At 34.5% G+C, this 1,153,433-nt stretch overlaps 2 protein-coding genes and 2 pseudogenes across 10 annotated transcripts; all 4 read right to left on the reverse strand.

Moving 5' to 3' along the window:
• Positions 1 to 90,282: 90,282 nt before the first annotated feature.
• Diaph2 (diaphanous related formin 2) lies at positions 90,283 to 916,564 on the reverse strand. Of its 9 annotated transcripts, XM_077107726.1 has the most exons (28): positions 916,232 to 916,564; positions 867,923 to 867,955; positions 865,037 to 865,213; positions 842,032 to 842,136; positions 836,872 to 836,892; positions 726,186 to 726,325; positions 700,733 to 700,807; positions 700,589 to 700,658; positions 695,918 to 696,054; positions 693,653 to 693,761; positions 680,938 to 681,048; positions 675,210 to 675,328; positions 673,214 to 673,330; positions 670,588 to 670,706; positions 666,585 to 666,649; positions 663,488 to 663,592; positions 656,532 to 656,840; positions 654,450 to 654,564; positions 554,696 to 554,797; positions 551,543 to 551,637; positions 527,342 to 527,443; positions 514,511 to 514,750; positions 492,710 to 492,839; positions 409,618 to 409,738; positions 322,719 to 322,887; positions 286,704 to 286,839; positions 245,104 to 245,199; positions 90,283 to 95,171 (listed from the first exon to the last, which is right to left on the reverse strand). In XM_077107726.1, the coding sequence occupies exons 1-28, from the start codon at positions 916,361 to 916,363 to the stop codon at positions 95,107 to 95,109; spliced, it is 3,315 nt and encodes a 1,104-aa protein (XP_076963841.1). In that variant the 5' UTR covers positions 916,364 to 916,564; the 3' UTR covers positions 90,283 to 95,106. The 9 variants fall into 9 exon arrangements, 2 of the variants coding, with proteins under 2 accessions (XP_076963841.1, XP_076963840.1); XM_077107725.1 differs by lacking the exon at positions 836,872 to 836,892; XR_013154690.1 differs by lacking the exons at positions 90,283 to 95,171; positions 245,104 to 245,199; positions 322,719 to 322,887 and adding exons at positions 403,686 to 403,886; positions 407,340 to 407,398 and having other exon boundaries at positions 286,753 to 286,839; positions 409,350 to 409,738.
• On the reverse strand, positions 723,639 to 724,485 carry Rpa4 (replication protein A4). The gene is given in 6 exon segments (XM_077107493.1): positions 723,639 to 723,672; positions 723,674 to 723,711; positions 723,714 to 723,885; positions 724,102 to 724,273; positions 724,276 to 724,428; positions 724,431 to 724,485. Coding segments are annotated over 6 exon segments (624 nt in total).
• A 63,085-nt stretch (positions 916,565 to 979,649) lies between the features above and the next one.
• Positions 979,650 to 986,790, reverse strand: LOC143638597 (tripartite motif-containing protein 6 pseudogene; annotated as a pseudogene).
• Positions 986,791 to 1,039,217: 52,427 nt separating this feature from the next.
• Positions 1,039,218 to 1,041,491, reverse strand: LOC143639066 (heat shock protein HSP 90-beta pseudogene; annotated as a pseudogene).
• Positions 1,041,492 to 1,153,433: the final 111,942 nt, after the last annotated feature.

Genomic DNA, 1,153,433 nt, shown 5'->3' on the forward strand with positions numbered 1-1,153,433 from the left:
AAGTTTAACAATGGAAATTTAATTGTTTCTCTTTTCCCATTACCAGTTTAGAATTAGGTTTTCTTTGGATTTTTAAATCAGGTATTGTTTGTTGATAAGCTTTTCTATTTCCAAAGTTTTTACTCTACTTGCCTCTTATGTTTACTTTTCATTATAGGCTTATGCTTTTTTTAAATGTCCCTTTAATTTTTGTAGGGCTTTAGGAGAAACCAGAGGCTACTATTTTTCTTTAATCTATCATCTTTAGTTGAAAATCCTAATTGTCATTCTTTTGGAACTATGATTGGTTTTTCTAGTGCACATAGTGTATAAAATCCCTCCTTTTCTAAATTTCTAATTCATTTTTCTCTGTTGTGAAAATTTTCTGTGAAACCTAAGCTGAGGTGATAACATCCTTAGAGTTATGGTGAACAACACTCAGTATACAATTCCTGAGTAATACTAGCCTCCGATGTCTCCTAAGGGATGTAAAGGGAGCTTAGTATGTCTGTATACAATAAATGATATTACAGGGAATTAAATGATTCTCATTTTTCATTGTGGTTTTCTCTATATGAAAAGATTTTATTCGATATGAGTATGGCCACTCCTGCTTGCTTTCGAGGACCATATGAGTGGTATGAATTTTCCCAACCTTTCACCTTCAGGCTGTGTATGTCTTTTCCTATCAGATGAGTCTCCTGAAGGCAGCATATTGTTGGATCTGTTTTTTTAATCCAGGTTACTAGCCTATGTCGCTTGATTGGTGAGATTAAGCCATTAACACTTAGGGTTACTATTGATATATGGTTTGTACTTCTAGTCATGTTTATTTATTTATTTATTTATTTTAATTTGGCTTGTTTTTCCTCTTTGGTTATTTTTCCCCCCTTTACTGAGTTACCTCCCACTGTTAGTTTTGGGTGCTGTTTTTCATTTCCTCTTCTTGTATTGTTTTGCTCAAAATGCTTTGCAGTGCTGGTTTTCTGGCTTCAAATTCATTTAACTTTTGTTTATCATGAAATATTTTAATTTCATTGTCAAACCTGAAGTTTAATTTTGCTGGATACAGTATTTTTGGTTGGAATCCATTATTTTTCAGCATTTGAAATACGTTGTTCCAGGATCTTCTTGCTTTCAAAGTCTGTGATGAAAAATCAGCCGTTAACCTAATTGGTTTACCCCTGAATGTAATCTGCCTTCTTTCTCTCGTAGCTTTTAATATTCTCTCCTTGTTCTGTATGTTGGATATCTTCATAATTATGTGTCTTGAAGTTGGTCTATTACGGTTTTGTGTGTTTGGAGTCCTGTAGGCTTCCAGGATTTGGCAATCCATTCCATCTTTCATATCTAAAAAGTTTTCCAAGATTATTTCATTCAACAGATTGTTCATTCCTTTGGTTTGGACCTCTATACCTCCTTCTATCCCAATGACTCTTAAGTTTGGTTTTTTTAACACATCCCATATCTCTTGGATGTCTTGCTCATAATTTCTTACCAGCCTTTCTGCATTGACTATATTCTTTTCGAGTTGATAAACTTTGTCTTCATTATCTGATGTTCTGACTTCTATTTGATCTAGTCTATTTGTAATATTCTTGTTTGAGTTTTTGAATTGGTTTATGGTTTCCTGCATTTAGCCCAATAATGGCCTGTTTTGAAAGAAATCATAAATACTATACTAACTCTAGGGGGGTATATTACCATATTTACTTCAAGAGGGATGCTAGTCTATATAATACACAGAGAAATGAACACAATTATATTTCTAGGGACTGGGGTTGTGGCTCAGTGGTAGAGTGCTTGGCTAGCACATGCAAGGTGCTGGGTTTGATCCTCAGCACAACATAAAAATACATGAATAAAATAAATGTAAAAAATAAAAATTTGGGCTGGGGATGTGGCTCAAGTGGTAATGCACTCACCTGGCATGCGCAGAGCACTGGAATCGATCCTCAGCACCACATAGAAATAAAAATAAAGATGTTGTGTCCACTGAAAACTAAAAAAAAAAAAAGTATTAAAAATTCTCTCTGTCTTTAAAAAAATAAAAATTAAATTAAAAGAATAATAATATTTTCAACATAATTCATTTTGCACATTGGTACTTTGGTGGATATTGTATATAAGTATCCATATCGGAGTTAACAATAGGTGTGACTTGAGCATTATGTTCATGAATCTACTGAGGGTATTGGTTCCCATAATTGAGCTGATATGTAGGAAATCTTTCAATAATTTAAACATATGTCCAGATTTATAACCCATCTTAAGGTAGTCACATCAAGAATTAGAACTGGAAGGTTGGTAGTGGTATAGAATAGGGTGGAGATGCATTTGCTGGGATGAATTCAGATTGTGCCTTTGAATTCTATTTTTTACCTTTTTTGTAACAATAGCCTAAGTTGCCTTCAAAGATTGCAACTAATGAGATCAGGCCAGATAAGAATATGCTCTATCTGTGATACTTAAAGCATCATTTTTTTCTGAAATTGAATATAACACACAGCATAATAATGACTTTTGTTTTGTTTTGTTTTTTTGAGAGAGAGAGAGAGAGAGAGAATTTTTTAATATTTTTTTTAAAATTTTCGGCGGACACAACATCTTTGTATGTGGTGCTGAGGATCGAACCCGGGCCTCACGCATGCCAAGCGAGCGCACTACTGCTTGAGCCACATCCCCAGCCCCATGACATTTTTTTAAGAAATAAAAAACAAAGGACTAATATTTCCAAAAGTTGATGACTGAGAAATTATAGCTCAGACAAGAAATTCCACAGCAATTTGCCTTCACCTGTTATATTTTTCTTTGGTCTATCAGAACCCAAAAGACAGAGAACTCCAGTAACAAGCTCCAGATAACACTCATCATCCTGCTAAGTGATTCACTTTGAAATTCATTTTACATAATTTTTAAAAATCTCTTTAGTATTATCACTTGGAGATCCACCATCCAGGAGCAGATAAATATCTGGATGTTAAAAGTCATTGCTTTGGGTTAACTATCTAGGGAAGATCCATGGTGTTCAAATCAATCACACTACATCACACTACCATGCTAATTACTTTGCTATGGAACAGTGAGTGATGGCTTTTTCCATAAATGATGTATCAGGAAATTGAGTGCCTTTACATAAATTGTCTTTCTGGTATACTCATAAAATGGCAAAATAAGAGTACAAATAAACCAAAGCTCCAGAAACATTTGCTTCTTGCCAAAATGAGAATATTTGCATCCCATGGTCAAATATGAAGTCCTGAATGTATATTATATATTACCTGAAAAGCCATGATAATTATCTTTGGAAAGCAGTAGTAAAAATATATAGCATATGGTTTGCAACATGAAGAAAGTTGGGCCTGAGAGGGAAATGTCAATAAATGACAGGCTATCCTTGGTTGAATTCTGGTATAATAACAGTAGGCATCACCTAGCACAAAGCCTGGTGAATACTAATTGCTCAAGAGATAACTGAAGCCTAATGTTCTGGCAACTTGGGAGGCTGAGGCAGGAGGATCTCAAGTTCATGGACAGCTGGGAAACTTAGCAAGACCCTGTCTTAAAATAAAAAATAAAAAGGGCTAGTGGTATAGCTCAGTGGGAGAAAGCCCTGAGTTCAATTCCCAGTACCACTAAAAATAAATAAATAAATGAGAGAATGGTTAGCAGTAGTGAGGATAATGATAATTCAATAAGGAGAATGATAATGATGATGACATTAGTCTTACATAATCCAACTATGAGACTTGTACATATTATAATGTAGTCAATATATATCATTCTACCATTGTATTGTTTAACGTGGAATGCTCTATTTTATGCAAGAAATCTCTTTTAAAAATTCCATTTTGGAAACATCATTCTGGCCACCTCTTTCAACTAAATAGCTAGAAGTAATATGGTAAGTAAATCAGGGACCTTTTCGAGTAAATCAAGGGACCTATAGTTTTAGTCAAATCAATTAAAGGATCTTTTAGAGAGATGAAAGCATTACTTTATTTCATAAATTCTAATGCATATTTTTTGCACATTTTAAGGTATCTCCAATTGGGATGCATCATATGATGAATGCATACATCTCCATTATTTTTCCACCAAAAAGAAAGTGTTAGTAAACCTACAATGTTTCCTTCAACAAATGTTATTAAGGAAACATGGCAAACAATGCTGTGGAGAACACAAGCTATTGCTATAAATAGTGAAGTGTTTTTCCCAACTATTTTTTGGTTATCTTTAGAGGAAAGAATCAGGACTACTATAAACTGGAGAGTCAGAAAGAACTTATCTTAGACTAGCAAAGTGAATTGGATCCCTACAAAAAGACAAAGAGTAGGCCCTTGCTGAGCGATAAGTACCCTGGTCATTTTGACCTCCAGTATAAGCACCAGGATGTTGAGGCCAAAGCTGTAGGATGGCTTTTGACTATAAGTTATAATTCAAAGTGGTATCACAAAATTAAAGATGAATCAAACTGATACCAAATTGTACATAGCATATATTTCTTCAAAAAGACAAAACTAAAATACAACTAAATAAAATTTTAAAAAATTATAAACATATTGTCTTTTTTTGTGTGTGTGTGGTGCTGGGGATTGAACCCAGGGCCTTGTACATGCTAAGCAAGCACTCTACCACATGAGCAATATCCCCAGTCCAACAAATTGTCTGCTTATAGATTTAGCCAAAATTTTTTGTTGTAATAATTTTTTTTCCTTTTAAAAGATGGGAATAGTGTGTTAATGTTTTCCATAAGACACATGTTTATAGTGTGTACCTTATTGCTTGGACTATAAGAATGTATCATACAACCACCACCTGGTGGCAGCATACCTAATTTAAGAATTTACAATATTCTTTCTTTTTGATTGTCCCATTGTTAATATTGCCTCAAAGGTCAAAATGCAAAACTCAAAATATGAAGGACAGAAAATATCATAATACTTATCTAGCTACTTACAGTTAATTTGGGGACATTTATTATTCCACCTCTCTATAAAAAGATCATGATTTGTTTCTGCCATTTTACCATTACATTTATCTTCTTGGTTGCTAATTCAAGATAATTTGGCCTTGGCATACATATTGAATCATTTTTGTTTTCAAGTGCTATATAGATTGCCAAGTATTGGATATGCACTTATGGGTTTGTATGTATGGCTCACAAATGCTCTGATTAACTTGTTAACAAGACAGGAAGAATCTCATTATATCAATAAAAATGTATCCTGATGAAAACATGTTAAGTATATGATAATGAGGTTGCACATTTGGGTCTTATCTTGGGCAAAATTCTGAGATGTGTAAAGCCCTGCCTCCAGGCTTTGCCTTCTTTCCCTTTCCCTCAGATCTCCTCCAGCAACATTCTCTCCTGAGCCATATTCTAGTTCTCTCCTCTCTGTCCAGGATGTACCTTCTCATTCAAATTTCCCCTAGATCCTGCCCAGGGATTCTCACACCACATTTCCCTAAGTTGTCCAATCAAGTTGAAATTAATCTGATTTTAACTTTTCTTATGCTTTTGTTTTGTTTGCTTTGTTTTATGCACTGGATATTGATTTACCAGCAAGCTACATCACCAGCCCTTTTAGTTTACTTTTTCTTTTTGAGATAGGGTCTCACTAAGTTGTCCAGGCTGCTTAAAACTTGTGACCCTCTTGCATCTGCCTCCCAAATTGCTGGGATTACAGGTGTGCATCCCCATGCCTAATTTCTCTCAAATTCTTTGGGATTCTTATTACACAGGTTTTCAGTCTTATTTCCACTGCAGTACATTTCCAATGATATTATACATGTGACACAGCTCCTGTAACACACCAGTATTTGTGTAATTCCTTGTGCACAATATGTAATTCTAATTGGCCCAAGAAAGTATATTTAAGGGCAAAGAAGTATTGTTGGTGATATTATAGGGCTATCCTGTTACATAACATTATGAATATACTAAATACAACTTAATTTTATGATTTGAAATAGTCAATTTATGTCATGTGAATTTCACCTCAATAAATATAATTACCTTAAACTCTAGCAGAGTTGTTTCAAATGATGTTCTAAAGAAAGAAACAGTATGTCAACCAGTATATTGAGGATCAAGTATTTGTTAAGATTATTTTCCTTTGTCTTCCAAAATAAGTCAGGGAGCATGAGAGTAAAATTATGATAGATTATTGGGTGAGATGCTCAGACTAGACAAGGGCCTTTTACTACCTTTTAAATAGTACCAGATGGTCATGTTCTTATTCTACCTATGCATGGAGCCAATCCTTCATATGTGTCTCAATGTTGGACTTCACATCTATAGGATTAATTCTCTAGCCTACCTTTTCTAAGGCTTGCTCCTTCTCCAATCTATTTGATCACCTCTGAAGCTGTCATTGTTACACACTGACTCCAATTCCTCGCCACACTTCTCATTGACCATGGATGAGCTGAACCAATTTGGACACAGATATGACAAAGAAACCAGTTTCTCACTTGGGGGCTGAACAAGAGTATGGAATGATGAGCACTAAGTTGACCAGGTTTTTTATAATGTGGATAAAAGAATCTGCAAAAGCTGGACTGCAAAGAACAATGAAGAAATCTCAGACAACATCTGAGTTCTCATTCCAGTTTGTTCTTGAGGCACAGTAATATTTCTATCTTTGGGCCATCTGAGAGATTCCTTTATCCTTTTTATGAAGCCCCCCGCTCTTACGTTACATACAGTTAGTATTCCATTACTTTCAAAAAAGAATTCCTAAGTAACGTATCTTGGAATATAAAACACATAGTCTCTTTCTTTAAGGGAAAGGATTTTGGGGTGTTATTTAAAGAATGCTATACGTTTAATTTATTGATTTTTTCCCCAATTTCCTTATTTGACCAGAAAGAGGAGAATAAAATCAATATTACCTCTTGGTTTACACTCTTTTCATTTGAAGATAATCATTAAGAGGGAAAGAATCACATTTATTTATATCAATTCCAAAGTGTCTTGAACAATACTATATAAATGACAGAATATAGTAAAAACTTTACCATTGTTCTATTCGGTTATAAAAGAAAGAAAAAGAGAGCAAGAAAGAAAAGGAAAAAAAAAGCTTCAACTGAACTCAGAAACAAAGTAGCAGAAAAGCTATGATCAAAGGAATTGTGGCAGATTATATTTTACAAAGATGGCAGTAATGGCATCTCCCACCCACATGGTCTCTATAAAGTTACCACTCCTACATCAGAATGGACCAGGCAAAGGAAGGAGGGGAGGGAAAGGGAGAATACTGGGAAATGATATTATCCAAATTATATTTTAATATTGTGTACATGTACAAATATGTAACAGCAAATCCCACCATTTAAGTACAACTATAATGCACCAATAAAAATATGAAAAGAAAAATGTGCAACTGAGTCCCTCTTCTCTACCCCCCTCAATTTAGCTGGGCTTTTGCTTGCAATCAATAATGAGATAGAAATAATACAGAGGGATTTCTGAGGCTAGGTTTTCTGTTCATTTGCTGGAATGATCACACTTGAAGTTTTCAGAAAGCCCCAAAACTGCCCTACTCTGCAAAATTCAAAATTAGCTTATGCAAAGAAACCACAAGAAGAAACCCCAAAAGTACATAAAAGAAAGTGTCTGGGGCTGGGGTTTAGCTCAGTGGCAGAGTGCTTGCCTTGCATGTGTGAGGCACTGGGTTCAATCCTCAGCACCACATAAAAATAAACAAATAAAATAAAGGTATGCTGTCTATCTATAACTACAAAAAAAATTTAAAAAGAAAGTATCTGGCCAACCACTTCTGATCTAATCCACCACTGTCCAGCTTTGGCCACTTTTTGGCTGACACTGCAGGGGGCTTCTAAACCAGAACTCTTCCTAATCCACAGAAACCCTGACAGGTGGGAAAATGATTTCTGTTGTTTTCTGCCTTTACATTTTGGAATGATTTGTTCCTTAGCAATGGTAAATAGTATAGGAAAAATAACCTCAACATCTACAGTAGCAGACTTTTCTTGGTGCCATTCTACAAGCAATACCAGGGATACCGAGGAATGAACAGGCAAACAAAAAACATTTAAGGATCAAAACTTCAAAACAAAGAGGATGAGGAAATGCATTATTATTCTTATCTGTATGTTCTCTCTTAAAAATAAATCTAGCCTTGCTTTTCTTTAAAAAAATAACTTTTCTATATATCAACACCATTTTGTTTAGTCCTTTGTTTATCCATTGCTCCCATATGTGAAATGTGTGTGATAATGAGCCTGATGATGGATTTGGTGGTGAAATTGTTTTGGTTACTCAATGTTTGTCAGTCTGTAGTGATGTATAATCACAAAGAATATGCTTAAAGACAACTGAAGGGAAGGAAAAGGAAGAAGAAAAAAATCAATTTAGATATAATGGCTTATCCTGCTAATTTACTGACTGACTTAATAGTTACTGTAAGTTCTTCTGATACTCATATGCCCCTTACGAAATGATTGACTTAGATAGCAAATTACCCATGCAGTAAATTGCCATCCGTCTTTCTAGGATACCAGTGTGATGTGCTCTGAACAAACAGAGGAAGGTGGTGGTCTGGAGAAACATCCACAATGGGATCTGTGAAAGAAAGGTAGCTATGTTGTGAGCGATTTTGAGCAATAGTTACAAGAATTTTCATGCAATATTCCAACTTCAGGAAAACAAAAATATTTCTTACTGACTTTAGAAATGAAAACACAGTCACCTACTCTAACTTCCAATTTATTTCATCTACTAATTATTAAGATGGCAATCTAGTTTTAGCTGTTTGACTCAGCTTATCTAAAATGTACCTGCAAATTTTATTCAATAATTGAATTAATATTCCCACCTACCTATGAGAAGAACTTTGAAAGCTGGAGAACTGATATTAATTTCCTGTAGGGTCCCAGAACATGTAAACTGTAATTTACCCAAAGGCACCCTCCTGATCTGTACATTGATACAGCTTTTCCAAGTGTCTAACTTTCCCCCAGGAAGGAGTGCAAGCCCTCGGAGAATTTGGCTCATTAACAATGAAAGATATGTGAGGTTCACTCAAGGACTATGGAGCAGAAATAAAATTTGGCTGTTTGGAAGGCAGTTGGAATTTTGTCTATTTGATGATTCTTTTTCACAGCTTTCTGATAGACTGTTGAATCCAGGAAGAAAACACCTTGTGAGTGAAAGTGCATATAGCAAATATTAATGAATACTAAGTTAGCCACATTGCAAGGAAATTTAAAATGCAATGGTTCTAGTTAAAATTGATTTCTTCCAGAAAATAAGAATCGGTTCCATCCAAAAGAGTACATAATGGAGAAAATGCCCTGATTTAACAACCATATATTTAAGCGATAAATATACTCATCTATGAAGCCTAATGTTGGTTGACATTTCATTATAATTGCCATTATTTTACTTAATTAGCATGGTTTTCAGAACAATCTGGCTAGAAAACACATCCTTGGCTCAGATAATATTCAGTTACCATATCCCTTGACTAACATGATTTTTCTCAACTTTGACTTCATTTCTATCTTTAGAACATCTTTTGAAACAAGTAACTCAGCTTTGAGTAACAGAAATAGGGAAAAACACTGCATTTGCCTCCTTACTAGCCTCTTACCTGCCAGAGAGCTTCAGGTAATCATACTTATTGAGGCAAAATATACATAACATAAATTGACATTTTGAAAGTGTAAAATTAAATTGTATTTAGTATATGATATGTAACCATCACTTCTATCTAGTTTTAAAATAATCTCATACCCACAAAGAAGACTTCATATCCATTAAGTAGTTATTTTTCATTCCTCACTCCCTCCAGCCCATAGAAATTTGGATAATCTGATTTCTGTTTCTGTGAGTTTATCCATTGTCAATATTTCATGTAAATTTAATCATACAATGTGTGGTCTTTTGTGTCTGGCTTCTTTAACATAGCATAATGTTTTTTGTCTTTTTTCTTTTACCAGACAAACACACCATTCACACTGTACCATTTAATAGTACTTATTCATTTTTATGGCCAAATAATATTCCATTATTTTTATATAAGATAATGTGTCTTCTATTCCTCTGCTGATGGAAATTTGTGTTGTTTCAACTCCTTGAGTATTGAAAATAGTGCTGCTGTATTTTTATACAAGTATTTGTTTGAATACTTGTTTTCACTTCTTTTGGGTCTATACCCAGGAATAGAATTTCTGGGTAATATGGTAATTCTCTGTTTCACGTTAATGTAACAGCCAAACTGTTTTCCATAGAAGCTGCACCATTTTACATTTCCTTTAGCAATGTATGACATAATTTCTCCACATGCTCACCAACACTTCTCATTTTATATATATTTTTAATTTTAATGAAGTAGCATTTCATTATGGTATTCATTTGCATTTCCTTAATATTTAGTGATGTGTAGAATCTTTTCATATGCTTGTTTATAACTTCTATATCTGCTTTAGAAATGTCTATTCAAGGCCTTTGTCCATTTTTTAATGAGCTGTTTGACTTTTTTGTTGTCAAATTATAAGAGTTTATTATATAGCCTTGGTATTAAACTCTTATCAAACATATGAGCTCCAGGTAATTTGGAAAGAATCAAGTTATTTATAATATTACACATTCTTAATGACAGAGTGGTAGTAATACTACCTGGAAACTTCTGGACATTTCTCAAAAGAATGGAGTGTAGACCAATGACTTGGCCTTATATAGGAAAGACCTATGTAAAACTGAGAATGTAGCACTTATGTTTCATTTACTAGTAAACATCCACAGTGGAAAATACATTGATTTCCATATTTGGCATTTCAGTTCAAAAAAATGTTCAACTCTCCTTTTACCCTGGATACAATGGAGTATGTTTGGGATATGAGCTGAGCCCTTCTTACCTTAGAAGGTTAGTACTTTATAAAAAGCTCCGAGAACGGCATTTTTCCATTCATAAGAGGAATGGTTTTAAAAACTAGAAATGTCTAGCCTAAGAAGAGAAAATCCAGTGGCTTTGATATCTGTCCACCAATATTTTAAGGGCTGTCATGTGGAAGAGCAATTAGAATTGTTTTATACATCCCCAAGGGGTGAAACCAAGACCAATGAGTGGAAAAACTTGAAGGAGACAGATTTCCAATTCTGTAAAGGATAAAACATTCTAACAGTCAAGGTAATCCAAGGCTGGAATGCTCTGCCACTGCAGGAAGTATACTTCACATCCTTGAATGAAGAAATGCATCTCTCTTGAGTCAGGCAGAAAATTTAGAATACAAGCATACTCTAGATATGTGACCTAGGGTAACATTCAACTTCCTTAAGTTCCAATTTCCCATATATAAAAAGGAGCAAATAGTGGCTACCTAATAGGAAAGGTGTAATTAAACGCTCAGCATGGGACATGTAAAGGGGAGTAAAATCACTATGCTGTTATAGTAGTAATTTCTCTAACTTCCTGTTTCCTATGCCCATTCTTTCTGCCCCCAGCCCTTCTCCTCCTCCTTCTTTTCTTGCTCTTCTTCTCCCTGTTCTTTTCCCATCCTTCCTCATCCCATTCTTTCCTCTCCCTCTTCTCCTTTGTGATATAAGTGTTTATAGTTAAATTTGCCTGTTAAAAATTCATATAGTGTGGCTCCTTTGCTAGTCTAGAGAAAAATGCTAGAATCATAGGTGAAGAGGACATTCTTACATAGCCGTGAAAAGAGTACCAGAGCAAAAATAGGAAGAGTAGTGTGACCTGTGGAGGGGCAGCCCAACAAGAAATATCCTTGTAGAGGATGTAAGAAACTAAGTCGCACAGTGGGAAAGGCTAACAATGTCTGAGGGAACATAGCAGGATTAGAAGGAATCTATACGGGGGACCAAAAAAAAAAAAAAAAAAGCAACCTGGCATGGAGTTCATAGTCAAGTGGAGGAAGACGGATGTATGCTCAGGGAAGAAGGTTATAACAACAATAGGATATCAGAACATGCAGGGTTTATCAAATAAGTAAACACATTAAGATTTATAGGAGCAAGATTTCTCATACTTGAGAAAAGTCAAACTATGACAAAGGAGAACTATAGAATGAACTCTATTGGTGGAATGAAATTAGAGTTATTGATGTGAACTTATGGTAGATAAAAATAAATACAAATGTTAATTTGTGAGCCTATGTTATGTGTGTGTGTATGTGTAATATATATATATATATATATATATATATATATATATATATATATATATATATATATATAATGTATGCACATGTATTCCCTAGCTCTGTTCATGGAATATGGCAACAATGACATTTTAATAGCAGTGAACACATTTGGCTCTCAGATTGTAGTTCTTATTACACTTCTCCACTAAAAAAAACCCCATGACTTTCTGGAGAAATTGATGATTCTGCAATTGAGGGCAGGGAAAATACAAAGTAATCATGAAATACCTTATAGAAAGTAATAAGGTGCCCAAATGATGAAGCATGTATGTAGTGCACAGGGGTCAGTGTAAATGGGTCTCTCACTAGCCAAACCTGAGATAATTTAAGCATCAAAAAATAAAGAATTTTCAGATTACATGATCTGAATTACATGTAGAATAAGTAAGTCCCCTGAAAAAAATGCTGGAGCTAGTAAAATAATTCACTAATGTTGCAGTGTATAAAGATCAAAACACCAAAACAATTGTGTTTCTATATAAATGCAATGAGAATCTACCAAAGAATTTAAGAAAAATGATTCCATTTATAATAATATCCAAAAAGAATAAAATACTTAGGAATGACTTTAACCAAGGAGGCACACAACTTATAAACTAAAAAGTACATATTTTGGGGCTGGGGTTGTGTCTCAGTGGTAGAGTGCTTGCCTAATGTGTATGAGGCACTGGGTTTGATCCTCAGCACAACATAAAAATTATATAAAGATATTGTGTCCAACTATAACTAAAAATATATTTAAAAAACTACATATTGCTGAAAGAAATTAAAGACATAAATAAATGAAAAGACAACCCCTATTCAAGGATTGAAAAAATTAATACTTTTAAGACGGCAATATTCTGAAAAGTAATCTATAGGTTCAATTCATTTCCTATCAATTTTCCAAAGCCATTTTTATAGAAATTGAAAACTTTTCTTAAAATTCAAATGGAATCGCAAGGATCCCAGGTTGGGGCAGGGGAAAGAAACAAAATTAAAAAAAAAAAAAAAATTTGCAATATGAGAACAAAGTGGGAAGACATCCAATTTCACAACTTACAACAGACTTACAATAATCACAATACTTATACTGGCATTAAAAGATAGATAAACAGAAAATAGAAAAGAATTTATAGAAATAAAAACATACATCTATGGGCAATTGATTTTCATCAAGGGTGCCAAGATCATTCAATGGAGAAAGAATAGTCTTTCCAATAAATATTGATGGGACATATAAAAGAATGGAGTTGGATCCCTATCTTATACCATATACAAAATTAATCCAAGTGAATCAACAACTTAAATATAAACTAAAACTATAAAAATATTTAAAGAAAATATAAGGGTAAATTGTCATGTTGTTTTTGATAGTGGATTCTTATATATAAAACCAAAACCATGAAAAACAAAAAACAAAATAAGTAAATTAGACTTCATCAAAATTAAAAATATTTCTGTATCTAAGAACATTATCAGGAAGGTGAAGGACAGGCATAGTGGTGCACACCTGTAATATCAGTGATTTGGAAATCTGGGGCAAGAGATTTTAAGATTGAAGCCAGTCTAAACAAGTTAGTGAGACCCTGTGACAAAATAAAAAAAAAATTAAAAGGGATAGGGATATAGCTCAGTGGTACTTCTCCTGATTTCAATCCCCAGCACTGGCAGAAAAAAGATTAAAAGATAATCACACAAAAGGGAGAAAATATTCTTTTTAGTGTTTAAAATTTTTTTATTAGTTCTAATCAGTTACACATGACAGCAGAAAGCTCTTTGATTCATTGTACACAATGGAGCAGAATTGTTCACTTCTTTAGTTGTACTTGAAGTAGAGTCACACCATTCCTACAATCATGCACGTACCTAGGGTACATCATTAGTATGCCTCATTTCACCATCTTTCCTACCCCCATGCCCCCTCTACCCCTCCTCTTTCCCCCATCCAAAGTTTCTCCACACATCCTATCCCTCCTCCCCCACCATTGTGGATTAGCATACACTTATCAGAGAAAACATTTGGCCTCTGGTCTTGGGGGATTGGCTTATTTCGCTTAGCATGATATTTTCCAAATGCATTCATTTACCTGCAAATGCCATAAATTTATTCTCTTTTAATGCTGAGTAATATTCCATTGTGCATATATACCACAGTTTCTTTAACCATTCATCTATTGAAGGGCACCTAGGTTGGTTCCACATTTTAGCCATTGTGAATTGTGCTGCTATAAACATTGATGTGGCTGTGTTACTATAGTATGCTAATTTTAAGTACTTTGGGTATAGACTGAGGATTGGGATAGTTGGGTCAAATGGTGGTTCCATTTCAAGTTTTCTAAGGAATCTCCATACTGCTTTCCAGATTGGTTGTACCAATTTGCAGTCCCACCAGCAATGTATGAGTGTGCATTTTTCCCCACATCCTCGCCAACACTTATTGTTGTTTGCATTCTTGATAACTGACTGGAGTGAGATGAAATCTTAGAGTAGTTTCTATTTACATTTTTCTAATTACTAGAGATGTTGAACATTTTTTCATATATTTGTTGATTGATTGTATATCATATCTTATGAAAAGTGTCTGTTCAGTTCCTTGGCCCATTTATTGATTGGGTTACTTATTTATTTATTTATTTATTTGGTGTTAAGTTTTTTGAGTTCTTCATAGATCCTGGAAATTAGTGCTCTATCTGAAATGTGTGGGGCAAAAATTTGTTCCCAATGTGTAGGCTCTCTCTTCACCTCACTGATTGTTCCTTTTTCTGAGAAGAAGCTTTTAGTTTGAATCCATTCCATTCATTGATTCTTGCTTTTATTTCTAGATCTTTAGTAGTCTTGTTTAGGAAATCAGGGCCTAATCTGACATGATGAAAATTTGGGCCTACTTTTTCTTCTACTAGGCATAGGGTCTCTGGTCTTATTCCTAGGTCCTTGATCCACTTTGAGTTGATTTTTGTGTATTGTGAAAGATATGGATTTAGTTTCATTTTGCTGCTTATGGATTTCCAGTTTTCCTAACACCTTTTGTTGAAGAAGTTATCTTTTCTCCAATGTATGTTTTTGGCAACTTTACCTAGTAGGAAATAACTGTATTTATGTGGGTTTGTCTCTATGTATTCTATTCTGTACCATTGGTCTACATGTCTATTTTGGTGCCAATACCATGATATTGTTGTTACTATAGCTCTGTGGTATACCTTTAGGTCTGGTATTGTGATGACTCCTGATTCACTCTTGTTAAGGATTGCTTTGGCTATTTGGGGTCTCTTATTTTTCCAAATGAATTTCATGATTGCTTTTTCTATTTCTACAAGGAATAATATTGGTATTTTAATTGGAATCACATTGAATCTGTAAAGTGCTTTTGATAGTATGTCAATTTTGACTATATTAATTCTGCCTATCCAACATAATAGGAGATCTTTCCATCTTCTAAGGTCTTCTTCAATTTCTTTCTTTAATGTTCTGTAGTTTTCATTATAGAGGTCTTTCACCTCTTTTGTTAAATTGATTCCCAAGTGTTTTAGTTTTTTTGAGGCTATTGTGAATATGGTAGTTTCCCTAATTTCTCTTTCAGAGAATTCATCATTGATGTATAGAAATGCATTTGATTTATGGATATTGATTTTATATCCTTCTACTTTGTTGAACTCATTTATTAATTCTAGAAGTTTTCTGGTGGAATATTTTTGATCCTCTAAATACAGAATTATGTCCTCAGAAAATAGTGACAGTTTGAGTTTTTCTTTTCCTATTTGTATCCCTTTAATTTCTTTTGTCTGTCTAATTACTCTAACTAGAGTTTCAAGGACTATGTTGCATGGAAGTGGTGAAAGAGGGCATGCCTGTCTTGTTCCAGTTTTTAGAGATAATGTTTCCAATTTGGGGAGAAAATATTTATAAATCATACATTTTTCCATTACCCACAATGTATGAATAACTGTTACAGAGTTCTCCATAAAAGATGTATGTATGGATGTACAAATATTAAAGAACACCAAAAAACCCCACAGAAATCCAATTTAAAATGGGCCAAGATATGTATCAAAAGACATTTCTCTAGACTTACTATCTAAATAACTAGCAAGTGCATAAAAAGATGTTCAACATCATTAGTTATTAGGGAAATGCATACAAAACCCCAATGAAATACCACTTCATACACACTAGGATGGCTAGAATTTTAAAAACAGAAAATGAAAAATGTTGGTAAAGATGTGGAAGAATTAGGAATCATACTTTTCTGGTGGGACTGTAAAGTGGTGTAGCTACTGAAGAGTACAATTTGTAGCTCTAAAATTTAAATATACAATTACCATATGACACAGCAATTGTACTCCTAGGTATATACCAAAACAATTGAAAATAGGTGTTCAAAGAAATCATTGCATATAAATACTCATAAGAGGGCTGTTATCAAAAGCAAAAAATATAGAAACAATATAAATATCCATCAACCAATAAATGGATAATTAAGCCATCGTATATTCCACATCATGGAATATTATTCAGTCATAAAAGAAGTAAAACATTGATGCATGAAACAACATGGATGAACCTTGAAAACATTATGTTAAGTGAAAGAAGCCAGACATAGGATATTACACCTATGATTCCATTTATGTGAAATATCCTGAAGAGGTAAATTTATAAGGACAGAAGGCAGCTTAGTAGTAATCAAGGGCTGGGAAAAGAGGGTATAAAAATAATTGTTTTATAAGTGCAAGGTTTTATTTGGGATCATAGAAATATTTGGTACTACATAGAGATAAGTCACATATTAAAATAACAAAATTGTTTCACTTTCAAATGGTAAATATTAAGCTATGTGAATTTCACTTTAACAACAATATTTACTAATAGTAATTGATAATTATCAATTGGAGAAAGTAGGAAAGCATGAGTCCATGATGATATTTTGTTTTAAATAAAATTAGTGAAAATGCAATGAGGAACAGACTTCTACATGGCTTCAACATTCCTGCCCCCCAAATATTACTATGGTCATCAAAGATATTTACATTAGGGGAAAGTAAGTGATGGGTATGTAAGAATTTGTGCACTGTATACTTGGTGTAAGTCTAAAATTACTTTAAAATTATGAAATTACAAAATATAGCACAGGGTAAGAATCAAATTTATGGCAGAGATACCTAGCACACTTTATCTTTATCACATTATGAAGTGACCCTCAAGAATAATGGAACAGCCGTGTGCAGTGGTGCACACCTGTAATCCCAGTGGCTCGGGAGTTTGAGGCAGGAAGATCACGAGTTTAAAGCCACCCTCAACAACAGTGATGCGCTAAGAAACTCAGTGAGACCCTCTCTCTAAATAAAATACAATAGGGCTAGGGATGTGGCTCAGTGGTCGAGTACCCCTGAGTTCAATCCGTGGTACAGAAGAAGAAGAAGGAGAAGGAGAAGGAGAAGAAGAAGAAGAATGTAACAAATAGAAGTCACATGTTGTGTTACAGGATGCATTTCTTCTGGAATACTCCTGACCAAAGTCTATAATATGAACCTAATTAGGATGAGGTACTAGACAACACAAAGTGTGGGACAATCTACAAAATAACTGGCCCACCATATTTGTAAGAGTCTAAATCAAGAAACTCAAAGTAAAACTAAGAAAATGTCCCAGATTACAGGAGGGTAAAGAATCTTGATAACTAAGGTCAACATCTGATTCTTTCTAAAGTAGTTTCTTTTATTTTAGAAGACATTAATGGGACAAGTGGCAAGACCTGGATGGGATTTTAGGATGGGATGGTAGTAAATAATGTCCTGATTTGGGCTGATGTACTGTGTTTATGTAGGATAGCCTCCTTTCTTGTAGGAAATAATCACTACCCCAATATTATGAAGTGATACTGATCCAACTTACCTTTAAGTGGTCTAGGAGAACAATACTATTTTCATTGTGCTTTCAGCTTTTCTATAAGTTTGAGGTTCTTAAAAACAAAGGAGCAAGAAACATAAAGCCAATTTACTAAAGGTGTTATTTTTCAAGTGTTGGAAATGTCATTTTGCAACACCTGAATTATGAGAATCAGATTGCAGTGACTGTTTTGGCTGTGGTTTGAAAAGACTGGTTCCATCATTTATCCTAATGATCTCTCTTTTCTGAGGATGTTACCCATGACATCGCTCATTACCAAAGGGGTGGGGGAGAAGGAAAAGTCAGGGAAGCATAATGTTGCCTAAGGAAGAAGCTGTGTGAAAGGAGGTGGTACAATCCTTCAACCTTGGCCTTGAAGAGGGAGATGATTAGAAACTAGTGCTTCCCAGAGTTACCTTAATTGCCTTCTCCTCCTCCCAGTGGCTGGGCAATTGCTCCACATTTTGAGGACAGCTTTCTCTAATAGCATTTAATTAATGTGTTGATACCTTGCTATTTTACTGGCAAATCCATCCATTTTAAGGGTCCCAAGCCTGTTCAGAGTAGACTCATTCTCTTTTTAATTGAGAAAAGGAGAGCTTAGAATCTTTTATTGGAATATGGGGTGAGAACAGGGGATTTCAAGTCTGAAAGATATGAGAACCTCATTCCTTAGCATAATGACCAAGGAGCATAAAACAGTCCAGGAGCCACAACATAAAAGTAATGTCTATCAAGTGTGCAGTTAAGCATTACCTAAATATAATAAACTGCAGGCAACAGCATGCACCCAGCAACACACAGTAAGATTACTCCCTTATCCTTTTATATTACAGTATGACAAAACCACTTTCAGAAAGAAATTGGGGCTTCTTCACAGCACTTGCGAAGTTATTACAAGCTTAGCCCCAGCCACATGGGCTGCATCTACAAACACCAACTCTTTAAAATAAACTACATTTAAAACTCTCTGCCTTTCTACTTGACAAACAATCTGTGCAGTCAATGGTGACACACATTGGTTCCAGTCCCCATTCCTTTTTGTACCCTTATTTCATTTCTTATACTCTATTAAGAGACTTTAGAAGGAGTTATCCTGTGAAGTGAGAGAGAAAACATAGCCCCCAGTGCCAGTTAAGATGGTGGTGGAGTGTTGTAGGTATAGAGATAGGAAGGGATGCACATGATTTGTTTCTAAGGAAATGGTCCTTTAAAGCTTGGATAATTATACCACCCTAGCAATATGTAGAATAATTGCTCATTCTCATTTATTCTGCTCAAATAAGTATAACTTGATACTTGAAGCTCCTTTTTTGTAATATAGTAAATTACTTGCCTTCCCAGTTCATTGGGATGTTCTGCATCATACTAACTAGGCATTGCAATTCATTGTAGACTTAAAAAAGAGAGAAGAAATTAGTAAAAACAAGATACTATCATCAATTCAGAGAGAAAGAAGCCAGGTTGATGCAATATATACAAGTATTTTTTACTTCCTAATGAGACCTTTGTCCTAGAACACAGTTCTGCAAACTGCAAGCCTCAGGCCAAATACAGATTTCTGTTTGTTTGTTTGGGGTTTTTTTTTGTACTGATTTTATGTCATATTGGAACAACACCACACCCTTTGTTTTACTTATTGTCTGTGGCTGTTTTTGTACCACAGAGTAAAGTTGTTGTCTACATAGGTTATCTGGCCCACTAAACCTAAAATATTTACCATCTGGCCCTATACAGTAAAAGTGTGTGGATCCTAGAAGCCTCTGGCATGGGGCATATCTCTTCTAACACCACTCTGAGGCTCTGGCTACTTGTCTAGCTTAGAGATGTCAGTCACACCCTCCTTTTCTCCACAACCTCTTTAGGAACTCTGATCTATCCACTGATTGAAAGTGGCCAGAATTCAAAGAAAAAGAGGAAGGGAGTCAGGGTCCCAATATAAAAGCATACCTCCAGTGACTTAACTTCTTCCCAGTAGGCCCCACCTCTTAAAGTTTCTGCCACCCCCCCAAGAATGCCTCTGTTTGGATGTGAGGGGTCCCCCAAAAGTTCATGTGTGAGACAATGCAAGAAGATTCAAAGGAGAAGTTATTGAGTTTTGAGAGCCTTAACCCAATCAGTGAAATGATCCTCTGATGGAATTCACTGAGTGGTAACTGAAGGTGGGTAGGGTGTGGCTGGAGGAGGCAGATCCCTGGGGTTGTGCCATTGCACATATATTTTGTATCTGGAGAGTGGAGTCTGTCTGCTTCCTGATCACCATGTGAGCTGCTTCCCTCCACCACATTCTTCAACCATGACATGTAGTGTCACTTCAAGCCCCAAGGAATGGAGCCTGCTGTCTATGGACTGAGACCTCTGACATGGTGTGTGCCTAAATAAAAAAAATTTCCTCCTCTACAATTGTTCTTGCGGGGTCTTTTAGTCACAGCAGAGAAAATGTTGACTAAAACAGCCACAGGCTGGCAACGAAGACTTTAACAAGTGAACTTTTGGAGGGCATGAAAAAACAATAGCAGCCTGTCGGATACCACAGGTATTATAGCTAACCTCGTAACTATTTATAGAAAGGAACACCAATTGGATGGACCAGGACTGTTCTAAACAAAGAAAGCATTAAAAACTTAAAACTAGTATTCATTTTGAGGATTTTCTTTAAAATAAAGCTAATATATTTTTTTTCAGAATGGACCAAAGGTATAGGCAACCACTTAAACCAAAGAAGTCTATCGATCACTGCATTACAATCACCTTGTAGAGGGGTGCATTTAAAAAGTAGATATCTGATCCTGGCACAGTAGTTCAAACTTGTTTTTATAGCTACTCGGGAGGCTGAAGGAGGAACACCTCTTGAGCCCAGAATTGCAAGGCCAACCTGAGCAACAGAGCAAGATTCTGTCTGGAAAGGAAGGAAAGATGGAAGAAAGGAAGCAGGAAGAAAGATGGATGACTTCTGGGCTTCCTCTTGTTCTGTTGATTCAAAGTCTTTGTTGATGAGGCCCAGGAATCTGCAATAATAGCAAGCTTTTCTGGAGACCATAAAGCTCCCTAAACTTGAGAACCATTGACATGAAGTGCCACCATCAAAGATTCATTGGTTTGGGGCTTTGGCCCTTTTAAAAATATAAATATTTCTAGAATTAAAATGTGAAATTAATGAGTATTAGCTCATTCGTAGCCAGCTTTACAATATCATAGTTCATGGAAGGCATGATTAGAATATAGAGAGAATGATGGGGTTGTGGTTTAAATATGAGGTTTCCCCCCAAAGCTTCTGTGTTAATGCAGGAATATTCAGAGGTAAATGATTAGATTATAACTGCCATAACCTAATTGGTTCATCCTAGTTTGATGGACTAAGTGGTAACTATAGGCAGGTGGGGCATGGCTGGAGGAAATGGATCACTGGGGGTGTGCACTAGAAGTGTGCATCTTCCTTTCAACCATACTCTTCCACAATGATAGCCTCTCTGGGCCCCCAAGGGCCTAGAACAATGGAGTCAGCCAACCATGGGTTATATCTCTGAAACCATGAACTCAAAATACACTTTTCTTCCTCTAAATTATTCTTGTCAGGTGTTTTGGTTACAGCAAGGAAAGCCTAACTAACACAAATGGGATTGTGAAAGTCCTGGCCTCTGGTAGAGGTATCAAAAGGAGAAGGAGGAGAGAGCTTTACTTTAAAATTTTCCCACAAGTCTATTTTGCCTACAAGTAGTAGATAGGCTCAGGTTGAAACTCTTGGGTATATGGTATCATTTCATCAGAAGTTGCACTTGACTTTCACTCATGCCTGAGAGGCAGGCACACTATCAAACATGATTGTAATCTTTGCTGTATGTGTAGACAGAGAAGGGACCTTCCTAGGTACAGCTGGCCTACCTGGTCCTTGAGAACAGTGTAGCCCAATTTTGAGTGGGAAGCTGGTTACTCTCCTTTGCAGGCATTTATCAGGCAACAGTGGCAGGAATCTACCACACAGAGCTCAGAACTGTCCTTCCCTAGGCAAAATGGTGACCATTGCTGGAAAAATCCCCAGCCCTATTATTGTTCCTGTCTTTCCCATTGCTGAATTAAACAAAAATCATTAGGTTTGTGGGGAACAAGTTTCCTTTCTTGTTAAATGCTATAAATCCAAGCCTTGTGGGCAGCTCTAGCTGATTATCAGGATTTTCAAATTGACTCTTGCACTGTGTAGAAGGAACTTAATTCCGTATCTAATTTTAATCTGCATCCCATGGTCAGGTGTGTTGTGTTAAAGCATTTGTTAACATTTAAAGAGGGGGGAGCTGATTATATTGATCCCTCTTGTGTAAATTGGCCAAGGTGATCAATTTTGGGTTGTAAACTTTTGATGTTTAAATGCATTACCTTAATACCATTTAAGCAGAGTCAATTGTCAACCGTATTAACCCATAGTGTACAGTCTGGATTTGGATGTAATTCAACATTCCAGAATGGTAACATGAGGAGGGAAGTTTAGCAATTTGCAAGCAAAATAGGTTTGCCTTTCTCTTACAAGCTATTTCCAGGGTGTGCTACCAAAACAGGCAATCATAGGGTCTTTGGCATAGGTATAGACTGTGTCACCAAGAATCCATTCTTCCCTCCTCATCACATCTTAACTGCAATCATTGGAGAATAACCATATTTGTATGAAGTTAGCAATCAGACTGTTAGTATACAGATAGAGAAAGATTTATGCTGGCATGTATTCTTGCAAACCAGCAAGAGGTACACACAAAGGCAAAGAATTATCAGTGTGAAGATACTGACTCAAAGAAGCTACATTATTTCTATAGCCTGGGAGATATTTTATAGACACAGGCTGCTTTGACGGAGCAGCAACAAAATCACCAACAAATTAACTCTTTTCAAAAAGCTTTTTTTGGGGGGTTGGGGATGTGGCTCATGGGTAAAGTGTTTGCCTAGCATGAATGAGAGCCTGAGTTCAATCCCCAGCTCTGCCATAAATAAATAAATACATACATACATACATACATAAATAAATAATTAAAAGCTTTCTTTGCTCATGTGATAGATTCTTTCTATAAGGAAGAACTTGATTAAATGCTATATTGGTTAAGATTAGGTACAGGGGCTGGGGATGTGGCTCAAGCAGTAGCGCGCTCGCCCGGCACTCATGCGGCCCGGGTTCGATCCTCAGCACCACATACAAAATAAAAAGATGTTGTGTCAGCCGAAAACTAAAAAATAAACATTAAAAAATTCTCTCTCTCTCTCTCTCTCTCTCTCTTTAAAAAAAAAAAAAGATTAGGTACAGTTGGGAATGAAAGGAAATTCAAATTAACAGTGACTTAAACTCATACAATGTAATCCTGTTACAGTGAAAAATCTAGAGGTTAACCATCCAGTTTCTTATATTTGCCAGGGACATTGTCTCCATCATTACTGGGATGTGTTTCATTCTTATGAACCAAGATGATTGCTTCAACTCTGAGCAACATTTTCCTTTAAGGACACTGCAGATGTCATATGGGAAACTTTCACTATATACATCAGTGGCAGAACTTAGGTATGTGATTTTACTGATGCACAAAGGAGGTTGGGAAATGTAGTATTAAGCATGTGTTTTGATAAAACTCATGATTTTATTACAAATGAAGAGAATAGGCATTGAGGGTCAACTGGCTATACCTGTCCTAAGTATAGTGTAGGTGATGAGGAAAAAAATAATTGAGTCAAATTTTTAAATTTTTCCTCCTGTATCATGTATGGACAATTCTGCTTCTCTGTGTTTCAATCTATCCAAAATGTTTCTGACAATCTAAACAAAATGGAAATGCACGCAGAATGAGTCCATAGGAGGGGAAGAGTCACATATAATATCAGTGTTTCTCTCCTACATGGTTTCCACATATTTGTTTTCATTTGCTCATTTATATGGTATACTGTGGGCATCAGCACTGTCTCATCTTTAATCTGGTAAGCTAACAATGTGATTTTTTTTCAATCCAGTTGCAACTTTCATTTAAGTATACTAGTTGAGTTGCTAATGTTTTAAAATAAAAATAACTTATGATTTAGAATATTCCACAAGACACATACCTACCCACCTATCTATTCTATTTCCATTCCTAATGCCCTGGTTTCCCATGAGAAGTCTCATGGACATTTGAAGCCTCCGGGCATCCCTAAACTATGTGATCAGGGTCCAATACCCAGTCCTGGGGTCACTGTGTTGCCTTAGAATGAAAGGCAGTCTTTTCTTTAGGAATCCTTTATTAGGAACAGAGAATTCTCATCTGTTTAGAAAAGTTTGTTGAACACATTTTAGAAGGGAAGAAATCTTCAATAAAGATGATTCTCAACCTGTGGATTAGCTGTGCTTAATGATTCATCCCAGACAGGCTTTGCACAACTCTCTATTTTACGCTTCCTGGCTGTGTCTTTGACTGCCCATCTATGTGCACTGAGGGAATGCAAATTTAAGTTTAACAGGAGCCCAAGCAAAATATAATTGAGAAGGTAACTTTCCCCAAAATAATATACAAGGTAAAATAGACATGATTTAAAAATTATCAGTATCACATTCATTGATGTGGATAATCAAGAAATGACTATACAGTAAAGCCTCATTATTTTGGGCCCCAGTAATTCAGAATTTGTGATTAAATTTCTGCCCAGTTCCTGTTCAAATTACCATTGCACTATCTCTGAATGAATGGTTAGCTAAGCAAAGTAATAGTGTAAACAAGATTGCAAAGGGGCATGTTTAACTGAGGAGGGATCGATCTCTTTTTAAAGGCTTTGACACATTAATTATTTGCATGCAAATGAGGGCTGTTCATTACAAATAAGTCTTATCTAGTCATTAAAAATCTTCTAGAAGGACTTAATTTGGAAGCATTTTCTTACCAGTTAGTTTGTTACAATGTATTATCGCAAATAATATAACTATCTATTTTTTTAAGAGAGAGAGAGACAGAGAGTGAGAGAGAGAAAATTTTAATATTTATTTTTTTTAGTTTTCAGTGGGTGGACACAACATCTTTGTTTGTATGTGGTGCTGAGGATCGAACCTGGGCCACACGCATGCCAGGCGAGCGCGCTACTGCTTGAGCCACATCCCCAGTCCTCTATTTTTTTAAAATATAAAACTTAGACCCTTCACAAATTAAGAAGTTTGCCCTTATTTGGCCCGTGTCACTGAGGTTTCGCTGTAAGTGTGGAGAACTATTTAGCTATCCATAAACTGAAACTAACCCATTTATAGAGTAGTGAATAATTCTGCAAATAGGTTAACCAGCCCTGTCCACATGTAGAAAAGCATTCAGGATAATATAAAACTACCTGAAATATTTTCAGGCACTGGATGAGCTCAATGAAGACACTAGTTAGGTATTTCAGCTTTGATTTTATTCTAGTTATTTCAAGTCACAAGAAATGATCTTAAAAGTATTCAATGAAACTGGGTGCAATGTCGCAAACCTGTAACCCCAGCTACCCAGGAGGCTGAGGCAGAAGGATCACAAATTTGAGGCCAGACTCAGCAACTTAGAGCCTGTAACAAAATATAAAATAAAAATGATGTAGCTCAGTGGTAGAGTGGCCCTGGGTTCAAGTCCCAGCACTGGAAAAGAAAATAGTAGTATTAAATTCACACTGAAAAATTTTCTTTGTTTTTATAGTCAACCCAGTTGCAAATTTGAATAACTAGATATGTTTAAAACAAATAAAAGTAACCAAATAGCATTCATAATACATTAAATATTAGTGGTATTTTTGGTAAAGTGGATCTTGTGACCCAGTTAATTTCTTTGTAATTAAAGCCCTGGGCTGGTGTTGTGGCTCAGAGCTAGAACACTCACCTAGCATGCGTGAGGCACTGGGTTCGATCCTCAGCACCACACACAAAAAATAAATAAATAAAAATAAAAGTATTGTAATTAAAGTCACAAATCTTTAATCTGGAGCTGGAGAAGCTGTATATTATTTTGAAGAGCAGAAGACAACATGGTCCAAACCCAGTTTTTCTACTTTTAATGTAAGCATTCTTAATTCAGTCTCCTCACTTTTAAAATGGAGAATATATTCCCTACCTCAAAAAGTAAGGGTTTAGCTGGTGGCACAGGCCTATAATCCCAGTGGCTTGGTTGAGGCAGGACAATCGTGAGTTTAAAGTCAGCCTCAGCAAAATCGGGGAGCTAAACAACTCAGTGAGACCCTGTCCCTAAATAAAATGCAAAATAAGGCTGGGAATGTGGCTCAGTGGTCAAGTGCCTGTGAATTCAATCCCTGGTACCGCCCCCGCCAAACAGAGTAAGGATTTAGCAAAGTACCTGGCAAATATTTTCATTATAGCTGTTATTAATATTTGTGACAATGTCCACTGAAATTATGCAGCAAGAGAATAAAACTAAATAACTTTAAAAAGGATGCATAGTCCTATCAGTTTTGAGTTGCAGCAAGCTCAGCCAATGAGGTTCCCCAGTCATTGGCCTTTAGCCACAGCACAGTGTTTAAACCTCAGTTAACCTTTTTATGCATTGACACTACTTGAAAACCCATTATGAACTGTGTGTGAGTGTAACTGAAAAGGTCACTGTGGGATCAATAGTACCTTCCAAACTAAGCACATATGAAGTCTGTACTCTGATTAGTGAGTGTGGCCACTATCCAAATTGCCTGCCACCTAGACTCTCCATATGCCATGACATATTGTACACACATAAGAAATTCCCAGGCTCAAGGCATTTCAATGGTTTTAAAGACATACTCATAGATCACAATTGCCCAAAGAAAAGCTAGAAAAATACATAGCAACTGTATTATAGAACAAAATTACAAAGTGGCTAAAATTCTGTCTAGAATCAGCCAACAAAACACATTCTTTTTGGCTCTTACAGAATGGCAAACCTTTCAAAAAGGAGTATTTTTATTCCACCTCAGCATCTTAATCTGAGAACACTGTCTCAACTATTCACCAATCTCTCTTCTTAGAAATATTTATTGTAGCATTACCAATAGGGCCAAATGCAGATGTATATGAGGAACTGAAAGAATGAGACTCTATCCATACAAATTAACAAATAGAATTCTTCCAATGAGAAAGAATAAAACTAGAAGCTGCATTCACTAGTGTATACATCTATATGTTGTTAGGGATGTCACAAGGGATTTGATGGACATAGTCAAGTGTGAATATTTGGGTATGATTTAATTGTTAAAGAGAATGAAATCAAAGCTATTCTTCTAAGGGCATCCCTCTCCTTTACCTCCATTACATTAATGCTGTCTTGGGTGGCAGAGAAAGAGACAGAATTACATCCAGGAAACAGTATTGCATATAACTACAGTCATACTCAAAGATGTGTGACTACACAGCAACATCCTCTATCTTCTATGCTGCAACTGGAATAAGAAAATTTGTGAACCATTATATGCAGTGCAAGGCATCGGCTGCTCAGGCTTTGCCCTGCTAAAAGCTCTTTGTTGCAGTCTGCTTTCTTACTCTCCCTTCCATTGCCACCTCCAACTCCTTCAAATACAGGAACCTTGTACCTGGGGATGACTTTTAGGATTTTTAAAAAATTAGCAATCAAGAGTATTTAAAAACTCATTCTTCTCCTTTTTTTAATTCCTCTTTTCTTGTGATGGACCGCATGACTAGGAGATGTGTGGACGATTTCACATTTGCCTGACAGCTTGTATCATATCAAAGTAAGGAAGTTTGGTACAAAAAATATGAAAGTTTGTCTTAGGAAAATGCTGAAGCACAAGCACAGACATGGAGAGGCATCCCCACCTATCCAGCAAGGTCATGTAATCACTGAGTAATAATGAGGAAGTATACCTATAGGAGTCTAAGTTGCTCCACTTATGAGATGAGTTAGATAACAGTAATCTCCCTCTTTATTAATGTGTATTTAAGGCTATTAAGTTAGTGCTTTTTAAAGTTGGTTAAGGAAATGCTAAGTAGTAGTAGTACAGACAAATTTACTTAAAGTAATGAATAATGGAATCTGTGTTTCATTTATCATTTCTGGCAAAGCAAGTATATCAGAGGAAGCCAGTCATTTTTTTCAGATTTCATGGCAAATTTGCAATTCAGAAATAATTCTTTAGGTTTTTCATGCCTTCTTGCCCAATTTATCATTGACTGTTAAGATTGGTGCCTGTTTGTTGGTTTTATGTCTGTTCTTCAGCAATTTATTGAATTACTGGTAAATAAAAGGGTACCTTCATGAAACATTGTGGACCTAAAAGATTAGAGTAAGTGATGGAATACATGCTGTTAATTCAATCTGGAACTATAATTAGAAGTATCACAATGGGAACCCCCAAGTTTGAATAGAACCAAATTTAATATTTGAGCTTTCAGAATATACATTTAGTCTTCAATCTGTGCATGCTTGTCTAAGGCTCTGGTACTCAGGCACTAATCCTAACTCAGCTTTCTGCTTTTCCCTTTGGGTAAAAGATCCAATGGAGAGGAATGTATTCTTCTCACTTGAATATTTATGGATGGATTATTGCATTGCAGGATAAGGAAGCACTCAAATGAGGACATAGATCACCATCACAAATTATTTTTCAAAATAGTTTGGTTCAGAGTTTGGTTTGGGTTTGGGTCTGTCTACTTTAATCAATATCACTCCTACATCTTATAAAAAATATGTGTATATACAAGTATGTGCATATAGTTGTATATATAAAACATTGAGGCACACCATAATACTTATAAAATATTAAAACTATAAAGAATAATGATACAATGAGCATGTGTTTCTACTACTACCCAATTTAAAATAAAAAATATTACCATCAACTTCAAAGTCTCCTGAATGCCCCTCTCCAATCCTGTCTGTCTCCCTCAAAGGTAATCACTACTTTGAAATATGTCTTTATCATTCCCTTGCATTTCTTAACATTTTGTTTGGTTGTATGGCTTTGAACTTAATTTTAAGAAAAATAGAATGTATGTCCTTCCACTTATTTTTAATGCAATATTCTAAGAAGTGAAGCTGTACTTTTCTAATTTTCACTGCTATCTAGTTCTAAGGACAAAAAAATAACTTGTTGATCCATTTCACTGTTGATGGACCTTTGGTTTATTCCAGTTTGGGGATAATTAGTACAGTAGTACTATAAACATTCTTGTCGATGTCTCTAACTGTGTTTTGTTACCCATTTCACTATCTTTTTTTTAAAGTGTATGTGCAAGTAAAATCTGGATACAAATCCTTTGTTCAATGTATGTTACAAATATCTTCTTCCAAATTACAGTTTTTCATTTTATTCTTTTTTTAATATTTTATTTTTTAGTTGTAGTTGGACACATATTTTTATTTTATTTTTATGTGGTGCTGAGGATAGAACCCAGGGCCTTGCACATGCTAGGTGAGCGATCTACTGCTGAGCCACAACACCAGCCCTTCATTTTATTCTTTATAGTGAACTTGGTGAACAGGAGTTTTTGCTTTATTTTAGTGGTATCCTAGTTCATTTAACATTTCTGTAATAGAAATGGGTACACAGATAGGGTACTTTATACTCAACAAAAATTTATTTGACTTGTGGTTTGGGAGGCTGGGTCGCCTAAGATGATAGAGCTGCATCCAGTGAGGACCTTCTTTGTACATCACAGCATGGCAGAAGGCATAACATGGTGGGGGCAAAGTCATCCTTTATTTTTGCTTTAATCTGCATTCCAATATTTGTAAAACATTTTTTAACAAGTACTTTTTCTAAATGCTTATTATTCTATCTTTAAACAGACACATTCAGACACACTCCTATATTTTTTGTTCCATGCTTGAGATTGAATCCAGGGCCTTGCCCATGCTAGGAAAGCACTGGACCACTGAGCTTCATTCCAGTTGAACTTGTCCTTCATAAAGACCCCAATCTTGCAATAATGAATACACTCCCATAATAATGGTATTCATTCATTCATAAGGCTGCTCTCCTGACCTAATCACCTCCTAAAGGTCCTACCTTTCAACGTTGTTGCATTGAGGATTAAGTTTCCAACATGTGAACTTTGAGGAACACATTCAAACTATAGCAAATGGAGTTGGATTTCAACCATTTTTCTTTCTCTATAGTTTGTGCTTCCTATATCTTTCTACCCTGGAGGAATAAAAATATTCTCCTACAAGTGCCTTTGAAAGTAGTTTTTTACCTTTTACACTTGGGTGTCCAGTCCATTGAGAAGGATTTTGAATATAAGTAATTGATGCTAATTAGCTACCCCAAAAATTAGTGGATTAAAAAAAATATTACCTTTCATGAATGTGGGGGTTGACATGTTCTCACTTGCGGTCCCTCATACAGTTACCATCAATGATAATTGAGTCTGGAGTCATCTGAAGAATTCTTCATTCATGTATGTAACTGGCTTGGGTTTCTTCACAGAATGGTAGTCTCATAGTAGTTAAATTTACAGGACTGCTCCCTTACCCCAGGGCAAATAGTCCAAGAGATCAAAAGTGGAAGCTGTTGGGTTTTAAAGGCCCAAGCCAGAAAGTGACACATATTTCGTTGTTCTGCCATATCTATTATTCAGAACAATCACAAAACTCACCCACTTTCAATGGAGAAAATATACTATACCTCTCAAAAGGGGAGTTTCAAAGAATTTGAGACCATCTTTAACTCACCAGGGTATTCAAATTTATTATTTCCTATATGGATAAGCAATTGACTCGCTGAAACCCACATAGGGTCACTCCCAACTACTTTAAATTTAATTTTCAGGAAAGAATTTTACCTCTTCACACAATACTGTTTCAAGGCAGGCAATTTCCTTTAGAGCCCCTAAATGTAGGAAGGAAGAGTGTCCTTATTTCTAGCTCACCTTTACCCTAAGGACATAGCTTTTGGGGTCCTAGTTTTATGTGACAGTGGGGGTCTTATTGTAGATTCCCCATTTGGCTACCGCCATACCACCCTGAACACGCCCAATCTCGTCAGATTCCCCATTGGGTTGTCCCTAGTCTTTATTTCTTGTTCCCCATACTTAAAAGGTCAATAAACAAACCTGAAACTTCAAGCTCATTATTTGGAAAATGCCCTCAAGGCAAAAATTAGCTTACTTTTCTGGGTTTCTGCTTTCATTTTGTTTCTTACTTCCTCCTTATTTTATTGACAACTCACTTATGCATTAAGCACACACACATGAACACACACAAATATTATTGAGCAAAATCAAAAACAAATGCCAGTGTTGGGGAAAGGACAAAGAGTGAAGGAAATAAGAGAATAACAAGGGAAATTCTGTGTGCCAAGGGTATGGAATTCAATGACAGTTGTCATTGTGTCTTTATCATTGCAATGCATTCATTTCATTTATATTGGTTTGGGTTTTACATGTTATTATTAGAGAAGGTGAGATTTCTATAGCTTAGGTCTGAAGATCACACTGCATCTAGGAAGATAGTGAATCATTATTATCTTGATGAGTTTACAAATAGCATTCTGCTAATCGATTCATACTTCCATCTCTTTCATCAGGTTCAGATCTTCACATTTACCTGGCAATTATGATTGGAAAACATGTGCATTTACAGAAATGCTGCTACATTAAGTATGTTTTCCAATCATAATTGCCAGGTAAATGTGAAGATCTGAACCTGATGAAAGAGATGGATAGATGAGATTTCATGGCGATCTGAAAGGGTGGTGCTTTGTGTTATATTTTTGTTTGTTTCATTTGGGGACTTTTTTATTTGTTCTAAAAGGAAAACCATTAAATTGTATGCTTCAAAGAAAGTTTTATTAGCAAGTAAGGCTTTAAAACACAACTCTGGACCTCATCCCATACTTGAGCTTTCGATAAGGTGATATGACATAGCAGTCAACAATAAGCTGTCTAAAGTTACTTTCCAGCTCTGCCATTGCATAGATATATACTTCTTGTCAGGCCACATAATCCCTCAACTTTAGTTGCCTCATCTGAAAATGGGTATAAGTGAGTACTAATGAGATATCACATGTCAATTATAACTTAGCACGATGTCTGACACTTAAGCACATAGATGTTGATTGCAATTATTGTTGCTCTTATGGTAATTATTAATAACATGAAGTTAAGTCCCCAAAATGATAGCATAAAATTTGGAATATTTGCTAAATGCAATGCTTAGTTGCTAAGAGAAAGGAAAATCAATATTGTTTTTTCATATTAAGATGACCATTGGACCTAAGTTAATTTAAAAAAAATCACATCAAAAGATTTGTGGCAGATTTCCTGCATCTTTCAATAAAGACTACAATAAGTCCTTTACTTCTCAAAAGGAAATGATCTAGTCTTCTATGAATAGTGTTTGTGAACAGAAAATATTTCAAAGTTTTCTCTGAAATATGACTGTATTCTATCTAAGTTTGAATAGCAATGTCCACAGCAAAGCAAGGTGACAGGAACTGAAAAGAGTCCAATATGTTTAAATGCCTTTTGTCATCATTTTTATTTGATCAAGAAAGTGTTGTCTGAGCTGGCTTTTTCAGTGTGCAGTTGCACTTGCAGTTTTATTTATTAATGATCAACAATAGCCTCCATAATTTGGATGTAATGGTTAAACAATTACCTATTGCATTTGAATTGAAAAAAGAAGAAGGAAAGTCATTTAATTGCTAGTAATTTTTCCTCATTACACAAAAGCCCTTCCTTACTGCTCAGTAACATAATAATAACAGCCAGATAAAACAGTGATTTGGCACTCAATAACTCGTTTCCCTTCTTAATAGCCAAACTATAAATCCCAAATGGCCTCATATAGCATAGAAGCCATAGGGCTGAAAAGAACATATTTTCAATATTTTTTAAGAAAAAAAAAGAGATCTTGCTAAGAGTTGAAAATAAGAGTGCTCTTTCTTCCAGTTCCTTTGTCTTTGTAATCCTGCAGTCCTACAGATCAACACAAAACTATGCTCCTTTTCTCCTCAACTTCAATACTTATACACACAGCAACATGGTGATTTTCTTACTGTATTCTCAGAAATGACTTGCTGCAATGACAGATTTAGGTAAATAATTCTGTCTTTCTAAGAGAAAGAAAAACATATGATACGCATTAATCTTATTCTGTGGTTTAACTCCCAGCTTCCCCAGAGCTACTCACGAAGGACTAGCATGGGTCTAATAGAGAAATCTTGGGTATTAGGAGGGTCACACATTTTATGGCAGCTTCCTTGTAAACTAAATCCAAGTAATTTATTCATGATGGTATCTATTTCAGTTGTAAAGAGACAGAATGAAAAAAAATACAGTCGAACAGTGATTTGAAAACAGAAATGCTTGGGCTTTGCTCCCAGCCTTAATGGCAACTGCCTCTATAGCCTCCGTGCATCCCAGAAGACTACTCCAAAGATTAATTAGCTTCTTAAATGGTTCAAATGTAAAAATGTGCTAAATAAACATATGAAAGATTGAACTTCTGAGAGGGAAAAAAGACCTAAGTTGGGGAGGGGGTTGGAGAATGGTCACAGAATAATAGATTGTTTAATGTTTTTCATTCTTATTTTAGAACAATAGAAAGAAAATATCCCTAAGGGGTATATTGCTTTATATAAGCTGAAAGAGGGGGGAGAAAAAGGTTAAAAAATCATCAGAAGCTAATAGAATACTGTGATCCATATCCAGAGACTAGAAGAGGGAGGCTGAGTGAAGATGAGGATGAACTATATAATAATGTAATTCAAGGCTTTGTGGGTAGGAAAAAAATAGCGAATCTTTCAAGAAAGAAAATAGGACACTGATCTTAGGAGGCAGAGAGCATTGTGGTACAAAAAGCAAGAGATGAGACTAGATAATTAGATAGACTTGTCCCGAGGAAATAAATCAAGAGGAAGAGGAGGTGGGTAATATTAATATTGTAGGTAGGTGGACACTGTAATACCACGCCAGTGTTACTGAACCAAAACACAGGCGCTGAGACCTGATGTAATCAAAACTGCAGGGAATGATTGAAAATGAGAGAGAAAATTTATAGCAGTAAGATAATAAGCAAGTCATAAAGTGTAACTTATCAGGTTGAATAAAGAAAAATACACAGTAAAATGCAGAGGAGGTGGACAGTGAGAATATGATCCAGAATGCAGTTTCAGTCAGGTATTGGAATATGAAGGAAGAGAGAAATGGAACCATAACACAAAAGAAAGAAAATAAGATGATACTAAAGTGAGGGGCAGGACCTTACAGGAAGAGATTTGTAGCATAATAAGATCAAATATGGAACTTTGACATGCATGCTATCTAGAACTTCAATAAAGAAAGAGTTTAAAAGCAGGAACAGAACAATATTGGTACATACATTGAACCCAGTATCTTTTCCTCATAATTATCCTGCATGTCCAGTTTGCATTTGCTTCTGTAGAATGAATGTAGACACCTGCTCAGATCATTGTGTTATCATATTAGCCTGTCATCCAAGAAAATCACAGTCAGAGCTTGCATCCCCCGTTAAGAGGTCCAAATGCCATTATTCCCCATTATTTCCTTTCAGGCCAGCGATTCTGCTCAGCAACTTTGCTTGTGCTCTCATCAGTCAAGACCTTTGGGAAACCCGCTTCATGGGCGTCAACCATTTAACTCTGGAGCTTTTTAAATTTTTTGACAGGAGTTTTTTTAAAAGTTAAAACCTTGCTATGAGCTTTTCTTTGCTTATCTTTATTTTACACAAAGTTGCACCCAAAATGCTTACAGAGCATTTCTTGAAACCCAGACTACAAATTATTGGTGATTTAGCTAGTTACCTCTTCTGAATAGGCCAGATAAAAGCCATAAAGCTTAATTATGTAATAAAGTTTCCTTCTAAATATCAAAGTCCCTAAGAGAACAATCATTTGCAGTATCCAGACCAAGATTTTGTGTGAAAGATCACCGAGTATCCCACACAGGTTTAAGGCACAGACCGCTACTGCTTAATGGTTGCACCTCCAGCCTTGCCTCAGTTACTTAACCCTCTGCCTGCTCTGCTTTATGTCACCCACACTAATTGATCCACAAAAGGTAGAGGAACCTTGGGTTTAGAATGAAACTCCCTCTTTATATGTTGCCTTAATCATTCTTGAATTCTTTAGTCCAAAATAAGGACAGTAGCCCCACCCACAAATTACCCCAACTAGCCACTCAAGATTGACCCATTTTTCTATTGAAACAACTTGTTTGATACACTGGCTTGTAATTATTATTATTCCTAATAACTTCAGTACAAAAGTCCGTGCTCATTGCATAAAAAAATATATAGAAAACACACACAAAAAAGGCAATAGAGACAGAAACTTGAGTAAACATTTCTCCATAGAAGAAACACAAATGGCCAACAAGCACCCAAAAATGTTGACATCACTAATTATTAGAAAAATGCAAATCAGTTGGGCATCATGGTGCATGCCTGAAATTCCAGCTACTTGAGAGGATAAGAAGGAGAATTATAAGTTCCAAGCCAGCCTGAATAACTTAGTTAGACCTGTCTCAAAATATAAATAAAAATGAAAGAAAAGGTCTGAGAATGTAGCTCAGTGGAATAGTGGCCCTGGGTTCCATAAAAACAAACATAGGAAATAACAAGCGTTGGCAGAGATGTGGAACAAACAAAACCCTTGTGCACTGTTGGTGGGAATACAAACTGGTACAGCCAATGTGAAAATAATACAAAGCTTCCTCAAAAAATTAAAATTAGAATTACCATATGATTAAGTAATCCCGTCTCTGGGTGTATATCCAAAAACTTGAAAGCAGGATCTCAAAGAGATAATTGCACACCTGTGTTCATTACAATTATATTCACAATAGCCAAGAGGTAAGAAAGCAACCTGAATGTCCATAAACAGATGAATGGAAAGAAGAAAATGTAGTAGATACATGCAATGGAATGTAATTCTGTCTTAAAAAGAGAACGAAATCCTGTCACATGTCACAACATGGATGAACTTTGAGGACATTGTACTAAGTGAAATAAACCAGTAACAAAAAGACAAATACTGTATAATTCCACTACTATACAGTGTCAAGATTAGTCAAACTTATAGAAGGTAGCTGCCAGGGATTTGGGAGAGGGAAAAGGAGAAATGTCATTCAATGGGAATAGTTTCAAAGTTCTAGAGATTTGTACTAAATCATATACTTAAAAATGACAGTACTAAATCATATATTTAAAAATGGTTAAGATAGTGAATTTTATTTATGCATTTTTTACCACAATTAAAAGTCTAGAGAATTTAGATGCAGCAGTAGTAGCTTGAAAAGCACTCTATATATTGAAGCTTACTAACTTGCTAGGCCTGGAACGTTGTCATGGTATGAATGAGCCTGGGGTTGGTCTATTGGAGGATAGCAGACTACATCTTAGCAGACAGCTAATCAGACATCATATAACTAACCAGGGACCAAACAGCCATTCAGCCACCAGCCAACCTGGTATCCAATCTCAGACACAAGTAAGACCCACTACAAAAATCTACTGAGCCTGACCCAGGTCAGCACCATCTACTGAACACAGTCCAAAATGTTAATCTACTAATTCTTTAGCAAAATAATAGATTTTTATAAAAGGAAAACAAATCACTCATCACTCAATTTGTCAGAGAAAGCCAATGGTGAATTTACATAAATTGCATGTATGTGTGCAAATATATATATACACACCCATTTATACATTGGGAGTATATTCTTTCCTGGTCTGAAATGTATTTATCTGGTTTCATTTGTACCATTGTCATAATAGCATTCTGTCATTCATTCACATACTTTTTAAATTCTAATGCCTTGTTGTGGAGCATTAGGTTGTTTTCAATATTATATTAAAAATGATGTTGATGAGCACTTTGTGGATATATATGTTACACAGTCATGATTATTGTCTTAGGATGAATTCTTAGGCATGGGACATCTGAGTTAAAAGTATGCAATATAAATTATTCAGAAGTCTTAAAAGCATGAATTAAATTCTCTTTAAAAGAGAAGGTGAGCTGGGCATGGTGGCACATGCCTGTAATCCCAGCAGCTTGGAAGGCTGACACAGGAGGATCACAAGTTGAGTTCAAAGCCAGCCTCAGCAAAAGCAAGGAATTATAGGGCTGGGGATGTGGCTCAAGTGGTAGGGAGCTCGCCTGGCATGCGTTTGCGGCCCAGGTTCGATCCTTAGCACCACATACAAACAAAGACGTTGTGTCCGCTGAAAACTGAAAAATAAATATTAAAAAATTCTCTCTCTCTCTTAAAAAAAAGCAAGGCACTAAGCAACTCACTGAGACCCTGTCTCTAAATAGGGCTGGGGATGTGCTCATTGGTCAAGTGTCCCTGAGATTAATCCTCAGTACCAAAAAGAGAGGGAGGAGTCAATTTTCTTTTCACATCCAGTCACTAAGTTACACATTTTTCAAATCCAGCATTGTTGTACTGTAAAAATCATTTGATTAACCACGTTGGTGAACAAACCAAAAAAGACATCTCTAGGCAATGGGAACAGATATTAATGGGCAAGTTCTTATTATAGATGAGTGACACACAAATGCAACCCAAAGATAAAAAAAATCTACTGCTATAGTTTCAGAGTCTTCCTTGTCTATGAAATGTACCAAAATTTTTTAGTGCCTGTGGTGAAATGTAGCACACATTTCAGAGCATTAACAGACACTAAATGCTATAAGAACCACTAAATTACCTGTGCATAAATGCCTTCCAAATATTTAGTTCTATCCACACCCTTGAAGAAATTATATTAAGGTCTATTTATTGTTCCTCTCCATCTATTTTAAACGCCAGCCAGTCTATGAATGGTACATATCAGAAGGCTATTCAGCTGAAGACAATTATTAAAGTGGCATAAATCAACATTTTATTAAGAAAAACTTCATCATAGCTAAATATTTTGGACTTCAAGAAAGGAACTCTTTGTTCTTTTCAAATAAGGAACAAATAGATGTCTATTTCCTCTTACACCCTGCAATGCAAGTATGACCTAAGTCTCACATGTTTGCTTGGGTGGGGAAAAAGAGAAATATTTGTGGCGTTGGGGATGTAGCTCAATGGTAGAGCACTTGACTAGCATGTGTAAGACCTTGGGTTCAATCCCCCAGCACCACAAATACACATATACTCACACAAACAAAACACAAACCTTAATCAGAATAGAGCATTTAGCTTATGCCCAATATGATGAGTATAGACTAGACCATTTGAATAATATTCAATAATCAGTGAATTCTGGGTGACTAATATTTTTGGGGCATCTTCCATAAGCATGGAGTTTAGGGACTTACTCACCATCAATAATGGAGTTTTGACAGTTCTTGGCCATTCTCTGTAACTATTTCTTTAAGGTTTAGCAGAATTTTGAATCAGTGTGAAGCAACCAAGAAGTAGCCCTCTAGGTTGATCTCTGCATCTCAAATTATATAGGAGCTGCTTAGGAATAATTGTTTTTATTTTTATACATTTATTTTATTTATTTTATGTGGTGCTGAGGATCAAACCCAGTGACTCACATGTGCTAGGCAGGCACTCTACCACTGAGCCACAACCCCAGCCCCAGTAACTGTTTCTATAAAGTTAGAGAAGATTGGTAGTAAACTACTGTCCTTAAATATAAAGTTTCCTTTTCTGATTCCTGGAGAGTATATGAATTTGGGAGGAGAGGTCAGTCCATGTAACTAGGAGAGCATCTCCAACAATATCACAGTTGGTGTAAAAAGTCCCACCAAACCCCACGAAAACTCTCTCTACTGTTACTCCCTAAACAAAGCAAATAGTGGGAAAACATCTTAGGGAGTTCTAACAATGGAGCCAAGTCAGTGTGAAATTGAACACTGAGAACAAATTTTAAAAGACGCTGTCATTGTATTTTGGCAATTGTTAAAAATAATTTTACTCCTTTTGGTAGTGGCCACTGGGATCAGGAACTTGTTTTCCCCTGCCACCACTGCCACCACCCCCATGCCTTGAACTGTAAACAAAAGCTTGTTAATGTAGCACTGGGAAGGTGGTTTTGACTCTCTCAAAAATAGGAGCATTATTTCTTTCTCTTTCATTTGTAAAGCTCTGTGTGAGTTTGCAGACAGCACTGACAGTGCTGGTGAGAGAAATGGTTCAAATACCCTGTTGGTCTAGACTTGACATAAGCCTACATGTGTGCATTTACTCATGCATGCATGTGCACACACACACAATTACTGGCAATGGGTTCAAGTAAACATTTCTTCTCACAATATATTTTAGAAAAAAAATTTCAAGAGACATTTATGGTTTTAGCATTTATACTTCAAATGTGATATTTAGCAAGACACAAAAACCTCTCTTGCTCTTGAATTCTCTCTCACTCTCTTGCTTTCTCCCTCTCTCCCTCTCTCCTTAAAAGAAATTTAAGTTTAAAAGTTTATCTGGCTTATAACCTAGACAGGGTAGATTTAGGGTATTCCAAATCTAAGATCTATGATTTAATTCTATCTCCCCTACCATCCAAATGTGTTTTCAATGTTTTCTTTTTAACCAAAGTTTTGGTTTTTATCTTTCGGTTTTATTATCTTTCAGTTTCTCACTTGAGGAATGTTGGTCTTGGACATCCCTGAGATGTATTATTTGTAGATATGGAAAATAGAATGAGGTTGTGGGCAAGCAAATCTTTCAAGCACATAAATGGAAATGAAAGTACAAGAGCACAGTAATTAACACAGATGAAAATAGTTTGTATTCTTCCCTAGAATTCTTTTGGGTGATAAATTACCTTAGCTGGAAACTATATTTTCAAGTTGTAAATCTTCATATGAGTAATGACTTCCCCATATCTTGTAATGAAATTAGAGAACAAATATTAAGATGTAGTCTTTATTTATCTGTAAAATTATAATACCAGAGCAACAGCATTAACCTGCACATGAAATTAGGACCACAAGTTATTACTTGATGGCCATTTCCCCACTAAAGTACATAGGAAGTAGTGAGTAGATAGAAATGCAGGATAACTACAATTCACAGTCCTATAACTTATCAAGTGATTAAAAGATTTCCCTTGAAGAGAACAATTTATGCTGGAAGTATTTATTTTAGTTTGAAAATTTTTAATATATTGAAAATTAAGTTGACTGAAAAGGAAAATCAGGGTATTTCAAAGAATGCATCTTTGAAAAGTACATTTATAACACCTGAATGACTATTTTGCTGTAGAATACTATTGTAAGTGGATATCTGTAGTTTCTCACATGTTACAAATGTTCCAGCCCACTGTTAAACTGGAGAACAGTACATCAGAAAAAAGAGTGTGTCTGTTACTTTCTCTGAGCATCCAGTGAGAGCTTTGGCTTCCTTACTCCAAAAACCACCTGGAGGGATTAAACTCAGAACTTAGCATAACCCTCAAACATGAACATGAATTCTTGCTTACCATTCACTTTCTTTTCAAAAAGTAGGGAGAAGGCTCAGTTTTGAGCAAGAGCTGCTACCATGGTCCAAATATTATAGAAAATATAAAAACTATAAAGTTTTAATTCTTAGAATTTAATCAGTCTGAATACCTAACCTACAGGGAGGCTATAAAAGAGATCTCTACATTGGATTTATCCACTGGGGTATATTTCTGGTTTTCTGATTATATCACTTGAAAGTAGGACTTTGGGACATAGTCTTTTTCAGATGATTTTGACAGTTTTCTTCCACAGACACATGTGAATTAACTGCACACTGAGGTAAGATGAAAATGGGTAGACCAAAATTCTATACTGAAACACCTGGGCAAACAAATTAAGTTCAAGTGCCCATAATAGCATCCTATTTATATAAATTCATATCCTATTTAATTAAAAATGAGTTGGGCAAGTTCCAGAATGAAATAATAGCTTGTATTTTACTAAAACTCCCATAATAGATAAAAATTATAAGCTCTGAGGAAAATATAAACATAACTTTTATTTGAAGAAACTGATTACAAAGCAAAAGATGTCAGAAAATGAAGGGTGCTTTGACCTTTAAAATAAGAAAATTACATTGGTTTACTATCACTGTCATATACCTTTTCCTCTGACACTGATTCTTAATCTGACTACCATGGAGGCAGAGGGGAGTTTATAAGCAGAGATTTTAGCTCTCCCCATCAACAGCTCCTTCCTTTGTAGGATTCACCCCCTTCAAATTTCACTCAATATTAACAGCCCCAAAGTTCATTATCTAACACAATAGGCAGAAATGGTTTTGTGTAAATGGCCAGATAATAAATATTTTAGACCACATAAAATCTCTGCTGTATATTATTTTCTGTTTTCCTTTTTATATACATTTTAAAAATATGAAAACCATTTGTAGCTGGAGGGACCTACAAAAACAGGCCAAATTTGTTCTCTAGGCCATAATTTGTTTATGATCTTAACACCTCAAGCAAATAGGATTGTCGCATGTAATATACGAGTATGTGGATTACCAGAAGGAGAGGGGAGAGAGAATGGACCACAAAATACATAATGGTGCTGGTTGTGTAACTCCTCAAATAAACTAAAATTATTGAATAGCATCCTTTAAATGGATGGATATTGCAGTTTATGAATTATAGCTCAATGAAGATTTAATATGATGCATTTGAGAAAGGACAGTCTCTTCAAAAAATGGTGCTGGGAAAATATCCCCATGGAGAAGAATGAAACTAGATTCTTATCTCTTATGATAGACCAAAATTAACTCAATATGGATTGAAAACTTAAACGTAAGGCCTGAAACTACTAGAAGAAAACACAGGTATAATTCTTCAATATATGGTAATGAGTACAAATTTTCAGGATAAGAGGCCCAAAGCATGGGACTAGGGTTGTGGCTCAATTGTCTAGCATGTGTGAGGCACTGGGCTCGATTCTCAGCACCACATATAAACAAATATATAAATAAAGGTCCATCAATAACTAATAAAAATTTTTTTTAAAAATGCCCAAAGAATAGAAAACAAAAGCAAAAATAGGCAAATGGAGTTACATGAAACTAGAAAGCTTTTGCACAGCAAAGGAAAGATGAACAGACTGCAGAGACAATCTACAGAATTCCCCCCTTTTTTGTTTTTATACTCTCTTAAAAATGTAAAATCCATTCTTTGCTAGAGAAAATATCAGAAAAGTATACATTAATCAGTCAATTAATAGCTAGAATACATAAGGAACTCCAAAATCTCAATAGCAGAAAAACAAATAACCTGATTTGCCGCAGTCTCTGGCTGGGCACAAATCACGAGTCTCCACACAGCTTGTAGATTCAAACAGCAATTCTTTATTCCCGAACTCACACTGGCCGTCTACAAACATGTTCTGGGGAAATCCACGTTCTCTGCCCAAATCCACACTCCACTGGGCTTCTGTCTCCCAAAAATACTGTCTGACCCTAAGAACTCAAGAGGACCTCAGGCAGCAGGATACGCCCTATTCTAAAGGGGGAACACCCTAATCTCCTATTATGCTAAACCGGGGACACCCTAAACACGGATCCGCCCTGGTCCTTGAGCAAGGTCACCTTTCAAGAGTCCTTCCACTAGACAGCATGGGAGTAGCTGGCAAGGAAATTGTCATACCTACTTGGCTGATGGCTCCCAGCACTGATTAATACTGGACATTGAAAATCATTTCTTAACATAAGACATACACATAGACTTTTCTCAGCATCTCAAACCAGAAGCAGAATGAAAGAAGATAGGCAGGCCCAGGTTTGTTCAGCTATAACAACCCTCTTGCAAGAACTCAAGGGAACACACAAGAACTACAATTGTTCATTCATGAACAATTGCATGACTTCAACAACCTAAGAACCTCCCACTAGGCTCTATTTTCCAAAGATTCTATCACCTCCCAATAGTGACACCCTGGAGGATCAATCTTTCAATAATAATGGACCTTTGGGGAACATAAACAATTACACTACATCTACACCCAACAGTTAATTAGATAATTTGTGGTAATAATTTCACAAAGTATACATATATCAAAACACCCATTATACATGGCAAATATTGTCAATTACCTCAATAAAGCTGGAAAAATAATATGTAGTAGATCACATTAAATGTGTAATTCTAAAAATTAAGTTGAAATATTTGGAAGTTTAAAAACACACTTGGCATTTAACTCATGTATCATGTATCCAAAAAAAAACATAACAGGAAAGTTAGAAAAATACTTTAAACTGTGTTATAATGAGCATGCACCATATATAAAACTTTATGGGATGAAGTTAGAACAGTACCTAGAGGAAATTTTTTAGCTTTAAGGACTTAAGAAGGAAAAGAAGCTTAAAATCAGTAATCTAGCATTCTTCCTAAAGAAGCTAGAAAATGAGGTACCAAATAAACTCATAAGTAGAAGAGAGAAAAATAAATCTAAAGAGGGAAATCAGCGGATTTGAAGTAAACAACACATAATTTGGTTCTTCCTAAAGAATAATGCAATGAATAAAAGCTCTACCAATATTGTCAATAGAAAATGAAACAAAAATTACCAATATTGAGGACACAAGAGAGAATAGCACTACTGAGACTTTTCCAACCACATACAGCAAAGAATATAGATTTTCCAAAATTATCTTAGAAAAGTCCCTAACAATTAATACAAAATAAAACAACAATAGTCCTTGGGGTATCTAATTTTCATAGTTGCCTCTTAATTTTGAAAATATCCAGTTTTCCACAACAAGAATTATAAGACATAAAGAAACAGTAAATATAGCCAATACATAAGATATAATACATAGAAACTGTCCTGAGGAAAGTCAGATATTGGACTTATTAAACAAAAAACATTAAATCAGCTATTTAAAATATATTTATAAAATTAAAAGAAATCATGTCTAAAGAGCAAAAGGAAATTATGAGACCTATGTTTCATAAAATAGAGACTATCAGTCAAGAGACAGGAATTACAAAGAGGAAACAAATAATCTGGAATTTTTTTTCTACTTTTTTTTTGTTTCGTTGATTTTATTTTTTTTAAATACATGACAACGGAATGCATTACAGTTCTTACTACACATACAGAGTACAATTTTTTTATATCTTTGTATATAGAGTATGTTCACACCAATTCATGCCTTTAGACATGTACTTTTTTTGCATTACAATTCTTATTACACATATATACCACAATTTTTCGTATCTCTGCTTATATATAAAGTATGTTGACACCCAATTCATGTCTTCATACATGTACTTTGGATAATGATGTCCATCACATTCCACTGCCCTTGCTAACCCCCTGCCCCCTCCCTTTTCCTCCTACCCCTCTTCCTTATCTACAATTCATCTAATCCTCCCATACTCCCCCTCCCTACCCCACTATGAGTCAACCTCCTTATATCATAGAAAACATTCGGTGTTGGGGGTTTTAGCCCCCTGTTCCCTCCTGACCTGCAGGAGAGATTGGGGGAGCATGCCCCAACCAGGACAAACCAAGAAACATAAAGGTTGACTGGCCGCCCACACCCAGCCCTCCCTTGCCGGAGGACAATCAGACGTGCCACAGAAAACAGTCAAAGCAGGATCTCATTTAATGAGAAAATACACACAGCTAATATAATGTACAAGAGCCAATCGGGGTAAAGGTCAGCAGGATGAGGAGAGTTTACATGTACACCCATCCTACAGGCAGTAATAAGAGACACGAGCTGTCCGTGAGGGCAGAAGGGTTCTGAGCCTATCCTAGAGGGTCCAATTTTCGTCACAACCCACAGCAATGCCTTCTGGCTAATCGCCAGGTGCTACCTTAGCTACATGAGGCCCCAGGACTGGGAAGCAGGTAGCAGCCAGCAAGTTAAGTTTCCTCTTTTCTGATGCAACATGCACCACATTACATCATGCCCTACAATTTGGCATTTGATTTTTTGGGATTGGCTAACTTCGCTTAGCATTATCTTCTCCAATGCCAGCCATTTACCTGCAAATACCATGATTTTATTCTCTTTTAATGCTGAGTAAAATTCTATTGTGTATATATGTCACATTTTTTTAATCCATTCATTCACTGAAGGACACCTAGGTTGGCTCCACAGTTTAGCTACTGTGAATTGTGCTGCTATAAACATTGATGTGACTGTGTCCCTGTAGTATGCTGTTTTTAATTCCTTTGGGTATAATCTGAGGAGAGGGATAGCTAGGTCAAATGGTGGCTCCATTCCCAGATTTCCAAGGAATCTCCATACTGCTTTCCCTATTGGCTGTACCAATTTGCAGTCCCACCAGCAATGTATGAGTGTACCTTTTTCCCCACATCCTCGCTAACACTTATTGTTGTTTGTTTTCATAATAGCTGCCATTCTGACTGAAGTGAGATGAAATCTTAGTTTTGATTTGCATTTTTCTGATTGCTACAAATGATGCACATTTTTTCATGTATTTGTTGATTGATTGTATATCCTCTTCTGAGAAGTGTCTGTTCAGGTCCTTGGCCCATTTGTTGATTGGGTTATTTATTTTTTTGGTGCTTAGCTTTTTGAGTTCTTTATATATCCTAGAGATTAGTGCTCTATCTGATGTGTAAAGGGTAAAAATTTGATCCCATGATGTGGGCTCTCTGTTCACCTCAAAGATTGTTGCTTTTGCTGAGAAGAAACTTTTTAGTTTGATTGATCTGTAGTCAATAGGTTTTTTCAGTCAAGATGTGTCAAATAATATCCAGTCTGAAGAACTAAAAGAAACTGCTGGACATGCTGGTGCATACCTGGAATCCTGGTAACTAGACAGGCTGAGGCAGTAGGATCATAAGTCTAAGGACAGCCTTAGAAACTTACCAAGACCTTCTGTAAAATTTAAAAAGTGCTGGGGATGCAGTTCAGAAGTAGAGTGCTCCTGGGTTCAATCCCCAATACCAACAATAAACAAGTAAACTATAAGACAAAAATTGCTACTAGAGACAAAGAATAAGATTATATAATGGTATCAGGGTTAATCCATATAGAAGGTCCAACAATATAAATATGTATGCAACTAACATATCACCTGAAGCAAAAATTGGCAGAATTGAGAGAAGAAATAGTTCAACAATCATAGTAGAAGACTTTAATATCCTACTTTCAACAATAGATAAAACAAGAAGACATAAGGGCATTAAGGAAATGAAAGACTGAAACACTATAAACCAACTAGACCTAAAAAATCACTATGAGATATTTCAGTTAACAATAGCAGAATATACATTATTTTCAAGTGCACATAGAACATACTCTGGGCTATACTGTGTGTCCGGCCATAATTCATAAGTTTTAAGAGATTGAAGTTGTTCTCCAATCACAAAGAAATTTCAAATTGAGACCAAAATGAAATTTGGAAGATCCACAAATATTTGCAAACTAAACAACACAACTCTTAATAACCAAAGGGTCAAAGAAGGTCAAAATAATTTAGAAAATACTTTGAGATGAATTAAAACAAAGATCAAATATACCAAAATTTATGCAAAACATCAAAAGTAGTTCTCAAAGGGATATTTATAGCTTTAAATACCTATATTAGGCACATGCCTGTAATCCCAGCAGCTCGAGAGGCTGAAACAGGAGTTCCACGAGTTCAAAGCCAGCCTCAGCAACTCAGTGAGGCGCTAAAACTCAGTGAGATCCTGTCTCTAAATAAAGTGCAAAATAGGGCGGGGATGTGGCTTAGTGTTTGAGTGTCCCTGAGTTCAATCTCCAGTAGCTCCCCCACCAAAAAAAAAACAAAAATGAAGATTGGGCTAGAATTGTGGCTCAGTGATAGAGCACTTGCCTAGCACATGTGAGGCACTGGGTTCCATCCTCAGTACCACATAAAAATAAACAAAATAAATGTATTGTGTCCATCTACAACTAAAAATATATATATAAAAAATGAAGATCTCAAATCAGTAGTCCAACTCTCTACCTTAAGAACCTAGAAAAAAGAGCAAACTAAACCAAAAGCACACAGAAAGGAGAAAATACTAATGATTGTAGTGCAGAAAATGAAATAGTAAATAGCATAACAACAGGGATCAACAAAATTGACAACCTTCAGCAAGACTGATCAAGAAAAAAGGAAAAATATCCAAATCATTAAAATCAGAAATGAATGTGAAGATATTACTACATATCTAATAGAACTAAAGAAGATTATAAGAGAATACTACTGATTGAAATGAAACCAGAATTACTGATACCAGAGTCAAAGACATCATGAGAAAAAGAACTACAGACCAATAACCTTTGTAAATATAGATCCACACTCTTCAATAAAATACCAGAAAGTGAAATCCAGAAACATGTTAAAAGAATTATGCACGATTGTCAAGTAAGATTTATGCCAGGAATGCAAAGATGGATCAACAAAATGAAAATCCATGTAATATGCCATATCAAAAAAACAAAGAAAAATAATATAAACATCCCATAGATGCATAAAAATCACTTGACAAAATCCATTGCCCTTCATGATAAAAACATTCAACAGAAGAGTAGAAAAGAACATCCTCAATTTTATAAAGGACATGTGTGAAAGATCCATAGTTAATATCATACTTAATGGTGAAAGACAAAATGAAAACCCAATCAAAATATCATCTTCCATTTTTTCAGAAATGGGCAAGTGGATCTTAAAATCCATATTGAATTGTAAAGGATCCCAAATAACCAAAACAGTATTATGGTTTGGATATGAGGTATCCTCTTCAAAAATTCATGTGATGATACAGGAATGGTCACAGGTGAAGTGATTAGATTATGAGCTGTAAATTAATCAGTAGGTAATTTGAATAGACTGGGTGGTAACTGAAGGCAGGTAGGGTGTGACTGGAGTAAGTAGGCTACTGGGGTTGTGACTTATATTTTGTACTATATCAATGAATTAGAAGATTTAATATTGTTAAGCTGTCATTCTCCTAAACTGATTTTTAGATTCATGGTAGTCCCAATCTAAATTCCAATGTTTTAATAAAAATTAATAAATGCACTCTAAAGTTTATGGAAGATAAAGGACCTAGATAGACCAAGCAATCTTTAAAAAGTGTAAATTCAGATAACTCACATTACCTGATCTTGAGACTTATTATTATAAAACTATAGCATTCAAGAGTCCATGGCTCTAGTATCAGAACTGAATGGAACAGAATACGAAATCCCAGAAAGGATTCTCACATCTACAAAAATATCAAGGCAATTCAATGGCGAAAGCAGAGTCAGTTTAACAAATAATGCTAAAGTAATTACATAATAGTATGAATATATGGACCTTGACACCAACCTCACATACACAAAAAATTATTCAAGATGAACCACATATCTAAATATAAAAGTTAAGACTACAAACTTTTAAGAGAAAATAGAAGAATATCATCAAAATCTTGGACTGAGCCAATATTTTTTTATTTAAGACACAAAATGCATTAAGAATAAAAGAAAATTAAAAAAAAATAAAAACACAGTAATAAAAAAGACACCATTAAGGAAAAGAATATTCAAACTTGATTGGGAAAAACTATATGTAATATATAAATGTAACAAAGTACTTACATTTATAATATGCAAAGACCCTTTATTATCAATTCAAAAATAAAAACAACCTAATAAAAAAGATGGTAAAAGTTTTGAACATATACCTCACAAACATGAATATGCAAATGACCTACAAGTTAATAGTTTTGAGCACCATCTTATGTATTATCATTGAAATACAAATTAAAATCTCAATGGGATACCATTATATACTCATTAAATGGCTAACATTACAAGAATGATCACATGAACGGGAATTCTTCTACATTGCTGATAGGCATATAAAATAAGACAACCATTTGGAAATTGTTTAGCAGACTCCCCACTCCTACATACACACACAGAGAAGGTAAGTCTATGCCTACCTATAGCCCAGAACCCATATTCCTAGTTATTTACCTGGAATAAAAACTGTGTTCAAAATTTTTTGTATAAGAATATTTAAAATATTTATTTATAATAACCAAAGGTAGAAACAACCCAAATTCTTGTCAACTATGAATAGATAGGACTTGGAGCATAGCTCAGTAGTAGATTGCTTGCCTAGCATGATCAAGGCCCCAGGCTTGTTCCCATCACTGCCAAAAAATAAATGAATAAATAAATAAATAATGATATATTAATATAGTGAAGTCCTCAACAATAAAAATAATGAATACATTTAATAACTTGGATGAACCTCACAAATATTGCATTGAGTGAAAGGAGCCAGTCACAAAAGAATACATAGTATATGGTTCATTTTACATGAAATTTTGAAACTTGCATAACTAATCTATGGTGATAGAAATTTAACTATTGCCTATGTTAGAGTTGATTCTAAGATTAAGTTGATTATAAAGTGATAGAAATGTTCTATCTCTTGATTACATGGGCATATAAATTTATCAAAGCATTGAATTTTATACTTAAGATCTGTGCATTTCAATTTCTATAAAATTTTTTCTCAATTAAAAATAAAAACTTTATTATGAAGAAATAAATGCTATGAGTATACCAATATGGTCATTGAATCAGTAACAATAAAATAATGTCTCCCACTGAAGGAAAGTCTAGGACCTGATGGCATGGTGAATTCTATGAAGCATTTAAAGAATTAATATCTATCCCTCTTAAACTCTTCCAAAAAATTGCAAAGGAGGAAATACTTCCAAAGTCATTTTATGAAAACATCATTACTCCTCATACAAAAGGCAAACAAGGATACTACAGAAAAAGAAAATCAAAGGCTGGCATTCCTGAAGAACTTAAATGCAAACATTCTCAACAAAATGCTGGCAAACCGAATTCAATAACATAGTAAAAGTATCATACACTATGATCAAGTGGGAATTATCCCTAGGAAGCAAGGATGTTTAATATACACAAATCAATGTGATACACCCCATTGACAGAATGAAAAATAAAAATTATGTGATAAACTCAGTAGCTGCAGAAAATTCATTTGGCCAAACAACATCTTTTCACAATAATACCCTTAAGTAGGTATAGAGTAAATATACCACCATACAATAGTAAATATACCATCCATGACAAGCCCATAAATGATAACCATATACAATAATGAAAAGATGAAATATTTTCCTATAAAATCAGGAACAAGGCAAGGATGCCCAGTCTCACTATTCCTATTTAATATAGTACTAAAAGTACTATTCTGAGCAATTAGTCAGGAAAAAGAAATAAAAGCCATCTAAAATGAGAAATGAGTAAGTAAAATTACCTGTTTGCAGATGACATGATCGTACATATAGCAAACCCTAAGAGTCCACCAAAAAAACTTTAAATAAAAACTAATAAATAAATTCAGTGATATTGCAGAATATAAAATCAACAGACAAAAACTGGTTGCATTTCTGTAACATTTTTAAACAATAAACTACTCAAAGAACAAATTCAGAATTGAATCCCATTTACAACAGCGTCAAAAGGAATAAAATATTTAGGAAGAAATTTAACTAAGGATGCAAAAGATCTGTACACTAAAAACTATAAAACAGAGGGTCAGTGAAATTTAAAAAGACAAATGGAAATATAATCTTTGTTCATGGATCAGAAGACAATATTGTCAAAATTTCTATACTACTCAAAATGATTTATAGATTCAATGTAATCTCCAAATTCCAAGGACATTTGTCACAGAAAGAAAAAAAAATCTAAAATTTGTATGAAACCACAAATAATTCCCAATAATTAAAACAATCTTAATGAAGAAGAATAAAGCTGGGAGCATCACACACAGACCATCAGACTGGAACAGAAAACACAGAAATAAACTCACATATATACATTTAACTAATCTTTGAAAAAGAAACCAGAAATACACAACATGAAAGGATAGCCTCTTCATTAATTGGTGTTGGGAAAAAGTAATCTCCACTTGCAAAAAAAAAAAAAAAAAAAAAAAAAAAACCAAATGTATCCTTATCTTACACCGTTCACAAAAATCAATTCAAAGTGATTAAAAACTAAAACTATAAAAACTAGTAGAAGAAAACATAGGAGAAAACCTCAATGATATCAGTATTAGCAATGATTTTTTTTTTTTTAGTATGACAGCAAAAGCTCAGAAAACAAAAGCAAAATTAAAGTGGGACTACATAAAACCAAAAACTTTCTGTGGACATGTTCAACCAGATTTCTGGAGGTTTACAAAATGTTCATAGGCTTTATGGAAGTGCTGCTACTTAGTAGGTGATTCCTTTCAAAGTAAAAATACCAGTCAGGGTATTTCTACTTCAGTAGCTGCTAAGGGTTCATTTCAGAACACTCTCACGGTGTGGAGTTCTGTCCAAAGGGCAGGGGAGAAGTTTTGGCTTGTATGTTTACTTCCTTGCCTCTAGTTTATACAGACTTATATAGTTTCCATGGCAAACATGAAATTTGCTTAGCAGGTGACATCATTATGCTTTTACCAGGAAGGTCTTCATTATATGATCTAAAAAGAATGGATACATACTTTGTCAGTGTTTTTTTTTTTCATAAAATCTTCATAAACACCTCTTTTCAATCAAGAGACATCCAAAAAAAGCCAAGTATTGTCAAATATTTTTACTCAAATTTCATTCACCAATATCTCTTCAAATGGAATATCTCATTTTAATTTGAGAAATCTCAAGGAGTAGACCTTTATCATCCTATAAATATTCTCTGAGCAGCAACTATATGCAAGCCCTGAAGTGAAAAGAAGGTCATGCCTGTTCTCAAAGGTACATACATTGCTCCAGTAATGAGATTATTTTTACCAATATGTATTAGGTTAAGCCATGTGATATTGCCATTTTTATAGGTCAAAAATAGTAGAATCATGGCAAATTCACATAGATCAACCTAAGATAAATTGGAGGGATGAAATGACTGGTCTGCTGCATTCTAGAAGAAGGGAGAGATGCCTTTCACATGGGGTTGTAAGGTGCTTAAGAAGAGAAGAAAAGAGAGAAGTTGCTGCTTTTCCTAAATTCATTTGTTTGTTCTTTTTGTAGTCATCATGAAAATTCATTGCCTGACAATTCAGATTAAATATTTTATTTGTAATTCAAGAGAAAGAAATATGACAATAATATATTTGATATATATCGGGCTGGGGATGTGGCTCAAGTGGTAACATGCTCGCCTGTCACGTGCAGGGCGCTGGGTTTGATCCTCAGCACCACGTAAAAATAAAATAAAAGATGTTGTGTCCACTGAAAACTGAAAAATAAATATTAAAAAAAGATGTTTGATATATAAAGGGGATAATGGCATCGGACTACTCAAAATATGGGTCTATGAGTTATATATTGTGTGATAGTGAACAACTCTAGCTAGAGCATTTAGCACCCAAGGGGAAGGTGGGGTGCTCTGCACTCTGAAACTGGGAGATCTTTGTCTGAGAGATGAACAAAGCCTCCAGAATTATAAAGTACTTGTGTGTTTGGATGGTGCTATGATTTGAATGTTTTCCCTCCAAAATTCATGTTGAAATTTAATCTCTATTGTTGTAATATTAAGAGGTAAGGTCTTCAGAAGGCTATTAAGCCTTGAGTGTTCTGCCCTCATGAATGGAATAGTATCTTATAAAAGGGCTTAAGGCGGCAATTTTGCCCTTGCTGTGTCTTCTTCCATATGAGGACACAGCATTTCTCCCCTCTGTACCAGTTTAAAAGTAGAAACTAGGCTCTTACCAGGCACTACTAGTGACTTGACCTTAGACTTCACAGTCTAGAACTGTGAGAAATAAATTCATATTAGCCAAATTCTCCATGGTTAGGCTATCTTAAAAGAACCCCCTAAATGTATATAAAGTTGTGTATATTTGTAGATACACATGGAGAAAGATTCTTACCTCTGATAGATTCTGTCAAAAGGAATTATCCCATGCCCTGCTGTGTTTCCTGCTCTAATAGAGAATTACTTCAGACATCTCTGATACAAGCTAAACATTAATCTTGATGAGTTTTTCTGATGCTTTAAGACTAAAGTATTAAGGAAATATGACACTGGTTAGGTACATTCTTATTTGGGATTCTGGGAGGTTTGGAACATGGAATGATACCTATAGAGGATATGCCATACCCGGGTATGACCTATCTGCCAGAGAATACTGGATGCTTAAATATATATTGAAATTTTAGAGGAGGGAGCCTACCAAAGAAGTAGATATTCATTGTATACAGTCGTCATTTATTCACTGAGCAAGTATTGTTGATTGCATAATATGTACCAATGCTATGGTTTGGATATGAGTTGCCCTCTTAAAAATCTCAGCTGTTGATGTGAGAATGTTCAGATGTGAAATGAATGTGAAAGCTGTAAACTAATCAGTGAATTAATCTATTTTATGAATTAAAAATTTGAATGGACCAACTGGTATGGCTGGAGGAAGCAGGTTATTGGGGGTATAATCTTGGGGATTATATTTTGTCCCTGGCTCCTCATTCATTCTCTCTTTGCTTTGTGGCAGCCATGAGCTGAGCAGCTTTCCTCTGCCATGCCCTTCCACTATGATGTTCTGGATTACCTTAGGCCTAGAGCAATGGAGTTGGCAAACCATGGACAGCATCTCTGAAAGGCAAAGAAAGCCATGTAAGAGGTTTTGTCCTTGAAAACTATAGGAAGCTTCTAAATTTTTTAATCCAGGATCTAGAAGGAAAGAAGAAAGGAAGGAAGGAAAGTAGATATGATCATATGTGCATTTAGAAAAGATGATTTTTGCCTGAATGTGAATACAGGTTGAGAATTTCTTATTCAAATTCTTGGGATGAGAAGTATTTTTAATTTTGTATTTTTTTCAGATTTTGAAATATTTCCATATACGTAATAAAGATATCATTGGGATGGGATGCAAGTCTGAACATGAAATTCATTTATGCTTCATATATACTTTATATGCATAGCCTAAAGGTAATTATATGCAATAATTTTTTAAATTATCTTCATTACCTTAAAACTTTTTAAATTATTTATGTATTTATTTCTTACATACATGACAATAGTCACAAGCATTTGGCTGTGACCCATATCATAAGGTCAAGTGGAATTGTTCAGTTTCAGTGTCATATTGAGGTTTGGATTTTGAAGTATTTTGGATTTCACATTTAGGGATGCCCAACCTGTATCAGATTTGGCTAAGCACATGTGAAGCATCCAGTTAGATGTCTTTTGTAGTTCAGGTAAGTTGATGGCTTACCTTAGGGTGGTGGTGATAAAGATGGAGAAAATTGGATTCTATGGAGTCCTCTTTGTACACGGATAGATTTTGAAACAATTCATTGCAATGGAAAGTTTGAGCCTTTCTACATACATACCTTCAAACATTGCCATTTATACATTAAATAAAATAGAGTTTCCTGGTCATTCATCTGTTCAAATTAGGGTTGAAGCTCTGGGACATGCTGAAATCTACATAGTAAATGGTCAAATCAAGCCTTGCTCAGGTTGTGTAGACAGGATAATAGCAACTGATTAATTCTATAAAAAAAAAAAAACATTTGATCCCGTGAACATATATAGCTTTAGCCTCAGTCAATTAGCACAAGTTATTGACTGTGCTGTACAGAAAACACAAGTATCTCACAAAAATAGCCTCTGGTGTACAAAGAAATAAGCACCATCTCAATATGTACAATACACTCAATGAATAAATTCTAAATATTGAATAGATACTATTGAACCAAGCACTTGGCTCTACGAAATCGCCAAGGGCAATTCACGGTGTGGGTATGCTGAGGAGTCTCTCAGTTTGATAGGGCACATTTTAACTATTGAAAGGGGAATGTGGTGAAAGTCAATTGTCTTAGGTGTAAATAAAGGAAGCTTAATGATTCTTTCTCCTAAGTCGAAAAAGTAGCAGTTCTGTTGATTTCTTTAATTCACCTTCTGCATTGGGCTTTTTCTCTCTTTTAAGAACTGTATAAGACCACCATTAATTAAGAAGTAGTAGCCCTTTAAGACTAGGCTGGCTGAAAAAAAATAATCAAAAAATGGCAGCCTATAAGGGATTTCTGTTCTGAAAGAGGTATGCACATAATTTATCTCATGAACCCCAGTTTACAGAGATCTCTGGCTGGTCTGGATCATCTTGCTCTGCCAACTCTCTAGCATCCCCGGCACCTCAATGGCTGACAGTCTTTCTGCTTACTGGAAGGTCACCACCTCACTCTCTGCCTTTCATCTTCACACTTGCCTAAATTTTGCTAGCCTCCCATTCATTGCCTGACATCTTTACCAATGCCCATTTCTGGATTTAAATAAACTTTTGTACTATGGCCTATTGTCTTTTCCATCTTTGGAAATACTGGAAAGAACACCGTTAATCTGGGAGATGTTTCAGAATTACTTAATGGAACTTCTTACTAATGGAGTCTCACTGGTCTGATCTTGTGTTAGAATCTCTGGGGAAGGATCCCAGGAATATGTATTCTTGGAAAGTTTCCCGGGCATTCTGGAAACATTCGACCAGTATTTTGGAATCACTGAAAAGTACATGCCGTCATGTTCTACTTAGTGGTTTAAGATTCCCAGCAAAGGAAAGACAGGTCAGCATGTTGACCTTTGTGTTACTCTCAAGAAAGAATTTAATGTTTCCTAGAGCATGTCATTGAATTTGAATAATGCTATTAATCCCAGTTATTAAAGTGGATACAAAATTTTCCACTTGTAATAACAACTACCATTTACCGAGCACTTGATATGTGTTGTTCACTATGCAAAATGTTTTTCACAACTTTTAAATTTAATCTTAACAATCTCATGAGGATTCACACTGGTTTACATTGATTAGATGAATAAAATAACACAGAGGTTGACCAGCTTACCAAAGAGAAAGTGCCCAAGTGAGGATTTGAACCCAGGGGTAGATGGTGACAAAATTCATGGTCTAAGCCATGTGTCCAGCATCTCATTACAAACATGTAGCACAACTGTGAACCAAGTAAAGTTCTCTCCTCTGATGAATTCTTTGCAGCTGGCTATAATGCCCTCCAGAGTGTGAGCCAGATGTCCTTCCTGGAATTACTGAGAGAATTAGGGCTGATAAGACCTAATAAGACCTAGTAGTCCACAAAGAAATATTTGATCTCATTGGCGAGTCTCATGAAAATGGTTGTGATAGATAACAAACCTGAGGGAAAATCATAAGCGTTTTGCACATCCTGGCTGTTTATAGGTTAGTTTAGTGCTATAATTCCAGCTAAAGTCTCATCTACTTCCTCTATTTTGCTGTGATGGTGTTACTCACTGTAAAAAACCCACAACAGCCCTGAGATTGCCAATACTGCAGGTGAATCTGCTAGCAGCAGCAGAGGTCCCTTGATGCCATTGTCTTCCTGACCACTGTAACTCCCGCAGTCTCCTCCCCCTCTGTAAGCAGCATTCTCTGTACACTAGCACAGCCAGATGCTTTTGTTCAGGCTCAGAAGGAGTGGAATAAACACAAAAAGGTATCCTCTACTTCATCGCTGTTAAACTACTGTAATCATGGCAAAGTGCTCTGCTACTTACAAGAAGTTGATGGGTCTGTGGCACAGTTCTAAGAAGTGGACACGAAACAAAGGGATTTTATAACAGACGGGATTCCTGTTGAGGTATTAACACTTGTATCCCAGGTTCTGTTTCTACTATATTCACCAGAGACAAATTACACACTAGTTTTGATCCTTCTATTCAAAAGAAAGCTATAAGGTGAGGTGGTATAAAGGCTGCCCATTATAAAAATCCTATTGAAATGTAGTACACTATTAATTGTTCTAAAAATCCCCCAACATTCAAGCAAAATACTTGCTAGTTCTTATTTTTAAATGTAAAACTGCATTTTAGAAATAACCTGTACATGTCGTTTGTACCAAATACTCAGGGTAATAGCTATTTATGTTATTTCCTTTCTTGTTGTGCATTTTAAGTTGTATTACACAGTATAATAAGTCTAATAAAGCACATAACGAACACTTACCAGCCAATAGAAAGCATTTACCCATTTCTGATTATCTATGGAAATCGGACTGTAGCTTAGTGCTTCCTGAACAATCACACCTTTATGTACATATACAATGTAGGCTGTTCATTCAGCCACAGAATGGCCCCATGCAAATATTAGAGGCCTGTCTTTCCCACCCTCTGAAATGCATTCTTGATTCAGTTTGCACAAGTAAACAGATACTGAAATAATTTGACATTTGCAAAGTGTCCATCATCTGTCTGAAGTGACAAATAAGGCATAAGTGAGTTTTCTTTGTCACATCTAGAGACACCTATTGGGAAGGGAAATTTTCTACTTAATCTTTCAGGAGCATCCAGATACAAAGACTGATACATTCAAAGCTGCTTCTATTTGTGGTGAGGCAGTTGGAAAAGATGTAGTTTTATATGTATTTACCCCTATTGCCTTCTTCCTGCCTTCTCAGTATATAGATGGACATTATTTTACATACCAAGTCAAGCTTTAATTTTAAAACCCTAGAAAGGACACACTCAGCAACACTGTGCCTTTTATTTTGTCCTAAATGTGAAAAACAATTGTGTCAAAGATTCATCTTGTGACCATATCATGGAAGTTTCTAGAAATGGTACCCCTACCAGAAGTTTGTTTTTGCTGTTGTTGTTTGTGAGTTGATTTGTATACCCACAAGGAAATAGGTGCTTGAAATTTAGGTGAAGGGACCCAACCACTAAACTTGACTATAGGCTAAATACAAAATTCTGACAACCTCTTTTAAGGAAGACAGTAGCTCTCAACACATAATCCTATTTTGACCCCTTCAGCTATATTTTTCCTTTATTTGGTTATTACAGGAACCCAGGACTTTAGAGGTAGAAATGATCTCAGTGTAATGACTATAGAATATCTTCTAAGGGCATTTTTTTTATTCCAAGTTGATATTATCAACAGTCATGCCAGTCCCCCATACAGGATGGACTATCTATACCCACACTGAACTGTATTTAAAATACTGTCCTCCTAAAGTGAGTCAGTATTTTCTGGAAGCACTGGCCTAATTAGCTCTTTGAATTTATGATTCCTGAAGAAAATACCTGATACTAGTACCAAAAACTCATGTCTTGTCTGTGAGAATCAATCAGGATAGGTACCATTTACAGAATTCTATGATAATTAGTTTGTATTGTCTGGTCAAACACCAATTCCTCCACCATCTGTTTGAAAATTCCTGACAGGAGAAAACGAATCTGGAAAGGCAAACATTTTTCGCTTGTCTTTGAACAGAAGCATGCCTTTCGTTTGATGATTTTCTCCTTTTCTCCCCATATTTACACACAGCACAATGCCTATTTTGAAAGTAGAATCCAGAAAAAAAAATCAGCAACTGGGCTGATGAAACAGTTATTAGAACACTGCACACATTCAACAAGATTGAGCATTAATCAAAGCAAAATATTACATTATCAGTGGCGATGAAATTTGCTCACAAAGCTGAACTCATCCGTGTTTCCACTCCCAACTCTTTTTGCCTCCCACCTCCCCTATTTTTTTCCCTTCTGCTGCCTCCTTAGAGCTGCAGTAAATCATGTTGTGAAATAAGATGAGTCTGAATAGCAAAAGCATTAAGATTTCACATTCTGCAGCATAACAATGAACTGCCTTATGTTAGAATTCAAGCTTGTTAGTAAGGCTCACAAATATTATCATCTCCTGTGGTGGCAATTTACTACCCATCCAGGAAAGTGGTTTTTACTACCAGAGCCAACATCAACCATGCCTTGTGAGCTGCAGATGGGGTCTGTTCACCACAGTTCTGCTTTCTGCACTGCAGGACGCCTAATTCATACTTGGAAGCAAATGTGTCAGCATCTGTGATAGATTGTATGGAGGCATCATGTTAATCACATGATGGGAAAGGTAGCTCAAAAGGGAATTTCTTGTGGAGAGGCAAGGCTGTTCCAAGGAAAAGGGCCAGTGCTCAGGCACAAGCCTGGAGGGCCTGTCACGTGTATCTGGATGCAGCAATGCAATGCCTAGATCTGGGAGGGAGGCAGGCAGGAGGCATTGCCAGCTAATCCTGACTCTATTCAACAGCCTGCCTTTCGAGTAGACTGGGTTTTTCTGTATCCTGAGCTCTAATCTAGCTCCGAGAGTTTAGAGTGGAGTTGAAGTGGAGTTGGAGTATATGAACATGGTCATTTTGGTGGGTAGGAAACACTGAGAAGATGGGGCAAAATTCAACTTGAGACTGCCAAACAAAGCAATTGCTGTCATTGAGAACCATCCATGGTTCTCCTCTTCTTCCTCTTTCATGAGGGGCTTAGAGCCTTTGTAAAAGCCAGGAAGAAAGATACTATCCCGGGGCTGTGATTATGGCTTAGCGGTAGAGCGCTTGCCTAGCACGTGTGAGGCCTTGGGTTTGATTCTCAGCACCACATAAACATAAATAAATAAAATAAAGGTATTGTGTACAACTACAACTAAAAAATAAATATTAAAAATATTAAAAAAGAAAGATATTATCCCATTTCCTAACAAATAGAGAGGAGCCAGTTAGTAAGGAATGCTTTAGGGGGTAAACTATTCATGCATGGAGTGAAATGGGAAACAATTTGTAGGTTTTAAAAAAAATATTAAAGTGCCTAAGAGAATTTGGGTCAGCAATTTGAGTATATAGAAAAGGTTAACACTAAGAAAGTAGAGATTTTTTCATTTGATTATCAGAATTAAACTCTAAATCTCTGAAAACCTGAAATTTAGCACATTTCAAATCCTTATTGAGGGCTAATTGCTATGCCTAGTTAGGAGATAGATGAAGAAAAATGTCTTAAAATTGACAGAAAGATCAAAAGAGAGATAATATGCTGATGAGAAACACGTTTGCATTTTCCTAACTCAAAAATAGTTTTCTAATTGGGGTTTTGACAGGGAAAGTTAACCTCTACAGGGCTCAGGAATGGAAATAGATACTTTGATTTCTAATCCTGGTCTATGACCTATAATGTATGTTGACTGTGAATTTCTTCTCTTGAAGGCATGAAACCTGGGGTCACACAGGAATAATAGCAGACATGTGTTTTTATCTTCATAGAAAACTTGAACAAGTAGCAGCAAGAACAATGCTTTGTAATGATTTCTCCTCCAAGAAGAGAAATAGAATTTCTGGGAATATTTCTAAAAGAATAATGCAGAAAGAGTCCTGTTGGGGGTTGAGGAGGATCTCAGCTATTTATTCACCACAGGAGGTAGCCAGAATATCATCCAAAGTATTCTTTAGTCCCATGGGAGAGATGAGGAAGGCATTTGGGGACTGACTCACTTGTGGGAAATGAGGGACAAAGACTCTTGTATTTGAAAACATGTTCAAGTCTCTTTACTTCCTGTATTACTTCTACAGTTCACTCCCTCAAGAGAAGGAATTTGCAGACAGCATGAATTCCATGTCATAGTCAATAAATAGAAATCAAAATATTCACTTCTACTGCAGAGCCACCCAGCAGCATCAACAACAAAACCTTTCCATACAGTCTATTTACCACACTTGATACCATTTTACTTATCTCCTCACTTCTCAGCCAAATTCCTCAAAAGCATGGTCTACTCTAGATTCACTGTCTTTATTTACCTGCCTCCCAGTCACTCCTCAACCCACTGCATTCTGCTTTACTTTCCAACTCTTAGGACCCCTAGCCCCGCCTCACCATGACTCCATTGAAAATGTCCTAAATATGGTATCCAGTAGCCTACATATAATAAAGTCCAAAGCACTTCTTTCAGTCCTGTTCTATCTTGTTTTAATTCTCATTGGCCCTTAACAGTTGACCCTCCTGTTTCAAATGATCTCTTCTGTTGGTTTCTATTACACAGCCCTCTTACTAGTCTTTCTTCTGCTCATCTGACCATTCATTCTTAGACATTTTGCAAGATTTGTGCCTACTTGTGATCCTTAAAGCAGGTATTCCTTAAAGTTATCTCCTGGATTATAAGCTTTTTGACATTGCATGCTCCTCCTAGGCTAGTTCATATTCTCATATGCCCTCAAAAATAGAGCTTCTCCTCTGACTTCTTTTGTGTTCTTTAATCTAATGTCTGTTTAATGGTATCTCCAGTTGGATGTCTTAATGATAGCTCAAACTGTAATATTGAGGGCATTTTTTTCTCCCATAACCTATTACTTGCCTTGTATTTCCTACATTAGTAAGTGATGTTGCCATCGTATTCCCAGTGGGTTATCCAAATAACTCTGGGTGCTATCTTGATTCTTTCCTTTCCCAGTCCTCCCACATCTAAGTTTATTGAATTCTTTATCTCAAATCTACCCATTTTGCTCCATCCTCACACCACTACCTTAGCTCAGGGAGTCAATACTCATGGCCTGGCCTATAACTACAGCAACCTCTTTACTATTTTCTCTCACCCCTCCTTGCTTGTCCTTTTCTGGTTGTTGCTGCTACACTAGTCAGAGTGGACATTTCCAAAAGCAGTCACGATCAAGTCTCTCTTGGCACATGGCTGTGTGTTACCTCATGATAAAATCTGAAGTTTTAGACTGGTTTCCAAGAGTCTCCATCATCTCCACTTTTCTTTCCTATTTAGTCTCTCTCTCAAAATACTTCCCTTTGTATTCTCCATTCCAGCTATGCTTAAGTTTTTCATTTCTGCAAAATTGCTGAGTTTTCTCTTTCTCCGAGAGTTTCATACCTGTCATCTTCTGGGAACAGTTTGCACTCATGTTTCACTTATTTTCCTCCTAAAACAAATGCCTGCGTGTTTCATCCTAAATATCACTTACTCAGAGAGGCTGTCAGATTCAACTGTAAATCTGCTTTCCCTCACCAAATACTTACTACAGTTTTATGGAATTATTTATTTGTTCTTCTGCTAAATGGTTACCTCTGTGAGGGTAGTAAGCCTGTATGCCTCACTTATTACTTTATCCTCAGTACTTAGCACAAGTGCTCAATAAACATTTAGAAAATTATTGATTTATTACTGAGGGAAGTATTATGAGAAAGAAGGGAGGGAAGAACTACTTATATGTTCTTTATCTTGGAAGAGTAGCTAGTATTCACTTAGAAATGCTGAAAGTTACTCAAATACTTCAAGATCCTCTCTAAAGTAAATTGTTCTAATACTTAGAGAACTATCAACCTGAAGGAGTAAGTCTACTTTTTTTGTTTTATATATATATATATATATATATATATATATATATATATATATATAATAACTTTATTTAATTTATTTTTTATGTGACTCTGAGGATCAAACCCAGTGCCTCACCCATGCTAAACAAGAACTCTACTACTGAGCTACAGTCATATCCCTCATAAGTCTACTTTGGATTGTGAATACAAAATAACTATAGTAGTCAATAATTCAGGCTACTGAAGGATTTCCAAAACTCTGTAAACATGTGGTAAAAAGACTTCCCTCCAGAATTAAGAACAGCAGAACAGATATGTAGGTGGGAGAAGTAGACATTGAGTTGGTGAATAAGGGCATGGGAGATTACCTCTTTGCAAAGTGAGGACACCAGTTTCAGCATTGGCAGAGAAAACAATCCTGAGCTCAATCATGGTCATAAACAAGAACTGTAGATGCTAATGTCATTGTCGTACAAATTGTAAGCCACTAAGAGCTTTTGGAAAGGCACTACTAATTTTTGGAACTTCTTTCATTGCTCTGGAATGAAAATTGTGTGACAAGGAAACAGTGGGAGTCTCTTTGTAGTTAGGATTCTGCTTAGGGCTTAACTCCATTTCTTATGCTCAAATAAAGGGATCACTTCCCCTTAGTTAGAGAAAGGAGGAAATGGTTAAGTCTTTTTGGCTTGCTTATTCTCCTTTGTACATTGATCTATTATATATATGTCAGCTATCTCCAGCTTCATCCCCATTTAGGTTTATGACTATAACTAATAAAAGCTTTTCAAAAAGTAATCACTGAGAACCCTTCTCAGATATAGTGATTCCTCACCTACTGCTTACTTTCTGAACTACAAATGGAAAAGAAAAAAGAGGGAGGGAAAAAAAAAAACTTCAGTTTGCAAAATAGATGCCAAAAATGGTAGCTATGCAAAGGAGAAATCAAACTTGGCACCTAAGCTTTTCTGACTGAGCAACATACTTTCCCTTTATCAGAAGATTTTTGAATTTGGAGCAACAAAGTTCTAGAGAATTCAAAACAGCATATTGAGCATGTGTAATGCCATATTGTCTTCTGTACCTTTACAAAGACATGCTGAGCTGTGTTCCTTTGAATGTTCATGCATGTGGTTATTTGAATGTATGATTCAAAAGGAAGAGGAAAAAGAAACAGAAGGGAAAAGACCTTGAGGTGATATTAAGCACCATGAAGCAAAATTGATCTCTCTCTCTGGTGTTTCTTCCAGGAAGCTGGTATGCTCAACAACATTGCCCAGAGCACAAGCCAAATCACCTACACTTAACGGTTGGGCTCATCAGCAGCAAAGGGCTTTCCAAAAGTTTCATAACAACAGGAAAATGAATTCAGATAACAAAAATTGAGGTGGGGGACATATTATATTCCTGCAGAATTGCAGTGGCAGCGATTTGAATCTCAAATAGCTGCTTTAAGTTCTACTTTAAGATTAAGTTCAGGAAAAAGGCTGCTTTAATTTCTCAATACTGTATTATGATTCTACCCTTAATTATTAAATATATTAATGATGTATCTGCCTAATTTTAGAATTATAATCAATAATTCCCCTGAAAATGGCCATTTGTAAATAGCAAATGTCATCAAGAATGAGTAAATGTGGTGTTCATTTCCTACCCATTCAGATTCCCCACATCCATGAACTAGTTTCCTGAGAAAGTTAATGTATTATTGGGTGTTTTGTTTCACCATGATCCTCTGCTTAAACAACAGTGAGAATCCTATAGTAAAGGTTATTGGAACTAGTTTTAAGTGTGGATTTCTATCTCCCACCCTAGCCCTTTTCTGCTTTCTCTGTCTTCAGGATCTTTCTTTGTCAATGTAACTGTGTGTATGGGTAAGTATTTGTAACTGTCTCTCTCTTTTTTTTGCTTTATTTTCTCCCCCTGTCTTATATCTGTGTATTTATGTACCATTCTGGAACTCTCTTGGTTTTAGAATCTATAACTGTCTCCGTCCTTCTCTGGCTCTAGCAGTCTCTTGGCCACTGGCCTCTATACATCTATCTTTTTTTCTCTCTCCTTGGTGAATTTCTGTACATTCTTCAAGGACTGAAGGGTAACTCACTTTCTCTGTAAAGCTATTCTTGACACTTCCTTCCTACTTCTTCCCAACCCTCTTCTCCTTTAACTTGCCTCTTTAATAGCCTTTTCACATTGGACTATAATCTGCAATCAGAAGGAACGACATGACTGACCAGGTCTGATCTCCAGGCCAGTCACACATAATGTCTAATGTGGTTGAAGAGTACTGAAAGGAACCCCTGTTTAAAATGACCTCTACTCAGGTACTTCCATACTCATAATTTTACTGTTGGCACTTAAGCCTATTGCTGCTGAGATTAGAAGGAAGGCATGCTTCTGTCTGTCCACAGTCTTGAGCAGTGGTTCTAAACCAATGGTCCATAAGCTTGCATCACAGTTTCTCTGGTAGAGACACCTGGATATACCAAGTCTACTCCCTGGCACCACACTCATATGTTAGAATGATATGCCTTAAACTTTGCTCTACATCAGGGTCCCTGGGGAAGCTTGTTAAAAATACAAATGCTTAGCTCTTACCCCAAAAATCAAACATGGGGAGGGGGATTCTCGATATTTTTATTTCTAACAAGCTCCCCAGGGCATTAATGATGCTCAGTCAAAGTTGAAAATCTATCATTAAAGAAGAATTTCTGTGGGTTAAGCATTGATCTCCTCCTGGACCTCATTTAAAGGAAAAATACTTCTAGAAGAGCATCATTGTAAGAAACTAATGTCTTGGTACAAACAAGTTTACCACAAGGGTTCTTATGGACATGAAATAAAGCAATAAATGTGTATTCAGCATGCACTGTGCTCCCATTTTCTTTGGTTGCAAGGTGAGTTCTCCGTTACTGTTGTCTTATAATTAACATTCCCTCTACTATAATAACCCTCTGGAATTTTCTTCCCACCCTTATTCACTTTCATCCCATGGATAAGGTTGTCAGATAAAATACCAGATGTCCCATTAAATTCAAATTTCAGATAAACAATAAATAATGCTGATTATATAAGTATACCCTAAACATTACATGGGATATACTTATGCTGAAAATTACTCATTGTTTATCTAAAATTCAAATTTAACTGTGTATAATATATTTTTATATCTTAAATCTGGTGATCCTACCTATGGGAGGAGGAGTGAATTCTCTTAATCAATCTATTGTCCACATGTTGCAATTGTGGAAGTTAGAAGAAATTTAGGGCAAGTTTGCCTACTCTGTAGATCCAAACTCCTTTGGGAAAACCACCTCATCGACCAGGAAAGGAAAGAGAACTACTAAAACCATTTGGCTGAACATGAAAGTTATAACCTTGAGTTCAGCACTATTGGAAATGAAGCTAATGTTTTCATCCTCATTTGCATTAACCTGTATCTTATTGTTCAGTTGGCTCTGAAATCAGATGTTAATTATTGTCTCTCCCCAATAACCACATGGTAATATCTTATTTACTTTAATCTTCACAGTACTTCTGTGAGTTAGATGTTGTAATCCCAATTTTACAATTGAAAGAATGATGGTTCACTGAAGTCCGGAATGGGAGGAGCCAAATTCAAGCTTCCAAACACATGAGTTAGCCTCAGGCACTTGATTAGGGTGGATGATATTTAAAGTGAAACTGACATCTGAATCTGTGTTTGATTTGACTATTAAAATTTACTGGCCTTAAATAGTGAGAGAAGAAAAATCCTTCAGTGCTAATGGTGTCTTTATCTAAAGGAAAGTGAAGTTTTGTCCTTTAGCTCTCATTCTGTGCTTCGTGAATATACAATTTTTTTTTTTTTTACAAACAACAAGGCCACTGACCAAGATAAAAGGCAGCATGCCTAAGGGGAAAAAATCCCTCTCCTCAAACATCAATTATAACGTTTATTAGTGGTATTCGATAGACAGTTCACATTTATTTCCATGAAAATAGAATGAATACTCTTTAGGCTAGAATGTTTTAAAGGCTGCAGGTAGGATGTAGTGCTTCCAAGTAATTGCTAATGACAAGTGACCTTTGGAATGTAGCATTACTCAGTTGCAGGAAGAGAAAGAGAACATGGGCAAAAGACCTGTTCAAAACTCATCATTAGATTTATTCAATGCCTCTATTTGAAGCCATGAATATATGCTATGCATAAATATTAGTTTTCTAAATAAATTAAGGGAAAGTTGTAATAAGCACTCACTTGAAAAAACAATTGGACTTTGGCTCTGGGATGCGGATCTGAATGAGTCTGTCTGGGAATCCTGTTGTGTGTGTTCAGATGTTTCTATACACAGTGGTTAAGCTTGACCCTGTAACTTGTGAGTTATATTTCTCCTCATCTATTATGGTACAAATAAAACAAAGACACCTGATGTCAGGCCTGCCCAGCTGGAGTCACTAATGCATGGTGTCTGCAGGCTCAGCCTTGCCAAGTTATTAAGCTAGTCCTGACCAGGTCAGAAAATATATTAGAAATTTCAAACATACTAATAGTTGGGGACTCCAGTTGTTCTTAATGTCCTAGACCCATTACCTCACATGCTGGGCATTATCCTTGGATATCTGGGTGCTGCTTCCCTGTCCCACCTTTCAGAGTGGACCTCCCTTATATCAATTCCCAACATCAGCATGCTTCCTCCATATTTTACAATGAATTTTCAAGTCTTGTTTTCAGAGGTAAGTCTTCTACCCTCCTCTTCCATTATCATTTGTCTCTTCATCCATATGATCATTTACCAATGTCAGGTCTGTTGGTGCTAACCACAGTGAGAGTTCTCACCCTCTTTGTCCTCAATTGTGCAAATGTAAGATTTTAAAGTACATGAGCTTTTTGTCTCAACTACACAAAAACCTTACACTAACCTCTATCACTCTATTACATAAGTTCTTGTGATGTAAACATATTAGCCTGTATAGACCCCAACATGACATTTGTTGCAATGGTAAGAGGACATTATTTATTTATTTATTATGTTTTTTGGTATGTTTCATCTTAGAAATAAGAATCTCTTCTTGGCTGAGGGCAGTTTTTCTCCATTTCTCAAATATCCTTTTGTGGGTTGCTGCCAGCCTTCTTATACACTTGGGGGATCTGAGTCAAAGTTTTCCTTTATCATTACGTATACAGTGGGACTCTTGGTCAAATTGTAAAATATCTTTCTGTGGTGCCATCCACTCTTATTCCTGTATAATAATAGCATAAAGATAAGTAATGCTTGTAATGTTTCCCAGATCTGGCCACCATGCTAAGTTCTTCATGTGTGTTATCTATTTAAATCTCAGCACAATATTCAAATATAGGATTTAAGTCCAGTGAAACAGTTTCCTTAACTGGCTTGTTGTGTGTGGTATCCCCATTCCAGCAGACAGGAGGCTCTAAAATTTGATGAACACATCAATGAAATTAAATTCTATTAGTAACACCTTGCTTTACAGATGAAGGAAATCAGGCTCAGGGAAAAGTTTAATATCACCCACCTGGTGAATGGGAGTGTCAGGGCTGAGATTTAGTTCACTCTCAAACCTGCATTACCAGTCACTGAGCTTATGCACCTTTTTGGTAAACCCATTCCTACCCATCGGGTACTCAAGAACCCCTTGACCTTCACTAAAGAATCAAAGCAATGCCTACAACCCCTTATACCATCAGATAGCTCTTCCTAATAAAGACCATCGTTCCTGTCAGCTAATTTATGCTTAGAAGCTCCTGGAATAATATTCCGATTTGAAACTTAAGGTTTTGCTGAGAGCCATTGCCAAGTAGGAATGACACATGGCAATTTCTTTGTCAGCCTACCCAATGTTGCTTAGAGAAAGGACTCTCCATATTGGACCCAGGTCATTTGCAGTGACATTGCATGTAAGGTGACCTTGCTCAAGGACCAGGGTGGATCCAGGTTTAGGGAGTATCCTGCTCCTTGAGTTTAGGGAGGTTCCAGGTTTAAGGTTATTCCTGCTGGGAATAGGGCGTATCCTGCTGCCTCAGGCGCCTTGAGTTCCTGTTGAGTTCTCATGGGATTCAGAGAGTATTTGGGATTCAGAGCCCAGTGGAGAGTGTGGATTTGGCCCAGAACGTGGATTTCCCCAGAACGTGTTTGTAGAGGGCCTGTGTGAGTTCGGGAATAAAGAATTGCTGCTTGAATCTACAAGCTGTGAGTGGCTCGTGATTTTGTGCCCAGCCAGACTGCGGCAAGGTTTCAATCCAGCCATTTAAAGAGATGACTAGAGGTGGCAATTCCAGGCAAAATGGTGAGCCATAACACATGGTGTTATGGTTTAGATGTGAGATGTCCCCCGAAAGCTCATGTGTGATATAATGCAAGAAAGTTTAGAGGTGAAATGAATAGACTATGAGAGCTTTAACCTAATCAGTGTGTTAATCCCCTGATAGGGATTAATTGAGTGGTAACTATAGGCAGGTAGGGGTGGCTAGAGGAGGTAGATCTCCTGGGAGCATGCCTTTGAGGTTTATATTTTGTTCTTGTTGAGCAGAGCCCTCTCTCTCTCTCTCTGGTTTCTCATCATTATGTTCTTAGCCACTTTCCTCTATCACACACTTCCATCATGATATTCTACCTCACCATAAGCCCCAGCGAATGCAGTTGGCCATCGGTGGACTGAGAACTCTAAAAACTGTGAGCCCTGAAATAAACTTTTCCTCCTCTAAATGTTCTTGTTGGGTCTTTTGGTCACAACAGTGAAAAAGGCTGACTAAAACACATAGGTATCCTTGTATTTAGGGGCATTATGAAACACAATTTTTCTCTGCACTGAGCACATTAGTAAAGAAATGTTGGGGCTGGGGTTGGGGAACAGTGGTAGAGTGTTTGCCTAGCATGTGTGAGGCACTGGGTTTGACTCTCAGCACCATATAAAAATAAATAAAGGTATTGTGTCCATCTACAACTATTTTTTAAAAAAAGAAATGTAATGAATGAATACCTTAGTGGTATAAGGTATGAAGTAATGTGCTGTAATAAAATGTCACATGTGACAGGACATCATGCAGGCTCTTGTCAGGGGATGGGGAGGAGAGTGATACAAAGCTGGATCAGGCAAGGTCCTCACCCTTCATGAGCTTAAATTTTAGTTGAAGTGTTAAGGCAATTTTAGAGTGAAATCAATTCCATAATACATGAGCTGCCACAAGGCTGTCTGTGATTAACTTCCAAATGAGTAGTCCAGACAGCAAAGGCTGAGCTCAAAGGCATAAGACTTCAGAATAGACTGGGAAGGCTTCATTGCTTAGTTGACATCTTAGGAAGTTGTTTCCTTGCCTCCTGGTATCTGGCCCATTATTTGCAAAGAACTAACCACTGAAATAGTGGATTTTCCAAATGGGCTTTAGAATATTTCTCTATTCAAAACAGTAGACCAAGTCTGTGACAAATGAAGTAACCTTCAGTGACTTTCCCTGTTTAGTTTCTATTTTCCAACATTTGAAAAGGAGAATCAAATGCAGTTGTTCTCAAATTTGCATATCAAGTTCACTTATAACAAATACAGATTCTTGGGCCCTGTTTCAAACTAGTAAATACTAATTCCAGGAATTTTTATTTGAAAAAATAAAATATACATGTTTTGCATTTTGAAATATTTATTCATGAAATTTGCTTCAAAATAACCCAGGGGGAGGGGTGATTGGATGAGCTAAAAATGAAAAAGATTGACCATGGGTGGCTAATTGTAGGAAACTGGGTGATGAGTATCTAGGAGTTTTTTGTTATAGTGTCTCATTTATTGTGTTTGAAATGTTTTTTTTGTAATGAAAAGTTCTACAAAACTAAAAACCAAAAAAAATCTACATTTGTCAAAAATCCCCCAGATAATTCAGATGCAGCTGGCTTGCAGACTGGCATTAGGGAATCTTTAGACAAGATTATCTCTCAAAGCTGTTCCAGATAAGACCTACTGTTTTTCTACAAGGAGGATGAGACTTGAATAGGACAAATCAAGAAGTGCCATCTTGGCTAGGGATGTATGTTAGATTTTCTGGGGATAAATTTAGATGTAATCACCAAAGGTGGAGGCAGACACATGAAAAAGAAATACTGGCTGTTATTCTGCATAGAGCTAAAGCTTAGGACAGAAAGTGTTGGCAGGAGCAGGTGATAAATAGAAGTCTTTCCATTTGAGATAACCAGTAAGTGAGCAGCCAAGAGGCTCTTTTGGAACAGTTAGTAATGGCATCATTCAAATGAAAACAAAGAGCAATGATGTTAATACCCTGTAGCATTCTTCTAAATGCATTTATATTATCCCATTGGAAGCTCATACCTTACCCATGAGGTAAAGGAGGGAGGTTGAATAAGGTTGGGGGAGACATTTCCAATTTTCATGTTCTAGTATTCAGAGGGGTTATGTTGGCATGGCAGGTTTTATCATTTTCTTTTTATAGGTGTGGCTACAGAGGTTCAAAGAAGTTCAAAGTTTCTTTTAATAAACGTCTTTTATTTCATGGGTTAGCTGAACCTACTGGTATTTGGAAAGTCTTACAATAAGTTTCACTTGTTTGGATACTTTATAGTACACCAAAAATTTTGCAGGGATGAAGGGTTTAGAGCTTAAAATATCAGCATGAACCATAATATTTCTTTGGTTAACTTAAGTAACCTTTCCTTGTCTTGGTATAATTACTGTTAGAAAGTGGAGTCTTGGCATAATTACCCTAAGTACATGTATGAAGACACGAAAGGTGTGAATATACTTTGTATACAACCAGAGATATGAAAACTTGTATTCAATATGTGTATATGAATTGTAATGCATTCTGCTGTCATATATAACAATGTAGAATAAAACAAATTTAAAAAAAAACAAAGTGGAGCCTTGGGTATTAACCTAAGAAGTATGGGAAATGGTGGCATTATTGCAGAAATTTGGGCAGATCTGAAGGAAAGTTAGATTCATTTTAGAAGAGGAACATTTACTGAAATCTAAGCATGCAAAGCATGTTTAAAGGCTGCTTATGAAACACTGCAGAAAATTGTTTTCCGATTGAGGCTTTAAGAGTTGAGTGCCAGGTTGGGAATATAGCTCAGTGCTTAAGCTCTTGCCTGGCATGCATGAGTCCTTGGGTTCAATCCCCAGCACCATGAAAAATAAATAATAACCTAAATGAATGAATAAAAATAAATTCCATCAACTAGGAAATGAGAAGTCTTTTAAAAAAGAAAGTTCAGTCTTGGGTGCAAGTTTTCCTTGCCAGGGCCTCAAATGACCACAAGGAAGTTTTTCTTCATTTCTTTAACTCTTTCTTTCATTTCAAAGTTGCCATTTTGCTAATCAAATATTTTATACAATTCACTTAGCAATTTACCTATCATCTTACTGAATCCTCACCAACCTTTCCTATACATGACAGCTTTATAGTGTTGATGCAGCTGATAGCGGCAAGCCTGAAGAACTAATATCTCAATTATGAATTGACTTTTCAACTAATTGAAGATTAAAGCTTTTCCAATAGATAGTATGTTGATCTTGCAAACATTATTGGACCGGGAATAAGGAGACCTGGGTTTTTATATTAACTCAGCCTCTAATTTGATTGATATTGAAAACTAGACTTCAGAAAAATTTAAAAAGTTGATTCATGTTTTAGATATAGTCAAGTTACAAAGAATAATGATATGCTCAGCATATCTCAGTTAGTGAAAGTTTATTGTAAAAAACAAACTATACAATTCAAATTGACCTTTGTTTCTCATGCTATCATTCTTGTAAGCTATGATTTCACAAGGAGTGTCCTAGTTTTCCATCTTCTCCTGCTCTGCTAGTAGTTTAGCTCTACTATCCTGTCTCTGCTTCTACTTTTCCCACTACTGACAAATGAGCTGATTTTTTTTAAAGAGAGAGAGAGAAAGAGAGAGAGAGAGAATTTTAATATTTATTTTTTAGTTTTCGGCAGACACAACATCTTTGTTTGTATGTGGTGCTGAGGATCGAACCCGGGCCGCACGCATGCCAGGCGAGCGCGCTACCACTTGAGCCACATCCCCAGCCCCATGAGCTGATTTTTTGAGCCTCAAATTGAAATTCTATATGAGTGAGGATCTGATTGGTTAGTACTCTTATGCAAGAGTAATTCATAGGCCACTGGTCATCCCATAAAGACTGAATTGGGCCTAGTGTTGATCCATAGTTCAGTTGGCCATGACAAAGTACTGGGGTCATATAGTAACTCACCATCTGATCTCACTGATGACCTCATTTGAACAATATCTTTATGCATATTTTCAATGGAGTTTAGGAAAAAGGAATAGGCAAAGAATAATTATATCTAGTGGATACTTTCCAAACATTTTCCGAATGAATTTTTAGCAAACAGGGAGATTATTTTACATAACAGATGGTTTTATTGAGAAACTTAAAACCATATATAGAGAAAAACTTGAGTATCACCAAGGAGAGAAATTGGGCTTCCCACTCATAGAGACCAATGGATATGCATGCAAATTAATAGAGGATGGATTAAGATTATCTGAAAAGCATAGCACATGGACGGGATATTTCCTTTACCTATTTTAAGATTAACCCTACTTTCATTTGATTTTATTCCACTTGCCAGTTGTGACTAAAAAGGAAAAATCATAACACAATAAAGCACACTCATTTGAAGAATCATTATATTAAAATGGCTCTGCCAACTCTGTAGAAAGCTACCCAAATTACTCAAATCCACAGGTCCTGCCAACAGCATCTCAGATGTTGAAGAATATAACTAATTGCATCATTTGAAGGGACAGTTAAAATAGCCACAATTGGGGAAAAAATCCAAATAGAATATTTGAGCAAATAAAGTAATTGTGAGGCCAATCACTTTTACAGTCTTCCTATGGCATGCCTCTCCCCAGATGGACTGCAGGGACAACATGTGATATTAGAATGTTTGGAGAATTATGACCGATTAGAAAATTATTTCAATTGTCCAGTTGCTCCATAGTTAAGGTTTTCACTGACAGGGCATTAGCATGTTATGCCTCCATCCATCCAGAGTCACAGGATTTATGTGGCGTTTACCTATGTTGGGAGCAAAGAAAACGTATCCATTAAATCTGAGATTTAAAAAATCCAAGTCTTCAGTTCCCCCCCACCCTGCCAGGCCAAATGTAGCATTCTGGTACCAAGAAATGGCACATCAAATGAAACCAGCCACCCATTCCCCATCACCATCACCCGTCATTCTTGTACCATTTTTCCTCAGCATTGCTTCAAGAACTGTAATTACATGCATATAAGAAAATGCAAGTTGGGTAACCTTAAAGCAAAAGTGTTATATGTTTAGCATAGAGGGCATTTGCTGCTAACAAGATTTGACAACATTGAACTGTAACTTAATGACTTGAACAAGGATTCCATCATTACCATATGTTACCTGGGTGGAACAAGCTAACTATTGGGTGCAGAAGCCAATGGGCAGGAGTCATCAGTGTTGTGCTTCTCTCATCCCCTGGCTCACAGAACTAGCTCAAAGCTAAAGATTACACGGACAGGTTTTGAATGCCATTCCCTTGAACATGATGTCCCTGCCAGGGGAGTTTGCACTCATGTCGCACACATTCACTTGTACATAGTCAGAACAGTGTTAGATTTAGGAGAAAAGTAGAGGAGAAATTTGGATCAATGTGGTCTGCTCTGGGATGGAATATAAGGCATTCATTCTGTCCATTCACTGAATAAATTGTTCCAAGCACTTTGATCTGCTGGTCACTATGCTAGATGCTAAGGATATAGTGACAAACAAAAATATATGCTTTGTGTCCTTAGGGAGCTTATTATCTAGAATAGGAGGTGGATTTTAACCAAATAATATTAATGATTGTATAATCACAAACTGATAAAGTATTCTGAGGGAAAGAAACATAATTGTCTGAAAGCATACAGCAAAAGAAGCCAACCCAGAGTAGGAAGCTGGGAAGGATTCTCTGTGGAAGAGGCATTTGAACCAAGATTCAAAAGATGAGTAAAGGCCTGTGAAGTATATATTTGGGTGGGGTGCAGGGTGGGGAAGGAATGCAGAGATGAACATTTTAAATCAATGGAAGAGTTGGGTGCAGAGGCCCATGCCTGTAATCCCACCAATGCTGAGGCAAGAGGATCACAAGTTCAAGGCCAGCCTGGGCAACATAGCAAGACCCTATCTCAAAATGAAAAATAAAAAGGACTGAGGATGCAGCTCAATGATAGAGTGACCTTTCCAAAAAAAGGTGGGGGGATCAAATTGACAGAACAGCATATGCACCAGCTCTAGAGTAAGAGGAACTGTGCTCTAGCCATAGAACTGAAAGAAAGGAGGGGGGTGAAAATAATGAGACTAGAAGGTCAGCAAGGCCAGGTTCTACAGACTTATACATGCTGTGTTATGGTTTGGATCTGGAAGGTCCTTCAAAGTATTATTGTTGAAGGCTTGGTCTCCCCAATACAGCAAGCAAGCTTCAGAGGTGGGGCTTTTGGGAAGCCATTGGTCTTCCTCCATGATATTCTGCCTCATCTTGGGCCCAAAGCAATGGAGCCAGCTTATCATGGACTGAAACCTCTGAAACCATGAGTCAAAATAAATCTTTCTTCCTCTAAATTGTTCTTGTCAGATATTTTAGACACAGTGATAAAAAACTAATAAACCTTGATAAAGCATTTGGTTATTATCTTAAGATCAAGAGAAAATCATTGAAAGGTTTTATTGACTCAGGTAATACAACAGAATTTTTATTTTATTTTTTAAAGATCACATAGGTATCTATGTGGAGAATGAACCACTGGGAAGCAACAGTCACAGTGGGGATACCAAATAAGAGGCTAAGGCAGCAATCCAAGTGAGAGAAAATGGTAGATGAGCTTTCCAGTGGACTAATCAAGGAACTTTTAGTCTATGAATAAATCAGCAAGGAATTACTTGGCACCCATCTAAATATGCATGGCTAGCTCTACTCATCATCTTGAAGGGAGATTCATCTTCAGCCTCCCACCTCCCTTTTTGGCAGCCTGGTTTCTGTTCCATTATCAAGAATTCCAATTTAATGGAGCTGAGTTAATAAGGTGTTACTTTATTAAAAGTATTAGCATTTTAAGAAATTGGGGGAAAATAATTGATTCAAGAGATGCTAACTAGTGTTTTCTTATAAAGCCATATTTCTCCATCTTTGATCCAAAAAAGTTAATGCCTCAGAGAGCCCATAGAAGTTGGTGGGGTTAAGAGAAGGTCTAATAAAAAAATCAAATTCCTAGGCTCTGCCCTTGACCTATTAGATCAGAATTTGGAGTGGAGTTGAGGAAGGAGCATTGTTAATAGTCTCCCTAGGTGATTCTGGTGAATATGAAAGTTTGAGAACCACACATTATGGAGAATAATTTGGAGATTAGTTATGAATGAGTAAAATGACTGAGACAGAAAAGATTGGAGAGGGCATTCCAAGTTGAGGGTGTTCCTGAGAAAATACCAAGAGTTAAGAATTAGCTGAGGATATGGAAAGAACAGTAAGTTTACTGATTTGATAGGTTGCAGGATCATTATTGGGAGCAATGAGTAATCACCTTTAGTAAAGGAAAAGGAACAAAATCTTTCCAGAGATATACTGAATAAAGCAATTTGTATAATCCCAGAGTCATGGGATAAGGGGCCCAAGAACAACAAATTTGGAATTTTCCCCTCTTGTGAAATGAAGGGGACATAACATGACTTGATAATCAGTACTATGGTCTGAATGTTTGTGTTCCTCTCCCCAAAGTTCATATGTTGAAATCCTAAATTCAAAGTGATGGTATTAGGAGGAGGGGCCTTTGGAAGTTGACTAGGAGGATTAGCCCTTATAAAAGAGACCCCAGAGACCTATCTTACCCCTTTCACCTTGTGAGGAAATGGCAAGAAGTTACCCCATATAAATCAGAAAGTGGGTCCTAGCCAGACACCAAGTCTGCCTGTACCTTGGTCTTATAATCCCCAACCTCCGAACTTTGAGAAATAAATTTCTGTTGTTTCTAAGCCACCTGGTTTATGGAATTTTGTTAAAGCAGCCCATGTGGACTAAGATAATCATATAGCAATGATAGCTCACCCTAATGAATTTGTACTATATGCCTTGCAAAATAGTTTATTTTATTATTCTGCTTTATTTTATTTTGGTACTGGGGATAGAAGCCAGGAGTGCTTTACCACTGAGCTACATCCCCAATGCTTCTTAATTTATTGTTTTATTTTGAGATGGGTTTCTCACTAGGTTGTTTGAGACTTCAATAATTTCCTGAGACTGGCTCTGAACTTCCCATCCTCTTACCTCGGCCTCCCAAATTCCTGGGATTACAGGTATGTGCCACCATGCCCTACTGTTAACTATTTTAAATGCATAATATCATTTAATTCTCACAATACCACTGTGAGATAGGTAGTATAATTAGCCTCATTTTATAGACAAAACTAAACCACGGAGAAGTCAAATAACTAGTTCAAGGTTGCACAGCTGATAAGTGTCTAAACCAGAATTTTAACCTAAATCTGTCTCTAAGAGATTGCACCTTTAGTTACAGTGTTAGATTGTTCACATCCATTCTAACTCATGCCAGCAAGGGTTGAAAGTCATTGAAAAAAGGGTGCATGCATTCATTTGGATACATGGTCATTATGCATTATGGAGGCTAAGCCCTGGGGACCCAAAACCAATCCAGACCTTTATAAGGTTTGGCTAAGTCCTGGATAAGCACATAACCTCATGCAGTGCTCCTTATAGCTTGCTTTTGTAGATTGATGATGGCCCACAATGAGGTAATTGTAGTTGTTGAGAGTAAGCATTCAGGAACCTTAGAGCAATTTGATAGAGTGCTTTTATGTCTGTTGATACTAATTGAAAAACAGAGGCTTTTATTATGACTTTTTCTTTACGGTTGTCTAGTAATTTATTTTTACTGTATCTTATACAAGTTGTGATAGATTGACGTTGTCTGTACTAAAGTTTTTTAATGTCCACCAGAAAGGAATAATGTGTTTTAATTCTTATGTATATATGGATTAAATAGGTATTACCTTAATACACAAGAACTCAAGCTCAGTCAATATGTTTCACTCATGGTAATTGTAATAAAGAGATGGGATTTACCAAGAAAATGTTTTCAGTATATTGAAATTGAAAATAAGCAAAACATAACAAAACACCTTTTTTTTTTCCAAATCCAGATAGTCTGTAATGCATGGGTCTAATACGCAAAATAGAAATGCAAACAAGTATGAAAACAACATGAAAGTAAGTTCAAGTTCAGGTGCAAGTGGTAGGCTGACCAGTGGTACTGATCTTAACCTTTAGTTTAGCATGGCAGCTTCTTCTAAATTACTGAATCAACCCCTTTGAGGATTACCATGACAGCAGAGTAGAGTGGGAAACCAGCCCTTTTTTAGTAGTCTTAGATTCTTAGAGGTCATGCATTCAATTCTGGGCAACTACTGTCAGTTGAAACATACAAGATGAAAGAAGAAAGTGTATAATTAATCAAGCACAGCCATATAGAACCTGAGCAGTAAAGATTCAAAGGGATAATAGGCAGAATGGGGGGAGGTTAGAGAAGGACCTCTTGTCATTTTCATTGATGTTATTCACAGTTGTGTGTTCAAGAATTTAAACAGTTCTAATTTGTACTTCTTGCTAAAATCAGCAAGACCTGAGAAAAATGATGTAGTGCCATTGAATATGTCCTCTTCTGGAACTGCTTATTTATTCATTTGTTCAACAAATTACATCCAGGGCACTTTGCTTGGCTCTTGACATTCCAAAGACGAACCAGGCCTACATCCCTGCCCTTGAGGAGGTCAGAGTATAGAGGGACAGAAATTAAAACAATTCCAATGTAATAAAATTTGATAAGTAATAATACAGCAATGTTTTTCAAGGGGCTATATATTTAAGAATCAGGGTGAAAAAGAAATAGTTTGAAAGAGCCTAACAATATCATGTCACCTCATATAAACAGAGGGAAAAAAAGAAGCATATTGGTTGCTTAAGACTGGAAAAAAAGATTAGTAAAAATTTTGCTTCTGGTAGGGAGTCAGGTCTGTCAATTGTGTATGCATTCACATACCAATGTCTATGCAAGGGGGCAGAGGAGGGACAGGAAAGAATGGCAGGGTGTGTAGGATGTTTTAAATAGCCAAGAAACAATTTGGAACCTAGGCATAAAAACATATGAGACTTATAGAGACGTGAATTCTACCTGGGGTGGGAGGGAAGGAGACAGATATAAACACGCTGTATTTAGTGTTACAAACCTTCAATATGGAGTCAGAGTTTAATAAAGAGTGAACGAGGGTGGAAGAAGACCCTGGCACCTGCCCTGTTCTGAAACACATGGCTATTCCTACATGTTTGGAAGTTAAAAAACAGCCAATGCCATCTGCAAAGAATGCCATCTACAGCAACAACAGTTTGGAAAGCTGCTGCCCTTGAGGCATTTGGGATGTAGTGCAAAGAGGCAGGCCACTGGAGCCGGAAGGCCTGGCTTTCAAATGCTGTATTTTCACAAACAGGGCATGATAACCTCTGAAGACCTCATAGACGTGTTGTGAGGCTCAAACAAGATGCTAGATATAAAAGTGTTTTGTGAATTCTTAAAGGGTACACGCTTGTGTGTCAACTCCCTCTATCCCCCAAGCTCCCCACAGTAATCAAAAGCCCTCAAGGATATGTGAGATAATCAATGTAGAACAGGCTAAGCTCCTCAGAAGGAAGTTAGTGTATGGAAATATTAATAATAATGATCCACATCTGCTTCTTGCTGATAATGCCTCTCTTTAAAATCTTGACACCAAGAGAGCCCAACACACTATGTCCTCTACTGTTGAAAGTGGGCTTCATTGCCATATTTTTAGCTGCCAAGTCTTTCTTTCCCATTCAAAAGCAATGGTTATTTTTTCTTTTTCTTTTTTAACTTTTACTGCTTCTTGCCAAAATCTGGAGGCTGACACATAAATGTCACATACCCACAGTCATTCTTTTCTCTGTTGTTTGAGGTCACATATCAGATACCAGATCAAAATAAGCTACTGGTCACATCTGGTCAGAGCCCTCCAGGAAACTTTGAGATTGAAATCATGGGTGGAGCCGAGCTCACGGAGGGCCAAAGATGAAGAGCATAGTTCTTATCAAATAAAATAATAGGATAACTGTCAGCCAAATGTCTTAGAAAGTTCTCAGTTGCTTTCAATGCAATTCCATGCTTCTGACTTGAAAAGAGTGCACCAGTGAGTAGGGGCCCTTCCTCTTGATCAGTGAGTTCAGATCTGAATCACTCAAAAAGCAAAGTTAGGGGCTGGGAATGTGGCTCAAGCAGTAGTGTGCTCGCCTGGCATGAACGGGGCACTGGGTTCGATCCTCAGCACCACATACAAATGAAATAAAGATGTTGTGCCCACCAAAAACTGAAAAATAAATATTCAAAAATTCTCTCTCTCTCTCAAAAAAAAAAAAAAAAACAAAGCCAGGTTTGACCTAGGAAGTCCCCTCCAGGAGAGAAGTGGGCAACCACAAGGCAGGCATGGGGTAGGCAGAGGTACCAGTATCAAGAAGAAGTATCACCTTAAACACCGTGTTCCTACTCCAGGTGCTTCTTGGAGAAGTGTAGGAACAAATTCATAGGTATCTTTAGAAATGGCAGCTGGCAGGACTACTCTCTATTTCATCCTTTCTTATCCAGTGTCCTGTTCCTGAGTGCCTTCTCCACTTAAGTTCTGGTCTGGACAATTTATTAGAGCTAAGGAATTAATAGCTGCTAATGGCTTTGCTTCTGAAATGGGCTTTCTATCTTAAAGCAGTGGCAGTCAGACATTGTGGGTGGGTTGAGAAGCCACTTCCAGATCTCTCCCTGTGTATCACATGGATAATGTGATGAAAAGCTGACACATAGGGCAGAATCTCTACTGTGATTCAGATGGCATGATGATATATTTTTTCTTTACCTCAGTCAGAGAGAACTCACTTTAGACACTACAATTCAATATATCATGATTAAAGCAATTATTGTAAATTAACTTAATCATTTCTCTATATACCTTCAGAGGCAATTCGTTTATCCTATTGTCACCACCAGATAAAGGGAGGTTTGTAAATAAACTTGATTTTTAGAGGAGTATCTATTCTCAAAGGTTCCAATGCTTTGAATTTAAAATACCTCCTTTATATAAAATAAAGGTGTATGTTGTGGCAGTGTGAGACACCAGGAGAGCATGAATGAAGTTTGGGGAAGGAATCATGGCTAACATGTGGCTGTCTTCATTTCAGCCAGATGTTTTTTATTTGAAAGACAGCAAGATATACTCTTAGCATGGTCTCTGACTGAGTGAAGTTGCTCAAAGCCAGAGAAAAGGGTGCAACTTAAATGATTCCCTTCATTTCAAGCCATAGATTTCGACTTCTGTGTCCAGAAGACTCCAGCTAGGAATCACTAAGGGAACACTCCAGAAGATGGAGAGCAGCACATCTCCAGCTTTAATGTACATACAAATCATGTGAACATCTTTTAAAATGCAGATTTTGATGCAGTGGTCTGGAGTGGTGACAGAGATGCTTCATTTCAAACCAGTTCCCTTGTGATACTGATGCTGCTGGTTCACGGGGTATACTTCAAGTAGCAAGGAATGCTCTAGACACAATCTAGATACAAAGGCTTTCTTGGCTAGTAGCAGAGGAAATACAAGAGATTCAATGGAAAATCAGAACAAGGACAAAGAAAACAAAAGGGATGCAGAGATAAGGCTGTTGACACCCATGTTCCAGCGGGGTTCAAATATAATAGATTTCAAGTGACACACACCAGAAAGGCAGCAACTTTCTCAAGGTAGGAGCTAAAATGTGCCTAACGGTGAGAGTATGTGTTCTGGAACCATATTACCTGCATTCAAGTTTCACTTCCACCACTTATTAATAGACACCTTGATCATATTACCTTATCACCCCTGCAAAGCCTCAGCTGATTCATTTGTAAAATATGAATAATAGAACCTATCTCAGGATGGTTGTGAAGAATAAATGAAATGAAGAGTGTAAAGCTTTTGAACAGCACCTGCCACATGGTGCTCACTAAGTGGTAGCTATTGTAACACTTCCCATCTTTGAGCTGATACTCTTTAAGTACTATTGGGCTTTATTAAAGTGTTAGTCAACCATGTTAGAGCCATATTGGCTTTTGATGTGAATCTCAAAGTAGCATCCATTGTTTGAGACATATGAAAAGTCAGTGATTTTACATTCAAATAAATGGAATTCTAGACAAAATGTTAAAATGGGAACAAAAACTTCCTCGCAGAAACTATGCTTATTTTGAGCTTTGACCCCAGTCACTGCCTCTGCCTACAACTTCTCTGGCTTGAAAATCCCTTGAATGAGAAAAGGATGGCTTAAAAATAAAAATGAATTAGAGAAACAAATGGTCTTCTGTCTCTGCCAGAAGGAAATGTAGAATCTAGGCAATTATGATTTTGCCTGGAGCAGGCCAGGTCCAAGGGAAGGTAAAGGATGGAACAAGCTTGGAGAAAGATATTTACAAAGCCCATCAAGTATGCAGTAAGCATTACCAAATTGCAGGTACTGTCCTGGGATAAATAAAGACATTGGATATCAACTCTGTTTCAGGGGTTTATACTTTACTTGGGAAAACATTGGAATATGAGAGGAGAGAGACAGAGAGAACTATCCATACCAACCTCTGGCAAAGTTCCAGTGAGGAGACCTATTGGTTAAAGCAAAGGGTGTATTTCTAAGGAATAAAGATTAGTCTGGAAAGGAAAGTTGGACCTGATGGTGAAGGTCCTTGAATGTGAAATGTATGCTGTGGGCAATTAGAAGTTAATGATGTTTTCATGTGGGTGGGTTGCCATATGCAAAAGAGCATTTCAGGAAGATTAATCTGGTAACAGTTTGCGCAATTTAATTTAACAAACATTTATTGAGCATTATGTATGGCATGAGAGTCCAAAGTACAGAGCTATGTAAGCATATAGAAAAGAAGGCAAAATCTATACCCTCTAAGAATTAAAAGCCTTGTCAGGGAGATGGACATAAATAGGATGATCTTTAATACGTAGTAGAAAGTTCGATGGAGCATTTTACATGTGTTCCATATGAAATGCTCTCTAAGGTAGACTGTTCAGGGCTAAGATGTAAGGTACAAAAGAGTATGTTTGTTTTAAAGGTAGGGGAAGAAGAAATTAGTATCTTAATTTGTACATAAAATCTGCAAGGATACACAAAGTCTCATAATATTGGTTGCCTCTAGGGAAGGAAATTAGCATGGCTATGGGTGGAAATGTGCATGCATAGCCATTGATTGCCTCTGAGATAAACAAATAAATGTACTATCAGAAACATTTAGAAATACATAGGAAAATAGTGGATACAGTAGAATGGGTGAAGGGAAAAATGAATTTTATTTGAGAGACTCCTTAAAACATGTGGGCTATGAACCTGGGATTTTGAATGGGAACATTTCTACAGGTGACAGTTTGAATAGGAGTCATGTCCAGGGCAGTACAGAGATTGCATAAGAGGTACAGGTAGGGCGTAGATCTCTGCCATCAAGTATTGTAACTGATAGCCACATGTAGCTATTGAGCACTGGAAATATGGTCAGTGAGTACAAATTTAGGTTTGCTATAAGTATAAAATACTTATGGATTCTTGAAGATGTAGTATGAAAAAAGAATGTATTTGTCATCAGTAATTTTTTATATTGATTATATGTTAACAGAATAGTATTTTGCATAAATAAAATTTTTCCCCCTCTTCTTCCATTTCTCCTCTTCCTCCTCTCTTCCTCCTCCCCCCCTGTCTCTTTTCTTGGTGGGGGGGGGGACTGGGGATTAAACTCAGGGCACTCACCCACTGAGCCACATCCCCAGCGGTATTTTGTATTTTATTTCAGGTCTCACTGAGTTGCTTAGCATCTTGGCATTGCTGAGGCTGGCTTTGAACTCTTGATCCTCCTTAGCCACTGGGATTATAGGCATGTGCCACCATGTCTGGATTCTTCCTTCTTCTTCTAATGTACCTTCTAGATCATTGAAAATCACATAAGTTGCTTGCATCATATTTCTCCTGATCAGTGCCAATCTAGAACACAGAGAATTTTCAGAGAATGGTGACTTAAGTTTGTATGGGTGTAATAGAAGGTATATTGCTAAGACTGAGAGGAAAGTTTGGAAAAAGTGGGCCAGATCAAATTGTGTAGGAGGTTGGCTCTTCAGCTGGAGCTTGGACTTTAGCTTTGTATTCACTGATAAGCCACTGCAGGGCTCTGGGTATGGGAATCAGATGATCAGAAGGTTGCTTTGGAAATGAATAGAAGAATAGGCAGGAAGAACAGTTATTATAGTAATCAAGGAGTGAGGTCCTAGGTTCTGATCTTGGGTGGTGGCTTTGAAATTAGAAAGAGATATATGTAAATTATGCTATGAGTGGAAAATTGATAAAGTGGAGTCGGGGCATGGATGCCAGAGAGAGCTAGAAAATTTCCACCCCTGGTGATTAGAAGAATGTCAGTGTTAGTGATAAATTCAATGGAGTCTTGAAGAAGGAGGTAGATGAAGAAAAAAATAATTTTTTAAAAATATTGTTTTAGTTGTAGATGAACACGATATCTTTATTTATTTTTATGTGGTGCTGAGGATTGAACCCAGTGCCTGACAAATGCAAGGCAGGCACTTTCCCACTGAGCTACATCCCCAACCCCAAGAAAAAATAATTTTGATCCTTTTTTTTGATACCAGGGATTGTACCCAGGGGTGCTTAACCACTTAACCACATCCCCAGCCCTTTTTCTAAAATATTTTATTTAAAGATAGGGTCTCACTTAGTTGCTTACGGCCTCACTAGGTTGCTGAGGCTGGCTTTGAACTCACAATCCTCCTGCCTCAGCCTCCAGAGCTGCTGGGATTACAGGTGTGCGCCACTGTGCCCAGCTAATTTTTATTCCTGACATGGTGAGTTTGAAGGTTGACCAAAATGTGACTGAGGGTATGAAAGACAGATTTGGGGATCTTCCTAGAGGTGTTATTCAATAAGATAATTTTAATAATGATTAGTGTTTATATGGCATTTTAATACACAAAATGTTCTCATTCTGGAGATTATTTTGTATATTCCTTACAGTAGATGCTTAGTGAAATATTTGTGGAATGAATGATGAACAGGTGAATAGTTAATACTAACATTGTTATTGGATCCTAAACCAAAAAAGGGAGGAGGGTACTGCCAATAGAGGACATAGACTCTTAAAGTACATCCTGAGTAAAAGGATGAACTACTATTTTTTTTCTTTTCGGATATTCTCTGAGAAGGAAACTTTAAAAGCAGTACACTTTTCAAAATCCTTAAAAGCATCTACGTCCAATAGACTTCTGTGGTCTGGAAGGTTTCCTGCATGATTCCCGGAAGCCTAGTGAAGCTTACAGCTGGACTAGAAAAACTTGACTGAAAGAAGACCATTGCTATAGTGTTTAGTTATATGGAATAAGAGATTCACCTGCCTCTCTCCTTCTCAGTGGTTGATGCAGTTTAGTGAGAAGCAGGGAGGAGAAAAGGACTATGAAATAGGAATTAAGGGCTGGGTATAATTGACATGTTTTTGGTCCAAATCAGAAAAATCAGGTGTTCTTTCCCTCACTTTCACCTGCCAATTAGACCACTTAAGATGTGGCTCTAGAGTATATTGTGCCAAGCTGGCAATCAAGGGGTTGAAGGCTTTTTGCGAAATGTCCAACTTCTCTGTGACAGGGCCACACAGACATTCGCACACTCACTGGCAGGAGGAAAGGGGAAGGAACAATTCTGAGTTAGATAATTGAAATGTCGTTCATGGAAAAACCCACAAAGTCTCACCCTTGAATTGGTGACACATTCAGTGAGGCCTGAAGTAGAGGTATAGCATCAGTGGGTAGAGTCAATGAACCAGGAGGTCCCTTTCTTACAGGATGCCCATTAATCCCGTGACCCTAAAGTTCTTGCCTTCTGTGACTCCAGAACACACAGCCAGGTGAGGTTTGTCAGACAGAGCAGAATAGGGCAAGCTTATGGGGATATACTGCACTTTTAAGAAGTAAAATAAATGTAATAAAAAGCAGGCAGCATAATTGCCATGACTTATACCCCATGACATTTGATAATAACAAGGTTGGTACATTACAAATAAGTTCCACATTTACAAGTCTGCCTTGATATTTACACTTATTAAATTGTTTAGGTAGGTGGTTCCTGGATGCTGGAGGCCCATATATAAAACATATTAGCATAATTGGAATACAGCCAAATCCCTCAGTGTACACTGCAGACACTTGTTAAAAACTTGACCTTGGAGGAAAGAACTTCCTCCTTGTCTTTAATCAGTCATCAGCCACTGAATGTACTCCTCTACAGTCAACTTCCAGCCATCCGAAGTTTGGGGAGCTTGTCCACATCATCGACCTTAGGTAAGTCCTCAGTTCCCAAGATAGTGGTGAAGGCTATGCTCTCACCTGAATGTGGAAATTAGCTATGATTTTCCATTACCTGTACCAAACATTCCTTTTCATTTGTTTAATTCCCTGAGAGTTGACACTACACATTAATTCATTGAGCAATTGCTTTGTGTAAAGGCCCAGAGATGAATGAGACAGTTATGACCATCAAGGAACTTACAATTTAGTCAAGGACACAGAAAACTAACTCTGGTAGAAGGCAGAATGAAATAAAGACCATAATAGAGGTATGAGCAAATTGCTGTGGGAGCATAGTAGCACAATTTATTATTTAATGGGGAAGGAAAAATAAGTAAGGCTTCAAACGGCAGTGTTGGTCCTTGAAGGATTAATAGGAGGAAAAAAAGTGAGGTTGGGCTGTGAGGCCATATCAGTCCAGTGAACTGCATGTATGTATCATGGCATGAAGGTATGTGGACATTCAAGGAAGAAATCATATGTTTATCATTGCTATGCACCCATGATAAACCCAGTGCAGCATGGCTGGACCGAAGGAGTAAGAGAGGCTTGAAAGTTATGTTTGAGTCTGCTCCTGAGACATTTGATGGCCACAGTAGTTTTGTTAAGGGAAACAACAATTTTTGAAAAGGGCAGAGAAAGACAGCTTGAGGTGAAGTCTATGACCGTGTGAAGGATGGGTTGAAGAAGTAAGACTAAAACAGGGAGACTAGCTTCCATCAGTAGTTTCCAGACTTGGAAATTAGGAAAGGGCTACTATTAATGATAAGACAAATAATATGGATAGGAAAAAAAAGTAAGTTTGCTGGAAAGAACCTATTTGATTGGTAAGATATGGAGTTGTTATGGTTTAGATATGAGGTGTGTACCAAAATCTCATGTGTGAGACAACACAAAAAGATTCTGAGGTGAGATAATCAGATAATGATAGCCTTAACATAATCACTGGATTGATGCACTGATATGGATTAACTGGATGGTAACTGTACACAGGTAGGGAGTGGCTAGAAGGGTGGGTCACTGGGAGCATGCCTTTGGGGCTTACATTTTATCCCTGGTGAGTGGAGCTCTCTCTGCTTCCTTATTGCCATGTCCTGAGCAGCACTCCTTTACCATGCCCTTCCACCATGATGTGCTGCCTCACCTCGGTCCTAGAGTTATGGAAGAGACTATTTATGGACTGAAACTTCTGAAACCATGGGCCAAAATAAAGGTTCCCTCCTTTATATTGTTCTTCTCTCTTTTGTTGGTCACAGTGACAAAAAAGCTGACAGAAAACAGGAATATTTAGTGTGCTCATTATTGTTTTCAGTGGGAAGGTGGTTCTGGGGTAATGGAGGAAACTGAGAGTTATCTGCATGAAAGAAATTGTCAAAGCCATGAATGGAACTAAGATGACCATGAGTGGGAGTGGAGAATGCAAATACAATTAGGGATAATCCCTATATTACGGGTCATGTGAAGACAACCTCTAAGAAAGGTGACTATAGTTTCCTGAGAGGTAGGGAATTGAGGGCTTAATGAACTTGGTAGATGACATGGGAAAGAGTAATCAGGATAATTCATGAGATTTGGCTATTAGGTGGCTATTGGTGGCCTTGAAGGAGAGATTCACAGGAAGGTTGTGATTTGATAGGATAGTGGAAACTTGAGGAAGTTTGTCGACTGAGAGGAAATGAGATAATGGAATAATGCACCTGAAAAGTCCTTTTCAGAAACACAGAGTATACAATATAAGGTCACACAGTAAGTAGGCTTTTTATCACAGATACTCTGGAGTCAAAAACCCATGGACATCTGTAAGGTGCTCTCATTTTTATCATTTTACTGAATTCTGCTAGGAGAACTTGGTACATGACTCCTTTAATTTCCTTTCTCTTCCTCCCTCCAAGTGCCACTACAAGTGCTATCAGTTTGGTCAGCCAGGTAAAATACTTCATTACTTGACTTTTGTCAAAAATCTAGACCACTGTGTTATTATATGCTATAGGTTTTCAGAGTGTTTTAAATTTATTTCTTATGCTACTTGGGGTTTTGTAGGAAAATAACACAAGATATTGGGGGGTGAGGAAGGTAGAACAGATTGAGAAACAGGTTCCATTCCAGAACAAAATTTTACCTAAAATCAAGCTATTCACAGTCACATGATCCAACATTAGATGGGAAGAGAAGCCTTATGGTTTTCTGAGTAGAAAGGTATTTAGCCTAAAAAGACTTAGGCATAGTTTAGAAATCTGAGAGATTTCCAGGAAAATGGAAAAATGGGAGAATTTGCTGTTCTTTTAGAGTAATAATTATTCAAGAATCTCTTAAATGACAGCTTAAAATATTAACCAGACACTTAAGAAGACCTAGCTATCAACTAATTAAAGCTTTTCCCATGAATTATACTTCATCATCTAAATGCCTTTCTTTCCTGTCAGTATGAGACCAAAACTGAGTCAGGACATTTTAATGTCCACTCAGTCTTTGTCAGAGTTTTTCTTTCTTTGAACAGCCATTCTTCCTCCCCTGCCTTGGCTTTCAGCATTATTAAAAAGAAAGGGGGGAAAAAAAAGAGAAGGACAGAGAACGAAAGCAACCTAGAGAACTTACCCTTATTCTCATTACCATAATCACTATAATAATACTGAATAAATTCTTGAGCAGAAATCATGTCCTCTTGTCTGCTCTATGTCTCCATGATTTGCTGCTACTTGTACATAAGGCTTGTATGAGCCATTCAAACTCTATAGATAATAAGATCATACCAAGTGTCAGAATTCCAGCTGTGCATCTTGTATTCAATTGTTCTATTAAGGTAGCTCATCAGTCATTCGGGTCTGAAACCTTGTTGTCAGATTTGACTCCTCCTTTCCCCCAGGCCCTCAACATCCAATTGGTTGCCAGTTCTTTAGATTCCACCGGGATCTGTCCCTTTGATGCTACCATAATGTAAACCTTCTTTCTCAAAAGTATTATTGTACTGGTTTTCCCCCCAAATTGGCCTTCTGTGTCCTCTTCTTTCTCTATATGTCCTACACAGGGCCTCCTTAAGTGCTTCATATAATTTCTTTGCACAAAATCCTTCATTTTCCCTGTTATAGAATCAAGTGCTAATCATGCAACCACCGCTGCTTTTCATGGATCTTACACTTTTTTATTATTTTTTATTTGTTCTATTTAGTTGTACATGACAGCAGAATGTATTTTAACTCATCATACTCAAATGGAGTGCAACATTTAATTCTCTGGTTGTACATGATGTGGAAATGCACCATTTGTTCAATCATGCATGAACCTAGGAGGGATCTTACACTTTAGTTAAACCAAATTGTTCAACTTTCCCTGTATATGCACCAAGAAGTTCCATGTTTATACCTCTCTTTATGCCTTCCCTCCTAAGAAACATTGAAGTTCCATGAGGACAGGGACCACATCTATAAGTTTCAGTGTTATATTCTCACAGTGTAGCACCGTATGTGGCACAAGTAGGCACATTGTAAATATGGACTGGCTGAATACAATTATCAAATATCCAAATCTACTTACCTTTTCAATTTCAGTTCTTATGCCATTCCCTCCAAAAAGTCAACATTGATACTTGTGTCCTACTCTACCTCTTGAAACTAACGGTGATTTTTTTTTTTTTTTTTTTTTTTTTTTAGAAATCCCACAGGCCTCTGAAAACAGTAGTTTCCACTGAATAGACACTTAGTGATTAGAATAGTCACACTGGGAGATGAGAGTGGGAGAGGCTTTAGTAAGGCAGAGAGTTGAAGGTTTCGTGTTATTTATTATTATTATAATTAATGATAGTTCATAAACATTAAAAGGTAAAAATATTGGCTGGACCTCAATTTGCCAAGATACAGATGAAAATATTACCCAAACCTGTATTAGCCAAGATATAGTATCATCATGGCTAAAGTTCAAATTCTGGTTAATTTCTAAGAAGTAGGAACAAAGCTATGATTTGCATAATTTGTGTATTTGCAAGTTGTTTCCTCTGCAATGTACACTCACTGTAATAATGTTTTATTTGTGGCTATTGGAACTCCAGACATCTAAGGAAATTCAGTCTCTAAATGAGGTCTTTGGCTATAATCAAAACTATATAGCATGTTACACGCATTGCATATATATCAATTTTCATATTTCCATTTTTCCCTTGAACTCTTGGCATCAAGCTCCAACTTCCCTAGTTATGGGTATATCATGGTTTTCATACTCTCTATTAAAGAGTTGCCTGTTTGGGTTTCAGTGAGGAGAAAAAGCTGATGTATTTGATTGCTGGAGCAAATCATTCCAAGGGAAACAATGGGTTGCCAGGTTTTGGATCATGTCATTTATAGACCTGATTATTACACCCTTCTTCTTCAAGCCAGCCCACCCATGATGAAAGATTCTTTTCAAAGTCCTCCAGAGAATAATAACCCATAATCCTCAATTAATTTCTCCAGATATTTACCCCTCTGAGTATTTGAAGCCCATTTGCTTTAGTGCCATACTTGACAAAAAAAAAAAATCTATAGGAACAGCTTCTCTGGAGCATGTAAATCACCCTTCTGACTTTTCTAGACTTTTTGGTTGTACAAACATCTCTAAAGAATACTAAAAGGAAACCTTATGATCCCTGCAAGTGTATGTGAGTCTTTGAATATGATCCTGTGATCTCCACCATTCAGGCACTTTATAAAAACAACTCTCGGACTTCTGTTCAGTCATAGCTTCTCACAGAATGTTCTTACATCTTTCTTGACACTCCATAGCTCATGCCTTTTCATTCAGCCTTAATTAAATTATCATAGGCAACACAACATTTATTGTTTAACTTAACTTTATTGAATAAGTAAAGTAGGCATTACATAAAGATTGCAAGTCATTCATGGTCCTGCATAGATACAGACATTTATTCTGAGGCAAAATGAGAGCACAAATGCACAGTTTACTGCTACTGAAATGGTTCTTCAAGGTGGCTTGGTATGGACACAATCTCCCTCAATACTCATTTAATGTTGTCTTTGCTTTCACCTCTCCCATCAGCTGAGGGATTCACAATATCTAAAATAAGCGTGTAAGGAACTCTTCTGTATCAGAGGTAGTTTTGTGTCTGCATTATGAATCATAGAAGACATTTGGTCAAAGACTTCTTTAAAAAGGGGCAGAAGATATACACTCAAGCACAGAGTTGAGATCCATTTTTTTTTTCAAGCTAATTGGCCATATTAGCTAAAGTATCAACCAAAGTTTAGAACAACCACTTTGTCCACTTAACAAAGCATGCAGTAGCCTGTACAGATAATAGCTTTTAGAGAGAACCTTAAATTTGTCTCAAGCACCAAAGATATATTTTTAAAAGTGTAAATGACTAATGTAGTGGCTGAATGGTGCCCCCTCCAAAAAAGGAGGATATGTTCACATCCTAATCCCTATAATCTGGGAATTAGCTTGTTTGGAAAATGTAATTAAATTTGGATGATATGATTAAATTAAGGATTTAGAGATAAGATTATCATGGGTAATCTGAATGGCCCCAAATTCCATTATAAATGTCCTAATATAAGAGAGGCAGAGGTAGATTAGATGCACTAAAGGGAAGATGATGTGGAGAAAGAGCAGAAAGAGATGCAGCCAAGGAATGATAACAGACACAAAAAATGAGAAGATGCAAGGAACAGATTTCTCCCTAGAGCCTCCAAATGAAACACAGTGAACATAACTCAATTTTGGACATTGGCCTCTAAAACAGAAAGAGAATTCTATTTTAAACCACTATGTTTGGGGTAATTTGTTATAGCAGCCACAAAAATCTAATACAGGTATCAGTACAGGCAAATGGGCTATTGCTGTAACAAATATCTTAAAATGTGAAAGTGGCTTTGAAATTGAATAATGGGCATAGACTGGAAGAATTTTGATGCATGTGGTAGAAAAAGCATAGACTGGACCATTGATGGAAATATGAGTGTTAAAAGGCATTTTTGGTGAGGGCCTGCAATGAAATGAAGATCATTTTATTGGATATTGTAAGCAAGGCAATGCTCGTTCTATATTGGCAAAAAGCCTATATGAATTGCCACCTACAGTTGTGTGGCAAGGGGAGCATGTGACAAACTAGGATATTTGGTTGAGGAGAGTTGGAATTGAAGCATTAGAGGTATGGCATAGTTTCTTCTCTGCCTAGAGTAAAATAGGAAAGAGAAATGGAGGAAAGGACTGTTAAGTGGGAAAAGAACCACTACTTGATGAGTTAAGAGATTCCAAGCCTATTCAGAATGTAAAACAGGCTAAAGTTAGGAGATTCAGCATTAGAAAAGTATACTCTGGAGATAGGGCCAAGGCTAAGGATGTGGCTGGATATTCTTTGCCTAGTGCTAAAGAGATCAGGCATTGAGTCATGGATTTACTCAACCATCTCAGCAGAAACCAGGAATAGAGAGAAAGTTACCCAGGAAAGATATGTAAAAAGGCCCTCTTTTCCAATTGTGTGAATCAACATGATATATATGGGAGCTCTACCAAGTTTTTGAGAATACTATATCAGCAGAACGTCTTTGCTTGGCCTGCAAGGGGCAGAGACAGGACAAAATTAGAGAAGGCTGTCAGACTAAAAATATTCTACAGGCAGAAAAACAGGAAAATATAAACTATTCAGCTACAAACATGTGCCAATTTTCAAGATAAAGGAGGATGGCACTAAGGGAAAAGCTGCAAGTGCAAAGTTAGAGGGCCAAGAATGAGGGGAGAGTCAGAATTGTGACCCATGGGCACAGAGGCAGAGGCCCAGTCCATGGTCCAAGAGGGGAGAACTTCAGACCAAAAGGGTGGGGCACTGAGACAGAGAGGACTGTTGCTAGGCCTTGAATCCTAAAGGGAATTTAGTTAGTTTTTGAAAACGATTAAGACAGGTGACTGACTCCCTTTTCCATTATCTCCTTCTGGAATAGGAACATTTGTAATTATTTAGAGTTGAAACTGTAATCAGCTGAGACTTAGGAATGTTGGGATAGGGTGAATATATTTTACACATGAGAAAGACATCAATTTGGGGTGGGGGACAGAGGGCAAAACCTCTAGATGTGCCCTTATTTGGAAAAGGGGTTTTAGAGATGTAATTAACTTAAAGTTCTTGAGATGAAGAGATTAGGTACACAGACAAAAGGTGCTGCAAAGATGAGTGGAAATGTGGCCATGAGCCAAGGAACGTCAATAGCCATCAGAAGCTGGAAGAGACAAGAAAGGATTCTCTAGAACCTCTGGAGGGAGCATGACCCTGTGAACCCCTAGATTTCAGAACAATGAGAGAATCAATTTCTGTTGAGTTAAGCCACCAAATTTGTGGTCATTTATTATAGCAGCCAAAGGAAACAAATATAATTAGTTAACATTTTATGTGTTTTCTATTTTTTTAAGATTCTGAAAAAAATCTGCATAATTGGTGCTTCTCCTGTGTGGTAGTAAGAAACAAAAGATTTTAGTATAATTTGGTATTATACTAAAATGTCACTATGTACTTTTCAATCTAAAACAAAAATGCAAGTGGCTAAAACAGGACCATTATAAACCTGATAAGTAAATCTTTTAACTTAATTATGGGACCCTGAAAGGTTTTTTTTTTTTTTAATGTTTGTGAAAAACATGTGGATTGCTGTAAATACAAATATATAACTTATCAAGAATAGCACTTCATTCATTCTTGTTCACAAACTAGAAAATAAGGCAAGTTTGCATCTGGAAAAGGCAATACACATCACTATTTCTACCTTGACAAGTTTGATAATAATGGCATGGCAAATGTCTCCAAAATTTATTCAAGGTGACACTTCAAAATAATTTTTCTATAGTCAAAAGACTCAAAGAAGTGATACCATGAAGATTTCAGAAAAAATCTTTGCAAAGTCAAAAATGCACACATTAGTTATTTACCTAAATTAGTATGACCTAAACTTTTGTTGTTGTTAAAAATAGTGTGTTTATGTGTGCACATGTGTGTTTTCAGTCAGGAAAAAGTGGAAAAAATCTCAGATGTTGTGACTTTGATTTCTCTATTATAGCAGCTTTCAGAGAATGTTGAAGTATAATACTCAAGCCAGAATGCACTGGAGGACAAGGCAACCATGTAAATTATTTTACATCTATATAAAGAATTCTGTGAGCTACTGGTCACTTATCTCAGATGGTGACTTGCCAAGCCAGTCATTTGTTCTTTCTCTATCATGTGCAGTAAAGGAATAGAAATAGGACTTTCTACATAAGAAAATATACATATAATAACTCTTTTACAGTAATCACAATCATCTGCATGAATTGGTCTTCAAATTGCACTCCAGAGAAGTTACACCAATTATTTCAATGTATATCATAAAATAACAGATAAGTTAAGTATAACTTTAACTTTCATCTATTTGAGAAAAACATAGACCTTGTTTTTTTCCCAGAGTTGTTGTGGCAACATCATTTAAATTTGTTAATATAAGGTAAGTATGATGATGACTGAGAAGTTCACTTAGTTACTGGGATGTGCAATTACTGCAGCAAGAGATACAAATATATACACACATGTATATACATATACATATATAGAATTTCTTTTTTCTTCTTCAGACCACCAAAACAGAATTGGAAAGGGGAGTAGAAAGGAAGATAGAACAGTTGACCTTTCACACAGTATTCTGCTGCCTTTTATAGAAAGAAATCTCTTTCCTCCCAGGTCTTCTAGAACTCCATTCCCTGCCTTCAAGGGGGTCAAGGGAGAAAGAAGCAATAGAGAGAAGAAATAAACCACAAATATGAATCAATATTTGCCTTTAAAATCTAAATAAAGGTAATAGAACTTTCAGTACATCCCTAGCACAAACATTAAAATGTGGAGTTTTTCTCAAAAAAATAGTCATATAAAGTATTTGTATAAAGTAGACATCTATGCATAATTAGAAAATACCTCTTTAAATAAAGTTGAAGTCATTTTCCCTAACCGATTCTGCTAAACTTTGGTTTATTTTTAGTAATGATATGTGCTTGCAATATCATGCTGAAATGCTAGACTAATGATAAATTTAATTTCAGCCAAAGCAGATGAATCCATCAGCTTTCACTTGAGATAAGATTCTAAATAACTTGACTGACATGGAGCTGTACTTTTTTGAGTTTTCAAAATGGCTTCTCTTACACTGTGTGCAATATTAGCACCTTTCCAAATCATTAGCATGCACATTTTGTCTTGGCCTTTTCCTTTGCTATCTATTAAATTGGAAGCAGACAGTGAATAGTTCTGTCTATTCTTTTTTTCTTTTAGTGGGAGTGACCTAGAAATTTAAGATTTTAAATATTTGAATATTTGAAAGTCTCAAAACTCTTCAATTTTTTACAATTCCCTCTTCAGTGTCAGGTCACACAACAACAAAGAACACACATTTTTACGCTAAAGTGGAACAAATATTTCTAGTCCTGTGAACTGTTCAGATAGGTATTGTGGGAGGAGTCTAGTGATAGTTCTACAAATGCACATCAATTCATCCAGTTTAGCTTGACCTTTGCAGAAATACACTTATATTCACTCTGACCCTTGGATGCATGTTTTGTTCTTCTGAAAACATATGATTTTCTTTACTTAAATATTTTTCATATTCTTTGGCATCAGGAATCACTTAGATGAGATAGCTCCATTGTGGCGAGAGCGTGACCTTTCCAAAGGTACCCGTCTGTTATCTGTAAGACAAAGAGAAAAAGAACCAAAAACATGGTGAGCCTTAGATCTTGGCTATTACATGATACCGGGTTGAGAGAGGTTTTCAAACAGTCCTGAAAAATCACTTCAAATGAATATGTAAATAGGCAACAAGGAGCCCAGATCTGAGGAGTTCATGCTGCAGCTGCCAGTCTGAGTTCAAGAGTTCTACAATCAGCAATAAATGACTTTTCTTGGTAAGCAAAGTCAGAGTGATAAAAGAAATGGAAGAATTCTCACAAGCACAGTCCCCTTGGAAATAGCAGGCGACAACAAAATTCCTTGGTAAAAATGTTAAATTGAAAGGATCTATGTACAGTGCCTTTTGTTGGAAAGCACTTCAATTCCCTATGAGTTTTCAATTTGTATGTTGGCTACCTCTAGAGGACACCAGCATGGGCAGAGCAGAAAAGAGTTTTTATTTTTCACAATGATTGCAATATGTGGCAATCAAACCAGCTACCGAGTTGGCCTGATTGTATGATGTAAACAAATTCAATACATTATATAGTCATTATGGGAATGAATAATGAATGGGACCTAGAATAGGTCCCATTCCTCCTACCCATCACAGGAAGAATAATCACTGTAAAGATGACTGTTGGCACAAAGCTTGGAAAGCAAAGTTTAAAAGCATTGAAAGTTGCTGAAAATAGTTTTCGTTTTAATAGAAAAAAAGGTTTACAGCTCTGCTTTGTGATGATCACTGCTATATTATTATCACCTCTGTTTTATGCTCAGCTTAAATGCAATTGATGTGGGTGAAAATCCCTTTTTGACAAAAGCATAATATACTTAAGATTCTCCATTTAGAATGAGACTGGGTCCCTAGAAATAATGACAAGCACCAGCACTTACATAAATGCTAACACTTTACACTCGTTAATTTGCTAATTCACACAACATCCCCGGGAGGTAAGCCCATTTCATTCTATCCTATTATCTCTGCTTTAGTGATGAAGGTTACACAGCACATCAATGGTATGATGGGGGATTATAACGCAAAATTAATGCCTAAATGTCAGGTCAGCTTTGTCCAGAAGTGCATGTTGGGGCCTCCCAAGCTGCTACTTATTTCCTCCCTGAGATGGTTATACCCAACCAACATATCCTGCCTGTTACATGGGAAGGAAGGACTGAAAAGTGCTGAGGGTTGGCCATAGTGCCTTTCTCATTTGTGCTAGCACCTCTTGACTGATTCCTGGAGTTTTTGATCAATACCCAGAGCAAACCTAACTGGCCCCCGTGATCCTCACCTCATTAATGCTCCTTGTGAGTGCATTGAGCCAACTATCTATATGCTTAAAGCCTACCCAGAGCTTCAAAATACAACTATATCTCTGAGAGGTGAGAAAAAAAAGTCATTTTCTCCACTCAGAGATATATCTGAATGATGGATTATTGGGATGATATCATTGAAAAAAATCTATTATTTAGTTTGTGATATGTTTCACAATTCAGCTAAAAATGTGAAGATACCATTCCTGGATAAAGGATTTATTGCTTAGAAGTCACTGGTTTGCATACACATTGGTTTGGGGCTTCTTAGAAAATACTTCAAAATGAGATAACAATACAATGGTTCCCAATGCATCGCTAGAATTTAAGAGTTCAGTGTTAAAGCCATCAGATCTAGCATGCCTACAGTTTTGTGCCAGCTCAAGAAAAGGCTTGTGCCTTGGTGCCATAAATATCCATTCCATTGCTTACCATTCAATGGATCCAACATGAGTACCACCTCTAAAAACTTAGCCCCACAGCATTATATGATAGGATGTGAGAATTCACATCAACTTGTAAATTATCAGTAGCATTTGGTGTGAGAAAATGAACTTTGGAGTCAAAGCACACTGAAGAAAGGACACTGAAGCTTTTGGAAGACAGGCTAAACTTTGGTTCAGGACCCCAATCCAGTGTTATGGTTGGATATATGGTGTCCCCAAAAGCTCATGTGTGAGACAATGCAAGTTTTAGAGGAGAAATGATTGAGTCCTAACCTATACATTAAGCCCCTGATGGGATTTACTGAGTGGAAACTGAAGGCAGGTAGGGTATAGCTAGAGGAGGTGGGTCCCTGGGGCATGGCCTTTGGGGTATACATTTGGTATCTGGTGAGTGGAGCCTTTCTCTGCTTTCTGAACATCATATGAGCTGCTTCCCTCTGCCATACCCTTCTGCAATGTTGTTCTGCCTCACTTTGAGCCCTGAGGAACAGAGCCAGCTATCTGTGGGCTGAGACCTCTAAAACCACCAGTCCCCAGATAAACTTTTCCTCCTCTACTATTGTTCTAGGCACGTCTTTCAGTGACACCAAAAAGATCACTGAAACATCCAGATTTTGGTATACATGAAAAATTATTTTAGATTTTCTCCCCCTTCATTTTGGATATCTAATAGGTCCCTATGTTAATGAGATAATTATATGAAGAAGCAATTCTGTAAAGGTCACCACTTACATTTTCAAAATGTTAACCCACAACCTTTTTCTATGGGGGAAACAATGTCAGAAATTGCTATCTAGATCTTTTGATGTATTTCCAATTCTGTGTTTATGTTAAAATTAATTTAATTGCAAAATATATATTTATACTTTAGACTTGTATAAAATCAAGACATATCTAGAATTTAGAGGCTATCATAAAGTGTACACATACTTTGTTGCTTTTAGATATACATACACTTTCTTTTCCCCCATCTGTCCACATTCTAATGGAAACTAGCAATCTAACGATGATAACTTTTCATGCTTGGAGTCGTCTTGAATGAGAGACTGAAATATCACTGAATGAACTGTTTGAAATATGACTTCTACATTTATGGTATTAAATACTAAGGGCCCTCATAAGTAGTCATCATAATAATGAGAAAAGAACATATGTTAGATATTATTGTTGTCAGAGGTGACAAAGAATGATTGTGAGAGTGATAGCATTTCTGGTTTGGAAACAGGTGCAGGAGGTAGCTGCCCATGTGATATAATTTGAGAGCTCCATAAACTCCAGTATAAGCCAAATTCACTTTTCTAACTAGTCTTCATCTTATAACACTATTGATGCTACTTTACTTTCGATGACAAAAATAGAGGCCTTTCATCCAAAAAGTGAGTGGGTTAAAACACATGTATTTAACTGAAATGATACTGGGTGGGGAGTTGTTAACAAGTAGTGGCATCTCTTCCCAATCTGCCTCTTATAATTTTGGAAATCAAAGGGAAAGAGATGGGGGTGAATGGAATTTGTTTGTGTGTACTTGTTGAGGACACTGCAATGAGATAGAGGAAAACTCCACCATAGTTCGGTAAGTACACCCTAACAGATTCTCTTTGGTCATCAAAGACTTGTCTCTGAAATGCCCCAGGTGAAGATGAACAGATTCTGATACTGTAGAGACTGATCTGATCAGAGAATGAAGTTAAAAAGAAGGATATAGGTATATGAAAATGTGCATCCTATGGAGCAAAGATGGCCAAAAACAATATTCAAATCTTTCATCCAAAGGGAATATAAAATACATGGTTCATCTTAACTATGGTTCAGCACCTTATGAATATCAGGTTAACCAGCACAAACTGATGCCAAGGCTTTCCCTGCTGTCATAAGAGAAGAAGCTTTATGCTTCATGACTTTCATGAGCATAAATTGATTTGGCATTCATCTCAAAAATCTTCCCAACTGAGTTTTGAAGTGAATGGATTAATTCCATTATTGTATTGCTCTATAATTCACTCATGCAATCATTTATTCAGCAACTATGTACAAAGCACACCATCCATGAAATAACTGAATGTCACTAAGTTTTAGATCCATTGCTAAATCTATATCATTAATTTCCTTCTCCTTAAAAACTTTGTCAAGTGAACTGAGGAATCAGCACAGCCCAGATAAGGCCTGCACATTACATAACATGAGATAGTCTAGAAGACTCAAACCTACAGTATGTAACCTGGGAATGTGTCATTAATCCTATAACAAAAGGAGTGTATGCCAAAGTACAAGGCTGTGTCTTTGCACACTGCATGAGATCAAGTTGGGACTGAAAAATTCCAATAAAAAAGGACCACATTCATTATTCATTCCCCTTAAAGTTAGGTGTCTGTCTCTTATAAGGAGAGACCGTTTCCCTTCTGCTTCAAAAACAGTTGTATCAATGTTGCCCTAACCAAACACATTAATCCCTCACAGCAGGATAACATTAAGCCAAGTGTATGCCCAGTACATACCTCACTATTTCAAAATATCCCATCTTAATGCAAATTAGTTGTCTAGAAAACGAAGTAAAAGAAACCTTCAATGTAGGCACTGTATCCAACAAACATAGCAAATGAAGGTCTGGGTCTATGCAACTTAGGCTAAGGAAACCAAGGAAAGCTATTGCTTCCAGAAATGTCCACTAAAGTAGCTATTTGTATCCCAAAACAGTAGTGAGAGGAAAAATAACTTATTTTAGACAGTTATATTGAAATCATCATGTGAACTTACATTCCTCCTCCTTGTGTTCAAAACTGTTTATGGTTTTCTCTGTGATTTTAGGGATCCTAAATTGGATCACTAGAAATGAGTGGCCTATGGTAACCAAATTAGGCTTGGGCCTAATCTCTTGATAGAGGACCTTTCTCTATCAGTTGACCAGATTCTTTCTCCTTACTGTTACCAGAATACGGTCTTTAAAAAAGCTTGAGGGCGGGCTGGGGATGTGGCTCAAGTGGTAGCACGCTCACCTGGCATGCGTGCGACCCGGGTTCGATTCTCAGCACCACGTACAAACAAGGATGTTGTGTCCGCCGATAACTAAAAAATAAATACCAAAAAATTCTCTCTCTCTCTCTCTCCTCTCTCTTTAAAAAAAAAAAAAAAAAGCTTGAGGGCTAGGGATGTGGCTCAAGTGGTAGCGTGCTCGCCTGGCATGCGTGTGGCCCGGGTTCAAGCCTCAGCACCATATACAAACAAAGATGTTGTGTCTGCCGAAAACTGAAAAATAAATATTAAAAAATTCTCTCTCTCTCTCTCTCTCTCTCTCTCTCTCTCTCTCTCTCTCTCCCTCTCTTTAAAAAAAATAAAATAAAAAAGTTTGAACTCAAACTATTTATACAAATTGGCATTCTACTTTTTCATTAAATATTTTAGCACAGAAATTTTATATGTCATTAAACTTCTAGATTATGATATTACAAATATGATGTCTTTTTTTTAAAGAGAGAGATAATTTTTTAATATTTATTTTTTAGTTTTTGGTGGATACAACATCTTTATTTTATTTTTATGTGGTGCTGAGGATCAAACCCAGCGCCCCGGGCATGCCAGGTGAGCGCGTTACCGCTTGAGCCACATTCCCAGCCCGCAAATATGATCTCTAATGGCATATACTCTTCTTCTTTTTTTTTACATAAATAGACCACAATTTGGTTAACCATTTATCTACTTCAGGGCATTTAAGTTGCTTCCAATATCCTGCTGGTATAAATAGCATACTAATGAATATCCTCATAGTTACATCTATACATGTGCCGTATATGTAGATGGCATTGTTGTGGTGTGAAAAATTAGGTGCAAATTGTACTCTAGAGTAGTTTTACTAATTTAAATCCAATTGTCAGTATATTTGTCTAATCTCATTGAGTATTATTCTTTTTAATATGTGCTGATTTAAAAAGTAAAAACAACATGATTCATGATTTTGGCATTTCTTCAAATACTAGAGAGGCAGATTTTTTTCATGTTATTGTCCACTTATTTGTCCTTTATATGCTGATCATTTCCTTGGCCTGTTAATTTTGTTTTGGCTTTGAACATTAAATAATTAATGAAGTAATCAATTAAAATATTAGAAATATTTTCCTTAGTTTGTTGATCATCTATTTTGTGTTGTAAGCTTTAAGGAACACATGGTTTCATTTTTACCATTTCTATGTTACTAAATCTATCCATCATTTACATTGTGATTTTTTTCCTTTCTTTATAAGCTTAGAAAGTCTCTAGCCATAGACATTGATAAACACTCAATCACATCTTTTCTTGCCCCTTAAGGTTTGATTTCTTATATTTAATGATTTAGATGATCTGTGTTTTATTTTTTTCTCTGTTTTATTTTGTTTTATAGTGCCTTATCAAATAAGTCTCCACATTGTTTTATTTCTTCTTTTTCCTCACAAAGAGGACATGTATCATTTGTTGAATCATCATGAATTCCTATACTGATTCATCATATCTTTTTTATCATATATTAAAGTATCTATACTAGGGTTTCTGTTCTGTTGACATTGATATTATTCTGCAATTTTGTGCCAATACCTTCTTATCTCATCATTTGAGCCTCATAATATGTTTTAATATCTGGTGTAATTAAACCTCTATCACTTATATTTTCACTTAAAACAAATATTTTGGGGATACACTTTGGTGTTCTACATCACATTATAATCACAAAACAACTAAAAACCAGTACAACATGAAAAACAAACAAATGGGTCCTAGGCTCCTCCTAGCAAAAAATAGGCAGTTGCCTCTGAAAGCCAATGAGTTAAGTGATGCTAAGATCCTTAATGATGTTTTTTCAGAGTGTTCCTCATTTTCTTGAAAACTGAACAAGCTTTCATACCTATTTTTTGGTCAACTTTTCTGACAGCTAGCCATTTTCTTTTAGAAATACAGCAGATTCCAGCACTAACCTAGAGTATCCCCAATTACACTTAGACATTTTTTTCCCATCACTGGGAACTGAAATCTGAGACAGTCTACCATTGAGCATTATCTCCAATTCCATCCACTCCCACACTCTTTTTTTTTTTTTGAATTTTGGGACAGGGTCTCACTAAATTTGTCAGGGTAGCCTTGCACTTGTGATCATCCTGCCTTAGCCTCCCAAGTAGCTAGGATTATAAGCAAGAGCCATCACACCCACTCACCTAGACATTTTATAATACATTTACTCTCTTTATTTTTGCCTTGTCAAAGATTCAAATAACTAAAATTAAGTGTATAATTTAATTAGTAATGATAGATTCTAGTGCTTCTAGTTTGTAAACCTTATTTTCTCATAGATTTTATAATAAGTTTACATTTTGAGCCTCTACTAGGTACCATAGGTATTAAACCACATTGAACTGTTTCATTCCTATGGAATTGTATACACAGGGTGCTGTGCAAAAATGCATGGCTGAGAGCCAATCAATTACCTTCAGTTAACAATTAAATACTTCTAGCCCTATTCTAATCTCCATGACATTGTAATGTTTTTAAAACTTGAAACAGGCCATGTTGTGTAATCTATATCCTTCATTACATGCAAATAAATCCATGCAAAGAAAACAGAAACCCAGATTACTGTGGTAGTTCAGGTTGGCAGAAGAGAGGAAAGTTATTTTAACGATGATGGTAATGGAAAGCAATAATGTTAAAATAGTTCAGAGGCTACTGTGACTATAGACACACAACTCCCATTAACTGTAATTGGAGTTAAGCACATGTAATGATAACAAAATAGACCCCTAAATGTCTTTCCAATTGGAAAATAAGCAAATGTGTTCCAGGAAACAGCATGCTTCTGTGTGGAAAATACAGTATTCTAATTGAGATGCACAAATTATTTTCACATTGATATTGCTGAAGGTATGATGGTGGTATTTTTCCTATGCTTAGGTATGTAGTAGATCTGCTTGGGGTAACATCTGTACAATGAATGTCTTTCCTTAATGCTCAGCATTCGTTATGTTATTAAAGGAAAAGTCTCAATAGTTGCAATGGATTTATTAATTCAGTAGCTTGTTATCAGCATGAAACTCTGCTGTGCTAGGGGAAAAACAAATTATATTTTACAAAACTGCAGCAGAGAGATTAAATCACTTTTCTATATTTCACTTTCTTCTTATCCTTTCTGCCAGGTAGTAACTCTACTCTCTATCTCTATTATGAACCTCATAATTTGCAAACTATCAAGACTCGTAGTAATATAAAGGTACATTATCAAACAAACTCAATTATAGTAACTTTAGGAAGATGGAAATATGTGATAAAAGTAAAATCACATAGTACAATAATATTACTTCAAGACATTAAAAACTTAATCCATATTAAGCTATGAATGGAGAAAATATGCAATACTTACTTTTATCTATCACAAACATATATTTTTATAATGTGTCCAACCAACCTCTTGGGATTTTAAATGACTAGCATTTACATAATTGATAACTTGAGTATTTCCAGTATTTTAGAAAAATATGGTGCAGAAAAAAATAAAATAAGTATATTGTTCAGAATTTCAATTCCCATAGACTTTACAATTGATTATCTTTAGACTCATTGTCAAAGCTAGTGAATAGATCTTTTTTTTAACATCCTTGGTTTTGTACATAAGCCATGCATTGTTTGTTTCCTTACTAGAGAGTACAACTGGGCCCTAAAACAAAACTTTCTCTGAGTTTGAAAGTCTGATGAGGATACCTGCATACCTGGAAAATACAGAAAATGGTGACAAATAAAAATATGAAGAATGTTAGAAAATAGTGGGGAAAGCTCCCAAGGAAATTATATAAGTGAAACTGATGTTGAAGAGCAAACCAGCAGAAACGACTCAAACTGTAACAGCACTGTTCAAGATGTCTATCATAGTGGCTTATACATAGCAGTTTCTTAGAAACTGTTGATTAAGTAATCATCCAGTCATTATTAATGAATCAGGAACTGATCCTTGAGTTAACCTTCAGCTAGGCTGCTTACATGGAGGGAATATATTTTGCCATTAATACAAAGAAACACTTCCATCATCCATCCATCACAAATTGTTTTGGCATAAACTATCTATCTGCAGGGAATATAACAGGCACTCATATATTATTAAAGTGGAAAGGATAAATGTACCAAAAATTATTACATGAAATATAACTATGTGTCTTTTGTAGCATTTATTAGATTCTAAGTACAATAGAGGTTCATAGTAGAGAACTATGTGCAGGAAATTAAGTGCAGGAAATCAGGGTCAAGGAAAGCTACATCATGATTAGGCTTTAAAAGATAGGTGGAGGGGCTGGGGTTGTGGCTCAGTGGCAGAGCACCTGCCTCGCACATGTGAGGCACTGGGTTCAATCCTCAGCACCACATAAAAATAAAGAAATAAAGGTATTGGGTCAAACTACAACTAAAAAAAATTTTAAAAAGATAGGTGGAGTCAGCCACTGTGGCACATGCCTGTAACCCCAGTGCTCGAGAGACTTGGGCAAGAGGATTGTGAGTTCAAAGTCAGTTTCAGAAACTTATTGAGGCCCTAATAAATTCAGCAAGACCTTGTCTCTAAATAAAATATTAAAAAGGGCTGGAGATGTTGCTCAGTAGTTAAGCATCTGGTACCCCCCCAACAAAAAAGGATAGTTGGCACTTCAATAAGAAGAAAAATTTAGCTGTCAGTTTTTGCTTAGTAGGAAAAAGTGAATTTTAGTTCCTTATATTGTTGACCATTCAATTACCAAATTTTTCTTTTTGGGGAGGCATGAAAAACAATGAATGAATAAGGATGAATCAGAAAGCCTGTACATCTTTTACTTTTTCCCTAAGAAGAAAATAATTTAATGAAAGGAAATGCACTGGCCAGATTTGTAGTTGCAAGGACTAAGATACAGGTGGGTGTTTCCATATGCAGGTGATTTTAATTTCAATTATATTTTTATAAACAGTCTTGAAGCATTTATATGGAGGACAGCAGCTCTGCTCCAAGAAACAAACAAACAAATAAATAAATCCCAGCAGAAAGGGGGCTCCCTGAAATCATCTGGTGAGGATCTGTTTTTGAAGTCTAGATGGCCCTATTAAGAATGATAGTACAAGAGCTGATCAAAGCATAGATTACAATGACCTGGGCCAAGAGTGCTTGGCAGGGTGAGAGCATGAGCAGCCATTTAGGTGGGTGCAGAATAAACTAGCTGTCAAATGGTATTGGGGCTAAAGAGTCAATTCATTACCACCACCTGTCATCTCTGTGCCTTCCTACTCCATGTGTGGCACAAATCCTTATGACTAAGAATACTAGGCATCAGCCATTTCTCTAACTTCAATCATATGATGGACAGTCCTCTGTCATTTTCTGTGGCAGTTGTTTGTGATCTTCTTGAGCCTTGTTGCTGATATGCTGACCTAGAATACACTTACTTGTCATCTGCTTTTGTTTCTGAATTGCTCAGTGTCTACATATCTACTTTTTGTTTTTAACACGTGCAACCCATTTCTTGGGCTGCTTTCCTCTATTTTTTGATGAAGGAAGTTTTAGAGCAGACAGCCCAACTCTCTAACTTAAGTAGCCCCAGGGAGGGTGGGGGGAGAGGGAGTAAACTCAATGACTTCAGTAGTAAGGCAGAGATGGCAGTCCTTCCCCTGCATGATGCCTCCATCTCTCTCTGTACCAGATTATTGAAATATGCCAGTGCCTATGATTTTTGAGGAGAGAAGATACTTAACCTACACTTACAATGCAAGAGTCTATAAACAGGTGCTTCCCATTAGTAGTGTTCCCCATGCTAGTCTGTGCTTAATTACTTAACCAGTTGTATGAACAAAGGCAACCTGTGTGGTTAATATTCTAGACACTTTAGCAGCTGCCAGTGCCATTGTTTTAAAATCTAAACTCTCCCTTAAGGTAGGAGCCAGTCAGCAGTTGTATTAAATGTGAGCAATTAGGACAGAGTTAAAACATGGCTTCTCAATTTCATATTCATAACTGACAGAAGTTCCTTTGTAATTTTAGTGTCTAATGCAACCCATACAAAACCTGAGTGCCAGGTCCAGGCTATAGCTGAATAAAAATGGCTGCAACTAGTAACTTACCTCTCATATAAGAAGTCTCAAAGAATCATTCCAGATTGTTAAGTCTATTGGAACAAAGCCAGTCCCCACAACATTAGAAAAATGTATAAATATGAATAGCCATTCTTCCAATGTTCTTTGCAACATTTTTGTACAAGCAAAATCACAAACAGCTTATATATCATTATGGGATTAGATGCAATATGGAACCTACATAAACTGGGATACTATGCAGTCCATCTAAATTGTTATATGGATCTGTGTGTCTGGATAGAAAGAGATTCACATTATAATGTGAGAAATGCAAGTTATAAAAGAGTATATTATATTCTTATTTTTTAAAAAAATTATAACTTAAAATATAATTCTGAAAAGCTTGAAAGGATATACACCCAAAAAACTGGCTCTTGTCTTAATGGAGAAATTACAATTGTTTTTACTTTTCCCTGAACATCTGAATTTGGGGCATTTAAGCATGATCAATTTGCCAAGTTAGGGGAGAAATCTAGACAGGGTCTTAAGTTCTCAGTCCTCAGCTATAAAGCACATACTGTTTTCAAGTTTTTAAAAAGAGTAGTCAATAATCTCTGAATTAATTCCTAGTTGATTATACAATCACTAAGTACATCATAATGGAAATGAACAAAAAGAACAGAAAACAGGTGCCATTTCTTTTCCCTGCTTCAGTAAGGGCTACAGAATGTTCTCTGATGGTAAAGACAAGTATTAGAACATAAGTAAATGTGTCTTCCCATGCTATTATCATTTATGAAGGTATCTCACATATTGTTAGATTCTAAATTCTAAAAGTTCAAGTCATAAAAAAGTGACTGTCTTCAAAAGATTCACTCATTTCACAAATATGAGTAAAAATTCAAAAAGATATGGAAGTATGTCATTACATCATCTTTTGAGAGAAAGCTTTACTTCAATGATAAAATCACATCAGACTTTAAAACTGCTTTGAAACCTATTGCCTAAAAATAACAAATTAAAAGAGGAATGAACCAACTATCCTTTGATAGTAAATGATACTGATCTATTTTCCACAAGGCATACTTTTCCCTATATAGTGCAGGTGGTGGTGTCTGGGAGTGGTGGAGAGAATTATGGCACTAAGCATTCTTCTTTCTCTTACCACCATTTATACTGGTGCAATTTATGACAAAGTAAAGCCAATTGATATATGTAGTCTTTGAACTTATTAAGGTACACTACTAGACACATTTTTTCTAACTCATTAGGCCAGTCTTACATTTATTTATTTGCAAAATGAACCTTTCTAGACACCAATTTCCTCATTTGCAAAATGGAGATTTTAATAATAGTACTTACACTATAGGGTATTAATAGGACTAAATAACATAATTTAGTACCTGGCCCATATTAACCTTTTAATAGGTTTAAAGTATGCATGCACACATACAAACACATCAGTCAATAAACTTCAAGCAAAAAGCTGTCCCTGCTTATAATGAATATCCGCTACTTAGTGTTAGGCATAGGTCAAAGATTGTAGTAGCCATAAGGGGTACATATTGTTCATTGTTCTGCCACCTATTAGCATTGTTTTCCTAAATTTAAATTCCCCTTTGTGAACATGAAATAATATTAAAGGCCTATCTAATGGGGTTGTCCCAAGAATTAATAATGTAAATGGGCTAGAATGGAACCTAATACAGAATAAAAGTTTATATTTTTAACATTTATATTATATAATAATTATAGCATTTAGATAATTATATAAAACTTACATAAGATATTTATATTTTATTACATAATTTATATAAGAATGAAATTCCAAAGATTCTAGCATCAAGATCTTATTATACTTTTTAAATTCTAGACCACCTCATGGCATTATGACATTTTTTTAGTTACTTCTGGGACAATGAGATAAGATGCAAACAGATGTTTAAAAAATCTCTTTCAGATTAGTCTAGAAAAACAAAGACTTAATTAAGATTAGTCAGGAAATCAGAATTTATCAAGATTTTGACTTTATTTATTTCCCAAGTCATCATGGGCTGGGGTATTTTTTATGCCTTTGAGAAGCAATGAAAATCTTTTATAACAATTTATTTATTTTTCTTATTGTCATCCAGACTCCTTTATATTACTTCTTCACTCTAGGACTCCAGTTGTCTGGACAGATTTGTCCCTTAGGGTAGAAAGAGATTATTTCTAGAGATTCTGGTCTGGCTTGAATGATGCATCTAGTAAAACCAGTCACTTGTTTGTTTTTTTTTTCTTCCTTAATACAGCAGATTTACCAGGCAACCTGCTGACCTTTAATTTGGTTTCCTGAGTAGCCTGTTCAGTGGAAAGAGGGGAGAGTCTTGCCATCATAAGCAGAGTCTATTCCCACGTTGGGTATAGTTCTCTCTGTCCAAAAACAGGCCTATGATTTATTTCTTGAACACTAACTATGTGCCTAGTATACTACTAGAGGGATACAGAGATAATGAGTCAGTCTTTTCTTTCAAGGCAGGTACTATATAGTGATTGTGGTCTTTTGGTTTAATAGTCTGATGAAGATATGTCTTGGCCACCTTTGTACTCTGCTCTATAGTTCTCAGTATGTTTGATGACCTAGATTACATCCTTTAATACTAGGATGAATCAAGATGCTGTCATTCAAATCGGGGTAGCATACAAAGATAATAAGACGGTAAGTGCTATCATTAGGGTACACTCTTCAGGAGCACAGAAAATGAACAGTTACCTTTAACACATTCAGGTGGAGCCAATCAACAGGCTGTTAAATATTAAAAGGCTGATGGTCAGGGGAGTGGCCTGGAAAGAATAAAAGTGATTTGGGGGACTCATCACATATTTTGTAATTGAAAACATGACTTAGGAAAGTATGGAGAGGTAGAAGAGCAGTGAGCTGATAATCAAATCCTGGGAAATACTGATATTTAAAAGATGAGCATAGCACTGGGAGTCCACGAAAGAAACAGCAAGTATTCAGAGACATACAAAAAGAGTCATGAGAGTGCATGTTATGGAATCCAAGGGAGCAGATATTTTGAAAAGTGGCATAAGCAATAATATCACATATTGTAGAAAGATGCAGTAAAATAAAGATAGAAAACCATCAGATTTAGAAATATGGAGGTCATTAGAGACCTTAATGAGAGCAATTTCAGTGAAATAAGGGGAGCAGAAGCCAGACTGCAGAAGGTTGATGAATAAGTGGAGGCAATGAATATAACTTATACTTGCATTTCCTGTGACCCTGAAAGAGATGACATTTTTTAGAGACATAACTGTTACCTCAGGGCATTGTGCCTGACAGTCCCAACCCACTTCTCACTAAAACCATCCTGCTCAAATGTTTTTGTTGTTGTCATTTATTTGTTTACATAGTAGCAGTACTAAATAGGCTCTCCTCCCACTTATCAGTGGCCACTGATTATACCATGATGGATATCTGCCCCCCAGGGGCAGCCAATTCATAGGTTGGCAGGTAACTAACAAATTATATAATTCATGATAAAAAGGCAGTATTCAATTGGGTAATAAGCCAGTTACAGAGAAATAGAAAAGGATGAACATACACACAGAAAGAAGTGAAGCTCATTTTATTTCTTAAAGTGTCCAGAGGAAGTTTCTGTTCTAACAGAACCCATTAATTATCTTATGTAATTCCTAATGTTGTGGCAAATTTCACATGAAAAAAAAAATCCAATGAAGCTCACCCTGCGCTTATTTCTTAAAGTAAGATATACTTAAAGTTTTGTGTTTTCATTTTTATGAGGCAGTAAAAACTGTTGACATAGGCATATTTTATATCATCACTTTCTAAGTAACTAGTGCATTGATCATTAATATATGTCAAGGTCTACATGTACATTGGTTTGTTTTTGTGTTATCTGACAGCCAAGTAACTTTATGGTGTATTGTATTAATTAAGGTTCCACAATAATTTGAATAGACAATTTTTTTTTTGCAATTGAGTCATCACAGGGTGTGACACTATCTCACATAACAGCACAGGTGAGTTGCACATATGACAGAGAAACTGTGACATGGCAGCCAGTACCATCTTCATGATGTGTGCCAATGTATTTGCTCTGGGTCCCCTTGCAGCTGTTTATCAATTGTAAACTGAGTGGCAAATATGCACAAAACAACCTTTGTATTCCAGATTCCAATAATATAAATGGGTTATACTCATATTATGCAAATTTCAATCCTAGCCTTATCTTCATGTGAGCAAGACAACTTTACAAACTTACTCAGCTGAGACCAATGAAAACTGGAATTTGAGGTTTGCTCACTGCCAGAGTTTTCATTCAGTGTGGAGTCTGATGACCCTGAGTTCTGTCACAAACCCTCAAAGTTATGGGTGCCATTTGTCTGGCTTAGTTATATAGCAGGGATTCTCTGTATTAATATCAATGAGGCAAAAATGTATAACTGGATCTGAAGTCAAATCTTTCTATTATTAAATCTAGCATCAATGGGCATATTAAATGAATATTAATTTTGTTGTTCTGTTTTATAGTTTTATTAAAATCATGAAAGCATATGGCATTTATGCCTGCTTTTATATTTATTGAAATTTAAGTCACAATATATTAGAAATAGTTTTAATTCAATTATTGTGGATTCCAAAGAGTGAAATTCCCACTAAAATGGATCCACAGATCCCTTTTATTATTCATAAAATTTGAGAAGCAGTGCACTGGCTAGACTAGTCATTAGACTCATGCCTTCTTCCCTTCAAGGGATCTGTCACCCTGCCTTTCTGAGTAGGCTTCTGAAAGAGACCGTACTCCCTTAGCTCAAAAGGCTATTGGTGATTTAAAATAGGATGAACCTGGCTCAACCCTAATTTGAAGTGGTGAAAAAAAAAGACAAAGTGGCAATGAAAAATTTAACAAGTTAACTTTCAAAATGACTTCAGAGGGCTCGTAGATTAAAATTCACTGCAAGATAAGACATATGAAGATAAAAGTGAACAGATTCATGCTAAGGAAGTAGCTCAGGGTGATTAGAATATATGTGTAATAAATTTGGCTCTAAAATTTGTGGCAGCTAAAAAAGTAAAGGGGAAATCTATGGAATACACATTTTCTGGGTTTTTGGGGTTATTGTTGTTTGTTTTTCCATAAATCCTATTTCATCTATCAGATTTTCTCTTATTCTCTACCCATCCTTGAATCTAGCTAGGTTCACTTCATAACTGTTCCACAACACACACATATTTTAGATTTTTGCTTATGTGCCCACTCTTCTTTTTTCTTTCCCTCTATTAAAGACTATCTATCCTTCTAAGCCCAACTCAAATCCCACTTCCCCAATCCTTCTAGCCTTTACATGTCTCTCTCTCATCTGGACTCCAATAGCACAAACTTAGCTTGTACAATAGCCAGCTTCATACCAATTCACTATAACTTCAGTCTCATCTTTCCAAGAGGTCAGTACTAGAATGGCAGAGAATGCCATCTCATCTACCTCTGTATTAGTTTTCTCAATACTACACAGTCATGAAATAAATACACAATGATTCTTTTTCTGAATAAAACTTTTATGAGGGTTTATAGATGTATAAACATGCCCTTCTTTCCTATACACACATATTTGTATGGGGAAATAAATAGTTTACAAACTCTACCTTTTCAATATATTCTTTAACTATGGATCTAATTGTGAACAGGTTCCAGAGATGGCTTTGTGTTTTTAAGGGAATTGAGGGAAAAGGATAATATGTATGGTTACATTGTTAAATTGTACATAAACTGACATTTAGCAGCCCTGAGAGCTCCAGTGTTGACTACATAAAATCAGACATTGACTTGAAGTGAAAGATCCTTCCTTAGAAGATGCTCTTCTGACCAGCCACATTACAATCTCATTCTGAGATGCTCTATTTTATCCTATTCTGAACACTAGTCACAAATACAATAACCATAAATATCAAAATTTCAAGACTAAGGCAGAATTTGCACACATTATTTCTAAAAGATTCTCTGTCAGGATTATTTGACTACCTTTGGAAATATACTCCAGTAGTGAATACTTTCTTACTGATTATAAAACTAGATTATAAAAATACAATTTCTGTAAGCATAAAATTTTATACCATATAAATCATCTTTTCTTTTCCCTATTGATACAGAGTAAAATTCTATTGAATACAGGGTATTTTCCATGATGACTCTATGAATAGGCTTATTCTAAATCAATACTACTTCAAGCATTAGAATTTTAGTCCATTCATCTGCATTTTCCTTCACCTGTCTGTACACAATGCTATTGACAATTATTCCTTCCATGAAACTCTCTTACTATTATTTCTTCATTTTCAAACTACCTTTACATCTTATCCTTCTGTTTCTAAGCAACTATTCTTTTCCTGTCCCAATGTGGTGAGTTAATTTCATGTTCTACTCTTTGTCCTTTTCCATATTATTCTCTATACTTTGCATGACCTAATTTTCCATGGGTATACTCATCTATTTGCAAAATTTCAACAACTTCAACCTTCTGTATGCTAGTGAACCTATAGCTTCAATCACCTCCTAATATTTCTCCTTATTATTCAAAAGCTACACCACACTCAAGACTCAAACTAAACTGACTTCCTTTCTTTCCACCCTATTCCCTCCTTTTTGTGTTCCCTTGTTTTGATAACTGGCACCATGTTTTGGGTTGATTTGTGTCCCTCCAAATTCATATGTTAGAGTATTTAAGTCCTCATATATAAGAGTGAGGTGACCTCATTTGAAGGCAGAGTATATATAGAAGTTATTAAGATGAACTTATTAGAGTAGACTCTAATTCCTTATGACTGATGTCCTATAACAAGGAAAAATTTGGAGGCCAACACACATTAAGAAAGAATGCCATGTGAACACAAAGGTAGAATCCTACTGACATTTCTACCAGCCAAAGAATGCCAAATACTGTCAGAAAACCACCAGGACCTAGGGGCAAGGCTGGACTAGACCCTTTACTATTACCTTCAGAGGAAGCACGGCCAGGCCAACACCTTGATCCCAGGTGTTTAGGCTCCAGAACTAGGAGACAATATACTTCTGTTGCTTAAGCCATTCAATTTGTTGTTTTTTTGTTATAGCATCACTGGAAAACAAATAGAGCCATCATACATCTATTCATAAAATCAATCAACCAATCATACTATACTCCTTCCTTTTATCTTAACCTTCATATCCAGTAACTCAACAAGTTCAATTAATTTTAACTTCTGAATCATTCTTTTTTTCCCCTTGGGAGGGGGTACTGAGGATTGAACTCAGGGGCACTCAACCACTGAGCCACATCCCCAGCCCTATTTTGTATTTTATTTAGAGACAGGGTCTCACTGAGTTGCTTAGTGTCTTTCCTTTGCTGAGGCTGGCTTTGAACTCGCAACCCTCCTGCCTCAGCATCCCAAGCCACTGGGATTATAGGTGTGTGCCACTGTGTCCAGCCTGAATAATTCTTGTATGTATTTCTTCTTCATCAGCAACTCCTCTGCCACTACCCTAGGGCAGGCCTTCTATTGCCTTGGTTCTTTTTTTTTTTTTTTTAGAGAGAGTGAGAGAGGAGAGAGAGAGAGAGAGAGAGAGAGAGAGAGAGAGAGAATTTTAATATTTATTTTTTAGTTATCGGCGGGCACAACATCTCTGTTTGTATGTGGTGCTGAGGATCGAACCCGGGCCGCACGCATGCCAGGCGAGTGTGCTACCGCTTGAGCCACATCCCCAGCCCCTTGCCTTGGTTCTTATAGTAGATTCCTATTGAATCCTTTTGCCTCTGGCCTCACCAGCTGCACCTTAGGAAAAAGTCATGCTACAAGGTACACCTGATCATGCTACTGTAAGTCAAAACCTGGAATGGCTCATCACCCATGAGGAAAAAAAAAAATAAAACAAATGCCTTATCTAACAAAGCCTAGCACGACTACTTGTTTTCCCAGCCTCTTATACCTATAATTCAAGCAATGGTGAACAGCTGGCTATTCCTTGGATATCATGCTCTCCTATTGCCTCCAATAATGCTGCTCCTTTTTTTGGATTATGCCTCTCTTCTTTTTTCTTTTCCTATTCAAGAAACTCATACTTGGGTTAAGATTCAGCTTGAGCCTTTTACCATGATTGTCTCTGTGCAGTATGTCTTCCCCCTGTTTACTGTGAGCTCTGGAAAGGGAGGAACTGCCGTTTTTACCTATTTTCTTGGTGCCTAGAATGTAACAGGCATTTTGTAAATGATTTCTAAATGAACACGTTCTTTTGTTTAGCTCCAAAGTAAACAAACATACCAGAGCACACTATTCATTTGAATAGGTAAGCTTGTATGTGCATAGAAACTATTTTTTAAGTAAGTGAATTCAGCTTTGATTGCCTTTTCTGATAAAGAGAGCTAGCCATATCTGTCTTTCATAGTTGCTCAAGATATATTGCTCATCTTTTCGTTTTCCTGTGTGCTTTGAAGCCTGTGGTAAGAGAGTTCTATTGGAGAGCGGTTAGTTCAACGGTCATTATAGGGCAGAATTAAATTCATCTTTCCACTCTTTAGATCTTTACATTTTTTTTTTTAGGTCTGTCAGCTCTCCTTAGATAGCTTGTAGGAGAATCAAAGGCAGTCAATTTGCTGTTACAGCCATATAGTGACATAGGAGAAATGAAACATTGCATTACTACAGAATGTCTAATTGCTACTTTCTACTTCAATAACCCAAATTGTAGTTGATACCATTTTATGGTGAGAAGGGGTTAAGAAGCCCTTATTTCTAGTAGGTTGCATAGGAAAACAAACCCTTCCTCCTTCCACCCAACAATTCAGTGAGTTCAGTCATCTCAAATTGCCTCCAGGTGGTAAATACTTGAAAGATTCTTTATTATCTTTAAATGGTAAGAAAACCATTTCAAGAAATACATATCTCCTTTTCCTTCCTCCCTGGATAGGATAGGGCACCAACATATAAACATATAGCCTAGTTAACACATCACAAAACAACAACAACAACAAAATACTGCCAAAAAATATTCAGTGCTTTCTTATGAAAACAGTAGCTAGTCCCTTTGGACCACAGCATTGAAACAGTTCCACTAAACCTTTAATGTGAATTTGCTCAATGGGATTGTGCATACAGGTGTAGAACAATTATTAGATTTGATATCTGAATGAGCTTAGGTTCCCATTAGAGCTTGACTGCTTCAATGACCCCATTATTTTGCTTCCACTGCTCCCCGAACTGATCAACTTAATTATTCTGACTAACGAAACATTTAGGACATGAATTTCTGATTTGTTTCAAACCATATGGGACATCTAAAAGTGCTTCACTTTTAAAAAAAATCACAATACAGAAGAAATGGTTATGAGGACAGGTTAGAAGCTTGGAAGTAGGGCAGGGCCATGATCCATGCTGGGCACAGAGATACCACACCCCTTGAAATATCTCTTCTGTTTAGATTTCTGTTGGTACTAGTTATACTGTAGCAGTTTCACTTTTTTCTGGAATACTCAAAAGATAAAGTATTAATTTGGCTGTTGGTGGGGAAAGGGAGGGGTTGAAGTTAAATCTTGCACTCCTTGTCATAATACATTCAGATCCTTAAAATAGCTAAAATTCAGAAGGGTAAATAAAATGCTTTGCAGAGTAAGCCAACTACAGATATTCTTAGGCAAGAATAATAAAGAAAAGTCAGAAAACAGGACTAACTTTAGAGGTGATGTGTAAGGAATATGATCTTTTATAGGTGGAAAGTTAAGTTAAGGTCAAAATTATATTCCTACAAAAAAGTATTCTTACCTTTGAAATATTGTATTTGGGCATTAACTGCAGAAAAAGTTGTAATAACAGCAATTGTATATAGCTAGGTGAGAAACAGATCAGTTTGAAACTGAAATTTAATGATTCTGATAAGTCATAGTTGCTTCAAAATCGGTGTCCTTAAAAGCAACTCAACACTGTTTATTATCTCTATATTAATGACTATTAAAAGGTTATATGTTTACCTATAGGGAAAAAAGTAGGCATTCAAGTATTACAGATCCCTAAATTTCCATAGATGCCAGTTTCTCTCTCATCACTGAATGTATTTGTCCTCAAAAAGAATGAAACCGACATCAAAATTGTCTCCCTCATACCTTTGCATCTTTTCACTAATGATATGTAGCGGCTGCTGAGCCTGCAATAAATGTGTTTCTGTCCAGTCATATTCCCATCATTTTACAATCCAATCTGACTCCTTAAAAATAAATAAATAAGGAAGAAAGTCACAGGAGACTAGCACAAGTTCCTGCTTCAAGGCACTGCCTGACATTGGCCTTCACTTCGTACTTCTGCTCAAAGTACCTGATTTGACAAAGAGGGCAAAAAAATCAGGAGAGGAGTCTCTTCACCTTCTCTCCAAGACTGTCTGACAGGAGTCAATAATGATTCTTTCACACAGTTGCAGTCTAACAATTTTAGAAGAAAGTGTGAGAGGAAACTTTCTAGCTATTCCTTACAATATTTTATTAAAGAAAGGTGTAAAAATGCATTTGCCTCAGTGGGGCTATTCTCCTCCTCTGGTTCAACTCAATCCATTTTAACAGTTGGCAGTTTAAATAACAGAAGTTACAGGCTGCCATACACAGACACTTTGCATGCCAGATGAAAGTGATGGATTCAGAGATGGGAGCAAAAATGGAAAGACTTTTTTTTTTTTAACAGCAGTCTCTCTTCTATAAAAGAATTTCTTTAATAACAGCAGCTGGGAAAAATTTCTCTAAGTTTGTGTCCTTCTACTGTTTTATATAAAGCAGCCACCATACTTTTCTTCCTAGGCTACATCTACAGATAGACTGTCAAAGGGAAACAACTTTCCCCCTTATACTGCAATAATCATCTACTGTATTTTTAATGCACTCAAAACAAATTTTCTTATTACATAATAACAATGACAATTCTTGCTGTATTCCCAATGTAAAATGATATATTTTAATATGATAATAATAAAAGCAGCCTATCCATAATTACTATTTTTAGGTTAAATAAAATATCAACATTTTTTATTCATGTTTAGGTTAACATTTGCAATTCAGTTTCTTGCAATATTTAGATGGAATTGAATATGTTATGAGAAACTTAAAAAAGCAAATTTTGAGACTGGTTCTTTCTTCAGGATCTTGTCATTCTTACTGCCCATCATTACCTTCATCATACAACCTTAAAGAAAACACTCAGACCTGAACTTAGCTGGATGATCTCATTATTGCCTGTTACCTATCTCTGTGCCCAACAACTTTGACTTAAATTTGTACTAACGATTATTTAGAATCAAAGTATGTCTTATAAAATGTTGTATGGTTACAAGAATTGATATAGAAAAAAATACAACATAATTCACAGATTTTTGTCACATTCAGATTATGAACTGATTATATACAGGAAGGAGAGGGATCAAGTCTGTCTTTACATCTTGATACACATAAACTAACTTCATATACACCTGATTATGATCTAACTTTGGTAGCAATGATGATGTCTGTATCATTAAAGGCCAATGGTAAGTACACCTTCTATAGGTCCGGTCTGAGCATTTTCTTTAAAGAGAAATAGCTCAGAAAAATAAATAAATAATACATAAGTGAACACATAAATTGCCTTTCTGTTGCACTGTGAGAAATAGCTCCACTCTTGTTTTGTACCCTGGCTTTAAAGCACATTCAAGAAGAGGTGTGCTAATATTCTGCATCGAGTGATTACCTTCCCTAAGCATCTCCAGCACTACAAAACTTTTTATTGGTTCCTTTTAGTTATACGTGACAGTATATTTTAACACGTTGTACATACATGGAGTATAATTTATTCTAATTAGGATCCCATTCTTGTGGTTGTACATGATGTGGAGTTTCACTGTGGTATCTTCATATATGAACTTAGGAAAAGTTATGACCCATTCATTCTACTGTCTTTCCTGTTCTCACCCTCCTCCCTTCCCATCATTCTCCTTTGTGTAATCCACTGAAATTCTATTCTCCATCCCCTTATTGTGGATTAGCATCCACATGTCAGAGAAAACACCCAACCTTTAGTTCTTCAGGATTGGCTTATTTCACATAGCATGATTGTATGGCATTTTTAAGGCTAATTTTATGATGCAACATTACATTATGCACTTTTGTTCTTAGTGTATTCTTTACCAAGAAAGGGAAAGCTAATCACTATTTCATCATAAACCTAACACTGATTAGCCCCATAGTTTCTCTTTCCTTGAACTTGATGTTTCTCAATGCATCCATCCCTCAACATAAGCAAAGCAGACAGGAGTTTTGATAGTATATCAGTTCTCAATTCATGCATGTCAATAAAGTATTTTTGAAATATACATATATTTTTAAAAAGAACCTCATGAATTTGTATTAATAATTTGGGGATAATCAAAGGAACATTCAATTCCTTTCAGGGAATTTATGGATTATTTAATTAAAGTCCAACCCTTTATAGATAATGACACTAACTTCCAGAAAAGAGAATCAACTTGTTAACAAATATTCTACACAACAAAGAGATAAAACTGAGAAGCTTAAGTAAGGGAAATGGATGTAAGGAAATGAACCATATAACCATAATGGTTCTATCATTCATTTATTGAATAATTATATGATTAAACTTTGATAGAATATTTATAAAGAAAGAAAGCAATAACATGACAGACCATAATCATCTCATGATCCCATATAATAAGTACTCTAGAGAAGTAATTACAGAGTGAGTTTGAGACTCCTGCAATTTTATAATACTATGATATTCAGCAATCTAGTTCTTTGGTAAGCAAAAGTTACCTGGATTTTATGATCTAAAACATTTACATCATGCAATGTCCATAAAGTCCTTATACACATTTATACAAAGACCTGAGGAAAAAAATGTATTTATATGGGCTAGCATCTTGGTGACATGTCCATCTTGGAATGTATGGGTGATTATGGATACATACACACACACTTAGGTATATGTAGGAATGTATATTTGATGTTTGGCACCATGCCTTTATTAGAAGTTATTAGACATGGTTGTGATTGAATAATTAAAAGCTCTTTTAGTAAACACAAGTCAGAAAAGCTGACTGTATTGCCCTTTCTAGTAATTTCATTATGTTTCACATTTTTGAAGGAAAGAACTTAAAGCTACTGGTGTCACATTAATGTTCACTGTCATTGCTTTTGTCAGTCTTTGTCCTTACCTTAACATTATTTACATACAGCATGTGTTTTAGTATTCGAGACACTGTCTGCAGGGTTTTGCAGTGAGCTCAGTATTTTTAATTTAGGTTGATTGGTAATAAAATATAATTCAAAGCCAACTGTCAGGTGAACAAGTTAAATGAGAGCTCTGTTTCATAAAATCTCTGTTTCCAATTATTTGCTGGAATTTGAATGAGCCGTACATCATCAACAGAGGTGTTTAGACTTGACTAGAAAGCAATACCCTTTTTGCAAGCATTCTTCATGCCACTTACTATTGGGTGCCCATTTTAAATTACTATAAAATGCTGCCTTTTACTTATTTCAACTCTGTAATTCTTGAACAATTACTTCCTATTCAGCTTTCTTACTCCTGTGTGCCACAAACATACTGTGGCTACAGCAAAAGGAGATGAATCTTTATGTATATGTGGTTTATATAAATGAGTCTCATTATATTATAGCCACATTTCCTATCCTATTTCTAAAATATTTTCCTTTCCTCCCCTTTCCTTCTGTTAAAAAAGACAGGCTTCCATGTAATCTTTCTACATGATTCATACCAGCAGTTCCTCCTGCCTCTACCTTAAAATACTGGTTATCATCTGGTATGCAATTCCAATCTCCATAATATCCCACCAGTCATAGAATCTACTATTGCAGTCATTTTCATGTGATTTTAATACTGTTATGTGACAAGTCAGAAAACTTTCTACTGGTTAATAATCCTTGTTGTTCCCATCACCCCATGAGGGTTCAATCTGCAGTCCTAATAGTCTGCTATGTATGATTCTCTAAAAAATTTCTTTGTAATAGTACATGAATTTCCTGTTGTTATTGGTCAGCATGCCAATATCATGCTCCTCTCTAAATAAAAATTGAAAAGTTTCATCAGCTCATAAGTTTATTTAATTGATATCATTAAAGTAGTAGATAGTTTTGCTTCATGTTTAGATTCCACTTAAATTGCTTATATAATTTTAAATTGCTTTGTATCAAATTTTCCAAATGCCCTTATAAAGAAATTTTATAGCAACAATATACATTTTTTAATGAGGAAAAGCAGCACACTTATTTTTTTTCAAAAAGATCTTTCTTAAAAATATCCTTTCTAAAGAACTATTTTATCTGTTTTAAATTATACTATAACCCATAACACAGAGAGAAGCTTCTTTTCATTGGGAACTGACCACTTCAAAGGCATCACAGTAGAAAGGAAAGACCACTTTCCTGGGCACTGAAGAAAATTGCCTATTAAAATGACAGTTTTGTCAAGCAAGAATAGGAATAATGTTTCATACCTTGGAGGATTACTAAGTTCCCCCTATAGAGTGCCAGGTAACACTATGTAACCCACAGTAGGTATTCAGTATTTTTCTCTGTGTTAGCTGAATCTTAGCTGCCTGTGTCTAATAAACACATATCAATGCATCAGCCTTTGGTGGCAAAGAGTTCTCTCGTCACCTCTCTTTTTTCTCCCACTAAGTGAACCTCCTTGTGAAAAATGTGTCTGTAGGCCCCTCAAACACAAGTAACTGACAGGGAAAGGTCAAAAAAGAACTACTCAGTGTAGAAGGGAAGGGAGGGAAAATAAGGCAGCAATAGCAAGCTTATACTTTCTCTATTTATTTAGTGGGGGCAAATAATTCATATTGTGAAAGGATTTAAAATGTAGATTGTCAGGATTTATGAGGAAAAGATTTCCTCTTTTCTCATTACTATAATAAACAGTGATCAAAAATACTTCATCAGACTTATGGTAGATAAAGAACACAGCTACAACTTCAATTAAGTCTTTGATTTATAGATAATGTTGAAACATCACAATGAACATCATATTCAACCACAATCTATTTGCAAAGATGCGTGTATATCTATGTATTTTAGGGGTGTGATGAGGAATCATTTTTCATTCCATTCTTTTCAAATTAGTATGCACTTAAATAACTGTTCCAGAAAGAAAATGCAAATGAACATTAAACTACTTACATTCCTTAAATCCTCTTCCAATACATGTCAACATACACGCATTATTATAGATATAATCGGTGTTTATATACTCTATTGTGATCTAATTCTTTCACTTAACATTGTTTTGTGAACATATTTCCATGAATTGTCAAGCAATAGAAGCACCATCAAAGTATATCTGTTTCCCTACAGCTTCTCCAACACCTCACTTTATGTTCAGACATTACAATACACATATGTTGCTATCTTACTTTAATTTGCATTTCTTTATTTCTTTATACGTTTTTCCATATGATGATTTAATATGTAATGGTTTAAACATGTAAATATTCTCTCTTTACCCTTTTCCCACACATCTATTTTCTTTACCTCTTTTTATATGAACAGGATCCTCAGACACATTATATCCAATATGAACATAACTATATTTCCTGGCAATTTCTCATAAACTGTTGAGGATAGGCTATAAGTCATATATTTCTCACTGTAATTACTTTATACATGGCAGGTATTCAGTTCATTTCTAAACTAAATATTCACCAAAGTCTAAAAACCCTTATAATGGCAGGAACTTTGTTTCCTTCATGTTTGCATCATTCCAACACTATATATACATATATATATATATATATATACATATTATGTGTATATACATATATTGAACAAAAATAAGAAATTTGAATAATTTTAAATTTATATAACTAGATAAACATTTCAAGAAAATTTCTATTACTATCTTCCCAAATAAAAAGTATACTCTACTGTAGCTCCTTACCCAGTCATCTCTCAGGAGAAAAGAAAGCTGTCTTATATTCAAGTCTTTACAATGTCTTTAATTATAAGGGATGTTTTCCAAATTATTTTTAATATTTAAATATTCTTTGGAAAACACACATTAGTTTGGGACACATTCAATTCATAAGAATATTAGATGCCTATGGAGGTAAACATAAAATTGTGGGGGGGGGCTTGAGATAATGAAAATTAACACAGATTTAACAACTGTTTACAGGATATTACCTCAGAGTAGCAACTATTGGATATCACAGCAAACAAACCTTTGAAAGATCACTTAAAATTGCAATGCAGTAAATAGTTAAGGATCACAAATTTACACATAAGAACAAATGAAAAAAACAACAACTTGTTATAATAAATTGATATTTATGGCTTGGGATAAAAAGTATAACAATGTTATCATACAGAAAGTGCTGTATCTTTATCTAACAACTTAAATGAACATGAATGTTCCAGAAGATGATTTGAAAATTTGCTCCATAAACACTGATGTCAGAGATAAATATGAAGAGTTTTGAATCAAATTGTTTTTACCAAATGAATAGTAGAGAAAAAATGCAAAATATGGCTATGAAAATAATATTCTATACCATAAGCCATTTTAATGGATCTGTATAACTAAATATCATAATTATTCATTTTACTGTTTCTTATACATTTCTAAAGATTTATCTATACTCCAAATGGCCAAAACCCTTTTAAAAAACTTTATTAGCAAAATGGGGCTCTCCTACCCATTATATTGCTACAACCTTTTGAGTACAGGATCACTTAGCTCACAATAGTAAGATCTGCTATTCCTTCATCATTTACTAGATGCCATGTACCATGTGAAATGACTTGCATGTATCATGTAAATAATTCTTTAAATAATCCTAATGGATAGGTATTATGAAACCATTTTACAAATGAGAAACCTCCAAGAAATTACAGAGCTTGCCCAAGATCATGCAGTTAGTAAGTAGTGAACATCTGTGGGGTTTCAAAGTCCATAACCTGAACCACCACAGCATATGGCCTCCACAAGCACTGAGACTGGTTTTCTAGATCTGAATTTGACAGGCTTGTACTTGGTGTAAAACAAAGGTGAACTCAAATATAGGACAAGAACAAGAATCTCTGTAATCCATAAATGTGCCATCAACTTCGATATTCACTCTTTTAGCAAATTTTTAATACACCTTTAAATTGAAAACATGAAGAATATCATACTTATGATCTATTTAGCCTGAAAATTCTATTTCTGATGGGAGTCACTAAGGTTGCTTTTTAGAAAGGAATGGTTCATCTTCCTTTATTCTCTGACAAAATCCTTGTGTCATTAATATGGTATTATGTAAAAATGTGGGTGTGTAACCGATGTGATTCTGCAACTTGTATTTGGGGTAAAAATGGGAGTTCATAACCCACTTGAATCAAATGTATGAAAGATGATATGTCATGAGCTTTGTAATGTTGTGAACAACCAATAAAAAAAAAATCCTTGTGTCTACTGTGCATGAATTGACTTGAATCATTTTGCTTTTTAAAACATGCTAGTTCTTACTTCTGGGGTAAGTTATTCCTTAACTCATGTATAGTACTCCCCTTTCCCGGTCATTGACATCAATGATGGTTCAGGGATACTCCTTACTATGGTTTGAATATTTCTGTCCTTTCAAAATTAATATTGAAACTTAATTCCCATTGTGATAGTATTAAGAGGTAGGACCTTTGGGGGGAAGTTATGAGGGCTCAATCCTTATGAATGGGATTACTGCCCTTACAAAAGAATCTTCAGTGTAATGCCCAGGCTTTCTGCTCCTGTCATGAGAAGATACTAGTGTTTATCCCTTCCATCATCTGAAAGTGCAGCAAGAGGTGCCATCTTGGAATCAGAACAAGTCCTCACCAAACATGTGCCTTAACCATGGACTTCCCAGCTTCCAGAACTGTGCACAATAAATTACTATTGTTTATAAATTATTCAATCCAAAATATTTTGCCATAGTAGCTGAAATGGACCAAACTACACCTTATTTCCAATATGCTTAAGTTTGATAAACAGGTTTGCATCCATCCTATTCAAGCCTTTTGTGATTTCATGGTCCCTGAACATAACCTCATTTGACCATTATGTTTTCCAAAAGAAGAGCCCTAATTGTTTTAGCCTTTGTAACAGGGAATCTTCACCAGTTCCTAGTTTATTAGAAATGACCTTCTCTAGCCTGATATAACAGCAGCCTCGTTTTCAAAAGGAGCAGTAACCAGAATTACTGGCAATATTTTCTCTATTTCCATTCTGGAGGATCCTAATTTGTACTAAGGAGGTAAACTGTCTATTGTTTGAATGCCAGTCTCTTTCATAATGCTGACCAGCAGAATGTTGAACACTGTGGCTACAGCACCTTCCTGAACTAATTTTTTCCATGAAATGATTACCAGTCACTCCTAGATTCCTTTCAAGTATGAAACTGAGAAGTCAGAGTCTGCCAGCATGTGAATGCAGGCTGGCCTCTCTTATTTTCATTTTTCCCTAAATGCATTACTGCATCTACACTGAAACTATTCTACCACTTCTCACCCCCCTCAGGAGCCTCACAAGAGCTTCCTGCAGTGGGTCCCTGGCAGCTTGGCATTTCACTTTCAGTGAACTCAGAATAGCTGAGTGTCAACTGGAAACTTACTTCATTTTCTTTAACTTTCTGAAAGGATAAACTACTTCCTCAAAGTAATTAATGTGATAATGTTTGAAACTGGAGGAGAAATTTAAGTGTAAAATTATTCTTCAATTAAAAAAGAGAGGGTGTGCTCCACACAGTGATAAGTTTTTTTTTTTCTTTTTTAAAAACATGCACCCTTCCTCCTAGGGATAATAAAAAGTAGATCAAAATAAAAGCCTGGAATTAGACATGCTACTGGCCTTGCCCATCTCTGAAGGCATAAAACTGAAGGATTAATCTGCCAAATACCTTAAAATGCATCTACTTTCATTGTCCTTAATCCTTCCAATTGGTCCTCCCCCCCCTTAGAATGCTTTGTAATTCTATATGCCTCTTACATATTTAAAGAGCTTAATGTTTATCATTACTTCATTTTTAAAATTTTTATTTCCTACTCTGGGAAGCCTTATTAATTTTTATAATACTGCCTTTTCAGATTGTAAGACAAATAAAATAGACTTCTACCCTTCTCAGATATGCCTCAGTTATGTGAGGGCTGCTTATGAATTTAAAAAATCAATTAGAATTACAATTTTCCTGTGGACATTTTAACAGAAATAATGATACAATTGTTAAGTTCTATTGCAGCTATTTTACTACATGAAGGAAATATAATTCTAAACGGGGGTTGTTTTGTTTTGCTGAATACAAAGTTAATTTGTATAATTCATCTATACTTATTGCAGGGTCTGTGAATTTGGACCCAAAGTGGTATGTTGTTAGAAAAACCAAGAATAACCTTGTCATTCCTCTTATTTACAGCCTACACAAACACAAATTGCACAACTATATAGGTGCCTTAATCTCTTCTTATTTGTTTTTTGGTACTTGGGGTTGAACCCAGGGGGTGCTTAGCCACTGAATGACATCCCTAGCCCTATTTATTTATTTATTTTGAGAAGGGTCTTGCTAAGTTGCTTAGGACCTTGCTAAATTGCTGAGGCTGGCTTTGAACTTGCAATCCTCCTGCCTCAGCCTCCTGAGTTGCTGGGATTATAGGTGTATACTACTGCACCTGGCTTCTTCCTTAGCTTTAAGTTCTACCTTGAACACAGTTTCCTCAATTAAAATCCTAAATGTCAGGCTGAGCCACCATGTTATAATTAGAAGCAGCATGATGTATTAGAAAGAGCAGTAAATTTGGACATAGGAGCCTTAAACTCAAATTCCATTTTAGCCTCATTTAATCCAGGAAACTAAATGTCACCTGGCCTTTCTGATCCTCAGTCTCCTCATCTGCAAAATGAAGAGTAACCCTATCTTAATATGTTCTCTCATTTCTTGTAGGGATCAAACACCATCTTTTAAAATTATATTAGTTTATTAACAATAGCTTACGAGGTAACTATAAAGTTTTTCTTTTTTGAAAAAAAGTTTTTCTATAATTGGTTTTACTAACGACAAGGCCTAACTAAAGACAGACCCTCTTTCAAATAGGCTAGTTTCTATTTTTTCTATTCTTGGCTCTCTATTGTATATTATGGTGTTTTGAAAAATAAATATGTTTATGACTACATGCATAGTAAAAAAATTTCCATGTCATCTTAACAATAAACATAAAGGAAATAGCCTTGTTGTTTTTATTTTACCATTTTCTTTTTAGTCAGGTTCTTCATCACAAGTCACTCTGATGATGTTTAAAACCAAGATATCAACTGACACTGTCATGATCTAGAAATGTCTGCAAGGTCCAAAGGGAAGTCTTAGCAAATGTCAGAGTACCTCTAAAGCAAGGCAGATGCTCAAGATGGATAATGATTCATGAATTTAGTACTAAGGATACAACAGGGTGCTGGGTAAAGGCTTGCTTGGTCCTCAAAGGTCAAAGCAGCCTAAGTTTAATGCCTAGGAAAATAAAAAGTCTTTTAGCATTCTGATTAATGATGCTGAACAGGTGTAAGGTAACATAAGACAGATAAAGTCAGCTAACACATTTCAAGAAGTGTCAAAATAGATATTTTTAACCATCCTCATTCCTTTTTGAAAGTAATTACTTTAAAAAGCCAACAATTGAAAACACAGCCTAGAAGCAGTCATTGTCCAATAGTCACTAGACTACTGTTGTTGAGTTGCATTTAAAAGGCACTAGAGGGGAAGATAATTTAGACTTTCATAGAAGAAAAATTATCTCTGTGCATCCATTAAGAGCGCTCCTATGGGTATGTCTATCAATGGAAATTCAATTGTTGACTTTTTTTCTTTTAAAGAAAAACAGATGAATGCATCACAACAGTACAAAAATCTGGGAAAGGAATTGATCTAAGTCAATGATATGACATCAGATGACACACATTATAAAATATGACACGTATACAATGATGAGCACTAAAGACGGAGGAAAAAACAGTCTAATAACAACAAAATACTTCCAGGAACAGAAAATTAAAGATATTCCTGATCAGATGCTTCAAATAATTATAGGGAATATTGATATATGTGGCAATATATGTGGCATTGATGCTAAGTCTAAAGAACACAGGAGGTCTGATCTATAACCCCAAATAAAATCAGTGAAAATCAGTTGTGTACATTCATAATATGAAGAACTTTGTAATGTTTAGCATAATACAATTTTTGTTGTTGTAATGGTCCATTCTAGGATACAAGGTATAATTGGACTTGGGCCTAAGGTTTTCTCAAAGAGCACCATTAAGGTCTGAAGAAGAAAGTTAAATCTAAAATGACATATTTGGAGAAGAGAATATACATTTAAATTTCATTTTTAGTCTGGTCAGTGTATTAAAGTATTCACCTTCACAGGAAGCTGGCCATTCATGATCATATGGTAGTAGCCCTCTGAGGTTACACAGGGTGGAGAGCTACTTTAGGACTCATGTTCTAATCTTTTTTTTCTTTTTAAGTCTCTTAACCTTTAACATAAGGCCCACACACAGCCTGTGGTCAATAGAAGTATGCTAAATTAAACTTATAGATACTTTTTCTTATAAACCTTTCAGTCTCAAACATAAGAGACAGAAAGGTGATTAAATAGCAAATGAGTGGAAACAGACACTAGGAATTTAGATGAAAGACTATAGGAACTCTCTTTTAATGTATCTGTGGCATGTTAGTGCTATTATTGGCATATGGGTGACCCTCAGGAAGTTCGGAGATAAGGTATCACAGAGAAGATGAAATCTAATCTAGGTCTGGAGAAGTAGGTAAGATTTGTTTGCAACCCTTCTTAACAAGAGTTTGTAATGAACTAGAGAGGAATGTTCCCTCTCTAATCCCACACAGATTTATGTTTCTTCTTAAAGTATGATATCCTTTTCTATGAAGTGATATCTATCCACAATTTTCTTGTAGGTCAAGATTATATAAATCAAGGTTACCAGCTGGACTGGAGGACAAATGCTCATGAATATCTGTCTTGCTGTAAAATAGAGCTACTTTTGATTTTAAACCTTAATGGTTTTACATTGTTTATGAATTGTTTGTGAAATCTTTTCTTTGCTCTTTTTAATTTTTTTTTTTTTTTTTTAGTGTTGATGGACCTTTATTTTTATGTGGTGCTGAGGCAAGCACTCTACCATGGAGCCACAACCCCAGCCCTTTACTTTGTTGTTGATCAGTTCAATTCAATAAATATTTACCACATCTACCATGTATGTATTCCCCAAAAGTGATTACATAAGGTAGAAATATAATACTATGGTATGGATGCTTTTAGCATTTTTAAGATTTTAGATGTCTATATTTATGGTTAACAACATGAGTTGTGGTGATTCTTGTTAGGAATTTTTTTTCCACTATTAGTCCATTGTTGTTTTTCTACATCAATTTAAGAGATGAGCTCCCTGACATGGCAAGGGGAACTGTATAAACTGTTTTTATTTACAACAACTTATCACTGCAAAATCACAATTGTCTCAATGCGGTGTAGTAATAAGTTTACTTATTTGATGCTAAGTCTAATGTAACATAGGAGGTCTGATCTATAACCCCAAATATAACCTCAATTTTGAGTTACAAGCAGCCTGTTTTCATTAACCTCATACTATATAAATGTTATACACTTGAACATATGCATTTATTCTAATTAAATATCACTCTTGTCTTTTCTCTTTCTTGGTTTGATAAAAGGTTTTCTTTGGAAAAGATTTTTCTGCATTATAAACACAGTGCTTGGAAACCACTGCTCTAATCTCTTCCTTCAAATTGTTACAAATTGCCTGGCATGCGTGCGGCCCGGGTTCGATCCTCAGCACCACATACAGACAAAGATGTTGTGTCCGCCAAATACCAAAAAATAAATATTAAAATTCTCTCTCTCTCTCCCTCTTTCTCACTCTCTCTCTAAAAAAAATGTCAATGGATCCTACCTAACTCCTTTGTGTCAGAACCCTTCTTAGCTGTTGTCCAACTCCCCAGTTTCATCTCCTACCGTGTCCCTTCCCATTTTAACCTCAAGTCACACACTTATAATCTAGGCCCTTGAAATAGTCATCATTTCTCCCATTTTTAATTTAATATTTGTTTATTTTTGGTGCTAGGGATTAAACACAGGGGTGCTCTATCACTGAGTCACATATCCAGCTTCTAATTTTTTTTGAGACAGGGTTTTGCTAAGTTGTTGAGACTGGCATTGAAATTGTGGTCTTCCTGCCTCAGCCTCTAGAGTTGCTACAATACAGGTGTGCACCCTGTTCCCAGCTCAAACCACGTTTTAAAGAGCTATTTTCAATGTCAAGGTACTGTTTACACTGTCCAGCTTCTTTCTTCCTTAAGAGAATCAGTTTTTATCCTTCAAAGTTCAACCTAAATATAGAGTCTCCCCTGGCAGGCTTCTTTCCTTCCCCACCAAAGAATTGGGTCTTCCTTACACTATGTTCACCCAGAAGCCCTGAATACACCATCATCTAACTAAACACATTTTAATGGAGTTTTTTATTTGTTTTCTCCTTGTAATCCCCAACTAGACTATGACTTTTATGAGGACAAGGATATGCTCTATAGTACCTTTGGATCCCTGCTCCGTAAGACAGGATCTGTTTCACAGGTGTTAAGTAACACATACTCATTGAACAAATTTTAAAAAGTGACTAATTTAGAATTCATTATAGTTGCCTAGGGACTAGTGTTGATGTTTCCCTTTGTTTAGCAAGGCCCTTCCCCAAAGATAATCTAAGATTAATAGTATAAATAAGACTATACAGAGAATATTTAAAATGCTTAAGAGAACAAACTTTTCATATCCCCTCAAGTATTTTATAAGCATCAATTTACATATAAACAATTGATATGCTAATTACAATTTAGCCATATTTGTTCATTAACACTGGCTCCTTAAGGACCTCTATCCGACAATGGTTTGAATGACTGATACTTGTTACCTTGGTTTGTGCTCCCATGCATACTACAGATAAATAAAAAGTCATTCCCTTAAAATAGTCAGTAATTCCAATAATTTTCACAAAATCAAAATGGCCTTTCCAGATTTGCAACATTAATTATTAACTACTGTTCTACTTCATTTTATATGACTTAAATGCATTGTTATATAAAGGATTAAAAACATACAAGAGGGTATTGATAAAGACATTCTATTATATATTATAAAGCCCCAAATCTTTTTTTAATATTTATTTTTTAGGTGTAGTCAGACACAATACCTTTATTTTATTTATTTATATTTCTGTGATGCTGAGGATCGAACCCACAGCCTTGGCATGTGCTAGAAAAGAACTCTACTACGGAGCCACAAACCTAGCCACAAGCCCCAACTCTTTGACATAAAATACAAGGTCCTCTATCATATTCCACCTGCTATTTATTCTTTTTTTTAAATTAATTTTTATTGTTGGTTGTTCAAAACATTACATAGTTCTTGATATATCATATTTCACACTTTGATTCAAGTGGGATATGAACTCCCATTTTCACCCCGTATACAGATTGCAGAATCACATCAGTTGCAAATCCATTGATTTACATATTGCCATACTAGTGTCTGTTGTATTCTGCTGCCTTTCCTATCCTCTACTATCCCCCCCTCCCCCTCCCCTCCCCTCTTCTCTCTCTACCCCCTCTACTGTAATTCATTTCTCCCCCTTATATTTTTCCCCCTTTCCCCTCACTTCCTCTTGTATGTAATTTTGTATACCCCTGAGGGTCTCCTTCCATTTACATGTAATTTCCGTTCTCTCTCCCTTTCCCTCCCACCTCTCATCCCTGTTTAATGTTAATCTTCTTCTCATGCTCTTCGTCCCTACTCTGTTCTTACTCTCCTTATATCAAAGAAGACATTTGGCATTTGTTTTTAAGGGATTGGCTAAGCTTCACTTAGCATAATCTGCTCTAATGCCATCCATTTCCCTCCAAATTCTATGATTTTGTCATTTTTTAATGCAGACTAATACTCCATTGTGTATAAATGCCACATTTTTTTTATCCATTCGTCTATTGAAGGGCATCTAGGTTGGTTCCACAGTCTTGCTATTGTGAATTGTGCTGCTATGAACATGGATGTAGCAGTGTCCCTATAGTGTGCTCCTTTTAGGTCTTTAGGGAATAGACCGAGTAGGGGAATAGCTGGGTCAAATGGTGGTTCCATTCCGAGCTTTCCAAGGAATCTCCATACTGCTTTCCAAATTGGCCGCACCAATTTGCAGTCCCACCAGCAATGTACAAGTGAACCCTTTTCCCCATATCCTCGCCAGCACTTGTTGTTGTTTGACTTCCTAATGGCTGCCGATCTTACTGGAGTGAGATGGTATCTTAGGGTGGTATTGATTTGCATTTCTCTGACTGCTAGAGATGGGAGCATTTTTTCATGTACTTGTTGATTGATTGTATGTCCTCCTCTGAGAAATGTCTGTTCAGGTCCTTGGCCCATTTGTTGATTGGGTTATTTGTTATCTTATTGTCTAATTTTTTTAGTTCTTTGTATATTCTGGATATTAGGGCTCTGTCTGAAGTGTGAGGAGTAAAGATTTGTTCCCAGGACGTAGGCTCCCTATTTACCTCTCTTATTGTTTCTTTTGCTGAGAAAAAACTTTTTAGTTTGAGTAAGTCCCATTTGTTAATTCTAGTTATTAACTCTTGTGCTATGGGTGTCCTATTGAGGAATTTGGAACCCGACCCCACAGTATGTAGATCATAGCCAACTTTTTCTTCTATCAGACGCCATGTCTCTGATTTGATATCAAGTTCCTTGATCCACTTTGAGTTAACTTTTGTGCATGGTGAGAGAAAGGGATTCAATTTCATTTTGTTGCATATGGATTTCCAGTTTTCCCAACACCATTTGTTGAAGATGCTATCCTTCCTCCATTGCCTGCTTTTAGCCCCTTTATCAAATATAAGATAGTTGTAATTTTGTGGATTGGTTTCTGTGTCCTCTATTCTGTACCATTGGTCCACCCACCTGTTTTGGTACCAGTACCATGCTGTTTTTGTTACTATTGCTCTGTAGTATAGTTTGAAGTCTGGTATAGCTATACCGCCTGATTCACACTTCCTGCTTAGCATTGTTTTTGCTATTCTGAGTCTTTTATTTTTCCATATGAATTTCATGATTGCTTTCTCTATTTCTACAAGAAATGCCCTTGGGATTTTGATTGGCATTGCATTAAACCTATAGAGAATTTTGGTAATATCGCCATTTTGATGATGTTAGTTCTACCTATCCATGAACAGGGTATATTTTTCCATCTTCTAAGATCTTCTTCTATATCTCCCTTTAGGGTTCTGTAGTTTTCATTGTATAAGTCTTTCATCTCTTTTGTTAGGTTGATTCCCAAGTATTTTTTTTTTTTTTTTTGAGGATATTGTGAATGGAGTGGTTGTCCTCATTTCCGTTTCAGAGGATTTGTCGCTGATATACAGGAATGCCTTTGATTTATGTGTGTTGATTTTATATCCTGCCACTTTGCTGAATTCATTTATTAGCTCTAATAGTGTCTTTGTAGACCCTTTTGGGTCTGCTAGGTATAGAATCACGTCATCTGCAAATAGTGATAATTTGAGTTCTTCTTTTCCTATTTTTATGCCTTTAATTTCTTTCGTCTGTCTAAATACTCTGGCCAGTGATTCGAGAACTACGTTGAACAGAAGTGGTGACAGAGGGCATCCCTGTCTTGTTCCAGATTTTAGAGGGAATGCCTTCAGTTTTTCTCCATTCAGAATGATGCTAGCCTGAGGCTTAGCATAGATTGCTTTTACAATATTGAGATATGTTCCTGTTATCCCTAGTTTTTCTAGAGTTTTGAACATAAAGGGATGCTGTACTTTGTCGAATGCTTTTTCCGCATCTATCGAGATGATCATATGGTTCTTATTTTTAAGCCTATTGATGTGGTGAATAACATTTATTGATTTCTGTATATTGAACCAAACTTGCATCCCAGGGATAAATCCTACCTGATCATGGTGCACAATTTTTTTTGATATATTTTTGTATCTGGTTTGCCAGAATTTTATTGAGGATTTTTGCATCTAGGTTCATTAGAGATTTTGGTCTGTAGTTTTCTTTCTTTGAAGTGTCTTTGTCTGGTTTAGGAATCAGGGTGATGTTGGCCTCGTAGAATGAATTTGGAAGTTCTCCCTCTTTTTCTATTTCCTGAAATAGCTTGAAAAGTATTGGTATTAGTTCCTCTTTAAAGGTTTTGTAAAACTCTGCTGTATACCCATCTGGTCCTGGGCTTTTCTTAGTTGGTAGTCTTTTGATGGTTTCTTCTATTTCCTCAATTGATATTGGTCTGTTTAGGTTGTCAATATCCTCCTGACTCAATCTGGGCAGATCATATGACTTAAGAAATTTATCGATGCCTTCACTATCTTCTATTTTATTGGAGTATAAGGATTAAAAATAATTTCTGATAATCTTCTGTATTTCTGAAGTGTCTGTTGTGATATTGCCTTTTTCATCCCGTATGCTAGTAATTTGAGGTCTCTCTCTTCTTCTCTTCGTTAGCGTGGCTAAGGGTCTGTCTATTTTATTTATTTTTTCAAAGAACCAACTTTTAGTTTTGTCAATTTTTTCAATTGTTTCTTTTGTTTCGATTTCATTAATTTCAGCTCTGATTTTAATTATTTCTTGCCTTCTACTTCTTTTGCTGTTGTTTTGCTCTTCTTTTTCTAGGATTTTGAGATGAAGTATTAGATCATTTATTTGTTGGTTTTTTCTTTTTTTAAGGAATGACCTCCAAGCAATAAATTTTCCTCTTAGAACTGCTTTCAATGTGTCCCATAGATTCCGATATGTTGTGTCTGTGTTTTCATTTATCTCTAAGAATTTTTTAATTTCCTCCTTGATGTCTTCTATAACCCATTGATCATTCAGTAGCCTATTGTTCATTCTCCAAGTGATGCATGATTTTTCCTTACTTCTTTTATCGTTGATTTTCAATTTCATTCCATTATGATCAGATAAGATGCATGGTATTATCTCTACTCCTTTATATTGTCTAAGAGTTGCCCTGTGACATAGTATATGATCTATTTTTGAGAAGGATCCATGTGCTGCTGAGAAAAAAGTGTAACTGCTTGATCTTGGGTGGTATATTCTATATATGTCAATTAAGTCTAGGTTATTAATTATGTTATTGAGTTCTATAGTTTCCTCATTCAACTTTTGTTTGGAAGATCTGTCCAGTGGTGAGAGAGGTGTGTTGAAGTCTCCCATGATTATTGTATGGTGGTCTATTAGACTCTTGAACTTGAGAAGAGTTTGTTTGATGAACATAGCTGCACCATTGTTTGGGGCATATATATTTATGATTGCTATGTCTTGTTGGTGTATGGTTCCCTTGAGCAGTATGTAGTGTCCCTCTTTATCCCTTTGGATTAACTTTGGCTTGAAATCTATTTTATTTGATATGAGTAGGGACACTCCTGCTTGTTTCCGAAGTCCATATGAGTGATATGATTTTTCCCAACCTTTCACTTTCAGTCTATGTATGTCTTTTCCTATCAAATGCGTCTCCTGAAGGCAACATATTGTTGGGTCTTGTTTTGTGATCCATTCTACTAGCCTGTGTCTCTTAATTGGTGAGTTTAAGCCATTAACATTTAGGGTTATTATTGAGATATGGGTTGTTCTTCCAGCCATATTTGTTTATTTATGTTATTAAACATGGTTTGTTTTCCTCTTTGATTATCCCCCCCCCTTTACTGTACTACCTCCCACTGTTGGTTTTCATTGATATTTTCCATTTCCTCTTCCTGAAATATTTTGCCAAGGATGTTTTGAAGAGATGGTTTTCTAGCTGCAAATTCTTTTAACTTTTGTTTATCATGGAAGGTTTTAATTTCATCTTCCATCCTGAAGCTTAATTTCGCTGGATACACAATTCTTGGTTGGAACCCATTTTCTTTCAGTGTTTGAAATATGTTATTCCTGGATCTTCTAGCTTTCAGAGTCTGTGTTGAAAGATCAGCTGTTATCCTGATTGGTTTACCCCTAAATGTAATCTGCTTCCTTTCTCTTGTAGCTTTTAAAATTCTCTCCTTATTCCGTATGTTGGGCATCTTCATTATAATGTGTCTAGGTGTGGATCTCTTATGATTTTGCACATTCGGCGTCCTGTAGGCTTCTAGGATTTGGGATTCTGTCTCATTCTTCAAGTCTGGGAAGTTTTCTCATATTATTTCATTGAATAGATTGCTCATTCCTTTGGTTTGGACCTCTACACCTTCCTGTATCCCAATGACTCTTAAGTTTGGTCTCTTTATGTTATCCCATATTTCTTGAATGTTCTGCTCATGGTTTCTTAACAGTTTTGCTGAGCTGTCTATGTTCTTCTCCAGTTGAAATACTTTGTCTTCATTGTCTGATGTTCTATCTTCTAAGTGTTCTACTCTTCTGGTAGTATTCTCAATTGAGTTTTTAAGTTGGTTTATTGCTTCCTGCATTTCTAGGATTTCTGTTTGTTTTTTATAACCTCTATCTCCCTGTATAATTGATCTTTTGCTTCTTGGATTTGTTTATGTAATTCATTGTCGAAGTGGTCGAAGTGGTCTTTCATTGTCTGATTTTGCTGTCTAATGTCTTCCTTGAGACTCCATATCATCTGAAGCATGTATATCCTGAATTCTTTATCTGACATTCCATCTGCTGCAGATATTACCTCTTCTAAAGTTGAGTTGACCTGCATTGCTTGTGGTCCTTTCTTTCCTTGTCTTTTCATACTGATTGCGTTTCTTTCTGTTTGGTGAAACTGTTGTGTTATTGATTTTTCCCCCTATATATTTATATTGCTCTTGTATAGTTGCAAAGTCTCCCTTGCAGGCTTTGGCGGTGGTTCTGACAATCCTCCAATTGGGGCAATGTGCCTACCACGCCGGCAGGCCGCTGGGCCTGTACTTTCGGTGGGCCTGTTCTTCAGGTGGTCGCAGGTCCGCCTACCTTGCAGGCGCGGGCGGCGGCTCAGACCCTCTGCAGGCCGCTGGGCCTGTTCTTCCGATGGGTTGCAGATTCGCCTACCTTGCAGGCGCGAGCAGCGGCTCTGCCCCTCTGCTGGCCGCTAGGCCTGTTCTGTCTGTCGGTTGCAGGTCTGTCTACCTAGCAGGCGCTGGTGGCGGCTCTGCCCCTCCCCCAACCGGGGCGATGTGTCTGGCGGGCCACTGGGCCTGTTTTGTCGGTGGTCACAGTTCCGCCTACCTTGCAGGCGCTTGGAGCAGCTGTGCCCCTCCAAGGGTTGCTGGGCCTGACCTGCCGGTGGGTGGCAGGTACACCTACCTTGCAGGCGCGGGGGGTGGCTCTGCCGCTCCACCGGACGCTGGGCCTGATCTGATGGTGAGTCGCAGGTCTGCCTACCTTGCAGGCGCGCGGCGGCTCTGCCCCTCCCCCAACCGGGGAGATGTGTCTGGCGGGCCGCTGGGCCTGTTCTGTCGGTGGTCACAGTTCGGCCTACCTTGCAGGCGCGTGGGGCAGCTGTGCCCCTCAGCAGGATGCTGGGCCTGACCTGCTGGTGGGTCGCAGGTCCGCCTACCTTGCAGGCGCGGGCAGTGGCTCTGCCGCTCTGCGGATTGCTGTGCCTGTTGTGCTGGTGGGTCACGGGTCCGCCTACCTGGCAGGAGCCCCGGCGGCTCTGCCCCTCCCCCAACTGGGGCGATGTGTCTGGTGGGCCGCTGGGCCTGTTTTGTCGCTGGTCACGGTTCCGCCTACTTTGCAGGCGCATGGAGCAGCTGTGCCCCTCCACGGATTGCTGGGCCTGACCTGCCGGTGGGTGTGCTATTTATTCTTTCCTAGATATTCCACCTATGTGTTCTGATACACCTGTTATTAAGTTGAATCTAGTTACATAAACTCCTTGCCTTTCTTGAGAGACAATGTCTTTCATAATACATGTTCTCATAAACATTGTTGCTTTTCTCTAGAATGACCTTTGCACACTCACAATCATGGATTCATCCATGAACTCCAACATATTTTACCTCATGTTATTATTTGAACACAATGTGTCCCCCTAAAAGCTCATGTATAGAAAACATGATATCCAATAGAGCAATGTTGAGAGGGGACATGATTAGGTTATGAGAATTGTAACCTCATCGATGGATTAATCCATTTGATGAATTAATAATTTGAATGGTTTACTGGGTGGTAAGTGTGGACAGGTGAGGTGTGGTTGGAGGAAGGAGTCACTGGGGACATGCCTTTTGGGATTATATCTTGTTCCTAGCTCTTCTCTCTCTCTCTCTCTCTCTCTCTCTCTCTCTCTCTCTGAACCAACTATGAGCTGAGCAGATTTCTTCTATTATGCTCTTCTCCCCTGATGTGTTGCCTCATTTTGGGCCCAGAGTAGTGAATTCTGCTGATCATGGACTGAGACCTCTGAAACTATCATCCCCAAGTAAACTTTTCCTACTCTAAGATGTTCTTGTCAATTATTCTGGTCATAGTCATGATAACGAATACACCTCACAACTCGAAGAAATCACCAGAGTGAAGCTTTTGTGATTACCTTAGACAATGTCAGTCACCGTTTTCTCTATTTCTATGACATTTTATTGAGATATATTAGAGTATTTTATTTATGATACTATAAGCATATATTGAAGTCTGTTCAATTTGAATAATGTTTTTGAATGTAAGAACTTCATGTTGTTATTCTTTCTATCCCGCACATCTAGGAATGTGTCTGGTATAAGGAATCAAGTTTTGGGATTAATTGTGTCTCCCTAAAAGATAATATTAACTTCTGATTCCTGGTACCTATAAATATAGCCATATTAGAAATAAGTCTTTTGCAGATGTAATAATTACTTGATTAGGGTGAGCCCTAAATCCAATGACTGTTGTCCTTATTAGGGGACAGAGATTTGGACACACAGAGACACAGACACACAAAGGAAAGGAGGCCATGTAACGGTAGAGGCAGAGACTGGAGTGATGTATCTGCAAATCAAGGAATGCCAAAGACTGCAGAAACAATAGAAGATAGAAAGGAGTACATGAAACAGTTTATGTCTTACAGTTCCCAGAAGAAACCAACCCTGCTGACACCTTGATTTCAAATTTTCAGCCTCTAGAACTGTGAGAGGATAAATTTCTATTTTGAATCTCTCCATTTGTGATCATTTATTATGACAGTTCTAGTAAACTAATATAGTACCTAATACTATATTATTATTATATATAATACTATATAGTACCTAATACTATCATTCATCATCTATTTATGTATCTAATGTATACATAAATAGATGATGAATGATATAACAGAGGAGATCCTTTATGTGCAGTAAATTCTCCAAAATGTCTATGCCTACTAAGTTTTTCACTTGGCATAATGCAGAGTATTTTATAACTTCTATATCTGTTTAATTCCAAGATGATTCTAGCTGGAAGGGGAAAGTCAGAAAATCCATGGTCAACTGCTTCTCTCTAAGCCTAATCCCCAGAGGGAATAGAGAGAAGCCTACAAAGACACAGCTAAAAGATTTAGGATCATGAATGTCTAATTGAAATTCCTCTCATATTCTGGGAAATTCCCTTTGAAGTTTTAGCTGGAGTATTGTGTTCTAAAATGGACCACATTGCCTAGAATACAAACTTGCAATCCTAGCTACTCAAGAGGCTGAGCCAGGAGGATTCCAAGTTTAAGGCTAGCCTGGGCAACTTAGTGAGAACCTGTCTGAAAATAAAAATAAAGAAGTCTGGGAATTTACCTTAGTGACACAGCACCACTGGATCACTCCTCAGTACTGCAAAATAATAATAACAATAACAATAATAATACTTATTATTATAATATTATTATTATTATTGAAAAATAAAACAGGTCATATAATGCTGGAATCCTCATACAATGTTCTCCCATCTATGGTAGAATGGTAGAATATCTTCCTATCTCCCTTACTTAAAAACTGTAAGAGTGAAATAAAATGCCAATTTGAAGGTAAAAGCAGATCGTATTTCTTAAAGGTTGCCATATAGCTTCTTTCCTGAAGAATAGCACACCTTGCTATTTTTTGCTGTTGCTTATAAGAACTATTTTAGAGTAAGTTTACAACAAAAATCAGAGTGATGGACACAGTAGACCTAAATTTAAAAACAGGTAAGATGTTGCTTCTCTGGTCATTTCATTAATATAGCCTTTGCTAAAAAAAAATATTACCATCCCCTACAATCATATAAAATCTTGTTGTTTACAAAAGGCTTTGACATATAGTCTTATTTAAAATCAATATCAAACATCTTTTATTCATTTTTTTCATTAAAAATTCCTTTTCCACCTTACTATCTTTTTCCCTATGCTGACATTGATTTCCTAGTTTTTTATTTGGAGTCCTCCTCATCTGTGTTTCTAATTTTCTTAAGCTTTGCTCCCACTAACACATTTACAACTATAGTCCATCATATTCCTTATTATGATGTCTCTGTAAAAATATTTCAGCTTTCAACTATGCAGCTCACTCTTTCTTCCTATCTCCCTTACTTAGAAACTGTAGAGTGAAATAAAATGCCAAACAGAAGGTAAAAGAAGATTGTATTTCATAAAGGTTGCCATATAGCTTCTTTCTTGAAGAATGCAGATTTGGTTTGCCACCAGCAGGCAACGAACTATTTCTTTGTGGGCACTAAAGTTACCACCATCAAGAAGCAATAGAATTCAATGAGATTCATATTCTTCTTCTCTTCCAGTGATGAGTTTAAGTCAAAACAGACATAGCTGAGTAATGACATAGTTTAAATCTAGAAAGAGACATACATTAATGAAGCAGACACCAGAAACACAGATTGTAAAGCATCAAAGAAACACATACCAAATGTCCCACCAGTCTGTTTTGTAAAACAGCTTCAGGAAAGGCTCAGCTGAAAACCAATTTATAATACCCTGTCTGCTGACAAATCCCCAACACTAACACTGAGAGACCTACAGATACCTTATGGGGAGTCTCTATTAGGTTTATAGTGACTCTTATCTGGAAGACCTGTGAGGAATACTTTATGAGCTACTGTTGTGACTCTATATATTATTTGCACTTATTTATGAAGTACACACTTAGATAAAGTGCAATCACTTAACTTTGTGCCAGGAACTAAGATCTAAGTTTGCTTAATCTTCATAACCCTAGGATACAGATAATCTGATTATATCCATTTTATAGATAAGAAAAATGAGGCACAGGGAGGTCAAATAATTTGTCTAAGTCAGATATATATTAAATTGCAAAGCTAGGTTCAAATCCAGATAGTTCCTTCTCTGTAGTCCATATATTAACCACTATTTTATCCCATTCGGTGATTTCTAGAAGTGATTTAGCTTCTAGACTAATGTGGGCCCAGAGTAGGAAAGATCTTTAACCTTTTTCAGTTTCTTGTTTTGTGGCTTTGTTTCAGGATTCTATCAGTCTTCATGATTTATTCATCATCTTAGGTGCAAGAAAACTTATAGCAGATACTGCTAAAATTGTAGGTGGACTGCATGTAGTCTTTGTCCTCTAAGAGCTTAAAAATAACTTAAACATAAAGGCCATATGTAGACCAAAGAAAAATTTACTGATATTTACAAAGCTTTGTATGTATCAAGAGATTGCTCAAGTACTGAAAGTAGATGAAGGGAGGGATTTGGATTTCTGTGCAACAATTCCCTGTAGGTTAGAAATAGTATCTGTGAGGTAATCTCTAAACATGCTGCTATAGATCCTACATGTCTGCTTATGGGAAGATATACCATTTGAGACTGGTTTCTCCAGTTGACTAGGTCTTGGCTATTTCATCCATCATGAGAGCAGGACTAGCTGTAGTAGTGTATCAATGGGAGGATGGAGAACATGAAAACAAACACAAGTATGCATACATATTATGTATATGAATGCATGCATATATACACATATATAATGTATGCATACATATCTATAAATAAACTAATACACAACTGGAAATTGTTGGGAAATTACTATACAAGAGACACTGTGCTGAGTGTTTCACTTAAATTATTTCATTAGTCATCACATTAAGTCTGTAATATAGGTATCACTATTAACTTCATCTTATGGAGTAGAAAACTGAGGTACAAAGAAAAACAGTAAGATAGTAAGTGGGAAGAGTCAAAGTACAAACCCATACTGTCTGACACCATAGTCACGTGATCTATTGCACATCATTTGAGTTAGGCCTTACTATGATTTGGATTAGAGTGCCCCTACAAAGGTCTGTATGGTAAAGTCTTGGTCTTAAGGGTGGTGCTGTTGGGAGGTGGTAAACCATTTAAGTGATGGGGGCCCAGCAAGAGCTTCTTAAGTAATCGGAGGCATGTTCTCCAAGGGAATTGTGGAAGCTCAGTCTCTTCTTTCTGCTTCCTGGCTCAAGATGTGAGTACTTGCTCTGATACATGCTCCTACCCATTCCATATACCATCCTTACCAGGGGCTAAAACAATGCTTCTGATTTGGATTTGAACTTCCAAATTTTGAACTTCCCTGTGCCCCCCTCCCCTGGTACCAGGGATTGAACTCAGAGGCACTTGGCCACTAAGCCACATTCCCCAGCCCTATTTTGTATTTTATTTAGAGACTGGGTCTCACTGAGGTGCTTAGTGCCTCGTTTTTCCTGAGCCTGGCTTCGAACTCATGATCCTTCTGCTTCAGCCTCCCGAGCTGTTGGTGTTACAGGAGGGTGCCACCATTCCCAACAAACCTCTTCTCTTCATAAGTCAATTAACTCAGGTATTTTGTTGTATTAATGCAAAGTTGACCAATTCGGGCCCTATCCTTACTTGTTTGCCTTTATACTTTCCCCTTTTTAAAACCTACTTATTACATAAAGCCTTTTAAAAATCAGCCACAGAACAGAATCAAGAGTTTGGAGAAACGTCAAAAGCTGCAATTTTGTGTTTCAGCACCAGGCCACATTGGACTTGAATACTTTCCCTCTTAGCATTTCTATTGCAGGTTTAAACAGTTGCTACATATACAAGATCCCTAGTAAAAAGTCCATTGTTTTTGTAACTAAGGGAGTCTTAGAAGTTAAAGGCAATGAAACTTGTCATTGCTATGATGCCAAAACAACAACAACAACAACACCAAAAACAACAACCACAACAAAAAACCCTTCTCAACACAATGCATGGTAAAATGTCTAGAATATTGGCTGATCTGTGATATGTGAACAACATCCAATTCTTTATTATGTTTAGCAAGGAAAAAATCAAATGCTATGATAATGTTATGAATATTTAATTATCTTAATTAAGATGTATTTTGAAGCAATACATTTCACATACTTGGCACATTGTGATAAGCTGATGCATGCATAAGGCAAATCGTATAATCAAACTTAAAAGTATATTCAGTGCACAAAGCAATATAGAATGAAAGAAATTCTTGTTCCTTATTATAAACATAGGGTTGTAGGCTAAATTGTGTCTCCCTTCAAATTCATGTGCTGAAGCACTAACCCACAGTACCTCAAAATGTAACTGTATTTGGACATTGGACCTTTAGAGTGGTTAAGTAAGTTAAAATATGATTATTAGGGTGGGTCCTAATCCAATTTGACTGGTGTCTACAGAAGAAGAGGAAGGGCTTGGGATGGAGCTCAGCGGTAGAGCATTTGCTTATGAGCAAGACCCTGGGTTAATCCCCAGGACTGCAAAAAAAAAAAAGAAAGAAAGGAAAATAAATAAGTAAGATTAAAATACAGAAAATATAGATAGAGGTAAATGAATAAAAGATTAAAGTACCGAAAATATACATAGAGGGATAACCATGTGAGTCCACAGTGAGAAGGTCATAATCTGCCAGCCAAGGAGAGGCTTTAAGAAACCAAACATGCTGACACTCTTGGACTTCTAACCTCTAGAATAGTGAGAAAATCAACTTCTGTTATTTAAAGCATCTAGTCAGTGATATTTGTTAAAGCAGCCCTAGCAACTATTTTTATACCTTCAAAATCCTTCTTTTTTCATGTTGTTCAGATAGGAGCATATATATTGCTTTTCCATGTGAAATTGTACTATCATTGAAACAAACACACAAACTCAATCTAGCCATCTTGAGATTTTCTTTTCAGTTTGTTTTAAAGGAAAGAAATTGTGTACACCAAAAAAGAAATGAATAATGAATGAAGAGTAAAGTGGGTTAAGTGCCGAATTTTGAGGGGATGGGTCCAAAACACAAAATCATTCCTCAGGCACTGAAGAATGGCACGATTCCATTCATTTAGAACTCTAGCATTTTAACTATGTATTAATTGCTTATGAAATTTATTAATATATCTACTTTTCCAATGTATACTTCTTGATTTTTCAATTAAATGTTTCTTTAAATAGATATAAACAATCTAGTAGGGTTAAGACATCTACATTTTTCATTCAATGGAATATGGTACATAGTAGGAACTCAATAAATATTTCATCAAGAAATGAATTTAAGGGCTGGGAATATAGCTCAGTGGTAGAATGCTTCCCTAGCATGATGAGGCCCAGACTTTGATCTTCAGCTCTTGCGATGAACACATTTTTTTTTATTATTTTATGCATTTGAAAAAAGGAAATGAATGGATTTTTTTCCCTTAGGTGACTTCATAAATTTCTACAAATTTATATATTCAACAACCTGATTTCATACAAGGGAAGAATGCTGAGGCCCAGAGAACCCAGTGTTCAGATCAATGTTGTACAGTTACAGACTTGAATTTGTCTTCTGACTCTTAAGATTCTTTCCCTGATAGCCAGCAGAGTCACTGAGACTTTCACAAATTATTATGACAGAAATGTGTCATGTACAACTATGGAACATTTCAATAATTTTCTGGACTGTATTTGTTGACTTTTACCTGCATAATGCAAGCCTGGAGAATGGGAAAAAGGAAAAAAAAAGAATTTTTTTGGCTAATTTTAATAATCATAAATATGCAAATGTCAGGTTTAAAATTCAAATAGACAACAACCAGGAGGAATTACTGATATTGTTTATCATCATTTGCATCTGTGACAAGTCTAAAACTAGGCTTGGGCTGTCTAGGTTGGTGTTACCAGACAAAATTGCAAAGTAGTTTAACTTCAACCCTTTTTGTACATGCCACTCTGCTCTCTCTTGGGTGATATATGGATGAGGCTCTCATTCTACTTAAAATTCCCTAATGTTGGGAACCAAACAGGTCATTTTGCCAAAGATCCCTTGCTCTACATTAATTATTCCATTGGCCTAGCCCCTCAATAAAATATTACATTCCTTCACAATCCCGAAAGTAGCCAGAGTGGAGTAGTTATCATGGAAGTGGAAATACTGCTGAAGTATTAGCTACCCTCATTTGTATTTTATAGTAAGATCCTGTTAAACTAAACACAATTTAGTGGTAGAGAAAAAATATTTGGGAGATCTTTGGGGGCAGATGAATCTTCCTAATACCCTTTGTTGACCTCTCCTGAGAAGAAGGTTCTTAACAACTTTCCATGACAGATTTTTCAGTTAGACTTGTGGGTTCAGAATTAAATGTTTTTGACATGTGCATGACAGTGGAAGATGGTCATGAGGCTGGATGAAAGAAACAAAAGTACTTGACAAGCAGCAAAATGTTCTTAGTATAAGAGCTCATGGGAGGACAGCACAGCTCAACTCAGAATGCACAACTGATTTGTCTAAAGTCTGTATATGAAAACTAGATTTCCCTAACTTATACATAACACATATTTGGTATAATATTGTTGCTTCAAAATGGCAATTCTATGTTTAAATAAAAATTTAGGTTAAGTTTTGCACTTTGACTTTCAAAAAAGAAGCTTTATTTAAAAATATACTCAGGCATGATAAAAAATGAAAATATGCATATGTACTTACTTGGAGATGTACCACTGCTTAAAAACTAATATTTCTGAAGCATGCAAAGCATTGTTTTGTACAATGTGGATTTGTTTGATGTTTCCTCATGATTATATTCAGGGCATGCACATTTTGCAGGGAAACCAGTCCAAATTAAAGGGGGTTAAAGGACATACTAACTATACACAACCCATGGTCTGGGATTTGTTTTTTTCTTTCTGTTATAAAGAATACTGGTGGGCACAGGGGAGCTGGGCTTGCGGCTCAGTGGCACAGCACTTGCCTAGCATGTGTGAGGCACTGGGTTTGATTCTCAGCACCACATATAAATAAATAAAGGTCCAGGCTGTGGTTATGGCTCAGTTTTAGAACATTTGCCTAGCCCATATAAGCACTGGGTTTGATCTTCAGCACAACAAAAAGAAAAAAATACTGGTAGGGGAATTGATGAAATTTGGAAAAAAAAAGTCTATGGATTACATAGTATTTTATCATTGCTAATATTTGATACATAGTATTTTATCAATGTTAACCTATGGATTTTGAGAAATTTACTGTTATATAAAAAATGTTATTTAGAATACAGTAGCCCCCTGTCCCTGGTAACAGATGAACAAAAACAAAGTAACTGAAAAAAGTGTTAATAATCACAAAATATAATAAATTAGAAGTATTTTAAAAGTCAGTTTCTTTTATTTTTCTTTTAAAATTTAGTATATTTTGTCAATACCTGGAAAAAATCTCTATCTATTCACTTCATAACTTGGCAGGTTCTTGATATGGACTTTAATGTACAAATAACTCAGCAAAATTGAGACAGATTACCTTTTAAAAGTGACATGGGGCTGGGGATGTGGCTCAAGTGAAGCATGCTCGCATAGCATGCACGAGGCACTGGGTTCGATCCTCAGCACCACATAAAAATAAAATAAAGATATTGTGTCCACCTAAAAAAAACTAAAAAAAAATGTGACAGACATAGGAGTTTACTTCATTTCAATTGCAGGTGAGCTGGTACTTTGTTGGGACAGGTCTCCAGTTCTTGTTGTGACAAAAGAAAACTTTCTGAAAGAATGTACAGGCTTAGAATAATCCTGGTCCATTAATTAAATCAATCATATCACCAAAGATCAAGCCATATTAGTCATTTTACAGATAATTTTTCTTTTAAGGCTATCACCTTGCACAGAGAATATAAACAAAATTATACATGGCACATATATAAAACCATTCACAGGAAATGAACAAAATATTACACTTTGCTCTAAAGGCAATGTGAACTTTGGATAGAAGTGGAGTTGTATTTAATCCCCAATGCCCACCATTGTATGTTCAATTAAATTAGATTAGAAAACTGGGCCATGTCACTGAGTGCTGGTGCCCTTTCATGATTAAAAAAAGCAACATGGCTTACAGAACCCTCCTGACATGCTATTCTAGCCAAAGGCCATCCCTGATCTTTAAAGCATGTTTTAAAGGGAGGCACAAAATTAGAACTCACAACAAAGGGGCACAGGAGAGTCAAAGAGAGTGAGTTTTACTGTTTGGGGTGGGCCATGTAATCAGGAATGAAGAGAAGAACATATTACTTAGATTAAAAATAACCTTAAAATTGTGCATCCACCCAAAATTGTGTATCCATAAAAAATGTTATTTAGAATACAGTAGCCCCCTGTATCTGTCTATCTAACTGATACACACACACACACACACACACACACACACACACACACAATAGGAATGAATGAATGAGTAGGGAGTTTGGCTATGGATGCACAAAGTACTTTAGTATCCTCAGGCTGACAGGTATTAAAGCATAGCTTTGAAATTGGACCTTTCCCAGTCATCACTTGAGTATTTCCATCAGTGATCTTCAGCCAAGAACAACTCAAAAGGATTGATGCCAAACTCACTGTAATTTATTTGTGGAGGACAAATGTATAAAAGATCCCATAACAGGAAAATGACATGGAGCAACACAAAGAACAAAGGATTCAGAATCAGGCATATCTCAGGTCAACTCACTATCATTTACCAGCTATATGACCTTAGGCAACATATTTAACTTCTCTGGGTCTCAATTTATTCATGTATAAATGGGGATAATGATACTAATCCTGTGAAAATTCTTTGAGAAATAGATGAAGTGACTGCATATGCTCCAAATTGGTACACAAATAAGTGTTGTGTGGAAGCAAAGATTGGAATGCTATAAATCAAAATGAGTCAGGAGAAACCTTCAAAGGAGGTACTAGCACTAGTCACCTCAAAAAGCAAAGGTTATCAGCATTTAATCTGAAGGTTGATTTTTAAAATCCAAATCATAGGCTTTGGGGGCTGGAGTTGTAGCTCCGCAGTAGAGTGCTTGCCTTGTATGTGTGAGGCACTGCGTTTGATCCCCATCACCACATAGAAATAAGCAAATAAAATAAAGGTCCATCAACAAATAAAAAAAATATTTTAAAAAAGCATAGGCTTGGGGCTGGGGATGTGGCTCAAGCGGTAGCGCGCTCGCCTGGTGTGCGTGCAGCCCAGGTTCGATCCTCAGCACCACATACAAACAAAGATGTTGTGTCCGCCGAGAACTAAGAAAAATAAATATTAAAAAATAAAAAAAAAAAAGCATAGGCTTTGGTGGAAATCCAAACATCATCTACCTAAAGAAAGAGGCATGCTTGTTGTGTTTTAACATCTTTTTAAGGAAAAGATTAGAGATCTGTTGACAACTGCCAATTATCCACAGGTGAGTATCTAGCATTTGTCCTTCACTCCTTACTTCTTTCTACTTCTTATTATACTCATTTTATTCTGTTGTTGACATTTAGATTTTTCTTGCTTTAGGATGGCAAAAGCTATAAGAGAAAGTCTATCCAACATAACAGATAAAACCTTCCATACCCAAAGCAGGTTTGAGTTAGATAAGTACTGTATCTGAGCTAGATAGAAGACAGTTTTTTGTACAGTTTTACCACCAGTCTGGGTGGTTATGTCATCCAACCTTAGCAAAAGTAGGGGAAACAGGGAGAAAAGATGAGACATATATGGGCCTTCAGCTCTTTCTGTCTGGGGTCCTTACTGTTGGATCTTATTGCTTCATGTGAAGTATAATGACTGCCATGCAAATGAAACACATCCATATAAAATGCTTAGTGAAGTTGCGTGTTGTACTACTACTTCTTAACTTGCAGGAAAAAAAAAAAAAACAGGCAATTTCAAGCTAAGTGATACCTGGTGTTTGAAAATGAGAGTGCAAGTGAGTGACACATATGAGGTCATATAGTCATGCTGCACAGAGAGAAATACTCTCCACCCCTTTCTGTCTCTCTGAGAACATGATTGTAATTCTGTACTGCCTAGTGGATGGACATCTTCTATTAGAAGTCTTATGATGATTAAACGCATTGATGGATGGTACCTGATATTACTTGGCCAAGAAAAAAGAATGAGTGGAGAGGGAAAAAAGTCCACAAGGTTTAATGACTATTTATCAATGTCGTCCAATATTTTATACTTTTAATGGACTTTAAATCCAAGGTCATAGTACAGACATGTGTAGCAGAAACTAAAAATTAAGACCTATGTTTTTATAGTTTGATGCAAGTTAGTATCTCTATGGCAATAATAGGAGAGTTTTGCTTTTAGAGACTGAGGTGCCATATCAATAATTGGTATCACCAATATTTGATACTAAAATTCATTTGGGAGGAGAGAAGGATTATTTGTTTTTAGGTCAAAAACCACACTATTTAAACCTCATTCAAACCAATTTCTGTGTTATCATAATGAATTTTTCTTTGACAGAGGATTGCCTTATAGAATCAGCCTTATGCAATGTCCATACATATATTAAGTCTCATTTGAATATTAAGTATCACTCTAAGTGAATGAAATAGATTTCCCCAAATCATTGAGAATGAACTATACCCTTCCATTTTAATTTAGTTAAGAAGAGGAGGAAATATTAAAAAGTACAGAACAGTTTCTGAATTCAATTTATTCCTTTTTTTCCCATTAAGACTAAGTTGAAAATTGGATAACCAATTTACCACCGAGAGGGTATTCAAATATTTCTGCTCAATCCCTCATTGCTTCCAAATTCACTCAAAGGCAAGATTATTAATTCCTCCTGACAGAAAATCAAGATTTAATGAGCAGTTGACAGCCCCTAGGAATTACAGGAAAAATTCAATATGATAGTTTTGACTAAATAATGTGCTTTTACATATGTGAAAACTATATTATATAGAGCAATGAACATACAGTAAATATTAGTTTAGCTGTTACATTTTGGAAAAAGGATTAATTAATTTTATAGGAATATATATATATATATATGTATGTATTTATGTGTGTATATACATACATATATGTGTGTGTGTGTGTGTGTGTGTACATATATATAAATTGAACTTTAAAGGAAAAACAAGCTACATATTTTCAAACATTATTATCTATACTATACATTTTGGCAGATGACCATGATATTTTCTTACATTCATTTTTAATTCTTTAAAACAAGAAATTGTCTTCTATTTTATCTCTTATGAAACACAAATACCTATGAGATAGAATAAAACAATGTTACTATTTTTATGACTTAAAATTCAGTTAGTGTTAGAGATAAGATACAGAGACAACTCGTACCCAAAGAAGAATTAAGGTGCAATAGGAGAGGAAAAAGGAGAAATAACATTGGATTTGGGGGTGAGTGTGGCATAGTGTTGTGCTTACTTGGGAGAAAAGTCTTCATGAAGGAATTTGTACTTAGAACGAGCCTAGACGGGCATATAGAATGAAAACTATGAGCAAAACCATAAAGGAAGGAGAGGGAAGATATGGTTAGGGAAAGGGGCATCATTCATTTGGGCTGGAGTATAGGCTAGATGAGAGAAATGGTGGCAAATATAAACAGAAAGGAACAATTAAAGACCAATCTGGCTGGATGTGGTGGTGCATACCTATAATAGCAGTGGCTCAGGAGGCTGAGGAAGAAGAATTGCAAATTTGAGGCCAGCCTTAGCAACTTAGGGAGGCAACTGTTTCAGAATAAAAAATGAAAAAGGGTTGGGGATGTAGCTCAATGTTAAAGTGCCCCTCGGTTCTATTCTTGGTCCAAAAATAAAAAAAAAATGTGGAAATTCTTGTACATTGGGTTGCTGAGTGAGTCATTTATAGTTAAATGTGTCTCATGCTTATTTCACCAACCAGATCCTAAGAACCTCAGGGGCAGAGATGGTTTACACTTGTCTTTGCTGTTCCCATGGCAGCCAGGCACACCATGCTTGGGTATATAGAAGGTCTGCAATAAAACTCAAGGAATTTAACAGATAGATTACTAAACTATTTTTCAATGGATTTTCAAGTTCTTTAAAAACTTTTTCTTAAGTCTTCTTCTTGGATTTCTTCTAAAAATAGACCTTAAATGGCCTTTCTAGGATGAAAACATGAGTAGAATGTTAACCCAGTGATTTGGACAACCTTAACAGTCCCACCTGAAAGCATGCCACTGCTGAAGCTCAGGTAGTCTGAACAGGCTAGTGCCCCTTGAACCAAAGCTGTTAAAGTAATATCTTTTGGTACATTTTATAGGAAAATGGACTTCCAGTCAGTAAAAATGACATGGTCTAAGTGATTTTTATGTAGGGTTTTAGCTTTCAGATAGCCTCCATAGGGAAATAACATCAAAACTAAAATTGGCATGGAAAAATGGAAATGTAGCAACACTCTGATTATGTACTATTTGATTTCTGGCCTCTGTAGAGGAACACTCTTCAACAAACTAAAAAGAAGCTGGTACCAATCCATTTATAAATCTTATTTAGTTGATGGTAATGACAATTGAATCACATTGCTTTGAGACATTCTATAGAACTGTTAACATATTCCATGAAATAATATATATTTAACTATGTCTATTATTGATTTAATATTCTACTAGCTTTGATTTCTCAGGACAAGGATATGTTTTATATGCTTGGAATACAATTTCATACCCACACTAGTTTCCCCTTCCATTCTAGGTACAATTTCATGTGATACAATTTGTATCTCGGGGGCAGTGGAGGGGTGATAACTGAAGGAATTTAATAGGGAAGGACACTTTTTGTATTTTTGATGAATAAATACCATGTAGAATCATCTTTTTTCTATCAAGGGTCAATAATTCACTTACAAAAAAGGTTCAATGATGATTATGATGAAGCAGCAGAGAATCCATTTACATCTAAGGTTACTGATAGAACTGAGAGTGATAGATAAATCATAGCTCCTGACACCAACAGGTATTTTATGTTTACTAAATGAATAAAACATATCATTACTATTAACATTTAAGAGATTCAAGAATAAAATAACCAGAGACATATAAAAACATGTGAAACAGAGCTTTACTTACAGTATTATAAAACAATGGACATTAAAAATGACTCTACCAAAGAATATGCTAGATTTGCCATTTTTTCCATTCCTTTAAATTCTGTGATAGATTAGATATGGACACATATCCAGTGCTCCTTCTCCCATATGAGGTACACTCTATTTTATCACCCATTTAATCTTGGTTGGCCTTGTGGCTTAGTTTGAACAACAGAATGCAGTACAAGTGACACTGTGTGACTTCTGACCCAGGTTATAGCTTTCATTCTTGATCTCTTTGTATTTGCCATGCAAGAAGCTTGAGCATACTTCTGGGTAGGCTTTGAGGTCTTGGGGTATGCCTGCAACATGCTCACACTCACACATGCTTGTGAACACACACACACACGCACACACACACACGCACACACACACTATGTACAGCATAAAAAAGAATCATTGTTTTAGATTGGTCCTCCCCTTCCCAGCTTAACCATATTATGGCATAGCAGCGGAGAAATATTCGCATTCCTCTGGGATATGACAGGAATGAGTAGAGTCATTGAAGAAGAATTTTGGATCATTACATCTTCCTGTTGAGTACTTCATTAATCCTCCTCCCTTTTCACACTACATGTGATATGCAGGTAATGTTGACTAGAAAGATGAGCTTCCCTCTCCCTGGGATATGAATTCACTTTCTCTTCTCCCAGCTTCAGTTATGATATTATAATACCTCTTTGTGACCTCATAATGATTCCTCTAGCATCTATAAAACTCATTTCATGCCAATTTTAAAAGTGCTAAATGTAAATGCTTCTGTGAAAAAGTGCTGAGCACCCTGGTAAGGATCTAAGTGGATTGGAACCCTTGGTAAATGTAATTAACTCTTCTCCTTATCTTCTTGATTCTTTTTTTTTTTGTAATTTTTTTTGCTTCAGAAACAGAATTCTAGTTGGATACTTAATATTTGAAAGAAATATCATGGTCAATTGAGAGGCTAGGTTGAGGAATGGACAATTTTTACTGTAGGTACAAGGTAGTTTTCCGTATCTCCCTGATGGTGCTAACCAGCTGTGCTGTTGTATGAGTGTTCTCTCTCTTTCTCTCCCTGACTCTGTCTCTGTCTTTTTCTCTCACTCAAAAGACACACATGGACATAACCCCATTAGTAAGTTCAATGTAGTTTTATTAAAAATTACTGAGTACTGAATTATTATAAATTTTAAAATGTAAGTATCTATGATGATTAGCAAAGGCACTAAAGATCATGCATCTTCAGTTCTAGAGTGTCCAACAAGGCTGCTAAACTACTATTTGTTCTAGTCTATCGTTTTGGCTAATTATTTGTCAAGCACTTGCCTACACAGTTTTAACATTCTGCAGTACCTACTATCTTACACATGATTGATTTGTATATTTATATCTTCTAATTGGTTGCATAATTATGATCAATTCTCTTTTCATAAGTGATATTTATGACTTTATATTTTTAATTTACAATCTGATTTCTGAAAACATGTGAAACAATTAAACATGATTCAAAATAAGTCCAGTAGACCATTTTGAATTTAACTATAACTTAAAAATTTCAGCAAGATGCTAATTCCCAGAAAAGTCTACTGTAAATTAAGCAAATTGATTAAAAACCACCCAAATCTGGTGTTCATCTTATCAAAACTCCTGTGAATGAATGTGTCTATTTCTAGTTGACATTTCCAACTTTCTGGAACTTTTTTTTTTTTTTTTTTTGCTACTGGGGATTGAACCCAGGGGCACTTAAACACTGAACCACATACACAGCTCTTTTAAAAATATTTTATTTAGAGACAGGGTCTCACTGAATTACCTAGGGCCTCACTAAGTTGCTGAGGCTGGCTTTGAACTTGTGATCCTCTTGACTCAGCCTCAAGAGCTGCTGGGATTATACCACACCCAGCTAGAACTCTTTTTTTGTATTCGTTCTCTCCCTCCCCCTCCCTCTCCCTCCCCCCCTCCCCCTCTGTGGGTAGGAGTGAGAAACAGAACAAAGATAAGCAAAAGAATAGAAAATTGTGTTCTTTCACATAAGTCTTACAAAAATGTAAAAATGTTTCACTCACTGCAGTTCATGTATTTCTATTCTAGATACTGAATTAAGAACTTTTGGGCAAATGTTTGCTAATGCCAACAGATGACTGAGTCCAATAAATACAGTATACAAGCACTGTCTTTAGGAATCTTTTGCTACTAGAACAGAAGGACAATAATGGGCCAGTCACTTAAATTAATGCTTTTGGAAGGCTAAGTCCTTTTTAATCCAGTAGTATTTCTTCCCTTATTATCTTCATCTGTAAATTCAGTAAAATCTTTGCTATGTGGATATGAGGTGTCCTCCCAAATGTCTTGTGTTAATGTAGGAATATCTGGAAGTAAAATGCTTGGATTGTGAGAGCTGTGACCTAATCAGTCTAACCTAGTTTGAATGGACTAACTGGATGGTAACTATAGGATAGAGGAGGTGGGTCACTGGGGGTATGCCCTGGAAGTATATGTCAATATATATCTTCCCTGTGGCCCCTTCTTCCCTTCTACCTTCTTCTCTCTTTGGTTTCTGGTTGCCAGAAGGGGTGCAGCCTTATTCTGCCACACCCTTCTCCCATGTTGTTCTGCCCAGAGCAATGGAATCAGCAGTCTATAGATAGCAACCTCTGATACCATGACCCAAAATAAACTTTTCCTTCTCCAAAATACCTGTTCTTGTCAGGTATTTTGGTCATAGAGATGCAAAACCTGACAAAAACAATCTTAAATTCCCTATCCTGGGATAAACTGTAATCTGCATTCTAATGAATTGGTATTATATCCTTATAATGTGGTAGAGATAGTATATAAAGTAGCAATTTGTGTATTATTTCTTGTTCTTCATAGTACCACTCAGAGGAATAGGCTCTCAAGAAAGAATTAAGTTCAAATTAAAAAAAGGAAAATTACATTTCTTATCCATTTCTTATGTACCTGAGTTTGCAGATTTCATATTTTTACCTATCATATATATGTATGTATATATGTGAGATATATATATACACACACACACATATGTGTGTGTGTGTGTGTGTCAAAGGCTTCTTGGCTTTTTAAAAATTGAGATCCAAAATTAAATGAATGAATAAATAAAATAGCCTGTAAAGAATTTGTATATATTTGTCCACACCAAGGGAGTCAATGTGATTACGAAGTCACATATTTGCTCTGCTTGTGCTATTGCTTTAAATCTAAATTATTCTGCTTTCATAAAATGACATAGGCTGGTATCTGGCTAAACCTTAATGAAACTCAAGAGAATTCCATTTTTGAACCTGCAAATTTTTCTAAGGTTTGGCTTCAAAAAACTGCAGTACCTCTGAACGTCAGTATCAAGAAAAGAGAGGAAGGACTATATTGTTTTAAGACAGAATTTACTCACTCTTTTTACCCTTTAGAGAACCTTGGACCTTTTTCAGAGACCTCTTTCGAAGATCTACTCTAATCATAATTGAAAATCTGACTACATTTTTTTTTCAGACTACAGTACCTCACTGTCATTATAGCTAAGGCACCACAGAGAATGGAAAGGACTAGAATCATTCTGACCACTGACAAATATTTTCATCCACTTAAAGACTTTTTGTGGTAACATACATATAAAACTATATGCTTTTTAATATTTATTTTTAATTGGTTGCAAATCCAGTTATCTTAATGCAGTGAGCAAAGTGTTGTGTTGGTTTTCTCTCTTCTTTCTAAGCATACTTAACATTTAGGGAATGAAATGGTCTGTGGGTTAAAATGCAAAAAAATAAAAAATCTAAAGACGAACAGATTAAATATAGTTGAAAATAATCTCTGTAGTACCAAGCCACAGAATTCTAGTGGAGACTTGAATCTCTGCATGAGACAACTTTCTTTACTTGGTATTTAGAGATGGATCTACTTAGATAGAAATCAACCAGAAAGGAAAAGTCAATTTTGTTTATCTTCACTTTTGACTTTATTTGAGAGGGAGTATCTGGCTAGCACAGCATCCTCTTCAATTTGTTTCAGTATAATGTGCAGCAGATACACTTGATTAATGAACTGATTACCAACTTCTTTAATTATTTTTCCAGTAGTTTTTTCATTACCAAAGCTTGAGCTAATTCTTTACATTGGTGTTCTTTAGCTGTGATACTTTAAAAACTTAAAAAAAAACTTTGATTCTCCTAAAAAAGGATGACCAGGGATATGAAAAATGTCTAGTTTTCCTCAGACCTCTCTAACACAGAAATTCTGTATCTTTCATTTCTCTAAAAGCTATACATGTAAGGAATCACAAAGCTTTTGCAGCAACATGTAGTTGTTAAGATTATACCAAGCATTATGGAGAAAATTCTGGTTTTTATTAATAATTCAGTAATATTTAAGCTGCATTATGGGTAGAAATGGCAGAAATGAAATATTTGATAATTTAGCACAATGATAAGCAAGGCTAGATATTGGATTTGATCTCTGTATTAATTTCTCATTGTTGCCAAACACAATACCTCAACACTTAGTGGCTTAAAATAATAAGCCTTTAGTATGTCAATTTTTATATGCTAAGAGACTGGATTTAGCTTGGTAGTGCCTCTGATAACAAGGTTTAATGAAGTTGCATTGAAGCCACTTGGCAAAGGCTTCCTTTCCATCAGAGGGTTCAATAAGGGCAGGACTTTCTTCCTAGCTCGTTCCCATGGTTACTGGCAGCCAATGTTTCTGGACATGTGAGCCTCTCTATAATACACTTAAGTGTCCTCACAACATGGCAGTTGGTGATTTATGAGAAATACAGGGTAAAAAAGATGGAAGAAAATCAAGGTCTTTTTTTTTTGTGGTGCTGGGGATTGAACCCAGGGCCCTGTGCATGTGAGGCAAGCATTTTACCAACTGAGCTATATCCCCAGCCCAATCAAGGTCTTTTTATACCCACATCTCAGAAATGTCATAAGTGACATCTCTTTAGTTTTTCTATATTCTTCTTTGGAATCCAGTCAGTGAGCTTAGTCCATACTCAAAGAGCATGAATACCAGGAGGCAGAAATCATAATGAACCCTCATATAGGCCGTTTACTATACCTACTAACATGTTCAAATTAAATAGACATCTCTACTTAAATAAACTTGAGCTTTATCATAACATTACCTAAGTGGTCTCTGCCCCTTCCAATTTATCCTTCATATAGCAGGTATAATTTTGAAATTCTACTGCTTAAAAATCTTTATGGTTCCTGACATACAGAAGGATATTCAAACTCCCAACATAAATTTGGTCTTCCAAGATGTGACTTCTCACTGTAGTTGCATAGGACTACTTGTAAACATTGAACACTTTTCCACCTCATACTCATTTCTGTCTGAAATACCTCATTCCCTGTCTTCCTATTCCATTTTGCCTATTGAAGCTTAGACCATTCATTTAGGACATGGTTCAAATACTTTTTCTACCATGAATGATTCTGAGATGCTCCTCATGAAATTCAATCCTTCCTCCGTATGTCCATATAATTTATTTTTTTATCTGTATTACAGCATTATGAATATGTGCCATAACAACATTATTTGAATATAGCTTGCCTCCCACAATCAACTATATGCTCCTTGAAGACAGTGATAATGAGTTACAGAGCTTATTTTTCAATTTTTACAACACCTAGCACAATACATTGCTTTTAATTCAGCACTAAACAAATGCATTTTAGGTTTAATCATTGTGCATAATTTTGTATAATTTTTATATAATTTAGGGTGGTATTGAATCTCACTCAATCTGATGACATATTCTTTGGTCACAATGTTTTATGATGTTTCAGGGTATATGATTCTTAATCCAATATTTAAACATGCTAGAAAAAAGTGTAACCAGACTGTTGTATTTATGAGAAAGAGGGTGTGAAGCCAAAATGCCATTAGAAAGAAGAGGTAAATGATCCAGTACAGAAATTCTACCAGTCAGTATTTCTAGAGTGGAATATTTGAAGGTATGGGAAATATAATATACTGTTACAAATATGAAATGACTAGGTGCCTTTTAGTACATTTGACATGCCTCTACAATATTCTCTTTTAATATTCAATTTTAAAACAGCTGATGAAAATGCTCAGGATAATTTTCATGTAGTTAATGAGTAAAAATGAGACTAAAATAATTATTTTTAAATTAAAAAGCCAACTCATATGATTGTTATTTCAAAGAGCCAGTAGTGCTAATGTGGCTTCATATGGTCAATAATACATCTGAGTGCCTTGGTTCTTTCTTATTCATAGAAAATTTTACATTGAATATTCAAAGTTAAAACTAGTATTAAGTTTCCACAGAGATTTATTTTTGTCTTTATCCATAAAATGCCATATATCGTAATAGCTGAGTCTGAGTTTACATTGATATATTTTTAAACTTTAGTTCTTTATGATATAATTGGTTGCACTTTCCTTGAATCCCTCATCTAGTAAACACCTTGAAAATCATAGAATTCCTTGGTATTATAAATGTTTCATTTATATGGCATCTCTATAAAGTATAAAGCAATTATCTCTTTTAGATAGTGCTTTCCCTAAGGATCAGTAAGAGATTGGAGTGACTATTCTCTGATGTTTATTTATATAAATTGTTTTCACTGATGTTTCCACGTACTAAGACCACAGTCTTTTAATGATATTTTATTACATATAGTACTTGAAATGCTGATTCACAATAATCAGTATATCAGCAAATATCAAATTATATTTGTATTATTTCTTATTTTAAAAATATAAAGTTAGATAATAATGACTTTAGGCATTATCTATTATTTCCCAAGCATAAAAATTATCTATTTTCATGGAGCTGGGGTTGTGGCTCAGTGTTAGAGTGCTTGCCTTGCATGTGTGAGGCACTAATTCGATCCTCAGCACCACATAAAAAAATAATAAACAAATATCTATGTGTCCATCTACAGCTAAATATTTTTTAAAAAAAGCTATTTTCACGGTACTTTATATTTTCCGGATCTTTCTGCTGATCTTGAGAATTCAACTTCATATTATCAAAATCATTTTCTCAATATACTTTTTTTAAATAAAAAATTATTTTAGAATAATTTTAGGTTTAGAAAAAAAACTACAAGAGTTGTACAGAAGTTCCCATCTAACCTGTGCCCATTTTCCCAAACTGTTACTATCTTACATTACTAAGCTACATTTGTTATGAGTAATGAATCAATAGTGGTAAATGATCATGAACTAAAGTTTGTACTGTATTTGAATTTCCTTAGTTTTTACCTAATGTCCTTCAGGATCTCATCCAAGATATCACATCACTTGTAGATTTTGTATCTCCTTGGGCTCCTTTAGAACATGAGATTTCTTAGACTCTCCTCATTTTCAATGATTTTGATATTTTTGAGGAGTAATGGCCAAGTATTTTGTATGATGTCCTCAACAGAGTTGTTTTTTTGTTTTTTTTTTTTTTTTGGATTGAGCCCAGGGGTGCTTAACCACTGAGAAACATCCCTAGCCCTTTTCATTGGAGACAGGTTCTCAATAAGTTGCTTAGGGCCTCACTAAGTTCTGAGGATGGCTTTGAACACATGATTATCCTGCCTCAACTCCTGAGTTGCTAGGACTATAGGTGTGCACAACTGTGATTGGCTAGCAGGGTTTTTTTTTAAGGTTTTTCTTCACAATTAAACAAGGGTATATATTTTGGGGTAGAAGACCACAGAGGCAAAATAGAATTCTTATCACGTGAAGAGAGAATATATATGTCTTATCACTAATGATGTTAACTTTGATCACCTGGATGAGATACCCAATTAACCTAATTTTCATCATTTTTGTTTATCAAAAATGCATGAGAGACTTATAGTAGTAACCAGAACATTATTAGGGAAACAATTTCTTTCATCTTACATATGTATATACTAAGTAGTCAGGGTTTATGAGGATGTTGAATTTATTTTTCATTGAAACATTAAAATTGTTGGCTACCTATGGGGAATGCTAGAGAGAAAGGATTAAAATTTTAAGATTAAAATTAGGGCTTTTATACTGAGTAGAAGTTGTCTTCTGTACAGTTCACTTAATACATTAAAATTGGGAACAATTATACATGCTATTAAAATAACATCAATATATATTTAATCTCTTTTATTGTGGTATCTGAAAATTCTCACGTCTAATTTTAGAATATGGCCAAAAATTTATTAAATAAATGGTATGAATAATTTATAAGATCAGGTATGAATAAAAACTAGGTTTAAAATTTAAGTAACCCTAACCACAAAGATTTAGGCAACATGAAAGGGCAGAAGAAAGGAATAATAAAAATATGTCAGTTAGATGGAGCATGACTAAATGGGTGAGATGATATCTGTGAAAGATATGGGAAAGAAAAGGCTTAAAAGTTAAAAAGCAAATAAATAGCTGGGTGCAGTGGAGCACACCTGTAATATCAGCAGCTCCAGAGGCTGAGGCAGGAGGATCACAAGTTCAAAGCCAGCCTCAGCAACTTAGTGAGCCCTAGGCAACTTAGTGAGACCTTGTCTCAATATAAAAAATAAACGGGTTTGGGGGTGTATCTTAGTAGTTAAGTGCCTCTGGGTTCAATCTCCAGTACCTTTTTTTAAATAAATAAAGTTACAGGAAAAATAAGGTGGTTGGAAACTATAAAACTTGGCCATTAAATCAGTTGAACATACTTTTGTTTTTCAGAAGCAGAAAGCTCTGTGTGTGTTTGTGTACATATTTGTAGTACTACTTGTTGGAGAGCATATATATAGACTCTGAACATAGGTATTGATTGATTCCAGTGCAAAAATCATTTGATTTTAATATTTACATTTGCTTTTAATATTTTAATTGAGTAGAATGAGTAGACAATTTAGTAGATGCAGATCACTGTAATTCCAAAGCAAACAATTTCCTTTACTACAACATTGTCAAAGGAGATGAACTGGATTCTTCAGAAAACTACCAGAATAAATTATTGAGCTTTCCCCCTCCCATTCTAAAAGAAATTAACACAAGATGACTTGCAACCATCGTAGTAAAGATTGTTTCAGGAAAGAATCATCAATAGTTGTTAAATCTAGATGAGGAATTGATGTAAAGCAATGTATTTACATAGTCTTAAAGTGTCTCCTCATGGATTGCTTATTAGTGGAAACAGGAAAATAATACCTATAGAGACACCAGGCAATACATTGACCAGATGATCAAAATTAATGTCAACCAATGAGGGACAGAGAGATACTGTTTTCCCTAAAAATAATATGCTTTGCCATTCTGGACAGGAGGGTATAATCTGAAATAATCCCAAGAAAAAAGCAAATTAAGAATATTCTATAAAATAAATGAACAGTATTTTTACATTTAATAATGTGATAGAATATCATAAGGAAGTGTTGCATATTAAAGGATACTACAAAGACACAATGAGTAAATGCAATATGTGATCCTGGATTGGATCCTCTATTGTAGGGTAACTAGTATAAAAGATATCATTGGAGGGGTCTGGGACTTGTAGCTCAGTGGCAGAGCACTTGCCTTAGCACATATGAGGCACTGGGTTCAATCCTTAACACTATATGAAAATCAACAAATAAAATAAAGGCATTCTGTCCATTTACAACTACAAAAATAATGTTTTTTTTTTAAAAAGATATCATTGGAAAAACTGACTTAACTCGAATATGAACAACTGAATAGGTGAAAGTAATATTTTAATCATAAACTTCCTGAATTTGGTAACTTTACTCTTGTTATCTAATAATCATGTTGTTAGGAAGTTGTCACTGAAGTATTAAAAAGTAAAGGTATATAACAAAGTAAATGTGGTTATGGATTTTATTGGTTCATTTTCTGCTGCCAATCACACAAACCATAGGTAGGGCAAAATAGAAGGAAAAGAGATTGACTTTTGCTCAAGCTTTGGAGATGTAAGTTCTAGGTGCTTCATCTGGTAATGGCCTTGATGCTGGCAGGGTCCTAAGGCAGCATGGGGAATTGCATGGGAAGGAACAGGGAGTGCATGTGCGTATATGTGTCTTTTCTAGTTTCTCTCATCTTAAAAAGCCACCAGGATTCATTCATGGGGGCTCCACCCTAATGACTATCAAATCCCAATCACTTTCTAAAGGTCTACCTCCAAATATCATTGTCAGATTAAGTTTCTGTCCTCTTCATACTTCATATTGGGGATTAAATTTCAACACAATAAGCCTCAGTGTATACACAAACCCTAGCCAAGCAACAGCAATAGTGAATGTGAGTAAAGAGTATTATAGGAATTTCAGTATTGTTGCAACTTTTCCATAAGTCAGAAACTATTGTAAAATAAAAATACTTGGATATAAAGATGGGTTTTGGGAACTGAATTATCAAATAAGATAAAAACTGACTAATTATATATTAAGCACCCAGGCAATAACAATCTTCTAAACTGCCTTTGGGAGAGCTCATGCTGGTGTAAGTCGACTACGTGTCCCCAGGACACTCACAAAGTCTATGGAGAGGTTCCTCCTCTTGAAGAGGAAGAAGTAATGTCTTCAGATGGGTTTATATTATGTTAAGTGAGGAGACAGAATATTTATTAGTTTAAGATTGTTTCTATAATATGCTAGGTACTTCTAAATTATTGATACCTTTCTTCAAACAGGATTACAAAATAAAAATATTAGAGTTAAACCTACCAGCACTTTTGGATAAGGGATTTATTTTTTCAGATTGTTAACCTATTTCTACTTCTTTCCGACTCCTAACTGCTATGGGAGCCACTTCCTTGTTTCAAATAGCCAGCTTGCCCAGTGTGGGGGAGAAGCCTTTTTCTGGAGATGACAGTGGGCCACAATTCAAAATGGAGTCAGATTTAGTGACACTTAAGATTTGGCCTAGACTAGAATGCAAAATGAAATGTAGCAGTTTTACAGCTCACCAAACTGCCTCTGCATTCAGTCTGAAAAAAAAAATGATCCAAAATGTTCAAGTTAGCTTTTCAGAAATACTATGGTTGTAAAATCTGTGACACCAGTAATAATTGTGCCAAGCATGGGTTTTATTTTAGTAAGTTGTTTACCTATGCCAATATTTAAGTGTACTTCTGTGCAAAAAGATGTGGATAATAGTTCTCTTTATAGAAAAATCAATGTACCCAAATAGTCATAAAATATAACGGTGTGTACATGTACATGCATTATGCAAGTACAAATAGATCTATATTGTTCCAGATGTGATCTAATCATTCTGGAAGTTCTGTTTTGGTACATGATAGTAAAAAAATGCTGAATGGGCTTTTTTTCCTCAGAGTGAAGCCATACATTTCGTGTTACCACCAGCAAATTATATTTGACATGTAATTTTAAAATGAAGTTACTCTAATCTAAAATAATAGTGTAACAACAGGGATAACCAATGAAGCCTTTCATAAGACAAAATGGATTTTAAAATTCTAGTGAGTTTTAGTTACAAGTAATTAGAAATGCAATTTAGAACACATAAAATGTATTTCTTTCAATGGTTAATTACATTAGAACAGCTATTGTTACAAATGGTGATGGACTAATAAATTGTAATAATCACCTCCCTAAAAATTGGATTGCAATGTTTTAATAAGCAGTATATATGACTAGAGAAACCTATTTTTTCCAACTCCAGAAATTTACTTCAGTAAAGTACTGTGTTGGATTATAAATGGATACTTACACAATTTTGTGTGTATAAGTATACACACATTTAATTGTGGTCTTATTAAAGAGAATGGGCCTCTAAAAGGTATCTTAATTATGACCTATGCTATTTCTGTAAAAATTTAAGTAGTAGAACAGATTTTACTCGAATATATACTATTCTACAAATCATTTCAGGTTTATGATGGCAGGGTATGGTAGATCTTTCTATGTATCTAGATTCCCTTTCTCCAAACTACAAATGTTATCACAATTTCCACTATTGCAAAGAAAAGGAAGGGGAAAGAAAGTAAAGGAAAAGGAAAGAAAAGGTTGTAAAATGGAAATTAAAACTGAAGAAATATGGAAAATGACAAGAGGAAGGGAAGCCAATAGGGAATGGGGAACAAAGGAAGGGGAAGTAGAAAGGGGAAAGTGAATGGGGAAAGGGTAAGGGTTAGAGAAAGCCCAGTAAACCACCACATTCATGAAAGCTTGCAGAAACTCATTTGTACTAGCTCTCTTATTATGCAAAGAATAACAATCATCAGGAAAATGAACAACCTAAGGTCACACCTGATTTTGCTAACCTACAAATAACATGGATTCTTTTAATTTTAAAATGAGATCAAATGCAAATGGACGGCTGTTTAAATAGAATAAATACTGATGTGAATATCATCATGAATTTTATATCATTTTTAAAAGATATCTTAATAACTGTTTATTTTATACATGAGGGGTTGTTTTTATACTCATATAGCCAAGTATAGCACACACCTTCCATGAGCATTTCTTCTTTTGCCCCTCAAATATACATCTCTTCCAATCATTGGCTCCAGTCATTTCATTTAAGATAGTAATTAAAAAGATGCTTCTCAAATAAAGAAATATGAACAGTCAATAAATATATGAAAAATATTTAACATCTCTAGCAATTATAGAAATACAAATTAAAACTACACAGATTCCATCTCATTCTACCCAGAATGGCAATTGTCACGAATACAAATAACAATAAATTGGTGAGGATGTTGGTAAGACTAGTATATCCACTACGGAAAGCAGTATGAAAATTCCTCAAAAAAGTAGGAAAGGAACCACCATTTGACCCAGCTATCCCACTCCTTGATATATATCCCAAAGACTTAAAATCAGCATACTATACTGACGCAGCCACATCAATGGTTATAGCAGCACAATTTACAATGGTTAAGCTATGGAGCCAACCTAGGTACCCTTAAGCAGATGACTGGATAAAGAAAATGTGGTATATATACACAATTAGCCATAAAGAAGAATGATGTTATGACATTTTTAGTAAATGGATGGATCTGGAAACTATCATGCTAAGTGTAATAAGGCAATCCCCCTTAAAACCAAAGGCTGAATGTTCTTTCTGATATATGGATGCTAACACCCAACAAAGGGGAGGAGAGGAAAGAATAGATGTTCAGTAGATTAGACAGAGGAGAATGAAGGGAAGGGAAGAGAGATAGGAATAGGAAAGACATTGGAATGAATTTGACATAACTTTCCTATGTACATATATGAATTCAACATCCACAAGGCTGGGATCCTAATTAGAATAAGATATATTCCATGCTTGTATAAATATATCAAAGTAGATAAATAAATAAATAAGCTGGGCACGGAGGCACCTGCCTGTAATCCCAGCAGCTGGGGAGGTTGAGGAAGGAGGATCTTGAGTTCAAAGCCAGCCTCAGCAAGTGCGAGATGGTAAACAACTCAGTGAGACCCTGTCTCCAAATAAAATACAAAATAGGGCTGGGGATGTAGTTCAGTGGTCCAGTGCCCCTGAGTTCAATCCCTGGTTCAGAAAAAAAGAATAAAAAATAAAACCAATTCAATGGGGATGGTGAAGGAGAGGGAAAGTGGAAGTATTGAGGACTGGAGTGTATATTCCATGCTTGCATAATTATGCTAAAATGAACCCCCCCAATACTATGTGTAACTGTAATGAACTAATAAAATTTAAAACTCTAGTTCATGTACCTTCTGGCATTCTTTTCTCTAATCACCATCTCCTAGGCTTCCATTTCTTTCATGTACTAACTTCTATTATACCTGTCTTCAGTGAGATATGCATTTCCTGTTTTTGGACCCCTGCCATCCCCTCCCTTTTTTTCAGCTATCAACCTCTTCAAGAGCTCCAACCCCTTTCTGTCTATAGCCTACAACCTATAGTCCATGGTTGTGCTATTGTTTCATTGTGGGTAGTGGTGGCTGGCTAACTCAGCAACCACTCCCAAGGACCTTCTCTCTTGCCTTTAGAGGTAAGTAAATAAAATATCCTCTTTACCAGCATCTTTTGCACTAAGGCAGTAACATGATTCTTTTCAGTGAGATGCAAATGAAACTATTTTCTTTAAAAAAGCAATGAAGGAGCTGGCATTTTCCTCCTTCCATTTTCTTTCTGCCTTGAATGCAGATGATACCTGATGCTAATGCAGCTCTGTTGTGAACTTGAAGGAAAGGTGAAAAGAATGATGAGATTCTAGCTTCAAAACAGCTGAGCCATTGAACCACATCTATCTCATGCTCATTCCATGAGAATAGTTCTTCAAGGGGTACCAACTGAAATCTGAGGTGGCTCCTGGAATTGTTCCTCTATGGAAGTTCCTAAAACAATAATTTTTCTTCATTCAATACAATGATATTGGAGAAAATTTCACTCTGCTTTTCAGTCACTTTCTGCTTGACTAGTTAGGTTTTCTCATGCCAAGGTTAACTCAGGATTTTGTCCCCTTAAGTGTTGAATACATTGACATTCCTCACTTTCTTTTTCATCTTCCCAATCCCATGATATAGCTGAAACCTCTGGTGACTTTCCTGTATCATGTGCCAGGACATGGTAAACAATCTTTAAAAGTCACCTAATGTATGATATAATTGGGGATGGAGAACAGATTATGGCTGCCAGTGTCAAGAACTGGGAACTTCTGGTGAGAGGGGGAGGGTAGGAACAGGAGCTGGTAACATGAGGGAGACACTGTCTTGATTGCAATGGTGGTGAGACAAATCTATGCCTGAGATAAATGGCACAGAACTACATATGCATGTGTTGTATAGGGTCAACTTCCTGGTTTTAATGTTGTGCTGAGATGAGGTAAGATGTAATCACTGGGGGAATGGGGCAAAGGGTGCACGGGTCCTATCCTTGTCTGCCAATATCTGTGAATCTGCAACTATTTCAAAATAAAAAAATAACATTTTAAATAATTAAAAACCAGAAAAACTGTTAAAAATCCTATTAGCAATTACTGTTATTATAGTAGGATCACTCTATTATTGTTCTTTATTTAATTAGCACTAAAGTATAGAGAAGGAAGAGACTGGAAAACTGCTGTCAAACTCATTTTCCTCAAATATAAATTAAAGGGAGAAAAAAAGGCATGACAAATACCTTAAAGGAAAATATTCCTCACTTGTCTACAAAGAACTATGGTCCTCCTTACTTGAGATTTTGACTTCTCAAGCCCTGGATCTGTCTTCTATCTTGATTATGTAGATATTCTTGGTAGAGCATTGTTCTGCCACAAGTTACTACATCATTGCCAGATTGAACTCTGGTTGTTTTTTCTCTAGTCTTCTCTCCAGGCTTCTTGCCATACTCTTGAATCTTAAATATTATTTCTTTTGCTAGGAACATTTGCCCTTCACTTAACTTCTATTTTCCTGTTTCACTCCTACACATCTCTTGTATCTGTTTAGAATGTTCCAGGAGGATTTTCTTTCTTTCTTTCTTTTTTTTTAAGAGACAGGGTCTCATTATGCTGCCCATGAACTATGCTGGCCTTGAACTTCTGGACTCAAGTGATCCTCCTACCTCAGTCTTCTGAGTAGCTGGGACTACAGGTACATAACACTGCACCAGGTTAGTTCCCAAAGTCAGAGTTGGGTGATTTTCCTATAATACTCAATAGTAACTCCCTATTGTCACTTATCACAACTCACCAATATTTCTTCTTTACTTATCTGTACAAATATATGAAGGCAGGGATAATATCATGTTTATTACTATATCCCCAGTACTTTTCCCAGCATTTCTCTCTAAGCACTTAGCACAGTGCCTAACATATACCACAATAAAAATTTGTTGAATAAACATTTGGCAATCAGCTGGTAAACAGCTAAAAGACCTATGTGGCTCAATGTAATTCCTCTTCAGCATAATTACACTATGAGGAACTCTTCATTTCTTTTTTTTCACTGACATCTCAATTAATATGATCTTGGATAATCTATCATACTTGTATAACTTCAATAAAGCCAAGCTACCCCATGGTTCCCTATTGTCATGGAGGCACATTCGAGTGTTAAACAATCCAATTAAAACATGATTGAAAAACAACATAAATAGTTACTGAATTCTTTCCAAGGACACCAAAGGAAGATTGCATTTACAATGTGTGACAGAACTGAAAATGTTTTTCTATATCACTCTCTGACTCCACCTCTCATACCATCCTTAAGGCAGCACATTCTCAACTTTTTCTTTCTTGTTTTAAGATGTAGTCTATATAATTTTTTTAAAAAAGAGACCAACTAAAAACCCTGTCCCTATCTTGGCTCAGTCAAGCTCTGTAGTTTATTCTTCCCTCCTTGTGTCATATCTGTAGTAGGGCTCAACTTCCCTCTATACTTCAACTGTTCTGTTTACACACACACACACACACACACACACACACAGAGAGAGAGAGAGAGAGAGAGAGAGAGAGAGAGAGAGAGAGAGAGAAATGGCCTAAGAACTGACTAAGCAAGAAAGAACTTCCTTTTTCTTTAGATGATGGTACGTGTGGAATATTAAAGTATGTGGTTTATTTTTTAGCTTTCACATTTGTATAAAAATCCTGACCTCAATCATAGTATAGCAGTCCCAAGATAAAACCCTCCTAACCAAAACCAGATAAATTGATGTTCACAAGTTATAAAATTCAGTTGAATCTTGATAAAGAACAGGTATCTTTTAAAGTTTTTTAAAAAATGTTCATGGATCCTATCATCCTGATACTTTACTTTCAATCTATTTCTTCATCCTTTTATAATGAAACCTGTTTTTCCTCAAGCACTCCCATTCAAGCAAAAAACATAAAATTTTCTTTTTCAATGTTACTGCTTTTGTTTCATTAGTACAATCACAACATGTTCACTACTATGTCACTGAAAATGTATAGTCTTTTGATAATGACATTATTGGCTATTCTGTGGGAGCCTAATCACCATTTATAAAGCATTGCTTTGATGGGAAAATGTATTCTGGATTCCAAACAACTGATATCCAAACGAAGTTTTCCCACTTGAGTAATCAGGATTCAAACAATAATATGCCCTACATCTGTCTACAAGCCATCTGTAGGATGGGTATTGCTCATATTTGAAAAACACATGCTAGTATGTTGCTCTTAATCAGGGGGGAAATGTTAGGATGATGAGGTTCCATGCCTGGATTTTTCTTCCTCATTTTCAATTACTTTCCTCCATCCTATCAAATTAGATTCATGTAAATCCTAAAGAAAATTCTGTTAGTACAACAGATGCTCTATTTTTAATCTTTTTGAATAATTTCAACACGTAAGACACCAGTTAAGTATTCAGGTTACAGAAACCTCTCAATAATTACAGTAATCACAGTTTTTCAAAATCAAGTAGATGCATTGGGACAGATGTTTTCTTTTCAAAATTCTGTCTAATGAATTTTAAGTTTTTCTTTCACTAGCAATGGACCCAATCAACTTACCACTGTTGTATATCATTGCCTACAAGCATTAATTAGCCTGGGAGCAGTAGAGGAGAAAATGGTCCATGGCTCTTTCCAGGGTTGAGGCTGCAGAGAGAGGAGCAACTGAAGAATTGGGCAGTATTCTTGAGGATGGTGTTGAAACAGCTGCCAGTAGAGTTATAGTTGGGTAGGGACAGAATTGAAACTAAGAGGGAAAAGTGGAATGGGACAAAGGCTTGCAGAACACCACATGGAAAAGCACAAGTACACTGGGTGTGAAAAGAAGTGCCTGCATTCAAATAACAGATTTCCAGAACACCTAGAGCTATAATGGTTTTGAGAGATAATGAGATCTAAATTGGTGATCACTGAATCTATGGGATCAAGGAAAGGCTTGAATCACAGTTGACTCCTAGATTTGAACCTAGGTGAATGGGCTCGTTGCTGCTAGAGATGGAGAAGGTAGACAGAAATATACTTTGGAGGGAAGAGGTGCTCAGCACTGTGCTGGGATGGCTATTAAACACAGTCTGATGTTAAATGTCTATTTTTGGCTTTTTGTTCAGTGACAAATGGATATAGTTACATTTTGGGGGGGGGGGTGTAATTCCTTTTTCTCAAATAGCCAGATCACTTTTTTTTCCTGTTCACATGAACTCAGCAAGAAGAGATTCTATTTTAAGACCCAAGAGCAGTGGCATTTTGCCCTTCAGTTTGATGAGTTACTTGAGGATTACCATTCAAATCAACCTCATGTTCAGTGTCACCATGATCTGTATAAAGTACCTTCTGTATGACTGTTTCAAAGACATCTGTGGAGGCTACGATCTGATCAGGGGAAGAAAGGCTTTCTCAGAGAAAACTACATACTCCTGCTTGAGGTAATTTTTATTAGGAAAAAAGTCTGACAAGGCTCCACTGATACTAACTCAACCTGCCATTCTAGGGTACAGCTGTCTAAAGAGAATGATGAACTTCTTTGGATGTCAAAATTGTAAAGTGATAGCCAGGGGCCTGGTTTGCTGTCATTGATCAAGGTCAGATTTATGGATCTGAAGTAAGAACTTCATTTCATAAACATCTTTCATTTATTACACTTATACAAATTAGGTCCACACTCAAAAGGCATACAATGAACCAAGCCACAGGCAGGAAAGAATTTCTTATGATAACATTCAACATACAGTCCAGAGCATGAGCTGTTTATCTCCCTGCAGATACTTCCTGTGTCATCCCCATGAAAAAGGCAAAGTCAGATAAAAACTATACTGGAAAATACAATTATATGTGGACTGGTAGATTATAGTTCTTTCAAGTTTTTATTTTTCCTAATCAATTTATAAGACTGATATCTAAACTAGAAAGAATATAACATTATATTCTTTGTCTATTCATTTATTCAAACATGTTTGAAGGGCCTGTTAGGATCCAAGTGACATACTTAATGCTGGATCTGCAAAGATAAGTAAGACATGGTGCCCCCAGTGAGCTCACAGTCTAACAGGAGAGACAGGCAAGCCAAAAACAAATAAACATAAAGCAGTGTGAGAGTTCAGTGGGAATAACATATTGAAAGTACCATGGGAACTGATGAAATGTATTCAGCCCTCCTAGTGATGGGGCCAACCATGGTTTAAATGTTAAGCAGGAGTTCATCAAGTGAAAAGAACAAGGGAAGGTAGTCCAGGCAGAGAATCACAATGAGTAGTAAGGAAAAAAAATATGGATTAGAGAGGAGACAAGACTGGAAGCTGGAATGCCATTTAGAATATTGTTGTAACAGTCTTGGCAAAGGATAGTGAGAAACGGAATCAGGATAATGACAGTTAGGATGGCATGGGGTGACATGATCAAAAAATTTTGGGGCAAGCCAATAGGCAGGATATGGAGATTGTGAGATAGGAAGATTTATAGAAAAGAAGGAGTCAAACCAGGTGCCGTGGTACATGCCTGAAATCCCAGCGACTCAAGAGGCTGAGGAAGGAAGATCACAAGTTCAAGGCCAGCCTCAGCAACTTATTGAGGCCCTGTCTCAAAATAAAAAAAGTAAAAAAGGCTTGGATGAAGCTCAGTGGTAGATTCAATCAATAATAATAATAACAAAAAAATAAATAAATAAAAATTTTTAAAACCCATAGAAATAAAAGTAGTTGTCAACTATCATGCCTGGTTCCCAGCTAGAAAGACTGGTTGTATACTTACAAAGTATCCAAAAAAGAAAATGAATTCAGAAGGAAAAAGTAGAGTTAAGATTTGATGTGTTGAATTGAGGGCGTGTATGAGACCTCTAGATAGAATTGTTGAGCAAGTTTTTAGTTGTGCGATTCTGAAATTCCACGGAGAACTATAAGCTATAACTACAGAGTTGGCAACTATCTGCATATAGATTTTTTTTTTTTAAAAAAAAATGAGTAAGTAAGATCACTTAGAGAAATTCTCTTATGTAGGGAGAAGAGCAAGGGCTAAGGGTGGAAACTAAAAATAGCAGCATTTGAAGGGCAGGAACAAAAGGAAACATTGGTGATAAGGAGAAATGGGAAGATAACAGAAAAATCTTAAAAGTGGCCTACAAAAACAACACTAACTGTGGAGAAATCCACAAACAATGATGGAAATGGAAGAGACAGCTGAATTTCATCTGAGGCTGTATTCTAGCACAGTTACAACAAAGGTCTAATACCTTAATTATCTGTAAATCTCTATATGCAAGTTGGAACCTGTCAATGAATATTTATTGAATGAATAAAAGTATGCTAATGTGAAGAATATATAGTGTTAAGTGAAACTGAAAGTTACCTGGAAGTGGAAAGCACTTAAGTCATTTTCATTATGGTACCTAGGGTGCTATCTTGTTGGTAATAAAATGGCAAATGAAGATAATGGTAACGATCCACTCTGGAGAAAAATTTCTCAGATATAGGAAAATATTCATCATAACATTTGAAATGGGCAAGTTGCATAGCTCATGTGGACTAATCACTAATACACCAAATACTGAGCAACTGCTGCAAATATTTGTCAGACACTGTTATAGGCACTGGGGAATCTTTGGATAACTAGAAAAATTAGTGTCTATTCTTACAGAGTTTACATTCATTGGGGGAGTAGGGGATAGACAATAAACAAATAATACATGGCAGGTGGGAACAGATCCCAAGAAGAAAAAAGAAGTAGGGGAATTGGGCAAAGAAGGGTGGCACTATTCTATAGCTTTACACTAAAATCTAGTTAATTGTATTTCTCAAATAAAGACAGTTCAAAATTTTACAAATCCAACATGGAAGATGAATTTAGAAGCCAATTATTTGGGGAAAATTGTGATAGTGTCAATAGCTTAAAATACTTTAAGTAATTTCGAAAATAAAAGTAAAATAAGTCGTTAAAAATGATGAAATTGAAGCAACAGCTGTTATTTCAAGTATTATTTTAAATGAGCAGATCTGGTTTTGAGACTGTCCTAAATTTACTTCAGTGTTTTTTTCCTGCCAGCTTTGCCCATCCCCCCCAACAATATTTGCACAAAGTGGGTGGGGTGGCGTTGGCAAGTGTAATTATGTCATGACACACCTTTCACAAAGTGAACCTGGTAGTTATGGAAGCAGAGGAAACAATTTCCCTTGGCAGGCAGTATTATTATCAGTATTGGCATCCTTTGGCTAATTGGAATTCCAAAGGACAAAGATAACCACTTAAATAAAATAGGATTATGAATTGGAATTGATAGGAATGAGATGTTCAGTCCATTTAATCGTGGTCATTATCTCAGGCTTGTATCCGAGGTTAGTTAGAATTCTTTCAAACCATTTCTATACATATTAGAAAGGGCAAGTATTGTAGATAGGATTCATGGACAAAGACATCCCTTGAGTCTGTTTGCCTCTATCTGGTCTCAAAAATACTGTGGGAGGGAGGATACAGAGGTGGGAAGGGACCCAAGAGAGGAAAACAGTCCAATTTTACACCAATTTGATTTCAAAGTTCACCAGGCAATAAGAACAAAAGTCTTATAAGAAAAGGCATCCTCTTTGCCTCTAGGCTGAAATGAATTGCCATTGTTCCTGAAAGCCCTGTGAGACAGAGGTTTGACTCAGCTAGCTCCCCCTTTTCCAGGATCTCCAAAGGCATGAAAGGGAATAGCAATACCTTAGATAATAAAATAGGCAAGCCCTGCCTGAGTCTGTAATGGAAAATGTTTAAAAACTTATGTGTTCTTTGCTTGTGATCACTAGCTCCATTTTCGTATGCCCTTGGTACAGGGTTGCTGCTGGTAACTGACAGACAACTAGGGAGGTTGTGAAGTTGTAAACAAAGTCTTCATCCCTCCAAATAGGGAAAGGAGTTTTTGTGGGCAGGAGGTAAATATATTTACTGTTTCTAGTAATGCAGTTGTAATTCTCCTCCTAACAGAAACAAGAGCAAAAAGAATATTAATAGTGACTTTAAGAACAATAAGTAAAAATTTCATTTGCCTAAAAGGCATAGTGTAATTCAATTTTCAGTAAAACCAAGTTCCTGATTTTTGCTTCTCTGAAGTATGAAATTTAGCTAATTAAAGTGCTAATGGAGAGTCTTGATTTTTATACAAACACATCTCAAACTAGGAACTATATAGTTCAGAAATATTTGTTGACTGAATGTATCTCATTGATCATTAATCTCCCATGTAGATATTATAAAACTTAAAAATTGAGAGTATACATATTAACTGAGTAAATAAGCTCTGTATACAGAGGAATAAGATCATATGAGGGATAATCACGTATGATAATCAGGTTAATCACATAGAGGGATGCAAACACATTTTGAATGCATCTATCACCCTTGTAATCTATGGTGTGTGACAGGAGAAAAAGTACTAGAATAGTCCATTTTTTCTCTTAACTACACATGAGAAAAATTCCTTAACCTTTATGAAAAATGAAGGAATTACTAAATGTACTATAAGCTCATTTCCACCAATTTCTATGATTGTAGGACCTATGTGCAAATTATTTCTACAGGAAGATATAGCTATTAATCATAAATTCCTATAAATGCTGGAAGTAGTTACAGGGTTAATATTTCCTATATATTAAAAATCTTTTTTTTTAATTTGAAAGAGAGATGCACAAAGCCTGTGCTAAATAAATGCTTGCAAATAGAATGAATATTCTATAACTTCTTAGAAATACATGAAAATTATTCTCTTCGAGAATTATCAGCAATCATTTAACTCTGGGGGTAAGGAAAGGCAAGCAATATGCATATGAGGAAAGGGGAGTGAGGAGTAGGAGAAGATTTCTAATCCACAGAAAATGTATTATTTTATACATCTTATAAGTGTATTCTATAAATATGATCATCTTAGTTTATTTGAGATGCTATAACAAAAAACCATATACTTGGTAATTTATAAACAACAGAAATGTATCCCTCAGAGTTCTGGAAGCTGGGAGGCTGGAAAGTCGAGGATCAAGACTCCTGGAAAAAGGCCCTGTTTCATAGATGGTCCTGTCTTATTGCATGGTCACATGGCAAAAGGGGCAAGAAGGGGCTGGGGATGTAGCTTAGTGACAGAGCACTTGCCTAGCATGTGTGAGGCAATGGGTTCAATCCTTAGCACCACAAAAAAATGAAACAAATAAAATAAAGGCATGTTGTCCATCTACAACTACAAAAAAATATTTAAGAAAAGGAGGAGTAAGCAAATTCCCTCAGGCCTCTTTTATAAGGGCACTAATTCTATTCATGAAGGGGGAACAAACATTGAGACCATAGCAGCAGTGATATATAACTATACTTCATACATGAACAGAATGGAGGCCGTAAGAAAGCAATTTGTTGATGAAGCAAGTGACCATGAAAATTTTTAACATCTCTAAAACTGCTACTGAAAACAATGTTGTTATTTGGCTTCTATTTTTAAACTGTCTTTATTTTGTTAGATAATAAGAATTCTAGAATATACCATGTTTTCTTTTTTTACTGAAATTTTTGCTTTTTTTTGAAATTTATTTATTTATTGTATTTATTTTTTATTTTATTTTATAACTTGTTTTGATTAGGTATACATGACAGCAGAATGCATTTTGAATCATTTTATACAACTGCAGCACAACTTTACATTTCTATGGTTGTACACGATGTAACATCACACCATATATGCAGTTAAACATGTACCTAGGGTAATGATGTTCATCTCATTACACAATCTTTCCTACTCCCATGCCTTCTCCCCCCCACTTTTGCCACATCAAAGTTCCTCCATTTTTCCCCTGCCCCCCCATTATGGTTCAGCATCCACTTATCAGAGAGAAAATTCCACCTTTGGATTTTTGGGATTGCCATACTTAGCATGATATTCTCCAGCTCTATCCATTTACCTTCAAATGTTATAATTTTATTCTCTTTTAATGCTGAGTAACATTCTAAAGTGTGTATATATATAAATCACAGTTTGTTTATTCATTCATCTATTGAAAGGCATCTAAGTTGCTTCCATAGTTTAGCTATTGCGAATCGATTCACTATAAACATTGATGTGGCTGCATTACTATAGTATGCTGATTTTAAGTCTTTTGGGTATAGACCAAGGAGTGGGATAGCTGGATCAAATGGTGATTCCATTCAAAGTTTTCTAAGAAATCTCCATACTGCTTTCCAGATTGGTTTCACCAATTTGCAGTCCCACCAGCAATGAGTGAGTGTGCCTTTCCCTGCACATCCTCACCAACATTTATTGTTGTCTTTTGTCTTTTGGCTTCTAGGAAAAACATGTTTTTTGGAAACATGTTTCTAAGGTCATGAGAGAAGTGACTGACTAAAGCAACACTACAATGTAACTCTTTTAAAAATAAGAGATACCAGAGCAGGGAAAATCACCTTGGTTTATCACCTTGGCAAAATAATAATGTCACTTGTTAAGTTTGTTTAAATAGGGACACACCTGTGCACAACAATGAGCAAAAGTGAAGTAGCCTGGCCTCGCTTTGGCACCTGAAATTGCTGCCATCAAAATGTAGTGTTCATAATGTTCATTTGTTTTTATAGGTATCAGGTATTATATAGCCGACTCTCAATTATCTAGGCTAATGGAGAGGAACAGTGGTGTGGCTAATTTAAAATAGCAAATAATCTAGAAATTATTTATGTAGATTTAGAAAATCATTTTAAATCCAAAATTACCTTTGAGGTATGGGTCACTATGGAGGAAGATTAGAAAGTGAGCCAGCATCGGGAATCCTGAGGGCTGAGCAAACTTTCTTTACGGATTCTCAAGGCATTATTATTCCTGCTTTTAGAACTAAGGGAGCTAGATGATATGTAGTGATTATCCTCAGCCAGAGAGAAAAGCTTAAGAACAGGAAGGGCAGGAAGGACCCTGGAGAACAGTAGCAAAACAAGTTTCTTGTACAATTTCATATTTTGTCATTGGGGAGTTTCCTAGCTCATTTAAAGACTGAAACTGCATTCACTTTTGTTCTCATACACAGACTCTAATCCACAGAGAAGTCCATGGCCTGAGAAACTAGCTGGACATTACTAGGAGAAAACTAGATGGAAAAATACACACACACACACATATATACATGGACTTAAAAAATAGAGGGATGTTTTTAAAAACAATTTTGCAATATGTATTCCCATAGGGATTGATAAAATGTTAAAGCTTTCTGAGATTATTTCCTAACTTGATTTTTCAATATACTACTATACTATTCCTTTATTTCTTTTACTTTTAAAGCTACATGTACATAAAATTAACTTTAGATCTATGTGGGAAATAAATATAAATGAACTCAAGGGTTTGTGTAGGTTTATCTCATAATTCCAGTTCTGCTTACTAAAAACAAGAGAGAACAGAACAGAACAAAATAAAATAAAATGGCCTACTGGGCACTTAGAATCCATGCCAGGTTCCATAGCAGCAAGCAGGACTTCTCATCCATTTAAAGTTTGAGGCGAGCTTGAGAGTACTCTGGCCCCAAGACTCCTGCTCATTTGATTTACCATACAAGATCATATTCTCAGTGCCAGGGGCAGCAGGAATTGGCCCAACACTACAGCGCCATTCATTTTCAGAGTCACCTGATTTTGCAGGTGAGTAGTTATATCTCCACAGAGTTCTACTTCTGCAGCTAACATCTTGCTTGCCCTGTAAGAGACACTTATTCTGGGGTCTGATGAGCATCAGCCTTGGGAGGTTTAACTCGGCATTTGGCTCTATATAACATGATTTTGTAGTTCTGACATCAGCCATATGTCCAACCTTGGAAAAATTACATTTTTGCCTGTAGGGTTTCCTTTAATAAAAACAGGGCTAGAGGAATGTGGAGATGATGTTTGTAAATAGATTTTTTAAAATCATAAAGTATCGGCTTCTGAGAAACTCTAAGAATGTCTGACTAAAGCTTTATCTGCTCAATGTTTTAAGCATCTCAAATGAGATCAATAGGCTCAATTTTTTTATTAGCAATATATTTTAATAACAACATATAAAATGCTATTGCACCCTCCCCAAACTCAAGTATTTTCTTTTTACAGCCAGGAGAAACTTTATCCAGAAAGAGGACATCCCCCTTCCCTTTTGGTCTTGTTAATGACTGTCACCCTTACGTGAAAGATGCATAATTTTTGCATCATTGTTGTGCTTTTGAGAAATTGTTAGAGACAGGGTTTGAGTAGCTTATCTTTATTATGTCATTGATAAGAAAGAAAAAAACAGAATAAAGATAGGCTGTTGAGGTCTTTAAGTAATGTTTTTCTCAAAACATAAAACAAATGTTTATAAAATGACTACAGAATTATATTTGCTGCCTGACCACAATAAATGAGTAAATTTACTGACTTCAAATGCTCTGCAATAATTTATTCTGTTACTGTGAATTATCACAACGAAATGTGCTTGAATGGGAATTTTGGTAGAAACAGTGTTGGAACAATGCAAGTATTAATCCAAAGGGCGGGGAGAAAACAATGTGAGGTGATGGATAGGTTAATCATCTTAATTTTGGAAATCATTTCATACTATACACCTATATTAAAATATCATGCTGTATACCTTGAATGTATGCTATTTTTATCCATCAATTATACATCAATAAGACTGAAAAAAAAGATTTGGAATTGCTTCCAATCCTGCATTATTGTGAATAAATAAGTAAGAGCACAAAAAGAAAACAAGTAGTAAATTAAAAAAGAAATAGCAAAAAAGTTTAACTAGAAAATTATCTAAAAAGAGAGATAGGATAAAGAAACTCCTGCTTCCTATATGAAGACTTCTTGAAGTACAACAGACTGCCGTGATCCTGTCCATTTCTCAGGTATTATTGCCATATATGTTTGTCTTTTTTTGTCCTTTCTTTCTTTCTTCCTTTGCACTAACAATGTGGTATGATGATGAACTCAAATTTGTTTGGAAAACCCAGCATATTTGAGAACCTATGGAATAGCATTTTAATACAATTTTGTGTATAATTGCTTTATTTTTTTTTTGAGCTGCCAGCTTTATTTATATCAATAGAATACATTAGGACATTGGCATCATTAGTACATATTTTTCATTGTATCACTAGGCAGGTCACAAAGTTAGCAAAATTATGCAGCTTATTCCTCAGTTACATACTAAATTACAATGTATAATATTAGGAGCTTTGTGTAGCTCTCAAGAAAGTCCACTGTATAAAGTTACTGATACGTGGACAGGTTTAGGCTCAGTGAAACATTGTGTTTGTCTTAACAAGAGAGTTCCTTTATTCCCAGGAGCTGAGTGTCTGAAATTAAGGTCCAGGCTCATAAGACTCTAGCACAGAGCCTCCTCATGAAGGGTATTACCACAGCAGCTAAGCATTTTGTATGTATTAGTTCTACACTTGATGGTAGCCAAAAGGCTGAGAAGCGATGTGTTAGTTCTAATTGACTGGTTACTTTGAGAAACTGCAGAGTATTCCAACAGTGGAAAACAAAACACTTGCCTGTTATTCCTTGGGAGTTTGCTCACCAGAGGAAATTTGCTGTCTTGTACATTTCACAGCCAGTATCATTACAAAAGACACTTATAACTCAACCACTGCAAAAGGTACTGATACCTGAATATATAAGAAACATTTGAAGACACTAAATCTGACTTCTCATGCAGTAGATAGAATCGCTCTTCTTTACTTGAGCACTACTGATAGCAGAGATCTCCTTACTCCTTTTTTAAAAATTTGTTTTAATTAATTACACATGACAGTACAATGATCTTGACATATCATACATTTGAATCAGATGGGGTATAATTTCTCATTTTTCTGAGTTTACAGGTCGCAGAATCACATTGGTCATGCAGTCATGTATATACATACAGCAATAATAAAATCTATTTTATTCTGTTATTTCATTACTCCTTAATGGTGTTTTTCCCACTTAGAGTACCAAAAATTAATAAAATTTACCAGCTTAGGGATAGCTACCAATAGTGTAATTTTGAGTGAAATTGCTTAGTTTAGGTTCATTTCTACCAGCAATTCTAATGGTATCTTAAGGATATACTTACGTTCATTTAAAGAAACTAAGACACATATCAGATACATTTCATTTAAGATTAGTATTTCAACTGCATCCAACTACTGGAATTTTGACCAAAAAAAAAAAATGTTTATCTCTTGTAGCAAATCTTAAGGTGCAATTACCTTGGAGATATTGTTTGTAGATTTGGTTCCAGATAATGGCAATACAGTGAGTAACATAATAAAGTGAGTGTGTGATAGCATTATGTCTAAAAATTCACATACCTTAATTAAAAAAAGTATTGCTCCAGAAATGCTAATGTTCACCTGAGACTCCAGCAAGTAGTAATAATTTTTCTGGTGAGGGATCTTGCCTCAATGTTGATACCTGCCGATTGATGAGCATGGTTGTTGCTAAAGACTGAGGAGGCTGCAGCAATTTATCAAAAATAACATAATGGAGCTGGGGATGTGACTCAAGCAGTGGCGCGCTTGCCTGGCATGTGCGGGGCACTGGGTTTGATCCTCAGCACCACATAAAAATAAAATAAAGATGTTGTGTCTGCAGAGAACTAAAAAATAAATATTGAAAAATTCTCTCTCTTTCTCTCTGTAAAAAAATAAAATAACATAATGAATATTGCCACATTGATTGACTTTTTTTCTTTCCGAGAGTTTTCTGTAGCATGGAATTTGGTGTGAAGCATTTTACCTGCAGTAGAAATTCTTTCAAATTAGAATCAGTCCTCTAATTCCCTTTGACCACATTACCAACTAATTTTATGTGATATTCTAAATTCTGTGTTATCATTTCAGCATGTTGACAAGGAGTAGAGTACACTGCAAGAAACCACTGTCTTTATTCATCCATGAGAAGGAACTCTCCATCCACTTAAATTTTATCAAGCAATTTCAGCAATTCAGGCACATCTTGAAATTCCATTTCTAATTCTGGTTCTCTTCCTATTCCACCATATCTGCAGTTACTTTTTCCACTCAAGTCTTGAACCCCTCAAAGTCATCCATGAGGATTGGTATCAACTTCTTTCAAAATCCTGTTAATGTTGCTATTTTGACGTCTTCCAATGAATCATATATATTCTTTGTGGCATCTAATATGGTGAATCTTTGCAGAAGTTTTGAATTTGCTTTGCTAAGATCCATCAGAGAAGACACTCTCTTTTACAGCTATAGTCTATTTCTTAAATAATTAGGCTTGCAATGATAAGGTTGGAAATGTAGCTCAATTGTACAGCATCTATCTGCCTAGGATGCATGAAATCCTAGGTTTGATCCCCAGTACTACAAGAAGGAAAAATAAATTAAAAATAAAAAGACCTCAAAGAAAAATTATGCCTTGATTCATGGGCTGCATAATTGATGTGTTAGCAGACATAAAAAATATCAATTTCCTTGCTTTATTTTTTAAAAAGTCTTGAATCCCCAAGGAAAGGGGGCAGCCTTTTTTTTTTTTGATAAGCTTCCCACAATATTAAGTCCATCATATTTTCTCAATAAAAACCTATTGTTTGAGTACATGGCCTTATGGGTTATTTTATATGGAAATAAGGGAAATAAGGATTCACTGATACAGAAGCTTTCCAAAGTGAGAAGTTTACTCTTGGGGTTTTACTACCAATGGGGTTAAGGACATGCTACCCCATAATATGTCACCTTTGCATTTAAGAAAACAGCAGAAATAGGAAGATCAGTCTCGTCTTCCCCTCACCCTTATACCCTGAAGCAGGTCATGAATTCCTCATTCCAGAGATGCTCTTCTTACACCCAGAAGAAAAGAACCTCCTTATCTTTGAAGGCAGTGGGACACTGAGAAGAACCTGAGTTTAAAAAGGCCTTGCTGGGGCTGAGGTTGTGGCTTAGTGGTAGGGTGCTTGCCTGGCACATGTGACACTCTGGGTTTGGTCCTCAGCACCGTGTAAAAACAGATAAATAAATAAATAAATAAATAAATAAATAAATAAATAAATAAATAAATAAAATAAAGGTTTTGTGTCCACCTACAACTATATATTTTTTAAAAAAGGTCTTGCTAACTACTCTCAATTTATTAACATTAGATTGCCACCTTTGTCTAATCATTCTTCTCCACATCTGCTTCTTTATCAAACCCAAGAATCAGGAAAACCTGTGTGCATAAAAATACAGAATAAATCTGTATATACTTCTCTTAGAAATCTGTCTCATGTTATTGGGCCCCAGCTATGAACCTGAGATGCGGAGATATATTTCCATATCCCATAAGGAAATAGATTTAACTGTTATGATGAAGGACTGCTTTGGACAAATGTAAGTTCTGTGCTAAAATCATATTGAAGAAATGTTGCTTTTTCATCTTTACCTGGCATTCTAGCTTCATCCAAAGGAAAGCTCTGTAATTATAAATGTTGATGGGTATGAGTTATTCACATTCAGAAAACAAAACGATGATTTCCTGTTTGTCACTTCATAATATAATGACATCCTATATATTAAGCATAGACATGAGAAGATAGGAAGGCGCTATCAAGTACCAGAATAAAATGTCTTGACAAGTAGGCAGTGTTTTGAGTTTTTTCTTTGTCTCTGAAAGGAAATGTCTATGGGGCTGGGATATAGCTCGGTGGCAAAGCACAAAGAAGATGGTAGTGGCCTGGTGGTGGAGAGCAGTAAGTGCAATTCCAGTGATAGCACATGAAGAAATTTGCTGGCATAAGTCTAAATTTTAAATAATTGCTAACAATGTCAACTAGACAGGACTATTAAAATTTTTATTCATTCTCACTATACTAGATAAGTAACCTCATTAATCTTGTCAAAGGTCAAGAAATGGAAAGTAAATCAGTACATACAGTAGTATGTTTCAATTTCCTTCATTCATAATTAAGATTCTTTGTTATTGCATTTTAAACCTTCATTTTGTCATTTCTAAATATATGCAACAGATGGGGAATGAGTATTCCTTAACAAATCAAGGTATTCTGATTAACAGCAATAAGATAGCTAACAAGGAAATACACAGGCTAGTACTAGGAATAAGAGCAGTTGAGATTAAAAAGCCATTGGAAATACAGATTTAAATAAAATATCAGGTGAATATTCCTTCTAGACCTCAAACTTACATACTTCTAAGTTTAACTTTCTAAGAGAAGAGAATATAGGAAATTACTTGATGGTAAGGAGGGTTGGGGGTGAGGATAGTTTCAAAAGGCAGTGTGCTTTGATGGAGAACTATAGTGCATCTCTAGCTTGACTTCATGAAAAGTTGCCAAAATATTACTCAACTCTGAGCGTAATGAAAAAGATTGTCTTTTTGAATGTGAAGTAAAATGACTTCATATGAACTGAAGATTTCCAGTGGCACAAACTTGGGGAACTCAAGATGGAACTCTTTGGAAAACTCATTGTTATAACTGTCAAATACACAAAGTAATCTCTTATGAAACAACCACCATTTTAGAAAGCTTTCAGAATCAAATAGAATTATGATTACCTCTGATAAGGAGGCCAGATAATCCGAACCTCATCATGAATGAAAACTACATTAAGATGGGAAGGTGTTATCAAGTACCAGAATAAAATGTCTTGACCAGTAGGCAGTGTTTTGAGTTTTTTCTTTGCCTCTAAAAGGAAATGTCTATGGGGCTGGGATATAGCTCAGTGGCAAAGCACTTTCCTAGCATGTGTGAGGCCCTGGGTTCAAGTTCCAGAACTGCAAAAAAAAATATTTAATTTAAAAAATGTTTCAAACTTGAAAACAACTATCTAGGGCAAGATCCTTAATATAAAGAGTCTTTAAAATACATTTTATTATATTATATAGAAATGTTTTTCCATATTTTGTGATACTAGAAGATGTATTTTATTAATGCTTTATTCATTCCTTTAAAAAATATTCATTGAGTGTGAGGATTAGCATATCTAAGTATTATAGAAATAACAAAGATGGATACCTATTCTCTATAAAATAGCTGTATATAAAGAATTTAGAGGACTGGGGTTGTAGCTCAGTGGTAGAGTGCTTGCTTAGCACATGTGAGGCACTGGGTTCAATCCTCAGCATAAAAATAAATAAATATATTGTGTCCATCTAGAACTAAAAAATAATAAATAAAAAGAATTTACACTTCCTGAAGGGAGGTAGGGATTCCCCCTGCCCCCAGTGTTGTGCTCTGGTATATATCCCTAGCATCTAGAATATGGACCCACTACCTTTTCTTTGTTCAGGGCCAGACAGCAAATATTTTGGGCATCCTGGGTCACATACGGTTTTTGTTGCATATACTTTGTATTTTTGTTTTTACAAGCCTTTAAAATTATAAGCAACATTCTTAGTTTTTCTCTGTAGGATAGATGTGACCTACTGACTATAGTTTAGTAACCCTTGATTTAGATCATTGCCCAGCACTAATAAAAACACATTGAATATGTTTAAGAACTGAATAAATGTATTCAAGATTATGTTCAATCTCAGTGATGTATAAATAATGAGGAAACAGTAAAGATAGTATAGTTGATGCCCTCTGAGAACTAATAGATAAGAAAGGGAGAAAAATGGACAAAACTGCACCTAGAACTAATAAAAGAAAACTCAAAAGAGGAAAGTTGGAATGACCAAAGAACATGACATTTGAGCTGACTCCTGAACAGGACTTTTAGAGAAAAAGGGTTCAAATGTCTTCTAGGTGGAAGTCAGTTCTAATGACCTGAATTAGGTAATTTTGGAACTCATTTGATAAAATATGTAGTAATTTCCATACCTCTCAGAAACTAAAAACCAAGTAAGAGTTATAGCACATGCAGAAGTTACAGATTTAATTTCTTTTAGCTCTCCATTTATTTCACCATTTGTAAAGAAGAAAAGAAAAAAACACCATAAAGCCAGAAACATTATGCTGAAACTCAAGGAAGCTATTTTTCTTTGGGAGAAGAATATGAATTCAGTGGTCTGGTTTTGGTAACATACAAATGCCAATGTGAATACTATGAGGTGAACAAAGTATTGTAGCAATAAGAAATCTTTCAAGGCTGATTGTTAACTATAATCAAAGAAATGCAATCCAAAAATAAGAAAAAAAATTGGCAGATATACACATCCAAATCAACTCAACAATTCATTTAATGTCTGATAAATAGGAAGGACAGTGACAAACCAGAGACCCCCTGAGTGAAACCTCATCTCAGCATTTTTACACAAAATTTTCAACATTTTTAATATATAAGCACAGTTGTGGAGTTGGCTTTAAGCTACTGTTCATTTAGATTAGAACAGATGCAAGAGATTTTTAAAAATACCACAATTTACCAAAAAGATAAATTTGAATGTTTTAGAATTGATGATTTAATAAAAAATGGAAGAAAGAAAAGAAAGTCCTTCCTCATTTGCTATGTTATGCTTCAGTGATCACTCTGGCAGAATTGACCTTTCTTTATTAAATAGTACATATGTTCATTCTTTTCATGACATCCAAATGGATATAAAATGCAACAAGGCTATTGACAGCATAACTGCAAATTCCAAGATACCCATTTACTCAAAGGAGGTTGTTCAGATTTTATTTTCCCTCAATCCAAGGCTAATGTGCATAATCTAGGATGTTTGTTCTCCCACTCAAACTGTTCTTTGCTTCAAGCTGTCTTGTCTAAGGAGGTTTCTGAGTCTTAGCTTTTTCCTTCCTAATGTACATGATGATGGATGCCCTTTCTCTGGTTACTTCTTCCTGTTGAAAGTCACTGTTGTCAGCAGCATGGCCTAACACGACTGGTGTCATACCCCATAATGATGATGATTCCAAAGCAAACATGACACAGAAAGAAAGGGCAGCATCAGTCACAGAAGAAGCCTGCTTGGCAATGTAGGAATCATGAACTCTTTAATTGCAAAGCATAACTGTAGAAGTTTGAAAGATATAATTGTCCACTAATGTTTGAACTTATTAGGATGACCATTTTGTACCCCATCTTCCAGATTTCACATTAGGAAAGACAGCATACAAAAAGAATTCTGGCATTTGACTAATTGAACTGTAATTCTGACCTGTTTATTACAGTTGTGTAGCCTTTATTGACCTATGTTTATTACAGCCATGTGACACATTTTATACCATGTCAACATGTCTATTAGTGACTCACTCTTAGACATCCACTTAAAAACCAGTTTCAGTTGTGAGAAAGAATGTGATGGTCTAAAGTTCATCCTAGGGAAACACTAATCCCTGAGAAACTTAAATTAGTGTAGCTTTTTCTATTACTAAACCTTTCTGGGTTTAAACTGAAATGAATTGAATTTAGATTTCTCCTTTCAGTTTTACCTGGCATCACTTCTGACATTGAAACTGACCAAGTAATACTCAATTAGGTTGACTGCTGTCATTGTGCAGGTGAAATAAACAGTAAGTATAGGATCTGCCTCACAAAGGCAGCTACAATGAGCAATGACTTATTTATCACAGACATTTAAGTGGATTCTAGAAAAGAGATCTGGGATGCTTGCCTGGGAGCTGGCTTACATGAAAAGGGAACTAAGAGCCAGTGAAATTATAATCTTCCTTTGCCACCATATAAGAATAACTTGTAAGGGAGTAGAAGGTAAGGTAATCTATTTACATAATACATATTTTTAAAAGCTCCAGATGGTCCACAATAGGGCAGGGGAGCATAAAATCACAACAGGTGATATAATCCACATTTAATTAGAAAAAGAGCAAGAAGCTGGGTGCACTGGTGCATGCCTGTAATTCAGGAGGCTGAGGCAGAAATATCACAAGTTTGAGGCTAGCCTCAGCAATTTAGTGAGGCTCTAAGCAACCAGGTCTCAAAAAAATAAAAATAAAAATAAAAAGGGCTGGGGATGTGGCTCAGTGGTTAAGCAACCTTGGGTTCAATCCCCAGTCCCCTCTTAAAAACAAACAAACAAACAAACAAAAAAAACAAGAAAATTCAGAAATCACCAAAGACCTAAAAAATGAAACATCCTAAACCAGGTGGAATGGCACACACTTGTAGTCTCAGCTACTTGGGACCTGAAGTGGGAGCATTACTTGAGCCCGGGAGTTCAAGAGGAGCCTAGGAAGCACAGGCAAATCCCATCTCAAAAACAAAAAGAAAAAACCCAAACCCAAACTCAAACAAACAAAAAACAAAGGAAGTAGCTGGGAAGACAAGTATGGCAATAACGCAGGATCTTTCTCATTATGATAAAATTTCTACTCTGTAGCCTAGCTAAGAATTGAAGGGTTGTGATTCATTCATAGGTAATTACCAGAAATATCATAAATCTATTCCTCATTTTATAAGAACTTAAATATAAAATATAGTTAACAATTAAACTAGGCTGAATATAATAGATTTTTCTGCAGTAATTTGGGGGCATTACACTGTCTTAGGGTCAACATTAGAACAGTCAGTTATCACTGTGCTGCAGCTATACAAACATGTTGCATACCAGAGTGTTCTTCCATTTAACATGAGGGTATCTAACATAGCTGACTCTATTTTACAAAAGAGATGTATTTTTTTGAGATGGATGGAAGGCATAAAATTAAACTTATAGCATTTTAGCCTGTTTTCCATAAAATTAATTGTTATTTATTATTTCAACCTTCCTTTCTTTATTATTCTCTCATTCTTGATGTTGGGTTTCACTTAATTTTTTTCTGGTCTGTATTTGCTCCTTTTTAACCATTTTTTGTTTTCCAACTTGCCTTCAATTTCTTTATTGATCCCATGAGCATTTTAGCCAGAATTTTTTTTTAATCTCATTTAGGACATTTAATTTTTCCATGAACTTTTTGTGACACTGCTTTTTATCATTTAAGTAAAGGACAGAGAAATTAGAAAGAGGGCTTAAAAGAAAAAGTGTTGCTGGGTATAATATCTAAGAAGCAAGAGACCTGTGTTCTAGACCTGTTGTTATTAGTTTGCTGTTTGATTTGGAGTAAATCACTTTACCCTCTTTGGGCCTGATCTTTTCTTCTGGAAAATGAGGGGTTTGGAATCAATGATCTTGAAGACTCCTTCTGGCTCTACCATTCCTCAACTATAATTTTTTCATCAGTTATACAGAATAACAGTTATGAAGTACAATTCAAATCCATTAGACTTTGCCTATAGACCTCAGGCTATATTAGTAGATCTAGTGAGTCCATAATATGTCAACTTGTGATTTTTCCATTCTGGGCCATTCAGAGTTTTTCTATTGATGGTATAATTTCTTGAGGAAAGGATCATTTTTTTGTTCATTTTAGTATGTCCAACACTTATTACTTGCCTGGAACTTAGTGGCAATGAATAAATTCTTCTCTGCTTTGTGTTTCCATATTTCACCATTTTCTATCCATAAACATTATATTATAGAGATTTATTAGATTTATAACAAACTATTCAGTATCTATGGTTTCTGATACTTAGTTACCAACAAAATCCAATTCTTTGAAATATAATATTTTTCTGTAAAATGGCAGGGCTAATGGAAAAAACAATACTTCAGGAAGAGACTCTACTGACTCATAAGGGAATCAATGTTTGCCTCCTAAATAATTCATTCAAACATATTGCTAGAACTCTGTGTACCAGTGCACTGCCTATGTTACTAGAATTTCAATTCCTACTTGAAATGATGACATTTAGAGTCAAAGGCTTACAATACCATGACTTTTGGAAACATTTATGAAAAGGCACCTACAAAAATAATAAAAGTTGTAATAACATGTTATTCTTGCTCAATTTCCAGAGGTAAGTCTAAAGTGGTATAATAAAAATTACTGTCATGACTTACTTTCGCCATTAACAACAGGAATTCAGGGAGAGAGCTCTATTAAAAGAAGTTTTCAGATTCATACATTGATCTTTCAAAAAAGAAAAGAATATTTGTAGACATGTTACTGATGTCAAATTAAAATGGTGGTATTTGTCTGGCCTACTTTATTTAAAAAGTCTGCTTTCTTTGCATCTTGAATTTTACACTTCTAACATTTAATGATGATTAATTGTAAAGGACACATGTAAGACTATAATGCAGCTAAATGATGCATTTGTAATTCATGTGAAACAACATAATTAGTTCTCCAAGGGTTCATCAATATATTATTCTACTAAACAGAATACTTGAAAGTCCCACTTGAGTTTTAAATGCAATATGAAGCCTTTATTTTAAGCATGGCTTCCTCTGTGTAATATTCTCATAATTATTTTCCAGCAACAAGAAATATTAGGCTGATTATTTTTATTCTAGCTGTTAGCCCCTCATGCTGCGAAGAAAGTAACTTCATGAATTCATTCATTTCAATACAAGACTGACATATTTGGGGAGCTATATTTAAAATAAGAAAAGAAAGAAAAGCTAAGTTCAAACATTTTATGAGATGAAAAGTTTAACTAAAATAACTATTTTTAAAAGCCACATTTATTAAAAGGCATAAAATATTGCTGCCACCCCCCCAAAAAAAAGTTCTTTCACACAACAATATATAAGTGAAAGTCAGTCTGAAGAACATAATTTGATTCATGGAAATAAATTATGATCTTCCAATCTATAGCAACATTTAAGTAAATAATAATAATAAAACAAAGGACCATATTCTTCACTTTTATACATGTCACTATGTAGTAGACAAATTCCCTAAAATATTTTTCTTTAAAAATAATGTCAATATCTGTATACCAAAATTAGGTATATGTTAATGAAAATCATACAGCTAATTTATCTCACAAAAGTTCTGTTTTTCTTGCCATTATTGTCTGCTAATTGTTTCAATAAACTCTACTACCTGGAAACCATACAGCGCTTTGGAAAAGAGGTTGGATGAGATCATTCAATCACTTTTCCTTCTAGACTCCTGTGTAATCTGATTTTTAGCCTCCATGGTCAGTTTATTAAGAAAATCCATGACCCCAAAGAAAAGTATATATTTTTGTACAGTGGCCTGTCAATGTGACTAGCTCTATAAAAGGAGAACACAAACTAGCAAGTATAGAGCCACTGGGGGGCAGTCACTTAAATATTGAAAAAGGACTAAGGAGTCTTTTATTCCTGATGTTGGATTTGGGGAAGGAGTATGGTGGAGGAGCATCTCCTTCACATTAGCCATTTTCTTTATTAAGGGGTGGAAAATAGAAGGTTGGAGTAAAAAGCAAAGAAAAAGAAGAAGTAGAAGAGTGAATTCAAGATGATAAGACAAAGTTGTTATTTCAATAGTGATCTGGCAAGCAACAGAAGAGGATTTAAGAACACATGTTCCAATAGCCCTAGAACACACTTGCTAAGGACTAAGGCTTATATATATCACAGAAGGATCAATATAGGTCATTTGAGTCAGCCTGGAAACTACTGAATACTTTATCACTATTTTGCCAAAAAATATACCTTTGATTGGCTGTTGTGAAATCAGAGTATATTTATAGACATTGTCAACAAGTTTTGAATATAGCTAACATGATATTTCCATTTTGACAAGGGTCATGTAACTGCAATAATAGATAGAAAAGTACCATGGAAAAGAGGAGAGAGCTTTTTATTATTAAACTAAGCTCCTGCCGTGTATGATGGCACATGCCTATAATCCTAGCAGTTGGGAGAATGAGGCAGGAGGATTTTAAGTTCAAGGCTAGCCTCAGCAACTTAGCGAGATCCTAAGTCATTTAGTGAGAAGCTCTATCAAAAAAACAAAAAACAAAAAACCAAAAAATCAAAACCAAAAAACCTGGGGTGTAGCTCAGTGGTAAAGTACCTGTGGGTCCAATCCTCAGTATCAAAAACAAACAAATAACTAAGCTTCTTCCCAAGATATATAACATTTAGAATAATCAATCTGCCCCTTCAGGTGTGAGACAAGAAAGATGGAGTCTTGAATTTAGTCTCAGAAACTAAACTGGCTCTCTTATGAAATTCTTCTTATGAAGGGTCTAGTGTATTGGCACATGTAACTAGGCACTTTGCTATCTTCCTGAACCAACCTTGTTTTTGTTCTCAGTTTCAAAGGAGTCCCCTTGAGGCTGAAATGAGACCATAGTAGTCTTGAAGGATATATGAAAATATTAGATATCATAGGCATTGGGGGTCTCAGAAGGTGAAAGGGCCCAAGAGACCAACCTGAAAATCATATTAGCTGTGTTGGGCTATAATAGCTATGAATCTATGAACAGTAAGGACTAAGAGATCCAACAAGAGATCTTCATACACTACATAGAGAGTTCCCAGAGTCTTATATTCTACCTAGCATTTTTCCCCAACCCTGTATATAAAAGTTGTAGCAAAAGCAGATAAAATAAATGTCCATTGGAAACACAGTGAAATGTGGTCCTAACAAACAGCTGCCCTGAATCCCATATCTATAAACCTGGAGCAAACTGATCCCTGAATACTGTGGAGATGATCTACGGTTGTCTCCTTAGATAACCACTCACCTGGTCCTAGCAGTTGGTGGTAGAGCAAAGGGAATTTGGTAAGGTCCTACTGTCACGCTAATCATATTAATCTGGGACTCTGCATTACCAACATTAAAGAGGCAAAAAGGAAGACATGTTGATTCATAATTATGATTAAAGCTATATTATCCTTTCAATAATAAGAGAAAGTCAATGCCTAGAGACTTTTCATTAATGTATCAGAACTGTGACTTAAGCTGTCCTTGGCAATGCTACTTTATGTGCCCAAGAGACAAAATACAGCATTTGGTTTATAAAATGACCCTTAATCCAGAGATATAGTTAATGAACAAATAATAAACAAGGAGGTGTTTTAGAAGGAAAAAAGACACAGCTAAAGTGATCTCAGATTAGATTTGAGATCCTATAAGCACCACTTAAGTTATAAGCAGAACTCCCTGACAAACTCATGTTATTTCAATCAACATGGAAATACTTCACCATTCACTTTAGATCTACCATTTAATTTCTATCAGATTCCTGATACAAACCATGCTGTAGACCAGTGACTGGTTTTTTCTCCACTTGTAGATAGATATCTGGTTGTATACTCTCTTAACTCTACCTTCTGGCCTCCCAGTTTAATAACCCAACCCCTAATCTTTATGGTTTACACCACCCTATGAGTCAATCCTCTGGGACCCTCTCTTGGGGCTAACTTGATACATTTTGATCCTTAGGCAATCTCAGATACATGATATATATCATGTTTCATCTTAAAATGCATTTTTTCCACATTTTTACTTCTCTGAGATGTATCCAATAATCATTGGTATACTCTGATTTAATCAGCAGCATTTTTTCTTAGTGGCACATAAAATTATATATATATATATATATATATATATATATATATATAATGATTGATATCATCTTAGATTCAATGATATATGATAAAAAATGAGCATCTACTACTTCAACTCAACAGCTCAATATACAGAACATTCTGTACATACATAATGCCGATCAGTTGCTCTGTCCCCTTCAGAGATACCTTAGCATCTCCTAAGTGGTGCCTTATATATGGGGCATAATGTTTGGCATCATATAACTCCAAAAACAATAGATTAAATAATGGTTAAGTACCAAAGAAAAGTATTGATAGACTGATATAAGAGCTCTTTACAGTAGGAACTCTCTGCTCTGAATCAAACTAAACAAATCTTCCTTGAAGGAATTTAATGAGACACATACAGAAAAGGATACAAATGTTAGGCAGCAATAGAAGCTGAGAGAGAGGATGTTAAAAGCCACATGAGAGTAGAAGCCATGAATAAGCAGACACCTTGGTGTAAAAAGGAAAACAGAGAATTCATTCATTGTTAAGAAAGTATAAAGAAGAATTAAACATACAGAAAAATAAAAATGGGGTGGCTGAGTCACTATAATGGCAAAGCATCAAAGTACAGAGATTAATAAGGCATAACTGTAGTCAAGTACAACTGACACCTGCTCCTAAAGGCTCATTACCAGTGGGGTGGTCATTGTGTAACTGGAGTTGCTGTCAAACTGCCAGATCCACCATTGTGACTCAAACATTATAGTTTTGAAGAGGCATGGCTGGGAAACTATGATATTTCTTTCCCGTGGTTCCTTAACCCTATCAGAAAACTCCAACATGCCTCTGTTCCTTGCAAATAGAAAAAGTCCTTTATACAATATTAAACAACAAGAAGAAGTTAAAAATAAGGTACACAGAGATTGTGGTAAGAGCTACAAAGTGGCTAAACCCAAGGAATGGAGGACAGGAAGTGCACATAGGCCACAGATGGAGTAATAACTCCATTCAATTTCTCCTTTTTATTTTAAGGACAGTTATTACCATATGTCATAGTTTCTTCTCAGGAAAAAATACCTAATTAGACCCTGTCCAGATCCTAAAAATTGGCTCAAATTCTGATCCATAGCAACAACACTCAGGGAAGTCATGCCTAGCTTAATTCCCAAACTCAAATTACCTTTGGACTAACTGAACTCACTCTTCTTTCTGGTCAACAAATCCCACAATATCCCCACTTATTTGAATGGATTCAGTTAAATCACCATTTATTAGGGTACTGTTTTCCTGTTCTATATACCTTAAATGGGCCTAAGCTCTTCAAACTGATCATGGAAAGAAAATACAATTCATAGCTTTATTTTCTCTTCATTTTGAAATATGGAAATGTATTAGTTTTTAAATTTCAATTATGGAATGTAAGATTATGAAAATTATTTCCTAAGAGAACACTATCAATCTAATGCTTCTTTTAATTCAGAGTGACAAGGAATAACGTACCCACTGAAGTATCAATTAGTGTGAGGGTTTTTAGAAGATAACTATTTCCATTCATTGTACTACCTCATATGATGATGGAAACTAAAGCATGGTTATTCTTTCTTTCCTTTTGACTTTAATATGTGAATGAGTTTAAGACTAAAAATGGCACTAATTCAAATTGAATTTGTTATTTCAATCCTTTTAAAAGTTTTTTTGTTTTTTTTATTGGTTATTCAAAACATTACAAAACTCTTGAAATATCATTTTTCATACATTCGATTCAAGTGGGTTATGAACTCCCATTTTTACCCCAAATACAGATTGCAGAATCACACCAGTTACACATCCACATTTTTACATAATGCCATACTAGTGTCTGTTGTATTCTGCTACCTTTCCTATCCTCTACTATCCCCATCCCCTCCCCTCCCCTTCCATCTTCTCTCTCTACCCCATCTGTTGTAATTTAATTCTTTCTCTTGTTTTTTTCCCTTCCCCCTCAAATTCTCTTATATGTAATTTTGTATATCAATGAGAGTCTCCTTCCATTTCCATGCAATTTCCCTGTTCTCTCCCTTTCCCTCCCACCTCATGTCTCTGTTTAAAGTTGATCTTTTCCTCCTGCTCTTCCTCCCCTGCTCAGTTCTTAGTTGTTCTCATTATATCAAAAGTTTTTACTTGGTGCATTATAATGATACATAATAGTGGGGATCACGATTACATATTTTTACATGAACACAACATAATTTGGTCAATTTTACAAATGTATAATTCTTACATTTTATTTACTGTCTATATTGTAGCAGTAACCTTCTGGAATAGAGTGTGCCCTTTAAGTTGAATGCTTTTCTTACAATTCTTTGGTTTTGAAAATACCAGAGCTTGTTCATTTAAGTATCTTTGTTGTTGTTTCTATGGTTTGACAATATGTAGTAAACTGTAATTCACTTACATTTTGGCTACCTAAAAAGCAATGAATTCCTAACATATCAGATTGACACTCTCCAGGACTGGTCATCACTACGGATATTACTGTGAAAGGGAAGGGATAAAATGAAACAAAATAGTAATCTTGGCTTAGAAAAGTGTCATCAGGACAAGAAAGAGTTCAAGCTGTATATTTAATATGTGACAGCACTACTTTTGGTTCGCTTAGTTTTTTTTTTTTTTGTTTTGTTTTTTTTTTTTTTGGTGCTGTTGATTGAACCCAGGGCCTTTCACATGCTAAGCACGTGCTCTACAACTAACATTCCTTTGAAAACACACTTTCAAAGATTTTTTTTTATCACCCGTCTATTTCTTACCCTCTCATCACCTTGAATAAATTTCAAATTTCAAAATCTTAGTTTCTACCACATTGATTAATAAAAAATAATAGTCTGGAGTTCCTGGCTATCATCCTTTAAACCTATAAGGGATATTTGGTTTTATTTTAGGTCTCAAACTGCCTATAGGGAATATACCTATGTCAGCTACCCAGGTACCACTTAAACATTTTTTTTCTTACTCAAACAAAAATGGGTAGAAGGGGAATTCCAGATAGCCTTTTGTAATTTAGTCATTCAAGGAGAAATGCATAGATAAACCTACATTAAATTATATAGCTCACTTATGTAAAATAAACTTTCCATTTAAATAATAGCAGGTTGATATCAACAAAATCATGAAATATTGAAATCCCAACCCCTTTTCACACACAGAAACACCATTTTAACAATGTACAGACAAAAATATTTTTCTGAGAGGACCAGAATCTAGTTAAGAGTTTGCAGTACTCCAAATGAGAACAAACCAAGAACAATTCATTGAAACAGAAAAGAAAACAATCTTCCTTTACCTGTGTCAGCCCCTCCCCAAAGCTAACATTGCTCAACTCTGAAAAAAATCACCTTGGCCCTCAATTTCTTTTTCAGGAGGTAAGAGAAAAGAGACCATGGCTGCCTTCAATGTATCCCTGGTGCACCGCATGAAGGGCTTGTTCTATCTTGCCTCACATGGAACAGTGACAGTACAAACACAGCTCAAATGTCTGTAAGCACTTAACAAAAAAGTGCACACCATGAGGATTATCCCAGAAGACAGTGGAAGAGAAATGGAACATACCAACTAGCTTTTCAGTGTACTACCTGAGGGGCTGGTTCTGTCTCACTTCACATGTAGCAATGACAGAACTGGTTGGCATAGTTTGGTGGGGCCAGACAAAAATAAAAGAAAGGGGCTGGTGGTGGCTTGTTGTACCCAGCATAGCTATACAATTGGGACAAGTCAGAGATCTCAAGGCTTCTCCAGAGGGAAGGAGTGAGAGGAGTAGATAGAGAATGTCTCCAACTTCTTGGTCTATAGTATAGTAGTCAGGGGCCAGAGAAGAAGAGAAGAGAGGGTCCGTAAAAAAAGAAACCAGTACATGTCTCTAATTAGGAAACTATACAGATCCAGAGATGACACATTTGTAGAAAAAGTTTTTGAGACCAGAATTTATAGACATGTTGATTAGTTGACTCTTTCTCTATAAGTCACTCCATAAAGATGAGAGAAGTGGCTGTTTTCTCAAATTTGAACATACCAATGAAAAGCTACAAGGAACATGAAGATTCAGAGACATATGACATAATCAAAGAAATAAAATAAACCTCTAGTAATCAACTCTAAAGAAAAAGTGATCTATAAATTGCCTGGCAGATAATTAAAAACAATCATCTTAAGAAAATTCATTAAGTTATATAAGAACCTGTATAGACAAATAAACACTACTAGAAAAATGATTCTGGAATAAAATGAGAACATCAACAAAGATAAACTGTATACAAAGGTCCAAATATTAATTATAGAGATGAAGAATATAATAAATGAATTAAAATATTCACTAAATTAAAGAGCAGAGTTGATGAAGAAGATAGAACCAGTTAGCCTCAAGTTATTTAAATATCCAGTCAGAGGGGGGGAAAAAAAGAAAAGTATGAGGAAATCCTAAGGAACTTACTTAACATCATAAAAAAAAAGTATGCATTATGGAAGTTCCAAAGGAAGAAAGAGAAAGGGATAAAAAGCTTTTTAAGGGACTAGGGTTGTATTTCAGAGATGGAGTTCTTTCCTAGTGCATGTGAGGCACTGGATTCAATCATCAACACCACATAAAAATAAATAAAGGTATTATGTCCATCTACAATTTAAAATTTTTTTAAAACTTTTTAAGGAATGAATAGAGAATCACCTCCCCCAAACATGTGGAGGGAATTGGATATCTAGATTCACAAAGACTAAAGGAATCCAAATAAGAAAAACACAAAAAAGTCTAGTCTACAACAAAACACATCATAATCAACTTGTCTAAATTCAGACATTTTTTTAATGCAGAAAGAGAAAAGTGACTCAGTGTGTGTGCAAGGGAGCACTCATAAGATTATCAGCAGATTTCTTATCCATACCCTTGTTGGCCAGAAGGTACTGGATGTTAATATTCAAAATTATGAAAAGAAAAATAATATGCCAACTAGAATACTATATGTGGCAAAGATTGAAGAAATGATAGAGACTTTCCCAGGCAAACAAATGCTGAGGTAACTCATTATCACTAGATGAGATGTTAAAGGGAGTTCTTCAAATTGAAATAAATGGTTGCTAAACAGCAGCACACACAAAAAAAACATGAAAGTATAAAACTCACTGGAAATGGTAAGTACACAGAGAAATATAAATATGATAATATTATGATGGTGGTTTGTAAAGAACCTTAAATTCTATTACAAAAGTTAAAAAAGAAAAACTTACTGAAAATAATTATAAATTTATAATTTAAATTATAAATTTAAATAAATTTATAATTGGATTCATAATATAAGGAGATATAAATTTGAATACCAGTAATACAAAGTGTGGGGAGGAAGAAATAAAAGTGTTGAGTTTCTACATGTGATTAAAGTTATCACCTTCATATAGACAGCTAGATGACTGCTTTATCACTGAGCTACATCCTCAGCCCTAAAAATATCATACATCATGACAGAGTAGAATTTGTCCCTGGGATGTAAACATGGTACAACATACACAAATAAATGAATGTGAGACACCACATTAACATAATGAAGGATAAAGATCACATGATCATCTCAATAGCTACAGAAAAATCACCTGAAATATTTAACCACTTTTCATGATTAAAAAAAAAAACTCTCAACAAAATATGTACAGAAGGAATTTATCTCAACAATAAAGGCTTTATAGGAAAAGCCCACAGCTAACCTCATTGTCATTGGTGAAAACCTAAAGCTTTCCTTCTCATATCAAAAAAAGGTAAAAATCCCCTTCTTACCACTTACAATCAACATAGTATCAGACAACTTAACTGAAGCAATTCAACTAATAAAAAAATGAAAGTCATTGAAATTCAAAAGAAAATAGAAAATGTATCTATTTGTAGACACATGATCTTTTGTGTAGAAAGCCCTAAAGATGCCCCCCAAAAACCCGTTAGAACTAATAAAAAGTTCAGTGAAGGGTCTCTGGTCTAATTCCTAGGTCCTTGATCCACTTTGAGTTGAGTTTTGTGCATGGTTAGAGATAGACTTTTAATTTCATTTTGCTACATATGGATTTCCAGTTTTCCCAGCACCATTTATTGAGAAGGCTATCTTTTCTCCAATGTATGTTTCTGAGGCCTTTGTCTAGTATGATATAATTGTATTTATGTGGGTTTTTCTCTGTGTCCTTTATTCTGTACTGTTGGTCTACAGGTCTGTTTTGGTGTCAATACTATGCTCTTTTTGTTACTTTTGCTCTGTAGTGTAGTTTAAGGTCTGGTATTGTGATGCCTTCTGCTTTATTTTTCTGGCTAAGAATAGCTTTGACTATTCTGGGTCTCTTATTTTTCCAAATGAATTTCATGATTGTTTCTTTGAGTTCTATGAAGAAAGACATTGGGATTTTAACAGGAATTGCATTGAATCTGTATAAAAGTTTTGGTAGTATGGCCATTTTGATAATATTAACTCTGCCTTTCCAAGAGCATGGAACATCTTTCCATCTTCTAAGGTCTTCTTGAATTTCCTTCTTTAGTATTCTGTAGTTTTCATTGTAGAGGTCTTTCACCTCTTTAGTTAGGTTGATTCCCAAGTATTTTATATTTTTGAGGCTATTTTGAATGGGGGTAGAGTTCCTAATTTCTCTTTCAGTGGATTCATCACTTATGTATAGAAATGCAATTGATTTATGGGTATTGATTTTATATCCTCGTACTTTGCTGAATTCATTTATTAGTTCTAGAAGTTTTCTGGTGGAATATTTTGGATCTTCAAAATATAGAATCATGTTCTAAAGTGCAAGAAATAAAATCAAGAATCAATAAATGTGATGTATTCAAAGTAAAAAGATTTTTTTCCTCAGCAAAAGAGACAAACATTGAGGTGAAGAGAGAGCCTAAAGTATGAGAGCAAATTTTTACCACACGCACAGATAGAGCACTAATCTCCAGGATATATAAAGAACTCATAAAAACTTAATACCCAAAAATAAACAACCCAATCAATAAATGGGGTAAGGAACTGAACAGACAGTTCTCAGAAGATATACAAGTGATCAAGAAATATATGAAAAAGTGTTCAACACCTTTAGTAATAAACACAATGGAAGATTACTCAGCACTAAAAGAATAAAATCATGGCATTTTTAGGTAAATGGATGGAGTTAGAGAACATTATACTAAGTGAAGTAAGCAAATCCCAAAAAACCAAAGGCCAAATGTTTTCTCTGATTAGCGGAGACTGATCTATGGTCGGGGAGGGACATGGGAAGAATAGAGGAACCTTGGATTGGGCAAATGGGAGGGTGGGGAGGGGTTATGAGGCTAGGAAAGACGGTGGAATGAGATGGACATAATTACCCTAGGTACATGTATGATTGCACAAATGGTGCATCTCTATATTATGTGCTACCAGAGAATTGAAATGTTGCACTCCATTTGTATACAATGAATTGAAATCCATTCTGCTATCATGTACAACTAAGTTGAAAAAATTAAAAAAAGTTCAGTGAAGTTATATGATATAAAGTCAACATACAAAAATCAAATGTATTTCTTTATGCTAACAAATAAACTAAAAAAATTAAGAAAACAATTCCATTTATATAGTATCAAAAATAGGGTGACTACTGATAATTATAAAGTACTGTTTAGGTTTTTTTTTAAATGGTTTCTGCCATAAAGAAGTAGTGTTTAAGAAGATAGGTTTACCATTATTTGAATATAAAAAATATATATATGTATTAAAAATCACATGGTTTCTCATAAACATGTACAATTTTTTATCAGTTCAAAAATGAAATACATAGGAATAAAATTTAGCTGAGGAAGTTTAAGATCCGTACATTAAAACTACAAAACATTGATGAAAGAAACCAAAGAAGAAATTAATAAATTGAATGGCATTCCATATTCATGAGTTGGAAGAGTTAATGTTAAAATGTCTATATTGGGCTGTGGATGTGGCTCAAGTGGTAATGTGCTCACCTGGCATGCGTGAGGCGCTGGGTTGGATCCTCAGAACCACATAAAATAAAATAAAGATGTTGTGTCCACCGAAAACTGAAAAATAAATATTAAAAAATTCTCTCTCTCTCTCTCACTCTCTCATTTCTTCTCTCTCTCTTTAAAAAAAAAAAGTCTATATTATTCAATTCAATCTGTGGATTCAATACAATCTCTTTCAAAATCCCAATGAGTTTTTCACATAAATACAAAAATCCATCCTAAAGTTCATGTGAAGACACAAAAGATCCTAAATAGCCTAGTATTGATAATGAAGCTGGACTTATCACATCATGATTTCAAAATTATCTTTGGAGTCTCAAGAACCCACAATGGTCAAGGATAGCCCCTTCAACAAATGGTGCTAAAAAAACTGGATATGTGCATGCAAAAGAATATTGGAGTCTTATCTATATGTCATACGCAAAAATAAGCTTCAAATTGACTAAAGATTTAAACATAACAACTAAAACAATTTCTTCAACAAAGTAAAGTTTTCATATCATGTATCTAGGCAATGATTTCTTGGATATGATATCAAAAATACAAGCAACAAAAGCAACAGCAGGTAAATGGCCCTACAAAAGGCAACCTACGGATTGGAAGAAAATATTTGCAAAGTATACAGCTGATGAGGGATAAATACCCACAAATATATAAGTAACTCATACAACTCAATAGAAAAATATACAGCCTCATTGAAAAATGGGCAAAGATCCTGAATAAACATTTTCTCCAAAGAAGACATACAAATAGCTAACAAGTATGTGAAAAGATGCTCAACATCTCTAAACACCAGGGAAATTCAAATCCAAACTACATCACACATTAAGATTACTTTTATCAAAAGGGATAACAAGTGTTGTTGAAAATGTGGATAATTCAGACCCTTGCAAACTGTTGGTTAAAATGTAAAATAGTACAGCCATTATGAAAAACAATATGGAGGTTCCTCAAAAAATTAAAACAATAGCTGCCATATGATTTACCAATCTCACTTCTGAGTATGTATCCAAAATAATTAAAAAGAGGATACTGAAGAGATATCTGCACTTTCGTCTTCATTGTAGCATTTCTCAAAATTGCCAAGATATGAAAACAACCCAACAATGAATGTATGGATTAAGAAAATGTGGCATATGCATGTAATGGAATATTAATCGACCTTATGAAAGTAAAGAAATTCTGCCCTGTGTGACAACATGCATGAATCTTAAAGGCATGTGAAACAAGCCAGTCATGAAAAGACCAATAGCACATGATTCGACTTATATGAGATAGCTAAAATAGTCAAACTCATAGAAACCTTGCCAGAGTTTGGGGTGAGGGAGAAATAGGAAGTTGCTGTTCAACTAGTATAATGTTTCACTTATACAAGATGAATAAGTTGTAGATATCAACTGTTATAGCATAAAGCCATTGTTTTACTTACTATATCAAACAATTAAAAATGTGTTGATAGTTTTGGAGATCAGGAGGAGTAAAAGCCAAACACATGGAATTTTTATGTTTTAAGATTAAACTGTCACATGCACAAAACGTTGAATATACGTAGATCTCAGAGTATATGGTCTGTTATCAAAAATTAAATATAACAAAATTTCAAAAAGGAAAAGTAAATGAGTTTTTCTGAGGGGGAAAAAGTGAGTAACTACTTGCATTGGTCTAGTAAGCATATATGTTGTATATAAGTAGGCTAGGATAAATTGTATGTGTATATATATCCTTAGCAGTATAAATCAAGCTCTGAGAATAATTTCGAGGCAATGTTTAGAATGGCCATGAGTAGCATACCAGGAAGTGTCTAGGAAGTTCTCCTACTGTTTGAATAATTTTACAAGTTGGTTACAACATATATCCTGTTTAGATAACAGATAAGCTCTAGGTTGGGTTCCCTTTCATTTCCTATGGTTCTAGAATTACCTAAAGACCTGAAGAAGAACAGTGCAAAGAAGAGTATATTAAAACCAAATGTTACTCTCTTAGTCTCAAGAAATGTTAGAAGATAAATTTAGGCAACTGAAATTCTAGGTGCTGCACAAGTTTCATAATTGGTTCCCCAAAGCTATTTTTCATTAGTCAAAACTATTCACTTGCTTAAGTTAAGGAGTAAATAGCATCACAGTTAAATAATAACTGTGAAAGACACTGCCATTTCTCTCAAATTTTTTGTCTTAAATTATTCAGGATAACTTGTGTATTTCTTTTCTGTTAAAAAATTACAAATTAGATGCAGTTTATTTTTCTTGAAAAGAAGTGCTGACCTCTATTCAGAGCCTGCTAATGGTATTCTTTTCTTTTCTTTTTTCTTTCTGTACACACAGAGAAAGGGAAAGGAGGGGTATGGGGAAAGGGAGTGTCACAAAGACCTTTTTGTAGAAGTGTTTTTTTGCACCTTCAATTACCTCATGGCAGGTGCAATGACCACTTTGTGCTCTCTTGAGGACAAAAGTGGCAATTTGTACTTACAAATACAAAGTATACCAGTAAAAAATGAGGCCATGCTGAAAATTTGCCCCACGATGTTTAAAGGACACTGAGTTTTGACTCAAATTTACACATAAGTCAATGCCAAATGACAAATTTCAAGCTTCACAAGTTCAGACATTGATCAGGGAATTGGAGCTTCAAAGACATAAAGTTGAAAGCTTTTGGACCAAGGAATATTCAACAAAAGCTGTGTAAAAATGTGTCAATGCAATTTGGTCACCTCAAGCAAAAATCAGCAAGGCACAACAATGAAGAATTCTCATTTCATCTATACTTTGGATTTCTTGGAGAATAAGAATGCAATCCTCATCAAAATTTGATAAATACATCCATTTGAACAGGTGTGAACTAATACCATTCATTTGCATAGCACATAGTTTACAAGAGGTTTCTACATACATTACCACATTTCTTCTCACTTCAAGACTGTGAGGTAGGACAAATATGATTATTCTCATTTTATAGAAGTGGGCATTAAGGGTAAGAGTTTCATCTGAGATAACAGAGCTACGAAGTAAAAAGGAATTAAGAGTAAAAAAATGAAAGTCTTTTGATCTTTTCTCTGTTCTAGGCTATGAGGAGAAATAATCACTTTATATGTGATAATATTTGATGAATTGCCTTTTAGTGTGAGATGGGTGCTGTTGCTAGTTACACTATCTTTGGTATTTACAGAAGCACATGGACATCCTGGGCATTCCTACCTCACTTATCAAGTTTAGTGCCTTAATTCTGTTTAAATATATATTCACCTATGATTATTGTGCATATTTTATTGTATTATATGCAGTTGGTATTAATAAGAGAAATTTACTCTATGCCAGTAAATATGTGATATTATTTTAATCTAAGATGGTTCTATATTCCCACTGGATAAGATTAAGTGATGGGCATGATTTTAAATCTTATGTTCATTGAGGCAAAAAAAAGTACTGCCCAGGTGAACACTGAATTGAATTAAAAGCTAATACTGTACATAGAGGCAATGTGAACAATTAATAGAAAATAACTGAAAGAACATATTTCTAAATCATAAAAGATAAACAATATTGACTATGTATTGATAAAATCAACAGCCATTGTGTTTTTTTAATTCATTATCTTACTTAATCCTCTGAGCAACTCTACTACATAAACAAAAGAACAGCAAAAAAGGTACATTTTATAGATAAGAAACTTGAAATTTAGAGTGCTGAGTAAATGCCTAAGTTCACACAACCAGTAATGGTAAGAATGGATCAGAATCTAGTTTATCTGATCAAATAGTTCTCTTTAATCATTATGTCTCTGACACTTGAACTACTGCAATGTGCAGAAGAATGATCTGAGGCACTTTTAAAGTGCAGATTTCTTGGTATTATATACTAAGATTTAGTAGATCTGGGGTAGAGACTGGAAATCTGAGTCTTAATAAGCTTTGCAGGTAATTCTCACGCTGATTTTTTTGGACAGATGTTGAAAAATATTGGCATACATTATACTGACATAGCTAACATTGCTTTCTTCATATTAATTTCATATGAGTTTTTTTAAAGCAATTCATATATTTGAGGTAGTTTTTCTTTTTTTAAAACTCATAAAGCTGTCTCATAAAGCTCACTGTAGTTGAGAAGCTTACCAGGAGTATAGAAATTTAGTGTGATGTGATGTGAGGGTATTGATATTTGCATAATGCCTGCATATGTATTAAACAGGCTTGGTCTGATTCAATGAGGCCAAACAACAGGCTTTCTCTGTAGGCATAAAGTGGAGGAAGCTAGATAGGTATGTAAAAGAAGAAGAGAGAAAAGAGAGAGAAAGGGAGAAGGGAGAGGTTAGGAAAGAGAGAAAGGGGGCCAAGCTAAAAGACTGAGTTACTTTTGAACACAAATAAGTACATTTCTCTTAAAACAAACAGGTTCTGATTAAAATTTGTGTTTTGACAGCCATGTCTTTTATCTGGTTTTGTTTAGGTCCTTAAATGGAATGACAGGGCACACAATCCAATTGGCATTTGTGATTAAGAGGTCAGGCAGTGAATTCAGTACTTTTTAAAAAATCTTGCTCTCCCCCACCCCCTAACCTTTCAACTGGCACTTTAGTCTCCTAACTTATTCATAGCAGCAGGATGCAATGGCTGAACACCACCCTCTACTCACAAATCTAAGAACAAGCTTCATTATTATATTCCTTCAAGGAAATAAATTCAATGTCATTTAGATAATCTAGGCACATATATATAGCTTTTTAGTCTCAATTATTGTTTTCTTTTTCTCCTTATGAACTATTAATCTAGTTTGAAAAGCTTAAAAAATTAAAAGGCTTTTTAGAAAAGGAATCACTTTTGTCCTTATACAAAAGAAGAGCAAAAAAGGTACTCCCAAGGACAGAGTCCGTTAAAAATCAGATTATTTCCACCACGCTCCCCTATTATTCACCTGTCAGTAAAATATGTCCTCTCATTGTCTTGGTCTGAATGCCTATTTTTATCTGACTGGAGCTATATGGTCATTTTTGTATTTATTACTAAGTTCTCTAGATCCTCCCCCCATTCTATTCCCCCCACCCAGAGCATGTTTTTCTGTTCTTAAAAACTGGGCCACATGCCTCTGAGGAGAAAGTAGTGCATTATTTCATTCCCACCTTTTCTTCTTTTTTGGCATCTCTGAGGCCTGCTATGCCCAGAAGTGCTTCCACTCAAGCTGGACCATCAAATCAATTATCACAGCAGTCTGCTTTCCAAATATGAATGGCAATGAATGACAACAAGCAAGGCAAACTTTCAGTTCTGATTTGTCATTGGTAATGTAAATTTTTTCCCCTTTTGTCTCCTCCCCTTCTCCTTTTCTATCTCACTCAATTCCTCCAAGTTTCTCCCTCTCAATCTCTCTCTCTTATAGATGTTTGAGAGGGTCCAGTCATTTGGCCAACACTCCCCCACCCACCACCCACCCCCTGTTAGCAGCTGCATTGTATCAAAACTTCAAATAAAAGCTTTACCTTTGTGAGTCAAAGTCACAAGAGAAAAATGGTACTCGGAGCCATTATTGTTATAAAATCTCTTCCTGCTAACCTCCGAGCCTGATTATCACTGCATCCAAAGAAGCACAACAGTGTTGCATCCTTATTCATTTGGGCTGTTTAAAATTCTCTCCTGGTTCAGTATTTGAAGCTTCAATTGTTTTGTACTTAATGTTGCTCATTTCATATCAAGTTCTTGGTTATGGGAAATACTTTAATTTTTAAAATGTTATTATATTCTAGCTGTTTAAAAAGATTGAGAATGCTATAAACAGAGAGACTGGTTTAAGCAAACTATAACTAGCTTTCATAATGCTGCATGTGGTCATTAATCCATCACTTTTGTGAGGATGTCTGCAGTTTCCACTATGCTATAGTGCTTTATGTTTCTTTTCCCAAGCTGGCAGCAATTCTTTTCATTGGCCAACAATGTCATACTTTTACCAATTATATTTATAAATATTACTTTAAAGAATGAGTTCAGGGCCGGGGCTGTAGCTCAGTGGTAGAGCACTTGCCTCAAAGGTGTGAGACCCTGGGTTTGATCCTCAGTGCCACATAAAAATAAGTAAGTAAGTAAGTACATAGATATTGTGTCCTCTACAACTAAAAAAATAAAAAAGCAGTAACATCATTTGAAAAGAGCAGGCAAGAGAAGAAATTATGCCAACCACTGTTAATTAGAAATTCTGTACCAGAGGCTTAGAATATAGATTGTCTTCATTTAGTCAAATAATAATGAGTTATATAAGGCTGTGCCTAGAACCTGCTTAACTGGTGAGTTAAGGTATTGCTTGTCATAATTAGTCCACCATCTTGGAAAATAATTCTCCACAACCTACTTTATGATACACATATACTGCTCTTCATGGGTGGTGTGTGTCCATGGGGATAGAGATTCAGAGCAGAGATACTGAAGAGTATGAACTATAATTCCTATCCTCTTGAAACAATCTGATTAAGAAGATAATGATAAAATTCTCCTTTGATCATACTTGAGTCAGGCTCCCTTTTTTACTACACCTGGCCTTGAGTTCTGTGCTTAGCCCATTTAGTCCAAAATCAGTTTTGTTCTTAGCAAAAATCTCTCACCCTTGATATCTGACCAAATTCCTTATCCCTACCCTGGATATCTTATCACTGTAGCCTGTTTTCAGTCAGACACCTGTCAAGTCAGTTTAACCAAGATGACTCCCTTCATCCTCACTATGTTTCCTCTTAGTGATTTTCCATCTATTGATCTCTCCATGGCTATAAATCTCCCCTTGGTACCTGTTGTAGTTGGAATTTTTAATCGTCTCCCCTACTACAAAACTCAATTTAATGAAATTAAATTGAATGAAATCTTCTTCTTATAAGGACACTAGTCTTTGGATTTAAGGCCCATTCTAATCTAGTATGATCATGTCTTAACTTGATTACATCTGTAAGGATCCTATATCCTATGGTTCTATTTTGCAAAATAAAATCCTACTCATAGACACACGGGGTAAGGGCTTCAACATATTTTTCTGGGTGATACAATTCAACCCACATTCCTTCAATAAGCCAATTATTAAAGTATAATCTCCCTACATGAGATTACATAATCCCATCCCAATGATTCATTTTCCATGATTTTTTTCTTTTGAGACAAGCAAGTTCATAATAACCTATCAACTAAAATGCAATGTCTAATTTCTAATTTAGCACATATTAAAGCTATCTTCAAAATCTATTCTGTACTTCACATAGCAGGAGCAAGGTAATGTACTCAGTTACATTAGGCCCTGTGGGGAGATTTAAAAAAATGATAAAAAAATGAGCTCCTACACTCATATAGTTTATAGCCTTGAGGATTCACAACATAGAATGTTCGCAATGGAAGGAATCATAAAGATCATCTATTCCAAACCACTCGTTTTATAGATGAGGCCTTTGAGGCCAAGAGAGGTTAACTAACTTGCCCAGGGCTTGCAAAGTTAATTGCAAGGAACATGCAAGGGAAAGAAATGAAGGGTGGAATTTTAAAGAAATCCAACTAGTATTCTGCTTTCACATATGAAATATACACTGAATATTGATGAGGTACTATAGAGAGATTAGATTGAAGTCTAGCAGTCATGGGCAATTATGGATAGATGCCAAGGCTTTATCTTCTCCTTGGTCCTTTTTCCTAAAGCCTCCCAGGAAGCCAAATGACTCCCTAAACTTTTATTTCTCCCCCCCCCCCTGGGGTGTGGGTTTACATCAAGTTATCTGGGGAAGCAATGGCTAATTTACCTTACAAAAGTAAGATGTGATCTCCTGGTTTTACTCTTCTGACTTTTGTAATACCCAGATGGTGGAGAAGTAGTCCCATAGAGTGGGAGGGACAAGGAGAAAGGACACAGGACTTTGCTATTATCTAAGACAATTGTGATACATGGTTCTTCTTTCCTGTTTTAAGAAGGAAATATACAGTGTTACTGATTTTTGAAGAAAAACATGGGCTTGGGGGTACATTGCCAACTTCAAGTACAATCAATCCTTGGAATAGCTTACAAGTCAGTGTGGTAGTAAAACTCTTCTTTCCTTTTTCCTTTTACAGAAAATCTTTGATGCATTAGAAAAAAACTACCAGCAATGGAATTAAAAACAATCAGCCACTGGAACTAAAGAATAATGAAGTAACATGGCATTCTGTCATAACCTAACTAAAGATTGACAAAAGAACAAAAAAAATCTGAAACAAAAGAAACTACAGGAAGAAACCTAGAATTTATTTATGCTTTTATTTTTCAACCAGCATTAAATCATCATTGACTGAACATAGTTTGTTGGAATTAATGGAACTACTAATTAATTGGACTTGCTTAATATAAGGATAAACTTACTGCTCACTCATAAAATGGAGAAGATTTAAAATTAAAGTAGAAAAGCACCCCTTTCAAAGTGTACTATTTTGGGACGAACTGAAAAATTAACTATGTTTCTACTAATTTATTCAATATTTCATTCAAAATATTCTTTACATAATTACATTTCTCAGAGCTAACTTTAAGAACTGCAATTTCAAATTAGGTGATTTCAAGTATACCTATATGCCGAGATTTGAATTAACACAAATTTTAGCATCATCAGCTTGAAAACGGAGCTGCAGAGCAACCAACTAGCATGTTATAGATTAACATAAATAAATTTACAGAATCAGGGATTCAAAGACATAGTCATATTTTCTTTGGCATTTTGAAAAATAATTTGACAAATAATGCATTATAATTATCCTCTTCATGAGTGTGTTACTATGGAATAGAATTTTTGGCTTGACTAGCAACAAGAATTAAGAATTGAATGTGTTAAGTGTATGCATATCAGGCTTCTTAGAGGACTTTTACGTGGTTGTGACAATACTGAATAGTTACAATGCAAGCTAAGTTGGGAAAATTCCAGAATTGAATAACTAACTAGAAGAGTACCTCTTCCACTTATCATGGATTTATGCCTAAAGAGCTGAGTTTTTGTCATTTCTGGTGTACCTGAGAAGAGAAGCTCTTTCTCGTTTTTTTCCCCCATTACAAACTTCATGAAGTTGTGTAATTATAAAAGTACCCACTACCTAGTCATTAAATCAAAATTCTATAAGAGTCCCACACTTTACTTCAGTGGTCAAACATACTCACAGAAATCAATGTAAGGTTTTAACAGGAAATTTATAGGGAAATATAATTTTGCATGATATTTCAAGTCTAAATGTACTTCAATTTAGTAATTACTTGATTCACCTCCTAAAACTGTAGAGCTGATTCACTTGTATAACTTTTTCTAATACAATGGATTATTTAGTCTAAAAAGAATATTTCAAATATAATTTTACTCATTCAATTAAGAAAAAAATTAATTCTTTAGTCCAGGCTTTTTTGAAATCATATCTCATACTATAAGTCCTTTAGAGAAGCACTTTTAACCCCTTAAATATTGATTGAATTTCAGTCATCAGACCCAGGAGACATAAAATTTAATTAAGATTAGGCAAGATGCAGGCATGGGCTGTACACAGTGGTAGCAGAAAGAACCTTTAGTTTAGTGCCTATTCAGTTGCTATTTTGCTAACACAAGCCCAGGTTGAATTCTGCTAGTTTTTTATTCAAATCCTTGGCTAGGGAAGTGGCTTAAGTGTAAATTTACACTTTCCACCACTGATGTCACTACTGCACTTGAATCCATGTAAAAATTACAGCTAAAGTTCATCACCAAATGAAAACACCATACGCCGATTATGAGTATTTCATGAATGTAACCAAAACTTGAACTTGACTTTCTATGGTAATGTGATGTGATTTGTTTCTAAACAGACCCAAATTAATGAGAAAATATGGCTAGTTCACTTGGAATGAAAGAATTAGACCACAGGAAATTTGTCTGAAATATTAATATTAATGTGTTGGTTTCTAACAATAAAAAGTCAAGCGCAATTGAGCTAAATTTTATATATAATATGATGTACACAGGAGGATTTCTAACATCTTCCTGATGACTTGTATACAGTGCTTTATTATGTTTTGAAATGGGTCATGTTGTTCACTTTAGGTTTTTGATACAAATGCTATTTTGTAATCAAATTAAGAAGCCCTACAATATTTCCCTAAATGACCTAGAGATTCAACTTGACAGCTATATTTACTTAGCTAGCATGGTAATTAAAATCTGAACTTGCATTTCAAGATGGCATATCACCTATACAGCACTGATGACAACAAGCTATTTTCTTGGCAAATAACTGATTGATGGTTCACTCTTAGCATGCTTGGAAAACCACATTAATAAGATAGCCCATGCTTTTTTTTCCCACTCTGTAATATCTACAGATGATCTCTATTTCAGATGACTCTAAGTAGCTAAACATGAATAAAAAAGAACAACTTTCTGGCTCATTAAGGCAATTGCTCAAGCTGTCATTAGCATTACTTCTCTGAAAATGCAGTACAGGATGCAGCAGGCCTTGTCTGCTGCAGAAACTAATGGCATGGAGGTACCTTTTGACAGGAGAACTAAATTTACATACTTTACATATTCAGTGAGTAAAGGAATAATTTACATTAATCAAATAAGCTATGTTTGGAGGCTTTTCCCCCCATTTGAAATGTACTTGTGCACCTTGTAGGCCTAGTCACTGACAACTATGTACTAAATGAATTAATTGAGCCAAAGCAAAAGGGGGCCTTTACCTCTTATTTAACCCTACCTGCTTTCCACAGGGCAATTGTAAATTATGCCTCAGAAGATAAATAGCAAGTCATGCCTGAAAAGATGAGATGCTTTGGTTTTCATCCTCAAACCTGCTAGGCTGACTACCTGTCAGATAAGGTTGAAGCCAGGATTATGCCTTGAAAAGCTGACAAACCACAGATTTTTATCACTAAATCAAACCTGCTGGGTTTAAACTCTGTGAACTTTAATTATCTCATATTTAATTAAAAGAACTAGATTAGACCAAAAGTGGAGGGCAAGGGGAGGTTCTGGCAAAGGAGAATCAGGGAGTTGGGAGGATGAGGTGACTTCATTTTCACAAATCAGATTCCTAATTCTAATAAAGCAAGGTTTACATGCAGAGGACATTCAAGGAATCATTGGTCTGCACAATACTAAAGGTTATCCAATCCATCCCAGAATGATAATTATCTACCTTGTTCTTAAAAATCTCTGTAGAAATATTTTTAAATATTTAAAAAAACATTAAAAGATTAGTAAATAATATAAAATAGCACATAAGCAAGCTAATGTGTGTGGTTAGCCTTTAGGGGTTGAAAGAGTTGGGACATGCAAAAGGCATCACTCCATGAGAGCATGAATAGTCAGAACAGGATTCAAGTGGGAACTATTTATATAAGGGAGAACTAATTGTACTTATAGAAGTGGAGAAGAGAAAGAAAGAGTGTTCCAGATAAGAGAGCTACTATGAACCAAGATAGAGAAATGTGAATTAGCATTGTGGGAAAGCAGGAGGAAAGCCTGTCTAAGCTGAATCAATTGGAGAAATTAATTAATTCATTCAATAGATAAGTATTGATCACTTCTGTGTCAAGCATTATGCTAAATGTTAGAGAGACTGTGATGAGTAAAACACAATTCTTGCCCTCCAATTGCTTAGCCTTGTTAGAAGGTCAAATAAGCAAACAATTACAATTACAGGATAAAATATGGGATAGGATACTTACATTGAAGAGTAAAGCTCTATAAAAACAACTGAGATACTTTTGAAAAAAATTGTGCCAATTCTCAACATTCCATACATTTACTTAAAGCTTAAAGATCTGTGACTTAAACCTTAAAAGGAATACAAATGCAAAATAAAAATCTTTCTGTGACCCGTCCTTTGCCTGTTAACTTACATGTTCAAATGTAACTGGCTTTCCTAGAGAAGTGACAAAATCATATGAACTTCCTATAAGTAATTTCCAGTGAAGAATATAATTTTAAAAGTGATTTTTTTATTGGTTCCATTCACTGGAACTGGGCATTATATCATTGGTCCTAACAATGTGCATATACCTATCTGTAAACCTTTTCAGCTGTGAGATAAATTACTGTGGAAAAGCCTGGAGTGTTTTTTCATCAGAGATCTTTAAAAAAAGGATTTATATCTACCTGCATGAGATGGCTCAGGATCAATAATGCCTACAGCACAACATGAATTTCAACTCTATGATTTGAAAACTATTAGAGGTATTCCAGTGAATATTTCTACCAAATAATCACTCATTCTTTAAAAACGAAGTGATATTACCAGTCTTATGAGACAAGAACTAAAAATTCAGCTATAATTGTTCTTACCAATATAAGCAAAGAAAAATCTGAGCAATCTCACAAATCTTTTGCACGAGCACCTAAGTGAAAGGTAATATTGTAAGTAAATAGTATGTGGTTTGGAATTAGACTAACTGGGGTTCAGATTCTGATTCAACTATTGGCTAGCTGTGACCTCAGACAAGCTACTAACTTCTATAATCACCCATTTCCTCACTTGTAAACTTGAGGAAATAAAATCTAATGCTCAGGACGGCTGTAAAGATGCAATGAGATGGTGTATATGTGACATCTAACACAGTACCTAACAAACAGCAGATACTCACTTAAATTCCTCCATTCTTTCTTCATTGTAAGTTTCCACTCAACTTTTTAAGGACAAAGCCCCTGAACAGCAGGCATGAAGATGTCATTTGCAGGATGAAAGACCCAAATAAAATGAGCAAGCACAAAAGAGGGCACAGGCTTTTGCATGTGTAACCTTTCCTCTGTGGTTATGATAGTGAGCATATCAGTAGTGCTGGTGAACAACTAGGGTATTTCTGGGTTTTCCAAGTTAGTGATGTTCTTGAAAATGTGAATTAATTTGAATATAGTGAAATTATGTTACGTCTGTTATAGATTACACATGTATGTGGAATATATATGGCAAAAAACATGGCTGTACTTATGGCTTTTGTCTTTACATAATAAGTCATTTCATTAGTGACCAGTATGCAGCTTTTAAAAAGAAATTTAGAAGACAGGGATAGTCTCTAAGACATCTTTTGTATCCTGCTTAATGCCTCGTTGAATGTCCTGTACCACCTAGAAGATATATAGTGTCAAATGAATGGACCTTGGAAATACACTTTGTAAAAATAATATATATTTTCATCCCATGTCTATATTTTCTTCCCATACATATATTTGGTCAATTGTTTTGAAGACAGTATTCAGGGGCACATAACATCCATTTTATCAGAAAGCCTTAGGCAGAAAGAAAGGGGACTTAGTAAAATAAATATGATGTTGCTACTAAAAACTCTTGCCACTTGATTAATTTAAAAATTCACATTGTATAACCACCCACTCCAGCCTAAAACAGCACTTAGGTCATTTATATAGCTGATCTTCTACCCTTATTGCACAAGGATGATTTATCATTACATAAAAGAGAAAAAAATATTTAAAATGTATAAATAACTAGATATTATACTATACCCTAGGACACTAAGACAAAACTATAAACAGTTTATTTAGAATACTGCTCTACAGTTGCACTACTATAACTTAAAATAAAAATTCCAGCAAATTAGATCATAGATAATACACGTTTTTATTTCTTCAGTTATCATGCAGGTCATGATGAATGTGTCACATAATAATGGAATGAACTGGTTATTTCAAGCAATCTTTCCAAGCTGCATTCTTACTTGTTTCTTTGGAAAGTAATAAGTTAATGAATAGGTGCTACTTTCTATGATATGGATGTCCTTCACCATTAGAATCTATTGAATTCAACAATGAATACATATTCATGAATGTGCTCTCTTCTCAAAACAGGGATTTAGACAGTCTAGTCCATTAAACATAAGTTTATTTTTTCTTCCAGGTGTCAGCCAGGGAAACAATATTTTGGTCAGTAGCCTTTTCATGATGTTTGTCCTAATGGACACCACCTGGAAATAAAATTAACTGATGTTAAATGGAATAAATATTCTAAATCTCCACTCTAGGAAGGGTACTGTTAAATATAAAACAATATATACTTGAAAATATGAAAGAAATACAAGAAGTAATTTTGCCAAATTTTGTTAGGCCAAGAGAGATGAAGAATGAGGTAGTAGAGCCTATGTGTCTATATATATGCTAGATTTACACTAAGATTAATAAACATCTAAGCACTTTCAATGGTTTTGTCAGTGCAATGAGATACTAGGGCTAATGAATATGACACGAGTATGTATCTCCTTACAGACTTGTATACTTTGACAATCATTCTATTCTATTCTATTCAGCCTATATGACAACAATGATTATTAACAGCAGTGGCCATGCTTATGACAGTGGCCAAACTTCAGGGTGAAAGACTCCACAAGCAAAGATGAGCAGAGATGAGATTTCCCAGTTGAGGTCATTCTGTACCTGTGATCTGTTAACTATCTGTAGTTACCCAATGGAATATTATAATATAGCCCAGTCTTCTACTCTCTATAAAGAAGAGTCTCTGGTGTGCACAATTTGATAGCAGTATGAATACAATGTGGAAAATTTTTAAGTGGGAAAATTTTGCTTCTGATTTTTTTAAAAAAAGTTTTCCTTTGAAAGCTTGGTTTGATTGACAGTTCTTACAGACTGACCTAATAAACCTTCAGCCTGGGAGCCTTCACACATTCCCTGATAAGCAGGAAACCAAGTTTTACTATAGGCATCATCCCTAAGCTTCAGTGATCTGACTTAAGTGGCACGGCCTCCAAAGACCACTGCAAACATTTATTGCAGGACAATCTCAGCAGGAATGTTGTCAAACTGATGTTTCAGCTTTTATAGTCCCTCTGTAAATCAGCACAAATCACATTGTTTCAAGTCAAGATTACACATCTAATTGTGTATCCCTGGAAATATACATGGTTTTCACTAGGATTTTCCAATGAGGTAAATTATTGTATATGGAAAAAAATGTACATACACAGTTTATATACAAAGTATCTGTTTATTCTCCTATAGACTAAAATATATTTTAAAAGGTTCTTTTTAAATCAAGTGTTTATCTTATGGTTATTTTATTTGTTTCTTCCTAAACCATTAGAACCAGTTGATAAGTGCATAATGGGAGGATGAGGCATGAGGATAGGATAGGAATGAGTCAGGATTCTTATTAATGCCAAAGAATATGTCCTGTAAAAAGCAAGTCCCTGGGTCACTTTTAGAAGATGGTTCTACATTGTATTTAGGTCTTAAAGTATGATTCCATAGGAAAAGTATAAAAGATAGTTTATTAGAAAGAGGGAAAACTTGTGGATTCATTTAAAATCTTTGTACAATAGAGTACTTGGTGCCTTGCTTTGGGATTAAATGAGGACCATGTTAGCATGTGGAAGCTGTAGTTAACATTCCAAACTTCAAAAACCACTTTTATGATGGACTTCTCATATCTTATATTTCTCAAAATAAGAAAAATATTTATTGCTCCAAATCTGAGATAAAGGGTGTGTTCATCAGATTACACTGCTTATGCAGAATTTTAATTTAAGATGTAAATTGTCTTTCATTCCTTTTAGAATCTAGAATGACTAATCCAGATGGACTAATTCTCTTTAAAAAAAAAAAAACAACCACAGAAATGAGGATATTTTAATACACAGAAGAAGAGAAAAAGTATATGCACTTTTCTCAAATTACATCTTTAATAAAGCATATTTAATCTAATGATTTTGAACATATCAGCAAATACACATACAAATATAGGATGAAGATGTAGATCAATGGTGCAACGCTGGCTAGCATGCACCAGGCCTTGAGTTCAATCCTCAACAGTGCAAGAAGGAAAAGTACAAGCAAGCACACTCACACACAAATTCAAGCTCAACCTGTACTATAATAATACAACATCTAAATAGCAACAGGAAACCAGGCAAGCACCAACAATTTGGTAAATCTGTTTCACTCACCTTCAACTATATTTTCTGGGGTTTTCCCTGATTCCTTGCTTTTGCATAAGGATGGTTATAAACAAAACAAAACAAAATAAAACAACAACAAAAACACAGAAGCAACAACAAGGAACAAAGATTAATTAATTTGGCTGGTTCAGAAGGAGATCTGTGGCAAGGGGTTCTTCCCATTCTTCTAAAGGCTCTAAATTCATTTGCTTACTTTTAGGCACTTCATATTTTTTCTATGCGGGCATAAGAGAAGTATACTGTTCTTGGGGCACAGTAGTTGAAATAGATGGAATTGTTTTTCTTTTCTATACTTCAGTAGAAAGTCTAACTAATTTATTTTTTAAAATCTTCTACTTGGCTAACTCTACATTTAGCTCAATATTTGTATTTTGCATGATTCAAACCTTTTTGCTACTGTGAGCAATTTTTAAACAACCTTAGTAAGCTAGGTATGTCTTTTACAATGGAGTTGCTTTGGGGAGTTACAGAACCAATTCAATGATTCTATCACTGCATGAAATATTTGTGAATCACTTCTTTGGGATACCTTTGCAGTTGGCTTCATATTCTTTCTTTTTTTCAGTTGTGAATGGACACAATACCTTTATTTAATTGATTAATTTATTTTGATGTGGTGCTGAGGCTCAAACTCAGTGCCTCATACTTCCGAGGCAAGGGTTCTAATACTGAGCCACAATCCCAGCCCCTCTTATTCTTTTATTTTTATTTTTTTTTTGATTTTTTAGTTATACATACATATGATATGTCAAAATATGTTCTACTGTTATGTATAACTAAAAAGTCAATAAATGCATAAACGTGTGTGTATGTGCATGTGTGCACATAAGTATGTGTGAATTCCAAAGTAGAACAAGATAGTGAACATATTTGGAAATGGAGGCCCAACACCTATTATCATTCTAATACTTGGTACACAGTAATTAAAATATTATCTGTGTACACAAAATGATGATCTATTTTGAAATATGTATTATGTTTTAAAACAGTATTAAGAGTGTTAAGAGTTTGGGTATAGCAAACATCAGTTTATTTTTCTGCACTTCCCATTTCTCTTTTAGCTAATCTCTTCCATACAGACCCTAGAATAGGTAATGGTCTTGTGTACCATGTGACCTTATCCTTGCCCTGGCAAGTGGATACAGATTTGACACCTGACCCAATGGGACCAACTCCTCAGGCTGAACTGGGACAGTCAGAATCTGTCACAATAATTTGAACTCAGAGAAATCAATATCACATACAGATAGGGACTTGAAGTAAGGGTCACACTGAATCACAGCTATGGCAGCCATGTTCAAATACAGGAAACCCATTGAGAAAAAGATGAATCAGAGATAAGACCATGGAAGGACAGAGAAAGCAACTTGTATTTGTAACTTTCAAAATTTGGTTCCAATCTAAGACACTTTATGGTCTAACTTTTGTTTCTTATCCTTGGATAATCAAAAGGTTGTCTGTTGTATCACTGAATAAATCCTCCTTCACTCAACTTGTGTTGAATCTTCCTACTCATTTGAGTAGATTTCTATTCCTTGTAACCATACAAGCCTTAGGACAATGAAAATTTGAAAATAATAAACTCTTCATGGAATGGCCAGAGAGATTAAGTGATTCACTCTGACTCATCCATATAGTGTTGGGTCAAGGACTAGAAACCAGATCTTCTAACTGAACACACAGCACTTATAAGTAGAAGGTGCTGGTTCCAAGCACAGACTCTGAATATATATGATGACATTGGAAATGTTACTTAACTTCTCCTTGCCTTGGTTTCCTCCACAGCAATAATACTTAACCTATCTAATAAAGTTGTTATGAGAAATAAAGTTGTTCCATAAAACACAAATAGTGATAGCCGACTGACTTGGGGAGGAAAGAGGGGAGCCATCTTAGGCTCATTAATGACATGGGGTTGTACAAAAGAACAAAAAAGGAGCCAAATAACATTTCTCTCACAGAAATATGGAATTGGGACTCAAGAGTCCTTGTCAGAAGGTAGAAGGGACAGTAAAGTGTCCCCTCAGGCACTAGCTGAAAGGCCTGTGAACTCCTGCTGTGAAGGACCCCAGAGTCACCTTGCATAAATAGCAAAGATTCTATTTTCAGGGATCTAGGTCTAGATGTATGATACTTTCTGCTCTGCATTCCCTTGAACCTCTCTGTATCTCTTCAATAAACACTCAGTTTAAGTAGCTTTTTGTCCTTTGCAATCAGAAGAAGCTTAATTAAGTAAAATGTTTATTAATATTACCTTAACTTTTAGTATGAAAATGAAAAGTAATTACATATACAGAGCATAGACGGTAGGGGATGTCCCGGGCTTCCCACCTCAAACATATTTTCCTAGTGTTCTCAACCTTATTTTCTAGCACTGTCAACACAATACTCTCATTTCTCTCTTTCTTAGTAAAAGTGCTTTATCACCATCTTATCACCAGGAATTAAATGGCACAGGTCTTAAGAACGAGTAATTAATCATTCTATATCCATTTAGCATCACTGGATTCATTTTGTTTAACATGATAGATAATAGTTTAAGCCAACATTCTTCCAATTAAAATGTGAAAATGTTCTTTACTGAGGTCCTTTACCCTTACAAGGCTAACCAAACTATAGAGCATATTCTATAATTAGCATCCTGAAAACATTTTTTTTAATTGCAAAACAGCAACCTGAGCACAAACTAGAAGAAAAATAAGAGTACTGCAAATTGTAAACAACTTCAGATGATTTATAGGAAAGGAATTCTACAAAGCTTCCTTAATGGTAGGATATAAACAGTTTTTAGTGCTATTTAGTTAAATGATAATTATAAAACTCATTGAACTGAATGAGAATTAGGATTGTCAGACAAATGCTTGTAAGGGGTTAATTAATTCATATGAACCACACAGCTCAGCTGAAAATGGGCTCATTATTTTAAGCCACCAACGTTGCCTGCATCTTAGTATTGTCCTCCTTCCTCCATCAGATTCACCTTATTTCACCCCCACCTCTAGTAGCAAATGTCAGGAGACACAAATATTTAAAAGGAAATGTGAGCATTTTGCAAGGGTACATCAGGGGTACAAAGATGTCTGCTGGAACACTGAGATGGAAAGATCATTTATTAGTACACCATGGTTCATAACATCCCAAAGGGTTCAATATTTTCATTATGCACACAAACATACCCCCTCCTCCTTTTCAAATGCCTCATTACAGCTAAGCCTAGAGCTTTTTTCTTAAAAAGCTTTCCTCTGAAATTATTAATAATATGAAGTTCCCTACAGGCCAAGGGTATTATTACAGTCAAAATGCATCAATATGTATATATACTTATATACTCTCTTTTATGCTATTTTAAATAACAAAGTATTTAGTGGGAACAGTAAAGAATTTATAAGCTATAAACAGAAAAGCCTAGAGGAAGATGGCAATATCCCAGACTCTAAGGAAACGGCTCTTGAAGCTTATTAGGTGGGTGTAGGAGACTGTAATAGGATTATGAGTTTTGGTTTAGCCTGTCCATCATTTCAAAATCCCCATAACTAAAGGGAATATCTTCATAGGGGTCTGCATTTAATATTGAAGCTGCTTTATTTAATTCTTCCTATTTTATAATGCTGAGTGCTAATTAGTTCCATCCACTTTCTTCAGGCTTGTCAATAAGGCAACTTGGAAGCCAAGAACCTGCTGAATTATGGATTAACCAGTTCTGTAACAGCATATTCAAGCAACCTAGTTAGCTACTCCAAAGTGTAATGGTATTACAGGCAGAGGAAGGCATGAAACACTCTTTTGTTATCTTCTGCTTAAGAGCAGAAAAGTCCTCCCTACAAGTAAACTGTTTATTTTCGATGTGTTAATGAACATTTTAAATACATAAATCTAAAATAAATAACATTTACTTTTCAGTGTGAATCCCTATTAAATTCAAAATATCCATATCTGCTACAAAAATTACAAACGAGTTTCCTTCCTTCCTCCCTCCCTCCCTCCCTTCCTTCCTTCCTTCCTTCCTTCCTTCCTTCCTTCCTTCTTCCTTCCTTCCTTTCTTCCTTCCTTTTTGAATGCAGAAAAAAATTTAAGGCAGGAAGATTGAGATATTGAGACTGAATGGCATGAGTTTCCCTATCAGTTTCCCTTTTAGTGATCTTACATTCCAACCTCCCTCTGCCTATTCATCACTTTCCAACCCTGGTATTTCAACGAATTTCTTTCTTCTTCAGTTTGGCTCTAGAATCAGTCCTTTAAGGTCATAAATTCTGGAATTGGAATGTTAGAGACAAAGTGAGGTAACTCTCCCATTTCACAAGTGAATGTGAGATACATAGGTAAATGACCTATCTGAGGTCATATAAACTAGATGACAATAGAGTTGGGAAATGGATCCAAGTCTCCCAACTCCCTGTTCAATGCTCCTTCACTTTTATTTTATCACAATCTTACTACTCAGCCATACCCAGACTCACTGCCCTCACCAGGCTGATAGGCTACCACTCCAAAAGTCTGGGATCCCCCTCCTGACACATTAATTTTCTTAGATCAAGAACTGACAGAAGTTGCCTGTGCCTATTGTGTGTTCTCTGGCTTATTCCTCAAGTATTTCCAAACTTCCTCTACTGCCACAGGCTTCCACTCCTAAATTCCTTTCCCCATTCATTTTTTTAGTTGTCAATGGACCCTCATTTTATTTATTTATATGCAGTGCTGAGAATTGAACCCAATGCCTCACACATGCTAGCAAGTGCTCTACCACTGAGCTACAACCCAGCCCCTTTCCTCATTCTTAAAAGATGATCTTAATATTTACCCTGTAAGAATGAGTCTATCATTGAAGTTTTAGCATCTGCCTTCACCTAGACACTGATAATCTATCCTAGTCATCTCTGCGGTAGAAATTGCTCTCCTTTTCTCCTCTCTCAAAGGTTAATGTTTCTACAATTATTCTATCCTCTATTAGCACCTTCAATCTCTCACTCTTTACTGCTGCCTTATTGAAAACCTAAACTAATAAACATAATTAAAAATGATAACAGTAATAACATCTGGTTAGTGCATACAAAATACTTATTGTATGCTAGGCACCATTTTAGCTAAATCATGGGCATTTACTCATTGAGTCCTCAAAATAACTCTATGAGGTAGCATTATGGTTTGTATGAGTTTTCCCCAAAGGTCAATGGGTTAAAGGATTGACTCAAAGGGTGATGCAATGGGAGGTAGTGGGACCTTTAGAAGCTGGATCCTAGGGGAAGATTCTTAGGTCACTTAGGGCATGTCTTTGAAGGGGATCGTGGGACCCTAGCCCATCATGTCTCTTCAGTTTCCTGAGTTATGAGATGAATAGTTTACTCTGCCACATGCTCTTGCCATAATATGCTGTTTTCACCAAAGGCCCACAGCTCTGGGGCCTCTTGGACCAGAATCTCCTGAGCCATGAGCCATGAGCCAAAATAAACCTTTTTAGTTCTTGTTACAAACTAGAAAATATAGGGAGTGCATAATCAGAAAAAAATGTGAACACTGACTAAAAATCTGTTATTTAATAACTTGGTGATAGGTAAGTTATGATAATAGTATTTGGTTATGCTAGAAATAATTATCATTGTTTTGTGGATATCTATAGAGATATTTACACATTTAAAAATGTTATGGTCTGAGATGTGCTTCAAAATATCCAAGGATTAGGTTAACAATGATCACAAATTGGTCATTGTTGAAGCTGGGTGATTTGTTCATGGGGTTCCTTATATTATTCTATTTTATATGTACTTGAAAATTTCAAAATACAAAAGGGTAAAAGAATCACTGACTGTTCACTGGGGCCCCATATCAGAAGCATGAAGCAATTCCAACCAAGCCACACAATTAAGAGCAGCACAATCCCAATAACAACCTAAGGTTCATTTATAGATGTAAGTGCATACAAATTCATACACCACACATACATATAGATATACACATATCTTATTTCTTATTTCTTGGTGTATCCATGTCTTTGCTCTTAAGTTAGATGCAGGATAGTAGGTTGGGGATAATTTTTGTTAATTTATTGTTTGGTTTATTTATCACAGATGTTTATTTTCTAAGTATAAGGACGACCTGAGCATTTCTATAGAAAGAAGACATCTATTTAAAGAAAAACATTAAGAAGAAAAAGAGCATAATTCTGAAGGATGTAGGAGGAGTGAGGTCATCAGGGGGACAAAGTTTTTCACAAGAAGGAACACTGAGGGAAAAATGAATGAAGATCCATATGATCATTTACTGACACTGATGGGTCTTGAAGACATTAAAGAAAATCTGGGACAACTACCAAAGCATATGATTCAGTGAAAAGTGAATAAGGACAAGGCTAAGTTGTGATGATGATGCAAGTAATGCTACCATTGCAGCACATATGTGAAAGATAAAGACATTGAGAATTGTCCACAAGGGCAATGGATTCATTTTGCATTTATATTGTCTGTTGTCATTTTTTCCAATTTATATTTTTAAACAGAGAGGAGTGAGTAGCAACTGTGTTTCAACTGTAACATTTCTAACAAGGAAATATGATTATAAATATTATATTCTTTATGCTGTATATATTTTCTCAGAAAACTTGCCCAATAGCTTGAATAATTTATAATTTGATTTTAATACTTTGCAATAGATTGGAAACATGTAAATATTTCTTCTCTTACTGTGTGAAATTCTGGAAAAATCAAGGGTCAGCCAACAAAGGAATCAAACAGTAAAACCTCACATTTCAGAAAGGAAGGTATATTTTAACAGATATTCCTGCTATTTACAAAAGAATAAAGATGATCAGTTAAATGTATGTTTCCATGCCCATCTGATAATAATGCCTCAACAAATAGCTATAAACACTTAGGAGAGGAAGCTTAGATATAATAATATTGCATAATTTAATAGGACAAATAGCTACAGGGTAATAACATTTTAAAATAGAAAAACCTAAAATAAGATTTCTGCTATCCCCAAAGCTCAGACAATGAGTCAATCTGGATGACTGAGGGCTTATACATCACAAGAAGCAACGTTTTTTTTGTTTCTTAGGCATTTTGTACAGAAATGTTCTGCAGATATAATATACGCTTTGCTGCCTTCATAAAGAGAATCCATTGAAAATACATTTTTGCTGATTCACATAATTATTGTGATCATCAAGTACTGTGTTATGCTCTCTAGATCCATAGGGCATAAAGGGGTGTGTCTTTCTTTTTCTCTAAATAGAGCAAAACTGCTCTATACTTCAGGCTCTTTCTTATTTTAAGCATTTATTTTAAAATATTATTTAAATTATTCTAGTAATATGATCAGCACATGGCCACTGAAAAATACTGTAAGAAGTAAGAAAGAAAGAAAAATAACCCACAACACCATGGCATAGCCACAGACTGTTAATATTTTGGTGTATTTCATGTCTGTTTTTGTAAGCAATTGTATACATATATTTCAGAAATTTAAGATCAATTATGAACAGTTTTGTATCCTATATTTTTTAAAGATATTGGCCACTTTGATAAGTTCATCTCTTCCACTGCAGTCAGGAAATTAGCTATCACTTCTTAGTATTGCCAGTGAGTCTTAAAATATCTCTACCTTCCAATATTGTATGCTCTTTCTCATTTGTAGGTGGGTGAAAAAAAGAGAAAATCAAATTTTATAGAACTGTGTATAACTTAAAAGTAAACAGATTTTGAGGGAGGGCCTCAGAAGGCTGTTTTCTGATGAAAGTCCACATGCTGTTGCTTAAGGATTTGATCAGATTCCTGTTGCCTGTTAAGGGATATTTTTGTTTTTGCTTACTTTCAGGTTTATGGCCATATTTTGAAAAGATAAATGGCATTTCCAAGCAGGTAGAGTTGCTGGAATAGCTGGATTTCAGAGAGGTGAAGTGTTGCTGGCATGCAATGCGAAATAATATTATAAATTTGGTGCATGAATATTACCTAGAATCTTTCTCACACACATACCCCTACACAGACACAAAGGACCCTCATTTAAACATATTTTCTGAATAAGCAGCAGTCATCTTGTTGTCTCTCTTCAGAAGAACTAATCACTTTCATTTTGGCATTGTCACACTACTATGTACTTGCTACAATATTACCCTTATCATAGTGTATTATGCTAGGATGAATCACATGAAATGAATGCTTTTATAGGTGAAAAATCTACAATTTCATATGTCTCAACCTAACAGTTTATTGTGGCACTCTTTCCCAAAGTAACTAGTGCATTCCTTTGGAGTAAGATACATCTTCCTACTCTTAGGGTCTGACTATACTAAATATTTTTAAGTATTTACTTAAAGAATGTACATATATTTTTTGAAATAAGCATATATAATATATTCACAGTTAGAATGTGCATATACATGAATTTAGCATATCTATCTATTCACATTCCTTAATAATAATTTTGTCCTACCATTCTAGATGTGGAATACTTACAAAAACTTAAATTGTGCAACAAATATACCACTTATGCTAACTTTGAAATAATCATTATGGTTGTAGAGATATATTCTTTTGAGAAAAGTAATAGATGAATGATTAAAGTATTTGGAAATACTTTTAAATTCATTGTGAAAATGGCATATATTTTGCTGTGAAAGTTTTCTATCAAATGTTCAACTGAACAAAATATTACATATATACCTGGTATATAATATAAGAAATGTATTCATGAAAGGATTTCCTAGAACTAGGTTGCCATTTTATTTCAAAGAATGCACTGCAGTTCAAATTATCTGCCGCAGCTGCAGCAAAATAACCGGGGGGTGACGAACAACTTGTGTAGATTGATACAGCAGGAGTGGGAGCCGTTTATTGTAGGACAGGAGGGGTATTTATACATTCCACACAGCTTATATAATTAACATAAACTAGATACAGCAGTCAACCAATAAGGAATCTCCACACTTAATGGCTCGATGGCGTTACTTTACAAACCACTCCCTCTGGCATTTTGCCAGGCGCCATCCTGACTTGTTTACAGACTCTAAAAATTATCAATGGTGGAAAAATAGCTATCCTATAAATAGGACAATGGGAAAATGTATACTGCATAGTAATGTGCACCACACTGTCAAGTGGTTCTTGGCCACAGAAATGATGCCCACCTGCCCTTGTTATTATCTATATTTTTGTTCTCATTGATAATAAAAGAAATATAAGGTACAGATTATTATTATGATTTCTAACCCATTTTAATGTACCTGTGTCATTGAAATATTTGCAGAATTGAAAACTTGGGATTTAATTGGATTATTTTTGTGAAAATGCTTTCAAAATTAAGTGAAAATATAGGATGCACAACTGTGTATATAGTATAATATAAACTATGTAAAATTCATACAACTACAAGGTAGAAGAAAATAAGCCAACATGTTAATGGTCAATGCTTCTGGATATTGAAATTGTAGATACTTTTAATTGTCCTTATAGTTTAAATGTTTAAATTTTCTAGACTATGTATGCATTATCTTTTATAACACAAAATATCACAGAAGAGAAAAACTACATGATAGTAATACATTTCAAATCATTTGGTCAAAGAAAAAGGGAAGATAAAAGGGATATGTAATTGATAAAATAGAGCATACATTTATTTACATAATTTATTCATTCACACAACCAATCTTTTCTGAGGATGTACTATGTCCTGTTTATGCCCCAGGTACATAAAGTCTTAGACATTACTTATCATTTGGGTGATTCAGAAAACTTCAGAAGTCGATTTTCATTATGTTTTGTATTTTAGCTCTGAGAAAATGAAATCAAACAGTATCATTTTAGTCAGACTTTTCTGTCATTGACCATTTTGTAATATTATGAGTATTTCTCTTTATGTGGCATAATTCCTTTTCACAGTTGCTGGGAGCCATCAGCCAAGTAGGTATGACAATTTCCTTGCCAGCGTACCCCCATGTTTCTTTAGTGGAAGGACTTGTGGAAATAGGACATTTTGCAGCAACATTGCATGTAAGGTGACCTTGCTCAAGGACCAGGGCGGATCCATGTTTAGGGTGTTCCCGGTTTAGCATAATAGGAGATTAGGGCGTTCCCCATTTAGAATAGGGCGTATCCTGCTGCCTGAGTTCCCCTTGAGTTCTCACGGGATTCAGAATATATTTGGGAGACAGAAGCCCATGAGGGGTGGATTTGGGCAGAGAACGTGGATTTCCCCAGAACGTGTTTGTAGAAGGCCGGTGACAGTTCGGGAATAAAGAATTGCTGTTTGAATCTACAAGCTGTGTGGTGGCTCATGATTTGTGCCCAGCCAGACTGCGGCACACAGTCATAATCATTACCATCAAAATCAAATATAAAAAGGGAAAAATAACTTTTGGCACGTGAGAATAAGAATCCACTCTGAATCATTACTCAGGATGGCCTAACTTTAGATGAATTCAGCAGGAAATCCCAGTATCACTTTTTTGTAGCATGCTGAATTTGTCATTTGAAGACAATCCCTAGATGCTGATAGCTTCTGTTCATAGATTTCATGAAAGCAAATGGAAAGCTAAAATATTAATGTGTATTTCTGCTTCCAACAGACCTATGATGGCTATGAACCTTCTAATTACAAGATTTAAAAATGCATTTGTCTTTAATAATGGACATATATCAGAATAACATGAAAATCTTTATGGAGATACTAGTAGAAGTATGAACAAGCTATCTTTTCAGAATGCATAGTCAATTATATTAGTTTCTTTTCTAAAGAAAGAGGTATTAATCTTGTAGTCTACTTCTAACTAAAACAATTGAAGCTTCAGCCTATCGAAGCAAAATGTTTGGTGGGATATTTTTAATTTTTTTCTTAAATTGGAAATTAATCAGAGAAAAAATTACTAAGCTCCTGGAGTTTTCTGTCCTTGATTCAAAATAATCTTTCTTCAGAATCTGACCTTAAAAACAACAGCAACAACAAAAAAGAACAAAAAAAATTCTTTCAAAACTTTCACTGCAATAGCATAGGCTAGCCAGGAGAATAAAACATTCCCCAGATTATAGATATAGTCAAAAACAAACAAACAAAAAGAAGAAGAAAGAAAGATTGAACAGGAAGGCCAGGTACTGGCAATAATTCCATTGCTTTGTAAACTTGTAATAGCAGAAGCAGTAGGTTTAATTATAATTAGTTGGAACCTGAAGCATAGGGAGAGTGATATTTTAAAATAAAATTTATTCTAATTGTTCAACTTCAAAAATATAAGATTTATTATATATTGAAAGATTCTGGTAGGCAATGCAACTGGAAATACAATATATTTACTGCTATTAATTAAATACTTCATAAATTCTGGCTTACATTTTAATTGTTCATTATCTTAATCAATTATAGATATAAATGGAACTAATAATATTTTACCTATATTTATGTAGGTAAAACAATTATAAAACAAAACTTATCAGGCATCACATTTTCTTAACCATCAAAATTCTATTTGCATTTTATCCAAAAGTGCTAGCTTGAATACGAGAAGATCTCTACACTTGAAACAGTGCTTCCGTTTCTAACATAATGACAGTTCAGAAGTTGAGAGCCAAATTTCCTCACAACTTCAATCAAGAAGAGACAAATAAGGGGCTGGGGATGTGGCTCAAGCGGTAGCACGCTTGCCTCTCTCTCTCTCTCTCTCTCTCAAAAAAAAAAAAAAAAGAGACAAATAAATAACCCAATCAACAAATGGGCCAAGGACCTGAACAGACACTTCTCAGAAGAGGATATACAATCAATCAACAAATATATGAAAAAATGCTCATCATCTCTAGCAATCATTGAAATGCAAATTAAAACTACTCTAAGATACCATCTCACTCCAATAAAAATGGCAGCCATGATGAAGACAAATAACAAGTGCTGGCGAAGATCCGGGGAAAAAGGTATACTCACACACTGCTGGTGGGACTGCAAATTGGTGCAGCCAATTTGGAAAGCAGTATGGAGATTCCTTGGAAAGCTGAGAATGGAACCACCATTTGACCTAGCTATTCTTCTTCTCGGACTATACCCAAAAGACCTAAAAACAGCATACTACAGGGACACAGCCACATCAATGTTTATTGCAGCACAATTCACAATAGCTACACTGTGGAACCAACCTAGATGCCCTTCAATGCATGAATGGATTAAAAAATGTGGTATATATAAAATGGAATATTACTCAGCACTAAAAAATACTAAGATCATGGCATTTGCAGGGAAATGGATGGTATTAGAGCAGATTATGCTAAGTGAAGTTAGCCAATCCCCTCCCCACACACACACACAAAAAACAAATGCCGAATGTATTCTCTGATATAAGGGGGGTGACTCAAAATGGGGAAGAGAGGAAGAGCATGGGAAGAAGATTACCTCAACATAGGGAAGAGGGGTGGGAGGGAAAGGGAGGGAGAAAGGTAATTGCATAGATGGTGGAATGAAACCCTCATTGTTATACAAAATACATGTATGGAGATGCGGGGAAAAAAAGAACAGCATTACCCTAGATTTGGTAGAGAGAAGTGATAAGAGGGGAGGGGACGGGGTGGGGAGATAGGAAGGATAGTAGAATGAAACAAACATTATTATTACTGTGTGTATATATGTGACTGTATGACCAATATGATTCTGCAACCTGTATACTCAGAAAAATGAGATATTATATCCCATCTGATTCCAATGTATGATATGTCAAGGTCATTGTACTGTCATGTGTAATTATTAAAAAAAAAGAAGAAAAAAAGAAGAGGCAGATAATGTAGGTACACAAAGAATTACACAGAGCCTTCTGAGTTACTATAAAACATCTACATTTTGTCCTAGTAGTAATAGGTAGCTGCTGAAGGATTTAACTGCATTGATTAATATAGAAATGATGATATTTAAACACTGTTATGATTTGAATATGATGTATCTCTCAAAAGCTCCTCTTAATGTAGGAATGTTCAGAGGTGGAATGATTAGATTATTATAACCTAATATGTGGATTAATCCATTTGGTAGATTAATAATTTGAAATCACTACTGTACTGGGTGGTAATTGTAGGCTGGGGTTTGACTGGAAGAGATAAGTCACTGGGGGTGTGCCCTTAGGGATTGTATCTTATGCATGATAGTTTATGCTATCTTTCTATTTCTCAGCTTCCCAACTACCATGAGATTAACAGCTTTTTCCTGACATGCCCTTCTGCCATGATGTTCTACCTCATCTTGGGCTCAGAGCAGTGGAGTTAGCTGACCATGGACTAAACCTCTGGAAATCATGAACCAACACAAACCTTTTCTACTTCAAGTTGTTTCTGTCAGTTATTTTGGCTATAGCAACAAAACACTGGATAACAAAAACACTTTAAAACTGTTTGACTTTAAAGTAAATATATTTTAAAAGGTTTGAAGAAGTTTCATTGTCACCATCTCACTTTATTTTCACAGTCACTATGGGAAATAAGCACACCTATTCTCATTTGTGATTGACATTGGGGTTAACTTATTAAAGTATGGAAAATGTGCTATCAATACGAAGATTTTCAAAGTTTCATTGACTAAACTTAATCTTTTTTTGGAGGGTAGGGGTGGAGAGTTGGGTGTATTAACAATGGCAGATTTTCTAGAGGATTTTAGTTTTTTTCCTCAATTACAAATCTTCCCTTCTTCCTTTTAAAAAAGTACAGACCATTGTGTAGGAGAATTATCCTGTGACTTAAAGCTGTCACTCAAAATAGGCAGTACATCTTAATAAAGGGTGCTAATCGCATTACTATTCTGTGCTACCACAGAAAAACATAGCATGTAGGTATTTTAATAAAAGATACAGGCTATAATTATAGCAGTTCAGTAAATTGTGGGACTTAAGAGTTCTCAGATTCTCCTGGGAAATGAAAAGAGAAAGAAAAGAGTCAACGCAATTGAAGGGATCAGGGCAGGCGTCATGGGGAGGTGAAGAAAGCCTATGACCTAAAACAGTCTACGGAGAGAATGGGGAAAATAGGAGAATGGAACCTACTGCTCTTAACAAACACCAAAGGAGCTACATACATGCATACACAATATAGATCCTTTTACCAAGTCCAATTTTCAAAGAGGCTTTTATAATTACAATGCACCCCACCCATATTTTAAAGAAACAAACCAAGCTTATGATTTGAAAGCCATTTTATCAAGGATATTGAAGGTTAGAGATTGTATACATACAAACTTAAAGCATGAACCAATGCCCCTTAGGTTTGAAACACTCTGAAAACTGAGCTATAACATGATTTTATAGTATCTTCTTTGAATTTTACCTCTTTTTTTTTTAAAGAGAGAGAGAGAGAGAATTTTTTTAATATTTATTTTTTAGTTTTCGGCGGACACAACATCTTTATTTGTATGTGGTGATGAGGATCGAACCCAGGCCGCACGCATGCAAGGCGAGCGCGCTACCGCTTGAGCCACATTCCCAGCCCCTGAATTTTACCTCTTGATACCCATGTGTAACTTTCATTAACATTAAAGTGCAGATTTATATGTGTTCACCAGTGGGCGTGTTTATCTTTTATTGAAATAAAAGGGTCCAATAGCCACCATTTATTTTAAGAGAATGTAGAAATTCAAGAATAGCATAAAAGTCTTTTTTATTTCCAAAGCCTAATGTTTATTTACTACTCTTCATCTAGATGCCACAGCACTCAAGAAACTTGAACTGATATTCACACAATACATAATAATCACTTGATGCACTAAAAAAAAAGGCAGCTGCTTCTTAGGCTAATCCATGCTGCATAATACCGATGACAGTCCGTGATAAACACCATAGCCAATTGAAATTGCATAAGCAATTTTAGTAACTACAATAAAAACATACAGCATCATTCAATGTTAAGTGTTTTCATAAGCATTGGTGAGAGGTGCTAACCCAGGGCACAATGGGGCCCTCTAAAGGGCACCATGGTGGGGCTCATTCAGATACAGGTCCCCCCCGTTACCCTTTGTTCTTTTAGCTACAGCTCTCACTCCTTGTTTGTCATTTGAGTGGGGATTTAGTCAGATGAAATTCCTTAGGATTATAATAGGAATTGTTTTGTTAAAAGCCTGGTAACCAATTGAAAATACTAACCTCCTTCCCCCACCACTCCCCAAAAATCTCTTTTGAATGACCATCAGTTGTTTCAGAAAATAAAATATACCTATATTGTATAAAGTTATTTACCTGCTAGTTACCAGGAAATATTATTAAGTTTTATTGCTTTAATTACAAAAATAATAAAATAAAATTCATATGCAATAAAACCAGATTATGCAACAAATACCTGTTTTCAAATTGCCTTGGGAGTGTTTATGGAGTGGTTTGGCCTAAGCAATTACTAAAACCAGATTTGAATGCTATTATAAATAGGAATAGGCTTTCCTTACATAACCGGTATTTATATTTATCAATAAAAGCTGAGACTTAAAGCTTGCAGTAATAACTTTGTGGGGAAATCAGGGCAAATTTATTATCTGTGATCCCTTCTTTATCTCTCCCTATTACATCTGGGACAACTCTGTAGTACTTAGGTGATATGACTAAATCTTATTAGTAGAGGGTTTTTCTATTTTAAGCACAAATATGGCATTAAAAAAATCCCAAAGTAAAAAAAAAAATTAACATAGCAAATGTCAGGAAATTAAGCAAATTAAAAGATAGTGTCAATAGCATACACCACTATCAAAGGACTAATATCCCCAGTTAAATAGTACCAGGAATGGGTAGTAGTTTTGAAAGTAGATACCAAGGCAAGAGAGATATTTAATGTCAAAGCACAAAAGATATTTAGAACACAATAGCCATTATATTAAGCCATCAGTTCTTTGATTATTCTTTTATCATTTGTATAGCTGACAAAAATGGGTACAAATAACAGTAAAAATCTGTGAGGTTTTCATATTATCAGTTTGTATTGGTGCTAACTATGAATTATAACAAGCAGTACCATAAGTAAGATGCATTTCTAGCTTAATCTAATTACATATTTCAAAGTTAACTTATTTCAAAAAGTATAAACTACAAAATTTTTGATGATATTTAGCATTTTCAAAACAGACTTATTTCTTGTTATTTTAAAATTTTCTCCTTCCATCATTGTTTACATGGCAGGTAGTCAGTATTACAAATTACTCATGTGGAATTATATTGCAATTAGCCTAAAAGAATCATAAATGTGAAAAAAATAATTTTTAACCTCATGTTAGTTTAAAAAAGAAAAACATTTATATGATAATTCCCTTGTTCTTCTGATGCAAAATCTTGACATTATTAAAGGAGTTAGAAGAGAACACTTTGGAGTAAACATTGAATTTCTCAATTTAATAATGTAGATGTGGTTCAGTATAATCTAAAATTAATTTGAAGCTAGTGAAAAAGAAGTATTATTGTACTATGTCTATTTTGTTCTCTCTTATTCAAATATCACAAGTGGTAGTAGCTTCCAGAACAGTATGCACAAAAGATTCAAATTAGATGTCAAAGTTGAATAAGTCAAGTTTGTCTATTATTTGAATGGGATTTAACTAATTTTTTTCTATTAACTACTTTATTGAAAATAATTTTTCTCTTAATAAAACTAACAGTTCTGTAAAATGAACTTCAAAAGTGGTGACAATTTCATACATAGTGTGATATTAAAATTGAAAACAAAGAAAATAACAAGTATGTTGGGAAAATTTAGAAGAATCATATAAAGAACATGTTTTAGAGAGGTAAGGATAAATTAGTCAAGTCTTAGCCAAGTCCTGTCTTTCTCTGCACCAAAAAAACAAGACAAATACAAAAATTAAAATGAAAAAAATCTCTTTTATTCATTTGGCCACAAAGCTGCAATACAAAATGCAAAAGTGGTTTGTTTTCAATTTAGCTGCATTTTTTGATGTTTTACTGCCTGTGGAGTTTTTTCCCTGGAGTACATTTACATTTAAAGAACTACATGTAGAGATGATGTTACTATGACAGTAGAACCCCTGCTTTGAGTTGGTTTTCTAATAGCCAGGTTGATTTGCAATCATTCATTTATACTCTTTTGCCTACTCTCCATTATTCCTATGAATTGCATAGTCAACTGAGGTGAACTAAGTGGACAAAGAAGCAATATGCTTTTGAAATCCTCACTGAGGCATTCACATCCTTTAGAAAAAGAGAATCTCTGAGACTAGCCCAGGAATAAAAGAACTTGCATCTACCTTAAAGCTGGAACTTCCCTGCTGAGAGAAACAGGAAGAAATGACTGCATGTAATATCACTGCAGCTGCAATATTTCTGAAGTAGAACGCTCAGAAAAGGGCACAAGCTATTAATGTTTCTAGAAACATCACGTTTAATTCCTCTGCGAAAGATTTAGCAGCTTGGTGAAAAGAAGCAGCAGAAGGGGCGGGGTGGGGGGTTATGAAAGAATAGTTAGTTGTGCAAGGAAATTTTCTTAAACTAATATTAAAAAGAAAATAATTCAGAAACAGTTGCCTCTAATAATCTCATACCCCAAGGCTAAAAGAAAAGGTCATGGCTAATTGGTACAAAAGCAGCTTTGGACACACAGTTAGGAAATGATACTCTATGATGAATTTCACCCAACCACTACCCTTTTTACCTTCAATTATGCCAGGACATGTACCCCATATTATTGATCCCAGAAGAGAAGCCAGAAGACATCACACTTCAAAATTGAGCTTCTATTTTCCCTACCCGACATTTAGCTTTTATAACCCAGTCATCTAGGAGAACAGGACCTATTTGATGGTCAAGAACTGAAGTTAAATAGCAGTTTGAAGTTATGCATAATAAAAGTCTTTTTGTATAATTTGATTTTGAAAAATAGCAATCAATCAATGATGCTACTTTACAAGTACCATGCTTCAGTTTAGGTAAATAGATAAATGCACACACTGTAGAATCCCCCTTCTAACTCAAAGTTAAAAACAAAAAAGTAAATGAGCATGGGTGTTTATTTTCAAGATGTCAGAGAAACATGTTAAAATATCAGTTGGCTTATAAGGGAAGTGCTTTTCATTTTTTTGTTTGTTTTATCTGTCTTAATAATCAAATACTTCACTTGAAATAGCACTTAATTATGACCTGTCCTAGCAGAAACTACTATTTTGTTTTACTGAATGTGAAGAGACTTTTTTTAAAAAAAGAAATACTAAATCTATCAACTGCTCTACTTGTTGAAATCTGCAACTTTGCCTTTTTCATTGAATACATTTTTACCTGTTATGCTGTCAATAAGTGTGCACCACTGTGTGGTTGGAAGAAGTTTCATAAAAATATATTTTCCCCTTTGAGTTTTTTTAAAGAGAGTATAATAGAAGTTCATCTGATTAAACAAAAGGAATGAAGGGAAGGGGGGGTGGATGGGAACAGGAAAGACAGCAGAATGAATTGGACATAAGAAAGCTATGCTCATATGTGAATAAACAACCAATGTAACTCCATATCTTATACATTTACAAGAATAAGAAGTTATCCTCCATGTATGTATAATATGCCAAATACATTTTACTGTCATGTGTTTCTAAAAAGAAAAATTCAAAATTAGAAAAAAAAGTGTATAATTTTTTGAGAGTCAGATAATTATGTAGTCATTTTGCAAATGTCTATATTAATTGATGAAATCACTGGCATAGCAATATAGAAGGTTGCTTGTCTACTTGATGTGTCACACAACATCACAAGCACTTGTAAATTCCAATTATGATGACACGATTTTTAATAAAAGGCTGGGAGCCAAGAGTTCTATCCAGGAATTTTTCTCTATCCCTTTTGAACATACTTCATTGATTGTCCTACCCTGCTACTAACACCAGAATAATTTCCCATAAAGTAAGAGAGCATTTATTTGGAGTAGTATGTACTGTCATGTCAGTCTTATCCTCCCCCTCAAATAGACAGAATGCTGAGATGGAACAGAAATAAATAGCCCTCAAACAATGCTGAAGCAACTGTATTTATTTCCTGTTTTTCTCACCCAGAGCTAATGTATGAACTATGGAATTAGGATAATGGACTTGTGAAACAGTTTTTTGAGCAAGATAAATGAATGAACAGGACTGTTCTGAAGCAGGTGGAGGGAAGTGGCATAGTGGTATGCAAAGAAATTAAGAGAAAAATAAAGAGATTGGAAGCCTCAGGATAATCTACACCATACAGAATCTGTATGGGCAGCATTCAGTTTGACCATAATATTTTCTTCTCTGCTTTGTATCTTCCCTTCCCAGGAAGTTTCAATTCTAAATAAGCCATGCAAACTAATCAATAGTATTCATGGCTAGTGAAAAAATATTCAAATTGCTAGATGGAGTATTTTTCTTCCCATTTGTCTTTCCTAGGCTGTATCACACCTGAATTCAACATTTTTTAAATATGTCTAATAATGTCCTAAAAATTCATGTTGGAACTTCATTTCTAATTTTATTTTCTATCTTGGCCCCATTACTCACTAATTTGTTATACCGATCACTAAGAATGGGCATTTTCTTGGTGACTTCATGTTGGGGGATTAGAAAATTGTTAGTTAAATGAAATTGTGTTAATGCACTTGATAGGTGTTGAAGAATTCATTTAAACTTGGACTAAAACAATAAAATGTACATAATAGAAATGTTTTTTTAGTCCTTTTTCTTTAGGATTCAATAATGTTTATGTTTGGTACAATAAAGTAAAATAGGAAAAAAAATTATATATAAAGCACCATCATTTTTCATTATTTCTGTCACTGAAAATAGACCTGATATACACAAATGAGATGATGTCACAAACATGACTAAAATAAACATTGGATTATCCATACAAAATCATACTGCTTACTTATAGGTAAGCTCCACATATTTAAATATATTCTATTAGTTTATTATGAAACAAAATAAGCATGCACATTTTTGATTAATAGCCATTAGGCTGTAAACCTCCAATAGGTATTATAATGTTGCAATAAAGGAAAAATCCATGTATAATAGTATTAACTTTCTAAACAACTATATGACAATCATATCTATGCTTTTGCACTTTTCATTTCTTTGTGTCCAGGATATACATTGACTTTGTGAAACCACTGCAGAGTTGTAAATAATGTATGAAATAAAAAAAAATCTTGTTCATTGCCCAGAGAGTACTGTATTGCTTGCAGTACACTACATCTGTGCTAAACAAACAATAGAACAGACCAGTAAAGCTAAAATCTCAAGCTAAAACCTTCCCAGGTGGAAAGGAAAAAATACCTTCGTGGATACCAGAAGTCCCTCAAACAAACAGTTTAAATCCTTAGAATGTTCCTACATATTAGGAGAAAATCTTAAATTTCAGAAAGATCTGTTCTCCTGAGTAACTCAGCAAGAAAGTTGGAAAAGCAATTGATTACTTAATGCTATTCTAGGAAGATTCACTAACTTCTTTCTGCTTCTGTCTTACAGAGTTTATTTGCAAAGACTTATGAGAAGATATGTAAAGCTGAAACAAAAAGGCTGTGATTGTCATTCTACTTTTCCTTTATTTTTGCTGGTAGCATTTAGGAATTTTGTCTTCTAAATAGCTAGGTGGTAGTGGAACAAACTGGGATTGAAGGTAAGAATGACAAAGAGGTGGCAGTCAAATGCAAGCACAAAAGAGGTAAGAGTAATGACATATAGTTATATTTAGGTTTTTATATAAAGTTGGCACTTTTCTTCACTTATGAAGCCTAAGCATTACTGAATAGAAAGGTAATGTAAAGGTAACATACATAGGGCATTCGAGTTTGCCCATAAAATAAACTCAGCTTTAATGGAATTCCATTTACTAGGATGTAGAATGAAATTTCTATTTCCTTCATCCCTCAATTTTCAAACTTCAGAGATAGCTTTTGGTACAATAAATTGAAAAGTCTTTCTTATAGATTCAATATTTTTTGATAATTGTGAAGTATTCACCAAGCAGTTATCAAGAGCATATACTATATTGAGTTATTGCTAGACGTTGAAAATAAATCACAATCTTTTAATGGTAATATACAGTTATAATCTTTGTAGTATTTTAAAAATTTGTATCATCTGTATCTTGAAGAGTGTTGACATTGACCATAACCTTAAAAGCTTTCCTGGGAAAATGGACTGTGTTATTTAGGCTCACTTTTTTTTTTACAAATGCAAAAGGTACTGATAAATTATCAAAGAACATCCCCACTGTCCTGGACCTTCCTCCCTCCCATCTTCCCTTTCTTCCCTCTTTCACTTTCTCCCCCTATTACTTTATGGGGCACAAAAAAAGGGACAAACCAGAGTGATGCTCAAGTTTTAATACACAGAAGATACATATCCAAAGGTATAACAGAAATTGAAGGGCCAGGAGTACATTCATTTGCAGGTGAATCCAGCTTGTTTGGCCACTGGGCCAGCAGATGTAACTGTTGAAAAGAAAGCAGAGCTCACATTTTTTAACTTGTTTAAGGAAAATGTTAATATGAAAATGCTAATATACCAATGTGTCCACATTAGAAAAATGAACCCATAGTCAAGGCCACCAATTAAAACAATTATTTTCCATAAGTTGTGAAAGCATTTCATTTTCTAGAAAAGTCTAGGTCCTTATGGCAATCTGATTAATACCTTGTCAGTTTTTGTAGTTGCAAATGCACAAAGTGTCTGCTTACTGATATCACAAACTTGACAAATAGTGTCCCAACCATTTATTCCTGACTTGAAGGTTTGTTAATAATCAGGTAGTTGTGTGAGCTTAGCTCCCAACATTAACATGTCCATGAATTGTTGACATGGATTTAAAACTACTAAGAGAAATGTTCTGCTGCATAATAATTGCTTGTTCTAAGTTTTCCCACATTCCAATATCTAAAGGAAGCCTGCTATATTCATTTTCTCATAAAAATCAACTGGAATTGACCTTATCTCCTATTGTCCTACAGAGATCACCAATGAAGAAATATGCAGCAGAGCTGATTATATTGTTAGGAGAACAGACAAGCAAAAAATGATTGAAATTTCTACAGAGAACATCATCAGTGCTTGCTTAGAACAATTTTGCATATAAATAGCACATAAATGGTCTATTTTCAATTTGTTCACTAGTTGTCAAAGAAAGATCAAGGACAGTCTACATAGCAATCTTCTGTTTCTAGCATCTTTAATGCAAACCTAAATCTTACTAATCAATACATATGTATGTGTTCCAAAAGTAAAACTTCGTGAAATGAGATGAAGGCAAAACAAAACAAACAACAACAACAACCAAGCAAAAATCATATAATGAACACAGACACACATCAATTACAAGATTCTAAGTTAAATGGTTTTAAAAATTAACAGCATTTTAGAACTCAGTGCAATCTGACATCTACACCATCTCTCGCCTCCCTAGCTCAATATACTCATCTAGTACTGCTTTTGCTAAGGTGAACCAAAGAATTCCTGATAGTTAAATCTAATGGATCATTTTCAATGCTCATTTTATTGATACTCTCAATTACATTGGATGCTACATTTTTTCTCTGAAAAGCTCTACTCATTTGGCCTCTTTGATACCACACTGACTTTCTTCTCATCTTCTATGTTCATAATCAATCCTTTCATGTTCTCTTTTATGAGCTACAGCTTCCAAACTAATTCTATAAATGGATAGTTTTATATTTTGTAGGATATTAAAATCACCCAAATAAATTTTAAAGTACGCTGCTACCCAGGTTTCAACCCAATGGACTTTGATTTGATTGGTTCAGAGAGAAATTAGATGTATTTTTTAGAAGTACCTCAAAGTGATTCCATTGTGGGGCCAGGGCTGAGAACCATTGTGTGCCATAAATGTTTTCTCTTGAGTTCTGTCTTTGTTCCACTGTTCCATTCCTTCTTCTCAGCTTATCTCACCCACTCTCATATTTATAACTATTATCTCATCTCGGTCATATCCCTGAGACTCCTGGTATTCACTGACTGATTATTGTCAAGGAGTAATCAAAGAGTAATCAAGCTAACTCATACTGCTGACAACACTATGTGGCTGGCCTATGGAGTGTTTGATTTGCCTCTTCCCCGCCATCTTCTTTCTTTACATATATACTATAACTGACCCACCCCTGACTTTCACCACTTGCAAACCAGTCAATTCTATAATTAATGAAGATTTTCTAAGGATTATTCCCATAGTTTTTGCTGCCTTCTGCACTTTGCTCCCTCCCCCAGGTTCTGCCCAGTTAATTGAAGAATATCTCTTTTCTATCCCAACCCATTCTTCTCTGGGGGCCACAACTGATCTTCATTTTAACTTATGAGAGTTAAAGACAGTTAAAGCTCTGCTTTGGAAGGGAATGAAACACACATTACATAACGAGTGAGAAAGTACTTTCTTCCATGTGTAACACTAGGTATTCTAGACTGATAAGGTTTTTAGCTGCACCATTCATTGTATGCTCAATAAACATGACTGAATTAAGGGGAGGTGGTCACATATCTGGATGAAAAATCAGGCATAATAATCAAATATGGCAACTTCATGTAAGATCTTTGAAAGCACTGAAAGTTTCCTGTCATAATCTCTTATAGAGATAAAATTTATCTTTCCATTCTCCTTACTTCCTTTCTCCAAACCTCAGCATTCAAGGTACAAAAGACATTCTTCCTCCTTTAATCCATTAGAGCTCTTTTCTGCAACAAACTTTCTATCATTGCCATCATACCCCTTTATATTTCCACCCTGTGTGTATGCCATTTTCTTTTATCTAAAATGCCTTTCCCTCCTGTTCTCTCACACACAAACTACTATTCTTCCTTGAAAACACAATTTACAAGCTACTTTCATCATGAAGCTTTTCTTGAATTCTCTAGGCAGTTTTAGCACTTTTTGCACACTCATAGTATTTATATCATATATAGTAATCCCTCCATTTCAATGGGTTCTGCATCTGTGAATCTAACCAACCATGGATTAAAAATAATGAAAAATAGCATATATAATAAGCCACAGAAATTTTTGTCTTATATTTCTTGAATAATGTAACAACTAAACATTTACATTGTACTAGGTAGAAGTAATCTAAAGATTATTTAATGTATCTGGGAGGTAAAAGTTATCTGAGATCATGTCAAGTATATGGGTAGGAGGATGTGCACAGATCATATATATGCCAATACTTCACTGTTTCATATGACTTGAACATCCACAGATTTGGATGTCCACTGGAGATCTTGGAACCAATCCCTAGACCATTGTAAAACTCTGGCATTGTGAAAGCTTGTGGTATATACCATTGTGTCTTGACCCCTTTCTATTCTCAAATGGTAAATTATACCTTCTCATTTATATTGTTATCTTGCTGATACATATAAGTGGGATCATGTGAAGGATGAGAGTATATGTCTTTCCCATGAGATTCTGTGTTCTTGAGGGCAAGAACCATTCTTTAATCCATCTTTGCATTCTAGGGTACTAGCACTGTTGCCAAGCCACTAATAGTTGATCAGTTGACTATTATTGGGTGAATGCCATGATTTTGTTTGCATATTTGTTTGCATTACATTTTTGGTCGATTTTAACTGTGCAGCAGAACATAATGAATACAATTTAGACTAAATGGTGTTTGGTGGGCTAGCATAGGATTTCAGCATTTACAAAGTAAAAACTGAGGAAATTCATGGGGGAAAGCTCATCCTGAGGAAGAAAGACCTAAACAGCTTAGAATGAATGATTAGTTTGGCTTATTAATAACAAAACAATAATAAGCAGAAGAGCATCAAGGAATGAAGATGATACTGAGTGCTACATGGAATTTGCCATGGGCTTATCTTTGGACCTTTCTTAGTGGGGCCATATTCTAGAATATCAAGAGGGCTGTAATTTAAAACTGTTTCTACAAAAAAATGCCTGTAAGACTTTGAGACATAAGCAGTACTACTTTGGTACACAGCTGGAGTGCCTCCTATATATACTTTGCCCAAGACCACTGTAAAGCTTTGTCATTGTGAAAGCTTCAGGATCCCAGCTGCAACAGAAAGCAGCAAGCATGAAATACATGGTATTCTAGGCAGAAGTGGAGGAACAGTAGTGGGTGATTGTCTTTATTTCTGAAATGCTCCCTGAGAACTTCCAAAAATGCTTCAGAGGTCCTGAAACTGTATGAGGAGACAACAGCCAGCACAATTGGGGTTCTATTATTTATGTGAAGTAGAGAGGCCTGGGGAAATGTGAGTTTTGTTTTGGTGGGAAGTTATTTTTCTATAATACTTAGAGCTTGTTTTTCCCTCTGTGGTATATACCATTGTGTCTTGTCCTCTTTCTATTCTCAAATGGTAAATTATACCTTCTCATTTATATTGTTATCTTGCTGATACATAAAACTGGGATCATGTGTCTCCTGAGTTTCTTCTGTTTTCTTAAATTCAGTCTTCTTGGTTGCCCTGTGTGGTTCTAAAATCAAAAATACTTATTCTGTTTCTTGGTTTCATTTCTTCATAATGCTTCTCTTGTGAGTTGTATGAATGGCTAGAACTATAGACCAAAATCCAGTCTTAGCCCAAATAGCTAAGTTAGATATGTACCTATTGCTGAGAAGCCCATTTATATTTCTTTATAGTAGGCAAGGAAAGAAGTCATTGGCTGGGGGACAACAAGCAAGCTCTAAGTATCTATAGTTATCTAGTAATAAAACTCATGTGGAGTTGTGCCTTTTTATTTTAAGTGTGGTTCTCACTCACACCTTAAGTGGTGATAAAGAGAGTTAAGAAGAATTTATCAAAATTCATAGATAAAAATTCATAGACACTAGGTCTATACCAGGTTGTTAAGGGAAAATAAGATGTTCCTTTCACCCACCAAACTTCTAGAAAAAATAGTCTATATGCTTAGAATACAAAGGAGAGAGGAGAAAAGTTAGCGGGAAGTTCCTGTAACTTCCATGCTTCACAGGTACACTATTCCTATCTTTATTACAGAACACTGCATTCTAATTCGATCATACAGTTTATATTCACGCTTCCTTGAACAGTATGTGAGCTCTTCAAGACAAATATCCTCTTTGGTTTTGCATCCTCAGCATCTAAACCAGTATATGGCACTGAGGAGGCATTCAATAAAATTATTTAAATGTTGAATGAATACTATCCATCTCCATAGTTTCACCGTCTACTCACTGTGGAGCTCCTACATTTTGGCTCTTAGTTACATTATAATATTGAAATGACATTCTTTACAAAGGAATTAGAAAGCTCCCAAGTAGAAATCACTGGGGTTTATCCTTTTTGACTCCACTATATAATATGTCATTGTTGAAAATGCCTACCCTTTCTGCCTTCTGAATACTTTTGTCTTTCTTTGCTTCCAGGACAATGTCTGGATTCTCCTCCTACCTGTCCAACTGGCTTTTGTCAGTTTTCTTCTTTGCTTTTAGCTCCTAAATGGAAGAATTTTCAAGGTTCTATCTTTGACTCTCTTGTATTGTTAATAATCCCTCCAACAATCTCTTTCATTTCACAAAGTATAATCAGAATGCTTAAGTACCCAACCATTTCCTTATGAAATCTATACTCATATTTCTAAGAACCTTCTGTAAATCTTGATTTTGATGCTCTGCTACCACTTTCCAGTTTAATTTGTCCCCAAATGAATTTATCTCCTACTACCACCACTCCTTTTCCTGATCTTAACAGTTTAGTAGTAACCTACTTGTCCTCCTAGTGAACTGAACTCAAAACCCTAGAGTTATCTTTGACTTTTAGATATTCTTCTCTCTCTATGTTATCTCCCTTAACAATGTGTCTGTAGATTCCTACTTCATTTCTTATACATCTATAGCTTAAATGTCATAATGCACAACTTTGATCATCTTCCTATGGCTGAAAAACATCCATTATATTCCTTTGCCTAAAAAAATTCATGCTACACCTAGTGTCTCCTTTCAGTATTTAATGATGTGGCACCAGCTTCCACTGTTGAAATCTCTATTCATCCTGCAAAACCTTTTCTTCCATGATTATTTTTCTGATATACTCAATAAAGCATGTTATCTTCCTTCTTTGAACTTACATAGTATGTTATTAACACCTTTTGCTTTCTTTTATCTTCTGCCTTATATTGTAGTCTTTCTGTACTTTTTATCTTTCTTACTAGACACAAGGGTTTTATAACTAAGGAAATCTTATCTTTATTATTTCTGCATCTTCCATCACATCTAGCATAGTTCCCTTCACAGGAACTATGTTCTTAACGGAAACAGCACACTCAGGTAAATGGGAAGTAGATAATATTTGGGAGCTCTTTCTAACTTATCTAATGTCATGGTCTTGGGGAGAGGGAACAGGCCCAGTGTAGAAGATTTGTTAAAATTTAGGCAAGTAATCATATCATTGTTTAATATATTGATTTGCTAATAAAAATACAGACTATTACCTCATTTTGTTTAAATACACAATTGAAAACATTCCAATTAGAAACACAATGGTTGAGCTGTGTAAATACAGCAATTTCCATCTGTAACTGATAATAATGGAAATGGCAAGCAGAAAAGAGTACATCCTTGCTGTTTGTACTAGACTCTGATGTGAAACTTTTTGGTCTATTTTTTTTTGTATTTTACTTCCCTTGGGGAAAATTCTATTCTTCATAATTTTGCTTTTCTGTTTTTATCTCATCATGTTGAAATGGAAGTTATTAGAAAGGAACAAGGATTCTTGTGTTGAGCAGGGGAAGGGTAACAATACCAAATCCAATGGGAATTTGGAAAGGAATCAAATAAGGTAACTAAGAAAGCAAAAACAACAGGGGACCTTCATGAAAAGATGACTTAGCTAGGAAAGGTCAAGATGAGGAGGAAATCTCTAAAAGTCCCTAGCTCTGCCACTTCTATAAAAGAGGCAAGCAGACAGAAGAGGTTTTGAAGACTTATAAACTATGTGCCTTCCCCTACCCTTCTCTTACTTCCTGTTCTACTGATGTCCAAGATGTTTACTAACTGTTGCCACTGCCTGTCTGCTGGTTTCTTTTTGCCTCTGCATATTTGCCGTGGCTGTTGCCAATCGAAATGACTGCTGTATTTAAATGCACCATTTTTGACCCTATGTGTTAATTGGGGCACTCTAGCTACAAACCAAAAATAACAATTTAGATGACTTGGAATTAGTACTATAAAATTATACAGTTTGTGAATGTATTCTTGGTGTTTCACAGTTGATGACACTGCATTCTCCAGAGTATCAGGCTCAGAAAATCCCCAAGGATGGATCTCTCTCCACTACAGCTTTTCTAGAATCAGTATGAGATGTGAGACTTATCAGGAAGGGGCCTTAACAAATGTGTAGTTTTAAAATAAGCAGACTAGAAAGATTACAGCAGTCCTTTTATGGCCCAGAATAACATGCTTTTACTTATTGATACAAAAATTACTATTTCAATTCAGCTTTCACTGACTATTATTGTTCTGATAGTTCAACAAAGAGCAGTGAAGGTTTTTATTGTCCTTAAGAGGTGGAAGGTATTCTGAAACCATGGTAGAACATTCTCACTTTTCAAAGACTGAGGATAGGTGGCATGGTTGCCTCATAGTTGTAGAGTAGTAGTGCTCTGGCATTCTGCCAGGCAAGTATACCTTAAAAATTTTATTATAAACATAAAAATACAGATTTCCATTTTCTTCTCTCCAATCTTTGACTCTTTTTTTTGGCTACTTTCAATTTCTTCATATATATAAAAAGCAGTCTTGTGTTCTATCCAAAACACTTCTCTACTCTACATGAAATCTTATATTTAGGCTAATCTCGACAGAGCATCCATGAAGGGAAGAGATGGAGTGTTGTCCATTATCCCTCAGGATTCACCCAAATGTGAAAAAGATTTATATAACTTAAATTTGCTTCCAACATGAACTTCACCATTGCCAAAAGCTTTCCTGAACAATTGCACTGGGTTCTACTTCTCTCACTAATTTGTTCAATTACAATGGTCTTGGAAGCTATGAATTTCCATTCTTATAGCATAATAACTGCTGGATCAAAGAAAACTTTCTGAAGTATAGGCTATCCAAGTCAAATATTGCTAATTTAAATTAAGTAGTTTACATATTTACTATTAATTTTTCATTTATTTCTCCAATGTAGTGTCACAGCCCATGAAGAATACTTTTAAAATCAACAGACCTAATTTCCTCCTCTACTTTAAGAAAGAAATGCACTGAAAACATAAAACCTCATTGTGGAGGTGGATAGTTAGGACTACTTGGATTTTCCTGGGAGGAACTATTATTTCCTCAGCCATAAGGTATGAATAGATAAGGAGACCAACTTTCTAGTTGCACTTGAGTGAGAGAAGTTTTATTTTGCTTCTTTTGTGTTCTTCCCCCCTCAGACCAATTTTCACAGTGCACCTTTATCTGTTATCAATCAATTACACTCATAAAAAATTGTTTTAGTGCTTTGTGATTTTTTGAGGGTCTTGAATTATCTGTGACTCTTCTTCCTTTATTAGCATGGACAACAGACTATTATTTATATTACTGTACTACAAAAGCAAAATGGCATTTAGAAACGGGCACTGTCTCAGTTTCCTTACCTGTGAATAGCTAATGTGACATCCTTGGGGCCAATTACTTTTTATGATTTAATTACACTCATGGTTTTAAACCACCTTCCACCCAAACCACATGTTCATAAAATAACAATTAAATATTTAATATTAAACACAGTGGGAGTCCTTATATTTGATATATTTGCAAAGTTATTTGAAGATACATTTAGTGAGCTGAAATTTGCAATCATGTAGATGTAGACGCCTGCTGAGATTTCACACATGAAATGAGATCAACTGTTTAAAAAAGCATGTATGGGAAAATTTCATTATTTTTCTTTTTTTGGAAGGCATGGGGTACTTGGCTCTGAACATTCAGATTTGATAAGACCATGTGAACTAGAGTAAATATTACCTGGATTCCTTGGAATCCGCTTTCTGCGGTCTCGGAATGCTGCACCTGATTGTAGGGCTTCTAGAAGATTATCCATCACACCAGTCTCATCACCCTCTGGAGGAAGGAAAAAATCGGAATTAATCTTGGAGCAATTAAAGTTAAACTACAGGAAAATAAAGGGAAAAACTCCTGTCAGATTTACATAATACCCCTAAATTAAAGACATATATCTGTTTTAACATAATGGATCCTGTCAGTTTCTGGCACCACAGACTACTTTGCTTATTACGCACCATTAAGCAAAATTCATGCCAATCCCACTGTTCTTTCAACTTAAAGACCTTGTCTTTTGTATTATTGATGACACGCTCAGTATGCAAATAAACAGTAGCTGATCAGCTACTGCTGCCTTCCTGTTAAGATTCTTATAAGATATTCCTAAGCAAGAAACCACTGACCCGGCTTAATGCAATCAATGTGCAGGGCGCAATTTGATGAAGCGGAGTTACACAAGGTTAAATACTGATTGTATTAATACCTTCAGCATTCAACCATCATCTGTGATTATCTCAAAAGACACTATTTGCAAAACATATTTGCATTCAATTCCTACCTAATCCATATCCTATACTCATTTTGAAATGCTGACATTGTATAAAGAAAAGATGATCACATTATCTGAAAGGCCACATTCTACATTTGAGTGACATCAGCCAAAGTCTCATTTCCTTTTCAAAATGTTGTCCTGTGTTTAAACTCTTCCTCTGGGAAAAAAAAAACTGTTAAGAAGCCATGAGTGGAATACTCAAAATATGTTCATAGAAATCCCTAACAGAAACAACATTTAAAACATTTTGTCTTACTCTTATCTTTAACAACTGTGGTAATCAAACACACTTTTAAGATTTGTTAGAGCATTTTTCTCAAGGTGTCAATTACCAAAAACTCTATTAAGCTGTGGGAAATCCACAGAGAACTGAGCATTCTCATCCCAAATGGCTAACTGATGACAATGAATTTAACTAGGGGGCTACTTTGAGCAGTAGCTAAATATGTGTGTCTTGGGTAGAAGATATTTTAGGCAGGATGGCTAAGAGGAGAAGGGAGGTGTGAGGGAGAAGACGTTGTTTCTGATGTTACTCCAAAATTAAATCAAAATCCTTCTTTGGGGTATCAGATTAACTAAGGGGCATCAAATTAACTATGGGGTATCAGATCATAGAAAAAAATCTCCTATGGGACAAGAGCAAGCTAAAATCATTTGACTTGAGACTTCTTCAATGTTATAATAATTTATTCTATTTAAATAAATTATCTAGAACAGGATATTAAATACAAAACACGGGGAAACACAGAGGTTCTCAGGTCCTACATTTGGTGAAAATAGGACGAGGCAAGTAGAGCCTCAATGACTAAATAGGAAAAGAGAATTTATTGTGTACTTTTAATATTCAGTGAGGTCTCAGACACATGTGAACCATTACCTGTTCTTTTCAATAGAAAGAAAAGAAGAATTGAAAGAAGGTGGACAGGCTAGAATAAGACTAGCTGCCCATCCTTTTTTTTTCTTTTTTTGCAGTCCTGGGGATTAAACCCAGGGCCTCAAGCATGCTAAGCAAGTGTTCCACAACTGAATTACAGCCCTGGACCCGAGAAAGCCTGCTCCGCACAATAGCTAGCATAAATTGAAATGGACAAAGCATATGTTAGCCAGATCATAATTCTATGATACAGGATTTGAACAGTACCCTAATGTCAGTACTATCTAATTGGTATATAATGAAGATCACAAATGCAAGCCATATCATTTTGCATATTCTGGCAGTCATATTAAAAAAAATTTAAAACCCTACAAAATTTATTTCAATATATTAAGTAAATAGTGAAATAAATATCTACAAAAATTAGTGATATATTTTACATTCCTTTTATCAGATTAAGTCTTAGAATTGTAGGTGTCCTTTGACATACCTCAATTCATATTAGCTGAATTTCAGGTGCTCATTAAGTGCATGTAGCTCATGGTTACAGTACTGTACAGCACAGATAAAAATAATACAAAGTGAATTGATCAGATTTATACTTTAGAAAGACTTGCTGGGTAGCATTATAAAGGATAATAATATCTCCAATAGAAGACAGGGGAAGCTTCAGGAGCAAAGCATAATTATCTAAATAAAACATAAAGTCCTGAAGTAATGAGAAACCAGAGAGAAAAGACAGATATTTTGAAATTATTATTATGGTAAGTAGGACTTTGCTGGGGAGAGGACAGATTGAGGAGGAGGGAAAGGATTCTAAATGACCAGAGATAAACAGTTTGAGAAAAGGTGATGACCTACTAGAAATTCCTAAGTAATAGCTATATAGGGATAACCAGCAGGAACCTGAATATATGGGTGTATAACCGAGAAATGAAATGTGGGTTGGAACTAAAGATTTCTGTGTTATCTGAAGATGGATGAGATTACCCTGACATAGTGTATCAAAAGGAGAGTGGGAGGCAGAAAATGCAATTCTGGAGGACCTCAAATTTTTAAACATCTTGAAAACTTTTTTGAAAACTTTTTAAGTGACAAGTAAAAACTATATGTATTTCTGATATATAACATGATGTTTGAGTAAATGTATATGCCAGGACATGGCTAAATAAAGCTATTTAACATGTATTACCTCATAATTATTTTGTGGTAAAACACTTAAAATCTACTTTCTTAGCAATTTTTAAGTATATAGTATGTGACTATTAATTGTAGCCATCATGATGCACAATAGACCTCTTGTATTTATTCCTCATGTCTAAATGAAATTAATGTCATCTGACCAACATTGCTGCTTGAAACTTCACACATGGCCTAGGACCACAAATTTTAATAGGCAGTAAGGAAAAGCAGAACTACAAAGAGGGGGAAGAAATTTTCAGAGATATACAAGTATAAACAAGAGAGAAGAGCAGCGTAAGTGAATTTCATGTAGCCTTGTAAAAGTGGCAATTATAAAGATTATATATAAATGAATATATGTAAATAAGTGGATAAAAAAAATTCAAAGCAGTATATATTTATGGTTTACAAGAAATAAATGCAAACATAAAATACTTTATAACATAAGGACATTATGGATGTTGTTTTCTAAAAGTTCTTTAATGGGATTATATTGTGATTAGACTAAAAAGTAGGAAACAAAAAATATGACAGAGAAAATTTTAAAAAAAATCACTTTGCTCAACTTAGTGGGTGCCACCTGACAACACTTAGTAAAACACTTCTAGGCTATCATACTTTTCTTCATTATCATAGCCCCTCCCCATCCCGGAGCCTTTTTAGACATCTGTTTTCCTAATGAACCCTACAGTCAAAATTTTATGTCATAGATGTATTGTATATCTGTTGCTGTACTGTGACTCTTTGGAGGACCCCCAAACCTTTGCAATAACTAAGATTTTTTTTCTATCTATCTTCCCAAGAACCAACATTCATCCCCTTGGGGTTTCTAGTGCCCCTGCCAAATATACATGTTAGGTGGTTCTGCTAAAAAACAAACAAAAAAACTGTTTGTAAATATCACATATGTATTATACAAAATAACTATGAGCATATTCAAGGAAAGAAATGTGGGTATCAGTTCATTACTTTTTCCTTTGCTTCATTCGTAAGTTTTGAAAAAGCTGAGTGATTTTCATAAAATATTGAACTCTACTGAATCAAATTTTGTGAATACAATCATAGGATTGCTTTATATTTTAGTGAATCTCCCTAAAACAAAATGGAAGCCAACATGATCATTTGAAGATTAAAATTCATTTTGAATGAATTTCAGTGAAATTTGATCTATGATCAAATTGTGTTTTGACAATTTGATTGGTTTACTTAGAATTTCCAGTTTAATAGAATCATGAACATTTAGTTACATGTGACTAGCTTTGTTTGGTCCATAAGTTTAAAATTAAAAAATAGTTTTAAGTGTTTTTTATCATTTAAAAAAATAAATTTATAATTTTATCAAACACATATGGAACGATGTACCTTCTTACAACTTATAATTCCTATTATACTGAGTGAAAGAATATCAAGGAAAAAAAATGGTGATGCTTTTCAGCCACTAAAATGATTAATACATGGGCATGGCTGAGAAGTAATAATTCAGAGGCCACTTCATAAGCTTTCATTCCAAAATTAGTTCCAGAGCTCTGTGTGAGCTGCTTATCACTGGATAAACTGAAAGGCATGGGTTGAACCTTCTTTTTCATGTTTCCCACAGTATTTATCATTCAGTAGATGTTGAATGCTTCCTGATCTCAATTTACAGTGTTAACATTTACCTATGTTTGCTGACTTAATTTCCCCAAAAGAGTTTAGAGAGGCAACAGATTAAAAATAGAACCTGGTAATTCTCTCTCTTATACCTTTGTGCAAGACTACTTCCTGATGGCTACCACATACTTATGTAGGGACAATTTTCTGTGGATTTTTCACATTTCTATACATTTTACAAACAGAGGCACTGGTGGCCTTTGTTCTGGACTATCCTTTCAAGGACATTTTTATAGAATATAATCTTTTGAGATGGCTTAGTGCCTCTATCCAGTGTAAAGGGTAGATCAGTCTGTTTTGAAGATAGGTTATACCCCCTCCTCACCTCCAGGGTGAATACCAAGTAGGTTTGCTTTCTTACAAAAGATTAGGGTTTTCTTAGCATGGGATTCTTCATCATTGACACAAACCCACTGTGTTCAGCATCCACCGAGCCACAACTTTACACCATCTTATGGGAATTGGAAGGCAATAAAAAGCAATACAAACATGAAGCTCATTCTGCTTGCTATACCATGAGTAACAATGGAATTCTATGTCTCTGACCCAGGAGTCTTGTGTCCTAGGTCAACATCCATTAAACTGAGGCAGGCTAACTTGTTAGCACGTAAAATATCTGAACTCTTCAGTGTTTGAAACTATACTTCCTTTTAATCAAATATTATTAATTAGAATAGCACTTATTATTCTAGAGACTTAAGTGCCTTCCTTTACCAAAAACCCCACTCCATATCACTAGACTTTGAAAACTACTAAACTAAAGCCAATACAGGTCGAGTATCCTTTTTTTTTTATCTGAAATGCTTTGAAGCAGAAGTTTATCAGATTTCAGAGTTCATCGAGTTTTAGAGTTTTTGCCCTGATTTTTACCAGTTGAGCATCCCTAATTAAAAACTCAAAAATTTTTAAAAATGTTTCAAATTTTGGAGTATATATATTTTTTTTATTTTTAGTTTACTGCACTATAAAATCTATTTTATAAAATCCTAAAAACCTGGTCATAATTATGGTTTTAAATAACTATTATAATAACCTTGAATTCTCAAATGCATAATTAAAATGTCTGCAAAAGTTGAGCTGCCAAAGTTGAAGAAAGTTTCTATCAACAAGTAAGTGTTTGTTGACCTCCCAAAAAGCAAAAAGCTTCTTAGTGAAGGCAGGACCCTTCTATATGAGCTAATACTTAAATATATTAATTTATGAAAATAAACTATATTCTCTGTGGACTTGAGGAATTAGGGAAGCCTTAATGGAATGTATTTGTTAAGCCTTTGAAAACATTAAATTTCTGTAGCTCTTTAAGTATTATAATTCCATTTAAGTGACACTGAAATAGACCCCACTCCCTCAAAAAATCAAACCATGACTGGTTAAAAAATATTAAAATCTAAACTTCTTAACTCCTAGTGTACATTCATGTGTGACACTGCATGCATGTGCATGTAAAAATTTACAAATACTGAAATGCAGAGATTTTAAATGTACAAATTGAAGAGTTTTTGAAAATGCATATACCTGTGTAACCACCACCATAATCAAGGTATTCAACATTTCCCTCATGCCTTGTTCATCATTCTTATCCCCATCACTCAGACAACCTGATTTTGATCATCTTATATTAGTTTTGCCTATTCACTTCATTTACTTTTAAAGTGGTAACAACAATCAAGGCACTTTGAATCAGCATATTCACCTGAAATAAAATATACGTGGTGGGTATAATAAACCATAGGGAGAGAAAAAATTTGAAAGATATAAGGATTACAATTAAAGAGGTAAAATTAGAGCCGAAGTTCTGAATGGACTTGTACATTCAAAGTAAGAAGTTTGAATATGTTTCCAGAAACTCTAAAAGCCTTTGTTAGATATTCAGCAGAACTGTAGCATAATAAAGGTGGCATTTAAGATCAGCCTTATAGTAAGATGAAAATGAACCATAGTGGGAAGGAAATCAATTATACAAAGAATAGCACTGAATTCACAGTGAAAAAATATTATTCTGCATATAAATCTGGACAAGATAGGATGGTCAATTTTGGCATTATTGGTAAAAGACTTAATAGAAAAGAAAATTGGTTTTGTGAGCAAGGTCATCGGCAGTAGTAAATGGGAGCTGACAGCATAAGAAAGCAGTGACAAGTGGGGTGTAAGAAAAATCAGTGTTAGATTCAATCTTTTTCACACTATCTATCATGGTCCAGATTAAGAACATGCTGTAAGATGTATATGGATTTGAACATGATACAAAATTAGAAGAATGCTCACTTATCAAAGAGGAAGGAAACAAAATATCTTCTCTGGGACCAAAAAAAAAAATGTTGAGGGATAACAAATAGCTCTTATAATTTAATATGGGACAATAGGAGGTGATATAGACCAAATAAAAGGCTACTACAATATGGTGCAAATAGCACATTGTGCCCAAAGCCCTAAATATCTATGGGTAAAAGTAATAGTATTGTCATAAATGAGTCAGAAATAAGACACAAACTATTTGGCAAAACACTGTAACAAACAGAACAAAAGTCTGAGTAAGTTCCATTCCACAGATATCTAGAAAGTCTCTATCAGATGGGAGGTTTTTGTTAGTTTGTGGCTTAATTGGAAGTCAGTTAATGGTGACTTGGAAAACCAACAGATGGTAACTAAGATAATAGTCTATGAAGTTATTTATGGCCACAAAGTGTTTAAGAAAATCAACATATTATTCCAAAGAGATTAAAAGAGGGAATAAACAGAAAGTCTATGGTTTTAAGGGAAATAATGAAGGCAGATGCTCCTCCTGAAAACAAGAAACTTTCAAGAGGGAAAAGAGGACACAGGAGTTTAGACAAAATTACTAGAAACCACAGGATGAGCTAGGGGCAGTGTAGTAATTACATTATGCAGTAGCTGAAAATTTGTAAAACAAAACAGAAAAACATTTCATTCCCAGGTTGAGGCCTTGCACAGTGGTGTATACACCAAAAAGCAAAATTAAACTCAGAGCAATTAAAATTTAAAACTTTAGGGGAAATTTTCCTTTAGAGAGTTCATTCATTTTGTTATCTCATCTACTTGCTAGAACAGGTAATTAACAGTTTCCTATAGTGAGGTAAATTATCAGATTCCAGATAAACTTCAAAGTGAATACTACTTTTCTAAATAATTTTACTTTAATGTTAACATTGTAGGTACATCTTGTCATGGAATAAATACTTTATTGGAGGTTACAAGATAAGTGGATATTCCACCCCAAAGTGATGAATGAAAGATATCTACAAGATGGTTGTTACCTAAGTTTGTCAGGGAAACTAAACTGGTGAGTTGACTTTCCCTGATGTATTTGGATTTAAAGAGAAGCTTGTTAACACAAATGCATGGATTTCTAATGGTAGAATTTCCATGTAGGAACTTTTTGGCCAAAGGCACATTGCTGGCAGTTTGCCAAAGTAAGAGAGCTTAATAGTAAATGGTAGCTAAAAAAAATAATATTTATGCTTACTAATTTTTCCCTCAGTTACCTATATGCTATAAGATTGGGGAAAGAAAATTATACATTCTATAAATAAGCAAACGACCAATAAACCTGAATATTAAGGCTTACCAGAAAAACCACTGTTGATGCCTCTGGTAAAATATCTCACATTCAGTATTTTAAATAATTAATATTTCAAAGAGACCTTTGAAATACTCTGTGTGTCTTATCAGAATCAATCATTTACTAAGGGCATGGAACACTTGTGAAAGAAAAAGCAAGTAAAAACAAACTTGGAAAAAGAACAAATTTAACTCAATTCAAAATCACCTACCAAATAAATCTAAGTTTACTTTTGGAAAAAATGAAGAAAAATGTTTTGGGAGTTATGAATATTAATATCTATCATTTGTTGAGTACTTATTATCTGTAAGGCACTGTTTTAAAGGATTTATATTGAATCCCCACACCAACTTATTTTTATTTTCCAGGTTAAGAAACTGAGGCACATTCAGGTGAATTAACTTACTCCAGGTCACATAGCTGGAAAGTGACAGAACCAGCATTAGAATACATGAGGTGCATTCAGTAGGGGGTATTAAACTATAGTCCTTGTGGTTAAATCCATCCTACCACCTGTTTTTGTACAGCCCACTTACTAAGATTGTTTTCACATTTAAAAGGGTCTTAAAAACTAAAAAGAAGATTTTGTGTTACATAAGAATTTGACAAAATTCAAACTTCAGTCCCCAACTTTTATGGAAACACAGCCAGGTTTATTCATTATACCCTGTTTATGATGACTTTTAGCTACAATGACAGAATTTAGTGGAGACAGAGACTTCATGGCCCTTGAAGCCTAAAATATTTACTAGTTGATTCTTTATAGAAAAAGTTTGCTGAATCCTACTCTATACACACCATTGATATAAACACTATGCTAAGTACAGACATTTGTGGATTTTACAATCTTCCTCTAAGGTGCTGAAGCACTTTGGCAAGGGCCAGCCATAACTTAAAAGAAAGCCTCATCACAAGGGGAATGTAGGAACGAATAATAGCATTCAATATAAGTCTACCTGCAAATGAGATGTTTGTATTTTGGGGGGCCAGAGCCAAGAGTGAGACCGTAACAAAGCTATCCATATTGACATTTAAGAGTTCCTGAAGTCCAGTTGCAAAAGAACAGTCACAAAGAGAAGAATTTTTCCAAAAGCCAGTGGGAGATCTACTTTCCAAGTTTTCCTTTCCTGAGATTCTGCCTCTAATACTGGGTTCATTCAGCTTCTTTCCAAAAGGCCTAACTCCTTACCTATGGACTTCATCTGGACTGCCATAATAGAATATAATACTATTATAATAAACTCATCTTCATAAGAAATACAAACACAATCCTACTGGAGGGTAGCTTCCAGAGCACCATCAAGAGGACAAATGTGTATTTATATCTTCCTAGAATACTTAGTATAAATACAAGGCAAGAGTGGGATAGAAGTGACTTTTCAAGAATTGCTCTCATGAGAGTGCAGTCAGGCATTTGTAACAAATGTCACACATCAGAGCAATAATGGCAATTTACCATCAAATATAAAAATGTTGTAAATGAGGGAAATGTTACTCTTAATTGTTGATGCTTGGGATGCAGGGAACAAGTGGACAATTCAAAAACCGCTAATCCAACTTTGAATGATAGTGTTCTTTCTTTGCTCGTGAGATTCTATAATGAATCAACTTGCCCACCAACTGCCTACAGAACTGTGGAAAGGCGATAAAGACTTTACTCCATTTTTTTGCACAAGAACTTAACTGCTATTTATTTTTCAAGTACAATAAGAAGTTTTTGTTTGAGTTTTATATATACCCTAGATATTAGTGCTCTATCTGATGCATGACGGGTGAAAATTTGCTCCCAAGATGTAGGCTCTCTATTCACCTCACAGATTGTTTCTTTTGCTGAAGAAAAGATTTTTTGAGTCCATCCAATCTATTGATTCTTGGTTTTAATTCTTGCACTATAGGAATCTTATTAAGGAAGTTGGGGCCTAATCTCACATGAGGAAGATTAGGGCCTACTTTTTCTTGTAGTAGATGCAGAGTCTCTGGTTTAATTCCTAGGTCCTTGATCCACTTTGAGTTGAGTTTTGTGCATGATGAGAGATAAGGATTTAATTTCATTTTGTTGCATATGGATTTCCAGTTTTCCCAGCACCATTTGTTGAAGAGGCTATCTTTTCTCCAACGCATGTTTTTGACACCTTTGTCTAATATAACATCATTGTAATTTTGTGGGTTAGTCTCTGTGTCCTTTATTCTGTACCATTGGTCTACCAGTCTGTTTTGGTGCCAGTAACATGTTGTTTTTGTTACTATTGCTGTGTATTAAAGTTTAAGGTCTGGTATGAATGTCACTTGCTTCACTCTTCCTGCTAAGGATTGTTCCAGTTATTCTGGCTCTCTTATTTTTTCAGATTAATTTCATGATTGCTTTTTCTATTTCTATGACGAATGCCATTGGGATTTTGATCAGAATCACATTAAATCTGTATACTTCTTTTGGTAGTATGGTCATTTTGATAATATTAATTCTGTCTACCCAAGAGCAAGATAGATCTTTCCATCTTCTAAGATCTTCTTTGGTTTCTTTTTTACGGTTCTGTAGTTTTCATTGTATAGTTTTTTCACCTCTTCTGTTGATTCCCAAGTATTTTATTTTAAAACAAATACCCCAATCCATAAATGGGCCAAGGACCTGAACAGACACTTCTCAGAAGAGGATATACAATCAATCAACAAATATATGAAAAAATATTCAACGTATCTAGCAATTAGAGAAATGCAAATCAAAACTACTCTAAGATAACATCTCACTCCAGTCAGAATGGCAGCTATTATGAAGACAAACAACAATAAGTGTTGACAAGGACGTGAGGAAAAAGGCACACTCATACATTGCTGGTGGGACTGCAAATTGTGCAGCCAGTATGGAAAGCAGTATAGAGATTCCTTGGAAAACTGGGAATGGAACCACCATTTGACCCAGCTATCTCTCTCCTCAGTCTATACTCAAAGGACTTAAAAATAGCATACTACGGGGACACAGCCACATCAATGTTTATAGCAGCACAATTCTCAATAGCTAAACTGTGGAACCAACCTAGATGCCCTTCAGTAGATGAATGGATTAAAAATGTGGCATATATACACAATGGAATATTACTTGGCAAAAGAAGAGAATAAAATCATGGCATTTGCAGGGAAATGGATTGAGTCAGAGAAGATAATGTTAAGTGAAGTTAGCCAATCCCCAAAAAACAAGTGTCAAATGTTTTTTCTGATATAAGGTGACTGACTCATAGTGGGGTAGGGAGGGTGAGCATGGGAGGAATAGACCGGGTAGGGAGGGTGAGCATGGGAGGAATAGACCAATTCTATAGATAGGGCAGAGGGATAGGAGGGGAAGAGAGGGGGCAGGGGGTTAGCAATGATGGTGGAATGTGGTGGACATCCTTATCCAAAGTACATGTATGAAGACATGAATTGGTGTGAAAATACTTTCTATATAACCAGAGATATGAACAATTGTGCTCTATATGTGCAATGAGAATTGCAATGCATTCCGCTGTCATGTATTTAAAAAATAAAATCAATTTTAAAAAGAAGTTCTTATTTGTATAGTTTTCTGAATACCTTACTTTTGAATGTTTACAGAGTGCACACTGATGCAGAAATATGATGTGTCCTTAATACAATTACCTTTTTCAAACTGAGGAATACACTAGAATTTTTACTTGATAGTATGCTAGATTTTGCCTTTTTATAAAAGCAAAAGCAGTTTGAAAAAAGGCAAGTAATATACAGAGAAGTCTCATTTCAGTGACTGTATGAACATAAATTTCTTTTTTTTGGGGGGAGGTTTTCTTCAATTCTGTTCCCATACATGGAATGTCAAATCTCCTTTTCATGTTCTATATGAAACCTTGGGAAGATACCAGAATTTTTTTGCCATATTTCCAATATTAATCTTATATGTGCTTCAAAGTGTTTCTCTTTTCCACTGCTGGTTAGTCCTTTGGACAAGGTCACTTGAAGGGACAAACGGGTAGCATAGTCTGTCCCACTACTCCTTCTCTTCCCTCCCATGGAGGAACTAGATCCTCTAGTTAGGTAGGGCACAGAGGAAGGAGGAAAAAAAAAAGAAGGGATGTCTACTATTTAACTGGTGACTGTTTAACTCTCTTGACAAATGTTAGATGTTTTAGTGTAAAGGAGAAGTAAGGAGGAACAGGAAATAGGGTTTAGCAGCTGCATGGTAAGGCTGCATGAGGAACTGAAACAGTGCATAAGATATAATCATGAGGGACTGGGATTGTGGCTCAGTGGTATAATGCTTGCCTAGCATGCATGAGGCACTGGGTTCAATCCCCAGAACCACATAAAAGAACAACAACAACAACTTAAAAAAAAACTAGAGAGCCACCAGGCGCCTGCAAGGTAGGCAGACCTGCGACTCACCAGCAGATCAGGCCCAGCAACCCGCGGAGCGGCAGAGCCACCCCCGTGCCTGCAAAGTAGGTGTACCTGCCACCCACCGGCAGGTCAGGCCCAGAAACCCGTGGAGGGGCACAGCTGCTCCAAGCGCCTGCAAGGTAGGCGGAACCGTGACCACCAACAAAACAGGCCCAGTGGCCCACCAGACACATCATCCCGATTGGGGGAGGGGCAGAGCCGCCGGGCGCCTGCAAGGTAGGCAGACCTGCGACCCACCAGCAGAACAGGCACAGCAATCCGCAGAGCGGCAGAGCCACCCCCCGCGCCTGCAAGGTAGGCGGACCTGCGACCCACTGGCAGGTCAGGTCCAGCAAACTGCTGAGGGGCACAGCTGCCCCACGCGCCTGCAAGGTAGGCCGAACCGTGACCACCGACAGAACAGGCCCAGCGGCCCGCCAGACACATCTCCCCGGTTTGGGGAGGGGCAGAGCCGCCGGGCATCTGCAAGGTAGGCAGACCTGCGACTCACCAGCAGATCAGGCCCAGAAACCCGCGGAGCGGCACAGCCACCCCCCACGCCTGCAACGTAGGTGCACCCGCCACCTACCAGCAGGTCATGCCCAGCAACCCGTGGAGGGGCACAGCTGCTCCAAGCACCTGCAGGGTAGGCGGAACCGTGACCACCGACAAAACAGGCCCAGTGGCCCGCCAGACACATCGCCCCGGTTGGGGGAGGGGCAGAGCCGCCACCAGCGCCTGCTAGGTAGACAGACCTGCAACCAACAGACAGAACAGGCCTAGCGGCCAGCAGAGGGGCAGAGCCGCTGCTCGCGCCTGCAAGTTAGGCGAATCTGCAACCCATCGGAAGAACAGGCCCAGCGGCCTGCAGAGGGTCTGAGCCGCCGCCCGCGCCTGCAAGGTAGGCGGACCTGCGACCACCTGAAGAACAGGCCCACCGAAAGTACAGGCCCAGCGGCCTGCCGGCGTGGTAGGCACATTGCCCCAATTGGAGGATTGTCAGAACCACCGCCAAAGCCTGCAAGGGAGACTTTGCAACTATACAAGAGCAATATAAATATATAGGGGGAAAAATCAATAACACAACAGTTTCACCAAACAGAAAGAAACGCAATCAGTATGAAAAGACAAGGAAAGAAAGGACCACAAGCAATGCAGGTCAACTCAACTTTAGAAGAGGTAATATCTGCAGCAGATGGAATGTCAGATAAAGAATTCAGGATATACATGCTTCAGATGATATGGAGTCTCAAGGAAGACATTAGACAGCAAAATCAGACAATGAAAGACCACTTCGACCACTTCGACAATGAATTACATAAACAAATCCAAGAAGCAAAAGATCAATTATACAGGGAGATAGAGGTTATAAAAAACAAACAGAAATCCTAGAAATGCAGGAAGCAATAAACCAACTTAAAAACTCAATTGAGAATACTACCAGCAGAGTAGAACACTTAGAAGATAGAACATCAGACAATGAAGACAAAGTATTTCAACTGGAGAAGAACATAGACAGCTCAGCAAAACTGTTAAGAAACCATGAGCAGAACATTCAAGAAATATGGGATAACATAAAGAGACCAAACTTAAGAGTCATTGGGATACAGGAAGGTATAGAGGTCCAAACCAAAGGAATGAGCAATCTATTCAATGAAATAATATGAGAAAACTTCCCAGACTTGAAGAATGAGACAGAATCCCAAATCCTAGAAGCCTACAGGACGCCGAATGTGCAAAATCATAAGAGATCCACACCTAGACACATTATAATGAAGATGCCCAACATACGGAATAAGGAGAGAATTTTAAAAGCTACAAGAGAAAGGAAGCAGATTACATTTAGGGGTAAACCAATCAGGATAACAGCTGATCTTTCAACACAGACTCTGAAAGCTAGAAGATCCAGGAATAACATATTTCAAACACTGAAAGAAAATGGGTTCCAACCAAGAATTGTGTATCCAGCGAAATTAAGCTTCAGGATGGAAGATGAAATTAAAACCTTCCATGATAAACAAAAGTTAAAAGAATTTGCAGCTAGAAAACCATCTCTTCAAAACATCCTTGGCAAAATATTTCAGGAAGAGGAAATGGAAAATATCAATGAAAACCAACAGTGGGAGGTAGTACAGTAAAGGGGGGGGGATAATCAAAGAGGAAAACAAACCATGTTTAATAACATAAATAAACAAATATGGCTGGAAGAACAACCCATATCTCAATAATAACCCTAAATGTTAATGGCTTAAACTCACCAATTAAGAGACACAGGCTAGTAGAATGGATCACAAAACAAGACCCAACAATATGTTGCCTTCAGGAGACGCATTTGATAGGAAAAGACATACATAGACTGAAAGTGAAAGGTTGGGAAAAATCATATCACTCATATGGACTTCGGAAACAAGCAGGAGTGTCCCTACTCATATCAAATAAAATAGATTTCAAGCCAAAGTTAATCCAAAGGGATAAAGAGGGACACTACATACTGCTCAAGGGAACCATACACCAACAAGACATAGCAATCATAAATATATATGCCCCAAACAATGGTGCAGCTATGTTCATCAAACAAACTCTTCTCAAGTTCAAGAGTCTAATAGACCACCATACAATAATCATGGGAGACTTCAACACACCTCTCTCACCACTGGACAGATCTTCCAAACAAAAGTTGAATGAGGAAACTATAGAACTCAATAACATAATTAATAACCTAGACTTAATTGACATATATAGAATATACCACCCAAGATCAAGCAGTTACACTTTTTTCTCAGCAGCACATGGATCCTTCTCAAAAATAGATCATATACTATGTCACAGGGCAACTCTTAGACAATATAAAGGAGTAGAGATAATACCATGCATCTTATCTGATCATAATGGAATGAAATTGAAAATCAACGATAAAAGAAGTAAGGAAAAATCATGCATCACTTGGAGAATGAACAATAGGCTACTGAATGATCAATGGGTTATAGAAGACATCAAGGAGGAAATTAAAAAATTCTTAGAGATAAATGAAAACACAGACACAACATATCGGAATCTATGGGACACATTGAAAGCAGTTCTAAGAGGAAAATTTATTGCTTGGAGGTCATTCCTTAAAAAAAGAAAAAACCAACAAATAAATGATCTAATACTTCATCTCAAAATCCTAGAAAAAGAAGAGCAAAACAACAGCAAAAGAAGTAGAAGGCAAGAAATAATTAAAATCAGAGCTGAAATTAATGAAATCGAAACAAAAGAAACAATTGAAAAAATTGACAAAACTAAAAGTTGGTTCTTTGAAAAAATAAATAAAATGGACAGACCCTTAGCCACGCTAACGAAGAGAAGAAGAGAGAGACCTCAAATTACTAGCATACGGGATGAAAAAGGCAATATCACAACAGACACTTCAGAAATACAGAAGATTATCAGAAATTATTTTTAATCCTTATACTCCAATAAAATAGAAGATAGTGAAGGCATCGATAAATTTCTTAAGTCATATGATCTGCCCAGATTGAGTCAGGAGGATATTGACAACCTAAACAGACCAATATCAATTGAGGAAATAGAAGAAACCATCAAAAGACTACCAACTAAGAAAAGCCCAGGACCAGATGGGTATACAGCAGAGTTTTACAAAACCTTTAAAGAGGAACTAATACCAATACTTTTCAAGCTATTTCAGGAAATAGAAAAAGAGGGAGAACTTCCAAATTCATTCTACGAGGCCAACATCACCCTGATTCCTAAACCAGACAAAGACACTTCAAAGAAAGAAAACTACAGACCAAAATCTCTAATGAACCTAGATGCAAAAATCCTCAATAAAATTCTGGCAAACCAGATACAAAAATATATCAAAAAAATTGTGCACCATGATCAGGTAGGATTTATCCCTGGGATGCAAGTTTGGTTCAATATACAGAAATCAATAAATGTTATTCACCACATCAATAGGCTTAAAAATAAGAACCATATGATCATCTCGATAGATGCGGAAAAAGCATTCGACAAAGTACAGCATCCCTTTATGTTCAAAACTCTAGAAAAACTAGGGATAACAGGAACATACCTCAATATTGTAAAAGCAATCTATGCTAAGCCTCAGGCTAGCATCATTCTGAATGGAGAAAAACTGAAGGCATTCCCTCTAAAATCTGGAACAAGACAGGGATGCCCTCTCTCACCACTTCTGTTCAACATAGTTCTCGAATCACTGGCCAGAGCAATTAGACAGAAGAAAGAAATCAAAGGCATAAAAATAGGAAAAGAAGAACTCAAATTATCACTATTTGCAGATGACATGATTCTATACCTAGCAGACCCAAAAGGGTCTACAAAGAAACTATTAGAGCTAATAAATGAATTCAGCAAAGTGGCAGGATATAAAATCAACATGCAAAAATCAAAGGCATTCCTGTATATCAGCGACAAATCCTCTAAAATGGAAATGAGGACAACCACTCCATTCACAATATCCTCAAAAAAAATACAATACTTGGGAATCAACCTAACAAAAGAAGTGAAAGACTTATACAATGAAAACTACAGAACCCTAAAGAGAGAAATAGAAGAAGATCTTAGAAGATGGAAAAATATACCCTGTTCATGGATAGGTAGAACTAACATCATCAAAATGGCCATATTACCAAAAGTTTGCTATAGGTTTAATGCAATGCCAATCAAAATCCCAAGGGCATTTCTTGTAGAAATAGAGAAAGCAATCATGAAATTCATATGGAAAAATAAAAGACCCAGAATAGCAAAAACAATGCTAAGCAGGAAGTGTGAATCAGGTGGTATAGCTATACCAGACTTCAAACTATACTACAGAGCAATAGTAAGAAAAACAGCGTGGTACTGGTACCAAAACAGGCGGGTGGACCAATGGTACAGAATAGAGGACACAGAAACCAATCCACAAAATTACAACTATCTTATATTCGATAAAGGGGCTAAAAGCATGCAATGGAGGAAGGATAGCATCTTCAACAAATGGTGTTGGGAAAACTGGAAATCCATATGCAACAAAATGAAACTGAATCCCTTTCTCTCACCATGCACAAACGTTAACTCAAAGTGGATCAAGGAACTTGATATCAAATCAGAGACATGGCGTCTGATAGAAGAAAAAGTTGGCTATGATCTACATACTGTGGGGTCGGGCTCCAAATTCCTCAATAGGACACCCATAGCACAAGAGTTAATAACTAGAATTAAAAATGGGACTTACTCAAACTAAAAAGTTTTTTCCTCAGCAAAAGAAACAATAAGAGAGGTAAATAGGGAGCCTACGTCCTGGGAACAAATCTTTACTCCTCACACTTCTGACAGAGCCCTAATATCCAGAATATACAAAGAACTAAAAAAATTAGACAATAAGATAACAAATAACCCAATCAACAAATGGGCCAAGGACATTTCTCAGAGGAGGACATACAATCAATCAACAAGTACATGAAAAAATGCTCACCATCTCTAGCAGTCAGAGAAATGCAAATCAAAACCACCCTAAGATACCATCTCACTCCAGTAAGATTGGCAGCCATTAGGAAGTCAAACAACAACAAGTGCTGGCGAGGATGTGGGGAAAAGGGTTCACTTGTACATTGCTGGTGGGACTGCAAATTGGTGCGGCCAATTTGGAAAGCAGTATGGAGATTTCTTGGAAAGCTCGGAATGGAACCACCATTTGACCCAGATATTCCCCTACTCGGTCTATTCCCTAAAGACCTAAAAAGAGCACACTATAGGGACACTGCTACATCCATGTTCATAGCAGCACAATTCACAATAGCAAGACTGTGGAACCAACCTAGATGCCCTTCAATAGACGAATGGATAAAAAAAAATGTGGCATTTATACACAATGGAGTATTACTCTGCATTAAAAAATGACAAAATCATAGAATTTGGAGGGAAATGGATGGCATTAGAGCAGATTATGCTAAGTGAAGCTAGCCAATCCCTTAAAAACAAATGCCAAATGTCTTCTTTGATATAAGGAGAGTAACTAAGAACAGAGTAGGGACGAAGAGCATGAGAAGAAGATTAACATTAAACAGGGTTGAGAGGTGGGAGGGAAAGGGAGAGAGAAGGGAAATTGAATGTAAATGGAAGGAGACCCTCAGGGGTATACAAAATTACATACAAGAGGAAGTGAGGGGAAAGGGGGAAAAATATAAGGGGGAGAAATGAATTACAGTAGAGGGGGTAGAGAGAGAAGAGGGGAGGGGAGTGGGGAGGGGGGATAGTAGAGGATAGGAAAGGCAGCAGAATACAACAGACACTAGTATGGCAATATGTAAATCAATGGATGTGCAACTGATGTGATTCTGCAATCTGTATACGGGGTAAAAATGGGAGTTCATATCCCACTTGAATCAAAGTGTGAAATATGATATATCAAGAACTATGTAATGTTTTGAACAACCAACAATAAAAATTAATTTAAAAAAATAAAAATAAATAAAAATAAAAATAATAAATTAAAAAAAACTAAACAAAATAAAGGTATTGTGTCCATCTACAACTAAATATATATCTTTTAAAAAGATAAACATGACTCTCTTTGCCTACAGGAACAATAACTGTCCTAAATAACATTAATATTATTTACATTTATATCTTGATGTCCATTGTTATCTATGCACACACTCTACCCATGGGTACCTACTCTATTTGTTTTTATTTTCTCTTCTGCCATTTGCCAACTAATTCTCCATCTTGGTGTCTTTGAGTTCAACATACCATGTCCAAAAAATATAACAAATTAATTCAACTAGTATGGAACAGCAATTTTGGAGAAGTATTTTTTCCAGGTCATCTCTTATGGCTATCTTTGGGTCAAGAATCTATCTCTTGCCCAATTTGAAAGGGAAGAAATATCACATGATACAAAACATAATCAGCAATGCATATGAGGTTGCCTATAGACACTTGCTTCAGAAAAAGAGCTGAAAGTATGTACTCCTGATATGCTAAATCTCAACATGAAAATTTACACTGATTTATCAAGATAGGAGAGTGGAGGATTTACCTTTAAGGTTTTTTGTTTGTTTGTTTGTTTGCTTGGTTGTTTATGTTGGTACCAGGGATTGAACTCAGGGGCACTCAACCACTGAGCCACATCCCCAACCCTATTTTGTGTTTTATTTAGAGACTGGGTCTCACTGACTTGCTTAGTGCCTCGCTTTTGCTGAGGCTACCTCTGAACTGGGGATCTTCTTGCCTCAGCCTCTCAAGCTGCTGGGATTACAGGTGTGCACACCGTGCTGGCAGGCTTGGAATTTTTTAATGTTCTTTGAAACATATTTTTCATCACTAAATTTAGTATTTAAGCTGTACTACTTCTTTACAGACAAAATATCTCAGAATCAGAGTTCCCTCCCCAAACTTCACTCACTCCATAACCAAGATTATTACTACATGAATAAGCTTTTTGAATTCCCAGTTTCTAGTCTCTCCCATTATGAAACTACTACTTTAATCATACTATCCCCTTTTCTAAGATTCAGTGCTCATCAGATCCAATTCAAATTATAATGGTCTCATAAAGTACTTCCAAAGTTTTCTTTGGCTTCTGCAGCTACATCTGCCAAACATTTCTATGGATGGATCATTTTGTATATACCCTAAGTGTTCACACCTGATCATTTCCCCTTACATATTTAATTTAGAAAATAAAAGATCAATGTAAATTCTGAAGAAAACAGTAAAAGATATTTTACATTTACAAGTTTAAGTGGGTACAGTATGAAAGATTATGGTATGAATATATTTTAACTCACCAGATATATTACAGGGTTCAAATATCTAGAGTGTTTGCTTTGGAAACACCTATTCGGGTAATTTAAACAATTTATATAAATATATATTAATAGTATTGCTTTATTAAATAATTAAATTCAGATGGACTTTAATTATAGTCTTTATAAAATAAAAGTTGGTCTCCAGTAGACAAAAAATTAATTTCAAAATAAATAAATAAATACCCCCTCCCTAAGGCAGATACTCATAGTAAATTTAACATACTGCTACTACCATTTAATTGAATCTAACCTTTAAATTAAAAAAGAAGATATATTAAAAGTAATATGATAATTGCATATTAGGTGGTATTGCCTTATGCTGTTGCAAATAATCAAGGAAGCACTGATTAACCTCTTCATTACTTTAAAATGTTCATCTGGGAAAAAAGTAGCTTTTCCTACTTTAAATTTTCTAAAATTGAAACCCACAGAGCTACTGAGAGCACAGGGCAATAAAGCACAGGGTGGTTCATTAGAGGAAGTCTATGATTATAGATTACTGAGCAAATAATACAGATGCCATTGAATTACATGAGAGCTGATCAGTTACCAGAAAATGGTTTCAGAATTACAAAATTAGGTACTGATACCTTAGAGATATAATTATGTCAATTTCTGAACATTATGTGGTTCTTTTAAAATAAAGTTATGGATTGACAATTACACACAAACAACATGTAAAAGGCTGGTGAAACCAGAAAAAAAAAATACTGGCATTTAAAGATTGTCATTTCTTGGAGCTTAACTTCATAAATGGCTTTAGCTGATGTGTCTACTTGACCTTTGCATTGTTTTTTGAATTCAAAAACTTCCATGGTTTACATCATATACTATCATATAAAGAAACCATGCTGCTGGGCTATGGCTGTGGCTCAGTGGTAGTGCATTTGCATGGCATGTGTTAGGCACTGGGTTTGATTCTCAGCACCACATATAAAATAAATAAATAAATAAAGGCCTATCAACACTTTAAAAAAATTTTTAAAAGAAACCATGCTGTTCTCCAGTTAACGTTTTGTCAATAGTGTTTGTAAATATTGTTGTATTTGAGTAAAACAGCTAGATCTGTGGTCAGAGACAGATTTGTAAATAGGCACTTAATTTCTTGAGATTCACTGGAAAAGATTTACAATTTCAAATTTATTTCAACTGTGTCTCTTAGAACAGTAGGCTCCAGAGAGAAAAGCAGGGAGAAGTTAGATTAAGTTAATCAACTTTGTTTCAATCATTCCCACAGCAAATTCTTTATGTAGTTTTTAATCAACTCTTTCAAGCTATCATCACATAGCCATTGGGCACTTACTCACTGGACAGCACCATGTAAAAGAGAACAGTAAGGCATCCACCCAAGGTTGCTGCAAATAGGTAACTTATGCATTTTTCCTCTCTGTGGGCTAATTGGAAAATTAAAGAGAATTCTTGGCTAATAAAGAGCCTTGCTGGTCAAACCAAGGAAAACTGAAATATTGCCTGAAAATCTCTATTTATTTTATATGTCATGCATCTTAAGAACACAGAGAAAAATATTATAGATTTTTCGCTCATAGAGCAATAATTAATAGAATAGCCAATTTTTCCTTTCTACTTTGGGCATGGATCAACTATTTGCAGGAACCAAGGCTCTACTGTTTAGAGAAGCAATTTATTTTAATATGGTCCATATGCTGATAAATTACCTCAGACAAATACATCATAAAGAGAATAACTCCTGATTTTATTAAATACAAGATATTAAAGAGTTTGTCTTATTTACTGAGTAGTAATAATTTTTAATATTCATTATTTTTCCACTTTAGATAAGGAAAATTAAAAAAAAACAAGAATCTATTACTTTTTAAAAATGGGGGTAAAAGTGGTATTTTCTAAAATGGTAAAGAGTGAGGAGGTTACCAAAGGATCCTTGGCAAAGATTTAGGACCAGGCAATATTTTGTTGTTTTTATGATTTGCTCATCTAAACTCATCAGTGAAATCTTTACATACTATCTGATTTCATTCAAGAGTGTTTATTTCCTATTTATAGCCTATATCAAAAGGAGGAAATTGCAGTCCACAGAGAAATGATAAGGACCATTTTTCACTTAGCACTTCTATGGCAGCTAGTGATTTTTAGTATAGGGAAAATTTATCCCCATCCTTTAAAAGGAATACACTACTTATGCTCTCATGATGTACGGAATTCTGAATTTCAACAGGACTATGGTTTTGTATTTCAGAAGAAGGAAGAAGAAAAATGTACCATGATTTTTATAGCAATTATCTAACCTTTGAGGCTTTAGAACTGTTTTAGTAACTAAGCATTTGCATGAACACTATCTTCAACAAAAAATGAAAAGTATGTTTAGAGAATTTATTCATTGCTGTAATCTTCTTTATATCCAGTGAATCTAGAAGAAACTATTTTAAGATGCATCCAGAAGTGAGGAGTAAGGTAGAAAGTGCTTACTTCCACCTCAAACCAAACCTGGAGGATCTATGTGTGCTGAATGGATAATCATCCACTTTAAAGAGATGGTTTAGAAACTGATAGCTGATGAAACCTTGTCAACATCCAGCTTTATCAAAGATATTACAGTATCTCTCAATCTAATTAGAATGACCAGGTACATTTGTTTGCAACAAAAAGAAAGATAATGATAAATTAAGTAACTAACTCCACTGCATTTTCTCTAATGAGATACTATACAAACAAGAGAACTGTATCCCCAGGAGACCAGGCTACTGATCAGGTAACTTCATTAAGGACCATTTCCCAGGATGGCCCTCCATGAACAAGGAAAAGGTTTTCCAGTTTTAAAGTTTGTTTTAAATGCCCCAAATCTGCAATGGAATCCTCTTAAATGTCCAACAACCTGTAAATGATCAACTAAGGTAAATTTTGAGTTTCATCTGCAACAAAAAAATGATTAGGAATAGTAGTACTAGGATATTACTTTCTGTTTGGGAATTATGTTTTTTTTTAATTACATTGAACCATATGAGATTGCTATTTCTGCAGGTCAAAAACGGTCAAACAGCAACACGTTTACATGGTTTGAACTAAGATTTAAAGATGTAATTAAACCACTTGAACGACTACCAACCCTCTGAGAAAATATTTTCAAATAGAAGAGGGGTAGAGAAAGAAAAGTGGAAGGCAGAAGTTTGCAAGAAGGAAAATATGCATTTTAAAATATTTTCTAAAATGCAAAACTTAAAATGCACAGTCTATCTAGCAGTTTTTACATTCCACAACTCCAACATCCTCTTCTAATTTTGCATGAGTCATTAAAACAGCCATGAGAACAAGATGAAGACAAGCTAAGGCCTGGCACTTAATGGGCCTGCCCTTTGGCTATTATCTTCACTATAGGAATGATGGGCCAATTTTTAGTGAGGTCAATACTTTGCAGTTCTTTCCCTAAAATTAGGAATGGTTTTACAAGATCTCCCAGAACTCTGTACCTTGCCCCCACTCCAGCATAGGCATGCAACGCAGCTTATCTTGTCATTTTAATGAAACATCTTGGAGGTATGATTTCACTGAGGAAAGATTTAGAAATCAAAGCTTAAGAATGGCTCGTGAAAGTAAGTTATGCAGTATTGTGCAAAACATAATCTCTAGAACTGATTTTTTCCCTCAGCAAGCATTAATGAATGTCAAACCTTTATAGATTAGTTAATATACTTAGAAATAGAGAATACTTGTTTATTTTTCCAAAACCTTGATTCAGCCAGTACTTCACTGAGAATTGAATAAATAAATTCACTTAGTAGAGTGTTTTTAGAAAGAAATTCAGCAATACTTGCAAAGAGTCAAATTTATTTTTTCTAATGTAAACACATAAAACAATGACAATTGCTTTCATATTACTCAGCATATCAATATATTTGACACGATTGCACTTTCTTATTAATTATAATTTTATTTTTGTGTATTAGAATTTATCAGATAGAAGAACAAACCATCCAACTCAGTTCAACCAAACACCTAATTACATTTTTCATGCTCTTTGTCATTTTAGTGAGTTTCTTATAAGAGAACGTCAGAATGACTTTTATTAATGTCAGAGAATGCATTTTTTCCTTTTGATAAAAGAAGAAAGGACCTTTCACATTCAAAATTCAATTTTTTCTCCTAACATTTCCAATATGACACAAACATATGGTAAATAAAATTATTCTAATAAATATTAGAGCCAGTGGACCAGTGAGAGAAACTCTGAACATGCTGTGAATATATCAAATACTAAAGAGCTTCTGAAATACAAAATCACTGAACTTTTAAAGAAAAACTGAATAATTCAATAGCTTTTCATTAAACAAAAAATAAATGAAAACAATAATAATGACTAGCCAAGGTCTGTCTATATATCAGAGAAGGCTGACAAATGTATTGAGACAGTTTTCAAGATTTTAACACAGTTAAAAATACTGGTTAGAAAAATCTGATTTATGTTTTCTCAATAAGAACATAATTAAGGTCAGGTTTAGAAATAAAATGCTTGGACATATCCAATAATTGCAATAAAAAGAAAAAATAAAGACTTCAATCAAGAACAATGGAATTTGTGAAGAATATAAGTTCATTTGGTGTTTCCCACTCAATTGGTGTTTCCCTGAACATTCCTTACTATATAAGCATTATCTGTCTCTTTTCACTTTTCTTTCCCTGGGCCATTTAGAAACACGCTGTCTGATTGTTTGTCTTACATTTATGGGTAGGGATACCTAGAGGTGGGAACTGGACTAAATAATTGGGAGAACATCCTAATGTTCTAAGAAAACCAAATCATAGAAAACAAATTCATAGGATTGATATTGTTCAATGTGAACTTTACATCAATTGCAAACAGACCCAAAGATATGCCATAATATGAAAAGCTATAAGCTCTATTACATTATTGCTATGGTTTGGATATGATTTGAGTATGTCCCCCAAGGATTCACATGTTGAAATTTAATCCCCATTGTGAGATATTAAGAGGGTGGAAATTTAATCAGACTATGGGATTTAGAAGTGAGGCCTCTGCAAGGTGATTATGCTTAGATAAGGTCATCAGGGTGGAGCCCTCATGATTAAATAGTAGTGGCTTTATAAGAAGAGGGACAGAGATGAGAAAGGACACATGTGCATGCTCCCTGTTTTTTTGTCACGTGTTGCCTTGGGCCACCTTAAGACTCTGTCAGCAGGAAGGCCATCTTCAGATGAGGTCTTGTGGCTTTAGACCTTCAGAACCATAAGCCAAAATAAAACTGTTTTCATTAAATCTTACCTAGTCTGTGGTATCATTTTTACCAACAGAAAACAGACCAAGACAACTACTTATAAAGAATGTGGTATAAACTCTTTGTAGATAGAATACCTTATCACTAGGGATTGAAAAAGAGAAATAGGAATCTCAGCAAAATATATGAGAAATGTGAAGCTGTTTGCTCAGAGTATGTAAAGTATTCATCAGAGAAAAATGTTCAAACCTACTTTAAGAGAGATGAGAACTATTTCTTAATATATCAGAAGAGGGCTGAAGAAGATTATTTCTTGACAGAAGTTCTCATGGGAAAAGCTCCCTTTTTCATTTGCTACAGAGATCATGTTAGAATTGATAGGAAGAGATAGACATTTTGAAATAAATAAAAGAGGTCACTTGCAGGAAGAACTTTTTTTTTAAGAAATGGATTCTTGTTAAAAATTCTCACTTTTATTCAAGTCGAAATATTCATTTTGTTTCATGAACAAAGTGGTGCAGATTTTGCTTCTTTCAGTAATTGTATCACTTAGGTAAAACACAGAGGCTTCATGGGGATACAATGTGTGCAGGCCCACAGTAACTTGTGCAGCCCACCTCCCCCCCCATACCTGAATCCCTCACATGGAAGGGATCATAGTTGGTTTAATGCTTTGCTGATGTTATCTTTGAATTCTTAATAATATTAAATGAGAAGAAGTCCCCACATTTGCAGTTAACAGTGAGCCCTGCAAATTATGGAGCTAGTTCTATGAAAACAAAACCCATCTGTAACTTAAGAACTATCTTCATTGTCTTTTTTTAAAAGTTTCATTTCTTTTCTTTTTTTGTGATCTAGGGGACTGAACCCAGGAGACCTCTTCCTGTGAGTCACATCCCCAGTTCTTTTTAATTTTTTTTTATTTTGAGACCTGTTCTTGTTAAGTTGCCCAGGGTGATCTCAATCTTATGATACTCCTGCCTCAGCCTACTGAGTAATTGAGATTACAGGCATGTATCACTTCGACCAGCACAAATTTCTTTTTAAACACTTGAAAAAAGACTAAAGAAGTTTTAAAAAGATGTAGTACTTATAATTCCTGATACTTTCTTAATTCTATTTTCTTTTGCATTTATACTTTCATATCAAGAAGAATTTTCTAGTGTTTAAGTCACTTCCTTTGGGGCTGCTCTTTTTCTATTCATTAAAATGGTCTTAGTACTACGATTTCTTATCATTGAAATGTTTGTTTGTTAAAAACAAAATTGAAAGCAGAAAAGATGGAAATAGTAGTTTGGGATTTCCTTTCCTCCAAGTTCAAATCCATAAGGATGAGTGGGACAAAGATGTGAAACTAAAAGAAATGCAGAGTCACATGTGTTCATCTGCTATATGAAGAATGTATGAGAATATTCACCAAAGTCAAATAAAAGGCCTCAAAATATACATGAATAAAGATAATTATAAAATAAGTATGCTAAATATTATACAAATAATTAATAGGAAGTAAATGTGTTCTTTGTTAGATGCAACTCATTCTCTATCTTGTTTCCACTCTGAAGATACTCAATTTTAGTTTGCCAGCGACAATGCTACTTAAGAAATTCTCTGGCAATTCAATTTACAAACTAAACACACGCACACACATACACACAAAACACATACATAGAAAATGCAAAAAAAAAAAAAAACTTTCCTTCATAAGTCAGTTGCTTGAGTTCATTTTGCATGTCACAGCTTTGAAAACATGGCAATAGACATCAATCAAAGCCATAACGGATAATATGAAGACTGCCGAGTTCCCTATAAAGTATCCAATGCCAAGAGTATTTTCCCACCTTGTCAATGAAAGCTACTTGATTTTTATTGATCCAATCACTGGCAGTAGATTAAAAATTATAGAAATGTAAAGCTCAGAGGATAAGCCTCTCATTTGCAAGTAAACAATAATATCAGCTAATTAAAGGTCATTTTAAGCACTAGTAACCTAGAGTAGCATAGGAGAAAGGGCAGTGGGTGGTAGGCTCTATTCTCTAATGTAGTTAGTGTTATACTAGCTTTGTGACCTTGAGTAAACTTTTTTTTTTTTTTTGTATTTCAGTACCTATAAAACAAGATGTGCCATTAGACTCTAGGGTTCTTAAGATTTAGTTGCATCATATCACTTAGAGAGCTTGTTAAAAGATGGATTGCAGATCCCCCACCTTCCCAAGCCCAGTTTCTTATTCAATGGGTCTATAATGAAGTCAGAAACATCACATTTCTAACAAATTCCCAGGTTATGCTGAAGCTGTTGGACTAGGTATAATATTTTGAGAACCACTGCCCTCTTACAATGCCAAGACAAGAATTTGAAGTGCTACACCCACAGCAGTAGGTACCTGTCAAGTACTACATTAACAATGGAGCAACAAGTAGGTCCTGAGGTACCTGTGAAGGTACTACATAAGCAATGGAGAACAGTGTTTTTTCAAATGGAGAACTAAGGCTGAAGGATGGTAGTCCACTGGTCTGCCAATTAGTCATAGTGGTAGGGTGGGGACAGGGAAGTGGTGCTTAGTGAGTCATGAGGAAGCTGGGACCTGAAGCTGAGACTGATCAGAAAACCATAAATCAGAAAATAAAACCAGGTGGCCCACAAAGTTGGATGAAATATTTTGCCACATTGTAAATTCAAAGATAGGAGAGAGTCAGCTTAAACTATCAAGATGTGAATACTTGTGAGATGTGACAAATGGAAGGAACAAATGCATGTTCCTATGAAGTTAACAAGAGGGACAAAGGTCCTATACCTTCTGGATGGGATGGGACTAGATTTGGGCCTATCTTGGCCCCCAAAAAACCTAAGTGGCTTTGCTCAAATAGTTTTCCAGTCACCGGAAGAAATTATAAAAGATATATTTCAGGCAGGAAAAACTAATTCCAGATGGATGCTCTGAAATACAAAATGGAACGAAGAGCAATATATTTCTAAGTATAAATGAACAATAACTGAATGAAAACAATTATCATACTTTATTAATCTAAAATAGGTAATGCAAGACCTTTACATGTCTTTCTAACTAGCTTTATGTCAGTGGAATTTTAAATGACTTACGATACATACACACACACACACACACACACACACACATGTATTTGGTACTGGGGATTGTACTCAGGGACACTTGAACTCAGGGACACTTAACCACTGAGCCCCATCCCCAGACCTATTTTGTATTTTATTTAAAGACAGGGTCTCACTGAGTTGCTTTGTGCCTCTCGGTTGCTGAGGCTGCCTTTGAACTCAGATCCTCCTGTCTTAGCCTCCTGAGCCACTGGAATTACAGGCCTGCATCACTATTGTAGCTGGGTTACAATAGTTAATTATATTTTAATAGACACACATACAAAAAACCTATTTAATTTGTGTAAGTAATAATATATGTATATTATATTTTTCATGGATGTTATAAATACCATAACCTTTGATGCTAAAGAACCTTTGCCAATGAATTTAGCCCCTAAAACTATATCCCTATTCACTTTACAACATACTGAGGTAAAGTTGTACTGAACTCACAAAGTATTTTCATACCTACCAAAGCACACAAAACACCTATGTATATAGAATATCTACACAGTCAACAATTAAAATCTATTTGGTCATTATTTTTATCAGTCTTCTAAGACAAACACTCCTTTAATATCAGTAAAAATCAAATAAATTTTAAAAACGCTGTTTGAAGCATCTATAGCCCCAGGATACTCCTGGAAAATTAATAGTTATTAGCTATTGTTGAATTCTACATTCTGACATGACCAAAATATATACAGTATACATGGTGTATTATAACATATGAGGGCATGACATATAAAAGAAAATTATGAGTCACCCAAATGTTCTTTAGAAATGAAATGAAAGAGGAAAGAATCCCTCCTACAGTGCCTAATATAATTGTGAAAACACAAAGTAGAGGAAAATGTAAGAAAACAGAAAGAGACTGCTTAATTCATTTCAAATAGAAACTGAATTGCTGAGGCAGTTCTCACCACCTTATTTATATATCGGATTGCTCACAAATCATGATGTCACCCACCAAGAAGCCAGGCATCAGGAAGAGTGCAACAGTGCAACAATCTTGAAGGAGGAAGGGAGAGAGGTGCAGCCGAATGATAAAAAGGCATCACAACTCATAAAACGCAAACAGTTTTATGGATAAATGTCATATAAAGTATTACATGGAAATCAGAAACTAAGTTTTAGAAACTATGTACAAAAAAAGAAGAAAAAAATAAGAGAGAGAGAAGATGCATATAGCAGAGGACTTATATTTGGTGAACTAAAGCTTGGCATTTCTTGAATACCAGAGATTTAATTTACAGATGGCTAACTTCCACAGAAAGATTTCCTTTCCCTACCACATTTATAGATAAACAACTTGCTTCTTAGTCACCTTCTCAAAAACAAAATAAATCAAAAGGCAAATAAACTTAACTTGGCACATTTGTCCCGTTTGCCATTTAAATTATACATTTTCTTTTTCTTTATTTTTTAAAGATATAGGACTCTGAGTAAATTTTTGAGATTTGTTCCTCAATAATACAGGCATCTGGATTTGTTATATAAACACCAATTAGTATTTAGTTACTGTGTCCTTAAAGATTCACATCCTTCAGAAGCATTAACCATTGAAGTCCAGGGCACATGATATATTTTCCTCAGGTTATAAGCATCTGCAATTTTAAAAAGGAAATCCCCGCATATTTTCTTACAAAAAAAATGTTTTTCTTTATTCCTCTGGGGTCTTAAAATAAGAGAGGGAGATGAGCTAGAAACTATGCTGGCAACCCCCACCCCCAGGCCCTAAGAGAGGGGTATGTTTTGGGGGTTTCATTTATTGTCATGGTTGCTCAAGTGAAAATGGATATTTTCAACATGCTTTAGTCACAGGAGCTTACAGGATTACTTAAAAGTACAGGCTGTATGTATTGTGGGGGAGGGAGTGTGGTTACCATGAAAGCTTAACATAACCCTAGTCCATCTCAAAAGCTTGGTCTCGATTTCCCCTCAAAATATGATCAGATAGTCCTTAGAACAAAGCTGTATTGACTATTTGATGCAAAGAATGGTATAACAAGACCTAACAACATAATGGATTCTGGTTATGCTGGCTAGAGCTCTGACTCAGAACCAGTTGCCTCAAACAAGTAAAGTATCTTTTTAAAATACTGGGGAAGACACAGGGGAGGCAGTTTCATATACCATATCGAAGTTCAGTAGAATGAGGTCGGTTAAGCACTCTGTCCTGAGACACACACCTTTCATTTTCAATTGTTTTCAAATAAAAAGAGAGAAATCCCCTTTTCAAGTTGGATTGTTTAAATGCACCTACAGCTACTCCTGTCTAGCAAAGGCTAGGCAAGCTCTCCCTACTGATGCATTTCAAAAAAGGTTCAATTGGCAAAAGAAAGTAAGTGCAAAGGGTTTTTGACAAAAGAAGACTAGAGGGAACATATTTTCCTTTTGCAGAAATGCTGTTCTAGAAAATCAGACAAGGTAGCAACTCAACCAAGATATTGGTGAGACAATCGAGGAAATTGGTAACTTCAAACACTCAACTGCATAAAATTATTACCTTAAAAACTGGAGTAGGGATTACATTATAAAAATGAGGGACTACACACACAAATAAAACAACATATTATGACTTTCAGATTATAGCACAACGTAACCCAGCATACACTGAGTCCGTGATTGTCTTATACCACAGAACCACATAAGCCTGAAAAGAACTTCTGGGACCCTCTCTGAGCCTTAGCAGGGTTATCCCTAAGTCTTCTTGGATTTATAAGCATTCTATCTTGTTTAATGATGCTCCAAATAATTCTTAGGCAACCTTGTTCAGGGATGAGCAAATAAGAAATGCTAGCTCAAATTCAGGAGCTCTGAAATATCTACTCTGCTATGAGGAAATTTTTTTTAAAAATGTACATTTAAGATAGATTCCAGTACTGCTTCAGACAAATAAAAGTATCATGTCATCCATAGTTACTGCACATTTAATTATTTTTTTGATTCCCAAATGATTCATATCATCATCTTCTGAGCTATTCCAAAAAAGCATATGAAACCTACAATTAATTTAGATTAGGTCAGATATTCTAAGTTTCAATGTTTTTCTAATAGTATAACAAAGGCATAATTGTTTTCTTAAAGTAAAACATGTTCTCTCCCATTTTTTCCTACTAACTAGTCAACCTAGTTAATACTTTACAGATTATCTGTATGAAGGGTGTATATGAGGACTGACTATTAAAAATAGATGTTTTAAAGATAAATATGTATAAATGTGAAAAATATGAAATCTTTATGTCATATGCTGTTCACAGTCTTTTGTGAGCATACACATACATATAGGAGCCACATACAAAGAGTCATTATTTTTTATGGAAGATATATATGGAGAAGAAGAAAAGCTGATGGTTAATAACTCCTTAAGTAGGTTAGTGGTGCCGAGTTATCAGACAAAACTATGAATAGGGTGTACCCACAGTGGTACTCAATAAATACTGTGGGTACTCAATAAATACTTGTAAAATTAAATTAAAAATCACCGAAAGGTTTTCGTCCATAATAATCCTTTTGAACATTTAGTGGAAAAATAGATTTTTGTCCTGATTCTGAACCAGCAAAGAGGCTCAGGGATTTAACATGAGTGAAACAAATATAATTTTAAAAAAGTTATTATTGACTTGGTTGCGTTCAGTGCAGTTTGTTGGTTCTATGAATCTGTTAGGTGTAATTACTGACATGAATCTAAATGCATTTGACTGAGAACAGAGCCAAATTAATTGCAATATTGGTATGTAACAGCTGGTATTCATTTGATACTTTTCTGTAATAAGAACTGGAATATTAAAATATGGAACCAATACATGTTTCTAATAAATGATTAGGCCACTTACGATGTGTTTTGGTCATTTCTTATATAGTCAATTTTACTGTTTTCACCTACCTGCTTCAATATTTTCATGGATTTCTGCCTAGTAAAGCTGCATTTGGGCACACATGCAACAAACATATACTGTAGAGAAAAGCCAAATTTTTAACTGCCAGCATTACTCATCTTCTACACAGGTTTGATGAAATCTTGCTCAATGTTCAGCACATTGAAGACAGCTCTTAGTTTTTGCAAATTTTAGTTTCTACATTTAGAATGTAAGAACTCTTAATGAGACCTAAGTAAATTACCTACCTTATTTCACATATTTATTTTTGTCTTCCCATTTTAAAGAATATTTTTAGTAGATGTATAAATTGTTTTACTGCTATGGAAGATAGAATGGGAATTTTTACGCTGATTCCCAGTGAACTGATGCCAGAAATGTAATTATTTTAGTATGATGTCAGAAAAAAAACCACTAGTGATAAGTGGCTCAAATAGGTTACAAGAAAAAAAAGTAGAACCTCCAATTAATCTAGAATATATACTGGAAATAGTACAGCTTAAGTATACCCTCCAATACTAATGTACACCGATGACTGATGCTCTGAATAATGGTCCAAAGTCTACAACAAGATCTTAATGATCTACCAGCAAATATATACTGTGTGCTGGCTCTATGTCCAAAATTATTTTTAAGCACCATATGCTGCACACTTCCAACTGTGTAAAATGTAAAGCCAAAAATACTGTGGGCAGGGTTGAGATTTGGTAGGATATGAGGAAGGTTATGCACTAATAGAGGTCAGAAGCATTATGGATGATAAAACCTGATACACAAATGGTCTTTTTATTTAATTATAAAATCAGATTAATCCAAATACCTCTCCCTGCATCTAGGCTAGCCAACTAAGATTCTGTTGTAATGACTATTGCCATTGATAGTTTCCCTTGATATGTTCACTAAAATAACTGTTATTAATAAAGAGATAATACCATTGAATACTTATTAAGTGGTATTGGTGTGCCACACAAGTGCTAAGACTTTTGCAACTATCCTCTCATTTAGTGCTCATGAAAAACTTATGAGCATATGCTATTCCTTTCCCTGTCTTGTGGTGAAGAAGTTGGGAATCAGAGAGGTTGGGTAAATTGCCCAAGGATGCAATATGTAGAAGGCACAGTCAGAATTTGAACTCAGATTTGTCTGGCTCTATGGGAGAGGAGGTTGAACTCATTTAAATTGCAGGTTAAATCAATGATAGAGAGATCTGTCATAGATGACATGACAAAGGGGATCAGCAGATTGAACCAGCAGGTTGTGACTTATCATTTGATAACTGACACAATGGGAGCTCCTCTTTGCACCTCATTAACCCAGTCCTTGTACTTAACAATTCAACAAATGCTTATTGGATGAATGAAAATAACATGCTATGATGTTGCCTTAAAATGGATGTTTTATTCAAATAACAAGGACTCAAATTCATATTAAACACCTTACTATGCTAAGCTCTAGATATCTGGGCAAGTCTTCACTGTACTGAATAATTTCATTTAAGAAAACAAATCTCCCATCTTCATTGAAAAATCAAACTTTGAAAAAAAAGATAAAAACTCTGATTTTGAATAAACAGATTTTTTGAAATGCTTATTAATGTAGGGAGCAAGGTAATTTAAGTAAACAGAGTATAAATCAGATAGTCTTTTTCTCTTTATACACAGGACAATAATTTTTTTTCTAGGTCAACCAAGTATACAAACTTGTTTAGCTTTGCATTAGCATCTATGAATTGTTCATCAGTATTTGTAAAATATGGTGGAATGATGGTACAAATTTCTCAATGATTTATCAGAGGTGCTTAAATACTACTTAGATCAATTCAATTATTTGTAGGTTTTTCAATCTATAATTTTGGTTACGATAATTTAGCATCTGGAATTTGATATTAGGAAACATAGTTTTGACCTATTCAGATCAAAATAATGTCACCTGGATTTATTCATTTATAAGATGTAATTATTTTAAGTCAAGTAAAAAGAAAATTGTTATCAACCACTATTGATAGATTTAAAATGTTTAGATTTATTCATCAACATTTGCTAATCTACTCTCTGAAGACTGATTTATCATTGAATCTGACTATGGGAACTCATTCTTTTTTTTAAGAGAGAGAGAGAGAGAGAGAGAGAGAGAGAGAGAGAGAGAGAGAGAGAGAATTTTAATATTTATTTTTTAGTTTTCAGCGGACACAACATCTTTGTTTGTATGTGGTGCTGAGGATCAAACCTGGGCCGCACGCATGCCACGCGAGTGCAATACCGCTTGAGCCACATCCCCAGCCTGGGAACTCATTCTTTATCATCATACTGGAAGTAAACAGGCAATTCTAATTTCCATATAATCTCATATAAGGAGGTGCAAACTGTTTCTGATTAAATAATATTTGCATAAGAATCTCAGTTGTAGTTTGCAATTTTTAAACATCCATTTTTATGTATTTTCTCCTATTGTTACCTCCAACTCCTTGCAGTTAATTTGCTGACTTCCATAAACATGAAAAGAAAGAGATTTATATAAAAATATTTGGTAAGATTTCTTTCTCTGCCTACGGAATTAATTCACCTTTTTTGTGGTCCCTAAGTCAATTATCATCTATACCAATATAATCAAAGGTTGGGGAACATAGATTATACCAACTACTTTGTATAGTTTGCATACTGTGTGCACACATTTTAGAGTACATTTATTGATTTAGCATACTTTTTGATGCATTTGAATGAACTTTCTCCATTTTAAATTAACATAAATGTTGTATTACTGTTCGTGCTTTAATTATAATTATTTGGGAAATGGTGCAATAAATGTTGGTTGGATGAATGAAATAAGCAAATATGTAAAAAATCATATATGTTAATATATGATTATCTATTGGTAAAATTGTGCTGTTCTTACAAGGAGTCTCTGCTCCTCACTGAATCTGTTGCTGGCAACTTCCACTGTTTTTTTTTTTTTTCATCCTTTTATGAAAATTTTCCTTCCTTTTACCACCTTCTTAAACTGCCACAGGTTGAAACGAGAATCAGGTACATGCTAACTCTGTTTTATTCACCTTTCACTATTGTTTTTCAGTGACATCGTCCTTGTAGTCACCTTTCCTTTTTTGTGATTATGGCTTAGTATCCTCAATAATTCCCAACCAGATTCCTGCAATAACCTTAGCTCTCCTCCCTCATTATGCTGCAACTCCCCTATCTCACTTTGAAAGCTCTTCACAGTCTGGCTCCATCCTACCTTTTGTTTTTTCCTTTTTCATTTTATATCTTTTATTGTTAAATGCAAGCCAGTCCATCCTACCTTTCTGACACTATTCCAAATTAAATTCTCCTCGAACCATAGCAACAACAGAAAATGTTCCATGAACATTTAAACATCAAACACTGGCAATAGGCTAAAGGACAAAAATATATAATTGATAAATAGACTACAGTACAAATATCACCAGTCTCTGACCTCATATAGCCCTCATGATAAAACAGGTACTAATGTTATTCCATTTTATAGATGAATAAATTCAGGCACGGAAAACTAAAATATCTAGTCAGTGATTATATGGCTAGTAAATTGTGGAGTCAGGATTCAAACTCAGGACCCATCCTCCCAATTATTTTGGTGTATTTCCCATAGACCATTAAACATAGTCTGTCACCTTCTTGTGCTGGCTGATGTGCACTGCTGCTGATGTTAATCCTTTTTGCTGGAGTAGTTTTGCTTCTGTTCAGCCAAATATTACCCATCTTTCAGGGTCTAGCTGGACTGAGAGGCCCAGAGACTATACTAGGCCTTCTCCATGAAACCTTATGTCATTTCATCAGACCTAATTGTTTTCCCCTTTTAGATAGTTCTTCAGAGCAAATAATCTCTATTATGTATCAGTATACAGTGTATTCTTTGCTGATTCAGCTTTACTTAATCTCTCTGAGAAAACTGAAAATTTCTTAAGGGTAAGGATTATTTCTTGAGTTTTTCCAGATTCTTCAATGGCAAGTATATTTTAGGTCCCATGTTATATACTATACATAATTATCTCATTTAATCTTCACTAAAACTATAGTAGGCAAAGGTCTTTGTCCTATATTACAGATAAAGTAACTGAGACATGAAGAGATGATGAAAGAGAACAAAGTCAAAAGACTAGGCAGAAGAGCTAAAATTGACCTCTACTTTTTAGTCTCCGCAAACTGTTAAGGGGAGGATCCCATGATCCAGTGGAGTACAGGGAAGAGATAGAGGGGGAGGGAAGAGGATGAAAATGGAGAAGTTGTGGAATAAAATTGACCAGATTATGGTGTGTGAATGTGTGTGTGTGTGCCACAATGAATTTCACCTTTATGTATATCTATAAAGCACTGTGGACCATTTAACCACGGAGACACATCCCTGTCCCCAGTTAATATTTTTAATTAGAGATAGGGTCTCACTAATTTGTATGCCATTGCACCCAGCAATACTTTTCTTGTAAGGTAACGTCCTTTGTTTCCATTGGTAGGTATTACTATAGTCACATGGGCATGAAATACCTTTATACACTATAGAAGACATATCTTACAAGGGCAATCAAATATTGTACAATATCTCTCTTTCAGCAGAGAGGAAGATTACAGCATTCAAACTAGACACGTTCAAAGTTCTGAAAATCATTTTCTGACTACACCCCATTCATATCTTCCATAGACTTTCACATCTCATGGATTCACACTTCATGGCCTCCTTGCAGCTGTTAAAATGCCTGCAATTGACTTTCACCTAGTCAAAACAGCATCTTTCCTAACACACTAAGGGGAACTTACTAACACTGAGCTTCATCTTGATATCCAACTCTATTCTTATTCTTTTTTGCAATATTTCATCTTCCTAATTTAAACTACACACTTCTACTCTGAGAAGGATGCATTTTGGAAACATATTTGTAAATACTCACACTCATACATTCCAAATGAAATATTATATTATAATAAATAAAAATAATATTATATTTGCAACACATGGGCCACAAATCAAGAAGCTAACATTGCAGTTCACTATTTAATTGATGTGTAAATAGTGCTAGGCAATGACACATAAAAGATAAATGATAAACCCTATTTGAAAATGTATCTTTCATGTTAAAATCACTCAGCTGAGCATATGCAGAGAAACTTATTTGAATATCCATCCTGTTCCTTCAATGGCACTGGAAGAGGTAATTAAATTCTGGGCAAATAACGAACGAAAGTATAGACTATGGATACAATTAAAACAGGACCTTTCCTTTTTTTCTTATTACAGGCTTATAGGGGAAAATGGTTGGTAAATACTTGGGTGTAAATGAGAATTGGTGTAGTATGAAAGGTTATCTTATTGACACAAAACAAGTACATTCAAATTCTAAGTGCTTACACTTTTCTTTGTTTATAACAGAGGTGCTCAAAGTTTGGGCTTTGAGGCCTAGGGGCCCACAAAATCATTTTAGGGGGTCTGACACTAATTTAAAAAGAAAAAAACTATAAGTACATAACAGAACAATCAGTAGAACCAAGGGAAGGGAACAGGGTGGGAGGAAGGGAGGGGAAGAGAAGTATTGAGAACTTAATTAGATGAAATTTTATTCCATTCTTTTATAATTATATCAAAATTAATTCTACTATCATATATAACTAAAAAGAGCCAATAAGAAAAACTATTTTTATAAACTCTTTTGCCATTTTTTCTTTCATTCTTATAAGAGTGTACAGTGGAGTTTTCCAGAAGCTACATGATGAATGACATCACATTAGATTAAATACAGAAGCAGGAATGAGAATGAAGCTGTTTTTTTTTAATTTAGCCAGACTTTGAAGAGATTTATAACTCTATTTTTTCTCTTGCTAATATTTTTTTAAAATACAGTTACATTTCATAAACAGTGTTATTTATTTTCAATATATAATAGGTTTACTATTGTTATTTTAATTGAATGAATAAACAAATAATTTAAAAGTTGTCTAGGTTTTAATTCTAATATGATAAATGACAATATAAATAATCTATAAAATAAAACGTATTTGGGGTCCTTAATAATTCTTTAGTATAAATGGCTTTAGAGACCAAATAGTTTTTATTTCACCTTGGTGATCTCATTGAATCCCATATATTATAGGCTGAATTGCATTATTAGTAGAGTTCATAATGGAGTAGGGTAGGCCTGCTCTAACATGACTTGTGTCTTTATTATAAGAACACTATGTGAAAAGACAGACATGCACACAGGGAGAATGCCATATGAAAACTCGTGTCATGGTGCCACAAGCCAATAAACTACCAGAAGCTAGGGGAAAGGCGTGAAACAGATCTTGCTCTTGTGTGTTTGTAAGTAACATAGCCCTAATGATATCTTAATTTTGAATTTCTAGCCTCTGAAAGTATGAGATAGTATACATCTATTTTTGTAAGCCCTCAAGTTTTTGGTATTTTGTTATGGAAACCTAGCAAACTAGCATATCATAATTTTAATCTTCAACAAAAACAATGATTCCTAAGTCTAGCTCAGACCTCTTTCCTGAGTTTCATATTCACATAAACAATGACTTATCAGAAATTTTCCTGCTCTATAAGGCATCTAGAAACTAAACATTGTCAAAATGACAATAATCATTGTAACCCCCCGCCCCCGACCAAATCTGCTCTATTCCTGAATTTTATTTCTCTGAGAAGAATGCCACCTTCTCAAATGCCTTCCTCCCTTTATGCCCACATCTTACCAATCAACAGAGACTGGTAGTTCAATCTTTCAACATCCCTTTGAGATAAAATTTTATTTGTCAACTTGGCTGGTTCATGTGGCCCAGATATTTAGTCAAATGTTTTTCTGGATGTTTCTGTGAGGATGTTTTAGATGAAATTAACTTTCAAACTGGTGGACTTTGAGTCAAGCAGACTGCCCTCCATTATGTAGATGGACCTCATTCAATCAGTTAAGACCTGAATAAAACACAAAGACTAATTTCCTCTGAACAAGTGGGAGTTCTGCAGCAGATGATCTTCAGACTTGAACTGCAACATTGGCTCTTCCCTGGGTCTCTAGCCTGCTGTCTTACTCTGTTGATATTGAACTTGTCAGCCTTCATATCACAGGAATCAATTCCTTAAAAGAAGTCCCTCTCTCCACTCTCTCTACAGAGAACTTTTATACACCTCTTACTGATCATTTTTTTAACCTTCTTGTTGCTGCATAGTTCAGGCCACTATCACCTCTTGTTTGCACCATGAGAGTATCCTCAAAACCTCTGCTGTCTCAAACCTTTCCTGTCTGGATGCATTCTTTCTGTTTTTGCCCAAATGGTCTAAGAAACCTAAGTTCATCATTTTCCAATTTATAAACATTCATAGGCTTCCAATATTTCTCAGGATAAGACCCTTAGCACACCACAAAAGAAAGCTCACAATCTACCCACTACTACCACTTCGAGTGAGCCTCTTCTCTCACTACTCCTCCATGCACAAAAGGGAACTAACTTTTAGCACTCTTCTATTAATTTTATTACCTTTTAAGTGATAAGTTCCTGCAAATATACATTGAAATGCTGGGCGATTACTTCCTAATTGAGTAACCTTCAGTCAAGGTCAACTACTTCTCTTGATCTAATTATAAATTTGTTTGCTAAATTATGTGGAGACTACTCTCTTTTTAAAATTCAGGTGTTTATATAACAACTTTTATTCTCTTGAAATTATGTTAATGTGTTTCTTGGACAGAAGAAATAAACTATAGTCAATTTCTGAAAAAATTTATGTATTTCAAAAGTATGAAGAATAAAATCAATGGCATAGATATTATTTTATAAAATTAGCCATTAAAAGGCATTACAGCAGAATACTTGATAATGATTAATCACTTTAAACACATAATAACAGTTAATAATTAAACTCTAGTCACAAACTGCCTGGGTTCAAATCTAGGTTCTACCTCTTACTACCTTTGTGATCTTGGACAATTTCTCTTAGTTTAACATTTATTTATTTATTTTTGGTACCAGGGATTGGACCTAAGGGTGCCTTACCATATCCCCAGCCCTGTCTATTTATTTATTTATTCGTTCGGTTATTTATTTATTTATTTTGAGAAATGATCTCACAAGGTTGCTTATTACCTAAGTTGCTGAGGCTGGCTTCAGTAGCTGAACCTGCAATTCTCCTGCCTCAGCCTCCTGAGCCACTGGGATTACAGATGTGCACCACCACATCTGGCTTCCTCATTTTACAATGAGGTAATAGAACTTTCTTCATAGGGTTTTATGAGGATTAAGTAGGTTTAAAAATGTAAAACAGCTAAGATTGTTCTTGTTACATGCTATATGACAATTGCTATTTTGACAGTGGTAAGGATAAGTGCACAGATAATATAGAGAGACTACTTGGATTCTGTTTCAAAGCTAATATTTTCTATTTGTGGAAATTTGGAAAAGTTCCTTAATTTATACGAGCCTCAATTTCCTGTATGTAAAATAAGATAATTATAGCATCTTCCTCATACATATGTGAGAATTGACCTAAAAATCTTAAAATAGTGCTTGGCATGTGGCTGATATTATACAGTGCTTCTAAGTTTTACTATTGTTATCTTCAATGATAAATGGTCCAATATTAGTCATACTACCTATTATCTTGTTCAGATTTTATTTTGTTTGAAATTCTCTAAGCCTATGGTGGTGAAGGCTATGTTCTCTATTCTTAAATTTTCAGAGTACAAATACCTGTCTACCAATCACTTTCTTCTTTTTCTCTCTCTAAAAACTAAGTCAAATCAAAGAACCCACCTATAATATATGATCATTCTTGCTAAACAAGGAAACAACTTACTTTACACTAATGTGGATGGGCCAGCAACTTTTACTTAGGCTCAGAGCTGAATAAGATGCTCTGCTATTTTTTTCAACTTGTAATAGTGCTGTCAATATCTATTATGACTTGAAGTGTTCAAGCCCTCAAGGAAGACTGTTGTAACTGCACTTTCAACCGATATGTACCACCAAAGTGAAACTAAGGTCTAGGCCACATCTCTCCACGCTGTGTTTTTCACTTTTCATCTCACTTCCTTCTTCCTTTACCACTGCCTCATTCAGATTATTATAATAAAATCAATGAGAAAAAGATGATCTCAACAACATAACACCTTGCACTGATTATCAAAATCCTGAATGCTCAGTGCAGCATGAGAAGTGATAGATAGTATCATTAGAGAAATTTGACACAAGTAATTAATAATACTGTAAATTTTCTATGAATATGATTATTTACTTTATAGTTGAAAAATCAACTAGTGAAAATATTTTGCACTTTTGTTATCTTTTAAAAATAATTAGAAATACTTCTGTACCTTTGTTTATATCGATGAGCTGTTTCTTTTTCTTCTGGCGTTCCACTTTTTCTTGTTCAGCTTTCTCTTTTGCAAGCTTTGCCCTCCTAGTCTTCTCTTCCATTTCTCTTCTCTTATTATTTTCTTTTACTGCTTCCTGTAGGTATAAACACAATTAAACAAAATCCTTTCCATGAGTTTTATAATGGAGAAGTCGCATGGTTTTAAAATTATACAAATATGCAGAGATGGAAAGTTACTATAGCAGCCTCAAAGTATGTGCATATGTTTTTTTTTTAATTAATTTTTATTGTAGGTTGTTCAAAACATTACATAGTTCTTGATATATCATATTTCACACTTTGATTCAAGTGGGATATGAGCTCCCATTTTTACCCCATATACAGATTGCAGAATCACTTCAGTTGCACAACCATTGATTTACATATTGCCATTCTGGAGGTGTGCATATGTTTTTAAGAATGACAACTAATTAATCTTAAGACAGCTCTTCTTGAAAATAATTTAGAAATAACTGAGTCTTCAATTGCCACTATCTGGGGTGCAGGAAAATTAGGGACATCAATGTTGCAGATTTAGCAATAAAATGCTTTCTCCATTGTTGAAATATGAAATAGTTTTGATACGAGAAAAAGCTTAATATGGCTCAGCAAGTATTTTATTACTTACTGTACAGTTTTTTGTTATCTGCAAAGTGGAAATAAAAAAAACCCAACTACCTCATAGGATTTTTGTGAGGAGAAATGAGGATTTTTGTGAGAAGTGTTTTAAGCACTTAAAGTACTTAGAACAGAGTTTAATATAATCAAGAAATTTTAGACTGTGATGATGATGGTGGTGGTACAGTGCTACTGGTAATGATTACATCTAATGATGCAGAGCATAAAACAATCAGTACTGTTATCACAGAAGAGAAATATCTAAGTTTAGTCACTTTTTATGTGAAAAAATATTTTAAAATCTTCAAATATATTTCAAGCTATTGTCTGTTTTATTTTGGTTAGATTATCTGTGGAATGTCAGTGAATGAGTATATTTCAGTAGATGGTGTTAGAGAGAGTTGAAGTAAAATGATTGGCTGGAATAATGTCAACTTCCTCGGAGTTCAGACAGGTCACTAATACAGAGACATGTCAACTACAAGTTCCTTCCATCAAGTTGTTCTGGTTTTATTTCCTGTTATGATTGATTAGATATACTTCATAGCATGTACAAACTATTTTGCCCAACTTACTTTGTTCCAGAAACCCTAAAGAAAAAGACTCAATAACAAGAATACATCTACAAGACTTTGCCTGAAGCAATCTATATTGAAATGGTTTTTTCTTCATGTTAAAAGATATAATAGTTTAGGGCTAGGGCTGTAGTTCAGTAGTAAAGCATCTGCCTCACATGTGTGGGGCACTGGGTTTGATCCTTAGCTTCACATAAAAATAAATAAATATATTGTATATTTTAAAAAAAGATATAATAGTTTAAAATATCCCTAAAAACACTTCCAAACTCTCCTGACTTGTGTGAGTTGATTTTCTTCTACAAAATCTAAATGAGCTCGGGATGGTCCTGCACACCTGAAACCCCAGCTACTCAGGAGCTGAGGCATGAGGATTGCAAGATTGAGGCCAGCCTAAACAACAAAGAAAGACCAGATCTTAAAAAAATAAAAAGGAATGGGGATATAGTTCAGTGCTTTCCTAGTGTGGGTGAGTCTCTAAAGTGAGCCCATTGATTCAATCCCCAGTACTGAAAAACAACAACAAAAACCAAACAAACCAAAAATCACACACAAAACCTCTTAATGATTTTATCTTTATTGGTATCTCCCCTTACATTACCCTTGTTAGGCTAATATCCCCTAGCAAAAGATTATGAGCACAAAATTATCTGGCAACTGTACACAAACTCAAAGAAAACCATATAAAATAAACTGGAAAATGAGAATCAGAATTTTAGAGAAGCTTCTCAAACCCAGCTTTACTGTCAATTTGGGTTGGATAGTTCTTCATGGTAGAGGCCGTCCTGTGCATTATAGGACATTTAGCAGCATCCTTGGCTTCTACCTACTAGATACCCAGTAGCATCTTTTTCAAATATGACAACCAAAAATGTCTCCAGAGATTACCAAATGTTGCCTAGAGGGGAAAACTGACTAACTTGAGAACTACTAACTTAAGGGGTTTTAGAAAGATAATGTACTCAGAAAAAAAATACCACATACTACTACTCTGCAGAACCAATCATCCTTTTACAGTCATGGAAAATGAGTTCTAAATGAGCATATATATTTACCTAGGGTCTCTAAATTTCTATAATTACAAGGTTGGGAAGAGAACCCTTGTTTTTTTCACTCATATTTAATGTCAGCTTTGTTCTTTAAGGAAAAATAAAATGTAGATGTGGCACCAAAAGTATAAGCAATAGCCACTCAAAAAATAGAAAAATTAGACTTCAACAAAATTCAAAGTTTTTGTTCATCAAGTTATACCCAAAGAAGGTGAAGAAACAACCCACAGAATGGGAGAAAATAATATATCTAATAAGAATATATAAGCCAGGCCAGGCACAGTGGTGTACTCCTGTAATCCCAGCTGCTTGGGAAGCTGAGGCAGGAGGATTGCAAATTCAAAGCCAGCCTCAGAAACTTATGGAGGCACTAAGCAACTCAGTGAGACCCTGTCTCTAAATAAAATACAAAAAGGGCTGGGGATGTGGCTCAGTGGTTGAGTGCCCCTGGAATCAAATCCCAATAAGAAAAAAGAAAAAAGAAAAGAAGAAAGAAAGAAAGGAAGGAAGGAAGGAAGGAAGGAAGGAAGGAAGGAAGGAAGGAAGGAAAAGAAAAGAAAAGAAAAGAAAAGAAAGACAAGACTATATAAAGAACATCTCAAAGAGGAATTAAGGGAAGGGAGGAGGGAATAGAAAAGACAGTGGAATGAATCTGACATTACTTTCCTATGTACATAAATGAATACACCACAGTGAATCTCCAGAGCTTGTACAACCACAAGCCTGGAAACCTAATTAGAACAAGATGTACTCCATGTTTGTATAAATATGTCAAAATACACTCTACTGTTTCGTGTATAACTAAAAAGAATTTTTAAATGGTGAAAAAAGAATATATAAAGAACATCTACAACTCAATAAAATGGCAACTCAATAAAAATGTGCAAAGCATTTGCAAAGATATTTCTCAGAAACCATGAATATTGCTAATAAGTACATGAAAAGATGTTCAACATCATTAATTACTAGGAAAATACAAATCACAATCATATTGAATGGGCTGGAAGTATAGCTCAATGGTAGAGTACTTGCCTAGTATGTAGAAGGTTCTAAATTCAATTCCTAATGCCACCAAAAATTAAAATAAAAAAAAATACATTGAGGTACTACTTCATACCCACTATGATGGCTATAGTAATTTTTTAAAAGAACAGAAAGCAAATGAGGGTGTGGAGAAATTGAAACTTTTGTGAATTACTCATGTGAATGTAAAATGGTGATCATTTGGGAAAACTGGAAATTCCTTAAAACACTAAGCAGAGTAAATGGTAGCATAACCTGATTTGTTGGGATCCCCAGAGTCATGCCTCCCAACCTACAGAAGCATTGCAGTTACATGAGCATTATTCCTAATAGCTGAAAAGTAGAACAAACTCAAATGTTTACCAACTAGTGAATGGATAAACAAAAAAACAGTACATATTCATACAATGGAATATTATTCAGCAATAAAAAGAATGAAATACTGATTCATGCTAAAATTATGAATGAATCTCAAAAATATACCATAATTAATTAAGATGCCAAGCATAAAAGGTCACATATTGTGTGATTCCATTTATATGTAATGTCCAGAACAGGCAAATCCATAGAGACAGAAAGTGGATGCATGGTTGTGAGGAGGTGGAGGAAGGGTTCCTTCCTGGGGGTGATGAAATTGTTCTGGAATTAGTGGTGATGGTTGTACAACCTTGTGAATATACTAAAAACTACAGAACTGTATACATTAAAAGAAAATTTTATGATATATAAATTACATTTCAAAAATTAACATTGAACATTTAAAAAATAGATATCTGAGAAAGGCAGGATTGAAATAAAATAATAACTCAAGGAAAAAGAAAGACAATGTGAAAAGGTATCATATATTCAGACCCTGATGCTAATAAGTTGTATGACTTTTGGTCAGTAACATAAGACACAAGCAGCATAGGAAAGAAGGTTAATGTCATGCATATGTTATTACCTGTCAAATCTCTGATGTGCTAAAGAATCACAAGATCTTAGTGGACTCCTGTATTAATAATCTAATGGGGTATGTTAGCTGTAGATTACTGTAATTAGGGATCTTCACAAAAAGTTCATTAAAATGGAGGGAAAAGATCCCAACTGTTATCTTGCATTTGTATTTCTTCTTCTGGTAATATGAAATATATATTTGGTCTTCCCAGTTTCCTGGCATACAACTCCTAAAATCCTTGGAATCTCCAAAGTAATAGTGTTTTTTCGTAGGCTAATAAGATTAAAAGTGGTTGGTAACCCCATTCAGAGCTTCTGGAAAAATAAAGGGAAGATTAAAAAAATGGAATTTTCAATTTCAAATTCCAATCTGGGGAGAGAAGAGGGACAGAAGGTTAAAATGATCACCAATGGCCAACACTTTAATCAATCATGCCTTTGTAATGAAACCTCCATAAAACCCCAAAAGGATCGGGTTCAGAGAATTTGCAGTCAGATAAATATGTGGGGGCTTGCAGGAAGATCAACAGGAACATGTCCCTGTGCTGGAAGGGTGGTATACTCTCCATGGAAACAACTCCAGGGAGACAGAAACTCCTACAATTGGGACTCTTCAAGACCTGGCCCTGTATAACTCTTCATCTGGCTGTTTATTGTATCCTCTAAATATTGTTCATAGTAAACTGGTAAACATGTTTCCCTGAGTCCTGTGAGCCATTATAGCAAATTAATTGAAAAGCTGAGATGAGGGTGATGGTGGTGAGGGGATGTCCGGGGAACTCTGAATTATAACCAGTTTCACAGGTCAAACAAACCTGGAATTATAACCAGTTTCACAGGTCAAACAAACCTGGGCCTGGTATCTGAAGTGGGAAGAGAAGCAATCTTGGGGACTGAGCCATCAACCTTTGGGATCTAACACTATAGTGCCTGAGTTAACAAGGATTAGAGCACACCCAGCTGGTATCATGATTACAAAATTGTTCGCAGGTAGGGAGGGGCTTGCAGGAAGATCAACAGGAACATGTCCCTGTGCTGGAAGGGTGGTATACTCTCCATGGAGACAACTCCATGTAAAACATCCACATGTTTTACAGCCATAAAAGTCTTCTGTGTTGATTATTGTGGTGGAAGAGCAGAGGGAAAACAAGTTTTCTACACACATCTTTATTCTGATAATAACAGCTACTCTAACGAAAATCTATTATGTAGTAGGTATTTTAAAAATAAAACTTCTATAGCTATATAAAAAACAAACTTGTCAAGTGGGTATGATCTCATTTTAAAGATGGGGACACAGCTTTCTGTAGGTTAAGTAACTTGCCCATGGTCACACAGGTACTTAAATACTACAAACACCTAGAGATGTTAGGCATCCACATCTGTAGTCATTTACACTACCCCCCTCAAGTAGAGTTTCCAGAAAAATTATAGGATGTTTGGTTAAATTTGAATTTCAGAAAAATCATGATTTTTTTCTGTAAGTATGCCCTATACAATATTCGGGATATGCTTCTACCAAAAAAAAAATCATATAATATTTAGGATACTTTGATACTAAAAGTTATTCATTGTTTAAAATACAGCTTTAAATGGGCATCCTCTGTTTTCATTTGATAAGTCTGACCTATTCTCAAGAATCTGTTTATTTTTTACAAGCATCATTTGATAAAATAAGATCATCTAATGAAGGCAGTAGAAATGATTGCCCTAAGACATTCAAATCCAAACAATATTTTGAGAACATAAATTTTGGTATAGATTATTCATAGGCATTATGTTATCCACAAACTTGAGTCATGCTATTTCTGCTACATTCCCAATATATTCCTTTTTAACTTGTTTTTGAAAATATAATAATAAAACTAAAAATACCAGTTTATATAAAAGTCAAAACTCATGTAATCTGATGTAAAAGAAAATAAGGGGGCTGGGGATGTGGCTCAAGCGGTAGCGCGCTCGCCTGGCATGTGTGCAGCCCGGGTTCGATCCTCAGCACCACATACAAAGAAAGATGTTGTGTCCGCCGAAAACTAAAAAATAAATATTTTAAAAAATTCTCTCTCTCTCTCTCCCTCCCTCCCTCCCTCCCTCCCTCCCTCTCTCTCTCTCTCTCTCTCTCTCTCTCTCTCTCCCCTCTCTATCTTAAAAAAAAAGAAAAGAAGGCAATATCTAAAGTCAAAGAATTTCTAATTGAGAAATTTGGCATATGTAAACAGATTAAATTTCTGTATAAGAGGAAGGCTTGCAAAGAGTACTACTAAATCAACATAAATGAGGATCTATCTAGTAAAGGATAAAAAAGACCAAGTACAGCTCCATCATTTAATACCTTAAATGTCTCAGAAATAGATTTAACTACAAAACAATCACAAAATCTGTAACGGCATGTATAATCCTAAAGAGGCCAAAACAGAAGAGGAAAATAATTTCTGTAGTTTGGCATTAATGAATACAAATGAAAACACATACAAAAGCATGCATTTTTCAAGCAACAGAGACTGTGGAGTAAAATTCTGTCCTGATGTCAATAGTTCTGTTTCCATGGAAAGGCCTCATACTGAGAAGAAATCATAGTCCCTTTTTACTATTAAATCCACCTTAGGAAATTAGGGGTGGGAAACAAAAGCTTATTTAATTCCCATTTCTGATGAAAAATGTAACAAAAACAAAGGGGTCTAGGACTTAGCGCAATGGTAGTGAGTTTGCCTAGCATGTGCAAGGCTTAAGTTCTATCCCCAGTGCTACAAAACAAAACCAAAAGAAAAAAAAGGAGGGGAAAAGGGAGATCTTAAGGATATTTTCATATCAACAATCTTCACTTTTACTAGAATGAAAGATAATATTTTAGGTTTTGGGGCTAGGAATATGGCTCTGTGGTAGAACATTTGCCTGGCAAGCATGGGGACCTGGGTTCAATCCTCAGCGCTACAAAAATAAATAAAAGCAAAAACAACAAATATATGTGCACATATAATTTACATTATAAAAAAGATTTTAAAGATTTTGACATACTCTTCTAAAAATGTAAAAATAGAGAAGTCTTTTGGAGGATGGGATATATTCTTATCAAATAAAAGAACAAAAACAAAAGGAGCAAATTTAAGTTCAGGTTAAAAAATCCTTATATAATTGATTATGATTAACAATACTTTATTACTTATCCAACTTCACTAAACATTTTAAAACACTAACTTATGACTACTTAAACATCATTCTCCAGTAAACATCAATCATTAATTCTCAGGGTTGAGAACATCACCAACTGATTAGATTCTGTCATTAGTCAGAAACGTGTTCTGTTAAAAGGAAGCTAATTGAAAAAAAGTGTTTTGGTAGTAACCTTATACAAGATGAGAAAAATGTTTACAGAAAAAAGAATCTCAGTTTTACTGGCATATCTGTTCTTCAAGAGTCAGTAAAAAGTACAAAAGGAGCAAGATATAATAGAAAAATCTGTCTAGGATTACTATAAATATTCACCAATCTAATTTTAAATCTCTCACTGAAATCTCTATGGCCTTGTTGAAAGTGTGAATAAATTAAAAATCTTATTTCCCTTGTTGTGCATAATTAACAAATGAGACCTATGGACCAAAAAAATGTCATGTAAACAAACAAACAAACAAAAAAACCCACCACCATGTAAATGCTAAGGCCTCTCATTTATTCCAATTAAGCTTTAAAAAAATGGATGAAATTGATTTAAAAAAATTGCAAGCAGCTTAGAAGTTAGCTTCATTTCTGTCAGGTATACAGGAAGCAAACATCTTCCAACTTTGACACAACCACCACCACTGTTACCACATTCCTTATTTACATTGCTTCCAGGGGCTTTACTATTCCAGTGTTGACCTCACTTTGCAAGTACCATGACCTTACTGAAAAGCTGAAGGTGTATTTCAGGGAGAGAGAAGTGGAATAATTAGGAGTATGGATACTCCAGTCAGACAAATCTGGTTTCAAATCCAAGCTCTGTCACTTAACCTAAAATCTGTGTCACCTTGATCAAGGTAATTACTTCATCTTTTTGAGCTTCAGTTACCAAATCTATAGGAAAGAGATATTGCTTATTAAATCACAGGGTTGTTAAACAGATTAAGTGAAATAATGCTTTTATAAAACACTTAAGACAATACCTGCTATAGAAGAAATGCCCCTTACATGGCAAATGTGATAATTATGCAGAATAGAAGCATTTGAAATTTTGAACAGTAAGAAATTGGTAATTTACCACATTTGTTTTCAATTCTGCATAATACCCTCCCCCTTTCTTTTGTGAAGTCACAATGATATGTTCTATGACCAAAAGTGCACAGTCCTGGTTCAGTCATCCTTCAAACGCATGTGATGATGATGATGATGATGATGATGATGATGATGATTTGCAGTGCTGGGGATCTAACCTAGGGTTGCTAGATATGTGCTCTACCATTGATCTATACCCCAAAGCTCTTACACAATTTTTAACTGTACCACATTACTGGCATCTAAGTTAACTTCGGGGGAAATATATATGTGTGTGTGTGTGTGTGTGTGTGTGTGTGTGTGTGTGTGTGTGTGTTGTGTGTATATACTGAGTATTCCTAGTGTGAAAATCCCAAATATGAAATGCTCCGATATCAAAGTATTTTGATTTGGGATTTTTAGACTAGGGATACTCAACCAAATATATTATATAGGAATATTTCAAAATTCAAGAAACTCTGAGATCTGAAACACTTTGGGTCCCAAGCATGTTGGATAAGGGAACTCAACCTGTATCACTTGGCCTTCATGAAAGCGAACAAACAAACTGGAAATCTATTCATTTTCCCTTCTGGGTTTTGAATCATTCTGGTTACATGTGCAGATATACTCAGCAAGGCTTTCATTATAGTATCAGAAGCTGTATGATAGTAGAATCACATAACCATAAAAAGAATGTAAATTGGAGTTTCCTGATGACCAAATTGGTAACTCTGGTGCCAGAGGCATACTATGATCACACTGAAGAGTATTTCTTCATTCATCAGGGATGTTAGAAGGATTTCTAAATGATACTAAGACAAATTATTTGTTTCAAGAAACCTGGTACGTATTGAAAAAAACTTATAGACTAAACATGAATCAATGTTATTTTTAATAAAAATTAAACAAAAAGATACAATTCTCTCCACATTTTTAATTTTGAATTCTCTTAGCACCTGATTCTCACCTTAGCTTTTATTTAATTTAAATTATACTTTCAGAAAATTGTTTAACTTTGCATTTTATGCTAGTTACTTTAAAGCTTCAAATTGCTTCTTCCAATCACTTCTTTCTAAAATAACATAGAATAGTTAAAATTTAAACCACAGAATTCCTGTCATGGGCACTATAAATTTCTATATTTCCTAGGTAAGTATGATGATTTTAAGGCTTCATTTTTTAATGCATCTCAGGTATAAGAGTTTTAAAAATTCGTGATCTGTAATTTTATGCCCAGAGTTCAAATAATGGGAAAGTGAACTATTCATGTTGCTCATTTGAAGTCAGGCAAGACCCAAAATGCAAACATTCTAAATAAACAGCATACCCTAGTGAACACAGGAGGGCATTGAGGGGTGAGAGAGATGGTTTAAATCCAAGCTCCACTAGGGACTACCATGCTTTATTCCTTTGGGACTTTTACTTAACTGTGCTGTGAGAAATACTAGGCACCACAAGAAGTCAAACATGTGGTAGAAAGTAGGTGGGCAAGGCATTTACTTCTGACAGAAGGGCATTCTACAGAATCTGGCTAGCAAACATTCCTGGGCAGGTAGTCTACTCATTACTATACCTAAGGCAGTGTTGCCCTTTACCCTGATTGTAGGACTTAGGGGTACAATCTTCATGACTGGCTAATTTTAAAATTAGGGTGGGCAAAAGGGAAGGGATATAATTAAAATGGCTACAATAGGATCCATTTAAGATTGAATACTATATTCTGAAAATAGACCACCAGACTTTCTATTTCTCACAGTGCTAAACCTGGTGTCTTGACCTGTGAAATACCTGTACTTCTTAGTGTTTGTTTGAGTTAATGAGAAACTACATATAAATCTATTAAGCACAGTGACTGGTACTTAAAAATAATTCATCAACCGTTATATAATTTGTCAATTATAATTTATCAGTTATAGTTTATCAGTTCTTATTATCATATCATTTCACATTTGGGCAATATATACATTTTCAGTGTCTGGTGTCCCATTTCCTCCAGCCTAGGAACATTCTTGCACATGTTCATGTACACTGAGAAAAAGAAAAATATTCTTTTTGATTTGGAAACTTGTAATATCAGGTAAAAATAGGAAGAAAGAAAACACACATAATCTCTTACCCACAAACTTTGAATAGACAGTAGGACTTGCCTTCCTGAGCCATGAGATAAAAGAAATAGGTAGAATGAAAAAGAGGAAGTTTTAAGGGAAAATTCTTGCTATTAAGAGTCCATCTTAATGAATCTAGAAAAAAATCATAGACTAATTGCCAATTGAGTTACTAAAGAAATTCATGTATGGTTTTACTTGAAGGTAACACATTACTTAACTATAGTATAAACTGGGATGACATTTGCAAGGGGAAGGGAGTAGATTTCAGGGGGGGAGTTACTGTTTTTTTAGTTTTTTTTTTAATATTTGGAGTTAGTTCTGTTATCTCCCTGAGAAAATGAAGTACACAGTCCAAGAAAATGCCATTTGATTTGGAACTTAGGAGTTTGCTTTTATTTCTTTAGTGACCATTTATCTGAGAATGGGGAAGATTCATTTAATCTGCCCAAAGGTTTACAGAGGGTCCAGGAAAATTAGCCCACGCTCAGTCCTCTAACCCAGACACGGCTAAACTTTCTCAACTTTTCCCATTATTCCTCATATGAGTCTGTTAGTCCTGCTGGAAAACCTTCACTGAGGGATTTCAAGTAAAAGATATGATTAATGGTAGAAAGTTTTTGCTTGTTCATGTAGTTCTCATGAAGTTATGCCAAGATGTACTGATGGAAAGGTGGTACATATCAGTGAACTACAGTTATAGTCACAGTGTCACTTTCCTATCCCAAAGGTGTCCTGTGCATAACAATGAGGAAAGGTAATTCTATACATAACAGCTTTTCATCATCTTACAAAAAATGTTGTGTTGTTATTTTTTAAATTCTCTCTCCTTCTCTTTTGCTCTACTTTATATAGTTACCTAACCCATTCTTTGCTTTAATTGTTCTGACTGCTAGTGACCCTTCTACAATTTTCTTTTTTTAATTGCTTTTATTTTTTAAATAAATGACAGTGGAATGTATTATAATTCTTATTACACATATAGAACACAATTTTCATATCTCTGTTTGTATATAAAGTATGTTCACACCAATTCATGTCTTTATACATGTACTTTGGATAATGATGTCCATCACATTACACCATCATTGCTAATCCCCTGCCCCCTCCCTTTCCCTCCCACCCCTCTCCCTATCTAGAGTTTGTTTATTCCTCCAATGCTCCCACTCCCAACCCCACTATGAGTCAGTCATCTTATATCAGAGAAAACACTTGCCTAGGACAACGGTGAAAGAATTGCTAGAAAAAACAGATCCCAAGGTATGCTACCACTAAATGATGTGTAACTTGGGCTGAGATTAGTAATTAATTAATTTAAGTGGGTGGAAATCCTAAGAAATATCAAAAGCTAAGTGGTAAGTAGTTTTTCTCCCATTTTAGAATGATTGCAACAAGTTACAAATGGGAAACTTGAAAAGGAAATGAACAGCCAGATGATCAGAGGGGGAAAAAAACCTACATATGATGGTGGCAAAGATTCATTAGAATTTTCAACTGCAACCAGGGACAAATTAAGGCTTTCCACTAAAGAAAGAAAGGATACCTTCTCTTTAATTAACTTCAAACAACATTAGATATTCCTTTTCTATAGTTTCACTGTTTTTAAAGGGCATCTTGGATTGAAGGAATCATGACAAATGCTCAGGGCAAAGAATTTTCAGCTGCAGCAACCAGACTCTCAGAGGCAGCCTCTCCAAAAACTTTATTAGCACTGTAATACTGTTAAACTTTTTTCTTTCCTAGAGATTTCCACTTATTATGGTACAAGTGACCTTTAAAGTTCCTCTTATGAAAGATCTCATGAATACTTCATCAACCAATCAAGTATGCTCACAACAGAGAGGTATAACTTTCTTCCTCGCTGGAATAATTGAAACCTTGATTAGCTTGCTCAAGTAGTTAGGTGCCTCAGTAATATACACTGAACAAATATATTGATACTGTTGCTAGATATGGATTAAAATCATGCTTATTAACCTATGTAAACATGGTAAAATAATCACAGATGTATTATGGGCTAGAGGTAACCTACTAAATCAAATCGAACAAAACAGTTTCTCTCTTCTTTGTTTCCTAGGATCCTATGTTCCTTCCTTCCTACAGACTATTTCTCTTCTTCTTCTCTTGTTTAGACTATACTTCTCTCCTAAACTTTAATTTTCACTTTCCCCTAAAGCTCTGTCCTTGTCTCTGCCCTGTTTTGTCTGTCAGAGAATCCATCACTTCCTGCTCATAGCTGGGGGTGGGGGAAGCCCTTCCAATAGTCACAAGACCTCCCATAATTTGACCCTCAATTACCTCTCTGGATTCATCTCTTCCTTGGCCATTCTGCTCCAGCCCCACTGATCTCCTTCACTCCGCATGAGCATTTACAGTATGTTCCTTCTAGGCCTCAGATACCTCCATCAGGTTACTGTTTTAATTTCTTCTCATCAGTGAGGCTCTCCTTGAACACCTTATACAAAATAATCCCCTAAACAATTCTTTGCCCCCTCTTCCCTACTGTTGTCTTCATAACTAACATAAAAGGTCAAACCCTAGTTAAACTTGATACTCCAAGCATTTTCTAAGAATTAGCAGCTGGATCTAGTTGATTTACATAATAACAGTTTTCAGTCTGGGAATTGGCAAAACATTAAATTGCCAAGAACATTTTCACACATAGTTCCCCACATACCTCATATTTCTTTATTGTGGAAAATATTTGTGGCCTTGAGAAAAATATTATCCACCTTGGAATGGTGTTTTTTCCTTAATCATCTATGGGTTATGGTTCACTGACACATACATTTATTTTCTAAAAAATGCCAATCCATAGGGTTTCTGAGTCCCGATAGCCATGACATTTGTCACACTGATGTAGCTCAATCTTCTTCTGAGAAAATTCATTTGGATAGAGATTAGAATTTACATAGAGCCCCAAGGTTAAAAGAAAAGATGCATTCTAATTTTGAAAATGAGGTCTTTGTTTAGAGTGAGAGACTTGCAGGATCCATGAACTACAGAGCTTCTTTACTAATCTTTTGGTTTAAGGCAAAAACCTTTTCAGGTTTGGATGGATGGTTTATACAAAATCTTCCTAGTGTTGATTTGTATAAATGATTCCCTTTTAGCAGAGATCTGCTGCATGTGAGGGAACCAGTTGAAGTGAACTTAAGGAAGTGTTCATGGAAGTAGCCTTCTTGTATTCAGTACAACCAGCTTACTGTTCAGCCTCCTTAGAAACAAATAAAAAAATAATCTATCTTGCACATGTGGTACATATCTGGAGTTTTGACAGAGAAACAGATCTTTGCACACCAGCATGGTCATGAAGAGAATCTACAAGGTAAATTATTCAAAACAAGAAGAAAGAAAAAAGACTGTTATGTGCAAATCTCCTTGGATGTTAAACTTCCAGTTGGTTACAAAGCGGTCATGCACTGATAATGAAGGCTGGCTGTGATCCCCAAGGCCTTCTTTTAAAATTTGCCTTACAACTGCAAAAACATGTGATCTGAAGTTGGAAGAAAAACTGTCTCTCCCGTCACAGTCCATTAGAATGCTGAACTATGATTAGCTAGAAGTTAATCTGCAATCTGTAGCATGGAAAAGGTTTTCAAAAGTTGCAGGTTTCTGTAGACATTTTTCATAGTAGGTATGTGAGTAGCCTTCTTTCCATCTGGGAAAGAAAAACAATTGAGTTCAACATGTCTCTATGGACCTGTATTTGATTAAAATCTATTAAGCACTTTGAGTGACTATAGGAAATTAATCTGTAACCTTTTTTTTTGAACCAAAGGAAGAAAATGAAATTCTAAAGTGACTGATAACCACACTTTAATGGGAAAATGTCTAGGGGAGGTATGGAAGGAGGAAATGACAAAATAAGTACTATGTTACAGGTCTGAGACCTGACTTCACTGCCTTAACACTGTCACCATCTTAGAAAATGGAAGAGGGACAGCACCATATATATATAAAATTTTCTTCGGCAGTGGTAGGGATGGCACCAGGGCCTCACACAAGTGCTCTTGCTGTGAGACATAGCCCCAGATCCTTAATAAGGACTTTTATGAGGCCTCTTTGGGTGGGATGAGAAACACCTTGGAGACAGATAAGCATTTCAAACTATCTTGACAAGTAGAATCACAGACTCACAGAACAAGAAAGACATTCAAAAATACTTGCTCTGGTCCTGTGTCTATAAATAGGGTTCCATGACTTCCCTCAGGAATGTTTTCTGGTATGTAGTCACTGGTAAAAGGAAACACTACCTTATGTATCATGAAAAGATGTCAGTTTTTTGGTTAATTAGTCTCTGTAAAAAAGAAACCTGGTCAATATCTTTACTAAAAATAATTTTCATGGAAGTATAACTTATCCCCATGAATCATTATGGTGCCACAAAAGTAAAGCTAAGGCAATGAAGAAAAATTCTTTAGTTTACAAAGTGAACAATAGGGGGAGAGATGAGTTAGAGAGGCCCTTGGGAAAATCTATTTGGACTCCAAATTAAGCCACTCAATGCCCCTTTATAGAATAAAAATTCATCACAGAGGTTTCTTTCCATAAATTTAACAATGCTTACGTTTGTCTCTGCATCTTCTCTACTTGCTGCACATTATTGTTATAGGCTTCTCCCATCCTTACATGCCTTCTCCAAAAAGAAGAGGACAAAGCTAGAAACAATAAGAGATGTGTTGTCCAATACCAACTAGTTTTCAATGCTTTAATTCTCCTAAAATATTATAGCACATGCTTTGTAGCACTTAAAAGTGCAACTGTAAATTTATAAGACTGGTTCCAGTACATCTGCTGAAACCATGAATCCTGTCTTTGGGAAGGAATTAACTTTTTTTTCTTTGGTGAGAGCCATTATTCAATGATTGAAGCTCCTCTCTTAGGGTTCACCTCTGAATCAAGTGAAATCAATCTAATTACTTTAGATTCACACTAATTTTGACCAGAGATTTTATTACCTGGTTGTATTACATATCTTATTCCTGAAGCTTAGCTCTAGCAGGTGTGGTGGCATATGTCTGGATTGTCAGTGACTTGCAAGGCTAAGGCAGGAAGATCATAAGTTTGAGACCAGCCTCAGGAACTTAGTGAGGCCCAGCAACTTAGTTAGAACTGTCTCAAAATTTAAAAGAAAGAAAAAGAAAAGAACTTGCCTCAATATCACTTTTGGCTATTTCCAAAAATCAAATCCATTCTAAAATTGCAAAGATTAAGTATGGATGGAAAGATCAAAATTATGTGGCATAACTCTTAATGAAATCAAGAACATGAGTTCTGTAAATATTTAAGGCAATGCCATTATCTTTCAGTAAAGAAAACAAAATATATAAAACTCCTTTGATTCTAGACATTCCTGATTTGTCTTCTTTGAAAAATAGTCACACCTCATATACTGCATGATGCATAGTTAATATTGTTCCACTTAAAATTAATCTTTTTCAAGAGAATTTGTGTATGTCTTTATCTATGATACTTGCTTGATGCCTTTAATTTATATTTTACTAATTCCTAACTGAACTTGATCCTATTTATGATGCAAAATACACATTAACTAAAATTTTATTTTCTTATTTTTTTTGGGGGGGGGTTCCAGATTTGAACTCAGGGATACTCGACCACTGAGCCACATCCCCAGTCCTATTTTTTGTATTTTATTTAGAGACAGGGTCTGCCTGAGTTGCTTAGCACCTCACTGTTGCTGAGGCTGGCTTTGAACTTGTGATTCTGACCACTGGGATTACAGGCATGCACCCCAGCACCCAGCTCTATTTTCTTCTTTTATTTTTTAATGAAGTATTAGAAATCTCTCTGGACATATTGCCATTTATCTATCCTTTGGGTGATGGGAGATTCAGGGAAAGAAAGAAGAGGCAAGGAAGCAATAAAACTAAGAGAAAGTAACATGATTAGTATCCAGTGGTGTCTTCACTGAGATACTAAAGCTATGCACTCATTCATTGTCTACCATGTATTATCACAGCGTGTTCTAGTCCCTGGGGGAATAAGTAATAAGTATGATAGGCAAGACTTCTTCACTCATGGCACTTAGAGGTCATCCAAAGAAGTCTTCTTTTGGTCTGTCTCCCAGACTTAATTGGGGCATTATCTTACTCTCAGCTGAACCAGTATTCTAGATCATCATCATCATCATTATTTTTCGGTACCAGGGACTGAACCCACAGGCACTTAACCACTGAGCCACATCTCTAGCCTATTATTATTACTATTATTATTATTATTATTATTTTATTTTATTTTGAAACAGGGTTTCACTAAGTTGCTTAAGGCCTCCATAATTTGCTGAGGCTGGCAAGGTTTATTAGATATCTTCCAGATTTCCACAAGTCAGAAAAATAGGACTTGTGTTTATACTTGAAGAAAGTCTGAGAATTTAAAATAATTTAAAGGTAAGGATGGCAAAGCAATGAAGCCAAGTCAAATTAAGAAACAGGTATCTCTAGAAAATTATTTGAAAGATTAGCTAGTTAGTTATTGAAGGGTTAGGGAAAATATACCAGAAGCCTGAGTTATGATATAAACCAATGGAGAATGTCTACTTTTCTATTCTAGTATAATCTGGTTCCATAGGTATTCATGTTTGAGTCATTTGATTATAAAACAAGAAAAATAAAATGAATATATAATTTCATGTCTCTCTTTGACACCTTGAATCTTGGGTTTGCTACAGCAGAAAGAGTTGATCTGTGAAAATATCTGAAAACAATATAGTTTGGATCATTTAAAAATTCGATTTGAATGATACAGAGGTAGGAATCTGAGGTATTCTATTTTAAAATCCTTTTTTTCTAAACTAGAAATAACAAGGGCACTGCTATATACTAGTGATTGCATTCTGGGAAGCAAGCCATTCCATCTGTATATGCAAACTCTAGCTACATTCCACAATGTAAAACACATCTCACTTGTGATTATATCCTTGATGATGACCTAAATTTGGCCAAATACCACTCTTACTTACTGATGGGAATATCCCTTTCTGACTATGCTAATGATCTACTGCCCTCTCCTTTACCTCCCTCCTCTCTGGGTAATATGCCATTATTTATAAAGGAGTTTTCTGGCCCTCATCATGAATCTTCTGCTTAAGTTGCCTTATTTATTGGTATAAAGGGATTTTTCCATTAGTCTTGACATATTGGACAAATAACTAACACAAGTATTTAGAGAGTTTATAGACACACTGAATTTTATTTCCAGTACAAAACTTGGCAATAATAGACATCATATTTTTAGGCTTGACTTCTTTCAATGTGAACTTCTGAATAAAGACTTTTTGACTCATGGATATTCTGGTGCAATGAAATTTCAATGTTACTTTCTGAATACTGTATGTTTATACTAAGCATCCATGAAGGTAAAAACAGGACACTCTTTGTTACACCTAAGCAATTTAGTATGACTAGATTTTATCCCATAAAATTTATGAATATTTCAGCTCTTTTAAAATACCAACTCCCCAAAAAGAGAGAAGTTGAATTTTTTCTTCTCTTCAAAGGGTCTTTGAAGATGGCAAGACCTAGAGAAATTAGAAAGATCAGGTATATGTTTGAAGACTAGTCCTTCTGTAATAATTTTTATCATGAAGAGAAAAAAAATCCTAGAGACACAAGCAGGTGAGTTACTGGCTATGGATAAATAATGAATTTTTAAAGGGTCATAGCTGGTCATAAATGAATAGTAAATCACAAAGTGACACTGACAAAGGAGAGGTTTGCTACAAGAATGTACAAATAAAATGGAGTAACATTAAGATACTTCTTATACTTATTGTTAGCTCTGCTCAAGTGTCACACCTAGAAAGGATTTTCACTTTGGGATTTTATAACTTAAAAGAGTGAAGGGGGTAAAGGTAGACAAGTTTTTAAGTACTTTACCCAAATAATTGCTGAGTCAATGGTGATGAAGAATCAAAAGACTGACAAAATAATGTCAGGCTTGTGTAAACTAGCAGAGAGGAAGAGAAGGGAAGAGAAAAAGCAAACAGCTAGAGGGTTTTGAAGCATTAATGAAAAAGTCCATTTATTATTAGATTTCTAGTACGGGGGCAGCATGACTACCAATTACAAACATGGTTACCAATCAATAAATATTTGCTGGTTACTTCTATGTGCCATACACTCTGCTAATAAAAATTCAAAGACAACTGGACACATTTACTTCAGAGACACTCATGGAATAAAAAAGGCTGGTCTGTACATCACCAAATTATAATAAACGGGGTGTTATAACAACCATATTCACAATGTGACATGAGTGTACAAAATAAGGAGCAATTAATTCACCCTGGAGTTAGGGAGACAGTATTAGGCAAGACATAACTGAGAAAGTAGCCATTAAATGGAGTCTTGAAGGATGAAAATGATTTCACCAAGTGGAAGAAAGATTGCAAGTTTGATGGCACTCCAAGCAAAGTATAGTGATTGAGAGGAGTTAGAATGTGAAAGGTTTCCAAATGCTAGTTTAGTCTGTACAGTCACCCATGAGAAGCCACTGAAGGTTTCTGACATAAGTGTCTCAAAGAGACCTGTGTTTTAGAAAACAACAGCAACAACAATAACAAAACAAAAACCCCCCAAATTGACAGTAGCATAGAGAGAATTTGGAAAGTGCTAAGGCTAAACACAGGACAACTGAAAAGATTAGTTGGAAGAATGAAGAATATTGAATTAGGACAGTTAAAATGAGGATGAAGATAGGATGTATTTGGGAAATATATTTAAGATATAATCAGCATAAATCAGAGATTTAAAAGGTGTGAACAGCTAGGGAAAAGAAGATACCAAGTCATTTAACAATGAGACTATGGTAGCATGGTGGAAAGAGAAGTAATGGGTTCCATTTTGAATATGCTGAATTTGAGGTAGCTGTGTTGAATCTGGTTACAAGTATCCAACAGCCAATAAACTTGATTCTAAAGTCAAAGAACAAGATTAAAACTCAGGAAAGCACAGGAGACTAGACAAAAAGTACCCAGGAAAAATTATGTAGGCCTAAGGATAGAGCCTTAGGCTTCTATTTAAGAATGAAGGAGGGAGATCCAAACAGACTGAGAAGATATTTCTATGGAAAATAAAATCAAACACAATAAATATTGCCATTATTATAAAAAAAGATTGTTCTTGTGACAGGCTATATGTGTCTTAGATGATAGGCAGTGTATGGGGGGTAGGGAATATGAATAATTTATTGTGTAATACAATTATACATGCACTAAGTGTCTTTTGTCTCTATAAATGAATAAGTGACATCTGGGTTACCAGTTGAGCATGATTTGGCTCATATAACAAGCCTGGGGTCACCCCCCTATAATCATCCTGCTTATTATACAAGATGAGTACAGAATTTCTGCCCAAAGGGCAGTATATACAAAAGTCAGTGTCACATGGAAGGAGAAGATAAATCAACAACTGAGCTGATACCACAACTCAGACAATGAAATACCAATTTTCTATCCTGTCAAAAGTGATCTCCCTTCTTAAGGAGGGACTGCATTTGATAGAGCCCAGCATGGTAGCACATACCTGTAATCCCAGAAATTAGAGGCTGAGGGAGGATTTCAAGTTTGAGGCCAGCCTCAGTAATTTAGTGAGGCCCTAAGGAACTTGGCAAGACCTTGTCTCAAAAAATAAAGAGAACAAAGTGGAGAGATCAATGGAGAGATCTTCAATGGAGAGATCACTCCCAGAAGGATGCCAGTTTGAAAAACAAGATCATAAAGCTGGATTATGAGACCATAACAGGTTAAACTATTGAATTGTTTTTTTAATGAGGGAGGGGAATCCTAGACCCTGAAAGAATAAATAACTACATAGCTGATATTCTTTCAGCAATAGAAGAAAGGCTGCCTTTTTCCAAGAATTTCCTCCATCAGCTAGCTGAGCTGCAAGAAGTTCTTGACAGAATTGCTCTGCTGTGTTAAAGCATTGTCCTGAATTTAAAGGGCATGTATGTAATACAGAATGAGTGACACATTAGTACTGCATTAGTTTATCAGATCAACTAGCTGACAGTTGGCAGTGAACAAGGACCAGGGGGAAGGAATCCAAGATGAACTAAATGTCTTTGTAAGTTCCTTATAATTTTTCATACTTTTGGCACTAAAAATATGCTTTTACTCCACTACATCTTTTGCTATACATCTCATCTTTTGTCAGAACTTCCTGCCGGGAAATCCATTTGAGGATATTAATGTCTATCTTCCTAAAAAAAGATATCTGGGTTACCTTGTCGAAGAAATAGACATTGAAATTGAAATGGTATTTTGGAAATTAGTATTTTTACAAGCAAAATTACTGTTTTGTTTTTTCTCTTAAAAAAGGAAAGGCTTTAACATGTTTAATTAACAGTGACAAGAACCATAGATTTAGAGATGGCAGTGGGAAAAGGACAGATGTCTCTCATGAGTTTCCTCTTTCAAGTTTTGAACTTGACCTGTATCTAAAAGTAGGCAGTGTGCCACACTCCTAAGCTAATTTCTTGATTTGCATATCCTCCATATTACAGAAGATAATGCTACAGTTATTTAACTGACATGATAGAGACCTTGACAATACTCCTCCTCTCAACTGGGATAGAATTCATTTTTATTTCTTATATACCACATAAGGATTCCCAAGTATTTTATTTTATTTGAGGCTATTGTGAATGGGGTAGTTTTCCTAATTACTTTTTCAGAGGATTCATCACTGATGTAGAGAAATGCATTTGATTTATGGGTATTGATTTTATATCCTCCTACTTTGCTGAATTCATTTATTAATTCTAGAAGTTTTGTGGTGGAGTTTTTTGAATCCTCTAAGAATAGAATTGTGCCATCAGCAAATAATGATAATCTGAGTTCTTCTTTTCCTATTGGTATCCCTTTAATTTCTTCCGTCTGTCTAATTGCTCTGGCTAGAATTTCAAGGACTATGTTGAATAGAAGTGGTGAAAAAGGGCACCACTATCTTGTTCCAGTTTTTAGAGGAAATGCTTCCAATTGTTCTCCACTTAGAATGATGTTGGCCTTGGGTTTAACATAGATAGCTTTTACAATGTTGATGTATGTTCCTACTATCCCTAGATTTTCTATTGTTTTGAACATGAAAGAGTGCTGTATTTTGTCAAATGCTTTCTCTGCATCAATTGGTATAACCATACCATTCTTATCTTTAAGTTTGTTGATGTGATGAATTACATTTATTGATTTCCATACGTTGAACCAAACTTGCATCCCCAGAATGAACCCCAGTTGATCATGGTGCATTATTTTTTAAATATGTGTTTGTATGTGAGATGCCAGAATTTTTATTGAGAATTATCGCATCTATGTTCATCAGGGATATTGGTCTGAAATTTTCTTTCCTTGATGTGTCTCTTCCGGGTTTTGGTATCAGGATGATACTAGCATCATAGAATAAGTTTGGAAGGGTTCCCTCATTTTCTATTTCACAAAATAATTTGAGTAGTGATATTAATTTTTCTTTGTAGGTCTTGTAGAACTCAGCTGTGAATCCATCTGCTCCTGGGCTTTTCTTGGTTGGTAGGCTTTTGATGGCATCTTCTATTTCCTTAACTGAAATTGATTTGTTTAAATTGTGTATGCCCTCTTGACTTAGTGTGGGTTGATCATATCCCTCTAGAAATTTGTGGGTGTCTTAGAGGTTTTCTATTTTACTGGAGTATAAATTTTCAAAATAGTTTCTAATTGTCTTCTGTATTTCAATAGTTTCTGCCATGAAATTTCCTTTAACTTCACAAATTTTAATTTTCTCTCTCCTTTTTGTTAGGGTGGCTAAGAGTTTGTCAATTTTATTTATTTTTTTATAAATCAGCTTTTTGTCAATTTTTAATTGTTACTTTTGTTTTAATTTCATTGATTTCCACCCTGATTTTAATTATTTCCTGTCTTCTAACTACTAGGGGTTTGAGATGTAATATCAGACCATTTATTTGTTGACTTTTAATTCTTTTAATGAATGAGCTTAATGCAATGGACTTTCTACTTAGCACTGCCTTCATAGTGTCTCAGAGATTTTGATATGTTGTACTAGAGTTCTCATTTACCTCTAAGATTTTTTAATCTCCTCCCTGATGTTTTCTCTTATCCATGTGTCATTCAAAAGCATATTATTTAGTCCCCAGGTTTTGGAATAGCTTCTATTTTTAATTTTATCATTGATTTGTAATTTCATTCCATATGGTAAATTAGAATGCAGGGTAGTATCTCTAGTTTTTTGTATTTGCTAAGACTTGCTTTGTGGAATAACACATGGTCTATTTTGGAGAAAGATCCATGTGCTGCAGAGAAGAAAGTGTATTTGCTCATTGATGGATGGAATATTCTATGTATGTTTGTTAAGTCCAAATTATCAATTGTTTTATTGAGTTCTATTTTTTGCTGCTGTTGTTGTTTAGTTCCAGTTTGGAAGATCCATCAGTGGTAAGAGAGGTGTACTAAAGTCACCACAGCTTACGAAAATCATCCAAATATAACCAGTGGAGTCTTCTAAACTTGAAAACTCTGCATTTAAGGACAAATCTATGATGTCAAAATTTAAATCTTAGTTTAAAATATTGATTGTACAATAGAACTTTGTAACTAATGCTAAAACCTTCCAGCCATTATCATTTGACCATTCCATTTGACATTGTTTCTTTTGTCGAACCACTTATATTCGAACAGGTAGAATAATTTTCCTAATAATTATGTCTATTATTTGAATGAGTTTAATATCTCACTCATCCTCTTTACAACTCAGGCACCAGAAGGGTAGAGATTTACTAAAGTAAGTTACAGACACCATGCCATTGACTGGAATAGTGTCTTGTCATTTAGTAGGCACTCAATAAATAATTGTTGAATAAATGAATGAGAAAAAGCAAGAATGTAAGCAAGCAAGCTAGAAAAGTAGAACTGTCTCCTACAAGTAAAAGACAAAACACAAACAGGGAAGGATACTTGAAAATGAACAGATTATAGGTTTTAGTTAGCTTTTTTGCTGCTGTAACTCAAAGACCCAAGCAGAAGAACTGTAGAGGAGGAAAGGTTTACTTAGGGCTCATGGTTTCAGGGGTTTCAGTCCATATACAGCAGACACCATTCCTCAGGGCTCAAGGTGAGGAAGAACATCTTGGAAGGAAGAGTTTGGTAGAGCGAAATAGCTCACATGATGATCAGAAAGGAGAGAGAAAGACTTCACTTTCCAGATACAAAATATATACCCCAGAGACATGTCCCCAATGAACCACTTCCTCCAGCCACACCCCACCTGCCTCCAGTTACTACTCAGTTAGTCTCATCTGTTGAGAGCCACAGCTGAATGGGCCCCAGCAAACTTCCAGCTTCCAGCAAACTTCCAGCTGCCAGCTGATGATTGGCTCACAGCGGACCCAACAAACTTCTAGCTGCCAACTGATTGGCTCCTCTGCGGTGATGCTCATTGGGCTGTTTCCCTGCCCTTTCAGACCACGGAGCTGCTCATTGGGGAACTTTTTTTGGCTCCGCCCACGCAACCCAGCCAATCGGCCTCAAGAGCAGGAGGAGTGTGGGAGGTTGAGAGGCTTGTGGGAAGCTGGTGGTGGCAGTTGGGCTCTGAAGGAATTCCTGAAGAGCTCCTGTGATGTAGTGTGTGTGTTCTAAATATAAAGTTCGTTTCTTTTGACAAATGGCTCCTGAATTGTGCCCAGCCAGACTGCAGCACTCATCAGGGATTAATTCAGTCATTGGGTTAAGACTCTCACAACTCTATCATTTCTCCGCTGAACCTTCTTTCATCGTTTCACATGTAAGCTTTGGGGGGACACAATATCTAAACCATAACATTATGTTTTCTATTTACATTCATACTTCCCAAGGTAGTTTTAAATACTTAAATAATTGCAAGTATGCATTTTACAAACAAAAAACATTAATTTGTATTTTGCCAGCTTGGAACTTTTGACAATGCTGGACAACAATTTACTTTTATATCATCTCTTTTAGAGATACTTTTTGTAGCCTACCCCTATTTCTTCAGTGCCAACCTTACTTGCTGGCAGTGCCCTGAGTTCGTTTTGCTGCTCACTCTGTGCACAGGCACATGTTCAGGGGAAGGGCCCTATTTTAGACACAGGGGTGGATGACAGTAACTCTAAGATTGTCCTTGACAGTGATTAGTATAGGGATGAGCATGTGACACAATTGTAGAAAACAAAGTCCAGAGGAAAAAATTTCCTAGAGGCTTCTGGAAAAGTTTTTCTCCCTAATACAAAACAGCTTTATGAGAGGCAATATCCTCTTCTTTCCTAGATATCATCATATTTGCATGACATGCCTGAAAAAACTGCAGCCATTTTGTAACAAAGAAACAAAATGGTAACAATGACAAAACAGACATATCTGGGAAGTCTCATTTCCTAGATGATATCACTAAGATATTGAATTAACTGCCTCTATCTCCATCCCTCTTGTGATATGAGACAGTAAAACCATATTTTAAGCCAATTTTTGTTAAAATTTCACTTGGCAGCCAAAAGCATCCTTATAACACTATGAAAAAGAGCAAACACTGAAACATGCTTCTTGAATAGAAAAATTAAACCAATTATTTTCAGACACAAAAATACTTGACCATAATATCTACATATGCAATCAGTTACAGTATATAAATTGATTTGGCCTATTTATTAAATCATATTACCTAAAGAGTTACCTAAAATATATTTTGCCTAAGCAATGTTCAAATGTTATAGAAGCATATTTCTTTAAAAATATTCTATTTTAAACTTTCAATATAGTATGAAAAAACATCCACATGATCAGGATGTATTACAGAGGAATCATCTTAAATTGATTTTTTATTTATAAATCTCCTATTTTAAATGAAAAAGCAAATACTTTAGGCAATACTTTCTTGCAGATGTCATTTGATGAGGAAGGATGGCTTATAGCACTAAAAATATTTATCATTCAAAATAAACTTTCAAGATTGTGAGGGACATCAACCTATATCTCCCATCTGGAGTTTATATTGGTCACTATGGTTATGTTTAAGATTGTAACCACATTTTGTTTAGCTCTTCTTTTTTACACTTTTAATTTCCTTTTTTTTCTATTTGGTGCTGGGAATTGAACCCAGGGCTGCTTTTACCACTGAGCCATACCATCTACCCTATTTTGTATTTTATTTAGAGACAGGGTCTCACTGAGTTGCTTAGCACCTTGCTTTTGCTGAGGCTGGCATAAAACTTGTGATGCTCCTGTCTAAGCCTCTCAAACTGTTGGGATTACAGGCATGCACCACCGTTATGTCCCAGCTCAGTTGTGGTTTTCTTCGTTTAGCTCTTCTTAACCATTGTTGTACCTGAGGCTTTCAATTTTTTACTCCAAGATCAAAGACAACTGAGAGAGAAAATACACACCCCCCCCCACACACATATATCTCCATATACCTGCACACACTATTCCAAGCTATACTGCTTCCAGGATAAATAATTTTGGTTATAACTGGATGTGATGGAACACACCTGTAATTCCAGAGACTGGGGAGACTGGAGAGGCTGAGGCAGAAGTATCACAAATTCAAGGCTAGCCTCAGCAATTTAGCAAGGCCCTAAGCAACTTAGCAAAAGACCCTGTCTCAAAAAAAAAAAAAAAAAAAAAAAAAAAAAAAAAAAGGCTGGTGGTATAGCTACAGCTTCAGCTTCATGTTAGATCGCCCCTGGGCTCAATCCCTAGTACAGGAAAAGAGAGAAAAAGAAAAATGAAAAGAAAAAGTTTGGCTCTTTTGTGCACTATTTATGAAATATGGAAATGTCAACTAAAATGATTGCAACTACACCACTGAGTAATCTGCTAGTTTGAACAAGGAATTTACAAGATTCCCAAAGAATAATCAACTTTGTGCATCTTCCATTTCAAAATATCAAGATTTGAATTGATGACTGGTCTATTCTCAGTCCTTTTAGGAATACAGTGCATCTCTGGTCTGCCCAATAGCCCATGAAGAAAGCCAGAAAATTCTGAATATCATGAAACCAAATGCTTGCAGAAACTGAAATCAAAACTGACATATGAACAAAAATAGTTGCTTCATCAGTAAAATGATCATGTTTTAGGTCTTAAAAAAAGGAAAGAAGAAAAGTTTAAGAGACTATATATATCCCATGATATTAAAAATTTGATTCAAGAAGAAAATGAAAAGAAATGCAAGAAAAACAAAATGCATACACAGATACATTCAAGACACTTGTTCTCATTCTAAATCATAATATTACTATTGTTAAGGATTTTTGTGATTACTATAAACTTTTATATTATTAACAATTTGCATTCAAAAATGGAATGACACCCTAGGTGTGGTAAATAATTTTGAAACCAAGCACACAGCAGAGACAAACAGATGATGCTAAGGAAATATTAATATAAATTGAACCAACTAGCCAGTCATCAATTACTAATTAAAGACCCCTTGCTAAGTGGCAGTTTGATGTGTATATTATACAAAAAAAGAAAAAGAGAAAACAAGACTTTAATGGTCCATTCACAGGTGGCTTCCAAAAAAAAAAAAAATCAGAATTATTAGCATGCTTTAAAGACAAGGTATTTTTAAAAGGACATCAGGAAATAAGATTAAGTTTTTTATTCACAACTGAAGACACAACCAATGGCATTATCCACTGAATGTCGATGGACATTTCCATATATGTGTAAGCCACCAAATAATTTAGGACCACATTTTCATAAGATTTTGAAAAACAATTTCAAAAAATATAGAAAAACAATTTCACAATCTATATCTATATATCTATATCTATATCTATCTATCTTATATCTATATCTATCTATCTATCTATCTATCTATATACATACATGCACAGGGAATTGGCTGGCAGGATATATGCCAAGGTACTCATATTAATTATCTCTTGGTGAAACATTATTTCTTTCTTTTTATATCTATATTTTCTAATTTTCCTAAAATTTGCAGGCATGAATGATCCCTAGCACCATACAAAAAAAGAAATAAATTAATACGGTGATCAAATAAATAATTCAAATTTTCTTTAAAATATTAAATCAATGTGACTAACAGTTGCATTATTAATTTACTAGTACATATTTTTCTTACTTATTTGGATAACTGCGTATTATTTTCCAAAGGATTCCTAAAAAATCAAATCATTAGCAGATAACTCTGAAACAGGGTTTTTCAACTTTAGCACTACTAATACTTTGGGCCAGATATTCCTTTGTTGAGGGAGGTCATCCTGTACATTACTGATATTTAGCAGCATCCCTAGTTTTACAAACTAGATGCCAGTACCATCCCCTCCTTAGTTATTTCTCTAGACCTTGAAAAATGTCCATTGGTGAGAAGCACTGGTCTAAATGAACACCACAGGAATCAGTCCTTCAGCAGTTGCTTTTGCCCTAGATAATCTGCATTGATTGTCCTATTGTTCAGGACAGCTGTCAGTCAATAAGAAGTAATTGAAGCTTGGTTACTGCTCATCCAAGCATATGGTGGATAACCTGTAGATCATAATAATTAGCTGATAACTGCTTTTCTGGCAATAAAATAGCTGTTTTTCCACTTTGAACTCATCATGGAACACTAGGAGACAACATATATTTACCATTAAACTTAAACACCAGAATGAGAGGAGAACAAAAAGGAAAGGAATTCTTTAAACATGAAAGGTTATATAGTAACAAAAGAAAGATCCAATTCACATGTCACTTTGTCTTAGGTGCTTACTTAAATCACACAGAATGAAATGTGTCTTTCCCCTGTGCTTAACATGCTCTTTATATACACCTATTATATTGCTTTATTACTATTTGTTCCCAGTAGACTGGGACTCCAGTGGGCAATCATTCTGATATTTTTGTGATTGTTGGTTGCTTGGTTCATTCATTGTTTTCTTAATGGACTGAATCATTCAATATATTTCCTGTTATTAGCACTGCTTGGCTCATAGTAGGCTAATCATAGTGCTAATCACTGAGGATCTGGAGAAGAACACAATACAGGGTAAAATGTGCTAGTATGGAGGTGTAAAAGTATGTGGAAGGGATTATCATGACCAAATTGTGAGTATTAGGGTAGGCTTCTTAGAGGAAGTAACTCAAACAAGGTGATCAACAAATAAGGAATGATGGAGGAGAAGAGGGAGTGGGTATATTAGACAAAGGGAACTCAGTGGGCCCAATGTAATGGAAGAGTCCTGCCTTTTACTGCCTTACACAGGGGCTAGGGCATCTTTTCTGATAAAAAAAAATGATTAGTGAACAAAGATGAAACAGAATGAAGAAATACTCAGCAAGCTGAAAAAAGCACCAGTAGCATTAACCTCAATGATCTTCAGGCTCAGGTTATAATAGGCATGCTTTGATACATACCTTTGAGATATCTTGAAGTACCTTTGGTCAGTCTAAAGATCCTAAGAAAAGGTCAGCTTGTACACTTGCTTCCTTATCTAATAACTTTGCAACTTCCTGATATTTGGACATAATTCAATAGTAACTTCTTTAGAGGGAAAACTTCTATGAAAAATCCTACATGAAGTGTTACCAGAACTGGATATTCCATTTTATTTCCTGGATCTAATTCTTACTAAATTTCAAAAGGCATTTAAAGGATTTTGTTAATATCTTCATTGTTAACTATTACATTGTCCTGGATTTTTAAAGGGCAAAATTTAGCTTGTCATAGAAAATTCTGACAATTATTAAAAGTATCATAATTGTTTCCAAAAATAGTTCTAAGTTTTATAATGTTAATCTAAAATGTATACATATTTTAAAATCATTCATACCAGTAGGCATTTTTATGATGTTGGGGAATTTGGGTTTTCTTTAAACTATGAGTACCATTATTACATATTCCTTTAGTTCTTTATGATATAATATTTAACTGTTTTATACAAAGAACAATCATATCAGAAAAATAGGACATCCACTTCTGGCCTAAAGTAAACAGTCAAAGAGAATATAGCAGTTGATAGGTGACATCTTCTTCCAAAGAAAAATTCAATGATATATGTATATAATACAGTAAAGTCTGCTCTTCAGCACAGCTGGGGAATGAGGTATTCTGGTCAAATATTCTACTTAATAGAGTTACCATATATTTTACATGGATCGCCTATTTTCAAAGAGTTGCAATAGATCAAAATAAACCTAAGGCTATGTAGCCAGGGTTGTCCCAGCTGAGCTCAAAGGGAATTATTTGGGTGTATGTGATTAACTAGAGGGAGTTGGTGGGCCCTTAGGGCTCTATTTGCATGAAAGGATTTATTCTGGCATTTTATTTATTCCTGGCTTCTAGGAAAAGGAAGATACATGCCTCAGTGCCTGGACAAAAGGGAGGAATGAGGGAAAAGGAGGGGTTTATGATATTAGGATCCCCTATAGGTTTCTAAGACTTGAAACATTTTCTAAATCCCCCAAGGAGAAAGGGATCAGAAGAGAAGTGAAAGGAACTGCTTCTTAAGTGTCTGGTGACACATGGCTACTTCTGCACTGAGTGTAATACCATAGGGGTACTTCAAGTATTGGTACAAAACTGGAGCAGTAGAAGCACCCTTGGCCCACACATAGAATTATCATTGAAGGTGACCCCAAGAAGCATTCCAAGGAAAAATAAACATTTTTAGCTGAGGGGAACTAGAGCCATAGCAAGATAGGAGGGGCAGGGGCTTTTGTGATGTTCAATGCTAGAATAGTGGGTATTGAGTAGCTTGTTTGTAAGAAAATGTCAAATGGTGACTGCAGATGACATTTTTTTAACATGCATGAGATGATTCCAGATGTGTCTGTGGCAATGTAGATTGCAAAAGCTTGAGTCCTGCCTATGGGGGGAAAGATGAGATAACTTGGACTATTTGGATTATTGTTACTAAGGCAACCTCCCTTTGAATTTCCAAGTGATGAGACTTGGAAGACATTTAGCTTACAAAGAAAACTAAATTATTTAAGAGGCACATCAGGGTCTGCAGTTTCTCAAGGTCATTTTCATAATATTAATTACCATTTTATCGGCAAAGCAAAGAGAAATCAACTTATATGGCACCTAATAGAGATTTTTGGATCATGGAATTCTAGATAACAGTTTATATTGTTGATTAAGACCCTATTTGGTTAAACAACCTACTTGGTTTCTTAAGTGTAAGTTCACCCACAGTACTAACTAGAGTTTCCTTTAAATGTCAGAAGCTTTTTGAATTAAAGGCTTTAAAATGTGTCAAAATAACTTAAGTCTTTTTGGATCAGGAATTATACACACAATCTTCTTATGCAAAAATTCATCCTTACTTTTTCAAAGGGAAATTGCCTTTAATGAATGAATAAAATTTTCTGTATATTATCAATTTAGTCTTTTGAGTCTAAGTAAGTGCAGATGCTCACTTTGCTTTTCCAATTAAAGTTTAGATTTAGAGATGATTGAGGCCTTGTAAATAGGAAGTTGGCTTCAGAGAGATGAGAGATTCTCAAAATTAAGTATCTCCAAAAGGCAACATGGCTTCACAGGGAGCTCTCCAAAAGTTCAGATTTTAAAGAACAATTCCTTGAGATAAAAAGGAAGAATATCCCTGAGAACTGTCATAAGTTTGAACTTGGTTGTCATAATTTCCCATGGCTTACCAGCTTTGGGAATAATTAAGGCATAATGACAATCACACACTGGCCTCTTAGCCTTCCTCTAGTTTTGATAATGTGTTTCTAAAGTTTCTCTCTGTTCTGCGAGGCTTTGGTCCTCTTAGGAACTTGTTGTGACTTGTGCTGCTTCTACTTTCCAGATTTGAGTTTTCCCAATCTGAGAAGAGAGTGAGTAAGTAATGTGGCTCATTCAGGACCAATCATAAGATGGTCTGGCCTTAAAGCATAGTTCTTTTGTATGCCACTTTAATTTTTAAAAGATCAGGTTGATCATGAGGCTATATAGGGAAGTCATGAAAGAATCTTAAGTAAGGAGAGTTAAGATCATATTTTCTTTTAAATATTGGTGTGTTTTTAACTTGGTAACAATGTGGTGAATGGATTAAAAATTAGAAATAGAAATGGATGAGGAGCGAGTGTATAGCTCAGAGGTAGAGGGCTTGCTTGGCACTTGAGAAGCCCTGGGTTCAATCCCCAGCACTCCTGTACTGAAAAGAGGGAGGGACTGGAGGGAGAGAGAGGGAGAGAGAGGAATAGAGAGGGAGAGAGAGGGAGAGAGAGGGAGGGAGGGAGGGAGGGAGGGAGGGAGAGAGAGAGAGAGAGAGAGAGAGAGAGAGAGAGAGAGAGAGAGAGAAAGGAAAGTAACGCATAAATGTAGACCCGGAGATGGAGATACCAGACATAAGGTCACTATTACAGTCCAGCTAAGAGATGGTGGAGGCCCAGAACTAAAATAGTGTTAGTGAGTTTAGATTAAAAAGACATCTAGAAGGTAAAAGTAGCAAGACTGAACAATGACATACAACTCCATGATTATTTGGTATTACTCCTGACAGCATTTTAATACTCATCTAAGAGGTGTTCCAATGTTTATTTATTAAATGATGAATGTATTAATTTGATTCAGGGAAAATCTGCTAGCATGATTAATAGCAATGGCAACATTTTCTTTCTAAATTATGCCATTGCATCTAATAACTCTACAAAGCCTTATCCCTACATATTTCTAGTGTATGAGGTATAGAATGGGGGTACACACAACAAATATTTATTGAGTGCCTGGGTAACATATTGTTCGTTACAAACAAAACAAAACAAAAACATACAGAAGCAGCAGGAAACTGACAGATTTAAAAGAGAAAAGAAGTATTTTCTATAATTTATTTGGAGCTATGAAAGTTATTGAAGTATAATACTTGCCTCAAAAATTTTTCCAACAGCTGAAATTAATTTTTATGCCTAAGCAAGATATTGTATGGTAGTGAAATATAAGGTTCACTGATTTTGAATATTCTATTCAAAATATCTCAAAAGAAAAAAGAGTGTCTGTGCAGTCAACTGTTTGAACTAGAATGACTGAAGCATAAAGGAGAATGAGCAAACAAGATGTTTATACATTGCATAAATATGGAATTTAATTTTCTTCCACACAATATTCAACTTGAATCTAGTGGTTGTTAATTAATCTTGCCTAGATTATATGCAGTTTTAAAAACTCTGATGAAATCCCAGAAAAACTAACTAGAAAATCTAAATTTGTAAATGTTTCCAATAACATATATTGCCACAGTCTGTCTGAGCACAAAATAACCAAGCCGCCACACAGCCTTGTAGGTTCAAACAGCAACCTTTATTCCCGAACTCTCACCGGCATTCTACACACACTTCCCGGGAACACACTGCCTCTACCGGGCTCTGCTTGCCTGCCAATTCTCTCAGAACCCCGTGAGAACTCAACGGAAAGCCAAAGTAGCAGGCGCCTGAGGCATCAGGATCCGCCCTAATCCGGGAGCCACCCTAATCCCAGAGCAGGGTCACCTTTCAACCATTCCCTCTGGCAAAAATGCCAGGAGTCATTCTGACTAAACTGTGGCTCTCAACATCTATCTCTGTAATAATATACTATACATTTCTTTTGGATACATTTAATATCCTCATTAGCTGAGTAATATATGAATCATATTAATAATTTATAGAGCAGCATCCCATGGAAATTATCCATTTCTGCCTTTATTCATCTGATGTGATTATTTTGAAAAAAGGTTTTAATCCATAATGTCAACCACTTTTGTTTATTTCTGTTTTTCCCCATCTCTTAGAGACACTCTCTCTCTGAGGAAGAATTTTTGGTACGTGCATTTTGTTTATGCTACACATGCCAAATAGATCTCCCAAGATGAAACTCTGAGCTCATTTGGAAGTAATTTTTGGTAGCACATGAATCAGAACTCTTATTTTCTTCTCAGCACTACTGGTATTTTATTGCTTCCATCTATAGTCCAATATGCTTTTAGCGCTAAGAACCCTGAGGCCAAACACACAAAGCACTAAGAAAATGGGAACTTCAGGCGATTACAATTTTTGTCTCTGTTTCAGGGTTCTTCCTTCCCCTGGGAGAGTGAAATCACTTCAAGCTCACTATGAAACAGGAACATGGTGAACACAAGTGATTGACTAAAGTTGTGATGTTGATTTAGGAGTCTTTGGCTTAGATCAGGTGTAAACTCTTAAACCTGCTTGTCAAAGTCTGCTTGTCAAACTCCTATGGAGTTTTCCAGACCCTGCCCTAATGTAAAATTCTCTATGAAGGCTTTCTGGACAGTGTAGGCAGAATTAGGCAGTTTTTCCTTCATGCTAATATCATAACTTAATGTATTACCATGTATGTATTACATATGTATTACACTTACTTGGAAGTGTAATACATATGGATGTAATACACGTGGATGTGTAACCAATGTGATCCTGCAATCTGTATACGTGGTAAAAATAAGAAATCATAACCTAATTGAATCAAATGTATGAAATATGATATGTCAAGAGCATTGTAATGTTTTGAGCAACCAATAAAAAAAAATGCGGCAATGTGGGAAAAATAAACCATTGACTATAGTGTTTCTGCTTTTTGGGGAAATGAGGAGGCACATAATGAGATAGGCAGTGTTTTAGGACTCGGTCCTTATTAAAACAAGATGTTTTTAAGTGGAGTTTGATAATATTAATTGCATATTTTTTTCTCCATTTACCCACATGCATTATTTTGTTAAAAAATACTTTGTTTTATCATTTAAATGTGCCAAATAAGTATATATTTTTGGTTCTTACTCCTTTTTAACATTAAGTATTTCCTTATTATTTGTGGAGGATGCTTTCTGAGATATTCTGCATAGACCTGAAACCACAGATGATACCAAATTCGTCTATAGATCTATATGTATGTGTGTGTGTATATATATTTAAACATATATGTATCAAAACACATAAAGATCTATATATATATATACATATATATATATATATATATATATATATATATATATTAAACATATACTCAAGTAGCTGTTATAAAGTTTAACTTATAAATTAGGCACAGTAACAAATCAGCTATAACTAATAATGAAATAAAACAGTTTTAACAATAAGCTATAATAAAAGTTATTTGAAACATGAGTTTTTTAACTTCTTGAATTTTCCACTTGATATTATGACCACAGTTGACCATGAATAACTGAAACTATGGAAAGTGAAAACACAAGTAAGGGAAGACTAGTGTACTGTTTCTTTCCTTATGGAATATAATCCAGGTAGATATAATCTGAGTGTTTATGTGCTTGTATCATATTGATAGCTTTTAAATTTTGAAAATGATTTGACTACTACTGTCTCTTAGCCCTCTTATTACTAAGTACAACACGTTATACTAATTATTGGTCAGCTAAAAAGATAAATATGTATCTCTGTTAAGGGGCAAAGACCAAAATCAGCTAACATTCTCAGCAAAAATGAAAGCCAATGATAATATTTACGAAAGTTTTTGGTGTACCTTGTAGCCTCCATTACCAAAGTTGCTCATGTGCCCTGGTTTGTATTCTTGGGTTAGTATATGAAAACAGTTTGGTTTCTATAAGTATATTCACATCCCACTGATTGTATAATTCACACCAAAATTAAGTGATGTCATAGGGCATCACTGACTATGAGAGGGAGCCTTATTTAACAAACAACTGCTCTGGAAGAGAAACATGCCTCAAACTGCAAAAATTTGTTTGCTAACTGATCTTCCCAGTGGGTATAATCTCTAGAGTTCTTTTAAATATATGGACCATTACCTGTTTGATATCAATTATTGTGCATATCTTTCTGTTTCTATCATAATCAATCTATGCTGCATTTTCTACTTCTTTATTGAATTCTGAGGAGATGAATTAACAAAGCATTTATGTAGCAAAGCCTTTTTTTCCTTCTAGGATATCTTTCACCCTAACTGTTCATTCCCAATTAATGGTAATATTACTATAATTCCCAATAGTTGCAGTTTAAAACAAAAGCCCATATTGTGAAAGTAACTTTAGGTATTCAAGGTCATTTACATTGTCCAATTTAAAATCACAGTTTCTCATTTGGCTGTAGAAGAAACTTGTTCATAAATCACAACATTTTAATGTATTAAGTAAAAGATGATTTTTAGGTATTAATTTTTAAGCTAAGTAAAAGTATAATACTGTGCTATATAAAAATCAGGGTCATTTAATTACCAATTCATTTATTTCCAATAAAACTTTGGTAGAAAACATCCCTGTATACCTAAAGTTGAAGATAATTCGGTTAGGTCCCTATTATACATTAAGCCAGTCAACAATTTTTATCCTTGTCATAGGTTTAAAATATCTGTCAATTCCTATTAAAGGATTATAACATGAAATCAATATAGTCAATAGGTATATAAAATGCCAATAGAAATTTTTAAGAAAAAGCAACAGGATTTGCAATGCTTTCAGATATATTACTCACCAGAAACAGAGTTCGGAAGTTGCTGAGGTCACCAAAAAAGTCCTCTATGGTTACTGTCTTAGAGTCAAAAATGAAGTACTCTCCAAGATTCTCATACAGCTTCACCATGTTATTGTGCATTGTGGACAGTTTTTCATACTGGTCTCTCGCACTCTTTGTAAAGCTGTAGCTTTGTGTTAAGGAACATGATCCAATAAGACTTACTTCAGATGCTATCACTCAATAGAGATTGAATTAAATAATCACTTATGTAAACATATTTGCACTTCACAAATACTTGTGTATTCATTTGCTAGGACTGCCATTATAAAATATCACAGTCTGGGTGGCTAAACAATATACATTTATTTTCTCATAGATCCCGAAGCTAGAATTGTGAGAGGTTCTTATAAAGTCTCTCTCCTTAGCTCACAGATGGCTACCTTCTTGCTGTGTTCTCATATGGTTGTCCCCCTGTGTGGTCTGTGTTGTAATCTCTTCTTTCTTCAGGGACACCAATCAGATTAGATTAGGGTACACCCTAATTAATTTCCTTTAACTTATTTATTTATTTAAAGGCCCTATCTCCAAATACAGTCACATTCTGAGGTACTGGATGGTTAGATCATCAACATATGAATTAGTCTCCAGCAAGTTGTATACACAATCAATCAGTAAACTATTTGCTAGAGTTATATTGACTAGTAAGCTTAAATTTTTTTAAAACAAGGAGACTATTTAATATATAACCGTGTAGGATATGTCTGCAAGATCATGTTTGCTAAATGAAAGCACAGAGGTAGAAAATAACTTCATATATATTTATGAGTAACATAATGAGAAAGGAATAGCAACAAAAATTTAGAGAAAAAGAAATATATAAAATTTTCTTTTATAATATACATAGTATATAGAAATACAGAGGCTATAGTAAATTCTATATGTTATATTTGTGTGTATATGTGTATGTATATGTATAACACACACATATATCAAGTACACACACACACACACACACACACCAACTATCCATACTGCTTAAGAAGAGGAAGCAGAGGGAGGGAGAAGAAGGAAGAAAGTGATCAGATTCAGTATACACTATTCTGAAAATATGGTACTTTGCCATTTGAGAAAACAGCAGAATTAGGAATGTCATTTATACCTTCCTTTCATGGTTCTTCCCTGAAGTAGGTGGAAAAAAAATTCTCTGAAAATGCCTCTGAAGCAGGTCATAAGACCCTTAATCCTGAACTGTCCATCCCATACACAGAGGAAAAAATTGCCTTTATCTCTAGACATACACAGCTCAGAGAAGAATCTGTAAAAATATGCCTTGATAAGTCCCCCTTTATCCAATTTTAATTCCCTATATCCAGTGTTCAACAAATGTAAGCACAGATACTTGATGGTGGCACATGCCTGTAATCCCAATGACTTATGAGGCTGAGGCAGGAAGATTACAAATTTGAGGCCAGCCTCAGCAAATTACTGAGATTCATAGGTATAAAATATATGATAAGTCCTGTTAAAGGATTATAACATGAAATCAATATAGTCAATAGGTATATAAATGCCAATAGAAGTTTAAAAAGAAAACCAACAGAATTTGCAATGCTTTCAGAACTATTACTCACCAGAAACAGTTTGGAAGTTGCTGAGATCAACAAAAATGGTTACTGTCTTAGAGTCAAAAATGAGGTACTCTCCAAGATTCTCATACAACTTAGCAAGTTAGTGATTGTCTCAAAATCAAAAAAAAAAAAAAATGAGAAGGACTGGGGAGGTACTTAGTTATAAAGAGCCCCTGGGTTCAATCCCTTAGGACTATGAACAAAACAAACACAACAAAAAGAATGTTTCAGAGAAAGTTAAGTGCACTAAACATAAAAAATAAAGAGAACCCAGTCAATTTTTTAAATAAGAGTAAGTTGGTGCAGTGGTGCATGCCTATAATCCCAGCTACATTGGAGGCTGAGGAAGGAGGATTGCAAGTTTGAGGCCAGTCTCAGCAATGTACAAAGTCCCACAGCAACTTAGGCCCTGTCCCAAAACAAAAATATAAAGGATTGTGGATGTAGATCACTGATGAAGTGCCTCTGGGTTCAATGCTTAGCACCAAAATAAAATTTAACAGAGTTGGAATTGTAGAAAGAGGATAATAACACTGTGGTGTACTAGTTTAAGATGCACTCCAGTGGTATTAATATTTTGTGATAGAATTTTTTATCGGGAACTGATAATTGTGCCTTGAAATACTTGATTTTATAGGGTTTTCTGAATTCTTCAGTGTTTTATTATAACCTGGGGCCAAATTTATTTTCAATGGGAACACAGCTCTAGTTTTACAATGGTAGTCGATGGGGAAATCAGACCATTTCTGGAAAATTACTTTGCAGCTAACACTTATGGAATACACTATGATTTTTAAAATGAGATGCCTCCTTCCTATGTTCTTTTTTATTCTATTTAACTATTAGCATTCACATTAGCAATATAACAACCCCTTTCAGGCTAATAGGTGACATTAAATCTTTCAACTCTTTAGTCCATTTTGATATTAATAGACCTGAAAGAATAACATTTTTGACATACTCTACTTTCTTTTTATACACAAAAGGGAACATAATGCTTACATACATTTTGATTTTCCCTTTTGCACTATTACCATATAGTATATGTTAATCATATTGTTTAAGTGTAGCAGAACTGAGACAATACTCTTCATGTCTTAGCACAGAATTAAAGGGATATTTCTAGACTTTCTTCCATTAAAAAAAAATCCAGACTCATGCCAGGGACTTGCTAGGCAGAAATACTCTACAAAGGTCACTTACTTACAATCTATTTGCAATGCAAATTACTAAATTGTTTATATATTTCAGAAAGCTCAACATCTATAAAACACAGATAAAAAGCAATAGATAACAAAAAAGGCAAGAATTTTATGTTCCCATTTATCCTAACACAATTTTTCACTGGCTAAAACATGTTCATGTAGTGATATACAATTTCATAAATTTGTTTTTATAGAACAAAAATTGATTTTGGAAATTCTGTCTGTGCACTAAAGTGAGAAAATTTGAAAAATTCTGGGAATGGCTTATCTTTGAAATAACAAATGGAAAGTAGCCCAGTCTTTAAGTCCTTCACTTATCTTCAAAGTGATTACTTTGTAAAAGGGATATACAGCATAAGTAAGCACTGAAATCTTTCAGAATTTCAACCATGTCACCAAATCTTACATGGGATGGCACATAAAAAAAGAACTAGATGATGTCATTCTTTTTCATACATTTATTTCCTTTAGGGAATTTTTATTTTTTGAGCAGCCACTAAATGCAAGATACTGACTGGCACTATACTAAAAATTGTGGTTCCCACAATGATCATTAAAGTCAATCTCTACCCTGAATAAATTTATAATATAATATTACAAATAATTCTACCATCATTAATTTGCATTTATACAGAAATTTGTCACTTATGATATAATTATCTTGTATTATGCTCCAGATTCTTCAAAACAACCTTTTCAAAAAGGCATAGAAATGAGAATGCAAATTTTAGAGTTTTAGAAAACAGATAAGAGGCACTCAAACTTACAGAGTTAGAATACAGATATCATGATAGTCCCTGGCATGATACTTCTCTTTTCATACAGTAGAAGTGAATTATTTACAATGACAATGAACTTCATTTAACTTTGTTTTAATGCTATATATGTAATAGTAAATATATCTGTAGAATGATGGTCAGCTTAAGTTAAACTTGCATCCTTAGACCTAGATGTTGCTTAGTAGATGTGTTAGCAGATTTTTTTTTTGAGAGAGAGAGAGAGAGAGAGAATTTTTTTAATATTTATTTTTTAGTTTTTGGTGGACATAACATCTTTATTTTATTTTTATGTGGTGCTGAGGCTTGAACCCAGAGCCCCGTACATGCCAGGCGAGTGCGTTACCGCTTGAGCCACATCCCCAGCCCTGTTAGCAGATTTAATAGTTAATTTTATGTCAACTTCACTGGGTTAAGAGATGCCACCACAGCTGGTAAAAATTATTCTAGGTATGTTTGGGAGTGTTTCTGGAGGAGATTTGTATTTGAATCAGTAGACTATACACTACTGGGATTGACTTGAATAGGACAGGCATCTGGCCCTTAGTTATGTTTTAAAAACACTGATCGGGAAGCCTGTGAAATATTTAGAGTGGAATGGGAAGGCCAGGTGTGTAGGTACCATATAACTATTGCTGGCTAAAACTTCTGCTGGCACAGTTCTTTGAGAAACTACTGAAGAGAATGCTATGAACATCAATGAAAAGGTCATTTACTCTTATACTCAGATTTCTTGGCCTTGGTGCCTTATAAGAGGGAAAACAGAAGAGAATCAAAGAATAGTGCATTTGGGGGAGAATGATTCAATTATCTTTGGACTGAAACACATACAGTCTTCCATTATATAAGAAACCTTGGAAGTCCTTGAAATATTTAGAAAGATGAACCCTGAAAAATATTATTTAGAAAGTTTATTAGCTCTCTAAGAAGAGGGTAATTCATAGCAATTTATATCCTGAAATAAATATGTGTTTAAGGTAGTAAAATGGGGATACATCAATACATATAAACTGATCAAATGTGGGGGGGGGGGAAAGATAAGTTCTACAAAGCTAAATGTTTCTGATTTTTTAAGCATGAAAGTTATTCATGATGACTATGAACTAAAATCTTCTTCTAACAGAAGTATCTTTTGCAGGTTTATAAACTAAAATATATGCAGCATTTTAAAACATTAATAGGTAAAATGCTAACTTTTCAAAAGTATTGTTAATTTGAAACTAATTCATGATTCTGGAAAGTTAATTTATAAAACATATCCCAAGACTCACAAATCATTTTTATAATAAATTATGGAAAATATGACCTTAAAATTCAACCTAAAATAGTTGTAACTTCTCCATAGGCTAGTACTCAAATAGAAAAAAAATTATTTTCTTCAAATTTTTAGGTATACTGGCATAGATTTTGATTACTTTTGGTAGCTATATGTTATGGGTGGGATCTTGAATGTTCCTCTAAAAGCTCATGTGTTAGGCAATACAGCAATGTTCAGAAGGAAAAAAAAGTGGATTATGAGACTGTACCTTCAACAATGGATTAATCCATTTGATAGATTAGGAATTTGAGTGGAATATTAGGTGGTAATTGTAGGCAGGCAGGGCATGTTGGAGAAGTAAGTCACTGGGGACATGCCTTTGGGGACCATATCTTGTCCTTGCCTTGCTTGTTCTCTCTGCTTTCTGGCTGCCATGAGCTGAACAGCTCTCCATCAGACACATACCATTTCACTATGTTGTTTCCACCTTGGAGCAGACCAACCGTGACTGAATCCTCTGCAATCATGAACCAAAATAAATCTTTCCTTTCTTACATTGTTCTTGTCAGATATTTTGGTCACAGTAACAAAAAGCTGACTAACACTCTATATCTACCTGTCTATAAACTGGTTGAACGTGACTTTTGTAACTCTTGGTCCCTAACTGGCAAAATAGCAACACTTCCTCAAATACTAGGAGGAGAAAATTCTTTATCATCTTAATTTTGTAAAGAGCAACTGTAACCACAGAAAATGCATTTCATTAGAACTGGAATAATTCTTAGCAGAGCACTGGGAATGAAGGAGTGTACATACACACAGCTAATTGAGTTGAATCATTTCTTAAAATTTCTCATCTTTATAGGCAGTATATTACTTAAAATTTTAATAAAAAATTTGAAATATTAAATATAATTAGTGTTGGATTGTTGAAAACATGGAAAAATCAGCTTGAGATACACTTAACCTTCACATAAGCTTTAGTTAGCAACATGGCATAATTACCTATTTAAATAAAAGGAAGTCACAAATATGCTATCTATTGAAAATATAGATAGCAATTCTACTTTCCATAACCTTCAGGAAAGATTCCTCTAAATGTTAAAAAATATGAATTTTTCCACTTCATTGGAATAATTTAGTCAGAATTACTAATAGTTCAAATAAATACCTTTTAAGTTATTATTAAGATATAATTAAATTGAAATTTACTTACAAACCATACATTATGTGAATTAAAACATCTTGACAAATATTTAAAAATGTGAAACATTAACATGGACAATATGGAAAGCATTAGGGTACTTTATAATAGATCAGGATATAGATTAAAATCCTTTGAAAAATCATATTGCAACACTGAAGCATAGAATATTTAAATAATATAACAAAGATAGCCTAGTTCATGATTTTGAACCAAAGTCCCTAGCATGTTAAATATGGCAACTATGCTACTGGATAGATGAAAATATTTTGTAATAACACAACTTTTCCATAGATGGCTGGAATGAGATGGATAAAGAGAATACTTTTAAATCAGTCTCCTGTTAAAGGCACAAATATAATGGCTATTATAGAGGTAAAAAAGACATTTGAATCCAGGTGCAGTGGCATATGCCTGTAACACCACCAGCTCAGGAGACTGAGACAGGAGGACTGTAATTCAAAGCCAGCCTCAGGAACTTAAAGGGGCCCTTAAGCATCTTAGCAAGACCCTGTCTCTTCCAAAAAAAAAAAAAAAAAAGACATTGGTATTCCTTTTCTCTATCTCCATTCTTTATTCACTCACTTGTGTTTCTGTGTCTTTATCCTATCTCTGAAGACAATCTGTCTTTCTATACTTAGATACTCAACTGAGTGATTTCTTCACTCATTTATTCAAACACCTTAATTAAATGCTTAGTGTGTGCCAGCTATCTTCTATGTATAGATGACAGAGTATTCAAATTTTCAGACAAGGTCACTGGTTTACTGGAAGATGACAGTTCAATCAAGTGAATAAATACAAAATATTTTTTAAAGTGTGAAGTATAGGTTGGCATAGGAGAGTATATGTGAGACCTAACTTAGGACTTGTGGGAGACAAAAGTAGAGCAGAAGTGTGGTGATGCCTCTTGAAGGATGAAACACTAAAACTGAGACCTGAGTGAGAAGAGCTAGAAGAAAGAGCATTGGGGAATGCACAAAAGTATGTTAAACATTCTAGGAACATTAACAAAAGGAAACAGGAGTATGGAGTGGGAGAGAAGAGGGAGCAGTAAGAAGGTTCCTGTAGCAGGTAAGGACCAGATTATACAGGTCTATTAAGCATTTTGAAATTCTCCTGAGAAAATTTTTCAAACTTTCCTGAGAAAAATGTCACTCAAGAGTTTTCCAGAAGTTTTCTGGTGGAGCTTTTTGGGTCTTCTAGGTATAGAATCATATCGTCAACAAATAGTGCTAATTTGAGTTCTTCTTTTCCTATCCATATCCCTTTAATTACTTTTGTCTGTCTAATTGCTCTAGCCAGTGTTTCAAGGACTATGTTAAATAGAAGTGGTGAAAGAGGGCATCCCTATCTTTTTCCAGTTTTTAGAGGGAAGGCCTTCAATTTTTCTCCATTTAGAATGATGTTAGCCTGGGGCTTAGTGTAGATAGTCTTTATGATGTTGAGATATGTTCCTGTTATCCCTAGTTTTTCTATTGTTTTGAACAGGAAAGAATGCTATATTTTGTCAAATGCTTTTTCTGCATCTATTGAGATGAATATGTGATTCTTATCTTTGATTCTATTGATGTGATGAATTAAATTTATTGCTTTCCATATGTTGAACCAACCTTGCATCCCTGGAATGAATCCCACTTGATCATGGTGCACTATATTTTTGATATTTTTTATTTGATTTGCCAGAATTTTATTGAGAATTTTTGCATCTATGTTCATAAGAGATATTGGTCTAAAATTTTCTTTCTTTAATGTGCCTTTGCCTGGTTTTGGAATATGTGTAATAAGAATCGTGACTCATTCCGCTGTCATGTATTTAAAAAATAAAAGCAATAAAAAGATTTTAAAAAGAGTTTTCCATAGATAAGATAAGAATCACATAATCAATGAACTTAGATGCAAAAATTCTCAATAAAATCCTGGCGAATTGAATGCAAAAGCATATCAAAAAAAATGTGCACCATGATCAAGTAGGATTCATCCCTGGGATGCAAGGCTGGTTCAATATACGGAAATCAATAAATGTTATTCACCACATCAATAGACTTAAAGATAAGAACCATATGATCATCTCGATAGATGCAGGAAAAGAATTTGACAAAGTACAGCATCCCTTTATGTTCAAAACACTAGAAAAACTAGGGATAACAGGAACTTACCTCAACATTGTAAAAGCTATATATGCTAAGCCTCAGGCTAGCATCATTCTAAATGGAGAAAAACTGAAGGCATTCCCTCTAAAATCTGGAACTAGACAGGGATGCCCTCTATCACCACTTCTATTCAACTTAGTTCTTGAAATACTAGCCAGAGCAATTAGACAGACAAAAGAAATTAAAGGCATAAAAATAGGAAAAGAAGAACTTAAATTATCGCTATTTGCGAATGACATGATAATATACTTAACAGACCCAAAAGGGTCTACAAAGAAACTGCTAGAGTTAATAAATGAATTCAGCAATGTGGCAGGATATAAAATCAACACGCATAAATCAAAGGCATTCCTGTATATCAGCAACAAAACTTCTGAAATGGAAATGAGGAAAACCACCCCATTCATAATACCCTCAAAAAAAAAAATACTTGGGAATCAACCTAACAAAAGAGGTGAAAGATTTATACAATGAAAACTACAGAACCCTAAAGAGAGAGATAGAAGAAGATCTTAGAAGATGGAAAAATGTACCCTGTTCATGGATAGGCAGAACTAACATTATCAAAATGGCGATATTACCCAAACTTCTCTACAGGTTTAATGCGATGCCAATCAAAATCCCAATGGCATTTCTTGTAGAAATACATAAAGCAATCATGAAATTCATATGGAATAACAAAAGACCCAGAATAGCAAAAACAATACTAAGCAGGAAGTGTGAATCTGGAGGTATAGCGATACCAGAGTTCAAACTGTACTACAAAGCAATAGTAACAAAAACAGCGTGGTACTGGTACCAAAACAGGCAGGTGGATCAATGGTACAGAATAGAGGACACAGAAACCAATCCACAAAATTACAAATTTCTTATATTTGATAAAGGGGCTAAAAACATGCAATGGAGGAAGGATAGCATCTTCAACAAATGGTGCTGGGAAAATTGGAAATCCATATGCAACAAAATGAAACTGAATCCCTTTCTCTCGCCATGCACAAAAGTTAACTCAAAATGGATCAAGGAGCTTGATATCAAAGCAGAGACCCTGCACCTGATAGAAGAAAAAGTTGGCTCCGATCTACATATTGTGGGGTCAGGCTCCAAATTCCTTAATAGGACGCCCATAGCCCAAGAGTTAATAACAAGAATAAACAAATGGGACTTACTGAAACTAAAAAGTTTTTTCTCAGCAAGAGAAACAATAAGAGAAGTAAATAGGGAGCCTACATCCTGGGAACAAATCTTTACTCCTCACACTTCAGATACAGCCCTAATTTCCAGAATATACAAAGAACTCAAAAAATTAAACAATAAGATAACAAATAACCCAATCAACAAATGGGCCAAGGACCTGAACAGACACTTCTCAGAAGAAGACATACAGTCAATTAATAAGTACATGAAAAAATGCTCACCTTCTCTAGCAGTCAGAGAAATGCAAATCAAAACCACCCTAAGGTACCATCTCACTCCAGTAAGATTGGCAGCCATTAGGAAGTCAAACAACAATAAGTGCTGGCGAGGATGTGGGGAAAAGGGTACACTTGTACATTGCTGGTGGGACTGCAAAATGGTGCGGCCAATATGGAAAGCAGTATGGAGATTCCTGGGAAAGCTGGGAATGGAACCACCATTTGACCCAGCTATCGCCCTCCTCGGACTATTCCCTGAGGACCTTAAAATAGCATGCTATAGGGATACTGCCACATCCATGTTCATAGCAGCACAATTCACAATAGCCAGACTGTGGAACCAACCTAGATGCCCTTCAATAGATGAATGGATAAAAAAAATGTGGCATCTATACACAATGGAGTATTATGCAGCACTAAAAAATGACAAAATCATTGAATTTGCAGGGAAATGGATGGCATTAGAGCAGATTATGCTAAGTGAAGCTAGCCAATCCTTAAAAAACAAATGCCAAATGTCTTCTTTGATTTAAGGAGAGCAACTAAGAACTGAACAGAGGGAAAGAGCATGAGGAAAATATTAACATTAAACTGAGACGAGTGATGGGAGGGAAAGGGAGAGAGAAGGGAAATTGCATGGAAACGGAAGGAAACCCTCATTTTTATACGAAATCACATATATAAGGTTGTGAGGGGAAAGGGGGGGGAAGGGAGAGAACGGAACAACAACAGATGAGGTAGAGAGGGAAGATGAGAGGGGAGGGGAGGGGGGATAGTAGGGGATAGGAAAGTCAGCAGAATACAACAGTCACTAATATGGTATTATGTCAACATTGTGAATGTGTAACTGATGTGATCCTGCAATCTGTATTTGGGGTAAAAATGGAAATGCATAACTCATTTGAATCAAATATATGGAAGATGAAAAAAATAAATAAATAAATAAAGAATCACATAATCAAAGATAAGAATCACATAATCATCTTTTGATCACACTTCCCTGGATCAAAAGGCATAAGAAATGCTACCTAAATTAAAACACATACCAAAAACCAAAATCAAAACAAAACAAAAAAACCCTACAACTAGTGAAACACAGAATACTGTCCAAATGATAGTTAAGTTTACTTGCTAGTTCCTAACTACTGACGAGACAAATATATATTGTATATATAGTCAACTGAAGTATATTTGATAAATGATTGAGAATGCTACCTAGAATCAGAGGCAGTTAAAAAAATAACAGGTGGTAGGCAATATATAATGACTAAGATTGGCATATAAATAGTTGTGTTCAGAGTAACATAAGAGTTATGATTATAAATTTTTTAGATTTATGTGTATATTTTGGAATGTCAGTATTATTTAATATACATAGTATGCATATACAGACATTAATTAGAACAAGTCCTACCTCCAGCCCTACCTCACATTCATCTCTCAGCATCATTTATCATGTGCTGATAATGTATAAGAAACTGCTACAGATTAAATAAAGAAAAAGAAAGTTAAGTGATAAGACATGGCTCCTAACCCTCACTGAATTTATAAACTGCTGTTGGAACACAGATAAATAGCAGAACAGCAGTAACAGGACTAATGTTTATTAAACTCTCAAAATAAACCAGTCACTGAAGAAAATGTTTTACAAGTGTCTTTTTTTAACTGTAGCCCAGGCCCTATGACTTATATATACTATTATTAACTGCATTTTACAGATTATGAAATTAGCCTCAGGGAAGTCAACCAACTTTCTCAGTGCCACCTAGACAGTAAGTAGATTCAGGATTTGAACCGGAGCATCCTTTCCTACACCCCCACAAAACTGCATGCTATACCAGCATGACATACTTCTCCCCATGTTTAAAAGAAAAGAAAAAGTGCTTGACAATATAAAACAAGATCCACAAAAGAATTAAAGAAACATATGAAACCACACATAAAGGAGTGATTCTGGGACAATGAGGATACATTTCAGGAGGAAGTAATGTTAACTCCATCTTGAGATATGGAGATTTTTCCATTTAGAGTGAAGGCAGTGAGCATAGCATGAGCAAAGGTGTTAACATAGTTGGAGTTATCAAACAACTGTAGCTATTCTGAGATAAGGTAGTTTAGGCACACAGGGAGATGTCAGGGGGGATACACCTGAAAAAGAGTCAAATGCATATTATGGATTTCATGTTTTTTTTTATGTATTGAAAGTTTGTATGCAGAGGAGTAACATGATCTTATGAATCCAAGTCTGGGAACAGAGGAAGGATAGTTTGGAGATATAAGAGAGTGGACCCACAGACAGTACTTAGGATGCTAACAGAATAGCACTGCAAATAGAACATCAGAGACAGACATAAGAAATATAGAAAAGGTAGACTGCATAGGGCATGGTGACTGACTAGATGTTAGTGGTAAGGAGAGGAAAGTATGAGGATGCCACTTGAGTTTTCTAGCCTGGGTGACTCAGAGTATGTATTTGTATTGTGAGAGGTTTTTTTTTCCTTTACTTTGTTTTTTTTTTTTTTTTTTTTAACCAGAAATTGAAAGACAAAAAAAAAAAAAAAAAAAAGGAGCACTATTCCAGAGGGAGAGACTAATGACTAGTTTTGGACACAGTTTTAGATACCTGTGAAATCCTGGAATAGTAATATCTAATAGGCAGTTGAACTACTATGTGGGCTCTCCTTGGTACAATGGAGATCAGCTGTATGGCAGCAGTGAGAAGTGAAAAGCCAAAGCAAACGGTACAAAGGCAGGAAGAGTTCTCATTGAATCAGAGCTCAATCAGGACAATACCTTAACACTCTCATTTGTTCAATGAACATACTTTAGTCTGAATATACTTGCTTTGATATGCTCCTCTCTCCATGCAGAATATTCTGGAAATACAAGTCTAGCTAAGAGAGCAGAATATCAGATCCTACAGTCTGGGCTAAAAGTTTCCAATAGTCACAAAAGATCATTTAGCTCCAACTGCAAATGAAGCAAAGAGTGTAGTCAGTGTAAATTTTGCCAAAGGGTTGATCCCTGGGAAATTGAGTCTTATTGTTCTGAACAGTGACAAACTTGAGGTATAAAGGAGTTTAAGAAATATTATTACAGACTCAAACATAACTTTGTTCAATATGAAAGTTAAAAATGGTGATGCCAAGTATCTGAGAATCACTGTGCTCTTCATTTTTTATTGTGTAGTGTTTATGTGTATGTGTTTTAATGTTTATGGCAACCAGTAATTTTGATATGTCTGCTGCTTTGGAATGAATGTGTAGATATTTGGGTTTATTGTGTCCTTTAATATAATTCTCTGAATTCTTGGGTATTTTAGTTTTCAGTTTTCCTAGTTATTTTGAAATGACCTGTGTCAGGTTTGGGAATTACAATAATGAAGTGTAGTTTCCAATCATCCTTTCAAAATCTAAGTAGGAGACTCAAATTCAGATGATATTGCTTTATTATTTCTCGTTCACCTTTCCTTACTTAACTAAAATTGCCAGTGAGGAAAAGAAGTAGCATAAAAAATGTGGAAAGTTTTCTGAATCAAGTTTACTAATGAAGACCAACTGTGTGAATTGGAAAGACCTATGAATTGTGGCAAAGAGATTTGGGAAATTCACTTCCCTCAGTTCAGTTATAAAATAAAGCAGTTAGAGCAGATATTCTGTATGGTTCCTCCTAACTGTGAAACACAAGATTCCATAAATATCCAGGTAAAATGGAAGTACTTAATTGTTGAGATAATGTGAATACATTGATTTCTGGAAATATTTGTATATATTATTTGAGTTGCTAAGTTTACATAATCTTTCTATTCTAGATTGAAGGCAGTTGATGGCACAATAGTTTCCATATGTCCTGCGATCTCTAAAACAGGTTTAAGAACTTCTGAAGTACATGGAAATCTCATTCAGAATTTAACCTACAGTAAACTGCCTCAAAGACAAACATGTTACTCTAAATTAATGGCACTGAAGGAAATATTCAATATCGGTAAATATTCAATATCAGTAAAAGCATATTTTGGTCCATCTCTGGGCCAGAATTTCCAATAGGGAATTTTTATTTTTCTTACAAAATCTTTTTCCTCAAACAAAGTTGTTTCTTATATCACATTTCTTATGTTCTTATCTATTTTCTAAAGCTCCCTAAATAACATTGTTTATGTACATGTATAACAGTGTTTATATAAATGTATACACATACACACACAAACACACACATATATGTAAGAATTAATTGATTTTTCTGGGTCTCTAGTGGATTATGCCTTTTCTGTTATCAATTTAATGTATGCCTTAAATATGAAATGGCATTATTTGATTCTGAAAATATTTTTCAATTTTTTATGCAGAGGAACTTATTCAAATACAGTGGTTTTACATGCAAAGAATGCGTTCCTTTTCCTTTTCTTTCCTTTGTTGGAGAGATAAAAATGTACTCTGAAAATTTTCTGCTTGAACAAAACAAACAATAACAAAATAACTTCAGTAGTGTTCAGTTTGTGACATGGATATAAACTAGGCCTGCACATCTATCTTTAATGTGTTTGCTGTCTCTAGGTGTTTCTGACATCTCAGAAATTACGTGATCTTAGGAATCATATATGTTTCAATGTCAGTGTGTTATTCAAAGTCAGAAGTTGGATTGAAAAAAAAGAAAAAGAATCTTGAACAAACAACTGCACTCCCACGTTCATTGCAGCATTATTCACAATAGCTAACATAAGAAAACAACTATAGACTAATGAATGGATAAAGAAAAGGTGGAACATATACACAATGGAATACTATTCAGCTTTAAAAAAGAACATCTTGCCATATGTTACAGCATAGATGAATGGTGAAGACATTATTCCATTTGAAATAGGCCAGTCACAGGACAAATATTGTATTATCTCCCTTATATGAAGCATCAAAAGTAGTCAAATTCAAATAAACAGAAAGTAGGGGACTAGGTGGAGAAGGAAGTGGGGAATTGATGTGCAATGGGTATATAGTTTCAATCAGGCAAGATAAAAAACTTGTGGAGACCTGTTGAATAACACTGTGTCTATATTCAACAATACTATACTGTACATTTAAAAATTTGTTAAGAGGAAAGTGCTCATTTTGTGTGTGTGTGTGTGTCAGTGTGTGTGTGTTTGTGTGTGTGTGTCTGTGTGTCTGTGTTTGTGTGTGTGTGTGTGTGTGTGTGTGTCTGTGTTTGTCTGTGTGTGTGTGTGTGTGTGTGTATGTGTATAAAATCACAATAAAAAAGAAAAAGAGCCAGGCATGGTGGTGCATCCCTGGAATCCCAGCTATTCTGGAGGGAGGCTAAAAACTGGGGACTGCAAGTTCAAGGCCAGGCTGGGCAAGATAGTGAGACCTTTTTTCAAAATAAACAATAAAAAAGGGCTGGGGATGTAGCTCAGTGGTAGAGCTCTCCTGGGTTCAATTCCTACTATCACAAAGAAGAAAAAGAAAAATGGAAATGAAAACTTCTATTTATGTCACTAATTACACACACACACACACACACACACACACGGTGAATTCAAAATTTTATTTTTATCTCTAAGTAGTGTCATGGCTCTGTGCAAGTTCAAGGTAGAAAGGTCAGTGACGTTTTCTTTCTCCCCTCGACAATGTAATATACACAGGCTTAGCTTAGGACCCCCAAGGAAGAGTATTCACTTGTGTGTATATATGTGTGAGTGTATGTCTAGGAGTAACGGAGGGTAGAAAAACTCTAGTAGAAGAGCCCAGTTTGACTTTGACATCTACATTTTAGAACTGTTATGCTAAATAGCATTATCATAAGAGCAAAAAATCAAAGGCCAGATTTTTTTCTGATAAGTGGATGTTAATCCATAATGGGGGGGGGGAGCATGGGACGAGTGGAAGAACTTTGGATGGGGCAAAGGGGGATTCAGGGGAAGACAGCATGGGGATAGGAAAGATGGTGGAATGAGATGGACATCATTACCCAAGGTACATGTATGATTGCATGAATGGTGTGACCCAACTTTGTGTATCACCAGAGAAGTGGAAAATTGTGCTCCATTTGTGTACAATGAATAGAAGAACAATGTACTATAATGTAAAACTGATCAGAACAAATAAATTAAAAAAAGGAAGAGCACAGAGCTGGGGCAATAAATTGTAACACAAAAATTCTACGGTTAAGCTGACCACACGTGAAGAAACCGCCTGGTTTTCTTCCATGTTTTCTTCCTTTCTAACAGCACAATGCCATGGGGAACATGTTGCTGCCTGAGAATACTGAAAGTCATTAGTCACTATAAGGAAATTCACATATAGAGATAAGCTCCACACAACTGATAGTTTAATGAAATATTTTTTTAAAGGGGGGGAAGGAAAAACCAAAACACTGTAATTGTTAAAGTATGCTTCTATTATGTATCAATACTTGAATTTCTCAGAAATAAGATTTAGTGTTTTTTTGTTTTGTTTTGTTTTTAATGTAGGCTCTTTCCTTTTGGCTTCTCAATGTATTCTCATTTTAGTAGGCTGGATGGGGGCAAGCAATTTTCACTCACTTATATGTACAAACAAAAATATCTCTCTTTTATCCACAAATGCCCAGACATTGTCAAGACATAAGAACAAAATGTGCCAAAATGTTAGGCTGTTAGTTCTTTTGCATAAAACACACATCCAAACGCATATTAACTGAATAGCAGATGGCAGAGAAACGAAAATCAGTTAGATTTCAGTGTGGGTGAAACAAACCCAATAAGTTCTGTAAAGATGGAAACCTGGGCATAAGAGACACCATATTGAGTAAGCAAATGGAATGTCTAATCTGATCCTTTCATCTTTACTGCTTTGGATTTATCCTGTCTCTATAAATACATTATCATTTTTATCATGATGCCTTAAATCTATTTTTTGATGGAAAAGGGAGTTGGAAGGAATATGCTTACATAATAATGTATTCGGGGAAATAATCTAGGAATGAAAATTCTAATGTTTTATAGTGTTTCCAATATCCATTGATGGATAAAAACTAATTTAGATAAAAATATTAATGTAATAGCAAATATGATGAATGAGTGTACATTTGTTTAGTATGTAAAAAGTGTCTTAAACTCATGGGTCAAATTAATACATGATTTATATATTTTAATATTATCCTGTTTAGAAGTTATTTTTTCCATATCCAAATAAAAATAGAAAATAGGTTGCTAACTTGTATACTCAGAAAAATGGGAAATTATATCCCATCTGATTCAAGTGTATGATATGTCAAGATCATTGTACTGTCATGTGTAACTAATTAAAACAAATAAAAAAAAGAAAATAGGTTGCTAAAAGAACATGTGGAAAATTATTATTAAGTATTTTTACATTTTTACTTGAAGTAATTTTAGCTAATAAAATTGACATTTTATATAAATTGATTGAAACAGAGATGCATAAACTAAATAAGAGTAATTACCAATGCTAGATCTAGAAAAAACAATAAGATATCTTAATATTTAAGGAGATACTTAATATATTTCTAGGACCAAAGGGTGACATGATTAAACTAGACTCCAAAATACTATTTAGCTATATGTTTAGAAACCATTAAAAAACAAGTAAAGTGAATTGACTGTGGTTTTCTTTTTTTGAGAGCATTTTTGCTTTTATATGACTTAAGAAAGAACTGATTAAATGGCTATAAAGACGGTATAAAAATGTTATTTAAAAAGGCAATGTAAGTATTAGGGAAATTCCAACTAGTAACAGAAATTTCCTAAGTCCAAAGAAACTTGCTCATAAAAACAAAATTATTGGAACATTCTTACATTTTACAATATGGTGATATAAATTAATTTTAAATATTGAATTTGATTGTAGGTTTATTTTTCCCCAAACAGAATTTTAGACCCTTCTATATAACAGTTTCCTTCTTAGCCAGGCATGGTGGCATGCACCTGTAATTCCAGCCACTTGGGAGGCTGAGGCAGGAGGATCACAAGTTTGAGGTCAACCTCAGCAACTTAGCAAGACTCTGTCTTAAAAATAAAATAGAGTTGGTGATGCATGTATCTCAGAGGAAGAGCACTCCTGGGTTCAATTGCCAGTACCACAAAACAAACAAGTAAAACAGCAACAAAAACACCCCCCAAATTCTATTTCCTGTTTAGTTTTCATCTCCTTCTATTTGTCTTCTAGAATGATCAAGTAAAAATACCCGAGGGTGTCTGGGGTGATGGCTCAGCAATAGAGCACTTGCCTAGCATGTGTAAGTCACTGGGTTCGATTCTCAACACCACATATAAATAAATAAAAATGAAGGTCCATTGAGAACTTAAAAAAATGTTTTAAAAAAATACCCCAGGTACTCCTTCTATGAAAACACAACAGAACTACATACATCACTCCACAGGACAGGTGTGCATCAATTACCATGGAAGGTCATGAGTGAATCTCTGCTATTGCAATGCTGAGCTTAATATATGCATATTTGAAAAGCAAAAGGAGATTAATCAGGGAGTCACTGAGTGCAGCTCAGCACAAATGTAGACCACAAACTTGCTTTCCTTTGATGCCACTTGGCTGAAACAACTCGACCAACAACATTGTCCTTCTGAGACTAGGTTTTGTGTAGTTCTGGACAGGCTGAAAATGGCATTGCCACAGCCATTATAATTTTCATAGCAGCCATCTCTAAGCTCTAGGAATCAAGTATGTTTTGCATACAGAAAAGAAAGTCCCAAGTCTTGGGGAGGTGGAGAGGTGCTTATTTCTGGCAGCAATTTTGCTGAGTTTCTAAACTAGTCCTGCTTTAATTAGGATCTTTTCTTTTGAATTATTTTGATGTTAATAATATATGGCTGCTGCGTCCCTTGTACATGTTCCCAAACAGTGATACAAACATTATTAAATCTAATCAGTGTTTATGGAGTATTCCATATGCTACCCACTGTGAATCTTTTGAAATGTCATTTTAGTGGATAATGCATAAAGAAAGGTTGGTATACACAGTGACATGCTTTTGTTCCTTCAGTCAATGATTTTTATGAAAAATTTTCACAGATGGTAGTTGCTTTCAATTTGTTTTTGACCATATTTTTAAAAGAATATTTTGTTTGTTAGAGTTCTATACAACATATATTTAAATTCACAAAGACTTTCTACTCCAAAGAGTGCAATTATTAACATTCCCTTGACTAAAGAATAGAAACAATGCTACAAATGCCCTGGATTAAATAAAATAGATCACATTAAAATGAAGCCTCCTAGAACTAGGCATTAAGAAATATTTAGTGAGAATGAAAAACCAGGCACCACACCTAAAAGACATAAAATAACACTAGGAAGAAAAACTACACAATGCAAGACTTACTCCTCCTGCCTAAGTATTTGAGTGACTGCCCACACTGAACTACTACTGCGCATTATAATGTCCTTTCTGCTATCTGTATTAACAATCAACTACTAATATTCAATGTAGCTATAAAAAGTAATTCTAACCAGATGGTCTTATATTCCTGAATATGTGTATATGTACTATGTCTCCTTGAGCGATGCTATCAGTTATATTGCATCTCTATGAATTAGAGTTACAGATGCAGACTTCTACACTAATCACACACAAGGTCATTCAATGCATGTAATGGACAGTGCAGGCTGCCAATTGACTTCTTTCTCTACTGCCATGTGAACAAATAACAATGATCACTGCTTGAGTCATTCTGTTTAAAGTCCAAGATGAGAGATATGTGTTTAATAAAAAAATTATTTTCATAACTTTACAGCAGTCTTGCAGAGATGATTTAGGTTATCACTGCCTTAATAGAGAATATAGAAAGCTCTGATCAATGGCCTTTTCCTCTGGGCATCTATACATGGATACAGTCTTAAGCTATACATGTCTTTTATTCCTTTCCTACTGTACTATATGTAGGTTCTCCCAGATCTTTTAAACCTCTGTATTTGAGGACACACTATCACAATATGCCTGTTAGATCACACAGAATGAACAACAACAAAAAAACTGAGATGCTGTCATTAAGAACTGCAAGAGATGAAAAGCAAAGATTCCTTTTGCAAAAGACAGATTTTAAAAATTTATCATTTGACTAGCTTATTGTATCCACTGTGAGTGTGGGGTTGACTATTTTGCCATTTTATTGATCTTAGGATGCTTTCTAAACACCTGGCAGGCAGGTACTGTTTTTTATAGTTAATGAAAGGAATTTTATGTGAAATGACAGTGCAGTTGCCATCTGAAAATACATGTGACTTTAAGCTATGTGAGGCATTTATTTGCTTCTTTTATTATAGCATTCTAAAGAAGTAAACAAGGCACTCCTTCTTATGAGTCCCACATCACCCTCTGTTGAAGACTTGTTGGAACTACTTGAGAAAACAGCTTCCCAAATGGGAATATCATTGAAGTCTGAATTATGGGCAAAACACTTATTATCTATTCAAATATGTTTTCATAAAAGTAGGGTCATGTTTAGGCATGAGAGGTTAGCTCCTTCCCTCCAAGTTGATTATTAGTAGAGTCAGATTACATTAGCTACTAATAAGTATAATTGACAAGAGCCAAATTTTAGAATTATGTTCAACAAGTTCCTTAGGTTAGTCTAAAAAGCGTCTCTGAGTGTGTTTTCTAAGGACTGAGAAAAACTTAAATGTTAAAATATTTCCATTTGTAAAGATATACCAGCATTTATAGCCAAATAGAGTTGCAAAAGATCTTTGTTATTAACAACCTATTTAATAGTCAGGAAGAGAATTTCAAACTATTATCTCTAACATAAATGGTAGGTTTTCATTTAGAAGAGTTTCTTCTGCTTGAAAAGCTAATCAAAATCAGTAGATTCTGTTGGACTCCTAGATCTCTCCAAAACTGTACATATTAAACTTGCAGCTAAGACTCAGTTATGGTTTCTGTTTTTTTTTTTCTGTATGCCTTCAGGCACACACATGTAATTTTGTGCTTCAAGGAGTTAGTGCTTCATAAAAACAGAGATGAATGGTTATAAAACATATACCAGTGCCCTGTGGAAGTAATTAAAAATATGGACCTTCCACATACTCATTTCCTTTCCTTTTGGCATTGCCCCTTCTATATCCTATGTTCAGCTTCCCCTATAACCCACAAAATAAATTTGATTTTTTGTACTTTCCCATAAAGAACCATAGGCTTAACTTACAGAAATGTGCCACAATAATATGAAGCTTCTAAATTCATTTTGTTAAAAAAATTGCATTGGCACTAATAAGGATAAGCTCAGAAAAATATTGGCTCCAATTTGCAAAATATATAGACAATTTTATTTCCTCAAAGTATGCTTTTATTGTGTTCAAAGTGTCTCCAGCAGGCTGGGATTGTGGCTCAGTGGTAGAGCACTTTCCAAGCATGTGTAAGGCACTGGGTTTGCTTCACAGTACCATATATAATTAGATGAATAAAAATAAAGGGACATCAACAACTAAATATATACACACACACACACACACACACACACACACACACACACGTGCGCGCGTGTGCACGTATACGTGTGTATGTGTGTGTTTGTGTGTGTGTGTATATTTTAGAAATGGGTCTCCAAAGTGAGGGAAAAAAACAATATACTTTCATTAAACACAGTGGGATATATATTTGATGAATACATTAAAATCTAGAAACAAATAATTTTTCAATTCCACTGCTATGGACCCTTGCATTTGACACTAGCTTTTGTTAATCCAAAGAATACTGTATCTTTCCAAATTATTCTACATGAAAATATATTTATGAAGGTATGAATTAGCATGTCATTTGGATGAGTATGCCTAAAATCAAAACATTTTCTAATGTGATTTTCAACCATGTTTGGAAGGCAACTTTAAAGGTCTGACAAGAGGCCATTTAAAACACATACACATGTGAATATATATGAATGTGCATGCATGCATATATGTATGTGAATTTGAATGCAAGTGTAAAATCATTTTGCATACATTGCTTTTTATTTTGCAATGATAACTTCCTAGAGCAAAGAAACAGCAGGGAAAATAACATCTTTTGTTGCATACTAAGAACTATTTCAATTTCTGTCATAGGCTACTTGTATTATTTCTGATTTTTGCTGCATAGTAATGCTATAGTTCATATGATATACTTGATCTCTGGCTTTTTTAAAAAATGAAACATGCTATGAAGTTCTACTATCTACTTTATTCTTAAATTTGTTTCCATGCCGCTGCAAATGTAACCCTCACTCCCTAATGTATAACATGATGTAGAGGCTAATTCTCTATCTAGCACTCTCTCTTCCAATTTCTAGCTATTAAAGAATTGCATAATGCTGTTCAAATGTTTCAGCTTAGAAAATGTGCTCCTATTCAGTCATCTTATAAATGATATCATAAAGGATAACTGACAACCATAGTGGACTCATAAATACTAAATGAATTAGTAATAAAATCTCTTCAAATATCATCTGAAATTAAAGACATAGCCTTTAATGAAAATAATTTTTATATATATTTTTTTACTCTTCCTATGCTCAATATAATGTTATATAATTCAAGTAAAAGGAAGGATACTTTGTTTGGTTTGGTTTAAGAAATGTTAGGTTTTATTTAAGAAATGGGCCAAAACTTTAATGTACATTATTCAGAAAGATTTAACTACATATGATGTAACTTTAAAATGAGAGACAAAGTTGAAAGTGATGAGACTGTTTCACTTGATCTGTGCTATTCCTGGTTTTAGCACCCAAAGCCTAGGATGGCAGAACTCTCTTGTTCCCTTGAAATCTTCAAAGTGGCTAATACATAGGTAAAGTGCAAACACATGCTCACATGGTCCTTTAGGTTGTTTAACCATTTGTGCTCTGAATACTTCATAAAAACTTCATTAGGCTTTTTTTTTGTTTTAGTTAGAAAATACTATACTATGTCTCACAGCCAATAGAAGGGCAGTCTTCCTATATGTAATAATATCAATTGTATTTGTAATATCCTCCATCTTTTTTTTCTTACACAAATATAAACTGAATACCTACTCAATACCTGGTACCATTTGAGGCACTAATTCTTTTTTGAAACAATATTATGGGTATTTCATCAGAGGTAGTATAAAGTTTTGATAGTCTAGAAAAGAATTAAGTTGCTTTCATCAGAGTAGGAGAAAAGATCATTTTCCAAACTTGACTTATATGCATAAAATTTCTCCACTGCCATGGAGGAGATAAGGAACATAGATTTGAAACTTCAGTGATTGCTGGAGAGAGAAGAAAATTCCTTATCAACTGACTTTTATTCAAATTTTTTCTTACTGTGTAAGCTGTTCATTCGCCAATTTTAGAAAATTCTTGAGATTATGAATACAAAATATTCAGTCTCAACATTCTAGATTTAAAGAATTAAAATAGAATATCTCAAGAAGTCTACCAATAGTCTGACCATTGTCTCAGAAGGGGAAAAAATACATCCACTGGTGCTTCTTGGAGATTCTTTTGTTTGAGTCCCTATGAGAAAGAATTGTATGTTTCTGATTTTATTAATATTACTTTGGAAATACAACAGACACTAGTATGGCAGTATGTATAAATGTGGATGTGTAACCAATGTGAATCTGCCATCTGTATATGTGGTAAAAATGGGAGTTCATAATCCGTTTGAATCAAATGTATGAAATATGATATGTCAAGAGCATTGTAATGTTTTGAACAACCAATAAAAAAAGAATAGAAAAAAATATATTACTTTGGAGAAGGTTTACCTAAGTTTACTGTTTCTATAGCCTTATCACTATCCTTTCTCCAATTTCGGGTGATGTTTAAGATAATGGTGATGACTTGACATCTTAAACACTGTAATCAAGTTACAGTGATTACAATCACTGACAAGGTCAAGATACATTTGTTCTTAAAGCAGAAAGGAATGTGGATAATTACTATTCCCTTCAGTCACATTCATGCATATGAAAAGTGGTACTATCATCACATTCTTTCATAAATGCAAAGTGTAATATTCCACAATTCCATTAATTTCCCTCTGGTATTATTAGTCAAAAACACACTCTTGCAAAAGGGCTTATATCTCTAAGACCAAGTTCAATGTGTTTGGTTTTAACCCTGATATTTCTCCCATCAAATAAATATATGAGTTTTAACATCTCACTAATTTAAATTGAATTATAATCAGGTAATGATAATTACAAGATAAATGTCTATTTATAATCAACTAAAAGACATGAACAATCACTCAGAAGAAAGGAAAATTATATTTCAAATCTGAATTCTGCCTTGCATTCCCTAGGCAAGAAAAGGTGAAGTATTTAAAAAAAAGTCCTTGCACCTCTAGCATAATGCTTACTTTAAAACATTCTTATAAGGTTATTTGAGTTTTAAGAAGTTAATCATCATAAGAACTACTGACAAACAATGGAGTAGACTGAAGAACTTACTTTGCAATCAGAAAAGTAGAGATTGGGCCGTAAAACAAATGATGACATTTTAACATTTTCAGTGTTCACCTGCTTTAGTTCATTTCTTACAGATTGCACCCAGAATGGACATAGTAATCCTTCTGTTTCAAGCTCAACATAAAGTCATCCTGAGTTTTCAGAAATAATAGGAACATTACAATAGTCATCATGCAATTCATATTCCAAGCAATTTGCTTTTTCATCTTGCCTAGACACCCTGCACTGGTTTCTATTATCCTTCTGTTTCAATTCGTGCTGTTCCTATTATGGAAGCCAATGCACATCTAACTTTTTCATTTGGCATGGACCCCAATACATAAACACATTTGCCCCATCTACACAAGACTGTTGAAGATTTTGCTCAAGGCAAATGGAAACCCAGAGGGAAACTAGTGAACTTGTCAAAACAGATTTTTTCCCTTAATGTGTAAATAAAAGTCTATCTAAATAGGGCTTGAGAGAGAGAGAGAGAGAGAGAGAGAGAGAGAGAGAGTGAGTGTGTGTGTGTGTGTGTGTGTGTGTGTGTGTGTGTGTCCGGGCGGAGGGGGAAGAACAGGGAAGTCTTCCTTTTTCAAATGGCCCATGCCCACTACCACTAGTCTACTCCTTTCTTTGTATTTATAAACCAGGGGGTTTGAAGGTAAGAAAACGAGAAGAGAAATAATAGAGGGGAAGGAGAAAAAGAGAAAAGGAAAGGGAATAGGAATGACCACCTATGTTTCTCTAAATCATAGTATATATAGGCATGGATAAGAAATGACAATATTTCATTTGTATGGCTTGCTAAGGGAAATGCGTGAAATTGCTCCAAGATGCTAAGGCAATGTGTTAGAGGGTACTGCCTATGCTAAAGGCTAAGGTGTTTTATATTTCAACACAGAAAGGCTAAAATTTTGGGAATATCTGCTCTAGATCCCCAAATCTATATAATTTAGCAAGAAAGAAGATAATCTCTGTAGAATCAAATATAATTGAAATGCTTATATGTTTTGTGGGGATCAGAAACGAATACAAATATAGAAAGATGGTTTAAACAAAGTCAGATATAGTTATTTAGGCAAAAACACATGAAGAAACTTGGAATAGACATGTTATAAAACACTAATCATTAGCTTGGTCAGTACATGAGCCTGATTTTCTTAAGTTTTAAAAATAATATCCATGAAACAAAAAGTAGTTATCCATGGGGGCACATGCCTGTATTACCAGCAGTTCAGGAGGCTGAGGCAGGAGGATTGCAAGTTTGAGGACAGCCTCAGGACTTAGCGAAGCCCTATGTGAGACCCTGTCTCAAAATAAAAACACAAAAAAAAAAATTAAAAAGGAGGAGGTAGGGATGTGGCTAGTTGTTTAATCAACCCTGGGTTCGATTTCTGGTACAAATAGAAATAGTTGAATTTTACTCACATTTTTCTGATCCAATAAGAAACTTTCGTCAGCCACTGCAACAGGCACTCTGCACAAGTCTCTCATTTGATCTTCATAATGGAGAGAGGTATATGGAGAGATTATAGTGATGTATGGGCTAAGCATCATCTAAGGGCAGAACTGACACTTCCACCCAGATGTCACTTATTCCAAAGATCATGTTCTCCTACTAAACCTGTGGTTTTGAAAATTTCAAATCAAAAGAACTATTTCTTTGCACAAAGTCTTAAAATAAAATCAAATTCATAAAACAGATGAAGTGGAGTGGCTATGTGTGAATATGTATTTAAGGGGACAGAAATAGAGGGGGAGGTCCCTATCCCATTAGCAACATCTGATGCATCTTGATGGAAAACTCTAGGGCATCCTGGAGCATGCTTTGAGAAATTATTGTATTGTATCATATTAAATTCATATCCTCTCACATGCTAATCTACAGTAAAAACTGAACTTAAAACACAAATGTCTTTTTAAAAAATATTTTTTAGTTGTAGATGGACATGATATCTTTATTTTCTTTTTATTTGTTTTTATGTGGTGCTGAGGATCATTCCCAGTGCCTCACATGTGCTAAGAAAGCCTCTACCACAGAGCAACAACCCCAGCCCCTCTGTTTCTTAAAAGCACATTGTTACATTTGTGGACTTGTTTTGATCTCTCTTACCACAGGTCTTTAATGAAAGAGGCAAGAAAGTAAGAATCGAATAAAAAGGAGAACGGAAAATAAAACTTACTCAGCTGTACATGTAAGGAATGGTACCATAAAAAGTATTATTTCTCATCATCCCTTCCTTTCTTATCACATATATAATGGAGGAAATGTTAAAGATGTAACCAATTCTGCTTTTAAGGATTGTTCAACAGAAGCATTTCTCAGCAACAAATCCAAGCTTGCCTTCCAGTGACCTGGGGCACCACTTACATCCATATATATATTATCTTGAAAATAGTAACCTGAACAAACAGCTTTTATGGTTTCTAAATTTGGGTAAACTCAATGACTCATTTAAGTATTCCTCTAAATTCTTTAACACCTTTTCAGTCCAGTTCTATTTTTCCCCCATAAATTCAAATGCAGAAGAAGAAATCAGCACCCACAGTATACAAAGATATATGCCACAGAAACTTATAGCCAGGCAAAAGATAGTCATAGAACATGGGTAGACCCTTATCTTCAACTCATAGTAGACAAAAACTGTGGTTCCTACCAGAAGCACAGTTATCAGAGCTCTTGATAAGTAGCTATCAGTGTTTTCTAATATCTGATTAGAGTATAACTCAATACTTCAAATTTTACACAATATTATATTTCACTGCTATGAACTTGCCTCATATATTCACTTACCTAGAGAAGATATATTGCCAAATGTTTTGCTTCTGTTTTAATGGAGAAACACACACAGATGTAATAAATTATTTTATATTATACATATTTTATGTTAGGCAATATAAAATATTACTGGTAAGGCCATTCAAATAAGTGAGATGCCATGCTGTTCAACTTCGACTCATGTGAATCTCCCTTCATTGCTTCCTCAAAGCAGCCTTACAAAATGATAGAGCCTTAGTCTACCTTGATTCTATTTCCACAATTGATCACAGAGCATAAAGATAATCTTTCCCAATTATATGCACCCACATACATTCTAGTTAAATCTTAACTGATTTAGGATGGCAGGAAGTAATAAGAAAATATAATAAAATAGGAAGAAAATGAGCTTAGATAATAAAAGTTCAAAGAAGTGGCATGGTGTAAAAAATAACGAAATAACAGGTTTCAAACCATATTATAGAAAAGACAGAAGTAATATGCTGTTTTTATTATATGAAGATGGTCACACTGAAGCCGTATAACAGGAATGCTTGATTATTTTTGTCAGCAATGTGGATGGACCTATAATGAATCATGAACAGGCTATTATCTAATGTCCACTTCTGGTCATTGGCATATAGAAACAAAACAGTTGCTTGAAGCTAAAGTTCAGTAAACTGTAAAGCTAACTAGCTCAAAAAGGTGTCCAACTATTACCCTTGGGATCACTATTATCTCAATTAATGGAAACTCTGTTCTTAACAGTCCCTGGGGTCAAAAGCCTTGGAAGTTTTTCTTGACTTCTCTCCTGTCATATCGCACACAACTAGTCTATTGTTTTAGTAAGATTCTATACATTCTAAACTTTCAAAACTTTAGAAAGCACCATAATAAGCTATGGCTTTTACTGACCAAAAGTGGCCAAATATTGGTAATTTTATATGGCTCAAATTTATAGATCTATGTATGTTACTACATTTTACCCCTTCTACTAAGACTCCTGTGGTCGGAACCCCTATTTTCTCCAATTTAGATCATTGCAATAGCCTCCTGGATTATTGCAATTACTACTTTTCTGTTCTCCTTCCTTCTAGCCTGCCACAATTAATAGTCTATTCTTAAAACCATAGAGTGTTTTTTTAATATCAATTTCAATGCATGTCCCTGTTCAGAATCTTTCAATGGCATCTCATATTTCTTTAAATAAAAACTCACAATATTATTATAACCTATATAATCTGAAATCATTTAGGTGTGTAACTCCCTCCCCTCCTCAAGACTTTTCAAATCTTATCTTTTATTACTATCCCTCTCATTCTGTTTCAGGTAGCTAGATTTATTACTTTCCCTGAAATGTAAGGTATGCTATTTACATCAGGCCCTTTGCATTTGCTCATTCCTCTGCTTGGAGTACTCTTTCCCCATGCACTTGAGTGATTTAAATTTGGATCCTTATTCAGAAATCACCATGTCAAACGTGTCCTTGATACTCTGTCTAAATATAAAAATAGCCCCAACTCCTCTTCCACTTTTTCCCCCTATGACATTTATCAAAGTACAGTGTACTTTGTAATTCCTTATCCTTTTTTTGCAATGCTGAGGATGGAACCCAGGACCTCATGCATGCTAGGCAACTACTCTACCACTGAGCTATTCCTTCAGTCCTAATAATTCCTTTATTTTGTCTGCTTTTACTTATTAGTTCCTATGCTTCAGGAAGGCAGAAAATTCTATATGTTCTTCATTCCTTGGTGTTCTCAGAGTCTAGTGCAGTGTCTAGCATAATAGGAGGCATTCAATTCATTTTTGCTGAATGAATGAATGAGTCTTAAAAATGAAGCTCATGAGTAGGTTAATTCATTATTTTTATTTTATTCAAATCTCATTCATGATAATTCTTTGGTGGTGGCGATCTTGTCCCTTGGAAAATTTAGAGTGAGGAAATCTCATTTGCCTCATGAGTCAGTATGTGTTAATCCAGGAGAAGGTCGAGTAAAGCAGTATGGTAAGGATTACTTTAAATTCCTCTATGGCATTTGTTAGAAATAGAATACCAGCCTAACTTTATCTGTACTTTCCTTTTACTTTATTGCCCTAGTAAGGTCATGATTGCTTGTGTAGAAATTTTCATATTACGTCATGATTTGAACTATCAGAGAAGAAACAGGTTCATGATATCACCAAACCTTGGACCCTAAAGCTTTTTACTAGTTTTCCTCACCAAAATGGTTCTACTACTCAATGATTCAAGCAGATCATTCAAAAGAGGAGGTGAAATATTAGATAGCTTATCTATTGCTTTGTATAACAGGTATTTAATGTTGCTATCTACATAAATGGTTGGGAAGTGATCCCTATCTAAACATACCACCTTCTTCATAGACATAAGATAAGTTGCTGGGAAACATTCAGGCAACTATAAAGATATTCAGAGTAACAGAATTCTTAAAATTTATTTATAAAGCATGATTTATAAATCGTTTTTATAGTAACACTAGAAAAACAAGCCATTTCAACCTTATTTATTTATTTGGGGGGCTAGGGATTGAACCCAGGGCATTGCAGATACTAGGCAAACACAGCCCCGGCCCTAAAACAAGCCATTTTAAAAACTTAACTATAGTTCCTTTTAGTTCTTCTATGACAAAGTTATCTAATTGCTAAAGCCAATGGAGCATCAGGAGACATACATATGGTAGGTGTTTTGATTATGATTTAAGCCTTGAAAATGCATTAATGAAAACTGGGTCTTAGAAAAGCAAAATCGAGGCAAACCACTGATAAAAGAAAATGTTGAACAAAAATCTGCCAGCAGACACTTTTTAACACATAAGACCTTGTAGGCTGTACAAAAATGAAGGGAAAATGGAATATAGCAAACAAACCAGAGTGGCAAGATTTAAGGATCAGAATAGCTCTGGCACTTCAAATATCAGGAACCTTAATGAGCACAGTGTGGGAAGACTTCTGGCCTGGAAGTGAGTCAAGGTCAGTCTGTGAGTCAAGAGTAGCTTAAGTAGTAATGAAATACTGTTTGACTTAATTAGAAAGGTATGTGATTTATGCCAAGGTGATTCTCATTCTTACCAATCTTGTCTCAAACAATTTTTTTTATTATTGCAAGTATTCATGTCTGATTAATTATGTTTAGACAGTAATGGTACTGTTTGAAATGATTCCTTTTGATACCAAAAATACATTGAAAAGTAGGTGAGTCTCTGAGACTTGTCTGGCTATGTTTGGATAATCTATAGGTTCTATGTTTCAAACTACCTAAGGCACAATACTACCATAGTTTTAGGTTCCCAAATGGCAGGCCTAAATATACTAGGTAGGAACAAACAGTCTTGAAAGGAAGTAGAATTATCAAGCTAGCTTGTGCTAATGCTTTATTTTCTTCTTCTTTCATTTCTTTTTGGTACCAGGGATTACACACAGGGACACTTAGCCACTAAGCCACATCCCCAGTCCTTTTTAATTTTTGAGACATGGTCTTGCTAAGTTGCTAAGGCTGGCCTCAAACTTGCAATCTTTCTCCCTCAGGCTCCTGGGTCCCTGGGGTTATAGGCCTGCACCACCACATCCAGGGTTGATGCTTTCTTATAGCTAACAGTATGTGTAATAAAATTATATAACTAGTGCTTGCATTATCTTCTATTCAGACTTATAAAAAATCTATAAGAGCTTAGTGAATATTATGAAGCATTAAAAAGAGAACTTACACAAGACTTTGGAATTTCCAGAAGCAAAATGTGTTGCTTATAAATCATATGTAATTATAGTCCTCCTCCAATTAGCTTATCATTTAATCTTGTAACAGAAAGGATTTCCCTTTATGATAAAGGAGAGTACTATTTCAAAGGGCAAAACTGGTTTAACAAATAAGACAAAAGAATTAAACTTGAAAGGCAAGTGAACACTCCAAGCTTTTATACAAATACTTTATATATATATATATATATATATATATATATATATATATATATATATATATATATATATATATATATGAGAGAGAGAGAAAAAACACATATGAGTGCTCTGGTGCTCTGACTATATGAACTTTATGGCAATAAAATTTTAGCTTCACATGGCAAGGATTCTGTAACTGGCAAGATCATCTTAGTGACCTGACCTTGGCTTTTTCAAGTCTACCCCCTCACAGTGGGGTCCTATCCCCAAATTTTATTTAAACAGATAATAAGAGTTTCTTCTTTAGGCACTGAAGACCCTGAGGGGCCTCGTCTCCATGGATGATTTGAACCTTATCTTGCACTACCCCATTCAAAATTCATTATCTTCCCAGTAATCCAATTAAATACAACAACTCACTGCTTCTTAACTTTTAGATTTTCCCACTTCTCATCCTTTTTCAATGTCCCTTTGGTGTAGAAAGTCTTTCTTATCTCCTTCCCTACATTGGATACAAAGCTGAAAGCCAAATCCTTTGAGATAGAGGATAAAGTTCCAAAGCAAGTTTTTATCTATCTCTTCCATGAAGCTAAGTTGGATAAATACACATACAAAAAAAGACTCATGAGGAAATGGATTTATGACTGTGGCTCTCCAGAAGCAAGGCAGAATCATAACTACCTAGATAAAAGGGAAGTAGTGAACATGTGTGTAGGTGGTGGGGAGAAGAGAGGGGTCATAAACTAAATGTGGGGAAACAGAGAAAGAAATACTGCTCCAGGCTACCCGGCATTAACTCTACTTTCTCTGGTTTTGGTAATGATGAAATTGGTTCAGAGATAAAGAAAGTCCAGTGTTTATAACATTCCATTCAATAAGAATGTACACAGATGATGAAATTTTTCCATGAATGGTTAATGATAGGACTCTCTGTGAAAATGAGCAGTGGCCTGGCAAGATTTAAACTTTCAAATCTGGTGACAGCAAAAAGTAAAAGGATAGCCAACATATTCCTACCAAAGTGCAACCCCTAACTACTCCCACTCCCCAACCCCGCCAGTCCTGCTCCCTGAAGCAACTCTGCAGGCCAAGGATAGCTATGCTAAATTCTGCTGCACGTGCTTCTGCCCACTCTTTCTACAATGTGGTGCATCCTTAACTAATAAAACTGGGAATTTTTCCTAACCTGAGAAGGAGTTTGGGAGGAGAGGGAATAGTAAGGTTGGGTTTGCTGCCAATCTGTGCCTGATCAGAATGCCTTCAATGACACTTTGCTAGAACACTGCAAATTAATTACAGCAGGTTTACTTCAGTTTTTTCTTCATACATTCTATTCAACCTTGTTCTATGTATTTCACAGAAAACCCTTTCTGGGTTCAGACAGGAACGTGAACATGACAATGGGCAGGTGGTTGTTAAAAGAAACTCCATCTGAGAAAAACACCACCCACTACAACTGCTCTAGTGACAGCTCCCTGCCTTCTTGTCCCCTATTCTTTGGCTCTGCTCTCAGTCTGGGATCCCTTAGCACCTACTCTTGGCTACGGAATTAGACACTGCCTCCCCAAAATATAGGATAAATGATGCCTACTGATTTGGATGTTCTTTTACCAGGATTCAGACTATGGTGAATATGATACTCTCCTACTTTCTAGATACTCATTTTCACCTCTGCACAGTGCTTTCTTTGTTATTCTATCAAAATATATTTCAGCCACACTGAAATTGCCTACATTGCTATTTCTCCTTGAAAGTGTGCACAATACCTTGGAAAATGCAAAATAAATTTAACTATAAGTCCTTTCTTATAATGAAACAACAAAACATACTAATTGATACATTAAAAATATAATCTTATTCTGTTGGTAGCACAATATTCATGTTACAACATTGCAATGACTATAGCAACATACAGGATGCAATTTCTGAAAAGACAACTTCATGTCAGTGTTTATATGCAACAGTATCTTTTATTAAAAAGAAAATAGCTATAATAAACACAAATCATAATGACAGCCAGAATCATACTATCCACAAAACCATCAAAATGGAATCAAACATCATGAGATGATCACCATCACAGAGATACATACAAGTGCTTTTCCCATATGGAATTCTCTGCTACTTCATTTCAAAACTACAGAACTAGAGCAACTGTTCTTAGCAATATATCCATCTGGGCCATTTTCAGTGTTATTCTGTTCTCAGTAATGGTTCACAGAAGGTTTTATGTTGTAATGTGGTGTTCATTCATGGTCACAGCTTCACTGCAGTCCCACGTACTTAACATTGCTGATATAATTATTCAAGTTCAGCCACTATTATTTATTTTCAGATCAACTAGTTCTGTTATTAAACACATCTTTTGTATGTTTGTAAATTATTATTTTTTTTTATTTTTTAGTTGTATTACCTTTATTTTATTTATTTATTTCTATGTGGTGCTGAGGATCAAACCCAGGGCCTCACACTTGGTAGGCCAGCACTCTACCACTAAGCCACAACCCCAACCCACCTTTTCTATGTTTTAAGAAATTCACACAGTAAATAATATGCTTAGAAACTGATGGTGCTTATATAGTATTTATGGTGTGTTGGTGTAACTGGATCATATGTCCCAAGTCACAAACTTTTTGATAATTAACAATAACCAGGCTGGCATTCATGCATACCTTTATACTTTTCTGAAATCAATTATAAAATCATCTATATTTTTTCTTTATATGATAGCTAAAAGTATTCTATTCTTTCCTATATTCAACACCAAGGGTACTGCCAATGCATCTTCTAAAGTAATCCTGTTTTATATTCCCCCATCCCCAACATTACAATGGTGATTTCCTATAGTCAAGAAGTTTTGCTAATAAAATCTTTGGGCATTTTACAAATAACTAAGCAATTATTCCTTGTGCCCATTTTACTTATGCTTCATAAATAGTTAGACCATGTTTTCCCAAACCGTGTACCATACTTGAAATGTTAAAATGTACTGCACACACACAAAGTATTTAATTATTGCCTTAAATAATTTAAGGGAATATTTTATAACATAGCTTCTTTTATAGATATATAATAAAGTAGGCATATTGAAAGTCATGAGAAATTTTGCAGTAAACAGAACCCAGTATCTCCACAACTTATTTGCCATAGACAATCCCCCTGACTACCGCCAGACCTTTTCTCTTCTAAAGTTATTTTCACATCCCATGGAATGGGATGTAGAAAACAGTTTGGGAGCAAGCACTAAACTCAATAAATAAATAATATCTCCCATGTATAATTTAACATAATTTCAACATCTCAAAACAGCAACCAATCATAACCTTATTTTTCCCTAAAGAATTCCAGTTTATCAAGACTGGTATGAAACATTTTCTGTCTAGTATAAGGAGAACATTAGGAATTTGAAACCCTCTATGTATACAAAGTTATAATACAAACTACAGTTGAGTATCTCCTATTAGTAACAAAAACAAGACAATCTAGTGTTCAATGTTGGGTGGAGTGGAAAACAAAAGCAACTGGGAAACACTGAAATCCATTGCATGCTAAACCAAATTATTTCTCTTTACTGATCAAAGATACCAAGTAACTACAATTCAAACCAGTAAGGGCACAGACCCCTTACTTATAAGGTAAAAGAGTAAGCAACATGCAAAAAAAGCTAAGTCAGTACTAAGAATGTCAAAAGGATGAAAACCAAATTAAACTGGAATTTTAATTAATCTAAACTGTCCTCACATAATATGGTTATGTATGTATGGTATAGGGGAGAAATCCTCAGAATTACTTTTAATAGCTGGTTTAATAGTGAACATATGCAGCAGAAATCTGAGCTGTATGTAATAAATAGGTAAAAAACTTTTTACTCTTTGGGTTTCATGGATTCCACAGAGTGAATAAAGTCTATTCAATATTTTTATAAAAGGTTTAATAAGCATCCAGCATATTGACTGCAGCATTACAGTTCTATGGTCCTATGCTAAGCTCTATTGATCTTAATAATTCAGATCAACTAAGCCATCCTACTCAAAGGGCCAGTTCACCATGAGATAAGGAACTGAGGCAAGAATGTAAATCAGCTGTCACTATTTGGGGCATAGTTACTTCAAGACTAGACTACTCAGGACAGTTTTGGATACTGAAACTTTTCTCATAAAAATGAACTGCAGATTTCTCTTCATCATTTTTATGCTCACATATCTCTAGGATTGAAGTTTTGTTTAAAACTTAACATTTTAGTAAAATCTTTTAAAATCCTTAAAAGATTAAATGGCATTTATTATGCAGATAACAGATCTGATCATTTTACTAACATATTTTATGCTTACTCTCTGAAAGTTAACCATAACTGAGCCAGAGGTGGGAAGTACATTATCAAGAACAATCTGGTAGTCCTTCACATGTCTCAGTATCCTGCTCCAAGCCACTTTGAATACTTCATTTTCTTTGTGTTATAAAGAGTTTATAACTTAAGCTCTCTTATAAAACTTAAGGTGCCATGTATCATATGCAACACATTTTATTTAAATGTTTATTTAAATGTTAAATGACTTATGACTAATTGTATATACAGTCATCAAATGTTACCTCTGGAGCATTGGTTCCAGAACCCACTCACAGATACCCAAATCCACAGATTCTCAATTTCCCTATATAAGATGGCATAATATTTGCCTACATCTTCTGTATAATTTAAATCATCCCTAGATTCCTTATGAAACTTAATACAATGTTAATGCCAAATAAATGGCTGTTATACTGTTTTGCTTAGGGAATAATGATGGTACAGCTACAATTATTTTTCTGAATATTTTTGGTCTGCAGTTGATTCAATCTATGGATGGGGAACCCACGGATGTGGAGGGCCATCTGTATATATCTTAATTCTCTGAACATCAGAAACATATAAAATATATGCGCCAATTTTATAAAAAAAAAAGCTGCCTTTTTAATTACTTAAATTTTCACACTTGCTATCAGTAAGTATAGCACCATGCTTCTAGAGTGGTTTTAAAAATTGACTAACTTATTACCAGTCACTTCCAGAGTTACTCACTTTGGGGTTGGTAGAATATAGGAATTAGGTCCTGATAAAGTTAGGAAACTTCATTGAATTATTCTGTCTCTAAAACTACATACTAAATAATTATTATAGAAAATACTTCAATACAAACAGTAAGAATACTATATCAGAATATGGAAAACTGTTTCTTTTTTTTTCAAATATAATAAAAGATTTGAAATATGGCATCTTTCATTTATCTCACAATAGAAATAGGGACAGTAAATTTTTCTATGACCTGTAAGAAAAGGTATCTTTTACATGTTCCTAAATATCAAACTCTATTACTCACTTGAAATCTTTATTTTTCTTCAGAAATCCAAATGATAACAGAACTAAAAAAGGAATCAAGATACCATTCAAATCTTTGAGCTGTTGTTCATTATCAATCAAAATCTGCTACTAAATTAAATTGAGTACTCCACTATTGAATACATCTATTATTCTATATCTTAGTAGACAATAAACTACCCTAAGAAGCTGTATCACTATACACATGGCATAGAAAGGTATATACTCTAGGAAATAACATGTTCTACTTATTCCATAAATTACTATGGGGAAAGTCTACCATTTTAAAAGTCTTTCAGTTGTCAGAAAACCTCCAAAGAAACTCATATGCAAGTTCCTAGAAACAGCAAAATATGAGATTTCTGCAAATAGAACAGAATTGCATATTACCTATTCAATGTTAATCTGATGTTCGTCAGTCTTACAACACACAATTAGGAAAAGAATTTTCATAACATTGTTTATAACTATAATCAGGTTTTCTTGTTATATTGCCAAGTATAGTTCTCACATATCTATTGTTCCAAAAGAAAGAGGTACTATTAAAAAATCTCAACTAGTATTTGAACAAAAAGGAAATTGCCGTGACTTTTTAAATTGGAGTACAATTTAGTTTTGATATTTGATTTGGAATGCATTCTAAATGTATGACATAGGGAATAAATTAACTATAAATGACATTTATTGTGCAGATTTTATCAAAGTTTCAAATTTTAAAAGTCTGTTTACTTTGGTTAGCATAGTTACATCATATCTAATTTGAATGCATCTCTTCATTCTCTAATTGAAAAACAAAAATATTTTGCTTTAGAGTGATATTTGAAACTTCCCTTAAAATATCCATCTTAAACTCTCTTCTCGAATTGTTAAAATGGAAATAGCACTGGAATACCTTTGTGTCAGCTAGCTGAGGTACAAGACCTTGTTTTGCCACTAACGGACCTCACAGCATCTCGGAAATGAGGAGGATTGAACTCTTTGATGTCTAAAGCCCCTAAAACTCAAATTTATGATTTAAATCTTGCAAAAGCATTTTTCATCATTGAATTAGAATAAGATTAATTTAAAAATATTTCTTCTGTAACATGGGATTTCTCTGACTTTTCCATCTATTATTTTCTACCAGCGTTCTCCAAAATAAAGCATCATATCCATATGGGTTGATGGTAACCCTCTCATCATATTTAAACCTAAACTATTATGTTTTCACATATATAGCTTGCCACGTGAAAACAGAATAGTATTAGTAGTTCTAATATTAATATTACTATTATTAATACTAACTGTGATACAAGGCCCACAGCATATCTTATCCATAATAATAATAATTATTATTATTATTACTATGTATAGGACGCTATGTGCTCCATATTATGCTGGACCCTATATATTTTTGTCTTAATATACACAACTCACTTCTATTATTTTCCTTCTTTACAGAACATTTCTTGCCTGTCTGAAAAGTAATGAAATGAATGCTGGATTGGCCTGGAATGATATTCAAAGTTTATTACATTTAATTAAGTCCCCCTCCTTTTCCATTCTGCCTCAAATATGTGGTTAACAGTTCAAGGGAAGTAAGCCAGCCAATTAACATCCTTTTTAGTTTATGTTGCAGGGATAAACCCACACAGGTACGAGAATAACTGAGAGTTCAGAGATAGTAAATGTGAGGAAATAACATACATCAAACCTGTAATTTCATAAATGATTTAATAACAACTTCTTTATACTGAGCTTTCTAATGATGAATTTCCATACTTATGAGTTTTGCAAACATGATTTCTTAAATATTATCATTCAACTTTAATTTTCTTTTAAATTTAAGTACAGTGAGGTAGCTATGCTTTATTTATTATATGTTAGGTTCACTTCCATATTGAAAAAAGTAAGCAAACCATAAGAAGACTCCCTTGACTGTTCCTTGTTATTACTAAGTATAGTATTGATAATGTCACATTTCATGTTTAATCCATGTGTCTGTCTTGAGCTATCTCAAATAAAAAAAACCCAAAACTATTATATCTGTATTTTGCTATTTATTCAAACCAAACGATTTTCCTAAATTATGAAATACAGAGGAGAATCAGAAATAGGCATTAGTTTTCACTATAAAAGCTCTATCAGATTTCACCCTACACGCTGTAAGGTGAAAACAAAATAGTAGTAATAGTAATGCTTACCTTGGGGTAATCTTTGGCACCTGTCCATTCATCCAAACTGTAAGAACCATTGGCAATTTTCCCTTATTCTTTGCTTCAGTCCAACAACACAGGGCGGGGGGGGGGGGGGGAAATCACTGCACTACAAATCAACACTGAAATAAACTGGCAGAGTTGTTTGGGAAATTGTGTAGGATACTTTCACTCACTAGCTCATGTTTGCCATCAGTGTTATTTTCATGAATAAAAATCTACAGGAAAATTGACAAAATTAACATATTACTGACAGATGATTAAAGCCCTTGTTCTATATAAATCTACATTATATAAGAAATAAAACAGTATGTCAGGGCAACTTTCCTGCTTTCAATCTCTATTGCTATTTTATATTGTTTTTCACTCTTAAGATGAAGCAACCCCGTGATCAAGAATTTGATATAAGCCATTAAATGTAGTCCTCAATTCATATATACTCCTTATGAAAATTATTTCCCAATATGCCATCTTACAATTCTGTTTTCTCTTATGATTTGTTACTTGTGTAATATCTAAATGTCAGAGTCAGTTAGCTCACGGTGTTAATGAGGCCAATATCAAGAGCCTGATTCCTGTATGAGCCAGTTACTTTTGTAAGAAAAAAAAAAAAAAGTTCTACAGCCAGTACCTGCAACTAACTAGGATACAGATTTCCTGTCCATGTTAAGAAAAAGGAACCAGAGAAGGTTTAGAGGGAGATGGTAAGACACCCCAAGGCACATGCCTCAATGGGAGCAAGTAAAGAGTTTCTTTTTCACATTCAAATAGAGAGTAGCATTCTTAATATATTCACATAAACATTGGGAAGTTATAGTAATAAAATAACAAGCATGCCAGTTACACATCAAAAACATTTTCAGAATACATCAACAATATATGCTTACATGTGAAAGAACTTTAAAGCTTTCAGAGGACAAACAAGTAATATACATATGGTGGCTATTATATATTCCAAAGATATATGGATATATATATATAGGATAATGTACAATATGGATATTGATATATAATTTTATACATAAGTGAGAACAGAAAGCTGAGAACTTCAGCCAGAGATAAATCAACATATAAAGAAAATGGTGTTTCAGGTAGTAATTAGGTTTCCTTAGAGCATGGGATAAATGAGGGATAGTACGGAAAATTCCTATTAGGCCTAATGCCACTCCACTGTTCTTTAGGCTGGGGAAAGCTGAATGCACTTAATCACGCTTCAGGAAGATTTATTTCAGGACAGTACGTGAAATGGACTGAAGGAAGACAGAGTCTTGACAAACTGGTTAGACTACTACTGGTAAGAAGTAATGAGAAATTTTGTACTAAAATAATAAGGTAACTAGATGGATACAGATCTATTGTTGAAGTGGAAATTACAGAACATATCAATTTAGTAAGCAATTTAATCTAGTGATTAAAAGTGATCCTGAAGCCAAATTGCATGGATTTCAATCTCATCTCTTTAACTTACTAGTTTTCAGGCTTCATAAGCCACCTAATTTCTCTATACATCAGTTGATGAATCTGTACAATGAGGATCATAACAACTATTGATTCATAAGATTGTTCTAAGGATGAAAGGGAAGGAGCATGGCATATTGGTAAGTGCTAAACAAATGGTAAAAATTGTTATTATTAGAATGTGGCAAGGGAGAGAGGTATGAAGAAAGCTACCAATGACTGAACCTTTATAACTAAGGAGAGTGGTAGTAAAACTGAAAGAAATAGGTTCCAGTAGAAGGTAAATGAGTTTATGAATAAAACACTGAGTTTAGAACTTGGATGTATATATCCACAGAATTGTGTGGTTAATGGTTAGAATATTAGGTCTGTTGCCTGGGAGAGGGAACAAAATTGGGAAATATAAACCTAATAGTCCTGTAGGTTGAAAGATTGATTAAAATTATGGGATTGGTGAAAACTGCCAAGTGAAAAGAGGAAAGAAGTGAAGAGAAGGAAATTCTAAAGGTAGATGAAGTGTTTCAAATCCAAAGGCAAGATCAACTATATTAATGGAGTAAATATAAATTGAAGTCATGTTCTTAAAGCTCCATAAATACTAGCTTAAAATTTGCTAAATTAACAAAATTACTCCCAATATTATAATTCAATTGCATGCCCTACATATTTTCTAGAGAAAATAATATAATGATGGTACTGTGTAACAGATAGTTTCCAGGTTCAATAGAGTATAATATTTCTAAATTGTTATGCTAAGTACTATCTATTTTTTTTCTTTTGGTTGCTCAACATTCCTATCGATGCCAAATAAAGTAAAACAAAATCGATCAATCAATCAATCAAACAAATAAAAATCCAGTCTGCCTCTTATAACTAATATGTACAAATATAACTTGAATAAATCAAGGAAAATATAATTTCTTTCAAAGCTCTGTAAGAACAATCTCCATCTCTGGATTTCAATAAAATTGTCATGAAATCTTATTCAATTCAGATAGAGGTCACTTCCTTTTTCTGGGTCTCAGTTTTCTCATACACAAATTAAGATCCATGGACTAGAATATTTCTAAAGCACTTAATAGTCCTAATAAATAAAGATAATATCTTTATAGAAATCTTGCTTGAAAAGTCTGGCACTGGGTACTGACCATCAAATAATTTAAGGGACGCTCCCAGGAGCTGCTGTCTGCAGGGAAAGACAGAACCAGGAACAGTGGCTCGGAGAGTGGTGTCCAGGTGGCATCCCTAGGGCTGGGGCAGGTGTCGGAACAGCCCTCTCCCCTCTCCCACTGCTCCAGGACTTCTGCCATGTTAATATCACTTGGGCTCTTATTTGCTTAAGGTTTTTTTTTAAAGAAAAAACTGGGAAAAAAGTTGTTTTTTTTAAAAAAGAAACTGAACCATAATTTAAAAAGCAACTAAAAATAAAGTCCTTAGAAAGAAAAAAAATAATAATTTAAGGGAAAATTCAGGGGTTATCTGTGACTAAAGATATGAATTCAAGGGTAGACAACAAGAGTTTCCAAGTGACAAGATAAACAAGGACTCCATTACGGTATAGGGGTGATTGGTAGACTAAAGACTGGATCCAGCCAATGTATTTTGGTAAATACCTTCCTTCAAGGTATTTTTATAGAATCGTCTTTGTACACAACAGCTTATATTCCACTTGGTCTCATATGCTAAAATTTTACCTTAGATACTTTTAACATACTATTATCATAAAAGCAATAAGGTAGTTTTTGAAATTCAAATATTATCTCCTGCAATAGCCAGCCTGAACAGTCCTCACTACTTGTGTACAAATTTGAGACAAACTAAGAAAGATGAGAAACTCAAGAAAATGTGAAACCAAGACTATTAAAAAGAATGTTCTTTTTCCCTGGAGTATAATTAAGTCCTATTGCTTAAATTACACCAAGGAAATAAACAACTAAACAATTAAAACATAGTGATTCTATAAAAATAATCAAATATTTATAAAACAAACATCTCCCAAGTTTAGTTATTATATCCACTGTGAAAGACTACACCTTCAAATATCTAAATCTCTAGTCATGGTACAAGATAATAACAATAAACAAATGCCAAAAAAACTGAGTGCTAAAATTAAAAGACCCAACTTTTACATACTACAGAAACATGAGAGATGTTGAAAAGGATACCGAGGTCCTAGAATTTAGTGACATATAATCTCTAAGTGTGGATTTGTTGGCCTAAGTCTTTTGTAGGTTCATACATCTTTTTAAACTTTCCTGTTACCACTCAATCCTCTTTTTCATTTAATTAGGGAATGCTTATCTGACTTGTTAGCTACATCCTGCTTTAATAAGTTTCAATGTGAAAGTCTGTTATATCATTGCTTGGTCATTAAAAGACTGTTTATTCTTTTACATAAATTTCCAAATGGTTAGTATTTAATTTAATATATAAGGATGTATATTCTGGTTGCTGCCACATGTATTTGAACTAGCATAAAATGCAGTATAAAAATTAAATAAAATGTGAAAATAGGACAATAGATGTTTTCTTAAAGTAATTGAGGGCCTGTATAAACTAGTTCTTATAACTGAGTACTAAGCTTGAATTAAGCTTGGCAAAAGAGGGAGGCATGTAACAATAATTTATAATGCCTGACCAAAAGGAAATAGGCAACTTTCTACACAAAGACCTTTCAGGCATTAAACTAAAAAATTCATCATGTGGATTTCTATATGAGGTGTTGTAAAAACACAGTAGACAATGATTTCAACTACAATTTAGCAAAATCAACTAAAATGCTATACAAATGCATGCTTTAAAATTTCTTTCCATAAGAAATTCTATAAATCTCATTCTATAAGGAAATTCCTATAAATAGCTCTGAATAATAAGACTAGAAGTATTAGTAAGGTCAAAATATCAGTAGTGTATGTGTCAGAAAGACTGATTCGAATCCTGTATTCATCAATCACTAGTCATGTAATTTTTGGCAAGTCACTTAACTGTTTCTTTATCTGTAAACCAAGGATAACAATTTATGTCTGACTTGACAGCCAGATGGTTGAAGGCTCAATGGCAGTATTGTATATGAAATTTTTTCAGGGCCACACCAATAGAAGCTGTAACTAATATCACTACTATTACCATCACAGCAGTTAAAATTAAAGAAAAAATAAGGACATAGACATATCCAGTTTCATTAAAGCAACTGGTAGTATACTGTCTCTAAGTCCAACAGTCCATTTTCTACCAAAGGTATGAATAATCTTTATAATGAACCTGAAGTCATTCTCCTGCCTAAATATTTCAAGTCTTCATCACCTTCAGGGTATAAACACAGGACCAACTTCATGAGCTTGAAATCTGTGCAGTCACACAGGAACCCATGTTTGCAAGGGTCTTATGTTTGGTTTAATACTTGTCTGCTGCCTTACTGAAATTCTTCATGATTTTTTTTAACATGGGCTTCACATTTTAATTTTGTACTGGTCCACAAATTATGTAGCCAGTCATGATAAAACTCATTGACATGAAATCCAAAGTCCTTCCAGATGTGGTACTTACCTCTCCAGTTTTGCCTCTCCTGTTCCCTCAGAACCTATTCTAAGACTCAATCATGCTAAACAATCTTTAGTTCCTTAAATATTCCATGCTTGTTCAATTTCCTTTGTCTTTCCTCATTTAGTCTCGTTGCCCTTTTCCCTTTGTATTACATAAACTGAAGGCAAAGAAAATGAACATCTAAAAAAAAATCTTCAAATACAATCTTACTTCCAGAATCCTGCTGCATTTTACAATGGCATTTGAGGCAGCTAGAAAAATACCAAGCTCTAAGAACCCATGAATGTGATGGCAGCTAATCACAACCACACCCATAGTGCACACACCCACACACAATTTAGATTATTGTCAAAGAAAGAAAAATGAAAGTGGAAGGGATGAGATAAACCATTGGACTGTTGGTTTTATTGCTTCAACATCACAGTGAGCATGGTGTTCTGAGTGGCACTGGTCAAAGGTTAGGAACTACCATGGTTCTCAGAACTACATCTCTCAGATTCTTATTTAATTGGTTTGAGATAGCACCCAGGAATCAATATTTTTTTTAATGTTCCCCAGGTGATTCTAATGTGTATCCAGGGCTGAGAACCACTGAGTTACAAGAACTTTAAAGAGCAGTAAGTTAAATGAGATGTAGCAGCTCAAGGTGTTAAGATATAAATAAGCCAACTAATTACCAGAGCAGGACTGCTGGGAAAGCCTATTAAATGGACAATGTAAATGAAGACATAAACAGACTACAGTTTAGAGCAAATAAAATAGAAAAGATTAGAGGCATTACAGCATGTGTTTGTGATTCATCTCAAAAATTTCCAAGTTTCTGAACTGATTAAACAAGGTCTACATATGTTGAAAGGCAAGTGGTGTGAAACTACCATTTCGACACCTGAGAAAATTATACACAAATAAATATTATATAATTATGGATATGTTATGTTTTGAGATTAACTGAGAAAGCAATATTTCTATATCTTTGTTGGTTTCCCAGATTTCTCTCAACAATTCTGCATTTCACAGGTAGAGTCCACAATTCATCTGAGCAAAAATAGAATGTCCACCTATAAAATATACAGGGGAGCAGCAGCACCCTGGAAAAAATGTTGGTAAGCTCAGAAAATATCTGGGAAGAGTTCCTCAGTTTAAAACCAAGAGTTAACCTGAAAGATTAAATGATAAGGTTGTTACAAGAGAATATATTCTGATCACAATAAAATTTAAAATGGAAGACCTGGAGGAAATGACATGTTAATACCATGGGGATGCTAAGAAAACAAGAAGAATATAAGAGATTAACCAGTTACAACTGGTTGACTTTCCCATGTTAAAGGAAAATGCTCCTAAAGTGAAAGAGGTTCTTAAAAAGAGAAACGTGACAGCTTGTAGGGAAAGAGCAAAGTGTAGTAGAAAGAACACGGACTTTTGAAGTCAGATAGGTCTAGGTTTGAGTCTGGATTAACCACCTACAGACTAGCTATGGAATCCTGGGCAAACGACTTCAACTATATGACCCTCAGGTTTTTGTCATCTTTAAATGGATAAAGTGGTAATATTTATAATTGTTGGAGTTGAATATGCTCAATGTTTTCCATAACAAACAAATTAAAAGAAGTTCATCTACATTGGTTAGGGTAAAGATTAGAAATAAACACGAAGTGCTCAATCCATGGTAGATTCTAAAAGTCAGTCTTCTTTATAGAAGTTCTCTTCTCTAACCTCTCCACTTTCATCTTTTTCCTTGTATGCATACTGTTCAACTCCAACAATACCCTACTATTGTTCCCTTAATGCAAGCTACACTCAATTCAACCATGCTCCAGTATCGAGGTCTTTGGCACCTAGCTCACAGATCGATTCTCCACAGCTAATCCTACTTAAAATCATTCTGCATGACTTAAATAGTCCTTCTCTCCCACACTGGCACTTTGTCATTGCCCAGATGACAAATACTTACCACCTCTGAAATCTTAAACTCTAAATCCCACTCAATGGCAAAGTGATTTCGTGCCCACATTGTAGTCCGGTCCAAGAGGAACATCTGGGAGGATAGCAATATTCCACCAGATAATCCTTGCTATCACTCATACATACAGGAGAGTGTGACAAGGGGGATGTGGCAAGCTGAAGGAAATGCATTATCCATATCAAGGGAGTTGCTGGGGAAGCTATCAAAGGAGGAAAGGACCTTGCCCCCTCTAGCAGTGAAACAGCCAGCTTGCAAACTGGAATAGATTTTACTTTCAACTTTAAATCTGTGAGTTTAGATTGCTAGTACTGCTAGCATGCTAGAGGCTAGCATTCTAATTTCTAGACTGAGATTGTGCTTGCAACGTAAAAAAGACTTTAGAGACCTAAAAGTAAGCTGAAATACATGGGAACTGCCTACATTTTCATCTACATGCAGGGCAAGATAATCCCCATGGAATAAATGTTGAAGAAGTAGCAAAAGACACATGATTGCAGTTTGATCATATTCTTTGGGTTATGTTTGTTCAAAGAACAGGTTAAAAGTTCAAGATTACAACTATAACTTTGTAGTATCTATGCAACACACTGATTTAATGTTAAAAAAAAATAGTACAACAGAGCATTGGAAGCAATCACAGAAATTGACAGTCCAATCATGATTGAACCTTGAAAACATCCTAGAAAGCTACATTTGAAAGGGTCATGCATTGCCATATAAAATATAAGACAGGTAGAATGAAAATAATTCATTTATGTAACTGAATATGCTTCTGGATGTTTTACTGAAAATATGATTTGGTGGTTTTGGGTTTTTTGTGTGTTTTGTTTGTTTGGTACTGGGGATTGAACTCAAGGGCACTCAACCACTGAGCCACATCCCTAGCCCTATATTGTATAGAGATAGGGTCTCACTGAGTTGCTCAGTGCCTTAACATTGGTGAGACTGGCTTTGAACTTGTGATCCTCCTGTTGCAGCCTCCCGAGCCCCTGGGATTACAGGCATGTGCCACCAAATCTGATTATTATAAACATTTGCCAGTTGGCCTCACACTGTGTGCAATGGGGACACTGTATTGTTCTTAATTTTATAAAGAAGCAATCTTACAGCCAGTTTAATGACTTTGGCAAGATTGGGGAACTGAGTTTTTAAAATTTATGCTTCTGGATTGTCAATAGAACAATCTTTCATTAGTGGGGTCCAAAGCTTTTGTTTGTTCCATAACTATTAAGTAGCTGCTCCATGCCAAGTACTATACTATGTAACAAGTCAAGGGCTATATATTACTCATAAGTATTCACAGTTCTGAAACAAGAAAGGTATACAAAATACAGCATGCTGAGCACTCTAGTGTGCATGTACACATTCTCTCTTTCTCTCATACACTCTCTGGCTTTAACTCCAACTATTTCCAGTTTACAAAACTCCTGGGGGGACTGGTAAGAGGAACAATGAACATGAAGCATGATATCTGCCTTTGTACAAGGGCTCAAGGTCATTTATTTCTCAAAAATATTTTTATTCTGGGCAAGGCTGAGGCAGGAGGATCATGAGTTCAAAGCTAGCCTCAGCAACTTAGCAAGGCCCTATGCAACTTAGAGAGATCTTGTCTCTAATAAATTATAAAAATGCCTGAGGATGTGGCTCACTGGTTAAGCACCCCTGGTGCCAAAAAATTCTTTGTACTCATGTCCTGCACACATAAATAGCAATTAGAAATGTTCTTATGAATGTGACAATGATCACTATTGATGATGTTGATGTCCACCTGTGTGACAACACACTCTGATGAATTTTATTCGGGATACGTGGGAATGGCCATGCTTATTAAAATAGGAATAGTACTAATATACCAATTGAAAAATAGCTGCTATCCTGGTTTTTCATCTCAGAATTATTAATATGTGTCCATGATTTGGCATTTAAAAGTTAACTTGGCAAAGCATGGGCCTTCTAGGTACCACTCCACCTTGACTGCATCCATTCTGATTAGTCAGTGCCTCTGACAAATCAGTTGATAAATCATTTTAAAATATCATCCCTTGAATACAAAGAAATGTTAAAACTGCCCAAGCCAACAAGACTCCTTTGAGCATACATGTATGGAAATGGAAAAAGGGTCCTTACAAGTTCATGTAGAGAGAGCAGTTTTCCCTTTAAGCTGTTCTTTATCTACATAAGATAGAACTTATCTAGCTCTCTGCAAACTTATTACCTACGTGAGCACTGGCATGTTATTGTATCTTTATAGATATCCATTTTGAGCATTAAAGAATAGTGGCTACCTCATTGGCTAATATCCTTGGTCATCATTAGACAGGTAGGTCATCCATGAAGATTTTCACTTATGAGTTAAAAAAAACACAAAATGGAAATCACTTAGACATACATGTATATTCTTCCCTGTCAATAAGTAAATACATAGATCTATAGACAACAGATAGAAAGGTACACATGTTTTTTATTCCTGATTTGGCTATCAACTGGCTATATCACCAGTGCAAATTACATAATTGGCTAGAGAATACTATATCAGATCTGGAAGATATCTGTCAGTCTCCATCTACCAATACCCATCATTTCCAAGCCTATGTCTGACATGCAAATATATACATCCTAGTATCTAAGTGGGAAAAAATGCCATAAGTCTGATAAATATAAAACATGGTATGGTACATGAAATTTGCTATGTATATCATGGCTTAAGTCACAATCTTTTTGTTTTCTAATTCTGAAAATATTGTTGTTGGCAAGGTATGAAAAGAACAATGGGAAACTATGAGCATAAATTAATTCAGAGACTTTTATCATGTTAGCATTGTTTCCCACCTCATTTTAGTTACACCATGCCTCTGGCTGAAATTGTCAAAAACCAAAAATATAAAGTACCTCTATCGAGAGGACAATAACAGGAGAGAATTAAGGATGAATTCAGTAAAAGAATGTGCTTTTCTTAATTCAATTGTCTGTTATTTGGATATATTCTTTTAAAAATGCACTAAAGTGGCTGTGGGAATTACCATTTAGCACTTCTGGGTGTGATTCAGTTGCAGTTGTGAAGGCACAGGCACATTAAAACAAAGTACAGGTGCCTTCTGCTATATATAAGCCCTGGAGACTGCATCTAGCTTATTGTTGAACTCAGAGGGCATAATTTGACAAATTAGTTTTCCCACTCCCCAAGCTTCTCAACTGATTTCTTAATCAGTAAATAAAAATTTCATATCACCATCAATTATTTTCTCTTTCTTAAAAGCACATATCAATGTGGGCTTTAAATGAAGAGACTCCCACTTCCTTTACAGTTCACATTAGAAAACTCCAACCTTTTCAGTAAATGTACATCCATCCAGTGCCCATATTGTGTGTGCGAGGGCTGGGGATGTGGCTCAAGTGGTAGCGTGCTCGCCTGGCATGCATGCGGCCCAGGTTCGATCCTCAGCACCACATACAAACAAAGATGTTGTGTCCGCCAAAAACTAAAAAATATTAAAATTCTCTCTCTCAAAAAAAAAAATTGTGCGTGCACATGTGCACACTGTTGCTGTCTCTCTCTCTCTCTCTCTCTCTCTCTCTCTCATATGTGTGTGTGTGTGTGTGTGTGTATGTGAGTGTGTGTATAATATTACTGCAATATTTACCTTTTGTGGTTTTATAGATCAAGGTAAGGAGCTTTATGTTACACATTTTTCCCACTGACTTCAATGAACTTTGTTGCAAATGTAAACACAATGAATTGTGTTTTAGCTTAACAATTCTCATATATCTTATAATATATTCAACTATTCCTAGATAATATGCCTTAAATATCTATCCATGAATTTCAGAAAGTTTCAAGAATTCCTTCAAAATGGCCCAGTGAGATATATTCAATCATGAATAACTACAAATACAATAAACAGCAACAGTGTTAATCTATTAAAATCAAGTTCTAAGGATGAACTTCTTCCAGATGGATTAGGCTATTTCAATGAGGTGTTTACACATAAATATATATCACTTTTCAAAAAAAATACTGTATCTGCATGTTTTGACCCATGTGAGTCTCAATAGTACTATTAAAAATAATACCAATGTAAGGGGGCATAAAGAGTTTTACTCTTGGAATTGGGTTTAAGAAAAGGCATCCTGATATAGAAAGTAGAAAACATTTCATTTTAAGAAGAACTTAATACAAAGTCAGAACATATTTTCACATTTCACTTCCTTTACTTTTTAAACTACTAAAAGTACACCTGTAAAATAGTCATTACTCAGTTTAAATTAGTGATAGCTGAAAGCTATACAAAAAGATCTGGTGGTTTTTAAAATTTTATTCATCACATCTCTACCTCAGGGACCCAGGGAAATGCAGAGAAGTGCACTGCATATTTATAAGACCTGTGGGACCCTAACAGGCTTCCAAATGCCTTGTTTGTTGCAATCTGCTTGTCAAACTATTAAAGAAGTAAAATCCACATTCTATCCCCTATTGTATATGAAGACTTTCTCTGTTAATTAAATCAAAACTATATGATCGCAAGGAGAACGGATATAACATCTAGTGCCTCACCAACTTCTCTAGGCAACCTGAACACATAAAATAATTCTAACACCAAGCTTTCATCTAGAAAATTTTTTCATTGACTATCATATTAAACAAATACTTAAGCTTGATTGATTACTACAAATGTTCACTTACACTTCAGATTTAGCAACTCTATGATTAAAAAAAGTCTTCATGCTAGTCCTTAATTATCACTATTGTAATTCTAATTTGGTGTGAACCTATTCACCTCTCATATGTAAGAGACTAAACACTTAAAAAGGATTGAAACAACAAAAAAAGTGATATTTAAAAGGAAAAACACTCCATAATTCTACACTCTGTAAATATGAAGGGTAGGAAAAAATCCTTATCTATAAATCTACTTACCTTTCAATATATTTATGATGTATAAAATGGGAGATTTTTGAACACACATTAATTGCACCCAAGTCAAATAGAAGGCTAACTTGTTCACCTTTCTTGTCACCAGTGACCTCAGTCCTGGGTAATTATAGTTGTTAGAAGTGTTGTCACCTGACTATACTTAGTAATGAGAGCTCAAGAAGAATATTCTTCCACTTATTTTGTTATGTTCTGCACTTGTCCTTATGGATATAAATGATCAATACCCTTTTGAATTTCACATGTTAAGTCTGAATAACCAATGGTAAAAAATGTTATCAAAACCTGTCATCCTTGGACCATTATAGAATTATGTGTTTTAGAAATAATACTGGATGGACATTTTCCATGGAGTCAAAGAGATAGATCCTCCATATATATATATATATAAAATATTTTTCCACCAATTTACCTTTACAAATCAGTGGTTTATAAGAAAGATAAAGATAGGCTCTTAATATGAAAAATCAAGTCACACAAGGTGAAAACATACACAGGGTGAAAAATAGAAGAAAAAAATAGACCAATTCTATAGGCCAGATTTCTGATCCAAGTAATGCCAACAATTAGCATTATATGATCTCATTTAGATATGTTAATTTCCCTTACTTTTCTCACCTTTAATACCAGGGGATAAAACCAGATAGTCAAATTTTAGAATTTAGAGAAGCTTTGGAGGGCATCTTTGTTTTATAGATGAAGAAAGCAAAATGCAGAGGGATGAAGTATCTTCTTTAAGTCACGTGGCAAGCTTCACAGCACAAACATGAACTTCAGATGCCTGAAAGCTTGCATTCCAGTTTTCTACATTCAAATGTTCTGTCCAGCAAACCAGTGCTGCAGATCAATTACTCATCTCAGTGACAACAATCCTATGGTTTTAACAGTGTATTCTACCACAACAATATACTGCAACTTGTGCCAGGGACAAAGCCAAATAGGAATATGCCTTGGAACTATTTTTTTTAAATGGTTATTTCTCGGCATCCTGATGAGTGAAATTATTCAGCAATAAAAATAAATGAACCATCAAGCTTTAAAAAGTTTATTCTCAGCAAAAGAAACAATCTGTGAGGTGAACAGAGAGCCTGCATGTTGGTTGCAAATCTTTATCCCTCACACATCCGATAGAGCACTAATTACTAGGGTATATAAAGAACTCAAAAAACTAAATAATTATAATAATAATAATAATAATAATAATAATAATAATAACCCAACCAACAAACGGACTAAGCACCTGAACAGACACTTCTCAGAAGATAATATACAATCAATCAACAAATATATGAAAAAATGTCGATCATCTAGAGAAATGCAAATCAAAACTACTCTACGATTTCATCTCATGCAGGTCAGAATGGCAGTTATCAAGAATACAAACAACAATAAGTGTTGGCGAGGATATGGGGAAAAAGGTATACTCATACATTGCTGGTGGAACTGCAAATTGGTGCAGCCAATATGGAAAGCAGTATGGAGATTTCTTGGAAAATTGGAAATGGAACCACCGTTTGACACAGCAATCCCTCTCCTCAGTCTATACCTAAAGAACTTGAAAACAGCATGCTACAGGGACACAGCCACATGAATGTTTATAGCAGCACAATTCACAATAGCTAAAATAGCTAAACTGTGGAACCAACCTAGATGGCCTTCAATAGATGAATACATAAAAAAAAATGTGGTATATAAACACAATGAAACATTACTCAGCAGTAAGAGAATAAAATCATGGCATTTGCAGGTAAAAGGATGAAGTTAGAGAAGATAATGCTAAGTGAAGTTAGCCAATCCCCAAAAACCAAATGCTGAATGTTTTCTTTGATATATTGAGGCTGATTCATAATGGGATAGGGAGAGGAAGCATGGGAGGAATAGACGAACTGCAGATAGGGCAGAGGGGTTGAAGGGGAATGGAGGGGGCATGGGGTAATTAGTGATGGTGGAATGTGATGATAATTATTATCCAAAGTACAGATATTAAGACACAAATTAGTGTGAATATACTATGTATATAACCAGAGATATGAAAAATTGTGCTCTATATATGTAATAAGAATTGTAATGCATTCTGCTGTCATATATAAATAAAAAAGCCATGGAGGAAGATTAAATGCATATTTCTAAATAACAGATGACTATCTTAAAAAACTATTGCAACTATATGATGTTCTAGAGAAGGGGAAACTATGAAGACAGTATAAAAGGTAAGAGGTTGCTAAGGGCTACAGGAAAGGGAGAAGCATAAAGGAATTGTAGGACAGTAAAATCATTCTTTATGATACTGTAATGGCAGATACATGAACATCATTTATTTGGCAAAACATATAGAATATACAACACAATGAAGTATAATGTAGACTCTGGACTTCAGTCAATAATAAAACATCAATATCATCTAATGCAGCAAAATCACCACCCTACTGCAAGATGCTAATAGTAAGGGAAATTGTTTGCTGTGGAGGGGGCATATGGGAAGTCTCTGTACTATCTGCTCTGGTTTTCTGTTAATGTGTAATTGAGCTAAAAAATAAAGTCTAAAAAAATCTAGTTTAAGAAAGGTCTTCTTTCCAACCAGTCAGAATGAGGAATATAAATAATAAAGAAGTACAGCCCCAACCTATATTTCTGAAATGGAATTGTTCAACCAGGTATAGTATTTTCTACAAACAATTCCCATCTGGAGTTAGTAACAGCATGGACTGAAGTTCCCTAACAATGACATTCACATGGAGAAACAGTGTAGCATTGGGAGAGGTAGGAATAGTTCCACAATCCAGGAAGGGGGGGGTGTTCTGAAGATGAACAACTTAGAAGACTATTCCTCAAGAATCCTCATCCTGACCCAAGATGTACTATATACCCTATCCACCAGGAATGTGGGCCCCTGTTCCCTATTTCTACTATTTTATGCATCCTTGAAGGCCTGGAATTAATGCAACCTCCTCTGATAATTCTCTATTAGTGTTGATCTCTCTGTCTCTCCTCTGATACCTCCACATTTAACCTAATATCTGAAAGGAACCAAATTGGCCTTGCTGTATCATAATTTTATACAAATACTTTAGCTTCTCTTCTGAGTTACAGGCTGCTTAAGGGTTGGATTTTATACAATGTGATAAAATACAGCAAGTGCTCAATAGGAATTTCTTGGATGAATGGATTTTCTTTACTGTGTTAAACAAACTAAATAAACCTTTTTGATTGGTTGATAAACAAGTTTCTCAATACAGACAGTATTCCTAAATTTTACTTTATAATGTTCTCATTTTTTTTCTAATGACTTTGTCTTTTCAAGCTTTCTTTGTCTTTCATGCAATATTCACAGGACATTCAAATTCAAAGAGGAACCAATATTTATATTCCCTATGAACCTGTGGGAGCAGACTCAACATTCAGAGTTAGAAAGAATTGTAAAGGTTATCTAGTTCAATTTCTTTATTTTTCCAGATGAGGGATGAGAACTATAGAGATGAGTTGATTTTTAAACAACTGTACAGCTTTCTTTGGGGGAAAGGGAGGGGGGGAAAGGGAGGGTCAGGATTTGGATCCTTATCTTCTAGTTTCATACTCTATCACCCCATGTGTCTCTGGAATAGTAACATTTTTTCTTAAAAATGTTTAATTGATCACATGATTAAACATCTAATATTGACTAGAAGGAGTGGTGCCATAGAGTCATAGATTTTGCCATTTAGGTTTTTTTTTTTTTAAGTTTCATTTCAATCAGTTTCTCTAACATCCACTTTAAACACCTAGGCAACTAAATTTAAACACCTAGGTTCTTTTTCTATGGAATAGATACAGACCAATTTATATATTTCAAGGATATGCTTTCATATAAAGCTGTTTATAATATGCCAATTAACTTGTTTGTGTCCAAACTACTTAATGTCACACTGAGTTATAACTACAGGCATTTCTCTTCTATAAGGAGATTCACATGGTAAACTTTGAAGGGGATAAAAATGTATGTTTCAGCTTATGTGACAACTCAAAGCAGCTGGCAAAATGGCATATAATACTGTGTTGAGAAGAATTCTGAGGTCATATCTGATAGTAGAAAGAATGTTAAGCTAGAAAGTCTAGAAATATGGATCATATTTCTTGCTCTACTTGCAAAGGAACCTCATATGAGGTATTCCATCTCTTAAAAGTAAAACCCTAAATGTAGGTGGGACTTCATGGCTAAATCAACAGGTGTGTGTGGCTTAGTTATGGAATGAACTCACTGTAGTGAGTCAGCAAGGTAAATGACTTTGCCTCTCATTTTTTTCCACCACATAAAGCTTTAGGACTGAAGACAAGCAAAAGAAAAAGAAAAAAATATCATAAAATAATTCTAAAACTTAGGCTGGAAAGATGATGGAAGAAAAATGTGCCCTTTATACACTGACATGATTTTACTGATCCCCTGCCAATAGAATGACTTAGTTTTGCTTGATGAGTTATTTAACTCAAAGATGGGTGTTCTACACTGAGATTCCCTCTCACTCCAGTCAGAATGGCAGTTATAAAGAATACAAGTAACAATAAATGTTGGTGAGGATATGGGGAGGAAGGTACTCTCATACATTGTCGATGGGACTGCAAATTGGTGAAACCTCTATGCAAAGCAATATGGAAAGCAAGTTTTCCTTGGAAAACTTGGAATGGAACCACCATTTGACCCAGTTATCCCTCTCCTCAGTGTATACCCAAAGGACTTAAAAACAGCTTCTACAGTGACACAGCTACATCCATGTTTATAGCAACTCAACTCACAATAGCTAAGCTATGAAAACTCCATAAGTAGGGCTGGGGATGTGGCTCAAGCGGTAGGGGACTCGCCTGGCATGCGTGCGGCCCGGGTTTGATCCTCAGCACCACATACAAACAAACATGTCGTGTCCACCGAAAACTAAAAAATAAATATTAAAAAAAATTCTCATTCTCTCTCTTTCTCTCTCTCTCTCTCTCTCCCCCCCCCGCCTCCATCTTAAAAAAAAGAAAACACCATAAGTGTCTTTCAATGGATGAATGGATAAAGAAAATGTGTATTACACACACACACACACACACACACAAGAGAATGTCATTTAGCCATAAAGAAAAGTATAATTTTGGCATTTTCCAGTAAATGGATGGAAGTAGAAAATATCATGCTGAGTGAAATAAGCCAATCCCCCCAAAAACAAAGGATGAATGTTCTTTTTGATTTGTGGATGCTAACCCAAAATAAGGGAGATTGGGAGGGGAATAATAGAAAGAGATTAGACTAGACAAAGGGTAACAAAGGGAAGGGATGGGGGAGGGGAATTGGAAAGACAATAGAATTAATTGGTCATAACTTGCCTAGTCTTGTATGTGTGTACACAACCAGGGTACCTCCACATCATGTATGACCACAAGAGTGGGAATATAATAGAATAAGTTATACTTTATGTATGTATATTCTGCCATATATTCTACTGCCACATATAATTGTTATAAATGGATGTTCAATATCTACTTAGTTTATATAGTTTAGACAAAAGAAAATAAAAATTGCATCATCTCTCTCTACAACACACAGGTCATTAATTTTATTTGCTCTTCAAGTTTCAAGATTTGTTTTGGTTTAAGTCATCAGAAGAAAATTAATGATGACTATATCTAGTTCTGGCTAGCAAATGATGTCAAGGCCAAGAGTAAACACATGTAATTACTGGCATAGTGGATAAAGTTTCCTAAGTCTCAAGTATTTATTAAAATGACCAATGGTTAATAATATGTTAAACCAGACAATGACTCAGTGAAAATAAGAAAATAACTATGATCCTTGTCCTGAGTTGGTCTAATTAGTCAAACAGACTTCTGGAACTATTTTACATGTAATAATTCTCCCCTTAAACCTAAGCTTACAGAAAAATATCTGAGTCACTCCGAGTAGCATAGCATTTAACTGATGACAAATGTTTCCAAATGTTTCCAAAACTATTTCTCCCTCTCACTCTCTCACAAACACACACCACATACATGATCACACAAACCTTCATACCATTATTGGAAGCACCATGGAATGATCTAGGTTCAAATCCAGCTCTACCACTAAATGGAAATGAGATTTTGAGAATTTACACAATGTCTATGAGCCTAAAAAATGAGAGAATATTGAAAACATAAAATGTATTTAATGTGCCTAAATACAGTGACTGGCTAGTACTTTGTATTCAAAATGTCAATAGCTTCTTTACAAGCCCTACTATTCAAATAATATAATTATTTTCTAAATATAGAAAGCTAAAATACTTATACATTGAAATATTTTCAGAGCCTAAGCATAAACAAAGGTTGTGGCTTCCTGTAGCCACTGCATTGTTGAAAGGATACTTATTTATTAATTGTGCTTGTTTTCTTATATTCTATATCTCATGAATGCAATGAATATTCCCTTTTATTTGCTGAAGTAGGAGATTACATTTAGTTGATGAAACTCCTGTTATATTCCTATCTTATAAATTCTCTAGTCTATTTGAATTATTTTTTCCTATCTTCATTGATATTTTCTACACCTATTAATTTATTGTCCATGAACTTAATTAAAGTGTTGTTTAGTGGTACTCCTTACAGATCATTAATGAAATGTTAATTAGTTAGTTATAGGACTAGCACTATCAAAATCTCTAACATAAAGAAAGAACCTCTCCCTTCCCATTATATTATTGTTCTCATCTTAAAGAGCCTTTTTGAAGAGGTCCTGTCTAACAAAATATCAAGTTATTCTTAAAATTATTTTAAAAAATTATGCTATACTAAAGTTTCTTTCTTTCTCTCTCCCCCCACCTTTCTTTCTTTCTGTCCAGGGATTGAACCCATGGAGCTTATACACTGGGTTATATGAGCCACATCCCCAGCCTTTTTTTTTTTCTTTAAGACAGGGTCTTACTAAATTTCTTAGGGCCTCACTAAGTTGCTGAGGCTGACTTTGAATTTGCAATCCTCCTGCCTCAGCCTCCCAAGTTGCTGGGATTACAGGCCATGTGCCACTGTCCTTGGCTATCAAAATTTTCTAAATTATTCAGTAAGGTAACATGAATAAATGCATGGCAATAAGGTTATGCCAAATGAGACTTCAGAAATGATTTGTTCACAAATAGGTGCTTAAAATTTTTAAAAAGGACATGTGACATTTTATTATTACTATTTAATTATTTATATAGCACATTCATACACATTGAAAATAGATATATTTTCATAAATGTAAAAAACAGAGTGAAATACACAGACAGACACACACACACACACACACACACACACACACATTCTACACTCATCACAAAGCATAGCAAACAGTAAAGCATTGGGGTTAAAATCTGATCTAAATTGACTGTGTGACTTTGTCTGTATACAAAGGCCAACTGAATGGCCAGGTTACAGACTCAATATGTTGTCACATTCTCCACTATGATAACAAAATTAGGCGGAACAACTGGCACAACAGGAGCACCCCATGACAGTAACCTAGAAATTGCCTCTACTGGACTCATGTGGTGGCAGAGCTCCTCAGATGATAACAGTGAATCTTTTCAAACAGTGTTGAGGACTGATCAATAGTATGAAGCCCTATCCTTCTGGTTGCTGTATTACCTTGCTGTCTTTTCAACATTTCATTCAGACATTTCTTCCAGGGAAATTTGCCTTACTAGGGCTATTAATTATCTTACCAAACAAAACTTTAAAGAGATTTAAACATCAAAGAAAAACTGTCATCCTTATGGTTATAACCACATCTGCACATCTTAAGAACATTTATCTGAAGTGTTACATTAATAAATACTGCATTTAACTCACTCATTGACTAGTTCAATCATCATTCATTCAAAAGTTATCTACTATTCTGCATAAGGCCTGGTGCTAAAGTACTATGAGAAATACAAGACTCCTTAGCAGTCTCTGCATACAGGTGTGTAATCCTGTGGAGGAATTAAGCTACCTAGGAGCCACTGCTTATTTAAAACCTGACTTAAATGAGTACAGACAATAATTGTACTCATCAGTTTGTGTCTTCAATAATAATTGCAATTTCTTCCATAGCAATGAAGTAGCTTATTGGAGAGCACATACTTTGTGTATATGAATCTGGTGTATATGAATCTGACATTCATTCTATCTCCAATTGGCAACACATTGCATATTTTGCACACAGTATGTACTCAATGAAAAAATGGTATCTACTAAGTATTCTTAAATGCCACTTGCTTTTATATGTTGGTGCCCAACAAATGGGAAAGATAATGCAGAATTTAATCAGGAAGCATAGATGATGTTTTATAATATTTTCACAGTTATAATGTGGAAGAAATTTTAGTCTGAGCAGTGTCAAAAAGGAGGCATGGGAATCAATGAATGAACATTATAGGAAAGGCAGATTTTAGCTCACATTCAGAACACTCTAGTAATTACAGCTGTCTGAAAATGTAGCTGGCTGTTTCAAGAGCTAGTTATGTCCTTGTCATTTCTATAAGTTCTCAAACAGATATCAAAATGACCACTTGTCAGGATGTTAGAGAAGGAATTCTGGCACCATATTCAAGCAAAGATGTCAACTTCTGAATCAATAGGTGATAGAGAAGCAGTAGAACTTCTAAGTTAAGGGTGCCACCTCCAGAGCCTGACTTGAGTTCAAACTCCAGCTCTGCCACTAACCTGTGTGACCCTGTGAAACTTTAGCTCCTCTGGAAAACAATTATTTTCATCATGTAAAATGAAGTCAATAGTATCTGCCTTGTTATAATTGTTAATACCATCAAATAATTTACTACTATAAAGCATTTACAACAGTGCCTGGCATATACTACATTTTACATAAGATGCCTGTTAAATAAATGACACTATTGATAAGATTGTGTCTTATAATATCTTACAAATTTAAAAAAAGTGTTTTTGAAGAAATTATCATGCTTTATCCAAAATTTTCACTTACTTCCAAATTCCTGGATCAGTGTTCATTGCTTCCTCTTCCTGTCAACCTTGGCACTTCCCTATACTTTTGCCACTTATACTGTCAGAAACTGTGCCATAATTTTTTGTGTGCTAGGCATTTTTCCCGGCAACAGTAAGGACTCCTCAAAATAGGGACTCTATTTTGTCACTCTGGCTCCCCAATTGTCTGAACAGTGCTCAAATACAAGACAGTTGCTTGATAAGTTCAATTCAACTGACAGTTGCACTACCTAATGTTAATAATGGGAGAAACATGGGAATTCAAAAACACTTTATATGCAATAAATATTTACTACAGTGATTATTATTGTCTTTTTTAAGATTTGGGGAAATAAGCATTCACCCCTACATTTAAAACTGAGTACAAGAAATAGCAAATACTTTACCAAGGTTCCAGAATTGGTAGAAGTAGGCATATAACTCTAAGCTACATGTTCTCTCCCAAGAGACTATACAATCTCAAGAGAAGTTACATTTGATTACAGGCATGATATTTTGTTAATAGAGTTATATTTAGGTGATCAAAGAAATGGCATAATAATCAACATATCACTAAGGAACAGCAAATGTGAAATAATATGCAATGACATAAGCCTTCTTCAGGATAGGACTGGAAAAAATATTGTTAATTTGAGTTAGAATGATTTATAAATAAGCCAATGCACACTGTTTTGGAAGTAGGTAGAGCGTAAGTAATAAATAAAAGAGATGAAATTCTTTGTAAATGAAATAAAATTACTCAAGCATGTGTAATAGCACAATTCAAGGGTCAGTAATTTGTTTCATTTTACAAATTAATAACAAGGGGCAAAGTAAAAGAGCAGGCTACTCAAAACATAGGGAGCTGCCAAAAGCAACACTGGAAAAACACAACTGGCCAGAAATCAGAACTTGCATATTTTCTACTGTAATTCTTTGATTATGGTAAATTGCCAGGCCCAACAGTGTTTAACTTTCTCAGGCCACAATAGTTCATTTGGTAAATGGTTCTAAATGACACCCAAGTGGCTTTCATTTACTGGCCTGAGAGTAGTGAGCCAACAGGGAGCAAAGAGTTCACTTTCTTATTAAGGAGAGGAGACTATTTTGAACCTGACCATCCCAGGTGAGGAACCTATTCATGGAAGTCAAAGCAGTCCAGAATGTTAAGTCTTCTAAGCTACGTGGATAATATTCCACAGAAGGAAGTCAATAAGGACCAAATGCCCTTAAAAAGTTATGTAGGTAAAGTACCTAATATATGTCCCAGGGGATTATCTTATTCATAAAGCAGGAATTGACATGCTGTGACATGAGTTTTCCATTCTACTTAGTAAAATGAAGTCTTTAGTTTATTCTGCCACTGCTTCTGAGAACAAAATGTTCCCCTGGAAAATATCTCATAGTCAAATTTATTTCTTGTCTGAGAAGTTAAACAGTTAATGGAACTTCCTACTTGTTGTGCAACTGGGAGCTTTGAATGCTCTAAGTATTGCGAATATTCATCTAAATGAGGGTACAAAGATTGGAAAACAAGTTACAGTAAAACTAAAGACATTAGAAAGGTCAGTGGTCAGAGACTAGATCTTATAGGCTTTCCACTGTAGTCAAAGTAAGTTATGTTTTTAAAGAAAAAAAACCCCACATTTAATGGATTAAAATATTACACACAAAGAATATGTGACAGATGGCAAAGCTGAGCAACATTTACTGAAATATTTAACTTGGATCCAGCTGACGCACCCCATTACATTTCATATACAGCATTCTTATTATTGATAACTCAGAAACTCTGCAGATTCTTAATGTGTAAAATGTCAGATGGAACAATCGATAATTGGCAAGTTAATTTATATTACAAATCAACTCTACATACAGTCCGAGTGGCAGCATCCCCTGTGAGAAAATTGATGCTTTTATATGTGTGTGTTTCTGGTGAAGTACAACATTTCTTGGTTTGATAGCAGATATTGGAAAGCTTATTCTTGTAGATTAGCTATATTTTGCAAACTCAAAATAAGCAGTTTGTTTTCTGCCATGGAATCATAACCACAGTAAAGGATGTGTCAAAAAATAAGTTCTGTTATACTTCAGAAAATCAACAAAAAACACATTTCATGTACACTATTTTGGCTCAAATAATTAGCCCGTCATTTTTGACAGATGCAGCAAAGTTCAGTAATTTTTCTTTAAAGGTAAAGCCAAAATAGATTTGGCAATTAAAAGCATGTTTTGGCTAAAAAAATCCTACCATAAAAATTCTACCAAGAGTAAAAAAAATAAAAGCCATATTTACAATCACATTTTATTCTATACTGAAAAAAAGAGCAACAATTAAAATGTGAGATACTTTACCAGGATAAAGAGTTTGTGCTCTGTATTTCTTTGCAAATTTCCTTTTTCTCTTTCTCTACTCTATAAAATAGATCATGGCAGAGAGAATTACATAAGTGAAGAAGTTATAGAATATCTAACCACCAAAGAATCATTCATTTGGAAGGAGCCAGCATAGTTGCTTTATACTAGACATCTTTGCCAGATGTCCTGGTGGTATTCTAGTAAAGATAATAACAGTCATTATGCTAATTCTCAGGAACTGAACATAAAGATAATACTGTACAAATTGAGAGTGAATGAAATGTACACTTTCAAAGTCCATCATTAAAATAAATGCTGGCAATCTACCTAACCAGACAAAATATTTTGTATAAAGCAAAAAATAAAATAGCCAATATTCTTCTGAGTTATGGACAGAATTCTTTTTTTAATCAAAAAAATATATTATTTATTATTTATATTATAAATTCCTTCAGGCAAATACTATGACTTATTCACCATTAGATCTCCAGCATCCACCAGTTTCTGGCTTACAGTAGTCAAAACAATATAGTTCAAGAAATGAACAAAGTAGTCAATGAGACTGAATAGAACTACTCTGTGTGTGTGAGTATGTGTATGTGTGTGTGTTTAGGCATTACTTGGGAATTGATCCCAGGATCCTGTGCATGAGAGGCAAGTTCTCTACCACTGAGTTACAGCCACAGCCCAATCATGTCAATATTTTATTCACAGTGGTTGGGATGAAAACCATGCCTTCATGCATACTAGCCAAGTGTTCTACCAATGAGTTATACCCTACACACACACACACATACACACTCTCACTCTCTCTCTCTCTCTCTCTCTCTCTCTCTCTCTCTCTCTCTCTCTCTCATACACACACACACACACACACACACATGCTCAGAAAAAAATGCTCTTGCAAGAAATCCAATTAGGGCTATTTTTGTTATTTAAAAATTGAATTTCAAGAATGTGAGAAACTGAGAGCATTGACAAATAATAAAATTTGTAGACATTGAGTGATGCTGTGAGCATAGGTTAGTCCTAAAAGCTAACTAACTTTTTTAAAGAACTGGCTAGTTAAAAATCAGCTGAACATAATATTACTGGACATCCAGATTGGTACAGCTATGGTCAAACTTCTTATCCTGGCCAACAAAAATCTCCATGAGATTTTTCCCTGCCTGTTTCTCAGTACTCATATTAATTTCTCTCTTGTTAACTACACACAAGTCATATTGGCTTTCTTTCTGTTTCTTGAGCATAATAAGTATATTTTCCTTTCCTCACATTTTTGAATGAGATATTTCCCTGCCCTAAATGCTTTTATCTATATTTTGCATGGTTGGAATCCTTGTACGTTTTTGGCCCCAGTTCAAATATCAACTTGACAAAAAAGTTTTTTTCCTCCCTCTAAACTTAAAGTAGCACTCCAGTCATTATTACATAATCCTTCAATATTTTTAATACCACTTAGCACTATATAGCACTAAATCCTCAACCCCATTCTGTCCCTAACAAAAATAGAGGAGGAACCTCATCTATTTCATTAATCTCTCTACTTCAAGGGCTTATTTCCTATGGCACACAGGAAATACAGATGTTTCTTGCCTTTTGATAGTTATGTGCTGATAAACCTATTATAAGCTGAAAATAGCATAAGCTGAAAAATGCATTTATTATACCTAACATACTGAGCATCACAGTTCAGTAACACAGTGCATTATAGACTATGAGGGGTATTATTTCATAATCATGTTGCTGACAGGGAGCTGTAGCTCAATGTTGCTACTCAGCTTCCTAAAAATATAATAGAGCATATAACTGGCCCACAAACAGATCAAGGTTTAAAATTCAAAGTAATGTTTCCACTAAATGTGTATTGATTTTGTAGCTTTGTAAAATCAAAAAATTGCAAGCTTAACCATCATAAGTTGGGGACTATGTGTAGTAAACTGTGTTAATTAATACTCCTGTTTTCAGTCTCTAGCTTTGCTTATTCACTCTATTGCTATTGACAGAGCCATCTTATTAAAGTGACACTCCTCTTTGATTATCCAATGCCCAGGCTTCCTACAAGAGAAAGGCGTATGTTTTATGTCTTTCGCCTTCACTATTGTCAGCTTTGAAATTTTTACTCTGTACTGATCTGGATTGATGAGATTTGGAATAAAAGTAATGGTAGACTAACATTTGCAGAAATTCAGAGCAATAACAGTGATAGAGTACACTGACAATAGATAGTAAAATCATTTCTAAAGACAGAAGATTGCCCATCCCTGAATTCCCAAAAGGTGGGTGGTTAAGAGAAACAATGGCAATGCAACCCTTGAAGTGAGAAAACTTCTCTAAAATATACACACTCAAGGACCAATTATCTACTAATGGCATCAGAGACATGTGCACACAATTGTGCATGTATGAACTTATCAGTGCATGAACAGGAAATAAACAGCCACTTTTACTTCAATATAATGCCCTTAAATGTGTCATGGTGCATGTATATCTGTGCAGAAGTATTTGAGATGTATGTGCAAGTAGGATGACTGAAAAGAGACAAGAAAGACATATGTCCAAGTGTTCACACATAATCATAATCATAATCATAATCATCTGTGCCTCAAGAGTCCCAAGGTGACACTGTTATGGCCAAAAAGGAAAACAAAGTTTGAAAACTAAGGAAGAACAGATGCATCTAATAGTGTGCCATCAGAGATATCTCTGAAGTACTCCACAGGAATTGATTATTATCCCGGGTCATCAGGATATGGTTAAATTATAGTTGGAACATTGTTTAGAAAGGCTGATAAGAAAAATAGCTGCAGTGTCAAAACACCTAGCTCACATATAAAATACTTTAGAAGACTTTTTCTTAAAACAAAAAGGTAGATTGCAGCAGTCAAATCATTAATGTTGAAATTTGGGAAGTCCTTGCTATCTACAAAAGCATATATGTCAAGAGAATTCCAGATAATTGAGACTTCACTGAACGTTTGCTCAAAGAATTTCATATCCTTTAAAGCACATGGTTCTAAAAACACAAAATGAATGGCTTATGACAATTGTTTGTGATTTAACTGACAATTTAATGGGGGCATTTTGATTGATCTAGAAATAGAAAGTCAAATATGACAGAAGAAAAAAATCTAATGCATGTGCCATCGAAGTAAATAGCAGAGTAAAAGAAGAAATTCGTGATGTAAGTCTTCATTTTGTCAATAAAATACTTCAAGAGATATGAAGTCACTAGCTCATCTGAGCTGTTCAATGTATTATACATTATACATTTTTAATCAATGCATAGAATAAACGAGTTACTATTCAAAAGGATTCTTATTCAAACATTTTCATCACTTGGCTTTTAGGTTAATAGAGTTTTCTGGCTTACCCCTACTACACAGGCTACACATTTTAAGTTTCCCCACAGCTTTGTTAAAAATTCTTCTCATCTTCCTAATTTATAAATGTTGAAGTGACTCAGACCTGAGTCCTTGTACTTTTCTTTTCTTTGTCTATACACACTTTCTAGGTAATTGTAACCAGTGTTATGGCTTTACACACAATCTATATGCCGGCGACTCCTAAATTTGTACCTTTTCCTTATGCTCTAGGATTAAGTACCTTCACCTCTACTTGGATGCTGTGTTAGTCATTTTTTTTGTTGTTGTGAACAAAATACCAGGCAAGAACAACTTAGAGGAAGAAAAGTATATTTTGAGCTCATTGTTAAAGAGGTTTAGTCCATAGAAAGCCAACTCCATTGCTCTGGGCCTAAGGTGAGGCAAGGCATCATGGTAGAAGGGCATGCCACAGGAAAGCTTCACCTCATGGTGGTCAGGAAGGAGAGATAGGGGGAGGATCCAGAGGAACAAGATATAATCCCAAAGGGCATACCCCCAGTGATCCATATCCTCTAGTCATGTCCCACCTGCCACAGTTACCACCCAATACAGTAGCTCTTTCAAATTATTGCTCCATCAAAAGTATCAATACTGATTAGATTACAGCTCCCATTATCTCATCTTTTCATTTGAGAATATTTGCACATTAAGAGGAGTCAAACCATAACTGATGCCTAATACACATCCCAAGCCCAACATACCTGAAACCAAACTCTTGATTCATCACCTCACAACTTCCCGTTTTGTTCATCCAATCTTCTCATCTCTGTAACTTTCATTCCATTTTCAGTTTTCTAATGACGTCCCACTAAACAACAAGGATTTTCACGATTTCATCTCAGAACTATTCTTGTTCTGAGTACTTTCTCCTGCACTTGCTACAATCCAGCTGCTGGTCCTCCTGCACTTGCTACAATCCAGCTAGTGGTCCACTTTCAGTATGCATATGTTCATATACAGACTTTACATTAGCTATGCCCTCTGGAAGAAATGTTTATTCCTCTGTTATCCACTAATTATCTCAAGTGACTCAATTCTATTGTCAAATGTCACTACCTCAGAGAGGTCCTGCTCTGACCAATTTATCTGTTTAAAAAAAACAATCATTATTTCTTAATCCTTTTACTCAGCTTACTCAGCTTTAAATTTCTTAACATTTAGCATCATCTGATATCATATTACATATCATATCTTAATAAATATTTGGTTTTTGACAGTCTATCATGCTAGAATATGCTCAAAGACAGACTTTCAAAAAAGTTTCTCATCTTTTATTCCCCAAGGCAGGAGGGTTGGCAGGACTTGGCACATGGTATTTGATAAATATTTGCTGAATGAATAGATGAAATTGTTACCAGTGGGAATACTGTTAAAAGTATCATATTATCAGTACTGGTGAAGGGAATCAGGGAGGAAATTAATTCAACATTGAAGCATATAATGTCTAAGCAGAACAACAATGAATACACTACATAGAATTAGGGATGTTAAGAATGGTTTAGAGCTGAAAAAAATGTTCAAGATTACATAATACATCATTTTGTACTGAAACATTTATTTGCATAATTTGGAAGTATTTCATTTTCCCTAACTTTCCATACTCAGGCTAATCTACTGAAAGTTGATAATCAATTTCCTCTAAAGAAAATGAGTACTAAAAGATTTTTTCCCTAATAACATTGAATTTAAATGCAATGCAATGAACTATAGAAGGTGAATATAGGCAATAATCATTTATAAGTCTAAAGAATTTTGGATAAGTATTAATGTTATTAATCTAAGCACATCTTGGCATTTTATGAAAACACAAACAACATATAAAATATATGCAGAAAAAAAGTGGAAAGTTATGTCCTATATGTAGTGTGACTAAGTTAATAAAATTATGGGACACTTCCCTTAATTAACATACCAATAATGTAAATCTCAAAGCTCTTTTGGTATTTCACACACATGCATGAACATGCTCATGTCCACATTCCACACTACCACTAACCAAAAGAATTGCCAGGTTTTTTATAAACTTGCAATTCAAAAGATATGACCTTGCAATCAAAAAGTAGATCTTCTGGTATTTAAAAAATATCATTTTAACACCTAAACCGCCTGCAGGCAGCAGGGTTTCTTCCATAAGACTAACCCATTACAGCTGCATTTCATTTTTATTTGAAAAGACTGATCCGGTGTTTTTATAGCTCTGGATTAAGCTGTTTAAATAAAAAAAGTAAATGTTGAAAGAGGAAACCACTGTAGTTAAGCCCTATGTAAACTAGTAATGGGAAAATCTCAGGTGGTTTGAAAGTTCGGTTTGGATAAATACCTAAATCTATTGGAACCTCTTTAGCTGAAAAATTCCAGCTCCCACAAGGTTAGTAGAGCTTTAGGTTTTCCACTAAATCTGACATAGCGTTTCAAAAATACCCACACTCAATCCCTAGCTAATAGTAAAGGCAACTTTGGCGAAAAACGTTAACAGAGTTTTTGAAATAAAAAATGTCCTCAGCATTTGGCTCAATTTGAGATCATTCTAACTGTTCAACTTTCAAAGTTTACTAGGAGTATAAATCCAGTGAGACCACAGAGAAGAAACTAAAATTCACTAGAAATGCAAATAACCAAATAATTGTCAAGTTACCCAGCTTCCAAACATTTTAACCAATGGTAGATAAACAGGCTGAAAAAAAAGATTCATCTACACCTCTTGTCTTAATTCTGATCCATCCTTTATTTCTCAGCTCACAAGTAATGTTAGGAGGCCCTTGGTTGACCAAAAGAAATATCTTCCACATCACCTGCCGTGGTTGTATTCATAATTACTTAATGTTTACATTTTATAGCAGACTAAAATATTCTTTAGGGTACACTTTTTATAGTTTTTCTTCACCACAGTACTGCAAATGCCTTACATGGCCTGTATGTAGCACATAGTAAGTGATAAATAAGTAAATATTTGGATGGGCATGATCGTGCATACCTGTAATTCCAGAGATTTGGGAAGGTTGGAAGATTAGAGTTTGAGGAGAGCCTCAGCAATTTAGCAAGACCCTCAGCTACTTAGTGAGACCCTTGCTCAAAATTACTTACATACATAAAGAGACCGAGGAATAGCTCAATGGTAGGCATCCCTGAGTTCAATCCCCAGTATCTAAATAAATAAGTAAGTAAATAAATAAATATTTGTGTGATGGGCAAATCCTCAAAAACATCAACTAGGTGCAAGTATTTTATTTCTCCTCAGCCCTTCTCCCTTTTCCCTAGCATAAAACTGAACAAATTCTTAGGATCTCTGAGGTGATCTTGCCGTTTTTCACTGTGGTGAGAAGACTGTTGACTACCAGCCCTCAGGTAGCTTTGGGCTGGGGGTTGACACAATTTTGGAATTAAGGTTAAATATATCAGCAATGGCCAAAGATTTAATCAACCATGCATATGTAACGACCAGGGTTCCTAGAGCTTCCAGATATCTGAACCCATGGTGTGTGTTCTTTGGGGAGGGCATGGGGGCTCTGTGTCCCTTCCCCCATACCTAACCTTCTGCATCACTTCATCTGCATTTTTATAACAACCCAGTAAACATAAGTATTTCCCACCAGATTGTTAACAATTCAAGAAAATTGGCCATATCCAAGGAGGGGAAGGTCGAAACCTCCATTTATAGCTGGTGGATCAGAAGCCCAGGTAAAATGACCTGAGGCTTTTGACTAGATTCTAAATTGCTGGGTCAGGGCTCAGAGGGAGGATCACAGTCTTGCTACAGAACTCTCAACTTGTGGTATCTGATGCTATCTCCAGGGAGACATGTTAGAGTTGAATTTAATTTGAGGACTTCGAACTGCTATCCATTTCTACAAAGTTGCTTTCTTGCTGGTGGGAAGAACTCACCACACTTTTTAGGTGAGAGAGGTCTTCTGTGTAGACTATAGTGAAAGAGAAGAGGAAACAATGACATTTTTTGCCGTAACATACAGTTATCATGGTTTAATTACAGAACATTTTGGAGTAAGCATGAGTGTGAATAAAAGAGCTCTACAGTTTAAAACTGTAAAAACAATATAAATGCAAGTTGTTATTAAGAATACAAATATAGCTGAATATGTACATTCAGCTTTCTAATACTGGAAATGATTCTGACTTATGTGGATCAATAGTGGGGAAGTGGCAAGTACCACCATACCACCCCACTTAAGGGAACACCATGTGGTGCTTGGAAGGAGAGAGAGGAACCTTGCCTTTCAATAATTTATGACCCACCAAATACTGTTTGAACTCTTTAGACTGTTATTCTTGATCATTTGGAACTTGATATTTATCCCTTCTCCTTGTAATAACTCCCACTACTTGCAGTCAAACAGGTCTACTTCATTTTCCTTCACCACTTTTTTGAACTTTATTGACTGACTTTTTGCCTGTGTCTGGATTGTAACTCTCCATAAAACCTCAGAAAGACAGATCTTTTTCTGATCTGAACTACTACTAAGACAATGTATGCAAATACTATGAAGACTAAAAATCTCAATGGAAATACTAGGTTTCATTATTTTATAGAAAGAACTTTCAAACATGTATGTACATTTGTCATACCTATATTGTCTTATAATGGTTTGGGCATATTATTGATTCTGCTTCCTAATGTACATGTTTCAGAAATGGAAGTTCTATGTCATATTAATGTTTGTATACCTCCCAGTCCTAATGCTTTTTACAGAAGGCATATCCAGGCATTACAAGAATGGCAAAAGATATGTTTGGATAAAGGGAAATGCAGCATAGAGCAGAAGGCAAAATTCTCTGTGTCAATTATATCCTAATATATGAATGCATAGGCAGATATGTTAGATGACTTAACACATATGCCCCATCATATGCCATCTCAATGTTTACAATCAATCATTTTTTAACAGGCTTTGTGAGTTTAAACTATTTAATCACATAATACAGGGATCACTAAACAAAACAGAGTTTAGTAATCAAATCTATTTATACATTTAAATTTAATCTATGTTGATTATGTTATATCTTAAATTTTGAATTCTTCTTTAACCCAGTCCAGTTTAGTAGAGTTCCTGAAATGCAATTTTTGAAGTGTTGGAGGAGCAGTGCTGGGGTGGCCTCATGCATATTAGGCAAGCATTCTACCACTGAGCTGCATCCTAGCCCTCAAATCATTTTTAATATTAATCTAATATAAACATAATTAAGGAGGAATTTTCATTTGTTTAAATAAAGACATGAAGTGAATTCCAAAATCAATTAGAATAACATTTCGAATGAACTGTGAGAATATTCAGCAAAATGTTTTTTCAGGGTCAAGTATAACATTGAAATAAAATGACAGAGAAGGGCAAGTCATATATTCATTCATTTTTCCAGACACAAATAGAGCCCTACTATGTGCCAGGCACTGGGAGTACAAAAGATGATCACCCCAAAGCAAACATGGTAAACTTCTTGTACACTGAAGGCATTTCAGCAAAAGTTGAATGTTAAGTTCTTCATGAAGCTACTCCAAAGCACAATATGCACTGCCTTGTTAACTCTTAATGCATTTATAACAATGCCACATAATTAAACTTAATTAAATACCATCCTTTTAGAATCACTTTTCTCATATGTACACTCTTAACTAAGTGCTAAGTTCCTTTATAGCCAAGAGAATATTTTGCCCTTCATTTTTATACTGTAGTACCATGGCACTTACTATACTGTTAGAAACTGCAGTGACTGCTTAATAAAAATATGCTGTCTAATAAAAACATGGAAAGCAATGTATTTGTGAACCCAGAGGAATTGTTGGCACACACAGTTCCCAATTATCTGTGCTAAAGGAGATAGTTAATTCAAAACAAAAGATAATATAAAAGTCATTTAGCTTTGGAAAGCATTCTCATATATAACTTTTCATTTGGGTCTCTTGGTTGGTTTGACAATACATTTCCAACAGGGAAGTTGCAATATTAATTCCCAACTGTGGCCAAAGTTTTTGTTTTCTCACCGAATAAAAATATGGTTAAGAATAAATAATTAAAATCAGAGCTGAAATTAATGAAATCGAAACAAAAGAAACAATTGAAAAAATTGACAAAACTAAAAGTTGGTTCTTTGAAAAAATAAATAAAATCGACAGACCCTTAGCCACGCTAACGAAGAGAAGAAGGGAGAGAATTCAAATTACTAGCATATGGGATGAAAAAGGCAATATCACAACAGACACTTCAGAAATACAGAAGATTATCGGAAATTATTTTGAATCCTTATACTCCAATAAAATAGAAGATAGTGAAGGCATCAATAAATTTCTTAAGTCATATGATTTGCCCAGATTGAGTCAGGAGGATATTGACAACCTAAACAGACCAATATCAATTGAGGAAATAGAAGAAACCATCAAAAGACTACCAACTAAGAAAAGCCCAGGACCAGATGGGTATACAGCAGAGTTTTACAAAACCTTTAAAGAGGAACTAATACCAATACTTTTCAAGCTATTTCAGGAAATACAAAAAGAGGGAGAACTTCCAAATTCATTCTATGAGGCAAACATCACCCTGATTCCTAAACCAGACAAAGACACTTCAAAGAAAGAAAACTACAGACCAATATCTCTAATGAACCTAGATGCAAAAATCCTCAATAAACTTCTGGCGAACCGGATACAAAAACATATCAAAAAAATTGTGCACCATGATCAGGTAGGATTTATCCCTGGGATGCAAGGTTGGTTCAATATACGGAAATCAATAAATGTTATTCACCACATCAACAGGCTTAAAAATAAGAACCATATGATCATCTCGATAGATGCGGAAAAAGCATTCGACAAAGTACAGCATCCCTTTATGTTCAAAACTCTAGAAAAACTAGGGATAACAGGAACATACCTCAATATTGTAAAAGCAATCTATGCTAAGCCTCAGGCTAGCATCATTCTGAATGGAGAAAAACTGAAGGCATTCCCTCTAAAATCTGGAACAAGACAGGGATGCCCTCTCTCACCACTTCTGTTCAACATAGTTCTCGAATCACTGGCCAGAGCAATTAGACAGACAAAAGAAATTAAAGGCATAAAAATAGGAAAAGAAGAACTCAAATTATCACTATTTGCAGATGACATGATTCTATACCTAGCAGAACCAAAAGGGTCTACAAAGAAACTATTAGAACTAATAAATGAATTCAGCAAAGTGGCAGGATATAAAATCAACACACATAAATCAAAGGCATTCCTGTATATCAGCGACAAATCCTCTGAAATGGAAATGAGGACAACCACCCCATTCACAATATCCTCAAAAAAAATAAAATACTTGGGAATCAACCTAACAAAAGAGATGAAAGACTTATACAATGAAAACTACAGAACCCTAAAGAGAGAAATAGAAGAAGATCTTAGAAGATGGAAAAATATACCCTGTTCATGGATAGATAGAACTAACATCATCAAAATGGCGATATTACCAAAAGTTCTCTATAGGTTTAATGCAATGCCAATCAAAATCCCAACGGCATTTCTTGTAGAAATAGAGAAAGCAATCATGAAATTCATATGGAAAAATAAAAGACCCAGAATAGCAAAAACAATGCTAAGCAGGAAGTGTGAATCAGGCGGTATAGCTATACCAGACTTCAAACTATACTACAGAGCAATAGTAACAAAAACAGCATGGTACTGGTACCAAAACAGGTGGGTGGACCAATGGTACAGAATAGAGGACACAGAAACCAATCCACAAAACTACAACTATCTTATATTCGATAAAGGGGCTAAAAGCATGCAATGGAAGAAGGATAGCATCTTCAACAAATGGTGGTGGGAAAACTGGAAATCCATATGCAACAAAATGAAACTGAATCCCTTTCTCTCGCCATGCACAAAAGTTAACTCAAAGTGGATCAAGGAACTTGATATCAAATCAGAGACATGGCGTCTGATAGAAGAAAAAGTTGGCTATGATCTACATACTGTGGGGTCGGGCTCCAAATTCCTCAATAGGACACCCATAGCACAAGTGTTAATAACTAGAATCAACAAATGGGACTTACTCAAACTAAAAAGTTTTTTCTCAGCAAAAGAAACAATAAGAGAGGTAAATAGGGAGCCTACGTCCTGGGAACAAATCTTTACTCCTCACACTTCAGACAGAGCCCTAATATCCAGAATATACAAAGAACTAAAAAAATTAGACAATAAGATAACAAATAACCCAATCAACAAATGGGCCAAGGACCTGAACAGAAATTTCTCAGAGGAGGACATACAATCAATCAACAAGTACATGAAAAAATGCTCACCATCTCTAGCAGTCAGAGAAATGCAAATCAAAACCACCCTAAGATACCATCTCACTCCAGTAAGATTGGCAGCCATTAGGAAGTCAAACAACAACAAGTGCTGGCGAGGATGTGGGGAAAAGGGTACTCTTGTACATTGCTGGTGGGACTGCAAATTGGTGCGGCCAATTTGGAAAGCAGTATGGAGATTTCTTGGAAAGCTCGGAATGGAACCACCATTTGACCCAGCTATTCCCCTACTCGGTCTATTCCCTAAAGACCTAAAAAGAGCACACTATAGGGACACTGCTACATCCATGTTCATAGCAGCACAATTCACAATAGCAAGACTGTGGAACCAACCTAGATGCCCTTCAATAGACGAATGGATTAAAAAAAAATGTGGCATTTATACACAATGGAGTATTACTCTGCATTAAAAAATGACAAAATCATAGAATTTGGAGGGAAATGGATGGCATTAGAGCAGATTATGCTAAGTGAAGCTAGCCAATCCCTTAAAAACAAATGCCAAATGTCTTCTTTGATATAAGGAGAGTAACTAAGAACAGAGTAGGGACGAAGAGCATGAGAAGAAGATTAACATTAAACAGGGATGAGAGGTGGGAGGGAAAGGGAGAGAGAAGGGAAATTGCATGTAAATGGAAGGAGACCCTCAGGGGTATACAAAATTACATACAAGAGGAAGTGAGGGGAAAGGAGGAAAAATATAAGGGGGAGAAATGAATTACAGTAGAGGGGGTAGAGAGAGAAGAGGGGAGGGGAGGGGGGAGGGGGATAGTAGAGGATAGGAAAGGCAGCAGAATACAACAGACACCAGAATGGCAATATGTAAATCAATGGTTGTGCAACTGAAGTGATTCTGCAATCTGTATATCGGGTAAAAATGGGAGTTCATATCCCACTTGAATCAAAGTGTGAAATATGATATATCAAGAACTATGTAATGTTTTGAACAACCTACAATAAAAATTAATTAAAAAAAAATCACAAGAAAATATGGTTAAGAAACTCTGAAAATTTAACAATAATCTTGTATTGTTTGTAGTTGTATTCTGTCATTTTTACCTCCCTGACTACATTCTTTCTTGAAAGCAGAACACATACCCTAATCTTATAAGTACCAAAGAATTTAGAATATTCTTTTTCATGAAGCATGCAAGAATCTTCAAATTCCATCTGTTATCTTTTCCTATTTTCTACCCAAATGGAAAGGGTATGGATTCCTTTAACAGTAAACACTTGGATATTTCTTCCATAATGAGGGATAACTATCCTACTTCTTTCATAGTCATTTACTACATTTTGAAGAACATACCTTTTACCTATCAGTCTAAAAACAAAAATGAAAAAACTCAAACAAAAATGTAAAACAGATTTTTTAAAGAAAATTATATAGAATGAAGTTGGATAAAATCAGATCATGGCTTTCCTTTAGACAAATAATTAATTTTCTCTTTGTGAGATTTAGAGCAGAATTATAAATAAAAGACAATTTTTATGTAGCTTTTCCACTTTACGAAGCATGTTAAGTCATTATACCTAATCCAAATAGCAACATACATGAGGTAGGCAAGCAAATATTATCATTTCAGTTTTACAAAAGAGTAAATGGAACATTTTTTCTAAGATTAGAAGATAAAGCTAGATCTTAGGTCCACTGATATCCAGTCCAAATATCTTTTCATTCAGATGGATTAAGACAGTCACTTTGCATTTGTAAGAACACCAAGTTTGAAAGAACTGTGTGTGTGTGTGTGTGTGTGTGTGTGTGTACATATGACAAACAAAGTGGCCAGAGCATTCCTAAATGATGTGCAAAATGAAATGATATTGCTGTACATTTAGATTCAGGCCCATACTTAGGAATCTAGATGTTGGTAATTAAACAAAGTTGCTGTACACAAATTTGTTAATGCCTTTGCAGATATCAAAAAAACATTTATTAAATATTTACTTTTGATGAGGAAAAGAGGGGTTGATACTTTCACCTCTGAACCATTTTTTTTATCTCAATTACTCCTTTTCTGTACTCAGGCAGTATCAAATGATGATTAGGTCCTGTTCCCCCTCTCACTGATGACCTCTGGAAAGCATGTATGTAATTCTTTTTTTATTTTTCATTGATTTTCCATTCTCACCATTAGTGAGTCCCTTAGCCTTAAATGTGTACGTGAGATATAATCCTCTCAAGTTCATTATCACTCTAAATGTATGTCTTATGAGGGGTGTGTGTGTGTGTATAAAATCAAAATTCAATTGGATAATTTTCAGTAATGTTAGTCATACATTTCTTTAGATTTCTAACTTCATTAATGAGTTGGGAAAAGTATAAGTTTATCATCCTATCTTTACAACACAAAGGAGAGTACCATTGCATGATTACTAAATAATCAGTCTTGCTTTCTTACATTTTTATCAGTCTTCACCTTATAAAGTGAATATTCTTTAATTATCTTAAAGTTTAAACCCAGAAGAAAAAAAAAAGTAAAACTGGGAATAGGCACTAGGAAGCTAAGTTTACTTTGCTGTATTTTCATAAACTATATGTAAAACATATTCTAACTACAAATAAGTGAACAGACATTGATAGAAAGAGATACTGATATACATTTCTACATATTGAAAATAGTATGACTGAGATTTTTGCTGTTAGTTATAAAGAGTTATACTAACATCACTGTTAACAATTGGATATGGAGTGTTCCCCCAAAGCTCCAGTGTTAGTGCAGGAATATTCAGAGGTGAAATGATAGATTGTAAAACATATAACTTAATCAGTCTATCCTAGTTTGAGCAGAATAACTGGGTGTTAACTGTATGCAGGTGGGGAGTGGCTGCAGGAGGTAGGTCACTGGGTTAGGCCCTAAAAGCATGCATCTTCCCTGTGTCCCCCTCACCCTTTCCCTCTCGGCTTCCTGATGGCCATGAGCTAAGCAGCTTTCCTCTTCACACCCTTCTGCCATGATGTTCGGCCTAACCTTGGACAAGAGCAATGGAGTTGATTGACCATGGACTGAACTCTAGAAGCATGAGCCAAAATAATTTTTTCCTTTTCTAAGTTTTCTTGTCAGGTATATGGGACACAGGGATGAGAAGTTGACTGATATAATCATTATCATTGCATGCTTGTTTAACATACCACAAATGCTTTACATATTTGAAAAGAGTTTCAGTAAATTTTAAATCAAAGTAAAATGAATCAAACTCATAGATTCATTACTATATCCAATTTATGGTCTTGTAAAGATCCAAATGGCTTTATCTTTATAACTATGAATAGATATAATAGGTATCCTATATGTTCTCTAGTATATATGCACACTCACATAAAAATAACCATTTTGGGTAATTTAATTTCCTCAAGGTTCCTTTTGTTTTATTTCTATAAACAAATCCCACAGAAAGGTTTTTAATCTGTTAAAACTTAGTTTCTGGTAAGAATGATGAGAATTTGTCAGACTGAGGGTACATTAACTCTTTCAGACAAATTAAGTCCCGTTTTATGTTCTGAAAAAGATGATTTCCCAGATGAGTCTCCTGAGGCCTGAAAAGGTTTATGCACACTTTAAATGAGCAATATATTCTGTTCTCATCATCAGCATCATGCGCCAAATGTCTGTCAATTCCCTGAACAATGTTTGAAAAATGTAATTTTAGTCAGTGTAATTTCAGGCTGAATTTCAAACAAGCAAGACTCTTCAAATACAAATGTTTTGTTTTTTTTTTTTTTTTGTGCTGTGTGTGTGTGTGTGTGTGTGTGTGCTGTGTGTGTGTGTGTGTGTGTGCAAACAGATCCTAAAAAACATGCTACATTCAGGCAGTTTCTAAGAATATGATTTCTACTAAGGGTTTGCCAAGAGCTAATTTTCAATACCTGCATTTAAAATTAAAACATGATAAAGGACTAACATTTGAAACATGTTAGAGTCCTCTCTCTTGTCAAACTGAGGTCATGCCAGAATAATATGTTCTCTATTTACTTGCCAGAGTGCTAAGTTTAATATCATTATACAATGAAACTGAAATCTGTTTAACTAAACATTTATTAAGTACTTAAATTTTTATAAAGCTTTGTGCTAAGCTTGTTGCAGAATATTCAGATGAATAAAAATACATATCTCAAAAATTTATAACCCAGTGTACACAACAGACATGTACATAAACAGAGTATAGGCAAATGAGCAAGTATGCTAATCCAAGTATTCAAATATTATGAGAACACAAGGGATAAGGAAATTAATTTTGATTGCTATGATTAGAGAGGCTTTCTGGAGGAGATAGTGTAAGTGAACAGCTAATTTTTAAATTAGTTTACAATCCTTTCAAAAAGAATAATTTTACATTTTGAGTGAGACAGGAAAGGACACAATAAAGTAGTTTCACAGGGAACAAATGTAGAATTCATCTCAGATTTATGAACCCTTCTGAATTGAAAGGCCACATAACACCATGACAAGGGTTAAACTCCAAATGAACAAAATTTGGATCTCAACTCTCACTAGCGATATTGATTACTTATGTGATATCAAGTACATGGCTGAACCTCTTTAGCCTTCTTATATTTGAAATAAGGCTAATTAAAATAAGGTTAATAATAGTACCTACTTCATAGGATTGCTTTGGAGATGATTTGTGGCAGGGAACAGGTTAAACATACCTAATCTGAAAACCTAAATTCTAAAATGCTCTACATTTTGAAGCATTTTGAGCACTGATGTGACAAAACTAGTGGAAAATTCCACACCTGACTTCATGTGATAGATCACAGTTAAAATGTAGGAGACTTAAAATATCATGTAAGATTGCCCCCAGCCTATGTGTGCATGATGTGTTTATGAAATATAAAGTGAATTTCATGTTTAGATTGGGTTCCATCCCCAAGATATTTCATTATGCATACCCAAAGTCCAAAAAATCTGAAATATGAAATTCTTGTGGTTTCGAGCATTTTAAATAAGGGATATTCAAACTCTCTCTCTCTCTCTCTCTCTCTCTCTCTCTCTCTCTCTCTCTCTCTCTCTCTCTGTGTGTGTGTGTGTGTGTGTGTGTGTAGTTACATCCTGGCATAATGGCTGGCACATGACATTCACTAAATAGTAAAAACACTCTCTTTAAACAAGAACCTTGATTCCTCTTTTTGACTAGGCCGCAACATTGGGTTTTCTCCTTAGTCCTGAATGCTTCAATTTTAGCAAGAGGTCTGATGGGTCAGTTGAGTGAAAATCCTCCATTCTTGGTATGTGACCAAATTCCTCATCTCCCAACTTCTGCTTCTTTTCAACCCAGTGTGCCTTTATCAAGAATCTTGCAAATTGGTTAAGCCAGAATCCTTTTTATCCTGGATATTTTCTCTTGGTAATTTTCTGTCCATTGATTTCTACCCTGTTCCATGGCTACAAATCCCCACTTGCCCTTGTGTTCGAAATGCATCTCGATTGTAAACTGAAATCTCTCTTCTATCACAATAGTTTCTGAATAAAATTTGCCTTTACTGCTTTCACTTCTATATGGTTCTGATTCTCTTTGATAATAGTTGTTATTATTACTATGTTATTACCATTTTATCATGAATGATTATACCTTCTATCTAGTTCAATGTACAATGGAACAGAAAATTTCCAATATCACTATCACGTGTGTGCCTTTCAAAGGATGCTAAGAATCTCTTTTTTAAAAAGAACAGTATTCCCCTATGTGCTTTTCTTACCAAGGAGAAATAAGCACTCTAGCTTCACTTATTCTTAGTCAACTTAAAAATCATTAATTTTGGAGGTCATACATTATTATTCTCCTATTAGTTTTGCTATAGATAACACCTGATGTGTGTGTTATGATAATAGTTACTTAGGTTACTGTTCAGGGAACTGAAGGGCTCTCTTGTTGAAATCACTGACTCTTCACATGGGCCTGAAGATATCTAATGGGTGACTGAAACACAATGAAAATCTGTGGAATCTCTGTCTTCATTTTGTCTGTTTCCTTTATTGACTTAAAACTTTGGACCAGATTCTACTCACCACTCATTGTAGACATGACAATCATTTGAGAAATATCTGGTTGAAAAGGTTAACTTGAGGTACACTTGCCTAGTCCCCCACCTCCCAACTGCCAAGACTAGAAACACAAGACCATAAAAGGAATGAAAAGAGGTGACCCTGAGTTCCTGGAATATATACACTCATTCCCTGAAAATATATTAATATTCCTCTTTTATTAGCCTGTTCATTTCTTTTATTATTCCCATCCTATATGTGTAACCCCTCAACTACCTGAAGGTGAGAAGCTGATTTGTGAAGAAGGTACCTTCTTCTCTATTCTTTGGCCTATGAATATTTTTTCTCCCTAATACTCTTCTCTCAGTCATTGGTTTTTCTGTGGGATAAGGTTCCATAATGACTTTGGAAACAATCTGCGGTTTTTCCTGCCAGTACTGGTAGTCGAATCCTAGTGAATACTAGGCAAGCCCTCTATCATTGAGCTAAATCTACAGTTCTTTTTACTTTGAGGAAGGGTTCTTCTCAGTTGTGGAGGCGGGCCTCCAATTTCAGATACTCGTGCTTCAGCCTCCAGAATATCTGGGATGACAGGCCTGTACCACCATGTCAGGCAACAATATGCATTTCAATGTATGTATTATTTCCATTACTAACCATGCCCCTTTTCTTTTTTTTTTTTCTATCCTATACCCTCTCCTACTTGAAGAGTCTCATTAAAGAAACCTTGCTTAGAACTTCCTGAATTTTCTGAATTTTTGAACAACCAGCAATAGAGGGTAAGGACCGACAGTCAGAGGTGGTGATTTTCCCTTAAGTCTAGTCTGACATTCTCAATTTTTCTTTTCTTTTTTTTTTTAAAAAGAGAGAGTGAGAGAGGGAGAGAGAGAGAGAGAGAATTTTAATATTTATTTTTTTTTAGTTATTGGCGGACACAACATCTTTGTTTTGTATGTGGTGCTAAGGATCGAACCTGGGCCGCACGCATGCCAGGCGAGCGCGCCACCGCTTGAGCCACATCCCCAGCCCCCTCAATTTTTCTTTAAAAGACAAAAAATGGCCTGAATGCTACATTTTAAAAAATATATTTGTTCTTTGTTTTTGTTTTGTGAACTTTAAATGAAATTTAGATTATCATTCCACTAAACCCTGATATTGGTATGTTCTCAAAGATGGTAAGTATTACTTATAGTTGAATAATAATTTAGATTTTTTTCATCTATTTTAAATTATTCTCTTAATAATGAATAGAGGAATAAAATTAACATAATGGCAATGCATTAGAGACCTCAAATCTGTTTTGAATTATCTGGAAAGGACAATGTGCTTCCTCACAGATTTCATTTGTAACCACTTGGAATGACTCTCCCTCATACTAGGAGGAAATCCCAGGTGTTGATAGTTAGTTGACAGGGGTGTTAATGTCATTAACATTCTGTCAGCTCTTCTTGTCAATGTGTTAATGGTGTTCCTGCTGCTCAGTCACTCCCTGTCCTCCAGTTGGGGAAATGATTTCGCCAGCAGTCAATCAAAAAGCTAAGCTGATGTGAGGAAATAGACAGCCCTGCCATTGACAAAACCTCTGTGAGTAAATGTGGTAAGAAATTTGTCAACAGGATATAAGCACTAAGGTCAACACTGTAGTTAATGTGCTTTTTTCTAGAAAGCTTAAGATATTAAGGATGGGCCACAATACATATTTAAAAGTCTATGAAGTCCTCTTTTAAGAACAGGCTTCTTTCCTGTCTGAAAAAGCAATGAAAAGTAAGTAAAATAATACTTTGATTAAAAGAGAAAAAGAATGATAGAAAGCAAAGCTGTTAGTCCTCAGAACACAATTTCCTAAAATATGGTACCTTCGCATGTTAAGTATTTTCAGATGCAGGAGATACACTGACCCCAGAACAAGATCTCTCTGAAGTTTTGTTGCCCATTTCCCAGAAGTGGATCACAGAAAATAGAATTCCCCTCCAGTCAAGCCATGAAATATCGAAGGATCACTCGGAGCTCCTCCCTTCTCCACTGAAAATGTTCATGTGACTGGTGGGAGTCTTGCCCTATACCCAGGAGGGGAGAGAGAAGAAATGTCAATGCAGAGACCCCAGAAAGAATCTTGTCCAGTGAATTCCCTGTTTATTAACATGAGATTATACCACTTTTCATCTGATCATGTTTCTCTTCAACTATCCACTTCTTTCAACAGACTTAGCAATAAGTAATAGGCAGTTTTCTCTGGAGTCTTCATCACATAAAATGGTGGTTAATTAAATTTGCTCTGGTTTTCTCTTATTAATCTATCTTTTGATGGAGGTGATGCAAGCCATCAACTTTGTGATGTGTGAGGAAAATATACTACTTTTCCTCCACTACAAAAGAAAAATTATTTCAGTCACACTACTGTCCAGGAAGACAAAAGCTACAATTTTGCAAATAATGTCTGTCACATACACTGTCAAGTCCAAGATAAGACCCAAGATCAGCTAGGAGTCTATTCATGATGTTTCTTCTCACCTCTTTCAAGCATGGGTTATTGTTCAAAGAGTGGAAACCAGATGTGACTCTGAACCTCACCCCACAAATATTCACAGCAGATGCCAAATACAGACATAAACTATAGAATTCACAGTAACTTTAAAAGATAAAAAGAGATGACTCTTAGAAATGAATGAATGAAGAATATGAACTGTGGTAAATAGGTTTTTAAGTTACTAATGCTATCCTAACATAACTCTAGCTCACTACAATGACACAGGGACAACTGGTTGATGTTATCATCAGAAATGGAAAATATTCCTCATCTAATAATGGGAACATTTTTTGGAAAGTTCAAGAAGGTAACATTAGATAATATGTAATAATAATAAATATTTGATAAATGAATATCTATAGCATTTACTAAAGACTAGTAAAAATTTTATTTCAATTCACTGAGCAAACAATTGTGCTAAAACCTTCCAATACTAGGATTGTTATGAGCATATTAATATAAAGAATATTGATGGTCTCTGACTTAGAATTTGACTTGTTATTTTTCAACTTTATGGTGGCACTTAAGTGTGTATGCTAATATGCATTGAATAGAAAGTTTACTTTGAATGTTTTTAAAATCTTTACCCAAGCTAGAAATATTCTGTAATATACCCCCTTGAAATGCTGGATAACTACGACCAGCCCCAGCTCTCAATGAGCCAGGCAATAAGAAGAGTGAACAACCAATACTCTATAGTATACTAGGTCACCAGAGGTTTTGTTGTTGTTGTTGTTTGTTTGTTTGTTTATTTGTTATAGGTATTTGATAAATAACATGAGGTATTCAACACATTATTAGAAAATAGGCTTATTGTTAGATGATTTTGCTCAACTATAGGCTAATGTAAGTATTCTGACCATGTTTGAGGTCAGCACAGTTAAGGTATCTGTTTGGTTGGTTAAGTATATTAAATGCATTTTCAACTTTTGATATTTTATGGGTTTATTGGGACATAACCTTGTCTAAAGTTGGAAGAATCTGTACCAGGAATGCTGTTTCATGAAAAAAAAACATATCAGGATAACTACTATTTTCTCCCTGTGGTTATCAAGATCACCCTTTTTATTTCTAGAACTTCTTACCTATGTTGAGAGAATTTCCTGACTTTCTTCCTGTTTTATAATCTAATTAGGTTAGTTTGCTTTGTTCTTCCATGGGGTGCAGGAAATGCTACCCCCAAATACGGCATGTGGACATATTTGTTCCTGCTGCTATAAGAAAGTACCTTAGACTGGGTAATTTATAAGTAATAGAAATTTCTCAGGGTTCTAGAAGTCCAGGATCAGGCACTAGCAGATTCAATATCTGGTGGGGGCAGCTTGTGCCTCTTTGCTGTATCCTCACATAGCAGAAAGGGCAAAAGAGGAAGCTGGACTCTTTCTTTCTAGCCTTTTTATAAGGCACTAATTCCATCCATCAGAGCAGAACTTACATTGCCTAATCATCTCCTGAAAACCCCTGCCTCTTTTTATTGATAACCTGCACATTAGATTTCAACACAAATTTTGAAGAGGATATATTCAAACCATATCACTTGGCCTACATAGTGTTTTAAGCTGAAAGAAACAGAGGTACAAGTCAGAAGCAGAAAGTTCTCCTAATCTGTTACCCTTCTCTTCTGAAGGAGTTCACAGAAACTAGAATTCTTCTTGCCTCTTATTTAGAGAAATAGGCTATAAAACCTAGGGAGGGTCATTGTCTGACCTTCTTCCTCCTTCCTCTGTCATGGAACAGGTGTCCTGCCCCATACCCAGAAGGAAACAATGTTGCATAGAGAAGTCAAGTATCTGAACAAACAGAACTTGTTCAGTTGTGCTCTGCAGCCCATCCCAGTTTATTATAATTACATCATACTACTCTGTCTTATGATCACAACAATTCATAAAAATACAGTATTGCTTGTTTCTTTGGCTCTTCATATATGAAGGCTCTTGTGCTATAAAAACTTGCATTAAATAAATGTGTGTGCTTTTCTTTTGTTGATAATAACTTTTCTTATAGAGGTTTCAGCCATGAGCCTTGCAATGGGTAAGAGAAGAAATCTTTTCTCCCCCACACTATCTATTTTCTTCTGACTCATAAAAGCAACCAATTTTGGATAGAAAAGTGAGACAAAGGTGATGTGTTTCCTTCTAAAATCACTGGCATCAGAAGGCTGAAAGCAGCCAGGCAACTCTTTTTACAGGAGACTATTTCTCTTTTTTTGGTCAATTTTTTTTGACATTTACCTTAAAAGGCATGAACCATCACTTCTAAAACTTATTATAACTTTTTACAGGCATACTCTAAAAAGGTGATTTAATGTTACTCAAGTTCCTGAGAAAACTTATATGATTGAAAAAAATTAGGGGGTTATAGGATTAAACCTAGGGGTGCTTTACCACTGAGCTGTAAAAACAGCCCTTTTAATATAATGTTTTTATTTTGAGACAGGGTCTTACTAAGTTGCTTATGGTCTCATTAAAATGCTAAGGCTGGCCTTGAACTTGCAATCCTCCTGCCTCATCCTTCCAAGTCACTGGGATTACAGGTATATGCCACTGTACATGTCTATGATGAAAATTTTTATTACTATAAGCACAACCTGCCACTGCTTGACAATATCCCTGTTGATATGTGAAGTAAAAGTAGGGGCTTCACTATGGTGATCACCATTGTCTGTACCTACAGAATTCTGTGATTTAACAGACATTTACTAAATGCCTACACTAGGCAAGGTGGTGGGCATTATTATGAGTACATGGTAATTAACAAACCAGATATGATCTCTGTGATGGGGACAGCAAAAATGATGTAAGTGACAGACTGTCAGCAGCTTAAGGTCAAGTTTCTATTTTGTGCACTGCTACACTTTCTTTGCTCAGCAATAAACCATTGAACACTAACTGTAAACTTTAGTGGATACTATGAAAGAGTAAGGTGAACATAAGGTGCTATCTTACATAGAACAATCTAAGGATTAGGCAAAAGGATTCAATACCTATTTAGTTGCTCTGTGGCCATCATGCCATTGCTGCTTACCATAGCCCTGTTGCTGTTCTGAAAGTCCAAAAAGGTAGAGAATCCTATTCAGTTTCTGAATTCACAGTCCATATAGAAATATTAGCATGTAGTAGGAAAGGTGATTTTAAGACAAACTACTGTCATACTGTGCCCATAGTAATTCAGTTTAAAGTGCCAGTGCCTAAAGCACAGCAATTTTTGACAGGGGACAGAAACACTGGAAGATGATCCAGTACAAAGAATCCTATAATAAAAATGAAAACATGATTCTGATTTTAAAACAGGATCAATTATCACACAATCAAAAATTTCTTCTCTTTCTTAGATGTCCAGAAGGGTACAAAAATATAAAGCAGGCATCGGATCTCACATAATGTATACATGATGATCATGCATTTTGTCTGCCTCTTTCTGGAAGACTGAAACTCTTGATAAATATTGAAGGAGTCTTACATAAGAATAATAATCTCTACAATAATTTTACTGCTGTAATTAATTAGTTTTTAACTAACTCAATATTCTTTTTCTCTAAAATAAACTGCTGTAAATTTTATTTTGTTTTCCTAAATATGATATGCAAAGTAACAGCCCTTACATTTTAATATAGTTTTCAATCCCCTTGTGGACAAACAGTCACACTTTAGTGCCGCTTAAATAAAGGATAGCCATTCATCTGTAACATACAGATACAGAATGCTCTGGATTTTCATTTAAAAGTGCTTAATTACCTGCACGAAGACAGAAATAAAATAAGGAGTCCAGGCCAAGTTCATGAGGGTTTGAAATTACTTTTCTTTTTCTAAATGAGCAACAGAAACTCAATGTTGCAAGCTGTTGTGTGGCCATAAGCCAACTACAGAAGAAACTGTTCAAATGAATGAGGGGATCAGGAATTAAATTCAAATGTATGAGGCAAGAACCAAAATCAAAAGGTGAAAAAAAAGGTTGTGTTTCCAGTCACAGGAGAATATATTATATTAGAATGAAAATGATCTAATCAGCGATACAGTGAAACCCTCATGGTAAGTATCTGAATGTAGCCAGTTATGTAATCCAAGGTTAATTTTGAGGATTACTATCTCCAAACACTTGTGAGATTATGCTTCCAATATTCCTAGTTATAAAAGTACTCAGCATAATTAAAAGAAAACATAAAACACAGTGTTAATTCATGAACAAAAACAGTGAGAACAAAAAAGAACTTTCAAAGTAAGTCTAAATTGTCATGCTCAAATAATTTGTGTTCAGAACCAAGACATCAAAGTTGGGAAGGAAAGAAAGTATATAAGAAAAGGCAATATTTTAACCTTGAAACAAGGTGACTCCCATGTAGTTGTAGAAGGAATTAATATCAGATAAAGAATTTACAGTATTTATTCCCTCTAGAGATATAAAATGGTGAATCAATCTGCAGTTCAAGATATTTATTTAAACCCAGAGGAGGAGGATATGGCTTTAACTTTGAAAACCAAAATAGAAAAAAACAACAACTCAGCTCTAATGTAGTTTATCTTTAGACACCAGCTTTAACATTAAACAATTCAAGCTAAATGCTATTTCTCGAGTTCTCCTTTCATATATTTCTATAATTTATGAGTATACCACATATAAAATAGGAGTTTCAAAAATATTTTAGCCAGAAATGCTTAATGTTTTACATTTATATGTATATACAAATATAAATTATAATTTAAATATATCACCTACTAATCAATTCATCTATTCATGCATGCATCTATTTGTATTTCATAATCCTCTTAGTCTACTGATATTAGTCATCTTCCAATTGTCCTCCAAAACATACAAATGCCATCAGAAAATACACACATGTCCTCAAAAAATGAATGCACACATGCAAAAAGAAAATGAAAATCTCAGACCAAAAAAATTTAGTATCCATCACCTCTTTTATGCTCTTGGTTACATAAGAAGATTCTTTCTTTTGTTTTGTTTTGTTTTAGGTCTAATCAAGCCTCATAAGACTTACCTTGCATATCTTGTGGGCTTTCAAATGAAATTCTTCTTTGAGAAATGGCAATTTTTCAGGTCTAATTGTTCCCTTGCTTATACTCTACCTGTTTCCAAGCATCATGAAACAAAATTTATGCAGCTAATATAAAAACAGCATACACACAAATTCATCCAGACAGTGTTAGAGACCATGGAGTCTAGAATTAACCACGTGGTAAATAGATAGACAGACAGACACAGACTAACAAATAAACAAAATACTTAAATAAATAAAGGATATCGACATCTTTTCAACAAACTTATCTTGTTGATTTTCTGCTTGGGGAACTTTCTTGATGTCACGTTCCAGATGAACAATTTGTTGTTCCATTGCTGCAAGGTTGCTCTTAAGATTTTGAGCTGAAACTAAATAACAAGGTGCAAAACGTTTAGAATATTTTACCAGGTGTTCCACAAAATAACTAAAACCAATATCATTTAAAGTATTGTTTTAAAGTGTTGTTTTAACAGGGAGAACAGTTACATAAAGTCAACTCACATTTTTCCGAATTACTGCTCATAAAATTTCTACTCTCCATGAAATAAATGAAAATGTGTAATATAAAAAAATCATCATGTTTAATATGACAATGTCACCATTTTACTAAGCCAATAGTTCAATGAATCCATTTCCATTTAAATTTATTGAAGAAATCTCTAATATTTCATTCTTTAAAATCTAGTTTGAAGATTAAAGAGAAACTAAGGTTCAAAAAGACCTTATCTTATTAATGCATGTTCTTCACTCTATAAATGATTTAAGGTGAAATTATATAAAAGAATCAAATATTCTTCTTTTGTTGAAATATGCTGATTTTTATAAACTAACACCTGTAGTAAAAGTTTCCATCTTCTGTCATTCTCGTACTCAACAGAGATGTGAAAAATAGTTGTTGATATAGAAAGAAAATTTAGAGCAAAACCCCAGTGAACACACATGCACATACACACCCACAAAGCTTCGGCATGCCTCAAACACTATCATTAGTTGCCTTAATTACCCCTAACATTCTCTGCACTTCTCTTTTTCTCTTATTGACAACTAATAATTTTAAGTATTGTGTTCAAACTGCATACTTTTCAGATCTCTCATGATGCCTTCTTTTCACAGAGGTACTTAAAAAAAAAACTTTTAACTGTTTTATAGATACAGCATGACTGCCAACTATGTACAAAGATGTATCACTATCATCAGCAGGATACAACATTCTAGTTAAAGAGACAAGGTAAGCATTACAATTCCACAGGTAGGCAGCCTGTGACACTGGATTTTAAGTCCTGGCTGCAGAGCCCTGTTCTTTTCATTAAAGACTGTGTAGCAGAAATAGAAAAATATTATAATTATTTTTAAAGTAAATTTTGTTTCATTCAGAGACACAGCAGCATTATAATGAAAAATTTAAGAGATTGAAAAAAATCGACCCACTGACAAATTTCAACCAGACTGTTCTGATACTAATTCATCACGCTGACACACATACCTTCATACTCAACAAGGAGAAATCACCTTAGATACACATGGAGGTTCAAGAGACTGAAAATCAAATACCAATAGGATAGACTATTTTTTCTATTAATCTGTCAATTAAATAGCTCTGTCCAGGTTAGTTCCATTTGTTTAGATCTGAAAAGCTTGGAAATCATTCTTATTGGAGAATATAAGAGTTTTTTCTTGCCCCAAATTTGCTAATGATTCAGCAATCACTGCTCATTTATTTAAAGAATGAATTTGCTGGGAAGGAAAACATTCTTCCTAACTTTAAAATGGAATTTTTTCCCTTAGGTTTTACTGGTACATTCTCTATAACTCTGTAAAATTGTTCTTCCCCACTTACTTGAAACTAAACATATGAAATTGAACAGTTGCTTGTGTCATTCATGTTACACGGATGTGAAGGGGTTCGAAGCAGGCTATCACAAAATATTGCACCTTGTCATACTGAGTATTTTAAGCTAAAGGAATTTGAGAAATGACATGTACAGGAGAGACTTAGATGGTCCCTGAAAGAGGTCATAAGATTCTCATGTGAGAAGTATCCTTCTTAAACCCAGAGAAAACATACCTTCTAATCTCTGAAGATGAGACAGAAAACTCTGAACAACTGAGCCTTGTTCCAAAGTTCCCTTATTCCAATGAGCTCCTATGTGTTTTTCTCCTATCAGACTTTGGGATTCAATATTCTTCATCAAACCAACAGAAAATGCTCAGGTATAAGTGTTTTTTTGTGGGTCTTTATTTTTTCCTGAAAGTTACCATTACAGATAAAATTTAAATAATTCTAAATACTTAATTTTTTTCTTTTCTTTTCTTTTTTTCTTTTTTTGTTTTGTGTGGTGCCAGGGATTGAACCCAGGGCCTTGTACATGCAAGGCAAGCACTCTACCAACTGAGCTATAGCCTCAGCCCAGTAAGTAACCTCTGCAGTAGAGCTCCACATTTTCATTTTACCCTGGGCCTCACAAATTATATAGTTAATCTCCAGATAAAGCACATATAACTTAAAGAGTTAGATAGAGGGAGTGAGCAGTTCATTCACCTGCCAGTTCCTTCATGACTGTAATTCTGTTTTAAAGGGTGTTAATTTTTTGCTCTGGCTGGGGAGCAAATAGCCTGGTGGTGGGGGCATGTCAAAGAAAGGGTGCCCAGTAAATCTAGGATGATGCATACTCTGGACCTTGAACAGAGTATTTCTTATATCCTAAGTGGCTTATTCCTTTTTTTGACAGTTTAAATTGTTAGAAATTTTTTTAAAATTTACTTAAGACTCAAAACCAGCCTACCTGAACTCATACCCATTAGCAGTAATTTTTCGTGCACTGATCAAGTCTACTCTGTTTTATGAAAAATGGATTAGATGCATCTTTTTAATCTACTCAGGTAAAACCAGTTCCTTCAATTAGTCTTCCCATGATAAGAAATAATTAATTACTTAAATTTTTACACAATAATATATTAAAATAAAATCTGTACTTTTTATGACTCATGACACAAAGCCATATTACTTTTACACACAGCTATGGAGAGCTGGATGCAGCAAGAATGGTCTTAGGAACCAGACAAACGTACATTCTAAATCTCAGCCATACCAATTATTAGCCATACCAATTATAAGCCTATGGATTAGCTTCTCTGGACCTTCATTTCCTATATTTGCAAAATTCAGGTAATAATACTCTCCTTAAATGTCAGTAATTCAAGTTAAATGCTTTAATAAATGTAAAGTATCTATAATTATACATGATGTATAACACCTTAATCCATAAATACTCCTTTCATATTTCATTACATTCCCATCTATATCCTCCTTTCCAACATACAAATTCTGTGTTTGTGCCAACAAGAATTAAACAACTGAGATGCAATAAACAAAAAAAGGAAGAGGATAAGGAGGATAAAAATAATGAAGAAGAATCAGAGAAAGAGGAAAACAAAAAGAAAGAAAAAAAGCAGAAGGAAACAACAAAACTAAACCAGACTTATTTACTGCTACCTCTCCTAGGGTCTGATTTCATTTAATATTGATCTTCTTTCTAATCAAGAGAAAGAAACTTAGATTGTATTTTCTGTTTGTATATTTTAGAAGGTATGTGGAATTTTAGGTTTGGGAACCAGTGACAATTATACTAACAAATAGCAAATCTGTTTGAAATAGTAGTAAGTTTCAAATTGAAAGATGATTCCTAGAAACTGAAATCTATACAATAGTCTATATTTCCATGGAGACATTTATAACGTAGTTATTTTGGCTTTCTAGATTTGTCTAAAAGAAAACAAAAAATTTAAAAAGTGTTAAAAAAGAATTAATATGTGTTATACTGGCCTGATGACTTGCCTTAGATACATTTGCCAAAATTTTAAGAGGGAGTCAAAGAAAGTTATGCTTAACTATTTAATTAGCCCACCTAACACTTCATAGTTATTAGCAGGGTGTGTCTATATGTATAAATAGAAATAGAGAGAGACAGAAATATTTTACTGAAGGTGGCAGAGAGATGAAGGTACTTGGAGCGACAGGAATATTTAAGCAAAAGTGTGGGTTAGGAATGCTTGTCTTCTGCACAGCCACAGCCTCGGGGTATATTTTTGTGTCTCTCATTATATTAGTTCACTAATATAAATTAGGGAGTACTTGATGACAGTGCAAACATTTTATATCTGAGTAAATTCCCACAGCAGGCATTCTCAATGGCTGATTAGTCAGTCTGGTGGCACTTTAATTTTTTTCTCTGATTTCATTTTTACATCTACTATTGAATTACTGAATTTGAATTGTAACACTAAAAATTAAATTATAGCTATTGGTTTTTCTATTAAAACTTTCTTTCATGTACTCTATAAATAATCTTTTAACATTAGTATACTCTCTTACCTACTTGTTTCAGTTGAAAAGTATACATGCACATTTTCCTGACTTTGAGGAAATATGACAGTAGCCTGATCATCACTCAAAACATTTTAAGTGATAAAATTTTGCTAATTCAAGATTTTAAGAAAGAAAAAGAAAAAGGCACATATTTTAAGTGAGACTTTGAATAAAATGACTCTTCAATTACATAGTATGTAAGAAAACTAATATAAATTTAAGGAAAAAATCAGTTCTCTGCTGACATTCTCTAGCTCATTTCAAAATGCATAATTTTATGTAAATATAAAATCTTTTCAATTACCTTGTGGATTTTTTCTCAGAATTAAATATTTCTATTAATTTTAACTACTGATATGTAACAGAGCACTTCTTACATCTTTGCTCTAAGAAAGGCCACATAAAAATTTACTCTGGAAACTCTAAATATGAGCAGACCCAAACATGATTAAAATAACTCTGTAATTTTCCTTAACTGAATATTTTTAGTTGGAGAATTAGTATCAGCTGGACAGCACACCATTAAAGTGACTCATCCAGAAAGCACACATTAAAAAAAACACAAAAAACAAAGGAATATTGGAAGCACATTGAGCAATAAGCATTGTTTTATTCTTTTTCAAGTGCATTTATACATTTATAGTTTAATTTTAAAGGAAAGCTTTACATGGAAATGAAGCAAGTATGTTTATACAAACACAATAACAAAAGATCATCATTGTGGCTTCTTCAGACTTTAAATGGCACCCAAATAAGAAATCCATACAATAAAAAAATTGTATTAGAAAATGACTCATTCTTAGGAGAAAAAACTTGGTAAGAAAATTAACTTCTACAATAGTAATACAGAAGAATGAGATTGAGAGGCAGAGTGGAGGGATGGGTAACAGGAGGCAGTGCAGAATGAATACTTTAAAAATCACATAATGTGCATATATAAATAAACTATAGGGCAGGGTGTGGTGGCTCACACCTTAATCCCAGCAGCTCTGGAGGCTGAGACAGGGGGATCATGACTTCAAAGCTAGCCTCAGCAACAGCAAGGCACTAAGCAACTCAGTGAGACCTTGTCTCTAATAAATGCAAAAATAGAGCTGGGGATGGGGTTCAGTGGTTGAGTGCCCCTAAGTTCAATCCTTGGTACCAACCAAAATAAACAAACAAACAAACAAACAAACAACAACAACAACAAAAAAAAAAACCACAGGGATTTTCACCTTTATGTTTAAGTAAAAAGAACCAATCACATATAAATAAATAGATGAGCAAAAGGAAGTCTAGTATAGTAGAGAAAAAATTGGAGAGGGGAGGGAGACTGTGAGGGAAAAGAGAAAGGGTAAAGGGGAATTTGAACTGAAATCAAATTCCATACATGTGTGAATTTGTAGGGATGAACCCAACTACTATGTATAATGATAAAGCTCTAATAAAAAGTTTGTTGTAAATAAAAAAAGAAAGTTATCCATGGAACTTTCAATGTAATGAGCATTCTTATTAAATGCAATTTTAAAATATGCATAGTGGGCTGGGCACGATGCAGCACACCTGTAATCACAGCAGCTCTAGAGGCTGAGACAGGATGACCAGAATTTCAAAGCCAACCTCAACAATGGTGAGGCACTCAGCTCAGTGAGACCTGTCTCTAAAATACAATATAGAGCTGGGGATGTGGCTCAGTGGTCCAGTACCCCTGAGTTCAATTACCAGCACCAAATACACACACACACACACACACACACACACACATATGTATATATGTATATATACACACATATATACATACACACACACACACACACACACATGTTGGACTGGAGATGTAGCTCAATGGCAGAGCACTTGCCTAGCATAGGCTAGACTTTAGGTTTGGTCCCCAGCCCCACAAAATATATATATTAATTAATTAATTAATTAAAATATGCATCCCTAAGATACTCAAAAGTTCAACCATGTACTCCTGTAACATGTGCCCTTGAAGACAAGGTGTAGGTTTTCTAAACTGGATTTATAGTATAGTCTGAACTGATACTAAAAGCAGAGGAATTTCAATTAAAAAAACACATAAAAACTGTCCTATATGTACTATGAAAAATCACTGAGCACATTTCAACATCTGGGTTCATACATTTTACAAGTTCTCACACTATTTAAAAACCTCAATCTGAAAGCATTTTTGTTTATTGTTTTAATAAAAAAATAGGACCTCTAATAAAAAGGGAAAAAACTTTACTAATAACTACTGGAATATATAAAGGATAGCTGGGGTAGAGGTGGAGGTAAGGGAAAGTTTGAAACCCTGAAAATAATGATGTGCAATAAAAAAAATTCTGTAGCCTGACCATTGAACCAACAGCAGTAGACAGCTGCCCATGAAGAATCACACTCCTATCACCTGCTGTCTCTTCTGCAACTGTTATTCTGCCTGAAGCAAATACTATGTGTGAATTCTAAAATCAAAGCCTAAAAAGCAAACTGAAATCTCCTACCCTTGTTGACAGTCTTAACTCAAGGCTAGGACTGGGAACTATATATGCAAGTTGGAGCTTTTATAAAGCAATGCTGAATATAGTTACTCTCCTTGGAAGAATTTGTTCTCATCAGCTAGATAATCCTTCTTAAAGCTCATTTTTTTTCTTTGCAATAAAAGAACCTCCACTCAACCCACCTCAAATTTTAATGGATCAAGTCTTTATTAGTGGGGACTGGACTATCCTGAATTTTCCTCTGCTACAGAGTTGATTAAAATGGTTGAAAAGGTGTTCTTCTCAATGAAAAAGCTCCTCTAGCTCTTCAAATGCTGATAATTCCTTTCTGAAATCCTATACTAATGTCCTATGTAATGCAGTCTTCATTCATCATAGAAGTAGAATGCTAAGCCAATAGCAATAGTGAACATTGTAAATGGAAGATATTTAAAGACAATAAGAGAGTTTAAGAATTAGTAAATTATAGAAAAATAAAATCTTTGGAAAATGTAGTCTTGTTGCCTAAGACTAAAAGGAACAAAAATCCTACTTTAAGAAATTGGAAATTACAAGTTTGAATTCTGAGTATATATTTATGTTTAGTTATATATGGACTGACAAACCATTTGAATATTTTCTTTCATATCACTTTTGGCAGGAATTAACTACATATAGTTTCATAATAAAGCAATGCTATATTAAAAGAATGTTAGCCTTCTTAGGTATAATTTTTGTGTTCATGGCCAAATTTTCCATGAACTGTATCCTGAACACATCAGGGAAATTAAAATGATTATATGATTTGGAATAGCTATTCTTGTACTTGACAGAGTTTTTCTGGAACAAGTTTCATGTATGAATTCCATAGGTTTGTACAAAAACAAACATCAATTTTCATCAATTTTCATCCAAACTGAATGTAGGTTGTCATGACATCAATGACCTTATGCTGAGGTCATAATGTTGCAGCCATTAGCGTCAATTCCACATTAGTACTGCTTGGATTAGCAATTATTCTGCTGGTGTTACAGGTCAGGCAGAAGATGCTTGAAAGGGTATATTAACCCCATGGTTGCATTTTCCTTATCCACTTACTGCCTGTGGATACTAACAGGATAACTATATGCCCAGAATAAGAACCTGGTTTTGCAAAATAAAGTAATTAAAGGAATATGACCGTGATAGTTTTCCACCACTGAAATCATTCCCTAAATAAAGCAAGTCTTCATTAGTTATCTGAGTATTATCATCTCATGAACCTGTCATATTTTAAGTCTCTTGTCTAGTAACCAAAAAATGGTTAAAAAGAAATGAGGTTTGGGAGGTAGGCAGGACCTTCTAGGCCACCATAAGGAATTTAGGTGTCACATTAATTATCGTGGGAAAGAAATGAAGGACTTTAAGCAGGATAATTTAATTAAATTTATATTTAAAAAAAAGAAAACTGGCAGGGTAACATGGTGCAGGCCTGCAATCTCAGCTGTGTGGGTGGTTGAGGCAAAAATATGGCATGTTCCAGGAACCTGTGCAGCTTACTGAGATACCTATCTCACTAAATAAATAAATAAAAAGGGCTGGGGGTGTATCTCAGTGGTAGAGTGCTTGCTTGGACACTGGATTCAATCCCCAGTACCACTGGGGTGGGGGGGAACTCTGAACTCTGGCATTGTATTAGTCGGCTTTTCTTTTTTCTTTTTTTTTTTTTTTGCCACTATGACTAAAATATCTGACCATCACAGCTGTAAGGGAGGAAATGTTTGTTTGAGTGTTCATGGTTTCAGAGGTCTTAGTCCAGAGAAGGCGGGTTCCAGTCTTCAGGGCTTGAGATGAGGCAGAACCTCATTGCAGAGTGTGTGGCAAAGGGAAATGGCTTACATCATGGTGATCAAGAAGGAGAGAGAGAGAGACTCCAGTTCCAGATACAAAATATATACCCCATAGCCACACCCCCAATTAACCACTTCCTCCAGCCACACTGCACCTGCCTCCAGTTACACTCAGTTAATCCCATAAAGAATTAATTAACTGGTTGGGTTAAGACTCTCACAATCCAATCACTTCTCCTCTGAACCTTCTTGCTTTATCTTACACGTGAACTTCTGGGGGACGCCTCACATTCAAACCACAACAGGCATCTATTGTGAAAGATGGAGGGAGGGGTTGAAATGAAAATAGGAAATAATTGTAGCCTGGACAGCAAATGATGGTGGCTCGGATTAGAATGACCAAGGATGACTTGCAGTATGTATTTTAGAGGTAGGGGTGGTTGGACTTGAAGCAGAAGAAATGTTAAAGGTAAAGAAGAAAGCTAATAAAAACAAATTCTGGTTTCTGGCTTCAAGGCCAGAAACAGAGAAGTTTGGAGGGAAGATTTGTGCAAAAGAGATCAAGCGTTCAATTTTAGGTCTAATAAGTTTCAAATGTCAGAGCCATCCCTTTTGAGATTTAAAATAGGCAGCTGAATCTGGAGCAGAGAAGAGAGGTCTGAGAAGGACACAGAAAATAGGAAGGCATTTGCATATATATCCCACTTCTAACAGTTATGTTTCATTATATTGTTATTATATAATTTAGTCTGCAGTTAGGTTGCTGGCTATATAAATTCAGATAATAATTCCTGCATCCTAGACCCACTTCAAGTACAAACATTTCTAGATGTTGGTTAAGGTCATTTTCCTCTGGGCTATGCTTGTAACTTATTCCTACATTTCCTCCAGTCTATCTTTCCTTGACTTAATATAAACTTGCACAAATACCATGAATATTTTTATTAAGACTGTTTCCTCCCTCAAAATTCTTGCTTGCTGTTACACTTATCTCTTCTTTTGAAACAAATGTTGTCAATAAGAACCAAGAAGCTAACTACATTTGGAGGTAAAGGGAGTTCATTAAATTAAAAAAAGACTGCCAGCCCTGTAATGTATGAAAATAACTGCCAGAATTTCAGCCTGAAAGAGGAGAAATCTGAAAGACTCCATTGTTTGTCATTTGGCACATTAACACTGTACGAAAGTGAGGGGTAAAGGGTGGTTTAGCCAATAAATATCAGTGTATGTTTCATCATTCTTCCATCCCTTCACTTCATATTCAAAGGCATATTTTCTTCTTGGCTATAGCTCTACAATCTTCTTTTAGGATATATACATTTCTCACTTTCAATGTAGTTAGTGCGCCTCTCTCTCTCTCTCTCTCTCTCTCTTTCTCTCTTTCTCTCTCTCTCGCGCGCACGCTTTTGCTCTTGCTCTTGCTCTCCCTCACTTTTTTTTGGGGGGGGGTGTTGGGGATTCAACATGGGGGGGTTCTACCACTGAGCTACATCCCCAGACTTTTTCAATTTTTTTTAGATAAGTTCTCACTAAATTGCCTAGGCTACACTTGAACTTGCCTCAGCCTCCTGAGTTGCTAGAATTACAGGCATGTGCCATTTGTCTGGATCAACACTGATTTTCTTTGAACAGTCATTGCAATCAAATGCTGAGTTCCTTACTGGTGAACTGTTAAGACAAAGAACAATGCTTACCTATATTTTAGTACAACTGGAACAATACAGTTACCACTACTGAGTGTTCTGAGTGCATGGGGATGCTTCACACATGTGTGTTTGTCCACAAATTGGTAATTCAGCTGCTTCCCTAGATATAATAAAGTCTTTCAAGAAGTTCTTGTTTGTTTAAGAATCTAGCTTTCTATAAACTTCGAAAGATTCATCAACAACATACTGATTAGAACTTGGAAAACTATCATAATTAAGATACATTTGCCACTATAATATCTAGCATTTAGTATTCCAAAATAAGGTAAAACAATTGGTCATTTTGCCCAAATTATTTTGTCAATATTTTGGATATCTTCCTAGGGGATACTAATGAATGAAAAAATGATCATTACCTTTAATCTTGGACAACCAAAACTTAATATTAATTATGCAGGTTGATTAATCTTCCACAAATTTGAAAGTGCTGATTATTTCTGTGTCAAATATGGTTGGCTATTTTAAAGTTTCAAAATAACATTTTAATGGATATGACCACAGGAATTCCTCATATTGATACAACCAGATATGATGCTGATATTACTTACTACAAAATAGATATAGTGCTGGACATCACATAGTTTCTTCTAAAATACTTTTTCTATTAGCTGAAACTAGTTGGCCAATATGAAACAGGTTTTGAAATTTTAAAAAATATTGTATTCAACCAAAATTATTTAAACTAGATAATGCCATGAAAAATGTCTAACAGAGAGTTTAACATACAGAAGATATGACTAAATATCATTTGAATCTAAATTGGAATCCAAATGAACAATGTATCCTAAAAATAGTCCTCCTAGATTTGTACCAGACTTACATATTAAAAAACTAAAACTTGATTTTGCCTTTATTAGGCTTAAAATCTTTTAGTAATTATGTAGTTTCCTATGTTAAAATATAAAAAGCATGGTCTTTGTAGTCATACATACCTATTTTTAATTCTTTGTTTACTATTACAGGTGTGATTCTGGGCAAATTAATTAACCTTTTTGAACTTTAGTTTTCTGATCTGTGAAATGGTGAATACAATCCAAACTTCATGAGGTTAAGGTGATTAAATGAAATAATGTATATATGCCTCTTATTATACAAACCAGTGCATTATAAAACTAGATACATAATGTTAATTCTTTGTTGTTGCTCTCCTGTTATCTACCTATTCAATATATAAAGGCCCTTCAACATATATCTTACATCTTTCCATCTTGGATTCTCCTTTAAAACTATTCTGCTACATTTGCTCAATGCTCCTCAATTGCCAACACTGAACTATTATACTTTCTCCTGTCTCCCTCTCTTGGTTCACATTTCTTCTGCCTGAAATATCTTTCCCTTATTTTTGTCCTTTGAATTCCCATTCTTCTTAAATTCAACTCTTCTCTAAGTTTTTCATGAACTTTTATATGTATTGACTCCATTGTCAATGCTCCCATAGGACTTTGATTCTCATAGGATTTTTTTTCTTTAGCTTTCTAATAGTTCACATGACTAATGCTCCCATTGTACGTTTAGTTACTTAAAACCAGACACTGGGAAAAAAATCTTGGGGTTGGGACTGTAGGTTAGTGATAGAGTGCTTGCCCAGCACACAGGAGGTCTAGAGTTCAATCCCTAGCACTAATACAAAAATAAAAATAAATAAATATTTCTTTTCTCAGCCTCTAATAATATACTTGCCCTATAGTAAATGCTTAATGAAGTTGTTTAAACTGAGACAATTTCTCTTATTTTTCCAACTAGCAAATGTGTTTTTTTAAAGGTGTGGAGTACTAGTTCTGAGGGAACAAATAAAAATTCATATATGAAAACAAGAAATTCTTTTCTAGAAAAGAATTAACTACTTAAGAGATTCACACATAATTATAACCTTTGTTATATTAATATAAATTGTAAACTCTCTTAAAGAAAAGCTTCTCTTGAAAGAGGAACCAAGATTTCTCACTAAAGAAATTCTAATGGTCTTATTCATAGTAGCAAAAGAATGACATAAACTTAATGACCAGCAAGAAGGGAATGATTGAATAAAGACTTTAGTAAAATGCCATGAATGATAATTCTATAGATTTTATCATGGAGTTTATTATGGTCTCATGTCAAATCAATCAAAAAATCATCAGGAGGACTGGGGATATAGCTCAGTTGGTAGACTGTTTGCCTGACATGCAAAAAGTCCTGGGTTTAATCCCTAGCACCACACACACACACACACACACACATACACATACACACACACACAATATATATATATATATATATATATATATATATATATATATATATATATATATATATATATAAAACACAAAAAATCATCATATGAGTAAGTATGCAGTATGATCTTAACTATAAATGCATTGGTGGGGATACCAAAGATTAAACACAGGGGCACTCAACCACATCCCCACATCCCCACATTCTCAGCCCTATTTTATATTTTATTTATAGACAGGGTCTCACTGAGTTGCTTAGTGCCTCACTTTTACTGAGGCTTGCTTTGAACTCGATATCCTCCCTTCTCAGCCTCTATAGCTGCTGTCCTGCATCACCATGCCCGGCTTGCATTTTGTTTTTAATAACTCCTTAAAATTTAAAATGGTAACCCCATATCATTTACTCATATGCTCATGTTACATGTTACAGGAGTAGAATGTTCAAAGTTAGGGAGAGTTGATAGCTCATAAAGAAGGGAATGAACCCATCTTTAAATATATAGGGAGATTCTCTGATGTTGTATCTATCAAAAAATCATTATACATGCATGTATTGTGTCTTAATACATGAACTTCCTAATTGGTTTTCTGTAAGATCCAAATAAACATTCAAACTGTTTTACAGAATTCTCAACCTATTCAAATATATTGGTAAAAAGTCCTTCTACTACAACAAAAAAGGAGTAAAATGCAAAGGGCTATTAGATACATTTTTTTAAATAATTTAAACAGCACCTAGTCTCAAAAGTCATGCAAAGATAGGCTATTGAAATGTTCCATTCATCTGCATAATTGGGAAAATACTAGGAAGTAAAAGCCCTCAGACTTTCAAAGGGTCTGGCAAAAATATATACAAGCACAAATACACTTATTATCCCATCTTTGAAGTGAACATTTACAAAACAAAGGAAAGGAATGTGAAACTGGTCACTAATACAAGTACTATGATATACTGCCTTGAATATAGGATGTTCTCAAATAGATATATGTATAAATTGTTTTGCTATACTACATCAGGGGTTGACAAACTATTGCCCACAGGAAAATCTGTCTTGTTGTCTGTTTTTGTATGGCCTGAGTTAAGAATGCTTTTTACATTTTTAAATAGTTGAAAAAAGAAGGATATTTTTATGACACATAAAAATTGTATAAAATTCAAATGTTTATGTCCATAAATAAAGTTTTATTGGAATATAGCCAGGCCTCTTCATTTACATAAGATCTCTGTCTGCTTTTGAACTACAAAGGCAGATTGAGGCCTTGTGACAGGGACCTTGTGGGATCCACAACGCCTAAAATATTTAATATCTGGCTCTCTGCAGAAAAAGTTTGCTGACCCATGTTCTAGATTCATAAAAAAGCAATCTTGGGAGGGACATCTGCATTTTCCTAGTCCAGGTTTCTCATGAGGGTAAGAAAACAGAGAGAAACCAAAAAGAGCCTGCTCAGGAATACAGAGCCAGGTTTCTGGATTCCTGGTTCTTGTATAAATACAAATAACTGCATTTTTTGCATAGACAGTTTCCATCCTTCTGAGGGGTCAAACATACATTGTGAATTCCATAATGTGGAGTATGTGGAGTAAATCGTTGCCAAATATATCAATGATAAAAATTTAACAAGACTCTTCCACCCCACAAAAAGAATTTTTTTAATACAGTTAGCACATACATCTCATGACAGGATCAAGGTACTCCTGAGAAAGTATACATTAAATATCCTCAAATTACTGAATAAAATATAAAAGCAACACACAAATTCAGAGCTTATATACCAGTCAGTATAAGCAGAAAACTCAGCCACTAAAAAGCAACATGAAACTCAATCTCATTGGCCAAATATCACTTCTCAGAATAACACAGAATAATCTAAATCCGATTCTCCATCCAAATCAAATTCTCTGTTATCCTATCTTATATTTTTCTTTTGGACTTTTCTAATGATCTAATAATTGACCAAAACATATCCTGTAGTAATGTTCTCTTTATAGTAATCATGGGCATTAAAATGATACTCCAATACATGTGAGGAAGTTACCAAGTTAAAGATCTCCATGTTATAGTCATGTGTGAGTGTGCCTGTGCAGGTGGGCACGCACACGCGCACACACACACACACGCTTCATCCTCTTAACAACAGTGGTATAGGATATATCTTGTTATTATCTCACCTTTATATATGAGAAACCTAGGCAAAGAGTCATTTAATAATTTCGTCAAGATCACATAATAGTAAGTGGCAGAGCTCATATTTGAAGTTATGCAGCCTAGTCTTTGTTCTTAACCAATGTGCTCTACTTTCTTTTAGAAATGAGAGAAGTTTTAAATAAGTAGCATTTCCAAGTAAGGGAAGTACAAGCAGAACCTGGTACCTAAAGAAAATTCTTTTATACCTGGAATTTAACATGTAGTTATAATTTGTATCTGCTAATGACTCAAAAATATGAGATTACAATAGTAAAATTTAAGGAAATAAGAGAACAGCAAACCAGTCTCTGCATTCATGGGAATATCAGTCAAATTGATACACTCAATAGTGAGTAGGAACAAAAAAAAATTGTAAAAGGGAGGGTGAAAAGTGTATCCTTAGAGATATATGATAGTAAAAGGAAGGGATATTTTCTTCATATTTACAGTCAAGAATGAGAAAAGATGATTATATGGGATAATGGAGGATGCACTTTAGTGTTTGAGGAGAACAGGCCTGGTTTGGAATTGTGGTTGGCAGGTGGTTGGGGGAGTGTTAAATGGAAAGCTCCTCTGACTCCATAGGAGACTAAGGTCACAAATCGAGGAATAATGGATCCCAACAGGTGGACTGTGTGACTTTTTTCACCTATGCAGAAGTTGGAATTGGAACATAGCAACAGGAATAGCAGGGTGTGTGGCAAATACTGCTGGAGGAGAACACACACGTTGGGAGAAAAGTCGGGGGAATAATGAACAGTAAAGCTCAAGACAAAATGAGGGCAACAGACAAACAGGATCAAGAGTCAACAATTATATAAGGATGACTAGATAGAAAGGCACAAAGAGAAGTTCTTGGTGGTGGCCATAGTCTATGAGATTACAAACACTAATGCTTACATGCTATGGGGAAGCTGAGAACAGAGAGAAAAAATTATGCTGATGGAATTGAGGCCAAGGAATTCTGAGGCCAAGGTGTGGGATTGGACATCATTTTCAATGGAGAGGCATGAACATTCATCTCCTGTTATCTGATAAATAAACATTTATTTCTTCTTTATTGCTTTTGTGTTTTTGTAATGTTTTTCCTTGGAGGATGTTTTTGTGTTGTTTTTTGTTTTGATGGAGGGTTATGTTTAGAAGGAAGTAGGAAAAGTCTGTGGAAGAGGGTATGATTAGCATAAGGTGAAAATCAGATTTTAGCAGAGCAATATTTTATTATCTCTCTGGGGGAATGTAGATTGACAAAAATTGTGTTTTGGTTCTCAGAATGACATGCACACAAACTTCTTGAATAATTTTGTTTCCCATATTTTCAAAGTAGATAATGTAAAAATAATTGGCAATACTTTCAAAATGTGAATGGCATGTTACTGTAAAAATGGTTTTTTAGTTATTTAAATTACATTGAATTCATAAGTTACATAGCTACACTAGGATATTTCTAACATGGCACTAAAAACTTGAAAGCTTTTCTTTTTCTTTCTTTTTCAAAAAAACATTTTTATAAAGTGTCACAGAGTTACAGTGAATTCTTCTTAATTACATACATGCTGTTGACATACTATATTTATTTTTTAAATGGCATAATTTTCAGTTATGAATGCATAATGGTAGAAACAAAACAAAACAGTATATCCAGATGTTAAGAGATGAGTGAACTATTTCCAAAGTAGAATCCACATATGTTTTGTAAGCCAATTAACTCTTCTAGGCCTCTGGAGGGTATCAATAAGAACCCTTTCAAGAGGCATTTACCCCCAACCACAAGCCTAAAAGAACTAATATGTCTCAAAATGTGCCAAAAGAGCCCAGTAATCAATTACTTTAGACTTGTGACCTAACATATCGGATACTGCCTAAACAGATTTTTACTCTCTAAAGCAGAGAACAAATTGATCATATACCTTTAGGATTTGCTTTGATGAAATTCTAAAGTTTCTCTCACAACTGTCTTTAGGAAATGTAACAAATATAACACAGCACATTAACAGCAAAAAGAAAGCTGGTCTTGGAATCAGAAGACCTTGGTTCCATTTAGTTTCCATAAAATCTTGGGCAAGAGGCCTACACATCTTTGAGCCTCATTTTTCTCACTTGGAAAACAAGATTAACACCACCTGCCTTGATGACCTTGTAGGGTGGTTATAAAAACACAAATGAGTTATGCCTCTTTGTAAATAATATTTGTGTTATAAAAACCATTAGTTGATGGTGTTATAAATGTTACCATAAGGACACTGCACTTGGTATAAGGATGAGGCTACTCCTTGACTCCTTCACATAAGTCTCTTTGTATAAAGGTAATATTTAGAAAGAAAGGCACAGTGCATGGAGTAGAATTTTCATAGGAAACTTTTCAGAAATGCCTCTATTCTACAAGTAATGTCTGCACTTAGTAGAACTGTATAACTCATAAAAATAATTATGGTTGATTTTAATCCCTTAGTATACAACACAAAGAATTCCAAGGACCATTATTAAGGTATCTGTGAAGATTTCTTATATTTTACTTAAGTGAAATGACTACCTGACCTGACACATGGAAATATTATTTGGGGCCAATAATATCAGCAATATAAAGCAACTTCAATTCCAAATGCAAACTTCTTTCATTTTAAATGTGTTTATGTGTGTGGTACATTTTATGTCCTCTAAGTTTCTTCCCACCATTTAGATGGAAAGAGTCCCCAAGACCCTGTGCTCTTTTCTTTATAAACTCTTCGTATTAATGTACTGCTCTTGCATGAAGGCATTTTTATTATATATAAGCTGAGGGTCTCCAAATATATATCCAATCACCAACCTCTTATTTGAGGAATACTCATCTATTCTTACATACAACAAAACACATCCAACTTGGTGTTCCATGTCTTTAGACACATAATATACAAACATGAACAGATCATTTCCCCCAGAGACTGAAAATTTCTGATTATCCTCTTTTCCTGCTGGTCTCACAATTCTCAAGCTGTCATTGCTCAAAATCACACAGTTAGCTTTTCCTGTCTATCTTTTTTTGTTAACTATATCCAGCAGGTTACCACGTATCATCTATCCTTATTTTTCAACATACATTTTGGCTTTCATCTTTGCTTTTCCATTTCAACTGCCGCTTTTCCAAAGCTCACATCACCTAAAGGTTAGACAACTGCAACTGGTTTCCATGCTTTCAATCCTTCTCACATAATACCTTGGGAGAGGAAAATAATTCTTAGAACACTGATGTCACCATATCACTCTTTGATTCTATGAGTTAAAATTAAAACCTTCAATTACATTTGAAGTCCCAAAAGCTACCATAGGTTACAGAATGCAATTAGAAACTAATGAATATGACTAATATCCTGAACACAAATGAAGAGGTTTTTAGGATAGAATGCATTAAAGTAATACAAATTAGTGGGAAACTGAAGTGACATCCCAAATTAAACACACACACACACACACACACACACACACACACACAAACTTGTAATCCCCATGGTGAACATAAAGTGAAATAGCTTTGACAAACCCCATATAGAAGCCTTACCATCTCTAGGGAATTAAAAGTGCACCTGTGCCCTTTTAACACATAAATGGACAGGGGTACATCAGCATTACTTTATTCTTTTTCCCTGTGGTGTGGGTTATAAACCATAATTTAAATCAATTTTTAAATATGCAAATCACATTTCATGCATACATCCCTCATTGATCTTGCAAAGACCAGCTCTCAGCTACATTTTTAGCATGATATACAGAGAGAAATCTCAATTTTGCCAAGATAATCTTATTTTATTGCATTTCTACAGCTTCCTCTTTGCAAATTGTTACTAGTGTCACCCTTTAATGAGAAGAGAGGTGCACAGATTCTAATTTCATTTGAGATTTTATTCATTTATGGGGAAAAAGTTCTCTCTATTAGTTTTCAGAAATAGAAAAACTATGTCTTATTTACATAATTGTAAACTGCTCATTTTCTTTTCTCCATTAGTAAGATATTGCTGCCTAATAAAGGGTATGATCTTAGGAAGAAAAAAGTGAGCCTCCAATAATGAGTAGTACCAGAGAAACAAGTAACATTGGAAAATATTGTTTTCACTTGTCTTATTTACCATATGTCAACAAACTTCATTTTCTACATGAATTCTCTCCTCACAAAAAATATTATTTTCAAATTTTCTATCATATTCAACAGAATCCAGCCTATGACCCCCAAAATTCTGAGGTCCATTTTCTCATATTATTTCAGTGAAAGTTTAAGTATTAGGCAAAAATACTACCATGAACCTGCTGAATTTCCTAACATAAATTTGGGGCAGGATTTAATAATATACATAATTTAAGGATCTAAATATTTGCTTAAGAATAACTTGCAGTTTTAAAAGCTGGGTACGAATTGTTTTACACAGTAGTGCATGACTTAAACTGACCTAAATGTAACAAATGGGTTTGACTCTGATTAATGCCTTTTCTTATATGATCTAAAGAATAGGCATGTTTGCTTCAGCATGTTTGCTTCAGTGTTTACTATCAGATGTAATTCTGACTTTTCAAGACTTGGAACAAAGAAGACCTGTTTGAGATAATCCATGAACTATTTTGTAATGATTTTATCAAGAAAATTCTGTTACCTGGCTGAAGGTAAGGGGTACTTTTTGTGCTTGTCATTCAGCCTAGCTTAGGGCACTACACATAGTTAACTATGTAACTGTTGTGTTAAATGAATAAACATCTTACTATTCAATGGTTTAATTGTTAATCAGCTAAGAATGCCTATATGAAGTCCTAAATAATAAAGAGAATGGGGAAATATCCTTAATGATATTCATGTACTGTGTTGATCACATAGCTTCAATGATTTTTTTGTTATTTTATTTTATATTTTGTGGGGCTGGGGTTTGAACCTAGGGCCTTATGCGTGCTAAGTAAGTACTCTATCACTATGCTATACCCCTAGCCCTACTTTAATGATTTTGTAAATCTTGCATTGTGCTCAGAACACATGAGAGCCATGGATACCTAAGGTATTCTCTCAATGCTAATTATATTAGGTGATTAAATAAATGTACCTTTCCCCCCACATCCTCATCAACACTTATTATTGTTTGTCTTCATAATAGCTGCCATTCTGACTGGAGTGAGGTGGCATCTTAGAGTAGTTTTTATTTGCATTTCTCTAATTGCTAGAGATGATGAACATTTTTTCCTGTATTTATTGAATGAATATCCTTTTCTGAGAAGTGTCTACTCATGTCCTTGGCCTATTTATTGATTGGATTATTTGCTTTTTTTGGTGTTTAGCTTTTTGAGTTCTTTATATACCCTAGATATTAGTTCTCTATCTGATGTGTGAGGGTAAAAATTTTGCTCCCAAGATGTAGGTTCTCTATTCACCTCACAGACTATTTCTTTTGCTGAGAAGAAACTTTTTTAGTTTGAGTCCATCCCACCTGTTTATTCTAGGTTTTAATTCTTGCACTGTAGGAGTCTTATTAAGGAAGTTAGAGCCTAATCCCACATGATGAAGATTAGGGCCTACTTTTTCTTCTATTAGACAGAGAGTCTCTGGTTTAATTCCTAGGTCCTTGATCCACTTTGAGTTGAGTTTTGTGCATGATGAGAGATAAGGATTTAATTTCATTTTGTTGCATATGGATTTCCAGTTTTCCCAGCACCATTTGTTGAAGATGCTATCCTTCCTCCATTGGACACCCATAGCACAAGAGTTAATAACTAGAATCAACAAATGGGACTTACTTAAACTAAAAAGTTTTTTCTCAGCAAGAGAAACAATAAGAGAGGTAAATAGGGAGCCTACATCCTGGGAACAAATTTTTACTCCTCACACTTCAGATAGAGCCCTAATATCCAGAATATACAAAGAACTCAAAAAATTAGACAATAAGATAACAAATAACCCAATCAACAAATGGGCCAAGGACCTGAACAGAAACTTCTCAGAGGAGGACATACAATCAATCAACAAGTACATGAAAAAATGCTCACCATCTCTAGCAGTCAGAGAAATGCAAATCAAAACCACCCTAAGATACCATCTCACTCCAGTAAGATTGGCAGCCATTAGGAAGTCAAACAACAACAAGTGCTGGAGAGGATGTGGGGAAAAGGGTACACTTGTACATTGCTGGTGGGACTGCAAATTGGTGCAGCCAATTTGGAAAGCAGTATGTTGATTCCTTGAAAAGCTGGGAACGGAACCACCATTTGACCCAGATATTCCCCTTCTCATACTATTCCACAAAGACCTAAAAAGAGCATACTATAGGGATACAGCTACATCAATGTTCATAGCAGTACAATTCACAATAGCTATATCGTGGAACCAACCTAGATGCCGTAAATAGATGAATGGATAAAAAAATGTGGCATTTGTACACAATGGAATATTACTCAGCACTAAATAATAACAAAATCATGGCATTTGCAGGGAAATGGATGGCATTAGAACAGATTATGCTAAGTGAAGTTAGCCAATCCCTAAAAAACAAATGCCAAATGTCTTCTTTGATATAAGGTAGGCGACTCAAAACAGAGCAGAGAGGAAGAGCATGAGAAGAAGATTACCATTAAGCAGGGACAAGAGGTAGGAGGGAATGGGAGAGAGAAGGGGAATTGCATGGAAATGAAAGGAGACCCTCATTGTAATACAAAATTACATATAAGAGGATGTGAGGGGAAAGGGGAAAAAAAGAGAGAAATGAATTACAGTAGATGGGGTAGAGAGAAAAGAAGGGAGGGGAGGGGAGGGGAGGGGAGGGGGGATAGGAAGGGGATAGGAAAGGCAGCAGAATACAACAGACACTAGTATGGCAGTATGTATAAACGTAAATGTATAACCAATGTGATCCTGCAATCTGTACACGTGGTAAAAATAAGAATTCATAACCCACTTGAACCAAATGTATGAAATATGATATGTCAAGATCATTGTAATGTTTTGAGCAACCAATAAAAAAATGTGGCATACATACACAATGGAATATTACTCAGCAATAAAAGACAATAAAATCATGGCATTCTCAGGTAAATGGATGGAGTTGGAGAAGATAATGCTAAGTGAAGTTAGCCAATCCCCCCAAAAACAAATGGAGAATGTTTTCGCTGATATAAATTGACTGACTTATAGTGGGGTAGGGAGACGGAGCATGGGAGGAATAGAGGAACTCTAGATAGGGCAGAGAGGTGGGAGGGGAAGGGATGGGGCAGGGGCTTAGCAATGATGGTGGATGTGATGAACATCATTATCCACAGTACATGTATAAAGACATAATTGGTGTGAACATACTTTATATACAAACAGAGAGATGAAAAATTGTGTTCTATATATGTGTAGTAAGAATTGTGATGCATTCCGCTGTCATGTATTTAAAAATAAAAGCAATTAAAAAAAAGACAAAAATAAATAAATAAATAAATGTAATATAATTTTTAACATTAACATATTTTCAATATTGTTATGACATACTTATATCCATTAAATGTGACTGCTAGATACACAACACACATACACATTCACATACTTCTCCTGATTAAAGTTCTCTAGGGAATTTTGAATATAAAAGTAATGGCTGAACTATGTGAAAATGCAATTTTTGTAGGTCAATAGATCCATGTCAAGGTACAGATGATGGAACATGTTACAATATCAGGTTACTAAGCAGAATTATTTAGACTTCATTGATTATCTCAGTATTTACATTATATGCTTTCAAATATACAATCATTACTCAGAAACAAGTGCTGGTGTGTTTTTAATTATATTATATGATTCTTAATGAAGTATGTATTTTCATAGGCTTACATTTTATCAGCTATTTTCCAGTCTACAGTGGAAAGGATTATCCACTAATAATACCTAATAACTTCCAAGACTTTCCAACCCATTCTTCCATTTACTCAGACATGAGTAAATATTTAAAGACTGGGATTATAATGATACATTTTAGCTCTTCTTTCTCTTAAATCCTAGAAAATGTATAATCTCCCATGTCTCATAAGAATTAGAGTCTCTTCCATTGCTCTCCACGTTTCCTAGCTCAAAATTTTCTTTCTTTAATAAAAATGGAAGTTGTTCTAGAAAAGCTACATTTTCCTCAAGGACATAGTATACTTGAGTATCACTGGAAGTCCTCCTTATCATAATTATATATATATAGATTTATATATACATACACACATATATTTATGTATACATATAATATACACACATATATTTATTAATTGGGTGAAAAGGTAACAGCCTATGGGTGTTTATCTTACAGAGGTGGTGAAATGAATCTTTGAGATATAAATAATTGGTTGAGGGTGTAGCTCATTGTAGAATTCTACCTAGCATAGAAGAGGTCCTGGGTTGGATTTCCAGTATCACAAAAAAATAAAATGCAAAGGTCCATTTTATACAGTATATTGGAAAGAAGAATGATAGAACTTAGATTATAGTTAACATATTTATTGAATATGGGCTCGCAGCAATAAAGTTTTTAATATATTAGACATGACTAGGAGATGTATTATTTTGATGTGGAGCTAAGGTGTCCTATATGAGTTAGGATCCCCTGATTGGCTCCCAGCAGAGCCTTGTTGGCATATAACGCACATACAAAATGCACGGGTTTCTAGAGTTATTTAAGTTCTTAAAACTTAAACCTTTATGAAGGAATCTGATAACAGAAGTTTTTTTTGTAATTGGTCCATATCTTTTGTTTAGCCATATGAGAGCGCAAATTTAAAATGACAAGGTTTTTCCAAAGAAGTTAACATTGCTTTTGTAACAATGATCCATCTTTCTTTTTCTAAAATGATTTCTTGGTTCACATAATAATTTGTAATATTTATTTTTAGTTGTAGTTGGACACAATACCTTTATTTATTTATTCATTTTTATGTGGTGCTAAGGACTGAACCCAGGGCCTTGCAAGTGCTAGGTGAGTGCTCTACCACTGAGCCACAACGCCAGCCCAGTACACATAATATTTAACTGAAGTAAATAACAGTACTAACAAGTACAACTGCCCCATATAGAAACGTTGGAGAACCACGATGGTAACCACGATCTGAAATGTCAAGAGTAGAAGTGCCAGGGTGTATGCCTTGTAGGCACTCAGAGTGCCCCAGTCCATAGTCAACACTTGATATCTAGTGAAGTATAACTGATTTCTGAAGGAACTTGATTATAGGGAGATGGGTTATTTCCTACCATAAGGACAAAGAATGGCAGAGCACCCAACAAGAGATATAAATTTCAATTCTCAGCACATTCAGATATTATGAGTCAGGGATTTTATAGGACATGTATCTCTCTCAAAAATGAATGACTTGTATAAGAATTAAGATGCCAATTATATTGGAGCTCATCTAATGTAAAAAAATCTATTCTTTTCCAAAAACTATGTTGATAAATCAGGAGGGAACACAGCATATTTCTCTTAAAAGACATATCAGTTATTTTACTGAATTCATGAATACAAACCAAAATATATGGAAGCAAAAGCAACACAAACCCAAAGTATTTGTTTTAATGATCTTCCTTTTCAGAATGAAAGAAGAAAATGAGATGTTGTTGGATTTGAACACAATTAGGGGAAAGTAGGATCATTAGAGGCAGAAAGTGGTTTATTGATGGGCCTCATTGTTCTCAGTCCATAAATGAAACCATTTTGTTCCTAATGACCATAATCCCGTCCTTAATCTCGACAATGCCAAATTACAGTTGGACTTCTAATGATCTTAATCTTTCCTTTAGTTTATTAAAGTGTAAAAAGATTAAGCAGATACTAAGTGACCTAACAATAGCTAAAGAAAGACCATATCATAATTTTTCTGAATAAATTTGTAGTAATTAGAAAACCTGACATTAGTCACTGTAGTATAATTGAAAACTTGCAAATGTTGAAAACTGATATTCTCAAAAACCAATAACTAACAATCAGGATAACAGCATACCCCAAACAAATGAAATAACAACAGGTTTTACAGTTAGTAAGGGTCTAATTTTCATCAGGAAATAGTTGCTTTTCATGAGTACATGCTACTCCACTTGCTAGTCAAGACTTATCTATCTTTGTGGTTTTCATTTAATTTCACAGTAAAAAAGGAAACCAAATTACTAATAATTTCCTCTACTTTATGCTATTTCACCCTCTGTTTTCTGACCGAGAAAACCAAAACGAAAATGTGACTGCTGCTTCTTTAACTGCTATTTCGAAAATTCTTCCCTCAACACATACTTGATCCTATGGATGAAACAAGTAAATTTAAAAGAGTTGAAGGCTGCTTAATGTTATGGATCATAAGTAGTAGGAAACTGTTGACTTAATTCAGTAGAAATATGGAGTTTATAGCCCATCATATAAATGATTATTAATGATAATTTATGATACATGTATTAGTAACAGGTACAAATAAATAAAATAAGGAGAAAGGCACTATGAAATTGTCAAGAACATTTTTAACTTGATTTAAATTCAATTGCATGTGGAGAAATATATAATCAAATAAAACATATCAAAATAAATGACAAATTGACAGTATTTGACTTTAAAATAATTGAACAATGGTATAAAATAAGCTGCCATTTTCTGTCCAAGAAAGCAGTGGGAGATAAAATGTCTTTAAAAAAATCACTGATATAAGTCAATTTGTATCACATGTGTTTGAGAAAATAAGAACAATACTGTTAGTGGGCTGAAATTTAGGGAGGCAAAGTTGGAGGTGAATCTATAGGTAGCAAGAAGACACTTAGATAAATTATCTAAAAATTTGAGTGAATATTTTAACCACATGTAAAACAGTATAATTTGTTAATTTTAAAAGAGAAAAATGCACTTACAACCCAGAATTAAGCAAAGCTTAAAGAAAAGAACAAAATTGAGATCCTTTTGCATCATAATACAAAGCAGAAACAAACCACAAAACAAACTATAATGTCTAGGTAATTTTCTCAGAACTCAGTGGTCACATTATACTAGCATTGTGCTTTAATATAAGCATGCAAATGAACAAAGACTGATTATATGACTTTCTGACCTTCCTTTAAAAAAATCACACATTATCAGATTTGTTGATATACATTCAGGAGAAATCCCAGAGAAAATTCATATTTAATATGTGTACTTGCTTTAAAAATCAATTTTAATTTCTATATATTGGATAATATACTTTAGTCAGAAACATTCTCATTGAGGAGTACTTCCTTTTCTGTTTAAAAATCTAGTTATTCCTTGTATTCTTCAAATACCAACATAGGAAACAAAATAAAGGAATAGCCTGGATGTGGATGAGAAATTTTTCAAATATGATATTTTCTTCAGTGTACCACAATAAGGTTTGCTACTGAAATGTAATTAACAATTACTAAACTGTTGGAAAAACTTCATCAAAACATAAATATTTGGCACAAAGCCCAATTCAATGTTCATCTGTTTAAAACACTATTCACATTAACACTGAGACAGATAATTAATAGCAATAATTTGTATACTTTATAGAACCAGTTCATTACAATCTGAAAACAGCCTCATAAAGAAAAAAAAAGAATATTTTGTTTATTTGTGAAAAATTTTAATACTGTTACTTTGGACTAAATTTTGAACATGAAATTCCAGTGACCAGCATATGAATTAGTAAACAAAAAAAGGACATTGTACAGCTAACTAAAACCCTAACTTCTATGTTGAATGAAAATTTTTAGTGTTGTACTGCAAAGATACTTCTGAGTAGATCCATCAGAAAAAAAAAAAACTTGTTTAATAAATTGTATATCAACCAATGCTCTCACTTTTACAGAGACAAACCTCCACACCTGTGCAAATAGTATTTTTAGTTGAACAGGACTCTGAAGGCTTAGAAAATTTTGTATCATCTTTATTTAGCTGCAAGATCAAACATACATGTGCATGGTTTAAAATTTATTGTTTATTTTTATCCAAATTCAACATAAAAAGTTTATATCAATTTGAACCATGCAAAATTGCTATTTTATAATTTAAAATTTTTGAAGTATCGAAAATTACAGTTTGACCCACTACAATGTTTTTGCATCAACCGTGCCATATGGCCACAAACTTCAAATTGACTCACTATGCATATCCTCCAAGGACACTTTAGGCACTAGAAATGGCAGTAACATTTGCAGTGGATGCGTTTTTAGGGAAAAATAAGACTTTAGCCAAGAACCTATTTCAATTTAAATTAGGCCATTTCTTTCCGTTTTTTTTAAATGAAAAATAGAAATTCAACTAAAGATGAGACAAACAAATACTCATATGAATCCTACACACAGAATGTAAAAAAGCAAAAAAAAATAATACACCAAACTGTTTTTAACAGTATTTGCTCCAGTGATATAAATAGATTTTACATTATTATTGAATTTGTTACATGCACGAATTATTACTCATGTGAGGACCAAGACAATGAACACTTTCTTTCCTGCATTTTTTCAGGTTAATTACAATATGTACATATGAAACAATTTTAAATAGGTTTTAGGCAGTATTAGAAGAGTGCTTTTGTAAGAACTCCTGGCAATAGGGGAAGCTATATGACAGCAAATGAGTAAAGTTTGAGGCCAGAAGCCACAAAGTGAAGTTTTGAAAATTCAGAAATTGGCACAGCTTGTTACTACATCTACCTGTTTGTAACCATGCCAACAGTGCCATGGAGTGGCTCTCTTCCCAGATACCATCTGCTCCCATGTCACCTCCCCTGCTATCTCCTTATCCCCATCGTACCTTGGCCCCCCTGGCCCATCTTGGTATCTTATTCCTATTTAACTCTGCTATGGGGTGGGTGGCAGGGAACAGATGGTGGAACAGAAGTGTTTACCAGTAAACCTTCATCTTCAAATTGTTGCTTTTTTACTCTCCTCAAGATCCAAGTTAAATAATGACATTAAAGGTCATCTTAGATTTTTTTCTTCTAAAATTTCTAAGCACTGATAAGGTCAGACCAAAAGAGGCTTGTCAAAATGAAACTTATATGCATTCAGGATTTTTAAAAACAGAACTTTCACTTCTCTAGGTGAAAAGTATGAAAGTACCAGAATCCTAGAAGTTTGAACAGAACTGAACCCCATGCACAGCAAAGAAATATTCTGATAGAAAGTGGGGTGTGTCTGTGAAGGAGGATAATGCATTATAAAACAAATGCACCTTGCAAATAAATACAGGAGTCATTTTCTGCTCCTAGTATTTAGTCTGCAAACAATGTGAAAATATAAATGTTCCCCCTTCCTATCATGAAAGGAAACTGTCCCTGAAAATTTACTGAATCACAGCTATGATTTTGCATGCCTGTTGAGAGACCTATTTTCAGTTTTAACTTGTCCTTGCCAATCTTCTAAGTGGTCTATAATTCTCAATAATGAGTATTTTGCAGACAGTAAATCTAATCATCCTGACATCTATAAGAGATATTCAGTTGGAGAGTAAGATGAAAAATGATTGTGCAGAAATCTGAAGTCTATCATAGGATAGCAATGAAACTACAACTATGGTAGGCATTTAACTTTATCAGGTTAATTTCTCTTTAGTATCCTACTTCCGTTTATATATATTTTGTTTTATTGACGAAAGAACATATAAAGTTGTATGTATACGTTTAGTCATATTTATTCAATGAATTTCATTGTAACTTTAGATGTGAATTCCTAAGTATAAAAGTGTGTCAAGGGGTGCATGTGTGAGGCACTGGATTCGATTCTCAACACCACATATAAAAAATAAATAAAGGTCTATCAACAACTAATATATATATATATATAGATAGATAGATAGATAGATAGATAGATAGATAGTTTGTACTATCATAATAAAATGTGTCAAGGATGGGATTTTTAAAAATGACAATAGTACTTGTAACACATATTTCCCTTTTCATATTTACATTTATAACTTTTTAATGTACCTTCAAAGTAATCTGCTTATGCTACCATGCCAGCTTTATATACTTACTGTCAATAATAGAAATCATTAAGATATTAAATATAGCATCAAGTTTTCAAGTTTTAGTTTTAAAAAAATTATATTTATTTCTCCATGACTTGGACTTGTTTACAGAAGATCCTACTAAGAGCTGAGGAAGAAGTTCCATAAGTTTGAGGCCAGCCTTGGCATCCCTGTGACACCCTGTCTCAAAGTAAAAAATAAAAAGGGCTTGGAATATAGCTTAGTTGTATTGCACATGCTAGTTCAATCTCCAGTGTGTAAATCAAAAAGAACCTGCAGAGCACAAGAATGATTTTTCATGTATACCTTATACTACATTAGTTTGTTAATTCCATATATACTCAACAAATTATATGAAGGTGTAATTCTTCTGAAGACTCTCTACTAGAAGTCTATACTTAGAAGAAGTCTAAAATATCCTATTCTGATTTTAACAAATAATTTTTGTAAGTATGAGTTACAGTATGCCATAGATAAGAAAATTTGTTGCTAGCATTTACATTTGGTTTGAGTTTTTTCTTATACTGAAACGGAATATTTAATTTTTTTGTATTTCTTCAAGATACAAAAGTTAATAAAAAAACCAATGGAATAGCAGGGTACAGTGGCTCCCTGCTGTAATCCCAGCAACTCCGGAGGCTAAGGCAGGAGAATCCTAAGTTTGAAGCTAGCTAGCCTCAACAACTAAGTGAGACCCTGTCTCAAAATAAAAAAGTAAAAAGAACTGGGGATGTGGCTCTGTAGGCAAAGTGACTCTGGGCTTGATCATCAATAAAACAAATGAAAACAGTGAAATAAAATATACATACACCTAAGATTTATCATAATAACAACTGACATCATTTATACAACTTATTAGATGTTTGTCACATGTGTATGTTTTATAGTGCTACATGGAAGAATCAGCTCAAATGTCATTTTACATGAGAAAAACTTGTACTAACACCTCAAAACAGAAATTGGGAGTTCTGTTCTTTGTACTCCTTGAGCACACCCAACTCTAAATTTTCAGAAATCCTGAATTTCTTTTTGCCAAAAATGTGAGCATTGTTATTAAAATTGGAAAAAACAAAGTATAAATGAAACCCTGTATGAAAGTGTCAGCAAAATTTGCTTAGGTAGGGAAATGAATGGGGGATAATGGGATAAAAAAATCTCATTTACTCAGGGTGGGGACACAACAGTATCTTTTGGGAAAATAAATGTGAATCTGGTAGAAGTAGTGGACTAGAATACAGATGCAATACAAAACATGAAAGGGTCTGCAAAATAGCTCTGGAGTGGGATCTTGATAGTGTCAGGGCAACTATCCACAAGAAACCAGGGAACAGAGGAGTTTTTTCTTATTTCTTATAACAGCAGGTGAGCTTCCAAAGCAGGGGCCAAAGGACTTAAGTAGGGGATGGAGTTTGTATGACAGTTTGTACTTATCTTTTCAGTATGTTCTGAGGAAACAAGATAAATTTGAAGTGATATGAACTAATCCCATAGTTTTTAATGTGGTCTTGAATGTCTCTATGGTTAAGATTTGGGGTGCATAGGAAAGGTGATGATGATGGGTATAGCTTTGGTTCTACTTATTAAAGCTTGGAATACTTTTCCTGTATGACTATACTTTTCCTTATATTTAATTTTTATCCTTAGCTTTTTACTCCATATTCCAGTATAAATATTTTTGTGAATTGATTAATATTAACTCAGTACCACATAGATACCAGGATCACACAAATTTCATAGCTTCATTCTTCTTTTTTTCCTTCCCCCTTTCTTTTCTTAACATTTGTTGCTTTCTTAAGAAAATGTGAGGCAAAAGCTAACAAGTTTATCTTCTCTATGAACACAAATATCTTTAATATAGTGAACATCATAGAAAAGATGGTTTTTAGGAAGATTCTTATTAAAAACCTTTTGGTATCTATATTTGTAAAACAGCATTCCTCACTAAGAAAAAATATACATTACATCCCTCAAGTAAATCTACCAGTTCTTGGATTGATGTGGCTGTTTAACATTTTTTTCAACAAATTAGTCGAGTGGATGAATTTGTGACACAACCAAAAAAAGGCTCAATTGCTACATAGTATAATATTGCTCTCAGGGTTTGATTATCAATTTTTATTTGTATGTTTGGGAAGAAAACATTTTCAATTATAGGAAAGACCAGCGAAGTAGAAGGAGGAGACTGAGGGGGAGGGAGAGGAGATGGGAAAAAGGAGGAACTGTGGAATGAAATTGACCAAATTATGCTATGTACCTGTGTGACTATAAAACAGTGAATTCCACCTTTATGAATACCTATAAAGCACTAATTTAAAAAATAAATAAATAGAAGAAAGACCAGTAGAGGAAAGGGAAGAGAGGGAAGGAAGAAGGGAGAGGAAAAAGGAAGTACTGGGGACTTTTTTTTAATTAATTTGAATTGGAATTGGACTTAATTTGAATTGGAGCAAATAATATTCCAAGCATGTATGCATGGAATATAATGAGCCCAAATATTAGGTGTAACTATGATATGTTAATAAAAACATTTTTTTAAAAAAATATAACTTAAAGAAAAAGGCAATAAAAGGATTTTTTATAGAGCTGGGTTTATGGCTCAGAGGTAGCGCGTTCTACCTAGCACGCGTAAGGCACTGGGTACACTCATCAGCACCACATAAAAAATAAAAAAATAAAGATATTGTGTCTACCTATAACTAAAAAAACAATTATTTTTTAAAAAAAGAATTTTTATAGTGTTATTGTTAGGAAAAGTTATTTTTATAGTGTTATTATTGTTAGAGAAAAGTTGGATTCAACCTAAATATCTACCAGGAGTTTAGGGCTTAAATACACTTTGATACATCTAATTTGTTATATACTTTTCAGTACAAAAAGAAAGAGTTTGACTGTATTATTGATAGGAAAGATCTTCAAAATATGTGTATTTAAGTTAAAAATTGACTAACAAGATATATTGTACAATATCAATTATGCAAAGGCAAAACAAAATTTGTCTATTTCTGTGTGTGTATGTGATGAGAAAGAGACAATAACATCACAATACTTTTTTTTTTTCCCCTGTACTGGGCATTGAACCCAGGGCGTTGACCACAAGTACTCTACCACTGTGCTGTATTCCCACCCCTTACCTAAGATTTTATTTTGAGACAGGTTTTCGCTGAACTGACTAGACTGGCTTGGAACTTCTGAACCTCCTTCCTCATCCTGTTGAGAAGCATTGATTATGGGGTGTGCCACTGACCCTGACCACATCACTCCTAACAAGTGATTTCTGGGATGGAGCTGGGATGGATATTGTCTGGAAGACTTTCACTTCATAGAGTTTACATTAATACAAAAAATATATTAGTATGTTCTTTGTATAATTAGAAAATAGTAATTACTATGATTATATCAGTTAATTATTACTAATTTTTTTCAAGTATGTAAACTATAGACTAATTTTTCCTCGCTGTCAACACTAATATGTATGCCATGTAAGTACAGGCGGCCTTTGTATAAATGCATGTATGTTTATACAGATGCTCCTCATCATGTGATGGGGTTACATGCCAATAAATCAATCATAATTTGAAAATGTCTCCATCCAAAAATGCATGCAATATATCCAATCTATTCAAGCTGTGCTTCACAACACAGTAGACTGCTGAGTAGAGGTTGTTTCCCTTTGTGGTCAGCTGGCCGCATAGCAGTTGCAGCTTGCTTCCACTGCCAAGCAACACAGCAGATTCTCTTATAGTATATTGCTAGCCCAGGAAAAGATCAAAATACAAAATTGGAAGCATAGTTTCCACCAAACTTCTATGCTTTTGCAACATCTGAAAGTTAAAAAATTGTTAAGTCGAACCATGTAAGCCAGAGACCATCTGTATAGGTATGTTAATATCCACACTATGGAAATGTGTTTTAATCTGGCATTAAAGGGTAGTGGCTGTTTAACAGAATAAAAGAGCAGTTTAATCCCCATTTTTCATCTCAGTCTTTAATAGAAAATACAGGGGTTCAAACACTACCATGCAGTATGTTACTATACAATCTTGAGGCTAAATGGGCATACAATGCCCTTTTGGATAAATGACAGAGTACTCAGTAGAGGATTTATCTCCTTAGCATTCATCTTCAATGAACGCACAGCTGATAGTGAAAAAAGAACTTAATTCCCATTTCTTTTTTCCACAGATGGTGATATGATTTGCTTCACAGAGCTACTCATGGTTAGAACTAGAAATTAACAGTTTTTGAAACAACTGGAACCTATTACCCTCTTAGTGTACATGAATGATTCATATTACTGTTAATAACAGTTGAATTCTTGCATGACTAGGGATGAAAAACCTCAATGTGGAATGTTGACCCAACTCAGTAAAAGGGCTCTAAAGCAATAAACTGCCAAGATTCAATGATACAAAACCATCTAATATCCAAGAAAACTACATTAGAAGGATGCTGAGAGGAAGACCAGAAGGCCACTGTCTCTCAGAAGGAGACAGATTTGATGAGATCATTATATTCCCTTTTATACATGTTATTAAAAAAAACCCCTAAACCTATTCATCTAGATTGCATGCTATATATAAATTGAATAGCAGGGGATTTTTTTCTTAAGCGAGATTATAGAAGGCTAAACCAACTTCATCATTTTCATTATTGGAATTTCTAAAATTTCACTAAGTTAAGCATTTCTTATCTAAACCGTGCTTATTATTGTAGAAAAAAATCTGAATAACTCAACAAAAACAGAACTTAATCTCCAAGTTTATAACAGAGGTTTTAAAAGTAAGAATCAATACCTTTTTAAAAAAGAAGTTTCTAGGAAGAAAAGATATAACAATTTGTGTGCAGCAGGGGTGTGTGTGTGTGCGCGTGTGCGCGCGCGCTCGCGGCATCCCTCACAGGAAGTTCGTGCTCTACCATTAAACTACAGTCCAAGATATTACAATTTTTAACACTATAAAAGCACCCCCCCACACACACACAAAAAAAAAACCAAATACATTTGGTTGTTACTTTTCAGTGAAAGCATGTAATATTCAAATTCTACAATTAATATAATTTAGCCTGTGGTGTTCAAAGACTTGACTTTGTTCATACAATTAGCTCCTATGTTGTCTACAGGTGTTAGAATCTTTTATGATTCCAGTTTTTGCACATTCATTTGCCTTCTTTTATACAGTTTCCTTTATACTAGGCAATCCTCTACTCCTACTTCAAGATCAAGATCAAAGCCAGTTGCTCAGTAAAATGGTCCTGGACTTCAATAGGTGGAGTTGACTGCCATGTCCAATGTATTCCGTGGTATTGAGGTTATGCTAAACTATAATTGCTTAGATATCTGCTTCCCTTATAGGATTCTAGATGGCAGGAATTACAGAGTATTTATCATAGTATCCTCAAATATCTGATTTATAGGAGATTTTTTAGTAATTGTTTATTGAATGAATTAGTGAAAATGAAAATACAATCATTTTAACAAAATGATTCTCTATAGTAAATCAAGAATACATTTGTATATTGCCTAAGAATATTTACCCCCCTTACTAAAATTTAATGTAGTTACAAGTTATTAGAAACATGTTTATATTTGCTGCATCTTAGTTTCTGATAAAGCAAAGCAAAATTCTAAAACCTGATATATAATAGTATTTAGGTGGCTTTGGTAACTAAAAACAATTTGACAGAAAATGAAAGAACTGGCTTAGTTGTTAGTCTTGAATGATATTAACACCATAATGCCATATAGTATGCATATTTTAACATTTCAATGAAAATGCATTTCTTAATCTTGGGAACAAAGTGAAAATAGAAACATTCTTAAGAGATTATGATGAGTAGCATAGAAAGGGAGAAAAATAAAGAAGGAAACAATCTACTTGGATTTGGTGAATTCAAAATGTGATCTATGTTTTCAACTGAAGTTATAGTTTGAAACACGTCTACATTTTTTTAAAATTTTAACACTTTTTTCATATATTTGTGATTAGTCTTAGGTTGCCTTGTTAAAGTTCATATGCTTCAATAAGAAACTATGTACAATTCCTTTCTCTACAGTGAAGGTAATTTGTATAAAGCATATTCTAAGTACCACTGACCAAAACCACATTGGCTATACATTTCAATTCTTCTTTTACAATATGGACACAAAATTAAGCAATAATAATGGCTGTATAATGGTGAAAATTGCTAAACATTACTTTCAACTACTTAGCTAATAAATTCCTACTTACAAATTCAAAAGGCTACATAATGTGATAAACCACAAATGTTCCTGCTTTATAACAAGCAAAGTACTGACTAGGTGGATTATCTCATTTAATTTTAGAAATAGTCTTAATGAAGCAGATTTGACTAATATAACCAAAGTTATTTCACAGGAGGAGCTTACTCCTGAGAAACTCTATAAGTATGCCTAATATCCCACATGTACTTACTCACAGAGGAAGGACTAAAAAATCAGGTCCTCCTAGGACTCCTGTGAATTAGCCCATCTACCTAAGACTGCTTTCATTTTCCATAACCACAATTTTGGGGAAAAAAATGGATTCATGTTAGTTAATACCACCCAGTTTATCATTACTTCTTCATCAAGAAAGGGAAAAATAGAAACTTGATTGGGTCTGCCTTAAAATCACTATGATAAAAATAAAGTCAGCTGTTTAAACAAAACAAACTGAAATTGGGCATCCCTAGCCATGCAGCTGATGATTTAAGCAAAAACACAATCCAAAGGATCTCACATATCTTTTTCTTGAATACTCTACAAAATGCTAACATGAAATCATGATTATCTTTTACATGCCCTGATATACACTGATAATGTTAATAAACACTGACCATGTTTATTAAATAACTGTCTTACCGCCCTCTCATTTTCTGATGATTTTATCTACACCTAACAGTATTTCACAGTGATAATTCAAAAAGTGGCCAAATTTTCAAAGTTTCATATCTGATTAGATAGAGAACTAACATTTTGCGAAGCAAGAGCCTTCAGACACAAGATATTTTAGGCAACAGCATACAACAATATGCTGGATGACACTATTTACAAGGTGTTAGACAGCAGAGTAGCTCTCTAGTATGCTGTATAAAGACTCAGAGAAAAGACAAAAAAAGAGCAGAGTTCTATAAATTCAGATGTGGAATTAGAGCAAGGGTACATGGGGTTAGGATCTGAGAGTATAGTGTGGCAGTGATAGACTGGCAGGATGTAGGAATTGGGAAAGAAAAATCAGTAGGTCCAGAGTGATTCTAACATTAAGGAAGCATCCACAACTTGTATTATGATAGCCCTAATGACAAAAGTTAACACTTAATTCCTTATTCACAAAGTATTTGATCTACTGAAGGATTCAGCTCCTTTCTTCATCTCCTACCCACACCAACCTATTATGCCCCTAATTGTACAATGGAGAATGAAGGGAAAATAAAATTATTATAAGGTCATTTTGTTGTGTGGTATACAACTGTTTTATAAGGTGAGAAAAACAATTATTGAGTTATATATTTTATCAAAAATTGAAAGAATATTGCTCATACCCTACCTCATCTTGTATAACTCAAAAAGTAAAAAAAAAATTATTTTTCAAATGTGGATAAGTGGAAGTCAGTACCTTGCCTAATTAAGTAGACACATTCTATTTGTCAAAATAAGCCAAAATAAAATAAAATCACACACACCAAATGCTGTGTAAGTTTTGTAATTTTATTCTTTAGACTGATCTACTTTATATCTGATTTTAATCTCTACCCCATGGGCCTATTTTAGCAAAACAATATTTCAGTTTGTCAAAGATAAAGTGCACTGTGCATTGATTTCAATGTCTTGTCCAATTCCTTTGCCAACAGGGACAGAACTAAATTTTAAGATAAGAGTGCTTCATAACAAGTCCAGCCCAAAGTAGCTCCTGGCCTCATCAGAGTTTAATGAGACATTCGATCTAAGAAATAAATTAAATGACATTTTGGGATCATGCTTAATGAAGCGGGTATCTACAGAAGCTCTAGGTTGCAATAGTGTTCTTATAATCTGTGGAGAATAGGGCAAGAGAATTTCATCAATCATTTAGGACAAAATGGCACTCTGTGGAATATAAACTGTTGAACCTCACTAGCTCATGGTCTCAATCATGGCCCAGAACTGGTTTCTTGTTATGTCAGTACCATAAAATAGCTTCCATGTGTCTATGCTAATTCCATAAGTCAGTTTGTCATCATTGTCATAACCACCTGAGAACACAGAGTGGTGCTGACACTTCAAAAGTGAGGAGAAATACAGTGTTGGAAAAATAAAGGATTAAATATGTTTTTAAAATATGAAAACTTCCCTTATTAAAAGAAATGAAAATAAGGGTGGCATGTCTAAAAGACATATGAAGAGATATACTAGTTAGGAAGATACTTCAGTTAAAATGATAAGAAGATGATAGTCTGAAAAATAGAATGGAGTTATAAGCTGTTATAAGTTTATAACAGCTCTGAGAGAATATGAACACAATTAATATCTATGATTACAAATTAATAAGCATTTCATGTAAAAATTACATGAGAATAACTTTAAAATTAAATTACTATTTGCAAATACAAATACACCAAATCATAGTCACAATTCTTGATGAGATTTTTGACAATAACTATAGTTATACCAGAAATCAGCAAACATTTTCAATAAATGTGTTATATAAATGATTCATACAAATAAAGAGCAAATCATTTGATCTCAAACAACAAATGGACAAAAGTCATAAGGAATGAATTCATAAATAAGTTAATAAAATAGAAAATGTACTCTTTCATTCAGAGTGATAGAAACTTAAATTTTAACAAAAGAGTTTATTGCTATATATTTACTGGAACAATGTTTTTAATATCTCATTTTAAGAATATTTTTATTGCATTTGTATGTTTGTTTCATTTTATCATCAGCTATCTTTGAAAATCAGTATAACATAAAGAAATTGGATAAAACTACTGTTTTGAGGCTGCGGAAAAACTCACAATCTTATTTATTCCTGATGACTATGTACACTGATACAATCTACCTGGAAAATAATATTTCTGAAAAGTTCAAGAGCAGAAAAATATTAGTTGATCTTAACATATAAAGGAAATAATCAAAGAAATCAAAGAAACTGACAAAATGGTAAAATAGAAATTAAAATTTTTAAGTAAAACTATAGGGATGGGAACATAGTTCAGTTGGTAGAGTACTTGTGTGGCATATACAAAACCCTGGGTTCAATCTCTCATACCAGCAAAAAAAAAAAAAAAAAAAAGTGTCAAAATTTAGAGGTTTTTGAACTCTATAAGAGAAAGATCTAATAAAATTTGGTGTATCAGTTTAAGTGATGTTTGAATTACTAAGAATCCATATGAAGAAAATGTTGAGCAAGAAAATATTGCCTTAAGAACTGTTGAGTGTCATGTTTTGAACATATTAAGTATAATTAATATGATAAATGTGAATAAAGAACACACAGTTCTATAAACATTGTCTAGGGACAAAGATTTGGGGAAATCCTTAAAATCGAGACAAAAAGAACTGCTCATTTTATTAGATTACTGGAAAAGGAATATTGAAAACCTCCCTATATTGCTTTAATGTTGTTTAAAACATAAATATGATAAAATTATAATAATGCAAAGGCTTACATAATATTCCACTTAATTCTGGGCCAACAGAATGAGCAACCTACTCAAAAGATATTTTTTGTAAGAACATTTGTGAGAATATTTCATTATCTTAAAACACTCAAAGTTCTACATATTCCTCCCTAAATATATATTGCCACAGAAAACAGACTATTCTTCCCCTTGAATTTATTCAGGATTTTGTCACTCATTCCCTTTTGGCAAAAGTGGCTAACAGAGAAAAGCAACTGTTAACTAATAATACCTAATGCATTAATTAGATCCAAACTAATCTGAAAATAGACTAAAACAAATTAAGCAAATTAAATTCTATTTTGAAGTAAAATTTATTCTTACAATCTGAATTGCAGAACTGGTTGCCTTCTTGAGAGTTAATCTGCCTTTAGGAAGGTGAATATATGATGAAATATAAATGGGTTTTTGTTCTCTTCCTGACTTCCATTAAGTTTTTTTTTTTTTTAACAAGGACTAGGTCTTGTTTACTATCATATTCTTATCATCTATTACTGTTAATCACAAAGGAACTCCTTAAAGATGGATGGATGGATGGAAATAAAGAATTTTCAGAAAGTAAGACAACAGAATTTCATCTCCATGATGGTTCTTACTTTTACAAAATAAAATGGGAATTTGCATAGGAAAATCATTACTGCACACAGCTTAGTCCTCTCTGTACACGGATCATGATCAAAAAAAAATTAAGGAGTATTAGGTTTGGGTAACTACTCAAAATTTATTAATCAAGTACTTGGCAAAAGGCAAGGAAAATGTGGAGTTCATGTATGAGAAAAGAATACAGAGGTCAAATTCTGGCTTTTACATTTCCTAACTGTCCTACTTTAGGTCTTTCACTTAACTCTGTTACTTCAGTAGTTCCTCATGTAAAGTAGGATAATTAATGATACTTCTTACCTCAAAGTTGTTACAAGGATTAAATTAATTAGTTCATTTAAAGTGCTAAGAACAGAGTCTGACATAACTACACTCAATAACTAGAAGTTATCATCATCATCATCATCATCATCATCATCAACATACTTATTGTTATTATCATTACAAAATTCCCATAGTGTTAAAAGTCACTCATAAATCCTTGCTTAATACGTAGGTTTCAATTTAATTTCAGTTAATATTATATTTTAAAATGTCAAAGTGTTTCAAATAAACTCTCTAGACATCCTTACATGGTATCTAAAGTATAAAAATGATAACATTTTTTACTATATTAAGTAATTTCTTTTTAAGTAATTAGACACACAAATATTCAACTCAGCTATTAATTTAGCCAAAATACCAATGAAGATACTGTTACCATGATAAAGAATTGGTTAGGAGTGATTGCAAATACCAAGAGGCAAGGAGAAGGTAGATAATAGGAGGTCACTATAAGATATTGAGGTTAGAATGAGGAAGATGACAAAATCCAAAATCTACAGCATGTTTTGAAAACATAGTCAAGGTCATTGGTAATATAGACATAAGATACAGTCACAGGGCTTTAAAATAATTCTGCCAAATGTTATCATTCCTGGCAAGGATGCTTTTGATGTATCACAAGTATACATAACTAAGTCTTCCGGAACCCTAACATCATAAAAGCATTGCTTGTAATAACTATCTTGATTTTTTTGGGGGGGTCATACTACCTTAAAGTCACTAGTTTTTTTTTAATTGCATTTAGTATTATCTCAACAGAGCTTAAAATGGGTTAGATTCTAAATGTATGTGTTTATTACTTAGTATCACAATAGATATGACTAACATATATGGATATTAAATTATATATATATGTGTTTGTGTGTGTGTGTGTGTGTGTATATATATATATAAAACATACATATGGTTATACATTATATATGCCTCTATACATTTCTTCATGTATGATTCAAGTCTTTCAATGTGCTGCATTAGGAAAGATAAGTATCCATTTTAACTACTAAACTCCATAATGAAATAGGATTTCAGGACCCCTTGATAAATATATTCAAAATCATTCCATTATTTAAATAGATTGGTATTTTTACAACATATCATTTCCAGAAGTAGCCCTGACAGGCAGAGCTAAATAATGCTGGTATAAGGGTGTGTACTTTTATTCTACTCAGTCTAATTCTTTTAAAATATATAAAAATATATAAAAAGCAGTTAGGTCAAGAAAGGAAATATAATAAACCATATATTCAGATTTCTTCATGGCTGAGAAAGGTTTCAGATAATTCAAGGACAAGAGGATGAATGTACAGTCTATAGACATCAGAGTGAAAGCCAAAGCATTAAGTCGCTATTAATATCAACATGGTTTCAGGAAGTCTCCTTTCCCCACCCCTCTAACCAGCTCTGGTTCAAATCAAAACTAAAAACAGCATTTGGTATAGGTCAAGGTCCCAGCTTCAGTGCTGAGAAGACTATTTCACAAGAACTAAAACATTAAGGGAGTAAAGAAAGGACAAGTAGAAGTTGCTTCAATAAAAAGGAAAGGACCACAATATAAAGAAAGAAATGTCACTGAAACAAGCTTTCCATAAATTCTTGCTTGGAGGAACACACACTCATGCAAGCGCACACACACACACACAGACACACACACACACACAGACACACACACACACACACAGAGAATAAAACCAGTTTAAATTATAAATCATGATAAAGCCACAGTTAATTTTATAATATATGTTCACTCATTAAGGATTTATGGGCATCTTTTAAGACTGTTTATGGAAGTTTGTTAACAATAATAACAAAGACAGTAGTGATGATAGTAAGAACTCTCATTTATTGACTGCATAGTATTTTGGGCCCTGTTCTAAATGCTTTACATGAATTAATTTATTTAATTGTTATAATAACCTTATGAGATGAGAACTATCATCATCACACCCCACTTTGCAGGTGGAAATGTGAGGCATCAAGGAGTTGATACTTATATAATTCATATTTATATTTAAATTCATATTTTACCTCAAACAAAACCATACAGGATAATTATTTAGATGGAAAGTGACTTACTATTATAAGGGGAGATTATAAAATAAGGGTAAAACTTAGCACTGCCTTCCCTCTGAAACATGCCTTAGCTTATGGCTAAACCCTCTCCTATTTCCCACTCAGACCCCATCATCCCAAGTCATCTATTTTTCTGATTGTTAATTGTTCTTTCTATACTAATTCCCCCTCACCTTTAATCAAGGTTGATCACAGCCCACATGCCAACCTAATATATTTGAAAGATAAAGGATATCATCTGCTTTCTTTCCTTAACAAAATATAACACTGTCAATAAGTATGAGAGGATTTGTGAGCTGTCAGGGATGAAAATATCAAATGAATGTGTGGGGAAAACACTGTAAGTTGAAGATATCAGAGGACCACATTGCTTAAAGTGTGTAGGTGAAGTTCAATATATTTGATTAAATCCATCAAGTACTTGCTTGTCTATACTCAGCACTCCATTAAAAGATAAAAACATTATAGCTGGTATGGACCATTAGCTTGAAGCACTTACAATTTTCATGGACTAAAAGATTAGAAGGAACAATACACTTAAAAGCACTGTTGATGATTTTGTAAACTAGCAGTGATATTTTGCATACGGTAAATGTGTATTAATTATAAACACAAATATAGTAGCACAAATTAATACAATTTGTGCTTACACATTTGCACATTATATTTATTCAAATTAAATAAGTTCTAATTTCATTTCCTACAGAACTTTTTATGGGAAAGAATTTTATGACCATGTGCAATATTTGAAAATATTGCCTTCAATAATATATTAATAGAATTATCCATATATACATAAATACACATATGAATGCATGTGCTTATATACATGTATGTATACATGTATGTATATATACATTTTTTTTAGATATCTCACTGCTTTGACCTGACACATTTTAGATAAAACACAGCATCCTTGGGTTTCTTGTATTTCTGACAAGAGCAATCCAGTCCAATGAGGTGTTTTGTTTTGTTTTGTTTTGTTTCAACCATAAGATGAGCTTCTCACCATTCATGACACATACACCAGGATCATTCATTCCCATTGTCTTTTGAAAGGAAAAAAAATGATTTTCAACTGACTCTCATAAATCTGACAGTTTCTCTGAGTCCTATAAAGCTGTCTAAGCCATGCAAACACAACTGGTTTGCTTCAGAATACTGAGTAGCCTTCTCTACTTATCTGTTATTCAACTGGAAATGCAGAGGCTTGAGAAAGAGAGAAAAAACTAAAGTAACTGGTTTTTAAAGAACAACCTGATCAGATGGCATTAGCAAATATCCGAGTTTTATACATTCAATTTGGCTGTGGTCAAGCAAACCCAAAAATTACTTGTACACTTCAAACTTAACCTTGGAAAAAGGCTGAAGAGTAGTGAATATTAAGTTGAAGCCACTAATTTTGTGATATAAATATCACCCTCCAATGATCCTGTTAAACAAAGGAACTGAAATACATGCTATCTGTAGTAAACGTATTTTAAAAGAGAGATATAATTTGCTTCCTACTATAGAATTATATTCTCATAGACTAAGCAAATTTCAATTATTAGAGACCTAAAGGAAATGTATAAGAACAACTTGCATTCTATCCTTATATAAAAGAAATAATCAAATGTTTTCCCTTATGAATATAGATTATTCTAATTAGAGATAATCTAATGCAAATTAAAATACATAATAGGTGGGTGTTAGGCAGTTTTGAGGAAATACATAAAAATTATTAATTGGAGAAGAAAAATGAAATAGAATGTAAACAGAATACAACTTGCTCTGCCAATGCCTACCTGTTTTACTCACTATATTTATGTGCTAGTTTTGTTTCCTCTAGAGAAGAAAAATGAAATAGAATGTAAACAGAAGACAACTTGCTCTGCCATTGTCTACCTGTTTTACTCACTATATTTATGCACTAGTTTTGTTTCCTCTAATATTACAGAAGAAAAATGGTTACCTAATTTTTAGGTATACAATAAGAAAAAATATATTTTCTAGGTGATACATTCTACTTAAGATGGAAGGTTATGTGTATATTCACATACATTTTTTTTGCACACTTATAGACACAGAGCAAGACTATAGACTATAATTGCCATGTGTAATACATACACTGAAAATTTTCTGAACTTGATATAATCTACCAATCTGCCTCAAAACCAAATAATAGAAATAATGGAATCATTCAAATACTTGATTAAAAAAATTTTGCCATTTACATTTTCAAAATGAAAATCAGGCATATACCAACTTCAAATAAATATTCTCAATATACAGATAAAGGGGAATATAGTCCAAGACTCCCAGTGCATGCCTTTAACTGTGGGCAATATTGTACTCTAAATACATTACTGTATCTTTCCCACATACCTACGATAGTTTAACTTATAACTTAGGTACAGTAAGAGATTAACAACAACCATAATAACATAGAACAATTATAACAATATACTGTAATCAAAATGATTTAAATATGATTTCTCTCAAAATACCTCATTGTACTACACTCATGCTTCTTATGATGATGTGAGATGATATAATGCTAATGTGAGCTAAAATTAAGTGAGTGATCTATGCACTATGCCACAGCATAAGGCTACAATGTAAGGGCTATTTGAAAACAGGAATTTTGATACCAGAACAGATGAACTTATCACCCAAAGCGCCATTAACAGGCAGGTAGCATATACAGTATGAATGTGCTGGACAAAGGGATGGTTCATGTCCTGGGCTGGTTGGGGTAGGAAGAGGTGAGATCTCATAATGCTACTCAAGACACAGCATGCACTTTAACACTTGTTTGTTTCTGTAATTTTCCATTTAATATTTTTGGGTCATGGTTGTCCTTACGTAAGTGAAACCATTGGAAGTAAAACCAGAGATATAGAAGAGCTACTGTATACAGTGTTGGAAAAGGTCATAGTGAACATTCTCCCTCTTTTTCTGTAACAAACTTCCAATACCAGCTTATAATTGAAGTACTTCAGGTTTTGTTTCTTGGCATCTCTACCACTTCTCTGTTTATTAATATTTGAGATAACTCCCTTGTTATTAGTTTTGTGAATTTCATACCACTACAACCATATTTTCTTTCAACAAATATCTGTTAGTATCTGATGATATCCTAATGCCTACAATCTTGTGTTATATCCTGTTTGACTTCAGAACAGATAAGAGGGCAGTAACATGGAACTGAATGACGGATGGTAAAATATAATACTGAAAATCCCTTGATTTATTGTTCTTTTCCATTCTCTGAACTCTAACAAAACTATACACACATACACATGTATGTTGTGTGTGTGTGTGTGTGTGTGTGTGTAAGTGTATTTTTCTATGATTTTTCTACAGATTTTTCTATGGATATGGATGTAATGCCAATTATGAATTCTCAATCCAGTGTTAAGTTACCAAGATTTGCTCTGTAATTGTCACCATGTACTTCAGATGACTAATAGTTTATTAAGATATCAGTGATATATATATATATATATATATATATATATATATATATATATATATATATATTCATTTATTATATTCCATATTTTAAAATTGAACACAGTTATCCTTTGAGACATTTATCACAATGGAATCTTCCCAAGAGTGCTTTGTTTTATTTTGAAAAACAATGGGATCAAAACTCCAGAAAATCAAGGGTCATATGTTTGCTCTGGTATGAGGAAGTTATAAAGGAAAAAAAAGAAAAGAAAGGTACAAGAATCTCATGAAAATCAAGGGAGATCAATCGAGTAGAGGAAAACAACAAGGGGGAGAGAGAACAGGAGGGAGACAGGAAATACTGGAGAATGATACTGGCAAAATTATATTGATACATCACAGGCATATATGAATAAATAACAACAAATCCTACCATTATATATAATTATAATGCACCAATAAGAAAACATGGAAAAAAGGAAAAACAATGCCATCATATCAAGTAATTAACTTGTGTTTTCTTTACATATTTAGGTTTTGTCTATCAGTGAACTATCCAGCTACAGAACTGATTCTGATATATGCAAAATCATGGTGACTAATGCCCCAAGGATGTCTATTATTTTACAATATAGTTCATTTACTTCCTTTCTATTCATTAATATGTAGTATGGAATATTTCAACACCAAATTTGCCAGCATCAGGCTGGAGATACAGCTCAATGATAAAGTGCTTACATAGCATGCATGAAGCACTAGGTTTCATCCACAGTGCTTCACTGGAACATGCTATCTTAGGTTTGTACTACTTTCTGCTTACAACAATGGATCTACTTTTAATTATATTCCAATTATGAATGAGACTACTCAGTGTCAGTTTCTAAACATACCTCAAGGGACAATGCTGAACTTTATTTATATTTAAATGTTTAATCAGCCACTTATTGTAATACCCACAATTGATGAAATGTTATTCAAATATGTGTGGATGTTACCTGTTTTAAGTATCTCCCAGAGGATACAACTTGCTTTATATTTTGTTAATACCTTTTATGGACTTCACAATCTACCAACTGATACATATCTCATAAGATTTATTGCAGGTTTTTCTTAGACTTTTGTGTTCAGTAATTCAAGCTCTATAACATGAACAGAAAATTGTTACCAATGTTTTGCTTTCTCATTTTTATTGATTCCTTTTAATTAACTTTTCCTTTTTGAAATTATGTGGAATTCATTTTAGGATATGGTGTGAGGTTGAAATCTAACTACTCCACCCAATTTAAGAAGTATTGACTAAGAAATTCATCCTTTAGGAAAGTGGTTATAAGTATGGGAAGCTATTTCGATGTATCTAAAATAAAAATAAGTCTTTTATAACATGAATATGGGTTGTTTTTCTTGCTGATAATAATATTTTTGTATACTTCTAAGCTATAAAATGGTTCTCTTAATCACATTTAATTTGAATTGATGTTTTTATATTTATTTTAAGCTTAAATTCTGTAACAATATGATTTATTTTCCCCTTTCTCATCATATTATTTAAGATAGTTTGATCCTACCTAGAAGGTGAAAGCACTAAAACAAGTTCAACCATTTGAAAACATTTCTAGGAAGTTAAAATGGGAAGGGATATTTTATTTAAAATTATATCACTCTAAGGGAGGGAAAAGAGAAATGATTTAAAAACAAAATATAAAGAGAAGTACCATTATGGAGCTGAATTTTGGAACTTTGAAGTCACTGGACCTGGAGTTCTAGTCCTGATCCAGATGATTAGTCATTAGTTGTGTGGCTTTGGGCATACTACTTAAGATATTTGATTGTGTCATGAAAAAATAGTAATTACAGCAATATATATCCTCACAGTGTTATTGGAGGGGGAGTCTGATAACATAGCAAAAAGAGTCACTGAAAACCAATAAAAATAAACACATTCATTATTTACAGCAGTAGATAAATATAAAGTCTTATCAACTTATTTATATACCAGGAATTAGAAGCCATCACACATGGACTTAAATTCTCCAGTTGACTTGATGACTTGATATCTTAGCTCCAACAAAGAAAGCAAATTGACTAGGTAGTTCATTGAGTCAAATAATAATTTGTGAAGATACTAAAATCCTGCTTGATAAATAGCAAAATAAAATAAATGAATATAACACGTAATTAAATGCATTATACTTTAGTACCCATTCCATACAACTCGTTGGCATAAACTTCACCAGAAAATGAAATAGCTTTGCAGCACCAGGAGACAGTCAAGTACAATGCAATCAATGTCTTTATTAAATGATACAAATGGGAAGATGACTTAGTTTTTGTACAAGGAGAATAAAAAGGCCTGAAATTTTTGAGAAGACAAATGTACCTTTAACTCACTTTAATAAGATAAATCAATAATTAAAAAACTACTTGACAAACTAATTTAACTGCATAATGAAAGTAATCAAATGTAGCACTGTCGTATAAAAAATATAGAGGTATGAATCTGATGAAAGAAGGAAAATAAAATAGACAAAGTTAAGGTTAATTTAAATCTAGAAATGTGTTATTTCAGAAAAAAAGAATAGGTAATTTGCTCCTTAATTCAAAGCTCTGAAGCAGGAATATGAATGCTTGGGTTCTACTTTTAATTCCATGATTTCCTGGTGGCAAATCTTGTGTAACTTTTTTGACTTCTCTAAGGCCTTAATTTTTTCAACTGTGTAATATGAAGAGTAAACGACACAAGTTTTTCTAAGGTGTTAGGATTTGAGAATCCATGCAAAAGAAGGGAGAGAGATACTTATTTTATATACTGTCAAATGAGGCTATTATTTTAGGAGGAAAAATTCTACCATTTATCATCATCACCATCTCATTAAAGGATATGTTATCTTGAAAAAAAGAAAGAATCTCAGAATGAAGGTGCACTTTTTTACATTCAATAACTTTTAAATTTTGCTTAACATTCTGTGTGTTACGAAATATCTTTCAAATAGCTACATACTGGTGAAAACTTCATAGATTGACACTAGTCCATGGATCAGTGTTTTAGAACCACTGATTGTTTTAGGACCATTGAAAACATGCCTCTAGCTCTTATATTCTATGGCTCAATTCTTTCTTCATTTTTTTGGGGGGGGCATCATCGTGTTTCACAAAATAAGTATATGCATGTAGATATAATAGGTATTAATTTTGGTCGTTAGGGGTGGGGATGACAAGGAATTTTTACTTGGCTAATAAAGTACTTATTTTCCATTCAGCCAAGATAAAGAGTCTTATCATTTGAAGAATGAGTTTTTTTGAGTGTGGGGCCATTTAAGCATTATATTCATTGGCCACAGTAATCTTTAGTTTTTCATTGCTTCCTTTTAAATGGGTATGGAAGATTCATGTTTATCCTTTCAGCATTGATTTGGAGGCAACAAAGCTCATGCTGCCAAGCAGTCACTTTCCTCTTTTTCTTACTCTTCCTCAAATTTAATTATAAACTGATGATATTATGAAAATGGAAAGTTTCGAGGACTAAACTATAAAAATAACTGGTCATATTTGGGATCATATAAACACAGAATGGTAATGAATGAAGAGTAAGTTTCTTAAAGGTCATTCTATTTACTTAGCAAGTAATTAACATAATTATACTAAAATAAATAGAAATATAGCTATACTTCAAGCAGCCTTGCCTACACCTTTATTTTTTTGTTATTTCTTTCTTTTTAAATTGATTTTAAAAATGACAGCGCAATGTATCACAATTCTTATTACACATATACAGCACAATTTTTCATATCTCCAGTTTTATATAAAGTATGTTGACACCAATTCGTGTCTTCATACATGTACTTTGTATAATGATGTCCATCACATTCCACCATCATTGCTATCCCCTGCCCGCTCCCTTTCCCTTCCACCCCTCTGTCCTATCTAGAATTCATCTATTCCTCCCATGACCCCCCTTCTTACCCCACTATGAGTCAGCCTCTTTATATCAGTGAAAACATTTGGCATGTGTTTTTGGGGGATTGGCTAACTTCACTTAGCATTATCTTCTCCAACTGCATCCATTTACCTGCAAATGCCATGATTTTATTCTCTTTTATTGCTGAGTAATATTCCATTGTGTATATATGCCACGCAAGTCTTTCCTTAATCCTACTTCCCATTAAGGATCCAAAATGCTTTCTGTGTGTTGATCCTACCTGAAATTTTTGAAAGGAAGAACTCTACTCAAATTGCCTAAAGAAATAAATTCAACAAATGTGTAACATTTTATTCCTGTGTATGGGATCCAGGTTCACTTTGCATAGGAAAGAGAGGCCTATCACACAGAAAATTAGGAGAGAAAAGGAAGAGGGCTTTATAGGGTTAAGACCAAGAAATTTGCCTTTTGTCTTCAAATAACAGAGTGGGGGTGAAGTTTGGCAGTGATTCATGTACTTTAAAAAGTTTCTAAACATTACACAACACGAAGTTCAAATTCTATTGGTAGTATTAAGGGTGCTTGCTTTTTAATTCCTATCACTCTAGTGAAACAAAAGGCAGCCTCCAGAAAAACCTCTAAGCCTTTAAAACCTTTCCAGTTAGGGTTAGCACACATCCTAGAATCATAAATCTTCCTATCTACCCTGGTTATGACCCCTACTACTGTAAGTAGAACTGTGTATCACTCCAGTTATGGGCACTTTGTTTGAGCTACAAATGCTATGAATGCACTCAGAATTTGGTTGAAAAACAGCACATCAGCAGTTGCTAAGCAAGTAACAAAACCAAGGGATTAAATTACTTTTTTTGTTAAATACTTTTTTAGTTGTAGTTGGACACAATACCTTTATTTTACTTACTTATTTTTATGTGTTGCTGAGGATGGAACCCAATGCCTCACACTTGCTAGGCAAACTCTCTACTACTGAGCCATAACCCCAGCCCCCCCAAGGGATTAAATTCTAAATCTGTCTCTGCTCCTTCTTTGTTATTTAAGACTGGTAAAGCTGTTTTGATATCATCTGTGTGAAACAGACATTTTCTAACAACACTGGAGTTTTTCTCCTGAGCCAAAACACCCATGCAAATACACACAACTTGAGAAGCCAAGAAAAAGTGCCCAGAGTTTGAGTATGCAGACTTCACTGCCTATTTATTGACAATCTCCGCCTCTGGCTATTGCCCTAAGAATTCTGCAATCATCATACCTGCCTAGTTAAGCATCTCTCAAGGGCCTTGCCCTACAGAGGCAGATTTAAAGGTTACATTTTCTCATAATAAATCCTACTTGCATTTTTCCCCCTTTTTGGCTAGGCAAGCAACATTTTTTAAGTTGCTTCTTCTTATTTTTTTCTTCATTTACTTGAGGCTTCAATTTTCTACCATTATCTGTTGAATGTGGCAATTTTTAATATTTATTTTTTAGTTATAGGTGGACACAATAGCTTTATTTCATTTTTATGTGGGGCTGAGGATTGAACTCAGTGCCTCACGCATGCTAGGCAAGCACTCTACCTCTGACCACAACACCAGCCTGGACTTGGCAATTTTTAATGAACATAATGTCTTATATACACAGATACTACAATAGTTACTTTTAAATATCATTTATAGTGCTGAATTTGATAGCCCATTCACTATAACTGGAATGATTGAAAACTAACATGGCCTCTATGTAAGGCTGACATGCAAATTTGCCAAGTGTTCTATATTTTATCATTACACATTGTATACTTGTATTGAACAATTGTTTTTACCCCATAACATGTACAATTATTATGTCAATTAAAAAGCAAAAAAAAACAATATTTTGATAAAAATATAATTTAACTTACTATCCATTCCTGAGATAAACCACATCTGAGGTACCCAGGCATTATATAGCACAGAGGAAAAGGAAGGGAGGGAGTAAGGGAGGAATCCTGACAAAAATTTCACAGACTCGTCTCCTTTCTCAGAAAGTTCTTTCTGATTAATATGGTGCTTGGAGCCACATCGTTCTTCTGTTCTTCTAAATATCACTGTTACAAAACTTCTAGTTAACCACAATTATTCATTACCTTAGGTTCACATATGGCTTTTTGTAAGCCATCCTTTGCCTGGCCTTCTCCTATTCAACAGAGTAATATCTTCATTCATCTCTTGAACTTGCTTATATACCTGAATAATTTACCCAGCTTTTCTCTTCCTATATGTACCTAATTTTAAATTCTTCCACACCCCTTCTCCTTATTTTTAGCTAAAATAGCTGCCTTGGCTCACTGAAGAAAGAGTAATTTTGCCAAGTCCTTTGGCTGTTCTTTACCTTTCTTCATTTCTTAGCTTTCCACTGGCACCCTGTCCACACATGCTCATATATATCCATGAAATCCAAAATTGGATTACTAACAAATGTAAATGATGGTGGCAATCTCAAAGCAAAAAAATGCAAAATGCAAGAGTTACAAAGATTTTACACCACTCAACAGAGAGAATGCTTGCCATGTCACATTGTGTGGCATAAATGTGCTTCTATTACCATTTTAAAATGTATTGAAATTATTTTTCTAATGTATGCACATATGACTGTAATTAAAATGCTCTGTAGCACTGTAAATCCAAAGTAATTTAGAGAACAACCTCCGTTGCTTTTACTGGAAAACCAACATCTGTCTGTTATTAAAGTTATGCAGAGCAAAGAACTCAATTAATTTCATTCCTATGGTGGTTAAACTATGCACTCATTATTGAACAGTCTGAAGTTAAAATCAATTAAAACAATATAACAAACTTCCAGTAATTTTTCAACAACTAAGTTTATCTAACTCCCCCTTGCCTTTCATCCAAAGAACTACTAGCTAAACAGTCTAGTCTATTGCCTCAGCTTCCTCCACTGCTGCATACATTATGTAAACTCTTCCAATCTACCTTTTACATTCTCTAGAACCTCTTCTGCTCAATGTGTCCAATAACTAATACTAGCACCAAACTTAAAAACTTGATAGCAGTTTATACTTTTCAACTTCTTCTTGGAAGTTGATGGTGTTGTTTTACTCCATAGTATTCTAAAAAATGCTTTCTTCCCTAGGCTCCTAAGAGGTAGCACCAGTTTTGTTTATCCTCACCTTTTTCTAACACTCTCCTTGCAAGTTCCTCTCAACTCCCATCCTAGATGTAGGCATTATTCTCTATGATTTTATCTGTAGCCTTTCTTATGCTCCAAAAACTATGTGAATTCACCAGTTATCTTTTTGGCAACTTCCAAATATCTCTCTGGAGATAGGAACTTTGGCTGCCTAAAATCTCTACCCAGAGTATGCCAGCACTATTTTAAACCCATTCTTAGTTTTCACCCTGTCCTCACAGTCCACTCCATATTATTCATAACTTTCTTTTTTCTAAAAAGAACAACAAATTTCAACAATCTTGGCTCAAAGTCTTTATACTTGACTTTTTTTACTACCTTATCTCATATATTTTGTCAACTGCTGGTTCTGCAACCAAACTAAGTAGTTAATTCACATTGCTACAAAGAAGTTATTCTCCATGTCTCACATGAACAATAATAATAGCTAATTAACTGTTTTTCAATTCTTAACCATTCCTCACCATTCCTCTTATACATTTTCAAAACTGGGGCCAAAATAAGTAGCAAATGATGATCATATTCTCTGTTAAAGACTGGAAATTCCTGAAATTCCTACTGTATGAATTCCACATCATCATGAATTAAGTTAGAGTTCTAATAAATATGTATGAACAAAGCTCATAAGCATGTGGGTACAGTGGGATTTCAGACAGGATGAGGTCATTTCTGGTAACACTCACCTTTAGAAAAGGCATATATTTCATTCTAGAAACAAACAGAGCACACACCTAGCATAGGTAAACAAGCAAAGAAAGGACATAGCTTCTGTTGGTCTATATTCAAGGGTCATAATATCAAGAATAACTATCCTGTATAATTAGAGGGGTTTTGTTATTGTTGCTTTTGTGTGTTACTACTGGGAATTGAAGTCAGGGGTGCTTTACCACTAAGCTATATCCCTAGACTTTTTATAGTTTTTGTTTTGAGAAAGGGTTGCTGAGGCTGGCTTGCAATCCTCATGCTTCAGCCCCATGAGCCACTGAGATTGCAGGTATGCATCATCACATATGGATTCTGGATGATAATTATCAAATGATACTCAAAATGTGGAAGCAGAACAAAAGACTGGAAAGAGTCAAGGTGACGCCTTTACCTTTCATAGTTCTCCAGTGGAATGGGTCAGGCCTTGGAGCCTATGTTACTCCAGTATTAGTAAACCATTTTGTTTAGGTTTCTAATACCTCAACCTCTTTCTTCTTTAGCAAATGTATGGATATAAATACCATTCTCTCTCAATTGTGTCACAGAAAATGAAGAACCCTTAAGCCTATACCATGCTTGTGTGTACAAAAAGGTCTTCATGAAGTTATATAATATCATACTAAAACCAAGAAATAGCATGGATTATGCAAAATGACCAATGCCAAATTACTGGCAATTCTTTACTAGAGAAAACCAGTTGGGTGATAAAGTAATGAAATATTTTTATTTTATAATGACTTTAGGCAAATTCTCTCTTGATAACATTGCAGGAGAGGAAAAGGCAGATGCACTAGAAAACAGTACAGCTGGGTAGATTTTAATTTGGTTTAAAATTAAACTTGAAGACTATTAATTATTAGATTGGTGTCAACCCAAGAGGAGGTTTCTTATAGTAGTCAGAGGCATGTCTTCTTGTTCCTATCTTTTTCAATATATTGATGAGTTAGAAGAAGTTGTTTGACAGTACACAGGTTTCATTTGTGAATAACACAATACCCAAAGGAATTGTTAATATGCTAGGTGGCAAAATTGGGATTCAAAATTTGGAATAGGTAGCAACAATGAATTTAAACCAAAGAAAATTAAATGTAATAAGGGTAGACACAAATCTTAGTTAGTTTGAAAAAAAATCAGACAATAGCTGTGACATGCCTGTAATCTCAATGGCTTGGGAAGTTGAGGAGGACGATTTTAAGTTGAAAGCCAGCCTCAGCAACTTAGCCAGGCCCTAAGAAACTCAAAGAGACCCTGTCTCTAAATAAAATATTAAAAAGGGCTAAGGATGTGGTACGTGGTTAAGCACCCCTGGGTTTAATACCTGGTACTCCCCCTATAAAAAATAAAATAAATATTAATTACATAGGTCTAGGATTTGGGAGACTAAGTTGAGTGCAGTTTTTATTTTTTTTTAAGTGAAACAGAACAAAACAAAAAGAAATAACGTTTTTAAATAGCCACAGAGTCAACATGCGACCCAAAGCAAGACACAATTACCATAAAAGCTATAAATGATAGTCTGTCATAGATAATCTAGAATGGGAACCTATATTTTCTAAAGAATTGACATTTCACCCTCTAATGTATATATAATGTATTGCTCAAACATTAAGGTAAAATCTTATTTGAAGTATTAGGTTAAATAATACATACCATTTTAGGAGGGACATTTACAAATCATAACAAGTGAGAACAGGAGCAACTGACATTCTGGAGAGGTGAATAATTAGGGAATGGTTGACACAGCTCCACATACACTCTATGTAGAAAAGTACTTTGGAAAAGCAAACAAAACGAACAGAGTTTCAAATATCTGAATAACTAGTATGAGGAAGAGGGAAGACTCAGATTCTGTACTGTTTTCCAAAATGGAAATGAATGGAGAGCTTACAGGAAGATGGATTTATATTAAATACAAAGAATGTATTTATAAGGGAGTAGATACCTACATAAAGTAAGGAATTCCATGGCACCAGACACTGATCTCTCAAGGGTGTTACAGAAAGTAGTGATGCTTTAGAAAAAGAGATTAAATTAGATGACCCTCTAAGGTCTCTCCAGCAATCAAGATTTCAAGATTCTATGAAACAATTATTAAAGGAAACCATGGGAGAATCACAACTTCAATGTTTTCTACTGGTTTGTAATCTGCTACTTACTTTGGGTGTTGCACATACAAAATTCCTGACTGCCCTAATATTTTGAGTCCATTTGACAATTATGATTGTTCTTATCATATCATATATTTTTAACCCAATTCCTGAGCCATATATTCTTTACCCCAATTGCCCCAGGTAACATAGGCATATTTATAAAATGGCTAGCTGAATTTAGAATTTTAGCTTATGACTACAGAGTAGGCATTTTCTCATGTGAAGTTAAGGGACAAAAATCTTCTCTTAAGGAATTTGGAGCCTGACCCCATAATATGTAGATCGGAGCCAACTTTTTCTTCTATCAGACGCAGAGTCTCTGATTTAATATCAAGCTCCTTGATCCATTTTGAGTTAACTTTTGTGCATGGCAAGAGAAAGGGATTCAGTTTCATTTTGTTACATATGGATTTCCAGTTTTCCCAGCACCATTTGTTGAAGATGCTATCCTTCCTCCATTGGACACCCATAGCACAAGAGTTAATAACTAGAATCAACAAATGGGACTTACTTAAACTAAAAAGTTTTTTCTCAGCAAGAGAAACAATAAGAGAGGTAAATAGGGAGCCTACATCCTGGGAACAAATCTTTACTCCTCACACTTCAGACAGAGCGCTAATATCCAGAATATACAAAGAACTCAAAAAATTAGACAATAATATAACAAATAACACAATTAACAAATGGGCCAAGGACCTGAACAGACATTTCTCAGAAGAGGACATACAATCAATCAACAAGTACATGAAAAAATGCTCACCATCTCTAGCAGTCAGAGAAATGCAAATCAAAACCACCCTAAGATACCATCTCACTCCAGTAAGATTGGCAGCCATTATGAAGTCAAACAACAAAAGTGCTGGCGAGGATGTGGGGAAAAGGGTACTCTTGCACATTGCTGGTGGGACTGCAAATTGGTGCGGCCAATTTGGAAAGCAGTATGGAGATTCCTGGGAAAGCTGGGAATGGAACCACCATTTGACCCAGCTATTGCCCTTCTTGGACTATTCCCTGAAGACCTTAAAAGAGCACACTACAGGGATACTGCCACATCAATGTTCATAGCAGCACAATTCACAATAGCTAGACTGTGGAACCAACCCAGATGCCCTTCAGTAGATGAATGGATAAAAAAAAATGTGGCATTTATACACAATGGAGTATTACGCAGCACTAAAAAATGACAAAATCATGGAATTTGCAGGGAAATGGATGGCATTAGAGCAGATTATGCTAAGTGAAGCTAGCCAATCCCTAAAAAACAAATGCCAAATGTCTTCTTTGATATAATGAGAGCAACTAAGAACAGAGCCGGGAGGAAGAGCAGGAGGAAAAGATTAACATTAAACAGAGACATGAGGTGGGAGGGAAAGGGAGAGAAAAGGGAAATTGCATGGAAATGGAAGGAGACCCTCATTGTTATACAAAATTACATATAAGAGGCTGTGAGGGGAATGGGAAAAAAAACAAGGAGAGAAATGAATTACAGTAGATGGGGTAGAGAGAGAAGATGGGAGGGGAGGGGAGGGGAGGGGGGATAGTAGAGGATAGGAAAGGTAGCAGAATACAACAGTTACTAATATGGCATTATGTAAAAATGTGAATGTGTAACCGATGTGATTCTGCAATCTGTATTTGGGGTAAAAATGGGAGTTCATAAACCACTTGAATCTAATGTATGAAATATGATATGTCAAGAGCTTTGTAATGTTTTGAACAACCAATTAAAAAAATTAAAAAAAAATTTTCCTCAATAGACCATGAACTTATCAGTTAAGTTTTATATCCTACAACCATTTCCTCCATTACTCTTTGAAGTTATGTATGTATACACGTGCATATCTATGAATGGATGTATATATGCAATCATATGTGTGTATACATATGTATGTCATATATATATATATATATATATATATATATATATATATATATAAATTACATGACACAATAATAAAGATGAAGAGAAAGAAGAGAAGTAGTGACAACATAGTCATATAAGATATAATATATTGGAACAAAGACAAGGTACTAGCTATTTCCAAATTGAGAATTTAGAGGGAAGCCCTTATTAATGACAAAAAAGACAAGAACAGAAAGAAAAAGAGGAAAACAAAAGCTCATGACCTTAGTAACAGATGACTCAATACAAAAAGTATAAACAGAGCTCCATGGAAATATGATTTACTCCAACATAATATTTTTCATGATGATCATCTAATTATTTGGCCACAATTAGAAATATTGCTTAAAGAGGCTGGTGTTGTAGCTCAAGGTAGAGTGCTTTCCTGGCATGTGTGAGGTACTGGGTTCAATTCTCAGCCCAATATAAAAATAAATAAATAAAATAAAGGTTAAAAAATTTTTGGTTAAATAAAACCTCCAAAAATGGAAAAATTCGCCTGGTATCAGGTTATAGCACTACAAATCAACAGAAGCTAGTCAGAAGTTAATTGTGCATTGGTAAATTACATTTTGCTGCTCATTAGGATTAAAGATTAGTACATTCAGTTCTATATCAGAGAGCCTACAAAATACAAATAATATCCATTTTCTTTCTCATTTTTTGTTGTTCATGCAGTACATATTTATCTTAATGAGTACATGGCTTTTTAAATGATAGTTGTAAAACAAAATAGCACTATTTGCATTTCAGAATAATCAGTAATACCCAGCTTGAATTTTGTCCAGAACAAAAGTGGTGCTAAAGAGAATCTGTCTCATGCTGATCAGTTAAAAAAATATGAAATTATAGTTTCAAAAATCTGCTGCAAAATTACAAAAATGCTTCTTTCATGTGATTTTAAAATTTAGGATAGACCTAGTTTAATATTATGAAGGCAAAATAAACTATGTTTGCCTTTCATAAAGACTGCAATCTATACAAATTTGACCTCACCATATTATCACCCAGGACTTATTTATCCCCTTACAATCTGATTTCTGTCCTTCCCAATCTACCAAAATTGTTGTTGCAGCATCAGACATGTGACCTAGGCCATCAAATCCAGTGACCTACTTTTTCATTGTCAGCCTATGTGCTTTCTCTTTAAACATTTTTGTTGATTAACCCCCTCTTCTTGAAATCTTCTCTTCCACAGGTTTTCTTTTTTAATATTTATTTTTTAGTTGTAGTTGAACACAATACCTTTATTTTATTTATTTATTTTTATGTAGTGCTGAGGATTGAACCCAGGGCCTTGCTCGTGTGAGGCAAGCACTCCATCACTGAGCCATAACTCCAGCCCTTGTTCCATAGATTTTCTAAACATTGCTTAAGCACATTTTCCTCCACCCAACTTCTTTGACTTTTCCTTCCCTAGTGATTCTTATTTATATAATTAAATTGAACAGAGAGGTTTCTTTGTCCTTCTTTCCTTCTCACATTCTGTGCCTCAATGATCTTTTTTTAATCTCATCATTTTAATCATTACCTTTGTAGGGAGAGCTTCAAAATTAGAAAAGTATTGACACCCACTCCTCTCCTTATTCAAACACCATATGTTTAACTACCCAGTAAGCAATTATACCTATATACTTAGTCTATACATCAAACCAGAGAAGTTAAAAAATAATTTCTCTCCCAACCAGGATCCTTCCTCCCAACATAGTGCTCCTTTTATTTTTTAAAAAAGGACAAAAACACATCCCTATTCAGAAAGTTGTTCAGGTTCAGGATTGTCTTTGAACTTTTTTTGTACATACAGAAAAATGAAATACTGTTCAGCCATACTTCACAATGTTGAACATACTTCACAATATTCTTCTTTTTTAAAATAGTTTTTAGTTATGCATGGACACAACATCTTTATTTTTTTATATTTATTTTTATGTGGTGCTGAGGATCGAACCCAGTGCCTCTAATGTGTGAGGCAAGCACTATGCCACTAAGCTACAACCCCAGCCCTTCTTTAAGTTCTTCTTTTTGAACAATTACTATACATTAACAATTAGTTTCTCCTTCTTTAGTATTTTCTGCATCCATTTTGTTCATATCTTTCAGATTGTTCTTCTCCAAACCATTTCTAATATTCTTTTCTGACTTAAAAATCATGCAGTGGCTCCCTTTCTGCCTTATAAATAAAATCTTAACTCCTTATTCAGGACATTTGAGGCCATTCCTGATGTGGTTTTCAAACTTCGTTCTCAGCACAATTTCTATTAATTCCATAATCATATCCTGTATTTTGGCCAAAAGGGACTACTCTCTTCCTCTCAAAGTTTACTCACCCTGTGTCTGGTTTTAAATGTTCTTTCTATACTAAAATTCCAACCTCTCTGTCCTTTATCATCCTTAGCCAACATAGGCCAAATCAAGATCTCAACCTACTGAAATCCCAAGTGATTTCATCACTCTGTTGGCCTTTCTCCTGGTCCAAAGCTAAAAGTTATCTCCAGCTTCAATAAACTCCAAAGGTGTTTCATATACTGCATTTCATGGTCTATTTTATTGTTAAGGATATTGATAAATGACAGCAAGTAATAAGAGGCAAAGCAAATGGTTGATTGATGACTTGTGGCATAAGAAAAGGCTTATAAACTCTTTGTAACTATCTTGCAGAACATATCAACATAAAATATTGTAAAAATTAAATTTACAGCGCATTAGTGGTCTTAATCTTTAAAGCACATACAATGATAAAATTAACCTATTTGTAATACTTTACTTTGTAAAAGACTACAATTGTTACATTGAACAAAACTAGAAACAGGATCCTTTTCATTATATACATAATACACACATTAGTAACCCCATCACCATCAGTTACACCAATTTCCTAGATGATGGTAGAGGCTGAGTTGATATAAAGCATTTAATAATCATCTTACTTTGCTTGGGCTGCTATAATGGAATAAGACATTGTAATTTATAGACAATAGAAAATTGTTCCTCACAGGTCTGGAGGAAGCTGAAAAGTCCAAAATCAAGATATTGAGAGGTTGAATGTCTGGTAAGGGTTCTTCCTGATTCTGAGATATCACCTTTTTGCTGTGTCCTCCAGAATGAAAAAAAATACTGTATCCCTTACATGGCAGAGAAAAACAAAAGGAACTCACTTACTAGAACCCTTTTATAAGGGACCTGATTCTATCCATAAGGGCTCTACATTCATTACTTAATACAAAATGCTCCATCTCTTAATACCATCCCATGGTGATTAAGTTTCAACACATGAGTTTTGAGGAACATTCAGATCATAGCAGTGGTGAAATAAGAGTAAACAGAAATGTTGTTGTGTCACAGGAAAAGATTGTTTAATCAATGTCCTGAAAAGCTCTGTGTACACTGGTCTTTAAAAATTAATAATAACCATCAATATGAAAACAGCCATGATTATTTTACATATCTTAGTTTAACCATCTTATATATTCTATTCACCATTCTCTGAGAACCCCCTAAACGTTATCTAGACTTTTAAATTATATTATGTTGATAACAATGCAGGGCAGAGAAATACAGCTATTGGTAGAAAAGCAGAGCATAGAGTGTTTATGTCATTAGTCAAGGTAAGGAAGAGCATCAAGGTTTCCTTATTCACAATCTAGGGCTTTATTCAATAGACCAAGAAGAAAAGGCAATTAGCAATTGACTTAAAAAAACTTTTCTTTAAGGAAGATTTTCAGAGCTATAATAAAAAGGAATGTGGGAAAGTAAACAAATTTATAAGCAAAGTTCAAGTTCTAATCATTGATTCTACACAGTGTTTGAAAAAGCTGTAAATAAAGGAGTACTCATTGGGATTGGGAGATAGAAATAGGAAAGAAAACAGGAGAAAGAAATGGGGCATAAGGGAAGACTTTCATATACGTATTTTGTTTTGAGGATAAATTCAGAACTTAGTTAAGTCAGGATGTTAGCAGAAGAATTCAAAGTCAGAAAAGTATAAAGAAATTCAATTTACAAAGTGGAGCAAGTTGGGAGGGAGCACAACCCGGTGCATAAGATACTGGAATATGAAGAAAACTAGATTCTAATTCTATCTAAGCCATTTGCTATGTGCTATTTGACAAAATTATTAAAATCATAGGATCTCAGTTTCATTACTGGTAAAATGTGATAGGTGGAGACAGCATCTCAAAGTCACTACAGCACCAAGCATATGTAAAATTTTAATATACCAGGTCAGTCCCAGTTGGATAAAGGAGGACTGGAAATTGCTCAAAGCCTATAGTTATAGCTACATTTGATAGTGCTGTCAGATCCTAAGGAATAGATGGAATCTAGAATCTAAATTCACTTTTATTCAAGCAATCAATTTTAAACAATAATCATGAATAGAAATATTTCTGTGGTATAAGAAATCCTAAAAGTGAGAAAGAACATGGGTGTTTAAGAGGAAAACTAAAGATAATGAGGAGGGGGAGGATGAGCAAAGGTTATAAAAATAATCAAGTAGTCATAATGGATCATTACTAGGTGAAACTAGGGTACCTGCCAACTATTCTTAAGAACAATGGATTCAGAGTAAGGAAAGAGATTCTTTTCTAGTATGAATGGTAGAAGTAATTTGTTTTACTTACCATTTATGTTACTGTGACCAAAATGCACAGTAAGAGCAACTTAGAAGTGGGAAAGTTTATTTGGGGTTCACAGTTTTAGATGTCTCAGTTCACACATGGGCAACTCCAGGAAGCACATCTGGGGGAAGAGACCAGGGGAGGTAAACTCCCCTCATGGTAAAGTCAGGAAGCAAAGGGAGAAAAGGGAGAAAGGGACCATAGGGATGATAAATTCTTCCTGGGCATGCCCCCAGTGACTCACCTTTTTCATCCAGTACCTACCTTCCTATAGTTACCAATGAATAACTCCATTCAAACTAGGATGAACTGATCATGTTAGAGATTTCACAATTCAATCATTCACTGCATTAATAGAAGCTTTGGGGGATAACTCATATTCAAACAATAACATAAAAGAAAGAAACCCTAATTTTTATGTTCCTTCTCTAATCCAGAGGTTCCTAATTTTATCTTTCAACTCCTAAGTCTTGGAGTGAAGGAAATTCACAGAACATAATAAAATATAGAAACTACTAAGCACTATAGTTGATGACATCTGAACATAGCTTGTGAAGAATAACTCCACCAATTGTGGTATGAAGTAGACAAGTGATTCACAAATAAACACCAATGAAGATATGTTGTCAGTTAATTTACATAGTCACCATACACCTGGAAAGTAACCGACTTTTCACACATCTTAAGACTGTAAAAATATTTTTAGTTTGGCTGGCACTAATCTTCGCAGTCTTGTCAAATTCTCAAAATGAATTTACCAGAGCAAGTAGCATCTGGCTAAACTAATCACAGGCAGTTGTCAGCTAGTTTACTGTAAATTGTCAGTAGAAATGACCAAAGGAGGGGAGGAGTTTTAAAAGACTGTGCCTGCAACACAACAAACACTTTACTACAAATATAATAATTAATCTCCATGCAGGCTGACATCAATGCTGCAGATAATATCATTTGCCATTCAGACCCTAGCATACTGCCATTCTGGCTGCTAGCAGAATCAAGAAGGCAGTTCAAGTATTTTACTGAGAATGGAAGAATGCAGTCCTTTGAAAATTTTTCAGTTGTTCATGAATTTCTTAAAAGCAGAGTTCAGAAGACTTTAAAAATACTTCTTCTCCTTTTTATTTAACAGGTCAAATAACATTTTATATTTTCCTATGTAAGGCAGTATAGAACTATGGCACCACCTATTGTGACATTACTTAAATGCTGATATCAAATGACAGACTATTAGATACTGAAGGAACAGCACAGGGAATTTGCTATTTGAGGTAAGGGTAAGTAATTATTTTCTTCAATAGTTCCTTCTGGGGCTGGGGATGTAGCTCAAGCGGTAGCGTGCTCACCTGGCATGTGTGTGGCCCGGTTTCGATCCTCAGCACCACATACAAACAAAGATGTAGTGTCCGCCGATAACTAAGAAATAAATATTAAAATATTCTCTCTCTCTCTCTCTCTTTAAAAAAAATAGTTCCTTCTGAGACCAAATGCTATAAACGTCATTTGCAAAAAAGAAACCATAAACCTGTTACAAACTCTTTCTTAATATTTGGAAATAGGTTGCTAATGTCATGCATACCTGTCAGGTTGGTTGTAGGACTACTGGCATAAACATTCTTTCATCCAGGTGATCAAAACTGTGATAATGGTTACTATAATTCTTTGGCTAGAAATCTTCAAAGAATTAAAAATAACTCCCTCCCTCCCTACCTTTGCCCCTCTCTCTGTCTCTCCCTTATTCCCTATCTCTCCCCTTCCCTCCCTCCCTCCTTGCTTCTTTCCTTCTTTCTTTCCAGAAACACATGTTAGTGTAACAGGCTTCTCTAAGTCATTATACTCTAAGGAAAGAACAGCTTTAAGATGTTGTTTGCAAATGTCAGGTTAAACTGGTTAAGGCACTTCTCCTTAATAAATATTTTAAAGAGGTTGTTCTAATTTGAAGTTTAGAAAGCAGGCTCAGTCAAAAATAATTAAAATAGCACAATGGAATAAAGTATACTGCAGTTTTACTAATAGCTCTTTAAAACAGACACAAACTCTTAGAAATCTAACTCTAAGAATTAGATTTCTTAAGAACCCCACAGTCAATAATTTATTATTTAAAACTAATGTTTCAAGGGAAAATAGATTTAGAAGCATAAAGGAATCAAATTATTTTATGAAAGTTCTTATAAATAATTTCCCCTTAATATCTAGGACAACTAAAGATATATTAACTTAACCATCTCTCTAACCATCTCTCATAGTTCAGATAAAACATTTCTTAGTCACAATGATGAAGATAGATGCAAATGGTGGGAACACAAGGTCAAGGGACTACTTCTATAAAATGGGCCAACTGTGCTGTCTTCTACATGCTTTCTTTTCCAAGAAGCAACTTATCTGCAGCCCTGCCTGGCTCAGGTATACAGGATATGTCACATTCCTCAGCAAAACACATGTTATCTGAAGGAGAAATACAGACTTGAAATAATGTTGATAAGAGGAACCCAAGTTACCCTGAAAGGGGAGGTTTTGTGACCCTTTTCATACACTAGATCCTGAAACTTGGGGAGATAAGAGTAATTCCTCCTAAACATAAAGTCTATAAGAATTTATGATTAAGAATCCAATTAGAACTAGCCAGCATGGGCCCAAGTGACCTAGAATTGTCACAGCAGTAGGGACTTGGAAATCTGATGACATGCTGCTGTCAGTCAAAAGTCAAGAGGTGTAACTGGGTGGGACCCTCTGTAAAATTCTCTGGGAGTCTCAATAAAAGTAGAGTACAGGCAAAGCATACTGTTCTGCTCTCTATGAGGACCCACACTGCCCTTGAGAGTGTTCCCTTTCCATTTTCCTATCCCTTCAATAAACTCAAGCCTATTACTCTGAGTGATATGTCTGAAATCTTTCTGACTTAATCACAAGGATCAGGGTTTGATGGTGATTCTTCATGCTGTCTCAGTTTCCCAGAAGCCCTCATCCCTGTAACAACAAAGTAGTATCTTCATCCATAAATACATGGGCATGTACTCCTAAAACCCAAATATAATTTCTCTCATTTTTTTCTGTATTCTAAAGCTTTATTTCAAAGTTTTGTTTACTTTTTGGGCCTTCACTTAGACTTAAATTTCAGTAAACTGAAGTGGTTAAAAGTCTTGAGGCCTTTGAGTATTTACGGAAACTTAGGCAAGTAAGATAATGTCTTCAAGTTCCAGATAAAAAGCTGATCATCAAAGTTCCAACATCTTGTTTTGTTAAGGTCTTTGTCCATAGCATGTATAAATATGGAAGAAAATAAAACGCATGTAGAATTTAATTGAATAGTCTAAATAAATATAGAAATAGATGAAAGTTCAATAGAAGTAACTTTACTTCCACTATGATATTCAGAGAAACCTACTTGGAGAGGATGGGAATTTAATTGAACTCTAAATTACGGATTGGATATAGACTTAAAAAGTACTGAACACAGGAAAGCTAGGTAAAGAGAATATCATACAGAAAGGAGTAGAACTAAGCATTTTGTGAATAGTGAAGAGAAAGTATTTCAGTTCTCTGGGAGAACAGAGTCATTAACGAGAAGTGTAGAAGATGATTTAGAACCAGAGGACATGATCTTCAGAGCAAAGTGTTTAGATTTTAATTGTTAAATAGCAGCATGATTGGTTCTACAAATATGCAATAAAATGAAGTCCTATCATGTGTAATAAACTCTTCATATGAGCCCTCTTTTTCATTATTTAAAATAATTTTAGATAGTTTTATTTTTCCCCTTGAGTTTTCAAGCAGTGCACTCTTACTGAGAAGAAAATCAGAGGCTATATAAAAGCATTAAAAATTATCTTACTTATGGGGCTGGGGATGTGGCTCAAGTGGTAGCGCGCTCGCCTGGCATGCGTGCGGCCCGGGTTCGATCCTCAGCACCACATACAAACAAAGATGTTGTGTCCGCCAAATACTAAAAAAAATAAATATTAAAATTCTCTCTCTCTCACTCTCTCACTCTCTTTAAAAAAAATTATCTTACTTATTAGTGCTTGAAATACATACAATGCTTGAAAAGGAAGGTGAGAGATGTTTCTGCAAATATTAATGATATCCAAGTCATTTGGCCTTTAGTAAATCTAAACTGAGAGACTACACCTGATTGTCAGTTATGTTTCTAAGCAACATTAACATCATGTAAAGCACCATCTACATTGACCCTTTTGCTGGAAAACACAACAGAAAACTTCAGAAAAAAAATATGTTCTTTAATTCTGATGAACATTCCTCAGGATGGTATACAAACTGGAAAACTAGAGTTTAAGTAGTTTAAGGTAAAGCAAGATAAAATACTTACACTTTTTGTTTTTTCAAAACATAGAGTCCTCTCCAAGATGATTCAAATTTACTTTTTAATTCTAGAAATGTATTTCAATCTTGCAGTAAAATATTAGTGTAACATAGAATAAAAGTTCATCAGATACACAAACACACAAATAGGCTTGTGTTTGATTCTAGAATGCATACAATGTTTGTATTTATAAAGGATATATGGTATAACTTATATTGTATGTCCTACAATTCAAGAAAATACGGAGAGTATCTGATTTAAATTTGCTATGAACAACTGCTGTAATTCCACCTAGATCTTCTCTATGGATGGGACCTCAACCTAGCAGAGAATTTCCCTTCCCTCCTAACAATTACATTATTGTGGCTGGATATTTCTCTTCTTCCACAAAAACCCTGCCAACCGTTGCTATGGGAGCAATTCTTCCTAATCTCTCTCTTTATATGACATAGATTACAGACCCACCACCATCAGAGCATTTTTCTTCTTGACATATCTCAGTGGACTAATAGTCTAAATTACTGAGAATATACCAATGAAAAGACAACACTTACATTTTCAACACATTGCAATGTTTTCTAAAAAAAATAAGGTTACAAACTGGATAATGACCTCAGCGTCTAATGATAGGATTTGGGCTGCACATAAACTATAATACATAATATAATGCTATATTAACATTAAAAATCATGAATAATATCACTGAGAAGATAAAACATTGTATACTTGGTAATTAAAGAAAATCATAATTAATTGGTCTGTCCTGTATTTTAATTTTTCTTTTGTTTTGAAAACCAATTTTAAAAATGCACAGGGAAAAAAAAATACCCAAGTGCTGTGAAACCAAAACATTAATACGGTTCCAGTTGAATGGTTGGATCATAGAAAATATCTATTTTCTTCTTTTTAAGTCTTTCCTTAATTCTCAACAATGGATACTATTACTTTTGTAATAAAGAAAAAGAAAAGTATTTAAAGAATGTGGTTAAAATCTAAGTGTTTAAAGAAAACACTTGTCATTATGAATTCTTCCCTTTTTCTTCTCTATTCGACCTCCTCCAATCTGGCTTTGATCCCCACCACTCCAACTGAATAGCACCTATGGAGTTCATGTTGTGATATTTCATATTTCATTTACAGATTTAATTTTATTTGACCTCATTTTATATCATAAGTTTCATCAATTCTCTCCACAAAAGACTTTCTTCATGTGGCTTTTACTTAAATGAAATTTTGTTTCCCTGGTCATCACTCAGTCCCTTTTGTTGGTTCCTTTATAGGTCTCTCAGACCTCTAAACATGATAATATCTCAGGTTGGACTCAAGGCCTCTTCCCTTTTATCATCTATCACTCTCTTCTTAATTGCTATAGTTTGGATCTTAAATGTTCTTTACCCTCAGCATGGTGCTAATAAGAGGCAATGGAAATATTAAGAGGTAGGGCCTAGTGGGATGTCTTTAGGCCACTGGGGGCATGCCTTCAAAGGGGATTATGGGACTCGTTAGTGGAGGTAACCACACATACACTGATAGGAGAATGGCTAAATAAATTTTGCTGCATATTCAACATATAGGATGAAATCCTATGTGAGAGGTGAATGGAATTCAGATATGAACTAATCTTATCAATCTCAGAAATATGATGATCAGTGAAAAAAAGGCTAATCACAGAATAATGCATATTTATGATTCCATTTCCCTAAAGGTTAAAACTGAGCAAAGTTAGACAGTATACTGTTTAGAGATATGTAATATGTGGCAAAAGTATAAAGAAAAAGAAAGGGTTAATAGACACATAGTCCAGGACAGTGGTAACCTTCAGAGTCTGGGGAGGAAATTAGGATATAAGAACAACACATAGGAGCCATGCATGGTGGCACATGCCTATAATCTCAGCAGCTCCTGAGGAAGGAGGATCCCAAGTTAAAGGACAGTCTCACCAACAAAGCCAGACCATGTTTCAAAACAGAAAATGAAAGTAGCAAGTGGTTGCGCATTCCTGGGTTAAAAAAAAAAAAAGAAACACATGGGGCAGTATAAGGATACATATGAACTTTTATTTCTTCATTTGAGTGACAGAAAGATTTAAAGATTCGCAGTATTAAGAATTTTTCACTTGACCATCTTGCCATTTTACTGACCTCTCACTGATTTGCAGTATTCATATTACAAATGCTAATCATGCATAATAAAATAATCTAAAAAAGAAGATAAGATAAATGTAGGTAGAGAATGATAGAAGAGGAAGATGAGGCAGGAAGGAAAAGGTAAAAAATGTAGGACATCATCAACAGGGAGATTATCTGTATGTTTGTGAATAAATGAGATGGTATGGAGGAGAGAGGCAAAGAGGAGAGGGTCCAAATAAAAGAAAAAGGAGTTACCTACACAGAAATCCCAAGTAAACAAGGCTGAGTTTATTTTAAATCATCATGAAATTGCAAAAGAAACACCTAAAAAGAAATCACATATTTTGAAGAATTAAAGCCATTGACAAAGAAGGTTTCACTTCTAAAGTTCAGAAAGAAGGAAGTTTATAAATTTACTGAGGATATCCTCTCTGTGAGGCACTCTGCTAGGTACTCATTTCTACCATGACCTAGCCACACCTGGTGTATCTTTCCAGCCTCTTTTTACACCACTTTCCCTTTTCTAAATATTTCCTAGCCCACTTGTTTCTCAGGGGCTAGAATAGCTAAGCTCTTTCTGCCTAGAGGCTACTTTCCTTGTTATTCCCCCTACCTGGAAATCCAAAATATCACACCCTTAGGGACATTCAACCCACCCAACCAAATCAGGAGCATCTGTCATATAATTTCACAGCACTCATCCCATTTCATGAGTACATTTTTATGTATCTACTTGTTTGTTTTCTTCTTCCCTTTAAATGATAAACTCCAAGATGGCAGGAGTTATATCTATCTAGTCCACTATGAGGCTCTCTGCAGGAGAATAAAGACTCAATAATATCAGTTGAATAAATGAATAATTTGTTGGATAATAATCCATTGAATATTTATAACAATATTGTAGGAAAGATATTATCTATATGTTATAGAAGAAAAATATAAGGCACATATGGATGAAAAACCTCATCTAACATCACATACATAGTTAGAAAGCACACAAGGTGAGATTTAAATGTGTGTCTTTCCATCACAGAACTCATCACATCCTATTCTGCAGAACCTCTTCTGATTTTATTCCCCAAATCCAAAAAACCTTAAAGGGAAAAGTGTTATTTCTAATACAGCTTCTTCCTTGCCCACTTTTCAGTTTGAAAAATAGGAATTCAAAGAAAATGATTGTTCCATTGTTTGTGAATAAACTGATTCTCAAAGTGTTCCATTAATATTGTAAGTATCAATATGTAATCCTGTCAATATAATTTTGATTACTTGATATGTGGTATCTCTATACAGTCAATCTATAATAAATTTTCAAATCATTTTCCCCATTCAATCATCATAAGTTGTTAACATTTGGGAAACATAGTACATAAGGTATCTGTAAATGGCCAAAGGCAGATAAAAGATAAAGAGCCTGAGAAAATTCTAGCTGCTGAAGAGTTTTTCTGATTTTTATTCTAAAGTAAGTAAAGCAAAGTATGGAAGATTAAATGAAACAAAATTCAAAACCCAAAACAGTATCTGATAAGTTCAACTTCAGTATACCCATACAGAAGAATTCTGGTCAGCCATGGAAATTATACATTAGAGAGATATTTAATGACAAGTTTGTGCTCTCTTGCATAGAAAAAAATATGTACATTAAGTTGATCATCCCAATTTTGTAATGCATGTATCTGTGTGTGTTCATAAAGTAAAGATTAGATATATACACCAACATGTTACCAGTTATTTCCAGTTTGATAAATTATACCTATTTTCTTCTTTATTTTTATATAAAAATTGTACTTACTAAGTAGCCTAAAATATTTTAGTAACTAGGAATATTAGTTAAATTTTATTATTTATTATTATTTTTTATAGTGCTGGGAATCAAATACAGGGTCTTGCATGTGCTAGGCAAGCACTCTATCACTGAGCTATAGTCACAGCAAAATGTGAACTTTATAATAAAAATGTGTGATTAATTCAAAAGATTACATTTCTGTTGTTTTTAAATCTGCTAGCTACCTAAACAGTGGCTATGGATTCATATAAAATTTCAAACTCTTAGTTTAACCTTTCAATCCTGATGGCTTTCACTAATCTTTGGATATTATTTTGTTTTAATATTGATATATTTCTGAGTGTCTTTTAAAAGCCATTACTCAGTTGGGTAGACAAAAAGTATTTTGGCCTATGGCTCCAAGATAAATTCAGAGTTCTTGGCTATGAGGACTAATTAGATTTGGGGCAGAAAAGAAAGTTTTCTTTTAACAGAATTAATCAGTCACACAGATAGACTTAATATTTATGAGATAGTTATTAAAATTAAGAAACCAGAATACATTATGGTATTCAAATATTTAATAAAATAAAAAAGTGATATATGTTTGGGAAGGGATGCATAAGTAGTTAGTGTTTGCCTAGCATGTGTGAGGTCCTGGGTTCAATCCACAACACTGCAAGCACAAGTATACTAATTAATTTGAATGTTGACTACATATTGAATCTCACAGTCATCACCACCACTACAGGTTGAAAATGCACATGCCAACCTTTAGCCTTGGGTGACTTCTAAAGCTGAGTTATGAACCCAGCTGAAATAGTGGGTTTGTAATGGAAATGCTGACGATCTTAAGTATAGCAGCCCGAACAACACTGACTATAATAAAATCCTTGTTCAGATATAACTCACATAAAAAGTAAAAGCCAAGGGCTGTGAACAGCTCAGTGTATTTAAGCCATTTTTCAACACATTCGAAATCCATGTACTTCTGTGTTCCTTTCAAAGCAGTACCTGATGGTTTTGCAGACTTCTGTGTTCTGGTTTTTTAAAAAATCTGTGTATATTCATATCTCCTATGACTCCCTGTGAAACATTTTTTTCCTTTATCTTTAGCTGGTGAGACTGCTAATGTAACTTTTATGAAATAAATGTTATTTTTGTCTGGCCTTGCTTTACATTTTTAATATCCCAGGGAATGGACTTGTTCATTGAATTTGGAGAGATAATAAAGGGGCTCACCAGATTCTGATCTGCAAGGCTTGTTAAAGTGTCTCTGCGTTAGAAATGTCAGTGTAGAACTAAAGAGGACAGTATTATTTCACCATATTATTTTAATTAGCACTTTATTCATTGCCCCCATATCAAAGGAGTAATTTATTTTCTTTTATGCAAATATTGAATGATAAAGGAAAAAGGAAACCCAGTACTTCAGTAGAAAGACATATACACTAGCAAAATCAACAGTTATAGTTGCAATTTATTTATTTACTTTTTTTGTAATGTTGAGGATCGTACCCAGAGCCTTGTACATGCTAGGCAAGCACTATACCACTGCCCTACACCCTAGGTGCAGGTATTTATATTTTAATTAAAATGTTATAGTATTCAACCACTCAGAGCCACACACACACTGCACATTTTGATAGCTGGCTATGAGCACTGGTGAAAAGAACATTGCTAGCCAGAGAGAGAGAGTTGATGCTCTTGTATGTAGATACTCCCCCCAAGTCTAATTTGCACAAATGGAATTCAAGAATCTAGTGAATGAAACAGAATTGATCTGACATTAACTATTATTAGAACAATTTGGTAATTACTTATAGGATACAGAACTCTATATTTCCTCTAATTTCAGATGTTTGTTTATAATTTAAACAATGCCACATTTAAATGTGAATATGGTCTTAAATATCATCTTGCAAATACCTTCATTAGTCACATTCATTTTCCATTTTCTCAAACCATGGAAGACCAGAGTAACAAAAGAATGAAGATGATTAACTGATTATGGTTCTTAGAGAAGTAAGCATAAAAATTGTTTATGAATATGTTTCTTTTCATATGTAATAAATTGTGACTGTGATTTTATACAATACTGTGTTCAGAGAGGGTTACTCAACCTCAATTAATAACTACAGATAATTAAAATATACTTCATACATTATTTGAACTTCACAAGCATTTAACATCACAATAAGGTTCACAATATACTTTCATGTGCTAACTTCTTCAAGTGTTAGTAAATCATAGAGAAATAATTAGTTTGAGAAAGTGAAAAATAGAACATAAACTACAAATATGGTAACTGACTATGCTATCCACATTTTTTAGAGATTTGGTCAGGCAGAAGAAACATTTTCTTTCTTAATATTTCCAAATTTAATTGATGATATTAAACATGAAATAACAGCTAATTATAGAATCTTGATTTTACTTTTCAGTGTTAGTGGTATGGCACTGTTGATATTAGAAATAAAATTCATTTATGGAATCATGTATAATAAGAATAGATACAGGTAATTTCAAATTATAACATATATTATTTACATGCAGTATCTTTCAAATATTAACAATTGTTTTTGCAATTTTTCTCCCCACTGGTGGCTTCCTCATTCACTACCCAGGTCACATCCCAAATAAAATACATATTTAAGTCCTACATCATTCCCTACTCCTATCCTTTCTAGTTTTACTAATATAGCTCCTCAGCTTATACTAAAATTGGAGGTTCCAGATCTTGAAGGATATTATAAAGCAAATATTTGACTGTATTATTAAAGAGTTCAAATTGTGTCTGTGAATCATTTAAAAAGAAAAACCCTTTCAAGGTTAGCAATATGTTTCTTTCTGGGGGTTGTTCCACATTCATTACTTAGTTAAGACTTGACAATATGGAGAGTTCTACAAAAGAGATGCATGGATTAAAAAAAAAGAGTGAAAGAGAAAAAAAATTTAAAATCAGTGATGATTTTTGTGTATTCCTCCCCAGGACCGAACTATATAAACCATGTAATAGCTTTGGTGCTAGACCAAATGTAATTCAAGATTAGTTGGTTATCTGCATGCAGATGGAGTTTATTAGGTATGTACTGGAAATTCACTATTCTAAACTTTATGTTGGTAAACAGCATTTTCCAAGTGAAGCAATTAGCTGGGCTGGCATTTGGCTTACTTACTTTGGAAAGAACAGCTGCCTAACTTCATTGTTAGCAATGCAAAATGTTAGAGATGTGCTGCTTACTGCCACACTGCAATGGTGTCAGGCCTTCGAAGATGTTACCCAAATCTTAACACAAAATCCTTGTTGGTAACTGTTGACCCCGCTATCCACTTTTTTTTTTGTGGATAGTTGGATCAAACAGTGGATAGTGCTATCCACTATCCACACGATCTCTACTAAGATTTAAACTGTGTCCACTTCCTGAAATTACCTGCCTATTTTAACTACATTGAGAATAATTACATTTCTTTTTATGAAAATATAATCAAAATATAGGCATATACATCAGTCTTCCTTCTTGAAAAAAGCTGTAGTTTACAAGTACATATTTGGGTATATGCTGAAGAAACTTTCAACATTCACAGTGTGAACTTGAGCACTTTCTTTGAATTTTCCAAACTCAAGTCTCTTTTTCTAGAAAACCATACCTAATATAATACCGGGTACTTGGTAAACTCTTCTGAAATAGTAGTAGTTATTATTGTGACTATTAGTTATCAGAATTTGTATAACTAAGTGAATAAACAGTACCTGACATTCACATTAGCTTTGGATTTTCTGCTACAAACACTAGCAGAATCTACTCCTTTAAAATTAACTAAAAAGAAAATGCTTTGTTATCATTTTTAATAATATTTTCAAACTATTTTTGTTTGTCCCTAAACTTTATCATCAATTATTTAGACTATTCAATTAAATTCTACATGTATTTTCTTTTCTTCTATGTTTATACATGCTAAGGACAAAGACCCTAACAAAACAAGACGTTGGAACTTTGATGATCAGCTTTTTAATATAAGATGATGATTTTTCCATCAAAAATTAGAGATGTAATTCAAAATGAGATGAGCCTTTATGATTATATAATATTCCTGAAAGACTCCAAAATGAAAAACAGTATAAGAAAACATAAAGAAAATAATATTACTAACATCATAAACTATTTCAGAAAGTTTTATGATTTAGTAAGTGAATTTTGATGTTTATTTATTTTTGGGTTTTGGCACTATGTATCAAACCAGGGCCTATGACTGAGCTACATCCTCTGTCACGAAACTTCATTTTAAAAGTGAGATTAAACAAGTCCAGTGCAGTGGTGCACACCTGTAATCCCAATGGCTCAGGAGGCAGAGACGGGAGCATCGTGGGTTCAAAGCCAGCCTAAGAAAATTACTGAGGCCTTAAGCAACTCAGCAAGACCCTGTCTCTAAATAAAATATAAAAAATGGCTGAGATGTGGCTCAGTGGTTAAGCATCCCTGGGTTCAATCTCTGGTACAAAAAAAAATTAATGAATAATGACACTAAGCAATAAAAACCAGATCAAAATCAACTGAAATTAATATCATTATGCTAGTTTGAATAATATATTATTATTTATGCATAACACCTTTTCCCTAAGGCATTTACACATTGAATATCTAATTTTGTTTTCCTAATCACCTTCAGAAGAAAAGTAGGCTAAAAATTACCAACTCTATTTTTCAAATTTCAAATGTATACAAATGAGGTATTAGGAAAATGAAAGGTTTGATGGCCAAACATGATCAAATAAGAAGTGGGTGACTTAGCTTAAACTAGAATGTGTATGTTATCATTCACATTAGCAGGTTTCTTTCAGATATGACTATACCAAAATATTTTGCCACAGAGTTAGTTTCCAATAGGAGGCAAAAGTTTCTTACTTACCCACTTCCATGAATCTACAAATCATGCCAGCTCCCTTTTATTTTACATGGAAATACTACTATTAAAAGAGTGTGGGTCATATATAATCAGCACATGGAAATGTTATATTTTCCACTTACTAAGCTTGTCCCATCAACTTCTAAGATCCAAATTTCAGCAAAAGACTCCAGTTAATTTCAGGAAATCACAATAGCAATGGTAGCCCCTAGGATATAGTCCTTGTAGTCAAGTTACTTTTGAAATGCATAAAAAGTGGAAAATGTGGGCAATTGTTTAGGTAGTTCTCATGATTTTCTAATACTGATCCAAATTCCATAACCCCTATTTCCCTACACCAGTCTCATGCTTATTGATTAATATATCAGAAGGATTGCTAGTGGTAAAAACTGTAGAAATGCAGCAAAGTTAAAGCAGTAGGTTCCACCTATTGGCATAGCAGTACAAACAAGCCTTCATTCACAGAAAAATTTACCTTTTTTTTTTTTTAAATGAGTTTGCTCTGTCAGCAAAAATTTTGTTCTTTCTTCATTTCATCCGTCTACCCCTACTTCCCCCTTCACCTTGACCATACTACTCAACATCAGTCATTTAACCTCCTATATAAAATGTGTCCCTATGTTTTACATCAGGAGTCAATCAAATTAGGACACTTAATGTATGAAAATTTACATTCTTACAAACTACCTTGAATACCTAATAAGATAAAACTGACCAATATTATCATATGTTGTATTTCCTGACATTGAAGTAAAGACTCAACAATTAAAACAAAACAAAATAGCAATGACAAGTTTTCTTGGTGGAAATTTTTAATTCAGAATGTGCTAAGGACATATTAGGATTGAATGACACATAAGACAACAATAGCATAATATTATTGATAACAACTATGGTAAAGCCCACTGTGATCTTTAAATGGTATATAATGTGGTTGATAGGTGTATTTTTTGTTTCATTTTTTTAAGAAAGCAAAACCATCTACTCTTAGACTAAAGATGCTTTGATAAAAGCCTTAAGTGTCATACACACAACTGCTGAAAAACAATAATTATTTACAATAACATCAAATCATCTTTGACAGCAGCTGCCTTTGACAGATGCATGTGATCATTGTAACAAAGCATGCATAAAAATAAGAGAACCTTTTGAATTAATATATAGTTCTTTCCTCACTTTTCATAAATCATTACACATTTTAAAATTTTGAATGACTGGCATTTTAAATATGCCTTGTTGAAGTCCAACATACACTCAGAGAAAGGTAAATAAGTAATTTGCTGAATGAATTTTCACAAGCCACATAGACCCATCAACCCAGCATTCAGATGGAGAAATAAAACATGGCCAGTCCCTGAAAAGCCCTCATATACCAACCAACCCCATAATAATGATTGCTTTTGTTTTAACCACTTTTTCAAAGAACATTTTTTTGAAGATCTGTTTTTTTCTACTTGTTGCTTAAAAGGTAAGAAGTAGAAATTCTATATCCACAAGTATAATTTAGGAATCCCCAATACTTATAAAGTTTCTCGGTGGGTTAAAGAAAGAAGGCAGCTAGTTTTAGGTTGATATTGAGCAAGCATTCATAGACTGAATTTATTATGCCAATCTCAGTTTAACTATTCTTACAATACTTAAAAAATTACGTATTTTTAGGATCTCTTACTGTGTTGTCTTATTTTAAGGACACTTGGTTTAAAAATCTCTTAGAAGTGACTTGGTGAGAGTAAAGAAGAAAAATTATTAAAAACTGGAAAATTTTACATAAATATATATTTGATTTCCTAAACTTAATGGTATTTCCCTAAATTTTATAACATGTTTATGGAGTTCATATAAGAGAATGCAATTAATTCAGCAAAAATGGTTTGAATTATTTTAAACAATATATACAAAAAAGTCCAAAGGAAGTAAAAATATTAACTTTTTAATTACAATAATGCAATAACATATGGATTTATTTTTATTTGGATTGCTTACATTTAAGTAAGATCAAGAAATTCTACTGATATTTTGTCACATTGGTACATTATCATTCTGTGCTTTTAAGAAAATAAGATTAGAACTCAAAGTTTGAATCTGTTAGGGAATCATAGAGATAAGCCCTGTAAGTTAAATTCTCTAAAAACACTAGGATTTTCTTCCAAAACTAAATTACTTTCCAATGAAAATACCAGTACACAAAATACATTTTTTTTCAGGAAGGCATTAGAATAAAAGATAGTAGCTGTTTAAACAGTTACTTACACATGATATTGGGAAAATCAGCTCCTATTAAATTCTATGAGACTTGGATGTTACTTAGTACACCATGAACCTCTACTATTTGGTGGTTGCCATTAAGTTTAGGTCCTCTCCATTATTAATTCAATTTTTTTCAAATTTTAACTTTCTCTTTGAAAGGAATAAAACATTGTACATGAAATATTATGAAGTCCCACTTTTCTCCTCATTCTAACTTACCTTATTTTTCCTCTTGCATTTATAGAGAACAGTAATTGTTAGACTGCTATTTTCTAATTTTCAACTTCCCACAATGTCTTATTTTGAAATATGCCTGTTGTACTAAAATGATTTGCTGTTATTCAATTTAAAGAGCATTTATTAAGCACTTTGTCCTGGGAGGCTGTGCTAGCACAGAGACTGTAAGGACAAAAAGGACATAGCCCTTGAAACTAAGGAATTCAATCCAGGAGGTATAGATAGAAGCAAACAATTTTAAAAATGCTAATGTGGTATATGTTATATTACCAATAAGGTTACCATGTAGCTATTTACACAAGGGAAGAAGTAATTCTGTCCAAATGGAGCTAGAGAGAGGACCAACAACTACAGAGAGGAATAGCATTTATAATTTGAGGTCTTTTTTTTCTAGTCAGTATTTACTTTCTTTTTTTCCAATATTGGAGCATACATCTCTGTTGTATATTTTAAACCACAAAGGAAGTACAAATGTAGCTGAAATATAAATTTTATATATATGTATGTATGTGTGTGTGTATGTGTGTATATATGTGTGTGTGTGTGTGTGTGTGTGTATAAAATGTTAGGGTCTACAAACATATACACTAACCTACCATCCAGCTGTATGATCTTGGGAAATTCCTTCATAATTCTTGCATCCAGCTGTATGATCTTGGGAAATTCCTTCTTAATTCTTGGTCTCCCCTTTTACAGGGATGAGATCATCTCCGAAGCTTTAACCAGCTCTGAAATTTCTGAAAACAAATTATTTTTTCCCTTTCCCTCCCCTTTCATAGTGTTACAATTTTATTTTTATTTTTTCCTGAAGTTTCCACTACATTTCTCTTAATATGAATTTTCATCATTAATTATTCTGTGTAGAAGTCAGAATAGATAAACAGTTAATGCTTTACTAATATGCTATAGAAACGTGGCAGTTATTGAAAGGAATAGCTGACTGTTAAAATTTATAATAATTAAATTCACAAGAAATTAATATACTTCACAGCAAAGTTACTTAGTTCTTATCCTGTAGGATGGTACTAATTTAACTAAAGTGAAACCTATTTTGGATTTATGCAGAACCTTAACTTAGGATTAATAGTGCCTTTAAATACATTAATATAATTTTTCCCCTATTGAATGAAATAGTTTTAATTAAACTTTACTAACCCTTTTGGTTTAATCCCTCAAGCTGACCTATAAAACAGTAAAGGTTTAAATCAAATATGAAAATCCTCAAAGCTGAAAGTTAAAGTGATAGCCAAAGGGGGTAGAAATAAAGGAATTATCAATTATGTCTAATAATCCAGAAATAATCTATGTAATATATACCTACTGCATATAAGCTTACAAATATTCATAAACACACATAATCTTTAAAGTTAATCAATGGAAGAAAGGTAATTGTGGCTTATCACAAGTATTTTCATTGTTGTAAAGGCATTGAAGTCTCTATAGCAAACTTTTTTCTCTCTCTAAAGACTCATTGATATGTCAATCATGAATGAAAGGACCTGTAGATTTATAATTTAACCAGAAATAAAATGACCAGAGCAATGTCATTGTATTAATTTTTCTTGTAATGAAGTTGCATTATACTATTTACTTCTGAACGTCCTAAGGGCTATGAGAATATCATTTTGAAGAAAGTGAAGTATTCTCCTCTCTGACCCTGCCTGCCTGCCTCCCCTCTCCGTACAATAATAACTACCTAACTAAATGAACCAAAGTCAAAACAAAACTACTCTCTAATTCTCCAGGCAATACTTCCTATACTTTTCCCACCAAAGTATCCCTAATGGAAGAGAAGATTGAACAAGTCCCCCTAAGGATCTGCTGCAAATGTGAAATTGTTTTGAAGTCATCTGTTTTATTTTAAAAACTCATGTGGATTTTGCATTCTATTCTATAATATATATCTGTTTTAATCTAAAAATTAGATGTTTTTCCCCAATATGCTAAGTTTACAGCATGGCTTTGCACCTTCCAAGAAACACTCTTAAATTTATGAAGAAGAAAGGATCTTACATACTTATTTCCTTTTGCTTACCTTTTACTTCAAGGTGGTATTTTGTTTGTTTTGTTTTTGTTTGACTGAAAGAAAATTAACTTATTTGCTATACTAGATAGAATAGATCCTTTTTTCATACAAAGAAGTACTTTGATTCTACTAATCTTTAAAAAAGCATTGGTAGACATAATAATACTGTTCTTTAAATAATTAATTAAATTAGCTTTTTCTTATCTATTTCAGTTCAGTTTTTTGTAAGAGACATTTTTGTGGTGTTTTTGACAAAAATGGGGATTCCATTTCACAAGTAGTCCATTATCAAATAAAATGAATTATATAATGTTAATCTAATTTTATTTTCACAGGTAGAGTGTGAGTATTACACATACTGTATATTATGCACAGTACTGAGGGTGGGATCCTGGACTCATATGAGGCTAAAACATATATTAAGCAAGAAAGACAAGTTCAACTCAAATAACAAGGAAAAACATTAATTATAAATAAGAGGTAAGTGGTTTGACCTTTCACTATATTTTGTTTCTTCCTGCAGACTAAATTAAAAAATACTTTCTCCTAAGGCTTTGGGGAAAAAAACATTAAAAAGAAAAGAAAAAAAATGGATTCTGAACAGTGATTTGACAAATGATAGTCAGTTTCCTTAGAGGACAAGTCAGGTGAGATTTCCAGGCACAGGATGCAGCATAAAATTATATACAGAGACAGGATATTATAAAGGTATAAAAACAGCTCAAGAGAATATATGTCTCAGTACAATGAAATGAAAAGTAGGAGGAAATGAAAGAGGGATGCAAGCAGGCAGAATGTGCTTAAGAACTTTTCGAGTTGTGAACTCTGAGTTTGAATTTCATAGGAAAAAGAAATAACTAGACAAAAACAAAACAAAACAAAACAAAACAAAAACTTGAGAATGGGAATTGCTACATCCCAAACAGTGGGATAGAAAGAAGATTTTTGGCAACAGTCTTTTGAATACACTGTCAGGAAGAATGCACAAAAGCAGAAATAAACAAAGCACAATGGACATATTTGGCTCTTGAAATAGGGAGAAAGAACTTGGTGATATTATAAAAGAAAAATAAAAAAGGATTTAACAAAAACGCAGGAAGAGGGAAAAAACAAATAAAACTGAATATATTCTTGTTTAAGATTGGAAGAAATTTATGACTGCCTTAAGATTATTTCCTTCTAATAAGACAATAAAAATAACCATCATATTCTTAGTAGTATAACTGCTTCTGTAATACTGAACATAGAGGTATAGAGACAGTTGTATACTATTTGTACATGTAAACTCATATAATCTTATTGTTACTTTCATTCCCTTTTTATAGATGAGGAAACGAAAATTTGGAAGCTCAAGTTTATAGAAGTAGTAAGTAGCAGGGCTAGGATTAAAAATTTGTAATATATAAAAAGACTGTGCTCTAGAGTCTACCTTTATCATTAGCAATAACAGGTCAAAGTACATGATATTTTTTCATATCTCTATAGCTCTTCAAAACACCCACACATAAATGCTATATTTATAAATATAGTCCTAAATGAGTCATTAGGCAACTTAATCACTGGTAAAATACCAAGGGTACTTACACAAACTTACATGGCTATAGTATCACCAGTAGATATTATCTTATGGGACTACCATGTATGTGGTCTAGTCCATGGTTGACCAAAACATGTGGTGCATGACTGTATGGTTATATAATTATTAAAATACCTATAGCATATAAATAGATACAAGCACACACTGCTATAATCTGAATGTATTCTTCAAAAAACATGTAGGTGGGGCCTAATGGGAGAAGTTGAGGTCTACCATCACGAATGCATTAATGTTGATTGTAAAAGGGCATGAGGCCATAAGTTCAAGCTCTTGTTCTCTCTTACCATGTGATGAGTTCTACCACATTATGACACAGTAAGATGGCACTCACTATATTACACACAGCCCCTTGATCTTGAACTTCCCAGCCTACAGAACTACAAGAAACAATCCTACTCTTTATAAATTACCGGTTTGCAGTATTCCGTCATGCCAACATGAAACAGACACACACACAGACACACAGACACACATACACACACACACACACATAATTATTAGGGGTTTAGATGCTGACACAAGTTTTATTATCTGTTTCACTTCAGTCATTGCAGATTTTTTGACTAAAAACATATATTTATAAAAGATATATTCATATAAAATATTTTTCATATAAGAATTAAAAATTATCATCACAAAACTGATGGTGAAACTTTTATCTGAATATATTATTGATATACTTCCTTCTAAATTTTTTTTTTTACTTTTACTTTTTGTGCTAGAGATTGAACCCAGAGGCATGTAACCACTAAACCACATCCCCCACAGCTTTTTATCTTGATACAGGATCTCACTAAGCTGATTATGTGCTTGCTAAATTGCTGAGGCTGGCATTAAAGTCATGATCCTCCTGACTATGCCTCATGAGCCATTGGAATTAGAGGTGTGAACCACTGCACCTGGCCCAAAATCTTTTCAAAACTGTTTCAATGTATTAAACAGAATTTAGGAAATATAATGTGATAAAGGGCAATCAAAAAGCAATAGTGGCACCAAAATGATCTAAATTCAAAACTGGTCCTATTTGAGGCATTTCATAGTATTTAAATTACAATACAATATTAAAGCATTGTGATTATTCCACATTAGTTACATTTTAGTATATATGGCTTTAGTCACAGGCTTTTTTTTTCTTATACCAAGGTTGAACCTAGGGGCCCTCAACCACTGAGCCACATCCCCAGCTTTTTATTTTTTGTATAATTCGAAACATCTCCAGCCCTTTTAAAAATATATATACGAGAGAGAGAGAGAGAGAGAGAGAGAGAGAGAGAGAGAGAAAGAGAGAGAGAGAGAGAGAGAGAGAGAGAGAGAGACAGGGTCTCACTAAGTTGCTGAGGGCCTCAAAAAATTGGTGAGGGTGACTTTGAACTTGGGATCCTCCTGCCTCAGCCCCCCAAGCAGCTGGGATTATAGGTTTATCAATCATACCCAACTACAAAGGCATATTTTTAAATACAAGTGTCAAGATACAGAAGTTCTTTAGAAAGCAATTGCCAGAAAGCTAGTATCATCATAGTAGAAAGTATAATTTTCAATCATATAGAGAGTTTTCTTAAAATCAAAAAAAGAAACACATAGCACCATGGATTTGTACCTTGTATTCTACTGTCCTTCTTCTCTGTGAAACAAAAAACAAAATACACTGGGGATATGTTCACGGTCTATTTGATCGATAAATCCAAAACAGCAAAGATTACCACAACCCACACTAAACAAACAAAATTCTAGGTTTCATGGAATCACTTTTTTTCCTTCAAAGGACACAAACAGGTTTATATGGTCTGAAATAAATTTGGCAAACATACACTTTTGAGCTCTGAAAGTCCTCAGAGTTATAAAATGGATAATTCCATTCTATAATACAATGCAATACAATTTCAAATATAATATTTATGGGACATTCTCTTATTTAAAAGGCAAAATATATAATTTCATCCTCAGAAAATGTTTCCTTGATCTAATCTCCTATTACTTTTTAATCTCTTACAGGAGTAAATAACACAAACAAACAAGGCTAATTACATCAAATTAAAATCTTAGAAGCATTATTACTTTCCCCATTGTGTTCTTCACTGGTGCCAAGCACTGCCCTTTCTTTCCTGCTAACTGATGTTGCTGCCTGCAACATCAGGCTGAGACTCATTAGGCTGTCAATGAAGTTTCTGAGATGCTTACTTTACTGCTCCAGCCTTACTGTCAATAACATTCTACTACTGTGCCTTGCTCAGCTTATTTTCTCTTTAAAAATACAAGCCCTTTTCCATGCCTTTAAAACTCTATCCCTCATATTTTAACTCCTGGCCTCTTTCATAAAAACTTCTCTAATCAAAACATTCAAAAGTACTCTCTTCCGCATTTCAACTACAAGATATTATTTTTCAGGTACCCTTCTTACATTCTTCCTTGTTCTATCGGTTATTCATGTGGATGTGTGTATATACATAATTATTTTTCCTCAATTTCAAGATTTTAAACACATTCAAAAAACAATGGTTCTATGATCATTTTCAAATCACTAAAAGATACCATACTACATATAACATAAAATGCCCTTAATTGCTTATCAAATTAAAGAATGAACATATTGTCTGACCATACATATGAATACTTTAATAACTTAGTACTGTTACAAAAAGAAGACAAAAACAGGCTATTAAAATGTACAACACTATCAAATACATACTAATGGAAACTATCTCCTGCATTTCTTATATCAGTGAACAAACAAAAATATTTTTATGATTAATGTTTATAAATTCTTTAATATTATCATTTAATATGTAGATCAGGAATAGTTTCAAAGCAGTTCTAAATCAATTACCTTTGCTTGCACTTTCTACATGCTCCAATTCTTCAGGAAATTTCAGGATGTCTCGGTATTTTTCCTCACAAATTTCAGCAATAAAATGCAAAAGGGTTGTTTTTTGATCTGCTGATTTAGTATCTCTAATCTGGAAGGAAACAACAAGAAACATTTAAGTAATTTTTTAGTAATTTAAATGGACTTTTTAAAGTGGAACAAATGAATGAGTGAATTCAATTCATTATAACTCACTTAAATTTTTTTAAAAACTCAGGGGCAGATTGTTAATGGGGTCTAGTGGCAAAGATGTGGAGTTTAAAACAAGCATCACATTATAAAAGCAAGAAATATGACCAACAAATGTGCCAAATTAAACCTTAATATATATATTTTTAAATGTCTGCATCATTATGGCAAATGAACTATTCTTTTCATGAGAGAAAAGCATTCATTTAAGTATTTATAGTAATAGTCTAAGTTAATGTGTGTTTATGTTAGCAGCATTCTGTTCTTTGCTTATTACAAAAATATATTCTTGAAAGCTGGATTCATTTATGAAATTGTATTTATTTCTATCCATTATTGATGTAAATTAATGTAAGAGTAAGTACATTTTACCCTCCTTTACTTGCATGGGCCATCAGACAATAATTCTCGAGGCTGCTCTTTTCAGAATTATAAAAGGAATCTGACCACACAATTGTGATAACATGAAATATTTTCTGTATCTGCTTACATATTACATTGATTTTTCGGAGACACCAGGTTAAACATGTCACAGTTATAAAAATAAAAAAAATTTAAAGTATATATATATATATATATATATATATATATATATATATATATATATATGAGATTCGAGTGCCTTCTTGAATATAACTTATAGTAGACTGGGCTGCAAATGAAATCAAGGATTTACTTAGAAACAAAGCATAAATACAGCATAAAGTATCAAATTTTTTTCATTCTATTGGATGTTTTAATTCTATAATCCTTAGATGATGGGTTAAAGATTACTCTGTTTAAGATAAATGAATATTCTTCACAAACAGGTTTATGAAAAGACTGCAGAGGATATTTAGCTAATTATAGAGTAAAATAATCCTCATTGTTTTAGTGACTAAGAAAAAAAATAAATCAGGCCCATACTGAATCTATTTTGTACTACAGCTTTTAATCTCAAGGCTGCAAAAATACAATGGCCAGGGTATTCATAATATTGATAGTTCTAATGGTCTTTTAGAATTTCTAGGATTGCCTTATCCCATGTAGGCAAAATGTTTAAAATTTGGCATTAGCACACAGATCCTCTAAGTACTTTTAAATACTTAAAGATAGAACAACACACCTCAAGTACAAGGTATAAGAACAAAAAACAATAGGACAATTTTATTTAAGTAAAGCCAGCTGCTATTGAGTACTCAATGCAGGGGGGGCTCTCTCATTTCTGACAAAGGGTCTTTATCTGAGATTAGGGTGCTATCTGTGTATAAAGTACATCATTTTCAGAATATATTGGACATTTCAAATAATAAGAAAATTAAAAGTTTCTTTTTTTTCTTAAAAAATTAGTTAGCCTCATAAATCCTAAAATCCTAAAAACAACAGGAGCTTAGAGAAACTCAGGTACATCTTGCTAAAGGCAGGAAAGTGATCTGTGTTTTATTTGGTTGAGAATCAAACAAAAATAACTAACAAAGAACAAAATACTAAACAATACTATAAACCCACTATGTTTTTTAATGACACTAAATATACACCACAATCTGGTTGGGCTGGGGTTGTGGCTCAGTGTTAGAGTGCTTGCCTAGCATGCATGAGGCACTGGGTGCCATCCCCAGCACCAACTTAAAAAAAAAAAAAAAAAAAAAAAAACTAAATGAACAAAATGAAGGTATTGTGTCCATTTACAACTAAAAATATTTTTTAAAAAGACACTATGTTTTTTTAAAAACTGCACATAACTAACATTGGAAACATGGAAACAGAAAAATGGCATTCTGCTCATGTGTCAATTTTATGGGTGATATTCTTCTTTTTCTTTCTCATGGGTGTTATCATTTTAAATAAAATTTTAGCTTCTGGCATATATTTATAAAGAGTTTAATTTTCAGAAAATTGTTGATTAAAATATTCAGTATCAGTGTCATTAACAACTTAATTTCTTATAAAATTAAGTAGAGTCAATGGTCACATTTTAAAAAGATAAATGAAGCATAACATTTTCAGTTAAGTAAATATCTTAGTATCTGATGAAATCAGAAAGGCTCATTCACAGAGAATACATGTGCTTTTTGGAATCATAATATTCCTTTCAAAGCACAGGCAAATGTAGCCAACCACCTGTCTGGTCAAGCTGAGAAGTATCTTCATTTGTATGGAAGAGAAACTGCTTAATTTGAATTGCAATTTTTACTTTTTTTTTGAGAGAGAGGGAGAGAGAGAATTTTTTAATATTTATTTTTTAGTTTTCAGTGGACACAATATATTTATTTTTTTAATTTTTATGTGGTGCTGAGGATCGAACCCAGCGCCCCGCACATTCCAGGTGAGCATGCTACCACTTGAGCCACATCCCCAGCCCAATTTTTAATTAAAAAAAAAAAAATTCACACAGTCCATTTTAATGTTTCAAACTGGCAGGAAATCATGACAAATAAGCTATTATTTTAAATCTTTATGTGTATGACCCTTAAATCAAGTATTTTAAAATAAATACATAATAGTAAAATATAATAGAACAGAATTTTTCCTTAGTGAAGTACATTTACTTTTTATTATCATGTCTTCTGTCTCTCTTACCTAGTCTATATCATTCAGATACTAGCTATTGTCTCTCTCCAAGGCCCTATTGTGTTGTTCAATGTCAGCACAGAAGGCAACTAAAAAGATTCACTTTCATCAATTTTACTAGTTAATGACATTTACCAAAAAATTTGCTCTTGCAAGTGTATTAGCTGGATATAAATATCTCTAGGGGCACAGCAAAAGTAATTCAATCTGAGTAGGTACAAAATCACTTCCAAAGTGTTTGGGATGGTTTATTAGGAAATAAAATTGATTACCATTTGATACCTGATTAACTTGAAGTCATGTTAAAATTTTACATTAACATCAAATATCCAAACAGTGCTTGCCAAGGTTGCCTAAGTCTTATTGAAGACTATACAGTAAGCATTTCTCTAGCCAGAAGCAAAATCTCTTTCTTCCTTTCACTGTTAGGCAGTCCACAAGACAGACACTTGACTAAGGGAGCAGAAGGATGAACATAATAGCCACTCCTGCTGCTTTCGGTCTGATTACAACTCTCCATCTTGTATACATTTTCCAACAAGAAGCACACATACAGCAGTTTCAGAAATTAAGCATTTTTGAAAAAGCAAAAAACATTTATATTATTTTAATAAATGACTCACCCAAAAATTAAAACAGTGAGAAGAGTGAGTCACTGTTTTAACTGACAAAGTGCCACCAGCTAATAAACCAAGTAGTGGTTTTCACTGTAATCATCTGACCAATAAATGTTACCCATAAAGATTAATAACTGAGTTTAAATTAATCATATCTACCTGATCTTTAATAACTTTCTGCAATGGTACATGAATACAAAATACCTTTAATACAACAATACCTATTTCTAAAACTAATTCTGATTATTTCTCTTTTTTAAAGGAATATGAATGCTGTGTAAGAAATAATAACTTTTCCGCATATAAATATATTACTACAACTTTTGTTGGGCACATAGCAAAATATCTGAATAAATGATAGACCCTTAAGAAATTTCTTTATTCTAAATACCCTATTCAAGTTTGAAAATCATCAGTTTTCCCATAATTCTAAAATCAGCTGTTTGAGTACACAGAAACCAGCATGCAGCCAGACAATCCAACACAACATTTTAATGATCTATGTCAGTCACACTCCATCTTTCTGTGAAGGACCCCACCTGTAGGTAATTTTCCCTTCAGCTAAGATTTAAGACTATTTATTCTTCCTTTGTCCTCAGTACAAACTGAAAATAACTGGTCACTATCCTCTTTATAACAACCTCTCAGAGTCAAATATGCTTCTCTTTGGTCCTGATCTCTAAACTGAACCAAATAAATGCAGGTATTTCAACTTCTCCACATAGACACTATTCTTCAAATGTTTAATTTTTTTTCACAGTGATTAGGACTCATTCAAAATTTCCATTGCAAAGGCTGCTGTCATTTACTTGGGAAATAAGGCAAACTTCTTGGTTTTCCATATAAGACCTACTGTGAGAAGGTCTTTCTCTGTTTTTCTAACCTGCTTCCTGCTGCTTTTAGTCTGATTACAACTCTCTAAACACATACCACAGCTTCATACTACTGTGCTCGTGCACAGTTGCTTTGTCTAAATGTCCTCCCATATCTCTCTGTAAAGAACTTTACAGTTGAATACTAATCAAGTATCACCTCATTTCTGTAGACTTCGCTATCTTAGGAGTGACTTAGGACTTTTTACATCATCTTCTACACTGTAAACATTTCAACATGGTAGTTTCTTGTACTCAATATGAGCTCTATCAAGGGGAGACACTCTGTTTATACACCCCCATACACCCACACCCCCCCACACACACACATACACACACACACACTACCTAGGAGAATTCTAGAACCTACTAGGCAGCCAATAAATGTGTATGAAAGAAGTTTTTCTCCACATAAAATCCCTCGTGTGTAGTATAAAGTAATACTTCTAAATTTTACTCTTGTTTTTATGCCCACACCCACGTTGACTACAGAGGGAAGCTTCTCCAGGACACCATATGTGCTAACAGTTAGGTGGAAGTGAATTCTAGAATAAGTTATAATTTTCCCCACTGTGAGTTGGAGACTGTACTTAATACTAGAGATAAGAGATAAATAATAAGGTATGGTACCTTTAAAGCTTCCAGTTCAGAATTTAGTGGAAATTATAAAATTATATAGAAAAGACATGGTATAAAAGTAATTTAGTGGCAAATTTCAAAGACTAGTAAAATTAAATATGATAACTTAGGGGTTAGGGTTGTGGCTCAGTGGTAGACCACTTGTTTAGCATGTGTGAGGCACTGGGTTCGATCCTCAGAACCACATAAAAATAAATAAATAAAAATATTGTGTTCATCTACAACTAAAAATATTACAAAAGATTGATAACTAGAATAGGCACACAAAAAGGCAAAGACAAACTTGAGAGTCACTGGGGGCAGCAGGATTTATTCAATGAATGATGGCATGAGAAAAAGGGAAAAAAGATTCCAAAAGCTTTAAAGTCATTATGATTAAAAGAATGATTTATTATGCCCAGAAAAGGAAAATGATGATTCTAGAGTGAGCTGGCTTTTAGAAAGGAGATGTCAGTAATATTTTTAAATATATTTTAGTTGGTGATAGACCTTTATTGTATTCACTTATTTATATATAGTGCTGAGAATTAAACCCAGTACCTCACACATGCCAAGTGAACACTCTACCACTAAGCCATGACCCCTGCCCCTGTCAGTAATATTTTAAACAGAGGTATCAGCTATGTAGACACACTGTCTTGAGAAGGTGGTCATGAACTCTCTTTCTGCTTCATTGTATACAACATGATTTAATCATGCTATGGATCTTAAACATATATATGACCATATCACTCCCTTCTTTAAAAAAAAGTTAATGGGTCTCAAAAATTTACATAATACTAAATGTTCTGTTCACAGTAATTATTGAGCAGAGAATTTGCTTCAGCTGAAACCAAGTTTAAAGTTTGACTCACCATTTCCTAGTTCTATGATGCTGGGCTCATAAAAAACTGAATTATAAAATAGGCATTAAATAAGTACCAATGCTCACAGAAACATTAATAGGAAGCAATAAGGATTCTACAGGTAGTGGCACCCAACTATAATCCTATGAGCTTGGGAGGCTGAGACAAGAGGATCTCAAGTTCATTGCTACCCTCAGCAAATTAGTGAATCCCTAATTAACTTAGGGAGAACCTGCTTCAAAATAAAAATAAATACAAAAGACTGGGGATATGGCTCACTGGTTAAGTGATCCTGGGTTAAATTCCTGTTATCCCCCCCCAAAATCTGAATAAGGTAATACATTATCATAACCACAATCATTATCCAAATTGGAAGTTACAAGAGCCTACCTTAGCTTCCCATCTTCACATAGAGTAAATCACCATCACTTAAGTCCCTATATGGTGTGGTCCCCCTATTACAACTATGATTTCATGTTTGGTTTTATGCCTTTCCCAATCTCAGCTCTATTTTAGCTAGGCCAGACACAACTAAAAGGTTTTGTTGTTGTTGTTGTTTTGTTTTGTTTTGGTCTGTCCTGTTCACTTTATCTATTCAGCATCTAGAATAATGGCACTCAATATGTATTTGTAGATTGCAAAAATGGGTGAAGATTTCTACCCATTTACTTGTGTTCTACCCATTTACTTGTATGAAAGAAGTTTTTCTCCACATAAAATCCCTCGTGTGTAGTATCAACTCAGAAGGCCCTCCTCTCTTCATCAGGAGGTAGCATCTTATCCCCCTTAAATGGGGGAGGGGGACCAGAATTCATTACCCATCTACCAGGTGCCTATGTGTCAAGCACTTTGATAAGTGATTTACATTACTTTTCTTTTACATTCTTGATGCAATTCAGCAAGTTAGTTATTAATATGGTCATTTTAAAGGTAAGACATAGCACATAATCAGTTTAACCTAATTCACACCACGAATAAGTGTTAGTGTAATTACCTGGTGTGGTTGCTTATGCACACTGGGTATTTGATTCATACCTACAGGACTGCATTAAGATTCATGGATTATGAAGAGGGGAAGGATCATTCAAAGGTAACAGGGTTACTAGTAAGGAGCCTTTCTAAACTTCCCTGAATAGAATGAGTAATTTTGCTTTTGTTGTCTCAAAGTGGTTTATATATTCTAGTTATAGCATTTATCCAAAATATATGATTCTGTTTAGACAGTCAGTCTCATCCAACAGATTGTGACCTCCTGAAAAATTAGGACTGTTATCAATTTTTTCCACTAATGTTGAATGAATAAATACTATAGATAAGTCAAAGATGATTAGAGCTAATTTGATGATTAGAGAAATCTTTAGTGTCCTTCAAGCAATGTTGCAGTACAGTGCAAAGGATACAAAATTAAAAGGAATGGGTGGCCAGAGAGAGGAGGTAACATGTAAGGATAATTTATTCAAAATATTGACTGTGGATAATAACTGGATAATAGAGGGGGCAGCAGAGCCAGCAGCTGGAAAATGGTGAGGCTAGTGACAAATGTTATTATAATTATCATCTTAAATAAGTTCAGCATAATTAGGCCTGAGGGGAATAAGCACTGGAAGAAATAAGAATGAACAATTGAGAATTCATGGACACTGACTACTTTATTGGTTCTCAAACTGTGATCCTTGAACCAAGAGTATCAGCCTTACCTGGGAACTTATTAGAAATACAAATTTTGGAATCTGGGCTCAAATTAAGTGAATCAGAAACTTTGAGGTTTTGGTCTCACATTTTGAATTTTAATGCGTTAGGGAGATAAATTTGAGAGCCACTAAGGCAAACTTGAAGGAAATTTCCAGATGAGAAGGTGCTTGGGAATTATCTTCATATTTCCTGGGCATTCTTACAATTACTTTTAAACATAACAAGTTGAATTGTCAACATGTTTTCAAAGCTTGAAGTCAATTTACAACTAGAGAATTATGTTGCAATTTGTGGATTATGAAGGATAGAATTGCTCTGAATATTCTTGATTCATTAATAAAAGAAATGAGACTGATTTATACCATAATTTAGCATCTACTAATGCAAGAAGAGATGAGCCAAATGGCATGCCCCATATTGTGAAGATTTCAGATACATGTTCATAAGTCTTCCAAACTCACTCTCATCCTTCACCTGAAAGTGTATTAAAACACACTTAAATAACTCTATAGTGAATTTTGTCTACTATGATCAGCAGAGTGATGGACTAGATAAAATGACATATCATCCATGCTTTCCAAGCTAACACCGGCTGCAAATTTGCTTCTTATTGGCACATTTAAATTATTGCTCAGATATTTACCCAGGAATTTTGAATCAGAATACAAAACTTTATGTTGCAGATAACAGAGTTCAGTGCTTAACGTCAAAGTACATGAACTGTTAATGAATTTCCCATGTCTGAGTTTCACTGCCATTGCATTGACTTTTAGAAGCCTAATATCTTTACCCTTACACTAAAAAGTTCACTTATATAAAATCAGACCACAGTGTGTATATATAAAGAATAAGGAAAGGAAAGGAGGAAATACTATCCCTGTCCTTCAACTGGCATATGCTGGTACTGCATCACCAGTCTCAGCATTCCCAATCAGGGTTGAAAGTCAAGTGTGAGGATGTTGCTCAGTTAGTGAATTACATATTATATTGTGACAAAGCAGTAGGCCTAATACCACTGTCCAAAAGCAATCTTACACCTCAAATGTAAAGTGGTGCAGAGAAGGATAAGAAGGATTATAGGAGTAAATATCCATCCAGCCTCATGAAATGGGTGCTCTTCTGGAAAGAGGCAGAAATGCACGGGGGTGGGGGGTGGGGAGCACCATATTCTTGCACAAATTTCTGTTGAATGCATATCTGAGACAAAAACTGATTCACACATAAAGAATGAAAGAAATGAAATGTTATCACTTAAGGAAACGTTTCTGGGCACACTTAAACAGATCTATTATCAAAGTGTATTAAAACATTAGTGTGAGATAACTTCCCACATCTACAAGACTGTATCAGAAGGAAGCCCTTTCAGATCTCTTATTACATGATATTTACAGAAATGGTCTCATGGATCTCAGCAAACCTAACAGGTCCCATATTCAGAAAAACCCAGAATTTCCTCATCCCTCTGTATCAAGGAAATAGCCCTAACCCTAACATATAGCAACACATCACAGTACACATTTATATTGAACAGTCCTTGAAAAAGAGATACTGAAATACAGTAAAAAATCTGGGTGAGCCATTGAAACAAAACCATCAACCAATACAATCAGATAATTCAACTTTATAAGCTTTAGTAAAAATTTTCCTAATCATGGCTTCTTTTCCCTCTATTATGTTTGTATATTCTTGGAACAGTTAATATTTAAGCAATCATGAATGCTCCAGTGCATATATCAAAACAACTAGTAGTGCTTGCCAGTCTTCATACAGCACATGAATTCTAATGTTAGTCTCCTTTATTTAAACAAAATTAAGTTCTGTGCTCTCTGCCAAGGGTTGTTTACAAATTATTGCTTTCTTCAACACTACCACACATTGCAATAACATTGAGAAAGATAATGTATTTCTAAGAATTGCAATTACCATAAAGACATTAGCTTTGTAGCTACGACCAGACAGGTTTCATACATGTTTTCTTGGCTTTATTTTTAAATCTGTAACCAAAAATGCCTTTTTGGGCTCCTACATTACCAGGACTGACATTAATTCAGTCAAATGTAATTTATGGTGGAAAGATGTCTTAATTCTTTATGTAGGCCCGATTGTCCCTTTTTTACACTCTTGATTTTGGTCTTATAATGGTATTGCCAACAAAAAGGGAACAGATGATATCAACTGTATAAAAAGTCAAGCAATTTAAGAGTTTTACACTTGTTAGCTTAATTTATTGTAGCAATCTGTGAAAGAAGAGCTTAAACTTGAAACCATGACAACATTAAATGGAATAAGGATTCATCTCAATTGCCACCTTCAGGCCCAGCAGGGCATTCATGATGTTAGGTTCTCAGAGAAGACAATTACTTCTTTCCTACACTTCCTGCTACACCTCTCAGTATTTTCCTTTCTAGTTCCACTTATTCAAGGAGAAAATGCTGCAAGTGCATTAGCCTAATGTAGCTGTGACCAGTGGCAAATCAACAACTATTTGTACTCATTTTTGGAAAGCCCAGAATAAATTAATGAAACATGTCTATACTTAACAAAGAAAAGTTGTTCTGCTACTTTCAAGTGTTTTCAATTAATCAACCTGTCTATATTAGGTTTACTAAATAGAAACTCTTCTAAGAACAGATTTAATAAAAATCAAATTATTTTAAATTGGTATAGAAATAGTTTATGAACAAGAATATCATCTCTTGGGTATTAAATGGTTTCTTCTCAAATATAAACAATTAACTAAAACATTTAACTTTTTTTTTCCCCTCACCATGCAAAAAACTTAACTCAAAGTGGATCAAGGACCTAGGAACTATACCAGAGACCCTGCGCTTAATAGAAGAAAAAGTAGGCCCAATTATTCATCATGTTGGATTAGGCCCTGAATTCCTTAATAACACTTGTATGGCACAAGAAATAAAATCATCATCATCATCATCATCATCATCATCATCATCATCATTATCATCAGTGAGGTGAATAGAGAGCCTACAGAATTGGAGCAAAGTCTTACCACTTGCACATCAGATAGAGCACCTTTAGGATATATAAAAACTCAAAAAACTTAAAACAAAAATAACCCAAACAGTAAATGGACCAAGGAACTGAACAGACACTTCTCAGAAGGTGATATACAATAAATCAACAAACATAAGAAAAAATGTTCAACATCACTAGCAATTAGAGAAATGCACATCAAAACTACTGTAAGATTTCATCTCACTCAAGTCAGAATGGCAGTTATTAAAAATACAAACAATAATATGTGTTGGTGAGGATGTGGGGAAAAAGGCACACTCATACATTGCCAGTGGGACTAAAAATTGGTGCAGCCAATATGGAAAGCAGTATGGAGATTCCTTGGAAAACAGGGAATGGAACAACCATTTGGCCCAGCTATCACATTCCTGCATCTATACCCAAAGGACTTAAAAACAGCATACTACAGGGACACAGCCATATCAATGTTTATAGCAGCACAATTCACAATCTAAATTGTGGAACCAAGCTAGATTCTCTTCAGTAGATGATTAAAATAAAACCCTGTGGTATAAATATAAACAATAGAATATTATTCACCATTAAAAGAGAATAAAATCATGGAATTTGGGCTGGGGTTGTACCTCAGTTGTAGAGTGATTTCCCAGCATGTGTGAGGCACTGGGTTTGATTTTCGTCATGACATATAAATAAAATAAAGGCACACTGACAATTTTAAAAATATTTTTTAAAAATCATGGAATTTGTAGATAAATGGGTGGAGTTGTAGAATATCACGCTAAGTGAAAAAAGCCATTCCGAAAAAAGTAAAGGCCAAATACTTTATCTGATATGTGGATGCTGATCCATAATGGGGATGGGGGGGAGCATGGGAAAAATGGAGGAACTTTAAATAGGGCAAAGGCTAGGGAGGAAAAGAGAAGGCACATTAGGGTAGGAAAGATGGTGGAATGATATGGACATAATTACCCTAAGATCATGTATGGAGACATGAATGGTATATGACTCTACTTTGTGAACAACTAGAGGCATGAAAACTTGTGCTCTATATGTGTACTATGAATTGAAATGAATTCTGCTGTCATGTATAACAAATTTGAATAAACAAATAAATTTAAAATTTAAAAAAAAGAAGCTTGGTTAGGTTCAAGCTCTATTAACCATGAACACATTTGGACTTCTGATAAAATAACAATATAAAAACCCAATAAAAGTCCTAAGGAGATGCTTTAAGATATCAATCTGGTCTTTCTCATATATTTCAAAAAACCTGAAATTTGGAATCAAGAAGGGATCTGAATGGGCCAGTCTGTGACTGATGAAAAATCCTTGCAATTCAGTATCTTCATGTTTCCCCCAAATATTTGAAAGTATCTTAATACTTTATTTCCTTAAGCACAAATTTCCAAGTAGTCTTTTTTAATAAGTGCACCTTCTCACTTGTTTAAATTTGAAGATTTGAGCTCCTTTCCTAAAACAATAACCTTTCACACACCTTATATTTCCTCATTCCTGGATGCTTGGATTCTAAAGTGATCCCTCATACTAAATGTTAAACAGAAACCTTCTTAATTATTATTTATCTCGAAAATTTCATGACAACCTCTTCATGACAGAAATATGATGGTTCTACATAATTATTGAACCAGAAGGGATATGGCATAGAACAGTCATAGAGTAGTATCATTTTTATAGTTTTGGAAAACGTCCTGATGAGTTTTATTTAAAAATAAAAACTAATGACATTTATTTATATGTAGAAAATAGTAATTTGAGAAACATTTTTAAAAATACCATTATTAGCCAGGCATGGTGGCGCTTGCCTGTAATCTCAGTGGCTCAGGAGGCTGAGACAGGTGGATTCTGAGTTCAATGCCAGCCTCAGCAAAAGGATGTAAGGATGTAAGGATGTAAGCAACTTAGTGAGACCCTGTCTCTAAATAAAATATAAAATAAGGATGGGGATGTGGCTCAGTGGTCGAGTACCCTTGAGTTCAATCACCAGTTCCCCCACAAAAAAAAATAGTGTAAGAGGAAAGAGAGTAGCATGCAAATCAAGATTTTAAATGGGGGGCAGGAAACGAAGGGGGAAAAATCAAAGAAGGGCAAGGATTTGTGCTTGCCCCCATGAAATAAGTCAAGAAAAGCAAGACTGAAAATATTATTTGTATAAGAGAAGTGAAGTAAATGTTATAAATGGGGCCAGTATTGTAGTATTGTTCTTTTCCTTTACAAAGAGGTAGAGCAACTTTTCAGTGTGAGATATCAACTAACAGAGTACTGTATTGTCTTGTAGTTAGTTAGCCAGTGTTTATGAACAACACTATTTTTCATGTGTGTTATTAATATAAAATCCATTCTGCTTTACACACACACACACACACACACACACACACACACACACAGTGTTCTCTCCTGTCTCTTGCTTTAGTATTACAATGTTCTATATCTAACAACTAGCTCATAAGCAATCCAAGGACTGGAGATATATGTTTTATTTCTCTTTATCCCTGCAAAATATCTAACACTGGTTTCCACAGAGAGTAAAGCCTCAATAAATATGATCAACTAGCTACCTAAGTTCTAACTAAAAGGAATTTAAATGAATATAAATAATTCTTAGATTCTCCAAAATTACCACAGAGTTTTATGTTCACATTAACTGCCACTTTATAAACCACCTTCCATGGACATTGGTTCTCCTTGTTAAGACTGCACAATGCCTGCAGTAGGACAGCTTCATTTGACATGAAAATCAGTTTGTAAAACTGTAGCCATGGGTTTGTAGGTGGTGTTTTTTATTTGTGTGTGTGTGTGTGTGTGTGTGTGTGTGTGTGTGTGTGTGTTGCTGGGGATCGAACCCAGGGACCTTGTGTATGCCAAGCAAGTGCTCTTCCATTGAGCTACATCCTCAGCCCTGCAGCCATGTGTTTTCAACAACAGCTTCACACAGGGTTGAAATCCCCTTTGAACAGAGCTTTTATAGAATAAAAAGACATTTGTTTTCAAACTTACTAATTATATTCACTAAATGCTGTTCATGTTGTCAACTTTCCCCCACTGTGAGAATTACAAAATCAGTCATAAGATTAAACTCAGAAAATGACTACGGCAATTCACAGAATACTAAGCCAGCTGGGTTCATTTAAATCCTCTATGGAAACAGTCTTTGTGGTGAACCAAGTAATACCCACAGCTAGTCCCATAAATCATCATCTTTTGCCTACTCCAGTACTGACAACATGTATTGCCACTTCTGGTATGTGGGGGGACTCATCATCATCATCCCCCAAATTTTGTAAACTAGAGAATTATTCATAGAGATGAATAATTAATACTACTCAGTACCAGTAATACTACTCAGAACAACTCACCATCCCCATTATTGTTTAGTTACAATGAATTCAACAAGTATAATTATGGCACAGTATACACTTTACCCTTTTCTTTTGTATTAGTGTATGAGGATATAATTTTTGAAAAAAAGAATGAAAATATCGATATATTCTTGTTCACTATTTCCTTGAAATAGATTTGTATTGAATGAGTCAAAACTAAGCCATAAGTGGGCTGGGGTTGTGGCTCAGTGGTAGAGCGCTTGCCTAGCATATATGATGCACTGGGTTCAATTCTCAGCACCACATACAAACAAAGAAATAAATAAAGGTCCCTCAGTACTTAATAAAAATTTTTTAAAAAACTAAGCCATACATGAGTCCTCTACAGAAATTACATCTTTCACTCCAGTTCTGTATACAAATATATATAGTTGATTTTTTAATACTTATTATTGTTAGAATCTAAAGAACATAATTTGGCAACTCTTATTTTTTCAATTCTATCTACAATTATTTCCATTTATGTAAAAGAATAAACATTAACTTAATCCTGTTATTTCCTGTTATTCTGATAACATAATTCTGAAAATCACTCCTGGTTTCCTTTAAACTTTCTTTCTTTTCTCTGTCTGGAGAAATTACTGAAGCAATCTTCCATGGGTGTCTGAGCTAATATTAGATTTATTACTGAAGAAATTACTGAAGCAATATTACACACCCTGGGTACTAGGGATTGAATGCAGAGATGCTCTATCAATGAGTTGCATCACTATTCTTTCACATTTTTCATTTTGTGACAGGGTCTTACTAAGATCCTATGGCTGGCCTCGGATATAAGACCCTCATGCTTCAGCCTCCTGAGGAGCTGGGATTATAAGCCTGAGTCAACATGTTTCACCGAAAGCAATCTTTCACTATCACCATTTGCCTAGGAGCATAAATCCATATGCACGGATTAACAGTATGTGCTTCAGGATGTATAATGAGTAACTACATATGGTAATAGAAGATCTTACAGAAAACTATTTCCTTAAAAAAAACTAAAATAAATGTTCTATAAACTTAAACTCTTCTGGGCGAATTGACTCAAGTAATATTAACATTTGCTGCCTTAGAGTTACAAATTTTGGTGTACTGATTTATACAATGAACTATAGGAAACAAAAAGATATGACACAATTATAAAGCTAACTATAGAATGTCACCATTGGCATAATACCACAATATAATATTCACTTTTAAGTTTGAGAATCTATTCAGTGGTTCTTGATGATGAGAGCCCAGTAAACACAATACCATAAAATACACGAACTTAAATAAAGGTCAAACATCACATTAATTGAACAAAGGAAACTATTTAAAATTAAGAATGATATCCTATCCTTGTGTCATTCTGTGGAGTTATTTCAAAGGTCTAAACTAGTGAATGTTCTGGTTTCATTGTAATATAATGAGGTACAGACAGACCCTTAAATTGAAATGTTTGCATGTTCTGATCATGAATTATGAACAAATGCTACAGTGTGTCAGTATATTATATGCTGACATTTTAAATGCAAAGTACCATACTGCACTCCTTTACATTTTACCATAGCATAACATCATATATCACTGATTACCAAAGAGTGACTTGGATGGTTCAACAAATGAAAACTGTATGCTGCAAGCAACCTCACCGAAAGGAAAGTTTAAAGGATCCAAACAGAAGAAGAAATTTGGACAGAGGGCCCATTATTTCACCTCACTTCTCACTTGGTAAAGGATCTAATCTTCCTTCCATAGATTTTTTTCCCAAGCTAAATTATAAACCTCAAAGTCATTTTCTTCTTGACAAACTGTCAAATAATGCTAAACCCTGACAGGAAAAAGCATATTTTGGTGAAGTGAAATAGTCAGTGCAAATTACAAAAATAACAGGATCCACTGAAAAATTTGTTGGAGTCCCAAAAGAAGCTGGATCCCACCTCTGCCTTTGTCACTTAGCGATCAGTGGTAAGCCATCTCTCTGGAGAGCAGATTCACATTTATAAATTTTGAGAATAGCAGTCAACATTGTCTGTATAAAACTGATATACTCATAGAATTTACATAACAGGAGATGGCTTTATAATTATTCAGATTATTAGGTGTCATTTTATTTTACACACATACACACACACCTTTATTGCCTGGATACAATTCAGTCTATTATAGGAAGAGAAACTTTCTATTAATATGACTACAATTACTTCCAACTGAATTTAAAGAAAAAAATAAACTCCAAGTTTCATAAGCTGCCAGAGAGCCATGAAAATCCACATGAGGTGTTTGTTGTTGTTGCTTCTGTTTTTTCCATTTTCCAAACAAGTGGCAGAGTTTGTTCCGTAAAGCTTTGTTGAAATGAATCAAGTATAACCAAAATTCATTTATAATGCAAGGAGAAGCAGGGTGTGTCGCTGCTTTGGATACAGAAAACCCAGATTTAAGTCCCATCTTCCACACTTTCTAGCTTCCTAATATTAGAAATATTGTACAAACTCACAGGGATTTAGTCTTCTAATTTTCAAAATGGGGTTAATAATACTTAACTTCATTGAACACAAAGAAAGTACTTCATGAACTATAAAAAGACAAGTACCTAAAAGTATAGACTGTTTCCAGGATTTAATAATATTTGTAAGATTATTTTTCAGAAAATCCTAAGGTGTTTATTTTCTAAATTATCTGTATTTTTAAATTAATATTGCCATATTGATTTATTTGTTAACCCATGATTGAAGGTGCAACAGTGGTTTAGGTTTATAGGAAACAATACATTTTTTATGTCTTTAAATATGAGCCATAACAAAATCTTATAATTACATATTTAAATGTTTTGCTGGTAAAAATGGGCCCTATATACTTGTTAGAAACAAAATTCACTTAAACAATTAATAAAAATATTAACATTTATGCTGTATATTAACAACAAACTTCTAATTAATTAAATTGCCTTTCACTCAACAGCCATTTATTAAGGGTTTCATACATAATAGACACTGGGGATATAATGTAGAATAAAGTATCCACCCAAATTTGATGAGTTCTAAATCTTGAGAAGGAGACCGAAAAATAAGAGTTAAGTTATAATAATTCCTAAGTGAGGACATGGCAAGAAAGTGGTGCAACCAGAGGAGGGAAGCTTCACCAGAAACCACCATGATCTTGGACCTCCCATCTCCAAAACTTTGAAAAAACAAATTTCTATTGTATAAGCCATCTGCCCTATGGTATTTCTATTATGGCAGCCTAAGATGACTAAAACACTAACCAAAGTGGTTTCCCCTTTTGACCATAAGTCTTCTTACTGTAGACTGGAGAGGCTAGACTAGATATCTTCTTATGCTAAATTCTAAGTTTGTATGGACAGAATTCACATCATTTCAGCTAAATTAGACAATGTGAAATTTTTGAAGTATATGAGATTTTTTTCTTAGGTTTTTATAGATTTTCTCTTGGATTATATATTTACAAATTTTACTGCCATAGACAGGAATCATTTTTGTTTATTTTTAGGGAGGGTACCATGGATTGAACCCAGGGGTGCTTAACTACCGAGACACATCTTCAGCCCTTTTTTGTATTTTATTTAAAGACAGAATCTCATTAAGTTGCTTAGGGCCTCATTAAATTCCTGAGGCTGGCATTGAACTTGAGATCCACCTGCCTCACCCTCCTGAACCACTGGGATTACAGGCATGCATCACTGCACCTGGCTATTTTTCTTTACAAATAATTTTTTTTCTGGTAACTAATCTTCCATATCACAAAGGAGGTAAACTTATTTTACTTCCCCCTCTTTCTACGGAGAGGTAATGGATGGATCTTTATATATTTTGGGTGATGCCTATAATACTCTGTCACTAATATCATGAGATGGCCTTCAGGTTATAGAGCCTTTACTTTCACAGTCTATGTAAATGGTGAATATTAGAAATACAGCGCAATTACATTATCATGTTAATCCTAATGACTTAAACATATCTAAAACTTTCTCCATAGTGAACATACATGTTTTCTTTGTAGTTCTTCAATGATATATTTCACATTTGTATGTAAGCATACCATTGTGCTGTATCATAATTTTTGTGTTTTGCTTAGCAGAATGCCTAGAAAGTCACAATACTAGTGAAAGAGTTTCAGAAGTCTCTGGACAGTATACTAAACAAAGATTTTTGGCTTTTTAAAGTTATTAAGTGAGCTGTGATTTTCTCCAAAATAGCCAAGATATCCAAACTAGTATACAAAAGACTAAAAATTTTACAACTTGCCTACCATGTTATTACTTGTTTCCAACATAAACCCAATATTCCAGGCAATGTGGTTTTCTAATTCATTCTCATATATATCATGATTACTCCTAATGGTGTATCATCATTAAAAAGAACTAGCATTTGTTTAACTTATAATTTCTCAATGTATTCTATCATAAATTCATTTTATTTGACCTGAAAACAACCACATGAAAATAAACAGGGGTCAGTGAATTTCCTCATGTGCAGATGAAGAAACTGAGAGTTAGAGTGGGGAATAGCTTTAGCCATGAATGTTTGCCTGATAATTGCCAAAGTAGTAACTAAAATGCGCTTAGTTTCTAAGCCCGTGGCACTTTCCTCTTGGGTACAGCTATGGCTTTTCTTCTTTTACCCTAATACTTTCTACTCTTCAAGATCTTTCTATCTCAATTTTCTAACATCATTCCTCTGAACTCCTAATCTGAGTGGTCATTAATTTTTGCTGTTATTGACAGTGTGCCTTGTGATGTCACATGATATTTTCTATGTATATTATTTAACTGTTTGCATGCTCCTGGTACACAAACCCATCAGTTTTGTTTTTTCTTTGTGTGTTTGTGCCTGCCTGATACCCCTTCAAATTTGGTATCCCTATCTTTGGCAAGCGTATTCTATAGGTCAAGATCTGTCTGCCATTACAGGTAGTCTTGGTAACACTGTTACTCAAGGTTCTTTGCTCTCCCCTTGGACAAGCAGTGGCCCTGTAATACATTCTAGGTTAATTACAGTTTAATTACAATATAAATGATCAGGGAAAGGAAAAAAATGGCTGGGGTTCTTACCTCCCGAAGGCAACATTCTTAAAAGATTTTCCTTCATTACTGCTACCTGAATTCTCTAGGCTACCACAATTGGTATTCTTTTTAAAGGCCAACTTCTTCAGCTTTACCCCAATTTCTAGTTGAGCTACCTCATATTCTTCCAGCAAATTCTATGTTTACCTTGAATCAAGTAGAGTCACTTTCTGTTGTATGCAAAGATCCTTATATAAAATAACTACAAATCTTAGCACTTAGGGAGTGCTCAGTATTTTTAAATGCTTTGTTCTTATGCAGATTGTATATGCTATTACATCTTGAAAACAAAAATAACAAATGTCTCTGAAGTACAGCTTTGCTATTGGTTAGAATTTTAATAACCAACAGGCAAGCTAACATGTAGAACTCATCTCCATTGAAATGATTTTTATTACACTTCAGCACACTTGTTTTGTAACTCACAAATTCACTGCTGAAATTAACAAAGCATTTTGTGGTGAGGGTGGTACTTAGAGTAATGATACCCTTTAAGTGTTATTTGACATTTTGGTTAACCCGTTTGTTTTCCTTTTCTTCCCAAATATCATAGTAGACAATTGTGACCATCTGAATTTTTTATATTACCTTACTCTTAAGACATATCTGATAAGTTTAACTGTTTATATCAAGACTCCTTTTTAACTAGGAAAATATTTTAATGTACATTTTGGCTTCTAGTAAAATGCAGTTGATTACATTTAAAAATCACTGAGAAAGGAAATTAACATAAGAAAAATTTAGGTGACTAAACACTAAACAGGGAATTCTCCCCGCTATTTTGTAAATAAAAAAAATCAAAAAAGAAAAATCAACCAAGTAACCATTCATGACATAAATAAAATTTAGCAGCAATTCTAGCTAATAATAAATTTGTAGTTAATTCCATTTTGTACAGATTATAGACCTAAGGTCTTTCTATGTATTTCAGTAATTTTTTTGTCATTTTTAGATATCTATATTTATGCAGAATCCTTTATATTCTAGGAATATAATTTTTATTGTATAAATTATGGGAATGTCATTTTTGTATATGACATTTTGCTTTATTAATGACAACTATTTCCCTATAATTATTTACCAGAAGATAAAAATTCTACTGAAAAGTGGGAGGGGAAATATTTTAAAACCTTCACTTCTTTCTCTTTTAGAACACCTATTACTACATGATAGTATTTCCCACAAGATTATTTTTATATTTTATTTGAAGTTGGCAAAAATCTTTGTGCTGAATCCTTTGAGCATACCTCTAGTGATAGATGTCAGATCAGCATTGTGTGGAAGAACTTTTATTTGACAGGTTGATGACAGGAAGAAGCCTTTCTCCCAAATATAAGCTGTAACTATAAAACCTTTCTTGAGATTAATGTAATCTTTTGTTCCTATGCATAAAGGACTTATACATTCTTGTTTCAAAGAAATAAGTTCATGTAATTAATTTGAATACAGTAAAATCAAAACAATTGAAAATAAAGGAATGTATTTGTTCATATTAGAATAGTTCAAGATATTTTATGTGAATTAAATGTGAAATAGACATCTAATATAAATCTTTAATGACAATGTATGTTATTTTTATAGGCATCACCAAAGATCATTTTGGATTTACTCACTGTGCATTTGAAATATACTGTAACCAAGTTGTATCTTGGTATGATATGACTTCATTAGTATCAGGCAATATGGCAGCAAGATATAATGAGAAAGTGCTAAACATAGTTTTACCTCAAATCCAGCTATGATTTATTCTAATTTATTATGAACACTGCCTTATTCCTCCTCTGGTATTATCAAATAATTCTGCATGTCCTCAACTATCAAAAGAAGAAGAAATACTTTTTTAAAACAAAAATTGGCATTTGCAAATAATCTCTATTTTTTCCTTATACCACTCATAAATATATGAGGAGTAAACAGATAAAATTTCATTATATATCTAATTATATATACATGTTCATCTTTATGTCTGAGTTAGAATTATCAGGATCAAATCTTTATTGACAGATATTATAATATCATTCTATTAATATGTAATACAAATCTACTTAATGTATGAACACAAAAGAAATTCATATCCATTCCTAGGGATTCTTGTTATAATGTACTTCAGGAACTAACCAAAATTCTGCAATGTTTTCAGATGTGAGAAGAAAAAAAAGTGAAAGCATGGTGAGATGTCAAAGATAGATTGCTTGTTTTCAGATTTATTTTCATCTCTAGCTTTCTTCTAGGCCTTCACCCCTGAGTCAGTTCAGTTTTCTCTCTGTAACAGACAGATCTTTTTCTTGAACAAGGTGCTTTGCCCCAGCCTCAAAATAGACACAGGCAATTACTTTTGGGCTTCTCTGTTTCTTTGTTTACTTTTCACAAAAATTCAGTCTGAAAAATAATATTATGAAATGGCCCAATCAAAATAATGAAGATGACTATCACTTGATTTTTTTTTTAATCTTTGAAGGTAATGCAAATAAAAACCAGTGTAAACCCAGTAATACAACAGTCTTCAAATATAGTGATATTTTCTTAAAAGTAGAAACAGTGAAGCATATTCAAGAAGAAATTTCTGGCCATTTTCCTCATTAAATTTAGTTTCTCACATACTTTTAGGAGAGACATAAAATAAGTACAAATAGATTAGAACACAAGCATTATAACAGCATTTTTTTGTGTCTATAAACTTCAGCAAAATTTAATCAGCAAGAATTAAGTACTGTACTACCAAAGAATTCAATCTTTTGGATTTTATAGCAATAATATTTTTAAAAAGTTGTTTGTTTTCATTGAGATAGAATTTGCATACTATAAATTTCACTCTCAATGCATGTAACTTTGTAGATATTTGGTATTTACATTTAGATTGACCTTCACATCTACAAGATTATTATTATAAATTAGTATGGTAAAATGTCATCTTACCTTACAAAGGAAGTTGATCTTAAATCCCAAAGACTGGGCATTTCTTGAGCCTGAGTTCATGTAGTTTCCAACCAAAAGAACTAACTCTAAAAGTCTATTAAAGCTTTCACTTTTCTTCACTTCTTCACAAGCAAGAGTTACAGCTATGATGCTTGGTTTGATGTTGTTTACGTGTTCTTCAAATGTGAGCTTGAAAAGAATGCTATTGAGACGAGGCCGTAACATTTTCACTGAGCTCATCTGTAAGATAAGGAATGCTCTATGAGAACATACATTGAAAGGCTGTTATTTTATCTCTTTAGTGGGGAAAATTTCATAGACAATATTGTAAAAGCCTACATTAAAGCAAATTGTCCCTGGGTATTCAAAAATATTATTTCTGTTTGCTTTAAACATTCCAAAGGAAAATTGTAACAAAGTTTCAATAACAGTTTCTTATTCATCTTTTAAAAATAAAATAAATCATTTTGATAGCATTAATAAATTATTATTGAAGCTGAATGGTTGCTATATGACAATCGCATAATGATAAGCTATCTATAGAATTCAAGCTGCCCAAATCTATACCTCAAGTGAACTAGGGAAATTTATAAATAGGAAATTGAATTGAGTGAATAGTTGGGCCACAGATAATAGGTATACATGATGACAGAAAATATTAGTGAAACATTTCCTAAGAAATTACCTATTACTATGCAGTTTGAAATCAGACACCCAGCTCTGATTGAGCATTTAATAATTTTAAATGTAAGATTTCTATTCATAAAATACATTAAATATGTATATATGTTCTAAGGAATTTCGCCTATGTGACAGATGTTGATGCTAAATAATTAGGTTATGATAGAATCACATAAACTTACTTTCAAGTAAATTCTTTAAGAATTCTATGTTGGTTTCTTCAAAGGAGTTTAACTTTAGTTTTAATTAATTGTTTAAGATTATAGGTGCACATTCTAAATTACCTATGGCATAGCTTCTAAGTAAATAATTATTTTTAATTTTTAACTTGCTATAGCTCCAAATTATTTTACTAGTTTTTATTATAAACAAATTCTGGAAGAGAGGTTGGTGGAGAGTAGACACCATATAAAAATTTATCTACATACACACAATGAACAGAAATTATTAACCATCCTAATTATATTTGTTTTATAGTTATAGCTTATTTTCTTAAATACAAATTATGAGCACAGCTTAAGCATATCAAATAATCTGAAAATACTTAGACAACATAAATGAAAGTCTTTAAACTGTAAAGTACCTTCAAAACCAGCAAATGAGCTGGTGGGTAGACTATAGTGTTAAATGAAAGCTTCACTATAGAGGGAAAATAAATGGACACATATATACATATGAATGTGTATATATGTGTATGTATGCATATGTCAATACACACACTTAGAACTAAAGTCAAGAGAAATAGGTAGAGAGAGAGAATAGTATAAGGAAAAAGTTTATGGGTTAGGCATATATGAGCTTTACAAATAGGTGCAGAAATATGGACCAAAGTATCTGAAGATCTCATATAAAGGCCAAGAAATTGGAAACTAATCACATCAAAGGCTATGTATCTGTTAATGTTCAAATTATTTTATATAGGAATCTGAGATTCAATATGTATTTTTCCCTTCATATCTGACTCTACCACTGTTTCCAAATCTATTTCCACTTTACTTTTATTTTCCTTTCACTAGCAAATGGTCATTACTAGAAAAAAAAAGCATGTTTTCTATCATTTTATATGTTTAGGGAATAGTTAGCTAGTGTCCTTGATGGCTGAAGAAGCCATGCATCTACTTGATCAGCTGCTAATAACTATGGAAGTGTTCTCCTGATCATGCTTAGTAGGTATTCAGTTCACCAAGGTGCCTGTGTTCCCAGATCAACAAGAAACATAAACCTTACTTAGATGTGCAGAAACTTTTAGTCTTGCATATGTTTTAATACCATATGTCTTCATTTATATTATTATCCTTACTGGGCTTTGTATTTAAATCCTTGCCCTACAAGGTCAGAGTATGAATTTGATCTTTGTTTTTTAATAGTAGCTCCTACTGCAATAACATGACCAAAACTATACTAAGAATAGTAACAATAATAATGGCAATTAACATTTATTGAGTACTTTATTACAGGCATTCTTCTACATGTGTATGACACATGTATAATTCTGTTATGGTTTGGATATTAGGTGTCCCCAAAAAATTCATGTGAGAGATAATGCAAGAATATTCATTGGTGAAATGATCATATTATGAGAGCTAGAATGGAATCAGATATGGATTAACAGGGTGGAAATAGCTGGAAGGTGGAGTATGGTTGGAGGAGGTAGGTCAGTGAGGATGTGTCTTAGGGGTTTACATTTTATCCCTGGTGAGCAAAGCTCTATTTTTCCTAGTTGCTGTTTCTTGAGCTGCTTTCATCTGCCATGCTTTTATGCCTTGATATTCTATGGTATCTTGGGCTCAGAGCTCTAAAACCATGAGCCAAAGTAAATTCTTCCTCCTCTATGTTGTTCTTGTCAGTTCTTTGGGTCACAGTGATAAAAAAAGCTTATTAAAACTTAATTGATTTGATTCGGCATATAATGCTTGGAGAAATTATTATTATCATCATCATCATCAACATCATCATCTATCATTGTAAAGATTAGGAAATGTCAAATTGTGTGTTGGAGAACTAGAGATTTGATCATACACATCCATGCTACAGAAGCCAGACTCAACCACTACATCACACTGCCTCTTAAGTCTTATTAGGAAAGAGAGACCAGCAGCAGGGAGACCATCAATAAAGTATCAAAATGGCTTGAGAAACAGTTAATAAGGAAGAATGCTGGCAGTAGGCAGAAAAAAGATTGGACTGATACAAGAGTCAAAAATCAATGGGACTTAGCAATTTACCATGTACAGAAGAAGGAAGTCAAAGATGGCTCCAAGGATTTAAGTTTGCTCTGAGGCAGAACAATATGGGCATTAATTAAGGCAGAAGGTGAGGCTTATTTGGTGTTTTATTACTTGGCTTTTGTTTCAGAGAATGAATGTAAGTGAATTTCCTTCTCATGATCTCATGGTATCTATACTCCATTAAAGAAAGACTGCACTTTGAGAAGTTCTGAGCACAGAGTCTTGCATATGTTAGACATTCAAATATTTGCTGATTTTAGCAGCACTCCTCAGCTGACTAGCCATTTTCCAGATCTTCTCCCAAGAGGAAGAATTATTGAACAAAATTAAGAGCTGATGGAAATATTTTACCCCCGCACCCACAAATACCTCCGATTATGATGTCAAAACAGGAATGCAAGGGAATTATCATTGCTAAACTGCTAGCACTGGATATTAATCTGTTATCAATCACCCTGATTTTAGAAATAAGTGGTATATAACAAGGGAGGCCAGAACTGCCTTTGGATCTGATAAATCATTCTTCATTCAATCATTCCCCTACAAGAAGGTTTAATACATGGCAGATGATAAATATGATAGGTGCTTTAAAAATAAATTATTGTAAAATTAACGAATAAATGAAACTCCTCATTCACACAAATAAAAACTACAATATCAACAAAGTGCTAGATTAAGAAGATGCATAGTTTGAACAGATAAAATAGAAAGACAGGTAAGGAAGGAGGAGGTATCTTGTGCAAGGTCATTTGCTACAAGGCGGGTCATTCCAACAATACTGCCCAGGACAACAAATAACTCACATTTGGAATGCCACATTTTTAAGGATATATTTTGAGAGAGACTTTTTTACCTAACCTCAGGAGGGAAAAGTATAAATTCCAGACCTATGATGTACGCTGCCATGGAAGAAATAGGGACTTCTGAATTACAGAGATATGAGATTGAACTACAGTTTAATCACTTTCTAACTGTGTGGCCTAGTGTAAGTTCTCTAATGTTTTAGAGTCTTTACTTACTTTTCTGGAAAATATATTCATTAAATAGTCTATGCAAGTTGTAGAAACACTTAAATGAGATACTATGTATAAGGCTTCTTTTCATACTTACTGAAACAATGTAAGTACTATACACAAATGGCTATTGTTGTCCTTACCTTCTTTATTTCCTTCTCAGAAAGTTTCAGTAAGAAGGAAATGTGACTCCTAATTGTTCTCTCAAACCTAAGGGAAAGTTCCTCTCACCCATAATTTAAGAAAGGGTGCTTCCAGAGTCCACTGAACAACACAGCTTATTATCTTTAAACACACTACAAAAATTGTGCTGTACTCTACTGAGCCATAATTAATTCATAATATACATCTACCATTTGAAATATTATCTTTGAAAATGTGTTCTTATAAAATCAAGAGACTTCAAGGAGGTGAAGCTATATGGGTATATCTCATATTACAAGCAACAAATCAGTATGTATTGATCAGATAAAGAGAATTTTTGCAATCAAAAATATGCATTTTTATGATCAGACCAGTGTCTGATATATAACAGACAAACTTCCATCAAAAGATTTGGCTATGTAAGGAAATATCTTGGTCAATCAAGCATGGGAAAAAATAGGAAGCATTGAGCTATATCCCCAGCCATTATATATAATTATTAAAAGGCTCATGTCTCATAAAGGCACTTAAATGCACCTAAGTGATATAAGTAAATAAAATAAAAACTCTGCTGAAATGTGTGCTTCTTCTGCATTGTGGTCCCTGGCAGCACTTCAGTTGACTGGCATTCTTTGTTTTATAATTCATTCCTTGAAGTGCTTATGGGAAGCTGACCAGGGTGTTGTATTACATAGGGGATTTATTTGTGTTACGAGGTACTTGTCTATCAAATCACATCAAGCAACTCTCATTTCTTTAGCTGATCTGCACTATATTTAAAAAAAAAAATGCATTGACAGCTTTAGTGAGAGCAGTTACAACTAGGTTATTTCCCCAAAGAATTAGACACAGTTTTGTTTATATAATTTGAATTTTATGTACTTCATACCTATACAGCTGGTGAATATTGATCTACTACCAAACTACCAAAAGAATTCAAAGAAACAAAAAAAAAATGGCAAGAGTACAAAAATTATGTGTGAATGCACAGATCGCTATATGTCACATCTGCACTCATGTGTGACCTTTGGAGTTATTTCTATCACTTTTCCTTTTGCACTGCTAAGAAACACACTCTTGGGCTGGAGTTGTGGCTCAGTGGTAGAGCGCTTGACTAGCATGTGTGAGGCCCTGGGTTCAGTCCCCAGCACCACATAAGACTAAGTGAAATAAAGACATTGTATCCAACTACAACTAAAAAGTAAATGTGTTTTTTTTTTAAAGAAACACACCCTTAACAACTATTATACAAAAGCATAATGTAAACTCCAGTCTCTTCAAAATATAAACATTTAGAATTCATTAGAATAAACAGATAAATTTATAACACATATTCACTATTGTGACCAAGAGTCCACTGAATATACAAAATAGTTTTGTATCTGTAACTACATACAGAAAATGAATAAATCTCATTAAAGATGGATGGATTTAAGTTAGAGAGCAGGCATAACTATCTATAAAACTGAGATTCAGAGTCAATGACTGAGCATCATTCTGCCTGCAAGCATGAAAATAAAGCAAATACATTTGTCATTCTCTATTAAATAATTTTCTAATCTTCTTACAGATAATATCCTCCTTGAGGTCAGGGCCTCTACAATACATTGCTGTACTTCCAAAAACAAATTCAGTACCAGGCCTAGACAAAAAAAAATACATGTATACAAGCTATAAGTAAATGACAAATATTTGCACATTAGATGCCATGAGAGATGAGAACCATAGTTAATCTGCGAATTGAATCTTTGAAAAAATAGCATTGAAAACTGACACTACATCAGAAAAATAATGATGTGTTGGTACAGAATATTTCCCCAAAGATAGTGATATGTGAGATTATGCATTGACAAATACCTACTTGTCTTTAGTCTGGAACAGAACATAATAACAACGTCTGCCCCCAAAGACACTGAAAACTCAGAGAAGAATCACACTAAGAAGTCAAGCAAGATTTCAAAAATTGCTTCTGAAAACAAGGGCTTCAGGCCAAGTAGGACCATTAAAACTGTTGTGGTGTTATGCTGTTGTTTTAGGGATTAGTTAATGATAAATGGGGAAAAATCAAGGGGGTCAGATTTTGATTTTTTGAATTTAATGAAAAGCAATCAATTGCAAAACTGACAGCTACAGACAACTGTAAACATCCAATTTTCAGGTGGATTAATTTTACCTTATTTCATTGCAAAAACAGATGAAAATAAATAATCCTGTCACAAGAATGGGTTATTACAAGAATTTAATGAAATGAACAAGAACATAAATACGGGGATTTACAAATGAGTCATGGTCAATTTTCTTTTACCTGATCTCAAAATTATTAAATGAGCTTTTACTCACATAAGATGAATACGCATGTAGAATTAAGAGGTACTGTTCATGTATTCAGAAGGAATAAAAACAGAAACAATCAGGGCATTATATATCAAAACAATGAATTCTCTGAATGCAAGCAGATAAAATAAAGAAAAAGATGTTCCCTAATGAAGATGCAAACCAAAAATTGATTCAATATTAATAGAACAGAGGACCTATAATTTTCTACCACACTAATTGCCTTTGATGATACATAGGAGGAGAAAAAATTTTTAAAACGCTTTTAAGAATTTTCTTTTCACCTGGGTAAGCTACCTTGAATAGAGCTTATGAACTCTTATAAGTCTTTAAAAAAATAAATGCCACAGTGACTTTATAATCATACTTCCATTTACAGGCATAAATCTCTCCTCCCATCTTCAAATGTTTGTGTAAAAAAAAGAAAAAAAATGTTCCATGTGCTGTCAGCAATATCATGTAATCTGTGCTTTTCATGATAATGATTTTTATGTAGGCTATCTCAACATCTTTTTGTTTATAGCTTTAGAATGTTTTTAATTGAAAAATATGGGTAATTTTGAAATCAGAAAAACAAAGCACAGTTTACTAAAAATACTAATTACTGCCTTCCTTTTCTCAGAAGATGTGTTAGTTTAATAGATGTACACAGTATGGGTCTCCATCCCCAGTGCAAGACAAGTGGGAATTTCCATAGCTCTGAGGTTTAAGAACAGCTGAGCTACAAACACTCTGAAGAGTCTAAAAGCTCCTGCTGGGGGTTCTAACTGCCAGAGCTTTCAAATATCTGTGCTTTTCTTCCAGTAAAGGTACAGCACATAATTACAACTATGTACCAAATTCAATTCTGTTGGAGGCAGGTTGGAGGACAAGTCAGTGGGAAGCTATGCAGCCAATCTACCCCACTAAAGAAGAGGATTATTGATCACAGAAGATGTGGGAACTAGCATATCCCTCTTAACAGGAGGTCTGCTACTAGACAGTAGAAAGGTCTTTGTATTTTTTGTGTATGGGTTTTTTTGTTGTTGTTTCTTTCCTTTTTCTTCCTCTCTCTTTCTCCTACCCCCTCTTCTCTTTATTTCTCTCTCTCCCCCTCCCCATCTGATTACATGTAATTAATTATAAGTCAACCCAATGATATGACTTCCAAAGAAACAAAAAAGGAGGAAAATGATTAGCAGCCCAGCCACTGTCTCAGATAAGCTTTTTCACTATTTCTGCCAATTGTGAAAATTTTATTGTTTTATTATTATTATTTTAATCCCTCTTGCAGGAGAAATCTCACTTCTGGTATATGTCTATCCCACCTGGTGAGCTTCTGTTTTTATCATTTAGGAAGTTATATAACAATGGAAACTCTATAGGGCACTGGCCAGAGTTACAGGAATAAAATCAGCAGAGTATGTACTGTTTAAGAAGGCAAGGGCAGAAAAGGTTTCAAAAAGGAATTTCAATTCTTCAATGTTATGTGAGCCTTATGGATACAAATTAAGACTAGACTGAAAAGAGTTTACTTGATTTTGCATTTATGCAAAAAGACTCAATCAAGATTTGTTAGGTGCATATACATGAATAAAATTGACATGATTCATCCACCTATAGATCTTACAATTTAGTAAGGGTTGCAGATGTTCAACCTAACAAATAAACAATTAAATAGCATGATAATCTTTAAAAAGGTGCTCTGGGACAGGTTAATAGAGAGACCAATTTTTGATGGATAAGTAAGTGATAGTGTCACTGGGAATGCAAAATCTAAGCTAATACTTGAAGAATAAGCAGGAGAGAGGCAGGCAGGGAGAGGGAGTAAGATAGGGCAGCACATAAAACAGTCCTGAGGTAGGGAAGAGCCCCGTGAATTCAACCATCAGAAAAATGAAATACAATGTGGCTAAGGCATAATAAGCAAGAGGCCAAGCAGAAAGAGAGAAAAGTAGTAGATGAGTGCAAGTATCAGACCAGGCAGTGCCTTAAAGGCCACAGGAAGGAGATAATACTGTAGTTTTACTGCTATAGAATAGTACTGATGTTTTAAGCAGATAAATAATATAATGCAATACAAAAATACTCTAGAAATGCCACCATGAGGACAACTATGCTTAGACTGATTCAGATAAGGGCCAAAGTGTAAGTGAGAGAAACCAGCTACAAGTATATTGTTAAAGCTGAACACAGTGATGGACACTAGTAATCCCAGCTACCTGGGAGTATGAGGCAGGAGGATTGCAAGTTTGAACCAGCCTCCCCAGTTTAGTGAGACTGTGTCTCAAAATAAACAATAAAAAGGGTGCTCAGGATGAAGCTCAGAGGTAAAGCACCCCCAAGTTTAATCCTAGTACTGTATGTATGCACAAACCTTAAATATATGTTGTAATAGTCAAAGACAATGGCCATGCTAATCTGGACTAAGGCAGTACTAGTACAAATGGTAAGAAGTGAGTAGATCTGATGTATTTTTCAAGTGTGATTAAGAGGTAATTAATGTTCTTTCCTAGATCAATTTCAATTTATTATTTAAGGCAGAATGTTGATTGCTATTGGTTGAAGAGGGAATAAGAGCTAAGGCTTTAGAGAGTAAATGGAGACTAATCTTTGACAAAACTAAAGTGAGAAATGGAGAAAGGGCAGTAGCTTGCAAAGGCCTTAGGGTCAATGATAGAGGATGCATTCATTCATCCATCTATATATTCATTCATTTTTAGACAGCAAGTGACTTATTTTCCCCCATAAATAAAAAAAAGCATAGTGGAGCCTGACAAATTGAATAAGCAATGGAAGCTAAGCAGGCAAGAAATACTGAAGTCTTTAAGTAGGCACAGGAGAGACAGACAGACACACACACACACACACACACACACACACACCCCAGAAGGGAACAGTGGCTAAAAGCACTGGCTATGAATTCAGACTGTCTGGGATTGAATTCTGTATCTGTGCACCCTTGGACAAGTTACCTAGCCTTTCTTGCCCTCAGTTTCATCCTCTGTAATATGAAGCTAATAATATTGCCAACTTCAAAGTGTTCTTCACAATACATGAGAGAGTTCAAGTAATCATGCTTAGCACAGAACATGACACAGTAAGTCTCCATTATATTTTTACTACTCACAATGCATCCCTTGTAATGGTTCAATCTCCAGTACCAATAATAAACAAAAAATTTTAAAAAATAACACCAATAATATTGGTAATAATAACTGTACATCTCTTTTTTTGAGGTTTGGCAGAAAATGAGTTAATGAAATATATGGGGCTGGGGATATAGGTCAGTGGTAGAGCACTTGCCTAGCATGTGCAACATCCTGGGTTCAATCCCCAGCACTCCCCAGAAAAAATCATTAAGTCAGGAAATGCTAAATGTGAGGGGAGCTGGGAAGATCACTTGAGCTCATGACTTTAGGACTACATTAGGCAACAAATAAAGAGCCCATATCAAGAAAACAAAAAGATGTGGCTAGAGAAAACTTTGTAGGTAGAAGAGATATTGGAGACACTGAAGCTTAAGTGCTTTTGCTTTTCTCTGGAAAGCAAGAGGTAGGTTGTTTGTGGTAAGTGAAAAAAGATCTAGCAGGTGATGGAAGACTGTAGGATAATGGTAATAAGAAAATATAGGCAGGATGAGAATGCAAAGGAGTTTTAGTTCCATTCTGTAAATTCATGGAGACACTGAAGGTTTTTGATATAAGAAATTATATGATAAACACCTATTTTTTCAGAAGACTAAATTAATAGTGTTGATAGGTGAAAAGAGCAGACACAAGGCACCTCTAGAGTTTGGAGCCTCTCTCATTAGTGCAGAAGAGTACATGTATTCCTAAAGGTAACCTTAGTTAAGGTATTTGGGTATATTCACACCAAAGTAATTTAACTTTTTATGTTTTAGCATGATTTTTACTTTTATAGCTCAGGCACGTACTTTTCTTTTCTTTTGTTTGTTTCTTTGGTAGCAGTGGTTGAACCCAGGGATTCTTAACTACTGAGCCACATTTACAGCCCTTTTATGTATTTTATTTAGAGACAGGGTCTCACTGAGTTGCTTAGGGCCTGGCTAAGTTGCTGAGGCTGGCTTTGATCTCACTATCTTACTGTCTCAGCCTCCAAAGCCTTTGGGATTAGAGGCATGAACCACCGTGCCTAGCCCACATACTTGTCTTTAATAATTGTCCTTTAATAATTGTCCTATAGTTCAATTCAATAAACATCATTTACTTATGCAAGATACTTTTCTGAACACTGCAATGCATACATACATGCTTAAAAGACTAAAGTATGTAATTAATTAAAAAATATTTTCCTGGGGCTGGGGTTGTGGCTTGGTGGTAGATCACTTGCCTAGCATGTGCGAGGCACTGTGTTCAATCCTCAGTACCACATAAGAATAAATAAAATAAATAAATATCTATCAACAACTAAATTTTTTTAAAGAGAGAGAGAGAAATTTTTTTTAATTTTTTTTTTTTTTTTTTTTTTTTTTTTTTTTTAGTTTTTGGTGGACACAACATCTTTATTTTTTAAATTTTTTTTTAATGTGGTGCTGAGGATCGAACCCAGTGCCCCACGCATTCCAGGCAAGCACGCTAACGCTTGAGCCACATCCTCAGCCCAAACAACTAAAAACATTTTAAAAATATTTTCCTAACAATGCATTTACCTAAACTTTATTTGGCAAATTCTGTTTTATATGTTCTTACGTAATTTACATAGTATAACTGCTTTGTAATTGCCTTGATATTTTCCTCCAGAGACATGTAACTAAGTATAGTGAGAGTAAATAAGAGGACTAGGTGAATTCATGTACACACAGACTGAGAATTATTTATGGTTATGTGCATAAACAAGAAATCTCTTCCATTTTCTATTTTGCCTTTAGTTCAGAAGGTATATTGCTTTTTATGTCCCAAACTTCATTTCCTGAGTGGTATCAAGGATATTCCTCTTGAAGGACTTGCTTGGCAAACTAATACATCTTCTAAGATAAACTGCATTCAAAGAAAAAAAACGGCTTCAGAGATATTGCATAGTGTACCTACTGTAAAACTCATAACCATCATGACACATTGGAAATCTTACATGGTGTGTAGCCCTGCTTCAATTACAATATGAATCTGAGAAGCTCAGGTTTCAAGTGTGGTCTTTGGTCTAGAAAATTTTATTACTTAACATTGTGCTAAAATGCTGCAATTTAATAAATAATATTTAGTTGATTCAGTTGACTAATTTTCCTAACTCAAAAGTTAGTGAAATATATTCTTCAGGTAACTTTTTATGCTCTTGTTGATCTCAAATGCCTATGTCTGATTTTCTTTTAAGGGATTTGACAAAAAAAAAAAAAAACATTTAAATCAGCAGGGAATGACATGTATTAGAATTAAAGTACTCTAAATATCGGCAGGCAGTTATTCCACATGTTCAAATGGAATATGCAGAGCCTCCTCTTTCATATATTGATTTTAAACAAAATATTGAAATTGTAAAGTTTCAAATATACAACTATTAAAAAACCTTATAAAATATTTTGGATGAAGCAACAGTATTTGACTATCAGGCCAAATGGCAATTTAAAAATGTTTACTATGCAGACAGAAAATGTTCAGGGAGTCAGAGAAAAACTGGCATTTCATAATGAAACTGTTTCATTCACATGACAAACAAATTTGTATTGAATATCTAAGTAAAATATACCTTTTGAACTCCAATAAATGAAGTAAATCATGATGTCCTCTTCCCTACCTTTTTTGAAAAAAAAAATTGCCAACTATTTGAATAGCAGGATTGGGGAATACTTAAAATATACTAACTACATTCTATAGTACATATCTTATACCTAGTCATCTTTGGAAGCACTTAAGAGAAGGGGGAATAAAGAAAATTGATTAATTCAATAATATCAACCATATGAGGTATATCTGTAAGATATTGGTCTCACCTGAAACAGCATATTTAGAGCTTTCAATCAATTAATGACACTCTAGAAAATCTGAAAATACCCATGCTTTTTCTGACATAATATATACCATGGAAAAGTCTCTAGTATTTAGCTAGTTATCCAGTTATTATCTTTGCATTGAAGACTAGGTTTGGGCGAGGCAAATTCTAACATGGAGATCTGAATGGAAGAAAAAATAGCCAATACAATATTGCATTTTGTATTTTACATATAGTAATACAACTTAATTTCAATTTAATTTAATAGAGAGGATCTCATGAGATATCTTAAGGTATTTTGTGAATATAAATTTAATTTGGTTATTTTTAATACCATGAAAAATATTAGAGGTAAATAAGGATATTTCCTGACAGTCAATATTATATGTAATTATGTAGTTACAAAGTCAGAAAAAAAATCAACATCTGAAATGTCTCTCTTTTCACTGTTTCTGACAAGTGTTACCTCCCAGTTGAGTTTTGAGGCCTTTCTACTCAATACATACCACAACTCCAAATTGCTCAGGCTCACAGAGGTCATCATATTCATTCTTAAGCTGTGCTAATTCACTGAGTACCTTCTGCTCAGGAAGATGTTTTACAAGGTTCTAAAAAGAAATGGAAGCAAAAATAATAGTGTTTTATGATTAGGATCTTTAAGCATGCAGAAACAATTCTAAAAGTGATAAACTAGTAAATTTCTGGTTGCAGCTGTTATTGCATGGATACACACTCCCTTCCTATCTCCTACAAAATGTAATCTGAAAATAAACTAAATTAAGTATATACAATGTACAAATTTGATTGATTTCTATGCATTATAGTACATAAATGTCAAATAAAAAGAGTATGTAAGAATAAATGGCTTTCAAAAAATGACTAAGCTTCTGGGCCTTAAATACAGATCATACTTTTTAAACTCTGATTTCCTGTCATGATGATCTAAACTGGAAATTGCAAACATTATGTAGTATTAGCTTGTGTATAGTAATACTAAAAAACAAAATATCAACTCTACTATTCATTTCTCAAAATTTGGAACCATCTTCCATCTTATAAAGCACACTTGGCCTGTTCAAAAATTGCCCATTATTTACAATATCTATGTTTAAGTATGTTAGACATTCTTATTATAATGGAGAATCCAGCAAAAGTAATGAAATATGAGGCATACCCAAGTGTGAGGCCAGTTATGGAATGAAAGGATGTGTCCCTCCAAAATTCGTATGTTGAAATCTATTCCTCAAGGTGCACTGGCCCATGCCTGCAATCCCAGCAGCTTGAGAGACTGAGGCAAGAGGATTAGTGATGCACTAAGCAACTTAGAGAGACTCTGTCTCTAAATAAAATATATAAAAGGTCTGGGGATGGGGCTCAGTGGTTAAGTGCCTCTGGGTTTTATCTCCCTAAAAAATAAATAAAGAAGGGAAGGGAAGGGGAGGGGAGGGGAGGGGAGGGGAGGGGAGGGGAGGGGAGGGGAGGGAAAGGAAGGGGAGGGGAGGGAAGGGAAGGGAAGGGAAGGGAAGTGTTCTGCCACTAATCCACATCCTCAACCCTATGGTACAGTTGTAATCATTACATTGTCTTGCAGTGAATATTTGTGGGGCTTGTATGGAATTTTCATGGACATATGAAAACGAAGAAGCTCTCCAAGTAAAACAAGTATTTGGTAGAATAGATTAAATATGATCTATTTACTGGTATAAAAGGGAGTCATTTTACATAAAAAGATACAAAAAGGCCAAAAAAAAGAATAGAAAAAAAGATATTCATGTAAATTACAACCAAAAGAACTGAGGTTCCTACATTTTTGACACAAGATAGACTTAAAAAAATATAATGAGAGGCAAAGAAGGACATTACATATGAATAAAAAAGGTTATTCCATCAAGAAAGTATGATGATTATAAGCCCATGCCCACCTAAGACTAGAGCTCCAAAACTGAAATAAAAATTGACAGACTGGAAGGAAGAATTATAGCCTTCTAAAATAATACAAAGAGAATTAAATACCCTACTTTCAATAGTGGATATACTAACTAGAAAACAAATTAATAAGGAGAGAGAAATTAAATTACAGTACACTACAAACCAATTATAACAGACAGACATATATGAAACACTTCAACCAATAACAGTAGAATGTATATTCTTCTCAAGCACACATAAGAACTTTCCTCAGGATAAATCATATGTCAGGCCTCAAAGCAAGTACTAACAAATTTTTAAAAAGACTAAAATTATACAAAAATTCTTCCTATTTTGTGATCAAAATGGGAAGAACATAAAAAGAAATAACAAAAGAAAGTCAAAATTTTCTAATTATGCAGAAATTTATCAACACATTCTTAAACAACCAATGGGGCCAAAAAATCAGTACAAGAGAAATGAGAAAATCCTTTGAGATGAATGGAAAAAAAGAACAACATGCCAAGCCTTATGAAATACAGTAAAAGTCATACTAAGAGGGAAAAATTACACTAGTAAATACTTAAATTAAGGAAGAAAAATCTTAAATCAATAAATTAACTTACATCTTACATAACTAGAAAAGGAAAAACTAAATCTAAATCCAATAACAGGAAGAAAATAACAAAAATTGGAAATAAACAAAATATCATACACCCCTGCAAATGTGCTTTTTCTTCTCCCCATTTATCTTTTCCCTTCTTCAACTCAACTGCTTTCCATTAATCTCTGAGCCTTTAATGGTACCCATTATCTAACTAATGATACTCAAATTTTAAAATATTGTGCTATTTGATTTAAAAGAGATACAGATATGGATAGAACGACAATAAACATGTGTTAAAATGAAATCAAGAACATACATTATTTGCTTCATTAATATGAGTGGGGTAGGAGACAGGGAGAGAGAAGGGAAACTGTATGGAAATGGAAGGAGACCCTCATTGTTACACAAAATTACATATAAGAGTTTGTGAGGGGAAAGGGGGAAAAAAAACAAGGGAGAGAATTAAACAACAGCAGATGGGGTAGAGAGGGAAGATGAGAGGGAAGGGGAGGGGGGATAGTAGGGGTTAGGAAAGGTAGCAGAATACAACAGTCATTAATATGGTATTATGTAAAAATGTGGATGTGTAACCGATGTGATTCTGTAACTTGTATTTGGGGTAAAAATGGGAGTTCATAACCCACTTGAATCAAATGTATGGAAGATGATATGTCATGAGCTTTGTAATGTTTTGAACAACCAATAAAAAAAAATGAAATCAAGAACATACATTATTTGCTTCATTAGTATGATTTTTGTCAAATAGAATGAAAATGTAAATAATTGCTGAAATATTATTTTCATTTTACTAGAATATTTGATGATGAAAATTATTCAATTTTTAAAAATGTTACTGTTAGTGGGATTTTTGTACAGTATGTTATTAAAAAACAAAGTCTGGAAACTTGAATAATTTTTACTATAGTGAAACTAAATTAGAAAGATTAAGAACATTATTATAATTATGAAATAATTCAATTCTCTATATTGAAAACTTTCCTTCTCAATTGTAGGTTTAACTGTGCAAATAAGCAATACAGAATGAATTTAGCCTAAAATAGAATTTTAGCACAGAATGTGATTTTTTTGTTGTTGTTATTTTATTTCACTTATTGTTATAGATAACCTGTTAACTCATCTTCCGAATGCAGGCTCTGCAGTAGGAGGTGACATATCTTCTTCTCTGTTCAGCTATATGAAATATTTAACACTTGCATTGGGCCTGGGTATATTCTGACTCTGGATAATAGTTTATTTGAAAGTCATAGGTTTTTAGAACTTCCAGTGCTTAGTAGATTCTATTTGAAAATGACAATTAGAATCAAATTCACTATCAAATTTATAAATTTATCACAGATTCAGATTACTATTACAGAACATAGTGCTTCAATGAGTCAGCTTCTATACTGTTCAATGTTGCAAATGATCATCATAGCCAATGCTTAATGATACCTCATTTTTTACATTACTTTGAAGACAAAAATGTAGTATAAAACTCAACAATAATTCAAGCCTATAAATAATTGAATAGAAGAGGAATAAAGATAAGAAGATACAGAGGAAAGAGAGATATAGCAGTATTCATTTGCCTCCACTCTCTTTCACCTACTCATCAAAAGTATATCAAGAGAAGAAAATGGAAAAAATGTAGGAGTGTAAGGCACAGCATGAGACTGATGTGTACTATCCTAGGAATCAGTCTGAAGTGTATTTGTGTGGTGAACTAAGGGGCCTCCTGGGAGAAAAATCTAAAGGAAGGGAAGCCAGTGGCAAGCAGAGTGCACAAAGAAGGACTCCAATTTGCAAAGAGTTGAGGTGATTCTGAGTGCAGCATATTTGTTTTCTAAATGTGTCTCCAGACCCAGCCTACTGACTCCCAAAATGGTCAAACTTCTGAGTGCTGTGGAAAAGAGAACTGTATAAAGAACACTGCTTTGGTACCAATTTAATCAAGTACATTAAAAAAAGGAGAGGGGCTAAACTTTAGATCACTGGTAGATTATTTGCCTCATTGGTATAAGGCCTGGGCTTCATCCCCAGCACAGAAAAAAAAAAAAGAGAGAGAGAGAGAGAGAGAGAGAGAAAAGAGAGAGAGAGAGAGAGAGAGAGAGAGAGAGAGAGAGAGAGAGAAAAGAGAGAGAGAGAGAAGACGACAGATATATTTCCATACTTTCCCCCAAAAAACAGCCTTTTCATTTAGAAGGCTTCATAGTTGTGCCCCATAAGAAATTCTTTCCCTCTCCCTACACACAGTTGTCCCTAGGGGATGGGTCAAAACAGAAAACCAGAAGAATCACCTGAAGCTGCTACGTGGAAGATGAAAAAAATTATATGAAGAATGTGCAAGCTATTCCCTGAAGTCCCTACAGACATATAGTGTAGGGGCTTTTGAAAAGAGTTAGGGTCCTGAAGTAGCAGTTAGGAGCAGGAGCAAGAACAGTATAGGTAAACTGGTGTGAATCAGCTAGTGTTGTAAAATTCATATTATCTAAGTACTCTGTATTTTAAAAAATAAAAATAGCTTTTGAATTTCACGTTTAATTGACATTACAACTACTTCTGATCTCAAAATAAATTGCAAAGGTGAGTTGATAGTTCAGACACCCTGAATACCTGCTGTAAGTGAAAAGCTATTCATAGTAGCAGAAGCTAGATATTATAAATTTTTAAATATAACAGATTCTGAAAAACTGCAAGTTGATAGGCAAATATCCTGTAAAATTTCAAGGCATAAGCCCTTCCATTTCTCCCTCCTCCTGCTCACTTGCAAAGCATCTTCCTCCCCCCCACCACAAAAAAAAAAAAAAAAAAAAAACTTCAGAATTGTGTTTAAAAGATCAATTCTGGGTCAGTATGAAAGTTTCATTCTAGAAAATGTCAATGACTTGAAGTTCACGAAGAAAACAACAAAGGAGAAAACAGTAACTATGTCACCATATGAGCAGATTTTTCTTCATCTTTTATGCATTACAAATTCACTTTCTGATGACTGTCAGTGTTATCTGAAGGAAATTCTCCTTACAGACCATAGGCTTTTAACTACTTTTTACATTTCTGCAATTACTCTATAATGCTTCCAAAATTTTATTTCCTTTAAATGTTAATTGCACACTTACAGGTTAGTTAAGTAAAAGTACTGAACCATAATGCCCTTTCCTTCTTGCCAAAACATAACCTTTCTCTTTTGTCTTATATATCATTAAGTCATTTTAGTAGTAGGATAGTATAGTTAGGTTCACTCTGATTAATTCTATAGTTTTCCACATAAATGGAATGGAACAAATTTTTCTGTTTTAAAAAAATATTAGTATATTATTTTAGATAGATCAGTATTGTCTTAACTTATATTGATATTTTTTCTTAATCCAGGTAACAAATGTTTCCCCAAAGTCTTCTAAATCTCTTTATATTAACACACTTCTCTCCCATTTTTCTTGATCAGAAAACTCAATTCCTTAACTATTATAATTTATGATGTCATGTGTTCCAAGAATTTCTTATATGACTAAATATGAGCATATGTAAATGTGCATTTAATGTTACTGAATTCTATTCATGTGTTCTCCTCTTCATTTAGGTTAAATATTAAACACTTTGATGTCAGAGCTTGGTTCAAAGCTAAGTTTTTGTTTTATCCATCCATTCGATTGATATATACTGGCTATCTATTTTGTGATTTTTCACCACATTAGCCACTAGAAATTCTGCTCTCAGTAAGAACACAGGTCCAAAAATGCCATGTATGTCCTGTTTACACTGTGAAAACACAATCAACATACCAGAAACAGTACTATATATTCCATTTACTCTAAATGATATTGCCCTTCAAGTGGTGATGGTAAAATTATCCCATTCAATCCAAAATTCCTAATAGTTCCGTCATTCATAAAGTCTAAGAGTCAACATATTAAAGTATATTAAAATGCTTATTAACTTGCTTAAGGCATTCAGAGGAAGTTTTTCTAATCCTCTCCATGGAACCACTACTTCCAAAAATCATTACTTGATAATGCCCCAGTTAGGAAAAGTTTTCTTAAATGATTTGAATTTCTGAGACTAAACATTCAGATTATACTCAAGTCCCCTGCTCCCTCAGAATCAATATCATCTCAGTGTCAATGAGACTGAATGAACATCACTAGCCCTGACCACTTTTAACCATTATCATGTTCCATGTTTCTAATTGACATTCTCACCCAGATGTCCCACCATCAACTCAAATGAAATTCATCTAAAGGAGGATTATTTCTTCCTGTGATACCACATTTCCACTCCGTACAGCTCCTCCAAAAGGTTGCATTCTTCCAATAGAACTGACCTCCTCTCTATCTTCTAAGATTTTTAACCAGCAATTACTTTTCTGGCACAAATTCTGATAATTCATCCCAGAAAAACCTCTTTCAGGTTCAACCATTCCTTTACATTCCACAGCCCAAAATCTGGAATTCCCACATGGTATCTAAACGTTTCCTAAATTAAGTTCAATTAAATTCTTCAAAGTGTTCTAGCTCTATACTAAGTGGATTAATGGAGATGACAGATACACAACTTCTAAATTATAAAAGGAAAAAAAGTTTAACTGTGTTGTATATAAAAATTCAACTCTTGCTATGTCATGATCCCCTTGGCAGCAGAAACATGTTGCTTTCCAAAATAACTTAAGCAATTTTCAATTAATCAAAAGGTAAGTAAGAAAAGTATTCTTGAATCCTAATTTTCTTTTTATTTTTGCCTATGTCACAGTTTGTACTCTAAAATAAAAATTATAAACCATAATATATTTAAAAGGTGATTTAAGCATTGAATAAATAACATATAGAATGACTCATTAGGATGACTAAAAGACATAGGAGGTGTGGACAATCGTGTTTAAATAAAATATATTCTTCCTATGTATAATGCAGATGGCATTCATGTTATTGATATTCTTTTATAAATTAAGTACATTTAATTTACTTTAAATTACCATATTTCAAATGAAACATAATGTATATTTTCATTATAACTGGTCAAATTGATAAGCTCAGATACACAATAGATTTTCAATAGACAAAATAGGATGACAGGTGTACAATATTCAGTTCATGCAGCATTCTACTTTCATTAGCTACACCGTATCATGGACAGGGAAAACTACCACAAAGCAACACAAGGATTCATTACAATAAAGCATTACATTTTGTTGCTTCTAAAGCTGACACCTACCCCAACGGTAAGATTTCTATCTAGGGCAACTGGAGAAATTGAAGGTAATTAACAGATGTATGTCCTGAAATAAGAATGGTGCAATGTACTCTCTGTAGCCTACCCAGAAGGACAATTTGAAAATTTCACTAAGGTATACTCTATCATTTCATGTTTAGATGTCAATGTTTATTCTCCATGATTTTGGTTTGAGCATGTGAAACCACATAATTCTATTCAGACTATGAAAATTAGCACATTACCAGAATGACCACAGTGAAATGAAACATGGTACATTGGAAAGCTATCACTTTTATGTAGGTCCTAAGACAAAAAATATTTCTCTGTCAAGGAAAACAAATCACCCAAACCTGAGTTGTGTCCACATTTGAAACATTATAAAATCAAGGGAGTATTTTCAATTAAATCGAAAGATTTTTAATAAAACCACCAAACATGACAACTGTTTTTGAAGTATTTATTTTCCTACTTTCCATTAGATACTACTTATAGATGCCTGCATCAAAAAGAAAAGTGTTCAGTAATCCCTTCAATTAAATAAATGTGAATCAAAATGAAGCATCCAAAATATCCTGAACATTTTGACAAACCAGCTATGTATATCTAGCTGACACTTTTTTTGTTTTTTAAATATTTTATTTTTTATTTGTAGTTGGACACAATACCTTTATTTTATTTATTTATTTTTATGTGGTGCTGAGTATTGAACCCAGGGCCTCACATGTGCTAGGCGAGCGCTCTACCACTGAGCCACAACCCCAGCCCTTTTTTGTTTTAAACTAAGCAGAAACAACATTTGACAAGTGTAGAACTTAAGCTACACTTACCTGAACAGAGTGGTAGTTTAAACAGTACATAATATGTCTCCTAATTTCCAACTTAAAATGCCATAGAGATACACTGAAAAAGACTTCTGCTTATAGCAACATAGCTGAGGAGTTACCAAGGAACCATCAATTTGCAGAACACCTAAAATACTAGATAAAAGTCTTTAAAAATATCTTTAGATGCAAAGCTAAACTGGCTAGAAATTAAGAAAACATTCTCATTACCAAACTTCACAACTCTCAAAGGGAAAAAAAAAGAAAGCACAGAGACATAACCAAACACTGAAGGCCAAGACTGAAATAGAAACATCTAACAATCTCCAATGGTTTAGCAATTTTATCTCTAATGGGGCTCAAACAGAGGATAGTACACAAAGCCTAAACCTTTCGTAACATGAGAGGGTAAATAAAGATCCTTACCTACTAGAACCCTAAAAGGGAAGGGGATACCTAGGAGGAAAAAAGAAAAACAAAGCCTATTTGCAGAGGAAAAGACTAAAGAATCTTATTTGTCTTTGCTTTGAGTCTGGGATTAATGGTAAGGATATTCTTTACCAAAAACTTGTATCTACAACATAGCCCCCATGCATATTTTGGCCCAGAATGTAAACTACTGAGTTGTCAAAAAGTAAGCTTAGGATTTAAACTTAAGGTTTTGGTAGTACCTCCAGAAACCTGGCAATAATTTACACAAATGTCTAAGAATGAAAGTACCTTAACTTCCAGGTTCAAAGTTGATTTTTTTTTTCCACAGATAAAGATTTAGTTTTCAAACTAAAAATGTAGATAACACAGGAAGAAGCAAAAAACATTAGTAAGCATCAGCAAAAATAAATACCACAATAAAATCTATAAAAACATAAGATATAACATTAGAAAAACAAAGAATCTCTAGATATAAAAATTACAATAAATGATACTAGAACTTCTTTATATGGGGTTAATTAGAAGATTTGGGAAAATACTTTGTGAACTGAAATATAAGCCTGAAAAATAATGTACTGGATTACAGTATACACAGATAAAATATGAAAGAGAATTTTAAAAAAAATAATGACAATATTTAAAATAAACTCTAATATTAGAGCTACAGAAAGCAAAAACAGTAGGAGAAAGATAATATTCTAAATGATAATACCAGAAAATTTTTTAGAACTAAAGGAACAGAGCAATTTTTAAATTCAGGAACTCATAGACTCAGGATAAACAAAGGATAAATAAAAGAAATCCACAAAGAAACAGAAACATCACAATGAAACTAGAACACCAAAGGCAAATCAAGTACTCTGACAGCACTGTAATTGTTGTCATTGGAACTTGACAAGCTGAGTCTAAAATTTAATTCTGAAATTTATGTGGCTGGTTGGAGAGCAAGTACCAGTCAAAACAACCCCGAAGAACAACGAAAATAGGGGCTGACTTGCCCTATCACATATCAAATCACATTATGACAATTTAAAAAAAAAACATGATATTGGTATAGGTATAGACAAATGGGCCAATGGATCCAAATTAAAAACTTCAGAAACAGAGTCATGAATACCTGGATACTGTTAATATTAGAAAAATTAGGGGAAATATGATTATTTCACAAAGAAAGGTCATTCATACATTATAAATTGAAATTGGATATGCTTCTCACAGCATACACAAAAATATATTCCAGATGGATTAATGACCTAAAGAAAAAAGACAATTTCTTTAAAACATTTAGGAGACAATTTAAGAGCAATACCTTTCTAGCTATACCTAAGAAAGGAATTTCTTAAATCAGATATGAAAACACAAACAGAAAAAGCTGATGAATTAGTGGGCTGAGGCTGTATCTAAGTGTTAGAATGCTTGCCTGGCATATGTGAGACACTGGGTTGGATTCTTAGCACCACATATAAATAAATAAAATAAAGGTCCATCAACAACTAAAACAACAACAACAAAAAAAACTTTTAAAAAGCTGATGAATTAGACTACATTAAAATTAGCGTATTATCTTTGCAAGAAAGATACTGTAAATAAATTAAAAAGATGGGAAATACTTCTAATACCTAATCAATAACTTACTATTATGCATACATCAATAACATTTGCAAATCAACATGAAAAGATAAGCAATATGAGAAAAAAAATTTTAAAAAATCAAAGCAAGCATTTACAGAAGAGAAAACACATATGGCTCTCAAGTGGCCAAAAAATGTCCTCAACTGTGCTCAAACTGAGTAGTAACCAAGAAAACACTTATTGAACACACAAATGAAATTCTTCTTTCAGATATAAAGTAGACTGGCAAAAATATAAAATTCTAGAGTATTAAGTGTCTCCCAGGATGAATATCATTGGTTTTTATCACAATCTTCAGATAAAAATAGATTGGGAAGCTTAAAAAAATGGTGCCTGGATCCAATTCCAAGAAATGGTGATTTAATTGATCTGAGGGGTGATCAAGGCAACTATATTTTCCTCAAGTTCCATAAATAATACTAACATACAGCCAGATTTGATAATTACTAATTTAGAGTGATGAGAATTCTAATGTAGTAACAACAAGATAAATTGTACAGCAATTCCAGAAAATAATTTGACATTATTCTGTAATGCTAAAGATATATAGTACTCCACAGCAATTCTGAGACACTAGATCCTGTTTTAATTTGTGTCTCACAGAGTCAAAGGACTCTGCAAGGTATATCCTCGCTCCTCAGTTTCCTTTATCTATGAAGATTAAATTATAATCCCCAAGACTTAAACTCACTTAAATTTAAGCCAGCATTTTTTTTGGAAGAAAAATAATTACAGGCTGAGGTTGTGGCTCAGTGGTAGAGCATTTGCCTAGCATGTATGAGGCACTGGGTTCCATTCTCAGCACAACATATAAATAAATGATTAAAATCAAGGTCTATTAACAAGTTAAATATATTTTTAAAAAATAATTATTGTTTTTTGTGAACCCTTTCTAAATATCTCATATATTTTTACAAGGAGAATTGTCAACTGAGTTTTAACATGGTGAGGTAAGACACATCAGATAATCTTGAACAAGTCTTAGTCCTAGGAATTCATTTGTAACATGAACTGGGGGGAGCTAGTCAAACAGAAATTGAAAAAAAAAATTCTACAATAAATTACAAACCTAGTTTTGCTTGAAATATTTCCCTCTAAAAGCAGTGTTCAAATTATCTATGAAAATAACCCATAAAAGTGTATTTGGCCTGGGGCACTGAGTTTCTAACAGATATAATACCAATAACAGTCTTCACCATAATCCTCAAAAATTGATTGTTTGCCCAACTGGAAATATGTATTCATGTTTATTTATAAACATTCACCAAGCTCACTGTACCAACACTACCATCAAATGCAAAGGAACAGGGATTATATGTAGAGAGGATTTGGAATATATATGCCAATGCTGAATTCCACAAAAGAAATGATTATTAATTAACAAAGAAAAGTCAGTGTACCAATATAGGGTGACCAAATATATTTCTTTTTCCATGATTGATTTTATTTGGTTAAGAAAGTTAATCATAGGGCTGGGGCTGTAGTTCAGTGGCAGAGCACTTGCTTAGCATGTGTGAGAAACATAAAAATAAAGGAATTCTGTCCATCTACAATTACGAAAAAAAAAAAAAAAACTAAAAAAAATAAAGTTAATCATTTTGTGAAATCCCAGTTTTATTTTATATGTAGTCCCACTCCAAGTAGTCACTCCTATGGGACTGCTCACTCAGTCATCAACTAGTCATTCATCCTCTGAAAGCCTGTCCTCTTGATTACACTTGACCTGTTGGGCCTTCTGAGGAGACCTGAGCATAGGTCCATATGTTCAGTATCTAAACAAATGCCTGGTAAACATCCACATATTGCCCTTTAAGTACATACAACCCTTACCTAGACCTGTCACTTTTCCTATGCAAAGAGGAAGTATACATTCACATTATATGCATCTGTTTGGTACCTGTTCCTCACAGAACTTCAAATGTTCTGCATGGATTTAGGGCAGTCAATAACATAATGATGTTATGTCATCATCAACAGAAAATCTCTTCATCTCAAAGTAGCCATCATTTTGTTTTTAGAATGAAATACAATATATAACTTATAAAAATTGAACCTCATCGCTATTCTCATTGGATCTAATATGCTAAACATATTATTCACAGTAACTTAGATAAATAGAGACCACAGATATTCCCTTGGCTAAATCACATCAAGCAACTGAGTCTCAGGGAGTGGGGATAATGACATAGGATACTCAAGAAAGGAAGGCCTTTATTTGGGAAAAGAAACAAGAATATGAATTTGAGAATACTCTTTCAAGTGATAACTGAATGTTCAAGTAGACAGTTAATATTATCTTTAGATAAATGATTAGAATACATGAGGAGTTAGGGCTAAATATATATCAAAGAGACTACCAATACTTACATTTGTTTAGCATTTTACAGCTTGCAAAGGTTTTAACATATGCATTTACTTAATTTTCCTAATAACCCAATTTGTAAGACTATATTTTGGCTCCATCTATGCTAAAACGTTTAAGACTAAAAGAATAAAATTTGACATGACCAAAGTCATATAGGGAATAAGTGAATGAAACACAATTTTTTTTGACCACTACACTGAAAATGGTATTTTAAGTATAAACCAATGAAGAATAGAAAATCCAAGGAGACAATATGGCAATTAGTCTTAGTACTCAAGGTAGAGAAGCAGACACCTTTTATGCTTTTCCTGAGAAATAAATAATTTCTCAACTGTACAGAGCTACATATACTGAAGAAAAATTATAAAGTGAAAACCTAAATATTTACTCTTAATTTTTGCACAAAGCTGAAAGATTGTATTACGATGAATAATTCTATCATCTTGAATTCTTCAAATGGGACAAAATAAACAATGGACTTATTAAGTAGTTGAACTACACTTTCATTTTATGAAAATTTTATTATTAATATAGATAGGATCCAGTGCATCTTACATGGCATTAAGTAAAATTAAGTCTTTATTTCTTGGTACCTCGTGTGTGTGTGTGTGTGTGTATGTGTGTGTGTATCACATACTTCACAACACAAACAATAATGTCAATGAATTCATGTCTTCTAATGTAAAAGACTATTTTTTTCCTGCTGTACTGGGGCATTCAACACAGGGAGCCTCATACATGCTAAGAAATACTCTACAACTGAGTTACATCTCCAGTCCTGGAAGAAGACATTTTTGGGGGTGTATGATGCTGGGGATTGAACCCTGGACCTTGTAAGCACAAGGCAAGCATACAGTTGAGTTGTATCCCCAGTCCACTGGAAGAAGAAATTTTAAAGGATAATTTAATTTCTACTCCAATTCCCAATTATAGACACTGCATGAGCTGTTTAACTTCATTTTGCGGCTACTTTATTAAAATATATATTTTTAGTTGTAGTAGGACACAATACATTTATTTGTTTGTTTTTATGTGTTGCTGAGGCTCAACCCAGTGCCTCGCATGTGCTAGGCCAGCACTCTATCACTGAGCCACAACCCCAGCCCTGTGGCTACATTTTACTCCTTTCCTACAGTTAGTTCAACTCACTCACCCACCTGCATACCACAGAAGTAAAAACATTGGTTAGTCAAACAAACAAAGAGGTTTAGAAAAAAACAATCAACTGCACATTGAGCTGTGATCCAAGACTGGCTGTGTGATATTATTTGAATGACTTACATGACAAAAATAAATACATTTTTAAATATTATTTTTAGTTGTAGATGGACACAATATTTTATTTTTATGTGGTACTGAGGATCGAACACAGTGCCTTCCACATGTGAGGCGAGCACAGCACCACTGAGCTACAGCCCCAGCCCAATAAATATTTTTTAAAATAACATAAAGTGAAGAGTTCAACAAAATTAAGCTATAAATATAAAACAAAAAAACACCTACTACGTGATGAAGGGAAATGAGCCAATTCACAAGTAATATGGTTATCTGTATTCACAGCTGAAAAATAACATGACCTGTAATTTAAAGCAATCTCGACAAGAGGTATTTGAAACTTCATGAGAATGCATTCTGTCAGAATCAGAACTAAACATAAGAACTTTATATTTCTGAGAAACTGATGTTTTAAACCGCTTGATATGGCTTCTTGTTTTATTTTGGTCCATAATAATCAAATGTTCAAAACTTTTGTCAATGAAATTTGTAATGAATATGGAAAATAGAAGCAGATGACCAAAAGATTATTAAATTCTAAAACCTTACCACCTTTCATATTTAAAAGCAATTTTAAGACAATGGTTTACAACTGGAAACATTGTTTGCTCCCCAGGGGACATCTGTCAAAGTCCATTGGCACTTTGGGTTGTCACAATTGGTGATGAGGATTGCTATTGGTATCTAGAGGGTAATGCTCAAGGAAATTGCTAAATGTCTTAGAATGAACAAGACATCACTCCACAAAAAAAGAAAAAGGGGTGGGGGCTAAAATAGCATACTGCCTGTGTTCAAAAAATGTGCCTTAAGTGTAAGATTTTAACACCCATCAAACATTTTTTCAATATATTGATTATGCAATATTAGACATACAAAAATATATACCATAAGAGAGTGAATACTGAGCTTAAAAAATGGAGTTAAATCTTTCTTGGGTATTCCTTCCTGTCTCTATAAAATACATTTAAAGAGATTAATTAAGGTAATATTATAGTTAATCTATATTATATTATGATAAACTATACAATACCATGTTAATTATCCTATATTACATTAAATTATACTGCAAACATGTTTCTTTAGTAGTTTCAATGACTACATACATTTCTACTTTTCACTGAAATATAGAATTATAATAAAAACTTGCAAAGCACATATAGTATGTAATGATTCATTCCGTGAGTATTAAAAGGTTTTGATTACTTCCTTAATACATAATATAAAGTGGGTTTATACATATAATTAATTATGAAGTGTTACAATTCATTAAATTTATGACTACCCGATAATCATTGGATTTGAAGCAAATTTATAAACTATAAAAATGAACTTTGGCTGAGCCAATGAACTACTTTATACTTTAATAAAATGGTGTCAGAGTGGTAAAAAATGAATATGAATCCAGTAAGAAAACAAAGTATCATTGTCCTCCACCTTGTTCCATGAATTCTATCAAGGCTACTGGAGAGTGCACTCTGCCCCTAGTTTCTCTTGGATTGACAGATTACTGCTTTTCATTTAGAAGTAGCCTTGAAGCCTCAAATTAGAGTAGTGGTTATGGCATAACCTTAATACCCATTTCCCAGTCCATGGTTATGAAAGTACATCTAAAAAAACAAACAATAAACAAACAAACAACAACAACAAAAAACCCCTACAGTGTCCAAATTCTACAATTGCAAAGGAACTGCTACTGTAGGCTGATCAGGATCTCAGTTCAATAAACCCAATAGATCTATAGTATGAAAGAAACAAAATTTTAATGAAGCTTAACTATGGCTTAAAGTGTATAAGACAACAAAAATATGATCTTTGAGGCCACATGTGGCTTGACTATTAATAAGAAATACACACACACACACACACACACACACACACACATATATATATAATAGGCTCAATTTTTTGCACCTTAAAAATATTTCTTACAAATTAGTATGATTTAACAAAAGAATTACTAAAAATTACAATTTATTTTCTTTATAAACAATAAAACAACCAGTGTTGGTGAGAAATGAAATACAATGGGCATGAGAGAATGAAAATAAGGAGCTAAAACATTTGTTTGAAATAGGTGTGATATTAAAAATAGACTGAAATTAGTAAATTAGGGTCAAACAGGACTTCAGTCAAGAAAGATATTTCTTGTATTTTAAAAAATTATTCAACTAACCAATTAAAACAAAAAGATGGAAAAAGAATGACAGTTCATGGATAAAAGTAATACCAGTATTTTCAAATTGTAATAGCCTGCCAAAAATAATTATTCACTCCACTATGACGAGAAATAAGAAAGAAATGTTTTATGATTGTTACTGTCATCGCTAACATTTCATTTCCCTAAAGAATTATGAAAATGGACGTGGTGAATACCAGTTGTTATTTAAGAGAAAAATGTTTCAAATTCTACAATACTAATGCTATTATAGTCCTAATTGATATACTTGTAGTCTTCTAAAGACATCAACCCTTATAAAGCACACAAACACATGCAGACTCACAAGCCTACATAAAATACAGATGGTCGATAGCCACGTAAATAGATCAATGATTACAAAGATGGATTGAGGAGACAAAAACGAGCTCTACTATTACACATGCATGAACTTCCTGACTATAAGAATAATTATTCTCTAGAACTGGTTAATTGAGGGAAGTGACGAATCTTTTTTTGCCAGCAGAATCAATAGATACCCATCTATCTTTGATGACTTAGGTGTGGCATTGCTTGGAATCCAGGCAATGGATTACACGACCTTTGCTTCCCTCTAATCATTCTGTCACGATCAAAGAATAAGTTATATAGATCATATAAACTGTTTGGAGATGTAAAATCACATTTGGGAAACATAATCATGTGGCAACCTGTAGATTCTGCATATCATATACAACAACATGGTCCTGGATACTTGTCTGGGTTTTTAAAAAGTAATATAACCAGGATATATGGAAATCATGGGGGGGGTGGCTAGCTGAAGTATTCCCATACATGCACTGCAGACGAATACTTACGGAAATATTTGAGTAGTTTCTAGGCATTAAGGAGGTATCTTGGACCTGGATTTAATCTGGGGTCTTACTGAAGATAATTTATCTTTTCACTAAAGACAGAATGTATTTAAAATAAAAGGAAGGGAGAGGGAAGGAAGAGGGTGACATAGAGAAAATGAAGCAAGTGGACAGAGAGCAGCTAATCAGACATCAGACAGTACCCTGTCCAGCAGGAATGCACTTGTCCCTTAAACATGAGGGAGATGGATACCAAAAAACCATAATATGGGTGTCCAATACATTGTGTGGATTGTTTTAAGAAAGAACTACAGGGGGTGTACAGTCCATTTCAAAATCCTTGGCGGCGGGGAAAGGATTTTGAAGTTTTCTCCATGAAAAATGATAAATGTGTAAAGAGATAGATATGTTATGTCAGATTTAAACTTTACAGAATATTATGGATTGTATGTGAGGTGTTCCTGAAAAGCTCATGTGTGAAAAAATATGAGAGTGTTCAGAGGGGAAATGATTAAGTTGTGAGAGCCTTAAACCAATCAGTGAAATAATCCTTGATGTGATTAACTAAGTGTTAACTGGAGGCAGGTGGTGTTGAGAGCCACAGCCGAAGGGGCCCCAGCAAACTTCCAGTTGCCAGCAAACTTCCAGACTGCCGGCTGATGATTGGCTCACAGCGGCCCCAGCAACATCTAGCTGATTGGCTCCTCTGCGGTGATGCTCATTGGAGATGCTCATTGAGCTATTTCCCTGCCCTTTCAGACTACCAGCTGATGATTGGCTCACAGCGGCCCCAGCAACATCTAGCAACATCTAGCTGATTGGCTCCTCTGCAGTGATGCTCATTGGGCTGTTTCCCTGCCCTTTCAGACCACGGAGCTGCTCACTGGGGGACTTTTTTGGCTCCACCCATGCAACCCAGCCAATCGGCCTCAAGAGCAGGAGGATTGGGGGAGAAAGAGGCTGGGTTGGGGTGTGTGGCTTGTGGGAAGCCGGTGGTGGCAGTTGGGCTCTGAGGGTATTTTCCTGAGGGGCTGTTTCGTTTGGCGTGTGTAGTTCTAAAAATAAAGTTAGTTTCTTTTGACAAGTGGCTCCTGAATTGTGCCCAGCCAGTCTGCGGCATTGTGGGATATAGCTGGAAGAGGTGGGGAATTGTGGATGTGGCTTTGGAGTATATATTTGTACCTGGTAGTAGAGTCTATTTCCTGATCATCATGTAAACTGCTTTGCTCTACCATGATGTTCTGCCTCACTTTGACCCATAAGAAATAGAGCTGGCTTTCTATGGACTAAGACATCTGAAACTATGAGTCCCCAAATAAAGTTTTCTTCCCATAAATTGCTCTGGTCAGATCTTTTAGTCACAGCAGTGAAAAAATAATAATTTTAAATAAGCTTTTGAAAAAAAGATATTTCTTCCCTGGATCTCATTCTCTTACTTACTTTACCTAAAAACTCAAGCTCTCTATTGACTTATGACACATCATAGCATCCTTGTCTGCAATGATCTGAAATCTCTTAACACTACCCCTTCCATCAAAGCATGTGGTCTCCAGAAATACAGTTTTTAATCTTCCATTTGCCACCTTTTTCCCTTAGTAGCCTCAAGAATTTCACTAGCCCTTATACTCCAACAATCACTTCTTTGCAAATAACTCCAATACTCTATTCTCAGTCCTGACCTCTATTATTATGACTTACACTACATGTTCAAATGTAATGTTATCTGTACAATTTCTCTCCTCTGCCCTGGATTTCTATCCTACCTTTTTTGCCTCTTTTTGTTGACAATGGTAAAAAGATTCGATCACCAAGATTTTTCAATTACTTTTTTTTTTTTACTTCTTGTTTAGTTACCTTTCCTTTTTCTATGCCCCTGATATGTCAGAAATTTATTATAATTAAACTTTAAATTGTGATAATTTAACTAGTCTCTTTATATTAAGCCAATTAGTATACGCTGTAGCTACATTAACTTTCCAAAACATACAACTTGACCATGTACAAACTCAACACCTTGGCATTCAAGGTATCTACCAGGGACCACAATGTCTGAGTGTTATAGAAACCAAAAATGAGTCAAAGTGAGTAAGCTATAGGGAACAGTGAGAAATGTGGCAATCTGGAGAATGTGGGACATTAAAATTCTACTATTTAACCACTATAAAGGCCAAATAAAACATATTTGGGGAGAGTGAATGAACGACTTAGGGTCACTACTTTGTGATCTCTATGGCTCTACATCATGAACTGAACCAATCTATGACTTTTTTATATGTTCTTTCTCTTTACCACCCTATATGAATATTGAACTATATCAGACATTTTTCAAGCTCTTGTACAACATTTCTTATTCCTAATTCCTAACTGAACCTACTAGTGCTTCAAAGTCCAGTTCAAGAGCATTTCTTCCAGGAAGACCACCTTAGCTACAGCCCATTCTCACAGTTCCCCTCCATAAGCCACTGTATGTAACAGTTTGTGGCATGTTTTTGTGTGTCATGGACTTATTTCACTTTGGGATCTCTTCTCAGAATAAAATAAAGTACATAGGATTATAACAGAAATTGCTTATATTGAAACAGTTATCACCGTATTTATAAAAATAAGTAATGATATAATAACATATGTGTATGATTAAAGCATTAAAAAGATTTAGTGGCAGCTCTAATAAGTACTTTAATTCTGAAGTGGTAATGAGTGTAAACAATGTTTCAAGATATCTGCCACCACTGGAATATAATATGAAAATATTTATTATTTCTATTAGTGTCAAAGTTAGAAGTACTGCTAATACTACTTTGATTTGTTGCCTACATTCTTAATTAAATGAAATACTAAATATTAATTAGAAGCAAAAAAATAAAGATGCAATATTTTTCACATCCAAGTTCTGAATCTTCTGAATTCTCTCCATGGGTCCCCAATTCTGCAATAACAATATACTAGTTTCTCTGTGGATCATGTTTTATTTTACACATGCCTTGTGAAGATGAGCATAAAGTTCCTGCCAAAACAATATCTCCTGAGCATTTAAGAATCATTTATGTGGGGCTATGATTGTGGCTCAGTAGTAGAGTGCTCACCTAGCATGTACATGGCACTTGGTTCGATCCTCAGCATCATGTAAAAATAAATAAATAAAATACAGGTATTTAAAAAAATCATTTACATGCACTAATTGTCTCTAACAGAACATATATTTTCCCTTTAACACTTGAATCACTTTTTTGAAACTGGTAGATTAATTTCTTTGTCAACATTATATATGAAAGTGTGTCTACAAGTATTTCTTTTTCCACTGATACCACACGTAATAACTATCTTGAATTTTTCTCTAAACAGATCAAATGAAATTACACTGAAGCACATTTTCAAAGCTGGAAAAATGATGCTAAGGATCACCTAAATTTAGTACACATTATTTGGAATTTATTCATAATTGTATATATTAAAATCTCCTCAACAACCTCAGGATATGGTGTACTTTTAAATGTTTCTATGTATTACTGCAAGTAGTTTAGGACATTTCAATTTCTTCTACAGATAAATTCAGTTTATCACTGAAGTTTAGGTATTTTGAACTAAAGGAGAAATTAGTCTTTTTATTAATAACCATAACATTTGACCTTGATTTTGTTGATTAAATAAAAGTAGTTTTTTAATTATTTTTAAGACATTTATCCTACAAAATAACTAAAATCTATTAGTTGCCTAGCAAGGAAGTGACTATTGACCCACACTTGCAGAGAAAATACTGGAGTTAATTCAAGTCTCTGGGAAATGATGTGTCTTTAATTGTTTTTTGTTGTTTTTGTTGTCATGAGGAGACAACCATGCTACATGAGCAACAAACTATCATTATGCATGGATGGAGTTTAGCACTGTAATCAAACACAACTTACAACAAAGTTAATCTGATGATACATATTTAATGCTACATATTATCGATGTGCTACATGATAATTAGACATAAATGGTAAACAGCTCATATGAATGGCAAATTAATGTTACTTCTGCATCACTGAAGCAAACATTTGTGAGATGGGAGGGAGAGAGAGACGCTGGTGATTCTAGTCTGTTTTCCTGCATGAAGGAAGCACTCTTTATTGGGGACTGGAAAATCATAGAAATGTTTCAACCTAGGAGCATCTTCCTTAACAGAAGATACTCAGATGTTTGGTTCACCTAGATAATAGAAATGTTTACCTTAATAATTCAAGTGAGTTACACAATGTTTGTCTCTCACCCAAGTAGCCAAATTCTGATTATGCATATTATCTTACATTTTAAAATGTTTGCTTCTTGTAAGCAGAAGAAAAAACTGAGTTCTGATTGAGTGGAGTAAGGAATGAGAAAAAAAATTGAGACTATGTGGCATTGACAAGAAATATAAGGCTCTTAAAACAAACCGCTAGTAAACAGAAATCACATGTTACAGTTTGAATCTAAAATGTCCCCCACCCGGCTCAAGTGTTAAAGGCATGGTCCCCATTCAGCCATGTTCACAGGTAGGGCTCTTGGGCAGTGAATGGATCATGAGATCTCTGACCTCATCCATTCATGGGTTCATAGCTAATGATATTATTGGGAGGTGGTACAAAATTTAGGAGGTAGGACCTAGTTGGAGGAAGGAGGTCATATGGGTGTACCCTAGAAGGGTATTTCTTTTCCCAGCTCCTCCTTCTTCTTCTCTTTGCTTCCTGGCTATCATGAGATATGCAGTTTTTCTCTGCCATGCCTTTCTACCATGATGTTCTGCCTTACCTCTGGCCCACAGTAACGGAGCCAGTGGGATGATGGAATGAAACCTCTGAAATTATAACCTGAAATCCTTTTTTAAAATTTTTAAGGTATTCATGTCAGGTATTTTGTCTCAGCAATGAAAAGCTGATGGATACAGCATGAAATAAATAAAAGGCATAAAATTGGTGTAGCAAAGAAGGAAATGGGTAACATGTAAGAATGTGAAGGAGAGGAAAATATAAAAGTTTAGAAAAGTGAATGGAAGTCTAGGAAATAGGAAGAGATGAGACAGGTCCAAGTCAACCCATGCACAGCAAATAAGAAATATATGGAAGTACAAAGTAATCTGGCAGGAGCTAAACTTCGTTCTCCTTCACTCACCTTCTTAGAGTTTTAGCATAATAATGTGATTTTAAAGCAATAGTTTTACTGCAGAGTAGACACGATTAAACCAGCAAATTCAAGAATTAGGATGTAATTTACTGCTATCCCCAAACTATAAGGAATCCATTTCTCCCAACTGGACCAGGCTTATCCAATTTAAAGAGAAGTGTGTGTGTGTGTGTGTGTATGTGTGTGTGTGTGTGTGTGTGTATGTGTGTGTGTGTGTGTGTGTGTGTGTGTATATATATATGTGTGTGTGTGTGTGTGTGTATAATAAAGTGAAATAGTAAACAACAAAAATCCTGAGTAATATATACATTTTAAAAGCTTGTTGTCACATGTAAGGGACATTCATAAGTGAGAACCTCTGTTTCTGTCTTACATTCCCTAAAGAGTTGAAAATGTGACTTAAAAATAATAAAGATTTGTTTAAATGTTCTTGGCAAATAAATACCATGGCAACATTCTCCATATTTATATTTTTTCCATTTACCAAGGTATGTAAAAAATGGTATACTATTTTAGTGAATAAAATAATGACTATGTCAGTTAATTCTTCAAAATATAGTTCTATTTTAGTATAATTCAATTATACAGGGAAGATTAGAAAGCTTCAATTATTGAGTAGGAGTCAAAAGTTTATTTGCCTTATTATATTTTTAACTAAATCCTCAAATTGAAGAAAAGAGGAAAAATTAAATTACATTTAAGCCAAATGCTTTGCTCATTCTGATTATTGTGCAAACAATCCTGGAACTAAGAGATGTAGGACTCAAATAATCAGCTACCCATTTCAACTCAGAGAACTATGAACTTGCTTGTTTCCCCAGGGTGGGAACAGTGTGTGTTGGGGAGGGGCATGTCTGCGTAGTGTATTTATCTACATTGTTTCAACAAAGCTATTTCTTATGAAAATGTATCCCTTATAGAAGTAGGTGTATTGTAATAATAAGGAGCTTAAATATACTCATTAGCCCTCACTCCTATAGAAAATAATGTCTAAATTTAAAACAACAGCTGGTGGGCCATGTTGGCACACATCTGTATCCCCAGCAGCTCGGAAAGCTGAGGAAGGAGGATCACAGGTTCAAAGCCAGTCTCAGTAACACCCTAAGCAGCTTAGTGAGAACATTAGTGAGTCTCAAAATAAAGAAAAAGGGGTAGGGATGTGGCTCAGTGGTTAACCACCCCTAGTACCAATAGATAGATAGATAGATAGATAGATAGATAGATAGATAGATAGATAGATAAAAACACCTGAGGTAAACTGTTATGCAGGCCCACACACCCAAATAGAGAAATTTCCATACAAACATGGCTTGCTCAAACTATAAATGCAGGTTCTCTGAGATTTAGAGGGAGTGAGAGGGGTTTATGGCTAAATTGTTTAAGTTATGTAGCATAAACTACTTGATATCCTCTTGAAATAATAACAAACTGTATGGCTCAAAAACAGGACAACAACAACAAACAACACCACCCTGGGGTTGGAGGGAACATGTGTCTATGCCCTTGCACAAATATTTGAAGTACTTATTCCCAGAAATCAAACTAGAAAGGCCCAGATATGTCAAGAATTCTAATAATATGTTATATTTCCATACTATTTTATACTACAAAGCACTTTAGTTGGTTTAATTCTTACAAGGGCCTTATATTTTCAGATAAGGAAACAGATTTAGAAAGCTTTAACTTATCCAGAATAATATAATGACTTTCATGTCAAGATAGACCTTGTTTTGAATCCCTTGTCTACTACTCTGAATTAAGGAGCATTATGAAACTCAACAATTTCTCTAAGCCTCAGTTGCCTGTTTTGTAAAAGAAGGATAGCTGCTGATCTCGCAGAATTACTTGAGGATTCAATGAGATAATAAACACATAGAGCAATTGACATGATCCCCAAAATATGTAAGTTCCCAGCCCAATAAAAAGGTAACTCTACCACTTATCCATTGATTTTGAGCAAGCTATTTAACCTCTTGACTTTTTAGATTTTCATCCATAACATGCTAATAATAACTACTTAATGGGGCCAATGCGATGATAAAACACATGTAATTTCATGTACAATGAATGACAGAGAATGATATGCCTACATACACATATGCTTATATTTAAAATGATGTTTAGCTAATAAATGGCAGAGAGATTTAAAACCTAGGTCTTAAAGGGTAGGGGATAATTCCTCTTACTAATCAGTACAGGTATATACTTCTGATACTATTATTAAAACAGAAAATTATTCTGTTTCAACTCAATTGAGAAGATAGAAATCCAGAAATATCTGTGAAAATAAATTTTAAAAGGAAGATATTCAACTTACCTGAATTAAGGCCTCACTTAGCATGTCTTCATTAACCTCTAGAATGCTGTTTTTAATATCTTCATATGGCATGCGATATGATCCCAGGAAGATAGCTAAAATAAAAGTTGAATTTATTAACATTAGGACAGCAATAAATGTAAAATCCATAGGGTTTATATGCTTTCCATTTTATAGATTCAAAATATTAAAACTTCTGTCATCCATACCAATTTACAGAATTATGAACAATCAAAAGTTGTTTCCATTTAATAGATAAGTTTCTATACATCTAGGCAAAATGGTCTATTAACTTAGGCTCTAATGTTTATAGATCATGAATATTTACATACAAAATACAACTACTAAGAGCATTTTGTTTTTGTTTTTGTTTTTGTTTTGTTTTGTTTTGTTTTGTTTTTTGCAGGGGGGTGGTACCAGGGATTAAACTCAGCCACTGAGCCAAATCCCCACACCTATTTTCTATTTTATTTAGAGGCAGGATCTCCACTGAGTTGCTTTAGTGCCTCACTGTTGCTGAGGCTGGCTTTGAACTCACAATCCTCCTGCCTCAGTCTCCCAAGCTATTAGCATCACAGGCATGCACCACCATGCAGGGCTTAACAACACTCTTGACTGTATGCTTTAGGCAGGTTAAGTTGAGCTGATAAAATGACCCATAAAAACACAGTACTTTTCAGGAATGACAGTAAATTATCCATTTTTTTAAATCAAATCAATATTATACTATTCCCCACAACAGTTTTTTTTAATTTACATTCAATAAACCACAGTCTGAAAATAATACAAGCAAAGTTCCAGATATAAAAAATTTATAAATCTTAAGGTATGTACTGTTCTGAGACGTCCAATGACATTTTACAGTGTCACTTCAGTCTCACTGGTGATATAAATTATCCATTTCTCCAGTGTATCCAAAAAGTATATGCTACCTGCCCCTTCATCATTTAATAGTCTTCTTAGTTATAAGATCTACCATTATGTTATCACAGTGTTTATGTTCAAGTAACCCTTATTTTACTTAAAATTGGCCCCAAACTAAAAAAAATAGTGATTCTGACAATTTCAATTTGCCAAAGAGAAATTCTAAAGTGCTTCCTTTAGGGATCATCTTACAGAATCACTAAAAGAGTGAGCACGGACCAATAAGATATTTTTGGAGAAAGAAGGAAAAGCAGAGAGAGACCACATTCATATAACACTTATTTCAGATTGTTATAATTGTTTTATTTTATTATTATAGTTGAGATTTTACTGTGCCTAACTTATAGATTAAACTTTATAATAGGTACGTAATATATATGAACAAAAACGATAGCATATATGGGGTTCAGTATTATCAGTGGTTCTTGCTCCCATGGGAGATCTTGGAACATATCCCATGCAGAGAGGGAAGAACTACTGTACTTAGCAGTTATCCCACACAAGAAAAAATTTTAAGTGCCTGAGTCATCAAAGTACCCTGCATTCCCGCTGACACTCATGTGGTGTACTGTTAGTTGCTTTATGCATTAAGTCATTATTTCACGTGTCAACATTGACTGAATTACATAAATTTTATGTCATGTTGGAATAATTCAACAAATTATACCTAGAATAGCTTATAAATACTAAGAAAGTATTTTCTAACACATTCGATTTGATCTCCATTAAATATATTTTTCAAAGAATATAGATAGATGTGTTCTTATCACTAGAACCTAAGATTTTCTCTTTTTTAATCAATATTATGTTTTATAGGATTTATTTTTCATGAAATGGTCTATATGACTTTTTAGGTACTAAAAGAAAAATGAATCCTGTCTACGCAAATGATTACCTACACATAAAAAGCAAAGGAGATCTCCAAAATCTAAGTAAATAATTCTGACAGATGTCAACAAGCAATTGAGATCATATTGTATTTTTTTAAAAGTACTGAACATCAAATTTATAAAGAAAATGTATGATCAGGTAAGCAATGTACAAATTCAAAACAGCTATTAGTAAACTGCTTTTTTGACAGCTACATTCCTACTGACACAAGAATGATGAGTTGTTTATTTTAATCTGATTCTCTATAGCACATTCTTTAACAAAATAAATTCCCATGGTATTCTTTGAGCAATTAGAAATGCTTGATGTGTTGAAATTTCTCATGCATAGTGTTTTAGTACACTTGGAATCTCAACAGTCTACTATACTGACAAAAAATATTCTGAATTCAACACAGAGGGGAGTGTACAACAAAATAAAACTTAAAGGGCTACTTAAATGAAGATGAGTTTAACTGTCCATCTACTGTAGCAATGGCTGACAGGTTTGGTAAAGGTTTCAAGGTTCAGTAATCAGTCTGGGCTTTCTTACTCTTCATTTCTTCTTGTTTTTTGTCACCACTTTTGTCATTTCTTTGATGTACTGAGGATATAACCCAGGGCCCGGCACTTTCTAGGCAGGAACTCTACCACTGAACCATATCCCTAATTGTCAGTAACTTCTCTTAAAGTGCAACAGTTAAAATTTTAACTAGCTGGCCTCGCAATCACTCAAATGCAAAGGATAGCAGTAAAAGGATTTTTGCAGAATGGGAACAATGTGAATATTCAAAAATTATAAATGCCAGACTCAAGCAAAAGGGAAAAAAAAAACCTAATACTCTTTTTTTTTTCAGCTTTGCCTTGTTTGACAAGATTCACTAAGAAGATTTTATTAACAGTACTTTCCAGAACAAGGCTAAATTGTGATTTTTATTTATAGTGGTTAAGTGACAAAAAGGTAACCCAAATCATAATTACACAGAAGTTTGTTTCTTTTCCTTTTTTTTACTTTTATTTGTTTAGTACTTTCTTTTTATACCAGGGATTTATCCCAGGAGTGCTTAACCACTGAGCCACATCCCCAGCCCTTTCTGTTTTTATTTTGTACTTTGAGACAGTGTCTCACTAAATTGTTTAGGGCCTGGATAATTTGCAGAGGCTGGCTCTGAACTTAAGATCCTCCTGCAATCAGCCTCCAAAGTCTCTATGATTAAAGGTGTGTGCCACCATGTCCACCTACATAATTTTGTTTCCATCTATACTAATATTGTTCAAAAAATTTACAACTTTGTTTAAATACATTTGGCAACCCCTCACCATCACCACAACCACCCCCTAAGTGGAAGATACTACTTACACAGATTCTGAGCTGTTTTTGGATCCAAAACTCTTAATTCTTTCAGTTTCTTCTTTGCAGGTATACTCTTCTTTATTTCTGAAGGTTCTGTATTTTTTTGAACTGAAAGAAAAATGTTGATTCATAAACATTAATGGTACTAATCCAAGTACATGAAATAACATTAGTAAGGCATATTAACTACATTAATAAAACTCATTCTGAAATCAATAAATGTGTTTATTTCATTAGTTCAGGGAAGATTATAAACATAAAAATATAGACCTGTTTAGAGGTTTCCCTACAAATTAAATATCAGCACTTAAGCAGAAAAGATAAGCCAAATAGAAACAAAAATCAATTGCTGCTTCTTACCTAATGTGTAACATTAATTACTCCTTTACCAGATACCTACAGCACAATGTAATTAAATATATAATAAAATCTCACTAATTTGGACTAAGTGAGAAAAAAGGAAGATAAATATTTCTTCTAAAATATGCAATAATTTCTTTAGTTCAGTGAAAATGCTTTAAAGAACCTAAGGTAACTTAATTGATAAACTTAATTGATTCCAGCTGAGTCTACTTTGAAGAGTAGGTATAATTCAGGATGTTGTGGCACATGCCTGTAATCCTATTAACCAGCAAGGCTGAAACAGGGGGATTTCAAGTTCAAAATCAGCCTCATCAACTTAGCAAGAATCTGTCTCAAAAATAAATAAATAAAATAAAAACAATAGCATTGTGTGTGTGTGTGTGTGTGTGTATGTGTGTGTGTGTGTGTGTGTGTGTGTGTGTGTTTTGAACCTCAAAGTGATGGTCTTTTGATTAAGTTAGCCTTGTCTCCTTCCCCATTTTTTAAATACTGTTTGTTTTGTTTCAACAAAACGTTTTCTTTTGAATTCCTCAGGTCACATTTTAATTCAAATGGTCAAAGGGACTTAAAAAACTGAAAAACTATAAGGAGTAGTAATGCTAAGCAGTGGTTTTACCTATCCATAATCTCTGTCAGTACACCTTCCAAAGAAGCCAGAACAGAAAACAATGTAAAAACCTTACACGAATAAATAAAGAAGAAGTCAAATCCATAAACACTTCCTGTACAGAACCTCTTCAACTATCATTGTCCTAAAGTATTGGCATTTTACAGCTTCCATTATAAAAATAGTGTTGTGGTTAGTGGGACCATCAAATTATGTGATAAAAGTAAAAGGGACAATTTTTCTCAATCAAGTACACTGATAGGCATTTGTCCTCAAATGAGTGATGCTCAATTGTATAAGTGATTCCTAGGGCCATAATTGTGCTATTTCTTTGCACTGTTAAAAATATAACTTCAGGGCTGGAGGTGTAGATCCATGTTAGCTGAATTGCCTATCATGTAGGAAGCCCAGGGTTCAATCCCAAGTACTATGCAAAAACTAAAACAAATAAATAAAAAAAAAATTTAACTATGATCTAAAACTTGTGAAGGATACTACAAGTAACTTTTTTTCTCTTAGGGGAAAGTTACTAGTATAGTAAATTTTGGGGGAAAAAAATCTCAGCATGGCATTAAATGCATGAACGTATTGCAAGTCTATTAAGATTATCTTTGTTTGAATGGTGTAAAATACACACAACTAAGCAGAGAAACAAAAGACAAAATAAGTCACCTAAATAACTAAATTCTTAATAGTGCTAAGCTTTACCCAACTTAACCAATCTAAAAATGATATATAGTCTCAGGAGACTAGATAATAATTACACTGGAAAATTATCATTTTATAAGAGGTAGCAAATAGTTTCCATGCTAACTCAACACAAAGTCACTGCTATTACTCAAAGAATAACTGCATTTAATGTTATTTCTTTCAAAATCCACCACTAGGATTGGGGATATAGCTCAGTGGTAGAGCTTTTGGCTAGCCTGTGTTTAATCCACAGCATCACATACATAGATACATAAAATCAACTCAAGTGTTCCTCAAAGGATCACTCTAAGGGCACAGTGTCTCGCCTATGTGATCCTCACATTTTAGTTATTCTAATTTTCAAGCCACTCTCAGACACCCTAAGTTTCTTAAGACAACTGTATATGAAGAAATCACATTTCAACAGTCATTTCTTCTGTCTGAAAATATCTTAATCATATTGACATTACTGCTGGAAGCATTTGCAAATTTTAGAAGCCACAGAAATAGTGAAGAAAAGTATCCTAATTTCTTTATACACCTCAATCTCTAGTATGGGAGACTAAGTATTCAAGTACATATGAGATGATCATGCTATAGCATGAAGAGGATATTAAGAATGTTCAGTAAATAGACTCCTGGCTAACCCAGGCATAAATAATGCTCAATACATGACTTCATACTTAAGCATGTTTTCATTAAAATATAGTCTATCCTTTCCCCTTTTCAAATGATCAAATTGTTTAAAATTAGACTTTGTCATCCTAAATATAAATTGCCACAGTCTTGCTTTTGGAATCTTTTGGAATCCTTGTGTTATACAACTTGGCTTAAATTCTGGGTTCAAACAGGAATTCCATGAGTGAGAACTGCTGCTTTGAGAATCACTATAGTAAAAGCAAGCTTAAAATAGTTCTTTAACTAGACAAGCTTTCTAAAACAATCATGTTTTTACCATGATAAGTAGCTAATTGACTGGTGGCTATTATTGCCTTTGGCTTTTTGTTTTAAAAAGTATTCCTCCAGGGATCACAATCACAGAGTTAGATAGAGAGTTTAAAGAATAACAATGAAACATCAAATATCTTTATAGAATTGAAAACTTCATGTTAAAAATCGCCTGAATTCATAATACCCTCAAAATGTCATTTATAATAGAATGATTTTACTCTATGTACATTTCTAATGCTTACAAAACTTGAAATAAATGAATATAGTAATTCTATAATTAATTGAAATTACTTAGAATGGACTGAAGCCTTTTTAAAAAAAACTTTTAGTACAAAAATATCAAGAATTGGCTTTGTCATCAATTGTCCTAAGGTCCTGAGGTACTCAGCAATGCCTCCAGTCAAATGTGATCTCCCTGTGCAAATGAAAAAATATATTGAAACTAGGTTTGAATCCAATGGATCAAATTAATTCAAGTGCTTAAACTGGCACTTCTAATCGACAGAATAATAATGAAACATATAAAATAGTGTCTTGTAGGAAGATAATGTTGCTAATAATAAAGACATTTGTATTATTATTAAAGATATGTTAACATCAAGATACTCATTATCTAAGATAAAATACCCACTGAGTATTCTCATCTTTCCTTTAATGCATGGATTTTTATAAGCAATTGTACTATAAATTTATTCCTTTACAACTGAGGGATGTTCATCGACACAAATAAAATAAACATGGTTATATATGTTCCCAAACTAATTTAGGCAAATGTTGAGAAATCCCCTATCAAATTTTGCTATCCCACTGGATACACAGACCATATGACAAAAATGTTTATAATTTGTAGCAAATATTCTAAGTGAGTAACTGGATGTTTCACACAGTAATATATAACCATAAATTCTAATAAAATATGTATAATTAATTTATCTCAAAGTTCTAGTGAGATAGTTTGCTACAATCAGAATCAATATACACACTCACACTGCACAAAAAGTCTGCTCTAAGTGAATCAAGGACCTAGGCATTAGGTCAGAAACTCTGCTATTACTAGAAGAAAAAGTAGGCCCAATTCTCCAACATGTCTGCTTAAGAAACAATTTGCTAAATAAGACTCCTAAAGAACAGGAAATAAAATAAAAATAAAAAGAGTCCATAAATAGGATGATATCAAACTAAAAAGCTTCTATACAGCAAAGGAAACAATCAAGAACTTGAACAGAGATCCTACAGAATAGGAGAAAATCTTTAACACCAGTATCTCAGTTAAGGCATTAATTTCGAGGATACACCAAGTACTCAAAAAACTTAACACCAGAAAAATAACCCAATCAATAAATGGGCAAAGAAACTGAAGAAACACTTCACAGAAGTATATAAATGGTCAAAAAATATATGAAAAAATGTTCAAGACCTCTGGCAATTAGAAAAAAATGCAAATTAAAACTATATTGAGATTCCATCAAACTCCAATCAGAATGGCAGCTATTAAGAATACAAACAACAATATGTGTTGGTGAGTATGTGGGGAAAAGGGCACACACATACATTGCTGGTGGGAGTGGAAATTGGTGCAGCCAATATGGAAAGCAGTATGGAAATCCTTGGAAAACTGAGAATGAAACCACTATTTGACCTAGCTATCCCACTACTCAGTTTATACCCAAAGAACTTAAAAACAGCATACTACAGGGACACAGCCACATTAATGTTTAGCAGCAAAATTCACAATAGCTAAACTGTAGAGCCAACCTAGATGCCCTTCAGTATATTAATGGATAAAGAAAATGTGATGTACACACACACACACACACACACACACACACACACACACACAATGGAATAGTAGTCAGCATTAAAAGAGAATAAAATCATGGCATTTGCAGGTAAATAGATGGAGTTGGAGCATATCATGCTAAGTAAGCCAATACCAAAAACAAAACGTCAAATGTTTTCTCTCATTTAAAGATGCTGATTCATAATGAGGTTGGGACGGAGCATGGGAAGATTAGATGAATTCTAGATAGGGCAATGGGGTCAGAGGGGAAAGGAGAAGGCATGGGGGTAGGAAAGATGGTGGAATGTGATGGTCATCATTACCCTAAGTACATGTATGAAGACACCAATGGTGTGACTCAACTTTGGGTACAAAAAGACATATAAAAAATTGTGCTCTATATGCATAATATGAATTGTAATGCATAGTGCATGACAATTTTTATAAACTGTTAGTGTTGGAAATCCTGAGGATCAAGCCTAGATAGGTATCACAAACAATATGGAAGAGAATTACAAAAATGCAGGTAAATATTACTCAGTTTGGGAAAGAACTACAACTTTGGGTTAAATTGCGTGTAAGTCTATTTTGTGTAGAATAACAAGTTTGTTTGTCAAACCTTGAGAGGGAAAGCTGCTGTAATATGCATAAAACATTGCACTTCTGTCTCTTTTTACATGCTAAACATTGTAGCTATAAAACTTCCGCTTTCCCCTTTTTTTAGTGTACAGCTGTACACTAAGGTATCCTACAGAAAAGCAGGTCTCCTCCTGACACCTGCATAGTACCTAAAGCAATAGGAATGGCATTGTCAGGTATGTTCCTGAAGTTCAGAGCACATTAAACAAGACTAATGGCTCTAATGGTAGGAATCACACACACATACTTTGTAATGTTTTCCTAATTAAGGAACAAATCTTACTGGTTGTGGTTTATACAACCCACCCCCACACACACACACAAAATCAGGAAGCACATGTTACTGCAAATTAACATCTGCATAACTAATATACTTGTACACCTGTTCATTAAGCCAATTACTGAACACTGCTAAATGTCACCAGAACACTATGTTTAACAACGTGCATAGCTAACGTTGTATATTTTCAAATGGACCTCCATAGCTTAGCAAGTAATGTATACTTTGGAAGGTCCAATAAAGGTGTCTTAGGGTTCTAGGAACAAATTTTCCTTTTGTCAAGGGGCAATTTAAAAACCCAAACTGAGGTTTTGATTCTTACCTCAAACTAGTATTTAACAAACAAGTTTGCTGAAGTTCTTTCTGTAAACCTTTATCCTTCAACCTTGAGGAAGTGCCTATTCAAGATACATTCAGTCCTTTTACCACACGTTATCTCTTGATTTGTAAGTACCAAGTGACATTTTTCTGGCTATCCCATATACTCAGAACTCCCTGTTATACTAAATCTCATAATTCATGTCACAAATCAATGAGTCAAGTAATAAACTCCAAGAGGTTGGTGAATCAAATATGGAAAAATACTAGAAAAAGCATAAAGGAATAAAATACAATGCTAAAATCCAGTACCCTAGGCCAATGGGGCATTTCTTGTTGACGACATAAGTTGGGAACTCATTACACACAGGCTTTTCTGATATAATGTGATTAATCTTAGATGGGTACAAATCTTGCACACAATTTAGTCTTATGCAGAACACAGCAAACTTTGCTTAAAAAGACTCAGTGAAAAAACATTTGTAGCCAGGGTCTCACCTTGACAATGTAGGATCTTTAAGTGTTAGTTTCAGGGACATTTCAGCATGTCTAGAAGTCAGTTGTTGTGGTTTAGATATTAGGTGTCCTCCAAAAGTCCATGTGTGAAACAATGCAAAAAAGCTTAGAGGTGAAGTGACTGGGTTATGAGAACCTTAACCTAAGCAGTGAATTAATTCCCTGGTAGGGATTAACTGGGTGGTAACTCTATGTAGGTAGACTGTGGCTGGAAGAGGGGAGTCATTTGGGGTGTGCCTCTGGGGTATAAAGTTTGGCCCTGATGAGCCAGAGAGCCCTGGTGAGATTAACAAAGCTAAGTATCTCTTTGCTTCTTGGGGGGGATTTCCCGAGCAGCTTTCCTCTGTCATGGCCATCAGCTATGATGTTCTGCTTCACTTCAAGCACAGAACAAAGGAGTCAGCCACCTATGGATAGAAACCTCTGAAACTGTGAGCACCAAATTAACATTCATCTTCTAAAATTGTTCTTGTCAGGTCTTTTGGTCACAGTACTAGAAAAGCAGAAAAAATCAGAGTTGTAGATTTCACCAGAGATTTATTCAAATGGGACTACTGGGACTACTTTTCCTAACATAGGCTGCTTTGCTGATTCCTTTTCATTTCTTAGATATCTCTACTTCTATAACGAGCTTCTCAGATTTAGTACATCCAAAACTGAAGTCTGGATCTTACTCTCAAAATTGCTCCTTCATCTTAGTCTCCACAAATGGTGACACAATCATAATTATTAAAGCCAAAAAATATTGAGTCTTCACTGAGTCTTCTCTCACACAGTTCACATCCCACTCTTCAGCAAGCCCAGGATTTGATCACTTCTCTTCACCATCAAGTATGTCCTGGGGTATTTCAGTGGCCACATAACCGGTCTACACTATGACAGATCATCTTCATTCTATCTTGACAACTAGCTAATCAATGTTATTCCTCTGCTGAAAACCTTCCAATGGCTTCCTGTCTTATTCAGAGTAAAAGCTGAAACCTTTAAAAAAGTCTAGAGTGCCTTACTTTATTTCACACCCACTCCTTAGCTACTCTGACCTCATTTCCTACTACTTTTCTCTCATTTATTCTACTTCAGCCACATGCCTTCTTTTTTTTTTCAAATATTTCAAACCTCCTTTTTTAGAGAAGAGTCCTTGCACATGATGTTCTATCTTCCTCAGATTGTCTTTCACTTCTTTCAGATCTTTAGATCTTGTTCTATGCCATCTTCTCACAGAGATCTTTCTTGATGAGGCAATTAAATATTGTAATGCCTCCCTCTTGGCACTCCTTATTTCCTAGGCCTGCTTCACTTTTCCCCATAGCAATTATAGCTACCCAACATAACACAAGTCTATACTACTATTATAAGTATTATGCCTTACTTATTTGTATATTGTCTATGATGTAAGCTCAGTTAAAAACAAGGGATCTGTGAGTATTCTGTTTGTAACAGTGACTATCCTATACTAGTATGTATAATTATGCCTAGAAGAGAATCATTTTATACACACACACACACACACACACACACACACACCTGTTAGTGCAAAAAGACTTATGTAAAAGGCATAAGTATTAGTATTGTCAATAGCAAAAGAATATAAATGTTCATAAATCAGAGTCACAGTGAATAAACTGTGATACATTGGGCATTGTATATAATAGCAAAAAATCTGAAACACGTGAAAATCTTCTCCAAAAAGACAATTAAACTACGGAACATTTACTAAATGGACTACTCTGTTGCTATATCAATGACCAAGGCCATTCTATGTGAAATGATATGGGATGATCTTTAATAAATAATATCAAATAAAATAGAGTGCATAGACTGTGAAATATATGCTACCATTTATGCGGGAAAAAACAACAATATTTATACATACTAACTGGTGTATGCATAGTAGGTTTCTGATAGGATATAGTTGTTGTTCGAATGTGTTTCCAAATCTCATGTGTTGGAAATGTACCTACAAGCAACTGTGCTGAGTGGTGGGAACTTTAAGAGCTGATTAGCTCATAACGGCTCCACACTCACAAAGGGATTGCTAGGAATTGATTATAGACATGGGTTCCTGATCACAGGAATGGGTTTGTTATTAGTGTGAGTTTGATTCTCTCACACACACACACGACTGTTCATGGGAAGTGTGTATACATGATTGTGGCCTGTTTTGTCTCTTTCCTCTCTCCTGCATGCACACATGTTCTTGCCCTGCTGTCTTCTCTCATGGGATAAGACTACAAGGAAGACCTTGCCAAATACTGGCCCCTCAAACTTGGATTTTTCATCCTTCAGAACTATAAGAAATAAATTTTTTCTTTTGACATTATCCATACTCAGATATTCTATTGTAGCAGCAGAAAATGGACTAAGACAGATATGTAAGAAATTATTTCAAAGCTGTGGTTGCTTTGTTTTTAACATATGGTTTGGTATCCTTACTTGTCCAAACTGGAATTCTGTGTTTGGTAATCAGTAATCTCTGCAGGAGGTATGGGGTGTTCATTTTATCAGTCTCAGAGAAAAGTAAAGACAAGATAACAGAAATTGAGCAATGCTTTGAGATGCTTTCCATTCCTACTTAGTCCAGCCTTGTAAACCTGATGTTTGTATAACTTATGACCAAAGAACTTTAATGAGATGGTAGGAAGATATGTAAAGGATACAAGGACTCAGAGAAGTCTTTGGATTAAAAAAATGGTTGTGCAGAGTAGAAAAATATGCTCACAGAAAGCATAGGCATGATAAAGCCCAGGCCAAAGAATAATAGCTGAGTAATTCCCGATCATTTCCTCCCTACTCCTGACTCCCAGAATCAGCCAAGAGAACCTCTGAAAAGCAATAAAGCCAAAATCTAGGAGTAGGAGAAGTGAGTAATAAGGACCATGAAAAGGTAGTTATTAATAAGAAAGCAGCTGTGAGTTTTGAATTACAGAAAATTTAGATTATTTAAACCATGTGTGTACTGATACATGTTTCATAGGGGCATTATTAGAATACATGGGACACACATGTAATACTTCTAGTAACATAATATAAAAGTCACCAAACTTTTTTTTAAAGAGAGTGAGAGAGTGAGAGGAGAATTTTTTTAATATTTATTTTTTTAGTTTTTGGCGGACACAACATCTTTGTTTGTATGTGGTGCTGAGGATCGAACCCGAGCCGCACGCATGCCAGGCGAGCACGCTACCTCTTGAGCCACATCCCCAGCCCAACCAAACTTTATCTGTATAGGACCAGATAGCAAATATTTTAGGCTTTGTAAGACATGTAATTTCTATTGCAACAGCTCAACTCTGACATTTTAGTGTAAAGGCAGCCATTAACAAGAAGTATGAGTATGGCAGGCTTCCAATAACATCATGTTTACAAAAATATCTGGCTAGTTGGATTTGGCCTATTGGCTATAGTCTGTCAACCCCTGACATAGTAGGAACCTAGTATGTGTCTGGTCCCTTAGACCCTTCCTTTTGCAGCTAAGGTCAATTTATTCTTGTTTCTACTTTTGAACACATGAGAAATACTCAACACTTCCCATGTGAAATAGCATCTAGAAATGCCCTGCTGTAATTTTTGATTGGTAATTCTGATTTTCAAATAGCATTCACATAATCAAACACATTTATACTTCTCATGTTTCTTAAATGTGTCAATATATGATTTACTCCACATTATATTCTCACATAAATTTACCATATGTCTACATGTAATATACTAATCAAAGTAAATTAACCTGAATAACATCATAAAATTTATTTCTACAATCCCATGATTATTGGGGTTGAATGAGAATCCATAAGGTGCTACACTGTTTAGTAATGTTTCACTTGGGATACACTGGTTTATGATAAAATGAAAAAGGAAGTTCTACAAAAAAACACACAAACCAAGCCTTTGAATTTTATATAATACAGTTCTCTTACTTTATGCACATAAAAATATTACTGAGTATCTCAATTTGGTTTGTTGCTGGCTGAGCTCAATGGGGAACAACCAGAGCTTCATTGTCTCTGTTTTTCCCATTTGGATTCCAACTGGTTTCAATTTTATCTTCCAGCAGTAATTTTCTTTAGTTCAGAAACCACATCAGTGTATTCTGCTGAAGGTGATCGAAGCATTAGAAAAAATTTAAGAGGGTAAGAGAGAGAGAGAATATACAAACTTTTCATTTCTTTCTTTTTTAGCTCTAGTTTAGTCTTTTTTGGTGACTTTATTTGAAAGAATAAAAGTAAAGTTTGGGACTCTTGTTGAGATGTGAAAAATTACAGTAATAATAAAATACACAAAAACTTTACATTCTCCCGTTCTTAGAAGAAGCACAACTCCCTTCTTCTTTTCAATCTATCAGGCTTTCCTGTTAAGACTACCAAGCGGGCTGGGGATGTGGCTCAAGCAGTAGCGCGCTTGCCTGGCATGCGTGCTGCCTGGGTTCGATCCTCAGCCCCGTACAAACAAAAGATGTGGTGTCTGCTGATAACTAAAAAATAAATATTAAAAAATTCTCTCTCTTTCTCAAAAAAAAAGACTACCAATCTTCTTGCAAGAGTACCTGATACAATGTCTCTGTATTTCCTTTCTCTTCACTCACTGACTTGCAGTCTGAATTTTAACCACATCCCTACCTACAGAATCAGAATGTCAAAATCTCTATAAGAAAGGTGTCTGGACATGAATCTCTTAAAAACTACCAGGGTTACTCTGGATACTACTAGCAAGGTTGGAAACAACCACTCTATAGCACATAACAGAACATTCTATGATAGCTCAATAAGTACTTCAAATTGAAAATACTTTTCAAATTGAAAAGTACAAATATCGTCAACGATAACCCACAGAAATCCTTTTTGTAATTTCTTCTAAATCTCAGAATCTAACACTAAAGGCAATAGTTGGTCAACAAGTGAGCTAACAATAGTGATAAATAATGAGTTTAAAAGAAAGAGAAGTTTCCTCAAGGCACACTAAGTTTATTTCTAAATCAATTTTGAACTAGACACATCCTTGAAAACTAGGGTCTACCATATATTTGTATAATCTATCACTCGGCTAGTTATATAGAAGCTTTTAGAATAAATGAGAATACATTTTATGCAGTAATTAAAACTTGCCGGGGTCCAGGGAGTCCTGAAGGAGGAGTGGCGTCGGCGAAATGATGAGACAGGAGTCGTTCCGTTTGAGCAATCTTCAGAGAGAGAGCTAAAGCAGCTTTCTCTGGGTCCCCTTTTTATTACAATTTTTCTCATCATTATAGATTCACAATACGTCATTGATTATATAATTTAAAACTTTGCCAAGACATGACATTTCCTTAACCATGATTGAGAGCACACCGATCTACATTCTTCCAGGATATGACCCCCAGCCATACAATCATCAAAGTACAGAATCATCAATAAAACATGTCACCAATTTACATCCTTCAGATTTTCCCAAGATTTACTATTTTTCCCAAGATATGTTATTTCCTTATTAACTAATGCCAAACTACGTAACCAGACTCTAAGTCTCCTAGCCAATCATTAACCTAAAGTACACTTGTACTTTATTTTTAATCTAAAATTCTCATCTAAAAAAGTCCCTTTAAATCTTATATTTAAAATATCTTAAAGTTTATGAATCATCCTTAAAACATATCAGAAACCTATACAACTTAAGACTTAAGAATTTCTAAACTTAAAAATCTAAATAAAATAATATTTCTAACATTATTTTAAAACTGCGTCTTATAAACCTATTTTAATTGATTCCTAAATTTATTCTCATAAAACTGGTTGAGCTGCTTTCTCGAAGAGTTTCTTTGTTTCTCAGTCAAGGTACACTAGTTCTCAAAGAATTTGTTTTTCAGTCAAGGTGCACTAGTTCTCAAAGAGTTTGTTTTTTAGAGGATGATTGTTGTCCGTTATTAGGTTTGTCCACAATGTACTAAGATAGAAGAATAGCCTTTTACTTTGTTCTTGATATGCTGAGGGGTGGGTAGAACGGCCTCCAAGGCATGAACTACCTGTTCTGTTCTAGCCATCTGAAATTTAATTTGTTTGGCATTTAACATACTCATGCCTCCTGTGAGAAACATAAGCATGAAAATGCAAAGTCCCAATTACATAAAAAAGGGTCTCATGGTTTCGGTTACCCACCAACCAGCGTGGCTTTGCCAGCATTCATCCTCACTGTGACCCTGTCAAGACAGTGGGAGAGCGGCTTTGCCAACACTTTTTCTCACTATGACCCTGTCAAGACAGTGAGTGGGGGATCGCCTCCACCAATTCCCCCTTTTTTATTTTTTAAATGAAGTAACTTTAGTTCCAGATGGGCTGAACGAATTTCACGACTCAGCAATCTGAACAGGACTGGAAGGACAAAAATAAGGACAAGAATAATTAAAATACTTAAACCACTATTAATTAAAATAGAAAATAAAACTGCCTGTGCACATAATAAATACTAAAATAAATATTGACATTATTGCTTTCACAGGGGCAGAAGAAAAAAGATTGCTATTGAAAAGGAAAGCAAATGATAGTTAGCAATCAAATGTATTCCTGCTTGTGTATATATTTCTATTTTTCCAGGTCACTGAAAACGAACAGGGCAGGTAAGGACTTTGAATATGTATAATAGAAAGAGATAAAATATTTTATTCAATAAAAACTGGGTACTTCAAAAAAGGGAAAATTCAGTCTAACCAAAACACAGAGATGAGCTAGACAAAGTGCTAAGCAAGCATACTGCAATGTAGTTTCATTGCTTTTGCACACTATGTAGTCAGTTTAAAGCTTGTGTGCCTTAGATCAACAGAACCAAATTCTACTGAAAATGCATATTCCTAAATATAATACTCTGTTCATGTCAGCTAAATTTTACTTATGTTCCTAGCTAGTAGCATATTGATGCCACCTATAAAAAATGAGAATAATGATCACCTGAGTTCAACATGAAAGCTATTTATCAAAATAAATACTCAACTGATATAAAACCAATTTAATAGGTGAACTCAGTTTAATATTGAGTCATTGATAATCACAACTGGTCTCTCTATGTGTATATATCATTAAATAGATCATAGTTACATAGTTTTAACAATGAAAATCCATGAGGTACTTTATTCTACTAAATGCCAGAAATGGTTTGGACTGTAAGCTTTTAAGAACTTGAGAGAGAGAGAGAGAGAGAGAGAGTGTGTGTGTGTGTGTGTGTGTTGTGTGTGTGTGTGTGTGTGTGTGTGTGTGTGTGTGTTAATTCTTGGAGGAGGGCCCAGCTATGAAAACCTCTGTCTCCTCTGAGAACTATCTTTTAATATTACCATATTTAGTGCTACTGAGCATTTTTAACATTACTGCAAAAGATATAATACTGAACAAGAATATAAACCTAGTAATTTATTGTAGATTAGTAATTTCCTACTGTGTACCTTTTATTAACTTTTAAGACCAAGAGTTTAAACAATAAAGGATCCTATACTGTTTATAAAAGCACATAGGATAAAAACAATGTTTAAAACTGAACACTAATTTCTAGAGTAAAGCAAAATTCAAATGTACACTATATTCACCATGTATGGCCCTGAAAACTCGAACTAGTTATTCTGAAATCTCTAAATGCAGATAGAGCTATTACTGTGTAAAGTAAAACACATTTCGTGGATGTTAGAATGAAACCTGTATTGTTAGGAGAAAAAGGTCAGAAATCCCTGTAATTGGAGGTTTCACCAGAAACTTACTAAAGATAAAAGAGAAAGAAACAGCCCAGGTAAGATGCAGCTGCTAATAGTCACAGATAGCAAATAAATTTGACTGGATCAGGACAGCAACCTGCTGGCTCTTTTTCCTAGCAAACTGTTTCAAACCTGCTGTGCTCACCATTAAGCTGGCCTTTACTTCAACCCAGCCACTTCAGTCCTATCACTGTGGGGGATCATTGTTGTTTCCCTCCTTGCTGCCACCAAAGTGTGCTTCTGCCTTTAGCCTACAATGCTTTAAATCTGAACTTAACCACTGGTTAAAACTACAGACCAAGAAGAGGAAGTTTATACAGAAAATTTGGTAAATAAGTATCATAAATAAAAACAATCAAATTAAAAGCTTCAAATTGACAAATATGAAATCATAGTGTGACAGTTTGGATATAAAAGATCCCCTCAACGCTCAGGCGTTACTGGTTTGGTTTCCAGCAGGTGGTGCTATTGGCAAGCTGTGGAAATTTTAGGAGGTGGGGACTATTTGGAGGAAAAAATCACCCCCAGTGACCCCAAAATGCCACTGAACAGGATTCTGACCCCTTCGTCTCTCTGCTTCCCAGTTGCTAAGAGGTGAGTAACCTTGCTGCACCATGTATCCGTATCATGACAGGTCCAGAAACAATGAAGCCAAGTGACCATGAACTGAAACCTCTGGAACCATGAGCCAAAATAGATTTTGTTTTATTTTAAGCTGTTTTTCTCAGGCATTTTGTCACAGTGACAGAAACCTGACTAACACAGATTTCTGACTGGGAAATCATACCAAGTGTTAGTTTCAAAACCTGCACTCCAAAATTGGGTATGGCAAAAACAAATAACTAAAGAATGCTAGTATGTCTTGATTTCCATTTAGATCACTTGGAATTAAATCTGACAAGACATTTGAAAGGGCAGCAATTACATCAACTACCTGGTATACTAAAGAAAACTGAGGCCTATCAGGTATAAGTGGATATATAAATGAAATAGTTACTTAATTAACATCATACTTAAAGTCTTACTACCAAATTATATACATTTTAATATGTTACTGCCATGATATGATTCCATGTATACTGTTATTCTTTGTGCCTAATATGGATGAAAAGATTATGGGAAGTACAGGCAGAAATAGATAAGGTATGCCAGAACTCTTAAGTGGCTACAAAATACTTTGAGCTTGCCTCATTTAAAAATTTTTTATTTATCCATTAAGACCCAAATAAGGTGTCACTCTCTACAAAATATTCCTTAATTTCCACTATATTCCTCATCTACATACAACACTGATAAGGTAATTTATAAACTCCCACAAAAAAGAACATGCTTGATACAACTTTATCTTCCACATCAAAAGTATGTGGAAAGTAATACTCAGGATGTAATATGTGAATAATATGAAATATTAAATGGAATGATGATGAGGGTACAGGAAAAAATGTGAATTTGATGATCATTTGACTTCAAAATATAACTATAGCCTAAGCACTGAGGATGTCTGATATCAGACTCAGAGAAGAAAGAACAACCAATTAAAAGGACAAAAAAGAACAATTGAAAAGATGTGAGAAACAGGAGAGTACATTGTCCCAAAAGTGAGAAAGTAAAATGTTCCAATAAGAGAAAGTAAATCAACAGTGTCAAAAATAGCAGGAAGATCAGGCATAGTCTAAATCCATCCCCCACCCCCCACCCCACCCCCCAAAAAAAAAAACCTAGAAGAAAATGGGCCATTTCAGACCACATAGAACAATTTCAAATGAACAATGATGGCAGAAGCCATGTTACAGTAGAGAGAAACAAGTAAATGGAAACAGTGAGTAGAGGCCACTCACTTGAGGCATTTAACATTTGACTATTTAATTAAATAGTTATATCTATAGTGTGAAAAAGACAGAAACAAAGTTAGTGCATCTGAGCTTTGTATAAGTTTGCCCATTACAAGAAGGCACTTGGATATCAAACTCAAGATCATCTTTTATGCCCAAAATGATTTCAGAACAAACCCAGCATACAATGATTTACTGAAAAAGATCAATAGAAACGGTACAAAAGAGATTATACTGCTCAGCGATCCATGTTGCATCAATATCTATAATGGGATAAGGCAAGGTGATACAATGGCCCAAAGCTTCCTGAAATTGCTCTTTAACAAAATCAACTGGGAAAATAAAGTCCACATACACAGTAACCAAGTACCACTCCCTCTTTTCACTGATGGCCAAACAGCATTTCCCAATAACACGAAAGGAAAAAAAAATGTAGCATGTAGCAGTATACCACAGAACCAGGCTGGAAATGATTGTTTAGGGAAGGAAAGACTATATAACAAACAGTGCATGAGACTGTCAACATTTCTGGCAAAGAAACATGACAACCCCATTTGAGTCAACAAAACTGATATTTCAAAGGAATATGCCATTGAAGAGCAGCCTATACCATTTTTACTGGCAGGCAAAAAGTTACTGGATAGCAAACTACTAATGAAGATTAGAGCACTATTTACTTCCATTATATTGGGGGAAAACTAAATGGAGTATGACTTACAACATTAGTTGAAGAAAATAACCTGGCTGTCACCCAATTATTGATGGTGTCCTGAATGTGTGAATTCTCACAATATATAAACCTAGTGGTAGTTATTAAAGCTTCAACACCAAGTACAGACAGACCAGGTAAGTGGCCTGCCAATAACATAACAGGTAACTCTCTTAACTTACTGACTGAATTGTAAACCTTACTAAGAGAAACCATTCTAATAAAAGAATAAAATTTGCTGGGTTCATTTAGTGAAAAGGCATGCTTTCTCAAAATGAAAGCATAACATAATTAAAAAACAACAACAACAACAAAAAAAAAACAGCTAAGCTCCTAGTTTGGGCAGGCAAGGTACGACCCTAGGAAGCCAAAGAGCTATAGTTTAGAACTGGAATGTCTCCCTAAGGTTCATGTGTTGAAGGTTTGGTACCTACCTGGTGGTGCTATTGGAAGATGATGTTAAATTTGTAAGAGATAGGCCTGGTGGGAAGACATGGGTCAATGGGGCTATGCCTTTGAGGGATGTATTCTACCCTGGACATTTCCTCTCTCTCACTCTGCTTACTGGCTGCCATGAGCTGAGCAGCTTTCCCCTGTTATGACCTTCTTCCATGATCTTTTGCCCACCTCAGGCCCAGAGCAATGGAGCCAGCTAACCATGGACTGAAACCTCTGAGACTGTGTGCCAAAATAAATCTCTTCTCTATTAAGTTGTCTTTCTCAGTTATTTTGTCACAACAATGAAGAGCTAACACAAACCTTATAATATCCGATATGACTGCCAAATTAATAGTTCCATTAAATCTTTTAAGTTTTACATAAAAAAATGGTTACCTCTATCCTCCCATATCTCTGTATGCTCAGCATGACTTATCATTCAGTAACAGCACTCAAAGCAAAGCAAAGCAAATATTTAATATCCTTTCTAATAGTAGTTATTAATGATGTTGATTATCATATATATATATATATATATATATATATATATATATATATATATATATATCCTATTTAATGAGTGTCTTAGACTATATATTTCTATCCCTTAATTATAATATTAACACTTCAAGGTAAGAATTTCATCTTTTCTATACCAAAACTGGGGTTCAGACCAATGAAGTAACTTTGTCCACCTAATGACTAGCAGAGCAAAGATTCAAATTCAGATCAGTATACTTTCCAATCTCCACCCTATTCCACTATAGCAAATTCCCTCTCTTAGCATGTTTTTCTATACTTTCATCAAGTAAACTAACACATATAAAACACAAAACAAAATGACTGACATATAATCAGCATATCTAAGCCAATTTCCATTCAGTGGCCCCCAACAAACACTATATTACGTGCAGTCCAACAGAGTGACCTACACAAAGAAATGGAGTTCTGTTAAGTTATAGCTAAGCATAGCAGACATAACAAATTCCACTATTAAAAGATGATACAAGAAAATGCTGGTTTAATGAAAAGAATAGAAATGAATCAATGAGCATATCCACTGATAAATTAGATGGTAATTCAAGCATGATGCAATGACTTAACTGTTTCCCAAAGGCAAAGATGATTATTCACTGACAGTTTTCTGGGCCTGCCTTTTAATGCATATGGTCATTATCAGTTTTAAAATAAAGACCCCTGGTATGAATTCTGCTTAAGTAATTCTAGTAATTAATAATCCACAGTAAAAATGCACTCAAAAGATAATATAAAATCTAACCCTCTATACAAAGTGGAATGAAATTTCCCCAGCATAAAAATAACTTTGGGAATAAGTTACCTGTTGGCAAAATAAAGACTATCAAAACAATAACAAAAACCCTGCCAAATACAATAAGAGAGAAGATGCTGTATTTTCAGCAGTTATTAAATGCTGGCGTATACCACCACATAAAAACTCTTACAGCTACATCTTCAATACTTGGCCACATTAAAACCTTTTAAAGCATAGAATCAATGAAACTGAAATGTATAAACACAAATAATGAAAAAAAAACCCTACTTCAACCTGATCATTAGAAAAATGGACAGTATTATTCTCTCAAATGAGAAATAAATCAAGAAGTGTCTGTTCTTTGGGGCTGGGGTTGTAGCTCAGTGGTAGAATGCCTCACACACATGAGGCACTGGGTTCGATCCTCAGCACCACATTAAAAATAAATAAATAAATAAAGATTGTGTCCATCTACAACTTTAAAAATTAAAAAAAAAAAAAAGAAATGTCTGTTCTTTGTTCTCTTCAATCCTTCCTAAAAATTGTTTTACTGGCTTACAATATGAAATTGTGTAACACAAATCAAAAGCCATCTTGTTGGCTTTTAACTATATATCAATATGTGTGTGCTATATATTCATTTTTATATATTTATTTATATATATTTATTTATTTAATATATATTTATTTTATATATATATATATATATATATATATATATATATATATATACACACACACACACACACACACACACACACACACACACATACATACATATATATCCCTCCATCCATACTGGAAACTAGAATTATTAAATTTTGAACATAGACTATCAGAGACCAGACTTCACTAATAATCCTGTGCTTCTATTTAAACTTTCAGTTTTCCATATTGTGTCCTCTATTCTGTCTATACATTAAATATAAGTGACCCCAAACTCCCATGATCTAGTCTTTTTACTTTATATTCTTATCACGTATGATCCACCACACTACTGACTTTAATCATTGATCAATGTGCTCATATTTCTTGAACCTTCCAAATAAAGATTCTCCAACGTGAACTTATTCCCAGTAACCTAAAAAGTTTGTATATTTATTTATTTATTCATTCCTTCGTTCATTCATTCATTCATTTATGCCTGTTTTCTTAATTGGCAAAAGGTACTGGAACCCAATATAGATCCCAGAAGAAACCGTCAAGTCATCTAGGACTCTTCTCTCTCTAAGCCAACCCTCCTCCTATAAATTATACTTTCATTTCTCCTCTCATATTTAGAACCCTCAATAATTCTTGCTTATTTCACACATTCATTAATTCATTTATTGTACATTTATTACACACATTATGATAAGCAATGTAAACGCAAACATTATTAAAGCATAATCTTGGTTTAAGTGGAAAAAAAGAATAACTAAAACTATGTATCAAGGTATAGAAAACAGTTAGAAATTTACATTACACTTTTGGACTTTTGTTTTGATTTGCACTTTTCTCTCCCCTTCAATCTACTCCAATTTCTTAATGATGTTCACTATTGGGGTTATCTTTTAGAATATTAAGAATTTATTTGTTTGTTTGTTTTGTAGTGCTGGGGACTGAACCCAGAGCTTTTTGCATGCAAAGTATGCACTCTACCAACTGAGGTATATTCTCAGCCCCCAAGATGTTATTTTTTTATTCTTATTTTTTTTTGTACTAGCTATACATTAAGGCTTAAAGTAATAAGCATGGCATTCAGGGCCTTTCAAAGTGCAGCTCCAAATTAACTTAATAGTTCCCAGGTTCCCAGATGTTCCAGCCACACCAGAGTACTCACCAATCCTGGACAAAGTCAGGAAATTCCAAGCCTGTTACTCTAGGTTGAGTGTTCTTTATATCCCAACATTTCTCAACCTGAACACATTTGGCAAGACTAAAATACCATCTCCTCTGGGATGCCATCATGAAGTCTTCAGGCAAAATTAATAACCCCTTCATCTGGGTCCCTACTATGTTTTATTCCTAACATGGATACAGCACATAATATAATGTACTATCATTAGTTTATATATCCACCACCCCAATTAAGTGTAAGCTCCTTAGAGTATCAGGCATGTCTTGATGATCTTCGCATCACGAGAAACTAGTACCAATTTGAAACTGCCTGGACACTGAAAATAATGCTTGATGAATTGAATGAAACTGCAATGTTAACAAATTGTAAAAATTCCTAAGTTTTACATGTAAAATGCAATAGCCATTCATTAGTACATTTCACTTTTAATAATGGCTATTCTACCATTAATTCACAGTTTATATTCCCATCACTAATAGAAAACTTAATAGCTGGTATATGTGCTTCTCTAGTAAAACCCATTATTGGTGGCAGGTAACAACAAAGACAGATTTTCCTTTGGCAAAATGCTACAGTATCAAGTCATTCTACCTGGCAAACAGAGCTTCTGTAAGAGATCCCAGAGCCTGAAGCAACTGCATGCAGGCAGTTTTCACTCAAAGCCCTCTCATCCTGGACCCAAAAATCTTAGTCATACATATACACACAGAAGCATGTGTGCAATCATTATTAATGGACCATTAATAAGATAATGCTGTTCATATGGCATTGATTTGTTTTCTTGGACTTTCCCATATTAAAAATTATTTTGTGAATGGTAAAGAGGAGAATTGTGTGAGTGACTGGCAACTACAACTATTGACAAAACATAGATATGATCATGAAACCATCTCCTGAATTACTATTTCTTCTAAAAAGTAGTGATAACAATGTCTGTCTTTAGTCTAAAAAATGAGTATTAGTATATAATTAAGTTGAATCAGAAAAGGACAGGAGCAGTAATTTCTCTATTCAAGTACAAATATTTTATATTTGGGAAACTGTAAAATAGAAAAAAGTAATTTTGAGATGTCATGTGTCCATATAAAAATATCTTACCTGAATGTCCATTTCTCAAAGTATGATAGAATATATACCTCGATTATAAACTCTCAGTAAAAGGAACTACACTTGACCAATGCTTAAAGTAATTTAAAATGTACAGGTAAATTGGTAAGAAAGCAAAGAATACCTAACAGCCAAAAGATAAGTGAAAGGTGAACTCAGAGTACATCAGCAGAGCCAGCCTTGACCTTTAATTGTCAAAACTTCAGCTACAGTTTCCAAGACCTCAAATAAAGGAGAATGGAAACCAAGCCCAGAGCCTTATCAAAGTGGAAAGAACAATAGGAAATGGCACCTTAAACCACAAAGTACTAAACATTGGTTTAACAATAAGTTAGACATGAATTTGCTCATCTCTCTAGGGGCCTAAAAAAAAACTGTCCATATCAAACCTTGGTGATGAGTTAAAAAAGGTAAGAATTTTCAGAAAATTCCTAGCCAAAACTCAGCCTTCATACAGCCTAAATTCATAGTTCCACAAGAGTTTTATAAAAATAAAAAACAACCAACCAAAATAAAAGCATACCTTAAGCCAAAATGTTATGATCCTAGGTTGGTGACAACCTAATAAAAGCAAATATGAATCTCCACTGAAGAAAATTTAACTTTCAAACTAAACCTTATCATACTCTCATGGATGAATGTACCAGAACAATAAGCATGGTTAATACAATTTGAAAAAATGAAAGAGATTTTTAATATTAATAAAGAAAAAGGTACTATCAAAATGAATATATATGAAAAATAACTAAATAAAATTTCTTCAAATTAAATAAGGTAACAATTAAAATTTTAAAATTCGGAGGGTAAGATTGGTAGAAAATGAGACAGAGCTTAAGAAATATATATGACATAGAAGATAAAGCTAACGGAATTATCCATATTTTGGTTAATTGCTGAGCTACTGATGGAAAATATGGAGCACAAACTAACTCCATGTAACTTCCATTTAATCCAAATCCTGGAAGGTGCAAAAATGGATATGGAAAAGGCACAGGCAATATTTAAGGAAATGATGGCTCACAACTTTAAAATATTCAGAAAGACACAATAACACAGATATAGGAAGCCCAGAAAATCTCTAGAATGATAAAGAAAATAATCTACACCTGAACCTACTATAGCAAAATTCTTTTATAACCAAAGACAAAAAGATGATCTTAAAATCAAATATACACAAAAGACATTACCTAAAAGGAACAAATAGTGAGAATTAACACGGTGAAAGCCAGACACTGGTTAATGATACTTTCAATGTGCTAAGAAAAAAATAATTCGTAATCATGTTTCCAAAGAAGATACTTTTTTTCAAAAAGACACCAAAATAAAGGAATTTTCAAAGAAGCCAAACCTGGAAGTATACCAGGAATAGACACTTACTAAAGATAATGTTTTAAGTATATCATAATTTAGTGAAAGAAATGATTACAGAATTAAGATCTGAAATACATGAAAGTATGTTTAGAAAGAAAGTTGTAAATATGTGGGCAAATCTAAACAAATATTGATTTAGTAAAACAATTGCAATAACAATTCTACTTTTTCTGATGATGTACATATTCAACAGCCAAGCAAATTCTCTTCCAGGAATATACTTTAAGAGAGTTCTCATGCAAGACTAGAGTGGCATGTCCAAGGCTATTGTGTATTTCCTGTTAGACAGTGTTAAACAACAAACCAATCTCCCAGTTACCAAAATCCATTCATCATCTTTCTCTGAAGCTGCTGTTCCTTTTCCCTTCTCCTTAATTATGTTAAAAGTACCACCATTTTTGCAGTCATATGGTCTTAAAATTGCAGTTTTCTTTAACTCCTCCCTGTGCCCTTCTAGACAACATGAGTCCTAGTCCTAGAAATTCCAACTCAACACCTGTACTCTTACTCAATCCTCTCTCCTTAAACTAATGCACTAAACTACTTTCAGCAAAAGGCTACTCATGTCTGTCTTCTTAAGATACCTCCAAATTTCTAATCAATTAAAGTCTGTATTTTATTTATTTATTTATTTATTTATTTATTTATTTTTATTAGTTGTTCAAAACATTACATAGCTCTTGACATATTATATTTCATACATTTGATTCAAGTGGGTTATGAACTCCCATTTTTCCCCCCATATACAGATAGCAGAATCACATCGGTTACACATCCACGTTTTTACATACTGCCATACTAGTGTCTGCTGTATTCTGCTGTCTTTCCTATCCTCTACTATGCCCCCTCTCCTCCCCTCCCCTCCCCTCCCATCTTCTCTCTCTACCCCCTCTACTGTAATTCATTTCTCTCCCTTGTTTTTCCCCCCTTTCCCTTCACCTCCTCTTATATGTAATTTTGTACAACGATGAGGGTCTCCTTCCATTTCCATGAAATTTCCCTTCTCTCTCCCTTTCTCTCCCACTTCTCGTCCCTGTTTAATGTTAATCTTCTTCTCATGCTCTTCCTCCCTGCTCTGTTCTTAGTTGCTCTCCTTATATCAAAGATGACATTTGGCATTTGTTTTTTAGGGATTGGCTAGCTTTACTTAGCATAATCTGCTCTAATGCCATCCATTTCCCTGCAAATGCCATGATTTTGTCATTTTTAGTGCTGAGTAGTACTCCACTATGTATAAATGCCACATTTTTTTATCCATTCATCTATTGAAGGGCATCTAGGTTGGTTCCACAGTCTAGCTATTGTGAATTGTGCTGCTATGAACATCGATGTGGCAGTATCACTATAGTATGCTCTTTTAAGGTCTTTAGGGAATAGTCCAAGAAGGGGAAGAGCTGGGTCAACTGGTGGTTCCATTCCCAGCTTTCTAAGTAATCTCCATACTGCTTTCCAAATTGGCCGCACCAATTTGCAGTCCCACCAGCAATGTACAAGGGTACCCTTTTCCCCACATCCTCGCCAGCACTTGTTGTTGTTTGACTTCCTAATGGCTGCCAATCTTACTGGAGTGAGATGGTACCTTAGGGTGGTTTTGATTTGCATTTCTCTGACTGCTAGAGATGGTGAGCATTTTTTCAAGTACTTGTTGATTGTTTGTATGTCCTCCTCTGAGAAGTGTCTGTTCAGGTCCTTGGCCCAAGTCTGTATTTTTTAGACTAACATTTAAAGGCCTCAAAATTCAGCTCAAACATATCTCTCTAAATGTATTTTCTGACATTTCCAATGAAATTAGCCCTTCTCCATGTCCAACATGAACCTTGTAATGTACTCACATATTATGCACCCATACTCTTTGAGAAAACAACATTATAAGTTCCAGGTTTTTCAACATGTAAGTTTTTATGCGGAAAACATCCTTTTTCCCTGTCTCAGTCACATTATTAAATGACTGAATCTTACCTAGCTTTAAAGAACAAGCTAAATGACCTCCATTTCCATGATGACTCCAACATTTCCCTTTGTCTGCCCTTCCCTCATCCTTTTGAAAGAAATACTACTTCATATTTATCGCATTTATCGGTCATTTATGTTTGGTGTTTTCTTATTAGTTGTACACATATTTTATTACTAAACACTGAGCTCCTAGATGTAAGGGCCCAAATCTGACCTTATAATACTTATAGTACCTTTCATATAATAGGTTATCAAGAAACATTGTTATAATTACCAAAATCATTGGCTTTCATAAGCACTTATATTTGCAACTATGATATCAAGGACTATAAAATGAATCATAGCCACTGAAAATTCCTGTCATTTGTCAGCTTTTATTTTTAACCAAATCAGCAAAAAAAATATAAATAAGTTTGTAAAAATCAGATTGGTGCAAGTTCTTCACAGGATGGCTCATTTCGGAAAAAATGGAGAAAGTGGTACTTCTTTATTCCAAATCTGTGATTCTAACTCAGGCATGAGCCATGTAAATGTGGCTAGCTGTATTTTCATTTTCTTTCTTGAACTAATTATAGAAATCCCATATTATTCTTAAAAATGTATTGAGCTACCTAACAGGAATAGCCATATAATTTAAAGGTTATGATAAATATATTCTCTAAACAAATTCAAGTAACAGGAAACAAAACAAGGCAGTAACATACCACCAAGACACCAAAGAAATAGACATTACCTAAAATATAAACCCAGAGAATAGATATCTATGTCTCTAAATATACTTGAGAATACTTTAAAATCCAGATCCTGCAAACATCTGCTAAACATACCCCTGAAACCGACCAAGCCAGCAGCTGTGTGATCTATTCACATAGTCCCAGTACCACCTGGAAAAAATGCAAATTGTACAGCCTTGTTCATAAAAGAAAATAAATAAATGCCTCTGCTGAATTTCTACCCTCCCTGTATCATAAAAGTTAACAGCCCTGGCAAGGGAGATTATACAATTAAGAATTAAAATCTTAATGACTTAAATATTCTAATAAGTCTTTGATATCACTTTAATTATATGATAGATGGCCAGAAAGGGAGAAATGTGATTTGCTACAGAAATTTAAAGTCTCTTTAAATCAATAATAAAAATTTGAATGAACATATATTTATACTCATATTGTTATAGAGAGCCTCTTAAGAATTTACAGTAATTGATACCTCGGGAGGGGGTGCTGAGATTGGCCTTCTGCATGCTAGGCAAATGCTATTACCCCTAAACTAAATCCCCAGCCTGAAATCCATACTTTTAAAAAAAGCATTCTGGAAACCCACAACTCATGCTCCTTCCTTCACTCTGCATGATTGTAAATTCAAAACACAACATACCAAATTATTTACTTTAAAATTCAACACGTAATTGAACTAAAAGTAATGAATGTACAGATATTTGTTGAGACAGTGTAAAAAGTAAAATAGAAATAAATGCCAAGTTTTCCAAAGCTGAGACAAATCAAAGGAAAAAGGAGTACAAAAAATCATAAATCAGATGGACATATTAAATAGGGTCCTCAGGCAATGATCTAGTTTAATGTAACACTCAAAGAGCATAACAAAGTTCTTCTGTTCCCTTAAGCTAAGTGAACATCTTGGTATGGTCTCACAAAACTGACACATCTGAATAAAAGTCCAAAGATGACTCCCATTTCAATGTTAGTAGTGAGAGTATTTCCTTTTCAGAGGAGAGAAAAAAAAAACCACAAACCATCACTCAATTATTTGTAAATTGTTGACATCTCATATAGATGGATCCATCTAAATCAAATTTTATTAATATACTCTCCTAATTATGCTACTACTATTTAATAAACCAAGTGAGAATACATGATTATTCATAAAGTGTGAGGCAATAAAAGGAAAAGATGAATCAAAAAGAAGGCAATAAAAGGAAAAGATGAATCAAAGAGAAACACTGGTTAAAAATACATCCAGTTCAGACATGTCAGGAAAACATTTCAAAAAACAAGCACTTGATCATCACTGTCATAATAAAGAAGGAGAAAGTACACCATTAATTCCAAGATATGTTTTAGAGAAAACTTAATGGTTAAAAATATGAGATTTTTGAATAATATATTTTGAGAGAAAAAAAGATTAAAAATATCTGTTTTCACTACCAGACATGGCAGAGATAATCAATAGAAGAAAAATATGTCATCAAGCCATAAACCTCAAGGTCTGACCTTATGTCTTAGCAACCTAATGAATAATGCAACGGACAAGCTGGTCTAATGTAGTTTTGTGGGGGAGGGAATGGTCAACCATTAGCTAGCTTCATTGCAAACAAGTAATTCAAATAACTTTAGAAGAAACAGAGGTCCCTGCACAGTGCTTTGCATGTATTAAGTACTCAATTACTATCTCGAGTATAATAGAAAGTATGTGAACTACATGTCTGTTTCTGTGGCTCAGCATATGCTTATTTGTATTAAGATCAGTTATCAAACGATGCCCTGAGAAAAGGGAGACAATTGAGATTCTTTAAGAGGAGGAAAGGAATTAAAATAAACAGACATAATTTGAGAAAATAAACTAGGACACTGAATATAGGAGCTCGGAATTGAATTATTCAATTCATTGAACATGTAGAAATCTGTTTCATCAAATGTTATTTCCCAATTATGATAAAGATGTATTTATAAAACAAAGAATTATCACACATAAATTCTATGAAGCTGAGATATTTTAAGTTGAAATATATAAACAAATTCAAGAAAATATTTGAACACCTTTAGTACTTCATAGTGAACAGTTAAAGCTATGGCATAATTGTAACTTTTGGAGGTAGGAGCACATTCTGATTTTTCACTAAAACAATACATTTAATTGCTTGATATTTTAATTTATTTTACTAACTGAGTCACTTAACTAGATAAATGATATACAGCCTTTAGATAAATAAGCATATTTTCCCTTTGTTATAGCAGTATGTATTGCTACTTCCGCATCTTATACATTATTATTTTTAAAAATTAAATATATTAACTACAATTAGGCCACTATATATAGATTTAAATTCTCTCACAGCTGATCACAGAAATGGGGCATAAGTAAAAGTAGAGCCCCATGATTTAACTTAAAGATCATATCCTATTTACATTTTTAATGTTTTGTAATCTGTTAATTTAAAATGTCTTTTCTGATATTCCAGTGGCAACACACACACACCCACTACACAAATATTGGTTTCTCTTACAGTTCTCAATAAAAAGGAACCAAGCTCCTCAGAGAAATCATTGACTGCAATGTTGTGGAAGGGTAGCTATCCAATGAAATTAAAATAAATTTTAATTTTATAAAGTAACAGTGCTATAAACAATGGGGATACATTACGAGGCCAGGTTGCAGGGGCTCTCACTGACAAAATATGGGAGAAATGAGCACTGAAATTATTTACTAGACTAATAAATGATAAGACATTGAAAATAGGAATTTATACATCCATACTCGTAAGAAATCAATCAATAAGTACATATGTAGGTAGGTAGGTAGATAGATAAGGGGGGAGAAATCTCACATGGCAAGTACCAACTGTTACATATGGAGAAAGTACTGGAGTTGGTAGCTCATCACTTCATAACTATTATGGAAAATATTCAAGAACCTATGGGAACATTTTGATGAAAAGCAGGATATTTGCAATTCCTCAAGTGTTTCCACACAGACTTCTTATTACATGCAAGGGGAAATAATAACTAAATACTAGAGAAACTGTATAATAACTTTACCAAATGATCAATATTGACTTCACTAATGAGAGGCAGAAAGTTACTGTGTTCCTCCAGCTGTGATACTTCCTGTAACACCTGTGTACAATTCTATGTCAATTCTGGTCAAGAATGCCCATACTGAGTCTGATTGTGAGATAACATTAGAAATACCCAAATGAAAATTCTATTAATGAAAAAAAAAGATTAATATTCTTTTTAAATGTTAATATCATAACAGACAAAGAATGGCAGTCAAAATCTTCCAAATGAAAGGAGGCTGAAGAAAAAACAGAGATGGAGATAGGGACAAAGGGAGGCCTAAAAAGAAAGGGATAGGTAGGAGGTGGGGAACAGTGTGAGGGGGGAAAGGAGGAGGCTAAATGTAAAAGATATATAGTATTATGAACATTTTAATTTCTGTATGTTTGAAATTATTTTCAAATAAAAAGACAATTTATAAATAGCCATTTCTTGGTGTTTATTAGTGTACCAATTTATACTACTTTCTTGGTCTTGCTTTAAAGGAAATAATTGGATTATGATTCAAATTATTATAGAAAAAAAGGATAATCAGAATCATACCATCACTAAATCATACTATCACTAAATTATACCACTAATAGTTTGGAATCCTAGATGAAGGGGGTACAAACATGTAACAGAATATTTTAATTTGTCTGATTAAAAGCTAAGATACAATTTCCACAAATATGTTTCAAATTTCTTTTTCTTAGACTCATAGAACCATCAGAGGATCCCTTAAAAATGTCTACTACAAGCACCTCATTTTTAGGTTTATAAAGTTAGGTCACACAGTTAGAAAGAACCAACACTAAAACATCAGGACTACTCGAGCTTTACTACATGCCAAAGAATTTTTTAACAATCTGAAATGTTTCAAGTAATCCCATATATACTATTCCAATTAAATATAACACAAAAATGTGCTTTATTCCCTAAACTCTTAAAACTTATATGAGTGTGTGCATTTTAAAATAGTTCATAACTATATACCTTTTCTTTAAGACATGCTTTATCAGATAAGGGGTACTATGTAAACCTAAATGAAGAAACTTGAAAAATTCATTGTAATCATTGCTAGCCATCATTCCACTTAAACTGTGTTCATTAAATGTATAATCTAAACTAGATAAATACAATAGAATCCATTTTCATTGGTTGACTTCTAACAATGCATTAAGTGATTTTCAATCAGTCATTGTTTTATAAAATAATTGGTTTGCCAATATTTAATTTTCATACTAACCTTGCATGAAAAATGGGTATTAGCTAGCATAATTTGGATAAACAGCATTTGCATCTTATATTCAGATATCTTTGTCACACCCCTTCATTTACTAGAAACTTTTTGTCAACTCTTAATTACTTATGTTTTCAGTGACTTCATCATCCTCATTCAAAACCTATGTCTGTGTTTCTTTACTTTCTCTTTTCTATCTTTTCCTGAATGTAGCCTAGATCAAACAAATAGTATGGTCACACTCTAAGCACCCAAATGAGAAAACCTCCTTAATTCCAATTCAATCACAATATCTGATGAATATGTTTTCCCTAGAGTTCAAGCTTAATTGATCAAGAATCCATTCAAAAACAATTCTTTTTTACTTACCCCTACCAGGGTCACCACCCTGCTGTGAGGCATCAAACCCAGGTCCTTGCCCATCCTAGGAAAGCATTCACATTAAGCTGCATCCTCTGCCTCTGAATCAGTTCTAAAGGTCAACGAAGATAACAGCCTTTGATCCACCATCCTCTACTTACATCCTCCACTTACTACTTACATCCACCATAATTCCTCTACAGTCTTCTATTTTAAGTTTATGACCCAATAAGTATCACTTGACATTAATAATCATTGTGTAGCACCCATACCTAACATTCTTTCCACTTAATGGTTAAATGTCAAAGGTTAAGTTCTTCCACAGGTACATCAACTCTCTTCCACATGTGCATCCACTCTCTTGATCTGTTTTAACTTTTAATCTTATTTGTCTCATATATCTTCAATCTATTCCTCCAAACAAGATTATTCCCATCAGCATTTCCCTCTTTAATAAAAAATAAAATTGTCACCATACCACTTCAAGGTAACACCTTCTCTCTGCTTCTCAAGAGCCAAACTTTCCAAGAGTTACCTACATATTCTATTTACATTCCTATAACCTCTTATTTCATCTTTCAACTCATACCAACACAATGTCCAAATCAAACCTTCTTCCAAAACTTAAAGGCATAAATTACACCCATGTTTCGTCACCTCAGTTTATACTTGGTCACCTCCCACCTAAACACTTAGTAACATTTGCTTCACTCGATAATAACGTCTTTCTTGGAACATTTTCTTATCTTTGTTCTATGAAAGTACAATGTCCCTACTATTTAGCCATACTTTCCTGAATCATTCTCCTTTCCTCAATCTCTAATTGACAGAATGCTCCAGAGTTTTGGAACTATACTTTCTTCTCTTCTGCATGCACAAACTTTCACAAAACAATTTCATACACATGTATTATTTCAATGTCATCTATGTGACATTGATCTCAAACTGATATATCTACTGATGACTGATGACTGAAATTCCAGACGGAAGATATAACTACTTACCTAAGACCTCAATTAAGAACAATGAATATATCTCTCTTTCTCACTCTTTTTCTTTTTTTCTTTTTTTTTTTTTTTTTGTTTTTTGGTAATACATATTTAACCTGGGAGCACTCTACCACTGAGCTACACACCAAGCCTGTGTTTAGTTTTTATTTTGAGACAACGATTAGCTAAGTTCCCCAGGCTAGCCTTGAATTTACAATCCCCTTTTCTCATTCTCCCAAATAAGATTTCAGGCATATGCCACCATGCGAGGCTATGATTTTTGTCAAAATGATATTTAAAATATATGGGCAAGGCAAAACTCTTTATTCCTAATCCCTGACAGAGTCACTGCCCAAGTCTCCCACTTCTCAATAAATGGTGGCATCATCCAGTTCTTTACGCTAAACAATTATGAAGCAGTCTGTCTGGATTCCTTTTTCTTTTATCCCACACATCCAATTCACCACAAGTCTTAATAGTTCTACCCCAAAAAACCATCTCAAAAGCAATGAAGGCAGTGAACAAAGAAAACTGAGAAAGAGTGGGCTGATAAAAAAGGAAGAAACCCTGGAGGCTAAAAAATCATACAACCAATATAAAAATCTCCTCTAAAAAAGAGAAAGTGGTCAACTGCATCAAATGCTGTCAGAAGGTTAAAATAATAATTGAGACACAAACATTGAAGGGCACTAGATTTCTTGAGTAGGGCAGGCACTGTGGAGTGATGGAGATGGAAGTTTAATTTAAATGGACTCTGAAGAGAGTAAGAATATAAAAACAGAGACATCGACTAATAGAGAAATTTCTCAAGGGTTTTTAGTCTCTAGGAAGCATAGAGATGGGGAAGAGTTGAAGAAAACTATGGGGACGCATGTGTGTGTGTGTGTGTGTGTGTGTGTGTGTGTGTGTGTGTGTGTGTGTTAATCAAGAAAAGAGAAATTGGAGCATGTTAGTATGCTGCTTAAAATGAACCACTTGAGGGAAAAACATGAATGTGGCATAGGGAAGGAGTTAAAACACTAAGGGAAGGAAAACATGGTACAGGTGGACAGTCTTCAATTGGTGCAGGAACTCTCTTTATTCAAGTAATAAGAAGTATTACGGAGAAACACGAGGAATAATTTTGTAGATTTAACAGGGAAAGATGTACAGGCTTCTAGATTTGTCAATGCATTTTGACATGGATTGTCAGGTATGTGTGTGCATTTGTGTGCCTCTGTGTAGTATGTACTTTGGGTACCTAGGGTTGGGGCATAAAATAAGTTGAAAATAAAAGGTGGGAAACAGTTATGTTAAACAGCAAGACAGAGAATATAACAACAGAACTGAGTGCCTATTTGTTCACATGTAGTATTTGACAAAAAAGAAAAAAAATTCACATACATACCAGTTTAGTGGATTTTTCTTTTATGGTGAAAGCACAATTTCTCATTACAAGCAAAGTATGTTTGTAAGAAAACAATATTTTTGATGTATACCCAAATAGAAATCTCTGTTATAATGGTTCACAACATGAAATGACACTATTATAGACAAACAAGTTATTCATTTTTCTTTATATGAATCTCTTTCTGTCCAGAGATGTCAGAAATTAATTTGAAGATATAGAAGCATGCAATTAAAGTTGCACGGTGGTAAAAACTATGCCCAATTCAAGCATGTTTCTATTATTCTATGGCTTACCATTACATGATCAGAAAGCATGATGTATTAATGTCAAGAGTATTTATTTAAAATGATATCAAGGAAGCAAGTTGTATTTACAATACCAGCAGAACTGGCTGAAATTGTTTGCTTTCCTTTTAGCATTTTAATTTAGAGCTTTCTAAATGCAAATTAGGGAAAGAAAATCCCTGCTTACTTGTTAGTAAGTTGACTTTTTCTTTTTTTAATATCTCAATTGTATTAGTGGTGTTATATTATAGGTAGTATGTTTATATACAGCTTTCATGCATGGTCCACAAAATACTTGATAAATATTACAAGCATGCATACATTTTCTCTTACTGAACCTCTGTGGTATACCATTAGAAATTCTTCCAGAAAAGGCAAAATATTACTGGTTTTATATAAGGAAATAAACTGATATTGTGGCCATTTGATTTCCCCAGCAGAAAAAAATAAATTAATAATATCAAAATCCACAAATGCCCGCCCAGATATAAATATAAAATAAATCCATGAAACGTAAAACATCCCAAGCTATTAAAGTCTTTCAATTTTCAGCACCACTTTATTATAGAACAACTAAAACACTACTTAGGCTAAGAAGCAGAAGGGAGTTTTCAAAGATATCCAATCCTCTTTCTCTGTAAAGCACAGATAGTAAGAATTGGAGAGGTAAAGTCTTCTGTGCAGAGGTAAAGTTGAAATACTAAAATTGGTGAAGTTGGCCATATTCACAAAAATCACACTCACTCATTTGCAAAACCACCAATAGGGGTAAACATTCTAATCTCACTAATACTAACAGCCATAAAATGTATCCAGTTTTTTAAAGAAATGCATTATCCACTAGGTTTTACAAAATATTACTCTGGATAAAACAAAAAAAAATCACATTTTCAAATGTTTAAATAAGTAAATCTTAACGATTAGAAAGAATTCCACATGTTAATGTGTAGATATTTCCAGAAAAGTATTCTTTAAAAATCCACTCTTATTCATAATTATTAATTTGTATATTAATCATAATAATTAAGATTATTTTAAAATAAAAGCATTTTCAATGGATTATCTACCTACCTAAAAAATCTGGTTGAAAAATGGTCTTTTAAATATACTTTTAATTGACACAGTAGTTTTACATGTTTATGGGGGTCCAGTGTGACATTTCAATGCATGTTATACAATATGTAATTATCAGATGAGGATAACTGGCATATTTATTCTAACGAAAATCATTTCTTCATGCTGAAAACAATCAAAATTCTCTTGATGTAGTTTAGATTTGGAATGTCCCACAAAGGTGCATATGTTAAAGGCTTGGTGGTTGCCTTGATGCTATTGGGAGGTGGTAGAAATTTTAAAAGACCTAATGGAAGGTCATTAGGCACATATCCTTTAAGGGGATTGTGTGACAAAAGTGTCTTCTTCTTTCATTCATGGTCACCAGATGAGTGGTTTTGCTCTGCCCCATGCTCCCCCCATGGTGTGTTGTCACAGGCCCACTGGTTAAAACCCTCTAATGATGAGGTTACTGTGAGCCAAAGTAAACCTTTTCTCTTTATCCGTTGATTATCCTAGGTATTTGTTATAGTGACAGAAAGTTGGCTAACATATATCTCTACAGCTATTTTGTAATATTAAATTATTGAATTTCTCTTTTTAAATTTTTTTTAGTGTTTTTAGGTGAACACAATACCTTTATTTTATTTCTATGTGGTGCTGAGGATCAAACCCAGTGCCTCACACATGCCAGGTGAGCGTGCTACCACTTGAGCCACATCTCCAACCCTAAATTATTATTTTCAACTAACCATACTGTGCCATAGAACATTAAAAATTATCCCTCCTATTCAACTGTAACCCTATATCCATTAACCATTGTTTCTCCATCCCTCCACCTACCAGACCCTTCTAAGGCTCTGGTAATTACTATTCTATATTCTCTTCTTTTTTCATTTATATATGACAGCATAAGGCATTACAATTCTTATTACAAAGTTAGAGCACAATTTTTCATATCACTATATAAAGTATGTTCGCACCAATTCATGTCTTCATACATGTACTTTGGATAATGATGTCTATCACATTCCACCATCATTGCTAACCTCCTGCCCCCTCCCTTCCCACCCACCTCTCTGCCCTATCTAGAGTTCATCTATTCCTCCCATGCTCCCCTTTCCTACCCCATTATGGGTCAGTCTCTTTATATGAGAGAAAACATTCAGCATTTCTTTTAGGGGGGATTGGCTAACTTCACTTAGCATTATTTTCTCCAATGCCATCCATTTACCTGCAAATGCCATGGTTTTATTCTCTTTTAATGCTAAGTAATAATCCATTGTGTATATATGCCACATTTTTTAATCCATTTATCTACTGAAGGGCACATAGGTTGATTCCACAGTTTAGCTATTGTGAATTGTGCTGCTATAAACATTGATGTGGCTGTGTCCATGTAGTATGATGTTTTTTTAAGTCCTTTGGGTACAGACCAAGGAGAGGGATAGCTAGGTCAAATGGTGGTTCCATTCCCAATTTTCCAAGAAATCTCCACACTGCTTTCTATATTGGCTGCACCAATTTGCAGTCCTACCAGCAGTCTATGAATCTACCTTTCCCCCCACATCTTTGCCAACACTTATTGTTGTTTGTATGCATAATAGCTGCCATTCTGACTGGCGTGAGGTAAAATCTTAGAGTTGTTTCGATTTGCATTTCTCTAATTGCTAGAGATGATGAAAATTTTTTCATGTATTTGTTCACAGATTGCATATCATCTTCTGAGAAGTATCTCTTCAGGTCCTTGGCCCATTAAATCCTCTACAGTTGAGATCAAACAAATTTCCTCATATAAGTGAGAAGAAAAGGTGTTTGTCTTTTTGTGCCTGACTTACTTCACTTAACATGACATTCTCTAGTTACATTCCATGTTGCTGTAAATAACAGAACTTAATTCTGTCTTATATTCCATTGTGCATATATCCTACATTTTCTTTATCCAGTCATCTGCCAGTGAACACTTATACTGATTCCATATCTTGGCAATCTGTGAACAGAATATCAATATACATGCAAATAGAGGTGTATCTTCAACATAATGATTTCAATTGAAAATGGATTTTTGTATTAAATGTTTCTTAAGTATTTATTTGATGTTTTAAAATATACATTATAGCAGAGTGTATTTTGACACATTATACATACATAGAATACAACCCATTCCAATTGGGATCCCATTCTTTTGGTTGTATATATTGTGGAGTTAATATAATGGGGAGTTAATATAATGTGCAGTTACACTGGTGTTGTATTCATTTATGATCAAACGAAAGTTATGTCAGAATTACTCCACTGTCCTTCCTATTCCCATCCCCCTCCCTTCCCTTAATCCCCCTTTATCTGGAAAATATAATGCTAAGTGAAATAAGTCAGTCCTAAAAAACAAAACACTAAATATGCTGAATATTCTTTGTAATATATGGATGCTAACCCACAACAAGGAAGGGTAGGAAGAGGAAAAATAGAATAAAATGGATTTCTTTTGATATACATTAATCAACTACAGCAAGTTTCAACTCTCGGCAACTCTAGTCAACATAAACATAGATGAATTTTGCTTCAATGTCAATTTACATAGCAAATACCCCAAAGAACAAGATAAGCAATGGTTTCAACAATGTAGTGACAATAATTGCTGCATTTCTTTGATTCTTACAGGACTTTCATAGTGGAGTTTCCTCACAAAACAAATATGAACAGAAATAATGTTTCTGGTTATCCCTGGAACCCCCCCAGCCACTCATACATATGTACACACATGAAATAGTATCATAATACTAAAATTTATTAAGAACTATGTAATGTTTTGAACAACCAACAATAAAAAAAAAATTTAAAAAAAGATTAAAAAAAAGTCTGGCTTCCTTACTTTAACATATAGTTGAAAGAATTATGACCAGATTCTATTTTATGACTTAGCAATGATCCAATATTCACCCAATGAAAACATATAAAGGTAATATACTGCCTTCTCCATTCACCCAGAAAGAAGATTGGAGTTCCACATTTAATATGAATTTTTTCCAAAGCACAGTCATTAGCAATAAAAAAATTGTTTCCAATGTTCAATAAATTCATCTAAAAACATCAGAAATGTATTCAAAGACCTAGAATTCTGATGGTCTATTACAATATAGTTGCCATTATCATCATATCAATTCTAAGAAGTGATTAATAACAATGCTTTTATGTATATGATTCTATTTAATCATGCTAACATTCATCTAACATATCCTGACATAAAATATCTCAGATTCAGAGAAGTTAACACACCTATTCCTGGTTTCATAACAGCTAATACTTAACCTCAGATTTTTGACCTCTGCAAGAGTAACAGTCAGAAGATGATGTAAGAATCTATGAACAAAATTACAATAATGCCTAGCTTAAAGGTGTCACAGCTGGCTTGTGAAAGTATAATACTAATATAAGAAAACAGACTAATAGAATCCAAAAAGAACATGAAGTCTACATTTATATTCTTCATTTCTGCTGATAATTACTTATTTTGAATGCTATGTTTCAGTAACAAAAATAACCCATGTTTCATTCACCAATGTAAATATTACAAAACTTCTCTCACAAATCAATAGATTTATTGTGGAAAGTTTATGAGGAGAAATTCATTAAGTGAAGTCAAAATTTCCCATTAACTTAAAATTTCCCAGAACCAACAAATAATTAATTCTGAGGAAAAAATACTGCTCTTTAGAATGTCACTGCCAACTTATAATAAGCAAGATATAAAGAAATATCCATCATGAACAGAGATATAACCATCCCACATCTATGCAAATAAATGTCTGAAACATAATTGGAACATGTCACTCCTGTCTGAAATGAGGCAATTACTTAATAAGCAGAAATCATCCATTCTGTCACCAAAGGTTTGCTTGTTTGTTTTATCCTTATAAGGCCTGTCTTCACACAATACCTCATTCTGTCATTGGGGGTGCATAGGTTGGCAACTTCCTGCAACATCTGTCAGTGCCATATTACAGGAAGTTGTCAATAAATAGTTACCAGAAAAATGTATAAATGAAAAAAATGAATGAACAAATAAATAGATGACTACACCATCCTCAAGGGGAAAATTAATTACCAGTATATAATACAAAAGACAATATTCATTTACCAAAATCCATAAGTGAATAACAAAAAGGGTGAACTTCAATATAAACTCTGGACTTTACAGAATAATAATTTCTAAACATTGTTCCGAAACTGTAAAAATTTCCCATACTCAGATGTTTATAATATGGGCAATTCTATGGGAGAGCTGGAGTAGGGAGCATCCCCAGCAAGGTGAGGAAGGGCTTGGCTTCCATCTACAGTACCACACACACACAAGGAGTGATGTTGGTGAGACAAGGAATAGATGAGAAGTGAACTTTCTACTTAATTTTTATGTAAAACTAAAATTATCCTGAAAATTAAAATCTATTCAAAAAGGAACACTATGTCTTCAAATTGGGAAATGCCAGGCCTGGATGAAAAGCTAAACTTTTTAATTGTTACTTTAAAAATGATAAAAAGTAAATGGGGAAAGAATGTTACACTTCCAACTGAAAGATTACAATCATGAAAAGACTGAGGAGAGAAAAACAATGAACACCATATGTATTATTTATTATTTTGATTTCTAAAATGCAGCAGTGCAAAATTGCCTCCAGCAACATGTATAAAAGCATGTCAATCTACATATTAAAATGAAAACCCTTCAAAAACAAACCAAATACAGACTAATAAAGCTTAGATATACATGAAATTCAAAGTACATTCAGTGCAAGCACAAGTCTCAAATCACTGAAAAAGACAAACCACCTAGAGGCAGACTTGCTCAAAGTCCTGACATCTGATGATGTGAGCTACAGACATGTCAGGTTAGGAAAAAATAATATATTTCATCTAAGGGCCCATCATATTTCATGCCTACAACATCCCCAGCTGGAAAATGATGGTGAGGCAAAATTGTGTGGGACCTATAAGTTAAGTAGCACTCAAACTGACTGAGATATGTTTTATTAAGTTATGTAAACTGTGAAAACCACTTTCTTTTATCTCACTATGTTAACAAAAATGCAAAAGTGTTTAATAAATGTTTTCCATAATAATGCCTAAGACAGAATACTACTATAGACACGTTTGGAAAACAAACACACACACACACACACACACACACACACACACACACACACTCAGGGCTGGATTATTTGCCAAGTCCCATCCTTCAAAATATGTGACAAAAATAAATCATACAATAAATCATTCAATAAAGAATCATGCCTAGATAAGTAAAGAAACTATTCACTCTCATAAACAAGGTGTAAATTAAATATGTAAATGAGATCAATAATAACAAGGTCTCTACAACAGAACGTGGCTGTCAAGGGAATCAACCAAGTTCATTCCCTCTTCTTCATTAAAGCCTGTGTACCTGAGAAAGCATGCAAAATGATTATCTTTAGATTTGACTCATCTTCATAGTGATAATTTTAGACCTCAATCTTTATGGCAACTTTCAGGTTTCAAATGCTTTGGTTTAATGAAATAAATATGACCCATTTGAGTTTTAGGAAACTAAACTAAACTAAACTCCAATGCCCTCCATGTTTGCATGTATTATGCCACCATTAAAAGAGCTCTAAGACAATAGATATACAATGATGAGGCACTCCCCCCCCCCCAGAAAGCAAGAGAAATTGGCTATGCTCCAACCACAAATATGAAAGTTAGAAGTGGGATGAAATCCTGCCAAGAGATTGTCACAGATGGATACTCAGGAAGAAGAATATGAAAATAACGAATCTAGCTCTATTTGAATGGAAGCCAGGGATAATGAATAGCACTACTTGTATAATTTCTCTTGAGTCTGTCTCTATTACAATTATTATATTCTGCTGTTTCCCTGAAGTAACTAAAGCAAAGCTTTTCTATCTAAAGGGAAAATTCTAGTTTTACCAATTTTACACAAACCACCACCACCACAAAATCTTCAGTTGGAACAAAGGTAATGAAGGTTTAATATAAACATATAATAAGATTTTTAAAGAAATAAGAAAAATAATATCCATGTAATGCAAAATGAGCAAAAATAAAATAATGGACCAAGAAACACAAATAATCAATATATGAAATAAAAGTGTTTAACATAATCATCCAAATAAGTATAAATAAAAACAAGCAAAATTTTTCACTCATCAATTCGGCAAATACTTTAATCATAATATTTAGTATTGATGGGGGGTTTAAATGATCGTCACTCATATATATATCTGGTAGGAATAAAACTTTGAACTCTTTCCAGAAACAATTTAGCAATGTATAACAAGTTTAAAATATTCTTCTCCCAGTAATTTCAGTTAGCAATTTACCAAAAGATTTATATACAAGACTATTTCATGTGGGATAAGATAATAATAATCAGAAACTATCTAAATTTTAAAACAACAAGAATAGTTTTTTTTAAAAAAAGACATATGCTTATGAGTTTCATACAGCCATTACTCATGTATTTATCAAGTATTCATAGAATATTATCATTTATGCTCCAATTATAGAATTTTATGTTCAAAAATCAAGATACAATATCTATTGTATATATTGTAGCATATATAATATATACAATAAAGTACTATTTATTTTCTTAAAAAGGAGGTATATATGCATGGTAAAACACAAGCAAAAAACCTTATGTTTTAAATATTAGGTGTCTACAGAAACTCATATACAAAACAATGCAAGAAAGCTGGGATTCAGTTAGGACAGCTTTAACCTAATCAGTGCTTTAATCCATTGATAGTGATAAACTGGGTGGTAACCATAGGGGAGTAGGGAGTGTCTAGAGGAAGTGGGCCTTTGGGTTATACATTTTATCCTTGTTGAGCCAAGCTCTCTCTGTTTCCTGATACCATGAACTGCTTTCCTCCACCATACCCTTCTACCATGATGTTCTAGCTCAGTTTAGCCCCCCAAGGAATAGATTCGGTTATCTATGGAATGAGACCTCTGAAACCACGAACACCAAAATAAACTTTATCTCCTCTAATTGTTCTTGTCTGGCCTTTGTGGCACAGTGGCAAAAAAGTTGACTAAATAAACATATAACAATATGGTATCATTGGGTATTAGAATTGGGTGAGTAATTCAAGAGACTTGGGTAAAAAGAGTCTCCTCCTGAATGGTATCAAATGAACATACATGTCAGATAAAACTATCCCTCAAGGCAAATTTTGGAACAAACAGAATCTATGACAAAGAACATTTAGGTCAAATTACAAGTATTTCCAAAAGCAAAAGACAGGAGGAATGGCATCGGGATCTGTATATTCAGATCTAACCAGCAGAAAAAGCCTGCTCTGATTTCACTTCAGTTGGATTATAATAAAATACACACACACACAAAAAGAAAAATTAAAATGAGGTCAACTTATTGCCCAGCTAAATAGAAAAACTTGAGATAACTTTTTATATATCTCACTGTTTAATTATAATCTACTGCACCCCCTCATTTGAGGTACACTTTCAATTTTATGAGTAACTCAAATTGGAATTTTGAATCCACTACTTAAAAGTCATGTAATTTCAAGCAAAATAATTGGCTCTTTAACCCGCTGTTTCTTCAAATAAAGTGTGAGATTAAGCACAGTGCCTACACATCACAAGCAATCTGGTAGCATTTAAGTGAGGACACTGAGGTAAACTCATCTGGCACATTATAAAATACAACATAATGAATCTCAAGTAGCTATTGCACTTTCCCTAAAGTTAATGTTACCACAATTAACCATGTTCCCATAAAATAAAGAGTAGTCACACAAAGAAACAGTCTGACTCAAGACCCACCTTTGGTCAGTAAATTCTTTCTCTCAAAAGGTACCCTAACAATGACATGAATAAAATCATATGTTTTTTGACTTGCCCAAGGCTACTACAGATAGAATGATGGTCATTTGTAAATTAATTGCTATTCTGACTATATTATATTGTTATCACCAGCCCCAGTAATTCCCTGATCCACTTATGCACATTTTATGTGTATAAAAGTGTGAATTCAGTATTATTGGGAACCATGAGAATGCTTAACAGAGTCATAGAGTCTTATATTTCTGCTAGATGACAGATAGTGCTATGACCCTCCATAAAAATATTCTATTTCTTGCAAACAGTCTATAAAATGAGTTTCTAGACTCTTTTAGCTTTTTTCATTATAATGTTACATCCCAAATATATAGAATTTTCTTCAAGAATACTGGGTTCTATAGTAGTTTCTAAGGTATCCGCAAACAGCAATAGAAAAATGTTACTAATGTCAAATTTAAAATATTATCATTCATTAGTTTACATAAAATCTAGCCATATATTTAAGCAATCTAATGTTGAACTATTTTTTGAAAGAGAAGGAGTGGTAAAAATAAGCTCAACTCCTCAAACACAGTGTTTAACACTTATCAAAAGTATTTTTAAACTCTTAAGTATTCATATGTTAAATTTCAAACACTGAATTAAGAAAAAATAGTGGTTTAATTGAAGATATAAAGTTCAAATGGATATTATAATCTTGGAGTTTTCTTTCAATCAGAGTGAAATATATTTTGAATGTTGTTCCTCCTTCATTTTCTTTGACTCTCATTCTCATGAGCATTAAGCAAACTTAAAAGAGTTCCATTTCTTCTCTAGATCCCTTCAAGATTGATTTCTTTAGTAAGGATAGTTAGAAGTTTGGAAGAACTAAATCCAAGCTTTGCATCTCTCTACATAGAGGGGCATATTCTAGAATAAAATGCACCCACATCTCCTTATGTAAAATATCAAGGTGATACCCAATATCTAAGGCATTTCTAGTCCTAGAGACTGAAGTAAAACTAATTGTTGATTGTTATCTTGTTATCTGAAGGACAGCTAATGTTTCCTACTTTATTTATATATTTGAGACATTACAAAAAGTAGGTTCATATTCGTTTGATCATACTATTCCATGATTTGCAACTTCTTTTGTGGTCTAGAAATTGAGACTTTGCAGAACCAAAAAGTTTAAAATACTATTTTAAAATTCTTTATACAGCATAATCCCTGAATTTCTCTTCATTAACTTCATGCAAAAATCATTCCCAATAATGAAGGCATCCCATAGATCAAGACTACTTATATGAATGTATTCATATTTCATGCTAATTAGTCCCTGTACATGTAATCTCTTTCCCTGGTGTGTCCAGTACATGTGTCTCTGTCCTAGATTGCTCATTAAATCTGCTGTAGTTCATTTGAGCACTGCATCACTGTGACTGAATTAGACATTTCAGAATCCAAGGCCTATGATTCCTTCCTCTTGTGTATTTCTTACAAAATCTTACAAGCAAAGCTCTGGTAGTGGTGTTGAAATAATGCATACAGTAGTCAATATGCTCTGTGAGTGTATAAACAAGGTTATCACAAAGGTAGACTGGTATCCTCAATGCCTCCATTGTGCATGCAGGTAATATGCCCAGCATCTGACAAGGTTTGAGAAGTAGCAATCCTTATTCTTTTTAATGGGGACCTCTGAGACTAACCATGTCTAGAAAAATACCATGCTCCTTGTTACACAGAGACTTTTCCTAGATTACTGTATCCAGTCCACACACACATACATTTTTATTTTTTAAAATTAAGTAGCAGAGAGTGTTCAGGAGTTACAATGGTAATGTATTCCTGCCTGAACTATAATGTTCTGAATCTAGTTCTTTATAAGTGACAGAAGGAGGTTATGTTAAAATAATACAGTGGTACAGGGGTCTCAAGTATGGATTAATTTTTAAATCGTTACATGGCAGTAGTTTGATTTCTATCTTTTTTCTAGTCTAACGTTATGAAAGAACATTGCTGGAGGATGAAGTTTTGACTTTTCTTTCAGAACCAGTTCTGTACAATCCCAAGGTAAGATATTTTGCAGACTTGACAATTCCACATTGATTTTCACTTTCCTATTTTTTGGAACCTTAGGCTAACAACACGAAGAAAAAATTCTGTCCTATATAATACTGTATAGATTGTTTTAAAGACCAATCTATATCACAAATGTGTTTTTCCTCAGAATGTTTGAAACTGTTAAAAATCTACATATGTAATAATGAAGTGGACTAAAAAGCGTAGTGGAATAATTATACTTTTCAATGGCTTTTTCCTCATACTAAGTTCTATATACAACCAACTCTGACCAAAAGCTTTCTGCCAATACTTTTCATTTTTTGCAGTGATTAAGTATTTTCCCTTATTAAGTTTAATTCATAAAATATTGTACCAAAGAAATGCATATGATAACAATGCCTAATGTACAATAATAATGATTTCAGAATTTAAATTTTAAATCCCTATTAAATCATCAATAGCATAGAAAGTTAAAGTAAGTTGACATTATGACATCCCCACTTAAGAGGAAAGTTCATTTCATACTAATTAGTAGAAAAACTTAGATATGAAATATAAGGAGTAAAAGAAGAAGTGTAAATCACTTTGGTACTTTCAATATGCTTAAATTTTCTTTTAGGAATCATTTTGTTTAATACCTACTCATACTTTTATAATCAATCAAGACAAGGACTGAGGCAACATTTATAGGTTAAGAGTTTATAACTTTATAAAGTTACCTCAATCCACCAACTACTAAAAAAAAATTACCTATTTGTACTAAAAAATAACTGACTCTGAGGAATTTCCTAATTCTTTTAACAATGACTGATTTTTCAGTTCTTTTCTTTCAAACATCCTTAAAGAAAGTATGTGTTTACTTATGTTATACTATTTAGACATTCTCTATTGCTTTGTTTTGCAAAGGGACTTTGAATAATTCATAAAGTTCTCTATTTAGTTAAAAGTAAGTTATGGTACACTGGTGATCATTTGAAAAAGGAATAGAGGGAAAGAGGGAAAAAACCCACAAGGACAGGAACAGACAAATTAATGGAGATGACCTTTCAAAAAGACATTTACTATAGAGCTATAATGCAACTGACTCAGTTTATTAGCTCTCGCATCTTTCTGGTCTCCAATGCTATTACCTTACTTTGGAGAATCAGTACATTTTGAATGTGAGGATTTTAAATATTTAAAGCTGCTAACTGGTTTTGTTTTCTAATCTTGCTCATAAAAAATCTCACATTTTCATTTCTTCACACAGAATGGATATATAATCTAGATATATCTATGGAAACATAACTACATCTGAATATCAAATATTCTCAATATAATATTCAAAAAACAGTGTAGTTATTTATGAAATTATATTCTATTATATAAAAGAATCCCATCCTTTGGGCAAAACAGGACTTAGATTGTAGCTCAGTGGTGGAGTACATGCATATTAGCATGCATGAGGCCCTGAGTACAATTTTTCTCCAAGGCGAAAAATCAAAAGCATTAAAAGGGTGCAAATAAAATAATGTTTTCAAAATACACCCCTCAGAAATATTCCAGGAAACTGATGTAAGTCCTTTCATAATTGGGATAATCTATTTCTTAAAAACTAAGATTTATGGACTTGAATGCATTTCTCAGTGGAAAATAGCAATAATTTAAAAAGGGACAGGAGAGAGTACCATACCAGTCCTTAAGAGCTAAAATATTAGGAAAACAAGACTAGAAAATAGCTAATAATAGCCATTATATGCAGGCTATCTACTCTCATGAAAATGGTTGGTTCAAAGATTAGGCACTAAATTAACCAAAACTCAAAATTCCAATTAAGGTGACAGGTATGGCCTCAGGTAACAGGAATGTAATTTTGTGAATTGAATAATATGATATAATAGCCCATATCAGGTTCTAAAACTAAATTTTATACTTTCTGCACCTATAGAATATATATCAACCTCTTATTCTAACTACTTTAGTTCGGGCATGTGCAATTCTTTAGCTAGATTTCTGCTGCAATAAATTCCAGTCAGGTCTCTCTGCCTCAAGGTCAAATGCTCCTGTCCCACTCTCAACCACATCCTAATCATCTGTCATATCATTATCAGAGTGCAAATATTTTAAGGTGACAATGTTACTTTTCTCTGCTTAACATATTCATATATTATTCTGTCTTTACATTAAAAATCAAAACTTTGCATGTTAACTCTAAGAAGTTGGTCCTTTAATCACCTCTACATACAATATTTCTTACTACTTTCCCTAGAAGTACACTAAGAACCACCTGAGTTTCCTCAAAACATCATGTTTTCTCAAAAATGAATATGTGCTTAAATATGTACTTCTAACTCTAGCTAGAATTTCTTGCTTCTGCAATCCTTTTTTAATTGACTAATGAAATTCATACTTGGTACCTATATCCACTGGAAATTCTTGCTTACTCCTCTTCAGGTGAGTTTCCCGCCCCTTCCTCCTCTATGGTCCTACATTATTCTTTCCTATTCTGCCATTTATATATATTGTGATAATAATCTATTCCCCATCTATCTTCCCTAATATCTTTGAATTCTGAGGATACCTCATTTCTGTATCTCTAGCATTCAGCACAGTGTCTAGAAAAAAAAAAGGATTCACTTAATAAACGAGTATTGATTAAAGAGAACAGAAAAGCAATTAAAATTTACAGTTAACATCCTATTAACAAGACTGGAGGGCTGAGGTTGTAGCTCAGTGGTAGATCACTTGCCTACCATGTGTGAGGCACAGGGTTCAATTTTCAGCACTGCATATAAATAAATAAAATAAACACTCTGACAACAAATATTTAAAAAATACATTTTTAAAAAAAAGACTGGATTAAGGCAAGCAGTCCCTCAATGGAATGACATTTTAAAAATATGGGAATGCATTTTCTATAATAAATATCCTTTTCTGCTAGGAGCAGGGGATGGAGTTGCTTTATGGTTTATAGAATTAAAGATTTTTTCATTATTCCTCCCACTTCTTATATTGTATTATAAGGGTTTTGGAATTTCCCTCTATAGATTCTAAATGAAAATGTAAGATTATTCCTTGAAATTTTATCATTTTGCATTCTGGTGAAAACTAGTCATGGAAACCGTTTATAGGGCTCCAGATGCCAATGGTCTCCATACATTAATGGTTCCCTGAGATAACCTGTGGACACTGGCTACTACAAATGCCTAATATACTCCTTTGAAACATGATTTGAGCTCATGCATTAGAGCTAAGAAATACTGCAAAGGATAGTTTAACAGTGAGATTAGAAAGTCAGAACAAATGTAAAGAAGGTAAAAGAAGTAATGGCTACTGAGCTAGACATATTTTAAAACCCTGAATAAAGTTCTTTTCTCAATTAAACAGGAAATAAAATGAATGCTCAAAACTATGACAAATAAAGGCAAGATATTTCCAAAGTATGGCTTATTGGGCTGGGGATGTAGCTCAGTGGCAAAGCACTTGCCTTGGATTTGTGAGGCCCTGGGATCAATCCCTAGTACCACAAAGAAAAAGTGCAAGGAATACTTTATTTCATTAAAACTAATTTAAACATATATTTTCAGTCACTAAACTTTAAATCATGACAGTTTTGAATTGTTAGCTATATCATCATGGCACAATCGAAACTGGTCTAATTTCAAATTGCCATGAAAAAAACAGTTCAGTTAAAATCCATAGGGGTTAATGCAATTTTATACTTAAAACCATAATTGATGAAATTGGCACCATGACATATGCCTGTAATCCTACTGACTCGAGAGGCTGAGTTATGAGGATAAATTTAACACCAGCCTCAGCAATTAAGGAATACCTTTTCTCAAAATAAAAAGTGCTAGAGCTATAGCTTAGTGATAGAACACTCTTGGGTTCAATCCCCAGTACTTCCCCAAAATCATAATTGATGAGTGACATAGGGAAAACATTAAAATAATTCTGAAGATCTGAATACAAAAATATGAGCTCTTTATTTCTGTGATTTGCATCTCTCTCCTTGAAGCCAAATACAGTTTATATCCTGTGGATAGGGAAGGTGTAAATAGGCTTAACCCTCTCATGCAAAATTACTAGTAGATATAACAAAATTGTCAAAAACATCTGTATCATGTTCTCACACTTTGAAATGAAATAATAGTGTGTGTGTGTGTGTGTGTGTGTGTGTGTGTGTGTGTTTATTGAGCTACATTCCAGCCCTATTTAAATAATTCCAAGGATGGACTGGAACTTGTAATCCTGTCACAGCCTTCAAAGTAGCTGGTATTACAGGCATGCACCACAGCACTCAGCTTTTTATACTTTTCTTTAAATACAATTATCCAATTGGTGGATGAAAATGGAAAATAGTGATGATTACAATTTTGGCCAAAATATAGCAAATGTGACGTTAATTATTATCTTTCTAACAATAATAGAATTGTTTTTGGGGGGGAGGGTTAACCAGGAATTGAACCCAGGGGTGCTTAACCACTGATCCACATCACCAGCCCTTTTTTTGTTTGTTTGTTGTCTGTTTGTTTTGACATGGGGTCTCACTAAATTGCTAAGGGCCTCACTAAGTTGTTGATGCTGGCTTTGAAATTGCAATAGTCCTGCCAAAGGCTCCTAAATTGCTGAGGTTCCAGGCGTGTGTCACAGCACCCAGCTTCTTAATACTATCTTTTAAGGATTTCTCAACAACTTCTCCATCCCTACTATCATTATGATTTTGCTTCACATCTGAGTTATATTAGTTGGGTAAGACGGAGGTGGATTAAAGCTAAGTTCAGATGTTTGACTTGCTCCTCAAACTACCATTCTTCAACCCACAAAAATTATGTAGGGTTTGTAACTTTATGAATATTTTTCTGTGAAGAAAATAGGATTATGTGAAATCATCTGAAAAGGTAAATACGTTAAGTGCTTGGTGTAATGGAAGCCAGTAAAGAAATGTTTAAAAGGAACCAGAGAAAAGGTAGTCACAGACTGGTGGGAAGAAAAGCTAATCAGCTGATCCTCATAAGAAAGCAAAAGTCTATGTAGCAAAATAAGAACAAAGAAGAACACTGACACTTGTCAATTTCAAAACTTAATACAAAACTGTATTGATCAAGACACTGTGGTGCATAAAAATAGCATAAAATAGATATACAGAGCAATTGAACAAAACTGGGAGTTCAGAAATAATCACTCACATTATGGTCAATGAATTTTGGGTAAGGGTTTCAAAATGACTAAGGGAAAGAACATTCTTAACAAATGATGCTGTGATTCTTGGTCATATGTTAAAGAATTAAATCTTTGTGACCATAGATTAGACAAATTTCTTAAATATGACACCAGAAGTACACTCAATGAAAGTAAAAATAATATAGTCTTTGAAATATTTGTGTTTCAAAAGACATTATGAAGGAAATAAAAAAAAAATTCACAAAATGGGGGAATATATTGGCAACAACTCAACAATAAAAAGACAAATAAATCAAATGAAAGGGGGCAAAGGATATTAACAGATATTTCTACAGAGAGGATATAAAAAGAGCCAATAAACACAAATTGCTTAACACACTTACTTACTTGGCAAATGCAAATCAAACCACAATAATATACTAGCTCATCAGGCATGGTGATGCATGCCTGTAATCTCAGCAGCTCCAAAGGCTGAGGCAGGAGGATCACATGTTCAAAGTAAAGATGAAGAAAGATAAGAAATGTATACCAGGGAAGGTTGGGGGATTGTGACTAGAGGCCTCAGAGAGGGTAGTTTCAGTAGAGTAGAGATGCCCGCAGTCTGAAAGAGCTAGAAAGTACTGGGCAGAGACTTCACATTGAACATAATTGGCCATGAAAAGAATAAAAACCAAAATCATTTCCATGCTAGGATAACAGAAACATTGAAAACAATTCCATAACCATTTTACAAAGATATTCTATGGAATATTTTGGCATCGTTACTTCTATAATGCAATTAATTTTCTAATACCTTAAGAAGATTAAAGTAATATTTATGCAAATAACCAAGCTTATATATGACATTGCTGCAGCTCTTTACATAATACAGCTTTTTAAATTAAAAACTGCAGTTTAGAACTTTTCCTAGGATTGTTCTGAATCAATTATTTTTTTCCTCAAAATAAAGACCTGGATGTAATTGCATAAAAAGTAAAAAAGAAACATAGGCAGACCCAAGGTTTACAAGCGCCTGGGATTATTGGAAGCTCTGGCTTCTTCAGCATCATTGGAATGTTACTCTTTATGTAGGTCCATTGTGCAGTGATGAATGAAATGGCTACTGATGCTCTCTAAATAAAAGACTCACTCTCTCTCAACAGAAGCAGGTGCTATGGAACAGCTACTGTTTGCACAGTGCCTTGCCAGACAAAAACTTTACACAAAAGAAACATACAAATAATTCCTGGGAGGCCTCCTCTGTGAATCTCTTAGACAATAGCCCAGCTGCAGTAATGGCACATGTGTCATTTTTAAGGTCAGTTTGGTATCTGTTCCTTTTTTTTATAGTAGTATCACAAGTATATTTAGAAGGCTTACATCATATAAAGTTTGAAATTTGGGGTTATATTTCATTACTTGATCTTAGTATAAGACCTCTGTTGTAAACAATCTTTTAGCTCTTGTTGCTTACCACTTTAACACAATTAAATATTGACAAGAAATTCTTGATGGCACTTTCTTATTATGCATCATATTTTTGACTAATCTACTATTTTTAAAGTATCAACTGCATATACTTTATGTACTTTGCAAAGGGAAGGATCTGACTTGTAGTTTATAAAATTGTCAAGTGATATTCAAGTGATGATTGTAGAACTCACATTAACAACTACTTGATTTCTGCACATAAATTGCATAAATGTCTGATATTCTTCACCCTAATGGACTTAGGCAATTTGTTAAAAATAACAATCAGAATGTATTAAGATATAGAGGAAGCTTAGATTTTTTTGCTTGAAATTTTATCAACACTCATCACTTCTCTCTACCCAATCTAATGTGACACACATTTAAAAAAATAAAGAAACCATAACTTCTTCAGGGGAAAAAAGAAATTTTATCAACAGGTTTTCATATTCATTTATTTTGGTACTTCTATAATTCCTGTAGTACCAAGTGTGCCTAAAATAAATAATGGGATAAAATAGCAATGTAACTGGGACAATGAGAGGAAGGAAGGTGAGAATCACTGGGGCATTTTTGTTGTTTTTGTTTAAATAATGTTAGAACAGTGGTATGGTCTTTAGGAAGGATCAGCAACACTGTATTTTACAAACAGCAAATCCCATGCAAAAGAAAGTCAGAGACATTTTAAGAGTAAGTGATCTACTTTAAAACAAAACTACTTCCACATATGAGAAAAAAAAATCTGTGATGTTGCAATCCAATAATAAGACAATTATCAGAAGTTTCAAGAGGAAATCTGATAATCTAGATGAAAATATTTTTCTAGGCACTCAGAAGACAGGCAGAAGGTACCAGTTCTTACTCTAAACTTTGAACTGAAAGATCAAGAGAGCCACCTGCAGTTTGAAATTCAGAAATATGAAACTTCCTGACCCTCTACCTAAAAGCATTGTTTCTGGGGATGAGTCTTCAAGTACTATTGATTAATTTAGACTTGGTTAGGAAGGCACATAAGAATATAATTCAGAAATATTGTAAAACTAATATATAGCATTTTGAGATCTATGATCATTTCAATCTCAAATTTTTAGTTTTGTACAATTGTACACTGATGTATTTACTTATCAAAACACATTTATTGAACACCTATTACATTGTTTGATTTTTATATCCTACCAAAACGGCAGCTGATCTTGTCTCATAAGTTATATTTTCATATCAATTATACAATCATATTAATCTACATGAGTTCCATCTTCAAGTTTAGGGGATAATGTCAAAATATAAAGTTTTTTGTGCTTTTTTTTTTAAAGGGAAGTCTATATTTACAAGTTTGGATTGCAATGATTCTCAAATACCTTTATTGTCTTTAACACCAGTTGGGTAAAATAATGTCCTCATGGTCTTATGAAATAGACTTTCAAATGAATGTATCTCAGGTAATCCACAAAGACTTCAGGCAAGAACAGTCTATTATGAACCATGAGAGTCTGTTTAGAAGTAATGTCATACTTGGTATTGACCCATAAGTCTTTGCTGTATGCTACAGTCTAAGGATATCAATATTTAGGCAAGGAGAATAGCTTATTTCCCATTTCACCTTTCATAATGAAGTATAATCTCTTTCACCCAAGACTGAAGAGAAGTTTGGATGAAATGATTTCTAATATGTTCTAACAATTCTAAAAACTACACGATTACTAAGCTGTTAAGATTTGTTTTTGAGATTACTCTATTCTCATATGACTTCTGGGTAGATAACTCTAAAGCATGGAGCTGAATCTATCATAAAAACAAACATGAAAGAACACTAAGGCTATTGTCACAAGCAAATGTTCCACATACAGCTTTTTGTCAGCTGTCCCAGTAGTAACAACCTCCCTCCAGTACAGAATATTACAAAAATAAAATATAGTGAATGGTGTCTAATCAACAGGAACCTATTAGGTTTTTAAAGAATTGTTCAGAGTTCATGAGCTGATGTGTCTGTAACAGATAAGATCATCCCCAACTTGAGAAAGAAATCAATCATTTTGAGATAAAAATCAAGAGCAATCAGAGATTTTTACAGACAGGGATAATACAGCTTTCATAAATTCTGCATGCTTTGTTTCTTTTACCTTTTCTCATCAGATCATACTAAGAAGAAATTAAAGAAACAGAAGTGAAGCTATTCAAGACCACTACTATAGCACATTTCTGGTAAATTGATGTTTGAACACAATCCCCAAAAAACTAAGAGCCTTGAGAGAAAGGAGGCCAAGACTTCATTTGGGTAAAAGAGTAATAAATGACAGAAATAGAAAGAAAGTTAGGGGTACCTTCCTGGCCCACACAGACTAAAGCATGTCATTCAATGATATGGAAATGACCTGAATCTACAGTTCTTTAAGATACTGGCTCTGGAATATATGTGGATATGAATAGTATTCCTAGGGGTTCATTTGAAGGTATTAATGAAAGTTTCATAGACATTGAGGAATCTTAAATATTTCTCTATTTCAAAGAGTTTGCCAGTATTAATTGCTATCAATAAAGGCAATATCATACTTTAAACAAAATCTGTGTCCAAAGGAGAAACATTTTGGCAGATAAAATATCCTAAATGGAAATAAGGAGTGTGCAAATTTCTAATCCACTGTGATTAGCCCTATGACCTACAATGTCAGCATCATCCCATGTTACTTGATATGTAAGAAAACTGTTATGAGATTGATGTTTCTTGATCCCACATATAAATGAGCTCATAAACTACTTCTCTTTCTATGCCTGGCTTATTATACTTAATAAAGTATCCTCCAGTTTCATTTGTGCTGTTGCAAATGTCAGAATTTTCTTCTTTTTCAAGGCTATTATTTCATTGTGTACATACTCCACATTTCTTTATCCATTGATGGACATTTGGATTGCCTTTATATCTGGGCTACTATGAATAATAGTGAAATGAACATTGGTATGTACAGTACGTCTTGGACATACGTGATTTTAAATCCTTTGGAAATATACCCATAAGAAGACCTGCTGTATTATATAGTAATTCACTACTTAGGTTTTTTGGGAACCTCCATATTGTTTTTCAAAATGGCTGTACTCGTTTACATTCCCAATAATAGAATAAAAGGATCCCTTCCTTTTCTCTATATCAAATTGAAAGAAGATCTGGATTCAAACCTCTAATCTGTTTTCCTCAAAAACTTTTTTCCAAGGATTGCAATATTTCTTTATTTATTCTTTTTACTTATATATGACAGTAGAGACCATTTTGAAATATTTATACAAGCATGGAGTATATCTTATTCTAATTAGGATCCCAGTGTTGTGAATATACACAATGTTGAGATTTACTGTGGTATATTCATATTTTGAAATATTTCTTTTTTATTTTATTCACCTTTATTTACTATTTTTATCAACTTATTTTAATTCTGTTTCTTCATAAATTTACATCACATTTAATTAGTTATTGCTATATTTTTCTCTCTTTTTCTTTACTTATTAGTACTAATCAGTTATAAATGACAGTAGAAAGCTTTTTTGATTCATTGTATACAAATGGAACAGAATATTTTACTTGTCTGCTTGTACATGAAGTAGATAGAGTCCAACCTATGGAGCAATCATACATGTACCTAGGGTAGTAATATCCATCTCATTCCACTATATTCTCATTCCACCATATTTCCTAACCCTTTGTCAACTTCCGCTCTCCCCTTTGCCCCATCCAAAGTTCCTCCACTCATCCCATGCCCTGCCCCCTTATGAATTAGCATCCACTTTTCAGACAAAATATTTGGCCCCTGGTTTTTCAAATTGGCTTATTTTGCTTAGCATGATAATCTCCAACTATATCCATTTACCTGCAAATGTCATAATTTTATTCTATTTATAGCTGAGTAATATCCCATTGTGTACATAAACCATAGTTTCTTTATCCATTCATCTATTGAAGGTCATCTAGGTTGCTTACACAGTTTAGCAATTGTGAATCATGCTGCTAAAAACATTGAAGTGTGTGCATCACTGTAGTATGTTGTTTTAAGTCTTTAATGTATAGAAATGGTGCTGGGAAAACTGGAAATTGATATGCAGCAAAATGAAACTAAACCCCTATCGATCACCATACACAAAATTCAACTCAAAGTGGATCAGGACCTAGGAATTAGACCAGAGACCCTATGCCTAATAGGAGAAAATGTAAGTCCAAATCTTCAATGTTGGATTAGACACTGACTTCCTAAACAAGACTCCTAAGGCACAAGAAATAAAAGCAAGAATCAATTAATGGGATAGATTCAAACTTAAAAGCTTCTTCTCACCAAAAGAAACAACCAATGAGGAGAAGAGGGAGCACTAATCTCAAGGATATATAAAGAACTCAAAAAACTTAACACCAAAAAAACCCAATCAATAAATGGGCTAAGGAACTGAACAGACACTTCTCAGAAGAAGATATACAATTGATCAACAAATACATTTAAAAAATGTTCAACATCTCTAGCAATGAGAGAAATGCAAATCAAAACTACTCTTTAAGATTTTATCTCCAGATAGAATGGCAGTTATCAAGAATACAAGCAAAAATAAGTGTTGGTGAGAATGCAGGGGAAAAGGTATACTCATACATTGCTGGTGGGACTGCAAATTGGTGCAACCAATCTGGAAAGCAGTATGGATATTCCTTAGAAAACTTCGAATGGAACCACCATTTGACCCAGCTATCCCACTCCTCAAAAACTTTTAATATGATAGTGATTAGAAAACACAAGTATGTTTGTGATCTAAAAACAACTGAATACAGAAAATGTAATTGCTATTTTGGTTAATTATTTTCTTTGATTAAATGTCCTATAAGTCAAGTGGAACATTATGATGAAAGAGTTAAAAGTATGAACTATGAAAACAGACTGCCTGGGTACAGACTCAAATTATCCCACTTACTAGATGTGTGACCTTGGTTCCTTCACTTAAACTCTTTGTGTTTCACTTTTTCTCACCTTTAAAACAAAGATAATATAGTTTTCTTTGTTTAATCTGAGAATTAAATGAGTTTATATGTGTAAAACAGAGCAATGTTTGTCACATAACAAGTTCCAGATAGATGCTTCCTAATATTTTACCACTGGTAAAATAAGCAAAGTCAATTAACAGGTATACAGAAACATATCAAAACCATGAAGTTTTCTATAAAATTCAGCAGAAAGAAAATTAGAAACAGTGAAAGAACAAGAAAAAATAGCAAATCTAATGTCTAAAATGAAGCAACTAAAATCCAAAAATACAACCTGTATTGCTTTCAAGGTAACAGAGTATTAAGTAATTCAACCCACTAATAAGCATGCATCATAAACTCATATAATAAATAATCATTACTATATTGAATTTCAATGATATTTGTGAGTACCACAGATATATCACTGTATTACACATATACACATGTAACATGTTGAGAAATTTGTATCTGTCTGAAGGGATGGGATTTTCAGAATATAACTAAAAAGACACCAAAAATCAACATATTAACTTTTTAACTCATATTTCTTTTCCAAATTTATTAATGATTTTCGGTATTTTTCTTATAACCAACTATAAATTTCATAATAAAATATTTGTTGTTAATAGTTTAGAAATATTATTTTCAGAGAAAAAGCAACAATATAAAAAACTTTGCATTGTAAAAGGTTTACATTTGGGTACATACATCTTCCTAGAGAATAAATAGAGGTCTTCCTTTGCCAATGCTCATCTTAGCTACCTTGCTGAATTTTCCTATTCTACCTAACAGATGAAAAATAATAACACACCATTCCCAAACAAACAGACTTCAGGTCAGGCTGGGCACCAGACGTTGCCAACAGTAGAGGCAATGTATGTGAAAAAAGTATATACCATAATATGGGATAAACAATTCTACCATTTCTCATTAACCATAAAATAATCTAATAATAATAATAATAATAATAATAATAATAATATCTACCTTTTATATTAGAAGAAAAAGGTTCAGACATGTAAATTGACCTACTTGATGTCAAGGCTAGAAATTTAGACCTGGGACAGTAACTTGTATCTTCTGATCTTCTGACTCCCAGTATGTAAATATATTTTATTCTGTGGCACATCCCTTGTAGCCCATGGCCTTTAAAAATTTAACTACAAACCCTCATCTCTGTTCTGGCAGGTCTTAGGCTTTCTTTCCCTATTATTTCCACTAGTTTTATATTTAGTTATCCCATTATAACAACAATTTTACTGTATTTTAACTAGTTATTTACAAGCTTTGCTCCTTACTACAGTATAAGCTCCCTGATAACCGTGCTCTTAACTGATTAACTTTGTATCCCCCAAATTAGGGAAAGTACTCTACACAAAGAAAATCTTTAGCTAATACTGTCTGAATGAATAAACTATAGTTTTTATACAATATAATCTACTTACCCAGTCTTAGACTTCTTCTTTATCAAACATACTCACATAACAAGTAATTACTATTTTCACTCTTCATTTCAGACTCTAGTTACTTTTTATATTTCAATATTACTGGCCACTGTTATTTTCATTTCTGGATTTAATAGTGTTTACATTATATATTTTTGGTCTTTAGGAGAACTCTTCATAATATTTGCTATAAATAACATTAGTCAAGATTGTGAACATGCATAGATACAATGATAATTTTTAAGGCATTCTGTGCACAAGTCCCAAAGGACATTATGAGGAATGAAAGATGACCCTATCCCATCTTTAAGATCTCACTTTCTGGGGGAAAGATATTCTTTTCTTCTCAAAGAGTTAAGGGCATCATAAGAAAACAATAGTTAATGATCATCTTATCTGCAACTTTTGTGATGGTTAAATATTCTTCCTTATATGTAAAACCATTTGCCAGGGTAGGAGTTGTAGGTTAGTGATAGGGCAAATGTAGGAAGCTCTGGATTCGATCCTCAGTATCACATAAAAGTAAATATATAAAATAAAGGTACTGTGTTCATCTACAACAAAAATCATTCAAAAAAACATTTGCTAGAAAGTGATAATAACTATAACTGTGAAGTCACCTTTCTACCATAAACATGCATTCAAAAGTTAACTATTGTTAATTAGAAAGAAATCCTATAAGCTATAGCAGTGCATGTACACACACAGGAATGCACATAAGCACATTCAAAGAGCACTAAGAAAATTAGGAATTATATTCCTGAGTCACTTCAAACAACAGTTTATTTATGGGATAACTCAGGTTCATTTTCATGAGAAAGTATTTTTAAACAATGACATTGACCATCCCGTGTTAAAATGAATGGATACCTAAGCTGATATTAACTACATTACCTTACCAGAGAGGCAAATGGGTCAGCTGCAGCACCACACAGCCAAATGTTTGAATTTGCCTTGTCCTTTGGGATCTCTCTTAATCTAGTTGATGCTTCAGTTGGAATGGCATTATTACCATAAGCTTTAGGTTGCAGGTAGATTTAAAATACAGGAGTCTTGGCATTAACAACTTGATGTATTTCCCCAAGTATCTCTTTCACATAATGATGTGACAATCATAGACTTTCCTGATTTTTATAACTTTACTAACAGCCTTAGTTTTTCAGCATATGATTTTCTTTTTATATTGCCAGTGGAAAATACATCATTAATGCTTGGAACAGCATCAAAATGGACAAAATTAGTATTAGTTCAAGTGAAAATCTACTAAGGCCTATTGTATATTTAGAGGGGAAAAACCATTTCAACTTAATTGGATGATTATTCCTGAGAGGATATCACAAAAAAATCAAGTAAGTTTTAAAAAATAAATATGAATAAAAAACCATTATAACATTTAAAGCTAAAATGGCCTTAGTCTCTGTGTGAAAGACACAAGGGATACACTGTTAAGAGATGAACATACTTAAGTAATAAGTGATTGTCAAGATTCTCCATTTTGTTTTGGGTGGAAAGATCAGAGATACTTAATATAAAATAATCTGTGGTTGCCAGCAGAGGGAGAGTAGATGAAGCATATAGGGTCTGTACAATACTGTAATGATGAATATATATTATTATATATTTTTCCAAACCAATGGAACTGTACAACTCAAGAAGTAAACCCTAATATTAATAATAATGTAAACTGGGAGAGGGGGAGCAGTGGTGATGGTGTGCACAGGAATTCTCTTTACTTTCCACTTAATTTTTCTGTAATCCTAAACCTGCTATAAAAAATTCCATTAATTAAACATTAAAAAAATATAGCACCAATCATTTGTGAATGGCTAAATAAGGACATGGGTTCACAACATATGACTAATTTTCCTCTGAAAGTCATGTTAAGCATGATGCAAAAACAAAAGGATAATATATAAAAATGTTAGTATGTTAGTATCTTAGTAATGTTGGCATAATAGCAGAAAATATAGTACCTCTCACAAAAACAAAAGCTAAAAACCAATAATAAATAAATCTTGTTTTACACCCTTACTAGTATGTTTTGGAATTGGTTTGTGTTCCCCAAGGGTACATGTGTTGAGAGCTTGATTATCAGTATCCTGATATTAACAGCTGATAGGGCCCTTAGAGGGTGAGGCCTAGAGGAAGATCTTTATTGGTCCCTCTCAATTTTACTATGTGATCTCTCCTTCCAGCACACACTCTTAACATAATGATATCTGCCATGATGTGATACATCTAAGGAGGCCCTTATCAGAGCTGGTGCACCACTATCAGCCTCCAAAACTATGAGCTACATAAATCTCTTTTGTTAAAAACAAATTCAGTTGTTTAGCTATAGTAACAGAAAATGAAATCATATACTTACATTGCAATAACTTCTTAAAAAATCATATCAAAACTTCATTAAAATAAGTGTATATCGTCTAAGATGCTAGACTGTCCTGTCTCACATATGAATAGGTAAATAAAATCAGAGGCATGGTAACATGACAACTGCATTTTACTTAAAATGTTTAATCAATCAATTGAAAATATATGAGTATTATGATATTTGTGTTCAAGGAAATATAGGGCAATCAGTGTCCTCTAGATCAGATGTATATTTAAATACAGAAACTTATTTTAAATGCATAAGTCAGATTAATAAATGAAAAAGCTAAAACATCTCATATTAACTAATAACTTCCAACAGGTTTTGCAAGCAACAATTTCCTTTCCTAGGCAACTAAGATTCTGCTATAATTCATGTGTCTCTCTCAAGTCCTGGCTTTCCACCATGCTATCTTGGCACAATGTACAAAGTACAATCAATTTTCAGCTGGTCAGTTCCACTCACATGGCTCTTTTCCTCCTTCTATTATCTGGGTTTTATGAAAATTATGCCAGTATTTGAGAGTAGAGGCAGTCAGGAAAAAAATTTTAAGCCACAACACTGAAACTTTCTATTTATTTTATGTTGTCATCATTGAAATATTTGAAAAGCACTAAGAGAACACATTACTGAGCATTACTTGCACTTCCAACTACCATCAAGCTAAGCAATAAGCTCACAGGTGGGGTTAAAAATTGAGTTAAATAAAATGGATGGTTGTGTTATCATGAGTTTAATTAAAAACCATATATTTCAAATTATCTGTATTGCCTTGAAAATATTAAACAAAGAGAATAAAGTTTACATTGAATATACATGAGTATAAAATGAACAAAGAAGGTCCCAAATTATCCACAGATTTACTTTCTAATCCTCCCCTTTCAAATTATATAAGAATTCATGTTATTGCATATGCTTTTCAAGATTTTACTGTATATATGAACTTTGACTTAATATACTATTTATAATCTTTGAAAAATGAGTATTCTTCCCTAACCACCACACAAAGGAAAATAAAGATAAAAATTTTCAGCTACTCAGATACAGTAATATTAAGAGAGAAATGAAAAGACTCCTGGTAGCTATTTGCAATCCTTTCCTCTAAGGTCCATATTAAAAATATGTAGCAATTACCAAGTTTGTATTGAGGGACATCACAAAGTTAAGGTGTCCTGGTAATTACATTTGACGAATATTAAAACAAGCATATTCCAACAAAGGTAGCTAGAAAGTCCTTTCCTTTGGGTGGAAGGAAGGAGGGAAGGAGGTGGGGAAGTGGGGAAATAAAGGAGGGAGGGAAGAAGAGAGGGAGGGAGGGAGAGAGGGAGGGAGGAAGGAAGGAAGGAAGACACAACTTAATCCCCAGCTTGACCATAGGAGCCTGTGACAGACCCCACAGACTCCCTGCTGTGCCAAGGATTAAAAAATAGACACCTTTGACATTAAACAGCAAGACAAAATCACCAAGAAGTTCCTGCCATAACTGATAAAATACCAACATCTCTGACAAGCTACAGTATGAACTGAGGCAACTACAGAAAAAGTAGATAGATACAATGATAAAATGTGCCTGATGATGATACATTTGCAAGGTTAAAACAAATTACATTCTGGCCAACAGAAGAAAAACAACAGAAGCAGAGACAACAGTTAAATACAACGCACCTAAGAATGAGTTAGTTCCTTTTGAACAATTTTCCTTCAGAAGAGATGGAAGCAACTTGTCAACAGCACTCCAGTCTTTTATAAAGAGTGTTTATAGTCTCAAACTTTTAAAGGGTGGGGGGCTTCTATCTCCTGATCTGTGAGTGTAAATTTGCAGAGAGAGGGCAGAAACTCAATCAATATTACCAAATCTTTTCATACTCAGTAAAGATGAGTAACCTACAATACACTGAACCTTATTGTTTATAAAGAAAGGTGAATATCTCTCCTAATTTTTTTATTCTTTCCTACTAACACTGTGATGACACTGAAAGTCTACATTCTACTGTACAAAGACCAGCATAAATTAATTTTCATAGTTCCAAAGAAGTTTTCACAATGTATCAAAATGAATAAATTCAAGCTGAGGTGTTCTCCAAGAAAAACAAGAACAACCTAAGCTTAAGAAAAGTTCAGTATCAATTTTACTTGAATTAGCCACCAGGGGATTTACATTTCATGAAAAGAAAGATTAAATGTAAATTACACACTTGGTGAACTGCCCCACCTACTGATTCAAATGAAAATACAAAAAAAAAAAATTGTCACCAACAATTTGACAGCTTGTGATTAGTTTCAACACATACCTTTTTGCCAGGATTATAATTTCTTAAAATATTTATTTTCTTAGTTTTAGTTGGATACAATACCTTTATTTCACTTATTTATTTTATTTGGCACTGCGGAGTGAACCCAGGGTCTCACATGTGCAAGGCGAGCACTCTATTGCTGAGCCACAACCCCAGCACCCCCAGGATTAAAATTTAAAGATAATATATTCCTACTATAGAAAGTTAATTGTAGTTCCTAACATAATCCTTTAACTTACTTCTCACAAAAAGGGCCAAGAAGTTTTTTTAAGACATTACTAGAAACAAAACTATTTAAATATAATTTGCTCAGAACTAAAGAAAGCATACAAGTTTGAACAATATATAGTTTTAGTGTACAAATATGAAGTTAGAGTACTCTGGGTACAGCTATTAATTTTCTCTTACACATACCATCTGCTATAAACTTAGAGACAAATGAGATTTTAAAGCAGCATTTGCTGGAGCTGAGGAAGAAGTGTTACAGAGCCACTCCATGAAGGTACATGCACATGAATAATTAGGAATAAATAATAACTAGAAAGGGAAAAAAGTAAATTTGACATAAAATAAACATACTGGATCACACTTACTACTATAACAAACCTGGAAGGCTCATGAGAAGCCCAGTCAATTGAAGAAAAAGAAAATGAATGCAGATAGGAAAGACAGTGGAAAATTTTGAATTCACTACTGTTTTATTAGGCATCAGTAAAAATCAAAATGAGATGTTCCCAAAATTGAAACACTAGTGGACTTATAAAAGGCAGAACATTCACACAATAAGAAATGCCATGCTGTTGAATAATGTCTCCTCAAATACAATGTTTAATACTGATTATTGTTTCACATATAGCAACTGATTTTAGAAGATATTTCGGTTTTCTGTTTTTCAATGTTTTAATTTGTTCTAGTTAGTTATACTTGACAATAGAATGTATTTTGACACATCATACATAAATGGAGTATAATTCTCCTTGTTATACTTTTGATGTACAGTTATACAGGTTGTGTAATCATATATGCACATAGGGTAATAATGTTCAATTCATTCTACTATCATTTCTAACCCCATACCTGCTCCCCTCCCTTTTGTCTAATACAAAGAACTTCTTTCCCCCTCATTGTGAATTAATATCTGCATATCAGAGAAAACATTCAGCCTCTAGTTCTTTGGGATTGGCTTATTTTGCTTAGCATAATATTCTCCAGTTCCATCCATTTACTGGAAAATGCCATAATTTCTTTCTCTTTTAGGGCTGATTATATTACATTGTTTATATATACCACAGTTTCTTTATCCATTCATCTATTGAGGGATATCTAGTTTGGTTCCATAGTTTAGCTATTGTGAGTTGAGCTTCTATCAACACTGATATGGCTGTATCACTGTAGTGTGCCGACTTTAAGTCCTTTGAGTATAAACCTAGGAGTGGGATAACTGGGTTAAATGGTGGTTCCATTACAAGTTTTCTGAAGAATCACCATACTGCCTTCCATAGTGGTTGCACCAATTTGCACTCCCACCAGCAATGTATGAGTGTACCTTCTTCCCCATATCCTCACCACCATTTATTTTTGCTGATATTCTTGATAATTGCCATTCTGACTGGAGTGAGATGGAATCTTGGTGTGGTTTTGATTTTCATTTTTCTAATTGCTAGAGATGTTGAACATTTTTTCATATATTTGTTGATTGATTGTATACCATCTTCTGAGAAGTCTCTGTGCAGTTCCTTAGCCCATTTATTCATTGGGTCATTTGGGTTGTTTTTTTTTTTTTGTGTGTGTGTGTGTGTGTGTATGTGTGTGTGTTAAGATTTTTGAGTTCTTTATATATTCTAGAGATTAGTGCTCTCTCTGATGTGTGTATGGCAGAAATCTGCTCCCAAAATGAACATTTTTTCACATTTTTTTTTATTGATTATATTTCTTCTGTGAAGTATCTGTACAGTTCCTTTCCCCATTTATTGATTGGGCTATTTGTTTTTTGTTTGTTTGTTTGTTTGTTTGGTGTTAAGTTTTTTGTGTTCTTCATATATCCTAGAGATAATGCTCTGAGGTGTATATGGTAAAGATTTTCTCCCATTCTATAGGCTCTCTCTTTGTGTTATACTTTACTTTGCTGTGAAGAAGCTTTTTAGTTTGAGTCCATCCAATTTATTGATTCTTGATTTTATTTCTTGTGAGTTAGGAGTCTTGTTTTATTTTGTTTTTCCATTGTTAATGGACCATTTATCTTATTTGTGGTGCTGAAAATCAAACCCCAGTGCCTCACACATGGTAGGCAAGTGCTCTACCACTGAACCACCACCCAAGCAGAGGAGTCTTGTTAAGGAAATCAGTTCCTAAGAAAACATGGTGGAGATTTGGGCCCACTTTTTCTTCTTTTAGGCACAGAGTCTCTGTGCCTAAGTCCTTGATCCAGTTTGAGTTCACTTTTGTGTGGGGTGCAAGGCAGGAGTTTAATTTCATTTTGCTACATATGGATTTCTACTTTTCCCAGCACCATTTGTTGAAGAGGCTATCTTTTCAACAAGGTACGTTTTTCGTACCTTTGTCTAATATGTTATCATGGTATTTATGTAGGTTTGTCTCTGTGGCTTCTATTCTGTACCATTGGCCTATGTGTCTGTTCTGTTGACAGTTCCATGCCATTTTGTTACTATGGCTCTGTAGTATAGTTTAAGGTCTTGTATTTTAATGCCCTCTGCTTCACTTTTCTTGCTAAGGACTGTTTTGGTTATTCTGGGTCTCTTATTTTCCCAAATGAATTCCATGACTGCTTTTTTAGATTTCTATGAAGAATATCATTGGGATTTTAATAGAAATTGCATTAAATCTGTATAATGCTTTTGTTAGTATGGCCATTTTGACAACATTAATCATACCTATGCAACAGCATGAGAGATCTTTTCATCTTCTAAGGTCTTCTTCAATTTCTTTTTACAATGTTCTATAGTTTTCATTGTAGATGTCTTTCACCTTTAGAGAATTTTTGAAGCTAACTATAGTATATTTTGATGACTGAGAGATATGAGTATTCTTCCTGAAATGTATTCTTAAGGAAATTACCGTCCCATCTTTAATAAGACTGGATTAAATATCATCTTTTAAAAATAAAATCAATTACTCTGAGGGCAAACTTCACCAACAGACCAAAGGATATAACGAAATCATGTCTAAAAGTTTAATAATTCTAATTAACAGTCAACACACTTCAAGTTTATAATACCAATAAATCTGAATAATAGGCAGAAGAAAGCAATGGTATCTAACACTCATAAGTTATTTACTATGAGCCAGGTAACTATTCTAAATATTTTCATGTTTTGAAACCTCAAAAATACCATAATTTGTTTGGGTTCATTATTAACTTACCTAAAAAGTAAAATTATTATCCCTCTTATTTTACAGATGAGAAAACTGACTTCAGAGTTCATTGCTTTCTAGCACTACACTGGAGTTTTAGAAACTTCTAATCACTGTGGAAAAAGCTGATGGTTTCTTGCAAGTAGTTTTTAACTGACAAATGTCTGTACCTAATTCTCAGAGGAGTAGAAGCTGAGGAACTGATCTGTTTCAAAGTGTCATAAAAGTACAGTCTCATGATTTATGAAAGGATTAGAAAAAAGTTAAAAATATGATGTTTCATGAGAAAGAATAGAAAATAAGTGTGGGGAGAAAGAGAGGCAAAAAAAATTCATATCAAAAGTAATAACTCCAGAAATCTGAAACAAAAATAGAAGTGAATTTTATAAAAAGAAAATAAAATCACTCTAAGAAGCACAGCCAAGAAACAAATTGTTCCATCTTTAAGCACTAGCAACCTGGCTCTCAGATATACCACTTGACAGAAACTGCTAATTTTGTCCATACATTTCCCCTGAAATTTTTCCCATTCTCTTTCTTCCTGAACTATTACTTAATCTTAAACACTGATCACCATCCCCACATCTCTCTTTTCTTCCTTTTGCCATTAACCATATTTGCTTTCTATGGTCCAATATTGTATTCCTTGTTCCTCGATCCTTAGAAAATCTTAGAAAAGTTATTTTTCCAAATCTTTATTTTTAGCTGCATGAAAAACATCTGTAATTATAACATTTGTGTCAGAAAAGTAAGCATGGGCATTTCATTACAAAAATGTCCTTTGCTACTGTACTATCACCAGAACCATTTTCTAATTTCCTGGGTTTATCATCCAGTTGATCCTATGGCTCCATCATCGACACTCACTGATCCTATCTCCTACCCTTCAAAATCTACTTCTATTAACACAGTTTGTAAGTTTTCAATACTTCAACCTTTGTTTGTTAAAAATCACATAGTTCATGTCCCTGTACCCAATTTCTTCCACTCTAGTGCCCATGCCAGATCTGGTCCTCTCAAATATTAACCTGCTAGATCCATTAAGGTTACCAATGCCAGTCAGATTTAAGTTCATGACCAGAATTTGTCTTCAGTGAACCATCTGAACAGTTCTCCCTTTTTCATTTCCCATTGTAACCTTCTAAAATGTATTTCTCACTATTATTCAATGTGTTTACTAATTCAAACTGACTAAAATATATATTATCATCCAATATTTTTTTTTTGCAAACTGTAAACAACTTGAAATATGAAGAACTTACATATTTTAATAGGTATCTACATGAATTTCTTTATAGGGGTGTGGGATTGTAAATGAATGACTACTAATGTCTATTCTAGCAAATAAATGTGCTAAGTGAACCTTCATCACAACATTGAAAAATAGGTATGTTTAACTATTTGATAGCCAAAACCAAATAGTAAGTTTCAACTTTCTGTCCAAGTTCTTGTAGGAGAATCTAAAATCCAAAGTGTTTCTTTGTACTACTTTCCCTATTCTTTTCCTTTGCCATTCCATTTCTTAACCCAACTGGATGGCCCCCAGTAATCTTGCTGGCACACCCCGTTAACTCTGCTAAGTATCTTTCTAAGTATCTGTACTCCTTTTTGCCTGATGAGGTTGGAAGCTTTTGAAAAATCCAAGCTAATTCAATAACTTAGATACAAAGGTGTTACTGCCTCTAATTTCTTAAATGCTAGCACTCGGGCCCCAAATACTGAGGTATGGAAGACACACTGACAACCATGCAAACTGACAGCTGACAGCAAGGGAGAAGACAATATACCTATAAAAAGAAGACACAAAAACTATTAAGTGACAGCAGCCTGGGACCATGAGCCTCTCCTGGTATTCTCTCTGTGCATTTCTCTCCAACTGAAAACTGACAAGCAAGAACAGAGCAGCTGTCTACCTCCTTTTCTTCATGACTATTTTCTGCTCAATGAACATATGAAACAAAAAGGGGGGTGGGCAGAGTTATTTCTCCAGTCCTTCCGGTTTTCTCTGTGTTTAGTCTGCGGCTGCCTCTTTTTCCTTGCAAAGATTCCCATATAACAGACAGAGGCAATACTTAACTCAGCAACTTTGTTAACAAACTCCAGGTGCTTTCTACAGAGGCCTCTAAAGACATCATCCTGTTCTTTCAAACTCCTTTTCTGCAGTGAAATCTTACTCATTCCAAACTCCAAGGCAACTTATTCTCTGATGCATTCCATAATTGGGGAATGTGTAGTAGGAAATCCAAACCTACCACATAAAGTTGATAGTATTATCCCTATTTTATATCTGAGAAAACTATGACTCCACATTGCTAAAGTTCCATATGCAGTAAGATTTGTCAAACTCCAAAACCCACATTCTTTTAAACATCATTTTTGTTGAAAGAAATTCTATCCGTTATCATTTGAAGATATTAGGTCCAAGTCACTCAGTACTTTCTGCAGCCTATGTTTTTTTTATCTCCTTTACTATTAATAACAGTGCTGAAAAGCACTTATTATTAAATTCAATTTACAATCCTGAGCTTCAAAGCTGCTAGATAACTTTTTGAGCAGTACACAAGTAGTAACAGATTAAGTTTTAAATTTTTTCCTCTGCAATAAATCTTGTGGTTGTCTTACAACTTTATAGAGCTGCCCCCAGAATCTTAAAAATATCTCAAACTTAAGACATATCATTTTATTAGACAACTATTTATAACATGTGTAAGCACTGGATTGTGAAACCTTCAAGGAGAGAGGTTGAATCATGGTAAATATTCATATTTTTAACTTCTACTGTAACATATAAGATGGCTTACTGCATGGAATTTATGTGTGAACAAAGAATCTAGACTCAGACTGACCAGGCTCAATGCCCAGTTCTGTCATTTCCATGAGATCATAGGGGAGTCACTTAACCATCTGGAGCTTCAACTATTTTTCCCTAATTAGGTTTCAATAATAATATCTACTTCAAAATGCTGTGAAGATTAAATGAGAGAATGCATGTAATGTGCTTAGCACAGAGGCAAGCACAGAGTAACATTTCAATAAATGTTAGTGGCTATTATTCTTCTTATTGTTGAGGTTGATCACCTCAGGAACTACTTCTTTCAGCAAGATTATTGTCTGTTCTAAAAAGCTTTCCCCAGTCAGGCACACTTAGGAATATCTTTATGTTTCTGTTGAATCTTAACTCACACTATTTCTACCGAGAATGAATAGTGGTTATTTGTTTTAATATCCACCTCCCTATGCTGCAAAAACTCTTCTTTCTGAGCAGAACACATCTTATTCCATTCTGGAACATCATCCTCAACAATGATTTACAGGTATATATTTGTGGTATATCCCTCTACCACAAATACCCTCAACTGTCTTCTCCATCTGGCAAAATTCTTTTCATTCTTCAGAAACAAAATTTCTTCCAATGTGAGACCTTCTCAACTGCCTCAGACAAAATTAAGATTCCCAGGGCAGTTTTTTCACACCTGAACTACAGTTATTATGTCACTACACTGTAATTTATCTGTTCATCTATACACCCATGTCTCTAACTAGATTGTGAATTCTTCCATGTCAGGACTCCCATTTTATTCATTGTTTAAGAGCCAGCCCAATGAGAACATAACATATGGCTGATTCTCAAGAACAATTTATTTGGATGGATGAATAATGAATAAATGAAGCAAGCAAAGGCTAAACAATATATTATGTAATGTCTAAATGGAAGCTTGAAAGATTAAGAAGTAACTAAAATTCAGGTTGTCATTTATAAATTATATACTACAATTATTTCAGAGAAAATATTTTGATAAGAATTCACATCTTCATGAGTTATTTCAGTTTGAAGGAATAACATGAAAGTGTATATGTTGATAAATATTTGGAATTGTGCAAACAATTAAGCTTTTTCACCTTGTCTTGTGTTTACAAAGCAGAAGCATTTGATATTATAGCATGATCTTAAATAATAATATATGGGGTGGATTTTTAAAAGACATGAAGATTTTACACTATTTCCTCCTTTTCTATGGTTGTAGTTCTGTGTACCCAAGGAGTATGTTTGTGTAGGAAAAGCAAAGGAAAAAGAGAAAAAAATAGGGAGAAGGCTAGAAATGGAAAGCAAAGCAGAAAAGAAAATGCTAAATAAAGGTAACTGGGATTGGTTTGCATTTAAAGAGTAAAATGGAAAATAGCAAATTGTCATCTTAAATCATAGTACAGTGTTGAAAAAAATACTACAACACTACCTGGATATGATCTAAGACTATTCAGTATGACAATTTTTACAATTATTAAATACATTTCATAATAATGAAAATAATATCCTAAACCTTTGTGTAATATTATAAAATGTTACATAGGGGGCTGGTATTGTGGCTCAATGGGAAAGTGCTATCCTAGCTTGTGAGAGGCACTGGGTTCAATTCTCAGCACAGCATATAAATAAATAAAATAAAGGTCCATCGACAACCAAAAAAAGTGTTTAGAAAAAGAAAATGTTACATAAAGAAAATGACTCTCTACCATGCCCCTCTTCTACTTCATGGTGAATTGAGAGAAAAGAATATGTAAAAACAATTAGAAATGAAAAGTTAGAACATAATTCATTCTTTTTTTTAAAGAGAGAGTGTGTGAGAGAGAGAGAGGGAGAGAAAGAGAGAATTTTTTAATATTTATTTTTTAGTTTTTGGTGGACACAACATCTTTGTTTGTATGTGGTGCTGAGGATCGAACCCGGGCTGCACACCTGCCAGGTGAGCGGGCCACCATTTGAGCCACATCCTCAGCCCATAATTCATTCTTGATGCAAATCATAATTAAAAATATACTAAAAAGTGATCAACCTAATACAGTGAGCAAAAATAAAAAGGAAAAGTAGAGCATATTTAGATCTTAGCCTAACAATTAACAAAGTCTCTTATGGAATCAATCTGTTCTTGCTTTAAGAAAATGTCAATTTTACCTATTGTTTTATTAAAATTCATTGATATAACATGTGCAAATTAAATTAAAGCTAAGAACTCAGATATTTTGTTCATACTTGTTACAGTCTACAGCGGTGGGACTCATGACACTGATGCAAATGTGTATGTATTCATTAAGAATTATCACTTTTCTTCATTAAGAAGCAAAGATAATGAATAAAACTTTCAATAATGCACTCAAGCTTAGATATATAAAAACATGGAATGCTTAAATACACAGAGTTAAGTCAATGTGCAAATGAGTAGTTAAGACTATAGATACATGGATTAGATTTGAACAACTGAGTGGCAAGAGACTCCCAATCAGTGAGACTAATACACATTCATGGATTAAGGATTTGAATCATCATGACAGTATTTGTTCATAGGTCTTTTTATTGTTTTTTTTAACAGAAAAGTTAATTATATCTATGCATTATTTTCCTCTATGATCTTGGAATATTAATTCTGATTTCAAGATAAAACTAAGCTTGCATAAAATATTGAATCAAATTTGAAAATAAAATCAACATTATTCCAACTATATAGCCACTTAAAATACATTGCTAAACAGGACTACTTTGCCAAGCAAAAATTTTAAGACTACAGGTAATATCTTCAATACCTAAAATCTCTAAGAATTTTTCCCTTATTTAGAGTTAAAAACAAGGAATGGACAAGCCAGGCATGGTGGCACATGCCTGGAATCCCAGAGACTTGGAAGGGTGAGGCAGGAGGATCCTATGATTGAGGTCAACTTCTGCAATTTAGTGAGACCCTATCTCAAAATAAAACTAAAAAGGTGGTAGGGGCAATATAGCTCATTGTTTAAGTGCCCCAGGATTCAAAAACTTTTATTAGAAAATAAATTTTTAAAAAATTGTTAAGCCAGGTGCAGTCATGCACACCTGTAATTCTAGCTACTCATGAAGCTGAAGCAGAAGGAGGGTCACAAGTTTGAGGTCATCCTGGGCAACTTGGCAAGACCCTGTTTCAAGATAAATAAATACAAATGGCTAGGGATATGGCTCGCTGTTTAAGAACCCTAGGGTTCAATCTCTGGTGCCAAAAATACACAAATATACAAAGGATGCACAAAGCGAAAGTTCAACATATATATATACTATATTGATAATAAACATATTTGGCTTAGGGTTTTAGGGAGACCATGCACCTCACCAACTCCTGTGTCTAAACAGTTTTGTATTATATAAGCTACTTTAAAATCAATTTGTATATCCTGAGCGTTTCCTCACTAAAGAAGTCAGGAAACAGTTTAACTAAACACCTACTGGTGTTGTGAAGGGAACAACACAAACAGGTGACTTGTTTCCTACCCTGGAGATGCTAGATGCAGGTTGAGGATACCAAAGAGAACATTTTAAAGCAACTCAAAGGCATTTAGAAAGCAAATGGCACAAGTTAATAGAATGCATTTTAAGAAAATGAAAGGCTCCAGTTAACTCTCTCCTGTATTCTCAAATCTGAAGTCAGGATTAATTAGAAAGAGTAAACAGGACTATAAAGGAGGTAAGTGCCATGATTAGATGATTCAGAAGTACCAGATATTTCACTTGGGGAATTGGTATGTGATAGGCATATGCACAGACTACATAATTCATATGCATTAATGGACAACCAAATTGGCCTTGCTGTAGTAAAATGTAGTTCACATACACTGAACACTGAGGTGCAAAAAGTGAGGGTACAATGGTCAACTGGTAGATAAAATGGCAGATGACAATAGGAACACATCAAGAATTATTAATTTTTATTCTCATACTCAAATGTGCTACAGGTATTTTTTTAACTTAAAGTAAATAAAATCCCACAGATATCAAAAGGTATATATATATTTTTTTCATGTTTTATAAAATACTCATATCATGGAAACCTGAACCTCTAATTTAATACTCAAGAGAGATGAATCAATAGTATTCATCTGACAGCCTTAGGACTAAATGAATCTTAAAACTTTTAGCCAATGCTTTTTACTGAGTTGGAGGAAATTTCAATCCAATAGTTGCTAGAACTTTACTTTGAAAATGGACAATTTGTAAATATTAAATTACATGTTTACTTTGAGAGTGGACAACTTGGCAATCTTACATTCCAACCATAGACTTTTTTCCTTTTTCTTTTTCTTTTCTTGCCCTATGTCTACCAACATAACAGCTTAAGCCAAGAACTGAGTCTTTTCTTCATTTTTTTGTCTTTAACCTTGTCCCTCTACATTTTGGACAAAATTTTTGTTACATTTTAAATGTACATATCTACAGTTTTATAACTCACATCAACAGTAAGATGTTTCAGAGCAAAATGATGGATACATGTACTAACATTTTATACATTTACCACATATTACTTACTTTGAAAGAACATATTATTCCAAAATGGAGGAACATACAAATTTGAGCAATAACAATAAACTTTCAGAAGAGCTATATTCAAAACTAGACACTTAATTACTAGTTTTATTACTGTAATAGGATACATTTCTGTCCCACAGTGTCTTCCTCTGCAAAATCAGATTGCTACATTTAGTTAACCAGATCATAGACTCTAAATCAAGTGGAGCAGATATACTTCAGTATTGAAGTTGTCAAATATGTCAACCACTGTCCTCGAAAACAAAGAACAAAAAAATTGACTACACCTCTGTACTAAAGAAATGATAAAAATGATTACAACTCCATGTCAACATGGTGGGTATTTTTCCAAACATTTTATATAAATTAAAACTGTCAAAATAAACCTAAAGGATAGATGCTATTACTGTTCCATTTTATAGATGAAGAGACTTAGATATTAAGTGTCTTACCCAGGTTCACACCAGTATTAGAAGTGAGTTTTATTGTTTTTTTATTATTATGATTTTAAACTTTATTATTTGCTTTTTGTGGTGTTAACAATAGTTTTTAAAATATACTTTTAGTTGTAGATAAAAATCTTTATTTTATTTATTTGTTTTTATATGGTGCTCAGGATAGAAACTGTGCCTCGCCTGTGCTAGAGAAGCACTCTACCACTGAGCTATAACCCCAGCCCCCTACCACATTTTTTTTTCAGAAGTGGGTCTTGAACAAATCATAGCTGTGACTACTCTGAGAATATAATTTTTAAACTAAAGTGAGGTAGAAAATACACCTAACAGTAAGTGGGACACAGTGGTGCCTGCCTGTACTTCTAGTTACTTGGAAACCTGAGGCAGGAGGATGTCAAGTTTAGATTGTACAATTTAGCAAGACATTGTCCTACACTAAAATAGGAAGATCTGGGAAAGCAGTTCAGAGGTTTACCACTTACTTTACCCACAGAATTTAATTCTAAAGTAAACAGCTTACTTCTGCTGGGTAAGAAAAGCATAATGAAATCAGAAAGCTCTTCTCAGATAAATGATCATATGGTCAAAAATAATTAAATTTATATCATAAGAGAGTTTAATGTATCCTGTACACAACCTATGTAAAACCATATACATATAAATGATGGGACATGATTACAATTTAATGTAGTCATGTTAAAGCTAGGGAAACACTCTACCCTTCAGTGCAAACTTAAAATAATCTGATATCACAGGTTACAGAAAAGTTTTACTACAAATTACAAAATAATGTTTTTTACAATGGACTCCATTAAACAATTGAGAGTCTTCTGCAAATTTTGGGAGTAATACAATTTTCTTTAACAACCCATGGTACCTGGCTCATATCCTGCTTTCTTTTGTTTTCTTTTTTTTTTTTTAAGGGAGAGTGTGTGTGTGTGTGGAGAGAGAGAGAGAGAGAGAGAGAGAGAGAGAGAGAGAGAGAGAGAGAGAGAGAGAGAGAGAGAGAGAGAATTTTTAATATTTATTTTTTAGTTCTCGGCGGACACAACATCTTTGTTTGTATGTGGTGCTGAGGATCGAACCCGGGCCGCACGCACACCAGGCGAGCGTGCTACCGCTTGAGCCACATGCCCAGCCCCATATCCTGCTTTCTTAATCATGCTTCTTTAACTTTTCACCATGACCCTGTGTTGCTATAGCATAGAAATAAAGCAAGTGAAGTTCATTAATATTGACTCTATCATAAAGGAATTCCTTTAGCATGAAAATATACATTAAACCATGTTTCACTCATATCATAAAAAACAGAAAATTAATATGTTTGGCTTGCTCAACAAAAAAATTACTAATATTAAATAAATCCTGTTTCTCAATCTTAAAATAATTTTGTCTTTCATAAACTGAGCATTAATATTTTTCATCCTATATAAAAAAATTATAGGGATGTATTACAAAAGTTGGTTCTGAGACAAATGTCACTTTTCCTCCAAATAAAAACTGCATCCAGTAAATTGTTACAGAAACCATGTGAGTGAAATAGATTTTAGATTTTTTATTTCCTCCTTATTTTGTGATAAAATAACACGGAGTTTATTCACATTCACCAAACAGTATGGTCACAGAGGATAAAGGCTAATATGTATTAATTGCTATGGTCACTGAGTTACAGTATAAACATTTCTTCTCACAGGCAAAATATACAACTTAAATCACAAGAAGTAGAAGCAAAGGATTATATATATATATATATGAGATGGATGTGTGTGTCTGTATTATATATACACACATATATATACACACACATTACAGAGGAAGCACATACTATACACACACACAATTATATAAGCAAATACTATATACACACATGATATATATATATATAATATATATATATATAATATATATATATATATATATATATATATATATATATATATATAGTATTTGCTTCCTCTGTAAAATGCTTTCATTTGACTATGAATACAACCTCCCAAGATTTAATCTGATAAAAAACTAAGTCAGCATTAGTAGGCAACAACATTTGTAATAAAAGCATGAATTACCCAAAAGATAGCTAGTTTTCTTCTTTAAGACATGTTAGCATAAATTCATTATCTCACCTTTAATGTTTATGCTATTCATTGAAATATCTTTTCAAAGGTGGAATATTAAAACATGACACTTAATATAAATAAAATTACCACAATCAACATATGAAATGAGAAAATTCAACAAAGTACATTAGACATTAAAGACTATTAATAAAATGGAGATAACTATCTAAGTGAGGGTATAAATACAGCCTACGTAGAGAAAGAGCAATGGTGCTTCAAGGTCTTCTGAAGACCCACAAAACTTACTAACGCTCATAAAAAAAGAACAATTGTATTCTGAGCTTTGAGACTGACATAGACCTGTAATCATCAGTAACCTAGAGCCTCATGATTCCTGTAGGCCCCACAATGTTTAATGGGATTCAATACATCAAAAAAGACTTAGAAAATACCAAAGTATTGAGGAGCCATAAGATACAGATCAATTTTCTAAATGTGACTGAGAAAAATAAGTTGAATGATTATTTATATCATGAGACAGTATGAATGAAAGAATATGATACTCTAAATATCATCTAGCCTCTCTCACACACTATAGCAAATGAAATCTAAAGGATAATTTCAAGATACTTACATGATTCCTTGAAATTAAAATTGCACCATCTCCAAGGATGCATGCATTTAAGATATGTGTCCATATGCTACATTAACAAGGCATATATGTGCAGGTATGGATAAAGAAAAATCCAAGAAGACAATGTGATCTTTAGACAGATTCACATAAGCAGCTTTCATTCAAGTAATACATAAAATAGGCAATCTCAAGATTTGTTAACACTAAATTCACATGTCTACTTGCTCCCTATACTTCAATATTAGGCCTTTGCAACTATTTTGTTTATCACAACCATCTCCTTAAAGAGGACTAGGCTTTAAAAAAAAAAAAAAAACACCATGAAACAAAGACAACTCTTCCTGTGGGTGGTAACAAATATACTGCACTGATCAGGTGATAAGGAAAAGTTATAAAAAAGAAAATAAGACAAGATCTCAGTTTGTCTTCACTGCTTCTGTTTTGTGGCTTTTCTAGATTGAAGTGTGTGTCAGTCAGCTTTTCATTGCTGTGACCAAATGCCTGACAAAAACAACTCAAAAGAAGAAAAGTTTATTTTGGCTTCAAGTTTCATGGGCCAACCACTCCATTGCTCTGGGCCCAAGGTGAGGAAAACCATCATGGCAGAAGTGTGCAGAGGCAGAAGACTACTTAGCCCATGGAAGCCAGGTAGCAGAGAGAGAGAGAGACAGAGACAGAGACACAGAGAAACAAATATAGGAAGGCTTTCAGGTAAGATGTACCATTCCAGGGCATGTCCCCAGTGTCTCAACTCCTCCAGCCATGTCCCACCTTCCTATAATTATCACGAGGAATTCCATTTCATATCTGAATATTCCTATAGAAGGACAACAGCTTTGATAGGACACACTCTATTCAACCATAATGCAGTATGACTTCTTAGATCAAATTATGGATGTCTAAATTTAATGCTGAATATCAAAAATACATTGAGGTCAACATAATTACCAATGCCTTTGGAATATCCCCACAATTCCATCTCATCCAAGTACATGGCATATACACATACTCATTGAAGAAAACATAACTATAGCAATTTAAACTAAATATCTATTAAATAAGAATTGTGACTAGAACCTAAGTTTTGACATAACACATACTCTAATTAAGGCAATATTTAATGAACTAGTGGTTGTTACTAAGAAAAATAATGAGCAAAAATCTGGCCTTATCATTAGACAATTTCTTAACAAATGTGACATACTGTCAGTGAGAATTCAACCACCTAGTTCATTTCTGTCAACATTTTACTGACTAAAATGCCCTAATATAATCCTTGACCTTCAATAAAGAGTTTAAATGCATAAAGCACAAATCATTAAGTATTTTTCAAAAGCATACAATAGCAATTTTGACATTTTACAAGGTCATTTTTCAGAAGCATAAATGAATAAAGGTTTCATTCTGTAAAATCACTAACATAACTTTTATTAAATTGTATAAAATTAAAATTAATAAGGTCAATCATACCCAATGTTTCTTTACTAGTATCAAAAACTATGTGACAAAAATAATTTAAATCAAATGTGGTCATTTCCACATTTTCAATCATTATACTCCATTGTGAATGAAGCATCTCAGCATACATCTTAAAGAGAATTAATTTTCTAAACAAGTACTTTGAATTTCAGAGTTTCTCAGCTATTTTCTGACTGTATTTATTCTCTAGGTAAACAGTAGAGATAAATAAGCATATAATATACAGAACTTGACAGAAATATGAGGCATGTATATATATATATATACACACACACACACACATACACACACACATATATATACACATACATAAAATAGAAACCTATTAATAATATGGGCTGGGGGTTTGGTTCAGTGGTAGAGTTCTTGCCTTAGCAAGCGTGAGGCACTGGGTTCGATTCTCAGCACCACATATAAATAAAGTCCATTGACAACTAAAAAAAAATTGTAACAATGATAAAAATTTAAGCCATTCTTTTCTACTGATAAAGTTTGGCTTTTTTCTCTCTGTCTCCTTTTTTATCTTATTTATTTTTGTTTGTTTGTTTTGTTTTCTGGAGGGGCAGACCTGAATATTGAAGCCAGAGTCTTCTGCATGCTATGCAAGTGTTCTATCACTGAGCCATATTTAGCCCCCTGATTAGGTATGGATTTCATATGGATACCTGATTTCACTATTTATTTTAACTAACTAGGATCTTAGACCAAGAAGCCACACACTCAAGTATAAAATGCATTAAGACATATTATAGTATATTCAAATAATTAGTCCTTAGAGAAAGCTATGCTAACACATTTCATTCATTTGTCAACTGTCTTCCATAGCAAAATGTGATGTATGTGTGTATTGCTATTATATGTCAGACATTAATAAAACTTGGCAATTTTCCATAACGAATTGGATCCAATTTTGTTTCAATTAAATATCCATGAGGATGGTCAATGAAGCTTCATCTATGGAATTAACCTCTCAAATCTTTATTTTCCAGATAAGATAGCTCTTATGACTTCCGAGGCTTTTCTAGAGGCTGAGTATCTCCAGATTGAGTATCATACTCAAAAGAATTCATAGTTCATACTTTCTTCTAGCTACCTGTATACATTTATTTTTGTATTATCCAAATGACCTACACCACCAAATACCTCCATTAGTCCTAAATTTAAAAAAAAAAAAATCTGGTCTGATTTTCACCTACACTAACTTTTAGAACATGCCTATGTTAAGACCACTAACATTATCCATACTATCAAATCTAAACTTTCTTTTTTGCAAATGTCATCTGACTTAAATTTTCAGCAATAATGTTTTTAGTCAGCTTTTTAGCTCTTGTGAGTAAAAGACCTGAACTGAACAATTTTACAGGAGGAAAAGTTGATTTGGGGGGGTTCACAGTTTTAGGGGGTTCACAGTTTTAGAGGTTTCAGTCCATAGACAGCAGGCTCCATTTCTTGGGGTTCAAGAAGAGGCAGGACATCATGGAAGAAGACTGAGGCCAAAGGAAGCAGCACAAATGATGGTCAGAAACTAGGAGAGGGACTCCATTGGTCAGATACAAAATATATACCCCACAAAGTCACACCCAATTTCCAGCCACACTCTACTTCAGTTATCATTCAGGTAATCCCATCAGGGGATAAATTCACTGATTGGGTTAATACTTTCACAACACAATCATTTCTCCTCTGAACCTTACATCTTTTCACATGTAAGCCCTCACACACAAATAGTCTACATGATAAAACTAACTCCTAATTTCTTCCTGAAATATTTTGTTCTTTGGGATTCTCTTTACATTTTGTTCATCTTGCTAATTATCTGTGGCATTTCCTTTGCCAGCTACTCCTCTTCTAGTGGTCCTTGAAATGTTGGCCTTCAGAGATCAATCCCAGGCCCTCATTTTTTTCTCTCTAGAATTCTTTAGGTAAATAATAATAATCATCATCATCATCATCACAATTTTAAATTCCATACACGTGTAGATAAACTCCCAGTCTGTCAAACCCAGATATGCTCAGCTATTCTTCTAAAGTCCAAATTCGAGATACAAGGGATTACAGAATATAGCTACTCATCTATCTTATTTCTCAAGTTTCTTATGTCTGAAGTGTAACTTTGGGGGGTGTTTTGTGGTTGATTTGTTTGTTTTTCTGTTCTCCCCTATCTTAGAAAATACCATCATTATCTACCTGGCTGCATAAGCAATATTCATGAGAATCAGATTAGATGCCTCTTTCCTCTTTCTTCACTTTCTCTCAACTCTCCAAGTTGAGTACATTATTAATAAGTCTTAATTTCACTTTCTAAATATTTAGCTCCCTCCATAATATCTACACTGCCACCATCTTAATTCAAATCACTAAAATCTCTCAATTAGACTATTATTTAAAAGCCTCCGAAGTGTTCTCCCATCAATCCTAAATTTTCCTACAAAGTGATCATCCTGAAATGTAATTTGATCAGACTATCACAAACCTGTAATTAAAAATCCATTAAAGGTTACCCGTAGGTCATAATAAAAAGGTCTTTTACGAACTTGCTCCAACTTATATTTCCAAGTCATCTCCCTTCTGTCCTTCATATCATATTCCCCAATAAAACATTTTAAGCTTTTATTTTTAGAAACACTTCATGGAAATTTGGAAATCTTTTTTTAATGAAGTAGATTCCGGGTGTCCTCTATAATAAAGCTATTCTAACTTAGATTTTATCAAGTCTTTTGAGAGAGAACATAACAGAGTTAGTGCTAGCATAGAAATAACTGCATAACACCTTCTATGTAAACATGGAAGCAATCATGATATAAACATCATTAATTATCTGAATTTGGTTGGGAAAACTTCTGTTCCACATAGACTTCCCAACATCTAGAAATGAGTTTCTAGACTTCTATTTGGATTCCCCACTTACAGAGACTATCTCTGAGTTCTGCCAAACATTACCATCTCAATAAGTCTCCCTTGCTAATTTCACTTGTTTACACTGTTCATATCACTATCCCATCCTATTGTCTGAATATTAAACAGTTATGATGATCACAGATGTATTACTATGGATATAAAAATTGCAAAGGAAAATCACATTGCCTGATAACACAAAAACCACTTACAAAGCCTGAAATAAAAGGAACAAGAAAGTCATTATTTGAGGAAGTAGCATGAAGAGGATAGACAGGTCATTCCATTCTGTGCCTATGGCCTAAAAGTGAAAGAAACATAGTGGTTCTTATTGTGTAAATGTGAGGTGCACACACTTCCCCCCAAAAATGCTCATGTCAGAATGTAGAAATATTCAGAGGCAGAATGATTATGAGTGCTGTAACCCAATCAGTGGATTAATCTAACTAATTGATTAGTAAATTTCAACAAATTAACTAGATGGTAACTGTAGGCAGGTGGGGCATGGTTGGAGGAAACAGGTAATGGAGGGTATGTTCTTAAGGACTATATATCTTGTGCCTGGCTCCTCTTATGCTCTCACTCTGTGTTTCTAGCTGTCATGGAGTGAGTAGCTTTCCTCTGCCACACCCTGCCTGCATTATGTTCTCCTGGAGCTATGGAGTTAATCAACCATGAAACAGGAGCCTAACAAACTTTTCTTCCAATAAATTGTTCTAATCAGGTATTTTGGTCACAGAAACATGAAACTAACTAACACAGGAATTTATGATATAACATTCTCTTTATTGGAAAGCACTATCCATTATCTTTTCATTAGGAAAGTTTTGATGTAGATCTCTTTCACAAAATACTTTCAACTACGTGCAAGTAGCAAAGTTCCAAAAAGAATATGGCAAATAGCATAGCCTGTGTTAAAAAAGGGCGGGGGGGGGGTAAATCCTTTTCTGCTTTGTGCTTTTATTAAGTTAGTTTTATCACTGCTCTTTACCCAATTACATATTGACAATTCTATCGAGGTTTATGCCAATGAATCAGTCAAAACACTATTATCAATAATTGATCTAGTTTAACAGATCCAAATGGATCCAAAACCCTATATTCATCACATTAACATTTCAGGTCAGAAAGTGGTATACAGCATTTATATATGGATATTTCTCTATACTCGTGGAATATATATCTATGAACTCTGAATTATTATTGCAAACCTAGGTGATTATGAAAATTTAGTGAAGGTGTACATCTCAATGTTTTTGACCACCTGGAGACATACATGTATATTCCAGGGGAAAGAGATAGTGAATGAAACTGAAAAGTCATTATAGACCAGGATTTTCATTACTTCATTGATACATTCCAATCATTTTTGAGTACTGCCTTCTTCCTAAAGAAATGCCTATGATTTTAAGCATCATAACCATCCTTTAGGTATACTGAAGTTTATATACTCCCTCACTAGCTTAAAGACAGAGAAAGAAAACTTTTGGTTATATATTTGTTCATATTTACACAATAAGTTGATTTTTCCAGTCATCCTTTAAGAAAATGGAGTTTTTATAATGTACTCACTTTTAAAAGCACTACATTGATTAAATGGAACACTTCTTATAGTTACTTATAAGGCTTTACTTTATCCCCAACGAACAGCCAGAAAAAACAAGTGATGATTTATTGTAGAACTTCATGAAAAGTTAAAGAGAAAATGATATTGAGGCAATTAGCAAATTCATAAATTAAAGCATAGTTTTAAACAGCCAAAAAACAGTCACCATTTCCCAATTTAATATCTGTGTTATCTTGGATAAGGTATATAACATCTCTGTGCCTTGTTTTCCTCATGTATAAAATGGGACTAATAATTGTAACCTTAAACGGTTATTGAAAAGATAAAATGAATTAATGCATGTAAGACAAATATAACACTAGTTGGCATAGAGTACTAAATGCTATGTAAGTTTAAGCATTTATTATTATCACTTCTTTTCCATCTTCCATTTCTGAATCTATTTATTTAAACTGAATTTTTGAAAATGTAAAACTATGATCATTATTCATGCAGAGATCAGGAGGTATGCAAACTACAATTAAAGAGGCTACATTCAGAAGTAAAGAGGTGTTGAGAGAGAAAGAAGAAGCTGAGATATCTTCTGGACTCCAGTGATACTCAAACTGACATAATAATGATAGCAAATATAACTCTTTAGGGTAATATTACCCTTATTTCCAACAAAGAGAAATAATTAAGTACACTTAATGAAATTAGGTTCCTGATAGCAAGGGAAAGGCAGAAAGGAATAAGAGAAAAGAGTGGAGCAGCAAAGAGCCAGAATGTCTGAAGAAAATACTTTCAGGAGAACATGAAGAATGAAGGCAAGTAGAGTCAACTGCAATGGCTACCTTCAGTATGGCCTTCCTGGACTATATCCAGACTACATGACACTACAGTACAAATTAAACAAGTCAATCCCTTTTGTTTTATAGAAATCTGAGGGGATACTGCTGGGCAAGTAGAGTACCTGCCAAAATTCAGCCCTCAGTTAAACACTCAACAAGCCATATTTGTACAAGGAACTATCAGAATGAAAGTCTTTGCCCTTCATTACTACATAACTAGAAAGAACTTGTTTGGGAGACAAATGTAGAAAGACTGAGGTCTCTTAAATCGGCACAAACACATTTCCATTACTTAGTTCTGTACTTTCTCTGGAGTTAACTTCAATTTTCCCCCTATCAAGAGGGAAGAATCACTAAGCAGATCAGAATTCAGTGTAATTTGGGGCATACAGAAATAACTGAGATTTTAGGTAGAAATATAAAAAAGTTACATAAATTTCAAGATGTATTGGTATGTGCAGCTTAGCATAAAAAACTAAAGCAATGTTTTCACATATACCCTTCCATACACATATGCATGACTATATGTATAAATTAAAATCCATACTATAATATACCTTCTAGAACACAAAAGCTCAGTTACAAAAAATTATATGATTCATTTCACTTTACTAATTCAAATGTGAAATGAACAACAAACATTAGAAATAGAAGGGAGACCAGTTGCCTGCAAGAGTTGGTTTTAAGCATTTTTATGTATTTCTCATTAATAATTATTACATCAAAATAATTTCTTTGGAATTAGTTAACCAAATAAACTAAGCTTAGATACAGGTTAGTAAATCTAATATGCAATATACTTTGAACATGTGACAGAATGCTATTTGAAAAGATTGTCATACAGAAAAATTACAGTATGTTGATGAATGACATTCCCCATCACTTTCACAATATAATTATAACAATGCTAAAATATCTGTTATGGGTTGAATATGAGATGTTCCCAAATGGTCCAGTATTAAGGCAGGAATATTCAGAGGTGAAATGATTGCATGAGAGAGTTTTAAACTATTCAGTACGTCCTACTTGGAATTAACTGACTAGGTGTTAACTGTAGGCAAGTAGGAGGGCATGGCTGGAGGAGGTAGATTGCTGGAGACATGCTCTGGAACAGTACATCTTCTGTGATTCTCTTCTCCACATTCTGATCCCCAACCCCTGCCACTTTGTGATGCCCACCCTGAGCTGAGCAGCTATCATCTGCAACACCTTTCAACCATGATATTCTGCCTCACCTTGGGCCCAGAGCAATGGGATAGGCTGTCTGTGGACTGAGACCTCTGAAAGTATAAGCCCGATATAAAATTTTCCTACTCTAAGTTTTTCTTGTAGGGTGATGAAAACAATACCTCTCTTCCAAGCAGATATAAATTAAATTACTATAGTTGAACATACTTCAGTAGTCCAAGATAAAAGTTTAAAAGCTCAGTCAACCCACTGAGAATTAAGAAGTCTTCTGGGCTATAGAGGATGAGGAAATAATAAAAAACCACAGGTGCTTACCAAATTATATTAATTCTGTATGACTCAGTTATTAAGAGAAATGTCAGAGACCACCAAGAAATGAGTAAGATGTCCCTTGGTGGTCTATGGTAAATAATAATGCATGAAGATGAGAATACTTGAAAAGATTTTTTAGGCATAAATGTATAATCTATATTGGCAATTTCACAATAATTAAAGTGCTAAATTTACTCTCAAATTCTAGAACAAGATTATGCATAGCCTTTTACACTTTCCTTAGTATAAGATATTATTTCTATCTAGAAAGGGAAGAACTTTGGAATATGATGCTTTACATCATTTAGTAGAAGATCCAAAAGAAATGACCTATATCTTTCCAAATAAGTATTTTTATCAGAAGGGTTTTTATCAGTATACTTTCAGTGCCCTTCAAGCATATAAAGAATGTAAAGATGTTTCTAAGATCACAGATTGAATAAGAATGAGAATAAAACTCTCTTCACTAGAGCACAATTGTTCAATTTATAATTAATTCACAGCTATTATACAGTATGACCTCAGCCTGGAGTAAATCAAAAGGAACACTTAGAGGTGCACTATTCATCTGACCAAATGGTTAAATAGAGAGAAAAAAGTAAAGGTTTTCTTTACAGTCAAATCAAAAGAGGAACAAATCCCTAGAATTAAAGCAAAGGTTAATGCTAAAGAAATACAGTTTATTTCTATATATCAACACTGAACTAATACAAGCTACACCATATTTCATTCCTTTCAAAATATTAGTACAGTGTATCAACACATGGTTAGCTTGATTATCACATTGTTTTAATCCTCAAACCACCATTTTTCTCCATATTACCTCTTCAGTCTTTTCTGATATGGTGCTTAATATAGGATATTCATTGGACAGTACTGTTTTTGGCTCAAACCCAAAGCCTATAAGGCATCTTTATTCCTGATTTTCCTTAGGTTCCATCAATGAGGCCTATTGGCCTATTGGCTTCTGCTTCTCAAGATATGTTTTTAAATTTACCAATTGATATGACTTTAAAGTTGCTTTCCTTAACTAGTACCCTTAATCTCCCATGTAAGTAATTCTCCATCTTATTATTATATTTTGTCTTCTTTAAAACACTTCAGACTACATGAAATTCACAGTTATCTAATTGCATGTTTATTATTATATCTTTTCTGTTAGACTATAAGTTCTGAAAAAGTCAAGATCACATCTGTCTTAATCAAAGCTATATCCTCCAAGACCTAGACTAGAATCTGGCACAGAGTAAATATGTGTGTGTGTGTGTGTGTGTGTGTGTGTGTGTGTGTGTGTGTAAATATATGAGTATACACACTGAGACTGATATAACTCTTTGTGCACCAGAATTTAAGAATACACAGAAAAATGAATTGACTAATTACTATTAAGGGAGTCATGTACAGAAAGACACTTTACTGCATTAAAAAATGACAAAATCATAGAATTTGCAGGGAAATGGATGGCATTAGAGCAGATTATGCTAAGTGAAGCTAGCCAATCCCTAAAAACCAAATGTCAAATGTCTTCTTTGATATAAGGAGAGTAACTAAGAACAGAGTAGGGACGAAGAGCATGAGAAGAAGATTAACATTAAACAGGGATGAGAGGTGGGAGGGAAAGGGAGAGAGAAGGGAAATTGCATGGAAATGGAAGGAGACCCTCAGGGTTATACAAAATTACATACAAGAGGAAGTGAGGGAAAGGGAAAAATAATACAAGGGGGAGAAATGAATTACTGTAGAGGGGGTAGAGAGAGAAGAGGGGAGGGGAGGGGAGGGGAGGGGGGATAGTAGAGGATAGGAAAGGCAGCAGAATACAACAGACACTAGTATGGCAATATGTAAATCAATGGATGTGTAACTGATGTGAGTCTGCAATCTGTATACAGGGTAAAAATGGGAGTTCATAACCCACTTGAATCAAAGTGTGAAATATGATATATCAAGAACTATGTAATGTTTTGAACAACCAACAATAAAAATTAAAAAATAAATAAAAATAAAAAAACAAAAACAAAAAAGAAAGACACTTTACTATGTGATTTCTGAAAGTTTTTTTTTTTATTTTAAAGCATATTTCTAAGGAAAAAGAAGCAATGCCTTAAAACAAAAATTCAATTAATAATTCTATAAAACAAATGCCTAGTGAGATAGCAAGCATATTACACACATTACCTCTAACAGGCTTCATCCATCACCATCTTTTTTTAGTTTTTATTATTTATTCTTCTTTTCTTCTTTGCTCCCATTTCTAAACTTGAATTACAGATCACCTCCACATTCACTAGATCTCTTTGATCATATTGAGTATTAGGAAGCAATGAGAGGACACAGATTTAAAAATGAGCCAGGAATAAAAGAATAACAGAAGGTCTCTGGAAAATACTGATCATCATACTAGATGTTGGGTTAGTTAAACACAACAGTTTAAGTAAGTCTAAACAACCTCTACAAAAATAATAATGTGGACCCTAGGAAACTGTTAAGGGAGTAGGGAAAAATATTTATCTTGAATCTAGGTAAATAAGCAAGGTCTATAGTGCGAAAACACAATGATGCTGGCAGAGCAAAACGAGATAAACAAATTTCATTTTCACCACTGAGAATTCAGAGTTATTCATTCTGTGGGTCACAGGCCTAATGGAGTAATAAGCATTCTGTGAAAAATGGTAGCATATATTGTATGATAGAAATTCAATACATATTTGCTGAATGCACAAATAAGACAAGGAGGACAGCCTCAATGGCAGTTTGAAAGAATTGCAAGACTAATGCTGTTATCTCATTTCTACAGTAAATTAATCTCTACATAGACCACCATTACTTATTAATACCTATATAATGAAATGTAGCTCCAAACACCCAAGCACCAATTGATTCAAGACTTCAAAAAGGAAGAAAATCTGTCACTATGTTGATTATGCAGGTATATGGACCTAGTGAGAGAAGGGAGATGTGAATGATGGAAATAGCCTGAAGGACTATTTTTTAAAGTTCAGTTACATTGAATTTAGGCTTATGATATTATCTGAAATGTTTGTAAAAATTATTTAGTCTTTGATTAAAATTTAGTCTCAGAAAAACTTCAATCAGTGCTTACTACTAGAGATTAGCATTGAGTATCTCTTGGGAAATGTCCATACAGCAAATTCTGTACATCGATTGACATATTAACATATTAAGTCTATTAAATGGTTTATTTCACTCCTAGCTGGTTCCTTCACTAAAAGTTACTATTTCATCAAAACACTGTCTATTTTAACTGAAAAATAAGTAATCTTTCATGTATCCTGTGTGCCAACCTCTATATTATAAGGAAAATAAATTACCGTAATTCTATAAATTTAAGGGTACATGTCCTTCAAGCAAAGGCATTATTAGCAAACCTATTCCTTAAGTTTTGTATTTCTGTTACGCAAATATGAATAATAAAGCAGAACATACTTTTATTGCCTTTCAAGAGATACCAAAAATGAATTTTAATAATATAAGCAAAATATTGATGTTCTATAAGGAGCCATTTCAAAAACTCCAATGTCCTAGAGACTATTTCTTACAATATAGAAAGTTGCTTGGTTCTAATATGAACTACCTCAGTGACAAGGGTCAAGAAAAAATTTCTTCAATTCAAACCAAAGCAACCCAAATCCAGATAACTACTGAAAGATTAACTTAATCATAATTCACAATTATTAATATATGTGCAAATGCACATTACTAATATCACTACATATACAAGTTCATTTTTATGACCTCCTTTTATGATTCAAATTTAAAATATTTCATGTGAACATTCTAATCTGACACAAATTCAAAACTGGAAAAAACAGAAAATTTGAGGGCAAAGTCTATGAACACCAAACAGTTTATTGAACCAGTACTGATAGCCATCAAATAGAATGTTCTTACTAATAATTAATTTGGCAAAAATTCTTATGAACTGGGCACAATGGTGCATGCCTATAATCCCAGTGGCTCCAGGAGGCTGAGGTAAGAGGATAGCAAGTTCAGAGCCAGCCTCAGCAAAAGCAACCCTGTCCCTAAATTAATAATACAAAATAGGGTTAGGGATGTGGCTCAGTGATCAAGTACCCATGAGTTCAATCCCTGGAACCCCTCACAGAAAATTCTTATGAAATTAAGCTTTCCACAACATTTTAAGTGTTTTATATTTTTAATACCATTTGAAAGCAACCTTTTTGAAACAGTATACAAAAGGGATTTTGATAGGTTGACATATTGATTCCTTTCATGCAAAAACACATGCTGTCATGCCTGCCATTACTAACAATAACCTCTTAGGAAACACTATGGAATGACCTTGGGTCTCAAAATCCCTCACTTCAAAAGACTATTAGGAAAGCATAAATATTTATATTCAGGCATATTGATGGAATTTAGGTACTTAGATTACAGCATTTCTAAGAGTCATGTGAAGTCGAGGCCTCCAGGAAGGCAAAAGAACATTATTGCCTGAATCTAACCCCATATAGTTCCTCCTTTTAGTTAAGATCAATGAGAGGAAAAAATAATCATTATGCACGTAAAAAGAGGATATAGTAATACTGGTTTAGAATGCTCAGCCTTTAACATAAGAATAAAATAAACTTTCAAAACATCTTTAGCTTTCTTATAATAGTAAAAGTCTTTTTGGTAAGAATACAGAATTACAAGGGTTAAAACAACAGCAACTTCTGTTAAGAGTTTTTCTATGTTCATCGCAAATTGTGTCTCTTTCAAGATGTGATTGTAGAATAAGTACACTGAGATGCCAAGAATAAATAACACTGTTCAGACTCAGAAGTAATTCCAAGACAGAAATGTGGATAGTCTGGAGATTCCCCCACAAAGGTGACCATCAATCTGAAATAACTCTCTTCCCTGTCATATCCATCCTAGCATCCAGATAAGTTTTAGACCTGAGGGGACACATACCAGGCTGACAGAATGGTTTCTATGGTTTCCATTATACATATTTTATAATACAGAAAAAAGGAATCTAGATTATCAGTTATGTAACTGATATCATATGAATGAACCAGAGGCTGGCAATTTATATAGTAATTAAGAACACTAGATTTAAATTCAGCTTTCTTCACTACTACCCTTGTGACCTTTGGGCAAGTCACTTAATCTCGCTGTACATAGATGAGTCATCTATATACCTGGATAAATATGATTATCTTACAGATTTCCTTTCATAAATATTAATTAAATGAGTTAGTTTATATAAAATGTTCTCAAGAATGAACAGAAACAAATGCTGTATGAATCAACTCCTTTCTATGATACCCATTCTCTTACTAAATATCTGAATTTCTGGTTCATTATATATATTTTGGTTTGGCAACTAGACAGTGGCTAATGAACATACAGCACTCTCAACAGCCAACAGAATGCTTACAGAACAAAGTGAATCTGGAAGACCATAATGAATTAATTCATTTTACTTGTATTTATAACTCTGACCCATCAATCAAGAAGTCCTGGATCCTGACTGTTATGGTTTGGATGTGAGATGTCCCGCAAAAGCTCACATGTGAGACAATGCAAGAAGGTTTAGAAGAGAAATGATCGGGTTACAAGAATCTTAACTCAATCAGTGAACTAATTCCCTGACAGGATTAACTGGATTGGGCGTACCTGGAGGAGGTAGGTTACTAGGAGTGTGACTTTGGGTACATATTTTGTACCTGGAAATGCAGTCCCTCTTTCTGCTACCTATATCATCATGGGAACACTTCCTTCCACCACATTCTTCCCAAGGAATGGAGCTTGCTGTCTATGGACTGAGACCGCTGAAACCATGAACCCCCAAAATAAACTTTTCCTCCTCTAAAATTGTTCATGTAAGGTCTTTTAGTCACAGTAGTGAAAAAGCTAACTAAAACACTAACCAACAATATCACCACTGCTACGAGAGACAATTAATGGAGAATGTGAAGTTAAGATAATTCTCCAAAGGACTATCTAGCAACTTAACACTCCATATGGCACACACCCATAGTAATTTTTATGACCATGAAGGATTCAATAATACATAGAGGATTGATTAAAATATATGACCCAGAATAACTTTATGGCCTGAGAATGATCTGTATAGCAAGTTTTCCAAAGGCATACACTCCATGTTTTTTTTTCTTCTGACAAAACTTCAAATTATCTGAGAAAAATCTCTAAAGAATCCCTAGAGATTCAATCACAGAATGATTTTCCTCACCACTTCTTTCTTCTTACCCCTTGTCTAGGAGAATACAAACAGTCTTGCACTAAAGATATCAAAAACAAACAAAAAATACTATAAAAACATTTCATTGTTTTTCCCTTTCACATATATCTCTAATGTTCTGTATACTTGCTCCCCTCTATTAAAAGAGATAAATGAGAGTAGCTACATATATCACATAATATACTAAATTTTTAAAGAGATTACCCATTAGTGGCCATTTGTAAAATTCATAAAGATCAGAGAAAACTTTTAAGACTAAATACTTTTTAGGTTCCAACCAAATTAAAGGAATTTATTGTTAATAATTCTCAAGCAAATATTATGCAATATATAAATGTTGAGGCACAATTATAATCTTCCCACCCAGATAATGGATAATGGTATTTTCAGTAACATTATTAAATCTGAAAGAACTGATAATATTAAATAATTGCCTTGATCTCTGAGGGTATAAGGATATGGAAACTATCACTGAAACAAAGTTAAAATGACAGTATAATATTAGGAAAATGCTATGAAGGCTTTGCACTAGTGAATATTTCTTCATACACTTTAGTTAAAATATATTCAGTTATGCACTGGATATGAAATAAAAACAATATTGATTATGTATTGTTACACTTTGATCTGGGAATGTACCAAATTCCAAAAACATGTTCAAATTTCTTCAAGATTAAACAATTGAAGTATGAAATATAGCATAAGTATAATATGAAGCTGTTCTCAAGTACTGCTAATACAGAAAGCAAACCCCATCAAATTCACACCTACTATAGAAAAGGCTGATTAAAACAGTTAACCAATTTAGTTATATTGGTAATCATATAAACCTACCTGTGGCCAGTTATTTAAATTCATTTGAACACCACAGTACTAACACCAAGGTCATTAATATAATGCTTACTGGTCATTTTGTTTTGTTCTCCACCATGGGCACACACTATGCCCCTAGTCCCTTATCATCGTAATCTCACTGGTCAGAGGAAGGACTGGACACAGCTAGATGAAATGATGAGTTTGAAAAATCATTACTACTGGAAATCAAAACAGCATTATGCCCTACTAATTACAGTGGGCAACATCATCATTATATAAAGATAACAGCCAATTAGCAGACCAAATGACTCTCCAATAGAAAACACTAACCAAAAAACCCACTTTAGATGCATAAGTGAACTCAAAAAATATTATAGTTGATTGAAAGTCTTTTCTAAGATAAATAATAAAAAAATTTTTATGGAATCTCTTATCTAAATTATACCTTAGTCTGAAAAATTAAAAAATGGCTAGACTTGTATCTCAAAGCCCTATGTGAAATCTGAGAAATTTCCTATGATCCTCCGTTTATGCCCTGAAATAGACTGAGAAACTGTGTAAGGCCAATTTGCATTATTATTAATAAAATGAATGTCTATAAACTACAACACAAAGATCTCAGAACTATTCATCATGCAGATATATTAACATTTGAAAATACAATAAATTATTAAAATTCTTAAAATGTCAGCATTGAGAAAACAAAAGCATGTGTAACAGAATCAAAATACCAATAATTAACAAGGATGTGATCTGATACTGCAAAAACAAACAGCAAGTAAAACCAAAAAGTGATAGCATCTTTATTATTGCTGTTAGTTGACAAAAGGTATCTAATCACACCAGCTTCTCTTTTCAAAGAAAATTACAAATATCCTAATAGCATCACATGTTACAGAGTAGTTAACTTTTGTTGTCTTCTATTAAAAGCTACTACATGCTAGGAAACAACACTGTTCCTCACACATTGCCAGGAGCACGTTATCAGTCTATTCTTATCACATGAAACCAGACACAGGCAACTCTCAGTAAGCTGTTCCAATGGAGGAAATATTGATAATTCGCAATAATTATATTTGCCATTTGAATGCATCACATATTTTGTTTAGGCTCCTATAAAATTAATTTAAATTAAAAATAATGATTCTTAAGCCTATATCAACAGATTGCAAGGAGAATGAGGAAATGGTGTTAGGAGGCAGGGAAAAATGAGACTAGCATTAATATTTTTCCAGTATAAGCCAAAAGTAGACCACACATGCATGGAGAACTTAATGGTGGCCAGTGACTCAAATATTTTTCCATTCTCATTCACGATTAGTTTTATATTGAAAGACATGTTTCAATACACTGTAAATGACTTAGTGGGCAAATTGGTAAATTCAGTTCTGCCTCTTTATTGAATATATTTTCACTGGGTCCAATTACTAGAAACACACTTACACCCTACATGAATTATATAGAGTTAGGTACTTCAAATGACAAAAATTCACACATAACAACTTATTCTTGTCCTATGGAATAGATAAGGGGGACTTAAACTAATATTAGCAAAGTTAAAAAAGATAATATTAGCAAAGTTAAAAACTTTCAGGATTTCAATGTAAATAATTTATATTTATGTATACAAAACTGATTTAGCTAGAACAATGGTGCCAAATGTGAATGAGAATCACTGTGATTTATAAATGCAATCAAAAGAACACCTGTTACGATGCTTAATCTATAAAATGTCTGGAAGCCGAAATAAGAAAGGCAGTCTAACTCAAGACTTAAAGGGGTTAATATGAAAGTATCTATAATGTTAAAAGTCAACTTTGAAAGAGCCCAAGTGAAAAACTGATATGATTACTTGATGTATTCCATGTATATTAATATATCATTACCAAATGCCTAATGACATGAGGACCACATTACTTCATCCATTATCAGAAGAGACAAATCCATCTCACAGCAATGTTTTATCAGTGAGAGATTCCATGCAGAAAACCCTAAAAAACATCTAAGTCATGGAAAGAATAAACTTATTCCTTTCAGTGGATAGTAGACAACTTCCTAACTTTGATTTCAGCTCTTATGAACTGTCTTTAGTGCCAAGGTAATAGGAGTACACATTTCACAAGATAATACAATGTATGTGGAAATATATCATTAACTGTACAAAAAAGGGCTCCTTAAATATGTAACAAAATGCACAAATTACTAAGAGCATAGAACACATTAACAGTCATTGCTACAGCATAGGGAAGTGATTAAGAACAAACCTGGGCTCAAATCCCATTTTTCTCACTTACTAGCTATATAACAAAACATATTGCTTAATCTCTCATAGCCTCAGTTTCTTCATCTATAAAACAATAATAGAAGTATCTAGGGCTGGTGTGAAGGCTAAATGAAATATGGATTTAACATACTTATCACAGCTCTTGGAACATACTAAATGTTTCATAAATGTACTATTGTTATTATAATGATTGACATTATTATTGATAGAGGTGGTCACTATAGTGATGGTGTTAATATTAGTAGTACAATCAACAGACCATGACCAATATGTAAAGACAGAGCCATTTAGAAACCCTCCTTATTTAGAAGGCGGGAGATGCTCAGTCTCAACTGATCTCTATAATTGGTGACTTATAATTAAACAATAGCATGTTATCCTGGCTCAAAAATTCCTTGCTTCCTCCTTTGTATAAAGGAAGGGATTATTTCATGCTGGAAAATGGCAATTGGAAATGAATGCATATGATATACTAAGATGAAATACAATAAAATATTCATACAGTAAAAAACAAATTTTGGTAAAATAACAAAGATAATCAGTATATCCTCAGAAAGCCAAAGAGCATAATATGTAATAACAATGATGAAATTATGCACAGGTATTGCAATAAACTAAATGTTTATGTCCCCCTAAAATTCATATGTTGAAACATAACCCTCAAGCTTATCCCCCTCTATGACTTGCAGTGAAATTGAACTTTCCTGCTCCAGAACTGTGAGACAAAAGTATATGCTGTTTATAAGTGTGTTAGTCAGCTATTTCATCATTGTGACTAACAATGAACAACACAGAGGAGGAAAAGTTTTTGAAGGGCTCACAATTTCAGAAGTCTCAGTTCGTAGATGGCCACTCCATTTCTGGGGCTGAGGTAAAGTAGAACATCATGGTGGAAAAAAGCAGCTCAGAACATGACAATCAGAGAGAAATTGAAGCAACACCAGGGACAAAATATGAAGCCCAGGGCTGGGGATGCAGCTCAAGTGGTAGCGCACTTGCCTGGCATGTATGCGGCCGGGTTCGATCCTCAGCACCACATACAGACAAAGATGTTGTGTCCGCCGAAAACTAAGAAATAAATATTAAAAATTCTCCCTCTCTCTCTCTCTCTCTCTCTCTCTAAAAAAAATATGAAGCCCAAAGACACATCCCAAGTGACCCACATCCTTCAGTTGTACACTACCTAACTACATTTATATATAACCCAATTAATCCATTCAAGTGGTTTAATGCGCTGATTAGTTTAAGGCTCTCATAACCCAATCTTTCACCTCTAAATTTCTTGCATTGTCTCAAACATGAGTCTTTGGGGGACACCTCATGTCTAATCCATAATAATCAGGTACTGAGTTTATATTATTTTGTTATAGCAGCCCAAAGTAATGCAGGTAGGTGTGGTTTTTAGTTTGCTATCTGAAAAAATTAAGCCTTTTCTGTTTGTTCCCTTATGTAGGACATGGGCTCTCTCTGGACAGTTTAGCACCATCTTATAAGGAATGTACATTGTGAGACCGAAATCTTATTATTTTCAAGTCAATTCTAAGAATTTATTTATCATTAAATTGATTAATTAGATTTTAACATTCTTTTGTGTATTGATTATTTCACTAAATTTTTGACTGTATTGAGCAATCAAACAAGGATAGAATGGTGGTATCTTTAGAAGCTGCCAGTTGATTCTAAGATTGAGAAACACAATTTAAAATATGATCCTAGAGAAAAAGTGCTTTTATATACATGCATTTTCAAATGCAGCTCCACCATAATCTTGAAGCTATGCCCAATATTTCAAGCATTGCAAAATGACATTTATATGGATTTGAAATATTTATAACACCTCAATTCCTGTTATTATTAAAGCTAAATTGCACTGTAGAAATATATTATTGAAGAAGCTAAATTTTATTAACCTCTTATGTTTATTTCTTATATTTCCTCCAAGCAACATTAAAACCAAAAAATTGCTTACAACTTACACATACACACTATCTTTGTTTTTCCTGAAGCCTCTAGAGAACCCTAGAAATTCTAATTAGAATTAGCAGTTATAAGCTACATATTTTATTATTATTTCGAATTTAGTTAATGTAAAACATCATTACTTTAATTCTTATATAATATCATCATTATCTATAATTACTACAGATTTTTAAAGGAAAATGACACTATCATTATAGCCTTGATGACTACATGTCTCCAAATATTATCAAATTGACTAATAAACTAGAAAACATGCACACATACACATTACAACAGTTTCGCATACGATCATATTCTTAATCACTAATAGAGTCTTCTCCAGCTGTCTCCCCTCCTTCTCCCTCTTCCTTTCCCCCACCTTACTCTCTTTTGTCTTTCCATTACTTCACTAAAAATAGAAAAGAAATGTATATTTCATTAATCCAGATTTCAATATGCATTTTGTCTTAAGGCATCATGGTGGTTTTATAGGCAGAACCTAAATGTCATAAGCATAAAAACATGAGATTCTAAAACTAGAAGAGATCTTACACATGAATATTAAACATCCACACTAGTCAGGATATCATATCTCATCTATCCTACTAATATTTATTCACAATCATCAGTCCATTACCTATCTGTCAATTCTATCACCTATCTATCCATCAAAAAGGTCTAGTCTAGGGGAAATGATCAAATTATTGTACCTCTAATGCTTAAAAAATAAAACCTAAATTCTTCAGTGTGAATTTCTTCTTACTACTTTTACTCCCAAGTGCCTTCACTCCATAGTCCCAATTCAACCAGCTCCCTCCAGAGCTTTCAACAAAATACGTGCTTCTCTTTTCCATGCTGTTAAATTAATAACAGACCGTAAGCCTGAGCTGTCTCTGAACATGGAGTTCCTACTTAAGAAACCAAAACCTAATTTGGAAGTTTATTTTTTTTTATAATACACAGCTGAGTTTCAACCCATCACAAACAGCCAAGTTTCACCTAGTCACAGGTAGTCAAGAGATAAAACCATGTCTGAATAAGCCAAATGCAAAACTATAGCCAATTTGCTGATTTCTCTACTTTGTTTCAGTGCTGGGTCTATAAAAGATCACTGCTCACAATGCTAGGTAGAGCTTTCTGAACCTCTTCTGGTTCTTAGTGATGTACAATACATCATTCTTTGCTCAAATAATTTCTGCTAAATTTAATTCATCTTTAGTTTTTAATTTAAGACTTTGTTTATGATATTCTCTAGCTAAAATGACTTTTTCTTCTACTTTCTCTGTTAAACTTCTACTTAATTGTTAAGGCCCAACTCAAAGAATACCACCTCTGGGTTCTCTATTGTCCCTACTCAAAATTAACCATTTCTATTGTGGTCCTATAGCTTTAAAAAATTATGATTTGACTAAATGAAGTGTACATCTTCCCACCTCCCTCAATAGATTATGGGTACCCTAGTAAATGAAGAATTTGTTTATTTTTCCTTCCTATTTAGCTTAGTAATTTGCACATATTAGGTACTCTACAAACTAAAATGAAATAAAAGAGTCATTCTTTGCTAAAACAGAAATAATCTATCTTTAACAGAATATTAAAAGTAATTTTCTCCAAAACTCTAAAAAATAATTCAAAAGTAAAATTTATGGTTCTTTCATATATTAAATATTTAAACATTTGAATATTAGACATATCAGAACTAGTGTAGTTTAAAACTTCTATTTAACAATTCTAAGATACTCTAAAATTTTTAACTTTTTCTTGCAAACAGACTAGTGATGCTTTACAAGTGCATTTAGCAAGAAGAGAGATGTGAACTCTCCAATGCCCTTGCAAGAGAGGAATGTTCTCAAAGGTTTTGGAACTGAGTCTAAGAGCTTTAGAAATAGGTCTTAGAAACAACGGGTGTGTTGCTCATTCCAGAATACAGCTGAATGAACTGCAATGAGAAGCATAATGGGGAATAAAGTGGTGCCCTAGAGCTAGGGAAGCCAAGGCAGTGCTATGTAAGTTTGCTGGAGCCAGAGCCTCCTGCTGATTTCTTTCTGAGCCTGCCACCTATTGACCAAATAATGAATCCAGGCACTGCAAGTGACAAGGGACTTCAGATATTACAGGAAGACCAATCAATAGTTATTGAGTGTTACAAAAAAATGGCAGTTTTCTATCATTAAAATTTATTTTGGCTATGCTGTGCATATCTAGAATATTCTATGATGGTTAATTGATCCCTTAAATGTCCCTTCAGAAATAACTCTTGGTGAAAGGGATGATGCCCCATCCTGATTTGTACTTAAATATTCAAAGTAAGGAAACTAGGAGTAGTGTTAACATAAAAAATTTAGAGAATTAAATTAAGACAAATGAAAATGCAACATTCACAGCAGTGAGTAATTGAGAGCGTTGATTTTTGTTTGGATTTACTTTGGTTTCATCAGGTTTTGGTAGCAGCCGTAAAGACTGCTTCTATTGTAACTGATTAGCTCTAGCACATGTTACACAGAAGAGGAAGACAATCTCCTGCTGAATTAACAGCTGTATTAAGTGACAATAGCCAAAACAACAATAATAACATACACACACACACACACACACACACACACACACACACACACACACACACATAAACAGTACCAGGTAAATGAGAGGGAGAAGCAAATTAATTTTTATTAAGTGCATGCTTGATGGCAATCATTATGCTAGGTACTTTAAATATATAATTTTATTTAATTCTAAAAATACTACTAGGTAAACATCAGTGTATTTATTTTATGAATCATAAAATTTAGTAACTGAGATTACAAGTATCAAAGCCAGAAAGGGAGAAGATATGACTCTATATACTTTGGCTTTTTCTACTCTTAACACATTACATTTGGAAACTCTCTACTACACTGAGTTTTACACTAACTTCTCTGTCTCTTACTTGAGTTTATTCATTAGTAAAATAGTCTATGTTTAATTGTTTGTGTGGTCCAGGCTAACTAAAATTTTATGAAACCTATGTTTCTTGTAATGCTAAATACAAATAAATCAATAAGCAAAACAGCAACTGGTCAATAGAAAATGTACAAAGAAATGGAGGAGGGAGTTCAAAGAAAAAGAAATCAAAAATTGTCTATAAACAGGATAAAAACTGTTCAACCTCACTTCTGACTTAAAAAATAAAAATTATAATATCCATTACTTACTATTTTCACCTCTGAGATATACAATGGCTATAGAGAAGGAGATGTGCATAAGATCCCTTTTCTAAAATGCTTGGGACCAAAGGTGTTTTGGATTTCAGATTCTATTTTCAAATTAGGAAATACATATACATAATGAGATATCTGGAGGAGGAGACACAAGTCTAAACAAGAAATTCATTTTTGGCTCACGTATACCTTATACATGTGGCCTGAGATAATTTTATTCAATAATTATAGTGTGCCTGTGTCTTGACTGCAAACTGTCACAGAGGTCAGGCATTGAATTTTCTACATGTGACATTATATTGGCAATCAAAATTTTTCAGAGTTTATCAGATTAGGAATGTTCAATCTGTATTCAAATACATTCTTGATGACCCCATAAATAGACACAAACTTCATGGCAGAAAAATTCATAATATAAAAATTTTAAATGTAGAAAACATTTTTTTCAGGAAATTCCACTTCTAGAATTTATCTTAGAGATTCTCATGTATGTACACAAAGTACATGAGAAAACAGAGTTTCCACAGCACTTTTTTGAAAAAGTAAAATACTGGAACCAGTCTAAATAACCATCAATAGGGGACTGCTGAAATGAATTAAGACAGTTCCATACCACAGAATGCAATGCAGTATGCAAAGAGAACACAGTAAATAAATGCAAGTTCACATGAAATAAGCTACAAGTACATTTAGTGAAAACAGCATGAATCAAAAAACCAAAAAATAATAAATATCATATGCTTCTAGAGGCACAGATTATTTCTAGGAGACAATGTGGGAATTCGGTAGTAATGGTTTTCTCTGTGGAAGAAAGGTAAAAATCTGATTAAAGGGAAAGTTCTTTCTTTTTTTAACCATAAATATTGTTTTAATAACTATCATAAGAATTGTGTAGTAATTGGCTATAAGAAATTTTTCAATTTAAAGAAGGGACTATAATAAATAGTTATTTCTGAAGTCACTGAAGAACCTTTTAAATGTGAAGTCTACTATGATAAATAAGGAAAAAAAATACTACTGGCAAAACATTTTTTTTCAGGTAAAAAATTTTCAGAATACTCTAACCACCCCAGATTTCTCTGTGTGTGCGAGCATGTGCAGATGCAAGTATGTATAAAATTCAATCTATAAGAAACAATAAATAGAACACGCGCACTCCCAGTGTGCAAGATGTGCTAAAAGAACTAAAAAGAAATAATTTTCATCTCTTTCTCTAAATTTTCCAGAATTCACACTGTAGGGCATGTGTGATAAATCAGACAAATGATGGCAAAAGTGCTAATTCTAAGGGCAAAAGAGTACAGAATGTTTCCATTTCTTAGCTATTAAGACTCCTTCAGACAGAAAAATTCTATTCTTAATTATCAATTCTGCAGTAACTATGAAACAGAAATGACAATTACCTGAAATCATGAACCACAATAATTAATCATGAGATTGAGAAGTTAACAAAGTAATATAAAAAATATGTATGAAATACACAAGAGGTTAAGGATCTAATCATAAATAATGTACTCTATTATCAAATAAGTAAATATACTTATTGGGCATCAGATTTTTATATTAATCCAGAAAACCTAACCATAACAAAAACTATGATATTTCCTAAGAAACCAACTTGGTAAGTAACATAAATGGAAAAGAAAAAGACTACATAAGCCCCAAGGCAACATCTTATCCCAATTTTGTGAAAACTTCTGAGATATTAGTATTCTGTTAAACTATTTTCCCTTACATGGTGAATCAACAAATTTGTCTCCTCTGTTCCTCAGGAAAACTAACAATTTTGTAATTTAATATTTGGGATATTACACATATTAAACACAAAAAGATAAAACCTATATTTTCAGATGAACAATAACATTTATACAAAATAAAATTCAAAGGAAAAAAGTTTTTTTTTTCTTTTTTTTTTTTGTTACTGGATAATATATAGCTAATTTGTTAATGTATTTCTTTGACACTATCCAGTATGGAAAAATTTCACATATACACATTTCTAAAAATGTTTCGCATGGTACTAAGTTGCAATATATCAGAATCAGAAATTTATATATTTTAAAAGATGTACCTTTTATATGGGTAGCAAAATTCAGTGCCAATTTTGCAAAGAGATCTGGATTTTCAAACTTTTCTTCTTTTACTTTTAACCAGAAACAGTTCTCAGATAATTCTTTAGGCTCGATCTGAGGCAAAAATAGCAAAAATAAGTTTCTAAGTTATTATTTCATATTAAATTTTTCAAAGACTTCACTTTCAGCAGAGTTGAATGGCAATTCTTTTATTCATCTACCACTAAAGCAATTTTAGGATCTATCAAAACAACACACATAGAATAAATATTCATTGCAAAACTCTCAAGAATCTGTTGGCATGCAGAAAAGGTATACAACAACAATAGGCCATATACAAAATTACATTTTAAAAATTCTTCTACTGAAAAGAGTCTTAAGAATAATTTAGTAAATCCTTCTTCAATTCACATGCATTCTATATCCACTAATTATTTGAAAACAGGAAATGTAAGACTCAGAACCACTGAATTTTCCATGTTCTTTGATTAAGTTGAAGGCAACAACCATAATAACAGCTTACACATACCTCCTACTATGTGTCAGTTACTGTCTTAAGTGGTATGCATATATTAACTAATCTAATCCTCACAATAGTCCTTCAAGGAAGGACCTATTATTATCTCCATGTTAAAGAAAAGGAAACTGAGCTCCAAAATGTTTAAGTAGCTGCTGAAGCTAGTAAATGGCACAGCTGGGTTTTCAATCCAGGCAGTATAGTTCCGTAGAATTGTGATCTTACTACAACAAATCCAAAATTAGAATTATGCATTTTCAGTACATCTTGATGCTTTGGTGATACATTAAGTATCATTCCAGTGTACACTAAATTAGCAAACCTATCATTACTTTTACATACACAGAAAAGTGAACTAACGAATTCTGAATCATATATTTTGGTGGACTGTGACTAATTACAAATAACTATACACTAAAACCATTTATAATTAATATACTCTTTTGAGCTTAATCTTTAAAAACAACTGAATCATCAATTGAATCAAAACAACTTAATACACAGACACGTTCAGATATAGCTTTACATGTTTCTGGGTAAATGCATTATCATTAGAAGATTAATTTCCAATGAATGAGAACTATGCAATCTGTATAATAATTTAAAAAACATATTATTTGATAATAATAACAAAGCAAAATAACATTCAGAAGAAAATATTTTCACATACGATATCAAAAATACTTAAGTTATGTCACCACTGAATATTGTCAGCTACTGCACATTATCTGAAAGTTTAAAACCAAAAAATAATTACTTTCTGAGTAAAAATAACTAAAAAAAACAAGGCTCAATAACAGAAGAGATTTTATTTAATAAAGGTTACTTCAAGTTAACAGAGGTAAAAATCTTAATTATTTTTCATTTGATGATATATTCCATATAGCATTCTCTATACTACTTTTAATTTTCCTTTTGCCTTCCTTATAATTTCAAACTATGTGTGTGGAGGGGTTCTACTCATCTAGGTAGTAATCTGAAAGATGTACATAAGATGGTGAATTCACAAAGGAAAGCAGTACAAGTCATTAGTCATCTCAAACTTTATGCAACACTTACATGTACTAATGAATTCAGCACATTCATGGTCAATCATGGCTAGACAAAGACAAAAATCTCTATAGTTACAGTATTACTGTTATGTTTTAGATATGAAATGTGCCCCAAAAAGCTCACATGTGAGGTGATGCAAAATTGTTTGGAGGAAAAAGAATTAGATATGGGAGTTGTAACCATATCAGTAGATTCATGAACTGACAAGGATTAACTGGGTAGTAACTATAGATAGTTAGGGTGTGGTGGGATGAAGTGCAACACATGGGTCTTCCTTTGCTATTTATACTTTGTCCCTAGTGAGCAGAGTTCTATCTCTGCTTCATATCTGCCATGTCCTTACTGCTATCCTACTCCACACACTTTTGCCATAATGTTACCTTGGGCCCAGAGCAAAAGGAATCAGCCATCAATGGACTAAGACCTCTGAAACCATGAGCATCAAACTTCTCCTCCTCATTCTTATCAGATCTTTAGGTAATGGTGACGAAAAGTTGACTAAAACAATTACCTTTGACCAATTGATTCTCTTCATGGACACTTCGGGTTTATATATTTTCTTCTGCTTCATTCCATAAGGTAGATCAAGTGGCACTCCTGGGGGAGAAGACATTCCTCCGAGGGGTGGTGGTACAGGAGGTCCTCCAAATAAAGGTGGTGGTGGTGGTGGTGGAATACCCCCAAATCCAGATAATGGAGGTGGAGGAGGAGGAGCTCCAGGTAGAGGTACAGGTGGTGGAGGTGGTGGTGGGCCAACACCTGGCAAGGGAGGTGGTGGAGGAGGACCTGGAGTTCCTGATGAACTCAAGGATCCATGGCCCTGAAAAATAAATGGTATGAGTTTAACCTTAGAATAAAATACAGCAGAAAGTATACACACAGTAGACATTTGTGGTTTAAGATTATATATGCTTTCTGGGCATAGTGGCACATGCCTGTAATCCCAGTAGCTTGGTAGGCTAAGACAAGAGGATATCAAGTTCAAACTAAACCTGAGCAACTCAGTAAGGCCCTAAGCAACACAGACAGGCACTATCTCTAAATAAAATGTTTAAAAAAGGGCTGTGGATGGATGTGACTCAATATTTAAGCACCCACTGTTTCAATTCCTGGTACAAAAGAAAGAAAAAAAAGACTACATATGCCTTTTTTAAAATATTTTTTAGTTGGAGTTGGACACAATACCTTTATTTCACTTATTTATTTTTATGTGGTGCTGAGGATAGAACCCAAGGTCTCGCATGTACAAGGAGAGCACTCTACCGCTGAACAACAAAACTTCCCCTACATATGCCTTTTTGAAGCCTTAAGATTTTATACTTTAATAGTACATATAAAAGACTTGTGTACACTTTGGTAAGCATTACAAAGTCTGGACAGCAACTAGTACTGCTAATACATCAAGGATAGAAAAGTTGGCATCATTCAAGATTTTTTGAAATACTCTAGAAAAATAATGAAATAAAACTATATTTCATCATAAATATATCCAAAGAAGAAGTACTGTATATAGTTTGGGCATGTTAGACTAGTTGGTTTGACTAGGGGCTAATTAATACAAGGTCACAGATTCAAATCCCTTGGGGGCCAATTAGCTTTACACAAGAATCTCTTTCTTAGCACCAGGAACTTAGCTGTATTCTAATACCAATAATTAATACTAAAGAGCATTAATTTGCATACTAATATATGTTTATCAACAGTTTATAGCTATTATTTATTTTTTATTTTTATTATGACCTTGCAGTATAGATAGGGCATTTTTATTTCACTGCTTACAGAGGAGGAAACCCTAACTGCAAAAAGTTAAATGATTGAACAAAAGCTACATAGTTGGAAACGTGATTAGGATTTAAATGTGATGCCTCTAACAGCAAATGTGATCTACTTTCCACTAATAACAGACTATATTTTCATGAATGGGTGTCATCTGCCATGAGGAGAATTCATTCACAGACTGGATTATGAAAGAAGAATAACGTTTTTCTACTATGGGAAAGTAACCTCAAATGTATTCGATAATGACAATGGATAATGGATGAAAGAGAATACTGCATTCCATACTGTCTTCTTGTTTGATGATGAATCTGTGACTATTTTTTTAACCCATTACTGATAACTATGATTCACTTTCTAAAACAAATATAAAAGTGAAGCTGTTCATTATAAATATTCTTACAGAAAACTATCAATGAACATACATTGCTTTAATAAAGAAAGGACATTAGATTAACCAAACAGCAGGTTTAAAACTAATGAAATTCTTGGTATATTATTATTTTCATCTGTGAAGAAAATCCTCTTACCTTTATTAATATACATTTTCTACTTGGACTATTAATTGTACTAATTAAACTTAGAAATATCTTTACAACATACTTTAAAACATATTTTTGGAAGAATCAATTTAAATGATTTCCCTATTCATAAAAATATTAAAAATTAACAGCCATAGGTCAGTATGATCATGGAAACGTTTTCCATAATATTCAATGCACAATGATCAAGTATTTTATTCATATATATGAATGTTTATGAATTTATATGAATATATATTACTAAAGTGTTCCTATACTTAGCAATGAATCTTCCCCAGGAATCAAATCCTCTCCTGAAGTTAGGAAAAATCACACATGATTTGAATATGCAAAACACTTTTAATTTCACTTTTAATTAGCAAAATCATAAAAAAGTGACAATCACAATCTTGACTGAGATCAAAGAAATTATGGGGAAATTAAAAATTCAGGATCATAGTAATTTTTCCTACAGTGTTTGTGCATAAACAAACTTTTAAATATTTTGAAATGCAAAATGTGTTGCCCAGTTTTTATTGGATGGCAAAATTGAAAATGAACAAACAGCAAATAAGACACACATATAAACATCAAATTTTTGCCTCATATGTTTAGTATAAAACTTGTATAACCACAACAATGTTATTATTTTAAATAGAATTTTAGGCAGGAGGTATAGCTTAGTATGGCTCAATCGCCAATCATGTTTAAGACCCTGGGTTTGATCCCCTGTACCACCATAAAAAAAAAAAAAAATCAAGAATTTATTTAAGGTAAATATACATCTTACATTTTTAATTAAGAATCTCCAATGTTTACATTAAAGGCTCACTGGCAAACACCTATAATCCAAGCAGCTAAGAAGGCTGAGGCAGGAGCATCACAAGTTCAAACCCAGACTCAGCAAACTTGCAAGGCCCTATGCAACATAGTGAGCCCTGTCTCAAAATAAAAAATAAAAATAAAAGGGTTGGGGATGTAGCTCGGTGGTAAAATGCCCCCAATTTCAATTAAAAAAAAATTAAAAGACCTTTAAATTCAAATATTAACAGTATTTTCTTACCTCTAATGAGCAATTAGGAATTGCTCAATTAAATTAGGCTACAATATAGTACTGTGACCTAAACACACTAAATTAATAATTTTATATTTTAAACCACTTGGGGAACACTAGAAAGTGCAGTGCATCTAAAATTTTATAGTTAACAGTAAATAAATACTTACTAAGTAATAAGGCCCTGTGCTAGGTGAGCTTAAGTCCTTAAGGTGCTTACACTCATATGGAATAAATAGAGGAGGCATATAAATAAATAAAACAATAGTAGACTTAGAAAGTAATATGGAATTTCAGAGAAATTCCCTGATAGAGGTATTGAAGGTTTCCAAAGGACACCTTACTTAGTTTCTCCTTTATAGTATATGTTTCACATGCACATATGAACAAGGTATGGGATTTCTGAAAGAGTATAACATTAACCAGCATTTCTCAAGTAAATTCTATGCAAATGATATTTGCAACAGATGTTAATATGTGTTCTGACATTAAGGGTTCTGTAATCAAACCTGTCTAGGAAAATTATATAAAAGAGGTATACAGTTTCTCCAGCATAGGACTTCTTATATCATTTAATATTAATGAATATTGTAAATTACCAAGAGACAATTTCATGTGTACTCAATTTAGTGGACTATGAAATGTTTTCCTGATTAAAAAATCAACATCTCTCTAACTAAACCTGAGAAATTATAGCAGAAAGAAAAGTATGGAGACAAGAAGTTGCAAATATGAAGGAAGGAAAGTTAACTTAGCTACAAAAGAGACTATATTTAAGGGAGCAATCAGAGCCTAGAGTACAAAGGGGAACAAGGAAGCCCATGCCAGAAGGGCTTAAAATTCCTGGTAAGGAGATTTTATTTAATCCTGATGATAACAGGCAACCACTGAACATACTAAAGCTGGAATGATAATAATCATGGCAGTGTTTCAGGAAGATTAATTTACCACTAACATAAAGGATAAATTTGAGGAGGAATATAGACAAGAGAGAAAAATTAGAAAACAATTATAATAGTCCAGGCAAGATATATTGAGAGTGGATGTGACCGGTTCTGGGATTTGGAGCAAAAAGGAAAAGAAAAAAAAAACTGACAAAAAAGGTGAGTAGGTTACTTTGCTACAGGTGGAACAGGGCAAAGTTAAAGAAAACTCCTACCTCACTACCTTCAAAAACAGTGGTAAAATTTAAACAAATAAAATGGATACCAAGCTAGTTTGAGGAAAAGAGGAAATCATGGATACTAGGTCTGATTTCTATATGCAGCAGGACCTTCCTATAAAGATTGCTAATCAAGAGCTGGAAATATAAAAAGAACTCAAGTGACTTGCTTGACTGATCTGGAAGAAAGTGGCTCCTATGGCAGAAGTTAGCACACGATTGCTTCAAGAGCTTTGTTTTGCCTCTTGAAACAGCAGAGAAAAGAAGGATCTAGTGAAATATACCACATGTCAGGGTCCAAAGCTGAAGCTAAAGGAGATGTTTAACTCCAACAGAGAACCCTTGTATTTGAACTTCAGTACCAGTGCTAACATTCACATTGGCAAAACCAAGTCTTTGTTACATAACTATTTCCTATGTAGATTTAAATGAAATTGGGAACATTTTGGTCTTAGTAACCTGATTGTAATGAACTGCCTGGTAGATGGAAATATCCCACAAAGTTCTGTATTCTCTCACTCCAGTTCTTTGGTCTGTTATGCTGACTTAGATTTACACTGCTGGGAATGAACCTGTCCAAGAAGAAAATACTGAGGCTAGAGAATTTATAAAACATGGCCAAAGAAAAATCACTTGTGATTAGAGTTGTATGAATTACAGCTCAGATATACTTGATCCAAAAACAGCTGTTTTCCTGACAGAAGAAAATATAGGGTCAATACTCCAACATATAAGCACAAATAGCTTCATCAAAAAGACTCATAAAGGTCATGAAAAAACATAATGAATTAATAAATGGGATGGCATCAAATTAAAAAGCTTCTGTGAAATAAAGGAGACAACTAAGGGTATAATGAGAGAGCATAATGGGAGAAAAATCTTTGCTGGCTACTCTTCCAACAAAAGGTTCATATCCTGACTCAAAAAGTATAACACCAAAAAAATCAATAAGTAGGAAACTGAATTAAATGGATACTTCTCAAAAAGAGCAGACACAATGGCCAACAATATATTTTTAAAAAAGTTCAACATCGTTAGCAATCAGGGAAATGCAAATCAAAACTACAATGACATTTTATCTCCCTCCATTTAGAATGGAGGCCATTAAGAATACATACAATCATAAATGCTAGAGATATGGGGGAAAAGGAACACTTTCACACTGTTGGTAAGATTGTAAACTAATAAAACTACTATAAAAATCAGTAAGGAGGTTCCTCAAAAGACTAGAAATGGAATCACCAAAGGACCCAGCTATAGCACCCTTTTGTTTTTATCCTAAAGAACTAAAGTCAGGGGGCTGGGATTGTGGCTCAGCAGTAGAACACTTGTCTAGCATGGGTGAGGCCCTGGGATGGATCCTCAGCACCACATAAAAATAAAAAAATAAATAAAGGTATTGTGTCCAAATACTTCTAAAAAATAAATGTTTTTAAAAAAGAATTAAAGTCAGCATACTATAGTGCTATATGCACGCAAGTGTTTATAGCAGCACAATTCACCACAGCCAAATTACGAAACTATTCTAGATATCCATCAATGGAGAAATGGATAAAGAAAATGTGGTATCTATGCATAATCAAGTTGTATTAAGTCATAAAAAATGAAATTATGTTATTTTCAAAAAAATGAATAGAACTTGTGGGCATTATGTATAACAAAATAATCCAAACTCAGAAAGTCAAGAGTTGTATATTTTCTATCATATATGGAAGTAAGAGAGGAAGAAGGAAAATAAAGTTAGGAGAGGGATTTCATGAAGGGAGGTAATGAGAACAGACAAAAGGAGACAAGGAGGAGGGAGGGGGAGAGGAAAAGGGGAGGTACTAGGAATAAAACTGATCAAATTATATACCATTATATTATGTGCACAAATGTGTATCAATGAATTCCATGATTCTATATAACTTTAATGCACCAATTAAAAAAGAAAAAAAACAGCATCAAAACATAATCCTAAAGCATGTTAACAACAAAAAAGATCTGACACCTAATAAAAGGTGATATTTGAATATATGATGTTGAATGGAATTTTGAACAAGAATATACAGAGAAAAATAACAGAAGACAGAACACTGAGGAATATCTCCATCTGGAGAATGAAAAAATAAAGAGAAACAGTCCTCAGACATTTCAAAAGGGAAGTCAGATGGTACAGAGGGAAGAGAGATAATTCAGTGAAAAGAAATGATCAAATATTAGGGATATATGATGTAGACTATAGATAGAAAAAGGTTACCACATTGGGTACTTTGCAGGTTACTACTCAAATATTTTTAGTACAAGGATAAAATCAGACCTTGTCCAGTTAATCAGCCAACACTGACCAAACATTCACTAACCAAAGGCATGTTCTTCAATTTCTTAATATTCATTTGAGACATAAAGTGTGTTAAAGAGAGTACTTAATCAATTCTAAAACTTTAGAGACCCTAAATAAGAGTTTAAGGGCATATGGGAAGTTTTCATCCTAGGGAATGTAGGTGGAAATGTAAAATGTATAGGTTTTTTTTTTTTTAACATTTGAATCAGATGGGATATAATTTCTCATTTTTCTGAGTGTACCGGTTGAAATGATGATAATCTGGAATTAAAGAGACTGTAAGAATCTTTTGGGATAATTAAAATTAATGAGCATTTTCATATTCTTTTTGAAAGAAAATACCATGCAATTTTTCAATCATGAAAATTTCATCTCAAAAACAGTTTTGCTCATATAACATTTTGTTTAAAATATGCAGGGCACTTTGAGCATCTGATACCTTATTTTTTCCAAATACTAAAATGATTTATTGTTCACAAAAATCAAATCTGTATGTTTATTTCAATTAAAATGTGAACCTGCCAAAAAAAAGGTCCACTTCCAGTTACATTTTTTCCTTCCTTCTTACAAGATAATTTTCTATCATCAAACTCACTGTGACATGACACAAAGTCTATATCTTGTTCATTACCTGGATTCGAAGTAGCTGGATTTCTGTTTCAAGTTCTTTGATTTTTTCTTCTCGTTTTTGAAGCTCAGCTTGAGCTTCCTGTCGAGCTGTGAATTCTTCATCAAACTGCAATGATCACCACCATAAATGTAGAGTTAATAATATACTTTTCAGAAAGCTTTAAACATTATATAGTAAATGACTATAGACTGTTCTTTCCTATATGAATTTCCAGATCACTTAGAAAATCAAAGCTCTTGTTTATTTTCATGATAATTAAGTATCCATGTTAGGATGAGGCTCTAACTTTGGAGAGTAAAGAAGAAATATATTCCCCATGAGGGTAAGGAAACCCATTTTCACTTTTGAAAAACAAATACAAAAGAAAAGGTTGAACTGAGAATTCTCTCTTCCTGTATAATGGACACATTTCTTGCTTTGTTTTAAAATGTTGATTTTATAATTACTGTTTCATCCCATAGTATTACGTTTAGTGAATTTGAAAATGGAATCTAAAAGTATACCAGCAAAGAATTTCAACTCCTCAAATATATTTATCTTGAAAAGGTATTGCACTTTTAGAATCCACAAATGAATGTACATGAATACAAACTGGAATGTTTCTATCAAATCTTAATTTTCTAGTATCTAAAAAGTGGTACTATACAAAATCTTATAGTAGAATGATATGTTATATACCATTCTCTGTCAAATGGTTAGCCAAAATACTTGTATGAGATGTTACAAGAGGGAAACATGAGAGGTTAAATACATAGACTAAGCCAAAGAAACTGTCTACATAGTGAATATTAATTTGCTGCATCCTGCCCCAGTCTGTGCCTCAGTCAGAACTCTTAAGCCGGCCCACAACAGCCTACAATTTATAGTGCATACTGCCTTCATCCAGCTACAGAATATTTTATTTGCCTTTTATTGCCAATGTCACCTGAAGTCATTATATAGATCTACACATTATTCCAACAATGTTATTTCTGTTTCTGTAAATAATATCTTTTACTGCCCAAAGCTGTCTTTATAGTTTGTGGAACAATACAAAAGTATGTTCACTGTAATAATTATTCATCCTCATAGCAGATTTGATCTTTGGATATTCTAGAATGCCATTGTGATCTTAAGTCCAAAGAAAGAATGCTGGACAGACTGGATAATAATAATATTTACATCAAACCTGAAATATTATTTAGTAATACTTTTATCCACCTCTAGTTGAGTGCCTGAAAAATGCCCTATAGAAGCTGGTCCAAATCTCTATTATCTTTACATTTCAAAAGCACTCCAGGTACTTAGGGTGAAGGATCCCTCAATGACCTTGTTTACCAGTTCACCAAGAAGATGGAGATTCTTGAATGTGAGCTTGCTTGACATCACTATCATACATGTCAAGATTTCTCTGAAGCTATACTCTCATCTCCTATGTGCTCTATAGAAGCTGGTCCAAACATGTATCTACACAAACACACTGTACACATCTTCTTCCTCTGAATTGTTTATAAATACATCTGAAAAGAGGCACACAATGTCTCTACTTTTATTTTTAAAGGAATCGCAGAAGACTAAAATATGTGAGCTGAAAGAGGTCTTCTTACAAGTCAACTAATCTTATCCTCTCCTTTTAATGATGAAGAGACTAAGATCCAAAGAGAGTAAGTGGTTTCAAGTCACAGCTAATTAGTGGAAAAGCTGTTAATCAGATCTTTCAATTAGTGCCTCTCATTCAAACACTTTTTTAAAAACCTGCTTTATATTGTCTCTCAAGATGAACCAGAACAAAAGAATGCATGTAGATAACCAATGGGTTATCTCCACACTTTCCTATTCTAAATGTTGGCAATGAGACTAAAGCATCAAACACTAAAATTTCCATAATTTCAGGACCCCTTTCCCCATATTATGGGCATATAGAAAGCTTCACTAGACAGATAATCAAAATTTACTTTTCTCATGATGTCTAATCACAATACCAGCCAAAAACTAAGGAGATTCTAAGATTTTCAAAAGGAATTTAAAGTATGCTACTTAAAACAAGAACATCAGAAATATAAAGGTCTATTAATCAAAAAGCACACATTCTCATTCACCAATAAAAATGACAGCTTCATACAAACATTTTATGCTCGAGCTCTTAAAATCTATTCTAGTAACTGAAAGGGCTAAGACATTTCTTCAGATGCCATGAAGTAACTCTATAATTTCTAGAGTGATAGCAAAAGTGATTATCTAATCTCCAAGGTAAGTCATAACTTTGGAGAGACAGCAATATGTAAGCACTTTATCTTGCTGTCAGAAGGCAGAAAACTGGAGAGCTTTTAGACTTGTGCTTTGGTCTTCCCTGCACCCAACAAGAAAGAAACACTACACCAACTCTCAACAGGATCTAGAACAAAAAGAAGGAGGGAAAGAAAGCAGAAAGGAAGGAAGAAACTTGGTAGAAATTAATTAATTGAGCTTCCTGTCGAGCTGTGAATGGTAACTATGCTTATAGGAAACAATGAAAAGGTAATCTTAGGTCTAAATAAAATTAAGATGTTCATAATTTTGTCATTATTCAAAGACATTTACATAAGGCATTAGCACAGAAAGAAGGGGCACTGTGAGATTCCACCAAGACTACATGAAGTAGCAGCATCCTTTAACAAGTGGCAATTACAAAATTAAAGAAGCTAAGTCTAAGAAGAGACAGAGAAAGAGAACACTACAACTTTCTATTGCTATCAACAACACTGACTTAAAGACAGTAGCTTTAAAGACCAGTAAAATATCTCCTAGTTCTCCAAAATGATACCTATTTTAAGTAAGAGATACAGGAAACCAATGAGACATTTTATTTTGGTTGAATGTTTCTAAATAAGTCCTTTCAGCAGCTGAATTTTTCTTATCACTTTAGTATAATATGGATAGTGTTTTCAAGGTGATGAGAAGGGAAGAGTAATGACCTTACCCTATCAGGAAATAAATCAATATTCTGTTGTTTCATTTGAATCCTGGGATATAAAGTACTATAAAACTGAAACAACAGTTATCAGATTTCATATAAAGAAACAAAGTAGACAACATGCTGATTAATTTGACAATTAGGCTAATATTTTGTAAGCCTTACCTTCTTTGAAAATTCCATTGCTTTTTGTTCACTTTCTTCAACTTTTGCCTTGTTCACACAAGAATCTAGTAAGATTTATCAGAAATAATTAGAAATTATAGCATGAGATCTCTAGCCCAAAGGTAGCTGCCAGCCTATAATTCTATGCACACTATCATTTCATTTTAATATCTTTTGTTGTTGATGGATCTTTATTTTATTTATTTATTTATATATGGTGCTAAGAATCAAACCAATGCCTCACACATGCTAAGCAAGCACCCTTCCACTGAGTTACAACACCAACCCCACACTATCATTTCTATGCCAGTTGCTATTAAAGAGAAACTAACCTATACCATATATCAAACAAACATGACATTTTTCTTGGACAAACTAACTGAATTGAATGATGGCATTCTAAAGCACAAAACCAAGCATCTATAAATATATCTGACTAATAACTTATCATTGTTATAAAGATATTTAATTATGTTTCAACTTATACAATTATAGAATTGTTAAAAAAAAAATTGTATTTGACTTTGGGTGAACAGGTGGCAAGAATCTCAAATTTAAGATCATAAAGACTCAAGATGATTCCTCAAAAAATGCTGAAGGGGGGAGACAAGAGTCACATTCATTACTTCATGCTTTCCAGTGAACAATTTAAAATAACTTTTAATATGGTACAAAATGTGCCATGAACATAGGGAAACAAACTTAAAACTTCTCAGGTCCAATCAAGTACTTCAAGCTATAAGTAATGGACGTATTTCTTTGGGGCAAAATTGTATCTTTCATAATTACATAAAAAGTCTATAATACCTAGCCATTCCACATCTATGAATTCAATCCCATCCCCCAAAATGAAAATATGTCTGTACCCAGACTTTTATATGAATGTTCATAACAGATTTATTTATAATAGTTAAAAACTGGAAACTAAATGATCATCAACAAATATATGTACAAATAAATTTTCATATATCCATATTCTGGAATAGTACTCAGTGATAAAAAAAATGAACTATTGATACATGCAATACAACATTATGATAAATCTTAAAATAATTATATTGAATCAAAGAGTACATGCTATGTGCTTCTATTTATATAAAAATATTAGAAGATGAACAAATTTTCAAAATTTTTAAAACTTTAGAAAATGAAACTAGTAAGAGAAAGTAAAGAGAGATCAGTGGCTTTCTTAGAATAAGGACAGGTAGAAGGCAAAAGGAGGAATTAAAAGTATGCAGAAACATTAATGAGTAATAGTGATGTTTATTATCTTGATTTTCTGATGATTTTAAGTAAACATGTCTCAATATTTGTCAGATTGAATACTTAGAATATAGGTATTTTTCATTTTGTCACATTTATCTCAATACAGTTTTTCTTTCTTTTTTTTTTTTTAATGAGTGTGTGGAGCAAAGCAACAAAGAAGAAAAGCACTAGGTTCTTAAGTCAAAGGGGAAGGCCACACCCATGCTGTGTTAGCCATACTTGGAAATGGTTTTGACTTTAAATTTGAATAGGAAGGCATTGGAGATGTTATGGTTTGGATATGAGGCTCCCCAACTCCAAACTATGTTAATACTCCTACCTTAATAGGTAATAATAGAAGAATGTTATATAGAAGAATATATAAAAGAATGTTAATAATAGAAGAATGTTATATAGAAGAATATATAGAAGAATGTTAATAATAGAAGAATGTTCAGACTGTTCAGAGGTAAAATGATTATAGATTATGAGAGATGTAACCTAATCAGGCCATCCTAGTTTGGATGAACTAACTGGGTGGTAATCAGAGGCAGGTGGGACATAGCTGGAGGAGATGGGTCAATGGGGTCCTGCACTGGAAGCATGCATCTTCCCAATGGCTCCTTCACTGCACTCCTTGGCCTCCCCACCACCTTTTGATCTGGCAAAAGAGGAACAACTTTCTTTCCTATTCTGGGCCCTTCCCTCAAAATGTCCTGCCTCAACTGGAGTGTAGAGAAATGAGATGAGACACCATGGAATAATGCTCTAAAATCAGGAGCCAAAATAAACTTTTCTCCTCCAAGTTATATTTGTCAGGTATTTTGGTCACAGAAATGCTGAGGTAAACTAACACAGGAGATTTTTACGCAAGGATCCAATCTGAACCAATTTGTGAAAGATACTAGACTTACAGAATTGTGAAATCAGAAGAAATCTTAGCAACCTCAGTCTGTTATTTTAAAAAAGAAATTATTAGAATTCCCAGGAGTTTTTGAAGCACTTGATAATTTTTGTGTGTATTTGTGTGTGTGTATATGTGTTCTAATTAAAGGTTCATGGGATTCATCAGTTTCTCAAAAAGGACTTTAACCAAGAGCTACCTAAATATTCGATTTGCCAGTTTTAGAACTGAGGCATCTGGAACTTAAAGAAGTTAAAGATCTGTTCACAATTACAGTGAGGTCATAATGGGTTTATGATGCTGATTATCCTCTCTCAATTGATCCTTTCATTTGTCATCCTCAATGCTTTTCATAAACATTATACAATTGTAAGCACCTGGCACACAGCACACAAAACAAATATCTATTGAACAGTAAAACAGCTAGCCAAAATCACCAATAGATTATGTGTGCCAACTAGGGACCCTAATGGATTATAAGCCAACACATGGATTTGGAAATAGTCCCTTATGACTTGCTCAACAAAATGCGAAATAAAAAAAGTTTATCAAACTCAGTGAAAAATATGAACTAAGGCCAGCATTCACATTCATTGCTGGGCCAAAGGAAAATAACACAAGCTTTCTGAAAATCATTTGGCTTTGAAAATTCAAACCCGTGCTTACAGCAATCAATCCTAATAAAATAAAGAGAAAAAGCCAAACATTTTTATACAAGAATGCTGGTGAAGATTCATTTATAATTCAGGTGAAAACTATCTAGATATACAATAAGTAAGAACTCATTAAAATAATCATGATAGTTGATACAACGGAATACTATACAGACATTAAAAGTCACATTTTGAAAGTTAACATAAAAAAAATCATCATATAATGTTCCATGAAAAATCAACATATAGACAGGCAGACGAACAGGCAGAAAGGCAAGCACATAGATAAACAGACAAAAGGAAATGTACAGAACTGAAAAGGGACTAATTGTAATGTGACTGGTGACTCAAGATTCCTACAATAAGTATGGATTGCATTTCAAAACAGAAAAGAATACATGGTAATGTTAAGTTATACATGTTTGAACATTCCAACAACTCTGCCCTGTGCTATGGAGTGAAAAATAATAGATATTTGGCATTCAACAGCTGTTGTTTAGAAGTGAGTTTGTGCTTGAACCTCAGCAATAGTGATTTCAATTAGGTATAAATAAAACTGCTTAACTGTAAAGCCATATATCATAGCATATTTCATGAGGGAAGTTTCACATGATCCTTCTGAGATTATTCTACAAAGTACTGATAATTAGCAGTCTAGGATGATATAAGGTTATTTCCTCAGCAATCCAAAGACATGTATATAATGACCTCAGAATTTTTGGTAACTCTAATGTCTATGGAAATACAAACTGAGTTATGTGATAGCCTAAAAAGGTCTTAAATTGCAGAAATAAGTGAGTATTTTATCTCTTAAACTTTAGCAATACTAAGGATATCCCAATATACACATGATTTCAAAGACACCAGTATAAATTGAATTAAAATATTTAAAATATTAAATTAAAATATTTCATGCTTCTAAAAAGCAAGGCATTCATCTATAATAAAATGCCTTTTTGTGGGACAATGAGTTAAAACTGAGTTCAGTACTGTTGGTACTTAACAAATAGGTTAACAGGTCTAATCACACAGGCAGAACTTCCATGATCATCCTAATTAATAATTACAGCAATAAGATACTTACAGGCATAATGATATACCAGATGGTAATAGAAGTTATTCAATGAGAGACCTACTTTTAAAAAGTACCATTATATAGAAGACATAAAGCACATAGGACAGTAAAGATTATATTCCATACCTATTAGATGAGTAAAATCAATGTCTAATCTTTGCCTGTACTTAAAGTCTGGGTCCATGCCACTGCAGTGCAACACTATCTGAGAAACACACTCCTCAATTATTTTATAATACTGTGGCCTGAAAAAGAGAGAAAGTATATGTGAATAATTTTTTTTCTACTTGTACAAATAAATTTTCTTAAGAAAAGAATTAGTGTGTCAAAAGAATTATCTTTTCTTAGAGCTATTTTAAAAAAAGAAAGAAAGCCCTCTAACCAGTACACTACCTTTGGAAAAATATGCCAAAGCTTAAAGAAAGATGCTCTGGATGTTATAGTGCCAAACCCAATGTGATATAATCAAATGGAAATACTTGGTGACTTAATGTTCTAGTCTGCAGGGATTCACGCTTGTGTTCAAAGATACTTAAAAACATTATCTGATGGCTTGAACTATTGTTTCTAAAGTTAATGAAAAAGATGACCCCCTTTATTCTATATCCATGGACACAGAAATGACTGTAGGCATGCACAAGTTCTGAATTTCAATAAGTGATGAGTTTCTTGGTATTAGGGTTAAGCAACATCTTAAATTTACTACAGTGCTTTTCCTTAAGATATATGCAACAGTTTACAAAACTGTACTGAGCCACTGATGTTTCAAACTATTTCAAAGATTTTTTTGTATAACATATTTTAAAAGATCCATTTCATAAAAGCATGTGCACTTAATATGCATGGCTGTAGTCCCAATTTGTTTAAAGTGTCAAACGTTTTAAAACATCTGGTGATTCTGTAGTCTATCAAGGTAATTCTGGCCTTAAAAAATGATGAAACTCATACTACAAAATAAAAAAGGCAATTTTTGCATTAAAATTTTAAGAAGATTTAGAATTTTTGAGAGGCTAATAAACTCAGCAGAGAAAATCAGTAATAAGTACTACTATAGACAAATCATGACATAAACATTCCTAAATAAATGCTTCTCAACCCACTAAAAAAATTTGAAAATAAACTCAAACAGATTCTATTTGTTTTTCTCTGTCCTTAGTTATGAGGTTGGTCATAAGATTAAGAATAAGAACTACTATACATTATGTATCTGGAGCTTTTTTTCCCCAAAGTCATTATTTGATATATGGTAAATAACACTGGATCATGATCCCAGTCTAGTTGACAACTCTGAGTAAATAAGGCAAATATAATTGTTCTCTGGGAAACCAGGTTAATAATCTCAAGTGGAATAAAAGTATTTGTTACACATCTACCTCAAAGAGATATTCTCAGTATGAAAAGGAAACCATGTGTGGGCAACCTGTCATTTATTATACTTACTGAGAAATAAATAGTTTTATATGAATGGTTACCCCAGGTAACTGGTCACCTCAGAGCACAATATCCCTTTAGCTGTCATAATTTAATGTAGAAAACAATAAATCATTGTTAATGCAGTAGCATCTCTCCTGCTTAAAAAGAGCATATAATTTAATATTTTAACATTTTTCTATGTTTCTGTAATTCTGTGATATCTATCAAATTATTGATCTGTACTGAACTATACTGTTCTCCATATTGCTTTAAAACCATCATTTTTGTTGCAACCAAACCTTACTTCATGGTCACCTTCATTTTCCCCTTAATCAAGCGGTTTTTGAAAAATCAGAAAATGTAGGTGGTCAAAATTTTATGCAAATTAAAATATAAAGACAATTAACAGCTAAATATAAGATCAAGGTAAGTAGGCAATAAATACTTTCCATCATTCAGAAACCATTTTATAACTTTGATTTACATACACATTTCCTGTTACCAAATTCTAAAACTTTTAACTTCATGGGTTATTATCAGACTCATTTAGAAAAAATATATCAATGGACATTAAAGTGAAATATTTGCTTTTTTTTTTTTTTTTTTTTTTTTTGGTGTGGGTGTGTGTGTGTGTGATGCTGGGGATTGAACCCAGAACTCTGTGCAGGTGAGGCAACCACTCTGCAAACTGAGATTTATCCCTAGCCCCTGCATATATATTTTCTAAAGATGTTAAATTATATTTATTACTATATAAAGGCTATAAAATAGAAATAATCATAAAATCTTATTAAAATGTTCAGGATTTTTAAATGTCCTAGAATCTTTGGTCTTACCTCTCTGTGTTACCATTATCTAGCAAAGGAAATTCATCAGAGTCAGTAGTTTCGATTGGGTTCATTGCTACTAACAGTCCTATTCTGGGATACGCCATTATTATAAGTACATCTCTCTTCTGGCTCATTTTAAATACAGTTTTAAAAATGTTACTGCCAGTGGCAATGGCACATGCCTGTAATCCCAGTAGCTTAGGAGGTTGAGGCAGGAGGATCACGAGTTCAAAGCCAGCCTCAGCAAAAGGAAGGCACTAAGCAACTCCATGAGAGTCTGTCAATAAATAAAATACAAAATAGGGTTTGGGATGTGGGGATGTGGGGATGTGGCTTAGTGGTTGAGTATCCCTGAGTTCAATCCCTGGTGCCCCCCACAAAAAATGTTACCTAGTCAAGTTCCTATATCCTATATCCTATGCACGTACATATGCATATATTGCCTAGGTTCTATTCCTTTGATATCCATTTCAAATTATAAATATGCTACTCTTAGAACTGCCTCTTACCTGATATAATAATCATTTCTGATGAGCAAAAAGTGTTGCAGAATGGATAATAAGTAATTTTCAGCTGCAGTGTCTTTCAACATATTATATAGAAGGTGATATACTTCATTCATATCAGTAAAAAAGTAAGTAAAGGAAAAAATATCAAAGATTCTTGATGAAATTTTCACTCATAACAAAAGCAGCTTAATTTTTTAAAAACTACATTTAGCATTTTACTTCTATTACTGTTTCTAAACCTTCAACACCATGATCCAGTATTTAAACATTTACGTAAAGAAAATGATTCTATGGAATCATTTTAATCTTTTAACCAGAAAATCAGGACTAAAGAGCATTCCCAAGACTACTTGGCTGTCAAAAGCTTGAATAATAATTCATTCATTATATTTTGAAGTACAGATTATAGCTGGTAACATTAGAACAGCAATGCCATCAATGAAAATGGTTTTATCTTGATGTTCCTGTGGTTTTCAAAGTGGGCCTACATTATCCATAAAAACCACTACTACTGTATTTTCAATGCCATATAAGATAGAAGGCAAATGAGCATGCTTTAAACTACTAAAAGATAAAAAAAGCAGTTTTATTTTACCAAGATAAAATACTAAATATGAAATTATTATTTGTATTCATTTGTTGTTCACGGTTTGAAAGAAGTTGGGAGAGTAAAGACAAAGGAGGTTAAAATATATTTTTCTTATGAATAAAGTGGAAGAGCAGGTGCTTTTAGTGAAAGAGAAAACATTTCAAAAATGAATTCAGTTTCATAACAAAAGTGAAGACCTAGAAAATGGATTGAAAATAAAGGTAAAAGACAAGATGTAATCCAACACCCTAAAAATAACTTGAAATGTCAACATTTTCTCTGAAGTAGAATTAAGTATATGATGGATTACTTCTTAGACCCATGTAAGAGGTTTGTGTTAAAGTATCATAAGGTCCCTTAAATGGCTACAGAATGAATCCAACAATAGCTATACAGTGACATTTGGTTATAAGGGAAATCTATAAAAAGCAAGATATTTATTAATTGATATAAAAAGCATTTAATATTAGACAAGCTAGTGCAGACATGTATCACTAAAACTTGGATTAGAACTTATTCCTCATAATAATAAATCTTTATTCATTACATACACATTTATCTTTATATGACTTCGATAGGTGCACTGGAGGAAAAAATGAAACATAACATTTCTGCCCTCAATCTCACAGGAGCAGAGAAGTGTACATAAATAAGACAGAACAAACAAAGTACTCTGGGAATGTCAAGGAAGAGAATAAAACTACAGCTTTTTTACAGGGAAGAGAACATATCACTGGGAAAAAGTCCAGCTCAAAGGTCACTATGGTTCTGAAGATTTCCCAACTTCCCAGAATCTATGAGTAAGAAATTCAATGGAAGTGAAGCAAATGGCCAACAGTGCTATGACAACCATGTTTTGTATCAAAAATCATTTCACATGTCCATGCCAAGGGAAGATTATAATCTAGCTGTATTTGACCCAGATCCTTCTATGACATAGCCTTGATGGAGTCAATTACTATTGTATCTAAATATTTTTATTACTACTAAAGAAAACAGACATCAGATAGAGAATAAGACATTTATTTCAACGGACTGATATCTCTCAGTGGAGTACCATTTAATAAATTGAAAAACCATATTACCTATAGTCACAAAGGAACTCTGTGGACTTTTCCTCATTCTTATAAGTAAGTTATACTTGTCTATTCAATACTAGTGAGCAGAATATCCCTATAATACATTGAGCCACTATCTAGATTTCAATGTAGTCTGTACACACCATCAAGAGAGTCTAACAGCTCCTCAGCATAAATCTCAAGGACAACATCAGAACAAGATTCCATTGTAAATACACGGATACAATCTGGGCTGGCAGAAAAGAATTCTAATAATGGTCCCCCAAATTACCCACAAATCCCTTTTTCATGATATGCACAAAATTATTTTGGGGTTGTCAAAGGATATTCCATTTCTGCTCGAATATCATTGAGACGATGGGATAATTCAGTTAGGTCGTCCTCTTTGTTCTCATCAAATACTTTCAACTGAATATCAAGCTCATCATTCTCTTTTTCTTTTAGATCCTAGTATATAAACATAAAACTTAGCAGATGAATAAAAGTTGGACAGCAGCAAATTTTGAAAATAAGGGGAATAACACAATTATTCATTTATACACACATAAGCAATTTCAAAAATTGACCAAGGCAGTTGGTTTCCTGAAAGAAAGTAAATGTAACAAAGATTTTCTATTTAAAAATAAAAGATCCTCACTGCATTCACTGTACTTTCCTTCCATGCCCCGATTTTGATATCCACATTAAAAAATTAACGATTACTTCTACAACAACAACAACAAAAATACTAATTGCTAACAACTCAAATAAATGCTGTGGTTTTGACTAAATATACTAATCAAAGATCACAAAAGAATTCATGCAGTTAGAACATTCACACGTAGCCTCTGGCCAAAAAAAAAAAAAAATAAGCAAATATAGACCAATTGTATTAATAAAGGACAAATGCAAGGATATATTCAAGCATAACAGTCCCAAGTATGGCGTGAAAAAGTTGTCTCAACAAATTTATATTAAATGATATTTTATGATTTTTAAAGCAAAAAGGTGTTAGGAATTTTTTATCAAACTGTACTTCTTAGCCTCCTCCCCCACCTTTCATTTTTGCTTAGCCTAATCACAAAATATCAACTTGGGCTTTGAAGATTTTTGTAATACATCCTAAGCACATGCATTACAAATCTCTGATAGTTTTCAAAAGAATAGTATAAAAAAAATCTGGGGAGCATACCACACTAGAGATTGTTGGGCTTAATATATATCACCTGGAATATCTTTTAATATGTGTCCATTAAGTTGCAGCTTTCAAAACCCAAATCGATAATCACAACTGTGGATGCTCAAGGGTGTTACCAAAAGTGGAAATAGGATATTCAGAGTTGAGCTTGAACTCTAAAAGGAAATGCAAGCATGGTGTTCTTCAAATTAGGTAAATAAAACAAATTGGGATGCATTTCTTGTTTCTATTTTATTCAGTAGAACAATTATAAATGAGGATGTAATGGCTGTAACTGAAGCCAAATCCAGTATAAGAAATTTTTAGATGTTCTTTTTCTAACATTCAACATACATTCACATTTACCTATGTTTATCAACATTCATATTTATGTATAGAGCATATGAAGACATTGTTTAATGTTTTTAAATAATCTGAAATAAAATACATAATGAATAAATGTATCTCCACTTAGTTTCCTTCTTAATAATACCCTGCTTTGACATCAGTTTTCCAATTTGAAGGGGAATAGAGGATTTATTGCAATGCAAAATTACCTAACATTAGTGGGTAATATCATGAGTTAATTTCTGAACTCTATTCAAAAAATTGCAGAAGTTGGAGATGTCCAATATGCTGATTATTACAGAAACAACCTTTCACATATTTTATAATATGAAATTTTCTTTATTCTCATGTCATAATATATTGTCTTAGACATTCATCACGAAACTTGAACACAGGTAAATGTGTGAAAAATAGAAAAATTTAAATAAAACTATCATTTAATTAGCATCAAAACTTTACAAAACATTGAAACCAGTCTGCATGACTGAAATATTTTCAGTGAAAATGACTGTCTAAATATCATTGCATAATATAAAAAATATAGACACATATAAATGCAATATATATAAATGTTCTTTATTAATAATGGCCAAGAACTATTAATATAAATGCATATATATATATATATATATATATATATATATATATACATCTATTCTTAATTATAAAATATCTTTTCAAATGTCAAATCTTGAAAGATATATCCCCAAATATTTAATATTTAATAAAATAAAAAAAGTTTATGAAGTACAAATGATATGATAGATATCACATAAAGGAAAATGGAGATGTATCACCAAGGTTTTATATTATAAGATGTGAAATATCAAAAAATTATGAAATTACACTATGACTAATTTGGAAAATATTAAAAATATGCTTCAGATTTTTCTTGTTTTTAGGTTTTTTTAGGAATTTTGCTTTGTTTTTGCAGTAGTAGTGCACTCTACCACAGAGCTATACCCCCAGTCCTTTTTTAAAAAATATTTGTTTATATATACAATATCTTTATATATAATTTTTATGTGGTGCTGAGGATCAAATTCAGTGCTTTACAAATGCTAGGCAAGCAAACTATCATGGAGCTACAATCCCAGCCATTTTTATTTTTTATTTTGAAATGGGTTCTCCCTAAATTGCCAAGACTAGCCTTGAACTTATGATCCTCCAGACTCAGCCTTCCAAGTCACTGTGATTACAGGTGTGCATCACCACACTCAGCATGCTTCAGTTAATTTTTAAACAACCCTACTGAGTAGTTATAAAGCATCTTATTTTTTGCAGAATCCCTGAAATATATAATTAAGTTTTTATAATTCAGTATACTTCCAAAGGAAATAAAAGCCCATTACCAGTATATTACTGATAACCAACCAAGTAATCAAAATTAAGTCTTCAAAAGAATGAGTTGGTCAGTCTTTTTTAAATTTTATTTATTTTATTCACTGTAGTTGTTGATGGACCTTTATTTTTTATTTATATATGGTGCTGAGAATCTAACCCAGTGTCTCACACACTCGAGGCAAGCGTTCTACCACTGAACCACAACCCCAGGCCCGAGTTGGTCAATCTTTTAAAAGAGATAAAGCATGCCTATTGTCTATAAACACAATTTCTTACTGCAATGTTCTTTCATATATCTGATTTACTTAACACTTAGTTACAAGAAAAGAACAGATGGAGAAAACAAGGAATCAATGTTACATACGTACAAAGAAAATACTATTTTAAATCATTCCAAATTATTAAAGCAAATTTATTAAAAGCTAACTTTCTATATAAACGAGGTATAAACTCCCTTCAAACAACAATATTTAACCACAAAAATAGGGGAAATTTGGAAAATGAATTTTTATAGATTATTGTTAAAATAATTGCATTGTCTTATAGATCCTGATAATTATTAAGAAAAAAATTCACTGTGCTAAAATATCATGATGATCATAAAGGTTACTGAAATAAGACTATTTTCCCCTAATAGTTGGTGGTTCCAGATAGGTATAATTTTTGATCCACATACCAAGAGTTAATATTATTAGTCTTAGCCTATTCTAATCTGTCGGTATGAATATGCTATATTCTAGAAAAAACAGGAGTTCCTCTTGTAGAACTGTGTATAAAATAAGATAGGAAAAAATGAGAATTTTAAATGTTCACCTATTATTATATTTTAAGCTTCAATATCTATGTAAAAGATGCCACATGTTACTATAAATTCTAGCAGTTTAAATTTAAACAGATAATGAGTTAGATAGTAGTTGACAATGAGAGGTACGTCTAGTATATATTCTGTTCTTTTCCAAATCATGATAATTTAACTACATCAAAAACAGTAGTGAGGGCTGTCATGGTGGCTCAGTGGTAGGGCACTTGCTTAGCATGTGTGAGACACTGGATTGGATTCTCAGCACCACATATAAATAAATAAAATAAAATCCATCAACATCTAAACAACTTTTACAAAAAAAAAAACAGTAGTGAAACCTAATATTCTAAAAGTCTATCCCCCTAGATTTTGTTTCTCCTCTCACATATCAGAAATAGCTGAGGAGGATTTATCTTTTCAAACCACACACCTCTTTCAGGGGGTATGTTCAACTACTTGGTTGAAAATCATAGCCATATTTGAACATATTTAACTCTACTGTCTTACAGAAAATCTTTGAGAATTCCTGTAGGTTCCATTCCAAAATTTTGAGAGCAGAAAAATTATGCTTACTATTTTTCTCTTGCTAAGGAATCACTGAGATCCAAGAAGTGGATCATATTGAAGAAATGTGATAAAGAAAAGTCTAATTGGAAGCATCCGTAAATAATGCAGATTTTCAGAAGAAAATAGTAGCACAAGAGGATTTATATGGGGCTAAATGGCCAGTGGAAAGTAGAACTTAGAAACACTGATGTAAAATCTTAGCTATCAGTGTAATTAAATGAATAACACACCATGAGATCACCGAGACTGGCAGAGATTAATACATTCAGACAAAAGGGCAAAAGGTTAGAATAGCTACCATATCTCTTCTGAAAAGATGAGGAATAAAATAAATTAAAACAAATATTACAGTATTCCTAACTAGCAATTCATTAGTAGTAGTGAGAAAATGAACATTTCAATCTAGAGAGAGGGGACTGAAAAGTGTAGTAATAAGTACAGCAGAAACATGGCATGTAAGTAAATGAGGAAAGTATGCTAAGGATCCCCTGGAAACTGCAAGTATCCAAACACATTATTTTCCCAGAAACAGAGAACAAGACAAGTAAGAGTAGGAATGAAAACCATTAAGATGACAACTTAAAAGCAACCAAAAATAAAAAGAGTATAAGATCATTTCTAGCTATCTAAAGCCACTGGTTTTGCAGAAAGAGAGATTAATGATAAAACAAAAATAAGGACATGTCACATATCCTATAACTGGTGAATGCACTTACATGAACTACACACTGAACCTGAATCTCTACATGGTTCACAAAAAACGTTGCTTGGATTCACTGTGTCCAATTGCCTGGACTTTAAGTCAAAAATTAAAGAGCCACTCAAGATGAAACTAACATAGAAATGCATTAAATGAGGAAGACCCGAAATATATTTTATTAAAATGGGTTTAAATAGACACAATCTTACAATTTGGTATGATGGGTTTCATTTAAGAGTATCCAACCACAAGTGACAGATGTATATTGCATGCTGGCTCCTCACCAGGATATTTCCCCAATTTTGGCATGTCTAGTAACCCAGGTACTATACATCAATTATTAAGATTTTTCTTTGCTCAGCCCTTTCTTTTTCCTCCTTGACTTTCACTTCTTGATTCTCAGGTGTGTTCTCAATAGCTTAAGTGAAAAGAATAGTGAAATGTCACTTGTCTCTTTAACAATTTCTTTAATCTTAAAGAAAGTCACTCTTCAGCTAATATGCTTAACAAAATAAAATATAGAGCCACAGTAATTGGACTTGTATTAACAGAATAAGTGTGTTCATTTGTCTCTAATTCTGACTATGAAATTATTCCAAACCTATTTTAACACTATTAATTAGAACAAATATTCACATTCAATTAAGAAATAAAACTGCTTTTCTTTAGAAAAGTTCCTAAAGCACTGTTACAAGAGCACCATTCTTAAGCAATGAATCTAGAATAAACTAATGAGAACTCTATACATACTTGTTTTGAATACAAATGAGACCAATCTAAGTTATCAAAGAGAAAAGTAAAAAATTCTAATTGAAAATTGACTGCACACACACATAAACACACGCATATGCACAAACAAACTAGTTTTCTATATTCTCAAAATTCAAAGAAAAGAAGTTCCCTTTTGACTTGAAGAAGAAGAAAAATCTACATCACTTCAGGGCACACCATTAGCTGAATTTGGAATCATGATTTCTACACTGAGAATGACATTACCGCAATGAAAAATAGCTTACATAACATCTAAAGCTTTACAAAAGAAAACTGCAAGGCACATAAGTATGTTATTTCAAAATATACTTTTGTCCAAAGAGAAAATTGTTAAAAGTTCATCAGCATAATATACACACTAAACTTACTGGTAACATTGTTTTTAGTCCTGAACGAAGGAATTCATTCCTTAAATGGATTCGGAAATCAAGGTCATATGGAGAAGTGACAAGGGCATTTATAAACTGCATGCACGCCACCTGAAATAAGAAAGCAAATTTGTTTAAAAAAATGTTCAAATAAATTAAGGAAATATTTACTGAATGCATATTATAAAACAAGAAATGCAAATACTTCTAATAATGATGGTTATGACTTTAGATTAAGAACAACAAAGAAACAATAAAGTTTCTGATGTCCAAAATAATTCTTAAAAAAATGTGGTGTATGATCAAGTATTTTATGCTTTACTGAACAATATGAAAGAATATTAAACTCCCTCTGAGAAAACCAAAGTGCAAAGAGTGTGCATATTGGGCCCCTTGAAAAGTTCGTAAAATGTATCTTTCATATCCAGCTGTCCTCAGAGTGCACTTGGCCTCAATTCTATATGGTTATACTTTTCTAAAATCAATCAAATATAGTTATAAAACTAGCCTATTATCAAACAGGGAACAGTAACATCTTGGGAAAATTATTACCTTTATTTACACTATTTCTATCTTCTTATTGGGATAGATTAACACAAAATATATAGAATATTAAAATATGTAACTAAATGAATTAACATGGTTGGTGTAAAATATTAACGTGAGTGAGTTAATATCAACTAGAAGGCACTGTGATACCAATACTAACATGTTCAGTATAATGAAGTGTACATGTTTGTTTCCAAAAGAAATGTTTCATTAATTATATTTCTACTGGAAAATGAATTTTGCTCTTCTAACCTTCTGATTTTGAAACTTCCTTTCAAAAGGGGGACTTATTATCTGGAAATCGCAAGCAAGAAGAGAACTGGCAAAATGCTCATTTCCAGGTGTTGCATATATTATTCTTGAATAGCATTTTTAGAAAATGCTGATAAAATCTAAGGCAACTGGCTAATAGTTTAATTGAAGAGGTACACATTTAAACTGACTATTTTTAATATATGTAATAGGTAGTAGAATATTTAAAGAGCTGACTGCTAGGGGATTCATGGAAAATGCCAAATTTAGTAAAGATATTAAGTACGTATAAATAAAAACATAAATAAGTAGTTAGAATGGAAAATACACATTAACAAATATATTTCAAATGCATTTGACTTCTCTAGACCTGTTATTAACATAGAGTTAATTTTTTAACAAAGAGAAGATTAAAAAGGTACATTATTTTTAATTTTATATTTAAAGCTGCTCTTGGGGAGATCAACCCTTTATCTCACATCCAGATTAAAAAATCAACAGCTGCATGTTTTAAAGGAGATGAAGAAGACAACTAAAGACAACTAAATGATAAGTGAACAATGTAGTCCAGTTTCTAAGATATTCAGATATCAGGGGAACATACTCAAACAACTAAATATTTTCATAGACTTGGCATTACGTTACAAGGATACACCAACCAAGTTATTATGAAGTTTGTACATTAATGGAATATATAACCTTCCAATTACAATAAGAAATTGTGTAACACTTTATATTGTTTTCATAGGTTAGGATATATGTTTGCATCCTGTGTATAGTATTATAACATTGTATTTGCTTGAATGATTCTTGTTACTTTAGAACTATGACATGACCAAACAAGCCAAAGTACATGCCCAATCCAAAATTAAGAGAGAGAAAAATTTCCATCTGCTATGATGGTTTTTGCCAGAAATTCAAGTTTAATGGCTTGTATTAATACCCAACTAGTAAAGAGAACATTTCCATAAGAAACAACTTAATGAGTCATATAATTGTACCTTTGTACAAATAAAAGTATTTAAACCAAGAAACGGTAAAAATAGTAAAAGTCAAAATTAATGAATATACCAACATCTAAATAACTATATTTAATAAGATAACACTGCAATGCTACTAAATATTTTACCTACAGTATATGAATATATAGTTGAACAAGGAGGATGAATTTATTAACGATGGTATAAAATAATTATGAGACACTTTCAAGTCAGTACTTTAATAAAGGGAATAGTTTGACAATGTACCATTTATTGTTTATCAAATTATAATAGGCATCTAATTAATTACAAACAACACAATGAATCATAATATTACCACATCATTTTCCAATTTTCACTGCTAGAACAGAACTCTTTGATAGAAATATTTATACTGCATGAATGTGAGGAATACAAAAGTCACCTAATTATCTTCATTTCTTTATGTCACAATTACTGCCCTTTCCAGAAAACAGAATATCAATTCAAAATTGAAATAACAACACTATTTACAAATACAAAATTTAATAAAAACCTAATTGACTTATAGGAAAGAATATTCTATTACGTAATTATGAATATGAAATATATCCATTGGGTGAATTCTGAATTCCTAGCAGAATACAAAACCCCAAATATTCATCATCATCATTAGTTTTACTATCATTAAATGCCAGACAATGTAGTATGAGCTTCATATAAGTCACTATCTAATCTCATCCTCATAAAAAACATATGAGATAAATATTACTATTATCTTTATTTCACAGATGATGAATCTAAGGCTAAAAGCAGATAAATAACTTACATGGGGTCAGAGAGCAATGAGAAAACTCATGTTCTTAAATAATATCACTTTACTACAAATACAGAAAATTTCAGCACATAATCCAGGCATTTCATAAACTCCATTCACAGGTTGATCCAACAAAAGATTTTAAAGATAGGTAAGATAATAAATTTAATGGGTACAATGTGCTTGATATACTAGGAATATCAAACTTAGAAAAACAGAACTATTTTAACAACATGTTGCCTACCACATATAGTAAGTTATTCATATATATAACAAAATATGAATAAAAAACCCACAAAAGTAGAAAATGATTGCTGGATTGGGGAATCCAAATCCATACATTCTGAGCAGTAACATGGACAGGATTCCTGCATCCAATATACAGGTCTCTTACTCTCCTTCCTTTCTGTCATACTACTCCCTACTCTGCATGCATATGTATGCAAATACACGCACATATGTTCATGTATAGACACAAACTTATACTATAACACCGTGATGTTTAATATTATAGTCCCTAATCACAGCTGAAATTTAATTATAATTAAATTAAAAACTCAGTTTTTCATTTTCACTAGCCATAGTTCAAGTGCTTAAAAGTTACACGTGGCTAGTAGCTACTATAGTGGATGGCATGGATATAGAACACTGAAGAAAGTCTGACCAAATAGTCTAGCACTGGAAACTTTAAAGAAAAAAAAACCTTCTTGCCTAATCTCTAAAACCTAAGCACCAAAGAAATACAAAACTCATTCCCAAATAATGAAACTTCTAAAACTGGTATGCTCAACTTCCAAGTATAAAAATCTTTAAAAGCCTGAGTGAACTGTATTGTCCTCTTACAATGTAAAATCAATCTGCTTTAAAAAAAATCTAACTCCAGAGATAGAAGGTAAAGAATCAGAGTATTTTAAAATCAGAGAAACATAAAATACTTTATGCTAGTGTATTCATTAAAAGGTAAAGAAATAAAACCTAGAGATACTAGTTAATTAGTTACTTCGTTCATATAGCTAATAAGCTCCAATGTTGGGATTAGAACTGAGGCTTTATGACATTTAACCGTGGATTATTTCTACTACATTATAACATGCTAATCTAGTCTTGCTCAATAACATTTATCTTTATAACAAAAAGAAAATAAATGCCCTTGAATTGAATATCATAGAGTCCATTACCCAGATTTCCTCTGTTGCTTATTTTCTTTATAATGGCTTTAGATGTCAAAATGGTCATATATATTTCAGGGGGTTTTTTGTGGCTATAATTATTTTAATTATATTCTGTAATTACTGGTCATCACTGACTTGTTAAATTTTAACTCTTTCCCTTCTGTACACAATTCAAAAATCCATGTTAATGGTAATGTGCAAGTATGACTCTAAGAAAAGGATTCATCCTAAGAAATCTAATCTCTTCTCCAGCATCACATGGGTGATGGCCTCTAACTGACTCAGTGTTGCAAATGCCTCAGTTTCTCTGCAGACTAAAGAACACCTGGAGGGATACCTTCTGTTAACAATATCCTTTTGCTGGGAAGAAGTAAATAAAGGCATAGCCTAATGCTCTTTCAGATAAGGAAGGCTGAGTTCTTACCGCTATAAGGACTTGGTGTGCGTGCGCGCACGCACGCGTGAGACAGAGAGAGAGAGAGGGGGTGGGGGGAGAGATTAAAACTGAAGAATACAGGTTCATCCAAATGGCTCTCTCTTATTTTTTTAAAGTATATAATTTAACACTTTTTAATATATTTATAGAGTTGTACATTAATCATCACAATTCATTTTACAATATTTAATCACCTTAAAATAAACAAAGTACCCACTACAGGTCACTTTCCATTTTCTTCTCTGCTTATCCCACTCCCCACCTCTAGGCAACCATTAATCTATTTTCTATCTCTATAGATTTGCCTACTCTGAATACTGCACATAAATGGAATAACATAATCTAAGTGATTACAATTTCACTCAGCATAATGTTTTCATGGTTTAACCATGTTGTAACATATAGCAGTACTTCACTCACTGAGGATGATGCATAATATTCCATTGTAAGATACATTACATTTTTCCCTTTCTTTGTTTTATTTATATATAGCAGCAGAATGCATTACAATTCTTTATATAGAGCATGATTTTTCATATCTCTGGTTATATACATAGTATATTCACACCAATATGTAATCAAAATCAAGAATCAATAAATGGGATGGACTCAAACTAAAAAGTTTCTTCTCAGCAAAAGAAACAATCTGTGAGGTTAATATAGAGCCTACATATTGGGAGCAAATATCTACCCCTCACACATCAGATAGAGCACTCATCACTAGAGTATATAAAGAACTCAAAAAACTAGACACCAAAAAAAAAAAATAACCCAATCAATAAATGGGCCAAGGACCTGAACAGACACTTCTCAGAAGATGATGGATAATCAATCAACAAACACATGAAAAAATGTTCATCATCACTAGCAATTTGAGAAATGCAAATCAAAACTGCTCTAATATTTCATCTCACTCCAGTCAGAATGGCAGCTATTATGCATACAAACAACAAGTATTGGTGAGGATGTGGGGAAAAAGGTACACTCATACATTGCTGATGGGACTGCAAATTGGTGCAGCCAATATGGAAATCAGTATGGAGATTTCTTGGAAAATTGGGAATGAAACCACCATTTGACCCAGCTGTCCCTCTCCTCGGTCTATACTCTAAGGACTTAAAAACAGCATACTACAGGGACACAGCCACATCAATGTTTATAGCAGCACAATTCACAAAAGTTAAATTGTGGGACCAAACTAGATGTCCTTCAATAGATGAATGGATAAAAAAAATGTGGATATATACATAATGGAATATTACTCAGCAATAAGAGAGAATAAAATCACGGCATTTGCAAGTAAATGGATGGAGTTAGAGAAGATAATGCTAAGTGAAGTTAGCCAATCCCCAAAAACCAAATGCCAAGTGTTTTCTTTGATACAATTAGGCTGATTCATAGTGGGATAGGGAGAGGGAGCATGGGAGGAATAAACGAACTCTAGATAGGGCAGAGGGGTGGGAGGGGAAGGGAGGGGGCATGGGGTAATTAATGATGGTTGAATGTGATGATCATTATTATCCAAAGTACATGTATGAAGACACAAATTGGTGTGTATATTTCAGTTCTTAATACTGATCCCATCAGAAACAAAATATCGAATTTCCAGGAAGGCCGTGAATTTTGTACATTGATTACACATGATTCTGATGTTTAAACAGCAAATGGAATCAGTTTCTATATTTGTAATTTTAGTCAATTATCTCATTATATCATAAGGAAATTTCTATATTTTGTACATTTTATATGTATTCACTCATTAGCATATACACACATGTGCTTGCAATTCATCATAGGAGGAAAAATATTTAAACATGAGCTTCTTCAAAATTACTGAGAAATGCTAAAACCTCTTATTTATTTTAACTTACAGGCTTAGAAACAATACAAACTATCTGTTGGATCACAATTCATAGAGCAATGGAGTGCAATAATTGCCAACTTTAGGGCACTGTCAGACAGATTATCCATATTGCCATTAACTGTGACAAATTGTGCTTTTAAAATTTTATTGACACTGTCATATACTTGACCTTATTAAGTACTCCATTGACATTAATAAGGTGTTTCTTTATCCTAGCCCAGCAGGAGTTAGGGATAAAGATGGTTTAAGTCAACATAAGTACCTACCAAGAAAGATACACATGTACAGACTCAGTTAATTAGGTGAAGAAATAGAAAAGGATTTCAGGCAAAGGAAGCCATGTACAAAGTTATGGAGTTAAGAGGGATGAAAAACATAGAATGTTCAGGAAATAAAGCATAGTATGGCTCAAGGAAATAGTTATGTAGAAGAATTGTGGAATATGAGGTCAAAGAGAAAAATCAATGGCTAGAGGATTGAGTATTTTATGTGATTTTAATCCTAGAGCCTATAGAATGTCTTTGTAGGTTTTTATTCTGACAAGAATTACATTTTTGAAAGATAATTTTATAGGATATTACTTAAAAGGGCTTAGAAAGAAGGAGAGAAGATGTTAAAGGGTCTGAGGAAATGATTAAATAATGGCATGTGACAATACCCTAAAATTTAAAAAACAGCAATGGGGATGGAGAGAAAGGAATACTATGCCAAGGAAGGGCAGTACAACAGTAAGGAAGTAAAACTGATAGAATTCGTTGAATAATGGAATGGACAGTGGATCAGGTAAATATGACTACTATATTTCTGGTGTCTACCAATTGGTCAATAATGGTAAGCCTAACCAGATTTGTAAATATAAGATGAAGATAGGTCAAGAGATAAGTTTAGAAAAGGCTGAAGAACAGGAAGATAAATACAGTTAAGAACAACATAAAACTTGAATTGGAGGCTGCCAAACATAAGGAGAAAGTGGGAAGCTCAGAAGGAGACATTATATATGAGTGCTAGCTGAAGTCCAGAGGTTGAATGACACTGCTCAAGGATCATCAGAATGAGAAAAGCAAAGGACTGAGGATCAAAGGTCTGATGATTGCTCTAGCAATCAACAAATTTAATGGCTAACCACATAGGAAATTTTAATAAAACACAGAGGCAAAAGGAAAACAAGAAAAGTTTAGCATCCGGAAGCAAAGGTAATAGCTAGTTCAAAAGTGTGCTAAGAGTAAAATTTCAAAAATTAAGAACAATGTGGAAAGAATCAAGCTACATAAAATCACTCCATATATCTGAACGTTTACTTAAACATCACCATATGTGGTCACATAGGACATGATCTGAGTTTCATAATCCCCACATTCTTAAAAATCATAGTTGATACTATTCAAATAAATATTGTTGACTCATCAGGAAGATTAAATATGGGGAGTTAGTGGGCTTTGCTGAAACACAGATACCCTGGGGAATTATTGAAGTATGCATGACTACTCGCCCTGGCACAAGTAAAATAAAATGTTATTGTTTGCATTCTAATTTCAGTATTTTTATGTTTTTGTTTCTTAGTATTCTTCTCTTGATGCTAGGCTATCAACCATCACTTTTTCCCCTTTTTTGGTGGTGCTAAGGATGGAACCCAGGGCCTCATGCATGCCAGGCAAGGGCTCTATCACGGAGCTGCATCCCCAGCCCCAGCCATTACTTCTTGATGATCCCAGTACATCAGTCTGGACAAACCCTCTCCTAATTTGTGCTTCTGGTCTGAGATAGATGGAAAATGGATAATTAAGCTCATTAAGATACCACAAGGGACAAGGAGAAGGATGAGAGGCTGATAAAAGGCTCATAGGTCTTTCTTCCCATGAAGCTTAAGTGATGGATTTGGTGGCATTTTGTAGATTGCTTGGATTGTTTTGTTTTGTTTTTATTTCATTTTTGATTCTCATTTATATTCCAAAAGGATGAATTTATTAAATAGGTTATGGTCTGGATAGTGAAGCTATTACACATTAGAAGCAGGTGTATTTACTGCTCTGTTTTTGTTTACCAGATCAAATTACAACATGGAAAACATGTCTATTATTTTTGACATGTTAGAAAATCATTTTAAAATGTATTAAATCAGACTAACACACTTCTCTACATAGCTCCTAAAATGCTGAAAGGACATGGCACCTTTTCATACTAATTGCAGTCTACGAAGACAGGGACTGTTTTGATATCATGTCATTGGATGTTAACTATACTACTTTTTCTTTCCATAAACAATTATTAATGCTCAGTATACCCTAGCTTCTCCTGTCTGGCTATGTAAATATAAGTTTCATCTAAATGTTGAAAATACCTTGTTTTGTCTTCTTTGGTGAAGTAACTGGGATACTACTCTAGCCTATATCATTACCTATCAGAAGCACTTCTTGCCTCTCATCCTATACAATACTACTTTTTATTAGAGAAGATAATTTCTGGAATGTTCTTACCCTTCATGTCCTAGTTGAATTATCATCACTGAAAACTTCCCAGTCTCCTGAGGATATACCTAATTTCACCTTCCTTTGGGCTCTCACTAAATTTTACAAAGAGTAATGGGATATTGGTGGTCAAGGGTAGATATTTCAGACAAAGTGTTCTGCATGATAAAATGAAGGTATTTGCAAAGCCTATATAGTGTTTGGGAAGTACTATATTTAGTTTCATTAAAACACAAGGTACTTTGGGAAGAATAATAGGCTAAAAGGCCATCATGTTAAGATGGGGCCATGCTGAAAAAGTTCATATGTCACAAGTAAGGTCTTCACTTTCATCAAGATAGCACTGGGTAATAAACATAGGTTTTTTCTAATATATGTTTATAGTAGAATCAGATTTATTTCTTGAGAATAACTAAGAACATCATAGAGCATTTTTCTGGAGTGGAAGGGTGTAAAAATATGGGATATTAATTAGGAAATTATTGAAACAATATTGGTGGGAGAAGATAAAGGCAGTAGTGAAGAGAAAATGAGATAGTCATAGTCTATACTATACAATAAGAAGACATAATGATTGCCTGGCTACAGGGGCAAAGAAGAACAATGTCTTCAGGAAAATTAAAGATTTGGGGAGAAAACAATGCCTGTAAATTCTAAAATGGAAAACACAAGGAGAAAACTAGAACTCCTTGGGATGAATCAGGTTAAGAGGAAGAAATAATAAGCTAAGTTTCAATGGAAAAGGAGGTACAGTGTAGTAGTTATAGCATTTGTTCTGGAGCCAGACACCTTGATATCTGATCTAGGCTTTATCTCCTATTATGCCATGTTGTGACCTTAGAAATATCACTTAATTTCTATGGGCCTCAGCTTCCTTATCCATAAAATGGGGCTACTGCAACTATCTCCTCTTAGAATTCCTGTGAGGTTTAAACATGATAACATGTATTTAAAACAATGTCTGACACTTGGCAATTTTCAATTATGAATGCTATTTTTTTAAATATTTAATTTTTAGTTGTAGTTGTCAATGCCTTTTTTTTAAATTTATTTTTATGTGCTGCTGAGGACTGAACCCAGGACCTCGCACACACTAGGGAAGTGTTCTACCACTGTGCCACAATCCCAGCCCCATGAATGCTATTTTTAATTTCTTATTTTTGCAACATTTGTAAGATAACTAGTTCAGTATTTGGATATACAGCTGTGCATGGAGAGAAAGGTATGATCTGCATTTATAAATCTGTGGAGATTTCCTAGGATATAAGTTGCATGTTAAAACTAGAGAAGTAACTGAGAATATGTATGGAGAAAATAAATATGTATATGTCTATGAGCATATATACATGTATTTGTATAAGTACATATGTATATATGAATAGGTGGATGTAAAATGATAATAGAGAGGATCAATGACAGAAAATATGAATGTCAAAAGAGGGGAAACATTTAAAAATTGAGAAATGCCAAGCACGGTGGAATACCACTGAGACAGGAGGGTCAGGAGTTCAAAGCCAACCTCAGCAAAAGTGAGGTGCTAAACAACTCAGTGAGACCCTGTCTCTAAATAAAATACAAAATATAGCTGGAGATATTGCTCAGTGGTTGAGTGCCCCTGAGTTCAATCCCCAGTATCAAAAAAGAAAAAAATAGAGAAAGAACCATTACAGATAGTCATAAAGCAGAGAGAAAACTGTGCCTGGAAGGCAAAGGAAGAAAAACTTTCAAAGAAGAGGATGATGAAGAGTACCTAGATATCAGTGGCATTCTTCCACTGGAAAGAGGCCATTGGATTTTGAAATTAGAGGATGACAGTATGCCTTTTTGAGAACTGTGAGAAATCTGAGTTGTAAAAGGTAATTTAAAACAGAAAGCAAATAGAGATTATTCTTTTAGAGACATGGACTATAAAATGATAAAGCGAGATGAGAGGCTAGTTAAAAGCATAACTCAGATAAAAACCAGCATCATAGGATGTAAGACTGGAGAATAACACTAAGTTAAAGGGAAGACAGTAAAGATAGAAGGTGTCAAGATAGATGGTTTATCTTCTATTCCTTGAAAATCCTATCACAGGTGCAAAAGTTTACTTTACAGATGAACTAAGAAAAAAACTGAGAAGTCAATAATCTGTTTTAAAATAAAAGAGGGGTATATATAGTTATTATTTTAAAATATAATTAGTCCTGTATTTTAACAAAATTACTTCCTGAGACTATAATAACATTTTGAGATGTCTCAGGATACTACCAAAATAGAAAAGTAATTCTGTTAAAATACAGTACTAATTATATTTCTTAAACAACAAATTTAAACTTTTGTTTTTCATTTCTGCATTCTGAATATATTTTTAAACTTTTTAAGGATATTTTTAATTCACATTAAATACAACAAATAAACAAATCCGCTCAATTCTTGTGAGAGTACAAGGCTCTGTATATAACAAATTACTAATTTTTGTAGCTCATTAGAATAGGAAATTTCAAATTGTAGTTTGCATATGTTTGCATCTATAATCAGTATTCAACAATTTCTTGAATACTTAGCAAGATGTCTGTGATTTTTCCATATGTTATTTGTTAAACATTTTCTACTTTATCATTCCATTGTGTCCAGCTTCCTGAAGGATAGCAAATGTTAATCTCATCTCATTGTTTGGGGTAAACTAATCTATGGTAGTGGTGTCACATTAAAATACAGGCAATGCAATATATAAATGTTGGCATCACAAAGACCTAAGTTCAAATCACAATTCTACCACTTAACCATTATGTGGTTTTTCAATGGGCTTTAGCCTTCCAGCAAATCAATTCCCTTATCAGTAAACTGGAGGTAATAACACGTAATTCACAGAATTATGCTTAAAAATTCATTTAAGGTGGATTTTTAAAATATGTAATTGTATTTTGCCCAAGTATGACAAACTAAGTATAAAATGTAATGAAAACTTTGAATATAGCTAAAACTACTTCATTCCTCCTGAAGACACTTTACAAGAGAAGTACAAAGATTTATGGCAAGAAGAAATGTACTAGTAAAAAAAAAAACTGGGAAAATATTCCAACTTTTAAATATGTAATACCTTTGACATAATCACACTATAAAAATTTATCTAAAATGTTCATCATAATTGAACTAGAAGAACACATGATTAAGAAAATTACTTATATATTTGAAGAAGCATTAAGGTTTCTTAACATCACATATTCTCTTTAAACAAGCCAATTCATTTATCTGATACAATTTCAAACTCTAGAGAAAAAAGATATATTTCACAATATAACTTTGAAAAGGAGAAAATTGTTAGTTTCTCATAAGAAATTTTAATATTTAAATACTAGTAAAATATTTGATAAAATTAAATATAAAAACTTGTTGTCTTTGCTGAATGACAGTTCAACAGCATAAAAAAATTTCATTCAGCAATTTTCCACATTGCATTTAATGGCATACATTATCTAAAATAAAGAGTATTAGCATCAGAGACCAAAAAAAGCTGGCATCAATTTCCGTCTCTTACAAGCTGTGTCGCCTTAGACAAGTTATTTACTCTTCATTCTTATGAGCAAAATGGAGATAATATTAATACCTATAAAGCTGGGTTGTTGGGAGAATTAAATCAAATGCGCATATCATAAATATGCGCCATAAATATGAGTTCTTATTCCTCAAGAATAAAGTTAACATAGGTCATTTCCTGAACCACCTAGAAAAGAACAGCTAGTTTTATTATTTTCTGAAGAAAAGACTTTGGCTAAGGCTACACAGGATTATCAGATGAACTGTGACATAGGAATTGCAATTCAATCTCCTCTCTTTGGTTGTCTGAATGGCACAAAGAGAGATGGGCTTAATTGTTTTAAATTCCTCTCATATGCTCTTTAACACTTGATACAACAATGGCATTGGCTGAACTGCTTGCCCTTTGGCCCTGATGACTGATAAGGCTTCAATTTTCCTGATTTATTATTATTACTAAATTAGAATAACAATTATAATCATAGGGCCATATCTATAATAATTCGAAAGTATTTTTCCTGATATTAAACAAATCATTAATCTCACAAACAAAACATCTAACAGGAAGGATTTTATTTTTATACCCATTTCTATTAAGTGCCAGTTAAAATGGAGTTACTGTCATACAAAATGAGTACTCTAAATACAACCCAAGAAGCAATTTAAGACAAAACTAACTTACCTGTAATTGCAAAGCTTCATGATTTTCCAATCCTTCCACAATTGGTGAAAATCGCTCCCTGTTATTTCTCTCTGCAGCAGTAGTTATAGCCCCTAAAAGTTTATCTAGACTACAGAGGGGAAAAAAAAGAAACAGAAATGAAAAATACTTCTTACACATATATTATGAACATGGGTTATTACTTTCAGTCTTACCAGTTTTACTTTTGGAGCATAATGTTTATGTATGTCATTACATGTTTTAAAATTATTTAATTTTTTCATCAACAAATAAAACTGTGTATAGTTATAGTGTACAACATAATATTTTGAAATATGCATATATTGTAAAATGGTTCGATCAAGGTAATTAACATCTGCACTATTTCACAGACTTATCTTGTGTTTCTCTCTCTCTCTCTCTCTCTCTGTCTCTCTCTCTCTCTCTGTGTATGTGTGTGTGTGTGTGTGTCTGTGTGTAAAGAGAATAATTAAAATCTACTCATCTATTTTCAATTACAGATTATATTATCAGCTATAGACAACATAATATACAATAGATCTCTTTGATTTATTCTTTCCAACTGAAAGACCATTACGATATAATGATTGAGCTACTGTCCACATATTCCTACAAGTTGAATACTGATAACTTTAAATAATTTTAGAGCATGAAAATTCAAATTCAATTAGAAAAGTCTTGAGAAAAATAAAGTTTCTGGATGATACCTGCAAAAGAATTCTTGATAGAAAAACATTCAAATTTAAATTTTCAGGTTTTGAAATATCATGTGTTAATAAAGATCTTCATATCACTTAAGTATAATGTGATGTCTACAATTAATAGATTATTCTAGTGTAAACACACTGTGATTTAATAATAAAGTGCTGGACAGAGTGAATATTTTAAAAATAACTTTAATCAACATTCTTTGATAAAAGAATAAGAAAAAAGAAACCAAAAGTGAAATTCAAGGTAATTGAAGAAACATCCTTATCTAGCACAAGAAATTTGTTTACCTAGATAAAAATATTGATAACTATACCATATGATGTTGAAATCAAATGCACCTCTATGTAGTACTCTATTTTTATCAAATAATACCTGAGATTATAATTAATTCCTAACAATTATATCAGGCTAGGGTGACTTTTACATATTAAGTTATGGAAATCTACTTGACTAGAAAACAGTATCTCTTATTCATGTATAAGCTGATTTTTCTATAAAGCCAAGGGAAACTTTACTTTTGCATATGTTACTTCATTTGTTCTCACTGAGAAAATAGTTAACATTATAGGTAATATTTTAGGTTTAATGTTTGTCTTTTGAGTTCTGAAGACAACAGCTAGCACTAAACATCATCTCATTTTTTCTAACAATTATGAGAAAGTCAGCATATTGAAATTTCCTTAAATATTTGCATGGTCCACCTCTGAATCAAACTGAAATTATTACTCTCACACAAAGGCTTGAGAAAAATATTTCAGTTCATGTCCATAGTACATATTTCAATTTTCACACAATGGTTTCTTACAAACTGAAATTACTAATGAAATAAATGTGAAATTTTGATTTGGATTCAATATCATTTCCATAGGAATATATGATCCAAAACATACTCAGCAATACTTGCTAAATTTGGTGCATATATATAGACATACACATATATATACATAATATGCATATATATACATACATATACATACACATACACACACCTATAAAAAAACAAAGAAAAGTTAATTAATTTCACTTACCAATAAGTACTTCATCTTTTCAATTACCATAGGTATTCAAACTAAAAGGCTATCCAAAAAATTATACTAAAATAAAAGCATATATTCAATTCAACTACAGACATAAAATTGTGTGATGTGCAGCATTGTGTGTGTGTGTATGTGTGTGTGTGTGTGTGTGAGAGAGAGAGAGAGAGAGAGAGAGAGAGAGAGAGACAGAGACTGCCAAAATAACTAACTTTTAAATTTTGCCCACTTTTCTAATGATGGCTTCACCTTTGGCAAGACAACATTCTATTTATTCACTTTAAATTTGCCTTTAAAAAATTCCCCTGTAGGATTCTATTTAAATCTAGCTTCCATAATCTCCAAAAACTGTTACAATATAAATATACAAGACAAAAGTGTCAATCAAAAATTCCCTAAAGTCTAATACTTTTTTAATACAAGTTATCCAATGAAAGAGAACAAAAGTAAGACTTATTAAAAGTAAGACTTATCTCAAGAGTTGTTTTCTATGCAATAAATATAGTACAGCAATACTTACATATTCTCTTCTCCAACAATGCAAATAGCAGAAAGTATTTTTACTATTTCAGTCATCATGTTGGGTTGTTTGGGGTCAATTGCTCTTGCCAATAGTAAAAGACTTCTTTCATCCCCTAGAATCCTTTGTAATCCAAACTAAAGAGAGGAAAATATGAAATATAAAATTTTCATTCAAAATGAAATGTCTATGGAGCATCTTTCCTTAAATAAAAAGCAACTAAACCAAAATTACCCAAAAAATCTGTACCTCTGCAACGAGGTTCTCACTAATTATATAAACGTTCTTTAAATGCAGTGACATACTAAATATATAAAGATATAAGACATGTATCTGGAAAACCACCAATCCAAACATCAGAGCAATATTATCAAAATGGAAGCTAAGGAATAATGGTTTACTTTTTAATGATTTTATTTGTATATGCCTTGCACAGGAGAAGAGTTGCAGAAGGTAATCTAAACTCCAAGGGGCCAAAAAAAACTGACATTTAAGTAATTTCTGATTAAAGTTTCCTCCTCTGACTTAGACAATTTATTCCACGTGAAATTAATACAAAATAGTATATTTTCTATTTTGAATATGTATTTATCCCTATTGTTTCACATGCCTGTAATTTAGATGATCCAATTGTTCATGTTCTAAGTACCTACATGCAAGACATAAATGTGGTCTAACTAAAACTTACCCTTAGTTTAGAATAATCTAAGTCAAATTAGCAGGTTCTTCAAAAACTGCAAAACTCTTACAAAATAAGAACCTATGTGTTGATATAACAAAGTATATTCTGTGGGAAAAAGGCTCTATAGAAAATCTCACCAATATAATTTTCTCTAGTGACTATACTGATTATAATTAGTTGGTGTCCTAGAAAACTGTGACAGTTGACAACATGAATCAATGAGAATGCAGAACAAAGGGTACTATAGTTCAATTTACAGATGAGTGGACTGATTAGCTGAAGAGGTGAAGTTATTTTTCAGAGGCCACTCAACTTATTAGTAGCAAAACATGAACTCTGTATAGTTCAGCAGAACCCCTGATTTCTAGTATTATGTTGTCTTTCCATTATGTCATTATTTCCCTCAGTTGAAAAGAGTTTCATCATAAACCATGGAGAAGCAACATTTAGTAAGTTCTTTCTTGTTACCCATCAAAGTCTGCATAACATTGTAACCAAAGACTAAGAGCACAGCAGTTGAAAAATTCTGTACTAATATGGATAGGGATCTTTCTGTGAAAAACTTCCAGAAACAGCACTATAAGTGTATTTAAGAATCTCATGTCTACTAGCAAGCATCTACCACATGTGCCAATAATATTTTTCATTGATATATGTACATAAAATATATATGATGATTATATAACTTTATATGCCTAAGAAAGACTGCAGATTCCTTAAATACAAAATTTTATTTCATTGGTTATTAATAGTTTTATTTCACATATGGCAAGATTCCATATAATTACATATCTCTATTAGGCACTTTGAGATTATAGAATGCCATCTAAAGGCAATTATGTAATTAAGTGAATTAATCAATGGTATTTTACCTGTAGGTATATAAGTTACATCATTTCTAAGACACTAATAAAAAGCCTAAAATTCATATAGTTCCTAATTACACAACTGGTATTATACAAAAAATAAAGCCCTGCTGTCTTCCAGAGATGTCATTAATGTTTCAGTCAACTTTTGCATCACTGACACCAAAATATTTGACAAAAACAACTTAGAGAAGAAAACATTTATTTTGGCTCACAGTAGGCAGGTGACTCCATTACTCTGGGCCCAGGGTGAGGCAGCATATCATGGGGGAAGGACAGGACAAAGGGAAGTTTCTCCTCTCATGGTAGCACAGAAGCAGAGAGGTGAGCAAAGGGGCTACAGAGCAGATGCAACCTTCCCGTCCAATGACCCACCTCGTTCAGACACATTCCACCTGCCTACAGTTAAAATTCACTGAATCCATTCAAACTAGAATGGACTGATTGGACTACATCTCTGACAATCATTTCATCTCCGAATATCCCTGCAATAATACAAGAGATTTTGGAGGACACCTCACGTGCAAACCATAACATTCCGCCCCCAAAAGCTCATGTTCTTCTCACGATGCAAAACACATTTAATTTTTCCCCAAGACTCCCATAGTCTGAACAGTTCCCATACTTCCCAAAAGTGAAGTTCAAAGTCTCTTCTGAGATGGCCTGGTGGCGCAACACCTGTAATTCCAGTGGCTTGGGAGGCTAAGGCAAGAGGATCTCGAGTTCAAAGCCAGCCTCAGCTACTCAGCTAGGCCTTAAACAGCTCAGCAAGAACCTGTCTCTAAATAAAATATTTTAAAAGGGGGCTGGGGATGTGGTTCAGTGGTTAAGCGCCCCTGCCCCACTTCAATCCCCAGTACTAACAAACAAACAAACAAACAAACAAATCTCTTCTGAGACTCAAGGCAAACTCTTGGTCTCTTGGCTATGAGCTCCTATAAATATCAAAAGAAAGTTACATTTATCCAATATAGTGGCACAGCATAATCACTCCCATTCCAAAGGGAGGAATACAGGCACAGAAAAAAAAAAGGTGGGGCTAAAACAAGTCTAAAGTCAGCCAGGCAAACAAGTCCGCTAAATATGCTTACAGCAAGTCACACAGCCATAAGATGTACTCTCCGAAGGACTTGGGCAGCCCTACCCCTCCCCTCTTTGGTCTGGCTAGTTACAGTGCACTTGAGCTATCTTTTAACCTGGCTTGCTCATAGCCAGAAGCTTTTCTAGGCTGATAGTCCATGTTACTGGAATCTCCTAATTCCTAGGGTCTCCATTCCAGCTTTGGCTTCACTTTTACAGCTTCATGCATTGCCCCCTCATAGACAGATGGTGTTACACTTTCCCTTGCCTCCCAGGCCTTCCTTTTAAATCTCGTGTAAGCAACCTGTATTCCTGAAGAACCAACACCACATGGATGACACCAAGGTCTGCTGCATCCTGTATTCCTGAAGAACCAACACCACATGGATGACACCAAGGTCTGCTGCCAGCTCTTACAATACCTGGGCACCGTGTAATCGTGGCTTCTACAGACTCTGAGTTTCTGGATGGCTGAGAACAACTTCCTAGGTACCCCTGTGAAAGCAGTGAATCCCAGTGATCTCTTCTCAAAGGAACTTTCCCTTCTACACCCTAGAGTCCACAAGGGTTATGGTCATACAAATTCCTGATATGTCCTCAAGCCATCTTTTCTATTTTCTCTGTGATGTATTTAGGGTCTCTATAGGTACCCTAATATCTTCAACAAGCACAACTCTCTTGGCATTAATTGTACATGCATGTTTTTGGTCAAACTACAGGTTTTAAAAATACTTTACTTCTGCTATCTGCTCCTGTTTGTCACAGTAAACCTGGCTAAAAGCTGCCAGCAATATCTGTGCACTGATTGAATGCTGTGCTGCCTTGAATTTCCTTTGACAGATTAATTAGTTCATCACTTTTAAATTAAGCTTGACATAAAGTCTCAGGACACAAATAAATTGTACACAGGTCCTTTGCCAGAATGTAACATTAAAAGGCCTCTAGTCCAATTCCCAACAGTCTTCATTTTTCTCTGAAACCTCAAGATCATAGCTCTCACTCTTATCAGCATTCTGGTCTTCTGGGTTCCCATCAGAATCATCCATTAAGCTCTGTTTAAAATATCCTAAGGCTTTCCAGCATGCATTTCTAAACTTTTCCAAATTTATCCCACAAACCATTTCCAAAGGCTTTTGAACCACGTTGTCAGATCAGTCTCACAGCAATGATCTTACTTCTCAGTACCAATTTCTGTTTTAGTCACCTTTTGTGTCACTGTGATCAAAATGCCTGAAAAGATTAACTTAGAGGAAGAAACATTAATTTTGGCTCATGATATTAGAAGTCCAGTTCATAGATGGCTAATTCCATTGCTCTGGGCCCAAGATAAGGCAGCACACCATGGGGAAAGAGTGTGAGAGTGTGGCAGTAGTAAGCTGTTCTCCTTTAGGCAGTAAGGAAGTGGAGTGGGATGGGATGGGGGGCGGGGTGCAGGGAAGATGAACCTTTCCAGGGCATGATGCAGTAATGCACTTCTTCCAGCCACACCCCACCTACCTACACTTACTACCCAGTCAGTCCATTCAAACTAGGATGGACTAAATAAATTAGAGCTCTCACAATCCAATCATTTCACCTTTGAATGTTCCTGCGTTCACACAAAGGAATGGGGAGGGCATCGCATTTACAAACCATAATGCTCATAAATGACATTTACTGAACATAAAAGAGAATATTAACTTTATGATGTTAATAGAAACCAAGTCAAACCTGACCACTAAATTTTCTTTTTCAATGGAATAAAAACTGTATAGAAATAGTATTCCAACTTATGACCTTTAACTACTACCGTAGAAAAAAAAGAAAAAGAAAAGTATTTCTAATTTGAAAACAAGACTGATATGTTTACATGATTGTAATACCTACTAATAAATACTGTATAAAACAAAAGTATATTTTAAATAGTCTTTCAATGAAACTTATGATTTGCATCATAAAGTCATTTTGTAAATTAAATAAATACTATCTCCTCTGTTTCATACTTTCACATTGTCAGGCAAGTTTCCCCCTTTTGTAACAAAGGCAGAAGTAAATACTACTTACCTTATTATTCATAAATGCTTTGAGGCACTGAATGAGTTTATATTGATTCTTCTTGTCAATATTTTCTTGCCTAAGAAAAAAATAATAAGGTGTTGTACCTCAAATTTTCCCCTTTGATGAAAAATTTTTAATGTTTATTCTTACAGTTTTTTGTCCAGAATCTTTTCCAGAACATCCAATAAGAGCCCGAGACCTTCATGTCCAAAGTTGTTAACCCAACTATAAAAAGAACACACAAACAAAAAAGTATGATTAAATTCATGTATTTAAGACATTAAATATTCATAATGACATTTTGATTTTCATTTCTGATAATGTTATCTTACTATTGTTGTCTCTGCTGATACTGATTCAAACACTGACTGTATATGCGTAACTCAGAGATCTTTTCCTAAATCCAAGAACTTTCTTCACATTTTTGATTGCCCACTAAACAGCACTGCCTTGGTTGTTTCACTAGCATCATATAGTTAAGTCTGAATTTATGTGCTGAATTTATCTTCCCATTTCCAATCCTCTAAATCAACTCCTCTTCCATTCTTCAACATTCTGTTAAGAACATTATGACCCTTTGAATCCTTCATATTTGAAATATTCCATAATTGTTTGATCTACCACTCTACTTCGCCTTTGCATTTGTTCTGTTTGTGCATTCAACAAATATTTGCTGAGTGTCTATACCAAGCATGTTTTAGGTGACAGAGCTATGATAGACAACAAAACTAAGCCCTTTACACTAATGAAGACAACCATGTAGAAAGAGGGAGACAGGTGATAACAAATAACCAACTATAATAAATATCAGTGCATTGATGCAAGGAAGAAAAATAACAATTGGTAAATTAAATAAAATGGAGAACCAAGATGCTACTTTTCAGTGTGTGGTCAGCAAAAGGGCCTCAGTTAAGGTAACATTTGAGCAGAGCTCTGAAGGAAGTGAAGAATTTTTCAGTCCAAGGATTAAAGGCAAGCTGTTTCCTGAGGTGTTAAATAGTATGTTTGAAATGCTCCAAAAACTGTGAGGAGATCAGTGCATTGGAGAGGAATGACTAAGGAGATCAAATCCCATGTGTGGTACGAGGCTAGAAGACAGATTAAATAGAACTTGATCTAACTTTATGGCATCCAGGCATAAATTTTCTAGAATTATTCCTCAAATGCCCCCTCCTTCCTTGTTATTGTTGTCTATGCTAACAGTCCAGTTTAGCCCTATTAACCTTTCCTTTAATATACCTGGAGACTCCCAAATGAGGTCTCTGTAGCTTCATTTTTTCTTTTGTTCATTTTGTTAACTGCCAGATTAAATTGCATTTAATCATAGTCTTTTTTCCAACAATTTCCCCTGAACTACCTAATACATATAAATAATTTGGCCCAACATTCTAATCTAGCCTCAGTTTAACTTTCTAGCCTAAGACCTTATACTATATGTACCAATAAAATCAAACAAATTATTGTTCCTATAGTCCTACCTGCAATTCCCTGTTTTAGTTCATTTTTTTCTTTCTTCGAAAAGGTCACCCCGACACCATCTCAATAAACCTTCAAAGCTCAAAAGGACTGTTTTGAACTATTAATGTCTTCCCCCTATAAGTCCTCCAACAATATACAAATTCTTTTTGTTAAGAACCCTCACTGACATTATGATTCTTGACACACATGGCTTACCCACCCCTTTGGGTTATGAATTCTCTAAAGACAGTACATTATTTCATTTATCTTTCTAGCTACTATTTCACTTATCATAGTAGTTTATATGTAGTCCATGTTTAGTTAAGAGAATAAGCAGTCTCATGTTGCCCAAGAAGTTCATACATCAAAATAAATATATAGCAGATTTCTGTGAAACAATGATTAAAATCTATGGTCTATTTTCCCCCCCTGGTGCTGGGATGAAACCCAGGGCTTCCTTCATGCTAGGCAAGTATTCTACTACAGAGCAACATCATCAGCCTCATACTCCAAATAGTTAAACCATGCACATATTTCCATTCCACAGTCTTTATTCACTTCATCCCTACCTAAGGTAAAGCTTACCAACATAGGAGAGACCTACATTTATAAGAGCCTATCAGTAAGAATGACCAGATCACTGAAAAAAGTACATTTAGAAATAGCTCATTTTCAGAACTAGTCACATCTATAATATATATGGATGCTAATTTTAAACAAATTCTGCTTTAATTTCCATAATGGAAAGGAGAAAAATCAATATGGCATTGTAATCATAATTGGCAGTAAGCTACTATTCAATTGAAGCATGTAATCACCCAATGCAATAAGCTATTTTCTCTAAAGATGCTCAATCATCAGTGAGGTGGTGGTAGAGGGATAAAGGGACATCAGCTCTAAGCATAATATACTATATTTAATCTATCACAGAGAATAATCAGCAGATATCATTACTGCACAGCATAATCTACAACCTTAACATAGTAGGAATTCTGAACAAATTTATGTAGATAGCCCTCAATATCTGCTTTGGAATTTGGTGTCAATATCTTGTTTGGCATTTGGGAAGAAGAAAAAACAATCTGTGACTTCTTTAAATTTAACACTTACAAACTGTTTTTAAATTTCTAGGTTTTATTCATATTTCTGTTACATCTAGTGTTATTAAAATCATTAGGATTTTTTCTTTCTTGGTCTAGGAAATTATTTGACACAAATCAGTCACCCACACATCTCAGAATGTTATCAAATCATGCAGTTTATGGTACTTTGGTTTCATTCAGTAAAAATTTCTATTGATCTTGGATGGGGGAGGAAATAACCATGAAATTTCAGTGTGAGAAGGAAGGGTCTATTTATTACAAACTAGGCAATGAAAAGTCTCAGTTGTGAATACTGTAGGCGGATGGCCACAGGAGACCTAGTAGGAGTCTTCAGCCAGGTACAGTGGCACACACTTGTAAGCCCAGCATGTGAGGAGGCTGATGAAGAAAGAACACAAGTTCAAGGCCAGCCTGGGCAACTTAGTGAGATTATCTCAAAATTAAACATAAATAAATGAATTAAAAGGGCTGGGGTATAGCTCAGTGGTACAGCATCTCTGTATTCCATCCCCAATACAAAAATAAATAAGAGTTCAGAGTTTTAAAAATAGAATAGTAGTCTGAAAGGAGTTTATTGCCAAAAGGATAAAATAATTATGATGTAGTATAATGACACTCAGGAGATTAAAAGAATGTGCAGCTGCACATCTTTTTTCCTTTTTCTCTTGCCAGTACCATTTTTCAATCTTTCAGACATCAAGCCTTTATGGCCTCTACCCAAGTGTTTGCTATTCATACTCAGTCTCATTCTCTGTGTGTATGTACGTATGTACACACACACACACACACACACACACACAGGCCATGAAATGATGAAGCAGTTAAAACCAAAATGTTGGCTCCCATTCATGGGCTGAATTTTTGACACTGCAACAAAATAAGTATAAATTAGTATTTATTAGGGTACATCCCAAACCAGCATCATCAACATTGCTTGAAAGTTTGTTAGAAATGGTAATTCTTGGGTCCTGAACTATAAAATCAGTAAATTGAGCAGGGGGACAGCGGGGTGAACAAGTTATGTTTTAAGTCCTCCCTGGTAGTTCTAATGCTTGCTCATATTTTAGAACTACTGGCATAGAACATGGTTTACAGAGAAGTAGAGGAAACCTTTCTCAGGCAAAACTCAGGCTCAGAATCCAAGACTGCTTTGTATATCCTCCTAACCATACGGTGTACTCCCACTGCCACAGGACAAAAAGGAATTGATGTGAAGCAGGTATTATTGGCATATTTTACAAAGTATAAAAATGTCAGCTCTAAGTTATTCAATACTAATTGAGACATCCAGAACTTTAAAAATAAAGTTGATGACTTCATTTAAAGTCCAACATAGGGACTGCAGATCAAGACAGACAGACCTAAATTTTGTTGTAGCATAATAGCCCTGAAATAAGAAAGAGCAATTCATCACAGATCTTAAATGTGCGAAACATAGAAGAAGCAGAGAATAAGGAAGAACCAAACAGAAGACAACATGGGGAAGAGGAATGATTTTTTATAATTTCTATAATTACCCTGAAATATAAAACCTTTTTCTTTCCTTTCTACTGAGATGATTTATATACTGTAAAATTCAACATTCTAACAAATTTTACAGTCATATAATCACCAACACAAGATACAGAATATTTCCATCATCCCAAAATATTGCCCAATTCTCCTTTGTAGTCAATACCCTTTCTCTATCTCACCCCTTGGTAACTACTTACCTGATTCATGTCCTTATAGTTTTGCTTTTTCCAGATGTCATTATAAATGGAATTATTCAGTTTGCAGATTTTTATGTCAGGTTTATTTAACATAGCATAAATATTTTTATTTGTTCTTTTTCATTAAACATGGCAATAGAATCACTCAGCATAAAAATTATAATAGCCAACAATTTTGTTGAATGTCTCAGCAGTCCATTCCTTGCTATTATATGGATATACCACCATTTGTTTATCTACTAATATTAGTTGATATACATTTCAATTGTTTCCAGGTTTTAATAAATAATAAATAATAAAATAAATAATAAAACTGCTATAAACACCCACATGGAAGTATTTGTGTAAGCATATGTTTATTTTCTCTCCAGACAATACTTGGAGGTGAAATCCCTTGGTCTGGTGGTAAGTACATGTTTAACTTTTAGAAAAACTGCTTTCCAAGTTAGCCATTCTATTTGGCACTCCTTCAGCAAAGTGTTACAGTTCCAAATTCTTCAAATCCTTGTCTGTACTTGATATTGAAAGTCTTTTTCAATTCAGCCATTCTAAAAACAGCTTTCAGGTAAAGAAACTTGATAAGTAAAGCAGTTAAGTAACTTGGAAAACATCAGTCAATAAGAAAGTAGCTACAGTTTTAGAATCTAAACCCATATTGGACTCCTAAGACCTTACTTCTTTCAACCACATCATTAGAAATTACTAAAACAAGAGCACTACACTATTTTCTATAAAAATATCTGGCTAATGATCTCACCAATAACTCAATGAAGAACAATTTATGATTGCTACAGAACTGCATTGATTTTATATCTATATATCTATGCCTAGACACAATTATATTTATTTATATAGCTTAGTTCAATTCTTTAAATAGGTTAAGTACTTTATAATCCATGTTTTTATTATCTTTAAAGACCCGCGTTTCATTAAGAAATCTAGCAAATATTGCTAAGATATCTTATGAATGCAGCTAAAATTTCCAGTCAGGATTTAGGAAAAGAAGTTTATCAGAAAATAAATAGAGTCAAAATAGAGCTTAGATTTTTTTTGGGGGGGGGGGAGTGGAGCTATAAAGACTATAATCTCAATTTCTGAGACATTATTGTATTAACATACATATTGTTAATTTTATGCTATTAGGTTAGAGAATCATCTTGACCTGCTACATATGCAAGTTGCGATTAGATGGCCACTTGTCAGGGAACCAGGTAGGACGAATGAACCACCTAAACAAAAACAATAGAAAGACCAGGAGAATTAATGTACAAGTAAGAAGGAGAGCAGGATTAGATCTGAAAAGGAAGCCAGTATGAATATCTTAGGAACAAGAATGACTCTCAGTAAAAAAGTTTTTTCTTGTTATACCAAAAGGTTTGATTATATCTACCAGATATAGAAAGCAGCTATAGTTTTAGAATCTAAGCTTACTGAGGATCAAAAAATATTCCATCATCCATCAATGAACTATGCTGTGAGCCCACATGGTGCTATGACAAATTCATAAACTTTAGAGAAAAACTGATCTAGGTTCTAATCCCATCTCTAGGAATTCTAGCTGTGTTATTTTGATCATTACTTAAACAACTTAACCTTGTTTTTTATTATAATCTTAGGGATGAGAATAGTGCCCATAAACTCTTTGTGACTATTAAATGGAATAATAATGTATGTGAAACAGCACAATGAAGCTAGTATTAAAATAGTTTCCAAAATGTTAAAAATCCAAAATGCAAACGCTTTGAATATTCTAATCCAAAGACCAGTATAAATTTTATACAGACATTAAAGAATATTTTTATTAAGCCCCTGTGGTGCTGGGGATTGAATTCAGGGCTTTATTTATGCTAGGCAAATATTCTGTCAACTTAGTTACATTCCTGCCCCTTTTTATTTTAAGACAGGGTCTCACTAAGTTTCCCAGGCTGGCCATGAACTGCTTTAGCCATTCCTCCTCCTTTAGCCTCCTCAATTGCAAGGATTATAGGTGTGTGTCACCACACTCAGATAATAATCTTTTTTAACAATATTAACACTTAACTCAGTACAAAGTATTTTAATTTTTATGAAATATGCAGAGGACTCTAAAACCATACTAGACTTCATCTATTCACTGACAGACAAATAAACTTCATAATTTAAATATTTGTACCTCTTATTGCCTGATGTACTTTCTTTAATTTGTTATTTACTTTTGTGTAATTTAATTCTAACTATATTCAGTGCTGACCAGCTGACTTTAGAATGGTCACAGAAATCATAATGGTGCGGGGTGAAAAAGGAGCAAAAAAGAGAGAGAGAGAATTTATAGTTCATGCACAATTTGACAGTGAGAATTATATCAAAATACACTAAAGTTTTAAGACAGAAATATCTCCCTAGCTTTCAGAATTTCTGAGGTCATTATTTTTAAAGGGCCCACTTAACACTGATCAGCATTATCAAAGGAAAGAAAATCTTACATTTCATGAAAGTATCAGAGGATTCATTTAATCCTATATCCAAGAGAAAGCAAGATTCTTCCCTCCATAGTTCTCCAGAGCAAAACAAAATGAGAAAAACTCTGCAATGTAACTATTCTATTAAAGGAGTGAGTGAAATTCTGTTCCCTTCAGATCCATGTAAAGGACAAAACCCTTCCATTTCCCCAAACCTCAACCTTCTATCTGTAAATTAGAAATTTGAACTCTGAATTATTCAGTTATATTTAATGTAATATAACTTAAAGATACGGGGACAAGTTAGTTCAGTACCTTCTACATAATACAGACACAGTAAGCCATAGTAACTGCATGTTCACTTCCGATTAGATTGTTCAGATTAACGTCTATCTTTCAAAATAGATAAAGCTAAAATTAGAAAATTCTATACTGAGTCCCATAAGCTGTAAATGCTATTGGTCTCATGTGAAGGAGTCCAATATTTGTCATGTCATCCCTTTATCACTGTTTGTGCAGTGCTAAAGGCTAGTATAGAGGGTTATGTGTTCTGTACAAAAGTTTTTATTTCTCTCTAATGGTCTTCAATTCCCATGTGTAATCTCATACTACAACTCAAATCACTGGAACATCAAATAAAATGAATGATAGTCTGGACTTTCTTGGGGAAACTCGGAAAGTTGGTAAAAAATTATAACACATGAAAGAACTAATTCAAAAAGCTGAGGAAACTTTAAAGGTTTATTGTAAATGATGTTTTTGTTTTTGTTTTTACTGAAAAACATCTCATTTTAATACCTAATGTTGCCAATGTAATATCTTTCAATGCAATTAAAACCAATCCTTAGTTATGTGTACTTGGGAAAATAAAAAGATCCCTAGGTAATTAAAGCCAATGTGTAACCCTTCATAAACAATACTGTACATTCAATCCACAGATGGCTACAAGGGTAGCCCAAAGGGTAGCCAAGAAAAACTTCATATTTTTGGCATCATTACACAATTTGTTCAGTCTCAATCAACACCAAAGACAGTTCTACTATCAATATACCCATTAATTAATTAAAAAATTAAGAGAAAAACAACAAGAGGGATTTCTATATTTTATGACTGACTTAGTCTTAATCCAATACAAATATATATATTCACTCAGGTTTGTCTACATGAAAGTAAACATAGTACCAAAATACAATAGCACTGAATATTTGAATAATAATCCACTGGTGGATTAATGTGAGAACTATCTCTGACCAATTATAAATACCTACTTGATGTAATGCTACCACTTCTAGACACTTGTGCATAAGTCTTTGAAGCATGACATTCAACTGACCACTTATTTCACCTGATACATAGGCAGATTGAATGTGTCAATTCTCCAGCTTTATTTCTTGGTGGTTCTGACTTCAATGCTATAATAGATTATAATTTTCTTAAAAACACCATCTTTTTCTCTCACTGCATTAAAAATTTCTGCTCTGTTTCATGCTATTCATATATATTTTAAGAGCCACTTACAAAGATAAAATATGCATTATTTACAGTTGTTTATATTATATATAAACAAATCCATTTTCCATATTTACAAAAGAAATTGTAAATGCTTAAGTTACGTAGAAAAATATCCTTAGGACAAGAGTTGAGATGCACTTTTTTTTCCCCCAGTACTTGGAATCAAACCCAGATCCTCACACATGCTAGGCAAATGCTTAACCACTGAGCTATCTCCCCAACCCTATGGAGATAATTTAAGTAAAAATTCTCTAGCAAAGGATAAAAATTTCATATTAATTAAAATCAATTTCTTAAGTTGCCTAAATTAATTTGAAAATAGTCTAAGAAATGGCTTAAGTCTGAATCTGTACAAATGTCTAATAAGCTACACAATAAGAAATATTTTCCTTCCCACCTTCCCTTAAAAATTTTTGTATGAAAAGGTCTTACTCTATACTACTGATGGAAAAAAAATATTAAAAATGTGAATAAAAATGAAAATCTTCAATATATAGTCAATAGGGTGAGGCAAGAAGAAAGGCCATTCCAAATAGTCAAGCAAAAGCCAGCCACATTTTACATCTGAAATTGTAAATATAATTATGTTAGGACACTTACTATAGCTGCCTTCTTAGTGATATAACGAATCAAACCTATAATAAAATGTTAACTTCCACAAGAAAAATGTATTGGTTTATTTTCCTAAGCTAAGTAATACAGTTAAAATTCTATCATGTACTCCACAGGACATCCAATTTCTTTTAGTTTAGTGGAATTTTATTAAAATGAACTTACTCCAAGAAATCACATTCCTAATCTGTAAGCCCCGGAAATGGAACAGAGCTGACACTGAGTTTATCTGTAATGAATAAGGTAGGTAAGAAATTCTTTGAATGCAAGAAAAAAACAGAGGCATTAGCACATAAACCTGTACATATCTTTTTTTTCTAATCCAATTTGTATGTTATGCTATCTGATTCTGATGGGCAGCAGAGAAGTTAAATAAATCTTCCTGCACGGTAACAGGGGTAAGGAGAGTTGAAGGGTAATTGCTATTTGATGACTGAACAACAGAAATGCAACAGTCCTTCTCACCTACCAGGTGCAATGCCAAAAACATATAATTAAAGACTCATTATAGCGTGTGATAGCTACACAGACAAAGATCAAAGAAATTTAATGTTCACAGATATTTTTAGCACAGGACAACTGAAACCAAATGTAAAAGAACTATTTCCTTGCATTCTTACTCTGGATGTCAAAAAAAATTGGCAAGTTCAAATTTCTTTTTCTCAGAATGTGATCTGTAATGGTAATTGCTTTAGTCTTCTCTTGTTTATTTTTATGTATTTTTAAATCATTTCTACCTATAACTGAGAAAGATACTGTGGAGACTATGTGTTGTTCTGGTAGCACATGGTAAATACCTTTTCTTCATTCATTATATTCATGGTAAATACCTTTTCTTCATTCATTACATTTAATTTTTAACTGACAAAAATTGCATAAATTTATGGGATTGAAAAAGATGTTGGATGAAAGCATACATTTTGGAATGGCTTAATTCAGCTAATTAACCTACGAATTACTTCACACCCTTACCAATTTTTGTGGTGAGAACATTTAAAATCTACTTTCTGAGCAATTTTCAAGTGTACAATATACTGCTATTTATGATAGTCCCCAAGATATACAATAGATCTCTTGAGCTTATTCCTCCTATCAAAATGAAATCTGTATCTTTTGAAAAACATAAATATCTTAATATATCCATGTCAATAAAATTTTTCAAAACATAATTTTGAACAATGAATATTCAAAATCCTAAATAACCACATATTCAACAACTTGGGAATTGTTAAGGCTATCTAAGACAAATTAAGCCAAACCTACTCATCATTTTTCTCTATCACAATGATTTAAACCATCTGAAGCAATAAAAACAGAACAAAACTACCAAGTATATTAAAACACATAGAAAAAACCTTTATATCACTAAATACAATATAAAGATATAAAGTCCCTAAGAAAGAGGCATTAGCCTCTGTGGTATTCATCCTGGTTTGCAATTATTCCAGAAATACCTAAAGACACAGCTACTGCTGAAAGATAAGCATTTATGCTAATAAAGACTTTCAGAAAATATAAGTGTGCTCTAAAAAGTGTGAAGTTTTAACTGCTGAAAGAACTTTGGCCTTATTCAAAATGATAGGGACTTTTTCTTTATTGGAACAACTAGAATCAAAATAAACAACTAAAAGTTTAAATTAATGGCATGGCTTTCTCCTCAGTTACCAACTTCCATGGAAAAATGCACCCTGAAGAGTCTAGCTTTACTGGTTATAAAATCAAATATGTTACCCCATCTTACAGAAAAAGAAACTAAAGTTTAGTGGCTTGTCCTACATCACAGAGATTCCTAATAACAAGTCCATGATCGGAATCCAGAATTTCTTTCTTACCTGCCTCAGATTCAACTTTACTATCAATAAAATAAAAATTATCCACTAGTGTATATAAGTTTATTGATTATTTTCCTTTCATTCCTGACTAGTGGATAAAAGTTAAATGATATTGCTTTAAATTGCCAATGGATATATCCATAATTGAAAGCAATTCCAGTGAGGAATTTGCTTTTTACCTTTTAATTATTGACTTTAGGTTTCATCATGAAGGCAAGGACATTTTTAGATAATAAAAAACATTGGACATGTCTAAAAACATATTTTATTTCCCACACACCGACAAATATAAAACATTTAGTTGGCCAGCATAGACAACAGAGCCCTTTTACACTACAATTCATTATTATGAGATGGAAACATATCAATGAAATACAGATATTTGAATATTCACTTTTAAAAAGTATAGTTATTATTAGTTGATATTTAACTTGTCAAAATATACATAATAGGAAGCACATGGGGAAAAAATGGAACACTGACTTTAATTTGGGAATAATAGTCCTTGGTTAATCTTTACTCACTTCTCTGTCCAACAGGAATAAGGTGGTCAGTCTTCTTAAGGTTGCTTCCTGCTAACTTCCTTACTTCACTATCCGTTTGTGCTTTGCCCTATTTATTTTGATTATACTGAATTTCCAATAAACCCAGTGACCTCTTTTTGTTAAACAAACCAGTTCCTCTGTTCATCCACGTTTCTACGTAGAGTGAGACCTGAAGTAAAGTATGGTAATGAAAATGTAAAAGCTACAAGAGATATCACAATTTTTTTAAATGGGCAAATGTGATAAACACAAGAGTATGAAAGATGACTCCAAACCATACACACACAGTCAAAGCAAAAATCTTGAATGGATGGATGGTCTCTCTAAGAAAATAGAGAATAGACTGAGGATTGTTTCTATAAACACTTAAATGCTATTATCTGATTACAAATCTGTTGTAAGCTTGCAGACTACAATGTCTAGCACCATGCTCATAAATACCTCCACAGTATGTGCTCAACATGGTACTTGTATATCCATAGTATTATTTAATGTATATTTTAATACCTTTATTCTTATTTATTTTTATGTGGTGCTGAGGATTGAACCCAGTGCCTCACATGTGCTAGCCAAGTGCTCTACTACTGAGCTACAATCTCAGCCCCACTATTTGATATATTTATCTACCATCCTTCATACTGATGTTTCAGAAATTTCCAGTCATATATTGAAAAAGAAAAAAAAACTGTATATGCAATTTATTCTAGCTCCTCCAAATTAATTCTCTAAACCTGTCTATTCTTACCTTTCTTACTCCAATTTTTCAAGTTCATTTGAAAGAGTTGAGAAATTCATGAAGCTTAATGCTTGGAGTCAAACTATGGTCATCATCAAATTAAAAGACATTATTTCTACATGTAAATTATTATTATCTACATGTTGAAATAATACAAAAATAGCAGAACAAAACAGAAGGAATAACTTCTAATGTTCTATAGCGCAGTTGGAGAATTATGGTTGACAAAAATTAAGTTCATATTTCATGATAGTTACTAAAGAGGATTTTGAATGTTCCCAAGAAATGATAAATGTTTGGAGTGATGGGTATGTCAATTACCCTGATCTGATCATTACCCATTGTATATATGTACTGAAATGTAACATACATATGTATAGTTAGAATGTGTCAATATGAAGTTAGAAAAAATAATAGCAGATAATTAAATTATCTTAAAAGCCTACAAACAACTTAACACATCCTGTCAGGAGAAAGAAATTATGAATAAACAGATAAGTTTTTAAAGTGAAAAATATGTCATAAGTCAGAGAATACCCCCAGGTCAATATCCAATACCACAAACATTTAAAATATTGTGGTATTTTAGTTGATATTAATAATGCTGATCTCAAAGGCACTACAAATTCTTAAACTTTCTATATCAACGAAAATTTCATTACATGTTTAATAGTTTTAGTGGTGAATCTACTTCAGGGTATTCTTATTCTTTGACATACATTAATGCACATATGAAAATTTATGATAACACAATTTTTGAAAATCTGTTTATAGCATTCCAGTTTTCAATACTGTATGATGAATGAATTGTTGAATGCACAAATTTAACAAAGGATCTCCATGAAACAATTGGAAGTTGGTATCAAGGGAGGTATGATATAAAAACCACATAGAAAACCTACTCAGGCAATATCCTCCAAAATACAGACGAATGGAGTCAATACACAGAGTGTTAAGAACAATAAATTCTCCAGAACAGATCTAACAATTAGAAGTGGATTGATTGGTGTTTTAAGAAGCCTTGAATTTCACATTTAAATGGCAGGCTACTAAACTATCTTACTGGATGTCAATTTAGTTTTAAAAGTTCACTATAAATTATGCTGTCTTCTGTAATCAACCTACATGGACTCCATCTCTATAGAAGATTTTCAGGTTTAAACTTACTGATGTGAGAAGTTATACACCTAGAGCTTTGCTGACCAGGTGGGAAATCTCTCCAAATTAGCTGTCCATTATCTAACACCAGTCAAACAGCTGGGGTCATAGAGCAAATACTGTTATCTAGTGCACATGGATCTTCTTTCAATCAAACATATAGAATACCTGCTTTCCAGGTGCTACCTGGCATCTTAATTGTGAATTGTCTGTATCCAGCTCCTCTACAAAGTCCAGCTGAGATGATAGATATTCCAGAAGGAGAGCCTCAGGGGCATTTCTCAAGTACAGTACAACCTAGTAGCAGGCTCGTTTACTAGAAAACTGCATACCAATACTATTACTCTAGGTCTTTGTAGAAATATCATGACCTTGATTTTTTTTTTCTTTTAAGTCACAGGCTCATGTAGGAAATGGACATTCATAGAGATCCTCTGTACTTTATGAAAGACTATCAAGGCCTCAGTCTACTATGTCGATCAATATCCCTCATTAAAGAGCCACAAAATATGATATGTCAAGAGCTTTGTAATGTTTTGAACAACCAATAAAAAAAATTAAAAAATAAAAACTAAGGTACTTTTCTTTATCACAAAAAAAAGAGCCACAAAACAAAATTCTCTGAGTTCAGAACTGGGAAGAATGTCCCTCCTAAGGGGGAAAAAAGTTCACTATCATTTGTCAGATAACAGTTATGTCTCTCAATATTTGCCTTTTTTTCTCCCTTGAATACATGAAAACTTGAGACAACTTTATAGTCATATCATTACCTGGCATAATCCTAGGCTTTTTGGTATGTACAACCTTCCCTCCTTAGTTACTTAGAGCTTGTATTTTTATCATGGTCTTACCAGTAATGGGATATTGTATCTTATTGTAAGCTTCAATTGCTTTAGTAATAGTTTTATAAAAAGAGAATTTTTTGAAGCTCTACCAGGTGCACAAGGCTGAAGTAAGAGGATTCCAAGTTCAAGGCCAGCCTCAGCAACTTGGCAGAACCCTCAGCAACTTAGTGAGATCCTGTCTAATAAATGAATAAATAAATAAATAGTCTAGAAATATAGCTCAATGGTAAAGCGCCCACTCCCCTCAGCAACTTAGTGAGATCCTGTCAAATAGATAGATAGATAGATAGACAGATAGATAGATAGATAGATAGATAGTCAGTCATTCTAGGATTATGGCTCAGTGGTAAAATGCCCCTGGGTTCAATTACCAAATTCTCAGTATGGGAGGGGGCATGACTCTAGTATGTGTCCAAGGCATTTAGTTAAATTCATATAACTCAAAATATTTCAAGTGACTTAAATGCATAAGCATTTTCTTCCAAAGACTAATTTTGAATGTAGATAAAATGCAATCAACATATCCAAAATAGTTAAAATGAAGTTAACCAACTATTAAGGGATCCATTTAATTAGTGTACCTAGACTCTGCTAATAGATTTTATATACATATATAACTGTGTGTCAAGTTACAAGTTACCAAATATTTTAGATGTTTTTATATGTAAATTGGTCCTCTAACTTAAAATACATCTTTTAAATAAAAACATCTGTTGCCTTGGTGGAGCTTACATATGCCATATAGTAATAAAATAAATGTCAACATGAGAGCCACTATTTATCTTAATGTCTATAACATTTTCTCCCCCCTAAAGCAATACTTCAAAAATCGGACAGTATTTTCTGTGCCTAATTCTTTTAAAAAATAATACAGGACACATAAATCTAGTTTGCTTTTATTGTAAGGCATAATATCAAGGGTGTCTAAGTCAAAACTCTTGTCTTTAAGCTAATGGTATATGATTAAAACTTCAAGGTTGCTTTAATACTTATGGTAGCAGTTTAATAAAACTAGCTTGGATATAGTTGATATTAATTGAAATTGCTGATCAACATTTTGAAAGAAGGCATATAAAATGACATAACTGCAATGAATTTTCTACACTATGTATAAATGTACTAGTGGTACTCAAAAATGATTTATGCAATTGAAAGTTAAAGCAAACAAATTCAAAATACCAATATTAAAATCCTGCTTTAGTAATACTGCTCATAATACTGCCTTATGAGATGTACTCACAATATTAAGTCCTGTTCACATTTCTGCATTATAAAAAAAATTGGCCTCATTATTCAATTTTGCATAGGTAGTCCCCTGTAAAACGTTCTAAAGAGTATTGATCTGCACCTACCATTATATTAACTCTCTAAGTAGTGTTGGCTGTGTTGCCAAGCATTTAATAAATTTAATACAGACTGTTTAAATAGTTATTAGCACTCATAATTGGGAAAGTGCTTTTATTTCTAATTTGTATTGCTGTCAAGATTCAGCTATTTTCATTACGATGATTATGGTGAAATGCATATTTGATAATATGCTAAAAAATACACTTAATTCTAAAGGGAGATGAGAAAACATCAAGTAAAAGCAAATATTCCAGAGGTAATACAAATAAGTACATATTTATAAACTTAAAAAGATATTTTCTATATTTTCACCTGCTTGGAAACATTGAATAAGAATACTACCATCACAGGGAGTGAACACAGACACTGAGCCATGAGTTTGGCAGATAACTATATCCAAAACAAACCAGGAAAAAAAAACAGTTTCCTAGAGGGGTAAAATAGCCCTCAAGTTGTAAGGCAATTTCAGCAACACTCTGAAAAGAATTCTATGCAATCACAACTCTCTGATACTATTCTTCAAACTGGTATTTGCCGTTTTTGTCATATGTTGAGAAATCTTAGTGACAAGGATTTATTGATGCACATTTCTTTGAATCTTCATAAAATGCATTGCCCAATACCTGTACATCCTGTAATGGCTTGGCTGGGAATAAAATCATCCAAACTCACTGGTCATTTCTCAATAGGCACTGCTTCCTTTCATAAACTTTAGTAAAGGTGTAGGAATAAAAACCTGTAGATAATGTAGTTCTCATTCTAAACCACAGACAGACCATGGTATGTGAATTCTAATGCAATTTGTGATGGCAGATTGGGATTTATTTTATAGTCAAAGCACATAGATTTTTAGGGCATCAAATAGAGTTCTAAACATTTAATTTCATTAATTCACCATAAAACTGTAAAAGGACTATTGTGTAAAGCATGCTATGCTGTCTGTAGCTTATGAATATGGTTCAAATCAAACCAATAGGTTTCATCCCTATGTGGAGGAAGTTAGCTCCATTCTTTTGCTCTGATTATAGCTAAAAATGCGTAGCCACAAAATAGTGCCAGATCAATGCAAATTCATTCTCACTGCTGGAGAAGCATAGGTTTTTACTGATGGTGGGTCAATATCCACATCAAATCACACATTATTATATATAAATTACACAGTATCAGCCATCACAAAACAAATAAGAGGGCAAGAGGGCCCGTTTCCCAGAAGAGACTAAAATCTAAATGAGAAAAGCAGACATATATGTATAAAACTATTTTAGAGCATATGCAGGTGCAGGTAAATATATACAATAGAAAATAAATGTTATGGGAATGTATAGTGATTTGGGATATGGCTAGTTGATTATGGTTTATAAAAGTGATTTTAAATATTTGCCTTTAGGTAAAAATACTATAATGAAATGATTTTTAAAGCCTTTATTAGGAGAGATTAAATACCATATGAATTTGAAAGTCATGACTCCACATTTTATATTGCAAAATGACTAAAGTTATTAGTATGTGTATCTGTGTATGTACATGTACTTTTTTTTTATTTTACTAGTGGCTAAACAAGAAGAAATTAGTTCAAATTGTGGTAAGGATGATGAGAGGGCAAATGACTGAGTTAAAATTAATATCAAGTTTGAAAAATAGTTAATCAACAATTTTAGAAACTGCTTTCTTCAATATTTAAATGAAATTATAACTGTCTGGGGATAAATAATATGTGTATAAATACAGCAGAAGAATAGAATGCTAGGAAATCTTCTAGCCTTGTGGGGAAACTTGTTTTCTCATTCTTCAAAATAATTCTCATATTCTAATCTTCTAATTCTAATACAAAAGAAATGGAACTAAGGAAATGAGAATAAAGAACCTAGAGGTTTATGGCTAGAAGGCCATCTCATTTACATATGGATAAACTAAGACCCAAAGAGATCCACTGACTAGACTAAGGTCAACACATGGAGCAAGTGACCAAGAACTGGAATTCAGATCTCAGAACTGGTATTCCACTGTGACTATCATATAACACTCTACCTTCTCAGAGTTTAGTACTACTGAATATTTTACTTTATAAGGCAATTTTTTAATTTCACACATACATAAGTATACTTTTCCAGCTATTTTGAACTAGTTAATGCTGTTACCTAGATAGACTATAGCTTAATTTTGTTATGTCAATACTTTTTAGGATAATATTCATTTGCATAATTGCAGTGGGTGGAACAGTATCCACCCAGAGCCTCAGAATATGACTTCATTCAGAAATAGGTTAAAATATAATTAAGGTAAGAATCAAGGTAACATTTATATTGTATCATGGTAGGCCCTAAATGCAGTTATAATGTCCTTATAAAAGACAGAATGGTAGGGCTGGGGTTGTGGCTCAGTGGTAGAGCACTCGCCTAGTACTTGTAAAACCCTGGGTTCGATCCTCAGCACCACATAAAAATAAATAAATAAAATAAAGATATTGTGTCCAACTACAACTAAAAAATATTTTTTTAAAATGACAGAAAGGTGACACAGGCACATAGAGAAGACCATGTGATTGATGATGGAGGCCCACACTGGAGCTATGATGCCACAAGCCAAGGATTGCCACAAGTGAAAAGACACAGGCAAGGATCCTCCCTAAAGTATTTGGAGGAAGCTACCTGGCATCTTGATTCACACATCTGGCTACCTAAACTGTGAAAAATCAAATTTTTGTTTTAAAATTCCAACAATAAATTTCATACATTTACATTTACCACACCAGTTTTGGTGAATGTTATAGAAACCCTAAGAAATTTTTTAGAATTCAGCATTGAAGAATACATGAACTCTATATAGGGCAGAGGGATTGGAGGGGAAAGGAGTGGGCATGGGGTAATTAATGATGGTGAAATGTGATGGACATTACTATTCAAAGTACATGTATGAAGACAAAAATTGGTGTGAATATACTATGTATACAACCAGAGATATTAAAAATTATACTCTATATAGGTAACATGAATTGTAATGCATTCTGCTGTCATATATAAATAAAAAAATTTTACATTAAAAAAGAAATTTTAAAAATTATAGTCAATGATTTCTGTTTAATTGCAAATTTTTACAGTTATATAAATAACACTAAATACATGGCTCGTGGGACTGCAAATTGGTGCAGCCAATCTGTAAAGCAGTATGGAGATTCCTCAGAAAGCTTGGAATGGAACCACAATTTGACTTAATTATCCCACTTCTCAGGATATACCCAAAGGACTTAAAATCAACATACTATAGTGACGTGGCCACATCAATGCTTATAGCAGCTCAATTAACAGTAGCTAAGCTACGGACCCAACCTAGGTGTCTTTCAACAGATGAATGGATACAGGAGAATATGGTATACATACACAGTGAAATATTACTCAGCCATAAAGAAGAATAAAATTATGGATGGAACTGGAGACTATCCTGCCAGTGAAATAAGCTAATTCCCCAAAAACCAAAGGCTGAATATGTTCTCTCTGATATACAGATGCTAACACACAATGAGGGGTGGTGAATACAAGTTCATTAGAGTAGACAAAGGAAAATGGGAAGAGGGATAAGAATCGGAAAGACAGTAGAATGAAGTGGACATCACTTTCCTATGTTCATACATTAATACATGAACAGTGTAACTGCATGTCGTGTACAACCATAAGAACTGGATGTTATATTCCATGTATACATAATACATGAAAATACATTCTAATGTAATGTACAAGAATAATAAATAAAAATAAAGCATTAAAAAAACACTGCACACTGAGGTGATTTACGTTTCCATTGTTAATTTTCTGTGAAACTTCTTTCTTATAGAAATTATTTTTATTCTTGGATTAATTCTTATATTGGTTTTGACTTTTTCTGACTTTTATGTTGTTGCTCCATTGCCTTACTTACATATTTGTTTCTGTCCAGTAGGAAGATTAATTAGCTGTTTGATATGTTGGTTTGGTTGCTTATTGTTTCTGTATGGGAGATTATGACTTCTGAAGTGGAAGTTAGCTAGAGAGCAAAGTCTTATGTTTATGGTAGATTTGAATCTGGTAGTGATACATGTGGAGGTTTTTCAAGGAATAAAAAGTTAGGGTTTTTTTAAATTTTTAATAAAATCATGTTTGGAAATTTTGTGTTAATAAAGTTAAATAAGTTTCTATTCTGTAGCACAGAATTCTACAAGCTTTATGTAAATTCAAAGCCTATGTTCATGGTGAATTCCAAAGAGAAAAATCCAACACTGCACTTTCAGAACATAATTAACCACATTACATAAACACATACCCCACCACCACCAGTTTTTTATTTCTGCTGTTGATTTTCTTCTTTAATTTATTTTTTTTTCTTTTTGAGAATTATGTTGAGGAGACTATCCCCTTATCAGAAGAAAGAAAAAGGAATTTTGGACCCTATTAAAATGGTAGATAAAAAGGCCAAGGAGAGTCACTTCCTAGTGGTAAATTTGCTAAACTTTGAAAAGAATTTTCAGGAAACTGAATGGAAAAGAAACTAATGTGTTCCCTGCTTTTCTCTCCTCTCTTTAAAACCCACACATATACAAACAGGCACACAACAAATACTTGGCAGCAACAGCATTTCACTTTTTTTTCATTTACTCAACTTGTAATGCCACAACTTTTATGCTACAATATACATTCATGTAGAAGATATACAATGAAAAAAAAAGATAAACTTCTTCAACCTCAAGAATTTCTCTACAAAATAACTTTCCTCTTATCAAAGTTGCCTTATTACCTGGTGCCTAACAAGCTTATAAATTAGCAGGAGCATTCCCCATAAACCACCTTCCTAGGGAAGAGTCCTAGGTGGATAAATTCTGAACTTCATCATCTTGATTCCCACACTCTCACCAAGGGCAAAACTGATTTGATTATGGATGGGTACCTGACCCATGGACAAGCATTTAATCTGGCCTTCTAGGTGGCCTGGCATGGAAAGTTTTGCCTAAGCAGAAACAATAAGGACCAGTATCTGCTTTTCAGACTTTTGAACTGGGCAATACAAACCAGAAGGTCAGGCAAATAAATATGAGAAAAACAAGCCAATTCATAGAGAGTCCATGTTAACACTGGAATTTCAGAGTGATGTGCCATGATTTTCTGTGGCTGATTGAGGAAGGCTCATGACAAAAATAACTGAGTTCTGGTACTATCCTCTGATATTAAATGACCTTCTATCTTAGCCTCTATAAAACACCGCTATACTAAGCTGGCCCTAGAATTCCTGTGGGATTTGTAGCTCCCTTGCTACAATGTATAACATAGCTTCCCTCCTTTATCCAGAGTTATCCTTTAAAAATGTACGCTAGGTCATGTCATTCCTCTCCTCAAAAATTCCAACAGCTTCCCAGCTCACTCAGAATAAAAACTACAGTTCTTCCAGTGGCTTCCAAACTCTACATTATATGACTTTACATACTCTAGTCTCCTTGACATTTATGGAACATGCCAAAGCATGCTCCCATCTTCAGTATTTGCTCTTACACATTCCTGCACTTTTTTACACTTCTTCCCAATGTCATTAAAATCAGGGAGGCCTTCGCTGACCATCTGACATAAAATAGCAACATCCCTTCCACAGCATGTATCACATTTTAGGTATCCTTTTTAAAAATATTGTCTGATTTCCCTTACTAGAATGTAAGCTCCATATGAACAAGTCCTATTTGGATGAGGGAAATTTATTGTTATTCTTTATAGGATACCTATGTGATATGTAAAAGCAGGCCATATACAATATTAAGTGGTATTTCTGGAACTGATTCAATTTAAGAGATTGCCAAAGAAAATTAACTCTTATTGGGTAAAAAATTAATTTATCATGTAATGGCAAATTTAAATATATTTCATATGGCATTTGAATTACTAGTAGTATCATCCCCAATAAATCAGCAGATAAGTTCAAAATTTAACTACCAAAATGAAAGAATTTATATTTCTTAGATTATACTCAAAATATTGATACATTTAGTAGGTAAAAGTATAAAATGATCAAAAATAATTATGACAACAGTAATAATAAACTGCAATAATAAATAAATTTGACTTGACAATAATTTTAAATTTATTTATAGTTAATTTAGAATCCACTTCAATATATGTAACTATATCCCATATGCCTATGAGCCACAGGGAAAAAAAACTATAAGTGGATTATAATCATGAATTATGTTTTTCAGGTTTGTCATGCTTAGATTTTCTTGCCCAAAACCATCCATAGTATTTTTCCAGAATATGTCTCTTATTCTCCAAAGTTTGGCTCACATACAGGTCAGGACCAAGGAGGAAGAGAAGTGTCTGACAAGTCATTTCCAGGCTAAACAAAATTGGAAAAGTATGCAGGCCAGGTAGGTAGTTTACAATGAGTCTTTAAAATTAAGACACATCTACCATGTCCCAAGTTGTATGTACATAAAACAGTGCTGCAATTATTTTCTCCCTAAAAATGCTTGTTATTTCCTCTCATATTATAGTTAGACTTCCTTATCTAGTCTTCCCTTCCAGTACTTTACCTACAACAGAATCCCAGGTAAAGCACATAACTCCATTAGGAAGAATAAACAGGGTGAAGTTAATAACACCAAAAGGATCATAGAGGACTTTTCCCCTGGGAGGATAGGGAAAGGTTGCTTTTCCACATTATAATCAGGTACACATACCTCAATATATCAGTTCTCAGGCATAAAAGCAACTTCGTTTTTTGTTTGTTTGTTTGTTTGTTTGTTTGTTTGTTTGTTTGTTTTCCTAGTTCTAGAAGTACACAACTAGAGTAGGAAAAAGAAAACTGGCTATTCATCCACTGGCCAGTTGAATCAAATCACAATTAAGATAGTGACCTATCTTATGGTATAAACATCAGATCTTAATCTTAGATATTACGTTTCTGCATTTGTATAAATGATAAATGTCACTCAGATTATTTCTTTCAGCACTGCAATTCAGATGAAGAAATGTATCCTTCCTTGCCTCCCATTTTTCTCCAGGACAGTAATATTTTTCAACAAACTATAGTTGAGCATTTCTTATGCTTATGAAGACAGAGTTTTCAAAAATGTCTCTGATAATTTAAATGACAGGTTTGTAATATGTTATCTATTCAAATTATTTAAATAAATGATTTATTTAAATAAATAAATTATGCTATAAATAAAAGTATTTGTAGCATAACCTTAATTTAAGAAAACATGAATCTATGGTATAAGAGCAACTCACTCAATAAACAAAGTGAGCATTTGATTCGTAAGTTACTATTTTTAACACATTTGAATTAATTATTTACTATGTTTAAGAAGTAATAATATCCATAATAAGCTATCCAAGGATGAAAAATAAGTCTAATGAAAAATTAGTTAATTTTTCTCTTAGCTGAATCCCTGACTTCCGTTTTTTTTTTTAAATAGGTATTTCAGAGAAAGAAATTTGCACACAATTAAATAATAAATTTCAACTATTTCCATAGCTTTTATCTCCCAAATTCATCTGTCCTCAAGTGTTTCTTTTATCTTACTGATAAACCTTGCAAAAAGCCCCAATTTATCCATCTACATCTCCCTCTGAACTTCAAAAATAATTAGAAAAACATGAAAAAGTTCAAACCAGTTACCAAAGTTGACAAATAATGCCAGTTGAGATCTTTTTGAAAAATTCCACTTCCTTTAAGTCAACAGGTCAAAATTACTCACAGCTGGAGGCAAGGGTCTTCAGAAAATGAAAAGTTATTTTGGCTGTTTCAACCAACAGATTTAAAATGTTCCTGATCCATAGGGATAAATGTGACCCTCAATGGCCAGATGATCAATCTGACCTGATTGATGATCAAGGCTTGATAACCTTGAAGCTTCAGGCTGCAGAGCTCAGTATGCAGCTTGCTAAAGCTCTTCTTCCCTTCTTACAGAGGACACTTGTGAATCAAAAGCAGCACCTCCTTCTGGATGAAGTTGAGGTAATCTTTGGGGTAATCCTTGGCATCATCCTTTCTGGGGGGTGGGGGTGGGGGAACTGGGAATTTAACCGGATTGCCTAACTACCAAATCATATCCCTGGACCTGTTTTTTTTTTTGTTTTTTTTTTTTGAAACAGTGTCTCCATAAGTTGCTTAGGGCTTCCTTAAATTGCTGAGACTGATCTGGAACTCCCAATCCTCTTGCTTCTGCCTCCTGAGTCACTGGGATTACAGGCATGTGCTACTATACCCAGCGGCATCATCCATTTCTAATCGCACCAGGACACACATTCCCCAGGACACATGGAGAGCCTTATCCACCATCACATGTGTCTTGATGATCTCCAAAATATATACGATGAACTGGTTCATGCCCTCTAGGACTAGGAATTTCAATACCTTAAACTCTTTCCTTCCACAGATGATTTGAGGACACTGAACACTTTGGCATATATTCCTACTAGCAGTTCACTCATCCCTTGCTTGGCTTTATGAGCCAAGCACTACCTGGCCTCAACTTGCATTGAGTTCATATCATCAACTTTGTAAAAAATACAGTTTGGAGCCCTACTGCTCATCTGATTATCCCCACAATGGAGACATGGGAAACCTTGAATCCCCTAATCTTGAACATATTGTTAACCAGTTAAAATAACAAGGTAAAATGTTCTGGGTTCAGACCCTAGATCTTAGGATCTAAGTAGCAGGTGCTAGGCCTCTCTCAGACTGTTGGCCATTACCTCCACTGGTCCCATCCAAAGCAGAGATACTGCCATAACCCCCAAACACACTCACTTTTATCTTAAAGATAGCTTCAGCAGGAGAGGAGGTACAGTTTGTCTCTTGTCAGGGCTGCTCCACAGGCCGCCTAGGAGATCTACCTGGGGCAACAATGGAATGTACAACAAAGCCATGCCACACTACTTTCAGAGCCAATCAACTACTGGAATGCAGCTGCCTCCAGCCAATCAGGGCCTGCCAGGCACCTGCTTGATTTATTAACCCTTTGGGGATATGTGGCTCCTTATTGTTCTGCATTTCAAAAGATGCACACAGAATTTCAAGCTTTCCCAATTCTTTTTATAAAAAATGAATTTCATTAATTTCCCCATTTATTTCTGAATGCCACAACTTCCATAGTCACTTTTTAAAATATTTATTTATTCAATCTACTGTTCAATAGAAAATTTTGGAGCACCTAAGTGCTGAGTGCTAACATAGAGTGCTGCAGGTATATTGGGTAGGAGTGGGGGTACATGGTGGTTATTGTTCTCAATTCACACCAGTTGCTCAAATCATTTACTAAAAGCATTATGAAAGAAAGAGCAAGATAGGCACCTATGAACAATTATCATACCCCCAAAAATGCATATTTTATCACAGTCTATTAAATTTTGTCCTAAATTTTTTTCCAGTTATTTTGCAAAATGCACTAATATTTTAATTACTGATATATCTGAATTTATAAATATATCCAAACTGAATGACTGAGCTCTAAATTATTTTCAAGACTCTGTGTACAGATCCAAAAGGTACAAGACTTGAGCCTACTGAATATTAAGAAAAAAATGAATAAAATCATGTTTTTGTATACTCTTATCTAGTAAATTCTTAACTCAAGATTCCAGCAACTGTGTAAGCAGATCTGAAAGTGTTGCAATGTTACAATGCAATATATTTTTCTTTATATACATTTTAATTTGGATATTAATTTAAAGGCTTTATATAGTTAATAAAGGAATAATAGTTTCTACAATCCATCACTGGTAAGTACCCTGTTCCTTAAAAATAATTTTGAGCTATGTAATAGCCTAAATGTGTAAAGTTTTAAATAGTTTGTTAATATTTTCTGTCTCATTTCTTCTATTGGTTAAAATAATTTCATTTCTATCTCAAAATTATAGAAATATGTGAATAGTATATGTAAAATTGTTAAAGTATATGAAACTATATATAACTCTCAGGTTTAAAGTGAATAAAATTCTAGAGCTAAATATACTTAATTTGTTTTATAAATAAATATGTAACAATCATTATCTGAATACACAAATAGCTTTCCATGTAAATGTGAATATTTAATTTCTATCTCTGTATTATACAATAAAGAATAATTAAATATTCAAGTAATATATGTACCTTTAAAAATTACACATTATTAAAGACCAGATTAACTAGATATATTTTTAAATGTTTACAAATTAATGCTCAGACATTGCTATTGTATTAGTTAATATCAGAGCAAAATCTTGAGGTTAATATAACTGATTATATTCCCAAACAATAACATATAGCATGAATTGTATGAATCATACCAAAATCATAAGAACCACCTACCTGACAGGATTGCTGGTTAAAGAAACCCTCAGGGATTCTAGGCAGTTAAGAAGTTTCTCATCTGAAATACCAGATCGTAATTCATGAACATATTCTTGTGAAGACAGGGTACATTCATGCTTGCTGTTTTTCAGACCACCCTATTAAAAAAGAGAGACAACTTTAAACAAACAAGTTATATTTTAAACACTTAAAAGTAAATAATGCATAGAATATATAAATCTATAAATACTTTACCATCTAAAATGTTTGCAGTACTAGGCACTTAAACATACTTGATCTGTGTAAGCAGATCTTAAAGTGTTCAAAGAACTGAGGGGTAAAATTGTATCATATATATTGCAACATCCTCCTCATCATCATTTAAAAGAAAATTCCACTGCTGGTGCTCATGACATAAAGAGAATATGAACCTAAATTATATGAAGTTTCGCTGATGTCTAAACTTAAAATTCAGGCATTAGGATTAAGACTACCCAGTTCTTTTAACCCAAAGAATGAACACTAAAAAATCATCATATTAATTTTCCTAGTTAAGATATCCATATTCAATTTCACAAAATATATAAAACAAACTGAAAGATATATCAGAATATCACATCTCAAAAACCAAGTGAAAACACTTATTAAAATGGAAAACAATATAATCTCCAATTAGAATGTTAAATAATTAAATCAGTGCAAAGCATTCACTAATTCCAAGGTATTCCTTCCTAACTGTTACTCCCAGGTTGCAGATTAATTTTAAAAAGTCATTAAATACATTTATCTGATAGCTACTAGTTTTTAGCTTAATTTCTAATATACATGGGGTTACTTCCAGAACTCATTATCTCATCACAGTTCCTTAGCTTCATCACCTTGCTATAACTATATAAGTAGTTCAGGGAAAAGACTAGGAGAGAAACACCATCAACACATTCACTAGACTAATAACTCATAGCTTCACATTCTAGACATACCTAGTCATAACTGTTACTTTCCTACGCTATAAATGTATTCTCCCGAATTAAGACTCTAGCTAGATTCCCTTTTCCCAAGTTCATACTAATTACCCTAAGTCTATACTGAGTATCCAAGCTAATTTCCCCCACTGGGTAGAAGTTATATCATTAGAGTACAAAGATTTTTTTTAAAAAAACAATGTGTTAATAATGAGAAATTGGTTCCCTAGAGTTTCATACTACTTGACTTTTTAAGAAATACCTCCACAATATAGAAATTATAAATAATTTTTAATTTTTGAATTTTAATAAATTCCATTAAATAATAAATGTTAAAAGTCTGAAAAAGGCTTACAGCATATACAGAAACTCTATTTGCTTATAGTACTGTGGCTATATTCACTATTATAGTATCTAATATATTTCAGTAGAAGCTATCATGTGTGTCTATCTCTTCCACACTGGAAACACCATGTAAGCCAAGTGCCTAACAGAGTGCCTGAATTTAGTGAGCGTTAACAAAAATGTGCTATTCTTGGTTTTGCTAATAACAATTACAGAAGAAGAAATATAGTTTCACACTCTAGCTCCCATACTTTGTGCAATAGTCGCTTACTAGACTTTTTTTTTGAGAGAGAGAGAGAGAATTTTTAATATTTATTTTTTAGTTTTCGGTGGACACAACATCTTTTTTTTTTTTAACGTGGTGCTGAGGATAGAACCCAGTGCCCCGCGCATGCCAGGCGAGTGCGCTACCGCTTGAGCTACATTCCCAGCAACCCCCCGTTTTTTTTGTTAACAGATACAGTAGATGTTCAAGAAGTTTACTGGATGAATCACCACACAGATGGCATAGTAAAAGCATCACTTTGAAATCATGTCTACATTCCTGCAATTTATCTACCCATCTCTTATTCAACAAGTAACAACAGCAAGTAGACATTTGTATCATAATTCTGAAATAATATTTTTGCTCAACCAACTCACTTTTCACAACAATGAATGGAAATATTCACTGCATGCCCCAGTCTGAAAACTACAAGACGTTAAAATTTGCCAGTCTACAGTCTCATATCAATTTCATACAATCCTCAAACTTATTTTCTTAATCAATAGGTTTAAAAGATCCCTATTGATCCTACAGTAGAACCAGGCTTGTATATAGAGCTTCTTCCTTTGTACTTTGCCATGTTTTCTGCCTGAAAGATCCAGCTCAACCTTTCCACTGCTGGCTCACATCTTTTTAAGTCTCCCCTCCACATTCTAGTTATCATTACAACATTTTAGATCTCATTGACAGTAGTAGCTTCATGTAAGTTTATCTTGTTTAGTTATCAAGCTGTTTACTGGGTCTTCCACAACAGAACATGAGTTCTATGAGGTAGGAATATTGTCTGCCTTGTTTACCACTCTATCCTGAGATCCTAACAAAGTGTTTTTCACACAGTAGGCATCCAATACTTATTTCCTGGGATGAAGGGAGGGAGGGAGGGAGGGAGATATGTGAAGGAATGATGAGTTTCAACATGCTGGAGCATCTAAGCTTAGTTCAGGTTTCCTTCAGAATATTATAGGTTCTGAAACTTGCAGTTAAAATATATTCAGAGATGCTGAGTACAGAACAGGTAAACTGCGACACTATGAGCTGTGGACAACTTAGACTTTACCACCTTGTTTGATTCATGGTTCTAATCATTTATCTTCTGGCAATCTCCAGAAACATTATTAACTGATCTCTATAACCCAATTAGCTCAACCATGACAAAGGGTAAAGAAATACCTACCACTCATGTTTACTATGAGGATTAAGACAGGCATTGTGTGTGTGTGTGTGTGTGTGTGTGTGTGTGTATGTGTGTGTGTGTGTGTACACATACATAGACTCTCACAGGGAATGTCAGTTCCTTTTTTCTAACTGGCTTTCTATTGGGTTGATTTAATTAGGGCATATGGTCACATTTGAGACAGTGTTTATGGAGAATTGGGACAGCCCATCACCTTGGAGTTTATCCTTACCACTACCACCAAGACTTAGAAACTTGTTTAAATTACACAATTTAGGATACTCTGTCATTATAAGTTTAGAAAGACTTTAGAGTTTTAACAGAAGTCCATATTGGAAAATTATGAAAAATTATGATTGCACATTAAGGCCAGACTGGCCCTTGAAGATCAACTCTTCTAATATTGCATTATAAAAATAAAGAATTCAGATCATCACTAAGTTCACATAATTAGTGAGGTGGCAGGACTAAAACACATGCACTCTGATCTGCAGGTCATTATTTTATCCACTACATGCTACTTTTCCCCAATATTGAATCAAAAAAAATTGAAGCAACAAGTATTTAATTCTGAAATCTCTATTATAGAATGTCAAAGTGTCAATATATCCTCAGTATAATCAATATTGTGCAGCATAATATTCAAGAAATCACCTACAAACAAAACAGTACAACAGATTAAACTAAATATCACCATACTTAATAGGGCTATAACACAAGAATGGCTTATTATTAAAACCCTGTTCTGATACTGAACAAAGGAAACAACTAGATAATGGATGGATAATAATGGAAATTTTAATTAGCTGCTCTGTATGAGATTAATGAAAATTACCACTGTGCCCATTTGATCTTTAAAAAATAATGCAACAAAATTAGCAATTAGTATACATCATGCTATTCCAAAGCTAGGTGAACAAAAAGCTTTCCTAATTTGAAGCCATTCCTTAATTTGAAAATCATTAGGATATAGATAGTTGTCAGTATGACTGTGCTTGTGTTATTGTAAAACAGTACACAAAGAACTTAAAGGTACTTTCAGTGTGTTTAATAATCACACATTCCCCTTAGTCTGGTATAAAATGTTAATTTCCAAAACAAGCAAGCAATATTGTAAAAAGATCAGTTTAACTTTTCAGAAGAGATAACTACTTCTGAGTTTAGATACTTAATCTAATCATTATCTTTCATTCTTTAATGTAAAATCAGAATTATTTACAACTTGAGAAAAAGTTTCAGAGTTCTTAGCTATAAAAATATCTTGCCATGGACACTGAATGGAACTATTGACTGTAAACAAGTCTTTTCAGCTACAGTGTGCACAGAGATAGCAATTACTATCAGTGGTATCATATTCAAACAGAAAAACAGTATTGTTGTAAAAACAATAATATTATTGTTATTATGTTTTAGAAACCCTAATGTAGTCAAGTTTCAAGCTTTACTTTCATCAAGTGAGTTTCTTATCAGTGTAGTTCTTGGAATACCCAATGTTATTGATGAACAAATTTGAAATTATATCTACAAAGATTGACAGTATACTTCATTAAGAGACTCCTATAACTTTAAAAACATGAGAAATTGAAAAATCATTTTCCTCATCATCAGTTCTTGGAGTCAAGGATAGAAAGAGAACACAAAATAAGTGTTCTTATTTATTCTGATAATGATGTATTTGGTGAGCGATATCACTCTGAATATATTACCAAACTTTTAGATGGCTTCTACATATATAAGAAAAACAACTCTTAAAGGAAGAGCATTAGTTATCTTTTATCAAAAAATACAAAAAGCATCTTAACTTTACTGTAATATGTCAAATAATTTCATTTGAAATTTTCATTGAAAAGTATTTTAATTGCATGAAAGATAAAGGGTAAAAGTTACTATCTATTATCAATTTTAACATCTGTAAGAAAAAAAAATCTATGCAGAAAATGACTATCATGAGATTACTTCATATACCCTCATTTCCCATTCAGGAAACAGTTTTTAATTAAGGAATTTTCAGAGGGTGAAAGTAATGTGAATTTTTTAAAAAAAAAATCCAAATTCTAGGGTAGGAATAAAAAAAATTACACTGTAGAAGCATCATAATTCTTTAGATTATACATCCCATTTTTTTCCTCAAAATGATTTGACTAAGTAAATTTAATTAAATGTGATTGGCTAAAATATTTAACGAGTGGAAGTACTTATAAGGTTTTCTGTGATGAAATTATTTATTGTTTTCTTATTGAAAATTTGGTATATCAGTTAAGCATTCACCAACAAATTATATTGACGGAAAAAATGGGGAGAGGATTAAACTCAGGGCCTAAGTGAATGCTAGGCAGATGCTCAACCACTGAGCTCAAATCCTGCTTAAATTATTTTTTGAGCACACGTGACTATTGGAAATATCACATACACAAAGAAACTCTAAACATTCAATTTTGCTGACCTATTGTTTTTTTCTTTTGTTGTGAACACATATTTAACTAATAGCATATACAGGAAAATACTTCATAATAACAAATAACTGCATATTTAAAAGACAATAAATTTGAAATTTTAACATTAACTGAAATAAAAAGGTGATATTCTAAAGAATAATGTTTATTCTAAACAATGCACTTCATTCCTTGTAAAACAACTACCAAACTACCACATTTGATCTAGACATTCTCAGAGATATCAATACCAAAAGGCTAAGTAACCCATTAATGATTTGGTAATGAAAGCAAATTAAAATATTTATGATATTCAATACTAGTCAATCTGGATAAAAAGAAATCAATCTTATACATTTTTCTTTCATATCAAACAATAAATGTGTGGGCCCTTCTGTAATTAAAATCTATCAATCATTTTTTAAAATAAGTATTAAGCAATTATAATGAACAATGTGTATGAATGAATGACACCAAGTAAATCTTTAAAACTGTAAAGTATGTCTACTACCATTTTTATTGAGTCCTTATAACTACTTACAGTACTTGAGGAAAAAGGTATGAGCCTTATGTCTATTTTTTTATTTGACAGAACCCCTTAATATATATCAGATAATTAAATGTAAACAGGTCTAACATAATGCAGGGGTTCTTAGCCTGAGATCCCAATCCAGGGAGTATGTAAATTTGAAGGGGAAATATAACATCTTTATTTTCAGTAACCTCTCATGTAAATGTAGTACTTCTTTCAGTTATGAATGGAGGCAATGGGTTACAATGGTATTAGCAGCATGTGCAACTTAATAACCAATAAACATCTCAGATAGTTTCCTATGGTATCACATATACAACATTTGTGGAAGTATCCAGTTATCATTTTTGCTCATAACTTCTTCAAAATTAAGCCAGTTATACAACCTACCACCCTTGTGTTGTTACTCAATAAATCTTGTAAAGAAACATATTACTGTGTCTCAATTTTTAAAATTGTTTTGATATTCTGGAAATAGGAAAGCAATTGTAAAAAAAAATAATTTACAAGAGATCCCTGTTTTCTCTAATAGCAATATCTTGTAGACCTGTATTATAATATCACAACTGTAATATGGACACTAGTAAAAACCAGCTATCTTATTCAGAGTGTACTAATTTTTTACCTGCACTTATTTGTATGAGGATGTTGTATATGTATATCATTCTATGCAGTTTTTACCATGTGTACACTAATGTATCCACTACCACATGTAGAACAGTTCCCTCCCCACAAAGATCCCTCATGATGTTCTTTTGTAATCATACCTACCTACTTGCCACAACTCTCCACCTGACAATCACTAATCTTCTCTCCATTTCTATAATATTTTTCTGTTTTCAAGAATGTCATATATGTGGACTCATACTCCATGTATATTTTGGCATGGGCATTTTTTACTCAGCCTAATCCCCAGGAACATCATACAAATTAATGCATAAATCAATGATTTGCTCTTGTTTGAGGCTGAAAAGTAGTCCACAGTGTAACTATATTATAGTTTATTTAATCATGTACCCATTGAAGAACATGTGGGCTGTTAGGACCTTTTATGTATTATGACTAAAACTCCTAAAACATCCACACATAGGTTTTTGTGTAAACGTAAGTTTTTATGCAACTGGAATGTGTCAATTTAAAAAAATAATTTGGTAAGTATATTTTCAAGTAATTACTTTCCTTTTTAATATTATGTATTTTGTGGTTTCATTTAAAAACACGATTCTAAGAAGGTGTTCATAGGCTTGCGAGACTGCCAAATGGTCCATGAGATGAAATAAGAACACTATTTCTTCTTTTTTCCAATCATACTACATTTATTTACTCACTGCCCTATGAAATAAAGAGAGAAAGATCATCCATGTAAATAGTGACTTTAAAATATGTACAGGATTTGGTCAATGATAATGTGCAATAAAATAACTAACATATTTGGCCCAGCCAGACTCCTCTATACTATTTAAAGATAAGAAACATAGTAAAAACTTTATTAGTGTTTGTTATGTTGAAGCAAAACCTATGAAGATATTTAAATGTTTTCCCATTTTATAGATTCAATTCCAAGAGTAACTTTAGACACTGTAACAAAGCCAGTTTAATAATACTTTTCCAGATTATAAATGTTTCCTCTAACCTAGATAGAAACTACATTTTAAGTAGGTAATGAAGCTATAAATTGTAAATGAAATAAAGAAAAATTCTTCCCACAAAACAAAAAAATTACCCTATTATTTTCAAACCCCTAGCTTTCCAAACATTTTAGTAAATGCTACCAACCAAAATGAATGTACCAAAAATTATTTAATTGCTTGCCCATCTGCTGATAGTAGGTACTGCATCAATAGTAAAATATCCAAAGGGTGGGCAAACAAGAAAAAGTAAAAGAACTGCACTAACATGAAAATAGATGTGTGTCTTCAGCATTGAATGAGATTGATTAGGTAAACAATGCCTTACATTTATGTAGCACAAACTGCTTACACAACTTTTCCAATACACTACATCATTTGAGTCCAACAATGGGAAAATATTACTAAAACTTTTTGCAGCTGTGTAAATTGAGTTATGCAGAAATCATGACTTTTCTGAGACTATATGACTGGCAAGTAATTTTCAGGAAGCAAGCTAGAACCTAGAGACTTCCTTTCTGAAGACAGTACAAAACCATATTCAAGAAGGTTGTTTGTTCACCCTAATAGAATTATAACAAAAAGAAGAAAAGTGGGCAAATTTCCCCAATATTTCTTACACTTAACAGCTGAGTGAATTTAGTCATGTTATCACTTAAGTAGGAGAGTAGACCCTTATTTTCAAACTGTGTTCTGAGTGTCCATAAAGTTCCTTCAGGTATCTTGGGAGTTAGTGAGAAGAGAATGTGCAAAAAAAGAAGGCTCACTGGCAGAGTCCCCCAAGTCTTCCATTCCCCAAATAATGAGAGCATTTACACATTTGTCTGCTGAATATATTCATATTCCATATACTCTTTCTTTTGGAAAAGCAGTTCTAATGTTAAATAAAATGAAGTTTTAAGCCCACTAAGCTAGATGATCTCAAAGGTCCTGCCATTTTGAATCTGTGATTCAAAGTATGAATCCATAGTCTTACTAAAGCAGAAGTTTTACTTTTTTGTAGTATGAAATTTTAATTGAGCACTATATGCTCTGTACACACATTGATTATTCAGGTTTTTGGTTTCTTCACAAATTTACAGAAACAGAAAGTTCTCTCTTATCGTACTTATGTGTCCTTTTCATATTAGAATATTACCACCTAACATTTATTGAGTTTTATTGAGTTCTCATGAGGTCCAAGATGTGGAAATGTAAAGAGAAGCTAAGATACACCCTTGCCATAACATAGCATACAATCTTTGGAATATGGTGAGGACAATAAGTAGATTATGTTTCAGAATTTTCCAGAAGATCAAAAAATCTGCAACTCAGGGTTAATGTTTCTCAACATTAGTTAGTCTCAATGATCTCTGAGTCTGGTAAGGTGATTAAAAATTCTGTGGTTTCGAAGGACAAATACTGCATAATATTACTCTTTCGTGGAGACTGAAAAACTGATCTCATAGAAGTTGAGAGTAGAATATTAGTTAGCTGAGCAGGGGAGACAATGTTATTAGGAAAAAAGTTCTAATGAATTATTGCATTCAGTGAGCAGAGTTTAAAAAAATTAAATCTGGGTCTGGGGTTGTAGCTCATTTGGAGAGTGCTTGCCTAGCATGTGTGAGGCATTGGGTTTGAATCTCAGCATAGCAAATAAATAAAGAAAGAAATATTCTGTAGTTTCATTTCTTAAGATAATATGACAAAGCACAATATAAACCGGATTATCTTAATAGCCACCTGCTAACTGAGTCCTGCCATCTAATTTCAGCATCCATATCTGCATTTAGGATCACAATATCACTGGGAAGTAAAACTTTCATTATCTAAGGCTAACGAGATAACCCTAGTATAAAAATATGTTTGTACCAAAGTAAAGGCCAAATGACATCACAGCATGTTGTCTATATGCATCAAAACTTAACCAAAGATCAAACAGAACAAACACAGGTGGCACAGCTGGGCATCCTATGGAGCAATAGGCACAGAGAGCCCAAAAGTGCCTGTAGTTTATAGTAAATTCATAATGTGCAGAGCAATTCAGATTCAGAAAATTATTTATCACTAAAATCATGTTAACTGAAATTTCACTGGTGTTGTATTTTTGTTTTAACTTGTCTACTTGATTTTATCAGTTGTATAATGCTATTACCATAGTTTATATCTTATTTTACACTGACATATACTTAAATAATATAATTAAAATATTTAAGTCAGCACTGGGATCTTTGAGAAGGACTTTCATTTAAAAGTGATCTAATTTTTTTTTTTTCAGAAACTGCCATAGGTGAGAGGAAGGCTCTAAAAAAGTTTAGGCTGGGAAGTGACAAGCATATGTGTATTTTAAATGATCACTCAGACAAAGGAGTATGTTGAAGCAACTGGGGGAGGGAAAGGAAGCAGCGGGTTTGTTTATAAAGACTTGTTTTAATTATCCAGAAAAAATGTAACGATGCACTAATCATGACTCTGGATTAGAAATACTGGATTACGGAGTCCCTTCATACACTTATTTCATCTAGATAAGGTAATAGGAATGCTAGGGCAACTAAGATGCTTCCCAGGATTAGGCAGCCCCTCTAAGGTAAGTGTTAATGTTATCTGTACTTCTACAGATTCGGAAACTGAGGTTTAAAAAAAGTCACTTGATTAGTAAGTGGCAGAAACTGAAATTTGATCTCAGGTCTATCTCTAAATACTATGTGTTTAACAACTGAGTGCTTATCTCCATAATAATGGTAACAAAGTTGAGTTCAAGAATATAGAAAGTGAGATGAGAAGGCAAGTAAAATACTGTGAGTCAGAGTTTACTCTTTGCCTTCCTTTTTCTCAAGGACTGAGATGGGAGAGATGTAGTTATTCGGGATCACCATGATCAAGTGACATCACCAAGATGGCAGAATAGAAGTTCTCTGGCTTCACTCCTTCACACAGAAACCCAACTAACAACTATCCACAGGCTTGTATACAATAGTGAATATCATAGAATTTGGCAGCAAGGCCACCCTCTCCTCTATCCAATAATAAGAGAAACAGTTCTCTTTGTACTGTCTCTCCCCCATCCTAGGGTCATGCAATAAACAGAAAGTTCCCCTGGGACTATGGGCTCTGCAGTGGGAGGAGTGAGCTGGAAGTGGTCATTTGGCTTCCATAGCATTCTAGGACCCTTTGTAGGAAGCTCAAACTCAATACTGTGGGGAGCCACTGTGAATGACCACTCCTTCCAGTCCTGAAGCAGGAGGCTATAACCAATCACTACATTTCATGGTGACTTGGGAGTTGTCCCAGCTGGGATAGCAAGGCAAGTCTCCAGGTGTAGGTGTCACCCACCCAAGAGGGTTGAGCTACACTCACTTATTCCTTTGTAATCCTACCCTTTGCCTCATTTGAATGGCTTATGCCCAATAAAAGGTTTCAGCACATGCTCCTCTCTCTCTTTCCACAGACCCCTAAGGTCAGAGGAGCCATCACAGGATCCAAAGCAAAAGGTATTTCTCTGCCTCTGTGTGATTATTTCATTCCAGTCCAGTTAACCTGGAGTGACCCTGAGTATTAGGTCTTGGAATGTGACACAATACCAACCCAAAAAACCTAAATTCAATACAAAGAAAACAACCCAATATAAAAATGGGCAAAGAAACTAAATAAATATTATTCAAAAAAAGGCATACAAATGGCCAACTGTATAAGAAAAATGTTCAACATCACTAATCATTAGGGAAATGTAAATCAAAACCAAAATGAGCTATTACCTCACTCCTATTATAAAGGCTATTAGCAAAAGGCAAATGATAACTAAGCAACTGCAAGGATGTCGGCAAAAGGGAATGCTGGTACACTGTTAGTGGGAATATTAATTGTATAGCTCTTATAAAAAATATACAGAGGATCATCAGAACATTAAAAATAGAATTACCATATAATCCAATATTCTATCACTTGGTATATAATCAAAGGAATGTACTGTACTAAAGAGATAACTGCACTCCTCTATTTATTAAAGCATTAGTCACAATAGCCAAGATATGGGACTGATGTGAGATACATACACACACGCGCACGCAATGGAATACTATTCAGCTTCAAAAGTGAAGGAAATTCTACCATTTGCAACAACGTAGTTGAATCTTTGTGTTAAGTGAAATAAGACAGCCACTGAGACAATTACTGTGTGATCTCATTCATAAGTGTCATCTAAAAATGTTGATCTTACAGTAGTAGAGAGAAGAATGGTGGTTCCCAGAAGTTGGGACAATTAGACGTGAGGAGGGGTTAAGGAGATATTAGTCGAAAAATACATATTTATAGATACATAGGAGGAATAAGTTCAAGGGGTCTTCTGTATACCATGGTAACTATGGTTAAAGATAATACACTGTATTTTTTTAAAATGATAGAGTGAATACAAAGAGTTTTCACCACAAAAAATAACTATGTAAGGTAACACACTTGTTAATTTGCTAAATTGAACCATTACACAATATATTTATATATCAAAGCATCATATTGTACATAATACATAAAATTTTATATGTCGATGTAAAAATGAATTCATTGAAAAAGAATCTCTGATCAGGGCTCACATTTAGAAGTACATAGCAAAAAAATATAGAAAATAATAATTTATCCATGGACAAGAGTGAATGTACATGTGAGAGAGGGAATTTTAATTTGTATGCATGCAAACTAGATACTTACTTTTCGTTTCATGTAAGCTAACCTCCCTTAAAAAAATCAATGCAACATTAAAAAGGACTATAAATGCTCAGGTTAATTAAATAAACTCACATCTTTGGAATCAAATAATATTTTAGTGAGACAGTCTTCTACTTAGTGTTTAAAAGAGGAATGATTTGTTTAGGTTAGTATATGTAAATTTAAGAATACACAGAAGTTGAGCTTTTTGAGTTTCATTTCAATAAACTGATTTTTCCTAACAAATTCAAACATTTGTGTTTATTTTATACAGTAGTGATGAATTTAGAAGTTATTCAAGCTTTTGTGATAAATAATTCATCAGTGCCACATGAGAACCAATTTTATTTCTCAAATAGTATACAATGAATATTGGGAAATACTGCTTACCCAAAGCTCTAGTCTAACTTGAAAGAACAACCTGAAAAGAATACTGAGCTAGTATTTGAGCATATAGTCTTCATAGAGTTTTTATAAAAGTACAATGTTCCAGTCCATAAGTGCTGTATATCATGCTATAGTTAGAGGTTATGGCAATATAAACAACAGTAAAACATTACCCAACATGATGGCATGACTTTTATAGATTACCAACCATCTGTTTGTGCTCATAGCAGTCTTACCTCTAAAGACCTAAGTTGTGAACTTGAATGTAAGGAAATATACATTCCAATTTCCTCCAAATAATTATTTTAGAAACAATATTTCTTCATGGTTCAAATTCTATAATTTATTAATTTAGCATGTCCTATACTTTCTAGAGAAAAAAATAATATTACCTAATAGTGCAACAAACACCCCTCTAAAAGATTTCATTCCTCCTACCATCTGAAGGAGGATACACATATTAAACATTTTCAGTGATTAATATGCTCAAAAATATCTTTTTAAACTTATTTACAAAATGAGTCTTTAAACTTATTAAATATATCCCATAATACTTTGTACGGTAAAAAAATAAAATACACAATTCATGTGTTACTCTATATTAAACACAACAATTTACAGTGCCCAAATCTGACATCACTTAGAGGGCTCTGCTGCCAATACCACATTCTTTACCCAAAACAAGACAAAGACACAACAACGACAACAACAACAAAAAAAGCACCTTCTGAAGCTCAGTAGGTTAATGCACTATTCTGACATTTCAAATCAGTACAATTAAGTACAAAGCACACCCAAAGAAGTAACTGCTGTAAGATGTGTGCTTTGGGGAAAAATAAGGATTCTTGGGGAAAATAAAAAAACCTGAAGACTCCTTAGGTTACTTCGAAAGTTGTGGCATGTTGCTAGCAAATTTTAATGTTGTTATACAGATCCACTTAGTCAAACAATATCATAAGAGTTTCTAGAAGGAACAAGACACTATACTAAGCATTGAAAGAAATGTGAACATGTAAAAAAGTTCCAGCCTGGCAGGAGCTCTTCATGTAGCATCAAAGAATGATTTCATCTCAAATTGAATTAACATGTAAAACCAACCAACACATTATCGATGATTGAGTCTCCTGATATTGTACAAGGGTTGGAGTCATGGAAATTTGATTTAAATTCAGTGTCTGTTACTTAATTTAACTCTACAAGTAATTTTTCTGAGGCTCTATACATATTACAGATTTGAGGATTTAAACAAGTATAAAGAACACAGCACTACACCGAACACATGGGTTTCTAGTGCATATTTACTGCCTATTATCATTATCCAAGACATCCACTTCTTAAGTGTACTTTGTGCCAGTCACTGTATATTTATTTTTCTAATCCTTAAAAACAAGCTTGCAAAGCAATACTTATTCCCATTTTACAAATGAGAAAAGTGAAGCTCACTGAAGTTAAGAAATTTATCTGAGGACGCAAAGTAAATAAGTAGATGCAAACTTTGCTCCATTTGAACTCCTTCCAGGAGCTTACAAGGCTGTATGATTTTGATTCTACCTACTTCTACAATTTCATCTGATTCCAAATTCCCCATTCCTACTCACTAGGCTTCACATCACTAGTCTGTTATATGACATGGAAATATCCTAAAGCCATTCTCACATTAGGGCCTCTGCATGTCTTCTGTCTTCTTAGAAGGCTCTTGTCCTGAATTTGTACGTGGTTACCTCCTTGACATTATTCAAACATCACTCTCTCACATAGGCCTTCTCCAACCATTCTGTATGACGTAGCTCACTATTAAAACAACATCATTAAAAAATATGTCACTGTTTTAGTCTTTGGAGGGTCCTTATTACTATTTGGCATTTTCTTTATTTATTCATATTTTGATTACCCCCTTTCACTAAAATAAAGGTCCCCTACAAGCAGTTTTGTCTAACAAACTTTATCCTCAGTCCACTGCAAAGTGCCTAGAACATAGGCACTTTGTTAGTAATTTGTTGGATGAATGAATAAAGGAATGGATATGTGTAATAAATAAATGAATACAACTTGAGATTTTAATTCAGTCATCAAAATACACATGTACACACAGACACAGATGTACACCAAATTTGTGTAGTAGATGATTTTTCACAAGACACAAATCTTTACGGAAACAATTTGTGGCAAGTTTCCCTAAAATACTGTATCACATATCAAATACACTCTTTAACCTGTACTGAGAACAAACTGTTCAACTTAAGTCAGATTGTCTTAGTTTTAGACAGATCAATGCCCTTCGCCTGATCTGAAAACAAACCTCTATATTCCTGACTTTACAGAAATCTGGGGATCTGTTCTCCTTCTGAACCACACTCTGATCCATCAATCAGTCCATTTCATCTGGCAAGTCCCCTGACCAGTCAACATCCCACATCTGTCTTCTTAGATGAGGAGAAGATGGTCTAAGAGATTTCACTAGATTAGGTTGCCAATTCAAACACACTACCAGTAATATTAAGGAGGCACTGTACTGAAGAGTGAAACTCCTTGAAATAAAAACCATGTTACCATTTGCTTTGTGCCATAAGACATAAGCACCCAGCTTCTCTGGGTGAATCTGCTCCCTCCTCTTATGCAAATTATCTCTATGAGTGCTTATGGCTTGAACATTCCACAGTTCTAGGATATGATAATGAGAAATGATATTACCTAAGACCTTTGAGAAAGAGTAGGTAGTATCAGGACAAAAAAAAAAAACGTGGCATATGCACATACATTTTTTTTTTTTTTTTGGTGGTGCTGGGGATTGAATCCAGGGCCTTGTGTGTGACAGGTAAGCACTCTACCAACTGAGATAATCCCCAGCCCCATTTTTGAAAACCTAAGTGTCTCCCTAAGAGCCATATTCCAATGGAATTCCAAGTCCCATATGACTTAGAAATTTTTGAATTATATTCTATGTCACTGCATAGATATCAGAGGTGAACAGATTATTTACCCTTGAGACTCCTTAATGCTCCATCATTATTCTCAATAAATCTTTACTTCATCCACCAGTCATTACAACTTGCACTCATTCAGAAAATTTCTTCCAGTACAGGGACTTTTTAATGATTTATACACTTCCTTAGGAATATATCCATTGCTTAACATGTGATATACTTTATATTATAAGAATATTATAAAACCTAAGGGTTGGAGAAGGGGCATTGTTCCTCCAATATAATGTTCATTTACTGAAGCATAAAAATCTGAATAGGGGGAAGCAATTTTATGAGAAATATCATACATTAGTAAATTTAGAGATGTATATCTTACAACTAATTTGTGACAATTCAAACAAAATGTCATGCATCATTACCACTAAATATGGCAAAAAATTAATTTGAAACATTCCAAAGCATTCAGAGAAAAGAGTCTCTCTTAGAATAATAAAAACTGATTCAGGCCCACTATCAAACCAGCTAAATCCCTGAGAGCAAAAATAAAACAAAAACTAGAATGCACTCTTCCCCCAGAAAAATACTCACTTGTATGGCTTCACACAAAGCAAAAGTTCTTCAAAGGGGAAGGAAGGGAAGGCACAGGGAATATGAATAGGAAAGACAGTGGAATGAACTCACTTTCCTATGTTCATATGTGAATACATGAGCAGTGCACCTCCATATCATGTACAACCACAAGAATGGAAAGTTATACTCCATGGATGTATAATATGTTAAAATACAATCTACCATCATGTATAACTAAAAGAACAAATAAAAAAAATAAATTAAATTTTCAAAAGCTCTTGGTGGTCAAAATAGAACCAATCTGAAATGTCTACATACAGCATAACCTTTACACCACAGAAACATGACTTTTTTCCATATTTTTATTGGTGCACTATAATTATACATAATGGTGGGATTTGTTGTTACATATTCATATATATGCACACAATATAACAATATAATTTGGCCAATATCATTCCCAAGTGTTTCCCCTTTTCCTTTTTCTTTATGGCTGAATAAAACTCCATTATGTATATATACTACATTTTCCTTACCCATTCATCTATTTACGGACACCTAGACTGGTTCCAGTTTGGCTACTATAAACTGTGGTGCTGTAAACATGGTTATGCATTCATTGCAATAGTATGAGAACTTTAATTTTTTAGGATAAATACGGGGGGCAGGGGTATAGCTGGGTCATACAGCAATTCCATGCCCAGACTTTTGAGGAACTTCCATATTGATTTCTATAGTGCTTGTAGTAATTTACAATACCACCAACCGAATAAAAGTATCCCTTTTCCTCCATATCCTCTCCAGCATTTATTGTTGCTTATATTCCTAAGGGCTGCCAATCTGGCTGAAGTGAAATGAAATCTCAGTGTAGTTTTGATCAGCATTTCCCTAATTGCTAAAGATGTTGAACATTTTTCCATTACTCATTGGCCATTTGTATTTCTTCTTTTGGGAAGTGTCTCTTTAATTCATCTGTCCATGTATTAGAAGAGTCATTTCAGTTTTTTGGTGTTTCTTGAGTTCTTCACTCTGGATATTAATCTCCTGCTAAGAGAGTAGATAGCAAAGATATCTACATATTCTGTTGGCTCTCTCTTCACATTCTTAATTGTTTACTTTGCTGGGCACAATTGTTTAATGTGATGCCATGCCATTTATTAATTATTGATATTATTTCCTGAGCTTTAGGGTCCTATTGAAAAAGTTGTGGCCTGAGTCTAGGAGCTGTAGTGATGACCCTACCTTCTGTTCAAAGAGATGCAAAACAGAAACATGAATTGTGAATAGTGGTAAATGCATTGAGTCCTTGGAAAGTGCCTTACGTGTACAAAGTGTTATTATTTTACATACAACATTAATGATTCCAAAGAATCTAAGAGTTCCTGTGGTATAAACGTTTTCATGGAAACAAATTACTTTCATGAATCACATTTTTTTTTATCTCTACCAGTGGATTCAGGGAACATTTACTAAGCAACAACTATGTGCTAGACACTAGTTAAACAAAGAAGGCTAAAACACAGCTCAAAGGCAGGTTGAAGAAGATAATAATAGCATTTTCTAATAACAGAATTTTAATAAATATTTCATTTATTCTAAAATTTCGATTATTTTTCAAATACTAATCTTTCTCAATTATAGAAAGTGATATCAAAAAAGATACGATGTTGAAAAATGAAAAAAACATTGATTCAAGTAATGAGGATAAATTATTTTTCATGCTAGTTTCATTGTCTATTTCTCCAATTGAAATATCACAAATTAGCAAGTAACTGTATACTGTTTTTTAAAAAAATATTTACTTTTTAGTTGTAGTTGGACACAATGCTTTTATTTCACTTATTTATTTTTATGTGGTGCTGAGGATTGAACCCAGAGTCTCACATGTGCGAGGCGAGTGCTCCACCACTGAGTGCTCTAACCAGCCCCTGTATACTGTTTTTAAACCTACCATGTTAACTCATGGAAAGTATTTTAAAGAATAGGTTTCCCATCTGAATTTTAATGCAATATATGATAAATACAAAAGAATATATGTAAATTACAAAGTTATAAAGAATAAACTAATTGTTCATATGCTAAATATCAGTTTTTGCTACCTGTGGAGAAATCCTGTGATCAGTCTACTATTTGCATAAGAAATTATTAAAGTCATCGGTTATTAATGGAGGCTAGATGTTTCAGCATAAGCCTATAATCCCACCAGTTTCAAGAGGCTGAGGCAGGTGCATCCTGAGTTCAAAGACGGCCTCAGCAAAAGAGAGGCACTAAGCAACTCAGTGAGACTGTGTCTCCAAATAAAATACTAAATAGGGATATAGATGTGGCTCAGTGGTCAAGTGTCCCTGAGTTCAATCCCTAGTACCCAAACATCAAAACATAAACAACTGGAGACAAAAGATTTGAAAATATAATAAGTAATTTCTACCATTCAAATTTTACATAGACTTTAGCATTTGGTCCCTAATATTAGAACTGTCCTGAAGAACACAAAATGTATTAGAAAAATATACCTCAGTAATCCCAGTAGTATCCCTGCAAGATAAGATATGCTATCCCTGTTTAACAGATTGGGCAAGTTCTTTAATAAAATTTGATACACAAAGACAAATGGATCTGGGAACAGAACCTAGGTATCTGATTTATACTCTAGTGTCCTATCCATTAGTTTTTCTCTCTCATGCCTTTGGCACTTCTTATTGTCCAAAAATGCAGTCCAAGCTGCTTTATTCTCCAAAGGACTAACTCAATTGTCAAGGTCACAAAAATACAGAAATTATAAAAGAAATTAACTACTTTCATTTGTAAATTTAACATAGTAGTGCAATATCACGGTAATATACCAGTACTCATGCATGCAAGTGTACATGTGCATGCACACACACATATGCATGTGCACACAGATTTCAAGTGAAAAATACACCATGTACTCACTGCCCTCAGAATAAGTTGTACAAGGTTTGAAAGGGTATGTAAATTCTTTCTATAATAGATTGATTTAATAATGTAGAATACAGGGGCTGGGGATGTGGCTCAAGCGGTAGCGCGCTCCTCTAGCATGCCTGTGGCCCGGGTTCGATCCTCAGCACCACATACAAAAAAAAAAAAAAAAAAACAAAGATGTTGTGTCCACCAAAAAGCTAAAAAATAAATATTAAAAAAAATTCTCTCTCTCTCTCCTCTCTCACTCTCTCTTTAAAAAAAATAATAATGTAGAATACACAGAAATTATGCATGTGCTGATACAGGGTACAGTTAAAGAAATTAAAAGCTCTACCCAAGTAATAAGGATGGAAATTCTTTTATAAAGCCGGTAGCAACTGCAGTTTTGGCATAACCCTTCTGGAAAACAAAATGGTAAAATGACCCAAGACCTTTAAAAACTGTGAAGTCTCTTTCCCCTATAAATGCTACTCCTAGGAACCTATCACAGGAAATAATCTGAACTGCAATGGAGCATGATGTTCATGACATCATTTTTACAATATGAAAATCTGTTAATACTTTTAAGAATCCATATATAGAGAAATGAAGAGGTAAAATCGTAATATCTACATAAAAGGGAATCCTTTTTTAATGGAGACTTTTATTAATACTTTTACTTTGTTTATTTAGTTTGTTTTTTATGTGGTGCTGGGGATCGAACCCAGTGCCTCTTACATGCCAGGCAAGCACTCTACTATTGAGCCACAACCCCAGACCCTTAAAAGGAAATCTTATAGAACCAATAGAATGTTTTAATGATGTAGAAATATGTCTTTGAATCAATGTTATTTGAAATGATATAAAAATTCTATGTACAGAACCATTTCCTCTTTAAAACTCACTTTATGGACTGGGGTTGTGACTCAGTGGTAGAGTCTTGCCTAGCACATAGGAAGCAATGGGTTTGATGGTCAGTGGCACATAAAAATAAATAAATGAAATAAAGGTTTAAAAAAGGAAAACTTGCTTTGTAGGGGCTGGGAATGTAGCGCAACAGTAGACTGATTAGCATGCATTAGACCCTGGGTTTCATCACTAGCACTAAAAAACAAACAAAAAAGATTTGATTTGTTTCTAGGTTTTCTAAATTGAGGGTCAATATTTTCATAATTAAAATATGTTAAATACTATTTTAAAAAAAGAAAGCTGTATCATTTGTTTTGGTCAATTTATACATATACATAGGTATAAGGCTTTAATAGAGTAGAAAACATTGAAATAAAACAATTAAAGAAAGAATAAAATTAATAGCACAGGGCAAAAAAAAATGGAGAAAGAAAAAACATACAGCAAAAAAGAAAAGACTTCCCTCAAAATCAAGCAGATATAATCCTGCTTCAAACAAAAACAATTTGTACTCCTTCAACCTCGATCACTAAGAGGATATTTATTCAAGAACTTAACACCTTCTGTTTGTTAAAACAAGCCTCAGGACATTTCTTTATAGGCAGATTTTGTAAGTAAAACATTGTTGAAAGGAGGAAAAGGTGAAGAAATCTGTGTTATCAATACCTTAAGTTCTATATTCAAGTGGGAAAAAAAGGAAAAATCCAAAAACTTTCCCATAAAGAGTTTCTCATGTATTTCCTTCGGGTAGCGTTTTTTTCCACTAAAGTCCTGACACTGTATTACTGGGACCTTGCCTTAAATGTTTACATAGCAGCCCAGGATTTTTTACAATATCAACCACAAAACAACCACAGTAAAGCAAATCAACAACCTAATAATGAGAAGAGAACATAGATGAATTGTAGATGATGGTATTGTTTTAATGGTCACTAATTAGTATAAATGAATATGTAACCAGTCTACTTCTTTTAAAGAAATAATGTTGACAAGGCCACACACATATGCTCACATACATAAATATAAAGAGATATCCAGCTAAAGTCCAAACTGCAGACATGGTTAAGATCACCTAATTAACACTAATGTTAGCTACAATTCTCTAGGTAGTATTCAGCCATAGGAATTCAAGGTAATTATTCATTGATTGTCTACTATATGTAAAGTCAGTATATTCAGTACAATAGGTAAAAGAGACAAATGAGATAGTCTTTGCCTTCCAAGAACTTGGGAGTGCTAATTAACCTCAATGAAGTGTCATCATTACAGTGACTCATTCAATCAAATACTTAGTAATTCATCATATCCAACTGTTAGTGAAACTTTACTGTGTGAGGGCATTGTGCTTCATGTTAATGAGATGATGGCTAAGAAGACAGTGCTCATATTGGAAGTTAAAAATATAAATCTTAAGGGCTGTAAAATATACTCTGTAACCATACGGATTTATTCAACAAATACAGGTGGAGAATATACTATGTGCCAGACAGTGTGTAACTGTGGATCCAGTTAAAAATCAAGTCAACAATGGCCTCTACTCAGTTGATCCTTATTTTTTAGTAACCTACATAGAAAGAGAATGGCATAGAGTAGTATGGAAACACACATGAGAGTGAAACTCAGATGTCTATAAGGTACTCCTAGAAAAAGTAATATATAAAAGGAAACTTGACAGTTAAGCAAGAATTAAAGAATATAAGAAAAAGTTTAGGCAGAGTCTGACACATGAGTGAGAGTGCTTGTGAAGACTAAGTGATGGGAAAGAATAAAATAGAGTTATAGAAATGGAAGACACTCAACATGGCTAAGAGTGTGTGTGTGTGTGTGTGTGTGTGTGTGTGTGTGTGTGTGACAGAGAGAGAGAGAGAGAGAGAGAGAGAGAAGGGGGGAGACAGAAAGATAGAGAGACAGAGAGATAGAGAGACAGACTAAGAGTTGGGAGAAAGAGGGAAAGGGGGAGTGAATTTATTTGCAGGGCAGCAGATGCTGGTTAAATAAATAATGGGCCACAGCATGAAGATCCTTGAAAGCCCCAATAAAGACTTTGGAATTAATCTAGCAAAATGAAATCACTGACAACTCTTAATGTAGGAGTGACATATTTAGATTTCTGTAGAAAGTGAAAGGAAAGGAGGCAAGACTGAAAGAAAAGAGGCTGCTAATATAATTGAGATAAAGGGGATGGTGGCTTAAACTGAGAAAGTGTCAGTACAATCAGGGAGGAGTGCATGAGTACCTGAAATATTTTAGTTATTAAAATAAAGTAATTGTTGGAAGTATAGAATGAGGAAGTTTAAAGAATCAAGAAAGTAGGGCATGTTCTAAAGGTGTAAAATTAATTTAATGGAAGGAATAAATTCAGAAAATTTATTATATAGTAGAGTGACTATACTTAACAATCATGTATCCTATGCCTCAAAATAGCTAAAGGACAGGATTTTGAATGTTTCAACAAAAGAAAGGAAAAATCATTAAGGTGATAGATACAATAATTAACCTCATTTGAGTGTATACATGTTTCAAAATATCATGTTATGCCTCATGAATTTATACAATGTTTACAGTCAAGAAAATATGAAGCTTAAATTAAAATGCAATGCAAAAAGAAGGGAAAAAAAGAATTAAGGGTAGGTTTCCAATTTTGACATTATGATACTTGGTGGTGTCAATTTCCCAAAGTTGAACATGCAGGAAGAACATGTATGTTTAAATTTATTTTGTTAGTAATAAGCCAAAATTTGTTTCATTCTAGTTTTTTCCCCTCTTCTTTTTAAAATTTATTTCTTCTTTTTAGATATACATTGTTCATAACACATATTTTTTAAACTCCCAAAAAGGAATAAATGAGGCTATTCTAATTGTGTTCTCCTATCATGGTCCTTCAATTATATAAAGACAAGTAAGTGTATCCTGCCTAAACATTTTTCAGCTTTCAAATGTTTTAGAACGAAAGAATATATGCAAAGCAGTTAAAGTGGCTCCTAGTCCAAACAATGTGCTTAATAAGTTATTATGATTATTAATTAGAAGCATACCTTAGCATTTTAACATTATATTTTAAAGTTAATCTCATTCTTATTTTCTCTGAATCTTCTAAAAATAAATATTGAGGCAAACATTAAAAGAAACGTTTTTAAATCCTACTATATGGGATTAAGGATGTGGCCCACTGGTAGAGTCATTGCCTAACATGCCCTAGGTCCTAGGCTCAATCCCCAGAAGGAGGGAAGGGAAGGGAAAGGAAGAGAAGAGGAGGAAAGAAAGAAAAAACTCCCACCACACCAGAAACTGGTTTTCACATTCTCATCCAATGTCTGATTACATGCTTACATTTTACATGGTTAAAATCACTGTTAGAAGACTGTTTTCATTTTTCTATATATTCTATATAAGTCATTTTATACTGCCTTCCTCATATTCTCCGTAGTACACAGTCTATAATTTAAGCTTTCCCTTTTTTTCAAATTAAGGTTTCTGTCCACTCCAATTTTCCATTAGTATAAGAAAATCCTGCTAGGAAACATCTCTCCTTTTTTAGGATAATTTCCTTAGGATAAATTCTCCAATATACTATATCACAGGGGTCAATGGGTATAAACAATTTGTGTATTCTGTCAAATTGATTTTCAAACAGATTTCATGCTACCAGCACAACACAATAATGTACAAAATTTCACAGTATTGAGTAATGTCACATTTATTATTTCCAACTGAATAGATGGAAAATAATCCCATTTTCAAAATTTGCATTTCTCAATTGTTACATTCAAGTTTTCCCAATTTCTGTAGTTTAATTTCTACTTGCACATAATTGTCTATAGTTTTTGCATTTATCTATCTGAACCTAAATGTTTCCATCATGCTATATACAGTGCTTACATTCCAACAATATTTATCCCTGTGTAATAAATTTTATTTTTCTGTTTCATTCTTGAAATAATTTTCTGTTGTTTAGCTTTTATGTATTCAATATAGTAAATTTTTTCTTTTGTGATCTCAATTATTCAAAGCTTACAAAGTTTTATTTTAAAGAGAGAGAGAGTATTTTTTAATATTTATTTTTTAGTTTTCGGTGGACACAACATCTTTATTTTATTTTTATGTGGTGCTGAGGATCAAACCCAGTGCCCTGCACATACCAGGCGAACGTATTACTGTTTGAGCCACATCCCCAGCCCAAAGCTTACAAATTTTTATTTTAATAATTACTGTGAATCTAATATTTTGATATAAAATATGAGTTATGAACCTATTTTTCCCCAGACTTATAGGCAGGTTTTTAATGAACTGTCTTGCAGTGTTCATCTCTTCCCCATTATTTTATATCCTTACCCCCCCAAAAAAAATTTTATGCTAAAATTAAAATATATATTCAAAAAATATAATTTACTATTGAGCCTTCTTTTTATTCCCACTTATTCATATGAACATATATGCTATTATCTCTTTTTTAAATTATAATGCTTTATATTACTATGGGATTAGTTTTCCGCCACTAATCTATTGACCCTGTTTCTCAAAATGGAATTTAATATTCTTGACAGTTTCCTTTTCCATATGTATAATAATCTTGTTAAATTTAATTAAAATGCTCAGTTTTATTATGTCAAAAGTATAAGTTTAGAGAAAATGTTTCTATTTTTGACCTTTGCTAATCCCATCTAGAACTGTACCGTCTTATTCTCATTCTAGTCTTTTTCTATAACTTTCAAAGTGTTATAATTGTATTCATGTAGATTATATACATCTCCTATCATTTATTCAAATCAACTCACACCTTGTAACTCTTATGAACGTGTTCTTTTGAATTGTGTCCTCTAACTGTATGTTATCATTATAAGAAATAGAATTGACAGCATATCACGTTAGTAAATATTAAATTTTTAAGATTTAAATTAAGGTACACAGGTAGCTATTGACTTTTTTGGGGGGTGGCATACTGGTGATTGAATCCAGGGGTGCTTAACCACTGAGCACATCCCCAGCACTTTTTTGTATTTCACTTAGAGACAGTGTCTTGCTAAGTTGCTGAGGCTGCTTTGAACTCACCATCCTCTTGGCTCATCTTTCTGAGGCACTGCAATTACAGGTGTGCACCACCGTATCCAGTGCTATTGATTATCTTTAACCTCATAACTCTCAGAATTACATCCTTCAGCTGGAAGATGAGATGAAAATATATGTGATCCCACGTTCTTGGATTTCTATTCCAGAGTTTCATTGTCTTTAGAGGCATTTATCACATTTTTTGGTGATTGTTTCCATTAGTCCTAACATTAGTCAACTGAATTCAAGAGAAGTGTGTGTGTGTGTGTGTGTGTGTGTGTGTGAACTGCATATTTCATGTTGCTACTGTGTTCCAACAGATTTACAAATGACTGCTTATAGGCAACGACGCATTCAAACTTCAGGCTCAGTTATCATCAAGGAACTCAAATATTTAGGATTCCCATTACTCTGCATTAAACCCAGCACACTTAGGGAAATATCCCCTGCTGAGACAGGAACTTGCCCTGAACCCTAGCTAACTTGGCATCATGTCAAAATTTTTCTCCTGGGAACTGAATTCAGCATCCTGCATGGTAAATCCCAAAGTTTAGCAAAGATTTTTGCTTCAAAACAGACTGATCACCTGGAACCACAATTCTGCCAAAGGCCTTTCTAGAAGATCATGTAGTTGTGCACTCATGATCAGAGCAGATTCTTTAAATACCATTAATGGGTCAGATAACATGCCTTTTCACACATCTATCTGAACCTTGATTTCACCTATGGTTGCCCCACATGGAGGGTTCAGACAAGTTCTGAAATTATAATTCATGGTTGTTAGTTAAATCCATTTTATCACTGGACATTACATCAGTGAATACAGGAAACCTCAAGGCTGAAACAGCCTAATGTATAGTATAAATAACCAGTGAGAACCATGAATCACATTCTCCAGTATGCTAAAATACATACTAAAGTTATCTAGAAATATACTTCCAGACAATCAAATGAGCTTTGTCATTTTACTTAATATACTATTAAATACCTTTGTATTTATCAAATATGTTATCGTTTGTGTTATTGATAAAAACATAATCATTCACTGGGATTGTGGCTCAGCGGTAGAGCACTTGCTTAACAAGTGAGGCACTGGGTTCAATTATCAGCACCACATAAAAATTAACTAATTAAAGGCATTGTTTCCATCTACATGCATATACTTTGCTTCAAACATTTACTTTAACATAATAAATAATCTGGTTGATTCTCTCTACTGTATAAAAATATTTAAAGTTTAGCTTCCATTAAATAGGTGTACCTTACATTAAATAGCAAGTATTAAGCATTTTCATATATGTATTATGTCACTTGATTCTTATAACAGCTGTGTTGATATACATGTGATACAGAGCAAAGAAGAATAGAACAAGGTTCACACAAGCGAATGCACTGTTGAAACTCATGCAGCAACATGTCAGAAAGCAATAGAATGGATGAGATTTGGCTATTCTTGGTTCAGTTTTCTTTTCTATATTATATATTAGACCTTTTAAAGACAAATCTGTTTATGCCACTGGAAAGAAACTTCTAACAAAATAATAAAAGCAATACAATTTACAAAAAATTTTGGAAACATACTCAAGAATAGTTGCTTTGGTACCTGTTAAAGACACTGAATTTTTTCTATGAAGATGTGACATATATTGCAGGAAATATTGTAGAAATCTACATTTAAATGAATTTTAAGTGTTTCTTTGAACATAGGTAATATCTCTAGAAATTGTATTTTAGAACTTTCACTACTGTGAAAACCTATTCTAACTTTTTGTTAAGGCAGTAATTTGCAATTTGTGAACATTTCTGTAAATAGGTACTATTATGAAATGCATTTATTCACTTTTTCTTATAAAAATGGAAACACATACACCTGAAAATGATGTAAATAAACTTGCTGAAATTTCAATAAGTTCTATAGCATATATGTTCAAAAAGTGTTCACATCATATTCATGTAGAATGCATCAGAGATGAAACACCCAAGCAAATATTTTCAATCTCTCCTTAATTTAAAAACAAAACAATATACACAATGGAATATTACTCAGCATTAAAAGAGAATGAAATTATGATATTTGCAGGTAAATGGATGGAGTTGGAGAATATCATGCTAAGCAAAGTAAGTCAATCCCCAAAACCAAAGGCCAAATGTTCTCTCTTATAAGTGGAGGCTGATCCATAATAGGGGAGGGCATGGGGAAAATGGGGTGTTGAGAGCCACAGCCGAAGGGGCCCCAGCAAACTTCCAGGTGCCAGCAAACTTCCAGCTGCCAGCTGATGATTGGCTCACAGCGGCCCCAGCAAACTTCTAGCTGCCAACTGATTGGCTCCTCTGTGGTGACGCTCATTGGGCTGTTTCCCGGCCCTTTCAGACCACAGAGCTGCTCCTTGGGGGAATTTTTTGGCTCCGCCCACACGACCCAGCCAATCAGCCTCAACAGCAGGAGGAGTGGGGGAGGTTGAGAGGCTTGTGGGAAGCCAGTGGTGGCAGTTGGGCTCTGAGGGTTTTTCCTGAGGAGCTGTGTGGTGTGGTGTGTGTGGTTCTAAAAATAAAGTTCGTTTCTTTTGACAAGTGGCTCCTGAATTGTGCCCAGCCAGACTGTGGCAATGGGGGAACTTCGGGCAAAGGGGAGGGAGGGTGAAGAGGGTGCATGCAGGCAGGTAAGATGGTGGAATGATATGGACATCATTACCCTAGTTACATGTATGACTGTATACATCCTGTACAACCAGAGAAATGAAAAGCTGTCCTGCAATTATGTACAATGAATCAAAATTCATTCTGCTGTCATATATACCTAATTTAAAATGATTTTTTTAAAAAAATAAATTAAAAAAAAACAGAATCACAAAAATCCTGAATTCAAAAAATACTTCTTGTTTCCAGCTTACTACCTGGTAGTAAGGAATATACCTTTCATTTCACTAGTAACATTGCACACTTAAGTATGGAGACCCTGTTTTGTGTTTCTTAAGAATATCTTTCCAATACCACACACCAGAGATACTCAATAAATACTTGCTGAAAGAGTTAAAAAATTAGCTATAGCAGCTTTGAATTATCAGAAAGTTTGTTATATTATCCCTTCTCCCAAAGTTTTCCTTTCCTTTTTTTTAAGGACAAATATTCAACTCTTCTGAAGTACAGAAATCAAACTAATTAAGACCTATGCTACCAGAGTATTACAAAGTTTAAAGACAGTGTCACTACAGTAAGAGAGTGCTAGAGAAAAAACAACATCAACAACTTTGAATTCTATGTTAAAATCTTCTGCTAAAATTTAGAAGCCATACAACTTATTTAACCTTGTGAAAACTGGGGTGTCTAAAAGCAATTAATAAAATACCTTTTATCTCCCAAAAGGCTCACGCATATATTCACCTAGGAGAGACATACTGAATATTGTTAATGAATGAAAATTATCTAGTAAACACTTTAATTGTGAGTTATTGGGATCAATAAGTCAGGCATCCAATCATGTATGCTCAGTCAGCTTATTAAATGACATGGAGAATTAGATAGCACAGCAGCTCCTTATAAATATCTTTCAGGTTTTGAACTATTCCTCCCTCTTCTCTACACACACATGAATTAATAGATTAGTTTTAAAGTATTTGTTTTACCATATTCTATTCTTAAAGTACCCAATGACATATGGCTGGCTGCCACATCTCCTTCCCAATATTCTAGTTACAGCCAGTTTGAACCAATATGTACCTCAAAGCTTCATTCAAAATAAAACCTAGGGCTGGGAATGTAGTTCAGTGGTAGAGCACTTGTCCAGCATGTGTGAGTCCCTGGGTTCAATCCCCAGTACTGCAAAATAAATATAATAAAAATAAATAAAATCTAGATTCACTAAGGTTAATTGCCAGCAAGGTTTCAAAACTGCCTGTTTTAGTTAGCTTTTTTGTTGCTGTGACCAAAACATCCAACAAGAACAACTTAGAGGAAGAAAAAAGTTTAAGGTCTAAGTTGAAGGAACACATCAAGGCGAGTGTGTGGTGTGTGGTGAAAGAAAGTGTATGTTGGAGGAAAGCCACTCCCCTCAGAGCAGCAAGGAAGTAAAGAGAAAGATAAAAAGGGGGAAGGAAGATGCACCCTGCAATGCATGCCCTCAGTGTCCCACCTCCTCTAGCCATGTCCCCTCTGCTTATAATTACCACGCAGTCAGCCCATTTAAACTAGGATGGAATGATTAGGTTAGATCTCTCACAATCCAAGCACTTCACCTCTGAACATTTCTCGTATTCCTGCATTAACAGGATCTTTTGGAGGACACCTCATATCTGAACCATAAAATTGCCATAGTCTGTTATTTCCATTTTGGTTAAAAGCTTGAAATGTTTATAAACAACTTCAATTATTAGCTCTGATTATCCTCCATGTCAGATTCTATTCATTTATTTTTAAAACATTAGTCTGTAATTTACCTATACTGAGAAAATGTTCTTCCTACTTATTGTTTATCCAATTCTTATTCATCATTAAAAATTCAGCTTAAATATCACTTCTTCAGAGAAGCCTTCCCTGTCCTCCCAAATGATGTCTCTCTAATCTCCTGATATCTCAGTTAAACATGTAGGATAATTAAAATGAATATTGTTTTTATATCTGCCTCCTCATCTTCATTGGGATAGGGGCTAAGCCACACTTATTTTTTGTTGTGTCTTCCTGTAGAATAGTCAATAAAAATGTATATTCAGTAAATGAATATACAGCAAAATATTATTTCTTCAATATGTATCATATTTATTTAAAAAACAGAGGCTACATAGCTCTTGCTCTCACATGCTACATAATAAACCCAATCCAGATTTGTAAGGGTGTTAAAATAAAGGTTAGGAATATTTAAGTTGCTAGTGCTGAAGATAGAACCACAGCTCTCAGTTCAAATTTGGATAAAATATGTTCAATCAAGATAGTTTCTCTAATTGATTAAATAAAGTAAAGCCATTAAACTATATCAGCATTTCAATGAAAATCTAAGGAAAAATAAAAATTTTAATAGCATCAGAAAGATACTCATTCTAAAAAAAAAGAATAATCATAAGATTAAAAAGCATAAAAAGTGAATAAATTTAAGGTACAAAATGTGATGCAAATCAGCTTTGTAACTCTAGAATTTAGAAGAAAGCAAAGCAAAGACAGCTTCAACGAAAAGAGAGCTGCTATAAAATATTCACTAAATAGCTCAATGTTCAATACAGATAAATCTGAGATAGGTGTAAAAACCAAAGATTATGTTATAAGCATGCCACCTGATAGTTGAAAAACAAAAAACAAAAGTCTTAAACTAACAGCATTTCATTTCAAAGTATGCTCATATGAAATCCATAATTGAACAAGCTCGGCTACAAGGTTTGAGTATTTTTAGCCATCATGTCACTATATTGTACATTTAACTTCAGTTTCTTTAACCATAAAAGACAAATGAGGCTGTTTTTATTTTTATTTTTTATTTTTTTAGTTTCTATATGTATTTTTGTGTCATGTTATTAGAATCTCTGATTATGATGTAAAGGGAATATCTCATAACTGTGGGAAGAATTATCTATGGATTAAAATGAATAAGAACATGGGAGTAAAAAGAATTTTATCAATACTGCAGTACCTCATATTTTCATACATCACATAAGGTGATTCCAATAATGTATTTGTGTTGGTAAACTATAATACAAACTAAAGCTACCCATAATAATTTTAAAAGCACAATTTTTCAATTTCAAAATAAATCTTGAGCTAGTACATAGATCTTCTTTAGTAAGTTGTCAAAAGTAAGCACTAAACACTTAAATCTAGAATATGCGCACTATCATGTGACTGGTGACTTATCCTCCATTAAACACTATAAAACTTAAACAGCTTTCAAAAAAGAAAATCAATAAAATTCTATAGTCTTGAAGTGCAATTAAACCATTTTCAAAGCCATACCTAATAACAGAAATAATAAATAGTAAATGTTTTAAGATTATTTGAAAAATATTGTATTCATAATGCTTAAGAAACTTTTACAGCTATTTCTGAAAAGTAAAGTACTAAAACACAATAGTAAAACACAGACTATAGCAGTTCAATAGGTGTTGTGAATTTCTCTTTGAGAATCAACAGAACTTAGTATGAGTAACTAGCAGTCCAAAACAGGAAAACTCTGGTCCTGCTAAGTTAAAAAACTTGAAAAGAACACCCAGAATAGAGCTTAAAACTGGAAAAAAACCAAAAAATTAGAACTTAATATGATCTAATGCCACTGTTATGGTTTGGATCTTGAATCTCCCCCCCGAGAAGTTCATGTTTAAAAGCCATGGTCCCCAATACAACAAGGTTCAGAGGTAGGGTTTTTAGGCAATGATTAGATCAGATCATGGGTGCTATAGCCTCATCAGTGAATCAATCCATTTATAGATTAATAATTTGGATGGAATATTAGGTGGTAACTGTAGGCAGGTAGGGTCTGGCTGGAGGAAGAATGTCACTGGGAGAGTACCTATGGGGTTTATATTCTGTCCCTGGGGTGGGGGGTGTCTCTCTATCACTCCCCCCCTATCCTTGCCCCCTCTCTCCCTCCCCCCCTCTCCCCCACCTCCCTCCCTCTCTCCCTCTCCCCCCTCTCATATATACAAAAGTTACAAATGCCTAATAATTTTTAAACCAATAATATATAAGTTAATTTATGTCTAAATGTGTTTAAAACTTCCTGGAACAATTCCTGATAAAATGGATTTCCTAAGCATGAGAAAAGTATACATAAATATGTCATTAATTGGGAAAACTTTGCTACCAATTCATCTCCCATCCCCATCTCTGTAGCCCACAAAAACCTGAAGAAAACAATCCATACAAAGTGTGTCTCTACAAAATGGTTTAATGGTAATACATTAACTGGCATTACAGCCAGAACACCTGTGTAAAATCTTGACTCCTCCATTTTCATTATTTTTTGACCAAGGGCAAGTAACTCAGCTTCTGTGAACCTTCCAGTATTAAGTAGATATAGCAAATAGGAATAACAACTTCACTTCTGATGGGTTGTTTTAGATTCAGAACAGTTAAGATGTGGTTTTTTTTAACCTGAAAATTGTTATAGGTAATATTTTCCATTTGCATTGGAACCACTTTGACAGCAAAGAAAAATTTATTTGCAAAATGATTAATTCACTAAAAGATCATAAGAATTTAATACTCATATCAGAAATGTTTTTTTCCAATTGTGTAACAAAATTTCAAGGGCCACATTTCATGAACCAGCAGAGCAAAAGAAAACTATGGGAAGTCATATCTCTAGACTTTTGGAGACTTGCATCCAATATCTTGCCTCCCTCACTCTGTCACTCAGACTTTCTGTTATTTGGGATCAGCAACCCAGGACAATATTTTGACTCTCCTTTATATGGTCCCTTTATAGAGTCCTCCTTTGTACCCTAGCTCCCTCTAGCTGAACTAGCAGGAAGTTGGCTAGAACTAAATATTCCTTAAATATTGTTATAAAGACCAGGCAACAAAAATTTTCTAGAAACTATGAGCACCTGTCAAAAGCATCACATTCAATATAATTTCTGCAAAGTTGACATGAATATATTCAAAGAATTCAGTCATTTAATAATGTCAGAAATATTTCCTTTTTTTTTCATTGTACTAGATTGAACTCAGGAGTACTTTACAAGTAAGCTATACCTCTAGCACTTTTTATTTTTTATTTTGAGACAAGGTCTCCCAAGTTGCCTTGCCAAGGCTGGTCTCAAACTTGAGATCCTACTGCATCAGCATCCTGAATATCTGGGATTACAGGCATATGCCACTACACACAGCTTAAAGAAGAATATTTCTTTAAAAATGTAATAACTGATGAATTTAATGAACACACTATTTTAAAGAACTCAGAAACACAAGAACCATTTGGCAGAGGCTTGACGAGGAGCAGTACTGGGGAATGAACTCAGGGATACTTGACCACTAAGCCACATCCCCAGCCCTATATTGTATTTTATTTAGAGACAGGGTCTCACTGAGTTGCTTAGCACATTGCTGTTGCCGAGGCTGGCTTTGAACTCACAGCCCTCCTGCCTCAGCCTCCTGAAATCCTGGGATTACAGGTGTCTGCCACCATGCCCAGCAGACCATTTCTTAATGGTCTCTGAAACATTCAGTGTCCAGCACACTACAAGATTTCAAAGGATATGCTACTGCATTAAAAGAAAATTTTGATATCTATTTTATTTCAATCAATCACATGTAATTAAAATAAATTAACATTTTAGATTTAAAATATGAAATGGACTAGATACTGGACAGTCTAAAGTAAGAGTAATATACATTTTGAATTCATTTAGTACTAAATAAAGCTTTGAACAAGATGTTTTACTATAACAAACAAAATATGATTACCAATCTCCTCTGTGACTCACCACAGTGGAATTTTTATGACATACATGGAATTACTTCTCTTTCAAAATCAAAATATTGATTAACAGTAAGATACCATAAATTACAATTCATGGTATAATTATAAATTATAGTATAAATTATAATTTACTATGTTACCATCTTAGTCTGTTTTGTAGTCTGTAATCAAATGCCACAGACTGCATAATTTATGAAGAACAAAGATTTATGTCTTACAGTTCTGGAGGCTGGTTAGACCAGGCAAAGGCCTTCTTGCTATATCATCCCATAGCAGAAGGCAAGGCAATAGACAGTGTGCATTAAGAGGCAGCATGGAGGGCCAAACTTGCTTTCAAAAAGAAACCTATTCTGCAATAATGAACCTACTCCTGAAATAACAATATTAATCTGTGCCCTTGTTACCTAATCATCTCTTACCGGTCTTACCTCTCAACACTATTGCCTATGGACTATATCAACACATGAACACGGGGACATATTCATACCATAGCAGTTGTAGTTAACTTTCACTTTTAACTTTACATGGCTACTTTTCATGGTTAATCATTGCTACTATTGTTTAAACCTATGCTGGTAAAAATACATAAGCCTCCACATTCCTGCTTTAATAAGTGTTTTAGTCACCTTTTTCACCACTGTGGCCCAACTATAGAGGAGTTAAAGTTCATTTAAGGCTCACAGGTTAAGAGGTCTTATTCCACATAAGGCCAGTTCCATTCCACAGGGGCTTACGTTTGGGCTGAACATCATGGTGAAAGAGTGTAGCAGAGGAATGATGATCAGGTAGCAGTGAGAGAGGTCTCCACTTGCCAGATACAAATATATATACCCCAAATCCAAGCCCTGATTCCCAACTCCTCCAGACACACCCTACCATTCCATTTACCACTCAGTTAATCCCTCTCAGAGGATTAATTCACTGATTGGGTTAAGACTCTCATACCCAATCATTCTCCTCTGAACCTTCTTACATTGTCTCACACATGAGCTTTTGGGAGATACCTCACATCCAAACCATAACAATAAATATACTATAAGGAACAAAAGATTTCGATAGTTGCTCGGGGCAATCTTTTTTAATATCAAGTATCAATGTCCTTCAATCTAGAATGGAATAAAAAACAAGATCTAGTCAAAATTTTCAATTGAGACACCAACCAAACATTACTCACTGTATTAAAGTTTGTATTTCAACTGCAATTTAAACCAGCATTTGTAAATGTTGAAAATCAATGTATATGGAAATAATTTCAAGTGTTGTGTGCCTTAGAGCATGAAGCAATTACGATGATTAGAAACATTAGGCATAATAATAGTTTCTACTGACCTCAGAAAACTCATACAGAGACAGACACCATACGATGACAATCTAAAATAAACAGGAGAAACACAGGAACTTCTGTATTTTCCCTTTCAATGTTCTCCCTGAATACATGGCCATGGAAACTAAAACAGTCATGTAGTGAAAAAGCACTCTAGCATATCAAAGTATCAGATAATGTTTAAGACTTGGTTAGAGCTACTTAACTAGCTATGCAATCTTGGGGAAGTGAAATTCTCTGTATCTCAGTTTGAAATGCAATAAAATACAAGCTTACTTCACTGGAATGTTGTGACAAGTGAATTAAGGTATGTAAGACACTTAGAACTGGCATGTAGTAAGTGCTCAATAAAATCATCTATTGTTATCAAGCCCGCTAATCTATCTCTGGATTGTAACTATGAACATGAAGATAAACACTTTTTTAGACAGGACATCAATTTGATGTCAATACACCATGTTAGATTGTGGTAGTTAATACTATAAGGAGGGTCTTATTGAAATAACTGCAGTATGAACTCTAAGGATGAGAATATCACAAGGCCTCTGGGAATAATTTTTTTCTAGTTTTTTATTAGAAGAACAGAAGTAGAAAATGTGAAAGTGTCACATATGAGTCCCTTTGTGTTCCATTAAAACACCAATAGAGGATTTTCTATATCTGCTGCATTTTATTAAAGAAGTATTTTGCATTTGTAGACGCACTGAAAGGTTATTGAACCATTAAGCAATAGAAAGGTTACTGCATTCTTTTGAAGAATTATATTATGTATGTTCTTAAGTGAGTAGAAGTAGTCTTGGTTCATTATTCATTCAGATCATTTTTACAATATTTTAGTGTGCAATTGTCTCCAATCCAAAAGTATTCTGAATCTCTGGTGGCGTAATTTGTGAGGAATGATTTTACCAGTTATCTCCTACTCCTGACAAATGACAGGTGAGTAAAAGGAGCCAAAGTATATATTAAGGTTAGTAACAAAAAATAAGATTATCTTTAATAGTAGTAATGAAAAAACAAAAGTGTTGGCCCCATATAAACAGTAGTTATTTTGGGGAAAAGAAGCCCCTCCAGGTAAGAAAACTTGGAAAATAATGCTGGTGCTTCACACATCAACTTCAAAGAATCAAAGCTATTTTCACAAATGCTTAGGAAGTATGTTACATAAAATCACATACCTATTAGGCCCAGAGTTACAGTCATAAGTGAATAATGTTCTAGATAATACTTGTGATGATCAAAGAACACAAATGACAGTTTTGTTAGCATTTAATGAAGCTAAGGTTTAGGATATTATTCTCTCCAACTTTCCCTGATTCCAAAAACTGTGATGGAAAAAAAACTATCACCACTCTTGTCACTAATCATTTATCACTTATAATCTCTGAGCCAAAAAGCTTGTGCCCTTTAAGATTCTCTTCAAAAGGCAGACTAAGGCAAATGCATTTTATCATGATCCTCCTCTATATTTCCTACCTTTTTCCCAAAAAATTATCAGTGATGCAGACATGAAAATTACTTTAATAGCTTAATGTTGACTGATTTTGAGCAAATGGTCAATTCACTTTCAACAGACTGGAAATGCATCAAATTGCCAAACAACTCAATCCTGGTATCCACTTATTCAACAAAAAAACATTTACAGCTATTTGCTATAGAATGTGCGCATTGCTAGGCACTGCAGAAATAAAGATTTGGAAAATGCCCTCAAAATCTGTGTGGGCTATGGCTCTATGTCATATAGCTCAGAAACAAAATGGTTCAAAAGAAACAGAATGGTTGTTGAAATAGCCATTAATAATAATAATAATAATTAATTCCCATATAATAACTCATATTTTCACCTAAGAAACCTGTGGAGTTCTAGAAAACAAGGCATCAATCTAGTTTTCTCTCCATAAATTACTCTCCTATTTAACATATCATGGTGAGAGACAGGAAAAATGCTCATTACCAGACACCCACAAATCTTTAAAAACAATACAAGATTATATGAGCAAGGTAAATGGAACAATATTAGTTATCTAATTTAATTAACTACCTTGAGTGCTCTTCCACCATGGTTTTTAAAGTGTGGTTTTTGATCACTCATTAAATGGATAAAACAATGACTATTACATGCCAGAAGCTGTGCTGAGTTTTACTCACATCATGTCTTAACCCTTATACCAACCTGCAAGTTAAGCATTGTTCTCCCGCTTTAGAAGTAAATAAACTGAAGTCTGTCGCACTCAGTGACTCAGAGCCACACAGCTATAACATCCAAGTGATCAAATCACATTATGTACATGAACAAATATGGAATAATGAATCCCACTATTATGTAGAACTATAATGAACCAATTTTAAAAAGGAAAAAAAATAATTCATTCCCCCTGGACAGGCTGTATATCTAATACTTTTGTGTATACTGCAAGCAGAATTAAAAAATTATAACACATTGTGGAATGCTTAATGCCTGATGGGCATGTATATATGTTTAAAATTCAATAAACACCCATTCCCTAAATTATTTTTAAAAAATAAAAAAAAAAAGGAGAGCCAAAATTGAAACACAGATCTGCCTGGTTCCAAAGCTCACTGTTCTTTCCACTTTACCGCCCGGTCATCATTCCACTCTGCAGCCCTTAAGGTAGCCAAAACAAATCAAGGAATATTGGGTTATCAATTATTTAGCTCTGTTACTGATGTAAAATATACTTCTCAGTAACTTATGCCTTGGTTCTACTTATTCCTTTTGGGCCAACACAGAATAGGCCTAATCCTTCTAAATTAATCTTCTTTACATAGTTAAAATAACTGTAAGGCCCCTCCTACAAGTTTTTCCTTATATATTATCTTTAATTCACAGAGACAGCAGCAAAGGACGAGGGTCATGGCAGTGTGAATGAGGACAAAAGGAATGGTAGCAATTAGAATGACAGTAAGACAATAATAGGCCATGAATATATAAGGGAAGTATCTAAGCCAGGAAATCCTCTCTCTCAAGAAAAGCTTATTAACATAGCTTTTTTTGTTGTTCTACTAAACCTGAATTTTCCAGCAGTCACAAGAATGTGCCTCTAAACAGATATTATACAGAACTCAAGTTTGGTGTAGCAAAAACTATCGTGATTACAGACAGAATTCACATCATACTTTGAAACATAGGATCAAATCTGTCAGATTCCTTTAAAATAAAAAGTATATATCTTTCATTTGTTGGACTATACAAAATACTACTAAAGAACACTAAATAGCTAATCAGAAAAATATTTGTAGTATTGATTCATTCAGACAGAAGAATCTGAAGTTTTAAATACAAATGATAATATTCAAGATATGCATAATTTATCATTGCTTGCTTTGTTAAATGTGTGAAATGAAAAGCTGGAGCAACTGAATACAAATACAATTGGATAAACTTATACATTTGCTTTAGTCTGGTGTTTACCTTTGATTGATTATTGCAGGCTTCATAATTAAGGGTACTCAAATTAAAATACAGAGTTACTGAGGAGACCCAAAGAAATGCACTGCTTGATGAAAAAACCTTTTTTCTTTCTACCACTGCTAGGATTCCACATGATTAACTATAAATGGTGTTCCTGCTTTAATTTATACTTTACAGCAAATGAAATTAAATTAAATTACAAGTTTAAAGGTAAAATACAGAAATATTCTTGCCATATTCATCCCTGTATCAAGAACTCCACTGAATGAAATCATGCCAAATAATAATTGTAAATATACAGTTTCCCTGCTTCCTTACATGGAAACATTATTTATTAATCAGGCCTAACAGAGACAGAAACAGGAAAAATTATGAATCCTCTCATTAAAGAAAAGGGTAACACATTGCTGCCTTTCAAACATGGAAATGGTGCTTTATCAATAAACTGACTTTCCATACACTTTAAGGGAAAGCCCACCAAGATGTTAATGTTCCTTAATTTATTAATAGCTTGTCCTGTTCAAGAGCAGTTATCCTTGGTTTGGGCTAGTAGGATTAATGTTATTTTAATTAGATAGTCAATCTAGAGTCTATGTGAAATGTAATCAGTATATATTTCAATAGGATTGAGTACTTAAATATCTCTGAAGAGACAAGTCAGCAACTAGTAAACAATATGCCACTTATAAAGAAGGATAAACAATGTTGGACAGCTATCATTGCAGTTCGGAAGAAAAATTACAATGCTACCTTAAGATATTTACGGCATTTTCTAGCTTAAAAATCCAGGAAGAAAAATGAGAAATTTATGACAGGAAGACAAAAATCTTTTTATAAGGAGAGGCTTTTGCCACTAAAAATGTTTAATGATTAACTGCCTCCAGGATAAGTGGGACTGGCCCATATGTAAAACCAGATTAATGACAGGCTGAGAAGAAATGTGTTTTCCTTACCAAAGTGTTTTAAAGTAAATCTTCAAATATTATTTTTCATATTTCATAACCATAACTGAATTATAAGGAGAATGTTAAAGCTTGCTAGCTTTTAAGAGTTCTGGCCAGTGTAATGAATAGTGTGTTCAGTGTTTTCAATGAATGGGGGGGGGGGGGTTCAGAGAGGGTTAGTGTATTGATGTGAAATAGCCTCCCTCTGCAAAATGCTAAGTAGCCCTGAAAAATCTGTGTGTCAACATAAATCTCCTACATTCACATGGGTTTACTGTTATCCACAAAACCATATGAAATCAGGCTATTCTCATGTACTATAGTGGGTTAGAAATTTGATTGACAAAATCAAATAAGCATTTAGATCTTCAGACCCCACATGTAAATCAACAAAATTTTACTCCTCACATTAAAAATGACATTTATTTTTATGTAATTTCCTTTTGGCTAAAGAAAAATTAAAAACCTGACTAGCTTCAAAATAAAGGAAAAGCAAAATAAATGACTCACTGAAGAATATTAATATCATTGAAAAGGTGTGACAGTGACTACTACCTTAAATTGTGCAATTAAGCAAGTGAGCTCCATGAAAAATAAGCCACTTGACCTATGTAAAGTTTATGCATAACAGAAAAGAAGAAAGTGATTGATGGCCATTTAAATGGTTACAATATATTTTCATTTAGCATGTATAGTCAAGAATTATGAATGGGTATTTTGTATGTGTATTGATGGAGCAGTTTTGAAATTCAACTTTGTACTACTTATGAAATATGTTTGCTAATAAAATTAATGGTATAACAAATATTACAGAAAGAATAATGAAAATACTTATCAGCATATCTTAAAGGATATGTGGGGGAGTCAGAGAAACATGTACTTGGATGTTACTCTGCCACTCATTTACTGTGTAATTTAAGAAAGTGATTTAACCTCTTCAAACCTCAATTTACAAATCTCTGGTAACCTACCCCACAGGGCAATGTGAGGATTTCATAAATTGCATCACTCAATTAAAGCTAGCATTCTACTCTCTTTCAAGTGCCCTTAAGTATTTGTGAAGTCCCTTCATATTGACAAATTATCGATATGGCAATTAGTGAAAGCTTTCATACATCCAATAAAACCGGTTCCCTCCTCTGCTAAGCAATGCTGTTAGCCTACACCCAATCACTATTTTTCTTTTGAAGAAAAGTCCTGTAACCCATGGTTTTTACTAATTAAACGAGTCTTAGGGCTGGGGTTGTGGCTCAGCTATAGGGCGCTCACCTAGCACGTGCGAGGCCCTGGGTTCGATTCTTAGCACCACATAGAAATAAATAATAAAATAAAGATATTTTATTTTTTTAAAAAAGAGTCTTTATCTATAGCCATCTTTTCCTAACTCACATTTTACATGGGTATATTTCTCACAGTTTAGTATATACCATTACAAGAATATCAATAATGACCTTCTCAAAGTTTAGTATATACCAAAACAGGAAAAGGGAGATGGAAACACAGTTAAACTTGAGGAAGGTTAAGTAAGGGCTGTCCGGTGGAAATACCTGTACCATAGTACCTGTCATCTTTGGATCAATTGATTTAGTTATCAAAGACTGTTACCTCCTGTCTCCATCCAAATGTATTTCTGTACTACAGTCCGTACTTTTAAAACTAAGGAGGCATTCTTGAGTCACAACTGGATTGAGATCGCAGCCCTGCCATTTACTAGGTGAGTAATTTAAGTAATTAGATCACTGAGCTTCATATCATCTCTAAAATGGGGATATTTCACCAACTGCAGAGTGGTATCACCAGTACTAGATGAAATAATGTGGGCAAAGTACCTAGCTGGCATTAATACATGTCATTTTCTTCCCATATGGAACTGCTAAGTTAGGATCCCTCAAAGGAATTTCAATGGATTTCAAAAGCAGCAAACAACATATAACTCCACAAATATTTACTGCATACTTACTCTATACTACCCTACTGCTGTGGTTGAAGATATAAGTGAAATATGTCTAGCATCTAGATGCTCAATAAATGCCAGTTTCTAACTCAAGGAGTTTACCATCAAAAAAATGTAAGAGATGTGCAATTACCACATGATGTAAAAAGCAAGAAATTTATGAATGAAAAAGTGTCAAGGGAATACAAACAAGAGTAATTCCAATGGAGAAAAGGAACATTATGGACACCACAGATGACACTGGATCTTTAGAATAGCTTAAAGGATAATATTTTGTGAAGGAGGAAAATTTTGAATAGGGGTGGGAAATTTTGTGTGAATTTGGAAATTATGAATAACAAAATTAGACCAGAGTGCTGGGTGTTTAGGTTTGCAGGGAATGGATATCAAGGAAAAAGGGAATAAGTTTACTCAGCTTTCTTGTATCTCTGACTACAAGACCTGAAAGGAACAACTTACAGGAAGAAAAATTTATTTTGGCTCACAGTTTCAGAGGTTTAGTTCATGATCAGGTGACTCCACAGGTCTGGGCCCCCAAGTGAGGCACAATATCATGGTGGAAGGGTATGACAGAGAAAAGCTGCTCGGGATATTGCAAGCACAAAGAGCTCCACCTGCCAGGGATAAAATATAAACCTCAAAGGCATGCCCCCAGTGACCTACTTCTAGCCACACCCTATCTGCTTTCAGTTACCTCCCAATTTATCCATATCAATGGACTAGTCCACTTTTTAGGTTATATCTCTCATAATCTAATCATTTCACTCTGAAAATTCTTGCGTTATTTCATGCATGAAATTTAGGGGTTACCTAATATCTACACCCTAACAGACAATATTGGGAAATGGTAGGTTTTGGAACCAGGCTACTAAGGACTCTAAGCATCTCACTGTTGTTTATGCTAAACCACAAGGAACCCCATGATAAGCTTTATTATTAGAATAATAACTCGGGAAGCACTTACATGGGATAATGGGTACAATCTGGGAGGTTCGCCTAAAAGTTCTAGTGTAAAAGTACCGAAGTAGAAAAGGAAGGAATAGGTGAAAGCAATTATTTTAAAAGCTGTTTCAATATGAACAAATCAAACACAGGGAGCCAGCTTCATTCAATTCCTGAGATTTTTTTTTTTCTGTTTGCCATACTTTTCTCAATTAGTTCCCAATGAACAATCACACTATGGGCTTTCCATTACTTTATTTGATAAGAGGATAATGGAAGCATGAAAGTAAAGGGATAGGCTCTTTGCTTAGAATACATGTTCAAAAGAAACAAAACACATGTTACAAACCAATGAAAAGGAAATGTTGTTCAATCCAGAGAATATGTGGCAATTCATGTTTAATCTGCAAAGCAAGTGGTTCTGATCAGTTGTGCCTTCAACAGAATGTGGCTTAAATGACTAAGAAAGATTTGAAGAACTGGAGGCTATATTTGTCCGTTTTCATCATATTATGAAATACTTCAAGCTGGGAGACTTTATAAAGAAAAGAGGTTTATTTAGCTCAGTTTTTAGAGGTTGAAAGACCAAGCCCCACTGGATCACCTCTGGTGCAGGCCTCATACAAGGAGTACACATAAGCAGAAAAAATCACACCACTAAACAGGAAGCCAGAGAGTGACTGGGAGCCAACTCTGCTCTTTTTGTAACAACACTCTTACAACTAACTCTAAGGTCCCCTAAGAACTACTTTAATCCCTTCTGAGTGCAGGAGCTTCAGTGACCTAAGGACTTGCTACTAGACCTCACCTGTTAAAGGTCTATTCAACTTTCCAATAACATCACACTAGGGGCCAAGCTTCCAACACATGAACCCTTAGCAAATATATTGAAATGATATCCAAACCATAGCACAGGCAATAGACACTGAATAAGAGAAATGATCAACAGAATCATCACCAATGATATATGGTATCTCCATTCCATTAAATATCCACACTGGAACAAAAAGAAAGCTTACATCTCCAAAATGACAACACAGAAAAAGGCAATTTCAAGACAGAAAGAAAACTGTGTTATTGCACAACACAGGACTTTTAATGAATCTGGGCCTTATTTCCTCATGCACAAAATTAGGATGCTAAATAAGACACATGAAGCTCAATGGACAGTTAAAAACTACCTTATCCCAAATTGGGGGGGGGGGCGGTATCGATTAGATCCATGAGATGAATTTCCCCTCCCAAACTATAGAAGACAGCTCCTCTCACTTGGACTTTCTAATAATGCCTTAATAGGCAGGTATGTCCCATTGAGTGAGCCCTTGACACTATTTTCAGTGTGCCATATCATTAGGGATACAGAGATAGAAAATAAATCAAGACTAAATCTACACTAGCCAATAAGATAGCCACTACTCACATGAAGCAACTGATCACTTGAAATACACCTAGTTGGAATTGAAATGTGCTAAAAATATAAAATACATACCATATTTTGAAGAGTTAGTATAAAAAAGATTGTAATATATCTTATCAGTAATTTTATATTAATTATATATCGAAATGATAATGTACTCAATATACTGGATCCAATAAAACATATTATTGAAATGAATTTCTCCTATTTCTTTTTGCTTTTTAAATGTGGCTTCTAGAAAATTTAAAATTACATGTGTGGCTCACATTATATTTCTTCTAGACAGCACTGCTCTAGATGAAATTTTTACATTCCTTCTGGTGCAATAATTCTATGCTCTCAAGATTTCACCGTTAAAAGTAAAGTATAACTAGGTTTTGCATCTTTGCTGGGAAAAAAATACAAAAATGTAAAATAAAAGATTCAAAATAAAAGACTGACACTAAGTAACCAGCAAATACAAAAGAGCATTATAAGCAATAATGTTGATTTTAAGAAAATGAAATTTAAGTTTATTACTTAAAAGCATTTGCACTGACAGCAGGCAAGAAAAGTTCATGCCCAAGGTAAAATAGTCTTTTGCTTTAATTAAATTCTTAAATTAATGTTGAACATAATTTGACAAAAATTAGGTATTTAATTGTTTTAGGAATTTAATTGTTTTAGAAGTCACTCATTGGCATAGAAAAAAATTAAGCCTCTTTAAATTAAAAATGACAATGTACCATTTTTCTAAGAAGTAATTAAACCAGAGTTGGCAATTTAACATAGAGAGATTCTCTGTAATATTTTATTTCCAGAATACAGGCAGGACATTTTAGTTATAAAAGCTAAGAGCATTAAACTTTATTATACATTATGACCAAAAGATAAATGCTTTAGAAACAGGATATGGGCAAAGAGAGACATTTAAGTGCAATGGGGGGAGCAGTGTAAGTATTCAGGGGAATGACACTTACAAACTCTCTGACCATGAATAAAGGCTTCCATTTTAGAGTCAGACAAACTTGGTTTAAATTGAGTATGCCTGACTCCAAATCTTAAGCACTTCATATATTTTCATGTATACAGATGATTTTGATTATGTACTTATATAAACACACACACACACACACAAAAGAACAAATCTTCACCACTAGGCCAAAGTTCTTGAATGAGTAATATACAACTGCTTTCTTACAAAATATTCCAGAGCACATATTTGTGAACTGGTATTTATCATTTTGCCCTGCTAACTAATCCTTTCCTTTCAATTTATCTAAAATGCTTCTTATATATCTCTTGGAAAATCTGATACAATATATGATATTGATGTACTATAGAATTTAACACTGTTTCCTCCTAATTAGAGAATTAATTATATACAGTTATGAACATTCAAATATATAGCTAAAATTTTGGTGGTAAACATTAGACTCCAAATTTTCTGGCAGGTGAATTACCTCCTCTGATAGCACATTTAAATACTGACTTAGGGAAATTCATTACAATTCTGCATAGGCTTAGCTCCAATATTAGAAACATGCCTCTAGGCTCATTTGTACAAGAATTTCTTATTCAGCATCTCAGCTGCACAGGTTTCCACACAGAAATGAGCAGGTAAAAATGGTTAGAGCTTCATAATGAGTCAACATTAACATAATTACTTTCCATTTCATCTATTACGGTACACTGTTTGACTCTCTCATTTCTTTTCATTTCAATCATTCCTTTAGAACACCCACAAGGCCCTGTTAAGGAAATGAGACTTTAGAGGCTGCACTATAGAAACTAAGGTGAGCTAAATAGTTTTGTAATTTTCCCTTAGAAATGATCAAATGTTCCACACTAACATAAATGGTGTAATTTTGTGCTCTAATGCAATATTTCTTTACATTTCTTAAAACAATGTATACAATTAGATAATGACATGAAAATGATTTACTTTGGCATCACAAAATGTGACTATAAATAACTATCCAGTTTTTGGTTTTTAACAAACAGAACTTCTTCCAAATGTGCATTGTCTATCACAGTTATCTCAGGGGCTATATACTTACTATAATTATGCTGCCACTGCTAAAAACATTTCTGAACATCTTTTTTTAGATAAAGAAATTACCTTCAGGGACAGCTTCCCACCCAAACAATAAAACATGTCTCATTGCTTTATATTTTAATGCAGAATTTGATCAATTTAGGCACTCATTTATTCATCAAACTTAAGGCAGAAAATTTGGGCTATTTCCAAAGATTATTTTCACTCTCAGCAGATAAAGATTTACTTCCAGCAAGGATGTTTGAGAGAAATGCCATTTGGGTTCAAGAATAACCCCCAGAGTTTACTACCATGCAACTTATGGGCAATTTACTTAAATTCTGAGTCAGAATCTGCTAACTTGAAAAATTAAGGTTATAATGTCTACTCTCAGGCACATAATGAGGTTGTCTGATAAATATAGCATTTGTAAGAGTAGTAGCATGGTGCACAATAAAAAGTAAGAAATCAGGATATCCCCTTGATTCCCTTCCTCTTGTATTTAAAAGTAAAAAATCTAAAGCCATTTAGTAAAACACAATTCGTTTCATTTGCATAAGCTATTTTATCTTTCAACCTCCCTTTTGATATTTCATTTTTGCCCTTGAATAAATTAAGGCTTATTAAAATAAATAAATGTGTAAAAAAAGAAATCAATGGATGCATATAATACACTTATGCTATGGGAAATGAATAGAAAAGGTCCCCCACACACAAAAAAAAGAGAAAGAAAAAAAACATAAGTGTGGTCAAAAGTTCTGATATGCAACAATGGTTTCCATAACAGAATTATTCTATTTGATAAAATATACACATTCCTGAAAGAAGCATAAACATTTTTAAAACCAAAATCCAAAGCCCTTTTTTACTTAGAATAATATGATCAGAACTCTAGAGCATCTACTATTTCTACACACTATTCTAGGCCTTAGAGGGAAAATAAAATACATTTTTCTGCCTTTAAGGAGATGAATTGCTTTGGTGGTTTCTGTTTTCCCAACCATGGGGCTTCACTACCTCCCCTTGAAGTTAATTTCTTGGCTGCTCTCTCAGCCCCCCCCCCCACACACACACACAGTAAGCTGCTAAAAAGATAAACCATAAATGAGAACATGTTCATGCTATTTACAAGGTCCCTTTGGGAACTGGTCATTAGCTAACATGATTTATAGTTCAGATTTTTACATACATATTTCATAAAAATAAACACCCCTACTTAATAATTAAATAATAAACTGATTAAAGATAAGTGAATATCTAAAATACCAAAGCCTGTCTTCCCAGTGACATCATTTTACTTTGAAGCATGCAAGGAAAGGGATATTTTACATTTGAGTTTTACTTTACCATTATTTTGGCTAGAATGTCTCTATTTCTTACATTAAATATACCTGTAAAACTGCTTTAAAATGAAATTAATCAGGTGTATGATTGGAAGTTGAGAAAAATTGAGCCATCATGCAAAATAATATTTTGCAGCTATTTTTTCTACTCTATAATGAGTATAAAGAATTAGTCTAGGTCAGCCTGATTACTTAGCCTATCAGAGGAAAGAAGAATATTTAGCCATTAATTATATTCATTAAATTATGCAAAATCCAAGACTGTTTTGCTAATAAACTAAAGTATAACTAGCTATATAATTATATGGAAATCAATATGCCTTTGAGAACAGTCATTTATCAAAAGAAAATTCATTCCATAACCAAACAGCATTTCATGAGTACCTTAAACTCTAGATAACAGAAGTTCTCTAAATCATTGGATTATATAATCATAATCCATAATCGGCAAGGTCTTAGAGCATAAATTCCTGCCCAGCTTCCAAGGTACTTACCATGGATGCTGTAAGATTCCATCTTCAACAACAGGAGTACAACTACAAAAACTAGGCTGATACTCAAGTATGATACTTAGCCATCACCCTCCCATGTACAAAATATCTACTAAATTTAAAGAATAATTTTAAACATAAAATCTGAAACAAAACCTTATAAGACAATATACTTCCAAGGAGACAAATGTTTAAACTTTATAAAATATGGAAAGATCTTTCTGATTTGGCATTAGGCCTGATGATATAAGAAAAGGTAAAGGACAATTTAAAAATGCTTTTAACTTCACCTCTTTTGGAATAATCTTTAAAATCACCAAATATGAATTTTCCATCCAAAGCAAGAATCTTCAGGTGTTTTGTTTTTACTTTTTTTCTTTTATTCTTTTTTTTTTAAAGGGTACTGAGAATTGAATCCAGGGGACTTTATCACTGAGCTGCAGCCTGAGCACTTCCTGGTTGTTTATTTTTGTTGTTGTTTTGTTTTTGCTTTTGCTTTTGCTTTGACAGACAGGGTCTTGCTAAGATGCCCAGACTGGCCTCAAACTTGTGATCCTCCTCCCTCAATCTCCTAGGGAGCTGGGATTAATACAGGGCTGTTACAGCTCAAGGCTTTAGATGATTTTAATATCCTCATGGATCAGTCTAGAGGACCATGTGGAAGGAGACACCCTTCCCCTGTACTTGGAAGGGAGCGTTGCTGAGAGAAATTAGTTCATATACTAACAGTACTTAAAACTCAGCACATAATAAGTGTTCAATTAACGTTAGCCACGATTATTATTGTTGTTACTCTTAATTCCTTGGGCATACCCTCTATTTGCATTGGGCCATTTTTCTCATTGCCACTTTTTTTTAATTGCATTTTTGATGTTGTTCTACCAAGAGCATGAAGTCCAATTAAACTATGCAATTAACCTCTCAACAGATCAAACAGTAAAATTTTAACTTTCTTGAAATAAAGATATTTTGAACTTATTTTTTGAATTCTCTAAGAATGTAATTACAGTGCTATATAAATAAAAGAAGATCAACAAATAACTATTGGTCAACTAGTAGACTTGTTGTTTTATTTTATTTTATTTTATTTATTTTTACCAGCATGCTCCACAAGAGAGTGTGCAATAATAGCTGACCAATCTGGACTCAATATTTTTCATTTTAATTTTTATCAAGAAATATTATTTTATTAATACAAGAAAAAAGTAAAGGCAATGTTTAACAAATATGTCCTTTTTAACAAAATTAGCATACTGCTAAAATGTAAAGGTCCCCATCTGTATTAAATATATAAACAATCTTCAAGATTGTATAGAATATATACTCCTATTTTTCACCATGTTGATTTTGATAGTTATTTTGATTACCATATCCAGTCATTTTATAAAACTCATTATGCATGAATAATTATTAAAGGGAAAAGTTCACAATTATTGGAAACTTAAAGAAAGGGAGACTATGATAACTATTTCAAAATACTTCAAGATGTATCTCAATTTGTTTAGAAGGCATTCCTATCTCACAAATTGATGCAGATCAAAAACCAAGGTATAAAAGTGTGGCACACAGTCTAACTATGGTTGATTTTAATAAACAATACTTAGATCAAAACATTCCTTAACATACTAGATGTTCTGGACAGTTAAGCAAATCCTATTGTGTTAAATATGAACATACAAGATTGTAAGGCAACATTCTCACATATCTCTGTGCATGGCAATAAACCCATTTGAAAAGTTATCAGACTCAGTAACTAAAAGGCTTATGTGCCTATGTGATTTTTCTGAAGTCTCCTTTATAAAATACTCGATGTATATTTTTTCAATACCTGAACCTAATCCTTTAAATATATTGACTAATTTTCAATAGGCCTGTAATTGACTTCCTATGTAAAATTCAGGTATTATGCTACTACTCTTTTGGGCAAAAGGCTGTGAAAAGGAACAAAAAACACACAGTTAAGATATACTAAATCATAACTTTCTGGTTTAAATATAATTTTAAATATAGCTTAATTAAAAGTACGTATTAAATACCAATTGTTAAAATATTACAGAGTATAGGAAAACAAAATTTTCATTCAAATTTTCTGAATATGTTCTGTGTATGAAATTTTTATACCACTCTGTACATCATTTAATTGCAAAAAAATTTCAATTGACCATTTCACATACTAGGGCTAAATCTGTGCCTGTATACAGAATATCCTATATTTCAGCCTCTCTCCAAACCATATGCATTTTCAAGGAATGCAAAAAGAATAGAAAGTAAATAAAAAGTAAATTAATTTACTATATATGTATATGTATGATTAAGCAAAAGATAATAAACACACACACAAACCTTGTGTGTGTGCGTGTTTGAGATACTTCAAACAACATTTAAATGGAAACATATTTCCTAAAATCAATACTTCTTCCATGTTCTTGCAAATCATACACAAATACATGTTCACATTTTCGTCAAAGTAATTTGGCAAACAGTATTAAGATAAAACGTTATCTTGCCACTTTGCCTCAAAATAATTTTATATCTTACTAAAAGTAGTATGAAAACTTAAAATCTCCAAGCTGGGAAAAACCCTGGAATGACTGCCAACAGTAACTTTAAGAGGTCATGGAAGGATTACTAATATTTATTTAGAAATATATTATCCTACAAATGTTATATAATCTATCTAAGTGCAAATTGATGCAAAAATCTTTTTATGGTCTGCTCCTTTATGCTTGGCACTTAACTACCCAGAATACTTTGTTACTAGTGATTTTAGAAATTTTTATCATGCGGCCTCATCTATCAGATAGTTAATTTAAAAAAAAAAACTTTAGTACTGTTACCAGTATTTGAGGAACCCCACTGTGTTCTTCTCTATGCAGAACATAATTTATTTATTCTTCTTTATTCTCTTCTTTTATTCTCCATGCTAAGTTGGTTTCCTTCTGCATGTGATTATATAATATAAGCCATCCCACATTGACTCAATTGTAATAATATTAACCATGGCACTTGGTCAAAGTGTATGTGACAGTACTTGGGAGAAAATTTTAAGTCATACAAATAACTCATGTACACATTGAAAAATAAATCAAACAATACATAAACATATAATGTGACAAGTAAATATCCCTCTGTGCAGTATACCATTATGAAGAGATTAGTTTTGAGGGGGTACTGAGGATTGAGCTCAGGCGCACTCGACCACTGAGCCACATCCCCAGCCCTATTTTATATTTTATTTAGAGACAGGATCTCACTGAGTTGCTTACCACCTCACTTTGGCTGAGGCTGACTTTGAACTCACAATCTGCCTGCCTCAGCCTCCTGAGCAGCTGGGATTACAGGGGTGCATCACCATGCCTGGCATATTATAAAGAGATTTTGATGGACCATTCCATACATTTTAATAATGCATACATGCTGCATATATATAATATTATATATATAGTGCACACACATAAAGTCAAGCACAACATAACAATATTTCAGTCAACAATAGACCTCACATATGATGGTAGTCCCAAAGATTATAATGGAGCTGCAAATTTATTATCGTCTACTGATACACTAGTGTACTGCATTACTCCTATATTTTTGGTGATGCTGATATAAACAAACCTACTATGCTATCAGTTGTATAAAAGTATAGGGTATGCTTTCGAGATCAGACTAGATCAGGTGCGTTCAAGGTAAACCCTTATCGCTCACCATGCATGAAACTCAACTCAAAGTGGATCAAGGATTTAGGAATAAAACCAGAGACCCTGCGTCTAATAGAAAAAAAAGTAGGCCCTAATCTCCATCACATGGGATTAGGTCCCAATTTCCTTAATAAGACTCCTGTGGTGCAAGAATTAAAACCAAGAATCAATAAATGGGATGGACTCAAACTAAAAAGTTTCTTCTCAGCAAAGAAATAATCTGTGAGGTGAATACAGAGCCTACATCTTGGGAGCAAATCTTTACCTCTCACATATCAGATAGAGCACTAACCTATAGGGCATATAAAGAACACAGAAAACTAAACACCAAAGAAACAAATAACCCAATCAATAAATGGGCCAAAGACCTTAAGAGATACTTCTCAGAAAATGATGTATAATCAATCAACAAATACATGAAAAAATGTTCATCATCACTAGCAATTAGAGAAATGCAAATCAAAACCACTCTAAAATTTCATCTCACTCCAGTCAGAATGGCAGCTATTATGCATACAAACAATAATAAGTGTTGATGAGGATGTGGGGGAAAAGGTACACTCATACACTGCTGGTGGGACTGCAAATTAGTGCAGTCAATATGGAAAGCAGTATGGAGATTTCTTGGAAAATTTGGAATGGAACCACCATTTGACCCAGCTGTCCCTCTCCTCGGTCTATACCCAAAGGACTTAAAAACCGCATACTACAGGGACACAGCCACATCAATGTTTATAGCAGCACAATTCACAATAGCTAAACTGTGGAGCCAAACTAGATGCCCTTAAATAGATGAATGGATAGAAAAATGTGGCATATATACACAATGGAATATTACTCAGCAATAAAAGAGAATAAAATCATGGCATTTGCAGGTAAATGGATGGAGTTAGAGAAGACAATGCTAAGTGAAGTTAGTCAATCCCAGAAAAACAAATGCTAAATGTTTTCTCTGATATAAGGAGGCTGATTCATAGTGGGGTAGAGATGGAGAGCATGGGAGGATTAGATAACTCTAGATAGGGAAAAGAGATGGGAAGGGAAGGGAGGGAGCATGGGGTTAGAAATGATGGTGAAGGAGATGGACATCATTATCCAAAGTACATATATGAAGACACAAATGGTGTTAATATACTTTGTATACATCCAGAGATATGAAAATTACTCTATATGTGTAATATGAATTGTAATGCATTCCGCTGTCATATATAACAAATCAAAATTTAAAAAATAAAAAATAAAAAAGTACACCATATGCAATCTTTATAATACATAATACTTCATAATAAACGACTATGCTAAAGTTCATCCACTTATTATTGTATTAGGGTTCTCTAGAGGAACAGAATCAACAGGAAGTATGGCTATAAAAAGGGAATTTATTAGATAGGCTTACAGGACCAGATGCTAGATAGTCCACAATAGCTGTGTACAGGCTGGAGAGCTGGAAGAACCAGTAGCTGTGCAGTCCAAGAGGCTGAAGCCTCAGAACAAGAGGGATCAATGGTGCTACCCTAGTCTAAGACTGAACGCTTCAGGAAACTCCCTGGAGAAAGACTGAAAGAGTCTGCTTTGGAAGACCAAAGGGACCAGAGTCTGATATCTTCAGGTGATCTCAGCAGCAGTCAAGAACCCATCAAGAAGAATCCAGCTTGCATCTGCTGCTGCTTCCTTGTTCTTTCAACTTTTTCTTCATCCAAGCCACCATCCTATTGAGTGCTACTCATGCTTAGGGAGCATCTCCACTTCAGTTTGCTATCCCACTTGTCAATAATTTCTAGACATGCCCTTATTGACACACCCATAAATCTCTTAATCTTCCACATTTCTTAATCCAATCAAGTTGACAATTCAGATTAACCATTACAATTATACTATAAATTTTATTGTTATTGTAGAATGGACTCCTTCTATTTATAAATTTAACTATAATATAGCCTCAGGCAGGTTCTTCACAAGGGATTCCAGAACAATACATTGTTACCATAGGAGATGACAGCTCCATACATGATTTTTGCCCCTGAAGACCTTCCAGTGGGACAAGATGTAGAGGTAGAAGATAGTGATACTGATGATCCTGATCTTGTGTAGGCCTTGGCTAATGTGTGTGTCTTGAATTTTAAAAACAAAGAAAAAAGTTTAAAAAAGAAAAATAAATTAGGCTTAGGCTAGGTGTTTAATAGGTTATAGCATCTAGAATTGTGTAAATACACTCTAAAAAAGTTTACACAACAAAATCTCCTAATAAACATACCCCAATAATTGGCACATGTGTTATGTATGTATGTATCTACATATATGAAAAAATTGTACCTATTTTTTTCTCAATAATTACAGTCTCATTAAAAATTGCTGCTCACCAATATTTCTGGTTCTCCTCCCTAGAGAGACATGGTAGAATTGTGTTTCCCTAGCCCCTGAAGTTAGATGTGGCAATGGAATTAATTTTTGACAATGCAACATAAGTAGAAGCAAAGGATGGGGTGTCAAGGTGGAAGCATTTAAAATGCCATTTACCCATCTTCTACTTCCTTTTGCCACATGGTGGGAACTCAGGACCCTGAGTAAGGATAACATGGGAAAGAGACCCTAATTGACATGTAGTAAGTATGTAGCATGAACAAGAAATAAGCTTTTATTTGTTAGAGATTTGGATGTTATCCTCACAGTGTATCCTAGTTTATTCTCACTAATATTACATTCTGAAGTAGACACATATCAGCACATACAGACATACTTCATCCACTGGAATGATATTTTTGGATGAATGAATGATTATTTTATTTCACTTGATCAACAAGTATTTTTTGAATGTCTAGCATGTCCTAAAATACTGCCTTGAGCACTTTCAATCTTAATGTTCATGTAATTCCCAGAAGTCGATGAGGCAGATTCTATTTTTGCTCAGTTTTACAGATAAGGAAAGAGAAACATGTGGAGATGAAGGTGAGATTGTCCCCAAGTCCCCAAGTACATAGTAAATGTGGCAGGGCCCGAATTCAAACCCAGGTCTGGCTCCAGAGCCAATGCTTTTAATTACTAAATTATACCATGTTTCCAAATTCCAGGGAAACCTATAACTCATGAAAATGCAAGTAATGTCAAATACTAATAGCTACTATACTATGATGACAATTAAACAGATTAATATGATAGGGAGTGGGAACTAGTTTATGGAATAAAGTGAGGAAAGGCTTCTTTAAGGAAGTAATTCTTAAACTGTGACTTGAACAACAAGGGTCCTTCATGTAAAAAGCCTGGGGGATCGGGGAACAATTCCAAGCAGAAGGATTAGGTAGTATAGAATTCCTGAAGCAGAAATGACTGTGTGTGGGACTGGGGTTTTGGCTTAGTGGTAGAGCGCTTGCCTAGCATGTGCGGGGTGCTCGGTTCAATCCTCAGCACCACATAAAAATAAAGGTATTGTGTCCAACTACAACTAAAACAGAAAATATATAAAAAGAAAAAAGAAGAAATGACTGGGTGTATTCCAGAAACAGAAAGAAGGATGGGTAGTGTGGTTGGAGCACTTGGACCATGGGAAGAGTGAGAGAAGTTTTATTTTATCAATTCTCCAAAGATGGACAACATTGTCTGCATCTGATATTCTTGTGTATGCACCTGCATGAATTTGTATAGGAATAAGTGAAAGATGAATCCTAATAACTGGAATCACTGGGCCAAATTTTGGCAGATAAACAGGCACCAACAGAACAGAGTGCTTGTTTCCCTTACCTTCTCTTACACTAACATCATACTTTTGAAACCTTTGCCAACAGAAGATCTAAGTGAAATAAAACAACCCCCCCCCCAAAAAAAAGGCCACTTAATCTCTCTGATATGCAGATGCTGAGTGACAATAGACCAGGGGGAGGGGGAGGGAGAAGGAGTGGAGGTTCACTGGATTGAACAGGGGGGAATGAAGGGAAGAGAAGAGGAATAGGAATGGGAAAGACAGTAGAATGAATTAGACATAACTTTCCTATGTTCATAAGTGAATGCATGACTAGTGTGACTCCACATTACAAACAACTATGAGTAGAGAAAGTTATACTCCATGAATATATGTCAAAATACATTTTACTATTATGTATAACAAAAGGAACAAATAAAAACCTGTGCCAATGTGTTAGATTTTTTAAAAATGCTATGTCATTGCTAGTTTATCTAAATTTGTTTAATTTTGTTTGAAGTTAAATCCTTTTCATATATTTATTGGTCATTTGTATTTCTTTAGCTGTGAAGTACAAGTTTAAAGGCTTTTCCATGTTCTAAACTGGGAGTTTACTTTGTTTATGTTTATTTTATTTTAAAAAGTCTTTGAATATTAACATCATGAGCCCTTTGTCAATGTGTTACAAATATATGTCTTTAAACATGTAATGTAGCACTTAATTTTGCTTATGATCCTTTTATCACCCAAATTTAGAAAATTGAATAATAATTGATCTTACTGAGTTCAAATACTTCTTTGATCATACACTAAATTCCCTCATGTATTAAGGTCTATTGCTAGATTCTCTCTATTCTGTGCCACTAATCGATTTGTCTATTCCTAAAACAAATAAAACCATTTTAATTACTATGTCTTTAACTTTTTTGATGTATTTGGTAGGAGTATTTCTACTTCACTACATTTCTTTTCCAGTTTTCCCCTGGCTATTCTCATGTTTATTCTTCCAAATAAAATTTAACATCATGCTGCCAGTTTCTAAAATAAATCCTGCTGCAATTTTATTGGTATGTTATTGAATCTTTGTTATTGATATAATAAACAGGACTTATTTTCATTAGTAACCATTTAACTCATTATTTGTATACGGAAATGCTATTAACGTTAACATATTTTCATCAGATATTCATATGATATGCAAATATCTTTATATATTTCTTTCTAAAATTTCTAATATCTCTTCGCATTGGCTAATATGCATTGTCATCTTCCTATTAAAAAAGTGGGGAAAAAGAGACTAGAGGGGCTGAGGTTGTGGCTTAGTGGTACAGCGCTTGCCTAGCATGCATAAGACACTGGGTTCAATTTTCAGCACTGCATATAAATAAATAAAATAAAGGTCCATTGACAACTAAGAAATATTTTTTTAAAAAAATAGGCTAGAAAATAATGGTTATTATGAATACCATGGTCTTGCTCATGACTTTAATGGGAATTCTTCAAGTGTTTGTTCATCATATATAAGGGTGACATTTGCTATGGGATATACACTTTTATCACATTAACAAAATAAGTACTATCCCTATTGTGTTGATTTTTTTAAAAAAGAAAATATACTAAATTTTATCAAAATCTTTTTGTTGGATTTTTCTTCCCGCCCTTTCTTTTTCTACCACCACCTCCCTTTGGTACAGGGGAAACTCAAGGTCACTTAAGCACTTTATATTTTTTAATTTGAGATAGAGTCTCACTAAGTTGTTGAGGCTGGCTCTGAATTTGCAATCATCCTGTCTCAGCCTCCCAAGCCACTGGAATTACAGGGATGCACCTCTGTGCCCACAATCAAAGACCTTTTGAAAATACATATTGAGTTGTGTACTTTTTTCTACCTATCTTTGCTCAAAAAAAAAAATCCAAACCTATTATTTAGGAACAATTTTCCCTGGCAGTAACATGCTACCAAATGATGCATATTTGCCATGGGGCCAGTAGCACATGGATATAATCCCAGCAGCTCTAGAAGATTAGAAAGGCCATCCCTACAGAGATAGGTGTCTGCTAGTTGAAGCCAATGCTGCAGCCTATCATCTCCCTTGACCAACCATGTTTCTTTCTAGGAATCAAATCTGAAATCTGATTGAATACATGTATCAAATTATCATACTGAACCAGGCCAGGTGACACATGACTGTAATCCCAGCTGTTTGGAGGCTAAGACAGCAATAGGATCACAAGTTCAAAGCCAGCCTCAGCAAAAATGAGGTGCTAAGCAACTCAGTGAGACCCTCTTTCTAAATAAAACAAAAAATAGGGCTGGGGATGTAGCTCAGTGGTTGAGTGCCCCCGAGTTCAATCCCTGGTATCAAAAAAAAAAAAAAATTATCACACTGATCCAGGCATGGTGTACAACTGTATAATTTCAGCAACTTTAGAGTATAAAGCAGGCAGATCACAAGTTTGAATCCAGCCTGAAAAATTTAGTGAGACGCTCTCTCAAAATAAAATATAAATAGCTTGGGATATAGCTTAATGGTAGAGTGCCCTGGGTTAAATCCACACCATGAGAAACAAACAAACAAAAAAAAAAAAACACATATTAAATTCCTTTGATTTACTTCCTTATTCACATAGACCACACCAATTGTACTAGTAATGGAAAGGAGAATGCAATATAAAAAATTCTACAATGTAAAAATGGGATCAAAGTTTTATATTATCCAAATCAAGATTTCACAAACTCATAAGGGACACTAATATCTCATGAGATAATGATAAATGCTCTACAATCACCTAAGATTCAGAATTAGTGAGTTCACTAAACTTAATTTTTCTTCCATAAGACATTTCAAATTATTTAACATTAATGTACACTGTAATTCTTGAAATGGAGAGTGAAGGTGTATATAGCATTCCAAATTTCCCAAAGTTATTTAGCTAAAACATCTCACATAATCATACATGGAAAAACACAATCACACTGAACACTGGCACCCAAACACAGAAAAGGGAAAAGCTATCTAGCCAATCGGACTGCTCTCAATGCTTTCGATAAACAAGATGTCTGCCAAGCTGAAAAGTCTATGTCTGGTAGGAGGGAATGAGACTGATCCACTGAGAGAAAAAGAGAAGAGAAAAGGACATACACATTAGAGTGTGTCTGTCTGTCTGTCTCTCTCTCTCTCTCTCTCTCTCTCTCTCTCTCTCTCTCCACATTAGTCTCTTAACACACATCTGTCTGACTTCACTGGGTCCACCTACAAAGACTACTTGTCAGAAGAGCAGCAGTTCTCAAGGTATACTCAAAGGACTCCAGGGATCCCTGGAACCCTTATGGGTGAATGCCAAGTCAAGACTATTCTCATAAAAATAGGAAGAAGTTATTTGGCCTTTTCACTCCCAACTGTAGAGTGGAGTTACCATGGCAAATGGAAGCTTGTCCCTGTGTATTCTTATGTTCTAAAATTTTCAGTTTTAAATCCCTGAAAAATAGCAATAAATATAAATCCCTGTAAGAAATTTATCTGTAGTCCTCAATAATTTGAAGGATACAAAAGGAACCTAAGACCAAAAAGTTTAAAAGGCATTACACATAACTGCTTAAGTGGGTTTTGTCCCTCTAAAATAATTGGTATTCTCTCCCTGAAAAGCAGCCCTCCAGATATTTCAAGGTACTAATTCTGTTTTTAACCCAACAAACTCTCTTTATTTGGGCTATGGCTTAATAGATACCTAAAAGACATGATATTTTTTTCTTTGAAATACCCTCTTTAGCTCTGCCAATTTTCTATCCAGAAAATCATTTTCAAGCCCTGGGCTTGATTTTTCTCTTTAAATCCTTAGCTAATAATTTCTCCCTTGTTTTACAATAAAATACTTGTATCCTTTAAAAGTGTTATATAGGCACAGATAATAGAACTTGAAATATTAGAGGTGTGAGTTAAAACAATATGTTAATCTAGATTCCAAATATTTATACAGATTATTTGTTACCTAGTTGTTAACTAGGTAACAAATAATCTGTATCAATTGTAATCTGATAATGTTTTATTTTAATGAATTATTCTGTTTTACGCCGATATTTACCAAGAAAATATGTCCATGTGTTTCACAATATATTTTGAACTTAAAAATACAATACTTTTTTTTAGATGTTGATGGACCTTTATTTAATTTATTTATTTTATGTGGTGCTGAGAATCGAACCCAGTGCCTCACACATGCTAGGCAAGCATTCTACTACTGAACCACAATCCCAGCCCTATAATACACATTTTTTACTTCATTAAAAAAAATTCTATTTCAAATGTTTAAGTATTTTTTCTCCTACATAAATCAAACATTAACTCATTTATGTAATAAATTCAACTACTCTACTCCTAGCTATGTAGGTCTATACATAGCTACAAAAACCTGGGCAAAACACTCCATTCCCTCTGTAAAAGGAGAGTATTAGAATAAATGACATGCCCCCTACTATCTAAGAGAGCACCTATTCAAGGCGAAGTTATACATACATTCAACTTACACAATAGTACATGATTTGAGTCCGCCAAAAATGGCAGTAATCTACCAACAGGTAACTGATAGCAAAGTACCCATTCTATGTTATCATTATTATTATTGTTTTTTCAGTAGCTTTAACCATGAAAATTATCATATTTTGAATTCACTTTGTTTCAGGGAGACTTGTATTATAAAAATGTAATGAAAACATAAATTAAATAGTGATAGATGAAAAAGACTTCATGAAGCAACCCTTTGCCAGGAGTTATGTCTGATTCATTCCTGTGTCTTTACTAGTCCCATACCCCCTCAATTTCCTTCATTCCTCTTTGTCTAATCCATTGTACTTCTATTCTCCCTCCATCTTGCTGTGTGTTAGCATTCATGTATCAGAACATTTGGCCTTTGGTTTTGGGGGATTGGCTTATTTCACTTATCATGATAGTCTCTAGATCCATCCATTTACAAGGAAAAGTCATAAAGTCATTCTTTCTTATGGCTTGGTTATATTCCATTGTGTTTATATATTACATTTTCTTTATCCATTAATTTGCTGAAGGGCACATACATTGGTTCTATAGCTTAGCTATTACGAATTGAGCTGCTATAAACATTGTTGTGGCTGCATCTTTGAAGTATGCTAATTTTAAGTCCTTCTGATGTAGCATTATTTCTTACCCATATAAACAGGGCCAACTTAAAAAAAAAACTTTAAAATTCCCAAGAAAATATACATGGTATCAGTTTATAACTGACTATATTCTTTGTCAACATGGCAAAAGAAAAAAAAAAAGAAAACCAATGTAATAGATAAATTACATTAAAATTCTGTGTTTTTCAAAATGAAGATTCTACCTGATTTTAAAAGTATTTCCCCCTCAGTAGGAAGGGGGGAAAGCTTTAGTTACATATAAAAAAGCACTTACATTACTATAGTGTGCTGATTTTAAGTCCTTTGGGTATAGATTGAGGAGTGGGATAGCTGGGTCAAATGGTGCTTCCATTCTAAGTTTTCTAAGGAATCTCCATACTGCTTTCCAGATTGCTTGCACCAATTTGCAGTCCCACCATCAATATATGAGTGTGCCTTTCCCCCCACATCCTCACCAACATTTATTGTTGTCTGTATTCTTAATAGCTGCCATTCTGACTGGCGTGAGATGAAATCTTAGAGGCTCAATTCACAATAGCCAAACTGGGGAAGCAACCTAGAAGCCATTCAATAGATGAATGGATAAAGATACTGTGATATATATACACAATGGACTAAAAGAGAATAAAAGCATGGCATTTGCAGGTAAACGGATGGAGCTGGAGAATATCATGCAAAGCAAAGTAAGCCCATCCCCCCAAAACCAAAGGCTGAATGTTCTCTCTGATAAATGGAGGCTGATCCATAACAGGGAGGGGTGAGGCATGGGGAAAAATGGAGGAAATTTGACTAGGCAAAGGGGAGGGAGGGTAAGGAGGGTGCATGGGGGCAGGAAAAACAGTGGAATGAGATGGATATCATTACCCTAGGTACATGTATGACTGCACATATGGTGTGACATTATATCGTTGTGTAGTAATTGTGTACAATGAATCAAAATGCATTTTGCTGTCATATATACCTAATTAAAATAAATTAATTAATTAAATAAAAATTTTTAAGAAAGCACTTACCAAAGGATTCAATGTCCCACCTTAAGAGAGAAACCTAACCAAAGCAATTGCCGTGGCTAACATGCAGCACAGGTTTGTGATATGTGTTATAAGTTCAACTTAAAACTTTACATAAATAATTAGGGGATAAAATCATATAGTTCATGAACTCAATTGTTTACAAATGCCAATCAACTGACATTTCTTAAGTAGTTTATGAGACTGGTCTTTGAGAAAATCAAAACCACTCTGAGGGAAAAACATCCCAAAGAACATCTGTAGGTAAATTAAACTAGTATATTTGTCCCTTACAACTATACATGATGTTATCATCTCTTTCTGAATACATTATCTAAAGCTGATATTGTGAAACATTTATTTGTTTGTTTTTTATGTGCTGACTGCCATGAATTTGGACAGTGAGACTCCGACTTATAATATGAAGAGCAGATGAGAAGATGTTACCAACTACCAGACTTCTTTTTGTTTTACTCTTCACATCTGTACCAAAGCATTTCATTTCCAATAAGTTGAAAATTTAAGGACATACAATTTCCCCCATGTATGCTCTTCAACTTTCAACGTCTGGTGCTCAGTTAAATTTCATCTGTTTGCAACTTTTCCCCTTAAAAGGCATTATTTTTAACTTTCTAACTTATTTTATAAAAAGCAAAAAACCTGCTCCACATCTACTTCTAAATGTTAAATCTCATTAAATTTATTATCATTAGAGACTCCCCCGGTAAAAGACCCCACAAATGTGGTTAAAATAAATTATCAATGATGGGCTGGGGATGTGGCTCAAGCGGTAGTGTGCTTGCCTGGCATGCGTGCTTCCCTGGCATGCGTGTGGCCTGGATTCGATCCTCAGCACCACATACAAACAAAGATGTTGTGTCCGCTGAAAACTAATATTAAAAAAAAATTCTCTCTCAAAAAAAAATTAAAAATTATCAATGATGCCCTATCTAAAATTGAAGATTAGATATGCCCAGATATCAAGGTGTGAAGGGAAATGTGGATAATTTTATATATCTAATTTCTTGTTTTCCCTTAATAAAATCAATAGAATATAGAATATTTCTTATTTAATATCTAAAATAAATGGTAGGCAAAAAACTTGCTGGGCTTCCTTTATACCCCCTCACTTCATTAAAGAAAAGACACAAAATGTTTTCTAATTTTACAAACAACATGTTACTTAAATAATAGTTCCTCTTGTTAAACTCAAAATTAGTAAACAAGCAGAGAGTTTATTAATTCTATCAATAATTGCCACACTGTAAACACTAAGAGGAAATAAAGATAATACAATCTAACTCCTTCTTTGTTTATCATGTTTTTCCTTTCATCTCACTCCAAAGAAAACACATGTTCATTACTGAAAATTTAGAAAATATAGTTATTGCAAAAGAAGAAAATAAAAATCAACATAGTTCTCAGAATATTTTATAACAAAGTCTAACCTTGTTTTCCTATGTATAATAAACTGAGGTCATACTGGAAGGTTTTGTGTGTGTGTGTGTGTGTGTATGTATTATACTCTGCTTTTATTGCTTAGTATGTCATGAATATCTTCATAAAATCCTCAGAATGTTGTTTAATGGTCATGTAATATGTATTTTAAAAACCATTATCACTGGGCATTTTTGTTCTTTTCTAATTTATCCCTAATAGAAAAAATGCTGCAGTGAATATCCATGTACAGATATAGAAGCATACATGTACAGATACAGAAGCATACATCTGCTTCATTAGGAAATTTTATAGAAATGGAATTATTGGGTGTCAATATAAAGACTTTCATTGCTTGTGTTTCAGACTGATAAATTTCCTTCAAGAAAGACTGGATCATTTTACAAATCAGCATCAAAAATTAGAATGTATGCTCCTCTTCACCCCCCCCTTTTTGTCTATTAAACTGTATAATGCTTTTTTGTTCATATTAGTGCATTATAATTATACATAACTGTAGGGTTCATTGTGACATATATACCTTTTTTTAAGTGGTGCTGAGAATCAAACTCAAGGCCTCAAACTCACCCTACCACCCAACTATCCTTGTACATACTTTTAAAATACGTATTTGTCTTGCTAGTGAGGCTGAGTGTATGAACTCCCATGTACACGCACAAAGGTATGAATCTATTATCAAAGCTTTCCAAACTTACTCCAAATTCATCACTTGTTCTTTAAAAACATACTATACTCTCAGTTTACAAAAGTTCCTAATTTGTGTACAGGGAAATTACATCTCCTATTTTTGTTTTTATTTTTACAAAGCTATTCTTGCCTCAAAAGCAAATAGATATTATCTATATTTAGCCCTAGCTTATATGTGATTTCATTCTATACCAAATTTGTTCGTTGTTATTTAATCTATTCTGGTGAAGGTGTGATACAGGGAATTGATTTATATTTTTCACAAATATTTTGTCAACTAAGTGACACTCTTGTCATTTCAAATGTCTCTATCAATTTCTATTTTTTATTCCTTTTAGATAAATGACAGTGGAATGCATTACAATTCTTATTACACATACAGACCCAATTTTTAATATTTTTTAAAAAGAATTCTTTGCAATAACTCTTCTGACACTTTTTAAAATTTTTCTAAAATCTTTTATTTTTATTAGTTCTTTCTAGATATATAAGACAGTATATTTTGACACATTATACATACATGGAATAACTTGTTCCAATTAGGATCCCATTACTGTGGTTGTACATGATATGGAGTTACACTGATCTTGTATTAACATATGAACATAAGAAAGTAATGTCCAATTCATTCTACTGTCTTTCCTATTCCGATCCTACCTCTCTTCCCTTCATTCTCACAAATATACCAGTAGCAGTAGTTGTGAAGGCTATATGCTTAGCCACCTCTCTCTTAAGACTAAAATTCTTATGATAATGCTCAAAGGCATCAAAATCACTCTTGAGTTAATAAGATCCCTTCAATCAATCAAATCCACTGCACAATTTATATAATCAAATTCCCTTTAATTTCATGCATAATCCAACAGCAAGCCAGTGGGTACTGGGAAGACAGGAAAGAGAAGAACACATTGCTCATGAATCCGAATCCATTGCTCCTTTGTTTAATGTTGTATCATTGCAAAATAGTTATTTTTATATTAGTGAGATAAATTGACAATACAGAAGAGGAGATTTTAATGTGAATTTGATAGTTTATTATGTCCAGAAGGCCTTCAAGATCCCCATCATTCATAAAATTTAACTGCACTTTATATTCTATATACAATCTAAGAAAGAGTAATATAAAAATGTTCAAAAGGTCCAGATCCCACCCTCAAAAAATTATAACCTAGCAGAAATATCTTTGATGCTTTAAAAGCAGCCACAACAATGTATTTGACAGGAAAATCTAAAGCAGACCTATAGAATTTTGCCTGTTGTGAGCCTTGTATGTGGGAGATGTATGCTACTATGTCTTGTGTATATAAATGGATTATAGAGCTTTAGAAAAAGAGTCCAATGCATCTTTAAAAATGTTTCCAAAGTGAAAATAACTTTTAAGAGCTAAAAGTCAGATCTAGTACCCATATTAGTGACAGCAAACTATCAGAGTTACATTCAGTCTCTTACTTTCAAAGGATATAAAAGCTATATAATAGAACCAAATAGTCTTTAAATTATGGGAGGGTGATTGATGCTAGATTTAAGACTGAAAAGTTACATTTCAGCCATCAGGTAACTTAAAAGAAAAAAAAATCATTAAAAATTAAAAGCCATTACTATATTCTTTAGTGTTTTTAATTCCAATATTTTAATACAATAGTCCCCTGCTTAGCCAGTTTCACTTTCCATGATTTTAGTTAGACACAGTCAACAGCAGTTTGAAAGTGTTCAATGGCAAGTTACAGAAATAAACAATACATAAAATTTAAATGACTTTTACTGCAGCATATTGCTATAATTTTTTTCATTATTACTTATTGCTGTTAATATCTTACTGTAACTAATTTATAAAGTAAGGTTGATCAGGGTAGGCATATATAGGAAAAACACAGTACATATGAAGGTTTGGCTCTCCACAGTTTCAGGCATCCACTGGGGTCTTAGAATGTATACCCCATGGAAAAAAAGAGACTACTATAACCTCAAACATGTTAAATGATTGACTCCACCATCTGTGAGACATGGATGTGATCATTATTGACTGCATACCCATCTAGAGAAGTAGAAAGCTGTATAGACTCCTGCCCCCCCCACCCCAGAGCCCTGGCTAAAGGACTGTCACAGCTCACTCTGTGTGCATCCATGCAAGGAACTCAGAGATTGAAATGCAGAGTAATACAAAAAATCATTGAAAAATGAGCAGAGGAGAATACAAAACAAATAACTTAAAATGAAACAGTGGAACTTGAAATTGTTTTCACTACTAGGTGAAGCCTAAACTACAATGATTTCCATTCTAGTTTATGAGCACCTGGACAGTACTCAGGACTGGCCACTCAGGAATCAATTTTACTGTAAGGATGGATATCAGTTTTAGCTCACTTTGACATATGTAAAATAGAAATACTTGACCTCATCAGAAATGCAAACAGACCTCATTCTGTAAAGTATCATATTACTTGATTCTCATACTCCTACTTCACACCCAAACTAGTTTTCTTCCTGTTTTGAAACAGTGTCATGTACTTTCCATGTTAATTTTATTTTAACTGTTCCTTCAGCCTGGAAAATTCCTCCTGATTTGCAAGTGGCTAGCTTTTCATACCATTCAGGTCTGGAATTACAAAATCACTAGACCAGAACAGGGATTCTCTTGGAATCCACTGAAAGTAGTTACCTTGTTATCACATCTTTCCATTTTAATTCTCTCTACAGCACCATTATTGTTTTGCTTTCTTAGTCAACTACTTGTTTACCTGTTCTCTTTATATACAAGAGGGCAAGAATTGTTGTTGGTCTGTTCACTTCAAACCAGGGATACTTAATCACTGAGTTATATTCTCAGCCTTTATTTATTTATTTATTTACTTACTTACTTATTTTTAAATTTGAGACAGGGTCTCAACAAGTTACTGAGGTTGGCTTTGAATTTGCAGTCTTCATACCTCAGCCTCCCAAATAGCTGGGATTCTAAACATGCACCATTGCACCCGATACTGTTCACTGCTTTATCTCTAGTATTTTTAAAACACTGTAATATACTGTTCAATTTTTTAGTAAATACATTTAACTGGCTTGCATATTTATTTGTTCTGAAAATCAACTGTGAATGATCCTTCATCAACTATGAATGATCATGATTACTTCTGAGAACAGATCAGATCTCCATGAGTATATCTTATTTTAAAGATAAACTTGCTTGCAAAATATTTTACGATCAATGAACTGTATTTCTAATTAGTTTTTCTTCCTCATATCTCTAATAGAATGAAGAGTGGGTAAGAGTTCTTGCCTCTGCCTGCCATTTGGATCTGGCCTGTTTCTCTCTCTTATTGCCACAACAAATTATGCTGTAGCACAGCAGATTATGAACATGAACCAGCTTTTGGTGTTTGTGGGGAGGCGATGGCAAGTTGAGACAATCCTTTCCTTTTACTCATCTCAAAAGTTTACTAAACTGGATTAAAGTTTAATTTCACTAAAATGGCAATTCTTTGAAAGAAGGAATTTTTTGTCTGTTTAGTTTACAGCTTTATCTCCAGTACCTAACAGAATGCTCAGTGCATACATTAAGAATTTCCTGAATTAATCAATAAATAAAACAAAGAATGAATATACAAAAAGTTCCAAATGATGAATTAGAAACAAAATTGCTTACTTCAAAAGGTTTGTTCTGCTTCTGAATATTTATGGAGAAACAAAGGCTACAATTAGATTTTATATACATACTTCTCAGGAATTCTTTGCTTAAGTACCTTAAGCAAACAAATGAAAGACTTGTACATTGGAAGCTACAAACATTGCTGAAAGAAAGAAGACACAGGAAATGGAAAGATGACCATGGTCATGGATGAAAAAACATAATATTGTCAAAATGTCCATCCTTGCCCAAAACAATCCACAGAGTCAATGTCATCACTATCAAAATTTCAATAGTAATTTTTACAGATATATAGAAAACATATAATTAATATGCAACTAAAAGGGCCATAAATGGCTGGGCATAAATGGTGGCACAAGCCTATAATCCCAGCAGCTAAGGAGGCTGATGCAGGAGGAACACACATTCAAAGCCAGCAACTTAGTGATATCCTAAGTGATTTGGCGAGTCCCTGTCTCTAAATAAAAATATAAAAACGGGCTGGAGATATGGCTCAATAGCACCTCTGGGCTCAATCCCCAGTATGCATTTAAAAAGCCATGGAGACCATAAATAGTAAAGAAAAAAGAGAAACAAAAACAACCTCAAGAATAACAAAGTTGGAAACCTTAAGCTTCCTGATTTCAAAACATATTGCAAAGCTATAATAATCAAAACAATATGGTATAGACATATAGGCCAATAAAAGAGAATAAAGAGCCCAGAAATAAACCAAATCATATACAGTCAAATGATATTCTACAAGAGTGCCAAGAATTCATAATGGGGAAAGAATAGTCTCTTTAATAAGTGGTGGTGGAAAAACTGAAAGTCCGTAGGCAAAAGACCCTTCACAAAAATCAATTCAAAATGGTTTAAAACTTAAACATAAGACCTGAAACTACAAAACTTCTAGAAGAAATCATGGGGCAAAAGCTTCAAGACATTGGTTTTGGCAATTATTTCTTGGATATAACACCAAAAACACACAAAACAAAAGCAAAAATAGAAAAGTGGGAAAACACCAAACTAAAAAACCTTCTGCACACCAAAGGAAATAATCAATACAGTGAAAGCCAACATATAGAATGTGAGAATATATTTGCAAATTTTATATCTGATACAGGGTTAATACACAAAATATGTAAGAAATTCCTATAACTTAACAGCTAAAAAAAATCAAATAATGCCATTTTAAAATGGGCATAAGTGGCTCAGGGGGCTGAGACAGAAACATTTGCAAATTTGAAGCCAGTCTTAGCAATTCAGAGAGGTTCTAAGCAACTTAATGAGACCCTCTCAAAAAGGAGGGTGGGATATGGGGATGTTGATCAGTGATAAAGCACTTTTGGGTTCAATCCCCAGTACCCACCCACCCATCCCTTCAAAAAATGGCCATAGGATTTGAAGAGACCTTCCTCAAAAAAAAAAAAAAAAAGACATACATATGGTCAACAGGTATATGAAAACATGCTCAACATCATGAATCACCAGGAAATATAATTCAAAACCACAATTATAAATTATTTCACTGTCAGGATGGGCATTATTAAAAAAAGGGAGGGGTTGGCATGACTATGAAAAAACTAGAACATTTATGCCCTGTTGTTAAGAATATAAAATGATGTGGCCACTATGGAAAATGGTATGGAGGTTCCTACAAATACTAAAAATAGAATTACTGTATGATGGAGCAATCCTACTTCTACGTATTTATCCAAAGGTATTAAAATTAGAATCTCCAAATGAAATTGGTACAGTAATGTTCAGTGCAGCATTATTCATGATAGTCAATAAATGGAAACAACCTAAATGTTCATCAACATATTAATGGATAAAGAAAATATACAAGAAGGGCTGGGGATGTGGCTCAAGTGGTATTGCACTCACCTAGCATGCATGAGGCACTGGGTTCAATTCTCAGCACCACATAAAAATAAAATAAAGATATTGTGTCCACCTAAAACTAAAAAATAAATATTTTTTTAAAAAGAAAACATACAAGAATCCTATTCAGCCATAAAAGGAAGGAAATCCTATTATTATGCTACAGCATGGATAAATCTGGAGGACATTATGTTAACTGAAAAAAAGTTAATCATTGAAGAACAAATGTAGCATGCTTCCATTTATGTGATGTATCTAAATAGTCAGATTAATCAAAGCAGAAAATAGAATTATGGTTGCCAGGTCTGTGGTAAGTGGGAAGATGGGGAATTGTTTGATAATATAAAGTTTTGATCATGCAAGGTGAAAATATTCTAAAGTTCTGCTGTATAGCATGGCACCTATAAGTTAACGATATTCTACTGTGGACTTAAAAAAATTGTTAAAAGGGTAGAGCTCATGTTATATCTTTTTAGCATAATTTTTGAAAAAACAGAGCCATATAAAATACAGCTGGACTCTGCAAATATATCCATTCCTGCTTTGAAAAAGTGAGGTTACTATTTTTTGGAACACGAAGCCACTACTACATTTCTCTCCGAAGAAATCAAGAGATCATATTTAAGTCTTCAAAAAAGTTGGAATAAAGAGGGAGAGCAAGAGGTAAAGGGAGTAGAGACATAGTATCTTTACACTAACTACTTAAAGGAGCAATATGCAAACTTGTCATGGAATATCAGGTGATAATATTTGTGACTGAGAGTCCAAAAATGTAATAATTTTCTACATTATATGTCAATCAATGAATTAATACATAAGCAATTAATAATATCCTTCTCAAGAACATCTTAAAATAACTTTTAAATATATAAATACATGGTACTATTCAAGGCAGTATTAAAAGCATTTCTGAATGGAGAACAAAGTTGAAATAAGATCCTTAGCATTGTATAATTTAATACCACTCATTAGAAGAAAATTTAGGAAGAAATGGTGAGGGAATATATAAAAAAGTCATAAAATCGAACTCTCATCTTACAGTTCAATGGCAATGATAATTTTTGGTATTAGCTGGATTTCTATTAAAGTTTTTTGTTTTAACATGGTACTTCAAATGTATTTCTATCTAAGTTCCTGACAGTAGTAGTTGAAAAATAACCACACTAATGCTTGCTGTGCAGGCCCACTTTTGCTGAATAAATGACTTAATAAAAATGTTTAGAGTATGGAAGCATTCAATGTTGAAAATTCAAAAAGTCTTCTTTAATGGATAATTAAGCATTACCACCCTTATGTGAAGTACATACATTTTTTAATGTAAACTTAAGCAAGATTCAAACCAGCCTTGCAAGTATATTTAAAATATAAGGTGGGATAGGAAAAGAATGAACAAAAATTTCACTTCAACCTTTATCACTACAACTTTAGAATAATAATTAGTTTTTACAGTGATACAGGTACTAGCACATTATATGGCATTTTATAAATGTTATTGTTATATTCTTTATTTTTCCACATTTATGCCTCATTTGAGTTCAATTAATGCTAGGTGAAGTTTTCTCTATTTACTAAGTATTAAATGAGCACCACCATGGAGAGATGAGAGAATGAAAAGGATGGCATTAGTATTAAAATACTCAGAAATTAGAGTGATAAGTAATACACAGCATTATGAAACCAAATCTTCCCATTTAAGAATGGGCCAAACAATATAGTTTTATACCAGTTCTTCTTTATGATATAATTATTTGGGGTTTATGAAAAAAAATAACCTCAAAGAAGGCTTACATATATTTTAAGGTCCACAGAGACATGAACAGTACATGTAGGATCTCTCCCTTTGTCAATCTGAGACTCTGCAACAAGGTGTTCTCTGAGTGTCCTTCTTGCACTAATATGTTCCTGAGTGGGAGAGCCCATGGTTTTAAACCACTACTTCCATATCAAGTTTTATGAATTCCCAGTGCACTTTTTCCTCTGTCTGGCATTTTTAAGACTTGTTTCTTAATCCAGACCCTCTTACTAGTCTCAAAGCTCTGTTTCCCAGTTTCTTAGTGTTAAGAAATTAATTGGGAGATCATTAGACTGAGGCAAATCTAGTATCCTGGGTTCTTATGTATGCAAACCAAAAGCCAATCCATATAAACAATCACTTTCTGGGCTGGGGATGTGGCTTAAGTGGTAGTGCGCTCGCCTGGCATGCATGGGGTGCTGGGTTCGATCCTCAGCACCACATAAAAATAAAAAATAAAAATGCTGTGTCCACCAAAAACTAAAAAATAAATATTAAAAAAAATTCTCTCTCTCTCTCTCTCTCTCTCTCTCTCTCTCTCTCTCTCTCTCTAAAAAAAAAAAGTCACCTTCTTTGAAAATTAAACTTACACTTCACCAATCAGAAACTGCACTTACCTTAACTAGGGACTTTTCACTGCAGTGATCCAAACATGGCTACTGCTTCACATTCACCAATCAAGAACTTTCCTTTCCCTGTTTCAGTGTCCATCCCAATAAAAGCCCCCCGCTCAAGTTCCTTGAGTTGAGCCCCCAAATTGCTTATGGTCTGGCCTTATTTGTTGCATAAATCTCTGTTTGCTAAAATACACTCCATAAAACTTCACATATGCTTGTTCATCTTTTAACAGTACACTATTGGTGATTCCTCTTCATTACTGGAATCTATCTTTGTGGACCTATATGTTAACTGCCTTCCTTAAAGTTGTTCACTGGTGCCGGGCTTGGTGGTGCACACCACTAATCCTAGTGGCTCAGGAGGCTGAAGCAGGAGTATTGCCAAATTTGAGGCCAGCCCCCACAACTTAGTGAGACCTTAAGCAACTTAAAGAGACCCTGTCTTAAAATATAAAATAAAAAGGGCTGGGGTCATGGATCAGGAGTTAAGCACCACTTGGTTCAATCCCTGGTACCAAAAGTAAGTTGTTCACTGGCCCAGAGGAATTATTATTGTTCTGGCATTACCTTCACAAACCAGTCCAGGTTATCTAAAATATCCTCCCTTTTGCAAGAGTAAACAATAAATAACGGATAGTAAAATGTACAAATGCACTTCATGTTAAAATAGTAAGTCCAGTTAAACAGAAACCAGAAAACTAAGCAAAAGTGTATGAGGTCATATTTAGCTATAATCTAGGAAATCTATTTTACAATGGCTATTTTTTCAAATTACAAGCTCGGGTATTCTAACTTAAGTATCAGTGATAAGTTATTATATTAGAAAACAGGATGTATTGGCACAATTATACGTAAGTAAAAAGAAAAATTGGAAAAATAGATTAGAATTCTGAATACTGAAGTAGGAATTTATAATACAACTGTTAGATTTGTGAGTAAAAAAAATCACCAAACAACCTGTAAAACTACACCTGTATTTAGTCCAATGATAGCTACTAGCAACAAAACAAACTAAGAGCCCTCTATTCAAATTTCACTTCTAAGCTTTCCATGTTTCCCAATTATAGTGATGGCAAGTAATGGGGAAAGTCAGCAATAAGGGCAGATTCTACATAATTGGAAAAGGTAATTTTCTATACTATGTGATTTGAGGGCTATTCTGAGGTCTCATCTGCCTTCCCCTTTACCTAAACAGAAATATCCAGCATTATTCCACTCAATAGATAATAACATTAGAAGAAATATTTCCAAAGACTCACTGTTACAACACCTATACAGTACTTTACCTAGAATTTTCCAGTAAACATTTTCATATTATCTCTCATTTGCTTTATTCAATAGAAAATGTTTGATTATAAAGAGCCAAGTTCAGGGGTTAAGGTGATGGGGTATTTTCAATATAAGTCATTTGCATGAGGTATGGACACATTACATGGAATATATAATCCATCCTACATAGCTGTGGCAGCTTATTACCCAGTGAGAGATCTGACAGACAAAAGCCCTGCCACAGCATTCTCTAGAGTGGACTAGATTTTCCCTAGCATGGTCCCCTTATACTACCAAAAAGAGAAAATGTCAGTATATCAAGATTTTCTTAAGTTTTGATCTACTAAATAATTTAGGGACTGAATCTTTTCAGGAATGAAGTAAAAAGTTAATTTAAAAAAATCCAAGTAAACAAAGACCATATAAGATATCCCCTTGGCTCATTCCCTTACCTGTTCCTCCTAGGTTTGTTCAAATACTACTTTCTCTGTGATGCCTATTCCATCATCCTATTTAAAATTGCAACCTTCACCCATGGTACTCCCTACCGTGTCCTGTTTCTTTTCTCCATTTCTCCATAGCACATACACCTGTAGTGTGTGTGTGTGGTGTGGTGTGTGTGTGTGTGTGTTTAAATGCCTATGTATATAAAATATAGATATGTAAATGTAAAAGGATATGTGTGTGTGTGAATATAATTACTACAATGATGCTTGGAAGACAGTAAGTGCCCAAATATATAAACTAAAAAACTATGTTACTAATTGCTGGGATTATCACCAGGGAATTCACCTCAGTGTAACCCCATTTCTTGGTAGTACATCAGGGAATATTAAAGAATTTTAGTCACTCTCCTCATTCCCTATGAAATTAAGGGCTTCTAAGTTTGAAAATGACACTCTGACAAATTATATGCTTTTCTCAAAAGTTTTAAACTAACTCCATTTAGATTCAGAGGATATTAAGTGCTTCAGTAGAAAGACATACTTTTTCTTTCTACCCAAAGCAATTACTTTTTCAAAATGATAGTTATCACTTATTTATACTGAATAAATTATTTTTAAATTTTAGCATATATTTATAACTTTATTTTTGGAACACTAGAAAGAATTTAACTATGATCATTGTTCAATTACAATGATTTAGCACTATTTCTGCACCATCTTCCAAAATTAACTTGCCTTACCACCCCAAAATTAGGACTGTAAAATGATTTATATTTGGTGAACAAATATTAAAATTAACAATATTTCATATCATTTAGAATACAACAAATCTCTTTCCTAACAAGAGTTATATAAAATGTACTGTTCCTTCCCTTACCTTTCATTTAATGAACAAGAGAAACAATTCAATTTTTTGCTATTTATCAAAGCTTACAAAAACACTTCTTTGTATTTATATTTGCTAAATGGAGAAAAGGGCAAGTTGAGAATTTTAGGTGGTACAGAAGAGGGGTAAGAGGGGAGAGAGACTGAATATGAATATTAGGAATTTCACGTTAGACATTTAAATTTGAGGAGATGAAATGTGATAACTTTTAGGTATCTGAAAATATGAGACCAGAAAGCAGGTGAGAAATCTGGATTTTAGACATAAATTTAGAAGTATTCACATAAGGTTGGTAAAATAAACTTACTGTGATGGACAGAGTTGAATGGGAAAAGAACAAAGAGCCTTGAACAAAAACACAGGAATTAAGCAAAATTATTGGGGCAAGAAGGCTGACCGCTGGTAACAGAAGCAGGGTGCAGAGAGGTAGAAGCACAGGAGTTTCAGGAAAGAATGGATAGTACATGGTATCAAATGCCAAAAAGGGTCTGAAGAAAATGACATTTGAAAAGGGGACTTTGGATTTAGACTTTAAGACAAATGGTCAGAGATAACCTTGGAAAAGGCTATTAATAAGAATGTGTGTGCAGAAATTATGTTATCTAGGATTTACATATTCTCCTTTGTTCTGCATGGCTACACTAATGGTACTATTAGACATTTTTTGAGAATGAAAATCAGTTCACTATATAAAATCACAGAATGTATGCTGTGGAAATCCTTTAGTATTGTAAGATTAAGAACAGTAACAGATTAAATCAGAAAACTTTCAGATTTTCTAGCTGGATTTCTGTGCTTTGGTAAATATAAACTTTAATAGTATAATTAATAATAGTATGATTTTTAAAATCAAAATATCATATATTATGTATAACCTAAGTTAGTAAAGAAAATATCTTTTAAAAAGACTGATGGTAGCAAATGATAATGAGCATATCCACTGATAACTGTGTCATTACTATGGAAGTTAAATCAATGTATACCCTATTATGCTGCAATTCCATAGACTAAACAGAAGTAAATGAATGCATATGCATAAAAACAGTTGAAATAATATTCATAACAATAAACTAAATGTCTGCCAATATCTGAATGGGCAAGTTAATTGTGAAATATTCATACATTGGAATCTTGTACTATATTATAGCATTCATTTATTTTGTTTATGTATCTATGGCCAACTATGAGTGAGGCCAAATCTAGCTTGAAGCCTATTTTTGTAAATAAAGTTTTACTGGAATACAACCATGCACATTCATTTACATGCTTTTGTGCTACAACAGTCAAATTGAACAGTTGTGATAAGGACCATATGACCCCCAAAGCCTAAAATATCTCCCATCTGTGCCTTTGAAAAAAAAGTTGGCTGACTGGCTACAGAACAATAAAATGAAAAACTATAATTATACTCAAGACTGTCAAGACTCATAAGCATGGAGTTGAGTGAATGCAGTCAGATACATAAAAGTTCAAAAACAGGCAGTACTAAACTAGAAGAAGGTTCCAAGTCAAATTAGTGGTTGTCTTTGAAGAGGATGAAGGCAATAGAAATTGGGAAGAACTGGGAATGTTCATTTTTTGAATTGGGCACATTCATTTTGAGATAATTCTTTGAGCTGTAAGTTTGTGATTTACACACTTTTCTGTTTGTCTTCCTTCAGTAAATGAGTTCTTAAAATATTTAGGGGGATCATACACCAAATTGTCAAATGTAGCTTCTTAAACAAATTATTGTTTTAGAAATATAAAAACAAAAAAACTATAAAATAATATGTTATTGAATTTTAAAATTCCCACCAAGCTCTGCTTTTTTATTGTCATGACCTAATAAATTGTGGGCACTCAAGTAGCAATAGAAGGTCAAAAACTAAATGCTTAAATCATTCAATACCTCGAAGTTTTGTAAGTCAACAACACAAAATCCATTTTATAACGTGTTACTTTTTATATTTTATTTAAAAGTTTCATAATCTTATAAAACCCTCTCTCATGTTCTTAAAATACAATTTTAATTATCTTTGTCAAATTATACCTGTTATACATCCACTATCTTTAGTAATATTGTACATTAATATGATGGTCTTAATGGTCCCCTTAAGCTAATTCTCCTCCTTCTCAAAGAGATAAAAGACTTCAGGAATTGAAAGTGACATTAAAAAAATGGTGCTGGCATCTACCAATTGTTGCTTAAAGTAAAGATTTAAGAAAGAAATATTTCTGCATGATTTAAGGATGACTTGCTATAGCAAAGTTCTTTTGTCTGGTCTCTAATACAACTCCCAAGAGTGTCTTGTTCAATACGTAACAAAACAATGATATAGAGGTTTTGACAAAGAGCCCATCTCCCTATTGAGGTGGCATTACAGGATAATAGCTGTCTAAGCTACATAATTCAATGAGATATATTTTAGTATTAAAATATCTGTTAATCAGTTTTTAAAGCTGTGATGTTCAAAACTCAGAACAATATGTAAAACATTCCTTTACCAAAGGGAATGACTAATCTTCTGTATGGCTTTGATAAGTTACAAGAAATAGGTTTATCTCAGAAGACTGGTTATGATTAATATGCAGTTCGTAAAGCTCCTTAACTCTGTATGGTCTCTCTCTCTAACTGAATCTAATAAAGATAGGTCACGCATTTTTCATATTCCTTTTTCACCCATGACAGATCTCTAATAGGATTTATATGCATTTGATATTAATTGTATCGGGGACTGCACCAACTGCAATAATCCTTCATTTCTTTGCCTTTTTAAAGCTATACATAAATTACAAAGTTTCCATTTTTGTTTGACTGCAGCTCTCACTGACGATCAACCATGTTAATGATAGAGAGGTAGAGAAAGATTAAGAACCACCTCACCTAGTTCACGGAAATGCCAAATGATATGAAAGGCTATAAACCCAGATTTGAGGGCTGTGTTAGCTATCCTCTCCCTTGTGACAGAAGAGCTCAAGTATATAACATCAGTGAAAGCCTTATACTCTGAATTGGAGAGGAAAGGACATGCTTTTAATAACCATCTCACAGAGGGGTGCTGGCAGTAACCCATCGTTCTGATGAAGTATTGCTTTTCTAACCATCTACAGAGACAACACAGGAAATGTAAAAATGAGATAGTGCTACCTAGAATGAAAAACTGAGTGTCCTGGGGACTCAATCTAAAATAGTCCTTAATTTTAAATCTGAACTCGAAAGAGGCTTTACTTATACCTAAGAGAAAAGAAATGCATCTTGTGAGACTATTCAAATTGCAATTGCAGTTAAGAGAAGTGGACAATTATATTTTCATATTCTATATTCTCCACTAAGACGTAAATAGTGAAAAATTTCATTCTGCAAAAGAGCATAGCAAGGGATTTGAGAAACTAATAAAATGTTGCTTTATACTCTATCAAAATACTTCATTCACTATTAGTGAATAAAATCCAATGGGAAAAAAGTAGGTCACAATTGTAATGATTTGCTTTTACTTGAAAAAGATTTCATACAAATTCAGCATGTAAATGCCTCTCATACATGCAGGAATTACACACACACACACACACAAGACTGGTTAAACCTATAGGATTATCACACAGTTTTACATGTGTGTGATTTTGTCCTGGAATTAAGAAAGGTTACTCTTAAAATGCAACATCCAAAAAAAAGAGTGAATACAAATCCAAGAGTCTATTAACTATAACAGGCAACTAAAAACACCTTCTACATCTAAAAAAAAGCTACATGGAGGGACTGCTATTTCTAGCCATAAAGAAATAACTGGCCTTCCATCTGTATTCAACTAGGAAATCAGTCAGAATGCATAAAATAATTGTTTGCATACTTTGAACAATAGGCTGCAGGGGCTATGATCCCCGAGACAAAGGAAACAAATTAAGTGAGCCCTATAGCCATGCAGGCTTTGTGTTGGAAGTACTTTCCACATTTCAAGGCAGAAAGGGGACAAAACATGCAGAGTACTACATCAAATCAGAGCTGAAAAGAGAGACTAGAGATGGGGGAGGCTGAGGCACTTTGGATTTATGGAGCATGGTACCAAAGAAGAGTAATCCCCACTGAAAAATAATTCCAGATTTGCAGTACAGTCTTCTTGATTCTTTGGCTGAATAACAATCTGCACCTGCATAGAGGAGACTCCATGAGAAAAAGTATCAGAAAGAGAACTACCAGAGAATTAACACCTAATGGAGATCACCTACAACTCAGAGACATTTGAGTTCTGATTCCTCAGAGCACAGAGACCAGAAAAAGGTCACACTTTAGGTGTAGGACTAAATTAGCCCAGAGCAAGTGCCACCTTAGAGCCATGTACACAAAGCCTAAAAATGAGTTTTAAAATAATCAAGCTAATCTGCATATAATTAACTGGCGTTTGAGGATGTAGCTCAGTGGTAAAGTTCTTGCTGAGGGTGCACAAGGCCCTGGGTTAAATCCCTAGCATCTCAAAACAAACTCCATCCTGAAACAAAGCCTAATACTCTTTAAAATAACTAAATTCCAACACTGAACAATGTCACATTCTAATATCTAGCAGCTAATCAACAATTACTAGATTATCAAAGAAGCAGGAAAATGTGACTTAATGGAAATGAATCCCCAGACATGACAGAAGTGATAGAAATAGCAAGCAAGAAATTTAACACAGATATTACTAGTATAGGGGCTGGGGTTGTGGCTCAGTGGTAGAGCACTCGCCTAGAATGTGTGAGGCCCCAGATTCAATCTTCAGCCCCACAAAAAAATAAATAAATAAAATAAAGGTTTAAAAAAAGATATTACTAGTATATTTAAGATTTAAAAAGAAACATGAATATAATAAGAAAAACTATTAGAAGCAACTGGGACTCAAGTGTTGAAAAAACATCATATCTGAAAAATTCCACAATATGAGTTTAGGATATTAGACAAAATAATAGAAAACATGAGTGACATTAAAATAATTTCAATAAAAACAACCAATCTGAAGCATAGAGAGGAAAAAAAAGGCTGAAAAAATTTATCTAGACCTCAATGACATAATATAAAGTGGTCTTCTGTAGAAATGACTTCCAAAATAGTGGAGAAATAAATACAAAGAAACAGTTAAAGAAATAATGGTCAAAAATTTTCCAAATCTAATAAGTGATATCAACCTTCATATGTAAGAACTCAATGAACCCCTAATAAGATAAACATTTTTTAAAAAAAAATTTAAACATCTCCAATGTACATCATAATCATCTTCTCAAAAAATGATACACAAAAAGTATGAATAGAAGATAGAAAGACATGTTACATAGAGGGGAACAGAGTTTTAAAATGATTTCTAACTGCTCATCAAAACCAATACACATCAGAAAATCATGAATAATATATTCAAGGTGATTAAAGAAAACAAACCACAAAAAGGGGAAAAAAACCAAATGTCATCTTAAAAATCTGTATCCAGTAAAAATGTCTTTCAAAAATGAAGATGAATACATATATAGACAAACATTAAAAATTCAATGAAAAACTGCAATGCAAATTCCAATGTAAGAATATCTATACTATGAAAAATATTTAAAGGAAATCCTTCAGACTGAAGGAAATTGATAACAGACACAAATTCAGATCTACACAAAGGAATCAAGACTTACAGAACTGTGTGTGGAAAAGGATATATAGGACACTATATAGAGAATACATAGGACACTGTTTACAGTTTATTTTAAAACATAACTGATAATTTAAAGAAAAAATATAATGTATGGTCAGAATTATATGTAGAAATAAAATATATAATAACACAAAAAATGGGGGATGGGACTGGGGTTATAGTGCTTGACATGTGCAAGGTCCTGGATTCGATCCTCAGGACCACATAAAAATAAAATAAAGATATTGTGTCCAACTATAACTAAAAAAATATATTTTGAAAAAATGGAGGAAATATAAGTATGCTTATTTTAAGGTGCTCATACAAGAAAATATATATTTTATTTAAAGCTATGGTGTCATTAGTTAAAATTGCATATTATAAACCCTTTGGAAATCACTGGAAACCATAGCAGACAGGCATATCTAATAAATCAATAGGTAAGCTTCAACTTAATGATCAAAAGGAAGGTAGGGAAAGAGATAAAAGAAAGGATAAATGGAGTAGATAGAAAACAAATACCAAAATAGAAAATATAAATGACCATATTAACCACTGCATTAAATATAAATGAATTAACCAAACCAATTAAAAGATGGAGGTTTTCACACAGAATTAAAAATACTGAAATAGGGCTGGGGTTGTAGCTCAGTGATAGAGTGCTTGCCTTGCACGAGCCACTGGGTTCAATCCTCAGCACCACATAAAAATAAATAAATAAAATAAAGATACTGTGTCCATCAACAACTAAAAAAATATATTTAAAAAGCTAATGTTCTAACTCCTTCATAAGAAATAATTAAAAATACTGAAATATATGTTGTCTACCAGATTTACTTTTGATACAAAGATACAGATGGGTTAATGTAAAAGGATAGAAAATGATGTATCACACAAATGGTAATCATAAGAAATCTAGAGTAGCAACTTAATGTTACATGGTAAAGACTTTAGAACAAGGAATAGTCCCAAAGATAAAAAAATGATATCCTATAATTATATAATAGTCAACTAATAAATGGGCCCTAAATTCAATGACAGGTATCCTTATAAAAGACACAAAGAGGGGGCTGGGGTTGTAGCTCAGTGGTAGATTGCTTGCTTAGCACTTGTGAGGCACTGGGTTCAAGTCTCAGTGCCACATCTAAAGGAAGGGAGGGAGGGAGGGAGGGAGGGAGGGAGGAAGGGAGGGAGGGTAACAACTAATAAAAATATTTTTAAAAAAAGACATAGAGAGGAGTCACAACAAGAAAAGCAAAAGACCTTGTAAAGCTGGAAGAATAGATGATGGTGCATCAACAAGTCCAGAGTCATCAGAAACAAAGAGGTAAAAAACTTCCCCCTAGATCTACTATAAAAAGTGCAGCTCTGCCAACATCTTAAATTCAGATTTGGGCCTCCAGAAATATAATACATTTCTGTTTAAGTCATTCAGTTTGTGGTAATTTGTTATAGCAGCTCCAGGATACTAATACAATAACATAGGTGGGAGTTATTCAAAAATTTACAGAGTAAAGGAGATTTGCTATATCATAATATAAAATTAGTTATCTTCAACTTCAATTGATACTATCAATTTGCTGTCCAATATGATTATACCTATTACACTTCTACAAGCAGAAAATGAGAGTACTTTCAGACCTTTTTTTTTGCAATTTAGTGAGTATAAAATGGTATTCTGTTATTTTAATGCCCCTACTAGAATTGAACACTGCAAGTGGACTACCTGACTACCTGGCAATTCAAAAGTACATTTCCATGATTTTTCATTCATCCATTTAACACACCTTACTGAGTGACTACTTTGTGACAGGCACTATGATCTCTACTAAGGATAATGTTATGGTCTGGATGTTTGTTTATTCCCAGTGTGATAGTATTAAGATGGGGGGGGGCTGGAGAAGTGTTATGGAAGTGCAACCCTCATAAATGGATTTAAGACCCTTATAATAAAGCCTCAAGGGAGCTTGTTTGCTCCTTCTGCCATGTGGGATGTAGCAAGAAGGTGCCATCTATGAAACAGAAATTGAATCCTCAACAGACATCAAGTGTGCTGGTGCCATGATTTTGAATTTCCCAGCTTCCAAAACTGTGATCAATAAATTTCTGTTGCTTATACATTACTCCATTTATGGTATTTTATTACAGCATCCTGGACAAACTAACACAGATTATATATATATATATATATATTGTCTCTATGTCTTTCTGCCTCACTAGCTACATTACCTCAAGTTTTCCTCTAATCTATATGCCCAAAGCACTGAAATATTTATTATACACTATTTTCTAATATATTCTCTTAAATTATTTAAGTTCTTAAGAAAAAACTTGTTATAGATTCCTCAAAAACTAGGAATGGGGGGCTGGGGATGTGGCTCAAGCGGTAGCATGCTCGCTTGGCATGCACGCGGTGCTGGGTTCAATCCTCAGCACCATATACAAACAAAGATGTTGTGTCTGCTGAAAACTAAAAAATAAATATTAAAAAAATTCTCTCTCTCTCTCTCTCTCTCTCTCTCTCACTCTTTAAAAAAATAAAGTAAAAAAATTAAACATGTATTTAAGGTTGCACAAATAAACATGTTCATTTTAGAATTGTACTAGTAAAACCTTGAAAGTATTCTAAATGTCTTTTGACAGTGAAATACTTGTATATTGTATATATCCATCAAATGCAAAACATACACTTTCAAAGAGAGAAAACTGTTCCCTCATTCTCTGCAAGGGAACAATATTAGTAAGAAATTTTCTTCATCTTCCTCTCTATGTCCTCATTTTCCCCTTCACCTGAAATGACTTGTTTATCTAGACAATGCATTTGGCAGGACTCTGTCATTCATTATGCCTCCATTCTCTATGAGGCAGGATTATTCTGTTAAAGCTCATTACTCACTTATCAACCAATATCTTATTTCCTTCTTCTTTTAACTTGGACCTACATGCCCCCTATAAGTCTAATGCTGCCCACCTATAGTTTATTTCCCTAAGGTAAGCCAAATAGGATCTCCCTACTACCAAAATAATCTACAGGTTTTTTCGAGAATGGAGTATCTGCCAAATCTGTAGTTTAAAAGAATAGCATAGACCCTCTAAAAAGTATGTAGTTGTATATATTTTCTCATGAAAAGACAACCATAATATCATGGAGAGTAACAATAAAAAAAATCACGTACATACAAACCTTAACACTATTTTCCTCAGGACAGTGAGATTAAAAGGCTTTTTTTTAATAGGGAGGGGGAAGACTCTATTTTTCTTAACTAGGTTTTCTATAAGGTGGTTGTAGTATGTGGACAAGTGGAGGAAATAGAAATTCAAAGAATAACATAACAAATACCAGCAAAAATATACACAACAGGAAGCAAAATCAAATTGGATAATGAACCAGGGATAATGGATAATGAACCAACTGGATAATGAACCAACTCTCCAAGATTCTAGAACTAGGTTTCCAAGTGTGGTTGCCTCTAATGGAGTTGTAATATGATATAATCTAAAATTCAACAGCCCAAAATATTGTCCAAGTAAAATCCTACTGCTCCCAAAATTCACCCTACATAGTAAAACAATGCTATGGCAAAAGTAGTCATTGTAACAGGTAGTGTGCTGTGTAACAGCAGCATTACAAAGGGATTCTACTGCTGTCCCATTATGTTTATTCATTGACAAGTATATTTTTTTCAAAGCATCCAAACTCATTACTAATAATTTAACTAACACCTCCTTGGAGCCTATTTTAAAGTAACTTTCATTTCAAAATGTAATGAAACTGAAATAAAAAACATTACCAGGCCTACACAAGCAAGCCTATTTTAAAATATCTAAAACTTAAATAAATTAACATTGAAATGAACAAACCAACTCTGTCTCCGAAGTTACATTTAATTTACATACTATTGAAATTATGCTTTTATAGCAACTGAAGTGTTAAACTAACTGTAGCATACACAATTTCATATATATCACAGGATTCAAATTAACAAGAATATTCAAGCTTATCTGATAGAAAAGTATCCCCAAATTTCTCTATATGTTATGCAAGCAGTTCCAATTTATACAAAAGTTTTATTCTAAAGTCTATTTGTAAATCATTGTCAAAAGAAAAAAAAACCCTGGGACATATTTTACAAGTAAAATAAATTTAAATAAAATACTTAAGTTTCAAGACTACCCAGAAAAATACACTTAGACCCCTAAAATAGTGTACATTAACAATAACAGAAGTAGCAATCCCTGAATCCCTTGCAACTAGTGGCAGCAAGGGATTGGGGGTCAAGAAGAAGCCCTCAACATTGGGTGTTGGGGAAAAAAGGAGCACTGTTCCAGCTTTGGTAGCACTAAGGAGACCAAAAGCAATTAAAGACAGTTCCAGAATTATGGTTTCTGAATATCCATGTTCAGTAAGATAAATGAATTATCTGTAAATGAACAATTGGAGATGCTTATAAGAAAGTATCAGGGGCTGGAGTTGTAGCTCAGTGATACAGCACTTGCCTAGCATGTAAAGATCCATTGTCAACTGAAAAAATATGAAAAAAAAGAAAGTATCAAAACAACCCAGGAAGAGTTTATAACTGGTAAATTTCCCTACTAAAAAATTCCTAGAAGAAAAAGGAACCACTTTGTTGCATGTTCTTAATATACAATTATCTAAGTAGCCCTATAGTGACTGGAACAAACCTACTGGATATCATATCATGCCACCTAGGGAGTGTGTTGGTAAGAAACAGCACAGCATAGCAGTTCAGATATAACAGAGTTCAGTGTCATGCACAGCTAACCTTGGGCTGGTTGATGACATTCTCTAAATTTTAGTTTCTACCCACAGTGGAGATAATAATGATCACCTTGTAGGATTACAGTGAGGATTAAATAAGGTCATCCATGAAAAACATTTATTTATCTCAGTGCCTGGCACACATAGTAAGTGATCAGTAAATGTTATTGCACAGTTGCCTAGCAGACAGGCTGGGACAGGAATAGACCTTTATATAACTGGCATCATTCCTCTCCCACTTGATAAGTAAAACTGCCAGCTTGCTAAAGAAACACATTCCAAAAACCTGAAAAATAGGGTATATTTTTTCCCTTCCCTGTAGCATGGCACCAGGGTTCAAGTATTTTTTATCTTATTTCTATCCTTAATTTCCTTCCCTTTCCCAACAATGTTTTAAAACTTCTATGCCTCCAAAACTTTTTTAAAACAATATATTTTATTGGTAACCAATTATTTTCCTTATAAGCAAATCTCAGAAATATTAATGTAGCACCATGGGGAAAATGAAAAAAAAGCATTCTAAATTTTAGAAAATATTTCTAGAATCTTCCCTCGTTCATTTGGCACAGTTATTCTATAGTCATACCCATTAACTTTTTTAATTATATTAAGTGCTGAGTATGTCATAGGTATCTGATTTTCCATGAGCTTTCATAAGGACAACTAAATACAGTAAGTGTTTCATCCAGCATAATCAGTGATCCATGAATGTATGTCATGTGCTTGAAAGACATCTTTTTAAAAGGGGGGGGGGGAGCTAATCATTCCTGATGGAAGCTTTTAAAAAATATATTATACATAGACCACACTGATGAAGAGTACATTGAACCTCCCCTTGATGATTCCTCATCAGGATCAATTTCTATTCTGTGCAATAATACAGCAATGCCCTCTGAAACCATTGAAGACTGTGAGGCTGTTTTTCTCTCTGTGAAATAAGACTACTATATTTTTATAGTTCCTCCTTCTGCTGTTAGCTGTCACATCTCACTGTCAATAGCACCTTTCATTTTTTTTTCTTTTCAAAACATAAGATTAACTGGGTGAGAGCCTGAGCTGACACCCACGATTCTCTAAGATACATAAGTGTCTTTTTTTCCTCTTAATTTGCAAAAATGCAAGGAATACTGCAAATAGTTGAAATCAGCCAGAAGTACTGAGTTCCTGATAAGTGTGGGGGCCTCTGCTGAATACAAAAATGCCATAATTGTATTCCAAAAAATAGGAAGGTAAAGCCCAATTGATAGAAACCTTGAGAATCAGAAAACATGTTATCACAGAAAAACCACAAATAAAGCAGTAATCAAAGGTGGTTTTCTATCAATCATCATGGAGGTGCCATCTATCCATGATTTATCTAAATAGCTCAAAAATTAAGCTTTGAACATTTTAGAACAGGTGACACTACAACAATAAGCCCAGATTTTCTATTTTTTTATTTGTCTTTGCTTTATTATTTTCTTTACTCCCATGAATACCCCACCCACCAAATTAAAGAAAATTAAAGTCTGAATATAAGCCAATACAATATTATATGGCTCTATAAAAACTATCTGTAACCAGAATTCAACAACAGTATGTCTAGCTGACTGTATTTGCAAGAAGACATGGAATATAAGCAACTATACTTTCAGCAAGCTTTCAAGCTCTGGCTAGGGGTGGAGGAATCAGCTATGGTTGCTAGATTCATTCAAAAAGTGAATTTAACAAGACTGCCAGTTGAGGAACAAGCACTTAAACTGCCAAGGCATCAGAGGCACCTCTACTAAAGAATAGAAACCTTAATCCCCCTGTCCAAAGAATTAAACACGTGACTCATTTGAAGTACTAATAGAAATGCCATATGGTTTCCTTCTCTTACCAAAAGCAGTATTCATCCAAAGCCATGTTGTACAGAAAAACATAAACAGCCTAAGACTGTTCTCTACAGAGGCTTGCTTACAAAATTGGCCCTTGGCTAGTGTCAGGGAATGTGGTTTTGGGGAGGGTTGCCACTGCTCTCTAACTGATAAGGATAGTTTGCCATGCCTATTTATATGAACAAAAATTTTATGCCTTTCCTTTGGAGAGACTAGAACTTGGGTACATGCTAAACAGAGTGCCTAATGACCAGCTTGGCCTGCCCCAGGTGGGAACATGGCAAATATGTTGCTGCCTTTTTTCTTTTTTTTTTTTTTTTGGCAGTGCTGGGAATTGAACCCAGGACCATGTGCATGCAAGGGAAGCACTCTACCAACTGAGCTATATCCCCAGTCCCTATTGCTTCCTTTTCCATGCTGGGGGAACAGAGTTGTTTTTTGTTAACCCCTCTTAGGAGAGAGCCAGCAAGGCAGCTTTTGGATTCCTCCAGACTCTGCCTTTATCTTTTTCCCCTTATGATCCAGCTGTGTATCCCTACTTTGTCACAGTTATAAATCATAGCTGTTAATAAAGCTATACTCTAGATCCTCTAAATTCTCTTAACAAATACCCCCCAAAATGGGAATGTTCATAGTAACCTTTGACACATGTGGCACTGTGTTGAATGTGGACGAATTTTTTTTTTTAATGACTAACATTTGGATCCTACCCTCAAAATTACTTATTATCTAATGGGAGAGTAGGGAGAATATACTGACAATAAACACACACTGGTGAGTTATTCAAAATTTTAATGAGCATCTACTGTATTCCTGGAAATGTTAGTAATGACATAATGGAAACCTAAAAACTAAGCACAGCCCTTTTATGAAGGGACTTACACTACTAGTAGAATTTGTACACAGTAACAAACGGTCCTCTTGGAAATGACATTGCCTGAAATACTAAAAACAAAATATATTAATTATTCCAACATGGATATTACTATTTTCTCTGATCTATAATTTGACTTGCACAATTAACATGCTTCCTTGGATAATAATAGTGGTATTAACTTTCCTCAAAACCTTTAGAGAGGGAGCAGGAGTAGGTCCCAAATCTTGCTAGATCCTTTAAATACACATTGTAGGAACCTTCCCAGAATGACTCGGCAGTGTGTGAAATTTGGTTGGAATAGAAACACAAATACAGTCCTAACCTCAAGGATCCCACAGTCTCCTAAAAGAGATACAGAAGTACACAAATGATGATAATTCCAGATTACATGGGCGAGAAACTTACACAAGATGATATGACAATGTAGACAAGGAACACATAACTGATGATCTCTAACATTAGTTACCATAAATGTTAGAAATATTAGTCTTGAAATTAGCTATGATTACTCCTACCTGTACTTTAAAATAGTTATACACTTTCCTCTAAGTTCTAAAATTAGCAAAACATTTTATCAAGATAGAAATTTACCTGATATAAAAGCTAGTATAAAATATCCTTTGAAAGCAATGCCTACCATCCTAATCAACAACAGAACCTAATGAATAAATTGCATTAGGCCTTGTGTATATCCTCAAAAACATGTAATTTTGCATTTCTCCTATTAGGAAAAGTTCCCAACATTTAGAGAGATATTTCATTCTATTTGACATTATGTTGAAGAGGAGCCTAATTTTTAAACCAATTTCTTTTAAGCCAACAAAAAACAATGTTTATAGAGGGGAAATAAATCTTGAAATTACTTTTAATCACTTCATTAAATTTAAACCTCTTTACCTTAAAAACATCACCAATGTTTTTTTCTCTTTACACAGAATATTACAACCGCCTATCTTTGAGGACTTCAAAAATATATTAGCTCAAAATCCATTTCGTGGTTCCCACTGAGATTTAAATTACCTGAAACTAATAGCCTCACTGCAAGAGTTCTATTCCATGGCTTGTAAGTTGAATTCACCAGCATGACATCTATGTTTTATATATGTAAATTCCACGGGTTTACTGTAAATTCATGACATTGACAATACTGGTTGCCTAAAAGATTGGTACTGCTACTGAAACAAATATACAAAATGAGACAGGAACTAGCCATAATTTTTCTTGCTTGCCTATTTTATTGTGGTAATCATGGAAAAAACGGAGATAGTCTAGAGCACAAAAACTAAGATAGCAGCTGAAAGCAGTATAAACTCTAAGAAAAAGAAATATTTGCATATAAATCAAAGCAAGCAATAAGGCTTATTACATCATGGTACATAATAAAAAATTATTTTATTACAGAAGCTACTGCTTGCATACTAGCTTCGATTATTACATTTTCTAAAATTTGGCACAGGCAATATTAAAAGAAAATTTACTAGCAATAACATATATAGTATTGACCAGGGCTCTCTTTACCTTTTGAATTCTTCCTAATACTATAAGGAGTCTAATCAGAAGAACAAAACATTAAAATATTACTGAAGTAAAAGTAAGTGTATCATCAGCATTGACAGTAAAGCCCAGGCAACAATGTTTCAGTTTGGAGCTCTCTTGCTTATCTTCTATAACTATTTATTCCCTCTGTTAAACAGCTATGCAAATAACATTGGCAGTGCTCATCAATTATATTTGTTACCGGTTTTGATGCTCTCACAGAATCTGCTTACAATCACAGCTCTTCAAAACAGACAGGACTAATTCCAAGTTCTAATTACCAGAAGCCCCTTTCTTCACACTACCTTAATTACTCCCTGGTAATCAGGTGAGCACTTACAGTAGGAGAGCAACTTCTTTGGAGGTTATCAGGGGGCCATTTAGTTCATTTCAGCTGCCAAATTCTTGATTACTAACACACTAAATAACTTTTATACCATGTAATAGTGTAAAGTTTCACTGAGGGAACAGGATACTTTTAGTACTTTTCTGTGGAAAAGGGCCTGAGGGTATGATCACATATTTGATCCACTCTCTTGGTTTCTTCAACTGTCTTCAAGAATACACGGGTTTCTTCAACTTTGTGAAACTCTTCATTTCACTTTGCTCACCTCCTTTTCACTTTGGTCCTCAAAGCCATGCTCCTCGTCTTCCCTATTTGTTCCACTAGCTTCAGTTCATCTTTCTGCTCTCTAAATGTGAATAATCCCTGATATACACTCCTGGACCCTTTATTCTGTCTCCTCTAAATTCCCTCAGGAAGTCCCAAGTTCTCTATGGTTTGGATTATGACTCCTATATAAGGAATGGTATAATTTGAAACTCTGACTCCTCTGAAACCCATGTTGAAATCTGATTGTCTTTATAGTAATTTTAGGAGGTGGAACCCCTTGGCAGAGCCTTCTTGGAAGGGATTACTGCTGTTATAAAAGGACAACTTTGGCCTTTTTTTTTTTCCCCGCTTTGCCCTTCTGCCTTCTACCATGTTAGGACACTGCTTTCCTCCCCTCTGGAAGAGGCATCAAGAAAGCCCCATACCAGATGCCACCTCCATATCTGTGAGCAGCTAAATTTCTGTTCTTTATAAATTACCCAGTCTCAGATATTCTCTTATAGCAGCACAAATAGACTAAGACACTGACCTACAAAAACTGTTGCTGTCCCTTTTACCTAATTTCTGTTTAATTTCTCCAACAGCTTGGCAGATATTTCCACTTACATTTTTCTACAAAACAACTCCATTTTTTGGTATCCAAAACCAAATCTCTTGCATCTTCTAGTAACAACAGTGCCAATGACTGACATTTAATTTTCTCCACATACCTTGGAAGTAGAGGCTCTTTTTTTTATCATCTCATTTTACAAATGAGAAAAGCAAGATTACACAGCCTATCAGGATTCAGGTCCAGTTAGACTCCAAAGGTTACATTCTTAACCACTGCTGCTCATCATATCTAAGATCATCTGGTGATGATTTAGCCAACCTTAAAGAAATGGCTACTCTCCTCAATTGTACTTGAGGTCCAGCTAACATTTCCAAAGTCTCTATTCTGCACTGATGATTTATTCCACGAAAATTCAATATCTAGACAGTTAGGATAATCTTGATTCTACTCAAGTCCAGCTTTATCATCCAGGCCCTGATGCCCCTCACTGTTCTCCAAACTCACGGACCATGATTCCAACACATCTTTCTAATTAAGCAAGTCCTATACATAATGTAGACATGTCAGAAAGGCAAGATATGTTTAAATTGGTTTGGTATATGATCTCCTCTGCTTTAATTTATTCAAACTACACAACTTTTTAAAACTCTACTAGTCATGGAAATGAACTTCATCTTACCCATTTAATTATGGATGCTTATAGTTATACTAGTGCTTACTGTTTTTGTTTCAGAAACGTTTTAGTGGATGGAGGAATCTCCTTGTAAAATACCAAAGTTAAAAGGACTGCATTACGTTTTAATCAATATCACTAATTTTGTACTTTACAAGAAATCAAAGGCCAGAATATGGTCCTTGATTCCAACTAGGGGACAATAAACAAATAAATTAGATGAAGTTATAATATGAATCTTCCTATTTTAATAAAAATAAGCAGCTTACTCAAAGATACACATACTCATCCTCTTGCATTATTTTAGCAACATGAATCTTATATTTATAATTATGTAATCTCTGTGTCCTTATTTGCAAAGAAAACTGGTGCACTTATGTGGAATATTAAAATCCCCAACAGTCAGGAAGCAGATCAGCAAAGCCAAATACCTCCCTACCTAGAATCAGTAGGAAACGAGACATTTTAGGAAAAAAATATTCTAAGGAGATGAAAGTTTCCATTCCAACACATCTATTTTAAGGTGTTAGGTTGAAACATGTCTCTGTCTACAATATATTATTATACTTGCTAGTGATCTGAACATGTTATAATATTCTCAAGATATGACTGGAATAATTCAGATGCAAAAAGATGGTTACTGGGGCCAAATGACTGACCAATGTGTGTCACAGGTTCTACAATCACCTAATATCATATTATTAAGATGCCAATAGTTGTTTCTTTTTCATACAGTCTTAAAGCACACAAAATACAGGAATGATTCCAATAAAGGGAAAGGAGGGAAGTTTCTCCAGTTAAAACTGTTTGTCCTCAGAATCAAAGCTGAGAGGAGGAAGAGAAGGTTTCTCAAACTGGTGACATTCCTATCTGCAGCTGACTCCACAGAGGTAATACCTTGTGACTTTCCTTGTTAATCTTTTTACCCTTGAACTGCTAATATACAGAGATCTTCTATCTATGTCTTTACTACATTCCTCTCCATCCAACTATCTCAACTACTACTTCTAAAGACCACTAGAAAATCATAACCACCACGTCTAGTTTGTATCTGTTACTAACAGTTTTAATATCTGCAAGCGACTGCTATGAATGTTACCACTGATGTCTTCTACTCTTCTCTCCCTTCTTCATTTGTTTTTTCTTTTTAGCATGTGTCCAAGAAGGCTAGGCTTCCGAAGTCAAAATTGCCTTTTTCTTGTCTTTAAACCAATGACTCAATGTAAAAATGACTTAATGTAAAAAGGTAATTCCTGAATGTTCCTTGACTCTGGCTGGTGTTCATGTTCGTTCTTTCTTCCTCCCTTCCTCCTTCTCTCCCAGTCTTCTTCTATTTTAGTCACTGTTCAGATTTTCAGAGCTTTTCTCTCTTTCACAGTAAATCCTCACCCCATTCTTTACTGTGGAGTGGTATCTATTCTGGTTGTTTTAGCAGTATCAAAAAGATTTACCCTTGGCTTATTAAGATTTCAGTGTGGTCTGATTTTATGCATTGGTCACTTAATACTAACTAGTGCCTTATGGGAGAAACAAAATAGGAGAGGCTAATGCAAGTACATTTTCATCAAGTAAAATGCTCAATTTATAAAGATATATTTAAAACTAGAAAATGTTACCCTATCACCATCACCACCTCCCTTAAAGAGTGAAGGAACTGAAACCAAACAAACACATGTATCAGTGTTCTACTCTAAAACAATCCCAAGTAAACTTGAATCTCCAGGGAACTTTTTTCCCCTTTTGTGGCCTGATCCAACTCTAGCACCTAAGAAATTTTTAAATAAATAAATAAAACAAAAAATACTGAGGAAATACAGTGGGGCTTATATAGCATTAAATGACAGGTCACTTTTGAATAGATTCACACTTTTGAAACTGGGGAAATTTACATATATTTAAAATCCCTATATGATCATTTTTATATCTCTACTTTTGATAGTATATAATTTTATTTCATAAAATGTAAGCCTGTTTTATAAATGTGTTTGAAGACATCTTTATTTCAGTCTATTTCTACCTAACAATTATCCAATATACTACTTTACCTGAAGTATTCTTTTGCATAATTTATAAACAAGACCTTAAAGAATTCATGTATTATTGTTCCCCACATAAGGAAATTATCTCATGTCCTACCTATAAAATGCCTATCTATGTTTATATAGTCATTTTCTTTTTCTGTATGTGATATAATATTTCAAGGAAATAATTTAATTGTAGATGCAAAGAATAGTGTTGAAAATTGGAAAATGTGCATGAAAAGTTATTTTTGCCCTAAAAGAAACCAAGTAATGCTTATATAATTAAACTTCAGAAATGCTTTATCATAATTATGCAAAGCAAACCATTCAGAAGGGCAGAAATCAAGATACAGATACAAAATGGACAGTTCAATTTGGTAATGGTAATTGGGAGAACCCTGTCAGAAGGAAAATGGTTGTGTTGGAAAGAAATGTTCCATCTCTGCTATGGTTTCCATGTGAAATGTTGAAGGCTTGGACACCAATGCAGGAATGTTCAGAGATAAGGCTTTTGGGATTAGATCATGAAAGTTCTGATCTCATCAGTGGATTATTCCACTGATAGCTGAATGTACTACTGGAAGGTTGTGGTATAGGTAGGCAGGGCATGGATAGAGAAAGTAGGTCACTGGGGGTGTGCTCTTGGGGACTATATCTTGTTTCTGGCCCTTTCGCCCACCTTCCTGGCTGACACCAGCTGAGTGGCCTTATTCTACCATACCTTTTCCCTAACCTCAGACACAAAGAAATTAAGTCTGTTGATCATGGACTAAAGCTTCTGAATTTCTGAGGCAAAATAAATATTTCCTCCTCTAAATTGATTTTTCTTAAGTATTTGTCACAGTGACCAAAAACTGACTAACACAATCCGTATGGCTCATATTAAGAAGGACTACAAGAGTTTTGGATAAACTTTACCTCGATTTTACAGACAATATAAACTCCAATGACAGATCTGAAATATGTAAATGAAATATGATATTAAAATATGATATCTGAAATATGATATTGCTACTCTCCTAAAAGCTACTTGGCCATTTGCCATAATCTAAACTTTAGCCACAAAGATTTATAGCTAACTGTACCTGCTTTTCATGATCCCTCAATCCAGACCACTAAAATTTTCTTGTTTTTACATAAGAGCAGCACAAGAAATCTTAAGTTCCACCATTTATCTTATTTTATAAAGATCAAGGAGAGCCAATTTTAAAATTCTGACTCAGTGTCCCACGATAGGAATACAAACTCATTTACAAGTCTCTCTCTCTCTCTCTCTCTCTCTCTCTCTCTCTCTCTCTCTCTCTCTCACACACACACACACACACACACACACACATACACACACACACAAACACACACACACTTTAAATAATGGATACACTAAATTCACATACCAAAATAGATATTTTCTCTAAGATCAGTGGTTTAAAAGCTTTCTTCCAATTTAAAAAAAAAAAAAAAAAAAAAAAGCTTTCTTCCCTTAATCATTTTTCAGGCATATTAAAGTAGTATTCCATTAGTAGGAACTGATTTTATAAGTCAATCAAAACCAGTAAAACTATTTGGGCAAATAGAAACATCTAACACCAAGCAAGAGCTACAAGTCCTATTAAACAAAACAGCTAAATGATTTATATATTTTGCTTTAGTTGTAGGATATGAAGAAAGTCAAGATTTTCACAAATAAGAATCTACAAATATCAAGAATTTTAATGTAGCATATCTTGCAATCTTAAGATACTTCAGCCTTAAAAAAGTGAAGAGAAGCTACCTTCTGAGTTGTATACAATAATGAATTTATCTAGTCTTATAAACTATTCATTCGGAGAACTTTGAACTTGGATTTTAGTTTTGTAACCTCTTTAAATAAGTAGAGCTCTCTTTTTAAACAGACCTGAGGACGGGAGACATTTGCAAAGCTTATGAAGCACCTCTATAAAATCCTAGGATGAAGAGCTAGAAAAGAATATAATTTGAAAAAGCTCTATTCTGGATGATCAAACACTGGCACAAACATTAGTCTAGGCAGGCACCATAAATGTTTTTTTTTTCCAGAAACATATTTGGGGGTATTCACGATTCATAACAAAGAAATATACAGCATCATAACTTTTTAAACAGAAGTGGACCCCTGAAAATGAAGATTGCTAAAAGCATTCTAATTCAATAGGTAGATATTTTTAATTTTTTAGTTATAGGTGGACACAATGTCTTTATTTTTATATTCATGTGGTGCTGAGGATTGAACCCAGTGCCTCATGCATGCTAGTTGAGCGCTCTACCTCTGAGCCACAATCCCAGCCCCTGGCAGATAAGATTTTATAATAAAATATGGCATTTTCTAACATATGTATAAAGAAAAAGGACAAAATGAATAACTATAACTTGTCAATTCCTTTAATAAAGGTATTAACTGCCAAAAGTTCAATCTTGTTTTAACTCATTTAAAATGGTTAATTTGTTATATACAAAAAAGCTTAGAAAATATTTTGGGTGATTTTAATCAACTTCTTGAAACATGATAACTCAGAAATAAAATTAAAATTATGCATTTGTATACTCACATACAATCTGATGAGACATTTTATAATTGGACTACATTAAAAACAAAAGCATGAAATTGTTTTAGCAGCTATTTCAGCCTAGTCATCTGTTTAATACAAGTAATTTTTCCAAATGAAAATATTGCTTCATTTGCAATAGTAATTCAACAGTGTCCCCCAAAAATAATGAATAGGGATTCACAAAATTTCATGAGACACATTGGTACATTTCCTGCTACTACTTATGCATTTAACACCTGTAAATTTTTCACCAAATTATTCATATATCATAAATATGAAAAAATTATTGTTATAGTTACCCATCTGAGAAAGTGGAGCTTTAGTGTTGTCTTACATCTTGATAGCAATTTGTGTATTTTTTTTTTAATCCAGTAATAGGAAAAATCATGGACATTCCTCCCCAAGTTTTTAAAGCTAACCAGGAAAACACATTAAAAACTATTCATAAACCCAAACATTTCTAAAGATAAAATCATGCCACAACTATTTGAAGAATTAAAATGCTTCTAGAGTTGTCAGTAACCAGACTATAATTAAAGGAAGTAAGGGTGCTAGAATTTATTAAAATAATACTTTGTACTAATCAACTGTAATATACCAAAATTATCTCTATCAGTTTACCTCATCCTAAAACAGAGATTCATTTCTGAAAGGAAAATAGATCTCTAAAAACTGGTAGGAACTATTCTAAAATTCTAAGTATGCAGCAGAAAAATAATTGATTGGATATAAATGTATGAAATTATTAATAGTGGTTTACATAAGAAATATAAGAGGAGTAATTGTCTTTTATAAATCCATTTCCCTTACCTCCATTATCTAATTTTCAGAAGTGGATTGTACTAGTCTTACAATGAGGATAGTAAACTTGAAAAGGACTTGCTTTAAACCATATATTTAAAGGAGATGTGACTTTTTGTATTTAAACATTTAATACTACCAGAAAGGGGGGCAATTCTTAGCTACTACGCCAAATCTCAAAGTAGTATTCCAGAAACCGTCCCCTTTCTGAGTTCATATGATTTTATCTTTAGAAATAGTTGTCAAAACCCTAATTTATACAGTATATTAAACATTTGTTAGAAATCCAGACTTCACATGAAAAAGGAAATGGATACTACAGCTGTTCAGTTTAAAATGCAGGTATTTTAACATGTAGTTGGAAGATTAGGAATAAGGCTCACCAATGTTTGTGCCTTTTCCTAAAGACGGTGACTCTAAAGGCAGTCTGTAGCCCAGGAGCCACCTTAGAAAACCTGAGCTTTCATAAAGGTTATAACCATATCCATCTTGTAAGCTAACATTGAGTAATGAAGGAATGAATGTACGACTGCATTATAAGCTAGCAGTAGCTGTAGTTCAACACATTTTTTCAAAATATGTATTAGGAACCATGATGAAGATCATTTATTTAAGTGAATGTTACTATAATGATTTAAACATGGTGTGTTTTACAGTTTATAAAGTGCTTCATAACTCTATTAGGATGACAGTAAATACAGAGAGAGACTTGGGCTAAAGGAAGTTCGAGTGTTTTACCCCAAATCACTCAACCGTTAAGAGATGGAGCCCAAGCAAGGTGCAGTGGTGCATGCCTATAATCCCAGCTATTCGTCAGGCTAGGAGAATATAAAGTTCCAAGCCAACTGGGCAATGAAGTAAGACGATGTCTCGTAAGACGATGTCTCAAGAAGAAAAGGAGAAAAAGTAGAAGAAGAAGAGAGAGAGGGGAGAAAGGGAGCCTCAATCCAAACACCAGGCCTTCAAAGTCCAAATGCTATAAATTTCACTGTTTTCTAACTTATATTTAAGTATCCATTTCATGTGTGTTTTTTCATGTGTAAGAGATTCACTTTGTTCACCAAACTGTGACCAAACAGAATTGGAAACAAAGTCCATGTGAACATTCAGGATGTTTCCAGCTGGTATGATGAACAGCTATTTTTGGAGTTTCCTAGATAGTTTTTGGAAAAGAAGGTGGGGTGGGATTCCCAGTATCTGTTAGTCACATCTATACACAAAAGTCACAGTCATCATCAATAAAAATGGCACCACCACGAAAACTGAGGAGACACACACACACACACACACACACACACACACACACACACACAATGAGAACATTTAGATTTGGGTATGTTATCAAGTAGCACTTACAGTTCTGAGGCGCCAAACTATAGAAAGTCTAAAAGCAATTAGAAAGTAGACCGCAATAGCTAGAAAAGATAAAGGAAGTATGAGACAGCAGCTAAGGGGCCACTTAAACTTACAAGTACTCTGACAGAAACTGCATGGGCAATGATGAACAACAGTCCCCAGTAGAAAGCCTATCAAGGGGAAAGGAACCTAAATTGCAATAGAAAAAATTCAGTTTTACTCTTGAAAAGATCTTGAGAGACTGGACTGAATTTCCAAAGGAAGAGGACTCTACTTTTGAGAAGCATTATGAAATAACTAACAGCTTTCTGATTTTAGTTTATATATAGTTCAGTGTCAGAGGAGTTGTCAATGTGTAGAGACTAAAGAAAAGGATGTTTAATTATTTTATTGCTGTTATAGCTTAGTGTATCTTAAAATGTCTATGGTATATTAAGACATGGTCCTTGCCCTCTGAGAGCTTATAAGCATTTTAATTACACAGTATTAATTAAACAAAACTAACATCTAATTGAAATTAATTATAAAAAGCAAGAGTACATACGAAAGGTGAACATGGATGGTATAAAACTCAAAGAGGCACATGTTTAATCTATTTTAGACATAGGACTAAGGAAAAATTACACAATATTGCTAAAAATGGAATTATTTCTAATATTGTTCTTTGGTTCCTAAGGTGGCAGTATCTTTTTCCTCACCGTATCATTAAACTATATCATGTTTATCTGCACTGATGTTACCTCTTTGCAAATACCTGCTACACAAACACAAAGATCATTTCTGCTCAGTCATTTTTTACCGAGAGAGGAACATGAGCAGAGAGGAATTTCACTATGTGTGATACAACAGCTTTTTCATGGGCAGGGCTCTCAAGGTGTTGTAGGTATGACTGTGAGTATTCTCTAGGTGGCAGAAAATAAGAATCACCTATTGGCACATGGGAAAGGACAAAATATTAACAGCGATAGAGAGGGTAGGCACACATGATGTGGATCATTATCCACAACTGCCTGAAATCCACCGAATCTTACTTAGGTCTTGGTAAGAGGACAAGCTCTGAATTCTTTCTGACTGGATTCAAATCCTACCCCTTCCACTTACTTACTGCACAACCCTAGACAATGTACTTGCTTTTCTAAACTCCACTTTTCTCATCTATAAAATAGCAGTAATAATTGTCATCAGAATTATATTAGTTTTTTATATGGAGCCTGGTTAGCACAGTTCCTGGTACATAGTATTCTCTAAAAGTTAGCTATTTTAAATTATTAAATAAAATAAAATGAATACTATAAATTTGTTTGCTAGGGCTGCCATAACAAAATACCACAGATTGAGTAGCCTGAACAGCAGAAACACAGTTTTTCATAGTCCTTCAGGGCTAAAAGTCCAACATAAAAGATGTAAGCAAGTTTGGTTTCTTCTAAGGTCTCTCTCCTTGACCTGCATAAGGCCACTTTCTTTATGTTTTGAGTCCAAATTTCCTCTTCTTATCAGGACACTAGTTAGATTGGATTAGGCACATTCTAACAGCCTCATTTTAATTTAACTCTTTAAAGACCCTATCTCCAAATACAGTCCTATTCTGGGGGACTGGGCATTAAGTCTTCAACAATCAGAATGGTGGGGTGGGGCACAATTCAGCCCATAACATACACTTTTTCTTATACCAACCAAAGGCACTCCACACAGTAGGAAAATCTGAACTAATTTGGGGAAAGGGTATCTTTTTTTTATAATACTTCTCAGCTTTCTAACATGGAAAAAACCTATTTTAGCTCATTTCAGTTTGGAAGGATGGACACATAGATGAATAAATAGAGACACATGTACACATACATAGTAAAACTAGGACACAGAAACTAAATGTTTTATAAAACAGCTCAATGAATGCATGACCCAAAAAATTGCCCAAAAAATCATCATTATCAATAAACATAAATGATTCATTTATAGTACACAAAGTAGTTACTGATATCAAAGCACAAGAATCACAATGCATAAGTAGTCACTTTCTCCTTAAATCACAAGTTCATTGAAGGAAAAAATGATATGACAGGTTAGTAGAAATTTATAAACAGATCAGCATAAAACTGAATCCAGACAGCTTCTAATATCTTCCATTGATGATGCTAAAATTCATTTTTAGTTTCTATACTGTACTGATACAGGTAACTGTGGTTGCAACTATAGTAGCACATGCAATTAATATAGTAATCATAGTATCTGAATTGTGGTGACACCATTTAAAAAAATATATGCTTAATGAAACTAGTCATGTAACCATTTAGAGCCAGAGACGCACAAAGCATTTTATACAAGAATCTAAACTGGATACTAATTCAAATTATGAATATACCTTGGCCAGTATCTACTATTCATATAATTATCTGCCATTAAAAAAAAAATATCCACAGGACAAGGTCAGACTCTTTCTAACCAGCCTCCAGGAATTGGGGGATAAGGGTAATGTCTTCCTGAAAAAAAAATGATGTACAAACCCACAGAAATAAACATGCATGCACACGCAAGCACACACACAGACACACACACACACACACACACACACACAAAATTGTTGCTTAAGTCAGAAAGTATGTGAAAGGGCTTTAAACACCCTAAAGCACTTACCATGCCCTTATATCATTCAAAAGAGCTAACTTTGGTTCAAACAGATAAAAGAAAACTGATTAACTAAAATAGGAAATGGAATCAAATATGTAAGAAAAAGGACAATTTTGCTGTACATAAGTTAAGTTAGCTTTTAAACATTAATCATAACCTGATTGCTTCCACATTTTCTCCTGCTGGCAAAACTAGGATCAAAAAAGTATCATCTCAGAAAAAATATCTTTATGTCCTCCCACTTTAAGTTTTATAATAGTAACAGAAAATTTTACAGTCTTTAAAGGATTCATAGCTTAGAGGTTGTATAGTTTCACAACAAAAACAAACACACAAACTGGGTGCAGTAGCACACACTTGTAATCCCAGTGGCTCAGAAGGCTGAGGAAGGAGAATCAATGAGTTCAAAGCCAGCCTCAGCAAAAGTGAGGAAATAAGCAACTCAGTGAGACCCTGTCTCTAAATAAAATACAAAATACAGCTGGGGATCTAGCTCAGTAGGTGAGTGCCTCCGAGTTCAATCCCTGGTATACTCCCCCCCCCCAAAAAAAAAAAAACATAGGAAAACAACACTTATCATACAATTACCTCATGCTATGTAGCTGATCAAAATTTTTACATAGTTAAAAAATAAAATAGACTGGGCTGGGGTTGTGGCTCAGCGATAGAGCGCTTGTCTAAAACATGCGAGGCCCTGGGTTCAATCATCAGCACCACATAAAAATAAATAAATAAAATAAAGGTATTATGTCCAACTACAACTAAAAAATTAATATTTTAAAAAAAGAAAAATAGACCAACCCAATATGAATAATCTCTATACTAGTTTTATATGTCTTATATCAAGCATCTTATTTTAAATCTATTCTTTTATCCAATTGTACACACCAAGAAATGCTCAATAGAAATCTCTAACTTGGGGACTGGGGTTATGGCTCAGTGGTAGAGCACTCGCCTCACATGTGCAAGATCCTGGGTTTGATCCTCGGCACTACATAAAGGTATTGTGTCCAACTATAACTAAAAAATAAATATTTTTTAAAAAGAGAAATTTCTAACATGATCACAACCAAGATACACAGCTAATAAACTTTCAACAAAGAAACCTATGTGAAAAGTATATCTTTTTGTTTCTAATATCGAAATATTTTAAAACAAACTATCCCATTCTCATAAATATTAATAGTATCAATGCACAAAGCATATGTCTAAATATAACATAGGTGTTCATGCTACTTTTTAGCTGCTTTCAAATGCCAGAGGTAAGATGACTTGCTAATATTTCATCATCTACATTGTTTTAGTATTTCTTAAACAATTTTTAAGGTGGCATAACAAAATAATGACAATGTACTAGGGGGGAAGGAGCCATTAAGAAATTATTCTAAGAAAGAATGCACATTTAAGTAATAAAAGCTTTCAAAACATATGCAAATACCCTTATCCAAAATAATGTATAATACACAAGCCAACTTAAAGTGTTAAAACATCAGGAAATGAGAAAATAGCTACTCATTGCATATAAGGAATGTGAAATTAGAAAGGACGGAAATTGGTACTTTAATAGAGTTTGTGCTATTTTTAAAAGATCACTTATTATATACCATCCTTAAATAGTCTCAGGTCTTATTTTCATCTGATTACCAAATTAGTTTTTCTACTTTATATATACTAGTTAAAAATAATGGCATTGATTATTTTCATTCTGATTGAATTTAGATTTTTAACAAAATGCTCACTACCATAAAACTAAACATTTTACAGCAGCAACTATCCCGTAATTTCTAAACTCATAAGAAAGAAAAAAAAAAAAATCAAGTTGGAGATCCAGAAAGCAATGTTTTATCATCATGAAGTAACTACTTCAAACTCCAATAATCAATGTTTTGTCTCCCCCTTCTGGACTACACAATTATGAAAAGAAAAACAAAAAAGCAAAATAAAATTTAATTTTGTTTTGCAGAATATATTCAAATAATTGGCCTGACACAAATGTAATATTATATGAGGTACTCATTAAGAAACTACTCTATTAATAAACTATTAAAACTTCAATTTAATCATGTAGGAACAGCTAAACAGCCCACAAAAATGCACAGTAGTATTTTATGGATATTACTATTACTAGGAAGCTTATGGTAAGAATGTATCAATAGTATTTTAAATTTTTGACTTTGAACCTGACCATAACTTTATACTTTTAACAAGAACTTTCTCTTGGTACCTTCTTCACCAGCCTGGGGGAACAAACCCACGTGGCTCTATTTTGAGAAAAAGGTCCCTTAATAGTGGTCCCTTAATAATTTCATGCCTCATTTTAGGGTCTATGAACAGACATTTTTACTAAACCTTCACTATGATGGGGATATTTAGAAATACTGCAAAAACTACAACTATGACTTTTTTAATATTTATTTTTTAGTTGTAGTTGGACACAATATCTTTATTTTATTTATTTATTTTATGTGGTGCTGAGGATCGAACCAGGGCCTTACACATGCTAGGCTAGCGCTCTACTGCTGAGCCACAATCCCAGCCCCACAAATATGACTTTTAATTAAGAAGTTGTATCTGACAAACAGTACCAGAGGCTACCAAAATGTTTAGCTCTTCACTGAGTCATCTAGATGTGCATGTAGCTTTGATTACCTGGTAAAGATGTTCAGGCTTCCCTCTACAAATGGAAAAAAGGTATTCGAATGATAACCAACATATTTTCATCAAAGGTAAATTTAAAATATTAAATAGCACAAAGAATATTTAAAATATCAAAAGTCTTATCTGAAACAAGATAATTACATTGTTGATGCTAGAAAAATGTTATTGCATGGTGAAACTTCATTCCTGCTTTTGTGATCTTACTCATTTCTCCTTGATTTATGTATGTAACTGAACTCATCATCTCGTCATTATTGACTCACATATCTCTTCTGCCCTTTCTAATCATTTGTTGAGGCTGATATATTCCTTTTTCTCTTCCTCTCTCCCTCTCTCCCCCCTCCATTTAGTTCCTAATGGTATGGTCATTATATTTCCACCCTCCAGTTCAAGGTCTTATTACTGCAACAACCCCTAGTTTGATCTCCCTGCTCTCATCTCTAATCTCTCTAATTTCCACTGTCACATTTATGTTCCTCCAAATATACATCAGAGGTTGTCATTCCATAGCTCAAAACTGTGAGGTCTCTCTAAGCTGCTTCACTGACTAATAAAGTCACAACTCTTGGCATATCTCTCCTAAAATGATGGCCTTTGCACTTGACATTCTCTTTCTGCATAGCTTTCCCTTCAATATTTGTATGGATCTCTCCAATTTCTTTGAGATCTATTCAAACATCATTTGCTTAGCCAACAATTATATGAAAAATGTAGAATGGCAGAAGATGGGAGGGCAAAGGGAGGTACTGGGGAATGAAATTGATCAAACTATATTATGTGCATGTGTTAATATGCCACAATGAAACCCATGATTCTGTATAACTAAGCACCAATAAAAATTCATATATATAAGTACATATCATTTGCTCATAGAACTCACCTTCAAATCAGCATATCCCTGATCTGAATTCTCATCTTGCTTTTTAAAATGTTTTTCCCTGTGTAACCGATGTGAATCTGCAATATGTATATAGGGTAAAAATGGGAGTTCATAATCCGCTTGAATCAAATGTATGAAATATGATATGTCATGAACTTTGTAATGTTTTGAACAACTAATAAAAAAATGTTTTTCCCTTCACAGCACTTACCATTACCTGCCAATATATTTGATAAACCAATATATTTGATATGTTTTTTGTCTTTTTCCCCAATTTAGAAAGGTCAATGAGGGCTTTATCTATATGGTTTCTCATTCTAGCACCTAGAATAGAGCCTGGCAGGTTAACAGGTACCTGGTAACTTTTTGTTCAAGAAAGAAAGGAAATTGTCAGAGAAGCTTACAAGGTCAGACAGAATGAGAATGGTGAATCAGGCATTCAAATTAAGGTCTTTCTGATGCCAAAACAAACACTTCCCTAAAAAAGCTCCTCAGGTTGCTGCCCTAGCCAACTATTTATGTTATTAAATTACCTTATATTTAACATTGTAAGGTATGGTCATTATAATTCCATTTTCCAACTATCAGGTGTAATCATGTCAATTCTACTTTTTTCCCCCCACAGAAAAAATGCCTGTTTTTCCACCTGTGGATAAATTATTCTTGGCTTGCAATAAAATCAAGTCAATCATTTTAGCTGTTTTCTAAATCTGTTTTATGTCATGTACTACTAAATAATGAAAAACAATTTACTGTGATTCAGAAAATTCTACAACACTTATTTAGAACTAGAGGCCATTGAAAAAGTCTTTCAGTTCTTACTATCTCTGCCCTACTCCAAATTCTCTTTGCTAGTTTTTAATATCTTCTAGAAGATATTCTATCCTTTTCCTTTGTAAACATTATCTACCAAAAAATCCTCAAAAACTTTATTAAATCTTTAAAGTGACCTTGTCAGTATAAACTTGAGATCACATATGAATATTAATAACATTTTTTCTCAAATCCCAGAAATAATCCACATGAAATAACATAGAGCTTCCAATAAATAGGCAAGGCAGTCTCCTTCTAGCATCCAGCTGAATCCTCCCCACCATTCTTGACCCAGAACAAATCCTACTTCTCCCTTTAAATCTTCAAATAGCACATATCTAGGATACTTAGCAAAAAAGAAAAAGTAGCTCGCAGTCTTATCTTTATGTTTTATGTCTTTCATATCAAGTATTTTGTAGCATTCACTACATTTAACAAAAACATAATTTGAACCTACTATTAGAGATTATCAGTTAAATATATTAAATATAAATTATGTGCTTCAAAATGACCCTAAATTTAGTACTGTTATCTTCATTTTATCAATGGGGGACTGAGGTTAAGAAAGGTTATGTAAATTATCCAAGGTCACACAGCTAGCATGCAGCAGAGTCAGAATCTGAACCCAAGTCCATTTGCCTCTGAACCTATGACCACTACTAAAAATATATCCCTTTATAGAATGTATACTGTGGACATAAAAAGACCCACAGAATGAGAGACATTATTATTCAAGGATATAAATTACTATAAAGTAAAATAGGAATGCCATAAAAGAAACCCTTAAGGAATATAGAAAGTAATAGGAACTATAAGATAAAGTAGAAAGTGATTCCATAAGAAAGTTAAAAATAAAGTATTACAAGAGTTCAGATAAATTACTAGGTGTAAACTGGGAGGAGGGTTTGCAGATCAGGATGAAGACAGGCTTCACAGAAAAGCTATGTGCTATGGGCAGAATGTTTACAAAAGAAGGAAAGCCGTGTGTGTGTGTGTGTGTGTGTGTGTGTGTGTGTGTGTGTGTGTTTCAATACTTAAACAAAGTCAGAAGCAATACTGAGGCTGAGGGGGTAATTGTGTTCAGAGAACAGGCAGTCTTCTAGTTTGACCATTCAAGCAAAATTTATAAACATGAATAGCGAACAGTAAGGCTGATGATAGTTCAATATCAGGAAGGCTTCAAATGCCTCTTTCTGCTTCTAATCAACACCAGATACACAAAGGAAAAACAGGGCCATGCAGACCTAGTTCATTACATATTCCATCTTTCTGATTTCAACCTGGCTCTTACACCATTAATTTTTTAACTAACATAGGTGATCTCTCTCAGTAACCACAATATCTGATGGATTATTCTATAATTTCTTCTCTCTGGAAAACCTCTATGAAATTCCTACCTGCCCTTTTGTCAATGGAAAAAAAAACCCACCCCCCATCTTTTGTTGATTAATGAGACATCAGCCCTTTTGTTTCTGACTTCAACCAGATTTTATATACTGTTTTTTTTTTCATGCCCCCCTCTAGTTGCAGGAGAACAACAAAAATATCTACCTTAAGGCAACTCTACCACCTAAACTCCAGAAGTAAGCCCTCACCATTTCCTTTAGAAGCAGATTCCTATAGTTTCCTCCCTTTATAGCAAGATTTGTAAGCTCAAATATAAGAAGCAGATTACAGATAAGACAATGGGTATGAAATAATTTATAGTATGGATCTATCAAAAGGCCCATCTCATTATGCCACCTTTCAAAATACTCTGGGAACCTTATAGATTCTGTTGGCCTCCCACTTTGAAACCTTTTGTATATTGCACTTTCAGGTCCTATCTTTACCCTCTATCTATCTTCTTCTCCATTGACCTATGCTCCTTGAAGGCAGAAGCTGTGTTCATTGGTGAAAAAAGACATTAAAGTGATTTATTAAAATAAAATGTGTTAAGTATTAATAATACAGCTTTGGGAAGGAAGGAGATACCTAGGACAGCTTCTCCTAAGATTGATAAGAAGCTTAATCTTGATGGATATTTAGGAGCTTGCTGGGCACCCTAAAGAAAGGACACTCTAGCTCAAAGGAATGGCATAAGCTTGATTTAGAGGTATTAAAGTGTCTTAAGAAATTGCCAATTGTCCCTATATGAATAGAAGACAGGAATGCAGCAGATGACTTTTTAAAAGAAGGCAAGGAGGAGATCACAAAGGGCAACAGGAAGCCATCTGAAGGTTTTGAGGAGGGAAATACCATGATCTCTGGTAACCATGAAGAACAATGGGTACAATGAGAAGTTGAAAACAGGGTAAACTGGCCAAGGCCTACAGCAATCACCTGTGTGTTAAATGATTGGTCTGAACTGAATGTATACTATGAGAAGGTAATAGTATAGGTAACTATGGAAGACAGTTTGTAATTATGGTTCACCTCAGGCTTTGAATATAATCCTTGCTGCTCTGACACTGAGGCTTACTTTAAATGGACATGTTTTCTTTTCCTCTTCTCCATCTTCCTCTCCCTAACCTGGATGGGGGACAGGATTACCTTCTTCCTATCCCAGACAGAGTTCTCTGTCTTTGAGCACACACCCTCCACAGGAATCAAGAAATTCAGACTTCAGAGATTAGCACCAGAAGATCTAAGGAAGGGCTATCTCCCAAATTAACAAGTAAATCACAACCCCCCACAGGAAACACCTGGAATGAATCACTTCTCTAAAAACCCCTGTTCTCAGGGATGCACAGAATCACAGCCTCTGGGGCTGAAGTCCCCTGTGTTTCTCCTTTGCTAGCAAAGCAATAAACCTTCTTTCTCCAAGTTCTCAAAAATATGTCCTTTGGAGGCTGGGATACTTGTAGCTCACTGGCAGAATGCTTACCTAGCATGTGTGAGGCACTGGATTCAATTCTTAGCACCACATATAAATAAATAAAATACATGTCCATCTGCAACTAAAAAAATATTTTTTTAAAAATGTGTCCTTTTTCGAATGGATAAAAAAAAATGTGGCATTTATACACAATGGAGTATTACTCTGCATTAAAAAATGACAAAATCATAGAATTTGGAGGGAAATGGATGGCATTAGAGCAGATTATGCTAAGTGAAGCCAGCCAATCCCTAAAAAACAAATGTCAAATGTCTTCTTTGATATAAGGAGAGTAACTAAGAACAGAGTAGGGATGAAGAGCATGAGAAGAAGATTTACATTAAACAGGGATGAGAGGTGGGAGGGAAAGGGAGGGAGAAGGGAAACTGCATGGAAATGGAAGGAGACCCTCAGGGTTATACAAAATTACATACAAGAGGAAGTGAGGGGAAAGGGGAAAATAATACAAGGGGGAGATATGAACTGCAGTAGAGGGGGTAGAGAGAGAAGAGGGGAGGGGAGGGGAGGGGAAGGGGGATAGTAAAGGACAGGAAAGGCAGCAGAATACAACAGACACTAGTATGGCAATATATAAATCAGTGGAAGTGTAACTGATGTGATTCTGTAATCTGTATATGGGGTAAAAATGGGAGTTCATAACCCACTTGAATCAAAGTGTGAAATATGATATGTCATGAACTATGTAATGTTTTGAACAACCAACAATAAAAAAAAATGTGTCCTTTTTATTGAATTGGCATCGAGGAGAAAGAACAAGCTTTAGGTAACAAATTGAGAGTTAATTAGGAAAAATCATCAACAGAATTTAATAACTGATTGGATATGAAGGAATCTCTAATATTTCACTGCCTTCTGACATAGTCCTATTGAAGCCAGAGTTAGACAGGCAGTCTGTAAAGATGGGTAAATTGAGTCAGGTCAGATCAAGGAGGCCAATTTGAATGAGTCTGGGAAGTTGGAGACAGCCCCCAGAGGGAGTGAAATGATTTTGGAGCCCTTCCAAAATCATTATCCTTCAAGATAACCAGCGCACCCCCCCCCCCAACCTGTTGCTAATGTAACCAGTCCCAGGAATTGGCCCTCCCTTCATTGAATTGTAAAAGTTGTTAGTGTGTCCTGGGCTGCTTGGTCCTGCCCTTCCCCCTTCAGCTCATGGGTTTTCCACCTTTTGGCCATCCCACCAAGCATTTCCTGGGTCTAGTCACATACTCTGGAAGGAAAGAGATAAGGAGAAAAGAGAAGGAGAACAAAGGAAGCCTAAGACCTATAAAAAAGGCAGAACACCTCACTTCTGGGGATACCAGGAATACTATGTATTCTGAGGATACTATGCCCTCCTTCTCCTTCCCAGGAGAAGTCTTTTACTCTTTTTAAATAAACCCTGCCTTATATGCTTGCCTGGGCATGCTTCTCTAATGATATACTTCAACATATGAGGGAGCAGAACTCACAATGAGCCCAAAACTAGAAATAGAGAAGAGCTCAAGACCAAGTTAAAATAAACTTAAGATTCTCTTGTCTCTCCAAACTCCCTTAACACGAAACTCACCTTCTCTCCATCTAGCCTCTAGTTTAATATGTGTCTTCACTTATTCAATGAAAAGTCTAGCAAGTGGCCTCCCAAAGAGTCTCTCTCTGTCCTAATCCAGATAAATCATGCCTAATTTAAAGACAGATTGCCTTCTGGGAAAAAAAAAATTGTTGTTAGGTAATTCTGTCATCGTGTGAACATCATAGAGTGTAGGTACACAAACCTAGATGGCATAGCTTACTGTACACATAGCCACATGATATATATAGGCCATTGCTCATAGGCTATAAAACTGCACAACTTTACCATACTTAATCCTGTAGGCCACTGAAATTCAGAGTTAAGTACTTGTGTATTTAAACAAAGCTAAATATATAGTGAAATGCTAATTGATAGGAATTTTTCAGGTCCATCTTAAGGAAACAGCATCTCCACCCGCAAAAGGTTATTTGGTGCATGACTATATTTCACAATGTGTGCTCCTCAACCTCCCTTAACTGAATCTCCTGTGGTGCTAGATAAAAATGCAAATTTCTTGGCTACCTCCCAGACCTCAGGAATCACAATCCTGGATTGGGATGGGAGGGGGGGTACATTTGCATTTTCATGCACTGTCAGGTTTGAGAACCTTTATCCTTATCTAACCTAAATACCTGTCAAATGTATGTTTCTTTTTTTTTTTTTTAGATGATCCAAATACTCGTGAATAAACATCTTTTTTTTATTTTTTTATTTTTTTAATTAATTTCTATTGTAGGTTGTTCAAAACATTACATAGTTCTTGATATATCATATTTCACACTTTAATTCAAGTGGGTTATGAACTCCCATTTTTACCCCATATACAGATTGCAGAATCACATCGGTTACACATCCATTGATTTACATATTGCCATACTAGTGTCTGTTGTATTCTGCTGCCTTTCCTATCCTCTACTATCCCCCCTCCCCCCTCCCCTCCCCTCTTCTCTCTCTACCCCCTCTACTGTAGTTCATTTCTCCCCCTTATATTTTTCCTCCTTTCCCCTCACTTCCTCTTGTATGTAATTTTGTATACCCCTGAGGGTCTCCTTCCATTTAAAAATGTATGTTTCTTAAATACTGTTTTTATTCTATCACTCCTTGCCCAAACTAATTTTTTCATATTCTTTCTGAACTTCCAGACCCTCTTTCAACTTGGTTTAATAAATCCTTCTAATATACATTCTCTGTTCCAACAAAGTCAACCTCATCTCATTTCCCTCTTTCCTACTCCCACACACATTGTGGTTCTCTTTCCAGGCCTTTACATTTACTATTACTTCAAGATCTTGAGGGCTTCTCCCTATTGAAATCCAAATCCTCAATCAAATCCTTGAATCCTCATAAGGAATGATTCCAGAAAACCAAGCTTTGCATGAATTTTCCCCTAATTATACCAACCCTCCCTTTCTCTCCCACTTATGAATTCCTATTACACTTACAGGTAGTGTGCACAATTTAATATATTGATTATTTCAACGTCTTATCTAACATAAACTTTCTAGTCATCAATGTACCTAGTAAAATTCTTGGCACATAAAAAAAACACTAAATAAATATCTGATCTTTGAAATTACTCCAAAAGGTTGATGGCTTTTTTTCCCCCTCTAGATGTCACATGAATTAAAGAAAATATGTTTTTAAAAGCAAAACAGATACTAATACTGCACTGTTCTAGATACCTCTGTGCTCAAAGATATTGAAGATAATGTTTGCTATCCTTTTCTCTAAATAAAGAATACTCAGGCTGGGGTTGTGGCTCAGTGGCAGAGTGTTTGCCTAGCATGTGTAAGGTACTGGGTTCGATTCTCAGCAATAAATATCAATAAATAAAATAAAGGTCCATTGACAACTAAAAAAATGTTTTAAAAAAGAATGCTCAATTAAGACAGCAAATTACAGATAGCTCTCAATCACAATATAGGCCAATTTTAGCATGTTATATAATAGTGCATCATATAATTACAGAACTAAAATATACTACACCTTGAGTACAAAACCAATAAAGGAAAAAACCTTAGTAGATAATTTAAGCAAATGATTTCAAAATATCTATTTAATAAATGAACCCAAAATAAATATGACTTGCCCAAACTCAAAGAGCTGATTAATAGCACCCAACAAAAACAAGCATCCAGGCCCCCTGACTGCATGGCAAACGTCATTTGCATTACATTATATGCCCAGTGATACTAAAGTCAAATTCAGATTGCCTAATAAGAATTCCTATATGTGCCAGACACAGTGGAGCAAGCCTGTAATCCCAGTGCCTAGGGGAGATAAAGGGTTGAGGCAGGAGGATCAAGAGGAGTTCAAAGCCAGCCTCCAGCAGCTTATCCAGGCCCTAAGCAACTCAGCAAGACCCAGTCTCAAATTTTTACAATATATAAAAAGAGCTGGGGATGTGGCTCAGTTATTGAGTGCCCCTGGTATAAAAAAAAAAAAAAAAAAAAAAAGAACTCCAATGTACATAAACCAATACTTTAGGAATCTTCCTCTGCCATACTGAGAAACTGAGGTACAACATACAATTTCATGAGACTCACACAGACTGACCCAAGAGTACTTCCAAAAAACAAAAAGTAAAACCTTCTAAGAAAATATGCCAGCAGTCTAGTTCTAAACCATATCCCAAAACAAAACAGAGATAAATCCTAATCACCTGATCTTAACATGAATACCATTGCTTTGATAAAATATATGCCAAAAGAAGAACCAAACATATAAAATACTATACTAACAACAATCATAATTCCCCAAAGCACAAATTTATATCTAAGGTTAAAACACATCTTTTGTACTTACCGTAACTTTACTTCCAACTATCTGCATGCAGTGGTCAACGAAGAGAGGTTATGGTGTAAAAAAAAAAAAAAAACAAACAGCAACAATATTAGTAATCAGAAGCTTTTTCACAGAAGTGTTTAGTAAATTAGTAAATAGCTAACCCTACTTACACTTTGAATACTTTAGATCTAAAAGTTAAAACAAATCAATAAATATCCATTTCTACCATATTTCAAAAATATGTCCTCTATGGAATAATGATTCCAAAATAAAGGATAATTATATTTTGAGAATTTTTGAATGTATTTTAATGAGCTTCTCTTATAATAAAATCTAAATATCAAGTCATGCAAAGTTAATAGCAATCTGGAATCAGCTCACAGCCCCTCAAAAATTATCAATACAAAATTGATTTTTTTTCAAATATTGCCCTTTTTTCTTTCTTTGTTATGACAAGTATACTATTAAGGTTAAAATAAGGTGTTTTAAAACAAACTGTCACATTTAAAGTCATGCATTAAGTTCAGAAGTAAACTTTAGGTTGAAAACTGGAACATTTTATCTGTTATAAATTTAAGGGTTACACTATTGTTTTATCTTATACTTGAAAATTACAAAGAAAGATTGCTTATTATTCTAGTTTTCTAGGTCATCCTAGAATTTCTATTATAAAATCGAAGTTTTCTATATAATGTGAGGACAATGAAGATTTTATATATAAATATAAAAGCTTGTATTCACTGGGAGGAAATAATTCAAAAATCTCAACATTGAGCTTTAGATAAGAGATAAGAGAATCTGAGAGGAAAAGATGTGTTTAAGAAAACAAGAAGTAAACTCACAGTCCTAAACATAATTTTATGCCAAAATCCAAATATAAATCAAATCACTGTTATCAGATTCCCACATTTGAATATCAAGCAGTGTCCAAAAAAGAACTAATCCACAATCTAAAACCATTAATCTGATAGCAGTTATTATCAAGATGCATTCTATTTTTCAGCCAGTGCTTTAAAAATAAAAATCAATTTAATTGCAACCCCAGTAAGAATCCCAAATGAAACACGATATGACAAGATGCAAAAAGATAATGACAGTTTCCAAGTAAATTATTTCAGAGGAATCCATGAATCTCCAAATGGAGAAGCAGGTTTCTTAAATATTCATTCAACAGACTATTTACAGTCAGTGATTATTTGGTTGAATAAAAGCCTCTTTGGTGCCATTAACACTCTTCTGAATTGAAAGATATGCTATTGACCTAAATTATTTCCTCCCACTAAAAAAGACAGAGGTTGTATTTGCCCCTTGTCTATTTAGCACAGACATAAGACTAAAAAGAGAAGGCAAGCCTGTCTCAACAATTAAGGCAGGTGAAACAACCACAATATGGCCCATTTAATGATTCATTTAGATTGCAAAATGACTGCATTTAGCTAAAGCACATACAGCATTAGCCAAGGGAAGCTAAGATAAACTAGTTTGGTCATGTCTGGGTTTAACTGTTTCATCATATCCAGACCATAGCTGGAAATGACCCAAGAAAGTAAGTCTCTGATAATGGCAAAAGCAAAACTATAATAAATGCATACACACACACATATACAGATGCACTACAACTTTTAAGTACTTGTTATATAAGTAAGTCTAGCAAATCTGTGAATACAGTTGGTTTCACTTCTTAAATTATTTCTGAGATTTTTTTAATCAATGATTCTTCTCAAAGGTTCCTATGTCTTCAAAAATATAATCTCACATATTCTAAAATCTCAACTTCAAAGACTGTGATTTAAATTAGAAATAAACTAAATTCTTGGTATTCTAAGGAAGTCACTGGCATTTGGCAAACTAATGTTAAGACTTCAGTGAATAACTTTTCCGAAGTGTCAAAATATGCTGTTAAATATATGTAAAACCCTCTATAAATCTCCAACATGTTATGCCTGTTTCAGGATTATGAATCGGTAGGACAATTTCTGTAATATTAACAAAGCACAGTTTTCCATTTCTAAAACCATGCTCATGTTTTGAAAATAGAGTGTCTCCCAGGTTATCTGTGGCTTAATCATCCACATATACTGCTAGCCTAGGTCAGTCCATAACCACACTCCCTACAGTAATCAAAGAGTCCAACTCATGATGGGCCAATGGCACAAACCTGTAATTCCAGAAGCTCGGGAGGCTGAGGCAGGAGTTCAAAGTCAGCCTCAGCAACTTTGCAAGGCCCTAAGCAACCTAGTGAGACCCTATCTCTAAATAAGATATTTTTTTAAAGGGCTGGGGGTGTGGCTTAGTGGTTGAGCACCCTGGGTTTGGTTCCCACCAACAACAAAAAAAAGAGTACAACTCATAGGAGATAAATGCAGACAGGTGGTTCTTCTCTACTCACCTATTTGGAGTTCACTCATTACTGACAGAGTTACTCAAGGTACTTTTTCCTATAACACTCATATAGTTTTTCTCTACTATGAATTAAGAAAAAAACTAAGTCATGGTTTACATCATTACCTTGTGATTTCCTTAATATTCTCTTATTCCATATTAATTTTAATAAAGTTAATTATACAACAAAAGAGTCTTGTTTGCTTTAGAAACAGGTTTTGACCATATTTCTGTATATTGCTTCATCTCTCTTTAATGTCCTTACCCAAGAACCCAAGGAGCATAATGGACATTTCTCACTGAGCTCACATTTTGTTCTTTTGGTTTTAGATCCCATACCAAAGGACTAATGCAGGTGACTAAATGGGAAAATATACAATTTATGTTTGACTTATAATTGCCACATTTTACACTTGAGTCTAAAACATTTTTCTATCAGGGACTCTTAGCCCTTAACTTTGCTTTAAATGAGGAAACCTTTCCCCCCATACCAGGGATAGAAACCAGAGCCTCACACATGCTAGGTAAGCACTCTACCACTGAGCTACATCCCAAGCCCTAAACAAGTAAACATTTTTTAATGAGTGCATCAATATAATGCAAAAGTAAGGGTAAAAAAGTACAAGACATACAAAGCACAACCAAAGCCTAATGAAAGACAGTAGGAAGGGAAGGAAGCCTGGTTACATGTGGGAAAACCGTCATACATCCAGTAATAATTGGTGCAAATTTTATTGTCCTGATCATGAAAAGGTCAAGGGATTAGAATATTGTTTTTCACTGAATGCCATCCCTCTCACCTTTAAAAAAGAAATAACACAAATAATTTTCAGAGTTTTAATGACAGAAAACAGTACTAATTAATGCATCCCCAAGGTGAGAAAGCTTCAAAACATACTTGTCAACAGGCTTTCTTCCATCATAATATTTGGTCCATGAAAAACAAATATAATCTTGGAACTGTTATGAATGTGCTATGCATATATGAGGTGCTCATAGTTATGCTGAATGAAACAAATAAGGACAAATACTCCGTAGTACTGGTTTTGAGGCTGGTGACTTAAACATGAAATTTTCATGTCTTTTGAGAATATTCCATTTCCATCTTCTGAAAAAAGCAGATTGAATGAGCTCATCTAATATGTAACATATCTGCATTTTAATCTGAAAAATGAGTATATAACTTAAGGTATGCATTTCCTTGATCACTTGAAGAGGAAACTATGAGAATAATTGCAAACAATTTCTTCATACAGATCAGATAATAATCAAAAGGTCAAAGTAGAAGAGCATCATTTATATATAATTTCCATTATCGTCAGTCCCACTTACACAAACAACGACCCAAATAAGCCAGAGACACTAACAAAATCCTATCATTAAAAATATCATATGACTAGTCATATAGTATTATCTGTACTTTGCATTCAGATTTAGTTATACAAATTTACTAGCATACTTGCCTTTAGGTATTTGAAAAATAACACTAAATGTACACCCTGCATTTCCTAAAGCATTTTACTGTGAACAATAACTTGAGTGCAAAAATGAGAAGAGATTCATCAGAATTTCAAAGTAAAACCCTATGCATCACCTAATTCTATTGAAAACGACGCTCATGGCAAATTTCACTTATCACTTGAAACATATTTCTGCCCTTGGATACCAGAAGCAAATTAAAAAACATGCTGTTGCTCTGCTCTGGCAGAGCTGCAATGCGTTATGTTTAAATAGTTCAGCATTCAGGTTTAGCTTGCTTAAAGTACAATATAGAATCAATAAAATTGCAAAACTCAGTAATTGCTAATAGCATTAATAGCATAGCCAAATAACATTAGAATATAATTTTCCAATGAAGAAATTTAGTGGTCAACTCTTCAAGTGTAGAATGTTTAAAATGCGCATGTCTACATGCATATATATGCATATACCTACAGATAAAATCACTGTATATATATATACTCAAACACACACACATCCACTGATTTTATGATCTCTCGATATGAAAAGCTGTTTCTTTATAGACATGTAAAAGACACATTTTGCCCTTTCAAAAATACATGTTTCTACATAAAAAATTAAACCCAAAGACTTATTTTGGAAGTGCCTTAAAAGGTGAAAAAAGCAAAATACTCTATTAAAACAGTAAGTTTTTTCCATTGATAATAAGTCCTTTCAATAAACCTACTTTCAAGTCTTGAAACACACAGATTTGATTAAAGTTCCTATTAAGCACTTTCATTTATATTGAACAAAGCTGTACAATAACAATTATGAGGCAGCTTACACGGTTTGCATTATATAAATGATGAAAAAAGCCAACACTGCATATTAAAAAGCATTGCTAAAAATTACATGCAAGCAGACACCAGACATGTAGCTTTAATGTCAACTTAATTAAAGATGACTATGTTGTTTCTTATATTCTCCCTCAAAATACAAAATTTTTATCTAACAATCCATACATTAAGTGAAATACCTGCAAAATGCTGTCAGTTTTTAGTAATTGCACAAAGCCTCTGCCCTGAAAGTCACTGAATTACTTCAAGAGCCTGCTGTCCTTTCTAAGCTTTCTTGTTTATAATAATGAGAGCTTCTCATTTCCAAAGATGAACAGTTTCATTTTTAAATATATACATTTTGAAATTTATAAATGTATAAAAATCAAACACAAATTGTTTCCTAAACAGTCTGAATACATTGCAGCAAGAATTTGAACATCTGAGGTTTGTTCATCTTTTAAGTAGATAATGCTTAAGCTCATTCTGTTGGTACCAGGAAAGTTTCTCTACTTACAGATTTGGCAGTAGCAGAAATATACTGGACAACCATCTCACGCTTGGTGGTAAAATCTTTGTTTCGTAAAGGAGCTTTTTTTTCTTCATTAAGGTTCATGTCCTCCTGTTAGAAAGAACATTCACTGTGAGTATTGATAAATTTCTGCCTAAGCATTTCTAAAGTGATGAATAAATATTAATGATGTCTATGTCTTAAAATATTAAGTCATTCTGTAACTAACAATTCTTTTTTCTGGATATTCCACTATTATTTTTTACCCTAAGATATCATAATAACAAATATTAATAAAATCTATTTCTTAAATAAATACTTCCTGCTATAACTAACAAAACTCTTTTTTTCTGGATACTTCACTATTATTTTTCACTCTAGATTCCATAACCTTACATAAATTTTACCATGCACCCAAGGTTTATATTACTACCAAGTCAATCAGTAAACAGGGATAAAAAGGTATTTTTAAACTATTCCACAGAATACATTGGCAATTTAGAGCATAGATATACATTATACTGCCCTACCAAAGCTATTTGTTTAACTTGATAGCAAAAGCAAATACACACATACAAATTGCTTAGGATTACTATTATCCAAGAAAGCAAATATGATTGGCAAAGAGGGAATATGCATCCATAACATATCCCTGAAGAAAAATTCATAATAAGTTGTTAGATTTAAAAAAGAAAAAAGAGAAATATAGTTGGCGGGGGGGATAACAAAAATCACTAAATGGGCTAAGGAGCTGAATAGACACTTCTCAGAAGAAGATATACAATCGATCAACAAATATATGAAAAATGTTAAACATCTCTAGTAATTACAGAAATGAAAACTGAAACTAAGATTTCATCTCATGCCAGTCCGAATGGCAGTTATCAAGAATACAAACAACAATAAGTAATGGTGAGGATGTGGGGGAAAAGGCACACTCATACATTGCTGGTAGGACTGCAAACTGGTGCAAGCAATCTGGAAAGCAGTATGGAGATTTCTTGGAAAATTTAGAATGGAATCACCATTTGACCCAGCTATCCCACTCCTCGATCTATATCCAAAAGACTTAAAATCAGCATACCATAGTAACGCAGCAACATCAGTGTTTATAGCAGCTCAATTCACAATAGCTAAACTGTGGAAGAAACCTAGATGCCCTTCAATAGATGAGTGGATAAAGAAACTGTGGTATATGTACACAATGGAATATTAGCATTAAAAGAGAATAAAATTATGGCATGTGCAGATAAATGGATGGCGTTGGAGAATATCTTGCTAAGCGAAGTAAGCCAATCCCAAAAAAACAAAGCCCGAATATTCTCTCTGTTAAGTGGATGCTGATCCATAAAGCAGGGAGGGCATGGGGAAAAGGGAGGAACTTTGATGGACAAAGGTGGGGAGAGGCAGGGAGGGGGTATGGGGGCAGAAAAGATGGTGGAATGAGATGAACAACATTACCCTACCTAGGTACATACATGACTGCACATATGATACAATACTATGTTGTATACAATCAGAGAAATAAAAAGTTGTGCTGCAACTGTGTACAATGAATCAAAATGCATTCTGTCATATATAACTAATTAAAATAAATAATTTTTTATAAATATTTAAAAATGACTCATTGGACAGAAAAATATTCACTTATAAGAACACACTGAGGTTCAGTAAATTTTATGAGATTGGGAATACACCTTTATTTTGTGAATATGCACACATATAACACTTTCATTACACAAATTATTTCTCTTCATTTTGAAACTTATGTTAACTCCCACAACAGAAAAAGACACCCTGGATGGGATTGCAAAACCAAGATGGAAATGATTATGCTTCAAAATGGAAAAGTGAAAAGAAAACACAAAATGGGCCAAAGTGTTTAGAAATTGTGTCTGTCAAGGGATGGATACCCACATAGAAAGAAACTTTTACAACTCAATGAAAAGACAAATATCTTAATTACAAATGGGCAAAGTATTTGAGCATACATTTTTCTTAAGATACGAAAATGGCCAATAAGCATATGAAAAGATGTTCAATATCACTATTTATTAGGGAAATGCAAAGGAAAACCACAATGTGATCCCCTTCTCTCTAAAACAGCTTGAATAAAATAGATTAAAATAATAAATGTTGGAAGAATGGGATGGGGAGGATACAGAGCTTCCTAGCATGTTCAAGGTCCTGGGTTCACTCCCCAGTACCACAAAATAAACAACAACAAATGTTAGAGAAGGGTTGTCCAGAAACACTAACCTATTGTTGGTGGGAATGTAAAACAATGCAGCCAGCCATTTTGATAAAACAATGTGGTAATTTCTTGAGAGGTCACACATATAATTCAGATCATATACCCAAGAAAGATGAAAATATCTGTACACCAAAACTTGCACATGAATGTTTATAGTAGCATTATTTGATAAAACAATGTGGCAATTTCTTGAGAGGTCATACATACGATTCAGATCATATACCCAAGAAAGATTAAAATATCTGTACATCAAAACTTGCACATGAATGTTTATAGTAGCATTATTACTAATAGTCAAAGAGTAGAAACAATTCAAGTGTCCATCAAGTACTGACTAAATTAACAAAATGTGGTATATCCATATAAATTTGTCATATACAATAGTATTCAGCCATAAAAAAGGAATAAAGTATTGTTATAAAATGGATGAGCCTTAAAATTATACTATACAAGTAAAAGAAACCAGTCACAAAAACCACATATTGTATGATTCCATCAATAAAAAATCAAATCTACAGAATTAGAAAATACATTATTGGTTGCCAAGGCCCAGAAAAGAGGAAAAGAAGATTAAATTATGACTGTTTATGGGTATGGTGTTTCTTTCTGGGGGGATGCAACTGTTCTAAAACAGTTTGATTGTTATAGTGATCTTTGAAATATACCAAGAAACACCAAAGTGTACACTTTAAAAGGATGAGTTTTATGTTATTCGAATTATATCTTAATTTATTTTACATTCCTAAGTTTTAATTTTGATTGGTATATAATTGCACATATCCTTGGAGTACAATATCATCTTTGGATACATGTTATGATTGAATCAGGATAGTTTGCATATCTATGATCTTAAATGTTTGTCATTTCTTTATGGTATTGGAATATCCAAAATGATCTCGAATCTTCTAGCTCTTTTGAAATATAGAAAACATTATTTTTAAACTATAGACACATTACTGTATAATAGAACACCAGGACTTAACTGACCAACCTTTCCCTATCCTATCTCCCCCTTACTGCCTCTTAGCCTCTGTTAACTACTATTCTATTCTCAAATTCTGTGAGAAAATAAATTAGTGGGAATTTAAATTAGTATAGCCACTGTGGAAAAAAAGCATGACGTTTCCTTCAGAAATTAAACAATCAAGGGGCTGGGGATATAACTCGGCTGGTAGAGTACTTGCCTCACATGCACAAGGCCCTGGGTTCAATCCCCAGCACCACCACAACAACAAAGAAAAGAAATTAAAACAGTCCTTTGATCCAGCAATCCCACTACTGGGTATATATGCAAAGGAAATGAAATCAGAGACATCTGCACTCCCAAGTTCAATGCAGCACTCTTTACAACAATCAAGAAACAGAAACAATTTAAGTGTCCATCAACTGATGAATACAAAAAGAAAATGTGGTGCATATAAAAAGTGAACACTATTTGTTTAAAAAAAGAATGAAATCCTGTCATTTGTGACAAAATGGATAAAACTGGAGATCATGACATTAAGTGAATTAAGTTTAGGCACAGAAAGATCAAGAAATACCTCACGTTCTTTGTCATATATGGAGTCTAAAAAATTTTATCTTAATTTTTAAAAAAATCAATATTTTGTTTCTTTATTCTTGTAATTCTGACAATTCTATTTTCAATAAAGTAAATTTCTTCACAAAGAATAATACTAAAGCTATTTTAGAGACTCATATGTGATAATGTGGTGGAAAAACAAAGAATCCATGAAAAGTAACAAAGTGTCATTTATCTATTGGATACAGATCCCCCTAATATACAAAACCCCAAATGTTCTGAAATCCAAAACTTTTAGGATAGCATTCTGAAACCTTTTGAATGTTAATATGACACTGAAAACATTTCAGATTTTAGAGCCTTTCAGTTTTCTAATTAGGAATGCTCAACCAGTAAAACCTATGCATATACTACAAAATGTGAAAAACTCTAAAATACTTCTGGTCCCACACACTTTGGATAAGGTATACTGTAGTTAACTTTAGTGACAGCAAACATCACCTGACCTATATTTGTACCCACTGCAGTGATTCTTATGACTATACAGTCAATATCTATAAATTTCATGTTATATATACAAGTTCTTTTCCATACTCAACTGGATCACTGTCTCTACTCTCACCTTTTCTATCTTATATACATATTTTTTTCATTTGTATAGCTTATTAAAAACTTACTAGAAAGCAGAAAATACATTCTGCCTCTCCCTCTCTTAGTTTCTAGCATTATTGAATCCAAATAGAATCAGAGTAACTAGTCTGGACAGCACTTTTATAACTCCACAGATGCTCATCTATGTTCTACAACTATATCAACTGGCGGGGAACTCACTACCTCCTCCAGCAGCTCAGCTCATCTTAGGGCAGTTAAATTTTTGCTAGCTTTTTCCTTGGAAGACTAGACTTGAAATATGTGTAACAGAATATTAATGTGTTAAGGTGGCAAGATTGTACCTTTTCTTTCCTTCTCTACTTTTAAATTTTATAATCACTTATTTACCAGATGTATACTATGCACAAGGGACTATGTGAGGCTGATTAAGAGAGTATAAATTTGAGGGACTGCTTTTATATTCAAATTAAAGGTTATTATTTATAAAGCAATGCCTGACACTTAGGGAAAGCTACACATATATAAGTCATGGTCTAGTGGAAACAAACATAATAGATGGACTCTTTGGAAACACATAGGACAGGTGGAAAAGTCAGAGAAGTCCTCACTAGGATTTGGGTCATGAAGGAAAAGGAAAATCTGACTAAAGGCTATGAGACTAGCTAGGAGACTCTAGTGGTCATCTTTCATTTTTGGCCACCCAACATCATTTGAACCTGGCCTCTATATTTTAATATATCCTCACATTATTAGTCCCACCTAACAAAAGTAGAATTTTTTAAAATTACAATTTATATTTGATAAAGGGGCTAAAAACATGCAATGGAGGAAGGATAGCATCTTCAACAAATGATGTTGGGAAAACTGGAAATCCATATGCAACAAAATGAAACTGAATCCCCTCCTCTCGCCATGCACAAAAGTTAACTCAAAATGGATCAAGGAGCTAGATATCAAATCAGAGACTCTGCATCTGATAGAAGAAAAAGTTGGCTATGATCTACATATTGTGGGGTAGGGCTCCAAATTCCTTAATAGGACGCCCATAGCACAAGAGTTAATAACAAGAATAAACAAATGGGACTTACTCAAACTAAAAAGTTTTTTCGCAGCAAGAGAAAGAATAAGAGAGGTAAATAGGGAGCCTACATCCTGGGAACAAATTTTTACTCCTCACACTTCAGATAGAGCCCTAATATCCAGAATATACAAAGAACTCAAAAAATTAAATAATAAGAAAACAAATAACCCAATCAACAAATGGGCCAAACACCTGAACAGACACTTCTCAGAGGAGGACATACAATCAATCAACAAGTACATGAAAAAATGCTCACCATCTCTAGCAGTCAGAGAAATGCAAAACAAAACCACCCTAAGATACCATCTCACTCCAGTAAGATTGGCAGCCATTAGGAAGTCAAACAACAATAAGTGCTGGCGAGGATGTGGGGACAAGGGTACTCTTGTACATTGCTGGTGGGACTGCAAATTGGTGCGGCCAATTTGGAAAGCAGTATGGAGATTCCTGGGAAAGCTGGGAATGGAACCACCATTTGACCCAGCTATTGCCCTTCTCGGACTATTCCCTGAAGACCTTAAAAGAGCGCACTACAGGGATACTGCCACATCGATGTTCATAGCAGCACAATTCACAATAGCTAGACTGTGGAACCAACCTAGATGCCCTTCAATAAATGAATGGATAAAAAAATATGTGGCATTTATACATGATGGAGTATTACGCAGCACTAAAAAATGACAAAATCATGGAATTTGCAAGGAAATGGATGGCATCAGAGCAGATTATGCTAAGTGAAGCTAGCCAATCCCTAAAAAACAAATGCCAAATGTCTTCTTTGATATAATGAGAGCATCTAAGTACAGAGCAGGGAGGAAGAGCAGGAGGAAAAGATTAACATTAAACAGAGACATGAGGTGGTAGGGAAAGGGAGAGAAAAGGGAAATTGCATGGAAATGGAAGGAGACCCTCATTGTTATACAAAATTACATATAAGAGGTTGTGAGGGGAAAGGGAAAAAAAACAAGAGAGAGAATTAAATTACAGCAGATGGGGTAGAGAGAGAAGATGGGAGGAGAGGGGAGGGGGGATAGTAGAGGATAGGAAAGGTAACAGAATACAACAGTTACTAGTATGGCATTATGTAAAAATGTGGATGTGTAACCGATGTGATTCTGCAATCTGTATTTGGGGTAAAAATGGGAGTTCATAACCCACTTGAATCAAATGTATGAAATATGATATGTCAAGAGCTTTGTAATGTTTTGAACAACCAATAAAACAAAAACAATTGCCAATCTCCCTTAAAAATTAGATGACAGGTATGTGGTTTAGTCTCCACCAATAAAATGCATTTATAAGAGATGCAAATCCAGAAGTGAAGTATATTAGAGGAAATAGGCCATGAATAGGTCATCCATTTGGGGGGTTTTGGTAGCAACAGAAATCATGAAATTACAGAATCGATGGCAGATTTTTTATTAAGACAGTTTGACCAAGTGGTTCCAGGGTGGCAATAGCTACTTAATTGGACTATGTTTCAGTTGTGTAGTTTTGGAAGTTATTCCTATGATGGCACCTAGAGCCTGTTTGTGTAACCCTCCTGTTTAATATCCCTTAATAATATCTTCTACTTAATGTAGCCAGAATGAATTTTCTTACGTTCCATATTTGGGCTAGTAAAGTGTTTCAAGTGACTAGTGATAAGGACAATAGATAAAACAAAAGGAAATTAACTCAAGAACCATATACATGTTTTTTGAAGGTGACATTTTCTCCTTCAAGTTACTAAATTCAATTTATTTTCATGTGACATGGATTAGCATCCATGACTATCTCTCTCAAATATTCTGTGGTTTGATAAACACAAGGAAAGAAAAGACTTCCATCTCTTTCATCTTGTTGTACTATACCTCTTTAATTTGGCCTCTGATTTAATAATCTTATTGGCTAAGCATATCATTTTTCTCATTTATACTGTGCTCATTTTCATCAAAATCCCTAAATTCTTTCTGCTCACATATACTGGACTAGGTCTCTTCAGTCTCCAAATTTTCTGGTAAAATTGCAGTCTCCAATAAATGTGGTTATCATGAATCTACATCCTCCCAGTAGAATCAACTCTGGAATACTGACAAAATTAAGTTGTATATTTGTACACTTCTCAGGCCAAAGAGGGTGGTATGCTGCTTTTGGCTGTCTCTAAGTAAGCAGTCTCCTCTCCTTTCAGTGACATTTCTACATCACTATGTACTTCCATTCAATTTTTAATGATGCACAATGCTGAGATCACGCCATCAGAGTAAAATTATTTTGTAGGAAAGTAGGCAAGACAATAAGGGTAATGGATTATATGCCCCAGAGGAATGTTGTCAAGATTAAGTATGATCATACATATCAAGTGATGTACTAACTAGTCTTCAAAGAATGCTAGCTATTAGTAATGTTATCACCACCCGAGCCCTAAAAACCAATCTTTAGAGATGGGTTTGTGGCTCAATGGTAGAATGCTTGACTAGCATGTGTGAGCACTGGGTTCAAATCTCAGCACCACATATAAATAAATGAAATAAAGGTCCATCGACAACTAAAAACTAAAAAAAAAAAAAAAAAAGACTTTAAAAAAATGAACCTTTATCTTACCCTTATGTGTTAATAACACTACATTCTTCATAGTTTTCTTACAAGTACTACGTTCTTTGTTCATGATGCTTCTTGCTCTGCCTGAAATACTGTCCTATTTGCCATCTCTCTCCCTTTGTAAACCACAGCTCCCCATCAAATCCATATCTGGTTAACTATTATACTTCAAGGCTATGCTCACTAATTTTTCAGGAAGATTTCACCCCAAAATACCTCATTTGGAAATGGCTCATCCTTTTCTTTCATTTTAATTCCATTTACATTAAAACTACATGATAAATCTCTCTCTCCTCAAAATTGAGCTAACTGAGGGCAGGAACTTATTTATCCTTTTACTCCCAGCAAAGAACAGTTCCGGGAATGTACGAAGAAATAAACAAAGATTTATTGAACCAATGCGATATTTAGGTCATTTTCTTTAAATATTTTAAATTGCTTTAGAGTCATCTACATTTTTATATTTATAAATTTATTGTATAGGTTGACTAAAAATGAGTATTATTCATGTGAACAGAAGAGTCCATACTCATTTTCTCCTTCTAGAAATAAAAAACATATCACTAATTAGGCAGCTGATACTTCCAAATCATTAACTCTAGCTTTATAATATAATAGCAAAACTAAATAGAGCAATACTCATAATTCAGTATTAACACTAAACAACTTAATTGAATATGAACCTACTTCTAAACAGAGTTCTTACAGTAGTCAAAACACAAAAGCAAGCTTTTTAGCTTGTTTAACATTTATTTAATGTATCTACCATACATGAGAGGAGTGTAGTTACTAAAAACATGTTCTTTGAAGTCACAATAGCTGACCACTTATAATACTTCAAAGCCCCATTTGCAACTAAGAAACTATTTTTTCCTCTGTCCACATATGTTGTGATACAATTTTTCTTTATAGACAAGTTCCTTCACTTCTTCAGCAAACACTGTATTCTTTTTTATCTTCTTGGTGCTGAGGTTTAAACCCATGGCCACATACACTCCGGATAAGTACTTTACCACTGAGTTACACCCCTAGCCACAAACATTATCTTCTTAAAATTTTTAATAAGGAACTACATAAAATGAGTCATATGAGAAAGTCAAAAGTTAAGCCAGCTGCCTATTCATTCATTTGTTTTCTAATTAATTCATTCTCATTCTTTCTCTCCTTCTCTCTCCACTACCATAATTAAGTAGGGGACAATATATATATTTTTTTAGTTTTCCCCTCACCTTTCAACATTACGTCTATTTTCCTTTCTTTCCCTCTGGTTTTCTATTTCGCTTTATGAGACAAATGTCAACCTTCTATGTTTTTCTCTCTCTTCCTTCCCTGTAAGACAAAAGTAATACTGGTATATCTGTTATAAATTTCATATATATTTTCTACAAATTATATATTTCTGTTCCTGCAACATGTCTTGATTTCAGCTTGAGAATGAATTTTACACTTGCTCTTCTTAAATCTGAACTCAACTTCAGCACTAAATGCTTGCCATCTTACTTTCGTTTCTTAAAATAGTAATTATTCAAGTATCCTTCAACTTCTAGGCTTGGGAAGATCTGTACCTCTAAAGACAATGAATGAATGAAGGCACCCCAGTACCTAAAATACATCCTAGCACAAACAATGATTACAACTAGGTTTTATTATTTTGAGGTTATAAATTAATGAATTTTTATAAGATTTGTTTAATTCTTTTGTAAGGGGATGTTGAATAATTATTCTAGCTTTGGTTCCATAATTATTTCTAGCTAGAAAGAACAAAACACTTCTTTTTAAAATCCCAATTAAAATATCAGGTATTTTTCTACATAATAAAATAATTGGCCAATTCTACCTGATACTAATTAACTACCTCATGTTTTCAAAAGACCTAGTTAATTTTACCTAAATAACCATTGAAAATATGGGAGCTCAGGAAGAAAACAAAGATAAAGGGAAAAAGTTGTTCAGAAACATTATTTGTGAAAATAGTTTGCAGCCCAAAGCAGAAAAAAAAGGACACAATATTAAGTGAATATTACTGAGCATAGCACAAAAATTCATCTATTTCTGCTTTCAAAGCCCTGTTGGAAGGATCCAACTTTGAATACCTACATATACCCCTTTATTATCAAGAGGGTCAATTCAGAACATGATTCAATATTAGAAAACATAAATATTACTTATTTTCTCTTGTAATCCTTAAGCCTGAGCTCGTCTTTAACCAATGGTTTCCAGAGTACAGAGATTACATAAAAGACCCACTGGGGTTTAGGAAATACTGTTATTCAAAAAAGAAAAAAAAGGAAAAGACGACTTACTGATATTTCACAAGAGTAACCACTAGATCCCTCCTTGGATCCACAGGTTCAAAAGGTACATGAGTTTACAGGAAAAGCGGTGTATGTACAATGAATATTTATTTTCTGTACTGCAGTTGACATGTACCTGGTTAATGGATTTATTGGTTATTTTATCTAGTTTTAACTCAATTGACCCTCAAGATATGAAAAAGTAGCTATAAATGATTCCTACAAAGACAACAGACTGAAGATAGTTATACCAATAATGCAAGTACAAGGGAACAAGAAAACGTTAGACTGCTATTTCTCCTACTCATAATTCTGATTCTTTTATCACACAGTAAAAATAACAAAAATCTAAGGCTAATAAACTGCAAACCCACAAGATTGAAATTATTAAGGTAACTACTTAAAATATGGATGCATATCAATCATCTGTGATAACCCTCACTTTATGTACATATTATACTTTAAAATGTTAGCTAATGATGATATAAAGCCACCTCAAATTAGCAGGCTATTTAAAATCCAAGCATCCAGAGCATGAATAAAACTTCTTCAATTTTCTCAGCAATAATTAGAACCATGTGATAATCAAGCACCTTATTGATACCATATAAACTTAATGACACATGCTTAGAAGCTTCTTTGGAATTTTCTTTAACAGCAAAAGACAAAAGGTCCCGTGGCATGGAGGAAACATTTGGTAAAAGCAAATGAAATAATACATGCAAAACAGCATAGCAGTCAACTAAAATACATCCCTTGTCAGCAAATACTGTCAGAAGACACATAGAAATCATTGCTGAAAATTTGCTAAAGCAAGCATTAGAAAAATTACTTGACGTGGGAGGCTTACCACATAGCTGGATGAAAATACAGGGTTGTTTTAACAGCTTATAGTATCTGCTAAATTGTTTCAATAATGGAATAAATAAACCACTTTTGAGTCACTGATAGGACAACATAACAGAAAAAACATACTTCCAAACTTAATTATTCTTTAACAAAAGAAATTTTATGGAAAGTATAAGTGGGCAAGATTCTTGAATAAGGTAGCCCAACTTGTAAAATTGAAGCCAGAATTTTAAAGAATATAGAATGCTACACAGTCGAGATTGTAGCTCTTTTTTAAAAATATATATATATTTATTTATTTATTTTAATTAGGTACATATGATAGCAGAATGCATTCTGATTAATTGTACACAATTGCAGCACAACTTTACATTTCTATGGCTGTACATGATGTAGCATCATACCATATATGCAGTAATACAAGTACCTAGGGTAATGATGTCCATCTCATTCCACCATCTTTCCTGCCCCCATGAACACTCCCTACCCTCCCTCCCCCTTTGTGTAGCTCTTTAAAAAAATCTTTTAAAATAAACCAAGGTATTTCATATACAATAGAATATCTACAATATTTTGAAATGAGACAAGAAAGGAACATGAAAACATTTTGTACCTTACAAAAGATATCTCTGGTCATCTCAAAGCCATTTAAAACCACTGAAATTTAGCATGACTTAGGCGTTTTTCATTCACACAAAAAAAGATAATTAATAAGAAAATAACTTCTTTCAACAAACTTCACTGAAAAAGACACACATTGACAACGGACCCCATCCCCCATCCCAGATCAGTCACCTCCATCCTTGCTTCCTCTTTCTTTCTGGTGTTGGATATATTGTCTGAAGCAGGAACGAATAGACAAACATGAAGATAAGGTTCACAGATTAAATACAAGGAAGAAAAAATGGAAAGAGCCCATTTCTCTCATGACATTTGTTGAAGACACGTTTGTTCACTAAAACCCATTTTGAACCCATTTATTTAAAAACAAATGCAACACTCCAGATTCATTGTAAGAGAAACTAACTATCATCAACAAAGAAGGAAAATTACTAGTCACTGTTCAGCAGGAAACATTTACTTGATTCATGAATTGGACTGATGAAAGTTAATACTATGATTTAATAAGTGTTGCTAACTATGTACTTGCTCTATTCGGATCTACGTATCTTTGTCAGATTTATGTTCAACTATGAAAGACATTAAGCCAAATATCAAAATAAAATGATCTTGGAACTAAACCTTCTAATTGCTGCCTGTTTTTAAGCAAGACATAAAAAATAATGACACATTGACACTGCTCTCACTAAAACGTTATTAACCATGACAGCAAAGGCTTTTGTATGATTAAAAAATACTCATTTTCAATCATTTTTAAAAATCTTGTTCATTTCATGTTTCTCACACTTTACTATATCTACATTTTATAATGTAAATGATATTAGTATATGCACATGCATATAATTTAAAATACTGGGGTTACTTGCTCAAATTGTGTGTATATACACACACATAATATATATATATATATATATATATATATATATATATATATGAATTTTATATATATGTATGTATATATATCTATATTTTTTTAAAGAGAGAGAATTTTTTGATATTTATTTTTTAGTTTTTGGTGGACACAACATCTTTTTTTTTTTATTTTATTTTTATGTGGTACTGAGGATCAAACCTAGTGCCCCGCGCATGCCAGGTGAGCATGCTACCACTTGAACCACATCCCCAGCCCAATATATCTATATTTTTAAAGTATACACACACACACACACACACACACACACACACACACACACGAAAACAAATCCCCCACCATCGGGTAAGAAATCAAAAGGTTTAGAGACTAATGCACTAGTCCAGAGACTGGGACAGTTTTGGGGTAAATCTCCAGATAGTAAATGTTTTAGGATTTACAGGTTATACAATCTTTGTCTTTGTACTCAATTCTACAGTAGCACAAAGGAACCGTAGAAAATGCATAAACAAATGGATGTGGTTGCATTCAACAAAACCTTTTTGTGGACAACTGAAATTCACGTAATTTTCATGGGCTCATAAACAGTTTTCTTTTTTGCTAATCACTTAAAAATATAAAAACCATTCTTAGCTTGCAGGTCAAACAAAATAAAACCCTTGTGGCAGCAATAATATCTTTGGCATCTTTACATCCTCTATGACTAGCAAAGTGTCTGGCATTTGGCAGAAAGCCATCAAATAAACTTTACCATGACATGGAAACTTGCCTTTGCTTTTTCTTCTTTATAATTCCACCCACCTATGCTTCTATATGTCACCCCTATCATCATAACAAGAGCTACTTAAAAGTAGGGATTTTCTTTGAACTCTTCAGAACTTGAAACAGTACCTAGAGCTGGGGATGGAGCTCAGTAGTAGAGCTCTTGCGTAGCATGCACACACAGGGTCTAGTTTCAATCTGTAACACCACAAAAAAAATTTAAAATAAGTTGCTTATAGAAGGTCTTGGACTTTGACAAACTAAATTGTTCACACTATAAGGACATTTTTATGCCCCAATTAAGATTGATAATTCAAAAGTGACACTCAGTTTCAGTTTGTTTAGATTTTCTCTGCTTCCTTCCTGAGCCCCTGCATAGTATAACGTACTCACCAAAGTAGCCTATTCATAGCTATTCTAGTATTACAGAAATCATTTGTTTACTTGTCTCCCTGACTAAACTCTGAGCTCTCTAAGGAAAAGGGAGATATTGTATTCATCTTTATAACTCCAGCACTACCTAGCACACTACACATATCAATAAATGGTTGCTGAAATGCATTTATAGCAATAAATATTGGCAGGAACTTTTAAAACAGAAGTATTTTTTTAAAAATATTTCTATATATAAACATAGAACACAGGCAGTGAATTTGTGAAGTTTACCAGTGACAGTAAATTTTCAAACATGCTTCTTTGAATTCCTCTTCCTAGAACTCCTATTCTACTATCCCCTCAGCTGTAGACCTTTGATGAGGAACATACTTGGTAAGGAAATTTAAAATTGAGTCATATTTAGTTACCTTTTAAATCTGTTTTCTGGATAAGTTTTGTTCCTTCTTATTTTTTCTTAAAAGTCTGTATGAGAAAATAAAATACTTTGTCCAGAATAATGCTGGCAATACAACAGTCTAATAAAATGAAGTAAGGATACTAGAAATGTAAATGTAACCAGTGGAAATTATACCATCTAGACAATTTCTGAGAATCTGATCATTTTTGACAGCTATTTCTATGGCTGATTATAGACTCTAAGACCTAGTTTACTATAATTTAGTTTATGGTAGTTTAACAGTTAATTAAAAGTACTTATGCTCAAAGCACTAAAAGGTTCTCATCCAAGCTAACCAACTTCTACAAGACTGGTGTTGGATTAAAAAGAAACCTGTAATAACAGTCAAGAGAGAACAAGTATACTTGGGTTAAAGTACAACACCTGGTATCCAAAGAAAAGGGAAAATTGAGAGAACAAAAGTTAAAAACCTTGAGATTATTTATGAGAGTTCTAACAGATGGAATAGCGGATAATTTAGCATTTAGTGCATATAATTATACTAAAATTGTTGAAAAATGCACAGTGCATAAATATAAATCACTGAATAGAAATATAAAATATAAATCACTGAATAGAAAAACATGTAAGAACAGGAATATAACTCAGTGGTAGAGCACTTGCCTAGCATGCATGAGACCCTAGTTTCCATCCCCAGCACTGCCACAAAAAAAGTTTAAAACATGAAATTTCACCTATGAAACATTGTCTTTACTAAGTAGATATTAAATAAAATTGCCTAGAAATCACAAATCATTTCTAGCCTTATCCACTTGCATAAGAAAAAACTATTTAATTATCTGTATTAGAACACAGTCCTTACTGACATTTCTATATGAATCCAATGTTGCCAACGAAACCTAGGTACCTCCACTGATAGACCAGACCCTTGTGTTAGCTAATAGAAATCAAATTCCAACTTGAACTCCCAAGAAGTTTTTGTGTGTTTATATTTTTAATGTTTAAATGGAAATCTCTCACCTCCTCCATACTCCCTCCCGAAAAACAAAGGACTCTGCCTTGATTCTGTTTGTATAAAAATAAGTTATACTATTAAATGTTTAAAAATTCCCAAGCAGTATATTCAGTATACAAACAAAGTTCAGTTATTCTTGGGAAACTCAAAGCTTTGAAAACTTTAAATGCTGAATCACTATCAAATGCAGCATTTTATTAATTTTCTTAGATTTAAAGTGAACAGTGGAGAGATTTCTTTCAGTCTTAATTAAGGGCAATACAGAATATTTCTGGTTAACATGAGAAAGGTTAAACATATGAACTTCATTTAATTTAAGTTTGGGGTTACAAATTATGTGTAATACTACTATAGTACAGTCACCTTTGAAAGTTACTAAATCAATAATGTTGAAGCGGTATTGTTTTCTTCCTGATAACTTTACCCACTGGTGAAGATTTGAAAATGTGACTCTGGGAAGAAGGGAGTAGGACCCTATAAAAGTATAATTTACTCCATGCAGGTAATTATATCAACCATATAAAAACAATGATATATTTGGATTCTTAAAAGTTGTTTTTTGTTTTGTTTTGTTTTGTCTTATTTTTTGTTTTTGTTTTGTCTTATTTTTTGTTTTTGTTTTGATACCAGGGATTTAACCCAGGGGCATTTTCCCAGTGAGCTACATCCACAGACCATTTTTATTATTTTTGAGTCTCACTAAGTTGCTTAGGGCCTCACTAAATTGCTGAGGCTGCTTTGAACTTGCAATCCTCCAGTCTCAGTTGCGGGGATTACTGGCATGTGTCACCATGCGCTGCTGAAAGTTTTAATATAAGAACCATTTCTCAATTTTCAAACAACTGTTGGTGACCATACTCTAAGCACAAAATTCAGTTTACAAACTAAAGGTGGCACATTGTTTACTAAGAAGCCAGTGTTCTGTAAAATAAATAATCACCTAAAAAATCTCAGATTTGGGGCTTTAAATCTGTCAGCAATGACCACTGGTACCATTACTCAGAAAGTCTGTCTATAATTGCTTCATTGAGTATCTACAATATGAAGTGATTTATCAATGCATGGAACAGATGTCAGAGTCAATGGAACATTAGTAATGTATTAAGACATCAGTAAAGTGAAACTGAGCCACTTAGATCTTTTACTTAACTGGATTCATTTCAGAATTTTCCTTAAGTATAAAGAATCAAGTGATTTTTAAAATGAGGTATTACTAATTAAATAAAATAGTTAATGTTCTTTAAAACTTCCATCCTGCAGTTAATTTCAGACACAGCCATGTACAAGAACTATTGTTGGTAGTTATACTCTTCATTCAACAAGAGATTCAATGATCAGAGTAAGATAGTTATATTTGAATATTGTTTTTCATTAATTTTTTCAGCAAGTAAAACTTTCATGAAGACATATCATTACCCAGAAATTCCAAGTAATAAACTGTATCAGTAATCTTAAGGTAATTTATTTCTTGTGAAGCATCTCATACATTGTTATTGTGTATAATGTCCTGCTATTTGATCCAATTATTTAAAATGTTTTACATCTCAGAGCATGTTATGCTAAAACATGGATATAGTATTTAGGCCAAATGGTCTAAACATTGTATGAGGTTGTCTAAAAAAGCCAATCACCAGGAACAGCACAATAAAGGGTAACATCAAGAGACTCAAGAGAAGCAAGGTTGCCATCAAATAGGACAAGAACATCTTTTATATTGTTTGCAGAAGGAAGGACACCTACAGGAATGAAATTAAAAGGGGAAATTTTGTATCTAAAAATCGACTTCTGTGTTTTAGAAACAAAATGACTTAAGTGCCTTCTACCAATCAACTGTGATAATGACATTTTATCAGTTTTCCATTACTAGATTGTTGGCCTCTTTCTTTTCAATTGATGCTCTGTAAAAAGCGATTACAGATAACTTTCTGTCATCAGTAGGAAATAATCTACCCCAGGCTGGCTTTACCTACCACTCAATGTACCTGTGAGTTGCTTTTTATTTCCACACAGTATGTATGCAAGAAAAACATATCAATTTTATATGTAGTTTAAATAAAACACTATTAAATGTAGATGTTATAAAAATGCCAATGGTTTAGATTTGAGTTCCAGCTCAGCTATTAGGCAATTTACAGAACCAGTTTTCTAAGCCTCTCTCTAAGCCTCAATTCCCTTATCTGAAAAGGGGGGATAACAATGTTACCTATTTTGTGGCACTGTCATAAGGATCAACTGAAATAATACATGCAAACTGTTTAGTTACATGCCTGGGTCATAAGTAAACATAAACTATGCTTATTCATAAAATAACTTTTGCACTGTAAATCAATGATTTTCAAACTAAAAATAATACCTCATATACATAATGTTCAAGTAGACTTTTCTCAAAGAACAGATACAATCCTTAAAATCTTTCCTTTAATCTTTTGGTTGTTAACTTTAAATCACAGCATATTTCTTGGTATCCAACTCCTGTTATCCTATTATTTAAAATAATATATTCATTAATAAATAATGAATGTTTCTGGTTTTGCTGTTATTATCATCACTGTTTTGGCAATTAAAATAGAACAACAGTGATAAACTGAGGGAATCTAGGTGATCAGGAAATATTGGCAATTGAAGAAATAATGAAACTTATTTGAGAATGGGAGGGAATGTTTGTTACAGACCTTTATAATATTTATTTATTATAAATATAATATATATTCAAAACTATGTATTTGATTTTATCTTTATTCATTTATGTATAAATAAGGCTTAATTGACAAAACTGTATGTCATGATGTATGTCAATGACCAAATCCAGCTAATTAACATATGCATTACCTCATACATCTATCAATTTTGTGTTGAGAACACTTTTCATCTAATCTTAGCTTTTTTCACAAATACAATATATTATCAATTATAATCACCATATTGTTCAATAGATCTCTTGAACTTATTTTTCTTAACTAAAACTTTGTATCCTTTTACCAGCATCTCCCCAATCCCTCTCCAACCACCCCAAACCCTGGTAATCATCATTCTACCCTCTATTTCTATGAGATCATCATTTTTAATCTCCATATATGAGTGAAATCCTAATTTTTGTCTTTCTGTGCTTGATCCGCCTCATTTAACATAATGGAAACTAAAATTATAAATAGATATAATAATCTCACACATGTTAGAATAGCTATTGTGGAAAAGACAAAAGATAAAAAGTGTTGGCAAGAATGTGGGGAAAAAAGGGAACCCCCTACACACTGTTAATGAAAATGTTAATTAGTACAGCTATTATAGAAAATAGTATGGAGAGTCCTAAATTTTTTAAAATAAAACTACCACATGATCCAGCAATCCCACTACTGAATATAAATAAGTTTTTAGCCAATATACAAGTTTATAATATGTGAGTATATGGTTGATAATAACATTAATGAGATCCAACAAATTAAAGTGTAACACAATATGACAATACCTGAAAGATATCTTTTCTTGATATCTTATTCCTAAATTTCCATGAAAAGAAAAATTCCCATTAGGGAAAATGTGGCACCAAGTTGTACACTTCTTTACATCACATTTATAAACCCAACAAACAAATCTTTTTGAAAATGTCCCACATTTATAGAGGAAAATGGTAATTTTCTGATGAAACATTAGAATGAACATTTAAAACACAATACTGCACACAAATTGAAAATGACCAGGATTCACTGTTGCTTAAGGTTACAATCACATCAAAGCCATAAGTGGAACTGAATCAGAGTGAGAAAGTGAGGAGAGTAGAAGAAGATATCAAAGAGGTAAAAGGAGGGACAAGATCATATAGTGCTTTATAAGCTATTGTATGTACCATGGCCTTTATTTTTTCTTTTCTGCACAGTCTTTTTTAAATTAATTAATTAATTTATTTTTTAAATTTTATTATATATGACAACAGAATGCATTACAATTTATATTACACATATAGAACATGCTTTTTCATATCTCTGGTTGTACACAAAGTAGAGTCATATCCTTGGTGTCTTCTGACCCAGCTATCCCTCTCCTAGGTCTATACCGAAAGGACTTAAACACAGCATACTACAGGGACACAGCCACATCAGTGTTTATAGAAGCACAATTCACAATAGCTAAATTATAGAACCAACATTGGTGCCCTTCAGGAGATGAATGGATAAACAAAATGTGGTATATATACACAATGGAATACTACTCACATTAAAAGAGAATAAAATCATGGCATTTGCAGGTAAATGGATGGAGTTAGAGAAGATAATGCTAAGTGAAATTAGTCAATCCCAAAAATCCAAATGCAGAATGATTTCTCAGATTAAGGATGCTGATCCATAATATGCTGGGGTGGGGATGGGAGGATTAAATAAACTTTTTTAAAATTGTTTTTGTATTGTAGTTAGGACACCGTGCCTTTGTTTCATTTTTTATGTGGTGCTAAGGATCAAACCCACTGTACCTTACACACACATGCTAGGCAAGTGCTCTACCACTAAGCTACAGCCCTAGCCCCACAATGGCCTTTCTTAAACTAAGTGGAACAGAGAGCCCTGATAAAGATTTAGGAGCCAAGTTATTTGATGTTCATGCTTTAAATGAATATTTTTTATGTTGAGAATATATTAGAGGAGGATCAAGGATGCAGGCAGAGTGACCAGTTAGGAGTTGTGGTAATCCTAATAGTCCTACCACTGTTGTAGCAATCCAGATGAGACTTTAAAAAATATGGTACCAATAGAGGTGGTAAGAAATGGTCAGATGTTGTAAGTTCCTTAATTTGAAAGGAGAGATAATGGAATTTCCTAAAAGCCTGAATGTCGAATGTGAGAGAGGAATAAAGGATACCCCGTTTGGGGCCTGTGTAGATAGATGGACATACTGTCAACTGTAAGGCAAAAGAATTTTAGCCAGGCCCAGTGGCACACACCTGTAATCCCAGCAGCTCAGGAGGCTGAAACAGGAGGATCTCCAGTTCAAAGCCAGCCTCAGCAACTTATCAAGGCACTAAGCAACTCAGTGAGACCCTTTTCTCTAAATATAATACAAAATAGAGCTGGAGATGTGGCTCAGTGGTCGAGAGCTCCTGAGTTCAATGCTCAGTACCCCCAAAAAAATGAGGGGAAGAATTTTAGAGAAGGTTTTAGAGAATCTTCTAAAATCTTCTCTAAAATCAGTTCTGTTTTGGCTATTATTCTGAGAGATCTTTTGAACATCCAAGAGAGATGTTCATTACAAAGTTAGACATATGAGTCTTGAGTTGTGGACTAGGGTGGAGAAAAATTGAGAATTATGAGCATACAAATGACATATAACTGGTTGCTATCATCAAAGATTGAAGATAGAGAAGAGATAGAGAAAAGATGTGCAAGAACTGATCCCTGAGCCAATATTTACAGGTAAAGACATAAAAAGGGATCATAAAGAAAGACTGAAAAGGAGAAGCCTGAGAGGTAGTAGAAAAACAAATATGTGTTGAGGGAAAAAATGTGCTTCAAACAGGGAGAGATTGATCAACTGAATCAAATGCTCCTGATGTGTCAATTAAGATGAGAACTTACCATGGGATTTAGCAGCATGATAAAATGGTAGAAGAGGAGCATAGTTGGAATGAGTTCAGAAGAGAAAGTGAAAAGAGAGGAATTGAAAACAGTGCATATAAGTAAAACTATTGTGAGAAACTTCATTTCAAAGTAGAGTAAATAAATAGAGAGGTAGCAGGCAACAGAGATAGAGGGAATGTTTTATAAGAAGGGACAGCATGTTTGTATGCTGATGGGAATTGTACAAAAAAAAAGGAGAAGGTTACTGAAACAATGTTTGAGTAAATAAAAGGGAATGGGATGGAACAAGTGGAAGGACAGAGACATGAAAAGTTCATCTATGATGACAAGAAGCAAGGCAGACTACTTGAGTACAGATCCTAAAAGGTAGGCAGGTGTGGTGGTAAAAGTCTATGGATGTTCTCTTCTGATTCCTTCAGTTTACTCACTAAGCAACAAGGTCATCAGCAAAAAATAAAGATGGGGAATAGTTCAAAGGTTTAAGCAGCAAAGATGGGAAATAGTCACCAAGGAGCATAGTTGAGGGAATGGAATAGGGACATATAAAATGATCATCTGAAAACATAAGGGGCTTTGGGAAAGGCATCTCTTTCAGAATATTTTTATATATATTTTTTTAGTTTTATATATACCTTTATTTAATTTATTTTTTTAAAAGAGAAAGAGAGAGAGAATGAATGTTTTTAATATTTATTGTTTAGTTTTTGGCAGACACAGCATCTTTGTTTTATTGTATGTGGTGCTGAGGATCGAACCCAGGGCCGAGCGTATGCCAGGCGAGTATGCTACTGCTTGAGCACATCCCCAGCCCAATATTTTATTTATTTTTATGTGGTGCTGAGGAACAAACCCAGTGCCTCACATGTACGAGGCAAGCGCTCTACCCAATGAGCTAAGAGCTCACTCAGCCCTCTTTCAGAATTATAAATAGGGCAATACTGGATTAGAATAGGCAAAACCTGGAAGATGGGAGGAAGACCAGTTAAATGACCATCTTAGTGGCTGCAAGAATCACAAGAGGAAGATTATCTAAACTAGGGCAAGAACAGCTAGAGGACAACTAAGGACACACAGATGTCAGAGTTATTATAAAAGTAGAACCAATGGGATTTGGTAAGCAATTAAGAGTGACTAAGAAAAATGAATGGAGTAGAAAATGGTCCTACAGTGGTGAGCTTAAGACAACTGGAATATGGCAAGGCCACTCTAATGTTGCAAAAAGTAGTAAACAAAAGGATCAGCAGATTAAAGCTGCAAGAATTATTTTTGAGTGAAGAAAGAAGACTTAAAAAGATTAAAGTGCTAATAAACAGTCTTGAGGACTGTTTCTATTTTTGTTTTTATTTCCACCATTTTTGAAAATTAAGATAGGACAACAGAGTGGTAAACTGAGGAACATCTAGGTAATCAGAAAATACTGGCAACTAAAGAAGAATAGGGCTTATTAGATAAAGGAAGGAAATGCTTAAAAATGTTTTAAAGTTGCTTATATAGAATTTACACTGATGAATGAGACACAAATTTAAAATAAGGAGCCATGGATTTGGAACTCCAGTTCTTCTCTGGTGAGGCTAACCAATGTAATATGGCCCAATGCCTCATTTCTCCCTTGTCCTTCCATAGACTGCTGAATAATCAAATTATTATGTTTATTATCTAATATAAGAAATAATTATGACAACAAGCTAGAAAACATAAGAATTATGTTTTAAAATATAAGTGGTATACCTTGCTAATAGAACAAACTTGACTGAATTAATTTCTCTTTCCGTTTACCGTTTGTTTTTTGTTTTGTTTTGGTTTTCTGTTTTTGTTTTTACCCTTTGTTCCTTCAACTCCATTTCCTATACCAACAAGAAACCCTGTGGACTTAAGACTTATTTTGCTTTATGGAAAGAAGCATACAAATCAGTAATCGAAAAATTGACTGATGTGCTGGAAACTAGTAAATACTAGAGGACAAAGGTAAGTCAAACTATCCCTGCTTCTGGGAGCTCACAGTGGAAGAGATAGGCAAGGATGTTTTAGCTCAAAAAACAGATACTTGTGCAAATAGTTCTGTTGTATCAATGAGTTTCTGGTCTGTGCTATACATGATATAAACAGTTTACACAAACACATGTACCTAAAATCCAGTGCTATTCTTGACACACACATTTTAAAACTACAACAAAATTAGGTCTAACTTACCATCATTTTTTCAAAGAGATCCAGTACTTCCTTTTCTGACAAATTCAAAGATCGTTCATCATATAATGGCTGAGCTGCTGGAAACTCACTCATTGCGACTTGGGAATCAATAGGATGTTGAATAAGAGGTTTTTCTTTCTTGACAGTAGATTTTCTAAAACTTGTAATTCGGTCACGCTGCAAACAGAAAAAGATAAAAAGCCCTAAGAAAAAGATCGAGACTCATGAACATAAAGAACTGAAATATCAAAATGGCACTTAGTATAATATGTATTATTATTGTCTCTTGACAAAATGTTATTTTAAGCAGCAAGCTCAAGTTAGAGATTGTACTATTTTGAAACCTTGAAGTAGCTCTTCAACTTTAGAAGTCTGAGGGTGAAAAGTATTTCTCAAAAGTAAAACTTAAGTCTCTTGCCATTTCTATTTTGCACAATAAGTAGGTTCAAAGAAGTCTCAGAGACAAGTGTGACTCTAGGAGGCTGAGGCAGGAGAATCACAAGTACAAGGCCAGCCTCAGCAACTTAGTAAGACTCTGTCTCAAAATAAAAAATAAAAAAAAAATACAATTTTAAAAAAGACTGGTGATGTAGCTCAGTGATAAAGTGCCCTTGGGTTCAATCCCCAGTAATCAAAATCCTGTGGTTATTTCAGGAAGAATATGTCTTTAGTGGCAAATTTAGAACTATGAATAAAAAAGGAAAGAAAGAAAATGAAGAGAACTGTGGGTACTCAATTCTAAGGGAAAATTATGGCAATAATTCATGCAAAAACTAGACTGGGTGTGCAACTCAGTGATAGAGCACTTTCCTAGAGAGTGCAAGACTGTGGATTCAAACCCCAGCACCACAAAAAAGAAGTACAAAAGTTGTGGCAAGTATATATCAATAATCTGTCAATGTAGCAGTTGAATAAGCATGGACTCTGAAACCAAACGACCTGGGTCCAAATCCAGACTGCCATTCACTGACTGAACAATCCAGTAAAAGCTACTTGGTTTCACTATGTCTGTTTCCTCTTAAAAACAGGGATATGTTTTCCTCTTAAAAACAGGATATGACCTACACCACAGTGTTATTGTGAGATTTAAATAATATGCTAAACATGCTTAGCTACTATTTATTATTGTTGTTATTACTATTATTATTATTTTCCTCCAACTTTTTATTTCCTAAAACATGGGGCAAAAGCAAGACAAAAATAAAAACACCATTTTTTCCATTCACTGGAAATATAACATAAACAGAAATATCTTTTTCCTATAAATACAATTATGAAGAACTCACTATTTTATGGATATTGACTTTGAACCATTGATTCCATGTACAATCTCTAATAATTAGCTTGCTCTTTCACATAAAGTGAGTTAATTACTTCAATTACATGTAAACAGGCCACTCTATTTTAGACTGCAAAACATTAGACATCAAAAATTAGTAATGTACATAAAACTGAATGCAACTCAGTTTTATTCGGGTTTCTGTTAGGAAGCACATGCATATCATCAGCTCACATTACACAAGCAGACCCGTTAGATATGAGAACAATGCACGTTCACTGCCATGTTGAAAAGGGTCCTTATAAATTACCTCAATGATACAAAAAGCATCACAGATGTTATTAACTCAGCTGGTATAAAAGCATATTGACCCCATTAAAAGAACATGTCTTTCGTTTTATTGATTCAAAGAATACCTTTTTTAAATAAAAGGTGTACTTTGAAAGAAATATGAACAGTTTTAAGCAGCTTATTGAGGATTACAAAAAATGATTTGAGTGCATGGTTGCTTACAAAGAGATTATATAAAGTACAATATTTTAGAGCTAGGAAGAACAAGAAAAATCATCTAGACCAATTCCCTCATTTCACAGGAAAAGTGACTCACCTAAATTCATAAGCCTATCAGTCTTCATCATAACATATAATTTATTCTTTGCATTATTCTGAACTCTATTCTCAATTGTCTTTTAACTCTTTGAGGGAAATTAATTTGGTTTAGATTTGTAGTCTGTCTTCACACAACTCCAGAAAAAAAAATTAAGTAATCCCAAATAAGCTGAGTATATTTCTAACACTCAAATGTCAGTAAAAGATATGGTGGACATGAAAGCATTTAAATATGCAATTGACAATAAATTAACATATCTGTCTTCCATTCCTTCATATGACTTAATATTTACTCTTGCAGTATTAGCACCATTGCTAACATGTAAATTTGATCTTTCACTATGTCCTTCATTTTTATTTTGAAAATTTGGCTTTTGATTTCAGCTCTGTCCTGGTAAGAAAATCAAGTCAAGCCACACACTTTCATCTCCATAGAGTACCAACACTATTCTACATAATTTATAGATAGGTAATTTCACACAGAAAAAATGACATTGCTTACAATATCACTTTTTAAAGTTTAGCTATAAAAGGGCATAATTGAATTTTGAGCACATAACTTCTAATAAATTTTACTATGATAGACTCTGCTTAGAAATATTTAAGGTTTTGAAATTTAACAGTACACATGTAACATATTAAGCTTAATTTTTTTCTATTTCAAATTAATTTCCTCTAATATTAATGCTTAATATATTCACAATTGATTTGGCTATAGGAAAAGGAAATATCTGTGTTTCTCAAAATCCAGACATAAACACAGAATTTTTTTAAAAAAATTGGTTACAGTATATATCAGGTTGACAGCAAAATTTTGTTGAAATTTCACACAATTCTTTATGTTAATGTTCAAAAATGAGAAGTCATTTTATTAACAATTATTCTATTCTATGTAAACATCCACTTCATCTTACATATATCAATGTTTTAATGTCCACACATATTAATTTCAAAAAGCAACATGCATAAGTAATAACATGCTGCTACAACCATCTTACCACATCATCTGCCAAAGTTTTTATTTGAATGTTCTATTAAAACCAAAAAGAAACAAAAAAGAAATACCAGTCAGATAAGAGAAATTCACATATCAAACAAGACAATAGTAAGTTAATGGTTCTCATTTTTTATTTTATAAACTATAGTCAAAAAGAAGTAGAAAGTTTAATATATAAGCAATACATCATTTACAAAAGAAAAATAGCAGCTTAGAGATTTAAAATGAAGGTTTGGTTGGGGGAAGTGGTGATCTATTTGTCTTTAAGTACGGATCCCAAGACGCTAAAGCCAAATCTGGATCAGATATCAGTGTCCAAATGAGAAAAAAACTACAGCAAAATAATAAGTCTTGTAAGTTTTTTCAAAGTTTTTCAATGAATAATCATGTTTTAAACATATCTAATTTTTAAAAAATGTACACTATCCTAAATGTACACTTATCCTAAATGTCACATTTAATAGTAGTAATGAAACAGTTTGGTCGCAGAATTCAGTGTTACATTTGAAGGATACTTAAAGGACACCTTTATAAATATTCTAAATAAAACTGAATCTTGTGATCCTGTTAATATATGCCAATTTCTCAAAATCTCCCACGATCTTTTTTTGTTGTTATACTTGGAATCGAACCCCAGGTGCTTTACCAACCAGTTACATCCCCAGCTATTTTTGAGATAGGGTCTTGTTAAATTACTTATGGCATTGCTAAGATTGGCATTAAACATGTGATTCCCTTGCCTCAGTATCCTGAGCTGCTGGGATTACAGGCAAGTGCCACAATGCGCAACTGGAGTGCACTTATAATAAAAACAGTCATGTATTGCTTAATGATGGGGATATGTTCTACAAAATGCATGCTGATTTCATCTTGCAAATAATGTACTACACAGATTAACATGGCCATGACATCACAAGGTGATAAAATTTTATGGGACTGGTCCATATGTTGGTCATTTTAGCTGAAATTTTGTTATAACATTCAGGACTATACATTGAAGCATCAATCAAGAGATGTAATTGGAAAGCATCAGATTTTTTAAAATTGTCCATTAGGGGGCCAGGCACAGTGGCACATGTTTATAATCTTAGTGGCTCATAAGGCTAAGGCAGGAGGATGACAGGTCTAATGCCAGCCTCGGCAACTTAGCAGGGCTATAAGCAACCTAGTCAAAACCTATCTCAAAATAAAAAATACAAAGGGGTTGGGATGTGGCTCAGTGGATAAGCGCACTTGGGTTCAATCTCCAGGACAAAAAAAAAAAAAAAAACATGAAGCCTTATGCCCCATTTCATACACTTATTTCTTGAAATTAATATTGATCATGCATGTTCACATTGCTTTTTACTAAGAAAAACAGTCTTCTCAATAGTGAGGAGAATTCCAGTAGGAGTTCTAAGTGAGAATTGTTTGGTCTCAGGATCTCAGGAAATTATCTTCAAATACCACCAAACCTGTGGCTTTATAAAGTTCAACTTTCCCTAGATCACCTGGGGTAAATATACTATTATATGGATACCTGTTTTTCTACTTTTGATCTTTTGATTCCCTAGGGAATCTAAACTTCTAACCTGTATACTTTATTTTCATCACAAACCCCAATCTATTGCCATAGAAAAAGAAAAGAGGGGGATTATTTATATGAGAATCGAAGCCATTTTAAGAAAGATAAAAGCACCATAGGACTCTGTTAGTTTTCTCTTTAGTTTTTCTAGTGGGTTACAGAAAACTTTAATACACAATGAGGAGCTTCATGATTTCTTGTAACACAAAGTCAGAAAAAGAAATGTCATCGTATCAGAATTGCCTAAAGTAACCCTGCTACCATCTGAATGGGTGCCTTCTCCACTTGGGACTTTGAGATAGATTATACAGTTCTACGAGTAGATTTTTATTTTGTTTTCTTCCCATCCTTTGGAGTTGTAAACTCAAAACTATAAACACACCTGTATCTCCAAAGCAAGAATGTAAATTAAAGGGAAATATGATTTGCTTTAGTCAAATTCCCTAAGGTGCACAAATGTCAGAAATGCTTCAAATCTGTGTCTCAATTGAATACATGTTGACAGTTTAATCATGGGAGACAAAGATAAGAAAAAAATCGCTAGCAATTTTTCCACCTGATCCTAAGGGAAGAGACTGAGTCTTCATCTCTGTCCCTCACTATTCTTTTTTGCAATTAACATACTTTGTGTCCACATTAAGTCACACAGTATTGACTACCAAGAGTTGGAGAAAATTTGAGATAATCTGATCTAAACTCTCATTTAAAAAAAATGGGGGTAACACCTGCATCCCACTTTTCTACATCTAACACTTTCATGTCACCTTGGTCTCTCCCTTCTCCTTCATTCACAACAACCAATCAGCTAGCTGTCCAGTCCCACTCTCATCTTTCTACAGTTCACAAAGATCTGACTCAAGCCACCATCAATTCTTTCTTAGATTCCTGTATTAACTCCTAACTTATCTCCCTGTTTCCACTTTTGCCTTCCTACAGTTAATTTTGAACACTGCAGACCAAGTGATACTGTGAAATCCAACGTCAGACCATGTCACTCTTTGGTTCAAAATTCTGCAATGTCTATTTCCCCTCCTAGTACAAATCCAAGTTGTTAAAATGGCCTATGAGGCCCTGTGGATCTGCACACTGCCCAGATCCCTCTGACCTCACCTCCCACTGCAGTCCCTTCATCCATCCAGCTCTAGCCACACAAAGCACCTCACTGTTCCCCAGGCAGGCAATAAGCCACAGGCACTGGCTCTTCCCTCTGCCTGGAAGGCTCTTTTCCATTATTCCCAATGCTTACTCCTTCAATCCCTGCTATTCTGCCCATCCTATCTGAAATGGAACCATGGTGCTCTCTCCACATACTCCTGGCACTCCTGAACTGCTTTATAATGCTATTTTTCTTTTTTCCAATAGGACTTAACATGTCAAACAATTTGTAATTTCCTTTATTATTAACTTTTGTCTTTTTCTCACTAAAAATATGAACTCCACAAGGTCAGGGACTTTTCATCTGTCTGGTTTTTGGATATACCCTTAATGCCTAAAGCAGTACTTGGTACACTGAAGTGCACTAAAGATTATAAATGACTATCGTGCTCCCATTCATAAATATTCAATGCCTCTCCATGACCTATAAAGAGTAATCTCCCAAATAAGGCATTTTGCCCAAGGCTACATTCTTCTTCTTCCTTCATGACCCCTGTGCTATATAAAACAAAAAATTAAATCCTTTTCTCAATGCATGCTCCATGATGTCCTATTTGTACCTCCTGTTTGTACCTCCATGTTCCCTCTGATCTCAAATACTCATATTGTTAGATAGGTTTCCATTTCTAGAGCCCTTGAATTTAAAATATGGTTCTTAATAAACCAAATGTGAAAAAAATAAACCAAATTTGGAACCCTGATCAAAAATAATACTAGAAGACAATTGTGCTTTATTTTAAAGATTTTTTTCCTAACACATTTTCAAGAGTGATAGAATACCCCAAGGCACATAGGAAATTATACTCATGTAAAAAATTATCCCAATTACTTGTGATGGAGAACCATAAAAAAAAACACTCTGCTTTTGATTTCTTGATTTATACATTTCATTCATCTACAGTATGTGTGTGTGTGTGTATATATATATAATTTTCTTTTAAATATATATATATATACACAACACTCTCTCTCTATATATATATATATAATTGTGCACATTTAATAATATTAGATTATGGATATTTTCTCATATATTTCCCTCATGAAAAATGTTTTCATAAATGTCATTTTATGAATATAATAACATTATTTAGAACTTTTCTTTGAAACACTTTAGGGAGAAAAGAGACAAACATGGTCTATAAAAGAGGAAAATCTTAAAGCACATATGAAGAGACTGAGTTTCAGAAGTGGTGATTTTGGGCCACTGTGCATTAAAAATGTATTGAAATCACTGTATAAGTTCCAATTAAATTACCTGCAACAGAAAAGATTTCTGCCACACAATTTTCTTTAAATCTAAGTCAAAAAAGAAAGGTACAAAAGGACTCCATCATAGCAACAAAAACACCACCAAAAAGAAAGAACTTCAGATAATTGTAAAGAGCTACTTTTTGACAAGATTAAATCAGTCATTTTTATGTGAACTGACCTTTAAGACACATGTGAAAAATGGCTATATTAAAATACATCATCAGGGTTGAGGTGTAGCTCAGGGGTAGAATGCTTGCCTAACATGCATGAGACCCTGGGTTAAAAACCCAGTGTCACAAAAAATAATAAATAAAATATAATTCATTTTTATTTACAATAACAGTCTTCAGGGATAAACTCTCAAATTTTATCCAAATTTATATAGGTGTATGCATCTTTTCCTCACACCACATAGAAGTAAACATCATGGATTTTTACTCCTGTATACAAACTATAGAGCTACTATGGAGTTAAAAAATTTTACAAGCCAAAGGAAAAAAATGACCCCCCAAAATCTTTATTAGAATCACACCCTTGAATTAAAAGCACTGATTAAAGTCATTTTAGTAAGTTTTTATTATGCAAATCTAATGATAATAGTCATTACAACAAGGGCAGATTGCACCAATAAGTATAGTGACCATATATTTTCATTAAAATCAACTCTGGAAAAGCAATCAGATTGTGCATTAGTCAAACAATCAGAGTTTATTAAACTTCACTTATGATCAGCTATATTAAATATAACAGTACAGTATTATGTGAGTATTCTATGATTATAAAAGTATCACTCTAGAGCCTCAACCCCTTAAGAATAAGAGAAATGGCTGACTTACTTATAAACTCTAATGCTGTAGTTCTCATTGCAATATGAGAGATCATTATTCCAAGAAAATTAAGTTTTAATTTTCTCAATCAGCCAGAAATGAACAAAAACAGCAAGATATAAAGATTCAACTCTCTTATGGCTAATGTTACATGCTAAAACAATGTTTTATAAAAATTGTGCAATTACTCTAGTACCACAGAAATTGGACAACTAAATTGCATATAATTCAAAAGTCTCATCACCAACTCAAAAACTTAGTCACGCTCTTTGAAAATTTTCTTCTCTTTAAAGAAAATCAATAAGTTGGCCATTATAACAAAGATGAAGGGTCAATTATTTACCCAGCTTTAAGTTTCATGATCTCCAAGAACAGGGGCAACAGGACACAGGAAAGAAAAAACACTTTTAACTCAACTGAACAAATATTTGAGCATCTTCAAGGCACCTGTTCAATGCTGGGCGCTGGGAATACAATGGTAAACAAGGTACGCATGTTTTTCTCCTATGGAGGTTATAGTTTAGTTGAAGATCAGAGAAAAGAAAGAACAATAACAATAACAAGATTCTGAGAGCTCTGATAAAGCCTCCAAACATATTCCAAGTGAGAAATACCATGCGGAAGGTGATCAGTATCAACCATTGATCCAGCGTTTGATTCCTCTGGAGTATATCCTTGCCCAACACCTATCCAGATCAGGGACAGTCACAAAAGGAGTACTTACCAATCAAAGGTCTACCTCCAACTTTTCAGATCCTAAACTATGGATTTTAAAAACCAGTAAGAGCAATCAAGACAATCCAAAGCCATTCAACCACCTGGTAACCAAGCTGAACATCCTGTGTAGGCATTCAAATACTTTATTATAAAGAACTATGCATTAGTTGAGTACTGCTCGGTTGTATCTTTCACCAAGAAAGATATCTATCATGTGATTTTTTAGAAGCAATTTCAATGTAGAGGTTTGGTTCTAAGAATGACTAGAGAAAAACAAATTTTAGCTTTCACAATCATTGAAATATTTACTGCCTGTATTTAAAATTATCCCAAAACACTCTTTCATCTACTTTCTGACAATAAGGGTCATTTTCAGATACCCATATATCAACTCAGGCACTACTGTCCTCTATGACCATTAGCAATTACGAATAGATGTCAGATCAATCAGCAATGTGCTAGGCACTGGGAATTTAAAGATATGGCCCTATCCCTGAAGTATTTTGCCTAGTAGGTGAGAAGATGAAGTCACAGACATTAATTAAGCCCCAATCCAATTCTCCACCTTAGTTTGTTATTGTTAACATCTCAAACTATCCATTTCATCATTTTAGCAGAGCAATACTTCTATATTTTTGCAACCATAAGCACACCATCTCAGAAGCACTGTCAAATCAGAAGCCTCAAAAATCAACCCAACAGTGTTCTTTGCTAATACAAATCAAAATTACTTTCACCACTTTAATGACACACAAAAAAATCCTTTGGGGATTTTTCCTCCCAATATGCTCTTGCATCTTATAAAAAACAAAATATTTATGTTCAAAGGATCACTGACATCACAGTACGGGCTTCAGTTTTCTTCATGAAGCAATAAGCTGTTAAGTCACTGGATTAATTTTGTTAATCTGTCAAAACAACATATGCTCAATCTTAAATGAACTGCCTTGTCTTATATAAATTTCAATATTGAACTTCAAGAGGGGTGACTATGATAGGGAAATCCAGCAGTCTCTTTTGCTTAACAAGAATGATCAACTCCAGGACTATGGGTAAATGGTTCAGGAAATGTATGCTTGCCACTTAGGTCTTTTATAAAGTTCACAATAATGAATTAGAGGAAATTGCTCAGTACCTGAATTAAATACAACCAATTGCAGGAATCGTCCAGATTTTTAAGAGTAGTAGCTTCTTCTAAAGGTATACAAATAGTGTTTGTATGTTTTTTACTAAACCATTGCAAAGGAGGAAAAATGTTTGGACATGAAAGTTCTTCTTAAGTCTATGAATTAAAAAAATGAAATAAAATGGAATGAAAAAGAAAGCTAGTTTTACACAAATACATATATTTATAAACCTGGCATAGTACCCAGTACATAACAAGATACTCTTAGAAAAATGGGGCTTAATATTTAATAAATAAATTTCTACCTTCTCTGTTTGAACAAAAAGACAGATGAATCAACCAAACATTAATCAAATACCAGCAAGCACTTTATGCCACATAGAAGTGTAAGGTATAATTCTTACTTTAAAGCTTTTACAACATAATCAGGGAGTGAAAACTAACCACATAAAAACAAATAGATAATTAAATGAATGCTAAATTATGAGGTTCTAAGGTACGTCACTTCTCTCTCTCCCTTGGCACTATCACACTGTCCTGTCTTCTCATGTCAAAGCATTAACCACTATATGAAATAACCTTGTTCATTATTCACTTGTTTGGATTCTGTGTTGTAGAAAACAAGTTCCCTCACAACAGAGGCCTTAACTGTCTTGTTCACTTTCTGTTCTCTGATAATTAGAGCAACAGCTGACACGTAATACCTATTCAAATACTTGATGAATAAATTCATATAAGTACAGTAAGAATTCAGAGAAGAAACAGATAAATCTAGCTTCATTGAGAAACTATATAAGAACTGTACTTTAACTGTTGGGCAGAAATAGAGGGAAAGAAGAGAAGATGTCAAACACAAAAAGAATGACATTAATATTTTGTTTCAGGGAAGAAGAAAGGGGGATAAATTTTGAATATATATTGGTGGGGTCAGATTACAGACAGTCTTGACACCTAGGAGGAGAAGTCTAGACTAAATTTGATAACTACTGAGGGTCCTTAGGACTTTGGGATTCACAGAAAGACACGAAGAAAGTGTCATTTTAGAAAGCTGACTTTGGGTAGCACAGGACCACAATGTTTCCCTGAAACTCTTAAAGCCACATGTGTTTTAGAATTCAGAATGTTTCGTAGTTGAGAAAGGACTATGGTATGTGTACCATATATCACAAAACACACTCAATGAGATCTGGGGTAGTACCTGCCACAAATGCATTCAAGTTAAGCAGTAAAACATGAATGTTCCGGGGCTGGGGATGTGGCTCAAGCGGTAGCGCGCTCGCCTGGCATGCGTGCGGCCCAGGTTCGATCCTCAGCACCACATACAAACAAAGATGTTGTGTCCTCCATTAACTAAAAAATAAATATTAAAAATTCTCTCTCTCTCTCCTCTCTCTCTTTTTTCTCTCTCTCCTCTCTCCTTTTTGAATGTTCCATCAAAAAGGATGTAAAAAAACTATAAATATCCTCAAGTAGGTTAGGGTTAGTGTCCAAATTATAAAAGTCTGTTTTCAGAATTTTCAGAACTTAGAATTTCAGAAAAGGGTTGTGGACCTCTAATGTTCAGGACTTATTAGAGGAAGAATCAAAGGTCTAAGAGAAGGCTCCCAGAAATCAGTACATTTGTTCTAAACAATAGCTACCATTTACTGAGCATCTACTATGTGCCAGGTATTATGCTAAGAGCTTTACATGTACTGCCTCATTTAAATCCTCACAATAATGCTATGTGTAGCAATATGCCACCCTGGAGAGGGAAAGGGGGAATACTGGTAAGGAATACTGGCTGAATTATATTGTTATATCATGTGTATTCAAATACGTAATAACAGATCCCATAATTATGTATAATTATAATGCACCAATAAAAAATATGGGGAAAGAGAGGAATGTACTATCCTGTGCTTTGCCTTAGAAAACCAAGATTTACAGTCATTAAGTCATTTTCTTTAAGTCACAAAGATAATAAATTACACATTTGGAATTAGCATTTAGGTCTGACTACACCAGAACTCTATAACCTCTATCTACATTCTGAAATCTATGTGCAAGAGTCTTTATCAGGACATATCTGGCTAGAATTCAAGCTCTTTTTCAATCTTGGCCATACCATGTGCTCTTTGCTCTGCTATGTGTGGCCTACCCACCCCTCCCACCATCCTTTCTTCTTTATCTGTCCATCTGCTATTCATCCTTCCTACTCTCAGCAAATTTTACTTTTGTGCTATTATAGACTCCCATAGTTCCTGAACTCTCCCTTTGCAACACATTCCAATTATCAAATTATATTTACCAATCTATATGGGCCTTTCCTGCTGTACTATAAACTCAGTGTAGTAAGGACTGGATCTCTCTTAGTCCCCAGTTTCCTCAGGGTTTTTAATAGTAAGAACTCAAATCTGTGATGCTTGATGGAATGGGGCTGTGGGGGGAGGAGGGAGACAGAGTGAAAAAGGGAGAGATCCAGTTATGAGATGATAAGAGCTCAGACTGATGGTAGTAATAGGAACACAGAAGACAGTATATGTAATTTTGTTTAAAATTACACTTGTTATTGAAGCAATGTACCAGACATGTGATTGTTGTTTGTATTAAATAGAGTAATTTAAATATCTGTTGTTGTGATTACTATCTTCACAACACACAAATAACCTCTAAATGGCTATGATTATCACTCTGGAGATACTTCACCTCACAATGACTTGCCATGTATGTACTTCAAGTAGCTTTTATAAATAACCACATCATTTAGTTTTCTGATGTAGCTGCAAAATTAATCTGACAAAACAAAATGATTCACTCCTTTAAAAATTCAAGAGCCTAAATCACCTAAAACTGAAAATTATACCTGAGTTGTAAATAAGGTATTATTATAACATACTTTTTGTAGGGAAAAAATACACAAAAGTCAACCAACAATTTAAGTTAATTTCAATATCAGTACTTTTAACTGTTATTCCTGAATTTGCAAACAATCCTCAATTCAGGTATGAGTCATGTCTAAAAGTTCATTTGTATAGCAGTTGTTCAGCTCTTAGAAAAACATGTTTCCAAAGGTACAAAAAATGGTTTCCAAACTAAAAGTAGGCAGCCTTCTATCCATGGAAAATAAAAACAGCCTATATGGACTTACATAGGATGAACTTAAAAATAACTAAATACTCTAAAAAATATTTAAAACATTAAAACTTAAGCAAAATACAAATATATGATAATAGGTAAAATGATTATTTTCAGAAAACTTACAAAGGGTTTGAGAGAGAATGTAGTATTAACAATAAATTATTGCAAAATTCACTTTTCCCACTTTGGGAAAAATCCTGAGAAGTAACAACTCTACTAAAAGCTTCTGTCCCATACTATTCCTTAATTAAAAACAAAAAACCCTTGGTTTTAATTTGGCTAAGGGATTCTTTCCCAGGATAGGGACAGAAACTCTGTCAATAAGTAAACAGAAAACATGTTACAGGAAAAAAAAATGTCATAGCCAACATGGTGGCACATGCCTATAATCCCAGTAGGTCAGGAGGCTGAGACAGGAGCATTGAAAGTTCAATGCCAGCCTCAGGAACTAACAAGGCTCTAAGCAACTTAGTGAGACCCTGTCTCAAAATAAAAAATAAAAATGGCTGAGGATGTGGCTCAGTGGTTAAGCAGGCTTGGGTTCAATCCCTAGTATCAAAAAAAATGTCATTCATGCCACTGTATTTTATGACTTTTATCATCATGAATTAACAGGTAGTTCTAATTTTCTGACTTTTTTATGATTTTAGGCAAAGTAACAATTATATTAATGTTTATTTGGATAGACCTCAATTTCTTCTACATTAATTCTGTGTTGTTGTTGTTTTTTTTACAATGAACCCTTTAAGTTATTGAATAACTGAAGATAAATAAGAACTGCAAATGAAAATCAGTAAGTATACTTGCTCTTGAAGCATCATGTGTAGTACATAATCACTATCAGTTACAATATAAAAAAAATGAGCTGGTCCCTGTACCTGTCAAAGAACTAACACAATCACCGTTACACCTGTGCAGATCAAAGCAAACAATTCAAATTTTCTTCTTGAAAAAAAATATTTATATAAATACACACACACACACACACACACACACACACACACACACAGTGAATCACCAAAATATCTTGGTCTGTAGATTTTGAAATAGAAAACATACTTTTTTTTCTTTTCACCTAGATTTTAAAACACCAGTCTTATACATCAATATATAGATCAGAGTTTGCATAAAGTCAGAAGAAAATAAAGAGGCTGTTAACCTCTTTTACAATTCTTGGACTTTGCTGATGGCAACAAAGGCTTCTGACCAGCAAAATCAAGCCCTTTCATAGAAACTCCTGAAACCAAAAAAACATAGAGTACATCTCTGCACATAATACTTCAACCATATTAATGTTGCCAATAACACTCAGTTTGTATGAGAAATTCTCTTTGATGAAACAGAAAGTCTGAGTTCTGCAGCATAAATTTGAGAAGGTCTAAATTTATTATAATAGTGTCTGTCGAAGTTTCTATTTTCCTCAATGCTGAGTAGTTTGGTTTTATAACACTTTGGCAAATTAGGGATTAGGAAGGTTGAACTTAAAAGTTACTATGCAACTGACAGAATGATTTATCATCAGTAGATCACTGAAATACAAATATAGATGTACTTAAACATTTATAGAATTTTTCTGGCTCTGTTGTCAGGAATTCTAGCCCCAAATTAATGTACCAGTACCAGCATGATAGCCAAGATTTTTACAAAATTCCTAAATTGACTTCTCTTCAAGTACCATCCTATTTGCTAATAATGGTGCTCTTATTCTAAACAAAGTGAAATATGGTATAAAAACTAGAATTAATACTAAATAAGTTCTTAACAAATAGCCCAGATTCAGCTTGTGAACTTAGTTCTGTCACTACATTTTCCTACAGATCCAAAGATCTCAATGACAACCAAATTCCCAAATCAGCTTTTGAAAATTTTTTTAACCTATAATACTTCAGATCCACACCCCAAGTGAGCAGAATTCTAACTCTGTCCTCCTTTGAAACATTTTCTGTAGAAAATATACATTCTGACTCAGGGTATAAAAAAAGCTTGATTTTTCTTTTTTGTAGGAAAGGCTGGCTGCATTAACAGTGGTCCACGAGAGGACAGGAGAAACCACTTACTTCAGCTTAAGAGTTCAAAGAGTAACACAGAGGAAGACAACTCTCTAGATTAACCTCCTTGAGTGTCTTAACTGGGAAACGGGGCAATTTACCCCTTCTGTTAAAAGAAATTGTCCTGGGATCCAAATCCCTTCATAAACACTGCCTCTATAGCACTTACATTGAATTTGTTCAAGAGCTTAAGAACAAATTTGATCCACCAAGTGAAAAGTCTCTTCATTTTCAGATTGCAATTGAACTCAGAATACCTCAAATTTCACAAACTATACATAAGCAACCAGCCTAGCTGAGCTTTAAATAGTAAGCATTTAATGACCTCTTCCTCTTTAATAATACCATAATAGAATGTGCTAAGATAAGCATTTTGTTTCACAAAAAAATGCAGAAATGAGACCATATGTAGATCCAAACCAAGGTAGTATCTAAACATGAATATGTAACTCACAAACATCGAAGGGGTGACAGGTTTAAAATTCTGAAGTCACCAAGAGCCAGCAGCACAGACTGCTTTACTTATTACAGTAGGCTTTAAAGAACCTGGAAATGCCACAAAATTGGTATTTTTTTATTACTCCTACGGTCCTATTTCAAACCTTAATTATAGTATTTATCATAGTATATAATTTTCCACTACAGAGTATGAATTTCTTGAGGTAGAGCCTGAATCTCATATAGTTTGGGATATGTTACGTAAATTAGGCAAAGATGGCCTCTGTATATTGATCAGCCCTATGCTATTTACTTGTTCATATCAGGCTAAGACCCATTAGCTCAAAGCCCACAGAAGTGACATGCAAACTTCTATACAGTCACTTGTCTTAAGTGTAGCCCAAATAAACCAATTTGGGGGCATTAAGAGCCTGCCTAGTTGGCATATACTGCTGCAGCTAGAAAGGAGCATGTCAAATAAATATAGTGGAGGAAGGGAGGAAGGAAAAAGAAGGAAGGGAAGAGACAGAAGAGAGAGGGAGGGAAGCAGAAAGGGAATTAGTGAATAAATGAATGAATGATAATAATCTCTTTAACTGCCAAATTATAGAAGGGAATACCAAGTAGGGAATGGTATTAATTTATAATTTGTATACTAAAATTGAAAAAAAGAAATAAAAAAAGCTAGACCTAAAGACAAAACTATGAATACTATAAGCACCAACTATGTGCCAGGCACTATTCTCAGTGCTTTGATTAAACCCCACAACAAATTTATAATATAGGTATTATTCTTATTCCTGTATTTTTGATTAGCAAACCGAGGCACACAGAGGTTAAACAAAACCATTTTATATAATGTTCCCTGATTTATACGCAACATAACTGTGCCAAAGTAAGCAGCAAACACAGTGCTAAGGTATGGTGTGACCCATCATAGTACAGGTGGAAGTACTTCAGCATATTCATAGTTCCTTAGTTGAAAAACAATGAAAGTTTCTAAAGAGACATCTTAGATCATTTACATAATTTACTTTCAGAATTTAAGCAAGAGCTATAGAGCTCAAAGGTCACATGCCTCCCAGATCACTTCCTATGAACTTAACTCCTGTAACTTAGCTTGTATATAAAGCAGTTGAATTTATTTTCTGACACAGACCTTTGCAGGCATTCATTAGTCAGCACTTGACTAGCAGACTACAAAATACAAAATAGTCAGTAAGCAATAAATGCACCCTCATAAGCATACATGAGAAAAGTTTTCCATGGTATTTGTGTGAAAAAAATATAGAAGGAAAATGTCATGAAATACTAATGATCTCTGTAAGATGATTTTTTTCTGAATTTGCATTAAAACATTTATGCTATTTATTTCAATTACATGACAAGAAAATTAGGTCTTCCATTCATATACAATAAATCTTAAAACAAAGATTAAAAACCTTTCTGGGGGCTGGGGTTGTGGCTCAGTGGCAGAGCACTGGGTTCAATTCTCAGCATCATATATAAATAAATGAATAAAATTTTAAAAGGTTCATCGATATCTAAAACAGAACATTAAAAAAAAAAAAGAACCTTTCTGGGCCAGGCATGGTGGTATATGCCTGTAATACCCAAGACTCAGGAGGATAACACAGGAGAATCAAGAGTTCAAAGCCAGACTCAGCAAAAGTGAGGCACTAAGCAACTCAGTGAGACCCTGTCTCTAAATAAAATACAAAATAGGGCTGGGGATGTGGCTCAGTGGTTGAGGGCCCCTGAGTTCAATCCCTGGTACCAAAAAAATAATAATAATAGTAACCTTCCTGGTTTTTTGCTTTCATCCACCAAAATTTAGTTCCAGCATCATATAAAATAAGCATGTTAACTTAATCCCTAAAGGACTTCAGAATTTCAACATAAACTTTAGAGAATGCCAATAATGAAGAATTCATTCTCTTAGACCTAACTTAATTAAACAGAAGCTTCCCTCAAATTCCAGCAAGAAGGTAGAAGTACAGACAATTGTCTAGCTAACTGGAATCAGGAGGGGAAACCCAGGATAAAATGAAGTCATGTGTATAATATGCTACTAAAAAGGTTCCTAATCCCTACATCCCATGTGTTTTAATTAAGTCATTTTAGGAGAGAGTTTTAGGTGGGGGGGGGGATAACTGGAAGTGAAAACAAATAAGACAGGATTACCTCAGAAATATTCATTTATAACCTAGTAGTTTATAACTACTTTTAGCCTTCTAGAAGTACATTTATCATGAGTAAGATCTGTCAAATTGAATAGTTTTCTGCCAAAATCCATGTTGACGTGACCATCCAGCATAAATGCAATGTTTGTTCTTATTGAACAACGACTTAGATTTTCTTCTGCCTTTTTATTTCCATGCCAGCATGACCAATGATAATGTTTTAGCTTAAATAATACACAAAGTTAAACTAATAAAATAATCCTCAAACTATACTATGTATTGTAAGCATTATAACAAGGTTTTATATGAGGTTTTACAACAATCAAGGATAAACATATTTTGAAATATTTGTGATGAGGCAAAACCTGCTTACTAGAGAGCATAAACTGTAATGTTACTGTTAGCATTAAAATTCACTTTCTGTGCTAGACAATAGTCCCCATTATCTGCCATTTGACTCCAGTTTCAGTCACCAGCAAAAACTAGTTATTTACATTGTCTTGACCCTTTCAAGAAACAGAAGGCATATTCACATAACTCTTACCACAGTATATTGTTATAATTTTTCTATTTTACTAGTAATTATTGTTAATCTTTTACTATACTTACATTTTAAACTTTGCCATACATATGTTAGGATAAAAATAGTAGAAATAGGTTTCAGTTATTATTTGTGTCTTGGAATACATCCCCATTGGATAAGAAGGGACTACTATATTTCTATTTTTTTTTAAATGATGTGTTTGAGCTAAAGACTTTGGTATATAAACCCAGAAGGATGGAATTTTTACCAAAGCTGGGGAGGGTGTTGTAATAAATAGGAAATAAACAAATATATCACATGAGCAGAGGAAAAACAGTCAGGAAAAAAAAACTGGGAAGTGGGAGAAGCTATATATATATATACATTTTTTTTATGAATGAATCAATTTCAGTAAACAAAAGAATTGCCAAATAACAACTGATCAAAGTATAGGAAGACTGCCAAATTGAAGTTACAATAATTGTTGAGTAGACAATTCCAATCTAAATCAAAGAAATTATACCTAGAATCTAAGCAAGAAAGTTAAAATTGCTTGGCTAATTTTCATCCAAGACTGACGGTGTCCCAGGCAGTAGTGGAAAAAAAATCCCAATCACATTAATTAGCTAAGTCAAACTGGCTTTAAAAAAAAAAAAGACAAAGAGTGCCTAAAACTTCAATTTCTACCTGTTTTACCATATGTTCCAAAACCACCAGAAAAGTAAACAAATGAGAGTTTCACTTAGTGGTGCCACAGCTGTAATTACAGTGGCTCAGGAGGCTGAGGCAGGAGGATCTCAGGTTCAAAGCCAGCCTCAGCAACTTAGGCCATCAGCAACTTTTGGAGACCCTATCTCTAAATAATAAAAAGGGCTAGGGATGTGGCTCAGTAATTAAGCACTCCTGGGTTCAGTCCCTAGTATAGGGTTTGGCAGGGGCAGCAACAAATGAGGTTAGCCCTATGATCCCCTGAACCTACCCAGGTCACTCCTCCCCCAACCCATTTTTTTTGTGTGTATGATACTGGGGATCAAACCCAGAGCCCCATGCATCTAAACAAGCACTCTACCATTGAAATACATCCCCAGGGCCCCATATTGCCTTGAGAGATTCCAGGCCATGCCTCAGGATAAGGAACCCAGGCAGAGCTCTGTGAACACTCTTTTTGAGGAATTAAGAATCCATGCAGGTCAGAACACAAAGTGCCAGAAGGGAGAGATAGCCACACAGAGAAAAAAATCAGGAGATCTGCAGAGGATCCACCTTGAATATTCAGTCGAGTACCAAATGGTACTGATGATAGGGAAAGAACCATCCAAGAGACTGAAGAAGAAGAAAACTATCTGGCACAAGGAGCCAGGAATAAAACCTGTTTCTATCAGCCAGACTGGAAAAAAATTAATGTGCCACTGGATAGAGCTCTCAGAAGGCTGTTACCTTACTTAGAAAATTAGCCCTAGACTAAACCTTGCTCTGGCCTTGCCAAATGAATAAAAACAAGACCCAAAAGGATGGATCTGTTTCCAAGTAATTTAACTACATCCCAGAAAAGTTATAAAATAATTATAGGAATATGAGAATATCCAGCATCCAACAAGGTAAAATGTTTATCACAAAATCTGGCATTCAATCACAGATTAGCAGACACACACAAAAAACACAAATATACAACTCATAATGAAGCAAAAAAGAAAACTGATCAATCAAAATGGTCCCAGATGTTAAAATTAGCAGACCAGAACATTAAAGCTTATTTTTACTCTATTCTACATGATAAAAAAAAGTTAGCAACAATGTAGAAGATACAAAAAAGACCCAAATTGAACTTCTAGAGAAGAAACTCTATTCAATGTCTCAGCAGAAAAATTCACTGGATAGGCTTAATGACAAGTTAGATATTATAGATAGAAATATCAGTACATTTGCAGACATATGAAACAAACTCTCCAAAATGAATTTTAAAAAAACAGACAAAAAAGGATCAGAGATATATGGAGGGAGGGGGGGGATTCCAAGTATTCAAAACATATGTGTAGTTGAAATCCGAAGGGAGAAGAGAGTAAGAAATGACAAATACTTAAAGATTTAGTGGCCAAAAATTTAACTGATTAAAAAAAAAAAAAAAAAAAAAAAAAAAAACAACTATAAACCTACTGATCCAAAAAGTTCAACAACCCTGCAGTTCAAGAAACATGAAGAAAACTACACTAAGGCAAGTCTTCAATTACTGAAAACCAGTGATACAGAGAAAATATTAAAAGCAGTCTAAGGGGGCTGGGGAAATTGCTCAGTTGGTAGAGTGTTTGCCTAGCATGCACAAAGTCCTGGGTTCAATCCCCAGCACCACAAAAAAAAAAAAAAAAATTGCTGTGGGGCACAGTGGCTCAATCTGTAATCCCAGCTGCTCAGGAGGCTGAGGCAGAAATATCAGGGGAGTTCAAAGCCAGCCTCAGAAATTTAGTGAGGTGCTAAGCAACTCAGTGAGACCCTGTTTCTAAATAAAATACAAAATAGGGCTGGGGATGTGGCTTAGTGGCCTAGTGCTCAATCCCTGGTACCGAAAAAAAAAAAAAAATTAAAAAGCAGTCTAAGGGAAGAAAAGAGAACATGTTATATAAAAGAATAGAAGATAAGCCATATGAACACTAGTCAAAAAGTTAGAATGGCTATATTAATAGCAGGCAAGGTATATTTCACAGCAAAAAATATTACCAGGGATTTAAAAAAAAGTTATTTCATAATGATAAAATGATCAATTAATCAGAAGGATATACTCACAACACAAAATGTTTATGTCTATAATTGACTGAACTTCAAAATGCATGAAGCAGAAATTGACAGAAATGCAAGGGGAAGCAGACAAATCCACAATTATACTCAGATTTCAATGCCCCTCTCTCAGTAATTGATAGAACAAGAAGACAAAATCAGCAGGAATATGGAGTACTTGAACAACACTCAAGCCAACAACCAAAGAATTCACAGTCTTCTCAAGTGCTCAAGGTACATTTACCACAAAAAGAAAACCCTCAATATATTTAAAAGAATTCAGTCATATAAAGTCTGGTCTCTAACCACAGCAGAATTACATTAGAAATCAAAGACAAAAGATTTCTGGAAAACCAACAAATGTTAGGAAAATCTGTAATACATTTCCAAATGAATGTTGGGTAAAAGAAGAAATCAAAAGAGAAATTAGAAAGTATTCTGAACTAAAAGGAAAATCAAATCTAAACATATCAAAATTTGTGGGATACCACGAAAACACTAATAAAGGGATACGTTTAGGGAAATTAATACCTATATTATAAAATGAGAAGGTTCTCAAATCAACAACCTTCAGCTACAGCCTTAAGCAAATAGAAAAAGAAACCCATGTACGCAGAAGTGTGAAGATGAGGATTTTTTAAAAATCAACAAAACCAAGATGCATAATAACTGATAAGAAAAAAAGTAGAGAAGACTCAAACTCTAGCTTCACTGTTATATTCTATTAAACATCGATTTCACAGAAACTCTTCCAGAAAACAAATGAAAATGCAAACTGATTCTCAATATATTTAAAAGGATTTTTTTTTAAAAAAAAAAGGAAAAGACAAGAGAGAGAACAGAGGGCTTACCAAGAGGCATGACCTCTTTTTGGGTGATGGATATGTTTATTACCTTGATTATGGAGATGGTTTTGCAGATGTGCAAATTAGGCACATTAAATATTTGCAGTGTATTATATTCCATTAATTTCTTCAATAAAGCTGTTTAAATAAAGACTATATTCCAGAAACCAACTTATCTCTATAGTGTGAAAATAAAATATTAGTTTTGAATTTATTCTTTAATATACTAAAATATACATATTCAAATCACTTGTTCTCTTCCAAAAATAGTAAACTATGATTACCACTATAGGTGGGTGTGGTAGCTTCTGTAATCCCAGTGACTCTGGAGGCTGAAGGCAGAAGGATCACAGTCTCAATAACTTGGTGAGATTGTCTCAAAAAATAAAAAGGGCTGTGGAAGGAGCTCAGTGGTACAGTGTCTCTGGGTTCAATATGTGACACATTATAGAAGAGATGTACTCAAAGTACATAAAAAGGGTTTAGATTGTGTCTTTTGTTTTTCAGTGATATCATATACACAAAAAAAGATTAAACAAAAGCAAGGAAGACAATGGAGGAATCTTATTCTCAGGCTATTAAGAAAATATTTTTTTTTCATAACTGTCCTACTTTGGGCTATTTTTAAATACATCTGGGTAGTAGTCACTCCCTCAAATCATTTTTCATCAATAATCAAACATGAAGACTCATTCTTAATTATATGTGAAATTTATTGCCAAATACTCTAGATCATTAAAGCTTAAAATAGGAAAAAAAACACGATGAGGCAAAATATCACATTTCATCTTGTATGTGCCCCACTTCCTATTAACTATAACTTCTTATCTCCAATGATGACAGAAGATAAATCTTCACTATTTTATCAATATTTCCATGTGGAAGCATATATAATCCAGCCATAAAGAGTGAAGTATTGTGATAATTGTCCCCAGAATGTCACTTTCAACTAGATTTGACTCATTAATAGTTTGAATCATTAGTCAATAACTGTTGCCATGAGCTGAAAATTTTTGTTCTAAAGTTCATTGTGAATTGCAGGGCTCCTGTGTTGCACAAAAATAAATGTCTTGAACAAACACTGTGCTCCATAAATTCTTTTGCTACATGTTGAAGGGTAATCAACTTATTATAAAAAGTAAACTACATGCAAGTCTTCATTATGATTTAAATTATATTTGCATTTTTCTGAGTAATATGCATTTATCCTAACAAGAATACAAGTCAAGTTTTAGCATAGTAACTTTCAGAAAGATACAGAACTTTCTGATTCACTATTTAACCATTCATGATACTTAACAGAAATCAGGAAAATCCCTTGTTTAATAAACACACTTATCAAAAACAATATTTTCTTTGCTAGCTGAATAGTCATCACAAATTAATTCCCTTGAAAACATGCTATTTTGAGTACTTAAATATACACGTGGGTATACACATGGGAATATACAGAGATCGACACATACAGAAGATAGAATCTAGAGAAATACAGTTTCAAGTGATTTTACCTAGCTAGTCTGCTGTCTTCTAGGTAGAATTCTTTAAGCAAAATAAAGTTTCTTAATCAAAACCTCATTATCAATCACCATAGAAAAGATAGCATTGATCCAATTTATTGATTGACTCATTCATTCACCCACTTAATACGCATTTCATAAATACTTGCTAAAATACCAGATGCTATGATGAGTATTAGAGATAAAATGGAGAGCAAAAAAAATGAGACATGATTCATGCATTCACAGAGCTTACAAACTAATACGGAAGAAATGCATTAAGTAATTATACATACAAACTTATAATAGTGGTATGAAGGAAAGATCCACATGCTATGAAAGCATGTGATAGGAGGAAATTACTAAATCAATGAAGTAATGAGAGATAACTAAACTGAAATCCTAACAAAAGAGTACAGGTTAATTAGAACAAAAAGAGGGGGCGGTAGGAACAAGCTATGCAAAAGTCAATAAAAGCCACTCTGGAAGACATTTTGGAAGTTTCTTTTAAAACCAAACATACTCATACCATATGATCCAGCAATTGCACTCATTTACCCCAATTAGTTGGATGAAACCAAGATATCCTTGAGTAGGACCTCTACAGTGAATGGATAAACAAACTATGGTACACCCAGACAATGAAATATTATGGGCCTTCACCACTATCAACCCCACACCACAGTGCTACATTTGCTAAAATCTAGGAGCCAATATTGATACATCATTGTCATCCAAAGTTCATAATTTACTTTAGGCTCTTGGTGTTGTATATTCTATTTGTTACATAAAGAAGAAATGAGCTTTCAAGTCACAAAAGACATGGGGATCTCTCTGATAAGTGAATGCTGATCCATAAAGGGGGGCATGAGAAAAATGGAGGAACTTTGATTGAGCAAAGGGGGGGAGGGGTGTGGGAAAGGGGGCAGAAAAGATGGTGGAATGAGGTGGACATTATTATCCTACTTACATCTATGACTGCACATATGGTGTGACACTACATCATGTGCAACCAAAGAAATGGAAAGTTGTGCTGCAATTGTGTACAATGAATCAAAATTAATTCTGCTGCCATATATACCTAATTAAAATAAATAAGTTAATACAAAAAAAGAAAAAAGACACGGAGAAATCTTAGAAGCACATTACTAAATGAATGGAACCAATCTGAAAAGGCTGCATACTGAATGATTACAACTATGAGACATTCTAGAAAAGGCAAGACTATGAAGACAGTTAAAAAAAAATCAGTGGTTGCCAAGGTAAGGGGAAGAAGCAAATACTCTGTGTGGTACCATAATGTTGAGTCCATGTCATATACATTTGTCCAAATAAATGGGATACACAATACCAAGACCCTAAAGTAAATTATGAACTTTGGGTGATAATGATGAGTCAGTATCAGGTCCTTGATTTTAATAAATGTAGCACTCTGGTGTGGGATGTGATACCAAGGAAGGCTGTTGATGTGTGGGGGCAGAGGGTATATGCAAACTCTCAGTTTTGCTATGAACCTAAAATTGCTATAAAAATAGAGTTTTTAAAATAAAATACCCCCCTACACACAGTCAAGGCAGGTCTTTTTATCTTGACACTGCTACAAAGACCATTAATTTAAAAAAAAAAAAACTGAGGAAGAATCTGGGCATGGTGGCATGTACCTGTAGTCCCAGTAACTTGGGAGGCTGAGGCAGAAGGATCACATTTCATGGCCAGCCTCAGCAATTTAGGGAGACCCCATCTCAAAATAAAAACATAAAAGGGCTGGGGATGTAGCTCACTAGTAAAGCATCCCTAGGTTCTATCCCTGGTACCAAAAAAACCCCAAAAGCAAAAAACAAAAACTGAAGAAAACTTGCTGTCAAGATAAATGATTGGGGAGAAAATTAGGTAAAAAGGTATATAAGCTCAAGTTCAGGCTTTGAATTACTCCAGGTCCTCTTTATCATTTCCTCTCAAATGGATGAACCTGGAAATATATATATTAGGATGTGCCCTATGTAAATAGCGGCTTATAGAGATATGTGCACATCTGAATACCACATACCCCATACCAAGAAAAGATCTGGAACCACTGAAAATTGGGACTCATGCTCTCCTCCTTTCTGCTTGGTAAATTCAAAAGAAGGGAATGGAAAAGAGCTACAGTTAAAATGGTTATAAAATATTAAGCTTGCTGGAACTTTTGCCAACATGGTGGAAAATTAAAGAAAAAAAAAAGAACTTAAGAAAAAAAAGAGAAAAACAGAAATGATCAGAAGGGGACCAGAAGAGAATCCATGCATAAAATTTGAAAACACAAAATCTGGGTGGACTTCATAGAGTGTTCTTCATAATTGCAAATAAATTACATGTGATTATGTAAAAAGAAATCAAAGAAGATACACACTTAGACTACAAAAACTAACAATAGTAATAACTATATTGTGATGATAAGAATGGCATGGTGAAGTGTGGTATGTGAGCTTAATCCTCTCTATCATAGAAGGAAGTCAATAGATAATATCTAAAATAGATAAAAGGATACAAAATAGCGTAAGCATGTTGTTAAGTGATAAGAAAGTTACCAGGAAAAATTAAAACTATTAAAAGGGCTAAAGTGGTGGTGCCATTGGTGAGCAACACTAGGGACCGGAAAGGGTGTGGCATGAATTATTACTTTTTATTACAAGTCCTTCTATATACTATTATTATGCACACTTAGTACTTTAATAAAAATAATGACCTTTTGAAGAACAAAATGATAAAAGAAGGAAGTAGAAACCAAACTGGCAGAGTTCTAGAAAGAAAGGATGAAAAATTATAAATAAAATCCACAAAAGAAGCAACAATAAAGTGAATAAAACATCTGAAAAATAACATTAGGGACACGATTGGTAGGCTTTGAGGAATTCAAAGGAAAAACAATTGGAAAGAAAAATATATAATGATTAAAAACAAGATGACAGACACAGAACACAAAGGAGAGCCAAAGGAGTGATGTGATGTGGCCAAAACCATAGAAAAATCAAGATCTGAACCCAAGTTTACCTTTTTACAATCTTTTTGTAATAAGCCTGCTTATTCAGCAGAGTTCGATATTCTAAGAATTCAATATCTAGCCAGATAATCACTTCAGTTTGTCAAGAATATCGTCACCTGAAAAGTTTGGGGTTTTTCATTTTGTTATATTTTGACTACAGACATGTTTCCTATATAAAGTCTACTTTGATTAGATGAAAGAAACAGAAAATGCTAGCAAATACAATGACATTTGAATAGACTGCTGCATCTAAAATCTCATCTAGATAAACAAAGCAATTGTGAGCTAAAAGTTATTTCTGAAAGTGGAAAAAAGTAAAAAGAACTTTTTTTTGAAAAATGAGACACATTCTCTACCTCATATACTATCTCTGATATTTCACCCATTTGATTAAATATACACCTGACATGGAAATACATGGGGATGCTACCATTCTGTATCACCAATATATTTACAAAATATATTGGTAAAAAATTCTAAAACTAATAACCTAACCAGTTGCTAATTTTCCCTCTCCTCCTAAGGGGGTACCTGTGATCCAAAGATTGACTAGCATGAGGTTTTAGAATCCAGAGCACTAATCTATGCCAAGAAACAAAAGAAAAATGGAAATGTCCTTGTCCATTAAAAGCAATCAATACAAATCTAGAATCACTAGAGAGAATGTGGTAGACAGGAGAGTGAAGCAGCAATTTGCAATGAAAACTCTAATATGGCATATGCTTATACATCCACATTCTAACCACCTGACTACTACATAAAGGGTCAGTGGCTAAGTATGCTATGTTTTTGACTGGAGTTATGAACGAGAAACATACTGCTTCATTCATCCTACCCTGAAGGCTGAGCCAGATCTAAGAAAGCCTAGGTAGTCTCTCTGAATGACAGTTCATCTGCATTTGAAAAGAACTGTTGTGATATGGGAATGGCTCCAGAATCACCCTATCAGAATTCAATTATAAATGACACTTACCAACCTCCTAAAGAAAAATCCTATCAAAAAACAAGGAGTGCTAAGAAGAAAAGTCAAGGTGCAAACATGTAGAATCCCTCAAGGTTACCTAAGAGGAACCATGAATGCTCTGGAAAGTATATTCCTGGATAAGTGTACTTGAAAAACTCTGTAATTAGAAGGACACAGTCACGGGCTGTAGCTGTAACTCAGTGATAGAGCACTTGCCTCACAAGTGTGAGGCACTGGGTTCAATTCTCAGCACCACATAAAAATAAATAAAAAGATATTGTGTTCATCTACAACTAAATAGTATTTTTTTTTAAAAAAAGGACACGGTCACTATATTAGAATCATTCCCTACTTTATGATTCCCACAAAATAAAATTTCCATATTCAATAAATGCTTTCATCTGCATGGTGTGAGTAACACACTCATCTGTCCAAGCCCAAAGAATGGACTAACAGATACAAGAAACAGCAAAAAGCAAGGCTTTTAATGTTTTAATTGTTTTAATGATGGTCTTCAAGATCAGGTGCCTGGTGGTCAGGGACCCACAGACTGGGTACCACCAGTGTTTTATCCCCTAAAGCACAAGATCTCTCTCCCAATTCCTCATTGGCTAAGGACTATGGGGTGCATAATCTTCCTGCACATCACCTAGGTTTCACTGTCTCCTATTAAGATTATTTATATATACCTTTCATTGTCCCCACCTTCCTTTGTTCTTTTGTCTCTCTCCTTTGGTTGGGTAGGGGCCACTTCCTTCTCACCTCCTGTCTGTCAGGGATCTGTGAATTTTTACACTGTAGTGCTAACTTCTTGTAATTTTTCATTCTGTTCACCCCTCCATCTGCCTTTCTTTTTTTAATATGATAAAATTTTGTTGTTTTTTTTTGCATCACAATTCTTATTACACATATATACCACAATTTCTCACATCTCTCTATATATCCATCTGCCTTTCTTACATCCCAAATCATTTTACATTTAAAGCTAAATACTGTATTCTGAAAATGAACCACTGGACTTTTGTTTCTTCAGAATGGCAAGGATATTGTAATAAAGCAACAATTTGTGATTAGTAATTCATAAAGAGTTAAAATAAAATCTGTTTGGCTACCATGAACATTCAATAAAGTTTGTTTCAAAGGTACATTGGTGGGTTGGGGATGTGGCTCAAGTGGTAGCGCGCTCACCTGGCATGCGTGAGGCCCGGGTTCAATCCTCAGCACCATATACAAACAAAGATGTTGTGTCCGCTAATAACTAAAAAAAAAATATATTAAAAAATTCTCTCTCTCTCTCTCCCTCTCTCACTCTATTTTTTTTTTTAAAAAGGTACATTAGTCCCTCATTATGCCAAGAAATAGCAAAGAAGGTAAATACTAACTAAAATTCCATTTCATAGCATGGAAAATGAGCTTTTACCATAAAGTATTATATGGATGTGTCAAGGTCCAGTGGGTGGATAATTTCTAAAAGTTAGTTAGAGTGAGGAATTACTAAAAGGAAAAATTATATTCAACTCATTTTGGGGAGGTGGGGGGTACCAGGGATTGGAACCAGAGATGATTAACCACCAAGCTACATCCCCAACCCTCTTTATATTTTTAATTTGAGACAGAGTCTCACTAAGTTGCTTAGGTCCTCACTAAGTTGTTGAGGCTGGCTTTGAACTAGTGACCCAACTGCCTCAGCCTCCCAAACTACTTAGGATCACAGGCATGTGCCACCATGCCCAACTCTTCAACACTTTTAATACTTTACAACACTGAAATATGCAATCATTTATGGATCTTTTGATGTAGAATAAAGGCTGTTTAATATAGACTCATCAGCTAGAATTCAGAGCAATCTTCCTTTCATAAACCACATCCTTAAATGCACTGTCTACTATCTGCAATTTCATTTTCTTTAGAAGAAAGAACCCAAGATATCTGCAAAACCATATGAATCCTAGGTTGGTGTTATTTTTTCCCTAGGCTTTCAGTTACCTAACCTATGCTTAAAGAGTAGCAATCTTTTTTTAACCTTTATTTTACTTATTAATTTATATGTGGTGCTGAGGATCGAGCCCAGGGCCTCGCACATGCTATGCAAGTGCTCTACCACTGAACCACAAACCTAGTCCCCAGTAGGAATCTTTTAGCTGCTTTACAAACTCATGCAAGAACTGAATTTTCATAAACTGATCTCTTTCTTCTTACACACATACCTCATCAATTTACATGATGTTTTATTATATCATATAGTTACAACAGCAGATATAGTTCTGGGAATAAATGGAAATAGATCTGAGAATAGAGGCAACTGCCCTTTTGGTAAGCACACAGTTCAACAGATAGGACTTCATAAAGTATTAGAAACCAATGCTTTTACTGATATTCATCATTTCCTCAATGATCAAATTGTCTAAGTTTACATACTGCACATTGCCATTTGTGGAGAAGAAATATGAAACACTGCTAGGTACAGTGGCACTATAATCCCAACAGCTCAGGAGGCTGAGACAAAAGAATCACAAGTTTGAGGCCAGCCTCAGCAACTTAGCAAGCCTCTGCCTCAAAGGCACTGGGAATGTAACTCAGTGGTAGAGTGCCCCTGGGTTCAATTACCAGTACTGCAAAAACAGTGAGAGTGGGACAGAAAGAAGAAACTATTTTCTTAATTACTGCTTAAATTAAGCCATTACAGAATATTCCTTTCACTCAAAATGCCATACAGGCAATTCCAGACTCATGTAAGCCCCACACAGCCACTCTTCTTTGCCTTATCTGCCTACCCTCAGTTCCAGAAGCTTCTTTGCTGCTCTCTTGGGAGCAGCCATAAAAAATGAGAAACTCTGAGAGAGATAGCTCCTAAGTAAATAAAAGCAAGACTTGAAAAGTTTAAACAGTTTCAAGACAGTAATCCCTAGGGGAGAAGTGTTTATGATTACTCCTACATCCCCCAAACATTCTCTTTTGCTGCCTCACTTCATTCACTTTCCGGTGCTACCTGATGAATATTTTACCAAGCAATTAATTTTTTAACAATCATTTTAAAAATGATAAATATGCCACATGCAGAAAGCTTTTAGCACAATTTAGTTCATTTGATACTTAGAAGTGTTAAGTTGTATGACAGGAATCAAGATTTGGGAGGAAGAGGTAGGTAATTTGGGCTAGAAATGAGGATATAGTCACGGAAGAAGAGGTATCTACTGAATAGTGGGGCACTATTATATGGAAAAGGGGTACGAAGAGAGAAATAAGGGATTCACAGGTAAAACTGACCAGTTTAAAAGCATAGTCCCGCACCAAGAAAAGAGAGCTTCCTTCATTATTCTTAAACCATATGGCACATATCTGCTCCCAGAAATCAGACTCATACTACAGTTTCTTCAATAAAACCACTTGTATGCAATGTAGATTAAGTGGGATCTAGAAAAGGGGAGCTACCCTGGGAACCTAACATCCATTTATAACATGTTCCCCAAGAAACAATTTAAGATATAAAAAAAAGAAACAAAAATTCTTGTAAAAAATTGTTAGAATACAGCATGCTCCTAGTATCCACAGAAAAGGATACTCAAAGCAAAAAGGTTAAATGCAGCAGAGGTAAAGGGAGAAAGAAAAACAAAGTTACCATGTGCAATAAAGAAGTGGCTACTTTAAATCACTGTGTCATGATATCTTATTGCAATGTGTCAACCTTTGCTAAACTGTGACTCCCTTGGATAAAATTCTCACATCCTCTAAGGATTGGAGTACACTCCTACTTGGGCATTCTGTTTGTATCTCTGCCCTAGTTAGATTAAGGTTGAGAATATTCTATTTTGTCTATTCCTGCTAATAACAATTTTGTAATTTTTTTCAGTTTGCAGACCTGAAAACAAATCCATCTTCTCACCTACTCCCATCTCTCCCCATTCCACCATGCCTATTCTTCCTTCTCCCATCCAGTTCTCACCACAGTACAATCACCAAGGCTAAATCCTAACTTCCTCTTCTCATTCCTAATACCACTGCACTAGTTCAGAGACTCATTTCTTGTCTCTACTAATGTAACCTTTAGTTAACTTTATACTAGTACAACTTACTAGTATAACTTCCAGCCTCCAATCGCACTGCTTTTCAAACATCTCTCCTAGCTGTTTTAAACCTCTGGATCCACAGTCAAAAATTCAAATGCATATGGATTCTAAACAGGTAATAAAATTGAGTGATGCAGATCAGTTGCAGGAAAATAAATGTAAACTAACTCTTGACCCTGGCTGAAATGCAAGAGGGGTGTATTGTAGTAAATCCAAGAATACATGATCCATTCAAATGAGACAAATCTTATTCAGGTATACTGGATTGCTGCCAACCATGTGAGAACATGGGCTCATTACTGTAAAAATATTCTGATGTTTCCAAAGAAGCCAGAAATTTGGATTTATATGTGTAAACTCCAATTCTTAAAGAGTGCAAACAAATCAAATTTAAAACCACACTGCCAATGCTGAAAGCCAAACAAAACAAATCTGTGGGCCAGATATGCTTGCGGAGCTACCATAATGCAAACTATGCATGAGATTAGTGGTTCTCCAACTTTAGAGTACAGAATCATCTAGGAAGCTTATTAATGCAGATTCCTGTGACCCATACTCAAAGGGTTCTGATTCAGTGGGTCCACTGGGGCTCCAGAATCTAGTTTTCTAACAAGCTTTCCTGGTGGCTTTGAGGCAGGTAGTCCTAAAACCACTTTTGATGAATCTACATGAAAAGGAATCTCAAAGGTTGAATGGAATGAGAACAGTGGGAAAATGGAAAACATATTTCTAATGCATTTAAAATACTTCAAAATGTTCTTATTTTAATGCTGTCCCAGGAAAAACAAATAAGTATCATATGTGTTTCAACTTCGAACAATAGTGCTTATTCATTGTATATTTTCAAGTGATATATGAATCCAATGAGAATTATTAATAAGTTTTTTCAACATTCTGGACATTTCAGATCAATAGCAGAGTGATAGTTATAATTAGCATTAAAATATAAGGCAATCTTCTAAGAAAATCAGGTACAGCTTTTTTACTAAAGTATTTATTTAAAAAGTGCTATTTATATATTTTTGGCAAGTCAAATATTCTAAAGATGAAAGGAATTGTCTACAATAAACTTGAGTTGATTCTTCAAAAAGCAGTCATTGTTCATTAACTGAATGCTTCCTAAATTCAAATTTCATGCTGGTTTATATTTTCTTAAAGTAAGACATATCTATGCCTTAAACGTGTGGGGGGGGGCAGGGACAAGTTCCTCATGACCCAGTTCCTGACCTATTTTAACCCAAATTATTAATCTTTGCTGTGTCTAGATTCTAGATCACTTAAAAATATTAAAGTATATACAAACCTTATCTTCCTTATAATATGTAAATTCCTGACACAAGCATCTATATTTCATGACCTATACACTTTAGCACTAAATATAATAATAGGAAACTGAACTATACTACAATGAATATCAAACAAAAGAATGATGTCAATAGGAAAATATGTCCCATAGTATTAAGCAAAAGAAAGGTAAGAAGAAATAGGAGCAGGAGAAAAGCTCCACCCAGCCCCAACATTTTAGTAATGAAGTCATACAGCGGGACCAATGACAAAGATGCCTGAGAAATAGATTGTTCCCAGTACCACAATACTGATGGGGTGGGTCATTGAGAAAGAAACAAAATAGATTGCTCCAACTGATGAGTGAGCCTCCAATTCCCAAGACAACATCAGTGGGAAGAAGGAGAAACAGGCCAGAAGTATTTTCAGCTCAACATACCAGGGGAGCCCCTGCCCAGGGCCTTTCATATGGCCATGTATTTATAACTCAGGAAGTTCCTGCCCTTTGCGTTTATAGTAATACACTCTTCATGTTTGGAGGGCTCAACAGGGATTTTATAAGAATCACAAATCTCTCATGAGAAAGTTGTCTAACCAGGAATAATTCACATTCCAAAGACCTATGTCTTTTTAGAATAGAATAATTTTGTAACCCAAGAATGAGCTTGAAATCTTTCTCAACCTCTACCTTGTGAAATAATGTCCTGTCTCTATAGCTACAACACACTGCACAAAAGAATAATCATTCAATTTCAGTAAAACACATCATCAGTATTATCTCTAAAGTCAGAAAATAACCATAAAACATTCAATTTTAGCCTAAGTATCTTTGCCTTCCACTAAACTGAAACAATAAATAACTTTTTATATGCATCAAAAGAATGAATTTACTTTTAAGGGAGCAGTTAAGACCAAAAAACAGTACACATACATACATACATACACACACACACACACACACATTAGCTCAAATCAAAATAATCAGTAATAATAACAATTATAATTGTCATTCTTTGTTATGTTATAAATCAGGTTTTGAATAAGAATACACATTTACACAGACTCTGATAGCTCAACACATGTAGAACCCTGGACAAATTTTCCAAATGAAAATGGACAAATTTGGGCTGGAGATTTGGCTCAAGAGGTAGTGCGCTCGCCTGGCATGCGTGCAGCCCGGGATCGATCCTCAGCACCACATACAAAGATGTTGTGTCCACCAAGAACTAAAAAATAAATATTAAAAAAAATTTTAAAAAAAAGAAAATAGACAAATTTTCATTCTCCCAGCTCTTATCTCAAATTCATATGGAGCCCTGTTCCTAATTATTCTGTCTTAAAAGCTATAGAAATAAAACTAAGTTGACAGTGTCTGAATACAAATCTCAATTGTTTAAGTCAACTACTTTAAGTAGAGGACTTCAGTTCAATGCATAGCCCTAAGACTACTTTGCCACAGATAAGAACAGTGTCTCTTCTTCTTTTGTCATAGGAGAGACACACATGAAAATGTTGTATATGTCATAAATCTTGCAGCTACTCTTGGAATATTCCAGGGACTGTAAGACTTAATTCAGCCAAGACATAACACTTTCATTGTGACAGCAAAAGCCTTGTAATCTAAGCTATCTGACCTTTAGAGCAGTATCTATTGGGGGGAAGGGGGATAACAAAAGCAAGAAGTTTAGAATTAGAACAAGAACCTCAGAGGCGCAAATCTACAGAATATTAGGCTGGGAGCAAGGACCAATTAAGTTGGTACAAAACTGTAAGTTATCAAAATGCACACTATTTACAGTACATGTTTAATTTCACAGGTTCAAAGCTGTCAAATTAAAGCTTGGCAAATGGTATCAGAATTAATGGACGCCTTTATATTTGCACTACAAACGGGCCAATTACCATGGAATTTTGACAAAAGATTTTTGACTTCATGATATTTCCAATTATAAAACGTCTAAAGTAAGGTCTTTTATAAGCTCTGATCACATCATTCCTCTAACTCCCCTGTTCAAATACTCCACTTGGGTTATAGAATGACATCCAAACTCTTTAGGCAAGCTTTCAATGCACCATGATTGACCTGGAATCTCCCCATCTAGGCTGACCTCCAATATTCTCATACACACTTTTGGGCCTCACTGGGCTAACTCATACTTCCTCAAACATGCCCTAAGTTCTTAGCTCCCTTACAGTTGTGCATTGTTATGTACTGAATGTTTGTGTACCCCCAAAATTATTTTTTTAACATTTATTTTTCAGTTGTATTTGGATACAATACTTTTATTTTATTTATTTATTTTTATGTGATGCTGAGGATCGAACCCAGGGCCTCACATATGCTAGGCGAGTGTTCTACCACTTAGCCACAACCCCAGCCTCCCCCCAAAAAATTCTTATGTTGAAACGCTATCTTCTCCCAAGGGACAACATTAGGAGGTGGGGTCTTTGGGAGAGGGAAGGTTTGGAGCCTTCATGAATTGGATTACTAACCTTGTTAAAGAGTTCTAAGAGAACTTGTTTTCCCTCTCTGCCATGTGAAGATATTACAAGTCAGAAGCCTGCAATTTGCAAGAGGGCCACCAGAACTTGGCCACACTGGCACCCTGATCCTGGACTTCTAGTTTACAGAACCGTGAGAAATAAATTTCTATTGTTCATAAGCCAATGATACTTTACTATAGGAGTCTGTGTTAAGATACGCATACTGTTCTCACTACAGGAAATGCCCTTTCTACCTGCTAAAAATAATCCCTGTTCTTTAAGACTCTCTTTGATTGCTGCTCTCTCCATGAAGCCATCTCTAATATTCCATTTATAAGTGATATCATCTGTGTTCCTACAGCAACTTTTACCCCTACTCTACCCTGGCCCATAGGTTTGAAAACACCTGATTCTCCAGTTCTATGTTCAGAGCAGGCAGAAATTATTTATTTTAACTCTAATTATGTGTATAACAGTATTGAGGTGGGCTTCTTCAAAACATTTATTAAATTAATATTGAATTAATCAAAGTATTTAATGAAAACAATTTCAGAGTGAGAATTTTTCCAAATGAATAGCTTACTTAAATCCTCTGTAGTAAAACTAGCCACATATAGCTACTAATCAGATGCTTGTAGACAAATCCCAGCCAACTTCTCAAGTTCTATTCCTTCTAAACTAATTTAATCCAACAAAGACAAAATGCTTTAAGATGCATTTAGTGGGCTTCTAATAGTGTCTGTGATAGGAGAAAAATATTTAGAATTTTATGTAAAATGTGAATATATAAATATAAAATTGAGAAATTTTAGCTCATTTGTATATTTTAAGAATAGTCTGTTAATTCTAAGATGGCAGTATTTATTTAAAAAAAAGCATTTATTTTGGAATCAGAAATCAGTTAACCTGAAATTCACTTCCCTTACTTATTAATGTGGGAAATAACTAAATTTAACATACATGGTTATGATAAAAATTAAGTAAGATGGTGACATAAAGCACCTAGAAAGATGCCAGAAACATTGTAGGTGTCAGAAATGTTAGTTCCTTATCTCTGTCCCACTATGGTTTGGAAAAAAAAATGTTTTCTAGGCTCACCTATATTCAGTTATAAAGCAAGCAATCTTCTTCCCACAATCTTACCATTTTTGAGTAATTGGCTTTATATAACTCTGAACTTGAGTACATGTTGAACTGTCTATTGAGAATGACTTCTCTTTTAACCTTACCAAATTATTCTTCATTCTCTAGGATCCAGATCAAATGCTGACTCTGTGAAGTTTCTCCTGTCCCTACTAAGCACAGTATGTGGCATTCCCAAGAGCACTCTGCTCAAGTCTTTTTACTATAGTACTTATGACTTTTTACCTATCTGTCCCTCTTTTCTGACGTGGCCATGAACTCCTCAAGAGTAAGACCTGTATATAATCATATTTATGCCTCACTATAATTTTTTATACAAAATGAGAATTTGATGTGTGGAATGATCATACACTGTAACATATAATTATAATAAGCATAACTGTTAATAAAGCCATACATGCTGCAGAATAAAATGGCTCTGTACTGATCATGTCACCTTCAAGTAAGCAATAAAGAGTTTAACAGTTATAGGAAGAAATGGAAGAAAAGTCCTTAGAATTCACTAAGAAAAAAAAAGGATAAGAGGTTATTCCAGGCACATGGGACAATGCAGCTAATGGCTTGTTTAAATAAAGGCACAAATAGACTGAGGAAGATAAGATGATACAATTAGGTGCTTAATAGTATCCCTAAATATAAAAATGCACTTGGCCCCAATGAGTTGGGTGCAAAGTAGTCACTGACTTTGGTCAAATAGGGAAGATAACCTTGATTCAACTAGACCACAAATTGTAAAGGTCAGTGAGTGACTCATAATAGAGAAATATAGTCTGATAATAAATGAGACAAGAGCAAACCTTAGCTTGAAAAGGTAAACTTGATAAATTCCCAGGATGGGGTAGGGGGTCAAGTTAATTTTTATTTTCCTAGAAAAGAGGAAGAATATTAAAATGAACACTGCCATAAAGTATTTCAAGTTATAAACTGTTTCTAGTATAACTAACATAGTTCAGAGATGTCTCCAGAGCTAACAATGACAGAGTACTGAACTTACATGCCAATGTAGATAGAAAAGTTTGGCATTATCAGCATTCAGGTGGTATTTGAAGAAGCACATGACTGCCTGTAATTGTATATGGAAAAGAGCAGATAAACAGTGAGGAATTTTTAGGAATGAAGGCAAAGAAAGCTCAGATTTTGGCAGTTAACAAGAAGCAGAACTACCAGAGAAGACTGTACCATGAAGTCTAAAAACCATACACATGAATTAAGTTTCCAGCATCAAAAGTGTTTAGGTATCAAGGAATGAACAGATAGAAAAAATAGATTTTTAAACTCATTAGAATGAGAATGAACATTTTCCTGGGATGTCATAAATGAGATAAGTGACAAGAGATATGTTTATAAACACAAAGTTGATAACAATCCAGTTCAGCAAGTTTGTGATAGTAGAAAAGAAGAAAAGTGGTAACAATCAATGAAACAAAGGATGCTTCCTTAAGGACAGGGATGATCTGACCCTGTCTCAATACAGAGCAAAGGGCACAATGGAAACTAAAGAACAGCTGAAGAACAATAGGAGTTTTTCAAACAAAATATACACAAAGTCATAATATCTAAAGCAAGGTCTCTCAATCTTGGCAATTTTTCTAAACCTTGACATTTTGGGCTGAGTAATTCTTTGTGTCTGAGGAATTCCCTATGAATTGCAGGATGTCCCCAGGCATCCCTGGCCTCTACCATTAAATCCCAGCAGCACCCTCCCCCAATCATGAAAACCAAAAATGTCTACAGACAATACCAAATACTCCTTGGTTAGTAAACCATCCCCCACTAAGAACTACTGGTCTAAAGAAAAATAACAAACTTTTGGGGACAAAAAGCTTAACACAAAGCTCTTTGGGTTAAACACAAAGCTTAACACAAAGCTCTTTGGGTTAAATGAAATTTTAAAAAGAAGAAGGATATCAACAACCAGGACTATATTAGAGGAAATATGAATTTGTGAGGATGAAAAGAAAAGATATTTGAAAAACAGAAATTTAATAGAATTCTTAACCTGCTGAATTACCAGCTGTTATGGTTTGGACCTAGACTGTCTCCTGCAAAAACCAACGTGTGGAAGGCATTATCCACAATGCAGCAATGTTCAGAGGTGGGGCATTTAGGCAATGCTTGGATCGTGACAACTCTGACTTTGTCCATAGAATGTCAATTTGATGGATTAATAATCTGAATGAACTTAGAGGGAGTTAGTGAAAATTATATCGGTAGGCTATGGATGGAGGAAATATGTCAATGGGATAATGGCCTTGGGGACTATATCTATCCCTGGATCCTTCATGTCTATCTGTATCTGTCTCTCTCTGCTTCCTGTGTGCCATGAGACAAGTAGCTTTCCTCTGCCATGCCCTTTTCGCCATGTTGTTTCTGACTTGGAGCTGTGAACCATAGACTAAGACTTATGAAAACAAGAGCCCAAAAATAAATCCTTCCTTCTTAAGTATTCTTACAAGGCATTTTGGTCACAGCAAACTGACTAACAATTTTTCCATCCTTCACCCTCTAGTTTCATGTTGCATCATAGGTAATTCTGTAAACAAAATCAACATAGACAGTTTAACTTATTAGGTTTAGTGATCATACAGCAGATTACTATAATGTGCCCCATAAAGATAAATATCATGTTTCATTAAAAAAATTTTTCAAGCTAAGCATGGTGGCACACACCTATAAGGCTGAGGTAGGAGGATCAAGGCCAGCCTGACCAACTTAGTGAGACCTTGTCTCAAAATAAAAAAAAATAAAAGAGGCTGGGGATGTAGCTCAGTGTAAAGCATTCCTGGGTTCAATCCACAGTATCACAAAAAAATCAATTTTTTTGTATTAGTCATCTTAAGTTCCAAATAGCCCAATTCCAAGTTCTAGGCATATAGTAGTATATTCGTGATCGATTTTATCTACCACATGTTTTAAAATCAAAGTTTCCTTTTTCTTTTGAGAGGGATAATAGGAGAAACTGAGGGAAGAAGAACTCAAATTACATTATGCACTTCCATATTATTTGGCACTTACGTCCATAGTGTAGGGCTCTATTACTCATTACAAGTCAATTCTGAAAGAGTTTGTCACAACACTTTCTGCAGACTAATTTTAAAAAATAGCACTTGGCTGACTATGCCACACTTTTATAGCAGCCAATCTTTAGGCAAAGCAGACACAGGAAGCAGCAGGAGAAGGTAGGTGGTTCTTGGCACTTCCCTGAACAAGAAACAATGCATGTCATATACTTGTATAACAGGAGATAGCATTAGTTGTTTCAAACAGTTTTACTTTGCACAAAAGTTCACAAACAGAAATGGAGTGGGGAGAGGAGCAGAGAAAACAACTGAAAAATGAGGCAGGCAGTAGGACTTGCCATGTAATTGGTTCAGAAGCCACTCTCTACAAGGCTAACATTCAAGTGACAAAAAAAAAATCAGCAACATTAAGTCAAGTACAGAAGCCTTGTGGTGACCATAAAATTATTTAATAAAGGCCAGATTGCCCAGACTGCTATTTTTAAGAATTGTATTCATGTGTCTTTAAAATCCACAGTTACATCAGTTTCATGCCATGGCTCTTTTCTAACAAGTAGTCACATGTCTACCCCACTTTATGGCAGTGATTCAAAGAATTTTACCTTTTAATTATTGGTAACACTAAAATGAATGTCCCCTTAACTCTGTCTTCTAAATGATATGTACACATAGTATATATCAATCTAAAAGACCAATCTAGAAGACCATTAACTAGGTTTAGGTCTCCAGGTTAATTTAGAGCAACCCCAAAGTTTAGGCTCTTAGGAAGTATAGAAAACTTGTGATTTAAAACATGGATTTTACAGTCACACTGGTCTTAAATTTCAAATTCACCACTGAATATCCTCAGGCAAATTACTTATCTGTTAGGAGCCTATTTCATCACCTACAAACTGACTGCTATGTGGATAAAGTGAGTTAATACTGAGGGGGATTTAACCGATCATCAATCCCTGAGCATCCTTGCACTTTCTGGCTAGGTATGCCAAGGTGAAAGGTGCTGATAGCATCTTTTACATGATATTTCCCAGGGCTTTGTTTGTACCAAGTGATCTTCAGAATGAGGTAATATCTCCCCATCCCCAAAAGAATAGGCTGGCTTCCTCTCACCATAAAAGTAACAAATCCCCCAAGTGTGGTGTTCCTTTCGTGTAACTCAACTAACTGCTTGTGTAGGCATCATTCTGGTCCACCTGTGGGACCTAAGATCATGGTGAATCAGTGTGTCATGCTCACATTCTGACTACTACTTTTGCAATGAATAATAAATTGACCTTGGTCTCTGACCTAGGAGTCTTGGGTCTTCTGCAATCATCCACCAAACAATAACTGATAGGTAAATAGATAAAATCCCAGACCTTACATAGTTCTTGACAAATACATACAAGTCCTTAGAATACCAACTGGTGCCTATGATATTGTTTTATTGAGGATCACCTCTGGGTAGCTTGAGTTCTGCAATTTGTCGCTGAACTGAGGAAAACAATCAGGATGGACTAAAACAAAGCCAACACTCTCTAAGACTCAGTACATTGTCCTACATATGAAATATGATTAAAAGAATGTTGATGCAGGTGCAGTGGTGTACACCTGTAATCCATATGGCTCCAGGAGGCTGAGGCAGGAGGATCACGAGTTCAAAGCCATCCTCAGCAATAGCAAGGTACTAAGCAACTCAGTGAGATCCTTTCTCTAAATAAAATACAAAAAGTGTTAGGGATGTAGCTCAGTGATTGAGTGCCCCTGAATTCAATCCCCTGTACCAAAAAAAAAAAAAGAATGCTGATGAGGAATTAATTGGACCAAGATAAATCAGACTCTAAAAACAGCTCAGTAATTAGCTGGGATAGTTACTCTTTAGTACCCAGCCTTTAACAACCATCTTTCATAATTCCAATTCTTCATCTAACTGAAATCCATATGTCACATACTTACATTAGGGCAGATTCATTATAGCTCCCAAAACCTTTGACTCTCAAATGTTAGAGCTAAATGGAAACTTGCAGTTCATCTATTTAGACTCTCTTATTTTATAGAATAAACTGACAGCCAAAGAAGATAAATAAATGACTTACCCACAGTTACATTTTTAAAAAGTAATCAGCTCACTTCTGTATAACCCTTTTAAGTAGCTAAGAACAAACTCCTTTAAAAACACCTAACAGGATCAGCTAGATATCCTATTTAGCATATTTCAACTCTGTGCATCATATGAAATACTTTCAAATTCTATAAAATAAGATGTGGGGTCTTAAAAACACAAACTGGCAATGGTAAGATAAAAATACACTTTCCACTAGTTTACAGCAACATAGTTGTGATAGGGTATGGATGGGAAATGCTCTTAAATAAATCTAACACTTGAATAATTTAACATCCAATGGCCATCCTTCTGCACATAACTTTTGTGATCAGACAATAGGATACGACACTGATAATATTCACAGAAACCAGTAAAAATGGCAAGGAATAAACAGTCAGAAACATGCAAGTGATAATATTATTTAAAGGGGATGAAGGAGGTTGAAAGCAGGGATTTTAACATAAAATAATAACATTTTGATCCACAATTAGCTACAACAGAATTGGTAGGAGAAAAGTGAAAAATTGGGCCCATAGCCCTACTTTAAATTACAACTAACACGCTGAATCCATTTCATATAGAGATATGGCCACTTAAAATTTAGGATTTGGTCTTGGGCCAAGTTGACTTATATAAACTGGAGGATTTGTACCTCACAGAAAATCACAAGACCAGTCAATAAAGCAAGTATAGGCTACACTGAAGAAATCTAAGAATTTAAAGATATATTAGAGAATGTGGGTAAACCCTGCTTTAGTGAGATAAACACATGAAAATCCAAACCACCCAACATGGATAAAATCCAGGCCATTTTTATTTTTGCATTGTAAACTTATTCTTCCCTTTAATAGCTTGTTTAAAGACCATTAGCTACTCAAACCAAAGGGGGAGAAATGTAAGGTAATGCAGTGCCAATGAAAAACAAGCTGTGAGGGAAGCCTAAGAAAAGGTTATTTTCACTCACAAATGTTTTATGTACACACTGACACTTCTGGAAAACATTGATTTTGTAATATGAGGTACCAGACTGCAGAACATATTATTAGAGGAAATGTCTCTGCCAATTTATTTTAACCCATCTTAACTTTCTATATGTTCTAGCTTTGTAGCATGAGTAATATAAATGAAAGTAAGCTAAAGTTATCACACAAACTTCTAAACAATATATCTTATCCATATTATCTGTAACTATGGGAAGCTCTATGAAACAATTTCAAGAAAAGGACTAGGAGGGGTACAAAAAGGAGGATCCTTAATTAGAGAAGGTGATCAACATACTGAACCTCCAACCTAGGCCCTCAAGGACACAGTCATCCATATTTGAGGACTCCAGTAATTCAAAAGTAGATGTGATCAGGTATAAAACAATGTATTATATAAATATACACCTTATATTCTTTCTCAGAATCAATGACATATGAAAAATTCTCTTTATAAATAAGACTTTAAAACATGTCCTATGCTTGTTGAATTTCCTATCAGGGATAAGGATAGAATCCACCTGGTTTTAAATGGTAGTAACAAGCCCAGATGTGACCTTTGTTTGAATTATAAAAAGTATCACCAGGAAGACACAGGCTTGTGACTGGCATTTTGGTAAATAATGTGATCCCCATGGTTTTATACCTTTGAGCAGATCCCAATCATATAAAATAACTCTGGTCTCTACCACACATACATGCTTTTAAATTTCAAAATATAAGTATATAGACTACACTAGGTCTTACTCTCTTTAAGAAAGAATCTTCCTAACAGCTGGAGTCAGCATAATATGCTATTAAACATTTAAGACTTTACCAGTGATTGATTTCAAAGCTGATGAAAAACATCTCCATAGCTTTCCTTCCTCTGAGCAAGTCAGACCCCAATAACTATCACTCGTTTAGCTGTTTTCTGAAAAAAATCACCCCACTGATTGGGTTAGTAAATGGACAGTAAGAAGATGTAGAGTGGAGATGGATGAGTAGTCTAAACCTACTTGAATACTCAAAATTAGAGAAATAATATGCCTATTGTTTCCCAGCACAATAATAGCACTAAATTGCTGATTGGAAAGTAGTGGTTACACAGCTTCTTTAGTAAATCTGTGTGAAGTCTAGGCCATTTGCCCAAGTCAATTGCTCATACCCACTCCACCCATCCCCAGCTCCATCACCTCATTAGTAAAGCCTGCTTTTTTTTTTTCTTTTTGGTAACCCTGGATATCTAAATAAGGAGATAATAGTTATTTCCAAGAGTTTGCTCACCCCAATCATCCAGAGTGAGTAACCCAAAATTTACCAAAGTGGCTAAAAAGCAGACACCTCAAGTACAAATTTGGCATTTATTTTTAAATAAAACTAGAGCTAGTAACATAAACATGGTTGTTGCATGCACGTATCAGAGATTTATGTGAATCATTTATCAAGAGAATACAAGAATATTTTTCCTTTACCCAACTATCTACATTTCCCTGGGAAGAAAATTTTGACATGAAAAACCCCACCCTACTTCACAAAGTGCAGAAATGAAGAATGAGTGATTACTCAACCAGTTAGTGAAAGCCAGAAGTATTAATTTGGTCTTTTTTCTATGGTACATAGTAACTGTTCCAGAGTGTCTACCCACACTTGTGTAGTCAATCTTTGCAGATACTTCTACAGAATTAAAGACAGGAGTGAATTTATCCTGGGTTGATGCTTTATGAGAGTACTTTATGTGGAATAACTTTGAACAAGATCTTACCATCAGTTTAAAGTTTTATTTGTTTAAGAGTTCAGTGGCATGTACATTAATTAGGCACACATTAGATTAAAAATCTATTTTGAGGCATTTGGGGATGTTTGATTATGGATTGAGTGTTAGATGATAGCAAGGAATATGTTAATTTCTAAAGATGTGACAGTGACAGTGATTATGTTTTTAAGAAGTCAGTAATTTTTAGAGATGTACACTGAAGTATGTAGGAGTAAAATGACATGATATCTGGGATTTGCACTCAAATACTTCAGCAAGGAAAACACAGAGGATGGATGAAGCATACTTATCTAGACAATTGTTCTATATGGGATAGATGATGGTTAATCATACTATCCTCTCCACTTTTTAATATTTTTGAAATTTTTCGTAAGTTTTACAAAAAATTATTAGTCCTTATTATAAAGTAAAAACTTTATTTTTTACTTTTAGCTTGAAAAGAGACAAACAAATTAAGGTTAGATTTTTTTAAATCCTCAGAATTTTGAAGAGACCTTTATCAAAATGTGGCTATCACAGAATAAAAAGTAGTTAAAAAAAAAAAGAGAGCATTGTACCCCAGATCTCTTCTCACTTATGTGACTATCAGAATTGCCAGGTGATTGACTTAATAGCCACTTGGGATTAATTTCTTCTTAATGAAGTCCTGGATTCCTAGGCAGCCTACCTGAAGAGTCACCTAGAAACTTCTGACTTGTAATAGGCATAACTTTATTATAGAGCCCTGATGGAAGAAAAGAGTGGTGGCCAATCCTGTGGATCTGTGTTTGGGAGCAATATAGCTTACTCTTTTTAAAGCAACACATGTAACTTCATTAAACCAAAGCCTGTGAAAATGGTGATTAGTTAGAATTTTGTTTTCTACATTCTTTCATGAGAAAGGTGGCAATTCCTTTTTTCCCAGGCCATCTCACACAAAGCAAGGAAAGACCAAGTTTCAGTTGAGTCTCTATTTAAAGCTACAGCCAGAGCATATCACTTAAACTGGAAAAGATTCAGCTTGATCAAGTAAACAAGTTTTAAATTAGTATGAGTTAATTTCTTTCTATGGCTGACATTCATGATAAACAGCTACATGAAAATACACCTAATGGGCTGGGGATGTGGCTCAAGCGGTAGCGCACTCGCCTGGCATGCGTGCGGCCCAGGTTCGATCCTCAGCACCACATACAAAGATGTTGTGTCCGCCGAAAACTAAAAAATAAATATTAAAATTCTCTCTCTCTCTCTCTCTCTCTCTCTCTCTCTCTCTTTAAAAAAAAAAAAAAGAAAATACACCTAAACCTTCCTTTACATGCACCAATTTTGAGCTGTCTTCCACAATGGGTGTCTTCTACTTAATGACCACTTAGATATCAAATTTATAACTATTTTTAAATCACCTAACCATCATCCTAGCTTCTTCAGTCTTCAGAAAAAAATTAAGTATCAACCACCCCAAATATGGCAAAAAGAGCTGGTCTTTTCTGCATGGTAGACTGAATACAGGAACAGGGGGAAGTCAGGTTTCAGGAACAATTCTTATGGTGCTAATGATAGCCAGTAATATTTAGCCAGATGTGCTGATTCATGTAAATTAGCATATATTATGTATTGTTTTCAGAGCATTTACAGTATTCTTTGAGACCAGGTTGTAAAAGAATATTTCATTTCAATGACATGTTGCTACTGCCAGAGCTCTTCATACCGGGAGTGAAATCTGGGTGGATTACAATTATAAATTGTTCAAAAGGAACAAGAGATGACAGAGATTGAAAACTTTTTTTTTCCTTTCAGAATCCCTGAAGCATAATGACTCAGTACTATAGATAACTTATACAATAGAGGTGATAGCTTATAAACTTCTAAGTCAGACCACTAAAAACTTCAATGACTCAGCTTCCTTATTTATACATCAGGAAGCTTCATGACAAGGAATGATGTCATAAATATGTCCCCAAAGTTTTTAACAAAAGAGTTTAAATACCTTTGATAAATTGAAAGGGAAAAGGTAGCCTAGTTCTTAAAAAAAATTACTGTGAAAAAATGTTAAGCTCACATCCCATATTCACTCAACAGAAAGAATTATTAGTAAAAGGAAAGAATGCATAATCCTCAAAAGGGCAAATGGAATTGAGAATGAGAAGTTAATCAACATATAACCAGATTATGGTACTTTATGCAATAATTACAATAATATTAGAGCTATCAAATTGCAAGAAAGTCATTAAACCACTCAACCACAATCACTTTTATTTATTTATTTATTTATTTTTTGGCTGGGGATAGAATCTAGGGCCTTGCTCATGCTAGGAAAGTGTTCTACTCCCCTAGCCCCACAGTTACATTCGATTTGGGCAATGTAAGAAATTAATTATAATACTTTATGTTTATATAATAGTATAGAATTTCCTAAATTTGTTCTCGTTCATTACTATATTTTATCTAAACAACCTTGTCAAACAAATCAGTCAGGTGAGCTGGGCACAATAGTGCAGGACTGTAGTTCCAGCTACTCAAAAGGCTGAGGCAAGAGAATCACAGGAGGTCAAGAATCTGAGGCCAGCCTGGGCAACATAGTGGGACCCTCTCAAAAAACAAAAACAAGGCCAGCAATGTTGATGTTATCTCTGACTGATTAACATTAATCAAAGAGCTGGAACTTCTCTTGTTAAATGCTCAGCAGTGATCACAAACAAATAAAAGATAGAAGGGATACTGGAACCCAGGTCCTTTGGCTCTCAATTCCATATTCATTTGCCAATAATCTGAAGCCTCCTACTATTAACAGCAAAATGTTACTTGGCTCATGGTTTAGGTACTGTTTCTCGGCATGAAAGTTCAAGCTCCAACATCACAAGAATCTAAACAAACAAGGGGAGTAGGAGAGTTCTCTCGACCATAAGTTTCCAGAATTTCAAAATTAGAGATGACATAGAGGAATGTGCAGATAGATATATTCATTTGATGAAGGATATATGCTAAGAAAAAACGTATAAAAGTACACTTTTTTAAGCCTCTTTTCAACAATTTATACTTTCAAAATGTCTGGCTTATATGGAAAAACTCCCCAGATAATAATCATTTACCAAGTTATTTTGCACCTGAGCACTAACCTGCCAGATTTTAATGAATAACATAAACCAGGACCGTTGCCCAAAAGCAATTTTAAATCTCTGTACAGACTAGATGAACGCATAACATTTAAACTTACAATCGTTATGGACTCAAAAGAAAGATGACCCCTCAGTAAACTGAAGTAATTAATGAAGGTCTAATAGAACAGGAAAACACTTAGGCATGAACTGGGCAGTGAAAAGGAGTGAGATTTACTGAAGAGAAACAGAGTGGATATTTCAGATTTGGTAAGGATGTTCACAATGGGTGGCAGGAAGAAACTAGGCTATAGAGAAATAGTACTAGGAAATTGATAAGCTGGTAAATGGATGAGAAGGTGAGCAGCCACCAGAATTCAGGTCTCCAACCCTAAACGTTGAACTCCATTTCACTACTCTGTGCTCCTCCTACCTCCATTCTGGAAATCCTATCCAAGGAATTTTCCACAGTTCTAAATTTCTTTCTATAACAAATCTGACCAGTTAATTCTACTGTTTTTATTTTAATTTCTTTTTTTAGGTATAGATGGACACAATACTTTTATTTATTTTTTTTTTATTTTTTAATGTGGTACTGAGAATTAAACCCACATGCAAGGCAAGCGCTCTACCACTGAGCCATAACCCCAGCCCCAAGTCTATTGTTTTAACCTTTTCAACACTTATTCAGGAAAAAGTTGAAATTCTAACATGACACACAATGATTCACTGTGATTTAGACTTTTCTGGCAGATTTAATATTTTATATACCTTTTATTTCAGCCACATGTATCTTCTTTATTGGCCATGCTCCTGTATTTCCCTACCATTGTACATGATATTCTTTCAGCCTAGAATGCCTTCCCCACTTCTTCAATACCCTATTCTGCAAACCTCAACAAAATATTGCCTAGTATGATAAGTCTTTCCTTACCTCCCTCAGCATCTGATTTGAGTAGATGGCTCTCTGTACATTTATAATACCCTCCAAAGTATATTCCTCTGATAACTGTCACTGCTTTTTATCAATTTTCCTGTCTAGTAGACTATGAGCATCTTTATATCACCAATCCTTAGAATAGCATGTAGCATTGTAGTACTTAGTCAATCTGTTGCATAAATGAAACCACTGTGCTCAGAAATTATTTAAAATCAAAACATAATTTATCTAAGTATGAACAAATCACCAAATATGCAGGAAGTTATATAACAATAAAAAATCAACTTGTGTTATTTGAAGTGACTAATCTGAATTTACTGTCTAAAGAAGCAAAGGTTTCAGAAAGTACACATAAATGCAAATTCAAAATGCAAAATATCAAATACTATCAAGCCACTATATACCTACCATTGTGTGTGAGGCCTTCTTTCAATGATTAAGTCACTGCTTTAAATATGTGAGATTCAAGATGAAGTTCCTTCACAACAGTTCTAGAGCTCTCTCTCCTACTCAATTTAACAACATACATTTCATAGTTGACATAAAATTACTAATTAATATAAGAGTCATGCTGCTTGTTGGCATGCTGCTATCTGGGCCTAACCAGATAGTTACATAAAATCCAAAACTCCCCTACTAATGCACTTAAAAAGAAGTCAAAATGAATGGATCATTATAAAGATGTATATATGAAGAAAACTGAAGCAAATTTTGCTGAATTTTGAGTTACTTAACCCTAAACAGAAGTCTCTACAGTTCGAAAGTGCCACTCTGAAAGAAAGTCTCACTAATATCCATCAAAAAGTGGAGGATATAAATGAAAGTAGTTCCTGTTTATAGAATGCATGCCTTCCATCTCCAGTTCTTCAGAACCATGATGAACTAAATGCAAACAACTGAATCACAAGCCTTATACTTCACTAGAGTGACCAAGTTAATTTTTCTATGTAGTAGAAACTTTGATCCTACCTAATACTGTTTAGACATTGTGTAGTTAACTTTTTACCCCTAGAATAAATTTCTTCAAGTCAATCACCCTTGTGGCTAGTGTGATTTCCTTTCTCCCTTCATCACTGATGTCCTCCCATCCCAAACTTAGCATCAACTATCATTTCCTTTACTATCTTTTGTTGATATTGCAATAGTTCTTCTTTCTAAAGGTGATCATTGCCTTTGAGAAGCTGATGAAAGCTATGGGGCCCAGAAAAAAGAACATGCACTCAATTTTTGAAGAGTTTGAGACCCTGTATCCTACAATCACCCACACAAATAACTTTTTGTACCACTGTGCTTTTATAATTCCATACCACAACTCCTTTGTACACCTAGACACACGAATTAAGCACTACTACAGTGACTGACATAATACTTAAAATAATAAAATTTAGTCTCAATCAAGTTTCATCTAACTTAGCAAAATCTGAAGAATCCCAGATGAACTTTCTTACAAAGTTTTACCAAGTCTATTTGTATGATGAAGTTGCTTGCCTTAAAATGCCCTATAATGACTTCCTAAATTTATTATTAGTTCTGACACATTTGCTTGTAAAATCATGTAAAGCTCAAAAGTTATGAGGAAAAACACTCATGTTGATATTTTAGAAACTCTTGGATTTCAAAACTTGTTCTGCTCTATCAAAGCTATGTTCAACATGGAACAGTGAGGTTAGTTAGGAACTGAAAGTGATACCATCTCATAACTAGCTAGTTTCCTTGTCAAACCAAGTAAAACATAAAAGATGAAACAGGGCAAATAGTCAAAGGGAAAGAAAAAATATACTCAAAGTGTTAATAAAGATATATGCTTTTCTTGATAGTGTTCTTCTTAAAAGTGGAGGGTTCTTGGTATGCGTACAAAACTGTGGAAACTATCAGTTAAATTTTATGTTTACTTAAAATTGTGATTACTGATTAAACCACAGTTTTGTGCTACAGTAAAAAAAGGAAAACCAATAAATTTCAAAATCATAACAGAATTTCAAACACATGAAACTCTAGTGATACACTCAAAACTTTTCTTAAGTTTTATGATTGTGCAGGCACCCATTAGCCTCTCACCAGCACAGACAAGTCACAAAGAGCCTGTGACTCAAATTCTTCATTTGTAAATACTGGGGTAAAAGTCACACCTATTAAGCTAGTTTTCAATTTGTGTCCACTTAGTGTGGAATTGATGAGATTTTAGATTTGCCATCTTAATCTACAAATCCCTTCCCACATAATGTAAGGCTGCATATTTCCTAAAACAATAACTCTTTGGCCACTGTTTTCCATTATGAATAGATAGTCCATAATTGAAAAGCAAATAGGAACCAAAATACAAATACAACAGGTCCATACCAAATGGCCAGATTCCATGGGAAATGGCTTTATTTACATGTCCCCATCCCACCCACTCCCCTGTCAAGTTGCTGCTCAAAACTAAAATCTAGATATGCAACATGTGGCATGTACTTCGGATATGGACTAAGATTATTTCTCAGTATTTGCTGAATTTGTGCAGGAAAACCCTTTCCCCTCATGTCACCCAAATTACAAAGTTTACAAAAAGAGGAACCCTTTTAACTGAGTTGAAGAAATCCTGTATTTCCCAATGCAATATCAGGCCCCAAAGATTTCATTTTGCACATTCAGAGGCAGGAAATGGACTGCTACCACTGGTTCAACACTACCAGGACTGTGAGAAGTGCACAGTCTGCCTACCACTTTTAAGTGTTCATAATCAACTGGGTTGAAGTACTGTATGACTATATAAACATACACAAAGGACAGTTGGTGGTACTTCACCCAGCCTCAGCTCCCACGCTTCCCCTACTCCTCCAAAGAAATATTTCTTGCGAGAGCACATGGAGAGAGAGGCGGGGGTGCGGGGGGGGGGTGGTGACGCACGTAGGCGCCTCTTAGATTTCTGGTTAAGTTGAAGAACTGGGGGCCTACGTTGTGTTTTTCTTGATTTGAAAGGCTGCGAGAGGGCTCCCAAGTCCTGAGACCAAAAAGAAGGAAGGTTCCCCTGCCTGGGACCCTAAGTGTTGAGTCAAAACAGCAACTGACAAGAGGTGGGAGGGAAATGGAATCGCTCAAAGAAGGTTCGTGGCCACAAGTTAGACAAACAACAGCCTTACCCAATACTCTAGGACTCGGGGTCTCCCCAAGTTGGGGTGGGGCCTTTCTCCTTCCCTCACTGCCTCCCAGGCTGACAAGAGGGAGAAAGGGGTTAATTGGAGAAGGGGGTGCTCTTCCGCCCCCACGCCGTCTCCGCGCCTCGGTTTGGCCGCTCCGCTCCTTTAGTAGTAGCACAGCTCCCCGAGTAGCACAGCGAGGTCGCGGTCACCTTTGGGAGGGGGCCCCGGGTTCCCCGTGTTCAATGGCAGGAGGACCCCGGGGCTCTCCCTATCCCCAAGGCCGGCGGGGGCTGCGGGAGCACTCACCAATTTGGGTTTGTTTTTCGTTTCCTCTTCGTTGGCAGCTCGGTTCCCCGCGCTCCGCTTGTTGCTCCGGCCCCCACAGGGTTCCTCGCTGCCGCCTCCCGCTCCCGACGCCGCCGCCCCGGGCTGCTCCATCTTTCTCCGGCCCTGTCACCTGTGCCCTATAACCCCACCTCTCCTCAAATGAAGAAGCCCCCCTGGGCGCTCTCACTGCCCGGCGCTGATTCGACAGCACGTCTTCCTTAGGGAGAGAGTGTCAGCCCGGGGAGTAGCCTAATTCAGGCCCCCGGGGCTGCCGGCTCCCAACACCCACGACGCAACCACGCTGTTGCCACTACTCAGTGCCGGGGCAAGCCCTGCCCCTAAGCAGCTGCAATTACCACAGTCGCCGCCGCCCTCAGGGCGGTGTTTAGGGTGGAGGGAAAGTAGGTGCCTATCTCTTTAAGAGGGCCTCAACACACGTGATTCATCAAAGTGCCCGCAGTCGGCAGCTGGGGCGCGGAAAGCCGCTTCCTACTCAGGGTGCTGAGCCGGCCCCTGCTACTGAGCATGCCCAGCACAGTGACTGGAGCCCAACAGAGGACTTTCAGCTGTGGTTAGTCACTGATTTCACTTCCTACCCGCCCAGCGTGAAATGGCAGGGACCTAATCAAGAGAGAGGGGTAGCCCATTTTAGAGATGAGGAAACTGAGGTCTAGGAGAATTCCCGTGTCAGTTTCATCGGCACCCCGATCTGAGCGTCAGCTTCCAGAAGTGTACACCAAAGCACCTTTCCTTAGAGAGGCCTCAACGGGGGGTGTGGTCTTGCTACACTCCGTGGGAAGGTTTAATTAGCAAGACAACTGGCAGCCTATAGGAAAACCGCAGGGAGTGCTGATTAATTACCTAGACAGATTGTATGGGTCAAAGTGGAAAGAGTGGGTGCTTCTGTTGCCACGATTGCGTTGTGACCAAAGAAATAACAGCCTTTCCCTTATCCCCAGGTTGCCAGGTAGTTGGAGCAGCAGGCGCCCACTGCTTAATCCCAAAGGTGTTGTTAGGCTCTTTAACCGAAGCACGGATTTAAAGTTTACAATTGCATGGAGTGCTATCTTAAGTTTCCCCGCACTAGTTTAGGTTTAGGTTTGTCGTGGGTAGTGAATAAGATATGTGTGTCACAGCTTTGTTTAAAATATAAATCTCTAGACAAATGTAGGTGTTTTTATGCTGCAGGCCAGGGTGTAAAGTCTTTAGTCCCTGGAGTATACTAGCGCTTTGACCATCCTTTTATAAAAGGAACATTTTAAAAATAAAGGTGCACACAAAGAACATTAGAAGGGCAAGGCAGTATTTGAATGAACCCCCATGGTGGAATAAGAGCCCATATGCTAGAGAAGCTACTTGAAAATATAAAGTCCATAAACATGTCCACATGCTTGTTACTGAAGAAATCTTTAGGGCCCTGGCTTCTTTTAGGCTTCTTCCCTTCAACCTGGAGTTCCCTATGCTGACTTCAGTTTGTATCTGAACATATTTATTCAGAGTGCATTACAGTGAATTAAACCATGATATAGGTGTGATAAGGCAACTAACTTGGACAGTAGAATCAAAGAACATTGGATATCTTTGTCCTGGTCATTAACTTTCTTTTTACTAAAGTAGTAAACTACCCAAGGACAGGAGTGAAGAAGGAATGCACACTCCCAGACAGGTTGAACAAGGAGCCCCAAGGTAAATTTGCTATGTTGAAGTTCCTGTTTGACTTAAAATTTGATGTATATTTTGAATTTGACTCACTGTACACATATATGCATGCACAGGATTTAATTGATCTAAATGTGCCCCCTTCTGAAATACTGAAAATGGATGCTGCAGAAAGGAATGAACTATTTACCCAGTGCTCTCATATAATTTCTCTATGAGAGATGTGGCTGTGGGTGAAAGTCAAGGGCCCTCCAAGTTCAAACATTACTCAATAATCTGCTGAGTTACAGCTGGGTGTGGTGGCACACACCTGGAATCCCAGCTACTTGGGAGGCTGAGGCAGAGGATTGTTAAGTTTGAAGCCAACCTCAGCAACTTAGCATGACCTTGTCAATGGGAATGCCTCTCATTGGTTGAGCACCCCTGGGTTCAATCCTCAATATGGCAAAAGAGAAAAAAAGGAAGAAAGAAACTTCTCAGTACACATAACTCCTCGGAGTATACCAGATGATAAACAAAGTACTGTGGGTACTTTATATGACATAATTTCTGTCCTTTAGAACCTCAATATAATGGAAGAGACAGACTGTTAAAGAATTGCACTACAGAGTAACAGATTTGAACAGGGAGCCTATGAAAGAGGTAGCTAACCAAGTGTCAAAGATTCAGGGACACCATCCCAAAGAAGATAATGTTCTAGCTGAGTGATAAAGTTCTGAATAAAGTCAGTAAGTATTTGTTGGCAACCTACTAGAGAGTCATGATTTGCTCTTGTGAAGCCTTCAGGCTCTTTGAGAGGGTTTGAAACAAAAATATATTGAGCAATTTCAATACAAGTAAGTGAAGAGCATTCCAGGCAAAGGAAATGAAAATAGCACATGCAAAAAGACCCTATGGTTAAGAAATTGGACTGTGGGGGAGGTTGTTGGCAAGAGAAGAAGCAGAACAGATAAGGAAGTCCAGATCATGAAGGCCCCCCTGTACTTGTAAATTTCATTTTATCACTATTTAAGAAATGGAGAGTGGGGGCAAGGGAAGGGTATTAAAATATGAATGATTTCTGTTAGGAGTACATAAATGGACTCATAAATTAACTAATATTATTTTGAATGTAAGGTTGCATTTCATTATCCTCAGGCCAGGCTAAGCTACCTTTGATATTCACTTAGAGATAACTGGAAAAGATCTACAATATTTTTGGCAAAAAGTGAAAAAATAAAAATTAAAAAACCTGTTCCAGATATAGCTTATATTTGACTTTATTGTGATTATCTCAGCCCCTGTCTTAATTCTTCGTGTTTTTTTTTTTTCAGCATTTTGCTCCAGTTAATATAAAGAACAGTTAAAAACAATAAAACAGAAATCCCTTATTTAGGCATCAGGGTCATTGGCCTCTCTTAGAAGCTAATACACAACAGGGGCCACAGCTCTCAGGCAAGGACATTTGTCACCAATTGTGAACCAAGGGCTTCACCAATTCCTGGAGCTGCCCTCATCTTACCTGTGATCCTTTGTTTTGCCTCCCTGGGACACACAAATAGGGTGGTGGACTGAGAGAACTCTTTTCTCTGATGCTGAAGAAAAGAGGCTACCCCATCAGGTGGAGTATCAAAACTGTACTTTAGACCCACTGATCCTGTGGCCTCTCCCTTTGGCTTCTGGTGATTCCTAGAACCCAATCAGCATTTAAAAGCTAGCTCTGGGAAGAAAGAAAGATAAGAGGCTGGTAGGCTCTATCTTTCTTCACACTGACCTTAGGGCCATCCTTTATCCTCATCTAAACAATCTGGGTCATTCATAGAGAAATTAAAGGAAACATGGATCAGAAAAAAATAAGAAATCACCAACTCCAGGGTCACAGCAAAAATATTTATGAATTAAAAGATAACTACAAGTAAACAAGTATTTATTTTAAACATATGTTATGTGGCTAACACCAAACTGGATATCATGCAGATGATTTTTAAAAAGTGCCAAACGTTCTGCTATAACATGTCTTCCTGAAGAATCTTTCATTCTTCAAAATTGCATGCCTAAGATAATCAGGCTTCTAGAAAAATATGGTTCAGGAAAACCACTTAAATCTAATGCAACTTTGTGATCAGAGCACTAAAGAAAACAATAACCATACTAACAAAAATACTGATGAGGTTAAATTTCCATTGGTATTTACACCAAGTATCAAGTATCACAGTCATCAATGCTTGGTAGACTTCATGCTTCTGCTGCTTCTTTCCCTTGTGGATCCTCAAAGGCATTCACTTTTAACAGATGCCATTTTCACCAGAATTAAAAATCTAATTGAAGAGTAGCCAACTTTTTCTCTTTTCTTTTTTTTTTTTAATACTGTGAATTGAACTCAGGATGCTTTACCACTGAGCTACACCCCTAGTTCTTTTTATTATTTTTAATTTTTGATTTGAGATGGGGTCTCAATGTTATCAAATCTTGAATTTGGGATTCTCCTGCCTCAGTCTCCCAAAAATCTGAGATTATAGGAGTGCACCACTGTACCTGGCAATTTTTTAAAAACATGTAATGAAAGGTCTTCACAGCTTTATTATCAGTTCTCACAGATTCAAGAGATAGTTTAAAGTTGTTGAGAACTTCAAAGTTTAATCCACTAAACCAGTTTACTTACACTTTAAGGCAGAGTCATATGCACAATTCTTCACTTTTTAAGTCTTCATATATTAAGACTTCTCCTTAATAGTGTTACCGCTGTTTACTGGTCCTTGCTTTCCCAATGCTGAAGTATAACAACAGAGAAGAACTTCGAGGCAAGTTTAGAGTGGAAAATAGAAGTTTTATTAAAGGACAGCAGAAAAGACTTCTCCCTTGAGGAAGAAGGGGACCCAAAAGGCGGAATCTGTGAAAGGGGGAGGTCTTCCCTTTTTTATAGCTAAGGTCTTCTTTCAGCTTTCCCACACTCCAGTCCTTTGTTTCCCTTTATCTTTCAGTGGTAGAATGCAGGTGGGAAGGCCCAAAAGGTGGGAGATAGGGGGGGCTGAAGGAGTAATCTGAGAAAGAAGGGCCTGGGGCGGCTTTTGGATTAGCACTTCCTTGTTTGCTGCTTCATTAACAGTTCTTTCGGATGGTTTTGGGGGGGCCTTGGGGACATTAACATTTCAATTTTCCCCAAGTGCTGCTCTGCTTTCCTGGATTCCATTCTCTATAATGGCCTCCATTCTTTATTTTACTTGATGTTAGACCCGATTTACCTATCTACACTAACTACCTATCTGTAAATCGGGCTTCAATAGTGAGGAAAGTTTGCTTTGGATTACTTCAAAACTTAAAGTGCAAAGAAAACTCACACTTGAATCAACTGGACTTCCACATTATTTTGACATCATTATCCTATTTACTAATTGCTAAAGTACTATTTCTGGTACACAAATGCTTGTAAAGGAACAGACTATGAAATAGAAAATCTCTGCTATCAATAGACCTAAAATCTACTTCAGAAGACAAACAAGAAATCAAAGGTGTAAAACAGGAAATTAGCTGCCTATTTCAGAGATACTGATTCTAAATTCAACATAATAAAGTGAAGGGGAGAGATCAGTTAGGCCTACAATAGATGATAAAGTTTTCAAGGGGGTAATACTTAAGCTGCTGAACTCTAAAGTAGAAATCAGATCCGAATAGGCAAAACAAAGGAAGTAAGGAAAAGATGACATATGGAATTGTTTGGAAACAATACTGACCTATAATGCCCGAGGGGCCAGTGGGACTTGACTAGAATGTTGAGAACCTGGCTATTGAAGAATAGTAGGAAACATGGTTATACCCACAGCCTTTTCCCACTATGCAAACAGATTTGAATGTATGACATAGTGGTAGTAACCGATAAGGATCTTTAACATGGAAGTTATAAAACAAGGAGTGTTTTTTTTAAAGAGAGAGAGAGAAAGAGAGAGAATTTTAATATTTATTTTTTTGGTCTTTCGGCGGACACAACATCTTTGTATGTGGTGCTGAGGATCGAACCCGGGCCGCACACATGCCAGGCGAGCGCACTACCGCTTGAGCCACATCCCCAGCCCACAAGGAGTGTTTTAAGAGCTGATTTGGCAGTGGTTTGCAGAATGACTTTGAACACTGATTTTCAAATTAATTTTCCCATTAGTACAGGAATTATTTTTGTAAATAAAGTCCTTCACAGAACCCCAATATACACGATAGATACAGGGCTGATTTATTTGAAGTTGGTGTGGAAGCAGAGACCTGCTCATGTTCACTTGGCTTCTCTCTCATCCTTTGAGAACCCTTTGAGGCACCACTGTTGAACTCTGGCTAAAACAAGATAAATCCCGAGGATTGGAACTACAGAGGCCCCAGAGGAAATGAAGAGAAACATCCAAGAGATGTTATAAAAGAAACAAACTATTTCTCCTCACTGATTATATGGAGGAAACAAAGGAAAATAAAGAGTAACAAGAATTAGCAAAACATTGGCCCAAGAAAATAAAAGAAGACTAGTGGTAAGCTGGGAGATATTATCTCAACAGGTGCTTTCATTTTCAGGCAGAGCCAGATCAAGAATCCTGCTATCCAGAAACTGAAGAAACCAATTAAGGCAGGACAGGAAAGCTAAGAAGGTCCCTGTAATCACCAACAGGAAGAACCTGGACAAGCTGGTAAAGCATAAGGGGAGTATAATAGTATGCAACAAACAGGCAAGCAGCCAGACTCTGGAAGTTCAGCAATGGATATCCTGGCAAGCAGACAGAAAATTAAAATCCAGAAAATCTGACAGCAGGCAATAAGCAGAGGTTGAATCAAATAGTATGTAGCAGGAATCCAGTCATAGAGATTAGAATTAAGAAACAAAATACAAGTCCCTTAAGAAGTCTAGCAATACAAGTGTGAACAAGACAGAGAAGCATATTAGATGAAGTTCATGAAAGAAAGGCAAATACAGGCAAATAAAACTGGTGCCCAAAATGCCCAATTACTTCACCTGATCTGTGAGGTCAGAGTAGGTCCACCAGCAATAGGTCCACTTGAGGCTAAACCACCAAACTACTAAAATTCTGTTCCTTAATCCTGTCTGACTAGGAGCAAGACTGGTCCCAGTGGAGGAAAAGACCACCAACAAAAAAGACCTGGAAATAATAAACAGAGATGGTCATTTACTTGAAAGTACAGATTAATGGTTTGAATGTACCAGTTATAGGGTTTTGGAGATAGGAAGCCTGGCAGGTAAAGCAGAGCCCTGGCAAAGTTTGTCTAAGATAAAACAGCACCATTTTCTCCTTTTGAAAAAAGTGTCAAACCTCATAGAGACTTTGAAAATGCCCAGATTCATGTCCCCTATGCTTTAATGCAGTTTGCTGAAAATCAACCCTTTCAATTTTACATGGAAAATATATTTCCAACAAAGAACAGACTTCCCTGTTATACATTAACTAAAGTCCCAAAGTTATTTTCAAGTGTGGCTTAACAGATCATGAATGGTAATTGTACAATCTGTAAGTTACTAAGATGTAAGTATAGAAATGAACAGTGAAAGAAAAGCTTTCAATTTTCTTGCTAAATTATGTGGATCAGAGAGACACATGATGGTATTTAGGGATATGTTTTTTATGAAGTTTATACTTGTTTTAAAAATCAGTATATGCAGTTTCATGAAAATGAATATAGTCCAAAAGCAGAACTAAAATTGTGCAATTATTATCTCTTTTATTTTGTGGTTTATGTTTATTTTCTGACCTGTTCAAAATATGAATTACATGAAAACTAAAGAACATGTGTTGACATCTGTAAATTATAAAATTTAAAAACATATCTGGGGATCAGTAACTAGGCAAGCCTAAATTCAGGTTTATTTGTATTTTATATATTCTCTTCCATCCGTTTTAACATCTTGAAAATAAATAAATAAAATTCACATATCATAAATCTACTTTAAAGTGTCCAGTATATTCATGAAATTGTACACAATTTGAGAATATTTTCATCACCTAGAAAGAAAAAATCTACTCCTTAGTCATTACTTCCCCTGGTCCTCACAATTGCAATTGCCCCCAGCCCAAGGCAACTACTTATTCACTTCATGTCTCTGTAGATTGCCTATCATGTACATTTCATAGGAATAGAATCATGCGATATGTGGTCTTCTGTGACTGGTGTCTTTCTCTGAGAATAATGTCTTCAACTTTCATCCATCCTGTACCAAGTTTTATTTGCTCATTCTTACCTGTTTATTGGACATAGATAGAAGTCAGTTGTTTAAGACCCCTCCCTTCTGTGCACACAGTAACAAACTGCTTGCAATTCCAAAGAGCTGACATTCTCACATGAACATCAATCTTGCCCACCTCTCTTGCAAAAAGCAGGGGATTTGGGGTTCAATTCCTACATAATGATATAATGGAATTCTAACCTAGGTTCCAATATCTCACATTTTACAGAAATGACCACAAACACTGTATGTGATCAAGTATACATTATGTGCCAGAACAGCTCTTAAGAGTTTATATAAATTGATTAAATTTGTTTAAGTTGATTAAACCAGGTAACCTAGAAAGCAAATGCATTGTTTTTTACCGAATACTCTAGCACAGAATACTGGATCTTGTCTTATTTATTAAGTCTTCTATGCCAACATATTAAACGTGAAAATATACATCTATAATGGCAACAGATCATTCCTAAGGCCTTCTTTGTGGAAATTGGCAACCAATTTTATTTTTTTTTATTTTATTTTGCCTTGCATATACTAGGCAAATGCTCAATCACTGAGATACATCCCCATCACATGAATTTTTAAGAAAATTTGAGGGAAAGACTTTTGGTCACTCTATGCAAAAAAATGAATGCCTGAATAACTATTTTCCTGGTCTTTTATTTTATTTATTACTGTTTTCAAATAAAGCCCTGTAACATTGGCCTTCTACTGCCTTTAAAACAGAAAGGCTAACTTGAGCCATTTCATCAGCATTAGCTTCATCTCTCACCCAGGCATTTTATGAAGGCAGATCTACCCCTAAACCTTATGAACAACTCTGATTAGCATCAGAATTTTCATACTTTAATCCCTCACCATGTTGTTGCCTTGCACAATTAAAATGTCTCCAAAACTTGGCTTCAGTAGTGGCCAAATTCATAGACATATAGGGCTCAGCCTGATTCCAAGTCCACAGAAAATGTTCTTCCATTGCACGTACATCCCTGGATGTGGCTGTTATTAGATTTCTTTTTTCCTTTTATAAACTATTTTTGCTATTTAGTATGATGTAGGTTTATATGATAACCAGGTTTTATATAGCATGTTAGAATTTATAATTTTAGTTAAATAATATTAATAAATACTAGTACTAACCATGTCCGGGGTAATGTGCTAAGAATAGGTGAAAGATACACTATTCATGATCTCCCTGGGCTTAGTATCTAATGGATACAACCGATATGTACACACTAATTGCAAAGAGTTTTTCAGAAGCAGATAGGAGGAAGAGAATTGGGAAGGTTTTATAAAAAAAAAAGCTGGGCCTTTACATATAAGTAACATTCCAAATGTGGAAAATGAGAGGAAAGGGCATTTGAGGTAGAAGGAATATCATGACCAACAACACAGAGAAAGGAAAATGTGGGCTGAGTTCAATCAGTGGTCTAATGAGGCTGGAAGGTAGATTTTGTGATTAGAGTGGGAGATAAAGCTGGAAAAGCAGAATGGGACTAAATTAGAAAGTCTTTGAGTAATGTCCTAAACTTTAAATTTATTTATAGGCTATAGAGTCTCCAGAAAAATATATAAATAAGAGAAATACATTATCAGATCTATGTTTTAGGGAAAATACTCTGGTATTGGTTTATAAGATGAGAAATTTGAGGTGGAGAGATAATTTATCTGATTTAGAACACCACTTTCAAAAGTCATTCTCTTATTGGGAATTGATTATGTTAGCTCACCCTGTGTGCCAGCTATGGGAACCCCACCTCAGATATATAATCAAGACAGTCTAGAGAAAGAATAGCTGAAAGAGTGAGCTGAAGATAATTTAATAATAATAATAATAATAATAATAATAATAATAATTCAAAAATAAAAAAAAGAATTAACAGAGTGCAAAGCATAAAAATCTTCATCAGACTTGGCTTGTGGACCCAAGAATATGCAAGATGGAATCAGGATCAAAGTAAGATGGTATCTTCCACATGCACATCAGATACAGCACTAATCTCTAGAAAATATAAATAACTCAAAATCTTAACACACACACACACACACACAAAAAAAAAAAAAAAAAAACCAAACAACCTAATCAATAAATGGGCTAAGGAACTAAACAGACACTTCTCAGAAGAAGATCTCCAATAAATCAACAAATAAATGGGAAAAAATGTTTAACATCTCTAGCAATTAGAGAAATGTAAATCAAAACCACTCTAAGATTTCATCTCACTCCAGTCAGAATGGCAGCTATTAAGAATACAAGCAATAAGGGCTGGGGTTGTGGCTCAATTGGTAGAGTGTTTGCCTAGCATGCGTGAGGCTCTGGTTCGATTCTCAGCATCACATATAAGCAAATAAATAAACGTCAATCAACAACTAAATTTTTTTTTTTAAAAAAGAATACAAACAATAAGTGTTGGTGAGTGTGTGGGGGAAAATGCACACTCATACATTGCTGGTGGGACTGCAAATTGGTGCAGCCAATATGGAAAGCAGTGTGGAGGTTCCTTGAAAAACTGGGAATGGAACCACCATTTGACCCAGCTATCCCACTCCTTGGTTTATACCCAAAGGACTTAAAAACAGCATACTACATTGATGCAACTGTATAAATATTTATAGAAGCATAATTCACAGTAGCTAAATTATGGAACCAACCTAGATACCCTTCAGTAGATTAATGGATAAATAAAATGTGGTATATATACATAATGGTATATTATTCAGCACTAAAAGAGAATAAAATCATGACATTGGCAGGTAAATGGATGGAGTTGGAGAATATAATGCTAAGTGAAGTAAGCCAATCCCCCCCCAAAAAAATGCCAAATGTTTTCTCTGATTTAAGGATGCTGATTCTTAATCGGGATGCTGGGGCAGCATGGGAGGAATAGATGAACTTTACATAGAGCAAAGGGGAGTGGGCATGGAGGTAGTAAAGACAGTGGAATGAGACAGACATCATTACCCTGAAAAGGTATGAAAACACAAATGGTTTGACTCTACTTTGTGTACAACCAGAGACATGAAAATTTGAATTGCATTTTGCTGTCATATATAACAAATGAGAATAAATTTAATTTTTTTAAAGTAAGATGGCATCTTAAGGAAGAAAGGAGAATCAGTGGTAAACAACCTACAGGCATTCACAAACTAAATTTATTGGTTAGCTGATATAACCAACATAGATATGTTGGTCTGGTTCAAGGGATCAAAGCCACTTATATATTTCAATGATAAACACAATAATAAAACCAGAATCTGGGCTAGTGGAAAAGAGAATAAAATGTAAGAACAGATTTCACAGGTAAGTTTCTCCGAATTTGATGACCTGATATAGGCAATGGATAGAGTAGAAGATGATTCTGAGATTTGAAGAATGATAAAACTACATTCAAATTGGAAATCTAGAAGCAGACATGTATTTGTAAAATTACGAAGATGAGCTATATATAGAAAAAGCAACACTTCAGATGCCTGCAAGAAATGCAGATAGAGATTTCATTAGAAATTAAGTCTGGTACTTCTGAAAATGTATGGAGACAAAGATGAAATTTGGACACAAAGATGAAGATTTAGAGTCATTTGAGTAACGTATTAGATGAAGATACAGGAGATACAGGAGTAGGTGAAATCAACAAAGAGTATAGACAGCTATGAGAACCAAGGAAAGAAGTGCATGGGAAGCTCATTTTAAGTGTGGACAGGGGAAAGAAATCACCCAAGGATAGAGCCTAATGGAGTTTATTACTCATAGTAGATTCTGAGATTTCAGTACTGAGTGACAAGGGGTTGGGTGGGGTGATAACATGATACAATAATGCAGATTGGGAGAAATACTGGATGGCTGGATACTAACAACAAAAATGATAAACCAGGTGCAGTGTCAAGCATCTGTAATCTTAGCCATTCAGGAGCCTGAGTCAAGAGAATTGCTTGAGGCTGAATTCAGAACAAGCCTGGGCAGTATAAGAAACCATGTCTCAAAAAAAAAAAAATACTCACACATACACACACACACACACACACACACACACACACACACACATATACAAAAATTCAAACAAGTGGGATGGATCCAGGAGAGTGCAATAATATAGAAGCCATACATAAACCTTGAAGAGATGTTAGTCAGAAAGGATGAGGGCTTTGGTGGCATTAAAGACAGAAATCAGGAAACTGATGGTAGATTGCTTCTTCTAGAAATGAGGTATCCTTGAAAGACTATACCCATATTAAAATAAAGCTAACATTGCCCAATTTAAAAAAAAAACTCCACTTTTGAAATTGTTTTCAGAGACAGTTCACCAGCCAAATAAGAAAAACACTCTCATTTCTCCATAGTCAGAGGGTATCCACTCTTGGAATTTATGTGTGTCTATTTCTCTCTTTTACTCCTCCCCTTCTCTTATTCAAGTTAATTCATTATTCTCCCTTTCTGCCAGATGTAGTAGTCCTAACACTGAATGCCTGTTCCACATTCTCTGCTGGTGTTGGCCTGTTAACAGACACAGAGTAAACAGGGTATACAGGGTAGAGCTACTTTCAAGGAGCCAAATTCAATCTAGCAGCCAAGGAGAACAGTAGTTAGAATGTATCAGAAACAACATCATAATTTTATTTGTGCTCTAGAAGGCTGCTATAAGTGCTGAAGGTTTATGATGTGCAAATTACAGTAAGTTAAGAATTGCTTAGATCTATGCTTATATATTAAAAGGCATATACAGAGCCCACAAATAGATACACATATAGGTAATCCTTAATTCATCATGTTAACATGTACACATACAAACATGCCCATTTTATTAATGACAGAAAGAAAGAATATGAATATGAGAGGCCACATTTATTTTGGTTACTTGGGAGTAGATTGCTTTTCACTTTTTAAATTCATTCTTTCTTGTCTAGAAAGTGGAACTGGATTAATTTGGATAGTGAACTAGACTTTGGAAATACATTCAAGATCTTTCCAGCAAAGATGCTATATCTTGATTCTGAGTTCCTACCTCTAGGCAGCACATTAAATTTCTAATATTAGGGTCATTCAAGATCATTCATGCTAGAGACTTGCCTCTGAGTGATTATGGCAAAACCAGAGGGTTTACCATGTTGTCTTCAAAAGTGAGGATTCTTAGCCACACCAGCCAGCTTTGCACATCAAAAGAATTCACAAGGAAGGGCTTAAAAAAACAAGCCATAGAGATAAACAGGTGGCCAATATTAATAGTGTTGGGTTTCAGTGTTACCTGGAAACATTTTAGAAATGAAAATTCTTCAGCATCAACCCAAACCTACTGGATTGGAAACTCTATGGTGAGATCCAGCAATCCATATTTTAATAAGTCCTCCACCTGATTCTGGTGCTCAAATAAAGTATGAGAACAACTGAGGTAGAAGCAAAAAAAGTAATGATCGGGGGTGGGGGTTAGAGAACAGAGGAAAGAGACTAATAACGTACCAGTGATGGAGATGTAATTGAATTACAGAGGGGAAAACTGAACGTGTAGTTCACCAAAATGGCACCTCTCTGACTGCCTTCTCAATAACAATTCTATTATGCTGATGTTTTAAAAAGTGCAAAACTGCACATTTAAAATGCAGCAATAAATAGGGTGACAACCAAATGTTCAGTGAAGGACAAGAACAGAGTCAGAATAGATGGCATAAGAGATGGATCAAATCCAAACCAGTAGAAACTCTCAAGAGTGGAACAGTGTACCACAGTGGTAGATGAGCAGAGATGACTCCATTGCTTCTGATGGTTAGGGAAGCTCTGACACTGCTAGAGAGGAGAACAGGCAGCTCCATGGATTGGAATGGGGTCAAGGAAGGAAGATAGACATATCAGTGTTTGTGTTCCAAAATTACCTGAGTGGGAATTTGAAAGAATAAAGGCATTTAGTATAATACAGGCCCTCAGTATTTTGGCAGGGAATGTCACCTATGAAACTGCCTTATTCCACATTCACAGTCCTCAAGTGAGTGGAATATCTCATGTGAACAGAAATCAATGGATCTGTGTTATGAGTTATTTCCTAAAGGTTCTTGTGTGTTATGATTTAAATATGAGGTGTCCCCCAAAAGCTCATGTGTAAAATAATGCAAGAAAGTTTAGAGGTGAAATGATTGGGTTTGAAAGTGTTAACCTAACCAGTGCATTGCTCTACTCAAATGGATTAACTGGGTGGTAAATATAGGTAGGTAAGGAGTGGCTGGAGAAGGTGATTCACTGGGTGTATGCCCTGGAAGGGTACATCTTCCTTGTGGTCCTTCCCTCCACCTCTCTCTCTCTTTTTCTTTCTCCCTCTCTGTTTCCTGACCCTGCCATGAGCTAAGCAACTTTCCTCCACGGGGCCCTTCTGCCATGATGTTCTGCTTCAATTTGAGCCCAGAGCAATGCAGTTGGCCATCTATGGACTGAGACCTCTGAAACCATGAGCCCCAAATAAACTTTCCCTCCTTTAAGCTGTTCTTGTTGGGTATACTGGTCACAGTGACTAAAAGGTAACTGAAACAATCTGTAGCAAGTAGATAAACATTTACACCTAAGATGGTTTGTGAACTAGTTTTTTTTTTTTTTTTTCCTATTTCAGATATACTTGCTCGGGGGTTTTATGGTTATCATGCATGCAAAGTCTGTGAGAAGAAACTACCTAGGGCTGGTAAAAAGCCCAGGTTTTAAGGTCAAAGACCTGAAAACCAACACATCTGGATAGTTTGACTTGAGGCAATGGGAAGGAGCAAGGAGGTGGTTGCTCAGATAAATACACTTAGCAGAGTCCACTGTAAATGCAGGGTATAGGTAATACCTAAGAATCAAGTTGGGTGGGTGGACTGAGGCAATGAGGGATCCAGGTAGCCAATGACTGTGTTCAACATCAGGCAAGGATTTATTGAACAAGGAACAGTTTTAGCTGCATGTACCACAATTCCAACTGCTCAACAGAGAAGTAGTTTTCAATCTATTTCACACTGGGACGTGTCTGATGGATGAAGATCCTTGATTCAAATCTTTGCTCCTCCATTATGCACTGTATAATTTCAGGCATGTTGCTTAATTCCACTGTGCCTGTTTCTTCATCTGTAAAATAGTGCCTGCTTCATAGCATTGATTCAAGTTAAATGAGATTGTGTGTGCCAAATGATTAATTCAGGCTCTGATACATAAAATCTGATACATAAAATGCTTAATACATTTCAGCTATTCTTGTCAGAGGAAGTAGGTGTTATGATTTACTTCAGCATTTGTGACCTTGTCCAAGGAACTTATCTCTATTGTGCCTAGTTTCCTCATAAATAAAATAGGGTATTAATAATTCCACTTCCATAGCTTGCTTTGACCAAGAAATTAATTAAGGCATGTAAAATGCTTAGTATGGTACCTGGCATATAATAAGTACTCAATAAATGTTAACTAATATTATTATTCCTCAAGGTTATGTGTAATTTCCTGAATGCTTTATTAAAATATAATTGACATACAAAAACTGCACATACAAAGTGTACAATTTGATAAAATTTGACATATGCATATAACCTTGTACAAACATCACTTCAAACAAGAAAATGGATATATCCATCATGCCATAAGTTTCCTTGTACCTCTCCTCCCTCCCACTCCAGCTTTGTCCTCGAGCAAATACTGATCCACTTTCTGCCACTATAGACTAGTTTGCATTTTATAAAATTTTGTATACAGGGAATCATATAATGCATACTCATTTTTTCTGCTTTATTTCACTCAGCATAATTATTTTGAGATTCATCTGTACTCTTACAGTTTCATTACTGAAAAATATTCCATATTATGTATATACTATCCTTTTTTTTTAACCACAGGTTTTTATATTGATTCACCTATTGATGAACATTTGGATTTGAAACCATTACTAAGGGAAGGGAGGGAGGGAGGAAGGTAGGCCTTTTATGAATATTCACATACAAGTTTTTATATATAGGTGGGTTTTCATTTCTTTTGAGAAAATACCTAGGAGTAAAATGGCTGGATTATATGCTAGGTGTATGTTTAACTTTTTAAGAAACTGTCAATATATTGTTCAAAGAAGTTGGATGGTTTTAAATTCCCACAAGCAACGTATGAGAGTTCCACTCATTCTATATCCTTGGCAACACTGGAGGCCATTCTTTCTTAAGCCACTCAAATGTATGGCAGTATATCCTTAGGTTATAATTTGTATTTTCCTAATAACTATTGATGGCGAACATTTTTTTCACATGTTTATTTGCCATCCTGATATCTTCACAATAGTGAAGTGTTTTTCAAAATATTTTGACTATTTTATTTTTTATTTTTTGAGTGTTATAAAGTAGAAAATTTATTTATTTTTTTCACATTTATAGAATCTTTATTTTTTTATTCACAGCTATTTTTTTTATTGGTTGTTCAAAACATTATAAAGCTCTTGACATATCACATTTCATACATTAGATTCAAGATGGTTATGAACTCCCAATTTTACCCCAAATACAGATTGCAGAATCACATAGGTTACACATCCACATTTTTATATAATGCCCTATTAGTGATTGTTGTATTCTGCTACCTTTCCTATCCTCTACTATCCCCCCTCCCCTCCCCTCCCATCTTCTCTCTCTACCCCATCTACTGTAATTCATTTCTCTCCTTGTTAATTTTATTTTGACTATTTTAAACTTGGATTGCGTTATTGAGTTTGAGACTCTTTATATTAATACAAGTCCTCTATTATATATATATGATTTGCAAATATTTTCTACTAGTCTGTGGCTTGTCTTGCTCTCATAAATATATCTTTTGAAAAGCAGAGGTTTCTAATTTTGAAGATGTCCAATTTACCAATCCTTATGTTAGCAACTATACAATGGGTATGATATCACAGAACTCTTTTCCTAACCTAAGCTTTTAACATGTTTCTCCTAGTTTTTCTTCTAAATAGTTGAGTTATTTTTGTTTTTGCTTTGTTTGGTTTTTTTTTTTTTTTTTTTTTTTTTTTTTGGTGTTGGGGATTGAATCCATGGCCTTAAGCATGCTAGGCAAGCATTCAACCATTGAACTATATATCCCCAGCTCTAAATTTATTTTGAGACAGTATTTTGCTAAGTAGTCCAGGCTATCCTCAAACTTGTGATCCTCAGCCTCTTGAGTAGCCACTGCACCTGGTTGAAAATTTGGTTTTTATCTTCTTATATGGGCATCCAGTTGTTTTACTACCATTTATTGAAAAATCTATACTCTCTCCAGTTTTTCACTTTCCTCAACCTCATACCTTTGTAAAGCATCAGTTTTTCATATATGTGTGGGTTTATTTCTGGACTCCATTCCATTCATCTATCTTTAGTATAATATCACACTGTTTTGATTACTATAGCTTAAAATATTTTTTGAAATCAAAAATTTGCTCTTTCCTTTCAAAGTTGTTTGCATTTCTAAAAAAAAATAAAGGGGAAAAAACCAAAACAAAACAAAATTCTGCTGGGACTTTGACTAGGATAGAAATGCATTGATTCTATAGAACAATTTGGGAAGAATGGCACACTTACAAATTTTAGTCCTTCAGTCCTCAAAAAAGGTATTGATGTATTGATTTAGGCCTTGTCTAGCTTCTTTCAGGATTGGTTTGTTTTAAATATAAGATTTCTCTCCTGTCATATTTATTCTTGTTTAATATTTTATGATATTGTAAGTGGTATTTAAAAAATTAATTTCCAATTTTTCATTGCTTGAAATTGTTTATTGTATAGATACAATTTTATTTTCACATATTGATCTCGATTCTTCCAAAAGTGCTAAATTCACTTATGAATTCCAGTAACTCCTTTGTAGAAATTACGGGATCATCTACATAGAAAATCATGTCTTCTAAAAGGAGAAAATAAAAAGACAGTTTTATTTCATCCTTTGCAATCTAGTTGCATTTCTTTTCTTATTTATGCTGAATAGCAGAAGGTAGATCCACCAGTACTAATGTTGAATAGAAATGACAATAAAAGTATTGGATTTTGCCAGCTTCTTAATTTCAACATTGAGTATAAAGCATTAATAATCAAGACCATGTTATACTATCATAAGTGATAAACCAGAAATAAACCAATTACTTATGGTCAATTGAATTTTGACAAGGGAAATATTCAATGGGAAATAATTTTTTCAATAAATACATCTGAGTGGACAATACATATACATGAAGAAGAATGAAGATGGATCCTTAACCTCACACTATAGAACTCAAAATGGGTGAGAGACCTAAATTAAAAAGCTAAATCTATCAAACACTTAGAAGAAAATATGTTACAAATATTTCTGACCTTGTTATATTATATATGATCTCAAAAGAACAAGGGACCAAAAGAAAATAGATAAATTGAAACTTTCAAAATAAAATTATTTTGTCCTTTGGTGGACACCATCAAAAAGATGAAAAGACAACCTACAGAAAAATTATATGTCTCATAATGGCCTAATACTCAGAATATATATATAACTCCTACAATCCAACAATAATAGTAAGACAATCCTGAGTAGAAAAGGAGACAGGATTTGATAGATATTTCTCAAAAAATTGAAAAGAACATGAAAAGATGTTCAACATCATTAGCCATAAGGAAGATATAAATCAAAACCACAATGAGATACCACTTCCTGACAACTATGATGGCTATAATCAAGAAGATGTGAAAAAAAGAGTGTTGACAAGAGTGTGGAGAAATTGGGACCCTCATGCATAGGTAGTGGGAATATAAACTGTTATAGCTGCTTTGGAAAACAGTTGGGCATTTTCTCAAAAAGTAAAACAGAGTTGCCATATGACCCAGAAATTCCACTCTTAGTTGTATACTCAGTAGAATAGAAAATACATGTCCTTGCAAAAAATTGTATATGAATGTTCACATAACTATTATTCATAATAGCCAAAAGATGGAAACAACCCAAATGTCCAACTTATGAGTGGATAAACAATTAGTGTTATATACATTTGATGGAATGTTATCCATATATAAAAAATGAACAACTGATTCATGTAACATCATAGATGAACCTTGAAAAAATTATTCTAAGTAAGTAAAAAGAAGTCAGTCACAGAAGATCACATATTGTATGATTCCACTTATACAACATGTCCAGAATAGGTAAACCCAGAAGACAAAAGTAGATTACTGATTCCCAGGAGTTCATGGAAGTGGAAATTAATGAATAAGAGGTTTATTTTTCAGATAATGAAAAAATCTACTGAAATTATAGAGTGGTGGTGGTTGTACAAATTTGTGAATATACTAGAAACCACTGAACTGTGCACTTTGAAAGGGTTATAGTACCTGAATTTTATCTCGATTTTAAAAAGAATGTATGTGGAATAGCCATGGAAAACAGTAGTGTTTCCCTCAAGAGCTCACTGCCTATGATAAATCGTAAATTTAGTATTCCTCTTTTATAAAGTGCCCTACTGCATGGGCAGGTATTTTCTGGCCTTCTTTGCATAACCTCCTGGGAATTGGAGCTCAATTCCAATACAAATGCTGATACTCTGTCTACTGCCATTGCTGTTATTTACCTCTGACCCTGGAATATTGTGTCTTCTGCCAGCATCTGTGAAAATGGCTAACTGGCTAACTTGTTAACTTGTACAAAGCGTAAAATCTCACACCGCTCAAAGTTCCTGTCAAGGACAATGAAATAATTTAATTCAACTTTCTCATTTTATATATTTCAAACGTAAATCACATATCTATGCATTTTTTTTCAAGAAAACCGAGGAAGAAGAAATCTATAAGAAACAAAAGGTAGTTACTTGATGAAATGGGCTTAACAGTCCTTAACAACCTTATCCTTAAGTTATTAGCATTTGTTGTGCCATATTTTTCTTTATTTGTTATATTAGAATACCATCTTGAATATACAACTCCAAAGAAAATTCTCTAATCTTTCCTTGATATCATTTGCAGAACAGAAACCTCTCTTTCGGTTTCTAATAGCATCTTTGAAGAACCAAAGAGAAAATAGATCTAAAATGACGAATCACTGGTGTATGTAGAGATTTGTGATAAATTTATCCTTGGTTATCAGGAAAAATGGTGACATTATGAAAAATAATTTAGAATGAACTCAATGCTTCTTGAAGTGTATCATAATTTCAGGATAAATTTTATAAGATAGATAACTGCTATCTAAGTGATGCAGTACTTGATAATGAATTGCATTACCATTTTTTCACTCTGGTTCTTATGTATCATTAGGAATTGTTCTAGTTCTTGGCAAACAATTCATGTGTAGTTTTTAAAAACTTTCCTTGGATTTCTTGAGTTTATATATACATATATGTGTATATATATATATGTGTGTGTGTGTGTGTGTGTGTGTGTGTGTATTTTTTTTTCTTGGTGTTTAATGATAACTTAGCTATAAGTTCCTATCAAGATAATTTTTAATTTGGGTAACATAGTCTGAAAGGTATGACCACCTTTGTATGACAAAAAATTTGACATTTCTACTGAATATTTTCTAAAAATATTTTTTAGTTGTAGATGGACATAAGTTTAATTATTTATTTATTTGTATGTGGTGTTGAGGATCAAACCCTGTGCCTCACATGTGTTAGGCAAGTGCTCCACCAGGAGCCGGAGCCCCAGCCCCAGCTCTCTATTGAATATTTTAAAATTTTTCTTGTTTCAATATGGTTTTTTTAGTTGTCAATAGACCTTTATTTTATTTATTTATCTGTAGTGCTGAGAATCAAAGCCAGGGCCTCACACATCCTAGGAAACTACTCGACCACTGAGCCATAACCCTAGCCCCTGAATATTTTTAACCAATATAACCATAACATTTTATGAAGTAGTTTTGTTTATTTTGACATCAAATGAATTTTAAGACTCCAGGAAATAAAACCTAAACAAATGAAAAATTAAGCCTTAAAATTAATAAGCTTTAGGGCTAGGGATATAGCTCAGTTGGTAGAGTGCTTGCCTCACATGCATAAGACCCTGGGTTCAATCCCCAGCACCACATTCACAAAAATTAATAGTAACTAATATTTTATGTTAGTATTCTGGGTTTAATACATTGCTTTGCTTTATTTGGGTCATCACGGGTCTTGCTGAATTTGCATTTTCACTTCAAAAATATTTAGCACATTTTATTGTACTTGCATATTTATGCTGTTTGCCCCCTCCTGGCTGCCAAATTCCCAAGGTCAACAAATGTATTTCCTTCATCTTTCCAGGCCTAGAATCTACACCTGTACCTGTAATAGAGCAGGCATTCATGCAAATACATGTTGATTCCCCAGGTGGAGTAGGACTTTAGAAATGTAACTTGCAGTGAACCAGATTTTGCCAAACAATCTGATACTTAAAATTGATGCTTTGCAATTCCTTATAGGAATTTATTTGATTTCCTCTGATGTTGTATGGATACCGATATTTAATAAAATGTGGCTATTTTGAACTTAAAAAATTGATAATAGATAATATATATTTTCAGGGAATTTTTTTGTATGAATATATGTGGAAATCTGAAATAATGACTGATATGGGTTGAACTGTACCTCCCAAAATTCATTTTTTGGAATCCTAACTCCTAGTATCTCAGAATGTGACTGTATTTGAAGATAGGGCCTTTCTAGAGGTAATTAAGATAAAACGAGTTCATTAGGACCTTAATCCAATATAACTGGTGTTCTAATAAGGAGATTAAGACACAGACACACAGAGGAAAGGCTTTGTGAAGACACAAGGAAGAGAAAGCTATCTGCAAGCCAAGGAGAGAGGCCTCAGAAGGAACCAACCCTGCTGACACCTTGACCTCAGACTTCTAGCCACAAGAATTATGAGAAAATAAATTTCTGTTGTTTAAACCATTTAGTATCTAGTACTTTGTTATTTAATTGCAAAAAAAATTAATGTAATAGCTAGCAAACTAATAAAATCACTAAAGGATTGTTTTGGTAAGTACAGGATTTTTTTTAATATTTATTTTTTAGTTGTAGTTGAACACAATACCTTTATTTTATTTATTTATTTTTATGTGGTGCTGAAGAATGAACCCAGGACCTTGCACATGCTAGGTGAGTGCTCTACCGCTGAGCCACAACCCCAGTGCAGGATTTTTTTTTTCCAATAAAAGAAATCTCTTGGCTGGTTGTGGCTCAGTGGCAGCATGCTTGCCTAGCATGTGCGAGGCACTGGTTTCGATCATCAGCACCATGTATCAATAAATAAAATTAAGGTCCATTGACAACTAAAAAAATATTTTAAAAAAAGAAATCTCATGGTCCTGTGGGAATATTTACATATACTATAGAAAACATAACTCTAGTGTGACCCAGTGTTCCTTTTCTTTAGTGTCTTTCCCTTACAGAAATTTGCACACATACTGACAATTCCTTATTTTCTGGCTCTGCTCTCTCTAGATTTCATGGTTCTATTTTTCTTTCTTTCTTTCTCTCTTCCTCCTCCTCCTCCTCCTCTTCCTCCTCCTCCTTCTCCTCCTCCTCCTCCTCCTCCTCCTCCTCCTCCTCCTCCTTCATGACACAATCCCTCAGCTCTTGGGTAAGAGAATCACAGCAGAAATGACAGTTCATTTCTCCTTCACACCTCTCATGCTTCCTAAAGACTCTTCTAATTTCCGTTTAACTAGGCCTATCATCTGTTTCTCATGCATTACTAACTTGCTTGGACAATATGTGGGCCAAGATATTTATCTCCAAAAACTATGAATTAGAAATGGAATTAGTAAATGCACAAAGAGAAGAGCTAGTTATTTTATGAAATCTTATCATTCTTCATATTTAGTTTTTAAATCAGAATTAAATTAATTTTATCACAGAAAAGGGCCTGATATTTTAGTCTTTTCAAAGGATGTTATTGTTTTTATATGATTTTTCCCCAAGAAGTTACTAGGAATGAATAGGAATATTCAGAGCTTTTCTGACAACAAAGTAATATATTACAATCTTTGAAGTTCAATAGCATATTTCTAACAAGGTATACCCAACTCTGGAGAACCATGTAGATAGCTGCTTTGACGTAATAACAAAATGCATTAGCAGATTTCTCAGAAGAATATTTCTAACCATAGTAGAATATTTATAGGTTATCAAATTTAGTTTGAGAGCACAGCCCAGGGACTCTCTAAAGTCACAAGTAACTTAATTCCCAAGAGTATTCTAGTTCATGATGTACTTCAAACAATGTATTTCCAAACATGCAGTTATCTTTTTTTATGAAGATGTAGATATAAACATTTTCTGACTAAACAGATTTTTTTTTCTTTTTAGGATAAAAATTAAGGAATTGGTATTCCCTAACATTACTGACCAAATGAAAAACTAAACATTTAGTGACATCAGGTAACATCATTTCATTAGGAAAGGCTAAAAAAGTGCCACATAACCAGCTGAAAAATGAAAACTAAATCAGGGTAATTCATGTGTGTGTTGTTGTTTTTGTTGATTTAGTAAGCACATCCAATTAACCAAATCGAATGTTGATTTCTTTTTCATCAAGGTGACTATGTGATGCCAAGGTGACTTGGGACAAGCTCAAAGGAAAACTACTCCTTTCTTAGTCTTATCTGGTTCATTTTTCCTTTCTTTTTTTTTAAAAAAAATTGTTTTGTAATTGTAGGTGGACAGCATGCCTTTATTTTATTTGTTTATTTTTATGTGGTGCTAAGGATTGAGCCCAGTGCCTCATACACACTAGGCAAGCGCTCTTTCATTGAACTGCAGCCCCAGCCCTCATTTTTCCTTTCTAATGAGGGTAAATAGATTGAGTCAATTATACCCTTGCAAAACCTCCTTGTTCCCTCCCCCCATTTTTCCCACCATGCCTTCCTGGTAAAGCTGACAACTTGAAGATTACAATTTGACTGCATATGCTCCAAAGCCTTTTATCTCCACTCCGCTTTAGCTGTGCGTTTCATGGCTACATATTAGATCAGTTCATACAAAATTCAGTGCATGATATTCATTTTGATAAAGCCCCTATAAGATTCTCATATCAGGGATTTTCTGGCCACACTTTGAGAAACACTGCTCTGAATCTGAATTACAGTGTTTCTCAAAGTGTGGCCAGAAAATCTAGTTTATATAAATAAACTAGGTTTAAAATAAAAAGCTAGTTTATTGTAGTATGGGGTAGTTCATGGCACAGCCAAGACAAAATAAAGATATTACTTGGTAAAAGGCCAATAATATAGGGTGAGGAATTCTTGAGAGAGCTCTCAATTGAATCCTCCGTTTTTCCATGTAAAATAGGAGTCTGCTTTCCTGTCCCTCATTCCATTAATACACTCCTACACATTCAACATACAAACCAAAGTAGGACCTTTGATGATAATGCTTTCCCACAAAGCTGTTAAATCTCATTTTGTGTCGCTAGACTATCTCATGCTTGTCTTTATTGTGGTACTTATTACATGCCGTAACAATTGTTTCTGCCTCCTTAAATCATGGTGTTCCTTAGGATTTTGTTGTTTGTCTTCCTGTTTCTCCATTCTTTACATATCTCCTGGGCAATATTATCCATGCCTATGGCTTGAATTATCACCCATATAAGTAATGACTATCATGTACATATAACTCTAGCCCACACCTCTCTTCTGAACTCCAGCTTCATACTTCCAATCGTTTACTGAACATCTCCATTCGATTGTTAAATGTACCCCATGTCTCCATGTTCAGAATTGAACTTCTTTTCCTCCTGTGCTCGCGACTCCTACCCCAAACCTATTCTTCCTCATCTATTCTTTATCTAGGCAATGGTTTCACTATGTACCCAGTCATTGAAGCCAGAAACACAGCAGTCACTCTACATTCCTTGTCTCTACCTTCCATTATTCAATGTTGTCAGATCTTCTGAGATATTTCTCAAATTGCTATTCTCCACCTTCCCTCCATATTACTTTGAACAAAAGCAAGTTTATTGTAGTATGGGGTAGTTCATGGCAGAGCCAAGACAAAATAAAGATATTACTTGGTAAAAGGCCAATAATTATACATGTTGACTTTTTATGAATCTTGATGTCTTAAAGATATTGAAGGAATAATTCTTGAGAGGGAAGTAGAGAGTAGTATGTTAGCCAAAGCTTCTTTCATAGCACAGCGTAAATGTGTAATATCCAAAATCAATAAGTCAAGAAACAGCAGTATTACTAAAAGTACAGGGGCAGAGAAAGACACTAAAAACACCATAAAGATACATTCAGCTAAATACAGAATGTGGTAAATTCCATAGCACAAAGGATGTGGCTCAGGGGAAATGGGTATGGGCACTGATGTGGATCACTAGATATTTAAGAAACAAATCAACATAATGCAATATGCTCATTTTATTTGGATATAATTCAAATTTTAAAAATATCTTTTAGGACAGTTGGGGAAATTTGAACACAGATTGAATACCGGATGCTAGTCAGCAATTATAATAAAGTTACCAGGATTATGTTTTTTAAATCCTCATCTTCTAGAGATATATACCAAAATATTTATGCATGAAAAGACATGATGTTAAAGATTTGCTTTAAAATACTGCAGGTGAAAACATATACAAAAGTTAACTCAAAAAAGTATGATAGACATAAATGTAAAACCTTGAACTCCTAAAGGAAAACATAAGAAAAAAGATCTTGGATTTGGCCAAAATCATAGATATCATGCCAACAGCACAATGAATAAAAGAACAAATTAATAAGTTTAACTTTATAAAATTGTTTTTAAAATTTCTGTTATTCAAAGGATACTTTTAAGAGAATAAAAATAAAAGTCCAGGGCTTGACAATATCTTTGCAAAGCATGCATTTGATAAAGAATTATATTCAAAATATATAAAGAACTGCTAAAATCCAATAATCAGTAAACAAACAACCCAATAATAAAATGGGCATGAGAAAAGATTTGTCAAAGCAGGTCTTGTTGCTCACTCATCAGAAATCTCCAAGAGAACTTGAATCCATTATCAATTCCTGAACAATTCTGGAAATGTGGTACTTGGATAAATCTTTAGTTAATGATTGAGAATTTTATTGTGTTCAACTGGAAGAGTGGACTGTATTATATCATGTTGTCTGAATTTCTTTTCACAAACGTCAAGTTTGATGATGTGCACCTGATCTCAATGTCCCATGTGATCAGCCTTCTATGAAAACCTTAGATCTTAAGACAACGGGCTTCTATATAGAGAGAGTCTTCATATAATATGTCCCTGCAGTTCACAACCAGAGAAAAAGTATATCTTGTGAGAACCCAGATTAGAAAGGACTTGATATTCTGTCCCTGACTACTCTGGACTGCACCCAATAGACATTTTGTTCCTATTTCACTTATATTGTGCACTTTTTTGAAAGAAATATTAGCCATGAGTAAAAGCTGCCATGGAGTTTTGTGTCCTTCTTTTTAAAAAATTTACTTACTTATTTATTTTTTTATAGTTGTAGATTGACAACATGCCTTTATCTTATTTATTTATTTTTATGTGGTGCTAAGGATCAAACTCAGTGTCTCCCATGTGCCAGACAAGTGCTCTGCCACTGAGCTACAGCCACAACCCAGTTTTGTGTCCTTCTAGTGAGTTAGTGAATTTGAAGTTGTTTTAAGAGCCCTGAGACAAATTGGAAAAAAAATTTGAACAGATACTTCACCAAAGAAGATAAAATAATGGCTAATAAGTACATGAAAATCTGCTTAATGATATTAGTCATATGGGAAATGCAAAATACAAAATAGAGCACATAGAGATACTATTATGTGTCTATTAGACAATGACTAAAATTAAAAAGATTGATCATACCAAGTGTGGCAAGGATGTGGTGGGATTAAAACTCTCACACACTACTGATGTGAATATAAAATGGCACAGCCCACTACACAGTTCAGCCATTCTATGTATTTACCCATGAGTAAAGAAAACATTTTCACACAAATTTTTTTACATGAATGTCCAAATTTGTAATAGCCCCAAGGAGGAAACAGCCTAAATATCCATCAAGAGGTAAATAAACATACTGTTATATATCTATTCAATGGACAATTCCTCAGCAATCAAAATAAAATAATCATGGATCACATAATAACAGGAGTAAATCACATAATAATTATACTTTATTTAAAACTATAGGGAATGAAAATGATGTATAATGCAAGAAAGCAGATCAATGGATTTCAGATTGGGGGAAGGGTTTAGAGAGAAAATATTTAGGGAGGGACCAGGGGTTTAGCTTGGTGTTAGAGTGCATGCTGAGCAATTGGGAGGCCCTGGGTTCAAGCTCCAGCATGGAACAGTAAAAGAAAAGGAAACATTTGGGGTCAAAGGGTTCATCCATTACTTTGTATTGATTTCATGAGTGTATACATATTTTAAACCTTCAAAATGTACATTTTAAATATATAAAGTTCATTGTATATTAGTTATACTAAAAAAACAAAACTAATATATGCTATTTAAAAGACCACCTAATATTACAGATTCTGCATTTTCTCTTGTGTTCCTAGCCATATAAATAGTTTCCTCTGCAAACAACAGAGGAAACAGAAACATAGAGTTTCCAAGCAGTGGACAAGGTACACGAGAGCTGAGAGTAAAGCTAGAAGATATACTTGATCCCTGGCCCTAAGAAATGGTTGGTTAGTAGGGAGAAAAAAGAAAAGAAACTCCAGGGGAAAGAAATGGAATGGGGGGGGATCTAAATAAGGCACTAATGCTCATTTGTATATATTAGTTGTTGATAGATCTTTATTTTATTTATTTATATGTGGTGCTGAGAATCTAAGCCAGCGTCTCACAAATGCTAGGCAAGCACTCTACCACTGAGCTACAAACCCAGATCGGTAAATGGGCTTTATTATAGAAAAAAATTATTAGCTTGGATTATTAGTTATTAGCTTACACAGAAGAACTAAAACCTTAATATTTGAAAGTGGTTTTATACTACCATTGAAAATATGGGAAAAAAAGGAATAGCCATTCTTTACTGGTTAAATATGTACCCAGTTTGTGTATTGCTTTGTTATGAATAAAAACAAGTTTGTAGAATATGGGTTTAATAAGTCAACATTAGATAGGTTAAAAAATGTTCTTCCCTTATTTGAAGTCACTAAGCTATATAAGTCAGGTAATGATTAGAGCAATAAAGTTAGCCATTTTGATAATCACTCATTTTTTGAAAGCTGAAGTTTTTTTAAAAAAAAATCTGATTTATTCTTACTTGTACAGTTTGAGTAGAAGAAAGGAATTCTAAATTTGGAAATTGTAAGCACTCAGATATTTGAAAGCTACTAGGCTTTTATTCAAGAATATATAATTTTGGTACAGCATTATGAGTTGAAAAGAATTGTTGACAAGCTACTTGTACATATATATCAAATATCTTGTACTCCTGGTTGAAAGGCATTTTTATTATATGCTACATCACCATTATCCCCCTTTTCATAATGGGGAGAAAAACTCAGGAACAGGGGAGAAATCAAGAAAATATCTTCATCCTTCTTCCCCTCATCCTTCTACTTTCAGGGAGTTTTTGACAATCATTGAGGAAAAATATTTTAAATGTATGTCTTAAAGTGATAAATTTGGGAAATTTGAGGTTCTGAGAATTCAGGAAAAGCATTCATAGTGAATTCAAATTCAAAAGGGTTGATTCAAATGGTGCACTAGTTGAGTAACAGAATAGTTACTAATAAACACCAAATGATAAGAATGCAGGAAATGCTATACTGGATCAAATCAGTATCTCTTTACAAGAGACATAGTATATTTTTGTGGAATGATTCTGTGCTTTCCCCAAAGTAATAACCTCAAAAGATTTTTCAAAATTCCCTGGTTATCCTAAAACAACTTTTCATATCTCATTAGGAATCTACAATCACTGAAGATACCTAAAATTGTTGACCTATTTGTAGTGGAAGCTGTACAGCTAGAGCACTATGGCACCCACTGCAGTCAAACAAATGAGTTGGAATCTTAGGTCTTGGTCAAATAATTTTCCTGAGGCTCAGTCTCATCATCTGTAAAAATGTAGATAAAGTAGCTACTTGTTACAGAAAGCTTGTGTATTGAGGGCTTTGTCCCCAGTGTGACCAGGTTCAGAGATGGGCTTTTAGGGAGTGATCAGATCATGAGGGCTGTGACCTCATCAGTGGATGTTACATTGGTGGATTTATAATTTGATGGCATTATTGGAGAGTGGTGGAAACTTTAGGAGATAGGGCTCAACTAGAGGAAATAGGTCTCTGGGGTCACGCCTTAGAAGGTTATGTCTTGTCCTTGGCCCTGTCTTCCCTCTGTCTCTATCTCTGTCTCCCTCTGCTTTGTGGCTGCCATGAGGTGAGCAACTTTTTCTCAGCCAAGCCCTTCTGCCATGATGTTTCTTCCTTGGAGTCAGCTGTCCACAGACTAAAACCTCTGAAACCTCTAAAATAAATCTATCCTCCTCTAAGTGTCTTTTTTTTCAGGCATTTCCCTATGAGAGCAAACTAATACACCACTTCACAAATTTGTTGTAAATATTCAATGAGAAAATTCTTGTAAATCACTAAGCATAAGGCCCAACAATTAATGCTTTGTACATATATAATTTCTATTTTGTATTTTCAGCCTGTACATTTTCTTGCTGTTTACTATTACTAGTTTCAGGTCCATTCTATTAATAAAAGAAAAATCCCTGATATAATAAGGGTTGAGCTTTAAAAGGTAAAATGATCAATCACCTACTTGGTATAATTTTAAGACTAGCAAGAGGATTTTAGCCCTATCATCCCACCTCTCCCCACATAAACACAGTATATTCTTCTACTCAATTTCATTCCACCATTAAAGGCCCATTTCTCTATTGACCTTGTTCAAAATTCAGCTGGCCCCAGGGTGGATACTTCCGTGGATTTAAATAATAGATTGAATGAAGATTCTAAGGCTAATCTTTGATTCTCTGGAGAAGAGGTTAGGAAAAGCACTGAGTGACAGAAGGTGGGTCAGGAAACTCTAACTCTCCCTTCCTTTATATCCTGATTAGGGAAGCTATTAGTGTAGTGCTGTATTTCCCAAACAGGTCTAACCATCAGAATCACCTGAGTAATTTCTTACACAAGTGGACTCCCAGACCCCTCCCCTAGGATTTGGTAGGTTTAGGATGGAGCTCAAGAATCTGAAGGTTTTATGAGCACCCAGAAGAGTTCTAAGAGCTTGCAAATTTGAGAAATACTGGAGTGGTTAGGAGCCCAGGCTTTGTTAACAGAGGATACCTGAGTTCAAATTCTAGTTCCCCTCTTTGCGGATGACTGATCATGGAGTTCATCAACTACCTTCAACCTCAGTTTCCATCCCTACAAATTTTGTTTTGGGATTAAATAAGTTAATGTATGTAAAACATTTTGTCTTGGAGTGGGCATTGAAAAAGAATAGTTAACATTATTATTAAGTGTCTTTAATTTCAATTGATTCATAATTGCATATGAATCTTTGAGTCTCCCAGGCAAGGTGCCAAAATGGTTCATGATTTTCTAGAACTTTTTTCTTCCTCTCTAACATGTTCTTATCTTTGAAACCAGTTAGAGAAATTAGTATTGTTAGTGTGATTAGCTGTTGTGGGTCATTTTTATATCTTTAGTCTTATCATGTAAATTAAGCATCCAGAGTGTCTGAGGATTCCAATTCATACCCTTTATCACAGAAACTGGATGTCACCTGTGTCTGAGAAGTTGATTTTTTTTTTTTTTTTTTTTTTTTTTTTTTGCAATTACAAGGTTTTCATGATGGAGAATTTTCCCTCTGGTACCAGGGATTGAACCCAAGGCTACACACATGCTAGGTAAGTACTCTACTACAGAACTACATCCCCAGCTTTGCAATTACAATGTTTTTAGACTTTAGCCTCTAAGTTCCAACTTGAAAAGGCCCAATAACACTCTACTTTGAGTTACAATTTAAGCAGGCCTTGGAAAGAGAGGGCTTCACAGATTGACCTCCAGGTTAGAAGGGGATGGGTGTCAGAGAAACACAAATAGAGGAAAACAAAACAAGTCAAAGACATACCAAGGATAACAAAGAAAAGACTATGAAAAAGATGCTGAGAGAAAGACGGGTGGTGCCAGATAGAGGAGGCAGGGAGTTGAAGAGACTCAGAGAGAAATATAAAGATGGGGAGAATAGGGACATAGAGTTAAGGGTGCACATAGGGATAAAGAAAGACTCAGCGAAGATGAACCCAGGACATATACTGGGAGGAAAGCTTCTCTTGTTCTTTATACTAGTAGGCTTCACTTGGGGTATTTCCCTAGTGCTATGGAAAAGGTAATTTATTTGTTTCACACAATTTTAAAGTAAGTGCTATGGGAAAGGCTCTGTGGAAATACAAGTCTCCCATCCCCTAAATGGTGGAAGTGTGAGTGTGATAAGCAGCTTTAAAACGCAAGATGCTTTTTTTTTTTTTTATCCCAAGAAGAAAAGAATACATTCAGTTGCAGGATGAACGAGGTAGTACTGGAGCTGGATCCTGAATGATAAATAAGGACTTAACAGATGGAGGGGGGAGGAATTTTCAAACAATGGGAACAGAGCTGGTGAGAACTTGGAGCAATGAAAACAAGGGGCATGTTTAGGAAAGAAGGAATGGTACAGTTTGGCTAAAGCTTAGATAGCATGAGAGTCACAAAGGGGAACATTTGAAAATGCACATTCTCAGGCCTCATGCCCTGTCTACTATATCAGAATCTCAGAGAACAGCACCTTGGAATCTGCATTTTTATAACACCAACAGTTTTGTACAGAGCACTAGTCCAAACCATGCTTCGAGAAATTCTGATGTACATAAGGTAAATTAAAGTTAGTCTCTGTTGTCAGGAGTGAAGAAGTTTGGAGCACAGCGGAAGGAGGAAGTAGATCTGATTAGCTGTTGAGTCACTGCAGCTCAGTGGACCAAAAAGGTCATGGTTTGAGTCTTAGCTTCAGTAATATACTGAGCTGTGGTTACAGCCTAGGCAAATGAGGCCAGATGACAGCTGGAGAAGACTGCTAATTAATTAAACCTGGTCTAAGGTCAGACAACCAACCGGCAGATACAAGTTCTTTTCTAGTAGGAGAATAGGATGAAAAGAATAGGAAAGATCTGAAACATGAGAACTTTTCCTTAGACTTCTCAAACTCCTCTTGTTTATTTCTCTCAGTCCTTAAGTAGTTTCCTCTATAACAGTATCAGAATTGACTCTTGAATTATTATTCATTGGTAAATTATGTTAGGAATGCATTTGAAATTCAAGAACAAGGTGTACAATGTAGACACTATTTGAAAAGGCATTTAGACTTTTTAAGAAGTGAAGGATAAACTTTTTTTCAGTGCTATTTGAAGAATGAAGGAAATGTTTGTATTGTCAAGGTACGCATTTTGTGAAATAATCTCATTATTTTACGGTAAATGTCCTTCAACTGTGAAAATCCATGTAACATAGGGCTGGTTTGCTATTTCACTAATGGGGGAGCCAGAGAGCATAGCTTTTACTGGAATTTAAACTGAATTTGAGATTTCACTTATACAATGATTTTCTGTTGCTATTTCAGTCTTTGACTATTAATTTCATTGATTGATTGTGGTACTGGGACTGGCAAGTGCTCTGCCACTAAGCTGAATACCCTGCTCTTTTCATTTTATTCTGTTTTGAGGCAGAGACTCACTAAGTTGCCCAGACTGGTCTTGACTTGGAATCCTTCTGCCTCAACTTCCTCTGTAGTTGGGATTACAGGCATGCACTGTCACAACAGGTTTGGCTGTTAACTGTTACTAAGAGTATTATCACCTTTTCCAATCAACTATATGGTAAACTTCCTGAGGGCAGGCACCTTGTCTCAGATTTCTATGTATTCCTCCATCTAGCAAAGGATGGTGCCCATAGTGGACTCTCAATAAAGATTTAATGTACATTAGATGGGGATGAAAGAATTCCACATATCCACTTTGTGCTTAGCTTGAGGCCTATGACATAGAGCAGCATGGGGCAAGGGGTGGTAAAATTTTGGCAAATCTGCTCTTGCATTTGCTATTTATATTTTGCACCCCTAGAATGGCAGTATTTAGGATTGATTATAGCTGAATCAATATTAACAAAATAAATGGAAGACTAAGAAAACTGGCAGGTGTCATTTACAAATTGAGGGAAAGGAATCATCCCTATGATTTGTAGTAATACAACTAGAATCTATAGGCCTCAGTATATGAGTTACAGAAACTTAAACAAATCTACTCATTTCCATTATATTTGTATAGATATGAATTACCTGATATCTAACTTCATACCTATTATTTCAGGTGAATCTATGTAAAAACATATTAGGAACAAAGAGAAATGCTCCTTTGTGTAGACACTGGACATGGCATTAAAGTCATCATATATAAAAGAGATAATTTGTAGAAATAGTGATATTTCATAAAAATCAGATATTTCAGATTTTTTGTATTCTTATTGACACTTCTTTGCTAACTGCTGGTAGAAAAAACAAGGTAATTCTGACAGCTGTGAAAAACACTAAACTTACATTTTTCTATGACAATAACCTTAAATCAGAAATAGAGAGATTGATGGGAGCCACTATTTGCATAAAAAAGAAAAATATGTTTGTTGGCTTTCTAAGATCTTTAAGAATCAGAAAGCATTATGCAAATTAGTTCAGAAGATTATGTATTTAATAAAAATTTGATTTCATTCAATTCTCTGAGTATTTCTCAGAATTATTATCAAATGTCTGCTTCCCTCTTTGACTGCAGTTATTTTGATAAAGTGCTCACTAGGTCAACACAACCCCACCCGCAAATGTCAAAACCAGGCTTTGGTCTCACTGACAGAATGTCCAGAGAGGAAGAGGATAGGGCTGAGAACTTAAGTCAGACTTACAGGTAGTAGTCAGATAGTCTGGAAAGATCCTAACAGCAGGCATCAGGAAGATGGCCAGATACAGGGCCCAGATACAATGTTGAGGTCCAATCAGGCCAACGATTGGTATAAAAGGGGGTTTGCAAGATATTGGCAGGAGATTAATCATGAAGATATGTTTTGAAACAGATTCTAATTGCAAAGAAAGAGACGTTTTAGACAAGGGTTTCAGGTTAGGTATGAAACTAAGATTGGTGATAATAAGACAGGAGGTCAGAAGGACATCTAAAATAAAGATAGGAGTACTGATATTGGAGATTATATTTCCAGTATTGGGGATGGAGTTGGATCTGTAGGAAATTCAATGGCTTCAGCTATTGGTACTAGTTAGCGGCTGGAGTTCTATGCTGGATACTAAGATTAATATATTCCTATGGTACCTCTATTTAGATAGAAGACTGCTACCATTCCTCAACTCAGGAAAAATTTAATCTTTGCATCTCTAAATTTTTCCACTTGCCTATAAAATCTCATTTTAAAATGTGTCTTTCTACTTACTCACTCAACAAACATTTATCAAATGAGTGCTATATATTATATACTGTGGAATATCAAGGTGAATAAAACACAGCCTTTAGCCTTATAAAACTTACAGGTCCACGAAGGAATAATTATCTAAACTGATGATTCTAGAATAGTGTGCTGAAAGCACAGAGAATAGAGGTAACTTTTTTTTTGTAGTTGTAGATGCACAGAATGCCCTTACTTTATTTATTTATTTTTATGTGGTGCTAAGGATAGAACCCAGTGCCTCACACATGCTAGGCAAAGTGCTCTGCCACTGAGCTACAGCCCCAGCACCTAGAGGTAACTTTTATTTACTCATTCATTCATTTGTGATTCAGTTAACCAATGTATTGAATGCCTTTCTATTTACCAGATACTAGTCTGGGAATCAGAGAATGACCCTAAATCTAGATTTGTGGCATCATAAACCAACTTACCAAGAGAAGGTTAAACTTAATCTGTATCTTGTAAGCAGTAACAAAGGTAAAAGGATGTGGCAAACAACATTTATTCTTCTCTTCTGGCACACAAGTGGAACCCTGAATATTTTTTAGGCAGCATGTGACCAGTTACAAAATTACTTACCCCTTCATAAATGGCCATATACATGAAAGTCCACTGGATGGGGTTTTGTTGAGTATTTTTCCTCCTTGATAAAAACAAACCAAACTGGCCAATTCTTCCTGTTTCCTTTTCTTCATTCTTAGAATGCAGATGTGAAACCCAGAGACAGAACTTAAGGCCTTGGGAACAAAAGCCTCATTATAGTCAATGGTAAAATAAGATTGTAGGAGTCTGGGTCATTGATGACATCATGCAACTTCTATTTTATTTGGAATTTGTTTAAGTCATTATGGTCACTTTTCTATTATGTCTATTATGTATTGTTAAAGTGCAAAATAATAAAAAAAACATACTGGGGTTTGGTAGTAGAGAGTTCAAGGGAAGCACCCCAGGCATAGGTAATAATGGCACATGCAAAAGCATGGAGTTAGAAGTGTTTAAGCTAAACAAGTTGTAAGTAGACCACACTGCATGAATTTATATAGGCAAAGTGACCAGAGATGAAATTGGAGAAGTGAAGGCCAGTTTCTTATGGTGGAAGTGAAGGCCAGTTATTTATAGCCCATATTAAGGAATGTAGGCTTCATTGTAAAGTCGTAAGGTGAATCACTTATGAATTTTTAAATGACCTAATATTTGCATTTTAGAAAGATCATTTTACTAGAATATTTAGGATGGTTGGGAGAAGAGAGTTTGATGGTGGGCTGAATAGATAGGACACAGAATAATCCAGCTGATTATAAACCAAACAAAGATAGTGGAAATAGGAACTGATAGAAAAGATTGGTATTACTAATTACTGGTCCCTAGAACAGACTCATAATATATCAAAGAGATAGGATCAGCTGGGCGTGATGGCATACACTTGTAATCCCAACAGCTCAGGAGGCTGAGGCAAGAGGATTACAGGTTCAAAGCCAGCCTCAGTAACTTAGCAAGGCTGTAAGCAACCTAATGAGAGCCTGACTCAAAATAAAAAATAAAAAGGGCTGTGTGACCCTTGGGGTCAATCCTTAGTGACAAAATAAAATAAAATAAAATAAAATAAAAATAAAAAGAAGTAGGATCAATGTAGATTGGATATTGGAATTTAAAGGAAAGGACATCTCAAGGATGAGTCACAGGTTTCTGTCTTGGGTGACCAGATGGTTCACCAAGATAGGAAATACAGGAGATGACAGTGAAGTAATCCAAACTCTGATAAATCTGATAACCAAAGTAAATGTGTGTTTTGTCAACTGTAACAAAAAGGTGTCTTTTTGAAGTAGTAATAATACTTCCTCAACATGTAAAATTGACACTTAATATATACTTATTATTTTTAGGAAGTTCCCAAGAAGATTGAGATCAAGGAAACAATATTTTATCTTTGAACAATATTAGTTCTGTGCTGTCCTTTAATATTTTTGAGAGCATAGATACAAAAAAGTATGTAAAAATTTTTAGTAAAACAGCTGTACTACAGAAACCAAGGTAAAGTTTCTATTTGTTTCTTATTTCAGCTCCATTCAATACTAGGTAAGGTGAAAATGATGAATGGAAAGCATGAGACATTTAGCAGATGTTATTTTAATGTGTCTGACATAGCTCTGCATAGTTTTACACCTTTATGAGTTTATTGTGATAATGGTGGCAGGGAGATGCCGGCTCAAGGCATTGCTAAGTAATGATACAATTTTGAGTTTTACTTGATACTTTCATTAAAATATTTTTGCAATGTCTGGGTTCTTTCAATCCAGCCTAGGGAATATGAACATAAAGCCCTGGCAATGGCAAAGGGAATGAAAGCTACTTCCATTCTTGTCCATTTAGACATTCTTTCTTTAGTTAGGCCAAGTCTGGATAAAGGATGGAGTAGGCTAGCACTTGTTTTTTTTTTTTTTTAACCTTTAACTTAGTTTTTATTGTAAAATTTTTATTCATGTTCTGAATCATTTTAATAAGGTGATGGTGCCATCTGTTAGTGTTTTTATTTTGCAGTTGTATATGTGTATATGTGTGTGTGTGTGTGTGTGTGTGCGTGCATGTGTACATGTAGTTATTTATTATACAATAGTTACATATATTTACATGTAAAATTTTCTGTTTATATTACAATTTTTAGAAGTTATATATACAGCATATCTATTATGTTTCATAAACTAACAATTTCCCTAGGAGTAACAGTAAACTTATAAATGTGTAACATAAATGCTTGCAATGAAATAAATTATTATCATTTGAAGCTTATTCAGACACATACCTGCTATAGTGAAAATGCTGATGTCTGCAGCTGAGAACAATGATTGGAAAAGGTTGGTTGAACTTAAACTTCTGGACTTGATTGTATAAACCAGGATCCCATATTTGAACCAAGTAACTATAGAACAGTAACTATTTGTTTCAACTGGGTAGGGTTTGGCTTAATGATACTGCTTTAGAATCAAATGGGTCTAGAGGGGGCACTTTAAAAGACTTAGAAAAGATGCTGTCACTACATATGTGCTGCTACTGTTCATAAACAGTGGAAGACTGCTTCCAATACACAGGCAGATACTGATGTGATAGAAGAATGACAGATATTTGGACAATAACCAGGCTCTTATTATCTAGAAATAAGATTAGGAAGTTGTTGACTGGATTGCTTGAGCTTTATTGGCATTTCAAAGGAAAAACTTAAAGGATTACCTTACAAAATTTATTTTCTTTGGAGACTATGCTCATAAGTGAGTTTGTAAAACACTCCTTGGAGTAAAGTCAGACACTAGGGTAGGATTTGCTAAATTATCATTTCAAGGCCTAGAGACCTAGGCATCAAATGTGTTTTTAGCCATCTGTTTAATTCACATCTTTCTGACACAGTGCTCAATAGCAGAGGGGAAGCATAAATCCCACTGTGGGATTGGATAATAAAACACTCCAAGGGGAATTTTTTTCTTGATCCCAGATTACATTCATCTTATATCCAGAAGGACAATATTCATTTTGCTTTTAGCTTTTTTTCTACCACCTCCTCACAGATGGTTTTCATACAAATGTGTGATTTTTTTGATTTACCTCAATTATTGTTTCTCCCTTTCATTTTCTAGTGTACTTTGCAGAATCCCAAACTGTTTAAATTCTAAAGCAGTTTGGCTATATGTCAGTATAGAATCAAAGGCTCAGCAATCACAAAGCTAGAAAATAAATGGGTATATGTCTATGAAGGCATTATAGTGATTTGGAGTCAGACCAGGTGGTAAGTAGTGGCCATAATGACAGAAGATCCACACTGACGCCATTTTGAGTGGACGTGTGAAGATACAGGAAGAAGTATTGATGCCTTAAGATAAGTATAACAGAAAGGAAAAGAAAAATAAATAAAGCTGAACTCATAGAAATGAGCTCTAACTTCCTTCTTGTAAGTTGGAGCCATCTAGACTGTCATCTAATTTTTCTATTAGGAGAACCAATATTAAAAGGATGAATAAATTTCATTTATATATACACTTTATAGGCCCACATATGGAAATTAGAAGATGAGCATGGTTAACAATATCAGTGAATTCAAAATCAACTGGACTTTCAACCCACTTTGAGAGTCTGTTTGTTTAAAAGTCATGTTATTTGCCCTTGTAAGAAACAAAGTAAATAAACTAGTCCAAAGGAAAGGTATGAGATATCCAGGCTTAAAGAACTTGGGTTTAACAAGTTAAAAAGTAAAAAGAAAATACTCATTTTTTTAAGATGGCAGGGATAATATGATGTTGTTTTTAAAAATCTGAATAAAAATAAAAACAGAATCAGTTAATTTATTCAACAAATATAGAACACCTTCTAAATGTCATTCTATGAATGGGATAGATAGTAGATGTTAAAAGTGAAAAGTAGGAAGGATTCATTTAAAGTAGGGGGAGTCAAAGAAGGAGATACCATGATGGAATTGTATCTCACCACACAATTCAGTTGCCTATCTAAAAAGTACCTCTACTTCATATGGTAGGGAATAAATAGTGTCTCAGAAGTGTATTCCCAGTTTTGATTCCCATTATACGATAATGGAGATAATAAAAACATAATTTTAATGGAGTGTTGATGGGTCCAAATGAAAGTTTGCATGCTTTTAAAAATTCCTGCAATCCTGGCCTTCTAATAAAATAAAGTTCACAATGGCTGTATCCTTAGTATATTCCCCAGGAACCACTAGCTTTTTTTTTTTACATGTTAAAAATAGATTTTAATTTTTAGAACAGTTTTAGCCTCACAGGAAAATTGAGCCAAATGTACAGAGAGTTCCCATTCTCCCCACTCTTTGACCCCATACATTCATAGTTTCCTCTACTATCAACATCCCATTCCAGAGAGGTACATTTATCACAACCAAGGGAACTAAACTGATACATCATTGTTACCCCAAGTTCATACTTCAGATTATTTTTTGATATTGTACATTCTATGGGAATGAACAAATGAATAATGACATATATCCACCATTACAGTATATAGAATAGTTTCACTACTCTAAAAGTCATCTATTTTCAGCCTAATCATTCCTCCCTCTTTCCCTAGCAACCACTGATCATTTTACAGTCTCCATAGTTTTGTCTTTTCCAGAATGTCATGTAATTGGAATCATATGGTATGCAGCCTTTCAGATTGGCTTTGTTCACTTTGAAATGTGCATTTAAGATTCCTCTAGAACTTTTCATGGCTGGATAGCTCATTTATTTTGAGTGTTAAATAACATTTCATTGTCTAGATGTACCATAGTCTATTTATCCATTCACCTACTGAAGAGCATCTCGGTTGCTTCCAAATTTGAGCAATTATGAAGAAAGCTGCTTTAAATATCCAAGTTTGTGTTTTATGTGTGCATGAGATTTCAATCCATTTGGGTAAATGCCAAGGAGCAAGATTGCAGGATCATATGGTGAGATTATGTTTACTATTGTAAGAAACTATCAAACTCTCTTCCAATTTTTTTGTGGCTGTAAATTTTCCACTTCCACCAGCAGTGAATCAGAGATCTTGTTCTCTACACATCCTCACCAACATTTGATTCGGTCAGTGTTTTGGATTTTAGCCATTTTAATAGCATGCAATGGATCTTGTTTTAATTTTTAATTCCCTAATGACATATGATGTTGAGCATCTTTTCATATGCTTATTTGCTACCTCATGTATCTTCTTTGGTGAGCTATCTATCTTTTCAGATCTTTGGTTCGTTTTAAATTGGGTTGTTTGTCTTATTGTTGAATTTTAAGAATTCTTTGTATATTTTGGATACCAATCTTTTATTGGATATTGCAAATATTTTCTCCTAGTCTGTGGCTTGCCTTTTCATTCTCTTTGCCGCAATCCGGCTGCAGCAAACTAACCGGGGGATGAGGAACAACTTGTGTAGATTGATACAGCAGGAGTGGGAGCCCTTTATTGTAGGACAGGAGGGGTATATATACATTCCACACAGCTTATCTTAATTAACATAAACTAGATACAGCAGTCAACCAATAAGGAATCTCCACACTTAATGTTTCGCTGGCGCCACCTCACAAACCACACCCCCTGGCAAAATGCCAGGCGCCATCCTGACTGATTAACAGACTCTAACATTTGCAGCATCTCTTGACATTTTATTTCACAGAGCAGGAGTTCTGATTTTTAATTAAGTCCAACTTAACAAAATGTTCTTTTGTGGGTTATTCCTTTGTTATTGTGTCTAAAATGATCATCACCAAATCAAGATCATCTAGATTTTTCCCTGTTATCTTCTAGGAGTTTTATAATTTTGCATTTTATATTTGTGTATTTATGTCTATGGTCCAGCTTTTAATAATTTTTGTAAAGGATATAAAGTCTGTGTTGAGGTTTTTTTGCATGTGTATGCCCAGTTGTTGAAAAGACTATCATTTGTTCAAAAGATTATATCTTTGCTCCATTGTATTGCCTTTGCTCTTGCTTCAAGTTCAGCTGAGTGTATTTGTGTGGGTCTACTTTGGGCTCTCTAATCTGTTCTACTGATCTGTTTTAGTATTTTTTCCTCCAATGATTGACTTTTGTCTTGATTAATGTAGCTTTATAGCAACTCCTGAGGTAGTGTCACTCCTCTCACTTTGTTTCTCTCCATCAATATTGTTTTGACTATTCTGGGTCTTCTGCCTCTCCATGTAATTATTAGAATTAGTTTGTCAATATCTATAACATAGCTTGCTGTGGTTTTCTTTGTTTTTAAAACTTTCAATTATGACACTGAGAAAAGGAATGGAAAGTAGAAGTATATCTAAGTAATTCTGCTTAACCTGCCTAATTATGTTTAATATGGATAATCAAAGAATCTTCCTATTGTTTTATCTGGGTTTTTTTCTGTATAAATAAGAGACATCTGGAAACATGCATTCATAATAAATTATTATGCTCACAAGAATAACTGAAATTAAAAAAAAAAAACATCTACAAAATTAAGTGTTGGTTAGGATGTGAAGCAACTGGAATTCTCATGACTGCCGGTGGAAGTGTAAATTGGTATAATCATTTTGGAAAACTGCTTGTCTGTTTTGATTAAATCTAAATATATGCTTAATTATGATCCAGAAAATTCAAACCTGACAAATGCATACATATATTTACCAAGAAGTGTTTACCAGAAATTTCACAGCAGCATTATACCAGAGCAACAGAAAAAATAAAATGTTAATTAACAGGAAAATGGATACATAAACTGAAGTGTATTCAGACAACTCAACACTTCACAGCTATGAAAATGAACCAACTGTTGCCACAGGCAACAACATGGATGAATCTCACAAGCATGTTGAGTGAAAACTGTCAGACACATAAGACTACATACTCTTTGATGTCATTTAACAAGTTCAAAACCACAAAACTGATGTCTGATAATAAATATTGCTCACCATTGGAGAGGAGGGGAGTTAATAAGTGGGAAGGAGAGTGGGGGCTTTTTTCATTTTTTACTGATGCATTATAATTATATATGATAGTGGATTTCATACAAGCACATAACATAATTTTGTCAATTTCTTTCCCTAGTACCTCAAGCTTCTTCCCCTTTCCTACCTACCCTTAGTCCCCTGGGGAGAGGTACATTTTGAGTTTAATTAATGTTTTATTTCTTGAGTTTGGGTGATGGTTACCCAGATTTTTTTTCTATGAAAATCCATTGAGCTGTATGGTTATGACTTGTGTACTTTTTGAATGTATGTTATGTTTTGATACAAACTGTACTAAAGAAACTAGTTTTTTTATATCAGGGATTAAACCCAGGGGCATTTAATCATTGAGCCAATTTGATCTATTGAGTTCTATAAAAGCTCTAAGAGCCAGGTGCCACACCTGTAATCCCAGTGGCTTGGGAGGCTGAGGCAGGAGGATCTCAAACCAGCCTCAGCAATTTAGTGAGGCCCTAAGCAACTTAGTGAGACCCTATCTCTGAATAAAGGATTAGAAAAAAAGGACTGGGGATGTGGTTCAGTGGCTATATGTCACTGGGTTCAATGCCCATTACCAAAAAAAAAAAAAAAAAAAAAAAAAAAAAACCCACCAAAATTCTAAGAACATCTATGATGCGAAATTTACATTTTTCAAAATTTCATTTACTGAAAATTTACTACGTGTCAGAAAATAGGTTAATCTCTTGAGGTAGGGATTGCCTTTTTAAAAAAGTATCTTTAAAAAAATTTCTTAGTTATAGATGGACATAATATCTTTATTTTGTTTATTTTTATGTGGTGCTGAGTATTGAACCCAGTGCCTCACATGTGAGAGGCAAGTGTTCTGCCACTGAGCTACAACCCCAGTCTAGGATTTCATTTTAAAAGATGTGGTGGAATTGGAATTCCCATTTTCCTATGTATTTGATGATACCAAGGGACAATGAACTACTAAATGTATTCTTAATTTTGTTTCATGATACCAAAATAATTTGGAAAGATATTTGTTTGCTTTAAACAAGGCCAAATGATTATTTGTTCATTCATTTATTTTATGTATATAGTATATGTGTGTTATGGTTGCAAAGCTTATATATGTATGTGGGGGTATTATGAATATTTTTTACTCACTCGTTTTATTATTATTATTAGTAGTAGTAGTAGTAGTAGGGATTGAACCCAGGGATTCTCTACCACTGAGGTATACCCCAACTCCTTTTTATTTTTTTAACTTTGATACAAGATCTCACTAAGTTGCCATGGCTGGCCTTGAACTTAAGCTCCTCCTGCCTCAGCCTCCCAAGTCTCTGGGATTACAGGCATGCACCATTGTGCCCAGTTTTCCATGATATTTTAAAATATTTTGCTCAGAATTGACCACAGCTGAACATTGAGCAGACAGTTTCACTAAACAATCTGTAGTGGGCATTTAAGTCTTTTTTTTCTTCTGCAAGATATAATTCAGAATCTTTAAGAATATGCAGGCAGTTTAACATTTTCTAATGTGCATTGACTTTTACACAGAGATATTAAATTGTATCTGCCATTGTTCATCTGTTGCCCAATGATAACAGTTGCTCGGTTCCCCAGGAGTATTTTAAACCCACCCCCCATCTTGACTAGTTCTACTATTCATCCATCTTTGGATTCCTAATAAATTTATAAAACTGCAACCTTACCAGTTATACATGGGACTATAGCACCTCCCTATTAACCTTTAATACACATTGAAAATTGGTCATTTATTTATATTATTAGCTTTCCAGGTCTTAAATACTTTATAGTCTGTAGTTAAAGTGGCATGTGCTCACCTTTTGATTATTATAGGCCAGCATTGAAAGATGTGAGAATACTATTGTTTTCATGAAGGCAAACACTTTGATCTTAGTGGTTAGCCATTTATTTTACCTGTTCAATATCACAAATGACTATTCTCTAATTTTTTTCATTAAAAATATTTTTTTCCTGGATTGTCCTCACAGTGGCCTTTTCTTCCTTGATGGGCACAACAGGAACTGAAAAAAAAGGGAAAAAAGAAAAAAATAATTTTCCAGTATTCCAAATCTTGTCATATATTAACTATTGTTCCCTTAACCAACTAAATACATCTGACATGTTTATCATTTAAGACATGTATTCATAAGACACTTTATGGCAAAAATGTTTGACTCATTTTTATGTAGCAATAATTTAGAAACCTACATGAGAATTTAATGTATATATCTTCATTTGTGATATAATATACCAATTTTGATCACTTAAGTTTTCAGAGACTATATTATAGAATTCCTAGAGGAGCAAAACCAAGGCATTACTTCCAAAGATCAAAGTTTGAAAATTAATAAATTAATAGACATGGCAGTTAAGTTTTTGTTATGCTTAATATTATATACATAGAGCTAGTACAGAAGACCATTAAGTAATTATTTTCTGTATTATGGATGACAATAGATCCTCATTATGTTCTGGTAGATATATCAAACTAACAAGACTTTCTTTGTTATAGAGTCTATGTACTAATTATAGTTACCAAAGTAACTAATTACCAAAGTTTAAACTTGTTCAAAGTTAGAAATAATGATACACCCACACACTCTCAACCACCTTTCAGTAACCTGCCTGTTTCAAATCTTGGTAGCTTCAGCTCATATTATCAGCTTGCTCTTTCTTATTTTCTTTGCTTCTTTTTTTCCTTTTCTTTTTCCCCTCAGTCTTTTCTTTTTCTTTCTCTCTCTCTCTTTTTTTTTGGCAAGATACTTGGGGAAAGGTAAAATAAAATAGAAAATTCTTAAAATGTAATGGTATTTCTGCATTGCCTGTAGGTTTAATATTTTGACTTGTTTCTCTTGTACATACTTGTTTCTAAATATAAGAGAATATTTTTCAATGTCTCAGAGAGAAATATCTCAAAGCTACCTGTTAAGCTTTATTTGTAAAAATCCAATGAAAAGTTTAAGGAAGGAGGAAGATGGCTCACAATACCAAGATTTTCATGAAAATTAATCTGACCTATTACTAAACTCAAGTTCCAAGCCTGAATTTTGAAACAAAATTTCTTATAGCATTATAGCTAATCTGTGATGACTGTTATACATAAATAACTTTTTTTTGTCCTTCACCAAATACAAATTCTCCAATTTCCAAATCCCTAGAAAACTGTTTGTGATGACATCAAATAAACAAGAATCCTTGAAAAAGAATAGGCCATTGCTACAGTCAAGTCAATTTCAGCATTCCTTTCCCAGAGCTGTTTTGCATATTGGGTCATACAACAGTTTTAGTCCTAGTAACAGTCTATTTTGGGAGTTCACCTACAATCTGGTGACATTATGGGAAAAGTATGAAATTAAAACTGTGGTATGAATAAAAAAAGGCAAACATCCAGAATTTAAACAATTATCTTAGTACTTTGCCACTTTTCATTTATAAAGGTGCTTTTTAAGCACTAATTAATCCGCTTAAAACCCTTGTGAGCTGGACTGGACTATGAGAAAATCAGTTTTAAGGAGAGAAAAGGGAAAAGTTCATAGTGGAGCTATATTTTGCCATAGTTCATCTCTAAGCAGAATCACCTAAATAGGTAAGCCAATTAAATTCCTCTTATCTGAATAGTCAGACTGTTCAGTAGATTAAAAAATTCCTTTTTCTGAAACCTTTAGGGCTAACCTAAAGCATTGTTCCACAGTAAGCCCAAGTCTCAGACTTGAGAAATTAAGGGAGTCCAGAATCATCTCAGCTATTTGAACATCTCCAGGATCAGCAATGGACTGATGTAAAACTAAAGAACAATGGTTCTGACTGAATTGTCATATTTTTAAGAATATAACCAGTTGACTCAACCGGTCTAATTCCTTGCAGGTAATTCATTTCTGACTATGGCAGTTTCAATCAAACTTTTTTTTTTTTTTTTTTTAGTACGTGTGAGTGTCACTGACAGCCACTGGCAGGCCTGAGGCATAAACAAGAGAGAAGACCAAAAGGAAGAAGAAAAGTGGTTGTGGTAGAAGATAACCAATAAATTCTTAAGGTGCCAGCCATTATTTCAACCACCGGCCCAGAGGGCAGTAAGATAAGTGCATTAGATGTTAAGCAAAGGAATGAGTAAGAGCAAATTAAAGAAACAGGAGGTTATGCTGGAAAGTATAGGAAGATCAACACACATAATAGCCAAGTTATAGGGGAACCCATGTCAGAAACCCGGATATCACATGTACACAGATTCTCTGACTTATTCAAAATGCAGTTCATGAATTATGTCAAATCCAAGCATGACATTGCAGCAAAAAACAACAGTGAAACTGCATACTTGGGCACGCGCGCGCACACACACACACACACACACACACACACTTATGCATTCATAAATGCAAACACTCCCAACTTCACATCCCTGCTCTATATTTTTTTCATAATATTATTGCTTTCTAACATACTTCACAATTGACTTGTTACATAATCCCTGCCCTGTAGAGCAAAATCCTCAGTAAAAAGTTTTGTTTATTTTGTTCATTAACATATGGCAAGGATGTAGAGCAGTATCTGGAACAAAAATAGGCTCTAATAAATATTGACTAACTGAATGAATTAGGTGAGTAGTGTTTAAGAAATGAAAAAGGAGACTGGACATGGTAGCATAGGCTTGTAACCCCAGCTACTTGGGAGGATGAGGCAGGAGGATTGCAAGTTCAAAGCCAGCCTCAGAAACTTAGGGAGATCCTGTTGAAGGGAGGGAAGGAGGAAAGAAAGGAAGGAAGAAGCAAGAAGACAGGAAGGGAAGTGAAGGGAAGCAATAGAAGGGCTGGAAGTGTACCTCAATGGTAGAGCACTTGTCAGCCATGCATAGAGCTCTGGGTTCAATTCCCAGTACCAGGAAAAAACAAACAAAAAAGGAGGGGTTTTTCCAGAATGGATAAGAGTATGATGTAAAGTACACTGGGATATTGCCATGGATTTTACATTGATTACTATTTTTATAACCATAAAAAATGTCAAAGTATAAGTTCTCTGTGGCTGCTACTTATTAGAAAAATTATTAAGGTGAAGACCAGAGTAGCTAACATGGAATGAGAAAGGGGGAGAAGAAAAAGGGTTCAAAGATAACATTGAAGGGTAAGGGAGGCAATTTATTCTGAAGAGTTCTGTTGTCCATTGTAAGGACTTTGGCTTTGATTTAAAGAGAGGTGGACTGATATTGGAAAGTTTTGAGGTGAGGAATGACTTGATCTAATTTATACTTAACAGACACCTCTTTGGATTTTGTGTGAAGAATAAAGTGTAGACATGCAAAGGCTGAAGCAGGGAAATCAGTTAAGAGACCAATATGATAATTCAAGGGAGAGTTGCTGGTGCCTTGGACCTGGATGGTAGCATTGGAAGTTTTAGAGCTGGTCACATTCAGGATCCATTTTGAAGCTACAGTCACACACACACACACACACTCACACACAGCTTTATAAATTTGGGGTATAGAACTCTATGAGTTTGGAGATAAATATATGTTCATGAAGCTATCAAAACACTCTATGCTATAAATATATTCATCACCTCCCAACGTTTCCTCCTCCTTTTTATTGTTTATAAAGAACACTTAAAAGATGTACATCCAGGCATGGTGATGCACACCTGTGATTCTGCCATCTTGGGAGGCTGAGGCAGGAGGATTGCAAGTTCAAAGCAAGCCTCAGCAACTTAGCGAGGCCCTAATCAACTTAGTGAGACCCTGTCTCAAAATCAAAAAACAATTAAACAGGCTGGGGATGTGACTTAGCGGTTTAGCACCCCAGGTTCAATCCATGATACAAAAAACAAATCTACATTTTCAGCAAAATTTTAAGTATATAGTACAGTATTGTTAACCAAAGGCACTTTCTTGATGAGGTGGTTATAGGGCAGAAGAGTAGGAGAATGAGTCCATAATGACACAAATGCTTTTGGCTCAAGCAAATAGAAAGATGGAGATGTCATTTAATGAAACGGGAAAGTCTTGAGAAATTGGAAGATTAGAGTTGTCAAAAAATACTGGAGATTTCAATATGTTTTCAGATAATATATTTCTCCTTTTGGTTTGAAATTGGGGGAGGTTACTATTCATTTCACTTTTGATTGTATATGGGGATGTTTTGAGTTCTTATTTGAATTTCTGAGGATTAAATGGAGTGCAAAGACTGTTCATAATAATATATAAAAGTAATAGATTTTATTACTGTATATTATTTGTACACATTAAAATAAACTCAGTTAGTATCTTAATGTGATAATTCACCAAGAGAAATCAAGATTGTTTTGGGTGCCTAGCTGACTTTTTAAATTGATAGATATCAGTAAAATGTAAAGATTAAATATCCATATGTGTTTAAGGTGGAAATCACTAGCAAAAACAAGATCAATGTGGCAATTAGTTGCACCATATTAAACTAATAAGGTTACACATACACCCCTCAGAACTTAACACTGCTTTCTGAGTGTTAAATCCTAAGGAGTATGTTGCTGTATTCAGCCTTTTAAAACAAATAAATACAATCTCAGTATGGTTAAAATTAGGGCATTTTCCAAGCCAAAAAATGGAAACACAACCACATCCTTTGATCCAGAAGTCTGATTCTACTAATTTCTCTCATGGTAATATTAAGAACATGCACAAAGTTTTACCTCTCTGAATGTTTCTCTTGACTTTGTTATAATAAATGTGCTAGTCAGCTTTATTTTGCTATGACCAAAATACCCAACAAGAACAACTAGGGGACAAAAATTTTATTTTGGCTCATGGTTTCAGAGGTCTCAGCTCATGCTCAGCTGACTCCATTGTTCTGGACCTGAGGTGAGGCAGAACATCATGGGAAGGTGTGTGGTGATGAAAATTTGCTTAGTTCTTGACAGCCAGGAAGTACAGAGAGAGAGAGCTCCAGGAGCCAGGGACAAAATATATAATCCTCAAGGCTTTCCCACAGTAACCTGCTTCCTCCAGCTATGTCCCACCTGTCTACAATTATTACCCAATAATCCATTCAAATTATTAACCCATCAAATGGGCTCATCCACTGGTTAGGTTATGGTTCTCATAATCTAATCATATCACCTCATGTATTAAAAGAGGAGTTTTGGTGAGACATCTGCTACCCAAACCATAGCAATAACAAAACTCAGAAACATTGTAAATATCCAAATCTAGAGTACTTAAAGAAATTGTGGTATACTCATACAATGGAATATCATGCAGCCATTTCAAAGGATGTTATAGAAGTATATGTATTAGCACAGAAAAACCTACCTGACATATTGACCAAAAACATCCTTACAAAATAGTATTATATCTGGGCACGGTGGCTCAGACCTGTAATCCCAGGAGGCTGAGGCAGGAGGATCGAGAGTTCAATGCCAGCCTTAGCAATAGCAAGGTGCTAAACAACTCAGTGAGATTCTGTCTCTAAATAAGATACAAAACAGGACTGGGGATGTGGTTTAGTGGCTGAGTGCTCCTAAGTTCAATCCCCAGTACCCCCTAAAACAAAACAAAACAGTATTACATCTGACCCCACTGGGAAGATGATGAGGTAGCCAATTTATGGACTGTTCTGAAAATGTATACCACAAAATGGAAACTGGTGATAACTAGTAGGATTATGGAGAATTTTTATGGTTATTCCTATTTTCTAAAATAAACATGTAATATTTTTATAATACAAATGGTCAAATGCATGGAGCAATAAAGGTTACAATAAAATATTTTGTGATTTAGAAAGATACAGAAGCCTTGTTGTCCCAGGAGACACACCCTCTTTAAGGCATGCATCATAGGCTAAACCTCTCACAGCATGCTATTACTGGCACTCCCTGGTTACAATATTTCAGTTTGAGTTTAGTATAAGTAATGAGCCAAATTAAGTATTTAAAACACATAAAACCCTACAAATGAGAAATGTGGCTAAATATCCACATGTCCATAAGATAACTTTCAAGGTTTTTCCAATTATAGTAACAATTAAGCAAATAATTAGTGTATATTTGCACAGAGCCTTTGTACTTTTTAGTTAGCTGTACAAAAGAGAAACCTGGGAGAAAATTCTTGACAGAAAAGAACAGGAAGCCGGTATCTTTAATTTTTCCATGAAAGAGTCACCTGTTTCTCCATATAGCAAGGCAAGTAATGTATATATGACCAACTCCAGATTATGCAGGGTCACAAGGAACAGAAGAACGTGGATAATTGAAATCCACTGATAATCCAAAAACCTAATTTTACCTAATAGTTGTAACCACCTCCTGGACAGAGCCCTTCAGTAGAATTGCTAATGAGAAGCATAATTGAGTGGTTTGAGTTCATCTGCTTTCAGTTATCCTTTGCAGGTGCTAATGAACAGTGAAATGGTCAAAAGGCTGTCAGCCAAAGAAGCTGTAGGAGAAAAAGCAGGACATAGATAATCTAGAAACTGGCTAATCAGCCTCAAAATGGTTGAGTTGACCGCAGTGAGGATCATCCAACTAAATTCCATAAGGATATATGTCATGAAACCAGATCTTCATATTAAGAGTTTTCATGTGTGCACAGTCTAATTTGGTTAACATGAATTATGGGATAGTCTTAAAAATTCTCCATACCATTGTGATTTTCATTGGCGTCAATGATAGGCTATTTATTGGCGGAGCATAGCTAATCAACTGCAGGCTCCTCTGCTAAATATGACCAACAGGCTGCTTATGAGTCACGTCTCTGGCAGACATCTGTGCATTTAGACCAATGGGAATGCTATTGACTCACTCCCATGCCTTTCTGGGAGAGAATATAAGCATTGCTGGTATCCAAATCATTTTTTTTAATTATTGCTCCAAATTCATGTTTTAGTAAATAGCATTTTGAAAGTATTGTTATGGTGAACATTTTGTGGTTTATATTAAGCATTTGGTTTTCAAGAATTGTTCAAAATAAATGTTTTTAGAGTGCAATTATTTTCAAGTATTACACAATAAACCCTAATATTTGTAACTAAAACTGTATCTATGTTTGATTAGTAATTAAGCTCTCAGATGGTTATGAAAGTAATTTCTTTTTATAAAGCTGTACTTTAGGACAAATTACTTGATACACTCACTAATATTCAGAACTTTGACTATATCTACATATGATTATTAATGCAGCTTTCTATAGTGGTAAGGAAAGTGATTTCCATTTACGGCAGTAATTAAAAACAAAGTACACTGTAAACTATCTGATATTTATTTGTAAATAAAACTGTATCTGCACATGAATATTAATTATGTTTTCCACAGCAATTGTGAGTAATCTACATTTATAGTAGTTGTTTTGAGTAAATGAGATTTTTAATCATTTTAATATTAACAGTTATTTCTTGATCTTGTCCTATAATAGCATGTCCCTTTGCCTGATTTGTGAGTGAAAGGGCAAATGAGCTAGTTTTATATAATGTGAGTCATTAAAGCTACTTGAATATCCTAGGCTACTCCTCACCTTTTTTGTAAAACCAAAGAAATAATTTTCAGTTCAATTACAGGTAACATTCACCAAATTCTGTTTAACTAAAAAATACAAGTCCCTAAATTTCTGCTTTAGTTAAAATTTTGGTGAATTATAGACCTATTCAATTTACTTTTGTGGAAAAAAAAACCAATGGTACAAATAAATGAATTGTAAAACTTGTCCATATTGAAAACTTCCTATGTGCCTGACATGATAGTAAGTGCTTTATATGTCTGGACTCTTAGAATATTGGCAAAACACTCAATGGGAAATGCTACTATTATATCTCTATTACAAATGAGAAATGGAGACTAAATTGTCAAAATTCACCTAGAATCCATAGTGGTTGGGCCCAGATTTAAACCCAAGTAGTGGACTTGTGTATTCAACCTTTGTAATTCTATATGCTGTATATAGCTTCACTTAGGTTTTTGTTGCCTAAAATATGTATTAATCCTTTTTAGGTACTCCAGGATCATCTTCTAACTTTCATCTCTGTTCATTTGTCAGACAGGTCTGCCAACATTCTATTTAGTGCATTGATTTTGAATTCCTTTCCTTGTGTTTATCAACTTGATTTCTCCCTCAATTCATCATTACTGTCTTTTTATGTTTTAACCTTCCCCAATTGGTGGCTTTGGTACCCCATTGCCATGGAACTCTATTAAACAAACACACAATGAGGAATTCGTTGTAATACATTGCATTTGCAAAGCACTTTGCAATTTGCAAAGCACTTTCACATGCTTGTGCTCATTTTTTTCTCACAGGTTTATTTGTTATTTTTTAATTATAAAAGCTATTCAAGTGTAGCAGGAGTCCTGGAGTGAGAGGCTAAGTTGTGATAATACCCACTGTGGATTCAACATGTCCAGGCATATCTAGGTGCCTAGCAGGGCAGGCCCATTAGGGGGTTTATTTATAAGAGGGCTTGAGGACTCTGATCTGAGCTATATTAACTGGACAAATTGAAATTAATATTTGCCCCCATCGTTAAGGTCTCTCCTTGAGCTGTGAGAGAATAAGAACCCTCTCTTGAACAAGACTCAGGGAAGGAACTAACTTTGTGGTGAGGTATTGTTGAGGCAAACTGGATTGATCATGGGGGAAATGGTCTGTATTGGAGAGGAAGGGGTGGCTGAGTCGAGCACATACATCCACATGTCAGGGTGGTAGTGCAAGGTTCCAATAGATAATAGGCCAAATAAAAGAGCTCTAGCATTAGAGTCATCCTAAGAACTTGAAAGCACAAAGCAGTGCTGTTTATGTCTTAGTAATATACTGATGTACAGCTAAGGGCAGAGATGACTGTCAGAGTGGAATGGAAAAGCAGCTAAGGCTTCAACATTGTGGCTGACATCCAGAGGTGTTATGGAAGCAGTAGTTGCCACTAGGACACAGATTTGGAACAGTAGAGTCAGTGATGACGAATATCATGAGAAGGAAGCCATACGAGTCACTCCCTGAACCTGCTCCATCCTCTTGAATCAGGAGGATTGGATTTCAGAAACTAAGCTATTGGAGGCTGAGCAATTGATTTGATTTTACTATTATTGGGAATTAGATCAAACCTCTGTTCTCTTACTGCCCCCTCATTGGTAGAGTTTATGTAATCTAAAGGTTACACACTATGTTATAGATATTTATTAGTTTTCTATCACTTACTAAGCCCAACCATCCTAGACAAATCTGAATTCAATTTATCATATCCCAATTTTCTGAAAACACAACTCTTGAATAGTTTCTCCCTACTATTATTTCTCCTCTCCCCAACCCCATAGCTTGTTTTATTAGTTCTTTATTTTACACTATTATACATTTAAAACACTCTACTAGGCCATGTGGGGAATAGAAAGGGGGATATGTCACAGGAGATTTCAACCTAGTGAAGGAGCCAGAAATGCTCCCAAATTATAAAATAGCATCCACATTGTAGTAATAGTACTGAGTAATGACATGAAATCTCTCGTGTTCTAGGTTCCAAGTGGTAGAGGGACCATTCTTGTATTCTAGTCTGTTGGTATAGTCAGTATTAGTCCTGCCTGGATCAGAAAGCAGGACAGATAGGTGGTTATATTCTTTGTTAGATTTCTTGCATACTTTCATAAACATCAAAAATCTTGGATCTTTTGGGTAATCTTTATGTGAAAGATCTTAGATCCAAGGAACCTCTGTTAAGCTATGTCTTGGCATGGTGGAAGGAACGGTAAATCTGGTCTATGATCTGTGGAAAGGACATGGAGCATGGGAACAAAGCTTGTATGTGAACCAAATGATCCTTATAAAGAGCTTAATCAAAGGAGCAGGGTAGAGAAGTAAAAAGCAGGAGTTAAGCAATGTTACTGCAATTAGAAGACTTTCAAGATGGAGGAAACATGTTGAGAGTTGGGATAAGAGAAATCTGGGTGTGGTGGCGCATGCCTGTAATCCCAGTGACTTGGGAGCTGAGGCAGGAGGATCAGAAGTTTGAAGCCAGCTTCAGCAATTTAGTGAGGCCCTAAACAACTTAGTGAGAGCTCATTGCAAAATTAAGAAAACTAAAAAATAAAAAGGGCTGAGGATGTAGCTCAGTGGTAAAGCACCCCTGGGTTCAATCTCCAGTACCTATAAATAAACAGAAGGTGTCTAGAAAATATTACCATTACATGTTAAAATATAGAGGCAGCAACATTTTGTGAGGCATCTGTGACATTGGCCTTGGATAGGAAAGGTATTGTTAAAGCACTAAGCCTGATAGATTCAATCTATGGTGTTGTTTTTCCCCACAATTATTTGGCCAAGTGATTTAAAAAGTCTTTTATTTTGGGCTGGGGATGTGGCTTAAGCGGTAGCGCGCTCGCCTGGCATGTGCGGGGCGCTGGGTTCGATCCTCAGCACCACATAAAAAATAAAATAAAGATGTTGTGTCCACCGAAAACTAAAAAAATAAATATTAAACAATTCTTTCTCTCTTTAAAAAAAAAGTCTTTTATTTCAGCATTTTTAAATATCAAAATGTGCTATGTCTACTCTCTACAGATCTCTTTTGAGAAGGATGCTGTTATGATGAGCTGATCCTCCCAACTACTAGAAGAAGAAAATTCTGATAGTGATTCAGGGGGATGACCCACACAAACATGTTTCTCATTGGAGATATTCTCCAAACAACCAACTAAAAATGACAAAAATGAGTAGGTGATTGAATCTATGTGTGACAATCACATACCAAATGAAAACTAATGTCAATATTGGTGTTGGATAAAACATAATTTAAGAAAAAAATATTTAATGGGTTAAAACAAGCTTACATTGATTAAAAGCCAGAATAAAAATGAAGACATTTTAGCCATGAATTTTATGCACTAAAAAGTAACATCAAAATTCATTAAGCATATAATCATGATGTTAGAAATAAAAAGAGAAATGGACAGAAACAGAATTACAAAAGCTTAACATATTATCATTAGCCTCTAACTATCAAGTAGATTAAAATATGGAAATGTGAGTAAAAGAATATGGCATTATAACATGTAATAGCAAGAAATTGGAAAACTAAATATATATCAATATACTATTGTACTGGGGCTATAGCTCTGTGGTAGAGTGCTTGTCTTGCATGTGTAAGGCACTGAGTTTGATCCTCGGCAACACATGAAAATAAAGATATTGTGCCCATCTATAATTAAAAAAATTAAAAGCTACTATTGGCTAAATATATTTTGTAATCCGTACAATCTACATCATAAAGCCCTTAAAATAATGTGGTATCTCTATATATAATGGTATAGAAAGATGATTTTGCTGTTTTATTAAATGAAGAGAAATCAGGTTAATACATTCAGGATAATACTATTTTTGTAAAAACAGGACAACATACTCTGTATGTATATACAAGTTCTCTGTGTAAACATGTAGAGAAATGGTGGCTAAAAGCCATTACCTCAGGGAAAGGATAAGAGATGCTGTCACTTTCTTACTCTCTGTATATCTAAATAGTTGGCTTTTTAACTTGTGTGCTTGTATTTCTTGTACATTTAGAAAATAACTTTTAAGAAAAGATATACAACCTAAGAAAAGCAATAAACATAGACCAAATCAAAACATGAGTATCAAGAATTTCTCCCAGGAAATTCTCTTGGCCTTTGCAGGTTTACAGGTATCTTCTCATACAATGCAGTCTATTCAAATTCATCAAAATGATTACAATCATTTGGAGTAGACTTCAATTTTTTGTTCTGCTTTTTTGAGGGAGGCTTTTCTGCATATTTTTTTTGTGGGCGTCCAGCATTTGAATCTCTCTCTTTTTTTTATGTTTGAGGAACTCTCTATAGTGTGAGTATAAGTGTGAGAAGGCAGGACTTGCCTTCTACTACAGGAACTGAAAAGGTCAGTTCCTTTCAATTTCTGCTTCCAACCCTATGATATAGGTACATGGCCTAGGCCAAAGCCATAAGATTGTCCCATTAGTGGCTTGGAATCTAAAACAAAGAAGCAGGAACAAGAAAGACTTCTTCCTACTGACAGTGGATATTGACTGCAATAGCCAATATTCAGTGGTAGCAATTCCAAACTCTGCTTGACAGACTATGCCCATGGCATGATATAGGCTGTGGTGCTGATCCCTAGCCTCCTGTAATTCCCACATTTGGACTGATCCTTGGTCCTCAAACTTCCTACAAATTCTGTGAAATATCTCATCTTCTTCCAGTAAGCTCCCTGTTTGTTTATATCAACCAGAATCATTTTCTGCTGCTTGAAATTAAGAACCCTCCCAGTGTACTTCTTAAATATATTTTACTGTCAGCATGACTATGATCCCCAAATGGGAGCAATATATACAAACATCACTTAAAAATATAAATGGGAAATAACTATGTAAACGATTAGATTAAATTTGGTATTATATGGAAATAATGTATTGTTAACACATAAAAATCTACAGTTTTTTCTAAGACAAACTATTTATATATAATAGCAATTGATTAAAACAAATAAAATTCTTTCAATCCCAGATTACTTAATAATTAAGAATCACTACCTGCCAGGATCTTGTCATATTGATGAGTAATATACAGTCATCTACCTCATAGACCCTATAGTCTAATAAGAACACAGATGAGTGTTGATGTATGTAAGATATAATGTGTTAAATACTTTGGTAGGGATTTGTGCACATTACTCTGGTGGCACAGGAAAGCGATTCTTAACACAATCAAAAGACTCAAGAAAGATTTCTTGCATAGACAATTTTTGCCATGTCCTAAGAGGTTTATCTTAAAAACCAGATGGGGCACCTCATTCCTTGGCACTAATCATGATAAGAGAAGAATAGATGAAGATGAAGGTATCTTATATGTGTTGTGAGAATAGAAGATTGCATTGCTTAAAAATTGCCCTTGTCACTTGATTTCCTGGCTACTACCATAATCTAAGCCACTATAATCTGGCCTAGACTTCTGTAATAATACTAGCCTAACTATTCTTTCTGTTTGCTCTTTTCCTCCTTTTTAATTCATTCTCTGCATAGCTGAAAAAGTGAAGTTTTAAGAACATAAATTAAATTGTACCACTCCACACCTAAAACCTTTACTGACTCTCTGTTGCTCTTTTTTATGTAATTTTTTTATTTATATATGGCAGCAGAATGCATTACAATTCTTATTACATATATAGAGCACAATTTTTCATATCTCTGGTTGTATACAAAGTATATTCACACACACCAATTCGTGTCTTCATGCATTACTTTGGATAATAATGATCATCATATTCCACCATCATTAATTGCCCCATGTCCCCTCCCTTCCCCTCCAATCCCTCTGCCCTATCTAGAGTTCATCTATTCCTCCCATGCTACCGCTCCCTATCCCACTATGAATCAGCCTCCTTATATCAAAGAAAATATTTAGCATTTGTTTTTTTGGGATTGGATAACTTTGCTTAGCATTAACTTCTCTAACTCCATCCATTTACCTGCAAATGTCATGATTTTATTCTCTTTTATTGCTGAGTAATATTCCATTATGTATATATGACACATTTTTTTATCCATTCATCTATTGAAGGGCATCTAGGTTGGCTCCACAGTTTAGCTATTGTGAATTGTGCTGCTATAAACATTGATGTGGCTGTGTCCCTGTAGTATGCTGTTTTTAAGTCCTGTGGGTATAGACCAAGGAGAGGGATAGCTGGGTCAAATGGTGGTTCCATTCCCAATTTTCCAAGAAATCTCCATACTGTTTTTCATATTGGCTGCACCAATTTGCAGTCCCACCAGCAGTGTATGAGTGTGCCTTTCCCCCCCACATCCTCTCCAACACTTATTGTTGTTTGTATGCATTAACAGCTGTCATTCTGACTGGAGTGAGATGAAATCTTAGAGTAGTTTTGATTTGTGTTTCTCTAATTGCTAGAGATGGTGAACATTTTTTCATGTATTTGTTGATTGACTGTACATCATCTTCTGAGAAGTGTGTGTTCAGTTCCTTGGCCCATTTATTGATTGGGTTATTTGTTTTTTTGGTGTTTAGCTTTTTGAGTTCTTAGTATACCCTAGTGATGAGTGCTCTATCTGGTGTGTAAAGATTTGCTCCCAGGATGTAGGTTCTCTGTTCACCTCAAAGATTGTTTCTTTTGCTTAGAAGAAACTTTTTAGTTTGAGTCCATCCCATTTAATGATTCTTGATTTTAATTCTTGTGCCACAGGAGTATTATTAAGGAAGTTGGGGCCCAATCCCACATGATGAAGATTAGAGTCTACTTTTTCTTCTATTAGACACAGGGTCTTTGGTTGTATTCCTAAGTTCTTGATTTATTTTGAGTTGAGTTTTATGCATGGTGAGAGATAGGGGTTTAATCTCATTTTGTTGCATATGGATTTCCAGTTTTCCCAGCACCATTTGTTGAAGAGGCTATGTTTTCTCCAATGTATATTCTTGGCACCTTTGTCTAATGTAAGATAATTGTAATTTTGTGGGTTAGTCTCTGTGTCCTCTATTCTGTACCATTGGTCTACCAGTCTGCTTTGGTGCTAATACCATGCTGTTTTTGTTGCTATTGCTCTGTAATATAGTTTAAGGCCTGGTATAGTGATGCCGGCTTGCTTCACTCTTACTGCTAAGGATTGCTTTAGCTATTCTGGGTCTCTCTCTGTTACTCTTAGAGATCTAGCCTAAGATCTAGCCTCATCTGACACCCACCCTCCTCTTCAACCTCTTTCATTTTATCTGTTCCACACTAGGCTCTGGTGACCAGGCTTCTCATTTTGTCCTTGAACATATCAAATTCTTTTCTTTTTTTAAAAAAATTTAAATTTGTTCTTTTTATATATTCATGAGAGTAGAGGGTATTTTGATATATTATACATACATGGAATATCACTTATTCTAATTAGGATCCACTTCTTGTGGTTGTACATGATGTGGAGTTTCACTAGCGGTGTATTCTTATACAAACATAGGGAAGTTATATCTGATTCATTATATTGTCTTTCCTTTTCTCATCTCCTTTCCCTTCCCTTTTCAAACTCTTTTCTACCTTTGAACCTTTAGATTATTGTTACTTTACCCCAACTTTTCTCTAAGCCCACAGTGCTCCTCAACTGCTTATATCTTTTACTTCCTGCCTCATTTTCATATGTCAGGTTGTACCTCAACAGTCATCTTGGTAAGACCTTAACTGACCTTCCTCTCCTATATACTTCTTGCCACCCTATTTATTTTCACCACACAGTGAGTCTGTACACTTCTTGTTTACTTGTTACTTGTTCAAATTAAATAAATGTGCACAAAGGATATGAATGGAAATTTATGTAAGAAGGGGTATAAGTATCCTATATATGTGATAATATTTTCAAACTACTACTAATAAAAATAGAATTTTAAATATTTGACATTTATTCTATTAGATTGGAAAATATAGATAAAAATTTTAATACCAAGTATCAATATTCTCATATACTTTTTATCCAAGTGTAGATTGGTAAATCTTTCTGGATGGCAATTTGATATCATTTAAACATAATTATTATATATCTTTTGATCTAGCATCTCCACTTTCAGAAATTTTTCCTATAAAACAAATGTCTATGCAGATCCAAGGTTTTTTTTTTCCTTTAATTGCATGCCGCAATAAGAGACTGGTCAGTTATATTATGGCAATGTATACAATGTATTGGTGTGATAATATTATGAAGCACTTTTATATTTTAGTGGCTTGTAAGACTGCAGAATATGATGTTGAACTTATTCTTTGTGTTTTTTCTTCTTTTCAACTTTCTGAACTTTCTGACCCTTTTCGCAGTCATTCAGAGCCATCTACATGGTTTGGGTGCAAATTGACTTAGTTATAGCAAGAATTAAAAGGGAAATATACTAATACACACACACACACACACACACACACACATATACTATCCTGTTACATAAAAGCTAGTATACTTTTAATTTTTTGATTTTGTTTTTTCTTTGAGTCTGTGGAGAAACAAGAGGGAAGTCCCTCTGGAAAGCAAAACTTTGAGTTCATGGCAATACAAAGCTCACAAAGGAAATAGAAGGGGAAAGGATCCTGTCTATCCACTCAACTCCTAGCCCTGAGAAGAGATGAGATTAGAGTCACTTGGGCAGGAGAGTCTGTGTATAGCTAGGTATGAAGGACAAGTTGTTGGAGGTAGTCATAAACTAGAGACTAATAGAGTATACCTAGGGCAATATGGATAATAGGAGAGAATCACATTGAAGACATCAAGTACTCTATTGGTGAGGACTGTGAGGGAGACAAAAGTTTTATCAATACTAGCAAACTAGTTGAGAGAGTGTGTCTATGCCAAGGAGCCTTGGTTTCCTTTTTTTTTTCTTCTTTCTTCGATTTGAGTAATACATTTTATTTAACCCAAAATATTTAAAATATAATCACTGCAACATATAAGCTTTATTGAAATATTTAATGTAATTTTCAATCAAAATCCAGTATTTATTTTATACTTACAGCACATTTCATTCAAATTATTCACATTAGAAGCACTTAATAGCCCTGGTGGCTCTTGGCTACAGTGTTAGACAGCCATCTTTTTTTTTTTTTTTTTTTTTTTTTTTTTTTTTTTATTTTTTCATCTTCCATACATTTGATTTAAATGAGTTATGCATTTCCATTTTTACCCCAAATACAGATTGCAGAATCACATCAGTTACACATTCACAATGTTTACATAATACCATATTAGTGACTGTTGTATTCTGCTAACTTTCCTATCCCCTACTATCCCCCCTCCCCTCCCCTCTCATCTTCCCTCTCTATCTCATCTGTTGTTGTTCCATTCTCTCCCTTCCCCCCCTTTCCCCTCACAATCTTGTATATGTGATTTCGTATAAAAATGAGGGTGTCCTTCCGTTTCCATGCACTTTCCTTTCTCTCTCCCTTTCCCTCCTATCACTCGTCTCAGTTTAATGTTAATATTTTCCTCATGCTCTTTTCCTCTGTTCAGTTCTTAGTTGCTCTCCTTAAATCAAAGAAGACATTTGGCATTTGTTTTTTAAGGATTGGCTAGCTTCACTTAGTATAATCTGCTCTAATGCCATCCACTTCCCTGAAAATTCAATGATTTTGTCATTTTTTATTGCTGCATAATACTCCATTGTGTATAGATGCCACATTTTTTTTATCCATTCATCTATTGAAGGGCATCTGGGTTGGTTCCACAGTCTGGCTATTGTGAATTGTGCTGCTATGAACATGGATGTGGCAGTATCCCTATAGCATGCTCTTTTAAGGTCCTCAGGGAATAGTCCGAGGAGGGCGATAGCTGGGTCAAATGGTGGTTCCATTCCCAGCTTTCCCAGGAATCTCCATACTGCTTTCCATATTGGCTGCACCCTTTTGCAGTCCCACCAGCAATGTACAAGTGTACCCTTTTCCCCACATCCTCGCCAGCACTTATTGTTGTTTGACTTCCTAATGGCTGCCAATCTTACTGGAGTGAGATGGTATCTTAGGGTGGTTTTGATTTGCATTTCTCTGACTGCTAGAGAAGGTGAGCATTTTTTCATGTACTTATTAATTGACTGTATGTCTTCTTCTGAGAAGTGTCTGTTCAGGTCCTTGGCCCATTTGTTGATTGGGTTATTTGTTATCTTATTGTTTAATTTTTTGAGTTCTTTGTATATTCTGGAAATTAGGGCTCTATCTGAAGTGTGAGGAGTAAAGATTTGTTCCCAGGATGTAGGCTCCCTATTTACTTCTTTTATTGTTTCTCTTGCTGAGAAAAAACTTTTTAGTTTAAGTAAGTCCCATTTGTTTATTCTTGTTATTAACTCTTGGGCTATGGGCGTCCTATTAAGGAATTTGGATCCTGATCCCACAATATGTAGATCGGAGCCAACTTTTTCTTCTATCAGGTGCAGGGTCTCTGCTTTGATATCAAGCTCCTTGATCCATTTTGAGTTAACTTTTGTGCATGGCGAGAGAAAGGGATTCAGTTTCATTTTGTTGCATATGGATTTCCAATTTTCCCAGCACCATTTGTTGAAGATGCTATCCTTCCTCCATTGCATGTTTTTAGCCCCTTTATCAAATATAAGAAATTTGTAATTTTGTGGATTGGTTTCTGTGTCCTCTATTCTGTACCATTGATCCACCTGCCTGTTTTGGTACCAGTACCATGCTGTTTTTGTTACTATTGCTTTGTAGTACAGTTTGAACTCTGGTATCGCTATACCTCCAGATTCGCACTTCCTGCTTAGTATTGTTTTTGCTATTCTGGGTCTTTTGTTATTCCATATGAATTTCATGATTGCTTTATCTATTTCTACAAGAAATGCCATTGGGATTTTGATTGGCATCGCATTAAACCTGTAGAGAAGTTTGGGTAATATCGCCATTTTGATAATGTTAGTTCTGCCTATCCATGAACAGGGTACATTTTTCCATCTTCTAAGATCTTCTTCTATCTCTCTCTTTAGGGTTCTGTAGTTTTCATTGTATAAATCTTTCACCTCTTTTGTTAGGTTTATTCCCAAGTATCTTATTTTCTTTGGGGATATTGTGAATGGGGTGGTTTTCCTCATTTCCATTTCAGAAGTTTTGTTGCTGATATACAGGAATGCCTTTGATTTATGCGTATTGATTTTATATCCTGCCACTTTGCTGAATTCATTTATTAACTCTAGCAGTTTCTTTGTAGACCCTTTTGGGTCTGTTAAGTATATTATCATGTCATCCGCAAATAGCGATAATTTAAGTTCTTCTTTTCCTATTTTTATGCCTTTAATTTCTTTTTAGACAGCCATCTTGAACTTAGTTTCTATCCTCACATCAACTTTATAATTTCTTTTCTGGTTGGTTCAGAAAGTGGATAGGAAAAGGAGAAGGAGAAGAAGAAGAAAAACAAAAAATAAAGAATATGGCACTTTTCCACCTAAATCACAGCTACTCATTCACCAACTATTTGTACTTGGACATAAAGAAAAGGGGGTATGGAGAAGCTGGAATAAATCAACCTCTTCCTAAAAGTACATTCAGTATCTTCTCTCTGCATTTGTCTTCCATTCCAAAGAAAAAATCTGTACTGGATGGATCATTTTCTTCTCAGTCCCCCCACCCCCTGCTTAGTTTTTTTCTTTACTTTTTTTAAACTTCAATTAACTTGGAAAGTATATTTCTTTTTAATTTTTTGTCTGCCACCCTTAAATTTTTAAGGTCAAAGATGAAGGTTGTAAGTTAAAAGCTCTTCCTTTAATGTGAACTTAAAGCCATAGAAATGACAATGGTTTGTATTTAGCACTCAATCCTTTATATAATTACACAGTAATTTCTTTGCTCATTATTGCATTTTATAAAAGAAAATACAAGAATGTAAAGTTACAGGCCAATTTCTTTTATAAACATAGATGGAAATAAAACCTAATTAATTATTTTCCTCTAACAATTAATAATAATTTATTTCAGGAATTTGTGGTAGATTTAACAATGGAAATAAATCAATGTACTTGTCCCTGATAACAGTAAAAATGACACACGGTTATCTCAATAATTATAGGAAATCTGTTGAATTCATATTTCATTCAATACAAAAACTTGCAGCCAATTAATAGAAAAAAAAATTTTAAATTTTGTCTATGCATCAATGAAAAAAAATTTCAATCTAATGCCATGTATGCTTGATGGTAAAATGTTGAAAGCTCCCCCATCCTACTTTAACATCTGTCAAGGATGTTCACCATTATTATCATGTGACTACCCTACTATTGAGTGAATGAATGTTCAACAGAAAAGGAGTGAGAACACAAAAGAGATCAGAAAGGAGACTCAAATGCAGATAAGCCACAGGGTGAAGGGTACTACTTAACTGTTGGTAGGGGCCACAGGATGTCAAAAAACTTAGGGGATGTAGGGTCCTTGGGACTATACTGTTGTAAGGATTAAAGTATGGACAAATGGCAGTAGAAAAGTAATATTTAGAGAGAGTGTAGATAGGCAAGTCATGATTCATGACATTATAAAATAAGACAGCATCATCCTAGTCTAAAAAATCCCAATGTGGCAAGTGGGCACAGTCCTAGAGAGGAGTAGGAAAATGGAAGACTCTTCACAGGCTCTCTCTTCACTTTTATGCTGCAACCCAATCACCCAGTATCCATTCTGTGGTGGTGTCTGGAATAAGCATTCTGGTTTTTAGCAAACTGGCTTGAAAGAAAAGGTAGGTCTCGTGGAATTATTGTACACTCCCCAGTATCCTGGTAGTCTTACTGGTCACATCTACCTCTCAGTAGTATTTTCCTAAGGAGACGAGCTAAGAGCCCAGGACACTACAGTCACAATGTTCTTCCAAACCAGAAGGTCCAGATAGCTTAGTACCCATGAATCCCACCTGTCTCCAATTTTTAGACAGGACAAGATTTAAATTAGCCATATGGGGATTCAGAGTCATGTCTACCCAGTAGCTCTGCACATCTGTCGAATCTCAAAACATCTGCAGCATCTTTTTCAGATCTTGGACTTGAAACATACTTCTCAGCTTGGTCGGGAGAATTTGGGGCTTCCTGAGGGTCCAGAACTTACACCTTTCCATGACATTACTTACCACCTGTAGCAGATCCACTACTGAGCCTCGGCATCAACTCTCCAGATGGAAATTAGCTCTCCCAGTGACTGGCTCTAGTGGATTAGCTCACCCTCAGCTTTCTCTATAATACTCAGATCCTTCCTCTCTTCCTTCTCCAACTTCATTACTTCCTACTCCTCCTCTTTCTTTAGGATACTTTGCAGCTGATTAAACTCTCTCGATCCTGTGTCTCTCAGGCTCCATCTGATTCTTCCAGGATGCCCTCTTCTCTCTGATAATAGCTCTTAGCCTCTCAGTTTCCTGCTGCTCTTTCCTCAACTTCTTCAGAGACTCCTGGAACATTTCCTGATACTCCTGGGTGACCTCCTCCAAGAGAAATGTATGGTAACCACAGTGTTCCTAAGAATGTTCACAAAACCAGCAAATTAGTTTCCCATCCTCCTTACAGAAGAGCTGGAGCTTCTCTCCATGGTGTGCACAAAGGATTATCTTCAGCTGCTTTCCTAGGTACAACACCACTTCGGAGTTATGTCATTTTTTACCTGAGAGAAAAAATGTTGCTTTAATATCTACCTGTGATTCTCACTGCTCCTGATCCAGAATTAGGCCCTAAGACTTTCTGGGCCCTATCCAAACTATCCTCGTGAATATTCTCCTTGGCAATAGCCCAAGTCTCTGGTAAGTCTCCCAGGGCAGAGTTATGGTGGTGGCATAGTAGAAAAAGTCCTGTTATTAATTCTCTAGTGGGACCAGACATTGGTAGAAAAGTCTACTTTTGTGATTAATAGAAACATATGGATATAGATTAGATAAATAGATAGATACTGGTATACATATGTATACTAAACTGCTAACAGTGAATGAGATAAAATTGAAAGACTTTATTTTTCTAATATATATATATATATATATATATATGTATATATATATATATATATATATATATTTCTGTATTGTTTGAAGTTTTAAATAAGAAGCATATATAAATTTCATAATAAAAATGCTCTCATAAAAATAGAAAAATCTACTAGATAATACAAATGATACATTTTATCTGATTTGTTGATAAGGAGAATAAATTAGGCATTCCTTCAGAAGCACTTAATGTCTGCAGCAATTATTTATTAATGTCCAGAATGTTCAGTCACTTGGGGGCAGAACTTTAAAACCAAGCAGAGTACAGTGGGAAACAATTATTTACTCCAAAAGATATTTACCAAATATATATCAGCACAGTTCTCTCAGGTCCCCATCCTTAAGTTCTTTATATTTGTGGCTATATTTTTCTTACATGTTGTTTTAGTTAGATTTTTCACTGCTGTGACCAAAATACCCAAAAAGAACAATTTTAGAGAAGGAAATGTTTATCTGGGGGCTCATGGTTTCAGAGGTCTCAGTCCATAGACAGCCGCTCCATTCTTTGGGGCTCAAGGTGAGGCAGAACATCATGGTGGAAGAGTATGGCAGAAGGAACTGGCTCACATGATTAACAGAAAGCAGAGAGAGAGCCTCCACTCTCCAGATAAAAAATATGTACCCCAAGGCATGCCTGCAATGACCCACCTTCTCCAGCCACACCCTATCTGCCTTCAGTTACCACTAAGTTAATACTATCAGGTGATTAATTCACTGATTGGGTTAAGGTTCTCATAACCTAATAATTTCACCTCTAAACCTTCTTGCATTGTCTTGCACATGAGCTTTGGGGAGATACCTCATATCTAAGCCATAACACATGTTTTTTATAGTGCTCAGGTGGGGGACTTCTGCTTATACCCTTGAAAAATGTCTCCTACAGGATTTACCTTCTTTCCATAAACAACTAGAAAGATATGCAAATATATGATGAAAGTTTTTTCCTGACATTGGGCAACAGGTTATGCAGGATTTTGAGCCTTGAGAGGAGTGAGATAAATGAGGAGAGCTTTATAATCTTGATTTACTGCTGGAGACATCTTTTGGACAGTAAGAACAGGGAGAGGGAATACTCACTGAGTTGAGGAGACAGAGATCAGGATTAAGGGAGCATAGTGCAACTAGAACTTGTGAGGCAGACTATTGGAGAGAAGAGAATTTACAGAGAAATGGCTCCAGAAATCTGCACAGGATTCTCTCTTAGTCTTTGGCTGAAACCAATCTGTTAGATTGATACTCTTTCAGGTTGGTCAAGGAACAACTGTACCAAAAGAACAAGTACCCAGTAGCTGTAAGCTAGTTTCAAGAGTTCACACAGGTCTGGGGATAATTTTAGTTCCAACTGACCAGAGGAGAGAGACGGAGTTGAACGCCTATGGCATTTGGTAGAGATCTCAGAAGATCAGACCTTAGTACTAGGGCTAAAAAAAGGCTTAACTACAAGCTCCATAAGCATTAAGATGAAGTCCTGTGGTTTTTAAAGGAACACTATAAATTCTAGCCATTGACAACATAAAATTCACAATATCTGCCACTCAGTAAAATAATTATTATATATGAAAGAAGCAGAAAAATGTGACCCATAAGCAGAAGGAAAACAGATCCTGAAATGAAACATGATGGAATTTGCCAACATAGACACTGAAAGAGCTACATACATTTCATAGCACTTATAGAAGTAAAAAACAAAATAAACAAAACCAGGAACACAATGAGAAGAGAAATGCAAGATGTAAAAAAGACCACACAGAACTTAACAACAGTGAAAATACAATATCCGAATGAAAATTTCCTTATGTGGGATTGATAGCCTTAGACACTGCAGAAGAAAAGATCAGTGACCTTGAAGACATAGCAATAAAAACTTTGCAAACTGAAGCACAGAGCAAGGGAAAAACACTGAAGTTTTTTTTTTTTTTTTTTTTTTTTTAAAGGAGCCTCAGTAACCATTTCAAATAGTCTAACTTCCCAGTAATTGGAGTGCTAGAAAACCCTAGGGAGCATAAAAAATATTTGATGAAATAGCAGCCAAACATTTTCTAAATGTGATGAAAACTACAAATATACACATCAAGGATGCTCAAAAAACTCAAAGCAGGATAAATGAAGTGGCCATTTGTTTGTGTTATTGTTCCCTGAAAGCTGACATATGAAAGGGCTTTTATTCTGATTCTTTAGTTCTATATTTTATATCTGATTCTTTAGTTCTATATTCTCTCTCTCTCTCTCTCTCTCTCTCTCTCTCTCTCTCTATATATATATATATATATATATATATATATATATATATATAGTTCTATATTTCCTTGTTCTGGCTCCCTGATCTAGTATCTTTTCTGATTTCTTAAAACTGATTGCCATATGGACCAAAGGAATGAAAATGTCCATGTTGACAAAGGGAAAGAGATGAAAATTAGCAAAACTCCACTTTGTCTACCCTGGATCTTTCCACTCAGGTAGGAGGTCTCCATAATATCTACCTATCATTATGGTGTTGGACTTGGGTGCCTCAAATAAGTCCTTAGTAATGACTTTCTCTTATTAGGTTTCTTTCATAGGGTGCCTCCTAAGATTGCTACTCCAATTTTATTGAAAAAAAATTTTTTTAAACCTGGGTATTGAACCCAAGGGTGTTTTATCAGTGATACACATCGCCAGCCCTTTCTATTTGTTCTTTTGAGACAGGGTCTCACTAAATTGCTTAGGGTCTTGCTAAATTGCTGAGGCTGGCCTTGAATGGCTTCAGACTCCCATGTTGCTGGAATTACGGCATACACCACTGTGGAATACTTGAATAATAAGAACTGTGAGCTGGACAAGGTGACACAGACCAGCTACTCTAGGAGGCTAAGTCTGGAGAATCTCAAGTTCAAGGCTAGCCTCAGCAAATTTAGTCAGATTCTATCTCAAAATTTTAAAGAGGGCTAGGGATATGACTCAGTGATTGAGTGCTTGCCTAGCATGCATGAGGCCCTGAGTTCAATCCCTAGTACTGAAAATAATTATAATACAATAATAATAATAATAATAATAATAATAATAATAATAATAATAAAATTTATGTCTATTCCTTGAGTGTTTATTTTGTGCCTTGTTACATAAGCTAGTCAATGGGTATAGCCTTATGGACTGACTAGACCAACTATCTTCAGATTCTAACATGCATCAGAATCATGTAGAAAGCTGATAAATCAGATTGCTGAACTCCATCCCCAAAGTTTATGATTCATTACATCTGAGATGAGACTGATGATTTGTATTTCTAACAAGTTCCCAGGTGATGCTGATGTTGCTTATACTCCAACTACAAAGTGACAATTACTGTATTAGACTATATTTGTGAAATTCCAACTATTGTGAAATTCTGCATGTCTCAAGCCTCTATTTCTACCTCTTCCATATAGAGATTCATTTCTCTCCAAATAGTAGCTCTTATTTCTAACATGCATTTCATATTCCTTCTATATATCTTAATGAAATTTATCATAGTCTTTCTGTTTTGTAAGTTTTTTATTTGATGTGTTGATCTTGAATACTAGATTGTTTTTGAAGTTAGAAGTCCATTTTGAAGCCATATACATGAGTGGTCAATGCTCAGCAAATGGGTGTTGATAGAAACAGTGAACATGCATGGCAGAGAATCACTGCAAAACTAGTTTTCAAAAGCCAGACCAATTAACAAATTGATATTTTTCCAAATATGTACCATGATGTGTGTATTCCTATTTAAAGAAATTGCTTACTATAAAATAACAACTTGGTGATGGAAATGGATACAGAACTGAAAAAAAAATTTGTTTTTGCTACTTTATATGCACCAGGTCAAAGAAGTGTTAGATAGAATTTGTGTCCTTGAATTAAGAAGAATAACTTAAACAAAAGTTGTCTAATTATTCTTCACTTTTAGTCCTAATTATTATCAGTGGCATATTCTAACTGCTGGGAAAGGTCAATTATTTCCCCAACAACTCCATCTTCTGGAAGTAACAACTCTCTAACAAGGGTAAAGAACACATAATTCTTAAGAGAGAGGTTTTTTGGAGTAAGAAACAAAGTAAAGTTTAAGGTTCAGGTGTATTCACATGAAAGGGATGTGGGAAGATGAACCCTTTCCAAGTTGAGAGCCCCCATACTCTTGTTCCTGTAAAGCCAAATAAACACATAAGGTCAGTGTCTAAAGGCACAGGAGGCAGTTTCAGCAACCACTTTAAGATTGTCAGGGCAGATTTTCGCTTTACCTGTTCTCTCACTATCAGAGTGAGGGCAAAGGAAAGAATTAGGTTAAGGAATAGTATCTAGAAAAATGACTCTAAACTCCCTTTGCTTCCTAAGAGTTGGATATATAGAGCCATCTTCACTCATACATGATCCAGCTCAATTTAACCTGAGAAAGATTTGAGACCATAGCTCTAGCTAGAAGGTAGCGTTCACTTGGCAGTGTCTCCTCTGTGCTATATATTCTCCTCAGGAAACTGTTACAGGACAAGCAGCATGATAGAAGCTAAAGATTCAAAAATTTGGGATCCCAGCCACCTCACTTCCCATGTGCTGTAACTAACATATGTGTCCTGTGATATATTCAATTATATATAGGGATGAAGTCTGTTTCATGCAAAGTATCTGATTATAAACAATTCAATAGATGAAGTCTGTTTCATGCAAAGTATCTGATTATAAACAATTTAATAGATAAATTATAAATAATTCAATAGATAAATAGAAAATGAAATAATATCATATTTTTAATTGAACATGCAAAATGTTGTGAGGAATTTCATGGTCATGCTATTTCTGTTCCAAAATCTGAGTTTTGCAACAGATATTATAAATATCACAGTAACGAGCTGGATCATTTTTCCTGGTATATTGTTTTCTCTATTATTGTATTTTCCTGGAAGACATAGCTCTTCTTCTCTTTCTCCATCTTTTACATTTATTTTTCACATAGCTCCTCTCAAAAGTTTCCTCTTCATTTCTGCAAGGTTCTCTACCAGTCAACGTTTTGGTATTACAAAGAGTTACTTTATTATTAGTGCCAGTTTATCAATAAAAGCATTTTCATGAGCAAGTCTAAATGATCCTGTATTATTGTAAAAGAGCACAGTTGGAATAAATTATAATTATATTTCTTTTATGCTGAAATGAAAGGTCATTTCCTCAGGTCTTTACTCACACTGAACTATTAAATGTGTATTCTAATAAGCTACATTCAACTTTTTTAATACACCATCTTTATTGGTTTCTTTCTATCCTCCATTTCATTTACTGATCTGCATTTCTGTTTATGCCAGCATCCTCTAATAATGCCATGACTTGCTCAGCAAAATCCTACCACTTTTGGCGACTGACCAAACTTACACAATGTGCTCTCACATAAAAGCTTCCTCATTGCGAACTGCTATGTGAACTATTTTGGTAGGGATTTTATAATGCTGCTTTGTAATTAAATGAATGAAAATTAAGGATCCAATTTCAAATTAGCTTGTACAAAGTCATTATCTGTCATTCTGACCAGAAAAGCAGTAGGCTCTATATCATTTGAATAATATGCTAGTGGGAAAGGCAAGTCACTTATCCTAAGTCTTAATATCATATTCATATTTGAACATAGTCTAATTATATTTAATAAAATGTAGGGATATATAAAAAGCACAAATCACTTATGAAGATTCATTTCTTAAACTAAGATAGCATCTACAGGCTTCCATGTAATTTACTAAATAAAAATACTACTCTAATTTAACTTAAAGCATTTGGAATGAGCTCATCATCATGTATATTTGAGGGAAACATATTTCTGAAGATTTAAAAATGTTTAGTGATGAACTTGGAGTTTTTTAAATTGCAAAAATTCAAGTATGCTTGTTTTATGATTTTTTCTAATAAAAATACGAAAAAGCAATTAATCTCTCATGGATATAAAAATAAAAATGAATAATTTTCCTAAAGCAGACTACTCTGATGTGATGTGAGACCCAAAACACATGTTCTCTGATAAGCTTGATGAAATCATATAGTACCTTCTTTTGAATAGGGTTTATTAAGCATAAATTAAAAATAGCTGAGTGACAATCACTGTTAGACATTTTCCCAAATGTTGATTTTGAAAACCCATGAATATATACAATAAATATTGTATAGTGTTTAGTTTTTCACTAACAAAATAGCAGGGCCTGCATTAGCACTGGATCATAAATTCAGAAGTGGATCCTTTTGCCATTGGCACATGCAAGCATGCACACACACACACACACACACAGAACTTCTTGACAACTGCAAGGGATTCACTAGTGATCAGTCATTGGTATCAGAAGTAGCAGATAGTTAAGGGAGTACTAGTAAATCCTCTCTCCCACAACACTGTCTTCTGGCAATTGGAATTTTATCCCATAAGAATGAAAAATAAGCAAATACATCAAACTCTAATGAGTAAAATTAATACTTGGAGTGGCTCTGTCTCTCTGTCATCTGGTCCTGCTGATCATGTCCATAAATGGGTAGTATGTCTATCTACACTTTAAATCTAGGAAGTTGTGTGATTCTATGGACTTGGGCATGCTCACTTCTGCTTTAAAGCAGGTTTTTGGGGAGCTATTTAACAATGCCCATGATTAGAATACTGTAATTTGGATATATTATTGTATTCCAAACACAGAAAACTTCTTAATCAGCTTGTAATACAAATACAAGTGGAATCTTTCTCTTAACTACCCGAATTTAGAACTCAAGTGAATCTATTTTCTTTAAAAAATTATAATTTTTATGTTAGAAAATAGGAGAAAAGAACACAACTAAGCAATTATAGAATCCATCAAAGTCAACACATTTCTATTATAGAATCTGTAGGCTTAAATATGGGTCTCCCAGTTAGATAAGTTTTAAAGTCCTTACTAAGCCTCTTTTCCCATACTATGCAATATGATTAAATCATTCAGAGAAAGTTTCTCTCTCTGGTGGTTTGACTTCTTCCCTCAAAACAGATGGAAAAGACTTTTAAAAAATTATTAATTTCTACATTTGCTGTACTTCAGGTCAACTTGATAAATTCACATTTGTGAATAAAGTAAAACAAGAAAATATGGATGTAGTGTATATCCTTCTCATTTTAATACATAACTTTGTTGACTTAAAATCCAACTTTCATGTGTAAAAAGAGTACATATTGAATTTGATATGATTACAGGGAAAATGCTGACATTTTGTAGTTTATTTTTTAAAAAATGAACATGTTATTTAGGAAATAACCTCTTCCTGTGTTATATAAATGCTAATATGACTCCAACACTAATTTAAAATTAGAGTGAAAAGTCTATTATAATGAATTCATCCTACATTTCATAACTTGACAAATTTTCCTAAAACATGGCTTCTATTTTGTCACCCCTTTAGGAAATGGACATATACTTGGTTTACTACCACATTAAATCTAAACTTCCCTTCCAGGTTTCTGAGGCTTTTCAAAACCAGACCTTTCTTTCTCTAACATTATCTCCAACTTATTTTGAAATGCACTTTTTCTGTCAGATGTCAGGCAAAGGTTTTAAGATAAAGAAGGAAAGAATTGGAAAGTCTTGAGAAAACTGTGCTGACTGAGAAGAAATAGACGGATAGTTTCCACTCTCAGACATATGACAGAGCTGTCTGATTTCCAATAGCTGATGCCTGTTTTCCAGACTTTGGCCATTACTCATTAGACTTATGGATTTTCTTTATGACTTCTTTCCTTACCACCTTTACTAACATCTATGACATGGACTCCTACTAGGAATATGTCTCTCATTCAAGACTTTCAATTACTGACCATGAATGTGTTCTGGTTTCCTAGCCCCTCCCACTGTTGCAGCTCAACCAAACAATTTGGATTTCTTTTGGTCCTACTTCATACACAATGCACATTCTTACCTAAAAATATTGCAAGTTTTTGCTTGTACTAATCCTCATCCTGGAATAACCTCAATTAGCTCCAGTTCCTAGATAGTCCTCAAAAACCAGTTCAATTTCTACCACCAGCATTAAATCTTCTGTAGCTGCTCCAGCTCACTGTGTTTCTCCTTGCCCCCACCCAGATTCCTTTGACACATATAGTTTGTATCTCAACCATTCATTTCTTCTTTCAACAAGATTTTTTTAGGGTTTTCTATATGCTGGACACTCTTACAACAGTGTAAGTCTGTGCCTTAGAATTTACAGTTTAATAGAGAAGACAGACAAATGATGATATGATTTAATAAGAGTTATTATAGAGAGAAATGAGAGTGAAATGATGTATCAAGGGTTGAAGTTGGAAGAGGAGTGAAGGGAAGATAAAAGAAGAATGGTGTTAGATAGAAAAGTATAGAGAGAAATTATACTCCATGTATGTATAATATGTCAAAATACGCTGCTACTTCCATGTATATCTAAATAGAACAACAACAAAAATTATAGAGATGTCAAGGTACTAGACGTCTGCAAGGTCACGGATTCAACCAAGTGGAAGTAATGGTAACAATCCTTTTCTCTTTTCTCTCACTTTGCCTGTTTCAACAGCATCATGCCCCAGTAAGAAAGATCCAGTGAGAATCAGAGAGTTTTAGCAAGATGTTGAGAAAATTACCATGAGGAAAGAATAGTCTTTTCAAGAATAGGTGGTGGGACAAGTAGGTACCTACATGGAAAAGAATGAAGTTGGACCCCCACTTCACACTAAATATAAAAATCTGCTCAAAATATACAAAAGATCATTATGAGAATGAAAACTGTAAAAATTCTTAGAAGAAAGATATGCATAAATATTCCCTGACCTTGGATTAGCAATGGTGTCTAGGCTAAGCTACTAAAAAACACAAGCAACAAAAGAAAAAATATGTGTCATTCAAATAAAATATATATATATAGTTCAAATTATATATATATATATTTCAAAGGACACCATTAACAAAGTGAAGACAACCCACAGAATGGAGAAAGTTTTTACAAATCACATATTTGACAAAGACATGCTGACAAAACTGTGAGAACCTGGTACCATGGAACTACTCTGGGCATCCTAGATCCAGGCTGATAGGAGCAGGTGGTTACTGGCCTTTGGCAGGGCCTTTACCTGGTGGGTTCCCTAGGAAAAGCTGTTTGGAGAAACTTTTCAGCTTGGGGATGGGACATTGTTTATCTAGTAGTCCACATGAGGACTGTAGTTTCATAGGATGATTGGTATTTCTTCTGTTGGGCATTTATTCAGGTGGTTTAGTTTCCAGTCAGCTCTCTTCTACTACTTACAACTGTTGATCTATACTTGAAGGGCACACCCTTCTAGTCCCATGCTTCCCCCTCGTGAATTCTCTATTGATGCAATGCACCTGAATAAATGCAAACTCTCCTTGCAGGAACCCACATAAGCTAGACTGCTTTCATCTGCGTGGTGCTGGCCCTGGGACCCAAGATACCACAGAGAGTAGAACATCAGTGTTGGAGGTGTATTCCTGGGCCTGATGCCCCACCAGCCCTCTGGTTCCTGGCACTCAGTGTATTGCAGCTGCCAGTTGAGGAAAATCTGGAAGAGGATGCTCTTGCTGTATTTTGTGTTCACATCTTGAAAGTCTCCCATTTCTGGTTCTCCAGTAGTCGGATTTCCTAAGACTGACCTTGGTTGAGGTAGGTAAGGATCTCTTCATGCAATTTTATAGCTGGGGACTTAGCAGCACACATGGACTGCAAAGGCATCAGGCAGGCCTCCTTCTCAGGGACAGCACAGGCGGGGGGACTAGGGAGGCACTTCTGCTTGAAAATGGGCATCACACACTGAGAGCTGCCATAACAGCTCAAGTGTAAAACCAATAGCTTTTTTATTACATGAAAGAAAAGAAAATCTCATATAAGCCAATATTTTTCAGGTTTCTACTAGGAAGAGCAGAATGTAATTTCTAATTCATATTTTCCTAATGTCACACTTGCCCTATTTTCAGGGATCTTATCTATTATTATCTCTGGTTCTTATTGAGGGTACCTGCCCTCTATCTGCATTACTCTCTGTGACTGTTTGAATTTGTTATTTCCTCACGAATCAGTCTTGTCTCCTGATCCTTGCTTATCTCCAGTTTGATACATCTTACCTTCAGCAGAAACTTATCACATTTGATAGGTTAGAGTTGAGTATAAGACAATTAATCTAACATGCTTCCCAACTAATGTAAATTTAGCAACTTGATTCTTTCAGCATGTTTTCTGTGTCCACTTTTCTCAATACCAACTTCAGATGGCCTTGCCAGCTCCATTTTCAGGTGAAAGTGAAAGAACTACTAGTATATAGATTATATGACGGACAACACCCTGTGAAATCCATCATTCAAGGAACAGGAAATTGGATAGTGTGCCCTATGATTTATAGGTGGGAAGACACCACTTATCATCTCTAGGAAGATCTGTTATACCTATTGGCTGTGCTCATACTGTGTAGTATATTGTTTTCCAGGTAGGGTAAATCTCACATCCCTATTAGAGTCATTTATTTCCTTTGTATACCCATGGAAGTAGGAAAACAATAAAAGATGCTCACAAGGAAACTCATGGCCCCGTAACATTTGTTCTCAGTCTTGGAGGCTGAGAGAGAAAATGTGACCTCATGGTGCACAGTATGGTCTGGTTGTTTGACGAATGTTCCTTTAGGAAAGCAGAGAGGAAGGGGAAAGAAATATAAACATCAGAAAGTCACATCTGCTGATAGCTCTATGGCTTTTGATTTGCCTGTTATCACCTTGAGAAAATCAGCTAAAGATGTTTAGCTATGCATATTCATTAATTCAAATAAGAAAATGAAAAAGTAGCAATACCTACTGAAAAGTCAGATAAAAATATTGAATATGATTTCTAAGGTAGATATATTTCCTGCAGGGTACTAATGTTCCTGTTCCTGGAAGATCTTGCATTTTTGGCCTTTCTATGTTCTAGTTCTTAAATTGAGTTGACTAAAATGAACCCATCTATGCAATGGGGTCCATATGTTCAAAATCTGAATAATAATTAAATATTTTTGACTTGAGTGCTCTGTTTCCTTGTCGGTATTCTTTTATGATAGCATGACTATTAGTTTCACAAATGTCTTAAATTAGAGGTATTCAAATCTGATAGAAAACTAGTATATTTTATTTCGAGGCAATTTGTAGTTGTGCTTATAAGAGAAAGTAAAGTCCTGAACATAATAGCACAAACTCTTTATATGCCCTCAAAATATTTAAAACATTAGCTTGATTCTCTTTAATTATCAAATTGTTTTGCTCTTTAAAGAACTGACAATAAATATTCAAACGGATTATTATATTATTTAGTCTTCACACAATTCCCAACCATTTCTCTGAGATTTGTTGGGAAATACACCCTTAGTTTGTTGAGATGCTCTGAATTCCATATACATCTTCTGCACACTTTTTTTTTTTTTAAAGAGAGAGAATTTTTTTAATATTTATTTTTTAGTTCTCGGTGGACACAACATCTTTGTTTGTATGTGGTGCTGAGGATCAAACCTGGGCCGCACGCATGTCAGGCGAGCGCGCTACCACTTGAGCCACATCCCCAGCCCCTTCTGCACACTTTTGACCAATAAAAAGTACAAGCTTAATAAATATCAGTCGAATGAATGGCTGAATAGTTAGTATGCGTTGTGGACCAGCACAAAGTATAGAAGGACAGAAAGTGGTTCAAACACAATCTGGATGATGTTCAGAAAGAATTTGACGACGAGTGATTTCTGAATCTAATCTAGAGTAAAGTATGGACAGACAAAAGACTTTTGGAGATGGGGTATTACATATAGACTGATACTTAAGAACCATAAGAAGGCCATATTCCTAACTTGAAATACAACTAGTGGACTAGATTTTTGTTTTGATCCATTCATCAGTTGAATTTCTTAAAAGTTATTAGTCTATGTAGACCCTTTTGGGTCTGCTAGGTATAGAATCATGTCATCTGCAAACAGTGATAATTTGAGTTCTTCTTTTCCTATTTTTATGCCTTTAATTTCTTTTGTCTGTCTAATTGCTCTGGCCAGTGATTCGAGAACTATGTTGAACAGAAGTGGTGAGAGAGGGCATCCCTGTCTTGTTCCAGATTTTAGAGGGAATGCCTTCAGTTTTTCTCCATTCAGAATGATGCTATCCTGAGGCTTAGCATAGATTGCTTTTACAATATTGAGGTATACTCCTGTTATCCCTAGTTTTTCTAGAGTTTTGAACATAAAGGGATGCTGTACTTTGTCGAATGCTTTTTCTGCATCTATTGAGATGATCATATGGTTCTTATTTTTAAGCCTATTGATGTGGTGAATAACATTTGAGCTAATAAATGAATTCAGCAAAGTGGCAGGCTATAAAATCAACACGCATAAATCAAAGGCATTCCTGTATATCAGTGACAAATCCTCTGAAATGGAAATGAGGACAACCACCCCATTCACAATATCCTCAAAAAAAATAAAATACTTGGGAATCAACCTAACAAAAGAGGTGAAAGACTTATACAATGAAAACTACAGAACCCTAAAGAGAGAAATAGAAGAAGATCTTAGAAGATGGAAAAATATACCCTGTTCATGGATAGGTAGAACTAACATCATCAAAATGGCGATATTACCAAAAGTTCTCTATAGGGTTAATGCAATGCCAATCAAAATCCCAACGGCATTTCTTGTAGAAATAGAGAAAGCAATCATGAAATTCATATGGAAAAATAAAAGACCCAGAATAGCAAAAACAATGCTAAGCAGGAAGTGTGAATCAGGCGGTATAGCTATACCAGACTTCAAACTATACTACAGAGCAATAGTAACAAAAACAGCATGGTACTGGTACCAAAACAGGCGGGTGGACCAATGGTACAGAATAGAGGACACAGAAACCAACCCACAAAATTACAACTATCTTATATTTGATAAAGGGGCTAAAAGCATGCAATGGAGGAAGGATAGCATCTTCAACAAATGGTGTTGGGAAAACTGGAAATCCATATGCAACAAAATGAAACTGAATCCCTTTCTCTCACCATGCACAAAAGTTAACTCAAAGTGGATCAAGGAACTTGATATCAAATCAGAGACATGGTGTCTGATAGAAGAAAAAGTTGGCTATGATCTACATACTGTGGGGTCGGGCTCCAAATTCCTCAATAGGACACCCATAGCACAAGAGTTAATAACTAGAATCAACAAATGGGACTTACTCAAACTAAAAAGTTTTTTCTCAGCAAAAGAAACAATAAGAGAGGTAAATAGGGAGCCTACGTCCTGGGAACAAATCTTCACTCCTCACACTTCAGACAGAGCCCTAATATCCAGAATATACAAAGAACCAAAAAAATTAGACAATAAGATAACAAATAACCCAATCAACAAATGGGCCAAGGACCTGAACAGACATTTCTCAGAGGAGGACATACAATCAATCAACAAGTACATGAAAAAATGCTCACCATCTCTAGCAGTCAGAGAAATGCAAATCAAAACCACCCTAAGATACCATCTCACTCCAGTAAGATTGGCAGCCATTATGAAGTCAAACAACAACAAGTGCTGGCGAGGATGCGGGGAAAAGGGTACTCTTGTACATTGCTGGTGGGACTGCAAATTGGTGCGGCCAATTTGGAAAGCAGTATGGAGATTTCTTGGAAAGCTCGGAATGGAACCACCATTTGATCCAGCTATTGCCCTACTCGGTCTATTCCCTAAAGACCTAAAAAGAGCACACTATAGGGACACTGCTACATCCATGTTCATAGCCGCACAATTCACAATAGCAAGACTGTGGAACCAACCTAGATGCCCTTCAATAGACGAATGGATAAAAAAAATGTGGCATTTATACGCAATGGAGTATTACTCTGCATTAAAAAATGACAAAATCATAGAATTTGGAGGGAAATGGATGGCATTAGAGCAGATTATGCTAAGTGAAGCTAGCCAATCCCTTAAAAACAAATGCCAAATGTCTTCTTTGATATAAGGAGAGTAACTAAGAACAGAGTAGGGACGAAGAGCATGAGAAGAAGATTAACATTAAACAGGGATGAGAGGTGGGAGGGAAAGGGAGAGAGAAGGGAAATTGCTTGTAAATGGAAGGAAACCCTCAGGGGTATACAAAATTACATACAAGAGGAAGTGAGGGGAAAGGGGGAAAATATAAGGGGGAGAAATGAATTACAATAGGGGGTAGAGAGAGAAGAGGCGAGGGGAGGGGGAGGGGGTATAGTAGAGGATAGGAAAGGCAGCAGAATACAACAGACACCAGAATGGCAATATGTAAATCAATGGTTGTGCAACTGATGTGATTCTGCAATCTGTATACGGGGTAAAAATGGGAGTTCATATCCCACTTGAATCAAAGTGTGAAATATAATATATCAAGAACTATGTAATGTTTTGAACAACCAACAATAAAAATTAATTTTAAAAAAAAGTTATTAGTCTATGGATACTGCAGTGGATTTCTGGATCTTGTGGAGGGAATCATAACACAGCTAGTATGGTTCTTAACTAGCTCCCTTTCTTTTTTTCATGGGCTTCAGTTGCTGAGACCCTTAGTTGGGTCTCTTCTAAGCTTGTCCATATCATGATATTTCCCACTTTTCATTGACCTTATGCTCTATAAATCTTATAATTAATATGATGTTATATAGGAAGTTCAAAATCTGTATGTATTGTTATATGTTGAACTATTTCACTATGACACATGGGAAAAAGAAGATAGAATTACTTTCTAGGAAAATTCATTTGCTTTCCCATATCAGGGATCCTAATGCCTGAATAATAATATCAACAGCAATAAGAATGACAGCAACGTTAGTCTGCATGTGTATAATACTACTTATTTTCAGGGCCCTTGTATATATTATCTCATTTGAAACTGACAATGGGCAAGGTGATAATTATTACCATTTTACTGGTGAAAAAAAAAACAGAAGAATATGGATTGTGGTTTTCCCAATTTCACAAATCATTAAACTTTGGCCTTATCCCAACTTATAGTAAGAATTAGGGGGGGGGGAATCACAAGTGGCAACTCTCTTCTAAAGGAAAAAAGTTGCATATTATGTTAATACTGTATAAAGGGGGTGGGAGGGAACAGAGGGCACAGAGAATTTATATCAGAATGCAAAGTGTTTTTTCTTGCTTATTATTGTCTGCTATGATAAAGCAAGTTGCATAGATCCCATTTTGTTTAAAATACTGTAAATGAAAATGGATTGAGTTCATGTAGTCAGGTAAACGTGAACTGGAGAAAATGCTGTAATAAATCCTGTTCAATTAGAGGATTATTTTAATATATGACAAAATATTTGAATGGTGCTAAAACAAACAGGGAATATAAAAGAAACTCATTAAGAAATTAAAATAAAATTCCATTTGTAAGAGGTCATTGCCTATCATATTAGGCAACAGAGAAAACAGAATGAAAACATTTAATTTTGGTTGTCAGATTAAGATGAAATAAGATATAAAGTAATAGAATAGATTTCTTTGTGAATTAAAATATTAAAATTTAATCTTTACTTTTAAATATTGTATCTCAAAAATTAAACTCTACCCATAAACTAATCATTATATGGCCCATCTTCATTAAAGAGTAGATTTATAAATGTTGAATAATATTGAACACTTTATTATTCAATATAAGTGTCACAAACTGAAACACTTGGAAAGTGAGTTAAATTCATTTACATTCCAAGTATCACGTTGCCAATATTAAAATTGCAGGATCAAGTTAAAATTTCGTTATCAGTATTAAAATTAATCATAGCCTAATTAATTATTTAAAAGAATTATAATATCATCAGGGGTAATTAGGAAGGTAGGAAAATCAATTATATAGGGCCCATGTAAACTTTTAAAATAAAAAGAGCAGTTGGTATATATCTAGTACAAATGTGCCTGGTACTTATCCAAGACAAAGGCACCAGGGTAGGTCTGCCAAGATTTATGTGAAATAAAATTACATGGCTTCTAGTTGTATTGTGGTAATGTTGAAATAACAAAGAGAATTTAGTATTTTGGAGTAAGGTCAAAAATATTTAAAAGCATATAACATTTTATGTAGGTACACTTTATGAAGTACAAAATGAAACAATCAGACTGAACAGCTGAATAGCCCCTGTTCCCACATCCTATCACCAGCAAAAAGTCCACTTATATTGATGTACTTTGTATTTGAGTGAAAATATTGTAACAAAGATAAAATAATTGTATATATAAGGGATTATAGAGCCTTTGAGTTGAATGGGAACTTGCATATCATCCCTTCATATAACCCTTAGACAGAGCAAGAACCCTTGTGGGACTTTCCCAAGGCTACAAAGCAGAGCTTGGATTAGGATCTAGATTTTCCCCCCCTGATTCAAAACTCATTCCTCTGTAACATAGTACTTTATAGCTGAGACTAAGATGTGACTTTCCAAAGCACTTAAGGTTTTTAGAAGTCAAGTAAAGCATAAAGATGATAATTTCCAGAATATCAAACACATAAATGCTCCACTTACACTGAAGGGCAATGAAGCATAGTTATGAAAAAAAAAATCTATTCTTCATAAGGCCATGACATTCATTTACCTTTATTCCCCCAAACTGAACAAAGGAAACTTTATCCATATTTTGATCTGGATGATCTTATGGAAAACAGGACACAGGCTCAATGAAACCATTTTGATTTCAGTCAATGAAATTCTTTGTCAACTCTAAAAAAGTAATTACTTTAACCATTTTAAAGATCAATATTTGAATCAATTCACCTGCATCCAAATCCATTGTGAAGATCCTTGAAACAATTGAAAAAACTACATTCATTTTAGTGGAAATATATAATGATGGTTGAGTCTTAATCTTGTCTTACATCCAGAAAGTCCTTGAAATTCCACTGAAGTTCATCTATCCTCAAAGTCATAATCTTATTTTTGTTCCTCTGGAATTGCATTTCAATTTCTTAGATGTGTTCCTATATACTTCCTTTTTAAAATTTGCTAAAGTTTTATCCTAGACTGAAGACCATCCCACCTGTCCACCTCCTTCCCTCAACATACAAGAAGTCTTTGAGAGTAGGAAAAAAGTCAGTTAAGATACAGATGCTGGGCTGGGATTGTGGCTCAGTGGTAGAGCGCTTGCCTGGCGCGTGCGAGGCCTTGAGTTCTATCCTCAGCACCACATAAAAATAAAGTAAGAAAGAAAAAAAGATACAGATGCTTGGTAGATAGATAGTCTCTCAATTTAAATGACTCTACCACATGGCAGGGCTGCAAATTCAGGTTGTTTTCAGGATAGGCAAAATATCCTAAAGTGTTCACAGTAAATGCCAAGTGTTTTCCTCTGTGCAATTGTAAGAACACTATACAAGGGTTAGGCTGTGCCCAGAGGCCCTAAAAATAATCACTCAGGGACTGGGCATGTGGCTCAAGTGGTAGCGCGCTCGCCTGCCATGTGTGCAGCCTGGGTTTGATCCTCAGCACCACATACAAAGATGTTGTGTCGGCCAAAAACTAAAAAATAAATATTAAAATTCTCTCTCTCTCTCTCTCTCTCTCTCTCTCTCTCTCTCTCTCTCTCTCTCTCTTTCTCTCTCTCTGTCTCTCTAAAAAATAAATCAGTTACAGGTTGACTCATGCCCCCCAATAATCCTGTGTTGAAGAACTAGCCCATAGTACTTCAGAATGTGACCTTATTTAGAAGTGAGGTTTGAAATTGGGATTAGTTAAGATGAGGTCATTATAGTGGGCCCTATGCCAAAGTCACTGGTATACTTATAAAAAGGGGAAATTAGGACATTTGGACACAGAAATAGACACACAGAAGGGGAAGACAATGTGAAGAGATGTAGGGAATAGACAGACATTGCCAAGCTAAGAGGACAGACCTGGAAGAGACCCTTCTCTCACAGCCCCCAGGAAGACCCAACCCCCTGGCACTTCAGTTTTAATTCCTAACCTCCAGAACTGTGAGGCAATACATTTCTGTTAAATCACTCAGATTGTGGTACTTGGTTTCAGCAGCCTTTTGGAACTATTTATAATTACCTGTCTGAAGTTTCAGACAAAAGCAAATATTTTAAAAAGATACTTTATATTAGTTCATCAAAAGTCATAAAAGCCTTTGGTGTATATGAAGGCTTTTAATGTATGTGGTAGATTTTTAAAAATTAACTAAGAGGGATCTTTAAGTGAACTTGGAAATTCAGTTCAACAGAATCTCAGTTTCTTAACTAATCTGGTTTTATAGCTCAAAATATATTTGAGGTCTCCCTAAAAGTCATATACTTGGGATTGAGAAGTAAACAAAAATTAGATGTAATGTCTGCTCTCATGAAGTATACAGTCATGTAGAATAAACTGTGTGTATATTTGTGTTTTTAAAAAATTGAACAGGTGAAGGCATGGAAAGGAATAGAAAGGAAGCAAACATTTGATTTTTTATATGCATGCAAATACTGGCCCAGAGATAAACTCATTTAATTTTCACAATAGTTTTGTGAGATACTTATTATTCTGTCCATTTAGAGAAAAGGAAACTGAAGAAAAGAGAAAATAAGACTGAAACGTTTATATTAGTTTATTAGTTTATATTAGTTTCAAACTCACATGTGTTTAACTCCAAATCCTGTTTGTGCTACTAACCCCCTCTTCAGAGAGAAAAGGAGAAGAAAAGGAGAATCTCTGCAACCAAATAATTCATATAATGTTACATATTATGAATTTGAGATTGAGCTATCAGTATATGTACATCTGAGGCAAACGTTAGGCAAAGTTCTAAACCTAGAAATTTGATTCAGCCTAAAGATACCAATTAATATCTGAGCACTCTTTAAAAAAAACTTACCCACTAAAATCATTGTTATTTCTTAGTATTATATTTTTAGCAGTGAGACACACTATGGTATCACTCATCCAGGCTTTTTGTGCAGATCATATAGCAATAACTCAGATATTGATCATGTACATCTCTTCTCCTTCAAGTGTGAATAAAAGGTACTTTCTAAGGTTGGTGTTGGTTAGTTAACAGAACAGCTTCAGAAATTGGATTTCTCTACACCTGGAGATTGGCTCTGTGGCCCAGAGATAAACTCATATTGACTAAGTTCACAAGAAACAATTCAGATTGCCAAATATCAAAACAAAACAAAAATCCTGATTTATAACACAACAACAACAAAATGTTGCATTTCTCACAGTGGATGTGATGCACATGTTGATATGAGCAAAGTGTTCTATTCCCTTGGGAAGCCACACCAAACAGAAAGGTGGCTTAAGGAGCAAGGCAGCAGTTAGTAGGGTGAAATTAATGTGTAATGATTACTGGCACTGAAGGACCAATGTGTCCATTTCTGGAATAGATCTATACCTGTCAAAGGGACTAAAGTGCCCTATGGCCCTGATTGTCTATCCTTTGGACAGTGCTAGGACGTCTTGCCAAGGCCTTTGTTCTCCTTTTCTTTAATGTTCCTGTCTGACTTACCCACTTTCTCAGAGACTCGCTTTGTGTTTAGATGTGCTAATATATTTGGTTAATCTTGCTCTAGCCTGGGAGACATTCTATTTTTTAAAGGGTCTTTGCCTGTCTATGACCTGGTCCATTAGATCTTAATTTTATAGTTTAACTCTTAGAGGGTAAAATAATTTCCAATTTATAAGACGGTATCTCAGTATTGCCTATATACACTTCCTTTTTTTTTTTTTTTTTTTTTTTTTTGGTCTATGTACCTTTTACAAAATCTTGCAAAATCTTACTTCCTTGTTTTCAGACAGATGTCCTTTCTTTTATAGTTTTTGCCTTCTGTGTTTTTGTGAAAACTTTCTAGCTATTTTTAGAGTAAACTATGCCACTTTAATAGAAATGTTAAAGTCCTTTACTGCTAGTAGCTTTACCATATTTTTCTAATGAGAATTCTTATTTATGTGAGAGAGAAAGAAAAACAGTTTCATATGGGAACTGACTTCAAGTTTGGAGTAAAATATGTTAGTAAGAGTGAAAATAAATATTAGTTATGAAATGTTAAAAATTTTCCCCCTTTTGTCATGTGTATACAAATAATATATTTCAATGTCTATATAACTATATTTGTATATTTAAATCCAATATTGCAAGTACTTTTTTGCTTTGCTTTGTGAAATAGTTGGATTCCTGGAAAGTTCATGATAAAATGTAGTGCAAAGCAATGGAGTCAGCAATCCTGAGTTCTTAATGGTCTTCCTATTCTAGTTTGTTGTGTGACCTCTGGCTAATACTTGAACACTTAGTGCCCTTGCCTTTATACCTATAAAATGAGTGTAATTCTGGGATATGGGCAACAGCTGGGCAAAGGTCTTTAGGTTTGGCTGGGATCCAAGGTCTGACTAGGGGAAGGGACAGAGGTGCTAGGATTACCAGGGAGTTCTTAAAAAGGGGATAATACTTGACTTATTGAATTTACAGAACACTTGTGAGGAGGGTCACATGAAACTTGATAAGAGGAAATACTTTAAAAATAATTGAAACCTTTTAGGAAGGAAATGATAAGATAATGACCTTCCTCTTGACACTGTACACGTTGCCAGTCAAACATGCTAGACCAACAGGAACTGTAGCCTTATTTGGAATTTTATTTTTCCTTTGAAAACATTTCCAGATTTTCTTTATTCCTGTATACTCATTCCTTTAAGTTATAACTTTTGTACAGATAACCCTCATATGTATCCCCACTACAACTTGTATTTTGAGCTGCAGAATGGAATTCCTAGGTCTCAGCTAAAGAACTCTACTTGGATGCTTATATATTGCCACACTCTCAGCACTGTTAAAGAGGTCATCATCTTATGTATCAAACTTTCTTTTTTTAAATATGTTTCCCTTAGTTGTTGATAGATCTTTATTTTATTTCTTTGTATTCGGTGCTGAGATTGAACCCAGGGCCTCACACATGCAAGGCTAGTGTGCTACCGCTGAGCCACAGTCCCAGCCCCTGTATCAAACTTTCAACTACAGTTTCTTTTGTTAATGTCTCAGACATGTAACCTTAGAGTTAGCTTGGATTTTTTTCCCCAGATTCTCTATGGTCTAATACTATAATATCTCTTACTCTTTTGATTCCATCTCCTCCTGTCTAGTTCCAATTGCTACCATCTTCCTTTGGTCCCTCATAGCATATTATCCATATTATAATAAGTCTCCTTCCTGTTCATCCTCTTTTACCTGTTTCTAGTCTGTATTCCACAACCCTGGCCAGTAATCTAAAGCATATGTCTTATCATAGCGCTCCTCCAGTTAATCCAATTTGCTGGGTTCCTGTAGCCTCCTGGACAGAATATTGTACAAGGAAGCTTTTCATCATGTGACTCCATCCAGCCCCATATTTCACTACTTTATCACAAACACACTTTGGCATATTTAGTACAAGTAGTACTAAACTATTTGTGGTTCCTCTAATCTGCCATGCTGGCCCTTACTTACACATGTAGCTTCCTCTTTTTGGAATACCCTTCCTGCCTTTTTACTTATTCCTTTTCTTAGTCTTGTTAACTTCTTTCTGGCCTTTAAGACTCAGTTTATGTATCATCTCATCCAGGAAATATTCCTTAGTATCTCCCTTTGTCTATAACTCATTCTATTCCAATAGTTGTTTTATTTTTCTGTATCCTCCATTAGACTACAAGCTCCCTGAAAACAAGCATTTCATCTCTTTCATCTTTGTATTACCAAAGAGAGCATTTTTCCACAGGAAAATGCATGTTTGTTAAATGAATAAATTAATGTAAACCTGATTATTAAGATTCTGACCAGGATACCATGGGGCAGAAATTGGGACATATGTAATCAAGAGACTGAGGTTTGTTTAGGGAAGCAAAGTGGTTCATTAGAATCGAGGTATCAGGGAAGACAAGGCAGGAAGAAATACAATCTGTAATGATTAAGGCCCATTAGTTTCTGTTAATCTATTGGGAACATAGAACAAAAGCCAAAATCAGAAATCAGACTAAAATTTTTAAAGAGAGATAATGCAGGGAGGCTATTGTTGAATCCATCAAGGCCCTCAGACTTTGGTGAGAGGCCTTGAATAATAAAGTACCTCTTGAGTTTGATGATCAAAATATATACTATGGCTTGGGCTGGTGTTGTGGCTTGGTGGTAGAGCACTATGGTCTAATACTATAATATCGCCTAGCACGTTTGAGGCTCTGGGTTCAATCCTCAGCACCACATAAAAATAAGTAAAATAAAGGTATTGTGTCCAAATACAACTAAAAAATAAATATTTTAAAAGATGTATTATGCCTGGCTTCTGGGCCTCATGTATTACAAGCACTGGGATAGACAGAAATTCTTAGTGACTCTGAGTTAAATCTAGAGATCTGTCAAATGCAAATACGAGTTACACTGGCTTAATTTAGGATCAGACCAAAGTACTCCTATTTGTGAAAGCTGAAAAGAATTCAACATGTTGTCTAAAACATAATCAAAATTATCATATCAAGTTGGCTTTAAAAATGTTCTTTTAATAGTAATTTTATGATGAATAAAGCCACTAAGCACCCAAAGGAGACCTTATCATACACTTTGTTTCAGCTGTAATATATAGATCAATATGCAATTGATCTACATGGGAAAGCTGCAGATAGTTCATTCACAACACGACTCACTTTACATTTGTAAATATTTCAACTGCCAAGAATTTTCCTTAGAGTTCTGTGACTTTCATGAATCTTAAATGTTTTTTAATTAAATATCTGAGGTCTGATTCTACATTAAGTATAGATCAGAATAAGTCAGAATGACTCTCTTAGGCCTGAAACTTTTCATTTACATTTCTTCCACTAGATGTGCTTTTTAGGCAATTACATTAGCTTAATTAAACCTTCTTTTGCTCCAAAGAGGCTATTTTTTTTATTTGGCAAAGACAACAATTCTTCTACTCTGGGGAGATAGAGTAACAAATAAAGTTATTTGAGTAATTTTTGGGAAATGCTGAAATGTCTTTTGACTTGCAATAACATTTGGATGATCTCTTGTGCTGTTTCATAGGTCATGCCTTATTAGTTACACTCTAACTAGAATATAAGCTTCTAGAAGGCAGGGATTATGTTTGATTCATCCTATGATTAACAATTCTTGGCACATAGTTGGTTCTAACGACTGACTAAATGAATACATGAATGTGGCTTTACATGACAGTTTTGCTGCTGTAATGAAGACTGGCAACTCACTTATTTAACATTCTTCATATTCCATCTCTGAAATATTTATAACCTATTCTCCTTCCTCTAACTCTTTAAGTATTAATGCCCACATGGAAATTTATATGACCTAAGGCTAAAGTCATCAAATTTGGATTAAATTTCAGTCATCCATTACAGTGTATAATTTTCTTAAAATCTTTATTTTAGGCAGTGTGTTTTTCCAGCGCAAAAATAGAATTTAAAATATCAATTATTTTTAAACAAAATATTATGTTTCCATTTTAGAACTTCTTTATTAAATGCATGAAGTCTATATCAGGGGGAAAATGTGTCATCTGGTGAATTCATAGGCTTGAAAATAAAAGCACTTCTGAAGAATTCTCCAAGACATTTCTTGGACATCCACCATAATCTCTTCAAATAGTTTGGGCCAATTCATATTAATATTATTTTGAGAGATTCTCTTGCTGAGCAAGTTCCTTTGGTAACCCAGTATAAAGATTACCTGAAGTTCAACTTTATGTGTCATCTAAATCCTTTCTGGGAATATGCCAACAACTTATTTCCTCTTTTCTATATTCAGTGAAAATAGAAAAATAATTGGCCATCAACCTATTTAAAATAATAATAATTTCCTCAGTATTCTTGGCTTTGGTTAATTTATTTTTGCTTGTTGATATAGTCTTGGAGTGTTTGTGCCTCCCATACCCCCAAATTCATATATTGAAACCAAAACACCAATGTGATAATATTAGGAAGTGGGACCTTTTAGAGATGATTAGGTCAGAAGGGTAGAACCCTCATTAATAGGATTAGTGCCCTTATAAAAGAGGCTTGAGAGAGATCCCTCACCCCTCTTCCATAGGATGACATAACAAGAAGGCACCATCTATGAATAGACACCAAATTTTCTAGTACCTTGATCTTGTACTTTCCAGCATTGAAAACTGGGAAATAAATTTCTTTTGTTTATAAGCTACCCAGTTTGTGGTATTTTGGTATAGAAGCCCAAAGGAACTAAGAGACTTATGTTTCTAATTCTATACCTTTATGTATTCTATCTGCATTATTCAGAATATATTCTTCTATCCTTCCAGTTTAATGATCACCATTTTAAAATTTACTCCAAAAGTATTTGTTGGAATTTTTAGACACTGCTTGCAAAAAACTAAATAATCCCTTTGAAGACTTTCTAATCTCACAAAATTAAATGATAAGATAAGGCAGAGTGAACTATGGCCCTTGAATCAAATCCAATACTTCCAGTTATGGTAAATAAACTTTTATTGGAATACAGCTAAGCTCATTCATTTGCATGCTGTCTATGACTACTTTTGACCAATAGTGGCAGAGCAGAGTAGTTGTAGCAGAGATTGAAGTGAAAATACTAAGATAGTATTTGATCCTTTACAGAAAAAGTTCTTAAAACCTTGACTTAAGGGGACAGGTGATTAAGGGATAACTGAATGGCCCAGATTTAGATAAGTACAAACAGAAGTGGTAAAGGCCAACAGTAGAACACTGCTTCTTATTTTTTTTAATATTTATTTTTTAGTAGTTAGACACAATACCTTTATTTATTTATTTTTATATGGTGCCAATGATCGAACCCAGGGCCTCACACATGCGAAGTGAATGCTCTACCACTGAGCCACAATCCCAGTCCTAGAAGAGTGCTTCTTAATCTATATGATGAAGGACTAGTTTTTCCCCAGTCTGATCCATCATGGACCAATATTCATTTTCAAGGACAATGAAATAAATTACTAGAATGCTGAAAATAAGAAAGGCAAAAGCCTCCATTTTTGTATTAAGATTCAACTAATATAAAATTTCTCTGCCAAATTGTAATAAAAGTTCTAATTGTTTTCTCCCAGTTTCAGTACTTATCTCATCATGGACCCAAACCAAATAGTTTCCATCTGGGCACCAGTCCAAGGAACACACTTTTGAGTCATACTTGTCTAGACCAAACCAACCTCCTTTCTACTTTAGACACTATGTTAATATAATATCTGCAATCAAATTATAGTTGAGAAGACTTTCAGGCCTGTGAGATATTCTCTCATTCATGACCGATTTCTTCTTCTAGCAGTGGGGATTGACAAAGGCTATTAGACTGTAGACTGTAAGTGGTAGGAGTATTTAGTGGAAGGAGAGGGCATAGGATTCTGTAGTACAAAGGTTTTATGAATGAGATGGGATTAATGTGGCTACCAATGGTTAGAATTTGTGCAGAAAAGTATTCCAGGTGGGAAACTTGAGGCATCCAATTTAATCCATTCTAGCTAGGAAAGAGGATTACCATTAGGATATAGTTAGAAAAAAGCATATTTATCCTATAGATAATGAAAAGCCATTACAAGTTTTTCATAAAGAATGTGTAATTCCTGTTAAAGATCTAAAAATCTGAAATCTCACTTGCTTAATTGCCTGTTTTTTAAATTCATCTTGTATAAGACTTGACAACATTCTATTTTCTGTGTATTTTGTTTTTGTGACTCTAAATGGGCAGGAAATCTCTTACTTTTGTTGTCTTGGAGTGGGAAGTACTTACTGAATTAGTTGGAAAGTGTTCTTTGTTCCTTTAAGTCATTGCAATCTTATATGTTGGTCTTTTAATCAGTATCAGATTTTCTATGTCTCTCAAGTATTCATTCTGAATCTTTTAAAATTTTGACCTAGTGTTGGAGAGTTTCCTTATAGTTCCTAGATAATATGCTCTCATTAATATAAGCTACTGTCATATCCTTTTTTAAAAAAAGATAGAGATGTAGTGCTGACTCATGTTTATTTTGAGTTCATATAAACTCAAGTCCTTGGCAAGGGGTTTGGATATTTGTTGTGAAACAATTTTTGGAAACTTACCATAAAATGCTCACTGGATATGGGAACTATGTTATGAGAGACTGACATCCTGTGGAATAAAGTTGATTCCCTTTGAGGTTTTCATCCTGATTTGTGGTTATTTCCAAACTTGTCTTGTGGAACAACTCTGTCATGTCTCATAATGGTGACTCTTGGTTGCCAAGTTTGAGTTGTAATCAAAAGGCTTGTGGTAATGTAAATTTTGGTGGGTCACTTTTAGGTTTGGAGAGGAGTAAATAATCTACCAAGGACTTTCCCTTATTGAGAAAAGGGAATGGAGAGAAAGTTATTATTGGAATTTTTCATGTAAAATATGCCCTGCTTTTCCACTCTTGGTTTCCCAGTGCTGGAACAAATGTGTCTCCTTTGTGTACTCACAGTACCTAATGATTGTTCTTTCAAAGTGCTTACTACATTGTATTTACATTGTGGGCACATGTATCTATTTCTTCCACATTGAGTGAGTTTTTTTCAATGACAGGGAATGTTTCTTAGTCATCTCTGTATCACTTATGGCCAATAGAGTACTGACAAAATGGTGGCTAGTTAATAAAATTTTATTGAATGGAAATAAAACTAATAATATTGATAATAATAACTAACATCAAGTATGATTGCTTTGCACCAGACATGGCCTTAAGTACTTTACAAGTACTGTCATTTAATTCTACCTATTTTCCTATGAGGTATTTGTATTATATATATCAGAAAAATAAAGAGCAATGAATTTAAGTAACAGGTATGTTGAAGATTATATAGCTGGTGAATGGCAGAGACAAGATTTAAACACATAACTCCAGAAATTTAACAACTCTGCTCTCTCTCTCTCTCTCTCTCTCTCTCTCTCTCTCTCTCTCTGTGTGTGTGTGTGTGTGTGTGTGTGTGTGTGTGTTGGAAAAAACATTTTGTCTTTTGGGGCTGGGGTGGTGGCTCAGTGGCAGAGTGCTTGCCTAGCATATGTGAGGCACTGGGTTTGATCCTTAATACCTCATAAAAATAAACAAAATAAAGGCATGCTGTGCTTCTATAACTACAAAAAAAATTAAAAAGAAATATTTTGTCTTTTAATAAAACTTCTTAGATCTGGGGTGTGGCTCAGCAGTAGTGCACTTGCCTGGCATGTGTGAGGCACTGGGTTTGATTCTCAGCACCACATATAAATAAATAAATAAAGGCCTATCAATAACTTAAAAATATTTTTTAAAAAACTGTTTATACAAGAAAGATTAAAGTGGATTCTGAATGGGCAAGAGAAGGAGTTCCTTCCGTTCTCTTTGCATTTAGCAGTCATTTTCCATTATTATTTCCTGCTTCTTTTTTTAAAAAAATTTTGTTGGCAAACAATTATATAGACTGCTGGATTTTATTGTGGCATGTTTGTATATGGATATAACATAATTATATCAGTTTCATTCCCTAGCACTTCTACTGGCCCTACCCTCTTCCTTCTCCATGTCCCCTTCCTTTACTCTACTGGTATCCCTTCTGCTTTTCTTTTCCTCTCTTTTTTCTCTAGCTTTCACATATGAAAGAAAACCTATGACCCTTGACTTTGAGGCTGACTTATTTTGCTTAACATGATCCTTTGCATTTCCATCCATTTTCCTGCAAATGACATAATTCCATTTTCTTTATGTTTGAATAAATCTCCACTGTGTATATACACCACATTTTCTTTATCCATTCATCTCTTGACAGTCTGATCCCATAACTTGGCTATTGTGAATTGTGTTGCTATAAACATGGGCATGCATGTTATCTCGATAGTATACTGACTTTGGTTCTTTTAAGTACATACTAAGGAGTTACATACTGAATCATATGCTGTTTCCATTCTCAGTCTTTGGAGGAAATTCCATACTGATTTCTATAGAGTCTATATTAATTTACATTCCTACCAACAGTGCATAAGAGTTCCTTTTCTCTACATCCTTGTTGGCATTTTTAAATTATTTGCATTATTATAAGTACTGCCTATAAAACTATTGTGCCACTGAAGCTCCTGATATTTGTCTTCTTGATGATTGCCATTCTAACAGGAGTGAGGGGAAATCTCAATGTGGTTTTGATTTGCATTCACATATATTTAAAGATGTTGGAACTTTTTTCATGTTTGCTGTATTTCTTCTTTTGAGAAGTGTCTGGTTAATTCATTTGCCCATTTATTTATTGGATTATTTGTGGTTTTGGTATTAAGTTTTTTAATTATATTCTGAATATTAATCCTCAGTCAAAAGAGTTGCTGCCAATGATTCTATCCCATTCTGCAGGCTGATTCTTCATACTGTTAATTGTTTCCCTTGTATGCAAAAGCTTTTTAATTTGATGCTGTCCCATTTATTGATTCTTGGTATTATTTCCTGAACTATAGGAGTTCTATTGGGGAAGCTAGTGTCGGTACCTATATGTTGGAATGTTTTCCCTGTGTTTTCTTCTAGCATTTGCAAAGTTTTCAGTCTCAGTCCCAGGTCTTTGACCCATTTCAAGGTGACTTTCATGTAGGGTGAGTGTTTTAGCCAGATTTTTTGTCATTGTGGCCTAAAGGCCTAATAAGAGCAATTTTAGAGGAAGAAAATTTATTTGAGGTTCAAGGTTTCAGAGAGTTCAACCATGGATGGCTATTTGGGCTTGAGATGAGGCAGAACAACATGGTGGAAGAGTGTGGAGAAGGAAAGCAGCTCAGGACATGGCCACCAGGAAGAAGAGATTGATAGATAGATAGATAGATAGATAGAAAGAAAGAAAGAAAGAAAGAAAGAAAGAAAGAAAGAAAGAAAGAAAGAGGGAGAGACAGAGAGAGAGAAAGAACTCAGCTCAACAAGGATGAAATATAAACCCCAAAGGCATACCCGTAATGACCCACTCCTCCAGTCATACCCTACCTGCCTCCAGTTACCATCCAGTTAATCCATATCAGGGAATTAATGCACTGATTATGTTAAGGCTCCCGTAATCCAATCATTTCACCTCTAAATTTCTGTATTGTTATATGATCTCTCTCTCCTATATTCCTACCTTGGCCATCCATTATGATGTGATGCAATCAATGTGGCTCTTGTCAGAGCCCATGATGTGCTGTTTGGACTTTCAGCCCCCCAAACTATGAACTAAACAAGTATCTTTTCTTTTTAAAGTACTCAGCCTCAGATATTTAATTATATTAGTGAAAAGTGGATTATTATAGTTTGTATTCTTCCAAATATTTTCCTTTGTATTTGTAGACATGTATGTACTTGTTGAAATATGTACTTTTGTTTTGTGTGTATTTTACATAGGCATACATGTTGTATGTATTCCATAATGTGCTTTGTTTACTTACCAATATATATTGGTTATGCTTTATGCCAAAACATTTAGCTTTACCTCATTCTATCTCATTGTTGCATAATATTCAGAAGTATAGATGGAAATATGTTCTTCATCCATTTTTCTACTAATGACCATTTAAGGTTTTTTTTATTATTATTATAGAGAGAATTCTGTAGATCATGTTTGAGAATGGATTTTCTTCAGGATTAATAAGGAATCAGTGGGTCATAAAACTCATCCATTTTTACTGAAATATATGTGGGCCAAATTGTCTTACCAAAAGACTACAACAGTGACACCAGTAGTTTTTTGAAACAAAAGATAACTTGAATAGTGAAACAAAACATGTTCCTAGATGGAAAGGCTCAACTTTATAAAGATGTTGGTTTTTACCAAATTAATCTGTAAATACTATACAGTTCCAACTAAATCCCAACAGTAAATTTTTATGGAGTTTGGCAGGATGAATATAAATTTTAAGAGACAGAGAAAATGAGCAAGAAGAGTTGATAATTTTTTTAAAAAATAATAAAAATAGGAGTGGTAATGTTGCAAGAATATTCACACAATTCAATGGAACACAGTAGGGGTTCTCATAGAAATATGACAATTTATAAATTGAGAAAGGTGAAACTTGAGTTCTGTGGGAAAAATTATTTAATGGGGCTGGTAAATTTGGATATCCATCTAGAAGCAAAGTTAAATCCCTACCCTGTACCTTATATAAATATACATGATTAGAATATTTACATTATACAAAAAAATAGAAGAGAAAATTTAAAGGAAAACTTGAGAGTATTTTATTATCTGGAGTTGAAGAAAGCTTCTTAAGCCATGGAAGAAATGTAGAAGTTAAATAAATAATGGAAGACATTTGAATGTATAAAATATTACTTTTTTACATCTTTAATGGAAAGGGGCATCATAAATTCAAAATAATATACAAAATTTCTGCAAAATAAAAGTGACCAATTGAAAAAGGGGCAAGAGGTATACATAAGCATAACAAATAAGAGTAAATGAAAATGGCTAAAAACAAGTAGAAATATCCCCAACTTCTTTAGTCATCAAGAAAATACAAATTAATGTAACAATAGGATAAAAAATTTTTCAATTATCCAATTAGAGAAAATTTAAATGTGCCAACAGTACTAGCCACTTAGCTAGAGTAAGAGTACTATCACAAGGAGAGTTTTGAGTTGCCAATACCTTTCAGGGAAGTAATTTGGCTATAACTATTCAATTTAAAATATTACTCTATGTATAAATATCTTTGGAAGGTTATACTCTTAATAGTAGTTGTCTTTGGTGACTAACCTGGGGAAAATTATTAGTGATAAAAGTTTAGCTTTAAAACATTCTGACAAGGTGCTGGAGTTGTGACTCAGTGGTAGAGACTTGCCTAGCATGCATAAGGCACTGGGTTCAATACCTGGCATGACATAAAAATAAAAACAAATAAAATAAAGGTATTGTGTCCATCTACAACTAAAAAAATATTTAAAAAAATATTCTAACAAGGTTTCACTGCCAGGGCTTGGGATGTGGCTCAAGCGGTAACGCACTCGCCTGGCATGCACGGGGCGCTGGGTTTGATCCTCAGCACCACATAAAATAAAATAAAGATGTTGTGTCCACCGAAAACTGAAAAATAAACATTAAAAAATTCTCTCTCTCTCTCTCCCCCTCCCTCCCTCCCTCGCTCCCTCTCTCTCCCTCTCTCTGTCTTCTAAAAAAAAACAAAAACAAAAACAAAACATTTCACTGCCAGGTTCATAGTGCCAATAATGTGAATATTAGTTTGAGGCAGAAAATTTGTCTTTTAGGACTAAATACATCATGAGTATCTATAATCTAAACACTAATTATAACTTAAGAAACGGAAAAGGCTTTATTTATTAATAGTTGCTATAAATATTATCTCTAATACCACACTAATCCTGAAAGTCTTCTGTTTAGAGATACAGAGCTGAATGCATACCCTGATCTACCTGACTCCAAAGCCAGTGCTCATAATTATATAGTCCATTGCCTCTAATATAGTTCAAGACAGATATGTAAGGAATATTGGTTGGCAGCAACCTTATACAATTTTAGTTTTCTGATTTGGGGAACAGTATTTATGATGTTTTTGCTTTCTTTATTCATTTTTCTCTTGGAGGTTAGTGACAATGAGTTATTATTTTTGCTTCTCTTATTCTGTGTCATGCTACTTTGTTTCTTGGTAGTCTTTTTTTATTCTCTTGGGTCTGTCTCTCTCCCCTCTCTTACTCTCCATTTCCCTTACTTCCTCTCCATTTCCCTTACTTCTTCTCCCTCTTCCTCTACTCCTCTATCCCTCTCCCTCTGTGCCTGTTTCCCTCTCCCTCCTTCTCTCTCTCTCTCTCTCTCTCTCCCTCCCTCCCTCCCTCCCTCCCTCCCTCCCCCCCCTCATTTTTTTTTCTGACCCACATTGAAGTTCTGGAAGGTCTTGCAAGTTTTGATCCTAAATTTTTCCACAGGAAAAAGAGAAATGACTTTTTCCACAGGACTATATCTAATTTTAGCATTGTTTATGCAATGACTTCCAAAGTATGTTTTCACATTGCTGTTAGTCTCTTTGTGTAGTCCTTGTGGCCTAAGCAACAATCAAAATTAAATGTTAATACTTTTAAAGAGGGAAAAGAGCCTGTTGTAGCAAAATTAAACAAATATTTAATGAGCTCCTACTATATGCCAGTATAATTATAGGCCTCAGGGAACATAGCAGTGAATTAAACACACAAAAAATGTAAAGATAAAAATGGATATATTTATGCTAAAAATTGATTTAATGGCAATGAAAAATGTGTTTTAAAATTTCTCAATAGGTGATGTAACTTCTATTTGAAACAAGTTTTATCCATTTATAGATTTAATATCTTTGATCTAATAATTTTATTCTATTTTTGTTTTATTTGTGGTGGGGAATCAGACCCGGGGAGTTTATGTGCTAGGCAAGCACTCTACCACTCAGCTTTACCACAGCGTAATCATTTTGTTTAAAATAAGTAAAAGCAAGCAGTAATGTTACTTGCCTATTTTTTCTTTTTCTTTTTGGTTGCCTAAATCATGTGCTAAGTATATATTTTCACTTTAGTCTTTTTGTGGTAACTATTAATTTAAAGCAATTTGCAGCACTGAATATTTCCACCTAGATAAAATCTTCTGCTCAAAGCCACTCTGTATTTTTTCTAACGTTATGTGCCATTTAAAGTAGACTATAATATTCATCATTTGTTAGTGAGATCTAAGATTTTAGAGTTGAGGAAATTACTTTTTTTTTGCTTTGGCAGAAATTTTAATAATTATACATTAAAGGTGAATACAGGGGCTGGGGATGTGGCTCAAGTGGTAGCGCACTCACCTGGCATGCACGGGGCACTGGGTTGGATCCTCAGCACCACAAAAAAACCAAAATAAAGATGTTGTGTCCACCGAAAACTAAAAAATAAATATTAAAAAATTCTCTCTCGCTCTTTCTCTCTCTCTCTCTCTCTCTCTTTTAAAAAAAGGTGAATACAGCTAATTTGGGGAGGATTTAAAATCCTTCGCTACCTTTAACACTCATCAACTTTCCTATTGGTACCCTGTGAGGAAGATGAATATAGAATATCCTTTTGTTTCTGGTATATTGGTGGCAACATATAGCTTTGTCAAAGACTTGCTCCTCAGAGCTGTATTTAGTAGTTTTGGAGCAGATCGTAGGTTCTTCGTTATTCCTGTCCTATCTAATTCTTCTGGTCTACTCTTTTCTCTTCACTAGTCAACATTACTACTGTGATAAAACACTTTATTATATATTAATCCTAATACTACTCAATAACTGCTTATGTCTCTTGTGCATTAGCCCTTGTTTAAAGCTCCTGTAGGCAGAGTCAGTGTCTTAAAACTTAAAAATCTTTTTTAAAGCATTGGCTGCTTCTTCAACACATTTCACATTGGTAAGTACATCATAGGAAATTGATAATTGCTTTGAATTCATTCATGGTCCACATGCAATGATTGGTGTAACGGTGTGGAACAAGTCAGGAGAACTTGATTTGAGGTTGAACTTCAACATTCATCAGCTGTAAACCTTAAAGTTCTCACAATATTTGTGACATTGTTTCTTCATTCAAATTAAACCATTTTTTCTTGTTTCCTTGAAATTCTATGAAACACTGATCCAAAGGAGTCAATAAGACTTATTCAAATTTCTCCTTTCCCACCCATGCCTTAAACTTATTCATATTTCTCCTTTCCCACCCATGCCTTAAATATAAATCCTTTGGGATTTATATTTATGGCTCTGCTTGATGGTATATATAAAAATGATTTTTTAAAAAGAGAACTCTAATACAGTGTGTTATATTTAGTAGATAATTAGTATAAAAAGAATAAAAATGTAGATTTTTTCTAGAGTCTATTGTTTTTCCCGGCATAGTTACCAATGGTTTCAAAACACATCCCTCAGAGAATGACAGGACTTTTTCTCTTTAATCTTTCCCTTACATACTTACTTTATTTTTAGCTGAGTAGAAGATCTGTGTGTTATAGACCAAATTTCCTCAAGCTGGCCTTCTTTTTAACATATGCAATTTTTCTAATCACAGTTATTTGTGAGAGCAAGACTGCACATGCCGATGCGAAAGACAGCAGAATCAGCCAATTTTAAAAATAATTAGACCAGTCATGAACATAAGGATTGGTCTATGTGTACAGGGCCTGAGAAGAAATCAGTCTTGAATAAATAAATAAATAAATGTATTTATGTATGTATACACACATATATACATATATATCTATATATATCTATATATATATATATCTCCTGATATTTATACTTAACATCAATCATTTTGATCAAATAAGAAAAAATCATAATGAGATATTAAATATCTGGCTCAGTTTCATAGTTATTACAAATTTTTAATGGGATAAGATTTAGCATATAAATATTATATCTTTGACCTCTTTACTCACCACTGATGTTCATTTTTTAAAAAAAATTGTTTTAGTTGAATATGGACACAATACCTTCATTGTATTAATTTATTTATTTTGTGTGGTGCTGAGAATTGAACCCAGTGCCTCATATATGCAAGGCAAGCGCTCTACCACTGAGCCACAATCCTAGCCCCTGATGTTCATTTTTGAGTAAGGACAAAGGACACTCCTTACTATCTCTGGAAAACCTTAAATTACCACTGGTGAAGACCCTGAATCTATATTCCAACCTTGTTTCATACTTTAACTTTCTTTTTTAAAAAATATATTTTTAGTTGTAGACGAACACAGTATCTTTATTATTTATTTATGTGGTGCTGAGGATTGAACCCAGGGCCTCATGCTTGCAAGGCAAGTGCTCTACCATGAGCTACAACCCTAGCCCTGTACCTTCATGTTCAATTTGATATTTTCAATTGTGTATCAGGAATCATGTCTGTGATAGTGAATCCTACTATCATTACAAAATCAATGGAATCACAGTCAGATTGATCAACTTCCCCACTCCAATTGTTTTTTCCTTGCAAACTTTCTAGGTTTTCTCCAAGCCAGTGTTTCCCCCCAGCACAAACCAGAAAAGGAAAAATGTCTTAGACTTTCCCTAAGAAGATGTGAACCTGTAAGAGTGAGCAACATCTAGAAAGAGAGTTACTAGCTGCAGGCTGGGAAGTTGGAGAGGTGAAGCAGAAAAGGAGCTGGGGAAAGAAAGGAGATTTGGAAACTGAATGATGCAAAGGCAAGAAAAAGAACAGGGGAATTGAAGGTCAGTTCAGACACTCATTGCATAAATATGGTTCCTCTCTTTTGCCATCCCTCTTATATGGCTCATGTACCTGTTGGGGGCTAGAGTCTTAAATTTGATAGGACCAGAAGGTGGAGTAAAGCTCCTAATTTAAACACTTCTTTAATGGACCAAATTATGTTATGTGTATGTAAGAGTATATAATAATGAATCCCACTATTATGTTTAATTGTAATCCACTAATTACAAAAAGAAATAAAAGAATTTTCAGGAAAAATAGACACTTTTTTCTGTTTTACAATATTAAACCTTGAAGCCATCTTAGAGTCTTTACTCCCCATAATATTCTCCCAATTAAACAGCACACAACAAACACTTGCTAGAATGAATGAACAAAAACCCTAATGCTACTTTCTCCCCTAGGCTTAATTCAACCTTTCTGCCCTACTACTACTGTAAGCCTAGACTAAGCCAAGAAATACTAAGTCTGAACTTCCCACTTTAGTATTTGACTTCCTTCAAAGTAAGACCCCAATGTATTCCAACTTTATATTTCCCTACTGCCCATCAGGGTCTTTCTATGTACCTAACTCAGTCTCCATTCTTTCTCTTTTTGTCATATGCATTTTTATCTCTCTCTTTCTCACACATTCTCTTTCTCTTTAAGCAACTTAATCCAATATCCCTTAAGACTTACTTCAAGAGAATGAGAATCTCATTTTAAAAACAAATTCTGTTGTAACTCCTGCTGTATCATATATCTTGGTAATTATCTTTCCCTCCTAAATGCTATATGTGTATGAATTCCTAGAGGTTGTGTCTTTAAAGGCAGAAATTATGCATTATACTTTTGTGTTTCACACATGCTTAGCAAAAATGTCTTTTTAAATTTTTTTTAATTTTTATTTATTCTTTAGTTATATACAGTATCAGGACACACCCTGACGTTATCACAAAAGCATGGAACACAACTGGCTCCAATGCAGTTCCCAGTACTCCCCCAGCCCCGCACCTCACCTCCTTTCCCTCCACTCTACCCATCCTTCTTAAATCCTTGACAGTTTACTATTTTTTTAAATTAGTGTCCTGTGGATACACCAATGTCAGGGCTCACCATGCCATATCCATGCACAACATCCAAAAGTTCATCAGATTCATTCCACTGTTAACGAATGATTCATGCCGAGTACAGACAAAGAAGGAAAAATATTATAAGCCTCAGTTTCATTTTGTTAGGATAAAGATCAACAAAGGAACTTAAAGACAGAAAATATCTTTGGCATCCCAAATTTATAATGACAAAAATGTATAGGCTGGGGTTGTGGCTCAGTGGTAGAGTGCTTGTTTAGCATGTGTGAGGCAGTGGGTTCAATACTCAGCACCACATATAAATAAATGCATGAAATAGAGGTATTGTGCTCATCTATAACTAAAAAAATTTTTTAAAAGACTGAATAGAGAACTTTCTAAAGCAAGCATTTAAAAGTTGAAATCAATTCAACATGAAAAACTTTTTTCTTATAAACATATTTGAGGATTTGGAAGGAAATTTATGCATTTTAGATTTTAGAATGACTCTATCGGGCTTCTAATAAATAAAATGACCCCTGAAACAAGTTTTTTTGGATAGTCATATTCAATGAACTTTTAATAAGATAACTTCTGTTTTGCTTCTTTCAAAACTTGAAGTAAAATTGTCATTGAATGCAGATATTGAGGGCACTGATATAATTATCCCCACATAGTCCAGAGAACAATTTAAAACCTTGATAACAAAAGTCTTGGAAGAAACAAGCAAGCCATTGAAGGCAAGAAATCTTTTGAGGCTATTTCCAGTTATTGAAGTTTAAAAAAAACCATGAAACTTGTAATTGTTACAAATATTATTTTCCAGATAGGTAAACTTTAAGCAGAGAGAAACCTTAAATTAGAAAAACATTCTCTGAACATCTGAAGTGGAGACTGGTCTATTGGTCTGAGGATTATAAAATAATCATAAAATTAGCTCATTCTGAATAAAATGCTAATCTTAAACCACTTCATGAAACTGACATGCATGCCTTTAATAGCTCATTTTCCTTTTTTCTTTCAGATTTTTTTCTCCTTAACATTTCATAAATGTCATAATACACATTAAGAATCATGATGCCTCCTCTGTATTTCTGAAATCATTATCTTGGATATTACTGCACAATTTCAAACATTTGAAATGCTGACATTGATTGATAAAGTTATTCATAATACATGCCTATTGCTGATTTAATTACTTTGGGGTTAAATGAAGAAGCATTTTAGATGATGTGCTCTAATATAGTTCAATTATTGAAAACAAATCAAACAAGAAATACATTTCAAAAATGAAAGATGATAAAAGGACATCATTTCAGTGAAAAACTTTATTTTAAAATGCAGAATATTTATAAATTAATGGCATACAGGAAAGATGAATTCCTTGTCCTTTCTCTTTAAATATCAGCATCATCAAATATTAAGTGCCTGTAAATATCTACTCTAATTGATCTCGTGCTTTTCCTTGACCTTGATATATAGCTGGGTATGTCCCTAAAGAGCTAAATACCTGTTCATTTCTTCTGGTTTGCTGCCTAACTGATTCCTTTCTCTTGCTAAAAATCATTTGTTCTCCAAACTCTATTCCTTGTAGGATTTAACCTCTCTTCTTGAAAGTTCGTGTATATGCCACAGCCCATCATATTAATGCCGTCTGCACAACTTGTCAGTAAAATAAGCCCGCAGTGAAGGTAATGCTGCAGGTTTCAGTGCAGCTTCAAGCATAATACAGTCAGCTCATGTTGGGAGATGATGTAAGATGAAGTTTCAGGGCTGTGATGAAGAGGTCTTCAAATTTAAATAGCTTCTGCAAGGCAAATGGTTCTGGGTTTCTCAGGTAATTGTAATCCCTGAAATCAAACCACCTCTCAGGGTGTGCAATGACATGGTTAGCAAATGTTTTAAATGGTTTTTTGAGCATCAGAGCTGAAAAGAATGACAGCTTTAGATTTGTTCAAAATTCATAATATTTGTCATTCAGCCTCTGAACCAGCTTGTTCCTATCGTTTGGAATGGGGTATACAGATGGCAACCACTTGAATGCCTTTTTTTTTCCCAGAGACTGCTGTCCTAGAATTTTAGCAGCATATTAAAGGAAAAAAAAGATTATGTCCTTTAAAAATAAATTCCCCTTATCCCCTGGGATGTTGTCCTGGGAAAACCTGATACTTTATTAAAAATAAAACAAAACAAAAAAGAACAGGTGCCCAGCAATATTTCACATCAGTTAAATGTTTACAGTAGAAGTTTCTTAGGTAAGTGTTATGTGTTTCCAGTTGGAATTTTAATTTTGATGTGTTGAAATATTTAAAATTAGATTAATAAGAATAAGAATATAAAAATATTGATCTGCCCTAAATAGTACTTGTTAACCATTAGTGAGAAAGCTAACACATTATATTTAGGAGTACATGTCATTTAAAAAACTTGCTATAGGCAGGCCTAGTGGCATATGCCTATAATCCCAGTGACTTGGGAGGCTGAGGCAGGAGGATGAGAAGTTTGAGGCCAGCCTCAGCAACTTAGAGAGGCCCTAAGCAACGGAACAAAAAAAGGGCTGGATTTGTAGATTAGGGGCAAAGAGTCCCTATGTTCAACCCCCAGGACTCCCAAATAAACTAAACAACTTGCTATGAATGACTATCTGTTTCACTCTTTAATGACCATACTGAATTTATTTATATAAAGATTTTTAGTTTTTAAGCACAAAATGAATAATTAAGAACAAGGTATGCTTATTTCTTTCTCAGCTAACCACACATACGAGGAACATATGTTCAAGACAAAAGAGCATGCCAATGCTGGTAACATGTGGCAGTGTCTCTTGATTGTAGGTGGAGTATACTAGAAGTGAATAAATCTGCATTTAGCCATTTCTCTTTTGTGCTCTTCTCTATGATGACATTGACTACTTTTTTGGTAGTTTTTGGATCATTGGCATGCCTCTTGCTCAGACTGTGTGCTTCTTGCCTTTTATCTTTATAACCTCCTCACTTAGCCAACTGGGGAACATAATATAAGGGCGGAAATAAGGCCTGATAATTGCTGAACATTTTCAGTTACAAGAACCATGAGATCAGTGATTGTTGAATTGATATTTATAACTTGAATACCTAGTACAGTTCCTCGCTGAGTGAATGTGGAACACATGAAAATATAGCTTTATATTTTGTTAATAATGGTTACATCATCTCATTTCAGCCTTCCATAAGGAGGATTCAGGGGATAGTACCTAGAGAATTTTATTATCATCCCATGATACAGATGCCGAGGCAAAGATGCAGAGTGATAAATTAGTTTACTAAAATGAACTTTATTTACTAAAATTTACAACTGTTGAGTGGCAGACAAGGCAAGGTTGCCCATTCACCAGTCATTATTATGGTTTAGATATAAGGTATCCCCCAAAAGCTCATGTGTGAGATAAAACAAAACAGTTCATAGGTGAAATGATTGGGTTATGAGAGCATGAACCTAAACAGGGCTTTCATCCACTGATAGGTATTAACTGGGTGGTGACTGTAGATTGGCTGACTGTGGCTGGATGAGGTGGGTTGCTGGGGGCATGCAACTGGGGTTCATATTTTCTCTGTGGCGAGGAGAGTTCTTTCTCTCTCTGCTTCCTGGTGCCATGTTCCCAGCTGCTTTCCTCAGCCATACCCTTCCACCATGAAGTCAGGCCCAGAGTAATGGAGCTGCCTGGCTGTAGCCTGAAACCTCTGAAACCATGAGTGCCCCCAAAACTGTTCTTCCTTTAAGTTGTTCTTATCAGGTCTTTTGGTTGCAGCAGAGAAAAAAAGCTGACTAAAACAGTCAGTAAATGCCTTTAAGAATAGATCTGGAAGAGCTTGTGATGTTTTTGAGCCATAACTCATCCTTCACTTGTACTCCTACTTTTAACTAGAAAAGATACTTGCTGTGATTGAATATGGGCACTGGCAAGTATCTTTCCCTTACAGATATTTGAGTGTTTTTGCGCATGAGTTTGGTGACATTCTTTTGGTTCCTTCAAAGACATGAGGACTAAACATATAATGTTTAATAATTTCTTTTATACAATGTTTGTAATTGGCCAGTTAATGTAAACAAGGTAGTGTTTGATTCCATTCTGTGAACCCATTGTCTTTTTTTTTCCTTGAAGGTGGCAGAATACTTGCCACAACTTTTCCAATCATAACTCTTGGTGAAATGGATCAACATCAGGTAGTCTAAATGGCAGTTTGATCATAATACTTATTCTCTGAGGTTGAAAAACTATTCCAATAAGTTTGATGAAAAATTAATGTCAGAATTTTCTTGGAAAATTATTTTAGTTCTTGTTAAAGTTGACTGGAACTCAGAATAGTTTCAAAAATGAAAGACTTTGTGAACATATCACAAAATACCTTTTTCATTTATTGTTAGAAGATTCTGAAGTATTCTTTTCTTGAAGAAGTCCATGCTTTGCTTCATCCTCACTAGTAATGGTTTTCAAATAACAAAGTAGCTTGGTGCTGCCATCTTAAGTGGCATTTGTAACCAAACCATAAGTTGCTGCTCTAGTGTTTGATAAACTCCAAACATTGATGCCTGTTGCTCATTTTTCATTGATTGAGAACTCTCTTAGAAGGACACATGATCTTATCCTTTTCAGCAGTCAAAAAGCATTTGGGTCATTGCCAACATGAGAAAGAAAGAAAAACGAGTGTGATGTCCTATCAAAATTAGTCAGCTTTGGGATGGAGTTATAGCTCAGTGGTTGAGAAATTGCATAGGATGCAAGAGGCACTTGGTTCCATCCCTAGCACTGGAGAGAGAGAGAAGGAGAGAGGGAGGGAGAGAGAGGGTGAGAGAAGAATTAGTCAGCTTTACATTCAGAAGACTTGGTGTGTAGATAGAAGTATTTTGCTACCTTCTGAGTCCATTTTTTAAAAAAAAATAGATTTTAAATATATGACATGAAGCTTATTAAAAATACTCTCCATTCTAAAGTTTATTTTAAAGATATTCCTCAAATTGAACACAATTTGTGGAGACTTAAACACACCTTGCTTGGCTCAAAGCCAACATATTTCTAGAAATTGTTTTCTTTCATGAGAATGAGAAGTGGAAAGGTAGGTGTTATGGTTTAGATGTCAGTTTTCCCCAGAAGCTCATGAGCCAGTGCAAACAACTTTGTGTGAGACAATGCAAGAAACTTTGTACATGAAATGATTGGATTATGAGATCCTTAACCTAACTGGTGCATTAATCTACTGATAAGGATTAACTGAGTGGTGACTCTAGGCAGGTATGGTGTGGCTGGAAGAGACAGGTCACTGGGGGCATGTCCTTGGAGTTTATATATAGTCCCTGGTGAGGGGAGCTCTCTCTCTGCTTCCTGGTGCCATGTCCTGAGCTATTTTCTTTCTCCACACTCTTCTGCCATAATGTTCTGCCTCCCCTTAGGCCCAGTGCAATGGAGCTGATTCTCTATGATCTGAGAGCTCTGAAACTGTAGGCACCAAATAAACTTCTTCTTCCCTGAAATTGTTCTTGTCAGGTCTTTCGGTTGCAGCGGTGAAAAAGCTGACTAAAACAGTAGGTAAAATTAATAACTATAAGCTGACTAAAACAGTAGGTAAAATTAATAACTATAACTTTCCTCTTTTCCTTCTCTCTTCCATCTTTTCCTTCCTCCTCTTCCTCCATCCCTCCCTCTCTTATTCTTTATTTCTCCTTTTTTTAAAAGAGAGAGAGAGAGAGAGAGAGAGAGAGAGAGAGAGAGAGAGAATTTTTTTAATATTTATTTTTTAGTTTTCAGCGGACACAACATCTTTGTTTGTATGTGGTGCTGAGGATCGAACCCGGGCCACACGCATGCCAGGCGAGCGCGCTACCGCTTGAGCCACATCCCCAGCCCTTATTTCTTCTTTTGATTATTTAATAGGAACACCCTGCAAAGGAAAAACACACAAACAAAACCACTCTTAAGCAATAATATCTGTCTACATCTTTGTTGGTAAAATTTGGAGCTTCCTTAGAGGGTCAGGGTAAATAGAAACTTTTTCTTGCTGTTAAACTGGTGACTGATTTTTACTGAGGAGAAAGAAGTTCCCTGAGATCATGGTCAGAGGAGTGGCAGTACCACTGTTGTGGGGAGGTATATGCAAGAGACTGATTGAAGAGACCCATGTGGTCTTGCCATGCTAGGTACAATGAGGATACCCTAGGGTAAATCCTGCAGTCATTGGAAGCATGAGGAAAACATTACTGGAAGGTAGGTCTATTATCCTGCTTCTTGCCATATGTACCACTGAGCAGGACTGCCTTGTAGATGGCAGAGAACCAAAGCAGTAACACCAGTAATATTGATGACCACCAGATATTAAGGATATTAGGAAGTAGCCTCTTCTTTCTTATTTTCCTGTGATGCAGTAAGCTCCAAGATTCTTATAGGATCTGGGGCATGTGGAGAGTGTAAGCTCCAAAAATGCCTGGTGATGAATGCCGTAGCAGGGAAAAAAAGTGATCTTTTTTGCATTCAAGCAAAAAAAGGAACAGGTTCAATAAAAAATATAGGAAATACATTTTAAAATGTGGAAGGATACATCAGACTTCTGAGAAGTGGGTTGAGTGTTATAGGACTTTTGCTTTTTACTTAAAATGTGTATGTAGCTGGGGGTAGGAGATGCAATCTTTTTCTTTAAAAACAAAATCAAAAGACAATATGGATTGATAAGAGGACCTAGAGGTGCATTGATGTCTACAAAATCATTTAGAGGAGCCCTAATATCAATGTTTATTCCTAGTAGAACTTTGAGGCCAGGAAGCTCCAGATTCAGACATAGTTTTAAAGTAGTTTTACTAGTAGAAGTGCAAAAGTATGTGTGTTTGCAAATTCAATATTTTATACTATTATATAAGCTGCAATTATATGACCAATTAATACTACTTATTAGTTCATTCAATACTTTATGAATATTTTTTAGGAGTCTATTATGTGCTAGTCACTTTTCTAGGCACTAAACTTACATAGGAAAATAAAAATAAATCAATCCTGCCCCTTCTGTTTATTTTAATTGACCACATTTTTTTTGCCTTGAGTTTGCTCAAATGCAAAAAAATTCATTTTGAGTTGATATGAGACAAGCATAGTTCCTTCCAGCTGATTTTTGAGGTTGCTAATCCCATTCATGAGGGTTCTGCCCTTATAATGTAATCACTGCCAGAAGGAACCACTTCTTAATACTATCAGTTTGATGATTAAGTTTCAACATAGGAATTTTGAGGGGATGCATTCAGACCATAACAGCCATTCTCTCTTGATAGAGTATTAACTTCCCAGAGCCCTAGCACCACTTTTGTCATCATGGGCTCTTTTTTTCCACAAAAAAAATTGAACTTATGTTTTATGACTGCATTACCATAGAGACTACTACAATTGAGCTGAGATCATTTTCATGATTTTCTTCCCACTTTAAAAGAAATTAAAACATTTTGTGGGTACTACATACTTTGTATATAATGCCTAATAGATAAACTGGTCCTGGTTTCACAAAGATTGTTCCTGCCTTGGTCACCACTGTAACTCAATGCCTACTATCAAGTAGGTGTTTAATAAATAGTTCCCAATTGTATAAATTAGTTAAAATGTTGCTAAACATTAAGAAACATTTCTAAATATTTAGATCACAAAAGACTTGAAAATAATTTTAATAGAGTCAAGGTATATACTCATTAGATTTTTCCTCTAAATTTGTGCTCTAGTTTTGACACATCCTTTAAAATATTCTACACTCTCATATTTATTATTAAAACATCACAGATATGATTTATTTATAATTATAAATAAGTGGCCTTCTACTTCACTCTATCAAATAATTATAGTCAGATTGAGAACATAGGCCCATATCAGATCACTTTGTGTGGATTCTTTGATAATTTTCTACTGGTTTTCCTTTATTTTGGAAAGCAGTTACAATAGGCAAATTTTAAAGTGATAGGATGCCTAAGAGATGACAATAAGGAACCAATTCAAATAATTAGAACAAATTTAAAAATTTATGAAGTGAAAAAAAAAAAACAACAAGTTCTACTTTGCTGCTACTTAGAACTGTGATTTTGACAGTTTTATAAATCTGCAGTTTTAATCTATGTTAATTTTGATCAGGTAGGCCCTGCCTCAAGGAGCTTTTGGATTAATACTATCCTTAATATGTTTTCCTTTCTGGGATTAGGGTGAAGGATAAACACTGGTAATCAAAAGGCTATGAGGTAATTATGGAGTAAGAGCAAAATAATTGGTAGTGGTGGGAGAAAATTACATCTTAGTCATGTTGAATGAAGCAAACTATTCCTGTTTTACTCTCTAGTACATCTTTTTAATGATAGAATATTTATGTCCTCCTGCTCCTTTAGGCAGTGTTCAAAATATTATTTTTCTATCACCAAGAGTCCTGACATTGTTGAACTTAAATTAAATATTTTATACTTTTGTAACATGTAACAATTCTCATGGGAATAGTTGTTGTTTGCTGATAGCATTTTAGGAGATATGATTTGTGATGACATGGATGAAAGCTTTTTTGTCTCATTAACATTTCTCCCATTGTAGGATGGATACTCTCTAGGCAGGTTTCCCATTGTGAATTAAATCCAGCTAAAGAATGTGGATTCTTGTTTGATTCCACAAAGGATGTGACTTACTTTGGTTATTATGAGTCAATTGTCACCTCTATTAAGCCTCCCCTAATCCTTGTTGATCAGAATCAATCACTTCTTTCCTTGAGCTCTCCCAATAGGGTATCTGTATCTCTATTTAGCACTTACTTCTGCTGCTTTAGTTATTTGCTTAATTGTCTTATTTCTGTTGCAAGGGTGTGTTAGTCAGCTTTTCTTAGCTGTGACCAAAACACTTGATGGGAACAACTTAGAAGAGGAAAAGTTTATTTCTGCTCATGTTTTCAGGCATCTCAGTCTATAGACACCAACTCCATTTTTCTGGGCCTAAGGTGAGGCAGAAAATTATGAAAAAAAAACATGGTGAACAAGTGCTACTCACCTATGACAGCTGGAAAGCAGAGAGAGCAAGGGAAAGGGGCTATAAGGAAGATGTACCTCCCCAGGGCATGCCCCTAGTGACCAACCTCCCCTAGCTGCACCCCACCTGCCTATGGTTACCAACCAGTTAGTCTGTTGAAACTATGATGGAATTATTAGGATACAGCTCTTATAATCTAGTCATTTCACTTCTCAACATTCCTGCATTAACACAGGAGCTTTTGGGAGACACCTCAAATTCAAACCATTATAAAGAGAAAGTAGGACTCTCATTTATCTTTGTGTTCCTCATACATGTATCATAATGCCTCACACATAGTAAGTCTCAAAATATTTTGGTTGGAAAAATAATTTTAAAGATGGAATAGAGGTTGTAATGCCATGATATCATTAGAGCTTCATGTATATTTTAAGAAGGTTGTATTTTAACAGTATGGGTGTGTCCTTGTGTTTGGTAAAACTCCTCTGTGCAATCTGCCTTGCTTTTTTTTTCTAAATAGGATTTTCATCAGCCAGGCAGCTTTTAGTGTTCACAACCTTATCACTACCAGCTGTAAATTTCTTTGAAAATGCCTAGTGAGGGTCACCAGGCTAATGGATTTATCTACTATGATATTCTAGGAAATTATGCCAGCCAACTTGCCAGAAGTTGCTTCAAGGTCAAACACTGAAATGCCTAAGTAGATTACAAGAGTGCCTGGAAGATTCTTTTTTGACAGTCTTGCCTATTTCTATATCCACATTCCCAATTCTGATTACATATTTCTACTGTCCAATGATAAGATGTCCTTTCTGTAACACCTTTCCTATTTACAGTCAGTTATTTGAATTCTCTGCTCACTGGATATTTCTGAAAATGTTACCCTTTAGCAAGCACTTCTTTGACTCTAAGGAATAAAGAATAAAATCAGGAAGATGAAAGAGTAACACTTCATTAGGAAATGGATTCCTAGCAAGTAGACTCAGTTTGATCAGGAATTAGACTATTATCATAAAGGTGTACTGAGCTGGTCAAACAACCTGCTAGAAAAAGGGAACATACAGCTAACTCCCACTCTGTCACAACTTCTGAAAGCATTATCAGTCCCTGGCCACTTTCTTTCTAGTTATTCACAGAAGACAGGACTTCAATCACTTGGCCAATCATGAAACACAATACTGGCTACCTGTTACTCTCTAACTTCCTGTTTACTTTGACAGATCTCTTATTGTTGGGTTTATTAAAGAAAAAAAAAACAGCATCCTGAAAAGACATTAAGTATATAACACACAGTCCATTTTGAGTTTCAACTGTGCTCAGGTAAGTTTCAAAATGCCTCAATACATTGTATACATATTCCTTGAAGGCAGGGATCATCTTTATGTTTTCTAAGCTGCACCTCTGTCTTCATTACCATATTGGAGCTTCTGGTTTGACACTTGTGTCTGATTTTTTTTTTAATTTCAATATTTATTTTTTAGTTTTCAGCAGACACAACATCTTTGTTTGTATGTGGTGCTGAGGATCAAACCCGGGCAGCACGCATGCCAGGCGAGCACGCTACCGCTTGAGCCATATCCCCAGCTGTGTCTGATTTTTTAAATGCTACATCTTATTTTGGTTTGGTTTGATTCAGCATGCCTTCCTTGACCTCCATATTGCAAATGTTAGTAACACTTTCGGAGCATCAAGGAGGAAGAGTGGGATTGGGGTAGAGGTGGCTGGAAGGGCTCAGTGTGAAGGTAAAAGGTTACAGCTTTAAGACATAGAATGAGAATTTAAGAGACTTAAGAGTTGGTGGGGCACACATTTTGGGGTGGGAGTTCACCTCTTCAGCTTCACCTGCCTCTAGGATTCCTCAGATTTGGGCTGAGAACTACACTGGACTTCTCACTGTATGAGCCATGAGAGTTTGCATTATTTTATACTTGGATATTAAATGATAGGGTAGACTTGAAAGGCTGGAGGACTTGGCAACGTTTGGATATTCTAGCAATTGTCTTCATATAGAACTTTTTCTGTTAAAAATCCTGAGTTGCGTTTTAACCCAGTTGGAGAGAAAAATCAAAGAGGAGGGTAAAGAAAGCTTTCTGTACTTCTGTGCCAAGGGAGTATGTGAGAATTTAACTCAAGGTATAGCATTAGATATGATTGAGGAAAATACCAGAGAAGATATAATTGAATTCCTATAAAGGAATATATTCTTGAATTCAATGTCATCTTTTACGTACCAAGAACATGCCATTGCCTTGTACCAGGAAACTAAATTCTATTGTGCTTACCTTGAAGTGCTGCATATAATGAAGTCATAGGCAAGCTCTATTTATTTTTTAAAGGTAAGCAAGAGCAAAACAGCAAAACCTAAACCTCTACATTTCTATTGATCACAGGATGCAGATCTTATTTATTGTCTCTTTATCTGTCAAGAAATAGGAACATGTAGCTTTAAAAAAAATGTGAATACTTTGATCTAGTTTGCTTCCCTTCCTCTTCAGCAAGTTCTCTGAGTATTTTAAAAGACTGAAAGATCAGAAAACACATTTCTTTTGATGTCTAGACATTATTTGGTTAGAATCATAGCATACATGTTTTGTTTTTGAAGAAGTAGTATGGAATGTTGTTAATACGGTGATAAAGAATAAAATGACAATATGAAAATGTTAATAATCTTTAGACACTAATACTTTGAATTTATAACAAGTTTCGATGAAATATATTTCTAGAGTTAAGTGATAAATTAGAAGACATGCTTAACTGTCATCTGTAACATGTTCAACCAAGGAATAATAATGCTTACAAAATTAAAGGATTTAATTCTGCCTAGGGGCTGGGATGTACCTTAGTGTTAGAGTGTGTGTCTTAGAATGCATAGGTCCTAAGTTCAATCCCTAGCATCAAAAATTTAAAAAGAAATAAAATAATTTTGCCCCAGTTGTTTTCTCTGCAGGAAAAAACACTAGAGCAAAGTATCATCCATTAGTAAGTTAAATGTGAAAAATCAGTTTTTACATCATTATGTTATTTAGTTTCTAAGTTGAAATGATGTTGTGTTTCTTACTTGGTAAAAATTTGTTCTTCTTTTCTTTACATGTAGAGGATTGGTTATCACAAAGGCTTGCTCTGGGAATTGAAGGGCATTGAGATGCTTAAGTTTATTTTGTCCAGCCATTCCGTTCTGCAATGGCTTCAAGAAAGAAATAATTGCTGGGACACCCTGATAGTGTCTTTTACACACAATTGTAGAAAATAATTGCTGTGACACCCTGGTAGGAGTGTCTTTTCTATGTAATTATAATATGGACAGGGCACTGCATGTCAGTCACTGTTTTGTGTCTAAGAGACTTAGTGGTGGTAAGCAAGCACTTGTAAGTTCAGGAGGGAAAGATAGCAGAGGCATGAACTCAGACAATTATTTAAACCCAATCCTCCATGTACAGAAAATAAAAAGCCCACACAAAATTGCACATAGAATATTCCTGTTTTTGTAGGAAAACAGAATGTGGACAACTTATTAAAATAACTATGAAAAGCCCTCAAACAATTGGGGGTGGTCATTAGCTTTTTGTAGGGAAATTCTTTCTCTATCTGTATTATAGTGTCAAGGTTATCTTTCATGTGGAGGATTTTGTAATTTTGCATTGATCAAGACTGTTACTTATTTGCAAATGGTGATTAAATTCCTGGGTATTTAATCTTTTGAATATCATTTCAAAATAGGAATTATGGTACACTGAGATGATAATTAACTCATTATGAATATTTTATTTTAAAGCTTAAAACTCTGTGTAAAGCAAATTTGATGTTGCCTAAATTTTCAAGTAGCTTCTAGTTGAGATATTAGTAAGTTCCACTCATGTGCACAGACTTATGTATTAAGTGAGAATCTCATTACAAAAGCCATGCATTTAACAATTCTTAGTTTATAATGTGCATGCTAAAAATTCCTAGCTTGGGACCCTAAAAAATAATAATACCCAAATAATGCTTTTTTAAAAGTGTATTTCAAATGTTCAGCCTTCCTGAAAGCAGGACAACTAAAACTACCATAGCTAGCTTTTGTATTTTAAAAGTTTTTAGCAATTATAATTAGTCTTTTTTAATCTACTAAGTGAATATAACCATCTTCTGATTACAGATTTTAAATAATGGAGACCATTAGACATAAGATTTGATGAGATCAAACAGTATGTCAATCATAGATTATATTAAATTCTCATGTCAAAGAGGAACCCCTTCATCTATTGTATGCCTATTAATGTATTTTAGCATTTTGTTTAACTATTTAGCACTTATCATGTGCTAGATAATATTCTAAGCATTTACAATAATGCAATGAGGCAAGCATTATTATTATCCTCATTGTAGTTGAGAAGTGCAGTATAATTGAAATAGTCTGGATTTTAAATCAGACTTGGGTTGAATCCTGAATTTTCCACTTACTAACAGTGTGACTGTGGACATTTACTGTGTATTTATGTCTCTGAACCTCAATTTCCTTTAAACAAAATGAAGGACAACCTTATGTGCTCATTGTACATAATATCTGTTTCTGTTGTATCACAAGGACATTGTGAACATTAAAGAGAATATAGGATAGTACCTAGCACCATTTTTTAAAAATATTTTTTTAGTTGTCAAAGGACGTTTATTTGTTTATATGTGGTGCTGAGAATTGAACACAGTGCCTCACACATGCTAGGCAAGCTGAGCTATCACCCCAGCCCATTAGCACCCTTTTTGAAATTAATAATTTCTCAATACAGTTTAATTTCCCTCCCATTACCTTCTGCCTGTGTTAGTTAGGATTTTTAGTTATAAGTGAGGGAAATACACATCAAACAGATTAACAAAAAGGAATGTGTTGATTCATTTAACTGGTAAATTCAAGGGGTTCCACCAATGCTATTAGACTGTCTTCCTGTGGCTTGGTACTTCTATTCACTGTTTTGGCTTATTTCCAGGCAGACTATGAATCCAATCCTTTTAAAACCTTAATTGGCCTTTTGCCAATTTGCATCTGGTCAGCTTCATGGGCTGGTAACCAATGACACATATCCCTCTGAGTCATGGTCCTTGAATCTGTGCCTCGGGGTTTCTGTTTTTAAGCAGTGGATCCAGGAGGTTTGGCCATTGACCCAGTCCTTAGTTAAATGGTATTTGTCTTGCTCTTTCTTGGGGCAATCCAATAACAATAAATTAGGGTACAGGGGCAATACAGTCAATCTGTCCCTTGTCTAAGGCAGAAGAATACCAATGGACTGTTCTTTAATGAAGGTAAGCGTGCCCTTAAGTCACACAGGGAACACACAAGAAAAAGTCCTAGGTATGGAGCCTAGGGGATAAATACTAGTCTTATCGTCTGCTATACATCCTGTTCCTTAAAGTTTGCTAACACTCAGTGTAGCTTGGAGCACAGTATACAACACTTCCTATATGAGAAGATCCATGATTTTCTGTCAGCCATTTTGTATTGCTGGCCATAAGCAGAAAGTATGTCTATTTTCTTCCCTCTGTTTTCAGATATACCAGCTTGGACCATAGCTTTCATCCTCCCAATAGGTATTTATTCAAGGTTAAAAGCTGTAACCAATAAAATCCAATATGCCAAAGTATTTATATCATGTTCCTGAACTGTGGTTGTCCCCAAGTCTGAGCCCTAAGATATAAAAGGGACAATTCACTAAGTTACCCCACAATAGAGCTTACCAATTTCCCAGCTGGAGACAAAAGAATCTTTAGTGTTTCACATTCCAATTGTAATCAAATAGTTCCACTTTGGATGTATGTTACTTTCCAATCCCACTCTTACAGATATGATTATTAAATTTATGAGCAGTCTTGCTTGCATTTATTGACTTATAATGTAGATTTTTAAAAAATGGCTTAATCTAAATGTTCAAATTTTATCATAATAGCACTGTCACTCTCTAATCAAATGGGCAGTTAGAATACAGAATGATAGAGTTAAACATAGGGTGCTACATTATAGAGAAATGATAAGAATGGAAAGTAAAATAAAATTTCCTCTTTCCTTAAAAATTTCCTTGTATAACAAGAAACACATACTTAGAGAGATCAGTCTATGTAACATGTAAAACCTTCAGGAAGAAGAGCAGGAGAGTAGTCTTTGAAAAGGAAGATAAATGGAGAAATAAATGGAACTTTCCTGGAAATATAGCAATTGGAGAAATAGAATTATGAATGGCTCAAATATAATTCAGATGTACAGACATGCCATTGGTATATATTAGTTTCCAAAGAGATACAGATTTATACACGTTTTCAGCATAACATCATTTAGTGGATTCTTGAAACACTAAAATCATGTGTCCTGTATTCGCTGAGCCATCCAGTAGATTGCCTGTGTTTTACAGGGTGCTAGATTCTTTGAAGCCTTACCAACTCTTTGAAATAAACATTTTCACAGAAGTCAGTAGTTTTTTTACAATAGACAGGACATTAAAAAATACAACCTTTAATGCATGAATATGAGATACCCCCTAAGCTGAAAGGCTAAATTTCACTTTAATGATTTTTTTTTTTGCTTCAGCCAACCCAACTTTCATTTATACACATTTCCTTTAATCATAAAGATGATGTCAATGTTCATTTGGAAATGTCTTTAGAATTCTCATTAGCAATATGAAGAAAAATTTTCATTGACTTTATCGAAGAAAAAGATGAGCACTTCCATATACATTCGTGAAAGGAAAGATAAAAGCTGATCTCCAACTGACCAGGCTGCTTATTGAGTTTCACTGATCTTTCTTTTCTCTTCCCTAAAAGGGTTGCTTTGCTTTTCCTGTTTGCTTTCCTCTACCAAAGGGTAACAATGACTTATTCTGTGGTTGAGAAGGAAACAGTCAGGCCCTGACCTGAGCATAGGGGGAGGGGGACTTGCTGTGTAATGTCTAGCTTTTACTTAGAGCTTGGCTTTTTGCTTGCATTTCTTTGTGACAGACAAATAAATGATACAATCTTGAGAAAGCTTTTAGAGTGTCCCAGAGGGCTGCCTTAGAAAAAGCCAAATCTCTGTTGAATTCCAGAAAGAAAGCAATTTCTGTCTATGCGAAAGATGGAAAGGGTAGAACAGTGTGTTGACCACTGTAGGGATTTGAAGGATATCTGGGGAAAATCAGTTTCCCTGGGGTACAATCTAAGTTTTATTTGATGGATGATATCTATTGATGTAGCTCTGTCTTTTGTAAGGAGGCAAGCCAACTTATTATTGACTTATGAATCTGAAGAAAAAAGCCAGGGAAAATATAGAGCAGCAATGTGCTTTCTACCTGTCAACTCTACATGGATTTGATGTCAAACTGAAGATAACATTTGTCTTGGGAATCACTTTGAATAATTTAGAAATAATATTAAATGATTAACACCTCATATGTTCTGTCATTCTTGTTCCTACCTGTTCTCCTATGATATAACATTATTATACATTGTGCTTCATCCCAAAGGATCCCAAAGTGGTTTACAGTCACAGCATACTTTTAAATCAGTCCAGGTCTCCTGGATGAACGATGTATTTGGAATGAAAGAATTATAACTTCCTTGGCAGAACCATGCATAATTCACTAAGAGTATCTGCACTATAAAAAAATCAGTTTATATATAATTCTTAATAATGGAAAAATCACTCCCTTAAGTTGAATGCATGTCAAAATGAGGGAGAGAGTGAAACAGCAATGCTGATTAAGAGCACCAAACTTGTGTAAAACAAAAGGATAAAGGTCAGAGATGAGTTTGTAAAGGATCATGTAAAGGGGATGGAAGCACATGGCAAATTACATAATTTATGTATCTGGGCACGTCCGTGAGTTATAATGCATTGTCATGTATTCCAGAACTCTAGTTAGAGTGAATACGCTTATTGAACATACATTAGTCATTCTCCTGTGAGGCAAACCATACCAAGTCCACTAAACATGGACTATATTCCCTGCCTCCTCATTTGCTGCTACTTGATTTCAAACTTTCTGTATTAATTTAGGTGCTACCCCTCATTTTTCTCATTTTTATACACTAACATATTGGAAGAAAGTGGATTAAACAAAATCAATTTTTGTGACTTTCAGAGCATGTCTGCTAATAGTCATTTGTAACAAAATTTATAATAATTTGGCTCAGCAAAACTCTTTTCAAAATACTCTTTATTGTATATACTTTTGAGTACAACATAATGTTTTTATTATGTGTACATTGTGGAATGATTAAATCAAGCTAAATCACATATACATCACATACTTATCATTTTTTTTAAAGAGAGAGAGAGAGAGAGAGAGAGGGCTGGGGATGTGGCTCAAGCGATAGCGTGCTCGCCTGACATGCATGTGGCCCAGGTTCGATCCTCAGCACCACATACCAACAAAGATGTTGTGTCCGCCGACAACTGAAAAAAAAATAAATATTAAAAATTCTCTCTCGAGAGAGAGAGGAGAGAGAAAATTTTTTAATATTTATTTTTTAGTTTTCAGCGGACACAACATCTTTGTTTATATGTGGTGCTGAGGATCGAACCCAGACCGCACGCATGCCAGGCAAGCGTATCCCCAGCCCACATACTTGTCATTTTTATGGCAAGAACATTTGAAATATACTCTCTTGATAATTTTCAAGGATATAGTACATTATTATTAACCAGTCACCATACTGAACAATAGACATCCAGAACTTATTTATCCTATTCAACTGAAATTTTGTGTCCTTTAATAAAAATATCCATATTTCCATTCCCAATCCCACTCCCCATCTCCCACCCAGGCCCAACCCATTCTACTCTCTATTTCTATGAGTTGAACTTTTTAAAGATTCCAAATATAAGTGAGATCATGTTGTATTTTTCTTTCTGTTCCTGATTTATCTCACTTGACATAATGTCCTCCTGGCGCATCAATGTTCTTGCAAATGACAAGATTTCCCTTTTTAAGGTTGAATAATGTTCCATTGTGTTTATATGCCATAATTTTTTACTCCATTCATCTGCTGATGTCAGCATAATTCTTGCCAAGTAAAAAGTTTAAAATTTCTCCTGCTTATAACTTTAAGGTCTAACTAAAGCTTGAGGGGAATTAGATTTCTATAGTTTATCTAACCATGCCACCAAAAACTTAAGGCATACAAAAGAAATCAGTGTCTTATAGAAAACTAAATGCCAATATTTATAATTCTGTATTATATAATGTAGTCGTCTATGAACAAATTCCATTCATATTTCACAAGAATATATGCTATAATGTATCATAATATCTTTTTTTAATATTTATTTTTTAGTTTTCGGCAGACACAACATCTTTATTTGTATGTGGTGCTGAGGATGGAATCCGGGCCACACACATGCCAGGCGAGCTTGAGCCACATCCCCAGCCCATGTATCCTAATATCTTAATAATATTAATGAAGGTAGAAAACACATATTTTGAAAAGTACTTTTAAAATGTATTCTTTTTCTTCATACCAGACTTAGAAAAGAAGAACCTAGTTATTACAATGCAGTGAAATTTTAACATCTATCTAAATATAAGTTAACACACCCTTTTATGTGAGGGTAGGATTTGTGTACATGGTATTCCAAAGTGGTTAATTCTAAGCACATTTTATGACATCACATAGATGGCTTTGTACAATATAAAGCATTAAAGCTGAAGAATGTTGTCATTACAAGGGTAAGGAAATAGAGGCTGAGCTCTGTATATCCTCAGTTTAAAGAGATGGAGGTAATAAAGTAAAATGCTAGTTTTTTCAAGTTATTACCTGTAATATGATTGGTTAGTCCTGGAAAATGTGAGAAAATTAATTAATATTGTCATCGGATAAAGATAATATTGGATATTTCTAACTTCAGTCAACAAGGAGCTCATAAATGCCTGGCAATTACTGCCCAAAATTGGAAGAGAGGAACTAAGCCAAACTCCTCTCTCTCTCTCTTTTTCTATTTCTGAAGAATTACAGCTGTTCAGAAAGTAGCAATGTGTCCTACTTCTCTTTTTCTCTCTGTGTGGGCTCAACTATGAGAAATGGCTCTTCATAGTCTATTTTGTAGATACTTTGGTAAGTATATTTACTTTTCATGCTATATCAGTTATCTACTGATGCTTAACAAATTACCAAAAACTTTATGGAGGTTTATAACTACAGGAATTTGTTATCTCAGTTTCTATACCTGGGTGTCTCTGGCTCAGTATCAGACATAAGGCTGCAATCAATTTGTGTTCTGAGGTTGCCATCATTTCAAGGCTTAATTGGGAGAAGATACATTTCCAAGTTCACTCAGGTGGCTGTTGGTAGGCCTCAAGTCCTTGCCATGTCAGCCCCTACATAGAACAACACAGAACATGGCAGCTGCCTTCTCTTGAAGCATACACCTCAAAGAGGTAACTGAAGAGGCAAGCCACAGCCTTTTGTAGCCTAATTTTTTTTTTTGTAATCTAATCTTAAAATGACTTCCTATCACTTCTGGCTTATTTTATTTGTTAGAGTTGATAAATGTAGCCCACACTCAAGGGGCTGGAATTACATGAGGGTATGAACACTAAGAGGTAGAGATCATAGGGGTCAAGATAGAAGCTGCCTATCTCCCTTGTTCTTTTAATGACTTTCAAGTATAGTCTAGCATTTCTCTATTATTTTATGGTTAAAATTCCATATAAACATTTGCAATGTACTTCAAGAAAGTGTGAATAAACTTGTGTAGTAATGCTTTCCTCCAAATCTTCAAGTACATTTGAGGTTCTGGAAAGATGCTTGTTTTCAGGTGTCATATACATACCTCATCTTTCTACTTCAGGAATAAGGTTACAAGTTTAAAAGTTGCTAGGTTACTTCTAAGTTCTAGAAACATCAGGGACTTGTCAAATGGAGCCAAATTTTCATTCCCTCTAAATTCATTTGCTTTAAAATTCTACCATTAACCATGTTCTTTTGTTTGATCTTGACATTCTGTATTTATAAGAGTTAATCTTTTCTATTTGACAAATAGGAATATTTAAAATATATTCAGAAGTTGAATTCCTAGACATTATTCACTTTTCAAACAGTGGATTTTATTTATTGGGTCAATTAAAGTAAAATAAAAATATGAAAATGCTATTTATCTGTAACTGATTGCAACATATTAGGTGACAGTTTATGGATATAAATTTTTTGCTCTATTTTGTTTCAAAGGGGACACTTCAAAGGTAGGGAAATTTTGAATTCACCATTGAATAAGGAAAGGGCCATGTTAAGGCAGATGTCTGTCATGAAATGTATGAACTGTCATAACAGTATGCTTTTGATTTCTAAGTCAATTTTTAAATTATTCCCTCATTATCCTTACATGCCCTGAGATTTTTCTGATGAACATACTCTGATAAACTATATTTTGGGTGAGTAAAGGAAGATCTTAGGTATGCTGGCTTATTTCTTTTTTTCTTTTAGTATTAACTTTTTATTGTTCTGCAGATGAATTACAAGAATCTGCTATCTTTGGAAATTATGTTAAGATTAAAGGAACAATCTTTAAATCCTTTCTTTAAAAGGAAGAAAAGAAGATGATTTATATTTGTCAACAAGAAAGACAAAGCCAGGTGGCTTTCTTTCCTTTTGCCCATTGGCACTTTTTTTTGTTTTGTTTTAAAGAAGGAATTTTCTTTGTCCTGAGGAAGAGTACTTGACCATATTGGTAGGAGTGCTAAATATCATTTCAGCTAGGAGGTAGGCAGCAAAGTACAAAAAAATACAAGACATTCAAATTTATTTTACCCTGTGGCCAGTTTATTTACAACCACATAGAAAATTGGAAATAGCCTGATTGGATTCTTGCTCATTTATAGGCATGTATATATTTGGTAGAGCTGACTTTACCTCTTCCTTCCTCTAACTCTTATCTTCCTTCCTTCCTTCATTCCTTCCTTCCTTTCTTCTTCTTCTTTTAAGAAGCAGAAATGTCTGCTTCACACTATTTTTATCATAGTGTAAAGAGAGTGTAAAATGATAGAAACAATATTTTCCTTTGTTGTATGTTTTTGGTAACAGATTCCCTGTTACATAATTCAGATATTATATGACTCACACATTTAAAGGGTACAATTTAATGATATATAGTATATTTACAAATTTCTGCAACCATCAACCCAATCAAATTTAAAATATTTTCATGACTCCAGATAAAAATTCTATAAATAGGCTTTAGCTATAAATAGCTTTAGCTATTTAGTTATCTGCCTTTCTTTTTTTTTTGGTACAGGGGTGCTATAACACTGAACTATATCCCCACTCCTTTTCACTTTTTATTTTTTGAGACAGAGTCTTGTTAAGTTGCCGAGGGCCTCACTAAATTACTGAGGTTGAATCCTCCTGCCTCATCCTCCTAAATTGCTGAGATTACAGGCCTGCACCACTATGTCCTGCTAGCTATCACTCTTTTTTTTTGTATAAAACTGCATCTTCTTTATTTTGCATACTTTAATTGTGGAACGAAATAAAACAAAAACACAATACAACATCCAACCCTGCAGCCAAACTAGGTAGGGGATGGAGGGCTTGAGGTCCTTATTTCCTGCCTTAATTAAGATGCCAAGGACAGGAGAAAAAAACACTATAACATCAATCAGCAGAGGAAGCCAGGTGGGAGAGGGCCACTCAAGGCTACTGTGGGAGCCAGGGGGAACTATACAGAGGGCAGATTTCTCAGTAGCAACTCCTAATCTACTTCTTCCATGCGAGATGCATCCTCATCACCCTCGAGAGGGGTTATCTCATCAGGAACAGCACTGCTGGGTTCCTCTGCTGTCACTTCATCTTCATCAATGCCTAGGCCTAGCTTTATCATGCGGTAGATGTGATTGGAGTGGGTCTGAGGATCCTCAAGGGAGAAGCCAGAAGAGAGCAGCGCAGTTTCTAATAGCAGCACCACCAGGTCCTTGACAGCCTTGTCATTTTTATCTGCCTCTACCTTTTGCCGCAATGTCTCCACAATGGGGTGATCAGGGTTGATCTCCAGGTGCTTTTTGGCCATCATGTAGCCCATTGTGGAGTTGTCTCGAAGTGCCTGGGCCTTCATAATCCGCTCCATGTTGGCTGTCCAGCCATAGGTGCTGGTAACAATGCAGCAGGGTGAAGACACAAGCCTATTGGAGATTGTCACCTTCTCAACCTTTTTATCCAAGATTTCTTTCATAAGCTTGCAAAGGTTCTCAAATTTCGCCTTGCTCTCCTCCATTTTCTTTTTTTCCTCCTCGTCCTCAGGTAGCTCCAGGCCTTCCTTGGTCACAGAGACCAGGCTCTTCCCATCAAACTCCTTGAGTTGCTGTACACAGTACTCATCAATAGGCTCAGTCATATATACTACCTCAAAGCCACGCTTCCGCACACGCTCCACAAAAGCAGAGTTGGCCACCTGCTCTTTGCTTTCACCAGTAATGTAATAGATGGACTTCTGTGTCTCCTTCATGCGAGAAACATACTCTGACAGAGAAGTCATCTCATCTCCAGACTGAGAGGTGTGATAGCGCAGCAGCTCAGAAAGGCGTCTCCGATTAGTAGAATCTTCATGGATTCCAAGCTTAAGATTTTTAGAGAATGCCTCATAGAATTTTTTGTAGTTCTCCTTGTCTTCTGCCAACTCAGAGAAGAGCTCAAGGCACTTCTTCACAATGTTTTTGCGAATAACTTTCAAGATTTTGCTCTGCTGGAGCATTTCTCGGGAGATATTCAGGGGCAGATCCTCAGAGTCAACAACACCACGAATAAAATTGAGATACTCTGGTATCAGCTCATCACAACTGTCCATGATGAACACACGACGGACATAGAGTTTGATGTTGTTCTTCTTCTTCTTGTTCTCAAAGAGGTCAAAGGGAGCCCGCCGAGGGATGAACAGCAATGCCCTGAATTCCAACTGACCTTCTACAGAGAAGTGCTTGACTGCCAGGTGGTCTTCCCAATCATTGGTTAGACTCTTGTAGAATTCTCCATATTCTTCCTGAGTGATGTCATCGGGGTTTTTGGTCCAAATGGGCTTGGTCTTGTTCAGTTCTTCATGATCAATATATTTCTCCTTAATCTTCTTTGTTTTCTTCTTCTTATCCTTACTAGTGTCATCCTCCTCATCTGAGCCCACATCTTCAATCTTGGGTTTTTCCTCATCATCTTTATCTTCCTCTTCTTTCTCACCTTTCTCTTCCTCTGCCTCATCATCACTGATTTCCTTCTCTCGTTCCTTCTCCAAATAAAGGGTGATTGGATAGCCTATGAACTGTGAGTGCTTCTTCACCACTTCTTTGACCCGCCTCTCCTCCAAGTACTCTGTCTGGTCTTCTTTGAGGTGGAGAATGACTTTAGTACCCCGGCCAATGAGCTCACCATGATCAGCCCGCACAGTGAAAGATCCCCCAGCAGAAGACTCCCAAGCATACTGTTCATCATCATTATGCTTTGTGATCACAACCACATTCTCTGCCACTAGATAAGCAGAATAAAATCCAACACCAAATTGCTCAATCATGGATATGTCTGCACCAGCCTGAAGAGCCTCCATAAATGCTTTAGTCCCAGACTTGGCAATGGTTCCCAAGTTGTTTATGAGATCAGCCTTGGTCATGCCAATGCCTGTGTCCACCAAAGTCAGAGTCCTTTCCTGAGGGTTGGGGATTATGTCAATTTTCAGCTCTTTACCACTGTCCAACTTGGAAGGGTCTGTCAGGCTCTCATAGCGAATCTTGTCCAAGGCATCAGAAGCATTAGAGATCAATTTCCGAAGGAAAATTTCCTTGTTGGAATAAAAGGTATTGATGATGAGAGACATGAGTTGGGCAATTTCTGCCTGAAAGGCAAACGTCTCCACCTCCTCCTCTCCATGGTGCACTTCCTCAGGCATCTTGAGAGAGAAAGGACTGCGAGTGTTAAGAGAAGGGTAGGCCCGAAGAGTGTGTGACTCGCTCGCGACACCTAGGCAGCGTGGGGGTGACTCAAGAGCTAGCTATCACTCTTAACTCCCTTCCCTTTCATTTCCTTCAAGCCCTAGCAATCAGTAGTCTATTTTCTATCTCTCTAAATGACCTATTCTGGATATTTCATATAAACAGAATCATGAAATGTTGCACTTGTATTTGCCTTCTTTCAGTTATCATAATATTTTCAAGGTTCATCCATATCATAGCATAAACCTGTAATTCATTCTTTTTTATGGCTGACTAACATTCCATTGTATGGGTAAAACATTTTGTTTAACATTCCTCAGTTTGTGAATATTTTACTTATTTCCACCTTAAAGCTGTCATGAATACTGCTACTATAAACATTCATTTACAAGTTTATTGTGGACATATGTTTTCATTTCTCTTGGTTATATTATTAAGAGTTTAAATGCTGAGTCAAATGATAACACTATGTTTAAAGTTTTGAAGAACTGGTAGATTATTTTCCAGAAATTTTGCACCAGTTTACATTTTCACCAGCAGTATATGAAGGTTTCAGATTCTCCAAATCCCATTTTTATGTTATTTTTGTAAATAGGCATCTAATGGTTTTTAGAGGTATTTCTTTGGGAATTTTATTTTGTATTCCCCTAATGACTAATGATACCAAGCAACTTTTCATGTGGTTTTTTTTTTTTTTTTGAATAATGTTTAGTTGTCATTGGACACAATACCTTTATTTTATTTATTTATTTTTATGTGGTGCTGAGGATCGAACCCAGGGCCTCACACATGCAAGGCAAGCGCTCTACCGCTGAGCCATAACCCCAGACCCCAACTCTTCATGTTTTTATTAGCTACTTACATATTTTCTTTACAGAAATATGTATTTGGAGCCTTAGCCTATTATTCATTTAGATGATTTATAATCTTATTATTGAGTTGTAAGTTATTAATAAGTTCCAGATTCAAGTTTTTTATCAGATGTATGATTTGCAAATATTTTCTTCCAGACTATGACATGTCTTTTCACTTTCTTTGTAGTATATTTTCAAGCACAAATGTTTTTCATTTTGATGAGGTCTAATTTATCTGTTTTATATATATATATATATCCAAGAATTCACTGACAAATCCAAGCTCCTCAAATTTTCTCTGATTTTCTTCCAAGAGTTTTATGGCTAATTGTATCTTATATTTATGTCATTGAATAATTTTCAGTTAAGTTTTGTATATGGTGTGATTTAGGGGGTCCAGTTTCTTTCACATGTGGATGTCCATTTGTCCCACCAACACTTATTGAACAGGCTTTTCTTTCACTATTGAATGGTCTGAAGACCTTGTCAAAAATCAATTGACTGTAGGCATATGAATCCTTTTCTGAACTCTCAATTTTATTGCATTGATCTATATATATGTCTATCCTTATTGCTAGTACCACACTGTCTTGATTACTATTGCTTCACAATAAATTTTGAAATGGAAAAGTGTGTGTCCTATCCTTGTTCTTTTTTAAAGATTGTTTTAATCATTGCATCTCCCTTAAATTTATATATGAATTTTAGCATCAGTTTGTCAATTTCTACAAAGAAGTCATATGGGGCTCTAACAAAAATTATATTGAATCTATAAATCAATTTAGAGATTACTGAGAGCTAAACAATATTAAATCTTATGGTCATGTAAGCATGTGATCTCTTTTCAATTTATTTAGATCTTCTGTAATTTCAACATTGTTTTGTAGTTTCCAATGTATGTATTTCACCTATTTGGTTAAGCTTATTCCTAAGTATTTTATTCATTTTGATGCTCTTGAAAATGGAATTGTTTTCCCAATATCATTTTGGATGGTTCATTGCAAGTATAAAAATACAATTGATTTTTGTATATTGATCCTATATTCTTCTACCTTGCTAAAGTGATTTATTAATTCAAATAGAGTTCTAGGAGTTCATTATATTTTAATTTTAAAATAATAAATATTTATTTAAAAAACAAACTAATCTTTTGCCAACTCTGGAGAGCTCAAGGACTTGGCTCAGGGTATACTCCCTTCCAGTAGCCTTCCCCTGAGGCAGTAACCCTGTATAAAGACTTCTTACCAGGCCTGCCTCTCCTCCTGCAGCCTCCTATGTAGAAAAGTCTGTCCACAACTGCAGTGGCCCCACATACTGAGCAAGGCACCTGATGGCCCTGGAGCAGTTGGGCAGGTTCAGGATGCTGTGCTGGTAGTTGCATGCTGACAAATACAAAAATAAGCTAGAATTGGAAAATATCTGAAGAGAGAGAGAAATTATCCCTGGATGGATGCAATAACCATAAATAAAGATAACCTTTCACATTATAATGATCCAGATGTTTTGTGAGGAGCATATACATTTAGACAAGGAGATATGTTACACCTTAGATGGCAGTAGGTACTTTGATGAAAGAGATAAGGAGAACAATTAGATCTAGATTTTTGTGGAGAGGAGAGACAAGATCACTCTTCCTGTAGGCATTTATGACAGCTTTCATGCGGGATGAAAAAACTATGTGAAAGCCATGCATCTGTTTGTGGGAAAACCAATGTAAATGGTATACAACTGGCCATCTGACCATTTCAATGCCCTGCAGACAGTACATGAACTTTCTGGTACAAACAGCATTGCGGTGCTTCCTGAGAACTAACACACACCTTGAAAAGGTTCTAAACACTCATTTTCTATTGACTTTTATATTGTACACTTGAGGCTAAGTTATCTTTCCTTTGCAAGATCAGTTGATCAGGATATATCTTAAGGAAATGATCTATAAAACTGATTTTTACATAAAGCAACTATGGAAATGTAAATAAGGCACCTTGATTTTCTCTAATTTAATCAAGACTAGCGATGCAATAGCCCTGTGTTTGCATATGTATTCATCTTCAACAAAATGGAAATTCCATCATCCTGAATGTGACTCCTTAGACACTCTATCAAGACATGATACCATCCCTGCATTATTTTTTAAAATTAATTGTTTGGGGTACCTGAGATTGAATTCAGGGATGCTTTACCACTGAGCCACATCCCCAGCCCTTTTTGTATTTTTTTTTTATTTAGAGACAGAGTCTCGCTAATTCGCTTAGGGCCTTGCTGAGTTAATGAGGCTGACATTGAACTTGCAAATGTCCTGCCTCAACCACCCAAGCCACTAGGATTACTACTGCACCTGGATATGCCTGCCTTATAAGAATGTGCAATAGTATAGAACATAATTAACCAGATAGATGACACCTTTGTCCCAAAAGTGTAGCTTGGAGTGGAGAGTGGTGTAGAAAATCATAGAAGAATGACTCTCACATTAGAGTTTATACTCTGAGTTGCTTATACCACTTCCTTGTTTAAAATAAAGTACCTTGATTTTGTGATGGTTGCTTGCAGTTACATAGTATTCATGTAGAAATGGAATTTTTCCTGAATCATTAAAATCACCTGTTTAAAACAAAGTCAATCTATATATTGATCCATAAAAACCTAATCTAACCTAATCCCCGAGGCAGGCAAAATTTCCTGTCAAACTTCTCTATGTTCATTCAAATATATGTATACCTATTACATATATTCATTATACACACACACACACACACACACATACACACAAACATGTATATACACACATGCACATACATATATTCTTATTTCTCTAATGCATATAGATAGAATAATTCTTCCTCAATAGTGGTATAATATTCTATAATATTGATTCATCATTTTATTAAATGGTTTTCCTGTTGATGGAAATTAACACAACTTTTTATTGGATTTGCCAATAAATCAATGCAAACAATATTTGCATATGTTTTTACAATAAGGGTCTTGGATTTGATTTTCTCCTTCTTACAAGCTACCACATTTCACCACCATGATTTCATGGATGCCAACAGAAGGCACAATGCTTCTGGTTCAAAGTCAAAGACAAAAGACTTTATGACATACAGCACTGCAAGCAGTATGAGCACTAGCATATTTGTGTTAGCTCCCTTTTCCTCTCAGTCCCATAGGGAAATATGATATGGATTATGATAGATGCTTTACATGTAGAGATGTTTTGTTAGTTCTAAGAAGCACTAGGTTTAGATAATCCACCACAAGCCTACTATTTGTACAGGAGGGAGATGCTAATTCATCCTTCAAAGTTATTCACTGCAACCTTGTAGTCCAAAGACCTGCAGCAGTGTCAGTTACTCTCTGGATGCCCATCCTGTGGGTCCATTTTGGACTTACTTGCATGAGCCAACTCCTTAAAATAGATCTCTTTCTTTATGCACGTATTCTGTTCTGTTCTCTGGAGAACCCTCACAAAGACACAAATAAGTAGTATTTGCCATAATATTTCTGGTTCCTTTTAAAAATTTGTTTTAATTAGTTATACATGATAGTAGAATGTATTTATGTGCTTTGATATATATAGTATCATTTTTCTGATTGCACATATTGTAAAATCACATTGGTCATTCTATATCCTTCTGTTCATATAGTCTGTTCATTCTACTATCCTTCCTATCCCAATATTCCCTCCCCTTCCTTCATTCCCCTCTACCTAATCTAAGGTAACTTTATTCTTCCATAGTATCCCCCCCTTATTGTGAATTATCATCTGCATATTAGAGAAAACATTTGACCTTTGTTTTGTTGGGATTAGCTTATTTCACTTAGCATGATATTCTCGAGCTCTATCCATTTACCAGAAAATGCCATAATTTCATTCTTCTTTAAAACTGAGTAATATTCTATTAAATATATATACCACAATTTCTTTATTCATTCATCTATTAAAGGACATCTAGGTTGGTTCCATAGTTTAGCTATTGTGAATTGAGCTTCTATAAACATTGGTGTGGCTGTATCACTGTAGTTTGCTGATTTTAAGTCCCTTGGGTATAAACAAAGGAGTGGGATAGCTGAGTCATATAGTGGTTCTTTCCTGAGTTTTCTGAGGAATCTTTATACTGCTTTCCATAGTGGTTGCAACAATTTGCAGTCTCACCAGCAATGTATGAGTGTACATTTTCCCCATATCCCCACCAGCATTTATTGTTGCGTCTATCCTTGAAGATTGTCATTCTGACTGGAATGAGATGAAATCTCAATGTAGTTTTGATTTGCATTTCTCTAGTTGCTAGAGATGTTGAACATTTTTTCATATATTTGTTGGTTGATTGTATTTCTTCTTCTGTGAAGTGTCTGTTCAGTCCTTAGCCCATTTATTTATTGGGTGATTTGTATTTTTGAGTGATAAGGTTTTTGAGTTCTTTAAATATCATAGAGATTAATGCTGTACCTGAGGTGCATATGGCAAGAATTTTCACCCATTCTATCAGCTCTCTCCTCACATTATTGTTTCCTTTGCTGAGAAGAAACATTTTAGTTTGAATCCATTCCATTTATTGATTCTTGACTTTACCTCGTGTACTCTAAAGGTCTTGTTAAGGACATCAGATCCTAGGCTGGCATGGTGAAGATTTGGGCCTACTTTTTCTTCTGTGAGGTGCAGGGTCTCTGGTCTAGTGCCTAAGTCTTTGATGCACTTTGAGTTCCTTTTTAATGGAAATGTTTCTCTTTTATTCATCACTTTTGGGATATTAACTTGTCAGTTTCTTTTTCCTTTTAAAAACTCTGAACTATTTCAAATAGATAAATATAATGAACACTCATATACTCATTACCCATTTTTAAGAAATACTCATGATTTGCCATATTTCTTCAAATATTTTATAACTAATAACATAATACTAATAGAATTGGAAACCCTGTATTCTCTATTCTAAGAGAAAATAACCTTATTTTCCACATTTTGTTCCTTCCCTAAAGATACCTCTGTCTTAAATTTTTTGTTAATAATAACCACGTATAATTGAATACTTATTCTATGTGCTATTATATTTGGGTAAATTATATGGGCATATATGTTTCTGTCCTCAAAATATATGTATAATTTTGTTATGTGTATAGTTTATATGTCTATTTGATCGAACAACTTATTGTTCTAGTCCTATATTCCCTTATTGATTTTTTGCTTAATCTATCACTGAATGAGATCTGTTAAAAATTTCCCATTGTGAAGACAATCTATTTCCCTTTGAAATTGTGTCATTTACTATTTATATATTTTGAAACGGCTAGCAGGTTCATGCAAATTTAAAGTGGTTACAGCTTCCTGGTATATTTGGGGTCTGTCTCACCTCTATCATGTGTGTGTGTGTGTGTGTGTGTGTGTGTGTGTGTGTGTGTGGTGCTGGGGATGGAACCTGGAGTCTCAACCTCTGAGAGCACTCTACCTCTGAGCCACATCTCCAACCCTTTTAACTTTTTATTTTGAGACAGGGCCTTGCTAAATTGCTGAAGCTGGCTTTGAACTTGCAATCTTCCTGTCTTGGCCTCCTGAGTAGCTAGAATTACAGGAGTGGCGCACTGTGCCTGACCTGGTAAATTGGAATGTTTATCATTATGTTGTACCTCTTTTTCCACAATCCTTACCTATTTCCCTTTACTGTATCTTTTGTTTGCTACTCATATAGCAACTGTAACCTTTTGTATCTGTTATTGTTTTTAGCATTTGCCTGAAAGAACCTTTTTGGTATTGGCACCAAAATAGACTTGTAGACCAATGATACAGAATAGAGGACACAAAGATAAACCCCACATAAATATGGTTATCTCATACTAGACAAAGATGCCAAAAACATTCACAGGAGAAAAGATAGCTTATTCAACAAATGGTGCTGGCAAAACTGGAAATCCATATGTAGCACAATGAAATTAAACCTCCTTCACCCTGCACAAAAATCAACTCAAAGTGGATCAAAGACTTAGGCAATAGAACAGAGACCCTGCACCTAATACAAGAAAAAATAGGCCCAAATCTTCACCATGTCAGCCTAGGCTCTGACTTCCTTAACAAGACCCCTAAAGTACACAAAATATAACCAAGAATCAATAAATGGGGGGAATTCAAATTAAAAAGCTACTTCTCAGCAAAGGAAACAATCAATAATGTGAGGAAAGAGCCTACAGACTGGAAATATATGTTATTCTAACTAGGGACCCATTCTTTGGAGATACACGATGTTGGGATTCACTGTGGTGTATTAATATATGTACATAGGAAAGTTATATCAGATTCACTCCACTGTCTTTTCTTTTCCTAACCCCCCATTCATTTGTTCCCATTTGTCTAATCTACTGAATTTCTATTAAAAAGAAAATTTATTTTGGATAGACAAATGTCTGTCACATTGCCTCTCACCTTGCTAGACTTATTTTTTTTTTTTGAGTTGTATATGTAGGCAGTTGTTGATTTTTTTCTAGCTTCCTTCTTAGAGCAAGATAAATCCACCCCAAATCTTGCTTTTTAGTAATAAAACTTGTTCATTTCCCTTCTTATTTTTTACAGTTTTCTTTTTTCTTCTTCAGTGCTGGGAATTGAACCCAGAACCTGGAGCTTGCTAGGAAAGCACTCTACCACTCAGCTATACCCCCAAGCCCCTCTACAGTTCTTTTATTCCCTATTCCCCAAAGGGAAATTCCTGGACCTCCCTATTTTGCTTCTAAAATCTGAAACCAGCTGGCCAATAGCAGGTCCAGAATTGCTCATCGCTTGGCTTTTCTGTTCAGTTTCTGGTTTACTGAGTTGTTTTTCTTGCTTTTGAGCTGAGTTGCATCTTCTTATTTTTATCTTTACATATTTTATCTACAATTGCAATGTATTTAGAACATCAGAGATACATTAAATTGCGACCTTCCTATGCCATTTCATTTGAGTCTTTTTTGTTTTTGTTTCTGATGATTTGTAATTATACTTCTAACTTTTTTAACAAAATAAATTTTTACAATTATCTAAGGTGTAAAAGATAGCTTCTTGGGTTTTGATGACCTCTGTAAAGTTTTTTATTCTTGAAATATCTTAAAGCAAATCTTTGACTTAGAGAAAGTGTTTAAAATGTTATGGTTTCCAACAATAGACATTAAAATCAATATTCAGTAAATATTTTGAACATTTAAATAAAATATAACAAATGCAATATTTAACAAACTTTTTACCATGGGAAATTTGACAACCATACTGCTTTCCAAATTGGCTGAACCAATTTGCAGTCCCATCAGCAATGTACAAGTGTACCCTTTTCCCCACATCCTCGCCAGCACGTGTTATTGTTTGACTTCATAATGGATGCCATTCTTACTGGAGTGAGATGGTATCTTAGAGTGGTTTTAATTTGCATTTCTGATTGCTAGAGATGGTGAGCATTTTTTCCTGTATTTGTTGATTGATTGTATATTCTCCTCTGAGAAGTGTCTGTTCAGATCCCTGGCCCATTTGTTGATTGGGTTATTTGTTTTCTTGTTGTTTAATTTTTTGAGTTCTTTGTATACTCTGGATATTAGGGCTCTATCTGAAGTGTGAGGAGTAAATATTTATTCCCAGAATGTTCCCAGGATGTAGGCTCCCTATTTACCTCTCAGGCGGGTAGACCAATGGTACAGAATAGAGGACACAGAGACCAATCCACAAAATTACAATTACCTTATATTAGACAAAGGTGCCAAAAGCATGCAATGGAGAAAGGATAGCATCTTCAACAAATGGTGCTGGGAAAACTGGAAACCCATATGCAACAAAATGAAATTGAATCCCTTTCTCTCACCTTGCACAAACGTTAACTCAAAATGGATCAAGGAGCTAGGAATCAAACCAGAAACTCTGCGTCTAATAGGAGAAAAAGTCAGCCCTTATCTCCATCTTGGAGATAGATTTTTAAATATATATATATATTATATATATATATTATAATATATATATTATATAATATATATAATAATAACTAAATATATATATTATATAATATATAATATATATTATATATTATTATATATTATATAATATAATATATATATTATATATTATTATATATTATATAATATTATATATATATTATATTATATATTATTATATATTATATAATATACAATATATATATTATATATTATATATTATAATATATTATATATTTATATATATATATATTTAGTTGTAGTTGGACACAATATCTTTATTTTACTTATTTTTACTTATTTTTATGTGGTGCTGAGTATTGAACCCTGTGCCCCACATGTGTTGGGAGAGCGCTCTACTCCTGAGCTACAACCCCAGCCCTTGAGGTAGATCTTGAAGTGTGAGGAGTAAATATCACCTAGCTTCTTTGTTATCAACCTGTTGTCATTCTTGGTTCATTTATCCTGTGTCCACTAACATTTCCTTCCATTTGTTTGAGCCGGAACATGTCATAATAAATCTCAACTATGATATCAATTCAACCATCCACAATTCATTATCTCCAAATTAAAGATAAGGCTTTAAAATTATTGCCACAATATTATCACCCCCCCAAAAAAGAAACAATTCATTACTTGTAGAATCCTGTTCGATTTTCCCTGATTATCTCAACCATGACTTTTTAAAGTTAGTTTGAATCAGAATACAATCAAGTTCACATACTAAAGTTGTTATGTCTCATAAATCTACTTTAATCAATCAGTTTTCCTTCATACTTTTATACCCTATGCCATAAACTTGTTGAATAATCTGGGTCAATTGCAGGTCATGTGAATTTTATTTTTAAAATTAATTAAAAATAACTACATTTCTTGCTGAGAAAAACCTTTTTAGTTTGAATACGTCCCATTTGTTTATTCTTGATTTTAACTCTTGTGCTATAGGTGTCCTCATTGTTATGCAAAATTACATACAAGATGGTGTGAGGGGGAAGAAAAAAGAGAGAGAGAAATGTGTCACAGTAGATTGGGTACAAAGAGGGGAGGGGAGGGGAGGGGAGGGGAGATAGGAAGGGGATAGGAAGGGCAACAGAATACAATAGACACTAGTATGGCCCTATGTATAAATGTGGCTGTATAACCAATGTGATCCTGCAATCTGTACACGTGAAAAGATAAGATTACGTACCCCATTTGAATCAAATGTATGATATGTCAAGATCATTGTAATATTTTGAGCAACTAATAAAAAAAATAACTCATTTCTTGAGAATAGGCTTAATACCATTCTGTGTGTTGATAAGTTGTAAAAGACCTTGGAAGGAGAATTCTAAACAATATTTTTAAAGAATTATTTAATACTAAGGTAGAACATTATGCATTAGTTAGTTATTGTTATATATCAAATTATTATAAAACTTAGCTCAAAACACCAAACATTTATTATATCATGTAGTTCCTGAGGATCAGGAATTTGGAAGTAGCTCATCTGTGTGCTAGCTCAGAGTCTCTCATGAAGTTGCATTCAAGTTGTTGGCCACACTTGAAATTTCTGAAGACTTAACTGGTGTCGAGGGATTCTTTCCCAGGATGGCTTACTCACATGCCTCTTGGCTGGAGGCTTCAGCTCCTTGCTACCTGATCTCTCCACAGGGTTTCTTACAGAATAGTTTCCCCAAAATGAGTACTCTGAGGAGGAAGGGACAAAGACAAAAGTCATAATCTTTTGTTACCTAATCTCAACTGTTTATATACCATCACTTCTTCCATATACTATTCATCATGCAGACCAGCCCTAGTACAAATTTGGAGGAGAGCTTGAATGCTGTACTTTTTAAATCATATGAACATTTATTATGATAAAAGAATTTAACAAAAGGATGCATCTCTCCCCAGCCTAGAAGACAATTAACCTGTATGGACCCTATCACCTCTACAAGCCCATTCTTCAATGAGGTGATTCCAGGAGTGATCATCTTACACATTGAAGTCACATCATTAAGATCCCATGACATTTCAGGGATGATAATCAGTAACAGAAATAAACGAACTCCTCAGAAAATACAATCATGAATTATTTCCAATAAATTTTTAAGCTATTAAACTTCTCATTAGCACAACACAGTTAATATTTCAGGCATGTATTATTAATGTTATTTTGTCATTATGAAAACAGGAAAAAGAGTACTTGTAGTAATACCATGGATTTAAAAATGTTATGAGAACAAGAATTATGCATGCATGAATGAGATGCTCATTACTTTATTGCTTCTTATTTTAACTGTATTAACATGCATACTTAGTAATATAAATCTATGGCATGGCCAAAGGTGGAATACTGTAGATATGATAAAAGTATGATGAACCTATTTTGTCAGTAGTATTCACTAGCTATTTTTAAATAATTTAAGTATGATATTAGAACTAGATGAAACCTTAAAATGCATACTACTTTATTCCCTTGTTTTAAGCCTCTGACAGGTAAAGTATTATACCCTAAATCAAAAGGCAAATTTGTAGTTGAACTCCAACTAGAACTAGAACCAGGACCCTTAACTCTTATTCTAGGATCTTTCTACTACCCAGCACCACTCTCAAATCACTAAAACCAAGACATCTTCAGCATCACCTACAGGTTTTTAATAAATTCAGTGCCATTTAGGAGGCAAACTACTATAATAGCAGATCTGAAACAAAAACAAAATTAATCCAATGCTAATTTTATCATTTCTTAATTTTAAAATATTTAATTGAAAAATATATGTATATATTCAAGGCACAATGAGGAGATATGATATACATTGTATAATGATTATCACAATCACATTAAGTAATTCACCTATTACCCTATTCTGAACATTAGATCCCACAAAATGTTCATCTTAAAACTTTTTTTGCACCCTTTGGTCAATATTTCCCTGTTTCTTCCCAGATCCAAGTCCCTGGCAACTACCATTCTACTCTCTGTTTCTATGAAGCTGACCTTTTTTATTCTACATATAAGTGAGGACATAGGAGTTTTCTTTCTTTGCCTGGATTATGTCACTTAGTATAATGTTCTCCAGCTTCCTCCACGTTGTTGCAAATGGCAGGATTTTCTCCTTTTTACGGCTGAATATTATGTCTTTGTGTATCTATTCTACATTTCCTTTATCTTTTCATCTGTTGATAGACATATAGGTTGTTTCCATATCTTGGTTATTGTGAATAGTGCTGCCATGAACATGGGAGTGCAGACATCTTTACAGCATACACATTTCATCTCCTTTGGATATAAACCCAGAAGTAGGATTGATGGGTCCTGTGGCAATTCTATTTTTAATGTTTTGGGACCCTCCATACCAGTTTTTATAATGGTGGTACCAATTTACATTCTCACCAGCCTTGCACAAGGGTTCCCTTTTCTCTACCTCCTTCCCCCTCCTTCCCACCAACTTGTTGTCTTTTCTTATACTAGTCATCCTAACATGTGTGAGATGATATCTCCTTGTTTGGATTTGCATTTCCCTGATGATGCTGAACAGATTTTCATATTGGCCACTTTGGCAACTTGTATGTCTTCTTTGGAAAAATGTCTATTCAGGTCCTTTGCCTATTTTTTCTTTGTTTTTGTTTTTGTTTTGTTTTGGTATTGAGTTGTGTGAGTTCCTTATATTTTTAGATATTATACCGTTATTGGACATAGGGTTTGCAAATATTCCATTAATCACTTTTTAATTTTGTTGATTGTTTTCTTTGCTGTGCAAAAGCATTTAATTTGATTAGTCTCACTTGTTTATTTTGCTCTTGTTTCCTGTGTTTTTGGTGTCATATCCAAAAAATCTGTCAAGACCAAAGTTAAGGGGCTTTTCCTGTTTCCTTATGGTTACTGTTTAGATATTATGTTTAAGTCTTGGCTACAATTTGACTTAATTTTCACATATGGTATAAGACAAGGATGTAATTTCATTCTTTTGCATGTGGATATACAGTTTTTCTAATACCATTTATTGAAGAGACTTTTCTTTTCCCATTCTGTGTTCTTGCCACCATTGTCAAAGATTAGTTGGCCATATATGCATAGGTTTATTTCTGGGTTCCCTGTTCTGTTCCATTGGTCTGTGTTTCTGTTTTATGCCACAAGTATACTGTTTTGATTACTATAGCTTTATAATATAGTTTAAAATTGGGGAATGTGAAGCCTTTCCCATTGCTTTCCTTTGTCAAACTTTCTCTGGCTATTGAAAATTGAAGTAGTCAAGGAAATGAATAAATAATTTATATAAGGAATCATGTGCTATTTTTTCCTCTTGATTGACAGAGGAAAACAGTTGGTGGTCAAACACAAAATTCCCATAATCCAAAAACGAATGTTCCAGCTTTAAGGATCTTGAAGAAATACAAACAATACAAACAACATTAATTTTCACTTTCATAATTAGGAACCACAAAGCTAAATTCTAGAATTTTTATAGTTTCTGTATTCATTTTTCAGTCTTTTTGTCTACAAAGAATGTAAAGTCCTTTTGAGGAGCACATTCTATAAAATAATTGAGTAAATACAAATAGTAATGTGTGGAAAAAATCAAGATCAGATTAAATCAGGGCACAAAACTGTGTAATTACTAAAATTGAGCCTCACATTTAGCTCTGAGATTCCTGAAATTCAAAGAAAAAAGGAAACATTCATTTTAATGATCCTCAAGGAAGTTTTCCAAGTGGTTGTAGTTCAAAAGAAATTTCACACATTAGACTTTTTATCAGAAATTAATGATATAGTGGAAAGCTGTTTCAATCTATACCAAAATCTATAGTGAAATTTTTATTAGTGTTTCCTGTGTGTTCTTTGTACCCTGATGTTACATTTGACTTGGTGCAGGTTATTTGAGGGTTTAAGGTAGAATAGGCCATAGACAAGCCATTCTAATAGTCTAACTTAATAAAAGAAAAAAACCTTGAAACATCTAGAAAAGTGAGGGATCTGAAATCACTTGAATAATTTCCAAGAATATAATAAAATATGGTTATGAAAGCTTTGATCAGAAAACCACAGTTAATTTATAAATACTTATTATTAATGTGGTTATGAAATCTACCAGGAATTTCAAAATAATTTCCAAAGGATAAATTATATAATAAAATGATTTAATGATCTCAATTAAAAATCAGGTTATTTCAAGATAATATGAGGATTGATGGAGATTGGTGGTACTGGAGAATAAATATATATTAAGCCTTGCATCCTATTATAGATGGAATAAATTGACATATATTTTTACTTTTATTAGTGCATTATGGTTATTCATGGTATTTAGGTTCATTTTGACAAAATCATTCATGCGAGGAATTTGATCTATTCCATCTCAGTCTCCAGGCCCCACCTCTGAACTCCTTCCTCCCATTATTCTCCTTCCTCTACTCTACTGTTTTTCCTTTCACTTGTTTATTTACTTTTGATTGGTTCTCTCTCTCTCTCTCTCTCTCTCTCTCTCTATATATATATATATATATATATATATATATATATATACATAAATGTAGAATTCACTATGGTATATTTATACATGTACAAACATGATTTTGTTAAATTCATTCTGCATTTCCTCCCCTTTTCAGTCACTCCTCCCTCCTTCTCAATCTCTTTCTACTCTACAGAACTTCCTTGTATCTTCTATGATATCTGACCCTTCCCCCCATGTTTTCCCCTCCTTTTTCTGTGGTTTTCTGTCTATGAGAGAAAACATTCAACCATTGATTTTCTGAGTCTGGCTTATTTCATTTAGCATGATGTTCTCTAGTTCCATTCATTTGCTGGCAAATTCCATAAAGTCATTATTTATGATAGAGTAAAGCTCTCTACTGTGTGTGTATATATATATATATATATATATATATATATATATATATATATATATACCACATTTCCTTTATCCATTCATCTATTTATGGGCATCTGGGCTTGTTTCATAACTTGGCTATTGTGAATTGTAGACAAATATTTTTGATGTTTGTGGAGATTTAGAGATCAAATTTTTAAATGTAAATGTAGTAAAAAAAAATCCAGTATGCAAGAGTCAGATCATACCAGCTCCTGAGATCTAATTGTGTACATCTTTTCTTATATCTTCATTGTTGCATCATATTAACAACTGAAATTGGCCATGGTGGGAGTTGGTACAAAGTACAAAAATACTACAAATCACAGATCTTTTGGGAGGCTAGTTTACTAGAGCACCACATAGCAAAACTATCATATACTATCACTGTAGTACAAAGAGAAACAAAGTAAACACCAGAAACAAGAGTACCAGGGAAACAAATTTTAATAGACATGATATATTAAGTCTGGGCATATACATCAAAATAGCATGCCAAAATTAAGACCAAATATATCACTCATCATGACAAATGTGAATGGATTAAACCCTCATAAATGCAAGACTAATATTCTAAGATGAAGTTAAAGAAAGGTTAAAAATAAAGCAAAGAGCATAGCTGTACTAGGCAAATGCAAATGAGAGGAAGGAAAAGTTCACCACTTCAATTCCAGGCAAAGTAGAATTAAAAGTAAAAAGCAAAAAAGTACATTGAGTAGTTTGATTTCTATTGATAACACAATGTTTACTTATCAGATGTGTAACAATGAAATACATAACACATAATTGTTCGAATGTAAGGGAATTTGGTAATTATAATTATCAAGGGAGTTTTTTTTCATAGTACTGGGGGGATTGAGCCTAATACTTACACATGCTAGGCAGCTGCTCTACCACTGACTACATCCCCATACCCTTTTAAAATTTTTATTTCAAAAGGGTCTTGCTCCTGAGATCTAATTGTTGCTAAATTGCCCAGGCTGGATTAAAGCTTGCAATCCCCCTGCTTCAGCCTACAGAGTAACTGAGATTACAAGTATGTGCCACCATGCCCATTTTATCATGAGAGATTTTTATGCTATTCTCATAACATTAAACAAATAAAATAAGAAAGGAAGAAAATAAGAGAGTAATTTACTAATGCTGTCATCTTGACATATACATTAATACTATGGATTATACACTTCTGTTTTTTCAAAAATCTATGAAAACTTACCAAAATTGGTCATATTTTAATCGACAAAGAGAGTCTTCCTACATTCGTCAAATTGGAAACTGTGTAAACCATATTCTTTATCAAAAACTCATGAATCATATTAATATCACAATTATAAATAGAAAAAAATTATACCATTATACATCCAAAACTCTCTTCAAGAAACTGTGGTATTGAAGAAAAAATGAAGCTTAGTTTAAATCATTATTTAGAAAATAATGCCAATGAAAACAATAGTAATAAAATTATGAGGTCAAAACTGCATTCAGAGAAAACTTACAAGCGTTAGGTGTATTTATTTATAAAGTAATTATTTGGCACCACTTGTAAACATTAGTACAAAACCCTAAATAATAAATCAGAAGAATGAATCCAGTAATATATTTAATTAATAATATTTGATAGTTAAGTAAATATTATACTATTAATACATGGATGGCTCAATATTATGAAACATAATAATTCATAATAATACACCATAGAAAACATATTTCAGTAGATGCTTAAATGTCTTTTTTGAGGGATAAAATTCAACAGACATTCCTAAAGAAAACCCCTTATAAAATAGAATTAGAAAGATAATTTCTTCAAATTATAACTAACTTAAGTCTACACTAAATACTAGCATTATACTTAATGAATAAATACCAGAAGCATTCCCTTTAAAATTCAGAACAGTTATCTGCTATTACCTCTATTTATTTGACATAATTATGGGTAGGTTTGTCAAAGGTCTCATAAAATACATAAAATGAAGTACAGATAAAGATAGGAAATTTTTATTATTTTTAAATTTTATAATTCTGCAAAATCCTAGAGTATGAAGTACTGAACTATAATATTAATGCACTAAAATCAATGTATTTCTTATATTTCAATAATTATCCATTTGGTAATAAAATAAAATCTTCACAGTATTAACACAAAAAATACCAGGTAATAAAATTTAAGAAAACATGTACATTGAAAATATTAAAAAAGACTTTAGTGAATGAAGAAACTTAAGAAGTTTATAATATAACATACTCTTGAACAAAATTACATCACAGTATTATGTGTATGCATGTACATTTAATATCTGTATGTATGGAGAGAGAGATGTCTTATAGCTAGAATATCTTACAGTTTATCTGAAAGAATAACCATAGAGATATTCAATTAAATTCTGATAAAGAAGATAAAAGGATAGAGAGAGATGACTTGTCTACTAGATATAAAAACATATTATAGAGCTTTAGAAATTGAAATGGGGAGATGCTGGTGCCAAAATGAAAAGATGAAAGGAACAGATATATAGGGTATTTCAAATCAGTGGAGAAGGCACAATTATTCAATAAATGGCTCTGAACAACTGGATAAGCAGTTGCACAAGAATAAATTCTAGATAAATTGAAGGGTAAAAATGTACCAAGCAATAAAACCCAGCACAGATGAGATGCTAATATATATAACAAAGATGGTATTTCAAATTCAGTGAGAAAAGGATGGAATATTTAATATATGACTCTGAGACAACTGGCTATCCATATGGAAGAAAATAAAGTTAGATTTCTATCTTACATCATATTAAAAAACAGCAAAAAACCCAGATGGGTTAAATACTAAGTATAAACAAATAAAAATAAAAATCCTGGAAGAAAAATAAGGAGACTACATTTATAGGACAGGGACAGGGGAGACATTGGCAACACAAGAGAACCAGAAGTTATTTTTTAAAAACATATTTTACTATATAAAACATAAAAATATTGGGCATAACAAAAGAAATAATAAGCCAATAGATAAATTATAGATTTGAGGAAATTCTGTATCTAAAATGACTAAGTGTTAATATGTATTGTATATAAGAATTGTTACAAATGGACAAGAAAGAAAATGATGTGTGACAAAGGATAAGTGACAAAGGATATAAATAGATAAGTGACAAAGGATATAAAACAGCACATTATAGAATAATAAATAAAAAAGTAAAGATTCAAAGTTCACTGACAAGGAGTTTATAAAAACAAAATAATAAGTTGCCATGTTTTATTAATTCAAAGACATATTTTTCACTGTTTTTCATTTCTAAAATTGCAAAGCGTCTTAGAAGTGATAGCATTCTACAGCTGCTGGATGCTAGGCATCAATTATATCATAATTTCCCCTGCTGCATACACATGAGCATCACTGTTGTCCATGTCTGGACAATCATAGTCTCTCAGTGTTTCATTCAGCAAATTCACTGGAGAAAAGAACATGAAAATTGATCATTTTCTGAAAACTTTATAATGACATTTCTGATACAAACAAGAAGACCACAAGTGACAAGTCTCCATCATTTTCTATGGCTGAAGAGTATTGTGTGTGTGTGTGTGTGTGTGTGTGTGTGTGTATGTGTGTGTGTGTATATAATATATATACATATACATACATACCACATTTTCTTTATCCACTCATCTATTTATGGGCACCTTAATTGATTTCATACCTTCACTATTGTGAATAGTGCTTCAACAAACATAGGAGTTCAAATCTTTTTGACATACTGATTTCATTTTCTTTAAGAAAAGGATAAAATCCTGTCATTTGTAGCAATGCAGATAAACATGGGGGGCATTTTTATTTTATTTTGTTGTTGTTTCTTTTTTCTTTCTTTCCTTTTTCTTCTTTTGCAGTGTTGGAGATTGAACCCAGGGCCTTTCAATTGCTAGGCAAGCACTCTACCACTGAGTTATATCCCTTAGCCCTGGAGGACATTATGTTAAATAAATAAGTCAGGCACAGTAAGACAAATAGTGCATGATATCCCTCATATATGGAATCTAAAAAAGCTGATCTTATAGAAAGTAGAATAGTGGTAACAAGAGGGTGAGGAGGGTAAAAGAGAAGGGTGAAAGGGTAGAGTTGATCAATGGATACAAAGGAAGAATAACTTTTGTTGTGCTAAGTTCTGTGTATAGTAGGATGACTATAGCTAACAGTAATGTATATTTCAACGGAGTTGAAAGAGGATTTTGAATGTTATCACTACAAAGATATGATAAATATTTGAATTAATGAATGTGATCATTATCCTGATTTGATTATTTTATAGTATATACATGCATTAACACATCACATGGTACCTAATAAAGTTATGATTGGGTTCTCATTTCACCTCTGAACTCTCATGTATTGTCTCACATATGAGCTTCTGGAGGACACCTCATATCTAAACCATAACACACCAGAATAATATATGTTAAATTCTGTCTGTAAATGTCTATAAGAACTCTTTCAATTAGAATAAGAATTCTAACAAATAAGAAAGCATCGTCACATTTAATGGGTAGCACTTTTTCTTTCTTAATGGTACATAAAATAATAATCATACAGTCAAAGGCATTTTAAAATTTAATGAAATACAATATTTCTAACATCAATGAAACAAGTTCCTGCTTTCCAAAAGATGTGCATATAATTTTATCTTTATAAAAGAAATGATGACCCCAAATTCCCATATGTAATCATACTTAGCATTTATATAACACATGCAATGTGCCAGAACTCTTCTAAGAAATTTATATGTATTAACTCAGGTAGATATTTTTATGATGCTTACTTCATGAATAAGGAAAAAGGTATACAGAGGTAGAGTTACCTGTCCATGTTCACATAGCTAGTAAATGGCAAAAATACAATTTGAATTGAGATGTTTTGGCTCCAGAGTGTCCATGTTCTTAACCATTGACCATTCATGTTTTCTCTCTCCTTCTCTATGTACCTTCTTCCTTCCCTCCTATCTCTCTGTGACACACACTTCAAACACATACTATTTTCCTCTTTCTGAATCTTTTATTTATTTATTTATTTATTTATTCTCATTTCTTTTTTTATTGTTGGTTGTTCAAAACATTACATAGTTCTTGATATATCATATTTCACACTTTGATTCAAGTGGGTTATGAACTCCCATTTTTACCCCGTATACAGATTGCAGAATCACATCGGTTACACATCCATTGATTTACATATTGCCATACTAGTGTCTGTTGTATTCTGCTCCCTTTCCTATCCTATACTATCCCCCCTCTCCCCCTCCCCTCCCCTCTTCTCTCTCTACCCCCTCTACTGTAATTCATTTCTCCCCCTTATATTTTTCCCCCTTTCCCCTCACTTCCTCTTGTATGTAATTTTGTATACCCCTGAGGGTCTCCTTCCCTTTACATGCAATTTCCCTTCTCTCTCCCTTTCCCTCCCACCTCTCATCCCTGTTTAATGTTAATCTTCTTCTCATGCTCTTCCTCCCTACTCTGTTCTTAGTTACTCTCCTTATATCAAAGAAGACATTTGGCATTTGTTTTAAGGGATTGGCTAGCTTCATTTAGCATAATTTGCTCTAATGCCATCCATTTCCCTGCAAATTCTATGATTTTGTCATTTTTTAATGCAGAGTAATACTCCATTGTGTATAAATGTCACATTTTTTTTTATCCATTTGTCTATTGAAGGGCATCTAGGTTGGTTCCACAGTCTTGCTATTGTGAATTGTGCTGCTATGAACATCGATGTAGCAGTGTCCCTGTAGTATGCTCTTTTTAGGTCTTTAGGGAATAGACTGAGAAGGGGAATAGCTGGGTCAAATGGTGGTTCCATTCCCAGCTTTCCAAGAAATCTCCATACTGCTTTCCAAATTGGCCGCACCAATTTGCAGTCCCACCAGCAATGTACAAGTGTACCCTTTTCCCCACATCCTCTCCAGCACTTGTTGTTGTTTGACTTCCTAATGGCTGCCAATCTTACTGGAGTGAGATGGTATCTTAGGGTGGTTGACTCTTTCTTATTTTACTTTATTATACAAATGTTTGTGAAGGAAACTCTGGAGGGATACAAGCTCAATTGTTGACACAGGTTATGAGGATGAAAGTGATATAGGACTCTGCCATTTCAAAAGAAGAAAGAAAAATGAGAAAAACTGCATTAAAGCTTCAGCCGTGTGTGATATGGTTGTGTTTATACTTTATATAAACTTGAATGTGTATATGTGTATAAAATATAATAAAATAGTTATTAAAACACAATCCATAAAATAGATACTAATGATCAACAAATATATTTGAATTTTACAAATAATAAAAAAGTCAAGTTAAAAAATGATGGCACATGACTTTTGTCTGTAAAACTGGCAAAAATGAAGAAGTGAAACATAATATTACTAGTTTAACAGAAAAATGGGAAGGAGCTCTTATCTATTGTGAGTAAATATTTAACTGGGCCAACTTATCTGAAAGGAAATGTCCATATGATATTGAGACTTTTGATCTAGTAATTTTTTCTCTAAGAATTCATCCTAAGTTCACAATCAGAGATGACAACAAATATGTGTCAATGATGTTCATTGTTGGGCCAGGCATATATTACAGTATATGGTGGCAAATGCCTGTAATCCCAGTAGCTTGGGAGACTGAAGGAGGAGGATCATAGTTTCAAAGCCAGGCTAAGCAACTTAGTGAGGCCCTAAGCAACTTAGCAAGACCCTTTCTCAAAGTAAAAAATAAAAAGGGCTAGGGATGTGACTCAGTAGTGGGTAAGCATCTTTGGGTTCAGTCCCTGGTACAAAAAATAAGATATTCAATGTAGCTTTATTTACCTATCTGTTCTTTCATTTGTTCTTATATTCATTATATTTTGGTACCAGGATGCATATTTAAGTGCTGATTACAATAGAAAAGAAGAAGAATGAAGGGTAAGAGAGAGAGTAGGATGGGGAAGAGAAGGAGGACATAACCTAAATGTCTAAAAATACAAATGGCTAAATAAATTGTGGTATTTTTTAAATAAAAAATTACACCTTAATTAAAATTACATTCATGTGGATGGGGTTGTGGCTCAGTGGTAGAGCACTTGCCTAGCATGTGTGAGGCACTGGGTTTGATTCTCAGCACCACATAAAAATAAACAAATGAATAAAATTAAAGTCCATAAACATCTTTAAAAAAAAGGTTTAAAAAAATTACATTTGTAGGGGCTGGGTTTGAGGATCAGAGGTAGAGCACTCACCTAGTATGTGTGAGGCACTGGGTTTGATCCTCATCAATACATAAAGTAAAATAAAGACATTGTGTCCACCTCTAACTAAAAAATAAATATTTTAAAAAATTACATTTGTAAGTTATTGGAAAAGTTCCTATTATACTATAAAGTAAGCAAAAATGTGTATTTTATGATATGAAATTTATACTAGAGGTTTATGAATTCCTAGAAAATTGGAAAAAATAATAATAGTAGTTGGTTTAAATGTAGGATTAGTTATTATTTTTATTTTTAATTTATCCTTTATAGCATTCAAAAATATTCTATAGCTCTATTTAGATATTTGCTATGTATTATATGCTTTGTATATTTTATGGTAATATAACTTTCATTATATTATAAAAATAAAAAATAAACTAATAATAGAATGTCATTCAGGAAGGGCACTCGTCCTTTCATAGATTCATCTTTACAATGTAATGTCACAACTAACAATAGTAGGAGCCAACAGTTATAGAGCAATACCAGGCACTTGGCATCTATGTATTAACTCATTTAATCCTCCCAACCTCCCTTCTTCAGAAGCTGAGACACATTGAGTTTCAGTACTTGCCCAAGTTCACACAGTTCATAATGGTCAGGGCTTAGATTTGAACCTGGTAGTTTGGTTCTAGAGACTTGTTTGTAATCTGCATAATTATATGTTAGCGTTCTCTCACTATGAAATAATACCTGAGCTTATGAAAATGAAAGGCTTATTTTGGCTCACAGTTTCAGAGGTTTCAGTGCATGGTCTCCTGGCCCTGTTGAGGGCCTGTGGTGGCACAGTACATCATGGTGGGAGCACATGTTGGAGAAGGTCTGTTCACCTCATGGCAACCAGGAATCAAAAGGGGCAGGAATGACCAGAGTCCCAATATGCCCTTCAAAATCAAGCCCCCAATCACCTAACTTCCTTCCACTAGACCCCATCTCTTAAAGCTTCTGCCCGCTTCCTTTAGTACCATGAGCTAGGGACTGAGCCTTTAACATGAACTTTTAGGAGACTTTCTAGATCCAAACTGTAACATTATGCTCCTATCACAAATGGATTAAACAATAATCTAAAAATATCAGGGACAATGATGTAATCATACAGTATAACTGGAGATGAGTCTGAAATATAGGAGAAAATTGTTTGAATAAGTATGCAATTAAGATTATTCAAAATATTGTCTGTGACAGCTTGGGGCAAATGTGAAGTAAAGAACAACAATCAGTTTTTCTTCATATTTCAGTTTATCCTTTGTAATGATATATAGAAAAATTCGATGTATTACTATACCAATAATTTCTTCCTTCCTTCCTAGTAGAAGCAATTATGTTTTTGTCCAGACTATTTTTAAAGGTCTCGCAATCCCATGGGCTCAGAAGTTAATTCTTCATAAAGGTCCCTATGGGTATAGTTGCTTCAGGAAATCCCACCAAATTTTACCTTCCCAACCTACCCCCATTGTCCTGGGCCTCTCATTTGATTCTTGTCAATGCAAACCTCTCCATCCACCACCTGAGCACAGCCAGTTTCTGATGGTTCTTTGCTTAATTATGCTGCCTTGCCTTGAACACAGATTTGATTCCTGTATTAGTCCAGATTCTCCAAAAGTCCATAACTCCCTTCTTAACCTATTGACTCAGGTATGAGGATCCCACAGCATCTGGGTGACAGTCTTAACTTCCAGTTCAATGGAGTCATTGTGTTTCCTGGTAGAAGCAATCTCCTTCTGAAACTAAGACCTCTGGGCCAGCAAAGCACAGTCATGGGAACAGAAAGTAAAAATTTTGCTAGTGGCTGACAAGTTTTAACAGAGAGTGGTGCCACTTCCATTTCCACCCTTCGATTCCAGGAACATGAATCCTGGCTATAGGAGAAACAGCATCATATATTGAATGCTGATTCAGAGTATATACTGCCTTAAGAAGAAATCTGGCCCCACCTTGCTATAATTGAGACTTTAAAAAGCCACTCTACTGTTTTATCAAACCAATAGCTTGAGAATAGCAAGGAACATTATTATGAATGTTCATATGAATTTCATGAGCATGGGCCTATTGCTACACTTCTTTTGCTGTGATGTGAGTTCCTTGGTCAGAAACCATACAGGGTAGAATGCAATGATGGTGGATAAGGCATTCTATAAATCCATGGTTGGTAGTTTGGGCAAAAATGTTGCCATTCATGGAAGGCAAATTTGTTTCTATAATAAGTGTATAATCCATTAAGAATAAATGCTGATCTTTTCATGATGGAAGCAGTCCAATGTAATCAACCTGCCATCAGGTATCTCACTGATCAACCTTTGGAATGGTGCCATACCAGGTGTTCAGTTCTCATCTCTGTGACTGGTAGATATGGCATTCAGTGGTGACCACAGGCAGATAAGTCTTGCTGAGTAGAAGTCCATATTTTTTATTCTATCCCTGCCACTCTGGGCACTTTGTTTATGCACTCTTTGGGTGATCATAGAGTTGATGGGGGAAAGAGGCTAACTAGTATCTACAGAATGGGTCATCATATACACTTGATTATTAGAATTCTCCTTTGCTGAAGTCACCCTTGAGGATTCACATGGGACACAAATATCTTCATGTTTTTTTGTATCATTAAGAGAGGTCTGGCCACATATGTCTTTCCCGAATTTTCTTGTCATCGGGTTTTCAATCATTTTTCTTCCAATCTCTGACCATTCAACCAAGACATTGGCCACAGTCCATAAATCAGTACATCTTTGCACATCTGGCTATTTCTCCTTCTAAGTAAAATTAACAACCACTTGCACTCTGTAAAACTCTGCCCACTGAGAGGGTTTCTCTTCACATACCCTTTAGGTATGTCCCAGAAATTGGCTGAAGTCCTATAGCTGTCCACTTTCAGGTGGTGCCTGCATGTTGTGCAAAACCATCTGTAAACTAGTACTGAGTCTTCTCTTCTGTTGGCTAATTGTAGGGAACTCCCATGAGACTACATTAGAGGGAGGGAGGGAGGGAGGGAGAGAAAGAGAGAGAGAGAGAGAGAGAGAGAGAGAGAGAGAGAGAGAGAGAGAGAGAGAGCATTGTAATAGGAATGGGGACCATGGGCTTTGGGCCACTTCTTCATAGAACTAATTGTGCCCTCAGGGCCCATTCAAGCCTGGCCATGTATATACCTCTTCTATTTGATGATGGAGTATTGCTGTATATCACCAGCTTTGTGTCTTGGTGGGTCAGATAACACCTGACAAGCCCAGACATGATGAATAGCACAAGTCTCATGGTAACTTAGTGGCCCATGGTTAAGCATTCAGTATCTAAGGCTCAATAGCAGGCCAATAGCTATCTCTCAAAAGGGAGCAGTTATTCACAGAAAATTACAGGACTTTGCTCCAAAATCCTATGGGTCTATGCTGTAATTGACTAATAAAGGTCTACCAAAAATTCCAAACAACATTTCTATATGCTCTTGATACCTCAAGCACCATGGCCTAAGTGGAAGGGCAACCTGCATAGCATCCTGGGACTTTTGCAGAGCTTCATTTTATTCTGGGCATTACTCAAGACTAACAGCTTTTTGGGTAACTTGGTCAATGGATGAAAGTGATATACCCAAAAGAAGAATATGTGAAGAGGAATACATTGCCTCCCAGATCAAGAGGCCTACTAGGCAATGTGCCTCCTTTTTGCTTATAGAGCGACAAGATGCTGTAATTCCTTTGAGCTTAGAAGGGTTAAGTGTTAAACTTCAGTCTGAATTCAAAGGCAAGAGAAGATGGACATCTCATCTGGAAGAAAGGAAGAGATGCTGATGTTGATCTCACCTAGCAACACCCTCACAGACATACATAGAATTGTAATTAATCAAATTTATGGACACCTCCTATCCCAGTGAATTTAGCACATAAAATTAACTTTCTCAGTTCCCTTTACTCCTACACCTGTTCCTGTGGGACCATATTCTGCTATGCCTCAGGACAGAGGATCTGCCTTTCCTTCTCTAGGAAATAATAAAACTCAAAGCAAAAAAATCCATAAAACTAGAGCAGTTTTTTTTAAAAAAAAAATTATTAGTCTGCTCAGGTTGCCATAAACAATATACCACAGGATGGATGTGACTTAAACATCAGAAATGTGTATTTTCATAGGTCTAGGGACAAGATATCCAACATTAAGGTGTCAGCAGGTTTAGTTTCCTATTGGGTCTTTCTTCTTGGCTTGCAGATGGCCATTTTATTACCATCTCCCTCACATGGCTTCATCTCTATGTATGTATTCTCCTTGTGTCTTTTTTTTTTTATAAGGATACCAGTCCTGTCAGATTATGGCCTTTATGCCTTATTTAACCTTAATTACCTCCTTAAAAGCCCTATCTCCAAATATAGTCATATTGAAGATTAGAATTTTAACCTAGGAACTGAAGTGGGGAGGGGGATTCTGTCAATAACAATTACCATCATTACTTTTTCAAGAATTAGCAATTTGGGTGCAACACTTGGTTCTTTTACAACCCTTTATACATGTTTAATCACTATGTTCCAGTTTTTCAGAATGTTTTCTCTATATTGAATTTTTATTTCTAATTGGTGTTTCTCTTTTGTGCTTCTCATGAAAGGGAAAATTTGGAACAAGCTAAATGTCCAAGAACTATTTTATTTTACTGATTGTTTTAGTCAGCTTTTTGGCTGCTATAATCAAAAGACCTGACAAGAACAATTTTAAGGAGGAAAAATTTATTTTGGGCTCACTGTTTCAGACATTTTAGTCCATAGACAGCTGGCTCCATTCCTCAGGGCTTGAGATGAGACAGAACATGGTAGAAGAGTGGGTGAAGGAAAGTGGCTCAAGACTCACACCAGGAGCTGGGGATGTGGCTCAGTGGTAGAGTGCTTGCCTAGCGTGTGTGAGGGACTGGGTTGAATTCTCAGCACCACATAAAAATGAATAAATAAAATAAAGGTATTTTATGTATCTACAACTATTTAAAAAAAAACACGCACCAGGAAGCAGGAAGAGAGAGACTAAACTTGGCTCACAAAATATGTACTCTAAAAACCCACCTGCCAATGACCCAGCTATCCAGCCATACCCTACTAGCCTTACTATCACCACTCAGTTAATCCCTATGAGGGTATTAACCCAATGATTAGGTTTAGGCTCTCATAACCTATTCATTTCACCTCTAAACCTTCTTGCCTTGTCTCACACATGAGCTTTTGGGGTATACATCACATGTAAACCATAACACTGATTATGATATTTTCTTATTACAAAAACAATACATGCTCATTAGGTACACACAAAAATGCATACACAGAAATGCATGCATATACAAACTGTGACCTCAGAGAATACTCATAGCCACTCTTATATAGAAACAATGACTGTTAGCTGTTATACCTGGATGTATGTCTCAGATTTTAATTTTTTTCTAACATTTTCTATAAAGTGGGTTATTACCATGTATGCTGTTTAGTGATCTTTTAAAATCTAGTTTAGTAACCAACAACTACTTTTATATTTAGGCCAAATTTCACCATTGCTACTACTGCTGCTATTACTCCTACTAGTAATAATAATTATAATATTAACTTTGATACCAAAGTCAAGACCTCCTGGTTGATGTGAGAATAAAACAAACAAACAAAAATATTGCAGAAATGCATTCACTACAATTCCTGGTTAATATTAAGTGGTTAATTAATGCTAATGTCAGTTTTTCTTTTTTCAGTCTTGCCAGGACCTATGTTTCCAGAATTTTCTTTCATATTTCTCCTACTGCTCTGACAGACAACTCTCATAATAAACTACAAAATATTGAGAATGTCTTGCAAGGAATTTCCTAATGAACTCCTCCCAAATATCTCTTTATCAAGGACACTTCCCTGCCTTGTCAAATACTCAGTTAGGATGGCCTTTTAAGACATCCCATAGCATCCTTAATTCTCCTATCATAGTACTCACCACAGTTTATTCTCAATGCTTGCTTAATTTTCTTCCTTGCCAGGTCATATGCTTCCAGATTAGCTAGTTCAATAATTACATCCTTAGTATCTAGTCCTGTAGCTGGTATATAGTTGGCACATAATCTTCTCAGCTTCTAAGCATGTGCATATCTTCTTTTTCATAATAATGGAAAAAATCCTATCTTGTAGGATTGTTAGCAGGATCAGATAAAGCATTGCATGTGAAATAAGGAATGTATGTAAAGTACTTCCACAAATAAAAAGCATTTAAATAATTTGTATATAACCTTGCACAAGGTTAATAAATCTTAATAGTCCTGAAAATTGTAATCGGATTTTAATGGGCAAATGTTAATGTACATTCTCTACCAATATTTAGTAATTATATAAAAAAGTAAGAGACATTTATAGCAGTCAAGATCTTTATAGTGTATTTCAATACATGATAAATTCATGAACATTTCTTATCTCCTAGAACAGTTGTATATCTTAAGAACTCATCATCATAAGCATTCTCAGGATTTTCACAGAATTAATCCTGAATAATTAATGAATATAAAAGAGATAGGCAAGTACTGTAGCATGCTAATCATTTGTTTCAATGTCAATTAGGAAAAATCGTCTCTTTGGCCTCCTATCTTAGAATATGTCTTGAATAGTTAACTTTGAATTTACAAATATGAAAGGTCTCTAATTATTTTTTAAAGGAATATGATGAGATACAGATCAATGCCATTGGTGAAAGTTATAGTTTGTAGAAAAAAATAGAAGCACTTTGATTTAACAAAATTATCAGCTACATTGGGACAGTTCTTGCAAATGTATTTGGTTTATAGATACATATTTATATATTTCCTCAAAACTGATAAGATATCTTAAACACTAATGACTAAAGAATTATCAAATGCAAGTCTTAAAGAATTTTAGGCATAATGAATATAAGTTTAATACAAATATAATTGAAAGAAGAGGTAACATTTATGCATGCTTATAGTTCTCTCAAATGCATGTAAATCTTGACTATTCTATTTCAAAGATCTTGCTCAGTCACAATTTATTGGTGTTTGCTCAAAGTTTCAGCCATAATGGGATGTGGTTGTGGCTCAGCAGTAGAGCGCTTGCCTAGCATGTGCAAGGACCTGGGTTTGATCCTCAGAACCACATAAAAATAAATAAATAAAATAAGAGTATTGTGTCCAACTACTTATAAAAAAATATATATTCTTAAAAAGTTTTGGCCATAAAGTAAAGGTAAAGTTGATGTATCACCAAAAAGAGAGAAAAAAAATCTTAAAACATGTAGATTGCCTCTGTGAATTTGATCAAAACAACAAAAACAAAACAAAAAACACAACAACTTATAGATTGAAGGATGAGAAAAGTAATCTTACCTTTATATAACCTTGAATTTGTATTGTACATTACTCTCCTTATAAGGAGAGGGAAATTTTTGTTGGGTGAAGTTTCCTTATTAAATAGTTGAAAGATTGTTATTTTTGACTTGGAAAATACTTTCTAGAATCGTGATGAGTTTGCCATGGCAGAGAATTTCTGTCTGTAATTATAGAACCTTTTGGATGATAAACCGAAACTGAAAGTTCATAAAACTTGTCATTTTTCATTTTTCCTCTGCCTCTATGGCTTAGACTTTTAGAAGGTTTGGTCTTTTACCTGGAAGGCATTAGTAATGATTTTTCAATAATTAAAACAATATACCTTGTGAATTAAGTGGAAAAGCCTTGTATGTATGTCATATGACTGAATTTGAGACTTAGCTCTGCCACTAATTAGTTCTGTGATCTTAGAAAGCCCTGTCTTTAAATGAACTTTGGGTTTGTTTTTAATCTGTAGAATGGCAATGATGATTACCTCACAGGACTTTTGAGAAGATTATGGAGCATGTTGGCTGTACTTTATAAATCATAGACCATTACATAAACACAAATAATTATAGAGGGTTAGTACCTTTGTTTTACCATTAAATACAAATATTGTTTGAATTTGTTCATGAATAGACTTTGTTTTGTATTTCAGTCTTTTCATTTCTGAAGGTTTTGAAATGATTTTAACAGATGAGTTATTTGCAAAAACAGTCTAGTTTCTTAGGGTGAAATGTGCTATTTATGTACATTCAAAAACAATGAATTGATGCTCAGTGAATTTCGTCTATTATTACCTCTATGTTCAAAGAAGTATTGTAATTTTAAATTTAGTGTTTTTTTTTACTTTTAAAATGCATTTCTACACTTTCATTTGGTAAACCTTGGGTAATTTAGCCAAGTTTTAAGTATATATTTTGAGATATGTTAATTCCCAAATTGTGCCTTTAATGAAAAGGGTATGTTTTGCCTCTATAAGACAAAAAATGCCACTTTCACTGTAATATCCTGTGGTGCCCAGTGTTACTGATTTGTCCTTTCAGGAATAAAATTGGTTATTTTGGCTACATAAGCACTGAGCCATGAGTGTAGCTCTTATTAAAAAGTTAATCAGACATGGACAACTTATATTATATTAATTGAATACCATGGAAAAATCAGATTAAATCCATTATGAGGTTCTCCTAATCCACAAGTTGTGTAATGATATAAATATCATGGCTAATATCTGCATGTTTCTCAATATAATATGAAGTAGAAAATAGATGTTCTTTAATAATTAGGTGTTGTATAAGCAGTTGCATATTACATACTTTCAGTGGAGTGTTAGAAATTAATTACTAGTACAAATATTTTAATTATGTGGAACAATGATCGGCTCTACTACAATGTCTAATGTTTCCAAAATAGACATTGGTGATTGGTATACAAACAACTATTTTCAGTAGTAATCATACAGAATCACTATCTTAATTGTCTTTATGTTCCATAATATTTAGAGAATGATAAAAGATAATCCAGTTTTTATTTTTTTTAATTCAAATGAAGCTAAAGTGGAAAACAAACCAAACAAAGTGACAATAATGAAGCTTTCACTCAAATAAAAAATAGTTACTATAGTAACTTAAAACTGCAGAATTACAATGAAAGTGGAATGAAAAGATAATTTCAAATGCTATATTAATCTTCTGAAGTATGGGGAAGAAGAGTTGCTGTTTGATATTTGAAAGAGACTAGGTTGCTGTTTAACCTTCTAAGATGACTGATTTTGTCTTGTCTCTTAATAATAAAAAATAAATGTTGAAGCCTCTGACTGCAGGAATTAACTAGAAGAGAACTATTGGTTTTGCTTGTATAATTTCCCTAAGACTGATGACTATCACTTTATTCAAGCAAGTCATAATTACCTGTGGGAATGGAGGACAGACTGAATGAAGCAGTATATTGATAAATGGTCTCAGGGATATAATTTTTGTGTTTATTTCTACTTTATCCATCACCACAACAGAGGTACAGACACGTGAAGACATAATATGAGATTTTACTAAAGAGGGAAGGAGGGGAAAATCCAGAATTTTGGATGAGTAAGAAACTACTCATTCAGTGGGTCTTATATATACATAAAACTAATGGGATCATATTGTGTTTAGGACTCTTTAAAATTTCATGCTAATGGTGCAGTGCCACAGTCTGGCTGGGCACAATTCAGGAGCCACTTGTCAAAAGAAACTAACTTTATTTTTAGAACCACACAAGCCAAAGAAAACAGCTCCTCAGGAAAAAACCCTCAGAGCCCAACTGCCACCACCGGCTTCCCACAAGCCACACACCCCAACCCAGCCTCTTCCTCCCATAATCCTCCTGCTCTTGAGGCTGATTGGCTGGGTCACATGGGCGGAGCCAAAAAAGTCCCCCAATGAGCAGCTCCGTGGTCTGAAAGGGCAGGGAAACAGTCCAATGAGCATCACCGCAGAGGAGCCAATCAGCTAGATGTTGCTGGGGCCGCTGTGAGCCAATCATCAGCTGGCAGTCTGAAAGTTTGCTGGGGCCCCTTCGGCTGTGGCTCTCAACACAATTGTAGATGGTGTTAGCACATTTTTCTTGGGTCTGAAAATAGAGATATAAGTTTATGTTCAGAAAAGAGGTGATGCAAAAGCTAGGACCCACTCTGATGACGAAGGAAAATTTACAGCAGGTCTTTGAAGTCTTCTCTGTATTCCCATAAACAGGGGTAAGTCACTCTTTTTTTTTTTTTTTTTTTTTTGGTACCAGAGATTTAACCCAGGGACACTGAGCCCACTCCCAGTCCTTTTTATTTTTTTTTATTTTGAGACAGGGTCTCACTAAGTTGCTTAGGGGCTTGCTAAGTTGCACAGGCTGGTTTGAATTCAACAATCCTCCTGCCTTAGCCTCCCAAGCCACTGGGATTACAGGCATGCACCACATGCCTGGCCACTCTTCTTTTATTCAATCTTCCTTTGCTTCCTGCCTCTTTTCCTTTTTTTCTTTCCACTAATGGGTATTGAGCAAATTCTATGTGTCAGGTACTATGATGGCCACAGGGGACACAGTAGTGAACAATATAATATAGTCTTGCCTTTATGGAGTTTATAGTCTATGGAGAAGACAGACAATAAACAATTACACTGATAATTAATTACAATTGAGATTGAGGCTAGTTGGAAAGTAAAGGGTACACTGAGAGTATATCACATGAAGAAAACCTGAGTGGTTAGGAAAGAGTTTTCTGCAGATGCAATATTTTCATAGATTATTATAAGTAAATAAGACTTAGCTAGTCAATGAATGTAAGAAAGAATATTTTTGGAAGAAGAAATAACATGTGCAGAGGCTCTGAAGTTAAAACTTAGAGCATTTGAGGTAAAAAGGAGGCTAATGAGCTGAGAGGGTAGTGACCAATATGAGATTAGAAAGGTAAGCAAGGGTGTTGATCCCATTCTACTGCAATTGTTTGTATAAATGATTACAGAGACATTTTTCCCTTTTCATTTTTGTATCCTAGATGTCAAGTATAGTGCCAGATATATAGTAAGTGCCCTATAAATGCTTGTTGAATTAATGAAGTAAATGAAAAATAGCTCTCTCACAATTGGAAGGCCACATCATTACAAAGCTCAGCTTGCATGTGACTATTATTTATCTTATCATGTCTTATCACAAAAAAACACATTTATTTAAAGAATAGGTGACTTTTTTATAAGCAAAGAGACTGAAAGGGACTGGTTGGTGACAGTGAATTGCTAAATTGTACTTAGAGGAAACCAATATTTCAAGGCAAATATCCTTTTTTTATAGTTAAAATCTATACCATAGTAAAACCCTCAAAGTCAAAGTGTCTATATGAACTTTGGAAACAGAAGCTAATAAAACTTAATGAATCCTACTTCTGAAAGCCACATAGGGTAAAGAGAAAAAAAAGATGTGCAGCTGTTAAGAAATTAAGACCATAAGATACATAGGTTTTTAAATTTCTCTAAACTTTGTTCCAGTTTTATTTTAAATATGATAATATATGATTAGGTATATCAATAAAGAATGAAAAAAGTACATTGACATAATTATCCCAGAGTTATGAAATAATAACCAATACATTATTATCTAACAAATATCATCTGGGCTGTAATGCAGCTGAACTCCCCAGTATAAGGAAAACACTTTTAAAATTGTAGGCTTGCAAAGGAGTATATACAGAGGAATCTCAGACCCTCCTCTGAATTCCTGTTATCATCTGTTACACTTACTTGACACAGGTGTATTGTCATAGGTTGACCATTTTGTGTATGCATCTTATCTCCTCCATTAGACCATAAGTCCTTTAAGAAAATAGCATTAGGCTTCACATCTCCAACAATTCTATGTATAGATGGTGTTAATTTAGAGTTTTACTGGAAGGTGCATAATATACAGATTTTATTCTAAGTAATTTTATTGCTTATAATGCCTGACAATAATGAAAGAGTACTTTAGTAATATTACTCTATGAGCTCAAGAATAATTTAAAATTAAAGCTACTAAAAATGAAATATTAGTGACTAATTTAGTTAGTTTTGCACATAACTTTTTTGGTGTTTAATTCTAATAAAAATGTGGTTTTGATAATCAATCTCATAATAGAAAGGCTAAACATAATACACATGCCTTTGCATATAAGTAGTCTTAGATTTTGTTATTGTTGTTACCAAGGTTTTCATTTATAATCTTTGAAATACTTCCATAGTCAAATTACATCGGAGGAGAAAAGCCATGGAAACATTTTATTTTAATCTGTCTACTGAATTGTAGAGTTGCTTTTTTTTTGACCTGGGTTTTCAGAGAAATCATATTCAGGGCTTGCTCTGGGTTATTCAACCTCACTAACACAAGGTTGTCTTCTTTTTCTATATAAGGCACATTCTACTTTGTTTAATTCCTGATGGATTAATTCAACCACTTATTTGAGACACTGTAAAAGAAATAAGCACTATAAAGTGACACAAAAAAGACTTTGTTAGAATCACAAAGTCTGGTTTGTGGGCTCTATGAAGACATTTAGATGCTAGAGTTAAACTATGTGCTCCATTAACGATTAGACATAACACCCTTCCTAGCATTTTCTTTTGTCTTTCTCCATGCCAATGTAGTGTCATAAGTATAAATGCTGTCTGAACCGCAAAAAAATTATAGAGGTAACCTTCTGCTCTCATTGTATGTCAAATTACTAGATCATAGGATTAACAAAAGAAAAACCTAGAAGCTGCTGACCAATTTTTGGCATCCCTTCAGCCTTATAAATCTTACAGGGATCTTTAGTTCCTCTAAATTTATATGACCAAGCAGATGTTATATATAAGCAAGATGTTTATTGAGCCTTGGAGGTTACTAATAGCTTTGCAATTACCTCTCGCATGGGAGGGGGAAATAGACGGTATCTTTGGTTCTTTACAATTCTAGTATTTTAATAATTCTGACAGTTATGAGAAATAGTTGAGCTACTCTGGATAGTGACTTTTGTCAAATGGCAGGATTTCACTAAGTATATACCTGTGTAGTTACACAAAATGAAAAACACTTGGTCCAACAAAATAATTCTCATAAATAGGCACAGTGGGCATCTGCATCTTTGTCCATCCTCTCTGCTCTAATCTTAAATGCCCTTCAGACCCTCTCTCAGTGTGTTAAACACCTTGCACTCCTTGTCAAAAATCTGTTGTACTTTAAGATCATTTGAACCGCTCCAGAAGGATTAGGAACTTTGTCCATGTTTCCCATTTCTCCAGGCCTCCCTAACCTGTGGCAGTTATCACATAAATAGTAGTATATCAAATAACTTGCTCATGCTTCCATGTACATCACACATGACAGCAAGTTTCTTCAAAGAGCCCTCTCCTAGGTATTTCTGGAAGGTTTCAAGGGCTCCCTCATGTGTATTCCTGAACAAATCACTAAACTCATCAGCCTTCTACCAGATTACCTGTTGTTTTCCTTTGCTCTTATTTGTCTCCATGTTACCCTCTGTATATAAGGGAACCCTTGCAAAAATGCCTACACCCCGCCCCCCCGAAAGAACTTAGGAGTTCAGGACTTAAACATGAGTCAAGTTGAGGCTACATTCAAGATACCAAAACAAATAACAGCCACCACATTTTACCCAATATCACTTCACACTTTATTTTTATTTTTTTAAATATCTTTTTTTAATTATAAGTGGACACAATATCTTTATTTTATTTTCATGTTGTGCTGAGGATCGAACCCAGTGCCTCATGCATGCTAGGCAAGCACCCTACCTTTGAGCCACAACCCCTGCCATATCATTTCACACTTTAGAGGACTTCTGGATCCCTCTTCTCTCAGGAAGAATGATTCTAATAGGGTCCTCATACACATGGACTTTGCTTGAGTTTATTTGACCACTGTGCTGGACATGTCTATTCTTGTCTGGATCATGTAGCATCTCAAGTTGGGACTCCCATAATTTTATTTTTCAAATGATAAGCAACATCTTTAAGATGCTTTGATGTAAGATCTGGCAGGTGTTAAGAGCCACTGAAAAAAGAGAATTGTTTTCTGCAATTAAGTCACCTGGTATTTTCTGTCCTTGGTGATTCAATTCCATCCCTTAATTTATATATCCTGATTCTCCCATCCACATCTTTCCCCGCTGCTTGAACTCACTCTATCCATGGCAACTCCCAGAAATGTTTCCATGCAAACTTTTATTATTGCCCTCTGTGATTCTGGCTCAAGGAAGAGATATGGCGCCAGAATGCTTTTTTCTCAATCTATTCAGCTCATATCTTATGAGGTACAACCAGTGAAGTCCTTATCTCAACATATTGTGATTGTTTAATGCTGTCAACTCTGTCCCAATTTCTAATAATTTTGGTAGTGGGGATTGCCGGGTGCTTTTTTCATAATCAGTTTTCCCAGGCCTGTTTCTCCCCATTAGGAAAAGTAGGCACAAGCAAACTGACAATTGTCAGAGAAATGGTCCCTGAATATTGCAATGAAAAGTCTGTTTGGCTTGAGAGACATTAATGAAATAGGAAGTCTTTGTGAACTTCATTATTTAAATATTTTTCTAAGAAAATGGATTTTTTTTATTTTACAGTTTTATTGAGATACAATTCACATATCATACATTTGTTTTACTCTTTCAAAGTATACATGTTAATGTTTTTCAATATATTTTTCACCATAGTCAATCTTGGAACATTTTTATCACCTCACAAAATCAAAACAAAACAAAACAAAAAACAACAGCAAGAAAACACCCTGTACCTTTTAAGCTATTGTCTTCATGCTCAAGACCTCACCAGTTCTAAGCAACCACTAAATTACTATCTCTAAAAGTTCAGCTATTCTAGGAATTTCATATAAATAAAATCATATAACACATGGTCTTTTGTACCTGGCTTCTATAATTGCTTAGCATAATATTTTGAGGGCTCATTCATGTGGTAGCATGCATCATTTTGTTCCTTTCTATGACAAAATAACAAAGTAGTATCACATTGTATGGTCATACCATTTTATATATATATATATATATATATATATATATATCTCCATTCCTCCGTTGATGCACTTATGACATTTTGTTGTGGTTGTTGTTGTTGTCGTTTTATACCAGAGATTAAACCCAGGGGTGCTTAGCCACTGTGCTACATTGCCAGCCCTTTTTAATATTTTATTTAGAGATAGGGTCTTGCTGAGTTGCTTAGGGCCTCACTAAGTTGCTGAGGCTGGCTTTGAACTCACAATCCTTCTGCCTCAGCCTCCCAAACTGCTGGGATTACAGGAGTGTGCCACCATGCCTGGTACTTCTGCTTTTTAGCTAGTGTGAATAATGATGCAATAAGGATGCGTGTACATGTTCTTATTTAACTACCTGTTCCCAATCTTATGAATATATTCCTAAGTGTAAAATTGCAGGGTTATATGGTAATTCTATGTTTACCTTTTTAAGGAACTCCCAGTTTTCCACAGCACCAATCCATTTTTTTTTTCCACCAGCAATGTCTGAGGACTCTAGTTTCTCCACATCCTTACCAATACTTGCTCTTTTTGGTTTTTTCAATTATAGCTGTCTTTAGTATTTGTGAACTGGTATTTCATTGTGTTTTTAATTTTTATTCCCAATGTCTAATAATGTAGAGAATCTTTTCATGTACTTTTTGGCAATTTACATATCTTCTTTTGAGAAACATTTAAGTTTTTTGTTCATTTTTAAATGTTTGTGATATGGAGTTTTAACAATTCTTTATATTCTAGATACTAGACCCTTATCAGATACATAATTTGAAAATATATTCTTCTCTTCTTTAGATCATTTCAACACATTGTTTTTTTTTAAAGAGAGAGAGAGAGAGAGAGAGAGAGAATTTTAATATTTATTTTTTTTTAGTTCTCGGCGCACACAACATCTTTGTTTGTATGTGGTGCTGAGGATCGAACCCGGGCCGCACACATGCCAGGCGAGCGCGCTACCGCTTGAGCCACATCCCCAGCCCAACACATTGTTTTTAATGTCCTTCAACGTAGAAAAGTTTTTTTTATGTTGATGAAGTCTAACATCAGTTTTTTTTTTTCTTGCTTATGCTTTGAATGTTATATCTAACACTCCTTTGCCAAACACAAGGTCAAGGTTTACTTTTATGTTTTCTTCTGAGTCTCTGGTGTTGTCTCTTATATTTGGATTGCTGATCCATTCTCAATTAATTCTGAATCAATTTTGGTTATGGTTTGGGGTAGGTATCTGACTTCATTCTTTGCATGTGGATATCTAGTAGTCCCAGAACAATTTGTTAAATATACTGTTTCCCCATTGAATGAGCTTGGCCCCTTGTTGAAAATCACTTGACTTTATACATATGGTTTATTTCTGGAATCTTAGTAATATTCCTGTGATCTATTTGTCTATCCTTATGCTAGTATCACAATGTCTTAATTATTATTGTTTTGTAGTAAGCTTTGAAATTGGAAATTGTGTCATTAAACTTTTGTTCTATTTAAGTTTGTTTTGAATATTCCCTTATATTTCCATATTAACTTTAGAACCAGTTGTGAATTTTTACAAAGTTCTGGTAGGAATTGTGTTGAAGATGTTGGTCAATGAGGATTATTGTGTGAAATCTTCTGATTCATGAACAAGAGATGTTTTTCAATCTATTTACATCTTCTTTATTTTCAACAACATTTTGTAGATCTTAGAGTATAAGGTTTGCATGTAAATTATTCTCTTTTAGTTTTATTTTAATTTGTTAATAATAATTGTATATATTTATGGGGTATAATGTAACATTTTGATTCATGTATATATTATGATAAAATAAAGGTAATTGGCACATCTGTCACCTCAAACACCATTTTCTTTGTGGTGAGAATATTTTAAATCATTTCTTTTGGTTATATTTAAGTATATAATACATTATTATTAACTGTAGCCACCTTGCTATAAAATAGAATATCAAGAGTTATTCTTCCTATAAAACTGTGACTTTTTTACCTATTGACCAATGTTTCCCCTTTCTGTATCCATTCCCCTATCAGTCTCAGGTAATCATCCTTCTATTGTCTACTTCAGATATTTTAAGATTTCACACATAATTGAGCTTATACAGTGTATGTCTCTCCATGCCTGGCTTATTTCAGTTAATATAATGTCCTCTAGGTTCTTCTATGTTGTCACAAATGATGCAATTTCCTGGTTTTTTTTAACTGAATAGTATTCTGTTGTTTATATATACTACATTTTAAAAATCAACCTCTTGATGGGACCTTGGGTTCTTTCCATTTCTTGGCTATTGTAAATATTGCCATAGTACACATGACGGTGCAGATATTCCTTCAGCTTATTGATATTGTTTCCTTTGAATATAGACACAGTTGTGGGATTGCTGGATCATATAGTAGTTCTGTTTTTATTTTTTTGAAGAACCTTCATGCAGCCTTCCAAAATGGCTATACTGATTGACATTTCTACCATCAATGAATATGAGATCCCTTTTTCCCTCATATCCTTTCCCACACTTTTGATAATAACTGATCTAACAGGTGTGAGTTAGTATATCCTTCTGGTTTTGATTTAATTTTTAGAGCTGTTAATCATTTTTTATGTATCCATTGGATGTTTCTGTCTCTTCATTTGAAAAATGTCTACTTTAGTCTTGCTATTTTTAACACAGGTACATGTTTTCTTGTTATGGAATAATCTGAGTTCCTCTCATATCTTAGATAATAGTCCCCCATCCCATGTATGATTTTTCAAAACTTTTGATTTTTTATTTTTAGATATACATGACAGTAGAGTATATTTTGACATTATTATACATACACGAAGTATACCTTCCCATCCTTTGTTGTACATGTATGAACACAGGAAAGTTATGTCCAGTTCATTCTACTCTTTCCTATTCCCATTCCTCCTCTCTTCCTTTCATTCTCCACTGAGAGAGAACATTTGGCTCCAGTGTATAATTTACAAATATTTTCTCTATAGGTTGTCTCTTCACTCTATTGTTTGCATTACTCCCTCCAGCCTTGGTATTATTGGTAAAAATTGCATTGGATGTTTATATTCTTTTGTAATTCCATGCCAATTTTAGGATTTTTTTTTCTATTTCTGTGAAGAATGACATTTTTTTAATGGGGATTGCATGAATCCATAAATTGCTTTTGGCAGTATGGACATTTTAATAATATTAATTATTCTAATTCATGGACACTAGATATTTTCCATTCATTTGTGTCATCTTTAATTTCTTTCACAAATGTTTTACAGTTTTCATTATAAAGATCTTTTATTTCCTTGGTTAAATTTCCTCTTGAGTATTGTTTTTGATGTTGTTATAAATGATTTTGTTTTCTTAACTTCTTTTTAGGAAGCTAATTGTTAGTGCATAGAAATGCTGCTGATTTCTATACACTAATTCTGTTCAGATTTCTAATTTCTTCATAAATCAGTCTGAGTAAATCCTATGTTTCTAGGAATTTGTTCATTTCTTCTAGGTTGCCATGTTTGTTGGTGTATGATGGTTCATAATACTTTCTTATGCTCCTTTGTGTTTTGTGTTATCAATTGTACTGTCTCCTTTTCTGATTTTGGTGTTTTTGTTTATTCATTTTTGAGAAGTCTCTTTTTTTCTTAGATTAACTAAGAGTTTGTCAAGTTTACTTAGTTTTGTTGATTTTTTTCTATTGTTTTTCTAGTTTCTATTTCATCTGCTCTGATCCTTATTATTTCCTTTCATCTGCTAATATTGTACTTTATTTACTCTTCCTTTTGTAAGTTATTCAAGGTATAAAGTTAGTTTGTTTGAGATCTTTCTTCTTTTTTGATGTAGGTATTTTTCACTATAAAGTTCCCTTTTAGAACTGCTTGTGCTATATCCCATAAGTTTTGTATGTACAATTTCCATTTGTTTGATTTGAGTATTTTTTCCTTTTCAGTTGTAGATTGACACAATACCTTTAAAATTTTATTTATTTTTATTTAATTTTTTATATGGTTTTGAGGATGGAACTCAGTGCCTCACACAGGCTAAGCAAGTACTCTATCACTGAGTTATATCCCCGGCCCCCTGTTTTGAGATATTTTTAAATTCCCCTTTAGTTTCTTTGACCCAGTATTTGTTGTGGAGCATATTGTTTAATTTGTACATATTTATTAATTTTCCATGATTCCTCAGATTATCAATTTCTAGTTTCATATCATTGTGGTTGAAAAACATGCTTGATAAGATTTTTTATATATATTAGTTGTTGGACACATGCCTTTATTTTATTTATTTTTATGTGGTACTGAGGATCGAACCTAGTGCTTCACACATGCTAGGTGAGTGCTCTACCGCTGAGCCACAATTCCAGCCCCTTGATATGATTTTGATCTTCTTAAATTTGTTAAAACTTGTTTTGTGGCCTAATATCTGATCTGTCCTGAAGAAATTTCTGAATGTACTTGAGAAGAACATGCATTCTGTTACCATTGAGTAGAATGCTCTGTATATGTCTATTGGGTCCATTTGGTTTAAAGTACAGTTCAAGTGAAATGTTTCCTTGATTTTCTGTATAGATGATCTGTCCATTGTTGAAAGTGGGGTATTAAAATTCCCTTCATGTTGCAGACTGTGTCTGTCTTCAGATTTCTTAATGTTTGCTTTATATATTTGGAGGCTCCAATGCTGGCTTCATATATACTCGCAATTATTATACCCTTTTGATGAATTCACCCATTTTATCGTGATATAATAATCTTGTCTCTTTTTACATTTTTTGACTTAACAACTATTTACTGTCCTTTGGTCTCCATTTGCCATAGATTATCTTGTTCTATCCCTTTACTTTCAGTCTATGAGTGTCCTTTAAGTAAAATGGGTCTCTCATAGATGGTACATAGTTGTTTTTTTGATACCAGGGAATGAACCCATGGTTGCTTAAGCACTAAGCTGCATCCCCATTTTGCCAACTCTTTTTTATATTTTATTTAGAGACAGAGTCTTGCTAAGTTCCTTTAGGATTTTGCAAAGTTGCTGAGGCTGCCTTTGAATGTGTGATCCACCTGCCTCAGCCTCTATGTCACCACTTTTTTAAAATCAAGATTTCTGCTACTCCTTGCCTTTTGATTGGAGAGTTTAATCCATTTACACTCAAAGTAATTATTGATCGGTGAGGACTTACTAGTGATGTTTTGTTAATTGTTTTCTTCTTTGTTTTAGCTTCTTTGTTCCTTTCCTTATGAAATACTTGCTTTTGTTGTGGTTTTCTGGCTTTCTCGAGTGGTGTGTTTTGGATATTTTCTGATTATCTTTTGTGTATCTATTATAGGATTTTGCATTGTGATTATGAAGAGGCATACATGAATATTTTATACTTATAATAGGTTATTGATAACTTAATTTTGATTGTAAACACAAGCCATACACTTTCACACCTCCTTTTCTAAAGTTTTATGTATATGATGTCACACTTCACATTTTTTATATGTACTCCTTAACAAACTTGTAGCTTTCGCTTTGTAAAAATAGCTTTGCCTTTTAATTTTTAGAGATAAATTTGATTTATCCACTGCCATTAAAGAATTAGAGTGTTTTGGGTTTGACTAGTGAGTTTTATACTTTCATAAGTTTTTATGTTACTAATTAGCATTCTCTTCTTTAAGCTTAAGTATGTCCCTTTTGTATTTCTTATAAGGCTTGTCTAGTGAAGATAAATTCTCAGTTTTTGTCTGAGAAAGTTTATTTTTCCTTTATTTTTGAAAGAAAGGATTGTTGGGTATATTATTCTTGGTTGGCGATTTTTTCCCCTAGGATTTTGAATATATCATTCTATTCCTTTCTGAACTATAAGATTTCTAATGAGGAATCAACTAATAGTCTTATAGTAATTATCTTATATGTGACAATCACTTTTCCCTGGTTGCTTTCAACACTTTCTCTATAACTTAACTATTTGATCATTATGTGTTTTGGCATTGGTCTGTTTGGATTTATATTATTTGATGTCCTTTATATTTCCTGGATCTGGCAATTTCTTTCCCTAAATTTGGGATGTTTTCTAGCATAATTTCTTTGAAATATTTTATTATTTTTGATAATACTATAAGTTATTTTATTTAAAATTGATCATTTCAAATGTAGAAACATAATTACTTTTGTGCATTGATCCTCTTTTCTGAAGCCTTGTTAATCTTGCTTATTAGTTTTAATAGTATTATTAAAAATAAATTCCTTTTGATTTTCTATACATGAGATCATGTCATGTACAAATAAAGATAGTTTTATTTCTTCCTTTCCAATTCAGATGCACTTTATTTCTTGTTTAAATTTCTCTGGCTAGAATTTCCACACAAAGCTACAAACAAATAAGAAGAGTGGAGTCCTTGTCTTGATCTTAGAACGTTTGTTCTAAGATCTAGTCTTTCATCACTAAGTATGGTGTTAGCTGTGAATTTTTCATAGATGCCTTTAACAGTAAAGGTATTTACTGAAGAATTTCTTTTATAGTGCTTTAAGAAATTATCTTTTAAAATAAAATATCTGCAATTAAATTTAGACATTAAAACACACTATTTCTCCATTATTTGGGGTTTCATTATTCTGGTTAACATTTCAGAATATTGGAATGCCCTAGTCTTCTTGAGGTGGACTTTTGAAATTTATTTTTCTGTCCCCAAATCTCTCACTCCCTCCCAATGTTACCTACTGATTTTATTTAATACAAAATATACTCAAATATGAATTGTTATGATTAAATATTGCAATGGGTAGGGATTTAAAATAACAAGAGACTTTCTTTACTACCTCCAAACTATTAAATAGGTTAGAATGGAACTAACATCCTTGCTTCAATATGTTCCCAAAATAGAAGCAGGGAGAAGCTAATCTTTATTCCTGGGTCTATTATCTTTTTCCTTCAACTTGAACTATGTCATGTACCTTGTTTCTAAGGTCTCTGTTGCCACTCCTTTGGCAATGCATTGCCCTTGTTTCTGACTCAGCTCTCTTGAGGCAAGGAGCTTCTCTAAATTGTCTGTTGCAGCAATAATACAAAGAAAGATTTTAAAAATACACTTATGAAAATTAGTGGATTCACTGCTTAGTAACTTTAATAATTTAATATTTCTATTCCAGAAATTGAATCATTGGAAATATTTAAAAGCTAGATAGATTGCATGCAGTCTGAGGGTTGCTTAGCATTGTTCCAATAATTGGAGAAATATAGCTCATACAGATCAGTCAGGGAAATGCCACAGAAATTTGAGGAGTAAATTATCTCTGGATCCATATAGGAAAAGGCTCCATTAAAAAAGATAACCATATTTTTTTTCTTTAAGCAGAGTGAAAGCATGGATATTTTGATTAGCATTAAAATGCTGAATGTATCAGAAATGCTTTTAGTTGCAAATTACAGAAAACCTGATTAAGAGTGGGTTGAGCAAATAAGGATTTATTTTCCTCACATAAGTCTTAGTGTGGTTCTTAAAGTGTGATCCATGGACTCCTGTGAATCCTTGAAACCCTTTAAGGACAATAATAATAAGAAATGGTTTGATGTTCTCACTGTGTCGACATTCGTACCAATGATTCAAAGCAAAGGAGGTGTTTTAGTCAGCTTTTTATCACGGTGACCAAAATACTTAACAATTATTTGGGGTCCATGATTTCCAAGTTCTCAGTCTATAGATGGCTCCTCAAGGTGAGGCAGCACATCAGTGGGGAAAGACCCCGGGGAAGAAAGCTTCTCAGCTTGTGATATGGTCAGGAAGCAGAGGGGGAGGGAAAGGGCCATAGGGAAGATACACCCTCACAGGTCACACCCCTGGTAACCTACCTCTTCCAGCCATATCTTACCTGCCTACAGTAACTACCTAGTCAGTCCATTCAAACTAGTATGGACTGATTGATTAGGTTATAGCTCTCGCAGTCCAATCACTTTACCTCTGAACATTCCTGCATTAACACAGGAGCTTATGGGAGGAAACCTCATATTCCAAATGATAACAGAAGGAAGAAATTACTAGAAATTTAGCACAAATCACAGGAGTGGGGAGTGGATTGGGGAATGCCTGACATACTTTCAACTGATCTTTAATAAGCAAGAAAAAATAATAATTTTATCAAATCTCAACACTTGATTATTTTTAATATTCTGTGGGATGAAATGCAAAGTTTGCATAAAGTACTTCTCAGTACACTGGAGCTTAAAGAGCTTTCACAGTTGAGAAGCAAACTAACCTGGCTGTTTTTCTTATGAAACATCATTTTTACTTAAAACAATGACATACAGGCAAACTATGGTAATAGAGACTTGAGTATTTGGCAGATACTATTTTTAAATAAATAAAAAAGTGAACCTGTTATTTTAAAAAAAAAAACAGTATTTCTTTCCAATAACATTTAAGCTTCCAAGTAAGTATAAGAGATATTTTATTTTATTTTATTTTTGATAGGGCTGAGGCTCAAACTCTGGCCCTTGTGCGTGCTAGGCAAATGCTCTCCTACTAATGTATGTCCTCATCCTAATACATATTATTTATATGTTTTTTGAAAATTGGCAAATGTCAATAGGTATGTTCCAAGCAAGTCAAAGATTTTTTGGGCGGGAAGCCTCAGTGATGTTTTTAAATTTTTTACTTTGAAATAATTTTAGATTTATGGAAGAGTTGTAGATGTAAGAGTTCCATTTATCCAATTTCCTCTAATGTCATAGCCATGTCTCATTTGTCAAAGCTAAGAAATTAACATTCCTCAGTAATGGGTATAATTGTAAGGGTTCTGAGCCCTAGAAGTTTGAGATCTGCTGGTCTACAGGTAGGCAATTGTTGGTATTGGTTTTGCTGGTCAAAAATACCATTGAAGACCTAGACATTACTGTTCTATAAATTTTTGATTTCAAAATTGTCATCTCACTTTTTTAAGATGATTCTGAATTCTAGGCTTTGCTTCTTAGTCTAAGGCTAGAATAGAGAAGGGAAGTATCAGCAAACTCTTTTAATGCTCTGTCCTTTTGCCAGGAAACAAAATGTCTCTTAGGAATACCTATCAAAAATAATAAGGTGCTGGTACAGACTAGAGGACACAGAGATTAACCCACAAAATTACAATTATCTTATATTAGACAAAGGTGCCAAAAATGTGCATTGAAGATAAGATAGCCTCTTCAACAAATCGTGCCAGGAAAACTGGAAATCCATATGCAACAAAATGAAATTAAACCCCTATCTCTCACCATTCACAAAACTCAACTAAAAGTGGATCAAGAACCTAGGAATTAAACCAGAGACTCTGCATCTAATAGAAGAAAAAGTAGGCCCTAATCTTCATCATGTGGGATTAGGCCCCAACTTCCTTAATAAGACTCCTATAGCACAAGAATTAAAACCAAGAATCAATAAATGGGATGGAATCAAACTAAAAAGTTTCTTCTTAGCAAAAGAAACAATCTGTGAAGTGAACAGAGAGCCTACATCCTGGGAGCAAATTTTTATCCCTCCCACATCAGATAGAGCACAAGTCTCTCAGGTGTATAAAGAACTCAAAAATCTAAGCACCGAAAAAACAAATAACCCAATCAACAAATGGGCCAAGGACCTGAACAGACACTTCTCAGAAGAATATATATAATAAATCAACAAATATATGAAAAAGTGTTCATCATCTCTAGCAATTAGAGAAATGCAAATCAAAACTACTCAAAGATATCATCTCACTCCAGTCAGAATGGCAGCTATTATGAAGACAACAAAGTGTTGGAAAGGATGTGGGGGAAAAGGTACACTCATACATTGCTGGTGGGACTGCAAATTGGTGCAGCCAATATGGAAATCAGTATGGAGAGTCCTTGCAAAACTGGGAATGGAACCACCATTTGACCCAGCTATCCCTCTCTTCAGACTGTACCCAAAGGACTCAAAAACAGCATACTACATGTACACAACCACATTAATGTTTATAGCAGCACAATTCACTATAGCTAAACTGTGGCGCCAACCTAGATGACCTTCAGTTGATGAATGGATAAAAAAAATGTGGCATATATACACAATGAAATTTTACTCCGCAACAAAAGAGAATAAAATCATGGCATTTGCAGGTAAATGGCATTGGAGAAGATAATGCTAAGTGCAGTTAGCCAATCCCCCCAATAAACAAATGCTGAATGTTTTCTCTGATATAAGGAGTCTGACTCATAGTGGGGTAGGGAGGGGAGCAAGGGAGGAATAGATGAATTCTAGATAGGGAAAAGGGGTGGGAGGGAAATGGAGCGGGCAGCAAGGAAGGTGGAATGTGATAGACATCATTATCCAAAGTACATGTATGTACATGAATTGGTGTGAACATACTTTATATATAACCAGAGATATGAAAAATTGTACTATATATGTATAATAAGAATTTAATGTATTCCACTGTCATTTTTTTAAATCAATAAAAAAATAATAAGGTACAGTGAGAACTCAAATACATGTTCAGAAGTGGTCAGCAAGGCATGTACTTTGCAGAAGGGTGTGCTCCCAAAGGGAATCTGGTGAGCAAGCACACCTGGGTGGGCAGTCTGCCAACATTTATCCCTCACAACATACTGCCTCTCATTCCTGATAGGAAGAGCTCAAAGGTATAATCTATGTGATTAACTAATTTAAAATTGGGGTGGACAAAAGGGAAGAGCTACAATTGTGATTGGCTATTTGTTAGGGAATTTAAAAAAAAATGGCATCTCTGGTCACATGATTCTGTAATTTCAAGATGGTCCTAGTTTAATCACATGATTCCTTAGTTTCAAGATGGCTTCCTTCTGACCACAGGCTTCCCTAAATTAATATGGCTCCATTATACAAGGGAAACAAGTTATAGTAACCATGTTGATGTTAACTTTGATAGAAAAGAAATCATAAATCTTACATAGCTTACCACATTTCCTTTTACATCTTACTGATCATAAGTCTCTGGGCTATGGGCTCAACCCTAGAAAAAAACAGAACTAAAATGATTAGAGCAAATAATTTATTCCCAGGAGTAAGGTTAGGGGTCCTTCAACCTTGAGATTAAGGGATCTCTGTCTATGTCCTGGGGAAAAATAGCTTCTATTATTCAGGACAAGTAGAGAGAATAGCTTTTAGGTAGATAACTGGCATTTTAAATGTTATCTTGAAACTTCTGTAAGAGATTGCAGAAATTAAAAAGCAAACTGGCTACTGACTATATCCGGAGTGTGGAGAAAGTGGTGGCATTATTTGGGACTGTCTCTAACTACTTTAAACACCTGACATATGAATGTCCACATTAGGTTGTAAATTGCTATTTTCTAGCACTCATTCTACACATTGCACAATAATTTATAAGAGCAAATGAGCGAATCACTCCCAAGTCCAGTTTATCCCCCTTGACAATCATTCCAGGAAATCCCAAAACATGAATTGAAATGACTGTCTTTTTGTGACCTGCCAGGAGAGAGGGTAGAAGGTGAAGTTGAAGAGGAAATTTAGGGTGAGGACCTAGGTGTTTCTCTAGTTCCATAAAATATGGAGTGAGCAGCAAGAGGATCAGTGCATCATAAAGCTGGATGACTCAAGGTGATTCTGAGAATAATGGAAGAAAAATGCTATTCCAGAGAATTATAATAAAAGGATTCTTGGGGAAGAGGATTATTACCAAACCCCACTGTCGAATTGCCTATCATGATAGTAATAAGAAATCTGGAAAGATTCCAACATGTATGGGTTAATATACTTTGAGTCTGCATACTGAGAGAACACACGACCCCAAATACAAAGTGCTTTTAACTTTTTGGTAGGAATTCAATATTTTATCATCCTAAATATATAAAAAGAATATTATATATCTGGCCCTTGAGAATAACAAGAGTTATTCAGGAAGAAATACAAGGGAAATGTGCTTTATTCATATAACTTTGATATTTGCCACCTTCTGTAGTGAGCTGGACATATGCAAGCCTGCTTTTCTTTGACCTAAGCCTCCTTGTAAGCAGCTTATTGTACACCTTTAGTTCCTTGGAATCTTCTTAAAAGAAGAGTTGGAATGAGACTCCTCTTTTAATTAAAATATGCAAAAGTATTTAAATCTAGATGTCATTGTTGCATACTATAACAGTGGATGAATAGCCCTGCTAACTTGTTCATTCTACAATAAAAGTATTCATAGCAGTCCCACCTATCCCACCCAGAAGCAAAATGCATAGATTTACTAATTTACTAATAGGAACTAATTATTTAGTCCACTAACCCAGGCTTATCTTGAAATTGGAATGCATCTGCTTTCTTGGATGTTATTGGGAATCACTTCCATTTATAGGTTACTCTGTTTCCTCTAATGAGCAGTAGTAACAGACTACTTTCAAAACAACCTTGTATGTTGTATGGTGCTAATCTCCAGCCCTTCTTTATGTATCCTTAGCAAGAACCCAAAGTATTTATATCACTAGCCACAAGAGTTAGGGATCCCTGTTCTGGAATTCTATGTGAGTTTTTTTTACCCTGGCTGGTGAGTGCAAAAATGGGAGAGACATAAACATATAGGCTTGGTTTGTTGTATTCACAATAAATGAAACACCTACCCACAGTGCTATTCATCCAAGACCACAGTAAACCTGTATTTCAGGGTGTCAGAAAGGACCTTCCTCAGCCTTGGAGTGGAATGTTCCTAAGCTAACAGGGAGGAGTTAGGGAAGTGGCTACACTTTTACAGCATTGGTGCTAACAGTTTTGGCATGAATATGATGCAGTAACCTTGGTGCATAATCAGTGTATTAGTTTCCTAAGGCTACCATAACCAATTATCACAAACATGGTGGCTCTCATACCTTCTTGATCTTTAGTTTAGTTCTATATTCAAAGGCCCCATTTCAAGAAGGTCACATTCTGAGATTCCAGGTGAACATGGAACATGGGGAGGATATTATTAACTCATTATAATAAGTAATATCAAAATGGGCATCTATAGTACTATTATAAGAAAGGATTCAGCATCTGTAATATTGTCTCGTTCCAGCAAAGAAGCTAGGCATTGGAAGTTTGAATAAAAATGTTAGGATTCTAAAACCCTCTGCAAAGAACAGCAGTAGGAAACATCTTAAAAGAAATGGAGGAAAGGAGAGATCCTTGTAATAAAGGCCACAATCTGGATAAATTTGTCAAAAAGCTCACATTACATTCCTGCTTGTTGATCCCAATTTATTACAACTAAATATCATTATATTAAAGTCAAAAGTAGGACCAAGATAACAAAATGGATATTGACTGGATCCTTGCAAGGAAATTCTAGGAAAGAAGGATGGACTTCATAGTGACAAGAAAAGCAAAGAGAACTTAACTAGAGGTAATAAACTTTATATGAAAATTTTTTAAGTTGGTTACAGTATTTCTTCAGATTTATGAATGGGATTTGTTGTATATCTAACTTTGCTGGAATTTTGGCCACCACCACCAGTTAATAAACAGTAAATGTGTAGATTGCTGCTAGTTAACAGAAAGATAGGGTACAATGATCAAGAAAGCCACCAGTCAATAGGCATAAAGGATGTCACAAGCAAAGAGCAGGGATGACTAAGAAACTCAAAGGAGAATAAGAAGAGATTTAAACAAAGGGTATTTTAACCACTTCCATGAGGAATGAAAAATCAAGAAAACAACATGCTTTTTGTTATTACAGTCTTGTCTAGTATCACCTTATGCTGGATGTGAATGTAGAAAGTACTTGGAAACACTGATCAATTCAAACTTCAGAAAGGAAATCCATAGACAAATACCAACTGTACCTACCTATTTTCTAGGTTTGCAGTACTTTCTGCTCCACAATCCTAAAATTTTTCAGAAATAATATTAACATGAATTATAAATGTACCAATACCACTATACATGACTGATACAAATAAGGCTCAAATTAAAGGGTGTTTTTTCTCCAGCACTGTTTTTATTAACATTATTATTGCACAACAAAATTCATGTACATTTTTTATGCTCTCGCCAAAGAAATCTATTTCTGTCCAACTCAAATATTCGGACAAATAATCTACTAAACATTTTTTTCTGATTTTTAAAAATGTATTATGAGTGTTCTCACAGAAGAATAAGAACTAGATCATCTTCAGTCATACATTTCAATTCCTCTTATAGAAAATAAAATAGTATATCATTGGAGATTTTCCACAAATTCAAGAATGCACTTTTGCCTTAGTTGTACAATTAACTTTTTGATAACTATTTCAACTACATTTCAACTAACACCTAGAATCTGTCATCCCCTTGACCTTATTCTCTATCTACCCTGCCAATATACAGCATTGGATAAACCCAAACATCTGTTTTGTTTGCTGGTGCTAAGTTCTGCTACAGAAAGTTGAAGAAAAGTGCCAATTGGCTCTACTACAAATTTATGCCATTTAATCTCAATTGGGCCTTCAATGCTGCTTGGCAATTCTTCATTCATCCCTGTGATGATGCCCCCAGCAGCTGTTCAAAATCTTTTTTACTTTCTACAAGCTCTTAATCCCCAAAGAAGAAAATCATGGGAAGAAAACAAAACCATTTCTACAAAGTATGATGCAAGAAAACTTCCCTGAAATAGGATTTAAAACTGCATATTAAAAGAGCACAACTACGTGCCTGAGGAAATTGACCCAGATCAATTAACACAGAAATATATTCTAGTTAAATTACTGGACTTTAAAGGGGAGGGCTTTCTGTTAAAAGGATCAAAGTCACTCATAAACAAGAGAAAATCAGATTATCATTAGACTTTGACAGCAAAGCTTTATGTTAACAGAAAAGTAGCATATTTAACACAGCCAAGGAAAGAAAATGTGAGCCAAAGATTTCACATCCAGACTGACTTTCAAATAAAAAGGCCACAAAATATTTATCAACATGCAAGAACTCAGGAAATGTTCCCATGGGGCTTTTCCCATTTAGAGAACACACTTCTGATAGCAAAAACATCTGGAGACATTCTCAAACTCATGCCTGATGGCACTGATGGCTAAAAGAAGTATTCATGGAAAAAAGAGATGACCAAACATTTTATACCTCCAATAAAGGAATATTACCACCACCTAGGAAGCCAAAAAAAAAAAAAAAAGAATCAATTAATTAAAATCTGACCAAGCCTATGGAAACAACTACAGATTTACAGGAAACACAGGATAGATACAGCAAAATCTGAGACTGTGGAAAATTCTAAAGGATAAAAGACACAGTTTCTTCAATAAATAAATTGCAAGAAAAAGTGATACAGGGAGAACTTTGATTAAAAGAGATTTAAGAATTATCAAAGGGAGGCCTAATTGAAGTAAGTTTTTACAAACAAACATTGGCGTAACAAACTTATAAAGAAAATGAGTTGATAACCATAAAGGTCAGGATTGAGATTATTTCTGAGGAGAGAGTTGTGATGAAGATATGGCTGGAAAAATTCTATTTTTTTAATCTTGGTGGTTGTTTACAAGGGTGTTGACCTTATAACAATTACGTAAGCTATATATTCATCTTATTACATTTCTATATCTGTTATATTTTATAATAAAAATGTTTTTTAAAAAGAAACACTACATAGTTGTTTCATGTTGATTAGTTTTTTGTTTTAGAGCAGTGAAGTAAATAATTTTAGAGCAGAGCCAGAAAGGGCAGGGCCAGAATTGCCTAATTACTTAGGAAATCAGCCACAACTGTAGGATTGTTCAGTGTTCTAGAGGGAAAAAATAAATCGACCACATTCCTCTGCTTTTGTCCACTACAAGTCTCATCACTTCCATTATTTATTTTATAAATGTGGTTTCCTCCCCAGTAATCAAAGTTGTATATAAAAATTACAGTAAATTTTAAACTCATAGATTGAGTAGCACCTGGTTAAAATTGGCGTTTTCACATAAATTTTGCAATTTCTTCTTTCTTTAACTCAGATCAGAAAGGTACCTTTATTTTTATCACTTTATCTGTTCAATCTCATATAAAATTAGGTCACCAAAATAAATTCAATTATGTTCATATATACGAAAATAGAAGAAAGTAAAATCTCCCAGATGTGTTACTTGCACTTAGCTTTGTTACTTTATTACTAGTTAACTCCTATTACCCATTAAGCTTGTTTTTTATAATAATCATATCTTTAAACCTTTGACAATGGAAAATTGTAGGTATATACAGAAGTAGTTTTAGTATTATCACGAACCTCCATGTATTCATGATGTAGCCTTGGTGAATATCAACACATGACCAATCTTGTTTTACCTCTATACATATCCAATGCCTCTTGTCACTGAATTATTTTGAATTAAATATTAGCCATCATTATGTTATGTTCATCCCAAGGCATGCTTTCCAGAAAGGAAGCAAGAGAGAAAATAGCGTGCTCAAAGACTTGGCCAAATACTACCAGTTAAGGCCAGTGCCTAAAAGAGACCAAAGCCAACAAAACCCTGTAGCTCTACCCAGAAAACTTCTAATATCTTGCTAAAGTTTTCAACTTTGTGGTTGTACTTATATTACCAGTTATCACTCGTGCTATCCGACACCAAAGCTAATAGAAGTAACAAGGCTATCCAGGAAGTTCCCCATATCTTACTGATGTTTGAATTTGCAACATTTCAGTTATAAATTCAAATCCACATGGACAATGGAAAGAATTGACCTGAAATCAAGATTTGGGTCAGTCCCAGCTCTGCTAATTTATTTTGCTCCTTCCTTAAGCAAACCACTTAAAAATTTGGGGCCAATTCCTTCAGAGGATGAGAGTGATATCTCAATTTTCTTCAAGCTCTATATCTCTAAATTGACTTTTAGTAGCACTATCTCTTTTTGGAGTTAGAAGATAAAGCTTTAATGCTCTTCAGAAAAAGTTAACTATAGTTGAAAAATTCTCTAAGAATGAGGTTAAAATAAAGTAGCACTTTAAGAAATATTTGAAAATACTAATTTTAGCTAAACATGATCATTGCCATTCCAAGAATCTGTGGCTCATGAGGTATTTTCTGGCATAGGTACGGAGACACAAGCAGAAATTGCTCTCTAAAGAGCTGGAAAAGCATTAAAGTACTATATAATGAAATGCTCATCTAACAAATGCGTTAAACCAGAATTCATATTCAGATAAATTTCAGGGCCAGATTGTCACTCTGATCTTAGCAAGGTACCTTAGAAAATAATAATGTTTACCTTCAAAATGTACTTAGCAATGACATTTATAAAACATAATTGGAATGCAAAAATGCATCTGAGTAAGAAAAAAACTGTGGATTGAAAATGCTTACTGTTAGTTTGCACTAATAATGTTCCAACCCCCAACTTCCTACCACCATGAGAAAATCCAAGCAATGATATGACTGAGCCCACTGTGATTTCTCTCCTTTAGTGCATTGCAATTGTTGTCTCCTGAGAACATGCTGCTCAGAAAGATGAAACACAATACCTAATGCTTTCCAACTATTCACTAAAATCATTGGAACAACTTTGACTTATATTTTGATATCTTGTCCATCCTCAGGATCTTCAACTTCCAATTCATCTTCTGGGACTTATGTTGCTTCTTTTACCTGGGATTCGGGGGCTCTGGAACACACTAACCCTTTTATCAAAGTCAAGAGTCAAAGGTCATCTTTAGGACCTCTATCTCTGTTTTGCTAATTTTGCAAATCATTGTTAGTTGGCCACTTTCTGCTTTTCTTTTCATTTTGTACCAGGGATTGAACCCAGGGGTGCTTAACCATTGAGCCACATCCCCAACTCCTTTTTTTATTTTTTATTTTGATACAGGTTCTATATAAGATGCTTAGGGTCTCCCTAAATTGCTGAGGCTGGCTTTGAACTTGCCATCTTCCTGCCTCAGCCTCCCTAGCCACTGAGATTACAGGCATATATTACTGTACCCAGTTCTGCCTGCATTTGTATCCAATTCAAGGTCTGTTCAGTGATTTCTAACTACAGGGAATTTCCTGTCCTCTCCTAGCTGCCCCTCATTCATTTTCTACAGTGAAATTTTTAGTTGCTTGTCTATGATCTGAATTCTCCGACTGTAGAGTTATCGACTTTACTTTCCACTAAGATAGTGAATTTAATTTCTAGTGTAGTTGAACCTTCCTATCTACTGACATATTTCTTGTCTGCTAATCACCATATGTAGAGTTTCCTGCCCAATTTAGTTTCCCACTTTATTTTCCATTTTAACCCAGAATAACTGGTTTGTCTGGAGTTTCCTGCCTACTCTGAGACAAGACTTGTACCACTTATGACTATCATAGCTTGCTTCTATCCTACCCTGGTATTTTCCTCACACTGGGAGACTCTCTCACACTCCTACACATTTTTCTTCACCAAAATTACACTTTGAAACAAAAACCAATGCCAATCAAGTCTATATAGTCTTTTCTACAAACATGGGGTTTTGTTTCCTGTACTTCAAAGATAACATTTAACTTACGTAGGTCAGACAACACGAATACCTGGTCTATAAAAAATATATCTTTGGATTTAATATTGGGGATGAATTCCCCCCTTCTCCTTCAGAGATGCATGTACTTATATGGATCAGATCACATGACTAAATTCATCTGGAATCTAATATCTCTGTAATTAATTTGGTAATGGCAGTTTCCCCTCCTCCCTCCAATAAGCATTTACTCCTGACTAATTTGTTCAGAATCCAATATCATTGGAATTAATTTTGATTGTGGCATTTGTCCTCCTTCTGATTCAGGTAATCCTTTACTTATCTAGATCAGACAACAACAACAAAAAACTAGTGAAACAAATGTTTTGGGGTGTGATTTGGGGGTGAATTAATTATTTCCTCTCTTCATTCAGAAAGGTGTGCACTTATTTGGATTATACCACAAGACTAACTCATCCAGAATCCAATATCATTAGAATTCATTTTTGATGGTTTTAATTTTCCCTCTCTTCTTTCAATTAAGTCTGTCTTTATATGGTTGAGGCCACTGTCTAATTCTTCTAGGATCTAATATTATAGGAATTAGTTTAATGGTGACACTTTTCATTATCATCCTTCATATATATTTACTTGTATGAATCAGACTCATTAACCATCTCACTCTGGATCAAAATCCAGTGGAATTGGGCTGGGGCTGTAGCTCCATGGCAGAGCATTTGCCTAGCATGTGTGAGGCACTGGGTTCAATCCTCAGAACCACATAAAAATAAATAAAATACAGGCATGCTGTCCATCTACAACTACAAAATTTTATTTTAAAAACAGTGGAATTAATTTTGGTATTCATCTAGAACCTATACTTTCCACTGTTTTTTTTTTTTTGACCATTTCTTTGTGTAAATCTAAACTGAGCCTTCCCCTAATTCTAGTAGCATCTCATTTTACCCTTCACCACCTTTTCCCTAATTCCATCTCTGCAAGAATACCTTCTTTGGACATGGACTTCATAAGTCCCTTGAATGTCAATCTAAAAAGTGTCTAAATCCTGCATACTTTATCCTGGAGTTTTAATGCACATTATCCATGTTTTAAAACTATAAAGGCAGAAAAGAAAAGTAGAAGGAGAGCAAGGAAAATACATTAAAACTGGTACCACAATGTGACTTAAAATCAGAAGTAGACAGCAAATGCTAACTTTGAAATAATAGACAACAAAAGTCTACATAATAAAAGGAATTAGTCCTCTGATGTATTGGCAACTTACTATTTACTATTTATAAGCTTCTTATCACATATTGATAATAATTCTGTCCCTGTGAAGTAATAGCCTCTGATTTATTCTGTCTTCCATTACATAGCTGTTTTCCAGAAATACTTGTTTCTTCAATCCTCACAGAAATCTCCAAAGGAATAGAATAAATTCTTCCCTATCCAGTCATGTATTGAGCCTACCCATGACTTTACTTCTTCAGCAAAGTTCTGTCCTTACACCCCTGACTCTACAGGTACATAAAAAACCCTAACAGAAACCCCAGAGGAGAGAACTTAATTCTGTTCTTCAATCAATTTTGTTGCGAATTTCCTTCTTCTAGGAAGTTCTATGCTCATACTGATACTATATCAGAAACATTCAAGAAAGGGAGCTTAAATCAGTTTCCCTTCAACCCAACATGTTCAGATCTAATTCAAGGCCTTTACTTTCCCTCAGAATAGTTTGTCCTTAAACATACCCTCACAGAAACACCCAGGAATGTGGGATTATTCAGTTCTTCTTCATCAAACTGCATTCTGGGCCAGTCCACTGACTTGTTTAATTATGTTTGTTAGTCACTTAAATGTCTTCTTTTGAGAAGCATTGATTCGGATCATTCTAGCAAGCATAATTGGATGGTCTCTCAGATCTTACTTTCCCAGAATGTTCTGTCCTCATCTCTGCACCTTCACCCATACCTGTGTTGGAGAGGTTTTATTAGGTTCCTTCTGATCAAATCATGTTCTGAATCTTAACCTTTGGTCCTTACTTCTTCCACAAAGTCTTTCCTTACCCCCACCCCACACTTACTCTTTGAGAAATATCAGGGGAAGGAACTTAGCTCAGTAGCACTTCAACAAATCACATTCTGACCCTGCTGCTTGACCTTTTCTCATTCCTTAAAGGACTGTTCATATATGCTCACTCTGGTAGACACATCCAAAGGAGGAAGCTTAGTTCATATTTCCTTCAATCAATCATGTTCAGACCACATCACAAATTTGTTGGCTTCTCATCTATCTATCCTCACAGAAACTTGCAAGATGGGAAGAATAAGGAAAGGACATCTAGGAATAGTATAAAAAATGAGAGGGGATCAGAACATGATTGGTCTTTCTTCTGGGAATTGCTGATGCGGCAAGGCCAGGAGAACAGATTTTCTGGAAGAATTTAGAGGGCAAGAAGTATGAGGTATTATCAGAAGAATTCAGAGGTCAGAGGGCAGGAGGTATGGTCAAAAGATAATCAATTTGGAGTGAGGATGTGGCTCAAGCGGAAGTGCGCTCGTCTGGCATGCGTGCGGCCGGGGTTCGATCCTCAGTACCACATACAAACAAAGATGTTGTGTCCACCGAAAACTAAAAAAAAATAAATAACTATTAAAAAATTCTCTCTCTCTCTCTCTCTCTCTCTCTCTCTCTCTCTCTCTCTCTCTCCTCTCTCTCTTTAAAAGAAATATAATCAATTAGTTGAAGGAGAAATGAAAATCATTTCCCTGGTGATTTCTATAAGGGTGAGTTTGTGGAAGGGAAGTAAATCTTTCCAGAAAGTAAAAGTCTGGGAGCATACTCAAACAAGATTAGTTGAAGGAGTCCTATACTAACCTCCCTACTCTGGATGTTTCTGATAGAGTATTAAAACAGAATTTTCCTGAAAATATAAAGGTCAGAAATGTGAATAGTTGAAGGAGACATCAACTAAATTCCCTTCTCTGTGAAAGCATGTGTATAGATAAAGACAAAATTCTCTGGAAGTAGTAAAGGTTATTGGTTTGACTCAGAATATGAATGGCTAAAGAAGTCATAAATATTCCACTTTATAGGTTTCTCTATGTGTGCTAGGAAGCACACAGATATTGCTGGGAAAAGTAAATGTCTGGGAGCAGATCATAACTTGATCTGTTGAAAGGGATCTGAGCTAAGCTTGCTCCTTTGGGTATTTCTAATAAAGTGAGTATATGAATACAAAACCTTCTAGAAGAAATGATCTGACTTCACTGGGGGTCTCTGAGGATGGGGGCAAGGGAAATGAGGTCAGAAACTCTAGACAAAGTAAAGACCTGGGAGCAGATGTAAACAAAATTGGGTGAAGGAGAACTACACTAGGCTAAGTTTGTTTGACATTGTGAGATTAGGAGAAAAAAAACTCTGTGGAAGAAATAAAGGCTAGGAGATGAATTCAGAATGTAGTTGATTAAAGGTAAACTGAATTATGTTCCTCCCCTAAGGTTGTGAGGTATATGTGGGGTTGGAGTGAGGTATGGCTAGAATTTTGGGGGTGAGGAGAATAAAAGGTCAAGGATTAGGCTCACAGCATCACTAGATGAGAATGAATAGGAAAAGCCCCATTTTTAGGGCCTGGGGTTGTGACTCAGCGGTAGAGCACTCGCCTAGCACATGCAAGGCCCTAGGTTCAATTCTCAGCACCACATAAAAATAAATAAAATAAAGGTATTGAAAACTACAACTGAAAAATAAATATATATATAAAAAAGAAAAAGCCCCATTTTCTTTAGGGGTGTTGCTGTGCAGGGGCTCTGACCCAGGAAACAGATTTGGGTTTTGGCAGATGGAAGAAGATGCAAGATGCAGTTAGGATAGAAGACATGCTTTATTCAGTGGTATCCACAGTCATTACCAGCCCCCAGCCAGTTCCATTTTAGTCCCCTCTTGCTCATTTCCATAGGACCATTTTATATGCAAGCCAAACAAGGAAGGCACAATGCCAACAGGTTACATAAGGGGGTGAGGCACATGCTCACAAGTTAATGTTTATGAGTATATGTGCTGAATCACAGTGTTTCTGGCCTTGACTAACCATAATATATAGGCAGTTCCCAGTCTGGCTACACATTAAAAACATTACATAGCCCTTGGGAAGTCTCTGTGAGAGAGCCTCACTACAGTCATTTTGGGCCTGTCCCAACAGGTGTCTTTGAGGTTAGAGGATAAGAATAGATCATTCTGATAAAAGTAAATGGGAGACATTTGGAACATGATTTGTTGAAGTAGTACTGAACTAATTTCTCTTCTGTTAGTGTTTGTAATATACTGAGTAGGAAGCTTATTCCATTCTTCCTTATCCAATCATGTTCTGAGTCCAACCACTGCTCTTTATTTCTTCCAGAATATTCTGTCTTTATAGCCTTTTCACCAGTATGGACCCTGTTTTACTTAGATTTTTCATCACTGTGACCAAAACACTCAACAGGAACATCTTAGAGGAGAGTAAATTAATTTGGGCTGGATGATATGAGAGGTTTCAGTCCATAGACAGCTGACTCCATTGCTCTGAGACCAAGATGAGGCAGCACATGATGGGGGAAGGGCCCAGTGGAAGAAAGCTTAGCTCATGGTGGGGTGAGGAAGCAAAAAGAGAAGGGGAAGGGGCCTCAGGAAGGAAAAAAAAAACCACCCTTTCAGGGCATGCCCCCAGTGGTGTACCTCCTCCAGCCCTGCCCCACCTGTCTACAATTACCACCTAGTCATTCAGACTAGGATAGACTGCTTTAGGTTACAGCTCTCATAATCCAATCACTTATATTTCTGCATTAATACAGGAGTTTTGGGGGACACCTGATATCCAAACCATAACAGACCCTCAAAAAAACCCTGGGGAGAGGGAACTTAGTTCACTGTAATCCAATAAGTCAACCTTTGACACCTACTTTCTAGCCTTTACATCTTCCATAAAGATATCTCCTTATGCTCTCACACTCTAGGTGTCACCCTTGGAGAAGAGAGTCCCAGTCAGTTAGGTTAGGACTGGTTCCCAAGTATTTACCATTGATAGAAATTTCTGTCTTTATCACCCCACCCACACATAAATACTCATGAGTTCTGGGCACTTCTTATTTATCCCATTGGTGAAAGTAAGACCGTCCAAGGCAATCTTGCCAAGGAAAGGTGGTTTTGTTTTGTTTTTTAACCAATCCCATTTTGTCAATTTTCCTGATCCATACTTCCAGAAAATTCTATGTTCATTCCTCCATCCTTGCAGAAGTACACAGGGATATATTACGTAAGTTCTTTAACCAATCACCTTATCACAGCTTTCCCTGATTGTTTTTTTTTTTTCTTTCAGAATTCATTTTCACATTCTCCTTTCCTCACAAAAGCACCCAGAGGATGGGGGCTTTGCTCCATAGCCTTCTGATATCTCTACCTGAACTTTACTTTTTTCAGAATGTTCTTTTTACATTCCCTCATCCTTGAAGAGGCATCCAAGGAAGGTTCTGATTTTATTTCTCCCTCATTCAACATTAATTGGGATCAATTACCTCTACCCTGGTCCATACACCTTAAGTGGGTCCAGCTCTGACTATCCAAGCAATAATCATATAAAAAAACTAAGTTGAATAATTGTACTTCATAAAACATATAGCTATATAATCTTATTTTCCAAATATCCCTAAAGATTTTTTAGAAAGTAAAAGAAAGACTGGTCTATTATTATCATTTTAATAAAAATTCTTCCTCTTTTCATATATCCCTTGAAGTTGGAAATAGTTGTTTATACAGAATGCAACTGTGCCTTCTAGGGTCTCTCCAAAAAGATTGTTCAAAAAGTAAACACATGAAGCAAAAAGTAATGCTGATGTTTTTCAGTTGTAAAAATTTTTTCTGTGAATGTTTGATTGTGAATATTTAAAAATAATTGTGGATTTGCATGTAATTGTAAGAAGTAATACAGAGAGAGTCCATGTACCCTTTACTCAGTTTCCCCCAATGATAACCATTTTCAGAACTACAGTACAGTATCATAATCATAATTCACCTATTACAATCCACTGATGTCATTCAAATTTCCCCAATTTCACTTGTATTGATTTATGTGTGTATATTTATTTATTTCTACAAAATTGTATCCCAAGTATAGATTCTTGCATCTGTTAGCAAAGACAAGATACAAAGCAGATTCATGTGGCTTCCTTGTGTTGACCACTATTACTATCTTCTGCAACATCTACCCTGTCCCTAAACTGTTAACTACTAATCTGTTTTCCATTACTATGAATTATTCATTTCAAGAATATTGTATAAAATAAATCATACCTCTTAGGAATGACTTTTTTTTCACTCAGCTGAAATCTTTGGAGACTCATTTAGATCATTTTGTTTATCAATTGTCCCTTCCTTTTTATTGCTGAGTAGTTTTCCATGATATTGATATACCAAAGTCTATTTATCCAATCACCTCCTGGAGGACATTTAAATTGTTCCCACTTTCGGGCTACTTTAAATAGAGCTGTGAGCCTTCCAGTATAGGTGTGTTGCATGAATGTAAGTTTTCAATTTTGTAGTATAAATTTCCAAGAGTGCAATTCCTGGGTTGTATGGCAGTTCCATTTTTAGTTTATAAGATACTGCCATACTCTTTTTCAATAAATAACACATTAATCTGACCATACGCTAGTTTTATCTTTGGGGGTAACCCTCTAGTGTTAACAAAGATTTCAATACCTTATTTCCAGACTTAAAAACAACAACAACAACAACAAACATTATGCAAAGTGACACCTGAGAGTAATGGGATTTTTTTTACATAATAGCCAAATCTCAAACATATAAGGACAGAGTAGGGTCTTCACAAATGAATGAATTCATTAATTTTATAAATATTGTGTACTTGTATTTTATATTTAGAAAGAAAATTTGTTCAGAAAATCGCGATAGTAAGTCTCCCATTGTTCTTTTTTAAAATATTATTTTAGTTGTAGATGGACACAATACCTTATTTTTTTATTTGTTTATTTTTATGTGGTGCCAAGGATCAAATCCAGTGCCTCACAGATGCTAGGCAAGCGCTCTACCAGTGAGCCACAGTCTTGGTCTCTCTCATTGTTCTTAACAACAATAAAATTTAAATTCAAAGTTCATTTAAGAAAAACAGTTGTTGAATACAAATAATTTATACTTTCCATTAATTCTAGGGTATTGCTTATATTATCACATGACCCTTGATAATCACTAAGATTTACAGAATCAAGTTCTGACTGAAAATGTTTAATAAAATGCCACAGAACACTATCATATGGCAAAAGTGACAAATAAAAGTTTAAACAATCGGTTTCTGATGAGTAATGACCATACTGATCAAAACTTAGGGAAAGTGAATTTTTCTATGGTACTATATATATTTTTGAACAAATATAATGATCTACAGCTTTTTCTTGTAATTAAATAAGTTTTTTTGTTTTTATAGTTGAGTTCTCTTAATTTTTAATAATTATCCTATAATTTTATTCACTTAATCACTGATTAATTTATTTTGAATGAGGTTTAAATTACATTCATATAAATGCAGCAATTAAAATATTTTCAAATGAGTGTTTTAGAATTTTTAAGATAAAATAATGCAGAGCTTGGGAATATAACTTAGGGTTAAAATGCCTGCCTAGCATGCATAAGGCCCTGGGTTTGATCCCCAGCACCAAATAAATAAATAAATAAATATTATTAATTTAAAAATATTTTTTCAATGTGTTGTCCTGAATTAGGGGCCATTTTTTAAATATGTTTTTTTAGTTGTAGATGGACACAATATCTTTATTTATTTATTTTTATATGGTGCTGAGGATTGAACCCAGTGCCTTCCACATGCGGGGCAGACACTTTACCACTGAGCTATAGCCATAGCCCTTAGGTGCCATTTTTGACAAACCAGCTGTAAAATTTTTTTTGTTGTTCAATTGGGGAGAAATTTCAGTGTGGTTTGAGTGTTATATGAGATGAAATATTGAAAAGTATAGATCACTGACTTAAGAAAAGCAGGTGTTAACTTGGAAGGCTGAGGCAGGAGGAGCACAAGTTTGAGGACAGCCTGGGCAACTTAGCAAGGCCCTGTTTCAAAATAAAAAAGTAAAAAGGACTGGGGATGTAGCTCAGTGGGAAAGCACCCCTGTGTTCAATCCCCAGTACCCAAAAAAAGGGAAGAAAAGTAGGTGTTAAACAGTATGATCTTATTTGGGCAAAACTATATAAACTTACCTATTGTATCTATACATTCCAAAGAAAGTTAAGTAGCATATATATTCATTATAAAATTGACATAGGGAATCTTTGGGGGTAGCAATGTGAAGGCTTAGTTTTAAGTTTTTGCTTACTTTTATTTTCTAATATTTTTATAATGCACATATACTATTTTGCAACAGTTAATTGCATTTTTAATTTTCTGCAAATGGAAAAGTTTTATGGAACACATCATGACACTTGACTGTGAATTATTTTTTAACAACAAAGAAAAAAATGCAAAAATTTCAAGTTAAAAACTATTTTATGAGTTTAGCCTAAATATATGTATAAATGGATTTTAATTCATAAGTTAATCAGTTTTACCGTTAACATTTGGAACAGTCTATTTTCATATGCTCATATGTAGGTCAGGTTTTTGAAAGTGCCATTTTATTTAGACATTTTTGTTTGCTGGTTTACATTTTATTCTGGATGGTGGGTTTGCTTTGTGCATACCATAAGGTTTGTTGGATGTAAATAGAATATACGAGTACACTCTGAATATACCTATACTCATTTTAAACAAATTCCAGGAGTGGTAATAAGGGAGTAGTGGTGGTATTTACCTACTGGAAAAGCTTATCATTGGCCTGAATTAGCTTGAAATATCACTTTAAGTACAACCACATAAATTGTCTTAAACCTGAGATGTATTTATCAATAGCTCACATAGGAATCTTCCATCTAATTACCAAGCATATATTAATTGAGTGCTAACTCTGTGCCAAATACTCTTCTTGCTTCTTGGGATATATAAGTGTATGAAAAACAAAAAGACCTGCCCTGGTAGAGTTAACAGTCCAGTGGAGGGAGAGTGTTATGGTTTAGATATGAGGTGTCCCACAAAAGCTCATATGTGAGAAAATATAAGAATGTTGGGAGGTGAAATGATTAGGTTACAAGAGCTGTAACCTAATCAGTGGATTAATCCACTGATATGGATTTACTGCTTAGTAACTGTAGGTAGGTGTGCTGGAGGAGGTAGGTCACTGGGGTGTGTGCCTTTGGGGTTTATATTTTGACCTTGGAGACTGGAGCTCTCTCTGCTTCCTTTTGCTATAGTCCTGAGCTGCTTTTCTTTGCCACATCCTTTCACCATGATGTTTTACCTCCCCTTGAAGCCCAGACCTATGGAGTTGGCAGGCCATGGACTGAACTTCTGAAACCATGAGCCCAAATAAACTTTTCCTCTTTTACATTGTTATTGGCAGGTCTTTTGCTCGCATTAATGAAAAAGCTGACTAAAGCAGAGGGATACATTTAACATAGCACATCAGTAAATTGTATGCTCTAAACAGCTTACTACAGGGACACAGCCACATCAATGTTTATAGCAGCACAATTCACAATAGCTACACTGTGGAACCAACCTAGATGCCCTTCAATAGAAAAATTCAGTGAAGTGGGATAAAGAGATGAGGACTATGAGAAGAGAAAGTAATTTTTTCAGAAAAATTCAGTAAAGCAGGATAAAGAAATCAGGACTATGAGGAGAGGAAGTTGTTTTATTTTTTTTTTGAGAGAGAGAGAGAGAGAATTTTTAATATTTATTTTTTAGTTTTCGGCAGACACAATGTTTGTATGTGGTGCTGAGGATCGGGCCGCACGCATGCCAGGCGAGCGCGCTACCGCTTGAGCCACATCCCCAGCCCTAGGAAGTTATTTTAAACAGGGTGGTCAGGATGTGTCTCACTAAGGTGACATAACAAGCATAGATTGAAGAGGGTAGGGAATGAGCTATATAGGTATGGGGGAAATATGGCAGATAGAGGAACATTCTTCATGTGGGGAACATTCCTCATGAGTTATAGGAATAGCACAGAGACTAGTGTGACTGGGGTGCAATGAGTATGGGAGGAACAGAAATTCAGAGAATGTGGTCAGGGAGCTAAGATGGCGGTGGGGAGGGAGATCTTGTAGAGCTTTGTGGGCCATTGTGGGCCATTGTAGGTAAGGTCTTTGGGAGCCATTGAAGTGGAGCAGGGGAATGACATGATCTGACTTAGATGATTAATGGGATATCTCTGGCTGCTAAAGAAAAGTCCAAAATGGAAGAAGACAGTTTTTGTCATAATCTATAAAGTCATTGGCAGTGATTGGACCAAGGTAGTAGCAATGGCAATAGTGAGATGTGGTCAGTTTTTGCAGATGTTTTGAAGAAAAAGTTAGTAGGATTGAGATCAGAAAGGCTGAAGGTAGGGCAAGTTTAGGAAATAAAAGAGTATTTTTGTAAACATGGTAAGTGTAAACTGTCTATTAAGCATTGACTCTAAATCTTATTTCTACCATTAGCACCAGTCACCTGTTAGCAATGACTACAGGGGGAAATAGTGAAGAACTGTAGAAAACACTTCTTTATAGCCAATATAATTTCAGTCTCAGAGAATCAGGGCATACACATAAAATTGCAACCAATTTTAGTATTTGACATTTATTTATTCACTCTGGGAAAATATTTATTAAGGTACTAGTAGATGCTCAGTATTGGTACCAGGGAAACTGGAGATCAACTGATTAGTTTTGAATCCTGGATTCAACCACTTACTCTTCAGTCTCACTGTGCCTCAGAGTAGCATCTGGAAAATAAGGATAATAATAATACCTACCTCACAGGGATTCTGGGAGGATTAAATGAGATAATTATGTGCAAAGCATTTAGGACAGCACAAGATAAACACTATATCTCACTCATTATTCTCATCAAAGCCTCTGTTTTCCTTTCCAGTATATTCTCTCCCCTAACCAACCCTAGTATAAACAGAAAAGAATATCTGTAAAAAGAAAGGTATGTACATGAGACAGTTGACATGTTCATTTGTTGGACTACAGTAATCCTTTCACTGTGTATATACATATCAAATTAAGTATATGAAAACAACATTCTGGCTGGGTTTGGTGGTAACCACCTATAATCCCAGTGACTCCAGAGACTGAGGCAGGTGGATTGCAAGTTCAAATCCACCCTCAGTAATTTAGTAAGATCCTAAGCAACTCAGCAAGACACTGTCTCTAAATAAAATATAAAAAAAAGAGCTGGGGAGCTGGAGTTGTGACTCAGTGGTAGAGCACTTGCCTAGCACGTTCAAGGCACTAGGTTCAATCCTCAGCACCACATAAAAATAAATAAATAAAATAAAGGTATTGTTCCCAACAACAACTAAAAATATACACATATTCATCATCTCTAGTAATTAGAGAAATGCAAATCAAAACTACTCTAAGATTTCATCTCACTCCTGTCAGAATGATAGCTATTATGAAGACAAACAACAATAAGTGTTGGAGAGGATGTCGGGGGAAAGGTACATTCATACATTGCTGGTGGGACTGCAAATTGGTACAGCCAATATGGAAAGCAGTATGGAGATACCTTGGAAAACTGGGAATGGAAACACCATTTCACCCAGCTATCCCTCTCCTCGGTCTACACCCAAAGGTCTTAAAAAGAACTTACTACAGGGACACAGCCACATCATTGTTTACAGCAGCACAATTCACAATAGCTAAACTGTGGAACCAACCTAAATACCCTTCAATAGATGAATGGATTAAAAAAATGTGGCATATATACACCATGGAATATAACCCAGCAATAAAAGAGAATAAAGTCATGTCATTTGCAGGTAAATGGATGGAGTTGGAGAAGAAGGTTGGGAGGGGAAGGGAGTGGGAAGGGGGTTAGCAATGATGGTGGAATGTGGTGGACATCATTATCCAAAGTACATGTATGAAGCCACAGATTGGTGTGAATATACTTTATATACAACCAGAGATATGAAAAATTGTGCTCTATATGTGTAATATGAATTATAATGCATTCTGCTGTCATTTATTTTAAAAAATCAATAATAAAAAAGGGCTGGTGATGTGACTCAGCCCTGGGTTCAATCCTTGGCACCAAAATTAAAAAATAATGAATACCTCACATATATACAATTTAAATAAAATTTTAAAAATACATGGTGGATACAGTGAGCAAGATCAAAGCCACAGTCAAAGTGCAGATAATCTAGAAGCTCAGGCTAGTTTCTACTGTTATACCTGATCCATACATTGACAGATATCTATATGTTAATTTCCCAGAGTCATATACCCTTGTAAAAATAGGTAAGGAGGCTTTTAGAACTCTCAGGACTCCCTGGGAATCATGAAGCTCTTCTGTTGTCACCAGTATGTAGAGAACACTGCCTCATCCAGTATACTCCTACTTGTCCCTAAGCACACGTGAGTCAGAACAGAGAGCAGGCTGCCAGTCACCTTTCGTGTCCTACTTCAGCCATGCTTCTATGTGAACCATCCCATCTGTTCTCCTTTTCTTCATCTCCAGGCCTAAATTCTGCTGTTTCTTTATTTAAATCCAGTTTGAACTTCAAAGGTCAAATGCTGACCTGTGACTGTCTGATCAGATTTGCTATGGTTTATGCCTGACCACCTGGCTCCACTAATGTAGAATCTAAAGTTGGGTTGTGTCATTATATGTGGCCTGACACTATAAACTCAGACTTTGACTTTTCTTTCAGGAAAATGAAAACCACATGCCTTTTCAAATATTTAAACCAGCTTCCTAGCCATGATCACATTGTAGGTTTTGCATTTCTTTATTCTGCAAGCTATATAAGGGTTGAGGGTGTAAAGATATAGTGTAAATGTGGTCTGGGAAACAGTGAGTAAACTCCTGATATCCTGAATAATTTCTAGGTTCTTAATAGCTTACTAAGAAGAATATTGTCAATGATAATAATTTGCATTTAATGAGTGCATATATTGGGCCAGTGCTCTGTTAACTCCTTTATATTAATTATTATCTCAATTAATATAGTAAATAGCTTATAAGGAAATTTTATTATTTTCTCCATTTTATATATGAGAAAATAATATGGTTTAAGTATGGTTTATCCCCAAACTTGTGTAGAAGTTTAATCCCCAAATCCTATCCTAATGGTGTTGAGAGTGAAAAATGCATTAAACTATGGTGTTCAGAGGTGGTGCCTTGGAAAGTGATAAGATTAGTGTATTAGAGTAGAACTACTATGATTGAATTCTGATAGCTTTATAAGGAGAGGGAAAAGAGATCACACAGACACAGAGATGCACGTGTGTTCCCACTATGATGTGATGCAACCAATGGAAGTTCAAACGCCATGCTGTTTGGACTTCCAGTCTCCCAAACTGTGAGCTAAAGAAACTGCTTTTCTTTATAAAGTAGCCTGCATCTGGCATTTTGATAGTAATGAAAAGCTGATTAATAAAGGAAATACAAGTATAAAGAGTTGAATTAGTCAAAGAGTAAGTTGCAAAGCTTAGATCAGGTTTTCTGGGTCAATGCTAGTACTTTTTAAAATTTTTTCTTTGTTCTTTTTAGTTATATATGACAGTAGAATGTATTTTGACATATCATAAATACATGGAATATAAATTCCCATTAGGAAAGTTATATCCAATTCATTCTACTGTCTTTCCCATTCTCAAGTATACTACAAGATTACGGGCTTCTTAGGCCTCTTCTTTTTTATTGTTTTTGTTTTGTGTACAATTCATTACCTCATCATTACCTCATAGTTATTCTTCAACATTTGATGAATATGGGGGGACAAAAAGACCCTTTATAAATGTTCAGCAATCCCTACCTTTTACTAAAAGAAAGTCCTTTTCTCTCTTTGTTCTTGACATGAGGGTTTGTGATGTTAAAGGAGGTATATTCGTTTTGCTAGAGCTGCGTAAAAAAGTACTGGTGGCTTAAATCATGTGACTTAAAATCACAGAATCTTATTTTCTCATAACCTGGAGGTGAGAAGTCTAAGATCAAGGTACTGGAAGGTAGCTGCCTTTTTACCCTTTTTACCACTGAGCTCCATCCCCAGCCCATTTTTTAAAAAAATTCTGAGACAGGGTCTCGCTAAGTTTCTGAGGCTGATCTATAACTTGTGAGCCCCGTCCCCTCAGCCTCCCAAATTGCTGGGATTGCAGGCATGTGCCACATGCCCAGTTCACATGCCTTTTTATCTGTATGTGTGTGATTCCTGGTGTTTCTCCCTCTTCTTATAAGGACAGATTGCATTATGGCCTGGCCATATGACTTCATTTAACCTTAATTACCTTTTTAAGGCCCTATTTCAAAATATACATTCTGAGATACTGTGGGTTAGGACTTTAACATATAAAATTTTGGGAACATAATTTAGTTTATAATGAGTGCTTTCCTATTAAGTAAATGTTCCTCATCTGGTAGATTTGAAAGCTATAATCAAATAAAAGAAGTTTCCAGAATGACTATGAAACCTGTATAAATCAGAGCCATCATCAAGATTTAAGCTTGAAACAGTTTTTGAAATGAAGAATCACAATAAACAGATAAACATAAGCTTGAACCTATCCATTGGTAGAAGGAAGAAGAAAGAAGGGAGTTAAAAAGCAACTAGATAATCTGGGAAGACATAGAATTCCCAAACCTGCATGATATGCAACACAAATACTAGTAGACAATGTCACAATATCCAGTTGATCTCTGAAGAAAATCAATATATGACTACACTTAATATTTATGTAAGGTTCTTATATTTTGGCCAATTGCTTATTTTGAGTTATGGCTCTAAAAATTATTATCCTAAATCATAACTGGATTTTAGAAAGGGTCACACCAAGGAAGACCAGACCCTCTATCTGATTACTAGAAGAGGAACAGAAGAATATAGGATAGGAGACTCAAAAATGGGATCAGAGGAAATCTGCTAATTCTTTAAAGATTCTTTTAATTGTAGATGGACACAATAACTTTAATTATTTATATGTGGTGCTGAGAATTGAACCCAGTGTCTCACATGTGCTAGGCAACTGCTCTACCACTGAGCTACAGCCCTAGTCTCAAGGAGGTCTGCTATTGAGTCCTGAGAGACAGTGCAGACATCAGTAGAAGCTCCTGGCTTCAGGTAAACCTGTGGGCATTAGGAAGCCAGCAATAGGAACTGAGATTTTGGATGGACTTGAGGTTCTCTTAGGATTCAATGATCAGTCATATTCCTAGACTTAGAGACATGTTCTAAAAACTAAGTCAGAGACTTAGGTGCTGAGGCAGAAAAACCAAGATCTAATTATAGGTATTAGGCCACATACTGGAATTTGATACACACACACACACAAACAGTATAGCACAGCATAGGGATACCAGCAAAGCAGTTTGATTTTTGAACAGGTCAGCTTCTGGCTGTCCTAGAGCTTCCTAACTGTCTTCTGCCTAGGAGCATAACTGATCTGAGAGTCTGGGGTAAGCAATAAACTGAGTTTTGAGAGTTAAAAGGCCCAGAAAGGCTTAGTTGTAAGGGACTCAGTACACCATTTGTCCCTATGGGATAACAAATGTCATAGCCATCTGTTCATTTCATTTTGCATTTAGGTTAATCAGATCCAGGAGCAAAATATTCCAAAAATGCTTCTAGAAAAGCATTTTTCTTGGCAGTGCTGAATTGACTCATCGTTTTCTTTTACAAGCATACACCACTGGCTTATAATAGAGCTTGTCTTACACTGTACTTTTCTTAAGACACCCCTACACAATCCTGCCAGTGTGACTGGTTGTCAGTTCAGAGTAGGGATAGTGATTTCATCTAACATTAGCATCCATGTAAATATTCACGTTTCATCAAATAATAGAAGTTATGTACTCACTTCTTCCCAGGACAAATTTACAGGGAAGAAGGAAGGCAATTAAGAAGCACCTGGATCAATGAAGAGAAGAAAAAAAATTAAAGTTTATTTCTGTGATATATGTTGTCCTGAGGCTACACTGAAGCAATGCAGTCTCCCTGGGGCTTCTCTTGTACACCACCTGGAAGTGTCAGTTGGTACAGATTGTAGCGGACTGTCTGCTTAAAGGCATTGACCACATGGAGCCTATGACATCTGTGGTTTTGGTCTTTAATGATTGTGTACTTGATTCTAATTCCGAGATATGTATTTATCCAGTGTAGGATCCTGAGAATACTTAAAAAGTGATATAAAAGTTAGTAAAGTAAATTGAATCTCTGTGCTTACATCTATTGTGTTTCATATTTAGTCAGTGTTTTAAAATAAAACAGCAAAATTAATGATTTAGAATGTAATGGGGTTTCTTGCTCAACATTTGAATAGAAGAATTAAGGAAAGATAGAACCCAAAGGGGTATCCAGACATCATTTTGCCCAGTGTGGTGGGTTGAATTATCTCCTCTAAAAGATACATTAAAGTCCTAATACCTGTGAGTGTGACCTTATTTAGAAATAGGGTATTTGTAGGTATCACCAGATTCAGATGAGGTCATATGGAATGAGAGTGGACCCTAATCCAATGTGACTGTTGTGCTTATAAGAAGAGGACAATCTATAGAGGATAGGAAAGGCAGCAGAATACAACAGACACTGGTATAGCAATATGAAAAACAGTGGATGTGTAACCGATGTGATGCTGCAATCTGTATACGGGGTAAAAATGGGAGTTCATAACCCACTTGAATCAAAGTGTGAAATATGATATGTCAAGAACTATGTAATGTTTTGAACAACCAACAATAAAAATTAAAAAAAAAAAGAAGAGGACAATCTAGACAGAGAGAAGGTAGCCATGGGAAGATGATGGCAGACAAAAGTAATGCTGCCACAAATCGAGGACAGCTGTCAGTACCTTGATTTAAGACCTTTATCATCTAGAACTATGAGAGAATAAGATTTTGTGGTTTTCAGCCACCCAGTGTATGGTCCAGTTTTTACAGCAGTCCTAGGAAACTAGTACATCCAGTTTTGTATCTCTTGTCAGAATTGTACTTAAACAGGGTCAATTAGATTTTAGAGCCTGCCAGGCAATTTTAAAGATCACTGGCAACTGGTCAGTTCTGGAGTTTGATTTCTGGGGGGAAGAAAGCCACAGAGACCTAAGCTACCATATAAAATTAATCACTTTTCAGGAAAATGCAGTCAAATGACTGAGAGCAGCTAATAATGTTTCCTTTGTGAGTGACTGGAGTTTTTAAGCTGCTGGATTTGTGTGTGTGTGTGTCTCAAGAATATTATAAGTATAGAAAGAAGGAAGTTGGATTCTTAAATCATTCTGTTTATATTCATTATCAACTGCAATGGACTGAATGTTTGTGTCCTCTCACCCCAAATTCATATGTTAAAACCCTAATCCCAATGTGATGGTATTTGAAAGCAGGGCCTTTGGGAAGTAATAGGTCATGAGGGTAGAGCCTTCATGATTAGGATTAGTGCCCTTATAAAATGAGGAGACGACATGTGAGATCTTCTTCCCTCTTCCCTTTCTGCTGTGTGAGGATACAACCAGAAAATCGCTGATTACAAACCAGAATGTGGGCCCTCCACAGATTGACTATACTGGCACTCTGTTCTTGGATTCTGCCAGCCTCCAGACCATGAGAAATAAATGTGTGCCGCTTAAATGACTCAGTCTATGGTATTCCATTAAATAAACTGAACTAAGATATTAACAGATTCAAAATGTACAAATAGTGCTATGTGTGGAATTAGATGGTTTGCTTTTTAGTCAGCTTTCAAATTCATTTGTGGCAATCTGGTTCATGTCTCTTCCCTTGTAAGGTTTTCAACTTTAGGCTATTATACATTCTAGCAGAGATTCTGCTTAAATCTTAGTAGTAATAAACAAACATCATTATTTTCATCCCTGATTGATTAGCATTCTGACATCAGTGATCAATTCCTCACCATTCTTTTAGCAAGGTCAGTTATGGGTATATTTATAATACCATTGAATAGTTGAGGAGTTTGCATTATAAATGTTAGGACCATACAGGATAGAAGGGACAGGTATATAGTTAACCTTGTAATTACATTTGGTGTTGGGGCACAAAAAAGAGTCAGAAACATAAAGCTTCATCCTACAGAAATATTACCTTCTTGCTATATCCTGACTTTCACCCTATATGCTCTGAAATAGCAATGGTGTTTTAGTGTAGAACATTTACAAAGCTGTACTCCCCCTCCCCACCCATTTCCATTTCTCTGCTTTAGCAGCTGTCACTGCTTACCATACCAGGTGTTCCCACAGATCCACACAGGTAGGCAGTTCACTCATTTGATAAGGGGTTAGAACTTGGGAAAGTCAAAGACTGAGAATTTCCTGGAGGTTTTCAGAAAGATACCATTATTGGTCATAGAAATTATGCAAGTAGCACATTTACATTCATTTGTGTAGGGACTCAATAAATTAAACTAGGAATTAAAGTAGCTCATTTATTCAGATTTTTCAGAAATAAGTGAAAGCCTTTATGTATTTTGGATGCCTACAAGCTAGCACCCAGTGATCCTACATACAGATATTTCCTGTTCAGCATTATTGATAAATGGATAACAAACCCTGTATTTTCAAACTGCAGTGGCAGTATCATATTAGCAGATGTTATTACAATATGAATATTTTGGCATTTTTTTGTTCTTAGAATGTTACTAAAATAACTGAGTCTTATTAGAGAAGATATGAGCTCATGAAATTTATATTTAGAGAAAATTGAAAGCCAAGTGAGTTGGGACAATCAGAAGCTCATGAGTGGGTGTGAGATTATTTAAACTCTCTGAAAGCCAGAGACAAGTAGTGGAAGTGGGGTAAGAAATTCAGTGCACAAGTTTTGACAGCATCTGTAAATAATGGTGTACATTCTCTTTCTCTTGTTATTATTTAAAGCCAGCTAGTAGACAGGAGCTATAAAAACAGCTGGCCAGGATAACTTTTTTTTCACTTCTAAAAACTTATTGAACATTTTTAATGCCAAGATACTGTATCTCTGTGAGATTATACAAATACAGATTATAGAAAGAACACACACCCCCTTTAGTCTCCTGTGTTTTTCAATTAATTTAATTTTAAATACTGTTATTTGAATTGGCATATACATTATCACTGAGGAAATGAAAAAAAAGTAAGCCAGAGATATTAGCCAAGCAAGATTTAGTTGTAATTCCCATTTTGTGTATGTTGAAATAAGCCAGTCTTGACCTAAAATTGTAGAGTACTGAACTTGGAAAGGACCAGAGAAACAAACAACCTTAGGCACCCTCCCCCTTTTTTAACATTTTAATTCATTCTTTTGACAAATTATTGAATGGCTGCTATGTGCCAGGCTTAGTAATAGATGTAGGGGATACAACTGCAAAAAGATATAGTCTCCATCTTCAAAAATCTCATAGTCTAGGGTAGTTCTTCTCAAATTTTAATGTGATATAGATCCACTGGGGATCCTGTTAAAATGTAGACCTCTAATATAGTAGGTCTTGGCTGGGGCCTGAATTTCTGCATTTCTAAAATGCTCCTAGGTGATGCCCATGTTGTTGGATCATGTACAACACTTTATGAAACAAGCATTGAGAGAGTGAACATGTGAGAAAACAAGTCTAATGTTGCCAAATGACCTGTCCAATATCTTATGATAAAGGCCAGTTTAGTGACTCTTAGCTCAGTGCCACCTTGTATTCATACTGCTCTGAAGATTAGAGTTTATTATTTGCCTTAGGCACACACTTGAAGTTCTAATAATTGTTAGAATTAAATGCTGCTAATTTAATGATAAGAGTTACAGTTTTATGTTTGCATTGGAAGGTGAATTGAAAAGAAAATGGTTGGAAAGGAGGCCCTTCCAGGGAAATTCTAGAGCCCAGGAGAAAAATACCCAAATCCAAGAAGGGTACACAAGGTGGCTATAAACAATCCATTAATTCATTGACTCATTTGTATATAAACATTATTTATAATCTACTCTATGCACAGACAATATTTTTACCTACTTCTATATCTATAATGCACTGTATTGTGCTAAGAGAACAAAGAGATGCCCATGGTTGCATGGTAGCATTACTGTGGCAGATATTATAGGAGATCAAAGGCATTATTTGAGCTCTTTCCTCAAAGAATTTGAAATCCATTTGTGAGAACATGCCTTATTTTTTGTTATTCCAAGAAAATAATCCAAGCAAGATCATGATTTTATATGAACAGCTGATAAGTGCTAGAGGAATTTGAAGTTGTGGAAGTTAAATATGAGCTGGGATTAGTCAGAAGTCTTGATAAATACATGAAAATTGAGCTGAATTATAAAAGAATTAGAGAATTTGGGAATTGATTGGGGAGGCATTATGAAAATATTTAATAATGGGGGAAACTCATGTAGGAAGGTACAGAGATAAAAATAATTACCGAGAAGTTTAAATGATGGTAATAGGTTGACCTACCTATGGAGGAAGTTGGAATGTGGGGGAATATGGATAAAGAAAATGGGAATATGGATAAAGGATTAACATGTCTAAGAAAGGTTCTCTATAAACAAACAATAGAAATGTGTAACACAAAGACTTTCATTTTGTTCTGATTTTTTTTTTGCTAAATGTCCTGCTACCATATGATCACCACTTTATTAAGATTATTACTCAACATATTTATTTAGTTAGTATTCTAGATTTATGTAACAACAAGATGTAAAAAATAATATGAACAGATGGGCACTGGTGGTGTGTACCTGAATTCCAGTGAATCTGGAGGCTGAGGCAGGAGGATCATAAGTTTGAGACCAGCTTCAACTACTTAGCAAGAACCAATTACAAAAGGAATGGGGGTTGGGTAGGGATATAGCTCAGGGGTAAAATACCCCTGGGTTCAATCCTTAATGCTGGGGGTGGGTGGAGTAAAGAAAGTAATATGAACTATATTGGAACTTAAAATATTTTTTTTGTTTATAGAGTGTGGCTTTAAGCAAGCTCTCTAATATCCAGTTATCTGGCTGTTTTGATAACAAAGTAATCTTTAAATGCACAGCACTTACCAACATTGTCTTGTAATACATTTAGAAGACAGTGGCAGCTATCCAGTGCAATCTTAGATTTATAACTCCTCACAGAATAAATCCATTGAACATTTTATACATTATTTCTACAGTATGTCTATAGTTACTACTAAACACTTAATAATGGAAAGATAATCAACAAAGATTTACATTTTATTGTGAAAGTTTTCTACATAAATCTCAGGATATTTCCATTTTTCATGTATTTGGCCCATGAATGACTTAGAAGATTATTTTAAAAAGGAGTGAGAGAAGATAAATCATTTGGCCAATATAAACTGAAGCAAAAAATAACCCATTGATAATAGTTGATGTATTCTAAAATTCCTGAATTCACTTTCCTGAATTTATTGTGAACTTGACTCAAATGTGTGTCAATCTTTACCAGTATTTGTAGGGATTCTGACTGTGGAAATGTACAGGGAAGCATTCCCCTGGTGAGAAAACTCCCAGGGGTAACAGGCACCCTGTTTCCCACCCTTAGAATGTCCTATAATCTCTCTTAGGATCTAATAATATAGGTAACATATGTGCTGTGTCTAGCTGGTATTTCAGTGTCCTAAATGCCTCTGTGTTAGAACCTCATCAAGCCTCAACCTTGATTACAGGCACATAGCTCCTGGGAATAGAACTTGTTTGCTAATAACTACAATGTTTCACTAAGCTCCGGTGTTCCTGGAGCTGCCACCTATCAGTAACTTCAGACAATGGACTTTCTTGAGAACTGCATAAAGTTCCTAACATTACATATTGTAACTATAAAATGTAAACTATAGAATAAGCAACCTTATTGATACGCTAAACAGTAATATGGTTATGGTGCTAATGACCTAATGTAACCTATTATATAAATAAATATGGTCATTTATACAAGGAGCCACTCTGCCACCTTCCTTGCCTCTACACCTTGTCTATTTCTCTCTTTATTATTATTCTTTACTAGTATTAATTGCTTGGAATTCTCTATACTATCTTCTTGGACTTTGCCCTCATATTTTCTGTTTCCTTTTAAAAACACAGTTTTGACTCTGACTGATCAACTTCCTGATTTATTAGCACATGCTAAATTCAGTTTTATCCCGTCTAAAGTTTCTGCTTAGAAGTTATTCTTTGCGGGGGCTGGGGTTGTGGTTCAGTGGTAGAGTGCTTGCCTGGCATGTGTGAGGCACTGGATTGGATTCTCAGCACCCCATATAAATAAATGAATAAAATAAAGGTCCGTTTTCAACTAAAACAAAATCAAAAGAAAAAAGTTTTTAAAAAAAGCTGTTCTTTGGGAATTACTGCAATGAGAACTTCACACAATGTGTATGGAATATATGTTCTTACTTGTGCATAGACTATGCTGATCATCTATGTGGCCTAGTCCATCTGGTTTCTTCATATATTCCTCTCCTTAGAAGGTTAATGCCTGTCTACACCCCAGTGTATTTCCATACTCTGACACTACAAGACAGAAAACCCTTGGGTCTTTCTACCCTTTGTTTGATTCCTTTAACTCTTGGCAGCTCCAATTCTGTCTCTGGCAGCTGTTGGGGAAACCTTTTTTTTTTTTTAAATAAACCTTCCCTGAGAGGCCCTAAGATAATTCTGGGAAACTTTACTAACTTGCCCTTCCACCCCCCCCCCTTGTGCTTTCTTTCCTTTGCAGATGTTTTGCCTTTTCATAACCCTAAATGTATTTCAGATGAACCACTGTAGTTTACAGTTGCTGTAGCTTTTCTCATACTAAGATTCCAAACAAGTTTTAACAGCTGCTAAGGAGGCTGGCAAAATGCCTTGATTGCTAATTCTGTGCTAAACTGCTTTTCACAATGGAACATTCTATAATATTTGATACTGTCTTTAAAGCAAATGATTTCTACCTATATTGTTACTGCCTGTATTGCACTTACTTCCAGCTTCAAAAATATTCCAAGTCCATACTTTCCTAAATGGGCTTGATTTTATTTAAAACTCTTTAGAGAAGTTAGGGGTTCCCAACATTCTAGGGAAAGTTATGGAGAAACAGGTATTAGTGTTATAAATAGGGTCAGGTGAGTTGTATACAAATACACTAAATTGTGCCTTCTGGAAACATGATCTCCATAAAGATGAAGGTTTGTTCTCTTGGCTGTAATTTGTAAATAGAAAGAAGGAAAGCTGCTTGGATAAAATTGAAGCAGACAGATTCAGATGTCCTTAGTGTGTTTCCAAGCATCTTGGCTTGGGGGCTGCTAAGCAGTCTGAGTATGAGATGAAGATGTGATCTGAATCTCACAAATAACTCCACACTGCAGTAAATCTGCTGCCAAACAATGGAGAGTTCATTATATGTGTAACAAGGAGAGAGATGCCGTGCTAATGAGAAAATCATTGAAAACAGAATCTGAACTATAACTTCTAAAGGTGGCCACAATCAGTTGCTCTGTTGCATATATTCCTGACTTAAAAACAAATAATAGCTGGGTGCTGGGAACATGCCCATAATCTCAGCTACAAGGGAGTCTGAAGCAGGAGGATCCCAAGTTCCAGGTCAGCCTGGGTAACGTACAGACCTTGTCTCAAAATAAAATTTGAAAAAGGCTAGGGATATAGCTCAGTGGTAGAAAACATTTGCTTAGAATGTGCCAGGTCGTGGGTTCAATCCCTAGTACAGCAAAAAAAAAAAAAAAAAAAAAAAAAAAAACTAAACTGGAAAAATAAATTGATAATCTGATAAATAATTGCTAATACCATATTTAACAATGAAACTCCAGAGCACTTTTTTCCAAGTATCTTTATGTACACATTCCATAGTATGCTTATAATTTTATGAGAATAAAACATTTCCAGTAAGTTTTGAAAATGTGTTAAGTCCAGCATGATGACACACAACTATAATCCCAGTGACTCTGAAGGCTGAGACAGGATGATCACAAATCAAGGCCAGCCTCAGCAACTTTGTGAGACACTGTCTCAAAATAAAAATAAATAAATAAATAAAAATGATTAGGGAGAATGTATGTATAATATATCAAAATACACTCTACTGTCATGTATATCTGAAAAGAACACCACCAACAACAACAAAAAAGGGGATTGTGGTTGTAGCTCAGTGGTAAAGGGCCCCTGAATTCAATCCCTAGCACCTCCACCAAAAAAGAATCCAGAAATGCTGCATTCAAACAAGTTTTTATTTTAATGCAGAACTTTTCAGAACCTTTACTATGTAAATTTTCATATTACATAAATATAATAAGAGGGATCTACCATTTACTAGTATCACAGTTTATTTAACCACAGAAATATTTTTCTAGAGCATCTCCAGCAGGCAGAGCTCTTATCATATTCTCATATGAATATTCTCAGGAATATTAATTCCTTGGCAAACACTGACACAGCTTTCAGCCAGTCCTGAGCCAGTATACCCTAAATTTCCCTTAGAAGTTACTCTTGTATGACTCACCACAGACAGGTATCATGCTAGTGAAATGGCTAGAGTTTGTTTTGCATCAGAGTCAGCTAAGGATAATTGCCAAAGTGCAGGCTCTGGGCTCTACTCTTATTCAGCAAATCTGAGTTGAATTCTAGGAGTCTACATTTTAATAAGCATCAAGTGAGGTTTCTGATATAGGTGTCTATAGTTTTCATTTTGAGAAACATATCAGAAAGTGTGGGTCATTAATAAATGGTAAAAGAAGTGTGTAACTGATTAATGTCATTTTGATCTCATAAATTTAGTAATACTGATATTGCATATTAAAACTGGGATGTTATCAAAGTTTATTGATGAAAGGGTAATATGGATAAAATTTCACATTCAAGTAAGTCAGATATCAGTCATTATGAATACACATGTGGCATCTATGAGCTTGTTGACTTACTGACCCCATAAAATATTCATGTAACTTACATTTTTGTTCATGTGGCACATAACTAAAAGTAAAGAAGATGCCATTCCCTTGACTCTTTAACTTGCACTTCCTCTTCTGGTAATGATTGTAGTTATCTGCATATTGCATGATACTTTGTGCTTCATGCCTCTGCTCATGCTCTTCCCATTGCCTGAAATATTTGTTTCTTCCTCTGGCAAATTTGTTCTCTGTTAAGTGTGAGTATATATGGGTGGTTTGAAATGGGCATAACATTTATACAGGTAAACAAGTATTGATTGAGGCTGGTAAAATATTTGTAGGTATGTAGTTATTGGGGCAGGAGTAGTATTTGTTAGTCTGAAACAGTTAATAAAGATAGCATTAAGTTCCAAGACATGTTCATAAAGACGCAGGTGATTCACCAAGCTCCAGAAATTCAGCAATTCAAGAAGGGATTATTCTGAAGAGAAGTAGTTGAAATTGAATCTACTTTCTAAGAAACACTTTTTTTTAACCTCATTGAATTTTTCTGATTATGAAATTTGGTTTGTTGGTTGTTTGGTAAATATTTCATTCCTTTTTGATTCTTACTTACATGAGTGCATCTCAATAATAGCACTTAGACATGCATCAGCAATGCTTATGGATTAAATGGGATGATCCTGCCTTCTAGGTAGACTTGGATATCAATCAAAGCACTTATTTTTAATCATTTTGAAAATAAAAACAAATACCGATGCAATCATATTGAAATCCTTTAGATCTTCAGCTAAAGGAAGCCGCTTGCCTTACCATCTCTATCATTCACATTTGGTAGTTCACTTTTTGTCATAATGCTGAATATCTGCCATGGTAGACATATACTGATAGATGGATTATGATCATAATGTTTGATAATGGAGCAGAATTCTATTGAAATTTTTAGAGATGTTAGATGTCTCTCCCTTCTAGTATAAGACCTTTTCCCAGGGAATAGAAAAGAAAGGATATTGCATTTAGTTATGATTTACGAATGTCAGGATTCAAGTGTTGTAGGGCTTTGTGAGAACGGAAGAAATAGTGGAAACAGGAAGCCTGGCTGCCATAAGCACAGACATAACAAATAATTAATTGGCTACTGACATGAGGGAACCTACAGAGAACATTAGAAAATAGTATTGTACATGAAATGTATTAACGTTAATATTGTGAACAGCTGGATGGCTGGATGTTTGATAACGAAGCAAGTCATTTTAATTTGATTTAAGCTTCAGCTTTTAATTGAATTTATCAGAACATGGGAGAAATTAACAGGCAGCTTCTGGCAATTCAAAAACAATATTTTGGCTTAGAGTCTAAGCTTCTCTCTAAATTTGGGAAATCTGGCTCTGGATGTAGACAGAGCAAAGAAAAATCATGTTGTAATACCAAGGATGGCAGATTTATGTTTCTGATTTCAAATAAACTAGGATTGTCACTGTTTGTTGGAAAGATAACTATTTCTTAGGACATAATCATATCTTATATTGATGAACAGGTCAGTTCTAATTATTAGATGGTTGGTTGAATCAGCTACGTGACTTTTTGCTCTGTGAAAAGTCAAGAACATCGTGTAGAATCATTTTTCAAAGACCTTCAAAAGAGAGCAGTGTGCTGAGGCCAGAGATGAATCTTCTTAGTTAATAGAGCCCAGAAGAGCTGGGCAAAAAAACCTTTTTTTTTTTTTTTTTTTTATAATGGGACCCTGTGTCTTTTGACTAGGGCTAGCTAAGACTTATGTGTTCAAAATTGCTGCTTCCTACAAGAAATATAAAGGACCATCAGTTTTCTTTTCCTGAAAAGGGTACCCTAGGCAACCACATTTGTATCCTACTAACCTCAATGTATAATCTAACCTATCACTGTTTTGCATCCTCAGATGAAATGCTTTATCATCTTGCTCCATCATTTGGTAGAACAATGCAAGGCAGAACAAACTATTCAGTGGTGATGATATGAATCATATTCTGGAGAAGAGGGGGGTGCCTCAGGATAAAATGTAGTTTTTCTTCCCCCTGCTGAGGTGATAGATCTCTTTTGCTCATCTTTTGTCTTATAAAAGAACAGATTCAGTTGTTTTCATACAGTTCCCAAATTATAACAAGCTGAAAGTTTACTTTTTCAAAAATTGTGTAGACAAATAAGGAATAAGCCATTTTAACAGTCATCTGCTTAAAGAACTTTCCCCCTGATTATCTTTGTCTCAGTTGATTTCTCCCTTGTTTTCTGTGGCATTTCATATATAATTTTGAGTGTGCTATTAGACTTATTTTTATTCTTTTACTTTACATATGTCTATCTTAGATCTCATTCTAAATAATAAGCTTGTGAAAAATAGGGATTCTTATGTTTTGCATCTTCTATACAAAAAACCCTGCTATACACACTACAGGTGCTTAGCAGAAATTATTAGAATATGTTCATATGTGTTTTGGGGTAACACCTATATTGGCAAAGGATACTTAAATATTTATTTGGCATCTTTAGGAAAAAGCATGGAAGTCCTTTTTGTTATTTTTCCTTGGTAGAGACATTATATAGGTGCTCTGTCATTTCTACAACTTGATGTTTTTTATTATGTAAATCATAGGTTGGAAATAGTGGATTGATACTTGGAGATAAGAATTTATTTTAAAACGACTTTGAAAATGCAGCAATGAAGGCTTCGAGTCTTACAAATATTATATCTTAAAAGGACCATGTCTAAAAAGTGGTAAATAACCAATCTCTAAACTAAGAGGTTATGACCAAACAAGGTTCAGGCTTTTCAGATAATTAGTGATGGTGTCTTCTGATGCAAGTGAAGAGCTCTAATGATTGCTTTGGTTCACTGTGGTTGATAGGACAGAGCAGGTAGGATACAGAAATACAAAGCTACTACTGAAGCCCAGGAATGAAAGGAATTTTGGATGATACAGTCAGCTCCTGATTATCTATGTATAGATAACTCACACCCCATAATGTATTTTAAATTTTATCACTGGCTAGCTTTCCTGTTAACCCAGTCTCTCACCTTTTACTCTATCTATTTTGTGATCTTTGGAAACTTCAATTTAGTTTGATATCTAGATTAAACAAATAATAACCAGAAAGTACATTTTTGGAGGAAATAACTACACAGGACAAAAACAAAATACAAAGCTGCAATATGGTAAATGCTGGGCTGTGGCTGAAATGTGCTGCTGTAGAACTTTCTGTGTGTTGTGAAGACAGGTTTCACCAACACAGGTTGTTTAACAACCTCATTTGCATTAGTATACAGGACTCAACTGAATGAGCTAATTAGAAACTCTAAATAATACTGACTCCTATTCACTGTTACTATAGATATTGGTCAGACAGAATTGGGACCCCAGATATTATATATATTCAACTATTTAATAAATTGCTGAATGATATACAGAAAAAAAGTTCTTTAAGGAATCCATGCAACGGTATTGATAAATTCAATGTTTCTGAAAGTATCTGTTGGTGATTTCTCTGGTCTTGACCTTGTACAGAATTCACTCGAAGTAGAGAGAAAGATATCCTTGTGGGAATTTGACATGGTATAGCTGAGGAGAATGATACTGACTGTTAACCCTTAACACAGTACATGTGTTAATCTTTGCCAAAGTACATTATTAATGGGATGTCTTTAAAAGATAGAATTTATCTGACTACAAATTTGTTTGGAGCTAGATAACTCAGATTTGTGCTTTTCAGAACTAATTTCCCCCCTTATATTTGTTTCAACTCTTTCTGTGTATTTGTCTTGTCTCTACAAGTCAAGTGTAAATGTATTAAGAACTCAGACTGTAGCTCATTCACTTATCTTTCATATTCCCCATAGTCTGTAGGGGGAACATTAGGTGCTGGATAAATGGTGTTTGCCTGAATGAATTACTTGATGAATCTATTTTCTTCACATGCATCAGTGTCCATTTCATTCAAGACAAAGAGGCATGTTTTCTTAATGAAATCAAGAGTCAGAAGATTCCATGGCCCTCAAATATTTGTCACAGTAAGAAGGGGTTTATCCAATGGCTGACACCCATACTATTTTCTGTGGATAAAATGATATGTATATATATTTATATATGTTTCTCTGTCTTTCTATATATATACATACATATCTATATATGTATATATATAATGACATGTATATGATTTTAATATTTCTTTACTGAGACTTCTTTTTTATTTCTTTTATTTTGCTTGTACTTTATCATTAAAAAAAACTTTAGTTCTCTAAGAGATAACCTCCATTTTCTTCTTTAAAAAATGTCAGTTCTCTGACATTGTCCAATTTTTTTTTCTCCTTTCCAAACATGGCTGGTTACCAATATTGTATATACTTTGCTATCAGAGAGTAGCAGTTTTATTTTAAAATAGCTGTAAATATTTATTTTTCTTCTGGAATGGAACCAACATATGACCCAGTTATCCCATTCCATGGTTTATACCCAAAGGACTTAAAATCAGCATACTACAGGGACACAGCCATGTGAATGTTTATAGCAGCTGAATTCACAATAGCTGAACTATGGAACAAACCTAGATGCCGTTCAACAGATGAATGTATAAAGAAAATGTGGTATATATACACAATGGAATATTAGTCTGCCATAAAGAAGAATAAAACTGAGTTATTTGCCTGTAAACAGAGGGAACTTGAGACTGTCATGCTAAGTGAAGTAAGCCAATCCCCAAAACCAAAGGCTGAATGTTCTTTCTGCTATGCAGATGCTAAAACACAATAACAAGGGGAAGAGAAGAATAGAAGTTCATTAGATTAGACAAAGGGGAATGAAGGGAAGTGTAGGATAGGAATAGGAAAGACAGTAGAATGAATCAGACATAATTTTTCTATGTTCATATATGAATACATGACTGGTGAAATTCTACATAATTTTCAACTACAAGATGGGATATTAATTAGAATAAGTTATACTCCATGTATATATGTCACAATACATTCTACTGTGATATATATCTAAAAAGAACAAATAAAAATAAAATGAAAAAATTAATTTTTGTTATTGATAATTGTCTTTAAACATTTTAGTAGCCCAAGACTGTATTGAACATATAAATTAATTAATGAGAGGATCTTGAGTTGTACTTGTAGCAGAAAAAAAATGGATTTCTTTATTATCTCAGCTATCCCCATAAGCACAGAAACTATGGAAGTCATCTCCATTCTCCAGAATGGTGCTTGAAACATAAAAGATGATCAATGAAAATTTTAAAAGGAATGAATATAAATAAAGGCAATATGATCAAGTAGCCATACTGATGTTCTAGCTGTTTCTGAAACCTACAAAGTAATTTTCTACCTCATGGCCTTTGCACTGTTTCTTCTGTTCTCAATGTTCCATATGCCCACATGATTAATCCCATCATTTCCTTCAGCCCTGTATTAAAACATTACTTCCTTAAGTATGTTTCCTTTCTATGGTCTGTTAAAACATTCTTCCTCCAACTGTCTCATTCCAATTACTCTTATCTTGCTTCATTTTGTGTTCTTCGTAGTACATATTACTCTGTATTATTCTACAGTATGTGTTTGATGTTGCCTCTTTTCTTGCTCTGCCATGCTGTCACAGTAGGATTTGAGGTCTCTGATTTCTATGAATGTATCAGGTCAAGGTCTTATCAGGAAACAGGAATCACTGTAGATAGTTCAACTAAAAACAATTTAAGGAAGGATTACTTACAGCAGTTTAGAAAGGGACAAAGGAATAAGCAAGGTATATTGAAACTTGACCTGAAAGGACAAGAGGAAGAAATTTACTACAGCTCAGTGGGAGCTGGAACTAGCATGTGGGGGTTGCTTGAAAAAAAATGTACCCTTGTAGGGACTCACTTCAGGTTCTCCCTCTCTCTCTTTTTCTCTCTAAGATATATATATTTAAAACGAACCCAGGCCCTTGTACATGCTAGGCAAGTGCTCTACTACTGAGTTACATCCCCAGCCCAATAAATATTTTTTAAAATAGAATAATCAACAGTAGATGAGGGTTTGAAAAAAGCATCAGTGACATTGATCTAACATGTTATCATTTAAGGTCTTGATTCTTTTTCTGGAGGAGATGGTAGTTGTCCGAGGTATATGTTTAAAGCACTTAATAGATAGCTATGCTGAGAGATATTCAGTGTCTTTTGTTTATTATTCAAACCAATCATCACTTGTTTATAATTTATGAGTTATATCTCAACATTCAATCCTGAGAGAAAATTTTCAATAAGAAATTTTTGGTTACTGCATGATTTTATTTCTCAGGGTAAAAAGTATTAAAAGATACCTACTAAATAGCTTTATTATTATACAAAGTAAGTGAGAAGGATTTAGTGACTTTACTGATTAATTAGCTTAAACTCCCACCTTGATTATGAGGATTCAGGAGGATGAACAGCATAGACAGGGGACATAGATATACTCTACAGGGGACATAGATATATCTATGATTTCAATTCTAAGTCAGTTGCGTACCTATACTTTTTCACTCTGCTTTATTATAAGAGCCATTCTGGCATTAATGTGGATGACAGACTACAGGAGAGTGTCATTTGCTGATAAAGGGAATTCAGGAGGATCTAGTATTAAAAGGGAAATGATGACTTTAGTTTGGATATATTAAGTCTGAGGTATCGGATACACAAAAGGCAATATCTTGCTGGCAGCAAGCATACACAGTTCTGAATATCAGGAAAGAACCCCGAAAATTATGAACAAATAAATTGTAGCTGAAATCACAACAGAATAAAATCACCTATGGATAATTTGCAGCATGAGAAGATACAAAAGCTTTTTTGGTGTATGGTACCAGGGATTGAACCCAGGGGCACTTAATCACTGAGCCACATCCCCAGCCCTTTTTATATTTTATTTAGAGACAGAGTCTTGCTAAGTTGTTTAGGGCCTCACTAAGTTGCTGAGGCTGGTCTTGAATTTGTGATCCTCCTGCCTCAGCCTCCCTAGTTGCTGGGATTACAGGGAATGACCACATGCTCAACTGTAAAAGCTTTTTAGATGTATTCTCCAGGACACCTCAGAGCAAACCAGAAACCAGCATCCTCACTGCTTAAATGTCTTCAGTGAATGCATAGGTTTGGGATAATATGTTCCATAGGCTGCAGAGAATGGAGCTTAAAGTGATCTGAGAAGCAGTGTCAAATTATGAAATTGACTAATAAGCACCTCAGACAACTACTGCTAAATGGTCCATTTGAAGGGGCTAGGAAGAGAGACAGTCCGGGTGTGAGAAAATGATTCTGATAAACCATGAACAGCAGGTTGGAGTGTCATGGTGCCAGTGACAGGATGTATGTGTGTGTGTGTGTGTGTGTGTGTGGTGGGGGGTAGGTTTCTTGAGTGCTGAGGCATAGCCACCAGAGCCTTTCACAGGACATCTGCATCTAAGGTGGAGGGTAGAAGGGAGCTGCCAAGGGTGCTGAGCTGACCTAGAATAATGACTAAAAGAACTTTGAAGGGATATTTTGCCAGAGCACAGTTGAAGAGTGATGAAATAGAAAAAAAGAAAAAGAAAAGAAATAATTTGTTATGATTTACATATGAGGGTCTCCAAAAAGCTCATGTGTGAGAAAATGCAAAATGGTTTAGAGGAGAAATGATTGGGTTATAAGAGCCTTAACACAATGGTGAATTAATCCCCTAATAGGATTAACTAAGTGGTAACTGAAGGCAGGTAGGGTGTGGCTAGAGGAGGTAGGTCATTGGGAGCCTGGCTTTGGGGTATATATTTTGTAACTGGCTGAAGGTATTCTCTCTTTCTGCATCCTGGTGCTATGTTCGCAACTTCTTTCCTCTGCCACACTCTTCCACCCTGATGTTCTGTCTCATACCAGGCCTTGACTAATGGAGCTAGCTGTCTATGGACTAAGATCTCTGAAACTGTGAGCCGCCAAATAAACTTGCCCTCCTATAAAATTGTTCTTGTCAGATCTTTTAATCACAGCAGCCAAAAGCTGACTAAAACATACTTTCACATTATTGATTTTAAGGAACTTAACCTGGAAAGGGAAGGAGAGGGGTTCATATCTTGAAAATGAGAGAGAGAAAGTTGGGGCTGGGGAGAGGAGTAAAGAGAGAAAAAAGAGAGAGGGAAGGGAGGGAGAAAGAGAGAGGGAAAGAAAGAAAGATAAAAAGAAAGAGGGAAAGAAAACAAAAAGAGAATACCAAATAAGCAAGGTCTAAAGCATTGAAGGTACAGGGTGGAAAGCATGGTGGAAGAATTTGGAAGCTAAAACTGAATAGTGAGACCTTTTATTCAGGGATTGCATTAAATACAGTGAGGATAAAGTAATAAAAAGATTTTGGGTAGGGCTGTGGCTGTGACTTAGTGGTAGAGTGCTCATCTGGCACATGTGAGGCACTAGGTCAGTCCTCAGCACCACATAAAATAAAATAAAGGTATTGTGTTCACCTAAACTAAAAAAAAAATACATATCTTAAAAGAAATTGGGGGTATTGAATTGGGACATTGAGGGAGCTGATATTTCAATTCCCTCTAATGAAAAGGCAAGGATAAAATAAGAGGATTTGGTGGCAGTGGTGGGTTGCTTTGAAAAAGGTTGTAAAGGTTTGGAAGAGAAAGAGCCATAAAGGTGAGCAAGGTGTTACACACCTGTAATCCAAGTGGCTCAGGAGGCTGAGGCAGGAGGATTGTGAATTCAAAGTCAGCCTTAGCAATTTAGTCAAGCCCTAAGCAACTTAGTGAAATCCTGTCTCAAAATAAAAACCAAAAAAGGGCTGGGTATGTGACTCAGTGGTTAATCACCCTTGGGTTCAATCTTCAATCCCTGGTACCAAAAACAGAAGTCAGAAGAACTGGAGAGGCCCATACAAATCACTTAATTCTATGGTTTTCAAACTTTTTTTTTTTTTTTTGTCAGTGAACCATTTCTCCAAATGAACTCTTTTGCAGAAGTCTAGCATATATAAATGGGGTAAAAGTTTAACCACTCAGCTAAAAGAGATGGACAGAAACCAGTCTGACAGCCTCAAATGTTAAATGTTTCCTGTTACCCCCCTGCTTATTCTTCTCATTGCCAAATGCAGTTCTAGAAGCATCTCTGAGAAATGCTCAGGATTCCTTTGAGTAGTTTTAAAACCATCAATGTCTGAGTTTGATCCCCAGCATCACAAGGAAAAAAAAAAACTTATATCAACAACAAAAAAACCCTCAAAACCATCAATGTTGTTTTTTTGGTGAGGAAACAGACCCAAAGAAACAAATTAAATTGCCCACAATAGAGCAAAGACTGTAATCCACCTCTCCTAATTCCAAAGCAGAACATTTACTTTATTATGCTATCGCACTGAGTGTGAACTTAAAATTAATTGCTTTCAATAAAAGTCTCCAAGAATCCTGAAGTTTTCCAACAATACTTACCCTTAGATAATTTCTTTCCATACCTCACATTTCTTATTTGTTAAAAGATATTAGAAAACATTTCCTATTAACCCTAAAACTTTAGATTAGATAAGACAGTGTGTTGTGTTTTGAGATCCTTGGAAGGAATTTTGTGATACACTTTTGGTATTTTACTTGTGAAAATATAAAGGTTTTTCTAGGGGAAATCATCAAGCAGAAATGAGAATAAGAAACATTGGAACATTTTAAAAAGCTAATGGCTAGGTACAGTGGCACATACCTTAAATCCCATTGACTTGAATTGCTGAGGGTTGAAGAGTGCAAATTTGAGGCCAGCCTTGACAACTTAGTGAGGCCCTAAGAAAACCTCAAAATTAAAAAAATAAAATAAAATAAAAGAGCTGGGAATGTAGCTGAGTGGCTGAGTGTCCCTGGGTTCAATCCGGAGTATCAAAAAAAAAAAAAAAAAAAGGATGCTAATGTACTTCATGTGGTCTTTAGTAACTTATTCTCTCACCTGGAGTTATGATTCTGAAATTTATCATGTAGCTGTAGTTCATTAATTTTTAACATTATTAGTAATACTTTAGTGCAATAGCATTTAAGTATGATCTTAAGGCCACTGGCATAAACATCATCCAGGATCTTGTTAGAAATGCACATTTGGGTCTCATCCAAATTCCCTGAATAGGAAACTTGGGGGTGGGCCCAGAAGTCCATGCTGTCACAAGCTCTCCCAGCTGATTCTGATTATGCTGAATTTTGAGAATTACTGCTTCAGTGTTATGCTGGATAACTTACACATAAGCTTCTTTCTATCTTGTTCTCTCTCTCTCATTCTCTCTTTCTCAAATTACATAAAAATGAAATAAAATTCAATTAAATTTTTAAAAAGCATCTGAGCCATGGCTAACCAGAAATAAAAAGCTACCAGGATACTAGAAGTGTTTGATAGCTAGTCCTTTTGTAGGCTTACTCAGAAGGGCAAACGGTAGGAAGAAAGGAATGAAGAATGGAATCATGGAGTAATTCAGGAAGAAGGTGAAGGTGAATTAATAGAGAATCCTTTTTGTAGCTATGTTATTATTAAAATATCATTGAAAATATAGAATACACATTAAAACATACATTTGTGTATATCTATATATACACGTCCTTATTTGTGTGCCAGTGTGTGCGCGCATAAGCACACACCTAAAATGATACATGCTGCTTAAAAAGGTTAATGTGCCCCATTGGTAGAGATAATTACTCCCCCTCCCTACTTACCCCTGCTTCTGAATAATTTAGACCCAGCAAGGAGTAGCTTATTTTCACCACAGGACACAACTGTTGTTATTCAAATAGATCTTGCTGCCTTGGCTAGGCATTCTAAAATGAAATGAATCTCTATCTATCCATACTACTTTGACTCCCTTTTTTTGATTTTGGAGCTGTAGTTGCCTTTGCAAGCCATCTCTTTTCCCTGCTGCTAGCATCACATATCATCATACTGAAAGTGAACACACAAAAAGGAGGAAAAAAGCATATTCTTTATTTATTTGGAAAGAAACCAGTTATTAACTGAACATTTATTCTTAAATGGCTTACTAGTGTTCAGACTGCATAAGGGTAGTCCACTCTGAAAGGTACCACACAGAGTAACAGTTAAAGATGTCATTGTTGTACACAGAGGACACAGAGGACTTTAACCTACCAGCTGCCTGGGGATACTCAGGGAAGAATCTCTTGAAAGAAATTAATTGTGCAACACACACACCCCAAGGAAAACACCTCTAGCAGACAGAAAATAGCACCAAATGAGTTTTGTACATCTTTGGGATTTGTCATTTGCAACATGTTTGGGACCATAGAGATACTGGAGTAATAGTTTATCCTCTTTGCCAGACTTCTATTAAAGGAAACTAGATGCCATTTGAAAATCTCTTGTCCTCACCCTTGTCGAGGTCCTTGTCACTCTAATAACTTTCTGAACAGACTACTCTCCTCCTACATTATCCCTTCTCCTATCCCCACTTCATGTCATTGCTGGACTGACCTTAGAAAAGTGCAATTTTGATTAGGTCACCAGTCCATGTATTAGTGAGGGTTCTCCAGAGAGAAACAATAGGATGTTTATACAGTTATGTGGAAGAGGATTTATTGGGAATTGGCTCAAAAGATTATGGGGACTGAGAAAGGACATGATAAGTGATGTGCAAGCTGGAGACCCAGGGAGGCTGGTAGTGTGGCTCATTCCAAGTCTGAAGGCCTCAGAACCAGGGAGCTGATGATGTAACTCTCAGTTCAAGACCAAAAGCCTGAGAACTCAGAGAAGGGGGCTGCCGCTACAAGTCCTAGAGTCTGGAGCCTGGAGAAGCTGGACTTCTAATGACCAGGGCCATATGTAGATGAACATGTACCAGCTCTCAGGGGAGATACCAACTAGACTTTTATATTTGTTTTCTGATTTGAGTAGATGATGCTCATTCACATTGAGGTCAGTTCTTTCTCACCTAGTTCACTCAGATTCACATAGGTTTCAAGGAATTCCTTGATCCCATGTAGTTGATACCAAAAATTAACCTTCAAAGCTGCTATAGTTTGGATCTGTAATGTCTCCAGTTTGATACTATTGGGAGATGGTAGAAACATTAAGAAGTGGGGCCTAATGGGAAGTTTTAGGTCATTGGGGGGTGTGCCCTTGAAGGGATTATAGAACCTTGGTCCTCTTCTTTCTCTCTTTTTTTGTATCTCCATCATGAAGTGAATGGTTTGGCTTCCACCATGTGACACGCCCAAAGCAATGGAAACAACCAGTCACAGAATGGAAAGTCCAAAGCCATTAGCCAAAATAAACCTTTTTGTCTTTATAGGTTGATTTATCCCAGGTATTTGTTACAGTAATGGAAAGCTGAATAACATAATAGTCCACATATTACATCTTGGTGTTTGCTTTGATAAATTAGAGATCCAGAGCTGACTATATGCCCCATTGTTAATAATTGTGCAGATCTTCCTTACCCATTTTTTGTGCACTATTCAATCCTGGTGTTTTCTGACAATTTTATTTTTTTTAAGTTTGTGCATATTTTTTAATATTTATTTTTTAGTTGTACACAATACGTTTATTTTGTTTATTTGTTTTTTTTATGTGGTGCTGAGGATCGAACCCAGGGCCTCACGAGTGCTAAGCAAGTGATCTACCGCTGAGCCACAACCCCAGCCCTTATTATTTTTTTTAACCTTCATCTCTTTACATGTTTTTTCTTATTATTTTGTGTTTAATTTTGGTAGTTGCCTCAAATTCCTTTTGGAAATGTGGAAAGGTGAAAATAAACAGATGCATAAATGAATACAGTAAGTCATTCTCCTTCTCAGAGGCTTCCATTGCTTCTTTATTATCATTGAATAAATTCTGAATTTCTCAGTCAGTTGAGGTTCCCAATGATATGGCCTTAACTCACTTGCAGTTTTATTGCCTTCTACCAAAGTATGTACATCCTTTGTTTATCAGATCAAGAAACCTGTCTTTCTCCAAACTTTTCTCCGTGTCTTTATGCATGTTATTACCTCTACCTGAACCATCCCCTTTTTATCTCTGTCTGTTGAAATGTGTTCTATTCAATTTCATAGCTCCTCTGCTTGCTTCTTCCTGAATACTTCCCTGTGCCAAGTACCATTTATGATTTGCATGCTCTAGAACATTTATTTGTTGCTGTTAATATATTCTGAATTGTATTATAATTATTTGTATATTTAGCTTACACTGCAACCTCCTCCATGCCCTGAAAAAATTCTAAGCTTCTTGAAGGCAGGAACCATACCCCATTCATCACTGCATTCTCTCGACAGCATGCACATCAGTCTATTAGATATTTTAGGTGCTCAACAAATGATTGTTGAACAAATTTAGATGACTAAAAATAATAAATGCCATTGTATTTCTGTTTGGATAAGAGACCTCATCTGGGTTGGGGCTGTAGCTCAGCGGCAAAGTGCTTGCCTTGCATGAGGGAGGCACTGGGTTCGATCCTCAGCAACCACATAAAAAAATACACAAATAAAATAAAAGCATGCTGTCCATCTACAACTACAATTTTTTTTAAATACCTCATCTTTCAACATTGGGTACATGCAGAGAAATATGGAAAAACTCAGCACAACCCATTTCCACTACTGGAAAGCCCCAAAATAAGGGGTAGGTCCTGCTGTCACAGGGTGAGTAGCCCTTGCTCCTTTATGAAAGATAATTAGCGTCTTTTTTAATTCAAAAAAAAACATTAGCCAGTGTGGATTGGACAATTTGGGAGAAAAGCTCTAAAGAACACTAAAAATATACACATGCATGGAAGAAAATACAGACACAGTAACATATCAGTGCTAACCTCCTGGCAGACAATAAGGATTTGTTCTCCTGTACTATAGTCAGTGAAATAGTTGTTGCCCAACCTATCTGAGAAGTCACCAAACACTCTGAGTCAGTTTGAAGAATTTGATAAATATGCCCTTAGAGATGGAGAACAGGATACAGATGCCAAAAATAGATCTGATGAGTGAGTGCAGCAGAATTCCTAGTATGACAAAATCAGGAAGCCGGAATTTACTGAGCTGAAAACCATAACAGGAAAGCAAAAGACAATGATAATGCTTCATTCTTAAAGTTGATGCAGTTAAATAAACATACTAATATGCTTCTTTTTCTCACTTTATTCCTAATTTTTATATACCATGTTGCTTTTTAAATGACTGTTTTTGTTGTTGTTGTTCTTGTTCTTGTTTTTTTGATACTGGGGATTGAACCCAGGGGTACTTAACCACTGAGCCACATCTCCAGCCCTTTTTCTTTTTATTTATTTACTTTTTTAAATTCTGAGGCAGGGTCTTGCTAAGTTACTTAGGGCCTCACCAAGTTACTGAGGCTGGCTTTGAACTTGCAATCCTAAGAATTACATTCTGGAAGTACATTCTGTTGACTCTTCATCATATACTTCATATTTACCAGTTAGGTAAAGGGAAATAAAGGAAAATGAAAAAATGACATCAGCTGGGAAGCACAAGGAAAAAGGGACAAAGATAATTTCCAAGTAATTATTTTGAAGATTTTTGTTTAGGCTTGAAAAAATGGCATTCAGCATGCTGTTGCTGACATATGGTTCCCTCTATGACCCTCAGAACCAAACAGTATGAATAATCCAAAGCTTGCCAGAATCCAAGACTTTTATATTAAAGTCATTCTTTTTTTTTCCTCAGGCATTGTATAGCTGCTTTGCTGTACAACAATGGAAATACATTTCCTGCCTTTTTTCTTTTTTTTTTTTAATTCAAGAGCAAGCTTTAGAGTTTAAATAAAATTTCTCTATCAAATAAAGTGGGACAGCAGTACTTAGAACTATTTTTCTGTTTTTATTCATGACCTGGGTCACAGAAGAATGCTAGCTTTGAAGTCTTAAAAAAAAATTTCTTTTTCTTTTTTTATGTTCAGAAGATATCACATTTGTCTTCCACAGTCTAGTAAGGATGTTTGATTTTATTTCTTTGTATGCCCTCTGTTAGTAATGATCCAAATAGTAAGATGTGTAAAATAAAACTGCCTTTTTGCATATGATTGATAACTTTTATATTTGAAAAACTAACCTGGCAAAGCATTTTGTTTTTGCTATAGGTCTTCATAAGTCATCCATATAAAGGATGCTAAACAGGAAGAGGTAATAGTGACATTGCATTTAAGTATTCAGGTTCTATTTTAATTGCTGTAGGATTATCAACATTTTTCCATATAGAATTCCATTTAACAACCAACTAGGTGGTCTTAGTGTTTCATTAATGCTGATCACCTTCCATCTCCCTATTAGAGACATCTTCAAATTCATTAAAGGGATGATATCACTCACCTCCTCAAAAACCTTTAGTTTCTCACCATTGTCTACTGATTCTCTTTAGTCTGGCTTTCACCGCCATTCATGATTTGGCTCCAATTCATCATTCTAACTTTACCTGTCATTAATGACTCCCCTGCCTATACTTATATTTCAGCTAAACATACACATTTTACATACCCCACCACACATTTCCTACCACCATTACTTTTGTTCTTATAATACTCTCTATCTGGATCATCCAACCCTTTATTTCTACCTTTATTTGAAGGCAGAAATCCTACCTATATTTCAAAACCAAGTCTAAATGTCCCATGCTTAACAGTCTAACTTGTCCTATTTATTAAAGTTTTTATCTTATTTTCTCTATTATTTTTGTTCTTAACAATTCCTTTAATTCTGGAATCTACTTTATAATGCTATAGCAGTGTACCAGTCTTTCTTATTCATGCCAATTGTTCACTTTGTTAAATGATGGGTGTGAACCCTCAATATCTATCACTGGATCTTTGAACCTTTCTTTCTTAATCATATATAAATGTCCATATGGTTCTGATTAAGGGAATCCAGCATCCTAGCTATCTTTTTTTCCCCCTTAAGCCAGGGTGTGTTATTTTTTTGTCACTGTGACCAAAATACCTGACAAGAACAACTTAGAGGTGGAAAAGTTTATTTGGGGCTCATGGTTTCAGAGGTCTCAATCCTTGGTCAACTGACTCTCTGACTGTTGGGTCTGACTGTCAGACAGAATATCATGGCTGCTCACCGCTCAGAAGCAGAGAGAGGGCATCAGGAGCCAGGGACAAGATATATAATCCCCAAGAGCATGTCCCCAGTGACTTACTTCCTCCAACTATGCTCTACCTGCCTACAGTAGTGCATTCAAATTATCAATCTAGCAAATGGATTAATCTACTGATTAGGTTATAGTTCCCATAATCATTTTTACCTCTGAACATTTCTGCATTGTCTAACATTAGCTTTTTTGAAGGACTCTTCACATCCAAACAATAACATAGGGGTACCTAGTGACTTTCAGATAATGATGCTTTTCCTCCACTGAGATGTAATATTCATTATGTATGGAAATAACACAAATTTCATTAATGGAAAACAGAGTATAGAACAGAGAGTTTGGTCTCTGAATCAATATTTAAGGTCCACATAGCACAACAGGACAGTAGTCTCCTCAGACATTTGAAGGAATGACCCACCCATCAATTTAGCCTATGGAATATGTGACTCTGCAGGAGACAAAGCCTTAGATCCATCAATACAACCACACTGGCAGACCTGAGATAAGAGTCTCTTTAGCTTCAAGCAGAATTTGCATAACTCCCAGAACTCAAGCCTCAGGTGCCAACAATGCTCAAAATAATCTTTACAATTGTCTCAGGGTTTAGCTATCTCCCACTGATAAAGGGTGTTATTTATCATTTCTTGACTCATCCTTTAAAAACAAACGTCCTGGCTACATGTATAAAAGATTGTGAGTTCCCTTCCCTGTTTATTTGGTGAGTTAAGTTGGCAGGCAACCACCAGAGGGAAATTGATGTCTGTTAGTGCCACAGGTGTGATTTTCACAATCTCTCTTTCTGGAAAACCTCCAGGATGTCACTGTTTTGAAGGCAGACTTCCCCTTGGAAAAAAAAAAAAAAGTAAATGAGTCCTGCACTATTGTCATGTGGCGCTGTAGAGAACAGCAAGGGCTAAAAGCCTCTTGGGAAATAAACACAAGTGACAAAGGATTAACTCTTTTGGCATCCTTTGTAGAAAACCATGTTCCTTTCTAAAGAGAAAAACTCCTAAAATTTGTCATTTGTGGGTTCATTATAAGACCCTCTCTGGGGAACAACAACAAAAAAAGAGCAGCCAAATGATCTGATTGTATGGGTGGTCCGACAGCAACATCTGTCACCCATTGGCCTCAGATGTGTCACAGATGATTTGGCTGCCTAGTGTACTGTTGCCTTCCTTCTTCAGTGCTCCATGCATCCCTCCTAAAGCTGTGTCAAATTATTTGAGATTTTAAAAACAGCTCCTTATCTTTGATAGTTTTGATTAAAGAGCCACAAACTAGGTATGGAGGAACTCAAAGACATTAGGCATAGGCAACTGGGGAGGGAGAAGGTCACAGGGCTAGAAGATTAATCTAGAATCCTAGATTAATAGTTTATACAAACCACTTATTGAAGGTCCATATTCCTAGTGTCATAATGAACTTGTGAACTATTTAGCTATGCCACTAGGAGTTTGTCAGTTATTATAAACAAAACAAAGAAACATATCAATGCTGTGAATACCAGCTTGAATTTTTTTCAGTGTTTTTCTCACATGGATGGATCAAAATGTGGGTAATGTAGGTTAAACAAGCGCAAAGTCTTTTTGATGTAGCACTTCTCAAAATCTTTATTCTGTTCCATGTGCTTTTGTCCATCACTAAGAGGAAGCTGGAGTGGGCAGTATTTCCCAACTCTTTGACCATGAGACCCATTCCTCAGGGTCACCCAGTGATATTAGCTCTTCTTTTTCATGAACATGGTGGTAGACTGAATATTCACTTAACAAAATCCATCAGCAACATTGCTACTCAAGAACAGTTCACTAATGGCAATGGGGGGTCATGGGAGGAATGGAGGAACTTTAAATAAGGCAAAGGGGAGGGAGGGAAAGGGAGGGGACAAAGGGGTAGGAATGACAGTAGAATGAGTTAAACATCATTACACTAAGTACATGTATGAAGACACCAATGGTGTGAAAATACTTTGTGTACAACCAGTGACTTGAAAAATTGTGCTCTATTTATGTAATATGCAATGAATTGCATTCTGCCGTCATGTATAACAAATTAGAATAAATAAATAATTTGATAAAAAAGAACAGTTCGCATGGTGAACTAGCTTTGTTTTTTTCTGCAGATGGAACTTGCTCTAGTCATCATAACATTCTGTCCTTGGCTTAACATGCAGCAGTGCAACTAGCAAAATCCTGCATATTTTTTGTTTTAGGTCACTCTGAGAAGTTAGTTTACTTATATTCAGATAAATAATATGTTTTGCACTTATGAAACATTCTTTAGTGAGTTTCCTTTTAGAGTCGTCACACAACTTGACTAAAACCTTATTTCTGGATGGAAATCTGGGTCTTTACTAGTCTGGTAGGAATAACAATTAGACTTTTGCTCTGGTTGGAGTGGTAATACTAGGTCTGATGCAAATGACTCCTTCTTTTATTCATTTCTTCAATAAATATTTATTGAGAACTTACTATTCCTAGCACTCTTTTAGGTGTTTGGGACAGAATTGTTAGCAAAGTTCTTCAAGCTCATGGTGGTTACATGCTATGGGGGAAGAAGATAAGCAAATAAATACATTCATGAATAAATGATATGTTTACAGATCAGATAATTAATATGAAGGAAATAAAACAAGGTGGTAAACTGGAAAATGACTAAGGAAAATGGGTTCATTATATAGAAAGTATGATTCATAAGTTTCTGATCTCTATAATGAAGTTCAATGATAAATGTAATATCTCTTATGAATATGAGGAGGTTAGAATTGAAAGAGGAGGTGAGCCAGTCATATGGAGATCTAGGAGAGCAATTTCCAAGTGTAAATCATAGAAATTACAAGGACTCTGAGGTAGGTTCTTTACCTTCTTTTAAGAATAGATAAAAAGCAATTGTAGCTGGAACATAGCAAGCAAGTGAACACATAGTGTGATTTACTAGATCAGTGGTTCTCAAAGTGTGGTTAAGTACCTTGGTAGCCATAGACAGGCTAGTAAGCTGTTCTGTGGAGTCCATGGGATAAGAGATTATGTCCTCAGGCATCCACCCAATTCATGTAGGTCCTGATAGTTCTTTGATTACAAAAAAATCAGGGAGATACTATTCAATACAGTGGTTTCTCAAAGAATGATCCCCAGGACATCAATAGCAGTGTCATCTGAAAACTTGTTTGAAGAATAAATTCTCAACCCCATTCCAAACCCACTGAATCAGATACTCTGGGACGGGGGGCTAAGAACTTGTGTTGTAACAAGCCATTTAAGTGATTCTGATGCTATACAGAGCTACAGAATTACCGAGCTGGAAAATAACTGGGGGTGTGGGTATGGAGAAAGAGTGTCACTGTAGAGTAGGAAGAAGTGTCTTATTTCATTCATAAATCTTTCTTCTCCACTTGTGTCCTTGCACCAATCTCCAACTGAGGAGGACTTAGCTTAATACTTCTTTAATTATTCCTGCCTGTATTAGGAATAAATAAGCAACACTCTCAGGGTTATACATAAGTTATTTCAGTTTATCTTTATAATTACCCTGTGAACTAGGTACTTTTATCCTTCCCATTTTACAGATTAGGAAAAGGGAACACACATAAGAAACTTGTCCTAGGTCACACAAGTACTAAGAGGAAGGATATGAATCCAGACAATCTGATTCTAGAGCCACATCAATAATTATTTCTCTATACTGTCTCTCACTAGACACAAGAATAGTTGGGTGATATGATCTTAGGTAACATTGTTCAAACAATTGCATCCCCTTTTGACTTTGAATTAAAGTCACTGAATGATTCTCACAGAATCATCTAGTGATTCTTCTACTCCAAAGTCTTGAGAGGTAAAACATCTTGCCTAAGATTATACAGATGGTTAGTGTCAGAGCCAAGACTTAAATCCCAACTCCCTCACTTTTGGACTCAGTGTTAATACATTTGATTGGCAAAAGAAAAAAAAGAAAAAAGAAAGAAAGAAAAAAAGAAAAAAACCCACAAACCCACAAAAAAAACACAACAAACAAACAAACAAACAAAATCTTGACATAACATTATAAAAACAACAAAGTGAAGACACATACCTAGCAGCTCATGTATTTACCATCCTGGCTATTGTTAGCACAGTAAGTTCTTTTCCGGATTCTGGTACCCACAAAGGACTACAGGACAGGGTCCCCTAGAGAGAATAATGCTACACTTTGCAATAAGGGTAAACATAGTTTCTCTATACACAGAATTTGTCAGTCTAGGATAGAAGACTTGAACATTAAATTTTATTAGTAATATATTTCATTGTGAAATATATGAAAGCAAGAACATGGGAGCACCAAAGCAACTTGTCACCCAGTTCTTTTTCTGTTTGTTTGCTTGGTTTTGTTTTAAACTCCTCTTCTTATTTCATCTGCAGTGAAATTTTGCAAAGGAAATGTATGGAAGTTGATATTCTGTATGTTCTAAGATTAAGGGCTTATCACAAAACTTCAGCAATATTAAACTTAAAATCTTCTTTTAGACATATAAATCTGAATGTAACCCAGATTTTCTGTCTATACCTTCTGTTCTACATTTACAAATGTGTGATGTATAATTTAAGTTTTTAATCTCAATGTGTTTGCTCTATAATAAAATTCTGTAATAATAAAACGTACTACCTCAGCTTCATTTTCTTTATAAACATACTAACTATTCTTGTCATTTTTTCTTTATTACAGTGAGCAAATAAAATAAATTATTAATTCTGATTAAAAGTCTAGTCCTTACTAGCATGTTTTTCCCCCATTAAGGTCATTCAAGATGCTTTTTAGAGGTTTCTAAGAGGCTATAAAGAAAAAATCATATTTTGTGGATTAGATATAATTATAAAATACATTTTCTATTTATCATTGGTCTCCCAAACATCTTCTATTTAAAGAAAAGGCAAATGTCTTCAAAATATTTGGGAATACTTTTAGCATAAAATTTGTTTCATTCACTTTTGGCTATCCTTAAAATATAATATCTATAGGAGGGAAGAATGTTCCCTTAAAGCTTTCTGAAGGGGAACTCTTGGAGATAATTTCTTAAGTATTTTTAAGACTAGAGGGTATGCCAAGAAAAAATGGCCATCCTTTTAGTAAGGCTCTGAGGAGGAAGTATTTTACTCAAATATCAGCTTCCCTTTTTCCCCTTCTTTGCTTTCAAGTAAAATTAAGGCTTTAGCAAAGAATAATAATAAATGTGAGTCATTTTACTTCAATGCTAATACTGGGTTTTGCGCTGCAACAAAAGAAAACATTTCTAAACAGTTATAGTTGCTGAAAACTGTGTCACAAACCAGTGCACTACAATGTAGAAATTCTGGGTGTACAAATAGCTTTAATTAAGAGCTAGTTAGATTTTCAGGTAAATTAGTATCTTCCTTCCCCAACACAGCATGTTAGCAGTATTACTACAACTTGAAGAATTACTAGAAAGTGTTTTACTTTTCTCATTGCTGATTAACAAGGTTTAGAGCAAAGGCTCACTTATATTCCAAGGGGAGGAGTTCTTATACTAAGATTAAATGTCTCCACAGGAGGTTAAGGGACAGTCCCCCCCCCATCAGTACATATATAGTTTTGTTTCATCAAACAATATGTAGCTAAATAAATAGTTATATACAGCCATTCTTACTCCTTTTCTCCAACATTTTAGAAGCAGTACTGGACACTAGGATGACCAGCCATCCTAGTTTGCTCAGAACAGAGAGTTTTTTCTGGAATGTGGCACTTTTAGTGTCCTTGGCAATTCAACCTGGTTAGGTGCAAGAAAGTAGTTCTGATATGACAATGCAAATGCTTTATACTCAACTAGAGTTAATTCTGGGACTTAAAATGGGGAAATTTGGGAAGATGATACTTCTAATATTTTCAAAATGAAAATCATCAGTTTCAGTCAACTACAGGCCCAAGAACTAGTTAAATATTAAGGTCAGAGGTAACAGCAAAAGTATGAATCATAATCTTTGGTGATTTAACTTTATTCTGGGTCTCAGAATTTAAGTGTCAAATAAACAATGGGGTTGGTATGTTGAGCTGAATGATAATAGAAAGGATTATTAAAAATATCTGAATTATTTATTTTTATCTGCTTGAAGTGCAATAAAATGCAACAGGCTGTGAATTATTGTGTAATGATTACCACATTGTGTCATTAGATGTGAGACAGACGGCTGAGATCCAGTTAAATGCACTGTTGTTTTCAGCCTATAGAATTATATTATAGTTCCAAGAGAAGTATGCATTTCAGTGTGAAATCTAGTATTGAAACCAAGAGTCTTTGGATTTTTGTTGTTGTTGTTGTTGTTCTTTGATCCAGCAAAAAGTTACATGCGTCCAACCAAGTTGCTTAAACTTTGTGCCACTGTTTTCTGGTTCTTTGACTTGAGAGAGCACAAGATAGCTCTCAACTTCTTGACCGAACAATTTTGAACAGTGCCTAAAAGTAGTGGTCATTTCAAGTTAAGACAGGAGAGAAGTCAGTTTTAGTATTGGAGATGTGTTCTGTGAAGATGTGAATTAGAAATAGAAATAGTTTTCCCTCAAGTTTTCTGCTGTTAAGAAACAATATGATTAGCATCAATTGGAAAGTTCTTAGTCTTACCTTCATTATCTGTTCCCAAACCACCTATCAAGTCTTATTTCCCACTGGGCTGTATGGCATGGAAGTCCACACATGCATCCAGGATCCAGATTTCCTGGTTTCAAAACCTTGCTCTACCATTTTAACTCTGTGACCTTGGTCAAGTTACTTAATCTTTCTTTGCCTCAGTTTCCTCATTTGCAAAACTGGGCTTGGATTAACAATATGTAACTCATAGAAGTAAATATACAAAACACTAAGAATACTGTTCAGCACAGAATAAGTGTTTGTTATTATTGGTACTATTGTTGTTTTTATTATTCCTTAACACATGCCCTTTGTTCTGAGCCTAATTCTCTCTTCATCTACATCATATTCTTTTCTTTGTATTTTTGCTTGTAAATGCAACATAATTTTTTTCTGTTTACACAAATTTATCCATTTTTTAAAGATTAGTTGTATTTCAGTCTCCTATATGGGACCTTTACAAAACTCATAGTTTGATAAATTTCTTTTTAATTACTACCAAAGCACATAGGTCAGCTTCTCAGTTCTTTTCTCCTCTGACAATCTACAAACTTTATGACAGTTGGGGAAATGTCTTGTCTATTTTATTTTGTTTCACATTCCCTAGTATATTTCTCAAGTAAACAGTTAATTGATTCACATCAGGAAACTAACACTTAAATTAGGTTCTTAGATTCTTTTGAGACATGAGTCTATCAATTACATCATTTTGACGATAGGGCACACAAAAATTTTGCTGAATTTACAGTTTTCTTAGCAGCTATGTGTTTGTGGTAGATTGCCATTTTTAGGTTGATTTTCTTTCATATTTGGATTCAGGAAAGAATACAAAGTAATGTTTTTACATGCAGTTCACATATACATCACTGAACCACATTTACTGGAGCCAATTCTAAAAAAGATAGGATAAATGGTGATTTAAAAATTATTATTTTTTTATTATAGGATGCTATGGTTTGAATGTATGTGTTCCTCCAAACATGTTTTAAGTTATTCACCAATGTGATAGTATTAAGAGATGGAGCTTTTAGAGGTGATTAGGTCATAAAGGCTCTGCCCTCATGAATAGGATAAATGTCCTTATATTAAAAGAGGCTTCATACAGCATTCATCCCTCTTGTCCTTTCACCTTCCTCAATGTAAGGAGGCAGAAAAAAAAAAGCAAAACAAAACAACAACAACAAAAAAAAAAAAAAAAAAAAAAACCCTGCCATCTTGAAAACAGAGAATGAGCTTTACCAATGTGTGAGTCATGTTTTTCATTGCTGTGACTGAATACCTGATACTAACAACTTAAAGAAGGAAAGATTTTCTTTGGCTCACAAGTCAAAGGTTTCAGTCCATGGTTGGTCAACTGCTTTGCTTTGAGCCTGAGGTGAGGCAGAACCTGATGGGGGAAAGGTGTTGTAGAGGAAAGCTGCTCAGCTCATGGCAGCTTCTAAGGAGAGAAAGAGAGAGAGAGAGAGAGAGAGAGAGAGAGAGAGAGAGAGAGAGAGAAAGAGAGAAAGAGAGAGAAATAAAGAATAAATATACCCTTCCAAGGCATATCCCCAGTGACCTAATTCCTCCAATTAGGCCCTACCTCCTGTAGTTTCTGCCACCTCACAATAATGCTATCAAATTATCACTCTCTCAATGGATTAATCTACTGAAGAAATCAGAATCCTCATGATCCAATCACTTACCAAGAGCCCCAGTTCTGTACCCTACTTCATTGGGGACCTAGCCTTCAACACATGAACCTTTGAGGGACATTCCAGATGTAAACTGTAACAACCAGATACCAAATCTGCTGGCAACCTGATTTTGGACTTTCTATCCTCCAGAACTAGGAGAAATCAATTTTTGTTCTTTATAAATTACTCAACCTGTGGTATTTTGACATAGCAATAGGAATAGAAATTGCCATCTACACAAAGAAATAGAATAATGTAATCAACTCCATGTAACTATCACTAGCTTCCATAACTATTGATATTTTTCCAGTTTTGATTCAGCTATCTTACTCATTGTTTGTATGTAGGTAGGTACAACTGGAATATTTTAAAGCAGATTCATCATATTTTATCTGTAAATAGTTAGTATACATCATTGACCATTGAAGAGATATAAAATAATTTTTAAAAGGACTAAAACGTAATTCTCCATATCATGCTAAAATTATCAAATATTTTCCTACAATTTTACAACTTTAATAATACTACTTTATTCTCTTCTACCTCAAACATATAGGTAACCTCAGAAATAGATGTTCCTAGTGGATGACAGGAAATATATGTGAAACATGAAGGGTAGTTTATTGTCTCTGCTATGGTCTTTGAATTAAAGCAGGGACAATGGTTTGATAAAAAAAATACTGCATTATAATTTCAATATGATAGATTAGTATAATAATCAAGTGGAAATTTTATATTTATTTAAATACATTTTTCAGCTCTGTGATATCTTTGAATATCTTAAATTAAATGTAGAATAGGGCTATCCATGCTGATGACACAATATAGCTCATCAATCTATTTTAATAGGGCAAATTTTCCTAAGGATGTTAGAACTTAATGGCTTTAATTATTTGATGACATTGTTTCACAAATGACTATGCTATCATTTCCTCCTAAATTGATCATAAAGTATACCAGTGTTGTTAAGGTAGGTGTTTAAATAGCTATTTACCTTATTAAGTTTACCAAATACTGTCCATATAAATGGTACTCATTTATAAATGATGGCAAGTTATGTTTTGTTACTGTACTTTTTTGAGTTACATTTTAATAGGTCACCTGTATGAGCTACATATAGTTTGTAAATCCTAAATTAACAATATTATACAAAGAGGCACACGATGAGAGAAAATTTTTAGAGACATACAGGTACCTAACAAAAAGTTGAATAATTCTGTTATGTGAACCTGTGTTGGACATGTATAAGAAATAACATTTAGAATTTAATTTTATTAGCAATTGATACATTCTACCTGTATATTTGAAGTCTATATTGTTTATATTCTTTTCTCTAGTCTTAAGCATGTATAGTTAGGCAAATATAAACATCCCTGGTAGTATCATGAATCCAGGAAGGTAACATCAGCATTAATCAACTAGAGTGAAATGTACTCTACTGGCTGTCAGTTCTTTTTGTAAGTTAGGGTTCAATGAACTCCCATTTAGGAATCTTCTAGAATGAACCAAATTCAAATAAAAACTTCCCTGTAGACATTTAAAGTGGAACTATAAGTATGTCTCTTAGTGATCTTTGTTCTGATATTTTTCTTTACATTTATAACTGCTTCCTCTGTGTATATTTTGACTTTTCAGGTATTCTGCTCTGACTTCCTAACTTGATTTGATGTCATTAATTTTTATCAAAGCTTGTATGTATTCATATACTCTCACAGAATTAACTTTATGCTTTTATTTTTACCTTCATTATGTGAATTTGACTAAAGCAGAGCTCTCTCCAAGTGAAAAAGTTTTATTTGGAAAATTCCTTTGAAATGACTTCTTTATTATAGCACTCTAAAATTGCCAGACTACAGCCATTTCTAGAATATTATTCCCAAGAAATTTCCCCACTAAAGTGAATTATGGTTTTCTGGTATGTATTTTTTTTTCTTGCATGGTAAATAGGGAAAAAAATAAAGAGGACCTTAACTTCAATTTTGCAGAAAAATGGTTTGGTCTGGTGCCCTGAAATTCAATCTTCAATCACGGGTACTTTGAGCTTAAAAAATATATTTATATCAGAAATATTGTTCCTCCTCCCCCTCATCTTTCAGGCTCTTGAATATGATTTTCTTTTAAACTATTATGGGAAATCTACTCTCTGAGTAATGTTTGCCATGAAAATTTAAAACACAAACAGCATATCCAAGATAAAAATAAAGTAAAGCAACTCAATAGCAGTCTGTCAGAGAGCTCGATTTTATGGTCTCATGAGAATAATTAGAAAAGTCAACCATGAAGCTAAGCTATACACAGACAGAGTTGAGAAAATGTTTTTCAGTAGATCTTTTGATCTACAAGCTTTAGGTTACATTTCTTTATATTCATGGATGTCAGATATATTTAACAAATAGTCTAGAAAGTAGAGAGTAATTTTTAACATGGAAAACCAAGGTCAAGAAGGTCAGTAGGCTTATTCTGTAATTTAGTTCTGCAACCTTTAGAATCACCTTACCCGACTCAACCTCTATTTTCTCAACAGGAAAAGGGGAACAACATCTATTCAAGTGAAGCAAGATAAATGTAGTAGATGTGCAAACATTATGATATAGAAAAATTCCAGCTATTTACATTATGAGGTGAAGAAAAAGGGGAAAATAGAATAGTGAGTGATATCATAATAGTAGAAATTATCATGGAATACATATTTATAATTTATTTTTCATAATCATGGAATAAAATAGTTCAAGGGGAGTGTTTAAGGTGATGATTTCAAAAGAAACTAAAATTTTTTCAATCAAAACAGTAACCACAATAATAAGAAAACTAGAAGACACAAAATGTTGGTTTTATGAAGAATCAGGTAGAAAATAACATAATGAGAGGAAACATCAGCAATTTCAGACTTATTGATAAAGGTATGTTCTAGCAGAGAGCAGACCAGAGGTTTGGATTTTCTTGACAGAAGCACTATCTCCTTCAAGTCACTTAGTTTTCAGGTGACTAACCATACTGCTTTTCCAAGAACTTTCCCAGTTTTTACACTGAAAGTTCCACATCCTGGCAAACCCCTCACTGCCTTGGTCAAACTGGGCCTGTTGCTCTCCCTATCTTGTATGCAAGACTCTGGCTATGAGTTTGTTCAGATATTCAGTGGGGAATGCAGTTCAATAAAACTTTTAGCCTTCGTATTTTAAAAGATTGTTTTATTCTTTGACACACACATTCTCTGCAAATTAAATATCATTTGAACAGTTTTGTATTAAAAGTATCTGCTGGGCACAGTACACTCTGTGTTATAGAGTGGATGTTTAGGGTTCTGTGAAGAAACAGAACCAATAGGATGTTACTAAAGCTCAGTCCTTGTCCCCAATGCCAATTCAATGATGAGGACATGGTTTTGAGAAAAAGTAAAAAGAAGTTTTATTGCTTTGCTAGCAAAGGAGAAGCACAGGGGACTCCTTTCCCATTGGCTGTGATTCTCTGCCCATCAGATGGAACAGAAGGTTTTTAAAAGTGATTCATTCCAGGTGTTCCCAGTTGGGGGTTATGATTAACTTGTTAACTTGGGACAGAGCCATTTCTTAGATCTTCTGGCACAATACCTGAAGTCTGAATTACTTGGTTCCTGTGGTGGGTGTGGATTCAAAGACAGAGAACTCTGCCTAGGATAGGAAAATGGTAATCCTGTTGAAGCCAGAATTAGACAGTGTAGATAGGTAAGAGTCAGGTGGGGTCAAAGAGGCCAATTTTGAGTGAGTCTGGGAAGTTGCAGACTGTCCCTCCCCCCATCTTATCAAAAACCTGCCCCTGCTCCACCCATTGTCAAGGTAACCTGTCCCTGGAATTTCCCCTCCCTACAGGGAGCTATAAGGTTGTTAATGTGTCCTGGGCTGCAGGATCCTACCCTTCCCCTTCAGCTCTAGGGTTTCCCACCTTTTGTCCCTCCCACAAGCATTCCTGGGCCTAGTCACAAATGCAGGAAGGAGAAAAATAAGGGGAAATGGCAGGAGAACACAGGAAGCCTAGAACACGTAAAAAGGGCAGAACACCTGTCTGGGGGGGGGGGGGATACCAGAATACCTGCTATGGCCCCCTTCTCCCTCCAGGGAGAAGTCTGTGTTACCCCTTTTAAAATAAACCCAGCTTTACATGCTTGCCTTGGCGTGCTTCTCTAATGTTCAAACTTCAACATGTGGGGAAGTGGGACTCCTCACGGATAATCAGCAGTATGTATCACTTTTAGGGAGGGAAAGAGGAAGAAGAATCAAAGAAAACATGTCCATTTAAAAATAAGCCTCAGTGGCAGAGCAGAAAGGGCTATATTAAAAGCATGAGATGGACCACTGTTACTGGATATGTATATGGAAATGTTACCGCTGTTTACTTTGGGGAAGCCCTTGCTTCCCTGAATGCTGAAGTATAACACCAGAGAAGCACGCGGAGGCAAGTTTAAAGTGGAAAGTAGAAGCTTTATTAAAGGACAGCAGAAAAGACTTCTCCCTGGAGGCAGAAGGGGACCCAAAAGGCAGAATCCCTGGAAGGGGGAGGTCTTCCCTTTTTTATAGTTAAATTCTTCTTTTAAGTCTTCCTACATTCCTTTCCTTTGTTTCCCTTTATCCTGCAGTGATAGAATACAGGTGGGAAGGCCAAAAGCTGGTAGATGCATGGACTGAAGGAGTAATCTGGGCAGGAAGTGCCTGCGGTGGTTTGATTGGCACCTCCCAGTTTGCTGAGAGCTGCTTCATTAACCCTTTCTTAGGAAGGGTTCCCAGGCCTTTGGGGATATTAACATTTCAATTTCCCCAAGTGCTCCTCTGCTTTCCTGGACTCCATTCTCTATAATGACCTCCATTTTCTTTATCTTTCTGCATATTAGACCCCATTTACCTAACTACACTAACTACCTATCTTTATATCTGGCTTCAGAAAGAGATTTATTATGAGAACTGGCTTATACAATTTGCAATCTATAAACCTGGAGAACCCAATAAGACTGGTGATATAATTACAGTGTGCTTTTGAAGGCCTGAGAATAGGGAAGCCAGTGATGGAAATCTACCTTCAAGGGTAGATAAAGACTGACATCCCATCCCAAATAGGCAGGCAGGAGGCAAAAGAAGATAAATTTCTTCTTTTTCTCCCTTCTTGTTTTATTCAAGTCCTCAGTGGATTGGATGATACCCACCACCATGGGGGGAGGAATTAAAATTTGCTCTACTGAATCCATATGCAAATATTAATCTCTTCCAGAAACCCCTCACAGATGAACCCAGAAAGAATATTTAATCTGAGAGCTTCTTGGTATAGAGGACATGTAAAATTAACCCTCAAAAAGGCATTATGTCATACAAATGTGACATCTCATCAGTATGGTAACAGAAGAATGTTAATAATGAAATGGCTCTATGAGAAAAAAGATACCAAAGTACTCTACAAACATTAGAAACTAAACACAAGTTATTGTGCTGTTGTTTTAAGTATGGGGTGGGGGAGGACACAGTCTCTCCTCTAGACTAAAGTATTAACTTTGAACTTCATTAATACAGTTTACCTCCTGGAGGAGATGGTAGCATTTTATTAAGATACAAATCGGCTATGTAGCAAAAAACTATATCATGAATTAGTGCAAACCTGGTCAGTCATAAAGAAGTATATCTGAGCTCAGAGGTTGGCATTGGGGCAGAAATGGTCTTTTACTCTTCTCTTTATTCACTTTGCAAATTTCACCTGCTATTAAAAGAGAAATAAAAGTCAAAAAATTAGAAGAAAAAAAGTAGGAAAACCACAGGAAGGAAGCAGGCAAGAGTTTTTCTGGAATGTTTATCATTCACTCAAAATTGGTACAATGAAATTAAAATCCATCAAAAGATGATTAAATCCCCTTTTGCCTATATTCCATTATATAAAGCCTATTTGAGTAGCATGTATCATCTAATATTCATAAGAATCATATTGAGGTGGAAATAATGCAACTTGATAAATATGGAAGACCTTGAAAATTATTTTCCAGAGAAGAGGACCATTAGAGATCTTAAACCTGCCTTACATAGCAGAAACATAAATGTATACTGTTGTGGTAACATGCTTGCTCATGTATAGCTGTGTTAATATAAGCATCCTATTTTAAATTCTGACTCACTTTTTGTGTTCCCCTTATTTGCATAATAATGTCAAAGCCTTAATAATATGTATGCTAGGATTCTCTGAGTGTCTTATTGGCTTATGACACATTTTTGAAAAGGAGAGGTGGCATGTAATTTCTTATTGAGGTTTAATGAAGATTTTTTTCTACCCAGGAATAGACTCTTTGACCCTAGCTGGTATTAAAAGTCAGTGTACCTCCCATCTTCCAACACTTACTAGGAAGTCTGATTCTGAAATTGTTCTTTTATAATCACCCACAACTTTTCTGGTGTACAATTTGCTCACTGGATATTGTTTTTCTTTTCTTTTTTCTTTTGGTACTGGGGATTGAACTCAAGGGTACTTAATCACTAAGCCACATCTCCAGCCCTTTTTATCATTTATTTTGAGGCTGGGTCTTACTAAATTGTTCAGGGCCTCACTGAGTTGCTGAGGCTGGCCTCAAGTTGCCGAGATTACAGGCTTCTGCTACCACACTTGGCAGATCTTTTGCTTTCTTTATGGAAACTATGAAAAGATCAATATCTCTTGCTTAAGATATAGACCTTTGGGCTGGGGATGTGGCTCAAGCGGTAGTGGGCTCGCCTGGCATGCGTGCGGCCCTGGTTCGATCCTCAGCACCACATACAAACAAAGATGTTGTGTCCGCCAAATACTAAAAATAAATAAATAAATAAATAAATATTAAAATTCTCTCTCTCTCCCTCTCTCTCACTCTCTTTTTTTTAAAAAAAGATATAGACCTTAGACTTAGAAATAGAGAATGTGAGCTATAACAATTTCCCCCACAAAGTACTAGCCATTTTCCTTGGAATGTGGAAGAGGAAAGTTCCTTGATTAATTTATCAGAGAAGTATCCAACACATGACCACTACAAACTATAGAGTTCACAACTCCAAAATGAATTGTATAATGTTATTTTTGGTAGTTGCAGATATTAAAATATATCTTAAAAGAAGACATTTTTTAAAGTTATAATGCTAATTTAAGGGCTAGAAGTTTAGTTCAGTGGCAAAGTGCTTCTGTAGCTGGTATGCAACCCTGGGTTTCATTCCCAGCACGTGTGCATACGTGCATGCATGCGTGCGCGCGTGCGCACACACACACACATACATAATAATATGTTAAAATGTCATAAAGTCAGAAACTGAAACCCACTCAAAATTCAGTTAGTCAATTTTGTCCATAAAGGTACTTTCATTGTATCATATAGAAGGAACAGAGTGAAAACAGAAATTACACATAAATGACATGTATGCTTATGGGGTTACATTTAGTTTTTCTTATATTTTTAGGAAAGATAAACATTTTTGTAAGTTTTTCATTTTTAAAAAATAGCTAAAAGTAAATAGTAAGTCTAAAATTGCCCCGGTTTTGCTGGAATTAAATGACATATAATAAGGAAAGGACATGTAATAAGAATAAATAAATAATCTAGTTCATGTTCTTATTGAACAAAACATTTATTAAGTCC

Source organism: Callospermophilus lateralis, chromosome X (genome assembly GCF_048772815.1).
Source record: "Callospermophilus lateralis isolate mCalLat2 chromosome X, mCalLat2.hap1, whole genome shotgun sequence".
Taxonomy (NCBI): domain Eukaryota; kingdom Metazoa; phylum Chordata; class Mammalia; order Rodentia; family Sciuridae; genus Callospermophilus; species Callospermophilus lateralis.

What these genes read in the sequence shown, in the direction of transcription:
- Diaph2 (XM_077107726.1), bottom strand. Translation starts at nt 916,363, where the DNA reads ATGGAGCAGCCCGGGGCGGCGGCGTCGGGAGCGGGAGGCGGCAGCGAG. An exon ending in CGAAAAACAAACCCAAATTG is followed by an intron (nt 867,956 to 916,231) that starts GTGAGTGCTCCC and finishes TGGTTTTAATAG; the next exon opens with AACATTCAAATAAAAACTTT. An exon ending in ATTGTTGGAGAAGAGAATAT is followed by an intron (nt 693,762 to 695,917) that starts GTAAGTATTGCT and finishes TCCCCTCTGTAG; the next exon opens with TCTAGATAAACTTTTAGGGG.